At 41.9% G+C, this 923,141-nt stretch overlaps 36 protein-coding genes and 8 long non-coding RNA genes across 79 annotated transcripts; 27 read left to right on the top strand and 17 right to left on the bottom strand.

Annotated features, from left to right (window-relative positions):
• The first annotated feature begins 17,370 nt into the window (after positions 1 to 17,370).
• shf (Src homology 2 domain containing F) lies at positions 17,371 to 76,374 on the top strand. Of its 5 annotated transcripts, XM_088371228.1 has the most exons (8): positions 17,611 to 18,155; positions 31,867 to 31,999; positions 60,653 to 60,871; positions 61,885 to 61,983; positions 65,706 to 65,852; positions 69,757 to 69,931; positions 70,009 to 70,128; positions 73,636 to 76,374. In XM_088371228.1, the coding sequence occupies exons 1-8, from the start codon at positions 17,727 to 17,729 to the stop codon at positions 73,820 to 73,822; spliced, it is 1,509 nt and encodes a 502-aa protein (XP_088227354.1). In that variant the 5' UTR covers positions 17,611 to 17,726; the 3' UTR covers positions 73,823 to 76,374. The 5 variants fall into 5 exon arrangements, with proteins under 5 accessions (XP_088227351.1, XP_088227350.1, XP_088227352.1 ...); XM_088371225.1 differs by lacking the exon at positions 61,885 to 61,983 and having other exon boundaries at positions 17,371 to 18,155; positions 65,706 to 65,834; XM_088371224.1 differs by lacking the exon at positions 61,885 to 61,983 and having other exon boundaries at positions 17,371 to 18,155.
• A 1,370-nt stretch (positions 76,375 to 77,744) lies between these two features.
• On the bottom strand, positions 77,745 to 91,456 carry LOC148400863 (ubiquitin-like protein 7). Its single transcript, XM_088371362.1, has 12 exons — positions 91,114 to 91,456; positions 80,532 to 80,638; positions 80,076 to 80,250; positions 79,762 to 79,881; positions 79,592 to 79,677; positions 79,297 to 79,381; positions 79,176 to 79,233; positions 78,953 to 79,098; positions 78,818 to 78,867; positions 78,563 to 78,739; positions 78,277 to 78,396; positions 77,745 to 78,198 (listed from the first exon to the last, which is right to left on the bottom strand). The coding sequence occupies exons 3-12, from the start codon at positions 80,248 to 80,250 to the stop codon at positions 78,058 to 78,060; spliced, it is 1,158 nt and encodes a 385-aa protein (XP_088227488.1). The 5' UTR covers positions 80,532 to 80,638; positions 91,114 to 91,456; the 3' UTR covers positions 77,745 to 78,057.
• Positions 81,087 to 127,142, top strand: cd276 (CD276 molecule). 4 transcript variants are annotated; one of them, XR_015857561.1, is made up of 9 exons: positions 81,088 to 81,347; positions 82,713 to 82,824; positions 90,220 to 90,570; positions 92,323 to 92,619; positions 109,973 to 110,110; positions 111,924 to 111,965; positions 117,098 to 117,138; positions 126,344 to 126,383; positions 126,470 to 127,142. XR_015857561.1 is itself a non-coding variant. In XM_088371364.1 (8 exons), exons 2-7 carry the CDS (start codon positions 82,767 to 82,769, stop codon positions 126,367 to 126,369), a joined length of 912 nt encoding a protein of 303 aa, XP_088227490.1. In that variant the 5' UTR covers positions 81,087 to 81,347; positions 82,713 to 82,766; the 3' UTR covers positions 126,370 to 126,383; positions 126,470 to 127,142. The 4 variants fall into 4 exon arrangements, 3 of the variants coding, with proteins under 3 accessions (XP_088227490.1, XP_088227489.1, XP_088227491.1); XM_088371364.1 differs by lacking the exon at positions 117,098 to 117,138 and having other exon boundaries at positions 81,087 to 81,347; XM_088371365.1 differs by having other exon boundaries at positions 126,344 to 127,142.
• Positions 127,143 to 151,611: 24,469 nt separating this feature from the next.
• LOC148400861 (homeodomain-interacting protein kinase 1-like) lies at positions 151,612 to 154,908 on the top strand. Its single transcript, XM_088370915.1, has 8 exons — positions 151,612 to 152,140; positions 152,211 to 152,402; positions 152,486 to 152,667; positions 153,079 to 153,202; positions 153,489 to 153,599; positions 153,673 to 153,759; positions 153,821 to 154,014; positions 154,101 to 154,908. Exons 1-8 carry the CDS (start codon positions 151,880 to 151,882, stop codon positions 154,282 to 154,284), a joined length of 1,335 nt encoding a protein of 444 aa, XP_088227041.1. The 5' UTR covers positions 151,612 to 151,879; the 3' UTR covers positions 154,285 to 154,908.
• A 19,339-nt stretch (positions 154,909 to 174,247) lies between these two features.
• On the bottom strand, positions 174,248 to 222,752 carry insyn1 (inhibitory synaptic factor 1). The gene is made up of 2 exons (XM_088370916.1): positions 222,342 to 222,752; positions 174,248 to 175,328 (listed from the first exon to the last, which is right to left on the bottom strand). The coding sequence occupies exons 1-2, from the start codon at positions 222,483 to 222,485 to the stop codon at positions 174,525 to 174,527; spliced, it is 948 nt and encodes a 315-aa protein (XP_088227042.1). The 5' UTR covers positions 222,486 to 222,752; the 3' UTR covers positions 174,248 to 174,524.
• Positions 222,753 to 255,313: 32,561 nt separating this feature from the next.
• Positions 255,314 to 256,266, top strand: LOC148400859 (uncharacterized). Its single transcript, XR_015857631.1, has 2 exons — positions 255,314 to 255,598; positions 256,009 to 256,266. It is a non-coding gene; the product is annotated as an uncharacterized LOC148400859 (long non-coding RNA).
• Positions 256,267 to 286,332: 30,066 nt separating this feature from the next.
• loxl1 (lysyl oxidase-like 1) lies at positions 286,333 to 299,104 on the top strand. Of its 2 annotated transcripts, XM_088370913.1 has the most exons (7): positions 286,337 to 287,801; positions 291,629 to 291,737; positions 293,166 to 293,303; positions 296,287 to 296,443; positions 296,547 to 296,642; positions 296,706 to 296,821; positions 298,027 to 299,104. In XM_088370913.1, exons 1-7 carry the CDS (start codon positions 286,793 to 286,795, stop codon positions 298,031 to 298,033), a joined length of 1,632 nt encoding a protein of 543 aa, XP_088227039.1. In that variant the 5' UTR covers positions 286,337 to 286,792; the 3' UTR covers positions 298,034 to 299,104. The 2 variants fall into 2 exon arrangements, with proteins under 2 accessions (XP_088227040.1, XP_088227039.1); XM_088370914.1 differs by lacking the exon at positions 298,027 to 299,104 and having other exon boundaries at positions 286,333 to 287,801; positions 296,706 to 296,825.
• A 5,805-nt stretch (positions 299,105 to 304,909) lies between these two features.
• LOC148400857 (secretory carrier-associated membrane protein 5-like) lies at positions 304,910 to 310,538 on the bottom strand. Its single transcript, XM_088370917.1, has 7 exons — positions 310,094 to 310,538; positions 309,277 to 309,321; positions 308,984 to 309,103; positions 308,211 to 308,367; positions 307,873 to 307,974; positions 306,861 to 306,978; positions 304,910 to 306,668 (listed from the first exon to the last, which is right to left on the bottom strand). Exons 2-7 carry the CDS (start codon positions 309,281 to 309,283, stop codon positions 306,489 to 306,491), a joined length of 684 nt encoding a protein of 227 aa, XP_088227043.1. The 5' UTR covers positions 309,284 to 309,321; positions 310,094 to 310,538; the 3' UTR covers positions 304,910 to 306,488.
• Positions 310,539 to 313,552: 3,014 nt separating this feature from the next.
• igdcc4 (immunoglobulin superfamily, DCC subclass, member 4) lies at positions 313,553 to 372,124 on the top strand. 3 transcript variants are annotated; one of them, XM_088371504.1, is made up of 20 exons: positions 313,553 to 314,433; positions 329,405 to 329,716; positions 334,316 to 334,457; positions 337,408 to 337,541; positions 337,731 to 337,865; positions 338,286 to 338,438; positions 339,124 to 339,534; positions 339,601 to 339,765; positions 339,863 to 340,000; positions 340,850 to 341,032; positions 345,323 to 345,523; positions 345,616 to 345,714; positions 346,244 to 346,430; positions 346,607 to 346,734; positions 368,458 to 368,628; positions 368,783 to 368,917; positions 369,857 to 369,959; positions 370,051 to 370,222; positions 370,289 to 370,408; positions 370,539 to 372,124. In XM_088371504.1, the coding sequence occupies exons 1-20, from the start codon at positions 314,367 to 314,369 to the stop codon at positions 370,983 to 370,985; spliced, it is 3,603 nt and encodes a 1,200-aa protein (XP_088227630.1). In that variant the 5' UTR covers positions 313,553 to 314,366; the 3' UTR covers positions 370,986 to 372,124. The 3 variants fall into 3 exon arrangements, with proteins under 3 accessions (XP_088227630.1, XP_088227631.1, XP_088227632.1); XM_088371505.1 differs by having other exon boundaries at positions 337,405 to 337,541; positions 340,853 to 341,032; XM_088371506.1 differs by having other exon boundaries at positions 337,405 to 337,541; positions 370,572 to 372,124.
• LOC148400856 (uncharacterized) lies at positions 357,093 to 364,772 on the bottom strand. The gene is made up of 4 exons (XR_015857594.1): positions 363,951 to 364,772; positions 363,826 to 363,881; positions 363,708 to 363,736; positions 357,093 to 363,288 (listed from the first exon to the last, which is right to left on the bottom strand). It is a non-coding gene; the product is annotated as an uncharacterized LOC148400856 (long non-coding RNA).
• Positions 372,125 to 374,214: 2,090 nt separating the features above from the next.
• Positions 374,215 to 538,340, top strand: LOC148400853 (uncharacterized). The gene is made up of 10 exons (XR_015857593.1): positions 374,215 to 374,713; positions 374,904 to 374,983; positions 377,042 to 377,166; positions 387,114 to 387,209; positions 401,728 to 401,818; positions 449,143 to 449,263; positions 492,079 to 492,193; positions 534,860 to 534,959; positions 535,618 to 535,677; positions 536,795 to 538,340. It is a non-coding gene; the product is annotated as an uncharacterized LOC148400853 (long non-coding RNA).
• On the bottom strand, positions 384,242 to 461,986 carry unc13c (unc-13 homolog C (C. elegans)). 2 transcript variants are annotated; one of them, XM_088371502.1, is made up of 32 exons: positions 461,520 to 461,986; positions 449,913 to 454,141; positions 444,115 to 444,137; positions 443,525 to 443,571; positions 441,929 to 442,007; positions 438,787 to 438,858; positions 434,475 to 434,694; positions 433,837 to 434,064; positions 431,194 to 431,335; positions 427,812 to 427,981; positions 425,810 to 425,925; positions 425,060 to 425,223; positions 422,878 to 423,034; positions 422,557 to 422,625; positions 417,637 to 417,726; positions 416,116 to 416,244; positions 412,776 to 412,909; positions 410,978 to 411,063; positions 402,790 to 402,916; positions 401,704 to 401,800; positions 400,942 to 401,085; positions 400,440 to 400,517; positions 398,448 to 398,525; positions 395,323 to 395,411; positions 394,867 to 395,004; positions 393,416 to 393,539; positions 393,218 to 393,280; positions 391,767 to 391,847; positions 390,289 to 390,436; positions 388,620 to 388,712; positions 387,038 to 387,197; positions 384,242 to 386,338 (listed from the first exon to the last, which is right to left on the bottom strand). In XM_088371502.1, exons 2-32 carry the CDS (start codon positions 453,964 to 453,966, stop codon positions 386,053 to 386,055), a joined length of 7,686 nt encoding a protein of 2,561 aa, XP_088227628.1. In that variant the 5' UTR covers positions 453,967 to 454,141; positions 461,520 to 461,986; the 3' UTR covers positions 384,242 to 386,052. The 2 variants fall into 2 exon arrangements, with proteins under 2 accessions (XP_088227628.1, XP_088227629.1); XM_088371503.1 differs by having other exon boundaries at positions 438,787 to 438,840.
• On the bottom strand, positions 536,230 to 540,725 carry LOC148400852 (uncharacterized). Its single transcript, XR_015857595.1, has 2 exons — positions 540,661 to 540,725; positions 536,230 to 536,966 (listed from the first exon to the last, which is right to left on the bottom strand). It is a non-coding gene; the product is annotated as an uncharacterized LOC148400852 (long non-coding RNA).
• onecut1 (one cut homeobox 1) lies at positions 538,480 to 551,949 on the top strand. Of its 2 annotated transcripts, none has more exons than XM_088371513.1 (2): positions 538,480 to 545,009; positions 548,365 to 551,949. In XM_088371513.1, the coding sequence occupies exons 1-2, from the start codon at positions 543,947 to 543,949 to the stop codon at positions 548,655 to 548,657; spliced, it is 1,356 nt and encodes a 451-aa protein (XP_088227639.1). In that variant the 5' UTR covers positions 538,480 to 543,946; the 3' UTR covers positions 548,658 to 551,949. The 2 variants fall into 2 exon arrangements, with proteins under 2 accessions (XP_088227639.1, XP_088227638.1); XM_088371512.1 differs by having other exon boundaries at positions 538,480 to 545,024; positions 548,365 to 548,659.
• Positions 551,950 to 554,237: 2,288 nt separating this feature from the next.
• atosa (atos homolog A) lies at positions 554,238 to 580,020 on the top strand. 3 transcript variants are annotated; one of them, XM_088371509.1, is made up of 12 exons: positions 554,238 to 554,309; positions 572,547 to 572,731; positions 572,973 to 573,169; positions 573,479 to 573,604; positions 573,710 to 575,471; positions 575,753 to 575,878; positions 576,291 to 576,379; positions 576,768 to 576,864; positions 577,125 to 577,283; positions 577,456 to 577,524; positions 578,454 to 578,653; positions 578,725 to 580,020. In XM_088371509.1, exons 1-12 carry the CDS (start codon positions 554,288 to 554,290, stop codon positions 578,876 to 578,878), a joined length of 3,186 nt encoding a protein of 1,061 aa, XP_088227635.1. In that variant the 5' UTR covers positions 554,238 to 554,287; the 3' UTR covers positions 578,879 to 580,020. The 3 variants fall into 3 exon arrangements, with proteins under 3 accessions (XP_088227635.1, XP_088227634.1, XP_088227633.1); XM_088371508.1 differs by lacking the exon at positions 554,238 to 554,309 and adding an exon at positions 556,789 to 557,531; XM_088371507.1 differs by lacking the exon at positions 554,238 to 554,309 and adding an exon at positions 564,000 to 564,178.
• A 543-nt stretch (positions 580,021 to 580,563) lies between these two features.
• arpp19a (cAMP regulated phosphoprotein 19a) lies at positions 580,564 to 584,067 on the top strand. The gene is made up of 3 exons (XM_088370815.1): positions 580,564 to 580,774; positions 582,159 to 582,281; positions 582,492 to 584,067. Exons 1-3 carry the CDS (start codon positions 580,718 to 580,720, stop codon positions 582,663 to 582,665), a joined length of 354 nt encoding a protein of 117 aa, XP_088226941.1. The 5' UTR covers positions 580,564 to 580,717; the 3' UTR covers positions 582,666 to 584,067.
• A 409-nt stretch (positions 584,068 to 584,476) lies between these two features.
• myo5aa (myosin VAa) lies at positions 584,477 to 615,155 on the top strand. Of its 7 annotated transcripts, XM_088370812.1 has the most exons (42): positions 589,554 to 589,782; positions 592,420 to 592,530; positions 593,479 to 593,650; positions 593,829 to 593,973; positions 594,559 to 594,715; positions 595,158 to 595,301; positions 595,388 to 595,469; positions 595,944 to 596,051; positions 596,289 to 596,395; positions 596,616 to 596,881; positions 597,020 to 597,101; positions 597,179 to 597,319; positions 597,411 to 597,536; positions 598,277 to 598,360; positions 600,163 to 600,318; positions 600,402 to 600,499; positions 600,589 to 600,675; positions 600,800 to 600,908; positions 600,985 to 601,196; positions 601,278 to 601,434; positions 601,545 to 601,784; positions 601,858 to 602,106; positions 603,218 to 603,311; positions 603,619 to 603,749; positions 603,816 to 603,929; positions 604,028 to 604,162; positions 604,276 to 604,332; positions 604,412 to 604,639; positions 605,136 to 605,236; positions 605,340 to 605,396; positions 606,627 to 606,707; positions 607,223 to 607,421; positions 607,556 to 607,621; positions 608,862 to 608,955; positions 609,037 to 609,186; positions 609,290 to 609,444; positions 609,781 to 609,870; positions 609,994 to 610,144; positions 610,218 to 610,500; positions 610,685 to 610,859; positions 611,025 to 611,105; positions 611,430 to 615,155. In XM_088370812.1, the coding sequence occupies exons 1-42, from the start codon at positions 589,660 to 589,662 to the stop codon at positions 611,580 to 611,582; spliced, it is 5,751 nt and encodes a 1,916-aa protein (XP_088226938.1). In that variant the 5' UTR covers positions 589,554 to 589,659; the 3' UTR covers positions 611,583 to 615,155. The 7 variants fall into 7 exon arrangements, with proteins under 7 accessions (XP_088226936.1, XP_088226939.1, XP_088226940.1 ...); XM_088370807.1 differs by lacking the exon at positions 605,340 to 605,396; XM_088370810.1 differs by lacking the exons at positions 589,554 to 589,782; positions 605,340 to 605,396; positions 606,627 to 606,707 and adding an exon at positions 584,477 to 584,747.
• A 472-nt stretch (positions 615,156 to 615,627) lies between these two features.
• gnb5b (guanine nucleotide binding protein (G protein), beta 5b) lies at positions 615,628 to 626,324 on the top strand. Its single transcript, XM_088372294.1, has 13 exons — positions 615,628 to 615,715; positions 616,443 to 616,594; positions 616,838 to 616,949; positions 617,265 to 617,401; positions 621,646 to 621,687; positions 622,430 to 622,506; positions 622,804 to 622,936; positions 623,699 to 623,842; positions 623,918 to 624,009; positions 624,311 to 624,359; positions 624,666 to 624,762; positions 624,848 to 625,014; positions 625,186 to 626,324. Exons 2-13 carry the CDS (start codon positions 616,469 to 616,471, stop codon positions 625,195 to 625,197), a joined length of 1,188 nt encoding a protein of 395 aa, XP_088228420.1. The 5' UTR covers positions 615,628 to 615,715; positions 616,443 to 616,468; the 3' UTR covers positions 625,198 to 626,324.
• LOC148400847 (uncharacterized) lies at positions 623,292 to 624,105 on the bottom strand. The gene is made up of 2 exons (XR_015857797.1): positions 623,707 to 624,105; positions 623,292 to 623,590 (listed from the first exon to the last, which is right to left on the bottom strand). It is a non-coding gene; the product is annotated as an uncharacterized LOC148400847 (long non-coding RNA).
• Positions 626,325 to 626,607: 283 nt separating the features above from the next.
• bcl2l10 (BCL2 like 10) lies at positions 626,608 to 629,606 on the top strand. Of its 2 annotated transcripts, XM_088372296.1 has the most exons (3): positions 626,609 to 626,775; positions 627,791 to 628,270; positions 628,939 to 629,606. In XM_088372296.1, exons 2-3 carry the CDS (start codon positions 627,794 to 627,796, stop codon positions 629,062 to 629,064), a joined length of 603 nt encoding a protein of 200 aa, XP_088228422.1. In that variant the 5' UTR covers positions 626,609 to 626,775; positions 627,791 to 627,793; the 3' UTR covers positions 629,065 to 629,606. The 2 variants fall into 2 exon arrangements, with proteins under 2 accessions (XP_088228421.1, XP_088228422.1); XM_088372295.1 differs by lacking the exon at positions 628,939 to 629,606 and having other exon boundaries at positions 626,608 to 626,775; positions 627,791 to 628,920.
• trpm7 (transient receptor potential cation channel, subfamily M, member 7) lies at positions 629,602 to 652,704 on the bottom strand. Its single transcript, XM_088372293.1, has 45 exons — positions 652,498 to 652,704; positions 651,651 to 651,730; positions 650,277 to 650,315; positions 649,388 to 649,595; positions 649,038 to 649,251; positions 648,623 to 648,747; positions 648,377 to 648,548; positions 648,014 to 648,188; positions 647,795 to 647,918; positions 647,377 to 647,449; positions 645,823 to 645,923; positions 645,242 to 645,376; positions 645,103 to 645,156; positions 644,880 to 645,020; positions 644,662 to 644,796; positions 644,234 to 644,511; positions 643,894 to 644,122; positions 643,174 to 643,329; positions 642,943 to 643,086; positions 641,934 to 642,062; positions 641,608 to 641,859; positions 641,210 to 641,384; positions 640,869 to 641,001; positions 640,411 to 640,589; positions 640,136 to 640,268; positions 639,216 to 639,964; positions 638,811 to 639,125; positions 638,291 to 638,364; positions 638,108 to 638,204; positions 637,958 to 638,034; positions 637,673 to 637,710; positions 637,274 to 637,302; positions 636,988 to 637,041; positions 636,817 to 636,861; positions 636,590 to 636,655; positions 636,001 to 636,284; positions 635,826 to 635,908; positions 634,630 to 634,835; positions 634,497 to 634,548; positions 634,200 to 634,306; positions 631,371 to 633,993; positions 631,200 to 631,300; positions 630,762 to 630,838; positions 630,634 to 630,676; positions 629,602 to 630,331 (listed from the first exon to the last, which is right to left on the bottom strand). Exons 1-41 carry the CDS (start codon positions 652,549 to 652,551, stop codon positions 633,917 to 633,919), a joined length of 5,991 nt encoding a protein of 1,996 aa, XP_088228419.1. The 5' UTR covers positions 652,552 to 652,704; the 3' UTR covers positions 629,602 to 630,331; positions 630,634 to 630,676; positions 630,762 to 630,838; positions 631,200 to 631,300; positions 631,371 to 633,916.
• Positions 652,705 to 656,819: 4,115 nt separating this feature from the next.
• sppl2a (signal peptide peptidase like 2A) lies at positions 656,820 to 663,289 on the bottom strand. Of its 4 annotated transcripts, none has more exons than XR_015857630.1 (17): positions 663,085 to 663,289; positions 662,116 to 662,226; positions 661,687 to 661,869; positions 661,483 to 661,572; positions 661,235 to 661,368; positions 660,916 to 661,067; positions 660,739 to 660,835; positions 660,542 to 660,643; positions 660,218 to 660,299; positions 659,986 to 660,060; positions 659,856 to 659,912; positions 659,555 to 659,608; positions 659,125 to 659,224; positions 658,923 to 659,003; positions 658,625 to 658,785; positions 658,306 to 658,392; positions 656,820 to 657,273 (listed from the first exon to the last, which is right to left on the bottom strand). XR_015857630.1 is itself a non-coding variant. In XM_088371633.1 (17 exons), exons 1-17 carry the CDS (start codon positions 663,136 to 663,138, stop codon positions 657,233 to 657,235), a joined length of 1,611 nt encoding a protein of 536 aa, XP_088227759.1. In that variant the 5' UTR covers positions 663,139 to 663,289; the 3' UTR covers positions 656,820 to 657,232. The 4 variants fall into 4 exon arrangements, 3 of the variants coding, with proteins under 3 accessions (XP_088227759.1, XP_088227760.1, XP_088227761.1); XM_088371633.1 differs by having other exon boundaries at positions 658,306 to 658,342; XM_088371634.1 differs by having other exon boundaries at positions 658,306 to 658,339.
• Positions 663,290 to 663,470: 181 nt separating this feature from the next.
• ddias (DNA damage-induced apoptosis suppressor) lies at positions 663,471 to 666,774 on the bottom strand. The gene is made up of 5 exons (XM_088371632.1): positions 666,364 to 666,774; positions 666,104 to 666,265; positions 665,858 to 665,966; positions 665,473 to 665,780; positions 663,471 to 665,095 (listed from the first exon to the last, which is right to left on the bottom strand). The coding sequence occupies exons 1-5, from the start codon at positions 666,483 to 666,485 to the stop codon at positions 664,000 to 664,002; spliced, it is 1,797 nt and encodes a 598-aa protein (XP_088227758.1). The 5' UTR covers positions 666,486 to 666,774; the 3' UTR covers positions 663,471 to 663,999.
• Positions 666,775 to 668,911: 2,137 nt separating this feature from the next.
• LOC148400841 (putative gonadotropin-releasing hormone II receptor) lies at positions 668,912 to 672,030 on the top strand. The gene is made up of 4 exons (XM_088370758.1): positions 668,912 to 669,021; positions 669,510 to 670,033; positions 670,177 to 670,381; positions 670,447 to 672,030. Exons 1-4 carry the CDS (start codon positions 668,997 to 668,999, stop codon positions 670,938 to 670,940), a joined length of 1,248 nt encoding a protein of 415 aa, XP_088226884.1. The 5' UTR covers positions 668,912 to 668,996; the 3' UTR covers positions 670,941 to 672,030.
• Positions 670,961 to 676,672, bottom strand: wdr93 (WD repeat domain 93). Its single transcript, XM_088370756.1, has 16 exons — positions 676,041 to 676,672; positions 675,789 to 675,901; positions 675,458 to 675,659; positions 675,308 to 675,372; positions 675,157 to 675,235; positions 675,010 to 675,074; positions 674,804 to 674,873; positions 674,657 to 674,726; positions 674,526 to 674,590; positions 674,313 to 674,399; positions 674,094 to 674,225; positions 672,964 to 673,168; positions 672,830 to 672,890; positions 672,594 to 672,750; positions 672,261 to 672,456; positions 670,961 to 672,184 (listed from the first exon to the last, which is right to left on the bottom strand). Exons 2-16 carry the CDS (start codon positions 675,891 to 675,893, stop codon positions 672,109 to 672,111), a joined length of 1,635 nt encoding a protein of 544 aa, XP_088226882.1. The 5' UTR covers positions 675,894 to 675,901; positions 676,041 to 676,672; the 3' UTR covers positions 670,961 to 672,108.
• Positions 676,673 to 676,832: 160 nt separating this feature from the next.
• Positions 676,833 to 692,108, bottom strand: LOC148400839 (RNA polymerase II elongation factor ELL2-like). Its single transcript, XM_088370755.1, has 12 exons — positions 691,797 to 692,108; positions 691,529 to 691,576; positions 683,921 to 684,048; positions 682,965 to 683,128; positions 680,310 to 680,554; positions 679,735 to 679,859; positions 679,521 to 679,638; positions 678,984 to 679,431; positions 678,548 to 678,599; positions 677,682 to 677,853; positions 677,553 to 677,597; positions 676,833 to 677,445 (listed from the first exon to the last, which is right to left on the bottom strand). Exons 1-12 carry the CDS (start codon positions 691,938 to 691,940, stop codon positions 677,335 to 677,337), a joined length of 1,800 nt encoding a protein of 599 aa, XP_088226881.1. The 5' UTR covers positions 691,941 to 692,108; the 3' UTR covers positions 676,833 to 677,334.
• Positions 692,109 to 698,663: 6,555 nt separating this feature from the next.
• On the top strand, positions 698,664 to 700,067 carry serf2b (small EDRK-rich factor 2b). The gene is made up of 3 exons (XM_088370759.1): positions 698,664 to 698,824; positions 699,490 to 699,598; positions 699,690 to 700,067. Exons 1-3 carry the CDS (start codon positions 698,818 to 698,820, stop codon positions 699,760 to 699,762), a joined length of 189 nt encoding a protein of 62 aa, XP_088226885.1. The 5' UTR covers positions 698,664 to 698,817; the 3' UTR covers positions 699,763 to 700,067.
• Positions 700,068 to 701,354: 1,287 nt separating this feature from the next.
• On the bottom strand, positions 701,355 to 751,547 carry LOC148400837 (semaphorin-4B-like). Of its 3 annotated transcripts, XM_088370130.1 has the most exons (17): positions 751,429 to 751,547; positions 751,120 to 751,349; positions 746,872 to 746,991; positions 722,017 to 722,437; positions 714,387 to 714,547; positions 714,062 to 714,124; positions 713,492 to 713,590; positions 712,325 to 712,436; positions 711,694 to 711,810; positions 711,032 to 711,189; positions 708,729 to 708,913; positions 708,490 to 708,640; positions 708,199 to 708,409; positions 707,976 to 708,091; positions 706,966 to 707,123; positions 706,496 to 706,587; positions 701,355 to 706,019 (listed from the first exon to the last, which is right to left on the bottom strand). In XM_088370130.1, the coding sequence occupies exons 4-17, from the start codon at positions 722,135 to 722,137 to the stop codon at positions 705,247 to 705,249; spliced, it is 2,517 nt and encodes an 838-aa protein (XP_088226256.1). In that variant the 5' UTR covers positions 722,138 to 722,437; positions 746,872 to 746,991; positions 751,120 to 751,349; positions 751,429 to 751,547; the 3' UTR covers positions 701,355 to 705,246. The 3 variants fall into 3 exon arrangements, with proteins under 3 accessions (XP_088226256.1, XP_088226255.1, XP_088226254.1); XM_088370129.1 differs by lacking the exons at positions 746,872 to 746,991; positions 751,120 to 751,349; positions 751,429 to 751,547 and adding an exon at positions 737,418 to 737,532; XM_088370128.1 differs by lacking the exons at positions 746,872 to 746,991; positions 751,120 to 751,349; positions 751,429 to 751,547 and adding an exon at positions 731,410 to 731,618.
• Positions 749,909 to 761,549, top strand: znf710b (zinc finger protein 710b). The gene is made up of 5 exons (XM_088370131.1): positions 749,909 to 750,067; positions 757,223 to 758,800; positions 759,280 to 759,471; positions 759,562 to 759,733; positions 759,890 to 761,549. The coding sequence occupies exons 2-5, from the start codon at positions 757,265 to 757,267 to the stop codon at positions 760,066 to 760,068; spliced, it is 2,079 nt and encodes a 692-aa protein (XP_088226257.1). The 5' UTR covers positions 749,909 to 750,067; positions 757,223 to 757,264; the 3' UTR covers positions 760,069 to 761,549.
• Positions 761,550 to 762,541: 992 nt separating this feature from the next.
• Positions 762,542 to 764,838, bottom strand: tmed3 (transmembrane p24 trafficking protein 3). The gene is made up of 3 exons (XM_088370133.1): positions 764,596 to 764,838; positions 763,523 to 763,768; positions 762,542 to 763,438 (listed from the first exon to the last, which is right to left on the bottom strand). The coding sequence occupies exons 1-3, from the start codon at positions 764,740 to 764,742 to the stop codon at positions 763,205 to 763,207; spliced, it is 627 nt and encodes a 208-aa protein (XP_088226259.1). The 5' UTR covers positions 764,743 to 764,838; the 3' UTR covers positions 762,542 to 763,204.
• Positions 764,839 to 765,162: 324 nt separating this feature from the next.
• LOC148400834 (retinol dehydrogenase 13) lies at positions 765,163 to 768,136 on the top strand. The gene is made up of 7 exons (XM_088370132.1): positions 765,163 to 765,422; positions 765,946 to 766,086; positions 766,154 to 766,345; positions 766,445 to 766,606; positions 766,666 to 766,782; positions 766,856 to 767,057; positions 767,185 to 768,136. The coding sequence occupies exons 1-7, from the start codon at positions 765,347 to 765,349 to the stop codon at positions 767,279 to 767,281; spliced, it is 987 nt and encodes a 328-aa protein (XP_088226258.1). The 5' UTR covers positions 765,163 to 765,346; the 3' UTR covers positions 767,282 to 768,136.
• Positions 768,137 to 770,017: 1,881 nt separating this feature from the next.
• Positions 770,018 to 771,506, top strand: LOC148400833 (uncharacterized). Its single transcript, XR_015857357.1, has 3 exons — positions 770,018 to 770,558; positions 770,693 to 770,812; positions 770,903 to 771,506. It is a non-coding gene; the product is annotated as an uncharacterized LOC148400833 (long non-coding RNA).
• Positions 771,507 to 777,299: 5,793 nt separating this feature from the next.
• On the top strand, positions 777,300 to 792,543 carry LOC148400832 (ras-specific guanine nucleotide-releasing factor 1-like). Its single transcript, XM_088371764.1, has 27 exons — positions 777,300 to 777,827; positions 780,285 to 780,391; positions 780,469 to 780,616; positions 780,908 to 781,000; positions 781,176 to 781,429; positions 781,511 to 781,590; positions 782,580 to 782,773; positions 783,324 to 783,433; positions 783,569 to 783,687; positions 783,988 to 784,148; positions 784,581 to 784,644; positions 785,106 to 785,248; positions 785,413 to 785,495; positions 785,640 to 785,888; positions 787,040 to 787,404; positions 787,490 to 787,603; positions 788,344 to 788,514; positions 788,832 to 788,938; positions 789,003 to 789,115; positions 789,295 to 789,355; positions 789,427 to 789,533; positions 789,712 to 789,796; positions 789,881 to 790,078; positions 790,162 to 790,241; positions 790,334 to 790,451; positions 790,518 to 790,586; positions 790,787 to 792,543. Exons 1-27 carry the CDS (start codon positions 777,558 to 777,560, stop codon positions 790,874 to 790,876), a joined length of 3,753 nt encoding a protein of 1,250 aa, XP_088227890.1. The 5' UTR covers positions 777,300 to 777,557; the 3' UTR covers positions 790,877 to 792,543.
• Positions 792,544 to 793,212: 669 nt separating this feature from the next.
• Positions 793,213 to 797,688, top strand: wdr76 (WD repeat domain 76). Its single transcript, XM_088371515.1, has 15 exons — positions 793,213 to 793,399; positions 793,886 to 794,002; positions 794,196 to 794,276; positions 794,350 to 794,436; positions 794,501 to 794,562; positions 794,685 to 794,802; positions 794,890 to 794,982; positions 795,122 to 795,162; positions 795,242 to 795,392; positions 795,491 to 795,649; positions 795,827 to 795,942; positions 796,031 to 796,129; positions 796,199 to 796,348; positions 796,434 to 796,487; positions 796,809 to 797,688. Exons 1-15 carry the CDS (start codon positions 793,361 to 793,363, stop codon positions 797,062 to 797,064), a joined length of 1,623 nt encoding a protein of 540 aa, XP_088227641.1. The 5' UTR covers positions 793,213 to 793,360; the 3' UTR covers positions 797,065 to 797,688.
• A 38-nt stretch (positions 797,689 to 797,726) lies between these two features.
• On the bottom strand, positions 797,727 to 815,357 carry LOC148400829 (FERM domain-containing protein 5-like). The gene is made up of 14 exons (XM_088371514.1): positions 815,044 to 815,357; positions 804,884 to 804,988; positions 804,760 to 804,802; positions 804,554 to 804,632; positions 803,485 to 803,582; positions 803,127 to 803,250; positions 802,673 to 802,760; positions 802,473 to 802,561; positions 802,335 to 802,398; positions 802,175 to 802,266; positions 802,028 to 802,102; positions 801,882 to 801,950; positions 801,689 to 801,795; positions 797,727 to 800,578 (listed from the first exon to the last, which is right to left on the bottom strand). Exons 1-14 carry the CDS (start codon positions 815,143 to 815,145, stop codon positions 800,019 to 800,021), a joined length of 1,695 nt encoding a protein of 564 aa, XP_088227640.1. The 5' UTR covers positions 815,146 to 815,357; the 3' UTR covers positions 797,727 to 800,018.
• Positions 797,985 to 813,433, top strand: LOC148400830 (uncharacterized). The gene is made up of 4 exons (XR_015857597.1): positions 797,985 to 798,013; positions 803,499 to 803,603; positions 803,789 to 803,868; positions 808,791 to 813,433. It is a non-coding gene; the product is annotated as an uncharacterized LOC148400830 (long non-coding RNA).
• An 829-nt stretch (positions 815,358 to 816,186) lies between the features above and the next one.
• cry5 (cryptochrome circadian regulator 5) lies at positions 816,187 to 819,783 on the top strand. 2 transcript variants are annotated; one of them, XM_088371576.1, is made up of 11 exons: positions 816,187 to 816,301; positions 816,917 to 817,133; positions 817,211 to 817,405; positions 817,662 to 817,780; positions 817,850 to 818,004; positions 818,112 to 818,252; positions 818,332 to 818,499; positions 818,573 to 818,713; positions 818,774 to 818,925; positions 819,165 to 819,385; positions 819,472 to 819,783. In XM_088371576.1, the coding sequence occupies exons 2-11, from the start codon at positions 816,919 to 816,921 to the stop codon at positions 819,528 to 819,530; spliced, it is 1,566 nt and encodes a 521-aa protein (XP_088227702.1). In that variant the 5' UTR covers positions 816,187 to 816,301; positions 816,917 to 816,918; the 3' UTR covers positions 819,531 to 819,783. The 2 variants fall into 2 exon arrangements, with proteins under 2 accessions (XP_088227702.1, XP_088227703.1); XM_088371577.1 differs by having other exon boundaries at positions 816,229 to 816,301; positions 816,887 to 817,133.
• A 2,253-nt stretch (positions 819,784 to 822,036) lies between these two features.
• On the top strand, positions 822,037 to 832,046 carry LOC148400827 (alpha-protein kinase 3-like). Of its 2 annotated transcripts, none has more exons than XM_088371821.1 (14): positions 822,037 to 822,451; positions 822,584 to 822,735; positions 823,566 to 823,687; positions 823,883 to 824,000; positions 824,198 to 825,062; positions 826,953 to 829,212; positions 829,286 to 829,433; positions 829,492 to 829,619; positions 829,699 to 829,734; positions 829,808 to 830,082; positions 830,154 to 830,242; positions 830,431 to 830,648; positions 830,961 to 831,009; positions 831,089 to 832,046. In XM_088371821.1, exons 1-14 carry the CDS (start codon positions 822,365 to 822,367, stop codon positions 831,378 to 831,380), a joined length of 4,839 nt encoding a protein of 1,612 aa, XP_088227947.1. In that variant the 5' UTR covers positions 822,037 to 822,364; the 3' UTR covers positions 831,381 to 832,046. The 2 variants fall into 2 exon arrangements, with proteins under 2 accessions (XP_088227947.1, XP_088227946.1); XM_088371820.1 differs by having other exon boundaries at positions 822,322 to 822,451; positions 822,537 to 822,735.
• Positions 832,047 to 835,217: 3,171 nt separating this feature from the next.
• sec11a (SEC11 homolog A, signal peptidase complex subunit) lies at positions 835,218 to 837,673 on the top strand. The gene is made up of 6 exons (XM_088371746.1): positions 835,218 to 835,408; positions 836,005 to 836,114; positions 836,274 to 836,423; positions 836,498 to 836,617; positions 837,167 to 837,224; positions 837,305 to 837,673. The coding sequence occupies exons 1-6, from the start codon at positions 835,337 to 835,339 to the stop codon at positions 837,353 to 837,355; spliced, it is 561 nt and encodes a 186-aa protein (XP_088227872.1). The 5' UTR covers positions 835,218 to 835,336; the 3' UTR covers positions 837,356 to 837,673.
• Positions 837,674 to 837,827: 154 nt separating this feature from the next.
• Positions 837,828 to 841,368, top strand: nmbb (neuromedin Bb). 4 transcript variants are annotated; one of them, XM_088371750.1, is made up of 6 exons: positions 837,828 to 838,023; positions 838,130 to 838,238; positions 838,392 to 838,520; positions 838,915 to 839,000; positions 839,682 to 839,863; positions 840,122 to 841,368. In XM_088371750.1, exons 2-6 carry the CDS (start codon positions 838,162 to 838,164, stop codon positions 840,170 to 840,172), a joined length of 525 nt encoding a protein of 174 aa, XP_088227876.1. In that variant the 5' UTR covers positions 837,828 to 838,023; positions 838,130 to 838,161; the 3' UTR covers positions 840,173 to 841,368. The 4 variants fall into 4 exon arrangements, with proteins under 4 accessions (XP_088227876.1, XP_088227874.1, XP_088227873.1 ...); XM_088371748.1 differs by having other exon boundaries at positions 837,828 to 838,238; XM_088371747.1 differs by having other exon boundaries at positions 837,828 to 838,520.
• Positions 841,369 to 841,844: 476 nt separating this feature from the next.
• LOC148400824 (tetraspanin-3) lies at positions 841,845 to 845,134 on the top strand. Its single transcript, XM_088371379.1, has 7 exons — positions 841,845 to 842,038; positions 842,774 to 842,965; positions 843,044 to 843,118; positions 843,234 to 843,335; positions 843,535 to 843,687; positions 843,775 to 843,858; positions 843,949 to 845,134. Exons 1-7 carry the CDS (start codon positions 841,976 to 841,978, stop codon positions 844,039 to 844,041), a joined length of 762 nt encoding a protein of 253 aa, XP_088227505.1. The 5' UTR covers positions 841,845 to 841,975; the 3' UTR covers positions 844,042 to 845,134.
• Positions 845,135 to 845,181: 47 nt separating this feature from the next.
• Positions 845,182 to 849,914, bottom strand: LOC148400823 (proline-serine-threonine phosphatase-interacting protein 1-like). Its single transcript, XM_088371376.1, has 14 exons — positions 849,764 to 849,914; positions 848,861 to 848,961; positions 848,593 to 848,667; positions 848,473 to 848,507; positions 848,294 to 848,400; positions 848,168 to 848,230; positions 847,994 to 848,086; positions 847,649 to 847,694; positions 847,498 to 847,577; positions 847,236 to 847,334; positions 847,035 to 847,131; positions 846,758 to 846,937; positions 846,585 to 846,670; positions 845,182 to 845,555 (listed from the first exon to the last, which is right to left on the bottom strand). Exons 1-14 carry the CDS (start codon positions 849,794 to 849,796, stop codon positions 845,424 to 845,426), a joined length of 1,227 nt encoding a protein of 408 aa, XP_088227502.1. The 5' UTR covers positions 849,797 to 849,914; the 3' UTR covers positions 845,182 to 845,423.
• Positions 845,855 to 919,447, top strand: LOC148400822 (uncharacterized). Of its 4 annotated transcripts, none has more exons than XR_015857567.1 (6): positions 845,855 to 846,103; positions 874,608 to 874,674; positions 874,797 to 874,912; positions 909,339 to 909,445; positions 914,693 to 914,793; positions 918,851 to 919,447. It is a non-coding gene; the product is annotated as an uncharacterized LOC148400822 (long non-coding RNA). The 4 variants fall into 4 exon arrangements; XR_015857565.1 differs by having other exon boundaries at positions 845,856 to 846,103; positions 874,794 to 874,912; XR_015857566.1 differs by lacking the exons at positions 914,693 to 914,793; positions 918,851 to 919,447 and adding an exon at positions 913,692 to 914,322 and having other exon boundaries at positions 845,856 to 846,103; positions 874,794 to 874,912.
• Positions 913,431 to 919,461, bottom strand: isl2b (ISL LIM homeobox 2b). Of its 2 annotated transcripts, none has more exons than XM_088371377.1 (6): positions 919,224 to 919,461; positions 918,830 to 919,019; positions 918,487 to 918,752; positions 916,943 to 917,238; positions 914,722 to 914,889; positions 913,431 to 914,174 (listed from the first exon to the last, which is right to left on the bottom strand). In XM_088371377.1, exons 1-6 carry the CDS (start codon positions 919,279 to 919,281, stop codon positions 914,058 to 914,060), a joined length of 1,095 nt encoding a protein of 364 aa, XP_088227503.1. In that variant the 5' UTR covers positions 919,282 to 919,461; the 3' UTR covers positions 913,431 to 914,057. The 2 variants fall into 2 exon arrangements, with proteins under 2 accessions (XP_088227503.1, XP_088227504.1); XM_088371378.1 differs by having other exon boundaries at positions 916,955 to 917,238.
• Positions 919,462 to 923,141: the final 3,680 nt, after the last annotated feature.

The following is a 923,141-nucleotide window of genomic DNA, read 5'->3' as shown; positions in this document are numbered from 1 at the left end:
TGGCTTTGAGGGCCTCTGGGGGCCATCTTGAGTCCATTATTTGCTACAGATACACAGAGAAGAAAAAAAGAACTAAAGGCCTCAAGGGGCCCAGAGGAAAGAAACAGTCCATCTCTATGATTAAAAGTGTCCACATGGAAGCCTCGATGGGCACAGCTTCAAGCACGAACTGTATCTGTGTTTGACGCTGTTCACTGGACCGTTACATTTTGATTTTGGAGTTTACCAGCCATCGGTAGACACTCGACATGATGTGATGATAATACTGATCTGATCATAAGATAAAATCATTGTTCTAGTTCAAGTGTGTTTTTCTGCAGTGTTTCCTAACCTTTATCGAGCCAAGGCAAGTGATAATCTCTTCTTAAATTACAAATAATTAGCAAATCTCAAACACTACTCCTGTTACTGAACTGAAATTTCACCAATATACTCAATTCTTCTAAACAGCCTTTTAAATGGCAGCATCAGCAGGTGTTTCCTGGTCTTAGACTCCTTTTATGGTGGCCTGTGTTGTGAGCCTTGTTAGTGTAAATTCAGGAACACGAGCTGTTCTAATGATGTCCGGCTTTGAAGACCAACTCCCACTGTGACTCTGAATGACCCCATGTCATGGCAAAGCATCTGGACGCCAATAAACCAGGTGTCCACCCACCCTATAACCACACTTCCCCCCTTTCATCAGAAGCCGTCACGAGGCGGCCTGTAATGCTCTGCAAGAGTTCTCATGTAATTTAGCATGACCGTCCATCAACAAAGCTTCAAATAAAGACGATAGTTTATTGAATTTAAATGCAAACAGTTAGGGGTGAATCTCATTTCTTCTTATTCCCGGTACAGCCAGATAGCATAAAAGCTTTGTCATCTTGTCTCGTCTAATTGCCGTCACACCGTCCTTGGATTGGACATTTTGATACTATCAGGCCGACAAGGACGTGAAAATGAAAAGCTGCCTGACAGAGGGCAATGAATTGCAAGTGAATTGATAAGACAAAACAATGTTTGCGTGAAAGGAAAAGCTGACTAGATTGAGAGCCAGCCGTTGCTGCACCGACACGAAAATTGTCGCTACATATCATGGGGGAGAAAAGAACACAGTGGCCACAGAAGTAACTTGAATCAAACCCGTTCTTGTTCAGTTTCAGAACTCTTGGAATGACTGACGGCCATACCAGTGCTTAAAAGATACATTTGAAAGTGTCATCATTATATGTATTCTTGGCCGTTGGTGGTCTAATGGTTCAAAATGGCTGAATGTCAAACAATTTATTGATTCTCCCTTCACCCTCATTTCAAACAATCCATTGTCGTGGGACACAATGCAGCTTATCCATGAGCCTGAACAAGCCCATCAGCATAGAAAGTGCTTGATGCACTTACTTTAGGCGATTTTTCACCTTGTGTGTCCTTGCCAGGTTCAAAAGAACCCAGCGTGTCGTTCTGCTTCCCTGCGCAGACGACGTTCACATCACACCGAGGCTAAATGGATTTCCATTAGCGGGGCTGTGACTTATTCCAGATGCTTACTCAATGCTGTGTGGGCACCGTAGCGGAAAGTTCCCCCACTAGACCCGACAATAAAAAGCAAATATGGCTGTTCGGAGGGAAGGTTGTGTGCACACTGACAGCGGAAAGAATTGCGCAAAATAAGACGGATTGCTATAAGGCAATAAACAGCAGGTGGACGATTGAAATGCACGCAGTTAGCTGCAGTAGCAACATCTGTTTACGTGGAGGGGCTCAGGTCGTTATGGATACACCTCATCAGGCGGCCAAACCCGCACTGGAGGATCAATAAAGAGAAGCATAGATCCCGGAGAAACAGACCATCCGTCTCTCTGCACCACCCTCACGGCGCTCCTCAACGCATATCCCCCCCAACCCCCAAACCTTCCATCCCAAAAGAAACATTTATCTCTTCTCTCATTAGGCAACGGATGGTATCTTTATGCCGAATAATAATGAGCCAGAGATAATTAGAAATAGAGAATTGAACCGTATCCATCTCTCTGAAAAATTTGAAAAAATAAAGATAATGTATCACGAATAAGACACTCAACAGGTTCTATCCTCCATCAAGTTAAAACCAAACAAAACAAAAAGACGCTATTGAGTACATTTTCTGCAAGGCATTAAAATCTAGTGGTTCAGTTTGCTCAATAATCAAATCACTCTTTCCTTTTGAAACCTATTAAAATGCCATTAATCCGTTTGAGTCCCTCATTTTTTGTTTCCTGCTTTTAACGAAGCAAAATAGCAATTAGTTACGGAAGCGAACGTATTGGTAAAGTCATTGCAACACATTGGTAAAACTGATGAAATACACAAAACATATTTCCCAGTATAACTGGCCATGAGCCACCTTTTTATCACAAACAGTTTCCTACAGTTATCGGGAAAACCGAACAAAAATAGCAATGCGGTGAACCACATGCTGCTTCATCTACAAATACTGTACATTATCTGACTACATATAAGAGGCTACATAAATTACGCTCCTAATGTTGCAATTTGTAGAACCTCGATTTAACGTACCAGGAACTAATGAACTCCTGATTAAAAAGACAAAATCTGCCGAAAATTTCGTGCCTGTCTGGAACTAAATTTTTCATGCATAACACACAAAGAACATCAGTTCTGAATTTGTTGCTGGTTTATGATGACGCAATCAACAGAGTACGGTACTCTATTTCCACTGCTGGGCACGCTGCACCGGATCAGTCTACCGAGGTTCAGGATGAACGGTGGCGTGTGGCTACTCGGGCTTCCGACCCCGCAGTGCATTTTTTTGGTCAGATTCCGAATTTTTACATTTGGTATGTCAACAATGGCGGACTTCCTGGGTCTTGACTAATAGACCCCCTTCTTGTTCCTAATCTCTTGCCTTATTTCCAGTAGCTGTGGGTGGTGGTGGTAGAGGTGGTGAGGGTATGCTGGCAGGCATGATGTCATTCACTGAGCTGACTGATTGACTTCATAATGCAGAAAAGACTCTGCTCGGCAGAGCCGCATTATCCCAATGAGGTTTTTTGAAAGGCTGGCTCAAAACTCAATGAATCACCTTTTATAGGCGTTCTTACAAGAAGCACAAGGTTAACACCTCCTCCTCAATAACATTGGCCATATTGAAAAGATGCTTGCTTGGTTTGATTAAATAACCGTGGGAGTGTTTGTGAAATCCTTTCTGAATGATGAACTTTATTATTCCAACAAATTCAGTTTAAAAAATGTCAGGATTAATGTGTTTGTTTTTCATGACCGCTGTTGTATGCCACTCGGCTGATTGTTGAGATCAATCAAAATTACGTATTTACAAGCATTTAAAAAAAAAGAGTTTAAATTTAATTGTGGAAAAATATTTCATTTTAATTTGGCAAAATTGGTTAAAAGCAAATGTTAAAAAATAAGGAGTGAAATCATAAAAATAAATAAAAATAAATAAAAATCCAAGTCATAAAATAACATGTAAAACATGTAAAAACTTTTTCTAAATAAATCATCTGAAATAATTTTTTTATGAAAAATCCCCAAGGTAAAGCTATTTTTAAACTTATGCAATAACAAAACTTTAATGGACATCATTATGGTAAACATAAAATATGTGATTGCAATAATAAGAAATGTTTGTGGTACCACCAAGCCAGAGGCTGAGCTGCTCTGTATTTGTTTACACTACGTTGCCAGGTTACACTTCCTGTCCCTCACCTCATACCTTCCCATCAGTCAGTCTCTGTACCGTACCGATAAATCCGACGACAAATATGATTTCTCGTTAAACCCCTAGTTGGGCCTGTGGGGTACATAAGTGTAGATTGCACCGTTTCTCCTCACAGATGGCTAAACAAACTGAAGCCAGCAAAAACATACTGCCCTTGAAAGAGGTAAGTAATTACATCCAGGAAGGTTTTATGTCATCCAGATGTGCCTAAAGATACAGACCGCGTTTCAATCACGTTAGCAAAAAGACAGCTTCCAGGTCGCCGGAGGAAAAAAAAGTGACATGTCGGGAATCAATTAGCTTCCCGTTGAGCTTTCCTCATTGTCGGGCTGGCCGCCGGCCAAGAGGACCCTTGAAGCGAGATAAGGCCGTGCAGCCTCACCAGCGGGATAAGCATCTTATCGGCCTGTCGTCTGCCTCTTGACCTCTTGTAGAACACAGCGTTAGATAAGTTCCCGCACACCCGGAAAAACACAGGTTTTTATTTGCTAAGGTATGGGATGTCTTTTTCTGTGGGGGGGCGGGTTTATCAACAAGGTAGCATTTGGATGCCTTCTTTCCTATCTTACAGTGAGGTGGAAGATTTGTTCTGTGGCCAGTTTTTGGAAGTCTCATCAATCTACTGGTGCATTCGCGTCTCAGGGTGGCAAGAGCAGTCGATAGACCGCAGCGACTTGGGACAAGAGAGATTCCATTAAGAGGCTCCCCAAAAGAGAGAGAGGGGGCTTATCGGTGGTCATCTATCCTCAATTGTTATGAGGCTGTTGGAAAATGGTGGTGGTGGTGGTGGTGGTGGTGGTGGTGGTGGTGGGGGGGGGGGGGGGGGGGGGGGGGGGGGGGGTTATGAGTAACGTCAGCACTTTCGTTCCCTTTTTCCTGTCCGGATCCCCGACAGAGATATTTTCGGCATCTATGGCTGAAGCGAAATACACGTTTAGTGGAGAGGGGTTTGAAAGAGTAAATATTGAATTTAGCCTCCGATGTACGTTTCAGTTTCATTAACATGAAATTGGTTTTGCATGTCTATCGTGGGTAGATTTTGAAGCTGACATTTTGGTTTGTCCCAGAGTCGTCTTGGCAGTGTGCACTTCACGGATTCCCCACTTTGGTTCTTGTGTGTCTATTGAAAGTGATTAGAGTGTCCATTCGCAGTGGACCCAAGATGCGGAATAATAGCAAGATGTCCTCGCTGTCAACCGAGAAGAATGACCTTTGAAATCGAAGCCGGATATATCGTATCTGTCGCGCCCGAGCTGCTTCTCTGACAAGTCCACTGAATAAGGTCATGAAATGAGTGGCAGCTACTAAGAAGCAAAGTTTTGGAGAGTCGATCATCATATATCGGTATATAAACATTTTCTGTGTAATCCTTCTTTTGGTGGCACACACACCGTTTATTGAATGTCCGTTTTTTTTCCCGCGTGAGTTGGGTAAGTGAGAAATGACTTTGTCTGGGGGTTTTTCTTTTTGTACAGTGTCCTCCTTCTGTCGTTCTGGCCTCTCTATTAGTCACACACTCTCAAGGAGGCAAGGCGATCCACTCTAATTACCCGACGCTCCCTCCCCGCAACTTGTGTTAATGGCTGCTTCCGGCTTAAGTAGGCTATCTATATGCAAAGTCTCCTCTGATGAGTTTCTTCATTATTTATTCCTAATATATGACTGTAGCAGCGTTGAGGAGGAGGAGAAGAAGAAGAACAGTGTTAGCTTTACACAATGCGGTCAAGTGGGAATGTCACACACAAGACAGCTTGAACAAAGGGAGAGTAAACGATAGCTTTTTGCAGCGTCGTTGTTCTTTGTGAATGGGACTAACAAGGGATGAGGTGGAGGACAAGAGTATGTGATGTCCTCAGAGAAAATTTATGCTAGCATGGGAGAAAAATGCTAACACCTTCCAGAAAAAAATTATGATTATTTCCTAAAATCTCTGATTCTGCAGAAACAAGAGAGCCTACGTATCACTATGAGGCAACCCTCTGCCACCCATTTCCAGCGAAACTAGATCGGGACTGTGGTCCTAGCTCTTTCCGCCGACCTCGATCGAAAGCTGAACTCGATCCACTCGTCTTGCACTCTGGAGCCATTAAGGTTGTGGTCGACTTGGACAATTTTCTAGAGTCTTTGAGCTATAACCTAGACTGGTTGTTAGCTATTTCCAAAATTCCTCCATTAACTCATTCAGTGCCATTGACGGTTATAGACATCGAAGATATTAACTGGGTTGGCAGTTAATGAATTATTTTACTTTGCTGTTTATCCTGTTAACGATTGCCGGGAGCTGGAATCCATTTTTGATGACTTTGGGCAACGGGTGGGATGCACCCTGGACTAAACTTGAGATGAATTATGCATAAAAATTCCTCACCGTGTTTTTCCACAGGTTGGGTCAAGTGTGGCTTTTGACCGTCTTGACGGCAAGTTAACCTTGCTTTCATTGAGAAGCCCGCTGACACACACGTAACAGCAGTGATTGGTCGCATCTGCTTCCATTACACTCGTAATGCTTCCTCTGTCCATTAAGTGTATTTGATTTCCCGCTGCGGGGCCAGGAGGGCAGCTCCTGCAAGCATCACTTCCACCGATGCCCCCGGCATTATACAATTACGCTCGCAGACATTGTCAGACCTCATTTCTGAAAGAGGCTCGAGCAGCAGCCCCTCGGAGAGTAATACCCGTTCATATTTGCCTGCTCAGATAGAAGGATTATAAAGCGGACGATGACAAAATGGCCGCCGCAGCAGATTACAAAGTCTTGATCTTTGAGAATTCATCATGAGAGTTGAGGTCAAAGGGGTAAACGTTTAGAGGGCAAAGAGATACTTTGGAGTTTTTGCATAGTGGCAAGAAATGTGCTTTTCCATACTCGAGCCCCCAGTAAGTAAAACCATTCTTGGTTTATGAGCTCCGTGGTGGAGGGGGGCGCAGTGGCTCATCTGAAAAAGGCAGGGATGCCCCATTAAAACAGATTCATCTTGCCAAAAACAAGTGTAAAAAATTCACTTTAATTCTTGAAGCTTGTGCTATTCTGTCAAAACAATTGGTATAATACATTTTTAAAATAAAATTTTAGGATTTAGAAATATATATATATTGCACAACCAAAAGCTGCAATTAAGTGGTCTGATATTAAACCATTAAAACCAAAACACACAAATGCATCCAATATTTGCACAAAACGCTTTTCCTGCCATTTATACAAACACGAGTGTTATTGTTTGATTGTGCTACGAAGTGGCACCACGTCCAGTTAGCTTTATTTCATATGTCGCTTCACATTCGCAAAACCTTTGCCAGAGTGCGACAACAGATGAACAGGTGACGACGGGTGAAGAGCTAAAGAGATAATTGAGATAATATTGACGCAAGCGGGGAAAGGATGCTGTGATGTTAATAGACGGGACACAATTTGATCAAATGCCTTTAAGTTTGTCTTCTTCTTGCTGAAGCTGTAACATTTCCTTCGGTGGCATTTCTGTCGAATTTGTCAAACCCAAGCAGACATCTTTTACAGCGTGACCTTCTGTACGGCTTCCCCTCCTTCTTCTCTCACTTTTTTTACCACCTCTCTATCTCCATCTGATTACAACTTTCTCCATACCCCCCATGACGTTCAATCCACTCGCCGACTTTATAGCCGCTAAGTGAAGCAATTAAAAGAATACACTCGTCGTAAAATACAACTTTATTCTTGCATTTCTGCAATCAACCAAAAATTAACCGAGTCAAAAGAAAAAAAAAGTAATTTTGCTCTCACAGCTAGGCTATACATAATTTCTCGCCCGCACAATCAACATTGGCTGGAGGTAAATAAAAAAGCCAATTCAAATGATCATCCAGGGAGCTTTAAAGCTTTCCTTTACCCCGGTCGGGCAAGGTGATGAGTTGCCAGATGGTAGAAAGTGCAAACATATCAGAATGGGAAACATCATGATTGGCTCTCAAAGATGCACATGGGGCTGCAAAGTTTCTCCCCGCAAATGGGACAAAATACGAATAATGTGGCTATGTCTCCAATATCTCAACCCCAAATGTGAAAAGCATAAAACAGGATAAGGAGTACCCTACTCTAGTATCAATCATTTAGTATTTCTTTTTAAATGCCTTTTTACCTCGGCGCTGATCCTTTACCGTTCGCATCACACTACAAAAAGGGCTGACATCAGTCCGATCGTAATGTAATTTCACTTATGGAGTCCATCAGCGTTCCGAACCGGCTGCTTACTCACACACACATAACTGTATATTCAAACTGGCATTGTGCCAGTGTCAGCACAATACACTTTAATAATCCATTAGGATCTATTGCCGAGTGGGCCCGCCTTCCCCACAGCAAAGTAAATCCCCAAGTGAATGTTAAGTGTGCGTCACGGTCATCCATTTCCCTTCCAACATGGCGGCTAAGTGTGAGTTCAGGGAAAAATCCTGCACGTGCATCTTTGGTTTGGCTCTAACAGCCAATACCCAAATGCTTCATGTTGCTTGTAAGTTAAGAGAACAGACATTTTGAGCGAGTGTTTTTCCACTTAGCAAAAGTGGAAATGCTTTTGTCTTTGTGTCCAATTTCCCCCGCAAACTTCCCGTTGCAAGTTACAGTACATTTACAACTCGTTTCCCTTCCTTTTTACAAGCCCACTTGTGCCGTTTGGCCCATTTACAGCCTCAGCCTGTCCCACAATTGCAGCAATTTGCAACAGTGTGATCTTTACATAGCATAACGGCACACGGGCGTCACAACTTAACAGCGCGGATGGTAGTTAGTGTGCGTTTTATTGTCGGGAATGTTTCCTCTCGGTGTCATTCGGAAGCATCGGTGTATAAGGAGGGAATGGGCCTCGAAAGATTTCCGTCTGGTCCGCTTACCTGTCGTCTTCTCGGGTAATTACCCCTGAAATTGGGGAAACGGAGAGCAGCACGGCACAATTTTTATACACGCCATTCATGTTATCGCCCACACGCATAAACGTAAATAAAACTTATTCAACCCCCCGGCCTATCTTTTCCCATTTCCGTCTCTGTATCTATTAGATGTGACATTCCATTCACACTTCTCTCTAGTTCGCCAAGCCCATTACAACATTCCTTCAAAATAAGAGCTGACAATTTAGAAATTTGGTCATAATTCATTAGCGGTCAAATTGGTTCAACCCAGTTAGCTGTGTGTATTTTGCCACTCCACTTTTGACGCCGGAAACTATAAGGGAGGATTTTTGGCGTCGAATCGTCTCCGGTTTCGGTGGTGACGGCCGTTCAAAGGCGCACAAACAGTCGACAGGCAGGCAGGTGGTGAGATAGCTTCCCTTATCAGGAGGATGTCTTTGTCTGTGTCCTTGGAGGCAAGCAGTCAGGTATGGATGGAGACAGGAAGGGAGGGGGGAGCGGTAGGAGGAGGAAAGGGAGGATGGGCTTGCATTCGTATTCCTGTCACATCTGTGACGGGTGGGAAAGGTGGAAGAAGGTGTGTGGGGGAATGGGAGAGGGGCTCAGCGGGGCTGTGGCGAGAGGCTAAAAGTTGTTAAAATCTTGACAGATGCTTGAAATAAATAAATCCCCAGTTAGGGCTGGATGATATGGCCTTGACATGAAATCTCTTTTTTTTTTTCTGACAGAAATTCCATTTCCAATTTCAAATGCCAATGCAGGTTCTAAAGTTTTGATCTTTGTTTTTTTCTGAGATTCAATTTATTTTCCCTGACACCAATTTTTTCACAAAGTCTTCCCCGAACCCCCGTGTTAACTAACGCCACAGAAATACAGCGTTATAAGATTTTTATTGTTATTTATTAAACAGAAAATATGAATAGTTTTTATTTCCATCTAGAAATAAGTAATTTTTCAAAAGAAGTATTTGATAATCATTTTATTTCGATTTCATTTTAATAAAATAACCAATTATTTAATAAAATAAAATGTTTGAATGTGTATTTAAAACTGTCTATATTAGTCTTTTTTTTACGTGTTATAAATCAAAAAATGGGCCAACCTGATGTTGCACTTGTCCATCAATTCCCCGTTGGCTTCTCAGTGTCACTCTGTTTGGTTTATCATCTCAAGCAGAATGAATCGCTGATCAATACTCTAATAGACAGCCACTCTCTCGCCAATCAGCTTGATCAAAACGCAGACTTAAACCTGCGCCCCACTTTAGCCGTCCACCTCAAAAAAGAAAAAAAAAAGCACTGATGGGATTTGGACCTAAAATGAGATGTGAAGAATCCCAGTGCTTCTTATTATTGATCCAAAGCTAAATGGCCCAAAAAGCCTCCCTGGCATCATTTTACCATTACAGCCTAATGGCTTTCCTTGCGCGTGCATGCATGCAAGCACACACACACGCACACACACACACACACACACACACACACACTGATATGGATGGACATTTATGAAAAAGTGTACAGCCGCTATTCTGTTACAATTGGAACGATTAGCAGAAAGGTAATCAGTAACAGAACCACAGGTGGTGCGTTTAAAAGCCTCCGATGCAAAAGAAAGACAACAAAGCAATTAGTGGACTTGTATAAAATCATAAATGCGTTTTATTGTAGGACGGGTTCGTCTTAAAATTTAACATTTATTTTACACACTATGCCACTTTGCATTTTATAACTTCAAATTGGCTGAAAAGATGGAAACAATGAAACCATAAATACATCAAATATAAAATAAAACAAGATTATGTTGGAGCTATAAAGTGCTTACTTCAGTGAAAATATTTTTAATGCAGTAGCCCGTCAGTGGTTGAGTACTCGTGGTTGGTTCGGGTTAAAGTTGTGGTTGGTGGGTTAAGGTTAGTGATTTGGGTTTATGATAAATGTCTGGGTTAGGCTTAAGGTTTAGTGGGTTCCCGTCAGGGGGGTCAATAAGTAATGATTATGATAAGGTTTTATTGTTAGTGGTTTAGAGTTGATGGGTTTAAGGGTCAGGATCGAAGCTTTTATCCACCAAGCGTGTCAAAAGGGGGAAGTTATTTGTTAGCGCTTGTTGGCATTCATGCATACTGATGAAGTATGTGGATCAAAAACTGTCTCCTGAATTCCTGACCTGTGCGGTATTTTGTCAGAGTCGTATTTGGAAGGTGAGTGCGGACTGACAGCGAGATCCAATTAGCATGGAGAAACGCACTCATACTTCTTCAGCCTTCCCCACGCACGAATTACGTGACCGACGGACACGGTGTGATCCATTTGATTTAATGAATGTTTTATGGCAGATGAACGTGTCCGTGGAAGTGTTGAGAGCGTACAACTCACAATTGATCCTTTTATACAATTCCATTTAATCAAGTATCGTGTGAGTGGACATCTCCCTCGGGGGGACTTGCTTTTTATACCTGCTTGTTAATTATGCTCGCTCAGATGGGACGTGCCTTGAAACCATGTGAGGAAATGATAACCTTCTGCAAGAATGGCCCGTGTCCCATCATGTCAACAATTGAATTAATAGTGACATTTCAGGACAATTATATCCCCTGTGTTAAGTCATTGTTATTTTAATGGCAGTGTATCTATTCTCCCGAGTGGGAACTCTTATTCATGCTGTACACATTATTCAGTCCTTCTTGGAGCAAAAGGGCGACAGAAGCAGGATAATGCGACATGTGAGGACACCCACGACGGGAAGTGGGCAGGGTGACGGCATTCCGTCATCATGTTCGAGCAAGGGTGGTGTCAGAAGGAAAGCAGACCTGACCAAAAATTCTGATTGTCTCCACCAAGACAGCATAAGGTTAAATTACAGATCAGGCTCGGATTACTATAAAACTGCGGGTCAATCAATGGAAGTCAATAGAAGCTCATTTGAGGAAAATTCTTAATCCACCTGCCTCATTCCGTTGTAGTAGTCTAAACTATCATGGCCGCAGGTTCCGAGACAGCCTAACTGGCTTTGAAATACAACTTCTATGAGACAAGAGCCCGAGAAAAATAATAACGGCACTAGCGCTGCGAGCCATCCCAGCCTTCAAAGCACATAAAAATACATCTAATAAACTGCAGTTACGGGCGAGCTGGCAGTTTCTCGGAAAAAAACCCACTCCCAAGTCTTTTCAGTAAGAATTTTATGGTTGTTCTTTGATTTAATCAGTGGTGCGGTTGGAGCTGACTGGTGTGGTGTATACTGTAGCCTATATAGAAAAAGATAGCAGCATTTAAGGTCATATTTATTACAACACCCCCAAGTGGGATATAGTGAAGACTGGCCAGACCTGTGTAAAACATTTGACCCTTGACCTAACATTCAGACTTATTTATTGTTACAAATAGGGTACACCCTGGACTGATCACCAGCCAATCACAGGTCATATATAGACAAACAAGCATTCGCTGGAGTACCTTGAAAAATCCCTCCATGGAGGAAGGCCAGAGACAAGATTCAAACCCCAAACTCAGACGTTGTGAGGCAGATACGCAAACCACTGGTCCACCTGTGATGCCCCAGTCATTCCCATGGGATATTTTTTTAAAGATCCAAAATCTGAAGAAATTGAAGAAAAAAACACTTCTTCTCTCCATTCTTTGGATCAGCTGTTACTGGATGACAAGGTCCAGTGCCACCCTTGCTGCCAGCTTGCTCACTGCTCCACTCATATGGAAATGAGACCTTTTTAATCTCACACCAGGAATGAGCTACTGTAAAAGACGCTTCCAAGCCTCCTCCATCTTTTTTTTTTTTTTGTCGATGTGCTGCATACTATTAGTGTTTTACGGACGCACCTGCAATATGTGAAAATCTGGTAATCTGAAATTGCAAGAATAAAATGTATACGTAGAATACCCCTCCCACTGGCTGAGCTACAGGGGAGCCGCGGGGGCACGGCTCCCCCAAAGATATGCTTGGACCCCCAGGTGCCAGATATTTTTTCTCAATAATAATAATAATGATAAAACTTTATCAATATTGATGATTTTTTGTTGTTGTTTTCGGGACCTCCTCCTTCTCACCTTTCGGGAGATATGCTCCCTATGTGCCTTTTTCCAAACATTGGAATTTTTTAAAAAAGACAATTCCACAGTACAATGGCATCCATGCTAGGTGAAACGTGAAATAGCAAAGGATTATTGTACATCATCTTGACATTTCCATAGTTGAAAGCTATTTTGCTTGCCTGCCTTGAAAAAAAAATCTTCCATTACAGTTTAGACCTGCATCCATACTGTGCAGCTACTTAATAGAGCAGTGACTATCACCTGCTTACAGTTCAAGCAGCAGGATATGGACTTGTGGTGTGTTTAATGAGGCTGTGGTAAGGGCTCCCAGCAGGCCGGCCATCAGCTCAGACACGCTCCCGTCTCCCACGTTAGGCGGCACCCATCCGTCATCTTCAGGATGTCATCATCATCATCCCCGCGCAACGGCACTCCGGTGGGCTCTATCTCACTCTCGGATCGGACCGCTCGAGGAAGTGAGGTTTTGGGAAAACAACAACAAGTCTCCAAATGCTCTTCTTTCTTCTTCTTCAGGACATAAAACAAAGACGGCGAGCCCATTGTCTGCTGATGATTTCCCTGGAGTGAAAGCCGTTCCGAGCCACCGAGCCGTGTCTAATTTGTCTGGGAAAAAAGGTGTTAGGAGAAGTGCTCAAAGAATGCTTGGCTGTTTAATCTCACTTCTATTGTGCAGCATTGCTTTTTTGTGCATAAATGCTCCTTAAATCAAACCCACACACACACCAGCGATGCTAATGTGGATGAAGAATTGCCGTGTGACAGCAGCGATTATAGCAAGTGGCGGGGATAAAGTTACACAAGCAATACATCATTAATTTCTAATTATTGATACTTTGATGCAAGTAAGTGAGATGATCCTCTCAGAAAGATAAAGCTATGCAATCAAATGTCTGCTCTGTTCACCAATGTCCTAGCCAGTAAATTCTGATTTCAGGCGATCTGAAATCTCGCCTTCCTTCCTCCCTGCCTGTCATCCTCTGTTTTATTTTGTATTACTTCGCCCCCCCAAAAAACTCTAATCCACCTGCCTGGTCCAGCGCGGCCCAGCGTGACACAGACAGACATTACTGGGTCACGCAGACGCCTTTAGCCAGAAAAACAAAGCGGAGTGAGCGAATGTCACACGTTCACGGCCAACAGCATCAGACACCTGAGATTGGATCTGTTCCTAGATCTGCACTGAGCCAACAGTCTGACACTCATTTTATCAGGCCATGCACAACCATTAAGGACCTTTCTAGCGTGAAACAAGAAAGCTCCCAAACAACCTATTTTTCTGCCTTGGTAATACTCATAGTTTTGAAACATTTGTACAGTAGGAGCGAGACATCGGGATTACCTTTGTTGTCATGTGGAGTTATCAGCGCCGAGGGATAGATGTTGCCATTTTGAACCTCACTGTGAACACAGAAATGGCGCAAAAGCACTATTTTTAAAAACTTCATGACCACTCTGTATTAAGTTGACTTTTGAAATTGTCCTACCTTGACCATCATTTAGGAAAGCAAAGGATCGTCCTTTAAGGTCTCCTTTGCATATTTTATAAATTAATGCGTGCTCTTTAATAATATGTGAGATAGACTCTCTTTATGTCAAAGTTATAGGAGTGATCGTCACTGAAGGCTTCAAAGAGACGCCGATCCATTCAATATCACATAAGCGGTTCAAGGGCTTGGAACTGCGGAGGTGGAGCAGGTCAGGAGGGTTAATGAAGGAAGTCTTGACAAGTGGGAATGTGTTGAAAAAAAAGATCGACCGCTTTCCATAAAGTGGAATATCAAGTGTGGAAATAATTGGATAAGTTTCAAGTCTAAGTCATTGGTGATTAAAATAGGAAATGGATTGTTGCATCTATTATAGTTCACTTGAATTTTTTTCTTTGGATTTATTGTTACAGTTTATTGAAACTACGTAGGATGCTAATTGGTTAGCTTAATTTTGACAGTTCAAAATGTGAAAATGCAACTTCAAGCTTTGGCTGCATAATTCATAAAGCTTTTATTATAGTCTCAGTTTAACCGTGGAACCAATTATTTCTTCCTTTATTTCCTGTGGGGGCAAAAAATATATAATTTCATCCCAAAGAATGCCCTCAAAATACGGAATATATGTACTGATAAATAATTTGGCTGTGTCCTCACTATGACACAGCCTGGTTCTGCCGGCGCATCATTTCCAGCACAGCCTGACAAAAACCCCCAAAGGAAGACGACTTAGCAGAGGAGATAAAGTCGTGGCATGTCTCGCACGGCAGCAAGTCTTATTTGATTTATTTATTTGAGCTGCGTGGCAACTGATGAAGGCATTAAAAAAGTCCCTGCTATACTGAACCTAAGCTGACAGGCTGCCTGAGCTGTGTGGATATTAGGCTGCTTTCTACACACAACGTACAAACACACCATAGGAGGGAAAATTTATAGCCTAAATGTTTTGGAATTGCGTCTTACAAAAGATTATTAAACACATTAATAAATATAAATATATTATATACTGGTGTTGCATTGTGATGAAAAACATTACTCCTGATTTCTATTCCTGGTCTTATTTTGATTGTTGCTAGGCAGACTTCACAGCGCTTGGTCCTAACTGTTCCATAGGACAATAAAAAAAAAAGTAATATTGGTTATGCCACTTGGTTGTTTGTATAACAAGCTAGGACATCAACATTGTTGCATTCTTGCTGTGTATGGCCTTTCTTTCCCTGGACGTCACGAGTAGCACTCGGGCGTTGCGACTAGCCGAGCGGCTACTAGAGAAAAGATTGAGTAAAAGCATTATTTTTATTTTCACTTGTGGCATCAGTGCTTCATTTGTGCATGTGGTGGATGTAGCAGACTTTTTTTTTTTGCTTCAGAGGGCAAAGAAGAAACAAACACTGACAAGAGTGTGCATTATTACCAGATGTGGTGAAGCAATACTTCTTTCAATAACACGTTCAGATCATAGTTTAACCCTGGCATTGGAAAAACTCTGGAGATATCCGTTATTGCTGTCTTCACTTTATTTTTAGAAAGTAAAGTGACCTCAAAGCTAGCACATTCATATGACTCAATAAAAAAAGCTTCACATGAAATTGATTTAGAGGGTCCCTTTTGTTTAGCCCTATTTTTATGAGGTCTCCAGAAAACTCTCTTAACGGAAAGACCTACACCCATGAAATGTGTGACATTCACTCTTTAATAATAAACACAGGCGGCTACAGGTGCACTGTGAAAAATACAGTCGGTGCTGCGGCATAATGGCTGCATCTCAATGTTGCGATTAGAGGATCTGCTAGCATTTGGAGTCCAATCACTCTTTTATTGCGTTCCTCACTTTCTGCTGCCTGAGCTGTCAGCCATCAAAATGCAAATGCTGTAATCCGGTGTCTCAAAGGAGACGCGTCCTCTGTAAGTAGTGCAACGGAGACTGTATGGATGCACCACACAAATATTCTTGATGCAGCCATAGGAAGTACTTGGACTGTAAAGAATATTTAGTCTAGAATGGATTAGTTTATGTGATGTCATCTGAAGTCAGTTTTACGGGCGGCGCGGCAGTCGACTGGTTCGCACAACCGCCTCAAAGTGCAGAGGGTGAGGGTTCGATTCCGGTTCCCGCCTTCCTGTGGGAAGTTTGCATGTTCTCCCTGTGCCTGTGTGGGTCTCCTCCAGGTACTGCGGTTTTCACATTCCAAAAACATGCATGGTAGGAATTGCCCATAGGTGCAAATGATTGACTGTGTTCCTGTTCAGACAATGGATGGATGTAGTAAATAAATAAATAAATAAATAAATAAATAAATAAATAAATAAATACAAATTTATTTCGCTCACGAGCTATGGGTCGTGACCGAAAGAACGAGATCCCGGATACAAGCGGCCGAAATGAGTTTTCTCCGCAGGATGTCCGGGCTCTCCCTTAGAGATAGGGTGAGAAGCTCGGTCATCCGGGAGAGACTCGGAGTAGAGTCGCTACCCCTCCACGTTGAGAGGAGCCAGATGAGGTGGCTCGGGCATCTTATCAGGATGCCTCCTGGACGCCTCCCTGGGGAGGTGTTCCGGGCATGTCCCACCGGTAGGAGACCCCGGGGACAACCCAGGACGCGCTGGAGAGACTATGTCTCTCAGCTGGCCTGGGAACGCCTTGGGATCCCCCGGGATGAGCTGGATGAAGTGGCTGGGGAGAGGGAAGTCTGGGAGTCCCTCCTAAAGCTGCTGCCCCCGCGACCCGACCCCGGATAAGCGGAAGAAGATGGATGGATGGATGGATGATTTGACGCACTGGGTAGCATATCCGCCTCAGTAGGGTGCGGGTTCGATTCCACCTCCGGCCCTCACTGTGTGGAGTTTGCATGTTCTCCCCGGGCCCGCGTGGGTTTTCTTCGGACACTCTGGTTTCCTCCCACATTCCAAAAAACATGCTTGATAGGCTGATTGGGCACTCTAAATTGCCTCTAGGTGTGAGTGCGAGTGCGGATGGTTGTTCGTCTCTGTGCGCCCTGCGATTGGCTGGCAACCGGTTCAGGGTGTCCCCCACCTCCTGCCCGATGACCGCTGGGATAGGCTCCAGCAAGCCCGCGACCCTCGTGGGGACAAAGCAGTACAGAAAATGGATGGATGGATGGATTTCTCTCATTCGGTGCTCCCATGCTTTAAGTGAATGTCCAACAGAGGGCAGTGAATGTTGTCAGGTAACGGAGAGCAGGTTGCTTCGAGAAGGAAGGGGGGACGGAAGAAAGTATAGGGGGCGTGTCCTCACTGTCGCTCCCATGTTGCGCAGCGTGGAAATTTGACGTGTGTGGAGCACACACATTGCACACATGCACACGCACATTACACTACAGTAGAAAGCCAACGTGAGCGTGCTGTTTGTTGTGTGATTGCGTGTGACAGACTTTCACAGCGGAAAAGTGCCTTCGGTAAAGCCCTCCAGCCCCCCGGCCGGCTGCGGCTCCCGGCTGACACACGGACTTCATTCACACTGCCAGGTCCGGACTCCTGGAACTTCAAAAAAGGGGGACAAAAGAAAGAAACAACGAAGTACAGACATTTTTGGATCATAAGCGATGCTCTGGCAGCATGGCCAAGTGGTTCAAGGAGCACCTCGGATTCAAAACTACCAAAGCACCCCCTCCGGCGCCCCCGAAGCCGGACTACCGACACTGCCTCACCGGTGTGCCCGGCGCGCCTGGCTTCCAAACGGGGGCCACTTTCACGCTGAGCCCTGCTCAGCCGGACATTCTTGCCGCGTACAAACTCCAAAAGGAGCTGGACTTCGAGGACCCGTACACTCCCGACGGAAATATCGCGTTCGCAGTGGGATCGCCGGACATCAAATACGTGTCACCGAAGCACCGACTCATCAAGGTGGAGACGGTGGAGAAGACCAACCCGGCGCCCGGTACTGGTGGTGGAGGAGGCGGTGCTGTGGTGGTCGCTCAAGCCGTCGCTGTGAGCGGCGTGAAATCTCCCACGTCACCCCCCACGGAGCAGGACAGCAAGGAGAAGGTGCGTGAACTTTTTAGTGTTTAAACTGAGACAAACTAACACGATCATAAACAAGTGATGTGTTTTAAACAGCCTCATTCGTAGTGCCGTTTATAAAATCTGATTTATGACAGCTTGACCCACTTTTTTTGTGTGTGACAACCGGTGGAACTTGTCACACGGTGCGAGCGGCGGCTCACTTCCGACTAATGACTAACCCTGCGCGGCAGGGAGTTACGCGTGAACGCGGTCCACTCCAAAACCAACTAGACATGTTGTAATGAAACGCAAAATTGTGTCATCTGCTTATTTTCACTTTGTAGCCACAGTTTAACGCTCATCGTGGTGCGTTCAATTAATCTTTTCAGCACTAAGTCGAGTCTTTACATTATTGACAGACCCATTGAATATATCCATATACTACTATACTGCAATATTTTTTCTTTATATGAGAACAAGATCAATTGGTGGGTATTTATTTTTATCTAAACCTTTTTCAAATAAATATATTGTATTCTATACAACTTCTAGGCTTGTAGATAAGATGGATCCTATCCCAGCTCACTGGGTGAGAACAGAAGCAGTGTGCAGTGTAAACCCTGCAGTAGCCACCTGTCAATGCTGGGATCATGGAGACAAACATTCTTACCTATAGACAATTTAGCATCTTCAATGAATACAATGTTTTGGAATGTGGAATAAAGCCAGAGGAAATATATACATTTATTCTTGTTAATATTGTCAACACAGAAGCAACAATGCAGCAATTGGCTTTGCCGCAATTTGCCGATAGATTGTCGGCTTACGTCAGAATGTTGCATCGTATTTCTTCCCATACATTTAGTTTGGCTCTCAAAGGACTTCATAAAAATGTAAAAGTTCAGCAAATTACAGTATATTTCATCATCTGTCGTGTAATCCCACATAAGGTTTTTAATTGCACTTTTAAAATGACATCCATACATTTTCTATAACTTATCCTCATAAATATATCAGGTAACCTGGAGCCTATCCCAGCAAATTTTGGGCGAGAAGCGAGATACATCTTATAGACGGATTTAAGCTTACTGACAATTTGAAATCTCCATTACGCATCTTTTCATGATTGTGACAGGGAGCCGAACTGAGAGCCAAATGTACTAATTTTAGTTGATTGGTAAGACGACACCACGTGCATCCATGCTTTTTAACGCGACACTGCAGGGAGCTGTTGTGTCAGCACAAAGTCAACGTGGAGACAGACAGGCAGGCAGAATGCTTCTAGGAGCACTTTGTCATGCCCTGGCCTCTCAGGAATTCACATGCACACACACACACATGCAGAAGAAACCTGAGAAGTGCGTTGCCGACTAGGTTAAGGACGCGCCTGTGTGATGACGAGTGTTATCCGTCTGTGTGGAATGTTTGCAGCCTATCTTCACAAACAACTAACCGCATGACAACTTGCATCTTTAATAATATCATTAATATCGTCGACTTACTAAGCAGACAGATAGACACGATTAAAACTGCTTTTGTGTCAGCACTACGTCACAATAACATCCATTCCTGGGGCGGTAACATTTTTTGTAGCACAGTGAAGGTGACTTTAGTGACAACATTTGTATTGGCACATTTTTGCATGTCGCTTGTTAACGCTGCAATTCGTGTTGTGCAGCATCTGTGCCTTGTTTGCTTCCTCCCCTCCCCACCAAACAACTGTTATTGCCATCCAAAATATATTTCCCATATGCCTGAAGATCAGCAAGCATGACAAAGTCATAAAACGCACCTACTTCTGCAGCTCGGTTTTATCAGTCCTACACTTAAGTATGTGAAGCAAGAAAAAAAAAAACCTACCATTTTGCTTCAACCAGTGCAGCTGTTCAAACTGATTACACATCGGTAGTACACTCTCACACATTGGCTTTAACAGACTTCACTTTGTGTAGTGTGCCGTGCATTCTGAACAGTTCGTGCCGTGTGAAACGAGCGCTGACTACTCGGCGCTCTTGAGCAGCACACAGAGAGATTGGCTTTAAAGGTTTCTCGTCAGGCGCTGAGGGTTTGATCACAAGTGTTGTATAGATTGGGAAGTGCGATGCTTACTTGAGCTGATTCTCTTGTTTGTATTGATTTTAGGAACAAGTAGATGCCGCTACTACAGAAAAATATGAAAAGAATCAGGGATAAAAATTACACTGGGCATTGAATGTTGATCTGTTTGTTCACTTTTGAATTAAAGTGATATTCAGGTAGTTTATTTGTGGGGGGGCATGTTGACTTGTCATCAGTTACTAGCAATCAGAATCAAATGCTAATATGTAAATGCTAGCATGTAACAAGGCACAGTGACAAAGCGTCTGTATATTTTACAGAACTCCTTTACATCCTTCTTGTCTATTGAGGGAAGTTGTAACAATACTGACAAAACCCAATTGAGGCTGCACAAAGTGACTCAACTTCTTCCTGCTTGGCTGCATCGATGTTTTAATTACTTGACTGATGAACGCTAATTATATCAGCACTTGGCTGATTAGCAGAATGCCAATGGAAGAATGAAAGCGTATTTACCGGGTTTGTTTTTACTTATTAGAGAAGGAGGAGAAAAGCAAATTGCTCACTTTAGGATGACTTTGATAAAGTCAGGAAGTTCAGCGTATTACAATTCAAAGAATTTTGAATAGAACCCAAATTATTTTTTTTCTTGGCTACGGGATTTGGATACTCCTGACAGAGACTTCCTTGTTGTGCTCTTTCAAGGCTGTTGTGTTTTTTTTCTTTTAATGACGGTAAGCCCTTCACGCGAGACGGCGTCGAGAGAGGTGATCAATTCTCATCCCGCCTCCGAACTCATTATAGGCCTCATCGGCTAGCTCATGGCTGACTTTTAGTCAAGGGCAGGCGGGAAAGTGACGATGAGCTAGCACTCAGCAAAAAAAAAAAAAAAAAAAGGTGTAAACAAAAGGCGGCGGCGCGGATACTGCGGCATCCTCGTTGCCCGCCATCATTAGTGTGTGTTGATGCACGGGGGAATCGGCTGCTCCAGTCTATAGCCAGCACTGAAACATCTATACATAGAAACAAATTTCCACTGAGCTCATTCTGGTTCTTCTCCTCAGTGAGACTTTTGTACGAGAAGTACCTAGCTCAGCATTCCCCAAAAGCCTTAACTGCTTGTAAAATCTGGCATTTTTCTACCTCCTCCCCCCCGAGTGTTGCTGTTCTGTATAAAGCATCACTGACAAGCAATAGGTAGGACAAAGTTGAACTTGTGATATTCCGTCGTCCTCACTCAGGTCCAATGTAATACATCCGAAGTCATTAATGGTCAGATAAAACGACACCAAAAATATATTTTTGAGTCTTTTGGTAGTACCAGCAGTTTTCTCATTTCACCCGTAATGTGTACACCTGACTTCTCACCTCAGCGCTTCAAAATCAGCGTCTTCTCCCGTCCTCATCTCAGCCCCGCCGTGATAGTCTGAAAAATGTCAGTCGCAGTCTCATCAACATGGGCCGCGGGAGTGGGCTTTTTTCAGAGAGCCCTGAAATGGATGGAAAGACATCAGCGCCTATCATGTTTTATAACACTTTCTATTTGAAAGTGCTTGGCGAGAGGTCTGATAGGCCACGCTGGTCAGTGTGATGCATTTTTCACATTTAGCTGTAAAATCATCCTTTTATAGGTTGATGATGTCATACCAGACATCTTTCCTACTCTGTCATTTCAACAGAATCAGTCTTCATTCGAGGGGACATATGGAAAATGTATTGCATATGATTGTTTATCTGCCAGGTATCAGAAACTAGCAGCTAATCCAAAAATGTCCAACAAAGAACAATTTTGGGCAGAGAAACTGATAGCAAGTAAATCAACCAGATTGTGATGTCACAATTCTGCAAAAATTTACCATGGACAAATTTTCGGCAATATTTACTTGGTTGTTTAATTTTGAAAAGGCCTTGCTATTTGTGCCCAATTTTCCATCATGCATGTTCTTAAATCAAAACTGATTGGAATGTGTTTGTTTTCAGTAGACCACAGACTTCCCGAACTATTTGAAGTGTCTCAGGAATTTTTCCTAGTGTCACCTCGGGTTACTCGTGTCAACAAGTTAGTCACCGGCTCCTTAAAAAAACCCAAGGACCATCGTGCCAAACATTCTCAAAAAGCCTGTGTGAGCTGGAAGTTTTGGAAAAAGAAGGAAGTCGCTTTGTTGTTTCGGATTCACGGTTACGCCCCGCTTGTTGGCGTGATGTCATCCTGTCGTGAAAACACTGGAAAGCCTCCGATATAATTTAGCAATCCGCAAAGCTCGTTGCATAAACATCACTATGCCGTAATCCCGCATTATTGAATATAATAACTACTCACGGTTTTGGGGTTTTATAAACAGCGAGGCCAAAATTCATCGGATGGCATTTTGTAAGCACGCTTTGCCGCAATCAGGCGTACCCCGCTGTCTCTTCCAATCTCGTTGCCTCGACAAGCTCAGTCAAACAACTCCACCAGGTCACAATTAGGTCTCAGACGGTCGCTCTCGACATGTCATCCATTTTGTTTAATGATAGCGCGTATCGCCTGGGGGAGTCCCGGTGGTTGGGCAAATTCTCGCAACCCACTGATTAAATGGACGCTAGGAATCAGTTCTTCTTTCCGCGAGTTAAAATGACACAAACATATGGTTTAGCCGAGTGGTATTTTTCCACATTATCGTGCTGCTTCTGCATTCGCTCAGTGTTATTTGTTTGTGTTGCTCGGCAGGAGGTTAACCTGCTGGATTATGATATCCGTATTGGAGCTTCGACTATACAGAATGGAACATTTTTCTTTACCCATCCAATCTAACATTAGACATAGATATGGATATGTTGAGCTATCATGTCTGAAACTCGATTTCTGAACGTCCGTGTTGTGTATCCGATATTGCTTGTGTCCTAAATTACAGGAATTCCAACCTGGTGTAAATAATTTTCCACATACCATAGAAATATTCTCGTCAATATGCAGTTTGAGAAAGTCAGCCACTGTCTGCAATTGTTTGCCGTAGCTTCCCTCACTCCAGGATTTGGGAAGTGCTCCCTTCCTGACAGGAAGTGTTTACGGCTTGGCGACATTCCCTTTTTAACTCGACAAGTCTGTGTTCGCCTCGCTTTGCTAAAATGTCTAACCAAGGGTTAAATGTTCACAGCTGTTCCGGCTGGAGCAAAATTTCGGATGTTGAAAAAAAAAGTAACAAATAGCAACTGGCCCGTGGCGGTCGCATGGGCCACTGATGACGCCGCTTTGTGCTAACAGATTAGCGATTGTTGCTTGCAGGGATTCGAGACTCCACCCTGTCTGTTACATCCTTAATTGACGTCTGTTTCATCATCAACTTGTGCTCATCCAAAACCAAAAACAGCTTTGTTTACCTTTGAGATTCTGTTTCGTTGTGCCCAATATGACCCCATACTTGTTAGTATGCACCATCATTCTTGCATGGTAGCTCCCCCCCCCTTCTCTAAGCCTTCTCATGCATTGTCAAAGAAGAAAAATACAAATGAGCATTTCCCGTGTAATTACAGCACATGTGGGATTAACATAGTTTATAACTTTTTAACATTCCGCTGCTGCACCAGCACTATTGCACTGAGGCAATGCCGCCAATAAACCTATCACGGGGCGTCTAAGGGGGGTGGCAAAGGAAGGAAATTGGGTGCCGCCAAGCGTGTCGCCAAGTACTTCATCTTGAATATCTATCATATATATTGAAGGAACTTTTATACGGCGCCCCGCTCTCTTCTATTTTATACGGTGCTTCGCTCTCTTCTCATGGAGTCCTAAAACTTTTTTTTAATCCAACCTGCGGATTGGTCGCAAGTTGCCTTTCACTTCTCATCTTCGTGTACACTGGCTTACTAACGGCAATCCAAATTTAATTGGCTGACTTGAAATCGGGTTAGAAACCGTATCATGATTGTGTATGTACAGCGCTGAGTGGGCTCCTAAAATGGATGGCTCTTTTCCAATGTTACTTACCAGGAATCATCATCTCTTATTCTAAGAACATGGCTGACTAAATTCAGCCCATCGCCGTGGCTGCAGTTTGAATTTGCATGGAGGCTGACCCAGCTGCACTTTAAACGCCATACAAATTTAAAATTACAGATCGCGCCGTGTGGATATTTCGATAGTTTGTTGCCACTGGAGTCTGGTCAATGATATCACAGCTCTGGAAGCTTTCCTATGGAAACTACGCCCGGCTATAAACATGGCTGAGGTATTAAAGCTGCCCCACATAGGCAGCAATGCAAAGATGTGAAGCGCGCAGTCGTCAAATGTGTTCCTAATCTCAAAGTGGGAGTGGGGTTGGTAATAAATTTGCTGTAAGCGTTGCGGCACAGATGTCTCGGAGGGAGAGGAAACTAATGGCTGCATGTGTTCAACATGGAATCCTTTCAACGTCTACCAAAAAATGCACCGCTCTGGGAGTGAATTGCAACTAAAATAGAAGAGACTTTTACGAATAAATTATCAGCGTACCTTTGGAAGAGCGCTGAGACTGCGACCTTGATTATATCATTGCTCCCCTGACGTAAATCACAGTTTGTTTACGCTTGGCAGTCTCATTCAGGTGCTCTGAGATGATTCTACAATTAGATTAAAGCAAAGCAAATGAATTCACCTGCAAAAAAAAACCCAACAACCCGCAGTTGCCCTCAAGTGAAGTGCTCGCACAGCTTGATTGAGAAAAATGTCTTCATAGCAAATACGATAACACGATTAGCTTCTCTAGTCTCTCTGTAGGCCTTTAGAGGGAGGACGTAATTTTCCCGGAGAATGCTCGAGTAGCAGTTGTGATGCTTTTGGAAATGTATTCCATAAAGTTTCATTAAAGGTGGCTTTGTGTCGGCGGTAAAAGGCAGTTTTGTGCGCCATCTGCCCAGTCTGTCTGGAAGATATTTAATGCAGTTCAGTCCTTCGCAATGGCTGCCGTGATTAATGCTAACGAGAATCGCCGCTGACAAACACAACAGCACCGATAGCGGCTACTGCATTGTGCCAAATGACTTACACAAAACAGCCAAGCACTTTGCGATATGGTCAGTAGTTTAGAGACAGACATCTTAATGAGGTAATTAATCAATCGGGATCATTTTGTTTTAAAAATTGCCCAACGGGATTGCGGTTAGCAATTCACAGTCAGGAAATCTGTGTTTTAATCTGTACTTGGAGTTTGCTTGTTATCTCCATGATGGTGTGGGTTTTCTTCAGCTACTCGGGTTTCTTTCCATATCTCTTAACATGTTTAGCAGGGTAGTTGAAAGTCTACATCACGGGTCACCAACAAGGTGCCCGTGGGGATCAGGCAGCCCCCAGGCACCACATGAACATCCCGCAGGCTTGTTCTAAAAATAGCTCACCGGTGCGATGTTTTCATTTTACTTTAACAGTTTTTGTTGTGTCGCCAGGCTGCCAATTTTTGGTTGTTTCCCCGTGTCGAACAAAGCTTGACGTAGGCCAAAATTTGGGGTTAAAAACATTCGCACACCCAGACGACCTTTTCGGATTACTCCATGCCTCCAACTTTGTGGGAAACGTTTGGGAAGGCCCTTTTCTGTTCCAGCATGACTGACCTCACAAAGATTCATCCAGATGAATAGACAAAAAGTCCCAGAGCCACACTCCAAGAATCTTGACGAAAGTCCTCCCACAAGAGTGGAAGCTGTTATCGCTACAGAGTGCAAACAAGGTCAATCTTCCTTTCGCTTTTACTTTGGTTGTTTGGCCGACACGCGCCGCTTTTCAACTGCATACTACTGATTTGGCCCTACTAACATTGTTACTTCCCCAACTGGTACCACTGGAGACTACATACCAATTTTCCAGCAAACCTTTATATTTTACCCACCTGAATTTAAACTAGTTGTAGAGAAAAAAATATGCAAAAATATCCTCCCAGCTTGTCTTTTCTCCTTTGTCTGAAGAGCTCCTGCTGTTTGCTTGCTTTGCATGCTGACAAACAGAAAAAAAAAAACCTTTGAAAGGCCATAATGCAATTGAGCTGCTAAGCACTGTGTAGTATCGGGCAATCAGTGGCTGAAATCCCTCGTGGCATGAAACATAAATCACACACGCCAGTCCTTCTCTTTCCCTCCATTGGATAGCCTGATGACTTTTCTGCCATTCCCAGCGGGGCTTCAACCTTGACGAGCTCCGCTCAATCCCTGCCGCTGCCGTCGTGGAATAAATGTCACGCTCGCGTCAGCACAACCCAGGCCTGTCTTGGAATTTGTCCGGTTAACACGTGGCTCATAATTACTGGAAAATATCCAGACTGTCGAAAAATAAACCATCAGCGGAGCCTTTGTTAATTAGAAGTGCCACATCACCAAGCCCATGAGCTCAAATGACAACTAATGCAACCATTACGATTTTTATCTCTCTCCAGCCATATGCCGTCACTCGCTTTCTCTCCCGTAAGTGCACAGAAGGACAATTGCCGTCAATGTTTTCTCCCATGTAATGGAAGAATGAGGGCCCCAATCGAAGTGAAATCCGAGAAGCTTTTGGGTCGTCAAATATTGAGCCAAAGTGGCAGGTGCCAGTTGCGGCGTGGTCGCCTCGCTAATGTTCTCCCTCTGTTGCCGCTGATGCGAAGAGGACTTCATTGGCTGAGAGCTGCAGCGCATTTCAACAAGTATTGCCTTCGCCTGGGAACAGGCGGATATAAGAAATGGGGTTTTGGAATCTGGGTTAGCAACAAAAGTAATAGTGAGAGGTACCAATGGGATGTGGCTTAAGCCTTTGTGGTAGTTCTGCCAGATTCTTATTTGACAACACGGGGATGAATTTCACCCTTGAGACAGCAAAGCGCCCATTCAAACTCACCTTTGTTAAAGAACTTTGGAGGAGGGCTGAACGGAAAGAACAGAATTTCATATCTTGATATTAATGTCAGATATCTCAGGATTCATTTCGGGGTCAGTGAAAAGTAAGCATTAAAAATATAACAAAAAAGGCCTCCAAGCTTTGGTTCCGTGGGGAGTTTTACTCTAGGCTGCGACTTGGCTACGGTCCCGATGCACCCTGGCCATGCCGCGAGGCAGATGGTGCGTCCCCGGGTGATGCCGACTTGCCGCTCACAGCCTCATGCTTTCTCCTGCTGTCGGTTGGTCATTAGTGCCGCGGGACCGGACGGACATTTTGGTGCCGTTTGCAAATACGAACCGTCTCATCTACATCCACTAACAGTTATGAATGAGGCAACCGGGGACAAGCTGGTGCGGCTTTACAGATACTGTTGATCATAGTGACTGCTGGTTCGAATGTAATGAGAATAAATTATTAATGTTTTGGACGACTGGATTATGAGGGCATTGAAATTGTCTAACAAACAGCATTAAAGTCATTAAAAAAACAGGACGCACTCACTTAATTGAAAGGCGAATGAAAAGACATTTCTAGTTGCTCTGGAACTGACCTTGAATTTGCTCCTGTTTGAAACGACTGCTTTAGTTTCTCGCTAATGCCTTCAAAATAGCAAATTAAAAGCTAGTGAAAATGGTCTATACATATTTTGGGTCAACCATTCCCCAGCTTCAAGCAAATTATAAACTGTATTTCTAAATAATGTCCAAGAGGTATTTACTGACTTAACTGCGTATGATTTAAACAACGTTAGCGCTCGTATATTCATATTACACAAAACTGGAGTCATAAACTAGGAATGTTATGAAGAAAGGCTATGTAATGGTAAAAGACGAGGTAGACCGGCCTAAACTAGTCTCTCATTACATCCCACGGAACGTAAACATAGACGCACACAACATTGCAACCATGTTAGCATCCATTAAGACTAATTGTTGGTATTGAAAACATAGCTGCATAAATTAAGTTACTCTTTCAACCTTAAATATTTTGTACATTGGACAACACCCGGCAATTAATTTGAAGTGATGACCTCTATTTGAAGAAATACATGAGGTCTTTGTATTAACTGTGAATGGGAATGTAAATTAGTTATTTGTGTCTTGACTGGTGACCGGTTGCGGGGTGTAACCCGCCTCTCGCCCCCCATTTTAAACATGCACCATCCTTCACATTTGGTTCTGGACCAGTCAGTCTGATACACACGGTTAAATGAAATGCATTGAAAACTGATATTGAATCAAATTGCTCCCGACCGTTCAAATTAGTGGCTCAGCTGGTGTGTTTGATTGCAAAATCCCATTTTTCTTTTTGCCTTCCAAACATCACTGTTAAACTGTGTCAGTCTGAAATCCCATTTTGATTGCTCGGGGAAGGCAAAGCATACACTTTAAAATATTGCAGCTCTTTGAGATTTTATAGCTAAACTCACCACTCAGGCAAACCTTTGAAGGCTGTTGGCAAGGTTTTCATCGCTCACTCGTCCTTCGTTTGTCCAACGCTATGTCAACAGGAAAGGCAAAGATGATGTCATGCTTTTGGAGCAGCTCCGCCCGTAACTCAATCAATGATGCTGTTGTTTCCTGAAGCATGCTCAAACATCCTGCGGCTCATGAGGATCCATAACAAGGCAGTAGAAAGTGTTTGAAGACCTTGAGCATAGAAAGGGACGGTTTTGATTTGCAGCTATCGTGAAACCTTTCATGTCAAACACAAGCTGTTCCAATTGGTTAGAATTCTTAATTACTTCCCTCATAGGAAATAGTTAACTGAATTTCTTCGCCACAGTTTTTTATTGAACGTGCTTCTTATTCTAATTCTTCTATCATTATTGTCCACTTATTTTATGGATCGACCAGGACGCATATATGTCCACAGGGGCATTGACCTTTACCAAGATTATCAAATGTTGAATTCCGGTTGTTGGAACAAATTTCCAGAAAAATAATATTGAATAGTCACATTGCCCGGGTGTTCCGACGTCCCGCCATGCTTAGTCAAAACCTTTCCGAAGGTATAAAGCCAAGTCATGTTATGCCAACATGGAGACAAATTACATCACTTTGGGTGTTTTTGTGGGCCATGGCCTCCGACCTCGAACCACTCCATTGAAGTACCACAGTCGAATGGGAATTGATGTGATTCATTATGTTTTCATAGTGAGGGTTACTATTTCTCGGGTATGAGCTGCGTAAGAGCTCGGTTTGGCACACGAGTTGGCATTACCGTTGCTCGAGCTTTCATGCTAACTCGTGACAAGGTGGTAATCAAACTGCGATCATGATTGATATTTATTTTGCTAAGTGATTTGAGGTCGTTTGGGCCCTGAGGTTGTTGTGTTTGTATTGCAGATGGTTTTCTTTTTTGTTACCTCTATTTGCGAGAGAAACATATGTATTTTATTTTGTGGCGCAAAAACAAACCAGGACCATGTTTGTGCTGGACTTGAAACTCACAGAAGCATAACATTTGAGGAACCCATAATTATGCTGCGGCAGAACAAGGCCTAGTTATTTTCCCCGAAACAGATGGAAAAGGGCAGCATTGGAAGATAGGAGGATTTAACACACAGTAGCCACGAGGAAATTTGCCTGTTGTCCTTTAGTTACTATTCACTGTCTGAGAACGTACGCTAAAGCTGTCGCTAAGCGGTTTACACGACACTCTGCGAGAATGTAACAGTTTTCGCTATGAACTTTAGGGGCATTATATTAAGTTCAACGAGCCGCGGTTGACCATGTTAAATTAGCTAAGCATGTTCTGCTAGTTCTGTCTTTCCTCCTGGCTCCAAGCCAACTTATTTCTATTTGAGCCTGCAGTAACATTTGTCAGCGTGGTAAAGTGATTAAGGTAAAGCTTCCAGGCAGACATTTGTTTTCATTATTTTTTTTTAAATCAAATTATTTAGGTTTTTGAAATAATCGTTGCGGCCTTCAAGATGACTGTTTTAAGTTCAGAATTTAGACAGTCAGTGAACAGAGTACAAAAGTAATTTCCTTTTGTGCAAATAGTGATATATTTAATGACATTCAGAATGAAACATCAGCATTTTAAATCATTTCTTGTTCGGCTCAACTGCCCCAAGCAGCTCAATATTTTACCACCATGAAAAATGGAGTTCAAGCTCACAGTAGATTCATATATTATTAGACCAATCCCTAATATTTATCTTTTCTCTCTCCCAAATAAATTGCGCAGTGGCTGTATTGTATTCTTGTAATCATTGGATAACATTGGGCTTAATATTGTACAATGACTTAATCTGTGATTGGTGGAAAGTGAGCTAAACTGTGACTCAGTCAATGCTCCAAATTGTTGGTGCTTTCCCAGTTATATTACAGATCATTACTTGAGAGATAGGGTGTGTGTGTGTTTGTGTGTGTGTGTGTGCGCACGTCTATCCCTGATTGTTGTTTCAGCATAGCTCTGATGAGTGATATGCTTGTTTATATTTAGTCTAAATTATTTCCCGGTGCTCATGACTCACAGGGTGTCGTGCCCATCGTGCACCCTCAGGTCGATTGCATAAGCATTTGGCTGATTGGACCGATACATCAGTGTGTTTTACTAGCGCCGGCATGATTTGAAATTACTTGAAATTAATTAAATTGTTAAGTGCCTTGTTTGAGGACAGTGAAGGTAACTCGAAGTCACGTCCAGAGTGGTGATGTCATAACGAATGTTATAAAGAGGCAGATTTTTTTTTGGGAGCTCGATTCTATCGATTGGCGGCATGACGAGTGCGAGGCGGTTGCTTAGCCTACAGCTTTCCTGTCGCATCCAGTTTTCTCACCAAAATAATCCCAAATATTGACACATTGTGGAGTTGGGGCATGCAGCAGCACTGACACGTGAGATCTGCTGTCACTCTCCATGTTTCTCAGAAATATACCGGAAGGAAGTACAGCATGTAATAAAAAGTGAACACACCCCTGTTAAAATTGAAGGTTTGTCCGAAAAAGGAACCACAATAAATATTTCAAAAGTGACGCGAACTAGAACCATCCATTTACTGTTGCACTTGTTGTCAATGGGATGTACAATTCAGTTTTCAACAGCCTTAACATGTTTGTTTTTGTTCTTCACCATTCTTGGGTGTAAGAAAAGGGAGGCTGCCATCGAGAACCCTTAACCTCGAAATTGTGAGGCAGACATGCTAGCTACTAAACCAAGTAAGATAGACAAAAGTAAATGGAAACGCAATAGTCTTGTCACACTGTCTGTATGAGCAAAGAATGTCAAGATGCAAAAATATTAAATCTCAAGTTTGAGAGTATTCCCTAAGAGCAAGTACAAACTCCTCAAGTTCCTTTCAAAGGACAAATGTTTACTTTTTAAAAGAAATATTTCACAGATGCAAATGCAGCCCCTGGAGGCCCTGTCGATGTACATAGCGTTCCTTCCAGTTTTGGGCCGTGTTCCTCGGGTCTCGGGACGTCCGCCTAATTGCCATCTACCTCGCAAGACTGCAATTAGCTCGGGCTCGCTGGCCGGCCGGCCGGGTATAAATCTGTCAAATTGCTTGTCCTAAGAAAGACCAACAGGCCCGCTCGAAGCCTCTACTTTTTGAAAAGTGGGCTTGTCACTGTCGTATAATTAGGCCAAGCAGCATTTGCAGAGAGAGCGTGCTGGAAGCCTCACGCTGGGACATTGCGGTGTGCGGGAGCATACCGGCTTATGTATTACTTCATCCGGTGCCTGACTCTGCCGATGTCCAATGCGCACGACGTGCTGCCTTATCTGTCATCCCAACCCTCCTGACACCTCATTGTGTTTAACAGAGCATAAAAAACAAAAAAAAAAGCCACAATTTCACCTTGTCGTATCCCCTCGCAGCTCATTATCCTGGAGGACTACGCTGATCCTTTTGATGCCGAGCAGGTCGGCGGCACACAGGCCAGCACGGAGAAAGTGACCACAGAGAACGACGGATACATGGAGCCCTACGAAGCCCAGAAGATGATGGCCGGTAAGAACGATGATGTCTTGTCACAATTTCCATATCTGTCATATTGCAACGATTTTGTTACACACGGGTGAAACATGATGTTGATGTTGAAGTGACTTTGCCAATCAATTTTGTAGATTGTTTAAAGCCATCCGAAATATTATTGGTACATAATTCTATGAGCAATGACTGAAAAGATCCATTAATATTTCTAGAAAAAACATTTTCATAAATTAACATCAGTATTTGCGAGAAATGGAGGTTCGTAATAATTTTTTTTTAATGTTTTTATGTTTTTATTATTTCGCAATTTTTTTGTTTGATTTATTATTTATGACTTTCTATGATTTATGATTCATCCATCCATCTTCTTCCGCTTATCCGGGGTCGCGTTGTGGGGGCAGCAGCTTCAGGAGGGACTCCCAGACTTCCCTCTCCCCAGCCACTTCGTCCAGCTCATCCCGGGGGATCCCAAGGCGTTCCCAGGCCAGCTGAGAAACATAGTCTCTCCAGCACGTCCTGGGTCGTCCCCGGGGTCTCCTACCGGTGGGACATGCCCGGAACACCTCCCCAGGGAGGCGTCCAGGAGGCATCCTGATAAGATGCCCGAGCCACCTCATCTGGCTCCTCTCAACGTGGAGGAGTAGCGACTCTACTCCGAGTCTCTCCCGGATGACCGAGCTTCTCACCCTATCTCTAAGGGAGAGCCCGGACATCCTGCGGAGAAAACTCATTTCGGCCGCTTGTATCCGAGATCTCGTTCTTTCGGTCACGACCCGTAGCTCGCGACCATAGGTGAGGGTAGGAGCGTATATCGACCGGTAAATTGAGAGCTTTGCCTCTTGGCTCAGCTCTCTCTTCACCACAAAGGACCGGTTAAGGGTCCGCATTACTGCCGACGCTGCACCGATCCGCCTGTCGATCTCACGCTCCATCCTCCCCTCACTCGTGAACAAGACTCCAAGATACTTCAACTCCTCCACTTGGGGCAGGATCTCATCCCCGATCCGGAGAGGGCATTCCACCCTTTTCCGATCAAGGACCATGGAGTCGGATTTGGAGGTGCTGACCCTCATCCCGACCGCTTCACACTCGGCTGCGAACCGTTCCAGCGAGAGCTGGAGATCACAGCCTGAAGAAGCCAACAGCACCACGTCATCTGCAAAAAGCAGAGACGCGATGCTGAGGTCCCCAAACCGGACCCCCTCAACGCCTCGGCTGCGCCTAGAAATTCTGTCCATAAAAATTATGAACAGAATCGGTGACAAAGGGCAGCCTTGGCGGAGTCCAACCCTCACTGGGAACGAATCCGACTTACTGCCGGAAATGCGGACCAGACTCTGGCATCGGTGATACAGGGACCGAACCACCCTTATCAGTTGGCTCGGCACCCCGTACTCCCGAAGCACCCTCCACAGAACCTCCCAAGGGACACGGTCGAACGCCTTCTCCAAGTCCACAAAACACATGTGGACTGGTTGGGCGAACTCCCATGCACCCTCGAGGATCCTGCCGAGGGTGTAGAGCTGGTCCACTGTTCCACGGCCAGGACGAAAGCCACACTGCTCCTCCTGAATCCGAGGTTCGACCTCCCGACGGACCCTCCTCTCCAGCACCCCTGAAAAGACCTTACCAGGGAGGCTGAGGAGTGTGATTCCCCTGTAATTGGAACACACCCTCCGGTCCCCCTTCTTAAAGAGGGGAACCACCACCCCAGTCTGCCAATCCAGAGGCACTGTCCCCGATGTCCACGCAACGTTGTCGAGGCGTGTCAGCCATGACAGCCCCACAACAACCAGAGCCTTTAAGAACTCCGGGCGGATCTCATCCACCCCCGGGGCTTTGCCACCGAGGAGTTTTTTAACTACCTCAGTGAGTTCGACCCCAAAGATTGGAGAATCCGCCTCAGAGTCTCCAGGCCCTGCTTCCTCAATGGAAGGCGTGTAGGTGGAATTGAGGAGGTCTTCGAAGTATTCTCCCCACCGACTCACGACGTCCCGAGTAGAGGTCAGCAGCACGCCATCCCCACTGTAAACAGTGTTGACGTTGCACTGCTTCCCCCTCCTGAGACGCCGGATGGTGGACCAGAATTTCCTCGAAGCCGTCCGAAAGTCATTCTCCATGGCCTCACCAAACTCCTCCCACGCCCGGGTTTTTGCCTCAGCAACCGCCGAAGCCGCGTTCCGCTTGGCCATCCGGTACCTGTCAGCTGCCTCCGGAGTCCAACAATAGAACACCGCTCGGGTTCAGATCGGGGGGGCCGTTCCTCCCAATCACGCCCTTCCAGGTCTCACTGTCATTGCCCACGTGAGCATTGAAGTCACCCAGTAGAACGATGGAGTCCCCAGAAGGAGCGCTCTCCAGCACTTCCTCCAGGGACCCCAAGAAGGGTGGGTACTCTGAGCTGCCGTTTGGTGCATAGACACAAACCCGTCCCCCCACCCGAAGGCGGAGGGAGGCTACCCTCTCATTCACCGGGGTGAACCCCAATGTGCAGGTGCCCAGCCGGGGGGCAATAAGTATACCCACACCTGCTCGACGCCTCTCACCGTGGGCAACTCCAGAGTGGAAGAGAGTCCAGCCCCTCTCAAGAGGGCTTGTACCGGAACCCAAACTGTGCGTGGAGGCTAGTCCGACTATATCTAGTCGGAATTTTTCTGCCTCGCACACCAGCTCGGGCTCTTTTCCAGCCAGAGAGGTGACATTCCATGTCCCAAGAGCCAGCTTCTGCAGCCGGGGATCAGACCGCCAAGGTCCCTGCCTTTGGCTGCCGCCCAGCTCACATTGCACCCGACCCCTTCGGCCCCTCCCACAGGTGGTGAGCCCATGGGAAGGGGGACCCACGTTTCCATTTCGGGCTATGCCCGGCTGGGCCCCATGATTTATGATTTATTTATTTATTTTTAAATTGTTTATTTTACTATTATTGTATTGTTTATTTTTTTCAAAACACCTTTATTTATTGTGTTGCATCCTGTATGTTGTCGTACAAGATATATAGTAACATATAGTAATTACCACTTCAGTCTTATCTTTGGCAAACATAACATTACATCACGCGATTGCCACTGTTACTTGAATATACATGTTTTGTGCATGTCTTGTTGCAAAGTAATTTTGCCAGACTGGGAATCACTAAAGCTCCTCCGATGGCCCGGTGCTGCTTTAACATGACAGGTGCAGCAGAGCGTAAAGCAAATGTGTGTCATCGAGGATTTGGAAACATTTTCAAAAGAAGCGACTTGCCAGGCATGATATGATATCCGCCTCCAAGCGATTTACAGCAAAAAAAAAAAAAAACAGGAATAAGGTTGACAGTGGTTCTGTAAAAGGGTTATTTCCTGAAGTACTACATACAAGTGGCTGCATGCTGGGAGTTTCTTGGAAGACATTTTCTTTTCCTTCTCTTGAGACCACAACAGTTGTGTACTCGTATAAGAATTCAGCTGCACCGCATTCTCTGTACTGCTTTGTCACACATGCACATTCATCCTGTGGCTGGGTGAGCAATGACAAAAAAACAACAAATATGCAACCATAATTGTAAATATTTTTTTAAAGAGGATGAAAATCATGGCCTGCTGTTTTCCCGGAAAGCACGCATACAAGTAGTGTAGCCACAATACCTCTTCGACTTCCGACACAGTGTCCCATCACAGATCTACAGCGCGACAAAAGCGTGTCTCTGTGTCTCGTCGGCAATTTTCTTCTCGTGGCCTCCAGACAATCTCTTGTTTTCATCTGTCTTACCAGTTTGACCCTGGCCCAGTCGTTGCCTCAGCCGAGTAAGGAGAAAAAAAACTAAACAAGGATTTATCGCCTCCTCTTAGCTGCTGGTGGCTGTAAAGAAGAAAAATCAGAGCAACTGTTTTTTTCTTGTGGCAGCACTCGAATGAGTTTTAAATTGAGCTAGATTTGCTTTTATTTTTGCTCGTCTAGAGACAGTAAACTAGGATGACAGCCGTTGTCGGTGTGATGGAATGAGTTTGGTAGTTTCTTTCAGAAATGAGATGTTTTCGTTTTCATTCTATTAGACAGCCTTCATACTGTTTTGACAGAAGCTTCATGTTTTATGGGTTCAGGTTTTGGAATCCTGAGAGCGATTCATGAAAAAAAACATGTCGTATAGTTGTGTAGGTATATTCAGTATGTATTTATGAAATGAGAATTTCTATCAATGAGTCAAACATAAGATGACTCGTAAGAAAGTATTTTCACACCAGTGTGCATATTTTGGAAATGATCTGTAAGCCGCTTGATCTTAAGTGTAATGTGAGATTTTTGAGATCATACTTCTGGGGATACTGTATTTAGGTTTTGAAGATCGTTTAGGGTGACATCCATTACTTCCGCATTTCACCATTGTATGTTTACTGTACACCACTCTAATGTGTGAACGTAGCTCGCCCTCGCCCTAACACTATACCATTTTTGACAGATGTTACCAATGGAACAGCCAAAGCAAAATATCAACAGCAACTTCCCAATTCACAGCTCATGTCCAGGCTAGTTTTTGATTTAGCACCATAAGCAACGAGCAAAGTCATCCATAAACTCCCTCATAAAGTGGACTCGACCTGTAAAATTCAACGGTGTATAAAAAGATGGAGAGTTGTAAACTATTTTTTTCCAATTAATTCAAGAGTGGGAGTAAATCAGCTTTTAATTTCCCTGTCAAAAAGCGTAAAATGGATAGGGAGTGGAAAGCAGATTTGTTTTTAAACGCAATGATGATTTCTTCATTACACAACTCGCACTCCTTGAATACACAAAGACTGCTGTCGCGCTGGCTTGATTTACGGATGCGTTGGAGGGGCATGTCATGACTTCCTTAACCCGAAACGGCAGCCCAGCCTCCCTGTGAGCGAGCTGCAGGTCCACCTGCAGTCTTGCCAAGACATCCACACCCTCCACCCTGACTGTATATTTTGTGCATGTGTAAAGGCCTACGTGTTCCCAGCATGCTTGGCGTGTTTGTCGTGTCTATACGCGTCAGCTATTACAATGTCAACTTTCAAAGTGTGTTATTCCAGTTTTTTTTTGCTTGTTCGCACGTTCGTATTTGATGAAGTCTCATTTGAAATTGCCTGACTCCAGGATGATTTAAATATTCTTTTTCAACATCATCAATTTTGTACTTATATTACTATCATGCGCGGCTCGGCGGCGCACTGGGTAGCACGTCCGCCTCACAGTTAGGAGGGTGCGGGTTCGATTCCACCTCCGGCCCTCCCTGTGTGGAGTTTGCATGTTCTCCCCGGGCCCGTGTGGGTTTTCCCCGGGCACTCCGGTTTCCTCCCACATTCCAAAAACATGCTTGGTAGGCCGATTGAAGACTCCAAATTGTCCCTAGGTGTGAGTGTGAGTGCGATTGGTTGTCTGTCTCTGTGTGCCCTGCGATTGGCTGGCAACCAGTTCAGGGTGTCCCCCGCCTACTGCCCGATGACAGCTGGGATAGGCTCCAGCACGCCCGCGACCCCCGTGGGGACTAAGCGGTTCAGAAAATGGATGGATGGATGGATTACTATCATGCTGGATGTTATTTTTCCAAGTGTTAGAATGTTAGTGTTGTGTAGCATTTTTCTTCACTTAAATTGCTAGTTTGATATGTCAGCATACCAACTGTTAGCATGTTAGTATTTATTATATGATTTTAACCTGGCTACAGACTATCATGTAAAATTCTTAGCAATCTGCTGTAGCACACATTTTTTTCATTACTCACTTCATGTTAGCATACCAAGTGTTAGCATGTTAGCAATTATTACATTTTCAATGGAAACCCAACATACGATAGCTGCAGCTCATGATTTAAAATCCCTAGAAAATGCGCTAAAGGTTGTTTTCTTGGAATAGAAATAAAATGTTCCTTGATAGTTATAAAGCCGCTCAGACTTGGTGTTAAGACCTTAGCTGCTGTCATTGAGCTTTTCAGCATGAAAACACGCACACACACAAAAAGTTGTATTCACTAGTAGTGACACTTATCCACCGTCATCTGTCAGTGTGTTCATTCCTGAAATACCATAGCAGCTAACTAATCACAGGTGGAGATGCCGGAAGAGACGCCACTTTTGGTTTATGATTACCTTCGTCGGGGAGCTTGGGTTTCATCATCATTCGTTTATGATGTATCGTTTTGCAAAGCAGTTTTCAGGATTCTGAATAAAAGGATGTACTTTAGCATATAGACTGTGGTCAGTTGGTCTTAGCGCTTTCTGCGTGCTATGCGTTAGGATACCAACTGTTACTGTTTTCTTTTATCTTGGTGGGTTTTAGCAGCTAACCACAGAGGTGTTCCCGATTTTACATTATTAAGTTGATGCAGATTGCAAGCACATTAACTGTTGGCATTGTTATCATTTCCTGTTTCACTAGAACCAAAGTTGAAATCGCAGGTAGCAGGCCCATATAAAGTTTGTCGGTTGTTTCGCCCTTGTGGAGGTATGCGATTTCGCTTACATGTGGTCCGATCCCTCTGACATTGTTGAAGCTGTCGAGACTTGTTATGCTGACAAGTACATGGGGCGGCGCTAGTACTCCTGGGCAGCTCTGCGTCAGGACATTTCTCAATGAACATACGTACACACACCCTTCATACTCAGTCACTCAGTCACTCATTCTGTCAAGCACAGCCAAAAAAATGTGTGACTTTTCTCACAGTGCAGCACAGTCCTGTTCTGGAAACAGCTCACGTGAATTAGATCTGCGGTCCAGTATGATAAAGTCTCCAAATATGAAATAATCTTTGGCTCAATGATAGGAAGTAAAGTACTTGCTTATTATATTTAAATATAGCTATCTGTATTTTATTTATTGCTTTTTCTGAAAACTTTGTATTCTCTACAAACGGAAACTGAGTTAGGGTTACTTTCTACTTTCTTGGTACTCATCTTAGTCTCCGCGAATGGCAATTCTATTCTGTACTTTTGCTTGAGTACAAAGCAGGAAGACTTTTGCCATCGGTGCTCCTTATTACCGTGTCCAAAGCAAGTAACACCGGCAGTGTGAAATATTTTAGCTCTTCACACTGTGTCAATATTGATTTGTCATCCTCCTCAGGTTATCATCCAAGGGGGCGGGGAAACCCTTCACGTTTTCCACAATGCTTGAGTCATGCTTGGAAGTTTCTACGGGAACACTCCCGGTGATTCGGAGCATCCAGCTCCAAGAGCCCGAGTCATAGAGTTAGCCGTTTCCTTTACTCATGAGAATGTTGTAACTAAGCCTTTTGTTGACTTAACAGATCCAATGCCGGGAAGACTATCAGCTCAGGAATGTCCTGTTGTGATTTATCAATAATCCATTTCGGGATGTTTTTCGTGGTTCAAATTGTTTGATCGCTCACTTCTGGAGCCTACCTTGGCTGACTTTGGGGGATAGGTGGGGGCACCTTGGTCTGGACACGCAACAACATTCACACTTATGAACATGTCAACTTGTCCATCACTTGTTCCATCTTAAACAACAGATGTTTTTATAATGATTACACTATTGATCATGTGACACTTTGGACTGCTTCATTCTGCCTGGTCATTTTGTTAACCCTCAAAGATTTTGTGAGAAATAAATCTGCTTGTGTCACATCGACATAATTGTACCAAGACAATGACTGACAGTTATTATACAATGATCTGACAGATATGTACGACCAGCGTGCCATAATGCCAAAGCAGGTGTCCGATGCTTATATTTATCAGCCATCATGCTGTTATGATGAAAACAAGCAGAGGTGAAAAATTAAGAATTTATTATTAATCATAAGACATGAGGAAAGTATTTGTGTTTTGTATCCATGCACCCATTCACACGATATTGAAGTAATTTTTTATCTTTGGGCTCACTGACATATTTTTAAGACACCGGGAAACTGTTTTAAATTGTAGGAAAAAAACGCATGTGTCTGCTGTGCAACCTTCATCCAATCTTGCTGTCATCAGGCTTTCTTTGGTTACATTACTTCACAACGCAACAACGCTCAAAAGCCGTGGAGCACACTTCCCACGTATTTGACAAAAAACCCAGACTCAGGTATCACAGCCTGCTTTTCTAGTGTTTGACTGAGATTTCTATTTTAAGACACAAAAAAAACATCCTAAATATGTCTCTATCACAAATTGGTTTATGTTTGTGCGCTGCCATCTTGTTGTGTGTCAAGGCGGGGGATTAATGATTCAAGCACACTAGCTTTCCAGATTCAATTATGTTCTGGACAAATGCTGTGCAGTTGCTTATCAAAATCCTCTTTGACAGCTGAGGGAGAAAAAGTCGCACAGAACTCGAAACATTCTATTTATTCATTTATGTCTACAACCAAACAACATTAACACTAAATCCTTAGCTTCATAGAAAAGGTTTCTCTGATTTCTTCAAGAAGCAGTCTTATTTCTTTTTGCTCAGTTTATCTGAGGTAACATGACATCACTTTAGTCCAACTTTTATATCCACCAAGTTCTACCTACGATATGTTCTTCCTCAGCCTTTTTCTCCTTTGTCTCTTATCTACTCCATCTATATAATGCCCCCTAGTGGTCAGAGACACCACATAATTAAGTGCTTTCTGTTTCCGGCTACAAACTTTCAAACCAAGGTACATACCACGCCAAGGTTTTGTGGCATTTCCTTCCACCCCCGCTTGAGAGCTTGCATCTGTTGCTGTCGTGTACCTCAACAGCTGTAGCGTGTAAGGCGTACACTTGCACACCCCCGTGCCCAAAGACAGTTTTGGCACAGCCCACTGTCAACAGGCCCGTTGCCCTTGCTTAAGTTTTAGCGCGGACTTACACCCTCGCTCGCACACACAGACGCTCGCCCTGCTATTCGTGCCAGCCATCTGCTTCCCCGTTGATAATTCACTCTCAACAATCAACCTCAAGTCAAGTAGCAGCCTGCGACAGCAAGACGCAAGCTCCGACTTGCGGGCACTTGAGGGCGAATGGATACTTGACATATCCGTTGACCCGCAGGAATGCGTGGATGTGTGAGCTCGGCAGCTGTGTAAACTTCTATCTTGCGTAGCGCGTATCACTGCCTGCTACATGCCATGCAAAACCGCGACATCCCCAGACGGGGAATAATGGTGTCGTTAATCAAAATGAATGGCTCTAGCCCACCGTGACCTGTGCCAAAGTGTCTGCCCCGTATCCTCATCCTCAGCCACCAAGCTCGGCCATTCCATACATTCATCCATCCTTGGCTTGGCACCTGCCTAGCACAGTAGGATATTGGCCAACTGGAATGTGCTGGCTAAGATGCAAGCTTCCTCCCGGTCTTGCCGCTAGACTGCTTCTTTGTTTACATTGTGAGCAGGTTATATGATATTTGACAGCCAAGTGATAAAGCGATACATGGTCAGCGGCTCCGGCCACGCAGCTGCTAAAATGGCGAAAATTACATGATAGATTATTTGGGTCATTTGTTTGCATGTGTCTCAGCTGTTAAAGAAAGGATATGCATGATAGTTGGAAGCAGGGTTCAATGGGTCCTCGCTTTGTCGATGTCAGAACGGATCGTTAGATGGCATAGGCTAAAAAGCTTCAATCTTAAACATCAATCTGCTTCGGACTGGTGCTGGGAGAGTTCCCATGTCAGAGTTTGGCAACAATGTTTAAATTCACTCGTCTGACATTGGTACTGCTTGGGTTTAATTTCTGTTCGGTGATTGGTTGTCAGTCTCTTTATGCGCCTTATGATTGGCGTCCAATCCTGCTTGTAGTCTGCCTTTTGCTCAAAGTCAATCAGGAAAGGTTCCAGATCCGCACGCTAAAAAAATGGTGTTAAAAAAGATGGATGGATTGCGTTGCCCATCTGTGAATGATAACTTCAAATCAAAATGACCGATTTCCATTTTATTAAAATCTCATGCATGAGTTCTTGAGACTTTTTTGTAATTGCAAAATGAAACTTCAATTGTCTGTGTGAAATAGCTCCGCATTGACCATCTCAACAGACATCCTGTTGACATTCTTTCCGCTTGATTTTGTTTTCACTGAATCCTCACTAGCCATTTTCCTTTTGCTTCCCTGCCTCATTTCTAAGATTGACTTCCTTTCTTTTCCACTCTGTGTGTGTGTGTGTGCTACATGTTTGCCTCAGCGCACACACGCGTTCCATCATTCGACTCCGGAGGCAGCCGCCCGGGAATCCTGCTTTCACTTGCATAGACTACGCACTAAGCTCCTTACAGGACGCTTTGTTGTCTTATAAAACAACCCTCTGAATCTCTCCAGGAGCCAATTTGTTTGTGACATTTACCCAAGGATGACCTTCACTTCCTCGGACACGTGCCGTAATCTGTCCTCCTCGGGCGATCCGGCTCTGATTACATCTTGATTCCAACAGTTACCCTTTCCTCCTTCTATCCAATGTCTATACCCCCCCGCCGCTAATTGATTGTTGTATCTGCACCAATGTAAATTGGACTCTCACTTGGTTTTAAGGCAGCAAATTAATTAGGAGGGTAAACCGGCACCAGATTACGACCTTATCAGAGCAAGTGGAGTGTGTCTTCCAAGTGTCAAGAAGCAATTACACTGGAGGGTGCCATTCACTACGCATTAATCTGCCATCCATACCCGACTAAGCAATAGATCGTCAATACAATAAACAGTGGGGAGATTGAATGCCCGTAAGTTTCCATTATTTTGGCAAAATATTATGTTGTTGAGGGCATTTTATTTTATTTTAATTTGCAGTGCTTATTCCGAACTTTTGAGTTCTAACTGCTGTCACCACGGGATAAGTTTGCAATGCTTCGTCTTTGGTGCTGCCGTCACCGAATTGATTTTAGCAAAAATTCAATTCTCTGCATTTTGCTTTTTCTTTCGTTTTTGGTCACATCTATTTATGTGACATTTATGCCAAACTTTCAAAATGTTGAACGCAATCTGGGATGTGATCACTTCCATTATCTCTGTCTGCTGGTGACCTATTCATGCATATTCTTCAATTACAAATGTTTGGCAGCCTCATCGTCGACGAATACGAGATTCTTGACAGCCGCTTCATGTGACCTTTTCCCTTCATTACTTATTCCATCAAGAGGATAATTATGCTGCGGAAAGGCAAATCGCAGGAAAAAAACTGTGGACAGCTTTCTTTTGGCTGAGAAGTCTGTCTGCCCATTTGTCCGACTGCCCCCCTTCCATTCCCCCATTCTGTCTTTGCCCCAATCCCATTTTATCAATCATGGAACGGGCTCGCCGGTGCGGTGAGGTGAGGCGCTGGTTCTACTCGGGGGCTGCCTGCCTGGGGTTTCGGGGGGGGGGGGGGGGGGGGGGGGGGGGGTTGTAATAGGATGGCGCCGCCTGTTAATTTGATATGGTGTGTGTGTGGCCGAGGAGCCTCATTAGGGCCGGCAAGGCGCTCCATTACGAGAGCGCTGGCGGTAACGAAAAGGGATGTGAACGAGGTATGATGTAGGACTTGCCGGGTTTTTCCTCTTTAGACAGCACAGCAAACTAGTTTACAAAAAATCCACATTGCCCCTGTGGATTGTAAACAATTTGCTGATGGATCATTTCGCTCTCATCAACTCCAATATTTTGCTGAAGCATTACATAAAAAAAGTTAAAAAGTACCGTTTGCGATGGACAGTTTATATTTCATGCCAAGGAGATTGACAGCGTGCAAAGTGGCAAGATGGAAATGTTTGACGCCGGAATGCAATCACCCGCGCGAGTGAGAATTCATTTCCATTCCGCTGTTGCCTTTTCCCCGACAGCTGTGTGCCACATCGTGCGGCCGCTCTCCCCCTGTGGCCCGGTATACGACGATACGCGGAAATGGACAGAGTGAATTATTAATGTCAAAAACGAGATAAATAAATCTCTTTGCCAAATCCAATCATGTGTATATGATTCCGCTGTCAGAAAGATTGGCGGTCTGGATAGGGAAACCTTGTGTATCTTCATGGCGCCGTGAATCCCTCCGCCCACAACGTCTCTGGATAATTGACTTGTGCTTTGTATTGACTTTCTGGTGATTGAGGAAGCCTTGGCTAGAATGGAGCCCAATGTCTGGCTTTTCAGAGAAGCTCAATGGACCTCCCAGGTAAGCCTATTTTAAGTGACCTTTTCCTCAGCCCTGAAATGTGGTTAACCTCCATCTTGGTGATCTGGAGTTACTAATCACAATTGAGGGAACTCAACAGTGGAACCTCAATTTTCTTTCTTTCAGCTTGGGAAATGGAGCTCCACCGATATTTTGAGGAAAAAGATGCTTTATAAGGGAACAGATTAAAGAATTCAATTCAATAATTGGTTTGTGTTCGGCAATGTGTCAGTCACATGATAAATAGTTTGGTTATGATTGTTCGGGTTGTTTAATTTCGCTTGTAATGTGTTGGCAGGCAATCTAAAGACCCAATCCAAAGTCTTTGAAATATTTTGTAAAATGTTTTCAGACTTTATAATGATCGCTATTCTTTCTATGCCAAAGTGGAATGGAAAATTACTGCATACAATTTAGACAACAGAAGACCAAGGTTACCCTCCAGACAATAAAAAATAAATCAAGCCAAGTCCCCTTTTGATGGTGAGACATACCTTCATTCAGATATGGAAAGGAAAAAAAACTAAACACGTCTGCTGCCAGCGTCGCTAATTTGCGGTTTGTGTCGCCGTTGAACCGGCTCATCGTGTTCCATTCAGTCTTGTCGTTTTTTCGCAACGACTGACTAAGCAAGCAGGTGCACACACACACACACGCACACACACCGACAAATCAGTGTGCATAGACAAGCTCAAATCATTCATAACATTTCTTTTAGTTGTCAGCACTTGGTTTGGAGTTGCTAACACCCAGTAAGTAAGTGGCTGTGTTAAAAATAGCTTACGATGATTCCACTAGGTGATGGGGAAGTTAAGCTCTTTGAGTTATTCAAAAGAATAAATTACTGATAGAGTTGATTTCATGTTGCGTTTGATTATGGCCTTAGATAATCTACGGAGCACCGTAGGATTCATACCAGAAAATTCATCATGGAGCTCTTTTGTATGCTCTCATTAGGTTGTTTGTCCAGCGACTGTATTAAGAACCCCAAGTGTTCCAGATATTTACATACACTTCTGAAGGTGCTAGTCTTGAGCATCTTGATGTATCCGGTCTGGCTTTGCTTTGAGACATAGATATTGACCCCCTTTAGTCCAAACTCCTTGAGAAAATTCCCCAGGTACAGATGGGTCGACTTTGATGCATGGAGTAATTCACTCCTCAATTCAACTGATCTTCTCTCCTGCAACGAGAGTGTTTGCTGTTCCAGATATTCTTTACAGTCTTGGTATCGTTCTTGCTTTATGGCTGTGAGACCTGGACAGCTACTCAAAAACCTTTGACTCGATTGCTTTCCCTGGGGCAAAGTCTTGGGTATCAGAGATATGACCAAAAATGTAGTTCTGTTGGAGAACTAAATGGACCTCGTGTATGAAGAGATTTAATGTTTTCTTGATGCGCTTTGTTGGCAAGTACATCTCAATGACCATCGTTTTATTGTCCCACATCATCCCTTGCTCTTCATAACAACTAGTGACAACTTATCAACGTATGTGGTCGTTTTTTTTTCTCCACTGATGGAAAGGAAGCCTCAAGTCAGTGCTGTTTTCTGCACCCCCCGATGTCATTATCATTTTCAGCTGTCATTTAAGATAAGCACTTGTGGCAGAGACAGAGATGTGTTACTCATACTAGACAACTGATGAATTCCAGAGGCTACTGATTTGTGATAAACATGAGACCAGGACAATTTTCTTGACAATTCAAGAAAATGTTTCTGTCTGTCCTTGTATTTTAAGACTATTTTGATCGTCTTGACAAATGCAGTGACTTAATGTAAAAAAAAATCTAACTACTATTTCTTGTGCAGGTAATGTTGAGTCACAAAAATTCTCAAAAACCTGCAAAGTTGAAACTTATTGTGATCAGGCCGAGTGGTTTCTTCCCTCACAAGATGAAGATACTCCAAGTCTGCCACTTTCAAAAACGGAGTAGCCGATGGTACAAGTCAATGATTAATAGACTTCACTCAATTATGCTATCATGTCCTAATCTTCCTGTCCAGTCGCACCTGCTTTTCCTCTCAGCGGTGAAGCTGAACCAGATGATTGGCCGCATTGCTTCATCACACTCATACCGGCTACCCCGTTGTGCTCTGTCAGCAAGTCCACATGTCGCTGTCAGCTGGCAGGCTAGCAGGGGCATGCAGGTGGGGGTCACAGAGCCCTTTAGAATCTCCCCGGGAGATCTGAAGCCACCCGCCGGCTTGTCATGCCAGGTCAGGCTGGAAGTACACCATGTCCCGAGGAGAAAAACGGATGGGGGGGAGCATATGCTCTCTGCGGTATGCTGGTTACCTTTTGAATTGAACATTTTTAAAGCCAACGACTCAGACAGCACTGGAACTCAAGAATTTTGTATTTTCATATTTGCTGGTTTAGATTATTATCCGGCCGTCACGAAAAACAAAACACTTAAATCCTGCAGCTTCAATTTAAAGGCCAACCCGGTGCATCATTTCCTAAAGAGAGCAAAGTATTGTTATTACTGGTCTGTCTGTCAGAACACAACAATTTCAACCTACCCCCAAAAAGAGATTCGACCTGCCAAAAGTTTGAAAAAGATGCTCTGGAGATGAAAAGCAGAAATTCCAAATATGACTGTATCGACATGTGGCTTCTGACTTGCGCCCGAGGGCAATTTGAATCACAAAGCGCTTCCGATGAGGATTGATGTGTCCTCCAAGGCTCGGGCCAGACATGTGATTTTGCCGCAAAGTCTATTTTAGGTGGGGAAACAAGTTTCTGCTCCAAGTGAAGGAATTTTTTATGCTTCTCAGTTAAGTCGCTCAGAGTCAACATCGATTACGCATCGGTGGTTTTGGGGGTTTGGTGTATGTGCTTCTGTCACATTTACCAAACATTTGTCTCACATGTGCTGTATGAATGCCACACTACAAAATAAACCTCTAAGGTGAGCTGCTGTTGCTGAAGCTTGTACTTATTAGTGGTACCATGTTCTGTAAATGAGACGCAATGAGACGGGCCTGCAGAAAGAGATTACTGGATGGGCTAGGAATCGAAATGACACATTCTTCTCTGATTACTTTTCAATGTTTTTATCACTTAAGTGATTTTGGACCAAGTAGCCAACCAACTGAACAATTTCACGCATCTGGTCTTAAGGCCTGACAATGATTTTTGTAAAAGCCTGCTCAAAATGTTCAAGTTTTAGAAGATATGCTGACATCTCGGGTGATGTCGTTAACATCGTCGTGTTTCTTACGACAACCTTACTTCCAGATTTTGCTCGTGAATATCTCGGCATCCCCTGGGAGACCACTGGAGTAAAATTTGCATTGCGTTTGGAGGGATAGACAGATAAATCGATGCGCAAACAGATTTCAAAGTCAGTCTTTCTACTTTTATGCAAATACTCAGCGCGCCATGTGCATCCCAAGGCTAAGCGTGAGGTTCCGTCCTCATTACTTTAAGGATGCAATGCATTTTTACAGGTCTCTACCTCAAGGCCCACACGGATTCCTACGAGTATTACATTCATGCATGCTAGTGGTGCTAATGTTGATTCCTGCAGGCGCACACGATACGATACGGCGTCTTATCGGCCATAAAATGTTTACACCTCTTAAGGACTGACACAATTTGATGTTTTATGACATCAGATGTAGCTTTTTCACGGATGATTCATGACAGGATTTAGGCCAATAAATCCTTCTTGTCGCTTCCGAGCCGATATCCGATAACCCTGATCAGCATATCGCAGTCGCAGGGGGCTGCAGTTTGAGTAATTGGACCCTTTGGGGCTTTATTCGGAGCGCTTGGGTGCCGACTAGCCTGACCTAGTATTTCCTGTATTGTGAGGATGCAGACAGCGAGGACTGGCGGTGGGGGTCCGAGGGGTAGACGGAGTTGTAGGAAGGGGGGCGAATGCACTGCAGTTATTTGGGTCCCTCATGGCACCTGATCCATTACTCATTTAAGCATCTCTGTTTCCAGCCCCAGTGGGTATTTTGTTATCATCCCTCAATTTATCAGTTTCCTTACACTTCCAGCCAGACCCCCACTGTCCCCCCCCCGTTGTTACCAACTTTACAGCTCGCACATTTTAATAAATCTCCTGTAGACTGATGAGATTTGCGATTCAATGCGGCTTGTTTGTCTCAAGCAATCACCTTAGTTGTCGTCTAAAAATCGAGCATCACTATAACGAACAGGATGTGATGCTTTCTCCTGCTTCATTCATAAGAGCATGATGACCTATTTCTCCCTCCCCACTCCCCATATAGACAGAGTCCTACGGGTACATTTCCAGACTTTCCACACCACTCCTAAGGATCAGTAGTTTCACTTCCTACTTCTGAATGTGACTTTCTATTAAACTCCCTGGCATGCCAGGAAGACATCCAGCTCTTATGCAACACAGGCGGGGTTATCCTGACAAGCGGCGGGCACGGGCTTGACCCAGTGAGTCGCTTTCCTTTGTCAGGATGTGGAGCGGCAGCGTGGGCGGGAGGGAAGCAGGGTGCGCTTCCGTCGTCCATTCACACACTCAAACGGGCCTTGTGGAGCCCACACGACTTTCATGACGGGTTTCCAGACAGTGGGTAAACATTCAGAGGCAGGTTATAGAAAAGTGTGATTAACTCAAAATATATATATGTATTTTTTGGTAGTTGAAAAGGACAAACACAAACCACTACAGCCAGTCACCAAACTGTTAGTCGAGCTTCCTAATGGCCTTATTGAACTCCAGTGACACCCCTGCCTGCAAATAATGTTTACCGCCTGGATTGTTTATCCATTGACAGACAGGAAATGGGGTGGGGGTGGGAGGGTAAACTGCAACGGAGGAGGTGGCGTTCGATGGACAAGTGACACTATGTAAACATTTAGGCTGATTATTAATTCAGCAGAAGCGAAGGCCAAGCAAGGTTAAGAGGTGCCCGAGTCAAACTGCTGCTTTGCTTATTAATGGCCTTTGATCAGGAGTCACTGCATTATTAAAATCCGGAAAATGGAAACGGATACATCAGCGAGGTTGACGATGAAGCTTCCTTGATAAAATGTTGTCTAAACACCACTGAGGCATCTGTTGTGGCACCTGCGACCTTCACGAGGACAAGGACTGTAAGGAAATGGATGGTCTGCATGGATGGAGTACAGTTGCAACATTAACACATCGCTAAACACTAATAATAGACTCGACATCTGATGCCGTTTCAGAGAATTAAGGGACTTGGCGTCATTACGGCAAAAGCAGGTGCGGTCGAGGCGTGACGGGAGGCGCTGTGTTTAAGCAACGGGGATAAAAAAAACGAGCGTACCGACAACTGCTCACGCCTGAAATTGATAAATCGGGGTGTAAAGCCCATCTGTGCACCGCCATTAAGCGGGCTATCACGTTGAAAACGCTAATGTTTGTTTAATTAAGCCTTGGGCGACAAGGGGATGCTACAGGTGTTGGTGCTTCTCCCTGTAGGTCTTGGCGGGGACAGAACTCCATTGGCGGAACGAGCGATTCTATAGGTCGTTAAAGCTTTGTATGTTTTTAGTCGCGTATCATCTGGCATCCAAGGCACATTTCCATCACTTGTCGTTCTGGCGGCTCGTTGTGCCTGGCGTACTATCAAGCTTCCATCAGCGTGTTGGCAAAAAAAAAAAAAAATGACAGCAAACCTGAGACCAGCTGTCTCAGCTCATTATGACAATCAACACTGCTGCAATGGTGAAGGAATACACACACACACGGACACTCACACACACTGACAGTTTTCATTCGCCGACACATTTAGCTGCCTGTCTTTTGTTACTAATGGAAAAATCGACTTGGCTTTTGAAAGCGCTCAATTAGGTCGAACTAAGTGATAGCAGGGAATTGTGAACGTGGACAAGTAATTACTACATGTCTGCAGATTGCGACTCGAGCATGACAATGAGCTGATTTAGGAGTTAAGTGTTAGCTGTAGCATTAGCACCAGAACATTGATTTATTATTATTATTTCAAAGTAGTGGTACGCTGTTGCCCTCTTATGGTCATTTTACATGTAGGAATTAGAAATTAGAAGGGTAGAAAATTGCTACTAATTTCAGGCAAGTAGTATCGGCACTTGGTATCGGTACATTCAAGATTTGAGAACTCGTACTGATATCGGTCTGAAAAAAACGTGGTATCGAACACCCCCAACTCCCAGAATAATATTTTGTTTGGACGTCAAGTCCTAGTCTCTCTGCATCTATTGCTGGCCAGGACCATTGCTGTGCATCCCAGCAACTTTGAACATGTACACGTAAACCTCGGCACAGCTTTTTAGCAGTCATATATTCTGACAAGCCACCTTTCATCCGGACTCCCCGTCGTGCTGCGCCTTTGTTTGTTGACAATGGGAGCTGGAAGTGAAGTTCCATTTAGCCAGCATTCATTTCAGGGCCGCCGCCAGCCCGTCGCGGCTACTCCTCACCAAAAAGTACTTCCGCAGATGGCTTTGTTGCTTCTGTTTGTTCATCACGGCTCATCCCACTGTAATGAAATAGCTTTTTTACAGCCATCTCCTTCCTCGTTTAGAATTCTAGTGGTGTGCAAAGTGCTATGAGACAAACATGCAGCGCTAGCATCTTTTCACATTACGCTGCAAACCGCTAGAGCATAAGCTAATGTGGGTCCTTAGTTAAAAAAAAATAAAAACTTCTGAAACTGGACCTTTTAAATACTATTTTTAAATTGCAATTGTATTTGTATGTTGATTTGACTTTGTTGGTCGTTTCCCCCTGGGAAAGTTGGACTTCACTTGAACAACTTCTCGCCATATGCTTTGCATTCGGGTCCAACCTTTCGAGGCTTTCGAACAATGCGGCAGATGGTGGATTATCCAAACAAGTGGATGAATAACCTGGTTCCTCTCTGAGTTTGGCCACGATTGAAAGCAGCCGAGCGCGCGTCAACTGGCAGCGGCCATCGCCCACGCATCGCCGCCCCCGTGTGCCACCTCGTGTGTCTTCGCCTGTTCCCTTCTGACCTTTTCGCCGTCAAGCCTCGCTAATTCCTCCGCAACTTGGTAATTTTCCATGCAGTACTCTAGCATGACCCTTTATTTCTGTTTGGATTTCATTTTTTTTCCAAAATGGTGAACACTCCAATCTGATATTCCCAACTGTATTGCAGTAGAACAATTGTCGTCTTCACAATTATGATCAGCAAAAGTCATCTAGTAATTACAAAGTTTAGACCTTGATTGTGATGCATTGCTGCTCAACTGAGCGATCCATTCATCTTAATGGTGATCAAATACCTTTTTCCCAATTGGATTGCATTCCACACATGCCTGCAGACAAATATTCTCTATGCTCAGCTTGAATAACTAATGAATTTTGAAAAAATGAGGCTACCTTATGCGGCCAGACAGCTATTGGAATCCAACAAAATGAGAGGATAACCCCCCCACCCCACCCGCCCCTCCTCAACCATCACCGCCTCCTCTGCCGTGCCATCCTCCTCAGCCACTGCATTATCTTCTCATCCGTTCATGTTTTTATTCATGGCCTCTCCAGCCGTCCATATTTCTACTCAAGTGTTGTTTGCCTCGACTGGCAGCCCGAAAAGGTCGCCCGCCATTAAGTTGGAGTTGAGAGTAAAACGGGGAGTACATAGCCAGCATGGTAGGTGATAAGACGCTGGGCCACATTAGACTTGACTTCAGAAATGAGCTGTGAATCACCCGCTGGAGAGGCAGAAGGCTGACGATTTCTGAAGAATCGAAAGCTGGGGGAAGAAATTGGCCCCTCCTGTTCCTCACAGGATCCTGCAGGCTTCCTGTGTCTAAGCGGGAAGTACATGAAGTTGCACTCCACACCCTTGAGAGGAGCCTCGGCCCTCAATAGAGTCAATAGTTCCCCTTGAAAAGTCTACTTCGTCCTTCAAAAAAAACCAAATCAGAAGTGCTTCCGCAAGTCGCAGAGATGATGGTGACTGTTTGCGAGGAATTGTGTTTATGATAACATGACATTTGGTAGGTGGCTCAGTTTAGGGTAGACCTGCAAAAAAAACTACCAAGAAACAAAACCTGGAAAGACACAGAAAGTCAGCTGTTTTTGTTTAAATGGGCTGTATTTTGTTTATTTTTGTCATTTCCTGGTGATTTTAATAGTCATCTGTACTAAATTTGATCCACCTGTACTAGATAGAAGATAAACTTCCAAAAATAGAAAACATTTCCCCTTTCAACATTGTTTTGTTTTTTGTTGTTAAATAAAAATAACACATTTCTCCAAATATAATGATAGAAGAAAATGGCCATGAAAATCTGTTTAACTTGACAACATTATCTCTCAAGAGTGTTGCCACCAAAAAATATCAAAAAATAATGCCTACAAAGACACAGGGTTAGTCATTTGTCTTTTCTTCATTTAATTTCTTTATTTTGTATTTCAAAAATAATTCTGATTGTTTCTTACATAGTATTCAATTGTTTTGACATTTTAGGTTTTGATTCATAATTAACAAAATTATCAGCATTATCAACATTTCACTGTGTAGTAAAATCTATATAATGAATTAGTTTTTGAATTGAATAGCTAAAATAGGCTTTCCACCTTTTAAAATATATATTCCCCAGTTATGTACTGCATGATGGACCTCTCCAAAGCCAACATGTAATGTTCTGGCCTGGGAGTTAGCAAACGAGAATGCCACCATTTTATCCGTCATCACTGGCACACTGCAAGTATGCAGCTTTTGCGAGGCTTTCCAGTCTTCCATAATGACACAGTGGAGTTTTTAGCACGCACGCTCTCTTTGTACGAAGTAATTACAGTCGAGCGCAGCCGGTGCGTGTGGCGTTCCCTTCTAACGGCGTGACGTAAAGCGGGTAGACGGCTGGAGTGGACATTCCTGGAGAGAAACATGCAAGCGGGGGGTGCATCCTTCTGTGAATGACAATTCGTACCAAACGAGTTGGTAGTAGCATCCCTCGACTGTGTTGATTTTTATCCAAGCCAGTCTTTGCATTGGTTTTGCCCCATAGCATCAGAATCTGTGTTTGATGTTGAAGCCTATTGTGCCTTCCAAAGCCTTGCCGCTATTCAGCTCCCATGCCAGTTTCCTGTGCAGTGTTTATTATGGCTTTCCTGAAACAGTGAAAATCCAGTGTGGACTTTCAAATTTAGTGGCGTGCTGACTGATGTTTGGCAGCGCTGCTGTTGAGATTGATGGCGAGCTGGTGCACTGCAGCCATCTAGGGAGAAGTCATAAAACCTCCAGACCAGCATGTACTGAAAACTGAGTTTTTGATTTCTGAATTTTATTGTATTGCGCTTATCGTCGTAAGGGTTGTGGGTGAAACTTGAGCCTATCCCAGTCGATCATCAGTGAGAGGTGCAGTTCACACTGGAATTGTTGAGTGGGAAGTGTGGGATGTATAAAATCATCTCCAGCATGATTCACAAATACACCTATTTGTGTATTTTTTGTCTTTTTCTGTACATGGCTTCTGAAATGTCACAAGATACCACAAGATGGTGCCAAAGATACCGCGAGAGTTTTCATCAGCATGTTGGAAAAAGTTTTTTTCTGTCTCTGTGTTTAATCTGAAGGATAAAGCCTCGTCTTAAATCAGTATTACTGCTCCGGTTAATAATTCAGGAGTCCAAACCGCCACTGCCAAAGTATCAATTGTCTCTTTTTAACTCTCTTTGTTTTTTTCCCTCCACACATTTTCCGCTTTTTTCACTCCTGCAATTGAGATTCCTTCTATCAATAAATTTTAAATCCCTTTGGTTAACAGTGAGCCACGTGCAAAGATAATGACAATTGAGACGCAAATTCATCATCTGAAGCAGCTACCTTGTCAAATATTGATTCTAACGTCCCTCCAGTTCTTTCTCTGTATGCAAATATAGGGCTTATCTTTACCTTTTTCTTCCTTTCGTTCTGGAAAAAAAAGAACAGATGCGGGGTGTCGGATTTTTACAAGCTCACCCTGAGGCAACTTGGAGCACAACTTCACCTCTGCCACCTCTCAAACACCTTTTAAACAACCAAACAGGATTGCAAAACACAGTTAAGCCCTTTTTAGTTAGTAACAAAGGCAGTAGAGGTGACGTGTACTTTATTCATTTATATTTTGATAAATTCAATTTAATCCATCCCGCAGAGTAAAAATTAATTACACCCTTCTGGTTTTAACACTTGAGCACACATGTGCATATGTAAGCAGGGAAATGTCGGTGAGGGGGTTGGACAAATGCTCAAGGACATACCAGCAGGAAGGCATAGCTGTCAATCAGTCCCCAATATTTTCTATGAACTGATTTCAAAACACACAGAATCTTTTGCGATGAACTGAGACATGGCGTCATTTAGAGTCAGGGGCCACTATTTGAGGAAATATGGTCTATTTATATGTATACAGCTTGTTAGGGAAGCAGGTAGGAACTTGAACGATGTGTTTGGTGCTAAGCAATCTACAATCAGTTGAAGGTCATGTTTTGTTTTACCTCAAACTTTTTGTCAGGGGGGATTAGATCACATAAGTAAACAGTGACAATGTTTATTATGGTAATGTCACGGTTCCCGTATTTACCCCGTGTAGTTCTTGTACACCTTTCCCTGAAGGTTCCCAAATCAATATAAAGTTGCTTTAAAGCACTGAGAGGCATTTATAACAACTTTTTGATATAATGAATATTGATGCAATTCTCTTCCATTAATTAAACATAATTTTAGGATTTATCGCTGTTGCAGCCTGCATTTGTGCTTCTAATTATGCTTTGAAGTTGAATGTGTTCTTTTTTTAATTTGATTTAGTAAGCATCTCCACAAGTTGTAGCGGGTTCACACGCAGTTCAGGTTGGCTATTGTTGCCACATCTGAGCAAACCAGTTTTAGTGTGAAGCCAGCATCTATAGTGAGTGACAACCCAGAGAGAGAGAGAGAATAGAAACTCAATGGAGTGAAAAATTGAAGTTTATTTCGGTGTCTGCTTTGTTTGGCTACAGAGAGAGCAGTGAGATTTAAAAGATACTGATTTGTCCTTTGATATGAAACTTTTCAGCTTTCAAGGTGATATTGGATAGTTTGGGTATGTTTAACCGCTAACATTGCTAGCTGCAACGCAAACTTACATAAGCTGAGGGCGTGGAAAGAAAGTGAGACAAAACACATTTTAATTTGTAGAGGCAGCATCATCACACATTAAAAAGCTTCTGGATGGATGGATGGACGGACGGATGGATGGACTGATGAATGGATGCATGGACGGATGGATGATGCATGGACGGATGGATGATGTATGGACGGATGGATGACGCATGGATGACTCATGGATGGATGGATGATGCTAGAGTAATAGATAGATGGATAAATGGCTAGATGGATCAGTCTCGACATGGCTTCAGTGAAGGCCGAGGGTGCAAGGTGAGGTTCTATCACGTGCCCCTATCATCCCTAATGAGCTGTTGACCCTTATTGGGAAGAGGTCACGCGGTGACAATTCATCACGACTACGTGCACGTGGCCCATCCTTTGCCCCCCACCCCCTGCTTCGTGACCACACATGTAGCTTTCCGCATCACCGAGCGTGGCGTTAACAGACACGGCTGACTTGTCTTTTCCTTACCTTCTCGTCTCACTCCCTTTATTTCCCCCTGCTCTCGCTCCCACATTCCCGTTGCTCGGTCGTCTTCCTTCAGCGTGATCTGAACTCTGGCTGCACTCTGGGCCTAATCCGAGGTTCTTCTTATCTGCGCTGGAGGAACAATAGCCACACGCAGAAAATAGCTTGGCTTCCTCACATCACTGCTCCACAAAATCCAGCTTTTACTGTGTCCTGTTACAGTTTGTCAGACTTTCATCCGAATGAGATATATATGCATTTAATTTTTTGGTGTATTTTTTCCATTTTCTCTGCTTTGAGATGTTGGCACCATCCTCATCAGAGAGGGTGCTATGGGCGAGGTATGCGGGGAGAATTGATGCTGTCTTATAAGGAAAATGGAGAGAGAAATTGTGATGATTGGATGTTTTCGATCTACTGTTTATTTGTCTCAAGCTTTTTGAGTTACCTGCACGGAGATGGGGAGGGTGTCTGTGTGTGTTGGGGGTCGGAGTCCTTCGGCAGCATTCCAAAGCAATCTCCACATTCATCTTTTCCATTAACCAGCTTTCACCTCACTCTTAATGAGCTGTGATTGCGCCCGCGTACCGGCCCGGATCGATGCCCAAAGTAGACTCGGGGAATATGCGTAAGTGAGAGGCATTGCCTGATTTGGATTAAATCACACAGTCGGGCAAATTCCCTCAGTGTTGTGTTATCATCTTCAGGTTTGACAGCCAGTCCGCTTAATCAGTCATTACACCGTGCCAGACGCTCACTCCCAATCATGTTTAATCACAGCAGATACACAATTTTCTCCTTAGAACATCTGTTGAAGGACCCAAGCCCATGTCTTTATAAACCCTCATTTTGGAGTGTTTTTAGGGAAAGATAGTCCTCTACCCACTGAATGAATTTGTTATTTTCATTTTGGCAGACAATCTGTACTGAAATTGCAGTTTTTTTTCACGTAAACCAAAATTTTGTGCCGCATTTATATGGAACATGCATTTGTGGGATGAGCAGCAGAACTGAGCATGTGGGTTGCACCCATGAAAATGTTTTGCCAACTCTTCTCTGCCAATGTCAAACAGCTTATTACGCTGTTGCCCTTGACTCCGTTTTTAAGCTTCTTGTTCATCCATTCTGCGAGCAAAAAAAAAGTATCAGTCTTTTACTTCAGTCTTTGTGAGGTGACTCCTTTTGCGTTCAGGGCAAGTAGATGTTTTTTCATAATATGCACTTTTTAGGTGACAAAATTCCTAAAAAATACTTGGAACATTATTTGCAGTTCATAGAGATGCTTCTATTTGCATATGAGCTTTTCCCAATAAGAATGCAAGTGTTGTCTTTGTACTATCGGTAAGGGCTTATATAATACTTAGCCCCGAAGCCCTCCAAACAGAGCTTTTTCCCTAATGAGGCTCAGAGTGCTGTGTTCAGGGGCTGTCGTACAAAGAAGCGTCCCTCACCTCATTACCTTTGACTCACTGTCACAGAGCGTTTCTGTTGTTTATAGCTGCCGACTGCGTGTAAGACTCACTTGTCTGGCTCGCTTTATCTATTGACTGCCTTTCTTTGTCTTAAGATCCCCAAGGCTTTCGTTCGTCTTCTTCCTCTTCTTCTTCTCCTCTTGTCACTTTGTCGGGCTCACTTCCGTCATCGCTTTGTGCTCTGTTGGCTCCTCCAGCTTTTTCTCCGCCTCGCAATCCAGGGAATGAATCTATCTGCTTGTTGTTGTCTTGTGGGTGGAATACTTCACAAGTTTCCCCCCTCCAGGTCATTTGAGGAAAGAGCAAGTTGTCACATAATGTAAAAACTAATAAGCACACATGTAGGTCTGTAGAGCTTTAAAATAAAGTCAAAGTCAAAGTCAGTCAGCTTTATTGTCAATTTCTCCACATGCCAAAGACACACAAAGAAACCGAAATTTCGTTCCCCCTTATCCCACGGTGACAAGACATGGCTCACAACAGACAAACAAGTATAACAAAAGCGTGCTGAATAAATAATGAATAAATAACACAACAAATAAATAAATAAATAAATAAATAAATAAATAAATAAATAAATAAATAAGAGGAGCAAAAAAAGGAGCAACTGCGCGTACAGCAGACATTCCCGAAAATAGCGCAACCGTGCCGCACGCTACGCAGAAGGGGGTAGCGAGTTCAGGGCCCTAACAGCCTGGAGGAAGAAGCTGTTGGCGAGTCGGGTGGTGCGGGAGCGCAGGCTCCTGTACCTCTTCCCAGAGGGCAGAAGGTCAAACAAAGAGTGAGCCGGGTGACTCACATCTCTGGCAATCAAGGTTGCCTTGCGGGCGAGATGGGAGGTGTAAATGTCCTTCAGGGAGGGGAGCGAAGCACCAATAATCTTACCAGCCGTATTCACTATGCGCTGCAGGGCCTTCAAGTTCTGTTCAGTGCAGTTACCACCCCAGACAGCGATGCAACTGGTGAGGACGCTCTCAATGGTGCCACGGTAGAATGTAGACAGGACTGCCTGAGGAGCACATGCACGCCTGAGCTTCCGCAGGAAGTACAGGCGGCGCTGAGCTTTCTTTGCCAGTGACGAGGTGTTTGCGGACCAGGAGAGGTCCTCACTGATGTGCACCCCCAGGAACTTGGTGCAGCTCACCCTCTCCACCACAGCGCCGCAAATAAAAAACAATTGCCAGTTTTAATCATTAACTTTTGCAAGAAAAAATGTGAAAAAAAATGTAAAAAGAAGCTGACGTAACTCAGTGTTCAAATGTTGCCCTTTAGGATCAATTAGCAACCTAGCGGCTAGTGCTAGGAAGTAACAGTCAACTTTTGAGGCACATATAGTACGTATGTCATCATTATATTTTAAGTTTTATCTGGTCAAGCTATAATTTGGCCATATTTTAAGGCTTTTTTATTCAACATAAACTTTTAAGTTGACAGTTAGCATGCTATTGGCTAGCTCAAGCTAACAGCGAGATAAAGACAAATATAACTATAGTTTGTTGCTATGAACAACTGTTTCCATTTCTGTGTAGTTTTGAAATATTCTGCTTTAAAGGACCACAACTGACTTTTAAATTGTGAATGAATATCTTCTTCTAAAGTTAACCTAAATTGGATCTTAACCAAAATGGCAATAAAATGGCGTTCAATGACAGCACCATCATGCGGCGGCTGTTGCAAAGTTGTTAGTATTCTGCGAGCGTGCGCCACCTCACGACTCCACTCACCAAGCGGAAAGTCAGTCAACAGCGAGGCCACCACGGGTCAGGGAGCAAACACCTTCCCTTGTCAACCGTGTGCCTGACTGACACCTTTACGTGGCGTCATATAACTCCCACCTCGGCCGCGCTACTACACCATCGCATTGAGTCAATGTCTGTATGTTACTTCCATGCCCCGAAGCTACTCCGGAATGTGTGTTCACATCTTAATTATATCATTTTTCTTTAGCATTCACACGGCGTTGTGGCAGAATTACTTAGAGCGGTGATATTAATGTGCGCCTGGCAGCCATTGAATGTATTATCAGATGATTTCAGCTGCCTCGCTAGGATGTTATCATCCACTCAATGAGTGATTTTTTATACCTATCAGAGCAGTAGATTATACAGACGAAATGTTACATTTAGTCGGACATTTTTTTTTTATGTTGTCTGTATATGAAAGAACACTAAAGAAAATCAACTTAATTGTAAAGAAAATCCCTTGACACAGTCGACTGACTGCCTTTGGCTTTACGCTCACATTTTGGTAACCGCCTTTTATCGTGTGAGTTTATGGTTTAAAGGTTTCATGCAGTTATCTGTGCTATACCTCCCCCCTTTACACACCAGTGGCATTTAACAGATGCTTGTGGTCACTGCTACTGCAGCTTTAATGAAGCACACTTTCTCCACTTTTAAAACACTCACAGCGCTCAACTTTCTGGCTGACTAATCAGAATTTAGCCATCTTAATGTTTTAAAGGGCTGGTAAGTTTTGAATGAGTCGAAGAGGAAGTGCTGCATCTGGACAGGAAGTTGGGCTTCCTGCTGGGGAAGGGGAGCAAGGTGAGGGTGTAGTAATTTTATTCCTCTCTTCCAAAACTATTTGCACCACTGTTGGTGAGCTTGGACTTTAGCTTATGGTGATACTGTGTAAATTACCTGCGAGATCAAACAGCGTGAGTGCGAGGACACGGGTCCAGCCAGCTTCACCTCACCTCCACCAGCGGGCCCCATTAGCCTCGGACGCATCCCTCGTTTTTGTCCGCAAGCGTTACCGACGGGTAAGAGGCAATTATGCAGCAGTGTCGGAGTAATATTTCATTGCCTTCACACGCTGGACACTAACGGCTTCATGAAGAATAGGAGGGCGGTCGCAGAAAATGGCGAGCTCTCAAGGGCACGGTGGTTCATTAGGAGTGTCGCTTTATGGGGAGGATGTGAGTGTGTTCTCGTTTAGGTCAGGTGATGTGGAGAAGATACACGACATGGAGGTCATAGTAAGGCAAGAGCATTTTAAACTACTGCCAGAACCATCCACCTAACTTTGGTACTTGGTAGTCCTACTCTGGATTCTCCGTAGCCTCCTATCTGAAAGGAGAAGATGGAAGATGTCCTTGATGAAACAGTCTTCTGTCATTCCATTGTCCTGCTTCACGTGCAGCTGGTGTGGGATGTCCACTCTCCATGTTTTACTCCAACTTGTGGAATCTGAGATGGACACCGGATACGCCCCATTAAAAAAAGGCCAGACAGAGTAGCAGTTGGTAACGGAATTCAAAGTGTAACAATACTTACTGTATTTCCCTCCAATGACGGCTGTCCTTGGAATGCCTTATTGTTTAGTATGATTCCAAAAATCCATTTGGCCTCCCGCTTGATAGATTTAAAAAAGAGGATCCCACTCGAGACAAGCTGACAGACAGTGACATGTGTTCTTTTTATAACTCAAACAGATGTTCCTGGCTTCTCCTACTGTTTGTTGGCAGATGTGAGTCATGACCTCAGAGAGAAGTCCAACAAAACCCAATTGAACCAGACCAAACATCATAAAGTTTTATATCAGAACAAAAACAATAACCCTTTTCTCGTCATTGTCTTTAGAAATCCGATCCGGAGGTCGCGGGTCTAAGGACGGAGGGAACAAGCAGCTTCCATTGTACGACACCCCGTACGAGCCCACGGAGAACGGTGGCGACTCAGACCCCGAACGCTCACGCTGCCCTCGAGAGAGTCGACTGCCTCAGGACGATGAGCGGCCGCCCGAAGAATATGACCAACCCTGGGAGTGGAAGAAGGAGAGAATTTCCAAAGCCTTTGCAGGTACATACTCTATGCAAGCTGAGATTTATGGTTAAGATGCCTCCAATGATGTATGTGACACTGGGAAATGTCCATTAAAAAAGAAAATGCAGAATATAGTAGAACCTTCACATTCCTAATTTTATCGCATAGAAATCTTGTTGATTGAAGAATATCTTTTAATGCTCTCTTTACCACCAAAATGTACAGTTTGTTAAAGCCCAGATATTTTTGGGGGGACATTTCTAGTTTTTAAAATCAAATGACATGTCTGGACAAAATGCAGTCAGTCGATAAGCCTACAGAGAATCTCCAACAATTATTTTTTCAGAAATGTCACATACTAGTATGGTATCATAAGAGGAGATAGCGAAGGAGCGAATTGTCACTCGGGTCCCTTATGGGCAATAAAATGGGAAGAACTCACAGACACACACGCAAAGGTTTTTTTGTACAAAATTCGTCGAATGAAACAACTTCACTTTCAGTCAGGCTTGTGATCAGTGTTGGGCTCAAACTTTAGTATGTTCTGAACTCCTGTTTACATGCCAGATTCATGCTTGCCAGAGGCGTCGTTTGTACACTTGATTAGTACGGCTATCAAAGATGGAGCAAACTGTATCACTTGGTGGATGTGCAACTATTGACTGCGGTTCTTCTTATCAGACGGAATCGATTTAAAAAAGGTTGTCATTTCTTGTCATTTCTAACCATTTCCTCTCTCTCTTCACTAACATTGTTCTTCTTCAAGCTTTACACATCCCCGTTTTCCCCCGTTTCTCTTTCCCGAGCCCCTGCCACCGTGTTTATTCACAGGTGTTCCTCCCTTGTACTTTTTTTTTCCGCTTTAAGCAAGGGGACGACGGGTGTACATATTTTTATACAGGCAGGTGCATGTAAGTATGGCCGGGTTGGCTAAAGCAGCCATAACATCAAAACAGGGCTGTTCTAGACAAATATTAGATGAAATCATATTTAATCAGCCCTCTATATATGTGTGTATATATTCTTTTTTTTTTTGTATCCTTGAACAGCTCTGCTTTGTTATGACTGCATTAGCTACGAGGGCTCTGTAAGTGGCACTGGATCAGTTCCCCACAGAAGAAAGGACTGCACTGCTAAATCCCCCACAGGTACCACCACTGTGCAACCGGGCCTCTTTGTCTCTTTTTCTTTCTTTTTTTTTTATTATGATGTTTTAACCATCAATCATGTGCTCAATTTAGGATTTATGCAAGGGCGGGGGATGCCCTCAGGTTGCGGTCTTTTGATTAATAGGATGAGAAAAGGTCGGCCTCTTGAAGTGAAAATCAGCTGGCTTTGAAGGTGTACGCCACTGGAATAATATTAGCGAGGGGAGTGCAAAAGCAACATGTGGGAAAATATTGCCAGTTTTCTTTAGCTGTATATTGTGTACTATAGATTTCATATATTGTGTGTGGTGTTATTTTCTATTGTGTTTTTTTATTTTAAACAATTGGCAGCTTATTGGAAATCCTTTCAAGTGAATTTATCATAATATAAAGTACTGTTATGGAGAAATGCAGCAAAAAGTTAAAGAAAATTGTTTTACAATTTCAAACTATTCCCTAGTGTCTTAATAGGAAGGCCTGTAACATTTGGTCAAAGCACACCAAATATGAAAAATGTTTTTGAAGATTTTGATTGGGTAGTTCTGCGTCATGCAAATGAGCTTTTTGCTCACGCCGCCTCTCCACCGCTGCTTAGATAGAAACTCAGTCTCTCATTATGTTGCCTTTGAGCAGCACTCAGACATTTGTTTACCACACTTCAACATTTATTTAAAGCCCTCGTAACATGTTTTTTTATGACACTAGTGTCAACTGGGCCATTAAAGATGTCCTTTAAAAAAGAAAGCTGCATCTTAAAAGTACTTTAATTCATCTTGGTTGTGCTTTTAAATGCAGGGCATAAAAAACAATGACGTGAATTGGAGTCCAAGCCTCGTCATTTGAGGCTCGCTCCTCGGCAAGGTGTTCAAACGCCCTTAGATCTTTACATCAAGGAGCCTTTCTCCATAGCAAGCTGGCGTGATTCCTCTTTTTGACATGTGCAACGAAAAAAGAGCTGAAATCTGGAGCCAAGTTTCTTTCCGACATCAGGAGAAACAGAGATAGATTTAATGTCCATTTTTTTTTACCATTCGTTCTTATTGATTCCCCCAGAAATTGCTTATCAATGTGGAGGAATGCTTCTCCCGAGTAAAAATGTCAGCAATAGAGATTAAGTCAGTTCTATAACGGAGAGGTGGGACAAAAGATCAATATCGCCAACAAATGGAATCAAAATGATATTGTGATGGATCAGTGTACCAACCAGCACACCAGTTGCTATGTAACATATTGGTTTGGTTCAATACTTTATTGATACATCAGCATTTGGACGAAATATTGCTATGTATCAGATTACGGTACGGTATTGATATACCAGCATGAAATATCAATATTTGTGCTCTTAGCTGATATCTAAGTGAATCCATACCAGCGACTGCACATCCACACGATTTATCTAATTTTTATCACATTTATGAAAGTGCAATAGTTTTTCCTGCTACCAAGGCACTTACTGATCTGTGTTGCATTTGTGTAGCAAGGAAGTTACGGCCAAGGTAATATCAATGACTAATGCACTCGCCTCCAATTGAATTTTAATAGGCCACTCAAGCAAACATCAAAAACCTTCACAATTTATACAGCCACATTAAATAGGAAAATGAAAGTGTCACCCAAACAAATGCTATCGTAAAACGGTCGCGTGCATCGGGCTGCCCTCCCACCTGGCTCTGATACCACAATGCCAGACTATTTATCCTTGTTAATGATCAGCCAAGGAGAGCGCAATAACACTCCACAATTTTTTTTTTCTATGTAAATTTCAAGCCTTGTTAAGGTGTCGGAAGAGTGTGCGTACTTGCGTTTTTTTAGTTAATCGCTCATCCTTGCCATGACCTCAACGGCGGCGGGCTCAGTCACACATTGGCAACAAAAGCCTCTTCTGCTGCCACCGCTGTCTGAGGCGCTGATGGATGAGGAAGGAGCTGAGGGGTGACCGTGATGTATGATATGCGGAACAAACCAGGAAGCCTGCACAGGAGCGGGAGGAAGTGTGCTGGCGCTTTCAATCTGGATGAGCCCGCATACGGCGGTGTGTGCTACATCCAAACTTTTATTTGCTCCACTTTCTACACGACATTGAGAGCAAAGTTTCTAACTGGAGTTGATTCATTGCAGATGTTATCATGCTTCAGCGAGACAAAACATTGATATTTTGATGTCTTGTCTGGCGTAATAGATTGTTACGCAGTGGTGCGTGGATAAGAGTCTAATCTTTTACGTGACCATCTGCATAATCATCTTTTCCCATTGATATGAATGAAAATCCAACTTTTCCTCAAACAAACAAAAAAAAAGTTGTATTTCAAAGAGGAAAATTAACGCTCAGATTTTGACATATTGCATCAGTTGCTCCTTCTGTTGTGTCCCCCTCGGACAGATATACTGTTCATTGAGGCATAATTAGGAATCCCACTTGGGTTCTACGCCGGACACGGCCAAGGCGTCTTTCTCTGTGTTTGATGTTTAGTTTGATGTTAAACTTCAACCGGGAGAGCTCGTATCTATTATTGCTACAATACTGAATTGATACATCAGATTAATATGACTTATAGATCTTATTTGTTCGGATACTTTATCAGTACCATCGCATATGGACAAAGGATTTATGTTATCACAGTTTGGGAAACCGGGAAATAGAAAAAAGTGAGATATGTTGTTTCGTACAACTCTATTGAAACACCAGCTTGTAGACAAATGTTTGCGACTGCCATGTATTGTATTGCGCTTTTCAAGCCCACTATATCAATACATAAGGAGAAAAGATTGATATCAGCAACGATATACTCGTACACTGAGAACGATTCACCATCGTAATTTATCACATTGCCACAGGTGTGTGCGAGAGTCGCCTTTTATGAATTTTTAATGAATCTTGCCCAGGCTTAACGACCCAGAAAGTCCTCAAATAAATCATCGATAGGCTTCACGGTCCAGCGGCAGGAGGATCCTGGAGGAAAAAAAAAAACGTTGTCGTCGTAGCGCCGGTGACGGTGTGCAGATAACCTTCAAGATGGCCCTCTTTCTTTCTAACGTGTCCCGTCGCCGCGCTTATCTTCACTTGCACACATTGGCTCACACACACATGCACACACACACACACACACACACACATAACATTTTTTCCCGCCTCACAGGCTCCCGCTGTCCAGCTCCGCTAAAAGACTTTCATCATGTCTCCATCCTTTTTTTTTCCATACAAATGGCGCTCTTTCACATAAACATGCCCTAAAACGGAGCGCCATTGTATCATGTGATGGGTACGAGCTCTGAGTAGCCGTGAGCTGGAGGGGGCCGAAAACGGGCTTCTCCGTGCACATAATTTGCGGCGTAAACACGAGCGTCTTGTTTTCAATATGCACACGTTAGCAATTAGCCGAGTAAATTAAGCGGAGCTAAATGAAATGGCAGCGGAGCAAACAGGCATGTTAATATGAAAGCCTCGAGAAATTTATGCCTGCCTTCGGAAATAGTGTTCATCAAGGTAGAAAGAATGCAAGGTCAACACGTGTGCGTTCACACACGCTAGCGTCTTCACAAACTAACTTTCTTCATCCTCTTTCCCTTCCTTCTCTATTCCAGCTTCCTGTTTAGTCACAACAACCATCTCTCTACCTCAACTTGTTCAAAGTTTCACGCCGTTTTCTTCTTCCTCTCTTACCCTTTTTCCCCCCTTTGTCGTCGTCCATCTTCTCCTCTCCTCCTTCGGGCATCTCTTGCAGTAGAGATTAAAGTGATCAAGGACCTTCCGTGGCCCCCTCCGGTGGGGCAGCTCAACAGCAGCTCTCCCCTGGTGGAGGAGCTGGAGTCGCCCTCGCAGACGGCTCAACCCCCGCCCGGACAAGGCGCCGGTGAGCAGCACCACCAGGGTGGGTGTTGGTGTTCCACTTGTCCAATGTCTGTCCCATCATTTCATCCATTCTTTTACCATATTTCCCCTCATCCACCCTTCCGTGTTTTTGTTTTTCACTTGAAGAGTAACTTCAGGGATGATTGAAAGACTAGTTAGTAGCCGTAGCGGTGTCGGGCACTAGTTTTTGTAAACGCCACACTTTTTCCATCTGGATTACACGTGGCGGAAAATCCCTGAGTTTTAAAATGCTGAAGGCTCATTAGTTTTAATTGTGCCCAACTGCCTCTTGTCTGCGTAATCACTCGCTCTGACCCCCCATTTCCTCTTGTCAACACACTCACTGCGCTTCCAGATGGTTCCCCAAATGGCGGTCTTCTCGTTTGAGTAGCTGCAAAGGAATCACACTTATCTTAAATTGTTTTTAGTCCGGCATGTAAAAGTCGTGACTGTCATACAAAGGGGGTATGTCATGATAGCAGAGGTGTCACCACCCTAATCTGCATTGTAGTGTCGAAGACTTGAAAGTGGCTCTGAATCTTCACCCACCCTGACTGATTTTGCCAAAAGTTGGTAATTATGATGTAAATTGTCCGTATTGTTACATCTCAGTGAAGCAGAAAATCTGAAAAGCTCCCGAACCTTTATGAAGTTCGGCTTTGAACTTTCCACTGTCTTTCCTCTTATTGATACGCATCAGAAATCAGACGTATGGTAAACTGCTTTCATTACAACCAGAAGTGAAGGACGCGAGACAGAACTAATGCGAGGGAACAGGATCTCCTCCCGTGGAGATCGGCATGTAAAAGGACACTTTTGTGCGCTGTGGGTGAGGACTTGATTTATGTGGGCCAATCCATGGGAAAGCTTTTTGGGCCCCGCCCCTCATCTGCCGCCATGTGAGTGGCATTGAGATCGGTATCCAGCTGTAACGCGATCCTCACTCGGTCCGAGCCCTCGCGGGAGCTTTTGGCTTGCCCTCTGTGACCGTGAAGCTGAAATCATACAAAGAGCCCCATGCTAGAAAGCAATTTTCTTTTTTTTTTTTATTCCACCCCAAATTCTGAATATCTTTCACTATCAAGATACTTTTATTCCATTTTGAAATATAGTGGCATATCTCTTTGATAGCCATGCATGTTATACTTTGACCGTTTTAATTTTTTAGAGTGCTTCCTCAAAAAGGCTACCACATAAAAGGGGGCATGTCTTCCCTCCATCCATCAGCATCCGACTGACACTTCCATCCGATTCCATCGACAATCGCTGCGCCGACACACACAACATGACAATTTATGTGTGTGTGTTTCTTCAGATAACTGTGCACATTCTCATCCTTCTTAAGCTGCCTGTCAGGAGGCTTTTGTTCTCTTCTTGGCCAATCATCTCGTCAATCTGGTGCAGAAAAAGGGAATAAGCTTGGCTCACTGATGTTGGAGCCTAAAATATACATTTTCGGTTTAGAAGGAAGAAAAGACAAACCGTTTTGAATATAATCCAAACAGTGTGCAGCAACTCTTTTTTTTTTCTTGTCTTGGTTGGACGTCGACAAGAGAAAGATGTGGTCAAGTGAGCAAATACTTACACGTTGTGTGGGCAACCAACGATAGAAATAAAAATGCCAGGCAGGAATTATGTAACAATGACATTATCCTGTAGTCTATGTACATTTGTGTTCAGAATAATAGCAAAATGTGAACTGTATTTCCTAATGAAATAAGATTTTTTTAATAACCACTATTTTTTTCTGGGTAGTAAATGTGTATCATGGACTTGGTAGAGAGAGACATGACACCTTAAATTTGAAAGGTTTTATCTTCACATCCAGAGCCACACTTTGACGACCTAGTTTGTAGGAATGGTGATGAAAGGCGGTGAGTTTTTGTAACTGTCACGTTGGCGTGGTTAGAATACGACATGAAAAAAAGGAAAGTGAAGAACTTGAATTACAAATAAAACAGCTGTCTGCAGGGATAAGAGGAGCGTAAACATGCATCGCTGTTGTCCCCACCGGTCAGTTGCCATGGAAACAAAATGTATCAGACTCATAGCACACTGGCAGTCATATTGTGGCCCAAAAAAAAAAACATCTTCAATGTGGACTCATCTAGAATGACTGCTTTGTCCAACAATGCCTTCCCATTAGACCCGAGTGTTTTTGAAGCCACTGATTTCCCATCACGTATCAGATTTTAGGACAAAAGAAATATAAAAAAAAAAGTCATTTGGATGAATCACTTCCACGACTTTGTGGTAGATCGCGTCAAGGGCAATGAGTTCATTTATAGATTGGAGGTGAAGAGGACCCCCTGCTGTTTACAGCTAGAATGACATGATTGTGGTTTCATTGGAGCAGACTGCATCCATGGCACATTAAACACCCAAATTAGAAGTCAAACGTATTATAATTCATCATGTCTTGCATAATATTGACATCAAGTGCACATAAACGAAAGACAAATACAACATCGTGTACGGATTTACTACAAAAGTCGCTTGCCAAAAGTCTGTCTGCCTGATTGATGAATAGGGATGTGAATAACAGCATCTTACTCAACACAATGTCAATAAATTGAAACAAATTGTCCCGATATTTTATGAGAGGCTTTTATGAAGACTTTTTGTCTTTAAATTGCTTTGTTACTTCTTGTTAGGCCCAAAAAAATCAGCAGTTTCATAAACTGAATTTTCCAGCGGTATTCATACCAGTGAAAATGTTCTTTTACTTGTTTCTTTTGTTGTTGTCCAATTAAAAACATACTGTAACAAATGTAAATTTTCACTTGGCAAGATGTAAATACATCGTGAACATATTTAGTTTTTATCATCGCATGCGTGCTGAGCCCGGTAGCAAAACTTGATGACTCGAAACTAATAGTCGGGCAGCTTCGCATGCTCGGAACGCGATCAAACGTCTTGAGACTGATTAGTGTCCCGCCCCAACGATTCATCGGCCCGACTCCTCTGCCTGAAATGCGTTTACAATTGCATGGCGGGACTCATCAAACGTTTTTCCTCTGGACCATATGTAGCCCACAAGCTAAACGTATCTCTCTGGACATGCTGTCATGGCTCATAGAACACAAGAGATGACTCTCGATGCATTGATGACAGAGGGCCAATGTCATTGATTCTCTTCATCAAGAGCCACGGCCGTTGATATGTCAAAGCGTTCACAGCAAGGGACGCCACTCACGCATGCCGGTTCCACCGCCGGCGTGTCAGCGTGGCTCTAAAATAGGTCTTTTCCAAAGCCAAGGGTGCCGCGACATCAATTATAGTGATGGATGACGGCGGGAAAGAAACCAAAAGCCACACACATGGGAAACACACAAGCAGGAGCTGACTGGCCACGTGAGACTTATGTAAATAGCCAATAAACAAGTTTAGTCACTTCTACCAGTCGGCCTTGAGTGCACGTAACCTTGCCGCGTAGAGTAATGTTTAACTTTTGGGGGTTTGAATGTCTTTTTGGTTCGGCTGCTGACGCGTTCACACACACAGGAATGTACAAGGATTTAGAAAGAATAGTCGAGATGGATTAATGGAGCGTGTGAACATGTCGCCAAGTGTCACCATCACTGCAAATAATCGCAAGCAGAATTTCTCTGTTTCACTGCCGTGATTCTTTTAAAGTCTCACAAAATAAATATTTTATTACAGTAGGGTCCATAAATATGTGCTTGTAGTGTCATGTCATTTTAGTATTGACCCATGGAAATAAATTGTAAAATGTTTACAAAAATGTGAGATGTTCACTCACTCACTCACTCACTCACTCACTCACTCACTCACTCACTCACTCACTCACTCACTCACTCACTCACTCACTCACTCACTCACTCACTCATGGGTCTGTATGTCTAGAACTGATCGACTCAACTGCTCAAAGGTGTTCAAGCATTTTTTTTTTAATCTTATAGTTCAGTTTGATGGCGTGGAGAAGTCTCGAATGTCGCCCACCAAGGACGGGAAAACCCGCCCGCTGCAGCGGCACTCCAGTGGCTGCTTGGTTAACACCAAAATGTCGTCGGCTGAGCAACCCGGCTCCTCCGTGGGGGAACGCATCGATCCCAGCATGGCCTTGGAAAGCCAATTGTGAGTTAGATCCCTTGCTTTGGATTTGTTTTGTACCCACAATGGCTACATTTTTTTCCCCTTTATTGCTTTGTCAGCTGGTACCACGGCGCCATCAGTCGGACGGATGCAGAATGTTTGCTGCGATTGTGCAAGGAGGCGAGCTACCTAGTGCGGAACAGCGAAACAAGCAAGAACGACTACTCCCTCTCACTTAAGTAAGAATCACATTGTACTTTTTATTAGACCACTTACTAATTATTGAATTGGATAGACAATTTAGGAGGTGGTTAACTTTAGAATTCAAACCCAAGTTCTAAAAAAAATTTGAAATTCTCTGTTGCACAAAAAGCTCCACCTGGACTACAATAGTGTGCTGACTGCGTTGTTCCGATATGCTAATGAGCTTCACCTTTGCCACCTCTACCTCCCACCAACACTGCCCTCATCCTTCACCTCGCCACACCAGACCTCATAATCTGCTGACACTTCGACTCCCATCAGTGAACCCTGACCCCCCCGCCAAGGGGACGCTCTTATTGGCCGAGTTATGTCTTGACATTTCACTGCGGTGAACTTTCCATTCCCCGATGCAAGTCTCATCGCATTCTTGTCGCGAGAGCCGGTTGCCACGACAACAGGAATGTTGCCACATATTCTCTGACAATATGGCAAAGCGTTTTTTTTTTTTTTGCTGGAGGTACGGAAATATTGTCGATTTGAAGGCAGACGAATGACATTTGGGAAGGTCTTCCCGATTCCACGACGACCTTTAGATGGGAGATGAAAGTGTAAACGCAGACAGACGCTGATTAGCCTTGAGCCTAACCTTGCTGGAGGCAGTGAACAAAAATATGGTATACATTTTCTTCTTTATGCTTCTGCACCTGGCCACCATTTATTATTCTGCTCAAATAAGAAAAAAAAAACATTATCCGGCAAACGGAAATGTTACTTTGTTTTTTTTCCCTCCACATTTGTTGGGTAAGGGGGCACTTTGGAGACCCAACTATTTGTATAAAAGCACTTAAAAATTAAATTTTCCATAATATATCCCCTTTAAGACTTTTATTCGCTAAACTACGATCCGTTGATGCTGAAAGCAGCCAAAGTAATTTCCCAAGGGCTCCAAAGAGCGACGCACACCCAATAACAAACACAAATTCAATATTTAGCACTAAATGATCGTCATGCTAGATTTTTTGGGCTTTTAGTGGAAAGTTGTACTAAAGCAATTCAATGACCACAACAAGAGTGTTTCAGGTCACTTACATGGACCGAGAGCGATGAGTTAGCCTTGTGGATCCCGCCGCCGCCATTAATCCACATCACAAAAGTGTCCAGCTGGAGCTCCATAACGAGCCAGCAGCTATTAAAGCAGATATGCAGCCGGTGCAGTAACCTGATTTATTTATGGCCTCAAAGCTGCCGTGGCTGCCGCTAACTGATATTAAAGCTTTGCCATAGGATAACTTGTGTGACCCTTATAAAAGATGGTAGCAAGCAGGGCAGTGCGAGGGGAATTAAAGTCACATTTTCAACAAGTTCACTTTGGTTCACACACATAAAATCGTGTTTGTACAAATGGAGGCCTCACCCCGTAGTTAGCGCTTTTAGACACCCGTACTTGTGTACTTGGAGAGGTCATATTTTTTAATATTTTCCTTTCTGTACATGGTGGGAAAAATCAATCTTAACACCCCACATCATTAGATAATCACTCATAATAATAATAATAATAATAATAATAATAATAATAATCTTTTAAATACATTTAACAATTGGGCATTTGTTTATTTTGATCAGAAGGGAGCAAATTTTCAAATTGTTCCCATTTTCTGACTGCATGGAAAAACACTTCAAAATGTATTGTTGGATATCCCAGAATGTGCCTCCAGGCAGTTAAAAAACAAAGAGACATCACAACCCTTACGAGAGGCTTCTTCGCTAATAATTGGTGCTGCTGGGCGTCAGGCGACATCGGTTCTCGTGCCTGAGGCACGAGCGCCGGTCAGGCCTCAAAAGCAATCTTTGGACTGATTGGTGCAACGACATCACGGGGGCGCGGCGCAGAAGCAGAGGTGACAACGAGTTCAGTCCCGCTCGACATGAGGCGAGCTCCCCCGGCTGCCGCTGAGATTGAGCGGGATGCCCAAGGTGAAGACGGTCTCTGTCTCGGGTTACTGAAAGATGCATGAGGCCCGAATGGCGGCACGTATGTGCGCTGCATTATTGATAAAGAGCAACAAAGCTTTCCCTAGTCAGTTCTCTGACCTGATGGGAAGTGTTTTCTGTTCACCCCGCCCTCTCACCCTATTTGCCCCTCACTTACTACTCCACCTTTTTATTTTGCAACAAATTCTCTTTAGTCTTGCAGAAAGACAATCACTTTTATGAATATCAGTCCTCTGAAGCACTTAAAGAACAACGACACAACAAATCAGTATCCAAGAGTAGCTGTCTGAGTTTGAGTTAGCGGGTATGAGTTAGCATTCAGGCTACGGTTTAGTCTAAGTAGAACTAAAAGTAGGATTACAAGATAGGATTTAGTGATTAGTTGGAAAGGGCATGGTAACACGTAGCAATTTAGCTAGGAGTTGAGGGACAAGTTAGTAATGAAGGATTCTGAATCAGGGTAAGAGTTGGCAGTGTTGTCCATGTGGCTTTCTCCGAAGGACAATATTGTGCATCAACAACTCCAAACATTTGCTCAGAAGTCATTTGGGAATCTAAAAAAAAACCCAACAAACCCTGAAGTGTTTTCTGTTTTAAGTGTCTCTATGTAACCTAGCATCCGCCTCCGAGGGACTGATGATTCATCAAAAGCTCTTTGTAGCGACTATTTTTAACTAGAGGTCTCCTGGCTGGCGCTCGCAGACTAACAGAAGTGGCGATACAGAAAGTACAGAAATGTTTCTTCGTGTTATTTCAACTCATTAACGGCACCCGGGAGACTCAATAACGCAAAAGTCACAGAGATGTTTTACTGTCGCTTGATTCGAGAAATGTTACGCAGTGGCCTGCATCTGTGAATAAAGAGACAACTTTTCATAGCTTTGTCATTTTTAGAACGCCCTCAGATTGAACCCTGTGCCCCTCCCCCAACTTTCTATTGTCATCACTTCAGTACTTTCATTTTGTGATAGAGCAAAAACACGCATTGGGGTTTACACTTACAATAACAGATAATTAAAAAAGGAATTTCACATCCCAATTCGCACATTGTCCAGGTAGAGTACATGCACAGAACTTGGGTTAGGGACCAATATTTACATTAAATGTTTAGTTGCGTTTTACCACCTACCCCCAGAGATGTGCCAAGGCAGTAAAAATATTTGTCATTGTTTTCGTCTTGCAATTTTCTGAACACAGAATTAGAGATATTAGTTGCTAAGACCAATAATCAGAATACTTTGTTTATGTCCCTCCAAAGATAAATGGAATATTAATATCCCCATGGCCCAACTCAGAATGGTAATTTTCTATTTGCGAGCACAGGATTAGTGAGAAACTGTAAAAGGTATTGATCCGAGGCGGGTGGAAGCGCGCAGGGAGCCTCTTCATTTGCTTTTTACTGCTCTAGCTTAAGTGATTTATCCTAAGGGTTCATTAGCCTCATCCCCATGCCAGGCACGTGACGCCTTGGACCTTAAGTACAAGTCTTTGTCGCATTCCCCCTGGGTTGCTCACTAACTGCTGTTTCTTGTGGTTTTCTGTGTCCCCAGGAGCAGCCAGGGTTTTATGCATATGAAGCTGTCCAGGACCAAAGAGAACAAGTATGTCCTGGGCCAGAACAGTTGCCCCTTCGACAGTGTGCCCGACATCATCCACTTCTACTCCAGCCGCAAGCTGCCCATCAAGGGGGCCGAACACATGTCCCTGCTGTACCCTGTCGCCATCAGGACTCTATAGTACCCCACCCAAACCAAAACCCCATAACAGAAAGGGAAATCCCAAAACTGCTGATTCTGACTCACCTCACTGGTTGACAGATTCCCAAAGATCTGTCTTTAATGCAGGAGTTATTTTTGTTTATTTATGACCGACACACACTTACTTCCTTTTTTGGGCGTTCCCACGGAGAGGATACACTTTATTTGTCGCGGCTGTTCATCTGGAAAACTTGGGTTTTCTGAAAGGTTAATACTAAGGATGGACACTTGGGTAAATTGTCTTAGGGTGTATTCAGACCAGAAAAGTCATTTAGTCCACTTGTTTGGTCCAGACCAAAAGCGGACTTTCGTTTGGTGCGGTTCCTATTCAAACTGTACATTTTGCAAGCGAAGTATATTTTGTAAAAACACCCACGCTTGTGACGATCTGCGCTCCATCTTTACAATCTAACCCTGGTCTGTTTAAAGTGGACCAAACAGTCAGTTCTGAATACATCCTTAGAGCATAATAACGCAACCGGAAAAGGTCGCCAAGGTTTAGGTTTGTATGATGTGTGACAATTAAGAAACAAGATGGCCGTTTCTGTTCCAGGCTGTTGTCACGCAAGCGATAACTCTTCATTGTCGCACTCGATAGGCTTTAGCGGACTTGTCACATTGACTTTCTTATGGCAGTAAACCAACTGAGACAAAATCAGCTCCATTTTCCTCAATTACATTCGGGATTGGCTTCCAAACTAGCAAACAAAGCCATGACGTAGCCTGATAACTAAGTTGACCAAATGGAACCAGCATCAGAGGATTCACAAAGTTTTGAACTTTGTTTCGAAGCTAGCACGCCTTAGCCGACATGTTTAGACAGTAAACGAGTAGTTGATGCCGATGCTGGTTCCATCAAAGTGCTGCACTTTATTTTGTCTCCATCCTGGAAGACATCATGATCCACTAATTGTTAACAAGCCCATCCCTAGTTGATACTCTATGCACGTAGATGTATTGCAAAGGGGGGGACGTGAAGAAGTCTGAGGCTTTTATGTTGATCTCTCTTTCACGTCATCATCCATACTCTCCACCATCCGTCAGCGAGGGGGGGGGGGTGTTACACCAATGACAGCGTAAGTGGCAAGACATTCTGGAGAGAGAGAGAGAGAGCGTGATGGACGAGACAACCCGTCCAACAAGTCAGAGTTGAGGAACTAAAGCCCCCCTTTTAACCCTGGAGCTGTCCCGCCTAAAGCCCCCCCCCCTGCCACAACGCCTGCATTGTCTACCTCAGAAAATCAATGCCATTCAGCCGTCGGTCTGCAGATCAATAGGTACAGTGGGACGGCCCGCATCGATCCACTCTCTGCTTTCCTTAAAATCGTATCATTCGTTTTGAATTTGAAAAAGAAAAAAAAAGCAGAAAAAAAGGACAATTCAAGCCCGGCTTTGGAGTGTTTTTGTCACTACTATGATGCTGTGTGATGTCAAACGTTTGGTTGAAGCCTTATAATGCATGGAGCTAACTCAGCTGACTGCAATCCTGCTTTTGAACGATTGTTCCCTGACTGTAATTTATTGATGGGCTAATTAGCGCCCCCATTTTTTGTTGTGATCGTGTTCTCCGGGGTGACTCCTGTGGTGCTCTACGTTTTGCTCTTCTTGTGTGCTCGTCACGCCTCGGCCCAATTCTTCCTGACCAATCGCAGCGCAGTTTATTGGAACCCCGATGAACATTCAAACTGGAACATTATGCATTCAACGAGTCCATTGTAAATTCTCAAGAACACTGACAAATCCTGTGTTGAAGTCACTTCTTGGATTTTGCTCACCAAGTACACGTTTTTGTTTTTTTTTTAAATTAAGGAAGAGAACCGAATTGTGTTCAATCTCCATTTTTTAAAATTATTTCCCTATAGTGGACCATTAGAACTTTGACATTTGACCCTTATTTTAATGTTGCCAATTCGAGTGTTAACATTGCTACAGCTCCAAAAACAATACGAGCGCTTCAGTCATTAGCTTTTATTTATTATTTTCAGCGAAACACCAACCTTTGATGGAGTTGCTTGGTGAGCAAATCTGTAAGAAATGAGAAATTCAAGGGAATGGACTGCCGCTAAGTGTGTGCTATGCAACTGGAGGACTCCCAACCGGTGTTTCAATGGTACCAACCGTCCCACGGAGGCGATGAAAACGACTCACCTGTGTAAAAAGTTGAACTGGGGGTCGACGCGGTGAGGTCAACATCACTGCAGCTTTACTACGACTTAAGTGGACCTATGAGAGAAAGGATTTAGAGAAGATGAATGTCTACGAAGGTTCTTAATGACCGCTGCAAACGGGTGTCCTACACGGGGGAGGCCTTACTTAGCTTTGGAGGAAATAGACTGCAATCCACGGAGGACACTCGAAACATTTCTCTTTGGAAAGCATCTCTTCTGTCTAAAGTGTCTTAACTTGTGAGTGTGAGCGTGTATGTGCGGCGTCCCCCTATGGCCAAATGTATATACTGAATGTATCATAAGCACGGGGGACGCGGAGGCATCTAAATAAATAAAAGAAGAAATCGGGTTTATTATAACTAAAGCGCAAGTTGTTGTCTGATGCTTTTTGACGATGGCACCAGTTGCCATGGCTACGCTTCTCTGTAAATAGCGTGCGGCTGCTATATTGTTTTGAGTCAAGGACTGTGGCTATTGGTATCTTCTCTCTCTTGTTATTGGGGGGGAAAGTGAAGCTTCAAACTGGCTTCATGGATCAGTTATTGTATTTGTTTGACTCCTTCAGATGGCCTTCTGTTCAAAATTGGGCTGAAAGGACACAGACTTGCATTTTCTTGAAATCCTTTAAAAAAGCCGTATTGAGGAGTCAGAAAATACAACTGGTTCAGGAAGTACATTTGAAGCTTCGTTTTCCCACCACTAACTATTCACTTAACAGATCAGGAAGTAACCCACACCGTACAAATGCAAAAATTTGATAATATAATTCAACTAACTAACAGAACAAACCGTCGCCAACAGAAAAAAATGCTCGCATGCAAACAAACCAGGAAGTATTCTTGAGTTAAATGCTTAATGACATTCCGAGATTCTCGTTGAAGCATTCACTAAGGCTGCATTTCCAGTTCTGTCTTGAAATCCATCAAAGCTGTACATTAAAATCCATTATTCCAAGGTTCCATAGAGACAGGTGATCTCCACCTCTTCCATCAATGCATGAAACACATCAGAGGAGCTTTTGTGCACTAAAGAAAGAGCCAAGATGGAAGATCTCATATAAAAAGGTGAGTTGAATGCATTCGAATGGAGCGTAGAGGGGATAGAAATGACCTGCTGTCTGTCCACCTTTTTACACCCAACATGGTGACAGAAAGCAATCTCTGGTACCAGACGTTATGCTAATGATGCTTCTTTTCACCAACACATTGGTGAAAAGAGACGTTCCTCATCTAGGTGGTCTGATGTGCCTATTGTTCTTCTCGTCTGTTCTGCTTTGATTAGAAAAACATTTACACATCACGTGGCTACCATTGCTAGTCAAAACCATTATGGCCAGAAACCATTCAGACTGAAGTCAGTACACACCAGTGGAGCCAAAGAATGGTAGGGAAAAAATACTTTATTTAATTTTGCTTGATTCGAAGAAACAAAAATGATTCCTGCTTGGTAAGCAAAACAAACCAGAGAGTAGCCAATTTGTTAATAGTATAAGGACGTAATTATTAAACTAAATAGGTGTGATGTCATATTAAAGATTGAAAGTAAAAATCAGTCTATTGTAACTATCGTCAGGACAAAAACAGACCTATGCTGCCATCTAGTAGTCAAATCAGAAAACCACGTTGGGCCACTTGATTAGGCACATAACGTCTAAGCCTTACAAGCATGCTGAAGGGCATAATATTTAATTGGTTACGATTCCTCTCAGTTGTACAAAAATGATTTCGACCATGCTAGAAATGTGTTTTTTTTATTCACAAATTGCATTTTGTGTGCGTTTAATAATGTTGAGATGATGGCAAGATCCTCAGCAGTCCACATCGCAATACACGTTTTCGTTTTCTCATTTTCCATGTTTTTCATGACTGGAAAATTTATCATTTTCCAGAACGCTTGGGAACCCAGATTTATTTTTGTATTACAAGTACACTGACAGTGAGTTAATAACAAAGTATGATATTATGATACAACACAATGAATGTCAGAACGTGCCAACAAAAATCCTTGTGTTATTCATCAGAGTTTAGTTTAATGAGCAGGTCTGCATTCAGAGCCCCGGTCCTCCAGCAAAGATGAGTTCCAGGGCGGCCTGGATGTCTCCGTCAGTGGCCTGCAGTGCTCTGAGCATCAGCTCCTCATCCTGGATGCCCATGTCCCTGAGCTGTTGCATTTGCGACTGCCATCGGCCCTGAACGCATCGCCCCAAAGTCGCATTACTTTCTCTTTTACGTGTCTCAGCATGCACTTTAACCGAGATATTTGTTACCTGCAGGGCAGACATGTTGGTTGCTTGGAGGGCTTGTTGCAGTGCCTGACTGAACAGGTCGTTACTGACGGGGGTACCTGCCGGCATAGGGGGGCCACCGCTCGACGACGACGACTCGGCCTACAACCAAGTTTGAATAATGTGACATATAGAAATCTTTGGCTAAAGTCTAACTGTAGTTTGAAAGAATCATAAAAAAAGTAAGTGTGAATGCTTGGCTGTTAAGTTTTGATGCAGCATAATTCATGTTCATACATAGTTGTGAGATGTTCCAGCACGGCCTGACCTGATTGGCTGTGGTCGGAGTCACTGCGCTGCTTTCGGGCGTGCTCGCGAGAGCTAGCGCCGTTGCTAGCTCGCTCTGCGTAATGGGTCGTGGACCCGTGGCGCCGCTGTGGTTGAGCGAGAGCGGCCGAATGCCCGCCGAGATCCCCGCTCTGCTTGAAGGGCCTGCCGGGCTTCCCTGCTCCATCCAAAACAACACTCGTAAGATTTACAGCTTCAAAGGATGTCTGACGCTCAAAGGCAAGCAAAGACTCACAGGCTGGAAGTCTTCATCATCATCAGACATGCCCTCAAACATGAAGCCTCCTGCCACAGAAGAACAGTTTGGGTCAGTATGGCGAGGTGGATAATGTTTAATCTAAAAAACAAAAGACGAAATAAATGTACCGACCGGGCATATCACTGTAGGAGCTAGCTGAAGTGTTGCGAGTAGAAGATGTGGCAGCGGCGCCGGTGGACTGCATGGGTGCACTTCCTGCCACAGAGTGCAGCACCAGAATGATGGCGTTGACCAGGGCTGGGTGTGAGCTGATCAGTCTGTAAGGTACCAAAGAGAACTTTATGATCGCCACTCTGCACCCACACGTCTGACACGAGAAAAACCAAGCACTCACGTGTCTAACATGTTGGGGTCTGTGAACTGCACAAAGAGGTCTTTGTCTTGTAGCACGCCTGTGATGACAAATGTCAGCATTTGCATGTTGGCACCAATGAAGAAAAAGCATCGGGTCATACCTAGAGCCACAGGGTCGGACCTGAGTCCCGGTGTGGCCACGATGATCTGATCCAGAGACTCTTTGTTGGTCAACATTTTGTACACCTGGGTCGAGAAGAGAGAGATGAAGGAGTAGTAGTGTGCATTTTGCTTTTTCTTTGGATATTTTGTAGTATCTCACCAGAGCTCTGTTTGGCATTTTACATATAGTGTGTTGTTTTTTAAATGAATACTTAACTATATCTATACACTCAAGATTGAGATTGTGTGGTTGGACCTAATAGTTATTAAATATGTGCATAGCGTCATTCTCACAGAGTCTCTGTAGGTGGAGTGTAGCGAGTGGAGGGCGGCGTGGAGCATTCGGAACTCCCTGGCCGCAGTCGCTCTGTTCACAGGTTCTGAAATAATAATAATACATTTAAAGCTTTGGCATGTATTTCAAATGAAAAATATTTTCTTAAAATTTGTTAAAAAAAACACACCTGCAATGGTTTCAGGCTCTGGCCAAGTCTTTTTCAGGACATGCAAGGTGGATCCTGGTAGAATCCCACAGGCATCCAGCGTGAAGTCATCCTTCAGTTTACGCCCACAATGGACCAGCTCTGGAACCACATACAGCACACATGGTATCTATCAAACTGGCGTTGAAGGTGGAGCCTAAGTATCATTGTGCATATGTGGGGAAAAATAATACAACTCAAACACATCAAATTTTATTGGTGCAGCTGAATGCACCCCTACCCATAAATCTCGACCCTCTCTAATGAAATACAAACACCTCTCCAAGCAGGCCTACCTATGAGATCAGGGTCGGGTATAGAGTCGGGGAGCTGCGCGGCCACAAGCTGCTTTAGGGTGGCAACTCTGTAGCCTCCAGGAGCGACGTCCCCTGGCATCATCTCGGGGAAGTGGAAGGTGGATTTGGGCTGATCCAACAGCTTCAAGGACAAGTGCCAGTCTGAGGATGCCATCTAGAGGAGGAGGGGGGTAAACGAGTGAATATACCACCCAGAGCAAAGCATACAATAAAGACCCTGTTCGTGAGTTAACCCTAACCCTAACCCTAACCCTATGCAACGTTAGCAAATATGCAATCACGGCTAACCGGCTTTCCCAAGACGCACTAACTGGATCGCAAAGGTGTATTAAGCTATTCCACTGTATAACATAACATACAACATTGAATGGATAAAAGCAAGACTACAAATAGAAATGTTCAGTAAAAGCGCACTAAAGACAAGCGCACACTCACCGTTCCAATGTTGACACTCCACTCGCTTCCTAGGTTTTAGTCACGTGGTACATGGTGCGTTCATAGTCAGTGTCCACGTCAGGGAACTTTCATGCTCCATCTATTTTCTTAATTAAAACAAAGAAATATTCCTCTCAGACGTTAAATGCACCAGCTAAACCTTTCATGTGTTTTATTTCGTTTGTTTTGATGGTTTTATCACATGCACCTAATAGATTTTTCTGCTGTTTTGTTCAGACGGCGCTGCGTCATGTCTCGGGGGAAAATGTGATTCCAGAAAGATGAATCATGATGGGGTTGTTTTCATTTTGGTTAAGAGGCGCTATCCAGACTCGACAAACTAACCTTAGACACATTATAAAACATAAATAAATATTTTGTGTAATTTACCAGTTCCACATCACCAGAGATCATGTGAAAATCACACACTGTAGTGCTGGATTTAATAACGCTCCATCAAAAAGAGCTTTTGCATGAATAAAATGCTAATGAGGTTCTCAGAACCTATTTTTTTTTTTACACTGTCCAATCAGGAGTGGGTCGGGATTCGTCCTCCTAGATATGACATCACCACCGGGCAGAGCAGCAAGGAGTGGTTGAGTGAATGCAACCAGATCCAAATCAATGGAACGCACTCGCGCACTTTGATAAACCCCGATAGAGCCATTTCAAGACACAAAACACACCGTTATCTTCACTCTCAGCGGGACGAGAGGAATAAAACACACGTCGTGTTCCTGAACGCAACATCGACTGGACTGGAAAGACAACGCCGACGCCACTTTAGTAGTTTTTCTCGTCTTTGTCCATACCATGGTGAGAAACTGTCCACCCACTACTTTGATTGCATGCATTTTGCTAAAAGTTACGACTTCAGCGTGTTATTTAAAGCATCAGGCAGTTAAGTCGAAATCAGGGCTGACGTTTGTATACTTTTTCTCAGGATTAATGTCGTAATTTCGTATTTTAGCCGTAGGGAAAGTCATGGCGAATAACGTTTGTGTGCCCCCGGTCGGCGACGTGGAGGAATTGCGTTCAATGACGCGCTAGTAATGGGAATTCCCTGCACAGTGCTTGAACTTTTTTTTTTTCTTTTAATTAACAGAGGTGATGTGTCAAAAGTAATCTTCAATAGGGGGTTTCCTAACTTAAGTTGTTCTTTATCACATGCTTGTTCAGCAGGCAGGTACAACATCCGATGGGATGTAGAGGATGTTGTAGTCCCCATCCGGATAACTTGAGTGGGAAGTGATGTCATCCTGTTTTGTCCATCCATTCATTTTCTCCAACAGCTATCCTCATTTGGGTCGACAATTAAGTCAGTCAACACAGAATATTATGTTCTGTAATCATTTTTACATCAAATGTACTAAATGAAATCTTTCACCGGGAAAAAAAATGATTCTAACATTAAAAACTAAATCACTCCTGAGAAAATGTCTACAGTGAACCAAGTTCTCCAAAAAGTCAACCCCCATGATGCATTTTAGTGTTAACATTATCATTTCCTGAAACTTCCTCTGTGGTGTTGTCATAATGGGGCGCTACAAATTTGATCTTTTCCTGTTAAAAATAACAATCTATAAATCACCGGCCCCCAAGTGCGCTCCAGATCTTTTCCCAATTAAAAAAAAAAAGTGATAAAACTTTTAACGAATAAGAGTTAAAATGATTTTTACACTACCAGCATGGGGTAGCACAAGTCAGTTAGTCACTTCCTGGTGTCTGGACACCACCAGGCGGAGTCAGCCTGTGGTTTGGTTTAGGGAGTTGGTCCAATTTCACATTGTGCTCTCCAAAGAACAACTCAAGGGAAATAGGGGTGGATGTTTTTTATTTCTTTGTTGCTATGTCAAGTTTACTTGCACAGTCTGGAGAAAGTGGCGAGCTGCTCAGTTATGGAAACTTTGGTCATGATGAGACTGCAAGACTGACCCACATCCGCTCTGCTCAAGTCAAACATTAAGGCTGATGGAAAAACATGAAACTTCTCATGTACTGTAGTTTTTGTCTTATTTTATTTGAAATGTATTGGCTTAGCTTGTGAACGTCACATGACTAAACTTGGTGAGCCATGATTGGTCGTTACCTGAGCCCTTAGGCACCGTGATGTCATTTTCAGTCGACAGCAAGTGGCAAAGTAGTAGATGTTCTTTAATTGCTTTGTTTTGATCCCCGCAGCGTCACGCCTGACGAAGTTTTGCCGCTGTCCAAATCCACCCTGGGATCACCACTATGACCCTGCCGCTGCTGCCGCTGCTGCTGTCTGCCATGCTGGCCGTCCAAGCTGTTGGTGGGTGTCAGCTGTGGTAACAATACACCCCTCGAGATCCATTAGTCTTCCCTCTTCAGAGCTTTGTAGGGCAACAAGAAGGATTGAAAGGATTCTCAAAGTTGCTGTAGTTTTAGACGAGGGGTCACATAGTATGGGCCCTTGGAGGACTTTTGAAAACTGAAATTGGCCAAACTAGGAAAAAGCTTGCGAAATAAACTCTAGACATACATGCATATTGAATATAAGATAAGTTTTGCGGTATATTTTGAATGGAATATTTTGGTATGAATCCAGAAAAACAGTTTTGCGACGCCCTCCATGAAAACTGCTTCTAGAGCAAATTTTTTTTCATCGTTCTGAAAGGGCGGCTGGGTGATGTCGCAACAAAGGAATCATAACTTCAAAGTTTCACTTCTGTACAAGCAAAGAAGTTGGGTCATCATAAAAAAGTAACAAATAGGCCCAGGCTGGCTTGATAACGTCTATGCGCACCGTAAATAAAAGAAAGGAGTCTAGCATGTCAAAAATTGGGATCTGCACTGTGGAAGGTTTATTACCTTCTTTTCTTTGCTGTTGGTGTAGACTTGGACACATCATGTAAATTAAAATCTCATACCGGCTGATACAGCATGTCAAAATGCGGGCCCAACATCCTCAGGCAAACCTGTAAAATTGACTAACTTCTTTTGGGGGGGGAAAAAACCCCATCCCATAAAATTCAACCCTTTTCCTCCACACAGCAAATTCCCCTGAGGACTATATTAACTTGATGAAATAATATGACAAATTGGGATTTGAGTGAGAATCCAAGCTTGGGAGTTTACATGACAAAATGTGGTGACCTGATTCAACTTGCGGCGCAGTGGAGCTCAGTACAACCAGTTGTTCATTAGGCATCTCTTCTCCACTGACACAAATTGGAGCACGGGCCGGCTCATTAGCGGCAGCGTGGCATCCGCACAGAGGAGGAGTAGATGTCGGTTGGCTCGTGCAATGATTCAGTTTCTCTCCACTGAGTGGAGCACTAAGCAAATTAGTTGGCTGCTGCACATGGTACTCGATACAAAAACACTGCTGTTGTCGTGCCGATTATGCATAATCAAAGGTAACGTTAGCCCTAGCTCAATATGACATCCTCCCTCTGAACAACAATAACAAAATGGCTGCCAAGGGATTTTATTTTGGAGCTTTCTTAATTGGGACTGCATTCGATTTCTTCTTTTATAAACCTCATTTACATGTTTTAAATGTCTTAATTTACACCGATAGTCGGGGAAGATATTGCGTTTTAATTTGGTCGTTTGACATAAAATGTTTAAAATGTGTCATGTGACAACCTGTGTAACTTTGTCTGCTCGTGTAGGGGTAATTTATAACTTATATAATTATTGTAATGGCTGTCAATTTGATGTCTAATTTGCCTTTTCTGGTTGCCGGTCAGTTGCAGAGCTGCATGAACCAAAGTACATCAGTGATTTTCTTTGAGTAGTGCCAGCCAGTGGAGGAGGCGGAGCTAATAGCAGGCCATTAGTCTAGCAATTGTATTTAATACAACATAGAAAGTTGACCAGATTTCACTCTGGGAGAGGAGCCTCGGGCTAATTAAAATTAATTAGTGTAATTGGATCGATCCCCCTGGGCGAGAAAATTGTCTGCTCTCAACCGTCTTTACAAGTGCGATAGCTGTGAATGCTCCTCCCCTGTGTCTTCCTTCCCTCAACACTGTGATTGATTCTGCAGAGAAGGCTCACTTTAGCTTGCACATAAATTCAATTTTAGGCTATTACCCCGTATCTGTGATGCTCTTGCTAATTTGATTGCGTCCGCTGAAGGGTCCCATCGAGGAGCCGTCTTGACTGAGACTGGTTTCAGCACAGCGCATACGCACTCACGTACATCATCAGTCTTGTTGGTCCTCCGTTCTCCTTCCGTTCTCCCCCGTGCGTTCATTGAGACCGAGTGCATTACCCAACAAGCGCCTCATGATTATTTCAGCATGTCGTCAAATTGCAGGCCTGTGGGACTGTTTAAAAATTGATTCAGGTAATATGCAGCAATTGCACTTCAGCAGGGGTGGAGCAGGACCCGGAGCCATGTGTGGTTGACTTTGAGTTGTTTGGATGGATGCTGAGCCGTGCTAGGAAACTGTTACAGTCTCAGCTACTTTGCTGAGGAGAATTCCCCCCCTCCAACCCCCCCCCCCCCGAAAACAAAACGATGACAGGCAATTTTAAAGGAATCCCAATGTAACAAATTTCCTTAAAATTGCATGAAATCAATGGCAATTTTCTGTTCTAATTTCTAAATTCTAGTTGCTGTTTGTAAAACGGCCACCAGATGGCGCTAGATATTGTATTGGCTCTGACAGGTACCTTGAAATAAGGCTGGTATCAGCGACGATAACAAGCAAATTACTCAGTGTTCTGTTTTGATTGGCATTTTCTGAGAGGTACTCACTATCGCGTTCTGATTTTACTTGTTTTTTAATTAATACCATTCAGTATGGTCCAGTTCCAAAACACGCTGTTAAATTGTAAGAAAAAGATGAACAACATCCTGTGAAGGCAAATCAAGGAAGCCTTCACTGCCATGCTGTTTCTCTTCATCTTTTAAGACTTCTGTCCTCAAGTGAGATCTGACCCTTTGACCGTACGTCTACCTTGTCAGCTAGCCACTTTCCTTTTTTTTCTTTTTCTTTTTTCATTTGTGAAACCGCAGCTCATCAAAAGGCTCTCGGTGTCTGCGGACTTGTAAGCCAGAGGCTCAGTCTTATCTGACTGCCCGGGCCCATTAGCGGGTTATTGACAGGATATGAGATGGCTCGTATCAAGGAAGGAGGCAAGAGAAGGGTGATGTTGGGCAGCGACGAGAGAGATAGAGTGTGCGAGAGAGGAAGGGTAGTGTGTGAGAGAGAAAGAGATCGAGGGGCAGAGAGATTTACGGAAAAAACAGCACAAAAGAACCTGATTTATGACTCTGCGGGAAATAAGCAAGTCTGAGTCCTTATCTAGCTGATCACCTGGATGTCTCCCTGGCGAGGACACTACTTTGTGATTTCTTGGAGAAATACATAAGAAAAGAGGAGATTATATTCAGAGCTTGATGTTGAAAGTGACCCTTTTCATGCGCATAGGTTGTGCATGAGGATGGGATGGGAAACATCTGCAAATGAAATCTCGCTTGATGATCATGTAGAGACCTCATAGCCGGCCGGATCCATCTCTACTCAGATTGGGTGTGCCGATTAGCATTCATTTAGTCACTCTTTTCACGTCCATTTCCAGTTTGCCAATTTCAGACAAAATCATGATTACAGTGCACACTCCCATCAATCCAATGACACCCACTGACACCCCCCCCCCAAAGAAAGATTATAGACATCCACATGTGCGGAAATCAAAAGCTCACTTTTCCTTTCAGAATTCCCGCAGGTCTTGGTTGTGTCGTTAAAGTAATTAGTATGAAATGGCTCACGCATCCCTGTTGAGCTCAGTCATTTGATGTTCTGGTCCGTACAAAACGCCCAGAATGGAAATGTGTTGGCCTGTAATATCACACGTTGACAGTAGGGGGCAGTATTATACAAGTGTAGTTAGAAACAATCCCTCCCTCTTCTTAACCTCGACCAAGTTTTGCCCATGTTCACCACTTGTGTGTTTGTGTGCGTGTGTGTATATTGACACACTATTTTCCAATCACTCGTCTAAAACCTTCAATTGTTGCCCATTTAGCTCGCTATGTCAATAGTATGTCCTTTTCATTTGCCGTGTACTGATCATTCACAAACTCCTACTAATGCTTTCTACACCGTTGCCCTCCATGAGAATTACCCTTTAAATGTGTGCACACTATGATTAGCAGATGGCCAGGCCCCAATCATTGTGTAAATATCTCTGTCCAGGTATTGAACGCTAGTTATTACCTTGACAAAAGGAAGACTGAGGCACTAATTATGTGGCAGAAAAGTCTCTTGCAGCAGCATCACTGGAGAAAATGAATTGACCATTGGAAATAATTTATGACTTAAACTATAAATTGCACCATTTTTTGCAGTGGTCAACTTTGTACCATTAAATTGTGTTGACTTCCCACGCCGTTTGACTTTGCATGCACAACCCGCCACTGAGAACATTTGTTCTTTGCCGCGTGTGTTTGTCAACGTGACCGATGTCAGTCACGCTGACAGAAAGCTCTTTGCTCCACTGCAGCTTCCTTACAGCTTCTCCATTGTAGTGTCAGGAGTTCCTTGTGTCCAACTCCTCACACTGCGTTGCTACGGACCTGCCAGTAGTCAAGCAGGTGTGGAATATCAATGCGGTCTCTGGCCTTTGGGGCCGGAGAGGAAAACGTGTTTTGTGTGTGTATGTGTGCGAGGCTAACTACTGTTGGATTATATTGAAACAGATACTACACAACATTTGTCTCTTTCTTCATAGAGATCAGGGAAACTAGACTCATAAGAGCCTTTGTGGAACATCTGACATTTTCCGCTTTTTACACCCAACCCCACAAAGCGGGATAGTGCTCTGCAAGTCTCTGGGCCAACAAACCACATACCCTGCTCAGACACACTTGACCACTGCGGTCAGATTGTTTGGCACTGTACTGTGCTCAAGGCCAGCTCAGTAGTTGTTCCCTCTGCAAAGACTACGACCATACCAGGCTTTAGCTGAAAAAAACAAAAACCTGACCCTTTTCTGTCCAACGCTGGTCCACACTCACACTGATTCATACGGTTGCCATCACGCCATATTACAACACTAAATGACTGCATTTTTTTGTTTTTTTTGCTTTTACTTTGTTCCTCATTTCAAGTCAGTTTATTTATATTTTGCTGCTTACGGACGAGCATGGGCACAGAACATAGACATGATTGTTTACCCGTGGTTGTCATGAGGTACGATTATTAACTCCATTGTAAGGCTGCACGGATAAGCAAGGTTGATTGAAGTGCAGCAGGTTGTTGAAGCGCAAACATTGGGGAAATATGAAGCACAAACATTGGGTAAATATACCACACGGACAAAAAAGTACAAGGATACCTGGTTGTTATACCGGCAGGAAATGAAAACATATGCGGTCGGTCGTATAAGCCTTTTTCCATCCGCTCTTCTGGGACAAAAGAATCTATGAGAGTTTTGAAGTGTGCCTGGAGCTCATTCATGGCTGCTCATTCAGAGAAATATGATGTTGAAACTATTTTTTTTTTCATTTGATTGCTTTTACAAGTTCCATCATTACCATTGAAGTTGTTTTCAAAGCAAAGATTTACCTGCAATTTCTTGGATAAGTGATAAACATTTCATGACAACATGATGTTTGCAAACGGCTTAACCCAACGCTAACAAATGACGAATGAATGGCCACTTTGATGACCACCTAACTAACCGTCTCACACAAAGTTTATGACCGCAGTCCTTGGGACAACCATACTAAAAACATCTTCCCCTTTTTATTTTACGAGATAACTCATCGGAAACGTCTCCGGCGACAATGTGCGTAAAACATCCCAGTTGGTGCACGCTCGTGCCGATTAGCACACTGTGGTTAAACGCTCCGCTCGCATCCGCTCTTGCCTCGAGCCTCCTTTCCCATCATCACGAGCCACAATAGCGGCTTGCCAACACCTGACAAAAACTGTTATTGTTGGTAGGTGTTTGAAAATGCCACAGTGATGCTTAGGCTTGAAATTAGAGTGGAGAACGGTGTGAAGATCATTTAAAGACTTTTTTTTCTTTTCTTCCTTTCCTAGTCAGCGCTCGCCGCTAAGCAGGGCCAGCTGCCAGCGGCCGCCAAAGGCTTAAATGAGTTTATTTCATGTCGGCTGTGAAAGTGCCCGTCTCTGTCACGTAGGCACTCAAACAGAGCTGAGGCCCATAAACACAAAGTGCAGCGTGTAAATCGCGGCAGCCTGACGTCTCCCAGCCTGCCCTCGATGGCTGCTCAGCATGTCTTTATAGAGAGGGCAGGAGAGGAGAATCCTTACTTCCCCCTCAGGGAAGACCCCACTGGGAAGACCGCTACATCTACCACCTTCCCTCCTCTCCCCTAAACTTTGTGGACTGTAGAGGAATTCAAGAGTGTTCTTGACCTTATTGACAGATATTATCTTTAGCTTGATGCTATTTTGTGCTACAACCATCCTGCCCCCACCTTCCTGAATGCACATGGTGGTGACTCATCCATGCCTGCTTTCAGAGTGATTTAATTGAACCCTGTGTCCCGTCACCCTCTTCTTCCAACATGCATATGGAGAGCTATCACCGGCCCGCTTCTTGGAATAATGAAACACTTATCATGAGTGCAAGGAATGTGATCTAGAAACAAAACAAAGTGTGGCATTTGCGTTTTCACTCTAACTGCTATTTGGCGGTTAAAAAAAGTCAACCCAATGTCACATTAGTCTCCGATTTCTCAATGGACGTCAGAGAATGTTTTTGTGGAACGGGCAACCTTGAGAGGTCGAACACGGCTGGTCCAGATTTCACCGGGCAACATTTGAATTCAAATCCAATCACCACTGTGGAAACAAAACATGCTTTATACCATGAACTTCTTCAGTTATCAAGATGACACTCTATCCACTCTATCCCCCATAAAACATTATCACACTTTCCAAAACGATAAACAGAAAGGGATTATTGTGGCACGGGAGCCCTTTTTCTCCTTGTTATCTTTCTGCAGTTTTACTGTTAGCCGATAGATGACACTCTTCAGGCATCAGTGGCAAGAGATAACTCGTTGGGATGTGTTAAACGTACACGGCATGAAAAATAGGCCTGCCTTGACTCAGCGTCCGTACATGAAGGCTCTCAAAGTCTTGTTTGTTGTTAATTGGATAGTTGATTAAAGCACCCCTGAATTGGTCAAATCTACCCCATACCAAAGTGAGTCAACGCTAACAACACCGCGTGTTGGAGTTCAAAAGCGAGTGAAGGGACAAAAAAATGCTACCTTGATTTCAACAATTACAGGGACAAAACACTTTGTCGCTCCTGGGGCTCGAGTAAATTTGTTTTCCCCTCCTCTCCTGTGATGTAGATAAGTGTCTTGGCATTGTATATAAGCAGGCAGGGATCAATGAGAAGCGCTGACTCGCAAGGATGCCACGAACGTCTGCCTGAAATGGCCGCTAATCCGGAATAATTACGCTTTCACCCTCGTCTAGACAAACAATGAAGCATGTGCCACTCAATCACCGACTTTTTCAGTCGAAGTGGCGGTGGCATTGTCTTAAAGAAAAAATCACACTCTAGAATTTTTGTGTTAATCCCCTTTTACATACTTCCTGCTGCCACATTTGTTTCTGAAACAAATCTAGCGTACCTTTCAAACTGACTTTGAAGGATATCAGTCAATTCCATTCGAACCTTTGTACGATGTCACTCACAAGCTGTTCCACCTCTCTTGTAGCCCAGATGGAGGTGCTTGTCCCCGACCAGCCCATGGTGGCGTTGCACGATACGGACGTCATCCTAAACTGCTCCTTCAGCCCCGCTGGCCCCTTCAACGCATCTGACGTGACAATCTTCTGGCAGCTGACCGACACCAAGCGCAGCGTGTACGGATACAGCGAAGGTCGCGATCAGCTGGCTGACCAGGCCGAACGCTTCGTCAACCGCACCGGCCTGTTCCCTCACGAGCTGGGCCGGGGCAACGCCTCGCTGTTGCTGAGGAAGGTGGTGGTGGCTGATGAAGGCAGCTACACTTGCTTTGTCAGAGTGCGAGAATACGGCAGCGCCGCTTTGTTTCTACAGGTGGCCGGTGAGTTTGTACCACACACACACACAACCCCATTTGATGTTGAAAAATATTGCCTGCAACTAAAGAAGAGTTTAACATGCAAAGATTTTTTCTTTTAAACACACACACTCTAATAATACAGCATGTGTTACATTTAAGTGCATACGGTAAGTAAACATGATAAACAGATTCCCCAGGGCTGCTCAACTGCATGTTTGGTCAATAAGCGCTGATTGTGGCCTCTGTTGTGATCAATAGCTGCTGACTTTGACTATCAGATGTTGTTTTGGTCAATCAGCCTTTCCCAACATCTTGGCATCTTACATGCCGAGACTTTTCATTTACTTACTGTGCAGTGGCACATTTGTATATCTATTGAGAGATGGCTGGTCAATTCTCAGAGGATGGATGTGCATTAGGTCGTGTTAATGAATAATGTTTTTTTTCCCTTCTCCCCATCCTGTTCATCTCCCAACAGTGACAAATCGGTTCCATTTTATGCATGAGATTTATACATGTTTCTATTTTTGAACGGCATTCACATAAACATCGTGTATTTCCTACCTGCTGTGAATGCAAAGAAGCCAACCGTCTTGATGGAAATGTGGCAGTCAAATGGACAGTAGAGACTAAGTCGGCTGCATCTTGATTGACTCGCCAAGCATACAACACGTTCATACTATAAATTCACTCCAATTACTGATATCCACTTCAATTCCGCTATGACATAATTTACTCCATTCTCGATACAGTTCCTCAACATGCTCTGACACAAAAATGTCGCACTCAAAATATTGCAAGATTTCACCAAGACTCGATTAATCGTGATCCATATGTAATAAAAAATGGCTTTCATTTAATCTAGGCATGGAAGACCCCTAGTTCGCAAAAAGCGTCGTAAATCCCATCTCCATGGTAAAAGTCCACTTTTCACCAGCAGATCAAATCATCTCAGTCTCAGCTCCGCCCCCTTGTTTGCTGTGCCATGATTGGCTTTGGGAATAGAACAGCCTCTTTCCGCTTCCACCTTTGTACCCTTACTTCAGCGCCAGGGATTGGGATTTTCAGCAAATCTGACATCAGATGCCTACACTCTTTTTCCAGACCTTGGGTTGTCTCCAAATCTCAGAGACAGCCAATTTCTGCCTATCTCCACCTCATGGTTGGCACCATAACATTTTATTTTTTTTATTTTTTTTTAGGATTAGTTCTGAATTTTGGCACTCTGGGGTATGTTGAGATGCATCATACCTGTATGCCACTGATATCTTGTGGGAATTTCAATGATTTTATGCTAAGTGGCACTAAATATAATTTATGCCTTAATGTGAATGATATAAGCCATTTCCCAAGGTAGTCAAACCAAACTCTGGAAGTTTTTATGCTTGTCTAAATCATCTAGCCCATCCATAACCTGTCAAATATATATTTTTTCTCAATTTAAAACAATTTCAAGGTTATTTTTGTCATTTGTTTTTCATAAAATACCTCAAGGATCAGGAAGCCGAGCTGATTATGTAAAACAAAAATGGATATGTAATAGTGGTGATGGGGGGGTGCTATTATCAAAATTAGTCCCGCATGCAACGGATATGCAGAACGGCCGGCTGACAGACACACTTTTTACAAAACAAGCAGATAACAAAAACATTTACTTGGTTGTTTAATTTCACACTCGATTGGTGGGCAGGTACTTGAGCGAGGCCATTATTTATGTACAAGCAATTGAAAAGTCAATTTCCATAGCATGTCCCTGCATTTGTTTTCATCCAGCCCCTTACTCCAAGCCCATTGTGACCTTGGAACCGGAATCTAACCTTCGGCCGGGCGAAGAGGTGGCCCTCACTTGCGTGGCTTATGGAGGCTACCCAGAAGCCAATGTCATATGGCAGGACGGCGGTGGCCGCAACCTGACCGACAATGTCACCACTTCGGTGGTGGCTAACGAGGAGGGTCTGTTCTCCCTGACCAGCGTGCTGACGGTCGTGCTGGAACCCAACAGCACCTACAGCTGCAGACTCATCAACCCGTTGCTGGGGGAGGAGGGGAATGCCTTCGTCACCATCACGGGTGAGTGCGACTTTGTTTGTCCTCTTAAAACCATTTTTACATTGAGCCTCAAATTGTTTTGTGCCCAAAGACCACTTTTCGTTTGTCAAAGAACTCAGTAAAGCAGTGTCAGAAACCCATCTTTTTGGAATCGAATATCCGATCGATTAATGCATTGATTAATCGGGGAATTATTTTGCACTTTGATTCATTATATCAGTGACTAAAACTTAGAGTTGACTGTTTATTACGAATAAATCCTAAATCAGAGTGAACTCTTTGTGTTTTGCCCCATTGCACTTGAAACAGTGTCAAGTTTGATAAACATCTTCTCCAAGGGCAAGCAAGAGACGATGTAACTATTTTTTAATCTTCTTAAATTTATGAATTCGCAGATTCTATAAAATATATACTGTAGGTTTCTAATACGCCGTATCCGACTTTCTGTTTCAAATACCCCTAATCCCGCTGTTGCCCTTCTTTGTTAAGTGCAAAGGGAGGATTCCAAAAGGTAAGGCAAGGCCAGGTCTCTAATGGAAGCACAACTGTGTGAAATAGCTCGTAAATTATGGCAGAGGTGGACCGGACCTTTTCTTTGGGCTTGAGCTGGTGCTGAAACTTCAGGGCAGGTAAAGTGGGGGTCTAGGTAGGGGGTCACCGTGTGCTGCTCCACTGGGCTGGGAAATGAATGCGCTTTCTGGAAACAGGATGGCCAGCTGACAAAAGTGGGCTAAAGGGGTGGGCGGGCCTTCAAAATACTTTAGATGGCCTCTTTCAAACCGTACAGGTGGAGTCATGTTTTGTTGTACTCGGGCCATGGAGAAATATAAACACACAAAGAGGGTAAAATATACTTAGATATTTTACTTATAGCTTATTCCAGCTGACTTTGTGCAACAGGCATTGAATATACTAGCGTGGTTACCAACCAGTCTCAGGGGACATACAAATAATAAACAGAGAAAGAGAATGTGATGAATTTTGGAATCTTCAAACCAAATGTATGTGTCCTACCATTTGCTGTTTGATTGTGTCCAATTTGCTGCCGTGAAACGTCATTCAAACACTGCGGTGAAGTGTTATGAAAACAGCGGCACTTTTATGTAACAAGATTTACAAGTTGATAGGACAAAACTTTCTTCCAATTTTCAATTTGCAGCAAACCATCGGAGGGCTGCAAATTAAATACAGATAGGTCAGTACATGCGGGGCTTTGTGGGTTTTGATTTGAAGCAGCGTGGTCTCTTATTTCCTCAAATCATTCTCCGGAACTAGAGAATCAGTCATAATGAGTTTGGAAGAAGCTGGCCAAGAGCAGAACAAAAAAATAATAATAAATAAATAGAAATAAGACTTTGCAAGCACTGTGACAGTAAAAACATACAATTTAGTGTTGGACACTAAAACAAGCAACCTCAGAAATACCCAAGACCCTTAATTTAAACTGTGATAATTTTCAGCAAATGGGTGCAGTTAAGAAAAAAAAAATACACCCAAAAAAAAAACCAAGAAGAGTAATTGTTGTGCACGCCAGAGTAGTCTGACGACGACGCTCGCTCGTAAACATGAGGGAGATATACAGGATTTTGCGCGGGGGCTCATTTGAAAGGAAAATGTATGTGTTTACAACAGCTGCTGTGTGCTCAACAGCCACTATAATTAACGCTGACCCCGCGGAAGTCTTTTGTAGCCGAGTGGAGTGCGTACACGCGTGCCGTGCACCCGCTCACTGCATATTCCATTTAGTAGCGACTTTCAGCTCGTACCATCAGGGGTTGATTTGGTTTTGATGATCTTTCGGGGACTACTCGACCATTATTTCATCCAAGTTTGGGACCATCAGTGTCAGAGTATTAGGACAGTGGGCGGGAATCAAACATCAAAATGGCTACTTAAATTTGTGCTTGGACCATGACAACAAAATCAAACTAAAGAAGAAACTCATGTGAGGGTAGTGGGGAAGCAGAGAGTAGGATATAAATTCAAACTGGGATCAGAAATATCGTCATGAGGAATCTAATTAACAAGCCTTTCTTGAATTGGGGCAAATGTCAAGCATTGTCTAGTCAACGATCTGCATGTGAAGTGTGAGCATTGAAGTCAGGGCGCTTAGCCAGTAAGTACAGTGTCAATGCTTCAATCGTTACCTTTGGCTTTCTTGACTATTTTAATCCAAGGTTGATCTTCGACTAATCTGTAGAATTTCTGGTGTGTTGGAATCTTGGTAGGTTCTTGAAGTAGATTCAATGACAAGACTACATTTCCCAGTCTCCAAGTTTATTTCATTGCGTCTCATTAGCACTTTGAGTCCACAGAAGTTGTAAATGTTGTCGTCTTCTTGATTAGTTTTGAAAGTCGGCAAGAGTTTGAAACGCACACTACCGGTACCCGCAGCACTTAAGTGGAATGATATTGATCCCTGTGAGCATTTGGTCTGTAATATGTTAATACTTCAATCGTTTGCTTTGACTTTCTGTCGCGGGCGATTAACTGATTCAGTTCTAAAATCTTTAGCAGCTTGAGCTGTATCAAGCATCTCAGAGATGTTATCTTTCTAAACCCACATTCTACCTCTGGAGTATTTGAATTTGCTGGGATATTATAGATTTTGCAGCGCCGATCCATTGTGCGGGAGACCCTGAGGAATTATTGAATAAGAGAGTGTTGGAACGAAGCATATTCGAGTCTTCAAATCAGCTGCTGCTTTTATGCTGGGGTTTTATCATCTCACTCTTCTCTAGTCCAGTCTAACCACTTTAGTCTCCATAAGAAAATATGATGATATTGGCTTTTATATTGCAAGAGTCCTTTCTCTTATCATTTACTACTGCCCCCCTCCCCTCTGTGAAGGCAGAGGTTTGGTTGTGTATCCAAAAGTCCGTAGTGGTGTGATTACCGCAGCAAGTTTTGCTGATGGATTGTTTTCAAGGCCTGTCACCGAACTACCACCTCCCTCAGCAACATGGCCCCTCAAATCCCCCCCACCAGCCCATCTCAGCCAGCACTCCCATTGAAGCTGGTCGTAATTTCCCCGGCATCACTACGCTAGCGCAGCGTTTCGTGGCCAAGTACGACAAGCGAACAAGAGCGGAAATGAGGCAGACAAGGTGAAAAGTGGATGACAGAAAGCACCGTGATGGTGTCCAAAGAGTTGACAGGAAATTGACTCGTTGATGGGTGAGAGAGATAACCCAAGGATTTCTGGGAAGACTTCTTGCTAGAGCCTACTTTTTGACCTGCCAAGGGAAAATACTTTTTGTAAGGGCTCGGACCCGAGTGAGCGCCAAGTAAGCAGGCTGAGCATTAACCACCCTTCAACCTTTCCATCTCTACATATACGGTACGCTATGCATACTGAATCCGCATGAAATCATAAACACAAAAACATGACCCATGACACCTGCATGCACTGATGTGTCCATACAGTCCAGATTGCCTGGCCCCATTGTTGTACTTCTACAGAACGAAAATGGAGGGCATGGTTTAGAAATTCACCCGGAGCCTATTGAAAGCATGACAGCTGAGTTGAATGTGTGTTTAACTCTTGTGTGCGAGTCCATCACAGGCATGACAGTTTCTCGAAATTACAACACCCCCTCCTTTTTTCTCCTCTTTTAAAGATTGACCGTACCATTCTACCTGCCTCCCCGCCTGTCTTTGAAAAGTAACTAACCAAAGCAATAAAAGAACAGACGGTGGGCGGGACTTTGTGTTGCAATAGCGCTATGAGCAACAAAGCCAGACAACATCAGCTTCTCTTACACAGAGATCTGAGCCAGAACCATTTTTTGTAACATTTGTCTTGTTCCTTACAGAAATAGGAATTTGACTGATAGTTCTGGCAATCAATGGGAATATTATCTTAAAAACTTGACGTTATGTAGCTTTCATCGAAGAGCCAATGGTTGTTTGTATGTGCCCTGTCCAAGTTGTACTTTCTCGCCAAACTTGGGCTAAGCTCCAACTCCCAGATGGATGGAAGCATGAAAGCGTAAATGTAAGTGTTAATGGTCATTTGTCTATATGTGCCAAAGTCAGCCGGGATAGGCTTCAGCTCACCCGTGACCCGAGTGAGGGCAAGCACTACAGAAAATGGATGAATTGACTTAGTCCCCCCCCACGTTCCGTGTCGGTGCCGTTTATACAGAAAGCAGGATAAAGGTTGAAAATCAGCTTTTAAGGCCAGGGTGAAAGGGTCTATTGCCATCGGACGGCTTCTTCCACTTCAGTGGAACACAATTTAGAAGAAATGAAAGATGTGATTAATGTGTGATTAATCGCACAGTTATACAGTATAGTAAAAGTTTATGCCATATACTAAAACTTTATTATATGTCTTCAAGCTGCGGTTAAAAAAAAACTATCTTCTATGCTTACAGTACTTGACGAGCTCCCCCCCCGGTACTTGCCTTGCCTGGGGGATAGTGACCAAATCCGACTATAAATTGAGTTTTTTTTTTTTTTTAGCATTAAATGCTTACAAACAACTTCCAACTTTATTTTACACAAAACAACTATTTTACATTAAACACCGCGCCATTAGAATGACCAGTGGTCCAATTTGAATAATGCGTCCATCAACAGCATGCTCTTGTGAAATTTGTAGTCCCATTTCTTTCCAGCCTACCATTATTTTGTATCTATAATCTTTCCAATCATGTTAATCAAAAATACTTTTTGTTTGCTGCAGCCTTACCCAAAGAACATTCTGGTGCTTTGTTTTCCACCATTGTTTTCCCACTAATCTAAATGTGATTAGCAGAGTCTGCGGTGGAGCTGAGGGGGAGAAAAAAAATAGCGGTATTAACGAATGTGTTGTCAGTGGAGCCGCGGCAAACTTTCTCAATGTAACGTTGAATTAATCAGTGTAAGGTGCACAAACATGCTCTCCCTCTCTTCCGCCGAAAGTGTGTTTTATCTTATCAGGGAGCCAGCCGGGGAAAACGACAACACAGACGTATGAGGTAATGTAGGCAATCTAGAGTAAACACAGGTAGGCGGCAGCGGCGCCATCAGGATTATTAACTCAGGCGGCTGTCACTGTTTTTGACTGTTGACTTTCAATGTCCTCCTGGAAGCTTTCAGTATAGGAAATTGCATCTTTGTATTTGCGGCCCAGAAAATGTTATTTGTCATGGCTCCAGTCTTACACGTCGGCTCGGAGGGATTGTTGGGTCGGATTTAGTTGTTGCCACTTTTTGATCTGCGCCCTGCTGTTCTTCAATGCGACAATCGCTCAGATAAAATGAGCTACTTTCTTTGTCTCTTTATTATTGGGCCCATGGTGCCGTCTCTACTTTTTACTGTTCAAAGCTTTTTGAGCAGATATGAGCACCCCCGTTTTAAGAAATGATAGCGTCTGTTTCTGGTCAGTATAGAATTTTGTACTGATACCATTTACAGTACCGAGTTAACTCGGTTTGGCTCATCTCGACTTGCTTCGTCAGTCGGAAAAAAGATAAACGACAATAAAGGAGAACATGGCTCTCCCGTTTACTTCTTTATTGGATTTTGGTGAGAGGAGACTAAAGGGATCATCCCATCGCTTGTGTGGGTTTTCTCGGGGCACGCCATAATCCTCCCACATTCTTCCACATTCCCAAAACGTGCATGGTAAGTTCATTAAAGATTCTAAAATGTCCATCGATGTGAATATGAATTGTCTCTGTGAGACCTCTGATTGGTTGACAACCAGTCCGGGCTGTACCCCGCCTCTCACCTAGCTGGAATAGGCTTCAGCTTTGTGCTCCTAATGAGTATAAGCGGTGTAAAAAATGGATGGCTAGCTGGAGAGTGGAGAAAATGGAAAAATAGGAGTAAAAATGTGTGATATAACTTTAGCAGAAGCAACTGTGGGGGTTCCGTATGTTGCTCAAGGACACTTAGGCTTGGTCACAGGATCCAACCCTCAACCTTAGTGTTGGAAGACAAACACCCACACACTCCATACTATGGAGTCTGACACAGTGAACCCCCCAGAATCCACGTTAGCATTTCTGCAAAACGATGGAAATGATCAAACACGATCAAAGCCAGTGTGATGACACTCCTGTGCCATCTTGTCACAAACAGCACTTTTTTTATGTGTCCACAGTCTGGTCGGTAAAAAGCCCGTACTCTCGCCCCACCCTCACTCATCTTTTCAGAACGCTGTTATTTATGGCGGCCATAAAGGCGCGAAAGCTCTCTTTTGTTATTGATTGAGCGCATTTTATATTCGGACGCACGGGGCGGACTATCACGGGGTACAGCTGGGACCCCGCATTGGACATTTTTTTGTGGCTCCCCAGCTAAATCCTGTAAGAGGGATTGCTTTCAGTAAGTCTGGCGTCCGTTTCGGCGTGATACAAAATCATTTTAGTCTCGGGCCTTTCAGCCAAAAACTAATGCCCGGGCACACCTTCAAAGTTTACTGATTTAATTATCCAGTCCGTTTATTTGATGTTTAAACTCTCCACCTGATAACACCGTGAATTATAATGCCGCAAAGGACGCCCGCAGTTTGCCTCCCTAAATGGCTCTGTTTTTTTGTAGTCGGAATTAGCGACTGGCTACATTCAAAGAGCATTGTCTGGCAACGTGAGATGTTTCCAATTAATGCGGGGGAAGAAAAAAAAAGATTGAGTCTGTTTTCGGGATTGGTGCTTCTTTTCTCCGCTTACTCAAGAGACCAGTGATTGATGATCGAGTGTAGAATTGAAGTAAAGCGTGGCCCAAGAGGATTGGACTTTGACTCCATTCTGCTGACTTAAGTAGTAGCACCAACTGCCCCCCTGCAGGAGATTGGCATCTTTGAAAACTATTGTCAAAAAGCACATCCATGCTTGTGAATGACGAAGTCAAAGAGTGGCCGCGCGCCTAATGATACTCGTTTAAATGGACGGGGGCTCGGCATGACTCACAGCTATCCCAGACAGCATTAATATTCCCCCACTGGTTCGGATTCAGTTGGGCTCAGTCGACCCGCCCCTCCGTAATAACAGACATGAGGAAACAGACTAGTGTTGCTTCTTATTAATATTGTTAACTGTTTAATTTCATCACTTGCCATCATCGTATGCGTCTGTCGGCGAAATAAAGTGCGACTACGTCGACGGCCGAGACAACTCGGTGACCCGCACTGAAAGAGTCCATCATATCTATCATATGTGTCTGTCCGGGCTTTTAGCCACTCTTGTTCACTCCCACGCATGACGAGTGACGGATGTGTTGGTAATTTGTTGAAGGTAATTTGTTTTCTTCATGTAAACTGTAAGAGGGCAATCTCAACAGGGTCATTCACGGGAAGTCAAATCAACATTTTACAGTTGTTTATCGTTTACCACTATGAGGGCTTCCTTCGTTTATAATAGTACTGACCTCTTTCAACAAAAAACTAAAAATAAATCCAGATTTTAAGTGTAAAGCCTGGTATTTGAACAGGGGTGTGTAGACTTTATGTTTGTCCACCGTACAGTCTATTAGAATTGGAGTGTGTGTGCTGTTGCGACCGGGAGGGCTATTTATACATTGTCCCCGCTGACTCACTCACGAGGCCGGGTGACAATAATGCCCTTGGATTTCAATTTGTCACCACTTCTCATTGCCACATTACACAATGTAATGGCATTGCAGGCGTGCAATGATGAAACCGGTAATAGGTTTAGAAAATGCCATACTATGTGTGCTTCCCCAAAAATGCCATGGCCAGGAGTGTCATCGGAATCTCTCTTTCACCAGAACAATGTTGTGATTGTGACATGAAATCATCAATACAAACGACGTACCATCACAAATTTAGTCTTTAGTTACACTAACACGCATGTTTTTTTTGTGGGGGATGGAAGGGTCGAAGCAGATAGGCATGATGAGAACATTTAGAAGGTAGAACTTCTCTATAGTGAGGCAAACGGGTTGGAACAACTTTTCCTTTTGAAATCAAACTAAGGACAAGAGTGAAACGCAACCAGAAAACAAATGAGCCAACAAGATTGGATGGAAAACAAGGAAGTAAATTGACTTTGAACCGTCGAGGAAATCAGACACAGGTGGTAGAACACGAGTGTTGCCGGGTAACTGACTGGCAGACACAAGATGAAGAAGGCAGAGCTTCCGAGAGCATTTGTGAAAACTGCCATAAAAAGGCAAAGACGAACCTTGACTCGTCACTCATTGTATAGAAGTATGTACATTCACCCGACGTATTCACAATAAGTCTTACTTTTTCACGGTATAGTTTTTTTTCCCCATTTGTGTGACCTGACTCATTGCAAATAACCAATAAAAGTAATGTAAAATATATGTTGTAAAAGTTCAATCGAATTTGTTCATTTCTTTTTTGCCGCTTTTAATAAAAACATCCGCACTCAAATTGCAATTTAGCTACAGTGTGACCCATTCAGTGAGACATTCACTGACATCAAAAGTTCCGTCCGTCTGAGATTTCCTACTGTAAAACTGCTGGAGGGAGGCGAAGAATATTTAAGTAATAAGTCATGAGAAGTTGTACTTCACTGATATTTCGGAGGAGCTCGTGGGCACGACTCATTTGAAGTAGACTGCTGTGAAGCTCGGTCTTTTGTAAAATGACAGCAACAATAAAAAAGTAAAAATCCAAATGTCCCGTCCCGCGGAGTGTTATATTAATACAATTTCATCCATAAATCTCAGTGGTAATTTTGGTGTTATGGGTTATTTTACATCAACTTTCACTGTTAACTAATTCCCTATAGTTGCATATTCTAATGATTTCAACTCTGTGGATGGCTCCTTCGCCACAAGGGATTATAATATTATTCCAAATTAGATCTTATAATGTAGCATTTGAGACCCTCCCCTCAAATTCATGTACAATCCTGTAATGATGGCAAATTATACAGTAACACTTGAGGCATCAAACATTTTAATTACAATTATTTACTAATATATTATAATATATGTATAAATAGAGACAGCCAGGCCAAAAGATATGCCTTTAAAAATTTCATCACATATTCGCCCACTTCTCCAGGTTCTCCAGCAATATGCGAAGCATACTAACAGCCCGTAGTCCTTTGAAGAAGTCCACCGAGCCCTTTCATGTTTGGTTGATCACTTGCGTTGCATTGTAAAGTAGCCTTCTTTTTTTTCTTTGAAGGACTGCTTTGTTCCTGGGTTTAACATTTAGATTTCAGTGTGGATTCCATGATTGCATTTCTAATTCAAATCGGGATTTGTGGACATAGAGACCGATGCAAAGGTCACATATGCGGTGGTTTCACTCATCTATTTCCCACAACTCAAATACGAAAGATGATTCCACATGATGCCGATCGCACCGGATGGGTTCTCGATTAAAATAAACACTTCAAGAGGGGCTGGTTGAACGGATGTCATGTTAACGTTAATTTCCCGTGTGATATTCCTCATTGGCTTGGCTCCGCAGTGATGCAACACAGGGGCTGGTTTAGCAATACTAGGTGTGTGCTGCAGGGTGTCTGCAAGACGACTGACACTGCCGTTTGTCTTCTGCTACAGAGGAGACCGCTCGCGGTGAGCACGATGCACTTACGACATGTTAACTTTGGCTCTGCTTTAACGTGGAAGTAAATTGCAGTTTGTAAGCGCTGGCTTCTTTGTGACATAATCTGAGATCTGCATACCTCGTCGTAAATTTGAAATAGATGGACGAATAGATGGGCTACATGCGACGAAAGACCGCAGAAGTCAGTCAATTTGTGGTATGTGGTCTCTGGGGGAGACGAGGATCAGACCAATTGGACAAATTGTTTGGTAGATAAGACCAAAAATGATGACAAGAAATCCTTCTAAAAACAGACCCAAGTTGGATCTTATAAACTGGCTGTGTTGTTAGAGGATGTAGAAAAGAGAAATCCTTTTGACTTTCGAGAGTCCTTCAGTTTTCGGTGCGTCAGTAAACAGTCTGTGTACTGTTTGTGTCAAGGAGGTTCGTTAAAGTAGACTAGGACCGACGCAATAATTGGAAGCAACCCCTCCTTTTTTTCGTCTTCATGGTGAATCATGTCTGGAATTCTGGATCAATGCATCCTTGTCTGACTCCTCTCAGCTGCTCAGTCTTTTCGACCACACTGATGGTCTGTTTGGCCACTGATAGCTGTCACTAGTAATCTTCTCCTACACATCCTAGGCCTCTCGCAGGGTAAGGGAGCACTTGTTTTAAAGCTAATTAAAATTTTAGACAACACCACATTGTCAAATGATTATGGCGCTCCCAAGTTCTGCCCGCATTGCCAAGATGGCCGAGTGAAGAAACAAAGAAGCTAAGACGGAATGAAAAACAAAGATTGAAGAAAATCAATTGTCTGGGCGCCTCCGACATCTTAATGCCACAATCAGTAAGGGTGGATGTGTGAAGGTGATGGAGTGTCTGTCAGTTGTTGGACATCACAGGAGCTCTTAATTGAGTGAGTGGAGAGGGAGGTGGCTGGCTGGGATGTATTGCTGCTAATGGCCACGTTGGTCATTTGCATTCTGCGAAACTCGACTCTCGCAAAGAAAAAACTGTTTCGGTATAAAATTGGCAGGTAAAACAAAAAAAAATTGTAGCGTTTGAAGCATTTATTTTGGTATTCAGAATCCAGTCACCAAAAATGAAGACTTCGTAGACTCAGTGAACAAGAAGTAAATTCTTGACTATTTTTGAAAACAACACTATTGTTATTTTCACAGCTGTTTCTTGTTTCTACTGTTGTTTGTTGCCAACAGTAAGATTGCCGATTTTTACGTTCTCTCGTATTTGTATGACCAAAATGTGCAAATTATAATGATTTATTTAACAGGCGCTTTTATACTGGCATACTTTGTAGACTTTTGCATTGTATCTCTGGTGCATCTTAGACAAGTTAATAGGCACAATTCTGTGAATAAAGTGTAAAGGGAGGACAACTAAGCTGAAATTAATTATTTGAACTTATTCAGACATTATGCTGCTGGCAATTTGAGAGTGAATTTTCTCATCTTCACAGGTGGATGTAATCCCATGCCCAGTAGACTGGTTAATTGACTGAAAATACTGCTTGGAGCTGGGCTGTCCTGTTAGCACGCCAAAGTCTATACGGCAAGTGGAGCGCGGTTAGAATGTGTAATAGCTGAGAAAGAGACTGCATAAACAATAGCCTGGAGGTAGAGGTTGGACAGTATAACAAGGATAAACTTTACACGGGGAGAACGTTCCCTCGCGTGGATACGGCTACAGCGTTTTTTTTTTCTCTTTGTAAAAAATAGATTGTAAATGTCATGTCAAAAGTGCAGCGCCGGTATGAGCTCAGCCCATGTTCACCAGTGAGCATACACTTTCCCCTTTGCGCTAAAACAAATGCAACATTTGCATGCAAGAAAAATGCCAAGGAAGAAAATGGAATTGGACAGCTGAACAGCGACGGGACCAAAAACCATGAGCAAATATGTCACGCACTATGAAGAAGAAGTGAGCGTTTCGCAACTCTGACACGAGTAGACTTTGCACTCGTGTATGAATTAAAAGCACAAGGCGGACTGTTTCGCCACCCTAATAATAACACAAGACAGCAAGTGGGGGGCAAGTACCAAATTTTTCTGTCTTTGCCTTTTACACTGAACTAAGCAAAGCTGGATATGAAATGTGGACTTTCACACAGTGACACGGCAAACTCCATACGAGCTGAGATTTGAACTATGAGGCACACAAATGTTTTGATTGGCTAGGTATATGTTTTGCTATTAAAAAATTATCTGAAGTGGACTCTCCAGGTTTCATGGGACAGCAACAATATTGCAAACTACAATATCATCACTCTCGCAACCCTTTCTCAGTGTGTGTGATAATGAGAGCCTGAGCCTGTAGGGTTTGACCAGTGGTTGACCGAAATTATTCACCTGTGGATCATTACTGTGCGACTCGAGGGGAGATGACCTTAACACAGCACCTCATAATTAATAATCCATTACATTGTCAGAATGAAACCATACTTCTGCAAATTGTGGCCATGGGCGTTCATTTACTCAACTGCCGAAGGGTCGTCACTACAATTGCATTATGTCATGAAAAGGATTGAAAAATACTAATACAGACTAGTTGGAAGTAATAAGTTGGAGGTACTGGAACATAAAGATAGACGTGCAAAACATTGTGGAGCGACCTCACGGCAGTCAGTTTTATTTACATAGTGCTACATATGGGTCAGGTCTTGAAAAAAAGCCACTGGAAACGTGGCTACTCTCATTTATTCAATCTCTTTTGCACACTCCTTCCCTCATCTTACGCTTTTCAACGCCAGCAGATGGCTTTTAAAGACCCCCCTGCTGAGAAAAAAATAGAGCGCCTTTAGAAACTTTATTCTTGCTAATGCCCAGCCATTACTCCGGTTTTAATGTGGGTGTCTGCTCGTCGCTCGCTCGTTTTATTTTTGCCACAAGACCGGGGTCGTTGAGGGAAAGGCAATAATGTCAGACAAATCACGTTAGTAATTGGACGATAGGTTCTTGCTCTCGATATGAGTGCGCCGCTTCTCTGGATGCCAATAAAATGGCGAGCTAGCATCTTGCTAAAGAGGTGTTGCGTTAAAATTCTAAGAAAACGATGGAAAACCGTTTCTATCAGTTTCAGTTGGCCAAGTTTTTTTTCCCCGTCGACAAGTCACCTTGTAGTCTTTCACTCTTCAAAAAGCATAGGTGTTTCTTGAATAATTGGAAAAAAAGTCACTGTGCATTTACAAGCTTTTCATACTTGGCTTTAATGGAAAGGGCTTTTCTGGATTTGAGGAATGGTTTTAAGGTTAATACCAAAATACAACTGAGAATCAGTCATCGTCATTTCTATTCGTACCCGTGTTTTTCATCTAGGCTACCGTCCATCACGAAAGGAATTGGCTTTTATTTATTTTATTGTTCTGCCACTCTTTTTCACACAAGACTTTGATGAAGATGTTTAAATCACTATGTTGGCAAGCCACTACTTTTTGAGGTGGTACGCATCAATCACAATGCCAGCATTCGGTCATTGTGATTTAAGCGCCAGCTCTTGTGTCTCTCTCAGTTTTATATCTCATTGACTTTACAGTTCTATCTTGTTTATACTGTGTTGTTTTAATGAATGTATGCCTTCATCTCGGCCATCCAAAAACCTGCATTTACTGTACAGTGTTTGAAATAACATTTTAATGTGGCTAATTGGCATGCAAGTATAAAACATTTCACGATTTGTCACTAATCTTGACAAAATTATTTTCTTAACATTATAAGAAATGTTATGTTATTTCATAACATCAAGCCAATGGGACGAGGAGCAAAAAAAAAAAAAAAAAAAAAAAAAAAAAAACCAGGAAGTAGCACCCTACCAAACTAAAACCAGCCGTAGCCAAAATGTGGTCTCGTGAAGCATTGATGTCAACAATTGGTTTGCAAATGTTGATCAAACTTCAGATGTTACAAGCAATCAAAGTGTTTGACTTAAGGGTTTTCACTGTTCTTCAACCTATGGCTGTGATCACCTTGAGTCTTTTAGCAGGGCACCGCACATAGCTGCTGGTCAAGCCCCTTGTCCGTAAGCATCCCCGACGTTTTGAGTTGAATAAAGCCGAGCATGACACCTAAGGCTAACCCCTAATTGACGTTTTCTCATCCCTCACATTGACTTCAGTGAGGCTTTAGGCTCTTCTTTCAGCCCGAAGGCATCAGTCTCTCAAGAGACATTATTCCCCTTTGGTCACAGCATAAGACGAAAGGTTTCTTTCAGGCAGGTAACGCTGAACTGACACTCGGTAGGAAAACAGCTTTGATCCTCATCGTCGTCTCGTGGCACATTCGAGATGACAGGCAAGTGTGTCTTTGGACCACTTTATTCCACTAAAGGTGTGAGAGAAACCACCCAGGCTACTAAAAAATGCCAGGAAATTGTGGCGCTCGCGTTTACTGAAGCCAAAACAATACCCAAACTGGGCCCTTGTGAATGCCCGCTAGTGACTACCAGCGAATAAGGAGAGCTTCTGTCTCACAGGCAATGTTAGAAGCTCCATAAGGAAGTCGCATTTTATCATACTGTTGCCTGGCCCTGTTAAACATCTATTTTTTAACATAGCTGTCTGCTGTGGCCTTTTAAAATACAAAACACCCAAAGGCAATGCAGCACCTGTAATCCAGCTGACAAAATAAGATAAACTGCAGTTGTGTTCACCATGACACACAGCAGCACCATTACAGGTAGACTCGTGCATCCAAAGAGTTTATCTTGAATTCGCAAGGTTTTTGATCATGAAAAACACTTTATAACACATCAAACTAAAATGGTCAGATGGCTGACTACTCTTTGGTTATCTGAGTTGAAATTTAAAACGGTCCAGTCCAGATTCAAGACGAGTTAGGGGAGTGCAGTTATTGCAACTGTACATTTTGGTCAGTAGGTGGCACCTATTAATCTCTTTATCCCCCACAAAATGTTTGGTCAAGCTTTGACCTTGTGGAACTGAGTTATTAGACTCATCAAACTTTACTGCCATGACAAAAAGCTAAAAGCTCAAAATCTATCTTGCCTACCCCAATCAGGTTTGCTTGCTAACATACAACTGTGTCAAAAGCAGATGTAGGAAGAACACTACAGGAAAAAAAATATCCCAAAAGATATTTGTCTGATGTAATTAGGCGGTCATGAGTAATATTCAGCGATACTGCTATGATTGTCAGTGCTCCCAATTAATTACCGTTACAGCGGCTGTCATCTTAGACAACCACTTTCACCATGAACTAAAGTAAAAAAAAGATTACCTGTGTGTCGAGTCAAAAAGAATAGTTTTAATTATAGCCACTTTAAACGTATGCTCTTGATAAATCAACCTTTACTCACGATAGAAGGTATTATTCCCCGGAGGATTATGAACAAGAATTTCAGCAAGGAGGTTAGTATTGCATTGGGCTTAACAAATGACGGAAGAACTGAACCTTCTTAAAATTAGCTCCATTGCCTATTAGCTAGACTTCTTCTCCCTAATGGGATGTAGGTCTGCTAATAGTGTTTGGCAACGTGTTAAATAATAGACCAATAGAGGAGGATTCCGTTGAAAGACCGTTCGATATGCAGATGCAGTGCGCCCACCGTCACGGTAGTTGAAACACATTTGTCTGACCTCTTATTAGAATCCAATGGTGTTTAATAATGAAACACATTTTTCAGGCTATCATTATCTTGGTTTGCATAGTTGCTTTAGCTCAACTTGATGTAAACTGACACTGCAGGCTCTTAAAAATATTTTTGTCAATGATAATGATGATGACTATCAGAGAAAAACGTGGGGTCATACTTGTGCCATATGGCAAAATCTTTTTCACATATCCAATTTCAGAGTTATATGCAGTTGTCATGAAATTATACAGATGGTGAAGATGGAATTGATGTACCCCCCCACCCCACACACACACACAAACTATTTAGAGATATACACCTATAAAGGGAAGCTTGTTTGGTGCAAGTCCATATAAAATCTGCTGCAGCAGGTAATGTCCAAGGCACTCCATCCATTTCCTAGCACAGAAGGGAATAGAGGCTAGGTAAACAAAGCCATTAGAGACAAATCTATTTCTGAAGAAAACAAAATCACATCATCAAACACGAGAAGAAGAAAAATATGATCGTGCGGCCCTTTGGGCCCCGGCGTGGCAATGATAGCCGACTGTGGCATTTGTCTTTATCAGTCCGCCTTGAGGGAGCGGGAATGTGGCCGGGAAAGTGTGAAAATAAAAGGGAATGAGAAAGACGATGCAATCCGAAGAGCGTCAGATTTCTTCACTCTTGAAAAAAAAAAACATATCAATGTGTGTGAGAGTGTGTGTCTGCGCAGTACTTGAAGATATACCTCTGATTACTGTTTTTGAGTATGTTTTTCTCTGTGGATACAATGAGGCTCTCAGGGGGGGCGTCTTTTAAATAGCAAAGAACAAAGATGGAAAAACCTGGCATCGGTCCTGGCTGGTTATTATCAAAATGATACAGGTGACTTGAACACATTTCATTCACTTTGTAGCAACGGCACTAATATCAAATATTGGTAGTTTGTATTCAGATTTTTTTTCCGTATTGCGCTTGTCCAACATGGATTCAGTCCTCTTTCAAAGTGAAATTTTCCATTTGAGGTCAAATGTTCATTTATTCCTTTTCCAGAACACTTGTTTTAAAACTGGTGTAACTGGGGACCTCTCACCCAAAGTCAGCTGGGAGAAAAATAACTGTGCTCAAATATTTTAACCACAGTTTTGTTAGGACTCCAAATTGTACAACTTGTTCCATGTTCAAATATCCTTTTCTTTCTTGTTGAACACTGTTGCCCCTTCATTACCTCTTGCAAGGGACAAACAGGAACAATTGTTTGCCATCGTCAGATGGAGCACCTCTGACGGAGGCTCATCCCCGGGAAGGATCCCCTCTGTTTGCCCTCCATCTTGGCTTCACTGTATAAAGCCTTGACTGTCTGCCTTGAGACTCTGTGCCAAGGCTTTGCAGATGCTTCATCATTTCCTCTTTCCAAAGCCAGCATTTTTTTCTGTATTTTTTTTTCCTCCCCTCTCCATTATTATCTGGCCAGAGCGGGTATTCTCTGAAGGAAGCCTGTTTGTGCTACCGCCAGGCTCATAGCCATTCACTGGCTCGCCTGTTTTCTTTTCTTCTCCCTCTGTTCAGTTTGAATACTCAGGGGAAATTTGTCTGTGTCTCTGATATAGTTTTTTTTTTCCTGCTGACCATTTCCCCCCTTTTTTTTTTTTTTTTGCTTCTACTCATCAGTTTGCCCTTTGCTGAGACACCGTAACTCACTTTTATGTGATTTTACAAGAGAGCTGTGTCGGAAAAGCATTAATTAAAAACACAATTTATGTGTTAATATGCATAATCGTGTTTGTGTCCTGATCCCTGTTGGAGATAATGCACCAAAAACGCCCTTCATCAGAACCTCGACGGCAGAAGGCGATAGTTAGCTCCAGCTTGCTTAATGCCATGCCAATGTTGTTTGAGCAAAAAAAGCAGCCATCTGGACCTGATGGAATGACTCAAAAGGAGTTCTGAAGAGGCTCTTACCAGCCCTCCATCCAACCATTCTCACAAAGACCAAAAGGTTGACTCATCCTTCTGTTGGCTTTCATAATTCGGTTTTGGGTGTGAAGACTGGTAAATGGTCACCACTGATGGTTAGTAATGTAATTTCTGTTATAATATTTGGGACAAAACTTGGGATCAGTTTTTCACCAAGGATTAGGTCCAAAACCAAGTCTGACAGTGAATAAAAATGAACACCAAGATCAACGATGATTGACCTAGATTTGAATTTAATAAATCAGTCAGTATGACTCATAATGTTTTCTCCTGTCTACTGCACCGCCCCCGCTTTCAATCCCTACCCCTCTTCCCCCGCTTCAGGACAGAACCTCTCCTTCCCCCCCGTGGCGCTGTGGGTGACCGTCGGCCTGGCCGTGTGCCTGCTGGTGTTGCTCGTGGCGCTGGCCGCCGTCTGCCGCAGGAAGATCAAGGAGAGCTGTGAGGAGGCCAGGAGAGAAGGTAAGGAGGTCATTCAACACCGGTGGGCATTCTCACATCTCACTAATGATGGCTCACCACCAGACTCATGTCAGCGTATAAGCCTTGCAGGTTGAACAAAATGTGAATACTTTCATTTTGGAGGTCAGTGTTTTCAAATATAAATGCGTGGTAACTAAAGAAAAAGAAAATACCCCAAAAAATGTGCTTAAGTAAAAAATACTGTTACTTTAGAATAATATTACTCAAGTAAAAGTAAACAACTACTAGTAATTATACGCAATCGATGATACTGATATCAATCCATGTGTTCATTATCAAGTTTAGTGGAAAAGGCTGTAAAGATTGTAAAAAAAAAAAAAAAAAGATATCGAGAATGCCACCCCCGGATTTGGAGCTTTCACTGCTGAGTACAATCGGTGCAGCTGCTTGGTTGGGTTATGATACACACCGCGAAGGCCCACATATATTATGACAAGGAAGACAGCAAAGATAAATTGCTTACTTCCACACTTTTTTTAACTGACCCCTTCCGCACGCCGCGTGTAGGAGTGAGTCCACTGCAATCCGGCTTGGCTGGCACGGGAACACCATTTAAAGACAAGACAAGCACAATTAGGCCGTTGTGTTGGCTTTTATAATCCTCCGTCGTCGTCACACCCTGTCATTCCATTAGTGTGTATTGTACGCGAACAAGGCAACGCGGCACCTCCACTTCAAACACCAAAGCGTTGCCAGAAGGGAAACAGCGTCTGTACGCCTTTACATTTCAATAAGATGGCTAACCAGATAATCAATCCTGCTCTCAGTGCCGCCACCTCCTTTCCACCCAACAAAAAAGGGGGCCACGCAACCCCAAGAGCTCTGGCAGGCAGTGTATTATATATTTCTCTCTTTCCATTTCATTTGATTGTATATGTTCCATGGAGCTATTTACTCTCCCACTCCTAAGTCTGTGTCACTTCCATATTTATTTTTAAACCTCTGGGGACCGTTGCAGACACCGACTGACCTTTATTTAAATGTCTCCTCCACTCTGCGCGGATCTCATGACAGCGGAGCCCGTGGTTTTGCACCATCCTGTCCCTGTCCGCACCAGCAGTTTTATTTTTTTTAAGTGATTCTCAGACATTTTGTCATGGTAATTACCGGAACAGAGTGATGTTCTCCTTGCCGTCCCAGATCACACTATATAAATCATGTTATGTAGTATTTTTTTTATATAATTTGAAACACTAATAACATGTCTGACTTGACTTGCTTTTGTAAAAGCAAGAATTTCTTGAAGTTAGCCTGTTGCCAAGGAAAATTCTGTTTCATGTCAATGCCCACTTTGACTTTTGTAAAAAAAAAAAAAAAAAATTGTCTCTCTGGTGGTTATCATTCAAATAATGTATTTCTGGCTTGCAGACACAATTTCCGAAAAAAATTATACTATTTTTTTTGTACTTGATGGGTGGCCAGGTACAGATGAAACTGAAATATTTGCGAGAAGCCCATTAAAAAGTCTGTTTAAGCACAACTCAAAAGTTCCTTGCGCAAGTGTGTCACTCACCATAGTGGTGTCATTCCACAACTCTACTGATTGTTTTTTAGCCAGCAGCTAAAGCCGAATGTGTTTACTCTCCTGATGAGAAGGATGGATAGTATGTTTGGGCTTGGCTACGGCTATGATTGCGTTCGTGTACGCGTGCGTGAAAGCGTGCGTGTCGCGACGGGGCGCAGTTGTGTTGAGCTTGATGGCTTTTGAGCTCGCCCCAGGCTGCTGATGAAGTGACTGCATTGTGCCCATCAACTTCCACTCATACCGGCTCTTTTTTTTTTTCCCTCACAGCTGAAGAGGCCAAGGAACTTGAAGAAGAAGAGTCAAAGACAGGTCAGCCGATCCACACCTGCTCACACAAGCGCCGTTATCGCAATCGCAGAAATATTGCCTGTATGTTTATGACGGGGAAAAATATACTTGGCAGGATTAATGTTTCTCTTTGTGTTATCAGCTTTTGGTAAGGACAAAGAAAGTATGCAAAAAAACACACACAATGTCGAGCTGTTAAGGCATAGTGGTAGAAAACAGAAGACGGTGAGTTGCAGAAATAGCCGATATCACCAAAAATGCCAAACAATCTCCAATAATTGCCGGCTTCACACGTGAACAATTTGTCTGAAAGGAAAAACCAACAATTAACATGAACGTGCACTTTTGTAAATTATTGCAATAGCCTATGTTGCTTGTCAAACACAAGCAAGAAGATGAATTAGCCAATGTGGCAGTTGGACACTCAAGCAAAGAGTCTGAGCAGGTGGGCAGGTGTTAGGGCGACCCAACAAAAGCACTTAGTGAATGTTAACTTTGTTTACTCAAGTGCCAGTGAATGCTGATGAAGCATGAATGCACATAAAAAATGAGACCTGCTCCAGGCACCAAGTCCAGCAGCCTGTTGGCATCATTCTTAGTCAAGTGTGTGTGTGCACGTGTGTGTGTGTGTGTCTGTGTGTGTTGAATGGAGACAGATGCACTCATTTAGAGATGCCAACAAGCTGTTTTACATTCCACCTTCCCCAAAAAGCTTGACTGTAAAATTCATTATGTTCAAGTTGCACCAAATGGGCGGTGGAAGAGCACCCGTGCACGTCAAGCCTGTTGATGGAGCCGCACTTTTTGATATTTGGTGTGTACATCGACACTGCGCAGTACCAGGAAGGGAACATCCCCGGAGAACCTTGAAGTTCTCTGTTTTAAAGTTTTGCCTCTTGATTAAGTTCATACTTTTATTGGAATATCCAATGAATAAAAACAAAAATGAGACATGTTATGTAATGTCAGTAGGGAAATTAAATTAAGAGACGTTTTTAGGAGCTGATAGCAAGGCCAACGCTTCTCGCTCAGTCTCTGCAGTTGGCAGGTAAATCCAGAGTCAATTCAGTCTTTTTGCAAAATAACATCCATACATCTATTGTTCGGGGTCTCTCAAGGGCCAGGGTCTTTCCAAATGACTTGAGGAAAAAGATGGACTCCAGCCTGGACTGATCAGGGGATTTTGTTAATATTGGTCAAATGTGGAGCCTGTTAAAGTTAATAAATACATTTATTTAAAAAAAAAGTTTGACTTGACGACACGACCACTATTAAATCCACAAACAACTTTAAAGAATCCAAGTGAACTTCAGTAAATGCCCATCACCATCCTGAGCAGTTCTCCCTCAAGCGTTAATCTCATTTCCGTCATTCATTTGACTCCTCCTTTAGTCTGATTGAATTATTTAGCCTTTTCCCGCCAACAGTAAAGTTAATACCATGTGATTTTAATAAGCCGCGAGGTGATGGCGGGAGAGGCGATGACTTTTTCTATTCTTTATTGCCTCCCAGTCCCTCATGAATGTTTCAGAGTGATCCGTGCAGCCAGGAGTGGGGTCAGCTGTCCCACAACTAGCCGGCCTGAATATTTTAGCGTGAGCGAAAAGAGTAGAGGAGGGTAGCACAGTGCAAGCCGATCACAGCGACGACTTGCGACCAACGGTCCTTGCCCTCGATCCCTCCCGTCATCATGTGGATCTTGTTTCGATCCAGGTGGACGTCGCGGGGCGGCGGCGCTGGAGAAGGCAAGCTAATGGCCGTTGTCTTCTGAGATGGGCTCGTGTAAGCACTCAAGTCAGGCGGCTTTTGTGTTGCCATCTGGCTCCAATTGTGCTGACAAAGGCACAGGTTCATGCCCGAAACAAAGCCGCCCAAAACAAGCTCCACTTTAATGGCGACGATGGGGAGCTCATGTGCGTTATCTTAATGAGCTGTCCAAAGGAGAGCACGCCTTCCTTTTCAAGAGCAGCCTGATTGGAACAATAAGCGCTGATAACTAGGAACCAGGACTCTTTCAGTCACGCTGGGCTGAGGTATTCCTTTGTTGCCTTTATGGCTACGGCAAATAATGTTCAACAGCGCTCCGATCGCGGGATTCATAGTGCAAACGTATGCAGCTTTGCCACTGTGCTCAACATGGCTCGTTACTTTCCATGCAGATTGCTACGATGGGTTTGCAAATAGCTGTTTCGAAAAAAAATTAGTTGGGTTCAGATTTTAATACTTTTATTTTCCTGCCTTGCCACGTTTTGTTTTTCTGTTGACATTTTTGTACCTCACAGTAAGGCACTTGTACGAGCGGCATCACATGCAACAACATGCTCACCTCCCCCTCGACATGCAAAGCGACACTCGTATAGACAGCCAAGTACATGTGTTCCTCCTCTCAGATGTGTTGGACACACAGGCTTCCCGCCTCCTCTCTGCAGCATGTGCACTAATCTGAGCATGATGCACAGTTTAGAAGGCGCCACAGTCACACGAGCGCAGCTAGCATTAGAGGCGGCCTTTACTTTGTGCACTTTTATTTTGGCGCAATAAATGTAAAGTGTTGGTGGCTTGTGTGATACAAGCACGAAGAAAAAAAGAGATGAAAGATGATATGTGAAAGCTACTTTGATGTATGACGATGGTTTTAGAGCACAGGTGTCAAATTCAAGGCCCGGGGGCCAGATACGACCCGCCACATCATTTTATGTGGCCCCCGAAGACAAATTGTACATTGAATTCGTGTGTCAATACTAGAATTGCAAATTGTCTTCACTTTTAATATATATTTTTTTAAATATCTGACCAGTTTTTACTCATCTGATTTGAAAACGAGTTATTTGTCAGTTTTGTAGCTTTTACTGTATATAATATGAGGTGCTCATACATTTATTTGGGTTGACAGTCATAATGGCCCTCCGAAAAAAGCTATGACGACAATGCGGCCGGCGAAAAAAATGAGTTTTTGACATCCCTGTTTTAGAGGTTTATTATATTGTAGTTGAGAGTCAAACTCCAAATGCTCGTGCCGCGCTAAACTCTCAAAAATCGTTCTGCCTCACTTTGAAGCAATTAACAGCAAATGCTCAAATCCCTCCAAATCTCCAAGTAAGCCAAGTATTGACTTGATTTAACGCAGCCCGATAACACAAGGCTCATTTATGCCCACTGTCAGATATGCACAGAACATCCATAGGTTTTTTTTTTAAAATGTCTGCTGTCAATACTTGTTGAGAGTTGGGGGGAAATCCTGATTTAGAACTGGCAGATTATAAATACACACGCATGAAAGTATGAGGACATATAATACTATTTTAAACGCCACGCATCTATTTTTGTCCAAGCATAAATGAGCCTAAAGGCTGCTTGTTGCAGACGGACAGAAACAAGGACGGCCGTATCAGTCAAAGTCACCTCTGTTCTTTTTATATCCCCCCTCTGTCCCGTCTATCGAGTTATTCGCCGGCACGTACGGCAATAAAGATAGAACACCTTAATGCGCGAGGAACGGAGTGTTCACCTTATGCTTCTCTGGGGGATCGCAGTGTTACGCTCGCAGCGAATTACTGCCGGCGTTTCAATATTCTATAGGGAGTGTTAGCTGTATGTTCCTGGGCGTCTTTAATTGCCTCTGGGACTTTGATACACAATGCATGCATCTTTTTCAATACAGACAGACAATTGTTTTTTGTGTATAATTGTCCTGAACTGTATGATATTATTATATTGAAAAGAGGGAAAGCAACACTCAAGAAATCAATAACAGCGGCTCCTTTTTCTATCTCTATCCTCCGGGTACAACATTAGGTACACTTGCGGAAAATAATGGATTCCTATACAGGCGATGTATTGGGCAAGGAAGGGGAAATTCCATTTGAAAAGATAATGTTGAGCTTTATAGGCAACTCTCAGTTTAATGCATTGCAACACGAAACCACAATAACATACCGGTTGCCAATCTTTCGGACTGACTTCCAGCCACTAATTTCAAGGAAGTGTGTTGTTACCGCTCTGCCAATCAAAAATCATCAATCTGACTAACCTAGAATTCATTCATTTAAAAAGTTAATCTGCATAGTGATACAGTAATTTGGTTCAATCAGAAAGTAGCCTTTCGTACCAAGATATAAATACACATTGCTGCACTGCTGCTTACAACATTATGATATCATAACCTTGTTTGACAGACCTTTGGGTCCCCTCGCATACATCGCTAGTCATAATTGAGAGGAAGAGGGCCCGCGGAAAGCAGCTCAACTTGACATGCCCTTCTTTTCACTGGCAACGCATCCTCAGCCACAAGGCTCTCCCAGCGGCCGCACATTACTAACTAAAGATATGTAAATAGGACGGCGGTGATGCCTTCGTTATTAGATGCGGGCTGCCGAATAACTTCAAGAGTGCTAATTAAGAGCCTTCCCCGTGCTGAGTTGTTTAGCGGTTTACACGCATGTTACGGAACCACCGCGCTCACGGCTTTGACGGCAAAAGCCTGCACGGCACGCGAGCGTATTTCTCCCAGGGATGCACCCGAGAGACTGGAAACACTGCTCGGATAATAACTGGAATTATAAAGCTCTTAATATTGCATTGATTTGGAATTAGACGCAATCCAGCTGAACAGGAGCGCTATTACTTCACGATGTTTCAGAGAATACCCGTTATTTATCTGCTCCAGAGGTCACCGACCTTTCCGAAATTTAAGTTCAGCTTTATTTAACTTTTAGGTCACCAGTATTATTCACACCTAAGGAACTGTTTTTTTTTTTTTAGTAGATCGAGGAGAAAAATTAGCTCATCATGGCTCAGGCGAATCATACAATCAAGCTAGCTTGTCCTGACTTTGATCGTAAGGGAGGAAACATTCGATTTGGCCCAATGTGTGCGTATCCCTCTTTACAAAACACTTAGACCCAGACTCACTACCGCTAGTAGTGATGCTCATAGTGCGCACTTTCCTATCGCGTCATCTCCACTCGTCTGACAGCACAGTAGAAGCTTGCTAGGAGAGTTGGCGTATCCATCTCACTCATCCGATCCGCCTCCTCCGCACCGGTGTGACTAATTAAATAAAAGTGTGACGCCTTCTGCTTCCTGATGATGCAACAAGCGGGGGGGACGGACATCATGTGTATCTCACACTGATCTCATCTTTTCCTCCTCAGCTATGACATTACTGACGAGCTAAGGCCGAAGACAACGAAGGGTGAGTGTGTTGTGAATGTGGATCACCTGTGTCTTTGTTTTTTGACTCTCTTCAAAACACGCTCGCACATTACGGGGTAAGTGACGTCGTAATAAGCCTCAGCGGTAATTAATTCAGTACAAAAGAAATATGAGATTCTTGGCATTTTGATATAACAAATCACAGCAGTGATGTGACGCTTGTGTTTTATTGGACTTAATATGCAAACAAACCTTTTTTTCTCCCCCCCTTCGGCTGTTGGCATCAAACCGCTGATTAATTGTAAACACTCCAAAGCTTGAGTCACACACTCTTTGTTTTTGTCCAGAAACTATTTAGTTTGTTTTACATTCATTTGTCGTTTTTGTTTGCTGATGTTATTGTTCGGTGCGCCGGCGGCCAATTTGTGACATTTCAGGGGGGGGCAATTACTCCGAAAACATTCTGTATTAGAGAGCAGTATCCTCCTAAAGAGATCTTACAAAGTAGAGGTAAACAAATGCAAGAAGGCCCTAATGGATTCTTTTAAAATATCTTACACATCTACAAGTATGAAACAAACCAAAAAGGCCTCAAGGTCCTCTTCTTTTTTTACAGTTTATTTCATCTAATAAAATCCAGTAGGTTGCTTTCCTCTCCAACGTTCCAAAGCCATGCATGCAATGTTGATTAAAGACTCTGGTACTTCTAATAGATACTTCTACGGACAGCTGCAAGCAGCTTGAAACACATCAATGCTTATATTGCTGGAGCTGTATTGCTCCCCTTAGCTGACCGAAACCATATTATTTATTTTGCACTCTTCAATATAAGTACAACACAAGCCAAGGACTTTAAAACAGATGGAGGGATGCCAAACCTGATTCAACAAGGCCCCATCATGTAGAATTGTCATCAAAAACAATTCAGTGAATGTGGCACGAACGCAAGGGGGTGGGGTTGCGGGTCGCATCAGGAGGTGGAAGCAGCCTGTTTTGGCTCGGTGCAGACTGACTCACGGACGGCCTCTGGCAAGGGTACACTCGGAGAAGGACTCTTTGGCCTCACTCCACTTCGCCCACTCCGCCGCGGCCCAAACTCCGTCAAACGTCAGCGCCGTAGATCCGAGGCGGCGGCGATGTTCCACCCGGAGAAGATGCGAGATGTCACATTCCTGATAGCGTAACCTCTCTCCGTGATTGCCTCTGCGTGAGACTGACTAAGCGGGTTTTGGCATGACAGACCCTTCGTGTTTTTCGGCATCGGGCATTCAATCTTTTGCTTATATTAGTAAAAAATAAATAAATAAAACTCTTAACGATAATATCGAATGCCATGCAATTGCAACATTATGGCCAAAACATGATGATAATAGCTTCTCACTTACATTGATTCCTCCACTAAACAGCGGAATTAGTAAAACAACAAAAAACACACTTTGATTATTATACCCATAATAAGATCATACGATTGAAATTTTACTGTTTGAAATATTCACTATTATTTACTGTTAATTATTTGGCTGATGCCCTAACTACGGCTCCATTCCTGGCCGCCATAGTATCGCAAAGGCAAAAGGCGGGAAATAATAGAGCAGATGACATTAACATAAAGTACAGAAGCGCACTGTATTAGTGCTCCGATGCGCCTCTAACTCTTACTTTAATAACCGTCAGTTTGGTGTCAGTTGCATGAATCCTTTTCATTACAGGCTTGGCCAGTTACAGCTTGTTTTTATTGCACCCTGATTGGTCATCGCTATAAAGCCAACGCGTGCGAGCCCGGCGCGAGAAGAAGATGATGGAAAATAGCAAAAGTAATTTCCTGTAACTAGCCAAAATAAAGTCTGGCCCGTTGGAGTCAAGGAAAGGGCGTTAGTCATTACCGTAGTATCCACTGACCTTCACCGCTGCTCTTGTCGCTCGCTAATATCCTGCCGGCCTTTTCGACCTCTCGGCTGCTGAATCATCCCTGATCAATTATTCTAATATTTGTGTGGCACTTTTTGCCATCGATTTGCGCGTTTACGCGGGCTGCGGTATACCTTATTTAATCAAGCCAGCCTCTGCATTTAATTAACTTGTTGGAGAGTTCAGGGGCACTTTGTTTTCATAAACCTCCTCCTTATCGATACATGTTCATCCATGACTTATGTTTATTCGCTCGAGGCTTTTATGGCGTCATTACCGGCGACCGAGATCAGATCACATAATAAATAACTGCGGCACACCCGGATGATACTCTCCCTCGGTTAGTTTTGACATAAAAAGTAGAACTTACAAAGTTGAACAAAGTCAAGCAAGGTGTTCTAACTCTTAAATTGATTAAAAAAAAAATCTCACAAGAAATATGTAATTTTTTTAGGGTACAAACATTTTTATTAACTGTATTATCACTTCCACAACCATTAAAATTTTGGGGGTCACATTAATTTTTTTTCAGGAAAACTTTACTATGATGGTCTGCAAGTGTTTTTCACACAAATATTTTGTGTCATTTAGTTAACCTCCTTTGTCGTATGTTGTGAGTTGGAGAAATATGCCCAAAGCAAACAGTTCAGCAAATTTGGGGCTTTTTTTAATTTATTTTCCCAAACTCGTCAACATTACCATGAAATGACCATTAGTGTAGGATGTGACCGGCCTCTTGGTCAGATGGGGGGCACAAAAGTGCGAGACACAATCTCATTTACAATGCCAACCTGGAGCCCATTTAGGGTTCAATGTCTTCCCCAAGGACACTTAGACAAGGAACAAGCGGAGTCAGGAATCAAACCATTGACACTTCAGTTATTGGACAACCCACTCCAAGAACTGAGCCACAGCCACACAATGAGAAAAAAAGATGTTACATTTCAGTCTGGCACAATGGTTAGAAAATCTGCTAAGGATTTCTGAGTTGTAATCTGTTGAAACCTTCCTCAGGTTCAACGGAGGCTATCAGTTGTCCGTAGGTGTGAATGTGAATTTGAATGAATGTGTCTGTGCCCAGTGATTGAATAGCGAGCCACTGAGTCATCTTCGGCTCCAGTTTAACTGCAATCCTCATAACAAGCACTGCAGACACAAATTAATGGATTGACTGCGGTCTCCGACATCAAGACATCAGTTTCATTGTTTCTCATCTCGCTTTCTTGCAAACAAATGATCTGGAAAAAAATAACAGTCCAGGGGTGAGAAGTACCATAGCTCCGGGTTCGGTACCTGAGGACCCCGGACGAAAAAGTGGATTGCATTTTTCAACACAAAGGTGCAATTAGTGCCACATAATGGCCGTTTCCTCCCTGCTTTAGCACAGCTGACAAATATCAATTTAATCCACCCCGATGTATTCGCATATACTCCGCTTAGATTAGGAGTCCTTGCCGTTAGTGTTTGCTGCACAGTCGGCGTTATCTGAAGAGCTCTCCCCAAAAGGGGAAAGAGATTAAAACTCTTTGCCGATGCTGTCGGCAGGAAGGGGAAGTGAGGACAAGGCGGGAGAGAAAAGAGGGAATACCTTGAGTCCTTCACTGTCTTATTTGTCAGGTGAGGCTCAGCAGAAACTAACAGAAGGATGCTGGAATGTCTCCAAGGGAGCTTGTGTGATGCCTTCAAGTTGGCTTTGACTGGCTGTAGTATTTAAATTATGCATGCGGCCGTCTCAGCCACTTATCTGCGCTTTTATCCCCCTCAGCCTCGTCCTGTCGTCCGTGTACTGTGATGGAGTACGATGATAACCACTGAGATGGCAAGAAACGAGTACTACAGTTTGTTGATGGAAAAAAAGTTTTGTCATCTTGTCACATTTAATTTAGCCATACTTTTGTGTATCAGCAGGGGGAGCCCATGTACAATGCGCAACGCAATATACAAAGAGTTCTTCGAAAGGATAATAAATGGCGATTCAAAGTAGCGAGTCGCCTAAAAATTGACTAATGCAAGGAAACTACTTTGCTACATTTACTGTCTTCACATTGATAATTTGTGCAATACATGACCAGCGTTAGCACGTCAGCTGTGCTACTCGACTGACTCAATGACAGCTAATGAATAAGGCGAGAGTGCCGCTCTGTTTACCACTCCGCTCCCCGAGAGGGCTCTTTCTCTTGTTTTTGCTGGGGAAAAAAAAAACCTTAGGAGCCTCCATTGAAACCCTCTGCCTCTGGGCTCAATTAACTGCCAAAGATTAGGCATAAAGCAGATGAGAGCGTGTGCAGGAGGGCCGCGCCGTTGACGTGTTGATGCGGATGTGCATGGGCGGAATGAAGACTGCTGGGATATTGCGACGGTGAGATATGCTGTGCATTTGGAGATGACAGACAAATGTGCCAAAAAAGGAGTCGTGGAAACTGACGAGCCAAATAATGAATGCATTCTTTAATGGAATTATTATCCTAAAATAACTGCTGTATTTGTTCTCCGAAAAATGTTTTTTTATTGGGTCTGTAAGAACTTGTGGACCGGGAAGTCCCAGGTCCAGTGATGTGCTTTGGGCAAATATGGAAAATAATAAGTTTCAGAGTCAGGGTCTAGCCCACTCAAGCTGAGTTTGAGTGAGAGGTGGGGTACACATGGTCACGATTCAATCATCGAGCATTTTAAAGTTCAGAGTTGTTACATACGTATGTAAATTGAAAAAGATGGCTGTGTAATGCTAACACACGATACAATACGGCACAGACTTAGTAAGTAGCTCTACTTACTAAGTAGCATCAATAGTTGCGATATTATAAACATTGTAGCAGCAGATATTTGAACACAGACGGTGCATTAACACATATAGACAGACAATATGAAGATCAAAAAAGGACTATTTGTGCAGTTTATAAAACTTCATGTAAAACTTTATCACGTCACTCACACCAGATTAATGAATAACATTATGAATATATGTTTGATAAGTTACATGATAAAAACTGGGAAAGGGTCGACTGTAGATCATTTTGTCATGAGCGCCCGTTATTATTTTAAGCAAATAAAGCTTGAATCTGACAGACTAAATTGGCTCGGATCCTAATAATAAATAAAACGCCGGAGAAAATAAGCATGTCGTGGCCCTTCAGCAGCCTCCAAATGGACGGTCACCTTCACGCCGCGTCGGGAAACAAACAAATCACAACGCAGGTGGAAGGAGGAGGTCGCCGGGAATGTCATACTGTGTCACTTTAAATATTCAATCCGATTAACATAGTGAGGATGTATAGCGGCGGGGGCAAAAAAATGACTCACTCGTCTATCGCAGCGGTTGGCGTCCTGTTGCGAGCGGCGAATAAAGTGCCGCTTTTATTTTTCTGCTCTCTTTCAACCTTCCTCCTGCTCCCCCAGTCACCTTGCCTTTGGGGCTTACCACAGGAGTCTCTTCAAACCATCCTTTTAGTGTGAAGAGAAGAGTAAAGATTAATGCACATCCGTGTTCGAATCAGCCTCAAGAGCCGTGGCTAGGAGTCTCATAATTAACGCCACCAGTGCCACGGGCCTTTTTTTGGCAGGATACCTTGACCGGTAAGGAGAGAAAAGCCTCTTGCAAGGTAAAAGATGTGTTCAATTGGACTGGGATAACTGGGAAGGGCAAAATAATGCTGGTTGTTAGCTACTGGAGCTAATTGGAGAGGCTGCAGGCGTTGCTGTTATTGGCAGGCCAACCTTGATAGTGGTCCAAAGAAGCATCATAGAAAACAGATACTAAGGACATGACGTTCCATTTTTTTGCTCCAAAGTTTCTCCTCCAGTGGAGTTCACTTTTTGCTTTATTGATGGTGGCCAATCCATATTTTGGATTTATCTGAGTCCCAGTAAATGTATCTTTAATTCCAAGTTATTCTCGTAGCAAAGATTTAGAAACATATTCTCTGATTAAAAAATATATTGTTATATATCTTTAATCCTAATGAACAGTCTCCTTCCATTATAGGCTAAAACTATTTAGTTTGACATTTACTGGCACCCGTCAATTTTTTCCATCAGGGTGCTAAGCAACCAGAGGAGACTCAAGGACACGATTACGTCAATGTTGCCAACCAAGGAATATCCCCAGCCTGCAACCCTCTCTCCATAACATTATGCATGGTCATTTCTGATAAAAAATGATTATGTCTCACACACTTTGCAATCTTTTTGCAAAGCCAAGCAGCTTTTGGCGGGCACAGCAATATTGTTTTTTTTCTTTTTCTGTGGGCATTAGAAATGCATTGATCTCAACTGAACTGTCAGCAAATAAACATACAATTGGTAGTCCGAGCTTCTATACAGTGGAACAGCAAAAGTTGAATCCTACTGTGTTTGTTTAGCAACAATAATGCCAATGGAATTCATTGATTCTATGCTCAGCCTTTAGAAACTGTGTAGGGAAATGGTGTCAAACTCACACTGTGTGTAATAAGGTATACATGGTTTTACATTTAGGAATATTTTCTTTGTATCATATTTATATTTATGTTTTTATACATTGTAATATTTTAACAAATTGTGGATGTTTTGGGGAGGCTAGAACGGATTACTTGCATTTCCATTCATTTCAATGGGGAATGATAATTTGAAGTATGGTTCTTCTGAGATACAAGCTCACAAATAATTTAAATAACTATCTCAAGGCACTGTTTTTATTGTGACAACGTCTATATCTATTAGAAAAACGTTATCCGCCTCTGGTGCGTGTACTATTATGAGTTAGCACACCATCCGTTACTCTGGCATTTAACAGCTTATTAATTTCAGAAATCAATATTAGTGCATTTTACTCTGGGGTTTTAAAGATTGTCTTTCCGCGAGTAGATATTTGTTGAGTTTGTGGGTGGTTACTGCTAACCTCTATCCGCATACAGAATACATTTTAAGACGAGACATTCTTACGCGAGGTCAAGGCTGTCTGATATATTTTTATAGGATGTAAACATGCATTGAACTATTCCAGAAGTTCCCCGGAGATCTTATTTCCGGTGCAGGCCTCCCATCTACCAAACACAGTATGGGTTACAGGTAATGGGAGTTATGCAAATGAATGTAAATGTACGTTGTCTCTGAGCAGCTATCGACAATACTTCATAATTACCAGTCCCCACATGGAAAAATGGTTTCGCGGGCGTTTGATCCTCTTGGTAATGATCTTTACCGAGCTTTTAAGCGTCTTTGCTCATTATGCGCCAACTCTCCTCAATTTTTTTTTTTGGGTTTCGTTTCATGGTCTCATCGCCGGTGTTTGTCTTTGATGGCTTCCTCTGATTGTGCTCTGGCTCCTCGGTGTCATAAAGCGGCAGCCCCGCTGTTCTTTGCGTGTAATGTTCCTCAAATATACAAATTAGAAGGAAGGCTGCAAACTCTGAAGGATGAACTGTGGTTGCTACCCCCCCCCCCCCCCCCCCCCACCCCACCCCTAGTTTCGGATGATAAGAAAGGAAAGAAATGGTCGATGAGATTGAATCCGCCTTATTTTGCACATGAACAAGCTCTGATAGGCCATTCAAAGCAGCCTGCAAGTTGGAGTGCCTGCTGCAAATGAATCCGTCCATCAACTTCGCGGCTCGTGCCCTGGAAGCAGAGAATTGCTTCTGCCTGTTTAACACGCTGGCGTTTAATTTGGCCTCCTCCTTGTTAAAAGATCCTGGATACAATCTTATTTTGGTGACGGTCTATGTTGAAATTTGCTGAGCGCAGGTGTAAACGTGAGTGTGAAGGCTTGTATGTGCCTTGCGATCGATCGGCGACCAGTCCAGGGTGCAGCTCACCTCTTGACAGACAGATGAGACATGGACGTGACAAGCCTCTGTTTGTTTCTGCCAAACTTGCCAGTCAGCATTTTAGCACATCTTAGTCGCTCCCTTACTCGAGGCAAGTGGGCTCGTGGTTGTTTCAGAAGTTTCACCTTTAACACTGCTTTTGTTCGAAATCTTTGCTGTACATTTTCCCCGCTTATGTCTGGTGGGTTTGTCTCCTGGGGGTTATCACCGTCGTTTATCGGCCACACCTGGCAGCAACAACAACAACAACAACGATCCTTATGTGACAACCCCCAAGGGATACTCCCACCAGAGACATAAATAAGGAAACTCTCCATCTAAGATTTCGAAGTAAAGAAAATAATCCAAGTACCTTGAGTCAACTTTTTCAGATTGCCATAATGGGGATGACATATTACTGATAAAATGTGTTTTGTTGTCCTTTGTGTTGACAATGCTGAATATCTCTACTCAATTTCACATTTGGCACAATTGCAACGAGTTAAAATTCTGTTTGCATATTCGGGAATAAATCAGAAAATCTTATATCTTCTTTGCGTCTTACCAGCAGCACCTCTAACAGTGTGAGAAACCGGTTTGAGGCCTTCATTAAGCCCTTAGCGTTAACTACGCCATCTTTGCCGATACATTATTCAAGTCATTCGGCGGGACGTGTATGCATGGCTTCCTAAATGAAAACACTCAGTCGCCAACGAGCAGAGCAACAGTTTCATTCTGCTTCCTTTTCGGGATGGTAAACGCTAAGTGCAGCAAGGGAGCCTAATAATCTCTGCCACATTGCACAGGAGATGGTGTTCTGCATTAAGACCTCGGTTGTGCTTGTCTAAACCCGTCACCGATCCCTTTTGATTTAGATATACGAGAACTTTGAACGGCTTAAGCCTGCTCGAGGGAAGCTAGAGACATCTTTGCCCGTTTGAAGCCAGATTTTCAATGACTACAGAAACACTTACAGTATATTCGCCAGCTATGCCCGCTTTCTAATTGAGACGACTATTACGTGTCGGGCAGGCTGACGTGATTCCAAAGCCTGAGGGTACTGCTTGGAGCTCTAAAATGTCAAACCTTCAAACGCATTCACATAGAAGCTGATAAACGTTAGAAATACTTGCAAATTGCACACACCCTGTTCTAATTGGGAGCTGTTTTTTTTTTCTCAATTTAAATTCATTGGAAGGCTTTTGTCGCTGCTATCCACTGCCTCATTCTTGTAAGACTGCACATTTACTCGGTCTGATGGGATCCCTCGCCACAAGAACGGGCTGCTACGGATTGATTTGATGATCCATGATGCCTTTACAACAAGCTCTCAATGCATTTTCTGTATGGGCAAGAGGCAGAGTGGCCCTCGGCCGGTTGCCAGAGAATCACAAAGTATTGAAAAATATTGTATTCTCCGGTTTCATTTGGCCACAGGTGACCACAAAAGTAGAACTTTATGTAAACCGTATAGTTTTAAAACTGCCTATGTTATCATGACCAGCATCTTTCAAAGCTAGTCTGCTAAATTTCTCCATCTTTTTCTTCTTTCAGGGGTTTCAGCCGGGCAGCCGAAATGAAAAGAGTCAGGCGGGTAATTCTACCCCAACTATCAGAATCCATCTACCTGATGACTGTTTTCGGCATCCTTTGTGAACTATAATGCCGTCCTCGTCACAGCCCGGGCGAAAGACAAGTGCACCATCGTCAACGTCTTCGCGTGTGAATCTCCCTCGAGTGGCCATCACACACATCACACGTAACTATGTGCTCAAGCCCTTCCTGGCCTTATTTTTTTATTTATTTTTTTAAATCAATGGAGGTCCACCAGCAACCACTGTGAATGCAATACAGTTGGTCATTTTCAATACAAAAGACCGATTTTAAAAAAGCAGAAAACATGTTAGATCTTTTTTAAGTTGCCTCTCTCATTAGAGAAGATCATTATTCTCATGCTCACTAATTAGCGTCTGTTTCCCTGGTAACCACTATCTGTCAGCGCCTGCTCTCGGTACCCCCTCTGCTATCTCCTGGAAGTGGAAGTGATTGTAATTGAATGCCGGCTAAGCTCTGGCAAACTGCAAATGGTGCATGGGACACAGCCCAACAGCCTTGTATAACGCATTGTTTTCAATGAACGCGAGACTACAGCCGGTTGCTTGAAATTGTCAGTGAGATGTGGGGTTTCACCTTCTAGGTTTACAAGAGTTTTCTCTGTGCCAAAGGTTTAAGTAGGAATGCCAAAATTGTGCCTATTTGTATTAGAGACACAGCCTTACTATACATGGACTTTTTTTCATAAAAAAGCCTGAATGATCTTTTTTTCATTAAAATAAAAAAAAGTCTTACAATACATGGGCTTTTTTCCTTCATAAAAATGCCTTACTATACATGGTCTTTTTTTCATAAAAACTTGGAAAAAAAAATAGAAACGTTACCTGTTTTTTTAATTAAAAAAGTCCAACTATACATGGTCATTTTTTTTTTCATTAAAAAAGTCCTACCAAACATAGTCATTATTTTATTTCGGAAAAAAAAGGCTTTGCTAGCCTTACTATACTTACTGTGGTCATTTTTTTTCATAAAATAAAGCCTTACTATACATGGTCTTTTTTCATTAAAAAAAATGACTACATGTTCATTTTTTCCCATAAAATAGCCTTACTGTACATGGTCTTTTTTTTCATTAAAAAAAATAAATAAATACAAATGCTTCCATATTGTTAATTAAAACCTTAACCTTAGTTTGAAACCCTAACCCTAGTTTAAAACCCTAACCCTAATCCTAGTTTAAAACCCTAACCCTAGTTTTAAACCCTAGTTTGAAACCCTAACGCTAGTTTGAAACTAACCCTAGTTTCAAACTCTAGTTTGAAACCCTAACCCTAGTTTTAAACCCTAGTTTGAAAACCTAAGTCCAGTCACAAATGGCAGTCCATGCGAAGGTCAAGGTAGTGTCATAGGCAGCAAGGTAACCAGGCTTTGTCACTTCATTCAAATGCGCAGGATCATTATAAGGCTCTCTGATTTGTTTGTTAGTCATCATAAGCAACATAGCTACCTTGCATAAGTCAGAGAGAAAAGCGTGACACCCCATCCAAAAGTAAACCTCCCTTAGACACACACTCACGCAGACATCCTGGTCCCTAAGCAAAACCACACGAGGCTGTGTGCACAGTAGCCCTTGACCTTGCTGGGTGTCCTCATGGCCTGCACACCCGCTGGAAATTAAATTACAGATTAGTGGCTGCTGGCCCAATAGTTGCTTGGGTGGCCTCTCACTCTAATTCGGGAGCTGCTGGTGAGGGATTAGAGGAAGGAAAGGCAAGTCTTGATGTTTTGCACCCTTTTTAGTAGATCGCTAGCTTCCTACAGCCCTAAATCAACATCAGATGTAAAATATACCGGATTATAATGAATTGTAATTTATCCGCACAAAAAGTCTAGTTGAGGATACATTTTTAATTCAATGTAGCCTCTCATTGTAGGTTCATTAATTATAGTTTCATCTCAAAGACAAATAGAGACTTTGAGGCTGCTCACAGCTGATAGTAGTGCCTTTTCAAGTGTTAACACAACACACTTCTCAAGTTAAAATGAGTTTTCAAGCCAAAGCTGACAGACAGTGAATGTTAATGTTTGGATATCCTCAGTGTGAGCTCACTTTGTTTGGGTCCGAGCTTACAAACATTGTGCACTCTGACCATATTGTCATTGCAAACAATTCTTTTTTTGGAGGGGGACTAAAAGCGACAAACTGAGCAAACTCAGCAAGCAAGTTCGAGCAAATAGAACAATGTGATGACTCAGCCTGGGTGGGTCAAACGAAATTCCATACAGGACTACACCGCACTCGCATTAAAAAAAAAGTCGTTTTCCACTGACGACTTTGCTTAGCCCATTGCTAACCAAAATAGCATCACTGAGGCATGTAAAGAACCTCCTTGTGTGCTATTTTCTTTCCTTAATTCAAATGCATGCACGAATCGTCTATTTTTCCAACAAAATAATTGAAAGCCTCAGTAAAAGCAAATCTCGACTTTTTCTCGCAGGCACCTTTTCACAAGACGCCAGAGGTCAGCAAGTGCTTCCAAGTACCTTGGACTCAAAGCGCACACATACTTCCAATACGACGTGCTAATCGCTAACGAGAAGCCATTGCAATTAAATAAGGGAATAAAGAGAAATAGCTACAGGGACACGAGTGAATGCCAATGTGCAAATAGTTTATTCATGGCAACGGCGGATTCTCCATCACAGGCCATTAAAGTGCATGTAAATAAGTTTGGCTTTGGCCACTTACATTTCGTGTAAACACAGCAAAGAAAAAAAAAACAACCCCCCCCAAAAAAACAAGCAGATCTCCCGACGCGCCCCTTGCATCATTTTTACGATCTGCCCGGGTTTGTTCGCCACTTCAGGAGCGGCGTTTTAACGTTTTTTTTATTCCCCCTGAGGAGTCCTGATGGCGTAGTTAGTATGCAGAGGATGGAGCAGCGCATAAAGCAGCCAATGCAACTGTGGCAGAGCGATACTTTTTCGACTGAACTTGCTAATAAGCACGCTGTTTTATGACACACCGAAGCAAGCGTTCAGGCTGTGAATTTGCTTTGGAATTCAGTAAGTTTCCTCATTGGAAAAGCCAAAGAAGCCCCCAGCTAAAAGCTGCTAAACCACACAAAAGGAACAATTATTTGTGATTTCAAATGTTCCAAAGAATTACTCACCAAACCAAATACAAACCAACCCGCTCGTACATAGCCTAAAAATGACTGAACTGGGATTATGAGTCAATGACTTGTGGTACCTGAACGAGCTGAATGTATTTCAAAACTGAACTCACCAGATCAATATACATTCATCCATTTCCATTCAAGATAATACTCTATGTATCCGACATCAAGTCACATGGTTGCAAACCTACAGCATCGGTTTTTTTTAAGATGACGATGCACAGAAGTGGAAACAAATGAAGCCAAAAGGTTGGGCAAGCCTACTAGGCACATTGAAATATCACAAGTAACATTTGTTGGAGTAAAGATTCAGACAAAGATATACTGTTCTATTTCTACTTAAAGACAAAACAAGGGCAAAGTAGGTCAAGACCGCCCTTTGAAACTGTTGACTGTGGTTTGCATCATGTCCGTTTGTTTTGCTAGCCAACGGACGCCATCAATCCCTTCATTTACACATCAGAAACACCAACATGACTCACTTTTCGAACCAAAACATCACAACTGGGTCGATATGGACCGCGTGAAAATGGAGAACATTTCTGAATTTCATGAATTCCCAATCCAATGTATTAACATACACTCTTTAATGTAAAAACTGGACCTACCCAAGAAGTTGGGTGAATTTGACCCAAGTTACTGGTCATGTGCTGAACATAAAATATAACTGGTTCATGAAGCAAATTTTAAGCTTCATTCACTACTAGTTAAAAAAAAGACACAAGCATTTAACTAGTGTACCCTAGTAATTCTAATAGTGTGCTAAATGTACTAATTAATGGTCACAAAGTATATCAGTTCATGTACCTTACGCTGAATATCAAAGATGTTGAAGCTGGTTGAAGATTAGGATAGATATTCGATATCTTTAATGACCGGCTGATGATACTAGTTGGCCAAAAGTGGCACCAAGAAGTGGAAAAATGACGAGTCACTTGACATAAATGCAAAGTTGTTTATCAAGGCTATCGACCAACCGCTCTCACGAGCATCGAACGTATGAAAACGGAGTAAGACTATGATAGCTAGCGATGACTGCACAGAGTTTCTAAAGTGCTGCGTGAGCCTAGAAAGTGATCGTGATGTTTTTGTGAGGGACACCGGGGAGGCCCAAAATGAAGTAAAGAATAGGCAGAGTCTTATTTTAGCAACATGTGCTTGGTCAGGCTCATTGAATGCTGCTGTCCCTAATTAAAGTGTTCTGCTCCACAGAGTAGCAAGCAGCAGGCTGCTCCTGAGCACGCACAAAAGCGTCTTATTCTCTCCATCCATCACATCTACTGTAATTACTTTTGTTTACAGTGCGCCAAACGGCAGCTGTCTGATTAGAACTTATTGGCCAGATAAGTTGTTGGTAATTTTCAGCGGCTTGGTTCTCTGCTGCTGCAGGATGCAGATGAATCATTTCCTGTGTGAAGTGAGGCGGCCATGTTGTGAGGACGTTACCTGACAAATTGCCTCTGGGCTGTCAAACGTCCCTCAACGCCCTTGTTATTGTCGTTGCGTTCTTCCACAACTCATTGTGATGAAAAAGTTAGGAAAATGACTTGCACTTAATGTTATGATTTCGTGTTTCTGTTAGTGCATTATTTTATGGCTTTGGGGAAATTAAGAGGGCAATAAAGCTCACTACCTTGTGAGACGTACATCAACAGTTTAAAAAAAGGACACTCTTTGCTATAGTATCTCTGCTTTGTTGTAAATGTTACACATTAGCATCATGCCACACGCGCGCGTGATGTTACTGATAGAGCAAATGGATTTGCAACGTTTTCATGGTAAATCCATTCTGTATCATCTACTTCCAAAGGGGCGCATGCTTTTGGATTAGCAATATGCTTTGGATTCATTTTTAGAGAGTAAGATACTGGCCAATGATGGCATAATTTATGACTATGTAGCTGCTGTGTGCAATTATTAATAGTATAAGTATTTGCACTCTTGAAATTCTTATTTTTTGCAGTTTCACCAAGGTATTTTTTTTATCTCAGACAGACATATAGTAAACATAACATAATTAATTGTCAATGAGTCTTTCGCATCTCTGTGGAGATATTTTTGTGGCTGTGCCGCAGAAGTTAAGTGCGCTTCAGCTTGAGGTGAAAAACTGATGGCCAAACATTCTCCTTCAGGATTTTCTGGTAAAAAGCAAAAATCATGTTCATAACAGGTCGTCCAGGTCCTGAAGGAGCAAGGCAACCCGTGATTACCACACTACACTACCATATTTGACTGTTGGGATGATGTTCTTTATCTGAAATGCTGTACATTTACGCATGATGTAATGAGACACACACACACACCTTCCAAAAAGTTAATTTTTCATCTTATCGGTCCATGGGATATAAAATAAATAATACTGTAGGAGTGTAGGACTGGGAGGTAACAATAATTAAATTTCGACAACTATACTCCTCACCAGTGGGCCCATTAGGACAAAGTCATTAATCTAACCCTGTGACAACTGCATGGAGGTGTGATGTGCAATATTACAGTTACACGTGAACAAGCATGAAATCAAAATAATTAGTGATTTGCGTAACTACATAAGCAGTGGCGCACACCTGCTAATATGGGCGTGGACAAGCCAAGCATTTAAAGAATAATTTGCATACACAGGTGTGAGCGTGTGTGTTTATGAATAAATATATATGCACACAAACTCAATCAATACCCAAATACAAACTGTGCAATGATGACGCTAAAATGCTGCATGCAGTCTTAATTGCTATTTGCATGGCTCGTTAGCATATTAGCGCCTTCTCCACAATGGTCGATGATTGATGAACACGTCCGAGCACATCAGCGTCAAAGTAACAACATTTGACAAATTATAGAGACGACACACACACTCTCTCAAGGACAACTGCTCATTCCCTATGACCGCCACAACAGAAAGAATAAAAGCTCATGGGAGATCATTAAATGAATTAAAAAATATATATATTTTATGAATTTGAAGTTGGCATATGAGAATACATTGTTTTTGTTCCAATAAGTCTTGTTTTGACAAGTTATTTTAATTACATTTTAAAGTTACGCACGGTGTCTTTAAAATCGGTGTCTTTAAAATCAGAGCCGCGATCGATACTCTGCATGCGTCTGTCATTAGCAAACCCTATTTCCTCTCTCCTTGCCCTGAGCCGGAGCCACATTCGGGCGTGATGCACGCTGTTGCCCGCTAACGATGCCCTGGTCTTAATGAGCCTGCGTCACCATGCGTGACAAAAGAATGCCCGTCTGAGGACGTCTGCTAGAGTGAATTGGGAGGCCCGCCGCCAGCCGTCATATGTAAAAAGGCCGGCAAGATGTTTTCAGACGTTGCACTACGACGACTTCCCCTTTTTGTTTGGGTTTGGGACGAATGTCGTACAGTATGATTATCAAAAAAAAAAGACACAGAGAAAATTAATTTGGTAGTTTTAATGGGGTGACTTAGACGTACAAGTTGTTACGACAAGAGTGCCTTGAAGTGACCTCAAATGTATTAGCGTGCTACAGCTCATTAGTGTCCTTGCTGTGTTATTGCACTGAGGCTTACTAAAGAAAAATAAATAATAAAATAATAAATGAACTGCCTTGCATTAACAGTAGAGGAAGAATATTATATAACAACCACGCAAGTGGTGATACATATACAATGTGTCAACAGCAAGTTTCTGCTGGAGTCAGAAATAGAAAAAAATGGGTGAAAAATGCATGCGGCTCCCATATGTAAAGGTCCTTGTGAGCAAACCATTATGGAAATATGGATCCCGAGAACCGGTGTTGACAAATATCACCTTTAAAGGTTGCATACATTTATAAATAATACAACAATTCTATTCATAGTGCCTACTATGTTTGTTTCTTACAGATGCAATAGTGTTCGGTGGATTATTGTCAGCATATAATTAGAAAAAAGTCAACATAATGAGGGGGAAAAATACTTTATTAGCACATCACAAGAATGTCAAAGATGATATTGCAAAATAATCATTATTCAGAGTGGTGTTTATGAGTGTAGTTGTGTAGAGAAAAAAACGACATGAAATTTATATGATTATGAAAAAACGCATAATAGAAAAAAAGCATGACAATTTTAATTGAATGTTTTCTTTTTACCAAAATAAAGTAGCAAGTTTAGGATGAATGAGACATTTAATGAGAATAGTCAATATTGAAAAGAAAAAAAATGCACACTTTCACGAAAACGAAGGTGTGATATCAAAACTTTTTTACGGGAATATTATTGAACTAGTACAAGGGAAACAATTTTAAAATGCTGATTTACAGAAAGGAAGCATTATCATTACTAAATTTGTGAAATCACTTCCTTCGACTATTTGACATCAAAGCACTTGAATAGCAAACGTTTTCCTGCCACGATGTCATAATGTGCTACTGCCTGTCCAAAAAGGTCAACATCATCCACTTGGATTCTATTCTGAGCGTTATCGCCTTGTATAATGTGAATGCTCAGTGCACCTGTTGTCTGCGGTGTTAGTACGAGTGTATGTGCAGCATGTGTGCTCCCTGCAGGCGAGCCAGCGACAAACGCGGGTGTTCCGGTGACGTGGCAAACGAGCCAAGGCCGTGAATTTCCAACGGAATATTGGCTGGAGGGGAAGCCGTTTGGAAAGTAATTACATCAAAGGCTGTGTTGGGAGTATTTCACACAAACACCAAAACAGCGCTGATGATAAGCAAAGCCCCTGCAAGGCTGTAATTAGGGATTCCTGCCTTATGGCCAGCGCAGTGGAGCTCGCACATGTTGAATAGTTCGTACGTTTAAAAAGCTGACAATGTATGGAGGATTATTAATGGGTGTAGCAAATGGGATGGGTGGATGGATGGATGGATGGATGGATGGATGGATGGATGGATGGATGGATGGATGGATGGATGGATGGATGGGCGGGTGGACGGACGGATGGATGGACGGATGGATGGACGGATGGACGAGTAATGATAACATGTAGCCACTTAGTTTCACAAAGTACAATATGTCCAAGGTTTAGGACTGTGAAATCGTCCACAGACAAGACCATCCAATTTGCCAAATGCTTGACCAGGCCTTCATGCCTCACAGGCTGGTTCCTACAACCTTTTTTTTTTCCTGTAAGCCTGTTGACCTACACAGTCACTGTCTGGTCACGCACGAGGCCGTGGTCTTGGTTGGACAGCTTTAAATAGCTACGGTGAAAATGAAATGTCGAACATAGTGGGCTTCAATATGCCTCTTTCTGAGTGGGTGGGATGCTGAAATCTTTCACAAGTTGTTGGAACGGATAGCTCCTGGCAAACAGTTGCTACTTAGAGATTGTGCTCATTTTTTCATCCTTTCAGCCTTGAAATATTCCTGTCACGTTTCTATTTAACTGGGGATAAATAGAATTGTTTTTGCAATTTGCACGCCTACCTAACTACTGCACTATCAGTCAAGACGGACGTGAGTAATCAGATTTTGATTGACAGCTGGGATAGGTTGAAATAAGTACGAATCTTGTAGATCTGTTGAGCACTTACTAAATGACTTCAAAATTTACAAAGAACATCCATTAAGACGGACAACCACTAAGTGAAATCCACACAGGTTCCAAACTGTGAGGCAAGATCACTATTGCCCAAATGCAAAAACTAAATCCCCCTCCCCAAAAACAAAGTCAGAAGGTGCTGAAAGAAAGCCAAACTGTGATGTAAAGTGGAAGTACAGTACTATTAGAGGCTGTAACCCTCTTTGGGGGGCAACTATTGATTTTCCCTTTAATATGAAATGTGGAGCTACACCTCCCGGTGTGGTCTAAGGATAATGGCTTGATGGAGTGTGTGTATTATTTGCTCAGGTTCCTCTTGAAGATCGGCGCTAAATCTCCGCGTAGAACTCTACGTGCAAGCCCCGTCCAGAATACATAATCCCTTCCATGGTTGGGAGTCTTATATTACATGCTCGGGTGAATGTCGGATTTTTATGGTCACTCGGTGCATGGTGCTCTCTCTTGTGCAGATGGCTTGGAGGGATAAAGTCTGCTCCAGTGTCAGGAGAGGGGTGCGCAGTTAGTCCATGTGATAAATACTGCTCCCATGCTGTGATTACGTTGGCCCTTTGCGGGATGGAGTCATTACGGCCCTCGAGCAAACACCTGTGACGAGCCAAGCACACAAAAAAGCTTGATTTTTTTTTTTTTTTTATTCCGTTTGTCCTCATTTGCGTCATGGATGAGCTGGAGATGACTCGAGCTGCTCTTTGACTAAAAAGAGGTGATGGGTTCAGAATGTTGTGATGAAGTCTGTCTGTATTGTGTGTGTGTGGGGGGGGGGCATTGCAAAAGTGTCCTCGTCGTAATGTTACGATATTAAAAGTAGCACATTTCCGGCAAATAACGTTATTTTCTGCTTGCTTCGGATGCCTCCTTTAAAATAGTAACTACAGGAAACAAGACACTTACTGGGGCATCAAGGCTGACCGCGCCATTTTTCATTATGGGGGGAAACAGTCTCAGCATGTCTTAAGCAGAGTGAAAAACAAATTTGGCTTATCAAAAATTTGTGATGCACAGTAAGTAAGCAGGCTACTTCCATGTTTAAAGAGAAAGAAACAACAAGAAACAGTCGGGGATACAGTCCAACAGTGCCTAAAAAAAACAAACTAATTTAAGTTTTACCGTTTTGCAAGTGCCAAATTTATGCATGTACACATTCCAAATTGCAAAAAGAGAAAACAAGTGTGTTACATTTGTTTGTTCATCCATTTGCTAGCTTCCTGGGTCATATGAAAATGGAAAAAGGCAGACCTGACTGCTAAGTCACTTATCCAGACCCTCATCAAAATGCAACATCTTTCAAGCTTTGGAGAAATCAATTTTGGTTTTACATAATCCTTCGACAACAAACAGATAAGTGATAAAAACAATACAGCGCATCAGCAAATTTTCATGATATACGTCCTTGTTTTTGTTAGCACATCGTCATTTTGTCATACCTGATGAAAAAGGCCTTAGTCTGAAAGAAGCCAGCGCTTTCCCTACAAGCGCCTGCCCTTACGAGCACTTCACCAAACTAAAAAGCCTTCAAGGCGAACGGCCGACCTGCGACCTTTCATTTCAAGCTCAAGCAGAAAAGTTCAGCTCAGGGCTGGATTCTTATTTACTGTATAGCGTGACTTTCATCTCAAATGGAAAAGTCTGAACTGGCCTCTTACGAGTAACAATTTATAAAATAGTCAGACCCCTGGTATGAGAATTACAGTGGTTCTAGCCAAAAAGACGATAGGGTGACAAAGTCCACACGGGAGTTTTACGGCTTCCGAGGTCGTATCAGTCATAACGGCACCACTTGTATGGACGGTAATTCCCAAATGCCAAGTTTTAATGTTTCCTTCCCAGTTGCTGTTCTTCATCGCTCCAGAAATTGACGTCATCTAAATGTTAGAGTAGCGAACAAAGATGTCACAAAAAGGTGTGCATAAACAATCTCGTTCCAAATTACTCAGTGTTTTGGGGGTCCCTTGTAGAGTTTGATCAACATAATCCAACAATTGTCACAACAAAAATCTAAATAATTAAATCCTGGTCCTGATAAAGAACAAGCATTTGTTGTTGTTCTAACCCCAGATGGCAAATTTGTGCAGTGAATGAACATCTGTGCTGGTTGCAGCCAAGTTGTGAACCCAATTTGGTTTATAGCTTTATCAACTCCACAATTCAATTCCATTCCAATGATCTAACTTGTAGCAATCAATAAATCAAGACTTATAATCAATAGTCTTGCTCTATATTCTTGTGCCCTGCTTTGCACTTAAAGATAATCGAACATTTCCGAATCTGCACCATTAGGAACAACAGCAGAATTATGTAACAATGTAACCTGTCTAGTATAGTCAGAATTACAGAAAATATTTGGATGAAAGACTTTTCTAGACCAGTATTAGAAGAAAACAATTTGTCGCCAAACGTAACGGGTTTTTCCTGACTAAAGTTTGACCATCTATGAAAAACATACGATTGAAGAAACACACACAACCACAAACATAACCTCTCGTGTGACTGCGCCTGTTTCCTCCATGTGTTAACTTGTTTCCTCGAGTGTTTCCTTCTTGCTTGCCAATGTGTGTGTGTACCTGAAATCCTGGCATGTGTCCCTCTTCCTCCTCCTCCTCCTTGCCGGCTCATCAACCAGCAGTAGCTCTCCTTGCCAGAGTGCCACTCTGCACGTGTGCGCGACTCTCAGCTGCCCAGTTAAAGTGGTGTTATTAATGTTCTCCAGTGTTTCTGTTGTGCATTACACCCAAAGTGTCTCTCTGGGCCCTCCACTTTTGTGTTCACGTGCCAGCTTGTGGGCTACATGGATTTGCTTCTGGGGCCGTCCCACAGCCCAATGTATTTTTTTTTTGTGTGTGTGTTATTAGAAGGTCACATCCGTGAATGAGGATGAAGACTTTACAGATGGACTCATAGGAATGTGGCATTCTTTTATTATTCTAGGGTTAAGTAAGTGAATTGAAGTAAGTACTTTATACTTTATGGGCAGATGATTACGGGGTGCAGGGAACATTTCCATTATGACTCTCAATAAAAGTGTAATGAAGACAATAGAGCATTGTGCAGGTGTCTCTCTGCCATCTGTTTGTTAGTTAGCAGGATAATTCGAGATTTGAATGGATGGTTGGAATCTCAGTAACACAACTAAACTTTGTGTGTCTTTTTTTTATAGATGTACTTATGAAAGACAATCTTGCCAAATGTCATGTTGCAAAATGAAACTGGCTTCAGGGATGGATTTTGCCAAAAGAGCCCAACAGTGTTATTAGCGACTACAATGTGTTTATTGTGTTCGAATGGCACGGCTGTGTCTGATATTTTGCTCACCTCATTTTGTAACTCAATTTTCCAGCACGCGTCCCCATGGCATGGTAGCATTCTGACTGGCCTCCATCTGCTCACGCAGGCTGGCGACCTTTTGCAAATGGAAGATGTGTAAATATTAATAGCTGCAATTGGAGACGTTTAACAAAGAAAGCGAGTTGGAGTGTTTTATAGAAACTGTTAACTTCAATGTCCTGCAGGCTCTTTAAAAAAGGAGAGTTGGAAGAAAGCGCATGACTTTAAATATTAATGCTATAATGTGCCTTTCCCAAGGCAATGTGCCAGGTTTCATAGCGTGGGGATAAATTCGGATTGGAATAGCATTCATACATATGCAATTGCGCATCCCCCCCAAAAAAGGTGAATGCTGATTGAGAGACTGATTGAGAGAAAAACATCAGTATTGCGTATTGGTGAGACACCACCAGCATTTCCATTAAAAACTGCTTTTGTGTGAATGCTAAGAGACAAACACTGACATTGATTCTGAACAGTCAAGTCATCTGATGAGAAATATGCATCAAAAATGGTTAATATGGCAAAGTTTAGAGACATTTTTTTTTGCATATCTAGAATAATGCTGAGAAATTATTTTAAATTCATGTATGAATGTTGAGGATTCACACTAATGCTAAAAAATGCTTTTCTGTGAATGCATTATAAGTGATGAAAATAATTAGGATGGGAATGCTGGATGACACTAATGGCAAAAAATAACTTTTGTAAATGTTGAAATATGATCACGCTGAGAATGTAAATGTCAATCGAGCATTCAGAAGAATGCTAGTTGGCATTTCATTTGTGGCATTTTGTGAATGCTGAGAGAAAAAATCCACTCATGTTTTTGGTATGGTGACTGTTGCAGCACAAGCCGGAGTAACTTTGGACAGCTTTGGTACAATCTAGATCAAATCCTTCTCGGTTACAGCCCATTGTTAATTTATTTCTCACAATTGTGGCTCGTTTACAGCATTGCTAAGTATTCTACTGAATTATCGGAGGGAAGTGTCGATTCGAGTTGCACGATGTGCAGAAAGGGGGAGGATTATTAATTCTAAATTGCTTCACCAAGTGTGAGCCAATTCGTTGATGAGTTCTAACTTTTCACGGGGGGCGGGGGGAGCACTGCATCATTATCATGCCAGTGGGAGGATAATTACAGCAAATGATACAAGTAAATATGGCACTTATTGGCCCACGTTCGAAGGAGACATCTGGCCTTCATCAGTGTTCAAGTCCCCGTGATACGTCACCTCCATCAGGAGAACATTGCTACAATCATTGCAATAATCAATGGGCCCAAACCCCATCTCGGCTTGTAAAAGTGTGGCTTCCCAAATTCCACCAGGGTACTGTTTTAGCTTTGTTTACACTGCGATAAACCCGATGAGAACTCGTAAAATAAACTAAGCTGGGCGGGGACTGGGACTTGGGGGGAGGGATTTTTACTACTACGTTTGGAGTCTTAAAGGTTTAAGTCCCCGGAAGAATTAGGAGATAAAAGTTTTTATTTGACAGGCCTGATGGCTTCTCAGGGCGAGTCGTGCCTGGGAGATGATAGAGAACGATCAAACAAACAAACAAAAAAATTGACAGCTCTCAGGCTTCCACCAAATGTGTTGACAAAGGAAAAGCCGAAAGACCATGGAAATATTTCTTTTTTTTTCCCACCTCACTGTTTTGAATGAAAAACAAACTCAGCCATTACCGAATTTTCCAGATTATAAATTGCACTTAAAATCATTTTGAATTTCTCAAAAATCAATACCGTGCAGTGGATTTCCTTCATTTGACAATAAGAATTTGAAGTCATGTTTACCTTAGTGGTTCCTGGATCCGGGCCAGGATTAGTCGTGTTCCATTAGCACTATTTGGCACACACACATTCACTTAGTGGCAGGAGGTACATGCGGTTTACACAGTGCGAGTACTAAACTGAGATTTTTAATAAGATGTGTACTTAGTCGCTGTTCTAATTAGCATCATGCACAAGCCTGGCTAATGTTCATTTGAGTTGACACTGCTTATATAATTTAGGATAACAGGTTTTAATAAAACCCCCTCTTCATGCTTCATTTCCACTGATCACCAGCTGCCGGGTCAATTGAATAATTAAGAATTTAATTAAGCTTCAGGGTGGATCACAGTCTTCCGACGCAGTCCAGCTTGATGCACCGGAGAACCGGAGCACAACTCAAATCGGCAGCGGTGCGGAATTTGAACAAAAGCATAGCCGTTGTATCTCGGAATCCTCTCTTTCTATCTCACACAGTCTGGGTTGTTATTTTTCTGGCTTTCCGCGGTGCATTTCAGATTCCCAAGTGATCCTCCGAGGTATGCGGCATCGCAGGCCGTCATGTAATACAATGCCTCCCATCGACTTATTGGAGAGCAGCTCCTTCCTGCGCTGGCTCGTCCGTGTAGCGCCGGCTAATTTCACTCAATGGTGCATGAGTAAATGTTAGATGAAGCCAGTGAACCCTGCAGTATGAGAATATTATCAGCCTCACTGCGGTCCTCCATCTGTTAATGTACTTTTGGACACTCTATTGAGATGCTAAATAATTTAATTGGCACTATCATTCAGCAAAGGTCCTTGGCACAAAGCTATTTTACTGTGAGAGTTGACAGTATTGGTGAGCATTTGCGATGACATTTAAATAAGTGGCTTTAAAGTAACTCTATGGAGGCCTACAAGGGCGAAAAACTATTTTGTTTTTACGCCCATATCAAGAACTGAACATAAAGACGCAAGGCTTTTTCTCGGTAATTAGAAAGGCTTATATGTTGTATTATGTTATAATGTGTTACGATATGTTGTGCAACCTTATGGTCTGATACGTTGTGTTCTTGTACAGTGTTACAATGTTTTACAATACGTTGTGTTACCATACGTTGTTAGCATATGTTGCGTTGCGCTACATCACGTTGCAATACGCTGAGTTATGATGCGTTGATTCACGATACTTTACAAACAAACTGTATATCTCGACAGACACTACTGAGGTTCTTGGTCATTCTCTGAGTGATGTTGCTAGTTTTAATGGTCTATCAAGTCTGAATAAACACCATAAAAACATATGCGAAGCAAAGTCGCAAAGAGCAGCATTTAATCAATTGTAATCATATTCCTCTGCAACTTAATGTCCGTGAGTGTTTCCCAGTCTGACCGTTCTTTTCACGCACACACACACGCGTGCAAACGCACACAGGCACCTCCGTCTTTCTGATTTACCGTTTTGTACACGTTGTGCTGACACTGAAAATCACGCTACGCATCACAGCACCTGATGAATAGACCTGATGTGAACTTATACGCGGGTTGTAATCCTGTGATATATGCAGGTTACAAAGCTGCTTGAAGCTCGATTATGCATATAGCCACATTCCTGGAGCCTTGCCCGACTGCAATATATATTTATACACTAACATATTTGTGTGCGTGTGTACGTACGTGTGGATTCTATATACATATAGTCCATCAGCGGATGCACGGCCTGCAGCGGAATTTATTAGGGCTTCTCACACACACTTAAACTAGCCATGATGCTAATACTTCTCTACAGGCCTGATCTCATTGCAATGGATGACATCACTCACCATAAGTCAGTCCAATGGAATTGGTCCCCTGAGACAGGGACTAATTGTAATCGTGATGGGACCACAAAGGGGTTGTGCATGCATGTATGTTCTCAATATAGATAGCCATACTGTTTTATGGATTATTGTACTGCATTAAAGAGAGAACCCAATTTAGAAAGTCCAGTTTACGACAGAGTAAACAAATCTATACATCTGTTACTACGAGCCTATTTTAGTAAGGTCACAATTACAGTAAATATAAATTTATCAAACGGGAATCCATGAAAAGAAAATAGCATTGTGTTTCAGTTCATTATGTTGTAATAAGATAACATGGTTGTCCATAGTAAAGTCTTCATTGCAGAATATGACTATATATAGTATATACAAACAATCATATCAAAAGAGATTTTTTTTTTCTCTTCCCTTCCCTTCTGAAATTGGCTCACACACTGGAATAACAACCAAACACCGGAGGTCAGCACCATCGCAAAGTGTGGACCCCCTGTGATGTTCAAGCAAAAACACATCAATGATTTGCATTAATGTCCCACTTTTGTCTTCAAAATGTGACTGCTGCTTGCTTGCAGAAAAATACACAGGGGTTAGGTCACGTGTGTGTGCGCATACATGTGTGTGACCAATGGAGCTAAATTGAAATTTAACACACACAAAGTTTTTCTGGCTAAGGTCACACAGAGGTTGGGGTTCCTGAAATGTTCTCTGAGCCAATAAATGATACATGAGAGATGGAGATGATGCGTGACTCTGGAGTTTGTTTTTGTTTTTTTTGCCAAGTTGCCTTTTTCAATGCGGGCTCCGCTTCACCAATTTGAGCATTTTTCATCCATAAATAGGAAAGGTTAAGTCGGGAATCTAGTTGATGTTTATCTAAAGAAAAAGCACTTGTATAACTTCATTTAATTCAATAAAATTAGACCATCAACTTAAAATCTTTAGCAAGTACAAAAATATGAAATAGAAAAGACAAATATTCATCTTATCAGTAACGACACCACACTTGTTTCATGATTCCAAGTCTTACTAATAAATACCGTATAATACAATCAGAACATTACATTCCATCAATGCCATCAATTGATCTTTAACCTTCAGGTCATAAAAGAATAACATTTATACCGATTAAAAAAAACTAATTTGGTTATGTTTCGCCTTGCTTAGCTATGAGACAAATCCATTGAACACTTTTAAATACTGAGATTAACGCCATGCAGAAAATGCGACAGCACAATCACAAAGCTCTTAAAAATCAAACAGCATATAATGCAAACAGAACAGCCATGAATACTAAAGTGTTGCGAGGAGTGAGGTGTCACATTGTGAGAAGTCTTACCTCGAAAGACTTTTTAGAGAACCGAAAGTGAAAATAAATAAATGGGTGATATAATTATATAAATAAATGGCTATATTATTAAGCATTATGTACAAACAAAGCCTCATTAAAATGTTGTGAAACCGTTCCCAGCCAACCGGTGTACAGAGTGACGAAATGTGGCAACAGAAGATTAATTCCACGCTTGTTCCTCAAGGTCCCCAGAAACCTCCCAATCATCATGAAGTCATGTTTTAGGATTAACCCACATACAATTTAGACCTCACATGAATCACACCTACAGCATTTTAATGCATTCTGTGATTTACACTGGCTGCTGCTGTTGTTTTTTTTTGTAGAGAATGTGTAAAACTAAATATATTAATAGCCTTCTTTGCACCCTGAGAACTAAAACTAGAAACTGACTCACAAATTGGTTTCTGTGTGTTTTAGTGGAGGCGCACGATAAGAAGACGGTGCAAAAGTTATTGATGCCATTTTGTTTAGAAAAAAAAATGACAGATTAGATTTTGCAAAAAAAAAAAAAAATCTGTCTTTAATTTGCTTGCCTTAGGAACAAGTCTAATGTATTTTCAGTACAGATTTTTTTTTCTGTCCCGGTCCATCCCTGCCTGGAAACCTCTTTACAGTATATAAAATAATTATAGTGCTGATACAAAAAATCCAATGGCATCTTAAGATTTTTTACACAGTACCAGATAGGTAATATCTTTGTATCCAGTTAAGAGGAAATCACCCGAAAGCAATCACGGCTGTCAAAAGAACACTTTTCAATGTCCTCTCGAGTGCAGCAGGCGGTCATGAGTAAACATCACACAGACCTCTTGACTTTATTGCATCAGCTCAGAGGCCAGCAATGATACGGGAGCGCGAACCTCTTTTTCGGAGGGATTTCTCCGTAAGAAGGTGATTTTTGTTCTCTTGGTGTCCATTGCAATACTTTCAGCAATTCCGCCGCTAAGACGAGATCTCATTTCAGCGTTGTGCCTGAGAGAGGAGGCTTAGGGGAGATGAGAGGCCTCTGTCGGAGCCCCTGTGCCAGGAAAATGAGGGTTACACAATTACACACAGTTCCGAAAAAAAGCCCTCTTCGTAATTGGATCCATTTTAGGGCCTTTAAAACCCACCTCTTGGAGATAAAGCCGCCCTAGGTGCAGATTTCATTCTTTTCTCTCTGTCTGCAGTGCTTTTTCATTTAGACTTGCCAAAAAAAAAAAAACCCCTGCAGTATCATATCCAATAGAACATAATTTTAACTGAAAATAATTCTGCTAATTTCTACAAGGATGGGTGATCATCTGTGTCAAAACTTGATAATCAGTGTAACAGGGAAAAAAAATCAAAGTTGCTTTCTTTAACGAATATGAGGAGACGTTACGGTGATCACCCAGCATCTCTTCCCCCCCCCCAGCAACACCCTCATCCCAGCAACTCTCACAAGAGCCTAAGGCGGTGAAAAACTACCCAGAAGAAACACACAATCAATCGAGCATATTCTTGCTTTGGCCTTAGGGCAGAACTTGCAATGTACGGCCCGTGGGCCACGTCCAGAAGGTTCAGTCTTGACCAGCCCTGGGCAGTGTTTATGAAGTTGAAAATAATATGCAAAACATGTGCTTCTTTTATTTTGAAAGTGTTAATTTTATTTTGATATGCATGCGTGTGGGTACACTGATTTTTCCAAACCCTCTGGCGTCAAATCTCTCTCCAAAAAAAAAAAAAGACAAGCAAAAATGCCAATCGATTTGCCACCGAGTTCCGTGGAAGTACGTGACATTCACACAAAAAGCCATCATCCACATCTCGTTTACTAAAATGTGTCCCTAAATTGTATTTTTGTTGATCTGAAATCACGTAAAACCAACACCATGCACTGGTGGCTAACTGTTTTGGTTAGATTTGGTGTGCAATTGCCACAAATGTCATTACTCATTCATGTTGATCGTAAAATAGCAATCTAAGATTAATGATACTACCCCAACCATTATAGTGTTAAAACGTAATAGTAGGGCAAATGGCCTTGAACCAAGCACACACTTCATTACACACAGCCAATATCCAAATGAGATATCTCAAGAGAAGATAATGGTGAATCACAAATTACATGGATTTACCACGGACTTTAAAGCCTGCTTGTCTGCCAAATGAACTTGTGATTGCTTTCTGACAACATGCTAACATAGCATAAAGGCAGTGTCTCATTGGTCCAATTTGATGTATAGTACTATCTGCAACATCTACACTAAGTGCTGTTAAATGGTCATTTTGGTGAGAACGATTTGTAGTTTTCTAACATTGACGTTAAGGTTATTTTTTTGTGTGTGTGTGTGTGGGGGGGGGGGGGGTGACAGAGGGAAAAGACCATATGTCCATAAATTCCAAAAATATATGGCAATTGTTTTGAAATTTTCAGAAGCTGAAGTGGGCACTGTAAATTTTAGTGATGGCATGGTTGCAGTGTTCTGACATTGACATTGAAGTGGTTTTTTTTTGAATGCACATTAAGCATTTTAAGACTGTCCTGAGTATGACAGTTCTTAGTCTTTGCACGAGTTTAGATATTTCAAACATGCATAATGTCTTTAGACACAAAGGGATGAATTCACTTTAAAAGCTCTTTAAACATCGTGTATGTACGGGGTTTACAGTGGCCTATTAAAAAATAAGCATTTATTAAAAAAATAAAAAAGACATACATAGAGTTGGTCGTTGTAAACAACGCGTTCGGCGCCGTAAGGGCAATTTTTTGCATAACAACCGGCTGTCGCGCTTATGAAAGATGACAAGACCCATACATCGCCGAATCCCACTCCATGTCCTGCGTGCATTCGAGGATGAAATGTCAAAAGGACAAGCCAACTCTGCGTGTTACTGTTGGCTCGTGAGTGAAAGATTCGTTCAAAAGAACATTTTTTTTTAGTGAACGACAGTGAACGATAGGAGGTGATTCGTTCTTTTTTTTCAGTACATATGACTTCAACCAGTAGGTGTCGGTAATGCACATTGCTACCTCGCTGTAAAACAAAACGAAGAAGAAAATTAACTAAACGGATCTGTGAGTGAGTGATTTGCATGTCCAGTTCATCGCGAGAACGGATCAGTGAGGAAACGAATCCTGACTTTCCCGTTCGCGAACGAGTTAATGGGTGAACTGCCTTCCCGTGCGTCAACGGATCAGTCAGTGAACGTGTTGCGTCTCCTGGCGTGAACTATGTAAGCCAGAATGTAGATTTACGATTTGCCAAGGAAAGAAAGAACCACTCACTGAAACACCACTTCTTTTAAGCGTGTTTTCTCCAAGCTAACGGCTAACTTTATTGCATGAAGGGATGCGCCGTTATGCAACAACGGGGAGATTATGCGTCTCTTTGGGTAATCTTGATTTTATAACACTTAAAATAACGTGTATGCATATATACGCCTAAATATTGTTATCCAATATATCTACTGCAATTTCACATTAGGTTGCTGGTTTGAGATTTGCTTTTATTATTACATTACAATAATATTTATATATTATTAATTTTTCAAACAGTGATATATATTGTTTGTTTTGTTTTTGTTTGTTTTTTATTAATTTTATTCTTAAATCATGTTCACAATAAAGATTCATTCATTATTATTATTATTATTTTAATAAACATTTATGTCAAAACTTGTCTGGTGTTTTATTCCTTGTTTTTATATTTGCCAATTAAAACAAAAATCAGAAATTTGGTTAACTGCTTTATATGACAATATGTATGTGTTTTACGTTGTTATATGAGTTGGTGTCCCCAGAAATAACAAATGTTGACATAACGTTTTTTTTTTCAATCTTTTATTCAAACACATTTGTTATAATAACACCATCAACTACAAGCCAACAAAAATACAAAATAGAAACAATGTCAGCAGGCATAACGTGTGTCGGCTGGCAATGGCATAGCAGTAATGGTGTCTGTCACTCACTCATGAATCTTCACGAACGAATCTGAAAATGGCGGTGTCCCTAATATAGTGTCCAAATGACGTCACAGATCAAACAGCCAATCAGAAAGTGGGGTGAGGGCAGGTGTGGCACTTTTCACTTTCATTTAAACTTTGACCATGATTTTTCCCTAATGAAGTGGCCTGTGATTAGGTACACCTAAAAATGGCGGTGTACCTAATGGAGTGTCCAAGTGACGTCACAGATCAAACAGCCAATCAGAAAGTGGGGGTGAGGGCGGGTGTGGTACTTTTCACTTAAACCAGGGGTGCCGACCTCCAGTCCTCGAAGGGCCGCATTCCAACATGTTTTCTAAGTGACCCTCGTTAAGCGCACCTGCGTGAAAAGTTTTAGCTCCTTTCACGTTCTGCAGGAGCTAAAACTTTTCACGCAGGTGCACTTAACGAGGGAATCACACAGACACTCCATTAGGTACACCGCCATTTTCAAGTGTACCTAATAACAGGCGACTTTATTAGGGAAATATCATGGTCAAAGGTCACAGGTGTCAAGCTTTAGTCCTCGGGGCCGCGTTCCAACATGTTTTCCAAGAGTCCCTCGTTAAGTGCACCTGCGTGAAAAGTTTTTGGTCATTTTCACGTTCTACAGTAGCTAAAACTTTTCACGCAGGTGCACTTAACGAGGGAATCACACGGACACTCCATTAGGTACACCGCCATTTTCAAGTGTACCTAATAACAGGCGACTTTATTAGGGGAATATCATGGTCAAAGGTCACAGGTGTCAAGCTTTAGTCCTCGGGGCCGCATTCCAACATGTTTTCCAAGAGTCCCTCGTTAAGTGCACCTGCGTGAAAAGTTTTTGGTCATTTTCACGTTCTACAGGAGCTAAAACTTTTCACGCAGGTGCACTTAACGAGGGAATCACACGGACACTCCATTAGGTACACCGCCATTTTCATGTGTACCTAATAACAGGCCACGTTATTAGGGAAATATCATGGTCAAACGTCACAGGTGTCAAGCTCTAGTCCTCGGGGCCGCATTCCAACATGTTTTCCAAGATCCCCTCGTCAAGTCCACCTGCGTGAAATGTTTTTGGTCATTTTCACGTTCTGCAGGAGCTGAAACCTTTCACGCAGGTGCACTTAATGAGGGAATCACACGGACTCTCTACCCTATGAAACCCTCGCTTATGTTACATGGAATATATATGGTTTTATGGCGCAGCTCACAAGCAAATAGTTATAATGGTTATATGGGGCAGCACACGAGCAACTGTGTTGCACATTTTTCTATGATAAAATATTTTAGGTTTCACTGGGATTTGAACCTATGTCTGCTTGGGTGAGTGTCCAGAGCACTAACCACTGCACTATGGTACCCTCACTCACATTGTATAGAATATATATGGTTTTATGGAGCAGCTCACAATCAAATGGTTACAATGGTTATATGGGGTAGCACACAAGCAACTGTGTTGCAGATTTTTCTATGATAAAATATATTAGGTCTTACTGGGATTTGAACCCAGATCGTTGGGGTGAGAGTCCAGAGCACTAGCCACTACACTATGGAAGCTTGGTTCACGTTGCATGGAATATATATGGTTTTATGGATCAGCTCACAATCAAATAGTTACAATGGTTATATGGGGTAGCACACAAGCAACTGTGTTGCAGATTTTTCTATGATAAAATATATTTGGTCTTACTGGGATTTGAACCCAGATCGTTGAGGTGAGAGTCCAGAGCACTACCCACTACACTATGGAAGCTTGGTTCACGTTGCATGGAATATATATGTTTTTATGGATCAGCTCACAATCAAATAGTTACAATGGTTATATGGGGTAGCACACAAGCAACTGTGTTGCAGATTTTTCTATGATAAAATATATTTGGTCTTACTGGGATTTGAACCCAGATCGCTGGGGTGAGAGTCCAGAGCACTAGCCACTTCACTATGGAACCTTGGTTCACGTTGCATGGAATATGTATGGTTTTATGGAGCAGCTCACAATCAAATAGTTACAATGGTTATATGGGGTAGCACAGGAGCAACTGTGTTGCAGATTTTCCTATGATAAAATATTTTAGGTTTTGCTGGGATTTGAACCTAGATCGCTGGGGTGAGAGTCCAAACCACTAACCACTACAGTATGGAACCTTGGTTAACGTTGCGTGGAATATATATGGTTTTATGGAGCAGCTCACAATCAAATAGTTACAATGGTTATATGGGGTAACACACGAGCAACTGTGTTGTAGATTTTTCTATGATAAAATATTTTAGGTTTTGCTGGGATTTGAACCCAGATCGCTGGGGTGAGAGTCCAGAGAACTAACCACTACACTGGAAACCTAGCTCACATTGCATGGAATATGTATGGTTTTATGGACCCTAGTTTGAACTCTAACCCTAGCTCTAACCCTAACCCTAGCTCTAACCCTAACCCTAGCCCTAGCTCTAACCTTAACCCTAACCCTAGCTCTAACACTAATCCTAGCTCTAACCCTAACCCTGACCCTAGCTCTAACCCTAACCCAAACCCTAGCTCTAACACTAACCCTAGCTCTAACCCTAACCCTAGCCCTAGCTCTAACCTTAACCGTAACTCTAGCTCTAACACTAATCCTAGCTCTAACCCCAACCCTAACCCAAACCCTATCCCTAGCCCTAGGACTCGCACTAACCCTAACCCTAGCTCTGACCTTAGCCCTAACCCAAACCCTAACCCTAACCCTAGCTCTAACCCTAACCCTAGCTCTAACCTTAACCCTAACTCTAACACTAATCGTAGCTCTAACCCTAACCCAAACCCTATCCCTAGCCCTAGCTCTCGCTCTAACCCTAACCCTAGCTCTAACCCTAACTCTAACCCTGGCTCTAACTCAAACCCTAACCCTAGCTCTAACTGTAACCCTAGCTCTAACCCTAACCCTAGCTCTAACCTTAACCCTAACCCTAGCTCCAACCCTAACCCTAATCCTAGCTCTAACCCTAACCCTAGCTCTAACCCTAACCCTGACCCTAGTTCTAACCCTAACCCGAACCCTAGCTCTAACTCTAACCCTAACCTAACCCTAGCTCTAACCTTAACCCTAATCCTAGCTCTAACACTAACCCTAGCCCTAGCTCTAACCCTAACCCTAACCCTAACCTTAGCTTTAACCCTAGCTCTAACCCTAACCCTAGCTCTAACCTTAACCGTAACCCTAGCTCTAACACTAACCCTAGCCCTAACCCTAGCTCTAACCCTAGCTCTAACCCTAACCCAAACCCTAGCCCTAACTCTAACCCTAGCTCTAACCCTAACCCTAGCTCTAACCTTAACCCTAACTCTAACACTAATCCTAGCTCTAACCCTAACCCTACCTCTAACCCTAACCCTAGTCCTAGCCCTAGCCCTAACACTAACCCTAGTCCTGGCCCTCGACCTAACTATCCAGTTCTAACCCTAGCTGTACCCCTAACCTTAACCCTAGCTGTAACCCTAACCAGTTCTAACAGTAAACCTAGCCCTAACCCAAGCTCTAACCCCAGCCCTAATCCTAAGCTTTAGTGTATGGTTATGGCAGCACACGAGCAACTGTGTTGCAAATTTACTGTGATAAAATATTTTAGGTCCCAATGGGATTTGAAACCGGTTTGCTGGGGTGAGAGTCTCAAGCACTAACCACTAGACTATGGTAACCTCGCTCACATTCCATGGAATATATATGGTTTTATGGAGCAGCTCACAAGCAAATAGTTATAATGGTTATATAGGGCAGCACACGAGCAACTGTGTTGCAAATTTTTCTATGATAAAATATATTAGGTCTTACTGGGATTTGAACCCAGGTCGCTGGGGTGAGAGTCCAGAGCCTTAACCTCTACACTATGGAAGCCTCGCTCACATTGCATGGAATGTAAATGCTTTTATGGAGCAGCTCACAAGCAAATAGTTATATGGGGCAGCACCACTCACTGACACGTTCACTCACAGATCTGTTCTGTTGGTGAACGGGAAATGCAATTCACGAGTCGTTCGTAAACAGGAAGTTACGTCTTTTCTTCTTCGTTTTGTTTTACGGCGAGGTGGCACCAGCTTCAATGCGCATCACCGACACCTACTGGTTGAAGTCATATGAACTGAAAAAAGAACGAATCACTTTCGGAAGTGATTTGTTCACTCTCGTTCACTGAAGAAAATTGTTCTTTTGAACGAATCGTTCACTCGTGTGTGTGTTATTGAAATAAAAAAACGGATCAGTGTGTGTGATTCCTTGAACGATTCGTTTGAACTAATCTTTTGAGTCAATTGATTCTAAAGATTCAGTTCACTTAAAAGAACTGGAATGCACATCAGTACTGCGTGTGACTGTGAAGCACTTTACGCTGGCGGTTCGTCACAAACAGCAAACCAGCACGCCGGCTCAGGTCGACTGAAGGCGGAGAGCACACACGGACACCGTGGAGACTTTAAGGCCCTTCCCGACACATAATATCAACTCGTTCCCGTGCTCGTGACGATGATGTTACGTTACAACTTAAACCGTGACGCCATAAAGCACATGAAAGTCAAAGTTTCCCTACTTGCACCCGCGGACAGATTTTTTCTCGACTGTCCCACCTCCTCCGGGCGAGGTGACCGGGCCTCCCCATGTCCTCAACCGAAGAGCTGCGCGTACAGTCGGACGATCGCCCGCTCCTCTCCAGAATGGATTCTTCCGGCTCCGAGTACAATCAGTTTTCACCCGGAGCCCGAATTCATTCCAAGTCGTCCAGCTATGACGTGCTGTCAGTCTTGGGACGCGGCGCCTATGGGAACGTGGTTAAATGTCGGAAGACCACCGACAACAAGACGGTGGCGGTCAAGACCATCAAGAACCATGGAACATCAGCTAAGCGGGCCATATATGAGGTGGATGACGGCTTTTAGGTACCTGAGGTCATAACTTGCACTGACATCTATACCACTTGTGTCTTTATAGATTCTTGCCCTGTTAAAAATCAAAAAGCTGGATGCTGACAAATGCCACTTGGTGCAATGGAACAGCATCTTCAGCATCACTGGACATGTTTGCATTGAGTTTGAGCTGTTGGACAAAAGTCTGTATGATTTTGTTAAAGAACGAAATTTCAGGCCTCTCCAGCTGAAGGAGATCAGGCCAGTTGTCCATCAGGTATGATCTCCAAGAACGAAAGAAAAAAGTTTTAATATTTATGGAATGTTGATCAAGTTGGACTTGTTGGATTGACCTTTTAGCTGGCAGACATGCTGGACCATTTGAAGGTCTCGCAGATAATACACGCGGATCTCAAGATGGAGAACGTGATGCTGGTTAACCAGGTTCAGCAACCATACAAGATTAAGGTGATCGACTTTGGCCTCGCTGCTCAGGTGTCCACCGCCAAACAGGGCTCGCTCATTCAGACCCTCCCCTATCGGTAAGTCCGAATATAAGCTAAATCGTGAGGTCACCAAAACATTGGAAATAAAAATGCCTTTTTGAATTACCTTGTGCAAATTGGGTTATTGTGATGTAGTCTGTGGGGTTACATTAAATAAAAAAACCTCTTAACATGGTGCTGCCAAAAACACAAGAATAGCACTCAAAGGAAATAAAACGTCCACCAAGGTCGAACATTTTTTTTAAATGGACTCTTAACAAAATTTTGAAAAGCAAAATTTAAGATGTAGGTCCAAGTGCCCAATTCTACTATAATTTTAATTTCAATGCATCTTTCAGATAAAGTCTAAAGACTAACGAAACAATGGTAGCACAAACGCAAATAATTGATATGAAAAAACGGGGGGACAAAAAAAATCACAATAATCACCTCTCCCTCTGTTGCCAGGTCTCCAGAAGTCCTGTTGGGTGCACCATTCACAGAAGCCATAGACATCTGGTCAGTGGGCTGCATCGCTGCATTTTTATACACAGGCGCACTTCTCTACCCTGGTAAAAGTGAATACGACATGGTAAGTATAAGTAAGTATACCCTATTTTGAAATTTGCTTAACGACAATACTGTGAAACGTCATTTCAACTTAAAGGAAAATCTGCGTCGTAAAATCTGCGTCGTAAATGTGCTTCATCCCAAATCTTTAATATCAATTGTCACACTAGTGTTTTGGTTGACACTGGAATCTAAATTCTTTAAGTGTGTGTCCACTTACGTCTCATAATTTCCGATGAACATTACAGGTTATTTAGTAATGTTTTGGGTCAAAATTCCCAAATGTTGACTTGGTGTTGTGATTTCAGCTCAGGTATATAGTGGAGACTCAAGGTCAGCCTCCAGATAATGTTCTCGAAGCTGGATTGCAGACCAACCGCTTCTTCCAGATGGAGCGCAATTTCAGCTGGAAGCTCAAGGTATGTGCCTCTCCTTGCTTGTCCTTGAAAAAAAATACAAACTCAACGTTTACCTCAAGTCCGGTCCTTTCAGACACCAGAACAATACCAGAAGGAGACCACGTCAGTACCCAAAGAGACCAGACGATTTAAATTCCGCTCTCTTGATCGCCTTCTTCATGTAAGCAGTCACTGTAACTTCATAATCAGTGTCAACTTATGACACGGGTAACTTTATTTAGTTCCAGCCAGGAATCTTGAACACCAGGCACATTGCCAATAAAGCGGCCAAGACAGCCGACGTGCAGAAGTTTGTGGAGCTGCTGAAGGGAACGCTGCACCTTGATGCCGCGCAGCGGATGACGCCTCGCCAGGTTCTGGAGCACGACTTTAGCACCATGAGCCACCTGGAGCCGCTTCACGACAGCAGCTCTCAGTAAGGCTGGACCCGTTAAGTTCCTGGAGCAATCTCGGTCATGAAACTGAAACTAATTGGAGTTTAAATATCAACTTGTATTGCAGCGTGCAGTCATGCTTTCACATGATGTCCACGTGCTCCAACAAGACCACGCTACAGTCGCTCTGCGGGAAAGGATTCGACCCGTTGGCTCTAAGTGAGCCGCACGACGACGAGCCATGCTGCAGCCCCACGTCACCGGAAGTGTACGAAATTATGGCCCAAGATGAACGATCGGACCCAAGTTGACATACGGGGTCTGGGATAGACACATGATCCGCTTGATGAGATGGAGGAACGTTGTGCTTTCTCTCTATCCCTACAAACTCAACCCAGTGAACAATGTTGGGCCTTCGCTAACCTGTACAATGTTTACACTTGACAGTCATGGCGGCCATCAACTCAAGTGTCGCGCTCCACTGATTGAGCTAGCCCGGGCATCATTTCCTGAAACTGATGATAAAATGCTTAACGTTCCTTACATGCCAAAAACTTTGAGCACTGTGCCCGTTGGGTGAAGAAATCACATGTGTTGAAACCTGTACATAAATCTAACTTGTCCATCTTTTTCTATTTCATGGTTTGTGAATGATGTCAGAACAAGACAGCCATTGCCGTTATAATTCTCAGAACGTGTACGGTTATATTGACGCGCCAGTGACTGGTGAAAATAACTGTCGTATAATTGTTTACTGTTATACTTTGTCAAACAAAATGAGTACTTGGGAAGACGGCATCCTAACGCAGTGCATGTCTGAGACGGTTTATCACGGCTAATACAAAGTAAACGTTCGGCGCCCTTTAGCCCGTCGGTAAGTGCACTCTGCCCATCTGATAGCTAATAACGGAGCCATTAAATGGACTGATAACGTTCGCAGCTGTGTCCTTGTCTGCATTTCGCCTCACCTCGCCATCTTTCCCGCCTCACCTCAGCCACCCATCCCCGCCGCCTAGCCCTTTAATCCCCCAATAAAAACCTTATTTGGCGTCTGCCCTCAGCTCTAGGAAACGGAACAATCCCCCAAACACGTTTCTTGATGAATGTAGTGTTTCATCACTTTGGTGCCCATGCTCCTGATTTGTGTGCGAGGGGACGTGCCGGTGTCGGCGCACCGGGGGCTTAACAGATGACTAGTCCATGCCTGGGAGCTGCTTAGTGCACGGCGCACATGGGACGAGCTGGCTGCGTTGCAATGCGACAGCTGGTTTCGCTACAACCGGCGATATATTATGCAAATGACGGAAAATCTTCGTCTTGGATTGCTGTAGTTGTTCACACTCTCATCCAGAAGTTGTGGAAAATAGATGGAAGTGGATACAGGCGGTGACGGGAACAAAAATCATTAGAAAGTTACAAATGAGTTTGCGTTGTCCCATGGGTCGTCAGCAAAATTTTGCCATTTGCTTCTTCTGCCCTCTTCGTTCATCTGGTTCATGTATCTGTTAGTCTGTCCATCTTTCATCAGTCTGTTGGACGCTTAAGTTGGACAAGCCACGCTTTATATCATTATGTCCATAGATGTCCTGCCATCCAGTTTTTGGCCCATTGTAATCTCATCGGTCAGATTGTTTCCATCTATTTATCAGATGGTTCGTCTTATTGTAAAGCCTGTCCCAATGGTCTGTCCATCCGTTTGTATTGTCAGTGCATTGTTTTTTAGAGCCAGCAGTTTTTTGGTGGGTCCAGTCAACGATTTCTGCCCGTCCATAAGCAATTGGTCCATACGAGGCAAGTCTGTTCAACGGTTTGTCCAGCCAGCTGTCGGTTGTTCCATCCATTTGTCTTGTCCAAAAATCTGTCCATCATAGTCAAGTCAGTACGTCTCAGTATAAATCCATCTGTTGGGTAGAGTCTAACCAGCCGTTGGACATTCTGACCGTTCGTTGAAACATTGTCAACCAGTTTATCTGTCCATGCTGGTGTTCGTTTGTTGAGTTGATCCGTTCATCTGTCTCTTACTGGGTCTTTTTGTTTTTTCTGGTTGCTTGTTTGTTGGTCAGTCCCTTGGTTTATTATTATGTTATATTTTCTTTAATCCAATCCACGGGGAAGGCAATTAACTTTAAAGACAGTGATGCTGCCCCAAAATCACAATTTACACTTCAAACCACCTTCCTTCATCCCTGGTAATTTGCATACAATAGCAAAGAAGAAAAAAAAGGGTGCATCAATGTCAAGTAGAGGCCTTCATTGCGTGTTTTCCTCTGTGGGGAAACTGAGGTCGGTGCACCTGAGATGCTCAAAGCAAATCAGCATTAGGTGTAAACAAATGACGGCTGCCCCCGAGGGATATGCCAATACTTTGACGATAAAGTTATCAGAGGAAAGGGCCTCAAACAGTCCGAATACTTTTTAGGGGTTATCTTTTACGTAGAAGTTTAACTAAACAGTTTGGATAAACAGGTCGCATCTCTAAAAAGAGGCTTATGCTTTTTTTACGTAGAGGGATTTTAAAAGTTTGCTAAGAAGGCAATGCTGACTTTTGTTACCATGACGACCGGGGGCAGAGCTAGGGCATGTGACGCCTCTGGTGACTTATTGCCAACATATCAAACCACTTTTAAGGTATTAGAACAACTTTTTAGACTTCAGGAGACTCTGAGAGATAATATCCCCTCCCCCTACCTCCTATACTAAGTCAGCTTTTGTGGGATGCTTTTCAAAATCAGTTGGGTTCTTATTTCTTTATACTTTTATAAGCAATTATTATTTATAAGCAATTATTGTCTTCCACCCCACCCACAAAACTATTTTGAAAGGGGGCAACCATTATGTTCTTTGCCTGGATCCCCTCGAATGTTCCTGGAATGGAATGTTCCAGCATCTCTCCAATGCATTGTTGTTTTGTATTAACGCTTGAAATTCTCCCAATGAATCATCTTTGATCACAAAACAACCAACTCGTTTGGTTGTCAGCATGCCATACTAATTACCGCGCATTATAAATAGAATCTTTCTACGAGTGATTAATAGGCTTCCGTGTTGCTACTTTAAAACAATGTGATGCTGCCGCCTCAAACACACGGAACATTCCGAACCAAATGAAACAAGAGCGAGAGAACATTAAAGATTCTTTTGAGTTATATCGAGTTTTGCTTTTTTTGTTTAGGCTTTTTCAAGCTCATTGGAAATTGGGTCAGTGGTGATGGATGAAAACAAGGTGTTGACTAATTACTGTATATTCAGTTGGAAAATGTAGTTGTATTGTATTGTACGATTTGGGGCCTACATTGATTGATTCAGCTAGCCCAAGCAAAAGCGAGATTCAACTCTAAATGGTCCAGCTGGTCAACCTACTTCATCCTTTTTACTCAATTTATGAATGTTGGCTTTTTATCCGTTTATTGTCTGATCTACTCATTAGTCTATGTTACAGTCCAATGTTGTTTGCCAAAAGGCTTATTAATAGGTATAAATGGACATACCCGGTACTCTCTATCAATTTGGCAACCTGCTGTTGATGTACTTCCATTAATTTATTTCTATCATCCTCAGTGGGCAAAAGTCTATCCCAGCTGACTTAGGTGACAGGTGGGCTACTTTAAAAGTTTTCACTTCCATGCAACGATGGAATGGAAATGAAAAAAACATAGAGAGAGCATTTAGGATTGCCTGACATTTCATCCTGGAGCTTATAAACTGCAAAAAAAAAACCTGAGCAAAAGGACCATGATTGGATTGACATTGACCCGCTGGACAGAAGCGGCGCTCCAAATGAATGATAATACTCATTTTGGTTACATAGTGTGCTTGTGATGATGGGAGGGGAAGATATGGTTCCAAATAGAATGGATTCTCCATTTTCTTTAAAGCACTTTAAAGAAGTCACTGTCAGAAACAGTCTAGTGGAAATAGTTCGTAGAACACTCTGAATTCCCAGACTTGTCAGAAGGAACTCATGTGGTTGGAAGGCAAATCTTTTCATTGTGCGCAAAGTCGCTGGCCCAGACAAGCACATCGCTTGTACGTTGTACTTTCCGCTACCAGTTCATGTCTAAAACGAGACAGTGGTATGACGTTTTCCCACCATTTAAAACCATTCCCAAGTGATATGCCCATTCTTTGGAATCAAGAGTTACAGCTTATTTTTCACCCTCCTTTTAAAGTCCTCTAGAAATCGGTTGGTTTGGAGCGGGCAAATTCGTTGCTGCTCGAAACACAAATCAGGTTGTTTTGGAAACTACATAACTTTTTGCGTTCATGTTTCGGAAAAGCAACGATGCAGCAACCACATCACAGACCAATCTGTTCAGTTAACATCCACTCGGGTCCGTTACAATAATAAGAAATTTAAGAGCGATCACCTCATGCACAGATTGTATTTTATTACCATCAAACTTTTCACGACACCGCCGAGGTGGAAGGCGTGTGGTATACCATTAACTTGACACCAAAAAAATAATGACTAATTAAAGTGCTTATTTTTCTCATTTTCATATCCAAATGAGTTGAATCGAAAGTCACAGGACATTTTAATTATGGCAAGCAGAGAGTAGCTGGAGTGTTAAATTACTCCATAATGCTGCTGTTCTTCCAGTAGGTTCTTAAAAGGTTTGAAATGTAATCACGAGGGTACAAAGAGAGCGAGAAAAACAGCAGCCTTGATTGTATCCTGAGGTAAAACGGTGCAGAGTGGGAGAAGCATGCCGACTCTGGGGAGGCTCTTATCAATGCCGCCTACCAAACATTTCCTGTTGAGCTTTAATAATCATTCTTGGCGGGTATGTGGCAAGCCAACTTCTGATTACCCGGTTGAAACTCTTTTTAATAAGTTCCCCTCTGAACCGTTACGTTCACTAAATCCTAATCACCAATTTGTTTTGTGTTTGGAGGGAAAATGAACAATCGATGCTACATAGCCCTCATTTTCGGGTTAGGGTTGTTTTTTTGAGAACTGCGTAGAAGGAATACAGTATATGAATTTCCAGTAAATATTTTACTAGGACGAATGGAAACGATAGACGGACTTGACATTTCAGGACAATGCTTGTTTGTGTGGCAAAATATGTGATTTCTTTCTGTCTGTGGCTTAAATGACCAAGTTGCCACCAGTGACAGAAGGATTTGCGATCGCAAACAATGAAGCGATTTATCATTTAGGAATGTTGGCTCGATTATTTTCCGAGCAAATCGGGCAATAAAAAAATCAGTTTATCCTCTGACAATGCGGCATTTACTAACTTTGACCGAAAGGAAAGGAAATTGTTCAAAATTAGCCAATTAGTACATATGTAGCCTGCTTTCATAGACATGCTAACATTTAGCTCAGCTTCCTCTATCTCTCCTTTTTCTACTACTACTTTGTTAACATTTAGCTTAGCTTCCTCTGTCTCTCCTTTTTCAACTACTACTTTGTTTTCGTATTTTCCGGCTGTGTGGGTGGCTTGTGGCACCATGCTGTCTCTCATAGGTCAATCTTGGTACTCTGACAGATGGTTTCACTGTTGTCGGAGGAGATATCGTGTGTGTTGTCAGTGTGCGATACTTGTCATTGTGAACATACCGCACATGATAAGAACACGCATCCCCATTTTTTTCTAATATCCCACGATGAATAAAAACGCCACTAACAAAGACCACTAAACACTTAAGCTGGCTGGCTGGTGCAACTAATTGAAGGAGCTTTTTTCTTTTATTTCTGTCTGTCTTTCTTTCTTTCTTTTCTTAGAGGAGAGCTTGTAGTGTTGCCCATTGAAATTGACTGAATATTTCATTAGAACCCTTGAATATCTGATTTGAATGCACATCTTTGGATGCGTTTCCTCCCGCCTTTCATATGCAAGGAATCAGCCGATGCCACGATAAAATGCAGCTCATCAGCATATGAAGAGAAGCTCCCTGAATATGATCTCAGTCCCATATTCATTATTATTATATGGATTCGTTTTTCGTGTTACGATTTTTGTAGCTGAGATTGCAAATGTGACGTAAGCATGAATGAGCGCCCCCCTCGCCCGCCCGGCTTCCTTTCTGATGTCCTGCGGCCTGCAGACTTTCACCTCGATTCCCCTCAACCTGTCCGCAACTGCGTCACCATGACAACCGCTCACTCTGCACACAAAACTTCTCTCCTCCAAGACACTTTTTCCATATATACTTTTCTTTCATAATGTGTGGAAACTGTACACGCAACTCCAAATTATACACGGCAATAAAACCTGTTCAATTTTGTGCATCGGACGTTGAGATGTTTTCACGTGTTTTGTTATGATAGATTAATTTGGCGCGGATGGGTAAAATTGTTGTCTGGGCAATATTTTTTCTAACTTAACTGAGCTGGTCTTTCTCACCTTTTACAAAAATAAATCCAAGATGGCCGACATCCTGTTCAGTATGTTCACACAATCACTGTCAGTTTGATAGCAACGACATCTTCTCTGCTTACAATTGAAACAACAAGCACCCCCCAGTACAACGGGGTCGCGACAGCAGTTTACAGCAGCGCTCGCTTTCTCCCGCTCCATCTGCACGCCTTAGCGCATATTAGCATAAATGTTGCATGCTTCAAGATGTGTTCTATGGGACGACACGTGACAGCTGGCGTCGGTGGCCGAGCACCGTCGTCTTATCACAGCGCTTAAACGGAGAAGCGACACACAGGAAAAAGAGCCTTATCGTGTTGACGCGTGAAATATTTACCGGATTACCATCGTACAGTGAGAAGCGTGGCATCCTATTAATGTTTAAAAATGTTCTCACATCGGAAGGGGATCTATCATTTTGCCCGCGACTACCGAACATAATGTTCTGACCGAGGGCACCGCCTTAAATGAATTCTTATGAGGCGTCTAAAAATAGTGGCGGGTGTTTGAGGGGTCCAAGCTGCCTCTAATGTGACAAGCACAGAGGGAGCGTCACGACCAGCCAGCTGCCACTGGAGAAGCAACCTGCTCAACACGCAGCATTTCCACGCTAAATGAATACGAGCCAACAGATTTGATGTGGAATTACAAGAATCTCAAAATTTAATGGCAGCCTTCTGACATTGGTTCCACGCCCCTATGGCCCAAAATACTCCGTGGGAAACTACAATTCTGATCCCACAGATCCAGGCCGTTTACGATAGCAAACATAAAATTAATCAAATTGATGTGTTGATTTAGTTTTTCACACAGGTTTTGTATTGAAGGTAATTCAATTGTGCAAATGTACTCAATGTGTGTCTTCTTCAAGTCAATTTAATTAACCATGATGAGTCAAAGTGGACGGCAAGGATTTAATCGGCAAACATTATCTCTGCCCGCTTTAGGGTAACGACTCTACACTACATTCCCCACACAGGCAATGATTACGTTTTCCCACAAACAAAATGACCTTTTTATTCCCTCCCTAACCGTCATGCCGAAACAATATTGGAGTTATCTTTTGTATTCACGATCCGTCCCCGAGAAAACGGTTGTCATGGAAATGATTTTCCAGAGTGGGACCTGTGCCAATTAACTATACGTCGACCTTGAAAATCCAAAGCGAGATGACAATCATGTGAAAAGGGGAAGTGGTAAATGAATCACAAAATGGTGGCAAATAAAGGATGGCAAGGGCTTCTTTTTTTTATCTGATCTGATACTTTTAACGATACACAATGCACAGTGACAGCTCAATATGGAAGCGTTGTTGTAAGACCTTTGATGGATGAAATAGCGAAGGTATGCGGACAAGATGTTTCGCCTCATTCGAGTCGGCTTCATCGGGATGGGTTAGAACGGCACCATCTTAAGTTTGTGTGGTGAAGAAAACATACAGAGAGGCCTCTTGGCTTCAACTTGGAGCGTAAATAACATTAAAAATATAAGTCAAGGTAGCACTGCATGTCACACTCCCGTTGCAGGTGAGTCATCGCCCTATTCACACGAAATACACCGTCGTGTTCTTCTGGGCTCTCTGCGGATCTCTAAGACAACACAAGGAGAGCTATTTAATGCACCATAAAATTCTGACATCACCTTTCTGCCGTAGAGAAGGACACAGTCAATTTGACGGGCTAATTGTGTGTGGCATAATTAATCAATGTCTCCTGAACGGCAAATTCCCCTCGCGCTCGCTCCGCAGTGTCGTGTGAACGCTCTTGAAAGCATGAGGGTAATTGAGGGCCAAGCAGTGAGACTTGCATAGACGCCCCCACCCCACCTCGACCGCCACCACCTGCACCCTACCATCCCTTCATTGTGTTACTACCTTTTATTAGGGTTCCACCTCAATCACTCTTTCGCGTCTGGATGCCCAAGGCAACGGCAAGAAACTAAAGCACAATGCTACATTTGGAAGACTGATTAGGGTCAATTCCATTTCAAATGTTTGTGTCTGGTCTTCCTGCGATAAGGCGCTAACCCCGTGTCAAAAAGTGACGCGCCACTGGATTCCAGTTTGAAGCCATTGACACCAAATTTGAAATCATCTTGTTCCAAACAGATAAAGATGATTTATATTTGAGAGCAAGTGCTCAGCTTCTCATTCTTCTGTCAGAAAGTACTTGCACAAAACTCACCACTGTCAATCGATCGGCCTGTCTATCGTATTTATCTATATCGATCTACCGCATCAATGTATCTCGTTCCCTCCATTGTATCTCTCGTTGTCACTCTCTCTGACTTTTTTTCCTCATTAATAATGTATTTCTTTTCAGTTTGGTCCTACAATTGTGTGTATGCCAGTGTGTTGTGTGTGTGTGCGTGTTTGTGTTTGTGAAATGTGGTGTTCATGTAGAACTTATAAAATCAAACAAAAGGAGAAAATTGGTATTTAAAAGCGATATGGAAACTACTGATATTTTGATATATCCTTTGCTCCCCAAATATTTAAATTTCAGGCATCAACATGGCATTAATACAGAACAACAGCCTTGGTTGAGTTTTACTTGAGTCAAAAAAAAACAAGCACCAATCGGAGCATTCAGTGGCAATTAGGTACGCTCCTCGCTTGCTAACAGGATTTAAACTCATGATAATGGCGATAAAAATGAGACATTAATAATATTGTTGTGTTAATTAAATGCGAGAGGATTAACAGCAGCAGTAAACAGCAGACTAGGGGTGGGGGCGGAGGAGGTTGGGGATCTCTGACATGTTTCCAAAAAAGCATCCATGATTAATACATGCATTCGAGTGTGCACTCAAACAGATCATGTGCTAAAAAAATCATGCAGAAGACACATTTTCTCGGATGAGTGTAGTCACTGAGAAGAATTAAAATTTTATTTTTGTTATACTGACTGTCTTGTCAATCTGACTATATTTTCCCACTATTTGTTCGCATAAAAAAAAACAATTGTGAATTTAGTTTTCCTTGTAAAATGACTTTTCCCAAATACTTTTCCCTAAAGAAAAATACGAATTTTATTCCTTATGAATCAAAAGTATATTCTTGTTAATTAGCTTTTCTTATTGTTATTTTCCTGTTAAATTTAAATAAAATAAATCTGCCTTCCTCACACGAATAATTGCTATCCGCCATCTTAACAGCGCTTCCACCTGCTTCGCTTCCCGAACCCGAGCAAAGAGCTTCGGGGTGTGTAAACATTAACGAGTGTGCCTACGCTTGGCGCGGTCGTGCCATCTGTGGCGTTTCCTGCTTCACGCAGCTGGTCACGCTTCGTCGGATTTGTCGATTCCGCCGAGAGTTAAGAGACGAATTGACATGCAGGACTAACATTAGTGTAACTGTCGCAATCGCCGGAAAGGGAAGGAGAGAGGAGAGAACGCAGAAATGCCATTCGTTTGCCATCTAGCTCAGAGTTTGCGGCGTTAATAGCGAAGGACTGTGGTCAGTGAGTGTTGCATGGTGATTAATATGTTTAAAAGGATTCGACATTACTTGCGGAAATGATAAGATTCGCTGCTCGTTGATGTTTGTGTCCTTTCCTCACAAACAGCGTCGACATTGTGTGGCCTGGAGGCCATGTGTTTGAATCGAGGATTTGTTGTGGTGCCATGCAGAATGAAAACAGGATGCAAGAGGGATTCTGGGATCACTCCATCGTGGCACAATGACTTTCAGCGTTTGCCAATGTTTTGGAGGCGGAATGGCCCATTTGTGACATTCATTCAAATGCTAGCATGATGAGAAATCACTAAAATGCTGAGAGCTTCCATTGGCCAGGTGTAAATATGAATTCACTAATGCTCTGTGTTTTCCAAATAAGCGCGGCTGTTCACAAGAACTAGCTTGTGGACGCTCAGTTTTTATTTTTTATTTTTCTGGGTTGAATAGACTGAGGTTTAAAATAGAGCAACGTCACAAGTGATAGATTTTGTCCCGCGCCGCCAACGACCTGCAACAACAGCAGTGGAGGCTTAAGATAAAAATCAATTCATCTAAAGGGCAGATTGACTGTTTTCATCATGCCCACGTCATCTTTGCCATTCACTCGCTTTCACATTCAAACCCAACACAAACATAAAGCCAAAAGCCTGCATATGGGCAGGAAAAGCTGCAAGTAGAGCCAGGGAAACATAGTTCTTATTTGTATGAGAAAAAAAAATAGTATTGAGTAACAATTCATAACTATAAGAATAATATCAAAATATAAAGTCTTAATAATTATAATAACAAAACATTGCAATAATTAAAATAAGCTAAGTCATCATTTTATGTGAACCCTTTCACAAAAATAAAGCCGAACTGTTAGAAGAATCAAGTCATTATAAGCAAAAAGAAAAAAAACCCCTCAATTCTCACGACATAGTCATTTTCACTATTCACGAGTGGTGACTGTATTTAAAAATTTGCTATCTACGGCAATAAGGGGATTCAAAAAGCAAACACCAACCCTAAAGGGCATTTGGTTTACATCGCCAACTTTTGGATTGGCATCTTAATGCCATTTTTACAGACAGACAACAATGGCACCTTCAAACGCATGGCTAAAATAAAGCGTGGGATGCAGATTCCACATGTGATCATGCCAGTAAAAAGTATGAAGAAAAAAAAATGATTGGCTTGTGACTAATTACCCGTTTAGTGTCGCTGAAAGTTGTTAAACAGATCGTTGGCTTTAAATAGCTAAAGGAAGGAGTGGGATTAATTAAGCAGAAACGTATTCTTGGAGTCTGCCAAGTGTCTTTCTTATAGTGTGTAAAAAAGAGCACAAGGCGATGGCGTCTGGGTACCTTCGGCAAGGAGACGCTAATGACCTGAGGAAAGGGCGCTCTCCTTCACTCAACTCACTACTTCTTCTTCTTGGCTGGATGATGATTGAGCGAAGGAGGAAATGGAGAGCTGCAGCAATAAAAAGAAGGCCAGTCAAGGTATTTATGAGTGGATGGAGGCTTCTTGGAAAAGCATCACCTGCCCCTGTGGAACATGACACAATGTCAGCTTTGATTAGTTGGGGGGGAAAAGCACTGGAAAAAAAACCAATAAACACCTGCCGGTCCATTCACATACACATTAAATGGAAATGATGATGGATATGTCCATTCTAATATTGTTAATAACATAGTGCCAGACCAATTGTATTTATTTATTTGATACATTTAAGAGTACTGTCATGATTGAGGACCCAAGCGAGGGGAAGCAAAGAGGCAAGGCAGAATTGCACTCAAAGCAGGACTTTAATCTCAAAGAACACAAAAAAAGCATGCTAGCAAAACACGCAGAATAAAAAAAAACACAAAAAAACCCTGAATTAACAAAGACTGAAATATAAGACATAAAATAGCAAAACAAAACCAGGAATAAACTCAAAGACAATGATCCGACAATAACAGAGACTGAACTGACAATGAGGACAAAACACGAATGGCCGAGGGAGCTGATTGGAAGACAAAAGGGACCATGGTTGACGAACACAAGTGGAAACAAAACCAAGTAGAAATCCACAACACACATCATGACAACTAATGACTTGAAGTTGATGGCCTTGACTGCTCTTTCTCACATTTTCAACTTTAGATTTTGACTTTTTGATTTGATTCCGATTTTAGACACATTTGACTTCAAACTCACCATTGGATTCATGACAAATGTGCCTGTCCATTTATCTGCAACCCCACATTGCAAAACCACACAGGCATTAAAAACTGAATCCAATCAATCAAAAATAAGGCTCTTAATATATGTCACCACGTTGGGCGTTTGAGCATGTGCGTTTGAGACAATTGGTGATTCACCGCCATGACTGCGCCGCGCGACATGTGCCCGCAGCCACAAACCTAATGGCATGCTAATTAAAAGCACAGTGCTGCGGGCACTGACAGCCACACTGGCAGACAACAAGTGCGCTCGTTGCACAGGTTCCACTCGTCGTAATGAGGCCCACACACACACCGTGATAGTGATAGGCTGCACTAGTGTACCACCAAGACAGCTGGAGAGCAAGAAAAACACGGGCAATCGAATTTGAATGGTCTGGTCCTCATTTACAATAACGGGTGAGAGCAGACGGGCTGGCGTCATGTAAATGTCAGTCTGACCTTTATTTATGTCCATATGTAAGTACTGCAAACAACTCATTCACAAACATTACCTTTGTAAAAATCTGACTTTCCATTCACAGTCCATCCATTCATACACAGATACATAATGTAAACGTCTGTCATTGATTTCTTCAATGATTCAGAGGCTTCCATGCACACTGTTGCGGGATTTATGAACAGGCTTGAGGAGTCACTGAGTGCATGTACTGGTGTTACATGTTCAGGATACAAAATAATTGAACTGTATTTTGGTATAGGTACAGAAAAAAACAAGGTACGGGTACACTGAGTAATTTTTTTTCAGGATTACATTAATTCTGGGAATGAGACGGTGCTGTCAAGTCCTCGTCATCTCTCAACCTTGTTGGCCAAACAAACTTTCTCTGAGTTAAGTGGATAACTGGTCACAATATTACTTAATGGAATGCTGCCCCACATAAGGTTTTTGTCGGTCCAAAATTGAAGGAGACAGGTCACATGTCTGTTTCAAAAGTGACTTGAATGGGCAGATGGTGACCTTTATATTTTATTCACTGCAGATATAAAATAAAACATACAAAGAAATGGGTAAGGTGTCAAACTCAAGGCACGGGGGCCAGATAGGGCCGGCCGCATCCTTTTAGGCGGCCCGTAAAGACAACTTGTGCATCGACTATCAATACTGAATTAAAAATTTGCAAAAATGCTAGCAATCTTTATTTCCATTGACTTTTTAAAAATATTTGAACCGTTTTTCCTACTCTCTGCTTTTAAAGCTAATTATTCAACAGTTTGTTGTGTAGCCTATACTGTATACAATATAAGTCTTCGACAGTCATAATGTCCCTCCGAAGGAAACTATGACTATGATGCGGCCTGCGACAAAAATTTGTTTGACACCCCTGCACTATACCCACAACTTGTAAGTTGATACATCACTAATTCCGGTTTACTATTTAAACACCATATTACCATTGTCAACGGGAATAAATAAATTAAAAAAACTGCTTGTGAATCACTTGTTTAATTTATGCATGCATATTTATGCAAAGACAAATGCTTCTATTAGGAGTGGTAATAGTAATTAGAATGGATAGTTTACATCATACAATGGATTATAATGCAAGTATGGGAATTGACAAACAGATGTTTCTATTGTGTGTGTACGTGAGAGCAAAGAAAGATGTTTCCCTGATGTGCGTCCTCATCGAGTTTTGTGTATTTACGACATGACACTCCTTTTACCTCCTACCTTGTAAATGCGCTGCTGATCAGCCCCTCCGCTCAGTGCTCACCGGTAGCCGCCGTCACGATCACAAGATTTACGCCTCGACACGCTCCTTGAGTCCTGAGACGATGCGGCGGCTGCCAGGAAGTCCAGATTGTCGGACAAGAGCGCGCCTATTTAACAGCCTTGTGGGCTTTACGGCGTTCGCTGAGGCACTAAGAACACAAGCAAAAAGAGAACATTGATTGACCACTTGGACAAGGCCGAGGCGCCATAACTTCAAAGTGCGGCCTGATTGCCTTTTATCCCAACTACATTACGGGGCCTTTGGTGAATGGGGCAGACGAGGTGATGCTGCTTCGCTGGTGATGTGACTTGGCACGCCACCAAGCGTAATTCATCCCAATGCTAACCTTGCCTTAATGCCTCTGTTAGAGCAACTAAACAATATGCTGAGTTTGGCACGGTCGATCCCTAAAGTGGAAAACAAAAGCATCAAAGATCATTCATAAAGCATAACAAGACGAACAAAATGTGAAAAATAATGGCTCTCGTTTCTACTCCTCCATTGCCAGGACTCCATGGAGTTTTTTTTTGTTTGATCATATTTCATTCTCTGTGTTGTCATGGCAATCCAATCTGTCCGGGGCTTTCAACAATGTAACTTGAACAATTTTAGCTTTAGATGACCATCTACATAATGCAAATATAAAAACTGACCAGCTGCTGTTACAAGATCCCAACATGAATTGTTTCTATTTGAATGGATTTTTATAAGGCAAAGTTCAGAACAAGAACAAAATGGAAGGTAGAGCAGTTTTGTTGTCGTTTTAAACAGTGGCGTGTCAAGAGGGGGGCCAAACTGGGCATTAGCCACCTCCACCCTCCCGGTCGAGGGAAAATCAATTTCCAAAGACAAATCTTCCATCTCCACCCTTCTCTGTGGATGATTGTTTATCTTTTCAGACAGAAGGACATAAAAAACATCTTAAGGATGGTGTATCTTGACAGGGAATAGCAAAATCTTCTTTCCGCACCTCCGTCACCCCCTTGATGAAAAATTAAACGTGGCATCCATATTTAAGAAGGGGTTATCTCGCCTAATAGAGGGCAGTGCTTTTTTAACCGACATAAGTTCCAAAGCTTTCAATCTGCAATCGAATTTTTGAAAAATATATTTTTATGGGGGTGGGCATTGGCCTGGGCATCCACTGTCCTTTACACGCTACTGGTTCTGAAGGTAAAATCTCGCACAACTCTTGCCTGTCCTTGCACATTTCATCATCTCATGAAGACATCTGCGGTGTGTTTGAGTGTCGTGTTGATTCTAGTGTTTGAGGGAGAGAGAGAGATTGTATACGTGTGTGTATGTGTGTGTATGTGTGTGCGTGCTCACAGCACACAGGCTGAGGAGGAGGTCATAAATATGAGTGATGGGGAAAGCCCTTTGTAAGGTGAAATAAGGGCCACTCAGCTGTCTTATCATTCGCTCCTCTGATGTGTAGCTTGTTAAGTGTCAGCACTTCTGCACTCTTTGCAAGTAAAATACTCAAAGTGCTGCCAAAGTACAACCGCACATTAATTGAACAGCACTTTTCTTTTTAATCAACACATTTGCTTATCGTGCTATACTGTTTTTTCCCCCCCTTCCATCCTGCATGGATGTTTCATGTAATTGTGCACTTTTGGGGAGGATTCAATTATTGTTGGGAGTTTTCCTCGCTTGGTCGAGCGTGTCATTGTTACACGCCAGAATTTGTGTGCACTTTACGGCTTCGCGCAACGAGGTTACGCCGCCGCGGTAATTTCCTCTGGCAATGATGCTCGTCGTATTACATGGCTCTGCCTGTAAAGATGTGTTTTCTATGAGAGTGCTGGAAAATGCAAACCTTTCATAAACACAACTGGAGTGGCACTCGGTGGAGCGTACCGATCCCAAGACAAGCAGCGACAAATTGAATCCTCCTACTATAAATACATATATTCTGCCAGGAAATGTGGGTGTTTTTTTTAGAAGATGAAAAACAACTAAGTAGCAACAAAAAGAGAGAAGACCTCTGCTAAGGCCAAACTAAACAAACAAGTTGGGCCTGAATTCGTTTGTTAGCAAGGCCGCTTCTTGGTTTATGAAGGACAAAACGAATGGTCCTATTGCCACTGGCGGAGCTAAGTTTTTTTTTCTTGGGGTGTGGAGGGTGGGGGGCAAGAATAGCTCAGGTGTTCCGTAAAACATTTTTGCTACAAAACCCTCAAATTCTTCAGAAAAGCTGATGAAAAATCATGATAGATTCTCTACAGGTGAACTGATGGGAATGTTGAAAACGATTCCCGGAAAAATCGGAAAAGACCTAAAAGTCAACTATCTAGCCTTGGGAGTCCAAGGATATTTTTGGGGGGTGAACAGGAAAATTTCTTTTGCACCAGTTCTCACAAAAATGTCAAAATGAGAACAATTCCAAGGATCAACAACCACAGAAGTTTTCTATTTACAATTATTTCTTGAAGATTTTTTTTTCCCAAGGGAGAATTTTTAAGTGACAACAAATGACTGAATAGGGCTGAACTGTTTTTTGTTGTTGCGTTGGTCAAGCTGCTAATTGGGCTGACGAAAAAAAAATCTTTCCTTGGCCTGCTCACTTATTAAGCACCTGAGAAGTGACTACGGTCCTCATTAAGTTTAATTAGAGAGTGCCAAGTGTTATGTATCAGGTAATGTTTTTTTCTCCAGGAAGTAAAAAACACCCCCACAGCCACGCAGAGCCCGTCCTTCATCACCCAGTGAAGGTCTCATCTTATCTGCGGCTGCTGCTTGCCTCTTCATTAATCACTCCTGGGCCCAATCCAATGGTGACTGATGTCTGACGCGGCCTTGTCCGGGCCATCCCTCAGCGACTGGGAGTCACTGTGGGCTTGATGGGGAAGGTGGGGCACGAAAAAAAAAGTGGGGTATATGGATCGTGAAGGTGATGAGTGTGCCTCTATAAACAAAGGTGTGCCATGTGTTTTTATTTTTTGGGGAGGCAGTGTGATCAACACATTCTGCCGACAAGAGGCATCACAATTCGGGCCTGCCGGATGGAAAAACGATGAAATCTCGTTCTGGACTGAATGGAAACAATTCTGCCCACTGAATGGAATTAGAAATCATCAGTTCCTGCCCTATGATTCCTCGCACAAAAACAAATGTTTCCACAACACAAGAAAAATCACAAATGAGCCTTCAACGTACATGCTGGAGTAGAAAACATGAACCACGGCAATATTTCTTTGAAATTTTGAGCCGTAAACCGGAGTGTTTATAATCAGAGTTCTCTCCCCATCCAATCCAACAATTGAATAATAAATGCAAATCGGTAGCAGCGTGAGCTGGCAAATGAAATAGTTTGCCCTCATAGAGGCAGGATATAAATGGTCCCACAAAAAGATGAAACAAATCACGCTGAGGGAGCAAGCCGATCCATAGTAATCAGCGGGACTGCATTGAGCGCACCGCTTCACGGGCTTCCCCAATCAGCGGCGCAAACACACATTTGTTCTACTACTAAACACACACACACGGACACACACAAAGCAGTGATGGAGGCAATGAGAGTGAAGTGTGGTAATTATATATGAAGGTTGAGCAAGGGGCTATTTTTGTGTCACGCTCACCTTTTTGATGTCAACCTTCCTCCGTGTGATTGGCCCTCAACATTGCAATTATTTGACAAATCAAGCAGGTCAAACTTATTCCTTGGGAAATGTGCAGCATGCATAATGAGGACACCCTCACATGCTCATTTCAAGTCGGTTAAAAAGTATGGGGATACTGAACTTTGTCAAGACGTGTTTGTCACTTAAAATAATGAAACATTTTCATTGGTTACAAAATGTCTTCCACTATGTACAATATTTAATCTTTAAGCTATTTCGTACATGAAAAAAAGTCCCAAAAAATGACCATGTGCTTTTTGCGCATTTGATGGCAGACGGTCAATGCAGATTCGCCGCTCCGAGATGCAAAGTAATGACCGAATTCTCTCCCTAATAGAAATGAATAATGAGCCGTTTGGCAAAGGAGACAGCGCTTTGCTCAAACATTTCAAATCTGCCTGTTATATTGATTCATAGCACAGATGACTTTTAAAATCTTTACCAGGCATGAAAAAAAAAATACGCGCACAGGAGCTCTGGCACGGCAGCTTCCGGAGGCTGTTTGGGCATCACAATGAAGGCTTAGTTTGTTTTTGCTGTAATTGATGCTTGGCCCGTGCAGTGGCCCACCATTGTTTGTTTATGCTAATGACTGCGATGACCTCTTTGCTCTGCAATCTCGCTGCAAAATGGCAGCTGCTGCTGTGGGGAGGAAGCAGCCATCGGCGTCACTTCAACCCCTCGTCGCTTTCTTTCTTCACAGGTCAGGAGCAAATAGAAGGAATGATGACCATTGGAATTGCAATAGAGAAGGTTGAACGGGAACAGCTTGGTTCAGTTTACATGATTTCTTGGGAGAAAAATTGAAAATGAGGGCAAAGCAAATTTGAACAGGAACAGAATGGAATGTTTCTTCTTCAGCAGAGAAAGTGACAAATGGTTGATTGTGAGATAGAAAAAGACAGATGGGTTCGACTGGATTTATATTATTTCTTTTGGCAAAATTTGAAATGACCATGAGGATTAATACAAAGTACAAAGGGGATTATTGAAATATTGAAGATGAATAGATTACTAGATTACTATGTCCAATGTTTCATGAAGAGGACATTTGCATTGGGGAAAAAATCTAAACTAAAACGGGAATGGAAGAATCCGATTTCCAGGGTTGATTATGAGTAACATTTGACATGGCGAAGTCAAATGTTGAACATGAACAGATTATTTTGAGTGTATCCCATAAAGGGAAGCAAAACTGTATTTTATATATTTGACAAACATCAGCGGACATTAATTTAACAAATGTCGCATGCTGCAGTGACACATTTGATTGACACAGAACAAATGCGATCATATTTTTGGAAGACACCATTGGCACTAAATGAACCTGAGGTGTGTAAAGCAATTTTACAGTAAAAATGTTGGGCTTCTCAAACTGTCCCATGAGATTTCGCAAGCCCTTGCTTGGGGCTCCAAAAAATATTATTTGCAACATTTTCTGTATAACTTTTTTGCACACACACATATTATGGCAAACACAACATACTAAAGCAATTACTCTTCCCTAAAATAGTTTTCAATAATTCAAAAGCTATGCTATGTTTGCAAAATATCTATACTGATAAATATTAAATTTGTCAATTCTGATCGAATTACTTTTTAATCAAACAAATCATTAATATCTTGGTTAAAAAAAACAAAAAAAATCATTCAAGAAATTGTAAAGTAATTTTTGGTGTGGATCATAAGGGTAGGTCCTTTGAAAAATGTCTTCCTGCAAGGAATCAGCCATCCATTGAGAGCAAAGCGAAACATAAAAAGGTCGTAGGTGTCAGCGAACTTTTCACTCCAAGTCTATAACATGTTTGACTTTTCTTTCAAACTCAATAGGAAATTGGGTGAAAGCTTGCATGTTGCCTGAGTGGTAGCGGGCGTACAAAGCCGATCTGCAGGGTGGATTATTACCCGTGGTCTGAGAAAAAAAAAAATCTTTTAACAGGAACATTTTCTTTTCAGCCCTCGCTCTTGGATGCTTATATTTTGGAAATGTCAACTCTATAGAGCTTTTAAGTTTAAGTAAATGGATCTGACTGGGTTTTTGTTCTCTGTTCCCTCTGGCAGCACCCTCCCTTGAACATATCGATCGAGAATGGCTATTGGCATTAGCCCTCTGAATAAATACTCTCCCACCGACTGCTATTCTCCACTGGGCCGCTCAATGGAGAGACAAAATGCTTTTTTTTCTTCACCTTTCAGATTCAAGCTGACATCCTTTATGACACTGTTGCTGGGCACACAGGAGGGGGGAATAGGAAATGTTATGGATTGTTTCAGAACATGACATCTGCTTCTGAAAGGAGTGATGGAATGATCATTTTTGTCTAAGTTTTGCATCTGTAGAAAACCATGCGGCATTGAATGTATCTGTCAGAGAGAACAACAATGGAGAACAAATTGTTTTCATCTTTACCTAACGAGAAAAGGGACTGCTGCAACAAACATGTTCAAAATTTCCTTGAGACAGGAGAAATCACAAAAATATTCGGCGAACGACTGATGAACATTTTGCGAACATTTGTTACATTGAATGGACCCTGCCAAACTCTCATTCTACCTGCAAAACAACTTGCAATGGTTGACCTAGCTGGCTAATGCTAACTGAGTAGCTAAAATAACACGACTTACCTCCACCTTACTTTTCTCCAAATACTTCTCCGTATTAACCCGACCAGTCGAGGCAGACGGCTTCCCCGCACTGAGTCTCACAGTAGTGCTTGCTCACCTGTGGTTCAAATGGTTTTCTATAGTGTGCCGTTCAAGACCATTGAGCTTCTGCTGTGTATTAGTGCGACATAACTGAACCTGACTAGAGACCACTATGGCAAGTGTGAAAGTTTGTTCTTACCGTCACCATGATAACAACCTGTAGTGGAAAAACAAAGATGCAATGATACTGTTAGGACCACGAGTTAGAGATAAAATGATAATTTTGGGCTTAGGGATTGTGGCGGAAAGTCGGCCTTAAAATTCACTTTGGTAACCAAGAGTCAATAAATGTTCCTAACCAGAGCTTTGGAATGAATTTAGGGAGCCCAGTGATTTTTTTCCCATATAGCATTTCTTTATTATTTATTGATTTATTTGTGTATTAATCTATTAGCTATGTATTTAATATTAAATAATGCACAGTTCTTGTGGTGAGCTGTATGATAAACGGAGGAAGGTTCCGACTGGCTCAGTGCTCCTTTGTTTTTTGTTTGTTTGGAATATAGGGCAATACAGTTTGGGTGCTCTTATCCGACACAGTTTGCGTGCTGCTGTTTCGGAGCAGTTTTTTGCGGCAGCTGGGGTTCAGGAGGCCTTTCCTGGGTAACGTATGTGCTCCCGTCATGCTTCTCGCCGACGGGGGTACGTAAGAAGGGTCGAGGCAGTTGTGGAGGAGCGAGTGCTCGGACGAAGAACGTTTGGGGATGAGTGGTTCAGCCAGGAGGCTCGGCTCGCTGTCGCTGTCGGGCGTGGCGCGGCCGCTTTTGTCATCCGGTAGGTCCTCCTGCTCCTCTTCGTCGTCGTCGTCGCAGCACAAGGCGTGGTAGAGGATCTTGTCACTAAATCTGACCCTCTCCCTCGTCTTGTGGCTGTGCGTGGAGCTGCTGGCCTCCTCGCTGGATGAATCCGGAGTGATGATACGCGGCCCGTTAGGGATGGGCAGCCCGCCATTCATTTGCGAGTAGACTGAGGCGGTGGCGGCGGGGGGAAGGGTGGGCGTCTGCGTGGGTATGGTTCCCCGGCCCGTGGGCGCTCGGGGGTAGTACCCCATCGGCTCGCCTGTCGTGCGGGCACAAGCTCCACTGGCCGACTCCAGGTATCCGCAAAACTCCCAGCTGTCGGAGAGCACGTCGGCGTTGAGGAAGTCGAGGCGGAAGGCTTCCCCGAGGCCGCGTTCGCTGCTGGACGTGCTGCTTGCCGTTGCCACGGTCCAGTCATCTGGATCCAGATCAAAGTCAATGTCTGACGTCAGTTTATCAATCTGGCCCACCACCTGGAAGGACAAAGAATTGGATACTTAACCTTCAATTTAAGTCAAGCTCTTATGAAATGACTTACAAGTTGGGTTGCGGATAAAGAAGTCATAAGTCATTCATTATTGTATTTGACGTCGAATTGTATAACGTCCTGCAATTATTCTTGATAATTAGTGGAGGTTTCCATGGTAACTTTCACTAGGCCAACTTGGTGGTTAATTCAAGGTACCAAGATGACGGACAAAAATTTTGAGCTAAAATGAAATGAAAGTTCTACCTAATGATTTTCTATATTGGTGCAAGTTGGACTGCTCACCAGTCAATTACAGGGTACACATACTGGTATCGTAGATATAGAGTGCCATTCACACTCACTCCATCAGTGAGTGATGGCGAGTGAACCATTATAGTTTCAGTAACTCAAAATGATGGTTATTTTCTGTATTGAAAGACAAATGGACAGCAGGTGCTACAGGGAATGTATGAGGAATGGAAGAATGGCAATTTTGCACGCTACGATATATACCAATCTCAGTTCAGTCTGCTCTGTTCACCTTTGTCCACTTAAAAACCTGCGCCAAAGAGGGCGAACATAATAACTGCTTCACTTATTTATTGAGAAACTTTGACACATTGAATGCTTCAGTCTGAAATTATACTAACAAACGATAAAGAAAAACCTTTGAACTGACTGCTGTGGCATATAATAAAGCAGAGTACAGAGCTAAGGCAAAGCATAGGTTATGTTAGATAACAGATCCTAACTGGAATTTTAGACAGGCACCGTGAAAATGACGGAATTCCTGAAAACAAAGTCCGACGTGTTGTTTATTGTCGTCCGCGTCCATGTAACCGCCGTACTCAGGACCACACTGTGGTCAATCTGTGTTTATCCTCACATAGCTTCACAGCTTTGCACAGCTTAGCCCACCAGAAATCTGGCGCGCGCTAAAATTGTGCCCCGTATTTAAAGCTACAATGATTTATTCCTTCTCTAATGTCCCAGCACATTTCCAAATGGAATGAGCAGAGGACTCACTTGGGGTGGCAGTGAGCAGGAACGGTGTCCCACTCATGATAAATAAATCATAATAGCAGGTGGAGCTGAATATTAGAAAGAAGCACTCTTGTAATGTCGGCCCGTGTGGAATCCATTTCCCAAATCGCCACTCAAGCTGAGCAGAAGCTCTCTGGAGACTTTTTACATTACTGACCATCGCCTCGCGTCACGCCGTCATGTCAGAGACGAGTCAGTCGCGAGTGGCCTCTTTCATTCTGACCCTCAATTACACAGCCCAATCATCTCTGACAGGTGTCGAGGTACAGTAATAAACCCTCGGCTGACGCTGCCTGGCCTGCCTCTCCATTAAAGCGACTCACTGAAAGTGGCGAAGTGACCTGACTCCAAGTTGATCGGGTGCAGTGACCACGGCGGACTCTCGACAGTTGGCAATGTAAAAAAGAAATCAAAATTTTTCTCTTAACATCGGACGTGCTTGATAACAAGGCAGCTCAATGTATCTTTACATAATTTTAATGAGAATTCTCGCGTACAATCACGGATATTATTGTTCACGACGGCTTCGTCAAAGACGTCATTTACGGCACAAAAGAAAGTCATAAAAGATTATTGACTACCATTCTTTTACTATATTGCTTAACTGTGTTGCAAATGAAGTCGCTTCAGTCACCAGGAAATGCTGTCAATGCTTCATAAACTTTATAGAGTGACGGCTTCATAAAGTCCACGGGAGAATATTCGTGTACACTGAACTCCAGCCTCCAGCTGCACGCCACACATTTAGCACATTGGGGCTGGTAATCAAAACGATTGACGTGTCTACTTAGCTGTAGGAGACATTTTAACCACTTGGCCCACCTTTCGTACCCCTTTGTTCCACTGTGGACATTTCACTTCTGACTGCAGCAGAGGGTGTGACTGGTTGCTTTCACAAAAACAAGATCAGGTCAGGTCCGAAGCTTGTACAACACATTACCATGATGATCACGTGCCAAAATTCCAGGAGATACTCAATTGCAAAAAAGAAATGGAACGCCATGTCAGTTTGTCTCCTCAGACTGGCTCGCTACCATTTGCTTGCCGCTAAAGATCGTAAGGAAGAGTGGCTTATTTCATTTCACACTTCACAGTGAGTTTTTACTTCTCTAGGACCACATATGAAAGAGGCCAAGGTCGGGTTCAGAAACTTTAAAAGGCTCTTTCGATCCTGCACAACCCAGTCGTTGTAGACGTACCATGCCAGATAGCTAGCCTCCAAACTAGCTAGGCGCGATTTGCTTTCCACCCACACTCATGATAAAAAAGTACATTGATTATTGATAATTATTTTTCATCTTTTGACAGTACATGTTAAAAAGATGCAATGCATGACATTTACTGTAGAGTAGAATTTGACAGAAAACTGATCCAGTGTGAAAGTGAACAGGTTGTGCACATTTTTGTGTGTGTATGGAACACTTTTAAAGCTTTAATTGCTGAATAGAGATGCATAATTTAGAACCATATGAAAGCTGAGTGTTTTCATTCGGCGATGGATTGTCAGTGAGAGCGCAAGGCTGATTGAAGGTGCCAAAATGTCAAGTGTGTGTTGTGGCAAAGAGGTGCGATTCCAGCTCAAGTGGCTCTGTCATCCTCAAACATCCAATGGATGCTGATGACAAAGCCAGAGGTTAACTCTTATTTGAATTGCTGTGACATCATACGCTTAGCGTGGAGCAGGCCAACAAAGGGAGCGGCAACACGGACACTAACAATGGCCAGTCTGAGTTTTTTGTGGGCTTTGCTTTCTCTTTCAAAGGCATTTTCTTCAGAGCTTTGTAAACATGTGCCAGGTGACGTTTTTAAAAGAAGTTTAAAACCTGAAAAAAAATTATTGATGCAAAGTGGTGTAATGGAAAAGCAAAGGTAGATCTATTCGCAGCTTTGCCTGAGGTGTCAAAAGTGTCAAAACCACAGAATGTTAAGCATCTGGAAATATGATCATGTTAACACTACATACTGTATGTCTATAAATACTATTTTTACAAGTTTCGCATCGTGGATTGGATTAAATGGCCGTCATTGCTTTGAGTTTACTTAATTTGAACATGCACATAATTAAAATGTCGAAAGAGGACATTAAAACCTGACTGATATACTGTTTAGATTTCAGATTTTAACACTGATTTCACAAAGCTTGAATATGTCCATCTGCTTTCTGGTTGGTGTCTTTTGATTTAATTTACTTGAAAGTTGCAAAAATGCACATTTCCTTTATTGGGTGCCATGAAAATATGTCTTTTTTGGGGGAGAACACCTGCTGCGTGTGTATACTAATTTCAAGTATAGGAATCTATAGGGTCAGCACCTCCAAACCCGAGTCCATGGTCCTTGATCGGAAAAGGGTGGAATGCCCTCTCCGGATCGGGGATGAGATCCTGCCCTAAGTGGAGGAGTTCAAGTATCTTGGAGTCTTGTTCACGAGTGAGAGGAGGATGGAGCGTGAGATCGACAGGCGGATCGGTGCAGCGTCGGCAGTAATGCGGACCCTGTACCGGTCCGTTGTGGTGAAGAGAGAGCTGAGCCAAAAGGCAAAGCTCTCAATTTAGCGGTCGATATACGCTCCTACCCTCACCTATGGTCACGAGCTATGGGTCGTGACCGAAAGAACGAGATCTCGGATACAAGCGGCCGAAATGAGTTTTCTCCGCAGGATGTCCGGGCTCTCCCTTAGAGATAGGGTGAGAAGCTCGGTCATCCAGGAGAGACTCGGAGTAGAGTCGCTACTCCTCCACGTTGAGAGGAGCCAGATGAGGTGGCTCGGGCATCTTATGAGGATGCCTCCTGGACGCCTCCCTGGGGAGGTGTTCCGGGCATGTCCCACCGGTAGGAGACCCCGGGGACGACCGAGGACGCGCTGGAGAGACTATGTCTCTCAGCTGGCCTGGGAACGCCTTGGGATCCCCCGGGATGAGCTGGACGAAGTGGCTGGGGAGAGGGAAGTCTGGGAGTCCCTCCTGAAGCTGCTGCCCCCGCGACCCGACCCCAGATAAGCGGAAGAAGATGGATGGATGGAATCTATAGGAAAATATAGTCTTCAGGCTGCAAAGCAAGACAAATTTCCATTGAAACCAAAATGTGTTTTGATATGTGTTGCTTTTTAAACAGACAAAGCTTGTTTGCCTGGTCAACATGTTTGGGCTTAGTGTTGAATATTTGAGTATTCATCGGCAAATAAATCAGGTGTGAGTTGCCAGGATAAACGAAACGTAATGCCCTTGCAGAAAAAACAAAACAAAAAAAAACACAGGAGTGAACTTCATTATTGTGTTCGAGTGGCCTCGCACCATCTGTTTGAGTGCCTTGCGTCGTTTTCACAGATTCTGTAGCGCTTGCTTGTTAATTATAAAGCATCCGGCATCTAGTGCCTTCTTTGTTTGGTTCCTGGGGAAGAAAATATGGGTGGGGAAATGAATTTGCTGGGGGCCATTCCAACACATCAGCATCATTATTCCACTCTCAGGGTTGCACCTGCACTGGATGCAGCGTATGCCCACCATGATTGCTTACGCTTGTATAAATACACTATTTACAACTTGTAGTTTCATACGATTCCATAGAATCTATTTCTGAGGCAACAACAAGAAATTGTTGAGTGTAGTCCGATAAATTTGCTGATTCTATGAAGGGATGGAGAAAGCGATAAATATCAAAAAGGACAATTTAAAGTCTTGAGTTAATGTGCATGTTTTTGGAATGCAAGGCAGCCTAAGTACCGGAGCACGATGTTACTTTTTGAATATATGGTTGTATTCTTAACACAACCATAGTTCTTGGCTATCCTCATTCGCATTCCTGACATGTGAATAGAGCACTCACAAAGTGCTGTTGTGATTTATCTCATCCCGCGGCAGCTCATTTATCATCCCTGACTTGTTCGCTACAAAAAACAAAACACAAAAGTCCACATTCTTGAGCACCTTTGCTTCCAACTGCATTTAGGGAGCGTTTTTGAGCGACACGTGATGTCACTGAATCTTATTGCATTCTTGTCTGTTGTAGGGACAGATAGCAAAACAAAAGCGACTGCAGAAACAAGACAAATATATAAAGAGTTTGCTTCTTTAGTTTCTCAATTGTTGACCAAAACAATGGAACTTAATGAGCAATACTACTGCTGCACACTATAATATAGCAACAACAAAAAATAAAAATTGGAGAGGCAAGTATAAACAAAATTGTGCCACTTCTGTGTAATTAAGAAAAAGGACACTTAAGGGCGTCCTTCATTTTCATGTTCCAGCAGCTCGTAATGACGATAACTCATAACTTTCAATTTAGCAACACCCATTTGTCCAGTACACACGCTTCAATTTTGGTTTTACTGCTAATAATCCCCAGATTTTCATTTTCTGTAAGAAACCGGTAGAAAGCCAGAATCTAATCTTTTGCAGTCATTGACTTTCTTGAGCTTCGGCTAATAAGCCTGTGACGTGATTTAGGTCATCTTGATGAAGGCTGCAGGCACGCGGACGAGGTGTCCCTTTGAAGTGCTGACGGCCGTAATCGTCCTGTCACCAGCATCTTTTATAAGCCTCAAACTTCATTAAGACCTGCACATGCTGCCCTTTTCATCTCCGAAAAAGCTCGTCTTGGGCTCAAAGTGTTAAACTGCAATGTGATGCCCGTGAGGACAAGTCGCTGATCAAAAGCATCATTAGGGAATCTCGCTGCTTAATGGGCCTCGTTTATCCTTCTGGGGGCTTTATGGGAAGGGAAGGTGGACTGGAGTTATTAAACTTGCAACTTTTTAATAGCATTTTGGCTGAGAGGTTACATGTTACCGCAATCACACAGGGATCGGTCTTCTGGATGATCATTTATTGAGGTTCTCCTTCATCGCTTCTATCTAGGAATGAACAGGCAGACAACAAAAAATGATGATAATATCAAGCTAGAGGGACCTGAGATTACACCTGAGCTTGGTCTTTGTGACCTCGCGGAGGTTCCTTTAACAACATGATGTTTTCTAATAAAGCCAGTTGAGTCTGAAAGCAAGGCGGAAAATATTGAGGATGATTACATGCGCTTTGTGGACACACTCTAATTGACCTGTACTGAGAAGAATCTTTCAGGAAGGGGGGGATTCTAAAACCATATAACGTACAGGGGAGCCTCAATTTAGGACAGAGTTTCGTTTCTTAGTCGTAATACGGCACAGTCTATTTTTAACCAAATCCATTGCCGTAGTAAAGTCATAATTTATGAAAAATACCCCTGGGCTGTAAACCTAAAATATTTTTTCAGGCTTATGCTAAGGGAAGTTAGAGTATGTTAGGCTTGAGCTGCAATAACTGCATCAAGGCATTGATATTCTCTGACTTTTGCGTCTAAATCCAATCTCCAGACTTCAACCCGAATTTAGCTACTAACATTGGAAGCAAGCAAGCCTCCGACGCGCTACCCGCCATACCGTTGTGAGGGAATGTGAAAGTTTTTTTTATTTATTTGAGAGAACACAATCGTACGGTTAAGAAGGATTTTCTAATGACCCCCGAACAGATGAATTCCATTTCCGTTGCTTTCCTACGAAATCTAATATCCTTTAACGCAGCGCTAGCAACGTGTCGGAATGAGCCAGCGAAACCATTTAGCGTATCAGTGTGAGCTATTTATTCAGTTTGGGAAAGTCCACAGTAAGTGAAACATTAGTGCAGGTTGGCTAGCTGACTCGACAGAGACCAGATAACGTGTGTGTGCTTCCAGGTCGTCACTAAAGGTCGAGTGATTTAGTGGCGTAGTAAAGCTGCTTTCATTACATCCAGGTCTGCTGAGGGTGACTGATTGTTTGCCATGCAGCCAGAGAGACACCGATAACACCGGCCGCATTCATTCTCTCTTTTGTGTGCGTGTTTGTGTGCACTGACCCGCAATATGAACAGTTTGTTTATTCCTCTTTTTTTTTTTTTGCTAGGGGCAGCTGTTTAATCCCAATATTACACTTTAGAGAATGCTCAGTGCTCATTAATGTCACAGCCGTGATGTACGGCTGTCGTGAAAGTAAAGAGTGAAAAGGAAGGGCACCCTTGAGGGATTGTGCTAGTCCTCAACACTCAAGACCATATCACCAAAAAAATTTCGTTGACGTTTTAATGTACTTTAATCGTCAGCTTGCTTTATGTCAAAATCGTCAAAATTTCACGGGCATGTTCATCCTGGCAAATAGTTGGGTTCCCCATAGTTTAAAAAATATATATAAAAATCCGACGCCAAATATATTTGAACAATATTTTCACAAGAAATTGGACATTCATGTCTATCATAAATAGACCCACAAAATTGTCTCAAGAACTCCTGCCCTGAAAATAATTAGAACGTCTGCCATTTTGGTTTGAAGCGCATATTTTATGATTATTTTGGACTACCGAATTTCAGCCATGCACCTGTACATAGAGGGATGATCCTTGTGAACATTTGGATTTTTTACCATTTTTTCTTACTTATGAATTGTGTTCACCCTAGAAAAATAATGAGACAATATGGCCATTATAAAAGTATGAATGATGGTGTTTGGTGGTATTTGTCCTAATAAAATAAAATAATCCCCTTCAAATTTACTAGATAATGAACCCCGTAATACTATGAAAATCAAGCCCTCCTGATATAATGAACAGACTCACAAAATGTGTCAAGAACTTTTCCTCAATTGCATAAGTTTTTCATCATTGCGTGTGGGCAGAGCATGAAAAAAGAGGACACACTTAAGTGTCATCTTGCGTTTGTCTTGGTCCTATATTCCCATGTGACACAATTTTCCTCATGTTAAAAAAAAAAGGAGCAAAGAAACCCCTCAGCCCCCAGAGGCAATTTCACTTTGCAACATGAAATTTGGGAGGCATGTCTGTCAGGAGTTGACCCACAAAAAAGTCTCAAAAACCCATACATAGAAAAACATCCATTTTGTTGTTAAAATGCCATTCTAGTGATGTGATACAGAAATAAAATAGAAGAAAAGATATTCTTCTAATTATTGTCCGGAAATATAGGAAGAGGCCATTACATTATGGCATCAGTTTGAACCAATTCCAGGAGGTCCTTCAAAAGCACACTTGTCCTTGAACTGTCAACTTTAAAATACAGCAGATGGGTGACACTGAATTGCTAAACTTTTTAGCTGTCTTCATCACCTATGACCAGAGCAAGGCAAGTTTGATGATGCAATGACTCTGTATACTCGTATCGGCGACTCTGTCAGGCCTGTTCATCGCTGCTCGCAGCTTTAATTTGAATTTTTTTTCCCCTCCCAGAGGGAAGGATTATGTGCAGATAGCGAGAAGGAGGTGGACAGCCCAGGCAGAAGGGGAGATTGGCGGCAACTTTTATGACTGAGGAAAAGAACTGCAAAACTCAGCAAAACATTTCCATTAGCCCACCCCTCTCCAGCCAAAAGCCAGTTCTATTTATAGACATTATCCATGGCTAAGGTTACCATAGAGAAGCTTTCTTTTTTTTCTAAGTCAATAATCCAGATTCAAGCTATGTCTTCTATTAGCGTCAGCCCTTGGCTGTGGACATGATACTTCCGTGTGGCACGCTGTCATTCCAACGCCGTCTTCCCGAAGATAAATGACAGACTAAGGGATGAATGTGGCCATTTACCCTCATGGGACAGATGCCCCTCGAGCTGATGGGGTAATAACGAGAAAAGGAGAAGACGTCGAGGACAGAGGAGGTCAGATTCCAAATAGCTACTGATCCAATTTGCTAATTTAACCATGAATAAATGTTATGACAATGGAAGTGACCGGTGAAAACCATCTGTAATCGAAGAAGCTTAGACCTGCCAGACCTCAGTTTAGCAGGAAATACACTTTATCATGAGGCGACGTTTATTTATTCAAGCTATAGAGTGTTCCTCGCTAGATTGCAGAGATTTTGTAGAATCGTGCCTTGAGGTAGGATTTAAATTTCTTCCGTGATGTTTGTATCTCAAATCATCTGCCCTTACAGAAATGAATGGAAATGCCATTAATCCGTTCTTGCCTCGCCACCTCCTCGCCCCAAAATAACATTTTATATGAGTGTACTTAATAAAAACATTCAGGAATGACATCATTTAATAGTAAGTAAGGAATTCAAGTTTTTAATTCATTGCGGTTCCATCTAGCATGTGTGCAAATTTTTTTTCTCAAAATATGATAGTAATATTGTAGATTATTACCTCTTGGGAGTAGAACGTATCTCCCAATAAACAAGTTTCACCAGACCTATAAAGTGCTATTGAGTATCACTGAAAATACTTTCCACTTTCCTTTACGTGTTTGTCAGGCATCTTAAAAGGGTGAGTAGTTTTACTTTATTTTATGTTTATTCATACTGTAGATTGTTACACTTTTGTGACAGTTACGAATACCTAAATGTTAATCAAGAAATTCTCTGCACAGATAATACGCCTGGAATGAATTTATTCACTTTATTCCCAATATTCTAATATGATAAAGCCCAGCTCACCAGTCACCCTAACGAGGACATACACTTCACAAAATGGAAAACGTAAATGGAATCAGAAAACATTTAAATTTCTTCGAAAGTCTTTTCCCGAAGAGTTTCGAATCTTACCACAGACGAATTTGCAAAACAACTGGCGCAAACATCTGCCGTGTCCGATTCAGATGTTCGAAAAGGCTTTGAACTCCAGGAGGCGGTTTGAAAAACAAGTTAGCCCAAGTAGTAATCGCTCCCTACCTCGCAGTAACTCATAGCTGATGATGCTAATTAACCGATATTGATGGCCCGGTGTGATGACTGAGCAGTAGTTAAAGTTAATAAATAATCACTGCACCTGCTCCTGCGCCGTGCTGATTGTGGGGGGTTCTCACGCTACCTGGCAACATTCACTTACAATTTCACAGCAATCTGCAGAAAATTGACTCTAACTTACTTTTAATTTTTCTTTGCTTCGGGCTTAGTTTTCATTAGGATCGGTGCTGGGCCGTGACTTTGGGATAAGAAGTCCGGGCTGGGAGAGCAGCGGCTGGCCCCCTTCTATTAATACAGGCCACGCAATCAATATGCCGTTGGCATTTCTGGGCTTCCTCTGGGCTGCGGCGCTTATCTTAATGGCAGTGTGCTCCAATTTTCTTTTCTTGTATGGACCCCATATATCATTGCTTACAAAAAAATATATATAAACTGATTTTAAATGAATTGGAGATATTGCAACTGAGCAAAGGATAAACATTTTTACTTTTAACCCTGAGTAGAGCAGCGACTATCGCTGCCTTATCTCAGGGCCATCTTTCTCAGGGTTCTGTACCTTTATATGGGGCTTTTCAAAAGCTTGTATCCACTTATTTGGGTCTCAGGAGTGCCTGACCTCGCACTGTGAAGTTACATAGCCAAAATTTGCATAACCCAAATTTGTACATAAATTGGAACGCGCAACCACAGTTGTTAAAACAATTGGAAAGTAATATTTCTAGTAAATATATATTGATGAAAAACTCTTCAAGACCATGAAACAATCCAATTGAAACCAGTAAGTGAGGTGGTAACTTCTTGTGGTGAGGGACAACGGAGTGTTACACTGTTAGGCAAAATTGTACATTGTGTGCCATTTGGAACCTCCAAAGGAAACATTTTTAAAGGAAGATCCCACCCCTTTAAAAAATAAAAGAAAATGTCGGACTTTTTGTGCTTATTTTTTCTATGACTGGTGGTTGTCACGTAATGTTTTCAGCAGTGATAATCCTTGCGAAGCGTAGCGTCGACAGGAGATGACGGGACGCATATTAAGGGGAGGCCGGGTGATGAGGGCAGAGACACAGATTTATGTGGACAGATTTCTTGAAATGATACGCGGGCTCAAAGACAAAAGCAACGGCGCGTCCGCTCAGCAACAAGGATTCCGTGATGCGTTTTGGCATTTCAAATAAAAGTACGTCTAGCGCTGGCCTGCAGTGTCTACCGAATATCAGCGCTCAATGTCGTTGCATTGGACACACTTGCACAATCTGTGGAGATCAAATATAAGGCAGGATTGGATTCTGACAAGTGTATCCGAAGCCACTGCGCTTTACTGCTGTTGCCAAGACTCACAGTTGCTGCACCGAGCACACTTTGGTCTACTTCAACCTGTCACCAACACCAAGGCAAGTGAGAGAAAAGTGCTATTTGGAATGATTTTGCAAGAAAATACAAAAAGTGATTAACTAAAGTGACATTCTAGAGGGGCGACAGGACACATTCACTCCAGCATTATTGAAACCATCCAGAATCGTATCATGACATATTTAAGATATACCATGTAAGCCATGTTTAGGACTGTTCCTACTCGTCATGTTTTTTTATTCCTCTTATTGTTCTCATTCCTCTTGGCTTGCTAAAGCTCTCAGTCAGAGTTGGCAACCAACTTTGTGTGAATAAATGACTTTAATTTATCACACACACAGTAGTCTGTCCATTTGATAAAAGTTTTATGAGATCAACTGTTTTGATTCTAGGCAATTTTTTTTGTCGGAGGACCGTAAGGGTTAAATCAAGAAAACTTTGTTTCTTGAAGACATTTCCCCTCGAATCCAACAGGTCTCAACTTTAAGCATTAGCATTGCAATGTCTTTTTGAAATGTTTCCAAAGTAGATTCTTTTAGTGGAGCCGAGCTCATACCTAGAAAGTACAATATTCCTCCCTCAACAGAGTTAGACCAAGGCATGGATATTGGCATGACTTGCTCCTTCCGCTTTCTCCTTCCCAAAACAATTTGTCACTGCTTCTGCTGTTTCTATCTGTGACAACCTGTAGGTCGCTTGCCTCGCTGAGTGACAAAACCTGTCACCCTGTGTCACTTTCACTCTCTTCCCGGCTGGCGTTTGGACATACCAGCGCAGTCTCCTTATAAGTCAAGGCTAAAATGGACAAGTCTGATGGAGACATGCCGGGCTGCATTTTTCTTAACGGAGAGACCTATTTGCAAACAAAATCACCAGGAGACATTCCCCCACAAGGCACCATCTGGCCGCCGTGTGCACGTACCTGCCTCCATCACCAGTGCCTCTATTTATAGACGCTCTCGTGTCCACCACCCCCACGTTGCAGCTTGCAAAAACAACAACTGAAATCTAACTAAAGGATCCGCCGACGGGCGATTCAGCATCGCAGCTTCCGATGACATTTTCCAAACACAGCGGTGCCATCATACACCAAAGATTTCCTGGACGGTGAACTCGCTGACAACAAATCTGATTTTTGGCAGCCTGATTCAATTTTTATGGAACAACTTCATACAAAGGTGTTAGAGTGATATATCTCGATACAAATTTCTTATTATTCTATAAAATAACATCATACAAGGGTGTTAGTGTATCTCTTGACACAAATTTATATGGAGAACACAGAGTAGGGGAAGTGTTGAGGAAAAAGAAGAGAAAAAGATAACACTCTGTCAAGGGTTACAAATTAACGACTGAACTAACAAGCACAAAAACCATCATGTATGCTGTATAAACATTTCTATAAATATACAGATTGGGTTTTGCTTACACCTACAACCACCGCTCCTTTGCATCTTTGTCTCAGTATTGTAAAAGCAAAATCTCTGTGAAAAATCCACTGCGTTGATCATTACTTCTTTAGACTACAGCTCCTTGGCAGAGTTAGGCCGCCAATGATATTAATGTCATCATTTGATGACTATTTTGAGCTTGCTTATGAAGCACAACCTCCTCCCCCTTGACTTGTATCGGCTCACGAGGGCGGCAACATTTCCCATATTTCACTTGGACACGCACAGAATGGGAGCTGATGTCAGCCGATGTGAACCGCAGCGGCCTATCGGGGTTATCAATAAAGTGATTAGAGTCTCATCTCAGAGAGGTGCTGACTGAATACTCATCACTCGTATTATGCTATTGAACGAGCACTGCCCAGCCGGGGGGAATGATATTGAGAGGCACTAATAGAGACGTGCACTTGCAAGCTTGTTAGGCATTTGCAGCATTTTGATAAGGTCCACACTGGCTATATTCGCTTTACTGTCGAAATCCAACATGAATCACAATGCAGTATGTTGGTACCTCGATTTAGGAGTGCCCCAACTTACCAAATACATTTCAAATAACTTCATTGCGGAACATTGATTTACTATATGTGTAAATATACAAGTGTGGGTATGGAAGGAATTTAATTCATACCACTGTATACTATGTGGTGTATGTTTGTAGACTATGACAGGTTTCAGTGGTCAGTAGCAAAATTTTATTCAATTAAATATATAAACACCATAGCATTGAACTACAAGGCCCACTACTATTATAGCTACAATAGTGGCAATAATGGACTGTCATTAATTCCATTGATTTTGACAAAACCCTTCCCCAGAGTGGAAACAAATACAATCTCACATTCTTCTAGACTTAATAACTTTTGTTGGGGGTGGTCCTTGATTGGGAAGAAAAACAATCCAAAGCAAAAGCAAAAAACACGCAGAGGCTTTTGATGCCATCTGGAGTGAATGAATGCTGCCCCCAACAAAAAAAAAGCAGAATGCAAGGTTATCCTTGGATCCTCGCCCAACTGATGTTTTAAAAGGATGAAGATAAATAAGAAAAAAATTGTAACCCATAAAAAAACTGGTAGCTCTTAACATGCATGTTATTGAGTAAAAAATAATGAATACCTTATCAGTGAGCCCATCTGCTAGCATCAAATCTTAATATAATTTATTTTAACAATAAGTATGTCATTTAGCATTATGATGATCTTTATTAGTCATGCAATGAAATGAAAACAAGTCATCAACAATCTTAGTGCTATTAGAATGTTTCGTAAAACAATGCCTGTGCACTTACTAAAAGCTGGATGATTCCCCAAAAAATATTCCACATTTAATTAATCTCACTGGGACATTTTGTTTTGAACTATTCAAATTGTTTTCGGCAGAACCATTCGGCATTTTCTTTTTTTCAATTCTTTTCCAAAAATAACTTTGTGCGAAGGCGTTATAGGCGTGTATCGTGACACAAAATTTCCATGGAGACCGTTAGCACAGGTGCCATGGAACTCTTAATTGGCATTTGATATCAAGTTTCTTCATCTCAGTTGAGTCAGTTGGCAGTATGTACATCAATGTGCTGTGAGTTTGTTGATGCTCACTTCAAATGCACTTTTCATTATAGGATGTCACAAAAACCAAATAAAACAAATAAGAAATATATATTTATATATATATAATATATATAAATCCCCAAAATCTTTCAGAAAAGATTCATAGCATTTTCCCTTCTAGGGATGTTGTGGAAGCTGGAGGGGAAAAAAAAATCAAAGAATATCCTAAAGTCAATTATTTGGTCTGGCACCTAGGGGTGAGGGTCCAAGTATATTTCTGAGGGGGGGAGATTTACAATATGTCAACCCTGCATTTAGGATAAAACACTGATTGGTGTATTGATTTAAACACAAAATTCATTACGTCATGAAAATAAATCTTTTGAGGGACGGAGACAATATCACATCATTGCTGAGTATTTTTGTTTCCGAATGTCTTACATTCTTTTGAAACACCTTACACTGGAATTAAGAGCCTCACGTGCAAGCCCGACGCAGGCGTCTTATCTTAACACTGCAGCATTCTCACGTCTCCATAAAGTACATCACCGGCAGAATAAAAGATGGCGAGTTGAAGCCGGAATACGCCTTTTATACACAAATCTTCACACATTGTGGCCATAGCTGACGGCAGGTGATGCCGCCGATTCCCGAAAGAATAATTGCAACAAAAAATAAAAACAAAATATTCATCTTCTTTTATAAAAATGCCAAGGTTTCATTCAATTTAAAAAGACAGCTTTTGATGAAGTGAAATCATCAGCAGGCAGATGTACTGGCACACTTCTCTATTGAGTTGCTATAAAAGTCTCTCTCACTTTCTTTTGGGATGGATTTCACCCGCCATCCCAATGTGGGAACAATTAGTCAGTGTGCATGGATCAGCACCTAAATAATTACATATTGAGTTATGACTCAAAAGCTCATAACCATATTGATTGCTTGCATAACCCCTGAAATATGCAGAAAACGCATGTTCCCCCATTTAGATCAACTGCGCAGAACGTTTTCGCTCCTGACAAATCCCTTGATTTGTGTTTTGTTGTGTGTTTGTGATTATGGAGTGTTGGCAGGGAAACACAGCAATGTGTGTGGAGAGGTGCGACCTTGCTCTTGGAGAAAGAGAGAAAAAAAAAACATTCACCAAGAATAAGCAAGCTCACGAAAGGAAGTAATCAACGTTGCATCCGAAAGCAAGTCGGCTCCTCGCAATGCTCCTCCAGAACCGAAGACAATCATTAGCATGCCAAAGTGGTGGGCAGGTGTGTTATTATGGTGCCGCATCACCGCCTGGCTAACAGTTATACAGACGTTTGTGCTGTATGTACACACCGCCTACTCGTCCTGAATTATCAGTACTGTTAGCTGAGTAGTCTAAAAGGAGAAAAACATCTTATTTTATACGTCATATTGTGGAAAATAAATCCATAATGCAGCTACTTGTCTGTCAGTACATCTATGTCAGGGGGGGTCAAACTCATTTTTGTCGCGGAATACATTGTAGTCATAGTTTCCTTCGGAGGGCCATTATGACTATCAACTCAAATAAATGTATGAATGTATTATATATAATAGAAGCTACAAAACAAACTGACAACTCATTTTCAAATCAGACAAGTAAAAAATATTTTAAAAAGATGATATGTTAAAGTGAAGACAATTTGCAATTTTAGTAATGCCGCATGAATTTGATTCACAATTGGTGCTTGTGGGCCTCATAAAATGATCTGGCGGGCCGTATCTGGCCCCCGGGCCTTGAGTTTGACACCTGTGATCTATGTGATAAATGGATGCATGAAATTAATACTCAGTAATTTGCGATAAGGATGGCACATTAAAACTACCAACATGACCTACTAAGAATCTTGGCATGTCTATCATTCAAAATTCAAAGTGCTTATTAAACCCAGAAAATAGTAAATGATCCAAAAGTCACCTATTATCCACATTCAGCTCGGCCAACTTGTTCCGAATAAAACAATGAGGTTCTCTACCCACACCCTCTGTGAGAATTAAAAGGTGTAATTACCGCAGACAAACGAGCACCGCATAGCCAACGCCAGCAAGAAGACATTTTTTTTCCGACCCTTATCTTAGCGCTCTCCATCCCCTTACATTCGGGGCCCTAAATCATTGGCGGTTAAACTGGGGGCAAAATGAATGGTGTCGTTGATACAATAGAAGCGGCGGAACAATGAAGATGTACGATTCTATGTAGAGCATATTCATCCTTGAGATAAAAACGAACATGAGCAGAAGAAGGACTGTGTGAAATGCTTTCCACTAGAATACACGGGGGGATTCATGTCGATTCATGTTGTTACCTTGAAAAAGTAACTCACTTTACTAATTAATAGTTACGTTCCTTTTACTTCATTTTGAAAGTAACTAAGTTACATACAAGTGACCGTACTAGTTATATTCAACAGATGCCAACAACCTTGCTTAACATTGAATTGAAATTTCATACTAAGTACATTTGCAAATAAATTGAGCCAATATCAGACAACATCATTATTTAAATATTCATATTTTTGTATTCTAATGTAAAATATGAGCCTTGGCTCTCTAAAGGTTGGGAAACAGTGAGATAGACTTGACCCCGGGTCAATCCACAATGTTGTGGGCGTCTTTTTATTTTTTTCAGCCCAACCCTGATAAAAAATGTTTCATAATGTTAACGCGAAAAAGTGCGTAGCACACCAAGTTCTTATTGAATATTCATCTTCAGCCTACCAACAAATCACTTACTCTGTCCGGATGATGCAATGTTTACAGAAGAGGTCTCTGCATTTTTTCCTGGAAACATTTGAACAGGCACGGCATTAATAATCCATGCGATCCGTGTTCACGCGTAAATGCGGCGCCGCGCTCTAAGTGCGTGTCCTCAGTCGGACACCCTCCCCACCCCACCCAAAGATCTTTTTTCACGGGGCTAAGCTGTGATTGATGACAGAAGGGCCGGATGGGGAGATAACGGGCCTGGACCGAGAGAGTTCTGCTCTCAGCCCGGAGGAAGACAGCAAGGGAGGACAGTGTTGGGTAATATAACAGTCAGTATATTTATATGGTGTGAGAAAGAATTGAATTACTGGGCTAGTCCCACAGAAACGGCTCCGTTATGAACACATGTAAACATAACAGTGCTACTAAAATTGTGCCAATGTCGGTCATTATAGTGGTGGGTAGCAAAGATGATTGATTTTGGCCTAAAGTGGAATACAAGCGGACAGACAATTGAGCCAAATTTGAGCCACTACACCACAATGGAACTTTACTCTCAAAACTTTTTAAGTTTGAAACTTTTTTTAATGAACTTATTATTTGAGAATAGTCTTTGCTTTCAAAACATTACATAATTTTTCTCTTTACACTGACTCCAGAAGAGGGCGTCAGTTGATTTGTATTGGGGATTAGTATCGGAAACATTCCTAAAACCTTGAAACTAGGCCAGTATTGTCATCTTCATAATGATACCCTCGTTTTGGTACTTTCCCATCACAACTACTATTTTTTCCATGTCTCTCATATTCTTGGTAAAAAAATATATCCTTACATTAATTATGCAAACAAGCAAATTGACTGGTGGGTAGTTTGGCTACCGTCTACGATAAGGAGGCACATCCAACATCTTTACGTATGGGAGGTAAACATGAACAAGCTAATGTTGTTTCATTTTATAAGCGTGACACCGCCGAGAGTCAAGAGCAATGTGAACGAAAACTCACGGCAGGGCTTTGCCGCTGGCGTTACATCAAATCAATCCGACGTGGGAGGCGTGCGCAAACAAAATGCGCGCTCGGGCGCAAGCGCACGCACCCACAGTAATCACACACAGATGCGTGCAAACACACACACTGAGTCTCCAATCTCGTATCATCCAGCTAGTACTCAGCCCGTGCATGCATCAATCTCTTGCTCTTTTGTTTAATTTTTTACCCCTCCCCAACTCAAATGTAAACAAAGCATCATACAAACAACACATGTACAGTATTTCCTCAAGTAGCAGCATCCAAGCTTTACCTCAGACATGGTTAGTCAAAAATATATAATTTCCAGGTAAGAATTCAAATCCCCTTTCAAGTGACTCTCAGAATCCAGCACCAGTACAAAAGACTATAAAGCGGAGGTACTATCATGCAGGAAACCCACGCTTCCCAGATGTGATGCTCCTTTTATCATGTCAAAAGGTAAGCAGAGCTGCACTAAATTTTCCTGGACATGCAGATCAGCATTAGCTAACAAAATTAGATTCTGATCTATACAGTATATAGATTAATATACAGAGTATTTTTTGAGTCCAAGATAAAAAAAAGGTCACTAATAATTGCGTTATAAAGTATAATACAATTTTCAAATGATACAAAAATAGTGAGACAAAAAAAGTAAATTTATTTAACGTTGAAATCTCATGTAATTATGGTTAATTTTAGTTTCATAGCTTTTATTTCTTTTAGTTATTTTGTTAGTTTGTGTGAACTACAATAGTTTTTGATGCATTAGAATGATAAGATAACTTACAACTTGCAATCTGGAAAACTACCCTCCCGTATGACCTTTACGATAATGTGCAGTGTATTTCTGTGCCGGACACTCAGATCGGGGGCAGAGTGTTAAGCGTACTCTCTCCATCTCATCCGCAGACAGCAGCAGAGTTCTGACAGATCCGACCCGGCTTGCTCCTACCGTTAGGTGACAGATTCTTTATTTATTTCTGCTCTCCTCCGCTTTGCTATTTACTTCGTAGCACTCTGGACCCTCCAGCTATTGTCAGTTCTGCTCGCCTCCCATGTTCAGAAAAAAAAAAAAGACTCAAATGGATTTACACAAGGTTTATCATCAACCGCTGCTCGTTTTTCATTTCGACGCGAGCCATTCGTCAACGCTGACCTGGTCACTCTTCTCCAATGGCTGCTCTCTGTCAAGTCCTTTGCTGAGGAGGCTGCAGCGCATCTTGACCCGCGTTCGATATTATTCCGCTTAAGTCGTACAACATCCTAAATGTATCACCGGACTTAAGCTTGGAAAGTAGCTAAAGCAGGATTTGCCAATCTTCCCTGAGGAGAGTGCAATGGCATACTAATGATACGTTTGTATTGTACATTTCACTTCAAGAATAGTCCTTTTTCCGTTTACTAGTACATTTTTAAGATGGCGACAGTTTGAACAAATTAACAGACTAACAATTATTTCCTATGGGAAAACCTGCTTTGAAATTTGAACAATTTACCGAAATAGCTAGTGTTCCACTTTGGACGTTCCGAAGAAACACGGTTTTGTTAGGCCTAATAGCAAGCAAGTGATCACAATTACAACCAAATCTGGTAAAGCGGCGGTCCCACACGTGGGCCTGAATATAAACTCGATGTTCTTTGACAAGCTCGGAAATGAGCTAGTATGTAACGCTGCTCGACATCGGCGTGCTCTATTCAGAATTCAGCAGACTCTGTGCAACTACGCGATTGACACGACGGCATCCATTTCGATGAGATACCCTTTTGCTCCATGCACAATTAATTTGATACAAGTGCTCCATCTCCCCCCAACATAAATCCTGGATGATTATGCCGTGCTCAGGACAAAAGGCTTGTGTGACTATTTCCATCTTACCCGGGCTGGAGAGGGAAAAAATAGAGGAACGGAAATTAGTTTTGTTGTATTATGTAGATGTGACGCATTCTGTCGCATAGACAGCATTCAGCAGTCAGCCTTTGACTGGGTCAAGATTATTAAAGTAAAAAAACATTCTCTTTCTCAATTTGAATGACTTTGAAAATAAAATCTTTCATTGATATCAGTTATATTTGGAAAATTCATCTCGTTCGAACTGTCACCATCATAAACCTTTGTAAACTGCACAGACTAAGTTTTGTATAACAATTCAGCAGTCTTAACAGTTGGACAATTTTCAAAACGTCAACCAATCTAAAAAAAGAAAATACACAGGGCCCTATTTTTGTGGTCACGGCAAGTCTAACAAGTCAGGTCATTCAAATTGAAACCGATGGGCAATTTAGAGCCTTTTATGACCCTAACGTGCATTTTTGTAGGAGCTTGTTAGTCACAGGCGAGTGCAAGAAGCTAACGTAGCAGTCTTTACTTACAAAGAGATATAAATATAGTAAATACAGTACACCAGTTGCAGCTCAAGTTCTTTGTCTGCAAAAGAAAAGCCACCGATCAAGCCCAACGTTGGAAGCAGAAGACTACCAAAATCATATTCACAAAAAAAAAAAAAAACTTGAACAGTGCTACTATCTTAAAGACTATGAGTCATCATCTGGGAGTCTAATAATCACGCTAATAATCACAATGTAAAAGTGATGGTAAAAAATTCCCTCTTTCCTGTTAAGAAGAACACAATTAAAAATGGGTCTGGAAAGCGGCCAGCTGCTGCAGGTTAATAGATGGGCTTTGGCCAGACGTCTGCGGGGTGACCGCTAGGCTGGCGAGCGGCTGGGATAAGGTTGCACATCGTAAGTGGACATGCACTTCGCTTTCACAGGCTGTGTAGTTGTCACGAGAGATGATAAAGCACCTTGACTCTCCCCTCCCTCCTCCTTTATCCTAACCTTCCTCACCGTCGACCAAGGCCAAAACAAGTACAGTGCTGACACGTGGTGGCGGCGGTGGTGGTGCGGGGGGGTACGACTTGGCAGACTCTGGAGCCCCGGAGTGAAGCATCTCTATTGACTCAGGGGGGATCCAGCAATCGAGGACAGAAGCTACATTTCTGAAGAAAAAAAAACAAAACAAGAGGCTGCTTCTACAGTGAGGCTTGACTTCAATTTGAACCACTGCACAGGCAAAAATATGATCCACCATGATCTGGAATGACTTAGCACACTAAAACATATGCCCCACAAATCCACCCAGTGTCCCAGTTACAGCTTCTTCTTATTTTAGATTTGGCATTCAATTGGTTTCTGTCCTTTTTTCGAAAAGACCAATGGCTTTTCTAAATGTATGTCAGTATGGTCCGAAACCAAGGACCCTAACCTGTACATTGACAACACATATGCGCTATACATTTGCCCGAGGGTTTATGTTACAATACTGTAACTGTAAAAAGCTTGTGACCCATTGATCGCTAAACTGGGGGGCAGGAATTCCAGAGACCCAATTTATGCATAAAAGCAATTAAAAGGTCAATTTCCATGATATGTCCTCTTCAACGATCGTATTTATGAATCAATCTGATTGTAGTTACTGTAGCCTAGTAGTTGATTTCTTCCTGTGGGGAAACAAGAGTTCTCTCTTTGAGAAATGGCCATTACATTTGACGAATTGCGGTATTTTGACAAAGATGTAAGAAAAAAAGACTCTCGGAATAGCTCAGAACTATTTTTTACTGAAATATTTACTAATATGTTGTTTACTCATTCCGCAAGGTTCTTCTACATGAGCAATCTTTATAAATAATAGCTCAAAATATGATTGATTGAGAGACACAAAATGCTGATTTTTCATCGGAAAGGCAAAAAGTCCTTAATTATGTATGTGAACAGTGCCTCTGCTCAATAATTTATTGTATGTAGCCAAACAAATGATGGATTGGTCTTGAAATGTATTCCCCCTTTCCAATGTAGAACGGAGGGAAATGCGAGAAGGTAAGCAGGGCAATGAATTATAAGTAATACTTGCAGAGCCTAAAGTTAAAAGGCAATGCATGCTGTATTAATTTACTGGTCACGCTCTGTGAAAACCTGCATGGCATTAACGGACTTCAATCTGTCACAAAATGCCTTGGGTGTGTAAAACGCGGCTTAGAATGGCAGGAGAAGTTCCGGACGCTGTAATGCGGTAGAACTGGAAGGAGTGGGGAGGGTTGGATGGTGGTGGAGGAGGGGGGAGGGCGGTCGCTTGAAAAACTGGATTCACACTGGCCTGATTAATATTCTATTTACAGCACAGAGGACGTTGGTTTAAATTTATCCAGCAGAAGAGGGGGTAAAAAAAAAAGGAAAAGGGGGTCGCCCTTCCAACTTGGCAACAGAGCGGACCAGACCCAAACTGCGGTCTTCTTATCATGAGATGGAAATATGTGGTTTTTCATTTTCGCCGCGGGCCGTGATTCTAGCATTTGAGTCCAAGTCCTGCGTCTAATGACATGCCATGTAGCGGTTGGCAATGATGCGGTTCTTGGACGCCACATGAGTGATACTTTGAATGCGTGCGTGGCTTCGCACGGGCACTTTAATCAGGCAGATGAATAAACATGGAAACAAACGCAATTCTCAAGAGCCCTCGTGCGAACGGCTGAAAACGTCTCTGTCGTTAGCTGTGCAATTAGTTGTCCACTTGTCAGGATGAATAGATCAGTGGTCAGTGAGTGTTGTAAAAAGCTTTTTTTGAAAATTAATTTACAAACATCATATGCAAGTCAAGTCCTAACTTGGAGTGAGTGTTGTTTTTGCTGATGTGTTTACTGTACCACTGCACCACATTTCCAGATCTGCTGTTAACTGCTGTTTGCCATGAATATTTCAACTGACATACAGCATACGCACGCAAATTCACAATTCGGTAATTACAAATTCATCTGTTTTCATATTTTTAGAGGAACTTACTCCACAAGCATCAACACTGGGCAGAAACGACAATACATGAATAAGAAAATATATTGAATGTTTAATACTCTTATTGAAAATTAAATACTTTGAATAATTGTGCTAATGTTTTTACTTTTGTATATGTACGATAATCTTTTTGCTATAATAATAATAATTATTAATACGTATTATTGTGCTACGGTATTCTGTATGTTTTGCCCCTTAAGGTATTTTGTTGAAAACATTTCCCAGACAATGTTTTTAAGATACCTGGAAATTGTTTTAAACTAAAACAGATTCTGGAATCCGCTAATACATAGCCGCTATCCTGTCTTGATACGTGATACTCTTTAGATATCGCCTCTGAAGCTGGAACATGGTGCAAGTTGACTTCATGCTCCAATTCTGTGTCTACCGTTTATTCAGAGCAGCCTCACTGCTTTTACAGGCAGTGATAAAGGGGCTGCAGAGAAACGATCACACAATAGTGGGGAGAAAAATGAGTTTTCTCTCCGACGATGACAAATAATCTCGGAAACTTTGGCAGAAACATTGCGATGAGATATGACAACATGCATATGATATTCCGTCTTACAAATTCATCCAGTGTTATTTTGTCCTATGAAATGTTATCCATGCTTGACTCTAAGAATAAAAAATCCCTGTACATCAGAAGATTTCAAAAACAGGGAACATGACTCCGGTGTGACATTGCGACCTTAGCTGACTTAGCCATCAGTAGCTAAGATTACTTTCCTGTTATAAAACACGAATCCTTGGAAGATTGGTTGAAAATTGTGACTGGGGAAGGGTTGAAGCAAGAGCACTGCGCTGATGTGACCCTTGGTCTCAGCTATCACAGTGTCAGGTAGAGTTACAAATGAATAAAGCCCAGGTCCCATCAAGCGATAGTGTTGTTTGATTCCCACTGTCAAGAGCTTTAAAATGTACTAAAACAACTGAGCCATACAGGAGCACTATCTGCCCCCTTTCCATTGATGTATTGACTTTTGGGGTTGGATATGATTTTGCGGTTGGGATGGTTGCCAGGGAATTGTCACCTTCGAATGAATGGAACTGCTGTGTCCGCCTCACACTCAAGGGGTCCTGGGTTACAATCCTAGCACAGCGCCTCCTCGCGCTTGTGGAAATATTCTTCAGAATCCTCCCACATTCCAAAAACATGGATGCTACCGAATGTTCATTGAAGACTACAAATTACCCATAGGTTGGAAAGGTTGTCTATATGTCTCCTGAAATTGCCAATCCAGGGGGAATTGCCATCCCATCAACACACACAACAAAGATGTCTTTCCAATTCGTACCGTCAAATGATTAGCAATCAGTGGCTGGGTAGTTAGCAGCGAGCATCAGAAGCTAATGTAGCCGCCTAAATCTCTTCCGTGTTCTATTTTGTCACAAAGGATGTGGTAGTCACCTCAAATTCACTACGCAAGTCCCAATAAAGCCAAATTAAAAATGTGTTCACAAAAAGCTGGTTGGCTGGTTGTCCTGCGAAAAACTAAAACACGTGAAAGGCACGAACTAGCACGAGACAGGCTAATAACAGTAGAAAATCAAGCTCTCTTCTACATATTTACGTTTCAATTATAAAACCAAATCACACATTTGTCATTCCAGCAACACTGACAGGGTGTGGAGCCAAGAATCCGACCGCCCATTTTTTCTCTCTCGCCGCAAATCATTGCTAAACACAGCGTTAGTAGATGAAGGAAAGAGAAATCCAATAATGTCTAAAATGGATAGGAAAAATATTGCCACTGGCTGTCACCAAAAGTTCACAGTGAGTTTATCATGTGAACGTTTTCGCTCCTGCTCCAAAATGGAGTCTCGCTATCAAGGGCTGTTTAGGCCTGCTGTGTGGCGGTGCACTCGACAGGCAGCTCGCCGTAGTGCTTTTCCGTCAAGTAAATGAGATTTCTAAATTAAACGGCTATGCCAAATTGTTTCTCTCTGTAGTTTCCTAATACAGTGAGCACACACCACCACCCACAAAGTCTGACAATTATTCGGGTGGTTTCCGAGGCACGTAGTAGCGGGCCACTTATTTTGACAAGGCGACGAGGAAGGCAAGACTCGAGAGGAAGAAGACGAGGGCAAGCAGCGGTGAGCTGAGTGACAAATGTTGTTACCTCAGTTTCCCATCGTTAGAGACACTTTTCACTTTTAATTGTCAGTGCAACATGAAAGATGAACACGCTCAGAGACTGCGTGGATGCATTTCAACTTTATCTGCACCCACAGCTAACTTGTTAAAAGTGACTCAATACCACCCATGGAGAATCACTAGTTTAACATTTAAAAAAAGAACACTCATGGATACATAAGAACAGGGCCAAATGAGAAAAAGTTTTCTTCCATTTTAAAATGAATCAAAATTTTAAAACAACCAATATCAAACGTTTCATTTTGTTTATGCCCCTCTTTTGTCGAGGAAAAAGCATTAAATACTGTTTAAAACCCAAAATGAACAGCAACTAAGGGACATACAGGCATTGTAACCTGTCCCCTGGTTGAACAAAGCCCTAGAGGGCAACAGACGGCGCTACCAAGCCAATAAACTTGAGGACTAATGAGGGCAATTAATACAGTATGTCACATGTTAGTTTAAGGGCACGTTAGCTGGCAAATGATCCAAAATGGCCATGCATTGCAATTCATTACAATAACCCAAATAGAAAAATAGCTTCTGTAGACGTTGGACATGTTTGTGCTCACACAGCCCGACACAGCATGACGTTGTGTTTGTACTGCGTATGAGGCCAGACCACCAGCAGCCACATTGAAGTCGGACTTTCACTTTTAAAAATAATAATAAGAATTACTTCACTCACTTTCCAATTTGTGTGGTGTAAGCTTGCTGGCATGGTCAATGTCTGACTGAATTCTTGCGTACAGTGTCACTATTGGCCATTTAATGATCGGACGACTTATGCTTTATTGTCATTGTGTTTTAACTTAACCAGACTTTGATAGATTTGACAGTTCTTTGGCAACTAAGGAGAATGGCAGATGCAATATCATAATTTGCTCATTAAAGGTGGTTTACTCCTAAAATATGTCCTCCACACATCTGAAATGATGGCTGTGACCCTGGAGCAAGGCCAGTCAACATGAATATCTGAGTAATTCGAGGCAAGGCTTTCAGGTCGTTCATGGATTTAGTATTAGTAAAGATTGCAACTTGTGAAAATGTGGTTAAGTAAAGGAGGACTTACTATGTCAGACTTTTAATTTTTACCTCACAGATACTTTGTATTTGAACATCACCCTGTTTGACACGTCACTGTGTTGATTAACTCATTCACTGCCAGCCCAGTTAAAATGGATCTTTGACATCTATAGCCGTCAATGGCAGGGAATGAGTTAATGACACATCCCCTAATGAACACACCAATTTAGCAAACTTCTGGAAAAGGTAATGCAGAGTTGATGTGTGTTATTAAACTCCCATTCAACACAGTTCACAAGGAAATGAAGCTCTGCACAGATGGAATCCAACCCCCCTTTGTTTTGTTTTTTTGAAGAATCAAAGTGGACCATCATAATGGAAACTTAGCTGTGCATACGAATCAGTGTGGCACATGACAGCGAGAGAGAGAGAGAGAGAGAGGCAAAGAATGAGCGTCCCGATCCGAGAAAAGGCTTTTAATAGGTTTTCATTTATGTAACACATGTCCAGAAATATATTCACGGGCTCTGGGATTTTTCCACGTTACAACATTTGAATAATGGGCATAAGAAGCGTAAATGTCACCCCCATAGAGCTATTCTTTTTCACAGTGAGAAAAGCCTCAATAACTAAGCATCGGTATATTGAGGCAGGCAGAAAATATGGACTTTGTAATGTAAAAATATGAATGAAGAAGGGAGACAATGCATGATGGCGGATTCTGGCTATGACTGACAGCCTACATTATAGGTGGTGGCCCAATGTTTTTTATTTGTATGTTAATTTGGGGATTTTTGTTCATTAAGGGAAATGTATTTTATACTTTGCAAATTAAAGTATCGTTTATTATTAAAAACATATTTTAGTAAATGTATATGGTATTCACGGCAAATGTTTCATTTCAAATGTGGATATACAAATGCATTAATGCTTGTTAAAGAATGATAAAAAAGTGCGTTTTGAAACAGAGAGCAATTTGTTTGGTATTAATTATTGTGATGGGCTGCCATTTGATACACATTTCTGAACTACCACATTTGTTTGGATGTTATAATATACATACAGTACATGATACAATGTAAACTAAACATTAAAATAACTAAACAATTGTGTGTTGATTATTTCCATTTATTTATATATATTTTACCCCACAACTATGAAGTACATATTTACTAAAAATACCTAATACAAAAAAAGATTATACAAAAATTGACAATTAAATTTGACTTCTTTCAGCTCTCTTTGGGCGAGCAAAACCTGCTTTCTAGCAATATACGTTTTACATTGTAACCTGAAACATTACGACAACTGACAGCTCATTTCATGATCCCTCCGTTTAGACTATCGTGGTAATCGACTCCAACCTGGATAAAAACGTTTCCTTTTTTTTTATTGATACAAATGACTCTGCAAAGCAATATTGGCACCGGACAGATGAATGCGGCCTTTCGTTGGGGTAAGATTTAACAACGCGAATGACTGCATGCAGATGGACAGACTGGGCTCAGTCGTGAACCTTTGCGTATATACGGTTTGGCGAGCAGCACCGCTCCCGTCAGTCCCCCCTACACAAACGCCAAAGTGACAGGTGGTAAATAGCTAGACGCGCTTCTGGACCGTCGTGCGTCTGCTATCGACTCTCAGCTATAAAGAATGACAAGGATGAACCGTCGACCCCGTGGCTCGCTCACCCCGAAGAAAAGTGCGCTTCCCTCCGGGCACTCTACACTCAGGGGTCCTCGGCCACTGAAAAACATGGCTCGTCTGCTGGCCCGCAGATAAGTCCTCTCTTTCCTTCTGTTGCTTTATTTCCTCCCCCGTTGAGGAGCACGTAGTCCAGCCCAAATGAGCGGAAAAGTCGTCTAGTCTGACCCGCTGGGACGATATTAAGCACTGCCGTTACGAATCGGCGTTGCGAAAATAATTAGATTAGACACTGTGGGGTTAAGGTAGGTTTTGGTTTAGACACAAAACACAAATGATTTCTATTAAAGTTTCAAGAAAATGTTGCATTTTACAACATGGTCAGAATGATAGGGAAAAATTAAACATCAATTCTGGGGTGGGCCCAATATAGAGAATTTTGTGGCTACTATCCCCACTGGAACCTATCCCCAGGTATTTGCTTTTATGGTGTGCTGTTTTGAAAAATGCCCTAAAGCTGGTCTCAAGCCCTGAGCTTCTTAGGCACTGTGATGTCATTTTCAGTTGACAGCAAGTGGCAGTACAAAACAAAATGGCCGCCTGCTAAAATGGACAAAAAAATGGGTGGATTGTGCTGCTTAATCCAGATCCCGCAAACGTAATAGTAATCAGAACACCATTTGTAGACTAGTGAGGGTGCAAAGAACATATATATATATATATATATATTTAAACTTCTTTTTCTCTTTAAGTTTTGCATTCAGGTTCGACGAAAACTAAATTCTCCATAAATTGCCCTGCGATTGGCTGCTACCAATCCGAGGTGCACAAAGTCAGATGGGATAGGCTTCAGCTCACTGCGAGTCTAACGAGGACAAAGTGCCGTACAGTAGAAAATGGCTAGATGGATGACCAGATGTGTATTTACTGCCTCACAAAAGCCGTTTTTGAATGTCATCGTCAAACTGAGTTCATACCCCACCTTATCCTATTTGCGATTATGCTGACTAAAGCAGCCCCCTCTCTCAAACCTGACAGTGAATGACCGGGGTAGCTTCACCCTCGCCTGCCTCTCAAAGTCATGACAGTGTGCAGAGCATTCCATCACACTGGCCTCTTTGCCGACGCCAAAAAAGAAAAGCTGATTCAAGGACATGTGATTGTGGCAACTTTGAGACGCAATCCGGAGGTCAGCGGTCCGGCGACAAACAACTCGGTTGACTCCCTCTTTCTAATCCATGTCGGTGGCAACAAAGCCAAACAAAGACATAGCGGATAAATCGTCACGTTCGCCTCGTGGCAAGTCAGATGTACTCAGAATTTGTAATAGAGCCAAAACTGCAACCTGGCCCGCTGTGATTTATGCTGGCGGGCCAGAGTACAGAAAGGAGCTCAGTCTGGGTCATTGTAGTCATGATAAACTTGTGAGTCTCGGGTCGATACTCACACTGTAGCACTTATTTCCCTTCATCAGGCTACCCTTTTTTTTATATTGATCAGTACATTACTCACTGACCCCTGCAACTTAAACTTTCTCTCGCTCATATAATGATTTCATTTTTGAATTTCTTTACGGTGTTCCTTTTCCACTTTTCAACCACCGATAGAAATTTGCACTGAACAAATATAACAATGCAGTCATGTATTTAAACAACAAAAATATTTTTGTCGTAATTCCCGTTAACGTCATTAAATCGTGATTATGTATTTCAATTTCAAAAACGCTTAGATTGAGATACGTCTGTGTCTTGCCCTGACTGCCTGCGATTCCTTTGTGTTTTAATATAGTGCACTCCTCACAGTTATTGTCTGCACCTTAATGTTGCATGCACAGCGGTTGAAATAGAGGCACATAAAACGAGCTGCTAAGAGGCCGGCGGTTATTCGTCAGCTGCGAGCAATTTTCGGCCCTCCATCAAATCCATTTTTTAATGCCTGTACATTCATCTGACGAGAGGAACAACTTGACGCGGACCTCCCACATGCATTCGCTTGGGTCCGTGCTCAGCCCTAAACAAGTAGCCATTAATCGTGGATGTGATTTGCCCACAGACACTATTATATATCAAACACCGTATTTATGCATAGAATGGCCAGAAATAATTTAGAGGCTTTTTTTTTTAAAGGGGAGGACTTTATGTGTAATGCATTGCAATGAACTTTGAAGTAATATTAAACCATGTCAAGAGAAAGCGAAGTTTAAAACAACAATAATGGAAACTGACTATGATGGAGAAATGCAGCAAAAAGGCAAGCATGAGCAGATCAAAGACAACACTGGAATGCTAATTGACATCAGATAGACGTAACTTAAAATTGTATTTAAGCATGTGGAGAGAGCTGGTCGACAATATGCAGTAAGACTGCACACTTTATTTTGTGACAGTTGGTTGCTACATGCTGCTGTTTTGGTTAGCAACAGCATACATAAGCACACTCCACATATAGTCTTACTGGTATGTGAAAATGTATTGTAAATATGCCAACTATTATAAAGAAGGGCAGTGACATGGTAAGATAAGAGGCAGAGTGGGTGCATATATCATAAGAGGCTATTTTGGTGCTCCTGCTTTGTTGCTGCGTTTATCTTCATCATGTCTGTGTATGAAAATAATCATTTTTGGGAGGTATCTAATTCAGAAAGGTGCTTCATTTTCCAACTTTTGTGAGTAAAGACTAAATGATGACCTGTCAAGGTCATTTGGATAAAAATGATTGGCACGATGTTGGTCAAGACAGTCCAATGCAATTACTGACATTGCAAATGTGCTCATAAATGGAATGTTTTTTTCCACCTTGCTCTTTGCATAATTCTATTCCAGATTCATTTTTCTCCACACTAATCAGAACCCGCTGAACATACTGTAGATTGCTGCAATCCACATCAACCTTGAGTGCCATCCTCGGTTAATATCCTTGGGAAGACCAAAAGAAAAAAAAAGTCCAATTACATTTTTCACTAGTGCTGTATAATCTATTTTGCATACGTCTTGAGCCTTAATTTTGTGACCATGAAGTGCACAGGTGATGAGGGGGGGTATATTAATCACCAAACATTTTGTTGACACTGACTGTCCTCATCTGCTCTTTGCTTCAAGTCATAATAATAATTATCCTGCCTTTCATCCTTCCCCCCAACATCCCTTCCATTAGATGCTGTATTTTCCAATGACTGATGCTAAGTGCACATGCTGCGCTGTGGCCAAAGAGCTAAAAAAGGCGAAACAAATGAGGCGGAGGAAGCTTTAGTGAGACGGTTTTTACTGCAAATAATCAAAATGGATGCTTTAACAATGCAATAGGCCAGCGGTTTGGAAACCTTTTACACCAAGGAGCACCTAAAAAATACTTAGCTCTCCAAGAGCCACCATTATGAGCAACATTAAAACACAGTAGTAGGCCAATCCAAAAAGCGTTATTGCAAAGCACTCTGACATTAAGCAAATGTATTGTAATTAGTTATTAAACACAAAGAACTCTTTTAGGTGATTCTTTTGCAAACCACTAGAGGGAGCTCACTGAAGCTACGCGAACAACACTTTGACGAGTGTTCTCCACGGTATCGATGGCATGTCGATTGCTGATATCATAAACTTTTTCTCCTTTCCTCACCCATCTCCAAAGTGACAAACTGCCAGCTGAGCAGAGATGACATCATCTTGAATTAAGGAATTCAGATACTGGTTATGAATGCCTCCAACCAGCTACTTCCGCCCCAGTGATGTGTGAAATGAATGTAGTTATTTCAAAATAAACGTGATTCAATAAACTACCATAGGAGGAAATTAGGTAATGTCAATGTAACCTTGTGAGGATTTATTATGCTTTCAAATTTATACACACGTTGATGACAGACTTCTGAGTGCATTAAGGGAGCAGCTCTGAATTTAAGCGTCAGCGATGATGCACTGACATCGCCATTTCTACACTTTTATTTGCAATATTTGCTCATTAAAAGACAAATAAAGAATGACAGGTGACACTTTCACTCGTGACTCCTGCTCGGCTGCGAAAAGAGACGTTTGTCACGCTCTTGCTGTGGAGCTTACTCCTTCATCTGATTGGCCACTAATGGATTTGACACTCTGAGCCTTCACCAAGGACTCGCAGAGTGTCGTTTATTTTTCAAGTTTTTATTGCCTCTTTCCTGTATGGATTTGCGAAGCAATCCATATAGTGTGTCAAATGTGTGCACCTATAAACTGAACCAATCAATCACAAGCACTATTGAATGTAGTCCTTCTACCAAGATGACAATAAAAAGTAGTTTGGGGTATGGCTGAATGAACATGCCATAGAATTAAGTGAAATGTTGGCAGTATTGAATGTGAGAGTTTAAAATGAGACAATACTGCTCAAATCAGTTTGTTTGATGAAAATTTCACAACTTGTGTTGTTTACTGTTTGTATTAAGAATGGCTCAAAGGGCAACATGCTAACAGTAGGCATGCTAATATGAGAATGGGAAGCGAACGCTCTGAACGACGCTGGAAAGGTTTGAATGGGTCTATGAATAGATAGACACTGTACAATATCTGCATTAAATTGGGAATGTCGACTTGGAAAATGTGAAATATTGAAAATTGGGGAAGGTGAAACAGTTCTGTAGGTTGAAGCTGGAGAGGTTTGAACTTGGGGAACTTGAAAATTAGGGCATTTTGAAAATGTGAAAATGACTTTACAATATGTCTCAAATGAGCTCAGCATTTTAAAAGTAGAACGATTTGAAGTATAATTGAATGGAAAATATCTGCATTCATTTCAATAGGATTTTCTTCATGGACAATGTGGAATTGTGGAAAAAAATATACATTAGGGGGTGCTCAAAAATCCTAAATGGGCTGAGTAATTCAACAGTTTAAGTTTTAGAAGGGCGAAAATGTGACATAATGATAATAAGATGCATTTGGTGCAAAACATTCTCATCCACATTTACCCAACAAGGTGTCAATAAAGCATCGGATCAACTGTGATCATTTACCGTTTGAAATGTCATTGTATCTGCAGCTGGCAAGGAGATGATACTCTTCCCTCCAAAGCCTCCTGTGATTTCATTTGCAGGAGTAAAGAGCGGAAATTGCCACGCTGTGACAATGCAGTTCTAGCCACATGTGGCCCGTTAGCACATACGGTGTGTACATTGCCATAACTGAGTAACGGTGAGGAAACGTAAATGCAGCTAAGCAAGCATGATGCTTGCCTATGAGTCACTTGTCGTACCATGTATGAATTAACATCTGCAAACATTAAGCAAGGTACATAAATGACAAGAACCATGAAAACAACATCCAAACCAAAGTGAAAGTTTTAAAAAAAAAAGCACTATAGATGCTGTAATTTGCATTTCTTGGCTGACAGTTATTTTTCCCTGTGGTGCCTATTCGAAGTGAGCCATTTATTTAATCAAGTAGATGATACACTTTTGTTTCCCAAGTGGGAAAGAGGTAGCCATGTTTTTTTTATATAATTGTAGTATTAAATATTCAGATGAAATAAAATTTTAGCATTGTCGATACCAGACGTTCAAAATAAATCAAAGCCACGGGGGGTCCGGATTATTACTAATAAGCGTTTGTGTTACTATTACACTCGTGAAAGCTCGTGGATAAACACGCACAAATCCAAGTTTTGTATTATTACAACTCACATCCAAAACAGGTGGAGGAAAAACTAAAATATGAATTCAATAATACAGGAGCATGGTGATTAGCCTTGAACTATCACAAACACCCTGCTTGGATATTCAGCCTTAAAGGCTCCTAACGGAGGCAAGTAATGAATGACATTTAAATGTTAAATAAATCTCTGTCTTATTGGCATTAATTAGGCGGATTAGAGGCAAATATCAGGAGGAGAATCCAATGTTTTTGGCATTTCCAGAGGTCTTGCAAATCATAGTGAGGTGCATTAGTCCTGCATTAGCCCATTACTCCTGACACACGAGCGTAATCTCTTCAGTCACAATAATGGGATAATTGCAAATTTGACACCCCGAATAACTGTCCCCGTGTTTGCCAGGGCGCATAAATGCTGCGGCTTGCACTATTTGATGCATTTTGTGAGCTGCCGCAATAACGCTGGCCTAAAAGAAAAAAATTCTATTGGGCTATTTCAAGGCAGTTTATTTAGTCGTTCCAAAAAAGCTCAACCCATTCTGAGTATAACAAGTACTCTTCACACTGGCGTAGCGTAAACGTGTGGGGGGCATCTGTTCAATATATTAGAGGGAAATATTAAAATAATAAACAAAGTGACATAGTGGTGGTTACGACTTGCGCCACGTTAAACTGGAGTTTAATACTAAATCAAAAGGACTATTACCAACAAACAGCACAGATTTGTGGCGGAAAGATCTCGGAAAGTCTTCACAATTAATCTGAGAGGCTGTTTACACAATATGGTGCTGCTGTTTTGGTTAGTAAATGACTTCAAACAAGCTCCGCAGTTGACTATTCACAAATAGTGGCCTGTGGACATTTGTTAACTCACATATATTTGAGGTTTTAATTTGTACGAATATTGCAGAGCTGTCAAATGAAAGGTTGAATTATCGGGTGCTGCTGTTTTGGTTAGCAACAAGTTCAAACGAGCTTTGTCGTTACCTCCTGCTTCTATTCCTATTTTGGATATTGGGGGAGACAACATTTCTTAGACGGTAGTCCACAATCGCATCTGTTGCTGTGGAATTCTCACCGGCTCAGTTCAGAGAGAAGAGCTACTGAGCTGCTTTGACTGGCGGCGACTTAAGTCGGCTTTAGACTCTCCTGCAGTGGCATAGCCCGCCCACCCGCAGATCTTCCGGGCTGCAGTCCTCTACGATATTACCAACACCGGTCTCACCTGATTGCCCTGCGACGGATTTACGCTATTCACAAAAATAGGGCCCCCAGTGTGAATAAGTGCATTTATGACATAATTAAAGGTTCTTACCATTTTTATTTCTGATGGGAGAGGGAGATGTTTACACGTGTGGTGAGTGACAGCAACTGATTGCGGACCTTGCATTGATTTGAAGGGCGACTATTTAGTTAAACAAGTATGGATGTAGTTGACTGGCTTGTCTTGGAAAACTTTTCTATATACTCTGAGATGCTAAAGGAGGCTCGTTTATCGGCGCAGCTGAATGCATGGATGTTGTACACAAGCACATTTGATGAGCTGATTCACTCCCGTTGTTTGAATTAAGAAGTGAATTCTTTTGCTGAGAGCATCTGTCACAAATTGATACTTTACAGCGGCCTCAATAACACCGCAGCTGCTCTGATATCTGCTTGCAAAATACGTTATTTAGAAGCTTTGAAATACTGTGAGCCTTGGCTTCTACATCTCTGTTATTCAGAATAAAACAAAGCCCCAATAGCCTTTCAAACTGCTTAAACAAATAATAAAGCTGCCCTCGCATCACTTGAATATAAAAAAATGCTCAGTTTTAATTGCCATTTTCCTTTTTTTTTCCTGATCTCCAACACAATCAATAAGCTGAGACATAATGAAGATCGCCCAAACTGAGCAGATGTGCCAAAATTGATTGTGCTTGAAAATAAAAAAAGATTTTTCCGTGGTAATTTGTCTTTTTGTTTGTGTTGATTTTCTACTAAAGTATACTTGGGAGGGGGTGGGGGGGGTATTCTAGGGGATTCATTACCAGAGAGAAGGCTTAATCCATACCCCTGACAACTTTTTAAAGAATCATTACGTATTTGCCTTTGCTGAGATAAGACCAGCGTTAATCATCCAACATGAAGTGATAGTCATCCTTCATGATAAAACTTGGCTTGACTTGAAAAACACAATTATTTTGGTTGTTTATGTTTAAGTATGAGTACGCTCCACAGCGTATAAACCAAAAGTAAGAGTTTGAGGTGTGGAATTGGATGACTCGCTCTGTTTTTCTCTTCTTGGGGCAATGGGGTGCATTCTTTGATTTGAAGTGTGGCATTTTCATCAATGTGCCTGTTATTTTTGTCTTGAGGGGTCAACAGGAGGCTTTATGGCGGCCTTGCATACTGTATACTTCAAGTGGATGACATGCATGTTGAGGAACTCAAGTGGAGTTAACACTAGAGGTCACTTTAGACATTCTGATGAGTCATGAATTGCAACGCTGATTACTTAATGTTACATTGAATGTTGTAGTTGTAATGCATAGAATGCTGGAATATCTTTTAGGATTTTATACGTCTCCTTGTGTGCATTTTATGGATCTGCCAGTTAAACATCTCCTTTTTTTATAATGGGGTTGATTTATGATACACCACAAAGTAGAGCTAAAAATAAAAGATAGGACAAAAAGCCTCCAGATGATCCCTCAGAATGAGAAAGATGAAAAATAGAGAAAGACAAAGCTTCCCCACTAGAGAGTCAGTGGGCCCCTCATTGCTCTGAGCGCAGCTCTGAAGACGGGAAACATCCCAAATCAGATCACATTTGTGTTTGTAATTGCACGAGTGACAATCCCACACCTGCCTCAAGTGTCTGACAGCGCCCAATGGAGACTCGACCATTCCTACATGTACAGTATACTTTCCCACAATGAAAATTATGTACAGTAACTATTCTCAGAGTGGCATTTTTCACACCATTACCTTCCTGTTATGTAATGTACATAACAAAGGGCTAATTTACCCAATATTTCTCCGGGACATGGCAGAAATGCTCGCTAAAGTTCCGTACTTATGAGTGGTGGCTAAAACCATTATCATGTTGAACCCAAAAGGTAATCAGAGCTGTATTGTCACCACAGTGGGCTAGGGATATGTCAAATTAGCTAGTCATGGCTTTGTACAAGGTAAGCAGAGCTGCATTCAGTCACATTCTGACAACTGTCTAGTTTCAGCAAGACAGTGTGTGAAACGTGCGTATTATTCATCCTTGGGGTATTTCGACAAAAACATGTCATAGACATTTTAAGACCCCTAGGAACTGCTTTAATTGGTGCAAATTGGGATTATTGAATGCTTTATAAAGACATTGCATTTCTGTAAGTCCTGATGAGTGCAGTTGAATATTCCAAAACTGGTTATTAAGCATTTACCTGTTTACACCATTATTGAAGAACACATATAGAAAGTAAGTACCCTTACTGTAAAGTGGCGCGGAACTTCCTATCTATAATGAGCCAATAAGCAAGATGAGCACTATTTTTTTTCCCCGAGTGTTTACCTCAGCAGAGGTCGAAAGCAGAGGCCTCATTACTGTCTATGCTGAGTGCAGGGTTCCTGGAGGGAGGCCCAGTGGGTCTTACGAGCATGATGGGCTGGTCAATATGTTGGAGCCGCGTCCCAAAAGAAGCTCCGTGGCAGTCTCATGGGAATGCATCACATATTTACTTTCTGCACAGCTCTTCACATTAGTCAGCCATATAGTGTAGTTTCTGTTTATGGAGTTTCAAGAGAGTGATGATACTGCACACAAACATGCATGAACGCAGGCAAGCGAGTTGTATTTATATCTGCTTATCTACTTGTCGATCGCGTCACTGTGATGGATTTGCTCTCGAAAACATAAGCTGTGTCCATCCCCCGAATCAATTTGCAATGAGGCACACGCCAGCCGTGGACATTGGATTCAAGGCTATTGTTAGGTTAAAGTGATCTGCTCTGAAATTGGGACAAGCATTCATTTATTTACTTATTTATTTATTTAAGTGGATAACTTTTTTGAGGGGAAAAGGGAGGCATTTTTTGAGGTGGTTTTTATGTAGACTGAAGTTTAATACGACGGTGTTAATTCAAGTGAATGTTTTTCGGAATGGAGAAAATTGAGGCATTTATTTGTGATCAACATCTTTCCAAATGGATTAGTCAATAAAAAACAATTTCAGAGGTTTGGCCTTTATTCTTCCTGGTGGATTAAAACTTTGTCGGCATGTTTTTGAGTGGAACAAAAAACATCAAAGAACATCTAAACCAGAAAATAATTAAGTCTTTGATGTGTTTTGCTTGAAAAGCTGACATCATGAACGATAACAGTTCAAATGCTGATAGTAACTTTAAAGGCTTGTCTTTCTAAAATTTTGGTGAATTTACAAAACCTACGACCTTGGGGACATTCAACGTTGATTATTTTTGTACTTTTGTTGACACAAACACAGAGAAAAAGCACAACAAAAATAACTCTGTCTGAAGTAATGACTTCAACCACTAGTTTGAATTAAATCCCAAACAAAGCATGTGATTCAGGGCTGACGAGATGGCAGGCTTGTTTTGTATTCAGCATGGAAAACATTTAAGGCTTAAGGTGCCTTGTTCTTGTTGTCTTTTTTTTCTGCACAGAAAAGAGAACTGCGCTGGAGGCGTGACACCAAGCTTTAATTTAGGAATTTAATTTCCATACACAAAATGGGGTCAGGCGATGAGGAGCAAATTGACAAGACACAGCAGGCAGGTACTTGTCGTTTTTCTTCTCAAATGGCTTTTAATGAGAAGCAGCCCTTTGGCCCAGTTTTTGTGTTTTTGCTTGAAAAAGCACTTTGATCGGTGCGTTGCCCGCGTTCCAGTGCCGACCGCCTCGCCGAGCGCTTGGAGGCCTGTAAGATCCTAACACCGCAAGACAAAACCAGAGAGCTACTCTCTAGAGATGTCAGCAAGTTAGAATGTGGGAAAAAAACACAGCCACGGCAAGCGTTAACGGTTGCCAACGGTGCTAACGCAGCACGTCCTCCTTAATTTCCAAAATCTTTTAAAATGTGAAACAGATGCCCTACGATTGTCCAAAAGTCAGTCCAGGGTTTCACTGTCTATCGCACAAAGTCAGTTGGGAGAGGCTCGAGCTCATCCGTGATGCTACCGAGGACATACACTCTGGAAGGTTGCATATATATGTATATCGGTCAGAATATTTCCCATCATCGCACATCAGCAGACCTCATTTCAGCCAGCATCAAAGTTGGAAACTTTCGGCATAACTTTTACTTGAAGGACAGTGGTAAGAGGAGTGTGTGAATAAGATCCCCCAGAGCTTTACTTGGACCAGCAGCAGGATTAATGGTTAGCATGTCTGCCTAACAGTCAAGACGTGTTGGGTTTGAAAAAATAGCTATAGACGTGATTGTGAAGAGCAGCATACTGCGGTAGCGCTTAGGATGTCTTACAGTTACAAGATCTGAGTTTGAATCTTTGCATAGTTTGCATTTTCTCCCTATGCTTACATCAGTCTTCTCCTTCCTCTGGCTTCCTCCAAGTACGTTGCAAAAAGATTCATTGAAGACCTGGAGAGTGAATTTGAGTGTAAATGGTAGTTTGTCTACACCTTGATTGGATAAACAATGTGGCATTGGAAACAACATTTTGAGTAAGGTCTCCTGTTACGGGTTGAGTTTATAGATACCGCAGTTTTAAAAAAATACAGCCCTCTCAGTTTAGCCCCCATCTCTAGAAGACACACTAACTTACCACTTAGAAATATTTTACATGAACTAAACTTTTATTGAAACAGATTAGTGATAGACCACAGTACATTCAGGGTACAAATTCAGGTTACGTGTCCGCCGTAGGAACGAAAGCTAGCTACAGAACGATAATCCACGCTTCAAACGACCGCCTCAAAGAAGCTTGCAAGGCAATGTTTGACAGTGAGTGCATATGGCATCTAAGCATTTATATGCATGCAGTTAATGATCTCTGACCTATATCCTCTTGAATTTTAACGGGGGGAAAAAATGAACAGCACTCAAGTCCCGGTATGTTCCATACTCGCTAGGGAATAAAGCTCCAGACCACGCTGCGGGGAGAAAAACAATTTCAGCTGCCTAAGTCCCATTCTCCCAGTTACTTGTTGTGAGAGCTGAATGTAAGCAGACTGTAAATTGATTTAGGTTTAGCCTTCAGTTCACGCTAAGAAAGTTAAGGTTTGTTTCTCTCTCGTAATAGGTGTGGACCCTTGACGATTCATTCTGCCTTGCAGCCATGGCTACAAATTGTCAGTTATAACCAAGAAACAAATTGCACAAGGCAAGATCGTGATTGGATACCAATTTGTTGTTAGTTATTTGTTAGGATGAGTACACAAAAACTACAAAACCTTAAACGAAACTTGCCGAGGTGCAGGGGCTCATCCGGGTGCGGATAAAAGTGGGACTTTTTGCTGTTACAGTTTGCTTGCATTGGTGCCAAATGGGGTAGTGTTGTTGCAACAAACGCCATGATGGATAAATTAACCAAGTTATCTGTCAATTTCCGAATACCTGTCTGAGAGGCACTTCAGATTTTTATGATACAACAATAATGCTAATTCCCATTTGAAAAACTAACACAATTATCCATAAAAAATACCAACGGAATTATCAGAATTAGCTTCAGATATGTGTGACATATTTGACTGTTGGGTGAAGTGTGTACTCATTTGATTCGTGTAATTCAACAGCTTGGAGATGAAGTGCTGTCTCTTCAAGCAAAAATGCCATCTATGCGTTTATTGTCTTTATGAGGCATGTGTAATCTACAACTCACACGAGTTTTTTTTTTTTTAGACCTTGAGATCAACATGTAGCAACAGACACTTTTCCTCGTCGTCATGGTAATGAAAGCCGTCCTCGCATTGGCACACCCTGCAGTAGAGGGGATGGTGTGAGAAAAGACTCAAAAAATGTTGATGATTGTGTTATAAATCTTGCTGCTTGAGGTATTTGGACGAGTGCGGGTCAAAGCCATGTTATCAAGACAACTGGGAACGCTGTTTAATGCTGAGAATGTGAGAATATATATCAAACTAAAAGCAATTTTGTTATAATTAAGCAAACTGGGGATAGTGGGATATCAATACACCACATATGTAATATTGCAAAATTATGACTTTTTTCGCCAAATGTAGTTTTGATTAACAAAATCAGGTTCATCACTAACTTTGGGAGGAAAAAGGAAACAGTATGTGTCACTAGGTAACCATACCCAGAAATCTTCTCAAGATGGCCAACTACATAGCGGGGGCATTTTTTTTTCCTATTGTCCTTATTAATAATGTTGAATCTAGCCAAGAGAATATTTCTCAGAGTGAGTCAGTGTTTTCGGCTCTGCAATGCATATGGGTGGGGTGGGGGGGGGGGCATACTGAGAGGGAGAAGAAGGGTTCCCTGAAGATAGTAAGTGGCTGTTTGATTTTTGTCTTCCCGGGGCTTTTTCTGGGTTCGGAACAAACTTGGTTTAGGGCCGAGTGTGTTCCTTTCAACAGGGAGCTGCTAAACGTGGAAACGTGTGGTAACTGGTGTCTCAAAAAAGAGGTGCTAGCTAGCTGGCTGGCTGGCTTGTTGGCAAACAGGGCGACTGATCTTGGGCCAGTTGTTTGAAACGGCGTCAATGCCGGGCTTCAAACAATGCCGGCATTTAACTGCTCGTGAAGCAGATCATTCGCAGATCAACTCATTTGATGAGCTACCATTTTTTTATAATTATAATCTCTTAATTTCTGCTGCCAACAGAATCATATGCCATTCAGTTCAAATAAATACAAAATAAAAGCGGACACTCACTTTGGGTTAATGGAAATACATGTATTTTGTTTTGCAACATTCATTTCAAAAAGAATACCTCGTCTCAACGGGGGGCGGGGGGGGGATAAAACAAGCATTTCAATGTTTGCCAAAGTGGAGATAATGCAGAGCATTCATAGAATAGCTCATTTGACGAGGTAGCATTTTTTTCATCGTCTCGTTGTGTATTGTTTAACTGATATTATAAACAAGAACGCAGTGACTGAGGAATATGTCATTCTTATTCAATTGTTGTCAAATGTTGCTCACCACTGCAGTCAAGTCAAACAGCAACGGCAATAATAGAAAATGGCAAGGTCGAGTACATTTTCTGAAAGCTTCACGCGAATGTCTTGCAGTGCATGTGAGTTGTGAAGCAGTGAAAAAAGCTTAAACTGGATTATTTCACTGAGACAAATAAATGTGTTGGATTAGAATCTAAATCCGACACTGCTGTCGGATGACTAATAGGCTTTTAATTTTTTTAGTTGAGAGAACTATTTTGTGCATTTCAAACAACAGTTTGTATTTTTTCACAGGTGCTTCGGAGGAAAACAAGATTGGAACATTAAAGGTATGAAATTGGTTGTGGAAAAAAAAATTGGCATCAGCAAAATTCGGAATCAGCTGGTTAACAATCAGAGATCGGCCGGAAAAAAAAATTAATCTGTGCACACTATAATATTACAAAATAAAATGAGCAACTTGTATTACTATAACCATCTAAACACAGTATGATGTAATGCATTACTCCGAATAATGTTGGCAACCAATCCAGGTTTCCGTCAGTCAGAATGGATAGATGAAAAAAAAACACTTTTAAGTATGACCAAATTTGAAGTGGACTAGTGTTGTCAATTGTGATAAATTGTGTTTGTACATTCTGGTTCTTCTGTACTGTAAAATTATAAAATTAAATACATTTCTATAAAATGGAGGGTAAAATTATAAGGTTAAATACATTTCTATAACATGGAGGGAGGGTAACATGGCTGCAGTGCTGCCACTCGCAAATGAATAACTGTGGCTAGTTTTTGATTCACGACACACTTCCAAAGATTAATTAAATAATCCTCACCCAGCACGGTGGCCATTCTCATTAATAAAGCAGCAGGGTCTAACGTAATGACAACTATTGAGAAAACTAGCCTCAATCTATCCTGAGGCCTCCTGTCAGGGGGCAATGTCCTCCAACGTGCTGCATTCAGCCAGTGATAATTGCTCTTTCTTTATCGTCTTTTGACCTCATCTCATTTGGAGCTTTATTGTATTTGAGGAGTCCTGATTGCCTGCCCCGTGTTCATTTGTCTTGCGCCGAACACAGATGTGCTCCATCGAAAGCTTCTGCATAATGGCCGTCATAACAGTCCATCATCCCTTCTTCCTTCACTACATTTTTTATTCTTTTTAAATGCTCCGTCTTGCATATCTTGACTATCCCACCCCCCGACTCTGTGCTTTATTACATTATTTCAATTTGCCAGCCTGGACGTGTCCGATAAAGACAATTGTCTTCCATCGAATGCCATCTATTCTGCTGGAGTTAGTTTGAGCAAATATCTGAATGTCACCCAAACGTTCATAAAACGTTTCTTGTTTATCCTCTACCCAAGGTTGATGCCGCAACTCAATGAGTGATTCCTCCAGCGGAGTCGCCGTTCCTGCCACTGTGATTATTACAAATGGAGCGCTTTATCGTGGGGTATTACCGTCCAATGTCCTTCCTTTATGTCCTTCTCATTGGACTCGTCAAAAAGACCGTCATGCGATTCACGAGTACGAGGGCGGCGTATGTCACCCAAATTGACTTTCAACGACAGCCGCGGCAGAAAAACTTTCACAAGGCGTGAGATTTACTTATATGGCAGCGAGGGGGACGTGACAACGCATTATAGTGAATATTAATGTCGTGCACAAAGTGCAAGAGTAGGCATATAGTAAGAGCTTGACAGAGTTTAACCCCATCGATGGACCGCCACTCTGATCACCAGACCTTAGCCCAGGAGATTTCTAATTTTAAGTTTAAGTTTTAATAGTGAACAGCAAATGTCTGGAGTAATTTACACTCTCCACCTCAGAAGGTTTTATAAATGCCTAAAGATGCCAGAAGATGACTGCAAAGCACTATTTTCTATTCGACGGGGCGACACACTGTGCACACAAATACAAATAGCTCAGTTTTAGGTTGAAAATAGACAAGGCTGAAAAATATTTTATTTTGAAAAGTGACCTGATTACTTCTGTCTACAACGGACGCTTGACACATGTCAAGTTGTTTCAGTCAGGTGATGCTAATATTAAATCCCAAGCTAGCAAAGGAAGTAAAACAAACAGACATATTTGGATAGATTTTTTTGCGATGTGGAAAAGAGCCAGGGAGGATTCAACTCGAGTGCCTATGCCCAAGAAGAGAAACAAAAGGTGTATTTCACAAATAATATCAGACGACCCACTTGAAATATGGATTCACGGTGACAGGTGATTACCTCGCACAAAGCCCAATTTGCGGCAAGCGGCTCTTCAATGAGTCAATGATGCCTTCAGAACTGATATGTCAAAACATAGGCGCCTTCATATTTGGTGGCCAACTGCATTGCTTAGGCCTAAAAAGCTTTTCACTCTTGCTAAAAAAATAAATATAAGTAACGCTGCTCTAATTGTGAACATACACGGGCACAAAATACAACTGATACTGTAATATGAATTTTGGGCAATATCGTTGAGCTCCAGTTCAACTTCCCAAGACTGACGTCACAATTTTTTTTAATTTGCACGACAATACCATCAATCAACAAACAATTCAACACAATCAACCAAATTCCTAATGGAACGTTATCTACAATTCCACACTAACTTTTGCAGAGTCGGCATTTCATTTTACATTTCACTCAGTTAATCTTTGGAAAGCATGCTGCTTGCCAAGAGTCTAAATTTAGTTTTCAACAACAATTTGATTCAATGGAAAGGATGAAATTATAGTTTACATTCTCCTGCCAATCACCTATTTTTGGTCTTTGTGAGGGCTGCGTTCTATTGTATTCTGTTCAGCAAGAGGCTATTATGTTATTGGCTTGTGTATACTACCTTGATGCAGGATGGATGGATTTGGAGGTCTCGCCCCGGCCATACATTACATTGTTGCACTATCATATTCAAATATTTGTATCAAGGTCTTGGAATGAAATGCATTATTTAACTTTCATGGTTGAAAACCGTTATAGCAAGAACGGAAATGTGGCACACTTCCCATCGACTGGCTACTGGGTTGCACCAATGATTAATGTTTCAGAGCAAATGAATCCATAGATTCATCATAAAATACAGCTTGTCAGAGAATTAAGCTCTGTGGTTTGAACTTTGGAAAAGGAAATTACGGGGGCGCGTGTTTGGCAAAGGTAGTTTATTAATGAGCCTGATGAATCCTGGCAAACAAGAAAGCAAGATCCTCAACATGACCTCTTTTCAGACGATGAGGACAGAAACCCCCTAAAGGGAAAAGAATGGGGTGAGGTCAAGGTCTGGCTAAAAGGAAAATGATGAGATTAAAACTGCATCTTTGTCTCATATGAACCACAGTTATTTGTGGAGCAATGTTCTCGGATTAAGATTAGTTGTATTGTCATATAGACTTGGCAGAGTGCCTTCACATGATTTGTCTAAACAAATAGAATTTTTACACATATAAATATGATGTTATGTTATTAAATGTTTTGTTTGTCTTTTCCACCATGGCAGACTGTGAGGTCTTATTATATGTAATGAAAAAAATTGCCTTTGTCCATGTTATGTTCAAAGTGAAATAAAAATGGCCTGGCCTTAAAATTCAATACAAGTCTTATGTACATTTGGAATTGCTTCTTAAACGTCCGCGGAACATTGTGATTTCTTAAAGTCAATGTGCAAAGGCTATTACAGCTACAAGTTGTAAAACTCCCTTAAAAATCGAAACCTCAAATTTTCATTCATGTTGGGGCTCTGGCTAAATGGTTTGATTGAAGGCTGTAATAAGAAATGAGTGCACATTGATAAAACTCAAAATGGGCAAAGTATGTTATGCAGGCAGATTGATTAGCTGAATGGAATATTGATGCGGCTGAATTGAAGAGTTTTATTTAATCATTATTTTTGCTGCTCATGTTATTTTGAGTTTCTAAGATTGCCAGAGACATGAAAACAAAATAGGTAAGTGGAAAGGCCGGATTTCTACATTGTGGCATGTGAGCTGAAATGTCATCTTTTGACTCCCAAGGTGATGATCAGTCATTCCTGCTACGTCACCAAATTATTTATTTCACTGCATTCATGTGGCAATTCATCATTTAATTATTTGACAGTTGTTATCTATTATATTGTTCCCATCACGTGACCAAGAATGGGTGATTTTATGCAACATTAGCCATCCAGCATCGGAGTGGGACTTTGTATTTCCTCTACCAGTCTGCAATCGCACGGATGGTTAATTGCAAGATATTGATACTGATAACATGCCGGCTAATAGGTTGAAATTGCACTTGGTCAAGCAATGACGTAAACATAGTATTTAGCCAATTATACCACAGTATAATGATTTAGCAATTGTGTGACAGTGGACCGTAAAGTCAAACTGATGTCCCCCAGCACGACGATAATAATCCATGCTGCTTCAAATCAAAATGTTCCTCAAACATGCAAACCAACAAACATGGTGATGCTTGTTATCAAGAAGGCAAAATTGGAAGCAGCAATAGTCTGTGAGACAATTAAATACCTCAAATTATGTTGATCTGTGACAAATTATTCACTCAGAATCTGGACACTGCTGCTCAGTTTCTGGTTGTATCGTTACACTTGTTTGTATCCGCAAGCTCCCCAGGAGTCGAACGAATGGAGATCATAAATGAAGCTTCAGAGAAAATGATACAATACGTGGTGATATTTTCTCTTCTACAAGCAGTTAATATGAAGCCCAGGTGTCAACGTGTGATTGAGCCATTTCTGCAAAGTTACGTTAGAGTCATCGTGCTCCCTTAATGGGCGTTGAGACGAGAATGGTAATAGGCGTCGGGGGCTGGCAGTAGCACAAGGCGCGTGTTTGTTCATAAATATCTCCGGCCGGCATTACTCCACTTGCCGTAGCACCATAATCGTCAATCACAGCCTCTCCGTCCCACTTTAGAAGGAGGCTCGCTGCAAGCCGTGCCCTTGCGCCTCCGAGTACATAAGAGGTGGGAGTCTGGAAGAAGGCGTGCAAAGGGATTGTGATGTGATGGCCGGCCAGCTTGGAAACATCTATTTAAAACCTCCCCACCTTGTCTTTTGGACACCAAGATGCCGCTTTACAATGTGTTTTAAAGCATGTTTCCCTTTCTTTGCTTCCCTGGAAACAGGTGGGAGGTTAATAAGTGGAAAGACACGGGATGGGTTTCGGGGAGCTTCCATTCATCTCTGTCTCCCTGGCTGCTGTTATCTCTCTCTTTAGAGGGAGCTGAACAAGACGAGCTCATAGCGGGGGGAAGATCCCGAAGAGATGACCGGAGCCATTGTGTGCTCTCGGACTTAGATTTTCAGATGCAAGACACATTTTTTTCCTCTTTCAGCTAGCGCGGTTATTGCAAAATTGCATAACGCGAGAAATGCTACACAATCTTTCTCTCCCTTTCAGACATCCTTGAGACGCCGCATTTGCAAAACGACAGGAATCTCGTTGATCCTGAACAAAATGCTTACATAACTGTTGCGGTGCTAAGTGTTGGATCTTATCTAAGCCCCTTTTCTATCGCAGTCAGGCTTTGCAGCATCTCATCGGGTCTTCGCACCAAGTTTACCCCCGCACCCCCCGACTTGAACACACAAGTAGTAATCGCCCTAGTCTTTGATGAGGGAGGCAAAGGCACACTCACTGCGGTACTAATCAACAATATCCTCCTGCTCCACAACAAAAAAAAAGTCAGCTCTCGCGTTCAAATCTTAATCACAATCTCCACACTGTGAGGAGGAAGCTGCGCTTAATTAAATGAACTCTTCCTTGGTAGCACACCCACTCGGAAGCCGCTTTCTCCCACAAAACCGAACGTGTGTGTGATTTTCAAGCTCACCTCCCGAAGTTCCTTGGCCACATCCTTGAGCTCTCTGAGAATTCCTTCCAGCTGGTCAATCACCATCTTCATGTGGCTGCGGATGCGTTCTCTCGGGCTGGGGGTCTCAGAGGTGTCCCGGGCCGGAGCTCTGCTGAGGGACATCCTTCACAAGGTGACGTGGGACCAGTGGCCAACAGGCTGAGGGCGTGGGGGAGCCGAGTCGGGGTCCATGTCTTTGGCTACTAGGAGCCTCAGTGCTACTGATCCGAACGGGGGCCCCGGTCGCGCAGGGAGACCTCAACATCTTAAAAGCACCTGGACAACCAAAACGCCTTTCCTCGCCCGCACAATCGGCACAGCGTCACTCTCTGGCAGCCATAGCGTCCGTCCGAAAACGGGTAGAAAGTGAACGCGGGAGAAGTCAAAGATGATAAATCCATGGAAAATAGAAGAGGCAAAAAAAACATGTGCCGAGGCTGGAATAAAAAAAATCTTACATAATCACACTGAGCCAACTCATCTCATGTGTCAGTGTGTACAACTCAAAATGGTTCTAGAGGAGATGCTATTTAAAACACTGTTCTATACTTGGGGAAGAGCTTTTCCCTGTTGTACTTGAAAAACATTGCAACATTATGTCATGCTGCCATTAAAAAAGTCGATACATACCCACTTTCCTAGAAATAGAAAAATACAAGTCCCAAAATTACTGTCTTTTATGGATTTTGATAAGGGTTCTTACTGATGGTTATGGGAAAATCTTGGATATTCCTTTTCTCCCCAAATAATGAAAGACATCACGGTCAAAATAAACTTAAGATCCCAATTTCTTTGCAAGATGGCAACTTAATGACGTCTTTTAGTTGTTGTCAAGAAGGTAGGTGGGCTGGTGAAGGTCTTTTCCTAGACCTAGAAAATCCAATCTCTCTTCCCAAAAGAAAGTTTTATTCCAGGTGGCGTGGGATCAGGTTGAATTAATTCCTAAGCCTACGAAACGTGACTCGTGGCATGAACTGGTAAAAAAAGCAAAGACAAAAAATCATGGTCGATGAGACACAGTTACAGGGGACACTGAGGCAAAGGAGCAACTTCTTCTCGAGTCTGGGTGGCACTTGATGCCCACAAAAGTCCACCTGGGGTGTGCCCCTACCCCAACCAAAAAAAAAAGCAGATAGAGAAAAAGACTCTCCTCTATCTCCCTTGGTTGTTGCTAAGGGAACCGGGTCTGCCTCCCCTTGCCGTGATTGGGTAATTATTTTACTTCTCCGTGCTGCGTGTGGTTTCCTATGCGGACTCTTCTTTCAGAGAGCCAAGGAGCTCACCGCCATCCAACAGGATGAGATAAATCCCAAAAAAGATTCCCGGCGGAGCCCCAGAGAATGAGCAAGGGGACGCTCTTCCCGCCCCATCCTGGGTAACGGCGCTGCCACAACTGCACATGGCACCTGGAAGGAAGGTGGCAAGGAAAGCAATCACTTACTCTCTCTCGGCACCTTCAACATGCGATAGAGTGAACGGGACGGAGAGCGCGAGGGATTAACTCGGAGCTGGTGTCAGAACGCACCACCGCCACACGCACGGACACACGCACACGGACTTACCTTTTTCGCGCATCACGTTACTGTTGCTGCGCCTGGAGCAAACTGTCCATGCACATCCTTGGCATTCATAGCCACAGACTACCTCGCTCTTCTTCTCGGTCTTCCACACTTTCTCAACCACACTCTCTCACCAGTAGAGATGTCCACACGTACACACAAACACGCACAGAGTTCCCTCCCTTCCCCTACTTACTGTCTTGACAGAGAGAAACCTCTATCAGCAGGGGTCTTTCACTCTCAGGCTCGTCAGTAAGAGGAAGATGAAGCTGTGTGGAGGACGGGCAGGAGGCGCCAGAAAGAGCAATTGGCAGTCTTGGGAGAGCCCGAAGTGGTTGGAGAAGATGCCGCCGCCTCGGATCCTGTCAGCACCGCTGCGAGCGTCAGTCCGATAACCGCGCTGCTGAAAACGAGCCACCAGTCATCCCCCGCTGGCGTTCGCCTGCCCTCGCCAGGCAGCCGACAGACGGGCAAAGCTGCGAAAAAGGGAAGCTGCGCGCAGATGACAGCTTCTCCTCGCTCGTCTATCCACCTCGTCTCATCGCTCTGACCACCGAGCCCCCCGGACCCCCCTCCTCTCTCCTTCGCTCACTCTCTTTCACTCACTCTCTCTCTCCCCCGCCTTCTGTCACGCTTGCTCTTTCTACCGTCGCTCTGCCCCCTGCACCCGAGCCGTGTCCTCCCTGACTGCCGGATGAAGGCAAGCTGATGCCAGAGTTTATCATGTGGCTCAGACTCCTGCCAGCACCACTCGGCTCTCCGCTTCCACTCGGCGGAGGCGGAGTCTGGCGCCTTTAAAGGCGCAGCTCCTCCACCTTGGTTCTTCTACCTCGCTTGTCTTCTGCATCTTCTTCATCTGATGATCCGCACTTGCAACTCGCCATGAAGTCACACCTCCTACCACGTGGTCACAAGGTGTAGGGTGTGTAAAATGATCATGTGCAAGGGAGGTTCATGTTTGATTACTTCATCTGGGAGACAGAAAATGTCCTCTTGGTTAGAAAGCACCAGGTTGGTGTTTGATAGAATAGATCCGGGGAAGTTTCACTCTACTGCGGCACTAAAGTTGTTTTGTGAACATAAGTTGAGTTTCATTGTGCTTTCAGCAGGCACTCCCTTTTTCTCCTGAATTCTGCTGGTATCAACACTGGCTCACTACCTGCATAGAGCATGTTGTTTCTCCCTATGAGGTCTTCCTCCATACTGCCAGGCGCAGTGGTATCAAGACACAACATGCCCCAAATCACTGATATCCGAGGAAGGTTTGTGGAGAACCTTCTTGATTAGGAAGTTTTTACTGCACGGCTGCACCAGAGATTGCTGTTGACAATGTTTTTATTTAAAAACTGCAATTCAGAATAAGGAGGCATGGGAATGCATGTGGCTCACACATCTGAATTGCTGACAAACAATTCAGCGTGTCTCTTTGGACTGTGATTGACTGGTAACCAGTCCAGGCCGTATCCTACCTGTAGTCAGGATTGGCTCCAAGATCATAGATGGTGACCCTCAAGGGGATTGAAAATGGATAGCTGGAACGCCCAATAAAAACTTTTACAGCATATTGCTTTCCAACATTTTTCTTTGGTTTGTTTGTTAGATAACCAAGCAGAAGAGCTAGCGGGTCTGCGCATTCTTTAGCATAATTGGAAAAAGAGATTCGGGCTATGTGGATTTTCCATGCAGATTAATTTGGTCTGGTGTCCTAGAATCACAGATGTTATGCTGATGCTGTTAGGCTAATTGGAGAGGATTGAATATTTTGCAGTCAATCAAATCCCAATGTATGTTTCAATGCACCCCTCCCCCAGAAAATATGTATATTCAGAGTTACATACAGTGTGTGAATTGCATCAGTTGAAGACAAAGTTTTTTTCTGCTTACGCAACAGCAGTGTAACATTGCAGATGGTGTAACGTGGCTCTTGAAGAAACAGGTGTCCTTGAGCATTTTTCCTCCCAGCAACAAGCCAGAAGGCTCTGTTCTTTCGGGCTTTTATGACAACCGTTTTCTTTTTGCTCAACATTGCAAAACCTTTTTTCTTGCAAGGTGTGTTTAGCAGAGCAGCCCCTAATAGAGGGCATTTATGACTCAACGACATCCCCCGTGGAAAAGACCCAGGTGCGCCGTGTAGATAGCTTCATGCCACTGACGCCTTCATGGGGAAATTGATTATTTCACCCACGTAAGGTCATACCGTCTGGTGTTTTTTTTCTTTTATTGCAAGAAATCTGGAGTAGCTCCAAAATAATATGGCTTGCACTTAATATTTCCTTGGAATGATTGCGCCATGCTTTTTTTTTATGGAATGTAATTTTTTCAAGTTGGGTACGGGGCTCATAAACGAGCATAAAAATGTCGAAAAAAGGCATTAATGCACAAACACTGGAAACTGCTTTAGTGGGAACTGACATAAAACGGGTTACCAACATATGAATTTTTTACATCAGAGACATTTTTTCAAATGTGAGACCCCGCAGTGAAGAACGCGGCATGTGAGCTCACAGTGTGTCGTGTACTAATCATACTCGTGACAGCGCGTTCAACAGGGGTCAGTACACCTGTAACACTAATTCTGGACTCGCTCCACTCCTTAATTAAAATTATACAGTACTGTAATTATTGAAATTCTGACACAATGCAGAACTAATGTATGTGGCTCAAGGTTGAGCCGCTCAGTTGTGCAACACTCAAACATCATCTGCATAACACATTGTACAGCCCTCAAAATAAAAACACACCTACAAAATGACGCGGTTAAATCATATGAGCCTGATAAACTGATAACGGTAGTCAACATTATGAGAGACGAGATGTGGTCAAAGTGCTAACCACAAAGCATAGTGTGAATTACAAGGTAAAATTAATGCCAAGACTGACCTGTGAGAGGCAGTATAGTGCCACACGGCAAACAGACTCCTAGAAAATACAGAGAAGAAAACAATATTAGTTAAATCACAGGAAGGCTTTCACTATCCAAGGCAAGACAATTTTATTTATATCACACAAAATTCATATACAAGGCAACTCAATGTGCTTCAAACAACCAAAAGCACAACGCATTTACAGACCAAATATTTCAAAGAGTTTAAAGCACAGAAAAGCTATGTAAAGTTACTAAAAGTGAAATTGATTTAAAAAGACCAAAATCAAAAGTATAGCAGCATAGTTTTTTAAATTTAGATATAAAAGCATTTACACTTGGGGCAGACTTTTTTCACTTATCTGCAGCATAACTTTACAATGTTTGCTTTGAAGTTTGCAGACCTCAGAGCCCTACTAAATATATATATTCAAATAAAAATGTCTTCAATGTTTCCTGCCATGCAGTAATGTATCCCTTCAAAAGACACACCACACCTCCACATTTTAAATGAAGAATTAGATAAAGAACAGATTTTTTTTACAAGATTGTTCTTTCACTTCACGAAAGTCATTGGGTTGGCAGCCACTGTTACAAAATGTCCAGAGGATTTATTTTGTATTATAATGGAGACAGAGAGAGAGTGCCAGCAATCAATAGAGATGTTCTTCTTCCAACGTACACCCTTTGATGACATGGATAGACAGACTTGAAGTCCATACTTTCTACCAGCATTAAAGAATATGAAAGGAACATTAAAAGAATGTGTGAGTGGGCTATTTATATTGTATATTGTTGTTGTGTTTCGAGGTAAGACTTGCTTCTTTTTGAGTAATAGTATTGAGAATTGCATATTTTGATGGGATTCCAAATCGTAAGACCTTCATTCATGTATTCAATGCAACACATGCTACAGAACTGTTCAGATGGTATGATCGCACAGCTTACGGATTCTCGATCATCATATCATACATGCATCATTGTATTGTACAATGACTCTGAATCCAAACCAAAAAAGGAGACTGCTGGCTGGGGAATGTTAAGTATCTCAGTCTATGAGAGCATCGGATTGCGTTAAGACCCGCCGACCAACATGGCAGAAATTAGTAGTGGTTGCTGTTGATGAGCCCTAAAGCAAAGCATTGCAACGCCCCCCCAAAAGCTTAGGATGCGCCTTTTGTGTGAAGCCCCCACACCATAACATATATATTTCCTTTTTTTTTTCTTTCAAAGAGTTGGTTTCTCGTTCGATATCGTGACGAGTGCAATTCCATGCACGCATGCATTGGTGAACTGATATTTCTTTGCCAAGTCCCAGTTTGCATTCAATCAGTTCAAGTTAAACAATATATATGTTTTCATTATTGCAAAAATGATGCATAAAGAATAATATAGGAAGCAGCAATGTGGGCAAGTGCTTAGTTTGCCAAATCCAGCTAGAAAAGGCTCCAGGTCACATGGGACTCTAATGAGTCAGTTTTGCAAATACTCTTTGTTCTTCTGTCTAATTCATGCCAGTCTCTCTACATTTCCTTGAATGTATTTGAAAATACTGAATTCTGTCCGCTGATGTAATGCGACTTTATTTCCTCATCTTCTTTTGTGAATTAAACATGAAGGATTTGAGGAATAGTCTGGGCATGCTAATCAAACATTACATTTTAGTATCAATCACTTAATTGAAGAATGTCATCATTTTAATCCATATAAACCTATTGCGTGTAAAAGTTGCTTCCTTTTAGAGAACAAATAAAAAAAGATGACAAAACTAGTAATACACTCAAGTGTGTCTTTTTTTAGTTACACAGCAAAAAGAAATCCTCTAGCAATTCATCACTCTTTCCTCGTTGCTTTTAGTGGTCAATATTCTCAATTACCTCCCAAAAGACTGTGAGAAATCCTAGAAAAGCAACCCTTCATTTAAAAAAAAAGTGTGTTCATCAGCTGATTCTCCAATGTCAACCAGACATTGCATCATCCAAAGACCAGTGGACAAAACTTAAATTGTCTTAGCTTTAACCGTGGAACAGCTTGTCCTTAAACCACAAAGAGATAAGTCGTTTTGTCAAGTCGCACGTTTTCAAAAGGATTAACTAGAGGACAAATTTGACTTTTTTTTATTCCTTAAAAATAAATTCTAAATAACTGGTCAGAATTTGTATGGTTTGGTGAAGTTAAGGGAAGTTTAGAAATAATATTCATAAAAAAATTCCTTGTTGACAAAATTATCAATAGGTCTGTTTTCACCCACTCATCTGAAGAGAAGAGCTTGAAAATGGATGGAGTGATGTTCCTGATTATTCAAGAAAAGTTCTGATATGTTTATTATGACAAGCCTACCGTTTGAGGAACCCCCACCAGCTAACATGATAAATGATCAAAGAAGGATTCATTTCCATTTTGAATGCATACACAGTTCATGACTAAATGTGTCTAATTTCCACTGAGAGTAGACTCACAATGGCAGTTTTTATTCTCATTGTCATGGTAACCCAGATTTTTTTCTTGTCAATTTTTGGCTTACAGAGAGTACAAGGCTAAAGCTTGCTGGCTTTTCCACATTGCGTGGCCAGACATAGCCGCCAGTGTCTCATGTGGACATATCGTTAACGACATGTCTTGCCTCTCCGTTGACCTTTTCATATTTCAAACCGGAATCCCGCATGTTTGCATTTTTTGGGTGGGGCTTGAACTACAGGCTGCCTTGAATCGTAATGGATCAGCTCGCTTACATAATGACATGAGGCTTTAAGTGGTTGATTGATTTGTCATTTACTTTTCCTCCCCGAATGGGGGCGAATGATGGTCCCGAAGGATGAGTCCTGGGAGGGTCATGACCTCATCATGAAGAGTGGGCGGTTTGTGTCATATTTTTCTAGCAGAAATCACTCAACCTGTCTGATTGTGGATCAATACGGGCCTCTTTAATTTACTGTAAAGCTTCAATAATAGTGATTGATCATGGTATGACGCAAGTCATCGCATGGAGCCTGGCTTCACTGGTCTTTTTAAAGATGTTAAAGAGTTATAGTAAAGTTAAGAATTACTGCAGAAGAAGTCAAGAGGTTGAGGCCCTTTCCAAAAGTGCCTGACAAATCACAGCATCTCCACTGGGAAAATGTCACTGCGTATAACGAAAGGGCACTAATGGGGGCCCTTCTTGAATTCTAATTGCAGTGAGAGGTCATTGAGAGTCTTCTTGAGGCCATTTTCGTATTGACCTGCCAAGATAACTTGGAAGCATGGACAACACAATTTATTTTTGATGAGGTGAGCGCAAACCGGCCATTAGACAAAACCGATCGCTCATTGGCAGTGATGAAAGAAAAAAAAACTGCGTTGACTTTTCACCCGAGTTCCATTAAGCACCTTGAGTCACCTTGAATACGATGGCGCTTGGATGAAGAACAAACGTTAAAAAATATATTTGTCGAGTTTCAGTTTGTTTAAACTCGGGTGTTCCATTTGACCAATTCAGCTGCAATTGTGCCTTCCTCAAAACGACAGATGGGTAATTGGTAATGACTACATACTGTAGATATACCGTATCACGTCTCTATCCACAAAGCATTTGTACTATTTTGTATGACCGCATGCAGTGGTTGGTAGCCTGTGCTTTTCAAGTGGTGTATTCTCGAATAGATATCCAGCTCCTATATCATTTCATATCAAAATGTGTAGGAAATGTAGGGTAATGAAATGGCCACAGGCCTCAATGACTAACATCCTGTTCGACACTGAAGGCTGTAGGCTCCCTATCTCATACTCGCTTGTGATATATCACCACAACCAATCCCCCGCTGAATTGCTCCATCTGTACTTTTTCATTTGGAAGTCGTGATGATGCCTCATTAAAAGTGTGTCATGTTGAAAACACTCACTACAAGCCAGTTGCTGTGAAGCTCCTGAATCCATTGCAATGGATAGGCCTCATGGTGCGTGAGGTGGCGACTCTACTGTCTTTCATCATAGTGCATGAACATTTTTGGAGGGTCAAACGTTGGTTAGCAAGTTAATGCAATGGCCTCTCAGTGGAAAATGTAGTTTAGATTCAATGTATACTTTAGACTTAATACCTTTTTCAGTTCTCACAGGCCTCGTTAAAGACCCGCAATGGCCCGAAAGCCTAAAGTTTGACACATATCGCATAACGATGTTTAAGTTTTGCTGAAGTTAATGTTTCAAATTTAGAGGATGTGCTGTCATAACAAAGTGTGTTTGTATCAACATATTATCATGACGCCACTGCCTGCTGCCGCTTACTTGTTTTATTTCTTTCAGAAGACTGAAAAATCTATGTGTTCTGTTTAATTCAAACTCTTGGTGGCAGATTTATTTTGTTGAATTTATCGAGTCATTAGCCTTGATTATACTTCCGCAATGAGCCGCAGAGAAATGGGGAAAGCAGACCATGGCGTCATGTTGAAATATAGGCCGTGATAATGTACAGTGCGTGATGTCAAAGCTTTGATCTGAAACATAAAGAAGGGATGGAATCACGGAGAAATTCAAAGACGTAAGCGAGAGGAAATATATTCAATAGAAGGCCATTCATGTGGATAAATTATTCAGCGGTTGGCTATAAAATTAAAATTGGGAGAGCTTTGTTGTTGTCCTGCAGTAAACGCAATTTTCTCTCAGTGATAAAGTTATTGGTCGCTTCAGTATTCCGTTTATACAGGTCACAGAATCGGCCATAAATGTGTATACAGCAAATCATTTGGCGTCTTTGGTAAATCCCGCAACAAAAAAGGAATGCGGTAATGTGAAAACATCCAAAGCAATTACATTTCAACGGAACACCCACGCACGCTGTAATTTATAGGCACATCCATCATCTCCACTCTGCTGAACAAAACGCATCGCAACTAGTAACCAGCTTAGAATTTACATTAGCGGTGACACGATGCATATCTCTGACAGTGGAACTGCCTCTGAAGCCTCTTTTGCTCCTCAAAATGGCTGCCTCACAACTGGAATACAGTGACGACCCTATTTTATGTAAAGGGGGAGACCTTTATGTATGTAAATGAAAGTGGGAGTTGAAAACAAAATGAAAATAATGGATAAATTAAGCAAAAAATGGAAAGGCTTAACTAATACCGCTGAGCAATCATCTCAGTGAGACAGAAAATTGTCGGATCAACAAGCTTGATTTAACAGCACGTGTAAAAAGGGTCTCTCAAATTGTATGAGGGTTAAAATTCAGAAACAGATTAGAAAACATAATCCATCACAACATTTAATCCCGTGGTGATTCTGTACTGTTAACATGCACTTGTAGTTTGACACGCATCTCTGTTTTAATCTCTAACTTGCAATCTCTTTTCACTTACCCTTCCACTTTCACTCAGCTCAGGGTGTCCTCTAAATTCTGCCTCCACCCACTTCAACCTCTCTCGGAAGCTAGAGTACCTTTAAGTGTGCCGTTTGCCAAGCCCTATAAACAAGCGTAATAGAATTGCAGAGAGGTTGAGCCGCGACAGCTAACTGCATCTCCCATCGCCTTCCCCCCAGCCGAGCACTAACAAGCGCAGCAGCATCTTTGTGAATCCATAACGAGTCGCGGCAATATGGGTCATCTCTGCTGTGTCTCGCTCAACACAGCTCCTTTCCAATTATTTTCTTTCCATATCTTTCTCTTTACACAAATCATATTTTGGACAGCTCGCAACCCACAAAGACAGAAACCATGAGAAAAGAGAAAGAGAAGTAAAAAAGACAGAAACCAAGAAAGACAGAAACCAAGAAAGAAAGAAAGAAAGAAAGGAAGGAAGGAAGGAAGGAAGGAAGGAAGGAAGGAAGGAAGGAAGGAAGGAAGGAAGGAAGGAAGGAAGCGATTGCCAAAATCCAAAAGAAAGAAGAGATTGCCAAAGTCCAAAAGAAAGATAGAAGAGATTACCAAAGTCCAACAATATGTTGACTCCCTAGTGCAGGAAGATTAACACATTTTCATTCAGGCTCTGGTCGTAACTTTCAAGACTTGACTGTGTACAAATAACCGCAGGAGTTCCTTGGAAAAATGGTGCCTTACAATTGAAGTATCTTGGAGTGCACTTCCCGGTCCCGCACACTTGAATTTCACATTTCGCATTGAACCCTTCGATAAGAGTTCTTGTGTCCACTCTGCCTCATCATCAAGTATCCCAGAATTTCATCAGTGCAAATGAATAATGACAATGAGTGACAGCTTTTGCTGTGGCTTTTTAGAAAAGATTCTCGTCCTGTAAAGAGAGGCTGACATCGGCATTAAAAACCATGCCGCACACAGCATCTTAATGTCCATTATGCAAATAGCGCATGAGGCCAATTAATTAAAAACATGACATCAGGCAGACAGGAGGAGCTTTCAGTACATTTGTGTGTCGTTTAATCGTAATGACCTAACATTTATTGAGATCGCATGATGGCCCATTTGTTTTATTTCTTATATTGACATTAAGAAGGAAAATTGCATTCAATGGTATAGAATTGGTAGCATGCTATCAGAGAGAAAAGAAGAGAAACGTTTTTTGTGTGGTCGAATTCCTCAAGAGAAGTCATTAGTGGCTTCTCATATTTATGGAGGACTGGGCTGGGGATGGGGGCTGAATTCTGGGCAAAGGAGAAAGATGGAGGATTGCTGGGGTAAATGTGCCAGCGGAAGTATTGAAAATGTCCTATGATCTGGGCCTGAATTATTCAGATGGACCCCAATGCCTAGTTGTCACTCGTTGCATTGCTTTGGGCAATAGGTCTTGGCTCTGCTTGAGGAAATGCTTGTCTGTCTTGATGGTTTTGTTATCCATAAGATGTTGTTTTTAGCATATTAACCTGATTGAACCGCATTGTGGTTCATAAGCTAATGACAGAAGAGCACATTTTAGTACGTTACTTCGCTTGGAGCCGACAAGTATATGCCTTAGAGATTCAAACGAGGATATGTCAACAAGACTTTATTCTGAGCACAAATTTACGTATTTCGGAGCGAGTCTTGCGCTACTAGCATAACATTAGTGCTCTGATTAACAAGCCTACCATTACTGATTGGATAAACACAATTAGTTTGCTTCATATCACATTTTTATCTGGCTTACTTTGGGAAATGGAACAAAAGAAAGACCCCTTGCCAAACAACAAAACTCAAAAATTAAAATAAATGTAGCATTGAACGCAGTTAAGGTTCAGCTGTAGCTTTAAAGAAGGTAAATTATTTTTGCCCTGATCAATACAGACATATAGAGAGAGTGCTTTGGGCCATTATTTCCGCCCACTTCTTGTCACTGACTCATCACAGTCTTTCAACATGTGTCGAGGTTGCTAGCAGTCTCCATCTTTCTTGCCCCGCCAGAGTCATGCCCAGCGGGGGGGTAGATACGAGAGACGGTATTTCGAAAGATAAAATACATTATGCCATGCGGCCACTCCAGCCAGAAATGAGGACTTCATTTGAGGAATGAGAATAGTCCAAACGCCCGAGAAACATGATTCTAGCGAGGTAGGTGAAAACGCTGTTACGTTTCTGCCTCGCCTTTTTAATCAAGTATAATTAAAAAAAGACAACCTTGTGCGCACACTTGTGTTTGTCTGCTTAATGTACATATGAATATCACATATGTAGGCGCACTAACCTCATTATCATGAATAAATTATGTTTCCCTTGTATGATAGCAAGTCATCTACAGGAAATGTGCCTCTAGATAATACATACGCGTGGTTTCGCCTGCAAAGACAATAAATGATGTAACACGAGACTTGCTTTGCTTATTCTTTCACAATGCGCCTACAGGACACCAGAGATGGAAAAGAGGATAAACTCAACCATAGAACAGGAAATTGAGCTTATTGTGCGGCATAGCGGTGGCATAACAACTTTCTGTGCCATAAATATGACAAAAACAATAATGGAGTGTAGTGCCCAATGGGCCACCCTGGATTGATAGGATTAAAAAAGATTTAGACAACTGAGTGAAATGTTGGACTTTGACCCCTCCCAAATAAATCGCCAGCAATCTAAATTTATGCTATTTGGAACCTTTGGACGTTTGTGTCATGTAAGTAAAAATAGACAAACACATCTGAGCATTACCCCCCAGTCTCTGTTTTGTGCTGCCGCCTTTGGTGACAGCATGGCGGACAGGCTGTTGTGATTGTTGGAGCTTGATGTGGTGGCAGCCAAGTGTCCGCCTTGGCAGGCAAAACAAAACAAAAATTCACATTTAGCGTGTGTCGTTCAAACCAAGTTAGAGAAGGGAAAATCGGCATCATGGGGGGAAAGTCAAACATTGGTTCATTTACATAGCCACAAAGTTACACAAAGGTTGTTGGAGATGCCTTCAATGCACTTTGAAGAAGTGCATGGCAGGCAGTTTTTCTGAAAGCAAGCTTTCATGCCATTCTTTGCAGGCAGCGTAACATCTGCTACGTCTCGCTCGCTCTCCGTCACATGTCGACAAAGCTAACAAGCTCCGCGGGTAGCCAAGAATGTCTCACGGTGCGTGTTGTCTTCTTGGATGTGGTGTGTACACTATACCTGAACGCACGGAGTAGACGTGAGGGTCTTCCCGTGTGGCGCTAATGAATGCGTAAATAATGCAAAGAATACTGAAGGTGCAAAGGAGCATGTAAGGGAAAAACTTCTAACTAGCGTCGGATGAAATGTATTTCTTTGGAAAAGTGGAGCTTTCATAAAAAAATTTGACCTCACTACTTTTGGAGGACAGTGTATAAAAAAGAAATTCAGTCATATCCAGCTGCTCATACTCCAGATTCCAAGATGCCTCATACTTCTATGAGGCTTCCTGTGTGTGCACTCCCGTGATTTAAATTAGCATTTTCAGCAATGGTGCAGCGTAAACTTTAAGAAAAACTCATTCCTTTCTGTAGGGAAAGAGAAGAGGAGGAAGCAAGAAAGAGTCAGGACACAAGTGGTACAGAGTTCCATTATGCATGGTTGCTGCAGGCAGCCCGTGATGACTTGGAAGTGCACGGAGGCCACAGCTGCGAGGAATATCAATACGGACACAACCGTGTGATTGTTGGACAGTGTGCGCCATTTTTTTTTTTTACGTGGGAGGATGCGTCGTGGAGAAGTTGATTTCCGATCGCACACGGGGACGTTCCAACACACCTACTGTTCGGCCGTCCAAGTAGAATCAGTCGTCACCCTTTATTAGCGCTCCCCGTATAAACAGCTTCACACTAATACTCGGCATCATCTGTCACTCAATGCAAGCCTGTTGCATTGCTCAAATGCCCCCCCCGCCCTACTTCGCCAACCCTCGCAACCGCTCCTACCACCCACGCCTCCTGCCCAGCTGTCTTACTGAACGGCCAATGATGAGACGTGACAGCCAAGGACAGCCCGGCCGGCGTTCTAACAGCCTTGGAATTCAGTCACCATGCAAAGTAGCTGCAAAGCCACAAAGTAAATCGACAACTCCATCAGTGGTCTGTATGGTCGCACATTGCGTTTGGGCAGAATATGTATTATGGAAAGATATGTAGAATTCTTGTAATTGATGAAAAAGTCAAGTGGTGGGTTATTTTAAGTCATTCAATGACATCTTTTCAGATGCTACATGGAGAAAAAAAAAAGACCTGTTAACTGTTTCTTTTCGCAATTTAAAGCAATGTGTGTTCACGGGGACATATTTGATTTCTCAATGGCTTGGATACAAACAGTTGAGTCTCAAGAGTGCCTGCCAACCCATCTAGTGTGAAATTAAACAAACCGAGTAAATCTTTTATCGGTCTATTTATAACCGTATCTGTGAACAAGCTGTTCTGCACTTGCGCAATTTACATAACTGCCCAAACAAAATTTCTCCATCAGTGATTTGATAGCTCGGCAGGGCAAAGACCCAGAGACACTTTCACTTATCCTTATGTGACTAGTCACACTCATATTCATACTTTTAAAAATTTACATCGTGTCCAAGGTTATGCCATTGTCAGTCAATCTGACAAAACATTGATGTAGCTAGAAATGTTTTGTTTGAATCTCTAGCAACCAATCTCACACATTTGTATGGTTTGCTGTAAACCGACCGCAAAAGTCACTCTACACTTCCAAACAACTGAAAGGCAAGGACCCTCAAACCGAGTTTGCAGCCGTTAAATACGTTTCAGTGATACTCAGTCAATTTAGCACCCCGCCTATGCAGAAGCATGATGGATCGGTGAAATGATTAAACTTGCACTTGGATTTAAAAGTGAAAAACAACAGGTCACAAATGTAATCAAGGGGAAAATCTGATCTCAAACTGGGACAATTTAATGCCAGTGCCCAATAGGTGGTGACATAACAGACAATCTAAGATGGAGAAGGCAGTAAATTAAACGGATAAGGACGCAGACGTTTGTTTGTTCCGTCGTGTCCTAATGGGATTTGGCGTTGAATTTGCACTTGCTCAATATCGTGCCATTTTGTTACTTTTAAGCGGGCCGGCGCTGGGATGCAGGGGGAATTGATGATGATGTTAAATGGCTCAATCCGCAAACATTTGCATATGCTTTCAGGACAATTTAAGCGGACGCTTTATGCGACACTTAATTGGAGCCATGCGGAATTTAAAGCGAGAGGGATAGAAATGCACATTGGTGGAATTGGAATGGAAGAAGCTAGAGGAGGGTGGGGGGAATATCAAGAATCCTCGGGTGACCCTTCGCAGATGCCCCTATGCTGAGATACTTCCAGACACGTTGCATGTTTGCTAGGGCTTCATAAACTTTGGTGAGCGCGCGGCAGTTGCTCGCCCCTCCCCCGGAGGCGGAAGAACAAAAGCGCGAGGTCCAGGGATGCTTGGCCTCGGTAGACGCGCCGAGACCTCAAGGGCTGAAACACCAAGCGGCAGACAATGATGTCCTTTAACCATCGCTATTCTCAAAGCCGATTAGAGTACGAGGGTAGGCCTTGGAGGACTAACTATATCATCCCTGTCCATGTGGAGACTGATTTTCTCAGCCAGACCTCCAAACACAAAGTGACAGAGCTGCGAGGGATGCTGCTAAAATTACAGCGGGCGAAACACACTTTCGGCAACTTTGCGGCCATTTTGAGTGGTTAACCTTCCAGGGGCCGGCGACAAGGGTAGGGGGGTGGTTGCTTTATTGCCTCGATCAATCAGTCCACATATTGACATGTAAAAATGGTTCCCGACAAAAGCGCAGGCAGTGTCGTTTTTGGGTCAAATTGTCGGCGGGAAACGGCGAGTTATTTAAGTCCTTGTCAGACAAAATGACAAATGTGCACAATCAAGACAATCGCAACAGAGGTAATAGCCAAGTTTTATATTTGAGTGGGATGAACTCATTTTTCACTGACACTTGACTGTCACTCACAGATATAGCCGTCCTCAAACAAAGCCGATGTGGAAATACGGACAGATTCTCTCTGGCTGTTGACGTTGCCCACCAAGCTGGAGCTTTTTGTGAGCAAATCCGTTGGATTGTTTTGCTGTCTGTTTGTTTCTCTCATTTGTCTGTTCAATGTACAGTATCCATCTGAAAATACCAAGTGAAATTTGAAAAGGTGAAGGGGTGTGAAATCCGTGTATTTTGTCCTTCTAAAGCTCGGTAATACTCTCCTATCTGTACGGAAATACACAGACACTTTCATTCTGTTGGAGGATTTAGTAATTCATCTGCAATAAGGCAAAACCGTATATTTCTTGGGAACAAAAATGACAACGTGATTTGGATGACCTACTTTTACAAAAACGTTGAAAAAATAGGGGCAATGTCCGTGGTTAAATCATGATGAATTCCACTTCAATACAATCACTAATTTCAACACTCCCCCCAGTGATTTTCATTGGCACTGTGACATTTGGACCAAAAAAATGAATGGGCAGACAAAAGTATTTGTACCCAACATAGAACACAGAAAAAGTTTTCTTGGCATCCAAAAACCGCACAAGCCTTCCAAATGTTGGTTGGCTCTCGCCTTGTTAGGAAGTCTGTATTTTAAGGAGACAAAAGGAATTACGTGGCACTGTAAAATAGCACAAATAATAACCTTTTAAAAAGGCAACACAATAGTCATGCGGTGGAATTAGTAGGGTGTCTCCGGACTCCAGTGAGATACAAACCAATTATATTCTCTCATGTGAAAGTAATTCGACAACTTTCTTGAAGTAATGTCGGCTGTGTCTTGATTTAACGCGAGCCTCAATGCCCTCCAGCCAAGTTGCCTATCCAGTTACTTCCCGCACAGACAGCGATGATATACGGTCTATAAGTTCACACCGCGGGTCACCATACAACCAATTGTTAGAGTAAATGACGAGTGGCCAGGTTCTGAAAGAAGGGTCAAAGCCAATAAGAATGAAAAAAAGCCATTGCTCAACGCTGTAGAGTAAAACCCAGTCAGACATATATTTGATCCCTTGCAAAGCTTCTATTAAAGTCAATGTGTGTCGAACAATACCAATATCCTGCACATTACATTCAATTTCTATCAAGTAATCCTTGTCTGCTTTTTAATTTATAGCAAGGTTAGCTTGGGTGCTTTCATCTCGAGAGAAATTTTACTCTAATGCAGAAATGTAAGGCATTAATAATAAAATGTGTTTGGTATTTTTACTACATCAGTCGGTATGTAATATTCCATCGCACTGCAGGTGACGTTTCTATTTACGTTGATGCACTGTCACTGGCCGTCACTTTGTAGCCGCTGTTCGTTGGAGTCATCGGGCGGTCGTTACGTTAATCATGAAGCCCCCCCAGTGATAAGTTTTGATGTCACTCAGTGTGTGTACATGTCAATCATTGCATTCAGCAAATGACGTGTTATAATGAATGCCACTCAGTTCTGTAATATGATTGGCTGCTGCGTCCAGAAACGAGATGACAATTTGTGCGAGATAAAACAATCAAATTTGTTAGCGATAGGGTTAGAATTTAGATGTGCTAGTGTGTTTAAGCTAAAATGAATTAAAACAATTGTTATTTTCTAATTTCTTTTCATTCTGTGTCTATTAAAAAAGTACACCTCGTTTGTATCATCCGTTTTTTTTATTTTAAATTGTCTCGTCAATGTATTAAAATTATGTTATTTAGATCCAAATGTTAGATCAGTCCAATATCAGATTGAATTTGGTCAATCCCTATGATAGCCACTATCTGGATTCTGGCTCGTATTCAGTTAAGGTTTCGTGGCTGTACACAACAAATTGTGTCTTTTTCTTACAGTAATGCTGTTTTGTTGCGGTGCCACCGATTGCCCATTCAGCGGCGCATTATGCTAATCATCTTATTACGGTTAGAGTTTTAAAGCCCTGGGAAATAATACACATAATGAGCCGAGTGCACGGTCAACAAAAAGGAAAGGGGCACTATTCAGGAGAGCTGTTTAAAAAGCAATGCTCAGGTTCCTCTGGGGCTTGGAGCTGGGCATTGTCTTCAACATAGGAATCCATCTGGCAGAGTCTTAGAAAAAGAACAACCGCTCCATCACGCCGAGTCCACTGAGGTCTTCCCAGTCAGACGAGCCTTGACCAACGTCAGGCAATTTTTCTTCTTGCTAAAAATGTGCTTTCCTCCAGGGATTTCAATTGGCAACCAAAGGGGAACGCAGCCATCACTTCCCCCCCCATCCCCAAGAGGAAGAGCATTTAAATGAGGCGGACACATCTGTGTTTGCTCGGATACGGGGAGTTGATCTCGCTACGAGCCACGGAGCCCAAAGGCCGGGATGATGAGCTTGTGAGGTCTGCGTTCGGCTCGGCCGCCTCCTCGTCGACTTCAATCAGATTCTCGGTTGGAGGAAAACAATTTGCATCTCACGCCCCAGCGGTCAAGTCTCCTATTTTGTTAAAGCTTTTTCAGGGGTGTTACCCTTACCGGCGAGGGGCCACCTTGGTATTCATCATCTTTCATATAGACTCCATCTTCAACTTGTTAAAGTGATACAAAACAGGCTGATCGAGTTAGAGGTTGTACTTACATACAATTGTACAGTTTATAGGTGGAAGATTTGATTTAGTATTTTGGGAAAACATCAACAGCCCTTCTTACTTTTTTCCCCTTTATAAAAAAAACATCATTTTTTGTCTAACCCTCCACTCAATCATTCATTCATTCATTCATTCATTAATTCATTCATTCACCTGTCGGACCATCCGTCCATCCATCCATCCATCCATCCATCCATCCATCCATCCATCCATCCATCCATCCATCCATCCATCCATCCATCCTTCTCCTCCTCCTCCTCATCATTATTATTATTATTATTATCATTATGAATTGCTCTATGAATTCAACTGAGTTGACTTCTTTGGAGTAACCGGAGCTAAATTAAGACTGTCGGAACAGTGCCACTTCTGGTCGCAGCCAAGTGGAGCACCATGAGTAAATACAGTGCAGTAGAAAAGAGGCATAAGCCTGCGGTTTTAACCCGGAGCCTTCAGCAGTATCAACTAACCTAATTGAATGGATAACGTAAATGAAATGGCTTTTGACTAGGTAAGTGTGGATTATTGTCGCAGCTTGATGCCAAATCCTTCCCGCTTATGCAAACAGGTTCAGTGCGCCACTTTGTTTATGAGTGAGGTTGATACCAAAGTCCCTACTCTCGCTTCGATCGACATCATCATCGCCCCCCAGTCTCCTTCATGCCTTCATGAAGCGCTCATCATGTGATGTACCAAGAGGCAAGCGCTGGGTGATAGGCTAATTTCTTCTGTGTCCATTAGTTTGGAATAACTGCTGCAGATGGTTTAAGGCTAAGGTCCAGTCAGCTGGAGAGAGCTGAACATAACACAGCTGTCCCACAGGCTCACACACTGCATTATTGCGGGGAGTCGTTGGCGCGAGGCCGTTCAAAGAAGACTCCGGACGCCTTGATGTTGAAAGGTCACATTTTTGCAGGTCTCGCTGCCTTCGAAACAATCCATTTTGTGCTGAGATGCTGTATAATTTTGCACTTTCAGTAGTAAATTGAGAGGTTATATGAGGACAGTTTGAGTTCTTGATAAGTGAGGTGATTCTGAGTGTTATCATTGAGACGTGATAAAAAGTGACCGCCACTAAAAAATGAATGATTAGAACCATTAACACCTAAAAAATGCATAACAAAGTTGTTTCAACAACTGTCCTTTACAGGGACGGACATTTGACAAAATGTGCTAGACCAAGAAAGGGTGTCATTGATTAATTATTGTTTTTTTGAATTTCTCTTGATGTTTTAACACCAGTGTAATATTTGAAATTGTGCCATAGTGGATGTCTAAAGATATACAGGACTTCGAGCTTCTTCTTCAGAGAGTATACTGGTCGAAACTAGGGATGTGGTGAAATACCAAGAATTATGGTTTGTTACAAATATTTGATTCAAGGTCACACAGTTCAGCTCATTATCTTTGTAGCAATGTAACAAAATAAAAAAACTGCTTAAGATTAGTGTAAACAGGAACTAATTAAATCCAGGTGACCAAACGTTTAGATGAAGGCATTGAAGACCACTTTAATGCCAAATCCATTTGACAAATACAAATCATCTAGTGTAAAATTCTTAGCTCACAGAAAGTATCTTAAACGGGCCTACTTTTGCTGCAACGTTAACTTCGATTTAATTTAAGGCATTTTTCTTATGAAAGACAAAATGCTGTATTTTTCTTGCTGTCAAAACTTTATTCACGTTAATAAAAAGAGCTAGATGGAAAGCAGCACAATTTTTTTGTGTTTAAACTCTCTTGGGTTTGAACTTCATGCACACACAGAAGGCAGAGCCTGCTCATTGAGAGCTGTGAACTAAATATAACCAGCAGGAGGCACGACGACAATAATGGCTATATTTTCTGCTCCGAGCTTGTTATGGCAGAAACATTACAAAATCATTAGCCTCAGATACAATTTCGCCCCAAAAAGGCAACGTAAAGTACAGCATTGGCCTTGACACTTCATTTTGCGTGGCAAGGCTCATTAAAATGACAAAAGACGTTCAAGGCAGGAACGACAGTTTTTTTTTTCTTTAAAAAGAAAAGCAATATCAAACATAATGAAAACAACAACAGACCACTTGCTGTATGTCACGATGCGACTCAGCCAGAAATGTTGTGACCACAGTACCAGATTATTATGGTGATCCATCCCGACAAAGAAAATTCTTGTTATAATAGTAGACGATAAAAGAATACAAATTACTTGATGACATTTATGGATGGGAAAAAAAACTGCTGCAAAAAAACATGGGCTCATCTAGACGCACTATTGCTAAGTACCGAAACCAAGTATCTGACTATAAAATTGATATCAATCAATATCTGGTCATCATTGCAGTAGTTGTGTACCAATGGCATGGGGTAGCCAAAAGATATTTCAAGGGGGCAGCAAAACAAAGAAAACATTTTTTTTACAAACAACAAAAATTCCTAACAAAACTTGAAACATTCAGTACATGGTCTCTATGAGACAAATGTAGGGGGGGATTAAATACCAAAAGTCTGACTTGGCTTCTGGGGGGGTACAAGCATATTTCAGGTGGGGCAGTGCCCCGTGGACCCCTCTAGCCCCGCCAATGTGTAGGAAATCATGGACTTTCATTAAGCTGCTTTTGACAGTGACAACATACTAGTCTAAAATTATATATTTTTAATTTTATCTGAAACCATGTAAATGGTATTGAATATACCTAGCACTGCTAATTTACATAACTACAGTCACACAAAAGGCATATACGGAGATTCTGAGACACTCTGACACAAAACTTTGTAATGAAAAATTGCTGATTAGCAGAGACCGATCCTGTTGTTTATCAATTTGTCGATGGTGGAAGTCCCTTAAACTTTTGGAAAACTGTTTCCCCCTAAACTCCTATACAAGTCAAGACGGCTTACTTTTGTTTATCTTACACTTTGCGCAGCAGGTCCTACTGTCAAAATCCAAAATGGTGCTGGAATCTGATTTACATGTACTTATCTAAGGATATTTCATGGATGGGGTTTTACCACGCATATACCGCCATCACGCAAATCGTAACTAGGACACATAGGAGCGGAAAAAATGAATAAATAATAATCAGATTTGCTGTATACGGTACATACATTATACCCGACCATAGAATTTATAGCAGCAATATCAGTTTTATATTCTAATTTCATATCCACACACTGTCTCATTGAGCGTCACTTTCAAATCTGATTGACAGTCACCATAATCCCTTGATGGATCAAATGCTTCTGGGTCATGATGTTGCAATGCGTGCATGTGTGCATGTGTGTGTGTGACAGAATGATTGCATGCTTGTGTGTGTGAGTAGTCCATGTGGACATGAGAGAGTGATGAGCCATGGAACGTATTAGACATGTAATCAGTGATGCTGTTCATATCTCCATTTGGGTGAGTGAAGTCCCGCGGGGAAAGTGTGGGCTGCGGATGACCCCCCGAGGGTCCAGAGTACCAAAACCTCTCATGCCGGCTTCTGCAGAGCCTCGTAACGCTTGTGCCAGAAAAAGAAAGCGGGTCTGATGAAATAAGGACGTCCCCCACAGAGGAGAGTCTCTGTCAAATCTCTCCTCACTGCATGCGTTCCGGACTGCAATCTTCCGCAGTCTCCTCCACTTTGCTCCAGTGCCTCTTCACTTACGGCCGCTTCCGCACTAGCACTTTTTTATCCTGCTTTAATTGAACTTTTTTCACCTTAGCCTTATTCCTGGTTCCTTTCAGTCAAATGCAAACACGGTAATTGAAATCGGGTGCCGAGCAAATTAACCAATCATCTGGAAACAAACAAATCGGGGCCTAGCCTAATTTTCTCAATGAGCAATTGGTGGTGGAGGAGAAAATCCATTATTTTATTTTGGTTTTCTCTTCTTAAACAGAACATAATTGTAGATTAATAACAATAACAACAATAGACTCCCCATAATGATCACTTTTGATTTTGATTGACCAGTTTCCTATTTGTTCTCAGATAAAGTCCTTGTATAAAACCAAAATGAAATTGAGGAAGCAAAATAAACACAAAGAGAGAAAAAGAAAAAAAAGGCATTCAGAAAGGAGTCAGAAGAACCATAGCTTTTCGCAATGATCAAATAATCAATTGTGCCTGTCATCGGCCTTTAGCAAACCTCCTGACAGCAACCGCATGCGGTTGCTTTTGTGCTTTAATACTGTGAGAAAAAAAAATGAAGCAGAAGCGAAACTAAAGTACAAGAAGAAGATTTCTTCAAGTGTGAAAGTATGCCGAGACGTCCGTCTTGCCTGTGGGCCATTTTGTTGATCTCTCTTGTTGAATATACTGCAATCATTTGTGGTTAAGCAGTTGCTTTGCCATAATATGAAAATCTGACCTCATCTAGCAGAGATCACATGCAATAAACACCTGACAAGAGGCCGAGCTTCAGGATCTAATCTTCTCCGTTGCTCCGGTGTTAGCAAGGTCACCTGCCGTCCTCCCTCCCCGTGGTCACTTCCCGCCATTTATATTTCCACTCCTCTGCTTCCCTCCCCTAAGCGAGCCATCAGATTTATATTGATACTGACCTTTTGCCGAAATTAAGCGTGCCGATCCCCGAGCAGTGAGAGCAAAGTTTAAACCAATTAACGAGCACTTCACCAATCAGCGGGGCGAGGCTAACGTCGAAATAAAAAATTATTTGCACTGCATCAAAAGCCGCTCACGGGGCAAAGAGTGTCAAAGTAATCTTATTAGGTGAGCCATATAAAAAAAAGAGCGAAGAAGCTCCTCGGGGTTCTAAATAATACAAGAGCAAAGACAATAAAGGCACAAATGGTCCCGTTCACTGACCTATACAAATAAAAAATGGTGATGCCGCCAATGACAAATAATGTGAGAATGACTGCATGCGTTATTGACTTCCTGTTGTTTAATCACAGCGAGGACTCACTGACATTTAAATAGTGTGACAAAAAAACAAAACAAAGTGATAAAACAGCTATGAAACGTCTCAAGAAATAATAACCAGTGTAGTCATAGCTGACCCAGCAGAGTGGATGACATTATTTGCTGACATCTAACTTGGAGGAGTTAATGACCAGAGGGATTCTTCCACTTCATCCCCCGACAAAGTCGCAGCTCTGACACGGAAAGGAGCTACAACTTTGGGCATGGGGGCCGCCTGGATGTGATTATACGCTCATTGCCGTCACCGCCGCCGTCTTTATTGGTGGCGTGAGATCTCTGCAGACTGTCGCGAGACATTTGTATGAGAGGCCATCACTCTATCGCTGGGAAAACCAGCCTACGGGTAAACTGGAGTTTGGCAGCAAAAAGCTAGAATCAGATTTGTGTCCAAACAAAAGCAGGGCATGTTACAAGAATCGAGATCTCATAGAAATGCTCCAATTTACAATCTGCTCGCTACACTATTGTCGAACTTTCAATCTGCTCTTCACGACAGGACATATTTGATGTCAGAAAAGGAAGCAGATGAAGAATAAAAAAGTGATGGAACATATGAAACATATTCTTTCTGTAGTGCACATCAAATAAAGCAGATCAAAGTTAAACACTAAGAACAGGAATTCATCTCTTGAAGTTTTTCCCTTTTCTGTCGACGGCCGAGTGTGTACCAATCGTCTCGGATGTGTGTCTCTTTGTTCGCCGTCTGACACTGACAAGGAATAGTGACAAAGAAATGGATGTTTCTTGAACATGTCATTCCTGTCTCATGAAAGAGCTCACTTTAATTAGCGCTGGTCAAACTTCCATTTGTTCAACTCCGAAAACATCGTTTCTGAATGATATCAATTATATTTAGAAAAAAAATGGTGTTCCTTGTTGTGACCATTCTAGGAAGTATCCATTTCATATTGAAGTAATAAAAATGAATTAAAATGGAAACATCACAACCGTTCGGGTGAACAGGTGCTCCAGCCAAAACACGACTACATCAACAGTAAAAGGCCAATTTCCGTAAAATATTCCCTTTAAGGCTTTTAACTATATTTCACCTCCAATAGTCAACAAACAACCAGTGCTTTGCCAGGGCTGTTTTGCGAAATGGCAAAACTGTGACGGGGGCGGGGGGGATTCATCTCAATGTTTACAACCTTCTCATATGAGATTGATCGACGCAGCAAAGTGGCACGGGAGGCTTAGTTTAGCTCGGTGGTGGAAAGCGCCTGACCTTCTATTGACAGTCCGTTCACTGGGTGTCACCTTGTGGATCAATTCCAGTGAGACTCCACCTTTGGGGAGCCGGTGTGTAAAATGCAAGTCAGAATTTCACGTGGAAGATGAGGTGTGGGTGGAGATGAATGGAATAAATCTGCCCGCAAAGCATTCTCCCAATCTAATCTCCTAAATGTTTGTATTCAACAAGCTTGTCACCTCTGTTAATCCGTGCCTTTTTGCTTACTTCTCATTGGACATAAATGCTGCTTTCCCTCATGTTGAAAAAACAAAAAAACAAAAACAAAAAGAAGTCATGAATATTTAACACTTGCACTGACTCAAAGGGAATCAATACCGGCGCCAAAACCCAACAAAAGATTTTCATTTTTTTTCTATGCGAATATTGCCGAGACAAATACAAAAGCAACAACAGGAATTTCTTTTTTTTTATTCCAGCCGTGACTCACAAGCCTAATCCAACCTCAGGCGATTTGTCCTCCCACTAGAGGAGATTGAAAATTTTGACGTGTCTCGAGTCGCCACACGCTATTCAAATGGTGTCATTTATTATTCCTGGCCCCATGACAAATCGGGCTTAATATGATATGACTAATGTGCACCAGTCTAATCTGTATTGCATTTAAAATATGCTAAACGTTGCCTGCATGTGTGTTCTTGCGGTGCATTTAGATCAAGGGCAAATACACTGGAATGTGCCGTGAGTCATACATCTCCAAATTGAAAATATCTTGAAGAACTATGCTACTCAGGCTGGGGAAAAAAAAAGTTCCAAGGTCTAACCATCAAGCAGGATGTCATGAGCGACTTCTACAGCAAAACGTGTAAATCTCAACGATTTTTGAGTTTGGATAGCAAAATTAAACTCTTGTAGCTGCTTAGTGCAATTCCTCCATTTGGTGAGTAGATTATTTGTCCATTTTCTATACATTATGTGCTCATTTGAGCGTGCATACAATTTTCTGAACTTGCTGCAATTTTGCAATGTGCTGGCAAAAGTGGTCGCAGAGTGACTTACTCTTATTTCTGTCCTGGCTGCAAAGTACAATGTAGCTAAAATAACATTAAGTAATTTTCTTGTTAAAAAAAAAATATGGATGATGGTTAAAGAGCGAGCTTGCAATTTTCATAAAAAAAAGAAAACCTAAATAAAAAAAACGGTCACATTATCAAGTGACTGTAATACATGATGAATATGATCGAGAAAAACAATTTACGCGCTTAGTCTCAGATGCAGCAATTTCCAGCAAGTCAATTTATAGGCCTGTTTTTTTTGACAGTTGATATTTATTAAATGCTCCTGTCAGGTCACATTGACTGTTTTCATGAATATGCAAACTCCCTCTACAATTGCACACTATTTACTATTTATTTAAACCAATGCCTTTAAGACAGACTGACAGGAACAGATCAATTTAATTTCCATTATTTTCAATGGGAAAAAGTGTTCCAGAATACAACTGGAATTGATTTTATTTGGAGTGGCTTTATTTAATTTTTCGGAATGGGTTTCAACCTATAAGTTCCTCTGTACTGTGAGTGTTATTTTTTATGTTCCCAGCTCTTGCTCACTCTCTCACCCATCCACTCCCCCCCGCGCCCTCAAACTGCCGCAGTCCATCCTACCGTCCACGTACTCATTTTGGCAAAAGGGCAAAAGTTTTAAAGGCACAACCACTGGAGCGCTGCGGTGCCCACGGGAAGTGACTTTTGCAGCTTAAGGGGAAAGGTGACGGAGTGAGGCCAGGCTGAACCATCAAGCCGCGGCCTCTGTTCATTATCTATAAGTGAGCCTCGCTGCAGTCCCTTTGCCGGAAAGGCCTCGGAGGATGGTCGGATGATAGATCACCACGGGCGCTTTCAGCACATGGTCATTGGGCGTGTGACATCATACAGTCGTAAAAGACCCACATGGAGATGTGTCTCGATTGTGTCAATGCCATATTAGTATCATTCAAACAGCTAGCTGATTCTCCATTAAATTTCATGGCTCGCGTCCATCTGTTTGTCCATCTGTCCGTTCAACTGTCCGTCCATTCATCCATCCATTTTGCAGGGGTGGGGGGTAAACATTACATTATCTTTAATGGAATTGGAGCATTTTGAATCTTCTCTTTCCACGCCAGCGATATTGAGCAGAATAATGCTGCCTTATGTGCCATTGCAGAGATGTAGCTCAGTTTTTGATGGGTTTAACAACCTGTCAAATACTGCTGAACATTACTATGCTGATGACAGGGTCATTTCCTGCAAATTGACTTCTTGCAATTTGTCTCTGAAATTTGTCAGTCTCTCCTTGTTGACAAATCAAAGCATGTGTTTTTCTCTAACGGGAAAAAAACTTCCAGTAACTACTGACTACAGAAGGGATCGAAATCAAAAGTACTCAAACATTACAGTCAATTAGAATTAGAATATCTACCCTCCTGGATAATGTTGATTTACGTTGAGAAAAAAAAATACATATATATATATATATATATAATCATATAATTCTGCCCGTTATCAAATATATATATATATATAATCATATAATTCTGCCCGTTATCAAATGCGGCAATCGAGTGCATCAACGCACCATTTATGCTCATCTCTTCCCACGCGCATATTCCCACAATGGCTCTCCTTCCTCCTTCCTTTCTGATTGGGCTGCTCCAATTTAATTTAGGCATATTTTTGTGGATTAACCAGAATCAGCGTGCCCTTCGATCCCAAGATGCCCTTCATCTGATTGTCCCTAGATTGGAAACCGAATAAAGGAAAAGGTATATTTAGCAATGCTGATTCTTCAGCCTGAAATGAGCAGCAAAGTAAGCTCAAATTGCCAGGACTAGTTACACTGGGATAATTCTACTTTTGGCAATTGGCTGTCACACATGGGAACTGAAACGTTTTGGCTCCAGAGCAGAAGGAATATCCCTTGATGAGGGAAATAATGTATGTTTCTCATGTAAATGTCATAACATCACAATTCATCATGTTATCTGATAGCTGCGTTACTGCTGTCCAAAAGCAGTCATTGTATTTTGTCACCAACTGAAAGGAGCATCATTATCTTAACTTCACCTTGTTCTTCCTGGTATACTTTATTCCTTATTCCAATCACTTATCTTGGACCCTGGCACACAAGCTTCTGACAATGAAATGCAGGGACAAAATGTTCCCTCTCCATCTTCTTCTATTCTCATTGTCTCTCCATGCGACCAGACAAATGCCAGGTGCAGTTGGTGTGCTCGTCCTCTAAATTGGGATACTGGGTCATTCAATAAAAGGCAGAGATTGAACTTTTCTCCGACTAACTTTGATTGGCAGAGCAGCTCATTTCTCTCTCGCCCCTCCTTCTTTTCTCTTTCACCTGTCACAGCTCTGTTCATCCCCCTGACATCCCATCAACTCTCCTTCCTCCGGATCAAAGGGATTAAGACTGCAAGGACAGCTATTGCTCTGCTCTACCTGGGATTTAATACAGCAAATAACACACATGTACGCTAGATACTCTGCTGAATGCTGATGATGGCAACAGCAAGATTGGCTTAGAACTGAATGCATTATATTGATGAATAGTTAATCTAGCTACTATGGGCAAGTATTCAGAAGAACGTGACCAGCAAATCACAAATGCTTTCTAGGACAAATAGTTGGCTCTCTGTACCCCCTGCCAGTTCCTCAAGTGTATAATTACATAATCAAGTAAATCTTGAATGAACAAATCTACATAAGAGACAGCACTTTCATTGAATAGACTCCGGAGTCATGCCAAAGCCAAAAGGTAAGCAGAGCTGTAGTGTTCCCATCCGCAAACTCTGCCTACAGTTGCCACGGTAACAAAAGCCTGCATGGGTACTGTGTAGAGCGGAAGGTAACAAATGGCTAAAATCCGGCTTATTCCCGAGACTAGAAAAGTTAGCCACAGACTTGTTGTTAGCCTTATAGCATAACCCCCCCACGTCATTTTAATTACTGTCAGGTTATCAATAAAAAATATCAATGCAGTAGATAAATATTTGCTAAATTACATCACTAAAATAGTACTGACTCAGCATTCTCGGAGAACCAATTGACCATGTACTAGAAGTAGCTAGAGAATCTGTAGTTTAGCCACGTCGGTCGGTATCGTCAACTGAAAAGGGGAGAAATGTCCATTGATGCAAGAACCCATTGGGCCGTAGGTTGTTGCAAGTTGGTAACTTTGGAAGTGTGCTTGCTGTATTGCAAATGATATATCTTGTCACGTTCCTTGGCACAATGATCAATGACCTATTTTACATATGGGTTCATTTTTCCCTTTAATGAAGCTACGATGAATAATCTGCCATATCCTCCCCTCCATTGCTGAGGTAACTATAAAGTAAAGATATGGAGCTGACATACAGCTCTATCTATGAGCGCTATCTGATTAGTATGTAACATACAAATGCAAGTTTAAAAAAAAACTATAATAATTCATGACAAGATAGAATCTCAGCCGGAATGGAAATGTCCCAGGAAGGATACCATTAATCATGTTTTCCACAGTCATTGAAGCATGCATACATTTCACCATGCACAGGAAATGATATTTACATATTGCTGAATGGTGCCATCAAGGCCTGTAAATCGGAACTGCTTCATCTGTATCGTCTTTGCAGGCCAAAATTTATTCAGTATCGGTCTGTCAGACTTAAAAAAAAGAAACAAACTTTAATAGTTTTTCTTCTTGTTTAATTTGGTCCCGGTTAGAGTAGCAGACAGTAGACGAAAAGATGAATAAATCCATTGCAACCTCTTATCCAAACAAAACAGAAGGCAGGTTCATTCCAGGTAAGGTTTTAACAATAAATAAATAAAAATAACTTATGGTTGCCCATAAGATAGCAGGTCGAGCTGCATCAACAGAAGAAACTGAACACAGATTTTTCTGCCTTTCTTGTCCTTAGGAATTTGCGGGTTCATACTGTACGTTAATGACAGAAACATTACTACCAAACAACAATCCTCAGGTCCAACCTTTACAAGTATTTTATGAAAATGTCAGTCGCTGCCAGGAAGAAATTTAACAAGTGTATACTGCTGCCAAATTGTTTTTTAATTAAAACCAATCTGTTGGTTTTGTATTTTTCACTTTTATTTTGTCTGGACCGGCCAATTTCCAATAAGGGATGAGGTAACGTTTGATATGGTTAGTAGCATCTCTTTAAAGTGTAATTAAGAGTAAATGTAAAAGTAATGGATAAAAAATTAGCACCTACGTGTTCAATTTTGCATGCTAGCATCTTTCCACTCTTTTAACCGTGATCATTTTGATCATGATAATCACATGCATGTTTCCCTGCACTTCTTTCAGTGCAGGCTTCTTCTAAAGCAAAAAGTCAACCTTTTTTTATATTTTCGGTCAGAAACACCTCTCGGGGGTGCGTCCATTTTTGTGTGCTGATGAGATTCCTTCCATGAATAGCAAATGCTCAGCAAAAAGGTCAGCACAGACACGGAAAAGGGGAAATTTCTGGTGACAAGTAAGGTAAATGACTTATTAAATCAGTAAGGTCCGAAAAGGAGGCTTGGTGAATTGGGAAAAGGATGACTAAAATACTGGTCTGATGTTTGAAATGGGCTCATTTCCCAATGCAAGAATATGATTGGCTCGACAGAAAAATTCAGAAGCAACAGAAAGTTCAGTGGTGTAAAATACTACAAAATTAAATCCATTCACTATTGTTGTACAAATATAAAAGCACTTTAGAAATAGTGAGAGTTTTCAAGAATCCACAATGGTCTTGGAAATATTATCATTATTATTATTATTACCATTATTATAAGCAATAATAACAATAACAATTGAATGCAAGTCACAATTTTGTCCATGAGCCTGGACAATGCCCAAGTTGAAAATGTTAGCTAGCAGATTTTTCATTCCAACATTTTTCAGTGTGATGTAAAGCTAACTTTGTGTCAACAGTGAAACAACAAACACTATTGCTGGCACGCTGCGTTGTGTATTATAGTATTTTTATCGTTGTATATTTCCAGTGGTGCAATAACACACAGCGGGAGCGTGTACAGTTCCGCTTTGTCGCCTTAGGTGCGGAAGCATGGTGGTGCATTTGCATTTCCTAACTATCAGTATTTGAATAACTACACATGACTCTTTGAAATATGCAAAGAGTGTGTTTGAATCATCAGAGCGGTGTGAAAAACTTACGACTAACGTGTGCTAATCACAGTAACAAGAATCAGCCATAAGTGATCTCATTATGTAAGATGAATAGAGACAGATTTGTTTCTTTTTTTAAATGTACATCAAGATTGATTTGTTACGCTGTGATCGGTTGGCAAGTTTCAGGCAATTTGAAGGGATGCTGACTCAGTGCGCCTAGTTTGCAGCTCTGATGAGTGACCTAGTTATGTGTGAAATTCATCTGGATTTACAGTGGCAACTGGGACTGCGCAGTATTTAATATTTGACACTCTACGACTACATTCTGCAGCCTTTTTTCACACCGTGAGATCTGGATTTTTTGAAGAGCTTTTGATGTGAGTTGCAGAAACACAAGAAAAACCAAAAAGTCTGTTTTATCGCGACTTGCCAATACTATCCAACACATGCTATGTGATATTAATAATGGTATCCTTATTTCTCAAATAAACATGGCAAAGAGTGAGATTCTGTCCAGCCCAACTCACACACTGATGAGAGTGAGCAATTCAAGCAGAACCAATAAAAGACCTATACTAGGAAAGTAGGCAAGAGCATAAAAACATACCTGCTGAGAGTTTTAACAGAAACAGAAAAGCTAGTGGACCAAGCTCACAATGTCATCAAAGGATTGCTCATTGCGAGGGACCCCTCACAGGGGAAAAAGGACCACCACATTATCCTGCACTTTGCACTTTAAGAGCACAAAGTAACATCCATCCTTCCATTTTCTGAACCGCTTATCCTGCTTAATAATCCCAGATGCAGTACTTCAAAAATTTTCCACAAAAACTGCACTTAAGGAAAGACACGAAAAATGCATTTTTAATTCAATATTATCTGAAGAAAAAAGATGAGCAATAAACTAAATGAAATTACAAGGAACTTGCACTCCGTCATGAATGGAGTATATTTTCCTTAATGCTGCCTTTTAATGGGTCTTTCTACAAAGACACTTTTAAGTCTCCGCATAAGTCTGATGATCTTGCACAGTCCTCTTTGAAAACATGTATGAATTGATTTTATGGTTGCTACGCATCACAGACTCTTTAAGTGCTATCTATCATTCCACCCCACGGGTGGCGTGTGGGGGCGGGGCTTCTAAGGAGTCAGAGACGCTATCCACTAGCCAATTATCTCATCAATTGAATTTGTAAAAGCAAGGGAGGACTTAATTAAACATGTCTATAGTTGTAAGATGTTCGAGTCCAAAGCTGTCAAGGCCACAAGTGATGATGCAGTCCAGTGTGCTCTTCACGCCATCCCAGAGGTCTGCATCACCATATTGCTCTAATGAAATCCTACTCCAAAGCCGCTGCTGTCCACCCCGCTGCTCAACTAAATCCTTTCTATCAATGCTGATGATGCTCTGGAAATCTATTCGCTATTTTTCAACATAGCTTTTACTGGACGGCTTCCAGGAAGTGCTTGTCGGTGAGGGTGCTGCAGGTCCTTGAGGGAAATGCTAAATCACTTGAAAGGCACAAGTGTCACACAATGGACAAGTTGTTTAAAATAAAAATAGATGTAAAAGATTACAAAGCTTAGTAGTTGGGGTCTAAATACTTTTAAGCAACAAAACATTTTGCCACTTGCTGTCGACTGAAAATGACATCACATGCTGGGCTCAGCTAACAACCAATCACGGCTCAGCTTGTGTATGCCACGTGGCCAAACATACTCACATGTATTTACTGTCTTTATATGTATAATTTCACACTCGATTGGTGGACCCCACTTGTTGCCCAACTTTTTGAATACAAGCAGGTATAAGTGAATAAGCCCTTTAATATTGTTTGGCATTTTTCCAAGGTCCAAAGGTCCCTCAAATAACATGTCAAGGTGGAAAGTCATCACGCAGGTGATTCCCAGCCTGCCCACTGCCTTTTACCCTACAAAGTCGTTCTTAAGAATTTTACTCATTGATGCGCATAGAGGCGAGTCCGGTTCAATCACGCTGCTGCTGCTCCATCTTCCACAGCTCCTGTCACCAACAACGAGGAAGGCTTCCACATCCCGACAACCAATTTGCCATCTCAGGGCTCAGCGAGCTTACCCCCCACCCCCCCATCCCCACCGCCTCACCCTGTGATGATGCACCCAACCCAAATATCCTACACAGCAGGAGGTGTGGAACCGTGGAGCGATAAACTGTGGCTTTTTTATTTGTTTGTTTTTTTGTGCTTGACAAGACCTCATGGTTGCCATCAAAGCGTTACTTGTTCCTCTTTTTAAAATAGCCATAGTATCAAAGCACACTCCCTTCAAACTCAAAACCAGTTGCGCAATATCTTCTGGCGTCCCCACTTTGCTAAATGTCTGCCTTTCATCACTTCCTCTTGAATAGGGCACAGCAGATTCGCTTTCTTCCGCTGCTCAACTTCCCTGTTTGATCTCAGTAATACGGCTAATGAGGTTTTCCCCTCTGGAAGGAAACTGGCACACGCGCCGCCGAAGATGGCGGCGCTCAAATTGTGCTGCGAGATGTCCACTCGTCGTCCAGGACCACCCCCAATCTGACTCGGCTGCTATTTTGGAAACTATCAGGAGCACTGATGAGGCGTAAGAATCGGATTTAATTGCCCAATGTTAAAAAATAATCAGAGTTTAAGAATAATGCAATATAGGTCAAAGGAGACTTTGACTTCAACTGGTCAAGCCATTTGCCAAATCCATCTTTAGAGGGTCCACTTTAAAAAATATATATCTTTTGAGCAGCGATTCATCTTATTTTGCCACGGAAACAGGGGAGCAGGGGGATTTGTTTTGCTTGATTAAGTTGTGTTGAAACGCACTGCCATAAAGAAGGATTTTCATGACTTTGAAATATTCACCGCACAGTCAATTGTTTCATCGGTCATGCCCCCATTCCCAGTGAGTCGGTGTCCCCCATCAATTCCGTTTCGGCATACGTCAGCGCAAATGTACATACTCAGTAAAAAATGTTTTTTTTTTCTTTTTTATCTTTACAGTGTGGAATATGAAATGTGCCAGACAGATTTGTCTCTGGAGGGCTGGGGGAACATCTGAGTCAGCGGTCTCTGAGGCAAATGCAAACCTCTCCAAAATGCTAATCTTTGATTTCTTCCAGATTAGTGAGACTCAAGCTGATCTCGGGATGCAAGAAACACAAGTAGCTGGCAGCCGTCCTATTTCGCCTGAGCATGAGATGAAAAGGAAACTTGCGGCTGCATACTGTGATTGTTGAATTAAAGAAAATGACAGCCGTGGGTGATGTTGCCAAAGGAGAGATTTCTCCTCTTTTGTAAGAGCGTTGGGTTTGGATTGCATTTGTAACGTGGCGCCCGATGAAACCCTTGTATCTCCACTTCAATCATAGTTTGGGATATTTAAAGAGGGATATTCTTTGTAACGGGTGTGTAGCTAAATGATCATGTTTGTTTTGAAAGAAGAGCAAAGATAGAATGTGGTTAAAATACAGTTCCGGTTCTTCCTAAAGTAACCCAAAAAAGTCACGAGGAAAAAAGTGACAGACGTTGTCCTAAAGCACAGGTGTCAAACTCAAGGCCCGGGCCCAAATACGGCCCGCCACATCATTTTATGTGGCCCGTGAGGACAAATTGCGCATCGAATTCATGTAAATACTAAAATAACATGATATTGCTAGCTATTAAATTACCATTTATATGTTTTAAATATTTGAACAGATTTTATTTGCCTTCGTTTAGAATAGTAGTTATTCATCAGTTTGTTGTGTAGCTGATACAATAAATAATATGAGATGTTCATACATTTATTTGGGTTGACAATTTCAATGGCCCTCCGAAGAATGCTATGATTACGATGCAGCCTGTGACAAAAAAAGTTTGACACCCCTGTCCTAAACTAATGGCATATCATCACAATCAATTGTTTTGAAAGGACTCATGTATGACTCAATTGAAGCCTTTTGAAAAACACTGGCAGCTGATATCAAATCTCTTGCCCATATTTTCCTTAATAAAATGGTGTTAGCAACAAAGAAAGGCAAATCTATGAATAGCTCGATTGTCGAAGCTGAGGTCACGTCTGTTTGTACTGTTGCCCAAGGTTTGCTCACCAAAAAAAAAGAAAGCTTTTAATCCTTTTTGAAAGCGCTTATCAGAACTGTGTCTCCTCTGTGGCCTGCTTGACAGCCATGTCCATATCCAGGCACAGATGGCATGAAAGAAAGCATGAACCATTGAGAAGAAAAAAAATGGAGGCGTCCACCTCGAGGCTCACGAGGTGGCAGTAGGGTGGAACAAACTCGATGTTCACACCATGAGGATCCAGCAACTAGGGTGCCTTTTGGACTTTTCAAATCAACCAGACTCTCTGCTGTACTTTCTTTGCTTTAAGGGACGTTGGCATACTGTCAAGGCGAGTGATCCAAGGTCAATTCTCAGAAGAAACTACTATCAACAATTTTTGAACAGTGAATGTGCAGGGGAAAAAGTTATGTTGAAGTCTTGATGGAGTATGTCCCACCTCAGGAACTTTCACTAACTAAATATGTTGACGAAGCTGGGTTGTTATAATGACATGTTTGGACAACCGGCCTGCTTTATAAAACAGAGAAGGAAGTGTTTTATTTGTGAATGTAGCTTAGCTTTCAATACAAAATACAAAAATGGTGCATCATCCAGAAGATATATTGATGTTGCTGTTTTTTATTTTACCCTTTCTTGTCAGACACCTTCGCTCAACTGGATGCGGGAATATTTGACTACTTTTGTGTCAATTGCCTCATGCCGTTCAATGAATTGTAATTCAATTCAAAAGGACAACATGCAGTTTTACAAAATGCATGTAGAATCACTATTGGACAATCTTTATCTTAAAAGTAACAATGGTTTATGAAATATGTCACTTTTTCAGTCTCAATGTTTCATTAAATACAACAAAATGGATGTTTGTTTATCTCCAGCAGGTATGTCGCGGAAACAAACTCATTTGAAATTCAACTTCTCTGCATGTGAGACATCACCTCGGGGAAGCGAAATGGGAGAGTAAAGCAACAAATAGACAATCTGGCAAAGCATTTACTCAGCAAATTGCTACAAGTCTCAGGTGACATATCAATCCTATTAGGTGGAGAAGACTTGTCCCAGGTGCGTAACTCTGCCTCCAAGCGAGCAACCAGAAACACGGGTGTACACGACATGAGAGGGGGATGAAATGCAGTGCAAGTGGCATTCCCTCATTAGGTGCCACGGAATATGTTGACTAAGCTGGGTTGTTAAAATGACATGTTTGGACAGCCGGCTTGCTTTATAAAACAGAGGAGGAAGTGTTTTATTTGTGACTTTTTGACATGTAGAGTCTGCGGTGAAATTGTGTTGGGGATGCAGCTCATTTTTTAAAGCAATGTCAATAGACATAGATGGGTGGAGAAAGCTTAACCACAGCAAAACAAATATTCTAGGTCATTCTTATGGAAGCCAAAGAAAAACCCCAAAACGGTTTTGATGAACCGAGGTCTTGTTACGTCACATATGACGCTGGCTTATACATGAATATTTTATGTTTTATTCGTTGAATATTATATTTCTTTTTAGATGTCATTTTCTTTTCTTAGAAACAACACGACATCACTCACCGAGATAATATATCATTTATTTTCACACCCCTGTCCCAGCATTAAGTCTGTTTTGGATTTCAGACGACCACTAAAGTCAGCTTTTCTGCTTCATGCTGGAAAAAAAGGAAAACGCCAAAGAAAGGTGCAGTATGTTTACCCAGGCATTGACAACTTGTGCCGTAAATATAGTCAAAGTCAAGTGATGGTGTGTGTGTAGCAGCAGTGGAGTCTGCAAATAATGAAGCGTACGCATCAGATAATAATGAGTCGCAGGGCTCCATCAGAGGGTAAGAAAGTGCTGAGCTGGGAAAATAAACGGGAGTCCCCCAGGACTCATTTGAGAGGAACAAGGTGCTTCCAGCTGCTCAGAGGCCACCAACGAAAACCATTACAAAATATACAATTATACGTAATTACAGCCTTAAATTTGTGGGCGAAGGGACTCCTTTACCTGCCATATTGGCCCAGGACTCCGCTGTGCCACTAATTACTATTCTCCTACCAGGTTAGAGCCTCCAACTTTGACCTGCTTTGAAACTGCTTTACGAATCATGTTTTAAAGCCTGTCCGTACATCTCTCTCTCTCTCTCTCTCTCTCTCTCTCTCTCTCTCTCTCTCTCTCTCTCTCTCTCTCTCTCTATCTCTATCGCTCTCTCTCGCCACTTTAGACAGCAAACTAGCTAAAAGTGAATCAACAGTGCCCCTGCTGGTTACAATCAAGTAATGCACACCATTAGTTTCAAGACACGATCGGCAACAATTAATCAATTGTTATCTCAATGTCAAAAGATTTTTTTAAACAATACATAAATATAATAGCTCAGGATGCTCATGACGTTTCCTGACTTTGATCACAAAAGAGGGGGAAATTTTCAAATTTGGCTTAGTTATCGGTATGTAGGTTGTGAATAAACGACAACGACGTGTTGAGTCGACGCTATTACATCTGTGGCTATGGACTTGAATGGCAAAGCCTGGCAGCTAACAGGAAGTTGGAGGGTGGCCTATTTTTGTCACTGGCATAACATACGACGTGTTCTCCGTGTTACTTTCTCCAGTGATATGTGACTTATTTCTCTTCTTATTTATCAGATCTTTTTCTTTGGTCTCGCTGTGTCATTGTTTCCCCCTGTGTTGCCCTGACCCATTTGCTCCGCTCGCTGCAAAATCCAATATTTGTCGATACGCTCCCCGCCTCACTCTCTGTAAATATATTTTCAAAATCCCATTGATGTTTGTGTCTTTTTTCCCTCCTCCTCCTCTCTTGCTCTCATTCTCTTTCCGTCGGTGGCTTGTAATGAGATTGATTATTTTAATACAGACGGGCGGAATCAAGCTCTCCCGCACAAGATACTCTCATTCTCCCTTTCCGCAGTGTTTATGAAGTAGCGGAGTGAAGAGCTTCCATTTTTTCGTGTCGTGACGATGTCAGAGAGGACGTGTCAACGGACGACAAAACTGATTATGTGCCAAGTGAATGATGTTTCCTTGTGACATAAATCCAAGCGTCACTCGATAGTGGAAAATATAAATCTCGGTTCCCTTTACACATCATGTCCGAGTGGCTAGAGTCTTAAAAGTGCTCTGTCCTTTAGATTAATGTTTATCTGATAGGTTGGCCCTCTCATCTTGTAGCCCTACATCAAAATGGACAGCACTTTTGAAGCTAGGCCAGGGTTCCCAAACTCTGGGACTTTGGGAAACCCTGCTCTAGGCTAGTAGATGAATCCCTAGCATCGCTCCCTACTTTCCATACAGAAATTGCAACGCTAAACTCTTTGAAAACATGTTGTCAAAAAGAGGTGATAAAGAAACTCTCCGTGAATGTTTTTAATAACCTAAACAACAACTACCTGGAGGCTAAGTTTATCCACAGACTACGATAAAATGTCAGTTGCTAAAAACATACCACGCTTAGTGACTCTACTTCTAGGAAATGCCTTTTGGCCAATAAATGGCCGTAAAACTGTATTTGGAGGAAATGGGAAAATGGTGCTGACGGCTGAAAGAACGAGAGACGGAACCGAGCCAATAAGTGCTGCTTCAAGAAATGACTGCCATGTATAAACTAAGCTACGACTGCAGGAAGGCTACCTGACACTCCCAACCAATTAGTCAGATTGTCGGCAACGACTGACATGTTTTCTGATGACGGTCAGTAATATATGCAATAATGATGGACATGTAGACCAACCAATAGCAAAGACAGAACTTCCTATTTCGGAGTGTTTGTGAATGACATGAAGACCAACCAGAATCTGAAGGAAGACTATGTGACACAAAAACAGATGACGGACTTGTAAATTAATGACCGAATGGAAAATTGGGTGGCAAAAGCTACCAATCAGCAAAACTGCCTGGACGAAATAACCCAAAGAAAGCAAACGAGAAGAGAGGCGAGGCCCATTTGTGGTTTTGCCTACTTTGATTGACATGTCGAATAAGTATTGACTGCAGAAAAGACTGGGTGACCGAACCGACCAATCAGAGGTTCTGACATTAATGACTAACATTTAAACTAACCAATCGCCGCAGGCAGCTTACGGACTAATGATGTTTAGCTCTCAAAAAGAGATGTTACAGAAGAAAAGTCGATGCCTGGTTACCAAAGGTGGCTGAGGTAATACACTCGCCATTTGTTTTAGTTGCGGACAGGTTCATATTGTTTCATAATGAGGTCATGACTTGGGCTTGAGAATTGCTGGCCCATGAAGCAGATTCTGCGGTGCTTCATCATATATTTAACAGTGATATAATATGTTTTGATGGCTCTTGGGAGTGCACGAGTCCCAAAGGCCTTTGCAGAAAAGGAGTTGTTCTTGTAGCTACAAATGTCAGCATTACAACAAGGTAGGAAGGATGGGATAGCAGGATCTTGGGGGGTATAGACATGTCATTTAGGGAGCCCTGTTTTTTATTGCTTCGCTATATGGATCTACACACGAGGCTCCGAATATGAGATAAAACAACAAGACAGGGTGCGCTGTGAGCATGCAAATGAATTGAATTTTGTGTTGAGCAAATTGTATCAGGTGCCCGATTCCGTTGTGACAGTGTTGATGTCGTTAGTCATTTATATTTTTGCAGTGTATCCTGTTGTGAATAAGAGGGTGAACGCACGCCGAATTTTGATGATTAGATGGGGAACAATGGGGGAGGCAGATAATTGTGTCACCTGTTTGAGACTCATGCAGCAATCGGGACACGATTTGTGTAATTCATCATATTGGTGGTGAAGTGCGGCCCGATGGATGCCCAGTGCAGTTTTTGTGTACTTGGGAAATGTGCAGTTTGGGTTCTGCCGATAGATAGAAATAGCATTTCTAAACAGAATTTTCAGAGTCTTATAAATAAACAATGAGCTGGATACAAACTAAAACAAAAGCAGATTGAAAAGCAAACTATTGTGTTTACTCTCGTCTCCCCGTCTATCCACCATATACAGCATAATTTCCTTATACGCTGAGAAATCTTGCGATAAGAGCAGATGTGTCCTAGGCACTTTTATGATTCTATCTCAAGCTGACGCCATTTTCTTCTCTGTATTCTACGCCAACATCATGTTGGACCTGCTTTATAAAAACGATCTAAAGTGATCAAGTCGGTTTAACCACGTCTTGGTGCAGGAACAAAAGAACATATGAGCCTTGCGGATGACCCAGTTTGTGAAATTTCTTAAATTTATGTGCCCTCTCACGCAAAGGGACTAAATTTTTCATTGCGTCATATGGTCGTCGCTGGTTTTGGAGTGGAAGTGTGTCGCAGACAAACAGGGAAACTAATGAGCATGTTTGGCTTCCCGTGCTGTGGCTTCTACTTTACTGCTGATAAGTGAAGACATTAGGAGCTACTTTCTAAGAATAATAAACAGTTCGGGAAAGCAGAGTGTTTCTACGGACCCTATTCGAGCGCTGTGACAATCCTATTAAGAAAACACTGTGTGCTGTTAGTGTGACGTAAATTGGCTACAAGTAGCCTGGCCCATCTCCAGGCATGACTCAAGGTGACGGTACCGCCTCAAAGGCACAGAGTTACTGTCAAGATCAATACAGGCATATTGATGGCGTGGGGCACACAGCCATTTGTTTAATGCGCTGCTCTGTAATGCAACTAAACAGGAAGGTATACAAACCGAGAGCGCTACAAAGTTTGTTTGGGTTTGCAAAATTTGGAATGGTCACATTAATACTTAGCCAATAATGACAATAATATTACAACACAGCGATGGTGCTGTAATTGATAGACTCAGTCTACTTTCCCCATTACAAAAAAGTTTCACCACAATGCATTCCATTAACTTTCAAAGTGAAATCTCTTATTGGGATCAAGCATATCTGGAATCATTTGTTCCACAACTCTTACCATCATAAACACAATTAACCGTCAATTAACCGTACGAGCAATGTTTTAAAAGGGGACACATTATAGAAAATTGACTTTTTAATTGCTTCTATAGAAAGTCGGAGTGCTGGCCAACCCACTGAGTGTGAAATTTAACAACCAAGTATTTGTTAGCTGACTATTTCTGAAAATAAAGTTTCTGAGCAGGTTGGATAGATGGTTGCTGATTTTATAGATTTGAAATGAATCTGTCATACATGAGTTATATTTCACACCAATCAGCATTGATGAGGATGCTGGTGATCAAGCAGTCAATGTTGCTAATCTGCGTGAAGCGAGGAAAAGATAAGTGAATCTTCTAACGATGATTATCGCAATGCAACACAGTGACAACGTAATGATGATGCCAAGTAAAATGGCCTCGCTTCCTCTCATCTGTGACTTCATCTTTCATTTAATTAAATCTGCAGTGTTTCGGAATTACGGAGGTGAAGTAGACGAGATACGGGTCGTTTTCAAGAAAAAACTGGCAGTCGTGCGAGAAAAGACGCAAGCGAGCGAGCACGTCACTTACATGACTGCCAAATGAAGACACGATTTGACACAATGTTGAGTCAGAGATGAAAAAGATCTCACAACTGATTCAGTCAAAGTTTTTTTTTTTTAAATTATCCTCTTCAAAAGCTTTCAATAAGCCAAAGGAGCATTGCTGAAACTTGCATCATTTTTTTATTTTCCCGCTCTAATTGCACCGCCAAAGTATTTTGGGGAGGACGGGGACCAAAAAAAAAAAAACATAAGTGACGCACGATGTAACAATGACCGGCCGTACTTGAAATGGGCCGGCTTGTTTCCCCACCTTTGATCCATTTCCTGCACTCTGTGACAGTCCGGGATCCCGTCGAGAAAATTCCCACAATCTTTTGCCACAATGGCGAAAGAGTGAAAAAGAGAGAATGCTACCGCAGGTCAGTGCTTGCCTAATGAAATGAATTATAGTTCAGATCTGCGGAACTAAGCTTGTGTTCTCTTTTGTATTCTATTCTTACGCTCAAACTTTTATCTTTTAATGCAACCATTCATCTCATTGTCTAACACGGCGGGGTGAAAAAAAATATCCCGTTTCTGCACAATGGTGAATAAATCATAGAATCCAGTCGGAATCCTTCAGAGCGCTGTCCTCTGAGCTATTGTAAAGTCGTTGGTCAGAAAATACTGTATCTTTTTTGCCCTCGAGGAAAATTTATTGGTGTGGGAAAAAAAATGCCATTCAAAGATAACTCACCGTTTAACAAAGCAAGCATGAAGTCATCATTTTTATGATGAAACAAAAGCTCATGAGTGATATTTTGGAGGAAGTTGGGAGTCATTGGCAGTCAAGTAGCATGGTAACCATCCTCTGTCTACAAAAAAAAACCTGACTTGAACCTGTCATTCTGATGGCGCTGCACAAGCTAGTTGTTTGTGTCATTCGTAACCTCAAAACGTTACTATTGTGGTAAATTGAGCAGTTCCTGTTGTTCCCTGTTTTATTTTTTATAGAACCGTTTCTTTACCGCCACGCAAAATCTAAGCTCAGCACAGGAAGTGGCTCACTGTAAAACAAACAAATATGGCCCACCGTGATTGTTTCCCCTCATTTGTAAAGATTTTGGTAGAGGTCGAGTTTGCAAATGATACCTTTTGGAATACAGTAGTTAAGCAGGAAAGCAGGTCATTCATCACTGATGAGTATCCGTGACTCTCACGATTGCAAAGTGTCAGTCTCAATCAATACAATCGTATCTCAAGCAGTCAATAAGCTGCTCCTTTTTATGTTTGCTGCCGGTGATTTGCTCTAAATGTCTCACAAATCTGCACTGTTGACTTTTTTCACACAGATTATCATCACGTCGCTAAATATTATTGCCATCTTAGAAGCTTAAGCAAAGACCCTGTCGACACAAACATCCCAAAGCAAATTCATTCTTTAAGTGGCTTGTCGGTTAAAAAGAATTAAAAAGTTTTTTTTTCTTTCTTCAAACGAACAGATTAATCCCAGGATGGGCATCACATTACGCATTCAATAGTCGCATTAGCCTCAATGATATGGAAAGCCGAGCATAACTGAAAATGTCAAGCGGCTACACTCACCGATGATATTTACACTGATTGTGATGCCGCGGGTCCATAAAGCTAAAAAACAAGGCTGTTTGAGTGACTACTTTGGCATTAAGCAGACACCAGTGGCGATAACAATCACATCAATGAGTCTTCTATGTACATTTGGCCGACGACCAGCCGAGGGTTCAACCCCGCCTTTCGCCCAAAATCAGCTGGGATAGACTCCAGCTCATTCGTGAACCCAATGAGGACAAGTTGTACAGCAAATGGATGGACGGATAAAGTTTTTGATACGACTAATGAATGTCATAGTTCGTATTTTTGGAAGTAACAGCGACTGCTATTAAGGTACATATGCGTGTTTTACAAGCACTCACGTTATACCAACGTGGCCTCTCGGGTGCCGAGCCTTGAATATTCCACAGATAGAGTGCTGGCTGAAATATTTAACGATAATTCATGAAAATGCGGAAATGTGGGTCCTTCGGGGAATGAAAGTGATTATATATATTATTTTTGCTTCCTGCAGACATAACACTTTACACCCTGTTTGTGTGTGTGTATGTGTGTGTTGTTGAAAGAAAGTAATCAAGCAGTGACTTATTGGTCATAAAATTGGATCGAGGGACATCTTTATGGCTTTATCATATATTACTGTCATTATTATTTTTTTAGGGTAAACCAGGATATGAGACTTGCAAATAATTAAAAAGTTAGTGTGTGAAACAAATCCTTCATTCATATTAGTTTTTTTGCATGGTCGTATATCAAAAACACTTTGTAAATAACTAATCATACAAACTTTTTATGTATGACTGTTTTCATTTTAGGGCAATGTCATATTTATCTACAGCATCGAATGTACGTTCATCCATAGAGAAAATTCTATTGAAATTGTTGTGGGGGGTTTTCATCTTATAACAAGCCAGTATGCCATCAAAATTATTTCAAATCGGCATTTCCAAGTCAAAAGACTAGTGTTATTATTTGCAGTTTGGCATTCGTACCAGCAATTTGATGGTCCTGGGTTGAATTGTACCCAATGAATTTGTTTTGACTGGAGGTATTTGATTCCATGCAGTTGTAATAGCCCAGTCCTAGAAGTATGAGGGTTTATTATAATAATTATAATTACGAATCAAGTTTCATTGTATAAATTGATTGGAAGAGGTGCAATCGTATGGAAGGCGAAACTACGGCATGAGGGCTGAACAAATCTGATTCGCATCCTCTCAGACTGAGAGCAAGGATTTGTTCTAGACAAAAAAGTCATTTGCAATTTGAGAGCGAGAGAGAGAGAGAGAGAGAGAGAGAGAGAGAGAGAGAGAGAGAGAGAGAGAGAGAGAGAGAAAGAGAGAGAGAGAGAGAGAGAGAGTGCCACGGAAAAGCTAAGACTCTAATTTCTAGTGTGTTAACGTCGACAATATTCCGTCCGATATAATCCTCCAATGCGACACGTGCTCCCTTTCCCTTAACGTCTTCGGGTCATACTGCTCCTTTAACGGCAGAAAACAATCTCGGGAACAACATGAATGTGCTTCACTCAGCCCTTCGCCGATCCTCGGGGGGCTCGTGACTCGCAACTTGCACCATCAAGAGTAGATGCGGTTTAATTAAACATTGCCAGCAATGTCACGGACCACGGGGGCCGCCGCCACTGCTGGCTTCAAATCACTACTTCCTTCAGTAAACTTAATTTAAGGACAGCGTTCCAGAATATGACAACGAATATAATGCTGAGTACTGTGTTGTCATGGTTACAGGGCGAGTCCAGGACGACAATATACAGAAGTGGTGGTGGGGTAAGACGGGTATGAATAATTATTTACCTCAACAACTTTTTAATTCCTATGGTATTTAGACTGACAAATAGTAATTACCGGTATGTTTAATGGGTATTCGGATTAAGAGGGGGATGGGTGAGAGGCTATCTCTCCTGTAAGGAGTCCTTGAAAACCCCTGAAGTATACGAAACGTGAGTGACAAGATGTTCATGGAACAAAATCAACAAATAAATTCATACTACTGATTAATTCTCCAAGCATATGCTGCAATGAATCCGGTTCATTACACATTAGACATTCTTTTTGTTGTTGTTGTTTTTTTAAATCAATCAAGCAACACATTCTTTTCAACTTTTTTAAAATAATATTACTCAACTAAGACCTTCCATGCTTTGCTGAGGATATGCTCTTCACAGAGACAAAAAAAAGAGCACGAGCCTGTAAAGCATAAATTCCGCAAGATGAATCAACATTTTTCACTTAACCCAAAAGTCTCAACACAGAAAGGCAGAGTAGGCCTGGTCACGGCAGTGAGATTCCAGTCAAAGCCATTATCAAGAGATCATTAGAGCCGGCCCAGTCAAGCGGAAAATGGGATGTTCAGCTGTTTTAGTCAGGTTTAAAGGGCCGATTGCTTTTTGCATCAAGAAGTACCAAAAACTGAATGAATTCATCGAAAGTTGAATCATCTCTTCCAAGAATGAATCAGACGCTATTTCATATGATTTCAATCGCTTTGAGCATTCAAACCAGTTTTGTTTGTCATTGTATACATTAACAATGAAGTGAAAATTCTGAAGTCAAATAATTCTAAATTTTGATGGACAAAATAAGGTTGAGGCAAGCTATCAGCTTCATGCTACGTTCGGTGAACATGAAAAGATTGAATGTGTGAAAGCCTTTTGCGGGTCTAAGAACACTTTCATGATAAAGAATAGCATGTCCCTTTCCAAGTCTTGGCCAACCAACTGAATTTACCACAGGTGGAATGTAATTAAGTTTAAGAACGATCAGTTTTCAACACACTTCCTGCATCGTTTATCAGGTGATCCTTGCTCGGTTCCAGTGTAAAGCTAACGTTAGCCTCGCTGACTGACATCATTGCAACATGATGAATAGCATATAGATTAAGGAGCGCAATTCCAAGTCGCTAATATGACTGGAGGTCTCGTTTTGGAGATATGGCTAATCTTTACACGGCTCTCCATCTCCATCACGGCGCCTCCTCGGAAGCCCGAGGGAGACGCCCAAGACCCCACCTCCCTCCATGCCCCCAGCCCCCCCCCCCCCGTGACATCCCCATTAGAGCAATCCTGCTGATAAATGCCTTGCAGATTACACATAAAAAAAGAGGAGGGGGCGCTTTCATTTCCAACATGCTCCTTCTTAGGGTGTACTCAAAGATTGGCCGTAGCTTTAAATCAAAACCGCCGCTCCTTCACATGCTGAGATCGTCATACGCTGACGATGAATTATGCATCGGGTTAATCAAGGCCTTTCAGCGGATGGCCCATTGATTGATGTCTTGGATACGGCTCGCTTTAAACTTAAAACGTGACAGGAACAAGCCGCACTACCGGCTCTCATTCACCTTTTCACGCATCATTCACGCTGCCTGATTCCAAATGAAGACTCTTAGTTGGTATTGATATCTTTTGTGACCAAGGGACTAATGTTGTTCTTTTTTGTGACTGGTGATGTGTCGAACTGTGTGTGAAGATGACACGAAAGCTGATGAACATTTTGCCGGTGGCAAAAACATTCAGACTTAAACGTGATTGTGCAGCACTACGTCAAGATTACAAAGGTGATAATGGACCCTCACTCATACGCACTCAAACAAATCATGGCCGCCCGACTACAATGCAATAACCATGCAAATTTTGCAGCAAACAACTCATCCATTTTTTTGCCTTTTTTGTCATTTCTGTGAAAACCTTCTTAACCTTATGATTTATTTATAGATTTGCCTGTGTTTTCGCTTCTTAATGTCATTTTTGCGCATTGACCAGAATGTGTGAGAACGGGCTGTCCTGTTCTTCTTATTTTATTTATTCATGTGACATCTCGTCCTTTCGCCTCACTCGGCCGCCGCGATGTTTTTTTGATAGCGGACCCATTCGGGGGGGGGGGGCGTGCGCACGTGCGACTGGCTCGGACAACACCATTAATCTCCCTTATCGGCATCATTGCTGTGTCTCCGGCCCTTGAAATGTGTGTTCTGCATTGAGGTAGCTTCGCTCAAAGGATGCTAAATAAACACATTGCTCCCCGCGGCACCGCCTTTTAGTGCAAACTTTACAGCCCTCCTTGGCTGGAGCAAGCATCACTCTCTGAGTGGCATTGACCACTTTGTGATTGTTCTCTCCGTCAAAGTGTTGGCGGCAGTCTCCCGACACCCAATAGCTTGACAATTTTGTAATTGCATTGTGTGATAAAAAGCTAATTAAGTTATAGAAGATGGCTTATCTGTTTTATTTTCCTCGCTGCTATCCAGAGGATGACCTCGATAAGATCAGTCAGAGGCTGCCGGTTGGATTTTTCCTTTTTTCTTCCCTCTCCTATTCCACACAAGCAATGCCTTAATGGGAGACACTTACAACCCCGGCGGATGGAGATGAGAAAGAGGCTCCTTGATGACAGGAAGCTTTACACAAGATACAAAGATACCAGACCTCAGATAAAAGACGGGAGAGCGCCAGAAGGCGAATCATGCGCCGACAAAGTTGGACTTCTTGTGATCCCATAAACAACTGATAAGACTCGAAAGCCTAATGAGTGGATTTACTTTGGTGACACTCGGAACATGCGAGCTGACTTGTGTCTTATGAGAGGAAATGACGGCGCTCACGCTTGCCAATTTGCGCCGGAAGCCACATAAAGCGACTTTGCGAGTTAGTCTTCCGAGGCGACAGGCATAAAACTAAATGGCACTTAGTCTAAATGTCAATACAAGTGTTAGATTAGACCTCTTTGGCACGCGAGTAGATAGAGGACTTGAGCTAGGCCGTTGTGTCGCTGTGACCTTTTCTCCGGGCTCTGCATCTTTCCATCTATCTGCAACCTTGCACACTTACCACTCGAAACTACTTAAGACTCTGGAGTCACACATAAAAAGTTATCAATGTGGTGTTTTTTAGATTAGGCTGCGTTTGTGTTTTGGAGAGGACAGACCGTCTCTTTCACATCTGGCTGAAAACGACTCAATGGCCCTTTCTCAGAATATACAAACATCCAGTCTTCTGGTAGTTAGCGATAGTCTAATATTGTGAGAATTCAAGATAAATGACTGGCAGAAGTTTGTACCAACATTTCTTTCACAAGCAAAGTCCATGTCACAAATGAATTATTCATGTTCTTGTTTCTGGCCACATCACACGTATCTCCTGCCACTTGTTGTTAGGTAGAATTCATAGGGCTTCATCATAACTACAAATAAATAAATAAATGAGGGGGTGAGGGTCATGCACCTGACAATTAAGTGACAGACCTTGGTGAAACCAGTGTCACATTTTTACTTTGTTTTAATCATATATTTTTGTAATGTAATACACCAATGACATCTTGGAAAATGTTTGTTGGGCAAATAACCCCTTCACCGTTAATTAATAATGATCTTGATCACAATTTGTGGAGGTATGATACAAAAGAACTTTTTCAGATTTTCTATTTCAAGTGACTGCAAGTCTTTGGAGAAGAAGAAAAAAAGTGTATGGCACATAACTTCACACTGCCTTGTAATGAGATTATCCCAGCGTAATGTAATTCAAGTGAAAAAAAAATCTGCCATTGTTTTGTTTTAATAGGATGCAAGCGAATCAAAAAGTCCTTGGCAAGCACTCACGATGAATGAGTACACGAATATGCCGCAATGTGCTTTTTCCTATTTCAATTCCTTTGGTGGCGCCGTGGCTGCTTTTCAGGGGGAATTTGACAGTGCCCTCGGCATGCATTACCTAAATGAACGGTTATCCCGGCCCCTTGCCGAGGTCTTGTTTGCTTTTCAATAATTCACAATGTTCTCCGTTGCAAACTTCCACTGCATGCGTGTCACGTCTGAGCTTGCTTCCGGCTCCTCTGCGCAGAGGAGAAAGATTTTGTACATGGATGTGGAAGACCCTGGTGCCAATTGTGATTCTGCATTGGGAGGAAGTGAGGCAGTAGCAAAGAAAATCCAACAGAGGGCGCCGTGTTGAAAAAAGCTTGGTAATTTAAAACCGGTTTGTTATAGTAAGCAAGTAAGCATTAATTCATTCTAGAAACGACTAATAAAGGCACAATCGTCCATTCGAAGGAATAACATAAATTGACCTTTGCAGCTTGAGATTTGTTATTAGTCACTTAATTTTGTTGTCTGTAAAGAACACAACAACTCTCCCAGGGAGCTAATTACCAACAAAAGTTCCCATAATTACAAGCAGTGTAGTTTAACCTTAATAGATATCTGAATTATTTGCACTAAGTGGTTGCAGACATTTCCCCCCCACCGTTTTAATACAGTATTTCAACTTTCTCAGCATGGCTTTCATTAAGTCATTCCATATTTAACGGTTTGTCAAGAGAGCATTTCTCCCGATACCAAGATGTACAGAAATCCAATACTTGTACGGATCTGGAATATCACTGAAAAAAACTCTTACAGACAAGTAGCAGTGTGAATATACAAAAAGAGCTTGAATAAGTGTGAGACTGACGTTACTAGCCATATAGAAAAAAATGCTGTAAACGTGAAATATTCTAAATGTATGACTGAGTGAGAGAGACAAAAAGAAAAAGAGAAAAACACGAGAGACAAAACTGGTTGTGGAATGACGTCAGTTTGGCCAAGTGCAGGTGAGGAGTTCAAACAGTGCTGTCCTTTCCCATATGTTCAAGAGGAAGGCTCTTTTCATTTCACCTTAACCCCGTGGCATTTCCCATAATGTTCGTGGGCGCAGCTGAACTTAATGCCGGCTTATTGCTTTGCTTGCCTCCATCGTCTTGTTTGATCCATCATCTTGCTTGTTCCTCATATGTTTGTTTGATGTCTAGCTGTACTGACAGGTTGTTTGTTCATTGGTACAAAAGTATTCCTATGATTTTGTTTCTTTGGTCTTTCTATCTTGTGAAGTTGAGTCCATGTGTTTATTTCTATTTTTGGCATCGTCCTTCCACTGTGGCTCTGTCCATCTCTTTGCATTACGATTCGTATTCAGTGGTTGGTATACACGTTATACGTATTCTAAGTTTGATTATCTGACTGACTGTCTGTCTGTCTGTCTGTCTGTCTGTCTGTCTGTCTGTCTGTCTGTCTGTCTGTCTGTCTGTCTGGAATTGGTGGCCTTTTTGGTGAGAGTGTATAATGCACTTAAGGCATCATTTTCTCTATGTGCTATCACAGGATATCAATATCTCATCCATTTTGTAAATTTACGGGTGCGTTAGTATCACCTGACTTGTCAATTTGTCGTCAAACAATGCTTCCACCCTTTACTGCGCTAGTGTGTCTTGGTTCACACTGGCTAAGGCACACTGCATGGATTTTTAATGGACCCCCGCAGGTCTAGTCACGTTAAAAGTCAGTTCACACTGTAGCCGGGGGTGTTATCACATGTGATCAATACACCAATCCATGCTGGCTCTGCGTCTGGGGAGGTTGTCTCACTGCGTTTCTTTTTTTTTTTTTTTGGAGAAGACGCAGCTCTGTAAGTTGTAGGGTCATAATGGAGGGGAGGCCACGTGCCAGAGAAGTAATTAGCCTGTTGGGTAGTTAAAAATTTCTGCAAGAGAAGGTCTTCCAGGCGAGCCGTGCTGATGGAAGCTTTGTTCGAGTGAAACCTCCCGCTGCACGCACACAAAGACCAGCGTAAAGACTAATGAGGGAAGCTGGAGGTAATACTGCCGAACTTGGATGAAACTACGCTCAAACTCCGCCACCTTTCACCGCACCCACGCTTTCGAGCAGCTATCCAACAATATTATGCTCTTTTAATTACCATCTGCTTTTATTCATGCCAATACTTATATTACAATGTGGTGTCACGTGGCCACACCCTTGGCCAGAGTCACTCATGCTTACCAATAGGCCATACGTATTGGGAAAAGAAGAAATGCACCAAAACTAAATTTTTAACTATAACCAATAAAACGATTCCCCGTTAAAACAGGAGAGTAACATTATAATATTGTCTATCCATAAAGGAGCATTAGGACAAATAAGACCCTGCTATCAAATAATTTACACAATCAGAGTGATAAATGTGCAATAAACATCACTGAATAGTGCCAAGTGTTACAGGAACAGTTATTCTTGCGTAAGGGGGATAAACATGACAGGACGTTTGCCATACAAATTAAAGTTATGCGGCGTGTTTAGGGGGAATTTTATGGTCCATATCGTGCTAAACGATATTCCAAAGCGTCCTTAAGTAGCGCGCTCTGGCTGATCCTCTCAGCTTTGGAGTGTGTCAGGTCAAAACTACCGCGCTCTCTCAGAGGTGACCTGTTCGGCCTAAATGTGTCAGCAGGCATCAGGCCGACGAGCTCACACAGCGTGTAATCTGACGACTTTGGAGGGCACAAATGTTTAGTGCCGTTCAGAATGTCACACGTTGCAAATCTTCTGACAGTTTTCTTTAGAGGCCATTGGATAGCATGTGTAGTCCCACCTCTCCTCATCCCAAAAAGAACACAACTCAAATTTTAATTCAGTTGTCAATGCTAGTTTTAGCAGGAACATATTAAATATGTAACCATATGGTAAACCATGTAATAAATAATACAGAAGATTTTATCATTTACATTTACTGTTCATTTTGTTCTTGTGTTAGTACCTGTATTGTTAAATCTAGTTTTTGCTGCTATTAAAACCAAAACAAACAAACAAATGTGTGGAACACTGTCCAGTGAGTGCATTTATCATAAAATTAGCAGCTAGAAATTAAACACAGAAACCAAACATTTTACAATTCCCAATAGATGCCACATACGGCAAAGCACTAATCTCTAATTGAAAATTTTGAATCATTCTTTGCCTTTTGCATCAGGCAAAATTACAAATTTCAACAAAGGCGGACAAATCACTTGACCTCAGTTATCTAATGTGTCACGTATGCTGCAAAATCAATATGGTTCCAACTTGGACATAATAAATTGAACCACAAAGAAAGAAAAAAATGCAGCTGGACATTTTGACCGCAGCTAATTTATCTTTTCTCTTGGGGTCAGATATCATCCGAAGGGAATTGCCATTCCGGTACCATGTCGAGAACCCAAGACATGGCGAGTGGTGTCAAGTCTTTGAAGATGTACATTACTGATGTGATATATATTTTTAGAATGTTTTAAATATCACAAAATTGTGGCTCCAGAAAGGCTTACTCCTGGTCAAAACAGAGCAGCTTCTGCCATAATGCCATGCTGAAAATATGAGTTACATCATACGGCAAATAAAAAAAACATCTTGCTCATTTCCAACTTTCCGTGCATGTAATAAACGGATTATGAACAAGATGTATCCTCACAACGTCCTAATACAATCTACAACTGATGCACTGTTTGTATTCATCATTTGCTACTTAATTAGGTCTCGGATCAAAGCCGGGACAGGGGAGGGAGAGAAAGTTTTCTGGAAGCAAAGAAGAGAGAGAGAAAAGAACGACATAAGCAGGATGCCAGATCTAAAGCATCATTTCTTATGGAGAGCCTGCTGAGAGGGAGATACTGCACTCTTATGTAAGTCATCATTATGAAGACAGTGGGAGTGCGTCCCCCCGGCTTTGGGCGTGGAGCAGTAGGAACGCCCACGCCATCTACTGGTGGGTAGGTGAGAGAGAGGGGGGAGTGGGGTCACTATTAATGACCACCCAGGGGTAGGGAGTATCACTTGGGTGTTTTTTGAACAATATCGACATGAGTGGTCCGCCGCTGGCTGGCGATCATTCACCATGCGAGGCGAATCCAAGACCCCTTTGGCTCCCTTATTGTCATTTTTCTACCTCAAGCACATGGTGGGCTTTTTGGCACAAATCTATGCTCCGCTACATCATTATTATTCTCGGAGTGGTAAGAGACCATGTAAGGGTTCATGAATAGAAAATGCTGACTGTTTGAAATAAAGGGCAAGGATTCTGAAATAACAATGAGAGAAATGGGAATCATTTTAGATAGGTTGAAAAATGTCTTTATAGTCACTTATTTTAAATAAAGGAGACCTCTTAAATGACACCTTAGATTCTGGTTGATACTTTTTCCCTACCTCTTTTTTAAAAGAAGAAAAAAATCCAGTGAACTATTTTTCAATTTTTTTATTAACATTAGAATTTTCAATTAAAAATAATGGTCCATTACTAAATGTATTGATTCAAGTGTAATATTAATAACAAATAATAAATAAATAAACTGATTTGCTTTTTTCATCCAAATACAGTCATAGAGCTGCTATCATGATTGACACAGGAAACCAACCATTGAATTGTGGCTGAAAAAGTGACAGATAAAGCAAAACTTAAAGATGATGTGTATTACACAGTACATGATTTTCTGAATGTTCTGCTTTGAACACTTTACGATATCTAATGTAAGAATTAGCTGAAGCAAAATAAGGGGGGAAAGCACGAAAGTTAGAATACCATTTTCCCGAGATGGCTCGGTCCATACAAAAAAGGTTACAGCCTCCAATTCCATGCTGAGGTGGTGAAGTGTAATTGCCTGCTGTTGCTTTCATCAAACTGCTGTCACTTCCTGTCGCGGACCCCCCACTGTAACGCCCGCAAAACCTCTTCACAGTAAGCACAACTCACCCCGACAGTTGTGTGTGTTTTTTTTGTCGGGGTCTTCCAAACAACTCCGCCTTGCTTATTTTTATTACCGCAGAATCCATGACTGTGCAGGTCAGCAGCAGAGTCAGTTAGTGATCCGTTTTTGTTTGAGGAAACGTCTGACTAACTTCTTGACATTCCTTTCACCCTCCAACTGGCAACAAAAAAGCTATGGCCTCTCTTTCCGGGGAATGTTTTGTGCATCGCTGGGCTTTCCATATCGTTATGTGACGAGCGATGAGTGTTGTCTTTTATTCCGGCTGCTAATTTGTTAGCAAGGCAGCCTAAAATTTTGGGGAAAAAAAATCTGAAATATTCCCAACAGTAATACAGAAAATCTTAGTGTTCTTTGCACTGCATCAAATCAATTTAGGCCGATTTTATTGAATCTTAATTGGAGTGAATCCTACTGTATCACATTGAATTTCGGGTTGACTCCAACACCAAATATCCAAAAAAATGACACAAAAGCTTGAATATTATATGTAATTAAATGTAGGAAGCCTGAGCGACTCCAATTCAAAACCAAAGCACAAGAGATTGCTATCTAGCTAGCTAGCGAGTGACTGGTCTATTCGATTATAACTGGACTGAATCGTATTAAATTCCCGCATATTGTGATTGTATTAAAATCTTGGCAGTCTAACGATCCTCACAGTCTCTGCTTAAGTGACAGAGAAGGGCATCCCTGACATTGACTGTGGGAAAGATGGTATGCAACTCTCCAGGACACTTGGCCTATTTGCTGTGAAGAGCAAGCCAACGAGGGAAAATGTCAGCCAGAGAATTACACAAGCGACCAGCAGAGTACGAATAAGAGCGGCCGGATACAGCAATGCACCACACTGTAAGGAAATAAGTAAACACGTCACACGTTAAGCCTGCGTGATTTATTGCAACGCCAGGGTGACATTTTCAACAGTGGCATGAAAAGCCTTGATTTTTTTTTTTTTTTTTTGATTTTTGTTGGGAAGTACACTGAGCTGTCTGCTTATCTATCGGGAGGAAAGGGAGAATCCTGCTACTCGGGCACAAGAGGAAACTTGATAAAGAAAGCAAGTAGTGCTTGATGCATGACTGGAATAATTAATCCATGCCAGCTATGGATATCATTCCTCAACACAGTGGTCTCACCAAAGTCAAATGTTCTTTGTATCGTCTTTGTTTTTGTCACTGAAGGTGGCCAGCGATGCTAAACGTAAAACCCGATTATAACTACAAACCCGGGTATTTATCGGAACATTGCAACAGTGACAAAAGTAGGGATCTCTGTTCTGGCTGCTCAGATGAATATGGTTAGTGTTCCAAATTGAGTTCAGAAAAGAGACGGGGGACAGGAAAAAAAAAGTCTGGCAAAGCAAAACTCAAGTCAGCTTTCCAGGTGCTCAAAAGCTTGCCAAGACGTACACAATAAAACTTGTAGAAAAAAAAGTACTGAGAATTGCTGAAGCAGGAACTCTCTCTCATGCTAAACGTTTGCATATATAGATACTTATTTTTTTCACAACATTGAATACCCAAATCCTCTAATATCATGAGCCGTTTTTGCAATACATTTATAAAGTTGTCATTTTAAATGCAAACACCACTGAGCCCCCTTCTACATAAAATGGCTATCATTCAAGACACCTGTATTGTAAAACGCAAATAATAACAGTAATTATTTTGCCTGGGAGATGCCCTCCGTGATAATCCCTTAAAAGTGATTGAGCTGACACCACCAAAATAAATCATGCCTATCGGGATTACTGTAAAACATTTCCCCCACCCCTTTGAATCTATTTAAGGTTCGGGTTTGTCCACCCGGTGATCCACAAGAGGGCAGCAACTTGTTGACAGTCATTTTGGGGTTAGGGTGATTTCAGGTAAAAGTTGATGGGAGCTGAGGCTCAAAATAAATTATGATTATTCATTATTTTTAGATAGACTAGTCATGTTGTGGATATGTATTATATATTATATAATAGCCATTATAGTATGTTGCAATTACTATTTGGGTGCTTTGGCGTAAGACATTGAAACTTCCAGCTGCAGTGCAGCTGGAGGTGTAGGAGACATCTTGGGCCAAGTGACGTTTAACGTTGACGTTATGTGACCGTGAAGCTGCACATGCAAGAACATGTGTGGTGCCGGTGCTGGTGGGGGGTTTATACTAACAAAGAAAATCTCCTAAGTTCATCACCTCAAAACTTTATTTACTCAATAGCAATATTATGGAACTGAGAATTGCTGTTGACATTGCTCTATATTGTTTTTTTCCATTCGAATGACATCATCACTATTACTTTGTATGGGACATGTTGCTATAAATTGAGAATAAAATGTTGCTGTAAAATGCAAAGAAACAGATTGTGTTCCAATGTATATGTAAAAAGAGACATCATGTCATATAGTCTGGTCTTTCAGATGGAGTCCACATGTTCTATACATGCATGGAAAGTCTGAATTATGGCCGCTTTTGGGGAGCAATAGGATTTCTTTGCAGTCGTCATAAACATGAAAGGTCTCACCCCTCTGGGGGGGCAGCCGGTGCAGCACAGCGCACTGAAGGTTTGCACCCAAAGAGGCTTAAATTCACGCTCGCAGCCCGACCAAAAATATCCGAACCTTTTAAAGTGTGACCTCCGCATGCAACACCTGAACTAAACAATTAGCATGCCCTTTGTGTATGTGCCAGACGTGCATGCATGTGTATATATAACCTTGAGGGAGGGTGGGGAGAGTGAAGAAGTGGGGGGGAAAAAGTGCAAGTATGGCGGTGTGAAATCGCCCAGCCCATAAAGTCTAATCAGCACTGAAGGCCTCGCATCAGAATGACTAATGAAATCTGGCCGGGGAGCCTGGTTCCCCTTTTAGAAACACAGCCTCTCGGAGGAGATAAGGCCAAAGAAAATAGTTGTTTCGCTCTTCTCTTATCTGTGAGAACTGCATAATGTAATCTGACTCGCTGGCGTATCAGATTCATCACTCTGTCTGGCTAAAGAAGGGAGGCGGACTTGACGAAGGGAGGTGCCGGAAAATAAAGAATGCCTTGCTTAAAAAGAAAAAAAGGAAAAAGAGAACCAATAGTGGTGACTAACATTAAAATGCAGAATTAGTCTTTCCACTGCCCCATCACAGCGTAAAATGAAAATCCCCAGATAATAAAGTGAAACACCAAAAGCTAATAGGTTTGCAATCGCATAACAGCATATTGCAGCAGTCTCCGAATCTTGAAAAAGTAAATCGTTTAAAACTATGACACATCACAGCGTATCGTAGCAGTTCCCTGACACTTTACTAAAATGCCCAAAAAGGAATTAGTTTTGCAATCACATCACGGCATATCAAGAAAAATATTACACTAATGCCGTCATATGTTTTAGTCAGTGATTAACTCCATCCATCCATTTTCTATACCACTTGCCATCATTGGGGTTAAAATGGAGCCTACGCCATCTGATTTGAGCAAAACCTTGGAAACTCCTTCGACTAGTGTTCCAAGCAAATGCAAGTCACATCCAAACAACTATTTACAATCTCACTGACAACTGGTTTCATGTGTGGAAACAATTTTATTAAATAAGGAAATAAACAAACTGAGGACTCAGTGTGGCAGTGGCTTGTATCTCAATATTGGCTGATTAAATAAAAAAAAAAAGGAGTACAGTCTGTGCCAGGACTAAGCTCTCAAAAATACAAAAGTAATAAACAGAAAATCACTGCCCTATCATTAGCCTTACATCCTCATCATAGATGCCATTCCGCCCCACATCAAACTCCCCATTGCTCAATTACCACTTTACTTTTTCGGCCCTTATTTTACTTAGCATGCAAAGCGAGAAGCACTTTGAACGTGACGGCGCATCCGTTACGGTGCAGAACAGAATCATTTGAATAACATTACAGCGGCCATTTGCGCTTAATATAGGCTATGATCAGCAAATTAGCCTTGGTGGAGGGTTTGGAATTTGGAGATGCCTTGATCAAAACACAGTGCCCCTCATTAGCGGTCTAATGACTCTCTTAGCGTGTGTGTATCCTAGAGTGTACCTTTGTAAAAATAGTTCTATTTAAAGGGTCCCAAAAGATACCACCCCAGAAAACTCACTCAGTTGCAACGTCTGGAAATTTGGAATTTCACCAGTCAACACAAAATTTGATGAGCACGCCTAGCATTACAGGACCCAAAACGTAAATTATGAATAGGTGGGTTCGATTATTTTGATGGCTGGAGTAAACGGTGAATAGCCAGTGATTCCCTGTATTCTTTTTATGTGTTTGACTCTTTTCTCCTTGAACACTATCAAGCGGAGATGTGAGATGATTTCCGATGCGGTTGTTGTCCGTCTTTGTCGGTATATCTGATTACCGGGACCTTGTTGTGTCGTCTGGAGAACATTTCCAAATGGGGAGGGAGTGGAGTGAACGAGTTGGAGGACAAAGGGGTAAGCCACACTTCTCTGGGACGTGGACACAACAAGACATCCGTGGAGTGGATCCTTTTCGAAGCGCCAGTAATGAGCCTCGGTGACAAAATCGCAGGCCTTCCCCCATTATCCCCAGGAAACTGAACGGCAATGGAATTTTCCGAGGTGCCTGAACCCATCTTCATTTTCCGTATTTCTTTTAGGCTTTGCTACGCCACCGGTAGCCATGCCCCCGCTATCCGTAGTCTCGTTCCTGAGAGACCTAATTGGTATTCCTCAAGCATAGTCGGAGCCGCATCTCAGGTTCACCTTACCCATTAGCAAAGCCCGCGGGGCTGTTTGCATTATAATCTACGATTCAGATTGGGTATTGCCTCGTTGCCCTTCCCTTGAGGTTGAGCCGTCTACGCCGGATGCTGTCGTCATAATGGAGGTGAGCTCAAATTGGCCCCCATCGTCCTGACCCCGCCTGGTTGGTTTGAGTCTACTTTGAACTCATTCGAAAGAGCATCATCAGAATGTGAATATCAGCAGAGCAAGATAAAAAAAGCAGAAGCTAATGGGCGATCACAACACTGCTGAACTCAGCATACGCTCCAACTCTTAGTACTTTAGTATACGTCCAAATTAAGTTTTTATTTTGTCCTTATTCACCGTCACAATTACAGATTATTGCAATACACATGTGGTGTGAATTTCTCCTTTCCTTGAGAATCCATCTGATTTCAGTAAGAATAGCAAAGACGTAAGCAGGGAAATGCATCCAAAATTATCTCATGGGAACAATCAGGACAATCTTGGCTGAATCGAGCTCGGAGTGGGTCTCAGAGGCACATTTTAATTGACTCAACATTGGGTTACTGTACAAAGCAATACGGGTGGAGTCAGTCTTGGGGTTTTGCACAGCCTTTTTTACAAAAATGTGTACTGCGGGGCAAGTTATTATCTTTACTTACAAGTTCCCAGCATTCCTAGCCTTTTATCTGCTTTTACTGCCTTTCCCAAATTTGAACTCAGGCCATTATACATATTGACCTCATGGCAGCAGGATCTCTGTAGTAACGGTCAGTTTTGTTGCAACACAGTGATGTAAAGAATGAACAGATAACATTTTGATGTTTGTCCCAGCTGATTTACTGTAGTCGGGGTATGATATGTAAAAACAAGCAACTGTTCACATTGACATTCCCGACAATTTAGAGTCGGCAATTAACCTAACATAGGCCACGTAGAGTATTTTGAGGATTTGGGTGGAAGTCACTGTATCCACAGGGAACCAAATAAGACGTTCCAAACCCTGCACAGAAAGGCTCGGGAAGAGATTCAAACCTGCAACCAGACGTGCCCGATAAATCAAGGCCATATAAATATAATATATTTGATTTTGGAAGTAACTTGGCCAACAGCGCTCAGAAGATTTGCAAACACACTGAGAACACTAAATCAGTTTTCCGCGCTCATTCTCGACAAACCAAACCGTCACTTTGAATCTCGTTGAAGAGAGATCACAAGGTCCATTTGAACACATAAGAGTTATCTTACGCGCTGAGGGGCGTTTGTACACCGGAGCGCAGGTGCCTGATGACTCTCCTTGAATGAAAATGAAATTAATGCAAAGCAGGTGAGGACTTCAAAAGGGTGCGGACGTGAGCGGAATGGCCCCCAATGTGTTTGCAATCACCGGCTTGAGACGCCGCAACGCTGGATGGAAGTAATAATACGTGGCTATTTGGTGCGAGAGTGAGCAAAGTAGATGAAAGGGAAAAAGAACGGGCGGTGTCAAGGGAAGGTCGCGCGCCTTTGTGCTGCGGCCATTGCCACCCGTCTCCTTTCATAACTAGCGTTGTTGAGACTAGTGATGACTTCATTTTTTTCTTCATTTTTTTACTGGAAGGCATTTGAATGGAAATAAGATTTGAGCATATGTTGTCCTTGGAAGTGCCAACGTTACTTTGGTCGTATGTGTTTTTAATGTAGCTATGGTGCTTTAATTCAATTGTCTGAGTGTCTGCATGCTGCATTCATCCATGAGAAAAAAACATTGTGTCTCTTAAAGTAGCCAAGACAGATGGAATGGGATGAGGGACAAGTAATTGAAGGCAAAATTTAAATTGTTCCTAACTGTCTATATTCATATGTTTGAAACCACAAACACACCACAAACTGATCCCAAAACACACTCAAATTATGTTAAACTTACATTTCCAGCAAAAATAAATGGCTTGCAGATGATGTGATTTGAGAAAATATGTACTGAAGACACACGTGCCAAGCCACTTCATACCTTCCGGTAAGAACCAAGGTTAAATCACACTCCACTCTGACATGCAGTACAAATAGGCATGGGTGGATATCCACTCAGTCTGAGGCGTATGAAAACCACGAGCAAAACATTTTGATCACAGGTCGAAAATGGATTGATTTGAAATGATGGGCTGATGAAAACAGCTTTTCCCCCCCACTGAGTATGCATGGTAGGTCATGTGTAGAGTTCAAAAGAAAATAGAGAATTACATAAAGTCAGATCAGTAACCAACTGATGTTAGTCATGTCTGGACCAGGAGGGCCAAAAGCTACATTAAAGTCAAAAGGTAAGTGGAGCTGCATTGAGTATTGTGGATGCACACAAGTAATATCAACGGGATTAGTTTCAGAAAGGTCAAGGAGGTCATTATTTCAAACGTCGGGAACAGTCTAAGAGGGAATCGAGTCTTGAATTGACATCTGAAGCATTGCCTACCAATGCTACTGCACCAATCAAATCAGATGTTTTTGCATAAATTAAGATGACCTCCAGATTACCTCTATGGTGATTCACAACAAATGCACAATATTACTAAAGTTTAATAATGATAAAAGAAACATGACCTAAATACTGTTTGCAGTACAATGTTCCAGTCTTTGAATTAACGTTTCCAGAAGATTGTAAACAAAACACAAAGCTTGAACATTTTTTAGATATAAAAACAGATTTGTTCATCAAAAAACTCTCTGAAGTGTAGCATTATGAATCATTGAACAGTCTATATTTGACTGTCTTTAGCAAGAAGTTTACTGTCTTTAGCGATGGGAAAAAAGTTAACAACCTGAACTTAGTGCTTCGGAAGTTTACTGACTAGTGCACTGCTTAGCTGTGTGATATTGTGTATTTTGATTTAACGTGTAAAACAGAATTTCACAGCGAGTTAGCGCAAAACAGGGGTCAGATGATCTCAAAATTGGAGCTAGCTAGGGGGTGACTGATAATATAGCTCTATAGCTCTATGGCTGAGTATTCCACCGTCCTTCTGTCACATTGAGTCAGGAGTTGACTGCCTGGTAGCCATTACTCAGCTGACATTAGTTAAGACTGGTTACTAGGTATCAACCGTTTTAGTGTTGGCTCACTGAACTAGGAGTTGACTTCTAGACTTTAAGGAAATGATTCTTCTAACTTTGCCTGCTAATGCTAGGTGGTTTCTGCATCGTGACCAGCCTGAGAAGGAGAAATTTGCTTAATTTGTAAAATTTGTATTAAAGGAAAAAAAATACCTGCTATGAAAATGAGCCAAAATGATCGGCTAATGCTAGTTGACAGACTAGTGCGGTCGCTCAACTGTTTGAGAGAGCAAAAACATTTCAATGTCAAGACGTCATGTTTACGCCAGAAGTTTACTGTCTCATAGTATGTTAACTGCAAGGGCTAGCTAATTGAGGGTTCCTTTTTTTAAATGCCTTATTGAGGCAATATCCTTCCTTGTAAGCACCTAATCATAATAATCAGTGCTGCAGGAAAAGACAAAATAAAAGGCTCATTGTAAAAACATATTTTTCCCCGCAAAATCATGGGACTTCAAGGACGTTGGGCTTTCGCAACATTCCACCATAGCCTCATTCCACTTTCCTACCCTGGGCTCTCATCCCATTCTGCACAGTCACTCCTATTAAAAGCGCTTTTTTCAGTGTAGTTCTCAGGGGCACAACGTGACAAGGCACACGGCAGCAGAGAAGGTAGAGGCAACACACACAAATACGAAAGTGGGGGAAAAAAACTCGGCAAATCTCGTCGGAATGTTCCACTGACAGCATTTCAAGACATTCCCAATATCTCTTGCAGCAGTTTTCTTTAGCAGGAGAAAAATCCCCTGGGATCAATCTGTAATTAAGCACGAAGAGAATGGGGGGGGGGCAAAAGAAACAAAATGCCCCAAGCTTTATCACCTGAAAAAAACCCATCCAAGAGTATCATTAATTGCTAAACTAGAAAGAAAAACAAGGCTTTGACCTGCATGCAAACAAGGTTAGAATAAATCACTCTGAAAGAACTACGATGTACACCTTGATCATTAGGAATGTTTGAGTGAAATGGGAAACTGACCCAATTTGAAAAAACATCTGCTGAGCTTACACACTGTCTCTCTGATTTGCTTTAAATAAAACAACATGGAAACATATAATAATTTGTAGTACATTGATCTAACAGGCAATGAAATTTGGAACATTAGAAGGCTACATTTTCAACTCTTAAGAGAGCCTATTAACATTTTGTGCAATTCAGTTCATTATTATATTAAAGTAGCCGGAAATTGTTTGAAGATCAACTAATATTTCCCATTCAAAGAATGCAGCATATCACATCTACTCATTTCTGCTTCTGAAATAAAAGCTTTAACAGCAATTTGATTAGTGTGTCGCTTCTGATAATGGATATGTGAAATGTGTATGTAAAAAGAAAATACGTGTTGGGGTACAACGTTTTTCCCTCCATTCAAAGCATGCAGCAACAGCTACTGAAATGTACTTCAGTCCCAAATATGACTATTGATGTTGGGTAATGATGTTAAAAAATATTTTCCTCATAAAAAGCCCACATTTCGATTCCAAACTACTTAAGTAAAGGCAAAAATCCCTTGTGGTCAATAAGTCAAAATAAACTGATTTGCTACATGTTTTGTCTACCTCTACCTAGCTTGAACTTGTGAGTAGTATGTTTTTTATTTAATCGTGTTTGTCAGTTGAAAATGAATCAAAAAACTTCAGAAAAACATGTAATTGAAAACCACTGAAATGGAAATAAATCCAGATGTGCAATTTTTCCCTTCACCAAATGCACTAAAGTGCCGCGTTTCTATGCGACTAGAAGGGAATGTTAAGGCCCAGAGGAATGTTGTCCTTCCTTGGCTTTGTGACATCGCTGTATGGCCAGTGGCTTCCAAGGAAAACACCTTCTAAACTGCTGACTTTGATAACAGAGGGAAGGATTGTAGGTTTTGTGTGTGTGTGTGTGTGTGTGTGTGTGTGCCTGCGTGCACTTCAGCATGTTTCCAATCCCACGTGAGCATGTCGACTAATGACTCGTCTCTGAACATTTGCGCAAATGAAAGTAACCCGAGTACATGCAGCACCACTTTGATAGGGCTCAAGCGTGTTTCGAATCATAGGCTCAGTGTTTTTTTTGAGTGCGTGTGTGTGTGTGTGTGTGTGTGTGTATGGGTGTGTGTGTTTGGTTATTGATGGGTGGGGGACTGTTCAAGTTTTTGTGCGGTTGTGTGTGTCAGGATATGGGAGGAGAAAACATGCACTTCCCACTATAACAGGGTTCATTGACTATAACAATAACACTAATATTTTTCTATTTTACTGTTATATTTGCATTATACTTGTATTAAAATAAATTGTATTCAATTATGAAAATATATATTTCATACATACTATGTATAATTGAAATTATAATACCAGTACATTATTTCTTTGCTGAATACATTTAGTATGCTAATTTAGGAAAAATATGAAAAAAAAGAAAAAAATTCTATTCTTAATTTTGTTGAGGAATTGATTTTAAAGAAAAAAAATTAAACTGCATATTTGTCCCTTTAGAAAAACTATAACTTCATATAAAATACATATTAGGGTTAAAAAAAATAACTTGTGAATTACAAAACAGTAATTAGTACCACTACTTACCAATGGACTGTCAAATGTAATGGGAAAAGACTCAGTTAAAGGAAACATAGTGTATATTTGTTTTAAAACATGTCACGTGTTGATGTAACACTAACTGGCTAAAGCACTTGAACGCCCGATCTGATTGAATTATGCATTTTCAAGCATTTCCGGCATGTGTATGACTCCAAGGAACTCACTGCTTGTTTCCTTTCCCTTAGCAACATGTTCCAACCATGTGTTCATTGTGTAAGTATACCCGCTCTCTCTGACAGAATGCTCACTGTTACCAATTAAGGCCTCACATCTGCTCGTCATTATTGTGGTAGAAGTTTAAAAGGTAAAGTCATAGTGTAATAGCAGTCATATAAACACCTGTTGCTCGCATATCTGTATATGCGTGTCTATGTGACACAATGTGAAGAGTCCAAGAAGTTGTGAGAAGTGAGGTGTATTTTACAGTACATGCCTTTGCAGATGGTAATGTTGATTCTGGAGGCCTCACGGAGGGCTGGCCCGCTGCAGGCCAGGAAACATCACTAGCACTAGGGCCATGTGGGACCTCTCCTTAAAAACAGAGAAGAGAAAAAAACCTTTGAGATTTTTTCACAGCTCATTGTGAGCAATCAGGCAAATAGAAACTTGCAGCGGTGCAGCAGCCAGGCAGGAGCGTCTGACGTTGGACAGACCACGTCTTACACCTTCCTCTCACTTGTCAGGAGAAGACCTGCAGATGTGCCTGAGCAGAAGCCCGGCATCACCTCAACACCACCCCAGGAACCAGGACACTCATGTTTTTTTGACGGCGCTATAGGGGTTTTGAGTCGGAAGTCACAATGCTGCCTGTTATTTGTTTAGCGTTCATCCTGGTGGGATTGGGGCAGGCCCAGAGTCAGAGTCGGACCTCCGGGCAGGAAGGCTCAGCCACTCCGTGGCGGCAGGTGATCCAGTGGGAGAACAACGGTCGTATGTTCAGCCTTCTTAACAGTGGATCTGAGTATGTTCCCGCTGGGACCGACACGCAGGACAGAGATCCCCAAATAGTGGTTGCCGACACCCCCTCTCAGTCGTCCCGTAGATCTCAAGGAGGCAATGTTCGCAGACAAGCGCCTTCACGGGGATCCTCTGAGACTATCCGCGGGCAAGCCAGGCATCCTTTCGGTTTTGGGCAAGTGCCTGATAACTGGAGACAAACATCGGGCTCCACGGCTCGGATACCCTTCCAGCGGTCCTCCGGCACCCGGGTCAGACAATCCACAGGCTCTTCATCTACCTACCCTTCTTATAGCATACCGTCCTACCCTCAGTATCCCATTCCTCAACAGCCCGTCTACCAACCCGTGCCCTTTGACCCAAGTTATACGGACGGATCATACAGGGGCTATGAGCCGCCCTTTCAACCGGTTCCCGGAGGAAGTTACGCCGGTGGATCGTACGCCGGTGGACAGGGGTACACCGGAGGGGGGTACGGCGTGGCTCCGGTCCTACCTGGCTCACCAATGGAATTCACAGATGACGGGTATCGTTTCTATCAGTCCTACAGCTATGGGTCCAACCCTGTGGCACCCCCACAGGCCGCCCAGCCTCCATTCACGGACAGCCTGGACCGCAGATACACCCATAGTCTATACAACGAGGACCCTGCTGCCTCCGTACCCGACAGCAGAGTGGACCAGCCAGGACCGGCCGGCCAAGCACCGGTACGAAGTCCTCAGTATGAACAGTTCCCACCATTTGCAAGACCCCAGCCTCCCTTTCCGCAACCTGTTCAGCCTGGCAGAAACTCTCCAAACTCTGCTATTGAGCAAACCAACGTTGGGAACATATACCAACAAGAGCAAAGAGGTAAATTAAGCTCTTTTGTTGCACTTGGGGTAGTTTGCAAAAATGACAAATACGGTGTATGCATTTTGTTCTGGAAGTTGGCTCTCCGGAGAGGTTGAGGAGTTTGAGGTACACTTTTAAGTTCTGTAAATATTTCAGAGTCAGACAGACTAATACTTCACTGCAGCTACTGAGGGGATTTTTGCCTTTCTCATTGAAATTCGAATGATGCAAAAAGTTGAGCACTTGCTCTCCCGCCCTCCTAAATATGCAATCATCATTTCTGAGCATGTTTATCAGATGTCTTAAGCAATCTTTGTGAAAATCAGCCTCACTTTTTTTATAGCGGAAATGGGGTGCACATTCATCTTATGCTGCTTTGTGCCACCCTACTTTTTTTTAAAGAAAGCTCAGCACACAAGAAGCACTGTTTGAATATGAGGGGGTGCTCTGTGTGCTTCACGTGCAGTTTGGTTACGGCGATGGTGACCTCATTGCGTCTGGTAAAAGGTGTGGCTCCCTCCTACACTTGGGGACAAGAGAGAGTAAACAAGGTTTGAAAAGGGTGGGTTGGGGTGAGAAGGGGTGGTTTATACAGCAAATCACCACTCCCCATAGGGAAGGGTGATATGGAAAGTCCCTGCAAGAGTCATCAAAAGTAAAAGTTGATGAAATGTGTAGAACAAACAGTACTTTAGATAAACTTGTTTTTCCTACTGGCCCCTTGAGATTTATAGTCACAAACTGTATGATGTGAGATTTTTAATGTGTACGCTCAAAATTAACATGACAGGTTTGTTTCTACTGGTTTGCGCTCATCCTCGCAAAATCTTCATTCATTCAGCACCCAATGAGCTCCCAGCACAAAATGACATCATGCGTGCAGATGTCTTAGTGAGCTCAGTCATCACTCTGGCCCAGTTTGTTAGAGGTTATGGGAGCGACAGTGGAATTTGTTCTAGTACTGGTACTGTCCCAAAAATTAAAGTTTTCATGGTGTTGGAGGCATAATGGACTTACTGAGACAAGACCCGAGAGTAGTAGTAACTCAAAAAGACATTTAATAAAAGGGATTTTGGAATAATAAATTAACAACAGTCCTCAATAAAACAAAAGATTCTACGTAATCCACAAAAACCGGAAATAAGATACGACGCAGTCAAGAAACGTGACTGACAACAACAGCTACTGAAACAATGAGCCTAAAAACACCAAAAGAGAGCACTAAATACAAGGAAAGTGATATGTTGGTACGCTACCTATTAAAACAGTAAACCTTATTTTATTTCCTGTCGGTTTACAAGGCGACACAGTGTGCCGTGAAAGCTGCGTTAAAACGATGAGTCACTTGTTCGTCTTTAATTTGACCTCAATAAATGTGAAATACTCTGATGTGTCGTTGCTCTGCGGCTCATCGTCTTTAGCTTAAAAGTATCTTAAAGGCAGGCCTGCGCGTCCTTTTTACAACTTCTTTGGTATATAAAATGCCTGGCAAGGTCTCCAAAGCGTGCCCCACTTAGAGCGTAATATGTGGCATTGTCACATGCTGCTGAGAGCCGATCAGCTTTGGTCCCTCCAAACACTTCATCCCTATAAAAGAGACCCAATTTCTCATTTCGAAAGATTAGCGGGGACAGAGAACAAAGTCTTTTTCTTGGGTGGAAGCGAGGGAGAGAGAGTGAAAAAGCAAAACCGTGGTGGTCTCACACGGTTCTTACAATGTTTACATGGTCCGCCCCAGGAAGTGTGCCCTGTCCTACTACATCGGCCTCATACGGCGAGTGAGCGCTGAGAAGCGATGTTTGCATAAGAAGCGAGTGAGCCAAAGCCCTTATTTAAACTCACCTGCATGCTAAACACTCAGCAAACACAACATGTCAAAACTTCTTACGCAGTTACTATAAACACACCACAAATATTTGTCAAGTCACTTAAGATATCGTCTGCTCTTATAAACAGTTATAAAATTAAAGTGTACTGCATCAAATAATCAAAGAGGGTTGATAAAATGTGAACGTTACATAGCTAGCGTGTTGTCTTGTGACACCATGCACCGCCAACGTTTTGTTTCGGTGTTTATATTAATTCAATTGCGCATATAGAATCCTTCCAAATATCTGATCATATGATCAAAAACTATTTATAGCTAGATACCTAGATATCTGTGTTGAAAAAACATGAAGGTAAATCAATAAAAATGAACATCTTGCCCAATGGCTGGTTTCAAAGAATATTGAATGAAATGCTAACATGCTAGCATGAAGATTTTGCACCATGCCAAGTTTTGTTGTATAGGTTGCTATCTTGCTATATGTCAACATACCAACTGTTACTTGGATTTTTGTCGTTTTCCCTTCACTGCCATATGGAATCAAGTGGATACAACTTGGAATTTAAATGTTTCCACAGGCAAAACCCAGAAGTCAAGACTAGGAGGTACTATTTCTAGTGCCTGGTCAATCATGTTGCAGCAATACCGTATCGGTGATGTAATTAGAAATGACAAAAATAAACACCCTGCATCTGTCTGCTCGCTCTGTGTACTACAGTATCACACTCCATAGTCTCCACTTTGCTGCAGGAGTCTGTTTGCTTGCTGCCCCCAGTCTCTCCTCTGATAAAATGCATCTCCTTTTAAAAGTAAATGCAGGAGACGGTATGTCTCCATTGTTTCGGATAGACAAAAGAAATCAAACTTTTCTGTTGTAACATTCACACAGACTTGTCAGTGTCCCACTTTGAAACAAAAAAACCAAGGAAAAAAACAACAACAGCAGCACTGTGAGATAACTTGTTTTTCCTCGACATGTTCATTCTTCTCTCGCATCCCTTGAGTAAAGTATGACAAACTCACGCTGAATAGGAATAAGCCCTCCCGTAAACCAGCTTACATGTTTCCAAGTAGAGCTTCATCCTCTCCCTGAAGGTAGAACTCATCAACCTACGCATTTTTTATTAAAGGTTAACCTCAAGTGACAGGTTCATATTAAAAACGAGCGTCAGAGTAGATCACATCACATTAGCCGAGGCAGCGTATCATCATCTGCATAAGGCATCAGCCTGATATTCATAATAAGTTACATTTAGTTAGAGGCTTAGTGTGTATTATGTTCCCTTTTGGGACAATTTTACACAGTCACACAAAATGTGACCCTTTGGCGCAGTCACCCCATACTCAACCCTGGTCTGGAAAGGCCTATGGAGCATCTCATTAGAAAAGCGTGATAATCATCTGGAATGTATGATAATTAGCAGTGGAAGGCTCTCGGCACCATGACCCATTCTTGAACCGCTGACCCCTTCGCTGTTGCCCCCTCGTGTACTCCATCAGCGCTTTTATAAATGCCAGGAAATTAAAAAATGGTGACAAATATATGATGGGGCCGGAAGGGCTGGGTTGCAGAAAGATTGGAAAAAATGTTCCGTGTCAGATAGCGTGTCATGGTCGACTTCGATTTCTTCAATGGAATATTTGACACAGTCTATTATTGGATGATTGACTTGCAATTTGAGCGGATTTCAAAACAATCTAAAGTAATGGAATTTAAATGAATTTGTTCAAGAGTCACCCGCATACAACATTTAGTAAGACCACCATATCTTTTTTTACCATCCTTACCAATTCTAAAAGGTAAACACTTCCAAGTCAAAAGATTTGAACCTCCAAAGTTGAAAACAATCCGTATATATTAAATGAACGACAAAATTGACGATGTCGTGTTGGGAATGTTGCAGTCATGTATTCCTAGTTCCACCATTTCTTTTAGACATGACAGTCTCGATTGATTGTTGTGGTCCCTGAATTTCTACTGAGCTTTGTGTTTTATCTCTTCTTCATTATTCATCAGGGTTGCCTGACCTAGTTCCCGATGCCAACTACGTCCAGGCTTCTACATACATTCAAAGAGCTCGCATGTACTCGCTGCGCTGTGCTGCAGAGGAAAAATGCCTTTCAAGGTAAAACCGTGAGTTGATATTATACAGAAAATGGAGACCTTTCGGTTCTCTGCTCGTCTTAGTGTAACTGTCTTAATTAACTTACAGATCTCATTTGCAACTATCTTGCCTTGTTATTGTTGTTCCCCTCATTTGCCATTGATTATCTGGGTCTTCAGAACAACAGAAAGCAATAGTTGTTATTTATCATTCAAGATCCGATTTCTGGCAAGCTAATTTTTTTAGATACTGAACGATCTAAGGTTTAAATCATTTTCTGGCATTAGTCCTTCTAAAACAATGCCCACACCTCATATGCCTGACATTTACTTTTAATAATGGGTTCATTGCTGTTTTTTATTTTTAATTTATTTTTTTATTACATGGTCTTAAAAAGACAGCAAAGCCAAAACAACAGATTAGAAATGAGAATAATCTTAATTGGCCTAGTTTTCATAGAATTTTTCGACTTTCACATTAAATGAAAAGCACAACTTACACCAGAACAGGCATTTGAGCTAGTCGACACAAAATTGGGTGGACATGTAAATCATACAGGAGGCAGGAACATATCTCAAAGACACATGAACAAAACTGAAAACAAAAGAGTCAATTTTGTTGTGACATTGCAATTTCAGGCATATTCTAGGTTTTACACTTGCCTCAAATATTTTTGGTCCACTCCAGCTTCTAAATTGCCTATCGCCGCCTAGGCAGTCTAGACCATTTCAAGTATTCACCATGAGGGCCGGGTGTGAGGGCTTTATGATTGAGACTTGAGTTTCATTATATTGTAACCTTTTTTGTTTAAAGTTACCTTTTAAAAAGGACATTGTAACAATAAACTTTTTTTTGGCAGGGAAATAAGAAAATCACGCAAAATACCAGAATACCATTACAGTTAATGTCGTTCATCCCTCAGGGTGGTAATCCTTGCTCGAGCTGCCTAGCACTAAACTAAGAGAGAATGTGATGCATTTAAACAATCTAAATTGTGCTCATCTTTGTAGGCTTGAGGCCTCTTTGTTAAGTCAACGGAATGCGTAAACCCCAGAGCCACAGTTTTAGTATGGCTGACTCTCCCGTGAGGACACCACCGAGATGACGTCCAGAAGAGCACCCAGCCATCCCTCAAAGCCCTTTCATATCCTGTCTGAGTTTGCGGCAATCACCGCCAGACGGGCAGCCGCAATTTGCCGTACGCTCCCAATGAAACAAGCGCCGTAAGATGAATTGCTCGGATCTTCCGCGGTTGAGATCGCGCCTCGTCTTGTTTCGCACCAAAGTGAATCCTGTAACAAGAGCGTATATCATCTCGGTGGTTTGGCTCTCAACAGGCGATGAGATGCATGTAATCTGCGGGATGAATTATTTACCATCCCGCCTGCAAACCTTTCCAAGTCCTGCTCTAAAAGAAACAAACCATTTTTTCCCCTGTTCATCCCTTAGCTCTGCATACGCGCCGGAAACCACCGACTACGATGTCCGAGTACTGCTGCGATTCCCGCAGAGGGTGAAGAACAAGGGCACTGCTGACTTCATGCCGAACAGGCCGCATCATACCTGGGAGTGGCACAGTTGCCATCAGTAAGCACTTTACTGGAAATACATGTTGGTCTTTGACATTCACTTTTCAGGAGCCCACGAAAATGTCAAGTTTGTCAGCCATTAGCATATGCAACGTGAAAAAAAGCAAGACAGCTGATCATGACGACTAGGTGCCTCATTTCAGAGGAAATGTTCACATCAACGGCTCATATCTCAAAATACTCTCAAGCCGGGTGTCGTTTGGATCTCAAGGCATGACAAAGGACTACTTTGTTATCTAAAGGCTTAGATCCTAAAAGTTTGTAGAAGAATGCCTCGCTTGTATCATTGTGTCCATGGAGCTATGACCCTGGTTACCTCTATCAACTTGTGGGTTGGCTAACCATGAAAAGCATTCTTGTTTTGACAGGATTCCCATCTAGGTGAGTCCCTTACAAATCCCGCGTGAGAACACAAAGACAGATTCCTGTACACCATGTACTATAAAGACATATTACTGGCGTCCTTAGCTCCGTCCGTGGAAATGTTTGTCTTGGCTCGGCGAGGCCCCCGGTGAAACAAATTGAATGTCACTCAGGAATTCCGTGTAAATTCGGTTGGGTGGGGTGTTATTGCTCTCATTTTTATGACGGTATATTCCACGTCCTGCCAAGACGGCCCGACCGTCTTCACCGAGGAGGAATGTGAGCAGCCATTAGGAGATTGGCAGTGTTGTTGTTTCTTTTTTTTATATTTGTCAGTCGGCATTGACACACGGCGGCGACGGCGGCTCCCAGGAGGCAGCAAGCCAAGGCAATCATTCCATTGACAGACTTGACAAATCAATCTTTTTTGGGAAAAAATCTTTTTATTTTTTGCTGTCAATCCGTGACACCCGATCACATAGTTGTTTGAGTGCCACAGCGGGAATATGGGTTACTGGGGCAAAGTGTTTGCTTATGCAAGAAGTCTCTTACTATAAAATCTGCTGGCCTACATTTCTGGTCAATAAGCTCTCCAGCTGAGAACTTTATTCTGACGTAGCTTTCTTACCATAGTATCAATGAGAAAAAGATACTTATTTTTGCCACTTTTATTTGTTGCCATGGCGACCCACTAGATTTTTTTGTGGTTTACATCAGTAGTCCCTAACCATTGGTGCAATCATAGATAAAATATCGATACATTACTATTTTTTTATTCCTTTCAAACTTGTGTGGATTTATACGTCATAATCGGGAAATAACGGGGGCATCCCAGTCAATAATATCTGGACAGTAAAAAACAAGTTAATCTTGAACCATTCCTTGCCCCTGCTGGACATTTGGCAGCTAATCTCTGTGAATCGGCCACCAAAATGTTTCTGTAGACGTCCAAGTTCATTTTTGCTGCTGCCTTGATGTGTTACATCAATGAAGATTAGCGAGTACATTCCTAGAAGGAGCCGAGTTGCAAAGATTGGCTCGTATGATGGGGATCATCGGCGAAAAGCTTTTTCCATTTTTTCGCTTTATCTTTGTCTCATCATTAAACTTACAGAAGGAATTTTGGAGGTTTGTCTCTGTACTTTTTGGCAAATTCCAGCTTGGCCTTCATCTTACTCGTGAGTTTACATCCTTGAGTGGAGCATCTGTGCTTTTTGCCTTCTGGAAGTCGTTGCTGCTACTTTTAATTGCTTTTGGGTCTGCCCTTGGGTAAGCATTCAAACATGCTGTTCCCTTTTCATGGAATAACTTGGATTTGAACCTTCCAGAACTTATGATTTGGGAGACTTCAAATCCACTGTAAAGGAATGTGAAACTAACACTATTGGACAGAGTGACCAGTTCTAAATTTGGCACCAATTTGTTGCCGTATTTTGAACTGATTTTGATTATGATTTTCTGTCAATATCGGAAAATAGATTTTTAATCTCAATGAGCTTTACAATTGGTTGTTTTTCCACATCAGTTGCCCCTAACTAGTACACAGTGCCATTTGACTCCCATGTTTTTTTCCAAGCATCACACAATCAGGTACACACACGCCTAATGCAATACATTGTGTAGAGAATGTAATATGCAATAAATGATAGTTTATTGCTTGTTTATTGGCAGCCTTGCACAGGCATTCCAGAAATGAAACAACAATGAAACACACGCTTTGAAATTTCATAACAAGGGATGTCTTTGTACCACACGAGAAGGTAATTGGTCACCACTGGAAAGATTGAGTGCGAAAATGATCACCCCCCCAGCCCCGTTGATTCCAACTTGCTTTCCAAAATGTCGTTTGGGTTTTATTAAAATTAAAATGACCGTTGCTGTAAAAATGTTGTTGCAACATGCAATATAAAGCAATGTTTGCACAATCCCAGTTTGTGTGACTTTAACGGTCCTTAGCGCTTACCTAACTGTAAATCTCCCAACTGAGGTAAACTTCTATTTTATTACACATCATATTTATTGAAACTCACAGTATATTCCATAATGTCCCTTGTTCTGGGGACTATTTAATGGGAGTATTAAACTGATGCAAATGCCACTTGGTAATGCGCCTTGTGTAGTTATAAATTATGAAAGCCTCTGAAGTGTCATTGTATGAAAGTTTCATTAAGGATTATGAAGGTAATTATTCCTCTTAAACACATCACAGCTTCCTCTGTGGAGTTTGCATTCTCTCCCTGAGCTTTGACTCCGTGTATGCTGGCTTCCTCCAACATTCCAAAAACATACCGTACATGTTCTTGTCTGGTTCTGATCTGGCTCTATTGCCGTGCCAAAGCTGCGCAAATATGCGCATAATGTAAGTCTTGTGTCCCTCACACGCGTATTTCCATTTGCGAAGTGCGTAACGTGTTGATTTGTCATTAATTAACCTCCCTTGGCTGTGAAAGATCTTGTTCATGTGCATACGTCACCACACGGCATTACACACCAAAACACTAACACATGACTTCACAATATTTACATAAACATTGCACCGCTTCATTGGAATGAGCCGAACTCAAGCTTGCGTGAATGTTTGTTAGCGACCGTTCTTTTTCTCCTTTGTCCCGCTGCAGGCACTATCACAGCATGGATGAGTTCAGCCACTACGACTTGTTGGAGGTCACCTCGGGTCGCAAAGTGGCCGAAGGGCACAAGGCTAGTTTCTGTCTGGAGGACACTACATGCGACTTTGGACACCTGAAACGTTATGCGTGTACCTCACACACTCAGGTAACGGCAGCTGAAAATAATTGATAATTTAAAAAAGTTGTTTTTAATTGCTTGATGATTGAAAAGAAAAATATTTCGCAATATCATGTATCTGTTTGTCCAGGGTCTCAGCCCAGGCTGCTATGATACTTACAACGCCGATATTGACTGTCAATGGATCGACATCACCGACATCCAGCCTGGAAACTACATATTAAAGGTAAAAACGCCACCATTTTTCCCGCTTTTAACACAAATCTAATTTCTTTCTGTTTTTCTTTAGCTCACAGTCAACCCCAAATTCCTGGTGATGGAATCAGATTTTACCAACAATGTTGTCAGATGTAACATCCACTACACGGGACGTTTTGTTACGACAACCAAATGCCAGCTCGCTCAGTAAGTCAGAACTTATTTTTTTCAAATTTTTTCTTCAGTAAATCACGTTACCCTCACCGTCTTGAACACATACTTTGACCAAGAGTTGAGAAAAAAAATTACAAAAACTTTCGAAAATACAATTAACTCCAGCAGTCCGTTTTGCGGGTTCAAACTTACCTAAATTGAATCTCCACATATTGATCAGGTGTACCTAATGTTTTGTCCATTAGCAAGGACTGTAAATTAGGTTTCACATCATGTCAACCTACCACTGAAGCACAATTTAGAAATGGCACTTTTTTTTTATGGCAACTCAATGAAGAGCATCAAAGTGTATCAAATTACTTACGACTTATTAGTGGACTTAATGGCTTCCTTGGCCAAACTATTTGATGATTTAACAAATTATTCTTCAATTAAGATTAATGGCCTCTGAAACTTTTCCTATTCTTTTTTCGCCTCGAAGAAAAGATGCAGAGGCGATGAACTTTTCTTGAGCTCGATTAGCAGTACAGAAGATGCACAAAGTGCCAAACTTGGAAATATGCTTACAAAAGCATTTCTCGTCTTCGATGAGAGAAAAGTGAACGAAATGGCTCACTTTGTACAGAAATGAGTCAAAATTGCAAAAGCAGATGTGTGGAGCGTGACCTCCATTATATAAAGACAACCACTTCAAATGAGCTCATCTCTATAGTCTCTGTGTCTGTTAATCCACATTACATTTATGTTGCAAAGTCTTCATCGTATTTAGATTTAAAAAAAAATCGTTGAAATTCATTGTACTCACATTTTCGTGATGCGGTGTTAAAGGTGTTAACAAGTTTGAAGAACAGCCAAAAGAATTACAACCCTTTTGCAAATTTCTAACTCTGTTCTTTAGGCCTCATAGAATAGTCCCTCAAATTTGGTAGATCAGTTGACTTTAAATGAAATTGTTTAAATTCATACAGCATTTGTGAAACCCCAATCATAAAGACATTCTTTCGGGTTTAGTCTCTTAAACCTGCTTCTTAATTCTCACTAGGGGTCACTGTAGTATTGGAAATATCTCTAGACTATCGATATATGGTGATCCATAACGCCATTCGAACTGTGTTGCTAACCAAAACAGTAGCACTGTAGTAGTGTCGTAAATGAGTTCCGAGTTGAACAGTATGACGAAGGGAGAGTGGTCCCATACTAGAAATAAATAAATTTTCTCTTCCCTGCTTACATTGCAGGTCTTGATAAGGCACTGGAAGACCAAACGAACACCCACACGCAAGTGATCCTGACTGCTCTTCAATTGGAATGTGAATGGGACTTGTCGGCTCTCTGTACTGTGGTTGTTTGTTTGTCTTTGCTGTTTTTTTGTTTGTTTTTTTAGCGCTGTCTCAGATTCAAGTGGGATCCACTTTTGGCACTGATTCAATTGGTTGGAGTGAATTATTTTAAGATGGGGTGGGAAACCTACCTGGACAGAGTATTTGATCTGCAACGCCATGCAAATTCTAAAAAAAAAAAAAAAAACTCTTGCTGATGATAACTGCATCCAATTTTTACCTACAATACATTCAGTATGGTCCTCAGAGAACTGAAATGGCTTCTAATACTCATTTAAAAAAAGGGGGGGCAGCCCCCCCTGTTTTATGTGACCATATTGTACAATGCATTTTTGTTTACTGTTATGTTATCATGCTATGAATCAACTTCCATACCCCAGGAGAGTCCTCATACTAATATCATCCTGACAATTTGCTTTCAGACTCTGCAAAAGTATGTTGTATTGATTTTAATAGGTGTGTGCTGTCAGGTCACACTCCCTGCAGAGTTTCTGTTTGAACTATGAATAAAAAATGACCCATGCCAGTGATGGAAATGAGGATAATGTAAAATTGGGTCTTTAATAGATGCACATTGGCTTTTTTGTCACAGTGGGTCATGCTGGACTTGGATTTTGTAGTACTAATCTTGCTTAATGTGTATGGTCCTCAGAGAACTGAAATGGCCTCTAATACTCATTTAAAAAAAGGGGGGGGGCAGCCCCTGTTTTATGTGATCATATTGTACAATGCATTTTTGTTTGCTGTTATGTTATTATGCTATGAATCAACTTCCATACCACAGGAGAGTTCTCATACTAATATCATCCTGACAATTTGCTTTTAGACTCTGCAAAATTATGTTGTATTGATTCTAATAGGTGTATGCTGTCAGGTCACACTCCCTGCAGAGTTTCTGTTTGAACTATGAATAAAAAATGACCCGTGCCAGTGATGGAAATGAGGATGATGTAAAATTGGGTCTTTAATAGATGCACATTGGCTTTTTTGTCACAGTGGGTCATGCTGGACTTGGATTTTGTAGTACTAATCTTGCTTAATGTGATGACAATACTTCTTTTAACTCTTCAAAGTCCATGCTTCGTACTTGAGGTAGTTCCTCAAATAGACGCTGCAGTTAAAAACTCTCTTTTCCCCAACCAAATAGAAAAAAAACTCCTCCAAAAAAGTTACAGTAGTTGCTTAAGTTGATTGATGCTATTCTTCACACATACCATATTCCCTCAGATATTGGGCCCTATTTTTATTGCACATGGGTATCATCCTAGGAATAAGAAATAAGCATTCCTCCCCAAATGGGTCGCTGAAATTATGTCAGTTTCAACATGATAGTGTGCAAGAGATGTGTGAGAGAAGTTCAAAAAGTATATTTTAAAACCAAAAGGTTTTGGTCTTCTTTCTAATGATCTTCGTCCCACCTAGCACAGCAATGTTCTTTTACTGTTGGAACTGTCAGATGCTATGGCTAAGGCATTTGATCCTAATCTGAGAACAAAAAACTCTCAATTTGTCTTTGATCTTATCTTTATCTTTTTTTGAATCAGTACTTGAATTTTTTTGACACCATTTGTAAACAAAGAAATTAACTAGTTCATTTGAACTCAGTTGCTAACCAAAACAGCAGCACGTAAACCGGCTTTAAGATGAGGTCAGGTTGTTGTAAACGTTCCCGAAGCAATAATGTTAAGTTATGTGGGGAATCGTCAGCAATTAAGATTCCAATCCTCCACCCTTAATGATGCACATCCCAGTGTTTTAAAAAAGAAGGTGCTCTAAAAAACAAGGCTCATGACTATGTACGTAAGCTGTATGTTTACACTGTCTTCAACTACCAACACTGGTCAGATGGCACATATATGGTCATCTATGCCTTTTTTTGGGGAATAATGTATTAGCAAATATTCCACTGATGCATGACTGACTTAAATGGTGGTTTGGTTTTGATATAGTTGTAACTATTGCATTTGTTCAGTCTATGTGTTTTATGGGTTATCCGTATTTGTGCGATCATGGGGTGAAATAAAATGCTACAAACTCACTCAGTGTGATGCTGTGCCAAAAAACAACAGGAAAATCTTCGAATCAAATAGGCTATATTATATTATATCTTACATTAGGTTATATTTTATTTTATTATATCCATTTTATGAGCCGATTTTCCTCAGGAGAGTCGCAAGCATGCTGGAGCCTATCCCAGCTTGTTCCTTGGAGTATTTGAAAGAAAACACATATAACTGTTTGCCTTCATATGTCTTATTTAAGTTTGGCATGTAAAAATAAATGAGCAAGCTGCACAAATGTAGCAAAAGGTAGGGTGAGAAGGGGACAGCATGTGCTTCAGCAAAGTGCAAAGGAAAATTTTGCCCTAGGCGCGCACAGCAGAGTCAAAACCCAGCAGACACCCACTGTGTTGCAAAGATACGCGATATACATAATGCACACTGCCAGAGATGCCAATGCCAGCGTGGTTTCTGGGAAAACTGGAGCAGCGGGAGACTTGAAGTACAAATCAACGCTGCAATCTCCACGCGGGAGCAAAGAGAAGCTGTAACGGACCAGAGGATTATGCAGAGAGCCTTTTGATATTTGTCTGCTTGAACTCGCGGTTAAAGCTTGTATTTAGGACGGAGCTCTAGTATGACATTTAATGCATGCATGTCACATTTATCAAAGACAACAAGGCTGACTTAGCTTGTTCAATTTTAATGTGCATATGCAGCAACAGTTTCACACGCTGTACATTTTTTATGATCATTTATAATTGTTTCATTATATATCACTTTCAATAATATAATACTTCTGCCTTGGTGCTAACTATACAAACATTACCGGAGCATAATTAAAACACATTTATTAATTGTTTTTCCCCTCTTGCATATTAGATTAAAATTTATTTTAATTCCTCTTCAATGCTGTTTGCATTTCTCTTTACTTTGTTGAATTATTAATGGGAGTATGTATGTATGTATGTATATTTTGCTGCTGTGACAATTTCTCTACATATGGTAATGTTGAAGTCCAGGGAGACCCACTTTCAGTCAGACTTTTTATGATCAAAGCTTTGTGTAAATGTGCTTTACAGTAAGAAAATAAAGAAGGCACGTCATGCTGCGCGGTGTTTATGTCGTTTTAGATCGTCAAAGATCAAAACTAAACTGTCTATAAATGGAAGTGTGACTGTTTTTTCCCCCTGCTGTGAACGACTGGCGACTAGTACGAGGTCTATCCTCTCATCCAAACTCAACTAGGATAGACTGCAGCTTATCCTGTGACCCGAGTGATGATTACACTGCTCAATGGCAAATTTTAATCCGATTTTTTTCAACACAATATCTTCTATCACCTCAGATTTTTTAGATATTTTCTTTTTGTTTGTAAGTTTGACACATAAAAGCTTGTGCAATATAGATTTTACTGTGTTGTAATTCATAGCTAAAAGACCACCTGTTGTTGACCCTAACCTTAATTATTATTATTAAAGGGAAAATATAATAAAATATAAATAATATAAATACATAACTATGAAGTACAGTACAATTGTGTCTTAAAGTGTGGCTACATGGGAAAAAAAACAAAATTTTAATTTCAACAGATAACATTTTCAACAACATTGAATTGAGTTGGAATACCGTGTTTACGAATTCCATCTTTTATATAATTTGCAACATTTGTGATGAAAAGTGTGATATGTATAGGATTCACCCTATGTAAGACTATCTTGCAATACATGGAAAAAATGGCAAGTGGAATCCCGTTTAGATGAAAACAATGGACACCAGACCTGCTGGGCAAAATACCACAAAACAAACAACACGTTCTTGTTTCAAGTTGGGTAGGAAATGTTATCTGCTTGCTGTTCAACCACAGATCTTTAGGAAAACAAATAACCCCCCAGCGAGTCACATGTCGGCCCCCAGTCTCCCCATTTTAGACAACCTATGTTGCAACAAGCGTTTTGCAGCTGCAAGCGTAATTGCAACTGAGGATCAAATGTAGCGAAGCGAGACTGATTAGATCTTGCAAGCGTACCTTCGCAGCGGGGATGTCACTGACGCCGCAAACTGCCCGGGAATTCTGTTACCGAGGAAAAATCAAAGGAACGCCAGGAGACACCTGTTGGTCTCCAGCTCGAGTTTGCAAAACCACCCCAAGCTTGTACATCGTCACGCTTTAACAAAATGGGAAAGAGCAGACCCGATTTTAGCTAAGAATTTAGTTTTTGTTTGAGAAGCTCTGATTTAGTGTTTTTGGCAACTTTTTTGAAACCGTGTGTGGCTGGGCACCAAGGCCGCAGGTAATTCATCTTGCCACTGCACGCGTCCTGGCTTTGCGACCTAATTATGAGAATAAAGATGCAAAGGAGTGACTCTGCCATTTCTGCGGGAATAAACTTATCGTTGCGTGGTGGAGGTAGGAGCTGCTGGCTGTGGCCGCCTTGAGCCAGTCGGTGGGCCTCATAACAAAGACAACTTAATTCCCTCATTTTTCCTCCTTTGCCAGTTTTATGGAGTATGTCCTCCAGTTGTCATAAATTCTATGAATTAAACTCTTCTCCTTTATGGCAGCTAATGGTCATTTTGAGCACTGCATTTTATTTCTGATTAAATTATTACATTTTTCTTGTATTTACGATCTTGTTTTTTTTTCTGAGACAGACGGTCCCTTTGGTAGAGTGATTGGCCTGGCTGATATTTGTAAAGAGGGCATTACCCTGTGACAATTCCAGGGTGTACCTTTAGTTTCACGATCAATGGATGGGCAACCAATGGGAGTAGGAGAAAATTTCACTTTTATTTTATATAAATGTATTATCTTGCCAGAATTTAATTTCTCAAGACTTTAAGGATCCATAGACATCTTAAATCGACGATCATCAACTGGTGGCATTAAATCCGGCCCGCCAAACCGTCTGATCCCATAATTATGAGGATCAAATAGAAAATATAATGTGGTTTCATTATTCTACTGGAGGTTCCAGCCTCCATGATTATGTTCAGTAAAAATTCTGTCCCTTAGAGAAATGTAGCGGGTGACCCCTGCCCCAGATGTTCGTGTTTTGGCTAGCACCTGACAACCTGCTAATGCCTCGTCATTGGATCCGACACCACCCATTGGTAGAGCAAGGGTCACAGGGTTGACAGCTGGCATCTCCGTGGCAACCAGTGCAAGATGCAGTCTGTCGCCGTAGATGACGACACAAAGGATTGCAAAGTGAGGTAAATTTCCATTTAAAGACTTTTCACGTACTGGAGGACACAGCGCCAGTCTTCCTCATACCGGTCACGTCACCCAGAGGATAGCAGCCCGCATTGCTCTGAGGTGCGCTCACATGAGACTCTTACAGGAGCTTCTGTTTGAAGCGCGAGCTTGGTAGACGTTGTCCAGACGGCAAACGTACGTGCGTGTTTGTTCAACCTCATGAAAGAGCACTCTATCCACATCCCCCCTAAGTTGTAGAACAAAACTCTCCTCTATGCTCTGTTAGTTTAAAGTCCTATATGAGTATTTTAGTTGGGGAAAATACCCAAAACCATCACCACCACGACTTACCTTGCCTCACCCCCAGACTCCTTAAATGTACTTTTGACAAATCATGAAGAAAATAACTCTCTTTGACAGCCTCTAAGCAATTGAAATGAAAAACAATTACCTCAGTGTAGACTACCATCGACTTGAGGAGTTCTCCATTAAGGCAACAACTTCGGTGGGGGAGTTTTTGTACTGAAAGCAAAAAAGTACAGCAAAATAACTAACGGCAAGGCAACTGTGAGGTATCCCTGTAGAGCAATCATGTCTAAGTGCCTTTCAAAGATCATAGTTTTCTTCCTTTGACGGAGACCAATTAAGAGCAAAAGCAGTTGGAAAAGTGTGATTTTCAAGTTTGCGTCTGCCCTGTCAAAGGAAATACCGTATTTTCATGACCATAAGGTGCACTTAAAAGCCTTTAATTTTCTCAAAAAACATTGGTGCGCCTTTTAATAAAGTGCACCTTTTGTGTGTGAAAAAAGAACAACAGAAGCCAGTTGTTAGAAATAAAACTTTTTCAAAGTAGATGTTTAGGTTATCAGCTATGCATCAAAATAGCCAAAGCTTAAAAAATCTTAAAAATGTTTCAGTGAATTTAACAATACAGGTCTGCCTTTGAGGTCCCCGTCGAATATGTGTAGACATCACTCAAGCGTGCTGTCTATCCCGAAAGGTTACATAATAAAAGAGGAAAATCTATATTTGAAGTCATGTTATCATGTTTAAGATCTCAAATGGAAGCTCTCTGTTGTAGTTGTGTGTGTTTTTTTTATTGATTTTAAAAATAACCAGAAATGGGAGTCCACTTTTAGCAAGTGTAGAATGATAGTGCACTCTTGGGTAAGGCATGTGTGTATGCATGCGTGTGTGTTTGTGTGGCAATTAATGCACTGCTTGGCTCCTGTGGGAATACCGCTGCAGTAAAATGTCATCCCGGTGTTGTTTAATTATTTCACTACCGGAAAGGAGAGTCCCACATAATCAATGCAAGTAAGGTACAATATATTTTTCAGTCTTTTGATGGGTTTATGAGTAGTTAGTTATAGTAGACACTTCATTTTGTATATCTGTCTCATAAAATGCAGGAAGGATTAAGATATATATATATAAAAGTTAAAAAATACATATAAGTTTTTTTTAAAACTGAACAAGATGAGGCTATATCAGAATAATAGGAGAGAAAAACAAACGGCGTGCAAGTAATGCATTCATGTTCACTGAGACAATTATTGGTGAAGAACAAAGGAAAGGTTCGTCAGGCTTGAATTTGTTTATATTTCATACTAAATTCCTTAGCGCCTCCCTGTGGACAAACAGGCACATAGCCAGAGGCGGGTCACTGCTTGACTGTTTGTTCATGTAACTTTATAAAACATCACAAACTATATTGAACGACAGCTTTTAAAAAAAAATACAGGACTCGTAATGAACTACGGTTCAGCAAATATTTACTTGACATACGTACTCAATAAAATTGATGTTTTAGTTAAATACGTCACCTGCAATAATGCAGATTGTCTTCCCAGTGTTAGAGTTAATATTAAGGACTACACTGAAAAGATCAAAACCGCTGGAAATAACTACCAAAAAAAAGACAATAAAGGTGATCTATTAATTAAAGGTGATCTATTAATAAAAAATTATTACATTAAAATTGTAAAGAGCGACTTTAAAAATTACTCAACCTACTAACCGGTTGTTAATAGGACTCTAATCTTCTAATGTAAAATATTTTAAACGTAATACTAAATATGTAGCCCTAACATTAATTTGGGGCGTTATAATACTGTTTAATTTTAACAGCATTTAAAAAAAAACAAGTGGCAAACTGTTTGGAAATCGCATATACTCCTGAGGTAACCGTTTTCTTTCATAGTGCAAAAGTCTACTAAATGTTCACTTTTCTTTGGTTGATGCAAAATCTACAGTCCACAGTCATAAACACAAATCAACATTGAAATTCTGAAAATAATCGTGCATTTGAAAACTATGCGACGGAGTTGCCCGATCAGGTGCAGCGAGGAGGCCGCTGCTATTAACACACATGCATACCACGGACCTTTTTTTCTGCATGTCCTGTATCCTGTCCGTTCACCCCATTCCTACGCAAAATGCACGTCTGTCATCCATCGCGATGGTTTTCGGTGCACACTGGATGACAGCCAAAACATCTTGCACGCCATAGTCCTCGTGCTCCACGGGACGCCGGCATGTGACGTCATGGTAAATACCGGATATAAAATACATAGATTTAAAATAATTTTCTTATTGTTTTTGAGCAGTCATGGGGCGCAGACTGATAGGTTTTTTCTGTAACTATGAATATCTCGTTAAATTAAAGTAAATTAAATTAAGTATAGTAAATTTCCCCGCTATGGGATGAATAAAGTTCAATCATCATCATCATCATCATCATCATCATCATCATCATCATTAATCTCGTTAATTATAAAAAATATATATATTAATTTGTTTAGGGGAGGGGCCGAGGCGCTTTAAAGGTGGGCATCCAGAACGAGCCAGCTACTATTTTGGTATTTGTGATGACAGTGAACCACCACAACTCACAGGGGACCACAGTGCCACCAAATGACGCCAAATGATACTTTGGCCGGAGCACAAAGAAGCTAATAAGTTTGTTTTTCAATGATGAACAATGAATTTTTGATTGTGCTAGGGTTCACTCTATGTCACGTGAAAAGTTATAAAATATGAACAAGAAACAGCATGAAAACACACTGAATTATTCATTTCAAATTCAGACCAGATGACGGATGAGGCTACTGTTCAAACTTGAGCCCCAACGATCGTGTCGCCGCTGCAACACTTGCGTGTTACATCTGGTTGTCGTTGTACTGCGGAGCCGAGTACTGATCCTGCATGGCGCCGCTGGCTGCCCCCATGGCGGCCTGCTGGGCAGCCTGCTGGACGTGAGGGTTTTTCCAGGCACCTGTGGTCCACTCCTCCTGCGCTTTGGTCATGCTGCCACCACTCCCACGGTAGAAGTTGTGGATCTGCCACAGAGTAATTTTGCTACTGTCATTGGTTTGAAATAAAACAATCAAAATGCTTTTCTTGCTGCTCGTCCCTTGAAGGCTCGATTTTTAATTTTTCTTTATGCCTGGTGCTAAATGAATGAAGTGGGACTGTGCTATAAAAGAAAAGTGTCACAATCAATCTAAAAAGTTTACTTTTTCACATGTTACCTTAGTGAGGGCGATGAAGGACAGCGAGGCGACGGCGGTGAACATGATGGTAGGCACCAACATAATCAGAGCTATCAAAATATTGTAACTGAAAAAGGAGATAGTGGCCAACCAGCCGCTGAAAGGGAGACAAAAAAAGATTACCTTTCATGCATAAAAATGACTCACGATTTGATATAAGACAATATTATCGCCGTCAGCGCCTACTTGGCCATCTGGACATTAAATGCCCATCATTTAGCTGCCTTCAAAGTAGTGGCGGATAAAAGACTTTGCAGCACTTTGCGCATACAGGTGTGCATCCAAACTGCCCGTGGTGACATTTCTAAAGTTTATGAAGGCTGTCATTTATGGTCATCAGGCCGAATCAGGCGCTCGTTAACGGCAGCTAAAAATCTAATAACAGAGCCATCATAAAACGTCTACGAGGCTAATTCCTAATGGTCCATCACAGTCATGTTAATGGAGATGACAGGCATTGTGACAAAAGCATGTTTCATTGAGGAAAGCAGATTATATGGTCTGCTTTACACATTCTTGGATGACTTATTGCTATACACTAATGGCTAAAGTCATGTGCTTGCAGTGAATGATGTTTAGATTTGTCCTTCGTGTATTTAAAAATTATCAGTGTACATTTTTGGAAATATATTCCTAAAATTTGGTCGCGTGTGCCCTAATTTTATTTATTTATTTATTTATTTATTTATTTATTTATTTATTTATTTATTTATTGATCTGTTATTTTTTATTTTATTTAAATTATAGCTGTATTTTACTTGTTTGAGACTCTAGTTTCATTGTTTATTTACTATAATGTATTTGTTCATTTCATTTGTACTTGTAAAATCTTCATATTAAAATGAATTTACTTATCACTTAAGTTGTCGTTATCATTTTTTTTACTAACAAACTGATCAAATACATTGTAAATTTGAGATAATATACGTTTTTGAACTCCTTAATTATTTTTCTATGATTTTGACATTTTTTTGATGAGGTTGACTCTTACCACACTCCCCATCCCGGGATGCCAATGCTTTGAATGATGCTGATGCCCACTTGAGCCATGAAGACGAAGAAGAAGAGCATGTAGTTGAACGAGCTATCACTCCTGAGGGAGAAATATTATTTCAGAAATGACGCTAATAGTGAAATAATATTACCAGTAAGACAAAATTGATCTACCTGGATATCAATAATATTGAAAACATGCTCAAACAATTTTCTGTCACCCGGTTTTATTATCCCACATTGTCATTCAAATAATGATTTTATTACATATGTATTCATTTTACAATGTGTTTAATCCTGCAGTTGTAATTTGTGTGCAGAAATTGCATCCCCTACCTGAAAGCTTTGTAAATGGGCCGGAACCAGCAGACGTATGAGCAGGGCGTGAACATGAGCAGCCAAATGATTGACAGGCCAAAATTGGTCACGCCCCCTCCTCCGAACATCCATGCAAAGCAGCCCACAAGATTAACTGCCAGCGTGGCGCCGTTTACTAAGAAAAGAGAAAGGAAAGAAACTCCATTGCATAAATCAGTTCATCAATTATCAACACGGTTGGTGGGTTTTGCTTTTCCTTTGACTTTTTAAGGTTTTGTGGGGCCAATTACTCCAAATTATGTCATTGGGTAAAACATCACGAAACTACGCAAGACTTTGCATGCTGCATACTACTGTCATTAGTTTGTGTGTATGTGTGTGTGTGTTTCGTTGTATAATCTTACATACAGTTGCATCACCATTTCAGTGCAAAACTAGCAAAGCCTGAGTATCATTTTTAATGTAACTTTGGCAGTCCAATTGCTGCAGGGAAAAAGCTTTATAGCCGATCTTTTCGCCCTGATTGTTCACGGTGTCATAAAATGATAAAAGCACTACCCCTTAAAAAGTTATATAATTCTATTCCAAAATGCCCCTGCTAACCTCATCAGCTCAAACCAAGACCATCTGCTCAGTCCCTTGTCTCGTTACCAAATTAAAAGAAACACTGTGGACAGGCTATTATTGCAGGAGGGCCCTTGTAAAGTCTCTCCCCTCTTATCACGAGTGGTGAAGACAACAAATCGGGTTGATTAAATCTCTTAAGTGAAGCTCTTGAAAAGCGGACTCACGCATCCACAGGTGGTACATCTTTTTGCACAAGCTGCGGTGTTGCTCGGGGATCTCATCAAAGTCCTGGTAGAAGCATGGCTTGAGCGGAATGAAACCGGGTAGCGGCGGGAAGTTGGGCTCTGCAAAATAGATGTTTGAAACAGAGCAACCACGAGGAATAGCAGAAGAAACATGCATAACATCACCTTCTTCAAATAATGGTACAACTCAAGTATTTGGTTCAGTTTTTTTTCATTATTTTATGAAGGTGCTGATAAGCAAGTTGTTGTATTAGTGCCGTATTGGTACTGACCGGCCATGGTGACGTTCGATGCACTTCCAATCCCGTCGTTTTAGCCTGTCACAACGGAGAGATCCGATACGCAACGCAATTCAATAGGAGACAACGCACAATGGTGTGATACAGGGGTGTCAAACTAATTTTGTCACGGGCCGCATCATAGTCATAGTTTTCTTCGGAAGGCCATTATAACTGTCAACGCCTTATATTATACATTATAAGATATTCAACAAACTAGTTTTTAAAGACTTCTAAAACTGTTCTATTTTAAAAAGATGAATGGTAATTAAAAAATGTAAGCGTTATCTCTATTCTATAAAGTGTAATTTGTCATTTTAGTATCGACACATAAATTTGATGCACAATTTGTCTTCACGGGTCACATAAAATGATGTGACGGGCCGTATAAGGCCCCCGGGCCTTGAGTTTGACACCTACGGTGTGATACCATCCCGCATGGTCGATTTGATGCAGTGCAATGCGGTCAAATACAATAAAATACTAAGTGCAAAAAGAAATCATCTCAAATGTATCTCATCCGAAATGATGAGACAAGACGTGATTAATTCTTCACTCTATGGAATGTATTGAGTGCTATGACTTGTGACTATTGTCGCTGCAGAAGGCGAGAGGAGGTGGGGGGTAAAGAATCAGTTGCTATTAAAGTGATGGAGGCAAAAGGGGCGGGGGTGGGGGGAGGTGACGCCCTCTATTTCATGTTGAAATGTCCCTAATGATAACTACCATGCATCCACACTATATAAGGAAATAGGCCTAAAAAAGAGGGCATTGCAAAGACGACATATGGACAGAGACATAATCTTCTTACCTTCTCTCTTCAGAGAGCAGTTTGCCCGTGTGGTCTCAAACACGTCAGGCGTAAAAAGAAAGATCGCAAAGGGTTGCAGGAATGTGCAGAAAAAAAATTCAATCAGGTATTTAAAGAGAGAAAAGGTTAAGTCAATTATAGTACGTACACCAGATCGTACAGCCTGGTAAAATCCCACGCCTCTGACCTGTCAATCAAGCTTCCTCTCAAAACCATTGGGTGGGATTACAGTATTCTAATCCCTGATGGCACCGCCTCCCTGTCCATGGTTCTGAATATAGTAGATGTAAAGTACCAAAGAGTTTATATTAACACAGAGGACATTTGATCTGCAAAAAATAAAATCTAAACAATTTTAAATAGTCAATTTAAGGTTTGCTCTTTGTATGTGCATATTTCTTCTTCCCAGGCAGTTTTTGTGGAACTGCATTTAATGTATTTATTTATTTAAATTTATCCGAAGATAAAAAATAAAAAACTCTGCAAAATCAGATTTGACACCTTTTATTTATTGTCCTTTAATCTCAGTTTTGAAATAAAATTCTTTTGGTGAAAGATGAATGTCGCCTTTTATTTTTGCATTTTTTTATTCAACAAAATCTATCAAGAAGTTTTTTGTGTGAATTGAACAGTACACCTCTGCATCAAAGTGATTACATCAAACAGGAAGTTTCCTGAAAACACTCCTTGTGACCTTTGAAATCGTATAAACTGCTTTCACACTATTTTAAACCATACTGTGGCAGAAAATTGTAATGACGCCATTTGTCCACGTGAGTTCGCTGTTTTACTGTGAATAAGCTGCCCTTGATTACTACTTGGAGTAATTCAACGTGTGAGCAATAAGAAATGTTGCCTTTACAAACCTATCATAAAGCAAATTAATTCATTCAATAATAACGAAGTTGTACTTTAATATCCTATTTGCAAATGGAAAAAAGTGGCAATCAAATCATTGTTTTCCAGAAATTCCAATACTTAGACCACATAGAGCTTACAACGCCTCAGGGGAATCTCTTTCTTCAAGTGTCTGTCAAATCAAGAATAAAAATAATGTCAAAGGCATTAAATGTGCCATAGACCAAAATTGATGAAAAGAAAAAAAACTGGTGTTATACAAAAGTACAAAGCACTGTAATACATTGACTACATGTAGTCATTAGGCTGCACCACATTAAATTATTCATAGTCATAAGCAAGAGAACCATTATCTCTGCATGGTTACTAACCATTGTGTTAGAATGTATAATTTCAGTCGTACACACTTTTGAGAGTAAAAAAAAAAACTGGCTGCCTAGTCGTCCCTCGTATGAGCCTATGTGTCCCGTCATTGTCTTGGTCGCCATGGAGACGCCTTTCCTCTGGACCAGGCGTACTGTCCGGGGAGAGGTTTGTCCACAGCACCGTTTAAGTGAAAGGTGGTGAAATAACACTCCCATATTCAAACATGGACATCTTACTGTTAATTTGCTCACCATGGTCGATTCAAAGCAGTAAGGAATATATCTTGTCCATTATTAATATCGCTTTATCCATCACTTTTCTATTATTATTTCATTGGAGTGAAGGGTGAGCTGGACTTTATCTCAGGTGACTGGATGTATGGATGTATGGATGGATAGATGGATGTATGGATGGATGTATGGATGGATGGATGGATGAATGGATGGATGGATGGATGGATGGATGGATGGATGGATGGATGGATGGATGGATGGATGGATGGATGCAGAGAGAGAGAGAGAGCGAGAGAGATTCCATTTTACGGAATGATCACACGGGAAAACAAGCCAAGGTATTATTTTGCTGCATTAAAGAAGCATCAGTGGATATTTTCTGGCTTGCATTCAAGACACTCAACCCGCTGCTTTAAGCTGCCAAGAGGAACCACTCAAAAGTTTGCTCTGCTAATTGGTCTCTGTGAGATCCGCAGATATCACAATTAAGCCAGCGTGTACTTCTAAATATGTCATGCCCTGGCCACCCGGAGTCTACGAAGTCCACTGAGGGCTCTCTTTTCCATTAGTGGAGTCACAGCAAGAGAGCAATTGCATAATATTTGAATGACAGATGAGTCAAGATGAAGTTCAACTCTGAGGATGGAAGTTTAATGGTCGTTAAAATCGTTTAGGAAAGGCTGTCAGAGTAGGGTTTATGTTAGGTAGATGTAGTGCGCCAACTTTATCAGAATGTTAAAAGGGGCGGGGCTTGAGTATTTGGGGAATGGGCTAGATACTTTTTTGGGGATGTGTGTTAGGAAAAGATGGTGTGGCCAAAACACACTGGGATTTTGTTTGTGCACATGGCACGAATCCATTTACTCCCCTTTGAAAGAAAAAGAGAGGAAATTACAGTTTGACCACAATCACATGGGACACGGCCATCCCATAATTCACATTTGCTTTAATCATCCACCTGGGAAATGACCGCATCTCATTTCATTTCTTCAGACCAAATCAATCTAGCATCCGCGTAGGGAGACGTGTGTTATATTTCTAAAGGGAACGTCTCCATTAAAGCCTTTAATCATCGTGTCTTTGCTTACAGTTAAAAGACGAGCGATGGGATTTGCCGCACATATGTGCTTTGTGTTGCCTTGACTGTCATGCTGCATTCGAGGCAATTTTCTATACTTGAATTCGGACAGCAGCAGAGGTAGTGTGTGCATACGCTGGCTCTTCATCACTTTGTTCCCTCGTGGAGGATGTCTTTGTGTGGAAGGCAGGCGGCCAGGCAGAGCTCCAGCTGGCTGCCCGCGATGTGTTTGCATGTACGAGTCAGTGAAGCCCTCAGTACTCAGCGACTGATTGATTGGGATGCACACCACCAGGCTCCCCGCCCCTCCCCTTCCACCTTCTGCCCAATCTTGTAAGATTTTTTTTTTGACAAAGGCTGGGAAAGACCCATTTTTTGTGCTGCGTGTGAGGAGAGGTGTGCACCATCTCTGTTGAAGAGGGTGGTTGGCTTAAAAGTTTTGGGAAATGCATTTTTTTTATAATGTTGCGTGTGAGGGAAAGTGGTTGCACCAACAGGAGGTTGAAGTGGGTGGGTCCGTGGCTGGAAGAGTTTGGAAAGGCACCTCTTTTGTGTGTGTGTGCGTGTGTGTGCGTGCGTGTCTGAATAGGGTGCGCCAACTGTGTCGAGATGTTGAAGGGGTACTCATCTTAAACCCTTTGAGAATGGCAGGGGATCATGTCAACCATCTGGTTCTTGAAGGGGGCGTGGCTTGAAAAGTTTGTGGAAATGACCCTTTTATAGTGTGTGTATGAGGAAGAGGCAGCGCACCACCTCTTTTGGGAAGTTAAAGGTGGTGCATGGCTTGAAATGTTTTGGAAAAGCAGACTTTTTTAGAGTTTGCGTGTGCAAGGAGACCATGTGGCTAATTTGTCGGGCTATTAAAGGGGTGTGACTAAAGTATTTGGAAAAGACAGGCAAAAGTACCAATTTTAGCGTGTGGTGCGTCAACCCCGTTAGAGCATTCATGGGGTGCGTGGCTTCAAATAATTGGGACAAGCACGCTGTTTGGACTCAAGGGGGTACGCCTAATTTGTCAAGTCGTTCAAAGGGCTGGTGGGGATGGTACCAGTAATCTTGCAGACATGGGGTGCACCAACTCAGTCAGGAGGTTGGTTGGCTGAGTTGCGTGCTTAAAATGTTTGGTTAGTAGGATTTTAGATGTTGTTTGGGGAGCTGTATTATTGTTACTATTATTGTTATTATTATTATTATTATTATTATTATTATTATTATTATTATTATGCGCAGCTTGTTCCAGTGGACCTTGTCCAACTAAACCAGGCAGTAAGTCAGTGTCAGGCAGCGTGCACGCGCACAAGGAACGAGCATAGATGCGTGCGTGTGCAATCATGGAAGTGTGTGTACAAGGATGTGTGTGCGCGCGTTTGTGTGGAGCAGCAAGCAGAGGCAAACCACGCACACACCACCACCTTACCACCACCACACGCCACTCTTCAACATTGGCTCGTAATATGGCGTTGACTCGCAGAGGGACAAGACGGCGTTATTGTTGTTGGGACTACTAGAGAAGCGTGAGAGTGGGGTGGTGGAAAGGGGGGGAGCTTTGGCGTGGGGTGAGAGACTTTCCCCTCCATAAAACAAAACTACCCGCGCAGACAATAGCAGACTGACCACCCGTGGACAAAAAGAAAATGCATCGCATGTGGCTGTGACGGTCGAGCCTGGCTTGTAGACACGGACGAGGACACCCACGCTACCCCACTGGTGGACCCCCCTCCTCACCAAAAGGCTGTACATGGCGGTGGAGAGCACCCCTTGGCTCATCTGTGTGCTTTTGCTCTTTTGCGCTCCATCCAAGCAAGGTAAAGGCAACATTTCCATCCATATACGCATGCTTTTACGTTGTTTTTTTTTAGTACGGGGGCATAGAGAGCGGGGTGACTCGTGCACCTTGCACTGTGCAGGACAATACTCTCAATACTGGACAGCACTGTCGATACTCTTCTGCCGCGCTTGCATGTATTGTGTGTCCCGTCCAGGAGTTGCAGCAGTTGACAGCAAAAAGAGCAACGAGTGAGCTTCCAAAACAGGATTTGGGCAAGTTTTGTATTGTGTCAAATATTCACACTCGCAAGTGTTTTTATTTATTTATTTAAGAATGCAGTTGCGTGCTAGTGCTGTTCTTTCTTCATCTTTTGGGAGGAAATGACAAGTTAATGGCATTTACGTAAAAGTACGGTAGTATTGTGCAGTACGGCAGAGGTGGACCCAAAAAAACAACAACAACAAACAACTTGATTCAACTCGTGTACTTCAGTAAAAGTAAAACAAGTACAGTCTCCAAAATAGACTTTTCGTAAGGACAAATTACAATGTTTTTTTTAATATAGTATTTAAATCTTGTGCCATATACATTGGGTATAAAGTTTTTTCTTTTTGTTTAAGATTTGTCAAGATCTGTTTATTTTGATGAGATTCATCATGTCTACGTAATGAATATAAACATATTCATTTGTTAAGACAATGAAAGTTTTTAGTTGTTACCTTGCTAACAGTTTCGACTGCTTCGACGGCTCTGAAGAAGACTGGAGTAGCAGTCCAAACTGTCATCAAGGTCACAACTAAAAACATTTATTGTCTGAACAAAAGAATCTGTTTTTGTTCATTAAGAAGACATGATGAATCTCATCGAAATACGATGTTTTTCATTTAAATACAAAATGTCTTTCTTTTATGTTTACTTTGACAGTAAATTTAAACTTGGAGTGAAAACAGCACGACGCCTCAAGAATTGTTCACTATTTGCCAAAATTCTGGTTATCGTAAAGTGTGTTGTGTTGAGTTCAATGAATCTATATCACTTGTTGCTATGTGGAGTATATAGAGGCACGATCATACCCCGTAAGTTAATAAAAAAAAACAGTCATGGTCTCAGCCATTGGACCAAATAATGAAATTCACGTTTTACGTTTTGTTTCACTGCTCTGCGTTAATTATAAATTACGCTAAAACAATAGCAGTATGATCATGCAGTTGCTAAAATTCTGGAAAGTATTCAGTTTTCTTTGGACTCCAGTCAATACTTTGAGCATTAGTCTTTAGCAGAGCTTTTTAAATACAAATCATTAAAGGCCACATTCTTTTCACTAAGTTCCATTAATGAAGGTCAGTCAGACCACACGATTACATAATTACATTCATAACAAAATGTCCTCATCATTAAAAAATAAATAAAATCAAATTTACATTTCGACAGAAAACAATCCCTTCCTGACTCATTATAATACCTTGTAAACATCATTAGCTGAGTATTATCAGTGGACCCATCCACAGCTAGCAAATGCTCTTTGCATTTTTTATTTCATTGCACCACTGCTTAGCTAAATCACCAGCTGGTGCCTCAGTGAGTCTGGTTGCAGTGGAATCTGAGAGGGTAACTTCTTGTGCTTGCTTAACAAAAAATCCATTCCACTGCAAGTGACCACTTTGTTGCTTTGCTTTTTTGATGGCGCCACAGATGTGACGCATACGCAATTTCAATGCATTTTTATTTCTTGTTCTCTGAATTTTGAAGTAATGTCTTCACATTGGAAATTTCATCACGCCTATTGTCTTGTGGCATATTGAGCACATGGTTCCTGGAAGGGAATACAAATGATTGCCAATTTTCACCGTCCGCTTTTCTTTTAACAGAAATGCGGGAATATGCGCACCACTTTTGTGCAATCTAAGTTCCCGCAGCTGTCACAGCAAGTGTCAGTGAAAGTTGATAATTGCACTTTCAGCAGTAAACTCAGTGACCTGTGTATCGTTGTCATGGAGACAACTTGAAGTCCCGGCATGGATGTGATGATGACCTAACCAAAATTCATTTTCAATTCGGGCACCTTTGTAGCTCTTTTGAGGTGCCTATGCAGAAACAGAAATGAACCTACAAATGTAGTACATTCTGTAGCCATACATTATTAGATTGTAGCTTTAGGGTGCAAAATGAACTTCCATTATTCCCTTAATGGTGTACTTCACTGTTGAATAAGTTGATTTCTCAGCCAGTTTATTATCATCCAAAGCAGTTTGGTCCCAGGCTTTTATAAGATGCACACACTGGAGGTGTGTGTGTGAGAGGATTGTGCAACGTTTGATGCTAAGTCTTTTGTAAGATCCCTCCGAGGGCTGACACCAAGAGACGCTGCAGCGGCGGATGCAAGTGGCCAACGATGCTCAAGAAAAGCCTACCCACACAGCCCATGAACACGGTGAACCGATGGCCGTCGAAAACAAAGACGGCCGTCTCGTAGGGTTGAGACGAATGCGAGTTGCCACTGGAAGTTGCGCAACGGTGCATCTAGTGGTGAAGTGGTTGCGGAATGGTGTCCTTATTTATAGAGAGCTCAAACAACTTTAGCCTTTCTGTTCAAGATACTTGTGCCTGATTTGAGGTTTTTTCGAAGCAAAGTTTTTGTCACTCATGAAGTGTTTCTGAAAGTGATCATTTTGGTTGTCGCCAACACAGAATTTCCGATAGGGATCAATTAGAACCACACACACAAATTCTAGGTGGGGGGCAGGACTTTTTACAGGTTTGGCTACAGATTAACTTCCTCATGCTATCAGCAATAAGGTACGCTGACCTGGTATGGTGATGGTTACACTTTCTTAATGAGCAGTCTAGTCAGGCAATGGGGTCGTCCCGTCTCTCTCCCGTTCAAGGACTTTGCTTAAGACCTTGCTGTTCTCGCCTCTGAGCACATTTGTTGGGCCAACGTGACAGGTTGCTTTCATTACTGCCATGCCTACAGTGAATCATGAATGGATCATAATTTTGCACCGTGTGCGCATTTTGTGGAATTGAGTAACAGTGTGGGAACTCGGGGAGTGATTTTGGGACAGAGATGAATCAGCGGGAGGAGGCGACGGAGGCGAATTAGAGGGCAAGGGCCACGGCTGGATCCACAAACAAAGAGCTCGTTTTGTCCGTTCTAACGATCACAGGGAAATATGTCAACTTCATTTAACACGTTATGAACACATGAAAGGGAGGAAAGCGGCCCCCCTGTGCCTTTGTTTCTACTGTGCCTCAAAGATTGTGCAACTTGACCAACGATTTAGTTAAAGACACATCTTTCTCATGTTTTTAAAATAGTTTCTACAGCTGTATAATTGTGACCATCTTTCATAAAAATATCCTGTTGATCAAGAATGCAGAAAAGTTTCATAAATCCTATTTCTTGTTTTTGTGAAATTACCAGTTTGAGAGGCCAACTCCATACAGTCCATATATTGCTGTTACAATGGCAAGTCTGGATTTTGTGATCATGCTAATGGAGGCAGAGCTTAATTGGGACTTGAACATGTAAGTCTGCATCTTCTACTTGTGGGAGCAGAACCAAAAACTGGCCTATAATGATAACAAATCAGCCCCCACTGCAATTTGGTGACGATCAGCTGTGGTCAAATGGATGTCTGGACACTACACAAGTGTTGTATTTGGGCAAGGAGAATAGAAAAGCTAACAAAATAACTGAGTAGAACAGAATGCTTAGTAAAGGTCAAATATAATTGATCTCAATGGGAAGCTGTCATGGATTGCGGTTGACCTTCAATGTATGAGCATGGAGTCCATCCAATGTGGTAGAAGCCAGACTCATTTCATCAACTAAGTGAAGCTGCAGCACAGCAACAGTTGTATCTTCCTGTCATGTTTCCAAAGAAATATAATTTCCCCCGTAGTGTTAATAGCCCTTTAATCCACCGTTTCAGCGTGAAAGTTCACATCTCATTAAACAGCTCAGGAGTCATCATCTTTTTTTTCTTCTTCTAAGGGTTGATTAAGCTAACGGGATTCTTTTCTATAGTGTTCAGCATAACTTGCGCACATAAATTGAGAAGACCCGTTGGTTACTGAGTGTAGATACGATGTCCTGATTGAACAGGTACTTTATATTTTGCCTGTGTCAGCAATCTGTTACTGTCCTCTCACTCAAGTAGTTATCATGCAGACTCCCCGAGCGATTGGTTCGGTCGCAGCAAAAATGAGTTTAAACATTTGGTGGGTTTTGTGCTGTATGGTGAATGGTTAAACTTCATCACCATCTTTAGCATACAAACAAGGATCAAAACTCAAATGGTTGACCATTTAGTGTTGCCCATCTCTGGCTTAAAAATCGGTAGTAACTGGGAAAAGAACATCTTGATTGTTTAAAGATCCCAAGTTACCAAAATGCCACAACCAAAAACCAGGCTAATCTAAAACTGCAGCTTCAAACCAAAATTGTGGACTTCTTGTGTCTTTTCAGGTCTGAGTTGATGGATTTTTTTTTGTGTGCTTCTACTCACGAGACACGAGTTTTCCTAGTGCATGTTGCCGAATGAAATTGTCACCAGGGCTTGCATGTAAAACCCCTCCCAAGTATGTCTTTGATTGACTCTTGCAAATTGCCAGAATGACCCTAAAATGTGAGCTTCCATTTTTTTCATTTTTGGGCATTGTAGGATTCTTGTTTTTTCATGTAAGACTTCCAAATTTGATCCTGCTAAGTTAACACAAATACATTTTTACCAGGATAGGAAGAAGATATTGGCTCTGGGAGCTTTGTACGCTCTTGAGAAGTTTTAATGGGTTGACTCATGTTCGGCTTGATAGACAGCCCATTTAATCATTTTCTTGAGACTACAAAAAAAGACTTTCTGTGTATAGAAAAATACTCATTGTTAAACTTTTAATGGGTTGACTTATGTTTGGCTTGTTAGACAGCCTATTTCATCTTTGTCTTGAAACTAAAAAAAAAAAACGACTTTCTGTGTATCGAAAAAATTCATTGTTAAAGGCAGACTTTCCATGGTGCTGAACATGATTAGATCCTCTCAGTCCTGCCGAAGACAAAGAGTTGACAAATTCATTGTGTTATAGTATAGGAGATGCACTGTATTATGTGTCTTGTGTCATTTACTGATGCTCAAACTGACATTTGCCCACACAGACGGTAATCAGAACCAACTTGGGATTTTTTTTGCCTACCTTCCCTCCCCAACTGAGAATCATAAATAAAAATGCAATCAAGCATGAAGAGTTGTTATCAAGTCAGGACAGCCATCCTGCTGTCAACAACATGCTGAGAATCCATTTTAGCGGCTGATGAATCTCCTGTCCCCGGTAGGATTTGACATGAGCGGCGTCACACGCAAGGCCAGAGCAACATGGCCAACGCGGCAACAGCCGAGTGTATCCGTAGGTCGGCTTATTACGCGTTTGACTCGCGACCCCTGCTCACTGTCCACACGGAATAGACAGATACTACTCGGCACAAATTTATTATGGACTCGCTTTGTCGCTGTTATTCTAAGGCTATATAAATCACCATGGTGTGTTTTACACCCTATGCTAGCCATGGTCATCCTTGTTAAATTTACATGTGGAAGAGTTGCATTTCTAAAAAAATCACAATAAAATACAGCATGACAAAAAATACTAAGTCGGCTCCAAAAAACATCATAAAAGTCTGACATTTTAGTCTTATGTGGCTGCTTCAGGGACATTTTTGGTCATTTCAGGTGTCCTTCAAAGACATCTTGTTGAACATTTGGGAAATTCAGCCTTCAGAGTCAGGTTCCAGGTGGCAACATGACATCTGGTAGGCAATTAAACATAAATGGTCCCACAAAAAAGTCTTAAGAACCCGTGCCTGAATAACCACAGCAGGCGTCTTTCAATTGAAAACGGTTGTTTTAGGGTTGTTAGACATTTCCATGGTTTAATCTATTCAGATTTCTACCCAGTATAAAATGTTATGCCCATGTTAGTCACCGATGAAGGAATAGATTACTTCTGTGCAGGCAGCATGACTTCAGTTCCCATTTCAATGACAATGTGAATGGTTGAAAAGCTGATTTCAAACATCGTGTTATAAGTGGCTCTTCGCAGTGCTGTAATTCTTGATCTTTGATGTGTTTTGACAGCAGAAGGTCAAACACCCTTCATTAAGATACTTGGAAACTCTTTGACTTAATGAGGAAAATGCATACCATGTCACCTTTGTAATTTGCCTTCATACAAGTTGTAATGAAGCCTCTCCACATCACAGTTAATATGCCCCCTCCCCACTGTGCTTTCAAAGTACCACAGTCTACCTCTGCTGCGGAAGGATTACACTGTTGTATATCATTGATGTTTATCGATCAAAACATAAATAAAACAAAACTGTTATTTTTCCCTATGGTCCACAAGGTCAGACCTTGTCAAGTTCGGCGGCTTATTCTTATAAAGTTTGGAGGGAAAATTACCATATGGGATTCCTGCGGCTTAAGTGACTCTGTGCAATGTGAAGCACAGTAGTGGGAGGAGGGGGTTGGTGGTGTGGAGTGACTGAGTCAACCATTTATTCCTCACGCTGCACCAAGCAGAGTATTCAGGGAGCAAAGTCCACTTTCTTGCTTAAATATCATAGAGGATGTGGAAACAGGTTGTTTTTTATGTGAGGGTATTATACAGGTCTGACAATGTGGAGTTATTGCATTGTATTTGTGGTATGCAAAAAGGATATCACATTGGAAATGTTTTTTTTAAAAACAAAAGGTCTCTGACCGTTTTGGGGTCAACATACACAAATGAAAAATAATTATTGCTCATAGCAATCTGAATTGACTGTTCTGTCTCATGCAAAGAAGACACTACTCACTACAGTGGCAATATCATTGGTTTGTTCAATTAGTCAATTTATTTTACTTATTTGAAATTAATCTCATTGATTTGCTGTTAAAATGTATTTTCCATGATTGGCTGGAAAGCAGTTCAGGGTGTCCAAAGGCAGATGAAAGTACATTAATTCTTTCAGTGAATGCCATGATTTGTATCTATGTTCTACTTTTATCACGTGGCTAAGTAAAATATTATGCCTGTACTTTAAAATTCATGGAGCTCAATTTATTGTCCTCAAAAAAGGCAGCGTCAGATGTGCTCCATTACTCCTGAGACTTAAATAAGAGTATATTGGACAGTGGTGCCTGAGGAATAGGCTGTGACACATCAATTCTAAATTAGGCATGTTTGCGTGTGTGTGTGTGTTTACTAAAGCGTGTGTGGCTGCATTGTTTTGTGTAAATGAGGGGGCATCAGCTGTGATTTGTCACTGCATTTTGATTTCATCCCTTGAGAGTCCATTTTAAATGAGGGTATGTATTATTTAAAGGTGCCTTTGGCTGGTTTCCATTTGGACGTGCTTGTGTGGTGCATATTTGGATTCACTTTATTCCTTGAATATCTCAATTGCTTTACCTGGATGTATTAAAGTTCAATAATTAATTGTTTTTCATCCACGTGGGTTCTTATTTGAAGGCATGGCTGGCCTCATTTCAATGACGTGATGGTCATACTTAGTAGAACTGAGGTCTTCTTTCAAGTGCTTCTCTTAGAGTTTGAGTGAGGTCATACTTCACGAATGCCTCCCCGCCGCTGTGATCCGACTCACATGGCAGCTAAGAGACATGTCTCTTTTTTTTATGATTTTGTCTCCCGTGGTCTCACAGTTCTTTATGTCGGTTGGGGTTATTGAAGAAATAGTAGAAAGAAGAAAAATGCTTAACTCGTGTTGTAGAAACGTTTCAATGCCGTGATGCTGCATATCCGAGTGTTAATGTGATCTAATTTGTGTGATTGATTTATATCTGTGTCTCATATTGCAGTGGTTTTCATTCAAAGTTATATAAAATGAGTTCAACTCATCCATCAGACACTCGTTTTCTTTTGCGCTCATCCTCGTTAGTGTCGTGGTTGAACTGAAGCTTATCATAGCCGACTTAGCAGAGAGTTCAGCTTATTCATTCACATTTATGGATAATTTGGATTCTTCAATAAACTTAACATTCATGTTTTTGAAAGACCTGGAGAAAAGTTATGGATTCAACATAGGAAGATTTTGAACCGTGAACCAGAACTCTGAAGCAGACGTGCTAAGCTAACTATGCTACAGTGTTGCCCATCACAGTCTATTGATGACAAAATATAATTCTGGGATGATCAGCAACTAAATGTATCTCATGGCTCACAGTTTAAACCTCCCAAAGAAGGAAAACTAAAAGAATTACAATTAACACAACATGAGATACAGACCCCGTATTCTGAGAGGGGATTTTTTGAGCAAAGGTTCTCAAAACACCCGCCTCGGTTCAAGTAAAAAATATATGTTTCTACTCCTATGGTTTTCCATTGAAGGAGGCTTTTGTACGTTGTTATGGAGTCATGTTTACAGCACGGCACGCTCCACTCAGTCGTCTTCTTATAGGAGCTGACATTGTTGCCTATGATCAAGGTCAAAAGGCATTTACCCATGTAATGCTTTTTCCCACCCGCTAGCACTCTTCTTCAGTAGGTATTGTAAGTGCTGTATTTAAGTATTCATCATTTAGCACCCACACTCACCTGCCTTCAATTGCTTTGTCGCGCTTGTATGTGGAGTGATTGCAATTGATAATTTAGTTGAGGCATTTGAATCAAGTGATATAAGTGGGTGCGATGAGGCAGCTCAAACCTTCTATCAAAAATTTTAAAATTGGACCAAAATGTTGGGCTAAGCTTTACCATTTTACACACAATGGTGGTTTATATTTTGACTGTGCCACGGAGTCTTACCTAAAAACATGATTTCATAGTTCTCTCTCTTTGCGAAACGGTACCTATAGTTTGAAAAATGTCAGTGAATATCTTCGTGAGTACCATTCCGAATTCCTTAGCTGACTCAAGTACACTCAAACCTAAAAACAAATATATGAAACCTCTGCAGTTTCCCCCTACACATCAAATCATGTCCAAGGATATCATAAGAATGAGCTCATTGAAATAAAGTAACTTCTTCTCGATTCTATCTCACAAGAATTCACCGAGGAGACAATCCAATTGGTGCCAGAACCATACCCCGACATTCATATACACATATAGCTGCAAAGGAATTACTTTTTTCCAATGGAATAAGACACATAAATGAGCATTGACAGGACCTGATATAAAGTAATGACTTGGGAATGAGTTATTTGTACAGGAGGAGCTCAGCTGGATGTGGTCACGCGCATGCAGATGCGAGAGCGTGAATAATAGTGGAAATGTTGATCCGTCACCGCTACATGTTCCCCCGGTGTCACGCCGCAGTCTCATTTATCATTCCGGCACGAGATGCACGGAGGCATTATTAAGTCCGTGCGTGTCACCTCGGTGAGCAGGGACAAGGAGGAGAGAACTGCCTTAGACCTTTTGAAATCTCTGCCCGTATGTTTTTGCTTATCTTTGCGCCTGTTGCTTCCACTTTCCTCGTGTAGGCTCTTAACACCTTTGGGGCAATTTACTAAAAAAATGTCAGATTTGTTCAGCATATTCATTTTGTTTGAATCTGCTCCGAGTTGGTTGGAATCTGACTTTTTGGTTCTTGTCATGGCCATGCGGAGGCCCCATGTTTGTGGGAGGCCCAACATCCAAGAGGGGCCCCGCCTCTCTCTGATTGGCTGACGCCAGGCAGGGATGAATGAGCACTGTACATAGAGCAGGAGGTATGAAGGAGGGCAGAGCTACCCCCATCCCTCCCGGCACTCTCATTCTTTAGCTTTCCCTCTGTCCACTTCTGTTCTGGTTCCCACACACATACACTCAATAGGGATGCATGGGCCTGCCGCAGTTTGATCGCATCACGGTTTGCCCTTCCGCTGGCCATAAGAAGGCTAATTAATTATTCAGGTGACGTATAGTACAAGCTGGATGCTGTGCTGAACGCGTAAAATCAGCCTTGCGTTTCATTAGGTACTCAAGGGTTAACCTGCAGGGCTTTGCTTTTATTTGTGCGGAGGTCTTAAAGTGCCGCCTGGTCATGTGACCCAAGTCAAGGACCGACTCATGATATTTTCATGCGGATCCATCCGAAGGTGTCGTTTCTTGAACCGTATTCTTCCAAGGTTCTCGGGGCATTGAATCGATCGCTGCGTTGTTTGTCTTAGACGTTTGGCTTCTCTTTCGTGAAGGCTTCATCAGTTCATGCAGTAAGGTTGGGTTACCATTTGGAACAAAAATGAAGAATTCCAAATCAAAGTCACCTTTAGACTGTAAAAAGGAGCGCAGAGATATGCTCTTGCTCGTCGTTCATCTTTGAAAACTTATTATTGCTAGCGGCTCGCAGAAGTTGAGAACGTTTTTGCGGAGAAGATGAGTCGCTGTGAGAAGCGCATTGAAGTTTCGTCATGGGAGGAAACGCAGCTGGAACGTTTGCGCTTGTGATAGGGCAGCTGTTCACATTGTTGAGTGAATCATAGCCTCACAGCAGCTTCAGGGAAAAAACATTGAGGCCTTCATATGGAGCGTTGCAAATCCAACGAGATCCGACGCAAGAGCAAAAAATATCTGGTTTTATCGCGGAGAGGTTTAGATTGTTAGTAGTTGGTGCAAAAGCGTCATAATTCTCCAATCCATAAATTTTTTATACCGTTGGTCCTGATCAGGGTTATCTGAAGTCAAACTAACTGGCAGACCAGATGTCTGAGCACCAACCTCTTAGAAGTGCTAATGGTGGATATTTGATTGAAGTCGTCTTGTTTTCCTTTAAAGCACCTTGGTATGGTTCCACTTTAGAGGCTTGCCGAAACCTGAGCTTTGGTCTCGCTGGGGTCACCGGGGGGTCCACGGGTTGTGTGTTGACAGTGAGCCTGACCCGGTGAAATGTTCACTTGGCAGCGTCACTCGCAATGAACTCGCCCCGCCGCCCCATCCTCTCGGTTTCTCTCTGGTCTCTGCTTCTAAAAATCTTTTGAAGAACTTGAGTCATACATTAACAGAAAAGGACTATTTTAGTACAAGATTATTATGTAAAAATGTGACTTGCTGCAACTTTTTGTCTAGATGCCGGAGCCACTCTGTATTGGGAACATTTTTATATTTAATACAAAGTAGTGACATATGTAAATACATTTTATGATAATGCTCGTAACAGTAGGTTGTCACAGGTCCTTCAATCTTCTGTTTTTTTTAATGTTCATAAAGCCTTGATTGTCTTCTGGGGCAATTCTGTTTTGTCTTTTTTTGAGCCTTTTTGACTCTCTACAGCCACCATACTCATCAGACAATTCAACCCAAGTTGAGACCTAGTTGACATGTTCAACAAATCATTTGTTAGCGTAATTATAATATTGCATTTAAGAGCGAAATTAGTCATTAAGAATTATCAGGATGTTTGTTTTTTTGCTCTCACCTAGAGGTTTCTATTTTACGATATCTTGTTCCTATTTAGTCATGAACAATACCTTTAGAATAATTTATTATGTATTTGTTAGTGGAATTTGCCCTTTTTCAGCAATCTCCCTCTTGCCTTGTGTAAAATGGCAAAATGAGTACTTCAGGGACACCCCCACCATCCCACCCCCCTTCCACTGTGCTCTTTAAGAACGACACTGGCACTTATCGAAAGGGCATACATGCACTTTGATGGCTTCATTAACTAATATACTGCTTGAGTGTGTGCGTGTGAGCATGCATGTGTGTGCTGCATATGTCCACAAAATCAGGTCATTTGAAGTTGTTTGGACTGTGTATGTGTGTATACATGCAGTGTTTGAGTCCCATGCGGTCTCTAGTAGGCCATGTCAGTCTTGGTGTGTTATCTAGGTTTTATGCTCTTATGTAACAATACACTTTGGTCAAGAAGTATGTGGACAGTTTATATCCTTTAAGGCTTATATTCAACTCGTTCAATTGATTAATAATCAGAAGAATGGAAAGGTTCAAGGTCCTCAATGAAAATCTGAAACGAAAAAGTTTAGAATTCCACAATTCGTATGTAGATAATGCATAATTCAGCCAAATGCTACAAAAATACGGGGTAAACATATTTTAATAAATAAAATATATTTTGGTAGCTCATTTAGTTGACCACAACCTAATAGAGCATACACTTCTGATGAAAAGACCACCAAACAAGCAAAAACGGAAGACCCATTTTTTGGCACATTTGTTTCATCATGCACTGCTTATCCAACACAAATAGTTCCCAATCCCTTGCCTTTTGCCAAGTTCTCATTGAGCTGGGTAATGGTTGTTTTAATGACTTAATGACACTTAATTACTGCATTTGAAATGCGGATCAGGAGCTTTAGAGCGTATTGGCCTCTGAAATAATCTTTACGTGTGTGCCTTGGGTTGTATTTAAATGCACAAAATGTATATGTGTGTGTGTGTTTTGAGAACATCATGCAGCCTTTCTGTGAATTACCCAGCCTCTTCATCAGGAAGTGAAGGCGGGGGGTCAGGCCTCATTTAATCAAGGGGAAAATTCCATCTCCCATTAACGTAATTAATCCAACACCAGAGTAAGAGAGAGAGAGAAAGATTCAGGACATCGATGTCTGTGCGTGTGTGAAGAATGTGTTCACAAGAGTAAAGTCGGAGATGTGCTATAAGAAGGATGCGTAGAATCATAGTATAACAAAGCTCTGTTTGGCGATTTCTTGGGTAAAAACTGTCCGTCACTACCATAACAAGAACTTGACACAATAGATTATGCAAAAAAAATCTTTCTGTTCAAAGATAAATGAGGAACAGGAGGCAGACGTGCCACAATTTCTCATAAAGATTCATTCCCCCCTCTCAGAATAGGCCATAAAATAAAACAGAGCATCCATCCCGGAGAAGATAGAGCAGCCGATTCATTTATGAGGATCAATAAATTTGCAATTTTTAGGAAATGTGACGCAAGCGCTTCTTCAAAGTTGAGATAATTCAACAGATGTTGGTGCATAATGGATGAAGATGCAGTAATGGTGGAAAATGCAGCAGTGGATAAACCCAATGACCTGGCTGCCTTCCAAGCACAAGATAGCAGCTTTAAGCATCACCGTGTGTGTATTTAAGTGGTCTTTCAAAGCAATTCCAACACAGTCCATTTTGCCTGTTCGAGCCTGGCTGCTTATGAAAACCAATCACGTGTTGGCCGCCCGTCACAGTATTGAGTCTTTGGCTCCCTTTTATCTCTCACTTCAGTCATTAAGACATTTTATCCGAAGATTTCATCCCACAACACCCGCCCCTTTGCTTTCTCTGAGATCGTTGTTTTCTACGGAACTACATTACAAAGCACTTGCAAGAAGCAGGGAAATAAACCAAGTTGAACTGTGAAGGTCAGCTGCTATTCATTTAAAGAATAAGCAGGAAATTGTAAAAATGACAAATGTGTTCACATATGGGATAGTAAAAAGGTAGACAAATGAGCATGGAGGAGTATCTTGATTCGGAGGGAGACGTGCTGATTGCTTGATTTTGTTTCTTTTGTTATTATTTCATTTATTTTTAATATATTTTGTTTATTATGTTTTTATTGTTTCTTTTTTAATTGTTTAATTTTTTTATTCTTTCATTTTTGATTTTTTAAATGTTTTTATATTTAATTCTGATACCATATTAATAAACAAAAAATTGTAATGACACACGTGTGTGTACTGTTTTAATTTACAGCACACATTTAGTACATCTAGTGTGACCAACTCTCCCAAGAGAGTCGCTTGATCAGTCATTTGTCATCAAAGTTAAAATTGATCTATTTTTCTGCAGTTAAACTTTTTTCAAAATGACTCCTCGTAATTATTTGATCCTTAAACTTTATGTGTAATGCAGGGAGGACTCCAACTCCTTGTAGCTCTAAACAGGATAAAAGTCTAGAAACTGGATAGATACATGGCTAGAAATAGGAAGCAGGTGTTTATTTGCGGGTGACACCCTGCACTTAATTGGGAATGGAATCCATTTAGGGACAGTCACTATTTGAGGAAGCACGGTATTACGTATAAGGCATGAAGTGAAACTAAATCGGAGGAATCCGTATCCTGGAACATTTTGTTCCAGTTCATGTCAGTGCAATCCGTAAACAGGATTAAGAAAAGACAATTCCTCTATTCATAAATAATATTCACAAAATCTCATTCCATTGCCACTTGTGTGGCATCATGTGAGTCATCTCCTAACACCTCTGGCTCTAGGACTTGGCCTCTCTAAATTTAATGTTCTGGTGATGACATCCGAATCCTTTCCGAGCGGCGGTGCCCGTTTCATTCCCAAAGCTCCTCTAGCTCCGCCTCCTTGGCTCCCTCACTCTGTCCATGATACACCCCACCTCCGATCTGTGTGTGAGTATGTGTGTGCTGCCAGCACTATTGGCTCCATCCAAGTTGTTATGAAATAACAAATAGCCCGATAGCCAAAATCGCAATAATCTAATCAGTGAAGGGGAAAATTGTTACGTTTGAGTTGACAGCAAATCAAATTCTCGCTACACAATTGTGCTAAAATACACACAAGATATATTAGTAATCTCGGAAGCATCCGGACCTCTCAGGTGGTCTGGGGTAGGTCTATTTTTGAACTTGAACAAAATTAATCTAAACAGACTTCCACAAAACTGTCCGTTCATTTAAACCAGGACTGAAATTGTTTACCGCAGCATTCTCCTGAATCTATTCTTTATTGTCTATTTTAATCCCCATTCGCATATTATCTTTTAATTTATCGAGACTGTTGCTTGGTTTTACACATTGCAATCTAATTACTTTAGATGATTTTGATTACAATGTTTGCAATGCTCATCCATTCATTTTCTGAACTGTGTATCCTCACGAGTACGGCGAGCGTGCTGGATTCTGGTTATCTTTCTGTAAAGCTATTAATATTTTATGTAAAGCACGTTGAATTGTCTTGTGCTGTATAAATAAACGCGCCTTGCCTTGCCTTGATTTGCAGACCAGATGAGTCACTTCCCCCTTTTCCCAGATCACCATGGGCCTTTTCTAGAAATTACTGTTCTTTTTTTTTCCAATTCACAGATAAGCCTGTTTCGGTGGAGCTGAGCTGCGGAGCTGGACCCAGCCATGTGGTGTTGGAGCCGGGGTCCCCTCTCACACTGGACTGTAATCTGGGGGCCAGTGACACGCCCCTCAACATCACCTGGCTGCACGAGGGCCAGCCCCTCCCTCCAGAGGGTAGCGACCCGCGACGGTATGTCAGCGACAGCTCCCTTCTGCTGCTTTCCTCCGAGGATGGAGCATCCCCTCGGGCTCTGGAGGGAGGCTACAGCTGTGTGAGCACCAGTGCACATGGAGCCTTGACCAGCCGGACCGTCAATGTGCTGCTGGCGAGTATGTGGCTGTCTACCATCTATGCCAGGGGTGTTTATTGTGACTCGTTTATTGTCGAATGCCGCATCGTACTCATAGTTTCCTTCGGAGGGCCATTATGATTGTCAACCCATATACATGTATGAAAGTCTCATATTATATACTGTATAGGTCACACAACAAACTGATGATTAACTAGTTTTGAAAAATTGTAAAAACTTAAAAATTTCAAAAAGATGATTTTAATAAAAAAAAACCTAGCAAGATTTATTTTTTGTTTAAAGTGAAGACAATTTGTAATGGTAGTACTGACACAAAGTCCATGCACAATTTGTCTTCGCGGGTCGAATTTTGGCCCGCAGGCCAGAGTTTGACACCTCTGGCTATGCGATGTGCATATTAACCAGAAAAGTTTTTTTTCTTGAGAAGATTCGTTGGTGAGAGAGCAGTGGCAATTGGGGTGTGTATCTAGTATTTCCCAAGGTACATCGGAATAATGCTTCTGGAAGCACACTCCATATGGCCCAAATTGCTTCCAGACAAAATAAATCAATAATAACTTCCATACAGCACAGAGAATTCTTCATGATCAATGAATCAATTGTTAGAGCTCTCTTTAGCCACAATAGTGTGAAAGTTATGAAAATAATTGCTAAATCGGCTCATTTGTCATCAAAGATGGATTTATATATTTAGGAATAAATAAATGTGCCACTAACAGCATCACACTTAAGGGTACGTAAACATTCCCTATTTTTTCATTTTTTAACTGTGACAACGAAACCTCTGTCCCACAAGTACTTTTTTATATAACTCATCAGTCATGTTTTTAGTAGTGAATTGCTTTTGGAGCACACTTATGTGCTAACTCACTGGTTTGTCACTTTTTTGTCGCAACATTTTTGGACACAGACTGCTAAAGCAATTTTTTGTGGGGAAGGATTGGGAAGTGTTGTGTGCTTTTAGTATATTAATGTATTGTATTGTATTATTATAATTATTGTATTTATTGTACAGCATTACTGAAAGTAATACAGCATAATTAAGAGCAAGAAGAGGCAGATAAGGTCCCCAACTAGTTTTTTTTGCTCTCGCTGAGCAGAGAATTTATACTCGTGAGTATTGTTGCAAGCTCTGTTTGTGTGTTTCTGCTCTTTGAGTGTTACAGTAGAAGTCGTTATATAATTACTTAGCATGCATGCTAATTCCAAAGTACGCTGTACCTCTTTGGAGAACTTTGCAAGTGAGCGAGTGCAAACAGGTGCTGGGGAATACTTTAAGAAGTTTGTTTTAATAAGTGTGAATTAAATGTGTTTGAAGCGTGTGAGAGGCTGCCATTAAAAAAGGACTCTCAACAAGCGCATTCTTTCAAACGCAACAGTCAGGAAAGGTTATGAAAGAATGTCCGCAGGTGTTCGTCGCTCGGAGTGGGATCGTCGTCTCTTGGTGAGACGGGAGGACAGACAGTAGCTTTTTAATGGTCCCCACCAAGGAGGGCCTCTTTGTCAGCGGCTCTTAGGAGGTAGTCTTTATTGAGTCATTAGCTTTGAGTAAAACGAGACCGTGTACTTTGCCGATGCCCGCGCTTTTGTCAGCTGTCACATGCCTATTTATAAGGAGCTCTTGTTTAAGGGACAATAAGGCAGGCGGGCGGGCACAGAGGATAGGGGACGCGGGGGCTCCGTCATGTGAATGGAGGGGAGGCGGATGGTGCCGGCAAGTAGTCATGGTGAAGGGAAAGGTCTCCGAGACCATTACGTGTGACCTTCAATCTGTTTGTGTACATGCGGTGTTTGAATTAAATCAGCTGCGGCAGTTCTACGGGGGGAGATTTGATCAGCGCATTGAGAGGTTGACGGCAAAGTGCTTTAACATTGACATTGAGCGGATGTTCTCCTTTTTGCTGGGAAAAAAAACATCTCACATCGCATCTGCGAAAGGGTATTACTCAAACCACCTGCCTCGCTGATTTTACCCAGTGGTGCCATGCGCGGGAATGTGAACGGGAGTGTGGACTTGAATGGAAACGGAAGCGACAACATATGGCCTGCATATTACTTTCCATAATCGTCAAAAACAGCTTTTGACATTCATTGGCCTAGTTAACCTTGCCCCTTATGGCCTGCCAAAGTGAGTGTAATTATATCTTCATTCCCATCTTAAGCTTGCTGAATATTGCATGCTATTCCATGCTGTGAGTTTTTTAAATGAAAGATGTGATTTAGTGCCTAGCTCGTCTGCATCACAGTTGTGAAGTTCAGGTTTCAAATCTCTGGCTTTTGCGTGCTCTCCGAGAGTGGAGATTGGCTTACCTGAAAATTCATCCAGTAAACTGATTCCAAAATATGTTGACAACTGGGTGATAAATTCACTTTTCTGGTGCTCTAATTAATTGCACATATGTGCTCCTGTGATGATGGAATGGTTAGCATGTTGTGGTCTACTAGCAGGCTAGCTAATATAATTTGTTAAATCACTCCGTCAATGATTTTATCAGAACTACCTCCCACAAACCAAATGAGGGTTTGGCTCCATTTTTCAAGTTGATACTTGGCAGCATCACATCCGTCTGTCCCAGTACTCCCAGTTACTGCTCCACACTTTCATATCAAACCAGCACAATGTTTGATTGGGTTTTATTGTTTATCACTCACTCAAAAAAAAGAGGTCATTGAATGGATGCTTGCACAAGTGGAGGTGGGGGGGGGGGCAAATAGCTGCAATCCGATAGCTAAGGGGCCAAAGAGTGGGGCCACTGGCTGACACTGACACGGAGACAGGGTGAAGTCATACTGCAAATATTACGAGGGTGTCAGCCATTAAAAACCATTAGAAGAACATGTAAATGATATGACTCAAAGCTCTGGTGGACTCAATAAATTCCAAAACACAATGCATTGCATCTTGGGAAAAAATTTAATAGATGATACCGTGCACTCTCTCTGGTCAGCTGTTTTTCAACTTTACACACTCAACTTAACACACACACTTTGGTGCTGATATAGTTGATGTGTTTACATAATGATGTAATAGATGGAAGCTGAAGTTTAATCATCAGCTTGTCCTGTAAAGTTTGCCAAACAAAAATCAATGCCAGTTCTTTGAAACGATTTTTTTAAAGTTGTGTCCAGTTGTTTTGAACAATAGTGTCTCAGTCGGCCAATTGTGAGATATTAAATGAAAAGGTTATGCGATGAAATCTGTAGCATCTCAAAGAACAAACTCAATTCATCTATAGCTCTCAAATGAAAAAATTAATTTGAGAAAGTCCAGCGTCAAGCTGTTGTAACTTGTAAATAACATGTTAACATAATGATTATTCGTCCACATTAAAAATACAGTTGTCCTGACCTGATCACGATTGTCAAATCATCAAAAAAATCACAAAATGACAAATTCATCCTAAGCTACAAAAATATGCCCAATATGCTCTCTCTCTCTCTCTCTCTCTCTCTCTCTCTCTCTCACACACACACACACACACACACACACACACACACACACACTTTCCATTATCAGTTTTACAAAATGTGCAAACCGTTTGGCTGTTAGCCAAAGACTAAAAACATGTAATCGTCTGCGCACTTTGAACGGAGAATTGATGAGTCTGCACAATTAGCAGAGAATTTAGCTCTCAAAAAAATCCACCAGTACTACAAATAAAATCAAAATACTCCACTTTAGTACTTGATACTTGGTAGAACAGACTGAAAAAACATCATTCAATGATTGTCAAAGTGTCATTTTAGTTAGGAATGGATACATTGGAATTTCCCTCCTGTGTTTCCAAAAGGGCCGCAGGCCAAATAGTTTTGTTCCCCCTTCAAAAAAGCCCACAGGAACGGGTCAAAGGTAAAATCTCTTTGAATCCACCCCCAGTCATCGTGCTTAGTGCTGCCCCCTAGTGCTCTGCGTCATCGAGCAGGGAACGTTCCCCCCTGCGTGTGAAAGTGCGAAGCTGTGAACACTGGAGCCCTGCCAACAAATTCCGGCTAAAGAGACCAAGTAATCCCGCCACACTAGATTAAATCCCAGCGCTTTGTCCCAATCACAACGTTTAACTTCACTTAGTCTGAACGCGGTGCAGAGAAAACTTTTGAAAGTTTCTATTTGGTAGAAAACCAAAGCTGAGAACAAGTGCCTTATTAAAAAGAATGATGTTTCAGAGGGAAAAGTCAAAGATCCCTGTGTGCACAATTAACATTCAAGTGCAAATGGCTAATTTTATTAGCAAAGCGAGGAAGATAAACTCAGTTAATGTTCGTATTAATAAACAATTCACGAGCAATGTATTCATCAGAGTAATTTATTATCAAAATGATTCTTAATTGCAGCCCCACTGTGTTCATATTCGTTAAATATTCTGATAATTTATGTCCACATTTTCCATTCTTCTGAGGCTCTACATGTAAATTGAATGACACAAGAAAAACACTCTTTTCGTTTGTGAATTGAGGTAGAAGGTACAACTGGATGTCGGAAGTGCCTGACCATGCTGCCTTTCGAATTCATCTCCTTCCTATATTGGCGCTGTTAGAAAGGGAATTGAGATAATTGCATCGCATCACCTGGCGAATGGCCTACATCACATCATGTAACCGACATGCTCTCCTTTCGCAGGTCTGTCCTCCTTCCGTCAGGAACCTTCACTTCAGACAGTGCCTGCTGGGGGGGCTGCTCGCTTTGAGTGCCAGATCGATGGGGTGCCCACACCTGTAATTACTTGGGAAAAGGACAAAGTCACTGTCCCCCAGGACCCAAGGTGATTCAGCTTCAATTGCTATCATGCCTCATATTATCTTTCTTCGACTGTTTTTTCCTCTCTCTCAGGGTTCCAATATTGCTGCAACTCTAAAATATATGTGTGTGTGTGTATCAATTCATCGCGTCACCTTAATATAATTATATGTATCTGCCCACACCCGAATACAAAAATGTCTTTTGATGGCATTTTGTGCAAACACCAATGACGTAAAACTCCAATCATTGTTTCCATCTAAATGAGGCTGTATATAATATAATATAATACTGTTGTAAATAATACTGTAAGTGTGCCACTGATTGTGTTGAAATATCTGTTGCTTTAGGAGTTATAAAGCAACGACACCGATGGTATTCACTCGCTTGTCTGTGTTTGTGGGATTTGCTGCCGATTTGTGCCGCAGAAGCTCAATTGATTCAGCAATAAAGTAGCAATGTCTAGACTGCAAATGATCCACTTTTAAACGGATGTGCCTGTGAATGTCATCCCCTGGACTGTTCGCAGTCAGACAATTCCCGAGTGATGCATGTTGGTCATTTTGCTAAAACTCCATTAATGTCAAGTGTTTCATTTTTTTGTTCTTGTTAATTAATGACAAAAATGTAATGCATCACATTTTCTATTAAATGTCTTCAAGAGGGGTCTGATGGAATTTATGACTCGAATGCACGGTAAAATGAAGTCAATTCTATGCTTGTGCTATGACCTTGGTTATCAAGATAATTCAGCTAAGTGTTGTTGTTTTTTTATGAATACAATGAGCGTAATACAATGCACTGTATATGATGGCCCTATTTTCCTTTACTAACATTTTTCTCCTATTTAAATTGTATTTTCAAGGTGACAAATGCTGCTGGAAACTTTTAGACACAAACGCCATAATTCTATTAGATGACGTGATATGTCTTTTTTTCCTGTCAATCAAAGGTTATTGACTTAAGGTTTAAGATTTTATGGGATATCACAGAGCCACATGGAACATATTAAGTAATACACGTAAATGTAATGAATGTAAATGTCTGGATATGAGAAGAAACAGTTTGAAACTTTTACTGTTTTTCCTATTTGAGGCTAATATTACCGTATTTTACGCACTATAAGGCGCACCTAAACACTTCCAATTTTCTCAAAAGCCGACAGTGCGCCTTATAATCAGGTGTGCCTTATATATGGACCAATATTGAGCCACTACAGCAGGCGTGAGTCCAAAGTCCGGCCCACAAGCCAAATGTATATATCTTATATATGAACAAAGTTTTAAAATGGGCCATTCATTGAAGGTGTGCCTTATAATCAGTGTGCCTTATACTGCAGAAAATACGGTAATCAAAATGTGTTTTTTGGCATACTCTTACTGTTTGAATCGTAGAACCATATTTTTGATTTGAAAGATGTGAATGCATTGAATTGGACCTTATCGAATTGTTCATGTTCAAATTATTTTATGAATCATTTAATGTTGGGGCGAGATGTCTTAGAAGAAGGCACATTTCATTTGTCAAAAGTTATTCAGACAAATGAAAGTTTAGAGTCCTAACCACATGTTCAAATAAGTTTAAAGGCGATCTCACTTGATACAGAGTTGTTTGTTGCCGTATTGTTTATGTGTTGGGCAGCTATGCAACTTATTTGCTAGCAGCCGGTCTGTCTCGGCCATTTGTTGGTGGTTTTCAGCATTTTTCGCGCCCGACACGGCTGTAATGGCTGCCGTAGCCCTGCGTGACCTGCAAGCAGCTTGACACTTATGAGAGCTCGAGGGTGAGATGAAACTCTGCCACCTCAGCCGTTGCTAATGGCCTGTCACTAAGAGCTGGCTTTTTGTCTTCCATCACTGCTGCTATGATGCGCCCCCTTTTGGGTTTTTTTTTTGTTTTTTTGCTCTTTGTTGGCTTGTTTTATCCACTGTCCTATTTTACCATCTTTTTGTTTCTATAATGTCCATCCTTTGGTTCTCTGGTTTTAATGAATATTTCCTGATACTAGTCACATTCTCATGATTTTTGGAGTGGAACTTCATTGAGGACTATTGGGTGAAACTCCTCTTCCTTTTTTTGCATTGTCCGCCAGCTGATAACCGATTGACTTGAATTCAAAAAGTAGCATGCTGAGAATTAGTTCTTAAAACCACTTGCTACTTTCCTGTAAGCCATAGGTTTGGCGCCATCTTGTGGCATTTTAGAGTATTAACCAAAGTGCAACTAAGTGGTTTACTAAATGCTGTGGATAGATTCAACTGCATAAAAAATTCTAACCGGTGAACTGGAAATTGGCCAGTGTTCACTGATGCGATGTACACCTGACATGAAAACAAAATAAAACGAGTAACACTAGAAAAGTAATAATTGTTATTCTTATGTTCGCAGAGTGATGTCCTTGCACAGCCTCTGTGAAATTAAAACATGTTTTTAAAATCTGAATCATAAATTACTCGACCAAATAATAAGAGATTAATCGATTCTCAAAAAGTTTAAATTTAAATGTTTTTGAAGAAGTTCAATTTGTGTGTTTAACAATTCTAAAACGTTTCCCTGACAATCAACATGGGTTCACAGTAGGAAATTTTTATTTGTTTTTAATTTCACTTGTTAATAACATTGTTTAAAATTGTATGACAAATGAACCCTTGTCCTCAAATATATGCCCAGGCCCTAGCTTTTATTTTCAGCAATATGGTAATCATGATAGATTCATACCTGACACCATGCGGAATTACAGCTCATCTTTCAATTTAATGTCTTCATAGAGCAGACCTCGACTGAGTCCAGTCATAACTTTCACGTTGTGACTGCACACAACAGTCTCCTTCTTTAACAAAGACTATCGACGCCCTGATAGGACACAGCCGGAATCCCGCCGACTCGACTCGGCCGTGTCGACTCCCTGTGTGTTGTTTGTATTGAGCTTCTAATTCTCGCCTTTCTTTTTCTCATCTTCCCCTTGTGTGAAGCAGGTTCATTTCCCTTCCTAATGGTGTGCTCCAGATTCTGGAGGTTACCAGGGAGGATGAGGGCGCCTACCGCTGCGTTGCATCCAACTCTGCCGGGAGGGACATCAGTCACGCGTCCCGGCTCACTGTCAGCACAGGTCGGTCCGCTGCCGAGCTTTGTGTTATAGTTGTTGTTCAAGTTTCCCCCGACAGTACCTGAGAATATTTTTAATAGTGGAGGATAACCGATATGGAGAGCCTCATCAAAATTATGATTTTGGCTGAAAGAACAATAACAATGAAGTGATTTCAAGAGAGCCTTTGAACTACTGTGTCCTTTTCTCCAGGCTCCGCAGAAGCCCTGAACAGAGTTACGATCGTGGCTCCGCCTCAGAACGCAACGGTGGTGCTCGGCCGTCCAGCCGTGATGGAGTGCATGGCGCAGGGCCAACCCAAGCCGCTGGTGTCCTGGAGCAGACTAGGTAAACCACCCCCATGCCTTGACACAATAATTGGCCTTCATCCCCTCTGCTGTCGATTACTCACTCATTGTCTTCCCAGAAATGTGTGCGTTCTAAACTCTAAGTTTCACAAATAATGAACGACATCTCAATTGTTCCATTGTTCTAGTATGCGGTGCTTACCATAGGTGATTTGTCATGTCAAGTTCAAGCGCATATCACACTCCCACATATTTTTACCATTGTCGTTATGTTCTATGTATTTTATTAACTGTATGCTAGTATTATAACCCAATAAAACAACAGATCACCGGATGGTGGCTCCTTATAACTAACAGTGTTTCTTTTTATTTAGCTGTATGCTAGTATCCTAACCCACAAACCAACAGATCACCGGATGGTGGCTTCTTATAACTAAAAGTGTTTATTTGCTTTGATCAGATGGGAAGCCCATTTCCACAGACGTGGTTGTCCTCGCGACTAACTTGGTGATCAGAGACACGAGGAGCCACCATGGGGGAATCTACGTGTGCAGGGCCAACAAGCCTCGCACCAGGGAGTTTGTTACCGCTGCTGCTGTACTGCATGTGCCTGGTAAGTGACAAATGCCTCTTGGGGTTTTGATAGCATCAGTCAGCAAATAATTGAACAGTGTTGAGCTGTAATTGTGTTCATCAAGTGACAGGTCTGGGAGACATGGTACCATAACAATTTGAACAGCAATATTAACCAAAATATAATATATTTTTTGATCAGCTGGTAGACATAAGTACAATGAAATAAATGTCAAATTAAGTTAAACCAGCTGCATTTTTGCATGGAGAATACAGGCTGTACCAACAGATAATATAACTTAGCATTTGTTATAAAACTGACATTTTAGCAAAATAGTAGTTGTCACCACGTTTTCTTGGTTTCATTCCACGTTTGTCACTTTTCCACTTAACCTCTGTTTATGTCAGCCTCTACTGCTAAGAGCAACAAATAATTGAACAGTACATTTGCTATTATGCTGATGTTTCTCTAGGGAGGGAACACAGTCAAGAAATAGCTCCCATTTGTTTGAACCAATTCCAGCGACACAATAGGCTACAAAATTTAATAGGCCCTGGAAAAACACAAGAGAAGAAGGTCCAGTAATAAAAGACTTTCTCAAGGCTGGCCCCACTTGGCATTAACCTAATGAAATCTGGAGATGGGATTACTCAAGCATTTTTTATTCAGATAGAGCAATGTAGGTCAAAACATGATTGGGACACAAGTCTGCATGTCTCACCAGCCCCTCCAGTCATTCTTCAGCCACCGGAGACGGTGTCTCTTTCCCGGGGAAACACGGCCAGGTTTGTGTGCAACAGCTCCGGAGAGCCCACCCCGGTGTTGCGCTGGTTGAAGAACGGCAAGCCAATCCGCTCCCTGCGTCGTGTCAAGATCCAAAATCCCGGTGTCCTGCTCATCAATCAGCTGGCACTGGAGGACACCGGCTACTACCAATGCATCGCCGACAACGGCCTGGGCACCGCCTGCGCCACCGCCAAACTCACTGTCATTGTGAGGGAGGGACTTCCCAGCCCACCCCGACGCCTCTCGGTAACCCCTTACTCCAGCACCACTGCCCTGCTCACGTGGGAGAAACCAGAGTACAACTCGGACCAAATCATCGGCTACTCTGTGCACTGCCAGCGAGCCGCAGGTGTGGGGGAAAAAATTGAGACCATACTAGTCATGATGTCATCACTTGATTTGTATTACTGCTCAGGTTCAGACAACGTGGAGTACCAGTTTGCGATGAACAACGATACCACGGAATATCTCATCAGGGATCTTCTCCCCCACACGGCGTACTCCTTCTTCGTGGTGGCCTACTCCCCCATGGGAGCAAGTCGCCCGTCCCTGCCCGTTACTGTTGACATGCTCGAGGACGGTAAGTAGTAAAGCTGCGAGAGATGAATCTCAATTCTGTATTCTGGCTTTGTTTTTCTCGTGCCTGGAAAGACTTTATGGCCTCATTTGTCTTCCAGTGCCGAGCGCGCCCCCTCAGCTGTCAATTGCCAGCACGTCGCCGACGGACATTAGTTTGATGTGGCATCCGTTGTCCTCGCAGTATAGTCGAGGGGCCGTCACCAGCTACCGTATCGAGTATAGCTCTCTTGATAATGGTGAGAAAGTCTTGTCAAGTCAAGTTTATTTGTATAGCCCTAAATCACAAACAGTCTCAAAGGGCTTCACATAGCCAAAATTGAGAATTATTCTCAAAGCATCCCTTGATCTTAAGCTCCCAAAAGGGCAAGGAAAAACTCAAAAAAACCCTGCCAGGGGAAAATGAGAAACCTTGAGAAGGGACCACAGAGGGAAGGATCCCCCTTTCAGGATCACCAGGTTGTAATGGATGCAGAGAGGGCACAAGTAATATATAATATGAAAATCAATGAAAAAATTGATTATTCTTGTGAATAATGAACATCAGGTCACTTTGTTTTTCTTTAACTGAAAGAGATTTCAAAAGTGAAATCTTAAGTAAGATATTATTTCTTACATTCAACCTAAATTTGCTTGTTTTGCTCTGTTAAGGTAAAAGCTGGTTTTAAGTACTATGAGGCTTAATACAAACACATTTTAAGATGACTGTTCAACAACGAAAGAACCTGAAGTGTGGTTTCATAAATTGAATTTGCTTGTTTATAAATTTAAAATATATTACTTGTTTTAAGTTTCATAGGTTGAATTTGCTCATTTTTAAATTTAAATTATATTACTTGTTTTAAATTTCAAGACTGGTGTAGATATGGGCCTAGTATTATTTTCTTATTTTTTCAAAATCTTGTCAAGAAAACTCTTGTTCTGTTGGCAGATAATTTTGCTTATTTTAAGTAGTATTTTTTTCAGTGTAACATATTGTTTTTGTTAAAATTTCCAGAGGAATTTTTGCAGTGTTCAGACACAAATTAGTGTTTCAAAATTGACTCCAATAAAGATGAGCCAGTCCAGTCAATGCTATTTTCCCACAGCAGACACCGTCTTCTCGGTGGAGGTGGGCGGTAATGAGACCCAGTTCACGCTCAGGGAGTTGCAGCCCAACCAGGCATACAGATTGAGAATAGCAGCTGGAACAGGTGTCGGCTTCGGGGTCCCGTCCGAGTGGGCTCAGCACCAGACGTTGGCCCACTACAACCACACCAGCCACCGCATGGGTAAGCCTGCGGACTTCGGACTTGTTGTGTGGGAATTCCCACGTCTTGGGTGGAGGATTTATGTGTTTGTTTTATTGAAGAAAGACATATTTTGTCGTGTTAGGTTTCACAACGCGGCCTGGTTGGTTTGGTCTGACTTGCAAGAATAACCCCCCACCCCAATGTGCCACGCACTCATTACAGTGAAGCTACCATCCAAGCACTTAGACATTAGTCGGCAGCGTGAACAATGCGCACGGAACAATGTGTCTGCCAGTCTCGGCAGAAATTGCATCAGCTTGTCAGCCACTCACAGCAGATAAAATGTAGGGCATGTATTAATTTAGGGGGAAAATGCAGATAGGTCAAGCGCTTTATTAATTTCTTCAGAGCAAGCATAATGAACATTTGGATTTAATATCATGCTAAGAGGTGTCAGTCAGCAAAGTGTCTGCCCACCACAATGAGACGCACGCAGAGTTATATGTTGGTCACATGGGTGCTTCAAGCCATTCATTAGAAGACAGAAGGATTATCAGACTCATCATTTTCCATTTAACCTATCCTACATGGAGGACATTTTATGACTATGGTCCAGATGTTCTTTTTTTCTCTTTTTTCTTTTCTTTTAGAATTTCCATATCTGTTCTTTCAAGGAGCCCAAAATAACGCTACCAAAAAGCAAGAAATGTGTTCCTTGTGCAAATAAATGTCCCACTAGAGTTCAGAAATCAGAAAACCTTTAATGTTATTCTACATAGTACAATGAAATTGGAGGCCTCCATTCAGTGCATGAGAGGTAGATAAAAGTACAAGTCATGTTATAAATAGATACAAATAAATAATCAACAGAAGAAGAAGGATGCCCCGGTGTCCCCGTCCTTAGGAGCACCACAAACTAAGGAGGGATACAGTAAGGAACATAATCAAGTAAATGAATAACAGGAAAGCAAATGGATAATAGTAAACAGTAGTGCGGATAGAGTGCGGTAGTAGTGCATGGAGGAAAGTGTCATCAGTGCCGGTTGGAGTTGAGGGCGGCGATGGCTTTGGGAAAGAAACTGCATTTGAGTCTGTTTGTCCTGGTCTTCATTTGCCTGTCGCGCCTTCCAGAGGGCAACAGGTCAAACAGGGCGGAACCAGGGTGGGAGCTGTCCGCTGAGATGGCCTTAGCTCTGCTGAGGCGGCGGCAGTGTAAATGACCGTAAGGGAGGGGAGAGGGCGGCCAATGATCCTCTGAGCTGCCTTCACCACTCTCTGCAGCTTCTCCCTGTCAGCAACGGTAGAGCTGCCGAACCATACTGTGATGCAGTAGGTCAGCAGACCCTCGATGGAAGACTAGTAGAAGGTCAGCAACAGGTCGGTGTTGAGGTTGTACCTCCTGAGGACTCTCAGGAAGTGTAATCGTTGCTGGGCCTTCTTGACGATGGTGGTGATGTTCTCTGACCAAGAGATCCAGTCAGAGATGTGGACCCCCAGGTACTTGACGCTGTGGACCCTCTCCACCTGCTCGACGTTGATGAAGAGGGGAGCTGACTCAGGGCTATGCCTTTTAAAGTCTATGATGATCTCGTTAGTCTTGGTGTTCAGAGCGAGATTGTTCTCTGAGCATCAGTCAGCCAGCTTCAGTACCTCCTCTCTGTAGGCTGCCTCATTGCCCTTGGAGATTAGACCGACCACAGTGGTATCATCGGCAAACTTGACAATCTGATTGTGGTTGTGAGCCGGTCTGCAATCGTGAGTGTAGAGGCAGAAGAGGAGGGGGCTCAACACACAGCCCTGGGGGGAGCCGATGCTCAGCGTACGTGTGGAGGAGAGGTGGGGGCCAACTCTCACAGCCTGGGGTCGGTTGGTCAGAAAGTCATTAATCCAGGCACATGTGAGAGAGGGGAGTCCGAGGGTGTCCAGCTTTGTGGTGAGTCTGTCCAGGAGGATGGTGTTGAATGCCGAACTGTAGTCCACAAAGAGCATCCAGATATAGCTCTGCTGCTGCTCCAGGTGGTTCACCGCATAGTGGAAGGCTACTGCGATGGCGTCCTCTGTGGATCTGTCGGTCCGGTATGCAAACCGGTGTGGGTCAAGGTGTGGGGGGAGACAATCTTTGATGTGCTGAACAACCAGCCTCTCAAAGCACTTCATGATCACCGGAGTGAGGACCACTGGTCGGTTATTATTCAGGCTGGAGATGGCCGACTTCTTCAGCACTGGGATGATGGTTGAGGTTCTCAGGCAGGGTGGGACGGTTGCTTGGGCCAGGGAGCGGTTGAAGATAGTGGTGAAGGTGGGGGTAAGCTCCTCAGCGCATGCCCTCAGCACCTTACCGTGGACTCCGTCTGGGCCTGCGGCCTTTCTGGGATTCACTGCAAGGAGGACCTTTCTGACCTTGTGCTCCTGAACTGTGAGTGGAGTGATGTCAGAGCTGGGTGGGGAGGGGGCAGGGCTGGGACAGGGGAGTGCTGCTGCGATGTTTCAAACCGAGCAAAGAAGCTGTTTAGCTCCTCTGCCAGCTGTGCGCCTTGATCTTCGATTTGAGCGGCACTGCCCCTGAAGTTGGTGATCTCCTGGATGCCCTGCCACACCTTACGGCCGTTGTTGCTGGACAGGTGGGACTCAATGCGTTGTCTGTGGTCCACTTTTGCCCGTGTGATTCCTCTCCTCAGCTCAGCTCTGGCAGCGCTGTACAGAGCTCTGTCTCCTGACCTGAAGGCCGCGTCGCGGGCTCTGAGGAGAGAGCAGACCTGGCTGCATATCCAGGGTTTCTGGTTAGGGAAGACCCGGATGGTTTTGGTAACAGTCGCATTGCTGATGCAGAACTGGATGTAGTCCAGAACTGTGTCTGTTTGTCCCTCCAGCTGCTGGTGGTTTAACAGGTCCAAGTCTGTCCGTTGAAAACAGTCTTTGAGTTTGTGGAGTGCATCCTCAGGCCAGGAGGTGATGGTCCTTTAGGTGGGTCTGGGTTTGCGTCTGAGGGGGGTGTAGGCAGGGAAGAGCAGGAGGGACAGATGGTCTGATCGCCCGAGGTGGGGGAGGGGGATGGCTCTGAATGCATGTTTGATGCTGGTGTAGACATGGTCCAGGGTGTTCTCGGCTCGTGAAGCACACTTCGCTGGTGGATATTCGGTGGTGCAGTCTTTAAATTGGCCTTGTCAAAGTACGTTACAATGTGAAAGCCATCAGGGTGAGCCCATTGTTGTTCGCTCACAGCTCTCAGCAGGAGAGAGAGTGCCGTGCTTACGTCAGCATCAGGTGGAATGTAAAAAGCAATGATGATAACAACAGCTAGCTCCCTCGGGAGGAAAAAAAGGCCGGCACCTAACTAACATATACTCGAAGTTCAGACAGCAGTGGCTGCCTACGATGGTCGCATTGTTGCACCTGTTATCGTGCACATACATTCAAAGCCCCCCACCCCTGCGTTTACCGGAGTCCAATGTACTGTCCGCGCGTAGCAGGGAGCGGCTAGCCAGCTGCATGCTAGCATCGGGGATGTCCGGGTGTAGCCAGGTTTCAGTTATAATAATCACACAACAGTCCCAGACGTAGCGGTTTCCCGTGAGCTGTAGATCCAGGTCGTCCATTTTATGCAGCAGGGATCTGGCGTTGGAGAGAAACAGACTCGGGAGAGGCGGCTTGTGCGGTTGTTTACGTAGCCTTAGCATTAAGCCAGACCGACGGCCTCGCTTCTGCTTCCTCTCTCTTCTTCGCCTGCGTCACCTCCCTGACCCGACAACAATCCACGGAGACCCCGGCAATCTCGTGATCTCGTCTGGGATGTTATGCTTGCGTTGAAAGTTACTTGAAATAGACATCCGTGATTGATATCCAATGTCCATGAGCGAGTGGAAAGTGTACTTGGGATTCCCAGTACAGAGTGCGCCAAAGAGTAAAGATAATAAAGGTAGGTAAAGAGAAAAGAGCACTGGTGTGAAGAGCCGTAAGCCGCTGCGTCCGTGCACGTCGTTAATTAAAAAATACCAACAATAATAAGTTGTCATTAGTAATGTAAAATGTCTGAACTATTTGTCCACCTAAATCCAATCAAAGGTCCCATGTCATCAGAATCCATTTTGTTTTACTGTAGCAGGTCAAAATGAGTCTGTGACCTGATAGCTTAGCGCTAACAACACCTCAAAATGTGCTATTATAAGAAATTACAAACGAGAATAATCCAACTATTTTTAATACAGACCTTAAGTAGGAATTGACCTTTTGATAAGTGTTTCCATTGTGAATAGTGAATCTACATAACGTAGCTTTCAGGTAATTGGTCAACCTGCCAGGACACTAAAACAATCATTCTCTCATGTCCAGTGATGTTCGCTCCTACTGAACTGCAAGTGCGAGCGCAAGCTAGCAAGCTCAACGTCACATGGCAGCCCTCACCCAATCACACGGCTGTGTCTGGCTACAAGCTAACCTGCCGAGAGGTGGACGCCGACGGGGAGAAGACGACCCAGACACACCTGGTCAGGCTTCGTAAAAAGGCCAGATACCATCTCCTCACCGGACTGGGTAAGTGCTCTCATGTTGTTTTAAAGCCTCAGATATTAATCTTATGAATTGCTACTTCACAAATCTTGGTCCTTATGACACGTTTGTGTTAGTTCCAGACCAGCAATATGAAATAAGAGTCTGGGCGTTCAACAAGCAAGCAGATGGCTCCCCTGCAGTGTGGAAAGGAAGGACTGAAAAGGCTGATAAAGGTAAGAATAACAGCGCATCCCAATTCAAACGTTTTTTCCTCGTCTGAAGTGTTTCCATGCAGTTGAAAAAATTAGGAATCCTGTTCACTGTTAATTGAAATTAAAATTGCCGGTGCATACAGATAAAAGCCAGTTCAAATCAACTTTTAACCGAAAGTTATTGTTATATCATATGACCGCATTGAATCAAACTGAATTGACTAATTCCACTTTGAAATATTGATGCTTACACCCACATGCCACATTTATAGTACTAATATTTTTGTCATATATGTAAAATGACATCAAGAATATCATTGCATCCTACCTTTGTGAATTGAGCCATAACAAATTGAATGGCAATGAAACTGAATCCTTCCAATTGAATCAAATGCGGCTCCATGTATCAATTTTCCAAGCTATACATCAAATTATTTGAGAGATTCACAACCCATGATTTTTCATGATGCTCAATTTTTCAGAGCCAAAAACTGCCTTGAATGAGGCAGAAATGTCCACATCCCAAAAATTGCCTATTTTTACATTCAAGCATCCTCGCTACCCATGCGGCCGCCCCCTTTACCACCAAGCAGCATTCAGGCAGCGGCCAACAGCTCCACGTCGATCCGACTCCGCTGGGAGAAACCTCGCTTCAGCACGGTGCGTATCATCAATTACACGGTGCGCTGCAGCCCGGCCGGAACCACCAACGCCTCGCTGGTCACGTATCACACCAGGTGAGCCTGGATGTCTCTCATCATTTGCATCATCAATAACTCGTCTTGGCCTCTCGGGGTCGAGACAGGGATTCTATGTTTAAAACAGTCTTTGAACTACAGTCAAGTGTTTTCACTGCACCCTCTACTTTTAAGTGACTCTTGACTGACTTCATACTTGACATGTGATGTTGCAGTGCTGCTCAAGAGATTCTGATTGGGGCGCTGAAGCCTTTCACCCGCTATGAGCTGGCCGTGCAATCCAACGGCATCGATGCCGTGGGACCCTTCAGCGGCACCGTGGAAGAGTCCACATTCACTGACAGTGAGTGTTTTCTTGATTGAACATTAATAAAATATACACACAGACAAGCCTCATTTGGTCAGATTAATAAAGAGTCCGGGCCATATCCGGATATTGAAAATTGAGTACTGTACAGCAGTGGTCCGCAACCACGGGTTCATGCCGGCTACTGGTTCTTGCTGGAGGTACCCAACCACTCCAATCTTATACGCACATTCACCGAACCCCTCTAGTGCAGTTTTTTTTTCAAATTCAAGATATGGATGATTTTTATTGGTGCACAAAACGAGCTGTGCATGAACATGCTCTGCCGATACCAAGTCCAACTCACTGAATTCCTAGGGTTTGATTGACACCAGGTTAAGAACCACTTGTCCAGACGCAGGCGACGCAGGCAGTCTCAATCCAGGTGCAGGCCAGGCAGGTAGGAAGGGAGGCAAGCAAGAAGGCAGTCAGCACACCATCCACGAATAGGCCAGTCAGGCAGGCAGACAGTGATTGCTTCATCCAGGCGCAGGCCAGGCAGGCAGGTAGTCAAGTTTTCATTCAGGCGCGGGCAAGGCAGGCAAGCAGTTGTTTTCATCCAGCTGCAGGCAAGGCAAGCAGGAAGTCACAGCTTCATTCAGGCACAGGACAGGCTGGCAGTCAAGGCTTGGTCCAGGCTCAGGCCAGTAGTTTTCATCCAGGTGCAGGCCAGGCAGGCAGGTTGGCAGTCACAGTTTTATCCAAAAGTAGGACAGGAAGGCAGGCAGGCAGAGAGGGAGTCATGGCTTCACCCAGGCACAGGCCAGATAGACATCTTCATCCAGGTGCAGGCCATTCAGGCAGGTATGTAGTCATGACTTCATCAAAGAGTAAGCAGGTAAAAAAGGGCAGAGGTTAACCCTCACTGGGAACAGATCCAAATTATTGCCGGAAATGTGGGAAAACCTGGCATCAATACAGGGATTGAACTGCTCTTGTCAGTTGACTCGGCAACCCAAACCGCCCTCCAAAGAACTTCCTGAGGAGCATGACCGAACACCTTCTTCGAGTCCACAACACACATGTGGACTGGTTGGGCGAAATCCCCTGCCCCTCGAAGATCCTGTCGAGGGTATAGAGTTGGTCCACTGTTTTACAGCCAGGACAATAGCAAATCTGCTCCTCCTGAATCAGAGGTCTGACTCCTGACAGACCTTCCTCTCCATGATCCATTCATAGACCCTACAAGGGAAGCTAAGGAATGATTCCTCTGTAGTTGAAAGACAGCCTTCGGTCCCCTTTCTCAAAGAGGGGAATCACGATCCCAGCTTGCATATCCAGAGGCACCGTCCCCAATGTCCACGCAACATTGCAAGGGTGTGTCAAACAGGACAGCCCCACAACGTCCAGATCCTTCAAAAACTCCAGGCGGATATCATCCACCCCCGGGGACTTGCCCCCGAGGAGTTTTATTTGACTGCCCTAGCGACTTCGACCTCAGTCAATGGCGAGTCCACCTCAGTCTCCAGGTCCTACTTCCGATATTATAGCGTGCTGGTGGAGTTGAGGTCTTCGCAGTATTCTCCGACCAATTCACAACATCTTTAGTCCAGGTCAGCGGCACGCCCTCTTCATTGTAAACAGTGTTGACAATGCAAATCTTCCCTCTCCTGAGAGACCAGATGTTGGACCAAAATTTCTGAAAACCGTTGGGAAGTTATTCTCCATGGCCACGCCAAATCTTCTGAAACCCAGGTTTTTGCTTCAGCAACCAGTAAAACTGCTTTCCGCTTGGCCATCAGGTACCTGTTTGCTGACTCCGGAGTCCCACAGATCTAAACATCCCAACAGAACCGCTTCATCTTGACAGCATCCCATACCCCCAGTGTCAACCAGCAAGTTTAGGGATGCACTGACCACCGACCACCTTACAGCCACAGCACCGGTCAGCCGACTCAACAATAGAGGCACAGAACATGGTCCACTCGGACTCAATGTCCCCAGCTGCATCCAGAACATGGAAAAAGGTTCTGCTGGAGGTGGGAGTTGAAGCTCCTACTGACCGGATTTTGCCAGATGCTTCCAGCAGACCCTCACAGTGCGTTTGGGTCTTCCAGGTCGGACCGACATTTCCCACCGTCGGAGCAAACCTACCACCAAGTGGTGATCAGTTGACAGCTCCGCCACTATTTTCACCCGAGTGACCAAAACATGCGGCTGCCAATCCGATCAGCCCATTACAAAGTCGATGATCGAACTGCGGCCTAGGGTGTCCTGGTGCCAAGTGCACACATAGACACCCTTATGTTCGAACATGGTGTTCCTAATTGACAATCTGTGTCGAGCACAGAAGTCCAACAATAGAACACCGCTCGGGTTCAAATCGTGGGCATCGTTACTCCCAATCACGCCCTTCCAAGTCTCACTGTCATTGCCCACGTGGGCATTGAGAGTCGCCCAGTAGACTGACGGAGCCACCAGATAGAGCTCTCTCCAGCACTTCCTCCACAAACCTCAAAAAGGGTGGGTACTCTGAGCTGCTGTACGATGCATAGGCACAAACAACACTCAGGACTCGCCCCCCGACCTGAAGGCGGAGGGAGGCTACCTTCTCATTAATACAGGGACCAAACCACCCTTATCAGTTGGTTCAGGACCCTGTACTCCTGAAGTACCCTCCCCAGAACATCCCGAGGTACACGGTCGAGCACTTTCTCCAAGTCCACAAAAAACATGCGGACTGGTTGAGCGAACTCCCATGCCCCCTTGAGAATCCTGCCAAGGGTATAGAGGTGGTCCACTGTTCCACGGCCAGGACGAAAGCCACACTGCTCGTCCTCAATCCAAAGTCCGACCTCCCGGCAGACCCTCCTCTCCAGCACCCCTAAATAGACCTTACCAGGGAGGCTGATGAGTGTGATTTCTCTGCAGTTGGAACACATACCCTGGTCCCCCTTCTTAAAGAGGGGAACCACCACCCCAGTCAGTCAATTCAGAGGCACCTACCCCGATGGCCACGCGATGTTGCAGGGGTGTGTCAAACAGGACAGCCCCACAACATCCAGATCCTCTAAGACCTCCAGGCGGATCTCATCCACCACTGGGGCCTTGCCCCGAGGAGTTCTTTTTAACAGCCTCAGTGACTTCGACCCCAGTGATTGGAGAGTCCACCTCAGAGTCTTCAGGCCTTGCTTCCACAGTGGAATGGCGTGTCGGTGGAATTGAGGTTTTCAAAATATTCTCCCCGACACACGACGTCCCTAGTTGAGTTCAGCAGCACGCCATCTTCACTGTTAACAGTGTTGACGGTGCGCTTCTTCCCCCTCCTGATACGCCAGATGGACCAGAATTTCCTCGAAGCCGTCCGGGAGTCATTCTCAATGGCCTCGCCAAACTGCTCCCACACCCGGGTTTTTGCCTCGACAACCGGCAAAGCTGCGTTCCGCTTGGCCATCAGGTACCTGTCGGCTGCCTCCGGAGTCCCATGGGTCAATACATCCCAACAGAACGCTTCAGCTTGACAGCAACCCTTACCGCCGGTGTCCACCAGCAAGTTTGGGGATTGCGACGACCACCGACCACCTCACGGCCACAGCTCCAGTCAGCCGCCTCAACAATAGAGGCACATAACATGGTCCACTCGGACTCAATGTCCACCGCCACATCTAGAATGTGGAAAAAGGTTCTGCCGGAGGTGGGAGTTGAAGCTCTTCCCGACAGGGGATTTTGCCAGATGCTTCCAGCAGACCCTCACAGTGCGTTTGGGTCTTCCAGGTCGGACCGACATTTCCCACCGTCGGAGCAAACCTACCACCAAGTGGTGATCAGTTGACAGCTCCGCCACTATTTTCACCCGAGTGACCAAAACATACGGCCGCCAATCCGATCAGCCCATTACAAAGTCGATGATCGAACTGCGGCCTAGGGTGTCCTGGTGCCAAGTGCACACATAGACACCCTTATGTTCGAACATGGTGTTCCTAATTGACAATCTGTGTCGAGCACAGAAGTCCAACAATAGAACACCGCTCGGGTTCAAATCGTGGGCATCGTTACTCCCAATCACGCCCTTCCAAGTCTCACTGTCATTGCCCACGTGGGCATTGAGAGTCGCCCAGTAGACTGACGGAGCCACCAGATAGAGCTCTCTCCAGCACTTCCTCCAAAGACCTCAAAAAGGGTGGGTACTCTGAGCTGCTGTACGATGCATAGGCACAAACAACACTCAGGACTCGCCCCCCGACCTGAAGGCGGAGGGAGGCTACCTTCTCATTAATACAGGGACCAAACCACCCTTATCAGTTGGTTCAGGACCCTGTACTCCTGAAGTACCCTCCCCAGAACATCCCGAGGTACACGGTCGAGCACTTTCTCCAAGTCCACAAAAAACATGCGGACTGGTTGAGCGAACTCCCATGCCCCCTTGAGAATCCTGCCAAGGGTATAGAGGTGGTCCACTGTTCCACGGCCAGGACGAAAGCCACACTGCTCGTCCTCAATCCAAAGTCCGACCTCCCGGCAGACCCTCCTCTCCAGCACCCCTAAATAGACCTTACCAGGGAGGCTGATGAGTGTGATTCCTCTGCAGTTGGAACACATACCCTGGTCCCCCTTCTTAAAGAGGGGAACCACCACCCCAGTCAGTCAATTCAGAGGCACCTACCCCGATGGCCACGCGATGTTGCAGGGGTGTGTCAAACAGGACAGCCCCACAACATCCAGATCCTCTAAGACCTCCAGGCGGATCTCATCCACCACTGGGGCCTTGCCCCGAGGAGTTCTTTTTAACAGCCTCAGTGACTTCGACCCCAGTGATTGGAGAGTCCACCTCAGAGTCTTCAGGCCTTGCTTCCACAGTGGAATGGCGTGTTGGTGGAATTGAGGTTTTCAAAATATTCTCCCCGACACACGACGTCCCTAGTTGAGTTCAGCAGCACGCCATCTTCACTGTTAACAGTGTTGACGGTGCGCTTCTTCCCCCTCCTGATACGCCAGATGGACCAGAATTTCCTCGAAGCCGTCCGGGAGTCATTCTCAATGGCCTCGCCAAACTGCTCCCACACCCGGGTTTTTGCCTCGACAACCGGCAAAGCTGCGTTCCGCTTGGCCATCAGGTACCTGTCGGCTGCCTCCGGAGTCCCATGGGTCAATACATCCCAACAGAACGCTTCAGCTTGACAGCAACCCTTACCGCCGGTGTCCACCAGCAAATTTGGGGATTGCGACGACCACCGACCACCTCACGGCCACAGCTCCAGTCAGCCGCCTCAACAATAGAGGCACATAACATGGTCCACTCGGACTCAATGTCCACCGCCACATCTAGAACGTGGAAAAAGGTTCTGCCGGAGGTGGGAGTTGAAGCTCTTCCCGACAGGGGATTTTGCCAGATGCTTCCAGCAGACCCTCACAGTGCGTTTGGGTCTTCCAGGTCGGACCGACATTTCCCACCGTCGGAGCAAACCTACCACCAAGTGGTGATCAGTTGACAGCTCCGCCACTATTTTCACCCGAGTGACCAAAACATACGGCCGCCAATCCGATCAGCCCATTACAAAGTCGATGATCGAACTGCGGCCTAGGGTGTCCTGGTGCCAAGTGCACACATAGACACCCTTATGTTCGAACATGGTGTTCCTAATTGACAATCTGTGTCGAGCACAGAAGTCCAACAATAGAACACCGCTCGGGTTCAAATCGTGGGCATCGTTACTCCCAATCACGCCCTTCCAAGTCTCACTGTCATTGCCCACGTGGGCATTGAGAGTCGCCCAGTAGACTGACGGAGCCACCAGATAGAGCTCTCTCCAGCACTTCCTCCAAAGACCTCAAAAAGGGTGGGTACTCTGAGCTGCTGTACGATGCATAGGCACAAACAACACTCAGGACTCGCCCCCCGACCTGAAGGCGGAGGGAGGCTACCTTCTCATTAATACAGGGACCAAACCACCCTTATCAGTTGGTTCAGGACCCTGTACTCCTGAAGTACCCTCCCCAGAACATCCCGAGGGACACGGTCGAGCACTTTCTCCAAGTCCACAAAAAACATGCGGACTGGTTGAGCGAACTCCCATGCCCCCTTGAGAATCCTGCCAAGGGTATAGAGGTGGTCCACTGTTCCACGGCCAGGACGAAAGCCACACTGCTCGTCCTCAATCCAAAGTCCGACCTCCCGGCAGACCCTCCTCTCCAGCACCCCTAAATAGACCTTACCAGGGAGGCTGATGAGTGTGATTCCTCTGCAGCTGGAACACATACCCTGGTCCCCCTTCTTAAAGAGGGGAACCACCACCCCAGTCAGTCAATTCAGAGGCACCTACCCCGATGGCCACGCGATGTTGCAGGGGTGTGTCAAACAGGACAGCCCCACAACATCCAGATCCTCTAAGACCTCCAGGCGGATCTCATCCACCACTGGGGCCTTGCCCCGAGGAGTTCTTTGTAACAGCCTCAGTGACTTCGACCCCAGTGATTGGAGAGTCCACCTCAGAGTCTTCAGGCCTTGCTTCCACAGTGGAATGGCGTGTCGGTGGAATTGAGGTCTTCAAAATATTCTCCCCGACACACGACATCCCTAGTTGAGGTCAGCAGCACGCCATCTTCACTGTTAACAGTGTTGACGGTGCGCTTCTTCCCCCTCCTGATACGCCAGATGGACCAGAATTTCCTCGAAGCCGTCCGGGAGTCATTCTCAATGGCCTCGCCAAACTGCTCCCACACCCGGGTTTTTGCCTCGACAACCGGCAAAGCTGCGTTCCGCTTGGCCATCAGGTACCTGTCGGCTGCCTCCGGAGTCCCATGGGTCAATACATCCCAACAGAACGCTTCAGCTTGACAGCAACCCTTACCGCCGGTGTCCACCAGCAAGTTTGGGGATTGCGACGACCACCGACCACCTCACGGCCACAGCTCCAGTCAGCCGCCTCAACAATAGAGGCACATAACATGGTCCACTCGGACTCAATGTCCACCGCCACATCTAGAACGTGGAAAAAGGTTCTGCCGGAGGTGGGAGTTGAAGCTCTTCCCGACAGGGGATTTTGCCAGATGCTTCCAGCAGACCCTCACAGTGCGTTTGGGTCTTCCAGGTCGGACCGACATTTCCCACCGTCGGAGCAAACCTACCACCAAGTGGTGATCAGTTGACAGCTCCGCCACTATTTTCACCCGAGTGACCAAAACATGCGGCCGCCAATCCGATCAGCCCATTACAAAGTCGATGATCGAACTGCGGCCTAGGGTGTCCTGGTGCCAAGTGCACACATAGACACCCTTATGTTCGAACATGGTGTTCCTAATTGACAATCTGTGTCGAGCACAGAAGTCCAACAATAGAACACCGCTCGGGTTCAAATCGTGGGCATCGTTACTCCCAATCACGCCCTTCCAAGTCTCACTGTCATTGCCCACGTGGGCATTGAGAGTCGCCCAGTAGACTGACGGAGCCACCAGATAGAGCTCTCTCCAGCACTTCCTCCACAAACCTCAAAAAGGGTGGGTACTCTGAGCTGCTGTACGATGCATAGGCACAAACAACACTCAGGACTCGCCCCCCGACCTGAAGGCGGAGGGAGGCTACCTTCTCATTAATACAGGGACCAAACCACCCTTATCAGTTGGTTCAGGACCCTGTACTCCTGAAGTACCCTCCCCAGAACATCCCGAGGGACACGGTCGAGCACTTTCTCCAAGTCCACAAAAAACATGCGGACTGGTTGAGCGAACTCCCATGCCCCCTTGAGAATCCTGCCAAGGGTATAGAGGTGGTCCACTGTTCCACGGCCAGGACGAAAGCCACACTGCTCGTCCTCAATCCAAAGTCCGACCTCCCGGCAGACCCTCCTCTCCAGCACCCCTAAATAGACCTTACCAGGGAGGCTGATGAGTGTGATTCCTCTGCAGTTGGAACACATACCCTGGTCCCCCTTCTTAAAGAGGGGAACCACCACCCCAGTCAGTCAATTCAGAGGCACCTACCCCGATGGCCACGCGATGTTGCAGGGGTGTGTCAAACAGGACAGCCCCACAACATCCAGATCCTCTAAGACCTCCAGGCGGATCTCATCCACCACTGGGGCCTTGCCCCGAGGAGTTCTTTTTAACAGCCTCAGTGACTTCGACCCCAGTGATTGGAGAGTCCACCTCAGAGTCTTCAGGCCTTGCTTCCACAGTGGAATGGCGTGTCGGCGGAATTGAGGTCTTCAAAATATTCTCCCCGACACACAACGTCCCTATTTGAGGTCAGCAGCACGCCATCTTCACTGTTAACAGTGTTGACGGTGCGCTTCTTCCCCCTCCTGATACGCCAGATGGACCAGAATTTCCTCGAAGCCGTCCGGGAGTCATTCTCAATGGCCTCGCCAAACTGCTCCCACACCCGGGTTTTTGCCTCGACAACCGGCAAAGCTGCGTTCCGCTTGGCCATCAGGTACCTGTCGGCTGCCTCCGGAGTCCCATGGGTCAATACATCCCAACAGAACGCTTCAGCTTGACAGCAACCCTTACCGCCGGTGTCCACCAGCAAGTTTGGGGATTGCGACGACCACCGACCACCTCACGGCCACAGCTCCAGTCAGCCGCCTCAACAATAGAGGCACATAACATTGTCCACTCGGACTCAATGTCCACCGCCACATCTAGAACGTGGAAAAAGGTTCTGCCGGAGGTGGGAGTTGAAGCTCTTCCCGACAGGGGATTTTGCCAGATGCTTCCAGCAGACCCTCACAGTGCGTTTGGGTCTTCCAGGTCGGACCGACATTTCCCACCGTCGGAGCAAACCTACCACCAAGTGGTGATCAGTTGACAGCTCCGCCACTATTTTCACCCGAGTGACCAAAACATGCGGCCGCCAATCCGATCAGCCCATTACAAAGTCGATGATCGAACTGCGGCCTAGGGTGTCCTGGTGCCAAGTGCACACATAGACACCCTCATGTTCGAACATGGTGTTCCTAATTGACAATCTGTGTCGAGCACAGAAGTCCAACAATAGAACACCGCTCGGGTTCAAATCGTGGGCATCGTTACTCCCAATCACGCCCTTCCAAGTCTCACTGTCATTGCCCACGTGGGCATTGAGAGTCGCCCAGTAGACTGACGGAGCCACCAGATAGAGCTCTCTCCAGCACTTCCTCCACAAACCTCAAAAAGGGTGGGTACTCTGAGCTGCTGTACGATGCATAGGCACAAACAACACTCAGGACTCGCCCCCCGACCTGAAGGCGGAGGGAGGCTACCTTCTCATTAATACAGGGACCAAACCACCCTTATCAGTTGGTTCAGGACCCTGTACTCCTGAAGTACCCTCCCCAGAACATCCCGAGGGACACGGTCGAGCACTTTCTCCAAGTCCACAAAAAACATGCGGACTGGTTGAGCGAACTCCCATGCCCCCTTGAGAATCCTGCCAAGGGTATAGAGGTGGTCCACTGTTCCACGGCCAGGACGAAAGCCACACTGCTCGTCCTCAATCCAAAGTCCGACCTCCCGGCAGACCCTCCTCTCCAGCACCCCTAAATAGACCTTACCAGGGAGGCTGATGAGTGTGATTCCTCTGCAGTTGGAACACATACCCTGGTCCCCCTTCTTAAAGAGGGGAACCACCACCCCAGTCAGTCAATTCAGAGGCACCTACCCCGATGGCCACGCGATGTTGCAGGGGTGTGTCAAACAGGACAGCCCCACAACATCCAGATCCTCTAAGACCTCCAGGCGGATCTCATCCACCACTGGGGCCTTGCCCCGAGGAGTTCTTTGTAACAGCCTCAGTGACTTCGACCCCAGTGATTGGAGAGTCCACCTCAGAGTCTTCAGGCCTTGCTTCCACAGTGGAATGGCGTGTCGGTGGAATTGAGGTCTTCAAAATATTCTCCCCGACACACGACATCCCTAGTTGAGGTCAGCAGCACGCCATCTTCACTGTTAACAGTGTTGACGGTGCGCTTCTTCCCCCTCCTGATACGCCAGATGGACCAGAATTTCCTCGAAGCCGTCCGGGAGTCATTCTCAATGGCCTCGCCAAACTGCTCCCACACCCGGGTTTTTGCCTCGACAACCGGCAAAGCTGCGTTCCGCTTGGCCATCAGGTACCTGTCGGCTGCCTCCGGAGTCCCATGGGTCAATACATCCCAACAGAACGCTTCAGCTTGACAGCAACCCTTACCGCCGGTGTCCACCAGCAAGTTTGGGGATTGCGACGACCACCGACCACCTCACGGCCACAGCTCCAGTCAGCCGCCTCAACAATAGAGGCACATAACATGGTCCACTCGGACTCAATGTCCACCGCCACATCTAGAACGTGGAAAAAGGTTCTGCCGGAGGTGGGAGTTGAAGCTCTTCCCGACAGGGGATTTTGCCAGATGCTTCCAGCAGACCCTCACAGTGCGTTTGGGTCTTCCATGTCGGACCGACATTTCCCACCGTCGGAGCAAACCTACCACCAAGTGGTGATCAGTTGACAGCTCCGCCACTATTTTCACCCGAGTGACCAAAACATGCGGCCGCCAATCCGATCAGCCCATTACAAAGTCGATGATCGAACTGCGGCCTAGGGTGTCCTGGTGCCAAGTGCACACATAGACACCCTTATGTTCGAACATGGTGTTCCTAATTGACAATCTGTGTCGAGCACAGAAGTCCAACAATAGAACACCGCTCGGGTTCAAATCGTGGGCATCGTTACTCCCAATCACGCCCTTCCAAGTCTCACTGTCATTGCCCACGTGGGCATTGAGAGTCGCCCAGTAGACTGACGGAGCCACCAGATAGAGCTCTCTCCAGCACTTCCTCCACAAACCTCAAAAAGGGTGGGTACTCTGAGCTGCTGTACGATGCATAGGCACAAACAACACTCAGGACTCGCCCCCCGACCTGAAGGCGGAGGGAGGCTACCTTCTCATTAATACAGGGACCAAACCACCCTTATCAGTTGGTTCAGGACCCTGTACTCCTGAAGTACCCTCCCCAGAACATCCCGAGGGACACGGTCGAGCACTTTCTCCAAGTCCACAAAAAACATGCGGACTGGTTGAGCGAACTCCCATGCCCCCTTGAGAATCCTGCCAAGGGTATAGAGGTGGTCCACTGTTCCACGGCCAGGACGAAAGCCACACTGCTCGTCCTCAATCCAAAGTCCGACCTCCCGGCAGACCCTCCTCTCCAGCACCCCTAAATAGACCTTACCAGGGAGGCTGATGAGTGTGATTCCTCTGCAGTTGGAACACATACCCTGGTCCCCCTTCTTAAAGAGGGGAACCACCACCCCAGTCAGTCAATTCAGAGGCACCTACCCCGATGGCCACGCGATGTTGCAGGGGTGTGTCAAACAGGACAGCCCCACAACATCCAGATCCTCTAAGACCTCCAGGCGGATCTCATCCACCACTGGGGCCTTGCCCCGAGGAGTTCTTTTTAACAGCCTCAGTGACTTTGACCCCAGTGATTGGAGAGTCCACCTCAGAGTCTTCAGGCCTTGCTTCCACAGTGGAATGGCGTGTCGGTGGAATTGAGGTCTTCAAAATATTCTCCCCGACACACGACGTCCCTAGTTGAGGTCAGCAGCACGCCATCTTCACTGTTAACAGTGTTGACGGTGCGCTTCTTCCCCCTCCTGATACGCCAGATGGACCAGAATTTCCTCGAAGCCGTCCGGGAGTCATTCTCAATGGCCTCGCCAAACTGCTCCCACACCCGGGTTTTTGCCTCGACAACCGGCAAAGCTGCGTTCCGCTTGGCCATCAGGTACCTGTCGGCTGCCTCCGGAGTCCCATGGGTCAATACATCCCAACAGAACGCTTCAGCTTGACAGCAACCCTTACCGCCGGTGTCCACCAGCAAGTTTGGGGATTGCGACGACCACCGACCACCTCACGGCCACAGCTCCAGTCAGCCGCCTCAACAATAGAGGCACATAACATGGTCCACTCGGACTCAATGTCCACCGCCACATCTAGAACGTGGAAAAAGGTTCTGCCGGAGGTGGGAGTTGAAGCTCTTCCCGACAGGGGATTTTGCCAGATGCTTCCAGCAGACCCTCACAGTGCGTTTGGGTCTTCCAGGTCGGACCGACATTTCCCACCGTCGGAGCAAACCTACCACCAAGTGGTGATCAGTTGACAGCTCCGCCACTATTTTCACCCGAGTGACCAAAACATGCGGCCGCCAATCCGATCAGCCCATTACAAAGTCGGTGATCGAACTGCGGCCTAGGGTGTCCTGGTGCCAAGTGCACACATAGACACCCTTATGTTCGAACATGGTGTTCCTAATTGACAATCTGTGTCGAGCACAGAAGTCCAACAATAGAACACCGCTCGGGTTCAAATCGTGGGCATCGTTACTCCCAATCACGCCCTTCCAAGTCTCATTGTCATTGCCCACGTGGGCATTGAGAGTCGCCCAGTAGACTGACGGAGCCACCAGATAGAGCTCTCTCCAGCACTTCCTCCAAAGACCTCAAAAAGGGTGGGTACTCTGAGCTGCTGTACGATGCATAGGCACAAACAACACTCAGGACTCGCCCCCCGACCTGAAGGCGGAGGGAGGCTACCTTCTCATTAATACAGGGACCAAACCACCCTTATCAGTTGGTTCAGGACACTGTACTCCTGAAGTACCCTCCCCAGAACATCCCGAGGGACACGGTCGAGCACTTTCTCCAAGTCTACAAAAAACATGCGGACTGGTTGAGCGAACTCCCATGCCCCCTTGAGAATCCTGCCAAGGGTATAGAGGTGGTCCACTGTTCCACGGCCAGGACGAAAGCCACACTGCTCGTCCTCAATCCAAAGTCCGACCTCCCGGCAGACCCTCCTCTCCAGCACCCCTAAATAGACCTTACCAGGGAGGCTGATGAGTGTGATTCCTCTGCAGTTGGAACACATACCCTGGTCCCCCTTCTTAAAGAGGGGAACCACCACCCCAGTCAGTCAATTCAGAGGCACCTACCCCGATGGCCACGCGATGTTGCAGGGGTGTGTCAAACAGGACAGCCCCACAACATCCAGATCCTCTAAGACCTCCAGGCGGATCTCATCCACCACTGGGGCCTTGCCCCGAGGAGTTCTTTTTAACAGCCTCAGTGACTTCGACCCCAGTGATTGGAGAGTCCACCTCAGAATCTTCAGGCCTTGCTTCCACAGTGGAATGGCGTGTCGGTGGAATTGAGGTTTTCAAAATATTCTCCCCTACACACGACGTCCCTAGTTGAGGTCAGCAGCACGCCATCTTCACTGTTAACAGTGTTGACGGTGCGCTTCTTCCCCCTCCTGATACGCCAGATGGACCAGAATTTCCTCGAAGCCGTCCGGGAGTCATTCTCAATGGCCTCGCCAAACTGCTCCCACACCCGGGTTTTTGCCTCGACAACCGGCAAAGCTGCGTTCCGCTTGGCCATCAGGTACCTGTCGGCTGCCTCCGGAGTCCCATGGGTCAATACATCCCAACAGAACGCTTCAGCTTGACAGCAACCCTTACCGCCGGTGTCCACCAGCAAGTTTGGGGATTGCGACGACCACCGACCACCTCACGGCCACAGCTCCAGTCAGCCGCCTCAACAATAGAGGCACATAACATGGTCCACTCGGACTCAATGTCCACCGCCACATCTAGAACGTGGAAAAAGGTTCTGCCGGAGGTGGGAGTTGAAGCTCTTCCCGACAGGGGATTTTGCCAGATGCTTCCAGCAGACCCTCACAGTGCGTTTGGGTCTTCCAGGTCGGACCGACATTTCCCACCGTCGGAGCAAACCTACCACCAAGTGGTGATCAGTTGACAGCTCCGCCACTATTTTCACCCGAGTGACCAAAACATGCGGCCGCCAATCCGATCAGCCCATTACAAAGTCGATGATCGAACTGCGGCCTAGGGTGTCCTGGTGCCAAGTGCACACATAGACACCCTTATGTTCGAACATGGTGTTCCTAATTGACAATCTGTGTCGAGCACAGAAGTCCAACAATAGAACACCGCTCGGGTTCAAATCGTGGGCATCGTTACTCCCAATCACGCCCTTCCAAGTCTCACTGTCATTGCCCACGTGGGCATTGAGAGTCGCCCAGTAGACTGACGGAGCCACCAGATAGAGCTCTCTCCAGCACTTCCTCCAAAGACCTCAAAAAGGGTGGGTACTCTGAGCTGCTGTACGATGCATAGGCACAAACAACACTCAGGACTCGCCCCCCGACCTGAAGGCGGAGGGAGGCTACCTTCTCATTAATACAGGGACCAAACCACCCTTATCAGTTGGTTCAGGACCCTGTACTCCTGAAGTACCCTCCCCAGAACATCCCGAGGGACACGGTCGAGCACTTTCTCCAAGTCCACAAAAAACATGCGGACTGGTTGAGCGAACTCCCATGCCCCCTTGAGAATCCTGCCAAGGGTATAGAGGTGGTCCACTGTTCCACGGCCAGGACGAAAGCCACACTGCTCGTCCTCAATCCAAAGTCCGACCTCCCGGCAGACCCTCCTCTCCAGCACCCCTAAATAGACCTTACCAGGGAGGCTGATGAGTGTGATTCCTCTGCAGTTGGAACACATACCCTGGTCCCCCTTCTTAAAGAGGGGAACCACCACCCCAGTCAGTCAATTCAGAGGCACCTACCCCGATGGCCACGCGATGTTGCAGGGGTGTGTCAAACAGGACAGCCCCACAACATCCAGATCCTTTAAGACCTCCAGGCGGATCTCATCCACCACTGACCCTTGCCCCTGAGGAGTTCTTTTTAACAGCCTCAGTGACTTCGACCCCAGTGATTGGAGAGTCCACCTCAGAGTCTTCAGGCCTTGCTTCCACAATGGAATGGCGTGTCAGTGGAATTGAGATCTTCAAAATATTCTCCCCGACTCACGACGTCCCTAGTTGAGGTCAGCAGCAAGCCATCTTCACTGTTAACAGTGTTTATGATGCGCTTCTTCCCCCTCCTGATACGCCAGATGGACGAGAATTTCCTCGAAGCCGTCCGGAAGTCATTCTCAATGGCCTCGCCAAACTGCTCCCACACCCGGGTTTTTGCCTCAGCAACCGGCAAAGCTGCGTTCCGCTTGGTCATCAGGTACCTGTCGGCTGCCTCCGGAGTCCCATGGGTCAATACATCCCAACAGAACTCCTTCAGCCTGTCAGCATCCCTTACCGCCGGTGTCCACCAGCAAGTTTGGGGATTGCGACGACCACCAACCACCTCACCGCCACAGCTCCAGTCAGCCGCCTCAACAATAGAGGCACAGAACATGGTCCACTCGGACTCAATGTCCCCTGCTGCATCCAGAACGTGGAAAAAGGTTCTGCTGGAGGTGGGAGTTGAAGCTCTTCCTGACCGGATTTTGCCAGATGCTTCCAGCAGACCCTCACAGTGCGTTTGGGTTTTCCAGGTCGGACCGGCATTTCCCACCATCGGAGCAAACCTACCACCAAGTGGTGATCAGTTGACAGCTTCGCCACTATGTTCACGTGAACCGAGTGACCAAAACATGCGGCCGCCAATCCGAACACAAGACTACAACGTCAATCATCGAACTGCGGCCCAGGGTGTCCTGGTTCCAAGTGCACACATAGACACCCTTATGTTTGAACATGGTGTTCATTATTGGCAATCTGTGCCGAGCACAGAAGTCCAACAATAGAACACCACTCGTGTTCAAATTGAGGACACCGTTACTCCCAATCACGCCCTTCCAGGTCTCACTGTCATTGCCCACGTGAGCATTGAGAGTCACCCAGTGGACTGACGGAGTCACCAGATGGAGCTCTCTCCAGCACTTCCTCCAAAGACCCCCAAAAGGGTGGGTACTCTGAGCTGCTGTTCGGTGCATAGGAACAAACAATACTCAGGACTCGTCCCCCGAGGAGTTGGACCACACTTTCTGGTCCCCGGACAGTTCCACTACTCTCTTCACCAAAGTAACCAAAACATGCGGCCGCAAATCCGATGACACGACTACAAAATAGATCATCGAACTGCGACTTAGGGTGTCCTGGTGCCAAGTGCACAAATGGACACCCTTATTTTTGAACATGGTTTTCATTATTAAATTAAATTATTAGCATTTTACATCATCATTATTATTGGCAAATGTATTATAACTTCATGAGTTTTCACACTTGAAAAGGAAGGATTTGACCACACTATGACTCCACTCTTTGTTTGGGTTTTCAAGTTTTTTGTTCGGGAAACAATCAAGGTGAAAAACCGGTAGTCCGTTTGGTCTCCTCTCCCGATGAATGTTTCCTTTCTCCATGGAGCTCAGTGCTGTTCACTACTACTGCTGTTACTCACTGAACGAAAGGATTGTGTTGTTTGCTACTACTGCTGCTGCTGTGCTGCTCACTGGACAAACGGAGTGTGTAGTTTGCTGGTATGAACACTGGTGTGTGTGTGCTCTCAATCAGGCTCAATTGCGCTCAGCTGTTAAGGAGCTCTGTGCTAAAATGCTAACATACTTGTCGTAAAGTGTGACCTTTGTAAATGAGTGATAATGACTTACTTGTTTGCTGTTCTCCTCAAGTATTCAGATCATAATGGCTGACATAATTTTCTGAACTCCAGATGAACACACGTGGAACTTACAGTACACCATTGAAATGAAGACAAATGAAATTTGCGCAGCTCCCTAAAAAACAATGACAAAAGAAATAGTTAATTGTGTTTGATTTTTACTTCATAAAAACCTACAATAATAGTACAATTGTAAAAAATGTAAAGAATTACTGAAAAACAGTTTGAACATCAGAATTTCGTGCTTCAGCATAATACAAGTTGAGCCACTAATCTTCAATCGTTTTTTAGTAAACCTCATATATGCTCGTGAGTATTGTTATATTTTCTGCCTTCAACTGTTGCTGCAAACTTTGTGTTCAAATATTGGTGTTATAACGACTGCAACATTGATCAAGGTTTCTTAGCATTGTATGCTAGCACAAGCTCAGACAGTCATAAGGCCCAAGTGATTTGCCTTAGAGTTCCAAGCCCTGTTAAGCGTAAAACTAAGTTACGTGCGCCTTTTAATGACATCAGAAGATAAAAACCTACCTTTCCACATGCCAATCCTTGAGCTAAATCTGGAGGCACAAATCACAACATGGGTAAAAAGGGAAATTACATCTTTGCCATGCCATCAAAAAATCTCAAATTTGTGATCTATACTTACTGTTTGATTTTGTCTTATAATTGCCATAGTGATTTTTGAAAGTAAGCTGCTGACATCTGCAAAAGAATGCTATTATCAACATTAGTTTTGAACTCAAAAATCTCAAATTTGTGATCTATACTTACTGTTTGATTTTGTTTTATAATCGCCACAGTAATTTTTTAAAGCAAGCTGTTGACATCTGCAAAAACAATGCCATTATCAACATTAGTTTTGAATTCACATTTGAATTGTAAATGCATACGACATAACCGTAATAAATGTAGTCTACTCATACAGGTATAAACTGTCAAAAAGATTGTATTCACTTGACATTTTATTTAAAAAAAACATTACATACAACTGACATGAATCAGATTTTGTAGAATTTGTAACAAATTCACTTTAGCGACTATTAACGTTTAGAACCCATTAAAGTTTGTGTCAGAAGCTTCTCTCTTCCAAACTATTAAAACCAAAGCAACGAGTCACGTAGTAAGAACCAAGTACGAGTTAGCAGGCAAGCTACAACTTAAATCCAAACTTGAAATCCTTTGACAATGAAATGGACAAACTTTGCAGGACAAAACTATTACTGAAAAACCTTGAAGACTCACCTCATATCAGCCTTCCTTAGTGCCTTTTTATAAATTTGTCTTTTAGAAGCAAGAGGTGTCGAATTGCCCCGAACTTCGAAGACAACTTTACTTGCTCTGCGCACTTCTTCTTCTTCTTCTTCTTGTTTTTACAGTGGCGCACAATTTATGCACGTTCCTGCCTCCTTGCGGAAATTGTCGAACGAAGCAATACAATATTTCTACATTGCTCATACAAATAACAGCTGGTTTAGGGTTCAATATTTCATATTTGATGGATTTAGTTTTGGCATCTATATAAGGTCTATGGAATAACCTAACTCAAAATACATCAATGAATGTGTAAAATGCTGGCAACAAAAGTGAGTACACCCCAACTGAAAATGTCAAAATTAGACCCAAATGTCAATATTTGTGTGACTACATTATTTTCCAGCACCGCCGTAACCCTCTTAGGCATGGAGTTCACCAGAGCTTCACAGGTCGCCACTGGAATCCTCTTCCATGATGAAATCATAGAGCTGGTGGACTGGCCAAGCATGTCTGCAGACCTAAACCCTATTGAAAATCTGTGTCGGCATCCTCAAACGGAAGGTGGAGGAACGCAAGGTCTCCAACATCCACCAACTCCGTGATGTCATCATGGAAGGGGATTCCAGCGGCGACCTGTGAAGTTCTTGTGAACTCCATGCCTTAAAGGGTTACGGCGATGTTAGAAAATAATGGCGGCCACACAAAATATTGACATTTGGGTCCAATTTTGATATTTTCAGTTGGGGTGTACTCACTTTTGTTGCCAGCATTTAACACATTTATCGATGTATTTTGAGTTTAATTTACTTTGCTATCCAAGCTCTACAGTGACTACTTAACATTGTATCAAAGTGTCATTTCTTCAGTGTTGTCCAATGACAAGATATAATTAAAACATTGCGAAAATAAGAGGGGTGTAGAAATAAGAGGTGTGTACTCGCTTTTGTGAGATACTATAAATTGATCGCGTTACACAGACAATTTCACTTTTCAAGCAAGGCAATTTAAAGGCTTATGAATACAACGCAGAGTGCTCATTTGATGAATAGTTTGCATGGGTTTCTTGGTAGAGTGTAAACAAACCTTAAACATCCGGGAGATGCTAAAATACTTGTCGTAAAGTGTGACTTTTGTAAATGAGTGATAATGACTTACTTGTTTGCTGTTCTCAAGTATTCAGATCATAATGACTGAGGTAATTTTCTGAACTCCAAATGAACACACGCGGAACTTACAGTACAGCATTGGAATGAAGGCAAAGGCAGCCCCCTAAAAAAACAATGAAAAAAGAAAAATAGTTAATATTGTTAATTTTTTACTTTATAAAAACCTACAGTAATAGCATAATTGAAAAAAATGTAAAGAATTACAGAAAAACTGTTTGTATATCAAGATTTCATGCTTCAGTATAATACAAATAGTTGAGCCACTAAGCTTTAATCAGCTTTTAGTATACATATGCCCGTAAGTATTGTTATATGTTCTGCCTACAAGTGTTGCTGCAAAGTTTGTGTTCAAATATTGGTGTTATATTGGCGTTATAACGACTGCAACATTGATCTAGGTTTGTTAGCTTTTTATGTTAGCACAAGCTCAGTCATAAGGCCTAAATGTACCTAAAGGTCCCTTAACTAACATTCGAGAATGTTTTCACAACTACATTTTTTCCCGATGCACAATTTGATGAAGGAAGTAAAAAAGAAAGGATTTTATTCAAGTATATTTCCGTAATTAAAACATGAGCTATAGCATTAAAGCAGAAGGATACAACAACATAATAATGTGAAATTGGGAATAATATTCCTTTTCTAAAACCCTCAAAATCGGCCACAATATGGCAATATAAATATTCCAGCTGGTTATCAAGACTTTTGGGCAGTCAAAGACACTAAAATTACTGTATGAATATCAAGAAATTGAAAACGAAGCAACATTGCACATCATATTTTCAAATAGACGAGATAAACACATTTTTCACGAGACATACTTTTAAATTTATCCATATTTAGGGGCAAGTCTATAAACAGTTCTAACAGTACACACCATTTCCATACTTTTGTAAAGCGGTTTAGAAAAAAAAATCGTGAAGTATGGTAGGCTAAGATACAAGCTAAAGCTACCTCATGTTGCCGCGAATGCTAAATTAGCGCTAAGCTAAGCGTTTACGAGTACAATTACAACAATACGACCAATAATAGTACTACAATAGTTTACTATTAACTTCTCCATATTATTACGAGTGTTGGTAGTAGTTAACTTATTACACATCGTTCTTACCTCATGCGTTTTAACGCTATTTGAAATGGCGTCAACCGGCATTTGATTACACACACCTGCGCAGCACAAGCTAAAGCTACCTCATGTTATCCCGGAATGTTAAATTAGCGCTAAACTAAGCGCTTACGAATACAATTACTACAATACGACCAATAATAGTACTACAATAGCTTATTATTACATTCTCCATATTATTTCGAGTGTTTATAGTAGTTAACTTATTACACATCGCTCTTACCTCATGCGTTTAACGCTATTTGAAATGGAGACAGACTGATTACGCACATCTGCCCAGCACCAGAGAACCAACCTAGTATTCACTACTAATTAATGATAAAAAATGAACTATATGAACAAAACGAACACGATGAACTTAAATAAAATCGTCAAATAAAATACTGGATGAAAAATATGCCAAAATTACTTACTTTGTCACGATGCGGTGTGTTGAAGAATTGAACAACTGCTTCTTTCATGCCTGTCGGCTTCCGTAGCAACTTTCTTATCCCCTCGTCCTATGGAATGTTGATTGCTAAGGGTTAGAGTTGCTGGTTTCATTATACCATATTAAAAAGTATAAATATATTGTGCCTTGTAGGTTTTTCTAATTTTACATTATTTTCTTAATAATTTTACGCCACCAAGTGAACTCTCGGATATTGACCAATAGAGTGTTTCCTGTTCTTAAGATGTTTAAAAGCGAAATAAAAATACTGTATTTTGGATAATTTTGTCCAACAAATGCAACAAATTATTTAATTTGTTTTTTAATACTATTGGAAGCTGTTTATGTTTGAAGCTAATTGTGCGTAGAAATGCAATGTTGGTTGCATTAGAAGACAGATTGTGTCCCGAAGTGTCTTCTCCAGCAAATACACTGGGTGAATAAAGAATCTTTGTTGAACATTCTGGTGCTATTTTATAATACTTTTGTTTATAATATCCTGCCATCTAATAATCATAATAATAATAATAATACATTTTATTTACAAGGTGCCTTTCAAGGCAATCAAGGTCGCCGTACACACATAAAATAGCAAGCACAATTAAAAAAAAAGAGAGAGTCTAAAAGCAAAGAACATCTGTGGCAGAGCGATAAATTTAGACATGTGCTTGCCTAAACAGGTGGGTTTTGAGGTGGGATATGAACAGGTGGATGGAGTCATATCTAGGTGTCTAGGGACAGTAAACAGCCTATATTGTCTCACAAGAAACGTCGTCTGTCGCGAGAGCCACCTGCCAAAGTTGTCTTTTTTTGGACAGGCACGGCTGCATTGGACAATCGTCCGAACCCCGGACGTTGTCTGGACAATTGAAAGTCCGGGAAAGTGACGTCCGAAGAACCGGGGGTCAACTGTATATTTGAATGGAATTGCGTGATGAATAGGGAGGGTGGGAAGGACGGACAGATGGATGGATGGTTTCTAATGTCTGAAATTGTCTGAAAGTCTGAAAGTGAGACGCTAATGTATTGGATGGCTGTCAATCAAAGTTTGGCTCGGCAGGTAATATGAGATTGTGTGTTCAAATGAAATGACCACTGCCAAACTAGCTTCCCTTGCCTCCCACTCTTCGGGCTGTACCCAGGTGGCTACAATATGAGGACGCAGATGGTTGTCGCATAGCATTTCCAAACCCCCGCTAAGACAAAACACACACACGTACCCCAGCTGAGAACCTTATTTGTGGCTTTTAATTACCGACTGCTGCACCCACAGCTCACTCCCTCCTGTTCTGGTTCCATCAGGGCCTTCCTCGCCGCCGCAGGAGCTGCACCTGAGCACCATCGACTCATCCTCAGTGCTGGTGAGCTGGCGGCCTCCGCTGGAGCCAAACGGTGTCATCACAGGCTACAGGATCCTGTTCAGCAGCAACCTGAGCCAACCTGAGCATATGTGGAAGAACCTTTCTCAGGATGGTAAGGAAGTAAACACTTCAAGATCTCCATCACAAGAGATGACCATTCATGATTTTTTTGCACCTCCCTAAAAATAAAATAAGAAGCAGATACTAACATTATTGTACTTATTACACACTCCAAAACATTTGTCTCTATTTTCTCTACCATACAGGCAGCATCACCAGTATTGTGGTGCAGGGGTTATCCAGTGGCACCCATTATTTTTTCAAGTTGGGAGCATCCACAGAGGTTGGAGCCGGCCCTTATTCTCTTGTAAAGGACACTCACACACCTCCTGACCAATACGGTATGTGCTATTCATAACCCATCTGCATTCCTTTAAAGCAGAAAGATCTTTTCCTCAGTTTTAGATATTTCTCATGTGCCTTAAAATATCTCCATGACAGTCATTAGCAGTAGCTCTTGGGGACTGTGTGTAGGTGGTGCACACAGCAAACGCAAAAACACACATTCAATGTCATGCATGATAGGTGGGCAGGTACTTCAGAGTAGACACATAGCTATTTATAAACAAGCCATAAAAAAGTCAATGTTCCATAATATGTCCTGTTTAATATGAAGTCTCAGTATTATGCTTATGTTGTCGCCATGGTCTACTGTGCAGGCCATGATGCACAATGAATGGGAATGACATAGATGGCGTGTGTGTGTGTGTGTCCATCTGTTTCCTTTCGACTCTGCTGCCAAAAAGATAAGATGGCATAAATGAATATCAATGAAGAGATTTGAATGGACTGCTATTCAATTTTAGCCTTGTCTTACATAAAGAAGTGGCATTCACTTTTGCTTTATTTTGTTCTCTTTGCTAAACAGGAGCTATTTTGCCCCAAAATTGACAAATTTGGACAGCAAAGTGTATTTTTCTGGGAAGAAAATACAGTAAATAATTGCCCTGTGTATCTGCTGCCTCTTGGTGGATTGTTGAAAAATTGGCAATAATACCTCAAACATTAACGGACAGATGTGAAAATTGGTTAGATAAAAATTGTTCTAGATGAAAGCATTGCATAATGACTTGAGTACCTTTCAATTGAGAGGTTCTTTGTCACTATGAAGTCACAAATTAAGTAAATGGATAGATTGTTTGGGGTGTTTTGTAATTGTAAGATGAGCATTCAACAACATATTTACAATCTGGTCTTGCAGAAAAAAGTATAGATAAATCTTTATGGAATATAAAATGCAATATGTGTGTACATCTCTGACACTATTTTTTTTTCACTAGAGCTGGACATCCATGCAGTGACAGGCATCATCGTTGGAGTGTGTCTGGGACTCATATGCATCCTTCTCTGCATGTGTTTCAGTTTCCGCAACACAAAGACCAAGTAATGCTACTCACCCAAATATCCTACCCCAAGCAATACACAAAGTCAAGACAGTAAGAGTGGGAGTCATTTTTATGTGTGCCTTACATAGTGGGGGATCTGGTGGCCTGGACTCCACAGCTGTGACCCCCCAATACAGGAGAGGGGGCTACCCAAGTCCCAGCCGCGCACCAGAGTGCGGCGATTGCCACGAGCTGGAGACGCTAATGCCTTCCACCGGCCAAGAGTCGTCGGCAGAAGCCCCCGAGGAGCAGAGCCTGATGGTGAGCGCCCCCGTTTATGTTTCATGTATTGATTGTGGCGCATCCCATCATCATCGCCATTTACAGGCTGCTTGGAACGGCTCCATCAGTCACAACTGGGCCAATAGAATCACCCGATACAGAGATACCGTCACAGAAGACTCACCGGGATTCATCGCTGGGGAACCCGGTGTGACAAACAATGCGGTAAATGAACATCTCACGTAATGTAATCATCCGTCAACCGCCCAGACCATCAAAAAGATGACCAGTGATATTTGGTGATGGGTCAATTTGTGCTGCCGCAACAATTTGATGAGAAGTTCCGTCCTTGTAGGATTGTCTGAGCGCATCCCCGTCCAATAATCAGGTGGAGGCCGAGGTCATCGTCCACTCGGAGATCTCCGACCCGCCCGGCGAGAAGGTCAAGGCGGACTGCCAGCGGGTCAAGGACTGCAAAGCCACCCGGGGCCCTTCGTTAGAACAGACCGAAGAGAACCTTCCCGGTAAACAGTCGGGGTCGAGCCACCAAAGTCCGATAAGTCCGGCAGCCGAGGAACCTGAGGCGGTTCTCGCCGGCCCGAAGTGTGACTCGGCACTGACCAACGGCTTCCACTCGCCGAAGTTGCCACGGCCCTTGCCCAAATCTGGGGAAAACGGGGACGTTCGATGCTGCCCTTCAGCACAAGCAAAGACCAAGTCTTCTAGTCTCACCCCGGTTCCTTTCGTCACTTCAGGCCTGGTCCACCCTACCTCAGTAGCACACGGTTACTTGTGCCCGTAGTCTCCGCACGCCAAACGGAGACATTCTTAACAGGGACGATTGTGACTACGAGCCTCATTGTCAGAATTTCTTTTGTATTTTGAAGCCACACTTTCATACATATGTAAATACATGATAGTCTATTTTTAGAGGTAGAGTGCTTGTTGTCGGGGTATGCGTTGTAACCATACATTCCTCTGAGCTGCGGAAGCAAAAAAAATAAATTCAGTGCGGACCTCTCGATGACGGGAACCAAAAGGGTAGGCGCCGGTCCAGTGGGTCTCACTGAAGATCCAAAACCAATTTTCAGAATGTCAACCACCCGTGTCTCTCTCTGGCCTCATGCTGTCTCAGGGTCACATACAACTGGAATGTGTGCCGTCGTATCTCAGCGATTCAAACCACACACGTTTTGAAGTGTGGCGTTTCGTATTGCCGTATCCTCAATGCACAACACTTGACTGCAAATGAGCCATTGAGAGCGAGATTGGGCTCGTTCTATTTTTCTTTCTGAGTTCGATGGGCTTTATTTTCATGTTAAGTTGTTAAGTAAATGTTTCTTGTTAAGTAAATAAGAAATGAGCTGCGTGTGATAACCCCGCTGGCGACTCAAATTTTTCCCCACTCCTGATGATTTGACAAGCATTCTTCTGGAAAATATGGGTTTTCCTCTAAGGGAAAATTTTATTTCTTCACTTCAACTTCAAAATGACATAAATGGAGTTTGCCCATTTTAGTTCTTAGTGGCTCAAATGCAAACCAGTAAAAATGGAGTGTCCATGACATCTTGATCCCCACACCCGTACAGACTTTAGTCAAGATTTATTTGTTTTTTGTGTTTGCTATGTTTTGTTTTGTTTTATTTACAAAGAAGTGTTACGGCCACGCAGCGTAGGGAAATAGAAAAGTTAACAACAATAAAGTCGAAATATTACAACAGAAAGTATTGCCATGTTGCCAAAAGTTTGAACCAGAATCAAGTACCAAAACAACAATAAATTCAGATTTATAATACGAAAGTTGAAATGAAGCCATCCTTTTGTGAGAATAATTGGAATTTTAAATTAAAGTAAAAAATGTTGAATGAGAATAGTTGTAATCTTAACTGCACACAAACCTAAACCCGCTATCAAGGGAATTACATTTGTTTTATGAAATTACTCAATCTTGTGGTCATTATTTTAATTTGAACAAGTATTAATTTGTTACATAGAAGTATTATGGGGACAGTTATGTTTTTTTGTAGGGGGGGAGGAGTCATCTTGCGACAAATGACAAATCGGAATATGAGAATGTGTCATTCTAGTGAAATTACATCATATGATTTACAACTTGATACTGACATGTTCTAGTTGACTTGTCAGAATTTTCCTCACATGAATTTGACATTTTGTCATTTTAACATCAGCTGATAGTTTTTGTTCTTCTTTTCATTGTGGCCCAAATACCTACTCTGTATTTTTTCAATTTTTAATATCTGATTTTGAGAAGCATGTAAACATTGTGGAGCTTGGTTTTATCATGAGATGTTGCTGCCATCTGCGGGTAAATAGGTCACAATGAAAAAAAAAGCATCCACATTCTTCAGGGATCATTTGGGGGGACTCAATAGTAAAATTCAACACACTTAAGTTTTTGATGGCCTAACAAAAATTTGAGTTGTAAAAGTAATGAAGTAAAAAAAAAAAAATGAACTGGTGCATTCCGACTCCTTATCAACCACACTACCTCATTTTTTTTCCAGTTCAGGTCTTCGTTGTGCTTTTATGGCATCATTGTAGCTAGAACCTTTTCCAGTGTTATTCTTCTCACATGCCAAACTACCGCAAATTCAAACAACTGATCATAGCATGGACCATGTTACCGTGTTAGTGCTTTTGGGGAAGGATTCTCCCATACTAGGAATTTTCCACCATTGTCAAAATAGAGTCAAATGGCCCATCCCAAGTCTCAACCCATTTGTGTATTGTTACATTTTTCCAAATGTCCATAATTGACATGTTGCATTATGTTGATGCATTGTGCTGTTTCTAATGCTGCATTTAAAAGAAAACAAAACTGAAGAATGTGATTTTTTTTTTTTTTTACTCCTTGCACATGGGCAAATTCATCTACAACCAGCTTGAAGAAATGTTATTGATGATGCCATACAGTAAAACATTTGTGTTATGTTTTTGTTGTATGAGACGTCATAGTTTATCACAGCTATTATGGAAATTGGCATGACAATATGTCGGTATCTCCGCTAAAGAAGAAAATTAGTAATAGTGACTGCATTTTGTACTTTGTACTGTATTTTTTTTCCCAAACGCGAATTTCTGAGCAATTTGTGCAAATACGCTGACTCAACTTCAGTCTCAGGATGCTTTATTTCAGTATTATGGAAAATGACTACATTTTGTGCTAGATAAAAAAAATATATATTTTGATAAATGGTACAATACCCGTAATATAGATTTGGCAATTTGGTACCCCCTGCAGGCCATAAATATTTGTACATTCACTTTTTTTTGCCATGGTCGAGGTTATTCTTTTTTTCACTTTGCATGGCCTCTTATTCACAATTTGGGCAAGCTTTTTTCATGTCTTTGGTTTTGTTTTTCTTTTGCTTAGCTGGTTACCAACAATGGAACGAAAGTGTGTTTTTTATGTTTGCATGTATAATTGTGTGTACTCAATGCACAGTTGGTACCTCAAAACCTGACCATGTACAATATAATAAGTACATCCCAATACAATACAATTGACTTTTTTTTAATTACTGTACATAATCGCAGCAACGCAAGTGGGGAAAAAATGAATGTGTTCAAACCATGTCATGAACTTTGTCAGTTCCATATGGTACTGTATTATTTCATGATTGAGTTTATTGCAATATTTCTACACAGAACACACACCGACGCACATTCATGTCAACTGTAAATAATTATTGGATGTTCAGAGAATAACGCCACAATTAACCCAAGGGAAATATTAGATCTACACATGTTTCCCAAGTACATTTCATTTGTGAATTTGTGCACCCCTTACCTCACAAAGGCTTTCTGTAATCGAACCTCTTCTCGTGAGAATTTAATAGGACTTTGAACAAAAACACATTATTAAAGAAAAATGATCTGTTTGAGCTAAGGATGCCTTTCTTAATCGTTTACTATATATATTCTTTCTGTCTGTGAGAGGAAATAAGGCTTTGTGTTTTTCTGTTGGAGTGATGCGCTTGAAGATGATGGACAAAGATGGCAAAATAGTAACAATAAATTAGAAATTTGCCAAATCCAACATTTATGTCAAAATCCAATTCAAGGAGAATTATGATACCGTTATTTTATTGGACCTCATGGAAGTGTAGCTGTACCTAAATTTGTGACTGCTGGACATTGTTGTCATTTATATTCCAACCACAAAGAGGCAGTGTGGTCATTCCCAAAGATTCCCTTGAAGCAACCGAGATTAAAAAACAGAAGAAACGTGCCACTCCCATTAGTTTTTTAATCTTGCAATTCGCGTGCAATGGTGAGCTCAACAGACACGCTTTTAAACATGTAGATGACGTTCAAAATATAAATAAATCTGTTAATTTAAAAGACTGTGAGAGGATATTGTCCACACAAGTGAAAGGTGACAGTCAAGACAGACGGTTTGTTCTGACGTCACATGTCAGAATCCCTGGAGAACTACAATAAAGGCGCATGCAAAAAACGTCACTCACCTCTGCTCCGGTGACAAGGTGACATTTATTTCCCCATCATGTGAGTCACTTAAACCCTTAAAACAAAACCGATGCATTTAAGTGTAAAAAAACGTGACCGATGGAGACATTAAATGCAAACTATTTTTGCACATAGTCTAACATTTTTCCACCATTGCTTGCAGATAAATGTGTGTGTTAGCATTAGCGTGTTTACATCATTGTTTGCATCTTGTGTATTTTCCCTCCAGCTGCTGAGAACCCTCCAGGCCGCATCGTCATTGTATTTCATCTGAGAGTGGGGCAAAGAGTGCGGCAAGTCAAGTAAAAAGTGAGATACTATCTGTGACAGGAAATAAGGTTGCAATCACCTTTCATTTTCTTCTTCTTCCATTGCACTGGCCAACAACCTATTACTATATTTTTTAATCAGTTGTGCAAGTGAACCTTTTGTAGATGAATTTTTCAAACTGATTCCGAATCCGCATACATTGCTTGACTACCTCTTATGTAACATTGCATATAAGATAAAAGTTCCTCAAGACAAAGATGTTTGTAGTTAGTAATATTGAATGATTTTTCAATTAAACCCTTTGCATCAGGTTACCCGGAGAGAGCATTTAATGGCTTTTTAATTATCTTAAATTTATGTCCTGCACTCATGCATTCCATTCTGCAAAATGACTTTCAACACCTCTTCCAGTTAAGGTGCATTTTCCTCTTTGTCAGCGCAACTGTGGGCTATAACCTGCCAATCAAATATTCCCTAAAGCAAACAGAGACAGAATTAAGAAGATTGCAATGGAAAGATAAGGGAGGAGGTAAATGAATGAAGTCTGGGAGAGAGGGATTTGGAAAAAGTCAACTTCAATTAGACTCCTTATCTCCTGTCTTAAAGTCTACATAAACATCCAAAATGGCCACTAAAATGAAAGGTTGCGGGGGGGCACAGCTTGCATTAAAAAATAAAATATAAAAAAGACTGGCACTAATCCTTCTGGAGGGTCAAGCGTAGCTTTTGCATTCCTTTTTGCTACTGTAGGACAAATTTCTCTTATCATATATATTATGTCTTATTTTTTGTCCCATATATAGATTCCATATTATGCTATTTTAACAAATCAAATTTAACTCTCGTCAATTATTCACCAAAGAATGTCGACACTCCGTTAAAAGAGACGTTACCCACACACACTCATTTTAAAAGAGTTCCGAGTCCCTGACATGCTTTTGTCAAATTTATATTTGTGTAATTGGCTCATTTTAGCGGCTCATCAATTTCATTCATCGTGCCAGTCCTCATTTTGCTCTACATTGCTGGGCTAAATGGATGCAAGTGCTATATTTCACAAGTTAATGTTGTTATTATAACCACTGCAGCTTTGCTTACTTCCTGGCATTGGCAGTTTACAAATTCACATAATTGCTCACTCACAGAGAAATTTTCAGTTCTCAAAATATGTTGGAGTGCCTCTTAAATGTCACACTTGAAGAATGGGCAGGCACTCCAGAGAGCAAGTACAACATGTTATCCTTTTAGCTTGTATTGACAACTGGCAAAAATGGTGAGTGATTCACCCAACATGAAAACCAAGATGAAATGTTTTGGATAAACCAGCCAGCATTTGGGAGAGTAAGCAGCCTTGCTGGCAGTTCCCGATGCAGGAAAACTTAGTTCCACATCGGTGAACAGTACAGGCGGACTCTCAGAGGGCCGGCTGACCCACTTTTCAGCTCTCCAAGTAAGCGTAGCGCATCGCACTCGGCCCATTATCTCGGCTGCCGACCTCGTGCAACGGCAACAACGCATGGCGGCCATTAACGGCACATCCTGAGAAATATCATTACCATTCATTTGTCTTTGGGTTCTACTGAGACTGGCGCTTTATTTTAGTCTTGTCATTGGATGTCTGTGAAAGAAGCAACTAAGCTTTCTGTTATGAAACATGTGGAAAACATTTTTCTTAATGTGTATTTTTTTAAGAATAAATTGGCCTTCAGATCATGTGTAAAACTAAGCAACAAAGTAGATATTTTATAAACTGCCTATTTCCACAAAAAAAGCTGTAAGCTGTTCTGAATTTTGCCAAATTGTGACACCCCACTCCCTAATTTACATAACAACCACCTCACATGAAAATTCTCTACTCATGACTCAGAGGCTGGCCCGGGGGAAGATTCGACACATTCAAGAACTAGCGAATCAAAGCCAAAAGTGAAGCGGAGCTGCGTTGTTTTCAGGGCTAGCTTCCGATAAGCATGACAATGTTCTTTAGCATTATGAAATTCTTACATGTTACATGTAATTCTTACACTGTAAAAGTATTTCCATTACAAATCAAGACTCCATTTCCAAATCTTGATCAAGTTCTTGCTCTGTATTGTCCAGGTGTCCCTAATGAGGCGTCCCATCGAATCGCATTTTTCCGAACATTGACTGCCCGAGTTGGCATAAAGGTCAATTTGAGTGAAGACCGTGAAGCCAGCTGATGTCCGACTGATCTTCACATCAAGGTACTGATATATGCTTGTTCACTTTCGTGTCAAGTGTGTTACCATGGTAACCCAATGGTGCTGCCGATTATTTGATACGAACGCTGACTATTTCAACATTACTGCTATAGTATTTTTTTCTTGGGTGAAATAGTGGTTTTGATCCAAGTCCTTAAAATAACCTCAGTACTTGACATCATGAATTATCAGATGCAGCAATAGATGAATAAGAATAGTTAAAGTCTTCGGGATTGCGATGCTCAGTGAAGAAAAGACAGTGTAACTAATAATTCCGTGGTCTTTGTGGTGTGAGGAATAGTTTCTGGGCTCTGAGTGAAAATAAACGCAGGGCTCATTTCATACAAGAGAGCTCCATTCCATAAAGTTTACAACAGAAAATGTGTGAATCGACGGCTTGGCTCGTGATTCTTTGTTTGCTAAAGTGCTGGCACATTAGAATGTCATTAGAGATATTGGTCGCATTAAGCCTGCCTGGTGATCGTCAAATGTGCTTTTTGGGAAAGCATATACTACCCAGAAGTAAGAAAGCCGTTATTTCTCCTGATATTCTTAAAGCGACATCTAACTTTACGATTAGACTTTACACAATGGCGATTTTTGGGGGTGAGTAAATTAATTACTGAGCCGATCAAAACATGGAATACTGTAATGTAGTGTGTCTATTTAAATAACTTATTGACGGCAAATAGCTAACCTGTGAACTGTTTATGGACCATCAACAAAAATATTCTCTAGGTTTTTCGCCCATGTTTGACAATTTTTGTCATTCCCCAAATGAAGAAAAAAACAATTTGAATATGAAATGCAAAATATGTATTATTTTGATTTTTAATAACAATATATAGTTGCTTTGCAACACACAATTACAACTGCAGTCCTTTTAGTGGGGGGAAAAAAAGTTCAAGTATTGCCCTTATTTGACTGTTACCAGGCAAATTAGGCAGTGGGTAGCAGTTAAGATTGTTAGGTTTAAGTAATAAATATTTGAGTTTAAAATGTCCAAATGCATTTGTATACACCTCGTCTTTGTCTTCTGTTAGCGAGTCACTGAATTAGTGATTGAATTTGCATTTTGCAACAACGTTAGATGGACAGATGGTTGGATGGTTAAACAAAAAAAAAAACACCTTACAAAGAAAATGAGTTGTATTGACACGAGCTGCAAGGATCACACTCCAGAGGCAGACTCAATCCCGTATTGATTTTCCCCACATTCCCCAGAGACCACGTTGTCCTTTTGGACTGGGCCTCGTCTACTCCTTAGGGGGGGGAATCACATAGATGAGTTGATTGCAGCTGCAGTTTGAAGAGAAAAAAGGGTCAAGTTCTGCTGCGAGATGAGAAACTCGTCTGAGAGAGGGTGAAAGTGATGAATGGAATTCTGCTGAGCGCCCACGCTCACTTTTGAGGGATTGCCTCCGTAAAGTTAGGAACTCGTATGTCCACATGTGGGTTTGTGGAGCACCTCTAAAAATATCGATAGTGCTGACATAATTATCTCGGCTCACATACGTGCGCACATAAATCAGATGAAGGCACATGAGCCAGGTCACTTGTATAAGGGATTCGCTTGCCTTCATTGAAAAATATTTCAGGGACTCTTTTACACTACTCAGATTTCAGATGAAAATGAAAACAAAATAAAAATGTTTTGTACATTTATTCAATACCAAACTTTTTCAAAGCCTTTTTCAATCTAACACATAAATAAATAAATAATAATTAAAAAAAAAAGAATATGTTTAGTACATTTATTCAGTACCAAGTTTTTTTCAAAGCCTTTTTTCATCTAACTCTAAAAGATATATATAATTACCTGGTTTTGAATGTGTGGAGTCCGAAAAAACTTTGGAATATGTCAACTTGTGCGAATACTGTTGGTGGGAATATGTCCAATATCGTTTTGGCAAAGGCAAGGTTGGATTGTGGGTGATGTTGTCGCCCCCCCATAAAACCTTATTAACAGCACAGATCATGTTTTAAAGAGGGACATTATGGAAAATTGTCTTTTTAATTGCTTGTATACAAATGGTAGTTTCTGGAGTGGCTGCCCAGCAATCAAGTATCAAATTAAATTGCATAACGGAGTTTTTTTTTTTTGCCTAACTCCAAAAATGCACAAGCCATTCAGAAATTAGTTAGCACCACACACACAACTCCGCACACTAATAGAGTCCACAAGTGAGGTCAAATTCCGTCAAGTTTATTTTACATGCAACAAACAATTTTCAAAGTTCCTCTCTACTGCATATAGCCCCCATCCCCATTGACTGAAATCCATTTCCTGTACACGACATGTGATCCTTAGTGCCGTCAGCCGTGTGCATTAGCGGTATAATCCAGATCACATATATACTCACGCTTAAGGTTTTTTCTACAGCGGCACTCTGCATGTCATACATCACAAAAGACAGGATATGCTTGTCCCATCGTGGCCATTACCTTGAATTGCGTTCAATGACATATAAAGGTTCTGCTGGAACAGCGAAACCATTATTTCAACCTTTCTCGCTCCATGCAGCTCCCTTGAGTCATGAGCAGTAGATAAATAATACAGTTCAAATATTCATCAGCAAAATTATACTGCTCATTTTTTTTCTTTCATTTTGCTCCATTATTTTAATTTTTAGCATAAATTTTTTTTTGACTAAAACCACAATTGATGCTTTTTTTGTTTCCACAGAAAAATAGCAAATGAGAGAATAGCAAATCACCAATGGGTAAAGGCTCTCTGTTCCAACTGTTTAAACTTTTATAAACATTATCTAAGCTACAGTTGCTCCAGACATAACACCAACATTCTATTCCGGGTGAAAATAAACACAATTAATCCTTACGGTTGCTTGAAATGCCACCATATTTGCAGTCCGACAATCCTTGGGAATCTCAAATGCCAAGCGCTCGAGCACATGTACACTTAACCCATAAGTAAATATGCACGGGCGCAAAAAAATAGCCTCACAATAGCTTGATATGAAATTATTTATTACTATGGAAATGAGGCGCTCACCTCCAACGTGGAATATGAAGACTGAAAGGTGGCGTGACCGCAGCGACTATGATTAATAGCAAAACTGTCAAAGAAGCATCTGAGATAATGCTACGCTGGCATTTCGACTCGACAGCCAGTATATGCAAACGTCTCCATTAGCACGTACACGATGCACAGATAGTTTTTATGATGCTTTCTAAATATTATGCCGACGTCGTGCACAAATTCAAGAGGTATTTTAAAATAAGCTAATTGTCATGATTATACATCTGAAAGATTGCACGTAAACTGAAAAGAAATCAAGACATGTTTGCCTCATGTGAGACCTGCATGAATATTTAAAACACTCTGGTTTTGACTTATTTAAATTGGGCCGGGTGTTCATGTTCCTCTCTTTGGCGAATTTAAGTCTTCAGTTATATGAAAGGCATTCAGACTTATTGAGATGCTCGTTTTGCTGTGAGGAGGCAGTTAATGAAAACGCTTGTGCAGTTGCTGCTTTTCAATCACTTGAATAGGCGGATGCATTGAGGTGTGAAGACGACAAAAATGCTTGGAGACACATCGGAGCAAAACAAGACTGTTTTGACAGAGCGGAATATAATTGATCCAACACTGGCAGATACAAACCAAATTAACAGAAAGGCCTTGGGCTGTGGCATTCGGCAATTTCGTGTCTGTCAGTCGACAACCAAAAATAAAATACTCCATTGCATATAAATTTTATGAACACAAGTCTCCCATTTAAAGGATGCTGGTCACCATTCATGTTCTGAGCCTCTGAGGTAGAACGTGTTCCAAATATTCTGAGAGAGAGAATCCATGAATCCTCGCCAGATTTTTCCTTGTGAACTAGAAACGTAACAGGGCCTTTGTCAAACTGTTTGCTCAAAATCAGAAGCGCGTGATACCTCAAAATCATTCGAAACGAACCGAGATTTATCTTATCGGAACTTCTGATTGATAAATGAAACAATTAAGTGCGTGTGTGAGTCAGCAGGGCCTCAGTATTGGCCCACTGCTCCCTTGGCCAAGAGGCCGCCGAACACAGACTGCCGAGTGGAAAGTGATGACACCCGTGAGGATGTAATTACGCGAGGAGCAGATGGTCTTTGCAGGAGGACTCGCCTCCCTCCCGGTCGGGGCGCTCGCCACCCTCAAAGTGAGTCGGACCCCTTTAAAAGGGAGCCTGGCGTGCGAAGTTTTGCGGAGGTGCTCCATCTCTGTTATAGCTGCCCCACTGCAATACATCAAATCAGGGGCAGGAAATAAAGACGCTGACTCATTGTCGTGATATAGCTCCTTTTCCCATGCTGGTCAAAATCTCATAAAACAGACAGTGGGAACTCGGAAGAGTTCACCAGAATTTTATCGGAACCCTTCGTGACATGCGGAACATTTGCTTTTATTAAAAAGTAGCTTAGCATACCAAATGTGATGCTTTGGGATTCATTCTCCAAATTTGAATCAAAACAGGGCTTATTGCAAAAATACTAACCACAAAGGCGCAAAACAACAAGTGACCTGCCTTACAAAGATCTGTTCTTTTAATTTTATTTTTAAGAATAGCAATATATTTGTGTACTCACTAGCTTCTTCTAGATTCCAATATATACGACTTTCCTCCTGTGCACTCCCACAAGGATGAAGACGCTTACTGTGTGCAGCCATAACCTTTTATCATCTGGGTCGTGAGTGAGAAATATCGCTGTTGTTCGTTAGGCTGGAGGAACAAAAAAATATTTCATAGCCAAAAAGAATGTGTCAAATCTAACTTCGTGCAGAGTAATTACGGATGTCACCGCATGATTAAGTGGAGTCCCAGCGCAGGGAAAAGAAATATAAGATGCAGGCATTTATCTTTGCTCAGCCCCAACAGTCCAGAAAGTTTCGAAATGTGTGTATCATCCATTTTCTGAATTCCAGATGGAGTTATTTGTTATATCGATGTACCATGAGTGTAATCGACTCGCAATCAGAATTGGCGTTTTAATCTCAATCAAACGGGCACACGTGAGTCAGTTGAGAAGAGCGTGTCGCAGGAATAAATGATGCTTCCCCAACCTCGTCGGCAATTGACTGCCATGCGGCGGAATCAATTACAGCATTGTTTGCGCTCATGACATGACATGGCATGGCACAATGCATGGCTGCCCCTCGAGGCTACAACAAATCCATCATAAAGGCTGCAAACAGCAGGAGGTCAATGGCACTCATCTAATGGCCTTATGATCTTGTTTTGTTGTCACTCAATGACAAAGATGATGAAGGTTTGAGGTGCGATGCAGTGCTGTCCTAAACCAATGCAGACTACAATCAAAACTCTTTTTTTGCTAATCTATGGCCAAGTGCAAGAAAAGTGGAGGAATCAAATAAAATTCCATCCATCATTATTTTATGGGTGGTGTAGAACTGCACTGCATCATACTGACTGCTGCGTCTCGTATTTCTCATATTATATGACGTGTTAACCTATAGTTAAATGTCAATGTTAATTGAAAGACATTGCTGAATCTTTAATTGGAATCTTGTATTGGAACTCGTTAAATTGTGCAGGTATGCCTGGCCGAAAGTGACTGAACTGTTCAAAGCAGTATTCATAAGTAATGGACAATCTGTGGCTAGTTTTGCAGCGATTCCAAATTTTGAATCGCCAATTTAGGTAAGAACAAATCAAAAATGCCAAATACCAATAATCAGTATGCGGAGGGCCTAAAGCACATTTGTTTTTCTATTTAAGGGTTTGCAATTTTTGTTTTTTTTATTGTTATTTTTATATGTTTACTTTAGCAAGTTGTATCAGTTTTATAAAGTTTCTACACACTTTGAAATGGTCCACTTTCGAGCCTGTTAAAAAATAATCTGTCTGTGAACGAGTAATCCATCCCTGGAGGTAAGCCCCGTCAATCTTCCCCTTGAAAAATAAACAGCATTCATCTTTGAAGGGCACAGCAAAGTCCACATTGGATGCTACATGTAGACAGTTTGTGTACGTGTTGACATATACACACAAATATGTGACTATATGAAAGTGCTGAACAAAGAACCAACATTAAGAGTAAAATTACAAAGAAATCAACCCTCTAAAATATAATATAGGTTGTTCTGCATATTACAAATCTGCAAACAATGTCTGCCATCGAGTGGTGATTTGTGATATTACAACTTAAAACTAAAGTTGATCTCTATTTTCAGTTTATCACTCAGATCCGCATATTCGCATTCCCCCCCCCCCCCCCCTTTTGGATTATCAAAATGTTTTCATATATTGGATTTTTCATGTTTTCTTCAGATTTTTTTCCCCCCACCATTTGTATTGTATAACATACTATATCTAATGTTTATGACAATGCTGTGAAGACAAGTTTATTCATATTGCTCTTAATCACAGACAAGTCTCTAAGTAATATTTTGATTTAGTTCATTCTTATTTTTGGTATGTTTATACAAACATTTGACAAATTTTGGAAATATTATTTAGTCACATCATGGTGGGAGAATACCTGTCGATTAGTTTCAGAATAGGCTTCTTCCATTAACGCAATTTAATCACTTATTGCTTTCTTCCCTGCTTGGTGTCAATTTGCGCATATTGCCGTATTTGGCTGAGAATGCTCTTTCTGGGATGAGAAACGAATAATTCTGCTTTCGAGCTGATTGACGTTATCTGGTCGACCCCGTCTCTGCGTCAAGATAAGTGCTACGGACTGAACGCTCTGATAACAGCTTTACAAGACCTAATAAGTGCGTTGCTGAAAAATTGTCAAGGGGCATGATAATTTTTTTTTTTTTTTGATATTGCCCGAAGATCGGGATCGCTTTCTGGTTTTCCATACAAGGTTAATGGTGTTATCAGCATGCTTTTCACCTTGCATTTATTAAACTAGCTACTATGTATTTGTCTTTAGTCATTGTGTACAGTATTAAATCGGAATATTCTGGTAATATAATTTTAAAACAATGCAAATATTTGACTCTCTCTTATTTATAGTTGAGTAAATAAAATTAGTTAATTAAATAAAATGTGTTGCAAATGATAGCTCAAGCGCGTATTTGTTTTGCAAAATGATCGAGATTTGTGACCACATTTGCACATACTTTATGCACATAGAAGAAAAGTAGACTTTTTGTACAATATCTCACTAAATATATTTACATGACATACAATTTGCCATCAGTGCAATACATAGGAATGTTGCATATTTACCAAAATGTTAAATTCTTTCCTTTTTAGGAAGAAGAAAAATAATGACAGAAGCTGAGTGTTTTTTTTTTCTCTCTCTCTCTTTTAAAGGAACATGTGCAACTCTCATTTTGCTATCATTACAGCTTCACAGCAAATAAAAAAAATAAAGTCTCGGCATCACCCTATGCACAGTCGGACCACATGTACATATATAGCTCCATATATGGAATGGATTGTGTTTTTTTGTACAAAGATTCTAAACAACTTTGGCAGTTTATCAGGAACTAAACTGATCCGAAAATATATGAAATAATGTGCCGTAGGCTTGCCTTCCAAAGCTCATGTTCACAGTGGTCATTCAGAAAGGCCAGAAGCTAACGGTTTCAAATAAACATGGAAAAGGACAACAAACAAGAAACTTATCCATTCTTTATGGAATCTGTTGGTATGGTTATAAAATTGCAAACACCTATGAAGGTTTAAATAGCAGTCGTCGCCATTTCAAAATAAGATAAAAACAAATGTTATTTCCTGGTGCTGGACTTATTCGATTCAGAGTTTGAAGGCTTGGGGGGGGCGGGACCCTGCTCGGTGTTACCGTGGGAACATGGGAGAGACACGACCGAGAAACGACGTGCAACAGAGCTGGGTGGGAAAAACAAAATCAATTTGAAAAATATAATGAAGGAAAAACAACTTACTCCACATCAGTGCTGTGACAAACAAATATACAATGTAATAAAATAAGAAACTTTAAAACAACAAAGTGTGAAGCACAAAAAGTAAAATATACAGAGGGGAAAATGGATTACACTACAGTTCCAGATTTTAAAAAAATAGCAAAAAAAAAAACAAAAGGTTTTTCCACAGCAGTGTGGGTGGATAAAGGTACAATGAATAAGGGAGTCCGCTACAGTGCTGGGTGGCCCAAAAATGAATTCCTTTTGTTCTTTTTTTGAAAAAAAACTAATATAAATTACAAAAACAAGGGTGTAACAGTGCAATGTGTCAAGAATAAAAACAATTAATGTATACATAAAATAAATTTTGAAAAGTTAAGTGGTAAGTGATGTAAAATTAAACAACAAATAAGAATGCAGGGTAGCAGAAATGGAAAAATATCGACTGCAATTGAAAAATGCAACAATACAACACTGCTGGGTGGCAAAACATATTTAAAAAACAAACAAACAAGACTGACTCTGCAACAATCAAACGCCACACAGTCATAAAGTGACTTACACCGGATAATCGAGCAAATTTTCCAACATACTAAATTCATCGCCTTAATTCCTGTACGTTTTATTATTTTTTTGTTCAGTTTAGTTTTTTGTTGTTATTACACCTCCACTGGTTTGGCACTTTATTGGAACAAATCTCATTTCAAAAAAGACTAAGTGTACAAAAGGTATTCTGTCTGCTCCAACGTAACCGGTAGAATATAGTACTTAATAGTAAGCATACGGTCAGTAAACACTTGTACGTACTTGAGTAGTCAAATGAACATTCCAACAGATGTTTTTTTTTTTCTTACGCACATGCACAAAAACTAACAAACAAACCAACAAACAAACAACTCCTTCGCTCGTTTCCTGCTTTGGATCTTCTCAAGAAGAACAACCCTCCAATCATTCTCATCTGTAGGACAAAACCCACTCGGAAGGAATACTGCATTTTATTTTTTCCCACACACACCCTTCCGTTCGCATTACGACACTTCCTCGGCCGAGCGCGTGTCCGTCTTGAGACGCACAAACTCTTTGGCCACCTCGTCGTTGGTCCTTTGCGAGAGTATCCGCATGATGGTGAGGCCCGTCTCGTCCATGGCGATGCTCTTCACCAGCGGGTAGCAGGAGGCGCAGCTGCCCGAGTCGGCCAGCTCGCGCAGCTGGATGACGGTCATGCCGATGATGCGATCCTCGCGGGCGAAGCAGTAGTCCTTCACCGACACGTGAAGCTCGTATGCCTCCGGCCCGTGCTCGTTGCTCAGGACGCTACGGGGGCGAAAATGAATGCAAAGCTAAGATCTTGAACTAACGTTGACCTTTCGTCTTCTCCAATGAGAGTTTTCATTGTGGGGGATGTATTTAGTTTAGCCTGGGTTGTCAGAATTTAGAGTCTTCATAGCGTGGTGCCTGTTGTGTACAGTTAAAAAAAAATATATCTTTGTTGGGATGCACCAAAATGGAAAAGTGAATGTTCAAAATTTATAACAAAGGAACCAACTGAAACACCAAAATAATACTAGTTTTTTGGGGGGGGTTATAACATTCTACATATGCAGTAAAAACTGCATGCACCATTGCACCATTATTCAGGACAATCCTATAAAAATGAAAACTGCTCTCCTGAAGCTGCAATGGCAGTGGTCAAATTCTTTCGTTTCTTTCATTTATCCTTCCTCCAGGTGAAATTTCCTGGTTTCCCAATACTTTTGTCAATAAAATGTGAAAAGACACTCTGTTTGGTTGATTCAATCTTGTTTCCTGGGCTAAATTGATGAGCTAATAAACCTCATGGCCATTGTTCTAATCATTTCTTGCGACTCAACAAGTATTCAAATTCTAATTAGGATGCTTATGAATCTATAAAGTCCATAAAGACGGCAGCTGCCCTCTGATAGCTTGGCTTGGATTCAGTGGAGATTGCCAACGCGTAGATTCATGATACGGTGTCTTCCCGTCATGACTTACTATTGGAATGTTTCGTTGTACTTTGGAGACCAGTTGTTGTTCTTGGTCTTGGTGCTGAATTTGCGCTTCTTGTCAGCCAGGTGCGGCCCGATGGCGTTGACCTCGACGAATGGCCGGAACATGGCGGTGGTCTGCCACTGGAGGTTATTCACGCCGACCACTGATACACAAGGTAAGGTGGAATTAAAGCTCTGGGTAGTTATGACAAGTACCCTTGAATCGGAAGACTTAGATGCAAGTAAAAAGTTTGAAGGATATTGTAAGAAGCAGGCTTATTGCACGTAAACTTTACTACTTCTGACAGAAATCGTCACCTATTAATCTTTGAAGGGTGGTGTAGTCATCTCATAAGGTGTTTGCTCAAGCTTTGACCTTGTGGAGGTTTCATGCTATAATGACAAATCATCAAACTTTGCTGCTGTACATTGACAGAAATTGTCTGTTCAGTGCAGTGATTCCCAACCACTCGACCAAGTTCACGTAATTGCTATTTCTTTTTTTTAATTTACTACTTACGAAAAAATCTCAATGCTCTTTCACCAGATGGCAAACGATACAATTAACATTTGTATTCACCAGGTACGATTTATACATCTGAATAATATATATTTTTGCCTAGCAAATTTCACATTGCTCTATACAACTGGCTTTGCAGGCTGGATTTTCCAAAAGAAAATCCAAAGTTGGCCGAACTGACTTATGTTGAGTGGAAAATATATTTTATTAACACGGCATTTTTAGATGTCCAGACAATACCGCAATGTATTATTTGCTCGGCACCATGGAGACAGACATGACTGATTGGCACAGTGGCTGCTACAGACCATAAAGCAATCCGAATGTACGTAACTTCACTTTTGATGTTGTGGCTGAGAGTGAACACTAAAAAGGGCTGATGATGGAAGATTAGGGCAAAAAGCAGCACTCAGCCTCTTGTGTTGTGTGGTGTAATAACACACTAATGGCACACCCCACTGTCCTGGTAATAAAGATAAATGTAAGGCTATGAACATGTCGTCATTACAGTTGCTGACATTGTGTATCATTCAGGGAGATAAAAGAAGGGAGAAAAATGTCCATTTAAAAGAATCAGCGCAGTGAGACAGTGTGCTGCAGCAGGGGGTAAATGCTTAAAAGTCATCTGCCCCCTGTTGGTAAGAATGACCATTAATCATAATTGATTGGACGGGTTATTAAACAGTAAGAGCCCCACCCACATATTGAAAGTGTTTTTCTTTCCAGTGTTTACTGTACCGTAAATGACATCATTAATGATCTACTGTAACAGATAGCTCACTATTGCCGAGCATGATTTTTTTTCCAGGGGATAAAAATATTAGATTGCCAGAAATGGCTCTCCCTATTATTGCCAATGCCTTCCCCGTCTGCAGTTGAGTAACTGGCCTCCCCTGACTACCATCTGAGCTAATACAGTATATCTGTTTCTAAATGGAGCCACAAGCACCGTCAATCGGTACTCATTCATTTCCGGGGCCCCGGCAGCACAATCATATCGAGAGTTCCTTCAGGCGAGCCAGCGCGAATACATTTGAATCAAAATGACGGGCGCTCCAAAGCTCACCCTTCACGCTGACTTTGTGCTCTCCGGTGCCCGGGTGAGAGATGAGGTTCACTTGGATGGACACCTCGCCCACTGAGCCGTTGCTTGACTGACCTGAAAATACAAAGTGGAAAAACAGAGCGGAATTAAAATTACGAGACGTAGCCAAGACTAAAACAACAACCAAACAAGTTAACCCCCCCAAAAAAACCTGCAGGGGAATCACGCTTGTTTCAACAACATTGGCCGAAAATGTTTCCTTTTGCTCAAGGCTGAACAAGAAAAGTGAGGAGAGTGACAAAAAGCAGACATATTCAATCTGGATTGAAGCCTAGGGAGAAGAATGTGGTGTGAAGGGATGTATTAAATAATAAATATTCCCTCACAGTGAGATCATCTGCCAAAATGCCAAAGAAACACCAAGACAAGTAGCCAGAGAGGTCCAATTCCGATCAGACTGCTGAGCACGTCCGCTTTGCAGCAAAGTGAGGACGGATGGCGAACGCCAGAAGGCTGTGAGTTGGCTCTCGTACGACGGATGATGGAGCATGTCTGGCCCATAGCTGATCGATATGTGCCAAACACGCTGCGTGTGTTACGCCGCTAATGAAGAAACGAGCCAAGTGATTTATTATAATGCTACTCTGAGTGGGAGGGGTCCTCGCTGCATAATTAAGATGAGAACTTTGGTAAAACAAAGAAGAAAAAACATCACAGCACTTTTAGCTCATGAATGTGCTAATACAATTACACAGCTGCTACATTCCGGCTGAAATATTACACTCAGCCATTAGTTTAATGCTACATTAGGAGAATTTAATCATCCGGGGATAGAATTCAAGTACAAATCGGATGTCTAAGGGACAGAATATTGATAAAGTGCATTGTTGTCTATTATTAAATATTGATCATCTGAATTTGCATTGCATTCACTGACAAGTTTAACCTTTAAGTACAATGTGAATCTCTATTCTTGCTATTCTATAACACGTTGCTATCTTTATCAAGTGGCTTCTGCGTTTAGCATCATAGTATATTATTGGGTTTCAATACCAGTTAGTTTTTCCATTGGGGGAGTCTAGGTGCAGAAATACCCAAGCGACCCATGACAGAAGTTTTGTCCACAAAATAAACTCGGGACCTTTAACACACTTTAGCTTCTGTGGAATAAATTTGCGCACACCGGGATCTAAATGTGTCGCCGTCATGAGCAACGGAGCTGTTGTTGATTAATGAAGGAGCGTTGGTGAGCCAGCGCCTCGCCACGCTGTTTGCTGACCTAATGTCCATCAGTCAGCTCACCAGCTTCACTCTTTTCCAACACGGACTGATCGGTTTGCTGTGTCTATATCGAAAGGCAGGCCGTCAGTTAGCAAGGCGGGGCTGCTCGTTCTGCCTGGCTGCCTAAGTAGATGCAACCCGTTTGTGTGTGTGAGACATACACTTCAGCAACTTGGACTGAATTCCCTCTTGAACATAGGAGATGTTTCATCTGCTTTACACAGAGAGGAGGAGAGGTCGATATATAAACAGAATGAAACTGGAATGAAAGTGGGCCAGTGATGATGGAGGGAGAATTTATGAATTCATAGTATTCACGTATTCCGTGCCTCTGACAGTTATGCTACAACAACAACAACAACATCTCAAAAGTAAATCAGATGTGGTTTCCGATAGGGGGTTGTCTTACCTTGAGAGGTTTGGGTGCATATATATTTCTTGATCAAGGCATCTGTAGGTTGAGTGTAAAGGCTAAGAGCATATTTGAGGGACTTCATATCAGGGCTCTTCTCCAGGAAGGTCTTCTTCAGACCGTTTCCTCCAGCATGGAAATATTGCTAGAGAAATAAACAAAAACAAATAAATTTCTTGAGTATACATAGGACACCGTGTTGTACGATTGTTGCAAATGGCTTGGGGGATATGTGGAACCGTTGCAGTTTTACTCACGCAGGGGGTGGGCAAATGCATTAAGCCACATTTGCAGCTAATTAGCATGTATGTAAATGTGATGGAAGCATAAAGTGAGAATAAAAGCCAGAATAGATTTAGTTCCGCTGTATGTTTCGAAATCTTTTTAATTTTGGTTACATCTGTCCACAACGATATCTTACTAGACAGTTGCTTTATTGATTTAGGAGAAATTGGCATGAGACTTGCAAATTATTACATTTTGTTCTGAATCCAGGTCAGGGGATGTAGCTGGCATTTTTATGTTCACTTACAACTAAGATTCAGCAAATGGATGACATTTCATTGTACTGCAATTGACAGCCAGTTTGTATCACACATTATTGCAATCTACGGGATTGAAGTGGAACAGTAATGGCATTTGGTTTTAATTACTTTGTTACAAATGCTTGTTTAACAGCTTGAAATGATGGCACTATCACTATAGGGAGAGATCTACCTCCATCAGTGCTTGGGCCAGTGAGAGCTATTCTGGGATTTCATAATCTCTTATTTTTATGTGCATTCCATTAGCTGGAATGCTAATAAAAGACATTTCCAGCATATCAAACTTGGTTGGCGAGATGGAGCAGCTGCCTCTCTATCATTCTATACAGGGCGGAGGTTAGGCGAGAGCAAATGTACATTATTGGAAATATGTCTCCAGAGCTCACATTCATGTCATGTGTGGACTCTTATATGCCTCTGCGCATTTTTCTGTCCATTAGTACAGGCAGGTTTAAAGTTCAACGTGATTAAATTCTAGCCCATGTATAATCCAGCTTCTATGTTGAAGGGCATAAGATTTTTATGTGAATGGATGTAATTTTCTTTTAGCAAAAATGGTTTGAGATTGTAACAATAGAGGAAAACAAAAGAGTTGTGATAGATCAGTCTGATTGCGTAACTTCCCCAAAGCAATATTGAACTGCGCTAACTGACTGTTTTTGATGATAAGAATCGCACCAACATGATTGATCCAAACCACAGGGTAGTCGCCTCAGAGTTGGTGCAATCAATCAGTTTTGGTTTTTTTTGCTGCGCCACAGCGCTCCATAACACCAACATTTTTACCTCTTCATCAAAACTGTCTGTGGTGGCATCACAAAAATGCCAGAGAAACCCGCTGGATGTTAATTTTTTATCATCCACAATGCCTTAAAAGGTCAATTATATTTTGGTTCTGGGTTCAGATGGCTCCCTGGACACAAAACTCACCTTGATAGTGGGAAGCACGAGGTCCATGGCCGCGCACTGACGTGGAGTCAGACTCCTGGCTTCCTCACGGATTACGTGCTCCTGCGGAGGGACGCGAACATCAAGATAAATGCCGATAAAAAGTTACGATTGAACCGCTCGTTGAACTGAACCATAACTGCAGGCGTCGCAATTGACTTCATTTTGACATTTTGAACAGGAACTTTGCCATAATGTCCCAGGGTGGGGAAAAAATATTTTAATCATGAGCAGCACAAAAAGTCGTAGGATGTTATATAATGGCTCAACTCATAATAATACATTTATGGTGCAGTGCAGAGAAAATGCACATCCGGTCCTTAATATACGAACCTGTAGATGAAACGCAAAACCTTGCCTGACTTTCTTATTTTGCATTTAATCAGAGGCAGCTTTCAATTGATTTCCATGAGCCAGCGTGAGGCTGCAAACACTTTAATCAACATCACCGCTAAAATGCAAGGCAGGTGCCAAACCGCGCCCATTTCATTTTCATCGACGACATGAGGCAAGGTAAACCCAAACACACAATGACGTGGTAAACCACCTTAAACAGTCAGAGATGAGTCCTTTTTGCTTATCAAGGAAAAAAAAAGGAAGGGCAGTCGCCTCAACAATTGCAATTCAGATCCAAGCTCACATACTGACATTAAGTGAACTCCTTTGCTAACCAAAACAGCAGTCCCTCCCGAGGCAACAGCTTTTCTATGGTAAAAAAATGTTTACTGCAGATGAGTCATAAATGCCCCTGGCGACCATTTGTTCCAACAAAATTGACTAGTACACATTCTGAAAAACCATACGAGATGATTATGACTCATGACCAGCATTAACAAGAGGATGATAAACGTCTTTAACGCTTGAGGAAAGGTACAGACACACGCCCATCTGTGCGCTCCTCTCCAGATGTCGCTGCCTCCAAGGATGGCAGAGTCTCACAAACATCGGGGGATAGTTGACTATTTGAAGGAATTCAAAGCATACATTAAAGAGGGCACCTGTTGCGTCATTCGCAGGTTAAACGCTGACCTATCAAGTTCTCGTTCCTCATGTCGCATCAGTAAATAAACATGACTGGCTTGGCTGGATGATGCTGAGATGCAGTCGTGGCGGACACACATTTTGTTTTTAACAGATGTTGTCAGCTAGCATTCCTTCTTGGACGTTGCATAATCTTGCTGAGCACGGTGTGAATACAAGCGTGAAGCATATTTTACATGCACTCAATGTTGCACTGCTGCAGCGAAAATCCTTGAGGACATACAGAAAAATGTTGACCTAATATATTAATTGGACTGCATGATTTGTGTTGCGCTTTGAGGATTTGTTTCTGGACTTGTATATGAAAATGTAAATCACAAATTACCTAAACATAGTCCCATATTATAAATCACCCAAAAAGATTTATGAAGCAAGTGAAGAAACTGGATTACCTTCAATTTGGACAATTGTCCCAAGTCCTTTGCTGCATTGAAAATCATCTGAGCTCCTTGCTGCTGGAAGACAAAAGACACTTATTTGCCATATAAAACAAAAAATAACGCATGGTACAGTACATTGCCATGAAATACATTATTGGCATACAACAGAATCAAATCAGTGTAAAAGTTCTCTGAAAAAGAAAAACTTACGCTCTGGTCACTCAGCGGCGGTAAAACAATGGTCCTCTCGATTGTGTTCAGCACGATCTTCCAAAGCTCTTTGAGAACACGTTTCAGCACGGTCTTCTCACAAATCTTGGCGAATAACATCAAACTGCAAAGAGGTGTTAAAAAGTGTTTTAAATGCTGCTTGACATCTTCATAAATTTGTTTAGATTAGTCAAGAGCTTATGAGAGTGAATTACGCTATTTTTCAACTTAAGTCCGACATCATTCGCTCGGAGTAATTCACCATGAAGTGTGTGCGTGAGGGGGATTTCTTCCCCCAGTAAACGATTCACACTTCATCTTATTACCATGAAAATTCCTTTTACATGTCAACATTTGTAAGAAAAGAATGTAATGCAGCAACAACAAAGAAGAATGAAGAGTTAAAAGGGCCTTGCAGTGTGTTGGCCGCTTGCCATCGATGCCACACAATGCTCTATGGATCAATTTTGCCCGAGTCAAGAAACCGCCGCTTAATATCATCGTGGCAGACCAATCAGTCAAACCGGGCGGAATGGAAGGATTCCAAGTTTGGGCAGAGCGATTGTTAGACTCGTAAAAATGTATCTTGAAGGCTGCTTCTGTTAAGATGGCTCGCTTTCGATTTTATTGAGCTAACAGCGTATCATTAATATATGAGCGAAAATAGCAAAAATCCACGAGTGTAATTGTCAGACACCAAAGGTTTGTAATTGCATTAAGATGTGAAAAGATGGGGACAAATGACTTTTTTCTATTTTTTTACTACATAGCATTCTGTGACTAACAGAATATCTAAATATTTGTGGGTTCACCATAGATTGCTTACGTTTGAGCAAAGCGTTTATCTTTTTGAGTAATTCATGTTTTATCATGAGCCCGCATCTATTTAACATTTTAGAGAGAGGGGCATCAGTTTAGTTTTTATTCACGGGAGGGCCCGATCCTTATCGCCATGAAATAGCCGGGGGTACACAGTCATCGTAAATTGTATTATTGAATTCAATGATCACTACCTTGAGGGGCAGAAATGAACTCCTACTGTACCCCTTTTTGTCATCGAGATATATTATGAGTGAGGATTAACATTTCCATACCATAAAGAGGATTCACCCTGCAAAATTCTGTTGACCTCAATGCTTCTGACAATGGCTGAGAGGGATTTCTAAACCTCAGATGAACTATTTATAATCTCAATTTCAGGAATGGCTTGTCTTTCACACAATCTGTTTTTCCCACTCATAGTTGCGTGAGTTGTATTACCAAGAGGTATATATCAGTATTCATGTCTCTGGAGGGAGCAAGGTTCCTTAATAATCACAGCTGTACAGTACTGATTACCAATGTTGTTCAAACTTTGGTCGGTGGGCCATTTTGTGGCCCGTCTACTTGTTTTACAAGGCTTGGAGTATTAAAAAAAACATTTGACACAAAGCGCCTTAGATGATACCTACTTTTTATCGAGGAGGTCCATAAGAGGTCGAAGGACGGTCTCTGCATCCATAGCGGCGTTACTTCCTTTGGCCGAACCTTTCATCTGGACCAACTCCTGGTTCATCTGCTTCACACAGTCCTCGATCACCGGTTTGAAACTGAGGAACAGAAATAGAGCATGTACTTGTTTCCGTATGATGTGTGATGACATTTTGGGGACATGCTTTTTGGAAAACATAAGGTTGAATGGCAGTTGGTCTATTTTTCAGGAACAGGCTAGGTCGCTATCTTAATTCTATAACAATTTTCCGGTAGGTTGGGCGGTGTGATAGAATTCAGTACGTTTGCCGCACAGTTCCTAGGGTCGGAGTTTGACTCTTAACTGCTCTGAAGATTGCGGCTGTGCGATGCAAAGCAGATTAGCGGTGTAATTAGTCCGAACGAGAAGTTTCGACATGGGTTGCGCTAATGCTCACCTGGAGCCCAAGACACCGCTGAGCTCATCCAACACGGTGTTGAGTTTGTTCTGCAGCTCCTTGAGCAGGTCACTGGCCTCTGCATCCAGCTGTCGCGGTACAAGAAGAAGATGGACAGTTACTGCATGGTTGCACTCCACAGATCTGCCACACCGCCTTACAACTCTGCAGGATGCCTTAGCTGGAATGAAAAGGGGTGGGGGGAGGGGGGTTTGGTAACCTGTTTGCCTCCCGCTCGATCTACGTGCCATCTGTGCCGAGCATCGCTCTGAATACAAATGGATGGCTCCGAGCCGAGCGCGGCCATAAGACATGGCGTTGGCAAAGAAGAAGCAGCCAGCTAGAAGGCGTCCACATGGGTGACGCTGCGTGCACTAGTGCGTGCTGTACAGTAGTCACAGCTGAGAGGGTAGAGGATCAAGGAAAGGATAAGGTAGTGAATTCCTATATGGTCTACTTTAAATGAGTCTGTCATGTTTTCCCTTTTAAGTTGGCCATTAAAGAAACAAAATATGATATAAGCTTGAGAAATAGGCCACGCAACAAAAACAGCCATCCATTCACTATCTGAGCCACTTCATTTGGAGTTGCTTGGGAGGAACAAAACATTGGTCTATAAGTACTGATACCCTAACAAGATGATTAGCAGGGTCAACAAAAACAAGATGATCCAATTCAAGTTGAGAATCAAATACCATATGTACACTGTCAGATGTTATCGTTCTCTTGTTCTGATTCAGTCATACATTTGATGCACTACTGCCCGACGGTCACAAGTAGCAGATGTCGGTGCTCACCCTTGAACTCAGCTTAGAAAGCTTTTTCTTGGGGGTTCTTTCTAGAATTTCGTTTTTGTTTTTACAGTTTACATTTACTATGCTGATTTCTTATAGCTCAAAACAGTGAGGAAGCATCAGTCGCAATGGCCTGGGCAACATTTTTTGCTTGACCTCTATAGTCTTGGGAATTGATTTTTTTTCCCCGAGAATACAATCTTAGTGAGGAAAATACAAGCTTGGTGTTTTGTACCCAAGGACACCGTCATACCCTGGGAGCTGAAAATTCAATTCTGGCTTCAAATGATCATTGAGACTTTGGTCAAAGGTTACAGTCTTGCGTGTAATGCCGTTTTCTGAGCGGTCATCACAGATCTTCCATATCATCTGCGAGTCATGTCTGTGTAGCTTGTTCTTTTTTACATTTTCTTTCAAGGAAGACTACGAATCCTTTAGTCCTGTCTGTTTTCCGATAAGGTTTTGAGACAACATTAGGAAGTAATTTAAATACCGTACTTTCCTTGAATTAGGTATAAACGAATGTAACCACAAAATCTCCTTGTTTGAATCCTCAAAGTAAAAAATATCTATCCTATTCTGGCAAACTGAATTCAAAAGAAGCTTCGAATCTGAACTAGCCGTTTGTGGCGGTCACCTCCCGACTGAATAAACTCTCTTTTGGCTTCGAGCCTATCAACAACAGCCAAGCTTTGCTTTCATTTGCCTGTTTCAACACTTGCTCGTGAGGAGCCATTCTGAATGCAGTTATCGAGTAAATAACGGGTCGATGAACCACTGTTTAAACCAAACATCGCCTACCAAATTCTGCACAATCAAGACTGAAAGCAATCTGTGGATGTCAGGAAACTAGGTCAGCGTCTGCTTGCCGCGTCATAGCTAGGAACGTGAAGTTAGGTGAATGTTTGTCATGCTCTTGAAATCTTAATGTGAACATTTGTAGCTGTGGCCTGGATGACCTCATTCAAACCACAACCAGACTAATTTAAAAGGCTTCTGTGCAGGGTGTGGTGGGGGTGGGGGGAGGTGGTCAACAAGCTATGACGTGTTTCTTTATTTGCCAGTGTTAAAAGACTGGCAAAGAGGTGGGCAGGAAGCAAGATTAAAAAAAAAAAAAAAGATGGTAACGCATGTTTTTCCGAGCCACTAACCCTACAGTGCCAGTGATGGTGAGGTCGAGCAGCCTGTCCTGAGGGGAGATGGGCAATTCAGATTCCATATGCTCCGTGGCACATGCTGCTGGAAGTGATTCATACTAAAGGGGTGTGGTGGAGTGAGAAAAAGCGCATGACAAGTGGCGGCATTCGTGCTTTTTTTTGGACATCATTCGGAAAATGGCGGAAAATGGCTTTTGGCGGGTCCTATTACACACACCTTACAGAAGGACACAACCCCCTCCTCCTGGAGAGAGAGAGCACATATTGGGAAGACAGGAAGGGGGTATTGAGAAAGGTGGGGATAATGGACCGGGAGGGTGGGAGGGGGCATTACCATAGAAGACAAAATGCAAGGCGAGACAGAAGGTGTTAGATAGTTCTAGAGAAACATGCACTCAAGTCAGAAGAAACCACAGGGGCTGCATCTCCAGGGTCGGCAGTGAGACGCACACATTTCAAGGGTTTATCTATTTCACAGATTTGGGGGAAATCTTATGATGTTACGACTTGTCCCGCCTCACCTATATCCGAAATCCATCAGACAGGGCTCACCTGATCTAAGGTCTTTCCAATTAAGTAATGCAGTACCAGCAAACTGATCGACAAAATTATGTTTAAGGTATTAAGGTAGGGCAAGCAAAACTAGAGGAACTGATCACATCTGACGAATACAAACCCAGATTTCAGCCTGGGTCTACTACGTAAAAAAAAAAAAGCTGCCCATTGACCGCAATGACATAAAACTAGACTCTTTGGCATGGTTGGCGTAATCACAAATGGGATAAGTGGTGAGCAGGTTGACGGTTTGTGATTGCAAGTGGAGATAAGAGTCGGGAAATACGACATTAGCTAACTGACGAGGCAGATTAGTCGACAAGGCTGCTACACGGAGAAAGCGAGCAAAGGATTACAGCACAACACTGTCGGGGTCAATGCCTTTTCACTTCCAATAAATGTCACCCAAAATTATCATTTACATAATCATGACCTAGCGCTTATTTCTCCGACTGAATGTGCCGGTTTCTGCCTCCGTTGCTAGCTGATAGCGAGTCTGTTCTGGTGTCCTTGAGAACAACACGGAATCTCTTCAAAGCATCTGGAATCTGACAACCAACCACTGCGCCTTGTCCTCGTAATTCATTTTGAAGGGCAAAAAAAGACAAGAGAGACAGACCTGCTTGCCTCCCATTGACTCGAACATCTTCTCCAACTGGACTCTGAGCTGCTGAATGTTGTTGAGAAGAATGCAGGGCTGTCGAGAGGGTTTGAAAACAAATGGGCATCAGCAGAGAATACATATTTAATGTTCACGTCTCTCTAAAATGAATCACTGCGCCCCACTGCGCAGGAGCATCTTGTGCGGTTCGACTCAAATGTCAACATAAGACGCAAAAAAATAAAAAAATCACACAATTTGCAATGATCCATCAGTTTGTATTTCCCCGACACATCATCTATACAAGAAATGCGTCTTCACAATGTTGTCAGTCAGCGGAGTAACGTAATACTACTGGGAGAAGAATGCCTGCGCTGAATAACCCCGGACAATATCGATTTTTCGTCTCCCTGACAAATTTAACAGATGACTAACATTAATCACAACACTTTTTATGCTAGCCTGCCAGTAATTCTCAGTTTTAAGTCTGGCGAACGTTCCGCGGTGCTTTTACAAAGTAGGCGAGATGTAATGGATGAAGTTAAGATTGTGTTAACCACGCAGAAGTGATTGTTGCCTTTCAACTCCCTAAAAGCAGACTGGGCAAACGTTCTGCGCATGCAGTAATGACTCCATCTTCCTTTGCAGTTCCCCTTCTTTGGATCGAAGAGCAAATTTGAATTGAGTTGTTAGAGAGTGAAGAAAAGAAATTCTCAGAAGGCTTAACTTGTATGATGGTGGATGCGTCTGTGTTTTTTTTATAAGCTGAATAATTGAGCAGTCTTTCTTTAGCCATCTCATTGAGGTCCAATTTTGCCTTGTACTGAAATTTTTTGTTTACTGAAAATGACATCACAGTATCGAAGGACTCTGGTAACAACCTGTTGTCTGGTTTTGGTCATGTGACACAAGATGCAAAAATGTTTGACTTGTCATCCCCTTTAAGACCATGCAAAATTGGATTTTTTTTTTTAAACTAAGAACATTAAATTAATTGAGATCCAACTACTATATATGAAGACATACTGTACATTATTGGAAAGGTTATCTCTGAGCATCTCAGGTTTTTTTTTTTTTTAATCAGTGGGCATGTTGGAGGCAGTTGTGTTAATTAAGTACTCCGAGACGATTACAGAAGGTTAGCGATGCATTCAATGTACAAATTTTGTTTATATTGCTGCCATAGAAACGGAACTAAGTGAAACCAAGGAGCCATTATGTCTCATTTTCTTTTCTAAGTATGTGCCCTGCCAACGATTCACACCCACACATTGTAGCATAATTTTCAACATGTATGGTTCATAACATTCACAATACAGCATCAAGATGAAAAAGGACATAAATTGGCTACTTTTATAGAACATCTCTTAATCTTCACTGAGTATTCAGCACAATGTCTTCCTGACAGGTTGACTGATTCTATATGCGTGGGGGGTGTTTGTTAGGCCGTTCTTTTTCTGCTCATGACATTTATCATTGCACTGCAACAATACTTGTAAGTATATCTTTGAGTCATCTAATTGCATCTCCGCATTTATCAACTCTGCGTCACAGTACAAAGAAAACAAACATCATTATCGTGATTGGATTGTAGTTGATGGATTACTGCCACCGCACCGCTCGGATGCCTTATAACTTTTTTTTTCTTTGTCATCTATTTGTCGAGCAGGCTAACCGTTTTCTCCGGAGTCAAAACATACAGAAATAGTTTGTAACCATTTGATTTATATTGCAACGCCACCGCAAAGACCACTGGGGGTAATTTGGGTCCTAAGAGGAACTGAAAGTTGAATCTTTGCTCATCTGTCACATTAAATCTGACACAGAGGCCAGAAAATACAACAACTTTGGGCCACCAGATGAGTCATTACGCTTTAAAATGCATTAGGGCTCACCGTGCTAAACTCAACCGAGAATAATTCGATTTGCAGTTAAAGTTGGATAGACTTAAAATATTTACCTTGGAATAAAAAGTCATTGTCACATTTGCATACAACACAATGCACTTACCACGTTCTCCTTGCTCAAATACAAAGGGAAGTCCTTGGAAATGATTGCGGCATACTGCAGGAGCACTTTATTGATAGTCTGTATGAAGGGAGAGTGGGAGGGAGAGAATCAGAGTTCTAATTAGAATTCTTTGCCTTTGTCTTTAATGAATCGCAGGAATATATTGGAAAAAAATACAAGCAGCTGTCCTGAAAGCACAAAAGATCAATACAGTCAGTGCACAATGTGATGCCAATGGATTTTTTTTAAAACTTGGTTGATGCAGTAAAAACAAAGGGAAATCACCTTCACATATATAAAATATACATTTTAAGATTAACAATTTTTAGACTTCTATGATGGTTATGAATGTTATTTAAGCAAAAACAATATTGAAGCAAGTCTGTACAGTGAATATATATGAGTAGATTTTATGATGGCACAGTCTGGAACATATTTCGACTTTCTATTTGAAAATAGCTTCAAAAAGCAAACAAATCTGTTGTCGGACAAGCAATCTGACCTTGGCAAAGCGGCACATGAAGTGAGCCAGGGCCTGGGGGTTCGGACACTCGAGCTTCTTGATGATCTCAAAACTCTGGTTGAGCTGCGTGAACACGTCCACCACAGAACAGGAAAAGAGGGCGTGCTCGGACGTCTGCTGGAACTGCGGAGAGAAACTTCAAAATGTAGTACGGCTTTATCCAAGTGTCATGTCAGTTAGAACTCTAAAAAAACTCGAATCCACTGACTGAGACTTTTTTCATGCATCCATCCAAAATTACTTTAATTCAGCTTTCTTTGATTTATTTACTTTTAATTATTTATGGAATGATGAATGACAATGATAGCAAACTTTTTTTTTTTTTAGCTTTGAAAGCTAAAAGAGGTCATTTCCGTTTTTGTGCATTTTTCTAAAAAAAATAACTCAAATTGCATTAGTATAAAATATACAGCAATACTGACAGGACAGAAGGGTGCCAGAAGGCAAACAGATTTATTCCTTGTTTTCATGCTCTAATATACTGCCAGCTCCTTTTTATTCTTCCTTGAAATCGCAGTTTGTTTTTGTTTTATTCCGTTCCATTCATATTCTTGTCGTGCGTGCAACCCGAGGCAAAGAGTGCCTCTTGTCTGTGAAAAATTCCTTTTTATCCAAGAGACTGTCCTCCTGGAGGAGCGCAATTCTTCTTAGCGGGCTGTCCTTGGTCCATTTAAATAAAGAAAGCAAGTCATTGAGAACTACAAGGAGTTTTTTCCCCCGCTCTCTTTCATTTTTACTCACTCCGTCTTTCTTGTCCCTCTCCAGAGCGCCGTTGAGGAAATCCATGGCCACATCTTCATTCTCGTCGAGCCACTGAATGACAAACGGCTCAAACCACCTCAAGAGAAAATAACAGGTTTGCAATTTGTGTCACGATATTGCTCGGGTGAAGTCAGGTGAAGAAGTCATTAGACTCGGCATGTTTTTATTTGAAGTTCACTTTAGAAGACACTCCATAATTGCTCAATTTCAGCTTCCACTTTAATAGACGACTTCAATTAGTTGCCTGGTGCAATTTTGCCCTTCAACAAATCTGCTCATCACTAGGTGTCTTATTAGCATTACGACAGATAGCACCATGTGTCGCGGCAGATGTCTTTTCCACGCATGCATCTTTAAAGCGAAGGTTTATGGTGGTACTTCAACATTTTGAAGCGGTAATATATCGTATTTCTGAATATTCATTTTGGCAAGTGGATATTTTTTGTCCAGTGTGTTGATATTGAAGCAGTTTTTGCCAGGATAACTTTTGTAAAAAATAGTTTATATTAAATATATCAGTATTTCAATGATTGATGGCCAAATACTTTACAAAAAAAACCTAACCAGAAAAAAAATCTCAAAGGTACTGCTAAACTCCTGCTAATACATGTTTTTATTTTCTGCTACTGAGACCTCCACCAGGGTTACTTTTCCTGTATGTCCCACCCCCCCTTTTGTGTATTCCATTGAACATTGACACAATTTAATTTATGATTCTCCCGTCAAGAGTATCAAGTCCCAGACAATGTTGCGTCTCCCGCAGTTGTCCAACTGCGCTGATAAATCAGCTGCGCCAAAGTCATTGATTGACATTCCCCTCCTCTCCGTCATCTTGGAAATGCATTAAACCTTATATTGAACACATGCTTAATTTTCTGCGGCGCCTTAAAGTGGTCTCTGAATTAACGGATGCAAAAACCTTGGCACGGTTCGATCACAATTGAATTCCATTAGGCTATTTCGCATTGATAAATCACAACGACAGCATCGGTTCACGCGTCATCCATTTTGAGTATGTCCGTTCAGTGTTTGTACAATTTTAGGAAAAGAGGGCATGTTACTTACAGAGAATATTCTGGAGGAACCCCCTTGAAGGCTGGCAATTCACGCACATACTCATTATGGAACCATTTGACTTTGAAGTGAAGATTCATGTATTCCGTGCTTTTGCATAAGCGGTGCTTATCGTGCTCTGAAATGCAGATTAAAACACAGGGAAGAGAAAAACGGTTATTGCAAACACTCCATGTCTAAATTGTAAATCTTGCAGAAAAAAAGGATGTTAATTTCAACTTAAAAAATTATTTTTAAGTCGCTCGGAGTCCAAATAAATGTGCAAACGTATTCACTATAGATATGTGACTTAGGTAGCTATGTTTGATTTAACACAAACATCTTCACAGGCACAATTATGCCAACAGTCTGCAGTTGTTGAAAGCTTTAGAAAATGAAAAGAAGCCAAAAGCTCTCTTTAGAAAAGCTAGAAAGCCTTTGAATGACTCCAGATGAATCCGTCCGTCTTTGGCTGACGTTGCCGCTGAATCATTAAGTGTGGCTCGTTTCAGACATTTTGGAACAATTAAACCTTTCTTTGGGATCAGCTCGTGAATGAATGAAGGGATGGTTTGAAAATGAACAGGTGAAATTCAAACAATGACTTTTAATCATTTATCCCAAAATTTCTTTTCAAAAGTTTGTTTTTTCCCATATGACACATTTAACAGCTCCTTGCTGCTAGGCACAACTTGTACAGAATGATATTTTTTAGGCCAGTAAAATAATTGGCATAAGCCACCCAATTAAGATGTTGGAATGGTAATCTTGGGGTTGGCCTCTAGACAGAAACTTTGAATGACCAACAGCAACTATATGGATGATATAAAGATGTTTTGATAGAAACAGTACACATAAAGTCACTCCCCAACCATAGGAAAAAGTAGTGCTCTTCTTGAAAAATACTCCTATTTCTAAGTGATTCCAAACTTTTGAATTTTACCTAGCCTATATCTCGCATTTGAAATATGGCTAGGACTATAAAAACAGCATATACAGTAAGTGCTGAGCTGTTTTTTTTTTTTTTTACTGTCCCTGCAGTGGAACGATAAAGGTAATGGTGCATTTGTTTCGTCTCAAAAAAGACAATTTTAAACCATCACTTGAAATACTGCCAAAAATAAGCAGCAAAATGCACAGGCTCAAGATTGATGAGCAGAATATGACAAAATTGTCTTCATGTTGTGAGTAAGCACCTTTTACTAGCAATGCAGTGACATCATTTCTGCATCATTTCCTCAGCTCTGAATCTTAAACCTTTCTTGGATTGTCAATAATTATCAATGGAAAGTGGATTGATGTGAATGGAATAGTCTTAACGGCTGAATCATTTTTAGAATACTTTAATTAATCTGAGTTTGTAGCCTTGAATTAGACTTCCAATACAGAACGTCTTGGATTTACCGAGTTCTGTTCCTATGGTGGCAATGTAACCTGAATTTTTACATAAGTCACAACCTGATGTAGTTTAATTATACTCGTTATAAATATATGTAAGAAAAACATTTCTCATATATATATATACGTATATATTAAGCAATCAAATTAGGGATCATACGTACGGTGTAGGTGGAAACCGTCGAGACCGTGTTTATGGTCAGGGCATCGTGTCAAATACAGAGCTCAAGACGTTAACAATATGAAGGAATTAATCTATAGCTGCTTTCATTTAGCTCATACCGCTTCGACGTTAACTGAATAGACGGTTGGAATCCAGCTCGTTGCACTCAAGCTGTCACGCCTTAATCCTGATAAGAGCCATGAGTGCTTAGCCTGATGAATAGCGCTAACTAAGCCTGCCATCCTACACTCTTCTTCAAACCCAAAGAAAATATTGCTGGATGCTTAAAGTAGCATTTTTGACATACACACGCTTGTTGCATTCAAATAACCAAAGCAATTCAGATTCCGAGGGCGATGAGTGGCTTTTACAGGAAAAACATAAAAAAATAGAAGCTGCACAGCAAATGTCACGTTTGTTTTCATTTTCATTTCATCATGAAGCCTCAAGTTGTGACACAACAAAAAAGCTCACTCTGCAGTTTGTAGAGCAAAGCCTTTTTATTTCCTTTGCTGCATGCTTTCATTTTTACTTCCCAACTGTTGCGTTTGTTCAAATTGTGTATGAATTTTGACAGTTTGGCAGGGATCCCAGGAGCCCCAGTAGAGGACCTTTTTAAAAGCTCGGCAATATCCTTCCTGAAATGAAACCAGACAACGTTTTACAGTTACTTGCCCTCTGGGATCGCTGCTCCCATCCACACCCTACCGTCATGGGCCAATTGCTTTTGACTACACAGAGAAAAGTAAAAGTTCACTTGGGGGAAGATTTGATAGTAGGTTGTTTTTCCAATAAGGCAAATCCATATGCTCAACAAAAATAACTCCCTGAGAATTTAATTTCCAAGGTTTTCCTGATAACGGCCGACATCACTTGAATTTTTCCATTAATAGGAAGTTGTAGGCTATGATTTGAACTCAGAACCTCATACCATGAGGCAGCTGTGCTAAAAACTATAGCGCCATGTTTCCAGTTTTGTCCGAATATAAACACAAAGTCACCTGGCAATCTACGCGGAGCAGATGCTTGTTTTAAAGAAAAGGTCAGCAGGTGTTTAGTGTGTGTTTGCATACATTATAACGTCATGAATGTTTTATCCATCCTTCTGAATTCTTTAAAGTCAGTACCTTTCAATTATGGAGTGCAACTGTTCCCGAAATGGTCGGAAAATCACAGAAGTGGCATTTTTTAAGTTTTTTAAGTTGTCATTCAGAGCTCAGTTTATTCATGTCTTCTAAAACCAACCGAAGCAGACATAGAAGCTAAAGGGACCTCTCCTTTCATTCACTGGCACTACAGCCCGGGGCCTTGGAATAGAAGGGAGAATCCGAGGGAAATGAAACGAGGCCAGCGGGAGTGATGCGGTAAAACACGGCTGAAGCTGCGTGACTTCTTCCGAGTGAGTCATCTGCATCATTTTTAGAAAGGCTTTAAATGATTTACATCCCACAGTTTCAATCGGGAATGTAAGCGACAAGTGACTTTGTTTGTGTATTTAATAATACACCCTACGGCGCACCGCATTAACAATTAAAACACTCCCTTGCCTTCAACTCATTCACTTACTGGCAACTGTAAGCCGGGGGGGTACCTAATGGAGTGTCCGGTGAGAACAATCTTCTGAGGCCCCGGCCCGTCACCACACTTGTACTGTCGCTCGTGAAGGTCAGTCGGTGCATATTCATACTTGCTTATGTAAATCCATTCTCATGAGGTCCTCTCCCGCCGCAACACGGCAAAGCAACCGCCTGCATGTGCATGTTTGAATGTTGAACAAAGACGAGAGAAGGACATGCTGCAATATGCTATTCTCTTTTCTTGACACATCATCCATTTATGTGGTATTTTTCTCAAGTCTCAAGAGTAGATATCCTGGACTTGGCATTTGCCCCGTTTTTAATGTAGTAATGACTAATCACCACAACAAACAGTATTTTTGTCCCTCTTCATAGTGGTTTTCCAAAACGTTTGGCCGCATGCCTGTAAACAAATGTTCCGTTTGTTGCTAAGCCTGTGATTGGGAAACAAGTTCTTTTGTGACCCCGCTGGTGGTTAAACAATGCCAACTCTCCTGAGGGAGGAGTTGGCTCAGCGTCCCTGGTGAGGATTTCATCTTGTCTGAAGCCCCCCCACCGGGACTGAGTGATTCACATGGGACCCATCTTTGTTTTGACATCTTTGATTTAAACGGCGTACGTATAAGGTGTTGCGGCTCACTCCAATTAACATTCAGTGACCCTCCACAGGATTGGACGGGCATGTGACTCATTGCAGTTTTTAGCTTGACTCATTTTGAAGTAGAAAAACAAGAACTTGTTTCATGAATCACTTTCATGAATCGATTCAGGAATTGATGCAATTCAGTAGCTAGCGAGGAGTAGCTAGCACCTTAGTTATCCCTCCCAAGCTCAAAGATAAAAAGGTATTATTTGGTGTTTTGGCAGCCAATTTCAAAACTGGATGACTGGAGGCATATACAAAGCGATAATGCCATTAATTTGTTTTGTGCAAATTGGAATAAAAAAAAGTGGCTTGAGGAAAGAATACATTTTTATTGAAGCTGTTGTTTCCAATGTGGTTAGCCATACCAGCAACAGCTGCGAATGTAATATTTCATGAGATGGTAACCGTTTTCCAATTATTTGCTGGGTGCATCATCCTGATAAAGCAACAAAAACAAACATCTTCCTCAAACAGATGTCTCTTATTTCCCTTCAGAAAAAAAAGTTAACTTGTTGCTAACCAAAACAGCAGCACCTACTACATCACGTAAGCTCACTCATTTTCCAACCGATTCTGTGTAGTAATACGCCAGCAACAGAATATAAAATTCAAAAACCCAGGCCTGACCACACATATTCCATCGAGTACACACTCTGATGAAAAAACAACAGAATGTCGCAAAGAGAAAGCAAAAGCAAAGAGATGAAGTGTAGCAATGGGAAACTGTGATGAGGTTTGGCGAGACAGACCCCAGCGCTGATGAATTCATGCTACGGTAACTACAGCAATACGTCATTCATTTATGTTTAATGAAGCCGCTCCAAAAGGCGGGATATGAGGCAATGGCCACCAGAGTTTTGCACTCTTAAAAGATGCGCTTTAGTGACAGCGATTAAATATCTTTACGATAGCTTTGCAGTATTTCTTCTCGGAGCTTTGAAATATATTCCAGTCCAGCTCTGTTTTAATAAAGGAGCAAGATGAGTTATGTGAACAATTAAAATATCTGTATAATATACTGTGCAAATAGGGCTGCATTATTAAATATTTTTTGAATTCATTATTTTTTTTTTATGAACATTGGATCATCTATGGAAAACTACTACGGGTTGACGCTAATGTATTTGGATTTTGCATACCGAGCTTCAGCACAGAACAGACTTTGGGAAGTGAAAGAAACTTTAATTGCCTCGCACTCCAGTCACGTCTACTCCATAAACAAACATTTTGCAGCTTAAGTGAATGTCACAGCTGGCGATATGCTTTTGGCAATATGTCAAATGTTTTCACTTATTTGAAATGACATCATACAAAGGTGAATATCAGTGGGGGGAAAAACTCAAGCAGTGCGAACACAACTAGCAACAATATTTAAACTCTCTGGGGCTTTTAAGATGGAGGTAAAGCAAAAATAAATACTGTCGGTGTTTTTATTGCGTAATTCTGTTATTATTTCATATTGAGACAAACGCTTGGTGTTGCACTTTTTTTTGGATTGATTCAAGGTGTTTGTATCAAGTTTTGTTTGGGTTTTGTCGTTCATGAAATAATCTTCCTTGTATTGGATAGTTTGCAATAAACTATGTGTTTTTCCCCATTTTAAATTTCGATAAATCTTTTTCTGTTTAGACAGAAAAAAAGCAGGACTTTTTTTATTGCATTTTTTAACTTACTGAATCAACTTGAACAAAATAGTAAAACGACTCAGTTGGAACAAAATCCATTTTGGGACACTGCTTTGTCTGGATTTCACAACTATTATCGATTTAGGATACAGGTGACATGCAGGGCGAGACTTGAGCGGCTTCTTTTTATTTTGGGAAAAAAAAGGTGGCCTATGAAATTGACTTTGCACTAAAACCACCCTCTGTACCGGCGAACACACGAATGAGGAAGCACAAGGAAGTGTGCTCATTCATTATTTCACACCCTCCCTTTCTGTCTTTTTATGGCTCTCTTTGTCCTTTCTCTCTCACACATTCACACAGAGATGCTAATATTAGCATCATCCCCATTTTGTTGTTTTATACAGCCGCACCGCCACCACAGACGGCCCTCTTTGCAGGAAGCAGGAGATGCTTCAAAGCCTTGATTAATTCATGCTCATGTGCTGGCACGCGTGCTCCATCTTCTTATTCTCTCCTATTCATTCTTTCTCTGGCGCGCAAACAAACATGGCGGCATCCTTCAGGCTCACTTAGCTCTTCTTGCATAATCTCGACTTCCCCCCGTGACTGACTTCCATTAGGTGTCTGACACCAGCAGCTCAGTGCTTCTCAGTCCTTGCATCCATTATGGCCCACTGAATGAAACAGTGCTACCTTCAACACTCAATTGTGAAGAAATCCATACGAGGCCCATGGAAAGTAGATGTAGAACGAGCAGCCTCTTATGTATGTCACAACTATAGTGTATATGTGTGTGAACGTGTTTTTGTGTGTGTTGTACGGCTGCAATTGGCAGCGCTTTCATTTTGGTAGCTGGTTGCCTTAGCAACGCAGGACGGTGTTGCATGGAGAAAGCAGCAGCAGCAGCAGCAGCAGCAGGTACACGCTGTGGCTGTGAGGGCATTAACAACCCTCGATATTTGAGTTTGACATCTCTGACTGTCATTATTAGAGAAAAAGTTTTAGTGTCCTTGTTTTGTGCAGAAGGTACGTTTGCAAGAATATATATATATATATATATATATATATATATATATATATATATATATATACAAGAAAAAAAGAATTAAATACTCTATATTTTTAAATGTATATATTAAAAATAAAATTAAATATTATAATTATATATTATAAATTTTTAAATGTATATATTAAATATAGATATAATATAATTATATTATATTATATAATATCCAATGAATGGGGAGGAAGTAAGTTTCAAAAGCCAAAGCAAACAATTAATACATCCATCCAAATTTCAACAGCTTGGAAATCTTTATCCTCATCATCATCATCATATTTTCACATTTTCTGTTACCTCATAATTCTTTTGAAATTTTATTTTATTTTTTTCTGATTGGCTCATCCTGAGGCATTCAGCATTGTGTGAACACTCGCTGAAGTAACGACATACGGTTCCTTGCGAGGGTGAAAAGATGACCTCGATAAACGAACTCGTAACTATTTCATTCAGTCAATTAAATGTTGTATTGAAGGTGCCAACCTGTCCTTGGTGGGAGGGAAAAGGTATCACTTCACACTGGGAGGCATTCTAGCTCCATAAAGGCCGACTTTGACATGAGGGGATCAGGCAGGCAAGACAAATGAGGTGCATCTGTGCATAGCATGTGCTGTGTGGCGACACCATCTTAAATTGAATATTTGCGCCCTTCCGATCAAAGTCAGTTAAGATTCTCTGATGTTTCAAAAGGGGACTCCCTCTGGAAATCATCCATTTTTACTTAATTGGTTGGAAAATTATTATAATGTATCATCTATTCGTCCATCCATTCCAATTACTTGATTGACAGTTTAAGCTAAGAGTTAACCTAGCTTCTTATACAATATGTAAAAATTGTGTATACTTTCAAAAGTGGCGAGCCCCACATGTGTAGTTTAACACATCTAGTATTGTTAGATTGATTCAGAATTCACTTCTGTATCCCACTGACACGCTGCCGATTCACATATCCTGAGGGGGTGTTGAGCTGCGGGACTCTCACCTAACAGGAACAGCTTGCTCAATCACCTTCAGGAGGTATTTGCTGTCTTTCGGGGGAATAAGATGTTGTAGCAGGAGCTTTGGCTTTGGGATTTTAAGCTAGAAGCCACATTTAAACCTGAAACATCTGTCTTGTGGCATGAAAGCAGCTCAGAGATTTGTTCTGTGATGGCTGCCTCGTTTGGACAAACACTAATTAGCTTGTTGACACATGACACATTTAAGTTAATCAGTTTGATTAAATTGTTGTAATTATTATTTTGGGGAAGTTTTGAACTCCTGTTTTCAGGTTTCAATGACAGTCTAGAAAAGTATTGGTATTTTGTTACCATAAGGTGATGGATTATAGAATAGATGGATAGGGTTCATATTTCAGAACTACTTGCTACTCATCACTTAGTCACAAATGTGTGCCACAAAATGCTTAGACCAAAAAAATTCAATAAAATCTGTTACTATTGTGAGCATTTGGATTGTAGCCACAATCAGTTGATGATCTCGACTCAGATTGTGTGAATCAATAGTGTGTAATCAGTGGGCAGTGTGGATGAGACCAGCTGATGAGCTCTATTGTGACTACAGCAAATGGATTTGAGGTTAGAATGAAGGAAATTGTCGATGTTACCTCATACCTGATGAGCGCATTTAGTAATTAGTGCTTGACGAACAAATTGCTTGAAACATTTTTGGTACATTGTATAACGTTGAAATACCAAGCCAATATTTTTTGGAATGTTTTAGACTCACCGTCCATGGCGTACTTCATATCCAGGGCAAAGAGGTTCCATGTAATCTCCGCACTGATTTTACCCACGTTGAGCTCCTGCGGAAACCTGTCAGAAATTGAAATGGATTATTTTCAAATTCATTCCCTGAGAACTACAACTTGGGCGGCCCAAGAAGAAACCTTAATGATTTTGCAAAATGATACGTTTGACAAGGTTTCCCGCTGTGTAACAAGATTGAATATTATGACCAGAGAATAAATGAATGTAAAGAATGAATTTATATAATGAGAAATCTTGGATTATTAACAATGGCAGGACAGAATACCCCAGGAGTAAACAAGCTGCAATGTCTCCTTTCATGGAACTGATCAATATCATTGATTGAGCGGCAAATTATGACATTACAATCGTTCACTGATTTTGCATGAAAATGCAAACTATCTGCTGATCCGATCCAGCTAATCAGGTCTGTCCCATATGAAACAAACATTAATTATGCGTAATGAAATAAAAATAAATCTGAGATAGTGGCAGCCAAACAATCTGCTCCTTGGAATGCTGTCGAGTGGCAGTTAGAGGTTGAATGCAAAACATCAGCGGTTTAATTATCCATCTTCCCGGACAATGATGGGAGGACATTAATACATGAAGGGCTCCCTGGCTGGGGGAAAGGTCAGTTCTCCGGGAAATCCTTCACGTTGATTTTTGCAAGTCCAAAGTATTTTTCCCCAGCGGAAAGCATAATGCCTCCGATGCGCAAAATAAACACTAAGCGAGACGAGGAGGCGGATTTGTAATGTGAGCGGCGAACGAAGGAAATAGAAACGATCCCTAGAACAATCATAACTCCTGCTTTTACGTCTATCACGCTTTATACCTTCAGCATACATAAACAAAATGTAAATCTGTGTGGATGTGTTCTATCGCCATGCAAGGTAAACAATCTATATGCGGGATATCTGTCTTTCTTTGGAAATAGTCTTTAAAGCTTCTAATCTTTAGCGGGCATCATTAAACACGTAGTTATCGCTGCAAAATAAAAATCCATCTTTTCATAATTGAAAACAGATTAAGTCGCTTTTTATTATTTGGCATTAAGCCCACATTAAAGTTTTACCATAACGGAACAGTTGGGGGTCCTTACGGTCCTGAAACTTGACCACAGGAAGAGAAAATGGAGGGAATAGATATAATTATTGCAGAGCTATCATTAGCCAGTGTGGGAGAGACTAGGCAAGGAAGCTCAGGGCATAAACAGTCGTAATGAGCATCGTAAATCAGCCAGCCGCAGAAGAAGAGAAAATGAGCTAAAAATATGAATGCATACAAAAGGATGAGAGGGTATGGAAGATGCTTAAGTGGGGCAGCAATGGGGGGGGATGATCATTTACTGCTTTGGTGAATTTTGCTGTTTTCGTGGAATGTGCAACAAGTACTCGGCGATTACAATCTACTATTTAGTCGATGCATTGTTAAGGAGCTATTCAATTAAGTCGCAAGACTGATGGTAGGAATTGCCATCGCTGAGTTGCTTTGGTTGATTATGAGATAAAATCAACGCATTCATCCATTCTCTGTTGCAGTTCCCCTTTTCAAAGTTGTGAGTGAGCTAAAGCCCATCCCAGTTGAAATATGATCAAGAGACGAGGTAACCAGGCAACCACAGGGCACATACATTATCTTCCAACAACTATAGTAATAAATGGACAAATTTTAATAGTTTTCAATTACTTTGACATGACTTTTGTTCATACTGTGGGAGCAAGTTCCACTGCAATGCAACCGTCCCGAGTTCATGAGTGTATCACATTACATACTGGTTGATGACAGGCGTGTAGGCCGTCCTGTCTTCATCGATGACCGACACCATGAGGGTGATGAGTTTGGGCCAGAAATCCAGATTCTTAATGGATGGTCCCTGCTCCTCGCGTGGAAGGTCCTGCTTCCGGCTCTGCAGGGAAGGAAGTCAGGAAACCTTAGGCTACGTCACCGAGATGACTTTCTCAGACCGCAGCAGAATCATCAACAGTGTATTTTCCATGCAAATCCATAGCTCCACTGACAATGACAAATAGTATTTGACATAGCCTCCCGGGAATTGACTTCTTTCCTTTTCTCCATTTGTTTATGTAAATTGTTGGAAACGGCAAAAGCGGTTCGATTGTGTTCCTGAATTATTTAGCACGAATGATCTAACAACCTTCAGCGTATTGACTTTGATGCAGCACACAGAGGAATTGGAATTACAACGTGCATTCATCTATTCCTTGGTGTCAATGATTAACTTTGTATTTTAGGTGCCGTGTCAAAAAGATTCCCTTGCGTGTTTCGCAGTGTGGGCTAGGGCGAGCCAGTTTAATCTCACCCGAATGATGACGATCGTGTTACGCTCGATTCTGGGTTGCCTTGCTTTTAATCATTTGGCTTTGGGATTGCCAGAGTAATGAAATGGGATTACGTCATTCAGATAGATGCTTCGTTCTTATATTTCTCATTTGCATTTTCTTCTGTGTTAAGATGTGAAAAATGCTCTGTGGCTTCAAATTATTCAGAGGCACTTTGAGCTTTCGATTCCCAACTCTCGAGACTTGGGAATTGCTCGTTTAGACTCTGCCAACGTTAACAAGCTGGAGACCAAAAAAAACAATAATATTATACTGTGGAGAAATAAAAAGCACTTTATATGAGGGTGAATTAAAGGGGATATTTACCACTCTGTGTAAAAAAAAGGTTTAAATGCAGCCAGACAAATTATTTTCTATTCACACCAAAGTGTGATTGAGTGACTCATGTTGAAGTGGTGCTACAGTGAGTGAAAATACGAGCGATATGTGGCCGGGTCGATAGAAGGACATGACCACAACAAATCATAGAGTCAGTATTTCCTAAACCAGTCTTGGTCGCCGAGGTAACGCATAACTGTACCGGCTCGTTTCGTATTTTCACAGAAACAAGGCACAGAATGTTAATCAGACACTTAGGAACTGTTTTGATTTTCTTCTTGAAGATAATTCCTCAAAATGATTTCCATATTAATCAACTTGGGAAATTCCAAATGTTTGAAGGTTTAAACACTAACAACCAATGATAGCAATGGGAGTTGCGTGACCAAACATGTTCAATATGGAAACATGAATAATGAAAAGTCCCTGCAGGGGGGGTTAAGTCATGTAAAATTCTCACTGCGCAGGTACGAAAGTGAAGGACATGTTTGAAGGTTGGCTCTACGGGCTGCATTTTGTATTCTGTTAAAACTCCCTTTGCTCATTTGTATTTGTCTCAAGTCACAATAATCACAATGTTGGACGTGATTAAGTAGCATGCTGTTGTTTCTTTTTATTTTTTATGACACAATCTACGGGGGCCCCAATTTGTAGCTTCAGCATTTGCATGCAACTGGCTCCCCATGAAATTCCCTCATCAATTCTCACAGTGAAGCTCCAATTTAGAGTCAAAATGGAAGGATTGATTTCTAGTAACGTCCTTGATTTCTTGGAAAGGTGTTGGCAAGCAGAGACAGCATAGCTGAAGTTTTGGATGGAGGGAAAATCAAGTCTTCTCACAAATGATTAGCTGTCATTTAAAATAGAATGGCACAGAGTGGACTGACTTCTCATTAGTGTGGAACAAATGTTTTCAGTCCACAGCAAGACTGAACGATTTCGCCTCACTGTTCCAACATTTTTGGAGGGAAGTGTAGTGAAAATGTTCCACAAGCTTCAAAAATGGATGAACCACATTTTCCCCCTAACATTGTCATTTACCATGACTGATCTCCCTGCATTTTCTTGTTGAAAGCATCCATTTACCGTGAGGATGCTAGAATTCGTTAAGCCCCAACTCTCCCCCCCCTCCCCTCCCTCTTGTTATTTCATGCCCGGTCGGAAGCGGCCAACTCGGCTGTCACGTTACGCAAGACGCCTTGTTGTGTCAGGGCTATGTCTCGGCCTGCCTCGTAACGAGACGGGGCTCCCAAATGACTTGTAACCACGACGACAGCGAGGCTACCTCGTGTCTGTGACCACAATAATTTATAGTCACGCTGGGGTTAGCTTTAGGGCAGTGCCTGTTTTTTTTCCTTCGTCCAAACTGTCTACACTAAAACAAGTGCAGAAGGGTGTAATTAGCAAGTATCTCGCCCGAGTGATAATTGCCTGCAACACCTCTGGCAGTTCAAAGAAACGGAACGCTTGATCCCATTATAGACTAAAAACGGACATCATCGTCCGTGGTGTGGCAGTCATAAAGATTCAGAAGAATCGCCTGATAATCCACCCAGATGTGGCCAATGAACGAGAACGCCCGGATGTCTTTAGTGCAGCCAAGTGAGGCAGTGTTTCTCCGTTGGCTCATTTAAGAACCTCCAGGTGGTCCCGGCAAGCCGGCGATATTCATGAAGACTTTCAAAGGTGGTTATTTTTGCACATTGCATAAACACTGCTTCTTGCTTCGTTAGTCTCCCTTGAGTCTTTGCACATAATTTTTATTGCAGACTGGAGGTGGGAAATGACGTGGCATGAGAGACAGGTTGCGATTTGATGTCATCCGAGCTGTTAAACAGGAAGTAAAATTGAAGTGAATACTTTATTCAGTTCATTATTAAAGTCTCACACCGTTAGCTGTAAATTTTGTTTGACTTTGGAAGCAAATCTTTGAGATTGCATGAGGGTGTGTTTACTCGCATGCGTTTGCTGATGTTGTTTTTCAAGCGCCACGACAACGCAAGGGCGCTCATGCGTTTAATATCCCTACAAATGCAATTATGTTGCCACAAATAATGTTCGCAATAGCACTCGTCTTATTGTTTTGCTTCACTTTACACTCCGCATTAATAATTAAGATTTTGAATTATTGCTGGACACGCCAAAAGTGTTGTGGTTTCAATTGCCATCCAAGAGATTTACCATTGCTATTTCAACAATAGCTAGTTGTGTTTATTTACTCAACTGCATTGTGTTTATTACAGGCTAAACTTTTATTTGGTAGGGTAGATTTTATTTGTAGTATCAGTTTTCTATTTTTAATTTAATAATACATCTCATAATTAGAATAATTTATCCCAGATGTGACAACCTCTAGGCCAATACGTTTCCCTCTTTTAATGACATTTAACTGCAAAAATAACCCGTGTACACGGTCAAGCTGACCAAGACTTACCTGGTCCAGCAGCTGATTGTAGAGCTCATGGCAGTTATCAAAAATGTATTTGTACGTGGAATCCAGGCAGGCTCTCACGCAGTCCCTAACCACCTGGCTGGCTCTGGGCGGACTCTGGAGCTCTTGGACCTACACACACACATGCACATGACCGTTAATGTAAGTGAAGGCTTTCAGTCTTTGAGTAGATTGTGAAGGTCCAAGCCCTTTGCTGGAGGTAATCTCATCAAGCACATCTCTTAGTCTTCAGTCGAGGCCAATCAAATCACTTTGTGGTCTACACATGTGAGTGAACACTTGACAAATACGTACTAAACTCGGGCCCTTTTGTCGTCCATTTTACGAGTACACCATCTACGATATTGCACCCGTTCTGTGAATACATTTTTAAAGAAAGCAGCACTTCCGGCCCATTCAGATCAATTAGATAACAGGGTCTGGTAGAGCATTAGTTTATCCATGTGCTTCAGCAGATTTGTAAATTTTGTAATCCCTTGATGGACTAGCATTTCAAAATGTGTCCTGCTTGCTGTCCATGTATAATTTCTGCAAATTATTCATGTTCCTTACTTTGCTCTTTTAGTTGTTAACTGCCACACAAAGTATTAAGACAAATGTATTGAGACAGCTTATCCTAATAGGATTTTTATGGTTTTATGGTAATTCAGTGTGTTGCTGATCTCACGGTATCACCTTCTATTTTCCAACCGTGTGTTTATATATGACTTCCTGACGGAAAAGGACAAGCCACTTACATCCATTATGCATACTACAATTGACGTGCAGCGCAGCTCGTGTACATATAAGAATGCTCGACATGCTCGTGACAGCAGAGCAAAAACCGTGGCAAGCAAAGGTGACATCTTTCCTTCCTTTGCTCACATATGCCATTTTAGCTATGCCTCTCTGAGCTTCAGCACCGCCACCATCAAGTGGGAGCTGAATGGACCTTTTCAAACACACGCCCTTTAGAGAAGCGAGTGTGAGGAAACAAAGCGAGGAAGCTGGAAGCATTTTTAGAGGCTTTGCTGTATAGGAGCCATCACATAAGCCTCCAGTCAAGGAGTTGGTGGGAACAAACATCATTTGGTTTTCAATGGCCTGCGGTGTTGTGGAATGTGGAGGAAATTATGAGATATCAGGAATTGTGGGATTGAATTGAATACAGTGAAATGAAAGGAGCTCCAAATCAATGTTTACAATGAAACGCTCGCTGGCAGGATTGTAAGCAAGCGAGCAGTATTGAGTTTCAGAAATTCAAGGTTTTGCACGAAAAGCTCAGATGTGACAGAACATGAGAAATGTTAGTTATTATTGTGATCCATCATCATTTAACACTGTTTTTTCATTTCTATCATTTCTTTAAATTAATTACCATACCTACACAAGACCACCCAGAATAGTCGATACTGGTAGGCAAGGCCAAGTCCACATGACTGGACCTGACTGGATCCAGAGAATTTATTTTTTGCACCTACTTGACAAAATAAAATTGAGTATATTCAACCTAAACGTTGATACCTTCATCCTGAAGAAGGTGATGCTGGTCAGAAGATCTACAGTTGACTTCAAATCATGGAGACGATCTTGGTTTCCAGCGGGGAAATTGTCCTGGAATAGAGAAAAGGTAAAATAAATAAACTGATTTCAAAAGCCATTACCACCACCTCACTGTCATTTAGGCCCAAAATATTAAAATGGATTACAGATTAACGCCCCGCAGTCATAACTGAATGAATGTCCGTCCAATCGTTTAGCAGACCAGGGAGGTCTCCTGTGATGAAAACTTCGATTTCGGCTCCATGAAGCCATCAGGCGGTGCACGGGAGTGTGACGGCGAGCATTTAAATCCCTTGCAGCATTCCCGCACCCATACGCTATTATCTCCTTCCCTCCCTCGCTCGCTCTGCTCTAATACAATTTTGCCAGTTTCCTCTGCCTCCTCTACCTTTTAAAATCAATGCACAGCCAACAGTTGGAGCATTATTCTCACCCACGGGCTTCGCTGCCAAAACACACCTAGGATCAAAACCTTAGCGGCACATTGTGGACTTAATGATCCAAAATGTGGTTTTCAACAAACACAGATTAGGTTTGTGAAATATCATAGTTGTTATTTTTTTCTTTATGATCGGCTTTTCTACTTTGTTGAAGGCTTCTGCAAATGCGGTCTTGGTTTATCATCTTTGATAATACGGCTACTAACATGTAGCCACCGAGCATTGTGACATGATATCAAGGGTGGAGACATCTGATGAGGGTTGATGCAAAGGTATCACAGCCGGAAAATCCCAAGATTATAATGACAATAATAATAATAATCAATTTATATAACGCTTTTCAAGTCAGTCACTTGATATTTTAGTGAAAGATTCCTACGTCATTAACAAGCTGCTGTTATCTTAAAGGGCAGGCAATGTATAACAAATCATCAGTCCATTGGCAACCAGGACTTGAGACTCCACAGAGCAGCAGTGGATGGTGACATCTGGCATAGTTCTTGAAATGACCGTGTTCGGGCAGCCAACAGCAAAACACGTGTTTAATAATGCTATCATGGTTTGTTGTAAAACGCTACGCAATTCTACTCCGTGCTGTATTATGTGTCTTTCGGGACCTCTTTGCAGTCGATTCACTCAAGGTGGTGTTATACTTTACATGGAGCTGTATTATAAGAGACTTTTTTGTTTCTTATACCTTTTTAGGGAGTGGAAATTCTGTGCTAGGATCTCTTTGAGTGCTGCATTGTGACTTTATGCATAGATGTCTCCGCTTCGGATTATTTACTTAGTCAAAATCATATCAGCAGCAAGAGATCCAAACATGATTTGCTATCTAAGCCGAAGCATACGTCGATGTGATTTCTTATCACCTCCGTGGTGTCATATTCACTGACACAGTGGCAAGATATTTTAATCGCTGGAGCTGTGTCAACTTTATTCCTATCAGTAGAACAATGATAAATTGGGTCGAGAGTCACGGTGCAAAAAATGTCTTTTAATCTCACCACAAGGTGACGTTTATCAACAAGAAGAATGTTTGCGTCGTTTTATTTGTACATTTGTATTTGACTTGAAACATACTCCTTTCTCCATTGTATGTATTTCCTGTTGTGATGAACACAAAATTGAAATCCGTCTCTCCTAATAGACCAATAAATATCCCTCGGTGGAAGATAGCTGCATGCATTTGTTAAAACATGCCAAGAATGTGAAATAGTTTTTCCCGACCTGAAGTCGATATAACGCACACGGTAAAAACAATTTACAATAAGTCTGTATGTTGGTGTGTCTAAAAAGCAGAGCAAAGTGTATCTAGCCACCTCCCACAAAATGAATGAAAACATATTTCTATTGGTGCAAAGTTTTTACCACATTTCACTTAATGTGTGAAAGTTTGTAAAGAAAATAACCACCGCGTTTTTACTACTGAGGGAACTACAGTGCCAAGCAAACCATAAAAATGTTTTTTTCCCCCTTCAGCTGACTCTAATACAACACTCACTCAAATTTAAGGGCACAATTCCCACGGGTGTTTGCTGAACAAGCGTGACTTTATATCAATGTGTCCAAACAGCGAGCAGGATTTCAGAGAACCTTGCCGATCCCCCGGGGGACGGCGTGTAGGGTACATAAGGTGTCACCGTACATCAGGTCACTTTGGTCCACACTGATTCAAGGCCTCTTGTTTTATAAAAGCAAACTCAATCTCCCACGGAATGTCATTAGGGGGGGTCGAAAAAAATGGCCGAGTGAGCCAGATGGGAATCGTATTCCTTTCCAATTGTTGTGGACTGGCTCTGCTCAGAGAGAATGAAAGCGAGAATGAATACTGCGCACATGTGTGTGTGTGATAGGGACACAGCAGGGTGGTGCTGGCAGGTGATTTTCTGTGATTTCGTTGTGTGTGAACGTCACTGCCAAGAAACCGGTCCACGGGAAAATAAAAGGCGCAATCAACACACACCCACACATGCACACAGCATGCCTGTTTTTAATCTAGTCCTGTCATCTTTCCGTGCAATCACTTCTCCTCATTCCATCTTTGTGTTTTGTATTGTTGCCCGCATTGTTCCTCTTGTTGCTGCAGCATCAGCTGCTATCAAGGTGCTCACCCACTCACTAACCCTACACGGCGCCACCAGCTGTACATTTGTATCCGAGTGGGGTACTCAGGTGCACGCATCCGGAGACGGGAGGGGAAAAAAAGAAAAAAAGGGGTGAGAGGTCATAATGTACCTGCATGTGTATGGATGTGTGTGTGGGTGTGTTGGAGTTAACAAGATTAGCGCTCATGGGATTGTTCTAGAAGCTTATGTACTAAATGTGTAGAATTCAATCTGCCTGAGTAGAAAGGTGCAGCACCTTTGGCAGACCGACGAGCTCTCCGAACTCCACTACAGGAAATGCAATTCTATTTGATACCTAGCTATCAAATCCAGATATTGATTAGATTAGATTAAGATAGATAGATAGATAGATAGATAGATAGATAGATAGATAGATAGATAGATAGATAGATAGATGACAATGATCATGCTATCAATTTGACCGCCGATCTTCCCTACCACCGCATCTCTGATGGTATATCAACTGAAAAATCAATAGGGCTCTCACTTTGGCATGGAATGATAAATCCAGAAAAGTTTAAAGGAGATTTGTTGGATGTTACAACCAGCATGCTGCTGCCAAGAAACCCAGCGGACGCGAGGCCAAGTCCTAATTGCGATAGCATCGCTGTACTGTGCATTACTGTAGTTTATTGCACAAATAGATCACATCGATGCGTGGGAACACCCTGTGAGGTAGATAATGCACCTCCCTAGATCTGCCTGGAGGGTATAAAACATGAAAGAGTGGCACAACGCCTGCACCTGTCATCCAACACGCGGCGTGTCGCTAACAGGTCAAGTGGAAAATGCTCTACATACAGTGGAACATCTGTGCTCGGGAACAAATGTTGGAAAGTCACCAAACTACTGACCATGAAGAGTGAATCTACATACTGTAGCTTAAAACAAACAGCCAATTGAGTCCTCTGTGGGAAAATATGCCACTGAACTGCCACTTTTCATTTTGCACTCAGTAGTTTTCGCAGCATGCATGCTCCCTGAGTCATTGGAGGTTGTTTGTTGGCCTGATATGCAGGAATAAGATTTCACTGTTATCATTCTTCCATGTTAAGTTGTTACAATACCACTAATACTTCAACATATACTTGCCTCTATTAAGCTTTAATTGTCTACAATGTCTTTTGATTGTCACAAGATATCTTCAAGAGCCCCCAAAAATGACAATATCCCATGTTTAGGCTCTGTTCCAGTTTACACATCGTGAATCATTAGTGTAAATAAATGTGACTTTGGTCCGAAAACATCAACCATAAAGAAAAATACATTTTAGCAAATTCAGCTTCAAAACATCGACCCGTTGTTTTGCTAGTGGTTGTGGCGTAAACAGAAGTCCTCTAACCTCTTTTCTAAATTTGGTCATGTGACAACTGGCATATCTACTAGGTCTTACCTGTCCATTGATAGATACCAATAGTTAACAGCTGAACAGTTCAACTTGACAACCGAAACACGTGATGAGTCGTGTGTGCACTCGTTGTTTTCTATTCTGTAAAATGTTAATAGCTAAAGCCTCCAGCCAGTTTGGTTCATGCTCTTGGCCACTATTTGCCTCAAAATGGTCTTTGCATTTATAAACAGCCCATAGCTACGTTCCAGTCGACAGAACATGTAGACACTCCACAATGCTGTGTGTGTTCATGTTTATAATCCCGGCACACAACCACTAAAGTTATATTGGGAATATACAACATTGTTTGCAAACATTTTTTAGTTGGTGCTGTTTGACTTAATTTGACCAGCAGGCTCACTTATTTTTTCTTTCTGGTCTCAGTAATGTTGTCTTTCTATAATTTGCCCAAAGTAATGTTGTGATTGATCATTTAAGCCTCTTCAAATGCCTCCCCTCTGGCTTTTGTTTTCTTCCGATGCAATGACACGATGCTATGAAGGTTACACGTCTGTGTTTTGATTGACTTTATTACTATGGGACCCGAGGGGTTATCATATGGGGCATTGTAAGGTGACCTTGATTCTGTTTCATTTCACACATACACATCCACATTGTTGTTGATAGAGCGTTCGTGATGGTTTACAGAACATATTTCAAAGCGGATATGAACGTAAATGATAGATGGCTGTACTATTCATATCACCAATGGAAAATTTTATAATGGGACAAGGATAGAAGACGTAAATATAAAACATCTCAGTCTTATTTTACCCAGAATGCCCAATCCATTGAAAGCACTGTCATTCATATAAACAACAATTTTAACAATTGCTTAAATTGTAAATTTGCTAATGAGTTGGCTAACAAGGACATTTCTCATCACACTGACTTTTGAGACAAAGTAAGAGCTGAGACTTACCCGATACTTGGACAGGTCGATCCTCAGCGAGTTGTGCAGCTGATCCAGTAATTTCACAAATTTCTCCCTCTGCCGAGATAAAAAATCGATTACGATTTAGTCACAACTTGAATTGGACCAAAACAATTATATCACTGCTTGTTGAATGAAATGTTTGGAAGTGTCATTTGATACCTTAGTGCAAATAGTTTATAGCCTGAAGAAAAATGTGACATCAGTGAGGCCACACAGAGCTCTCACATGGAGAATTTAGATATTACCCTTTTGGTTGACATCTATTCCAATTGTTCCAGATTTACATCAAAGCGTGATCGCACTTACCCCAAAGTTGGAGGCGGCAAATCGATCCGAAGCTGACGCCGTAGTTGTGGTGGTAGTGGTTGTGTGGGCAAAGTAGGCGTTGATGTTGGCAAGCAGGTTGCTCATCACCGCCGGCACACTGGGACACATGTACTTGGCGGACAGGCAGGAGAAATGCCTGGCATGGAAAATAAATGCCAATTTTGAGTCATTTTGGGACGTGGACACAATTAAGAACAATAAACCCGTAAACGATTTGAAACGACGCAAATTAACTCTAAATACCTTGGCGGCTTCATAACTTTATGAATCGGTCTGCGCTTAAGTAATCACTGTATTATTGATGTTGCCTCTGATGAGTGATTTCATGTTTGAAGGATCCTGAATGAATAATGCAGAGGTGTGTTGGAAAGCAAAGGTGTGTACACGGGAATAGACTTTGCATTAGCGATGAAACAAATCAAGCTGCTTGGACAGTAAATCAAAGCTTTTTATTGTTGGGGTGTTACTATAACCACAATTTTAGTTATTTATTTGTCTATTTACTAATATAGTCATTCTGTGCATCTAACAGATGCTAACAGCCGTTTGGAATCAGCATGTTACAATAAACATGAAGTTACTAGATGAATCCATCATATGGGCTATTCAGAGTTTGGAATTCAGCTGATAGTGTACCTTGAGAAAACTCTTCAAACTCAGCTAATTCTCTAAAAAAAAAAACATTTCTACTTAAGTCAACATGACCATGGAAACAGTAGGGTAAAACATTCAATTTGCAATTCTCCTGTCCAACTCATACAAATAACTAAAATTCATCACATACTTTTCCACTGCACCCAAACAACATTTCTGAGCAATAAAAAGCATCATTATACATTCATGAACATGAAATAAGTTCACGCTCACACATACATAAGACCGGGCGTGAATTGCGGAAACTCAGCCACAGCCCAGATTTTCTCTGAAATGAGGACGGTATGCTAATACAAAAACATGAATGGTGTAGCATCTGCATGACTGCTCGTAGGGCCTATAAAACTTGTGCTATTCTACATTGCAGGGCATAAAAATATATAGTCATCCAGAAGTTTACGTGAATGAAAAAAAGAATATAGCAAAGGTGAAGCACCCTGCTGAATCCAACAAAACCCCTGAAAATAGCTGCTTTGCTTTTCCGATGCATTCACCGAGGAGGTTTTTTCATTGCAGCATTTTCTATGGGAAAATGTCTGAACTTGAATAATTATTATGCTTCCATTGTAGAAGAGTTCAAAAGAACATGTAGTTTTCACATTCGACTAAATTCTCGGAACAGGCTGCACACAAACATGCTCTGATCCAAATGCCTACTTAATTACTCTGCTTTCAGACGCCAAATTAGCCAGAGGCGATTGTTGTGAGGGGGGCGAAAAGGAAGAACGACGTAAAGTGACTGATGATTGCATCTGTTCAAGTCCTGTGGTGCTCAGATAGTTCAATCCCGAAAGCCATTACTCCCTCTTAGTGACTTGTTTTCCCCACTGAATATAATCTGGGGGCAGAGGAGAAAACATTTTCGGAGAGAGACAGTTATTGAACAAAAAAAGGTGGATAGGTTGAGCCTTTTAAGTATTTATGGTGAGTTGTAACATCCTCAACAGGTTCTGAGCTTGAAGCATTTAAGAGAGAAAAATGCTGTTTGAAACCCAATCAATGAGATCTTGTAGAAACTGATGTATTCTCCATCACATTTGTGAGAGCAGCTAGGCAAAATGTGAGCGCAGAGTAGAACGATAACACACTCCGACCGTCGCTGAGCCTCTTTAGGAAGACATATCTCCAAACTTTTATATCTTCTTGGCCTTTGAGGAAAAAGCCACAATCTATCTCAGCTAGAAAGGGAAAGTTCCTAAGCACTTATAGATGGACGGATGGACAGAAAGACGGACAGACAGATGGTGAGACGGAATGGGATCAATCAGGAAATAGTTTGTGCGTGTTTACAATCAATTTGACCAAAGCAGATTTCAAGGTTTTTGCTGGATGCCAGCAATGAATCAATCAAGCTTAGAAACTCAATAGTCCTCAGAGCTCTGATAATGCTGAAAAGACACTACTGTAGTCATCATCTTCTTCCTTTTCTCTTTCTACCCTCCACTCTGTCCGATGAGACAGTGAGCGATGTCTGAGGTACGGGACCATAGATCAGGGCGGTACTCACGTCATGGCCTGATAGATGGACTCCACTCCGTATCTCATGGCAAACTCGTCCACTATCTCCTGGGACACGTCGTCAAAGTAGACTTTCCACGCTTCTTCGCCTTTCACCTTTGGGATCTTCACCACGCCGTTGTTCTTGCCCTCGGTCAAGTAATGGAACAGGTTCTGCGAGTGGGATAGGAGATAAGGACACGGTGATGGAGAGTCACTGTTGAACTGTAGCAGATAGAAAGCGTACCACTCCATGTTCACACACCTTTACTTCAAATATATGGCCAGTACCATGTGTAGTATTTGAGGGAGTAGAAGATTTGGTGTGTGCACATAAATAGATTGAATCCCGAGAAACTTCAATTAGGGTGAGTTGTGGCAGATCCCAGCTGGCCTTGAGCGAGAGTTGGGGTTCATCCTGAATTTGTTGCCAAGCCACTCACATTTACAATTTCTGCTCACATTTCTGCACGCATTCGAGCATCTGTTCAACTCAAGGCCCGCAGACGGAATGTCTTGCTGTCAACTGAAAGTGACATCATAGGGAATAAGGGCTCCCTATCTACTATCTGAGCCACCATCAAAACTGTCCAGATAATTTAGAGAATAATATACTCTCAGATTATACAAATAAAAACATCCGTGGTGATGTCTGCACTGTACCAACACAAGAAAATTGAAATAAGCTTAACAAAAATGTTCAAACTTTTCTCAGTTCGGCAACAATTTATGTATAAAAGTTTGAAATAATCAAGGTTACCTCATGTAAACAGGTGTACTGGCCGTGAGGTGGCACTACATTTTCCTCCCCCTTCATCTCTACACTGATCTTGAGTCTGATGGCACCGGATACGGCCGACTTGTCGGTCCTCTTATCTGTAAAACACAACCGGGGCGACTTAATACGAAACAGAACTGAGGGTGTGAGACGAAACCCTCAAATAATAATCCTGATAAAACAAACTCTAGTTAAAAGTTTGACTTTATTCTTGAACCCGTATTGGACATTCCATTAGGTGGCAAACGCTACTAAACGTAAAACTAAGTGTGTAATGACAAATTCCAGTGTAACATTACAGTACAGTCACAGTCCTCTATTGTGTAAATGTGTCCTTGAACGCATCATAACAACATAACTTATAGAGCAGTGCCCATAAATCAACCAGCATCTATGAATCACATTATCTAAAGGCAGTAGAGCAATGACAAGAATTATTGATTGGATGACTTCATGTACTGTAAAGCATCAATGCTGTCGTACTCTTAAAAAGTGTATAATCAACAAGAAAATATTAACATTAATCATGTCAGCTGTTGTGTAAAGTGTGGCACACCATTTTGACCTTCTGGTCATATTTCAGCATTTCCCCTTCTAGCAGTCAAAGTCAGGAATCCCTTATCTGCGTAGAAAACCATTTGGTCCAACGATCCTAAGTGTTAAAACTGTTCAATTTACGATTTTGACTTAGGCGGAGACAAAAAGTCAATGATTGTAGCATAAACGTGACAATTTACAATCAGGATGCGACCTGAAGCTTTCCACAAGTCATTCAATACGAAATTGTTATGGAAGAGTTCAGATAAGATGCGAGTCTGCCAAGCTACTTTTTTGGTGTGAGTAATGTAAATAAAAGCATGCACGGTAAAACACACTGAGTTAGTCTGTTGGTAAACTGCAGATATCAGCGGTAAACAAAGATAGCGACATGGTACTTCTTACTTTGCTCAATAATTAGGTTGCGAAGCGAATGCGTGAGGCCTCGTGCTGGAGAGGCACTTAAGAGGCTTCAAGAGGAGAGCAGCTGGATGGGTGATCACCCACCTCGGGAAAGGCCTTTTAAACATTCATCGTGGGTATTTAAAGAGACTGAACCACGCCACTGGGCACGGGGTCACTCGCAGCGCAAATGGCTTCCATTTAGTGAGAGAGACAAACAATACTTTAGCTGCAGTCTAAACTCCTCTTAAGCCGATATTTGAACCAACGGCAGGGCGGAAATAGGGGAACACTCGGAATGGGAACCACAGAGCCCGTGCATTCTTTGGTACTTGAGGAGTATTGATGGGTTCCCTTGGAACACACTTGATCTGACCATAAATTTATCCTGCTATCTTTGAGGATAATGGTTATTGGATGGGAGCGGATATAATGGTTACACTGTGGCTACTGTGTAATGGGATTTCGTAAGAGAGGCCAGGAGAAGAAGATCTATTTGCTTGTCGAACATAAACTTTGTGGCCTGATGAATGGCCGGTAACAATGATGGGAAATTAAAGGGACAGCATTTTGATTTATTATTTTTTTCTTAAATTATTAAGTTGTGTAATGGACTAAAAGGTGCATTTGTTTAAATTAGCTCTACCCGAAGTCTTTATAGTTACTGGTTATCCTCCTCAAACTTTCAGAGAATATTTTCCTGATATCCTACAATGAAATACTGTTCCACCCAAGATGGCTTCATTACCTGCCAGCTCTGTTAAAATTAATCTTTGATGTCTATAGCTGTCAATGGTAGTGAATGAGTTAATGGTAATTGGAAATTTATGTCTGTACTACTTGTAGTGTTCAGGACAGCAGAGAAGGCTTCGGTGGCCCTGGGCAGCCCACCACTTTTGATGTTTGACGCTTGAGGTACTTTTGGCACAGCGGTATTTCAGGCTTGGTTGCGTGCTAAAAGCCACAGTTTAGTAGTTGGAAGAGATGCTGCAAGGCATTTTGTTGTCAACTCGTCTTGCGTGTCATTTGCAGTTACAAGACTTACCTAGATTGTACCAAACATCCATTTCCCCACTGAGCGTGCGGACCTCGATGATGGTCTGACCCAGGAAGTCATCGGACTCTCGCTTGAAATGCTGCTTCACCCGTGACTTGATGTCGTCGTCCTCATCCCACACTCGCACCTTGATCCGATCCGTGGCGTTGTGACATTCGCTTGGGGATGACACAAGGAAAGACATGTCGGTCAAAGCAATCAGCGGCGTCGTGTTCCACGGCTTCGCGTTTGGCTGTCAGCTCATCGGGTCGAGGCGTTTAGCCGAGCAGAATGATTTAATGTCGAATTCGCAATTGGAGATAAGACGCACATTTCCTAACCCTTTTGTTTTATAAACTGAGAACAATTCTTGCCTGTCATAAGATAAAAATCTCTGTGTGAATGGGCATGCATTTCATTTGTGTGTATGCCGAATCTTGTTCGCTGCCTGTCAGGGAGCGTCACCCCCAAGACGCCTCGTGACCTTTCCTCTGCACGACTCTCTCGGAGCGCATGCAAAGATCATCAGAGTGGAGCTGCGTGTTACACAAGAATGACTGCGTCGCGTTCACAAGGAGGATTATCTATTTGTGAAAACATTATTATATGAAATAAACGTCGCTTCTGTCCGACGGGCTAACGCAACACCGCCCAATACTTAAAGACGGGGTCAGACCGTCCGCCCTCGCAATTATAGCCAACAGATTAGGACGTGTACTAATGACGTCTTGGGTGCAAAATCCACCGGAACGCCAGTTGCAGTATTTCTGCGCTAATCCCTTTCTTTGGGAAGCCCCGCATGATTGCAGCTGCGCTTGTCTTGGATTTTGCTCTTTGCTAAGCACATGGTAATGTATCACTCTATTAATCTACATCCCTGTAGTAATAGGAAAGAGTTTTATGACAGTCACCGCTGGAGCCTCATTACAGGTGTGGAGGTTGCGCGCAAGTGCCAAAGGCAGCAAGTTGCAGTTATTATTTCCATCACAGAGTTTCATTTGATTGTTTTGCATGCACAAATATTTACTGTAGAGGCACAATTTCAAGATCACGTAAGAAACTAGCTTGCGGTATATGAGTATAATGTCACACAAGCGTACTTTTTCATTTTTATTGGGTTATAATGGTGGCAATAAAGTGTTTTAAATTGAAAGATTTACGGTCATTATGTCTTTACTAATCATAGACAACTGTGACTTCCAATTTACAAAATGAAGAATTTCACATCTCACGCAGACAATATAAAATCAAATCAAATCTAATCTAATATAATATAATATAATATAATATAATATATAATTTCATTATTCTTTAAAAATGTGCTGCTTTACTGTACAAAAAAATAGCAGAAAAATTCACATTGTTCCGTAATGCCCCAGTCATAGTTGATTTTAATCTAAGAATATAAGCTATAAGGATGCAAGCAAACCGCCGCAGGAATGATTAAACCCAAGCCCTTCACTCGAGCGTAGCATCCTGGCAAGTAAAACGACAGCTGAGCTTGCGCAGTGATTCATAAACACCATCAGACTCCCACATTACGGCGATCACGGTTGAGCTCGGCGTCAACGGTTGGCCAAGCGCTATTGTTGTCTAGCGTGGGGCATCAAACGCATGAGGAGATGTGTCGCTATAAATCTGCTTTCGGAGACAAGACCTGCTTGTTTTTATGTTGATTGTTGTACGTTGATGAATGCCACCCGATCCCATCCTGCTGCAACTCACCTCGATTTATTAACTCGTATTACCGAAATGAGTACTCGACGGAACGACACTTTAGCTGGGAAAAAAAAAATGTTGATGAGAGAAAATGATGCTTTATCCATTCTCAGTGTCGCACCACACGGGGGATAAAAATAGTGAGTTTATAACCAGATGTGTGCTGACGTTTGCGTGATTCTAGAGCATTCTCGCTGCATCCGAATACAGTGACCGACCTCGATGCATAATATGCACGTCTCACTGGCTCCAGATTTATCAACATATCAGTTGCTGAAGGGCTTTTTGGGAAGCGGAGCTTTCCATAGAGCAACTGAGGACAACCCTTACGCAAACGCTGGCTTGTGAGTCATACGGTATCACCATGCCACATATTTACATGCACATTAAACATGAGATTCTGCGAATTAAAATACATCCTCTGGTTCAATCATAAATTTGTATTTAATGAGGTTTACTTGTTGCTTTTTTTTTAGAATGTGATGGTAATTACCTGTTTGATCAAACCTGGCTGTGAGATATTTGAAATGTTTGACAGTTTTTCAACTTTTGAGATGGAAAATGAGAAAGAAAAAATGTACCAGTCATTAAAAATTGCAACTGCTAATTGCTTTTCACTGTCTCACAGACTTTTCATTGACTTATAATAATTAATGATTGCCATGTTTGAATAATTAATTATTTAACTCTTATATTATATAAGCTTTAATATCTTATATTAACTCTTCGGGAGGAATGCTCTATAAATAGAATTCACTTAGTGTCCTCAACACCATAGTGTGAAATTTTAGTGATCTAATTCTAAACATGTTTGATGACGGTTGCTTCTCAACATCTCCGAGCATAAATGGCTCTGAAGCCGACTCCTCATTGATGCAATGCGTCTTCACTTAATGCAGCAGCATTAGCGATATCTTCATCATCAGCTATCAGCACAAAGGAAGGTGCTCGAAAGCCATTAGGCTGACATAGACACAGGTGTAAACAGATAAGACCCCTTGACTTGTTCTACTTATGACTCACGGCTGTTTTCTTTTCACCTCCAAAATGAATAGAAAATGATTACGTTGTGCTTTAATATGCACATTGTTATTTGCTTGTGTGTTATTGCTATACCATTTTATCTATAGTCTTAACCGGAGACAAATGCAAATACTGCGCCACAAAAGCCAAGGACAAGAGGACAGGAAAGCAGATATTCAGCATGTCGCCTTCCTCTTGCACACCATGTGTTGGTCACAGTGTTCCCTTCTTTTTCTTTTTTTTTTGCTGTGATTATCGAGCAAAAATAGAGTCAGGTAGGTAGTAATCAGTCAAGAAATGTCTGGGACTATTACACACCCTCTTCAGAGCAGGAGAAAAAGAGGCAGATAGGTGTGACTTTTAGGGAGGACATATTACGTCACCTGCAATTTATTTGGTTGGAAAAAACACACAGATAAGAACTCCCGTGCATACCCTGATGGATGGTTCTGTACAACTGCAGCAGGACTGGTTTTAGCAATATTGTGCTGCAGATGCTGAATTACAACTTCTATCGAATTGTGCTCCTCTAAACTATTAATAACACAGGTCTGCATGCTAAATAATGGATTGAACCCCCCCCCCCCAAGAAAAACAGCCTTTGCTGGAACCAAAGAGAGAAAGAATTGTGCAAAAGTTGTCTACTTACAAGTAGAACCTCTCATCCCACACTGGATTGAGGTTGCCAAAGATGGTCTTTGTCCGACGCTTGGTCTTTCCCACCTGGACAGTGACGTATGGGTCGCTGGAGCCCGTTTTATCCTTGGCCTGGAGCCCTTGAGCACTCATGACTGGAAGAGGAAGAAGTGAATGATGCTAAGAAATGTGAAGTTCTCAATTTTATGTACAATGGCTTATACTCGGAATGGTCTTGCTGTTATTGTCATGGGATCACCGATTCCCTACTTCAGTGGTCTATCATTTTGATGAACCGGCCCTCTTGTGTTGTATCAGTGCAAGGATTGGTGCTAAGCCTGTGGTAAATATCAGAGGTGTGTGTGCGCACAGACTTGATAAAACAATGGTGAAGGTATTCCAAGATGTTATTTTTAAACTGGGTTTTAGCTTTGGACTTTTTATTTGCAGCTTAACAAATGGCCATACAAGCGTTTCCCATGATGGTTTCCATGGAGATTACTTTTATGAGCAACAAGTCTGTTTTCCTTACTTCTACTTCAAGAGCCATTATGCATTTTTGTCATAAAATAGTTTTTTTGTAAAAACACCCCAAGGCTCAGTAGGCGTGCAACAACAATTATTTGTCGTTTTACATTTGATGGCTGCACAAGCAATTAGCAAGTCCACTTTAATTCAATCACACATGGACCTAAAACTCAACATTAAGTTTGCAGAAATCATCGGCAAATATGTTTTTTCTCAAGTTTCAAGAACATTCGTCAAGCAGTAATATTTTTACCAGTTCACTTCTTTTGTTCAACTTCATGCTTAATAGCCAGCGGCCCAAAAAAAAAGAAATCAGCTCTGACTTCACTGACAGGATTGATATTCCTTTCATTTTGCACATAGTGTTAAGTTGATCCATAATTAATCATCCGTCCGGGCAGCGGACTGGTGATTCAGAATCCTATACTTCTATACACACTGAGGACGGTGCAAGAAGTAAGACAGTTATATTTCAGCGCCATAAAGGGGTGATGGAGACACTGGGTCGTTAAATATGCAATAGACAAGTTAAATAATTCATTTTAGATGTATATCCAGGGCATGACTCGAGAGGGTCATACCACGGTGACCCGTTTACTCCCAGAGTACACACAAACACGATGTCTTCTGTGGTAGAAGAGCATAATCTAAAAAAAACAAAGTATGTCTTACAACCTATTTTGGTGTATGTTCCAGGGAAAACCTCTGCTTTCACTAACAGATTGCAGTCACACTAACTTGCTCAATAAAGTCCAGCCAGGATTGAAGGTTTTACTATGGCCCCTTGGTAATTTAACCTTGGAAGTTGCTGTCACTTATATGTCACTTGGTCCCTATCGTAGTAAAAATGACATTCATTCATAAAAACACAAAGGCGGTCTTTTCATCGCTATCACTGTGTGTTGATGTTTTATGTTCAATTTGATCAAGTGTTTAAGAATGAATGGGTCCAAATGAAAACAGACAGTGTGTAACTTCCTATGATATATACTTCTGATCCATATAGTAGATTTCTCTCAGCTTGTACCTTGTGGCAAGATGAAACAACACGATGGTCGGTTATTAACTACACTACAGATTTAACAGTATATGCTGAAGAACTGAGAATATTTTAATGTTAAAAAAATCATCATCTACTGCAGATCCAAGATTTTATTGATGTTAGATTAAGAAACATAGAGGCAGAATAGATATTGGTAGTTGTCTGGGAGCTGCAGAGTCAGTCGTTGCTTATTTCATGAATGATGACTAAATAACCAATCAATACCCGCATTCTAAAAAGGGGACATTCAATAGGTTCTTGGGATATTGCCAGCGGCAACCCTTGATTTTTTTTCAAAAGATTGCTCTCTTTCTGTTTTCACTCTTCCAATCCAATATTGGCGCTCTCTATTTGTGCCTCACTTCCTTGGCCTCTGCTGCTCTCTCATGTATTGACAAAGCCAAAACTGCAAAACGGGCAGTAACGGACCTGAGCCTGACAAACAGCAGTTACCATAGAGATGGATTGGGGTCCTGAGAATCAGGCTACCCTGCTGACCTTCCTTCTATTGTTGGCCCAAGTGTCGTTCACAAAAAGGGCAAAGACTGGGTTTGTTTTATAGTTTCCTATAAAGTGAAATATCTGTGAATGGGGAATTTTTATCAATGGCACTCCGACAGTAGCTAGTAACGGGTTCTGCTGTCGTCATTGCATTTTTACTAGAAAAGCTGGCAAAGACGATAAAGTTCATGATGAGGGACGGATCGTCAATTTCCCTTTACTACCAGCAGAAAATGTTAGGTTGTATTAAGCATGAAATAACCCATGAAATGGAGAGAGAGCTATCGCGAAATGTATGCGTATTCAAATAAGAAAAAAAATGAAGGTGCACTCAAGAGCTGTCGTGTCAAATTCCATTCAGGCGCTTGACATTTTGATTGGCATCTCAAACTGCTTGCTGGTGGGCTCATTTTCAGAGCTCACCGTGTAAACGTGTATGAGCATATCCTGTTGCAGGATTAACCTAGGAATGAACTCTACAAAATCTTGCACATAGGTACTTCTGGGAGGCTTTTTATTTTAGGCATGTTTAATTTGCCAGAAGCAGCTAGCGTGTGTCTTGTTTTTATTGGAGCTACAGCTTACCGGTGATGCTGATTTTAGCCGACCATTTGGAGGTGCCGTCCAGCACAGCCTGCTTGGCTGTCTTGAGATGGCTGGTGAAGTCCTCCTTGGAGATGTCAAACATCTCCTGGATCACTTCAAACACCTCGGGTCGGTTCTTCTCCCTGATCTTCATTCGCTCCTTCATAGCCATGATTATGTTCTGGGTCTTGTCCTCTGCCCCATGTTTGGAGCTCTTCTCCACTGCCCCTAAAATAGATGGCAGATTTGGAATTATAGACAGAATGTGTCCCCGAACAATCGAGTAGCTCTCTCTGGAGTTTAATTTTTTGATGAACTGACTTTCATCTGCAAAAAAGCTCATAATTTAAGATTTGATTCATCCTTATCAGACTGATAAGGATGAATCGTTGTTTGAGTCAGAGAAAATTTGCTATGCTAGTATCATACTGTTACAAAGCATCACGTTTAGGTGTAGCTAATCCCTTTAACTGTGAATAGATTGCCGCTAGCATCCTGCGGCATTTTTGTTATTATCCGACAGTGTTACAAACGGGACAACCCTGATTACAATACCGATTGGATAGGATAATGTGTGAAAGTGTCTGAGCGAGACAATTTTTTCAATTGATTGTTGACGATTCAATTTTCAGACTTACTCTGTAAACAGTCTGCATTGAGCAGGTCTTGGCACTTTTCGTGGCATTTGACGCCACACTCGGAGCAGCGCATCCCTTGGCGGGCGATGCCCCACAGGAGCCCCTCGCATTCATGGCAATAAGTGGGCGCAGTGGCCGTCCACACCTCAAAGTTGTGTGGTGTTGTGGAAGAAATCGGGTATATCAAGGCCTGCAGGGTCTTCTTGAAGACGTGAAGTTTCTGAAAAGAGCAAAGTAAAGACGTGTAAGGATTACCATGGATTAAAGAGATTGAACCAACTGTGATGCAAAATTCACTAGTTTCTCTACGCATGCGCACTTGCGTACCCCTGACTGTCACCGTCCATGTTTGCTTGATCAACTTCTAACCATAGCAAAGTTCAAAGCTGATGAGAGTAAATTAGATTTAGATCTCATTATACTCAGATTAACAACATCTTTAGCCCCCAAAGGCTTTGTTCCAATCGACTGGTTGGCAGACTGAAGCCTCTCCGTGCCGAAACACTCGTTGAGATGCCCGTCTTGACAGAAACCTCCTCAAATAGAATGTTTTACTGCAGCGGTGGCGCCATCAACAATGGGCAAGCCCTGCCAATTCCTGACGGAAGAATCGATGTGAGCTTTAAAGAAGGTTTTAAAAATGGGAATGATCCAGATTGAGATGGAGTGAAAGTGGTGGAAAGACAGGATCCATGGAGGCGAGATAAATCTCAACTTGTACCCCCTCCCCATGCGTTAAACAACTTTAGAGCAGCTCACACTGCCCACTCGTACCACCAGATGATTAAATGCTGCCAGATGACAAGACAACGAGGCTAGGTTAAACTCGAAGATTCATGCAAAGAGCTGAACTCAAGTGGACCTTTAATGAAACGCTAAGGGAGACTTGAGGGATTTCTCTTTTTAATCTAAGGGCAACGAGATCTAGCAGATGTCTAAGATTTATTCACAGCCTCTGTAATACGGTTTAACAAGACTTTTTTCGCCTCATTGTTGATCACCCTTGCTATAATTTGTGACAGCATATTTTGATACTTTTTAGTCAGTGTATCGTGTTCTTTTCATTTTAAACTTCAAAGAAATGAAATGGTGATTTACCACCCCAAAAAATCAATTTTAGGCTCAGATCAAAAATATGAAACATAATACAGGACTGAGCATTTAGTTGGATGTTTTTACATGGACTAGAATTCTGGTAATGGGATTTGTGCAAATTTGTAATTTAGCTTGTTAGCCGCCACAATCGATGACATATGCACATGATTCCTCGTGAATGAAAAAGGAAAGAACAAATACCCAATACAATTCTCATCCACTGTGCTCCCAGTGCTGCCTATCACACCACTCAGCAGAAGTGTGAAGAGCACTGGTGTGAGTCACCCTGTGAGGTAACCCTGGCTCCGTTGTGCGAGACACCGACAGAAGTGTTTGACTGACACAGAGTCTAACTGAGAGCAAGGCACTAGCAGAGTCAAAACCTTGAATCCCCTTTGACCTTTCCCTTTCACCACCTGTTGTCTGTGCTGTCTGCTACTCTGTCCAAACAACCACTTGCAAAATCCAATGGTACACTCAAGTCACATTAGTTCTATTTCTTCTACGTCTGGAAATGGGTCTGAAGACCACTTTTTGGTAGGGTTAGGAATCAATTCCCTTTTAACTTGTGATCTTAATCTTGCTCTCAGCTGCTTAGGTTTCGGCCTTGCCTTGGTCTAGACCTGACTTGGTCTAGGTCTTCATTTGATCTCAACTCCCTAGTTTTATCTAGACTTGGCCTCTACCTGCCTTGGCCTTATTTTGACTTTGTCTTTAGTTGATGTCAGCTCCTCAAAGTCTTGATCTTGATTTGGTCTCGACATGCCTTGGTCTTGAACTGCTTCAGTTCCAGTACTGACTTGATTTCAGCTGTCCCAAGTGTCTGTCTTCTGGATCTGCCTTAAAAAGGGTAACCTTTATAAATTTGAGACTTGTGTCGATAAGGCGACAGTAACAACAATGAACTCCTGAGCATTGACAATCAATTTTTTCTTTATATTGTGGTTTGTTTCATAGTCTGACAGCATGCAATGCAGGCACTTTTGGATACACAAAATTCCCAGGCCCTGACTGTATTTAGTAATTACCTCATTGAATATTAACTCTATTGAATCACTAACCCTACTGTCATGCATATTACATCGATATCACTGTGATAAATGCAGCACCACAAAGGCTGTCGTGAAACGGTTGGACCACAGACAGATAAACACAACCCAAGTTCTTTGTATTGATGTTGTCAACACAACTGAAAAGCTGCGAATAGCTGACGCATACACAGTTTCACTCTGCCCTAAAAAGCTCATCAACTGGAAACATGATTCAGATGTCTTGTACGTCAGCTGATTTGAAACATCCATTTAAGGTAATGCAAAGTGGTAGACACCAGCCGAGATGTGTAGGATAGAGAGACATCACAAACTCGGGAGGTGAGGGGGCAGCTTGTTCAACGTGGACACCCGATCGTTCACGTCAACGCCGCCGGACTGCGATGAAGAATTACTCGCTGTGTTTCTCCCCTTCCATTCTTCTTTCATCACCCTCTTTTCTCCAGATCCACGGCCTAACGTCATTTGATTGTTTGTACGTAGCTTTCCCACCCCCCCACACACTCGCCCGCCCTCCAGCCCCCTCTTCTAGTCCTCACAGAGAAGCACTCTCCTGGACTTAATGCAGCAGATAAAACTCTGACATCTGCTCGGCCTACTTACAACAACCGCACAATCTGCAGCCTTGCTGGGAACTCAACCACAAAAATACACAACACTCTGTTTGCCCTCTGTCCGTATATACTTCTCGACAGCTGCCCCTTTAGGTCCCTTGCTTACAACGATGCACAGTCTCAAATTATAAAAGGGGGCAGCCCGGCTCCACTAATAAACACAATGAATATTTCATGTCTCTTCTCTCCCATCTGGATTTTCCGTCTTTAAAACCCTTTTAATCTCCCACACTGCTACCGCATATCATAAAATAGTGACCTCAACTCCAACAGGCAACAATCCCTTAATTAGTCAATAACCCGATTATCTTCTTTAAAAGATAAACACTTTTTCCCCTTACTATATCTTCACTAACCAATTCTCAATAGACCTAATTCATGACGAGTGTACTTGGGCTGCCAGTTGTTAGCAATGTTGTTAGCATGTTAGCAATTCTCATTTGAAATACTAGCTGCTGACGTCAAGGCAGGAGGTGAAATGCTTGTAGTTTTTGCGAGTCGTTAACATGCTGACTGTTAGCATGCTAGTTTTTTCAGCAATTGTAGCCTTTCGCATGTTTCTGTTTTTTATATTTGTGGGGCGAATGTTAAAATAAGTATACAGGACAAGCATCGGATACTTGATGTCTACCTTTGGAAATGCTTTCATATTTAATGCAGGGAGTTTAGTTCTCACGTAGCCTCAAGTTAAACCTGGTTTGCCTGTTGTTCTGCAGAGAAAGTGCTCTCACTCCTGCCTGCTGTAAATCCACCTCTCCCTCTGGGAGAGACGAATTGCAATCAATTAATACAGAGACAGCTTTGGAGGTCACCACAAAAGTGTCTCTTCCTATTGACTTTTACATTCCGCCTGTTCTCTATTACAGTAGCTCGGCCTTCCATGGTTGCCGGGTGTTTATTAATAATTACTGGATGTTGTCAAATTTGACACAGCAGGAGCAAATTTTAATGAACGGCAGAAAATATGTGCCAGACATGCGAGTAGGGTTATCTCACAAAACCGAATGAGGACAAACCCAGTTTAAAAAAAAAGTCAAATCTATTACGCACAAATCAACCATTCATGTTGCAAACGATGTTTTTAAAAAAATGGCCATTAATTATGAAATACAGCAAAATGAGATACAAGTTTACCAACAAGAAACATGAGCATAAAACTGTGGAGTGACTGTCGTTAATACTGTGTAAGATCGCACACTATATTTCTGTTTGAGAGTTTTTACACGCATCAGTAAGTGCTGCTGTTTTGGTTATCAAGAGATCAGCACTTAAATATTTCATGTGATTGTGTGAACAATGGCATCTATGAAATGAGGTAATGACAGACCCAGGAGAACTATTTGTTTGTTTACAAATGGCAAAAGGGAGCTGTTTATTTGGGGGGGAGGCATTTATTTCTTAGAACTGGCACACAGCGCTGATAAATGGTAGAGCCACTTAGGTTTCTTTTAAAATAACCATCTCCCGTGGCTTCCCCAGTCTGGGGAACAACCTCATCTGAGAGCTCAGCTGTAACCAAACAATAAAGGCCAAGCGTGCACAGCGGGTACTCACCAAGTCCTCGTTGTTCAGGGTGGAGCGATTCACCAGAGCAAACGAGATGCCTGCCTTTCGAGCAGTGAGGGTCTGTGAGCAGAAGTGGAACAAGGTGCATGGTGGTGATGAGGAGGAAAGAAATCAATGACCTATTTTTGAGAGCTTTTCTGCAATTTATCACAGGCAGACAATGCATCTACACGAACATGTAAAAATAAGAATCCAACTCCAGCTGGGAAAAGTAGTTCCACAATCCATGCCAGCGTCCTGATTATGTTCCACCTTTAGAAGTATAGTCTAGATTAATTTGAGCAGAGACACAAAGGAATCTTACCAAAGCCTGTGGTTTCCAGGAGTCCGCCAAATGAGGATGAAAGAAAGACACAAAAGAATTAGACAAGTTCCAGCAAGTCAATTAGGACTGAAAGCACTAACGGCAGAGTCGTTGTTTTCCAAAGTGAGCGTACAAGTGTCTTAACTGCCATGCAGGACTGCTGATTGTTTTTGCTTTACAGCCTTTAGGCAGATAACTCGTCATCAGACATCACAAAGCCCATTGCATGTTTTTTTGTGTGTGTTTTTAATCCATCCATGCACTAAATATTACTCATTTGCAGTCATGCTTGACTTTTTTCTCTCAAGCTCGCCGTCTTATATGTTCAGCTGTATGCTCTGCACAATCATTTTAGAGAAACACCGAGGGAAACACACACAGACGGACAGTACGGGTGAAGCCAGCTGTGCTACATACACCAACCTGACGCATACACACTTGCTCGGATGTTCACAAACGCACAAATGGTAACACGCATGTAGACTGGGGTGGGAATTGCAGAGGAAATTGCAATTATCATGATATCGTTGTTATGGTATGAATATTTGATTGGGGGGGTCAGCTACGATGGAAATAGAAGTAACTCGAATACAATACATCAACCGTTTTTCTCCGAAGGACCAGTTCAAGGTATTCTTCAGTTTTCTCGGACCGGCAGCTTGACGCATGCGTATGTATATTACCAATCAAAAACAATCGGCGATCACAACTATACGCTCAGCTGCAAAAAACAAATATATCCTCGCTATTTATTCCACATTTATTTATTTATTTTATATTTATTTATTTAAGGCCATACCAGTCCACAGACCGGTACTTGAGAACCTCTGCTGTCAATATTTTGTCCCACCTCCAATGTAGATGCACAGATACACACAGACACGCACACACATATATATGTGATAATGACATTTGTTTTAAAATGAACACCCTCTGAATTTTTGAACCCATTGGTGACACACACACACACACTACAGACACTGACAGCTGACAATAGTGGACTGGTCTTTACCACCAGCCTCTTCTATGGTAAAGATCTATAGACGGCCATGGAGAACGGCGGAAAAAACCTCTACATGAACTGTGAGCGTTGATGTAAGTTTTTTTTAATTATTTGTATTTTTTTAATCAACATGCACCAGCACTGCTGAGGTTGCTGCAGGCAATCCGACATGACTGATTGGATCTGATCAGTGGCGATATCACTGCTCTTTAAATCAATTTCCATAGTTGGACTTTTTTTTTCTATTTGTGCGTCTTCATACTGATATGTTGGTGAACCCCGCTGCTGCTGCCCTGAAGCAATCATACAGCAGATGAGGGGGGGAGCGTGGGGGGGGGGGGGGGGGGGGGGGGGGGGGCATTGACAAACGCATGACAAGAAGGGAGGGGCGGAGGGACGGGCACCATTTTTTTATTGCTGACTTCATCCCTTGTGTAAAAGGCTTGTCGAGCGTCACTTTTACATGATTTAAAAGCCGCACACCGTTAAATCAAGAGTCAATGAAGTCTCTCCCGTGGATATATTTTTGGGTTGAGTTGTCAACATTTCAAGTTGAATCCAATAACAATAAGAAAAAGTCATCAAAAAAAAGGCTGAAATCTGACAACTCACTGAAAAATATCACCCATAACTGTGATGGGTCTTATGTAGGAATGGCAAAATATACACGCAAAATCCCAAAAGATTAACAAAAAAAAAGTAATAATTAAGACAACAACCCATACTTACCAAGACAATGTTGGTTATTAATTTCATGAGAGACATGGACAAATACAGCATCAACTCATGTTGTTCACTGTGATATAAACATTTATCAGCATCCATAGTAATCCAAGCATTCAAATTCACCTATTCCATGATTTTAAAAGAGTAAAAAGTATTTACAGATTTTTTAAATTAATTTTTGTTACATGGTTACGGCTAAGGTACATGATGATGAGCAACATACATACACAAGAGACGGTTACAGACAAACAAGAATAGACACATTTGTCGTCATTGTTGTTGAGAGGCGGCGACCGTGTGTCGCTAAAGTGGAGCGTCGGGTTTATGTCGGGTGTGTTATGACACATTATGTGCCAATAAAAGCAAATGTGGGAGCATGCTCTAACAAATCTAAATTTCCGTGTAGCTCAAACACATCACTGTAGTCCCTGCAAAGCAACCAGTTTACACAGCGAGTGTCGTCTAATCCACTGAGGTTTGCACTTGAGTTTCATCACTTCATTATACAATGCCAGAGTACTGCAAATTTCCTGACTAGATTATTTGCATCTGTTTGCTTCATTTCTATTGCGCAATGTAGCTGCCGGGTCCCATGAATAACTGACAAGACGAATGATCACATTATTAATGAATTAATTAATATGGCTTGCATCGCTCAAGACTAATTGTGCAGTCAACATTTTGAATTCTTTAGATATTTTTTCAGTCCATTTGTTTGTTTATAGTAAATAAAGATTGCATGACAGTCATTGTTTGACACATCTCTATTGTGTGATGGAGAGTGTCGTGATCTTATTTTGATTTTCGGAATTATTTCTCATTATGCTGTTTATTTCTATTGTGCAAGGTGGAATACATGTGATCATTTCGGATCTTCCCAAATATTTTCTGTTTAACCACTATACGGGACTACACGTGCACTACTCCTCACTCGGAAAATTAAAGATAATCAGGTTGCCGGTAAAGCTACATTTCTATTCCGCTCCTTCAGCTGATACTCACACAATGTGGAGTTCCACCAGCGGGAAACACCGTAAGGTCACTCAGATAGCTTTGACATAAATCACACACAACCCCGTTAAAGACAGATGACTCACCAGGTCTCGGACAAGAGGCACAGTCCTTTTGCGGCGTAAATCTGGCATGCTGTCAATACCGTAAAGAATACTGCCGGCCCTAGAGAAGCAGACAGATTTAAAGTGTATTAATATCATAATAATGCCACGCGGGGGGAGACATTACTACTATGAGGACTTTTGATTTACGCGGGCCAACAAGCACCATGGATCACGCCTCCTGCCTTCACTTGTCTCACCTTTGGATAGGACTTCATTGCAATCCATTGTGGTACTGCTCTAGATCATCTAGATCATCGTCGGGCGGGATCAAGTACCTCCAAAATCACTTTTCAGAAGAGCCCAAAAGCACGTTTGTTCAACTATTGGCTCATCCGTGGCTTCTTTAATGCTCCTCCAGGAAGTGTAGTAACAGCAGGGGTGTTGTAGTTTCTTTGCAACAGATGCCAAGGAATAGCTGGATTTTAATTTAATTTTAACAACCGACCAATTAGATTCATTGCAGCACGTTTATTTCAGAAATCATTTTGTACCGTGGCGACACACCCAGAATTTCGATTTACGTAGGAACCGACACCACCGCAGCAGTCAAGTCATTATGTTGCGACATTAAATTCAATTCCTGTATCCCATTTCGTCGAGGATGCCGATTGCGTCTGTCGTTGTGACATTTAGGTGTTGACTCAATTCTCTCACAATGCCCTCGGCCTGATCCGCATCCTTTCCCCGGCCGTGCCACCAGTCTTGTTCCTGCACTACCAGGCTGTGGGCGGCATCACCTCAACTGTCACTCAAAGTCTCTCTAATGACCTCGACGGCAAGTTCTTCCTCTGCGTTACTGGAGCTCCTCAAGCCTTTTGTGTCAGGCCCCGAGTTACACAATGTGACGAGCAGCCGGGCGGGTCCATGGGGGGGGGGCTTTAACTCACGCTGCTTCTATGCAAAGGTCGTGCTCCAGATGGCCCAATTGTGAGCTGGGGTTATGTAGGCTAAATAGTGGTAACCTTTTTTGGTAACTTTTAGAAATTTGCATACAGAAAACTGAGCAGGTACGTGGATCAAATTTCTGGCTCATAGGCTAACAATGAGAAATTTGCTTTGGCCTTCCTTTGTGGAGTTTGTATAGTCTCTGTCTCTGCTTGTTTGGGTTTTGTCCCAAAACATATATCCTTGGTGTATTAAAGACTCAGAATTAAAGACTCAGAATTGTTCCTCGACGGCACCGTGAGTGAGAACGGTTCTTTGTGTAAATACATGTGCCCTTCGATTGCTCGGTGATCAATTCCGGAGCCCAAAGTCAGCCAGCGTGACACTAATGTGGATTAGTGCTTTAGAAATCCTCAATTCCCTGGCATCTAGTCCCAGTACAACTATGTCTCAATGTGAAGCCTAAATGTTTACAGTCCACAGTAAAGAAATTGGCCTGACTGTTCTAATACTGTGTGTTTAGCTTGCCCCAGTTCACAAATTCTAGGCTTCATACTCCCTTAACTAATTGGGGCTGCCTGGCAGAGAAACAAAAGATCTTGTCACATTTTGCTGCCTCTGTTTGTGGGGTAAAATAAAAAACAGCCCAACCAGAAACTGTGAACCGATTAGACATGAGCTACCACTCACCCTCCAGACTGCAAGCCGAGCACTTTGGGGTCCAAAATACTGCGAGGCTGCAAAAGAAAAGACAAATGCACTGTTAAAAACCACCGCAGGTTCCAAATTACGTGGCCAATCACGAAATGGCTCATTCATAACAAAACACCCCCCACGTTCAGGAGTCAATTCAGGATAAACTAAATGATGGGTGAATAGTAGGAGGAGAAGACGGAGAGCACAGCGGGAAGGGAGGGAAGCACCAAAGGCGAAAATGGACCAAATTATTCCACATCAATGTAATTTGTGGGCTCAAGACTGAAAATGATGTCGCTCTTGGTGCTTCGGGCCCAGATATGCCTATTGTGTAATGCTCCCTGTTCACTGACCAAAATAATATTACACACAAATTCCTCGGGGAAAAAAAAGGAGTAGCGAAAAGGGTTATGACAGGATGACGACATGGATTGCTTTTTTAACACATGCTGGATTTTCTTTTGAACACCTGACAAATCGTGATTTTTCACATTTGGTTTCTGGATGACACATTTCACTACGCTTACACAAACACATGCACATGCGTGAACATCACAAGTACAAGAAGAATAGTGACTTAAAACCTGAGTATCCAAACCACTGCAGTCTGAAAGGAGAAAATGACAGCAAATTCAATCAAGGGCATCTTACTTGCATAAGCAATTAACGAGTGAATAGGGCCATAACTCATTATGTGAGGATAAAGGTAATATCCCTACATAGACTTTCTAGTGTATTGCAATACATCATCATAGATTTATAACTGAAAACTCATCAATGGTCTTAGATGCATGCAAATCTAAGGCTTTGTCACTTTCTGGCCCAATTTGATGTTGATTAAAATTTTAAAATACATGGCACCTTGACAGAAATATTTTTTTTTATCAGAGACTGTATCGATAAAAGTTGTTACTGAGTAAAGAAGTTAACACACACCTCAAAATGGAGCATATATATTTATATATTCTGATGACACAGAAGGGCTGAGCCAAATGAACAACCATGCACGTTAAATACCTCGGATCAATGCAACACGATATAAACGGCATCTTTGATCGAACGTGTGCACCTGAATTAACAGTCATGTTGACACGCTACATTAGACGAGTTTGGTATCGGATGGCAATTTTTGCAGAAGAACCTGATCAGAGAGCTTAGGCCGGACCGCAGAGATGTAATTAGTTCACAATTGATCGGCATATGATAGATGGTGGTGTTGTCCAAATGTTATGTGCTACAAACTACACACAGGTGATCATAAGAGGGTGATTAAATTGCAGCCGTAACTACAACAACCCCATGCAATTTTGTTTGCTGTTGACATGCTGTCAGGAGGACTGCTCAGACAATTAATGATTAAAATATGAGAGCACGGAGCAACTAAATCTGCCGTTTTCCCCAAGAATGCAATTACCTAGCAGAAATGCCAATGAATGAAAATGAGGATTGGAAATACTGCTGAAATCATTGCCAATCATAGCAATGTAAACCTTCCTCCTATTTGCTCTGAACAGGAGGAGGCAGTATTGAAGCAATGGGGTTGAACAAACAATATAAGGGTTATCATTTTATTATTATGCAGGCTGATAAGTTAGTCCTGAAACTTGGACAGAACCTACCTCTAAAATTTATATTTCAACCAGACAATTGTAATCTTCATCTTTCAATCAACGCTGGTGGTTCCCCATTGAGACTTTCATCCTTTTTGTAAACTTGGAATATCAACACAGTGCAACTTCTGGTCTTGCTGTGCGGCCAAAGCCACAATATATCGGATGTGGCTGCACCCAAGCGGAGGAACAGCACTCAGCTGTGTGTGCAGGCAGCGCGGACAGCAATCAGCTAAGCTACTTTGAGCCGCAGCCTGACAAGATTGAGTCATCGCTCGTCCACAGTTGCACGAGATAAAAGCCTTACAGCCGGTTGAGATGAACCTCATTTCACAGGTGCCTTAAATCTCGCAGGGGGCAAAAAGTAACAAAGATAGCGCCCCAGGTCTTTTCCCATGCTGTGGGCAAAAGTGTTGCGCGAGTAACAATGGCAGTAAATTTAGCATCTTGGAACCGACACGCGTGATCACACCTCGTGTAGATCAGCGCTCACCAGAGCAGAAAAGCCTGCTTTTGGCTGATAGCAGGAAATACACAACATTCGCTCCAGGATGAACACACCAGACACACAAATATATGCTGGTGTGTTTCTATTTACTCATACAGGCCGAGGCGGGCGCACATCAGGGAGGAGAGAAAAAAAATCCTTAGAGCGGGTGAACCAATTGTTACGTAATCAAAAAACAAGCCCCCAATTCAGTAATAGCTGCATGACACAAGGCTGTACTACAGAGACGAGCTTTAACCTTGTCTCAAACTGATGGAAGGGATTTTACTGATGCTTAGCACGTCAGGTCACATCTTACTAGAGGATTTGATAATGCCATCATCAAAGGACAGAAGTAGGATAATGAAAATATAATAATTCCATTTTTTCACAGGGTTGCTAGCAAGTGCATAGAGCAAAACCGAGTCAAAACAGTTTCAACGATAAATTAGCAGTCAGAATTGTCGCTCAACCTTTGTGGCTGCTGCCAGTGGTTTACTTCAAGTGCCAGTGCTGCTCTCAAAAGAAGTGAGGTCATTGGGTTCAGAAAGAATTGTAGGCATGAAACCAGCTAAATAATGGTCTTCATGCTCTGTTGCGCACCCTGGAACTGACACAGAGGGACCATACTGAGCGCGAGGCTACCGGGCCATGCGAAAACTCAATCCCGTTTAGTAAGTGACAAAGGATAATAGTGAGATGCCAAAGGATGACATTTTCAAATGGTGTCATCAATAAAAGCTATCAGCAAGTAACTGTTGTAGCATATTTTAAAATTGCTCTGCTCACACAATAACAAATAGTGCGTTTCATCTGAAATGAAACGAATGCTTCAGTGGGTAGAGTGCTGGATGAGTCAGAGGGATCAAATGAAAAGTGAATTAATGTTTGTTGTCTTTGCCTATTGAGACTTCAGGGTGTAACATCTGAGAATGTAATTACTGATCTTGGCAAGCACGATGACAAATCGTTGAAAGGATTTTCCGCAACCTGTTGGGTTCTTTTCAAGTGGACTCGCTTCAATGAGGGTTTTTGTTCTGACACGAGTCAAGCACTTCACCTGCCAATGAGTGTTGCCGAGGGCTACTCAACGGCACTCTTTTGACATGTTGGGCGATTGACCCATGTGTGGTGGCGGTTCTGTAAGAGTCCTCGAGATGACTGTTTACCTTCATGAGTTTTTTCATTGACAAACCACACAGTGAGGTAGTGAGCTGTCGTGCATAAAGTGACACTAAGGTATTTCTGGGTGGAGACACTTTCAGGAAGAAGGAACAGACAGATATGGTAATCAGGCAGCTGTTGCGAGTTTAATTGACGTCTGCTCATAGCTCGAAAAGCTTTGTTCTTTGGCTCTAAGCTTTGGTTCCTTCGTACTGTCTCAGATGGCGACTGACAGATTCTGCTCTATACTAAGCTCAATTAATGCTGGATATCAACTGTAGGTCTAAGTCACCACTTCCAATTTAGTGTCTGTTTGTTTTTGGACAGGATTTCCCAGAGGTGAGGGACTCGAGTCAGAGCAGATCAGCCTAAAATGCAGGTAATCAACTAAAGATCACCAGTTCAAGAAAAAAAATGTCCTGTGCATATTTAGAAATCTGAGTACTGATCCAGAGCTGATGTCAAATTGAATAATACATATCCAAACGAGGCCATATGGGAACAATTATTACAATTTCTTTTCCTGAAGTCTCAGAGTCCAGTTTAATCCTATAAACTGCCAGTGTCCAAATACCTTTTCAGCCATAATATGCCTTTCCTTGCCATAGTATATGTGTGTGTGGAGGTAATGCCGCTGCCAGGCTGACATCATAAAAACCTCAAAAAATACCTCTACCCCAAAGAAAGCCTCCTCAGCAGAGGTAATTAAACATCTGTCATTTCTAATACAGCAAACGACTTCCATGAGAATTAACTTGTGACAGAAAGAGAGATGGGTTGGGGACTTCACAGCTCTCTGGGCCCCATAATCATAGCTTCGAAAAGACCCTGGAGTCATTAGTTGCGGGTTGCTTACAGCATTCATTACATGCTGAGACACGAAGTAGCACCGCAGCATTGAACAAATAATAAGCTCTAAAACACACGTGTCAAACTCAAGGCCCGGGGGCCAGATACAGCCCGCCACATCATTTTATGTGGCCCGCGAAGACAAATTGTGCATCAAATTCGTGTGTCATTACTAGAATTGCAAATTGTCTTCACTTTTAATAATATCTTTTTTTTAAATATTTGACCAGTTTTTACTCGTCTGATTTGAAAACGAGTTATTTGTAAGTTTGTTTTGTAGCTTTTACTGTATATAATATGAGGTGCTCATACATTTATTTGGGTTGACAGTCATAATGGCCTTCCGAAAGAAGCTATGATGACAATGCGGCCTGCGAAAAAAATTTGTTTGACACCCCTGCTCTGAAAGTTGCACTCACATGTAACCTCAACTTATTTTAAACCTCAATTTATCATTTTACACATTTGCCGGTTACTGTTGTGAGAATATATCTATATTTCATTTTTCAATCAAAACACGGCTTACAGGGGATTTTTCCTGTAGCTATGACGTCAACATAACTTTAGATTTTTCACCAGTGTAGTAGTTCCGTAATACCTGGCACCTTGTTCCGATTTACATATAAATTAGTTTTAAGTTACCACCTTGGAACACAATCCCATAATAAACAGTAAACCCCTGTACTAATCTACCCCAAGACGTCTTTAAATATTTGGCTGCTATTCACAGTAGCTTGTACTTGTCCAAAAGTGCATCTGATAAATGAAGCAACTCACTACAGATGGTGCAAAAAGCGCCATAATTGCAAACACACGCATGCATATTCCACCCCTCATTAGCTTGACGCTTCCATCCTATGTAGCCAATGTGTGTACTCTTCATGAGTGCGCTCTGATGCGTGCTGGCTGGTCTGTGTGCGAGCTGTGAAGGGAGTCTCAGCAATGCTGCCTGCCACTCCTGCCAGCTCGCCCTTCTTCAACTGGCTATAGCAGTGTCTGCATTCAGATGCTAATTCACACTCCCAAGGGCATTCTGTAACCAGGTCAGCCTTGCTTGGAATATTTATAGAGGTCTGCCTGTAGTGAAGTTTGAAGGAGGTACACCCTTTTTATGCTTAATGCAACATTTCTTAGGAAAGTGTGGCTATGAAAAATGCAGTTACAGGGAAAGAAGAGCCCCTGGTATTGAGGAGGTGGTAGCCCCAGATTTCAAATTTTACTTATTCAGTCGAGCCGTTTTCACCGGGCAATGTCCGCAAACTTTTAGAGTGTTTGGGTTGTCTTGTCAGGTCTTCGGAAACTTCCCCAAGCAGAATGTCGGGCTCAGAATTTCTCCTAAACTTTCAGAAGTACACATCAAGTTATGATGGTACCAACGTATGGCCCTTTGAGGTTTCCGCATGTGTGTAAGGTCAATCAGGATTCCGGAGCGGTACTATTAAGGTGCTTTTGAAGCAGGATCATGTCTCTTACTTTATATCCTGTCTCTTTGTGTATTACAGATTAATACAGTGGAAACCAGGATGAGCATGACATTGATGGCTTCTGTCATTCAAGAGGAAAACACGACTAGACAACACATACTAAAAGGAGAAAACTGCTCAAACTGTTTATGTCAATAAGGTAAGAAAAAAACAGCCAAAAGTCAGTAATCCGCTGCACGGTTTTCTTACAAGTCTTATGCCCAGAGTCTACTGCATGCCTCACCCCGAACATGCAACACTGAGGGGTGATTCAGTCTGTTAGTGAGTCAGTTTTGTCAAAGTGGCACTTTTTTGTTAGTGGAAATAGTCAACACAAGTTAAAATGCACTGTCAGAGATTACAGTAGTGCACTGATTATATATTTTATGCAACTGTGGTTTCTGACAGTTGATTTGAAATATACAGTCCTGTGCCTAAAACTTATAAATCAAATGAGCTCAGCCCTCATTGCCCCAGTAGCCTCTTTACTTTTTTTTTTCTCTAACATGGATCAGTGGCTTGCCAAATGCGTTCTCATCTCATGCTGCCAAATAACAAACCATTTAGCTTTATTCACATTTTATCGTGTCCCTCACTTCTTACAAGCAAAATACAATTAGAGGTCATAGTGGTCACTATAACCAGGTCAGTATGATTTTTTTTTAATTCCAAAGACTGATGCAAATACATTTTAAAGTGAAGCTTTGAGAGATCAAGGATAATAATGTCTTGGGAGATTTTTGTCTTCCTTGCATATTGTCAGAAGCTACTATGTCAAAGTGATTGTAAACAAAGTGAAGGAGTCCTACCTCCTGCCAGGATCTGTTGCTCCAGTTCAGCCATCTGTTTCCGGTATGCCCTCAGAGCAGCCTCTTTGAATGTCGGTCGGACGCGTTTCTTCGGTGGTGCTTCTGCGGCGACGGGCTTCTCCTCATCTATGTTTTTGCTTTCATCCTCTTCAACTTCCTCCACTTTCTCAGACACCTCGGCTGTTTCCTCAATCAGCTCCTCGATCTCCTCGATTTCCTCTTCACCCTCTTCCATTTCCTCGGTGATGTCATTGTCCTCTGTCTCGTCAGGTTCCTCGACATCCAAATACTCCACCATGGCATCGTATTCGGCCGTGTCCTCGGTCACGTTGGTTTCATAGTCTTCACTGTATTCCTCATCAAACTGCTCATCCAATCCGCAGTCGTATTCTAGGACGTGTGCTTCTTGGCTTGCTTCGGTGTCTCTTGTGGTGCTGAAATCTTCTGTGGTCTCTTGAGGGATGTCATTGTCCTGAGAAGCTTGGATGTCCTCGAATGCATCATTGTCCTGAGGAGACTCACATTCTTGCACAAATTCTTCAGTTTCGTTAACATTAGTCCTGTTCTCCAAATTAGCCAGAACCTGTTCCATCACCTCAACGTAGTGGGTCTCACCATCCTCTGATTGTTCAACGTCTTCCGTCTCTGCACCTTTTATCTCCGCCTCCTCCGGTTTGTAGTTAACAGGTTCTTTGTGAGCAGGTGTGTCTGGTGCAGAGGGCGCGTTGGAGGTGGAGATTGTGCGGAAACGCCCCATGAATGATGGAGATGGGTTTGTGGGTTCTTCAGGAGGTGCGGGAGTATTCTGAGGGCCAGATTTCCACACAACCTCTAGAGCTGATTTAGCCCTTTGCAGCGTAGAACCAAAGCCAAAACCAAAAGACTTTTCACTGAGGTCTATACTGAGCCTGCTGCTCCATGACTTCGGCACCTCTTCGACTTTTTCAGTTCGAATCTCACTCTGACTGCGGTACATAGCTGAGGATTTACTTTGAGTTTGGTGAAAGCTGTGATTGACATCGATTTCAGGAAATGTTTCCTTCGGAACTGCTTTTGAAGTTTCCTTGTGGGCATCTTTAGCAACTACTTTTGGGCCATCTGGAGAGACTACCTGAGGTGATTGACTTGGAGATGCCTGGGTGGCTTCTTTGAGCGACACCTTTGGGGTCTCTTTAGAAACTGGTGCTTCTTTGATTGGAATGCTGGAATCTTTTGGGGGGAGTATTTTATTGTTGTTGCTCTCCTTATTCTGTACTTTAGTGATCTCTTTTGGCAGTACCTTCGTAGCTTCTTTGGTAACCTCCTTAGAATCAAGTTTCTGTGTGCCTTGTAGGGCTTCTCGAACCGTGACCATAGGAGACTCTTTCGGGGATTCTTTTGGGGACTCTTTTGGGGACTCCTTGGGAGTTGAAATTGGGCTCATTATCGGGGTGATTTTCGGGCTCTCTTTTGGTGACTCTCTTGGGCTTTGTTTCGGTGTCATCACCTGGGAAACCTTTGGGGGTGCTCTGCTGACTTTGACTGCCTCACTGCAAATGACCTTAGGCACTACTTTAGCTACATCTTCAGGGGCCGACTTTGTGGAGTATTTAGTTGTAGGTTTTGAGTTTTCTTTTGGGAAGGACTGAGGAATCTCTTTTGTTGTTGATTTCTTCTCTTTTATAGGCTCTTTTGGGATGGAATTTGAAGTCACTTTAGATGAAGTCTTTGCAGATGGTTTTACAGTTTCCTTTTCCTGTATTTTGGGGGTTTCATCTTTAATTTTAATTTGTTTGTTTGTTGTTTTAGCTATAGCTTTTGAGGTATCTTTAGATGATACTTTTGCACTTTCTTTTGCTACCCCCTTGGAACTCCCTTTTGATTGGCGCACATGTGCTTTGCTGGACTCACGCTCCACAACGGGTGTAATAATGTGGGTAGTAATTGGTGGCAGGGTAGGCTCTCTGTCAAGCATCATGAACTCCTCCTCCCCTTCAAATTGTAAATCAACTTCTTGGCATTTAGTGATATTTTCTGGAAAACCTGGAATGGTAGAGGGGTCAAATGGACTGCTGACCTCTATGGACACTTCCAAACCTGAATCAGCTCCTTGTTCTATGTGATGCCAGTCTTTCCAAGGTGACAGGTCAGCTTGCAGAGAAAGTTGGGAGCCACTATAGTGGCTTCTGTCCCCAGACATGCAAACAAGTCCGTTGCTCACCCCGCTGTCAACAGTCTCAGTTGTCTCAATCTCATTGTGTTCATAAGGTTGATTCTCATGGCTGAGTGGGTGACTGGGGCTAGCATACCAAGAGGAGGCCATATCCTCCTGTTTCCTCTGCCACAGTTCCTGATCTGAGGAGGATAACAGAGAGCAGCCATTGGCCCGCGTAAAGTACTGGCTTTCTGAAAAATCCTCAGAGTACGACTGGCAAAGTTTTGAACAGTCTGATTCCGAGCGGCTGAGTTTTGGCGTGGAATAGTCACTCTGAGAGAGCCAACCAGAGGTCACATCAGAGTAGTAAGCCTTCCCGTGCTTGTCGGGGTCATAGTATGTGTCATCGGCATAGTGAACTGCACCTGAGTAACTCGCTTCCTCTCCTGACCGGCTGTGGTCGTGAGATCGTCTTTTGTCCGATTTGCTCTTGTGAGCGGGCTTTGAAATCACCATTGCATATTTGTTTCTGCTGAGCTCATCTAATTCCTTGTCACTGTCCATGGAATCCCAGTCATCGCTCTCTACTACTTTGTCTTTTGCCGATACCTTAATATCCATACTTTCGTAGGTTTGTGAGGAGGACATTGCTTTGTCCTTTCGCTCTTTTCCTTCCCGAGTTAAGCTGTCAGTTGAAACGGTAATTCCAGTTCCTTTAAGTTTATAGCATTTTTTCAAGACTAAATCCCTGTCTTGGGGTGTTGCAAATATAACTATAATGGGACGAGGTTTGGCGTTAGAACATTCTCGTTGTTGTCCTAACCTGTGAGCAAGCTCAATTTTAATAGTTTTATGGGCATCGGCAAGACCCATTTTATCTTTTAGTAATTTATAAATAAGATGTTCTGTTTTCTCTGACCTTTCTTCGGGAACATTGAGGAAACGCAGAGTAGAATTATTGGCCTGGTGGCTAATTTGTTTTATGTAGTCGTGGATGTCACGGGTTTCCCTTCTTGACTGGACAAATCCAGAACGAAGTTGCTCGATCTCGCTCTGAACTACTTCCACGCTGCTGGAGATCTCGTCAATCGAACTCTTCAGGGCGTTGACGTGGCCACGTAGCTCGGACAGTTCCGTCTCTATTTGGCTGATCCCTTGAAGTTCCTTGAAAATCATCTCCATGACATCCTGTGTCTGACTGATGCATCCAGTGGAGGAGGAGCCGGGTTCCAGAGTGGAACTCTTTTGCTGCCGTCCTGCCCGGTCCAAGGACTTGCTCCTGATGCCGAGGGTCTTCCTCCAGTTGCTCACCTCCGAGTCTGAAGAGACACATTCCTGACTCTTTTTCCATTTCCTCAACTTGCGAAGAGCTCCCAGCCGAAGAGTGTGCAGACTGGAGCGTTCCACTCTTTCACCCTCAGAGCTCCCGTCGGAGGGAGCCAAACTGATGAGGCTCTTCCGATTCCGTCTTACTGGCATAGTGTGCGATTTATGCTCATCCAGCCTCCGTATTGGCTTCGCGTCGCTCAGTATGTCGGAATAGCTACTGTCGATTGAAAGAACCTCGGGAAATATGCTCTCATTGTTGTTATTCAAAAAAGGGGCGGTTTTAGGGAGTCCATTTGCGATGGCCACGCGATAACTAAAAGTGGGCGACAGGGATGAGCAATCGTTTTTGCCGTCGTCGTCTTCCAGTGATACGTTACGTGCTGAGGAGCATTTGGAGATCTTTTTAACAGTGGTCTTCACTGTATTAGACAGCGTTGGATTGTTTGCATGTAGGTCAGTGGTCAATTTTGTTGGCTCTTTATTTTTACTTCTCTCTTTCTTCTTAATTGGGTTTGCCAATTTCTTTGTAAACATTCCTTTGCAAATCTTTTCAATGTAAGCTGATATAATCTTGATGAGGGTAGAAACCATGGATGGCAACCCTGACGACTCTTTAGCATTAACAAGAGAAGGAGTAGATAGAGAAGAGAGCTCTGGCACTGTGAAGATTGTCAACTTGTATTTTGTGAAGAGCAGACCACTTTTCACCAGGACCGTAGGGTGATGCAACTGTCGGTGCGGTTTAGATCCAGTAAAGGTAATCCCCCTGAAATGTGAAATAGAAAATCATTAAAGTTCAGTTTTGCCCTGTAACATAGATGATTCATTCATACAGCCAAGCAAACATATCATTTGTCAACGGTAAAATGAATGAAAGGCAAAAACGATGACAAATTATTAATTTTCTCAAATCAAGCTCCGGCGTAAGACGAATGGAGTTGTCAGATGCAGTGCAGCACTTTCCATTTATTGATTATAATAGCAAGTATGACGTATGAACTAATTAAACATTGAAAGTTAATGATCTGTACTGCCATTTGTTTCACGTGCAAAGTCACGGTGTGTACAGCTTAGTATTCGAATCGATCATGTGTTGATAATACATGTGTGCAGCAGACTGTATGCTTGCAACTGCAGCGTGCTGAAAATTTAAACAGTCTGGAGAAGCTGCTGGAGCCGTTTGTTTACCAATGAGAGAACCCGGTCAACTGAGTCGAAAGAGCGGTGTTTGTCATCCAGAGGTTTTGACAGCTGCTTCATATTAGTCCCGGGATTTACAGTGTTGATACGACGGTCTACTACAGCCTCATTCCTACAAAGACCTGCACTTGTCAAAAGAGCTGTAAAGCATTGACTCACTTTTTAGCTTTAATGGAGAAGGACATCAGCATGTACTTTCAGTCGGAGTATGTATGGTTGTTGCTTCTTGCACTTTAGATATGAGATTTGACTAGTTGTTATTTTTCATGTGAAATATGGAGGAGTGACATTTATTCGTGGAAGGGTCGAACATCTAAAGTCAAACACATTCGGATTATTTGAACAGTTTTTGCCCTAGGAAAAAAATGGTCTTAGTCTCTTCTAGGTTAACACCTTTACACTTTTGAATACATTTGTCCAGTTGCTGAAAGTGTCAGTACTTTTTGCGAAACTCTGTTCTATAACATAAAACTGAACAGTAAAAATCACAACGGGACAGAGACATAATAAAATACTCATTTCTAACTTCAATGGTAAAATGATAATGGGAATATGAATTAGATCTCAGATTCGTAACTGTCACTCCCAAATTAACGTTATTAAAGGTTTCGTTAAGTCACAAATCATCCTTAACTTTGACAACACAGAGTATAATACTGCTTCAAATGAGTCCAGTGACTTTCTGTAACGTCTGGTTCATGTTCATGTTCACCCTCTCTTCTTACATCCTTGTTGAAGCAAGCAAAAGCCAAAGAAAAAGCAAATCAATGTGTCCATATGATGCTCGTTAGATGCTAACGAATTAAAACTGCTGTGAAGTTCGCTTGCCTGCAATACTGATACCTTTTGTGAAGTTTTATATTACTAAGGTAATTAATACAAGTGACAATTTTCCCTCTATTTTTTTCAAAAAATAGTTTTTCAAAAATTCCAATTATTCAAAAACTGTCGGTTGGGTTCAGAGATATCATTCCATACACCTTGCATGAAAAAAAAATAAAGATTTGATATGCCCTGACATTGCCAAACAGACCAAGAAGTGACGTAATACTGCTGTCGGATTCGGTTAGTCAGCGTTGCACTAAGGGTTCTTCGGCACACCTTTCTAGTTGCCTCATGTCGAGTTAACCCATTAACATCATTCCTCCTGGACTTTGTTTCCATTCGAAACATCACAAGCCGTGCAGTTAGAGCCCACCTACACAACTTCTACTGAATGACCTCCTCTGGAGACAGTGTGGGCACAGATAGCACTTGATTGACATCTTCCATCCACTGTTCTTTTCTTTTTATTGGATCTGAGTGTCTGATTTTTTTTTAACTTCATTATCGTGGTATTAATTCAGAGAGGCCTGGAGATATATAACGCTCTTTATAGTGCTCCATTTTCAACACCAACTTTTTTTTTATCAGCCAGCCTCATCAGAAATACTTTTTGAGTTTTGATGGCAAGGACTTTAACTACTTTTTTTACATATTTCCTCGGGGCTCTTGATTGGGGAAAGGACAGACAAAATTAGAGGGCGAAAAAGAAATCTATTTCTAATTACTGCCACTATTCTGAGTTTTTGTTGTACATTAATCATATTATCGTATATCGCCTACGGTTTGGGTTGTTGGCCCAGAGTTATGATAAGAATTCTGAGAGGGGGGGTTCTCATCTCATGACTGACTTCCTTTAATATGGCAGTGACATAACCCGAATTTTTATAGCGCCTGCACCATAGTGCCACAAAACACTAATCTCTAGAAAATCAAATTTATTTTTAAATATTGATAAGCGATGAAACTCAAATGATGATATTTACGCTACATGTATATTTTGATGTCTGGCTAACGGCAGTTTACCTCAGGGTCCAATAATTGGCCTCATTGGGCACATTAGTACCAATCCCTCAGGAATTACTGGAATCCTACTACAAGATTATTTCTGACAATCTGGTTTGCACTCCAGTGAATAGCACATTTATCATCTTGTCTAATGAGTAGTTGTCGGTCATCTCGAATGAAGCATTTCAAAACATCACCCTGAGTAACAAACCTTCATAAACTAATGATCACACTAATCTACACTCCCCACAACCCTACAGAACTTAATTGCCAGTTCCCCGCTAACTGTTTAACTGCCGAGCTGCAACTTTACTGTTGTGCCTTGCTACCTCATTCATCGTAATCCAATAAAAAAAAATGTCCAAAACACTAATCACCTGACCAGCTCACGGCATACCAAAAAGGCAAACACATTCTCATATCCGAAGGGCGGCACAGGTTGATTGCCAATTATCCTCCAAACAACCTCTTGTCTACGAGTGTTGTTGACACCTCCCTCAGTAGCATTTCCCTTTCCGAAACAAATATAGCCAGCCGGCTGTTTCACACACTCTTGATTTCATTCCCTGCTCTTATGTGCATAAAAAGTAAGTTAGTGCTGTTTAAATCCCCAAATGAGCAATTGACACATGGCCTAAATATACCCCAAACTATGATTCCAAAATACTGTACTTTAGCATTTTCTTTAGCATCTCCACACGTCAACAGAGACAGAACAGAACATCTTGCTCCTGCACACGTTTTTAGAAACAGATAAGGAGGTAGCAGGTTGTTTTGTTTTCTACTTGATGGGTGGGCGGGAACTCCCGTAACCAAGCTATTTGTAGACAATCCTTTAAAAAGTCAATTTACCATGATATATGTCCTTTAAAGTGTGTAAGATTAGATGTCAAGTGACTGATGATCCATAACCAGTTTGATAATACAATCAGGAAACTATCATTATACATTCATCAGATGAACCACTTAATTGGAAAGGGAAAAATGTCTAGTTTAATCTCACAATCTAATAAGTGCGTTCCTTTCCAGTGGTTTCCTGTATTGTGACTTGTGCACTGAAATGAGAGTAATGATTGAATATGATCTGCGCACTTGAATTATATAATGTAATGAGCAGAAAAAGGGAGGATACTGGAGCCAACCTAAAATTGGGGCAAATAATAAGTGAAATGAGGTCAATTAGAATGAACAAAGTGAAGGTAAAAGGGGCGGGAATAGCTTTCTGTGTTGTCAGTGAATTCAGTCATGAATGGAAGTATGTAAAAAAAAAAAATCAATAGACGTTGATCTTTTGAACAAGGGCCGCCCCTCACCCCTCTTCCCGATGTCTCCTGGAAATAGATCCAGTCTCTCTGCTCCCGTTTCAGGGATAAGCCTCGGTGCTAATGGATGGTTGCTTTTCAAACATGACGATGTAGTATGTGACCCAATTCGGCAAATCCAGCCGCCCAACAAAACATTTTTTGAGGGCTGTCAGAAAAGTTCCCAGACTGGAGTCACAAACGATAAATCCAAACTACAAGTTGTTTTTCCTTCAAATTAACTCCTCTGGGGTCTAATGGGCTTCCCCGGGCCCTTTCTTCCATCCCTTAGATGCCTGCCTTTTCATCCTCAAGAAAAAAAACAATAACTAATTAGTCAGTTCATAGACACAATGTTTCACATTGATTGCTTATATGCAAAATGGTTGCGTCTCTGCAGTGACGTCATGTCTGAAATGACAACTAAGTCAAATCTTTTGTGAGCTGCATATGGAAATAAATGTGTCTGTTTGAATGGCTGTTCAGTATTTGCGATATCAGTTTGACTAATTTGAATAATACCGAGTTTGGCTGGCCGCCATGTTCCTTTCGACCAGAGTGCACAGAAAACAAAAGCCACGCAGAGCTGCAATATTGTTGGATGCATTGAGTAGCATTGACTTGGCATCCATCCATCCATCCATCCATCCATCCATCCATCCATCCATCCATCCATCCATCCATCCATCCATTTTCATTACAAGACATCTTGTTCTTTTCTAGTAGTTTGCATGTCTTCCTCTTTTCTGTTTCTGGGTTTGAATCTCAAAATATCGGGCCACCCGGTCCAGCTAATCTGTTTTAAGTCTAGTGTATACTATGAATGTGAACTGTACTTATCATCTGAAAGAATTTCAGCTCACCCGCGACTCTAATAAGATGATTACAATGGCGGGGCCTTTGACACCTCCCCTAATCTACAGTTTCTTAAATGAACACGCCCTGGCCCCTTCATGAGGAAAACATAAAGCACGTTCCATGACCGCTTGCTGTCTGAACAAATCACAGTAAAAGAGCGGTCGTCTTAAACGAGTGCTGATTAACAATTAGTGCGCCGCCTGGCAAAGCTCCATGGAGCCAGCATCTTGACATGTGCATGTTAGGCGTTGACAAATGAAGCATTCAGCCTCTTACCCAAGCTAGCGTCGCCACACAAATGACTCGATAATACCCGCGAGGTATCGCTTGCATTGTCCCGTTAGGGTGTAATGATGCAGGAATTAGGCAGAAGGGGATGAACGATGTCTGTATCATCTTTTGCACCCCATTTGCATTTTATCAGTTTGACCGCCGCATCCAGCGGACCAGCTGCGAATGCAACGATCATTCATTTCCATCCATACTATGTCGGACAGGTGAAATGTTCTTACAGCTCAGCTGATCGCCCTCTCTGTCATTCTCGCCATAGCATAACGTGAGTGGCTTGTGAGAGGTTCTGATTTTGCAACCTTGTGAGTATAAATAACCTCCGGTCTGTCGTTTTGTACGTAGACGGCACATTATTGTGCTCCATTGAAAGCAATGGGGACAGCCATGATAATAACTGCATAGATTTATTGATGGTTAAGATTTTGGTTTGTGTGTGGAATTGATTGAATAGCAAAACTTGGGTGCAGCTTGCTGACGTGGTGGCGATTCAGTCTCAACTACCGTAATTTCTGGACTCGAAACCGCAGCAACTAAACTAAAACCCTGTTTTGTTCATATATAAACCGCATTGGACTATAAGGTGTTTTAATTTTAAATTTTCATATATAAGAGAATATGCACAAATCATACAATGTCTTAAAAATCATGAAAAACCCACAGATAAGCCACGCAGGATTCAAACTTGTTGAAAAAGTAGCAGCTTAAAGTCCCAAAAATACGGTAACCTGATTTTAAAAGAAAAACCAACTTGTGAGTTGATAGCTAACGTATGGACACTCATTACCTCCTGACTTTTGACACCATATGACTTTTTTGCTATATTTAGTGACTTTTCTGACACCTCTACTGACTTCTCCTGGTGTTATTGGAGACTTGTGGAGATTATGAGACTCCCTCCAGAGCAGATGTTCACACCTTTGCATCCAAACTGCAAATGAACAACACCGCCACTAGCGAATTTAACAGCAACCGGGCAACAGAAGATCAATCATGGAGAAACGTGTGCGACATGTACAGTTGTCTAACGTTTTCATAAACAGGCAGATAACAAAATGTTTACTAGGGTGAAGTCCATTACACTCTATATTTTGCACATTATTTTTTCTTTTGGTGTTTTCTTTCATGCGGGCAGTTAGAAACGGGCATTAGCGTCATTGTGGGAGTGAACACAGCTTACTTGCTTCCCGGCTAAGGGAAACTCGTTCGCTCAATCCTTTTAAATTCAACTTTAATTTTTCATGGGGAGGGGATTGCAGAGGTTAACCTGTTTAACATTTCTTTGGCTTATTTAGTTTTTTTGTGATCGCACCACAGAAGGTTGCCCTTAATGTCAAAGAGGGGAAAAGGGTAAATGGAACATCTTGCGACAGGAAAGCGGTAAATAACGTCACTGTCCTGACAGCTCAGCACAACATGGCTAAAGCACCAATAAGCCCACATCAATAATTAAAGCAGTGGAACTGAGTCAGCTGCCTGCCTCCAAGGCACACACAAAATAATATTTTTTTTCCTTTAAAAACATGGCAAGAAATAAATAGGTTTTGTAAATGTAAATATTCATAGTGTTTCCCTTTAAGAAAGCTGAGAACTGTTCTGATTTCTGGTGAAAACAATATACTATGTTTCCTTCAATATATTTCATTGATTTTACTGGCTCACAAATTAAAGTTGTCCCCTAAATCGCCTGACTTAACAATTAAACATTTTTAGTTAGTGTGAAACTGGAAGTGTTGACTCACATTTACTTATCCCCCCAAAAAAATCTAATTTATGAGGTCTAGCCGAAAAATGATCTTGCATGTGTGTGTGAAGAATTCCTGCGGTCCTAGTGCCAGTCCAGTTTGGGAAATCGCCAAAAGAAATTAAACAAGGAGGGGAGCCACACCTTCTCCCTAGAGCAAGCCCGAGGCCATCATTACAAGTATCCAGGGACCCATTTCCTCCATTTCCCTTGAGGGGCATCTGATCAGCAGAGCACTCTCAACCACTCCATTTGTCACACAGCTCTGCAATATGTGTGCCACTCTCTCTTGCTAACCCATTTCTCCCAATTGCCAGATCGGGGTCATTTGTGCTCATGTTTTAGGATTGGGTGAGCGGTTGAGGGGGGGGTTACTGTATACGCATGTGTGTTACGTCATGTCTCCAGGAGCACATGATCTCGCGGATTACGGCGGAATGTGGATGAATGTGGGCGTGTGCGTCGCATCTGGCACATGCATGCACACACATGTGCATGATTGCTTTCTGTAGCACCCATGCGAGAGAGAGAGAGAGGGAGAGGAACACACCACTGTGACGTCGGGGTGGGGGGTTAGCATCTTCAGATCATATTGCCGAGATTATAAATCTGTGCATTTTTTTGATAAATCAAATCAAAAGCATTGCAATGCTTTGCTCATTTTTTTTAGGAGCAGGATGAGCACTTGTCATTGCAGCCGCAAAGGAGAGAGTGCATGGCATGTGCACCGATTTTTTTTTTTTCCTTCTTGAAATAAAATGAGTGCCATCTCCATGGTCCCTCTGCATTCCGGTCAAGCAGCATGTCATGGATGCAATGACAGGATCACAGAGAGAGACAATGGCTGGATGGAAGGTGGTGCGAACAAGAAATGGCTCCATTCATCCTCACGCACGCTTGGAGATGTCACACGCAAAAAATACCTGTTTGCGTCAAGTTCCCGTGCAGGACGCCGGTGGCCGGTAGTGGTGGTGTTTCCGAGTCCCCGCGTTCAAATGAGTGCTGTTCGGTGATGGTGGCGAGGTGAGGGGAGGAGAGGAGAGGAGAGGAAAGGAGGGGAGAGGAGAGGGAGGGGAAGAGGGCGGCTGGGTGCGCAGCTCACGGGAGCCTCTCACAGCAGCGGCATCATGCTCGCTGGGTGCCCGTCAGACAGCACGCATCCCGCAGCTGCGCCTCCACGTCTCTCCTCCTGCATGCTTTCTCACTCCTACCCCCCAAAAAAAAAAAAAAAAAAAAGCTACTACAACCTCCTCTATTGTCGGTCTTGGGTGTGTATAGTCCGAAAGGTGGATGCAGATTGGTGGCGGTAGTAGTGGCAGTAGTAATCGGGGGAGGCAGACAGCAATGAAGATGCTGCTGCTGGTGCTGCTTCTCCTCCTTGCTGGCCAGACTGAAGCTCGGCTCCCCTGCTTGGAGAATGTCTGTCCCCTCCCTTGCATGAAGCTCACTCCCTCGCCATCCTCCCCCTTTCTCTCTTACTCGCTCACTCCCTCTCTTTTGCCACCCCTTCTTTCAGCACAAACCGAAGTGTGCAAACTCATTGCAAAGACCAAGGAAGGTGTAAAAATAGGCATTAAGGCGAGAACATATTGTGGTGAGAAAACATGAATATCTAGAATATTTCAGATTCAAATGTAGAACAGTAACAAGAAGATACTTTGTGATTTGCTGGCACACTACTATTTAAAAAGTTTCGGGTCACTTTGAATATCCTTGTTTTTGAAACACGAGCTTTTTTCCTGGACTAATTTTCTAATTTATTAGATTTTATTAACAAAACAGACCTTGTGAGTGACCCCGAAGTTTCGTATTTTCCGTATAATATGAAAAAAACTTCAAGGTCATAATTACAAAACAAATCACAGAGAACTAGAACAGGCAAACTCCATTTTTGTCATTTTGCCTGAGAGTGATTTGAAGTTTTATGGCTGCAGTAAAATCTGGGGCGGGGAGAATTTTGTCTTTGTGATTTATAGGGCTATCTATCTAATCAATCAGTATTACACGAAAGATGATAAACGTTCACTGATACTAACATGCAAATTCACTGGCACCCAACTAAGAGTGCTACTTAATTTACGAGTCTTTTGTCAGTCTGAAACAACATTGGGAAAACCCCAATTTAGATCAGTATTTATCCGGAAGGTATGTCTTATTTTTATTTCTGCATGTAACTTATAAATGACAATGACAACGAAAAGGTTAGCCCATATGTTTTTTCCCCCAAATATCATGGTATCGTGATTTACAATGTCAATTCTCATCACTGAGTTTCTTGTGGGAGCCAACCTCGAGTTCCTAAACCTAATCTCCTATGTTGACACACACTTGCACAGAGTATACACACACACATGCGCTATTCTTATTACGTCAACATTAATTGCTCATTCGCCTCGCACATTAGTCACTCTGGTGTATTAAATAAAACCCGGCGTCACGGTGTAAATATAGAATTTCACAATTCTAATTGTACTGATAGAAATGACACACCTTTAAAAATACTAAGGCAAGTCGGTATGTGTGCACCCCACGTTGATTGAGCCCTTCATTTTGTATACCAACAAATGGAGAGAGGTCACGTGACTCACCCCCCCTTCCCCTCCCTCTCTGTCAGCTTGCCTTCCTCCAGCAGCCACTAATTGTCTGGCCTCCCAGCGAAGTCACATCTCTCCCTCCCCATTCCCTCGCTGTCAAATGGGAGGAAGGAAAATGTGGGAAGATGGAGAGAGGGAGGATGCTAGTGGTCTGTGCGTGGCCCCCTTTCACCTCCTGCTGGTGACAGCTGTGACTGCACTCTCAAACAAATCTGACCGCTTTGACTTTTTTTTTTCCTGATTGCTCAGCCAAAGAGAGCAGAAGACCAAGTGATTTATTTAAGCAATGTGCCGTGCTTCACTTGGAGTCTAATGTGATCCAGAGTAGGATAATGAGAAGATTAGCTGTGTCTGAGAAAGACCATAATGGAGGAATTCGGTTGTGAAATATTTGTCGCGTCAGTGCAAATCAATTTTTTCACTCTTGTCTTTTGTGCGTCACAGTGTAATATCTGAATTCACTTTGTTTGTAGCGGAACAGCTGCATACAAATATCCATCCCGATCCATAGCGGTGATTACATCTTGTCTTTTATTTTCATACCGAGTTTATTTCACATCATAGCTCAGATTATTAACATTATCTTCAAGTGCTGTGTTCTGCGGTTGACTGGGGAAATAAAGTGAAGCAGTTCTTCTTATTACTGTGAATTTGCAGCCCAATGTTTGCATGTTGCAACACTGAAAGAAAAATAGAAATCCACTCTGCTCCAGTGACCATTTAAACTCCATCCAAAACCATTAAACTGGATTTAATAAGCATTCATTTGCTTTAACTCAAATGGGCCTCAAGAGGTTTAAGCACTGTTCCAAACTGTCCACTGTATTTTATGAACTGTACGGGCACTACAGAACTGGAGGCTACTGTGTGAAAGACTATCATGCAGAACCATCATCTGCCTTGGGCGGTCATTGTCAAAACCAAAACAGCAGAGCTGTGTTGAGTTTTGCTGGATGGATGCATTAGCGGCATACTTGAAATTGTCCAAGTATTGGCTGTGGGGTTTTTGTGTGTTGGCTAATGTAGCCATGTGCCACATACTCATGTCTGAAAAGTTTTTATCTGTGTGGGTTAGCGATGGGCAGGGACCAGGTTGCTGATGCCAGACTTATTTTGCAGTATCGGTCTCGCGACGTTGACCATTACCAGTGTTGGTTGCCCTATTGGGGCTGGTGTATGATCAGGAGTTAGAAATGAAAAAAATACAAGGATAGAAAATTGCAATTTGAAGGAAAATTACTATAATTGGGTATAGCTTTTTTTTTTTTTAAAAAAAAACATCTGTCATAGTTTTTGGAGGGAAATATTATGTATCGAAAATGTTTGTGGTATCGGCGCTTGTTATCGGTATCATTGACTACTGAAGATGTGCAATATGTTGAAATTCTTGATCCTTTACGTATTTTGATAAAAGCATGTCATATGGATGTCGCTAACTGTTTAAAATTATAATATGTCTCCTCTAATGATGGATGAGTTGTCACATATGGGCTTCTTCACAGGTCTTGTGTTTTTAACATTAATTGGCACTCAGCTGTGAAAAGTTCACCTACTATTGAAATGCAAAAAAAAAAGCATTGAGAAAATGATCGCGTGTAGTTGAGTAAGGCCATAATCAATGATTTTTACTTTTGCCTATCCTGTGAATCAGTTGCGTGACTACTTTAGCGTTTTAACAAGACAGTTTGATTGAATCATCTTCGTTTTCAAAGAAGGTATATTGTGAAAATGTATGTTCCAGTTACATATGTTTGGGTTTCAGAGTTTCTGCCCACTCAGACAAGCTGTATAAATGTGACCTGTTCCCAAAATGATGTAACTGCTTGACATATCACCCATGACTTGGAGGTCAGGCTAGGGGAAGATCTGTCACTTTCAAGATACAGCTGGATGCAGAGATTAGCATTTGCTAACATTGTGTTAGTTTCTGATAAGCGGCACATACTTGAATGTCTGGCAAAAAGTTAAAAAGTAAGTGTTCAGAGACTTTTATTGAGACACCCGGGAACTCTTTTTAACCGTGGCCACAAAAGCATAATTCATATTTCCTTCGAATACTTTGACAAATTCTCTGCGTGACAAAACGAGAGGCAGAAAACTAAACCACAGGCAATTCACGTTCAATTCAAACAGGCTTCAAGGCTGTGACTTTTTGCATTCCCCAAGGTCACACTTTCAGAGACATGAAGCTTTCATCTTAACCCAGAAGAAACACACACGTTAAAAAAAAAAAGGAAAAGATGAGTATATATCGTTCAAGCGTCTTCCAAGACAGACCTTCATCCTCTGGAGGCGCAAATGCTGCAGCATCAGCGCTAATGAGACAAGCAGATGGCCTTCATGTTGCTCCTTTGGAGGTTCAAATCCCTCCGTTGAAGCGTAAAGGGCTCACGTAGCACTAAATCCATCACATGGTCACCGGCTTAAAGGAAAATATTGTTTCATTTATGATGAGAGGAATCCCCGAGTGCCTCGAAGGATGACACTGCTGCCTTCAGTTTCATCATTATTTTCATATCTCCTTATCTCACCTTTGGTAATGATTCAGCAAGTCAACATTATTGGTTGAATATACACTCAATGGAAACTTGATTTGGTACCCCTGAGCAGAGGGCTATTAAAGCACAAACAATAGGATTTTGCTTTATCAGCAGTTCTATAATATTAGTTGCATTGTTTTAACCACTTTCCCCTGACCATTAAAATTTATTTTATTTAATTTACTAAATAATTTTTGTGTCCACCTTTAGGACATATAAAACTCGTGTATGTTTGGATGGATGGATAGCATTAATATTTTATTATTAATATGTTTTTATGGTACAGCACAATCTCAATTTAACAGACTAATTAGGGTGAAGGAGTTTTTATTTGATTTTACTGTATTATTGCTTCCAATGCAAATCACTTTGTGTCACTTTAGAGCAGTGTTAGTCACATAATTTAATTTATCTTTTTTTTAATCATTCAAAAAACATTGCACGACACTCAAAAGAACATTTACAACTTTGGCTTTGCACAAGAAGAGCACAAGTTGTACAAAGCTTTAACAAGAGACGCTGTCCAAAAGACATGTTGGACCTTTCACACAGGGCTTCACATGGGTGGAACCAATATGGATTTCTTTAAGCCTCCACGCTGACTCTTCTTAGTCATGCCGGATCAAGAAACGGCAGCGACCTGGATTTCAGACAGCATTTGGAGATGGAGTGTTCTCGTCGGATCTTCTGAGCACGATAGAGATGCTCCCAAATCAATGGGTGGGGGCTTAAGTCCTTGGCGCAGTCAGAGTCCGCTGCCCGCTTTGCTCGGCTGCTGCATTGCAGATAAAAATAACAAAAGTTTATTGCAAGGTACCTTTTGTCGTGCACTGCTTAACAAATGCACTTGACTGCTTGGCATATGAAACAAAGAGAGCATCAAGTGCCTTTAATTCTGACGCTCTCTGTTTCATTGAGATTCTGACAATTTACAGTTTTGAGCAAAAAAGAGGGGGATGGATGGATGGATGGATGGATGGATGGATGGATGGATGGATGGATGGATGGATGGATGGATGGATGGATGGATTGCCAGTGTTTATATGTTTGGAATTTTCATCCACTGGAGTCTGAATGGCTTCACAAAGATATAAATTACCTCCAAGGAAATTTGTGAAAGATCGTCCTCTTAAACCCGATAATTCAGCCCGTATGCGTCTCTAATTTTATTTTATTTCTTCTTATTTTCACTTCTCGCTGTGCCTGACTGGCAAAAAGTCCGAATGATTGCTTCTATTGAGCAGGCTAACTCGGAAACTAACTCAACCGTTCAGTGTTAAAATAAACAATCAAGTTCTATTTTGTGAGTTGCTAATTTCTCTCAATGGCTCTGTGAGTTTTTTACCGCATGCCTAATTGTCAGATGTCTTAACTCACCGTGTGAAATTACAGGCAACATTATTTGTGCAGAACAAAGTTTGAAGATGGCAGATAATTGCACATGCAAGGAAGTTTGCCCTCTTGCTTAATGAAGTCAGCGCCATGGGCAAGAAACCGGCTCCCAGTGGAGTTCCTCTGACAGTGCAAGTAACAGCCACCTAAAAAATTGCTTTTGAACTCTTGTAAAGGAATCATTAGGGAAGCGGTCCAGCTCCAACCGTTATTTCTGACCTTTAAAGGCGCCGATGAATGTCTCACCTTTGAATCTCATGTGGTCGGACCACACTGTTCACTTAATCATATCCTCCCCAAGATTTTAAGGGTTCTTTTTAAAAAGTTGCCCTATTTGTGGCCTGAAGGAAGTTTTAGTCCACCTCAAGCTTTTTGACAGCCTTTAGTGAAAACAAGGTTTGAAATCATGAGAGAGACGCGATAAATCAGAAACGAAATTAATAAGCATTGTTAAATCACAGCCTATCCGTAAAAGCTTTAACAAGCATCTACTTAATGCTTATATGATATAATATATTGTCTCCCCTCCATACAATATCTTACTTCTTAGGAGCAGCATTCCCAGCGGCACGAGCGACTGATGCCACATCGGGCAACGGCCGCTGCTTCAGGGGGTCTCCCTTTGCCTTTTTAGTTATTTATTTCTTTATTTTTCATCTCCCAGCGCGCTTTGTGATACTCGTTATCTCGCTCCCGCAGCCCCGCTGCGCGACTTAAACGGCAAACAGGAAGTGCTTTGCTGACACGGCGATGCCCCAGACACCGCACACTCTTGCCGAGCTCATTTGAATGATAATCAGAATCTCACTCGCTCTCGCTCATTGTAGAAGCTTTATAGCAGCGGCACCTGAGCGCGTTCCAGTGTGTGCGTGTTTAATATAAAGGGCATGGCAACATTTTATGGTTATTTTGTGTGTATTTGTGGGAGGAAATGAAATGCGGCCTCATTACTGTATAGACGTCTTTTATGCGGTATGACGATTATGCGCGGGTGAAACCTTATGGTTATGTTTGTGTGCTGTACTGTTGTAATATAGTGTATATATTACAGCATGCCGTAACGCGTGCTACATCAATGAGGGCAATGGAAATCAGAAGCGGCTTGACATTATTTTTAATTGTCTGAATCGCTGCCACTGCTGCTGCGTAGTGGCTGAGGGAATCCTAATTATGCTAATGAGGTGTTCCAAAACATGCTACTGGAGAGTAAGCACCTGGACACACCAAAATTTCAAAGTTTCACATCAATTATGTGAGGTTAAAATAATAAACTTGTCCAGAGAGGGAGCGAAAACAAACTCCAGCCGACTCTACCTAACCGACCTAAAATAGACGTCTAAATTAGGTTATTTTATAGACGTCTAAATTAGGTTGTTTTCTAGACCTAAAATAGACGTCTAAATTAGGTTTTTAGACGTCTATAAAATAACCTAATTTAGACATCTATTTTAGGTCGATAAAACAACCTAATTTAGACGTCTATTTTAGGTCTATAAAACAACCTAATTTAGACGTCTATTTTAGGTCTAGAAAACAACCTAATTTAGACGTCTATTTTAGGTCTATAAAACAACCTAATGTAATATCTTGTTTGAGATAAAAGAACCAGTGAAGTGATGTTCCAGCATGTGTGATGAATGCAGCCCGGCTTTGATTTACTTCTCCGCTGCTCTTACAGTATTCATAGGCTCGCCGTCATCGGACGCATGCATCAAGCCTCCATTCCCCTTGAGAACAATTATCGCCGACTTCTACAGTATGGACCCGAGTTATTAATCTCTCTGTCGACTTTTGCCGCGACAATACAGCACTTTCCGCCGTTATTTACTGGATGAGTCTGGGACCGTTGCTTTTACTGCAGCCCATAATTGCGGGCGCAAATAAGCTGACGTCAAGAAAGCCCCGCGGCTTACTCGCTCGCTCACTATTGGCGAGTGTTGAGGGACGATCAACTCGATGGCCGGTGGAGTGCCTCAGCAGCAGTGTCATAATCCACTTAACAGCTCCTTGTTGAGACTGCTCTTTCTTTTTGGGAGAATGTGTTACGCGGTCCGGCTATTAAGAGCCGAAGAAAAGCTCCTTTGATGCTCACTTAACAGATTTCTCAAGTTCTTCGTTTTGCGAGACATCGATAGAAGAATAAAATCACTTTTTATGTTTTTGTATTTTAATTGATTTTCCTCTTTTAGCTAATGACAGAGAGCATTTGACTTTATGCATAACTTGCTGTTCTCCAACACGCTGAACAGCAAAAAAATCACAATCGTGTTTAATACATAAATGCACTTTCTTGTTCATTTATAATTTGCATTTAAACAGTCCTTTTAATCTTTCTGCTCACATTTTAGAATCACTAGACCAAAGACATTATTCTGTGAATTGCCAGATAAAATGGTTTTATAGACTCCGAGACGTCTGTTGTGAACCAGTAACACTGCACCCTCTCCATCTTTGTCACAATCTTCTCTCATGCAGAGTTTTTGGCAAGGTCAAGAAAATATGCGGGTAAAATATTTCAAATATGTCAAAAAGTTTCCAAAAATGATAAATTACTGCTTTTGCAAGGAATAATTGGGCACTTTGGCAATGTTCAGTGCAAATCACTTTGTGATTGCCTTCCACCCTTCTTGTTATACTCTAAAAAAATGCGAAACTAATACAATTTACGTTTCTTTGTGAAAATGATCTTTATCAATCATTTTTAAGTATTAATTGACTGTCTAGTAGTATTTTACGTGTCTCATGCTCGAATAAACAGGAAGTACAATATCCTGGTCATGTGCGAGCCATTGATTAGTCATACATGGTGGTGGTGGGTTGCTGGCCTCGTGTGCTTGTTATTGTGCAGCCAACAGAGGAAGTCCAGAGAAAGGCCATCTGTCACGCTCTCACCTCGGCTTGCTTTCCGACCCCCGTCGTTGACCCTGTCCGCCGTCACCGTCTCATAACTAACCTAACTCACCACTGCCAACCTAGCCAGTGGACATTCTGAAAATGTTGTCTCTGGTGGTTCTTGTTGTTATCAGCAGTGACTCCGCCCACCTGCCACTGTACGGCACTTTAGGGATGGTTTTGTCTCAGGGGACAAATGAGTGAGGATATTTTTGTGTGTGTGTGCACATGAAGCTTGAATTCTTGGTGAATTTTACACTTGATGAGTGGGCAGGCGCTCGAGAAACTGTGTACAAACAATATGTCGCCTTTAATGCATAGTTCATTGACTTAATGGTAAACCACCTCAGCATTGAAGATGCCATTACCCTTCTTGTCACAACAACTCCCTCGGCAAATCTCGTCGTACGTGAGCATGCTCGACTTTGCGGAACAACGCAATGTTTTCACTCTGTAAATGTCTTACTCCATAGGCAAGGATGTTCCCTTGTGTGCGGTTCAGTTGTGTTGTGCAATGCATTCTGCATTCCTTCAGGCGCTCAGAGCCGTCAGATGTCATCTCGAGAAATTATGGATGGGATGAACGGATTCTGAGCGCCAGCCAAGGTCGTGTATCGCAACATTTCCGCGTGTGGATCATCCTCCGTTGCTGCACTTTTTTTGGTGTTACATATAATGCCGATTTTTAACAAAAAAGCAGAGGAAACAATGGTAAAATATTTCTTTCTGCTTTAATGCTTTTTGAGCAGATCAAGGAGAAAAAAATGACTCTATGCGTACATCCCACACCACAAGATAATCACTTAGGATAATCTTTTCAAGGCATCTGACAATCAGGCCTTTTCTGACTTTGATAATGAAAAATCTGAGCCAACTGGAAGAGGCATCCTTTGTTGTTTGTGCTGAACGAGCAAGTTAGAGCATGACTCATGGCGGCGGCTCTTCATGTGATAAACATATTCATGGCATTTGCTTTACGTAACCATGTTAGCGTAGACGCTTGTGTACTGTACGTGGGAGACAAATGTGTGCAGATGCAAGTGCTGCAATCTACAGTGCCTTGGGAGAGGACATTCCCGATTCTTCTTTGGCTATGAACGATGTGGGCGGCAAAGAAACGCCACAAGTTGTCTGCGATAGCTGGTGACATCTCAGATTACCGGTCAACGTGAAGGGCATGCGCCACCGAAAGCGACACGGTGGAATTAATTGATGGTTGCTGCAATTGAAGTGCTTCTGACATAAACGAGTAATCAATACAAAGTCTTTTTCACAGCTTTGTGCAAACCCTGCGGGAACACGTGTTTGGGTTGCTGCCACTGTTCCCTTTGGAATATGTACATGTGTATTTGAAGATGCGAGGGGGTGGGGCGGGGGTTGCATGCACCCCCTGGAATTCAGGTGGGAAGACTGAGATCATAAAAATAATGATAATGACTCTGCTCTTCCTATTTTGTCTGTGTGACCATCTATACCAAGTCACGAGGTTTCTGGTGTGTGGTTGCCAGAGAAATGAGACCGATGGGACTTAATCTGGCGTGACACTCGCCCACGTCTTGTGTGTGCCCCCCCCCCCCCCCCCCCCTCCTCTTCATCCAAGCAACAGAAACATTCACGTGACTTTCATAGATAAAGTGAATGTGCAAATTCAAAATGAACACTTGGGGAGGCGGGGGGACAAATTGTTCTTTAAAAAGGGAAAGACGGGCAGTAAATTTCAAAAAACATGAAGTAGGATTTAATGAAATAAGTGATTGCGTCATTTACGTGAAGTGTATTTTGTGTAAATACGGGAAAACAATTATAGGGATGAAGAAATAAAATCCTCTACTCAGTTAAGGCTGGATTTACACTGAAATGCCCAATTCCAAATTAATGCCTGCAATTTAATCCAAGCAGCCATCACACATCCCATCCGTTCAGATGTTGGTCTTACACCAACTGCTAAAAGCCAAATACTGCTCACAACCACTAGACGGCATTTTTATATGATCTCTCGAGTGGTTCCATGATGTCTTTAACGGTGATGTAGTGTCAAATGAAACGTAGCTCTTTGGCTTTTTGCTTGCACCGCACCATTTCAGAGTGTTCACAGGCAATTCCTCACCGCAACATAATTAGCTCCACAGCTTCCCAATAAAAGTCCATTTGCGAAATTGTACAATGCCGCTTATTGGAAGAGAGACAAAAGAGACAAAAACATTGTGGCAGGACCATTTCTCTGAGCGGCTTCCAGTTGTCAGAACCTGATAGCTTGTAAACTCTTTCCTCCGTTTGCCACACTTCCTCTCTGGCGGCTCCCGCCTCACCCGACGCCCCTTCTTCATCCTTCCCTCCCAAATCCCCCAAGGCAGATCAGGGGGCTTCTGTTTCAGGAAGGAATTTCCAAGAGGATAAGATGAATCAAGAGTTTGGAGATCACAGCTCCGATTTCTTGTTGCTTTAGCTCTTTCTACAAACAACCCACCCTCCTTCCTTGCAGGAAGTGCTTTTGAAGACGTTGGAAAGGATGCGGTGATGTCTCGTGTGTGTGTGTGTGTGTGTGTGTGTGTGTGTGTGTGTGTGTGTGTGTGTGTGTGTGTGTGTGTGTGTGTGTGTGTGTGTGTGTGTGTGTGTGTGTGTGCGTGTGATTCTCAAATTAGAAGCTTCCCCCAAACTCCACTTGAGAAAACCCCTTTTTACGATATGAGGCATTAGCGTAATCCATTTGGTTTAGTAACCATGGCAACCACAGTTGAATGACAGCGTATACATAAATTAATAGAGTAAAGTGGTTGCTTGCCTCACATTAACCAGGCCTCACTCGATCTATAACGCTGTCACATATGTATGGACATTGTTATTTTTAGACTCTCCGAGAAACGGCTTATGTTGTTCGCTACAAACCGTTTAATGACTGGCTCCATTATCAGATTGAATGCCGCTTCGGCATATGGCGTCAAGGTCAATACCTATTGATGAGTGTGTTGATCCTCCCAATTATCTATTTCTGTGTAAAATTCCCCCAAACAAATTTGATGATCATGCTCTGCTCTTTGAGACTATTTTGGGATGTTCCGAGCTCTACGTGTGTTTTCATATCCATGTAATCAGTTCCACATAGTTTCTGCAAGTGAGTTTCACTTCACATAAACTCAGGAACTTGATGTTTCTTAGGCACCAACAGCTTTTTTTGTAACAGCCTTGGCTTTGTAATTTTCCATCCACAACGGTTAGGCTAGGCTTAACCAATCTCCAAGACATGCCATATTGAAAGTTGGCTAAGCCACTCAGGGATGATTGACAGGAGCCTTGCGATAAACATCTGCAGCTGCTCCATGATCACCGGTTGCCAACCGACTCCACGTGCGTACTTTCCCAACAGCCAACAAAGATTCAACTTTCCAATCTGTTTCCGTCCGTCTTTTGTGAGGATAGCATCTCATTCCAAAGGACATCTTGAGCGGTGCTTGAAACCGAGCCACTCCGGAATGCGGCACAAATGAGCAGCCTGAGATGAAAGAAAGCCATTTTATGCAAGATCCCGTTTGATTGATTTCTTATCTACCGACATCCTTTGCGGTGTCTCTGAATACATCTGCCTTTTTGGTCCAGTGCCTGAAACCAATGACAAACTGATAAAGTCGAGCACATGGTGTCATCACTGATTACAAGGGAACAGGTGGAAAACCAGAACATTGTCAATTTTTGTTATTATCTTTACCTCTGGAAGTAGCGCTGGTTTTGTCTCATCAAATGAAAAATGCGGTTTTTGTTTGACGCTTATTGGAAACTTCTGGAGAGTCCCCCCAAAACAGTATTTTTATAAACCTCTTAAAATGATTTGCTCGATACATTAAAACAGTTTTTACTCTGAAATGAAGAAAAACTCTCTGCCGAGAAGGAAAATTGATCTCGGCTAACTTAGCCATCTTGTGTCAGTCGTTCGAGAGAATGTCAGACGTCAATCGGGTTCAATCTTATGAAATGAAGTATCCGCTGCAAGACATGAACTTATCCTCCAGACAGTCAACACTGGTTCGAGCTTAATTGCATTTGGAGGTCAGCGTTGTTTGTGGCCAAGCGGAGGCGTCGAATGAATGTGTGTTTAAGACCTTGCCCGCGTTCATCAGTGGCAACTGGTTGTGACAGTGTGCGCGGGCTTGCAATCATGCCTGCGGAAAACTTTCAAAAGTATTACCATGGAAATGCTTTGCAAAAAAGAAATGGGTTTCTTATTATTAGTATTGGTATTCAGACTTGTTGTGCAGAAATATAAAAGTCAGATAAAGCCTTGTATTTATCTTTGATAAATAGACATTATTTTATTATTACTGCTTCAGACCAAGTTGAGCAAACTGTTATTATGAGAAAGACATTAGTTCCTTAAGAGGTTACATAAGTTCAGGCTTAATTTACCTCCTGAAAAAGCAAAATGCTACCCGTCAAAAGAGATGTCACAGTGCAAATCACCTCCTTGACATTCTCTATCCCAGCTGGTTTATAAGACAATTCAATGTCTGAATGTCAATGTCACTCGCCTTCTAATTACTACATCCGAGTGACATAAGATTGTTTTTGTCGTCCGTGTGGAAGCATGCGGCGCAGCAGATCGGCTCTGTCTCCAATTGAGTCGTTTGTTCGAGATAAACTAAAATAATGTGATGGCTAAAAATTAGAAAGGGAAAACATTGAAACAAATAAATCTATTATTTTATTCTGTTTATTATACATAAGTGGTTCTTCCTTTCTTTTTTCCCCCAATTTTTCAAGCTGAACCTTCAAATTTTGACGTCAACTAATTTTGACATCCAACAACGATTAAGTCGTATGATGTACTCGTTTATCATCCTTGGGGTGTCTCTTGATCTAATATCATCTGACTGAAAAATATATCATTGTCTGCGTGAATTATCAAGCTTGTTGAGTGGTCAGATGGGTTCGATGAATAATGTAGCACGAGACAGCTTTAAAGAGAATACAGCGAAGAACCTCGAGGTGAGTTGCATGCTAGCCTGCCGTGCCTTGCAACAAGTGTAAGCACGTTCAATAGGACCTGCTCAATAATAGAAGACGATGAGATTACACCAGATGATTGCTGTCATGTAGATTGTTACGACAGACAAAGGCCTCAGGGGGACTGTTAGATTGGCTCGGACCTACTCGACTGTACCATGAATAACCAACGCGATCTGCAAGATAAGTGCTGTTTGTTCAGTTTTATGAGGAGCCACGTCCATATATATATATATATATATATAGTGTGTATATATGTGTGTGTGTGTATGTATGTGTATATATATATATATATATATACACTCATGTGTAGTAATATTTTGACTGAAAAAATCGCCATATGCAGTATTATGACTGTAATGTCATCACATTTGTGCTTTGATTATGTTCACCTATCTGTTTATCTTCATGCTCGTCGTTTTTTGTAGTCCTCATTGCCGTTCGTATGAAACCACAGCAGTTAAAATGTATTTATTTTTCTATCAGCAAGTGTTTCCAAATGAACTCCAGAGTTTCTAAAGTGCCCAAAAAAAGTCTAATAACTGTAAGTGTGTGGGAGGTGAGATGCTAACTGTTTTTGGGGTCGACCCTCCACTGGGAGACGTCGAATTGGCGCCTCGGGCTCCTTCCGGGTCCGAGGTGGCATTGGCTGTCTTCATTACCGCCTACACTCCCTCAGCTGGATGAAAAGCGATTTAAGGAGATTTCATGTTATATAATATCTGGTGACAGCCCATCCTTGACAGCATCAGCCAGAGGGGAGAGGGGCACGTTGGTGTTATGAGGCAAGTGTGGTCTTTTTGTAAACAATGAGAAATAGCTGCTATTTGGAAACAACCGGCACTCATGGTGACACTAATAGATATAAACATGGATTGGAGTGATGATGAAATTTATTTCCCCCAGGAAATATATTTTGCCAAAGACACATTCCCAATGTGATGCGTTGGTTGGGTTGGGTGAGTTGTGTGAATGAATGATCAATTTCATCGAATTAATTTCTTTACGCAAAGTGCAGTAGTTGCCACGCAATCGTAGTGTTGCTCCAATGAGATCATCATACTTGATTTGTTATTTGGGCGGACGATGCAAAACATAAGACTGCTTACACCATTCAGCATACTTGTTTAGACCCCAAAGTAGACTCCTCCATTTTGTTTCAATACCTTTATAACATTAATAATCAACAATCAATTCCACATGTATGATCAATTCTTCAAGCAACCTATGCCACAATATGTCAACCATCCAAACCATTGAACTAAATCATCTTTTACAAGTTTGTCACTCCTCCCAATAATATTTTACTTTTGTGGTGAATATCCTGTCGCTGAGTGATGTCTTGAAAATGACACAAAATCCCGCTATTGACATCCCCTTTGCAAACCCGTATTATGTTTCGATTTAAATCAATATTTGACCCATGTCCCGGTTGCCTGACTTTGAGCGTGACTTTGGCTTTCTATCTTCATGACGAACAGCCGGCCTGAGTGGAACCGCTCTTCCTCGGTAGCTCCGAGCTATAATCCCCCGTGAGATGTCTGATGATTCCTAACCTTTTGAGCTCCAACTGGTTTCCCTACCGTATCCAACGTAACTTGAGAGTCATTTTAAGTGCATGACTTCAGTTGGGGAATTGAGAATGTTGAGTCTAGAAATGTACAACCTCTTTGCATATTAAATAAGGATGTTTAAATCCTTTAGGATATTTTTCATCTGGCATCATTAAACACGGAATCCAGCAGTAAACATTGCAGTGAATCCTCTAAAGAAATCCAAGTCAAGCCCATTTATCGGTTCATTATGTATGATCAGTATACTGTGACGTGGGGAATTAATATAGGTTATGCTATTAAAATAAATATGTTTGAAAATGTTTTTTTTAATTTTATTTCATAGATTAGTTTTTTAAAAAATGCTATTCATGGGATAACTTAATTTTTTTTTTCTTTTTTTTTTAAAGACAGACATGTATATTCATCAACATGGGGAATTAATACAGGTCATGCTATTAAAATAGATATGTTAAAAAATGTAATTTTTTAATTATTTTATTTCATAGACTCTTTTTTATTGCTATTCATGGAATAACTTCAATTCATTTTTTTATTTTTAAAAATAAACATGCATATATTCATCAACAATTATAATTAATAATCATCAGTATTGTCAATGTGTGAATAGACACTAGATGCTAATTTACTGCCAACTAATTTAAATTTAAATGTCATTAAATGTATTCCCAATGTACCGTTTACATTGGGAAATCGTCACCTTAAAACCTACTGCGACCTTTGTTCTCAAACTCGTAATCATTAGTTCCCATCCAAGTGTTCTTACTCACCTTATGGATGCAGGAGTGATGAGAGAAGTGATGAGTCGCGTGTACCACTTGCTGACTGCACGCTGTCTGCAAAGGAAATGGGAACTGGCGTATAATATGCGCACGGCATCATCTTTACTGCCAGATCTACGGGAATCTTCCAAATGTGCAATTTTAATACTTCACTTACTGCTGAAATGATGATGTGAAAGGAGCGAATAGAGCTTATGTGTCAAATCATCCAAATGATTTACAACAGAAGACAAACTGCAGCACTGTGCGGGCACTTTTCAAATGTCACATTACACCACAAAGGTAACTACAAAGGCCACGTTTTGGAGCGTAGACTTGGCCCGAGGCCGAATAACCCAAACTGCAAGTCTGTCTGATTTATAGATGATTTATTTTAGTCGTTTATTTTTTGCTTCAAAACACACTAATTAGATGCTCACGGCGATGAAATCCTAAAAGTGTTTAGGTTTCCAGTCATATGTAGGGCATTCGTGGGTGTAATGATTTAAAATTAACCGAGTTCTTGCTTGGATATGCGGAAATAATCCCTGAAAATTCAAATCACCAACCTCTAAATCTATAAGAGCATTATGTCATATCTTTTGGGCTCAAATAAAGAGTAAAGTGAGAAAATCCGCTGAAACTTCACACTAATCGATGAAATGACAAACAACTAGCACGCGATAGTGCACGTAACATACAACACGCACACCAACTCAAGGACCTGCAAAATGTAATCTGACAGCGTTAATCCCGCCAGCACTGTACAAGTGGGAGAGTAATTCTCGCATCGAAACTCGGGATTAACTCCACATGGAACACACACATCGTGTACAGCACACTCACTGCGGGCGTCCACATGTGCATGTGTGCAGGCTTACACTCACATACACGCGGGATTTACTGTCGTTTGAAGCCTGATGATGAAAACACTGTGAAACCACACACACACTGAGGCAAAGTTGTGATCTGTACTCGTCCTCCATTTCCCGTCTCTGTCATCCGTCACCTCGCCCCAATGTTTTTCCATGTAGGATACACGTAGACTATACAATCCATAAAGGGGATGATGTACATTATGCGAGAGTGCAAGTTCCCCCGGAGGCCCCCTCTAGCATCAAGCTGCGGCAGCGTAGAATGTTGTTCACGTTCCTCGTAAATCGCGAGTGGCGAGTCGAGCTGCTTGCTCCTACATCGTAATCCTTCTCCACGCGCGTGTGTCTTCTTGCGAGCCCCAAACAAATATGTCCTTGTAAGTGTTGTGCATTTGCATCTTATTACATTTTAATTTTTTATTGTGTATGCATGCACAAAGCCAATGTTGGCATGTTTATATTCCACGCGGTGTGCGGCCAGTCTAGTGACACCTGGTCATGCCTTTGAGCGCCAGGACTTTGCTTGTCTCCCTCCCCACACACACCACTGTACCATTTATATACAAAAGTCACACTGGCTTTCTTTCTGTGATGACTTTAGCAGAACTTTAATATGCCATGCAAAAAAATAAAAACATTGACTTTTTGGTAACGATGCAAAAATTCTTTACTTTCTGCTATTATCGACGTGATCTCATAACCGTGACCCAATGTTATTGCTTGTGTGGTTAAAAATATATATATATACTATATACAATATAAAGATCCGTTTACCATCCCTTCTGGCAAAGAGAATGTCTTCACAGGGCCAAGTTAGTTTTGATATTGATCTGCTGTGCGAGTGAGATTACTGATTGTTTGCTCCAGTAGTATCAGTGGCTCGACTTTGCTTTCGTATCGGTAATCCATGGCGCTGTCCGTGGTGCTGAAGTCAAATGCGTTATCCCTGCTTCCTGTCAGGATCACCTTCGACCTGGACAATCCCCCGAGGACTGCGTATATGCGCACTATAAATATCCACCGCTGTGCTATACGGTAGTCTGTAAACAAGCATGCAATTGCACTGGAAGCTCAAGTCACGTGATATGTTGTGTAAAAGGACAGTTGTGCTGGCAAAACAAACAAATTGCTTCCTTGTATGATTTAGTGCCTGAAGGTACAAAGTCAGGTCATGTTGCTGTCATAGGAAACCAAAACCTCATATATGTTCCATTATTAGAGAAGTGATCATATTGTATCACTTTTAAGTGTTACAGAAATTAGCAGGATTACTTTATTCAAGACATTGTTGATTTATCAAATTGTCTTTGACCTCTATGGACGACAGGGATTTTGTTACATCTAAATCCACGACAGAGCAAAGCACAACAGATGTAATCCACCCTCTATCATGTACTCCGCAGAGGTCATCTTCACTCGCCGAGCGCTTTGTCTGAAAAGCAAAGGAAGGACAGAATTGATATTCCTACCGCTGCATGGAATTTGCCAACTTTTAGAACTTCAATGAAAGATCGTTGCAAAGTCTGCTCGCATTTTGTTCTCAAGGACTTCAGTTGAAAGGGGATTCCATTTGGGAGACATACAAGACTGTATTATAAGAATATGTTATTGTGCCACGTATTGTGGACTTTAAGACATTAAGCATATTCTATAGACATCGATCTAGCTTTCTAGCTAACTAGTTATCTAGCTAGTATCTATCTAAGTAGCAAATATATTTGTCATTATTTATTATATCGCCAGCTTCATCTGTAGTAGCGATAGTAGTACATTTCGACCCTGTCATGTTGATAAATGGTGTGACCAAAATAATTTGAAATGGCTCTCGGTATTAAGACTGCAAAGAAGTGTTAAAAAAGAAATGATTGCCATGATCGCTGTCGTATTCCCAACCCTCCATTTATGCTCAATATTGATGTTCCAAAGTGTAGTTGCAAGAAGTTGAAATATCAATTTTAATGTACCATTTACGATAGCTGCAGATGGCAAATCATTGGTGTAGCGAGGGAAAAAAATAATGGGAACACTTCTCGGCAAGTATATTATATCAAAAACAGAATCTGCAGTTAATAATTTTGCTTGGGTTGCATTTTTAAAATCAATTCTGTGGCTATTTGAGCTCACATTTTAATACATATATTCACTTGATATTGAGTTTTATAGCACAGTCAGTTATTTGTCAACCTTAAGATATGGATATATTTCAAATACACTTTTGTATTCTATCAACATTATATCCATCTTTCAACGCACTTATTCCTGTCCTTAATCACTCTTACATGACTATAAAAAAAGTAGAAGCTATGTAACTGATACTTGTTTGCAGAATTAAAATACACACTGGTCTTGTAAGGTTCCTTCTTCTCCTGAAGAAAGTTTAAAGCCACTCTGAGGACTTTAACCAAGATTGCAGCTAGAGAAGTTTAATTGGCCTCATCCGACACAGACAACAATCACGAGCAAAAATTAAATATCCATGTTGAGCTTGAGCAAATGTACTAAAAGCATTTTAATTGAATCACAACCCTCTAAATGGAATTTATTGTCTCGTCACAACATCCTCGTGACCAATTTGCATGACTGCAGTCTGTTGATCTTATTCTGAATATTTAATTATTGTGCTGACATAACTAATTCATAGGACATAAACCATGTGCATGTTTATAGACTATCTTCGTACACAATGCTGTTTTTGTCGATGTAATTATTTGTTTAGCAGTAAATGAGGATTCGAGTCATAAAATCGTAGCATTACTGTGAAAGCGGCTTCTAAAAGTATTTCACTGTTTGCAAAATGAGAGGAAAATAAAGGAAAATGATTGCTTCAAGTTTTTAATGGAGGCCATTCTAAAAGTTCTCCTCTAATTTGCAAACAAATGGTCGTTAGTTACTTCCCTTCACCTCAATCTGCTTCATGCCGCCCTCCAAACGTATTTATTGAAGAGGGCGTGGAGGCCACTTCCAGTTCAATTAAGCAGAGCGCTGGTAGGCCACGTTCAGATACTTGTGTTTTTCACAGAGGTCCGTAAGCCTCTCCGACTCAGCGGCGGTTTGTGTCCAATTCCCAACAGCGAGGGCAATTTTGGCCCAGATAGTGAGTGGCCTCTTTCCAAGACCAAATAATTGTGTGATGTCACTTCCATCTTTTCATCCTTTGACAAATGTAACTGCTTTTATATTTGAACACAGTTTGCCCATTAACAAAGCATTTAGCAAGTGCATCCGAGTGTGAGTTCGATTTTCCTTTGTGGGATTATAATGGGTAAAAAAAATGTTTTTAATTAAATCTATTTTGTGTGGGGGCGTATTAATTTGTGACAGGTGAAGCTAATTGAGTTCAAAAATCGAAGCACAGTAGGCGAGTTTATTTTTTTTAATAATTAACCTCCGTGCATTCGGTCATTAGCACGCTTTCCTTATTAAATTACATATTTATTTCAAGCAGAAAAAACAAAAACATGTCCTCCTTCAGAGGCCTTTTCAAATTTAAAGTGGCCTTTCTTATTTATTTATTTATTTATTTATTTATTTATTTATTTATTTATTTATTTATTTATTTAACCGAGTGTCAGGGAACTCCATGTTGCATGATTTCCAGACAGCGTTCACTGTCAATGATTCCTGCCTCGTTTGCAAATACGCCGTCATTCACAACTTACACGCTTTGGTTGTGTCAAACCGAAAATTAAAAGTGCGCCAGACATAGCATGAGGTTAAGCATGAAAAGGAGAATCGTGCCTCTTGTTAGCAGCTGTCGCTTCTCTCTTCCCCAATATTTCCCTGCTACATCTATTAAAGCTCCAGAGCACAAAACAAATTGAATCGCCATGCTCGTCTTCCTCTCACAGCCCGTGTTTATTTCCACTTGATTGGTTTTGCAAATCCAAACTGCCCAACAAAGACAGCAAAGTGATGCCTAAACACAATGTAACTTCAGGTTTATTGAAAATGTTATTTTGTTATTCCTCTTTCTTAACACCTGTCAGTTGTTTGAAATTTTTCCGTTTTTCTCAGACGTTTTACAGCGTCTCAACAAATATTTAAGTGTCCACGCCAAGCACACGCCCTTTCTTCAATGGACATCTCGCTCATGGTGGGCTTTCCTCTTGCCCTCAAACATACATGCTAATGACGACAGAAACCCTGAAGTGCGGCTTTCCCAGTGTACCTCGGCAGCCACTGCCTCGCTCGCTCCCCCGCTTGTCAGCTACAATTATCAGCAGCGCCCGCTATTCGCTTCAGGAGCTTCTATTTTCGACCCCCACCCCAACCCGAGCAAGCGAACATGGCCGACGCTCACTTGTCATTCTGATGTAATCTGCCCAACTCTGATTATGGCAGAAGAAACGAGGTCCCCTGAATGTTCCATTATGAAAATGTTGTTGTTGGATGCACGCAGCTACTTCTCTTAGTTGTGTTTGGATGGCCAGAGGTGTAACATTAGCAGAGCCAAATGCCCCAGGAAATTGGAACTCGACTGTACTTAAGTCTGTCATGGAGGCTGTATTAGCTCCACACAACCCCTCCCATCCCATAATGCTCCTCTAGCTAGAAAGCGATGTTTATAATAAACTAAAATTGTTGGTTTTTAATGTATTGCTCAGATCTGTAAAACCACCATTGAGCTCCTGTTTTTAACTTTAACTGCTTAACAATCGTATTACTCTGGATTTACAATTCAGGTCCAAGAGGACCTTCTGAAACATCTTTAATCGAGGATCGAAATGGATGTCCCGTATGAGGCTAGTTTTTATGAGCTATTTTTCTCATTTCAAACATCATACCCTAGTTCCAGAATATTGGACCGTGAGGTCATATCAATGTGAGACCAGCAATAATGCAGAAATGATGTCATAGGCATTTTATTGGCGTCTGGGGATTGCTATGCTAGATCATGAAGTGGAAGCCAGTCCTCGATTCGTCGTTTTTGTTGTTGGTGGGATCGCTTTAGTCACAGTATTTTACCTTAAAATTTTTAAATCACACTAGGTTCGTATAACATCTCTCTCGAGGGGAGGGGTCAGTCAGCAGTCGCGCATCTACAAGGCCACACCCTAAAACAGGCTAATTTCAGCAAGGCTATAAAGAAAGGGTGAGAAGTGTGCGATAATTCTTGATTCTGATGAAAAATGTCACAGGCGTTTTATGATAAAATAGGAATTGTTTTAGATATGTTTTCAATTTGAATATTCGGCCTTGGTGGAGGTCCTCACGCCAGTGAAGTAAATAACTTCCTGTTGGACATTTTTTTGCTCCACCACGAGTCAAAGTGTAGAAATCTCATTTACAAGTCAGCAATTATCAGCAGAGGTGCAAAATTGATCTTTTTTTTGCTCTAATCTGATAACGCGTCAGCCCGTGCCACAACATGCCAACCACAGTAATGAGACCCCCGCCCCCAGCACATACACATCCAGCCACTGAGTCAGTAAGGCAGCAGCCGGTGTGGAAGCTGACAAGTGATGAGACCTACAGAGAGATAAAAAGTACATGCGATGTGACCACAGTGACAAATGCGCTGCATCTCATCCGGATGACTCCAAAGTGAGCATGGCCCAAGTGTCAAATCGACACTGATGTTAGATACACAGAGGAGGAGAAGGAGCTTTAGTAGACTTTGATTCATGGCCATGTTTACTGCTTTAGAGTGGTGTCACCTTTCATCACAACACACAATCCGTTAGGTACGCTTGCAGGTGATACCACTTCTTCTTCTTCTTCTTCATCAAAGCTGTTTAGCTTCTTCCATACAGATCCAGGACAAACCCCTTTTCCCCACTCAATATAAAAGAACAACATTTAAACAGAGTTAATGCTTTTAAACGAGATGGACTCAAAAGCCACTGGAAGCCATATTAAGTTGAATGATTTTATTTACATTATTAATAGTGAAGAAATATTTGTTCCATCCATATTGCCACTTCCTCTTTAAAATTAGATGTTTTATTTAGCTAATAGATCGGCTACTTTAATTATTCTTAGTAAGATAATTTTTTAGGTTGAAATGTTTAAGGGTCTAGTTCTGCTCTTTAGCTATTGTACCATTCTGGCGGTGGCCCAAACAAAAGTGTAGGAACAGTTTGACCTAAAATGTGTTGTCTAAAAGCCTAACAAAAAGTCTACTTTGGCAAAATCTGAGGAAGTCTTGATGCTTCCCCCTCGCTGCACTTGAACATTAGTCATTACTTCTGGTCAGTACACTGTAAAGCTGAGCAGTTTGAAGCCCGATGGTGCTTTGTGGGTGCCGAGGCCATTTAGGCTACACCGAGCTCATCCCTTCAGTTCTGGCATAAGCTCCCTCTGACCATTTTGAATTGGAGATAAAATTACACATTCATGCTGTATGTTGCGCTTCAGACTAATTTTGCTCGATGGTTTTACATCGTATGACACGTTGGTGCAATTGGATACACTTTACATGAGTGCTCAGCTGGATACCTGTCATCGTATACGAAGGCATTTATTAAATATCCCCCCTGGCCGGTGGTTGAACCTTAAATGTTAAATTCATGACTTTCCTTAAGACTTGATCCTAATACTCAGGTATTGCAAACCTATCCTCATGAATGAATTTAATCAGCTAACCTGGGTTACAAGTTTGGATGAGTTTCTTTTATGTATATAGTTGTTTGAAATCTGAAATCAGATGCCGTGTTTGTGTGTGGGCCATCAAGACATTTTAACATTTTTGAAATTGCCCTTGAACTACCCACTGTGAAACATGGTAGAGGCTTTAGGTACAGCTTGGGTATCTTGAGTCTTGTAGAATCGAGCAGAGTTTTAACATTGAACCTTTTAAGTGCTTTACAACCACTAATAGCTGATCCAGATGCACCTTTGACTTGCCCCTCCTTTCTCCATTAGTTAACCTTCAGGGTGTTTTTATACAGTTTACTGACCGTTGCTTTAATTAATGTATCTCGCGGCTGCATACCATACATATGAACGCTGAATTAATGCAGACATGACCTTACTTTAAATGCGGTCATCTTCCCTGTTCATATTAGTGACACTCACATGGGGCAACAAGTAACCCCTGTAAATGATCATAATGGTCTTAATGCTGGTGAGGCAGCTTTATTTTATTTATTTAAGATGTGTGTCCCAGTGCAGCAAGGATGTGTCCTTGAATTTGATTGAGACGCAGTCAAACAAATTATGAGCTCTGTGGACATGTGTGGTGGATGTTAAACAAAGTTTCATTCATAATGTGAACTTCAAAGCCTCTGAATTATATTGGATTTTCTTTTATACATTGTCTCATTGGGCGGCAGCAAAGTTTTTGGGGGGCTTTGGAGCAGTTGCCAAGTGCACATATGTATGTATCCACCTGGTTGAGTCTAGTGCGTGACTAGCATAAAGAATAAAACGAGCTGCTCTGATATGGCCATGATTGATGTCATATGTGACGACTCTCACTACAGCGCAGCCCTCCCTCTTGCAGACTTGCTACCATGTGTTCATTTGTGAAATTACCAACATTGGGCCTAACCTGCCTTCGCACAATGCGTCATATTTATGCCGGTCACAAAAATCCCAGGGAGCTCTCAAATTCGTCTGTCTGTTGGCAGGCTGACTCTCGTCTTTTTGCCAGGAAAAAATCTGGAGATATAACAGTTCACTTTGACACATCAGCAAACACTAATATTTCCCGATCCACCACCGCCACGTCCCCCTGTAATCAAGTATGTGCCGCTTATCAGAAGCTCATGCGAATCAAAACTGAGTTCTGCTTATCTTTTGGTTTTGAAATGATAACATGGGCGACACACATGGGTCTTTCTATATCATCAAGAAAAGGTCATTTTTTTATTATATATCCTCTTTAAATAAAAAATGGCAATCTAAACCAGATAGTCTCATTCCATTGCATTTTTATTTCAATTTTTTTTTTCTTTTTAAAATATGTCGTATCTTCGACCGGGGTCTTAAAGTCATGCAGATGCTCGGCTTGGATAAGAATTGAAATTCTCTCAAATTGTCAGCGGCATTACTCTCTGACTTCCCGGTGGAGAGAGGCAATCAAGAATGGTACCGCCAATTATGTTTACTCGTCTACGCTGAACTCCATTAATACTTCATCTAAATGCATTTTTTATTTTGCTCCCTACCAAATTAATGACAATGCATGTGCGTGTGTTTCCTATTACGGCATTATTAGATTAAATAAGATTAGATGAATGCTAATTAGCTCAGTGACCTTGCTACCCATTGGGAAGGAACTCTGCTGTGTGTGTGTGCGTGTTGTGGGAGTTGAACACCCACATCACCCTTGACAGATTTTTTTTTATACTTTATTCATATTCCATATTGAATTACATACAAAACAGAGACGATATTATATATTTTCATTTCATCTGAATTGGACCCAGTGGTGCCCTCACCAGCAGATGTTGAGCTCCTTGTCAAAGAAGAGCAATGCCGCACTATTTGGAATTCGCAATACCCCAAAGGAACGTCTTGCCTGTCACGAGCATGTGCGTCTTGCTTCCCTGGAATGCAGCAACACATAAAATCTCACATGTGCGAGTACGGCAGTGAGGGGAAAGAAGAATGTGGCAGGAATCCTCTTGGATTTGTGACATTTCTTCTACACAGTCGTATAATGAATTCGAGTAATCAATCAAGGGTCATTCCATTGTCTTTGAAACGTAATTAGCCATCAGCTCACAACTGATTAAGTTCGTTAGTACTAATTATTGCTTTGTGTCTGGAAACTGGTGTACGACTCCTCTGAGTGGTTAAATTGCAACTATATTTATGCCAAATGGTACTACAAGAATTGCGCAAAAAAAAATAAAGTAAAAATGTTCTTGCGGTCTCTATAAGAAGAATTTACAAACCACGTCAAACCAGGTTAAAGGCAAATCTCAATTGTTTTATTTCAGATACAAACCACCAAAACCCCGTCACTGACCAAATACTTTTGAACCTGACGAGAGCCTCCATACATAGCAACTAATGTACATACTGTGTGATCAATATTATGATTTGCCGAACCCCACCTCCGCGGCAGGCCGAGCATCCGACCAATCAGGATGATAAGTCGAGGTCGCCCATGTGCTCTCGCGCCAGCCTCACGCCGAAGACTGTAATTTATGACACCACCGGGGCAGGCCTGCTCTGACACAGTGACCAGCATTAAAGAGCAGTGTGTGGACACTTGTGTATATACTGTATATAGTCTTTACAAGCTTACACACAGACACACACAATAAACAGCCTGTGGCCACTCATCCGTTCCAATTGCAACAACTCGTGACAAGGCTGACGTTAGCCTTTCCCTGTTGCTTGAAGGCTAAAAAAGTAAATACCCTGTTGCAGCCCATTCCGCTTGTGTGTGCAACAAAAAACTCAAACCAAAGCAGGGCTTGCATTTATTAGTAGGGATAAGAATTCTTGTATTTGAATTTTGAGATTACAGAACAAAGGTAATTAATTGTTTTTATATTGTTTTTTTTCTCAACTGTTTGGAGTTTAGTTTTTTCCTGCGCTTATGAAGAGAAAGGCATTTCTTTGGATTCAAAACAAAACAAATTTGCAGTACCATTATGCTAATATTTGACCTTTTGGTATCAGGAGTGGATAAAAGAGGCCAGGTGCTTCTATACTAAACTCATTCAAGCATCCTTTTTATGTACCTCGCTTTCTAAACATAAAATGGCCTCCAACTTCTGCAACTTGTCCCACAAAGTTTCCACAAAATGTCTTTGGAATTACGTATTAATTAGAAATGCATAGTCGTGGTCAACCGCAATGGATCTCATGATCTGAATTTTCACTTGCGATCAAAGCCACACTTGGCTACAACCAAATTTGAAGTGGCTGTCCATCGTCTCAGTAAATTACGGTCATCATCCCTACCGCATTAAAATGTCAAGTCGCGTTATCAAGATAACACCTATGCACTACGTATCAACCTCTCAAAATCCAATACGTCCCCCGCATGACTTTAAGCTTGTCCACAATGTTTAACTCAAACGTGCAATTTACCAATATTGTCATTCTTTTCACTTTTCAGCCTTCCTTCAATCCATTCCACTTTTCGTCAATACTCCCTTCCCCAAATTAGCTCCTGGATTCAATTTGCTCACGCGCTCCCCCGTCTGTTTGGCATCAACAAACAGCTGACGACCAGTTTTTGTGAATCCCTGCAGTACAAAGAAAAAGAAATGTGTCGACTCAGCAGGTTGCTACATTCCCCACCAAGATTATTTGCCATTTATGTATTCGGAGTAACATCACCTTGCTCCAAAAGACTGCCCTAGTGTCAGCCTTTGTGTGCTGAAAAAGGAGAGGATGTTCCCAGCCATTGATGGAATGTGTGGGGAAACGCCCCAAGTGATGGCGACAGGGTAGAGTAGACAGGATAACAGTAACCTCTGGTGGTCAAAAGCGACACACACAGTCTTCTGGTTTCAGGAATTTAGTAGTCATATACATATTACATCAAGATCTGTGTTGTCAAATACGAGGCACACTGGTCTGGTAAGACTTCAATTTGGACCACATTTAGTAGTTAAACTCAATATACAATTAGGAGCGCACCCTCATTTGAATAACCGTAATTTCCTTTTGCATTGCAGGAAAAACTGCCAGAATATAAAGCCACGACCCAAAACAACCTTCATGTTAGTGATCATTTGCCATCTGATACAATCGCAAGTAAATTGAAGTCGCTGTAAAGAAAAGCCCTAATGGAAAAGAGTTTCCGCAGGTCAAGTGCTGTCGATTAGAAAAAATTGCTTTAACTTTAGCTACACAATATGCTTTGCTTGTTAGAGGAGCAGGCTCAGGGCCGTTGCTTCTACAGTATATTAAGGTCAACGAAGGAGGTGGAGTGGCATAGTTACTCTTAATGAGATTGCTGCCATATCAGATCACTGGTGTATGATTGTGGTTACAAATGGGGTGAAAGTGCAATGTCACGAGTATACGACCATATTTTTTACAGGAAAAAAAATCTCAATTACAAATCCAATGCTAATATTAATCAAATAGTTGCAAATGATTTGTAAGATTACTATAATAATAATATGTATTCCTCATATTGCGTGAAAAAAATTATACTGTCATGAGAAATAAACTGTGATTCATCAATAATGTCACATGATAAAATATTTGTTACTAAAAAACACCTCTGGCTGCAAATAGTTGCAAAGCCACTTGATATCTTTAGATGGCACTGTAACACAAGTAATGAGTTATTTTTCCTGCTTCATTGAGCAGCACAACCTGCTTTATTTTTTACCAGTGCTGTACTGCTTTTATTTGTGTGCTTCTGGAAGGTGCACATCAGGCTCAGTTTTTCATTCTGCAGGCGGGCAGTCATAGTATATGCATTCTTCCATCGTTTGCTGACATTTGCACATCTTGTTCATGCATGAATTAATGCAGAGAGCCATGCATATTCACAAAACCAACACTCTCATCTGGTGATCTCCCCAGGAGCTCTCGACATCACTCAGGCACTTTTAGGCTTAAAACAAAACGTGTCTGACATACTCAACATCATGTAAATGATTCACAAGTGTACAATCGGCCTTCATTGCCTATGGGGAACAATCCCTATATTACATTTATCGCGGTTCATCAGTCACATGGATATTAAAGACTTAAAAACATTTTAAACATTTTAAAACAAACAAAAAATGTTAAAAAAAGAAAAAAGTTAAAAATAAAATCACAAAATAGATGAAGAAAAACAGTTTTAAAAAATTTCTAAAAGGATGAAGACGAAATAAATTTCAAAAAACACTTTAAAAAATCCAAAACGTTGAAAAAGAATCCAAAACATTGGAAATAAAGATTTGAAAAATAATTTATTAATATATTCATTTACTAAGGCTTAAGTCATAATGTCTACAGAAACAATGGGGACCTTGCAACATAATGACAAAATGAGCATTTTTACTCTTAGCAATGTTGACATTGATTAGGTGTAAACACTTTTTTCTCGGTGCAATAATATACTTGTCATATAGTCACAGTTACAAAGTTTAACCACTTAGAGGAGCTCTACCTCCGTAAAGGGCTATGAAACCAGTCTGACTTGCCTGCGTTGGACTCCACTTAATATTATAAATATGTGCTACTCGTTCGGTTAGAAACCATTTTTTTAATCAATATGTGATCAAGGGTGTCACCTTACAGCTTTAACTGAAGAGGTTTCACATACACGTTAACTACCATTTAGGAATGTCTAATTCACCTGAACATGTTCTTTGGTACATGCTGCTGTTTTGGTTAGCAACAGAGTCAAAATAGGCTCTTTAACAGTTGTTCATGAAATAAGACTTCCTTTCAGTTACTTTCTTTTGTTTTTTCCTGATGGGAGAAAATAATCTATTTGAATGAAGAGTATATTTGTCTCCTGGTGTTATTTCTGTTATTTTGCAGGTATAAATTACCGCCTCTTACAAAAATGAATGCAAACTGACATCAAACATAAGAGGAAGGGACTTAACGTCACATGCAGTGAAGATGGTGCAGGGCTCGCATTTTATTTACTTGGCCGCATCAGGAAGCCACATACAGTAGCTATTCGGAAGCCTCTTTAATTGCTGAGTAATGGTGCGACTGTGCTCGCAATTTGCGCCGGCGAGCAAATACTTATATCGCGCTTATATCAAACAGTAGCCTGTAAAAACATGACATTTACAACAGAGTGCTATAAAGCTGCGTAAACCGATCAATAATCCCGCACACACACACACGTACACATGCAAACGAGTACAATTCATGATTTAATGTCACGCTCGCCGCATGGAGCCGTGCAGCAACACAACAACACACACTGGTCCTTGGTCACTGGTCATGTTCAGCGTTTTTTATAAAATGCTTGGGGGGGTAATACAAACTCCGATCTTGCACCGTAGACTTTAATACTATACCGTATTTGACTATTTTACACGACACAAACACTCTATAGTCTTTGCTGTGCTAGCCCACTGCTGCACTATACCATACTGTAGTAATATGAAGGCATCGAGGCACTCTGGGCTATCAATCAATGGTGGGTTTGGCAAACAGCAGCTCCTCATGCCATTAACTTTCCCTGCTGGTGATTGGATGAGCAAACACACTGCAGTGTGTGCCTAATGTGCTCAAGCACCATCATCAAATCACACACTTTAGCCGCCCGGCGTCGGCTATCAGGTAGAACAACATTGTAAACGGGCGCAGGCGTCATTTTGTGCTCCAGGCTGATAAAACATCAGCCCCATTGCTCTGCCGTCTGCTTGTCTGCATCCTGTCTGTTGATGTTGTACAGCTGCACACCGGAGCGGCGCTTTCCTTCATCTTTTATCTCCGAAATTCACTTGCCATTATGGATTTGTGATCAAAGTGGAGACTTTCACCTTTAGAGGCAGTGTTGAGCAAAAAATGTAATTTACTATTTAGGAATGCCGATTACCGTTGTGCAAATTGTTTTACTTGGATAAATATTTCATTATGGGTATATGACAAGTCCTAAATGATACCTTTTTTAACCCCCTTTGCTTTGCCTTGGGAAAGTCTCCAAGCTTAATGCTAATACACAATACAATGTTTACTTGATTGTCTATTGTGTGCCATGGGATAGCGGGGAACGAAATTTCGGTTTCTTTGTGTGTCTTTGGCATGTGAAGAAATCGACAATAAAGCTGACTTTGACTTTGACTTTGAAAATGCCACAGATGGGTTAACTGATAATGCCAACCTTAACACAAATGGTGGAGCAACACGCATAGACAGATAATGTATTCATTTTATACTGCATAAAATGACTTACAAACTTATCTTGACTTAGGACCGTCTCCATTCATTTATACTTAATAATTATAGTCTATTTTTTTTCCTCTCTTTTCTTGATACAGCTTCAGCAATGGTGAAAATGAAAATGACTTCTAATCAATGGACAAGAAATTCAGCAACTCCTTTTGATACAAGGGTGGTGGAACAAAAATGTCGCAAACCTCCAAACTTCACAAGGTAGGACAACTGTTACATTCTCGCAGAACATGCAAAGTAATTATGTTGATATCCTGCGTTTTGATTGAAGCTCTCCTGACATATTTGTGAGGGGAAATATTGCATGAAACATTAATGAGATGTGTCACATGTATGCATTATTAAAGCAGGATGCATATAGTGCACATCAAAGCTGTGCTAAATAAAACCAACGATCTGTTGGTCGACACAAAAAAGAAAAGTTTCTCCTGAATGCTTGCGTCAAAGACTGTGAACTGAATAAAGCAGTCAGAATTCCTCAGACATGCTAGACAGTAGATACAACTGCTATTGTTAAAAAAAAAGAGAAGTGTGGGCGGGGGGAGGGGTGGAAAAAATAAATAAATGGATTAAAAAAAAAGAAGAAAATGCCTCTTGGTGTAAACGCTGCAATTTGCCTCTCAGCTGGTCGAGGCAGCGTCGACAATGGCTAAACAGCTCAGAGGCACAAAAACAATCAATACAGATTCTCTGCTCCATCCCGAGCCCACCTGCTCTCTGCTCACAGCCCCGCACGGGGGGACCACACCCCCACGACCACCCCCTACCCCTCCTTACCTCACATTGCTGCCATACACACACACACTTATACACACATTTTGCAGCAACGTGACTTTCACACAGATTAAAGTCCTCACCTGGTGAAAAGGAACATTATGCAACAACTCATGTCATGTGCATTAAGTTGTTGTCTTTATTTTAAGCTTGCACACTACGTTGCTGATATATCTTGAAAATGATGAGGCTACGAAATGTTTTAAATGCGTATTGACAGTCCAGATTGCTTCAGGGACAACGTTGTGACGATTGGACTGAAATTGACTGGAATTCATTTTAATGTCATCGTTTAAATAAGTAAGTTAGGAATAATGTACATAATCGCCACATCTGTTTTTTTGTGTTTAGTTTTATTTTGATTTACTTGACACTGCTGCCTACAGCCACACGTACTTTAAAGGTCGTGCAATAAAATAGTCAGTTAAAGGAAAGCGTGATTTTTGTCCAACCCATTTCATTTGTCTGTTTTTAAGACAATTCTGAAGTCCACAATAATAAAACTGGCTGGTTTTCATTGTTAATCGTTTTATTTATCTATTGAGACACCAAAGTGCATAAAAAGCACTTTAGATTTGAGGGATAGTATTGAGTCACTTTCTTAGCTATTTCCTGCTATTAACAACTATTGGTTGCAGTTTGTAATAATGTAGAACTGCACCGTAGTAATATTCCTGCAGAACATTCATATTTCTGTTACTCAATTTAGCTTAATGCAAAATATTTGAAATCATCAGTTAACAACAAAAAAAAAAAAAATTCTGGTCTAGATTACAGTTCATTGTGCAGACGTCCTCACATCACTCGCATTTTTTTCCCCGCTCGCCTCGCCCCCATTTGAAGCCCACTTCCTATAAGCCCATTCCCTCTCATGCTCCTCTTTGACTTGGGTCTTTTTCATATTCGGTCGCCGTTGACGCATGTGTCAGGCACGAGGGTGCAGGTTGAACTGATTACATCAAACTCCAGCGTGGTGAAAGAGCACAAAGGTGTCAGTCTGGGCTCTGTGATGGGAGATCAGTGGAACAGTAATGCAATGGTAGTGAGTTATTAAATGAATAAAGAGGGGGGAGCTGCCGAAGAGTATTGATTTTCCACGGCTCCCCGAGGCTTCGGGGGCTTTCAAGGCAGGCGAAGGACACACACACACACACACACACACACAGATATGGGTACACATATGTGCACGCATATACAGGCAAGAGGAAGGTTCAAGAGTGAAAGGATAATGGCCTCACCAGTTGCAGTCTCACTTAAAACACAGTTTGGGCTCTCAAGGTCTCCCACTGGGCTGCCCAACGCCTGATAAAAGGACTCATTCTGATCCGGCAAGGTTTTGTTCCTGCAATGCACTCGACGTTTTGCGAAAGAGGGAGAGAGGCCGTAGTCGCGCCGGTGCCAACTGTTTTCGCCACCTGGGTCTCATGATACACCAAAACAAAAAAGTTATAAGAAGATTAAGTAAATTTATAAAAGCCCAAGGTGATGATGAATGGCTTCGTCATGGTTAAGCTCAACGATTAATCCCAGAAGGGGATTCAATTCATTCAAGTCATTCAATTAGAGTATCAAACTGCTGTTTTGTCCTGCACCTCTTAGAAAGCTGCTAGTTACTCTATTATCTAATACCATCTATTAGAACGCTAATCGATGAGCAACAGTTAACCTCGCTTCTGTATTTCTTCTTCCACTTCTATTCTTTCTTCTGCTTTGCATTTTCTGGCAGTCTGTGTCACCACACTGCTTCTTGTAGGTAAATATTTGTACTACAACAATTAACTAAGTTTTCGGAGGCTACTTGCAATTGTCAGTGACCAACCCAACCCAAACACAGTAACATTCTTGAAAATCTGTATTTGGCCATATTGTTTGTCCGGACTGCAGACACACACTCATCAATTCTTCTTCGACGACTTCTTATATTCCTCTTCTCCCATGTGACATTTTGATGAATGTGCGGGGCCTTTTCAGTGGGTGCAAATGCGAATGCGCCCAGATCCATCTTGATTTGGGGAGTCAATCAGAGTCCATAAGGGGAGGGTCCATGTCCATCTGTTAGCCGGAAGTGACACGGGCCGCACGGACCAACACAAAAGGAAAGAGAAAGACCCCTGAGACTTGTGCTCTGACCCCTCTGTGGTCTGTGGGCCATACTTTGCGTGTCTGTTGCAATTTCTCAGTCATTATCTCCTAATTTCTATTATGCTGTATTATATGCTCATATATGTTATCATATAAGATATCCGAAAGCTTTGGAGCGTGTCTTCACTGATTGATTATGAGGGCAACCTGGCCAAATAAGGTATCACAACTATCCAGCAACTATTTATTTTTTGTAGATTTTTAACCCGTGGAAGCAATTCGATCCACAATTTGCTTGAGTGGATTAAAAATGTACTCGCACTGTTTTTAATCACTTCACTGGTTCTTTTATATCAAACAAATTATTTTAGGTGCATTACCACACTGTATTTAGGTGCAAAATGCAAGTCCTGAGCCCTACTTCATGATCATGAACGATATTCAGCTTGTACTAGGAGAAAATTGGAAAACTTTATTTTCCAAAGTATGTCGGTGGTCGTTCGGGGGTTTGAAGTCAGACAAATGCAAATCAAGACAGAGCGCTTGCAGCCTTCTCAAATAGCGATGACAGAGAGACAAATAGAAGAGACACACAAAAACATCCCACCCGATCTCGCACGCTCACGCTGTTTCGACAGCAGGGATCAGGGAGATGGCAGGGTTGAAAAAAAAAAAAAATCAATAATGTACTTGCCACATACAGATGAATTTTTCCAAGGTGTTGTGTGGTTGGCTGAGGGATTCCACATTTGTGCATTCGGAAGAAGGATGACCTCTCAAACCTTGAAAGATGAACAACAGTGTGAGTTTCTCTTTGCATCTTTATGATGTTTGGACCACAAAATATCCCCGCCCTCATATTTTGTATTTTGTTGGCAGTGTATATCTTTATTTGACGACAAAATTGCTTCCTTCTGAGAGAACGATAGGATGCATCTAATGCAGCTGTGGAGATTGCTTCCATTTACATTCATGCCAGAAGATAGAATTTTTCATGTGGAAAAATTGTGGACCGCAAAGTACAACTTTTGACATTAGTGAAGTTCTGCCGGACTTCCACGCAGCCTGGCCTTCCTTCAGAAGGTTGCTGATGGGGAGCTTCCCCATTGACCGTGTCCGAGGCTCTTGGCAGCGTCTGTTTGCTTTGCTGTTCAGACAGTAATTACCAACAACGGCTCGCAAACGTTTATCCACAGGTGCCATATATCGAACAACACAGTGGGGATTTAATGTAGTTAGTATGGGCTGTCTCCCGCCGCGTGTAGCGTCTACCATAACCCAACAAGGCTGGATAATGCGGAGCAGAGCGATCGCGCCCTCTCGCCTGTTTTAACACAGGATCCTTTAATGCAACCCTAACAATGTTTGGGGAGTATTTTTAAACGAAATGAAATTGTAGAGGCGCCACCCCCGTCTGCCCCGGTCCGGCGTGGGATACAGTTCCCGCCACCCCCCCTCGCCCGGAGCACTCCCCTCGTCGTGCTCAGAGAGGCTGTTGGAATTTTAACTTCGACTAATGATGACAGGGAAAGTGCTGCTCCCTCACAATACGATTACATTGCGAGTGTCATGCTGTCCGAATGTGCTTTAAAAGATGCACAGGTTCCAAACTTTTTAAGTTTCTAAATTCGGGGTCCATATAAACAATGTTATTTGTCGCACGTCTATAAGCCATTTAAAAAAAATAAAGTAAACACACCTATAACCTGAACTGAGACATATTTGGAGACAGTTTTTGGTGTTTTAAAAACAATTTCTTCATTACATGTCTGTGACATGTTTTTGTCAAAATAAAACAATGATCAAGGTTTATCGCTCACTTTACGCACCCTATTTCTCGTCTTGCTGAAATCAGCCTCCGCAATGACAGATTTTTGTGCATATGACAAAACTCAGCACATCTTGCACATCCTTGCACCAGCAATCACTTGAAAGCGGCTATGGATCATACGGCCGAGCTATCAGAATAGTTGAATGAAAATCTTTAGTCTAATCTTTTGTTAGTGAGGCTCACAGACACATTTTCAGAAAAAGGAAGCTCACAAAGAGAATACTTGGCTGTGTCATTTCACACTTGAGTGTTGGACAGGTAATTAAAAATTATTTTTTTCCCGTTTTATGATCCCTTTACTCTGGAAGGTCCCGAAAGAGTCCCTCAACACGGACCTCTTCTGTTTGTCATGTCGCACAAGCTTCAGCTAAATGTCCTGCGTGTGAGCGTGCATGAATGTCACCACAGACTGTATCACCCCTTTTTACGTGTTTGGTGTGACGGGGGGGGGGGGGGGGGGGGGGGACTCGGACGTTGAGGTCAAGGGGGTGTGCTTTGACATACTGACGAGAGAAAGAGAGGCCCCGGCAACGAGAGGGACTTCTGATGTTTGTCCTGTCGATGGCTTTGCTCAAGGGAGGGCTCCGTCTCCAACGGCGCTTCCACCGGGCTCCTCTTTGTCTGCCTGCCTGCCGCTAAGTGAACCTGTCTGCTAGCTCGTATTAAGTGCTAGTGAACCACCAGATTAAAAAAAAAAAGGGAAAACCCAGGGGTACAAACGGCGCGTTTGCTAATCAGAACTTTTTTAGGCGCGAAATACGAGTCTGGAATTTCAAGGTGTCGCACTTGTCTGCTGTGTATTCTTCCACACGCGACTTCATTCTGCACCGTTCCTAACTTCAAACAAAATACTGTACTGGGACAAATGTCATACCAGAGGCTTATAGAAAGGTCCACAAAATAAAACGTGCTCGGTGAGAGAATCTCCAGGCGTTGTCGTGTGTTGTGTGCTGTTGCGTCGCGCCAAGGCTTCTCGCGTCCGAGTGTAGCCACGCAGAAGCCACAAGGTAGTAATCCATTAAACAAGCCTTCCATCTGGGGATTAGGTTTGGCCATCACAAGATGGCTCCTTCAATCTGAGAGCAGGCCAAGGCGCGGGTCAAGCACTTAGTAATAAGCTCCAGTGTGCTGTAGTGACTTGTTACCAGGGTTACCCGGACAGCGACACCTCCACGAGCGCGTGTGGCTGCAGGTGTTTGTGCGCATGGCCGCACACGTGCAAGTCCATCATCCACTTTCTTCACTTGCCTGAATCTGCGTGGCTTGTGTTGACAAGGAGCTGTGCTTCCTGTCCTGCGGACACCACCCAGAAGAATGAATGAATGGTTCCATTTAAGAGTGCCGCTAGTCTTTTGAGAGGGATTTAGTTGTCCTAGAGGTGGAACACGTCTGGCTGTCTTGGCGCAGAATGCTGATGCGCCGTTTGTCTGTGTTGCATGATGGAGCACATGCATTGATGCACAGCCTCTAAGCGATTGGGGAAGATTAAAGGTGTCTAATTTACGCCATGTTTGCTCACCTTTCTATGGGGTGCAATCAGGTGAGGATCTTAATCAAAGGGAAAAAATGTTGATGAAAGATGTTGCACAGTCACAAACTCAATTTGGGGTATTGTTTACCCAGCTTGTTCTTTCTGTCAGCAGTGAGCAACTAGGAATCTGTGACAACACTTTCAGTAGCCCCTTGAATACGTTAAAAAATACTTTTTTTTTTGTGGGAGGCAAATAAAAAACATGTTTCATATTTGTCTATTCTCGGGCCAGCCAGATCCTTATACCCCTTAATTATCATGTTGCACTGTAAAGTTTTACGTTGCAATATTACGATTGACCACTAGATGGCATTAATTTATGCCTTTTACTACAACTTTGAACATGCAGGACAAATGTAGTACTTGGAATATCAATATAGTGTAGTATAGGTTTTTTTGGAGCTAAATTGTGAATAAGAAACTCAGCAAAGTCTTTAGAAGAGTTTTCTTCATACTTTTCTGCACTGCCTCACCTCTTCTTGCCTTGTTTTTATTGAAGATATACACTTAGAAGAACTGCTCTGAGTACTTGAAGTGCTCTGAGATGTTCCACATTACAGCTAAAAAAAATATGAAAAAAAGTATTGATCATTATATAGGAGTGCAGTATGATGACGTGTATATTTGCTTGTTTTTCTCCTCGGGCTCCTTTCAGCACACAGAATCATCCAACGTGAATGCGGCAGATGATTTTGTCCTTGATTGATTTTTTTTTTTTTCCCTCACAGTGCCAGCCTGATTTTCTTTTGATGAGCCGCTAAGTGATTCAAGTTTGGACAGGTGGATAAGAATGCTCTCATGTCTTCTTAGTACATCCAAACATGTTTTAGCCCCCCACTAAGATGTGTACGAAACCATCAAAACAAACTTCTAATGGACTTTATAATGACGGAAATAATCATTTGGAAACTTTGTACTTACTTGCGCTCATGCTGACCCAAAAAGTCTTTAATACTACGAAATACAAATTTGGCTTTCAGTTTTCAGTCGAACTGTGCAAGGCGGGCAAAGAGGCAGCTTACAACACTTCAATATGGTGAATGAATTCGTTCCCGAGCTTGGTTGGTTAATAATGCGTGCTGTATAATGGAAAACAGACCAATAGAATTGATTTGCGGGAAGAAAAATGTGAAATTGACCGTATTTGGACGTACGAGATTTCCACATGACAGCGATGATATTCAGGTCACAGATTGATCAACCCGACCTGCGAAGTTTTAGTTTTCAAGCGGCGGCCATTACTTCAGTACTTATTTCGATCATTGTGATCCACATTTTATTGTTTTAATGCTGTGTTTGGTTTTTTCCATTTTTTGGCTGATATTCTATTCATTAACATAGTCGAGCAGAAACAACAGGGGATCAAATGGGATGCAGTCGTTCATGTTTGCCCCAATCCCCACCCCATGTTGCGCAATCCCCTGAAGGTGTAAATGGCCTCAGGTGAAATATTTGAAGTGTTGAATGACAGTGAAAGTGTCTTTCATGAATCTGCCATTGATTTTGACTTTGCTAGAAAGGACGTTACCCGAGGCCAAGTGCCACAGGTAGCTGCTTTAAAAACTTTGAAAGAAAACTTGCGTCGGAATTTCGCTCAAGAGAAATTAAATGAAAGTATACTTTCATAGCCATTTCATAAGACGCCCTGCAGTGATTCCTTTATGAAGGTTTTCTCAAATATTTTCCACAGAAATACGTTTTAAAAAGCTGGCCTGACCTTTGAAGGCTATTTTTTTCCCAGAGAGGTGAAGTAAAAATAAAAGTACATAGAATGTTTATAATGTACCAATTACATTTATATTAAATCAAAATTCTCAGAATTTCTGACATTCACATCAAACTTGCCATTTGTGTGCAACATTCTCAACTAACCATTCACAACGACCAGACGACAAGCACGGCAATGAGCCAGACTGTAATTTCCCTCATGCATAGCGTAGCGTAGCATAGGGAAGGACCGGGGGGCGGTTGCCATGGCGATGCAGTATGTCTCCAGAATTGCCGCTATTGATCCGCCGAGGCTTCAGTGGCCAAGCAGGAGTGAGAAGAAAAATGTGTGTGTGTGTTTGGGGGGGGCGGGGGGCTATAAGGCAGTTGAAGTGAAGCGGACACACACACACGCACACACACACACACTAAGCATCACAGTCCACTATTGTCATGTTTTGGCCAAGTGATGACATTTATTTTGCATGTGTGTTTGTAAGAAGTGTGATTTCCTGTCACCCAAACCCGGAACCCCTAAAACCCCCAAAGATATCCCCGCAATCTGATTTTCACCTACATCGTTCAATGCGCAATGATGGAATCAATATCATGAAATACCACTCGAGACAAGCAGCCTGTGATGTAATCCCGCACGTCATATGCTGTATTACTGGCGCCGTGATTTGGTTAATACGCCTCAAGGTTTTTAATACTTTTTGCACATAGCATGTTTGAATTCTTACACGAAAGTCGACCTATTCACTGCAGAGTTGCTTTTATTCTCTAAAAAAAAAAAATTATATCAGTGAGTGCACTCGTCAAGGAGATGAATTACAATGAAACAAACAACCAGTTCCTTTTGTGTTGTGGCGGTATTAAAAAAAGTTGGAAAAAAAACTGAAGGCCATTAAAGTTGTCAGATCAGATGAAGGGAATGCATGGACCGTTTGGAGTGGATGCGCGAGCCTAATTCCTCGCACGCCGTTTGAAAAGTGTTATCCCAGCCGAAAGGTCAAAAGTCTCAGCAGGGTTTTTTTTTTCTATTTTTTCCTATGTTTGTGCTGCCATTTTAAGCCCCCCGACACGCTTTGTACCACGTTCAAAGCGCAACACGAGGGGTCTGTGAGGGGATTAAGTCGCAATGATGACGGCAGAGGAAGGTTGACGCGTGTCGATCCGCGTGCACAGGATGGCGTGTCCAGTATGGGCTTAAAGTGTGCTAATATATCAACTCCCGATTGAAGGATAATGATTTACTTAAGAGAGTCCTCGATTTGGTCGAATGATCCCAACGCGGCCGTTTGAGTATTTTCGCTCTCTGGCGCTCTCGCCCGGTTCACGTGTGGTGGATGTTGTCATAATGAAGACTCATTAGACGGACGAAGCACACATTAAGCACAGCGCTGGATGAACGTTTTATTGGCGGTATCGCGGTCGGTGCGGTGATGAAAAACGGCACAGCTCAGCACAAAGCGCACGCCGAGCATTGCACAACACGGCTTCGGCCCGGAGGTGCACCGGAGGGGGATTTAAGAGCCTCAATCACTCTCGAAAAAACAACACAACTAATCTTCTGTTACCTCCGCAACACAACAACCACCTCTCCCACACTCTCCTGCCCTCCTTCCTGCTCCACGTTCCCCGCAGGAGTCGACGGGTGGGAGGGACGGCCCACACGGTCCGCACAGTACGCCGCGTTTGTTTGTCTCTGCGGCGCACCCGTGATTTGCGCTCGGAGACGCCGTCAGGGCCCGGGCCGTGGCTCTGCGGCCGTGTGTTTGAGCTCAAGGTCTCTGCGCCGTGCTCCCGAAAGCTCCACTGTGCCTGAATGAGCCGCTAACCTTGGCATCAAAATCGATAGCAGCCAAACTCTTTGAAGGATCGCATGTGGGCCCGGCCTCTGCTCTGCGCTTTGTGAGCGCCCGGCGTGTGTGCGCGCGTGTTTGTCCGTGTGCGTGCGTGTGGATGGCTGTAATTGCTGCTTGTCCAGACTCCAGAGAGTTGCACACTGGAACTCCAGGATGGAGGTTTAGGTTCAGATGGAGACATTGAAACCCTCAACCCGCCTTCCCTGATAATCACAAACCTTCATTCCAAGTTATCTATCCATCCATTTTCTATCACACTTAGACTCAAGCACGTGAGCTCAGCAGCTTCTGCGTCTAAATTGAAAAATGTTTTGCACGAGTCAGCACTTGTAGACGGAGCTACACAAGCAGCTTTTTAGAACCATTCATTACCAGACTTAAACCCTATGGAGCAGCAGATCACTCTATTTTGTTTATATCTCTCGGATTAGAGAAAATTCTGAAAGGAATGTTTGAAAATTCCAATAGCCACATAACACGCTTTGGATGAATGCATTGTGCCACCCGTCATTTTTCTTTGTCTCTTTCCTTTTGCTCTTCTCTCTCATTCCCTTCCGCTCCCCCGCTGCCCTCATTATTTATCTTTAGTCTATTCCATTACCAAGCCTCCCTGCGTCCCCATGCCTTCCTGCCTTCTCCTATTGATTTTCATTTATAGGTTTTCATCCCTTTTCACTCCCATTTCTCCTCGCTTCACCTCGGCGAGAGAAAAAAGTCGCGCCCGTTTCTCGTGCTGTTCTTTTGTCCAAGCGTCGCAAGGCCGCGCCGCCACAAAGAGCGCGCCGCGGCAGGTGAAGAGGTCCGTCAGCGGCACGGCGCCATTCACGAGGCAGAAAGGTCACCTTAGCGCTCTCGTGCACAGGTGAAAGGGAGCTGGCGAGCATCCAGAAAGCTTTCATGAGAAAAGTCGTGAGCGGCGGATGAACAGATTTAGGCTACACTGTTTGTTTTGACTCTGAACCAACAAGGAAGTGAGTGTGTATCAGCGGATCCAAATGTCAACTATGAAGGCCGATAACGAAACGGCGGCATTACGCTCGTACTCTCCCGCACCTTATTCAAACACGCTAATATTGATGCGGGTTATTAATTGACCAGACGGGCTTATCGAAGGATGTTGTAGTCTTGATAAGGACAGACGCCGTCTCCGCTAAAACCAACGCCGACACTAAGACGCCACTTGCAAGTCTTCTCTATTAAGAAGAAGTTTTTTTTATTATTATTATTATTATTATTATTATTATTATTATTATGTTTTAGGAGGAAAAGTATTTTGAGTTTTAAGGTGCATTTTTTGGCCTGGTACTGTACGGCTTTGGGGGACGTTGGACTTTCGAGGCTTTCAAGGCTGTGCGGTTGTGCTGTGATGGGATCAACTTGCGCACTTTGCCACACTCACCTTCAGCGCCACTTTGTCGTTTTCCTACTTACTGATTGGACAAATTTGCCATCTCCAGTAAAACGGGGCTCTTTGCCCCTGCAGCCTGGCATTACCAAGAGCCCCATTATTATCCTCAGCGATCGCTCTGAGACGTGACAACACACGCGTGAAAAATGCCACATTGATCATACACACACACACACACACAGAGGAGAAAAACATTGATTCCTCCTCGCCCCTCCCTCCCTTGTCAGAAACAGGCGTCCAATCTTGGCCAGTCTGTAATTTTATGGCACAACAAAATGAAAGGGTAATTTCAGTGGCGTGTGGAGGTAGAGGCACAAGTGGGAGGGGGATAAAGGGACAAAGTTTGGCGTCTGAAAGGGTTGCAGTGATGATGATGATGATGATGACAATAACGGCTAGGAGGAGAAGAAAGCGGTGAGAGAAAGGTGCTTTGACGCCGGCTGACAGCCTCACGCCTCACTAGTCATCTCAGTGGGCGCGCGAGGCAGCCGAGCCGCTAAAAACCTTGCAATTTAGATAGTTTGCCGGCCTTTGTCAAATCATATATGGTGCAGTCGGCTGAGGGGTTTTAACCGGTTTAATGTCATCCTCCCGCTCCTTGCCTTCTCTCCCATTTTGTTTTCACCGCCAAACATTAGTGCCGCTCGTTCATTCACAAAAGTTTGACGGTTTTCGGAGAAGAGCATTTGACGGACAAGAGATTGCCATTTGTTTTTCTCTCCTTGACTGCAGTTCAACAGCTCTTTTAGAGGCTTATTGGCAGCCGCATGGGGATTTTTGGGGCCATCTCTGGTTGGATGGATGGACAGACGGACGGCTGGATGGAAGGATGGCTGGTTGGAGAGATGGAGGGAGGGATAGGAGGGATGGATAGATGATAGGAGGGATGGGATGGGAGGGATGGATGGATAGGAGGGGTAGGAAAGGAAAAATAGGCGAGTGCAATAAGTGGGGAAGAAGGTATAGAGGTCGTAACCTTGAGTATTGATCAGGTTTTGTCATTTCCATGGTGACCAGAGGCTTGCTCGCTCTGTTTTTTTCCCCTCACACACACATGGGCTCTCTCTCCCTTTTCTCTCTCGCTCTCATACACACTGTCTCTCTCACTCTCCCTCTTTGACCTGCTGCAGTACATTAGACCTGAAATTCATAATGCCTGTTTGTTCCTTCTTTCTTTCTTGCTTGCTTTCTTTCTTTTTTTCTTTCTTTCTTGCTTTCTTTCTTTTTTTTCTTTCTTTCTTTCTTGCTTGCTTGCTTTCTTGCTTTTTTCTTGCTTTCTGTCTGACTGTCTTTCTTTTTGGTGCACACACACACATGCTCACACACAGCTGCTCATCCAAGCACAGGAAGAAACTGAATTAAACCTTAAAAACAATCTGGGCGAGCCAAGAGCACAATTCATCATGATCTATGTGTGTCAGAATCGTGTACATGTGGTGAGTTTGTGTGTCTCGGCGTGTGCGTGCGCCAAACACAAAGGTGTCTGAGCAATTGGCTAATTTAACTTCATTGCTCACCTACTTTGCGCACATTTCCGTCTGGCAGGATTCACTTTGAGTTGATTACTCTGTCCTGATTTCTTCCTTCACCCCAGGAGGGACTGCGCTAATTATTTTTCCTCTCCCTGTTCTGCATTCTCATTCATTCTTCTCCCATCTACCCGAGGCTGAACTTTAGTTCGTTCATGGGTTCTCGGAGTCGAAGGGCGGCCCCCTTTTGTGAGGAAATGATTTTCTCTGGGCAGAGGAGGACACTCCAAATCATCTCCAGCAATCTTGGTAATGGCCCTGAGATGCCGCCGCCTTTGTCCTGTAATGGTGACAGATGACTGGCCGGGCAGACGGGGGGGCCGTCCTGACGCCTCGCGAAGGGCTGACGAGCACGTGCTCGCACGCAAACACACTCACACACTCGCAAAGGCTTGCATAAGACACCGCGCCGCTAGCAGTCGGCAAGATTGCGGGTAATTGTCCTTTCTTGAGCTACTGTGGTGTTAGCACTCATCTTGAACGATCCACTACTTGGTCAGTCATGGTAGATTTGTCTAGAAATGTATACGATCAAAGCGAAAGGCAGTCTCAAAGTGTCCATGAATGCAAACCAAGTCAGATGTGTTCCCACCCACAACGGCGCAGAATGCCCTTTCTTCTGCAAAAATACCAAAACTAAAACTAACTCACTGGACGTGAAAATATTGCACAGCCCTCAGTCTCCATTAGCTTGTTAACTCAGTTCACCAATGTGTTGTGCCAGTCTTGCTAGATGTAAAACAATTTTCACACACTTGTCTCGAGAACAGCACTCAAAGTCTTAAATGTGTGTCAAGTCTGACTTTTAGTACAAACACATGTCTGTAATGCAATCGGTGGGCGTAAATGGAGGAAGCCTGTCACGTTGTCCTGGGCTTTCCAGATGACATCTCAGTGCCTAAAGGTGTGAACTTCACTCTTACTAGCTAGCGTTAGCTGTCTAGTTTTTTGCAGCACAATATATTGCACATGATTTTCCATTCAGACTGCTAATTGGTTTTCTCTTCCGAATGGGCTAATTATCCGCTCCTCTTACTTTTGATCAAAGTCATTAGAATTTTTGTACTTTAAGTAATTAATGTTTGATTTAATTCCCATATTTTAGTGCCTATTTAAACATGGCCCCAGTACATTTGCCTTTGAGTGCACCCCCCACCCTTTTCAACTGTTGCAGTCTTTGTTCATTCGTATTTAATTGCCCCTGTCTTATTAGCACATGTCACCAATAAGAATCGAAGTGGAGAGGATGTGGTCAATGGTGGAGCTCTCATTAGGAGATGGCCAGAAGCAGGCCTGAGGGCAGATTAAAAGGCCCGCTGTAAATATTGGCGTCAGGCGGGGCGTGGGAGGGAGGCGGAATTATTTGTTGACCACCGTGGTGGGTGTAATGCACTTTTTACAGCCTGTAGATGGCGCTTTGTGTGAGTCTGCACTCTGCAGAGTTAAGTTTAGATTGCTAGACTCTCAATTGTCAGTGGAAATATTGTTGTGTGTGTTTGGAGGGAGGGGGAATGCGTGTGTGTGTTTTTTTATTGGTCATCTAGAGTACCCCATAAACTATGAGGGCAGTAAGAAATAACTTTTAAGATCTAATTTTCCTACCATCTGTGGGATCTCACAATTCAAAAATCAGTTAAGATGTTCAAAATGTCCTCACCCTGCTTAAGAGTCAACATCTAGCCAAGAATCTGGCAGACTCAAGGACAAGCTGCTTTGTTCACTCTCCAAAGTGAAAAGTGTGTTGTTGCAAAAGTAACTGGTGGCTTCTAACTATACAAATCAATCACATCAACCAGCATAAAATGGATCTTCAGTGCTGACCTTCATCCTGCTTGTTTTGCCGTTAATAACTAGCGGCCCTTCCACTGCTTATGCACTGTCCACTGTGGCCTAAATATTTGGATGATAGTACAAATAAAAACAGTGTGTGTGTGTGCGTGTGTGCCTGTGTGTGTGCGTGAGCGTGCGTGTACACGATGTGGCTCACTTGATAAATGACGGCAAGGTGGAATAGACTGGCGCTGCGATGGTTTCAGCCTTGTAAAGATGTGACAAATGACGGAGCACAAAGTATTGATTTCAATCTCTCTCTGGCGCACTGTTCTACTGTGAAAGCCCTGCTCACACACACACACACACACACACACACACACACACACACACACACACACACACACACACACACAAACAAATATATGTATACGTGTATACGTGTGTGTGCGCGTGTGTGTGTGTGTGTGTGTGTGTGTGTGTGTGTGTGTGTGTGTGTGTGTGTGTGTGTGTGTGTGTGTGTGTGTGTCTGTGTGTGTGTGTGTGCGTGCATGCGCATGAGTGCGTGCGTGAGTGCGTGCATGTGTGTGTGTACATATAAGCACTTCTTAAAAGAGATTAGGTTCAATTCATTGTTCGTTTTTGGTTTTGAATGTGAAATTTACGCGCTGGCAAATAGGTCTTCATTAATTATTCAGCCAGCAGTGTCTTGTGGTTGATGTAAGCAAGCTCTTAGCCTCTTGCCTGGCCGCAGAAAAAGTCCCGCGAGTACCCCCAATGTCAGGACAACGACTGCACGCATAAACAGTTTGTTTTAGTTAAAAAACTTAGTAAATAAGAATCTGCGGGAGCTCACAAGGCAGGGAGGTATTAATGTGATGGATGGATGGATGGATGGATGGATGGATGGATGGATGGATGGATGGATGGATGGATGGATGGATGGACTGTCCAAAAGATAGGACCGAGAGAAATCATCAAAGCTTCAGTGCAGAGGTCAAAGGCATTGAGGTGACCCTTCCTTCCTCCTCTTCCCCCCTCCTCCTTCTCATCACTTCGTACCAATCAAAGCCTTCACACTTTTCCAATGATGTTAAGCTGAGAGGCATCCAGGCATGCTCCAACCTAGCCCATCCCCCCCACCTGTCTTCCCCCATGAACCTGCTCGTTGGTCGTTGGCGTTGCAATGGTGGTGGTGGGGGTGCGGACCTTACTCCCGACCTTTGAACTGGTGAGAATTGACTCTTCACCAAGCCCGCGGGGTCGCTCGCCCTCGACCCGTGAGGTTATCCAGTCAGAGGCAGCCAATGGCCAATGGCCATTGTCTTTGCTTCGGTGGGGGAAGATGGGGGTCGTGTTTGGGGGGCTAGTGGGGGATGACATGGAGGGGCAGGTGGGGGTTTGTGGGGTGTTAGCTGACCATGAAAAGCTAGCTCCCCTGCTGCGATGGAGCATATGTTGTGGCGTCTGCCTAGAATAGCTGACCAGTATGCTTAGGTCTTGTGAGAATTTTGGTGTTTTTGAAATATGTTGAGAAATTCACTCAAATTTCTAATCCGCAGGAAGGTTTTATCCCTAAATTGTATGGTATTCTCATCAATTATTATTATTATTAGTAGTAGTAGTAGTAGTAGTAGTAGTAGTAGTATGTTGAGAAATTGATGCTTGAGCTGCACGATAATGTGATCTTTGTTTCTTAATCTTTTTTTTAATTAATTTAGACCTGTCGACTCAGTTGTGTGTTTTCTTTTCTTGGTAAAATAATAATAAATATGAATAAAAATCACCATCATTTCAACGTTTTCAATTATATTCAAACGACTTGAATTATATTAGTACATCTATTTCATAAATATACCTGCACTTTTGGACAAATCAATATTATTATATTCATATTCCTCGACCTAAACTACTGCAAAGCATTCTGGGATGTGTAGATGCTTGTGATGAACTAGATGTTATTGCATACCCTCATTCCAAATGTGTTTCTTTTGTATTTTGTAGCTAAAATGTGTGATCCAGATAACTAGGCATGAGTAAAGCCTCCACGTCATCTTGTCAGATTTAATACACAAGAAACCAGGTCGGGATTGAAGGAGTTTTCCTTGCCGCCGTTTGGCCTCCCGCTGCTCTCGGGAATGGACTTTACTGGAAAGTGATGGAGCATCCTTACGGTCATGACCGTTGGTGTAATCTAATGACGGCTCACTCAGGGCTGCAGGGAGGAGGAATGGACATGTTTGAGGGTGCGGGGCTTGAAGGGTGCGGTAGGGGGTGGGGGTCATCTGAAGCGTCCGGCCGCTGTTGACCTCTATTCAATCCAATCAGATAATATAAGAGAACCGCAGCTCTCTTGACGGAGGGCTTTGTCCTGTCGTGCGCTTTCGCAGGTTCTCGTTCATCTCTTATGAGAATGTGCCATCAATTATTTAGGGCGGCCACTTTGTAATTGAGATTAACCTTATTCCCTTACATGGCGCTTTGAGGATATTTGCTGCAGACTTTTTGGAGTCGACTGTTTGTCAGTGTGCCAGGAAGGAGGGGGGGAGCAAAATAGGCCTTGTAGCAGAAACATAACACATTCATTGTCATATTAAGAAATAAATGAAGATTGTTTGAGCTTGTTTGACCAACATTATTATTATATATATCCATCCATCCAATTTCTGTACCGTTTGTCTCCACGGGGGTAATTATTATATATATATATTTTAAGATATTTTCAAATTTTGATGATTTTTCATGATTTGTTTTTTATCAGAGGACATGTATTTCAATATGTTTCTTTAAGTTATGTTTTTTTTCATACATTAGTTTTTCTCACAAATAAGTAATTTGAGTGATGGCCCAGATCAAGTTTGAAAATATGGGAAAAATATTTTACTTAAGTTATAAATTATTTTTTATTTAAATTAACATAATTTTGTATTTATTTTTTTACTACCATATTATTTATTTATATATATTTTTAGATACAATATTTTTTATATTTTATATATATATATTCTCTTTGTATTTTTTTTAGATTATCTAATTTTTTTGCCTTGTTTTTCTTGCTAGCACAAGCCTAAATATGTGCATTATTGCCACCTAATGCAACAATATATGTTTAGTTCTATATGATAGAATTTTTTTAACTCCTTGTTTTTGTAAATAATGCATCAATCCTATTGACAAAATTCCAATGTGAAAGGTTGGTGGAGCTCCATAATCGCTTTGGACAAGATTTGCCTCCATCTCTGGTTATTTTTTATGCGCGGCTGGTGTGACCTCCAAAGATTTATGGGCTGTAAGTTTGAGAGCTTTGTCACAAAGGTAGTATATCAGAAGGAGGCCATTGTGTTAATGCAGTGTGCATCTGCCTGCTGTTTTCTACCTGCACGCTTCCGTGTGTGCGTGTGCACGCGTGTTTGTGCGTGTTGGTGTGACAGGGACTAATTCCATTAGTGCTCGAGTGCGACGGGAGATGAGCGGGGATTGACAGAGCTGCAATCGTAATGAATTGGCTCTGGCAGCATCGCTCGGACCAATAAGTTCTCACTCTAGGAGCTCCCCTCCCTCCCTTCCACCTCCTCCTCATCTTCCTCCCCCCCCCCGAGCGCCTCTCGCCAATCAACGCTCTCGCCGTCGCTCCCCTTATGGCTGCTTAGGAGCGTCGCTATCCACCTGTCGGAATGAAATTAGAACTAAAGTTTGATTTTTTGTTTTAATTAACTCCCTTGAACTGGCTTCACAAGTATGTTCTTGACGTTCATTACTTTTCACTGACTGAGTTTTGTTGATTGTGCAGATGGTTGTGTTTGTGCAACTCACTAAAAAGTTTTCATTCTGATTAGGAAAGAAATAAGTCAGTCAGTCAATTTGGTCTTCACAATTAAAAATCTGTGCTTGTCCTCAACCTCAACCATCTTGGATATGGATATCCAATAAAATCAATAGAGATCTTGCTGCACTACAAAGCGGTGACACTTAAAGCTTTGAAGACGAATGCTTGAAAATTGTGCTCGTCAATTAACTACCTATTCAACCGTTAAAAGGCAAACATCTTTGTTAGATAATGTTTAAAAATTAATCGAGTTCTCTGTCTTCATCCATTTTAAATATCTTGAGTTGGACATATTATAAAATAACAATAATCTGGTGTTAGTTGAAAATAGTGGCCTGAAATTACCCACCAAGATGAATTTGACCCCATACTTTGTCACAACAAAACATAAATATCAAAAAATTTGAAAAAATCCCCAAAATTAGGAAATGTCTCCCAGTCAGACTTCAAACATTGGAGAAGCAATCACGTCTTCACAAAACCAAATCTCAGAAAGAAGAATCAGTTGAAACCTATCAATCTGACTTTGACCTGATCTACTCCAAGCCTCTTGGGTCAGACATATTTCAAAATCAATATGTTTCCTGTTCTGAAATAGAACAACAATCCCTCAGAAGATCAGAGTCTTGCTACATCTACTTCAACTTTTTCAAAAAGGGTTCCAGCTCTCACCTCGACCAATAGTCACCGACACATGACAGCGGCCATTGCTAACTGTTAAAATCATCATGGTTCTTGCTTGGGCACGTCCCCAAACGTTTGCAATTGCAAACTGAGTCAACCAACCTGTGTCATAGTCTTAAAAATCGATCGTCCCTTAAGCTTAGCTTAAAGTCTGAGTGTGTTTGTGTCCGGTGGACTTAGAAGCCAGTGGGCAACATCGGTGACCTTTAGGGGAAGAAAGCCCCTATTCCTGTCGTGGCGGACCCACGCTGCTTTGCTGCATGGAAAGGGCACAGCGTGTCGATACAGGAGTGGTCTTCTGGCCGGACCCCCGCCGCCTCACCGGCGATGTACACACTCCACGTCTGGAGGTCTTTGTGTTGTCACTATTGTGGGTCCTGCGTGCGTCCTGAGGAGTTTGTTTGGACAAAACAAAAACCAAAGCAGGAAGGTACACCGAGTGTTGCGATTGTTGTAAAGGCTACTAAGATTATTCAAACTGACATCAAGCAATGACAATTAAAATAAATAAAATATAAAATGTAAATAAAAAGTCATTTAAGTCTAAGAAATAAAATTTAATAAAATGCTAATTCAGTCACAATACATCCATTGATACAAAATAAAATAAACATATTATCAAAATCAGTGGCATAAAAAAATGCAGTAATTAATAAAAGCGCTCCAGTGGAAATCAAGATAAATTACTCAGAAAATATCCAACATCCCAACAGCATCACAATCTTAGATTTATTTCATTTTTATTTTTCTAAAGGCATGTCTAGACGTGTTTTGCCGTCTCTGAATCAAAGTGTAAATTGCCACATCGTTCCTCCCCGTTGAGTGCAGTATACCAGCAACATTAATTCCCAAGAAAATATATTTCTGTCTTCCGATATTTTTCACTGGCTGCCTGTGATGTTCTCGGTCCTTAGGATGGTGTCGTAAGGACATTGATTGTGTAAGGTCATCCTCTCCTCTTCTCTCCTCTTCTCTCCCACCCAAGAGACTCTTTCATGTTCCCAGCAGCAGGCCAACATCTGATCTAGATTGCGCCCGAGTCCATCCATACATTTCTCCACCTCTGTGATTATCTGCACCGGGATAGCAATATTGACACCAACAATCTTTACAATTTGCCCACAACACCCCACTTGACTCTGAGCACATGGAGGATATTTTTTATGGGATAGACTCTGAACGATGATAATCTGTAACAATGTCATAAAAACACCACATCGAATGTGGAGAGGCCGACGGGGTGAGTGTATGTGTGTGTGTTTGTGACATTTATTTGGCTTCATCTTTGCCCGGTGCTTTGCAATATTTGGTGGTAATCACTCAAACAATCACAGTTATTCTAATAGCCTTGGGAGGATTTCAGAAAAAAGTAAAGCCCACATTTTGTGCGTTTTGTCTTTTATTAATTCCACCGATAGTAAAATGACGCTCCACGTGCATGAAACTTGGCCGATTGTGTAATCACTTGTGAGATTAATGGCTAATTAAGCTACGCAACTTTTTTTTAGAAATTAGGGCTAATGTCTGTTTTTATTTGTACGTGTGCATTTGCAAGATAGTGTGCCCGTTTTTTGTTGTGGTTTTGAATTTTTTTAAATATTTTTTTGGCCTTGTGCAAATGGATCAAAATGACTCCGTTTGAGTCTATTTTTTTAATAATTAAATATCTTTTTAATCAGAAATAAGTCAGACTCTACTTTTCTTTGCCGAGTGTTCATGGAGGTTTACTGAAGTACTCATTGTGAGGAGTAATTTGTGTTTTTATTTACTTTACAACTTCCACCTCTGGTTGCTCCCGGGCTCAGTGATGCTTGTGTTTTCAATCTTGTTTTTGTACTTTTGTTTGTGACACTTGTGTCAGGAGTGCGCATGCATCAGTGAATCCATTAGAGGAGAAAAACACCTCAAAGCGTCTCGGAGAACGACGACTCCACCTGACTGGTGTCTTATTGTGTGCTAATGATGTCTTTAAGCACACTTTTCCGGTGGCGAACGGCTCCATATATAAAGTACCTTGTTAAGCAAAGGTGGTCGATAGCGTCGACGGCGTTTGTGTGTCCTCATTATCTGCAGGATGTCCCTCAGTAGGAGAGGGGAGCCGAGGAGGCCCTCATCGATGATGAGCCCACGCCTTTTGTGTGCGGGAGCCATCACACTCATCGATCCCACTCATAATCTCTCCATGACCCCCTAAGCAGCATGAATTACACCAGTGGGCAGTGTCTTCCATGTGTGTGTGTATTTAGGGGGGGTATCCATAATTACAGCTGATGGAGATGGTATCGCAGGGACCCACACGTATAGTGAACGAAAGTGGATTAAGTGGAGAGCATGAAGAAGTGTGAAGAACGCAGAAGTTTCCTCATGGCTAGGTCAGATAATTCTGCAGTCTCATGAAGGTGCTCTTTACTCAATGCTGTTTGTCAAATTTGGATATTTGTCTTTATCTGTGATGTTTTTTTCTGGGCTTTTGTGACACTGTGCAGTTGTAGAGATGATTTTACATTAATTTAATTTATTTAAAAAAAAAATATTGCAAGCTTGGATGTTTCAGAGACATCCAAGAGTCAGACCTTTGCTGACTTTTATAGCAAAAGAGGAATAAAATGCTCCAGTTTTTCCCTGTGTGTATCCTGCTTTTGAAAAAAAAACAGCTTTCCCAACCTATCAAGTGTCCAGCTTGAAATCTAAAGTGCCAATTCCAACTGCTGGACAGTAATTCTCACGGCAAAACAGCCACAAATGATTGTCAGCCTCACGGAATATAATAAGCTTTATCGCTCTTTTATTTTTACGACACAATTTCAAGAATGGCCTCTCCTCGACTCTTTCTGGTTATTTTCCCGGGGAGACGGGAAAAGGTAAAAAGGCTCGTGTGTCATATGAAGGTTGTCATTCGAGTGGGCTCGTACATCAAACCGGACGACCTCAGCCTCTCTGACAGTCACCGCAGTGATTGTGAGTGCGCGTCCTTGCACATTACAGAAAAGCTTGTAAGGCTGCAGGCACCGACGTACATTACAGGCGGGGATCGTCTTTTGTCTCCTGTCCGCGTCCTCACCTCGACGACAAAAAAATGCTAAGCGCGCCGTTCAAGTGTCAGCGAGGCAACTCCTCAAGTATCAGCTTACACAGGTGGAAGATTATCATTGATTCACTCACGCGGCTGTCAGTCGGCGCTCAGCCACCAGAAGCTGGCTGAGTGACAGGCGAGCGCGGAAATGCGGGGATGGGTGGCCCGCAGCCAACCACTGGGAAGCATTTTGCTTAGATGGGCCTGGGAGGATGGAGGGAGATTGAAGGAGGGATAACGCACAGGGATGGAGGGTAATTGATGAGCGTTTGGGTTGGGAAGGGGGGCGGAGTGAGATGGACTGAGATGTCCAGAAAAGAGAGATAGGGGGGGAAATGAGGGTTGAGAGCCGAGAAAATGCAAGTGATGAGACACACTGACAGTGGGGGTATAATCCTCTGTGGACTGCCACGCAATAAATATGTTTATTTCACTTGATGTAGAGACAAAAGCAATGAAGCTGTTTTACAGTTGCAAGAAATAAAGTATCTATCCAATTTGGAATGATCTGGATTTATGCATGGTGAAAAAATGCAATTTGATCTTTATCTAAGTCACAATAGTTCATTCATTCATTCGCTCATTCATTTCATTTCATGTTTGAACCAAACTAAGAAATACCAATAGTAGACCTTGGTTGTCAGAGTCTGCATCGTTTTTGTTGCATTTGTTATTTTGTTGCAACAGCATGCTTTTTGTTGCAACTTAAAGCTGAGATCACATTTTTTTGACCAATTTATGCAAATTCCCAGTTAAAGGCTTAACATACTTTTTGTTGCCCTCAACTCGTATTTATTTCAATGTATTTCCTCCATGAATGCACTCAGACAGTAAAACTAATTAGCCAATAAGTATAAAAGTAACCGAGACATCTCACTCACCCTGCAACTTTTTTCAATGTCTAACTGCTTACCGTAGACTCAGTCCTCACCCTAATCGAATTTCCGTGCACTAAAGTGTCTCCTTTTCTACCGTATCAGAACGTACGACATTAACATGTCAGGCATTCGGCTAATGCGCTCACCACGGAGGGAGCAGAAGGTATGATGAATGTGGAGGAGTGACACCTCGTCTTCATCGTGCAGCGTCTTTGAGTGTGTGTAAATCTTGTTTGCAGGATGCCGTCAGTGTCTCTGCACACGTGTGCTGTATATAGAGCACTTTAATCAACCGGTTGCAACACACACACACACACATACGAGAATTTCTCTTTTTGCTCTGTCTCGTGCACTTTCCACACACAGCAGAGATGGCCTGAAAGACTCGCCCCCATATTGTTAAATGTCAATGATTCATGATTTTATGTGCAAGCCATTAACCAATCAAGTGTGATTGCTTGGCTTCCCCGTTGCGTCCTGAAGTGCAGGACAAGATGGAAGCAAATAAATGACACAGTGACTTACGCCGCACGTCAGGTCACAAGTTCTGTATTCATTTTTGAAGACGCAGCAGAAAAAAAAAAGGGTTTTATTGTCTGTTTGTTATTAGCGCCTTGCAGCAATCTTGTGATTGTGATGGGAGCAAGTGTGTTTTATTTTCATGAAATATTATTGAAAACTACAAAACCTTTCTTGAACATCTTGTGCTTGGCTAAAATTTAAAGTTTTGTCATAATTGCGGACATTTTGACATTGAACTGTATGTTGCAGTGCAGTCTGTATAATTTATGAAGTAAAAAAAAAATTATTACAACTGTATGATTGTTTACGTGGTTGCACGGCTAGTTATTAGCTGCGAAAACAAAGTTCCAAATTGTACAACTTCACCATTATTCAAATGCAGAGTGATGCCTGTGTCGTAAAAAGTTCAACCGCGGCTGAAGCAAGCTCCCGTCAGGCCGTTAGCATGATGTCACTGCGACCATCAAGTGCAAAAATGACCTCCATAAGAGTTTCATTGTTTTTGCAAGTGCGGCCACATTATTTACAGGCGGCCGCCGGCTGTCTCTGCAGCACCTCAAGGTGTTTGTGTCACACTCACACGCCCCGCCCACACCCAGGAAAACATCACCGCCACTAACACACACAACAGGCTGCTAGTCCCAATCCTCCTGTCACACAACCCCTGCCCCCACCTCCTTCCGTCCCTTTCGCCTGACACTTTTCTACTACCACCTCTCTCTCTGTCTGTACCTACATGTGTGTGTATGTGTGCATGACACATGTTGAAATATGGAAGTGTCTGTCCATCCCGACACTTGGAAAGCGAAAACCTTGATAGCGACTGATGGAGGAAGCCCAAAGAGACAGAGCGGTCCGTACAGGTCAAACTTGGAATGGAAGAGGCCAGACAGTCACGCACTGTCGATCACTTACTCACAGAGGGAAGAGTGCACATTCGCCGCAAAAGGTCGCGTTTGTCACGAGAAGAGTCGGGAAAATGTAAGCACAAGATCAAGGCCTCCTTCAGGGATGATAGCACACGTTTAGGAAGTGTACGTTAAAGGACAGCATTTAGATGGTTCGAGTGACTCTACAGCAATTTTGGGGTGAAAACAAAGTTAAGCATAATAAAAATTAAATCAATAAACAGGTTACGTGAGGGGCGTGGCCTAATGATGGAATCGGGTTGGCTCACTTTAACTGGTTGGTCTGCATGTGAGCATTTTCTATTTGGCTTTGACCGTTTTTTTTTGTCCAAAAATTTTGGATCATACATGAAAAATAATTATACAAAATTTTAATTATTTGCTATATAATCGTCTTGCTTTCATGCATCGGACTGATTCGTAAACCTGTACTGAACTTGAATTGCGCTGAGCTCGTGTGAGCCGAAAGTAACTATTGATCCGCGTAAAGGACAAAACCACAGACGTTGTCATGTAGCTTTTCAGCCCACAAAGGTCTCGTAATATAAAAAAGATTCCTCTTGTGGATTTTCATTTTATATACTTTCTTGTTGCGTTAGGTCATATGTCTTGCCTTCTATGTTGATGTACTCTTTGCCTAAATAGAATTATGGAAAATGGATTCCAGATTGTAATACATTGAGTGCCTTTTGTTGGTTGGAGTGCACCATTCACAGACATGTCATGTTGTGTCACTGTGCTTGCTCTTTAAAAATCCACTTGAGAACAGAACAGGCATTCTTTAGTTAAATTCATAAAAATATGGTATTTGTTGGTTTATTTACATAACCAGTGATTTGATATACAAAGAAATTGAGTTATAATCTTGCTCACAGAACAAGTTTAACTCCTAAGAGAAGGAAACGCTAAAATTCTCTGTGTCGGAAAACGACTCATTAGTATCCGTCTGCGTTGCGTTCAAGAGCACTTAACAGGCCGGCCGAGTGTTAACAAGCGACGGCAGCGTTACTCTGTAATCTGCCGCGTCTCTCCGGCGATGGCTGGGAGATGATGGAGGTGGATTATTTTGAGAATGGAGCCACTCAGGTGAAATCCCCCTTTCCAATCTCTCACTTCTGGCCCATCGCAATGCTGCAGGAAGAAATCAATTATCACCCCCCCCCCCCTCGGTTGCAAATGGCCACACCGCACAAGAGCCTGGGAAGATTCCACAGCAGCATAAATGAAGGAATAATGAATTATTCCATTTTGGAAGGTAAAGGGAGGGCTGGGAGTGACAGATGTAGGATGCGTTTAATGAAATGCAACTGGGCTGTCAAGCTATCCAAGCAGAAAGGATGCGGATACCTCCTATGGATGCTCCGCAAACAGGATGCTGGAAGTCAGCCTCCGGCCATTCTCTTGTTTGTGCCTCGGCCTGTCATTTGGTTTGTTTGAAATTGTCTTATATTTGCACCTTATTAAAAGATATGCTGGACTTTCATAAGCAATGTGTGTATATACATTTAAGAAGTCTAATTTCTTTGAGTGGTAAACTGCCCCCTTGCAGTTGCATCTTTCTAAAGCTAGAGGGAGCTCATCTTTCTCCACAAAGCCTCCAGGGCAGCTGCAAGGGCCCCACCGGGCCAAGGCCAGTCCAGCAGCCCTCGGGGAGGGTCAGAGGGGGTACCTCAGCCAAATGCAAAATACACACACAGAGAATCGAAGCTGGAAGTACAATAGAGAAAACATTGATGTAGGTCCTGGCAGGGGGCTTTGAGGGTCTGCCAGGAGGGGAGAAAAAAAAATCCAACTATTTAGGTATTTAAAAAAAAAAAAGTCACCACTTTATAGACGGCTTGTTTGGTGGGTTTAAAAAAAAATCCAAGGTCTAAAGCTAGTCTGCAGTCTGAGCGCTAAACATCCATTCTGTGAATTCTGTTCTTTAAATGGGGAGAAATATTGATCTGGCTCAGCTGGCCTTGTAATGCCTTCTCTCACTATTTGTGCGCGTGTGTGCGTGCCCGCGCGCTTTGTCTTTTAGGGCCCAGTGGGGGTGGCGGCGATAGGGTGTTACCATGGATACGGCCTCAAACTCCCCCCCCCACCCCACCTCACTTGCCCCTCAACCAAACACCAGCACCATCACCTTCCCACACATGCACATGCATACAGTCACTAGGTCAACTAGGTGTAAAAAGTGCACATGTTTAAACGCACAAACACGGACGGAGTCAAAAGATGTTAAACATTTCTAAAGGCGTTTCCAGACTCATGGGCCGGCAGATAAGGATAAAAACAAAAGTGTAGCCTCGGGCGACTGGTAACACACACACACATCCACACATTCTACAAGGAAACACACAATGATGGTGGAAGGGGGAAAAAAAAAAACGCAGAACACTAATGGGCGACACAGACTCATCGCTCATCATTTCCTTTCAATTTAGCCTCTTTGTCTTCACACACACACACACACCTAGTGCTTATTGGGAGGTATGCGCGATATGTATTGATCCCTTGATGCTTTACTCACATGAAATCTGTAGTTTTGTGCACATCCGAAATACCGCCACACACACTCACACACACCTGTCTTTAGGAATGAGACATGAGGATGACTGCTGGGTAAAGCAAAATAAATGTCACTCATTAGAACGGTGAGAAAGGTGTTTTGTCTCAGAATGGCATCATTAGACACACACAAACACACACTCGCTGAACTTGGAAACAAACAATACACACGATAATAATTGGAAACCCACACACTATGAGATAGAGGCTGCCCATGAGAGCATTTCATTCAACTTTTCCAATAAATTAAAGCCCCAAGCAGCAATGAATGAATTTCATGGGGAGTCCTCAAAATGATTGTCAGGTTTTGACGCTACCGTCCGTCCATGTTAGATGGAATTGAGCCTTATTAGAAAAATGTCACAGCAGCAAGAAAAGCTCAATCAGACGATTTCCCAAGAAGTAGTTTGTCAAAAACAATGAAATCATGTCAATGAAGCAGGTGTTGGTAGATAATTTGTTTTTAACTTCATCAAACTTTGACGCCTGATATGAGCAGACGTAGGTTAGAAAAAAAGTCTGAGAATTTAACATTGACCATCTTGATGCATTGAAACCATTGAAAAATAATAATGAACAGCAATTCCAAGAAGACCAAAATGCTCATAATGTAAAAGAATCTGAATCAATCAGATTTTTTCATGAATTTAATCCTGGTGGACTGGAACAGGCCCTGATCGGAAACTGAAAAACGCAATTCAAAAATACCCCAAAAAAATAAAAAAAAAGCTCTGCTGCTTCTATAGGATGATGTCGATGATGAACGATTGGAGAGGATTTCATTGCGAGGCAGGATGTGGCCGCCGCTGGGGAGGGGCACAGGAGGGGGGGATCGATACGCCCGGGGTCAGTTACAATATTTAGGGTCACATGATTCCAGGGCCAAAATAAATCAGGATGTGGAACAAAAGAAGAAGGGAAAAAAGGTGTGGTGTGAATGTTGGGATGGGCCCAAATGGAAGACTGATGGCTTGGAAGAAAGGCGGAAGCCTCATGGACGCATTTCTCATAGGAGGCTGCAAAAAGCATCAGGCTCTGTTCGATCTGCTGGAATCGTGTGACCGTGCAGCTGCGGTATGTTGATTATTGATTAGAGAGCGAGCGGTGATTTTCTGACACCGTGTTAAACTGTGAGCTAACAGCTTTGTTGAATGCAAATGCATTTACAAGAGACTGGTCAACCTCAAAACAATTTTCCCCAAAGGAAATACGGAATCTATACCAGGGTCAATCTGTGGACGTACCATTTTTTTTTAGACTGATACCAGCCTGAGTTCTCGATTCTTGAGTAGTCACCGATATCAAATACCGATACCACTTGTACTTTTGATACATAAAGTTGAAATTAAGTTAATGCCAATTTTCTACTCTTCTAATTTATATTTCCTGATCATAAAAGGAAATCCGAAAATCCAAGACTGAAGAAAGATGACTGATATCCCCTCATTTTTTTCTGCCATTTCACAATGGCTTCAATCCAAACATGTGTGAGCTTCTCACAGGCATCTCCTCTTTGTGCTTTTGCAAGTTTCAGTTTGTGTTATTAATTGGAGGCTTTTGTGGCTCTATTGAAGACAGCCTGACCTCTGAACTCCTTAACAAGGCTCCTCCACCCCCCTCCGGGCATTAGGTCTCTCAATCTCACACTGCTTTAAAAAAAATTAGTCACACGCTTAACCACGCGCACGCTGCCTATTGTTGAGTGAGTCCGAAAGTGTGTCAAAGAGGTTTCATGGTTGCCTTAAACAGCTCTGCAGTAGCACACAAGTCCTCGACCTTGGAACGTGACCCTTGAAAAACAAAGAGATGGGTAAAGACTGCCCTCACACACACACACACACACACAAACGCACATCAGTGATGGCTGGGATGTTGAAGGTTCTATTGGCTCCATTTTATAAGCACAATAGGAATCCGAGCGTGACGCCTGAATGCAGCCGCTTAAAAGTGCTTTAATACACAGCTCGGCCACAGCGTTGCTTGTCTGTTCAGCTCATTTTCTCCAGATTTCCCCAAAGGTGATGTTCCATGTGTTTATGATACAGTTCTCATAAACCGAACATTCATTGTAGAAATGAAATTTTTTGGGACACATGGATTGAGATATTTCATTAGGCAGGGGACATTTTTGAATTTGTATTTGTTTTGGGGGGATTATACTGAATTTGTGCTATGACTAAGAATTTATCACAAAACTTTGAATTCAGAGGTGGACATTGAATTGATGTGCGCAATTGTTACATTGTGCGACTTTGCATCAGGCCCGGATGGTGATTGAAAGTGTGTACCGGTTATTGATTTCCCGCGGAGAAGTTGCTAAAAGTCTGGCAGCTAATCCAGACGGGCAGTAGATAATGACGCGTAATGAGCTAATGACTCGCTGAAATATTTAGTAGCGCCTCAATAAGGTTGCCCTATTAGAGATTGGCCGGGTCGTTAAGAGAGAGCGTCTGACGAATGGCACCTTCGATTAGTAACGCCCGGAGCTGTCAGGCAGGTACACACACACACACACACACACCCAAGAATACGCGCATGTAGGATAGACGCAGCCTCATGGTCAAACATGTGAAAGGAAAAAACATGGCCGCCCGCAGTATCAGTAGTTGGACCATTGATCGGTCAGCTTTTAAGAGAGTGACCTTTTGCAGAGGGCTCCTCTGGCCTTGATAAATCTGATCCGGGGGGCCATCTGTGTCTGGGTGGGAGCGGCCTATCCGGGATGGGACCCCAGAGAGGAGAGCAAGGGAGGAAAGTGGTGGACGGAGGAGGGGAAAAAAGATGGGGGGAGAGGGAAGAGTAAAACAAGGAAAGGTCAAGGGAGGAAGATGAGGGAAGAAAAAGATTGCGTTGGATGGTGGACATGTGATTTTTACTTGGACTTAACACTGTCACAACTAAACACAAAATCAGGTTGTTGTTCCTTAAGGTGCATTCCACACCAACGTAGCCTTCGGGGGGCTGTTATTGGACTCCGATGCAACCATCATAGCTTTTGCAGGAGCTAAAAGTTACACGCACGTTCCCACAGTGTAAAAGTCAAGTGTCAAGACGATGAAACCCGCAGAACAAGTCATAGTACCTGTAAAAGTCCAATGATTTATTTGTGTTTATGACTTTCGAAGAGTACAGTACTACGACTGGACTGTCGATATAATCAACTGAATCCCACATTGGACTCCTGACAACTTTAAGTATCCCAGAGTTGGCTTTAGGAGTTAGTAAAGGTTACATGCCCTTATGAAATTGCCTTCACATACGTATGAGTTGGGAAATTACAACAATAAACCAAAAGGAAGGACTTGTCAACGTGTCAAAATATTTTTACATGCATGAATGTTAACTTGAACAAACCGCCAAACTGTGCGGCATTTGCGACAATCCAAATTTGTACACAAGTCACTTAACACATCAGTCAATCTGTTTGGTTGTGATTACTATGAATTTTTGTATGAAAACAACTTCTAGAACTTAAATATATAAACAATCAAATGTACAAAAGGAAGAATGGTGGCAATTGATTTTGTATTGTCGACAATTTGTGTAGTGTAATATATTGTCTCTGCAATTGAGACTATAAATGACCAGAAGGGTTAAATTAAAAAAAAAAATTGTTGTCTGCTCAACTAGACTTCCACAGTGAAGACAAATGGTGCAGAAATTCTAATAACTTTTAGAGAATATTTGGCTACTCGACAGTAGCTGTCAGTTCGAACCTATTAAGATTATTATTGTCGTTATTTTTGGAAGACATGTTGGGAAGTGGTTTGTCCAACTCTGCTTAATTGTGACACAGTGGCTATCAGGAGGAGAAACTTTCCGGCACCACAGAAGTAAATGGAGTGTGAGCTGCCTTGCTCATCTCATCTCAGCCTTCTGTGCCTCAGCTGGCCAGGGAAATCAAACTTGTGGCCTTTTGCTCACAGGCTGCATTTTAAACCACTCAGCCATGATTTCCTCTCAGCGTGCCTTATTTACACAAGTAGGGGCTGGAGACCAGAATGTCAATTTGAGAGGAGGCCAAAATACAGGTTAGCACCTTACCCATTTATGATATGATTATCTTTTGGAATTGACCTTCGACATTTATGGAACATTCACAATTTTTTTTGGTACGTTAGACTGAATTTCGGTCTCTTTACATTCACACAATGACACGTTTTGCCACACTGTAAAAAGACATAACATGTATAACGGTTGGAAAAACTTTCAAATATAAACTCTTATTTCTATGTTGCAAAAAATTAGGAAAGCAAGTTTTCAAAACTGCAACATTTAAAACATGTAGTTGGAGTGCCCAGCGTTTGTTGCCTTGTAATTTTGAATTTACCTTGAGTCCGTATTGCTCACCTTTGCTCAACAGTAAAGAAATTCTGTTCCGAGAGACATCATAATCCCCATTTTTATGGCCCTCTCAGGTTATATTTTTGTTCCGCTATCTGTGACAGCGACATACAGTGACAGGCAAAAGAATCAATCGCTCTTCCACACGACGACATGAGGTACTTTGAACCTGTGTATCCACTTGTTGCCATTCATAAAACAGAACAGCTTTGCGTTCATCCAAACAGAGCCAGAAGTCAATTTAGGAGTAAATTGACATGGGGTCATGATTGTCTAAATTTTTTCGAGTGGTGTTTTGAATTTTTTTTCTCGTGTGAAATACGTGCCTTTGTCAAATGTGGAAAAAAATAGTGAATGTCGTGTTTGAGCGCGAATGCTCATCTCCCAGCATTGCAAAAACTGATGTGGGCTAATAACAGACCCAGGTTGTTTCCCCGCAAACACATGTGAATTCTCAACTCCACTTTTAGCACACACACACAGATGCGCTCACACAGACCATTACTCTTTCTTTCTCTCTATCTCGTACGTTTAATTCCCTTTGGAAAAGACAGGTGCAAGCCTTGATTGAGCCTGAGCCAGATTTAGCCTCGGCTCTCAGTGTGCGTCCAGCTGCACTCCTCGGCCCACTGAGATCGATGTCCAAGCAGCCAGCAGGCAGGCAGCCAGTCAAGCGGGCTGCACCCAGCGGGCAGAGGGGCCTACGGCTCTCCCCCGGCCCCGCATACGGCCGCGCTTCACTGGGCTCATTGGTCAGACCGCAGCGGGGCACCAGCGCCGTGCCAAGCCCAATCACTGCAGCCCCGATGCAAGCGGGCAGGATACGCTGCGGGCCGGGGAAAAGGGAGGCCACCACCCCCTTCTCAAAAATAAAACCATGGACCTCCACCTTTGGAGTGTTTCCCTCCCAACTCCTCTGGAAGCTTCTTCATGCAAGCCTCCACTCCCGGCTCCATCCATCTCGGAGCTGCTTTGATTCCGGGCTCTCTCTTCCAGTTTCAGCCCTTCTCCAGCCAACCACAGTTTCCTATTGATTTATTGATTGCTGTCTGCCTGTGGGAGAGCGGCCGCAGTCTCCCTCCGCTTCCCCCGCAACCCCACTGCATGGATTTGTCTTCCGCCTTCCCCTCCTTTTTTCTCCCCCTCTCCATCTCCCGGTCGACGCGGGAGCTCTGAAACATGAATTAGAGAAAGCAGGAGAGTCCAATTTACTGGGAGAAATCAGATTCACCTTCTCGTGCACTCATTTCTCCTCACCGCTGCCTCTCACGTCCCACCTGTCTTTCCCTTTTCTCCTTTTTTTTTTTTTTTAGACCCTTAACTGGGATATGTTTAAACTATGTTGCTCATTGAAATTCTACATTTCGACCGTGAAAGAGAACCTGAAAGAACCGTGTTTCTATTTGTTATCACAATTACGATTTAAGCAGAAAACTGCCATGAATCCTCAGGCAAAGATTGGAGGTGGGCAGGATGAGTTTGAAGGGAGGCACTTTTTTCATCAATGAATCTATAGATGCTATGCTAACTGCTTGTGATTAGCGGTTCTGACATTTGGGGTTCAAATCTCAATACTGGCATTCATATGCGGGATTTATACATTTTTGGATGAACATCTTGGAACTGTTTGGTTTAGGGAAGATCGTTTTACTAAACTTTGGGGTTGGATTTGGGGGTTTCGCCGAATGTTTTGAACGCCTGATTCCATGACGGTACTGGACCGAGCAGAATGGTCAAACTGGAAGAAGGTGTGTCATAATGGAGGTCTGCAAAGGTGTAGCTAAACCTGTTACCTAACGCGTCATGTTTTTCAAAAACTCAATGGTATTTTTCAAATACTTTTCTGGAAGACTGTTCTTCACAATTCACGCAGGCTATTGTTTTTTTCCCACACCGTACATGTTCTAGTTTTACATTCTGTCTCCAGATTGTGTCGACACCAGCATGTGTTGTGTTGTTTCACGGAATGCTGACTGTAAGTCGATTTGACTTTTCTGCATCGCAGCATCCCTCTGTGAAACATCCAGCTTGTCCCTCTCAAGGCAGAAGAGCTACGGGTTGTTATAGGTCACAGAGGAGAGCATCTGACGATGTGACCCACTGGGTCAACCTGCAGCCCTCGTGCAGGCTTGCAACAATAGTGTCAGCACTAATGGACAGGGGGACTGAGTAGACATGGGAGAAACCGGGGCATAACCCTAAGTCGATATAATTAGCTTTGTAATCGCATCGTGTACAATATTTGACCACATAAAAATATCATAACGTCGTAAAATGTTGAGTGAGATGGACCCAAATTGTGCAGGAGGTTTTAATCAACCAGCTTGAAGATGAATTCCGTAGGATGGAAAGTGTTTGCGGAGAAAATTAGACTCTTCTGTATTGTCGGCCTTTTGTGGACTGAAAAGTTGGATGAGATGCTTTGCGGTCGCAGATCAATAGTTGAATTGGGCTTATGATGATGGATGGATTTTAGTGCTTTTGTATGGAAATGGATACATGGACCTAAAAAGATGAAATTGTATAACAGGCTAACACGACTCTAACTTGTCATTTTCTGATTAAGTGGGATGTTTCACAAAAGAAAATGTACTATTTAGTAGTTGTTAAATGACAAATTTAGAAATCAATGAATGTATGAAAATAACCTTCTCCAAGTGGATTTCCACTAGCATCCTAGAATTGATAATTGCATCCTACAAACTACTACATTTATGGCCTAGAAGTCTTTGTCTAACAGATAATTAATTCATGAATTAATTAAAGCGCATTAGCGCAGGATAGTAGATGATAGCATTCTAATTTCAGTATACCTGGAGAAATGACAATCCATTCCAAACCAAACACTGAAAGAAAAAAAGCCAAGAACTTTTTTCACCGCATTACGTTCTGCTGGATACATTGCAAAATGCAAACCGGATAGCCTCAGACTTCCACCACTATAGCGACCCACAGACAATCAACAATTTCTCATCTGTGGAAGAAATTTTATAGGAGTGACCAAATCCCAGATGGCAGGCATCATGCTTGAGTTTTCAGAAAACTGTATCAGCAATAACAGTTGTGCCTCAGAGCAATGAGGCTTGCTGTATCAATATCCTGACCAAAAACTCCTGAGATGTGTCTGTGTCGACCAGATGAGTTTCTCGACTGGAGCCTAGTTGATTCCACTGAGGAGAGGATGCTCCACACCTGAGGCCCCCGGAAGACAGGGCAGTCATAGGTCGGGTTCAATGGCAACACACATCCACAGAGGCACCACTGTCCTTTGGTCTGACGCCAGCCCGGTCAGAGCACCGGGGCGCGGGTTAGGTATCTGCGGGCCACAGAGTGGCAGCACCGGGACAGACGTCTGCCTGGCTGCCGACAGGTCCGATCGATCAATAGGCCGACTCTTCCCTCCTCCATCTTGCTTCCTGTCGTCTCTCCCTCCCGCCTGACAGCTGCTTTACTCTCTGTCTCGACACCAGTTTTCCAGGCTCATTTCTTCCATGCGCTGGACTCTCCTTTCAACCACTGACCCTGACTCAAAGTTGTCTCCTTTCGGCTTCTTATCCTCCTTATGAATTCATAGCTATTATCCACTTCAGACAAGGAGGAGCACGTATTTAACACACTTAAGGCATTGTGGCGCCTGAGCCCTAAAAGCAAACTCACCAGTTGTTTAAACAATGTAGTAAGGCTGACGTAGTCATGAAATTCAAAACGTTTTTCATGCGGCTAGAACGGATTCATTGAATTTCCATTCAGTTTAATTTGGAAAGTGGCTTTGAAAGATGAGTGTGTTGACGAGGTAACTGATCTTTAAATATTATATTAATATTTTTACTGCTGGTATCTAATTTACGACATTGGTGATTAGTCATATGTACTGAAGCGTCAAACCATTTTGTGTATGCGCGTATGTGTGTGCTGATTTGTTTTTTTGGCATGACCTCATCCAGCGAGGAGCGCTCACGCGTCCCTAATCATTTTTCCGTGGGATGCCTCACCTTCCCATCAAGTGCTTCTTCTCCTGTTGGCCCCTGGGTAATAAAGATAATGGTGTGAACTTCAACTCCATCTCAGAGCAATTTCTCCTTTTTAAAAAATAAATATCCGCCGGCTTTATCCATTTGAACAGGGTTACGTTGGGTGAGAAAGGAATGATATCTTGGAGAAAATGTACGCATGGCCTTTGATTTTTGTCTACTTTCGGGCAGTATGTGCTCCTTTTTAGTGTAATAAAAATTGATCTTTGGCTCTTGGCACATTAGTGTTGAGCTTTGAAATTACATTTGCAGATCGTGTATGTGATCTGGATCTGAAAATCAGGATTCAGAGATGTTTTGGATTATTGCGCTGTACACTACACTCACTATTAAAATATAACAAAATAGAAATAAAAATGAAATAAAGTTATGTTTTTTCTTCTGATTTTGTCTAGATCGGGTAGTTAGCTGTTGCGTGCTAACCAGAACGCTAACTTGCTTTTAGCATAGCGGGCTAAGTCATGGATGGATGATATGAAATGTATGCTGCAAACACCAAAGTTGTTTTTCATGCGAGCACGCTGGATGTTTATGCCTCCAGCCACGGTAAAATATAGCAAAATAGTAATAATATAGCCAGCTAGCGAGAAAAGAGGTCGGGTTTTCACTCGTTAGCTTTACTGTTAAAAGACTGCCTAGCTATCTTCCCATCATTGATCGTTTCCCTTTTTTCCTTTTATTTACTGGCTTCAAACTCTACTACTTTAGCCTTAAGGAGCTAAAGAGATAAAAGCAATGAGTCCATTTCCTCTCTTGTTCTTCATCATCTTCTCCGAATTACTCCTCTTCATCATCAACATCTTGGTGGTGTGCCTCTTTATTTCAGTGAAAGCTTATTTTAAATGAATGGCGTCTGACGCCAGGCCTGTTTGGCTCTAACTTCACAGCAGCTTCCTTGAAGACTTGCAAGTGTCCTCACACACACACACACTCTAGACCGTCCATTGTGTTTATGGGAAGCCTTGAAGTAGTAGAGAAGCTTCTTAACAGCATGACGGGAGTTCTAAGAAGGACACACACACACACAAACAAACACACTAATGGCCTTGTATTATCCATCAGCAGCGGCACACAGACGCACACACACCACTAAATATACATTGGCCAGGCTTACGGCCAACCCAGCTCGCCCAGCCGTGCCTTCCATTCTCCTGGCGTACGTTCGTTCGCGGGACGACAAGATGGGTTGCGTTCGCCTGATAGGATCCACGAACCGGACAGTGCGTGCCTGCTGTGTGCTCGTGTTCGCAGTGGCCTGGTTGACTGTCATCTTTCCGGACTCTGCTGTGCATCGGGAGCGGCTAGCGTGCTATCACTCTTATATGTTCATCTTCTTGTTTTATTTTTCCTGTGTTGTTTACTTGTATGTGCGTTGTGAACTCTGTCTTGTCACCCTGGGATAGTGAGAAACGTCATTTCGATCTCTTTGTGTGTCTTGACATGCGGAGGAATTGACAATAAAGGAGACTTTGACTTTTGACTTTGACTTTGACTTTGACATTATCAGATTTCTTTTTGGAAAGTCTACAAGGGGAAATAACCTCCAAATACTTTCAAAAAGACATTTGACAACAATGTCGAAGATTTTATTTTAGGCACGCTAAGCTGTTACTAACCAAAACAGCAGCACCCATCAAGAGATATAAACAGCTACTCAGAGGAATGTGAATATAAATTGTGGCCAAGTGGGGCAATGACCCAATAGATCGGGCTGGAGTGAAAAAAACTTTGTGTTTGACAGTTGCAATGTTCTGTGATGCTCTTTACCGCCACCTACAGGATTTCCCAATCAAACTCTGTCAATGCAAACCTTTACACACATGCATCGCAATGGACTTTGACCTCAGCTTCACGCCAGCACTCAAGGACAAACCCGGTTCGCCTCCATCGGTGGCCCGCAAGCGCAGATCGTTGTCAGAATATTTAGCTAGTGCATCTTGTTGTCGAGTGGACTTTAATGAAACTGGCCTGCTGGGAGACATGAGGCCAGTGAGAGTAAATTACGCCTCCCGCTCTCGTCGCTCTCAGCAGGTCTGCTTGCTTACAACAAGCAACCTACTCTGGATTGTTGTGATTTCCAATGCCTATGTGCTGTTGTGCACTTGCAAGTCCCAGTGTGTGTATGTGTGTGTGTGCGTGCATGCGTGTGTTTTAATTATTGTTTGTTTTTTAATTATTGTTTTCCCCAACACACACACTACACACACATGGCGAATGGATGGCGGCTGAAACTACTGCTGCCTCTGCTGACGGGGGGAGCATTGATTTTTTTTTTTTACTCCCCCCTCTGTTTTCGCTGGGATTTTGACAGAATCATAGCACCATGGAAACAAAGAAACTGCTTTGTGATAGAGAAAAACCTTTCATTTTGGTGCAGGCCTGAATGGCGGCTTGCCACTGATAACAGCATGGACAATCACACAACACAACACACACATAGGTATACACACACATATACACACAACACAGCACATATACGGTTAAGGTATGATTGCGAACGCAAACAGCAAAGTCTTTTCGAGTCAACTATAAGCCTCAGCTCAGACTCCCAATCACAGTCACAATCAACTCAAGCTTGAAAAGCTGATTTTTATTGCTGCGCCGACAAACATGCACATCTTCAGATGTTAAACAATCAAATATCTGTTGATTCTTAATCCAACTTATGTCGATTAATCGATGGACCTGGTATTTAAAAATTGCGTTTTAAGTTCCATCTCTATTCAAGAACAAGCCAATATTTCAAATTGAAAGTGCAGGAAATGCCCAAGCATGAATTAATTATGATGACTGGTTTGGACATGACAGGAATTGTCGCTGATTGAATTCTAAAATAAAAGCAGAAGTTTGCAGTTGCCCTATTTTGATTTACCATGAAGATAATCACTCTGCTTTCACTGAAGGCTCCAGAAATCATGTTTAGTGTCCAGAATTCCCGATATTGAAACAATTTTAAATGAAACGAGCGCTCAAAAGGATTAATTGATTATCGAACAGGTTATTGACTAAACTGATAATCTATTGCCGATTAATTGATTAATCATTCTCCTGTGTGTGAGTTGATTATAAAAACAGTGCGGTGTGCAAAACGTAAACAATATTTAAGTGTCTGTAATAGCTCAAGCAGCGACCTGAACCCCCTTGCCCCAAAAAGTGCATGTTTGTTGGGTTATTGAGACAATTTCCAAAGGTCTGCTCATCCTGTGGTGAGAAAAAACAAGAACGGCCGGCAACAACATGCTGACAGACAGCGTTACGGCACTAAACAGTGAACATGCACAACCAGATTGCTCTTCATTAAGCGATTTGACCCGCGGATATTAGATTTCCGCAGATTCTATTGCATTTCGCATCTTTTTTATCATTATAGAGATGACGAGGGATCAAATCGATTCTGTGTCAAATTAACGTGAGGAACACCAGACTGCCTGGCTTTTCTCTTTGTGTGTGTACGATTTTGTAGCGCTGGATGTGAGCGTGCGTGTTTGGTCAGTGCAGTATGTCGAGTTTGTCTCCATTGAACTGTTGGTGTAATATGAACTAATGTGAACTAAGACAGACGTTTGAAGAAACAATCTGCTCTAAATATGATCCAGTGTAGATAACAGAAACAGGATTTTGCTTCGTTTTCCTGTGAGCATCGAGAGAAACAATTCTGGCCAATGTGGATGTTTGTTTGTTATTTTGTTTTGTTTTATTTCATTTTATTTTGTTTAGTTTTATTTTGTTTTATTTTATTACGTTTTGTTTGCTTTTTCATGCCCATAAAGACAGCATGAATTATATTTTCACTAGCGGAGGCAGCACTTCATCACCAACACACCAAAGATTGATCGTATTTACTAAAGGGTTCATTTTGCTGGGGCTGGATAATTTCTTTTGACATTCTTTCCATATAGGAAAAAATGTATTCATCTCAAAATGAATGAAAGCCAAATTTTAAAGATTTTTAGCTTACATTTGCAGCATCTTGGCGTCGTGGCCTTTCCACGATGACTCATCTCATCAGCAGCCTTTCACCTCACAACAAAATGTCCCATCTGTTAACATTTCCACGTTTCTCCGCCTTCAATCAATAGCAATAACACACGCACATAGGTCCTCTTCTCTTTGTTAAATGTGATTGCCGTCGCCACGCTTCCAAACAAAACATGTTGACACGCGCCACCTATGCTTTTCTGAATTGCCATCCCACCATTGCATTGATTGTTTCCTCTCATTCTATTACCTTTTTAAAAAAACATACACTCACACGAGCCCACCTCCATTTCAACTTAACGTGATTGTTGACACGTGCATAGATTGATCGGATTTTTGGATGCCTTGTCATTAAAGTGTCCGGATGAGATAATGACTCCGCGCTCCTTCTTAGTTAGTTAAACACGCGTCAGGGATTATGATGTCAACTAGATTAAATGATCAATTAGACACACATTCAAGGCGGAGCGTGTAACCCCTCCCGTTCAAAACACACACACACATTGAGGGATGAGGCCCATATGTGTATGTTGGTCAGTTGGTCGGGGTTGTGGAGAAGTGGGGGGGCATGGCTTTTTGACCTTGAGCTCAGGGGTCAGGCAGCAGACGGACGGCCAGCTGGACATTTCCATCTCAAAGACCCCTTAGGACCTCTCTCACACACACACACACACACACACACACACACACACACACACTTTAGACGGAACCTCAGCCACCTCCTCTCACTGTGGATGCTGGGATGCTTTATGAGTGCAGAGGAGCGGCAGCCATTCATTTCTTCCTAACTCGGGGTCTAATGGAGAGGCCTAAACTGGAAACCTGAGCTCTTATTGAGTAATGAGCCGCCCCTTTACTGTCGTGCGTGTGTGTGTGCGTGTTTTCCAGTGCGGCCAGCATCTGACCCTGTAAATGATGACTCCCTCCCCTCATCCACGGTGGCTCTTTACTGCTAATAACCTCTGATCAGATCTCAGATGGCCGAGCCCTCGGCCGGGTCTGGACTACCTCCAGCTTAATGCGCCACGATCAAGCGTGGGCATCTCTAGCAAGATCCGCCTTCAACGCAGCCGCCGATGCCGACTACTTGTTCTAATATCTCCGTGAGGAGGGAGGCGCTTTTCTGCGGGCTAAGTTGATCAGTCATCCCCGACCAATACTAACCATGTCGCCGGGCTCCTCTCCTCCCATCTCCTCCACCACACAGGAGACGGCGGAGAGCGACCGTGATGTACATTTACCTGCAATTAGATTTGCAGCGGCCAATGATGAACGCTTCTCAGAGCTGTATATGGCAACAGCTTGATCTGCTTGCGTGCGTGCGTGTGTGTGTGTTATTTCATTTAACAGTCTCTTCATTTGGTCATTTCAAGAGCTGCTCAAAAGACAACATTTTGCATACAGCTCTTGTATCGACATACCAATGTTGTGGCTCAACTTGGTTTGCGTGTGCTCTTTTATCTCTGGGTCACACGTTGAGGCCCGGTGCCGTTCGGTGACAGCCCGGTAGTGTTTACATGGCCCTTTTGCAGAGGCCAGTGCATGGATAATGATTCAACCATTGGAGATTAGTGATGGGATGAATACAATGGAGGCGCTGATAGCTGCCTCTGTCTGTTTGCACTGGCATTGCTGGGAACGGCGCAGATAACACACACACACACAGTAAGTCAGTCCGTGTACACGTGTTCTCAACGAAAAGCACTTTAACAAGAGCCTCATGTCTACGTGCGTGTGGACAGGGCTGTGTAAGCACATCAGTTTCGGGCAGAGACACACACACACACATTTTAGATTTCATCGTCCCTGAACCTCTCATCTAATCGCTCCTTTCTTTACCTCCACACACAACTCCCACCACCACATCCCCACCTCGGCCTCCCTGCTGTGATTTACCGGCCCCTCCCCTCACCTCAGCGGCACATTAAGAGCATTTAAAGTGTGGCCGTTACTAAACAGGGCTCTTTATGGAAGCCAGCACGCACCTCCGAAGCCCATTATGTCTGCATCAAAGTGGCATAACGGTGACTAATGAGCGATGGATATCATGAGAGACTGTTAAATCTCTATTGGCTATTGTCCCGGGTGTGTACGCGTGTGCGTGTTGCCGATTGGGAGCTTTCAGTTCAGTGCAAGACACACAGTGCATTTGCTCATATACTGGCAGCCGGGGGGGAGTCTATTTACTTAACTGCAAAGAGTACAGAGTACAAATACTTGCCTGAGGGTGGATTTGGATACGCTACTGATGTCCGTTTTTATCAACAAATAACTTTCCAAATGTTTATTGATGAAAGTTCACATGGGAAATAATGGAAATCGAATACTACGTTTTGGAGTCAAACTGCTGCCACGTTAAAGTATTCAATTTGTTTTAAGACAGTTTTCCTTTATGTCTTTATTGAGCCAGGGCATATATGTATAATAAATAAATATAATTTTCAAACCAATTTTAGTCATCTGAAAGTGAAAATCAGTGATTTAAGCAATGCTGGAATGTACTTACAATTTTTTAACTTATGGTAATGGAGTAAAGTGGAGTACGTCAATAAGTCCGTCTTAATGGCTTGTATACGAAATATTTTGTTGTGCGAAGTGCCTCATGAATGTCTCATTTCTGAAAATGTGTCTGTGAGCAAGCTATTGTGCACTTTCAGCCCACTGTTAAGTAACTCTTATTAAATTACCCCGTCGTGTCTTCGCACGAGTGTCATTCATTTGTTGTCTAGAAGCCAAAGGTGATATGAGTCATGTTTTTGTTTTGTTTTCCATTGTTTTGATTCAATTTAGTTTTGTGTCATCTTAAATCTTCCCCTTACCGGAGCAATCTTCTTGGCAAAATGTCACTCAAGTATGTTTTCTCAGTGGAGCAGCTGTGCATAATTTTCCATGAGGTTTCTGCCCCATGAAAAAAATACATCTCGAATATACTAATTGAATGAATCTATTTAATCTAATTAATTAAATAATTCATCTAATTAATTACTTTATGTCATGCTCTTATTTTTCGATTTTCTGCAGTGTGCAGTTGACCCCCCCAAAAAAATTAAAAAGCACTGGCGGAACTAGAAGGGGGCCTCGGGGGCATTGACCCCTCCTAAATTATGCTTAACATTTGTAATTAGTTACTATTTACTCTTAGGAACACTACTGTAATAAAAAAAAAGTTAAAATAATGAAACATTTCCTGTCACATCTGTAGTGTAATAGTTTACCTGCCCGTGCCAGCATTCACCTGTGAGTTCATTCCCAGTGAGTGTGACTCATAGTCCTTTGCTGCAATGCTGATGAGACAAGATGGAAGTTCTGGCCGTAATCCCATAATGGCCGCTGTTCAATAACAGGAGAAGCCATGTAATCCTCTTTTAAATGCAGCGTTTGTTGTCCTTATGCCACACACTTTCCCTATTAATCCCACGCGGGCCTGCCCTCACGCAACCCCTTTCCGAGATGCATCCAATACAATTTGTATGGATGCATTTTACATTTTCAACACTGAGAGTCACGCACCCAAACAAAAATCCTTTTGTTATTGGGAATAATGTTCATTCTTGGTTTGTTTGTCATTAGAGTCACCGAGAGCATCTTCACCCCAGAAGCAAAGTGGTACATCGTTTTATCTTCTGGGAGCCATCAAGGAGCCTGATAACTCACAAGCAAACAGACGCAAGTATGGCATTTTGTCTTTTGCTTTGAGAAATAATTGTCCTCTTGTTGCTACATGAATCGCAATCAATGATCATTTCTCCGTCTAAATGTGACAGTCTTGTCATCCTCGGTGATCCAGGAAATGTCTAAGTGGACAAGCAATCCCAAATCTCTTTAGCCACCAGTTTTTATAAAGTTCTTAAAGACAGTGTCATTAGATTTACGATGACGCGACATTTCTTTTAGTATAAAATTCTACTGAACTCTCGAACAAATGAACAATTTGTCACCATCTAGACAAACTCTCGTAAGCCACTCACACACACACACACACACACATACACCTGAAGAGACAGACGACATAATACATCTGCTTTCTGCATTATGGATTTTCAAAGACTAGTAAAAGACGCCAATGCTTGACATAACCACTGAGCGCCTTGTTAAACGCGCACACGCTGCGCTCCTGACTGCCCGTCCAGCCTGCCTATTAAACGTGCCACTTTCCTCGTGTAAGTGGCTGAAAGGGTCTTAACCGATGGTGAGGGACAAACCGGTTCCTGCGGCATTATTAAAGAGATCGCCGCCGCTGAGCTTGTTAGTTTCTCGGGGCATGCTGCTGTTCATTGAACAAACTTGGCATTAACTTTTGACTCAGCTCCTGTTTATCGTATTTTCAGATCCTATCAGAAATTGGCCCACAGGGGGTTCCCAATTTTTTGATGCGGCAAACAAGTCAGGTGAGTGAACCCACATTAGTCACCTAACACTAACCCCAAATCTAAAATCAGGAGAGAACAGTCATGCATGAAGCAGCGTTGTAAAGTTGTGCGCAAACAAGTGAAAGAACAACAAAGCCATGAACTCGTTTTTTACGGCAGCGTTACGCAAACGTTTGCTGAAAGGGGCTACTGTTACTCATCAAACTGCATCTGAACAGAGGTTGACTGGATCTGTTTCAGGGTCGTGCTGAGTCCATCGTCAAACATTTTGTGACTAGTGAGCATTCTTTATGTCAGACAAGCGCAGGTTAACCAAAACAAATGAAAAAAATGATGTATCGTTTTAGTGTTAGTGCTGCTGATACATAACACAAAAATACTGAACATATTATTTCTCCTTAAGTATTGGGACAATTAAAATCGTTTATGTGATATCCCTGCATGAATGAAGTTCTTGATGTTTTAAAACAAAATGAAAATATCATGCAATCAAGAGAAACATTTTAAAACAAAGCTATTGACACCCCACCTAAAAATAAACATTTTTTCAGCCAAAAAATACATGATATCTTAACAATAATAGAAGATATTCCTTTATTTGTCCCACATGGGGAAATTCCAATTGACATATTACATAAGATTTATGGCACTGTCATACAGAGTGACAAAAACAGATGAGAAGTCCTGTAATTGGCGAGAAAGAAAATGACTTGCATCTCAAATAAGAGAAGTGAGCAAAGCCTCTTAATGATGAGCCGTTCAATCATGACGCTGACAGCGCTGACAAATGACTGATCAATGCTTGGATTTTTATTCATACTCTACGGTATATTAACAACTCAACATTCTGAATTTTAAGTGTACTAGGTGCTGTTCTATCCAATTGCGGCTCAGACTTGATAAGAGGGCGGCAACTAGTTGAGAAACTCCAAATCATGAAACTTCAGCAGGTGCTGCTGTTTTGATTAGCAATTGAGTTAAAATGGTCTGATTAATCAAGAACCTTGAATCCTGAGAGAAAGAGAGAGAGAGAAATTGGGTGAGTGTTTTAATGCACTGACCATACAGACCTTCCTCAGGACAGCGCAAGGGGTTGTGTGACCCCCATTCACCTCTGACCCTTTTCTACCCTCAGCTGGTCAAACTCTAACCCTAAGACAGATGGATAACGCACTGGCCGCTTTATCTCCTCCTGACCACACGCTCAGCCGTAGCCTTTGCTTTCACCTCTCCTTGCCCCCTTGATTGCATCCAGCCTCGTCCTCAATATGGACCACAACATTAGGTACACCTGCCAGAAGATGCCCCTGTCAAACAAAGGGGTTGAGATTTTAGAAACAGCTTTTGGGATGATTCAGTGTTAACCACAATTCAATAAAAAAAAAAAAACATATTGTTACATTATTCTTGGGAAAGGAACCAGTATCGGAAATGGAAACCACACACACTATAAGTCAGTATAGAGTCATGTGACATCTCCAAGCCAATAACTGCTGTGTCTTTGAGCATTATAAAAGGAAAATATGGAAGTGTGATCTAAAAAGAATCATGATAAATCTGTTTCAATACATATTTTCACATTTTTAATACTACAGTGATCATTTTTAGATCTGTGCAAACTGTAAATTTTGGGTGAATAATGACAACAATATACTTGTTTGTATTTTTCATTTTATTTTAGAAAGTGAACTATTTGCTTCAGTCAATGATGTTATTATTAATATTACTATGTTTGTGTGTTGTGGGGGTGACTTGTTTTCATGCATTTGGTCCACAGGCCTTAGGTTTGACACCTGCATGTAGATTTTGATATTTGAATAATTCTCATGTTAAAGTCATCAAATTGAGGTTAATTGTGCTTGCATCAGCTGTATATATAATATTATTATAGAAAAAAAATCACCGTTTGTTTACTTTGTCATACACCACGGCAAGCTATACCATAACCTCACTTTTAAAGACAAGGTTTCGACTCTTTTGAACGTTTTATGTTTAGATAGGAGCATCATTAGTTTTTACACGTGCATAGTCGTGTTGCAGCAGCCTCTCTATATCCAAAAGGGAGGCTGACGCTGCAAGGCGGATCGAACCTTTCGATTGATACTGAAAAATTTGCATATAGTGATTCTCTTTGAGCGCGGCGCGGATCCATAACGAGAGCGGCCGGCTATTCAAATGCAAGCACGCCCGGAGAGAAGCACCAGACGCCGGGACAGGAAAACCTCAAGCTATTTGCCTTTTTTTCTGCTTTTTCTGGATCTTTTTTCAACGACTGCCACGCCATGGATGCTGATTGTTTTATCCCGCGATAGGATGGCTGCAACGTGGACAAAAATGCCGTAATGAGGAAACACGCAGGACGTGGAATGAGCAGAGGGTAGTGGGAAAATGGGGATTTTCTTTTCTGAATGATGACATGCCGCACGGAGAGCTGCGTGACACATTCTGGCTATGCGGTAAATTCTGGGTTGTCTGTGTGTGCGTGAGAGTTGTTGAATGTGAGTGTGTGTGGGCTCGGGTGGTGCGTTTACGTGTCATAGCGAGACCACTTGAAAGCAAAAAGACAAGACCTCACTGCCTTGTATCCATCCGCACGTGAACTTGAACGCACCACAGCCCGATGAGTTAGTGCCGCACTGGTCATCCATCCCCGCCCGTTAAATATATTTGTTTTCATTTGTTTTAGAGTGGAAAATTCGCTTAATTTAATACCCTAATTATTCATATTATTATGTTCCCGTGAGCACTATTCTTGCGAAACACTTATTGATTTTTCCTCCGTTTAAGGCAGCCAATATGGAGACTAAAAGTGCTCATACAGGACGAAGACAAAACATTAGGTACACTTACAATGCAACATCTAAATAAAATAAAAGGTTTTTTACTATGATTATTTACCATAGGTAATGTGGCCATGCATATATTTTTAAACATTGAAGGCCACTTCATTAGGAACACGCTGCAAGATCCAGTAATGGATCAGCGTGATTTTGCATTTGACTCAATTATTGATTGATTGTCTGCAAGGGAGAACACGTGATGACGACCTGTGGTCGATGCTAAAAACCGTAAAGATGACGTTTATTCGTTTTATCTTTACATTTCTTCCTGCAATTGTCATTTTGATCTTTTTTATTTTTACATTTAATCTATAATGGGCACATTGTACCATGAAATGTACACCAAACGGGAGATTATTTTTTTATTAGGATATTCACAAATTCAGGCAGTTAAATACAATTCATGCAATAAATGCCACGTGTTTAATCCCGCTCCCGTATTTCATATTTTACCGTCGCATTTACTATCAAAATATTAAGGACAGCTCCCTGTATGATCCTGTTTAGATATACAAGACACGATTAAGCATCGAGTTAAATTAATGCTTCAGAACTGAACACAGGGGAGAATTTTGTGTGTTGGTTAAAAGTGTGCCTAATCTAGTGTCCGGTGGGTGTACAAATCATTGAATGTCAGTTTTTGATAAATAATTCAAACCCCATTTTGTAACGTATTTAAATCATTTGACTTGCAGTTTTTAAAAAAATGCCGGAATGAACGCAATTAAAACCGTGATAAATGAAGCGTGTTTTGCGCTCATTAATAAGTTTGCGTTGATCGTTGATAATCGTTAACAAGGTTTGTCGCCTCAAGTGTGTGGCCTAATAGTTGGAGTCAGTGACAGCATGCAGCGGCATATGGAGCCCCTTAATGTCAAACGAAGCCATGTTAATTGCACATGAGAGTGCACGAATGCAAGCAAGTGACGCGGAATAACGTTGCACACGCCTGCATGCAAGCAGGAGGCAATTACTTGACTTTCCCGTGAGCAAGGCAGCACTCGGTCATCTAATTGTTGAAGGATTGAGAACTAATTATTTGCGATTAAATACACATTTTCTTTTAATATACCGTATAGCAAAAATATAAGTAGCAAGTGTATTCCTTATTTTTATTTGAATTATTTATTACCATTTGGACAGTTAGTCATTTCGAGATTTTGATGGGAGTTTAATCAATATCCTCCGTCTCTGTTGTTTTTTAAAGCCGCAAAGGTGCTGGGAATACATTTTTATTTTGTTTTATTTGAGTTTTTTAATAGATTAGTTTTTACTCCGATTTTTTTACATTTTGATGTTTTATACTTTGAATAAAATATACATTTTAAATGTGTTTATAAACCAACACACAAAATTATTTTTACAAATAAGCCATCTTTTAAATTGTGTTTCATTGCACCATGAGAAAAAACTATTTTTCTTCAAATGGGATATTTTCTGACTTTGTTTAGTCACCATTTTTACTAGTTCATATTTATCTATACTATAATAGAGTAAATACTTTTAAAAATGCAATCACTACAGATCATATTTAATAACGGATTCCCGAGATCGGCTATGAATCATTCTTACTATAAACCTTCAAGTTTTTATTATTATTGAAATGCAACACGTGGTTCTATAAATAAAAAGAGGAATATTTGTTTTAGCATTGTTTATTTATTCCACCAATTCAAAGGCCTCAGCTTGAGCCCCCCTTCAGGAATTCTAAATGTATTCCGTATCGATTATGCTGTGTTATCAAGGCCTGTGCACTTCAAATACGCAGTGAAGGCCACGCAGCCCTCGCGCAATGCACTTTTCCCCCCTTAAACTCGAAAAATCGGGGCTTTCCAGCATTTTCTAAACATATTTGCTTAAGGCTTTAAACGTGAAGGATTTAATCCTAAATCGTATTTAAAAGGCAGCTTTACCTTGATGGACGTTTAAAGGTAAAGTGGTATTTTGTTTATGGGTTCTTAAAAAGGATCATAACGAAAGGAATGACATTTCTTTTGCAAAGGCTAATTCTGTTTCCTTTCAAACGAGCACATATGGGTTCATTTGTTAAATTTTACACTGACAAATGCCATTTATTGCCCCCCGCCCCTTCCCTCATTTTCAACGTGTGCGTGCGTGCGTGTGCGTGTGTGTAGGTCTGTGTGCAGTACGTGTGACTCACTATTGATCTGCGCTCCTCATATTAGTCCACCTGCACGGGAATGGTGAATAATCAGCGTGGAAGCCGTCATACAAATCACTCACGCTGCCTTCACGGTGTTTTTATTTTAAGGTTCACAATTGCGCATGCGCTTAACTAATGTGCGCGCTGCTAATCGCTTGCTAATTGATGTAAGTTCATGCTGGGCGGTGCGTGTTTTCCTGCAAGAAATAGTGTCTGTATGAAGAAAATGTCACGCGCACACGCACACACAAACCCGAGGTCCTGGAAGGATGCATATCGATCCGTATGAGAATGTGTAGATGGCTTGTAAGGCCAGCCTTTTTAGTATTTTGTTTTATCCATCCAGAGAGAGACAGAGAGAGAGACTTTTAATAATGAAATGTGCAGATGTTGAAAAGCTGAAGCGATGTAGTTACAACGGCAGCATGTTGTGTTCAGAAGTACATATATGGTCAATTTATCATCATTATTATTATTATTATTATTATTTAAATATTTCCAAAAGTGTGCTTCAGTAGGTTTCATTGTTTAATGTGTGCAGGATGGGTAAGACTATTTTTAAATGTTTTCAATAGGATCTTTCTGTCTCACCCACTTTCTTTGTTTGGGTCTGGATAGTTACCTTCACAAAAAAATGGGGTCACTGTCAATTGCAGTCAGTGATGTCCTAAGGCTAAATACACAAGAGCAGAGCCTTGGTTTAAGATGTCCGTAGATATTTGTATGAAAACACCTCTAAGCCAGACTTGTAAAATAATTTAAAAAAAAAAAACTGTGGCAATGACAGAAAACCTCATATATCCAGGGACTTTCTATGTACGAAGAGTGTATCAACTTTTAGTATTTCGATATCTGTGCAGCATGTGAACGGTAGGAAACCTATGGCCAGTGGGCCATAGTCAGCCCATGTAAACGTTTGATCTGGCCCGCTAAGTCTAAAAATAAATATACTTCAGCCATGAATGCTCATAGTATATATCACTTTTGTAATTGTTATGTCATGATTTCCATTATTTATTCATATATAAAAACTAAAATGTCCATCTGTATGTAAAAGATTCCCAAGCTCTCACCCTAAAAGCTATAAAGGAAAACAGTCATATTGTAAAATTGCTGATAAGCTTTGTGTACATTTACTTCAAAAGTCGCAATACGTTCCCTGACAGCGTGTCGGCATTTCCAGTTAATTTGCATTTGTGTGTGTGCTCATGTCCATTCTGTGCACGCTTGGCCAGACGCTCTTTTTCAGGAAGGAATTGAGTCTCCTTCTGTCCGGACACACGTTACACACACGCCGTTGGCATTGACTTCACATCAGAGACGGTTTAACTTCTTTAACTCCTTTTTTTTCTTTGGCATCTTCTTTTCTTTTGTTTGACTCGTTTCAAGCGAGCGCCACGTCCATTGTCGGGACCTCCTGACAGATGCGGGGGGCCCCCTTAGCAGGTCCGGGACAGGGAAAAGTCTGAAAGGTTAATCTGTTGCCCACCCAGCAGCCCCCGCTCTCCTACACACTCGCAGATGTTGGCTTTAGGAGTCTTGAAGCGTCACCTTTGACACGTCCCCCCATTCAGTATCGAGGGGGGGTCCAGCAGGACACTGACCGCTGCAAGCTGTCACCTCGCCTGCCGCCATTTTAAACTAAACGGCTCCTGACGTCACTTTAAAGGGGGACATATTACCAAAAATTGACTTTTTAATGGGTTGTACACAAATAGTTGGGCTGTGTTTTTGTTCAATGGAAGCTTATGGAAACATTAGAGAGCTGCTCCTTCTTGTCCAAATGTTTTTTCCATGTGGGGGACATGAGGACGTTTGGTATTCTGTATGATCTATTTGTTTCTTAGTTGTGTCATTGAGTACAAATATCATATTGTGTTGAATGACCAATCTGATGATCGGGACAGACTGTTGTGTGGTCAGGCAATTTAGATGCTGTTCCAAATCTGTTGCAGTTCAATTACTTACAACCAGTTTACAGAAAACTGATTTTTTCTAAGCTATGGTCATGTTGTGAGAAAATATGAAGATGTTAGAGGTGCATTTCTTGTAGTTTTTCCCTTAAGCAAATTAAAATCCTCCTGGAGTGCAATTTTACATCCTCATTTATTATAGACTTATTTAACTTCCACTGTGCATTTTGTATGAACCATGACTATGAAACAGAAATAACTGTGCAAAAATTATTATTATTTTATTTATTATGATTACTCTTTTATTTATTGTTTGAATGTGCAGTTGCTGCAACTTTTCTATCCCCCTACTTTTGGCACAAACGAGGTGTTATTGTGCTAAAACAGCATTTAGATATTAAAAGTATTTCTTTAACTTGTAGGGTTCCATGTGATATATACAAACACACACACACACACGTACAGTGCTCGGCTTGGTTCGTTAAGCCTTGTACTTGAACAATAGACACATCTGCTCATCGTTTTCTATCAAAGGCGACGGTACCGCAAACTAGTGTCCCTTCGTTTGGTTTAAACTGTCACATTCTAAGCAAACAGGCGTTAGGAGCGAGGTGGGGGTCATCCAGGAGGGGGGCTGCAACACTAATGAACAAGTGCCAGTGAACTTCAGAGGCAACCATGAATCCAATCAATGAAATGTTTTGGTTGTTTGCGTGTGCCAAGGGGTTAAAAAGTATTTGAATGGGGGGGGGTGGAGGCCTGCAAATGAACCCGGAAGTTGAGTGGACCTTAATTGCGTGATTTAAGGTGGATTGAAAATGAAAGGCTGTTATAATGGCGACTATTTTGAAAAAAATCTTCCAAATGAGAGACGACGAATTAACTTTAAATTATGTGTTCAGTTACTTATTTTCCTTTCAAATATCCCCGACAAGAATTGGAACTGCGTCCAAACCAAAATGCTCCCTATCTTCCTTAAATAAGGCGTGTGACGTCACGCTAGGGGCGCGCCTCTGCTGGAGAGAGAGAGCGAGAGAAAGAGCTGCGTCGTGCGCATGTGCAGGGGCTGCGCTGGTGGACACAGACAAACACCGAGAGAGAGAGAGATGGCGCGGCACCCGACCGGAGCGCAAGGACAGCTGGCTGGTGGTGGGGGGGCTTTATACAAAGGAAGGAAATAATACAAGACATTTTAAAAGATATATTTCTATTTATCAATGACGAAAACGTGGATTTAGACGCCGGAACCGATGTAGTGTGAGTTTTCAAACTATAAGAAAAAGATCAAAACAACTTTGAGGACTTTCGGGGCGGGGGGGCGCAAGCTAAGCAGGTCACATAGATGGTTGGTCCACAGAACCGCCTGGACCATGAATGCCCAGCTGTCGATGGAAAATATAGGCGACCTGCACGGCCATGACTCCGTGAGCAGCCACGGGGAGCTGCTGAGCGGCCACAGTCCGCACTCTCGTCCGAACCCGCGGGGACTGAGCCACCGCGCCATGGGCATGGCGACACTCTTGGACGGCGGAGACTATCATCACCACCACCCGGGACATCTCCACCCGGCCATCAGCATGTGTGAAGCCCCCGGCATGAGCGCGAGCAGCACCTACACAACGCTGACCCCGCTGCAGCCTTTGCCCCCTATCTCCACCGTGTCCGACAAGTTTCCCCCGCCCCATCACCACCACCACGCGCACCCGCATCCCCATCACCCGCATCCGCACCAGAGGATCCCGGGCAACGTCAGCGGCAGCTTTACGCTCATGCGGGAGGACCGCAGCCTGGCTCCAATGAACACTCTCTACCCCGCCTACCACCACAAGGACCCCTGCATGGGCCAGAGTCTCTCCCCGCTGTCCGGCTCCGGTCTGGCGGGCATTCATACGAGCCAAGCCGGTCTGCCGCCTTATGCCCACCCTGGCGCCGCCATGCCGGGGGAGAAGATGCTGACGCCCAGCGGCTTCGAAGCGCACCATCCAGCCATGCTTGGCCGTCACCCGGAGCAGCACATGAGCTCCACGGCGGGGATGGTGCAGCTGAACGGCCTGCACCACCATCCGCACGCCCACCTCGGAGCGCAGGGCCACGGCCAGGCACTGGGAGGCGGCCGGGAGCAGGCCTCGGCGCTCGGCCAGCAAGGAGCCATCAACGGCGGTGGAGGAGGAGGAGGAGGCGGCGGCGGACAGATGGAGGAGGTGAATACCAAAGAGGTGGCGCAGAGAATCACCACGGAGCTCAAGCGCTACAGCATCCCCCAAGCCATCTTTGCCCAGCGGGTTCTGTGCCGGTCCCAAGGGACCCTGTCCGACCTGCTGAGGAACCCCAAACCGTGGTCTAAGCTCAAGTCCGGCAGGGAGACCTTCCGCCGCATGTGGAAGTGGCTGCAGGAGCCTGAGTTCCAGCGCATGAGTGCGCTCAGGCTCGCAGGTGAGCGAAGCCTCGGTAAATCCACATTTTATTCTATTTTCAGTGTTTGCATGCAGCTATTCGCATTGACTCTCGAGGCTACTCTATTATTAAGCAATAATCAATAATAATCAATAAGCAGGTCAAGTGGGCTGGGAATTTTCAACTCAGTATTATTTCGTCGTAATCACGGTATGGGCTACATACATAACGTCATTTACTTTGTCACATTTAAATATTCGACGTTGTTCGTCGTGTTGTTTTGCGTGCATTTTAATTCACCTAGTAATTATTCATAGTATTTTCGGCTCGTTGGTGATTTATTTTCCGTGCCCCAATTCTAGTATTTGACTTTAATCGAAATCGAAGTGCATGTTTGTTGTATTTTTGCATGCATTTGCATTGGGATTTTAAAATGCTAGTTTTTTTCACACGATCAAATGACAGCGAGTAGCCTCCAGTGTCAATATTATTTCGTGAATTTTATTTTGAAATATTTTAGTATTCGACTGCTAAAATGAATTCAAGCGCATGTTTGTGTATTCCAATTCAAATGGCTTGCTGATATATATATTTATCTATGGCGGGTGTTTGTGTGCATGTCGTTTTTGGTATCGTTTTACCTCTAAATATCGACCCGTGATCTTGTAAAGTAAGTCGATCCTAACACGAGGAATCGTGAGTGTTTATTTTGGTATACATGCAACCGAGCAGCCTCATTTTCTGGCCTTGTTCTGAGTGTAAATTCGCGTCTGGAGGCCTTTGTGTACGTGGTGATTTGTATCACCACCTAAATGGGACTTCATTGTCCTACAATGCACTGCAGTTCAGTGGTAGTTATGTTTATTTATTCCAGATTGGGAAGGGGGGGGGGGTGTTTTCCCGTCTAATTAACTGATAGACCTCTGTATTAATTTGTCCCTGTGGTAGTCAGGAGTCAATTAAGGCACGCACGCACGCACGCACGCTGCACATTCACAGAGCTACAAATGGATTTTTTTTCTTCCTAAAGTTTATGAGGCTAATCGATGGGTTGCACATGTGTGGTTTTGGGGGTTTACAATGAGGAGAGGTCTGCAGACTGGATTGAAAGTGCGTGCGTGCACGCGCGCTTGCGCGTGTGTATGCTTGTGTATGTAATCGCAATTGATTAGTTCTCCGGGCTTCTGCCCTTGTGTGCGTGTCTCTGAGAACTTTATTCACAATTAACTGGGGAAAAAAAAACACAAAATGCATTTAAACGTGTGTATGCAAGGAAATGATTCTGTCTATTACTAATATGTCGTTGTTTTTTTTCTGATTTAATCTTGTTACAAAATGTCAATTTATAGGGCTCTTGAGTCAGTATTACATTCAACTATCTTCAAATAAGATTTCATTATTGCCATTCAGACTACTGAAGAAATGTTCTTGTTTATTTTCAATAGCTCACAAATCACAGTTATGAAAAGGCATAGGTAAAAATAAAAACTCATTAAACATTTAACAAATTTTGTACACACCAAAATATTAACAGTATTCTGAGAAATTGGACAATTTTAAAATTATAATTAAAAAGAAAGTAATTCGTACTGGGTATTTGTGCGTGTGTGTGTGTGTGTGCGTGCGTGCGCGCGTGTGTGTGTGTGTGTGTGTGTGTGTGTGTGTACTATGTGTATATAATAAATGCATTGTTACTTCTAGTCTCCCCATCGAACCACAGTGTCTAGAGTTATCTTTGTTGCTTTTAATGATTAGCAACCACAGTGTGCGTTTGTGTGTGTAGGTGCGTACATGTGTGCGTGTGTGTTGCGAGACGAGGTCTAGGCCTTGCCAGGTCGTTGCTGCTGTCTGCATGGCCTTCACTCCAATTGATTTATTATAGCAGCTTTTGCACTAGCAGTTAATATTTAGCAGTCTTGGGTGCAAGTATTGCTGATTTTAGTAATTGTTGTTGTTGTTGTTGTTGTTGTTGTTGTTGTTGTTGTTGTTGTTGTTGTTGTTGTTGTTGTTGTTGTTGTTGTTGTTGTGCTCCTCTTTTGGTGTGCTGAGATATATATGGGAAAGCCAAATGTGATCTTGAAGATAAACTGGTGGAAATGACTGGATTGTGCTTTGACACATGGTCAGAGATGTTTATTTAGCAGCATGTTTATTATTGTGCTTGTATTTTAGATTATCTGTTTATCTACATATCAAGCAAAACTAAGCATTATAGCATTATGTTGGAATTTATTTGAATCGGCTTCTATCAGATGCAACTAATGTTGTAGCCTTCGATGTGCTTAAGAGCAACCCAAGTCTGCCCCCTCCTGGTCGGTTACAAGTCACGCTGAATGGGAAAAGTAAGACTTTAGAAAGCAGCACGTGATAAAAATGGCAGCCACATCAACTGGATTGTCGAATTTCATCTTTAATAGAGGCTCTTTGTGATGTTTTACCACAACCGCCACACAGTCAAGTGCTTCTGTCCGGGTTCAACTCTCGGACTTCTTGTTTGGAGTTTCCCTGTTGCAATTTTTGAAGTATTTACATTTCAAAAATTTTAATATTATAAGTGCATTGATGCTTTTGTCTGGGCATAAAAAGGAAATTCCGAATAGATGTGAATGTGTTTACGAGCACAGGGTGTATCCTGCTCACTTGCAAGTTTTTGTGTCTTCACAGTTGCAATTGAGTGTTTTCAGCACCATGGACAGCGTCCGCAATTGTCTCGCTGTCACCGCTGTCTGCGCTGTAGCGTATAACCCCGCCCTCCCCCCAAAAACGTCATTGCCATTTTTCTAGACATGAATGACAGTATCATATGCAATTGAACCCACCGCAAACAGGAAGGCTCGCTAAGATTCGAACCCAGAACCTCTCAACTGTGATGCTCAAACATTACCTGTGTTAGCTTTTTAATCTTATATTCCATATTTTCAATAGTAATCCCTTTTTCTATTCAACTTATTTTTAGTCACAAAGAGTCAGCATAAGGCAGCAAATTTCCCACAGGGATCAATAAATCAATGATGTTGCAGTGAATTTTCAATAATTACGCGAGTGTAAGAGGCTTTTTCCCTGTCTTGTGGCTCCATTTATGTTTAAAGTGTATTGACGTTCAAGTAGCCTTTAAGGTCAAAAGACTCACGTTTGTTGTTGTCAGTCTTGCAGTGCTATAGGAGTAACTTACATCGTACTGAGAGATGTTTAAAATATTTCAATCTGACTGATCAATGACTGAATGAATTTTGTGGGGGTTATTATATCATTAGCTCAATAGATGTTTTTAAGATTTGAATGATCCTATTTGAATTATCCGATGGTCATCTTTTGTAATATTTGAGTAACCCTGAAAAATGTCTCTGACAACTCACATTCCTGCTTCCCCTTGTTTTTACTGGCCTCTCCTCAGCGTGCAAGCGCAAGGAACAGGACCACGGCCGCAGCGAGCGGGGCAACCCGGCGGCCAAGAAGCCCCGCCTGGTGTTCACGGACGTGCAACGGCGAACCCTCCATGCCATCTTCAAGGAGAACAAGCGTCCGTCCAAAGAGCTGCAACTAACCATCGCGCAGCAGCTGGGCCTGGAGCTAGCGACGGTCAGCAACTTCTTCATGAACGCACGTCGCCGCAGCCTGGACAAGTGGGTCGACGACGGCTCCGGCCACCCGCCCGGCGTCGGCCTCAGCGCCTGCACCAAAGCCTGAAGAAGGAGCGGGAAGGCACTTTTGGCCCTTACTCATGGACTCGACTCGGTGGAAAAGCTTTAAAACTTAAAAGAACCTTACAAAAGACCTCCCGTTTTTGCCCTTAAATCTGTACTATATTGATATTTATAGTATCCAAAGATGAGAAAAAAACAAACCAAAGACGACTTCTTTCTTGTTTGACCTGCTTTGACATGTTTGTGTTACTGCAAAAAGACTACCACACCCCCCATCCCTTTTTTCCTGTACTCACTTACCCGCACCGGTCTCTAGCTTTACGACAACCCCCTTCCCGCTGTCACGATCTGACTCCCAAAATGGAGGTTCTAATCAGTCTGCTCTGCGGAGCTCCAGTGGGATTTGGCCAATCAGCGTTCAAAGAAACGTAAATCCCACAGGAGCAACTGGATTGTTGCTTTTTGTTTTGTTTCATCCCTGCTCTCTTTTCTTGAATCTGTGGACAATTTCAGAGGGGGGCAGCCCATCCCATAGCGTAGACTGCTAGCCCAAAATTCCCACCCCGGATCGCGATGTAGTGCTTTCCTTCCGACATGCTGAAACGTCGTTTTTAAACAAGAGAAACCAAAGCCTCACTTGTGCACACACTACACTTCAAACGGTAGCAGTGCTATTGACCAAAGATAATAGTTTGTAGTTGCAACATTCCTAGTCATGCATCCTTACATGTTCTGTGCTCTCTGTTCAGGGTTATGGCAGATGCTGATTTAGGTCTAAAGTCAGCAATGTGAACCACTACATTATCCATCCTGTTAAGTCACCTGTTTGTCCATTTTCTTTTGAGGTTTATTACGTACAGGGTTCTGCTGTGTGCATATGTTGCAATATTTCTAACCACTTATCTGTCCATTTTTTTTACCATATTCATAATCATGGTAGGAACATGAGATTGTTTAGTTTATATGTATCGGGGGATACCATGAGAGTCAACTAGGTAAACTGTTACAGTAATGCCTGTGCAACATTTTTAATCCTTCCATTTTTTTGTTCGATTTTGTTGGTGTCATGTTAGAAGCTGTTGTCAATCTCAGCAGTCATATTCAAATCATCTTTATACTGTTAATGGTGCAACATTCTGAGTGTCCATTCATCCATCCATCCATTTTCTGTAGAGTTAACCCTGTTTGGGGTCTTATTGGGTATTATATTGGTACCAGAGTTCACTATGTGAACCACTACATTGTCCATGTTGCAATATTCTTCGTCTATCCATTTATTTATTTTTTTGCATTAATTCTGTTCAGGGTCAAGGCAGGAACAGGAGCTGATCCCAGCTGACATTTAACCAAAGAACTAGCAGTGACTTTACACCCGTAATCATTTTTGACTAATTTAACATGACAGGAGCGTCAAAGCTTTTTGCCTTACAGATGCCTTTTTAATCAGTTGTATCTTCGCCGCGAGCGGCGTGAATGTTACTGTTAACGCTCGCTGCGAAGGCCAATCAAAGCGTGTTGTCACTGTGAGCCAAATTTAGTGTTTTGCTTTTATTTATCGTATTGATTTGTGTGTCCATCAAAGGCGTCAAGTGGAGAAGATCAATGGTCCAATCACCTTCCTTTCCCTTCCCCCAACAATCCAAAGCCTGGAAAGCTATGCATTTCAGCACAAGGAGGAAAGCACTACACAGGGGGAAGAAGCGTAGCCTGTTTGATAAATTAGCCAGCCGGGCCCCTTGTCATCTTGCACCTCCTCTTTTTCCTCAAGGCCACGGTTAGCAGCTCTACATTTATCAGAAGGAGCAGAGGGGGGGAGGGGGAGATAGAGACGCTTCCTCAACACCCACCAAAACAACGTGTCACCTGCTGATGTTTTCTAGTGTGAAACCAAAGATGCTACCTCACTCAAGTTCCATATGTGATTTCTATCACTTTGATGATACCAAAGATAACCAAAGATGTTGTTGTTGCTTTTTTTTTCAATGCACGGCCTCTGTGAGTGGTGATAAAAATATTATTGTACTACCCCTCGCCCCCTCCCCACACACACACACCCTATCCTTGCCAAATGCGCTCCTGCTCTCGATTCCAGCTTTACAGATAGTCACACTCATGTAGTCAAAAATATTATCCTTATCCAACAAAAGCATTTATTTGTCAAATTTTGTGACCGGGAAAAAAAAAATTGCTTGCTTTTTTTGTAAAGATGAGTAGATTATGCTGAGTTAAAGACATATTTTACATATGCAGTGGGTAACCAAAATTTAAAGAGGAATTTAGGTCAAAATCTGTATTTACGTGCCCCTACTAGTCCTACTGTTATTGCAAAGAAAATATTGGGGTTATTTCCCCTTTAAATCTCCAAATTTGCCACAGAACATGTTAAAGCTGTCAAGAAAATTAGTAAACGTGGTTCTTTGCTAGTAGCCATACACAGTGGAACCTCTAAGTCAAACCAAACTCTTTAAAATAAGTCACGTCAAAAGTTGCCTTGTCCTTTTTTTATCCATTATCGGAACCGTTTCCATTCATTAGGTTCATTCTTTGAGGTTGTTTGCCACATTTTTAGAGCAATAGTTCTTAAACATTTTGGGCCAAGTACCAGCTAACATGCTTAGCTCTAAATGTTCATTTGATTCCTAAATACTCTTTAATGTCACTGTAAGCCCATTGTAACATTCGGTTTGAATTTTCATACTGTGCTTGAATATAGGTAAATTTGAAAACTATTTTCCCCATAGATTTACTTGAAATGTATTAGACTGCACAGAAAGGTTCAATACCATTTAAAGATTAAATGTAAATGAACTTAAAAGTTAAATACAACTGAATTGTACTTAAATGTTTGTGTACCACTAGAGGGAGCCTGTGTACCACTTGGTATACTCATGCAACACTGGCAAAATCAGTTTTTGTTTTGCGCTAAATGTTACTCCGATTCCAACTTTCATATTTAGAGGTTCCACTGAGCGTCCTCCTAACGTCTGCCTCCTTGTTGCTGTTTGCTTCAGCAGACCCACATCAACCTCATCGCAATCCCCCTCCTTCACATTCCCAGGACGAGTGCCTTGCTTGAACCAAAGTGTTGAACCGCTCTTGACCTCGTTTCTCTCCTTTGACTTACCTCAAGCCTGTCGAAGGGCCGCCACTCCCCAAGGAAACCCTGCCCCCTGATTTTTTCTTTTGTTTCAAATCACACTATGGTGCTTTTTTATCGCCAACGCATGCAATGAAAACATACCAAAGCGACTCTCCCCAAAATCTCCCTTCCCCTATCTCTCACCTTTTCTCTCTCTCACCCTGGCCGTGCATGTTATTTCCACTATGTCTCTGAATACCTCATGGTGACGATTCCTTTGTGTACTTTCTGCGACCGTGTTTTTCCATTTTTGTATTTTTTTTTCTTTTAAGAAGTGTTTCAGGGTTGATGTATATTGTATGGCAGGAGAAGCATATTTTTGATCATTTTTGAGTCATTGAGAACTACAGTTAGCTAACTCTTTTTTTTCTCTTTAATGGCTGCAACAGTTGTCTACAAAAGGCAAATATATCAATATTTCATGTACGAGCATGGATAACATTCTTATTCAAACATGCACAAACATTACCCATGCAGCTACAGAAAAAATGCTCAGAACAAAAATTGACTGCCCCCATATGTCAAAATTGGAAATAAACCACTATATTCCGACTCTATTCATTTCTGCACTTAAATTATAAAAAGTAAAAATTGAGTTAGCCCATTCTGGTTCTCAGTGGTTCATCTGTGATAGTAGATTATTGCTTTTTAACAGGGTAAAACCAACTGCTGTGATGTTGTGTTCCGCCACCCCACATTATTTTTTCTCTACTACTGTGTTGTGGTTGCTTAAGTTAAATATTTTTTTCTCTTAACTACTGGGTTAATTTAATTTATGTATTTGTAGAAATTCTAGATTTGTATATAGCAGGGGGGAGAAAGTAAAGACAAAAAAGTTTTGTTACAGCGTTACGCTTGTGAGGCATTTCCATGTGTTTTAAACACTGCCGCCACCCCCTCTCAAAAAAAGCAAAACTTTGTTGACCAGTGTTTGTATGTATATGTGTTTTTCTATTGTTTTTAAATGGGTATTACAGTACGGCACATCCAAAGATTTTTAAAAGAAAACCAAAAAAATGGCGAAAACATGTATAATGTTGAAAAGCACTGGCATTCGTGAAGTAGACTTTTATTTTTATTTTGTATTTGATTTGCCATTCTCACGGGTATAGAATGTAGAAGGCCTAGTCTTGAAGGGGAATCTCCTGTCCAAAATGTACAATCTGCTGAAAAATTAGAGGGCTGCAAGTCCTGCCCACTTTGCTGCCTTCATGTACACACACGAGTGGCGGGTGGAGTGGAGGCCGGGCAGCCGGTCTGCCAAGAGGGGCCGCTGTGCCACGGAGATATTGTTTATTGCCTTCATTATTATTTTGTAACTTTTTTGTTTCCAATAGCCGTGGCCCCGCTGCCTTGCCTCATCGAGTATCTGTTTTTTAGGTACGTACGTACTTGTGTCATGAATATGAGCAAAGTCTAATAAAAGTGCAAAAAAAAAAGCTTATCCGAGAAATAAGTTTGCAAGTGTGTGGATTTGATGTATTTTTCTGTATTATTTATATTATTTTTGTAAGTGTTTACTGCATACTGTTGTAGGAACGATGTCCTCTCTGAATTGTCATGCCAAAGACTTCAAAAGATCATCACTAGAGTTACAAGTAAACTTTCCATGGGAATAAACTGGAAACTTTGATATTTGTTATAATTTGAAGTGTAATCTTTAGTTTATACAAATTTGGTACTTTTGTAGTACAAGTGGTTTTTTTTATTGATTCATTCCTTTAATGTTTAAATTGTTATTTATTAATTAGAAAATGGATGGATGGATAAATTACTTTGATGATTACTTTAGTATTTAATTGACTTCAACTTACATTTTTATTCAAAGTCATGAATTTGTATAGCTTTGAAATAATGAATTATGTACCTAATATAGGTTTGAATGATCTGATGTCAGTTTAATATAATTAAAATATCATTCTTTGAAATATTTTTTAACTTTTTGCCTTTTCAAAATGGTGTAAATCTTTTTTTTTTTTTTTAAGTATTTGTGGTGATGAATGATTTTTAATAATGATTTGGTCGTCTTGTATAATCTTTCAGTTGACTGATTCCCATGGAAAGTTTCAGGACATATACAACCCATGTCATCACCCAAATGCCACTAAATAAAATAATTTAAAAAAAGCATAGCCTATCATATTTCCAACCAATTTGTAATATTTTTCCTTCCACAAAAATAGTTGAAAATGACTTTAATACAATCTAATAACGTGAAATGGTTGAAAAGAAAAAGTCAGACATATGTTTTAATTTAGTTGTTGAATTTAATAATGTGGAACCGAATCACTTAAAACGATGAAGCATCTTCAACGTTTTTTTAATGACACTACCGTCACAAAATAGAATGCAGGTTGCATTGTTATGTAAAAGAGCAGTTGATAGCAAGTGGACCTATTTTCCTGGACCATGCCACTCATTTTGTCCAATTAAGGAGTTCCTGTGATGGCAACTTGAGGCCACAAGTCTCACAACAAACATGGCGCCTACGACAATCATAGGGATCTCTCAACGCTGCGGGACGTTTCTCACTCATGATGGAGGACTTTCCACCCGGTAATTCACAAAGATGTTGTTTTTTGTTGTTGTCGTCGACGTTGTTGTTGTTGTTGTTGTTGTTTTAAATAAACAACTCTTCTTTGGTCATAAATTTAAAGTCATAAATCTTTGTTGTACATCAGGGGTGGGCAATCGACTCTACTAAAATAATAATAATAATAATAATAATAATAATAATAATAATAATAATAAAGGTTATGGGTGTAGGACACTTTTAGGTAAAATTTCCACATGACCCTAAAAAATGTATCCTATACAACTAAGTTTTTGTAACAAAATGTATGTTGGTCATATACGGCCCATCGCTGAATTTCATCGCAATGAAGTGTGAAACTCAATCAAACAAGACAACAAACATTAATATGCATGATGAATTTTTCTGACTTGGCTGGCCCAGTTGGCTGCCTGTGTATGTTCTGGTGGAGAGGAGTGAGTTGCAGTATTTGCATTTATCCACTGAGCGGCGCTACTATCTTACGTTTGCAAAGACATTGCCATCTCTTTGTTCTAACCATGTTTGTTCAGTCCGTAGACTGCCATCAAGATCTGCAGTCTTCATGTTGATATTATTCATGCAGGATTATTAACTTAAGGATACAATTCACTAGTTTCAACCAGTTCAAAATGACTTGTTTAGTTTTTGCATCAAAGGATCAACTCTTAAGTGTATTCCTTGCGGCTATGATTTATTTGATCAACATCAGATGATTCATTTAATCTTAATTAGTGTACATAAGCGATTTTTAAGCAAGAGACGTAAAAATGTAAAAAATAAAATTAACAAAAGACTATTAAATGGGTGTCATTTAACCAATTTTGAGTTAATTAAACATCTTATGGTCTCAAATTAGACCCTCATTTTGGCAGAAAACATTGTGAACATTGTAAACTTTGGTCCTTTGTTGGATAAAGGCCCATTATCAACTGCCTGTTGTTTGGAATTGTCCTGTAAACTTTGACCCTATTTCTCTCTCTCCTTTGTCTGTGGTACTAAATTAAACAGTGATGAGGACCCTTTTTCTTATCAGGGGCCAGTTTATAGAAAGTTCAAACATTTAAAAAGGTACTACTTCTGATGACAGCTGAGTGTGTCAGGATCTAAAACAAAGAACAACACAAAGTGAAACAAAGAGAGCATGACAACAAAGAGTTCCCACTCTACTTTTGAAATACAATGCAGTACTACCTCTTGGAAATAAGCAGATTATTTCATTGTAACGTTATGCTTTTACTATTTTTGTATCAAATGTGAATACTTGATCACAAGAGAGTCTTTAGGGGGGGATCATTTGTGTGCAAATGAAGCTAAGTTGTTGTATGAACCCTGCGATGGGGAAATTCCTTGTTAGGTTTATCACCAAAATTGAGATTAAAAAAAACATCAGTGGTGTAAATTTGCAACGCCCTTGATAATTTGCTGGCACTGAGCGGGGCGTATCAATTTTGGGGGGATAATAGTTAGTGTGACTCACTTTTCTGGGCATAGGAGTGACTCATTATATCACACACATTCATTAAACTGTATATTAGAACATTTTTTTTATTATTATTATTATTCAAATGCAGAAAGAATAGTCAATAGCATGGTATGTTACAAAACTATGCGTGCATGACATTACTACTTGTGTATTTTGATCATCGCCCAATTACATGAGAGGCCCCACTTGGTGCCAGCAAAGTGTCAAGCAAAATCAAGCAGCACGTTGTCTTAATAACCATAGACGATCTTTGTGCTCATACTATCCAACCATACGCCAGAACAAAATGTTCATCGCACGTGCGCACGTGAACGCGCTCCCAAATCCCCGCCCAACCAATCAGCTGGCAGATTGGAACGCCGACCCGCCCCCATTTCGCTTTGTTGTGATCATCAACATGACACCAACGACGTACGATGTACGCCATGCATGTTGGTTGTTCATGAAAGTTTTCAGTTTTAAATGCTTGACAGTTGCCATGGTTGCAAGCTCACGTGGAGGAAAAAGAGGGAAGTGACGACCAGCGAGGCTGTTGTTGGGACACGTGACGAGAGCTGCATGTGTTTTGACTCTAAATGGGCATTCGGGCTCGCTTGTAGTGAGCTGAATTATTTGACTCGCTGCAGTTCGACTCTTTTGGCTCCCCCAACATGTAGTTTGGTACCCCAACATGTCGTTTGATAATCTTCTCTAATTAAAACAGGTTTTTTTTTCTGTTTGCAGGAATCTCGTCTAATATTTGTTGTAACTAAAATAAATATCACAGATTCCAGAGTTTTCAATATTGAACCTTATATTTAACACGTGCGCTGTTCTACGTTACCGTTGCTCTAAAGATGGGCCTGACAGGTCATTTATATGTTTATTTATTTGACCTTCTCGTTATTTGATAAACAAACACTATTATTTAAAAATAAAAACCATTGCACAAATGATCGTTCCTTTGTGCCAGCTCGTTCGCGATGACCCATCACTAGTTTTGACAAGAGTGGGGAGGGAAGAACCCATGGAGGAGTGTGTGTGTTGAGGAGAAGGAGGAGGAGGAGGAGGAAGAAGAAGAGAGGTCAGACTGTAATAAGCATCACGACGAGGAAGGCTGACTGTGTTCCTTTCATCCGTATTTGCTTTGATCAAATCGTCCGTTTCGCGTTCAGTCGACTGGCTCGCCAGCTTTTCGTCGCGAATGAAACGTTAGCTTTAGCCCGAGCGTAGTCGTGCCATTTTTGTTGTTGTTTTTGTGGAGAAGAAAAGTTTTGAGATGAGGAGTCAACAGCAGCTAAGTCGATGGCGACCAACGAAGAAGACACGCTGATCACGTACGAGTCGTAGTTGAAGTTAGCTAGCTGTGTTACGATTAAATGATGCCCGGGTTGGTGGAATTTAAAAGGGGGCTGTCACTCTAGCCAGCTCGCCTGTTTGTTTAACGAGAGAGGCTGCCGCTTCAACAAAGCTACTTGGCGACCACAGTCTCCATTATTACCCCGAGCGAGGCACGGCTGTTAGTCGCGGGGCGCGCAGGTGTCTTTCGAACAAAATGGCAGGGTACAGTAGCATGCTACCAAAGCGACGCTTTGTAGCGGGATAGGGCCAAGCCATCCCCAGCCAGGCTGCACCGCGAAGGGGGTCGTTCACGCCGAGCTTAACGCGGCTTCGTGTCTACTGTTTGCTGTCGAAAGAAGCGAGAGGGGGGGAGACGACCCAGCAAGCCTGATGACACTGGACAACATGAAGCCCGAGAGAGGTAGGTTGAACACCTCTCGAAAGAACATGATGTCACCGTGTTACCTTATATGTGTTTAGAATAGTTTCCAAGAGACGTGATGATGATGTCACTGTGTTGCTTCGCTGTTTTCATGGACACCCATTTCTGCTGATCCATGTCAGCTTGTTTGTTTTTTCTTTGCCTTTTGTGTGTGTCTGTGTGCAAGCCCTTATGCTGGGCAACCTGTTTCCATGTCTGCAGCAGTGATTAGGGTGAAACCGGGACAAGTGAGGGGACACCCTGTTTGTGATTATGCGAATTCCACCCAGGCGCTCATTTGGTGACGGTGTCTGCATTCTTGATCATGAAAACTCTGCATTTAGTGATTGATTGTACTCCAGTGACAGTGCCGTGATGAGATTAGCTGCAGTCAATCACTTGGTGGCCCTGTGTGTTTTGATGAGGTTATAAAAGGCACACGGTTTGTGTTGGTGACATGCAGCTCTGCTGTCACTCTTGACTTGTATTCCCGTTTGAGGGCTTCTTTTGTAGAGAAGGAGATGATGTGACGGAGAAAATAAATGGAAAGGGTTCTAGGTTAATTATAGCCTCCTATATAATGCAGCTTTGCATGCTGGGTCAACTGTGATGAACAGTAAAATGGCGATAGCGGCTGTTATTTGCCACCGTGATGACCACGAATGATTGAGCGATAGTGAGATGCAATTTACTAGTAAGGTGAAACTGCACTAGTTTACTGATGTTTACCGAAACTAGGGATGAGCCAGTAATAATAGCAGCCTTTTTAAAAGATTTTAGGTACTTTTAAAATCTCCCGATACCAGGTGCGGATACTCAAGGCCAAAAAGAAGTCTGACATCGAGTAAGTTCTCTTTTTGCAGCAGTTTGACACGTCAGTGCATCATCATCATCCGCATCAGAAAGAAAGGTCTTTGTTTGTAATTTTTGTCATTGAGTTAAATGAAATGTTATGTGCAAAACTCATTCACGGTGTGTACTCAGAATGAATCATACTGGTATCCGTCAGAAAAAAAACGATGTAGAACATCCCTAGCCGAAACAACGAATCCAATAACTTAAGCAATTTAATCAGAAAATTTTTACACATAGTTCAATTCAATGCAAGGCTCAATTTTGCCTCCAACAAATAATTGAGGAGGGAAAAAAAAACACACACTTCTGACTTGCTGAGCCAGCTCCACGACCTGTTTTACAATTGAATAGAATATTAATGAGGGAGTCACCACGTGCAGAAACCCCACCCGTGTGGATGCTCCAAGGAGGAGATACCAACAGTATCGGTCTTTTGGGTTGCAGAACGGCCATCGTTGAGATGCCTTGCAGAGAGGTCATTGTCGGCCAACAAGTCATTAAGTGGAAACTCACTCATTAATATTCCCTTCAGTTGCAAAAAAGGAGTGGGTTCACCCCTGCGGTCAAGGAGAACTGTTTGTCGTGGGCCAAATTGAGTTCCGATGGAATGGGTCAAAGTGCTGCTCTGTCTGTGAAGGGAGATGCGTGGTGTCGTGTTTAGAGAAGGTGTTTCTACCTTCACCTAGATAGCTTCTTTCACTCCTTCAAGCCATCTGATGTTTACTTCATCATCAGTGTAGACATCCGAGTGTTGACCCCAAGAGTTAGCCCGTGTGTGTTGTTCCATTTGCCTGCTGAGTGGTTATTTGCATTCCCCTGTTTATGTATTTGCGCATTACTCACTCCACTTGTGATTGATTCAACGCCCCTTGAACGTTCATTAGAACATATTGTCCTGTCCCAGACAAGTGGTCAAGGATCGCCGCAGCCCGCAGCGCACCTTCTATTGCTTCGCTGAACAGTCATAAAAGAAACGTGTAATTAAGGCTGTCGTAAACACATTTTTGGGCAATCGATGATCCTATCGGTTATTACATTGATTGCTTGGGGAATCGTCAGGCCTTCTTTTAAAGTTTCAAGGGCTCAAAGTCACAGATGCTATAGTGTAGTTGTTTTTTTTTTTGCTTGGTGAGTGTCCAGACTTAAATCCGGGTTTAATTCCACTTCATTCTCATCATCTGGGCATGAAACATAATATAATCATTGTCATGTAAATCAATATGCCTTAAGGCCTGTTTGCAAATGTTGCCCTTTTAAAGGCTCCAAAATGCCGTTGTCATGTAAACTAATGGTCATGTTTTCAGTTTCAAATGTTTGCCTTCGAATGGATCCAAACTGCCGTTTTAATGCAAACAAGCGGCAATGTTTTGCCTTTCAAATGTTGGTAGTTTAAGGCTCTAAAGAGCTGTTGTCATGTATATACATGTCCATGTTTTCAGTCAAAACTGTAGAAGTACAAACAGGCTCCCTCAGGGCTGCGCTTCGCCCGTCCGTCGTGGACGATCACTGTGTCATCTTGGCACGTCGCTGGCTGCCGTGTTCCAATTAGGACAGCTTGTGCCAGTAGATGCCAGCCCACGGTGGTAAGTCTACGCCATGGCTAGCAGTTAGAGGGGTGCTGTTGTTAATTTAGAACATGCCGTACTCTTCCCATGCGGGTGAACTCGGTCGTGAGGCTCAGACGCCCTTCTCTTGTCTGTACCCCTTGCCCGGCCGCCGTTGCTCACAAAAAGGCACTGCGTTGTTTGATTAGCATGAAGGAGGAGTGCAGAGTAGGACCTCTCACTCTGGGGCACTGATTTTAGCCACCCCAGGCAGTGTTAGGCTGGAGGAGGACGTGTCTGGACTTGTCTACAAGTGTGCCTCGCTATTTGTTGTTAAATAGGAAGATTGTTGCTATATTTAGAAAATAGCTGCTAACCTGTCTGGATTCATTTGAATTTCAACTCATTGTTTTTTTTAAACGGCTACTAAAATCACCAATTTGTACCGCAAGACTCTTCAGTGAACATTTAAAGGTGTGTTGTGATTTTCTTTCGGTTTTGGGGGGATGCAATTGTAAAAAAATGACAACGACCTAAATGTATGGACCGGGTCCTAAGGAACTGGCTGCTTCTGCACATCTGCAGACTTGTGTAAAATACTACTCGGTCCTCTTCTGTCAGATATTAATGTTATTGCTATTACATGGAGATATAGTTCAGCTGATCTTGCAGGATATTTCCTGCGGTTGACCTACCTTGGAACAAAAGCTTGGTCCACAAAAAAGCAAGCAGTGTCACGCATTAGCAGGCGCACTTTTGGGAAAAGTATTTGAGATTGTTACAAAGTCAGCAAGCTAGAAAAGAAGAGCATGTGTGTAAGTTGCTTTACATAAACAAAATACATTTAACCATGGTCAAAGTTCATTTTCAAATACATGCATGTCTATCTCCTTAAAAGCATGTGGGGAAATGAGTTGTATGAAAACAGGATAGAACCATTCGGTCTCAATTCCCCAAAGTATTCATAGAACAAAAACAACACTGCATATTACCAAGAATTACATCCTGAATGCTTTGAGACTGTTTTTCTAAAAGAGGAACCGAACTGGTCAAGGTGAAGGGAATCATCGAGTCTCCCATCTGCCAACAAGTGCTGACCCACAAACTGTAAACGATGAAGATTTTATATTTCAGCATGAATAGATCCAGATCTCATGTCCATGAAAATGGGAGCAAAGTCAAACAAATCAAAAATGTGAACAAACAATCTCAATTTGTTCCAAGAGTTTGCAGCAGGTCTCTGCATGTCATGGGCCTCGCTTAAGTTACTCAGGGCACAACATGAGCTCTTATGCCGTGCTAACTGGAGTCATCTGACCCTCCTGTTTTGCTGCGGGTTGAGCGATGAGTCAGGTCAGTGTGGGAGTGTGCCTTCAACAGTTTGCTCCTAAGAACCATTGCAGCTCGACCGACCGCTGTTTACATGGCGCATAAAGAAAACCCCAGACTGCTTGAATCACTTACTGGAGAAGAGGCTTTGGCCTGCTAGATCTCAAAACCTCTGCAGCCAAAGTAGCAGTAGGTTTGATACTGTGTACAAGCCCCGTCTGACACAGTTGGAACTGTCACTGCATTTTTTTTTTTTTTACTTGGTGCGACACAAGTATACTAGGCTGTGTCCATCATTGTAAGGCAGATCAGCAGAACAACATCAATCTGTGTCAAAAATACTTAAAGCAAGTCACAGAACTTTCTCTTTTCAACTCTGCCATTCTTGTGAGTATGTTTACATCACACAAGCTTCTTATTCTTATGTTTTGGAACTCAAGAAGCCTTACTTGGGTGTGAAGCCAAACAGCAAGACAGAACCAGCGTGTTTTTAATTGCTTTAATATTCGGAGAGTGTTTTGATGACATCTTGTGATGGCAGTTTTAGCTTTTTGTGTGCAGACACATTTCTTGGAACATCTTTAGGGGACACATCTTGAAAAGTAAAAAGATCTAGATCCGTTCTGTGTGAATGTGGTCCAGCCGGTCAGATGGCACTCATCTCTGTTTGTTGTGTTTGTATGGCGATGCCTTCTGCTTTGGACCGTTAGACAGCCCACCCCCCACCCGCACCCGACTCCACTCCTCTGCCTACCTTCTGTCCTCCCCTCGGCCAGATTACAGCTGCCCTGAGATGTCCCAGACGCATGCAAGCGGATCAGCCACTCTGCACTCTCGCTGACAAAGAGCCCCAGATAACACAGAGTGACGTACACAGCACCTGTCTCGTCCCGTATTGTTTGGGCCGGCTCCTCCGGTGATGATTTATCCCGCAACAGGAGGCAACTACAACAGGTGTTGAAGGCCTCTTTTCCTGCAAAGATTTATTCCTGAATGTAGCTTCACCTAACTAAAACATTTTGCACTGTGAAATTCACACAAGACCATTTTAACTGAAACGCTGCCATCGATGTGTAATTTTATGGTCTCGCTCATCTCGAAGGCGGAAAAATGCTTTTACAGGCACTGCAAGAGCCTAATGAAGGTCAATCCTGGGCTAGTGTTTATCCCTGACGCTGTTGTGACAAGTTCCTTGTTAAGTAGCCGAGCCGTGCGTCGTCGCCACCGCAAGGGATTGGACCTCCCAGACTTCCCAGTGCGCTAATCTCTTGCGGAATAATGGGACATCTTATGCCGCGCATGCTTCGTGATGATGTGCACAAGCTAAGTGCTCAATGTTAGCGGTGGACTGTTAAGGCTGAAAGTACCAGCATGGGTCATCTTTCTGCTGCCAGCTTGCCAACGCTTGTCTTGTGATGTCATCGCTATACAGCAGGATGAGCCATCTGGACTTGGCGGTTTATTTTCAAGGTGTGGAGCGGCTGTTGCCTAATGATTCTTAGGTTTTTGTGTTTTTAGATTTGTCTTTGGAATGGTTATGTGTTTGTCAAGTTTGCTAGCTGGAAAATAGACATTTCTGTTGAGTAGAAAAAGTTTACATTATTTCAAATTGACAAATTAATTATGATTCAGTTACCGGTTTGGGTCATTTCAGAAAAAAGGCAACAATGTTGATCATTGTTTTCCGAATTAAAAGCAGATTTTTAATTGTATTTTCCAGCACAGACCTGATTAGAAAACGGAAAACATTTGTATTGAAATTTTTTTCACCCGCTACTGAGAAAGAACATGTAACCATTTATGTCTTAACTTTCATTTTAGGAGAATATCATACTAAATTTATAAACAAGGCCAGACTTGTGCAACACTACCCTTATTAGTTTCTTGGAATGTCCCTTTCTTTTTGTCCTACAGCTTTTTTTTTGTTTTTGCACATGGTAGTTTGAACTTTAAAGGGATAGGGTCGGAAAGGCGATTGGAGGTTTTTTTTGGCAGGGGAGGGTCTTGTTTTCATGAAAGGGCAAACATCTCTTTGGTGACCAAAAATGCAGCAGCGCAGGAAGGGTACTTACTTATCCTTGTCCTAATTATAATTAATAAGGCAAAATCTAAAACTGGCAGTTCATTATCTGTTTTTGTTGTCTCCCAGTGTGACCATGTAGCTTTTCTCATAGCAGAATCATGGTTACACGGTTAACAGAGGGCACCTCAGGGACTCGTTTTAGAAGCCTTGAGCACATTGTTTATTAACAACAGTACATTTGAAACCACCATCCCCTCAACACTTGTTCATTCACACGAATCTCGTCAAGTCAGGCAAACCGATCGGCCGGGGCATTTTTTGGGAGACACCGACGCTGTAGATCTTCATCTTCGCACCAGTTTAGCTGACAGTAAGTCTATCCTGTTCTACGAGGTTAATGTTCTTTTTTTTCCCCTGTACTCAGCTGATTTTTATTGGTCAGTTTTTTCCTTTTATCCTTTGATAGCACTTTAGTAATAGGTGCTAGAAATTGTGCAATAAATGTTGTAGTTGACAGGAGAAGGCTAGCTCAGTGGTACCTTAACTTGCGAGTTTATTTTGTTGCGTGGCGGAGCTTGTGTCTCAGTTTAAGCTCGTGTCTAAGGTAGCAGGCAACCGCTAGCTCATGTGTCGATTCCACCAGTGACACACTTTCCTTACAGCCTCCTGAGCGACATTGCTCGGATTGCTTCGCTCTCCCCTTTCCAGAAGTTGGCATGAGAAGCGGCGGCGAGGTCATAGGCCCATGCGTTCACGCTTGAGGTTGGCTCTGGTTACAAGCCCGTGTGTCCCACTGCCCCAGTGTTTTGAACACACCATCAAACCTGCTGCTGCTGCTTCCACCAGGGACGCAAAGAAACCTCCCATGTGGTTGGACTCGATCAGTACTTTGCACGGTAAAAAAGAAAAACTCTTTCATGTTTTCATCCTAATAATACTTGGACGTGATTTTCATGGAATATTTGTTTGAGATAATTCTGCATGATGGGGACAAGTAATCCTTCTGTGCTCTTTATCTTTCTCCGCTTGCTTCTTATTCACATTGCATAACATAACTTGGGACTCTCACCCCATTAAGTGCTTTGAGACTCTGAGTAATGTGTCTTGCAAGGATTTCAAGGTCATAATGTCAGATTCACACCACAATGACGGTTACAGTTAATGAGAGGATGTGGAAAAAGTGAATGTCATAATCATTGTGCATACAGGCCATTTGTAAGTAACGTTTTACCTTCTTAAATTTACACAAGATTACTTCTTGTCAGTCAGCGACAATTGCTTTCAATTTGAGTGTTAAATCTTTGCACAAAATTGCAAATACCTTTACACCGTCAACATCACATCTCGGTTTTGACACAACGACTCACGGTGGAAAATTATTTTGTTGACGTAATTTCCCAATTCAGCGTCGGTGCCGTTAATACAGAACTGTGACGTGCAGAGAGTTGGAAAATGTTACTGACAGTTTAAGTGTGTCATCCTAGTTACTGAGCAGCAGTTCTTTTGAATAATTGGTGCCTTCAAGTCTCTTAAGCAGTTGCCATGCCGGTTGACAACCAAAAAGCAATGACATCCGTGTAGACTCGGGAGGTACTCGTACCTTCTGTGTGTTTGGCCACTGCCTAAATAGGCTAAATTCCTTCTATTCCCACCGGGATTACAAAAATATTAACTGGAAACATTCAGGCTTTTGTTTTGAGGTCACTCTGGGAGAGTATTTTGCGGAACTCCACGACAAGTTGATCCTGTTGGGTGAAATGTGGAAACCTAACACACTTGCTTAACCTTAAAAAGGCAGCCTTTGTTTGGACTTTTGTCTTCATGTCATTCTCAACTGTTGATTCTGGACACGTTTAAGTGGATATATTTGAATGTACTCAGAAAAGATCCTCTGAGTTAAATTACAGGTTTTAACTGTTTAATTATGAGTGCAGCTTTTTTGGTCGCCCTTGATCTAAACCAAATTAGCACTGTCTGGTTTGAACAGGAGACGACAGCCGACTTTTTCCACAGCAGCTGAGTTTTGTCTGTTTCGTGAAAACTTGTGTTTTTCTCCCCTGCGAGTGACTTATGGTTCATTTGTCATGTGACCTCAGTAGCGTGTGTTTTATTGCTCAGCTGACAAACAACTGCTGATTGTGCCTAACAATTGCAGGCGAGTGTGAGAGAGGACAATGTGAGTGTGTGTGTGCACAGAGAACAATGGCAGCTGAGTTGACAAAACAGAGGAAGGGTTCTCCTCAGCTGGAACTGTACTCGGGGCTCCTAAACCAATCAGAGCTTGTTGCTATGAGTGCTCAAAATCTGCCCCTTTGTATTGCAGCGTGGGAGCGAGGTAAATGCACTTGTATCCCGAGTTAATGGTTTTGAAGTGGCATTTGTGCAAACGAAACAGCAGCCGCTGCCAAACTTGACAGACTTTTAGCCTTCTGCTGCCAACTAGTAGTTGACAAAGTGAATTTGTTGAGATTTTGCTGGATGACATTTGAATCCACTTTATTCCTTAGGGATCTCATATAGGAACCATTATGGAAGCGACTTCTTGTAATATAATGGAATTTGCGGTGAGAAATGTCATGTTTGTTTCTTGGAGCTGTTTATTTGACTTTTTTTTGTTTGTTTTCTTTTCTAAGCGCCCCCCTAGCATTTAAAAATGTCTTGTATAGCTTGACAACCTGTTGGCGGTTGTACTAACAACCAGACGTTTGACAATTCACCCGGGTCGACTGTAACGACAAGTCTCGGGCTGGGCATGTCACTTTGCATGGAGGCCGCACTTCCACTTCCATTGTTTTAATTGCTTTGGCACAAAGCGGACGAAAACAGGAAAGGTGAGCTCGAAGATGACGTCTTGTTAGTGTCACGTTGAACAGGGTGGAGGGCAGCTCCTGCAGTCAAACCGCACAAAGGAGAAGATGCACTCCGACCGATGAGGACATTTTTTGACGAGCAGCCCAAACAAATCGACGTGCTGTAATCACTTCAGTACAATTGTTTCTGGAGCGCAGCCTTTAGCCCCAACACAACCCGGGCCTCGGCTGCCCTTAAACGCTCAATCCGCCGCTGTCAGTTACACTGATTCAAACATGCGCTTTTCATTTCCACTCCTTTAATCACCGTGATGGGAGTGTTTAACGCAACGTCCCTGTTGCCGTGGTAACATCCATTTTTGCCCTCAGGTTATTAATCTGGTGTGACCGCTGATGACTGCTCCCCGCTTGTGTTCAAGTCAGTTAGTATTCGCAAGCTCCTCTTTTATGTCAAGACGAGAAAAGGAAAAGCGCTGTCGAGCATCGCCACAGGGGAAACTCTGATAATTGTTTAAAGTAAAATATATTCAGCAGTATTTAAAACTTCTTTTACTTCATAAGAAGCACATTTTAAGTGGGTTCCCTGTGACTTATATATGTGTGACGTGCTTTCATCAAAATGTTCCGAAGATCAAGAATTATAGCACACTTTGCAGACTCTATTTTTTTGTTTGGCTGAACTCTTTTTAAAGTGGGTATCCCTATTTTATGCAAATTCGTAAGTATTTTGTATCCCCTTGAATGTGGCTTTGGCATTCAGATTGCAAGTTTTAGCCAGCTAGCCGCTAGTAATAAATGGTTTATTGTTGTTACGCATAAATGAATTTAATTTGGAGAGGAAGGGCGGAGCCTGCACGCATCCCAGACAGTTATCAGAGCAGCGTGCTTTGAAATCAAGAGTTAGAAGGGGGGGAAATCGTGAGAGCTACAAAGTTGTCTATATTTATCTCACCAGGGTCTGCAGTAAGAAGATTTGGCATGGAAGCACAGTCAGGGTAATCTCCCACTCTGCTTCTCTATGTTCTTTTAGAGATATGTGTGTGTATGGATGCATCTATGATTATGTCACACTAGACGAATGATGGTCAAGCTTTGTTTGGGTTTTGACCAATAACGATGCTTCGAATTCAGATTCAGATTGTGTTGTTTGTAGTGTTGCTTTGGTGATGGTGCACGACTACCCGGACAATCAACGTCTGAGCTCCTTCTTTGTATGCAAAGCTAGATAAATGTCCCGATGCAGCACCTGGAGGAATTAGAATTGCAAAAAGATAAGATTGATTGCCTGCGAAAAGCCAATATTGTAAGAATCATCTGACCCTGCCTGTAAAAGCCAGCAGGAAACGACGGTTTTCTAGTTTGCTGTTTTGTATGATCGACACAGAAAGGAGGCATCAAGTCCCCCAGCCAGTTTTCCCCTCTTCGTTTCGGATTTCTTGACTTGCAATTTTTAGTTGACATGAAATTTGGTAGACCGATGGATGGCACTAAATTGTGAAGAATTTTGCCTATCCCATCTAATGTGGGTGGAGCATGATGTCAAAGTTTGATGAAGTCCCGGTTTGTACCATTTTGCGGTTCCTTTTGTATCAACACTGGCCGAATAAGCTTTGTTATTCGCCACCACTTTATTTGAATGAACCAAGTGTCAGCGACCAGATTGATTGTCTTTCGGTCAACATCCTGTCAGTGATCACAGCCGTTGATTGTTTTCGTTCATGCAAATTGGCATTTTCCTTTCTTTCCGAAATGTCCAACTAGGCAATGATTTCTCCCCCAGCATCAGCTCAGAGCTTTCTTCTTCTTCTCTCTCTTTGCGATCTGCGCCTCATCACTCCCCGACCGCACGTTATTATCAGTACTGTGCAGCCCTTTGAATCGAGCAGATGCAGTGCAGTTAAGCCCCGACAGTGCTTTCGACTTTGATCGTGTGCTGGCGAGACTTGGAGCTGCTGCTGCTCTCAGTGTCATTTGAATGAAACGTGCTCATAAACAAAAAAGAGATCTCAACCGAGCGGAATGGGATTCTTCTCTAAGCAATATTCAAATTAGCTGGGAGTGTAGAGTGAGCAGTATTGTGTGCAGCAGCTTACCCAATAAAGAACGGGACAATTGTTTGTCCACCCAGCTTGGATTAATGAGCCAGTTTGTATCAAAGTGTGCATGTGCTTGCGTGTCTTCTATCGTCCCATCTGTTTTTGTTAAAATAGAAACGCCGTTGTGTTCAAAACGCTGAATTTGGATTATTTGCCTGGTTTTGCAACAAATGAGCATCACGTTTGCCTTTTTCAGCGATGACAAATTGCCCTACAGTGTGCACCGCTGCCGTGTTGGCTCTAAATAACGTGTTTGCTACCAAAGCTGACCCCCGCTCACCATCCTGGAGGACATTTTCCAACCCACATAGTAACTGCACTGATCAGCTGCTGGCCAGCCAAGCCGGTGACACGAAGACAGCGGAGAGGTGCGTGTTTGCGTCGTGGCCAAAGAGGCCCATTTACAGGCAGGACTCCAGCTCACACTTGGTGGCAGGCGGTCACAGCCTCTAATAATAAGAAGGCCTAATCTAAATCTGACCTGTTACGCAATTCGTATTTGCCTCGTGGAAACAAACAGCGGAGAGGTCGCGGGCACGTGGGAATGGCAAGGCTCAAGTGTTGCTCTGTGCCGTTGTATAATCCGCATCTGTAGCAGGATGCGTTTATCCAAGCCTCTTACCGTCAGTTCGCAATGGTACAATTGGGAACAATAAAGACCCAGCGTTAGCTTGATGTGAAGCTAGCATGACGCATTAGCCGCATTCACATCAGAGTCTTAGAAGAAAGTCCCGGATTAAACCGGCTTGATTTTTTACACATAACCTAGCGAGGATATTGTATATGAAGGCCTGCAATCACGTTGAAGCCATAAAGCAAGCAAACTGATACTTCCCCCTATGACATAAGAAATGTGGAGAAATAGGGCATTGTGACTGGTTATTGAGTTGAGACGTTACTCTTTAGTCTGTTTTGTCTCTACAGACATGCTGCTGACGGACATCAATACAACTGCTAAATACAAACATGATAAACCAAAGACGTGGCCATAAAGTTCAGTTGCCGTGTCCAATTGACCAAGGGTCCAAATTAACGGGATCAATTCAAACTCATTGAAATGTGCTAGTATGAAAGCACCATGGTACCCTTCAAAATTTTGATAATCGAATCAAACTATGCTGTCTAGTGGAAATCTACTTTGAGGAGTGTGATCTAGATTAGACCACACTCACATGGACAAAGACTAAAAAAAAGACAAAAAAAACAGAGAAAACTGACTTAATGATACTCAAAGTAGTTCCACACCTCAAGTATAGGCCGGTTAGACATTATAGAGATAATAACACAGTTTGGGGTCATGAGCCATTGGGTACAAGAGGCCTACTGCTGAACATTGAACCCTGCTAAGGCTTAATCATTCATAAATAATGTGGATTATTTCATCAATCTGCCAGTGCCGAATTACACAAACCGCATAACAAAGAGATGTGCTTTTTTTCAACTATAAATATCTCTGTCGACAACGAGACTCTCTCGGTTTGTGTCGCTTTATTGATGTTTTTACCAGCAGCACTAAATGTCTTCGTGAGCGTTGAGCACAGCTCTCTCTTTATGTCTAACGGGAGCTTTCCCGCCAATCTGTCTCTTTGTGCTGCCCTGCATCCCGATCACCTCCCATCCAGCCTCCCTTCAAGATGTGTGTGTCTTTGTTTGTGTCTGTGTGTGCGTGTACGCGTGTAGGCTTCAACAGAATGCTCTATTCAAGCATGACGCCCCTAAAGAATGACAGCGCTCATGTATGCGCACGCTGGGCCTCTTTTCCCCCAAACCTTCCATCACTAACAATTTGCCCAGCTCCATGTGAGTATGAATGCGTGCCTCAAAGAGTGTGTTTGTGTGTCACTGTGCCCGTATTTGTTAGTATTCATGGGTGTTTTTGTAACACGCACGCCTTCGGGGTAGTAATGTGCATGCACCCAAGAATGTGTCCTCCTGAAAAGCTGCAATCTGACACCAACTGGTGCCCTGTACGTGTTTACGTGGTTATTGTCCTTTTTATCGCCATTGATCATAGCAGCCGCCATCATTGATATTCCGATGCGTCATTTGTCGCTTGCGTCACGGAGCGGTACCTTTAGCCCGAATACCCATAGTAGGATGGATGGTAACGGCCCACTTGTGTGTGTGTGCGCGCGCGTGTGTGGCTGCAGTCAGCGTAAATGTAGAGGAGTTGATGGACTGTCACCTCCAGCTATGACCTATGTCGTACATTACCACAGCTTCCGTCTTTGTTTTATACCCTCATCATTGGGCTCTCATTAAAAGCGTTTCGATTCAATTCAAGCGAACGATTTAAGCGCTCTACCAGCTGCTGAACAGAACAACCCCCCCCCGACAGGGCGACCCACCGCCATCCCCTCCTTCGCATGTTTTGTGTTGGACTGCGCCTTGTTCCACGTGCAGCAGCAGCCGCTCAGAAGCGTGGAGGAGGAGTTCCCCCCGCAGGAATGTAGAACGCTTAGGACATTGTGAGAGTCTCTCTCAGCTTGCAAAATGATCCTGTGGGTGTATCGTATGAGTAAATAATTCCATACTCAAGAAATGAAAAATATATACGAAATTTTTCTTTATTGGCCAAAGCGTCACTGGTGTTAATTTGCCTCGTCTACAGATTTTACGATAGCAAGAGGGCCGTCATATCATGAGTAGTGGGGCAATGATGAATCGATTAATCGATGACTCATTCAATTTTTTTGAAAATGAATTTAGCATTAATTTTATCTATAGTTACTTAAATGAAATCAAGAGTCAATTCTTTTCTAATAACTACATCATGATATATATTTATTTATGGTGGCTTCCATGCTATAGAAAGAGACCATAAATTGAAACAACATAGCATAATATGGCACCGTCTGAATAGTCATTAGAATTTTAAAGAAAAAACAAGATTAACGTGGCACATTTAAAAAATAAAATACATAGTTTTTTAAATCTTAGCTCATTCATCAGAAACGTAACTATCGCATTTAGCGTTTCTGTTGAATTTCATCAGATCATGCAGATCGGGAGCAAAATGTACAAAACAAATGCCTGCATTGTTTGACAGGTGACAAATGTTCAAACCTTGGCAGCGATCTGCACTTCCTGAGTGCTCTTGTTCAAATTGAGGCTGCGGTCCAGCCAGATCTGAAAGTATGTCTTCTACGCCTTTCCATATCGTAATGAGAGACACCGGATGTTGGTTCTTTGCCTCTTTACAAAGCCGCAAATGTTACATTGATAACAGCGATGAAGACAGTGGTGCATTGACTGGCGTGTAAATGGGACAGCTGGAAGGATGGAGCAGCTCATTCAAAATGCAGATGCTGCCGACCGCCTCCGTCCCTGGGCACCAGATTTCTTCATAAGCCTCATAGGCGGACCTTGCGTGTGGTAGATATTCGACTCCATTTTATAGACAATCTCCACGTGAAGGAGGAAGCTGCGGCTTGTCAGCTGGCCTCATGTGGGACTCATGAGCTTCCTCCCCGAGCTCCTCAACTTCTAAAAATACATCAGACTCATCTTGGTTTGACTGGTTGACATGCTAACAAAAAAGAGCTGCTTGCTGTCAATTAACGGTATGACAATATCTATCCATAGATTTTCTGAACTGCTCATTCTCACAAAGGTCACTGGCATGCTGGAGCCTATCCCAGCAATTTTCGGGCAGTAGGCAGGGTACACCCTGAACCGGTCACCAGCCAATCACAGGGCACAAAGACAAACAGCCATTCATTTGATAACAAAGTCATTGTTAGACTCGTAGTTGTTTCCTAATGGTTCAGAACTGACAGCACAACCCAGCTGGACCTTATTTGGTGAAAGGATGCTTATTTTGCGGTTTTGTGTGTGTGTCTGTAAGGGAGGCAGCAGACAGTGGTGACATCAGCCCTGACACTCAGCTGACATGGAAGGTCTAAATATATTCCCTTTTGAAGCCACCAAAGTGGAAATGTTGTGCCACGCACACTGTAGGAACAAGAAGTGCTTCAGTTAAACATAAAAGAGTCACAAAAATGAGACTTGCCAACCAAATCCAAACACATTAGCAATGGAATATTTTTGTCAATATCTTCCAAATGCGCAATCCATGTTAGGTCTGGTTTGAGTGCTGCACACCAATACTGTATTTAATATAATGGAGACTGTACTGCTGCATTGGCATAGGCTAGTCAGACTATGGCGTTACGTTCGCACTCTATAAACGGCAACTGAGGGTTCAAGTAAAATCTAATATTTATGATGATAAAGTGACTTTAGGTGAGAGCTGGACCAACGACTGGTCAAAAGCTACCTTTGCATCTGGAAGGATCCGATTCAATCATCATGAATAGTGACAACACTGACCCAGCCACTTCCTGTGCCCTATCTAGATGCGACAGAGGAGTTCTTCGAGTATGACGCGGAGGAGTTCCTGGTGTTCCTGACTCTGCTCATCACAGAGGGGCGGACGCCGGAATATTCGGTGAAAGGCAGGACCGAGGGGCTGCACTGTCCGCCCGCCCAGTCGGCCATGCCGCCTCTTCTCAAGCACGAATGCAACGATAAACTGCCACAGGTAGAACAACTGCATTCCTGCTATGAATTGTCTTTTTTATTTTCAACCTCATAAATGTCCCTCGCTGCATCTTTATGGAGGTTTGAGAACAATCGCAATTAATTAAGACCACCAAGCGGGCCTCCGAGTCTCTCTTTCTCGAGCCCCATCTGCTTTGCCCCCCCCCATACACACTGTCATGTGACCTCGTGTTGACACTTACTAATGATTACCCACTCTCCACCTTTGTCCATGTCAAAAGTGTCAGCAGGCGCGGCGGACCCGCTCGGAGGTGATCCTGCTTTGGAGGAACAGTATCCCCATCATGATCGAGGTCATGCTCCTGCCCGACTGTTGCTATGGCGACGAGTGTCCACCGAGCGACCCCATCAGTGACCCGGTCATCAAACAAGATGCACTGCTATTGGAGAGATGGACTTTGCAGCCAGTTCCAAGGCAGTAAGAGCAAACTTGCATTTAGTCATATAGTGGTTGGGTGCATTCATTTCATTTTGCTTACACATATACAAAACATTTACTGTTAAAAGTGATGACAGGAATTTAAATGATTAAAGACAACCGCATTCTTTCTCAATAAATACTTTGGTACCCACCGGGTTAATTAGCCTGGAAAGTTGACCCACTTTTGTGCTTAGTTTGGTTGGAAGAAGTCGTGAACACGCATCCCTGAAGAGTTTTTCATTAACCCAACACAATGACACATTTCCACCATTTTAATTTGTCCCCCCCCTTTTCCTCTTTAAATAGAAGCGGGGACCGTTTCATTGAGGAGAAGACTTTGCTGTTGGCTGTGCGCTCGTATGTTTTCTTCTCGCAGCTCAGCGCCTGGCTCAGTGCCTCCCATGGAATCGTGCCCAGAAACATCTTGTACAGGTTAGATTCCACACGATGCAATATGTTGACACCGGCGGGCATGGAATGTCTTGACATAAATGTATTTTCTAATTTGAGATTAACACTTGATTTCTTTTGAAACAGAATCAGTGCTGCCGATGAGGACATGGTGTGGCAGTTCTCCCAGCCGCCATCCGAACACATTTTCCCTGTCCCTAACGTGTCTCAGAGTGTTGCGCTGCAAGTCCGCGTCCAGTCGCTGCCCCGCCAGCCCACCTATCCCACCTTGGCCTGCAGCATCCACACCGGCCTTCCCCCGCTCTACAGCAAGACCCACAGCCTCAACCCGAATCTCAACAGCCATGGTGGCCTGCCCACCCTCCGAAAAAGCCAGGAGCCCAGCAAAGAGAACCTCCACCACAGCTCCAACATATACAACAAGAGCTCCAGCTCCATGTCGGGCCTCCTTCCCAACGGAATGCCCATCCCCAATCTTCCCATTAACAATATTCCCATTAACAGCCTTCCGCACACGACAACAGCACCACCTTACGTCAAAAAGAACCAGGAGCCTGGTGAAAACCACGCGTATCAGAACGGAGAGCTTCCCCAGGTCAACGTCGCCCAAAGTCAGGACTCCCCGCTGTTCCGCCGATCCTCCCGCTCGCCCACACCCTCGCGCTCCCATTCTCCTTCCCCGCTCCCAGGGAAGTGGTTTTACTCATCCCTCAACGGTTCATCGGAGCCGTCGCCGTTGGAAGATTACGGGTGCAGCACCAACAGCGGCGACAGGTCAAAAGCGCCTCTCCCCGAGCCGCTCCGAGCCTTGAAGAGTTTCTCTTTGGCCGAGCCCGCCCGCTGTCCCTCACCGCGGCCCGCGGCGAACGAAACCAATCCCCTCATCGGCTCTCTGTTACAGGAGAGACAGGAAGTTATAGCCCGCATCGCACAGCGGCTCAACTTCTGCGACCCCACGGCACCGCCGCTTCCCCCGGCCCTTTTTGCCCCAGACAACCCCCCCAAAGCCACGTGGGGCAGTAGCCATGATGACATAGCCGCCAGTAAGACCAAAGAGCCAGAGGTACCACCCTACGAGTGTGTGGGACATGCTTGGCCTTCCCCTTTCCACACACCCTCCACCAGCACATCTTTCCAGAAGCGGGAGACGTCCTCCCCGAAACCTGCGGCCTGCAGGAAGCTGAGGCTGACCGAGACGAGAGATGAGAGCGCTGAGAAGGAGCGAGACCGGGAGAGAGAGAAACGCGGCGAGAAAGAGCCAGAAGGCTCCCTCATCGCTCAGGCAGTGCACGACATTACTCGACTCATCCAGGAAAGACTGTCCGTCCCCTCGCTGTCGCCTACCCACAGCAGGTGTGGCAGCCCTCTGCGCCATACGCACACAACAACGGTCACACACACCATACGCACGTACACGCAGCCCGCACACGTCCCAGACACCTCGCCTGATTGCTACACCAATGGCCACAACCACGAACCTTGCAGGGGCCAGCACGCCGCCGCCCCACACACGCCTCTTTGCACAAACAAACCCTGGCTCGAACCGGGAACCGATTGCCATTCTCCTCGGGCCCGAAATGGCGCCCGTTTTACACTTGAAGAACCTTCACTCAGAGGCCAGCTGCACGCTGGTCCGCGTTTACAAACTCCCACCCAGGAAAAGCTCACTGTCCACACAGCCAGCAGTCATGTTTTCCCTCCCTCGCTCGAGAACGGGCTTAGAAGTGCCCCGCCCCCCAGTCAGACCTGCAAAGGAACCACCTTCAGCTGTAACGCAATCAAAAACAACAGCAAGCCTCAGTCGCCCACATGGGCGAACGCATCGGCCCAGGATGAGAACCAAACTCCTAGACAGTCTCCAGACCTGACTCCCCCTCCTACTGTCCTGGTAAGAGACTCTTGAATTGTCATCCTGTGAACTCAGTTGCAAGACTGTCAATCATAGTAGTGATCCCATTCGTAATGCATGTGACACGTGAAAATTGGGAACATACAAAAAAATATGGCTTGAGAGTACCGGTACCATTCTTTATGAGTGTTTATGACCGTGACCAGACAGGACAAATGTGGACATAAAAAATGATGCATGGTGCCTCGAGGGCATGTTTTCAAAGACGATGCAGGTTTACTCTGCCAGGTGCTTTAACCTCTGCTTCTTTCACTCTCCAGCGAACTCACGGACCTTCTCCCCTGGGGCCCTGCAACGGCTGGAGGAAGCAGAATCGCCACTCGTTAGATACCACGGCGACCAAAGCCTTCCACCCATGCACGGGCCTACCCTTGCTCTCCAGCCCTGTACGAAATCACACACATACTCACACCCCACTGGCAAAAGTTTTAATGACTCAACACACAGAGACTTTTTAGCCTCGGATGAAGCATCGGCAGTTGCAGTACATGCGCATGTGTCTTACCACCGCGCTCAGTAGCCATCTGTGATGTTGGTTACTCACAATGCAATCATCATGAAGGAGCCTTTGAAGTATCTTGCGAGGCAACTGTGTAGTTAGCCGATGAGCACGCACTCGAACAGTAAGGCAGCATGATTCACTCAAACGGAGGTAGCCGTGAGTCACATTACAACGATGCCCCTTCTCATTCAGACCTCATCACTAAAATGTACACACAGAGGAAACGCAGTTATATTTGCATTAAATCATCCTTATGGCAGCGTACTTATGTAGCGTGTCCTGTGTGTCTCCGGCAGGTTCCTCAGAGGAGAAACCAATCTGGCTACTTTGACGTGGACACCTCTCTGGTTGGCTGTAAGGGTTTACCCTGGGCCGCTGGGAAAAGGTAGCCCTCAGATTTTCAAACCTCTTCACTTTTGTGCACATCAAAATGGCAGCCAGAACAAAACTCTGCGAGCTCAGCAGCAGCAGCAACTGCCTACTCGCTGCGTGTGTGGGCGGTGTGCTCCGTGCCACTTTCTATGCAGCAGCTACTTGCAAAGTTTATTCTCCCAAGCTTGAAATCAGTCAACACTAATGACTCTCTTCGTACAGACACATTTGTGTAGCTTTCGTTATTTTTCCATTATCTGGAGAGCATGTATATCGATGGGTTTCTTTCACCTCAGCAGTTTTGACTCGGAATGCGTGTTTCGAGATCACCTTAAAATTCCTTCATGGAGTGAACAGGTCAATCAAGTGTACGTGCGTACGTGTGTGTGTGAAACCCTCAGGGTGTTCCCTAAGAGAGACGAGGACGCAGATGACGCTCAGCAGCTGTTCAGTGCAAGTGCTCCACCTGCCAGTCTCAGTCTACTTGGAAACTTTGAGGTACAGTACCAACAGCATTCAGTGTATGCTCTTGCAATAACTCCCAATAATTCATTCAAGGAGATATCGTGCATTTATAGTCACAATTTCACCACAATATATTTTTGGAGATTTCACACTTGATTCGTTGATCGTGGGTTTGTGCGAGCCAGGCAAGTGGCGAGCATATGGATACAAAATCATTGTTGGGCGTCGCAATCCGTGGTGTAAAATGTGTTTGGTGTGACAATTAATGGTGTTCTCAAAATGGACTCTTGCAGGAGTGTGTGTTAAACTACCGCCTGGAGCCTTTAGGGACTGTGGAAGGTTTCACGGCCGAAGTAGGTGCCAGCGGGTCCTTCTGCCCCAGTCACCTGACCTTACCCGTGGACGTGTCATTCTACAGCGTCTCCGATGACAACGCCCCCTCACCTTATATGGTAATCATCAGTGTTGATTTATATGTGTGGAGTACACTGCAGCACCACTATTTTATATTTATGACTTTGTTGTGCTCTGAACATGATATATTATACCTTGACAATAAAGCATTTCCTTAGGAAGTCATAAAATATGCCTATTCTAAAGGAATCTTGTGTGTTTTGTGCACAGGGTGTGATCAACCTGGAGTCGCTGGGGAAAAGGGGCTACCGAGTACCTCCATCAGGAACCATTCAAGTGGTAATAATGTCGTTTAAGTACTGTACTGGGTGGTGGTGTGTGTGTGTGTGTGTGTGGGGGGGGGTCATAATACATCAGCATAATGTTTTCAAAGTGATTACAAAGCAATGTGGAGACTACGGCAAGTCAGGTCGTTAGAGACCCCTAGTGGCAGTGTCTCAAGCTAAGCTTTGTCTTTCATCACATCAGTTGGACAAATTTAATAATTTACTCTTTACTCCCACACCAGAAAAAAATGTTGAACTTTTCACGAAAACTCATAAATAATGTGACATTGTTTGCAAACTTTATGTGCAACTTTTTTATGTAGGACCCCCCAATGATCTGAACTGGAAATAATTGCTTCGTTTTGTTTCGCGGGAGCCAATTAAGTCTTTTTTTTTTAATATAACATATGACCTTATTGTCTGAAATAGTTTTTCTGATTTGGCAACTATACGCTTTTGTAAATTAGCAGCTTTTCAAATTTATGAGTTAATTATTTAGAGTCCTTTTTGCTCCCCTGGATTCGTCTTCCTTTGGACAATTTTACAGCTTTGTGGTAACAGTTTTTGAGTCAATTTGCTGCTCCCAGTGCACAAGTAAGTTCCAGAAAGTCTGATGAATTTGGTGTAGAAACGCCCATCAAACACCTTTGGGATGAACTAGAACGGAGATTGTGAGCCAGCAGCTTCTCTCTCAGGTCCACAAAATCTCCGCAGACACACGCCAACATTTGAAAGGCTTCTTATATGAGTGGGACACTTCTAACTTCAAAAGGCAGAGAACCAACCTCATCTTTCTTCCATATTCCCTTTGTATCAGCACAGTGGCTACTAGGCGTTCTGATTCTTTTGTCCACATAGTGTGACTTTTTAGTCCTGAAATAATATTTCAGCACGCTGTGTAATTTACTGTATGTCTCACACAATGTTCTGTGCTTACCTCAGACCTTATTCAACCCGAACAAGACGGTGGTGAAGATGTTTGTTGTGATGTACGACCTACGAGCCATGCCAGCGGGACACCAGACCTTTCTACGCCAGAGGACGTTCTCCGTCCCCGTCAGGCGGGACTCCAACCATCAGATCAACAGGAAGCCTCTCAGTTTGGGCCAGGCACGCACTCTGCGCTACCTCGTTCATCTGAGGTAAGGAGCCTTTGACATTGCCTGACAATGATTATCGGTATGTGGCTAATCTTCGCTTTTTTGCCAACTAGGTTCCAGAGCTCAAAGTCTGGGAAGATCTACCTCCACAGGGACATCCGTCTGCTGTTTTCCAGGAAGTCCATGGAGGTGGACAGCGGTGCTGCCTACGAGCTACAGTCATTCACCGAATCCCCCATCGACCCGCCGTTCTCGCCCCGCTGCTGACGCTCCACTAACTCCCCGATCCCATCGCCGCCCTCCCCCCTCCCTTCTCCACCTGGCAGGCCATAGCCGCACCTCCATGCCAGCCATGAGTCATTCATTGTGTCAGCCTGTGACTTGTATTGGAAGAGAGATTGAAGGACAGCAGATGATGGAGTGCAGCCCCTTGTGGGACACTTGCCAGAATGGAATTCTTTGTCGACGTGCATGAACTTTGTTGAGACTCACAGCTGGAGTGTGCAAGGTTTTGAGATCCTGCTAGAAAATGCCTTATAATATTTAAAAGGAATTCTTGACGTTTGTGTATCACCCCCCAACCTCCTGCGTCTGGCGGGAGAGTCGAGACCAATGATTGTCCCCTGGACCAGTTGGACTCGATAATTCAGCACAGTTTGTGCACCAGTTCCTAAACAGGATTGTTGATTTGGACCTCATTGTGACATGGCAAATACATGTTGAACCTCAGTTACTTGACAAATGCAATACATGGCCTTTTGAAAGAGGAAAAAAACTTTGCTTGTTTTTACGCAGCTTTTTTTAAAGATAAAGTAAGCCTAATTTGGACTCACTAGCCTCTTTCACACCGCTGGGTTATAAAGGCAAAGTTATGTTATGACAGTTTTGCGGCGTTTGTGTAAAAGAGGCTAATGATTCCCGAGCTTGGAGAAGCAGCAGCTGTGTCGGGTAGTGGAGAAGAAGTGGGCAGTGGCAAACCGCTTTCCCATTATCCCCCCCATCCCACCCCCACCAAAAACAAACTCCACAAAAGGACCACCATTGACCATGCAATCGCACTGAATTAAAGTGAACTGATCATTACAGAAATCATCAAGAAATGCACTGTGGATTAGTTTTTTTCCCATGTCCAAACTGGAAAAGAAAGTGAAAAATAATCGTCATATTTCTTTTTGTACTGTTACGAAAACCACTTTGTTGGAAGTGTTGCAATAGCGAAAGAGTAAAATTAGTTTTTAAGTGTTTACTTTCAGTTTACCTAACCATCCCGTTTATTTAATATTTAAATTAATATTTCAGTTTCTATTTGTGATGTCTGTCATGCCAAGATGATTTAGTGTAAACTGTATATCATAGTATTTTTGACATTAATATTCAAATCTAAAAAATATATCTATCTTCTAAAGCAATCTTTATATTGGCTCTGTCTGTCATTTTTTGCAAAGACATTTATGTCTGATAGAAGCTATCATAACGATCTTGACATTTTCATAATTTTCTTTATACTGATTTAAGAATATGTATTATTAATTTCACCCTCATGAATCCAATACTTAAAATGAGCTTGTAGGAGGATAAAGCTAAAGTCAACTTACCAATTCATGCAAAATATATATTTTTATAAAATATATTAAATGACACGGTCATATCACATTATTAAGCTATACAAAAAAAAAAAAGCCAAGGTCTACTTTGGTGTCATGCAGGTTTTTAAACAAAGGCCAATGAGATGAAGAGACAAAACATCAATTTGTAGAGAAATTTGTATTTTATTTATTTAAGTTAATTTATTTATGATAACGGGTGTCAAAAAAGCTCCAGGATTGGTAAAGTGGATGGAGATTGTCCTTGGTTACAAGCAGCACATGCGCCTCACAGCTGATCCGCACGTTAGGCATGTTTTTTTTTTTTTTTCTCACGAGAACGACGTGAGCGCGCACGGTGTCTCCGTCAGTGACGTAGAACCAGCTGCGGGAGCGCGCAGGAGTGCTACCACCAGACTGAGCAGCGGGATCCCGGCGGCTGCTCACTCATTCACACCGTTAGGAGGACCATTCGGCCACACTTGAGCGGCCCCTTTCTTGAAAGCAACTCGAACATTGGCCAATGTCGGACGGAACCGAAGACATTCCGGCGTCCGAGGAGACGCTGGTCGAAGAGCAGGTATGTAACGCGGCCGTTTATGACGACCCGTTGATATAGAAGGGAAATAGGCGGGAGCGCGGTTGACTTTGTTACGAGTGTTAGCTTCAAGCTAAGGGTAGCCCTTTCCCCCTGTCACGTTTATTAATAACATTCCGTCGCAGTTCATTTTGACAATAAGTTTATTAAACTCTATGTCTTGATATCTACTAACTAATTGCTCTGGTGAGATGAATACATGTTCGATGTAGTTTATGGAGCACTAACGCGAGCTAATGGTAGCAATGCTAACCCACTGTCATGACATTCTGGAGGAAAAAACGATTAGCTTCAGAGCTAACACGGTCCCGCCCGTGCTGACAGCCATGGCCTACAAAAATATATGCATTTTTCACGCAAAGCTCTGTTAACTTGTATTATCAGAGACGTCTTACAATCTAACCGGCCCTGACACTTTAAACCCACACCCGAGGGGCGTTTGACAGCCTCTTCAGCGTTCTGATCCAAGCTCGGTAGCCTCCCGCATGCTAGCTTGACTGATTTTTGACGCGTGTTAAGGCATTGTCGAGCATACGTCTCGCATCTTCGTGTTGGTCTTTTGCTATCAACGGCACAACTTCAAATAGCAGTCACTTTTTTCCCGTGGTGGTTAGGGACCAAGACAGACGTAAAATTCGACCTTTGCCTAATTTCGGCTTGTCTATATGTATTCATATTTTGATTCCAAAATGTAGGTCATACTCGTGTGGGAGATGACCAGTTTGATGATGATTGTGATATCTCGAACGATGAGAGAAAGGCAACCATTATTTATTGTGTTGACATTTTGAAATAGTTATGGAGGCTTCGTGCACTTAGTTAACACAAGGGCTGAGCAATTAATCAAATCAAATGGCATTGCAATACAATTTTTAATCTGCGACCCCTATTTGGCACCCACCTATACTTTAGTGGCTTGAATTTTCCATTCCGTGACATCCGGTTGATTTGTGTACAGTGGCACTTTATTGTCAAAATATAACGTCTTTGAGGCTCTGTAGCTTAATGACATTTTGGTTCAGTCTCTGGGTGGCCTGGTGCCAAATAGATCATGAGCCAGTACTTTATGGCAGCCCAGTGGCTGAAGCCCATTCTGTACTCTCGTTCACCTCTTTGAACGCATGCAGGAGTTCATTTTACCATCTTCTGGAGTGTCATAACCTTCCTCTGGCACTTAAAATGTTTGCCGAAAGCCTCAGGAAGAGCAGAAGTATGTGAATAGCTGTGTTGTTCTGTTTTACAGAAAAGTAAAATCTCAAGAAGTAGCTCTCGGTGTCGAAAAAGGTTAATGACCACCACTTGAACGTTTCTTGGGTTATAATCTTTTGCTTGGTTGGTTTTGATTTGTGTGTGTGTTGTGTTTCAGGAGGTTCAGGACAAAATGATCAATCCAGAAAAAGCAGAGGAGGCCAAACTGAAGGCCAGATACCCAAACTTGGGCAATAAACCTGGCGGTTCCGATCTGCTTCGCAAACGCCTTCAGAAGGGGGTACGAAACAATGTTGGGTGTTTTTTTTTTCATGTATTTTATTTTAATTTTGAAAAAAGTCAACAAATATACAACTACCAAAAATGCATTTTGTTCTCAATTTTTTTCTCAATTATCTGTGAATTATAAACCCTCCTTTTTGTCTCCCAGTGTCTATATATTACGTTTGAATTGCTGCTTTTGCTGATTCTCGTCTCTCATGTTTTCCAGCAAAAGTACTTTGACTCAGGTGACTACAACATGGCCAAAGCCAAGATAAAGAACAAGCAGCTGCCGACGGCAGCGGCACCCGAGAAGACAGAGATCACGGGGGACCACATCCCCACCCCCCAGGACCTGCCCCAGAGGAAACCCTCCCTGGTTGCCAGTAAATTGGCAGGGTGATGTCGCCGTCCTGCACCCCTCCACCCCCTAGTCCAGAGCTTGTAACTTTACCTCTTCCAGCCCCCTCCCAGGACCACCTGTTTAGCCACTCAGCAGGAAATGCCTTGCTACCTTTCAAATTGTCTTTACCTTCCCCAACCGCCTTTGGCTGCTTACCATGCTCTTGTCTACTCCCACCCTTATTGCCTCTCTCTTCCTTGCCATGTATATTTCCATTTGTCTCTCATTCTTCTCATGTAATATACACTGAAAGACAGCACGTCAACGTGGGCTAAGTGCCCCAAGGCGTGAAAGTGTGTGTTTGTGTATATAGTACATTTCATTTTCTTAGGCACGGGGGCAGACATCAGCCTTTTAGCATTTCACATTTACATTATTGTTTTCTGTATTTTCCCCCTTAATTAATGCAGCCCTCCCTCAACTTCAAAATTTCCTCTCCAGATCCCAAACTTTGTAAAATATATCATATAATGAAACCTCGATTTAAGAGTAAGTCAGTTCACAAACATTTCTTTTTCAAAGGAATGTTGCATAAGTTTACACACTGTATTGGTTGATGAACATCAACGCGCAACACTATTTGTTGGCAGAACAAGCGCAGGTCTGATGAGTCACAACAAATAACATTCAGCATAATAATGAGTCGTATATATTTAATCATTTATTTTTATTTCCATGCTGGGCTGTCAAATTATGTCAATGTGGTCCATGGCACAAATGAAGTTGAGCGAATGCTAGTGTTGGATCCCAGAAAACACATTCTCACGAGGATACACACAATAGTTTTTAGAATTGTTTGAGGACCCCCTGAAAAGAATAAGGAAGTGATTACAAGAAGGTCAAATAATCCAGCGGCAAAGATCATGGCTAAGGATACCAGGGGCGCACAGGGTACCGAAAACGGAGTGCCAGTGCGCACACTAGATGCTCTGACCGGGGACATAGTGCGCGGGTGCGTCAAGTAGCACAAAGGAAAACATTTCAAGCACAGGCTGCTGATTGATTTGGAACATGGGCTGTGTTAAGAAATGAACTCTCTCTCCGAACACATGCTCAGAGTCAGAGTGAATTTCTAAATGCGCCTGAGATACTGCATTCAAAGGCCCCCATGGAGCAGGAACTTTGCCTTCAGCGTGAAGATTAAGAGGTGTTTTGCAACACAGTTGCGTGTAGCTCAGAGATTCTCCTTCCCACTTGCCAGATTGGAGGAAGTAGCTTTGCGCTAGTATGACGCACTCTCCCACACTGATCTCGCTTAACCAAGGTCCTTGTAGATGAAGTTTACCATCAGATTGTGCTACATCTCAGTGAGCAACTCATCTGTCTGAGCTGTGCATGTATATGGCTGCCCTCCGGTTAATTTGTGCCATTTTGTTATGTAAATAAAATAGTTTTGCACAAATTGGCAGTTTGGTTTTTTCTCTCCCATTTTTTTGGGGGGGGTTAGCAAGTATGTGTTTATCACGGATGGATTATACTGACATCTGGTGGCCAAGGTGTAAACACTACAAAGAGCAGAATGACGGATGTTAAAGTAGTAAATCACAATGCACAAGCATTTATTTTGTACATTCTGTTATAGTAACTATTCTTTAAAGAATTGTATGTAGTGAGCAGTGGAACGGATCATGATTTCATTTACTTCATTGGGAAGATGATTTGAGACACGATTCTTGATTGAGTCGGGTGTGCTCGGAACGGATTGTCAACGCCCCACTGCAGCTCGCTTTTCTGCTCGTAGTTCAATTCGCCACCACGTTGTGTCGCTGTTTCCCCATGAGACGTCTTTTTTTTTTTGGACGGGCTGATTCATTTCATCCATCATACCCAGAATGCAAAGTGAGATAGCCGACCCTCGGTAGCCTTGCTCCTGTCTTCTTTTCAGTTTTATCATGACCAGGAGGGAGACATTCACTTTTTGAGATACACCAGTGTGCATACACACACACCGAACGGCGACGTGGTCCGCCTCATGAGAAGACACGACGAGTCCCATGCAGCGAGGACAGGCAGCCGACTTTTAGCCCTGATTGGCGTGAGCTCGTAGCGGCTGTCATGGCAGCGTCGGAGCTGTACACAAAGGTAAGCACAGACGAGCGAAAGCTAACCGGACTGCGTTGACGTTGCATGCAGACTTCCCCCAAAACGTGTCTTGCTGTGCTAAAATGAATGAAAATGTCACTTCCATCCGAAACCGTTGCAAGGAAGGCGGCGGTAATGTAGTCTTGATATTGATCGGTTGCTAAGGTGCATCAAAGGCATTGCTCATGTAAAGCAATCACAAACTTACTTTTATTTTATTTTTTATTTTGAGCATCATTTAAGCTGCAAATCCTTCGTGAATCATACCTCCACAATGGGTGTCACCTTGATTGTTTACCCCGAATATGACATTCATCGCTGGCCTTGTAAGCGGCATCATGGGTTGGGTGATGCAAAGGCGGTGCCTGCCGTCACGGACACGCATTTCTTCCCTTAATACTTAAGTATCTTCAAAATAACTCAATGAATTCATTATTGCTTACGAAATGTCGTATAAAAGGAGTGTGGTGAGGTATGAAAAGCGGTGGGACGTGATGATGCTCTAAAACGCTACATCTGCACACCGCATTCTTGTTGTTGATCGGGGAAGGAGAATGAGCGGCCTTGACAAATTCGAGCACTGAGATTTTGCGTGTGTTGTCATTTTCTAACCTTGTGCAACGCAAGATAACTAGCATGAGACATTTCCCCCCCAATATAACCCCCCCCACCCCCCATATTCCTGTTTTTCTATTTTGTTTTTTCTGTTGCATTCTTTATGGGTATTTTTCATCCAATATTCTTAATGCTCTCAATATTTGTTCCCTAAAGTTTGTAGATATTATACTTAAAACTTTCACCTAATATTTGTGAATATTTCATCCAATATATTTTGTAATCTAGTATTTTTCCTGTAATATTTTTTGCCAAATATTTTTGTGCTGTATTCTATTTTTGTATTTTTTGTTTGCTTTTAGTATATATATATATATGTATACTTTAGTTTTACTAAGTCCCTATTGTTTTTCCTAGTATTTTTCTTTTCTTTTATGATATAATCTAGAAGAAATGCATGTATAAATATTAGTGTATTTTCCTTCCAGTTTTGTAGTATTTTATACTGAATATCTTTGTTTTTGTTAAAATTTGTGTTTAATAAAATAGTGGGGTATGCACGCATGTGTGTGCCTGCGCGTGCCTGCGCATGTGCGTGTAGCTCCCCCATCCTCCTGCTTTGACAGCTGTCGTCATTGTTGTGTTGTGGCAGAGGGAAGCTGTGTTTGTCTTTGAGCAATTTGTGCTTGAAATCTGTATCGCATTATCCCACGGAATGCCTGAGGTCTAAATTATCTCATACAGAGGGATATGATGAGGTTTTGTCAGCGGTGTGTCCAGTATGTGCAGCAGTTTGTGTCCCGGGGAGATGCTGCGATCAAGCGTCACATCCGGACACTGGAGCATCCTTGTTATGTTAGCACTGCTTGTTTTTGTCTTGGACTGAGTAGAGAGGGAGAGAAAGAGAGAGACAGGCAGACATGACGCCTAAAGGAGGAGGCATATTATAGTCAAGCTACGCAAGGTCACGTGCGCGTGTGTGTTTGGCTGGGTTGCCCATCCCCCTGCTTTGTTCGGTCGTCGTCATGTTTTGTTGCGGAAAACCGTACTCGTCATTGGCCAAGCAACATATGGGGCGGAATGAGGGGTGGGTGACTCCATGAGACTGAGCTGAACGTTCAAAACAGCAAGACAAGAAACCTGATGTGTTAAGTGTGATCATTCTTGACCCTCGTTGTATTTCGATGAAAACCTAATATTAGGGACATATGGGCAGAGTTACAAAATTTCAAAAAGCCTAGGTATGTGTACCACACACGCCGTCATTTGCTTTTGGATTGTGACTTTGCATTGCTCATGAATAGCTGGAAAAAATTAGCCAGAAGAAACAAGAATAATAGAAAGGGTCCTAGAACATAACCTTGTGGGATGCCCTAACCACTAAATCCTCTGATTAGCGTGGGTTTTTGTTAACTATGTCTTGTTATGGCTACTTTTTACTATTTAGCTATAATTCAGAACAAATTTTAGTATTTGAATCCAGCACTTGGTCCACCCTCCCACCAAATTAAACGCAACGTCTTGTTGAATCTTTTTAAGATCCACTAAATGACGGCATTAGCATGGCTGCAAACACAGCGCTTAGTGTTTGTGTGGCTTTCAATAGCGGTGTGTGTCTCTGATGTCAAACACCGCTCTGTCGTTTACTTTTACCAACACGGGGCGGAATACACTTCGCTCATTGTTTGTGAGTCTGCCTTATAGAGAGACTCATTTAGTCCAATCTGCTGTGTGTGGTTTGCATGCGCACGCTGAACAAGTCTGCTTCCATTAATGTGTTTGATGTGACGCTGTGAAGAACACCAGAATCCACTCCACACTTCATTAGACACACCTATCCAAACAAGAGATAGGAAAATGCCATATGACAATCGTAAGATAACTTTTATTAGTACCACAATGGAGAAATTAGTATAGTTACAGCTATAGTACTGGATATGGGAATCTTATTTTTCTATTGTCTGTTCCCAAGAAAAAATATTTTTGTGAAAGAAGCAAGTCTTCGAATTCTTTGGATCAGTGCTCATATTGACCCAGAACTGAATGTTCTGTGGCTTTTGGCTTTAAAATGGCAGGCAATTGGGGTTAACCTCTGCTTTGAAAACGGCCTGCAGTAAATGAAGTTGATCACTGTAGAACTTGCATGTCGGCTAGTTTTGACCAGTGCCTAATTAGATTAGTCAGAAAACTCAGTTAAGCATCTGCACAGTCATGTCCTATCTGGCATGTTGACATCGCTGTCCTGACACAGCAAAGACATGTTTCTGAGGTCAACCGCGTGGTAGTAATTTTATTGCATGTATTTGAAACAATCTTGTTATCTCACGAAAAGAATGATGTCACAGAAGTCAGCCATCGTGAGTCCAACCTTCCGGAAGCGGGCTCAGACTACGTCTTGCCTGAAGGCAGCGGTGGTGGTGCGTATGTGGGAAAGCCTTGTTTTCTCCCTCGCTGGAGTCTCATGTGATCCAGGAAGGAGGATGGCAAGTGTGATGGGCAGCCGCGAGAACCACTTAGCACGTCACAGGACTAGAAAATCTTCCGGAGCGTCTACGGAGTGTCTCATGTTTGCCGATCCGATGGGGAGCTTCCATCCCGTAGAGTGATTTTAAGTTGGAGGCATCCTGAGAAGAAGCATGAGCTAGAAGCTCACCCGACAAACATGAACCGGGAATTGGCGTATATGTTTGTTGATGTAAGTTTTTGCTTAGTGTCTTAACAGATGAGATTGAGTCTAATGGTTATCGAGAAGCTATTTTTATTTGTGTGTTTGTTTGTAATCAGAATTGTGTGGTTCTTAACTGATCCGAGCTGTCAAGTCTCGTGGTGGAGAATGTGAAGCCTTCATGGGGACACACCCTTAATGTGGTGGTGCAGAATGGTCTTTGAAGACAATATTTATTTTAAATATTCCTTCTGTTTTAAGTGTGTGCTCATTGATTGAAACTTCAGGTGTCCTGTTACTTATTTTAGGTCTTAGATTTACAAATGGTCACCGATTGTCACTTGTGCTCTGGTGGTCAGATACTTGTGTGTACTCAGTGACTGTCAGTGGATGTGAAGCAATGCCGACAAGTATGAATCATGAAGTTGATTTCCTTGTTGACGAAATTCTCACAGACTTAGTTTGTTATTCCTTGGCAAGAAGTTGTCACCACTGGTCCACACAACGAGACCATGCACAGTCTTAATCCAAGATCAGAGGGTCTTGTCATTAAGTTCGGCTGCACCTTTGGGTGGTAGCGGACTTTCCCGATACCGCTCTCTGGCCGCTAATGCTGAGAGTTCCGGCCCCACATCGTCATGCTGAGCAGAAAAACAGCAGCTTCTCACATGAGTGGCATCATGTGACGACGCCCCAGCAGTCAGCCACTCCGTTCGTTGACTTGGCTTTTGTGAACTGGTTGCATATCACATTCCATTCTGCACGTTGGTCAAAATGGGATTATCTTTATTTTTTTATTTATTTTTTTATTTTTGTAGGAGTCATTGACTCAATGAATTAGCAGTTCAAAAATGCAAAGTTCAGTATGGGCGTTCTTTCAACTGGACAGTGATGAAGTCGTATTTGTCAAGACAGCTTTAGTGTGGTGGTTTCACACGGAGTTTGCGAAAAATAGCTTTAGCTGCCTTTTACACAGAACACAGCACAGGAGAGATAGCACACAACTTCCTGCTAGACTATGGTTGGATTTTTTATGATAGTAAAGTCAAAGGAAGTGTCATTTTAACAAAAGAACGTATCAAATGCATCTGTGTTTTCAAAAATTTGCACCTATTAAAGTACACATTTAGTTCTAAAGAAGAAAAAAAATGCTGAATGGCTGTGACAAAGTTCCTTCAACAAAAATAGTCAGGTTTTGGGCATAATGCAACACCGTTCCTCTCCAGTCCTGTAGGGGATGGTGTTGCATTTCCCAAGTAACTTGATCGACGAAAACAAAGTAAGCTGTTTCCGATGTATGTGGCCCGTAAGAGAGAGGGTGAAAAAAACAATTCCTCAGTCATGGATTTATACTGATATTAAATGTATTTCCTGTGTACAAATAGATTTACCAATCAAGACATAGTGATCAGAATCTTGCCTAATTAGGTGGAAGATAAGGTAATTAACTGTGTACGGGTGCAAAGCAGTCACAGCAGGTCAGCTTGATGAAGAGTGAAAGGCTCAAAGATTAGCTTTAGTAAGGTGAAGTCCTTTAATCTGCCAATGACACGTCAATTAAATGCCACGCCCAGCTTCAAGCTTCAAGCCTTCCCTTCTGCGTAGTCACCACTCTCGTGATGCATGTGACTTCCAAACCTCAGTCTGAAATGAGGACATCTATAGACTTTGCTTGAAGTTCATGTCGGCGCCATGATTCAACTCCAGAGAGTTGCAGGAAGAGAGCATTCCAGGAAGAAGAAAGTCAGGGTGGCGTCAGAAATGGTCTCGACTCGGCAGGTGTCTGGCAACGCATCCGTACTTGCGATCTTCAAGGTGATTTGATGAGCTTTTAACATTGCTTGGAATGGAATAAGTTTCTTCTTTCACAGACTTCTTAACTAGACGGTTGAATGGATATCTACCTCTCTGAGAGTTTCAGTCAAAATTAACTTCTCTTCACAATTCTCAGCTGTACCAGATGAAGTGGTGGTAATGATATTGTTCCCTTCCAAAAATGTCCAGGTTTTGTCTTCATTTATGGACCAAAGTTAATATTCCTTCCGAAATTTCTGTCCCCACGCAGAAGTGAAAGTAATGGTAATTAAAAGGTAGCATTTGGTGAAATCAGATTAGTTTGGTGCAAATCCTTTCATGAACTAATCAGCTCTGGATCCTCCGTCTGTTAAAGCGGGATTAGCGTCATGCTATCCTGTCCTCCTCCCAGCCTTGGAGAACATCGCATGGATGCTTCTGTCTTGTTGTACTTGGCATCTTACTCGTCTGTCTTTTATTCTTGGGGTCACTTTTTCAGTTGCAGCCTTGTTTCGGCCAAGTTCAGTTTAGTTGCACATGGCACACGTTTTGTGGTCGCAATTGATCAGAGCCACTATGTCTTTGTTTTACAAGACACCCTGAAATGAAATGTTGTGACAAGCTTCAATGAAGCCAGTGATTTGTGACGTCACTAATGTCTGCCACCCGATACACACCAGCGACAAGCCACAGCATTCTCTCTCCTTTCATTTTTGAAACATGTTAATGATCCGTCAGTGTGTTCCAACCTTCACCCCGCTTTTTTTTCATTCCCTCTGCATCACGTCAGCGTGTGATGATTTGCAGCATATTTCCGCGAGGCCTAATTCCACTTGATTGGGCTTGACGTCTCGCCTAAATTGCAAATGTGCGAGGGTGATAACGAGGATGGAGTCGTGTGCTCACTGGTGCAGCCATGATGTCTCCACGAGGTGTGATGTTGCTCAAAACTTGCTGCTGCTATTTTTAGCCCCCCCTCCCCTCCTCCTAACCTCTCCATTTATCCTTGCTTCCCAACCCAACCCCTCTTGGTTGCTAGGCTGGCTGCTTTGGCACTCCTTGCGGGGAAATGAGAAAATGAAGCATAGCGGGGACCAAAAGGCACCGAGGATGCTTTGTTTGCCCTCAGTGATGACATTAGCAGTCCAATTGTTTGAAAAATGAACCATTTTAAATAGCGCTTCTCCATGCTCACTCTTAAAGTTTTACATTCAGTTCACCATGGCAACGTTTGGAACAGTACACAATGTTTTGGCATGGCTAGAATTGGCTTTTAGTGTGTGTGCATGCGTGCGTGTGTGTATTTATGTGACTTCTGGATGTTTGCCTGATGGTGAGCAAAAATGTGCCATTCTTGTCTCATTATTGCACGCTAGTGACAACTGGACTGTATCTATCCTTCGTCCCATTGCCAGAAAGTAGTCGTGGTTACTTTTGTTATCTACTTTAACAATGCATACCTAGTTAAAAAGAACTACGCTGCTCAGTGTGGTTGTAAAAGTCTCACGGTTAAAAGCACGACAATGTGGATTGTGTCAAGTATGTGTTGTATTTTTATGACGCAATAGAAACTTTCATCTCGGGGTGGATTATCACTGCCGGTTCAAGTGACGCAATTGTATATTTTTTTTCTTTTCTGGCACAATTGGGTCATGCCAGCGTAAATGGTGGAGGAAAAAAATGCATGGAATCAGATATTCTCAGATCTGGATTGGACCAGATGTGAATACGAGTGTGAATGGTTTGGCCAACGTCAACTCAATTAGGCTGCAATCCTATTGTATTGGAACTCAGTAAATTCAGATTTTCTTTTGCTTGCTGATTTGTCATGTGACACATATGCAGCATCCTACTACTAAAACCAGTCACGCAGATAACACTCAGGAAGTTGGCGTGACCATGATGTCATGATTCAGTTGACTGGTAGTGAACCAGCAGATCCAATTAAAAGTCGCCCTCTTGTCGTGTGCGTCCACAATAAGTCCTCTCTGTCTCTCCAGCATGGGATTTAAATTGTCATTTTATGTAACTAAACTGAAGACGCAGTCAAATCGACAGACTATCAACTAAACAAGTGATTCCGCACGTTACAAAATCCTTATAAAATCCAGATTAAGTGGATGCAACTTGCTCAAATTTGTTTCGCTAAACCTCATTTAAGTCCTCCTTCCTTTTCGCCCCGCTTATGTAATGTCACATGAACACAGTTGTTAAGGTCACAATGTGGCGCTGGTGGCTTTGTATCATTACAAGGATGACCTCCATGAAGTGTTCAGTATGATTCGGATTCTACCGCCATGTGACTGGCTGTTTTTCCACGCTCTGTGATCAGCTGATTGCGTCCAGTCCCGAGGCCTTTTTTTAATACTCAAGTGTGCACACATCTGTCTGTCTGTGTGTGGTAAAGAGACAATTGTGCGGCAGCACACAATCCACAAGTACTCAGTCTGGCTTGCCGTTTGCCTTCGCAGTGAGTTCCCACAAACATCTGATTGTCCTGACTTCCGCTTCATCTGAGGCCAACAGTGCGACTTTCATTTGGGCAAAACAACATGTCCTCTTGGAATGAATTCTATTTGGACCACAATATTCCATGGGGCATATGTGTAAACCCATCATCTGACTTGACATCTTTTTTCTCATTCATGTCTTTCACAGTGCGCTCGGGTGTGGATCCCCGACGTCGAGGACGTGTGGAAGTCGGCCGAGCTGAGCAAAGACTACAAAAATGGCGACGCCTCCCTGCAGCTTATGCTGGAAGATGGAACGGTTAGTAGTGGGTTGTCTTCTTCCTACGACTCTTCGGCTCTTTTGTTCATCAATGGCTGATGAACGTCAGTCTCATTCGCCTTAATAGTTTTTCGAATAGCTCGCTACAAATTTCATTCCTCAAAACCACCACCACCATTTTTTTTTTTTTTTATAAAATTGTTGAAATCATATATTTCTTAGTCAGGTAGATGAACATTCAAAACAGTGGTGTGCTTCCTCCGTCGCTGTTTTTTTTTTTGTTAGTCAGGCAGGTTTGCATCATCTCAGTGCTGTAATTAGACAATCACTGTCACTATAAACTGTATTTAGCGAGACCGAGGTGTGATTTCGTCTTACAAAAAGCTGTTGTCACAAAACAAAACGCCGCTCTGGTTTCCTGGTGCCCGATGAGACGAGCATCAGACACCGATCCATGTATAATTGATTTTCTTTTCTCCAAATGTCAGAAGATGAAACGCGCCAGCCAAAAAGCCATTTGCGGCCACACCACTTGTAAACAACAACATGAGCGGGGTACTTTTATCAACATCACGAGGATCACATCCCATGACATATTTCTGATACGATACACATCTGTGTGTGTAAAATGCATTTGGAATACATTCAGTGGGCGGAGACCTCTTAATCATTATTTCAGCGAAAGCAGTCCGCATGTCCAGCCAGACATGTTGACCGAGCCTCGAGCTGTCCCTTCCAGCGAATCCTCAAAATGGATTCTACCTGTTACTCCACTTGATGTGGTTTTTGAGGAAATCTATATTGAAAATGTTTCTTCCAATGAAGGCACGGGTAAGTACATCAGACGGATGCTCTTATAGATAGCTCAAAGTTGAAGACTGAAGAAGCAAAGAACTTGAATAATATTTACCACCGTCAGTCATTTGGTATGTTTTTGAGTACCAGTCCAGGTTTTAATAACACCTTTCTTTGATTTCCCACCCTCAGAATCTTGAGCACAAGCTGGACCCCAAGACCAAGAACCTGCCCTACCTGCGAAACCCTGACATCCTGGTGGGTGAGAATGACCTCACGGCGCTCAGCTACCTCCACGAGCCGGCGGTGCTGCACAACCTCAAAGTCCGCTTCATCGACTCCAAGCTCATCTACACTTATTGCGGTAAGACGGCTGAATGTTATCGGAATCATAAGTGTTTAATTCTTAAACTCAGAACGTAACTTATTTGTTAATGAAGTTTTATTTGAATGAATGTCAGGTTTGTCAATGACTTGATACAAATAAGTGTTTGATATTTTCTACCCCCAATCATATGTTTGGTGTTCCCTGTGTGCTGCAGGGATTGTTTTGGTGGCCATCAACCCGTACGAGACGCTGCCCATTTACGGGACGGACATCATCAATGCGTACAGCGGTCAGAACATGGGAGACATGGACCCGCATATTTTTGCTGTAGCAGAAGAAGCTTACAAGCAGATGGCGAGGTTTGTACAATCCTCGACTTGATTCTTGCTTCTCTTCGGCAGGAACTAATTTGAAACGATTTGCCTGGCTCGCCCTTTAAATTTAGATAAGTAAATACCTGACTTGCAAAAAAAACAACGCTTAACCTGCATATTACCTAGTTGACATTTCCAAATAACAGTGCAGCGAGTGTGTTCCAGCAGCATTGGGAGTCAAGTAAAGAAACATTACCCCCCCCCCCCGCCCAAAGGGTAGTCTGAGTGAGAGTTCATGAAAGAGAGCATTCTCAAGAATATCCTGTCTCCTCAGAGAAGGGGTGCTTGAGATGAAAAATGTCAAGCTTCTCAGAGCTGGCCCAGTTTCTTCTACAGTGACGGCTCTTGGTATTAAAACATAAAAAAGGGAGCTTAGAAGCCAACTGCAGCTGACTCCTCACTCCATGTGATGCATGACCAATAAATGATCCAATTCAAGCAATCAGCAGCCCGCATTGTTTCCTCATTGTATAATCAAATAGAAATATTTAAAGCAATAACCAAAGATTTATGAGCAGTAAGGAGAATTGTACTTTCCAAATACAGATTTAGTTTAATGTCTCGTTGCAGGGATGAGCGGAACCAGTCCATCATTGTGAGCGGCGAGTCTGGAGCCGGGAAGACCGTTTCAGCCAAATACGCCATGAGATACTTCGCCACGGTCAGTGGCTCGGCCAGCGAGGCCAACGTGGAGGAGAAGGTGTTGGCTTCCAACCCCATCATGGAGGTGACTCTCTTATTCCTTCTCCTCTCTCACGCTCGCTCCACTTGGTCTCCTCTTGTCCACATTGGCTGTGACCAATCAGATTGGAGCTTACGGAATGAATAGAAAGCTTTCTTGCGTCGCAGTGATGTCACTGCGACATCGAGAACTGCCTCAGCCTTTTCCCATATTATCGAACCTGCCCAGGGATGTTTGTGTGAGGCATTTAAATTGCTTTGGCTGATGCAGGCAGATTATGAGAGACTGGATTGTTGGTCTCGGCAACAACACATATTAAAGTACAACAACCTTTCTAGGGGTTGTTGATTTTCAATCATACGGAATTGAATCAAGCTGCTTTGACAATTTAAAATGTATGGTTATCAATATTTTTTTTCCCTCTTATATCAATATTGCAGTCCCAAAACTGTTTGTGTTTCAAAATGACATGCTTTCCCCGCGCCAGGCTATCGGAAACGCTAAGACAACTCGTAACGACAACAGCAGTCGCTTTGGGAAGTACATCGAGATCGGCTTCGACAACCGCTACCGGATTATCGGCGCCAACATGAGGACATATCTGCTGGAAAAGTCCAGAGTGGTATTCCAGGTGAGGCAAAAATTGCTTTATTTCTCAGATGGAATGCAGTGAATGAAAAGCATTTGTTTGGTGTTGATGATGATATTGTCTTCCAGGCGGACGAAGAGAGGAATTATCATATCTTTTATCAACTCTGCGCATCATCGCATTTGCCGGAATTCAAAAACCTCAAACTAAGTATGTAAGGCAGAAAACACACTTAATGTACTTGGAGCCAGCGTTACGTCTTAATGGGTACTCCCACACACCTCCTACATTTCCAAAAGTATTAACCATAGTAGCGGAGGTGTTTTGAATCACTTGTTACATTTCATGTCCTGTTGTCTGATGATGTCAACGCTCTAGTAGAAACACATAAGGGTCTGTTGTCCAAGCAGCTTTCATGCAGTGCACTCCCACTGTGAACTTGCACCTGCTCATCTTAGACACGGAACACACACATACGCACACACACACACACACGCAGCTGCCGTTTTCCTCTCTTGCTGACTTGCTGGCTTGGTAAATCAAGGAGTTGTCACAGAGTCATGGCTGTGCCACTGTTGCCAGGCAACACTTCATTCTTTGATTTAAAGTGTTGGTATGTGAAGAATTACTTTCGTTGAGAGTGAAAGAGTAAATCTGACTAAAATCAGCGTCTGTCCCTTTCAGGTAACGCCAACGACTTCCTGTACACCCGGCAGGGATGCAGCCCCGTTATTGACGGGGTGGATGACAGCAAGGAGCTCGGCACCACCCGCCACGCCTTCTCCTTGCTCGGTAACTCATCATTTAAGTCCGTGTAGGATTCGAGGTGGCTTTTCATGAAACCAGGAAATACTGGTACCATGCTAACTAACAAAAAAAAAAATGCAATAATATCTTTTTTTTTGCAACTCAGCATTTTAACTATTTTACAGCGATTACTTGTTTTGTTTTCACATTGAGTGATCCATTATAAATTCAGCGCCAGCCCAAATTACTTCACTAGAAAAACAAAATGTTTTCCCCCCGCAGGTATCAACGAATCTTATCAGATGGGATTATTTCAAGTTCTGGCTGCTATCCTTCATCTGGGAAATGTGGAGATCAGAGACAAAGATTCAGATAGCAGTATCATTCCCGTAAGGCTACCATTAATTCATTCATCCTATTTTTTTTAACCTGATTTGATTTAGCCAAGATTAGACATTAGACAAGCATATAAAAATAAATGATTACATTTGCTTTAGCTTTTACAGTCCCAAAAAGAAAAAAAAAGGCAAATTAAAGCTAAATTGCATTAGCGATGAGAGCCCGACAAGGGCATCACGGGGCTAATATATGATCTCCTCTTTCTCGTAGACTAACAATCATCACCTGACCAAGTTCTGCGAGCTGGTCGGCGTCACCTACGAGGACATGGCTCAGTGGCTGTGCCACAGGAAGTTGAAGACGGCCTCCGAAACCTACATCAAGACCCTCCCTCGCCTGCAGGCCACCAATGCCCGCGACGCCCTCTCCAAGCATATCTACGCCAAGCTCTTCAACTGGATCGTGGAGCACGTCAACAAAGCGCTCATCACCAATATCAAACAGCACTCCTTCATCGGCGTCCTCGACATTTACGGGTACGGAATTTCAAGTTGTGTGCTTTTTGCCACTCCTATGGAAATGAAATACACGTTGCACAAGAATCACCGTTTGCCATTTTGTATTTTCATTTTTAAATATTGATTTTAAAAATATGTTTTCTGTTGGTTTACAAGGTTCGAGACGTTTGAAATCAACAGCTTCGAGCAGTTCTGTATCAACTACGCCAACGAGAAGCTCCAGCAGCAATTCAACATGGTATGCAGAATAATTATATATTATTTTCTTATGTAAGCACGTTGGCATCTAAATGTCCATCGTTGGTGTGAGTGCAGCACGTGTTCAAGCTGGAGCAGGAGGAGTACATGAAGGAGCAGATCCCTTGGACACTCATTGACTTCTATGACAATCAGCCCTGTATCAACCTCATCGAAGCCAAGATGGGCATCCTGGACCTGCTGGATGAAGAGTGCCGGGTACATTTGATATTTAATGATTTATAATCTCAAAGAAATGTCCAGACCTGAGGCATTTAGGTTGATTCATTCATGCCTCGTCTTTCCTCAGATGCCAAAAGGCTCGGATGATTCATGGGCTCAGAAGTTGTACAACACCCACTTGAAGACGTGCTCGCTCTTCGAGAAGCCGCGCATGTCCAACCGCGCCTTCATCATCCAACATTTTGCTGATAAGGTGGGCCGGACACATATTTGCACGGTGCTTGCTGATTTCAACTCACAAGTTTATCTTACCATTTTAGGTGATTTGTCTCTTTTTAGTAAAGATTTAGGAAAAGATTGGCTGCAGCAAGCGCTCTTGTCAGTTATTTTTAGAATAGCTGGAGGATTTTTATTTTCTTATCTCTGCTCTCACCCGCAAAAAAGATGAGCGTTTAGAGTGGCGCTTGAAATTCACTTTTGGTGCAACGCAGCGTTATCGTGTCCGGTTTTAGCCACTGCGCTATTAGATTACATCTAAACGGGTCAAGGACTAACACAGGCTTTCCAATGAGGTTACCTGATATGAAAATGGAGTCTCGCATATACATATGTGATCTGAAATTAGTCTTTTTATCTATTAATATAACAAATATTTAAAGCCTCTAAATAAAACTGTCTGTAAATAGAAGCATGCATATCATAGGTATAAAGATGGAAAATACAAATAAAATAAAAAATATTTATTTAGCTATCTATTATTTAATGATTATTTAATTTGATATCTGTGATGATCACCACACCTTTAATGCAAATAAATAAATAAAACACCGGTGGACTGACCAATAGTATAGAGTTGTGAAAAAATAGTACATTTATCAAATTGTGATCTTTGAGATTCTGGCCCGACAGCAATATTTATGGTGTGCGTCTGTGTGTGTGCGCATGCATGCAGTGATATTTTTACACAAACTTCACTCTCTTGTACTCGCACAGGTTGAATATCAATGCGATGGTTTCCTGGAGAAGAACAAGGACACGGTGAATGAAGAACAGATCAAGGTGCTCAAGGCCAGCAAGGTACGGACATATACACATTACCATAACATTGACATCTCTTGGGCTTGGAGTGGTAGTGACCTCTAGTGGCTATATGAACAACTATATTATGGGCCGTGCAGACTGGGCGGAATTCTTCAGTCACATAGCTGACGTTTTGGGTGCTTTGTAGGCTCTACTGTTTTGGTTAGCAAATGAGTTTAAATGAGAGATCAGTTTCTGATAACCTTGCTGGACTGAAACGCTTTCAATCCTGACCGCTCATACGCACAGACTGTGATGCAGTGTGCTTTCTTCAGATGTCAGCAGAAGAAGCCACAAGGATTGGTTTGCACCCACAGAGGCACATGCAAACACGTGCATGTTGTGTGCATCAATGAGATTTAAACACGGATTAAACCTTAACGAGGTCTTAATGAGATTTGGTTTAATTAGGATTTAAGATTTTCTGCCAAGATTATCCCGTCAATCTCACTGTGCGTGCGTGTGCGTGCATGTGACGTGATTGAATGCATCAATTGAAAATTCAATCATCTTCATCACCAGTTTGCTTGTTTTTATTTCCCTTTTGTTGCCATGAACAAACATGTGGCATGCAAATGATGACGTCATTGTGTTCTGCTGTCATTTTGTCTTCATGTGTTGTCCCATGTATGTGGTTTTGTCCTCATCGTGACAACCCTCCTCCCTCCCCACCCGTCGGCAGAAGGTAAACGGAGTCGTTCACGCAACGCCGATCTGCCTCTGGCGCTTTCTTTATCTTCTCTTTCACTCGCCGACTTAATCGCTCTAACAGCACTGGGTCACAGAGTTTCGTTCTGTGCCGTTGTTTGCTGCATGGTGAGCACTAGAGGCGCTTTGAGTTTAAAAATAAAGCATGATCGGACATAAAAGACATTTTGAAGTGGTATTGCGTTGAAAGGTTTGTTTTGGATTTCCTGCTTTTTGACAGTGAAAAGAGGAATACAGCACTAAGGAGGACATCTCAGTTAATTCCTGCATGCCGTACTAAAAGCATGTACAGGTGCATCCCAATTTATTTGAATATCGTGGGGAACTAAATCGATTTCAGTACTGTTTAATTTAGTCTATGGAAGACTCAAGATAGCGGCAAATCGCTTCAAACGGAACAGATCATAAAGCATCAACATCTATATAGAATGTGCGCAAACATTCAGTAGTTAAATTATCCAACACAAAAACTGCACTGCCAATATTAGCTAGCATGCTATTCCAAATAACACACATGGACAAAGATAGTGCTTTACACAAATGGCTAACATATATATACATGAGTGTCAGTTATGAAAATTATTTATAGTATAGAAAATAAGTAGGAATTGACTTTCTGAAAGATAATCTGTATTTTTAATGACTGAATTGTGATTACTAATATACGTTAACTTTTTGAATTACGGTTACTGAAAGTAATGATTTTTTTTGTACGGTATTCTTATTTATTGAGATGCACCTGTACGTTACAGTATATACAAAGCTGTTCGTGTCATAATACCATAACTTTTACATGATGGTCTTTGGCTTTGTTTATATAATTTTTTTAACAAAACTAATCTACAAATCAAGAGGCACCGAGGATGCTTTGTTTGCCCTCAGTGATGACATTCGCAATCGAATTGTTTGAAAAAAAAAAAGAATAAATCAATATAAATAAATAAAAGGGAGTAGAAAGTAAACGGTGTAAAATGGTCCGGAATGTACTGTCAAGTTTTCAAGGTTTCACAGTATATTGCATCCCGGCATTAAATCCTCCTAACCCAAAATCTCGATATCGTTATGACTGTAATTTGGACTGCTCTTCCCAGTTCGACCTGCTGGTAGAGCTGTTCCAGGATGAGGGCAAAGCCACCAGCCCTACGGGTCAGGCCCCCGGAATGGGAGGCAGGACCCGTCTCAGCGTCAAACCTGACAAGAGCCGCGACACCAGCAGCAAGGAGCACAAGAAGACCGTCGGCTGCCAGGTTTGATACTTTGCCTCCCTTACCTTACGCACACTCCAGACTTGTCTCACGAGGAGTGTAAGAGGGATGCTTCTCTCTTGTAGTTCCGTAACTCCCTTCAAATGCTCATGGAAACCTTGAACGCCACCACGCCACACTACGTCCGCTGTATCAAACCCAACGACTTCAAGCAGGCCTTCTCGTGAGTCTCTGCCGCGGCAGCAATGGAAACTCTTAAAACAAACCTTTTTTTTTTTTTTTTTTAAATCTGTGAATTTTGTTGATTAACAGGTTTGACCCAAAACGTGCGGTGCAGCAGCTTAGAGCCTGTGGTGTCCTGGAGACAATCCGGATCTCTGCTGCAGGTTTCCCGTCAAGGTATCGATTGGATCTCGGCAATCCAAAAAAAAAAAAAAAAAATTCAAAATGAATCACAACTACAAATGTTAAACATCACTGTTCTACATCATGTCTAATGATTCCATGTGTGTGCACACTTCAGATGGACGTACCAGGAGTTCTTCAGCCGGTACAGAGTGCTGATGAAGCAGAAAGATGTTCTCTCTGACAAGAAGCTGACATGCAGGAACGTTCTGGAGAAGCTCGTGGAGGTCCGCCGAGCAAACATTCCCTCTGCTCAAAGCTTCCATCTTTTTGTGATTTCTAAATGCTCCCATCTTCTGGCAGGATCAGGATAAATACCAGTTTGGTAAGACCAAGATCTTCTTCAGGGCCGGCCAGGTGGCCTACCTGGAGAAACTGCGAGCCGACAAGCTGCGCGCTGCCTGCATCCGTATCCAGAAAACCATTCGCTGCTGGCTGGCGCGTAAGAAGTACTTGCGCAAGCGCGACGCGGCCATCACCATCCAGAGGTTCACCAGAGGGTACCAGGCTCGCTGGTGGGTCACTCACACTGGATCTTGGACTCCCCCCAGAACTTGAACTATTGAAGTCATTCCATTTTCTTCTCTCATCGTCAGCTTGGCAAAGTTCATGCGTCGCACGCAGGCCGCCACCATCATCCAGAAGTACCAGAAGATGTACGTGGCCAGGAAACGTTACAGGCAGAAGCAGGCGGCTGCGCTGGCCATACAGACTATCCTCAGATCTTACATGGCCCGCCAGAAGTACCAAGCGGTAATGCGCACATATACAACAACATGATCGGGCTTCTATAGTGCTGTCAAAAAAGTTCCAAATTGAGATTTTTCAGTGTTTGATATTTGTCTCTTCCTTGCCATCTGTAGCTTCTGCGGGAGCACAAGGCGGTGATCATCCAGAAGCATGCTCGAGGCTGGCTGGCTCGCTGCTGGTACAAGCGCTGCCTCAGCTCCATCGTGTACCTGCAGTGCTGCACTCGCAGGATGATAGCCAGGCGCGAGCTGAAGAAGCTGAAGATCGAAGCCCGCTCAGTGGAGCACTTCAAGAAGCTCAACAAGGGCATGGAGAACAAGATCATGCAGCTCCAGAGGAAGATCGACGAGCAGGTCGGCGCCATCGTTTGTCTTCTTGGTGGTGTTTTGTTTTGTTCTTCGGTCTGACCGTTTTCTGGACCGCCAGACCAAAGAGAACAAGTCTGTCAACGAGAAGCTGGCGGGCTTGGAGAACACCTACACGACAGAAAGCGAGCGGCTGCGCGGGGAGCTGGGTCGCCTTCGAGGCGTGGAGGAGGAGGCCAAGAGCAAAGGCAACCAGGTCAACTGTCTCCTGGAGGAGCTGGAGAAGCTCAAGAAGGAGCTGCGCACCACACAGCAGGAAAAGAAGACCATCGAGGACTGGGCACAATCCTACAAGGGCGAAATGGAGAAAGTATGTTCCCTTTTGGTTGCTTTCTATCACCCAAGTTCCCTCTTCAGTTCAACATTCAGTTCTTCAACTTACTGAACTGAAGCAGGATGTTTTTCTTAATCATCGCCCGTCTATTTTCCCAAGGAATAGTTTTTGCACCGCAAACAATTTTTTAAATGGCTAACACCGGCTGCCACCAGGAAATAAAAATAAAGCAATAATGCAACATTCAGGGTAAGCGTGAACAAATTAAGCAAACACGTAAGGCAAATTTTAATAGAATTCCAATGTAACTTTTACTTTTTTACTATGAGATGACCCTTATCAGAATCTAACAACCTTGGTTCTGTATTGGTTCATCGCTAATAATTGCTTCCTCCAATAGTGCTATTATTTCACAATATTGATTTTTGACTACATTGTAGTAATTACTCCTCTACATAAGTATCATTAGAAAGTGATCCCACTTAGACCAAATTATTTCATCCAAAACAAACATTTTTTCCGTTAATGTAGCCGGCTCAGAGAGGCAGGGGACATTGGGCACGCAGTTGCCCCCATGCAGGTGAGCACCCAGTATAGTGCTCGTTGGTCTTTTAGCATCCTCTTATTTGTTGCCCAGTCAAGTAGAAATAGCGGGACTTGTTTGTAGGAGTCTTTTATGGTATTTAGGGCCCATATTTAGCTCTTTCAGAGCAAGAAGCGGACTGATTATATTTGTTAATATGGTCAATTAATTAAAATTTTTGATCCTTATTTTTCCACACCAAGATAATAATGTATTGTGTAGATTTACTTGTTTATTAATTTATTTTATAGTTTATTTATAGGTTCACAGGTATGTTTGAGCACATCATATATTTTCTCAGTACAGAATATTAGTTTTTTTTTAAATACTTTAATTCAAATTTTTAAATGCTTTTTTAATGATTGTTGTAAATTGAAATAACATTTTTTTTTACCTCTGAATAGAATAGAACAAACAATAGGGAAACTTTTGCCTCGCCCTGTGTGCTTGTCCTCGACCCCCCCCCCCCCCCCCCCTTTGTTTTTTCATGACTTTTCTTCAATAATTGGTTTTGAAAAATCAAATTACAGCAATGATGTAATTTTGGAATATTTTGTGTATTAGTTGGTGTCAGAACTGAAGGACCAGAACGGCTTGCTGAAGACAGAGAAAGACGACTTGAACAGGTTGATTCAGGAACAGAATCAGCAGATGACAGGTGAGTTTTGGATGGTGTCCAACATATGGCCAGCGGGCCACAAAAAAGCCTCAAATGTGACGTTTAATTTGGCAAGCATCATGCAATATTAAAAAAAAGTACAGTTAAACCTCAACACATTATTTCACCCACAAATGCTAATAATATTTAATAATTGAAGGTTGCCCACTAAGTTTTCCGACGTAAAAAGTTGTCCCAAAAAATAATTGGACAAATATAGATTTTGGGGGGAAAAAAAATCGACTTTAAGTACAATATCCAAAGTTATTTAGATTTCTAATAACTTTATGTGTTTGGCTTCTTACAGAGAAAATGGCTCGTGCGATTGCAGCGGAGACTCAGCAGCTGGAGATAGATCTGAACGAGGAGCGCTCTCGTTACCAGAATCTCCTGACAGAACACCTTCGCCTCGAGGAGAAATTCGACGACCTCAAAGAAGTGCGTGACACATTTTATTCTTATTTTTTTTCCCCCCCACACTCACTTTGCTTTGTTTTTTTTTAGCACATTTCCAAGCCTGGCCACAGGAGAACAGATTCCACCCACAGCAGCAACGAGTCCGAATACACCTTCAACTCAGAGTTCGCCGAATCGGAAGACGGTTCCCATGCCACAGAAGTACTGGACTTGTTTTCAGACGAGCCTTCTTGATTTACTTTCTGCATTTCCGGATTCTTGTTTCAGCGGAAGTTGACATTGAATGGCTTTTCTTGCAGGATTTGACTCGAGGAATGGATACCTCGCTCACGCTCAAGCTGCAGAAGCGACTCAAAGAGCTGGAGCAAGAAAAGCAGTCATTGCGCAATGAGTTGGAAAATAAGGAGGAGCAGTTTCAGAGGGCCCGAGCCAGGGTGCGTGCAAATACACAGTCGCACCCATTTCTTGATTAGCATTGTATTTTTATCCCACATAATGAATGGAACTCGATCAATTTCTAAAGGTTGTTCTTTGCTCCTTGTTTTAGGATGAATCTGAGTTCAAAAAGGCTCGTGGGGCAGAGTTGGAGTACGAGTCCCTCAAAGTGAGTTGCTAAAATGCGTACATAACCTTTCTGTGTGCGCATTTTATTTTTATTAGAACCTAACATTCTCGATCCTCAGCGTCAGGAACTGGAGTCTGAGAACAAGAAGCTGAAGCACAACCTGGCCGAGATGAGGAAGAGCCTGCTGGGCAGCGCGGCATCGAGCTCCGGCGCACCAGGCTCTCCGGCTTACAAGGTGCTCCTGGATCAGCTGAACTCCTCCTGTGAGGAGCTGGAGGTACGCAAGGAGGAGGTGCTGATCCTGCGCTCGCAGCTGGTCAGCCAAAAGGAAGCCATGCAGCACAAGGTACACGTCACGTTCACGTGCCCTGCCGCTTAACATTTCTATGTTCCATACTAACGCACCCATGCTAGCTGATCATTTTGTAATTTCTTGCTGCCACTTTATGTGCAATTGCCAACTCCAACAATCTCATTAGATTGTGAAGGCGTACTTAATGAACTGTATTTCTGGCTGAAGTGTCACTTGTGATGCCATTGTGCTACTAATACGACATTGAATGTTTTCCTCGTGTCCGTGAACATGCTCATGAGTTTGTTCTCATTTGTTTTGAATGTGTTTGGTTGCGCCCTCAGTTTCTAATGCTCCTGTCTCTACCTTCTCTCCTCCATCCACGCTTTCCCACAGGATGAGAAGGTATTGTTAAACCACCGCTTGCCCTGCATCAATGTTACATAACTTACGTCGTATATAAACACCTTCAATCTGAAGGCGTCAATCTGCTAAGTAAATAAAACATCTCTAATAGCCTCCACAATATTCTTCCTCTCGTCTGTTTTAGGAGACCATGACAGAAGTGGCCGTCCACGTGGAGGACGTTTCCAAACTGAAGGACGCTGATGAGCTCAAACAAGCCTACATCGGTCTCAAAGATACAAACAGGTACGCGGTTTTGCCCGCCATTCTTTCAGCATTGGATTCTTCCCACCTTCCATACCGTTGGTGTTCCGTCGCTGACGAGCGAACACCAACTTGTCCCGTGCAGATCTCCCAGGTTTGCGTGTAAGCGGCTAGAAGTCAGACACCTGCTGAGTAGGCTCAGGTAACAGATGAGGTGGTCCATGCATCGTGCATGACCACGCGGGAAGAGTGACTCGTTCTCACTGATTCCACACCAAGAAGACTTAACAGCATGTCCACGTAGAGTTTAGTGAGGTTGCTGTTTCCCAGCTTCCAAAGAGCTTTATTAAGCAGTCAAAGAAGGCAGTGAAGAATCTAGGACTAACGTTGAAGCAGATTGAACGTTGCAGAGTCATCAGCCTCACTGTCATGGAATGCGTTTTGCATGAAACCCTTCTTTTTTCTGTTTTACATAAAAGGTGGACAGCACAATTTGATTCATAAAAGCCAAATAATGGCACTATTGTTTTTAGAACTGCACTCGCTGGCAAGCATGAAATACACCCGCACTGTCTCATAAAATCCAATTCAAGAGCTGTATGATTGTGCAGGTGTACCTAATCTAGTGTCCAATGAGTGTTTTGAATCAACATGTTGTCCCCTTCTTAGTTGTCATTCAGCATCTGTCACTCTTGTGTTTGTATTGAGCATATTTTTACACAGTGGCCCTGTGTTAAAATATGCAACAGTGTGCCTTATCCTTTTCTTTCACACAAGTTGTTTTTTTCTCGGTTTTTTGTGTGTGCAGATTTTCACCTTTAGTCACATTCCACCTAACAAGTCCAATAGGAACTAACCGCATCATGTGGATGGTCATACTAAAATAACATTTGTTTGAATTACCTCGAATAAGCCCTTCACCCCAGATTAACATCTTCTACCATAATAGTATAATGATGCAGTATTAAATTTGAATAAGAAATAAATATAAAATAGTCAATAGAAATTGAACGAGTTAATATTTTAAAATATTGATGTATTCTTTTAATATATATATAAAGCATTTTTACATCCATTTGTCATGAATCACATCATTGCTAAATGTTCTAGATCCAATTAATTTTTTCCAGCAATGTAATGAACAAGTTTAAAATGTTCGATTTTGTATAAAATCCACGATATACAGTACATTATAGATATTAGTGAATTTTTACATTATTCGGTAACACTGATTTAATACAAAGTTACAAAATACATTAAACAGTAATAAATTATTTTCATTATTTACACTTTCAATTAAAGTAATTGCAACGTAGTCACACCATGTAGGACTCATTAACCCCAACATCCTCTTCCTTCCCTGCATGTTTTCATATGTTCATTGTGCTTTTCATGTTCCTTTGTGGTTCCTTTTGTGTTGTGTGTCGGTCAGATCGGCTGCTCCAGACTTCCAAAAGCTGAATGAGGACGGGGAGCTGTGGCTGGTTAATCAGGGCTTAAAGGAGACTGTCAGGTGTAAATGTGTGACCTTTCTGCATTTTACTGAAGATTCAGGGAGAGCGTAGCTATTAATCTCCTTCACACTTTCAAATTTTTTGTTTCTGCTACCGTTCCTATTATGGATAAAGCATGGATCCAATTCAAGTGCAATTAAGCAAAGGCTGCTTGGAGCACACTTCCGTAGCCTACATTACTCCACTCTTCTTCTATACTTCACCTCTTCTACCGAGCACAGAAGACAGCCAAGTGAGAGTCGCTAGGCCTGTCCAGATGCAGCCTACGGAGGCTATTTGAAGTTCATCTGTCATTTCTAAAAACTAGCATTTGATTTGTGCTGAGTATTGGGATAACTAAAAAGTGCCCCTAAAGTCATCTTGAACTTCTTTGCTTGTTTCATCACACTAATTTGTTTTCTCTCATCCCTGTTGTGTTGTTTCCCCACTTAAACGTCCCACGTTTCCATCTTCCGCATCTTCCTCTCTATCTCCCGTTCCCAATTCCCGTCTCCACCGCCTTCCTGCCCGCCAGGCTCCTGGAGCACCAGCTGCAGACCCAGCGGCGCAGCTACGACAGCGAGGTGGAATCTCTGCGCGGTGAGCTGCAGAACGTCAAGGAGGAAAACAACCGGCAGCAGCAGCTCCTGGCACAGAACCTCCAGCTGCCTCCGGAGGCCCGCATCGAAGCTAGTCTGCAGCATGAGATCACCCGGCTCACCAACGAGAACCTGGTACGCCATTTATTTATCGCGTGGCAATTCATAGTAGAAGTTATTTCAAGGGTCTTTCAACACTGACTTAAAATAAGCTCCCACACACAAACCCACACACACTCGTGTGACGTGTGGATGGTGTTACATGACAGGAGCTGGTGGCCGACGACCCCACAGCATCCCGAGAGGCGCGAGTCATCATTTTACGCCGGATGGTTGTATGTACAGACTGTCTGCGTGTGTGTTCTGCACGAGAGTTTCAACTAACAGCAGTTTGTTTCCAAAGGCTGACGGCATCTAACTCTTATTACCGCAGTTACTAATTTAGACCGAAGCAGCTATACATATATTTCTTCTCTTTTAACTGGCACCAATTCCTGCTAAACTGTTTTTTTTTCTTCCAAATTAGTTCAGCGGCTCTCATTCTGACCTGAGAGCAAACTACCTTCTGCTTTGTCTTTGCTTGTTTGTCTATAAATGTTTGGATTCTGCTCACTCGGAATTTATTGTTGCAGCATGACCCAGCATAACCCTAAGCCTAACACAAATCCTAACCCTAAGCACAGCAAGAGCAAGCCTAACCCTAAGCACAGCACAAGCGAGAGCAAGCCTAACACAAACCCTAACCCTAAGCACAGCAAGAGCAAGCCTAACCCTAAGCACAGCAAAAGCCAGAGCAAGCCTAAGCCTAACACAAACCCTAACCCTAACCCTAAGCACAGCAAGAGCAAGCCTAACCCTAAGCACAGCAAAAGCGAGAGCAAGCCTAAGCCTAACACAAACCCTAACCCTAAGCACAGCAAGAGCAAGCCTGTGCTGTGCTTAGGGTTAGGGTTAGGGTTTGTGTTAGGCTTAGGCTTGCTTTTGCTGTGCTTAGGGTTAGGCTTGCTCTTGCTGTGCTTAGGGTTAGGGTTTGTGTTAGGCTTAGGCTTGCTTTTGCTGTGCTTAGGGTTAGGCTTGCCCTTGCTGTGCTTAGGGTTAGGGTTTGTGTTAGGCTTAGGCTTGCTCTCGCTTTTGCTGTGCTTAGGGTTAGGCTTGCTCTTGCTGTGCTTAGGGTTAGGGTTTGTGTTAGGCTTAGGCTTGCTTTCGCTTATGCTGTGCTTAGGGTTAGGGTTTGTGTTAGGCTTAGGCTTGCTTTCGCTTTTGCTGTGCACATAAAACCTTAAGCACAAAGCACATAAAGACCTAATCAAATTAAACCCTAATTTGATGACTTTTTAAACAACTTTTTATTTTTGAAATATACATGGTTGTTATGTTTACATGGTGTTTGGATTATGAGTGGGTGCTTGGAAAAATTGCCCCTTAGTAATTGTAAAAAAAAAAAAAGGTCATTGATTGTCAGTGTGGCACTTGACCAATAGAGGGCGACAGTGAAAAGCTGTTTTCAAGGTGAAGGCCTTTCCAGTTTGTCTTCGCCTCCTTTACGTCTGCTTCTCCCTTCTATCCACATTACAGGATCTTATGGAGCAGCTGGAAAAACAGGACCGAACCATTCGCAAGCTCAAGAAGCAGCTGAAGGTTTACTCCAAGAGGATTGGCGAGATGGGAGGTAAGATGCAACATCATCAACTGTCTCTAATATTATTGCCTGTGTTTGTTAAATCACAATCATAAATCATTTGCATTGCAGCCGGTCAAGCGGAGGGTCAGACGTCACCAGGACAGATGGTGGACGAGCCCATCCGCCCGGTCAACATTCCTCGCCGGGAGAAAGACTTCCAGGGTATGCTGGAGTACAAGAAGGAGGATGAGATGAAACTGGTCAAGAACTTGATCCTGGGTAAGTTTGATGGCGTATATGACGGATAAAGTTGAGCTACCACAAACATGTACTTTGTACAAATCTACCGAGTAACACTTTTGTTCCTTTTGTGTTTGTGTAGAGCTAAAGCCTCGCGGCGTGGCTGTCAACCTGATCCCGGGTTTGCCTGCCTACATTCTGTTCATGTGTGTAAGGCATGCCGACTACCTCAACGATGACCAGAAGGTCCGCACGCTGCTCACCTCCACCATCAACAGCATCAAGAAGATCCTCAAGGTTTGTTTATCTCCATTTGGAGATAAAGTGAGCTTGCATGGATTTTTTGTAATCACAGTAGTTTATCTCAATTTATCACCAGGAGTGACACAATGTCCGTTGAATTATTGAATTAAAACATTTAAGGTTTTTACATTATGTTTTTATTCAGTCCAATATTATGCAGAGCCCGTTTTCTTATCGAAAAAAAAATAGGTGGAAAATAATATATTTTTTTATTTTTTGGGATGGTATAAGGGATGAATGGCATTTCATTCATTTTGCTGAAATTAAATAATGATACAAGCGATTGAACTCGTAAGTCACTCTCTTGTGTGTTTCGCCTCTTCCTTTCAGAAACGAGGAGATGACTTTGAGACTGTCTCCTTCTGGCTGGCCAACACCTGCCGCTTCCTGCATTGTCTCAAGCAGTACAGTGGAGATGATGTAAAAAGTCTTCCTAAACTCTCTCTGGGAAAAAAAATGTTTTGCAAAAATACTCCAGATAATAGATGAAGTCAGGACAATTTTCCTCATTATTATTCTCTGATAAAAAATGTTTCCCGCCAGGTGTTCATGAAGCACAACACATCCCGGCAGAACGAGCACTGTCTGTCCAACTTTGACCTGACTGAGTACAGATCGGTGATCAGTGACCTGGCCATCCAGATCTACCAGCAGCTCATCAAATGCATGGAGAACACACTTCAGCCCATGATAGGTGCGTACCTGCTTACTGGCAGATATCCAAGTCCAAAGATACATATGATTGAAACTTTTTTTTCCCCCATCAGTGTCGGGCATGCTGGAGCATGAGACCATCCAGGGCGTGTCGGGCGTGAAGCCGACGGGCCTGCGCAAGCGGACGTCCAGCATCGCCGACGAGGGCACCTACACGCTGGACTCCATCCTGCGCCAGCTAAACGCCTTCCACTCCACCATGTGCCAGCACGGCACCGACCCTGAGCTCATCAAGCAGGTGGTCAAACAGCAGTTCTACGTCATCGGCGCTGTCACCCTCAACAACCTTCTGCTGCGCAAGGATATGTGCTCGTGGAGCAAAGGCATGCAGATCAGGTAGGAAAAAAAAAGGGCGGAGCTTTCTAGTGAAGATGAAAATTTCATGTGTTAATGCTGTAGGACAAGTTTTCACGGTATTTTAAAAACTAAATTGGAAAATTAAATTAGTGATACATTAAATTACATTAAATAAACATTTTCACACAATGTAGAGGTAGTTGACGTAGCGCATGTGATCCAGGTACAACGTGAGCCAGCTGGAGGAGTGGCTGCGGGACAAAAACTTGATGAATTGCGGGGCCAAGGAGACTCTTGAGCCTCTCATCCAGGCCGCCCAACTGCTCCAGGTCAAGAAGAAGACGGACGAGGACGCCGAAGCCATCTGCTCCATGTGCTTGGCCCTCACCACCGCACAGGTACACAACCAAGACTGACCCATGCTCTGATTTAATTACTGCAACTTATCAATCAGAAGTCACTCCTTTGACTTCAGCTGGTCTAGTTTTGTTTTATTTTGTTCTTTGTCAACAAATACTTAAAGTGCTTCATGACTTCTCTCAATGTTTTTCCATTTCCTTCAGATCGTGAAGGTTCTGAACCTCTACACTCCGGTCAACGAGTTTGAGGAGAGGGTGTCTGTTTCATTCATCCGAAATATACAGGTGAGTAACAACTCAGCATTTTACGTCATAATAAATTACAAACCTTACTTAAGTGCCCAAGGGTCCACCCACATTTAGAGTAACAGGGATCGAACTCTATGGTAATGGTTGCCCCAGCTAAAATTGTCTGTCGATACCACAAGATGGCAGAAAAGCACTTAAGACACATTTTTTGCTTGTATTTTGAAATTTCTGTGTGATGGCTGAAAAAAAAAAAATCTTCATATGCAATTTAGTCATTCCTTTGCTAACCAAAACAGGAGTCGCCATCAAATCCATGTCCAGCAGTGCGTACTTTGTACTAACCGTCTTTGTCTTCTCCAGACTCGTTTGCGGGACCGCTGCGAGAGTCCACAGCTGCTGATGGACACCAAAATGATCTACCCGATCACTTTCCCGTTCAACCCATCTTCCCTCGCCCTGGAGAGTATTCAAATCCCCAGCTCACTCAACCTGTCCTTCCTTACCCGCGTCTGAGCCGGGGAGAGGATAGTGGCCATCTACTGTATCTTTCTCTCTCTCTCACACAAACCGTGAGCGTCACAAAACACACCGTGCATGCTCCACGTGCTGTTTTCTTCACATCTCTTTAGCAACGTTTCCCAATCTTACCATCGGACAAAAATGCAACCAAAAACAGTGAATCCGCCGAGTAATTGACCCAAAAATGGCTGGCAATTGTACCACAAATGGGCAAAGCACTAATTTCACAGTAGTTGAATACACCAAAGCAATATTTTCAGATTAAACACGACATGAATTTGAAAACGTGTGTGGATTCACTGCATACTGAAATAATGGCAAAAACTCACTCACACATTTACTTAGTGTCATCAAGGGAAGAGCATGTAATTTTTTTGCCTGTCCGTATACGTTGCTAGCATTGATAGTTGCGCAAACGTGCGTTATTAGTAATAAATCAGTTATTTTAGAACAAATTAAAGCTCCACTCCACGGGATATTGAGTTTCTAAGCGCTAGTGCCACCTGTGGCTGAAATTGGACACTACTGCCAACTGAGAAATTGTGGGTATCTAATAAGTTTTATAAGCAGAATCCATCCATCCATTATCTGTACCGCTTGTCCCCACGGGGGTCGCGGGTGTGCTGGAGCCTATCCCAGCAGTCATCGGGCAGTAGACGGGGGACACCCTGAACTGGTTGCCAGCCAATCGCAGGGCACACTGAGACAAACAACCATTCGCACTCACACCTAGGGACAATTTGGAGTGCTCAATTGGCCTACCAAGCATGTTTTTGGGATGTGGGAGGAAACCAGAGTGCCCGAAGAAAACCCGCGCAGGCCCGGGGAGAACATGCAAACTCCACACAAGGAGGGCCGGAGGTGGAATCAAACCCGCACCCTCCTAACTGTGAAGCGGACGTGCTCACCAGTGCGCCAGCCGCCCTAAGTAGAATCCATTACAGTGAAATAATAGCTTCTTGTCGCGACTCAGACATTTGAACCCGATTCCTGTCCCAAAATTACTTTCTAGAGGCGAGCAGGAAAACCCACAACTAAAAATGTTTGTTTTGTGATTTGTGTTTGTCATCAATGATCAAATGAAAAGGATATTGTAATGATATTTTATGGAGAAATTCCGCGGAGTGCAGCTTGATTGATTAACTTGCCCAGGATCACTGTAATTAAATCCCTCCTACCCCTTTTTGGTCGCTTAGTTCTTTGAGGTCAGGCGTTTAAATAACAAGCCTTTTCATGCTCAGTCAAGCCATGACGGCCGATCACACGTCGTCTGCGCCATGTTATTTATGCACATATAGATGAATATATATAAATATGATCAATGCGTGTATTTATTGCATTCTCTACCCGCTTTGCCACGAGGCGTTTTGATTTGCTTTCTTTCGCGCCGGGCTCATCCTGCTCATTGGACCAAGCGTATGTAGCACAGGTTGTCGCTTAACAGGCGACGCTATTGCTCTGCTATTATTTATTGATCTTTATTTGTTCTTATCATCGAGCAGCATTGTGAGGTTCTTTCTCAGTGCCTCAAACAGCTTCATGTCATATCTCTCTCTGCCTTTACCATTTCGAAATGTACATTGTTTTTATGACCAAAAAAAAAACAGCTGAAGATGTCGGATGTTTATTTTCTTGTGTGTTTGGCGGGACTTCCTGACAACATATGCTTACAACGGATTCTAGACTGCACAGGCTGCAAAAAAAAAAGGCATAGAGGAGTGATTTTTATGATTTATGTTATCTGAAAGAGATGTACTGGTACCATTGCCCTGCTGCCTCGTGTCATTTGCCAACAGTGTTAACCTCCGTCCACCTAAGCTTATTTAGCCTCAAAACCTAAGAGAGTATTTATTTTCTGTTTATTTTTGACTTGACTCTACTTGTATCATTCTATTGTTTTGTTTTCTTATTTGAATGTACTTTTCCAACAAGTGAGACAGTTCCCGTGACTATTTTCAATCAGCCAATCAAGTTACAGCAAATAACAGAGCTCCGCCCCTTAGGTACTCTAAGAGTACACGATTGTGCTAAAATGTTATATGGTTCAATATTTATTTATTTTTTCTTGACAATTCCATCTGATTGATCTGGTCCATTAGACTCGATTGCAAGTAGTGTGTAATATTGGAGGAAACGTAATTTCATTGGATCTTCTCAGGCATGTGAAGGCGTAATTTTCATTTCGCTTATCCTGCTCACGATCAAAACAAACAAACCAACCGACAGCAATGTAAACAGTATCTGGCTTGGAAGACATAACAGAAACCGGAAAACGGAAACCAATCCCAATACAATTCTACTGCTTGTTGTAAACTGTTGAACACCTCGGCTTTTCACTGCATCTATTAATTATTAAGGCCAGTTGAATAAGGGGAAAAGTTATAAAGACGTCAGAAAAAATAGCAAAATTATTAAATGAAATTGTGGAATTGCAAGAAGTTTAAGTTAGAATGTTACTGACTCAAATCTGAACGTTTGAAGAAAAAGGTCATATTAGTCAAGTCATAATGTTAACAAAATAGTTATTGATTTGTGGTTGTTAGGGCCACAATGTGAAAAAAAAAAAGAAACTGGTTACATGAGAAAAAAAAGTAACATTATGAGGGGGAAAAAACTGAAAATTTCAATTTACTTGGAAATAAACAGAATAATACACAAAAAATAAAATTATAATAAACATCTGCTGAGTTTGTTTTTTTTAGGTCAAATTGCAATTTTTTTGTTGTGAGTAAAAAAGCGTGGAAAAAGATGCAATGTTACAAAAACAATTCTTGTTTTGACATTAATCCATATTATTACTGATGTGCAATTAAATGTGAATGTCGCGATTTCCACAAGACAGTAGAAACCAGCATGTCGTTAAATATTTTTTAAAAACACTTCTCTGGCTTTAAAATGTCACTTTTTTTTACTGTGAAATCGAAATGGCTATTCTCGTGATGTTTTAGTGGTAATTTTGCCAGAACAAAGGAGGAGAAACTCGGTTACATGTCTTTTTTTTTTTGCTTGTGGTCCTAACAACACTCCAAGTGTGTGTGATTATTGTTTGGGCTGAGTATGTGTGTAAAGAAATCAAACATGCAGTTTGTATAAGAGAGAGAAAATTATGTAGAGGATGGATTCATCACCTGCTGAATGTTTAATGAAAAGTGTTCATATGATTTTAGCATCACATTAGTCGTGGACAAAGCCTTACACGCGTGACTTGGTCGGCGTGGTGCCATTGTTATTGTCATCTGTGAAGTCTTAAGTTGGAGTGTAACATCAAGAGCAAATATTTCTTTTGTTTGGCTTGTTTTTTGTTTTGTTTTTGTTTGTTGTCCCGCACAGTCTATTAGACTTTTTAAAACCCTACCCAGAGGAAGACTGTACAAAGAAGAACTCATTTTCCGTCACTGATGTCGCCTGCCGATGCTCCACCGTCCAATCATCATCTCTGACAAACTGGACTGTTTGTAGTTCCTGGTAGCTGTGCTTTAGTGGACGTGTTCACTGTTAACAACTTCAATTGTCAAATCTGTAAAAGTATGACAAAAACAAAGATGAATAAAAGAATCCAAGCACTGACATGCTGCCTCAAAGACATTTTGTTTCTTTCCCCTTTGGAGAATGTTCTTGGGTTATTAGCTAAATATATAAATATAATATAAATGTGTGCTGGTTAACAGAAGAAGAATACTTAGCAAGGTTAAATGCTTTGTTTTTGTTGTGTAACCTTTTAAGTTTTTAGCTGAGAAGATGAATATGAGACAAAAGTTTAGAATACTAGTTTTTATTTCATGCTATTTATATTTCCTGGAATTATAATTTGATTTTCAAATAGATGAGCCCTTTATTGTCAGTCTTATGTTGATTTTCCTCAAACTTTTCAATTGGAGTCTGAAGGGTAGCAGTCAATTGATTTTCAACATGTCTTTCTGCTCTATGAATTTTTTTCATTGGTGGCACTCAGGAGATTCACCTGCAAGTGTATCCAGTCAAAGTAGGGCAGAGTCACAAGCTTTAGCAAGTGTATAAGAAGCTTAGTTGCAATCCTCTTCAGTGCAAAACTCAACTCACTTCCACCAGGACAAATAAATACCTGCTTGGCGTACACACACGTACGTACCCCAAAAATATTCTCTAAGGTAAGGATCCAGTCTCTTATCACTGCTATTTATTATAAACCACTCAGAGGGCATTTGGAATATTGTATTGTTGCATGTTTATTCTAATAAATGTCTAATTAGTATGAGATCATGCATACAATGATGCATTGGGTACTAAAGGATAAATGTGTGTGGTTGCTTGTTGCTGTAGGTTGTATGAAAGTATGTATTTTTTTTCCCATATCATTGATCTCATTTAGTTTTTTTAAATCAATTTTTATATCAGGAATACTTATTTCTCTCTAAATTTGCACTTTTTAATCACATTTATTTCAATGTAATATTAATGTGTGTATTTTATGAATTAATTTGGTATTTTAGCACATTTTTCCTATAGAGGATAAATAGTAATCAGTTTATTGTACAGTATCAGTGCCTTAATACAAAACATTTTTTTTTTTGTATTTTGAATAATGTGCTTTATATGATAGAATAATTGTCTACATTTAATGTAGCAAAGGGGAACTGGCATTTTTCCCATTTATTGTATATTCATTATAGGGTCTTTTTTTTCCTGTTTGTTGCTCTCGGAATAGTTGCCGCTTTTCTAGAGAAGGATCAAGCTTGACTAGATTACCGGTTACTTATATTCGTCTAACACCCCCCCCTACACACACACACACATAAGATGTGCTCTCGTGGTGTTGCAATCAAAATACCAAGTTGTCATCGACTGTCGCGTGTTGGTTGTGTTTGTGTGCCGCAGACGTGTGCGTGATCCCTAGTGCAGCCATGTGTGACCAGACATTCGTGGCGGTCACCTTTGGGCCGTGCGAAAGCTGCGACAAGGCCAGCCCCCTCATGAACATCTACATCAAGACCGAGGCCATCAACTACTGCTCCCTCTGCGTGGAGAAGGTAATCAAGTCACGTCCCATGTCATACAGTGTAGCCAGTGACACAGATGGCCAGAGGAGGGCGCACTTGAGGTTAGAATTTCATGCAAGCCGAGCTGGATCTGTGCACGAGCGCTCTTGTCTGGAAGCTGTGCCGCACAGTCAAACCACAAGTATGCTTTTTGCGTCTCTTCTTCAATCCCGACATTGAAATTCTCGTGAATGTGCTGCTGTCTGTGGTGATTGTGTGGTTGGATGTGCGAAGATGGCGTGTCAGGGGCTCCAGGCGGGGGAAAGTCTGGCCTCGCTCAAGAGGGAAAGTGCCAATTTGAAAAAGAAATTGGACGAAGAGAGGAACAAGCTCAATGACGTCGAGTGTAAGTCAGCAAAAATTTCAAAACATTCATGCAATTGTCCTATTTGTTTTGATTAACGGACCCTCATGAAGCTTATTTTTTTTTATACAGCTCCTGTAGTATTCTGTAGGTTTGATTTTGTTTTTTAAAGACTCTCTCATAAAAACTAAAATAATGTTATTTACAATTTTAAAAAATGTAGTAATTAATCCATCCGTTTTCTAAATTACTGTTAAAATGAGGAAATAATCAGTAATTTAAATATTATTTTATTTTTAAAAAAGATAAATAGCAATATATAAATTATTATATATCTGCATTCGCGTTTGTGTGCAGTAAGCAAGTTGGCAGAGAAGGTGGAGACGGTGTCGTCTCTGTCCATCAAGACCAGACGTGTGCTCAAGGGTCATAACAATAAAGTGTTGTGCATGGACTGGTGCAAAGACAAGCGGCGCATGGTCAGCTCATCCCAGGTATATGCACACGCGTGCACACTCGTTAAGTGCAGCGCCGGTCTGCGAGAATATTTCTGACACGTAACGGGTCCGTGGCGCACAAAAGGTTGGGGACCACCGATCTATACTATTCGCTTGTGAGCTGCTCCACTAAACCATATACGTAATTTCCATGCGACTACAGCAAGGGTTCCATAGTGTGGTGGTTAGCGCTCTGTACTCCCGCTCCAGCGATCCGAGTTCAAATCCCGGTGAGATCACCAATGTTTTATCATGGAAAAATTTGCAACTCAATTGCTCGGGTGCTGCCCCACTCACTCTCGTTCACTGAAAAGATTCGTTCTTTTGGACGAATCGTTCACTCAGGAGCCAAAACTATTTCTGACACGTAACCGGTCCGTGGCGCAGAAAAAGTTGGGATCACTGATCTATACTATTCGCTTGTGAGCTGCTCCATAAAAGCATATACGTAAAGTCCAGGTGACAACAGTGTGGGCTCCATAGTGTAGAGGTTAGTCCTCTGGACTCTCACCCCAGCAGTCCAAGTTCAAGTCCCGGAGGGATGAGAAAATTATTTTATCATGAAAAAATTTGCACACCCGCCCTCATCCTCACTTTCTGATTGGCTGTTTGATCTGTGACCTGACTCGGACACTCCATTAGGTACACCGCCATTTTCAGGTGTTCCTAATAACAGGCCACTTCATTAGGGAAAAATCATGGTCAAACCTTAAATGAAAGTGAAATGTGCCACACCCGCCCTCACCCCCATTTTCTGATTGGCTGTTTGATCTGTGACGTCATTTGGACACTGTTATTAGGTACACTTGAAAATGGCGGTGTACCTAATGGAGTGTCCGTGTGACTCCCTCGTTAAGCGCACCTACGTGAAAAGTTTTAGCTCCTGCAGAACGTGAAAGTGACCAAAAACTTTTCACGCAGGTGCGCTTAACGAGGGTCACTTGGAAAACATGTTGGAACGCGGCCCCGAGGACTAGAGCTTGATACCTTTGACCTTTGACCATGATATTTCCCTAATGAAGTGGCCTGTTATTAGGTACACTTGAAAATGGCGGTGTACCTAATGGAGTGTCCGTGTGATTCCCTCGTTAAGTGCAGGTGCGTGAAAACTTTTAGCTCCTTTTGAACGTGAAAGAAGCTAAAACTTTTCACGCACCTGCGCTTAACGAGGGTCACTTGGAAAACATGTTGGAACGCGGCCCCGAGGGCTAGAGCTTGACACCTGTGATCTTTGACCATGATATTTCCCTAATAAAGTGGCCTGTTATTAGGTACGCTTGAAAATGGCGGTGTACCTAATGGAGTGTCCGTGTGATTCCCTCGTTAAGTGCAGGTGCGTGAAAACTTTTAGCTCCTTTTGAACGTGAAAGAAGCTAAAACTTTTCACGCACCTGCGCTTAACGATGGTCACTTGGAAAACATGTTGGAACGCGGCCCCGAGGGCTAGAGCTTGACACCTGTGATCTTTGACCATGATATTTCCCTAATAAAGTGGCCTGTTATTAGGTACGCTTGAAAATGGCGGTGTACCTAATGGAGTGTCCGTGTGATTCCCTCGTTAAGTGCAGGTGCGTGAAAACTTTTAGCTCCTTTTGAACGTGAAAGAAGCTAAAACTTTTCACGCACCTGCGCTTAACGAGGGTCACTTGGAAAACATGTTGGAACGCGGCCCCGAGGGCTAGAGCTTGACACCTGTGATCTTTGACCATGATATTTCCCTAATAAAGTGGCCTGTTATTAGGTACGCTTGAAAATGGCGGTGTACCTAATGGAGTGTCCGTGTGATTCCCTCGTTAAGTGCAGCTGCGTGAAAACTTTTAGCTCCTTTTGAACGTGAAAGAAGCTAAAACTTTTCACGCACCTGCGCTTAACGAGGGTCACTTGGAAAACATGTTGGAACGCGGCCCGAGGACTAGAGCTTGACGCCTGTGACCTTTGACCATGATATTTCCCTAATAAAGTGGCCTGTTATTAGGTACGCTTGAAAATGGCGGTGTACCTAATGGAGTGTCCGTGTGATTCCCTCGTTAAGTGCAGGTGCGTGAAAACTTTTAGCTCCTTTTGAACGTGAAAGAAGCTAAAACTTTTCACGCACCTGCGCTTAACGAGGGTCACTTGGAAAACATGTTGGAACGCGGCCCGAGGACTAGAGCTTGACGCCTGTGACCTTTGACCATGATATTTCCCTAATAAAGTGGCCTGTTATTAGGTACGCTTGAAAATGGCGGTGTACCTAATGGAGTGTCCGTGTGATTCCCTCGTTAAGTGCAGCTGCGTGAAAACTTTTAGCTCCTTTTGAACGTGAAAGAAGCTAAAACTTTTCACGCACCTGCGCTTAACGAGGGTCACTTGGAAAACATGTTGGAACGCGGCCCTTCGAGGACTGGAGGTTGGCACCCCTGGTTTAAGTGAAAAGTGCCACACCCGCCCTCACCCCCACTTTCTGATTGGCTGGTTGATCTGTGACATCACTTGGACACTCCATTAGGTACACCGCCATTTTCAGGTGTACCTAATAACAGGCCAATTCATTAGGGAAAGATCATGGCCAAAGCTTAACTGAAAGTGAAAAGTGCCACACCCGCCCTCACCCCCACTTTCTGATTGGCTGGTTGATCTGTGACATCACACGGACACTCCATTAGGTACACTACCATTTTCAGGTTCATTCGTGAAGATTCACAAGTGAGTGACAGCGTTGCTGCTATGCCAGCCGACACACGTTATGCCGACATTGATGTTTTAATTTTGTATTTGTTGGATTGTAGTTGATGGTGTTATTATACCGAATGTGTTTGTGTATGAATAAAAGGTTGAACAAAAAATCCGTTATCAAGTCAAGTCAAGTTTATTTGTATAGCCTTAAATCACAAGCAGTCTCAAAAGGGCTTCACATAGACAATCAATTGACAATTATTCTCAAAGCATCTCCTGATCTTAAGCTCCCAAAAGGGCAAGGAAAAACTCAAAAAAAACCTACCAGGGGTTACGTATGCTGACATGTTATTTTGGGGGACACCAACTCATATAACACCCATATTGTTATATTGTATATATTATGACATGTTGTCATATAAAGCAGTTAACCAAATGTCTGATTTTTATGTTTTAATTGGCGAATATAAAAACAAGGAATAAAACACCAGACAAGTTTTAACATAAACGTTTATTTAAAATAATAATAATAATAATGATAAAAGTAAATTTCAAACCAGCAATGGAATGTGACATTGCAGTAGATACATTGGATAACAATATTAAGGCGTATATATGCATACACGTTATTTTAAGTGTTATAAAATCAAGATTACCCAAAGAGAAGCATAATCTCCCCGTTGTTGCATAACGGCGCATCCCTTCATGCAATAGTTAGCCGTTAGCTTGGAGAAAACGTGCATAAAAGAAGTGGTATTTCAGTGAGTGGTTCTTTCTTTCCTTAGCAAATCGTAAATCGACATTCTGGCTTCCATAGTTCACGTCAGGAGACGCAACACGTTCACTGACTGATCCGTTGATGCACGGGAAGGCAATTCATCCATTAACTCGTTCGCGAACGGGAAAGTCAAGATTCATTCCTTCACTGGTCCGTTCTCGCGATGAACTGGAAATGCAAAGCACTGACTTGTTCACTCACAGTTCCGTTCAGTTGATGAACAGGATATGCAATTCATGATTCGTTTGTGAACAGGAAGTTACGTCATTTTCTTCTTCGTTTTGTTTTACGGCGAGGTGGCACCAGCTTCAACGCGCATTACCGACGCTTACTGGTTGAAGTCATGAAAAGAAAAAAAAGAAGGAATCACTTTAGGAAGTGCTCCATTAAATCATATACGTAATTTCCTTGTGACACCAGTGAGTGTTCCATAGTGCAGTGGTTAGTTCTGTGGACTCTCAACCCATCAACCTGAGTTCAAATCTCAATAAGACTGATAATTTTTATTATGGAAAAATTTGCAACACAGTTGCTCGTGTGCTGCCCCATAAAATCATACACCTCACTAAAGCCTAGGGTTAAAAAAAAAATCATTTTAAAAATATGTCGTTTATACTTGTTTTTATACCAGTCGTATCATTTTATTTCATCGTATTTATATATTTATTACAAATGTATTATTTATTTTTATAAATGTATCATTTATTTATATAAAGGCCGGTCCGCGAAAATATTTCTGACCACTGCTTTGGAACATGAATGTGTTTGGATATTAACATTTGAGGGTTTTTTTTTTTCTGTTATGTAGGATGGAAAAGTGATTGTCTGGGATGCATTCACTCTCAATAAGGTAAGTGGAACGATAACAAATGACAAAGGGTTAAAGAAATTCTCCCTCTGCCTTTATTTGACTTTGTATTCATTTACAATTACTAACAGTTCATTTATAAGATACCTTTGATTTTAATGAGGTTGTGACTCTTGTGCATATTCACTTGAAATAATTTTTCTTCATTCAGTTACATTTGTTAAAACTTTCTCACCAATAATTTTAAGTTTAAATATATAAAAATATATTTTTTAATTTAGTTTTCCATTGCCATAGGTCTGATTGTTTTTTTCCTTTCAAAATCTTTCATGTGACTTTTTCAAATCGTATCACTTAATCAGGTATTTAGTTTTTTAACCAGTCACTATCAAGACATTTTAAATATTAAAATAATTTTTATGTAATTTTCCTGTCCATTTAAAAACAGTGGCACTTGTGGAAATCATTGATAAATAAAATAAATACATTCCATAAATTACCCTCATTTACAATATGTAGTTGAGAAATGAAATGAGTCACATGTGTAGAATTAAATCATTTAAAAACAGGTTCTGCTGGCCCAATAGAACCTGACACACTGTTCTTTCTTCACATGACAACTTCCACGAGCACATGAAACACATGAAAAGATCACATGTGCACTTAGAGAACCACATCAACATAATAACATAATCCTCCTAAATAGTCTGCACTGCCATCTTTTCTCTGTAACGTCATACCAAAAAGCTCATCAATTCTGTGGGTATTTTTATTTTCTTTACAGGAGCATGCCATGAGCCTGCCGTGCACGTGGGTGATGGCGTGTGCGTACGCACCCTCAGGTTGTGCGGTGGCATGTGGGTGTGTATCCATCTTGAAACCTTCATTTGTCACCCTGGTTTGGAACCACAACCCTTTCCTCGAAACCCTCAACCATGATTTCATTCTAATCCCATGATAGAAACCGTAACCTTATATTCAAACCTTGATCACAATCAATAATCCTCATTGTAAACTCTTGTTTGAATCCTAATCATGGTTCAAAACTCGAAATGGAACATTGACGGTCTCTTAATCTGTCATTTCAAGGCCTGCTTTGAAACCCTAATCTGACTTTAACCCTGTTTTTCTCATCATGTTGCGTTTATGGTCCCGCAGAGGTCTGGACAACAAATGTTGTGTTTTTCCGCTTTCGATGGACCCGAACGAGAACCCGGTGAGCAAGAAGAAGTCGGTAGCCATGCACACCAACTATGTGTCAGGCTGCACCTTCACCAACTCCGACATGCAGGTGAGCGCCATTTTCAACAGAAGCAGTTGATTTTGAAAGCCAGAGTAGCGGACTTTATATTCATCGAAGCCGAAGTTGAAGCGATTATTGTTCAAGACAAAATGGACATATTATTAGATCGCACGCTTTGATTGACGACAGAGGAGGCCGTAGGGGCAAAAATAAGAAAGCGTGGAGGGTGGGGGTGAGGTTAGTGGGAGGAGACAAAGGGGTCACCACTTGTCAGTATTTTTAGAACTTGAGTGGCTTTTATCTGAGACAGAGTGGAACATTGTGCCTTGAGGCCACGCACGCACACGAGGACAGTCTTTATCCTGCTAAGTAGAGCTCCAGGCGGATATTCAGAAAGCATCTATTCATTTTAGTACTACGCGTGACGTGTTCCATTTTTATTTTCACACACACATACTCCACGATGAAGCTCTCATGTCGGATCAGCGCGGCTCCCATCTGCTGTCGTGTCGCTAATTGTGGCTTACTGATAATTGCGACGCATTCGCACTGAAACCGGAGCTTTGCCGTGGACGCTAAACAGGAAGTGCGTCTGGATTGGTCACCCGGCGGGAATTCTCTAATCCGCCGGGACCGCTGATGGAGGCGTTTGTCTCCTAAGTGCTCATCGTCTGTTCATCACGCAAGCTGTTCATGTTGTCACTTTAGCGTGAATGCAAAACAGACCAAAAAAAAAAAATCTTTTTAATATTAAAATCAATTTAAGTGCAGTGGTCTTCAATGGTTTGTTTGTGTGTGTGTGTATTCTAGCTCCTTACTAGCAGTGGCGATGGCACGTGTGCTCTGTGGGACGTGGAGAGCGGACAGCTACTGCAGAGCTTCCACGGTCACACCGCCGACATCTTGTCACTGGACCTCGCCCCCTCCGAGACCGGGAACACTTTTGTGTCTGGCGTAAGAGAGCAGATTATTCGTATTATTCTTACGTGACAATATCGACTGACATGGTGTACTGTGCATGTTATCAAGGGCTGTGATAAGAAGGCCAACGTGTGGGACATGCGCTCCGGTCAGAACATCCAGTCCTTTGAGAACCACGAGTCTGACATCAACTGTGTCAAGTGAGTGCAGCACACTAAATAAAATCAGAAAATCAATTTTCAGCATGATTTTCTTCAACCATGTTGACGCCAGCAAAGTCGTCCTATTCCTTGTGAGATTGAGAAGAAGCCTTTTAAATTTGAGTAAGAATAATTCACTGTCGGTAACAGTAACATGGAGCCTCTAGGAGATGATTATAAAATAATCAATGACTTTGGTATTGGAATTTTGGTTTCATATTGAGTCTGCACTGGTATCGATGACAACGATGGTGGCTTAACCTTAATCGTAAGATGCATCCACCTACTCTTGTGTGTTCAGGTACTACCCCAGCGGAGACGCGTTTGCGTCTGCCTCTGACGATGCCACGGTGAGTCACATCCTCCGTGTTATGAACGCACTATGAGGTCTAATACTCGCTCACGTTTGGGGAAAGTTCTCATCGTCATAAACGGGAAGGAAAGTGAAACATCCTCATTCATCTGTCACCATATTAGTTTACGTCTCCTGTTGCACTATATTGAATATAAAAAGGACCATTAGTGTGACCTATAATTTATGTTCTTTTTTTTTGTATATCAATTTGCACAGGGGTTTGTAGATTTTTTTTTTAATTTCCCCTGTTTGTCTGCAAGATATTAAAAAGATAACACAGTGTATGTCATGCTGGTTTCAGTGTCGCTTCTACGATTTACGTGCTGATCGCGAAGTGGCCATTTACCAGAAAGACAGCATCATCTTTGGGGCAGCTACCGTGGACTTTTCCCTCAGTGGTAAATCTAAAACAAAAAGTTTCCTTTTTAAAAAAAGCTTGTGACTATTTTAGTCTCTGTCACACTTCCTCTCACCTCCTCTCAGGTCGCCTGCTCTTCGCCGGCTACAACGACTACACCATAAATGTGTGGGATGTCCTGAAGGGAAATCGCATTTCCACAATGTACGGTCACGAGAACCGCGTCAGCAGAGTTCGATTGTCCCCGGACGGCACGGCGCTCTGCTCCGCCTCTTGGGATAACACCTTACGGGTGAAAAGCACACACACGAGCACGACAGGAAAAAGCAAAATACACATCAGTATTTGGTTCTGCAACTTTTCACACATTTCTTCCACCTGCTATACATATTTTTGAGAGTAAATGATTGTGGTAGCCAAGCATTATGTTACCATTGTTAATTTTCACTCTTTTCTAATGCAGATTTGGGCCTAGATTCTACCAACGAGCATCTGGAATTGACAATAGTTAAAACCAACCTTCAGCAGAAGAAACAAGAACAAAGACCAAATGGCAAACAAATAAAAAATCATAAGTGAATAAGTTTTAAAAAAAAAAACATTATAAATATAGGGAGTTTATTTGAACACTAAGTGGTGGTATATTTTCTGAATAATTGATGTCACTGACAACTAATTATGTTAAAGTCAAGTAAGGTGACTCGTTTTCAACACAGGTTGCTCTGTATGTGCTACAAAAAAAATACTTTATAATCATGAGTATAAAATTGGAAGGAAAGCAGTTTGTCTTTAATTGTATTTATTCTAATTCAAGCCCTGTACTTTTTTCACTGTTTAATTCAATGTGTTGTTTGTTGGAGTCAAGCACCACAAGACCTGATATTGACCATTTTGACAGTGACACGTGTTGAATTGATTACGGCACAGGTTTAAAGGTCTTGAGACAATCGATGGACTATTTTTGTACTTCTTAAAAAATACCAAAGTTACTGAAAATCTCCATTTCATCAGTGTTTGACTCACTATTTCTCAGCATTTGAAAGGTGGGAAAGTACCTGGTGTTGGGGAGAGATAAGTGAGAAGCTGTAGAAGATAAATAACAGCAGATGTATCAAACTTTCTGACTGACGGTTTGACTCCAGCAGGACAAACATGTTGTGTTGTTCTTTCCCACTTCCTCATGCTGTGAAGTCATGCAAATCACATTGTGTACACTGCTTTGGACACTGTCATTGTCAATGAATTTGGAAACCACAAAGAAATAGCTACTGTCATGGTTTGATCAAGTATCAATCTCAAATGTAGAATGTGATATGCACTACTACATGGCATAAATTAACAACACGTGTATTTCAGATTCTGATGTGATTTGATCACCCACAACTGCATCTATTGAGATTACAGTGATGAAATGGTTGATCATGTCATTCATGCTGCAGAAAACCTGTTTGACTCTTGATTTAATTACCTAAGATAATTGTTAAATCATCTGATGTAGGGCAAAAAAAGTTTGCATTTTTGTCATGTATTTATTCTAATTTTTGTTTTGTGAGTTGAAACATGCTTCAGAACCACATTAAAGTAAGCAAAACCTTTTCACAATTCAGTTTCAGTGTGTTTTCCTATCTTTTATTAAACAATCATGTGTTTGAAGTCTTTGATGTGGTTTCAAATTAGGGTCAGGGTTTCAAACTAGGATTTCAAACTAGGGTTAGGGTTTCAAACTAGGATTTAAAACGAGGGTTAGGGTTTCAAACTAGGGTTTCAAATTAGGGTTAGGGTTTCAAACTAGGGTTAAGGTTTCAAACTAGGGATTCAAACTAGGATTAGGGTTTCAAACTAGGGTTGGGGATTTACGCAGAAAAAAAATAGACTGACGTAATAAAGGGTCTTGCAACCTTCGATTTCTTTTTCCTATATAACCACGGTAATGACCTGCACGGGCGGAGTTATACATAAGCCATCGCACGCACGCACGCCTCCAACATCTCCTTCCGCCGATCCGCCGGCTTCTTGCACTACACAGTAGAGCCGTCTAATCATCGCTGGGAGGGTAAGTGCTTTCATTTTATTTGTATTTTACTTTCTATGTCACGCTACCTATGATGGTATTTTGTGTATTATACCGAATTAATACGGTGACAATGTATGGAGGCGTCTCAGCTTGGCTGAGTTTTTCAAGAGCCAGCGTAGTGAATTTGAATTAGGTCCTTTGTGTCCTCCATTGCTCTGGTAACATCAACGGCCAGCTAACATTGTTGCTCGCCGGCAAGTTCACCGGCACGAACCTTGGTTTAACCGGGGAAACTAGGTTTTATTTTATTCGGTTAGGTTTTGTAAAGAAGTCGCGTGGTGAAAGGGCTCATATTCAAGTCACATTTTTCACCCGGCTTCAAGCATTCAAAAGCCGTTTATCGCTCGCGAGCCGTGAGAAACGCCTGACGTAGACGCTGTCAGTGTTACGTGCACATTTTCTTCTGATGAAATTGAAACTTATACAAAAATAACTATTCAAATCGTGTTTAACTGCTTTTATCTCGAGGCTGTGATGTACAGTCACACATGACTTAGGTTACGATAGCGTAACTTGGTTCTTTTTCGACAGTGGTGACGTAACCCAGTACGTTCGTAACGTAGGTCGGAGTGCACGCCAAACGCTTTCGCTATCAGTTATACAACTTTTTATATACGTAGACGTTTTAAATACTCTGAAAACTAGTGAAGCAGGGCTCAGGGGATTTTATAAAATAGAATGCTCTATATTGTCATTTTACAATGCAATTGTATAACGAAATTATCTGTTACAGTATATCTTTTTATAGCTTCTCATCTTTGGGGAAAACGAAAAAGTTTCCCATCAGTCACCTTCAAAAGTTTTTTTCTTGAAGTTTTGATGTGGTACAGGATTTCCCGGTTTACAACGCCGTAACCTGAATTCTAATGCCAAGACATTACATGACTAGCAGAAGGACTAATATTAATAATTTTGCGCATGTGGAATGTTCACACTGTCCCACCTTCAGTGGTAGTGTTGTAAATGAATGGGATTGTTGTGTGTGCACTTACAGAACATGTCGTCGTGCGGGCTGTGGAAAGAGAGCCTGGCCCTTGCCGAGGACTACATAGGCCTGTGCCGCACGGCGGACCCCGGCGAGGCTCTTCCTCCTCCCAGCGAGGCTGCCGCCACCATGAGACGTGTGGGCCGGCTGGCTGAGTCGCTCAACGAAGCGTCTCTCCGGAGCCTGGCCCAGAACTTCATCAGGCAGTGCGGACCGGACATGTGCTCCGGCCTCAGGGCGGTGATGCAGGAGATGGTGAGCGACGGACTCTTGAACTGGGGGAGGGTGGTGTCCCTCTTTGCCTTCACGGGGGTGCTGGCCAGGATGCTTTGGGAGCACAGTGAGCAGGAGGAGAAAGGAACCACCGCCGCTACCAAGTTGGGGCTGGACCTCAACGAGTGGCCGCAAACCTGCAGGAAACTGGCGGAGACTGTCGCTGACTTCCTAGGCGAGGAAAAGAAGGAGTGGATGCTGGAGAACAACGGCTGGGTTGGTCCTGCCTTTTATCTTGAAGCGCTGCTGTTACTCTGTCAACATCATCACAAACTCAAGTTAACCACACTTACATTTTACAGACAAACATGTTTTATCTGCCTCACGTTTACTTTGACCACTTGTTGACAGATGCCTTTTTGGGGACAGGCTACTGCAAAATGTACTATATTTGAATCAAGACGTCTTTTATAGCCTCACTGCTTTTATGAATGGGATCACACACGCACACAGGCCCCTCCTGGATTGAGTTGGCAGCAGCTGCCTTCAACTGCCACAAAGGCAACTCAGCCACATGGATGCACGTGTCCCAAAGTGTCTGTGTGTGGGGGTTAGGGGGGTTGCACTAAAGTTGTCGTCCTTGTCATGAGACAAAGCAGCAGCTGTGTACATGACGACGACAACAGGTGGACGTGCCCTTTGTCTTCTTTTTAAGAAGAAAGAAAGGGTGAGAAAACCAGAAAAAATAAAGAGAAATAGTGAAAGAGAAAATGAGAGTGAGAGAGGAAAAAAAGCGAGCGATACATAGGTACATACACAATTGTGTCAAATGAATGCTTTTAAGGGTGACTGGCCTGACTTCAATTGTGCCCTCTGCTGAGTGTTTACTGTCACTCCACCTTCACTCCATCATCTAACTCAATGTCATGTCTGTCATGTTGCAGGAGGGTTTCTGCAAGTCGTGCAGCAGTAGCAGCAGACAGTCCCACCAGGATGTGTCCATGAAGACGGCGCTGCTGGCCGTGGCCGGCGTGGGCCTCGCCGGCCTCACCTTCCTGCTAGGCCGCTAACGCACAGTTGTTACAATATTTCTCTGTTGGCTTAGCGATTCCCCGTTGTTACAATAGATCTCTTTTCTGACATCAATGCTGCGTAATCAGGCAGCTGAATGTTTCAACTTTCACCACGCAGTCATTGCCCCACGCAATTGTACAACGGATCCCGGAAGCCTTCTTGACACACGTTGGAGCCAGTGACCATGAACACTTGGGTCGGTAAAGACAGCCTTTTCTTTGCTACGACGTGTAAATTAATATATTATATTTATAAGAAATGAAACACTTTTTTTCTAGACGGGATTCATCTTCTTTTGGTTGGTTTGATGTTTGGATGCGTGTGCAATTGTGTGTTTGTGTCTGGCCCGGTCAGCAGGGCTGGCATGGCCATTTAATGATGGTGCTATTTGTAAAATGTTTCCTTTTTTGAAATGTGTTTTTTTTTTCCTTAAAGCCAGGGACCAATGACATTTCAGAATGAGCATCCAACCTATTTTTACATTGTTTTGGTTGTATTTATTTGTCACTCATTTTATAATAAAAAGTCAAAACTAAAATTTCACCAGCTCTGTGTTTTATTATTACGGCAGTTTATTTGATTGAATAGACAGACTAGCACAAACATTATGCGGTTGAAGGCCGGCCCTAGCAAATGTGGTGCCCCAGTTTCCAATTTAAAATGTACATACTCTTACAATTGTTTTATACATAATCCCCTTTAATTTGAAATATCTACTAAAAAAATATTACTAATGTTGTTACTAATCATGTAATCATTTTGTTTTCATCTACCATTTAAAGTGTAAATATCACATCATAAATTTAGGAAGATCCAGTAACTAACTCTGGCACCTTCATATCCACAGGGCAAAAAGGGGGAAAGATATATTTTAGAAATAGCATTTCTCCATTAGTGAACTAACACCGATGTGGTTTATAACAAAACACCCAAAACATGATCAGTGCTATTATCTACTGATTCGTCGTGAATTGCGCAGCAAGCCTGATAATTTGAATTGTGATCCCGAAGCAAAATTGCACTTTTTGTTTACTGTTGCATCAAATTAGAGCAAATTTCTTACATGCCGTTCCCTATTGCTGATTATATTTAGCGTAAACCAGCGTGAATGATGGGAGTAGCTCCACAGATTCCAGATCAGCAGACAGCCTTCTGAGGCATCGTGTGTCACGCTTTTTGTCGTTTCAGCGCGCACAGTCATCAATAGAAGGACAGTCGATGTCCGGCCCCTCGGAGGCTTTCCCATCATGCTCTGGTGCTTTTCTGTGGCCACAAAAGAAGAAACCAAAATCAAATATAATGTAAAGAATTAGTGAAGTTGTTGCTTCGTCGATCTAGATTGTTATTACACACACATCCATTAATGAATAAATATAATTGTATTAATTATAATTGTTCTGCCTGCACAGACAGATGAACAATACATTATTTGGAATAAATGAAAAAACCGTTTGGAGACTAATTAAGTGACACCGCATGATAACTGCATTCATTTATGTACATTATGCGTCAATGCAATGTATGAAAACAATTAGGGGAAGTTTTTGTTTTGTAGTGTCACTCACCATCTCATCATTTTGGCATATAGGGCGATATGGAGCGAATGATCTGGGCACACGAACACACACATGCACAAGTAATATATTATTGCAGGATAATAATTAGGAATGTTGGGTGTGTAAAAGTCACTCACGTAATCCTCAGTTGGGAAGTCCTTATTGTCCAACTTGGAATAGATCAACCTTCCGTCCATCTTCACCTCAAAACTCGCTGTGGGAAAAGTGATCATTATTATTACTATTCCACAGCGCTTCATGATGTTTTAATCATCAAATTTTAACTTTATCTTGTTAATTTAAGGTTCTTAAAATTGTGGATTTGGGCGATTTTTACATAAAATATATATATCATTGTATTTTTATATTGTTTTGTAACAACTTCAATAAACTGAAAGATTTATCAGTTACACTTTATAGGTGTTTGATGGCAATTTTAACACTTTTTACTTAGATACACATTTTAGAGTCTTGTTTGAGTTGGAGCAGAAAGAATTCAAACAAACCAATACATTGGTCAATAAATAAATAAGTGATTTACATTAAGGGGTAGACAAAAAAAAAAGGACAAGTACATTTCCTGCCAACGCTTCCGGTTATTTGGAGCTTGCCCGGAAAGTGTAACTCAAGCGCGTTTTTCAGTCTCTTGTACTGCGAGGCGTACCCTCACCTGCCGCTGTAACACAACAACAAGACGTGTGAACAACACAACAAAACACTTGACCTGAATAAGAAGGACAACTCACCAGTACTCGACCTCAATGCGATGCATTTTGATTTTTTTGTGCGTGTGTGTGTCTGTTGGGCTGATAGACGAGCAGTATGAGTCAGGCAGATTCTTGTTGAGAACGGAGCAAACCCAGTCACTTCCGTCTCACTTGCTTTTATTATCGTAAAATGAAACACACCCAGTGGGAGGTAACTGCTGCACAACCGGTCAGCCAAGTTTGGGTATCAACATGTGACATCAGCCACTTTGCAATTTCCTATTTTCATCAACTCAGACTTGAAACAAAAAAGCACAAAGTGTGCTCATTTGCTCCTTCTTTTTGGACGTCTGCATTTGTTAATCCACAAAAAAAATCTCTAATACAGAAAAAAAATCTTTTGGCGAATTAAATTTTTTTAAGAAACAAAACTTGCAATTAAAACCGAATGCAAATGTAATTAAATGTAAAGTATTTAATTGACATAACTCAATTTTAAAAAGTGCAACCAAAAACTTAAATGAGCTCCTATTTTAACTCAGAAAAAAAACAATAGAGTGGTGCGTCGAGACGAGATACAAGTTTACTTCCTTCTATGAGCACCCTTACAATTCAAAACTCATATTTCAAATAATCCTTCCCCTTTCAAAGTCCGAATGACAGCTTGTATTTCTAAAAACTTGAATCGACTCACTCAGATCTCAAGGCACCACAGGAACATTTTAAAAACCCAGCCAAGTAAATATAAATAAACAAATAGATAAAAATTAAATACATTAAATGATTGGCTTACTACAAAGTCAGAATCTGCATTTGTCAATTAAAAATGTAAAAAAAAAATATGATTACAAATAAAAAAAATCACAAGGCAATATTTGATTGATATGCAGCTGCATTTTCAACAAAACATACATTAAAAAACAATAACAGTGAACAAAAAGCAGTAAAAAACAACAGTTTGGATTCTCTTGCCCCAAAACCAATGATTAATAATAAATATATTAAAATATATTTTTTAAATGATCTTGACCCCAGTGAGCACCTGCATTTTTAATCAAAAATAAAATACAAATAAAAACAAAAACGTAATAAACATAATTCTATTTACAGTATATGTATGATCAATATCTATGCATTAGTATATCAATGCTGCACAAAGAAATATTTGATAAATGTGTTTAACTTTCCAATGAAACTTTGCATATTGCGCAATGGGACACAAGCAGGGCATATATAACAAGTCCAAAGAGGGTAATAAAAACTATCTGCATTTGTGACCTGAATGAGGTGGTCTGTATCCTTGCAGCTCATTTGGAAAGTGAAAGAAAGTTGGAAACTCTTTCACTTTCACTATGAATAAAAGACACTGACCACATAAAGGAACGTCTTCTCAAAAGATTACTTATGCATAGTTTGGGGGGGAAAAAAAACAAAAAAAACCCCAAAAACATACCTTTGTTCAGCTCTCCCTTACAAGAAAAACAATGAGTGAACTTTTTTGGGTGGAGTACATTACGTGCCTTGTTTGGGAAGGCTGCACTCAACATTTTTTTAAATACCCCAACATTACAGTACATGTCAGCTCAAGTAAACAACTTGGGTGTAGTCGCTGGTACGAGCAACGAAGCTGCTAAATTCATCAACAGACCAAAATGTCCAAGTAGCCTATACACAACTACAAAATTGTTCATAGTTCTCTGTTAATGGAAAAAAAAAACACATTGGTAACCCCTAACCGAACTTAGAATCAACAAAAGCTATAATAAGATTAGAATGACAACTAGTAAAAATGAGATCTTGCTTTTGAGTTATGGTTCAAGAGAATTATTTTAAAAAAATAACCATGAAGCCTATGGAACAGGTCTGGACAAAAATGATGGTACCACTGGACAAGACTTGCACACATTTCAGGAAAATTAAAATATAAACTGGTATACCATGTTTTTTTTTTTTTTTTAAACCACGGGACACAGTAAATTTGTTTGTGATTTTATTAGTTATAAATGAAGTTCAGTACAAAACATGTACAGTAAAGTGTGCCCTGGATAAAAGATGACAAAGCTCGTGCTCATGCAGATAACAGTATCTATAAGATACACTAGATTTAATCCATCTGCACGCATTGATAGGTGATGACAAAAAGAATGCAATCGTACCTTAGGAACAACAAAATCTAGCGAGGGCGGACACACTTTTTTTTTTTTGGCAATAAAATAACACGATCGACGCCTGGAAAACTTGCATTGCAATCTGCCCTTTTTTTTTTTTAAAGTTATTTTTTCAAAACATGGTTTCATAAACTTGGAGATAAAAAGCAGTGATACAAGATTTTTCAACATTTAGAATAATAACAATGCTGCTGTAACAGGTATACAATGCACTTTTGATTTCATGTTTTTTGTAATATACACATATATATATGGTAAAAGAAGGCAACATCAAACAATAATAAATAATTATTCACGTACCTACTCATGTATGCGCATGCAAACATGATTGAATCTTTTAACACAGCATGTGGCCGTTTCCAGGGAAACACAAGTGAGATATTTCCAGTTGATTGATTGATCACAGCGTCTTTAGCCTCATTGATTGGTGCGGTTCCTTGGCTCCGCCCCTCGGGTAGACACCTGCTCAGGTGTGTACTCGTTCCTCTTCAGATCTAAACCACAACATTGAATAAAACACTTGAACATTAAAACGCTATGCAGGGCTAGCTATATAGTATTATAGTATATCGTATAGTATTAATAGCAATTCTCAAAGTGTCATGTGGAGGCGCCCTCTAGTGGTATGTTAAAGAATTACTGAATTAAATGTTCAAACAGAATTTGCGTATGCTCAAAACATGAGTGCAGAACAGCTCACCGGGAAGTTTTAGCTTCCTGCAGCAGGAGTTACAACGATGTTTTGCCCGGAAGTTCCGAATGGCGTCGTCACCCAGGTTGGCGGGTCCAAAGATCATGTCGTAAGACCTGTGTGCAGGCACCATGGAACAAAAATAAAAAAGAAACATGATAAAACATGACACAAATAAAGCCCTGCTCAAAACGACAACCAACCCATTCTAATAAATACATATGACATTTATTTTTAGGTCAAGCTAATAGAGGTGTCCATTTAATTGAGGTCATGGTGTGGGTCATGTGACAGACGTGAACGTACCCCTTCTCGCCGCTCTTTATTACCGACGGATCAGTCAGAATTTCTCCGACCCCTGAAGAGAAAGAGGCGAAATGTAATAAGAGCCTCAAGGAAGAAAAAGAAAAGTGCCATGCGAGAGGCATGTCGATGTTACCCTGCAGGTCGAGCACCAGCAGCTCGCCGCGCGTGTACTCGTAGGTCCAGTGGCTGAAGGCCAACATGGTCTCCTCCAGGAGGTTGGTGGGAGCAATCTCGTCGCCGTTGTTGTTGTTGAACTTGCGGAACTCGCCCGTGATGCACTCCTCGATGGCAAACCACTGGCCCGCAGAGTGACAGTAGAGCAGGAAGACCTCCAGGAACCTGCATGCAAACCAAAAATGGCGGCACATCTAAAAACATGCCTTTGGGATTTTCATAATCTTTTTGGCTTTTGCTCATTTTGTGGAGCGTAATCACACTATAGTTAACATGTTTACCTCACGGTTATAATTTTCATGGTTGGAATGTCATGTCAGGGCTTGCATGTTTTCACAAAGCTTGGGGTTTCTCCAGGTACTCAGAGTTCCTCTCTGTAGAAGTCTCTACATGACACTGTCATTGGGTAATTGTCTATAGGTGCAAATTTGTTTGTGTGCTGGCGGCCAGTTCAGGAAGTAAGTCAGTTGGCAAACTCCATAAAAACAGTGAATAAGTGATGTTCAATTATTATGCAATGTTGAGCCAAGCTAATATTTCATAATGTATTCCTTCAGCACTTGCAGGAATCAGTTAAAGTTCCAGAGTGGGATGTGACACACCTCAAAAGCTCCTGTCTAAACAGAAATAGACACCTGAAAGGCAACTTTTCTTTTCTCTTTGAGCGGTAAAACCAGCAGGAGCTGCTTAGTGAGAATGAGGCATACGGGAACGCCCTTTAATATGCATGCTCGGCAACGGTTGAGGTGGAGCAGCTCACAAGATTGTTTTGTTCACCCTTGAGGAAAAACCTGCTACAATTAATGAGGATGAGACATCTTTTGTTTGGTCATCTATTTTTGGAGGCTCCAACATAAAACGTGGTGGTGGTGTGACGCATATTTATATTTTCTAATATTTTGAAAGAACACGCACCATAAATACATAGATGGACAGGTAGGTAGCAAGTTAGATCACGTACAAACAAAAAGAGAGGTGGCAAAATAATGAGACGGGTAAAAAAAAACTGAACCTTGTTAATCTTGTTTGGTAAGAAACCTGTTTGTTGCAGAGTCATTGTGACTATCACAAAATGATTTGACTAACAAATGGTATCATATCGGAACCTAGGTGATCAACTTTTCCTTTCTTCAAGCCCCATGAGGCTGTGTTTACCTTGGCGAGTAAGGAATCGGCTTGGGTCGGATCTGGTTGAAGGCCACAGTCAGCTTCTGCGCTGCTCGCTGCTGTTGAATTTCCTGGAAACACATAGAAAACAACAAATCCAGTCTGAAACAACACGGCTACGTTTTGTAGTGCACTGCCTTTAAGCGCAATTGTGTTTTTGTACCCTGAGACAAAGGTGCAAAACTGTGTCCTCCTTGTAGATACTCTGCCAGGTCTCGACCACTTCAGGCAGGAAGGACTTGACTATGTACAGGTGGCCGGGCTTGAGGATGTCATATTCGGACCAGGTGCAGAGGACTTTGAGGGCCCGTCGAAGGCCGCCCCCCATCTCCTCTTTGCTGAGAAACTCGATCTTGGCGCAGAGGCCTCGCTGGGCCCAGGAAGACATGCTGTTGTTGATGGTGTTGGGCGAGCTTTCTTCCAGGCGGTACACCGTCACCGGCTCTCCTGATCAGTTCAAACATACAAACTCTTTTCCCGAACCTATAAGCCTTTCAGAATATTTCCAAAATGTTTTCCAAATTGTAAGTTTTGAACTGTACAATTTTGTTTCAATATTTGTTTTCATTACTTTGCTTTTAAATTCTATTAACGATTTGTTTGTAAATGCGTGATGTAATGTTGACAAAGATGACAGTACACTGAGCACGGGAGGGAGGTGCAGAAATCACAATTTGGTTCCATACTCCCACCCTTAATAAACTGTGTTGTTTGCAAAACCTCACATGATGCATCTGAGTGCAAACACTCACCTCTAGGGGGCACCGGCGTGAAGGGGATGCTCTGTGACAGCCGCATCAGGTTGTTTCGTTCAACAGCTGAAGAAAGAACAAACTGTAAATCACATCAGTGTAACACGAACATTTTTTATCTTAAAGATGATTCTAATAATAGTACCAAGTTAATAAATGATTGATAAATAAAAAAAAATTAAAAAAGGAGGCAAGCGGCCTTAATAGCATTTTATCCAGAAGCCTACCTGAGTATTGGTAGTTTTCCATAGGCTTGAAAGGTGACCCGATTGCTGCAGAGAGCAGAAAATGGAAAAAAAAGGTACAGCTTGTACTGGTATGTCAGCATTTTTCCTAGTGACATCTGTCGGTCCGTTCGTCCGTAAATAAGTCTTATAAATGGACAAAAGGTTACTCACAATCCTTTCTGGGTCCAAGGTGGGTGTGGCGAGGTGTGCGGAGAGAGACTGGAGCTAAAACAGAACAAAAATACTAAATTGGGAAATAAAACTATGGAATAAAAACATTAACATTCCTAAACCACAAGTCAAGAAATGCAGTGAAAACTATAATTATGTAAAATAATGTTGTGTCTTGAATGCATTTGTCCGTCAATGGGTCATTTGTTATGCAGCAGAACCAGCTGATCCAGACAGAACCTGAATGTGTGCAACTCAAAAGATGGTGAAAGAGTGAAACCTTTACCTGTTAATGTGTCCTCCTCAGGGGGTTGGCTGCAAGGGGGGACACGCCAGTTTCGTTAGAAACAAAGTGGTAACGAAATGCATACTTTCCCTGGCCTGGATGCAACTGAAAATTCTTTGACACATTCTTGTGGAATTCTTGTTCACTGTTGATATTCAAGTGAACTTTGCTGCTTGTATGCTATGTGACAAAGGTAATTATGAAAATTTCATTTCAAATATGCTAAAACAATGGTATTTGTACTTGTTACATAATACCGCTATATGAATGTTCTGGCCTTTGTCTGAGATAAAAAAAAAAAAATTAGGTATAATAGATACACAAATATACATATAGACACACGACATGGGCACACACACAAACACCCACAATTATACATAGTAAAAACAGGATACATACAGGCTGCCTGCTTGGGCTGATTTGAATTGGACTCTTTCCTAAGAACAAAAATTAGAGTTAGAACAGCACGTTCTCGGTTTAAGACCTGATATATGACAATTCAATTTAATCATTTGTAATAAATTATTTTGCTCAGCAACTTAAGCATGAATCACAAAAAGGCATGCCGAGTGCATTTTATCTGATTGTTTTATATTTATGGGCTACAAGTGTTTTTCTTTGTAATGGTGTGAGAAATTGTTCGCAGACTGCTGTTTTGGTTAGCAAAGGGTGAACACTTCCTACCGGCACTGAACCCCGGGGCTCCTCATGGAAGAGGATGTCTTCAGCTGACACTCTGCTACGATCCCTCTTCCTCAGAGCTGCAGACAGACACACGAGTGTAAACAAAAAATATATTTTTTTGTGATGTTTGATGTTTTCATGAGAACCTACTTGAATCGGGATGGAGAAAAGCAGGACTCCTGTCAAATTCTGTGAAACCTGCATAGGAGTTAACTGCTCTTATGTGACCTTGTCCTTCCGGCTGAACCTGGGAACACATGACCAGACAAGGTTAAGAGGACTTTTTTTTTTCTTTTTCATTATTATTATTTTTTCATTGACAGGCAGACAGACCAGCTGTTTGCTGTGCTGTGGGCTGGGGGTATCTTTGGGTGTCGAGCCCTGGGGATCAAAACAGTCTTTATGTCCTGAAAGCAAAACAACATTGTGTGAGTGATGTAACATCAAATTTTCCTCCATTTGGTTAAATTTTACCCCACCAAACCCACTTTTCAATCAAATATAACATTCCTCAGTTGAAAAGCTTCATCAGGTTCGTGTAGCGACTCATTCAAAAATATTTTAATTTGTGGAGACACAGTTAAGAGTAAAAAGGGGAAAGTCAAATCCCATCACCACACTTCATCAAAACACACGAGCCTCATCAGAACCCGGAACCCGCCTCCACCTATCAAAGGTAACCTAAAAATCTTAAAGTCATGCAAGCGGCCTCAACATGTCTGAAAACATCTGAACCGCATCAGAACCAGAGAGAACAGACAGAAGAACAGCAAAAGGGAGGAAAAGCTGCATGGCACCCGATCTGGGAGTGGACAGATGCCAGTACCCGGCAGATGCGACCCACAACTCAAACCTCTTGTTTGCATTTCCGCATGTATCGCCTCGTCACAATTTTGACCCTCAGAGCAGGAGCCTGGCGGTGGAGAAACATCTCTGCTCCTTCGTCCGTGGGGCCGTCGGCCTGTCACGGCAGCGGTGACGCTATCTTCTTTGCTCTGAGTGTGTGTTTGGAATCTACTCGGAGAAGCTGTCCGGCCCTCGTCGTCGCAGAAAGCCTCGTTGACATACCCTGATGCCCAGCCCCCCCCTCCTTCTAACCCTTGTGCATTGCCAGACTGCGCGGAGCAAGCAGGAGAGCAGGCAGGCTGAGCAGCGCCCGAAGCCGTAGCTACAACCACCACAGTGGGATACAGACACACACCGTTTTCATCGTCCTCGCTCCTCACTGGAGCGATAGCAGATTCTCTCTCATACTTACCGACGAACGCCCCAAACTCTACAGTGGCGCTGTCAGGCGTCTGCTGGTAAGGCCCGGCCAGAGCAAGCTCCGGGTGGCTGGAGCCGCTCGGCTGGGAGGGGGTGCTGCTGATGTGGAAGTGCGCCACGCGCGAGGGCACGTTGGGCAGGCTGGATGGCGAGTCGGAATACTCCGGCTCGTGTGGACGGGTCAGCCTCCTGCGGGTGAGGGAGTGGCCCCGGGAATGCGGCTCCGGAGGAGAAATGGCCGCAGCACTTGGGACAAAGGCACTGAGGGCACCGGTGCCGGAGGAACCAGCCTCGGCGGCATAGTGTCTGAGCGCCAGCAAGCCCCTTCTCTCCGGACTCGGATCCAGCCCTGGTCCTGCTAAGGGGCCTGGCCCGACTCTACGACTACTATCGGTCCCGTAGCCCCCGGCGCCAATCCCAAAAAGAGAGTCTGCAATGTTCGCCGAGCCTAGGTAGTTCCGCTTCCCCATGACGGAGGACTTGGAGTGGGGGCCAGTGTCTGTCGCAACGGGGACAATACTGGGAACCATGTTCTTGGAGAGGCTGAGCTCACGGGTGATCTGATTGTGGACCTTGCTGGCCTCTGACGCCCTCTGAGCCGTCAACGTCTTCAGGGTGTCCACGGTGAGGACGGACAGGTCCTGCAGGTGACCGATCTGGGAGTCCAGCGTGTGTAAGGAGCGCTTGATGAAGTTGACCTTGTTGCCCACTTCCTTCAGTTGCATGCACATGGTGTCAACTCTGAAAAGTACCACAAATAAATTATTTTCCCAAAGACCATACCAAGACTCCAACAGTGCTTGCGTATGAGATGCTATTGTTCATAAACGAATAAATAATCAAATGTAAAGATGACCATCTCTATTTGCAGACATACACTTGCCGCTTATCTTCTGAGGCTAGAGGTTGTACCTTTCAGAGGTGAGCCGTATGCGCTCCTCACTTCCTGTGTGGAACTGGTCGTCCTTTTCGTGGAAGTACGTCTCCACACATTGTTCTTCAAAGTCATGAAGCTTCTTTTGATCTTCCTCTGTGAGAAACAACTCTGAAGGGAAGAGAAGGGGGGGAAAAAAAAAGTGACTTTTTTCACTCTAGTCAAAGAGCCCCAAAAATTATCATATTCACTTTGCGGCATGCTGTTTTGTTGTGATACTGTTTATTCGGTGCAAAAAAAAAAAAAGACATACTTGGCCCGTAGGTGTTTTGCTCCTTTCTCTTCCTGCACATGCATAAGAGTGAGTAGATATGGCACAGGAGGATGAAAGGTGGAGGGAGGACCGGTTTCTCATGGTAGGCCATGACAAAGTGGTAGCGCTGGTACTTCCACACCAGATTGGAGATGGACTTCACTTGTAGATACACGTTACTGTAGAAAAGAACAGGGATGCTGTCACACTTATGGCCACACACTGGTTGGGGTCAATAGGGCATTCATTTTGTTTTGAAACTATATCATTTTGTGGCTTTGGCTACATGTTACCTTTGTACACTGCATTGGTTTATTGATTAATAGAAGCTTGTAGAAAGAAAAATGTGGACGTTGTAAAGTTGTCATCCATTTTTGTTTTGATTTCCTGCGAATGTGTTTTTTTTTTTAATATATGTGTTGTCAATTTTGGAAGCGTGAACAAGTGTGTGGACTTACTTGAAGAAGGCGATGAGGAGGTTGACCATGAGTATGTACTGCACAAAGAGGTAGACTGCTTGGAGGAGAGGAGTCAGCCACACTCCCGCTGTGCACAGGCTCTTCACTGACGTATCACTGTTGTTAGCACACACTGTGAAGAAAAAGAACCTATCGGGACATGTACATACACATATCAACAACAAAAAAAACATTAAACTACATCTAACTGCCTTTGTTGTGCTAAAAGGATGTGACTACCTATAATTGTTAGGAACGAGTCAAAATCTGCTCATTATAAAACCCTTTATCTGAAGCACAATTCTAGAAGACATCCAACGTATCTCCCTTTCCATCCTCACCATCGATTTCATAGGCATACACTTCTCCATACATCATCCAGTATGGTTGGAACACCACATCTTTGGCCAGCGTCCAGCTTGGCTCTTCGTGCGGGTACAAGATAGCCTTGCGGGGAACGCCGTAGCTGAGCAGGACGATGGCCATTATCACCACAATGTAAAACATGTTGGCCACCTATAAAAGGGAATCAAGCACATGTGACCTATAAGGCTGCTTTGTACACAAAGCCTCAAGTTGAAACATTTTACTCTGACCAATAAAAATGTAGACCTTGTTATGGAAATAGTTTGGAATGCATACAGCTATTAAATATTAGATATTTTATATTATTTCTAGGTGGAAGCATGAGTAGCGTCTCAAAATGTGGTAGAAAGTAGAACTTGCGCCAGGAACTCACCATTTTGGCGATCATCATGACATAGGGCCCAGCTTGCTGGTTGACAGCCATGATATCGAGGAGTCGCACGTACCAGAAGATGATATTGAGACAATAAACTGTCCTGCCAGGGACGAAGGTTTTCCCTCCGCCCAGTCTCAAACCAAAGCCAATGAAAAAGGACACAATGGCCAGGAAGTCTGAGACGTTGAAGTAGTCATCAAACCACACTTTTATCTTTTGACTAATTTTCCCTGCTTCTGACATGAACATCTGCAAAGAAGGCAAACGTTTCGCTTTAGTTCATTCATGAAGGCAATGATTTAAGAATCTATTGAAGGACGTACCTCTCGAATCTTTTCGATGGCTGAGGTGAAGATGTATAGGATGACGACCCATTCTTGAGGAGAAGGCCATTCGGGCATTTTAACCAGGACCACGTACGAGTAGAGCATCAAGAACCCCAAATAAAAGAGCTGAGGACACAAAATGTTTCAAATAAGGTAGGGTCAGAGTTAATTCAACTATCAATTAATTAATTAATAAAGTTGAGTAACTGGATCTTTTGTTTTGTTTTATCTTCTCGTCTCCACACTGGTATGACAGTCAGGAATGTCCCAATGTTACTTTTCCTATAATTAATTCGGGGTCAAATAATTGGGACTGTGGGAAAGTAGCATCATTAGCATATAGATTGTTAAAGGATTGAACTGATATAGCAGATATAACACGGACTAAGTGGACTTTTGAATAACACACGAACCAAAACACTTGAGTAGTTAAGTGCTTGGAAATCAAGCAATCATCTGACAGCTAAATTTGGTTCTGAGTGCTGCCATTGACGCATGAAAGTCAGTATGCCAGAAGGCATCTGAGATATGTTAATGAGCACTTTTGATGATGTTATCTGCTCATTATTGTCGTGGAGAACAAGTGGCAATCCATCCCCGTGTAACCGAGAACTTGCCTCGGGCTTGCCGAGGCAAAAACGAGATGAAATAATCACCAACGAGTCATTGTATGAGCGTGACAATCCCTGAGCTTTCCATGAAGAGGTGCTGTGGGAATATTGATCCTCTATGGGAGTCATTAAGTGGTGAATATCCAAAGCATGTGCATCTGGGTGTCTGATAAGGCTGTGTGCACCTTGTCCCTTTTGTCATTATTGTTTGACTACTACTCCTGCATCGCATTGAAGTACCGCAAAACTGATAGCTTTGGTTTGTATCTGTGTAATAAATTTCATAATAAAGATGAAAGTGACAGCTCAAGACTTAGACTGGAAATCATGGGAGGATCCAAGTTGTTTCTATTTAATAGGATCTATCACATGTTGAACACATGGAGTAAGCATACCGTGTTGGACCAGAACTTGACGATGGGAGCGTGGTAGAAAGCGTAGATTTTCCTGGTTAATGGCAGCTTTCGGGAGCGAGCGTGCGTCTCCATGTCAGTCTTTGTGTCCGTAGGATCGATGGACCTGGCCTCCTTGAATACATCCTGCAAATCAAATAAAAAATGAATTATGGGAAACAAAGCAAAGAACGCAATGAAAAGATGAGATGAGATTCACTGAGTGATTCTGACCATTTGTATGTCATCGGTCATGTTTTGGAAGTTGTTTTCGCTGTCCTCCATGGTAATCTGGTGGTCGTCTTGGCTTTGTGGGATGTGCGCCATCTCGGCTTTAGACTTGTACTCCAGCAGCAGGATGGCAGGAGGCACTAAAATGCTCAGGATAACCTGGCGACAAACACACAAGTAGGTGGGCTCTCATATTTTGCCCCTCTTGCCCATCTCAAAGCATGCACAACAATAAAATCCAAGTAAAAAAAAGATATTTCTTATGTTCTATGCACCCCAACTAATCTAAACATGGAATGCAGATTAATATTGTGTTTGTGGAATAAGAATTAAGCAATCAAATCCATAGTTTTTTTTTTTCCTCATTTCATGGGGTGGCCTTTTTATTTTTTCCTATTGTGGTGAAGTGCTGAATACATGTCAGGGGGAGGAGGGACCCCTGCATGCAGAGGTACACGTCACGCTTCCTCTAGCACAGTCATGTGACCGGAAAACGCCACGGGGTCGGCGCTTCCCGGGTGTTCGCTGTGCCAAGGGAGCGGCCATTTTGCCACTTGCTGTCAACTGAAAATGACATCACAGTGCCGAAGGGGGTCATCTAATGACCAAACACGGCTCACTAGTTTTCTGGGTTTGAGCCATCACATGGTTTAAGAAGTCACAAGGACAACTTCTCATTAGGAAAAACAAGCCCGGGTTAAAAATCTAAGATGGAGTATGAACCTTGTACCAGGAGTTCTTGCGCATGTTTAGCCGCCCCATCCACATGTCGGACAACAGCAGCTGGGTGCAAGTGTGCGCCACGAAGGGTCGCAGATGCGAGGAGACGGCCAGCTTCAGGCAGGTGGAGTTGCTCCAGTTCTTCAGCTCATAGGTGAGCAGCTTCATAGCCATGGTCTCGTCCTGCCTGAACGACTGCTCCAGCAGGTCCACCGCCAACGTGCCAAATTCACTGGAAAACACCCACAATCGTTGTCAGGCCAGCATCTGAAATTTAATGACTGGACTTCCTCTATTTACAAAGTTCAATGTCGCTTAGCCAGACAAGTGACAGGAAACCTACTTTGAGTACTCCTTCAGCTCCTCCGACGTGTCGTCCACCACATCGCTCTTCTTGGCCTCGTAGCCCATCGAGCGGCAGAGCTTGCAGGCCACCAAAGCCTTGGCCATGTTCTCCTCGCCGTGCTGCCAAAAGAACAGCGACATTTTCTGCCGCTTCATGAGCACGGCCCACACCAGCAGTTCGTTGAACGGGTAGGGAAAGCGCCGTGTCTCCGGGTCGTCGATGTCCACGATCTCCTCCCTGTTGCGCTTCTTATTTTGCTCTTTGGTGGACTCCAACTGAGAGGGGGGGGGCCCGGTAGAGCAGCAGAGGTGTCAGATTTGGGTTTATTTTTAATAACACAAAACAATATATCACTAACTATGTACATGATGTGACTGCTTTGATAGTGACTTGCAATTGTGAGGGACTGCTGAAGTTTTCTTTACCTTGGGCTTATAAGGCTGTGCAGTCTTGATGAAATGGTTGTGCCTGGTCTTCTCCTTCTTATCAGCATTCATGCTGAATGACTCATGACTTTTCCTCAAATGAGAGCCCGGGCCTATCGGGTGACGCCCAGACCTCTGCGCACACACGGGGAACAATGATTTTGTTTTGGAGAAAGGCGTATAAGATAACTAGCGTACAACAGTGGAGGCTTACTCACCCTATTGCTGCCATGGAGATTGTTGTAAATGATTCGAAATCGTTTTCTTGTGTAGTTGCACCTGTAAGTCCCGCCCATCAGGTACTCGATAACCAGGCCCACATCAATTAGGGTGATCTTGTAGTTTGGAGGTAAGTGGCTCTGTGAAAAGTCAAAGCGGAAAAACAACACTTGAGATTGAATTGACTCGTACTATGGAAGTGAAAAAATGATCTCCGCTGACCTGCTTGACATCTCTAACCAGGTGGAGGAGAGTTGGATTGTTGGGAGGTTGTTTCTAAAAAAAAAACAAAAGTGGAAAAGTGTTAGATGATCATTTCCAAACATTCCGGTTCATTACTTGTGCCTGTTTGATAACCCACGGTGTTGTAAAGCTCCTCGAGACGATTGATTGTCAGGAAGCGGTGCATGCTGACACCATTTTCAATAAGCAGCTTGACAAAATCCACTCGATCCATTACGAGTGCATCCAGCATGGCTTGCTCCAAGGAACTCACCTGCACACACAAACACAAATAAAAGGGTATGAGCTTATGATAACACCCCCCGTCAAAAAAAAAAAGAAGACACACCTGCGTGAAGCCAAATCATAACTTAAAAACCATTGCAGCACAAACGAAATTTTTTACAGCACAAACGAAGCACAAAAGAAACATTTTCCTTAAATTTTGCATGGGGTGGGGGACACAGCCCCCCACCAAAATCAAAATAAATGTGATCTAGTAGGGAGACGGGAATGCCGAAGTTTCCAAATAAACAGCAGCACCAAGGTCAGCTTTTGATGACCACGCCAATAAGCGTTCATGTTACAAGGTGCTCATGGCCCCCGGGGCTCCTCAGACTGCAACATTGTGGTCATTTGAGATTCTAAGGTCATTTTGGGCCAGTCCAAAGGTTTGAGGCTAAAGCTAAGCAAAGCAAATACACATGCACGCACACATACCAAAAGCTGCTGTCCATACACAAACACGTGATTCTTGGCAATGTCAACGCGGTCCCAGGCCAGGGTCAGGACCAGCTGATCGAAGGCAGAAGCATTTGTGCCTGAAACACACACGTTCAATATGCGTTCATAAAAGGGGCCGCCAGACATCATTCAGTAGTGCCACTCACGCTCACACTATTCAATTATTTTATGCTCGTGACAAAAAGTCAAGTGCTCACTTCTAAAATGCAGTCATGCTCACTACAGATTGTTTTTTCCCCATACAAGAGCATTTCAGTTGTGCATAAACATTTCAGTCATCAAAGCTATCAAATTTCTGTAGACTCAATTTGGTTCCTGACACATACTCGAGTGAGAAATGCAATTCCAAGGAAGGTAGTGTACAGTATGTCCTGTGCTCTAGCTAACAGGATTACAGATTAAATTAAATCACTCCTACTCTGATTTGAACAAAAGTATTGGGACTCCTTGCTTGAACGTACACCTACAGGGAATTAAACTGACTCAATCGAGCCGTCTTGCTTGAAAATAGTCTTTCTCAAACTATTCCCACAAAGTTGGAGGCATACAATAAAGCAAAATGTCTGTAATAAGATAGAGTTAAGATTCACGGGGGAATTAAGTGCTCCAGCTCGGTTCCGATTGATTAATTAATTGCTTTATATTTCCTGGACTTTAAATGGATTGTTTGCGTAATGGCAATGTGACTCAAAATGATTTCCTGGCAACATTATTCCCACTAGCACAACATTTCTACTTGCGGCGACAGTGATGATTTAACCACCCACAAAATTCCCACTACACATCATGTCTGCTAAACACTGGCGTGTCATAAATACCCAAAAGTGGAAAGAGGAAAAGTGAATTTAACCGTTACTTGGGCACTCATTGAATTTATGTAACAAGTTTTTATATTTACAATGAGGATATATACATTTACAATACAATTGCTTTCTTGCGCAGATATGGGAAAGTTAAAAATCCAAATACTCATTTCCTCACTAAAATCACAATGAAAAGGAACATTGTCCATTTGGACTTCTTTGCCCTGTTACATGGCAACATGGAAGCTCAGGGGTCCTTTGGAGGATAAGTTACTGTTTCACTAGCGAGAACACACTTCGCGCGAACAAATATTTGTTTGTGTGGACTTTTCAGTCTACATAATCGCTCACCTGCAGTCGCCACAGGCAGTCTTGTCTTTTGTCGAAATATAAAGTGAGGGCAAGGAATCCCTCTCTAAGGTAGGCGTAATTGCTTCCATAACATCGAGTAAACCTTTTGAGTTGTTTTGACATATTTTGTGTCTCTGAATTGACTCTTAACTGAGTTACAAGAGATTATAGGGACGGAGAGCGACCTCTTTAAAATCAAACTGGGCCAAACTGCTTTGAAAGCATATCAATATCAGAAGAAAAACACCGCAGAGCCCTGAAATCTTATAGCCTTTCTCTGCTTCAGATGAGCACTAAATCAACATGACTTGTACTCTGGCAGAAATATGTCTTTATTATTAGAAAAGGAAAGCTAGCGTATGGGAAGAAGTCCTACCTTGGAGTAAGGCCTTGAGAATGGCGACGTCGATGTCCTGACTCTCCTCGGAGCTGATGTGAAACACAGTGATCTGTTTTGAAGAAACGCAACGCTCAGCATCAAGGAAAATTTAATATGTACTAATATTTGTTTAATAACACTGGTCAACGGCAAATTTCTAAATCAGATGGCTATAGCAGTGGTTGTTTTAAAGTGCTAAAAATAAATCTAATAACTGTAACATTTTTTTTTTCAGAAAGCCACCACTACTAACAATAAGCACAATGATAAATTATTTTTTATGAATACCTGACAGTAAAACCTTTTTTGAAAAGGTAGCCTTACTGATAAACTCCTATTTAAACAATGCAGATCCTTCTAATACAGTGTCCAGAGATGGAATCAAGAATGTATTCCCACTATTGCATCACTTTACCAATTCCTTTTTCTTCATGCACTCCATCAGAGTCTGAAAAAGATGAATGGCGTCTCCTTGGCTGAAGTTGAAGGTTTTCTTGATGGTGGCGATGATGTCCACCTCCACGCCGTCTGGTAGGCGGCTGGGGGGGCAATTTACAGTGCCATATAGTGATTGCTTCAAAGCACCATAAAAAGGGAACATAAACTGAATAAAATATAATCCGACAGTGCTTACCCGCCTTCCTCAGTTTGCTTGTGGACGTAGGCCAGTATGTCAGCGGCTCGGCCGGTCCCCTCACACACCACCACCGGGACGGGAGGGCTCTCTTGAAGGTAGTCCAGCACGGTCAAGATCACATTGGGACCGCCCTCGAAGATGAGCGCCACAACAGGAACGCCCTGACCAATGCCTGCGAGGATGAGAAAGAATGCAAAGGAGAAGTGGACAGTTACTACATTTTGCATTCAACAAGAGTGTCTTAAGTTTAAATGTGTTTCAAGCTCGTGGGCAGGATGAAATCAAAGTATATATTTTATTGGGTCGCTCTTTGACGTGAATTTTAATTTTTGCTGGTGGGTCTTATTGTGTGGCTCTTACGTGCATGTATTCTTTGGAGGTTGATGTGCTTCTCCAGGTCCCGCCGCAGTTTGACCTCGGCACCGTACTTGCCCACCGTGCCGTCGTCGACGAGGAGGAAATGTGAGTGGAGGTTGTTGAGAACATTGAGTTTGCTGAGAGGGTTGAGTAGCGTCTGGTATGGAGCGATGATCTGCGGGGACATCCCAAAATAAGGTGAAGGTTTTTGTTTTTGGACACGGTGCAATATGATGCGACACGTCTTACGTCTCTCCCGATGAGGTCACTCCTGTTTTCGATCACTCCCCAGGATGCAATACCAATAGTGCAAATCTTCTTTGATGATCTGGAGCAGTGCTCCTTCAGAGCGTCACCGACATGTTTTGCTACACCTTTGGCAGAGCAATGCAAATAACCCCCAGGGATTTTATGACTACTTACTGGCAGCTTACGTTTAGTCTTTAACCATTCCTATAAAAGTGGTATTTTGGAGGAATGCAGCAAAAAGGCAGTCTGGGCAAAACCAACATACCACATAGTTGGTCATGTGACCGATATTGGCACAACTTTGTATATCGTGGAAAACAGATATTTATATTGAGTCATTTAAGCAATGCTAAAACATATTTTAAGACGTGTCAAGAAAACGTAAGACTGGAAATGAAGTACAGAATCTCCAAACCTGTGTTGACCCCTCCGGTGAGGATCCAGGCACCTGTGGTGACAGCTGCCTTGATGAGACCCTTGCCCACCACTTGCTTGATGCGAGGGTGCAGATCAAAGTTCTGCACGCCCCCGTGGACAGAGATGAGGATCTTGGGAAGCTCCATGTGCCATTCCTTCAGCATTAGCTTTAGGATGCTTTCCGGACGAGAGTCGTAGGACAAACGCACATACTGGACAGACAAGGAAGATCAATAAATAATCTCACACAATCTATGACATACACATGTGACGAATGACAAATCTACACTCCTACTCAGAGTTACAGTGAAGAGCGTTACTCAGAGTTAGTACAGTAATCCTCCCTACCTTGGCTCGATAGGAGTGCGAGCCTCCCTGGAAGTTAACGACACCATAGGCGTCAGTGGGGCTGGCCTCTGTGTGTTTTTCCACCGACCACTCCTCCAGCTCCGGCGCTGGCCCGCCGGCGCTCTCAGCCGTCCTCACGTCCGAGTACTTGTTGGCCAGGCTGGCTGTGAAGCCGACATGCTGCCGAACCAGACGCCCACAGCAGCACCTGAAGCGCACACGCCCGTGGTTTTAAAAAACCAACAAAAATCAGGAACAATTAGCCAACACATTCATTTGACTTTCAGGAACAAATGTTTCAAGCTTTTTGCTAGCTTCTTGCAACTGTGCTAAATTTATCGAGCATTCTCAATGATTGCATTGTTATTTGTCTTGTGTGCTAGAAAACGACCAGAGGGAGAAGCCATAAAATAACAAATCAAGTGTCCCGTTCTAGGCTTCCATCATTAATTGACTTTGACAACATTGGAATACATTTGACTAATGATTGTGTTGTCTCATTTTCTATTTTGGGCCTATGAAAGAAAACAAACCTAAAAGAACTTTAAGTGAGCGTTGTAATCTTTTTTTTTTTTTACAGTACTATGTAGCATTCTACTAAAAGAAAACAACCCGAAATGAATATAAACACAGTCATTTTGACATTCTTTATCTTTTATTCACTGCTGAGGCTACAAGCATTAATTAATGGGCCACATGAGGTGATTATCTTAGCAAAGAATGTGGGATTACAAAGCCTGGAAGTTAATTGTTTCCTGAGGCGGGTTTCTGCTCGGCACAATGACGACACTCTTTGCCTTGGGGCTGCTTGTGGGGAGCAGAGATTCTCTACGAGCTCATCTTGTCCGACCAGAGAATGTCGGAAACAAAAGACAGAGGCGTTACTCACCGGACGAGCTGTCGGCAGATCTGGCATCCTGGAAGGCATCTAGATGGAATTTAAACACATGACATGAAGCATTCAAAGGTTTGAATTGGAACAGAGACCACAACGGGCACGACTATGCAAGAATTTCACCGAGAGGAGTTTCAACTCAACTGTTGGGACCTTTAAAAGGAGTTCTGGAATCGAATTAACTGTCTTATTGCAAATGTTTGAAGACAAGTAAAATACAGTCTGCTGCTATGTTAATTTAAGAAATAAAAACTATTGATTAATCTGAAAAAGGACATCAATTGATCATTTGTTATTAAGTACAACGTAATCAAGTTTTTACTACTCTTTCAAAATTGCTCTATAACCAAATCAAGGATTGCATTATTTCCAATAACTAGATTTTTCAGAAGAATATTTGATTACAAACAAAATCCATAGCTGTAGTCCTACAAACCAATTCCACAAGCACAATTAATTTTAACAACGTCGTGATACCAGTTATGAACTTGCGTATTCATTTATGACATAACAACATGATTATGAGATGATATATTGCCAAATTAATATTTCGCCCGCAGCCTGAAATGTGGGTCATGGTTCAAGGTTCACAAAGCCAACCACAGTATGGGTGCTAACATGCACTGGGGGAGAGAAAGGGGAAGTGTAGGAAAATAATTGATTACAAAGAAAACACAAAGAAAAAGAATAACTGTGCCGGAAGGTCGAGGAATGCACATTAGTTACAAAGAGTAACTAGAAACGGAGATGATTTATCACACAAAGCGAGTGAATTTCTGGAATCAAACTATATTAGATGAAGATTTTTTTTTTTTAAAGTCTTGTTATACACAGTACATGTGTAATGACAATGTTCTACATTATAAACATTGTTCCAAATCATCCCAAAAGGACATTACATGGTGATTTTTTTTTTTTTTTAAAGTCTTGGTTCCTGTGTCTTCCTGAATTTTGTTATTAAGATGATGGCATTATTAACTGCAATATTAAGCAAAGTGTTATTAAATGCATTTGCATAGTTAACAAATTCCTGACATTCTAGCCTCTACACTAAAAGTAAATTGGTTCTATTAAGTAGTTGTTGTTTTTTTTGCCAAATTCTGTGTTAAAAAAACAAATTCAACTCATGGTTTTTGGTGGAGGTCAAACATGGCTGGCAAATAAAAACAAATTAAATTCACTTGAGCCGAGAGGACGGTAACAAACATCATCAAGTTATAATTACAGTGCGAGTTTAAAAAGCAAGGTTGGAAGCAGACTCATGCAACCACGGTGAGAGTGGGGGTTGAGTCTAACACACACACCATACAATTACAACGTTGCTACGGCGACCACCACCAGGCTCACTACTGGAGAGCAAACACATACCTGTGGGGGTCCTTTGACACTGGAAGTATGTACACACATTCCCTCTTGGTGAAAGTGCTTTCTATCCAGGGTTTCTGGGACTGACAAAAGAAGAGAAAATACATTTTGGGAGTGAATGTGCTGAAAAATGACAACATTTGAACAATTGAAAATTAATATCAACAGCTGGATGAGCTTACAGGTGTCGGCCAATGAATGTAGATTTGAAAAGATAAGCACGTTTTTCTTTTTTTTTTTAATTCCCAAAACAAGGTTTTCTACTCCAAGAATGTTTAATTAATGTTGTTTTCCAGACAGTGGAGTTTGGGAGACCCTCAGTAGGATTAAAAGGACTAATCCCTCCCAGGATACGCAAAGAATCCGTTAAAGCACTTCAACTATTTCTAAAAGTCCAACGACCAGACTTACAAAGTTGGAACAAGAAGTGAAAAGGCTGTTTTGCTTTTGCTTTTTTTTTTGAGCAAGTTAAATTTTAGTCCACATGTGGATGCATTTTTGTTCATTTATCAGGATCTAAATTTTATTTAGTTCAGCAGCAAATCGTATGTCGTATGAACTACTTTTCAATGTGTATGCAGAGCAAAAAGTTGTAAATTCTAACAAAGTTGAATTCAGATTTCATAAAGGTAGCACACTAATCCAATTATGGTTTGGCTGCAGTTTAAATTGATGATGGAAAAACCCATAAGATTCGTATATCTTTGCTGAATGTTAAGAAAGATAGATTTTCATTTGGATCTGATTCAAAATGTGCATTTGGAAGCTTCACACTGAGGTCCCGCTGATTCAGTAAAATCTGCATCACCACCCCCCAAAGAAAATAACACCCGATCACTTGATAGCATACCTGACCATCTTCTTCGTCTTCATCTCTGTATTTAAGGGCTTTGTAGAAAAACATCCCAATGCTCCTTCATGCATCTCCTGGACCAAAACCACAAATGCCCCAATCTGCCTTCAGAGAACGATCATCAAATCACAAGGTCCTCCGCCTAAACAGAGCTTCTTGGCGCAACGTCCTGCGTTTAGTGCACAGATCTGGCCGAAAGTTAAAAGCTGAGTCATCAGCGAGATGCGGGCGCCCAACAACTGTGCCACGGACAGTTAATGTGTAAGAAGTGTCTCTCGGGAGGCAGATGAATGTGTCTGAGAGCAAGTAGATGTTAGACGAGGGTGAGAGGCCCAGATGAAGGTGGTGTGGGACAGGATTTGTCGATGGGCAGAGGCCTCAATGATAAACAACTACTGTGACACTCGTGCATACTTTTAAGAGTCGTCCTGTTGTCCTCATTTGCTTCTAGTCATCGATGACTAAATAGAAAATGAACAAGCCGTCGTAATCCACATATAGAAAACTGTAACTATATCAATAACCAATCTCTTGAAGTTAATCAATAATTCGATAAATACTTATGCCCATAAATCATAGATACAGGGAAATCAGTTTGATATGAAATCCACCTCGCATAGCACTAAAAACCGGATCGAGCTGGGCTAACCTGTAACCATAGTACCTGAGAATGTCAGACAACAAAAGATTGGAGCTCTCGGGACACCCTGCCAAAAACACACACATACACTTATGCTTCCTCACTCACTCTTCCCCTTTGAATTTATTTTCCCAGACTCAGCGCAATAAAAGTTTTGATTTTTTTTTTTTTTTTTTTGCCGAGTGAAATATAACCCAACATCCGCATAATTATTGGAGTAAAATTGAATTGAGGGAGCAATGTTTCAAGTGCTCACGTACTGTCTTCATGCAGACAACAAAAGTGGTGAAGTGCGACAAAAGACAATCCAATTGTCCTCAATGGAAAGAACGGAGCCCAAAAAAGCAGCGACCACTCTTGCTCTTCTTGTTCGCTCACCACTGACCTCAGCAGCGCAACCTGTTATGATGGCTTGAGGGTGATTCTATTCATTGCAGCAACCCGTCGAGTCTATATTGTAAATCTTGCAGTCTTTGTGCTCCTAATTTGTCAAACAGGTGGAGTACAATCTCCGGGTCGACAGAGTTAGAAAAAATACCAGCAGTGGCTTTATATTAGGCTTTTTGTAATGACACTGAGCTGCTGGGATTAAATATCTCCCCAGCCCAAAAAAAGAAAAAATGGATGGGGGAAATAAACTGAAGCCTCTGGAAGGGTTCCACTGGAAGAGTCATGAGACCAAAGCGTGACAGCTCAAGCACTTGTTCCCTGTGGCCATCCATGGCTCGGCAGCGCACTGCGCGGTGTGGCACGCCATGCCCTCCTCGCTGCGATAGCTTCAAGCAAGTGTGCATCCTGGTGATGCACAGGACGTGATCTTGTGATGCTTTCTCGACATAGCTCAAGCTAACAAGAATGTGGGCCAATAAGAAGCAGGGCTAACCAGTGCTGGAATTTCTTAGAGCATTGGAAAACATTTCGTTAAACACTGGAGCCAATGCAAATGTAAATGATGTGCGGTATTTTAAGATTTACTGGACAAGCTCTCTAATATGAAGATTCAGTTGGCAGGTTATGCAAGTAAGCCAAAACTTCACTTCATCACACTGGATGGAGTGGAAAATGAACCATGTGTGAGGCTGTGACTGAGTTTGTTCTAAAGTCAGCTCAAGGCCAGTGGAAAGAACTTTATCAGCCATCTTCAAATTAGCAAGTGAGTGTGTAGGGTGTAAATGGATTAGTGCGCGAGATAACAGACGCCCCACCACAGCCCCACACACACACACTCGCGCCAAGAGTATACCTCAGAGCACAACCGAGTGGTGCAAGATTACTCGCCGCTCAGAGGCTACAAGACTGAGCTGATCACATTCAGTAATGATAAACAAGCATAAAATGCAAACTTCATGATGCTATTAGAAATTAAGAGGGGCTCTGCGTCCAGATTTTAATCTTTGGCAATTTATTCAACTCTGCAAGCAGCCAATCACACTAAGCTCTGCTTCGAAGTCCCCTTTAAAAAACATTCCTAGAATATCACAATGTATCCTTCATATTTTTAGAATAGCCCTCTGGGCTACCTGGTGCCCGTGGGACCTACGTTGGTGACGTCTGGTGTTGTACGAGGGGACGCATTGCAACGTCATCACCCGAGCGAGTTCATGCGCACAACACTCTGGACAAACGCTTCACATGTCCAAAACTCTATCCAGTGACCCTCATCCAGTTGAGTGGTAAGCTGGGGCATGTGACCGTCTCAGGCTTCCGCTGTGGGAAAATGATGGTTTCCTTGTCTTGGCTATCATCACCATCTTTTGTCCTTACATTCTGTTTTATTTGTGTTGCCTTAAGCACTTTTTCCTCATCTGGAAAAGCCAGTCAAATACAATGTTCGTATAGTTAACAGATTCAACTACTTCTGCTTGTTTTTACAACCGCCAGCAGCGTAACAAGCTCCCAAGGCGTGCAAGACCATTTATATCACAATGAGGGGTCATGATCGCTTAGAAAAGGGAGTGTAGAGAACAGAACCATTCAAAAAACCCGCTCCATGAAGCAAAACTCCTTGTCACCAATGGGAGAATTTTGAAGGAAAGTCTCTTAACAGAACTTTCTCCCACACTGGTTGCTACAGAACAGACTTCAGGAATAAAGTGGGGTATTTAACAAAATCGTATATTGGGGCACTTGTATGTCAAAGCACAGTGATTTTCTATTAATCACACAAGACTTGATTGGTGCCATCTTATAGGAGTTAATCAATAGCAAGTGGATAGTTGAGTTTCTCAGCGAATAGCTAAGGATATGTTCGCATAAAATTTGTGCCTAACGAATGTACTATAATCCTATACACAAACTGGTACTTCTCTGACAATGTCAATCACATCTGACTGTTAAATCTCTCAATAAAGGCATCAACTCAACGCCTGGAAAGTACCCGAAGCGAAAGGTCTAAGGCGGGAGTGCATGGTTCCTACGGCGGTGTCAGCACCTCTCGACCTCCGTGACAGAACAAATTAACCAATCGAATCGGGTGTCCCCTTATCCGAGTAACGACGGCCATGACAACTCGCCTTACACCCAAACATGTCGTTACGATTGTCAGTATTTGTGGTGGAAAATCCGTGTTGTTAGTGAGACCACCGGTAACGCCAGGGCTGCTACTGTAAGCTAGTTAGCATTTAGCGCTACCAAGCTAGCCACTTAGCCTGCTGTGCCTCGCGTGTGTGTGTGGGGAGGGGGCACGCGTGGGGATTTTCTCGCTGGAGCCTTTAAATTGCGTTAAAACGCTACAGCGTATTAGCCGGAGTGTCAACAAACAAAGGGATAATCATCTCGAGCCGAAAAGGCAAACGCGTGCACGGGTGGATGTGCAACTCACGAACCGCGCTGTCACGACGACCCACCGGCGCCAATTTGACAAGCTGACAAAACCTACTCACAAGCGGGGTACGCACTGAGGAAAGCGGCCACGTACCATTCTCGTCACCGTTGAGACTCAGGAGAGGCTGGGTCGTGGCTTCTAGCCATCTATCGGCGGTGCTCTGTGTTATTAGCTTCGGAGAGAAAGCCCGGTGGACGTTAGAGAGATCCGCTTCGGCTGCAGCTCCAACGGAAGGTTGCTTTTTCATAATTGTGCGACTCCAGACTGACGTGACGGCGTGACGGAGCGGCTGAGTCAGCCAGCCCAGCTCTCAGTTGTCACATGGCCGGGGAGGAGCCTCCGACCACATGTGCCTTTGTTTTACTTCACATCATACTGGCCTTCCCACAACCCAAGTGTGGTTTTGTAGGGGGAAAAGAGGTTACTTACGAGAAAAAAACAAATATCTTAAATTGAAATATCTCTTTGAAAGGGCTAGTTATTACAATGTTATATGTGCCCCCACTAGCCTAAACATTGCATGTAGAATAATATTTTTATGGTGACATTGAGTAGTAAAATCCACTTGTATTTATCCAATTCATTTTGTTACTTGCTGTCGACTGAAAATGACGTCACCGTTGCGCAGTAATGACCAATCACAGCTAAGACAGAAAACAGGTAAACCGTGGTCTTACCTGCGACCTAATGACTGTACGAGTTATAAATATTATCATGTTATTTTATGAGCTGTTTGCAGTTAATTTAGGTTTCATGACAGCATTTTTTCCATGACTTCCTGAGAGGAAAAATGTTTCCCCAAAGAGAAGTTTAGAGTCATGTTGGAGGGAAGACATTCACAATAAAACACATTACAACATTCTTGTTAATTTAATATAAGGCAACAAACATCACATTATAAAAACACCTCAAACCTGGTTCACACAAAACATTTTTAAAATCGAGACCCCACATAGAACAATATTTTACTCGCCCTGCCCACATGTTATGAAACATGATGTTACGCTAAATATAGTCTTTTCTATCATGTGTTCAGTCATTGCCAAGGCAGGTTGTAGGCAAAGATGTGTTTTTTTTCCTGATACCTTCAAAACAGGCACTGAAAAGGCCTTTCCAACACTACAAAATAACCTACACACACTCTACTCTGCAAAGCAGTCAAAAATGATCCATATTGATCTGAATCTATTGGTTCATCATTGGCCCTTACTGTCAATTACATAGTAAAATATACAAATAAAAAGAAATTCCAATAGTTGGCTTGAAGGTCAGCATGGTTCTGCTTCTATGGGGTAGTCAGTTCTTGCCTCTGTAAAAAGACCAGAAACGTTAAAATCCATTTTGTTTTGGATTTCATAAAACAACGAGAGGGTAAGAGCGACAAATCTATCAATACATGCCGCAACTGACCAAGCCAGGTTGACAGCATGTAGAGCATGCGGATGAATGTTTAAACAGCATAAAGTGTGTAAACATGAGGGACAAAAGCATTATACCAATGGTACAATACACACAATGTATAAAAATATACATTATTGTTTTGTGTCAAACATAAAATTTGCTTCAGATAACTTCATTAACATTTAAATGGAAAGGAAAATCTACCAGGCTGGAACACTTATACCCGAGAGGTCCTGGGTTAGAATCACAAGAGGTTTTTGCAGAGCTTGCACTGTTTCCTCCCACATGCCAATAACATGCATGTTAGGTTAAGGGAAGACCAACTTGACCATAGGATTAATAAGTGTGAATGCTTGTTTGGCTACACAGACTGTGTGTGATTGTTATTGTCTGGTGACCAGTCCAAGGTGTCCCAGGCTTCTTGCCCCAAACCTGCTGTGAAAGCCTCCAAGTTCACTCACCCTTGACCCTTATGAACACAAGTTCTATGGAAATTAGACGGATAGATAGAGCCACCTAGCGGTGAATTAATGTCAGAAGCGTCATTGTTAAAAGGTCACTAGAGTGGACATTGGCACTTGATATGTAAAAATTATGTCAGTACTAACATTGGCACCACGAAAATAATGTGTCATGATTTAAGGGCTTATTGGGGATGAGATTTACGACAAATTGGCACACCCACTTTGGGAGATCGCGTCTCCAAAATGAATTGCCAACATAAAAATTAGTTTTTTTTTTCCAATTTCCTGATTAAAACTACATAAACTGAGCTCGTTAGGGAAAATTGGACAATCATCGCCTTGTGTTGCTTTAAGCTTTTCTAGATTACTATGGTGGGGAAAAAATGAATTAAAACGTTAAAAGAAAATGAAAAGGGGTTATAAAAAGATGGCATGACATGAAAGAATTGCTGTTAGGTGGGATGAGGGAAGCACACCTGGCAACAAAGGTTCCTGTGAGGATTCCAACACCTGCTGAAGACAAAGTCAGGTCACAATGCGATCTTCTATCAGCAAAGGGAAACCTACAATTGAACAGTCTCTTGCTTTCACACACGTGTGCACAGTCAAAGTCAGTTCCTCGCACTCTCAATCTCTCACACTCACCCACACAATCGAGCCTGGTACACACAAGCACTTTTCAAATCTTTTATGACATCGCCACTGAATAAACTGCTCGTAATGAACTGTGACTACAAAGCGCAATAAATAAATAAATCACATTATCAATGGTGACGAAACCATCTCTCTGCTCACCTCATAGGACGTCCCGGCCCAGAATTGCTTCATTTGTCCTTTGCAGCCCGCCACCATTGCAGAGGTTATCAGGGTGAAGGGCACAAGGTAGAGCAGGGCCGGCTGGCCCATCCCTGACAGCAGCATCACGGTGAATGTTGTTAACATCCCCAGAAGATAGGCTACAAATAAAAAAGGACAGCGAGATTACAAACGACAAAGAACAAACGACGTCGACACAGATGAGCTACTCAATTGTTGCACAGCAGTGAACTGGTGAATGTGTGGAAGGCTTGAAACACAGGTTATTTTGACGTACCTATGCAAGAGCTGAGGAAGTAGACCTTCCTGGTGCTGTTGATCCAAACGTCAAACCTGCTGCAATAAGCCACCAAAAGTCCTGATGTACCAAAAGAAGCCACAACAAGCTATTCTTGATCCATTTTTTTGTATCTTGACCTTCTTAAATAATGGAGCATGCACATCAAATTCTGATCTGAGATGAAAATGGGTACACTCACCTGGCACAATGATATCTCCGTAACCCAGAACGGAGAACTGCATATGACATAAGTTCTGAGCCCAGGCTGAGAACCGCGGGACACGCATCACAACTGGAAGCTATAAATAGATAAGATGCGATATAGCTCAATGTATGGAAGTTGATCTACACTTCACAATGGCTTCTTTAACCAATATTAAAGAGGGATTATGGAGAAATGTTCCACATTGTATACACGTAGTTAGTGCGATGGAGTGGCTGCATACCCATCAAGTGTGAAATTAAATAAAACGCAGAGACGCGTTTGTGAGTGAGCTGCATTCATGTGTGGGTTTGTGTGTTGAGGGTCTTAAAACAAGTTGAGGGGAAAAAAATAATCATCAATCAACTGCGCACATTTCACAGCAAAAACACATTTAGTGCAGAGATGGAGAGAAAGCCAGTCTTACTGTCTCAGAGGGAGTCTGGGGCTCGGCCGGCACCTCCACAATGTTACCTTGTGTCTGTGACCAGCAAAACCCAGCGCACAGTTACGAACAGACAGGGAAGATGTTAATCAAGCCACACATGGACACAAAGATTAGGTTGGTGCCTGTGAGCCAATGCTGTTAGCAAGTACAACTTTAGCATAGTGCTCTTCCTCAGTGGTTTTAGTCAAAATGCCAAAATAATCTGCCTATTCAAAATGTTCACATTTCAACTTCACAGTTTTTGCGAAAAGCTAAGCAAATGCACAGAAGCTTTCTTTACCTTCTCTCCTGAAGCGCCCGGACCCAAAGCCACCTGCACCATAATGCTCACGCCATCCTGTGAAAAGATGCCAAGCAGAAGTGCTGTGATCATGTTTCCCTTCCAAATTTGCATAACGGGCATGTGATACCTTGGTGAAGAATGGCGTGATGAAAACAAAGAAGACATCGTACACAAGCAGAAGGCTCAGGAGAATCACGCAAATCTGTCAGCAAAAGCATTGGGGTTTTTTTTCAGGATAAACACACACAATACGAAATCTGGGTTCGAAAACATAATTTGTTGTTAAGATCACTGTCTAATATAAAATTATTTGCTTTGGCGTCACCTTTGTGCCAAAAAATAGCAGGGGAACATTCTACCTTAAAACTGGACAGCGAGATGGTCCTTATGAAGTTGAGGCAGAAAACAACACCCAGGAGATCCTGCAAGATCCAGATCCACCTACAAATGTGGTTTGAACACACATTATTTGAGGAGTTTTTTTTTTTAAACTAAAATGGTACAGTGGAACCTCTGAATCAGAATATCTTTAAATTTTACAATTAAGACTTCCATCAGGATTTGTATCTAAAGTCACAAAAAACTGTGGTTAAGGATTTTTGAAAATGATTTAGATTTGTTGCAAATGACTTCGAAATCATTAAGTTGAGTAGCTGCTCGCTTGTTTGCATGCTCGCTCGTACCTGTCTTCATTTCTGTAGACACCCCAGACCACAGAGATGCTTATGCACATGCTGGCCAAAATAAGAGACCTCACTGAAAAGGTGGTATTCAGAATGGTGAATCTGAAAAAGGAAACAGGATATAAAAACAAAGGAAACCTTTCATGACCGTTTTTTTTTTTTTTTTAACCGCAATGGCTGGGTAAACAGCTAATTACCTCCCATGGGCGCAGCCCAATTTCTCCAGCAGCGCATCAATGCAACTAAACAGCGCAGTGGAAGACGCAACACAGAATATGGCGATGATGACGTAAACTGAGGGAAAAGAAATGTCTGTCAAAGTAGTTGAAACTTTTCTGGTTGGAATTGATCCTTTTCGCATTGCACCATCATACCTAGAACATTGTAGAAGTAATACATGAGGATCAGCATGCCGCACATGAGGCCGACCAAGATAAACACTTTCAGAGGGGAGTAGAGGGGAAGGTCTCCGCTATCTCCTTTGCTCTCTCCATTTCCTCCTCCCTCACCCGAACTGAAACGCTCTCTGCCACAAACACAATATTATTATTATTATTGGATTCTGAAAATATTGGAAAAAAATATTCCCATCAAGTCCCACCGATTCGGGGGACGGTACCATTTGGTACTTGAGCTCCACAGACAGAGGGAACACAACAACAAAAATCTGCTGATCTTGCAGTCAACTCTGACCTCTCAGAGGCTCCACTCCAGTAGCCACCTAAGGCAACAGTAGCGATGGAGATCAGCAGCATGACGCCAATGCTGGCGTCGATCTTCGAGGAGCGTGGCGCAAAAAGCCTTGCCTGCATGCCATCGCCGAAAACCTGATTGAAACGTGACATTTAACAACAGTCAACTTTTTGGTGACTCACAAGGAACAGCAAAATATTTTTAAAAACTGAAGGCTGAACGGAGATTTAAGGACAAGTAGGACTGACCCGTTGTGCTTCCATTAAGTCCCTGTATCTCATGAGGGCCAAGGGAATTTGGACCTTTAGGTACTCTGAGCCATTAGCTGATGGAGACACCTGAAAAGACAAGTTGATCAGAACACACCGAATCCAAATGCTTGGCCTTGTGCCAACTTTGTGTTCCATGCAGGCTAAACATGGACAAGTTGATGCAACAAACGTCCTTCCTACCAGAGTTGTGTTGCTTGCGATGAGCAATGTCGTAGCACCGAGGGCCTGGGCAACCAGAGCCTTCTGGCTGAAAGGACAGTCCCCCCTCATCACCACCAAGGCTTTTCCCTTTACCACCTCTGGACTGACTCCCGAGGAATCACACAGCACCGTGGATGTCATGTTCACAAGCGAATACGGTATCTGGATGACAAAAATATTATTTTACAGTTTTTCAAATCGCAGGGCATCATACTGACAGGTGAGTATCTTATTTTGCTTCACTAATGGCCTTAAGGGTCAGGGTTAAGGTGACAGGATGAGCCACGATGGACTAGTCACAGGCCAAATTTACATTTTGTTTTTCCCTCCACCCTTACATTTATTTAAATAGAAAGAACAAATGAAGCTGTTATTTTTTTGGAGTGTGTTTCAAAGTGAGAGGCTTACAGCAGCATTAAGGCTTTCGGGCAAGGGGGTCCATGAGTGATTGTAAAGGATGCAGAATTCCTGTTGTGTCGCTCCATTTGAAATATGCAGGATGGCCTCTTGGCAGTTTACCTGTTGGAGGAAGCAAAACGAGTCTCAGTTTCAAACTGTCATTAATATACAAAGTAGTCAATAAAAAGTTAAATTACATTTTACAAACGACAACATCTTACAGATTAGTGTGTCACAAAAGAAATAATGATGAAATGAAGTACATCATGTAATAATATTAAAATGCCATTAAAAAAACACTTAAGGCATCCGTAAAAAAAAAAAAACAGCTTTCTGAATAATGATGATCACTGTTTTGCTGTTTCGCTTTTTAATGCCCTTAAATCTGCCCGTTTTCACAAAGGGGATGACTTCAGAGCCAACTGCGATTTTGGCCGCACTTGTACCTTTATCCTTGAAATTAGACATTTTTGTGGTTTGACCGAAATTATCCGCAATCATAACTACAACGTTGACCTCAATAAAAACAGCTTTCGATGGTATGCTTAATTATTTGATTCAGTTTGCCGAGAATCTCCCTGGCCAAAGAGTTATGAAACTGCCTAAAGTTCAACTATGTACATGAGTAAGGTGCCACACTTTCATTTTGTAATAAAACGACAATCCTACAAATATCGTTTCGCCCGTTCTACCACAATATTAGTTCAATTTTCAATGTGCACCGACGCATGCGCAGTTAAGCTCAAAGGAAGAAAAACCAAAACTTGTTTGTGGTTTTGGGTAACAAATTCCTTACCCTGCTTGACAGAAAGGCGAAACATTAAAGCCACCGTCTCAAATAATCTATAGCTTATCATAAATGTCGTAAAGAGTTATTTAAACGCGTCTACCTTAACGCTACATTATACAAAGCCTTCAATCACTGCCCTGTTTTGATGACACAATTCGTTTCCACTTTGTTCTCTCGCTAACACTTACCTGCGATGTGAGAAGGGTAACTGAAAAGATAACAAATACGGCGACTTTATGCATCTCGCCGACTATGGATTTCTCACAACATTTGGAACCGAGACTTTTGTGATCATTTGTGAGCGTCGTATCCTCGTAAATGTCGCCTGACTATAGCAGTAGCCAGCTATACCGCAACTTCCGCAATCGGTAGCTTGTCACGTGACTTAACTAGCCAATAATTTGCCTATGATGACGACTAAAGGAGCGCCCGCCCTCAAGAAACCTTGAGTTTTATTTCCGACAAATCCACTGGGAAACGTCATAAGGTTGATAGTCCATTCCTCAGTTGTCTTTCTTTTTTTTTTTTTTCAGTTACTTGACAGCAATAATTTCTAGTTAAAATACAGCACCAATGTTGTTATACATTTATTTAATCTTTGTTAAATTACAATCATACAGGTTGTAAAATCTACTAAAAATAATTACAAAAGAAGAATGACACAATATTGTCATAAAGTTATTATGTAGCATGGGATCATTCTCACGCACGCGCACGCACATACAGCAGTTTCACTACCTTAAACATGTCTGCGCTGGATAGGATAAAAAGTGCAGTGTGCATATAAATTAAGACACCCATCACGTCTGCCTTGCCCTTCCGAGGTTGGGAGTTTCAATCTCTTTTTTGTGTGTATGCCCACAAAGATGAGGTCAAGCGATATAGAAGCTGGATGGATTGGTTCATGTTTTTGTTTTTGTCCCTACAACTGCTGATATTGTTGCGGATGGTCAGAATGATTGCTGATGACCAAATCAGAAGCGGGCAAGCATTCCATAATGGATTGTGTTCAACTTTAGAGGTTCCACAGGGCTACCCTGTCTGTTGCTAAAATCAGCTTGTGACCCTATCATTCAATTAAATGGAAGAGGGGACAGAAGTTTTCATACAGAGTCCGAGAACAGATCTCTGGACCAATCATAGGCTTCGTCTTTAAATAGGGAACCATTAGTTGGTATTTCTTTGATTGTTTGGTCCAATTGTGCGATTCCACCAAAGCCTGCTGCATCACACTGCTTTGTTACCACCAAATGTGATGGCATTTTTTCCCGAGAGCAATCATTTTCCACCTTGAGTTTAGCAGGAGTAGGAGGGACAATGACAAAGTCGTCCTCTGACCATCTCCGAGGCGTGTCACATTCACTTGCCGGCTTTCCGTTCCGAATCCTTCCCTGGATTGCGAGACGGTGCTTCTTGAATCGTCTTTTTGAGATGTTTTTAAGTCTCTGGGATGACAATGGATGTGGGGAAGAGGAGGATGGGCAAATTCTAACGTTGGGAGTTGACTGTGAAGATGGAATAAAGTCAAGACATAAAGAATGATCCCAGTGTGTTATGTCTCGAGAAGGTGTTTTATGAGCATCAGTGGCTCTTATGAGCCGCTTTTGACTTCTTGGCGGCTGCACGGTTTCCTCGCATGGGTCCACTGAGCTTAAACCAAAGAGGTCCAGAGAACAATTGTAGACACCTTCACCTTCTTCGTTGAGCGCTTTAGTGTTAGCGATGTCTGCTAAAATCCGGGACTTGCTTCCTGGCGCTTTTGTGGTATTGGTACAAGCAGAAATAGATTCATTAAGCAGGTTGTTGTCTTTTGTTGTGTCAAAATATTTATCTCCCTCATTCAAAAACGCTGTCAGACTCTCAGAAAAAGGCAAATCTTCCCACACCAGTGAACGAGATAAAAGTGAATCTTCCGGCTGCCTGGAGGCCTGACATTCGGAGACCAGAGGATAATTCACGCGTGGAGGGATAGCGGGGGTCAAAAGCTTCAAGGAGGAGTCGATAATATTTCTGGCTGGTGAGTAGAGAGAAAACGGCGGTGTGTCAAAAAAAGTACATTGCTCTTTGGCAGTTGATTGGTTGTCATCGGATGTGCAGCAGTCTTTCTCTTCTTCCTCCTGCTCGGCGGATGAAGTAACAAGTCCCAGGGATTGTTGCCATGGCGGCGTGGGAGTGAGGTTGCCGTCGTGGTGCTGTGACCTGCGAGGGAGAACAAATGTGATTGGATTGACGTTTAGATTTGCATGAGGCACTCATGCAAATCAGTGTCAAAGAGCGGCGGGAGAGAGAATGTCGTTATGCACTGTGAGTTTCGAGCGGTTTCAAGGGCATTCGAGCAAATGATGAAGTCTCATGAGACCGTACCTAATGTTCTGGTCAGAGAGCAGATTTACCAGGGGTGAGCAAAGCAATCCAGCCCACCAAGCATTTACATTATTACATTATATTAAAGATGATCTTACGCTACGTGGCAAGGGGGTTGTTACCACCAAATTGCTTTTCAGCAGAATTTGACATGGGGCCACTCAAAAACTCCAGCTCACCTCTAATGAGAACAAGCATGGGTGATGCATTACCTATGCAGGGAGTGGGAGAAAAGACGGGATAGAGTGACGTTATTGAAGCTGCTGGCAGGAGAATCTTGAGGAATCCGTCGTGGAAATGTGGTCATGATCCCGTAGGACTTGTTGGAATCAACAGATTCCCTCTGATGTTCTTCTGCTTTCCGAAGGAGGCACTGATAGCACCTGAGGACAGAGTGCCCTTCCAAGCCTGCAACCTTTGGAAAAATCAGCTGAGTGGCAGTAAACTGGGGCATGTCCTTGCTACCAGAAGCACCCGGGTTATGATCTCCTAACCATGGGCAACTTTGTGAATCTGTCACCTGCAAGGCACAGAGAAGAGGGGCAGTGTCAGAAACATATCACAATGACATGATTTAATACAAGGCTTCAAACTCACTTTTATCCCAAAGACAAGATGTCTGCCAATAAAACAGTCCTCGACGGCCCTGGCAAGCAATTTGGATCCGGTTGATGCCTCGGACGGTCCATCTGAGTTCTCCAACACTCTGTCAATTCACAAACGAATACCAGACTATCCAATACACTTGTACAGCAGTTGAGAACATTAAAATGATATTCCGAATATTGATGAGGCCCACAGATCATCATATCTTCTACCACAGTCTGAAAGACGTCTTCTCACCTTTGAAATTGAGTTGCGGGGATGCCAAAGAATGGGTTCAGACAGCTGCCAAACACAGTGACTCCAAATATACTTGTGTCCCTGGTCACCAACACTGAAAGACGATATCTGTACTCCAGATGATACCTTTCACAATTGTAGGCACACCTGGAACATCTGGATCTTAAAAAAAAAAAAAAACACAGGGGGACATTTTAGAATTATGGAAACTGATACCTCTCAAGAGCAAAACATGGTTAGCTTTGTTTTGATTCTCCTACCTCGTCGTGTTACGTGGCTCCACATCCATTCTGCAGAAGCAGTTCTTGCAGCACGGATAAAACACACAAGGATCTTGTAAAGACAGCACAGTACAGTCCACCAGAGCTCGTCGAACAGACATTTTGTCCACCGGCGGTGAAGTTTACAGCAGAGTGCTGCAGGGACTCTCGGCTAGCAGCTAACATGCTAACGTCAAAGGGCGAACTCCCTCAATATTTCTCCTTACAACAATTCACGCTTGTCACGTCTTATTTAAAAAGCCACAACCCCCCAAAAAGAGGAAAATATTTTTAAAACAACCTCGTAAAAAACAACAACAGTTTTCAAAAAGTTCATCCAATCGTTCTCAAGGAGTTCAAGTTTTCTTCTTCGTGTTCGATGCACATGCAGATACCAGCGGTGCCTGCTTTTCTGCTGCCCCCTAGCGGCTTTTATCAGTGACGCATCTGTCCACTTTTTGTGTGTTAACTTCTATCTGTTGAATAAATTAGAGTATGTTTATGGTTATAAATTATTTAACTACTGAGATCAGCATATTGCTGCTGTTGGGTAAAATCCTTGCATCTCCCAAAACATCATGGTTGTTGTTGAGCAGAACCACATTGTCAAAGAGGTCAAGTTATTCTCAACACGTTATATATACTGGTCAGTAATTTGTAAAAAAAAGAAAAGAAAAGAAAATGATGGACCCAAAATTACCAATACTATCGATTTGTGAAAATGAAATATAATATCTGATAATATATTATACGCATATACCACATTGAAACAGTTGAATATGTGACTGGCTTCTTTATGATACCAATATTCTAAGACACCAGGATTTAAGATAGACTTTTGCATAATAGAACATTAATAAGCGCTAATTTCCCTTTGAGCCATTTCGGGAATCTTTCAAATAGCAAATCTGGCAGTCGGATTGATTGTGAGTCATTATCATTCCATCAGCCCTCATTAGATAATATATGCTCGATTATTATCTTGCTTGTTTCTGACGGCACCTGCAGCCAATGCAGTCAAAAACATACAGCTGCACATGATTCCTCAAATATCATTTGAATAGCTTGTTTTCCACGCCGCACTCTCTTGCCAACACTCACTATCACTGACTTTGTTGTTCACGTTCTGCCTCTTAATCCTTTAGTTCTGCCCGAGTAGTACGGCTAATGCAACATGAAGCCAAAGGCGAGGCGATGTGATGTCACACATACAGCCTCTCAATGGCAATTAGCTAATGGCCTTGTCCGTTGCATCGACCCTAGATGCTATCGCTCAATGTGGCTATGTCATGTGAATTAGTAGTAAAACAAGTGCCAAGGAAAGAAAAAGTATTCAGGGATGGAGTAATTATTAGGTAAACATGGACAATTGCCCAGCAATCTCTTAAAAACTGATCCATAAAAAATTCTCTGATTTAAATCAACTGTTTTAGTCTTAATTCACATGCTTAAAAAAAACACCAAAAAAACGTTTCATTATGTATCTGACAAAGAAAAATGACGCATAAGCGGAGTCATGCTAGAAATTGTGTTCTAATTATAGTGTAATTAGATATTGCTGTACTATATATAATTACGAATGAGATTGTTTAAATGTAGCATGCAAAAATGAGGAAATGGAACTGACCGCATTCCCGACTAATAGGCAAACACGATGTTCTGTGTATGACGACTGTGTGTGAGTCAGTGGGTAAATGGATGAAGATGTGATCTAGGACAATGTGGATGATGATGCTGTTAAAGCCAATTCGGAGATTTGTTGCTTAGCACGTAATGATGGAAGACAAGAACTATGTATTACTAAATTGCGGAGATATCATGTGAAACTAGTTCAGCTTTTCTGAATTTGTAGCTGTGGCTACAATGGCGCACAGTGACACACTTATAGTGTGGCTCCAACTTATAGGAACCATAGAATCTTACAAAGGTGTGTCAGCTAATTATTCCTCCACCATACTGCCCCCCTACAAAACATCATTACAAGTGACCTTTTCATCTGGATGAGCGCATCAGGTCGTTCATTTCATGACCTTTGCTAAGCCACATGTTGCCATGAGCCTCCCGTTTATCACGACAAGAGAAACAGAACAGCTCAAACAGTATCAAATGTGACACAGCTTCTATTGAAAGGGAGGTATGATGACAAGATAATACCTGTTTTGGGTCAGCGTGTTCCTTGACCAGCTCCTATGAATGCACCTCGGGAAATTAATCCAGCTGGACACATCCGGGAATAACTGGCATACGTGCAAGGAGATAAAGGTGATAATAATAATAATCATTATTATTATTATTATCATTATTATTATTATTGTTATTATGATAATGTATGACAAGCAGAATTCAAATCTGTTCACAATCAATTGTTTATTATTGCACATTTACCAGCTTTATTTTCAATGTAGGAATAAAAATTGACAGTACTGCACAATTTCTATTTTAATATGTTTAGAGGTAAGGCCACACCTATGCTCTTCCCTCATTGGCACCCAGGCTGCATGTGGGAGGGTGAGCATGTTTGCGTGCGTGCATTCAAAGAGGAGCTCTTCATACTGAACTCGACTCTTGTTTGTAGGCTGCGTTTGTTGCAGTTTTTTCTCACGCTCTTTTATTGCAATTCTTACCAAATATGCATGGAAGCACATTTCTACACAGCAAGTAAGTACAGTTTCTTGTGAATTTCCACTGAAGCTGAGAAATTATTTTGGATAAAATATTGGACCACTGTATCACTTGATTAATGCATGCAATTTACTTTATTGTACGTTCATTGTGAATTTAGTAGGACAAAATTGGATGCTATTTGTGCTGTGTAGTACAAATGTACATGTTTTCAACTCTATAGTAATTAACAGGAGAATTTTGGTTGGCTTCTCCAAAAAAAGCAGTTTCTGACCAAAAAGCGGAGAAAACAAGACATTTTGTGAAAATAGAACTGTGACTTACTTAATTACTGATTAGATACTTTAAAGACTTAGTTACTTTACAAGTAATCAGTAACTTAAGTTACATTTAAAGCCAAGTAGCTGTGAAAATACTGTACATTGGTTTGGAATTACTGATGCACATGACTTGAGATGTTGACATTAAGCTTGTGAAAGGATTTGCGGGTGACTCACCCATCGTTTCTTCTTCTGGTTGTGTAGAATGTGCCCTCTTCAAGAAAATGAGTGCTAGTATGTATCAAGTATCTACCGAGCTCCAGCCCGCTAACGTCACCTGCAACGTGTCGTCGCCATGCCTGGAGCTGCCCACCTTCAGCACTGCCGCCAAAGTCCGGGTGATCGTCACCTTCATCTTGTGCGGCGTGTCGGCATTCTGCAACCTCGCAGTGCTGCGTGTAGCCTACGTGGACGGAAAGCGCAAATCCCACGTTCGGGTTCTGATAGTCAACCTGACGCTAGCCGACCTCCTGGTGACGTTTGTGGTGATGCCCGTGGACGCGGCATGGAACATCACGGTGCAGTGGCTGGCGGGTGATTTTGCCTGCAGGCTCCTGATGTTCCTCAAGCTCCTGGCCATGTACTCGGGTGCTTTCGTCACCGTGGTGATCAGCCTGGACCGCCAGTCGGCTATTCTCAACCCGCTGGCCATTAACGAGGCCCGGAAGAGGAATAAGTTCATGCTGGTGGTTGCGTGGACCATGAGCGTTTTGCTCTCCATCCCTCAGGTCAGCTCACTTAAAATCAAAAATACGTTTAAAGACATACAAACCAAACTGATTGAAATTTTGATAATTTCAAAATACCAAACACAAGAGCAGCTGCTTAAAATGATGATTCAGTACACTAAAATATAAATGCTCCAACTCAGCTGTTCCTGTTCCACAACGTGACCATCAAGTATCCCGAGGACTTCACGCAGTGCACCACACGAGGAAGTTTTGGGAGCCATTGGCATGAGACGGCGTACAACATGTTCACTTTCTTCTGCCTCTTCTTGCTGCCCCTGGCTATCATGATCACGTGTTACACCAGGATCTTCGCTGAGATCTCCAAGCGCCTGAAAAGGGACAACGGTGAGTTTTATTTTTATTAATATATGCGTGTAGTTTTGATAACCTTTGTTGACTTCTTCTAAAAGCTTTCTCCACTGAGGTCCAATTGCGCTGCTCCAAGAACAACATCCCCAGAGCTCGGATGAGGACTCTAAAGATGAGCGTGGTGATCGTGTCTTCCTTCATCGTCTGCTGGACTCCTTATTACCTGCTTGGCCTGTGGTACTGGTTCTTCCCTGATGACCTGGAAGGGAAGGTCTCCCACTCGCTCACCCACCTCCTGTTCATCTTTGGGCTCGTCAACGCCTGCCTGGACCCGCTCATCTACGGCCTGTTTACCATTCGCTTCCGCAAGGGTCCTCTCCGCAGGTCCCACTGCAGTTCACGAGCGGCCACGGACACCAATACGGTTATAACCGGATCTTTTGCCAGCTCCCCAAATGTTGTTATGCTGAAACAAGAGGCGAGTTCCGGTAGCCAGGAGACCTCCCCGATGTGTGATAGCGGGACGCCTGAGACTGACAACCGCTTCCTGACAACAAGCAACATTGTACACAAAGATCTGGAGAGCATCATATGAAGGGAATACAAATGGGACAATTGGGTTGCCTGATATTAGTTTTTATTTGTATATATTTATATGTACAGACAATTGTAACACACAAAGCAAAGTCCATACAGGCATGCTTAGTTGTGTTTGGTTTGGATTGTATGTTCTCAGTGAAGAGAGAGAAATGACATTTTGACTTGTCGAGTAAATTGTTTTGCATTGTTTTGTATTTGTGTGTACAATGTTAGTTGATCCTACCATTTTTGGAGGTCTCAATATAAAGCATTTTTAAATTAAAATTATACATAAAAAAATGAACAATTGGACAAGTATAAAAAGAAATGTTTTGGATGGAATTGTTTTTGAAAAAAAAGTATTTACAGTGAAAAAAAACTTTTTGGGAAAACAAGCTGTCTGGGCAAAAAAATAAAAAATCTCATTCTTATTTCAAAAACAAAACCCTACACTGTGCTTTGAATATCCAAGTCGTTAAAAGTTTTGAGTTGGCCATACCAGCCACATTGCAGAAAAACAAACTTAATTAACCACGTTTTTTTTTTCTTTTTGAAAAGTTAGTTGCAAATGATCTGTTTCCCTGCCTCCCAAAAATGTAAGTCATGATTAAAAGTGTTCACTGTGACTCGGCTGTCCCTTTTGGGTACAAAACAAGCACACTTGTGAGAAAGTGAAGCGCTGTGTTGTGTAGTACGCTACACAAAGATGCACAAAGACGTGATGTCAGCACGCCTCATCTTCAAAGAATCGGCTCTAATGGCTCCTCGAGGGGATTATCAGTGCTGAGTCGATGACCAAATGACAAAGGCCATTTTACCCCCCGGAATGTACAGAAATAGCTAGAATAAGTCCAGCTGTATCCCAAATTAGAAGCGGACTAAGATCACATCCACATGGGAAAAAAAAATGTTATCCCATATACTCCATGTTCAACACCATACATAAAAGATGAGTTGCATTATTCAAACACACAACAACATCTCATACAATTTATGAGCAGGAAGTCAAGGTCAGAGGGCTTTCATGAAATCTGCCAGTACGGCATGGAACAATTTTCACATGCGATCTAAAATGGTGGGTTATCACGATCCACACGTCAAAATCAAAATACGACTGAGTGTGTATTTTTTGTGAAAATGTTACCTCTGTGTAAAATATAAATGATTCTCTGTCCATGAGGCTTTTATGTGGTGGTAGCATACCGCAGTCGCTTCCAAGTCTGCGTAATAGCTTTGTGCCTCTCATCCATTGACAGAGCTCTGAAAATGAAAACAGAAGAAATGTGCAATATAAAAAATGGATTTTAACACTTAATTGAGATGAAACGATTCAAACCTTTGCTCAAGATACAAGTTACAGGCATCTTCCCCGATTAATACGTTGCTTTCTTGTTGCCATGGAGATTCCGGATGCAAAACAACATACGGCTTGATGGCGTCATGCTCGTCAAAACGCAGCATGAGCAGACTGTGACTCTGACTCTGATTTGGATCATCTCGAGAGGAAACGCTGGAGGTGGGCTCCTGGTCACCTGGAGTGGACGCACAAACCTTCCGTGTGATAATCACATCAGTGATACTGTGACATCATAGAAAAGTTCATTTATTCCAGTAGTTCAATAAAAAAAATGGACTATGCATGGAAGCAACAATTCTCCAGTATTTGTACCTCGAATGAAGAGAATGCGTTGATTGATATTCAGCGAATAGATGGGATTAGAGGGGCAAGCCAGCTGATGGTGAGCAGGAAAGCTCAAGACGCACACCGTGGCTCGGTCGACGACATCTTGCAGTAACATTTCTCCATTTCGGCACACCACCATTGACTTTTCCAGAAACCCGCAAGAAAAACAGAATTAGCGAGACGTATTTAACATGTCTGCTTTAAATAAACTATTTTCCTACCAAGCCCTGCAGGAATGGTACCGATGCAATAACAGTGGGCTGGTCACCGCTGTCTTTCGGCCTGTGCGTGAAATAAGACAAATTGAAATGTGTGTAACCCCCGCAATGTTCTAATAGTTGACAACTGAGGTAACCTCGGCAAGAGCTGCCCAATGTTGGTTGCCGCTCCTTGGCTCATGCTTATGACATGAACGGCGCCGCTCTCGTGAAGCGTCACAAGGTGAACTTCACCCGGCGTTAAAGTCGGGGTAGTATCGGAGCACGCAGGCCAGTAATCCACAAAGTGCAGCCTGAGGAAAGCACCCTCTGATGATACTCTTGAGATAGACAACGGAGAGCCTGAGGGGGAAAAAAAAATAGGAGTTGAAGGTAATAATAAGTTGACAGATGTTTGTAAGCTTGGCAGTCATTCAAATGCTTTTGAGCCTCATTATAGTGTTTTGGCTCCTCTGAGGAAAATGCTAAATATATCTTTCATCGGGTCACGCAATAGTAAAGCGTGCAGCTGCGGAGAAGAGCTGCAGGGGGTTTCTTTCAGATGTCACAGCAGCTGGCTCGCAAAATCACGCTGTTTTCCTTTACCTTTTCTGCTAAAGTGAAATTTGAAGCTCATGCTTGTGAGACTTAAGTCAAAGGTGCGCACGTGCAACAGACGCTTCATTAGGTATAGTAAATACTTGATTCGGAGGGTTGAAGATTTTACAGGCAAAGGCAAAAAAAGATTAAAATCAGTAATATTTTTGAGAAAAAGACAAAAAATATTTCATTTTAAGGAAAAGCGACTTACTGCAGATATTTATGCTGTAATGTCAGACTGCACACTAACAGGCACGCCGATTTGTTTGAAAAAGCGAATAGCGCTCGAGCCTGCTGAGCGTCTGACACAAAAGCAACAAAAGAGACTTGGCAGGAGTCACAAAATCCCTTGTACTTAATCTTTTCAATCATCTCCTCCGTTGACTCTTCTAACAACTTCAATGATATCTTTACTGGCACATGTCCCCTGGGTTTACAAGACAAAATGTCTTTCAGAGGAGAGATGTTTTATGAGATGTGATAGCGTACTGGCAGTGGCAAAGATAAAATAACTTTGAATTCTTTCTTGAAAATTCTTTTGTTTCCAAGGAGGACCTCCGGATACAAATGAAAAATAGTACAAGTGTATAGTCTGGTTCTGGTAGGATCAAAATCAAAATTGGAGATGTGGTGTGCCATCTTAATCATGACTAAATCTATTGATTTTTTATCTGTTCGACATACTCACCAGAGAGCCTGTCCCAGACACACAGCAAATCATTGCTGAGGCCGAGTGCAATGAAACGAGTGCACCTACTGACGGTGGAGCAGATGATTTCCGCCCAATTGGCCCACAGCACCAACGGTGGCGGTTCGGGATCTTCTCCGAAACAAGTCCAGAATGTTAGTGACGGAGCTTTATGGTTTTTGTTTGGAAATTCAAGATGTATTCAAGATCTGCATTGACCGTGTTTGGCCTTTGCTGTTTTGGATAGCATCAGGTAGAGAAGATTGTAACTTCCGGGCCACCAAAAACAGAGAGCAAGCGGGGATCCTATGAGATGGATGGGAGGGAATAGGAAAGGAGGGAACATCAAGTAGGAGTTAAAACGTAGTACACAGAAGTCAACTGATATGATCCAATAGAATGTCTTGAAAAAAATATATTACAATGTCAAACCTGGCTTTGCTTTTGTCTTTTCATCAGAGTGCCCACAGCGCAGAAGGAAATGTGTAGTGCAGTGTCTGGAAAAGATTCTGCAAGATTAGCAACGGCCTCTCTCAGCCTCTTTCCTTCAGGGGTTGTTTTACCTTGGTGGCTCGTTTGTTTCATCCAAAACTAAAAAGTAAGACAAGATGTTGGGGATCTCTGTGGCGTTTGCTGCAAAACGACAAAAGCATGCTGGGTTATTTCTCATTCAATAATATTTTACTGTCGGATATTTATTTGATAGAAACCTGTTGATGGGTTGAGTCGATTCACCCGGACAGCAGGAGACCATTTCATGTTTGCTGAAATTTTGGGATCCTGTAAAAAAACACAATCATGATTCAAATGGGGCCTTTTTTCCCTCCCATAAAAAAATAGGAAATATTGAACATATGTAAATAATGGGATAGTAAACATAATATTGTATTTACAATACCAAACTATACTATACTACCTTTAACTCTTTCACCCAGTCATGGACAGGAAAATAATAGATTTCGAGCCAAATTTCATTGTTGCCTGCAAGGAGACATTGAAATATGAAGTCTGAATCACAATTTCAGAGACGAAATGGTAAAATGAAAATAGTAAGACAACTTACACCTCATTATAATAGAGCCATATTCACCTCCTTTGGATAGTTCAAAATTTAAGCAAACACTCCTCTTGTTGATATCATCCTGACATAAGGAAAAAATAATTGTACACATTCTATATGAACGTATCCAAGGCGCTGTTTTCACAAAACTCACCAGCATGTTAATAACACTAAAGGAATAAATGCCTTCTAAGTTATACAAAAAGACTCTGGCAACACCTGGGGAGACACCGATTTCACAATTCAACTTTTGGTTGGCCTAAAGATCATCGAATAAAATCAAGGCCAAGCGCATGGGACCAACCCATGTCATCAATCGTGCCCAGCAAATATGCATTTTCACTGGCACAGCTCATGTGGATGGAAGTTATCTCGACTCTCTCCTGCAACCATTCTGCCTCACGGCTAAGCGTACTCGCAGACCACACCGAAAAGCCACCGGAATGACCCAGGCTGAGGTATGCGCTGTCATCTGAGCACGCCAGGCAATTAGTGTTCTCTGGAAGCTGCAAGATGACACAGATAACATGCAACACAAATAAATAACACATTAAAAAAAAAAAAACGTAGCTCTGAGAATATATAGGATTTTAAAATTTGCACTATATATATATAAAAAGAAACACAGTGCTTACCTGTGCGGCATTTGTCAGCTGAATCGTGGCTGGTTTCTTTATGAATTTTCTTGCACTGCTAGCAGCGGTCGTTTCTGACTCAGTCGAACTTTTTTCGTCACTCATTGACACCCCTAAACAAAATCCATACAACCAAGATCAAGACTTAAATTGCATGGGCTAAAGCTAACCGAGAAAAACAAAAAGCACGATTCATAGCAAAACACCTTTAATTTCTACGCTGGCGAGCTAATAAACAGCTTGTGTACTTACAAATTTGTATCCTTTTAAAACGAATTAGAAAAGTGTAGTGCTTGAAAAGTTCGCCAACGAATCAAGGCTTAAAAAACTCCCGAACACATCGTAACGTACAAAACTAAACGTCAAACTTAGTTTGTACCCGTCGTCATGACAACGGCTGTCTCCATGGAAACGATGCACTGAAGTAATGTCGCGAGATTTGAGAGCGGGAACAAGCTGCGGATCAGATGCAACATCTCTTTTTGAGCCCTTCGATAGTTAATTTAAAAGTACATTTGGGGTTATTGTTGTTGACTTTCTTTTTTTAATTGAACTTTTGACATTTTACATTTTCAACAATATTCTAATTGATTGATATGCACATGCAGAATTCCCAGCTGAAGTCTGTGTTAGTGCTGTTTATGGTAGAACCGGAAATGTAGGCAATGTAAAAGGGACTAGTCACTTTGAGTTACATAAGGCGAAAAGGTTATTCAGCTCGCCCTCTCAGTTCTTCGCAAATATCATGTGATTTATAATCTACACAGGCCTGGAAGAGGACGTAAGAAGGTTTTAAAATAAATAGATTAGCAGATCAGAGAAAAATATTTTGTTCCACATCATTGGACGGAGGTTTAATCATGCCGCCTGATATATTCCACCAGCAGTCAATTATGTGAAAGTGCGCTCAATAAATACTTTTGTTTAGCGGTAGGGGATCCCTAGCATTTAATCCGGCCTGCCATGCCTTTCTACAAATTAAACCCCAGAAGGGAAATAATAAAATGATGAATGCACAGAACATAATAATAATAATAAACAACATTTGATCTTTGCATCATATATTTTCATGAATTTAAGATGGAGGACTTTATACAAAGCTGAAAAAGTTCCCTGGCTCCTGAATTAAACAAGTGCATTTCGGGGGCCATTAAAAAAAAAAAAAAAAGCTGCAATTAAACAGATGAGTTGATAGAGATGAAGGGCTTGTAACTATACAAATATAACATTTTGCATTAGTGTATCGTCCCAAAAAAAAATCAAAAGAGCAGATCAAGAGATAAGAGGCACTAGCAAAGCAGCAGACCAGAAGGCTTTCGTGGAACATTTCAAAGGAGGCAACTCTAATGTGTATTGATAAATCGAACAGGCGCTTCTGGTTAGCATTAACATAACTTCCAGTGTTCCTGGTGGCTGGTTTTGCTGAGTCGAACATATTTCTTCTTGGACCGGTTTGTGAGAGAAAAAAAAAAATCTGCTCGTGGACCTAACATTGTTCATGAAAATCCCTCCGTTGCACAAATCCAACGCAAAGGGAGAGCCGGCGCTACGAGGAGCCCTGAGAGACGTCGTAGTCCACGATGAGCTGCTTGATGAACGACAGTTTCTGGTGCAGATATTCACAGCGCTTCTTCTCTTCCTGGTAACCCGGAAATTTCTGTGCGCACAATCGACAAAAATTTAGATTGGACAGAAATAACTGAACATCCTAAATGAGAATAACTACCAAGCATTCTAGATCTGATCTGGATTAATGTTTCTTACTTTTCGATACTTGTTGTATTTTTCTAAAATTTGATCTTCCATCACCTGTTAAAAGTAGAAGAACACAATTTAAGTAAGTTTTAGTATGGCAGCATAAAATCCATCAACAAAGCAGATGAAGTCATGCACCTTGTGTTCTTTGGTGCCGGGCGACATGCTTTTGATTTTGGACGCGAGCTGAACAAACATGTGAGTGATGGTGGCGATTCGGGTGTGCAGATCTTTATACTCGTCGTACTCTGCGTTGAAATCCTCCTGGTACCGCTGACGTTGTTCTACGCTTGTGATCCTGACATAGGCGCTGTAAATAGACATCTGATTTAGTGTGTGGCAAAAATTGTAAAATCACACAAATAGTCACAGAACGCCACTCCCGCTAAAACGATTTCATTTGTGACGTTTTCACTGCACTTCAGAATGCTGCAATTCTATTTAGTGCCACAAGATGGCGGCCTTTGACATATTTTAAATCCTGCTACTGCAACGTAACGAATTAGTACAGAGCTGGCTAACAAAAATAAAATATTATAAACAATTTAAGAGTTAAAAAAATACATATACACATGTTGACATTAATGTAAAACGTCTTCCATCCAAAACACAATAGAACACCTCATTTGAATATGCCAACAGACACTATATCCTAACGTTGAACAAAAAAAGTAATTTGAAAATTTGCCAAATCCAAAACTTTATTTTTCTTTAAAACGACTAACTATGGGACAGAACTGCTTCTCTGCGTCCATTGCTGGTTTTAAACTTAGACTACAGTAAACCACACCTCCAACATGCTTGCTCCACGCCACTCTTTAGTCTTCCAAAGGTGTCACGTAAACTTCAGTTTCATTTCATAGAAATTGAAATATACTTTACTTGCAAGATTGTTTAAAAAAAAATAGTTATTACATGCCTCAGCACATCTGCTGACTATTAGTGGAAATGTAATATGGGAAGTTTCAGTAAAATGTAAGAAATCACAACATGTTCAAACTTACCTCACATATTCCGGTTTCTCCACCAAGTCAATGTCATTAGTAATGTCACAATCTAAAAAAAAAAACACACACAACACACAATAGATTAAGATATTACCAGCATGAGTCAGTCAAATAACCCCGCAGTGCATAACACTTTAACACGTCCATCTAGGAGACGCAGACGAGTTCAGAGGTGGGAGGCATCAGGGGAGGCGTCGCTTTAGGGAGCTCAAGAGCTGTTGTTGAGTGAGTCGGGAACATAACAGGCCCAACACTCCAGAGAGAGGGAGCTTAGGGGTGCAAACACACCTATGCTTAGGAGATTATGTCGGCTAAGTGTGCTGGGCGGCTACCTATGTTGATTCGGGACCTCAGTGGTGGGGGTAAATTGCGAGAGTTTTGATTGACAGTCTGATTATGATGTTTGAAATGTAATCAAATAAAAAAGCCTTACTTCCAAGTTTGTCCTGGTCGTGCTTGAGATCCGGACTCTCCTCTGACCACCTTTTGTCCTGGTGGTCTTTCAACTTTTCCCGCTCCTTGTCTTTATGCTTTTTGGATTTTTTCTTCTTCTGTTGCTGTTGAGCGCAGTCCGACTCGGCTCGAGGTGGCTCGGGGCTCGTCGCTTTGGTTCTGTGCTGATCGGTCACCTTTATGTCTGCGGTGCTTGACACGTTAAGCGCTAAAAGGGAAGCGTGCTGGTTGTCTCCAACATAGCTCCCTAATGTATTATTAGTCCTTTGGAAATCAGGTTTGGCGTGGAAACTAAGAGGATCGGCGACAGGTGCTCCCTTATTGTTTAAAAGTCCGTTGGTGACTGGCTGCTGTTGTGTCCTGTGATCATTTTGCCTTTGTCTCTTTGCTGCAAGAGGTTGTAGACTGTGCGTAGGCACGGGGCGTTTCTGGAAGATCAACACAGATGCATGATTGAGATAATCTACAAGTGATGAAATCAAACCCAAGACATAAAAAATAAGCTTTGACTTCTCACCACGAGTGGGTTTTTTGTCTGACTGTGCTGCAGCGGCATTCTATCCCCGGATGGTTTCCCGATCGATTCATCGGCTTGAGGATTCCTCGAGTGGCCGTGCACGGGGGGTTGCGACTTCCTGAAAACAGACAGGAACAAAAGATGGAGGAAAATAAACATGAGAGAGTCACATGGGAGAACAGCTGCAATTCTTTTGTCCACACGTCAAACACACCTCAACAACAACCTGCTAACAAGTTGTCGCTCCTCCTCGCTGTAGCCAGGCCAGTCTCGCCGCACGTACTTGTAGAAGTCGTCTTTCAGGAGGTAGCTGCTATCTTTGGGGTTCACTTTTGCCACCTGAAATCCAAGCGACCATTAAACAAACCTCCATTTTCATTTTATTTATCCTTCAATTTTTCTAGCCCACACTCATCCACTGTTGTCATAAGCAATACACTTGCACTCATTCTGATGAGTAACTCTGGATTTCTTCAGAATTGAAGTTTGTCCCTAACGGGATGAGACTCTCCGTTTCTGAGTTTAAAATGATCTACTGCAGACAAATTGTCCTGTTCCCAAAACAAACACGTCTGCAGAGATAAGTCGCATTGACCCAATTACGTGCATGCAAACACACAAGTCTATAAAAACATGTATGAATGCCATCATTTCTCTTTCAGCTAACAAAACAACAAACTTATCAGGAACAGAACAGTCAAAACAATTTAGAATAAGAAATGAGTTGATCCAATCCGGTTGCAGGTGTACCTAATGAAGTGTCCGATGAGCATATGCTCTTCCTCATACCTCTTCCAATATAGCTCCGAGCTCTGCCTTGTCCTTGGGACCGACCCGTTCTCTCTCCAGCCACAGCAGGAGCTCCGGCTTCCTGTAGGACTTGAGAGCCAGTAGATGAATGATGCGCTCCCTGAGGGGCTTCTGGTGGACCGAAGCCATGCTGCCGCTCCAGCGACTGGGCGCAGGAGGTTTACAGAAGCTGCCGTCTGATGCAGACACAATGGGCGGCCTCTTATGGATCTTGACGCTTTTACCTGACCAATAGAAAAGGCAAAATGGGAAACGTGTGATGGTAACAATATAAAAATGGATGTGGAACTTGCAATGACGTGGTGACATGTCTGTCGAGGATTTAGAGGTCAACCTCAGCTAAGCTTCCATCGTGTATAAAAAGGTTAGCAGCTCTAATCAAATCAAGCTTTTTATAGTCCTCAAGTGTGATGGCAGTTCCAAAAAACATTGCCAGTACAGTTAATAAAAGTTTTATGATGGCACTCTGGAATGGTATATCTGTGATTTGTAGTGACATTCAAATCAATCATAAGTGACCCATCATCCAGAATTGTGTTTGGCCATTAAAGTTCCGCAGAACAACTTCCAATTCAGGATTTATTTTGCTGTCTAATATCAGCTAATTACTCAAATGATCTCAAATATGAATCAAACGTGAAAATTAATACTAATATTTTATTACTTCACAGTGAAGACAGAAAATCACCGCACAGTAGCTATCACTTTGTCTTCTAAACTAAACAGGACCATTTCAGGCAAAATAAAATGTCTTTATTCAACTAACACAAAGACTATGGAGATGTTGTTTACCCACAACATGCAGTTTCTTCCTATTCATATTTTAAATTATGAACATTTTTGGCGAACAAAGAAAAGTGGCACAAATAATATCCAGTACACATTTTTCAATGAGCCCAGAGGAGCAGATAAATAAGGGAGACAAAATTCTAAAAACTACCTGATAATCGTATTTAGCCGCACTGTCTCCACGACGACCTCACCCCCCCCAAAAAAAGCTATTAACCTCCAAAGTGCATGCAAGCCATTTGTCTTCGAGGTGAAACTGATCTCTTCAGCAGACAGCTCGTAGGGCATGTTAGGGCACGGACGGGTGAGAGCTATCTCCCCTTGCTAATCTTATTACGCATGAAGCTGTACTTGGAAGGTCACTGTATGTGCTATGTTATCTGCAAAGTCAGACATAAATCACATTTGCAAAACTTAAGGGAAGAATGAAACAATGCACGATTATATGACTCTTCTTCAGGTCGTTTAAGAGAAGGTCCTGAAGCTCCAAGAGCACAGCTATCATCTTCACCTTAACAAAAAGTTGATACACAATCCACAAAGGCTAAGGGTGGTCAAAAGCAACCAGTTTGAGCAAGAGTCTGGAGCTCGGCACCACGCGGGGGTCTGATAGTCCTGCCAGGAAAGAAAATTGCGTAACTGCAGCCAGGGTTGAAGTGGAGAAATAAAAGAGAAGAAAGAAGCTGGCAAGTGCATAACAGCACATTTAATTTATGATGCACGATGCTCATGATTCGTACCATCTGATAGAAAACGTCAATCTGTCTTCAGATGTGAGCAATCCCATTGCTTACTTTTTCCCTCCTGATGTACGTAAAAAACATTACTGGGAATTATGGGCCTATCAAATAAAAATAAGAGGGAATAACTTATGATGACGTTTGGATTCTTACATCTGCAACAATAGTTTAAAGACGCACTCTTCAAATGTCACTCTGGGCAAGTGTGTCTTTTTTCTTTCAAAAGCCAGATGCTATCGTCAATGGAATTTCACTGGCAAGCAATTGGTAAAAAAAAAAAAAAAAAAAAAAAAGGCTGGAAAATTGATATCACACCGCAGACATGTGCTTACTGATAAGTGAAATAATAAAAACAGATAACATTTTGACTAACTGAGCACTAATAAAATGTTTGCAGTCATAACATTTGACATTCTATACAAAATATGTCTAAAATATTCACTGGCATTGATCAAGAACTAAAATCCCGAAATTTCTTAGGGGCATCGATGTACACCGTAAGCTAAGCTAAGCGAAACATAGCACTATGTAGCATCGGTGGAGTTTTTGATGGTCTGTAATCTTTGGGATTTTCCAGAAGAAAATGAACCAATAAGAACGGCCAAGTTGGAAATTTGGTGAATTCCATTTTCATAAAATGGTTGAGTTAGCGCCTATCCCAGGCTGGCTGCCAGCCAATCACAGGGCACACGTATAATAAACAACCTATAAACAATTCAGCCTTCAATGAACCGAAAATGGAATGTGGCTGGAGTAGCTGCAAAAAGCACATTACAAGCATGGAGAGAGCATGCAAACTCCACACACGAGGGCCCTGAGCCAAGATTGGAAGCTGGAACTATGAAGCCGACCTTCTAACCACTACATCACCCAGCTGCTGCAGGAAATAAAATTGAATCCAATCCATTCCAAGATGGCTTTTGCATTTCATAACTATTTTCCTATAGAAAATACTGGCACTAAGCAAAATACAATCTGTTCTTGAGTCAAACTCTCACCACTGAAGGATATGTGTGTCTGTGAGGCAAGTCCCTTCACAGTAATATAAAAACACTGAGGCCCCAAATGACTTTTGGGTTGTGAGTCATTTGAGGTGAACACTCACTGGGACGCGTGGCTCCGGGTTTTATCTCAATGGCCGAACGGCTCCAGCTATCCTTCTCGACCTGAGACATCCTCTCGCGTGTCATCTGGTAGGAGTCCTCGGTGGCGCACACGGTGATCTTGTCCTGGATGACTCCTTGCCCTTCCAGCTGCTCGCGGCCGTCACTGCAAAACCAACAAGACCAAAAGAAAGCCGCTGAGCTGTAGGAGCTTTAAGCTGTCAACGCCGTCAAGACAAAGTCCACATAGACTTCAGGGCAACAGTGCGGTTTGAAGCTGGAGCTGGCCAAGATGGCCGTGGTTATGTCACAGACTGGATATAGCCCGGTGTGCTACGTGGTATCGAGACAAAAGGTTCATGGCAGGATACGGCCTGTGGAAAACCTCCAGCTTAGCTCGGTCAAACCTGGCTTCAAACAGCTGCCTTGCAAAATTCTTCTAGGACAAAAGTCATGCGTCACACGTGAAATGGCTGGGCTGCTTCATTTGCACGCATGACTGCACACTTTCTTTTGGAAATATCAACTCACTGGTGGGGCCAAAGCGAGCATACGAGATAGGACGTGTTAAAACGCTGAATAAAAGAATGGAGTTTTCAATTTCGCTCTTCCCGAAACAAATAGAAGTGCTTGTTTCCTTCCTCTTCATACTATAGAAAATGACAAACAAGACTAGAAACTGAAAATGGGCTCATTTCTGCAAGACAAGAAATGTGATGTGATAAGTGTGCTACAATTTTCGATTATTAAATATTTTTGGACATATAAGGATGTCAGAGACATGTTATTAAGACACATGGGAAGTGTTTTGGACAGGGATGGTAAAAACAAAAATAAAATAAAAATACAATAAATAAATAAAGTACAAAATAAATAATTAAAACAAACAAATAAATAAATAAAAATAAATTTTCTGTTCAACCTTGAGAGTACTCCCTGCATTTCTTCGGCTTCCTACCTTGAAACATACTGATGGATGCAGTCAAAGCTGGCCTGCGGCTGGTCTTTACAGTCGCTGGATAAATAGAAGGAGAAGACCCGAAGCGCATTTGGCGATTCCGCTGTGGGAGCTGGGAGCTTAATGTACTGTAAAGCAAACAAGGGAGAAAAGCTAAATTAGGTGACTTGAAAACAAAAGCGACCTATACATGCAAGGTCTGTTGGAAAAGCTAACAATAACACAAACTATGTTGAGAACAAGCCGACTCAGCGTTTGTGAGCTTCACTTCATTCTTATCAGCCAGCTGCACAAGTCTTGACTTGCAGGTTTTTGCAAGTCTTTCAATCAAATTTCATGTGGTTTCCTATGAAAGTTAACTCGCAGGTGGCTCATCTCAGCATATGACGTAACACTTTAGAACTGTGTACTATTTATCGCTGCCATACACTGTAGTAAGCTTGTGCATAGGGTTAATCCCGGATGTATTTTTTCAGAGACAGAGGTCAGAAAACATTTGTTACTGAACCACTGTTACGTTTGCATTCTGTGATTGATTCACTTTCACAAGCAATTAGTTAGAGTACACGGTGCACACAAACTGAACAGAACATGAAAGTTCACCACAACCGGTCAAGATCTGATGTCCTCTGATTCCTAAGATTTAAAAACAAGTGTATCATCATTGTGTTGCTTTTACGGTGGCTATCCAACTTTGTGTACACTTTTTTTTTTACCTTTACCACTGAATTTAAGACAACAGACTTAACCAATTAGCTTTAAATAATTTACAAGCCTAAAAAAATGTGTTTACCTAAAGGAATAACTGAGAAAATGCTAAAAATTATTCCACCATGATAGTAAAAGAGTCTCTGAAATGTGCAATCTTGCTTTCCGAGAGAAAAGCATGCAAGGAAAGCATCTGACTAATCTTTGGCGCTGTTGTTTATATTGGCGCAGAGTAAAAGAACAAGAGCTAAACACATTGCAAACGTTCATAAGACATTAGGCAGTTGTGCAAAGGTCACCTTACTGGCACACCAAAGGTTTGTGAATAACTATTGTAAAACTTCCCTATTAAAAAAAAAAAAAGGAATTTAAAAAATGTGTGGGTGGTAGTTAGAGCAAAAATATGTGGTGTGGAAAAATGCCATTTCATAGGAGGACAGCAGTCCGATCTCCACTCAGCTATAAAACTGTGCTGGCCTTGTTAAAAAAAACAGCCAGCCTCTCTAACTAGGAGCACATGGCCGCACGTGATTTATTTGGAGAGGCGGTGAGGAGAGTGCGGATAGACACGTCGACGCTAGACAAGAATTGTGGCTAAGCCATCAGTAACAAACCTAAGGCAGATACGGCCCTCACATCATTTTATGTGCCCCGCGAAAACAAATTGTGCATTGACTTTATGTGTCAATACAAAAAATGAAAATTTTCTTCACTTTTAAAAACTACAAATATTGCTAGCAATTTTTATTACCATTCATCTTCTCTTTGTTTTTACTAGACTATGATCCCAAAGCTAGGCGTTGACAGTCATAATGGCCCTCCGAAAGAAACTATGAGTACAATGCATGAGTTTGACACCGCTAGGCTAAGCGCAATGTTATTTTTAATTTATTTGATTTAAGGACAGGGCCAACCTCAAGAAGTAACTAATTAGACCATGATGATTTTATCTTGAGCTGTCAAACCTCATCCCCACTTATGACCGTCACCACAGAGGTTACGTTCAGCACTTTTTGCTTGTTAGTGGGATTACACACAAAAATTTTAATTCTGGAAATGGCATTAATGTGCTATAATAATCTACAGTGATCAGTAGAAACACAGCACTGTGCTCGTATTTTGCTTTGCCATGACTAACTACAGGCGTAATTATGTAATTTTCATTTTCACTCAATCTTGCAGTTTAGTATGAACAGGGATTTTATGGACCTTTACTTTTTTTTAACCGCCACAACAATTAAAACAATTTTAACTGGAGAGTGCAGAAAATCATTTTATGATACAGTGACTGGTTAGGTCTGTAACCTGCAGTGTTAAGGAAAGTGGGAGGGGATGCTACACTTCACACTCAGGCTGCAAAATACGAGCTGCGGGAGGTCGTTTTTTGTGATGGGGAATGAAAGAAAGGCATGCGCCCATCATGTACTTCACGTTAATCGTCCGACCACAATCTGGCCGAGCATTCAGAGCACCACTATTCTGTAGTGGAAATATTTACAAGAGTGGTTCACACAATTAGATGAAAGACCTTTGAACCTGGGTCACATAGCCTTCACTAGAATCTTTCACATTCAACATTTAAAAAAAAAAAAAAAAGCTGATTGGACAATATTTGTTATTGTTATATAGTCTGCTTTGTTGTTATTTTAATGCTAGTAAAATTTTTGGTCACAGTCCACTCGTTGTTTGGCCCCAGGGTTTGACTGATAATAATCATACAAATGACACTATTTTGGTTTTTGATAGACTTCCTTTTCCCCCATTTAGAGTAATCAAGCTCTCGAGATAAACATTGTGACCCTTTTGTAAGGACGAGGAGGAGACTTGGCGCTGGTCAGCAGAATTGTCTCATGTGGTTTGCTGGCGCAATCTGATCACCGTTGAACTCTGCTAAGTGAAATGTTTTTTTTCCAAGTAATTTCCGACACTTTTACTCCTATGTCGTCTTCTGTGACCTTCAAAGTGTTAAAAACTTCCACAGTGACATAACATTCTCCAAAGATCTACGGATCAGAAGATTGTTTCTGGCACAAGCCCCTTACAAAACATGTGTTGCCGCTCCACTTTAACTAGGCGCTAAAAACAGTGGACACAGCTAATCCATTTCCATCCTTCCCTAGGTTGGAAACATTACATGAGCAGCAACATCAGGCAGAAAAAAATTATGAAAATTACTCATCTTCCAAATGAAGTGGGCACGTCGAAGGGCAAAAATCTAAAAATGAGTATTCTGATTATACATGGACATAAATTTCACTGGAATGAGCCGAGAGGAAATCTTTATTTCTACAGAAACGGTATTGGTTTCACTCTCAGTCATCAGAAATGTCTTGGCGCACAGGACAGGAAAAGGCTCCTTTTCCTGGCGTTATCAAACTATAAAGTTGATGGAACAAAAACTGTGAGAGACTGCTGTCGGTGCACCGGGCTTAAGTTTCCTGCGAGCTTTTAGTTGAATGTGGTGTCGGGGTGTAGAACTCATGCAGCCTATTGTTTCCATATCCTCTGCAGCCTGAGTAATGGCCTTCTGAAAACAGGCCGTCTTTTGTTCCAGCCTCCTGGACTCCAGAGCCGTGGCACTGCCTCGCCTCTCTGGTTCGATGGGGGGGGAGGAGGAGAAAGGAGGTGGGAGAGAAACTTGTCGCCACCACCGCTGTCTGTTAGCAGCGGGAGTCGAGCCACCCTCGGCTGGATTCACAATACACGCGCCCCACGTGTGACTGCGTGTGTTAATCCAGCGTGAGCAACTGGAGGCTGAGCTTTTCTCGCTAGGGTGTAATCAACATTTCTGCCAGTCGCAAGGCCGAGGAGGAGCAAGGCAAAAGGATGAGCGCTCAGTGACACACAAGAAAAAGCAGGTCATAAAACACACACACATACCAGACAGCCTGGCTGCCTCCTCATCCTCGCCGCTGGCAAATAAACTCCTCGTCTCAGCCCAACAAAAGAGAAGATTTGTTCCCAGGACTACTAGTTGCCATTTTGGGCTGAGCATAGCCTCTCCCTTGACCCTAGAAGGGTGATCACGCATTTTGCTGGCTTAGCTGGTTTTTACCAAACTGTACAAAAAGGTGGCACATGGTGGATTAGTAGTAATTTAACAGTGGAACTATCACACACAGATAAAAATACATTTTCACTGCAATGACCCTGAAGTTTTAACATTTGGAACATTTCTGGAAAAATATTCCAAATAGTCAAAACTGCACGTGTGCTTTTCATTTTCCTTGGCTTTTGGTGTTTAGCGTGATGATGTTACAGCATTCATTGTAGTCAAAGTGCTGATTCACGTAAAATTATAATTATAATTTAAATTATTGTGATATAGGAAAGTGGTATGCATATCTCTGAACTGGCTGCTCAGTAAAATCTGACTAATTTCACAAAAAGTCAACAATGGTTATAAAAGAATTAGTAATTGAAATGAAGCTTCGAATTTGCTTCACAAACCAGTTGGAATATATTTTGACTCGTCCAGATGGCAGTATTAGTTGAACATCGGGGTGAACGTACACTGACTTGCCATTTCTTAAACGCTTTTATTCAAACAGTGCCATCTAGAGGAGTCAAAAAATACGACTGGTTCATGATGCACATGTGAAGCTTCATTTTCCCATCACTATAAAGAATACAAGTTCGTAGTCGTATTCAGTCATGCTACTCGGTATGAGGCAGGCCTAAAAATAAAAAGGTTTTAAGCTTTATAATACAAAAACTTTTTCCTGATGGAATTCCAAGATTCCGACACAATCCAGAGTATGCACAGTTTTTAAAACAGCATAGTGATTGTGTAATTTTTGATCATGTTATTTACCAGCTACCACAGTAAAGTAGCTTGAGTTCATTTGACCCAATTTTGCATGACTAATTGTTTATCTCTATTTTATTATCGACTTATTTTTAATATAATATTTCAGTCGGATGGGTCCACGGCTGGTGTCGCTTGCTCAGATTCACATGCTGGGTGATTAATGCGAATGCCTCCGGCGGGAGACGGCGCATGTAATCAAGACTGAGCTTGTAATCACCTTCCATTTGCAGTTTTACAGAGACAAAGCCACAAGCTCCAATGCTGCAGGGGAGAAGAAATCAGGAAGCGTCCTTGAGATTTCCCCAAAACCGATGCCAAGAAGAATTTGTCTCTGGCAGGTGCTCGAGGCCAGACTGTCAACTTCAACAAATTGTGGGTCAGCGCAACCCCCCACTCACCACCCCCGTGTGGCCCCCAAGCAAGGCCGGCTCTACACATACTTTGACACGTGTGTGTGGCAGGGAAACAAGCAGCCTTTTATACCTCCTGAGCCAGCACCCTGGATTTTCACATGAGGGAATTAAACGGGACGCCATTCTTGTAAGCCAAGATGAATTGCTTGATCACACACAGAAGTCATTTTTCCACCATCTCAGTGGTCACTGTGTTGTTGGAGGAACGCCAGTTTTCTCCAAGGGCAGGGAATCCTTAAACCCAAAATTCACTCCACTCGCATGCTCACAGGATCCATTAGGCATGTGACATGTTCAAATACTGTACAAAGAAATGGAGTGTACCATTCAAGTTCCCCTCAGGGGGACAATAGAATTTGTTGTTGTTTCCAGCCACTTTGATTTTTCAGCACTTCCTGTAACCATCAGCTATCATCAGCTAAGGAAAAAAAAATCAAAACTTTATTCGACTTGCATAACTTTGAGCCAAAAATGTTAGCTTCTGCTCCGTTACGTGCACAGCAGGGATTTTTTTTTTTTTTTTTTAAAACCATGGTGCTCAAGCCTATGAAAAAGAACCCTCCAGGATGGAGTACAGTACATTGCATCTGTACTGACTGTAATGCATTAGGATGAGGAAGTCAATTCATTGTGGGTGACAAAACACAGGCCACATTCCCTTGCTCCTTGTTATTCAAATGAGAGGCAAGGAAACACACACACATGGTCCCCCCAGGGGATTTCAGCTGATCTTGCCAGGCTAAAGAGCGCTGTACAATGGGCTGGGGGGGTGTTGCGGGAAATGAATAACTCATGCCTTTAAAACGTTGAGCACAAAAACAAGAAGCAAACACTTCAAAACACGCAAAGGCAAAATGAAACTGGTTATTTGTTGACTTTACGACTGGACCATGCACTGCAACAGGTTGTATTACTCGTCCAAAACTAGCATTAGGTCTTAACAAACACAGACGAGAGCATTGTTATCGACCCTGCTAATACGCTTCTCTGCCGCCTACTAACACAAAAGCATGCACGTTTGAGTCAGTCAAGACAGAGAGAGCTGACAGTCATGCAGAGTATTATGGCTCCTAATTACCTCTAAACATTCATTTGGTTAATGACTGTGTAGAAATTCCCGTCATCCAGGAGCAATAACAAAGGAGGGAAACTACAGATAAAAAACACCACGAGCATTTACATCAAACAGGTGTCCAATCGTGGTGCATCCAGGTAAGTCATACATAAAAAAAAATCTGAAAAAACTTGTACATGGAGCCATGAACTGCAGCAACATTAGCCATTTTTTAAAGAGGATAAATAAGTAGGTTACTTTCACAATCTGCCTGTCTACATGTTTTGCTGCACCGTTTGTGACAACTTTACTATTATGTTAGCATCAAGCTAGTAGACTTAAAATTAAAAAAAAGTTATGTTTAATTTACAAACAGAATATGCAAATGTCTGATGTTTAATGCTACATTTTAATTGGGTAGCACCTTAAAACCTCTTTTTAATCAAGATTTGATCACTTTGCCAAACTGCTGCTTATTCTGAGTTGAGTTCACTCTCGGGTCTGCACACAACTACACTAATAAATATTATGAAAGTGTATAATGATATTAATAACATTGGGGCATGGAGACACAACTAGTTAACCAGTCATGTCCAGACAGGAACATTGGCAAGCTGCAGCTATTTCCCACCAACGTGTGTAATTACTGAAAAGTAAAACATTCCCTGAGGTCAAAACTGTAGCTATCCCTGACGACACGCAGTCTACACACAAACACAGATATGATCTAGTGGTGCTTGCTGCAGATTCTGGATTATTGGAAACCCTCCCTCTTCTTCCTCCCCCTCTTAAAAAAAAAAAAAAAAAAAAAAAGTTTCTAACCAAGCGTAAACACCCGCCGTGAGCAACATTAACTTCCCACGAGGCAATGCGACCAATGTGCGTCATGGGGGGGGGGCTTTTTGCTTGACACATGAATGCTCCTCACTGCATTTGTGACTCAGAATGTGAAAGTTTGTGTGTGTGTCACTCACTCCCTGTCACTCCACAGTACCTGGCCTGACGCAATAACCTGTAAGCTTCCTATGTGCTGTAAGCATATACCCCCATTATGGATCATTACAGCACATACAATATATGGCAAAGTCTACTTTGCAGCTACACAATAGCGGAAAAACTATGGCCTTGCTCATATTTTAAAATGTAGCTGAGGGCATTGTTTTTTGCTGACGGGGAGGAAGCATCGATCATTGTCATTTTTTCGTACAATATCAAACAATATTATTAAAATACTAATTAAGTACAAAGTCGTCTCATGGACAAATACAGTAAAATAAACAACCAAAAACATTATGGAGGCAAAATTTACTTGATTAATAATATTACGATTTTTTAATTGGAGATGTCAAACTCAGATATGCGGGAAGATTCCACATGATGATCCATCTGCAGGTGCTGCGATCAATATTTCATATTTATTACATATGACAACTTTAAATTTTCGTATTGAGCTTGGCAAGCATTGTGAAAGTTGACACGCTTGATCTGCTTTCGAGGGCCACATAAAATGACATGGTCGGCCAGATCTGGCCCCCGGACCTTCAGTTTGACATCTACACTTTATAAAATAGATGGCTTTTTTTTCCAAATGTATATTTAAATAGAAATTAACATGTCCTTACCCCTTGACTGCCCTCGAAACAGATAGTCGGCTCACTTGGTAAATTCGCCTGTGTGAAAGAGAGAAAGAAAAAAAATAACATTTACACAAGCGCGTGTGTACGATGATGGTCTCTCATTAGGCGCGTCTCGCTTGTAAAGTTAAGCGCATAGTGCTGACAGATGACACAAACATATTTTGAGATAAAAAGGGAGCAATTAAGATAATAAAGCGAGGAAAACAACTTGTGACAAGTGTGCGTGTATTCGGTATGCACGCGCCACAGGTACCTTGAGGTTCTGGTAAGCCTCCAGCGCTCGAATGGCGGTGTCGGTGAGCTTGACGTGGTAAAGTGTCCGGTTGGGTCCGAGTTTGCTATTGCTGTTTTTCCCGCACGACAGCCCGTAACGGCGGTCCTGCCCGAGCGAAGCCATCGCTGGCTCTCCCTTTCGGAGTCCGCTCGGCAAATTAATGCAGTCTTTCGCAAGTAACGCTCAAACCGGGTGACGTCAGCCTACGTTACAAAGTGGGCGGGGCTATGATGACGACGTCGGTTTATGCACTCGCCTCGCTCTTTTAATTGCTTTGCTGACAAGGGCCAGTAATCGTTTTATTCTAATTCATTGGCAGCAAATCAATTTAAATATTGAATGTAAATCGTTTTATTAAATGCTTTTCATCCACTTTTTCGATTTGAGTTTTAAAAATTAACCCATGATCCAAAATGCATAAAATCAAATCACCATTCATTTTTACACCACAGATGCTACAAACCGAGTGTTTGCATATCACTAAGTGAAAACACACGAGTGACAGCGGCGGCAGCAAAAGCAGGTGAGTCTGACAAGTATAAGCCTATTTAGTTAAATTCTTAAGCCACGCCTGAATGAAAGTACGTAAAAGGAGGAGGAGGTTACTGTGGGTCAAAGAAGCAAGAGCAGGTGGCAGAAAAACGTCACATGCTGCATAAGCCTTCAATGAAGCTTTCCTAATGGAAAACCATTTACTACTTTCAGGGAATGCACTAGACAAACATTTTTAAAGTCAATACAAATTTAACAATGAGCAATTTGGCAGTGATCAACGTCCGAACTAAAAGTCTGATCCATGTGAAAAAACGTTCTCTCGTGGTCACCAAATCCCTTCGGGCCTCACCGGCAGGTTTTCAAAAGGTGAGATCTGGAAGATAAAACCCTTAACACCCCCCCATCTCTACCTGACTTGTCAGTCTCATCCACTCATTGTCCGTGCTTCACCATCTGTTTCGCGGGAAGTAGAGGAGAGCGCATCGACCAACTCCCAGGAGAGATGCGTCACACCTGAGGGCACAAAGTCCCAGGACACCTGCGAGAAGCTCAGTTTGCTCACAATGTACGCAGTCTCAGAAAGAAAAAAAAAGGTACTTTTGTGCTCCAAGGTATACATTTTTATGATGGACTCTGTAGGGTTAACAATTGAACCCCTTGGTACAATTAAGTTTAAGAAAAGGTACACAAATTGTCCCCAGGGGATCATTTCTCTATCTTGTTTGCATGTAAGAATACAAACAAGACGAAGTGAATAGTTTTCAAAAGAGCTCACTGTTTAATGGAATACAGATTAAATAAATACACATTGTAAAACTTGTAATCTAAACTAGGGGTGGTAAACGTGTTGCACTTTGAACACCATTTACAATGATTCTTGTGAAGAAGAAAAAAAAGCTGTTTTGTGTGTATTATTTGTTCACTCTACTTTTCAAGATGAACTTTTTTGTTGATAAATACATTTTCATAAGAGAATATCAGTTGAACATGAGCTGGAGCAAAAAAAAAATCTGGATTGCTAGCATACTGTAGCAGTCAAGGCTTCAGTGTGCAAAGTGCAAGAATTTCAAGGCTGTGTGTTACTTGCAAAGCAAGTAGATTATTCACTGTGAGGACCTTTGAGGTCTGTTGTTGTGAAAAAAACACAAGAACAATCAGCTTCATGATTTGTGGGTGCATTCCGGGTATGTGGAACACTAGCCCACTAGATCAAAGTTTACAAATAAACACTGAGGCCTTTATATACGAATGAACCGACACGAGTTTTTCCGAGATACGAGTCGTCATTGCGCTGCTTGGTAGCGGCGAATTCAATCAGCTGACTTCACAACAAGCGACATTTTGGCCGAGTGAACGCTAACAAATCTTCCAAAAAGCTGTTTAGCGCCACTCCTAGTTGAAATTTTCTCTCAAATTAAACAACAAAGAAAATCACATGTATTTAAAACAACCACAATTGATGCAAATTCTCTTTTTTGACTTGCTCGCACACACACACACACACGTGTGTAAACAGGGCCCAGGTGTGTAAGTGTTTTACTGAAATGACTTTACAGCTGCCACTTTGACACCGACCGCTGCGGCGCATCATTCCATGCATGAGCACGGAGATGATGAAGAGCTGCGGTGTCCTCGCATGACTCCAGAGAATGTTCTCTGCTCTTGCTTTCATTTTAGTTCCATTCTGCTTGCAGCGCGTTCTGTCTGCAAATACTTAGACAACAATAAATGGAGTGTGCCGTCACCAGAGGAGTGCGTGTCCTTTTTAAACCACAGGGGGCACCGTGTGACGGGATTAGCCAATAAAAGACAGACAGCAGCATTTATATTGAGGGACCAGGAAGCGGTGTCTTAACTTTTATCTCTGCAAAGAATCCACCCAAGGTAAAAAAGAAAAAAACATCACAGTTTTTTACTTTTAGGTTCTGTTTACAAATTTTAACATCCCTTTCTTTCTGGGTTTTATTGTTTCTATGTGTGTGAAAATGTATCGATTAATTGACAAAAAACGATTATCAAATTGAGTATTTTAGAAATCGAGTAATCGTTTAGAATTTTTTTTGCTAAATATTGTATAAATAATACCAAATAAATAAATGTATTCTGATAACAAACAATAATTTGGTGGTTAGCGCATCTGCCACACAGTTCGGAGGATCAGGATTTGAATCCTTCCCATTACGATCTTGTATTTCCTCCCCGTGCTTGCGTTTCCAGGACGTTGCAGTGCTTCAACAAAGATGATGCATTTGCTTTTGAAGCCTGATTAGAGTTGTCTGTGACAACCAGGTAATCATGTGTGAAGGCCACCCACGGAAAAAAAAAGACCTCACAAAAGAGCTCCACTTCATCTTATGTCTGAATTTATTAGCTCTCACTGGATGCCTATTTTTCACCCGCACGACTGGAGCCATCGCATCTACGATGGAGTGGGCTTCCAGCGACTGATGATTCATTTGCCCCACAGACGTCATCCTATTCAAGGCAGGTGACTTTGGAGTCTTGCGCGACATCATTAGAGTGCCTTCCTTGAATGCTTTGAAATACACTCATTTGCCACAAGATTAAATTCACAATCAGCTCCAAAAGATACATCAAACATTTTGCTGTGACAAATATGATTTACATACGGTATGCAAAAAAAATAGGTTTCATATTGTCATCAAAATCCATATGTGCATCTCTAACTCATGCTCACTTCAACCTCTACAAATATTAAAATGATTGTCCTAATATTTTGGATCTTATGGAGGTTATGAGGAAAACTGGATTTTTAATCTGGATCGGATCAGGATTGTGGCAATGTAAACAGAACATGAAACATCCATTCAGACTGTCATCAGGATCGCAGGTGAGTTGGACAAACAACCAATCACTTTCCCATCGACACAGATGAACAATCTTGAATCAACCTAATCAGCATTTTTTGGAATGTGGTGAAAACTGGACTAACCAAACAAATTTATGCTGGGTTGGAGTTGAGATTCAAACCTGCTACCTTCTACCCATGAGGCATAGAGACAGAGACGAGCACTAAACCACGTTCTTCCCCATTAAACATATCCAGATGTCACAGTCTGAGCTCATCTGATTTGTTATACAGCACCTTGCGGGATCTAATCATCTTTGTGAAGGCAGAACTTTTACCACAACAGTGTTTACACTCATCACATTGACTTTTATGTCCCTGGGAGCTGCGAACAAAGAAGCTGCTTCTAATTCCGTCCTTCATAATATTTGTCTCGGCTGCGTCCTCTTAGTCACTGTGCATATTTTTCACTCCTCCAATCAAGCGGAGTGGGAATTGACTGTGCTGATCCAGTCCGCTGTGATCATCCTCATCATCTCCAGATGGGAGATGGCTTCCCATGTGTCCTGCCACGCAGTTCACTGAGGCCGGTTGCCATGGAGGAAACTCCCAAGTCTGGGATGCTACTTATAGTGTCACTCTGTGGGAGTGCCTGATGGTTTATTTACTTACTATACAGACTGTGCATTGGCGGAGGAGAATCTGCTCACTTGGCTCTGTATTACATAGAATCATTATGTAATTACAGTATGAGCTTGTTTTCCCACCCACTATCTTTAGCAGTGGTCACAAACTTATTTCACCAAAATTAGCATCTGCTATCAGCAAAAGAAACTTTGATTTTTGAAAATTTCATCTTGGAGGATTAGTTTTGACTCAGAAATCCCCCCCTTAATCCCCTCCACCCCCATACTTTGGATATAAGACTACAAATGGTTGTGTTACCGTGGCAACACATATGGTCTGGACAATGTTAAGATTTAATTTTACCCTGCTAATGACTTCTCAGTATATTTGTGTCCATTTTCTACCACGGTTTCGGTTTCATCTGTGGGCGTTGTTTGCGCTTGGTAATGTGGTGCACGCAACCCTGGACTTTTGACAAGAGCCTGTTGCATTTAGAGACGACGTGCTACGCTCGTTCATTTCGATCCTGTCCGAATGCAGAAGTGGAGGACGGCATCTGGTGTAATTTTAGCTCATAATGAAAATTTAAAAAAAACAATTTTCTCCTCCGATGACCGCTCTTGTCTCAAAAAGAACATTCAATTAGTGTCTGGATTGTTCTCAAGTGCGCAAGAAGTGTTTAAAAAATAAGAAGTCACATGACGGACGCACGTTTCTGATACTATCATAAAATGTGACTCAGGGGCGTTGGGTCTAAAACAGTGCAGTCTCTTTATTTATGTTTATACAGTTGGTGGATGATTTAATTTCTTTTTTTTTTAAATTTTCCTTCAGTTAGTGTATGACAAAATTGTATCCAAAACAAGGAATCAGATTGTGTTCCACCATAAACTTTGGTGTCTTTCTCATGTGGCTCTTATCTGATTCATTCTTTCTTTCATTGCTCAGTTTTAAGCCCTACCAGTTGCGTATGTGAAATTGAATCCAGCCTCCTGCTGGATTGATCTTTTGCTTCCAAGACAAAAGGTCGGCCGGGGTAACATCTGCACAACAGGAGAGAGATTTTGCTCGCGTGTCGTCTTTTGTCCCAAAATAACTTTTGATCAAGGGGCACGAGCGCCCTCAGGCAGTAAGCTAAAAATATTCAGCCTTGCGGTTTATTTTCCTTTGTCTGAATCAATTATCTCCTCACTCTTCTTCCATGATTTATTTTCATGTTTTAAATTCAATAATGCCACTAACGTCAAAAGGGAAAATGAATGATTCTGATACGTTCATGGGAAAAGCAAAACAGATGATGACATCACATCCCCTGCTGAATCAGGCAAAAAAAAAAAAAACTTGACGAGTTGCTAACACGGCCTATTTCCTTTTAACACATTAACCCACTTTAAATGTTCCTTCCCACAATAACAACGTCGCACGAGATATACTGTTCACAAGTGATGAGAACAAAGGCCCGCTGATGCAAACCGCTGCGTTGCATAATACAGGTGATGATGATCTTGTCTCTTGTAGACATAAAAAAAGTTGGCAATTGGGAAAGTCGAAAATCTCAGCTTTGCATAAGTATAAAATCTTGTCAAAAAGGCCAGGTGGGAGTCATTGCACGAAGAGGCCGAAATAGTTTCGGTGAAGCGTGTCAGGCCACCACGGTCAAGAGCAGATGTGGACGAGGAAAACAAGTCGGAGGCAAACATGCTGTGCTGCCAGCGGCCTAATAAACTTGACCACAGTGTTTAACTTGCTCCTCTACATGCTGTTAACTTTCTTCGTGCTCCAGCACACAAAGAGCAAGCCTTTGATCCCTGCCTGAACATTTCATTGCTTTGCCTTCTTCAGACGAGACGCTCTGTATGTGTGGTGACTTCCCGGCGCCGCAAAAGTCTCTCTTCCTTCTTTCGTGACGGTCAGCTTGACTGAAATTACATGCAGACTCCAGTTCAAAAGGTTTTGAAGAGTTTGTATGAGTCTACATATCAATTTCAGTTACGGCTGGCAACAGACATACTGTTTACAACGACTCATTGGGCCAAGATCACGACATACCACTAAACAAAAATATCACAGAAAAGTATGAATACTGAAATCATGAGGACCTCGTCTCTACAATTATATGAATGGTAAGTGGTGGATCCGACCAAACTCAGAAAACAGGTGAGCCGTGGTTTTTCATCACCTGAGCCCTAAGGCACTGTGATGTCATTTTCAGTTGTCAGCAAGTGGCAAAATGGCCGCCCACTGAGTGGAAAACACGGGTGGCTTTTTACTGCTTAAACCCACAAACGCAGTATTAATTAGAATGTTAAAAGTAGTGGGAGCGCATTGAACACATTACTAAAGAAATGTTTGACTTGACTTCACCTTCAAAAAGTTGGATATCATTGTGACTGTCTTGTTTACTGTCGGAGTAATGCCTTTTTTAAACCAAAGTTGTATTTTTTCCATGCAATTTGAGAACAAATGTATACTTGCACAAATTTATACTTGAACAAAAGGTGCAATATTACAATAAAATTGTACATCTGAAATTCACTTGATAAAATGTGATTTTCTTCCTTTTTTAAAAGTCCACATATTGTTTATCCCCTAGTTTATTCTTAGTTGAATATGAAGTGTTGTACATGACAATTCAGTTTGATCGTTTTTATTCTAATAGTATAACACGAAAGGCCCAGTGATGCTTTTATTTGCTGGTAAACGCTTCCCCCTGTTGGTCAGATACTGTCACTGGATTTGCTATTTTGTACAGTAAGTACAGTACACTACAATACAAAACAAAACAGTAATGCACCGGCATGTTCTTGTATGTTTACTGTCCTCAACAATAATACAAGTAAACTGGCAAATATCTCTCCACTTGCAAATGTCACACATTACAGCCTGACTAATTGCGCATGCGCACTGACATCCCGGAATGTTCTCGTTGTCAAGGGCTGTCTAGTGCGCAGGCGCAGTTGAGACGCAGCACAACCAGGCAGAGAGCGACTGGCACAACGCAGAGGGACATTTTGGCCTTTAGGCTGAGCTTTTTGTGGATCTGGGTCGACGGAAGCATCGGTTACTAAAATGACCAGTGGGTATCGACATATATAAATTTACCGTAAGGCAATATATACTTCACAGCAATTGCATGAAGTGTTCTCGTTTCTGTTACTCGCGCAGCCGAGGCCCGTCGTCGTCTATTTGCTGGAAAAGACGTCATGTCCTCTCGCGGGGCTTGGACGTTTCCGAATTTGTCCATAATAAGACCACATAACTTTCTTTTTTCCTCTTAAAATGCGCACTGCATAAGTAGCAACTGTATTAAGAATGATAATTTTCATTAATCTGTTATACTAGTGTCTGCTTTTGCTTGTTTTTGGTCCACCGAATTTGAGTGCTACAAGTGCTGTTTCAGCGCCGCTGTCTGTTAAATCGATCACTGAAAAGAACATTTTATGATTAATTTTCGGTGAAATGCATCAGCTAGATACCGGGTGTGTTTAAGTATATCTATTTAATACCTCTAATTACGTTCTTGGTTTGAGGTGTGAAGCTGCTCCACAGCGCCGCCCTGCCACGTCGTCCGGTTTTGTATGCTCCATCATTCCTCGGTTTTACGACATAACACAACTCGAGGTTACGAACGCATAGAAATGTTTGTAACACAAGTATTGATTATAATTGTGACGTCACTGCATTCGTGTACATTAGAGGCTCACTACATGTGGCATTAACACGTTTTTTTTTTTTTTTTAGGGGGAAATCAGCGTGAGCTTGCACGCCAAAAGGCTGCCAAGAAGGCTAACGAGACCGGCAAAGGGAAGAGAACTGACGACGGGCTCTCAGCCGCTGCTCGGAAGCAGAGGTACCAGACAACATGCTTCGAAAAACACATCATTAACATTCATGATATATTAGTTTAATCTTAACGACACTTTTTGTCTTTTGCCCTCCAGGGATGCTGAAATAATGCAACAAAAGCAGAAAAAGTCAGACGGTGGAGAGAAAGACAACCCAAAGTCCAAGTGAAGAGCTGACTTCATCCCATATTCGGCTTCCTTCCTGATAAAGATAAACGCCTGTAATGTCATTTTTTAAATATCCGAGACTCAACATAGAATTCAGCCTACATTCTCTTCTTATGGCAATGGAATATTTTTTTCTGGAGTGAAATTGTTCGTCATTATCCCACACTGTGCATGCAGAGGAGCGTCGGTGCTTTTAGTAGCAGGAGGAAGATGAACAATTGTCCACACAAAGCATCGTCGTAACTTTTTTTTCTTGTATAAACATGTCTCCTAATGATTACAAATAAAGAGTATCTTTGTAGTTCACGCTCGCCTGGCTCTTTATGATCGATTCAGTTGGAGATACATTTATTAGAATAGTGTTGGGGGGGGTTACGCTTATATAGCAGATTAATTTTTTTACATAACTAATGCAGTGATACCGCCAGGTGGCAGCAAAGACAAGTGAGAAAGGTACCAGTGATGATGAGAACAGTTGTTAACCTTATGACAGGATCTTATGTCGAAAGTACCGGGCTGCACCGTAAAATAAAAAACTAATTAAAATGAGCTACAGCAAGCAAAGACGGTCAAATAGTATGCAACAGGCTTTCAAACAGCGGGTAATGGCGATCATGAAAATAAGCACTTTTTACAAAAAGTGTGCAAATGTTCTTGATACCAGTAAGAAAAAACTTGTAATGAATAATTTTAATGCAACAGATTGATTTTGAGCATATAAAACAATTTAAAATAACATTAAAAATAAAATTGCCAACAAATGTGCTAATGTTTCTCTTGTCAAAATGAAACGAACTGGATAAAATACAATTAAAAATCAAATATTTTACGGGACACTGTACAATACAAAATACTGACAGGCTGCACAATGTGTGTGAACACACAAAAGTACGACATTCTGGCATAACGAAATGATTTAGCATGAGTTTAAAACGTGACATTTTTAATTACTCGGTTTTCGGAGCAATAGCATGGTAATGCAATTTGTTTGCATGGTTAAATTGGTAGAGCATAGCAAGTAAGGTTACTTTAAATTGAGAGACATTAAACGACACAGTAACATATCACACTCACCGCTGTCCTGCATTCTTTTCTCCACCTTTTTCCCCTTCCTTTTCAACCACCAGAAGAATAATCCCTCTTCATTTTGTCGGGGTTGTGAGCCTGCCGTCTCGGTTCTCTTGTTTGTTTACCAAGAGATGGGCATCGTCCTCCATTCCCGAGTTTTCCGTCCCTATTTGAGCCTCGCCCAGTCGCGCTGAGTAAGCCAATCGCAGTCGAGAACGCATGTAACGGTAACACGTCACACGCAGGTTACGCACACCTGACATGCAGCCAGATAAAGAAGAAGAAAAACACAGCGTTGTATATTTTTTTGGTCTCACGGATCGCAATGACATGTGTCCTCTATTATTTTTATATCACCGATCACCACGCATGACTGTTTTTTATATTTTTCTTTGTTTGGCTCCGTGTCTGCTTGTGCGCCATGTGACGTAGAATTATCTTCTCAACGCCGAGTGGCTCTTAATATCGCTTTTAGTACTTTTTTTTAAACATACATATCAAACAATGAAAAGTTGTCATAAATGATTCTGTTAAAAACATTGATTTTATTCATTTATCTGAAAGATTTTAAAATAAAGTGCTTTTTATGTACATTATAACAAAAACAACAGTCACAATTCATTTCCATAATACAAAAAAAATACAGTTCACAAGTATATACACGACAAATAATTATAATAACAATAATAATAAAAAAAAATAGAAGGGAATCATGCAGGCAAGACCACATTTTTCTACTTTGCTTTTCAGTCAACTCAGTGAATGACGCCAATATATATCAAATGTTAGTTGGATTGTGCTGGTCTTTATATCACGGGACTGTTTGAACAAAACAAAAAATAAATCCTACACAAAAGACAATGAGGTGGCCATTACATTCATGTCCAGTACAGTATTCGTTGCATCACCGAGGAGCCACTCAAAATTAAGCTTGAATTGCTCTGAAACCAAAAGCTCGTCATGAATAAAATAAATATGCATGACAATTAAGGCCAAATGGTAACCGTACGTCAGTTTGTGTCTTCAGAAAGGCATGTGTGTGCATAAAAATTAAACAAACAAACAAAACAAAAAAACATTTTGAGCAGCCCCTAGTGTTATGGTTAGCAGTTACGATTAACAATGCCAACATGACCCGTGTATACTGTGAATTGTAAATGCTGGGCAGTACGACACGGCACACGGCCGAAGAAAAAAAAGGCAGAACAACAAAGGCATTTTATACTTTTATGAGGCTGTCAAGCATATAAAAGCAGGATATCCTTCTTTTGATCATGTAGTCTAGTTCCCAGGGTCTTTAATTAGTACAATTTCATTAGTACCTAGTAGTACAAAATTGCAAACCTAGCTAGCTTGGCTTGGCTTGCTCTATAAGTGACCAAATTTAGGTTGAAGGAAATTAAACTTCAAGATATATTTTTGAAGCTGTCGTGTCAAAGTTTCCATATCAGTGTGATTGTAGAGTTAAGAATTCTGGTTAAAAGTGTAAATGTTCAGATTTAATAAATTTTAGCAGTTTGCTTACATTATATTTGTGCTATCCTCACTCTTGAAATAATCCAATCGATTTAGCAGCATGTTAAATTTACATTTACACATTTTTGGCACATTTTAAAGTGTAGTGCCACCTTTTAAGGTATTGAGGCACCACCTCCCATTTTGCTAAGCACACATTATTATAACTAGATACCATTCCTGCTTGAATATGCTTGATCCACAAAACTCGTGTGCACTCATCAGCAGTAGACTATTGCGGCAGCAAATATTGTGGGTAGCAAACAATTCAGTTCTAGTTCTACAACACGTCTTACACAAGGTCCCTTAAAAATTCACACACGCACACAATATTAAGCACAGACAGTCGATAGAATCAAAGCAAAAAATAAACAGACCACTTTGTGCGCTCTATGCTGTGCAATTACTTTGTCAACTGGATGTGTGGGGGGGGGAGCAGATCCAGATGTCGGTCATTCTTGTTCTTAAAAGGTTTTCTGCTGAAATAGATGCTGCAAGTTTGTGGTTCAGTGACACGGTGCCCTATTGCTCGGCGTTGGTAATATTGTTATCGACAAGCTTCCTACATCTTTGGGAAAAGTCATTTAAGTCTCAAGAGTATACAAAGAATGTTTAGAATGGTCCCTGTTTTCTTGCTGTTTTCTCAGTAGTTGCATTTTAATGTGGAAATTGACATGCTGTGCAAAGAACCTGGTTTGTGCTTTCACATGGACTCGAGTGATGATGAAACCCGGGAACTCGTGTTGAGATTATCTCTGCACTGACCTCTCAAACGATTACATTCTTCAAAGTTTGGCAAAAAAAAAATAATTGGTCTATTCATCGAGAAGGGAGTTTTTGAAATTTGGAGAACGTAACGTCAACTATGGGGAAGTTGAGCTACAGCTGCGCACCAGCTCAACACCACGCTGGCATGAGAAAATAAAAAATGACTTTAGCTTTTATGTTTCCCACTAAATGGCCATTTTGCAGTGTTGCACTGCACAACTAATTCCAGCAGGTGCCACATTTTAAACTCGATAGTAGCAATTAAACTGTGGATCAATAAGTTTGTCTCATAATCCTTATTGTTGTGTTTTTCAAATGATTTTCTTGTCTTCATGTTTTCTGCTATATGCGTGGGGCTGCCGAATCCTGACAAAATCCCGAGTGAAGACAAACCCAAACAAAACAAAAAATAATTAGATTGAAACAAACACACAATATTATTTGGAGACACGTGCTTTTCACTGGACTGTTGCGCTGCCCAAAATCAGCAGATGATATAATTTATATTCAATACTGAGTAGTGGTTAAACTGCGGCAACTTGCCATAGTAAAGCTAATTAAAAAAAATCTTAAATTTGGAACAGAATAAGTCTATTTTTACCAGAATAGATTGTAAATGAATTCCCAACTAAAACTAAATACTCAATGGTAATGAGTCAAGGACACAGAGTAACAGGAATTTTCCATTGGGCATGTTTTCGCCCGTGAGTCCCGCCTAGCAACAAGTGACTGAGAATAACGTACGACGTGACCAGGAAATAGCAACTCTGTTGTTTTACATTGCTCTACCTGCTAGCTAACAAAGACTCAGTTTTAGTTTTGACATTTTTTTTGTGGTCTGCACAGTTGATTATATTGTAGTAAGAGAAACAGACAATTAGCAGAGAGTAGTGTAGATTTCTTGGTACTTAAATGGTCTGTGATAAACTGTTTTTTTAAAACTGTGTAAAAGCGCCACCAAACACAGGATGATACTTTAGTGCCTTTCGCAAAGGCCTCTGTGTGCTCTTTGCGATCCTAAAAACGAAGAAGGTGGGAGTGGTCATCACAACACAATGGCACTATTGCATTTCGATAATTGTTTGTTTTTTTTAGATTTTTTTTGGCACAGAGCATGGGATGGTTCGGTGTGACCCTGAAGATTTTATTTTTCACTCCTTGGCTTTCAGTTAAGTAAAGCGGGGTAAACACATACCGACTTTTACGCGTGACGAGGAAATTCGAAAGCGTGTTTGACCGCTCGTGTAGTGTGGTGTGCTCAAAATAATCAACACATCTGTTGCAGTTCCAAGACTGACCTGTGAGAGGCAGCGTGGTGCAATCAGGTAGCCAAAAAAAAAACACAAAGAAGAAATTCAAAGATGATTGAGGCTGTGTTCGGAATCACTCCCAGGCAATCTACTACAAAGTTTGGCTAGCTCACCTCAGTGTTGACCACAAAATAAACAATCGTGTCAAATTGTATATATTGATCAAGTTATCATTTATGTTTTTTGATTTCTTTTTACAAAAAGACACCACAGGCTAATCGCTCAGGATAATCTTTTTGTGGCATCCCAAAATCTGGCCTTTCTTGGCTTTGATCAAGGGAAAAAAAATGTCATCGGTATGCATGTACCCCGCTTAATGCTTGTAGTACCTGCACAATTCGGTATAGGCGCACGCCGTCCGATGGTCCATAGTGTGAACAGACCAGACTTTTTTTTTTTTGTCTTTTCCAGCCATACATTCAGGCAGTACGAGGCGTTTGGTGGCCTTTTCGCCGCTCCTTAGATCTGTTACAATGTCAAATGTCATACAGTCTCATTGTCCTTCATCGATTCATCATTGTCACACAGTCTTAGTCAGAGCGCTTTTTTTTTTGGTCCTCCTTGAACCTGAACTTGGTGATTTTTGTGCAGCCGGGGGACGTCTAAGGACTTGAAGACATAAATACTGAGAGAGCGTCTTCTGTCTTGCATTGCCACTCTGCAGGCATTGTGTATGCAATTAGTGGCTGTGAAGAAATTGACTAAAACTATTGGAAAGCAGCTGCCGAGTCCTCAACTCTGTTGGAGCTGCTTTTCCCGTCCCACACGCAGCTTGAAAGCAAAAGAAACGACTGAGCAAAATAAAAAGCTGCCGGGATCTGCTCTCACACGATGGAGTCTTTGATCTCCGAGCCGAGTCGCACTCTGGGACGCGGTAATGTGGGCGAGTACTCCACGTGGCTCTCCTTGACATTGAGCGGTCGCCCGTCGGAAGCGTCGGAGAAGCTCTTGCTCTCCGGCGAGGACTCCCGGGTGGGCGTGCTGCAGATGTAGTTGTCGTTGAGCGTCTGGTAGCCCTTGTGGTCCGACGTGGACACGGGGATGGTGTTGCCGTTGAGCGGCAGGCTCTCTGCGGGCTTGCCGACTATCCTGGGCTTCTTCTGCTGCATGCTGGCGCACTCGCCCTGCTTGAGCATGGACTTCATGTGGTCGCGGTTGCGGTAGATGACAAACAGGGAGAAGACCACGAGGGAGAAGGCCAGTAAAACACACACCACAATGAGCTCATTCCAGTAGGTCTTGGTGTGGATCTGCTCCGAGCGAGACTCGCCGGGAAGGATCATGACCTCCTCTAGCTTCACGTGCGGCGTGCGCGAGTGGCCCGGCGCCGTGGTGTAGCCCTCCTGTCGGGGTTCCGCTCTCACGCAGTAGTTGGCCAGCAGCTGGCGGAAGCTCTCCTCCTCCGACCAGCACTCGTAGGTCTCCGTTTTGTCGACCTGCGCCACCACCACTAGGCTGCCCTCGAGCGTGGCGTACAGGGACTGGCTAGCGCTGGCGCTGTAGCGCCACTTCCTCTGGGCCAGGTTGGAACGCAGCTTGCAGGGCAAGACCCGGAATGTGTTGGTGGGGATTGTAATCAGCTGGCAACGGGACCAACCTGTCCCAAAAGTGCACACAAACAACAATAAATGTCAACTTATCCTTATGATTATTCATTCCATATGGTAATTAACTCAGTCACCGCCATTATAGATGTCAAAGATCCATTTCAACTGGGCTGACAGTGAATGAGTGAAATACAATGTAAAGAATCAATTGTGATTGTGCAGCTCCTTATGGAATGCACACCTTGGCCACCTGAGGGCAGTACAATACATCCATACAGAAAGATTTACATGCAGCCTGTCACAGGATGTAAGGGTCGGGCCTTATTCACTTCAAGTTAATTTAATAAACTCAGTTCCAATACATTTAAATTTAAAACGTGGGTGGTTTTAATCAAAAGGTGCTCTGTGCTGAGTTGGAAATACCATGAAATAAACTCCAACTCATTTGCGTGCCACAACATCATCTTTTTTTTGGGGGGGGCAAGTTGTATTTCTTTTGAAAATGCCACTAAAAATCATCACTCACGGGTAGCTGCTGGTCGGGCAGATCTCGGGCCGGAGAGCGTCCTGTTACAAATGGCCGAAGTGTCAGCCTCTTCCACATCTTGCTGCCAGTGGCTGAGACAGAACATGACATCCAAAAACACCCACAGCTGCAGTTAAGTGACATGTTGTGTGCACATGCTCTTCCATCTAGCGCAAGTCTTTCATTAATGGTGTGATCACAAAGCCGCTTCAGTTTGACAAAAGGGAACAATTTTCTTTTTAACGCCATCTTGTCCAAGTTCACAACGTGACGGATGGTCTGGTTTTTATTTGTTTTGATACACAGTGTGGATCCACTTAAGTTGTACATTACATATGGTAATTCAATCCACCAAAATGTGCCTCTTAGAACTTAAGAAGTCACAACGCCATCATGAAAACGTCCGGTCGGCCCGCAACAAATGGTTAACACTGCATGTTTTTCTTTTTCTTCCGATCATGTGACCCTACCTGTCAGGCGGTGCCATCCTGACGTCCCGACAAAGCCGTCCAGTCCAGGCGCAGTAAGGGTCCCTGGACAGGACACACTCTCCGCAGCTTAGGTAGTTGGAGCAATTGGCCACAGGGACTTCCACCAGGCCCGAGTAGGACGAAACAAACAGAAGACCCTGCACAGGAGAAGGATGAAACGTGTACACTCAGCTTCTCATATTTCAGTTAAACACACAAATCCACTTTTGTATCGCTCTCATTAATATCAGTGGGTGAGCTGGACTATCCCAACTAACTTTGGGTAAGAAGTGGCGTACACCCTAACCCTGCTTGACCCCCCCCTACCTCAAAACCGTGAGGAAGTCATGCTAACCACTCGAGGACACGCTGTTGGAGATGGCACGTTTGGGCCCAAGATGAGATTTTCAGAACCGCAAGGCAACTGTGCTTAACGCTATTCCTCTGTGCTGCCTCATGGCAAAACAATTACATAGTTAAAAACAATTTAAGTAAATAGAGCACAAAAATCTGTCCAGATGTTCTCCTGCTTGGCGCCAGTAGGGTCGTTAAATTGGGGGTGACCACGCATACACGCAATATTGTCCTCAACTCATTTCACCAGCTTTGATGCACACGCTATAGAGTTTATATTAAGCCTGTTTTTCCCTGTAGTGTATTAAGCAAACATTACTGAATCATCTTGTTTGTCTTTCATCGGCCAAAATACGTGGGAAAGTAGCCCGGGCTTTATTAGAATGACATAATCTTTCGATAAGGGTCCATTTTGGCCTCTGGGAGAGGCCATTATGTCATAAAGAAAGGAAGGTAATGAAATTGAGCAGCGGCTAAAACACTAGCGAGGATCATAAACTCTGCTCCAGATGGCCAAATAACTCTTAAGAAAATGCAGCAAGAAGGCCCCAGAGGGGAGGGATGTCCCTGGGCAGCTTGGTAAATTTAGCTCTTGTGCTGTTCTTCTTTTTGACTTTAAACAAATTATAATCTAAAAGGCTCTGTAAAATATTTACCCTCTGAGGGTCCAGTTCAATGTGCTGCACGGGTTGCGGGTCAGCAAACAGAACCATCTCCTCGATGATGTGCATCTTGTCGTTAGCGTTGACGGCCTTGTGTAGTTTTCCGTCATCTGGGCGCAAGGGGGGGAAAAAGATGCAGGTTTGAAATCCACCATAGCTGCAGATCATTCATTTTGGGTTCTGACCAGAACCATCACGGCACAGTTGTGTGTCTAACCTGTTCCGATGAAGAGCACATCGTAGGCCCTCTCCATGCCCTGAATCTTGTGAACGGCAATTTGTGTGTAGCGCACGCTGCGTTTCAGCAGCAAGGGGGCGCTGCGGATCACACTGTCCATCAGGAAATGGTCCTTGACAAAGTTGAGCACCTTGTCGGGCATGTGCAAGGACGACTGGATTCCCATTTGCCTGGCGTGGTTGGTGACACACTGCGGGCAGGCGATAAGTGTCGGATAATTAAATACACATTCATCCAAATAGAAAGTATGCATTTCGGGATGCGACTCACCGCTCCGGGTCGCGGTTCTGGTGCTGGGTGGTTGTAGGTGTACCATTGCTGGGTTTCCCTGTTGACCTGCCTGTAGCGCCCGCTGAAGGCCCGTTCCACCTGGGCCATGGTGAAGGCACAAACTGCAGAGCTGCCAGACGCACCTTTGTACCTGTCAACAAAGTTGCACATTGAAATATGTTATGATGATGAACAAAAGTGTATTCACAAAATACTTTTTTTTTTTAAATGTCTCTCACCACTGTGATGTGAAGACCCCGTAGAAGACGGTGCTCTCCCAGCTGTCTCCCATGGGCTTCAGGACAAACATGTCCTGGATGATGTTGAAAGGGAAGCCGCCGTCGTCGGGCAGAGAACACAGGAGCTGGGCCTTCAGGAAGGTGGTCCACTTCTTCTGCAGCACACGCTCACCACCTCTGTCTCCCTGGAAACAAGCGTCAACAAGTATGTGTTAGCAACTGCTGGACATTTTTATGCTTCCATGGGAAGAGTTTGGGAAAGGCCCTTTTCTGTCCCCAGTGCATTTTTTTTTTTTTCTAACATGACCTATGCAAACTAGAAGTTGAGTTTGTGTTTTTGTTGATGGACATGGCTGTGGACAGAGGTCCCCTTCTCGTGAAAAAAATAAAAAGTACTACTTGTCGATGAATGAAACTACAAACGTGAATAACAACTTGCTTGCTTTTGCCTTTTAAAGGAGAGTGCACAAGTGTAAACAAAGCCGAGATATTAATGAAAGATTTTAGGGTCGGCCCTCATTCCTTCCCCTGAGATTTGAACGGAGGCAGGAAGAATCTTTTCCATAAACACACATCAGATGACCTCGTCGGGCTCGGGTAATTATCAGCGAGCTTGTAAACACGTGGCAACGAGTAGCCAACAGCCAGGTGGCTCGTGCGGAGGAGGAAACAAAAACACAGAAATCTCTCGACAGGTTGTAGCCGCGTCGAGCCCTCGATAACCCCAAGCTCCCTTACGAGAGCATGGGAGGGAAGAACATGTGAGAAGTGGCACGTTCCCTCCCGCGGCGAGCTCTTAAACATGAACAATCGTCTCGTTGCGTGTTGAGGTGAGGGCCTGGTGGGACTGCTGCAGGCCTGGGAGCCAATTAGGCCGCACTTCTGCCGTAATGAGGAGCGTGCATTCCTGCTCTCTCAGCTGTCCACCGCTCTTGTAAAGTATGCCTGCATTGTACTTCTGCATGGGGGCCATCCCTAAAGATAGTTGGACTGTGAAAATATGCCTCTATAACATCAAGACTTCACATTATAAATAGAGGACAATAATAATAATAAAATAAATTACTCACAAAAACTGAAAGTGATATCTGGGCTTTAGGGTGAAATGTCAGAATTGACACACTAAGATGTAGGACAAGTGAGTTTAAAAGTTTAAGAGGTCAAATTAAGTTCATCTCTAAAGGTTATAATTATACTTCATTTCCCTCCCGTGCGTATATCAAACTATTAACAGCAGTCAGAAACAGTAGTTGCGTCAATAGTGATTGTATGACGCACAGAAAGAATGTAATGCATAAATTGGAATAGGTCATGAATTATAAAGTGAATATAATTTTTATGATGGGAATGACATCGGCAGGCAGAATAGCATTAACATTTCGCTAATGATATTGCAACTACAAAATGTGCATACAAATCATGAATTATTGAATTAGGGAAAGAGAGAAATGGACTTTTCCATTCTACTGAATGGTGAAAAAAAAACGGATTAATGGTTATAAAAATGAAACGAAAAGCTTTCTGTTCGTTTCTCAGCTATAAAAACATAGTACTCTGACTTCCCATTACGTTCCAAAAACATACATGTTAGGTTTATTAAAGACTTTAAATTGTCTAAAGGTGTGAATGTGAATAAGTTGTCTGTTTCCCTTGCACTTGTCTGGCCACTTTAATATCTGATGCTGTTGTATTGATAACTGTATGGCGCTATTTCCCCATTTTTTCCGACTGCTGATAAAAAGTAGCAGTGCTATGCCTCGGTGAGTAAACCGCTACCTTTTCCTCATCCCCGCATCCAGCGGGCACACCTGAATAAACACAGGAAAGTCTGAGTGGGAGAAAGGGAGGCGGACATGTCGGAAAAGAAAAACAGCAACTCTCGAGCGGAATGAGGCAGAGCAAAACAGTAGTAGAAACACGGCGGGGAACCGTCAAAGATATTCAAAGATGGTCCACTTTATCTGACAACACACACACACACGCATAACCAAAAATGTCATAATGACGTTGCGTATCCACAACGACTGTGTATGTGAGGATTGAAATAAAAAAAAAATAGAGTGGCGGAATATTCCCACGTAGCGACACTAAATGTGCAGAAAACAAGTTGGTACAGTCAGACAGAAAGAAAAACAGTGATGCATTATTTCCATCACGCTTCATGCATGTTCCAACGTGGGAGCGTCTCGCCTCTCAGAGTGGCAATCCTATCCAACTTAAAGACAAAGGCAGCTGGAGGCCATGTCGCGTCTTTTTTTTTTTTCTTCCTGTCTGTGTGCGCAGCCGACCAGGTGTCGTCTTACCTTGCACACGCGAGCAATCCTTGACACAATGGTGTTGTCAAAGAAGTCAAATTCCTTCCCCGCCTCGTTGAAAAAGAAGTAAATCTTGTCGTCATCGCCGACGAGGTTCCCTAGCGGCTGACTCTCCTCGATATAAGCCGAGCCTACAAAGATGGGATCTAGGGAAAAAAGAGAGCAAAACAAACAAAAATGGCATCATTGTGTTTCCTTTATTCACAGCAACTTGTTTTTCTTGCTAAATGTATGACTACTGTAAGTCGGTCCTGGGAGAGTAGATGAAGCTCAAAGCCCGACTGTAATTGCACTCAGATGTATCATCAGCATGAATTACCGACAGATCCAAATAGAAAAGAGGTCTTAATTGCGCACAGCGTGCTGCGTCCTTTGGCAGAGCGCTTACGAAGAGCATGTGTGCCCACTGACAGAAGCCAGCCAGCCAGCCAACCATCTAAAGAGAAACTTGTCCTCTCCGCATGCGACCTGCTAATGAGCACTTGTGGAAGCTTTACCTGCTCACTTAGACAGATACATAATGGTAACACAAGTTCAGTTCACAATTCAACCCAGAACCTCTTGAGAACGAGGCGACTCATTCTGTTATTAAAACTAAAATATGTCGTACAATCAAGTTATGTATATGTGAGGGTGAAAAGAATTTCTACCTTGCAGCCATTTTAAAGAGTTTTCCGTCTTTAGTGCTGTTCCTTGGCCCAAACTCTTATAGATGACAGGCTCGTTCCCTTGGAAATTGCTGACTGTGCCAGTGTACAACTCACCATCTATTAAAAAAGAAGAAAATGCAACATGTTAAAATGGATTATCTAATAATGCAGTATGAGCAAGAATCAGCAAGAAATGATATTAGCTAAGTACTAAAAATAATCTCGTTATTTACTGATAGCTGAATCACACGCAGAAGAGAAGACAGATGGGAAATGATGACTCATCACCCTTCTCAACTGGCCTTTTGAGTCAAAATATCAAGAGCACTGACCAACATTCACAACCTAAATTCTAATATATGTCCCATAAAAGTGTATTAATTAATTTCCAACAGACTCTTTCCTTCATTTATGTGGATGTTAGATTTTTTTTTTTTTTTTTTTTTTTACATGTTTATCCATCTGCCCTTCAGGATCAGTAGCGCTGTCCAATCGAACATTAACAATAGATTAAAAATGTCAAATTTGTCCTGGCACGGGCCCTTGATGACATCGGCACATTTCTATCCTCTGATTGGTTGGTCAGAGCAAAATTTGCTAACATTGACGAGCAAAATTTCATTTAACGCACCAACAATGATGGCAGTGGATTTGTACTCTGGATTAAAAGGGCAGCGGCTGCGCCCGTCTTCCATCACCACTTCGCCGGCGTCGTCCTTCGCCAGAGTGAACGTGGACGTGTTCTGCAGACAGACAGGCACAGTGTGATGATGTCATTCTAATTACAATGACCTCAGCAGCCTCCGGCGCTAAAATACACAAGAGAGCGCTGACTTACTGGCAGTGTGAACGGTGAGTAAACAGGTTGTCATTTACCACACATATGGTTTGGATTGTGAGCGGAGTAGTCTTCGATCTGGCATGTGAGCTTTAATACGCTGCTTTAATATGCAAGCGCTGATCAAACATCTGTTTTCTTTCAACCACATAAAAAAGCGCCGAGGTATATGTAATTGAATTAACGAGAATGAATGTAAACTCAGTATCGGCTCAGGTTTCCACTAAAACAAAATAAACCCAAAAATATATATATTTTCAGAGTCTGCCATGACACAAATCCCAACTGTGCCAATCGAGTACAAAAAAAAGGTACCCGCTGCACAATACAGCATAAATCCATTTTTTGAGTTCGATGTCCAAGGCATGTCTGCCTGTTTAAAGAAGAGCTACAAAAATAAACATGTAATAATATGCATGTGACAGCGTCCTGCACTGTGTCAACATCAAGAGCATTCACCCCGTCTTCCGCAGCCTGAGACACTCTGTTATGGTTTCGCTTTTTGACGTCAAAAGCGGCTAAAGTTTACAGAGCTGACGTTAGTGTCACACCGCTGCGAGTCTACCAGCCACTCCTGACGTGCTCCTCTGCTAAATAAACACGTCTGACGCTGGAAAACACACACACACACACACACGAAGTAGCCCCCTGCTGACTTATCTGGATAAATTGCCTCAGCAGGGTCCTGTCACGCTCAGATGGCAACGGAAGGCAGAAAAAAAAAACAAGCTTGAAAAACCGAACTCGAGAATACTGAAGAGTGGAACCTCTTAGATTTTCTGGAAAATACGCCGCAAAAAAACGTTATCACGTGAAATCTCCTCTGACTTCATGTGAATGGAGTTGCTCGTTGAGATGATGGTTGAGTGGAGTGAGCTTCTTTGGGTTTTTGTTGCTTTTTTATGGCTGAGAGGTCAACAGTGTCAAGTTTGGTTGAGAAAGGCATACTTGAAGACTTACAATGTAGCCGCAGATGGGGCTGAAGGCGTAGGTGCCGCACACGTACAGGTGCGTGCTGTTGAGACGCAGGAGAATCTTGATGTAATTGAAGCAATCGGTCTGAAGAGGGGGAAAAAAAAACCCATCATGAGTGTTATTTTTCCAAAAAATACCTGAAATGATCAAATAAAGCGGGGACAACAACTCAAGTGTTCAATGGGGAGAAAAGCTGTTGGAGTTGAGCTGGGACTACACAGCAGCACCACGTAGATTAGCAGAACTTGTCGCCTGAGGATACGACAGCTGCTATTACAATAAGGGCGCACATACACAGCAAAAAAAAAAAAAAAAAGGGAGAATCCCCCATGCACACCTGGTAAATGTGGAACGGTATCAAAACATAAAAGTTGAAGGTGACACCAACTCAAGGCATCAAAGCTCCAAACAATACTGCTTATGGCTCAAGTTGTACAGGTTAGTGTAGTACATTCAGGTTTTAATTCCCGAATGTGACAATACAATAAAAAATAATCCTCTGGAAACTTTTTCGGTTGTTTCAACATTGTCGATGGCAGTACTGGCCCATCTCACCTCGAGGTTCTTCCCTTTGAAGCTGCATTCTTCTCTCTTTCCAAGCGGAGTAGCCCAAGTCAGCTGAAGGGCAAAAACAGTTGGAATGAATGATTTAAAAAAAAAAAATTAAAAAAAATGCAACAACCACCTCATGTTGAAAAATCTGCTAAAATTAGAATAAAATAAAAATACATAACTCCAAAAGCATATGCTAAAATATTATCGTTACAATATATATTTGTAGCATTATTTACAGATTGCTATTTCCATGAATTGGCGAAATTGCACTTTCACGGCAAGACTTTTGCGTGCACACACACGTCTGGCAGTGTGACACACTCACATTCTTCTGCAGCTTAGTCCTGCTGATGTCGGAGAGGCTGAGGGCAAACAGCGCCTCCCGGGCCCCCACGTACAGCATGTCATCCTCCTGGCTGAGCAACAGCGACGTGTAATTGAAGACGCCCTCGGCGGAGAACCTCTTGGCCGATCTCTCCTTGGCATCTGCGGGGCACGTGTGACAACAATGCCATTATTACAAATATTACAAAGAAGCAACAGCAAAAAATGTTCAGGGGGGGGGGGCTTGGGGCTGTGTTTGCCACCTTGCAAAATTCATTGCGGTGTTACTGCATGTCGTTGCCAGATCCCAAAGTTGCTCAAAAACTCCTCCGGCAGAAAAAAATTGTTTTCTAACCACTTGAAGCGAACTAATAGCAGCTAATGCAGCCTTTATCAGCCAGCAATGCGAAATTCAGGCTAGGCATTAACACAAAGTTTGTTCACATCCTCCTCCGTGATAAGCGAGCCGATACGCTGCACCACCACAAACTTGGCAGGCATAAATAAATAAAATCTGCACAAATACAACTTTTGATGCCAGCTAGTTTTATCGCTTTGGATGTGATATCATTGGAAGAAGCCATTGGGTTTCTTTCTTTAGCGGGGAAAAACAAGTCTCGGAATGTTCAAAATTAGTTGACTAGTAATTATAAGAGGTTATGAGGTGACAACAGAAACATGCAGCATCTTGGAGATGATGTCACAATCAGCGAGCGAGAAGGAACTTGTTGATTCTCCAATAAAGACCTTGAGTTGCCTTTAAAAATCAATAGAACATATACTTTTGTTGTTTACATACTTTGCAAAGCTCTTTCCTCCATTGTTTTTGCTACATGTTTATCTATTGCTTCCTCCGGTAAACATAGAAAGAACTGACCAAGACAGCAAAGCCAAAAATTGCTGCATGTCCAAATAAGATAAACGGCTTGTAAACACGAATATTTGCTGCACTTCAAGCGACACTCAAAGCACTTTGGCAAGAAAATCGAGACGAGCCAGCTGCACAAGACTCATCTTGTCCGAAACATCACATTTCAAGGACTTTTCCAAACCAAAAGCTCTAACTTTGCGGAATATCCTGCAACATCTGGAGTCAATGTAGAGAAAGCCTGTCATTTGAGTCATAGGCTGGGACGCATATATACATATTTCCTGCCATGAGGGCAGGGAAATCACAATTAAATAAATTACAATTGAATTACATGTGGAAAGAAAAAAGAAATCTATAAAAGACAGTATACGTAAACACTAATCGTTTAAGGAACTAAAATAAATAAGAAAAAATGATAAATAAAAAAATGCAATACATAAAATATTAAATACTGTGCAAATGAAAAATGCAATAAATAAAATATTAACACTGCCCAAATGAGATAAGGAAACAATGGTAAGAAGAAAGTAAAAGGACTTGAGATGATTAAAAACTATTTAAAACTAATCTGGTAAGAATAAAATTACAATCCAATTAAAGGAAACAAAGCACTTAAAAATATGAAATCATGTTAATCACCATCTCTGCTCATTGCAAGTCTGTTGGTCCGGTGGGTTCTAGTCGTTCACTTAAAAAAAAAAAAAAAAAAAAAAAAACCTGCTTCCCTTTGGCACATTAACGTCCTGACGTACATCACCGTGCAGGACAATAACATAAAAAGCAGAGTAGGGCTCACTCATGAAAGTCACGGTATTGAGGAATGGACATCGTTAACAACAGTAGCCGTGGTAACGTTCAGAGGTCATCCGAGAAAAAAAATAACATGTCACTGTGTCTTGAAGAGGTCATTTGTGGTTGGACACAGGGAGAGATGGATCCAAACTTGCTTTTAGGAACTTTGTGTGCTGTCCCAAGACTTTTGGCCATATCGTAGAAGTTAGCAATAAATCAGGTGAAATTCAATTCCGGTAGCCTATTCATTCAAGACGCCCCCCCTCAATAAATAAAGGATGCTAGGAGCAAGTCGTATATCCGAGCAGCTGCTCCACAGCGACCATGTGCAAACTGTCCGCAAGACAATGAGATACGCGGTCTCATTTCAACTCTTGCGACGGGAAACCGACTCTCCGAACGGGGTTCTCGTAAAATATGTAAATTGTATCTGCTTGACTATCTATATGCAGAACTCTTCATACATAACTACATCATCTCGCATCTGATAGTGTTCGATTCTGATCCCAAGGCTCCCGGGATGAAATCGCCACAGCCTATCAACTTTGCATGCACGACGATCCAGACAATGCATTTTAATGCAAGTATTATCGATGATGTTATCCGCAAAAAAACATGCCAAACCATAAAATGAAGCAGATGTTAATATATCCGAAAAGCATAACTTAACATCTGTACATTTTTGCGGAATTAAATACATTTTTGGATTGATTCGGGCCTCTTGGTTCGCATTGTTTCAGCTCGCAGAAATGATTCTCTGGCGCCAGTTTGCATACAAAGGAGAGGAGCACATGCACGTACACGCAGCTGCATATCGCATTCCAGATGTTTTGTAGCGCCGAGTCGGATCGAAGGTGGGGCCGCTAATCGCTCCTACGAGGCCCGATTGTAAACATGGCCTCGCATTGACGAAAGTAGCACGAGGCAGCGATGTCCAGCTTTGGACACTTCATTAGGTACACCTAGTATACATTTAAATTTTTGCCCTTGCAAATATGATTACACCTACTTTTGATAAAACAGAATAATATTGACCATAGTATCAATGATTAACTAATTATGATTTTTTTTCTCTATGTGATATTCATGCACAGTTTTTATTTTGTTCAGCGGGGCTTTTAGAGACCCGAGTTGTGTGTGTGTACATCACAGTGAGAGACGGCTGCACCTCACAGATAACAACAACTACAGGCTGGCAGTGCCTCATGCATGTTGATTAAGCAACATAGAAGGTGTCGCATGGTGACAAGTAAATAGAATGCGGGTACTTGAGGATTACAGAGGAACTTAACACCTGTGCAGAATCAACACACACGAGGATGACAGCATAGCAAGACTCAGCTCTGTCATCAGTGTCTCTCAGGTGTCATTCTGCAGGCATGTTGGTGGTTGTATCCCCGAGGTGGAATGTGTATGCCTTTGTGGGTTGCGAGCAACTTATTCCGACATGTCGTATGTGATTCCCTGAGAAAAAAAAAAAAAGAGAGACGTGTCCTCGCTCGTCTGACGACGAGGCGCTCGAAGCCCGAAAACACGGAAAGTCACCGGATGCCATGTTGTGTGAAAGAATGTCAGAGTAAATGTTGTACTGATTGGTGCTAAGAACGCTGTTGACTGACAGATGAGAAATAGGAGGCATATACAAGGGGGTTGTCATGGCAACGAGAGCCCAGCAACTCAAAGAGGTGATGATTGAATTACTTGAACTGGCAGCAAAGAATGCTTCCATTGGCATATACTCTAAGTTCACTGGCGGAGCTAGAAGGGATCTGCGGGGGCAATGCCCCTCCCCAAAAAACATATGCAAGTTCCAGGCTCTGGCCTTTTGATAAAACATTTTTTGCCCATTTTTCTTCATCCTGTGAGTGTTTAGTGTTTTCCAAAGAATTTTTTCATTTGGTAATTATTTTGCAGACCCAAGACATCCCCCCCCAAAGGAAAAAAATACCTAGCTCAGCCAGTGTCTCAGTTACCTTGACAACTGTCCCAATACTTTTGACCGTCCATCCTGTGGCCGTGCACATACTTTAACATTCACAGTCTCAGTCACTTCCACATTCTTGCAGATGGTTTGTGCAGCTCGCTAAGTGCACTCTCTGGAAGCAGCCATGTGATTGAGGCCTAAGTGCTAACGCAGCATACAGACCCACAATTGTGTGTGTGTGTCATGTGTGTGTGTGTGTTATAATGATGAGTTGTGCAGTAGTCTGCCACTCTGGTTGCACACGCACCGCAAAGTAAGCCCAGAGAACGAGCGGGCGGTCGGGGCCGGTCTGAGCGTCGCATGCTGATGGTTTTGTGCACGCGCTCCTCAAACAGCTGGAAGCTTTTAACGCTGACCGAGCCGTACCGCCGCCACCGCTCGCTTCCTGTCGCCGTATTCCACGCGAGCATCGCTTTGCTGATTGGTCCAATTATCCCAGCCGGGGGCTGAGTTCTGATAAGGACCAGGAGGGGGCTTTCTTGATAAGAGTGTGGATTGCAAATTTCACTCAGGTGACTTTTTTTGTGGAACTGAATTATAAAATCTCCAAATACTGGTTTTGAGTAGCATTCCAGCCTTAAATGTGGTTGCGCATTTGTTCACTGCTTGACATGAAAACATAATAGCGATGATGTCATGGCATTAGCAGAAGATCAAAACATTACCTAATCTCCCAATCCAATCACGCAAAAGCCCTGATTTATGCTGCTGACCGTATCTGGAGAAATAATATCTGGTATATTGCTATAATTTGCAGCATTACTGTCCACAATCCATTTCAAAAAAGTGAAAATGGAAAGAAACTGCAATTAGTTAGAGGGAAAAAAATTAACAGTAAAGTTGTGCCAATTGGATGCTTTAAATGTCTTCTACATTCCAAAATCAGGGGTTAAGTTGTCACTTTTGATTCATGCTAATTTGTAAGTTCTTGACAAAAATTGCATATGCAATGGAAAAAAAAAACAACCAAACATTGTATCTGTCATTGTTGTAAAATAAAATGACTTGTTGCGAAATGTTGCCCAGACTTCATAAATGACAGATTTGCATCACCCCGCTACAAAATCTCTGCCTACACGAAAAAAAAAAAAAAAATTAACGCAGCGATCCCTAAAAATGAGTGTCATGACCCTGGCATTCCTGTCTGTCCACCTTAATTAAGCTCTACAAGGTCATTTCGCGCCGCCTGCTATTCTGCGCCAATCAAGCTGTCCAAATGTGTCACAGCGGAACTTTTCTCCTCATCCGCTGGAGCGTGTAAAAAAAGGGGGGATGAGGCTATCAAAACCGTGCCGCAATCACGTCGCCATTGTTGAGTCGGATGCGAGCATTAATGAGTGTCACTTGTGGGGGGTCCAAAGGCAGCTTTTCTTTCAGGCTCAGTGGGCGTGTCCTCAGTGATCATTTGACATCGGTGAGTGTGGAGAAACGCTCTAAAAGCAATTTTGTTTAAGAAATATATAATTCATCGTTCTCCCTCTTATCTTTTTTTTGCAGAGGCCTGAGCACTGCACATGAAGTGTCGCAATGACATCGCTATTGTCATTGATGGCGTCGGTCGAAGGCACTTGTGAGTGCGACCCCCCTATGAGTCGAGGTTTCACAGCCTGCATTTCTTTCAGGATCAGTAGGCGTGTTCTAGGTTTTAGGAAGGCATCGTAGCATGTCTAAAAGGGATACTAGTATTTGGGCCCGATGCCTAAAATCACGGGCAGGTCGCCTTTGCTTGTCTGCGTGCTGCCAAGGTCGTTGGATTAGCATGCATGAAAGCCGGCGCACAATATACGGCCAATGGAAAGCAAACACGTGTGTGTAAAGGGCAACGTGTACACCGAAAGGGGCAAATGCCACAGAAGTATGTGCCACGCTCGTGTAAAAAAAGTATTTCAAAGTGTGTGTTATGTCCACTATTGGCGGAGAAATGGCGCATGACATCGCTCTCGAGATTAGTCGACAAACATTTGAGCATGTGCTGGTTATGGGAAGCTAACGCTAATCGCACTTAATGCTAAGATTGTTTTGCCAAGATGGCGAATCATGGGGAGAGAAATTCTGCAAGGCGTAACCGAAACGTGAAATCATAATTTGGGAAAATTCCAATTGTTCCGTCATTATGTTGTCATATTTTTACTATTTAATAAAATTCTTGCTTCAGTTCCCTAGATTAACCGTCAAAAAAACCAAAACGCCAAAAAGTCTTAGGTCAGTAACTTTAGCATATTTCTTTTCTATGATAACAAATGGTCGTTGAACTTTTCTTTTTCAGTTTACGCCGTTGGTGGAGCAGCATGGAACGGACAATGTGAAAAGGCCGTGAAAAGTCCACATGAAATCGTATCCGGCGCTAAAACATGCAAACATTACTGAGGTTTTTCACATCACAGTGGTGAAAAACAACTACCTCCAATCTTCTCAGGTTTAAAACTCAGAGCGACTCTTTGTTGATGCAAGCAAAGAAAGAAATAAACGTCCGCTGGCTCGAGAGACGTTTGTGATAATGAAAAACACGCCGCATGCCCAACTTTATTCCCATGAACCTTCGTGCAGCCCTAATGAATAACAGACGAGCGCTCCCGCCGCAACCGCCACACAAAAACCCTCCACTCGGCGCACATGAGAGATTAGCCTGCTCATTAGGAGAGAGGCATGGTGAATGGCAGTCAATAGAGGAAGGACAAAAAAAAAAAAAAGACATCTTTCCAGGGAAAAAACTTCACTTAAAGCGAGGGAAAGTTCCCCCTCCCTTTTTTTTTTCCATGCATGCAATTGTGACCAAAGTTGTTTGACATGGTGTGGCACAGGCTAGTTATTTGCGTTTTTAAATTGTTTCTGCAAAGTGACTTAGTGTAATCCATTTAGGTCTTTGACAAAGAAGTTAAATGGCTTAAGCGAGAGAAAGGATGCGCTTGAGAATGAATAACAGCAGCTTGACATGTGACTTCCAACCAAAGCATTTTTCTAAAGAGGACTTTGGACTGTTACAAACCAGGAGATAATCCAAAGGGACAACTGACCACATCTATTGGCCGCTCTACGTTATTATCTATATATTTTTTTCCAGATCTAAATGACCATGATGCTTTAGTGATTTGGCAATAGCTGTAGTCACAAACATAGTATTTTCCACTGCTTCATGCAAAGTCTGGTTGCCACTGAGAAAAACTGCTCAAATGAAAATTCCACCCCGGCCCTGTAGGTGGCTGTAGTGAGCACTATAACACAGTGGACACCTGCCTAACAGAACAAACGCTCTTTATTATGTCTATCCTTGGCACAGACATATTTGTATAGTACACTATGTTACCATGTGGATCCATTCCTGAACACAAAGCATAATGACTGTCAGTGTGTGTGTGCGGGCACAATTATGATTGCACGCATTTTATTTGGGCATGCGTGCACCTCGGCCTGCAAGCACTTATGCCGGTCCGCCTCGCTCATCACGATAATTCACTCATGCAAATGAAGGCTTGAGTCCTGCAGATGGCCGAGCATTGATTGGGATTTCTCGCTCGCTCATCAGAGCATTCTCACCCTGATATGATATTATTTAGGGTCTTTTGTCGATTGTTGATGAATTGTGGCTTGAATCAACTGACACTAATTTCAAAGGATGAGGTGTAAAGAAATTGTTGTATGTATTGTACAGAGGCCGTTAAAAAGTTGAGCATGCTGGATTTTATAGCGGCGTGAGAGTCTGGTTGTGAGCTGTGGCCGGCAGCAGCTCCAGTGTGAATGTGCTGGGTGTTTTATTGTTATCTTGAAGGTCAATAAACGACTTAAAATGACAGCCTAATATAACACTGACATGGAAACAGAAGTTCTGAACATTCAGAAACATTAAAAATCTATTAAAACCAATTGTTGATATTTTGATTTGGTCAAAATCCGTTCCTTATATGGAATAAGGTGGAAAAAATAGTCACAACTTCATCAAAAATGTTGAGCTGTGAGATGTTATAAGTGTCTTATTTTTTCACTTACCGTATGGGAAAGTGATTCGCGGCGTGACGTCGTCATCCACGGTCATTGCTGATTGGACGCAGAGGGCCAATAGGATGGTGGCAAACGCGAGGCAGCGCGTGCCTGCCGCTAACGTCCACATGGTTATCCTAGCCTCACACCAAGAAACACAAGGGGGAAGAGTGTTTGTTTGAACTTTCCTCGGAATTCATGAAGCTCCACCAAACTCCCGAGCTCAGCTTTCTATCCTCGCCGGCATCTTTGGAAGAGGTACAGCGAGGTAGCGAACGTGCCCTTGACTTGATCCTTGTATTCCCACAGGTCGTCCTCGCACACGGCGAGCAGACTCTTTGCACAAAGACGAGGAATCCTTTCTGGATTAAAAGCCTGCTTGGTTTTTGCTGGTGGATGTGATCCGCACTAAGCTCCAAGCAATGGTCAACTGTGAAGAGAACAGAGGGGAAATACGTTCTCTAAGTCTCATCCAAGAACAGGCAGAATTAAAGCTGAGTTACATCAACACATTCCATTTCTGAGAACAAAAAGAGAAATTTGGCTGAGGATATAACGGCGAGAGATACTCGGATTTTCGACCAATGAAAACGAGGCGTCCCCCTTAACTCTCCGTCCCGAGAGCGCAACATGTATTTGTCACAGTGATGCCAAAAACAAAAGCGAGGCCATTCTTTGAGCACGCCGCCAAAAGAACGACATCAAAATGCAAGCGGCTGGCACTCCACGCCACAAACCTTTGCGATTTTTTCGTACCCCAGTCAAAAAAACGACGCTGTCATTAGCAACCGCAGATAATCATGGGGATGCTTGACTTAATATTTTTTGGCTGCCATGAGGATGAATGAAAGAACAGCGAGTCCAAAGACAACTCTGTCATTTTGCTTTGTGATGTATCGGCTTGTTGTGCATGTACACAAACCCTTCCAGAAAAAAAAAAATCGGATATAATTGATGAATATCAATTGTTTGAAAAAGTTTGAACATGAATCACGAAATACAAGAGACAGTTTTGAGAGTAAACAGCACTCTAATGGCGTCTCTGGATGAGGCCTTTTTTTTCTCCTTTTTTTTTATAATCAATGTGAATGTTCCCTCAAGAGCTCATTCAAAGGGTTTTAGAGCAGGTAATAAATCCACTGGCAGGGCAGGACGGCTGGAGGGGGGGGGTAAGAGGGGCGGGACGACCGGCCCCTGGTTGTCTGGTGACCGCTGATGGCAGACTTCCTGGTGGTCGTAACTTTAGCTGGCAGGCACCATTACAGAGTTGCTGAGTGGAAGCAGACAAGATAACTCTAATGATAGAATATTATATTAATCCGGCCGTTCAGTTTTCTAACCCCAGTAACAAGAGACTAGGCAGACTTGATGGAAAAATGACATCCATGCAGCAATAGGCACAGAATGGGGAAAAAATACATAGTTTCGAGATGATGAGGCTCATTACTGCCACCCACAGGACTGGAGGGGAACAGTATTGAGTACTATTCACAGTGACATTGTGATTCTAACTGAAACTACTCCCTGACTGGAGTTCCCCAGCATATCATTACTCAACATGAGACGTCTTTGAATATTTAATGAGAAGCGAGTGCTTTCAGGGATTCTTGGCACTCTTTATGAAATGGTATAGAGTTTAATCCGTAGAGAAAATGTGTCAAAACATTTCTCCTGACCTTTTGTTACCTCAACGAGAAGCTTAGGCCCACCAACAATGATTTTTACCTGGTGTGAATGTACAGTTGGTGGCCTGATACAGCTTTGTCACAAAAAGCATCCATGCCAGCTTGCACGGAATGGAAAAATCACATGCTTTCAAAGAATTGAAGAATTTAAACTGTGAGGATTTGGATAATCCAGTTAACGCAACAGCCCGTGATTAAGACCTTAGGAGTAGGGATGCAACTGACAACAAAGTGTCTTCAATTTTCAAATGGCCCAAGTGCTAAATTAAACTGGCCACTTCTATCAAACATTTAACCACATTTGCAAGGGGCACAAAAAAAGTAATTTATTGGTACTAGAAATAACTACCAAGTTTAGTGCCATGTAGCCCATCTGTCTCATCAGGCTCCGTGCACTGTATGGATAATTGAGGGAATCTGGTGCCATATTGCTCACAGCAACAGATTCATTAACCTTGAGAACTCCCCTGGAGGCTCCACATTAACACCTACATCTGTTGAGATGAAGGAAAGAACGCGACAACCTCATTGGTTGATAGACCGGACCGGGTCATGACATGTCTGGAAGAGCGTGAATGCTAAGGACCTCATCCATTGGACTGATTTCAGTCACATTCGTCCTCATTGGGGTACTAAGAAATTCACGCGAGAGGCAGGGAAGACCCTAGACTGGTCGCCAGTCAATCACAGGGCACATATAGACACACTGAAGGTCAAGCCCTCAATTAACTGAAGCACGTTTTGGGAATGGGGAATGAAGAAAAAGCCTTCAGAAGCCAGGGCAAGACAAAACATGCAAACTACTCCGCACAACCGGTCCAAGCCAAAACTAGAGTTGAACCCACAAGTAACTCAATCATGCAATCAATCATCTTGTCTCTCGTGAGTCTTCGGCCGAGGGAATCGACGTGATGCTTGGTTAGGCATCTGCTACCAAAATAGTTGGTCTCGGAGTCACGGCACTTCAAAACGGCTCATAGGAGGACTACTATTATCACTACTTGAGAGCTTTCTGTTATTCTCAAGTACATGCCTGAAAACCACACCGGTTGGGGTTTGGGATTCCAGCAAAGTTACCGGAGCCATTGTGTTGAGGAGAAAGAGCTCAGTGGGTGACTGACAAGACAGAGGCATCATGCTGGGTCTGTCTTTATAACTCACACTTAGCGCAGTCTGCTAAAATGTAGCAGGGGGAAAAAACAGATTTAAAATGCGTACAGTACATTAACTTTCCAATTCCAAGCTATGATCTTGGATTGAATTTATGGCGAAGACACTGTGTGCATTATTCACTTATTTGCATATTATAAACATAACAAAATGGGCGATAAAATGTAAATTAGCAAAGGGATGAGCTCGTCACAGCATGAACTCCATTGAATTGCACTATTAGGGAAAGAGACGAATCAACACGAGGCTCCGCTGTCAGTTGTTCACATTGCATAACAAAAGCCGCATCTTCGTCGCCTCACAAAGGTATCAAGATGTTGCCATAGTGGTGATGCAGCAAAGTTTTACTGACTCAAGCTTTTTTATTGACTTGTTAAAGTTTGTTCACAGTATATAAAATTTGCACTTAAAAAAAAAAGTTTAATTGAATGAATTCAATTAATCTGTGACCATCGTGAAATATTAATTAATTTTGCAGACAATGTTTAAAGTTACAATTTAATATTTCATTATACAAATGTACATGTTGTACTTACATGTTTTGGGAATTTTCTTATGTTAGCAGTTGGGATTCAAACCCAAAACCTCACGCTCAATAATATACGTGTGGAATGAGACAGGTGGGAGGAACAAGACAGGTGGGGACTACGGAGACAGAATTCCTGCAGCCGTCTCCCAGACTCCTAAATAAATCACTAGTGGGTTAAAAATAAACTGCAGCCCCTCCTTGTCGCAGTCAGGCCGGCCGCCGATCGACTACAACTTAATGCATCGACGCCGGTGACTTTCTGCAACAAAGCGTGACTCAGCTCGTCTGGCAAAAAAACAAAAACAAAGTCAGACGAAAATAATAAAAAAAGGGCAGGAGAGTGCGATGACATCATTGGGAACGAAACTTGTGGCACACCTTTTACAGTGTGCAACATGACATCAAGGGGTGGTTGTACTAATTTCTATCACGACAAGCTTGAACTTGACTACCTCATCATCATCGTCATCATTATTATCATCATAAGGTAGACGTGATCACAGCTTGAGATCAAACAGTAGCAGGTATGTAAGGTTTTTAAAACAGGGCAACATGACCTTCACAATTGTACATAATAATAGTTATGAATTTTAGAAGTGTTCCTCTGGAAACTACTGAAACCAGGCGGGTATTGAACGCTTCAGTAAAATAAAAATGCGGGACAATGTGGCACTCCTGAATTTACTTCCCCGATGAAACATGTTTTATTGCAGGAAGAGAAAGAGGGTCAAAAGTAAACAGAGCACTGTAGCAAAGTGGAGACTTTGGAGTGTACTGCTTTTACTTCAGAAAATAATCGCTGCACCAGTAACTGAGGACGTTTCAAGGAGTTTGACGAGTACAATATTAACCTCGTGTGTGTTATTGTTTTATTTTTAGTTATTTTTATCACCAAACAATACCAAATAAACACACTAAATGGGGAAAATGTTTTGTAATACACTTTCACGCAAAAATAAAATTGTACCCGATTATTAGATTGAATCACCAACACGAGCGGAACAGGAGCAGGCTTGAAAAATTAGCGACGAGGAAGGTGGCTCATCATGAAAGTGTATGTTGAACTGTGAACCAAGATAGCCAAGCTGTAAATGCTTTTAAATCCTGGTAAAAAAAAAAAAATCACCCAGAGCCAAGACACAGCAATAGAATTTGCTACATTCGCATTTGTGTTTACTTTTGTCATTTCTACCATCCATTTTGTTTACTGTTCACTGCATTCCAAGTCACAGCAAGATGGAGCCTAACTTCGGAATATAAGCAAGCTCCTTTACAGACAGTACTTATAAATGGACACTGGTGATATGAATATCTGTGCAAATTGAAACCAAAAGCATCTTTTGCGAAACATCCCACAGGGGGCTCCCCTAACGTATCATTAATTATTCACCGAATCATCTTTCTATTGATTTGCGGCGGCCTTGAGTCGAGCCGCTTCTCGCGGCTCAAGATAAGACTCTTAAAGCAAATTCCTCTAATATGACTCCTACAGAAGATAATCAGTAATAAAATTCTTGCAAAAAATACGAAGTAATTGTTCAGTTCGTACCTGAACGGCCTTCAGTTACAATAATGTCACGCGTGGCAAACACATCCATAAATACAGGCACCAAAAATGACACATATATCATTTTAAGTACACGGCGCACCGCAGCATGACATTACCGACGACGACGCGCATATTTTTTGCAGCTGTATGCACGCACATGTGGTGGCCAAACAAGACACAACATGCGTCTTTCCAGAAGACCGCAGCTAAAATAACACAACTATTTTTTTATTTTGCTAACGTGTTCCAACTCATGAAAATGACCACAAAACAGCTTTTTCCATTAAGGATGCTCTCGTCATCTATTTTTTTTTTATAGCGCTTGTCTTCACTCGTGTCGCGGTAAAGCAGAGCTGATTTTGGGCAAAAGGTCGGATTCTTCCTGGAACTGTCATCGGCCAATCACAGCTCAGTATTGTTGAAGAGTCAGGCTTCATTTTCAATGAGTGCCAGAGGAGTGCTTAAAGGAGAGTTTGGGGGTCAAGTGTGTTGCCCACTAATATGCAGTTGACTTTGAACCGTAGGAGATCATTTTCAGAAAAAGTGTAAAGTGTAATTAATGGGCTGCGTTTCGTAATTCCCCATAGTCGCCACTTGACCACGGCATCTCTTACACAAACTGCCGCGCACTTACCAGCAAATCCCTTTATGGCATTTAAAAATGGCCGCTATTAGTCTCAGAACCAGGAGCAAAGTAGATTAAACTAATCTCCTTTGTTTACCCGGCTCCAAGACCTGTGCGTTTAACTTGCCGACTCATTTGAAATAGCGTGACGCGAGAGAAATTGTTAAGAAATGGCCATGCACATAAATTGCGCCCCTAGAGGCCTTTAGTGTTATTACATTCATGTAAACAAGCGGTCCACTTTGACTACTGCTGCTATTCTAATCTCTTCAGAGTGCAACTTAATTATATCAAATTGTGTCCTCTTTTTGCCTTTCAAACATTGGAATTTAAGTATTTTCATCAACCTGAACTGCGAAATAAGAATTTAACTGCTCAGGAAAAAATAAGTTTCCCCAAAGATAAACTCTGTTGTTGTTTACAAGCTTGTACAGTAGATGATCCACCTGCGTGACGACGTGCAAGCGATCAAAGTAACACTCACGCGATTACGCAACGAGGCCTTCCGTGAGGTCACTGCGCTGATTACGCCACACGAGGAAGCAAAAGTAAATACGTGACTGGCCACAGCGGACCAGCAATCTCATGACTTCCACGTCAGTGTTGGAAGCAAGCCATTAAATCCCCTGCGGTTTCATCAACCTGAAGACTCATTTCATTACCGCTTTTGACAAGCTGGACAAAAGGTTTTGAAAAGGGCATTCATGGACGTCTGTACATCTGCACGATCTAATGAGATCTAATGCAAGAAGTGGAGCAAACTTCACAAAGATGGATGAATCTCAACTTCAAACCCATAGTGGACACCATTTTGCCTGAATTGCCTCAGGACACGATTAATCCACCCGATTATCAAGCTCGTCTCCATCTAAATCAAGTGGAGATTGCTGCTATTGCGCTATTCTGCTGTCTGGCAGGTTTCAAACAAACCAGCTGAGGCTCTTTGTTAGATATCAGGTAAGTGGTCCTTGGTTTTGTGATTGGTGCCAATGAAGGAAGTCATAAAACAGCATGTGGCGGTCCCTCCTGGCACCAGTTCCCTGATGGAGGCCATAGATAATAACCAGTCACATTGAAGCCATTTGTCTTTAACTGTGAAATTGAGAATAATAAGCTTTTTTTTTTTTTTTGGTTGAATGTTCTCTTTTCTAATAAGCATCTGCTCCCCTGTATTATTCTGAATGACAGCTGCGGTCGCACAATACTATAGCTGCGTTTAACAATAGTAAACGTAGTAAGCCAGCGAGATTTGAAAAAGAGTGGATTTTCATTCCCGACCAGCTGTTTTTCATCGCCAAGTGAGAGTTTTATCTTTTTCCCCTGCACTCGATTCAAAACAGAGAAGCAGAAAAAAAAAAAAAAAAAAAGAGAGGGAGGCAGGAATTTGTCTCTGGAGAAAGAAGAGCCTGTTGCATAATACATTTCCATCTCAGACTTCTTCAAACTGATACCGATACTAAGTTGTGACAAACGTGCGCCTCCCTTAAATGCCACCCCCGATATATACAGAAAAAAAAATAGCAGACCACTCTTGTTTTTTCATTTTTAAACACCTATTACAAATAAGAATAAATTTTTTCAGACTAACATTAAATGACCCACAAAACAGCTGACAAGAGTTGAATGTAAGAAAAATATTAAGACATTTTCCAAAAGGACTTCAAATCCATCAGCAGGTAATTCTTTGCAGACTTAATCCTCAGTGTCACTACCAATGCAAAGTTAAATTAAGATAATGCGGGATTGTGTAAGGTCCAGAAATGCTAAAAACACAAAAATACACTGACTAATACAGTGTAACCAAATGAAGATAAGGAAATGAGTAAGTCAAGGGAGACAAATGAGATGGACCTTGGCTGACCTGCATCTGAAAAGAATAATAATTTTAAAAAAAAACAGCAAGCATTCCCTAAAAGCAGCAAGTGGTCCTAAATATGAACAGGCAAGCCAAAAAAAAACGACTTTGAAGACACATACATGATGCAGCAAATGCAAATCATTCAACACAAAAAGGCTTTGTGGACTGACTGCAAAAAGTTATATCGGATATTACTGATACTGATATACGAGGCCGGCCGGATGGGGGCAGCTAGCTTATCTTGCATGGCACAGCGAGAAAAAAAAAAAACAGTCCCACAGAAATTGCTGTCAAGCACATCTCATGTCCAGACACTCACATGGAGGCACTTCAACACGCTAACCTGCCAAGCCCCGCCTCTTAAAGGCACATGCAGTGTTATCAACACGCTGGTTTGTTTTTGTTAAAGCCGATAGCGGATGGGTTTGGCAACTATCTCCCGCGATGGATGGGGGGTTCACTTTATCTGGTTTTCAGAGACTAAAGGGCCCTTGTGAACCTTTGTTAAAAGGAATGAGTGTCTCCCCACTCTGGTCTCCACATGCTGACCATTCCTCAGCGGAGCAGTGGGTGGAGCATGTGTGTTTGTTTTGAGTGTTTGAATGTGTATGTGATTGTGTGGGTGGGGATCCCATGTGTGTGCGTGTGAGGTTTTTTTTTTTAGGCAAAATGAGGGGATGCAGAAGAAGAGGAGGGGGGATTTAAGTGTTTCAAGGAATACTGCTTCCTGCAGTTTTTGGTTTACAGTAAAATGAGGGAGGATGAGTGTTGTTCATTCTCACACGAGGTCATCTGAAGGTTTGTTTTCATCTTTCTCCCCCTCTGTGTGATGTCACAATAAGACACTCATCAATTTGATTAAGCCAGTAAAGGCTTTTTTTTTTTTTTTTTACACATACAAAAGTGAAGTTTCTGGGTAAATATTACTCAAGAAAAGCTTAGTCACATCCTGAATGTTTTGTGAAATCTTAAATCTTAAGAAATTTCACTTTTCAACAAACTGTTTGAACTGGCATGCAAATATTAAATAATACAACTGTTTTTAAATTTAAGAAACTATTTGGTGGACTGGGGACTAATGTGTGTGATAGTTAAAAGTGTTAAAAGAGAAATAAGATATTGAGCAAGAAACAAAATAGACATGCTTTCTTTGCTTTAGTGGGCCACTTAAGTGATACGGCAGGCTGGATGTGGCCCCAGGGCCTTGAGTTTGACACCTATGATTTAGAGACATTCCTGAGGAAGTCGGAACACACATAAAAAACTCACACATTCACACCAATGGTGAATTTAATTTCAGACTCTTTGGTTAAACTTGCAAACCAGCGCAAGTTCAGAGAGAACCTACAAAGAAAGGCCTGAACCGAGATTCAGACCCAGAATTCAGCTCTGTGAGCCAGGTGTGCTAACCACTAAACATTCACATTTCCTCAACCATAAACTATAACTTTAATTTCTTGCTTTTTAACTACAAAAAAACAGTGTGCACCCAATTTAACATCTACGCAGTATAAAAGAGCAAGTTTACTCTGATTCTGATTTTGAGGCACATTGATGATGTCACTGTTTTAATCTGTGAAAGACAAATTACTCTAGATTAAATGCTATTAATTTATTAACTATAAATATGATGCTGTGATAAACCAAATTAAATCTAGATCTGATCCTGATTTTCTTGTGTCGGCCTATGCACAAATTCTTACTGTCTTAAAAGTACCTGATATTATAAAACCTAAACAAATAATATTTAAAGATGGTCTTCCTCCCTACACTCAACTCAGTACTTTTAAATATTGATTAGGTCAACACCAACAATGTTTGCACATCACTAAACTTATTAGACTGACTTTAACAGAAAATACTTGGAATCCGACTGAGTTGCTTCATTTCAAATGAACTGTAGAAGCCTAAGACAGTTAAAACAAATTAGAAGAAAAGAAACAAACCTGTTAAAAACCTCCGTATACATAGAAAATTGTGACTCACCATTCCTGGCTGCCAATTGCAGTTAAAAAAAAAAAAAAAACGCACGCACATCCATGCAAACGATCCTTTGATGGCTGAAGTCTTTGGGGTGCTGAAAAGAAGTTTAAAAAAAACATAAAAGAGATCAAGGTTTAAATCCGGCAAACGCAGCTCCTCGCATTGACGTGTCGCTCAAATGAAGTCCACTCTGCGTATGTGTGCTTGTGTAGTGTTTCAACAGGCTGCAAAACTTTAAGCTCCGCCCACAACCCACGCTCCCTGCCTGCCCTTCGTGACGTCACGTACCACAAGGGAGTCCTCAAACTATCAAGTCAAAAAAGTCCAGTAACTTTTGTCATCCATGAAATCCAAATTTTGAGCAGCTCTAGTTTGATATTACAGCTTTTCAACTTTACACATGGGGTAAAAAAAAAAAAAAAAAAGTTTGTATTGGAGACACTTTACAAACATTTCTTGATTTTTAGTTTTTTTCCAGATGACGTGGATTCACACCAAAATCCGCATCAAAATCAGCTGGATTTAATTCACAGATTCAAGTTGTTTAATTTTGAAACAAGGATTTGTTTATTTCTTTTAGGCTAATCTTTCAAGATGATGAATTCTGAACTAGTTCAGATTAAACTTCAAGGCAAAGTTGTCTTTACTGTGTGTATATTTTGACTATGACTAAGTTGCTGCTGCTGTCTTCTTGTTGTTCTGCTGTGCTCTGCAGCCAAGTAGAACAATGAAGGAGAGCAGCGAGCGTCCGGCACAAAGAGCATTACAGAGGATTACGGGCAAAGGCAAAGACTTGAACACAGGCGGACGCAGCCATTCATGTAATCTCCTTTCACTGCTGCAAAAAAGACTAAAATGTCACGTTGTGCTTGTCACACTGCAGTCATCTCCACTATGCTTTGACATCAGTTAAGCTTAAAACAACACCATCCGTCTCTGCTTTGCAGGGAAATTTGATGATGAACATTTCTTAAAAGTATAATATATATCTATTGTATACTTGTGCTTGAACTTTCCCAACGACTTTTGGGAGCAGGCCTGCAGTTAGGGGCGGGGTTATATGTAAAATCTTTGTTGCATCATATTATCTTTATTGCTTTGATTACTTTTGTCTTGTCTTGAAAGAGCTTCCATATATCTCCGCCCCCTAACTGCACACAATGTCAAAAAAAAATGTCAAAACTAAGCGGCATCCTCTACAGGACAAAATCAACAATGTCCTGATTAAGGCGACATTATTTATCGTCTATTGTTCATTACAACAAATCTACAAAAAAGTGAAATAAGAATTATTAATCGATCAAAACATACAGAACTAATTCTTTACTCAGCAAACAAAATACTGAAATTTTAGGATTTACTTGAGTTAAAAGTAGCTCAGAATACAAAGTACACAATAACCTCAAACCTACAACAGGTACTATAACTTCAGGGGTTCAAGTGTGTACAAAAAAATTCAAAACAAGCAATTTGTGAAACAATTTTGGAACCGACCTAAATTGTGTGACTCACTTGCTGTGTCCCAAAAGAGATGCAAAAGTAAAAAAAAAAAAAAGCATAAATCAAGTATAAGTCGGCATCATTACAGACATTTTGTAACTCTTAAGACATATTTGTTTTAGTGAAATGTGCAAGGGTGTGTACTTATGTACTGTGTGTAATTATGCAAGTGAAGTTGAATGTCTAGTCGATTTTTTTTCTCTCTTGTTGACACAATTCATGCAATGCATCCGCAATCCTGCAGTGTATATAGGCCTTGGTGTTAAAAAGTCAAAATTGTTCAGTAAATTCTATTTTAATATAAAAGAGGTGCTCTGCAACCATATCACAATCCGATAAGAAACAATAAGTGGCCTCCACTTTGCCAAAGGTTCCCATTTGACAGCGGGCTCCATTGTTGAACACATCACTCTCAATCTTCCGCCATGCTCCAATAACATCCCGCCGTTGTCCAGACAAGCCAACGCACCGCCGACTACACTGCGGCCATTCAGATCGGGTCACATTTGATTGGGGTTAAGTACATGACAAGCTCTCTTTGTCACACTGGATTTGTGCATCAGTGTCATCAGAGAGGCCTTTCGGAAGGGGAGCAAAAATGCTGACATAGGCTACTACAAAGTCACGAGGGCATCACATGACTCAGTGTCTGATAACCTTCAACCCTTCAGATGAAAGTCAGACCGACGACAAAAAAAGGAGAACTATTTTTGTATGCATTCCAAAAATATTTTCAACTCATAACCTCGAGAAAGTGAGGCTACGTTGGACTTTGACCCACTAGATTCATTAACACTAATCTGAGCAGTTTTGTCTAGCCGTGCCGTGCCGGGAGGCTCATGGTTAAATGAAGTTTATTGCTGCGCAGATGTCATGTGGTCAGTGAACAAAGAGAAAAAAAACACCAAAGTGAAATAATGACCAAAAGCCATCTGGCAGCGGCTCGCCTGCTGATGCCAAACTAGTAACCCTTCCTCTCTTCATCTTCCATCAGCAATAAAAGACAATATCTGCCATGGCGGGACATGTGGCATTAATATGAATTATCTTCATCTTAATATGCTTATGCCCCGGGGGGACCGGCGTGACATGACGTCAGCCACGTGCGGGCTTCTAATGAGACGCCTGATGAATATATTACATTTATTTTGCACTTTCTTTGTGCCTTTGCAGTCTGTGTAAGGGGGCAGAGGTCAAGGTCCCGCACAGCTGCACAATGGGAGGATTGAGGGGGCTGGGGGTGGAAGAAAAAAACAGGCATTGATGATGTGTTAATGATTTTGTAAAAATGCAGACTGATATTTGAACTAAATATCAAATATTACTTGAAAGTGCATCTGGATCTTACACCAACTCTGAATACCTGAGTCAAGATATTTAATCTTCCTTTCTTAACAGGAAGACAAGTTTGAAACAATCTTTAAATTTTCATTCCTACGTCAAAGCAAGAGCCTTATTGATTTTACATTTGTCGAACAAGTATGCTGAGGTCGTCCACTTATCCACTTATGGAACAGAGATTCCAGGATGGACTTTTCCGTTGGCTTTTTCCAGAGACGAGCCCCACGCCATCACATGATGCGTCTAGTGTAGTCGTGGCATCTCTGTCTCCAGCCAAAAAGCCATTAAAGGAAGTAAAAGCCTTGGTTCAAATCATATGGAAGTAAGCTTGGACTCTCACGGAGTTAATACGATTAAACAGGCTGAACGACTCATCAAGGTGATTGGAACGTCAATATAGTCAAGATGCAAACTGGTTCAACAGCTGCTTGGCCACGTCTCCGTTCGTGAGCTCAGATAGTCAGATTTTCCTTCCTTGAAGGCAATACGGACAGCACGGTGTCCTAGTGGTTTGCACGTGTGCCTCACAGTTTGTAGAAATGGATAGCTGGACGATAGCAGCTCTTCCACTGCTGGTCCAGCTACAATATTAAGTGTTGAGGCCACTTTTAAAAAGGTCACCATGGAGACAGCGTGTCTCTCATGGAGTGTAACGGGACTTAAAGCGGTCAGAAATCAATGAAGCATCTCAGCAAGAGCACACGTTAACCTTCCGAGGAGCCGACAGCACCCATTTCCTGTTGCTTTATTAGTTTGGAGTTGCAGCCTAATTACTGTACATCCTGTACAACAACTGTCCTAACCACCGGTCCATGGGCCATTTGATGCTGACCGGAAAATAAAGATATTGATCATTTCAGGTATCTACCGTAAGAGACCACTTGGCTTGAATTCAGTGTTATTTGCGGTTGTGGTGTCGCTAGCAAACAATTAAACCCGGAGTATGCTATTGTTGTCATGACGATCAACTGTTTCTGTAAAAAATATATATTTTATATTTACTTATATTATTTCTATGATTTTTTTTTATATAGAAAAGTTTGCTACATTTTTTTGGTTGGAATTGATTAATGGCATAAATAACACACTTTGAGCATCATCGTGGCTTTTTACCGCAAGCCATGTGGAAGAGAAACAAGCACTGAGCTCCCACTATTTACTAATTAATTAACTATATTCAGTGTAATGGCGAATTGTGTTTTTAATTACTTTTTTGTTTGTTTCTGTGCCAGCTCAAATTATTACTCGATATGGAACTTAAGCACAAAAAACGGCTGGCGACAACCGCCACCCACCCAAGTTCCAAATCTTCCCAATGATGATGACGATTATGACAATGATGAAGATGGTTGCAATCACTGGCAATGAGTGAGTTGAAAGGCACAGCAAAGCTAATTTGTTTGCTGGTTAATTGAAGAGCAGCACGTTGATTATTCGGCGTGGAGAATAGCGTGTTGTTGCTGCTGCAGCTGGATTAAACTTCTCGACAGATTGACTCGATAGCTCTTTGAAATGATGGATCGACTCACAGGGGAAAATCAATGACAACCACATGAAGTGGAGAGATAATCTTAAAAGGGACATGTTATTGGAGAAAATAGCTTTTTCATTGCTTGTAGACAAATAGTTTAGTCTTGAAATCTTTTGTGATCTGCCTATTCTAGCGAATAGGTGAGTTTCCCCCCCAAATAGCTACATTGAGGTATCGCTACCCAAAAAAAAAAAAACTGGTAAATTTGCAAATGGTGGACTGCAAAAATACTTTACCACACCCTGTCTGGAGCATGAAGAGGCACGGGCATGCAGCAACCCCCAGAGTAGTGCATGATGTACTGCCTCCATGAGTAAAAATGCTTTTATGGTCTTCATGGGCGCTCTTGGCTCAAGAGGAAGTCACTGCAATCAGGGCTTTCCCCCCAGTTGTCATGGTAATGAAAGCTGAACACGCCATTGACATGGCAGGATACAGGGTGGGGTATAAGGTCGTTTACTCGCATGAGACAAGGCTTCATTTCTAATTTCATCGAGGCAAAAAATAGGGTGTGTAAAGTATGTGTTATCATTTAATGAAATTATGTCACAGATACTTTTACACGTTTTAAAAAATACCGACTTATACCACATAAAAATGCATTTATCATGGAATCATAATAGAAAATGAATTACTAAAAATATTAATAATAATAAAAGACAAATGACAACATGAATTAATTTTAAATCAGTTATTGTCAACCGGTGGTCCGCGGCCCTCTAGTGGTCGTGGTGGTATTGCAGGTGGTCCACCAAAATTGGAAATGCAAAATAATTGTAACATTTTGAAAATTAAAATTGATTTGTTATTTAGACTTGATTTATGAATTATAGAAATTGAATACAATGTTTGAGATCTTGATAAACTAAATGACAAATGAAATAAATAGAAAAAAAACCTAAATTAAACAAAAAATAAAGTACTTGAAACAAGTAAGCAAAATAAACTTTTTGGGAAGGAGGGGTTTCGAATATAAGATTTAAAATAAATTCAGCTCTTTTGGAATTCAATGCGCTAAGGTCATAATAAAATTAATTAATTTTAAATATAAAATAAAATAGATTAAAATATATATGCTCTTGTGGGATTCAAAGGTTGAGGTCAGGATAAAATAACTCATTTTCCTTTTTCAAATCCCACTGAGCCTTCGAGTGAATGAGCTCCGCGGACTTCAGGGACAAGGAGGAGCCATGCATATGTTTCTCACACAAACACACACACATGCACACACACACACACACACCCTCCACATAATGACAGTGTCAGGGCTTTATTTGTAGCCAATGCATCTTCATTGTGTAGCTGGCCAGGACTCACCGCAAACTACATCACTGCACTCCTCCCTGAGAACTTAACGCAGCCTCCTCATCATCAGCATCTTCAGCGTGCGTTATCTCCCGACAAGGTGACCGACATCCCTCCTAGTTAGCAGCCACCGAGCGCATGCCATCTTTTATAAACGACTTTAAGACACACGCACCAGCCAAGAAGCTGACTCAGTGTGATGCACGACCACGGCACCGGTGCTCTTTCTCACTCCACTTCATCAACCCCCTGAACGACAAAGTAAAAGCATCCTTTTGTGTGAGCCACACTGGCCGCCTGTCATGTATCAAAAAAAAAAAAAAGAGGGACTCACCGCAGCCAGGTGGAGTAATCTAAGCCTGCAGTTGCGGCGGAATCCCCCTCCTCATCCTCTTCCTACCGGTGTGTAAAGTGAGTGCATGTGTGTGTGCTGATCCAGCAGATGCAGACTGGAACCACCAATAGAAAGAGGCGAAAGGGAAGGAGAGGGTGTGTGAGAGATGGTAGAGGAGGGGTTTGCTAGCATTACATCATGGGCGAAGAGAACGGTTGTGTTCTGCAGGGGGTGGGGGAAGGTGTGTGTGCGCCCGTGTGTGTGTGTGTGTGTCCTTGTATATTTTCTGCAGGATGATTAAACATGGTCATGATGCACCTGCACAGAGCTGTGATTAACAACCATTGAGAGGGAGACAGTAAATAAAGCAAGCTTTCATCATGTAATAGCGGCTAAAAGTGAACAGCAGATGGACGTTGGCGAAAACGCCCTTTTTCAAACGCCCCTAATGGCTCGCTTGTCAGTTCGAACCAGCGTTGATGGACGTCTTTGGCGTTGACATTTTCGGGTGTGGAAAAAGCTTTTGGGCAAGAGCATACAGACATCACCTGTTAGTGGAGCCTAAGAAGGAAAAGCGAGGAGGGGGAGAGTATTTTGGAGGAAAAGGGTGTCAGGAGTAAAAACAATGACAGCTCAGGGTCATAACAGCACGAGAATGAGACAGCAGCCGCACGGGAAACATACTGATAAGGAAGTCCTTCTCTCGCCGTTAAATCAGAGTCTCACACGCCAGGCGTAAACGCAGGGGCCTCGCATCAAGGTCGGGATGGAGAAAGCAGACACATCAAGTTAGGAGATACTGTGGCTACGTCTTAGAAGATAACTGGAGACCTCTTCCAAGGATTTCTAGGTGCATACAATCCATCCCAGTCGGAGCTTAGCCCAGCTGATTTTGGACAAGAGCCTGGACTGGACGCCAGTCAATCACAGGGCAGATAAGAAGACAGACAAGCAATCACATTCACAGTGTCACATTTGAACTGTGTGCGTAGGTAGAAGGGGGCGTTGGCGCCGTTGTGGGAGGGAACACAGCTGAAATAGTTGGTAAAGTTTTGCAGTACTAATAAAGTGAGTCTAAAAGAGCAAAATTGATGACAGCTATTTGCAGTAGCAGTGTGTTTCAAAAAAAGTTAGAGAAGTTAAAAAGTCCTTAAAATATTTCATTCTTTCCAAACGCACTTTCACAACAAAATATGAAGAAGAAAGTATCCGATTTGTAATTCCCTCCCAAAATGTGTAGCAAAGGGAAAACTGTGCTGCTCCAAGAAAAACCTAAGGATGTCAAACAACATTTCAGGATATTTGACTTTGATCAGCGCCACCATGAGGCGCCCTGTAGTATTGATCCATGAAGAAATCAATACCACCGAGGCAGAACCGCCGGCATGTTAACATACTGTATTGATATTTTGATCCTGGTGTATCAATACTCTTGCACGGTATGATCCATTGTTGTATTGATATTTTGCCCCGCCTTAACTAACTGTATCATACTTCAAAGTCAGAATTCAAAATATGTGTTGAAATCACGTCAATAATGCTGAGAGAAGCACGAACAACCTTTTTTTTCTTCTTCTTCAAATAAACCCATTTCCACACCCGCCAAAAAAGCATAATACGTCTTTTATTTTATTTTTTAAAAAAGATAAAGCATGTTTAAAATAGAGCCCTCATTGGTCATGCTGTCTATTCTTCACTTCCTGTTTATGATCGATCGCTCGCAGACATTTTGCGGCCTAAACAAATCGAATGTGTAATGGGCGCCTGTGTTAATGGAAGTGAATAATTTAGGCTGTTCCATCGCAACGTTCTTGACGTGTTCCTATTTATTATGATGCCAACAGACGCTGCAGGAAATAGAGACGTGGGATGCGTCATCCCACTGTGAACAATATCGTTTTTGGGAAAGCGCATTTAGAAACAAATGTTAACATGCACTTAAGGCAAAAGAGAAACACAACGCTGGCGCTGTATATCTTCCTAATTCCTGTGAAGCTGCCTCAAAACAAAACCAAGCTGTCTGAGGAAGGTGTAGTCTGTAAAGTCAACAAGGCTTTCTGGGTATTTAGCTGGAGCCATCCAAAATGATCACTTCTACTTTGGGACACTTTAAGGAAGACTTCTCGAAAAATGTTGGGCCTTTTTTTTTTGGCTGACCGCTACATCCGGCAGGCAGGAAGATGAACTAATGTGGGAGTTTTTTTTTTTTTAAGGCGTGGAAATAAGTACAAGCAAATGTAGACAGAGAACAGCTGGAGACAAATGAAGAGTGAGGCCACTGTGTCAACACACAAGAAGGTTAGCGAACTCGACAAACAGTGAGACTAGAATAACAAAACTACAGACCTCCTTCGAGGATTAATCGTTAACAAGAAGATAAAACTCTTGTGCAAAGATTTCAGATGTTCTTTACCGATTTCTTTTAGAGCACGGGTGTCAAACTCATTTTTGTTGAGAAGAAGCTGTCAACCCAAATAAATGTATGAACTCCTCATATTATATACAGTATAGACTACACAACAAAATGATGAATAATTTTCAAATCTGAAACAAGTAAAAAATGTTCAAATATTTCGAAAATATGAATGGTAAAAAAAATGCTAGCAATAGCTCTATTTTTTAAAAGTGAAGACAACTTGCGATTTTAGTACTGACGTAAATTTAATTTATCCTCGCGGGCCGCATAAAAGTATCTAGCGGGCCGAATGTAGCCCCCGGGCCTTGAGTTTGACACCGATGTTTCAGAAGTGGACATACACTAATCTTAAAGCGTAACAGTCGATTGAAGTTTTCATCAATCTTGTGAATAATTTCACACCATTTTAAGTGTAACCACATTTAATATGCTGCAGACTTTGTATTTAATATTGAAGGAATAAAAGAAATGAGCCACTCATCCTTTACCGGGTAGCGTAAAATATACTCCGTGACTGCCCGCAAGGTTCGATCCCGAGCATTGTGCCCTTCGATTCGGGACGGCGCCTAAGCAGAGCTATTAATAACGCGATTCGATTTGTTTTAAAAGTATATTTCTCTATTTCTCCTCCAAAAGTCAGTGTCTTCATGCATAAAGGTGTCCCCTGGCGTCGCCACTCATCCCTGTCAGCTCTTTCACCATGCCTACACTGTTCCCTGTTGCCTTGGCAACCTTAGGCCAGCCGGGCCTCTCTCTCTCGCTCTCTTTTCTCTCTCTCTCTCTTTCTCCGGGGACACAACGGTGACTTGTGTGCTCGCCTCCGAGCAGCTGGAGGACTTTTCTTCGAAAAGGTGCACATGCTCATCCTTTCCTGCCCGCCTCCAATGCGACACTCCTACGACCGTGGGTTGTCAAAAAAAGAATCAAAAGCTCAACAGGAAGTGAATCGAGTCTTCTTCATGACTGCATGAGAACAGAAGAAAGTTGAGTGAAGGCTAAGGAACCATATTTGGGAACCTTAACGGGTGAAATGGATGCCCGACTACAAGGCAGTAGAATCCTGTGATTTCTCCGAGCCTAAAGAAATTACTTTCCACGTGAACATTTTGCAAAATACAGAAGGCTGTGTGCAGATAATGCATTGCTAGCAAAGAATATTTTTCATCAAATTCCCTCGTTTGGGGAGCGCCCTGGTTCCAGCTGATAAGTGTGAATTTATGTCTTGATTGCCGCTGCGCATAACACGCGGTGCATCATTTCAAGTACGTTTACATGAGAATAAGGCCTAATTACAAATTATAAAAGCCATTAGTCCACAATATATTGCATGTAGTGGTCTTAAATGGATATTAGGGGGTGACTGCTGCTTATACCATCCATTTGTCTATTTTTAAACCCACAACCTCAAAACACGGACATGCTAACCACTGGCAAAATGTGTTTCCTGTTAGCAACCATACAGTAGGTCTACATTGTCAGATTTGAATTCAGTTTTGATCGGTATTACTTTCAAACGACTCGGGTAATATTTATTCAAGTTGCGCACCAAACCTTTTACGAGTCAGTTCTCGGCTGAGCCACTTGAAAAGCACATTGTTCTTGCTGAGTGGAAGTGTAATTCATCAAGGCCCGGGTACAATTTTAAGAGCAAAAGCAGATGTTGAGCTGATAACAGCAGGGCGGAAAGCACTTACTGCAAAATGTTCACGCCTAATGGTCGTTTCTACAAGATTGCAAGAGTGACCTAATTCATTCACTGCCATTGACAGCTTTAGACGTCAAAGATTTTAGCAGTGAAGGAGGTAATTGTCACCTTGCAGTATTTTTCTTAAACACAAATGCATTGGCTTTGGAGCGGCAAAATGTTTTATGCTAATTTTGTCATGTTATTTTCTTATTGCATGTTAACACTGAAGGGATTATTTGGTCTTTGTTTGATAATCGAGAGACAGACTCAGAGTTGTCAGAGCGTGTGCGTTAAGAGAGATTGAAACAGGGACAAATAAGGACTTGTCTCGCCGAGATCCTTGACTGCGAGGTCACGTGCGGAACATTTTGTTTTGTTGACGTTGGCCTGGACAGACAAATCGTTGGCGTAACCTAAGGAGATAACTTGTGAAAAAAAACTAGAATAAAATCATCTTTATCATTCTAATCCCTTTCATGCAACGTTAAAAACAAGATTGACTGAATGGTCCATTGAGTCTAAAGACGTGACCCTCACCTTATAAGGGATTGTGGCTCACATGAGGTTTAAAGACAAAAACAACGTTGATCCAACTTCAACAGTGTGCTCAAGTGTGGTCCGTTAGGATTGAAAACATGCTAGTAAGTTTTTAATCCAAAAATGTGTAAATTTATGAACACCATCATTTTAGATTATTCTAAAAAAAGACACAATTGTCCATCCATTTTCTGGAACACTTTTCCAGCTGGATTCACACAGCACAACATTCACTAAAATGTTTTTTAGAATGTGGGAGGAAGACTGAGTCCCAAGAGAAAACCCACACAAGCACGGGGAGAACATGTAACCTTCACACAGATAAGTTGATTCCGAGTTTCGAACTCAGAACTTCAGAAGTGTTGGGTGCTAACCACAAGGCACCGTGCTGCCTCCCGTCAAATTCAAAATCATTCCGGTCTTTTCCATCGGGTAACAGCAAACGGATGAGCTTGTCAGCCAGCCAGGGCGGCCGACAGTCGGCCACCTGGATCAGTCAGAGGCTTCCGCAAATCCGCCGTGCTGTCACACAATCGCGGCGCTGTTCCCTGGTTGAAAAGTGTGTCCAGCCAGCCGATTAATCAGCTCTGCAGCCAGTCATCCACGAGAACGATTATATGCTGGGCACATGAGGAAAATGAGGAAAATGCTGATGGAAGGTATTTGAGAGGAAAAAATATTCATTCGGATGTGGGGGGAAAAAAATCTGCTTTACAGCTGAAACCTCCAAACTCAAACGCACTAATAGTGGTACAATTTTGGATGTTTTACTTTTAACGTTTTTTTTATATCCGTAGTTAAAGTTGTGCCAAGTCCATCTATTTATCCATTTCTACTTTACTTAATCTAGGTCATCTGAATTTGAGTGACAGACAGACAACAACTTGGACTGGTTGCCACTCCATCACAGGCCATTGGGAATGTCAGGAAAATTGATTTTTCCGAACGGCCGGCCTATTTCTGGGATAGTCCGGTCGCATCACCTCCCGAAGTCGCCAATTACTTTTCAACGCACGCCCTACATGGCGATGGTTTGAACTCCAAATGGTACTTGACTTTGGAGCTGTTTGACTTTGGAGGTCCGTTATATAAAGGGAAGGGTTTAGTGGATTAATATTAAGGCAGTGGATCATTTATCCATGATGTCAACCTTTTTTAGGAGTCTCATGTTGATGAGGTCAACATGCTCCAGGCTAAATAGCGAGTAGATTCTGGCTCATGGCTGCATGCTGTGTGCATAATCGTTTGACTCCATACCAAAAGGGTGGGGAGATGTTTACCCTGATTCACCGGCTACAACATTTGGCAGAACTGAAATGCAGCAAAATAAAAAAAACATTGAAAACCGCAACAACAAGAATCCATGTTGTTAAAATTGATGAGTTCTCGGGCATGTATAGGGACCCACAAAGCTGGAATAAATTAACTACGGTGATTCAATGCTAATCATTGAATTAACACCTCAGTGGCGCTGTCAATCAAATATTGAGGATTGTGATGTTGGGGGTACAGCTCTTGTATTAGATCCACAGGATAGACCATGCACATAGAAGCACATGGCATCATTAGGGACACTTTACATTCAGGCCACGCTCTGCTTGTCCTCCCTTCAGGGAGGTGTAGGCTGCATCTATGGAGGAGGAGTGGGGAAGACTTGAAGGGGGTGGAGGACACTTTTAACCCAGCTGCTCATCACACCAACAAAAAAAACATTATTTTCTGTAATTATAGTTACTATAATTTACTATATATATATTGTTATTTCCTTGATGACACAGAAACATCAGGGTGACAATTTTATCTCATGTCAACTAGCTAGCTAGCTAAGATTGGACGGATGGATGGATGGATGGATGGATGGATGGATGGATGGATGGACGGATGGATGGATGGATGGATGGATGGATGGATGGATGGATGGATGGATGGATGGATGGATGGATGGATGGATGGATGGATGGAGTTATTACAAATAATTATTTTGGAATATAATATGCCATATGTGACATAAAGCACAACCAAAAAAAAGCTATCGGCAACAAAAGACATTTTAATTACAAACTGCTCATATTTGTATGACGCCGACCGCAGCAATGTGTCATTTGAGATAAACGCATTATTCCATTTACAAGCAACGGTTTTCAACATTCCTTCACTTCTGAAGCGCCTGTGAGGAAATGTATTCTCGCTGCTTCTACTCAACATAACAGAGCCTGTAGAGGCATCCTTGCATTTAACACACAACACCAGAGGAGAATAGACGTGGCCTCGGCTTGGGCACAATAGGCTGTGACAACATAGAATTACAGCCTCCGCATTAGCCTTTTTATTTCGCCGCTGCTCGGAATGGCGGTCGGACAGGGGCAGGGCTACACTGTAGAGTTGTAATAATCACCCTTCTGCTCTTATACAAGGGCGCCATGGTAACTTGTGGACACATGCTATAAAAAAAAAAAAAAAAAAAAGAAAATACAAGAGCACTCAGTTTGAGTGCAGACTTCTGTGAATAGAATATTATCTTTTAATAGTTGCAATTAATAATGAATTTGTTTATAATTATATTAGACTATTTAATGGATGAAATAAAAACCCTGTTTAACGTCATTTTAATGGCTCTTCAGTTTCATCTACTTGCACCAGTGGGAGAAAAAAAAAACTGAGGCTGACTGACTGAGCCTCTGGGAGGTGAGCTGTGGGTGAAAGATGAGTCGAGTTGAAAGAAGGTGAGGTCCATCTATCATTGATGGGCTGACACATTTGAGGAGACAGACAGAGAACAAACACTCCTTTCTCAAGAAGTGTCATAGTGGCCCATGGCGTTCACTCGAATGAGAGGATATGACGCAGCCATGACATCGTGTCTGAATCATAAACTCATTTAGCAAATTCTGCCCTTTAACGTTATGCTTCATCTTCTCGTGTTGTATAGCAACATAAATAAGCATATGATGTATGATGATATTTTTTCTTTTTTAAGACAATATGGTAATGTTTTTCATTTCGGTGTCTTCTGTCACCTTACTCAGAAGTTCTCAACTGGGTGCTGAGTTGCTAAATTGTTAAAGCTGAGATACGCAAAAATTTTTGAATGAGAAGCACGCTATGTAATACAATACGGTAAATGCGGTCATGATAGTTTACAACCACTTATCGAGACGCTATAAAATATTATAGTTTCTGGATGGGTACAATGTGTAACTGATCCTACCGATATTTGAAAATTCAAAGGAAAATGTGAAATTGTATATTCGCTTCAGGGTGTTTGGCTGTTACGTCAATATAACACTAAGTGAAAATTGTTAGGTGTCAAAAAGTTGAAACACAATTTAAAAAAGCCATTACGAGATGGTCTGCTGATCATAAAATACGATTATCTCCAAGTGACCATGCGCAATTCAAGTGTGATGACTTCATGCTACATTTATCTTCAAATGTCAACCCTAAGAAAAAAACCCTCAAAAATCTGACTTCAAACGTCACAGAAAAGTAGAAGACTTGAAAAAAAAAGTCTTTGAACATCGACCACATGAGTCACATCCCCATTGACAATTAAGTCTAATTAGAGCATATCCTGCTTCTGGGATGAATACAGCTTCTTGTTTCGGTGCCGTAACAAGATGTGCTGACCGAGCGATCATCGGTGCTACAGATATGAGGATAACCTCTGACTGCTCGAGCTAATGGACACTTTAGAACATGTATCAATGACACACGCATCAGATGGCAGAGGGGCGCTGTAGTGACCTGCGTGTTGCTGATGTAAGCATTTTGATCAAGCAGTGGAATGCTTCATTACAAAAATCACTTTTTACTTGTAGCAACTTAATAAATCTTCCAGTCACACACCCTCATTTTGCTAATTTGGTGAAATTTGAGATGAAAATGAATCTAACATTCTCCATACAGTACAAGCGGTTTCGTGAGTCAAAAATGAAACGCATTGTGGAACAGCTAAGTGTTGCCATGGAAACGCGACTGGTCAATGCCATTTCTATTTTCCACCATCATTTGATGAGGGATATCCTTCAGAGGCTTTATCACGTCTGCAAAAGCACAGCAAACATTCTATCAAGGATGATTCAGGTGGTAATTAGCTAATAAATATACTTTGAAACCATTTAATGTACCTTTTATTCACCTGAAATTATTCCCGGAAATAAATGCAGTGTGCTTCTGGCTGTGAAAAAAAACATATTCTAGCTGCTGAAGGGAAAAGACCACCATGGCGGCCCCTCATGAAGCCATCTTCCCTCTGGACAGCCTGTCTACACGGCCACATTTAACACGGTGAACTCCTGAGCAGACTAAATCTGAGCCTTGTAGCCTTAAATAGACGAGTCAAGTCAGCAAGGGGATGCTCCTGGCATTAACTGCCGGTCTCTTCCAAAAAGGCTTAAAGTAAACCTTTCGCTCACTGTTGAGATGCTGCGAACCAGCTGTGGTGTTTACATTGCCGCTAGAGTTCACACATCTCCGCTCCAATCCAAGGATTAAATGTATACGCATCAAGCCTGTTTGCTGCCGTGTTTTTCATACATTCTAATTTAAAATATGCATGAATTTTCCGATTGAAACGTATGCATGGCAATTAAAGAAATAAGGTTCAACTACGTTTTGGTATATTTGCAGACACACAGTTAGAAATGGGCGTTTTGCGCCGTTGTGGGCGTGAACACAGGAAAATTGATTCGTCGCCAATCAAAGCAGCTCCTACCAGCCCCTTTTAAAAATAGATGCGTGAAGAATACACATTGCTAGAAGCCATGCACAATGTTGATTAGCAAAAGTATGCTTGTAAGGAAATGCAAGCAGACCTGATGGATGATGTAAAGTTGTCGAAGGAGATGGCCAATCTGTCATGTTGTCTGTGTTTGCAGCTTCACCATCTGCTAATGTTCTTTATTGTGGACCCACACGCGAATGTTTTTCTGAATCTGTAATACAAAAGATTTACATGAATCTGTGTCCTGCTAACAGCCAATTAACTCAAATGTTCTCAGAAAACACATCATAGCCCAATGTACAAAAAGCTCAACTCAATAACACAAAACAAAGGGTGTGTCAGATCTATGGTTTTGATTTAAGCATAACGGTTCACATGGCAAAGAGAGAAAACTCAGGCGAAATGGAAAACATTTTTGAGTTTTATTCATTTGGTAGTTAGCAGGTAGATTTTGGTAAGCCTCCACGTGCATTTGTAACTAAAATTAAACCTAAACAGCCAACTAACTAGTTGTCAAAAAGCAAAGTATGGTCCAGACAAATTCTCAAACTTCTCCTGAAGACATGCTGCTCTGATGAATGTTATGTTATGTCAACAGCTCGGCTAATTTCCTTTGGGACAATTGCCATTGTTTACAAGTTTCCACTTTCATAACCTCTATATATTAAAACACCTCACATACAACTTAAGTCACGTGTTTCGTGAACTCACATTGCATGAATTCTGTATGAGATGGTGCCACCAGTTCTACAAATCATGTTTTCCTCACCATCAAACCATATTAGCTCTGATCTGAGCAGACTGAACCAATTTTAACATATGGAATCGAATTTCCGCAACAGCTGCACAAGAACGTGCGGGCTTAAAGACAAAAAAAAAAGATTTTTTCTTTTTCTTGGAAAGAGTTTTATGCAATATCGAGCTGCATTCTCTAGGGATGTATTTTGAATTTGAACGTGAACATGAGCTGCCCAGACACGCCCTGTATGTACATCTCAGCAAAGCACTGCGAGCTGTCAAGAGCGCCATGAGCTCATTCTGTTACGCCCAACCAAAACATACCGTGGATCCAAGTACTACGAACAGATGCTCAGTTGCGTGTTCCTCCCTCTATTATGCGGTTACTAATTGGTGTGGGTGTTAATTAAAGGAAACCACGTATGCTAAACAATTTGAAGGGAGCTCTCAATGTAAGATGAATTATGACAGTATTTGTGAGTTCACAAAAACACGAAAATAGATAATGCAGCTTGTCCTGAGCCCGCTAATTTCCTGAGCCGGTCACTGGATGACCGGACCAATCACAAAGGCCGAGGGGCCCGCTGCTAATTCTTCCTTCTTCCTCCTCTCGCACAATGTCTGTTTCTCATTGACTGTTATGCAACATGCTTCACATCCTCGCAACCAGATGTCAGCTGCAAGTGGCTCGCTTGGATGGACAACCCGATATTTACTGGTAGATTGTCTCTGAAGTGGGCTACATACATTCTGATTTTCTTACCTATTTATGAAATGCGCAAGACCCCATGGTGCGAGGGAAAAAAAATTGGCATGCATGTACTGCGCTCCATCTTGTGAAGACCAACAACACACACCACACCAAAAATTATGAGCCTTGATCAGAAGAAGAGGTTAATGCTCACTCGTAATTATCTGGTTGAACTTCGCTCTACCTGAAGGAAATGAAGGAAAGTGGAACAGTTGCCATATGAGACAAACAAAAATCAATTTGCCTACTTGTGGTTATTTGTGCATGAAAGACATGAGGAGGTGGGCAGGCAATTGCAGCGCCTTGGCGCCCACAAGTAATACTTATTCACGATCACAAATGCATTCAGCTCATTGCCATGCAGGTCCAGATTAGAATGCATCGTCGAAAATCGTAATTTCAAGCTTGGGCAGCACAGCGACCTAATGGTTAGCGCATCGACCTCACAGTTCTAAGGTTCAGGGTTCGAATTTGAATGTTTGTCTGCTACTGCGCTTGTAACAATTTGTATGGGCTATCTGGGTTTGCACGTTTATTTCTGGGTTCCTCCCTCGTTCCAGAAACATGCATGATAGGTTCATTGAATTGTACTCCAACCGACTCTGGGCTATCTAATTTTTGCTCATGTTGTGCTCATTTTTCTTGTTCATTCTCTGACTTAATCCAAAATAAATATGGCGGCCATCTTTCCTGAAGTTGAACCCAGTGACCACAGAAACGATTGATTTACTGCTGAGATTCTGAACAATGGTTCGCTCCTAAACTCTCAGAATATAATAGGAAGTCTATGCTCCCTCATGATCAAGAGAAAACTAATGAAGGGACGTTAATCACAAGGAGGCCTCACTGAGACCTAATACTACTTTGGTTAGGATGTAGCTTTGGTTAGGATTAAATATGGGGTGTTAACGCCCCCTAGCGTCAAGTTGTCAATTTCAGATACTCACTTTAAAGTCAGAATTCTGAGGAAAAAGTCAGAATCCTGTCACCCTCTTTTTTTTTCTTCACTGGCCCGAATCCTCTTCCGTACAATGACTCGGGAGTCAGACTGTCATTATTATTATTATTATTATTATTATTATAAAAATTTACCATTCAGTCCCACATTGACGTTTTCACAGTGCACAAGCTAAAAAAAAAAAGGAAACCGAGAAATATAAAGTGTTTTTTATGGTCACTGCCTTAATTGTGCTTGTTAATTAGTCAAAATGACACTTTATACTCGTGCACATGAAAAATCATGAGAGAATAGACTAGAAGAAATGACATTTTATGTAAATCTAAAAGGCATAACGCCATCTTGTGGATCACTCCGAAATGACACAAGTGACGTCAAAATCGTAAACATTATAAACGTGAAATTGGCTTCCATATTTTACTTTTAACATTAAATAGCATTTTATGATTGCATTTGTCTAATCTAAATATACATTTACGTCAATTTGAGTATTACATTAGTGCATATAGCGCGAGAGACAATTGAAAAAATAAAAACAACAAACGTGAGATCTGCTATTTATGTAGATTGCTACAAACGCAATATATATATATATTAAAAAAAACACATTTGAAGGCCAGAATATTGTTTTAGGGGCGAGAAAGGAGGAAAGGAAGCGCTCTTGTTTATTCATCACGTCAGCTCCTCTCCCCTCCCCTCCCCTCGCCGCCCTCCTCTTCCTTTCCCCCCTCCCTCCTGCTTCACACAACGGCCGCTGTCCGTCGTTCCAACCGCTTTGCTTCGTTCCGTTCAAAAACCACCACCAGTCTCGTCGCCACCATAAACCCGTTTTGGAACCAGGTAAGCTACCATGTTCGCTAGTTTCCTTCCGCCCGGGTATCGGAGCGAGGTGATCGCTTATTAAACTGTTTGATCGGACTGCTTTAACGGTAACTTGGTTCGATTCCCCCGCTCGGGGGCTGACCACCACATCTCTTCCGCGGTCGCTTCTTTTTGTGTTGTGCCACAAACAAGCGGCGTAGCTGATCCACAGACGGCCATATGCCGCCTCGATTGCATTTTTCGTGTATTTGTGCATGTCGGGCCGTGCCAAAAAACAGTCGGCACCTAGGGAGGGGGTGGACGAGCCGCATGCTGGAGCAGGAGCCGGGGCTACCAGGCCACATTAGCCCCACTCTGCCCATCCCTGCCCCGCAACACGGGGATGCCTTGCACACAGGCCCCGATCTTATACTTAATGTTCTGTTGTTTTATGTTTTTGATGTTTGTTTTGTTGCATAATATTAACCGGTTAATATAATTTAAAAGTATACGATCGTGCTCTCGGGGTCACTGGGGCTTTTCACTGGTTTGGTACCAGTCACTTTTGTGCACTTGACATTGCACTTTGATGCAAGGAGCCTAAAAACGGCATAAACGTTTTCAGCGTAGTTCTATATTTATAGAGTATTACTTATACTTTCTGAGGGTAAGACTTAACATTTTTCCTGCAAAATACTGGAGACCCCTCGTTTACTGTCCTGATATTTGTGCTCTCAGGGTTCCAACCTAGTTTGTGCAAAAGTTCAATCTCACAGCACAAGAAGGCATGCTCTGTTGCCGCTGCACTTAGTAAATGACAGGCTGTTCCGATTGGTTGTAAATTTTGGTAGCGCTTTTGTTAACCAGGAGCCACAGAACCTGCCTTCAAACTAGTTTTGCTGGGTAACTAACTACACAAATGACGCATTGAGTGCATCATTCGGAACGAGCGACAACAATCATGAGTCTCGTATAATTCCATCTTGGGTAGGTAGTTTGGGTTGGTAGTTTTATCCAACAGGAGATTGCGGGCAGCAAGGAAACAAACCACTGTCTCTTTAGTTTTGATGGATCTTGGTGAATTTACTTACCAACCACCGTATTATGTTGAAGTTGCCAAGAGGGGTATTGTGGTTGTGTCCTAGCATGTTTTCCAGTTCAGCTTTTGTTCTTTGTGATAAAGATTCCATTTTAGGCGCACCTTTTCCCAAGGAATTTTTGACACTCGACTCCCTCATGTTGTCTGGCCTCAACAACCAACACTTGACTTTTGCACCTCAGGATCCAACTATGTTGACAAAAATGTTAGGGCACCTGGTTCCTGAAAAAGGAGAGGAACGAAGGTGTCAGTTGCAACCATTGATTGATTGATTGATTAGAAGTGTGTCTTAATACCTCACCCTATTGGTCCGAGAGTCGATGGTATGCTGATTCTGTAAGCTGCATGTAACGATTTTTAATTGATCAAAATGTGTGAGAGCGTTAGAGACATTTGACAATCTGGCCTTTGCTGACTTTGAACTGAAAAGAAGAAAAATGCTGAAATGAGTCGTGATTATCAGTATTTGTGCACCCTGCTTCAGCTGTCCAGTGCTGTGCTGGAAACAAAGTAACTGCCGCTGAACATAAGTCCACCGTTTCTTCTTCCTGTCGGTCTATGAGTCATGGATGGTGATAGTAAAATGTCACTCTGGTATCAGCACGATGCAGATGTTCCTTCATTCTGCACATTTTCTACTGATTGCCAAAGTGACCCATTTTGATGCCACTTTGACTTTCATCCTCTCTCGGTGCCCGACGGGGGGCGGCGGGGAGTCGGCCTGATGTATTTGTCTGTGTAGAGTTCACCAAGAAACTCATTTAAGTGTCTGCAGCTACTCAGGTTTTGAGTGTCCACAATTCTGCACTGCTGTCAAGGCTGATGATAGCATGAAGCTGTTTAATGGCCGCTGGCTAAATCTTAATTAACTGGCTGCTATATTAAAATTGATGCACAGCTTTGTCATGGTGGCAGTTAAGCCTCATTCACACAAAGTGGCACACATTTGACTAAATGTCCTTCACCAATTATATATATATTTTTAATAAGATTTATAATTTTAAAAGGATATTTTTACATGGAATTGGAAAATGTCTATAAATATTCGGAACTCAAATTTAGCGTTGAGTCGAGCCCAGCCGAGTTCTGCAACAACAGCGTGAAAAAACACGTGCTTTTTTTTATTGGCACATTAAACAGCATGATTGGTTTAATCACCATGACTAAGCATTGTGACTTGAGTTAGCAATGTTTAATTGTGAAGTCTGAATTAGTATGATGAGATTTCTTTTTGTTCCAATGATACTTCAGGTCCGGCAGTGGTAAATAGTGAACCCAGCCCGTTAGTTATCATTTTGAAATAATGCAGCCATGCTAAGAGATTTAGAATAGTTGATGATGGTGTCAGCATATTGCGGTGCTCTGCTGCGCTGCAGGCAGGGTTTTGGGGTTTTTTTTGTTTTTAAAAAAAAAAAGAGGCTGATAAATCTGGAATCAGAGAAGCCAAATGTGTCGAGTATATATGTTCCAACCATGCTGAGCGTACTCTACTTTTTAATGAGTGCCAGGAAAGCCTTTAAAGAAAAATAAAGGCTACATGAAAGTAATTGCCTCATTATTGAAAGAAAACAAAATATGTTGGTAAATCCGTTAATAATGGACTTTGAGCATAGGAGCCTACTGGATTTTTAGGGGTTTGGCATGCAATAAAATGACAAATTCAAAACTTAAATCTCAGTCACACACTGCCACAGATATAACTTAACTCTCTTATAAGATGGACAGCTAACCATTAAAGCCTAATAGGAAAACTGACACTTTAAAAGCTAAACAGGGGGGGGGGGGGGGGGTGTCTTAAATTCAATTGGGGTAAAATGTAAATGTAAAAGCTGTCCTTGTGTTTGCTCTGGTTGTTGTTATGTAGCATTGGTGCTCGATTAGACTGTTCAATGGCAAAACCAGTATTCTTACTCTCTGTTTGCCTGACTGACTTGGCCCACTTTGTGACCGCTTCAATGTAATTTTAGCTTTTGTGTGTCTGTGTGTGCGTGTGTGTCCTATACACATGGCTTCCTCCATTCCTCTTTTCTGTAACAATGTCTCTTTTTTTGTCCATCAATGCACCAGTGGTAACACTGACTTCGGTTGTGGCCATTTTTTTTTTTTTTTTTTTGACTGACAAATGCTCAGATATTAATGTTGCTTCAAATTGAGTTTACAACTTGATGTTGTTGGATAGAAAGATGAGCTATTCTAATTGGAAGCTAAATGTTTTCTTTTTTGTTTTTTAATGCAAAAGAGATGCACTTACCTTAGTAGGAATCGATGTAGTGGGGTGTGTGTGTTAGCAAGATAACAATATTGCAAATTGCTTGGCAGTTGGCCACTTCATAACAACCACTACTGCCACCATCAGGACTGGAGTGGAACAGCCTGATAACAATTCATGCAAGTTTGAAAGTCTGTTTGCCGTCTCTGCTTTCCATTCTGTAACGCAGCAAGTTTTCTTGCCGTGGGCCGCGGTAATGATATTGAATGTTATTCTAGACGAGAGCGATGGAAGCAAGGAAATGAAACATTGCAGCAAACGGGAAGTGCAATACTGCCGTATGCAGAGAAACGGGCTGTACTCATCTGATGAGCGATCGGCAGGACTGCAATTTCGCACCGATATGGCATCGCTTCACCACACTTGTATCCCCAGCTGACCTGATATTAAAAATAGTACCTGCTATTACTAAGTCAGTACTGCCCGGTACAAAAAAAATGCCAAAAGACTCCAAAGGTTACCTGAAATGTTCAAGTTTGCGTCTTGAAGTTTATTATATTCAGTTTAATCTTCAAGTAAGCTGTGACCTCTTCGAGTGTACCTAATGTTGTGTCCATGGAAGATCTTTGAACATATGGCACTCCAGCCTGGTGCTGACAGGTGACACATGCTTAATTGTCACGCGTGTTGAAGAAAAAAAAAAAACAGAACAGCACCCAAACCAACAATGCTCAAGTCCAATTTTTCTCTCTTCACTGCAGCCATGTTTTTGTGAGGCTTTGCTTTGTGCAATCTCTCTCGCTCTTTCTCTCATTTCCCCTTTCCTCCCCCCTCCCCTCTTTCTCACTCCCTCTCTCGCTCCATTGCTACCATGTCACCCTTCTCTCACACTTTCTCCAATCATTCTCCCTCTCTTCCTTTTTGATTTTTTCTCCTCCCTTCTTCCTCTCCATCCTCCCTTCCCCCACTGGCACCTCTCTCTCTCTCTCTCTCTCTCTCTCTTTCTCTCCCTCCTCCCAGCCTGTTTCTCTTTATCTCCTCCCCCTTCAATCTCTCTTTCATTCCATGCAGTCATCTGTTCTCTTCCCCTGCTTCCGCTATTGTGCCCCCATTTTGTCCTCTGCAGCCTTCCTCCTTTCTCTCTCCATGTTCTCTCTATCCTGTTGTTTGTTCCCCCCTTCCGGCCACCCCGATGAGTGAGATTGAAAATACAAACTTTGACAAAGGCAAAAAATTAGACACAATGTCGATCAGTTTTTTTTTGTGCACGTCAGTCTCGTTATTTAACTCGCCAGTCACTTGCTCTTTGGTAAAAACCTGCCTGGTGTTTTGCATATGCACGCAACAAGTGGCTAGAGCACAACCTGATGGAAATATTATGAGAGATCAGACTTTATCCTGTGTGTGACAAGCGCTTTGAATGCATGAATAAATATATTTGCTTACCTTGAAAATGATGTAATATGATCAGCGCAGAAACAAATCAAGACCTGAGCACAATGTTGTTGATAGTTTGATTGATTCAACAAATAATTCAAGTGCAATATTATCTATATCTTGGTCATATAATTATTGTTATTATCAAATACATTTTTATATATTGCCATATTTTATTTTTTATTTGCGTTTTCATATTGTTATATTAAATGCACTTGATTTACTTTATGGAATTCTCTTAATAAAAATATCACACAAAAACATAATCAAGATATTATTGTTCCCTCTTCACTATTTTTAATCCACATCACTTCATAAACTTCACAGGCTGCATGGAACACACTCCAAAAAAAAAAGAGACAATTACTGCCACATCACACTCAGTCTTGATTTTGCTCGTAAAATGCCAGTCATCATTTTTATTACGTAGCACCTTAAATTTTAAGCGCCACTCCTCTAATTTACACTGTACTGAATTTATTTGCTAGGTGCCTCATCTAATTCCAGGGTCACTAATGAGGTTCCCATAGCCCCCAAAGACCAAATGAGTAGCCTGTGGGTTTGTTTTAAAAATACCTCACCAGTGCTGGGACATGGTGATTTCCTCAAGATGTTGAAGTGGGCATTTAAAAATGTAAACATTGTCAGTTTTAAAGAAAAAAAAAAAGGATTGAATATTGATTTAAATTATTTATAACCTTGTTAAAGGTAATTTGAATAGATTATTTTGTTTTAGAAATGTGTATGAATTTGGGAGCTCTTCCCATTAATCAGTACCCAAAAAAATGTCACACTGACACAAACTGGTTTACTTCGTACAAAAAAAACTGCGTCTGTACTTTTTCAAAAAATGTGACGTGAACGTACGTACCCTGCCAGTAAGGACGCAGTGTGATTAAAGTGTCTGGCGTAGAGCGAGAACAAGAAATATTCGGATGGATTCTGTGAGGTCTCTCGGCCTAAAATGTCAATCTTGCACGGCCCGATTTCCCCCAACCCAGTTTGTGGAATCCAAGGAATTTTCCCAATTTTATCATTATCACCAGAATCTGATACTGGCTCACCGCCATTGTTGTTGTTTCAAAGTCATTTAAGCCATATTGTCCTGAGCAGCCAGGACAAACGCCTGTAGCACTTTTGGCACAATGATCTCATTCCATCATGCTATTTCCGCTTTTGTGGTTGTTGTCACACTGTTCGACACCACTGCAAATACATCGATAACAATAACTGTTAATACGATACGTCTTTAACCCTGCCAATGAAAACGGAGCATTTATTCTTTACATTATGAGCATACTGTTAATGGATTCCTTGGCCTGCAGTTGGCGCTGTTGAGCAGTTTTAACACCTTTTTTTCTTCCTTCTGTTTTTTGTCTAACAAACATGAAGGAGGTGCGATGGCAGGAGTCTTCCCTTGTTTTTTCTTTTCTTCATTTTCTTGTACCACATCCTGCTCCCCTCTTCCCATCCCCCGGTTTCTTCCTCTCCCCTCCCTCTTTTTCTTCTCTCCTTCATTCTTCATTCGCTCTTCCACACGTCAGTCACCTGACAGCATCTTCCGCTCTCCCATTTGTCTTCGCCTTTCCACACTGATGCATGATGGATGTTCGCAATACAGAAGATGCTCGTCGGCGAGCATTCGTGATGAGGCTTCAGTTTTATTTTTTTATTTTTTAATAAAAAAAAAAAAAAAAAAGGCCGTCTTGTTCGTTTGGCCGAGATGAAGGGAGGTAGGCCGAAACAGGTACCGCCTCCCGTTTTCCTCGGCGTATAAATAGCGAGAGAGCCTCATCTCACTCGGCACTGTCGCTCTCAGGGATGAGATCCTTAAAGCACCTGAAGCTTCACAGCAGAAGAAATGTGGTGAGTTCACAGTGGCTTCATTAGTGGTTGTTGTTTTTTTTTTTTTAACTGAGGAGCTTTTAAACTTTGTTCCAATTGGTCCTTAAGCAGGGCTTTTTTTTCAGTCTGCTTGTCGTTTTTTGTCTTGATCATCTTCCCTCCTGTCTCCCTACATATATTTCCTCTTTCTGTGGCATGGCTCTCATCCTCTTCTCCTCCGTCACTCTCTCTCTGCCCTTCCCCCCCTCAACTCTCCCTCTCTACCTCTTTCTCCTGTCTGCTTCCATCTTTCCTCTCCATCTATTTTGTTGTCATCTTTTCATTGCATTTTTTTCCCCCCATTGTTGTTAATCTTAATCTCCCTTCCTTCCCTCGTAGGCCGTTTGTTGATTAGTGTAGCTTGGTGGGTCATCTAATCCCCCTCAACGCGGAAAACACATAAAACACATGGCAAGCTTGTTGGATCAGGGATGGTGTCTCAGCTGGAAGATTGGCTGGATTTAGCATTGGTGTCTATATGTCATGTATTGGTGCTACAGCAAATATCTACTGTATGCATTTCTTCATTCTTCTCGTGACTAAGTATCTGTGTCTATGATTCCAGGAGGAGGCGAGCCGGCGCCTGGGTAGATGTGAGCCCAAGGTAATGGCCAGGTTGGTGGACACAGGCACGCAAACAGATCCAGTGGTCGTGCTGTCCTTGGCCCAGGCTGCCGTGCTAGGTCTCATCTCCCAGAATGAAGTCTTCGGCGCAACCATCGCACCCAACGGCTTCTACACCGGCGAGCCCAAAGAGTCGCCGGCGCCACCGGTAGACGGCGTGGACTACGAGTACGCGGACCAGCTCATCGGCGCCAACGGAGATTACCTCGGGGACAACTTGGCGGAGGACGGACAGATGCAACCTAGCTGCAGTCAGAGACGGTGGCAGCAGGGGCCACCTCAGCACCCTGACGTGAAAATGGTGCTCCCCGATCGCCACACCCTCCAAGGTGTTGACGGGACCGTTCCTCACATAAAAGGAGAAGTGGTGAACTCTGTCATGCCCTCATGCGTCCACATGCTTAACAATATGGCTCCCAGGGGGGGGTTGGTTCAAGTGGACCCGGCCACCCTAAGAGGAACCAACAAGAACTGTTCCGAGTGCGAGCGGGAGGCGTCCAACCAGCAGCAAGCGAGCGCCCACGTGCACCCTCCTCCTCCTCCCGCCCAAGTGGCCCACCGAGGGGCGGAGCACAGAGGACTGCAGGGCCAGCGCCCCCTGGGGGGCCACGCTGGAGGCGTCCGCGAGGGTGAGGAGGAGGTAGATCATCAGGGCAACAACATGATGAAGCCTAACCAGCAAGATGAAGCCATCAGCAGCTACTTCCAGACAAGCGAAGTGGGCAGCTACGACTCGGGGGAAATGTCCATGCCGACCGAATACGAAGACGGCGGCCAAAATATGATGTGGACGGACGGGGGTGGCGGCGGAGGGGGGCAGCACCAGCAACCCCAGCCTCCGCAGCCCCCCCGGCGACACGGCGGCCGCAGAGTGGACCGCCTGGACATCAACATCCAGATCGACGAGTCGTACTGCGTGGACGTGGGCGACGGCCTGAAGCGCTGGAAGTGCCGCATGTGCGACAAGTCGTACACGTCCAAGTACAATCTGGTCACGCACATCTTGGGCCACAACGGCATCAAGCCGCACGCGTGCCCCCACTGCGGCAAGCTCTTCAAGCAGCCCAGCCACCTCCAGACTCACCTGCTGACCCACCAGGGCACACGGCCTCACAAGTGCACCGTGTGCAAAAAGGGCTTCACGCAGACCAGCCACCTGAAGCGCCACATGCTGCAGCACACCGACGTCAAGCCGTACAGCTGCCGCTTCTGCCGCCGCGGCTTCGCCTACCCCAGCGAGCTGCGGGCGCACGAGGTCAAGCACGAGCGCGGCCGTTGCCACGTGTGCTCGCAGTGCGGCCTGGAGTTCCCCACCTATGCCCACCTCAAGCGCCACCAGACCAGCCACCAGGGACCCCACACCTTCCAGTGCACGGAGTGCAACAAGTCCTTTGCCTACCGCAGTCAACTCCAGAACCACTTGTTGAAGCACCAGAGCCCCAGACCCTACACCTGCTCCCAATGTGGCTTGGAGTTTATGCAGCTGCACCACCTCCGCCAGCACTCACTCACACATAAGGTAAGCTCGTCTTCACTATTTGTGGGTCACTCGTGGGATTGATAGCTCGTGTCTAACCTAAAAAGGTTAATAATTGCCACTGTTCAAATGCCTGGTGAATATGAGACCAAGAGGAATCATTTTAAAACACTCCACATTTTATGTGACCTGTTCAACTCAATTGGAAAAACAAGAAAATATTTTAAGCAAGTTGTAAATTATGAGCCTAAAATATCCTGGTTGCAGAAAAAAAAAAGCACACCAGCTCTTTTTTTATTTCTGTTAGATGATGCTTTGGTCCAAGATGCTTTAAACTATAAAGCCACAAGATGGCGCCAAGACAAAATTTTCAAACTGAAAACCTGCACTCAAAAACTGCAAATAGATGAGTTTTTCAGGAAATCACAAATGATAGGGGAATAAATTTTAATCTAGCAACTCATCATTTTAACCCTATATGTCACATGTTCGAAGGCTAAATTTCTCTGGGATCTTTGCAGGGCATGAAAGGGCACAAGTGTGAAGTGTGCTCACGAGAGTTCACACTGTCAGCCAACCTGAAGAGACACATGCTGATCCACAACAGCGTGAGGCCCTTCCAGTGTCACGTGTGCTTCAAGAGCTTCATCCAGAAGCAAACCCTCAAGACGCACATGATCGTCCACCTGCCTGTCAAACCCTTTAAATGCAAGGCCGGTATTTGCCCGCAAGGGTGGCACTTGTCCTTCACTAACATAGTAGCATTTTTTTTAAAAAAATATATTTTTGTGTATTGTTTGTAGGTGTGTGGCAAGTCTTTCAACAGAATGTACAACCTGCTGGGCCACATGCATCTGCACGCTGGCAGTAAACCCTTCAAGTGTCCCTACTGCACCAGCAAATTCAATCTGAAGGGCAATTTAAGCAGGCACATGAAAGTCAAGCACGGCATGGATGTGTCACCTGAAGGACAAGGTGAGCAAGTATGGAGCAATGACACAGACATGTTATTAAGCTCAACAGGTGGTTGGTCGGCACAGAAAACCAGCATTTATTAAAAATGACACAAGAAACAGCTTTCTCCGATTGGCTGATAAGCTAAACACATTTTTTTTTTCTATTCCGCTGAAGTACTTCCTGAAATGGAGAGCCAGGCGGAGTACGAAGGCCAAAACTTCAACTTCCCGTCCGGCGACAACATGGAAAATAACGGCTCGCAAAACCTCACCAAGCTGACGACAGCCAACATGGACGACATGGAGGAGTACTACAACTTCGGCAAGGACACCAGCACCTACACCACACCCTGAGTGGACAAACGAGTGTGTGTGTATTCTGCCCAGAGGGAAGGTTTAACAACAACTGACATTGAGCTGCTCATTTTTGGGACACCACTGACTCGAACCTTATGTGTTGTGTGTGGATTTGTTACAAAAAAGAAAAAAAGTTCCATATTCATCAATAACATTTGATGTGAGTCATGTCATGCACAAGCAACCCTTATTGTCTGAACTGAAAACGACAATGTACTCGCGCTATATAGTCTATTTAAACACCGTCTTTAATACATCAACTCCTATTTTTAGGTTTGAACGCACTTACTCAACAAGACAGTTCTAATGTGCACTTCTTTAGACTCATTTCTGCCTCAACCTCCAAGAATTCTTGGTTTTTGGAACTGAAAAGATCGCTTCAGATATGGTCACCACATCACAAAGGTTACCTGGACTTCTCGAAAGTATTAGTCATTGTAGTCGCTACCAAAAAAAAAAAAGTTCTTGGGCTCCTTCCTCTGTTTGAATTCCTGCTGTCTAAATCTTTCATTTTGGTATATTTTTTTTTTGTCCACCCTTCATATTTTTGAGAGCTCCAGGAATCTTTGTGGTGAAAGGACTGAAGTAGTATCAGCACCTTGTTTCCCTCTTATCTACACCAATCAGCAGGTTTTCACCCCAATAAGTTAATATGCAGTTTAGATTTACTTGAATGATCTAACCTTCTATTTTTTCTTAACCTTTTAAATAATTGAGCAAACGTCACATGAATATTTTGTTAAGAAAGTTTTTTTTTTTGGAGTGTTTTAAAGAAGGTGGTATTCATTGGGCTGGAGGAAACAAGATTGTAAAAAGCTGTCAATATGATTTCCGTTACTGTAAACTTAAGACAAACTGTGGTTCAAAGCCATTCCGGGAGGCTTGTTTTCTGAAGAACTTGTTTTCAATTTACTTTCTATTCAGTTTGGTCAAAAATGTTTGATTGAAAAGCTCCCGAAGTGTGGCTTGTGTACATGTTCAAAAGAAATGTGGGTTAAAAGTGGACTGAGACTAGTCCTGCTTCTATTGACAATTTTGTTGCTTCCCCTGTCCTGCCATGCAGGTCAGTCAACTTCGATATGCACACAAAACCATCGCAACAGTCGACCAAGTCAGTGTTTCCCAACCCCTGTTGAGCCAAGGCACACGTTTCACATTCAAAAATTATTTTTTACCCATCGGGAGCTGGTAAATGAACAATTTATTGTACCTTAGGCTATTAAATAGAAGAGCGAGTGAGTCATTGTTCTTCCTGTCACTTTATGTAACTGGCCTAATTGATATATTTGTAATTAATACATCATATCCTGACAAATTAATTGGAATTTAATCATTTACTGCAGCTCCCGTGAACTGTTAAGGCACAATAATGTGCCACGGCGGCACCTCGGTTGGGAATCACTGGACTAGTTGATGAGGACTTCAAATGTCATGGGAACTGACTATGAATTATTTAATTAAAAAATCTCTAGTTTAAATGTCTTGCCTGCATGTCATCATTGAGTCTTTAAATTCTAGAAGTAATCTGAATTCCACTTTTAATAATAAAATCAGACTGATGCTCCTTTAAGCACACACATGTAAATCAAGTTAATCTAAGAAGACATTCAAAAACAAGGGCAAATTTGTTGATTCTCTCAACACATTTGGGTCATACTGAAAATAAGCAATATATTGAATACGACGAGAATGAAGACGATATAATATTGGGTGAAAACCTTTTATGGAAATAAAGACAGGAATGAGACTTTATAATAAAGTCATGCAGTACTATTAAATATTTACTAATATGACTAAGTCAGAAGTTGTCTGTTTCAGATTGCTGCATTCAAATCATGTGAATTTTAATTTCAGTAGTTAAAATGAATCGGTTCAATGGTGTATAATGTAATGGGTGTGTTTTGTACGGCACAGCATGAACGCCTCATGCCCGGGGACAATACTGACATCTGCTGGAAATAACTGGTATTTTTTTTTTCTTCCATTTACTGCTATTTTTTCTTCCATTTACTGCTTTGACCTTTAGTTTTTCCCTGTCGTGTTTAGTATTGTTTTTGTACTTAGCAATTCAGGATTTAGTTAGTGGCTAAAAGTTTCGTCGTGTTATGAGCTGGAGTACAAGAGTAAGATTTCAAGCCCTTACCTCATGATTTATGGTGACGGCCATCATCTTTTGTCCATTAGCTTCACGTGATGCAGAATGACAACAAAGCAGCTTTTCTATATGAATTCGATTTTTCATTCAACATTCACATTTCTTTGTTACATTATCCTTCCTGTGTGGAATTGGCATGTTCTCCCCGTGCCCATGAGGGTTTCCTATGGGGTTTTATCCGACATTCCAAAAAACATGGCCGACTGACCACACCTGATTCCCCGAAGGTGTGATTGTGAGGTCAAAGGGTTGTTTGTCTGCGTGCCCTGCGATTGGCTGGCAACCAGTTCAGGGTTCCCCTCCTACCAAGCTCAGTTGGATAAGATGAATTATTATTATTTTACAAGTCACCAACATTCAGTATAAAATATATCACATTAATAGCAAATGGAAAAAGTAGAAACTCACGTAATTTAGGACCAAGAACACTAAAACATATCAGCTTCAACTTGAGTAACAATGACATTTTATACTGCAACCCTTGGCAAAAAATATGAAATCACCAGCAGATCAGACATGACACAATTATGAAGTCATTTCAAATGGCAACTTTCTGGCTTTATGAAACAAAAAAAAAATGTGTCAGTCAATGAGTTACATTCTAAGACCTAACACAGGGGGAAAAATGGAATCATGAAAAATTGCTAAAGCACTTCAAACACACCATTAGAACCAACTCAAACAATACTCATCAATCTGGTTCCAATATTCTGATTGCTTTTGCCAGATCTGTTTTCTCCTTAAATGTTTTTTTTTTTACACAACTTTAAACACAACTGGTGATTCCATTATTTTTGCCAGGGGTAGTACAAAGGCAACCTAGTTCCTCCGCCTTGCACTATGACTAAGTAACGTAAAATAAATTATCACTAAAAGAATCGAATTTCAAACAAGCCTGAGTGGTATCGCTTTCCAAACAATTTTTAAGACAGTGAGGAAAAAAACGGTGCACTCCTGGAGTGCTGGAATGAGACGTGTCTAAGTCGGGGCAGCCACTGGGCCTTTCTTGTCAGTAAAAAAGCTCTTAAGTAACATGACTTGTCCCACACTGACGACTAACAGCAGAACCGTTTCGCCGATGGACCATTGAGTGACACGGCTATTGATGTGGTCTGCTCTGATGCGGTCATGTGCTTCCCTACGCCGGTACCAGCTCTGCGACGTCAAAGCCACCTTCAGAACCTCGTGGATTGACACGCACATTGATTCCAACTGTGAGGGGAAAAAGACCAGAAACTCAAGTTTTTTTTTAATGCATCACATAAAGCCATTCATCAAAAAATGAGTCTGTTTTACCTGAGTCAGCGCTGTGGTTCTGGCCATGTTGGGCAGGAGAGGGTTCTCGCCACCGTGTCGGAAATCCAGAAAGACGTATTTATGTGAAAAGGTGGAGAATTTGTTGGTGAAACAGGCCTTGTAGACACCCTTCATGGCGGTGGTGTGGGAGAAGCTGCCGTACTGTTTCTTCTCCTCCTCGTACAAGATTTTATCATGAGGGTCCGCCACATAACAGTTCACGTCATAGTTTCCTCCAGATGTCACCTTTCAAGACATTTTGAGAGATCACTGCATGATAAGATAGTATATTAGAGCTACATTGTCCCTCACGTACAAAGTTTTGACATTAACGCGCATTTAACTAGTTACATACTAACCAGTTTTCATTTGTTTGTTTCAAATTCATGGTCTTACAGAGTAACCAGTTTTCATTTGTTTGTTTTAAACTGACGGTCTTACAGAGTTTTGCATTTAAATATTCACTGAAATTGTGTCTTTATTACTGGTTAGCTTAGGTTAATTACCTCCCTTAGGCACTACCTGTTAGGTTACATAGACAAACTCTGTTACTACCCACTGATTATACTTCCGGCCAACAAGTGTTTTGCATACAAATTTAATGCACGCTAGTTGGGAATTCACTGTTTTGACTTTGTTATATTTTTGCTTCACTTTTGTGCTCCAAATGAAATATTCTATTTTAAAAAATAAAACATGGCATGGCGTAAACCCAGCACAAAAAGGGTTATCGGCCATTTTTTTAAATTTTACGGACTATAATTATTTTCCATACAATTATTAAATAACGTCACTTGATTCGTTCCGATTTACATACACGTTCGTTACGTACTGTCGTAACGCTCTGTCGTAAACTGAGTACCCTGTATTGATTCTATCAGGTTAGGCTCTTGACAGCTGTTACAATAATCCCACAAAAGTATGTAAAATTTGGTCAAACTTTTCTATTAACCTCTGACCTAAATGCACGTACATGCATGGATGAATACACATAAAACATAAAAAGTGAAACTTAAAAGTCAAGCAGCTTTATCGCAGGAAGTGGATCGTTACATGCAGCTTTGAAGACTTACTTGGAAATCAAAGCCAAAGTGGTCACCATGCTCCATCTCCTCGTAGAAACATATTTCTTCATTATCGGGGAGCTCAAACGTGAACTCAGTGGCGAACACCACGAAAACGTGGAAGAGCAGACAGGCCAGCGATACCAGCTGTTGCATTGTTACAGTAGCATGAAATTCGCGATGTTACACTACTGCTTACTTGATGGTTACCTGTGACGTGGCACGGCGGCTCGACTCTTCCGGGTTCCGATATATTGTGTTTGAATAGTTTTTAATCATTTTCCTCTGCCAAAATATTGTGTCTAAATAGCATTTCATATATATAATATATTTTTTTTATTAAATAAAAAAAATTCTGAATAGTGAAACAGGAAATGGAAACTAAGTTTAAAAAATAAAAGCAACTAAAATAGCGTCGCAATGTATATTTATCCATCGCATTTCATCTTCACCAGATTGCTCTTAAATTGAACGAATGAAAGCAAAAAGACCGGGATTCTAAAAGTAAAACCGCTGAATTATATGAGAATTTATTTTTAAAAAGTCTACAACGTCATTTCCGCTTCGTGCCAATGTTTATTAAAGTCTCACGTCAGGTTACAGCTCATACAGTTTTATATCACGTTTGTTGCTCCAGGTAGTGATTTGATGAGTGTGAGACAGGAGTGTTACCAAAAAGCGTCAAACGTAAATGAGTTAAAACACTCCTTCAATTGTTTAATTGACTTTTCTTTTATTAACAACAATAACAAAAACTAAAATGCAACTCTACTTTGAGACAGCGAGAGAGTTTGTTAAAACGCATGCCATCGGTATCACCGTTGCAGTTGTAACAGGTAAAACTGATTTATATTTTTTAATTGATCATGTTTTTAATTCGTTTCCATGGTGACCGTCGACGCGAGTGTGGGAGGGGGGTACAATCAATTACTTTTACACTTTTTAAAAATGTAATGCCTTTCTTAAGTAATTTTGACAAGAGCAAACTGTTGGATGATAGATCACAGCACATCATAGAAATCCACATGCAATGGACACCACCAGCCATCACAATGTCTGCACTTTAATTTGTGATTGTAGGGGGGGGATTGTGTTTAATTATAAGTGACACACAATATTGCTTCAACCATTTCTGTCAATGTAGAAGAAGCAGGCAAAGCGGGCAGCTGAAGGTTTGTTTGTTTTTTAAAGGGGTGACATCAGAACAGATCTGATCTTCTATATGTGATGACATCATTGGCACATCATTGCTTTATTTCCCTTTAACCGGAATCACCTTTGATGGGAAATTTTGGAATAAAAAGATTGAAAAACACAACCATGGCTGTACGCCTTAATAGCATGTTTTCACTATTTCAGGGGCAAGTCTGCTGGCCTTGCGGAAGTGGATGGCGGGGGGAGTGTGTCGGAGCAAGGCCAGGCTGGATGGGAAAACAGTGCTGATCACGGGCGCCAACACCGGCATTGGCAAGGAGACAGCCCTGGATCTGGCACGACGAGGTAAGCACTTACCATCCCTTGATTCTTATCTCAAATTTTTTTTGATAGCACCCCTCTTTTTCCGTAGGGGCCAGAGTGATCCTGGCCTGCAGGGACTTGACCAAAGCCCACACGGCGGCCGATGACATCCGCCACCAGAGTGGCAGCGACAATGTGGTGGTGAAGAAGCTGGATCTGGCCTCCTTGCAATCAGTCCGAGATTTGGCAAGGGAGGTTATGTTGACAGAGAATCGCTTGGACATTCTCATAAATAATGCAGGTTTGTCTTTTCTACTAAGATATTCCAACTCGGGCTCCGACAATTAAATGTCAGCCAAAGTATTTGAGAGCTGTTTCAAGTTTCTTGTTTATTTCCCAGGTGTCATGATGTGCCCAAAATGGAAGACGGACGACGGCTATGAAATGCAGTTTGGCGTCAACCACTTAGGACACTTTCTGCTCACCAACATTCTCATCGATATGCTGAAGAAGTCGGCGCCGAGTCGAATCGTCATCGTCTCCAGCTTGGAGCATGAGAAGGGTAAGGTTTGTTTCTTTTTAGTTTCTTAATGTACCTATGGTAAGAGTGGCTTCTTCCAGGTCGCATCCACTTTGAGGACATCAACTTGGATCTAGACTACCAACCTAATGTAAGCTACCGCCAAAGCAAGCTGGCCAATGTGCTCTTCAGCAGAGAACTGGCTAACAGGATGAAAGGTGCACTAAAATAAACATCCATTTTCTGTGATGTTTTATTTTGCTCTAACGTCAAACAAATTCCCATTGTCAGGCACCGGCGTGAACACGTACTGCCTCAACCCCGGCGTTGTCCGGACCGAGCTGGGCCGCCACTTGAGTCCTACATCCATGTGGAAGAACCTGCTCTTGCTGCCATACCTGATGACCATCAAAACTCCCCAGGAAGGAGCTCAGACCTCCATTTTTTGTGCCGTGGACGAGAGCCTGGCTAACGAAAGTGGCCTCTACTACAGGCAAGGATCACTCGAGATAAAAATATGAGAAAATGGACCATTTTTAACCAATCTCTAGCTTTCAAGACTTTGATATTTTGATGTCCATGTTCATAAGTAAGGCGTCCTCTCCTTGTATTTGCAACAGTGACTGCGCCCCCAAGACTCCTGCCCCAGCGGCCTTGGATGATCTCGTGGCCAAGCGACTGTGGACTCTCAGTTCTTCCATGGTCGGCCTGGTCTGAAGTCAGCATCCTGCTATTCCTCCATTCATGATGCACAGGCCAAAAAAACTCGGTAGAGTTATTTTCATGTACTGCCTTTCTTTTTTTCATATTGGTTTTAATGAGACCCATAAACTTTGCACTGTAAACATTCTGTGATCTGTGAAATTATTAGGGCCGCAAGAGTTACAGTAAAATTGTAATATTAAAAAATATCAATTTATGAGAAAAATGTAGAAAAGACTGTTACTCATACATTATCATTGTCATAAAAGTTGACTTTTTCAATGTAAGTTTCTTTTCAGTATGGCCTCTTGTCGCAAATGTCCTTTTTGTACTGTACTATGGATAGAGAAAGTCTACACACCCCTGTTCAAATCTTACATTTTTGTCATGATAAATCATTCCAAAACTTTAATCCTAAAATGTGACCTACACCCGTAAACTGAAATAATGTGGTTGCATAAGTGTGCACATCCTCTTGTGACAAGTGGTGTCACTGTTTCGTAATTAGCAGTGTTCCTTCAGGTTTCTGCTTGAAAGAAAAAAGTCGGAAAAAGCAAACAAAGGTTCCAAATGATTGTTTTTGTTCTCATTTTTTATATCACAAAACCCAACAACAGTGGCCTGTAGACTTTTGAATCCTCTGTATATCTTTTTTTAGTGTAATTCAACTATTGAGTTAGCTTTAATTCCAGTTCATTATATTGCATGTATTTGCATGTATTTGCATACCTGCAGTTCCAGTTTAAAGTGCAGTTTCAACATGAATTATGACGTACCTACCAACCTAGGCATGCAAACATGCAGAGAATAAAAAGTGTCTTGAACAGTATTACGTTTGACTGAACATAAATAAAAATATATGAAACTCTCTTCTGTCATGGCCCCTGTGGTATGACAATTTATGTGCACCAAATTAAAAATATTTAAACAAAAAACATTATGGCATTGTGACTTTGGATGTGTATACTTAAATTTTCTAACCTTACAAGAATTTCCATTCATCCATTTTCTATAGCACTAGTCCTCGTTATCTTAAATCAATATTATTGGAGGTTCAAATCTCATTTTGGGATTTTCTGTGTGGAGTCTGCATGTTCTCCACATCCTTGTGTGGCTTTTCTCCAGCTTCCTCTCACTGTCACATTCCAAAAACACGCATTAAAGAATCTAAATGGTCCAGAGTTGTTAATGTGGGTGTGAATGAAGGTTGTCGATCAGTCCAGGGGTGTACCCTACCTTTCCCCAAAGTCAGCTGGGATGGACTCCAGTTCATGTGTGAACCTATTTGGGATAAACGCTATGGAAAATGGATGAATGGTATAACAGTGATAAATAGAATTCATAATAATAAAAAAAAACACAACAGACACTCAATTAATCCAACAATCAGAAAAAAAATGTTGTACCAAGATTACTGGTGTAAAACAGGATTGTTTTAAACTTCAAACTCTGGGATATTATATAACATTTGAATTTTTTATTCTAACCTGATATGTGCCAGTAACAATTATTTAGTGGTACACCAATAGCCCTCAGACCACACTTTTGACACCACTAATTACAAACTAGGTTTATGAGCCTTATTGGGGGATTTACGTCTTACATGACGACTGCTAAAAAAGCTCATTAAATATGAGTTGAATCTCATGTCAGTTCACTCGCCCAGTGTCAATTTGCACCTATTTAACAAGCTCACTCTTGCACGTTGAGCAAAGTATGAGATGCACGCTCGTTAAAAAAGCTCAAGTATGCAAAGACTGCGCTTTTGGCTGCTCAGAAAAAAAAAACAAAAAAAACTCAACACGCAAGCCGGCGTTTTGCAGCACACGTTAACATGACTCACCTAATTCCTGCACTCCCCCAATTAAAGTTGCATTAAGGTGCCAAGGAGTCTAAAGCACATTTGCACAATTATTTGAATGACTGCTGCAAACATTGTCTGCACCGGGAATAGTTTGGCTCTCGCTTGCATTTTTTGGGACAAATATGAGCAAAGCACCAGGTGTGCCCTGAGCTGCCTGAAGGGAATTGTTTTGCTTCCGTTCATATTCCCCCTGCAACTGATTTCACCGCAGAAATTGCAATGAAAGAATGAAGTTAGACCATATTGATAAAACCAAATTATTAACAACACAACAGACATGAATCGCAATGCCCTTTGCCAAAAAAAATAAATAAATGCTCGAATTTTTTACAGCATTCAACACCAACAAATCAGTTTTTGGGACTTGACTCAAAACTCTTTGCTAGATTACCCACCCGAACAATTTTGTACTTAAGCAACAAGTGATTCTGGTCACCATTTAGGACCTGATGTCGCCTCTCTGCTGGTAATGTCATGCACATGCCCTTATCAGTTCTCCGTCCAACGGATACAGAATCAATAGCTGGGCTGGAAAAGTGATAAGGAGATGTGAGCGACTACGATAAAAACAGCATTGATGTCACGTAATTGGAAAGTGACAAACAAGTAAGGACCTCTCAAGCAAGGGGGAACCGCCATGCCTGCTCACAGTGGTCCGTCCGACCTCAGATTCTGGAGTCCCGTCGAGAAGCTCCTCGGGGTTGAAAAGGTTCTCCCCTTTAAAAAAAAAAAGCCTGCTGCTCTTCCCAGTTTGACTGCTGACAAACTTTTTGGAGACACACCCCACTCAGGAGTTTTATTTCAGTGTGGCCCCGCCTGGCTGCTATGTAAGGATGTCTTCTCCACGCCATTGGTCCAAAAGGTCACCCAACCTGCCCCCATGCTGTGCAGAAAAAAAAAAAAAGTTCCTCAGTCCTTGTCAGTCATGTGAGCCAGCAGGATGAGAGAGGACAGGCTCAGTGAGTGTGTTTTCCTCACAGGTGTGCACGCTGACGTGCAAATTCCAATATACGCATACCTGTCAGCTCCGACAGAGTGAGACCTCTTCCGTCCTTTTCCACTCTTTGCTTTCCTGCTTTGCTAGGCCCACGCGGAGGGACAGGCAGAGGCCCCGTGGCACGCATATGCAAAATTAGAGCCACATTATTTCTCTCAAGCACCAGCTTAAGAAAGGTGGAGCTCGGCGTCACAGGAAAAGATGTCACGGGAAATGCTTGCTTTCTGCCTTCCAGGCACGAAGCAAGTGTAAACACATGCGAGTCATATCCAAAGAACTTTTTGTCATGATGTGCACCAGCCATACTGGACTGGACGCATACTTTTAGTGCTTCCCGACATGTGTACTTTTTCATAATGTCTTTATGGTAGCTCTTCAGGCATAACTTGAGAGTCCGCAAAAAAAACATCATGAACGAAAGAATAAATCAGGTAAGTTGTATTTAACCTTTATTGTCGCCATAATGTCAAACTAAATGTCTCTCTTCTCTCTCTAGTGGATACATATTCAACCCAATGACATATACATATACACACACACGTGTATTTTTTTTTTTTTTACATAGTATACAGGTGCAGGCAATGGCATGCAGTCGGCCCCCCCTCCCCAACAAGAACTCTGGAAAGATCATAACGTTTGGAGGAGAATATGCGTGAAGGCAGGGATTGTGCTGTCTGCCCCTTTGGTATGCACTCCTTCCTATGACCATTTTTTTGGGGGGGAGTTGAAGTTCCTCTCTCAATACTGACCTCCATGACCTCTTTCCTTCTTGGAGCAATGAGCGCCTGAGGCAGGTGCGGGAATGCAGGTTTACCGCATTCACGGGCTGATCACGGAGGGGGGCTGACGTGGTTTGTCTTGACTGTGGGACTAGCCTGTGCATGCGTGGAGCTTTATCAGAACAACTCCAGTGACTAAGACCAAAGAGGCGAGTGGGTGACAGAACATGTTGCTCTTAAGAACCTGTTTGTGCTTCTTATAATGACATGGGCTCAAACACACCCTCAAAACACATTATGCTTGCTGCTTTATTATATTTCTTTCACATTGGGCACAATGAACCTCAATGTAATTTCCAGAAGCACTGGTGGATTTTTTTCATGGGGGTCCAAGGAAATTTTTTTTTTTAAAAAAGCTAAATAAAAGATGCGTTTTGGCTCTGTGTGACTTAAATGGTGGCATCTTTTTTTTTTTTTAGCTTATTGGGCCTCCAATGTGTTCCCTATGAAGGAAGGGTGGAAATGTTACTGGCCTGGGATCAGAGGGGTCATATTTTTTTTGCAGTGCCCCCACGCCCTCTTCCAGAGTTTAAAACCAAAACTTTTTCATCCACAAATATCTAACTTAACCAGGATCCTAATCTCAGAACTTCTTCTAGTCCACAGACACACATCACTCACTTTTAGTATGATTGGAAATGAAAGGTGGTGCGATCATCTGGATCAATGAGACAAATCCAGATCTCACTCCAGGCTGACTGCTAGGTGTGTTGGCAGGCCCGAGGCAGTGTCCCGTCACCGGGGATAAAGGCACTGTGGAGCGAGCATGCAGACAGCAGAGAAGCTGCTGAGTCAGACGGCCTTCGCATCCACTCAGCGCACGCTACGTTGAGCCTCCCCACCCGCTTGCAAATGTGCCACATGCTTCCCAACAGCTTCTTAAGAGCTGCTGCACTCTCCAAACCGTATTGACTGACATATTTACATTTATTGCAGTAATAAAATCAAGTCAACATTTAATAAAGGAGCTTTAGGTCCTCAGGCAGTATTGGGGTTATGCGGTTCTTATTATTTTTATTGTGTATGGAATGGAATATTAAATATGCCCTTGACCTTACCCATTGGGAAATATGAACTTTAGTGTAAGTTATAATTAACTCTTTACTTCATGGAAATTGTTTGAGTCATTGAATTATGCCTTGAGATAAAAGTTGAACTCATTCCGTGATTATGCTGGCAACTCAAAATAATTCAAATAACGATTGCTTAATGCAGGGGTGTCAAACTCATTTTTTTCGCGGGCCGCATTGTAGTCATAGCTTCTTTGGGAGGGCCATTATGACTGTCAACCCAAATAAATGTATGAGCATCTCATATTATATACAGTAAAAGCTACAAAACAAAATGACAAATAACTAGTTTTCAAATCAGACGAGTAAAAACTGGTCACATATTTTAAAAAAAAGATATTAAAAGTGAAGACAATTTGCAATTCTAGTAATGACACACGAATTCGATGCACAATTTGTCTTCGCGGGCCACATAAAATGATGTGGCGGGCTGTATCTGGCCCCCGGGCCTTGAGTTTGACACCTAAAACAGCCCAAAAAATATTTGTTGGTCCTTTATGTGTGCACACTTTCAGGCAAAGTTTTGTCATTCTTTTAAATATACAATTATCTTTCTTTTAAGGGTTATTTTAACAGTTCAACTTTTCAAAGACTCTTTTTTTGAAGATTTGTTTTTAACTTTCAATAACTTTTCACTCTTCAGAAATGAGTTGAGTCCGCTGCCACCACATCTGGAAATTTTGCTTGAGATTAAAAAAAAAACCAAAACCAACAAAAAAAGACAAGCAGTCAAACAACAAAACTTTGAGAATTTTCTACTAAAGTTCATTTGATGGAGTTGTTGTACTTAATGTTGTAAACCTGTACAAAAAGGGAAAAATTAAGTTCTCTGTACCCAGTAAAGGGTTAAACACACATCCCTCTTTCCACATGGCCTGACAGTGTGCACTTAACATCTAGTGATGTCTTAGCATACCGTCAGGACAGGAAGGGCTGTAAGCGCCTCTGTCGGCATTGTTGCCGATTATTTAGTTGACTTGCTCTCGTCAGTGTGAAAGTCTGCTGCTATGCAAACACGCTTCGGCCTCACTTTATCCGGTTCCGGAGTTTGCGGGAGCGTCGGATGCCGGGACCACTCATGTGGACCAGAGGAGCTCTGCTAAAACATCTTGTGTCCCTTTCTGGGATTAGAGTGTGCACATTCCTGGGACCCTTCTGGCTCCCACCGATCGGGCCTTATGCTGTGCTTGATGTGTTATAATGTGGATATTTATGCAGGGAGTTCACATAGAAGTGAAATAAAAATATTTTCCATCACTTTCTGTTATATTTATCTTGTCAGGGTTTTCTGATGTTACAAAAGGTGGAGGACCCAAGGAGGCAAAGCAAGGTGAGGCTCAAAGAAGTTGTATTTTCCCCAAAACATAAAGCCAAACAAAAGAGAATCAAAAACTAAACTACAAATTCAAACTGACCAAATTGAAAGTATCATTTAAACAAAAACAGACTAATTGCAAATTGACGAGCCAGCAAGTTACACCGAGTGGCCGTCCGGGCCTGCTGATTGGTTGACACAAGTGACTGAGCTCGCGAGAAGAGGTTGAAACGTAATCAGCGAGACAGAACATAAACAAAGAATACAAGAAAACAAAACTGACAACATGATGCACAATGAAATATAATCTAAATAAAACCACAGATGACAGTAGTAAATTCTTTGTACTTCCACCCACTCCCTTTGAATATGTAAAGAATTTTACATCTATAATAAATGATATTTTTGCCCCTTTCCCATCAAATCAAACATTTTTTGTTATGTTTGTATGTTCAATAAACCAAACCAAACATGTTGGGGCCTATTCCAAGTGAAAAGCAGAATCAACACACACTATTAACAGAATCTGTCCAAAAGTCAAACTGTTGCCATCATGAAATCTAATTTAAGAGTACATTGTAACACCCTAACCTGTCACACAAGTTCAAAATGAATTTAATCACTAAATAATAAAAGATTTTTAAAAAAAAACATGTCTTGTGGGATAAGGTGAGTCTGTGTGGAATCTTGTAATGGCCAGTCATAATACTGACACAACACTGATGGAGGAAATAAGACTATTTGTTGTATTTTATGTGCCCTATGATTGGCTGCTCACCAATGTCAACCGGCTCCCAAAACACACCACAAAATTGCAAACACAGCAAACTTCAGAATTATCACTAACGCGTTCAAGCACAAGAGGGCGCCATTGTCCTACCTGGTATCAGAGAGGTTGCTGTTAGAATTAAAACGTCGCACAATGATAATATCTGATGGCAACTTATTTGTTCTCAAAGTTCGAGGTTTGCAAGGTGGAGGGTCCAAGTTTCGGGAAGCAAGAAGTCAAGAGAAAGGAGCAGGAGTAATTTAAAAATTATATTTTCAAAAGAACAAGAAGAAAGAAATAAAGGACACATGTAAGAACTCAAAAACAGAAGTCGTTGATAATGTTCCCAACTTTCTAATCACAACTAAGTGGTTTTTACTTCCAAAACTAAAAACTCTTTTTTCCTTTCATGCTGGAATCTGCTATGCCGCCTGCCTCTAATAATTTGACCTGATTTATTTCCTTGGCGAGCACAAGTCTGTGTTGTAATTCTAACACACGTTGACCTAAAAACATAAAATATGATCTGCTAAAGATGCATCCACACTGATTTTATTATCATAATGAGCACATGTCTTTCAGCACACCGTATCCCCGAAACCATAGCGAGCGACAGATGTTGCCCACAAACCACCGGAAAAAAAAAAAAAAAAAAATCAAAATGTGTGTCAAGGACAACCCTATAACTGATGATGACATCAATATATTTCACCTCCAGATTGGCCGCATGGCATTTGCAAGCCATTACCATACATCATATAAACAGCAAGGTGCAAACCTTGTGGGAATCGGAATTAAATCGTACTAAATCACTGTTAATAAAGTGTGTTGATTACACATTTATCCATTTTGTATAGTGCTTGTCCTCATTAATGGGTTAGAATCCAAGCTAGCTGTTTTTGGGCTACCTTGCCAAAAATTTCAACTGATCTTAATTATCAAGCATATATTCTTTACCTGTAGGGAGGGAAAATTTGTCAAATATGGATGAAATGTCAATCTGGGTTCTGGTGGAGCTCAGCTCGTGGATGCTGCAGCCAGGTGGTGACCCGGCATGCGGTAGCAGCCTCTCTGCAGAGAACTTGGCGACACAGAGCCTGAACGCTGCCCACTCTGAACAATCTTGGCTGAATAAAAGCACATTATAAAGTAGGCTAGCACAATTTGTGTGTGTTGTCTCAATGTTGCTAATTATGAATCCACTCATAGCAGTTTTTAATGTTAAATCTGTCAGGTAAAATCTGAAGTAAAGTGAATTCAGCTTCCTTTTCATCCACTTGAACAATGATTACAGGATGCTTGATAAAAGACGTCACATAATATGACTGAAATCATCTCCACTTGTGGTGGTCTGGGGGGGGCGTTCGTTCTGCACGTTTGAATCTCATCCGTGACCTTTGTCAAATGTCACCCGTAGAATGCCTCACCAATCTTCTGCCTTGCTCTCGTATTACGCCGTCTATAATAAGAGGTCATAAAAAAAAAAAACATCTTTACTGTCAGTGCCAGTCATGGAGGAGAATCACCACCTCATTACCGTCGCTGTTTGAGGGCACACGATTATGGGATGGAAGAAGCTCATAGCTGGAGCCTATGGGGCGTGATGGTGCTGGTAAGGGGGCAAGGTTAAATTACACATCCCTACACACACATGCTTCATTTTCCTGTCACTCCCCCCCCCTCACTTTTTTTTAACTTGTCACAATTAAACTAGAATAGATGGAGACATCCAGCAAGGTTGAACTGCAGTGAAGAAAAAAGTGTCAAATTTGTCTGTTTGTATCATAAAAAACCAAATCGTGGTTTGTTCAAGGTTAATGTAAGAACTTGGACTGTATCTTTCTTTTTTTTTTTTTTTTTCAGGCTGGAGAATTGTAATAAAAAACAAATGACAACAATCTATTAAACTATTCAAACAAGTGGAAAAAAAAAGTGCCCTATATTTGTCCTTGTTTATCTGAGAGTTCAAAAACAATTAATGGAAAATCTTTTCCAATCCTAAACTAGCTGATTCTGGAAAGCAAATTTTTCGATTTGGGCCCTGCAACCTGGCCGTATGCTTTTAATGATCCCGCCCAGGCAGAGTGCCGTAATCCCTCTGTGATGAAACAAACCATTGTGTGTGTCCTCTTTCCAATATGCTAATCCAGGTTTAATTATGGGCTGGCACTAATGAGGGTCTCTCTCACTGTGTTAGATGTGGAAATGTATCAATGGCTTTTGTTCACACTGTATTCGTCAAGGGAGTGATGGGACATCAGATAATAATCATTTAATATTCCCAAATAATTTAAACGATAAGACATATATGTGTGTAATAGAAATGAGTGCAAATGTAATCATGAATCTGAGTTCACCTTTGGGGATTCGGGCGAGTGAGATTATTAAAAATGAAATTAAAAATCAAAGCTGCCCCTCAATATGGTTATTGCGGGATTACTGACGTCACACTCATCACAGCAGTTGATACCTGTCGCCTTGACAGCATGACAGATGAATTGTCTTTCAGCCCAGTAATTACACAGGAAGTGCAAATATGGGCAAAGCTGCAGGAAGTGCGCTTTTATGGCTCCTTTGGACGCAAGAGAAGCATTTGCAACAAACAATGTTCTTCGAGATATTTATGGAAAATATAATGCAATGATGAAATAAATGTTTATTATAATGTATTTTAACCGTGTGGGCTTTTATAACAGTTCTTCTGAGGTTTTGAGATCCAGACAGATCAAATGCTCTCACTTGTCTGAAGCTAATGCTGCTATCTAATGCTAATCTGCGCATCCAAGAAAACACAGTGCAGCTCTGCTTACCTTTTGGCTTTAACTTGACAGCAGGATGCGTGTGAATGTTTCTGCAAGATAGTCAATGAGAGTGTATTCACTTGAAAAGAGGCTCTGGCAATATGTAATTTCTGAAGATTCCCAAACGACCGGTCCATTACCGGCCCATTGCCGCGGATCAGGGCCGATCCCCCACCCCGCCCCTGTTGGCAAATATATTTTTGTGGCATGTCTCACTTGATTGTGCAGGTAGGCTATACCTAATATTGTGACCTGTGAGTGCATTAAATGAAATCAATGTCATAATGATCGATAATTTAGTGCAAAAGCCGTGTGTGCATGTGTGTGTGTTGTATTCGTGGTGAGTTAGAGCATCTGTCCAACGTGCTGAAAGCTGCCGCTCAGGGGGGCAAGTCACGTGATTGTGCTTTCTTGCGCGCTTATGCGTCGAAGCGAGTGCGCGCGCGCACTTCCACCCTCACAATGAGGGGTTCTCTCGCGTGGATGCTCTGGTTTCAGACTTGTATGCGCGTGTAGTCATTTTTGAGTGCATCTTTTTTTCATTTATTTTTTTTGCCATTTCAGAGGAGGGGGTGTTCTCACCCAAGAGATGCTGCGCTTGCTCAAGTGCCCGCCAAGTGAGTGTGTGTCTCCGAGGTGCTGAGGAGGAGGAGGAGGAGGAAGATGTAAGTGCGCGTCCTCCCAGGGGGATGCAACATGCAGAAGGGCATGAGGCTCAACGATGGCCATGTCACCTATCTGGCGCTGTTGGCCAGGAAGGACGGCACCAGGCGCGGGTGCCTGAGCAAAAAGAGCTCGGACAACACCAAATGGCACCCCAAGTGGTTCTGCCTGCTGCAGAACATGCTCTTCTACTTCGAGAATGACTCCAGCTCGCGCCCCTCTGGACTCTACCTGCTGGAGGGATGCGTGTGCGACAGGGCGCCCTCACCCAAGCCGCCCCCCTCCGCTAAGGAATGTCTGCAGGTAGGATGCAGGGACTGCTTTGGAATTTGTGCGTTTGGACTTGCTCGGCAAAGCTGCGATTCTAATTTCAAGTGTTAAAAATGAACTTTGTAGAACAAAAGCTTGCATGCAAACTTTTTGTAGTCTGCCTTCCGGCGGAAGCGAGCTGCCCCTTCCCCTGCAGTTTTGACGTATTGATTGAACTCCTTGTCTTGATATTAATAGCATCCTACCTTGGCAACCGCGTCTGCCTGTTTTGTAGCGGCATGAATCTGCGGATAGAGTGCTCGCATTTCTACCAAAGCAATGAGAAATTACTCCACATGCATTTCACCACTTTTAATTAAATGCAAAACACTATTCGGGAAAGTGTATGGAAGGTTGCGGGCAAAAGCTTATGAAGACGGAGATCGATGAGGGATCTGACGGCCAGTGTGAAATTGTTCCTCCAAGCTGCATGCAGTCTTCTGCAGCACAGCTTAAGTCTCCGCATGCTTGTTATTTTTATCCAGCAAATAATCACAAATATCGGTACAAATTGTACAATACATGTGTCCCAAGTTATGCAATATACAGTCTTCAACAAAAAAAAATTGATTTATTGTTCAAATTTGGCAGATATTTGGCAACATCTTTGTGGTGAATTAAATTTACAAGACATATTTATTTCTGATTTATGGGTACTATGCTGGATAATTTAGTGCAGTACCTGAATGTGTTCAATGAACAAAAGTTCATGGACTCGTTCATATTTTGCACGAACAGCGCATTTTTGCGTCGTAAACGTTTTTGTGAACGGGCACATTTTAGGGCCAATGAACAGTTTTTGAAGTAAATTTTATTTCGGTTTACGAGTGCCAGGTTTTCTTTATTTAGAGTTCAAAATATTACCCAGCTAAACACACTTTAAACTCGGCTTAATTAGGCTGGAGCAAAAGGCGCGTACGTCATCAAAATGCGACGAGTGCTTAAATAAGCGAAGAAAGGGTGAAAACGCTTCAGTCGACGTACTCAATGTCGCGCGATTAGCAACTAGCCTAACTTGCCCTTTCTTGTCAAATGGCAACGATAAGGTATGATGGAATATGTCAATACGTTAAGTAATAATACATTAACATAAAATGAAAAGTTATTTAAAACAAATATGTGACTTCAAATGTTTTGAATTTAATTCAATACTTCATTTGTACTGCCTTTGTTTCCTACCTCAATCTGGCACCTACAGTGGATTTTTTTATTTTTTTTCTACAGCAGATTATTTGTATTTGCATTATTATTAAAGAATTCAATCAATTTTTTCATGTATGGGTGTAAACAATGAGAAAATACTAATATGCCAGAAGATAACATCTCGCAACAACCTTATTGATGACGAAAAAAAAGAATTATGAACTTTTAATTGTGGAAGAAAAAAATCAATTATGAAATATGAACTGAAGTTCATTTCAAAATTTGTGAACTGAACTTTGAACTAGTTCGTGTAGAAAATGAATTTTCCCGACACTGGTGGTAGCTCATGTTGCATCCACCTGAGGTGAAAGGAGGACATGGAAAGGAACCAACAGAAGGTGTCTGAAGGCCTCCAGGTTTCCGCAAAGATCAGAGCTTGAATCAATGAGCGCTGAGCAGGTTGTTAAGGTCATGTGGGGAGAGATCGCAGGCATTAATATATGCACACCTGCTTGGATATGTGTGTGAGCGGTGCAAAAAGTGCGGGGGGAAGGGCCGTGCGAGTGGATCTTATCTGTGTGTGACAGGGAAAGGGACAACGCAGCGAATCGATGCCAAGCCAACTGCCACCTTGTAGGCCTCCAGTGCTTTTTATAGCTCCACTCGAAAAAACGACAACAAAAAAGCATTTTTCCCCTCCATCCCTCTTCAATTAGCTTTCATTTCTCATTGTAGTATTTATGTTCCACTTTCATATGCTCCATTTAGAAGGCGAGCTCGGTTTAAGCTCAATGTTACCATGGCAACCATTATTTGCATCTGGGAAAAAGTGCATTTCAAGGGGCCAATAAAAACGAGAGAACATGACTTGTTATTGTGCACTTAGAGATGAAACAAATATGACAGGTGGCAGAGGGTGACTGAGAAATGTGGCAATGCAAAAGTAGGTCACACATAAAGGACAAAACAAATTTTGTAAAGCCAAGTTTACAAAAAAATGCTTCTGGGCGAGCTGCTTTTAGAAAATCGATTCAGCACGCCCGCGACCCTCGAGAGTATAAGCTGTTCAGAAAATGGATGGATGGATTTGCACAATTGCTCAGTGAATTTTCTTAATTATTATATAGTCCATAGTGTTCTTGTTTAAGCTCAACCAATGACGGGTTTCATGAAAAAAACAACAACTGTAAAATCACGTCAATCCTGTTTGTTTCTATCTCAAAAAATATCCCCTCACACATTTTAATGCCGACAGAGGAATGGATTGTGAAAACCGCATCTCTTTGTGTCTCTTTCTTTCCTTTCTAGTATTATTTTACAATCACATTCAATCATGACAACCAGAAGGCTTTGGAGCTGCGCACAGAAGACGTCAAGGACTGTGACGAGTGGGTCGCCGCCATCACGCAGGCTAGGTAACACTCAGGTCCAGTAAACATCTCTTTGTGTGTATGTCAGCTAAAACATGGCTTTAATGTGTCCGTCACTGTAGTTACAGGAACCTAGCTACAGAGCATGAGAGCCTCATGCAGAAGTATCTGCACCTTCTACAAATAGTGGAGACGGAGAAAACGGTTGCCAAGCAACTTCGACAACAGATAGAGGATGGGGAAATCGAGATAGAGCGGCTAAAATCTGAGGTAACCTGCTACTTGCTATCTAGCAAGAAACACTAAATGTATGTTTTTGTCGAGAATGTCCACTCTCGAGAAGTCAACACTAAAAGAGCATCCTCAAGTCCTTTTTATGAAAGTCCTCTAAAATTGGGATTCAAATTGGCAATTTTAATAGTTACTTCAAATAAAGGCTTTATGATCTTTTATTGGATCATCAACTCAATCTTCCAGCACGCAAGTTTCGAACTGTACAAAATTTCTGTCATGGATGACACTATTTATAATAATTCATTTCTTGTGTGTCTTGAACATTAGATTGCTTCTCTGCTGAAGGACAACGAGAAAATCCAGTCCAATCCGGAGGTACCGCCAAGTGATGACGACACTGAGATCCAGAAGATAAAAAAGGTGGGGGGAACAGATTTAGCAAGCAGCTAAAAATAATTAATGTAAGGAAAGAAACTTTTTTTCAGCAGCTGCTCACCTTCAGGGACTTGTTCGGATTGCAGCTCTCAATCAAAAAATTCACTGATTAAGTTAACCGGTCAGCAACTTCAAGCCGTGTAATGAATGACCCTGACAGGTCCAGAGTTTCCTGCGAGGTTGGATTTGCCGCAGGAAGTGGAAAACCATCATCCAGGACTACATTCGTTCACCCCACGCGGAGAGCATGAGGAAGAGGAACCAGGTTGTGTTTAGCATGCTGGAGGCTGAGGCCGAATACGTCCAGCAACTGCATATCCTGGTCAACAACTTCCTGCGGCCGCTACGCATGGCTGCGAGCTCCAAGAAGCCGCCCATCACCCATGATGACGTCAGCAGCATCTTCCTCAATAGGTGAGACCGCTTCAGGATCCTGAATCCGTTTCTCGTCGCTACCAATCGGATGACAACATTTGTGATTATTTGTTTTGTCAGCGAGACCATCATGTTCCTCCATCAGATCTTCTACCAAGGTCTGAAGGCAAGGATAGCAAGCTGGCCTACACTGGTGCTGGGTAAGAGAGATGTTGACAAGACCCCAGTCTTGTTACACCATAACATTTTTGCATATTATTTGACTTTGAAAACAAAAAATCTAACGTACTTCCTTTATTCCAATTACTACTTTCCTATCAGTTTTGTTGTCATCTTTTGACATTTACAGAAAAAGCCAAAAATATGACGAGCTCCCACAAAAAAAAAATGTTTTTCGAGTGCCTAGCTAACGATAGGGCAAAAAACATATAAAAGTAAAATTTTTGAAAAGAAATAGTTATGGGGGGAAATAAAATTTTTGAAAAATTGCAAGTAGGCGGGTTTTATTTATCTTGCCACACAACAGGTGAAACGGACATATCACGGACACTTTGTTTTCAAACCAAGAGTCTTATGTCACTCTTTTTTATTGCTCTCTGTAAAAGTGTCATGAGCTTCTCCTTTTTCATTGACAGTCATGTTGGTCACAGATGGATGAATAAAAACGCTTGCCTGTAAACAACACCGCACACACAGTATGCACAATGAAAGGTGCGCTGTCATTCTCATGTTAATTCGCTCTTCCACCTCCCCGTTTTATAAAGGACCACTTGAATAATGCCGGCATAAAACATTTATGATGTGCAAGCCATCTGGCCTCAGACTCTTTGTTCAGTAAATCTGTCTCGACTTGTGTGAGTCCACAAATCGTAAGAAATCTCCACTGCGCTTCCCTGTTGTCCGCAGACATCCAATCTGCTTCTCCTGTTGCCGCCAAGTGTTTGACTGAGACTTTAATCAAGTTCTCCAAACTGTAGATGAGTGTGCAAAAGTCACGCAGGTCCATGCCAACTTGGAGCTGCCATCTTGTAGCTTTCAAAGGGACGTTAGCTTAGGGACCTCATCATCGAGTGTTTTTTTTATTCTCTTCTTTCATGTTTAGTGTTTGTTAATTAGAAGTTCTTGACTCTCATGACAACCTCAATTTCTTGCCCAGGATTTAAAACTATACTTCTGTCTTCCCCTTCAGCGGACCTCTTTGACATTTTGCTGCCCATGTTAAACATCTACCAAGAGTTTGTACGGAACCACCAGTACAGCCTGCAGATCTTGGCCCACTGCAAACAGAACCGAGACTTTGACAAGCTACTTAAGCAGTACGAGACCAACCCAGACTGCGAGGAAAGAACACTGGAGACCTTCTTAACTTACCCCATGTTTCAGGTCCGCCGCCTACAAATAACACTTTAAACGTCAATTGTTACTGCTTTGGTAGCACAGATTTTTTTTTTAATAGCCTTTTAAAGTGCTAGCAAAACGTTTAAAGTGCTAGCATAAATCCGGGCATCCTTAAGGTTTAGTATGAACTGGGAAACGGAATTAAAGTGTTGAAACTTCAATTGTTAATTACAGCCCCTGCAGCAGCCCGCGCTATTTCACTTTTATCATCGTTACATGCAGCAGTTATGGCCGTTAATGTTTTGTATCTATGAGGTCATTCGTATTTGCTAGCGTGTGGTTCTCACAGCTCGGTAATGACTTTCAGCTTCTTGTGAGGTGGCAACAGTTGCTAAACGACAGCTGTACTATTCAACGGGAAGAGATTTTTGGGGGGGATCAAATAGATCTAGACTAGTTCAATGACCAAATTCATTTGGACTGTTTGGTAGTAATCTTGAAATGTGGAACCTGTCCAATACTTTTGTACATCAAGCACACGTTGATCATCTTGTGACTCGTACAAGTTTTTAATTAGTCTGTATTTCTCTCTCAGATTCCTCGTTATATCCTAACCCTCCATGAATTGCTGGCTCACACTCCTCATGAGCATGTGGAGAGAAATAGCTTGGACTATGCCAAATCCAAACTCGAGGAACTTTCGAGGTACATCTCCATGTTGTCGATCATTCAAACATGTACTGCCAAGAATAACAACGAGGCATAAGGACGTTATTGCATCCATCCCAAACTTCTGCTTTGAATACATTCATATACAAGTCCTGGTTTATTTTTTTTTAGAATAATGCACGATGAGGTGAGCGAAACCGAGAACATTCGAAAGAATCTGGCAATTGAGCGAATGATTGTGGAGGGCTGCGAAGTACTGCTGGACACCAGCCAGACCTTTGTCAGACAAGGTAGGCTTGTTTTATAACCACTCGCTGGCATTTCTCCATCCATCCATTGATACTGATTTGATATTTTCTACCACTTACCACTTTTTGGGAACAGAAATTCATGGATGGCTGTTTCATTTCTTTCGATTCGACCCACCAAAAAAACAACAACTACATTTAGATTAAGAGTGAAAAGAACCGCTACCGCTAAGTTATGAAGAGTCCTTCATCTCAAAGCGTATTTCAATGTCGCTTTATTTATCTAGTTGTCGGCATCATTGTGCTTTTGTATGCGATTCTGATCATTCTGGCCTTCCACAGGTTCTCTGATCCAAGTGCCCATGAGCGAGAAAGGCAAAATCACCAGGGGCCGCATGGGCTCTTTATCCCTGAAGAAGGAAGGCGAGAGACAGTGCTTCCTCTTTTCCAAACATCTCATCATCTGCACTCGAGGCTCAGGAGGGAAACTGCACGTCACCAAGGTAAAGCCAGAACATTGCACACAGGAATGTAAAAAACATTTTTGACTCCAATAATAGTAATAATAATAATCTTGTGCTGGGAGAGGAATTTGTAGTAGGAATTTGTATCACCCCTCTAGTATATGTCGGGTGAGTCATCCACTTAAAGCAAATAAACTCTTCTCTTTTCACATAAAAAAAAAAGTGCAGTCGCTGTAAACATCTGCGTTTTGTGTGCACATGCAGACATTAAATAGTTAGCCCTGAGACTGCAGCACCAATTGCCGACAATCTCCAGTAACAGTGTGATTTACCACATTTTAAATGAGTTGATTTAATCCACTCCAAATCAATCGATTTTAGTACTCCGAGCTGGACCCCTTTCATGCAATCATGGCCAATATTGGCCGTTTAATGACTTCTAATCTGATGAATTGGCCCCCTGTTTTGCAGAATGGTGTGGTATCCCTCATTGACTGCACACTGATGGAGGATCCTGAGGGCACTGATGATGAGTGTAAGTTGCAATGAGCTACTGAGCCTTACTGTGTAAAGTGTGTCAGAAAAGTTCCAGGACTGGCATCACACAAAATGCATTTCAAATGCAATTTCCACTGGAGTAGACTGCTTCACATTCGCGATGAAATAAACAAAAGCGTCAAAAACGTATTTTGCCATTTTAAAGAAAATTAATTTGTAAACGTGGTTCAAGGTTATTTTGAATGCATCTTTAAAATGTTTCCTTTTATTTTATTACAAAAAATGAATTATTAATTTAATAAGGCCTATCAATACAAAAAAATTAAAAAATGGAAAATAATAAGCCAAGAATTACAGAAATAACATGCCAAGGATTTTTCATGTATTAATATTTATAACACTTTGTATTTTCACCGTGCAAAGTATTTTAAGTGCCTTTTGTAGCGCAACCAAATATACAGAGCCTTGAATTGAATTGACCCAACTTGTATATTTTAGTCAAAGGAGAGCGGAATGGCCAGGACACCGAGCACCTGGACTTTAAAGTCATAGTGGAGCCCAAAGATGGGCAGCCTTACACTGTCATCCTGGTGGCCTCATCACGACAAGAGAAGTCGGCGTGGACCAGTGACATCAGCCAGGTAAAGACCAATAAATACCACTGCCAGATTGTAAAATACCGATTTTTACAAGGTGCGGCTGCAAAACACTTGCAGTGAGGAAGCGACAGCGGGCCCTCACTTCAATTCCATCGCTGAGAACTTGTTCTTGCGCTTCCATCTGCTCTCTTTTTGTCTCCTCCTAGTGCATCGACAACATCCGCTGCAATGGTCTGATGATGAATGCTTTCGAGGAAAACAGTAAAGTCTCCGTGCCACAGATGATTAAGTGAGAGTCCCGCCATCCATTTTACATGCTCTACCGCCCCGCGCCAGTAAAGCATGACAGAAATCCCTCAAACACTGATGGGGAACCTTCCCTCATGGGCGCTTATATATTACAACCTACAATTCATTGCGTACCGTCCCGTAGGTCCGACACCAGTTTGTACTGCGACGACGTGGACATACGCTTCAGCAAGATGATGAACTCGTGCAAGGTGCTGCAGATCCGCTACGCCAGCGTGGAGCGCTTGTTGGAGAGGCTGACCGACCTGCGCTTCCTCTCCATCGACTTCCTCAACACCTTTCTTCACTCTTACCGCGTTTTCACCAGCGCAGACGTCATGCTGGACAAGCTCATTACCATCTACAAGAAGCCTATCAGTGCCATCCCTGCACGGTTAGCATCGTCGTTTAATATTTGGATAGGAGATATTTTATTTATAGTACTTGGTCATGGGTGAGCTGGAATCTATGCTTGAACTGGTGGCCAGCCAGTCAGATCACTCGTTCACACCTATAGGCAATTTTGAGTCTTCAGTCACTTATCTTCACGAACCTGGAGAAAATCGTGCAAGCATGAAGTGAGCATGCAAACTCCACATGGGAAGGCGGAAGCTGAAATTTGAACCTCGGTCTTAAAAACTGCGGGGCACAGTGTTAACCACAAGCGCACTGTGCTGTCAAGTTTAAGAACTTCATATATTCCCCCCTGCAATGACCCCCCCCGTACTTCTTCTTTCCACTGTCGTCCAGGTGAGGACGTCACGCTCCACTGAAGCCCACCCACTTTCCCTTCACCCTCCTCTTGCTTTTTCTTTCTCTTTTCACAAGTCTGACCATCCCTCTCTCCGCTGCGCTGTCGCCATGACAACCCTTTACTTTGCTGCAGGACCCCACCCTCTCCTCATCCTCTTCCTCCCTCGCCCCCCTCCTCTCATCTGCAGCAGTATTAAATGTTGATGGTGGTGTTTTGTACCCGATCACCCCGCCCTCCTTTTTTTGTCTGGAGCTTCCATCGATGTCCGCTTCCTGTTTTATCCTGCTTATTTTGCCATAACACCGCTTTAAGTTTCTCAACAAATAATGGCCGTAGCGTCCCTTCACACCCGTTTTCATACAAAAGCCTTCACTGTGGAGGAATCCATATCCTCTCTCTCGCTCTCCTTGCGTCTCAATGGATCTCCCCCGGGCTGGTTGCTGTTGGCAGCGCCCGTGCCTTCCAACGTTGTCACTTGGCATGCTATTTATAGGCCTTCGGAGGGGGTGGCTCTCAGTGCAAGGAGGATGCTGTCTTAAACAATGTTGCTCCCATGAAAAAAAGAAAGGATGGCTGGAGCTGCTCCCAAATGTGACTGATGTTAATGTGCTCCTTCTGCGTACACAATGCGCCCACCAAGTGTGGTATCCATGCACCATTATTAACATAGTTATTTTTGATTTATTTTATATTCAATTGTTTTTTTTAGATTATGGAGAAAAAAAAAAGACCACAGACACACTCCATACAGTACAATTATTTCAACTGAAATGATATCTTCTTGCCTACAGTGCTTTGGAGCTCTTCTTCGCCAGCAGCCAGAGCAACAAACTTCTGTACGGCGAGTCACCCACATCGCCACGTGGCAGTCGCAAATTCTCATCCCCCCCGCCGCTCGCCATCACCAAGACGTCATCACCAAATCGCCGCCGCAAGCTCTCGCTCAACATTCCCATTATCACGGGAGGCAAAGCGCTGGATCTGGCCGCGCTCAATTGCTCCCCAAACAGCATGCACGCCGCCATGTCTCCCTTCGGTAAGACGGCCCTGGATATCAACAAGCTGTTTGTGACCAGCACCTTGGCAAGCAAGATCCCCGATGAGGGGGAAACCAAGGCCGAGAGCAAAGCCGATGAGCCTGCCCCCAACAAGCAAGGTTAGACTGCCAGTGGATGGACTGAAGACACCATTTGAACAAATAAAAATGTATATCCCTTCCAAATCTTTTTATCTCTATCCAGATCTGTCAGTGAGAGAGGAATGTGACAAAGAACCATGTCAGAGTGACGAGACTGAAGCGGAGATGTCTCCTCCCAAGTCCCCGTCGACACCCAAAAACGTCAAATCAAAAAACGGTAATATATCACACAAGTTAATACAGACTTTCCCTCCTCGCATTATGACATTATTAGCAGTTGTTTGTCGGTCAACTTTTGAAAGTGGAAAGTCTGGCAGCAACCAAATAAGGGATTGTCGGGAGAGAGAGAAAAAAAAAAACCACCCACAGCTTCCAAGAAGGAGCACCCATACCCTTAAGACTGCTGGGTTAAAAATTCGACTGACCCAGGAAGTTGGGTTAAATTGACCTAACATCCTGGGTCGGTCCAATTTTTAACCCAAATTGGATTGTTCATAAATCCAGCATTGGTTGGATGCCTTTCGGCAGTCAGGCGCAATTAATCCCCACTGAGCTCTCCTCCCACGGTTTTGGATACAAGGGAAGCCAGTTCTGTGCGAGTGTAGGTGGAAGGAAACCTTGTACCTTAGCAACCATGTGCGTGTTCCTCTAATTCCGCCCCCGGTTCGATGGAGGAAGGCAGGGAGGAAGTGTGAGGGGGCAGCACAGGCAAACACCGTCACTGATGCGAGCTGTAGGACAAGCACACGGTTCGCTCTGCCTCGGCTCAAGGTCGCCCTCCAATGGGCAACGCTGTCATTTGGGAATGTAAAATCCTCGTTGTATTAAGCAAGTCTCAAAAATGGCCTTTCCTAGCAAACTTTGGGCAACACACTGGACTGAATACAATGGGCAGAATCAATAACTCAAATGAAACGATTTCATCTGTATTGAATGTGAATTCTTCTTGGTCCACAGAGTTTACGCTGTTCTCCTTCAACAACAGCATGGTGGTGTCCTCCTGCCGGGAGCTGGACAATAACCGCAGCGCTCTTTCGGCGGCCTCGGCCTTCGCTATCGCCACAGCTGGTGCCAACGAGGGCACGCCAACGAAGGAGAAGTACCGCCGCATGTCCCTTGCTGCCACAGGTCAGACCATCGTTAGAAATATAAACGCCCTAAATGGTTAGATGGAGTTTTTGATGGATTGGACGGCACGTGGGCATTTGGAAGCCAGTTTGTGCTTAGCCAATTGTGTTTTTAGAATATCCTTGCATACCTAATGTTTATATTTAAAAGGATTTGGCTTGCTCTTTATTTGATATTATATTTTTTTTACATTTGGGGATTTTCATTAGCTTTAATCATCAAAAATAATACTATTCGTAGTTTTTGAATTCAACTACATTTTTTTTTCTGTTCTTCTAATTTCTTAAACTGCATTTATTTCTTCAATCTGTTGTCAGGTTTTCCTACAGACCAGAGGAATGGGGACAAAGAGTTTGTTATCAGAAGAGCAGCTACAAACCGAGTTCTGAACGTGCTGCGTCACTGGGTTTCCAAACACGCCCAGGTACACACACTTTTGACTTCAAAAGAAAATACGTAGCAATGACGTTACTGTTGTTGATATGCAGGACTTTGAGCTGAACTCTGAGCTGAAGACAAGGGTAATTGGCTTTCTTGAGGAGGTGATGCATGACCCAGAACTGCTGACACAGGAAAGGAAGGCTGCTGCAAACATTATTAGGTGGGCTTCTGTCTTTTAACACTTGCTCACACACTAAGATGACAAAGTTATTTATTTACATTGTTACCAACAAACAAGCATGAAACTGGTACTTTATAAAAAAAAAAAAGTGGCCATGGATTCTGTCTGTTGCCAAAACAGTTGTTGAGTTTCAAGCGTTTCTGTCATTTTGCATGCAGGACTCTAACACAGGAGGACCCCGGAGACAACCAGGTCACTATGGAAGAAATCATTCAAACGGTGAGAAGAAAGAAACAGCCTGCTTGCCCTATGTTGTCGGTGCCCGTTTTATAAAATTTTGTGTGTTTAAGGCGATGGAGGAGTGCAGGAGTGAGCCGTTTGAGAACCACTCTGCCCTGGAGATCGCCGAGCAGCTCACTCTGCTTGATCACTTGGTCTTTAAGGTCATCCCGTACGAGTGAGTGTAACAAACTACACTGTTGGTTTTTGTTTTTTATGAGAATTCAGTTGAGTAAATTAGGAACACGTTGACGGTGAGCAGCCCAGCAACATTTTTGTAAACCATTTTTAGGAATTTTGCCCTACATCATTAATCGTTGGTTGTGTTCTACTTACTGCATTTGGTGTTTCCCCAGGGAGTTCTTCGGTCAAGGCTGGATGAAGAACGACAAGAACGAGAGAACTCCTTACATCATGAAAACAACCAAGCACTTCAACGAAGTACGTCCACCAAATTAATAACAGGCAGAATAGATTTGAAGCCCAAAAAGAGTGACGGACATTTCCATGCTTTGTTTGACTCAGATCAGCGACAGGATTGCTACCGAAATCCTGCAGTGGGACGACGTCAACATGCGCGTGGCGGCCATCGAGAAGTGGGTGGCGGCGGCGGACATTTGTCGCTGCCTGCACAATTACAACGCCGTGCTGGAGATCACGTCTTCGCTCAACCGCAGTGCCATCTTCCGCCTCAAGAGGACCTGGCTCAAAGTCTCCAAGCAGGTAGGCAGGAAATCGTGACTTGTGGTCTTTTACTAGCGGGCCGTTCTCATTTTGAATCTGTGCTCTCCGTCTGATTTTCTTAGACTAAGACAGTAATTGACAAGTTACAGAAGTTGGTGTCATCTGAGGGCCGCTTCAAAAACCTGAGGGAGGCGCTCAAGAAGTGAGTCAGCCTCTTGTCTGATGAGTTCCTGAGGAAACTGAATATTCCATATTTATCAGGAGTCAACACAACTGTACTGTTTGTGTCCTCAGCTGCGACCCACCTTGTGTTCCCTACCTGGGCATGTACCTTACTGACTTGGCCTTCATTGAGGAAGGCACACCCAACTACACTGAGGACAACCTGGTCAACTTTTCCAAGATGAGAATGGTAAAGGACAGGATCATGAAATTATCAATGTGGTCTTAAAATGACCACAATCTTGTTTGTTCTCAGATATCTCACATCATCAGAGAAATAAGGCAGTTCCAGCAGACGGCCTACAAGATCGATTATCAACCAAAGGTGAGTACTGTCATTTTTTTATTCTTTTCTGCACGTTGGAGAAAAATTTGATTCAGAGTGTGGTGGCCAGCAGAAATTTCAGGAGATGCCCGAACGGCTGGTCAATTTCCTGGCCGGTCGGTTTTGGCCCATGTGAGCTGCCAAGTTAATCTGGAGCTATCTAATTTTGAAACCCTGACTCATCTTTGTTGCTGTCATAGGTGGCAAAGTACTTGGTGGACAGCAGTTCCGTGCTGGGTGAGGAACGTCTTTACGAGACGTCTTTGAGAATCGAACCCAAAACATCATAGTGAAGAGGCTGGCTCAACTTTCATAGCAAGTGTACAGGATCGTATTGAAATGTACATACGTACTATATGCTACTATTTGTATTTGAGGCAGTGCCCCTCTAGTATGTTCTCCTCAATCAATGTCTAATATAGAGGCTAAGTAGACGACCAGAGGTTTTATTCATATAGTTGACAGAGTATATGTTATTTATGGTCTTATGTATTGTATACGTTGATTTTTATTTTAACAGCAGGGAGGTGATAATTCACATATGTTGGGTTTGGTTTACACTGCAGGTCCAAGTGGAAAATTCCCATTTAATTTCTACAGTAAATCAGATTTTTTTTTTTTTTCTCACTATTTCCAAGTAAATCCCATGTGCCCAAATTGTAAGTAAATAGTCAAAAGGAAGTAAATACTCGGCAATGACAAAACAATTATACCTGAATAATACAAATATGAAACATTGCATAGAGTTTAGCTGGACTGGGCCGGTTCTAATTCTTCCCCTCATTTATTTAAATGAGGGTGACTTTCACATTCCTCTACTGACCGCCATTGGGAATTATTTATCTCTAATGTAGCAGCATATTTAGATTTTATTTATCTATGCATTCTCTGTGGTTTAACTGTTTAAAACATATTTTTGCGTGGTTCAACCAGATGCGGTTGAACCACGCAAACTTAAACAATCGGTGGATATCAATAACATGAAGCTCGCATTGACCGGGTATATTCGTCAGTCGCCTTTATATCTAAGAATGAAAGTTTTGCCTTAAAATTACAGCTGCCTTTTTCATGAGGTGTTTTTAAGAGATCATCAAATCAAAAAAACAGAATTGATAATGCCGTAAACCTTTATTACATTTAGACTAAAAGGCTAAGTTGATTAAATCTAATTTTCCCAAATAGTTAAATATGACCACCACCTAATTTTTTTTTACAAACACTCCCAGCCACTAAATGAGGAAATACATATCAGACATAATGTTTGCTTGAACCAAATGAACTGGCGAGATGTTTCATGTAGCCACTGAATAATACTTTTTGGGTTTTACCTGTGGAAAAACACGCTTTGGCTTTTGCTTCTTCTCCCTTGGGACGTAACGCAATTTATGTAGCAAGTTTACTTCCGAGTGTTTCATGATAGATGAACCTCTTAGGCTAGTGTTACATATAGTTTCAAGCCTTAATTATGAAAACAGATGATATAATATTATAGACCACAAATGTATGTCAGCTATTTTGTTAAGCTATTTTGCCATTGAAGCTGATGTACATGTTTTTCTTGTGTACAGCATATTGTAATGATGCGTATGATATTTAAATGTACCACATCCTGTCTATTGCCATGTATTAGCAGGATCTATACAGCAGTAAAATTGTGTTTATTCTTGGGATATTTCTATATGTATTTTTACAGGCTTTGTACAGATGAGCGCCTGAAGCTTAAGTGGCACGCATGTACCACTTTTTCACATGTTCAAAATCTCGATCTAGCTGTAGTCGCCCTCCCAAATTGGCACACGAGATATTTGCATATATGCAGCGCTATGACGACCAATTGTGTGCCAACAGCTTGAGTCAGTATTTGCATTTTTGTTTTGTTTGTTTTTTGGCAAATGAAAAAAAAAATTCTTTCCTGGTTACCTCTTGTTAATAAATCTCTTTTTTCTCAGGGGGAGAATGTGTTTTGTGTTTTTCACACTCAAATAGGCTATGAGGAGGAGGTGTTTGTCATGTGATGCTCACAAAGCTCTGTGGAGGCTTTGAGGGAGAACATGGCACTCAAGCTAGTTGTTTATCACATCCACATTTTCTTATTTACAACTGATGACTTTATTGTAGTTTGTGCTTGTTTTTATCCTGCGACCCTGTACCTATGTTTACTTTTTTTGCTTATTTACAAGATGCAATAATATTGTTTTGCAATGAAATCATTCCTTGATGAAAGATATGCAGAATGCATGCACCGTGTTTGGGGATTTAAAGTAATACAATCTATTTTTTGTTTTGTTTTTACTGTGGTAACATTTTATAATTAATGCAAAATATTTCATCATTGATTTATTTGCGTATTTAGATATTGTGTATTCTGTATATCAAAACCGTATAGCAGCATTTCACATTTTAATTTTTCTTTCTTTTTTGGGGGGGGTAATTTATCATAATCTACGATTTACAAATTCTTGCAGTATTTACTGTGATTTTGCCAAATAATAGCGGCAGAACACACGTGTGCGACAAAGCAGTTTGCGGAAGTGACGCTCAATTTCTCGGACGTTCATTGGCCAAGAAGACCAAAAGCACCGACCTTTATTATGACGACACCATAAAATTGACCAATAAGATGCCGCGACTCTGTTTCACAACACGCCATGGAGAACTCGTTATAAAACGTAGGACGCGGCAACTCTCGGTGTTTCAATTTTAATAGTTGACTACAAGTAGAGGACCGCGGAGCCGGTACCTCTGTAAATTCAACCGTTTTATCAAAAACCTGGATGGCGACTAAAGGTTTCAAGCACAACGCTGCCGATAAGGTAACGCTTGTTTAGGACCGAGTTTCAAAGGCCGCTTTGCTTCGAGCGTGATTCTCGACAGCTTTGACGACTATAAAACGTCTTGTCTGGTTTTTATAAGGTTGCTATCATAAACAAAAATGCGAATAAAATTACTTCTACTGGGAAAATTTCATATTTACAAATACTACAGTGATGTCATGTGAGCTGAATGTACTGTGTATTTGGAACTGGAACTCTGATAAACACTTTTTAGACTAAATATAAAAACAATTTCCTTCGAAGGTAAATTTGCCAAATGATGTATGAAGGTTTTTATTTCTCCTTATGTGTCACTCCTAACTTTTAGCTTTGTATTATTTATATTTACATGGATAGTAATGACATTTATTGAAGCTATCTTTTCTTTATCACTGTTCTGTACTCCAATAAAATACAATGTTTAAGTGGTAAGGGGGGAAAAGTGCACAATGATGACTGAGGCATTTGTTGTTGTTCACCTGGTAGGAAATGATGCCAATTCAGATGAATGGACTCCGGAAATCATCTCGAACCGCCTCGGCTTCCAAGCGGCTTCGCTACTCTCCTCCTCTTTCTCCTGCTGCACCACGACACAAAAGTAAGGTGAGGTTCAATCAACATGACCAACGACAAACAGAATGAAGACAGTTTGGTACCCAAACAAGAAGGTACAAATGCACCAAGATAATCTAGAAAAAAAAGGTTCCAGTGTGTCTGGTTCTGAATTGATAGATTGTTAAGGTTGAACGAGGAAAGAAAAAACAATCTTTGTTTCATTTTTGTCCAACATCTTTAGAAGCGCAACATGGTAAACATACAACGCAAAGAAAAAGAAGACTCTTCAGATGCTGAAAATAGCGACGGAGATGTCGCAAATGTAAGTATCGATCAAATGGATTAAATGTTCATAAAACTTGTGCACAACGTTTATTATACGTTTGTCTCGACAGGGTATAGGACTCTCGGCGTATGAGCTGGAGCGTCTGGAGAACATTAAGCGGAATCAAGCCTTCCTTTCCTCGATCAAGCTCCTACAGGTAGATCTCACGCTCATCTCCATTTTTTTTCTGCGTGGTTAATCCTTGGTATTTGTCCCTGAAGGCATCCAAGGAGTTAAAGCAACTGTCAGCAAAACGGCAGCCATCACAGAGGGGGCTGCCAAGGTTTGACAACTATTTTCATATGGTGTCTTTATGATTTGTTCCCTGATTCAGTTTCAAATCAACAAAGGTTTGAGTGCGTGTAGCCTCGTTGCATCTGCAATGCTCCTCTTTTGTGGTGGCAGGTCACTCCCAGTAGTAAAAGAAGTCCTCCCGCCTCGAAAGTCCCTGCGTCTCCAAAACAAACAAGCAGAGGTCCTCACTCTTCCCCCTGAACCAAGAGGAACAGATATCGTAAAACAGGTTGAGCCCCAAAAGGACTTTCTTGCACTCTACCTCTGTCGTGTCTTTTCCATCGTCTGACGTGAGTTGTTTTGAATATTTTCACAGCACAAGAAGCCTGCAGGGCCTCTACCTATCGAGCCAGTCAACATGGCCGAAGGAAGCAAGCTACCGCCTCAAGTTCTCCAGCTCTGCTTGGAGGTAAAGACGCCAAAACAGGGTTGCAAAAAGGCTGGAAAATGTCCAGCCAATTCCATTGGGAATTGGATTGGAAATGTATTGCCTTGCACCCAAATGAATATAAAATAGAAGTCAATGAAATGTACTTTTCTCCTTTCAGGTGTCTTCAGGAGAAAGAAGAGTGGAACGTGATTTGAAAGAGTACGTTATTTTTTTTATTTTAACTCATGTGATTCCAAATTGGCAAAACAAATACTGAGAAGTGAACTCTTTGTTAAAGGTACTGCTCTTCACTGAAGAAGATGAAGATAAGTGAAGCCCGGGTGGCCAAAGTTGTGACGGGCCGCATTTTCTCAGCGGCCTTCCACCCTGCTTCCGCGAGTCTCCTGGCCGCTGGCGACAAGAATGGCCAAGTGGGCCTCTGGAGTGTGGTAGGTTTTCTTTTCATTATTTACATATGTTGGTAACATTAGTGATTTTCTTTTTGACCAAAGTCTGCTCTCCTTTCCCTCTGTGATTCCTCCCTCAGGGTGCCGACTGGGGCAACGACGGCGTTCTGCTGTTTGAACCCCACGCTCGCCCGGTGAACTGCTTGGCCTTCTCCAAGGCTCAACCCGCTCAGCTGCTGAGTCTCAGTTATGATGGATCCCTGCGCTGCATGGATGTGGAGAAGGGCGCCTTAGATGATGTGAGATATGTTTTAGTCCCTTTTGAATTTGAAGTGGGGAATCAATCGGCGATCGGCTCATGTTTGAATCTCACAGGTGCACTGTACGGAAGTGTATGTTGTAACAGGTCTGTCTCGACTGTATTTGCCTGCCCGTCTCGCAATCCGGAGGGATTTATGAAATAATTGTGTGTTTAGGTATACAACATGGAAGACGACCTGAAAACCTTCGACTTCCTGTCACATGATTGCTCGACGCTCGTGGTGGGGCACTGGTGTGGAAACGTCGCCATTGTGGACCGGCGTACACCAGGGTAGTGTATCGATCGTTCTGCGCTTCACGTGTGTCTCTGAGCTGTTCATTTAATAAATGTTATAATAAACGTTCCTATGTCCGAGCAGAACGTCGCACGAGTCTCTCCACTCGCTGGACCCAAAGGTTCTACGCTGTGTCAGCGTCCATCCAGTACAGCAACAATACTTTGCCGTGGCTGAGAGCAGGTAAGGAAGGTCGACAGTGCATGTGTATCGTATACGTATGTTCGTCATTGGCACGGAATTGATCTTCAGGGTGGTGAACATTTACGACGTGCGGTGTTTGAAGACAAACAGCCAACCGGTGTCCCAGCTCCAGGGTCACGCTTTAAGCATATCCAGCTGTTACTTCTCTCCATGCACTGGCAACAGAGTGGTCACTTCTTGTATGGACAACTACATCAGGTGCGTGCTCGTCGTCACATCCATCCATCCATCCTGTACTTCATACAGCGGACGGCTCCTCTCATGTCTTTTTTTTTGGAAACAGAGTATATGACACATCTGCCATGATCACCGAAGCCCCGCTGCTGACATCCATAAGGTACGTATGTCCTTTGCGCAATGCATAACAATGCTGACTCAGCAACCATCATATATACTGTTTTTACATTGCTTGGCTTCATGTTTATGACCTAGAAGTGTTTTTCATGCAAGTATTTATCAAAATGATGACTTTACTGCTTCATTTGCACCAGTTCGTGATAGACGTTCTGAGTCGACTTAAACCGATGATGGGAAAACTAAAAATATAAGAAATCTGATATGTCTGGAGGGATTAAGTGTGGTGATTTTCCTCGTTTTGGTACACTTAGCAACTTAGTCAATGTTGTCAGTGGTGGAAGATGATTTATTTTGTCCGCAGCCATGACATGAGGACGGGCCGCTGGCTGTCCAAACTGTCGGCCGTGTGGGACCCCAAACAGGAAGACTGCCTGTTGGTAGGGAGCATGTTGAGGCCACGAAGGATGCAGGTGTTCCACGAGAGCGGCCGCCTCATGCACACGTTCGCCGACGACGAGCACCTTAGCACGGTGCTGTCCGTCACTGCCTTCCACCCCACCCGAAACAGCATCCTGGGCGGCAACGCGTCGGGACGCCTGCATGTCTTCGCAGATTAAAACCTCGCCACTCGTTTCAGCGATTACGTCGATGGCAATCATTCAAAGATCAGAGTTTAAAATAAGTTACGTTCAGCAGAACCTAGTCCTTTATTTTTGTGTACCTTTTTCTAAATGATATTTTATACCAGTGCAAACAAATGTTTATGTTTGTGATACGGTGCAGAGGCTTCGAGATATTCTTTTAAACCTGATCCAATAATTAGCTGGCGTTCATTTCAAGTGACAACCTCAAGATGGCGCTGTCGACATTCATGCTCACTGGGCCTCAATCGAGAGGGCTGTTTATCACAAATTCCAAGATACTTCAGTTAAGCTAAGAGTTATTTATCAATTTTTGTTGTGGTTGTACTGTGTCGATCATTCAACATTTTGAATAATCCAACATCAGTCTCCACATACTATTTGTGGTTGCTTAAAAGGTTTTGAGTCGTTCTCGGGAATTAGTATAATCACTGTTGACACATTTTCAAGTATGTTACTGGTCAGGCTACACATTGGATTATAAAATTAAGTGTTCTCTTTCCTTGAATTTGGTTGACTGGCCAAAATGTTACCTCATGCTACTTGTTTTCCCTTGTTTTGGTTCGTCGTTTTACATCTAAATAAATACATGACACAACATTGCTGTCTGTTCCAAACAATGATTAAGATCGCAGTCATTGGCACATGTCAAGAATATATATTTATTCATAAACAGAGCACAGCAGTCTTCAGTTGAATCAATCTGTCTGGTCAGGAGGCAATAAATGTACATGCTTACAGACACTGTTCAATGTGCAGAGCCATGATGGATCGGAAGACGCACGTGCTGTAAGATCATACCATCAATCATCCTATCTGCTCTCCACAGTGATATGATGAACAGCAATCTGCATTCAAGAAAGAAGTCCTGGATTTGATTTGCTACCGACATCCATGGTCATGTGGCCGCTTCAAAACTTGCAAAGTAAGTCCATGAAGGGGCGATAAGCACAAATGAATTTGAATAACACTACAGATCCTTCATACATGCATCCACCGGCCTTCTGAGAATCATCCAGTAACCGCAAAAAACCTCAAATCTGATGATTAGGCTTCAAAACCCACACTATTGCTCTTTACATTGAAATAATGAGGCAAAAATGTAAACTTATGTGCATGGTTGGGCGTTTGTTTCCCTTTGTGTCACACCACAATGTCCTGCTAATTATGCCTTGAGAGCCTGCCCGAATCAAAACAATTTCCTAGCGCTCAAATTTTTGGTGGATCCTGCAAAATCATATTCGGACTAAACTTGGCAACGTATCACTGAATACATTACGAGTTCATATTTGCTGACTTAAATTAGTTTATGTTGTTAAAATCAACCCAATGCTTGGTGACAAGGTAGAGCATTTCCACTCTTGGTGCAAATGATCACTTATGACATCATCGCTGACCCATGACAGGACAAAAGTAATGGGACACTTGGCCAGTTCATTCTAAGTGCTGAATACAGTTGCTGGGGTTCCTCTGGGAAGACTTTCTGCACCAAACACATACAAGTAAACCTTTATGAACTTTGCGATGTGGGAACAGAAACATTGAAAGTTTAGTATGAACAAAAACATGTGAGGTGTCTCATTGCATTTTCCATTCCTATCATTGCATTCATGACACAATTGATGATGTTTTCACGCTCGCTTAATCTGAGGAGCGAAAGACAGTTACAAATTTAAGTACAATTTTTTTTTCATTTATCCAGTCAAAGACACTGCAGGCTAAGGCTAAAGCAACAATGAACAAATTTCTTTGGTGTGGTGATAAAAGTAGCATTACAACAAACAAGACTTATCTGAGGCTCTATTGCGAGTCCATTCAAAGTCTCTACAGCGTAATAATGAAAAAAAGAATTTTTACCTAATAAAGAAAAGGCTGATCTTCTACTCACCTGTGCACATTACAATGGCTGAGTAGTACTATTGCAAGTTGACAAGTCAAACACTTGACTAGCTGATGTCGGTCTATTACACAAGATGTTTGTCCAGTACATTGTACTGTATTCATGAGCATTATTTGGCTGCTAGTTTGATCTAAAACTTTCATCAAAAGTCTTTGGATGATAAAAGCGAATGGCAAGAAGTGCACAAAAAAGACTAATATTCATAGCAGCCAAAATCACTTTAACAGTAGTGCTACATTTATTATTATGACATCCCGAATCCCTTTTCAACATATGGAAGGTTTTTAGTGCCCCAAATAAAATTTAATTACGAATTTGAATGAAATGTAATTTATAAGTTAATTTATTTCTTTTTCAAATTAAATAAAAAAAAAAGCCTTATATTTTTACATTTGTATGTATTTCACTGTGGCACATAAAAAATCCTTCCTGCTACACCCAAAATTATCATATAATTACCATAAACAAATTCCTTTTCACCTCACACTTTCTCTCACCCTCAATGTTTGCTTGAAATGAGAACCCAGCATCACTTCGATTGGCTTCCGCAACATTGTCTTATAGCTGTTACCTATCCTGACAATCTCCAGTATAAGAGCTACAACTAAAATATGGACAATAATGTTCCGTTTCGATTGACACAGTCAGAGAGGCATCCCTTTATTACTAAGTTTATGTTGTGTTGACCCCGCCCCCCACAACAGAGCCCAGAGGAAGGCATCAATTGTGATACTCAAAAGGCCTTTATAACCCCTTACTTAATTGTTAGGTCCTTGAAAATCTCAATCCAAATTGATCATTATATCTTTTAAAAAAAAATTACGTAATTTCCAAATAGCATTGGAATTGGATGGTCACTATACTATAATTTCATTCATGAATTACGTTTCTAAATAATTAAAATGAACTTTGTGAAGTAAAATAAAAGTGATCCCTGCCATAGTAGCAGATGAAAAGAAAACATTGGACAATCCGTGGCTTGTGACATGGGGATAGCTTGGAAAAGGATGGGCATCTTCTTTATCTCGTTTTACTTGCTGATGAGGAGCCCTCCCATCCATCTGAGCTTACAGGCGAACCAGCGCCTCAACGGGCAAAAGTACTCAAAGTGAAACTGCTGGAATTCAGGTGTCGTGCGGATGTCTCTCAGGAAGGCGATGTCCAGGTCAGACTCTGTCAGCATGATGAGGAGCAACAGAAGAGCAAAGAGCAGTCCGATGGTCACCAGGAAAAGGCGCAGAACACTCAGGATGAACTTGTGCAGCTCCTCCACGTCACTAGGAGGGGACGGTCGGCTTTTAAGCACCCGCGGAGCTTTTCTCCCGGCTCTTTTGTCCGTCGCTTGCGATGAGCCGTCGTCTTTCTCGTCGGCGCTGTAGGTGGTGCCGTTAAGGTGCATTTCCATCCCGCGTTCGGCCACAGGTGTAGGCAGGACGCTATCCAAGGGGCTGTAGGTCTCGTCGGAGATGACCGCCGATGCGCTCGCCTCTCGGCCGTCCACCGTGTGGCCGTGGGAGGACAGGAAGGAGTCACCGTGGGAGAGGGAACGCACCGGCGTGGAATGTGCGCTGTCACGGAGGGACTCCAAACCTGACAAGATGGCAAATGGGATGCAAAAGCTGAACCATAAAAAAAACGAAAAATATATTTGCCTGTGCTGCGGTGACATGAATGAGTCTGATGAGTACATTCTTATACGGATAGAGGAGATGTTGGATTGACTTTTAACGATCTTCTTAAGAAACCAATCAATGACTTCACGCACCAAAGACGCGGAATTCTATTCCAAGGATAAATGACACCTCACAACCCAACAGCTCGGAAAATATTACAACGAATAGGAAAATCTCCAAGAGGTCCAGAAAATGGTTACCTGGACGGCCATTTGTGGGTACAGCTAGATGGACAGGACCCTTGGACCTCTGTCCTGGTGCAGGCCCTTCCGTGAGGGAGGGGAAGAGCGGAAGAGCCCCCAGAGCCTTGCCCATCAATCGGGGTCCCAGAGACAAAACGCGCACCTTCACATCGCGATAGCAGTGGTTGACCATACGCAAGTGAACGTTCACTTTGGTCTCGATGCGGATCAGACACTTGACCATGGTTGAAGGTGAGCGGTAAGAGCTTGAGGATTCCCGCTAACTCCGTCTTGCCTCCAAAAATGTTCCGTGATCGCAGCTAAGGATCTAAGCGACCATCCGCTAGCGTTCACACTACCAGCTTGAGAGCCACAATCAGACTGACGGAAAAGACAAGGCCTGGGAATGTGGTCCACTCCAATCCTAAATCCCCCCGCCCTTCTCATGTTAACCATGACACACTCAGCAGGAGCTATATTTAGATAGTGAGAATTCCAGCGCAGACAGAGCGACATGACAAAACACCCGATAGGGATCTGAATCAGTTCAAGGTCAGATCCTAGTCAGGACAAAACAGCAGTGCAGATGGTCCAAATTAATTAAAGAGGACATGCTATGGAAAACTTGACATGGAGAATTCTTCAGAGTCTCCTGAAGTTCCTGATTTTTCCACAAAACATCACTCGATTTATCGATTCTTAAATTGTTAGAACAAGAAGCCCCAAAATGGAATGTGCAAAGAGCAAAATACACGCATGGACAAAACTACACTTTTAAAACCTTCTTGGAATAGTTCACCACCCTACTAGCACATTTATACATGTGCGAGTGTTTTTTTTTTTACCCTCCATGATGGAGATGTGCACCGCTCTCCGTCGTGTCCTGGGCACGCTCGTCAAACGTGGGCCGTGCGTGATGGACGGACAACTCCTGCTTGGCACCATGCCCGCCCTGGAAAAACACAACACATTCCACAATCTAACCAAGCAAACACAGACCAATCGCAAAATAGAAAACTAAAGATTCTGAATTCTCACCTGTGGATTTCAGGCGGGTCCCTTTTAATTTTGGCACTTTGTTCCATCACCTCCTTTGCAACTTTTCCACTGCAAAGACACATTGTCATATTCATATTGTGTATATTATCGGCTACGCTACATATAAAGAAAAGTATCAACCCCACCTGTATCTAAATCGACTACCCTTGAAGAAGAGATTGCTACTGGACACTGTGCGCACTTGACTGGACTTCTCTAACCTGATCGAGAAAACAAACAGACTCTTTATGTCTTGAGGACGTTGAATAGTTTCTTTAGGTCCTGGGACTTACTTGTAGAAGGCTTGATTCTCCACGCCACACTTCCATAGGTGCTTACAAGCCTCAGGTGTGGGCGCAAAGTAAGTCAGTATGATCTTCTGATCCTAAAACACACGCAAATTCATTTTTAATGACATCAAATCTAAAGATGATCAACGTTTGCATCTCGTACCTCGGTTTGATTTGCATAAATATGGAATGTCTTGGCTTCAAACTTCAGCTTGGTCACCTCATCCCTGACAACATAGGAAGCTCCAAGTTTGTATTCACTATGGTTCTCCATCCTTCGTCGTCCGGTAGTTGCACTCACCACGTAAGGATGTGAATCCTCCTGTTCCCTTGCAGAACAGTGAATCCAAAGGGAGTGAAGGCCAGGAATGCTGGATTCCCAGATACATCCTGACACCAAAAACATGACAATGAACTGAAATTTCTGATAGATCTGTTGTTGGTTCATAATCACAAGTTACACTTTGTTAAGAATCAAGATGAATTTGAGATGATGCACACCTTGCATGGATGCGGGTCCACGCCATAGGTCTCCAACATCTGAGCCTTTTGGAGGAAGTTGAGCTCTGACGTTTCAGGACTTTGACCTCTGGAAAAAACAACAAATATCCTCTGGCCAGTCAAATTTGTCAAGAGTGTACATGGACAGATTTGTATTTTTCTATTGGTTAAATAGTTAAATCCAATTATATTTATGCAAATCCTAATTGTCCAACTTTCTGAAACATTCTCAGCTTCCTTGAGCACACACAGCTTTTTGAATTTCCCGGTTCAATCTGTGTCCATTTCACTATGTCTGTAATCTGATGCATGATCCATAAAGGTTGACGGGCAAAGGCTCTTACTTTGATGACAAGGTTAAAGTTAACATAAGCTGCTTTAACCTTCTCCGTATATCATGTCACATCTCCGAAAGTGTAGCAGGAGTGACGCACGAAGCAAAATATTCACTTACATCAGCTCTGTCTTGTGGATGTCGGCAATCCTCCTTTCTAACTTCTCAGAGTGTTTGGGGAAGAACTGAAACTTGGAGCTGTAACCTTCCGGATGTTTTCCAGGGTCATAGTCACCAATTTCAGCTGGTTAATAGAAACAAATCGTGCAAGCATTAATATATTATTTTTTTCACAATTTTCACAATTAGTTTTCCTTCATTTGTTTGAGCAAACAGCTTGTAATGCTCATTACTGCCCCCTGAAGGCCCAACGTTGTTACATATCAACCACAATGTTTTGATGGTTTTGTTTTCCACTAGTTAAGTCTTGTATCCACTTATATGACTCCTAGTTTGAATTAATTCAGCCATATGTTACCTTGTAAGATATAGGCAGCCAAAAGAGCGGCGTCCGAGGTCTTGCACAGCAGGCGGCCATGGTAGAGGTCCCTCTTCACCTGCAGGAAGACCAGATATCTGCAGCGTGGAAGAACACAGGTTGGAGCTGTTATTATTATTGCAGTGATTAACTTCTATTTGTGCATTTTATAAGCTTGACGTGGTTGTCCAATGGGAGACTGTTCATTAAAGTGTTTCTTTCCAAGCTGAGAGGTCATAAAAAGTGCACGTATTAAACCTTTTTGAGTTGACGGAGCGCTACTTTCCTTTAATTATTTTTGCAGGCTTTTATTGGTGTCACCGAAGTCAATTCAAGTGGGCGAGCTGCTCTCCCTTGTTGGCGCCGTCAAAGCAGAGCCAAGCTGTGAGTATTCTGTGAGATTTATTTGTGGGCAGGCGGGGGGAGGGGGGGGGGAGCTCAGAGGCTCTGTGCATCATTTGTTAAATTGTCAGGTAGGCCTCAGAAGGGGCAGCAATAGAGCAGCGACAGCGGCTACTTTTATAGACACGACATAGACAAAAATATTGGGACACGTCGAGTTCAAACAAAAGATTAGTTGTGTTTCGCTTTGCCGTATTTGGGTTCATTCCAACACCGCGCCAATATTGGAGTTAATCTAAATTGTATGTTTGGAACCAAGCCACTATCATTTATTTAAAAACCTTTGTGTGCTGGGATCATTTAATGAACTTAATTAGAAGTATGAAAGGCAATGGCCTTTTATAATCATGCAGGGTACAGTTAGATAGAGCCAAATGTGCTCGAGACGATGAAGCAGCGCAGCGTGAGCCATATTCATACTTTAATAGAAAGTAAAAGAACATCTTAGAGGTAGGTACCTGCAGGAAGAAAACACATCGCAAGAATAAGTCGTTATTCACCCACGCCGTTTTATGAAGCAACTTTAAGTGGATTTGAGAAAAGCTCCTCTGCGAGATGGAACCAGCGAGGCGTGAAAATGTCGCATCGCTCTAGTTCAAATGTGCATTCGTGTGAGAAAAAAGCGAGCTGGCATGCAAAGAAGACGTGTCATCTCGTCATGTCCTACCTGGTGATTTCCTCCCGAAGGGCGGCAGGGTCAGGCGGGTAGAACTTGACACGCAAGCACATAGTGAAAGGAGGCTGAGCTATAAAACATCACAACATGGATACTTTTAAGACTTTTAGTACACACATTTTTTTTTTGTGGCCCCAATATTCTCCTATGTTATTTCGGAATGAATGAAAGGGTTAGATCATTTATCAAATACTCACATTTCATTTGTTTGGCAATGGACTTTGAAAACTCCAACCAGTGCTGCAAGGTAGAAAGGAAATTTTATTATATTATATTTTATACGAGTATAATTATTTATTTATTTATTATGATTTATGATACCCTCTGCTTGTCGGGGTCCACATATCTGATGCCGAAGTAGTCTTTCTCCAGCAGGTTGAGGTGGTGGCAAATGAGGTCAAACAGGTACTGCCCCTTTGCATCCCGCTACGAGAGAGTGGCACACATATTTATTTATGCACTTAAATTAAAAGAACATTACGTATGGCTTTGTTGACAAACAGTTGGGATTCTAAAATCCATCGAAAATTAAATTAACCAAGTAAATCTTTATATTTATATCTGAAAACGTGTAACCGCCACTCTGTATTTTGCGAAATTATGATGTACAAAATCGCTAATTTACATAAATTTGTGTACTTGCTTTCTATACTTAAGGCTCAATTGCCACAAGTCAATGTTTGATATAATCAATAAAAGAATAGACAGCAACATAACAACGTTTATAAAACATAATGCCAGGCAATACATTTTAATTTGATTGCGTCCAGTATGTTTTTGTGTTATTTTTATGGGAGAAAAGGGCCACCAGACACTGTTTAAATATTTCACCATCCTCCAGGGAGGATTATGAGGACGATCAAATATTCATATTGAAGCAGCAGCCATCTGCGACGCCTCGGCTGCACCAAAAACTAGAAACAGAGCCAAGGTGCGAATAAATGAGGAAAAAAGTGCCAGGAAAAGGATACTCCATTTGACTCATTTTTGTGTAGAGAAGTTGAAAATGCAACAAACGGTTCAGATAATTAATTAATGTCCTGCAAATGCCCTAAGGTCATGATTTAATTTTAATTTTAGGACAGAGGGCTGAATAACATGCCAAATCTTGTTAAGGGAGAAGCTACCAGCTAGTTTGCTGATTGAAAAAAAAAAATGTCTTATGTTAAGGCTAAAACAAAATAATACAGAGTCAGCCTTTGTCACAATATTTACCATAAATCAAAAATTTATGATTTGATGACATCACAAACACACACATAGCCCAGTGATTCTGATTCAGATTCCGAATTGTACGACAAAGTGTCACTGGACATTTTCTTCTCACTTCTCTGTGGTCTTGTCAAGCAAAGCTTCCTTATTCACTACGACAGACCTGCTGACTCGGCTAGCAGCGGAAATAGATGTGCACATGTACGTATATAAACACACACACAAGCACACACACACTTAGTTGTAGTATTTCCACAGCAATTCCACCGCATTAATCTCCTTCCCCATCTGCTGTTTACACTTGACACCAACAAACTCCTTCTCAGCTTCTCATCACTGCTCCAGAGCTTTTCCTCCTGAGCGCTAGCCACAATTACTGCATGTGTGTGTGTGTGTGTGTGTGTGTGAGAATCATTACACCCTTGTTCTTCATGGCTGTAAAGAAAACAAAAGTGATTAGCCTATTAGGGAAATCGTCCACAACGACCTGCACAAAACTTGTCTCTAAAGTAATTAAATCGAAATCAAAACTCAAAGTTTAAACATAGTTTTGTGAATATTGTGAGACTTCAGCTCTTCCACTTGTGGCAGAGTGTTGAATAATACTAGGAATGTACACTTTTATCAATTTTTTTTAGATTTACTTACTGGGGATGATCCGATACAGATATCGGTACTAATAAAGGTGTCCCGATACTACACACCGATACCACAAGATTTGAAGATAGGAGCGATGTCAGTTGTGTGGAAATAGGCAAGGTGGATGATGAATTCTACTAAGGCTCCCGTTAGAAAGCCGCGACACGGGCTGCTGCTTGCATTCCAGATCCAATTTTACAGAAAAATCTTCCTAACATTATACCAATTGGTGGTTACACGACTTTAAACAAGGGGCAGCACTTGAAACCTACCAAAGGAAAAAAGATGAGTCAGCATTGAGCAGTTCTATCCGCCAGAGTCTTGTGAGTTAGAAGTTGAACAATCGGGGGAAAAAAAAAAAATGTCTAAGGCCATTTGGTACTGGTACTGCTTTTTTTATTACAGCCATAAATAAAAGTCATAAACCAAAGGATAAAAATAAACTAGAATCGGACCGAATGTTTTTTTTATGCTGTTTTGTTGTTGTCAGGCCTCACCTCGTGTTCGATTAAATATTGAGACCTTGGGAAACACCACATCAATAAAATATGGCGTCATTTTTTTTAAAGCTGCAAGATGAACATTTCAGAAAAAAAGTCAAATATCCTTTCCTTAAGAGGGTCGGATTCTCGTACTTTAGGCTTCATGGCATCCTTTAATAGATTTCTATTCTGGAGTTCTTTTCAATCTCATTTTTGTATGTTGTTGCAGTTCTGCAGTTCCCTTGTGCCATTCTGTCCTCGAATCTCTTTTTACTTGGCTGACAATAAAATGCCATCCCTGCAATTGCTCCCTGCCAACATTTTTTTTCTTTTATACAGCCACAGTTTGTTCAACCAACTGTCTTTTTGTTTCGGAAACATACAAAGCCAAGTCACATTTCTCAATGCCAATCCGACTAAATATCTGCGTCGAAATGACACGACACACCAAACACAACCTTGTATGTCATGAACACATTTTCATAGAAGGGCCTTGACTTCAGCACTCATTAGAGCAGCCTCGAGCAAGCATTTGTACCAGCGCGGCATTGAGCTGTGACACCACCAACATGGCTTTGCGCAGTGAAAAGTGCCAACGGTCGATACTGTCACCCTGACTGAGCACCTCAGCGGGTCAAACGCGTTACTGATCACAGCCCGTGATGGCGCTTGGCGCCTCGCATTTGCTGCGTTCGCATCCCTCCCGCCGACGAGTATTTTCCGAAGGGCAGCGTGAAGTTTCAGATCCGAAACGCTGCGCTCAGCTTTACAACGCTTTTATTTCATCAGCCACTGACAAATGCTATGCACACTCCTGGCAATGAAATCTCACACTTTGCTTCCTCCTCGTAAAAAAGATGTATTATTATGAGGGAGCCTGACAATGTGGCTGCATGAATGTTTTTTTTGAATGGAGGGCAGGTTTTTTCCAAATAATATATATTTTACATTTTCAGTAGGATTGGATATTGACGTGTGTTGAATTTCATTAAAAAAACATGTATATATATATATTTTTAAATATATATTTTAATGAAATTCAACATATCAATATGTTGAATTTCATAAAAAAATATAATAATATAATGTATAATATAATATAAATATAAAAAAATATATAGAGATATAGTATATATTTTTTTAATTTTATTTTTAATGAAATTCAACATACATGTTACATATTCAATATACAACCCTACTGAAAATGTATCTGTCGAACAAAATTATATTGTGTCAATTACATTTTTAAAACAATACAAATATAATTATATAATTGATAATGATAATTATAGAATTGAATGTTTTTTTAGCAATGTTACAAGGAACAGTTTCCAACATGGGACCTGTAATGAGGAGTTTTTTCTTTGCCAAATCCTCCGCCCTCCCTCCAGTTTTGTCACGCTACTACCCCCGACTTGAGTACCATCCATCTCTAGTGACAATGAGTACAAACCAACTCTTCTTACTGGATGAAAGTCTCATTTCATCACATCAATATAACCCAGCCTGCAGGATCCCATTATAGTGGAACACCGCTTGAGCCTGCGCTCACTTGTCCGACTTGTCAAAATAGAGAAATTCATAACATCTTAGATGCTCTGTCAAGCTTTATTCAACCTATCAAACCAGGGGAACAAATTCTAAGTCATCTATTTGCCACCTCGAGGCTATCCAGTATTATGTGCAACATAGAGGCAGTGATTATTTATGCTGAACATTCTGAGGTTATAATCCAATTTAGCACAAATGAGTTCTTAATCTCTTTACGTTCCACACAAAAAAGGCACTTTTTAAAAAAATATTGCAGATTATATGATATTTGATTTCTGAATGATGCCATTTTTCCTAATCCTTTTGAGTCCAAAAACATAAAATGCAATTTTTTATCTTCACAGTGGACCTGTCTAGCGTGGAAAAGCGAGCAGCAAGCAGCCAATTAGTTGCAGAGCTTCACCAAGCTCACGAGAGCACAAAGGTATTGTTCATGATGGAGGTATGAGTACTAATTGATTATTCTGCCCAACCCTCGTATTGTCTGTCCAACGATTGAAGACGCATAGCGACTGCTTGAGTTTAGAAGAACTTTTGAGACGTGAATATTTTTGTGTCGGCCTGCGTGTTTTTGAAGTGTGACCTAGAAAACGCGTTCTGATAAATTTGCGTAGCAGTGCACCGAGCTAACAAAGGGAGTCTGTTTATGCATTTGTGCACAGTCAGATGAGATTCTAAAGCCGATGACTAATTAATGAGCTCACTCGTTTATATACATGACTGGGGAGAGCATCGCAACGTTGCATGAGACAGCATCAGCAAAAAACTTCTTTTCAGACATGCTTGTTCCTTTAGGGAGATAATTGGGAAGCCCTAATTGGACTAAAACGGGACATCATTTTCCATTTTCTGTCCATGTTGGAGGGTTAGCGTCGTTTTTGTTGTCGAGCACGGCGGGGGAATTTTTCTCCTGAATATCAAATAATCATTCTGATGGTAAAATAGCTCCTGAGTGGGCACTCTTGTGGAATGACTCAAGTTGAAGGTGAGCGATCTCACAACAAGTATGGATTCCTAAATTCCGCGAGGCCTTCACAGGACTATATAAAAGCTCACAAACAAAATGGATAGCTATTAGCTTAATGAAGTTAAAATGCCAGCCAAGCGCTTTCCAACAATCCACAAACACGCCTTTCATTTCTCGGCATCCTCACATCATCCGGCATGCACGTTAAAGCTCGTCGTCGGCTCAGTGAAGACACTCAGGAAGCAGAGTGAGGTTCAGCCAAGCGGCAAGGTCACCGTGACCTCTAGTGAGGAAGTAAATGATGCATCTTGGAGAAGGGAGGGGCGAGCAACTTCTATTTTGGTAACTGTTAGAACACCATGCGTGTTTTAGATACAAGATAGGCGGGTTGCTTTTGGCAGACCATCCTTCACAGGTGCCCCCTCCTGCTCTCAAAATGGCTATTAACCCCAATTTAAAACATGCCAAATGCTTTAAGGCCCACCATCCCAGAGGCGACCGCTAAACTGGGCCAAGAGAAACCGACAAGGGACGTTGACTTCATCAATTGAAAGTTCAGAGGGAGGTTATTAGCATGCACGGAAGCGAGCGTGCGCGTGGCTGCCGCAGAGCTCGGCCAAACAGCAGCCTGACGACAGCAACTGTGGAGTAGTGATGCAATAATCTTGTTACCATGGAGACCCGAGGTTCCCCAAAAAAAAAAAATCCAAGGACGGTGGAAAGTCACTCTGCTTGTCTGGCTAGGCAGGGACACTGCTGAAGCCATTCGCATCAATATGCTTGACACGCTGTATTTTCACGGCCGAATGTGTTTTTCATAGAATAAATTCCATGCATGGTATAAAACTAGATTGTCCATGCTAGTCAGAAACTTGGAATTAGCATTCAATGGCTTTCATACATAATGGATTTACTCATGTTGTTTGTAGGTCTCTGCTCATTTATGCTGGAAAGCCAGACTAATGCTTTAGCGATTGCTCTGGTGGGGATTGATGCGCATTTCTTTCTGAGGCGGGGCAAAGAAGGAAACAATCGGTGAAAAATATACGTCTTGAAATAAATGTTTCCAGTGCCGTCGGCTGCTGGGGTTTTAATGACCCTATTAGTTTCTATTTTTTTTTAAATTGAGTTGACGCCAACAAATGTCAAAGGGTATGTTAAACTATTGCTAGATAAGTTCGAAGTTTTATGGTGGCTGGAACATATTATTTCAATTTGTATTATTTTCCAATTTTATGCATTCTTTATATGTCTCAGAAAATTAGAATATTGTGATAACGTTTTTTCATTTTCTGTAATGCAATTAAAAAAAACAAAAATTCTGGATTCATTACAAATCAGCTGAAATATTGCAAGCCTTTTATTAATTCAATTTTTGTTTTTTTAATTGCATTACAGAAAATAAAGAACTTTATCACAATATTCTAATTTTCTGAGACAGTCCTGTATGTGTGTGTTTCTTTAAAAAAAAAAAAAAAAAATCCAGGTAACTGCTATAATTTATTTTCCAGCCAGTTCGCCGAATCCCACTTCCCTCCGTGTACAGATAAGCACGCCTGAAAGACCAAATTGAAATCCATCTAAATGAAATCTCTAAATCTCCTGGCTTCTGTGCCTTCTGTGCAGTGTGCTGATTAAGATACGGAGAATCTCCAGCAGCTTTTTAATGTTGATTTCCTGCGATTCGAGTATATCGGTCATTAGCATGCGGTCCACCTCTGAGACGTGTAAGAGGAACAAAGAGTCCCCGCTGGACAGCTCCTCTTTCTCCTTTTAATTTACAGACACTTCACATGGAGAAAAGTGCACAGCATATACTAAATGGGATCTGCAAGTGAGACAATGACGACCACAGTTGGCTGCTATTGGAAAGACGACGGGCGGCTTATCGAGGAAGAGTGCTTAATATTCCATGCGCATAGAGTTGCTCCACTATAGCAAGTGTTTAAAAATAGACCACGGTGCACTGAGCTAATGGGACTGGTGTTCTGGGGGCCTCAGATAAGGCTGAAAAGTGAGATGAATGCTTTACATGGCCAAACCAGAAAATACTTTTCTCCAAAAACAAACAATCCGACTCTGAACGATGCCGTGATAGGCTGTCTGCTTGTAGGTGTGGCTCCATTTGTGACTAATATCAATTGGTCATCGTTTTCAGTAAGGCAGATTTTCACAGCTCTCGTATTGGCTCTTATTAGATTGTAGATGTGTTTTGTAATTGAGTTTCCTGCCTCATCACATCAATGAATTACAATTACCGTATTTTCCGCACTATAAGGCGCATCGGATTATAAAGCGCACCTTCAATGAATGGCCCATTTTAAAACTTTGTCCATATATAAGGTGCACCGGATTATAAGGCGCACCTTCATTGAATGGCCCATTTTAAAACTTTGCCCATATATAAGATATATACATTTGGCCCGCCGGCTGAACTTTGGACACGCCTGCTGTAGTGGCTCAATATTGGTCCATATATAAGGCGCACCTGATTATAAGGCGCACTGTCGGCTTTTGAGAAAATTGGAGGTTTTTAGGTGCGCCTTATAGTGCAGAAAATACGGTACACACTCGGAAAATACAATCACATGACTATCTTATTATATTCTTACACACACACTATTTCCAGTTCAGTGGCAAAACACTTTTATATTTCTTGGACAGTACTTTTTCCAAACTTTTGTCCAAACAAAGTCCTGAATCCACTTTGTGAATGGCACAACAGGAGGGCTACACACCGGTGACTAGACCCACCTCTGTGAAAACAGCCCCTTCTTGGTAATTAAATATCAGCAGCACAGCCCTGCAGAGTTCATGAATAACACATGAGCGCTGTGTCTGAGCTGTAAGTTCAACGCGGCCAGCTTCCAAGTGGCAGACAACTCGCCAGCCACTCCTCTGATGCCTTTGGTGCACACTAAAAAAAACTGTTCTGCTCTTCAAGCCTTATTATACCTTCTGAGAAGGAGCTCAGGCTCCGCCTCCTCATGAGTCCTCATGAGACAGACACGCTTGAACTGGGAATAGCTGATGGTCCATCATTTGAACGCACGCCAAAGAAAATGGAAAGTGACCGATGTGCACTATTGTTACTTTATAAAAAATACACAGAAGTGATATATTATTTAAATGGAGCGTGAAGAATTAAACTGTTTTTGTGACAATTTTAATTTTTTGCTTCAATTCACTGGACGAAAAAAAATTTAAAACTTTGAAAATATAACTTTGGGACAAATCGTTCTCGACTTTATAACTCCATTTATTCGAATGCGCTGGCTCCCCCTGAGATGTTTTTTGGACAACAGTGCTTGCCTGACTAGATAGTTTGAAAGCAAGTTTATGCTAAATTTAGCCATTATCATTAATTTAGTGCTGAGGTAAAGGCAACACAGACAAAAGGAGCAGACTCTTGTATATGCACACACACACACACACACACACACACACACGCGCACACACACACACACTGTGCCATTTCACTACTGAATGCTCCTCCATCTGTGAAGGTTAAATCTCTCATCATTCCACAAAGATGACAATCTTGCGTAGACCGTATGTGTACTAATTGAACTAATTGGGCCACACTTAGCACATTTTATTCTGGGCCACATCTCCCACTTGTGCATCAGACATCACATTTAACCAGAACGACAAAAATATGTTAATACTGCTTCAAAACATTGATTGACAGGATGACTTATGAAATGTGAATAAAAGCTGCAGCCTCTGTAAACAAGCGCAACAATTTGCTAACATTATGAATCCCTGTGTGTAAATTCTGCCCTTTCCTATGATTTCCCATGATGGGAATAATTGGATACGCACAGAGAAATTAAATATTTTCCCCTGTTGTGCCGTCTTGGGAAAAGTGTTGAATCGGCAAATTTTATTTCCACACTTAGGATCTTGATTAGATGAAGCGGTCTCTAAGTACTAGTTTAATTCCAAATGGTTCTTTTCAAGTATTGGACAATTGTATCCCAGAAGAAGCTATAAAGAATGCTGGAAATAGAATGGAAAGATATATTGGGACGGAAATAAACTGTCGGGTGAAGACCTGAGATTTGAATCATAACTGTGGAAAACATTATTTTTATTATTTCCCTTTTTTACATCAAATTGAAATTTCATATCCTTCACACTTGTTGATAAATGGAGAATTGAGGTGGAGAAGAACGAGAGGTGACTTCAAATCAGCCTTTCAACAATCCCCAGAGTAAAAGCACTTGAAGTTGTCAGTGTTTGAAAGGCTTTGCTTTGCCTTTGCTGTCACGTTTCGACGTTTGAAATAAACGTGTAGCACCGCTAGCCGCTGTCTTTGTATGCTGTCATCATCTCTAATTCAGCAGAGAAACGGAATCCCTAAATATGCGAGGAAGCTCCAAAACACATCATGTGACTTTCAATCATGAACTCTAATAACTTCCCCTCACTTCTCTGCATCTTCACCACTTAGGAACACATGTCTTGTCTTCATTCACGTCAATACGCTATTGATTTTCTCTGATGCGTCAAGTGCAAGGAGGAACGAGGAACGCTTTAACATAAGACCCCGAATAAGTGAGTACGTTTGCGTCGGATTGAGTATGCACCATTATTTCTTGTTAATGGAACGCAGAAGCTTCTTTGGAAACGCATTAAAAGTGCATTTGCAACAGCCTATTAAATACCACAGCACAGCAAATGATCAAATCTACAGAAAGGGTCACTAACCTTTTTGAAACCGAGTGATACTTTTGGATAAATATGAAGTTGTACACACAATTTGCAAATTTGTTCAAATATAATTAACACCAGATGACGTCAGACATGATTTTTATTTGGAAATGACGCTGAGAAAACTCTTGGCCAACTAATAGCCGTAAAAGTATTAACATTACCTATCAAGAAAGGCAACAAACATCAATATGCAGCATTTTTTGCCTATGAATTGCGTCACATGTTTACATTGTCAAGAATTTACTTGTACAATATTCCTAGGAAATCACAATGTCCCATCACTGATCACTATGTTTAAAACACCCCGGACTGGTCGCCATCCAATCCAAGCACACAATCACACTCATATGGGCAATTTAGAGTCTTGGGCGGAGTCTGTTTTAGGGAAAGTAGGAGGAACCTAGAGTAGCCTACCCAGACGAAACCCATTGCATGGAAGCAGGACAAACAAACTTGATAAATAACCAAGATTTGAACCCCAAACATTACAAGTGTGAGGCAGACATATTCACAACTCATTCAAAATGTTGGCAATCAATTACAATCAAATTGCAACACAAAACTCATCTTTGTCTTCCTTTCCAAATTGATTTATGTAGCCAACACACCTCATGAAAAAGCAGATTACCTAATCCTGCATGATAATCCTGTTTATACTAAAACAAAAAAGGCTGCATGTCTCATTCCCTCTGAGCTGCAATAACATGTTCTAATTGTTGCATGCGGTTGTCAGCTTTGGCAGTGTCCAACATTGCTGCAGAATACTGATGGGATGTCCACACCGGTGATGTCATTAACCACCCACCCCCGATTATCCTCAGACTGACTGTCTGATAACCCCCCTCCCAAAATCCAAGTCTATAAAATACTGGCTTTGTTCAAATAAGGACGTGTTGCTGCACTGCACTGACCTGGATGGTGCAGGTGTACTCGGAGTCGTCCAGCAGCCGCACGGTGCAGTTGCACTCCCGGTCCAGACTCCGGATGCTGCTACTCATCAGTCTGCTCAGCATCTTCCCAGCGGTCTGAAAACCGGACCGGGGAGGACGACGCGAGGCGCATGCATGCGAGTTAACGACGCACCGTGCTCCAGCACCTGGTCGGCGGAGGCGGCCGTGATGTGCGCCGATGGAGCATCTCCGACTGGCTGAGTGAGGAGTAGCATGCACGAGATTGGAGGTGCTGGCTGCTCAGTGGTCCACGCTAAAGTGTCACCCCCCTCCCTCCTTTTTTTTTTTTTTTTTTAACACCACACCTTCCCCTCCTCACCGTGCTACGATTGAATGCATGCCTTTGCAGCCGCCAATCAACAGCTGATAAAATAGCAGTCGTGACGGAATGGCACATGCGTGTCTGTAATAACAATAACACTGCAATGTGTGGTTCAGGAGTTAGTCGCCACCCAAACATCTAAATGCACAATTAAGTCAATTAAGCATTCAAATTAATGAATTAAAATTTGAGCGTGTTAATAGTGATATCACTTCATTCAGACCAAGTACAACCAATATGCCATTACGACTGGCACGTGATGGAAATGTGATTTTGAACAAATATTGTTTAAAATGCTAAAGCATAAACTTTTTGTGAACATGGCGTTTTGATATGTGTCATTCAAATGAAACCATTCGCCACTACAAGAGGTGGCAAATTCCAGGTCCAGAAAGTAAAATGCAGGTCTGGTCACTGCTGACATTTTCACAACTAACAACACAATTTGTCAAAGTCTTGCCTCTCATTTCACACAAAAAGCAGTCCATGCGTGTAAATTCAGGTGCTTGGTGTCGCAGCTTGAACACTAGGGGTCAGTATGTACAAGAAGTAAACGCAGCGGGTTCATAAACACACACCTTATACACATTCATTTAATTTTCAGGGTGAAATTCGGATTATTAAAGTAATGCAGCAATGACGCAGGCTGGGCTGCAAGCTGGGGCCTGTCGAGAGACTTGGAAAGATGGCACCACTGCTTTTACTGGATTTTAGCGACATCTAGTGGCCACTGTATACATCGCAAATACCGCGCGTGTGGCCACCACTTATGCCCCGCCTACATCGCCCTCTGATTGGCTAGCACATTTCCTGTTTCATAACTCAACAACGTGCCTGTTACCAAACAAATCGAGTACCAACAAGCATCGGTCGAGAGGAATAAAAGACGACTTTGAGGTAGATTCATTGACGTTGCATATTTTCTTTTTTGTCACGGTCAGTTTGTGTTCACGTTGACAAATTAATAGTGGCAGCAACTGGTTAAATCAATGCATTTTAAAATGTTTATGTCTGCATTGAGTCTTAATATCAACCACGAAGGATTGCAAGGTTTTAAATATTTTTTAAATACCTATGCAAGTTTAAATACTTTTGTTGGTGAAAGTGTAAATCAGAGAAAATATAAATAAAATTAACTTGATATTTTTCTTCAGATTAACTGATCTACTAGGAACATCAAATTTATTTATTTATTTATTTATTTATTTATTTATTTATGTATTTATTTTTATCTTAAAACAATATTTGATGTAAATGTTACAAAAGAAAATAACCAATTTGAAATAGCTTGTTTACAGCCCTTGAAACTACGTTCACTCATAATAATGAATGTAACCATTTTGTTCCATAATAGACATGCCAGATTTTTGCTATTCAACAATTGTTTTGGCTCTCTTTAGATGGTGCAGGTGTAACGAACCTTGTGGTTACTACAGTTCTAACAGTGACATATCTTCGTTGCATTTTGTGACTATTCGACAGATCTCACTTCATTCTGTCTTGTGAACACAGACATGGGGCACAAATGCATCCACTGGTTCCGTAAAGGTCTGCGGCTGCACGACAACCCGGCTCTGATGGCCGCTCTGAAGGATTGCAAGGAGCTCTACCCGGTGTTCATCCTTGATCCAAATCTCCTTGACAAGAAAAGGGTGGGCATCAACCGCTGGAGGTTCCTGCTGGGGGCGCTCAAAGACTTAGACTTCAGCCTCAGGCAGCTCAACTCCAGGTAGACACAATCAGCATTAACACTATGCTCATCATAGTTCATCATAGTAACTAATATGTTTTCGGTCTTTGCTTTAGGCTATTTGTTGTCAGAGGCAAGCCAGAGGAGATGTTCCCCGAACTGTTCAACAAATGGCAAATAACAAAGTTGTCGTACGAGTATGACACAGAGCCTTACAGCTTGTCCCGTGACCAGAATGTGGCCACCCTAGCCAAAGAACACGACGTGGAAGTCCTTTATAGAGTGTCCCACACACTTTATGACATAAACAGGTGCTTCTCCTTTTATTCAATGCAGAAACATGTTGGGCTATCTCAATACTCATTTTAGGAGTTCAATTAAAAAGTGCAACTTATTTAATACAATTACCACATGCAGAGTGAAATATTTTTCACTTATTTTTACATTTTCATTAACTTTGAATTATTAATTCATGATAGTTTTACTGCAGCATTTACATATCTAAATATGTTTCAGTCTTGAAAATACCTGAAAACACAACAACAGATACTGATTGTGTTTTCCCAGAATCATTGAGGAAAATAATGGCAAAGCTCCCCTCGTATACAAGCGCATGCAGGCAATAGTGAAGACCCTCGGCCCGCCGAAGAAGCCAATCCCGGCTCCCACTGCAGAGGACATGAAAGGTATGGAACCGTTTTTAATTTTCATGGAATAAACGCAGCATAATAAGTAATGAGGGTATATTATCAAAGGTGTGAAGACCCCTCATTCTGAAGATGACACAAACAAATATGCGATCCCGTCGCTGGATGAGCTCGGTCATGATATTGCGGAACTTGGAGAGGAACCTTTCCCAGGAGGAGAACAAGAAGCTTTGAGGCGACTGGAGGAAAATATGCAAAATACTGTAATTCCCCATCTTCATTTTGCTAGTTTACATATCTTTTCATGACAAAATAGTCACATTTTTCTTGACATTCATATTTAGTAATGTGTGAGTGTGTGTGCCTACAGGGATGGGTGTGCGGCTTTGAGAAACCTCAGACGTCTCCCAACTCTTTGAGCCCGAGCACCACGGTCCTCAGCCCTTACGTCACATTAGGGTGCCTGTCTGCACGCACGTTCTGGTGGAGGTTGACCGAAGTCTACCAGGGGGTGAGTATCAATGTGCTAGCGGTCAACCTTAATTCAAGTTTAGGTTTGGATAACCTTTGATTTTCAAATTGTCTTGCAGAAAAAGCATTCCGATCCACCAGTGTCCCTACATGGACAGTTACTGTGGCGAGAGTTCTTCTACACGGCCAGTGTCGGCGTCCCCAACTTTAACAAGATGGAGGGCAATCCCGCTTGCATTCAAATCGACTGGGACACAAACAATGATTATCTGACCGCTTGGAGGGAGGTACGATCATCACATCTCACGACCACAACGTCACTTTCTTGCATGTTATCACGAGGGCCTTTATTTTGTCAAGGCTCGGACCGGTTACCCCTTCATTGACGCCATCATGACCCAACTTAGACAAGAAGGATGGATCCATCACCTGGCTAGACATGCTGTGGCCTGCTTTCTCACAAGAGGAGATCTGTGGATCAGCTGGGAGGAAGGGCAGAAGGTAAACCTATCAAACTACATTTGAACCTCTCCTAGAAATTCATATCTATATTTACTGAAGGTGTTTGAGGAGCTGCTGTTAGATGGCGACTGGGCTCTCAATGCGGGCAACTGGCAGTGGCTCTCAGCCAGCACATTCTTCCACCAGTACTTCAGGGTCTACTCTCCTGTGGCCTTTGGCAGGAAGACTGACAAAGATGGAGACTACATCAAGTATGAATATATATATTTTTAATTGTTTATAATTATTTATAAATAAATAAAATTATTTTTATTATAATATTTTTAATTGTAATAATTTTATTAATATTATCTATTTGGTTTTATTAAAAAATTTACAATATTTTTTTTTTTAATGTGGGAAGAAGTCAGAATATCTCCAAGAGAACCCATGTTAGCTTAAAACTAAACAAAGTGTCACCATTTTTTGCTCATATCTTTAATCTTTGCAGGAAATACCTTCCCATCTTGAAGAAATTCCCCACTGAGTACATTTACGAGCCTTGGAAAGCTCCAAGTAGTGTACAGAAGGCAGCAGGGTGCATTGTGGGTAAGGATTATCCGCTTCCCATTGTGGACCATAAAATCATCAGCAAGAAGAACTTAAATAGGATGAAGTCGGCCTACGCCAAGAGGTCCGTCGACACTGAAGAATCGCCCAGCAAGAAAGAAGGTGCTCATTTTAACATGCTCACAGAGCATATGCGATATTTTGTTTTGGTCATATAACGTATTTCCCTCTGTTGCTTTGTCTTGCAGGTGTGAAGCGAAAGGCACCCTCTGTTGTGGAAATGTTGAACAAAAAAGCAAAGAAATAAGTCAAGCTAACAGATTTTCTCTTTTAGTTAGCTATTCTTTTAATGGGTTACATTGGTTTAGTTGTTTACATTGGTTATACTGTTAAGTACTTGTTTTTGTTGGTATTTTGATATGCATGTCTCTTAATACCTTTGCATACGTTTGGAGTTATTGGTGTACTGTGGAAAAGTCATGTTTACTTTTATTCCTGCCATACTGTAATGTTTGGGCCGACATTTGTATTAAAAGACATGACATGCTTTTTCCAATTAAGTAGCTTTTATGGTCATTTAACTTTTTTTTTTCAAATCTTAAAGATCCTCAAAAATAGAGGACATTGTAATTCTAGTAGGCTAACCAAAATCTCAATTGATGGTGAGGTAGTGTTGTTTGCAAAGGGCTTATTCACCTACTGGCTTTAAAATTAGTTACAAGCCTCTAACAAGTTGTACTAGTGTCAGAAGGGGAGATGCAATGGTGTAGAAAAACCTTATTGCTTTATTTAACTCAAGTGACGCAATCATTAAGAGTGTGCTGGCATCCCTTGTGTGTGTGCATGTGTGTGTGTGTGTGAGTGCGTCAGCTGTCCCGGCAAATCAAGCGTTCTCCCGTTGCCGCTTCCTCGGACCTGACACCGGTGTGAATATCCAGAAGATGATGTCATAGCTTTGACAGATCCACAAAGCTGAGCTCAGTTTCCATAGAGACACATCAAACAAGAAAACAGTGTTGCATGCATGTGAGTGCCCCCCCCCCCTCCTTCTTTCCTCTTCCTCTTTTCGCTCTCCCTGTTTATCTGCGTCGACACGTCACAATTGCAAACATTTGCGAGCGTGGCGCTTGGATCAGTGGGACAGCGTGTCCTCAAGCAGCTGTTGTTTCCTGTATGGCGGATAGATAGGAGAGAATAGTGGACCTCTCCGCTTACTCATCATCATCGCTCACAGTGGGGGGGGGGAGATTTCCGCTGCTTGTTCAACACCACTATTTTAAAGCAAGAGATTATTGAGTTTGCTTAAAGTGTATGAATGCATTTGCAGACAAGATAATCCATCAGAGTGGGGAGTCCAGCACAGAGATAAATTTGGGTCTTTAATTGTCCAGAAAATTGAAACCACACTGACGTTAGTTCTCTCTGATCCGTCAAGGTCAAAAGACTTTATTTTGCTGGAGGCTGACACTTGAGAATATTGCATGTCGTCGCTTTTTTGCTTTACAATTTTGTTGTTGACATGTTGGCATGTTTATAAAAATTCTTACAGATTGCGACAGCATTCCTCAAGGCCTTTAATTTGAGGTATGACTTCATTTGATTTATTGTGAATGCATTTTCAACATCAAGTAAATCGTTATCGTTGCATTTGGGGCGTCATAACATGACCTCATGAAGTGGCACCAAAGTGTGATGATGTGACCTTTGCACACATCCCAAACACCAGTCCCTTGCAAACGTGGTCTTGTCTGTCATCCCCCACCTATAAATCTGCTCTGCTAAGCCACAGTGAGATTTGGAGTGGCGGCTATACATAGTTCATCACGAGGCAACAACCATTGATGTCGAAAGTGTGAATTCATATAACTTCAGTTTTGATATGCCGCTATACAGTATTGAGAAATATCGAAAAATATTTTGACATATCTGGGGAGTCGTTATTGATGATGATTGGAGTAATCTTAAAAACCGTTATAGCCATTTAAATTTTTCCAGTTATGCATTTGAGCATTAAATTCACAATGACGTCAACTCAGCTTTCACAAATTTTTCATCACAGCCACAAGGGGGCATATTTGCACATTATTTTGTATCATCACATATCTCACATTCTTGCCAATGTTTCACAACCTTGCAAGCCAAGACAGCCATTTTTCATTCCAAAAAAAAAATCTCATTCAATACCTCCAAACAAATGACCCTGTGCTTTTTGTAGAATTTGATTTATCTGTCCTGCTACCAAACAAGCTTTTAAAAAAATAATTCTGAGCAGGTGTCAACTTGTTAATCGTAACAATAACATACTAATAATCAACCAGATTTGTACTGGGCAAGGCATCAAAATATTTATGACTGGTCTGGGGAACACTTAACTCAGGTCAACAAGTTTTCAAAACAACCAAGGCTTGAAAGAAATATAAAATCTAGCCAAGGATTCCAATTGGTGGACTAGATTGTGGTTCCTCCTGTTTATTTAGTCAGGAACGGCGCTCACATTACCTCTGTAATGTTTCCACACTCCGAGCCTTTGATCCATCCGTACACACCCTGTCTGAAATATCTCCACCATGATGAGGTAACCCTGCTCACAAAATAAAATGGCAGCTGTTTGCCGCAGTGCAGACCACTCTAAGAGCAGACCACTCAAATCGTGACATCAGTCCAATAATTGAAAATTTTGAAAATTGAAAATGAAAAACTTCATTTAGCACCTCTCGAGGGAGAAAAGAACTCCTTAATTCATCATGTCATGCATGCAAGTCCAAAGAGGGTCTGTGTGTGGGTCATGATGAGAAGCTCAAGCATGCAGTCATTAGTGAGTTGTACCCTTATAGGGCTGTTCTATTTCAACTATTTTTTTCCTTTGGGATACAAAATGAAGCCTGATGATGAAGCACTTTTCTTCCACTGTATGACATATCGGATTTTTTTTTTTTTCCACAACACATATGCATGTGACCTTAACTTGACTTTCACATTTAAATGATTATTTCCTCTTCTGCAGGGTTGACGTGCCGCCTGGTGCATCCTATTGTGTACGGGTGTGGTGCAGGCAGGTTTGGTGGGAAAGTGTGATGCACTCTTGTGCCTATTTGAGGGCCCACTAAAAATAGTGCGGGAGCAGCAGCCGCCTGTGTACGCATGCTCTTGTCTGATTGGAAATCACAGAGCCTCAAGTCAGAGCTGTGGGGCATCTGTCAAAGAGGGACGTGCGTGACCTCTTCCACGGTGAGTGCACTGGATTAAGGATACTTGCACATGGCGCTGATTTGAGCTGATGTTTGGCGTAATTTAGTATGTTATTCCCTTGCAGCTGCCATCTAAAGTAACTTGAAGGAATTTAAGGAAGATTTTTGGGAGAAGAGAACTTTGACGGTCATTGAAATGGGTTCGCGGCGGACAATGTCACGCTCCCATTCGGACAGCGGAAGATCCGGCCAAGGGAATGGGAGCACTGGCAATAACCGGCCTGGAGGCTGCAGCTACCTCTCCAACGTCCGGCCAGAGAACAGGTACAGTGGGATGTGACGTTATGCAGAAGAGACTCTTTTGGAGCCCATGTACTACTCGGGCCTAACAGAGACCACATGCAATTAGAATATAAAAGAATATATATTTTGCTGAAATCAAACCGGAGGCTCTTGCAACATAATTTGGTCTATTTTAATTTTTTTCAGAAAAAATGGAGAAATAATTCAATGCTCTATTGAATTTGAAATTTGGCAAACTAAAAGAAAAATGCTTGAAAAATAAATCCCGAATTTTTTTTTCCATAAATATAAAATATAAATAAAATATATAAATATAAACAACAGCCCAGATATTTATACTTCAAGACGCCGTTCATTAAAGCCAATTAGCAGTAGTGTTTACTGCGTATTTAGTTACTGCTTAATCAAACAGCAACATCAAGTGGTGCCTAGAGGGCAAAGGCTATGCACATATAGATGCTTTAAAAGCATATTTATGTCATGTTTGGTTTGCTCACTTATGAGTAGCCTGCAATGAGCTGTGGAAATGAGCACTGACCCCAACACCAAGGGGGAGAGCAACACCAGACATGGCTCAGTGGCATCACATGAAAATACATGTGTGAGCATGTGTGTGTGGAGCCATAATGAGATATGGTCCAAATATTGTATTATGTTTTTTTTTTTTATATATGAAACATGATTTATTTGTTTTATTTTGGATCAAAACAGAAAAATTTCGAAATCCACACACCTTGCAGATGGTATTGTGGTGATGAGAGTTAGCAGGATATTCTAATCATCCAGCTCAATTCAACCTCGGTGGAGATCTGAGCTCGACTAAAAGTATTGAAATTCTTCTCTGTGCATAGGAGCACACTATGCAGCGTGATAGCTCAACTGACACAGGAAACGCAGCCCGCCTTCCTGACCACTCTCAAGTCCAGAGCTGTGTCAGAGAGCAGCAACGTCAAGTTCTTCTGTGTGGTGACCGGTGAGCAGCCACATTTGTCTAGGGCTAAATTGGGATAACATATTGAATCAGGAAATAATAACTGTAAGGCTTGTTTTAAACCACCATACTTTGGTGCAATATGAAAAAAACATATTTATACACTTTATATATTTTTATTATTATCTGGAGTAGGAGTAGTAGTAGTAGTAGTAATATTTTTTTTTTGTCTTACAGGTTATCCTATCCCTCAACTAACTTGGTATAAGGATGATAAACAGTTGGACAGATTCTGTGGACTCCCGAAATATGAAATATTTCGTAATGGGCAAACCCATTCTCTGCATATTTACAAGTATGTATACTTATTGTCCAGCCTATAAAAAAAATATTTGGAGCAAACACAGTTTCAACAACTTAAAAATCAGCAAAACTTAAAATATTTTGTTGAATTTCTCAACATAAAATTTTATTGGTTTACAGTGAAATTTTGAATTCACTCCGCGTTTTTTTAAAATATTGCCCAAAATTTGAATGGTCTTCTCCTTGCAGCTGCACTGTGGAGGACGCAGCCATCTACCAAGTATCGGCCAGTAACAGCAAAGGCATCGTATCATGCTCTGGAGTTTTGGAGGTGGGTGGAATGAACGAGTTCAAGATCCACCAGCGTTACTTTGCCAAGATCAAGCAGAAGGCGGATGGCCGTGGCAAAGAGACCGACGGTAAGGAGAACCAGGAGCCCATTCGCACCATCAGCCCGGAACGCTCGCTGAGGAAGCGCCGCTCCACCATGGAACCCTTCTTGAGCACGCCCAGCTCCACAGAGGAGGACGTCAGCAAGGAGTTAATTCCATCTGTTTGTGAGGATTCAAAGGTTAGATTGGAGGAACCAGCAGAAGAACCGGTGGAGGAGAAGCCTTCTACTAAAACTTGTACAAAAACAAATAATGAGAACGCAAACATGGGTGGCACTGCCAAGACTCCCTTTGTCAAGAAGAAGATCAAGATTTGCTCCAGAGGTGAAAGGACGCCTGAGGAGATGAGAAAGACCAGCTCGGAGGAGCTCATGGAAGTGGAGAGTTGCAAAAACATGACGGAACGTCAAAACAGATCCATTTTTGGAAAACTGTTAAAGAAGAAAAGCTCGGAGGCGCTTCGCTCTCCAGAAAGTGCAAGGAAAGACAAGGAAAGTGTACTTAAACGTGACGAGAAAGTGTTGGGGAAGAACCCTCGCATGCCCTCCAGACTTCAAAATTCACCTCAACAGCCTTCCAGCTTAGTCACGCAGCACACAGCTGACCCTGGATGTGTGGATGGAGTCTTCAAAAACAAAGCTGCTTTACCTGAGAAGATGCCAGATCAGCCGCCAATAAAGGAAACAAAAACGAGGCAAAAGAATCCATCCACGCAGAGTGAGGTGAGCTTTTTTTTTTCTCCTCCCATGAGCTCATGGGAGCATCATGCCAGCCAACACAAGCTGCTGCTATTTATAGCAACAATGTTAGCGCACTCCAATCCCAATGGAGCTCTATGATGCACTTCTGTTTACACATGCAACAGGCTGGCAATGAGAAGGAAAATCTCAGCATTACTTTTCTTAATGAGACCCTCGAAATCATTCACAGCATCATGACAGCATCAGGCTAAAACACTAACTCCAACCTGGTCAAATTTAAAAACAAATTAATTTTTAGTCACTGCCTCATCTCAGACTGAGATGTTACCAAGAGTATGAATTTTGCAGGGTCATCATTTACAAGACTATAATTATTGTTGCAATTATCAAATTTGTTTTGCCTTTCTACGATTAGGAATGCTTTTTAGAGGCAAGCACTAACGCAACCACAGCTACTGACATCAGTGAGACAAAAGGCAGCGCCCCTGAAGTACCTCTCAAAATGATTGACATTCCATTGTAATCACACGTCAACACAAAATTGACCTGAGATTTTCCAGATTAGATTGAGGGGAAAGAGGTAAAATATGTGCAACAAATTAAACAAATAATTGTCATAATACAGTTGAGCAATCAACACGGAAGCATTTAAAAGCTTTTGAGTTCACTTTTTGCAGCACAAAAACCGTGAACATTATTAGCTTTGCTTATCTCATCTATTTTGGAATGTCTTGTGACTCAGGGAACCTCTCTTGCTAATTATAAAAGGGGGTATAGCTCATGCTCAGACGTGATTTGGATTTGACACTGTCTGGCGCACAAATCAGAGAGCCGATACGCACAACTCGTCACCTTTTTCTAACTCAACAGGAATTAATTTTAAATGGAGCACAAGCAATATTATTTGTAATAATGGTTCAGAATATTACTGTCATATAAAACTCTTGACAGTGATACCAACACTGAGCTAGTGAATACATTCGTGGACCATCTTCACTGTCTCAACTTACTTTGGCAGACCAACTGTTGAGCTTATTCTAAATCAGACTATATTTCTATTCCAGTGTTTACGTAAGTTGCGCCTGTCACTAGGTTATCTCTGCCCACTAGAAACACGGTTGCTGTGCAAATGTGCCCAACACGGGGCGCCAAAGATTAGAAGTGAGAAGTGTCATGACAGCCTTGGTATGAAAGTTCATCTGGGAACAGAAAAAATATGATATTCTTTGTGAATCTATATGAATCAATACGTGTATATAATGCTAATAATGGCAAACAAAAATACACGTACATATGAGCATAGTCTTACACTGAATACACATATTACAGAATGGATAAACATTTCAGATTTATATTCAAGTATTTATTGTCACAGAGGAATGACAAAATTGCATTTGGAGCATCCATTGTGCTATTGGATTGGGACATATAAAACACGAGAATTGTGTTGGAAAAAGAAACAAATCACTCCAAGAATAGAACAATGAAAAAAACAAATATGCAAGTGCCATTCCATCAGAGCATATGCCACCAGTGTCTGATATCTTATATACCGTATTTTCCGCACTATAAGGTGCACCTAAAACCCTCCAATTTTCTCAAAAGCCGACAGTGCGCCTTATAATCCGGTGCGCTTTATATATGGACCAATATTGAGCCACTACAGCAGGCGTGTCCAAATATATGGACTTGTATATGGACAAAGTTTTAAAATGGGCCATTGATTGAAAGTGCGCCTTCAAATCCGGTGCGCCTTATATATGGACAAAGTTTTAAAATGGGCCATTCATTGTTGCTGGTTACACTATTGTTGTTGTTGGAGTTACACGTTTACCCATGTATTGTACAGCCAGGGATAAAGTATCATTAGTATTTACAGCCTGGCAACATGTGCTTGAATTGTTTTCCAAGGTTACACAAGCCCCTGCATGGAAGAGTAGGAATGATGCACCTGTCAACCTGGAGCCTCCACCTGACCGGCGTCTGGTAGCAGCAGATGCTCAACCACAACGTAAACCCCCAACAAAAGGAGAAGCTGTAACAAACGACGTCCGGCTCCATTTCGTCGCACCAAAATCACCACAACACAGACAGCATCATTCCAAGGGATTAAGGGAAAGCCACACGGTCTTACAAAAATCGCATCCCCTTTCATTTGCAGACCGACAAAGCCAAGCTGATTTAGTAGCAAAGAGTTCTGAACGGACAGAAGCACAAGGTTTTAAGAAGGTAGACAGTAAAGAGGGTAATAGAGCAGTGGTGAGAAAAGACACGATAACTGAAACAGCTGTTGCACCTAAGATTCAAAAACCAGAACAAAAGAAAGATAAAATAGCTAAAGAAGCTAATCCCATGGTTGCGTCTGATAAAGATAAAAAAGTGTCTAGTTTAAAACCCAACTCGGAATTACAGTCTAATAAACAGACTAAAATTGAAACTGCTGGGCCATACAAAAAAAATGAGCAGCAAGCCACCGACTTCCAAGAAATCCCCAAACCTGTCACCAGAGTTATATCAGTTGCAGAACTGATGAGAGCCCAAATAAAGGCTCTTGAGTCCGCGGCAACAAGTCCTGCTAAAGACATTTCTGCAGACTCTGTATCACGTACCGCTGCGGGAGACAAATCTCAAAACCTTGATCAAAGTAAAATTACAATTCAAGAGAGGAAGTCAGTACCTGACATCATACCCAGCAATAATGTTGAGTCTGCCACACCAAAGGAACATCTTGCACAGCAAAGCCATCTAGGAGAGAAGATTTCTCAAAAGGATTGTAGTCCTTCGTCTGCCATTGGTTCCCTCAGCATAGAATGCAATCATGATGTCATAGCGTTTCCTTCAAATAACTACTGTTCTGATCCTGTGAATCCACAGGAGATTTCAACTAAGTCAGTACCTGATGGCATACCTGAGAATCATGTTGATCAAACATCTCCAAAGGAAGATCTTGCGACACAAAGTCATCCTGGAAACAAAAGGACTTTTGAAGAAGATCCTAGTCTTTGTTCTTCATCTGTCATTGATCCCCCGAGCATGGAACCGAACCGAGATGCGCCAAACAATACCCAGGCAGGTCTTTCAAAGGAATGTTCTGATCCCATAAACACAAAAGAGATTGGAACTCAAGAGAGAAAGTCAGCACCTGATAGCATACCAAAGAATCATGTTGATCGAACCTCTCCAAAGGAAAACCTTATGACACAAAATCATCTAGGGAAGAAAAGGGCTTTTCAAGATCTTGGTCTTTGTCCTTCATCTGTCATTGATCCCCTTGGCATGGAAAGAAATGGAGATGTGACAAATTTAAACAACTACTCTTCTGTTCCTGTAAATTCTAAAGAGGTAGAAACTCAACTGAGGAAGTCAGTACCTGATAGCACACCTAAAAAAATTGTTGATGCAACCCCTCCAAACAAACATCTTGTAACGCAAAATAATCTGAGAAAGAGTAGTACTCATCAGGAAGATCCAAGTCCCTCCCCTTCATCTGTTATCGATCCCTTCAGTATAAAATGCAATCAAGATGTTGCCGCCATTCCCCTTTCAGGTTCTTCAAAAACTTCTCATCCTGTAAATCACAAGAAGAAAGCAACATCGAACGGCAAAGGTGATCAAGGCGAAGACTTGGGTCTTGTGGAAAAGTTCATCCCAGATATTAAATTTGACACTGAAATTCAACAGGGAACAGATGGAGATACTTCCCAAATTCTGATAAGGGAAAACAGTCCAGTCAGTTGTTTACAGGGTATGCTGAAAGTTCCCAGTACAATTGTTCAGGGTGAAGATTTAAATCCCGAAGCTAGTCCGGTATTGCAGAAAGGAGATTGTGATTCTTTTCTTACTCCTGCAACTCCTCAAGAATTGGCCTCAGGGGCCCGTCGTAAGATCCTTTCTTCCAAGGACAAACCAGAGGAGCCCAACTTACCACCTGATCACCAACTGAAGCAAGAGTTTTCCCCACTGGGCAGCACGCTTTCCACCAGTCCTGGATCAGACTCTTCTCAACGGTCACCTCTTCTTCAGCAGAACAACGATACATCTCCTGTAGAAAAGCGATCGCCGATGTTGGGAAGAAAGAATATTACCGTTGTGACTAACACATCAAGCCAACCATCCAATGAGGACATCCAAAATGAGAAAACCGAGAAGGACAGACGGGATCCATGCAAAGGTAAAGAAGATGAATGGTAGTCCAAAAAATTTTGTGTCATGCTTTTTAATAAGTACACGGTTCTTCATTTCAGCCCCTCAAGTTATCCGGAAGATCCGCAGTGAAAGTTTTGCTGATGCCATGGGACACCTTAAACTGTGGTGCCAGTTCTTCAACATTCTCACCGACTCAACCATCACTTGGTACAGAGATCAACTGGAGATTGCCCGGATTAAAAAAAGGTATGAAGAATATAAACGTTTTGGAAAAACCGACGACTGATCTCAGTATTTGTCTCAGTGCGGCGGATGAAAGCCAGGTCAATCTGGCCATTGTTCAAGCATCAAGTAAAGATACTGGAATTTACAAATGTACTATCACAAATGACTACGGAAGTGACTCGACTGACTTTCTTCTTGGTCCAGACAGTATGTACCTCATTTGCATATTATTAAGTCAACTATCTAGCTGCAACAAAACTGTTTGCTATCTCCAAATGTGTTTCAGGCTTGGCAGGGATTTCCCTTCGTATGGACCACAGTGGTAAGATCAGATCTTAGCATTGAATACAACCAAACGTTGAATGCATTTCCAACTATTATGTTCTGTCATCAAGTTGGGGAAGAAATCGAAATGGCCCCACTGGTGTTCAGCAAAGGTCTGGCTGACAGTGGTGTGTGGGGCAGCAAGTTGTTTGGTCGTGTGATGTTCCATAAATCCTGTATTGGCAAAGGCTGTGCCAACAAAGTCTGGAGGGCTCAAGTCATCTATGGCCTTGAGCCTGTGTTTGAGTCGGGTCATACGTGTATCCTCAAGGCACAACGCCACATCGCTTATGGTGGCAAGGAGGAACACTACCTCACAGACAGGAACTTGGACTTCGTCAAGCAGGTATGTCTCTCTGCCGAATTGAAATTTTCTAAGTAATTCTGACCTGATATTTTCCATTGTTCTGGGTATAGGAATGTAAAATTCAGAATCTGGCTCGTGAGTACTGCAAAATCTTCTCTGCAGAGGCAAGAGTCATTGAGAACTTTGGGCCACCTCTCGAGTGAGTTTGACTTTGGGCTCTCCGTACTGTAAATGCGAAAATTGTGATATGGTTAGCAAAATTACCTCACAGTCAAAAGGTCTTGGGTTCAGATTTCTGCTCTGTCGTTCCTGAATAGACTTTACATGCTCACCATATCGCTGGTCTTTGCTTTGACATTCACCTAACACTGATCCTGAACAAACCAGGGTCATCCCTGTCTACTTGATGTATCGGCCAGCAAACACCGTCCCCTATGCCACCGTGGAGGCTGACCTGGCTGGAGTCTATCGGAAATATGTCGTGGTGGATCATACGGGGAAGATTGAGATGAAAGCCAATTCAGAGGTAGAGCTTAAGTGTTGTGCTCTGCAGCACTGGCTCTTTCAATGGACCAATGGGAACCTGCTCATCACCCAACTTGAAGGTAAACTGTGATGCTTTGTGTGTGTTTATGACATCATTGGTCCTAAGAAATTGAAAAAAAACAAAAAGCTAGTATTTTGACTGGGGTTCTATCGACGTTGAGGCTGCTTAAAGCGTTTTATTCTTTATTGCTGATATAGAAATTATTGTGACAGCCCCAGATGAAAGTGTACAAACACTTTTGATCGTCACCGGCTTAGATTTTGAAAGTTGTTTTGCAAGATGAGTTGCTCTGCTGTCTAAACTGCTACCGAAATCCTGTCAGATGTAAAGGAATTGTAGAAACCAAAACTACACTGTTTTTTTTTTCCAGGGGTTGATACAAAGATCACCAATATTGGAGTTGCAGTCAAATATACTGGGTTAGTCATGATTCACGTGAAATGATTTTACTTCAAATTTATCTTTTCGACTCATCATATACTGTTGTTGTTACTGCAGGTATCAAAATCTCCAAATGGAAGGCAAACCTCAAATATTTGAAGGATTTGTCTCGCAGCACCAGTGCAACTACTTCTGCGGTCTTCTGGGCTTGAGGTCACTGAAACTTTTGGACTCTTTAATGGCACCAGCCAAGCCCAAAGGCTCCAGGAGCCCATTACTGCAGCGTAAGAGTCAGGCTCCTGGCTCATGCAGCCCACAGGCTGGTCGGAGAGTAACCGGCAGCCCCCGCATGCCCAGGAAGGCTGAGCAAGATGCTCCAAAATGCCTCAAAGCTACTGTTGAAGTCTAACATTACAGATTATGATTTTACCACCATTCCGTGTCTTTACTACATTTACGTCAATTAATCAACTCTCTGGACCACATAATCGTAAACAGTTAGTCGTGGCAAACCTGAAGTCAAGCCCACCTAGGAACTTTGGAATGAGCAAGAACAGAGCTTTTGAACATCTTGTAGAAAGTATTCCCATAAATTACAAAGAAGAATAACTAGTTGTAGTCGTAGTATTAGCAATGCTAGCTTTCAATTTATCTAGCAACTGCCACTGCAGTGAGAATGTCTCCCCAAATCTTCTTGTCATTTCTACGACAGAAAGATATATTTTAAAAAACACTTGTCTATCTCACTTTCAACTTGGCACTGTTGCCGGTTGGCACGAATTGTTTGTTATACTGTTATACGCTTCTGTCGTTTTGAGTTAGCTTGCCCACAGATTGGCTATCGGCGCGTTTCACGTGACAACCAGAGTTCAAGACTTGTGGATTACGAGAACATTTTATAAATATTGAACACGTTAACCGTCATTAACATAAAGTCACCTTTTGTACAGCGAGAAGCCAACCAAGCGCAAATGTAAACATTGTGTTGTCATATGACACAGATGTACAGTGACACGCATTCTCATTGTATATGTTGCTGGTTGTAAAATAAAACAAAGCCGCGTGTATAAAAAGAGCTTTTGCGAGTGTGTCTCGTGTAAAAAAAAATACATATAATACATTCAACTTTTCTGGAAGTATAAGAACAATGAATTATCCAGTTCTCTTATCATATCTTGTCCTAGTTTTTGCACATTTTCGTTTGCATACATTGAAGTTCCTCATGGGTTTGTTTACTTCCTTATTTAGCTTAAACTATTTATTTAGATGAAAAAGCTGCACCAACATTGTGCCAGTGAGGTGCCTTGGCTAAATTTGGAGATTGGCGTGTTGGGCCCCAATGTGTGTGTTTACAATGCAAAAGGCTAACCTCATCATGATAATCACTTGTGATTCGTTGGTCATTAGTGAGTCATCCTTTATGTAAGAGCTTCAGTGTGACCACTTAATGTTATCTTGACCAAAAAAGTTCACTTGTTATTTATGATGATGCCCAGCCTCCCGGGTGTCACATCGTTTCGACACAACAAAGACTTGCGTTTGGCACGTCAACAAGTTTCTTTTAAGTCTTTTTTTATTCATCCTTTAACTCAATGTTATCTTGTGTCAACTCTAACTTTGTAACAATGGAAATGTGACTGGGACCGGATAAGACACTCCTGCCACCTACTGTTTGTTCAGTCGTCTGGAAAGTTAAAAAAAAAAAAAAAAGAAGTTACTTAGGGGGTGGGGGATATTTTTGAATAAATTAATAGAAACAAATACAACAGGACTCTTGATAATGTAACTTGTTGGTGTGCCAATAATTTGAAAGAAAGTTAATGAATCAAGATTTTGCAAATTTCATTTAGATGCAGAATTTTTGGGGGACTACTGTATACATCAGTTTGATTGATCTTGTTGTTCAACAATATGTTTATCATTGCTTTTAATACCTCGATTAACATATTTAGCAATTAAGAACTAAAGTGCGCCACAAGCTATACAACCCCAATAATTAATATGTTGTTAAAAGACTGTCAATCAAAAACTGAACCTACTGCATATTTGTGTGCGTTTCCCATTTACTCCATTCACAAGATTTATTCATATTGTCCATGTCTGTTTAAACAAGTCTGAGTGGAACATCGTCAAACAATGAAGCATTGAGAATAATCTTCCCGCATATCATTACGTAGGAAGCTGTTAGTGAAGCGGAAGAAATTAAAGAGGAAAAGTTGCTGTGGCACGAGCAGCTCTGACGGAATGTAATAAAGACATCACTCGGGACAATCTGAACATTAAGTCTCTATTATAAGAGCAGCAAATGAGTGAATTGCCAGTCATCAACTGACGACATTCTATGTTTAACAAGGCCTAATGTGTACTTTGCCACTCTGAGCACAGATTTGTGACACACCAAGTTAGGGGGTGGTGAAAATATCCTGAGCTTATGAGCATGTCATTTGGGTCCGCTTCTTTTTTTTTTTATTTTAACAGATAACACCAACAATAGACGCACGCTGAAGTTGATGTTCCGTCCACAAGACAGAGCTGACCAGCGTGTTGTGACGAGAGTCCTCTCCGAGGGCCTCGCCTCGCTTTTTGTTGTCTCGCTGACCTTAATTAGCATTGGCGCTAGGTGTTAGCATTTAGGCGGACGAGATGAAAAACATCACAGGCGCCTAAATGCCACAGACGAGCTGGCATTTGAGCAAAGTTTTATCTGCAAAAAGTCGCTTTTGTCTACGATGAATACAAGACATCATTGCCTGAATTTTGAGCGCCTAATCACTGCGCACACTTTTAGACAAGTCACCTTCTCTCAATAACAATCATTCACTTTTACAGGTCATATCAAAGAATGACTTGAATTTGGAATTACACTCCCCTCCAAAAGTATTTCAAGAGTTAGTCAACTTCCCAATGGCTTATTTTTCACCCATATAATGCGAAATAATGTTTTCTTTCCATAACCTTGCTTGTACTCAGCCGAGGCTTGTGAACAAATGCCGAAAGAGCAGCTAATGTGACATATTGTAAAAGAGACAGAGCGCATGTGTTTATTATGTGTATGGAACATGACATGAATTTTAATGGAGTGTAAAGTCATCGCAAATCAACTGTGAAATTCTGTTCAGTGTTATGGCCTTCACACATTCACATGCAGCAGCCCATTGGCGGACTTGTCTGTTATGTTAACTGGGATTTTGCTGTAAACACACATTGAGTTACCCGTGATTGAAGTGCATGAATGCATGAATGGAGATGTGTGATTTTAACTACTTACATGGATATCTCCTAAGGCTGAACAGTCCGAATTTAGAAGCACAAGTAATGCTAAGTCTGTGTGAGGGCACAAATTCTTGCAATTTTAGCATTAAAACCATTGTTAACCAGAAGCTGCACCAATTTTAATGGGTTCTTTCATGGCCAAGTTAAAAGCACATGCAAAAACCATGAAAACGTTACTTCTTTTGTTTGTAAAAATATATACATTAACTGTAACACCTACCTTGTACTAAATTTCAATCATAACGACACTGAACACAATATTTAACAGAAAAAAGTTTAGTTATGAACTATAGTTTGTAATGATAAAAACTGATTTTGGGGGAAATTGAAGGCCTCAAAATTTGTTATATTTTTAAAGTATATTATTACAAACAAATTAACAGAAACCACATGTGTAAATTCAGATGGTAGTCAGTGTGACAGTCGCAAATTTTTTTTACAAGCAATGATATATTGTTAGTCACCTCAATACTTCCCCTAAGGAAATTACACTGTTTCAATGACAGAACATAAATGTGACTATAATTAGATTTGTTTTTCCTTCATCAGGTTAAATAAACATAATTTATTTTCTGTTCTCTGTTTATTACTCTCTTAATTAAACCGACATCATTTATCATTTTGCCATGGTTGTTTTCATAGATGGGGGATGTTTGCTTTTTGATACAAGATCGTTAATTATTATTAAACACCACGACCTTTGTTGCTTTGTCAGCTTTGAATTGGTATTGTTTGTGAGCAAGCGATATGATTAATATTTTTTCTCAGGTCAATTTTTTTTTAAAGGTTGCTTATTAAATTTGTAAACTTAGATTTAGTTAACTCTTATTGGAGCGGATAAAATGTTTTTCATTTAATTTCACAGTTAATTCACCTCTAAAAATTAACTGTTGCAGATTTTTGAGATTCCCCCCCCACCCCGCACCGTATCCCGAAGTGACACCTCAACATAGCGTGCGCAAGTAGGCGGGACTTCCGGTTGTACCGCGCACCCGGAAGACGAAGACAGAATGCGAGTTGTTCGAGCGCCTGACGCCTCTTCCATATGCTCCCCCCCAAAACACGTTTTCATGTGAATTTCCTTTTTTTTTAATGCTCTTATCACTTCCCACGATGTTATCGTTTGATTTCCTTGATGACGTGCGTCGCATGAACAAGCGACAGGTGGGTATAACGGCGTCGCTTTGATTCTTTGTGGAGGCAACGAGACCCTTAGGGCACTTGGCTAACGGTCGCTAGCCGCCAACACACTTAAAAAAAAACTACAAACATCTCAGTGTTTTTTTATTATATCAAGTTAATTATTCGGAAGTGAAAATGAAGTCGTCGAGCCGGTTTCAGCAACAACTAGCTAGCTACCTTCTACATTATTGGTACCTGAAGTTGTCAATGAACATCAATGAATCGTATAAGTTTTGTAAAACAGAGGTGCGCAAATGGGTCCACCATCTATTTTATTGATGTGAATTGTCTTTAAAAAACAAGTTTTAAGCATAATGTTACACATTGAAAGTCATTTAAACAGTTAGTACAAAGTAATAAGCATAAATATAGATCATAAGATTTTATGATTTTTGAATCAAACCAGTACAATACATAAATGAACGGACACTAAAAAGGCAGCGTGAGGTAGTTCTAAAGCAAGACCTGCTGCTAGTGTGTAATATTAAATGTAATGATATTTTCTTTTATGTCAATGTGAACAATAAATTTTCTGAACTGCTTCTGAATAAACGATTAACTTTGCATGTGTGTTGCAGCTCTATTACCAAGTGCTTAACTTTGGTATGATAGTTTCATCGGCTTTGATGATCTGGAAGGGTCTGATGGTGGTCACTGGCAGCGAGAGTCCCATTGTTGTCGTTCTCAGGTACGTCTGGAAAAGCACCTAGTCAGCTTTTTTTTTTTTCATGGTCTGGAAAAGATGGAAGCATCGTGTCGGAGTGATTCGTGCATTTGCCTCACAGTTCAAATGTGGTGTTAATTGCTAGCTGTTGTAGTTGAGCGCGCTCCTTCTGGCTCATTTCAGTGGTAGTATGGAGCCGGCTTTCCACAGAGGAGACCTTCTCTTCCTCACCAACCGCGTGGAGGACCCCATCCGGGTGGGAGAAATCGTGGTCTTCAGGATAGAAGGCCGAGAGATCCCAATAGTACACAGAGTCTTAAAACTTCATGAAAAGTATGACTGAATTACAGCTGAAGAAAAATAAATAATGCGGACGTTAAGGACTAAAATCACGCTTGTGTTTCCAGGGAAAATGGAGACATTAAGTTCTTGACCAAAGGGGACAATAACGCTGTGGATGACCGAGGTCTATACAAACAGGGACAACACTGGCTGGAGAAGAAGGATGTGGTGGGACGAGCGCGCGGGTAAGTAAAGATCACGCACACATTGACATTCGTCTGTCAAAATATACACAAATGATAAATGATCTCCTGCAAATGCTGACCATGCCTTTGGTTACCATGGCTACCGTGGCTACTTAGTGTCTTTGACTTTGTCGCTATATTTATCAACTAAATTGAAACTTTTGGTCAAAGTTGTACGTCTGCGGATTTTCCACTGTACATTTCGTTTCATATCAGCACTTCCCTGCAAGGTCAACAGCGGCAGGGATTAAGCGTCTGTGATCGTCAATTATTAACTTCCATCAAATGAGGTTTGGATTAAGAGTAGATTCATCCTCTTCACCCACGTTTTCCATTATGCACAAGAAGCGAATCAAGGGGAGTCCTATGTTCATCACCTCTTGATGTGCCCTACCTTGCTTGTTCATTTTATTTGACCCCTTAAAAGGAATCTCCCAAAGCCTCGTGACTGATGCAAGTCCACAAGGCTTTCATCTTGGCTGCCCTTGATCAAGTCAAGGATTGTTTGTCATCAGTGTGGTGCTGACTCAGTCGTTGTCTTTTCCGCAGGTTTGTGCCATACATTGGAATCGTCACCATCCTCATGAACGACTACCCCAAGTTCAAAGTAGGTTTGAACCACTTCTTGGCCAACTTAATGGAAGCCTCAGTGTAATTTTCTCATGTGTCTGTCCTGTCTATGCACAGTACGCCGTTCTCTTCATGTTGGGTCTCTTCGTGTTGATCCACCGGGAGTGAAATCTATGTCCAGGAAAGAGAAGAAGAAAAAAAAACCCACACGCAAGTCATGATGCCTCTAATACAGCAATTAAGTTTCGCTCTGTCCAATTTTTCTTTTTGTACCATTTGTTAGAGCATTTTTTAAGAGTGGGAATAGCTTTAAGATATTTTTGTGAGGGAACAAGACTATTATTATTATTTTCTCATGGAGAATTCTTAAACATGGTTTAAGCACTGTTTTTTCTTGTCCACTTATTGTCTTTGGAAAAAACAGATGTGAAGTATTTTATGACAGTACAAACATTAAATATGGAATCTGGTTACCATCCAATATAATTTTGCTTTGTTGCACCAACATTGTTGCCATAAATGTCAATAATTTATTTGTAAGATTTTCAGACTTCAATCCGTGTTCTCACATTTTGAGCAAAATTGCTTAGCAGTTGTGTTATCGCTCACACGAGTTTTCTTTTCCATGTTTTGCCACATTCTCCCCCGGGACGCTAGATAATTTGGACACCCTCTCAAGTGACCTTCACATCTGCAGATACATTTCCCTAAAAAAACAAAACACCATCAAATAGTATAACAGCTAATGAAGCTAAGCAGTTCGATGAAACTGTGAACTTGTTGCCAAATATGACCCGATGGGTCCCACAGTCTTCCAATTGAGCTGACATTCAGCAGTGCGTGTGTATGTGTGTGAGAGAATGTCAAAGGTTATTTAAAGAGCAAGCGGAAAGTTGCCAGTTTAGCACCTTCAGAGCATCAGAGTCTGTGTGTCTTCAACAGCTCTTTGCATCCAACGTGCTGAGGAGAGCAGCATGTTGCAACCACTCCAGTATCATGTGGCTCATTGTGTCAAAGCCAGTCAGGGACCCTGGCAACAAATGCTCATTAGGTGGGAGTGATACAAATTAGCCATGGATACTGTCTGCATATAGCAACAAGTGGACAATTTGCAATCAATGTTTTGCTTGTGGTCATTTGCATATTTTCCTGCTCTGCTGCCTTCCAACACGCTTGTCATCTTGAATGAGATCTGCGTCCGTAGGTTTGGCAACATGAGTCAGCGGTTGTCTGTGCACCATTCCTTACTAAATGTCAGCTGGGATAGGCTCCTGCTCACTTTGGCCGAACCCAACAATGCTCCCACCCCTCAGCAAGTCAACACCTTCATAAGGTAATCAAGTCGACTTTATCAGAAAAGTTCCTCCCACAAAACAATGCAGCTCTGCTTACCTTATATAAAAAGTTGCCTACCCAAGGTGGAAGTGGCTGGCTAACCATGACACATTTTTAGAACTAATAAGTCTAGTTGTATAAATGTTCTGATTTTATGAAAACGTGGGCTGAAAAAAATAATGATGCTGTGTGTAAAACTATTCATGATATGCGCATCATCATCAGCAAAAGGGGAGGGGCCAGGCCAGGAGTGCCTATAAAAGTGGGAATGATTGTAGACACACACACATGCTCACATAGTGGTCAATGTGCACTATGAAGGGTCTGACAGTGAACGTGTGCTGGTGTGGCTTCTTGACTTATCTTGTCTTCTTCTCTCTCGCTCCTGTCAGCACAGCGGTCAGCTTCGACCTCACTGAGCTGAGGAATAAAGTGGCCAAAATTAAAGTGAATCCCAGAGGGAACCTTTGGGCAACAGGTAAGAGAGCAAGTGTTTATTAATTATGTAATAGTGGCATTGATTTTGTATAGGAGCCAAAAGTACAGTATTGTCAAAATTGTATTAAGTCAATTGTTTTTATATATTTTTTAACTCTGTTCTTTAAGTGTGTTCTGTACTTTAGTGATAAAAGCAAATTGAAAAAATAAGATATTGAATTTTTTTTTAATTGACTACATTTATGAGCATCTTCAAAAGACCAAAACGATTTTATTATTAGTTTAGCACATATGTTACTTAACTTTCTTATGAATAGATTTTTTTTTTTTTTCTAATAATGTGCAATTCACAGTTTAGGAGACTTTTTATTCAAAATAATTTATATGCATGCTAAATATATTTCTGCATACTGGATATACTTACTTGAATGTTTTGGTCCGCTATTTAGAAAATTTTCATTTTTCATTAAAATATTAAAATGTGACTGAATATTTTTACAATAGACAATTTCTGACCTCATTGGCATTTTTTATTGTTCACAGTTTTATGTCATTAATTTATTGTTTTATGTCATGATCGGTGATTTTGTGTGGTTTGGTTCTATTAAATACTTTTGATTCCATATGCCTTGTTTTTGCCACGACCACTACAACAGCCTGAAAATTGTGACAGTTTCGTGCTCTGAGTTGAATAGTGGAATGATGATTTGTGTTTGCTAAGGGCACTTCATGGGGAAGAAGAGTGTGATGGAGACCCCGCTGCTGTCTTCCACCGAGGAACGGGGTGTGGGACCCTTGGACGTCACCCAGGGGCACAGCGACCTCAGCGAGCTTTTCCAGCACTTCCTGCGGGTGGCCATGCAAGCGCAGGTGGACTCACAAGAGAGCCGCTTAAAAACTCTGGTGAGGTCTCTTGCTTTAAATTATGCGATAAAAGGATGCTACATTTGAATGCTGTTGTTGGGTTTTTTTGCCTTTGAATTATTTTTATCTTAAGAATTTTCCCCAAGAATTCATGTGAATATTTTTTTCATTTTCTTTCAAATATTTTACAGTTTCTTCCCAGTACTTAATATTTATTCCTAATATCTTAGCATATTTTCTTCATCTTTTAATTTTTTTTTTTTTTTTTCTGAATATTTACGTCTGTGACTCTTGCAGGATTCAGAGATACTGAATCGGATTTTGGAGATCTACACACAAAGAAAGTGACACACGTGATGGCCATTAAGGACAGTCCCACTGCTCACAATGATTGTAATCTACTCATTTTTGTGCCATTCACAATTTCCGTTTTTTGCTTTTTTTCCACCCAAATGCTACAATATTTGGTCTTGCTTGCTTACTTGTAAATAAAATTCACAGTCCCACTGCTGTCACTCTCTGCTGACATGCAGCAAAAACAAGACCTCAAAGGCGTATGACATCATCAATACATATTGCGTGAGCGATAAAGCGTCCAGTTTTCTAAAAAAAACATGCAAAATACAACGTACATAAAAGTCAGATTATTTAAATCACGTTTCTACTTGCCCAAATATGTTGTATGAAATCAAGAGAGCGAGAGAGCTCACGCTTGAAAGGTTATTGCAATAATTGGACACCATGCAGTGAAGTGTTTATTCAACCTTATCCTATGTTCATTTCAGAGGTTTTAGTTTCTATTTAACTGGCTACTGTATCCACTATGCTCATCTCATTTATATACTACACTTTGTGAGGATATTGGGATGAAATGGAAACATGTTAATATAAAAATATAAACTCATGAATGGATCAAAAGGATTGTAGTACTTTTTGCTCTTTCTTCTATATGAACCCAGTATAACCAGTTTTGCTTAGTTGACAAAACATATTGCAGAAGCATTTTTAGAAAATGAATGGATGGGTATTTTTGTAATGTTGCAACTACCTTTGCCCACACAACTCAAGCCAACAAACAATGTCATGCTAATTGATGCAAACGTAAAAATAAGTTGGAAAAAGGTGACACGGATATATGGGGAAACTTAACTCAGTGAAAGTACTACTGGTTAAAGAGTGACACATTAATGTCAATGCACCAAAAGAGTACTAATGTCCATGTTAGCTTGATTATCTGCCAGGATACTGCATGAGTGAATATTTTAAGACATTAAGGGCATCTGAATAAAATATTTTAGATGATGGTGTCTGTTAAATTATGTATTAGCGATGATGACGTTTGGAGGTTTCTTGAGATTTTCTTAAAAAAGGATATATTAAAGAATTTACTTGAGATATACTACCACCTTCTGACCGAACTGGATAGTCTGGATTTATGAAACGTGGTCAATTCATATTGCCTGTAGTACTTTTTAATATCATAAATTGATTTTAGTAAGCAACTGATGTATTATCTTGGATTTTAACAATTATGCAACGCTAACGAGGCCTATAAAAATACAATTGAATCAAAGAATAAAACTTTGAACTGAAAAAATCACTTTCAATTTGAATTCTGTTTATTCAAGGATCTGTAGGTAGTGAGGTAATTTTATACCACCAGCAGTCTTTTTTAATAAGTCGATTTTTAACAAAGAATTGACATATGTTAAAGAATAATTTAGTATATTTCTTGACACTGAAAAAAAAGGGAAAGAAAATGCATTGAGAAAAAACCATTCATATCTTATAAAAATCTATTCAATAGCTTACTACAATTATAAATAAATAAATAAATAAATAAATAAATAAATAAATAAATAAATACATAAATATTGGTGACATCATCAACCACCTTAATATTAAAATTATAGCACGTCTCGCCCTATTTGGTGTGACGTCAAGCATCACGTGACTTGTGTCTCCCTCTGCCTTGTTTTCATTGGTCAAAACCTTGAGACTCCACACAGTGGGGCGGGCCCGCCGAAGCCATTTTATTATCAAAACAGTAAAATAAAGTGCAGCAGGTGCATCGCTTTCTCTCCATCGCATAGAGACAAGAGTGATTTATTGTATTCATTCCTTTGAATTTACATTCCTATCGAGCAAAGAATGGGGCAGTGCGGGATTACGTCATCGAAAACCGTCCTGGTTTTCCTCAATCTCATATTTTGGGTAAGCAAATTCGAGCACATTTGAGCGATGTGCGGCATCCTTGAGGACGGAGCGATGGTATTAGCAAGCTAGCGCACTGCGACAGAGGAGCGCCTTTTCACTTTAGCTTTGGTAGAGAAGCTGAATTTGAGGTTATCATTCATATTTTTATAGTATATGAATGATATGACGTGAGGTAATAAACTGCGTTGGAATCTGCCGTGACGTAACGTGACAGCTGTTGACCTGCTGTGCTGCTTAAGCTAGGATGACGCTAGCAGCTCAGCATCCCATAATATAAACACACACTGGCTACCTGCACCACACAGTCTACCTTTGCGGTGTTAATAATGTTTAATTTAAAGATCTCGGTAGAAATAATTCAACATTATGACGTTATTAAGGATGCAGCAGTGCACTGCGTTTTTGCGTAAATCGCTACGCGATTTAATGAAGTCACAATTACTGTATGTAAAATCGTTTCTAAAACGTCAAATTGTTTTATTGTATATAATCCCTAATGTAATGATTTTATCTTGTCAAACTGCTTGTTTGTTTTTCCACAAAAAAATGATTTATTGAAATCATCAATTCATTTCTCGATTGACATTGCAGAAACGAAACAAATAATACAGTACAAGGTTTGAAATAACTATTTTTTTTGCAAAGCAGTTTTGTTAATCATTGATCTCATCTGAGTGAGTGTATGAATTGGTAACGAGAATATGAGAGTTAAACGTCTGTATTTTTATGTAGGCGGCGGCAGGCATTTTATGCTACATCGGCGCCTACGTGTTCATCACCTACGACGACTATGACCACTTCTTTGAAGATGTGTACACTCTGATCCCGGCAATCGTCATCATCGCCGTGGGCACTCTCCTCTTTGTCATCGGTCTGATCGGCTGCTGTGCCACCATACGCGAGAGCTCCTGCGGCCTGGCCACCGTGAGTGCACGCCTGCTGGTCATGTTAGGACAAATGCCATGATCAATAATGAATTTTTTTTTTTTTTGCTCTACTCAGTTTGCTGCCATCTTGCTGCTGGTGTTTGTTACAGAGTGTGTGGTGGTGGTGCTCGGCTACATCTACAGAGCAAAAGTAAGCTTCTATATAGTTGATGAAAATATTCCAAAACTGCTGCCAAAAGTGAATATCCAGAAATATTCAAAAATACTTGAATTTTTTTTTTTAAATGGGCTGATGTGCATTCCAGGTGGAAGACGAGGTGAACCATTCCATCCAGAAGGTATACAACGAGTATAACGGCACCAACACGGACGCTCCTAGTCGTGCCATCGACTATGTGCAGAGACAGGTGAGGGGTGGAAAAAAAAGATACAAAGTACTTTTGTCATTGTCAATTCTAAGCTCTGACCTAGTATGGAGTATGATGGTTCTGGAGGGGCGGAGCCTATTAGGAGGGAGGCAAATGGTTACAGTTATACGCTGGCTTTTTTAAGCACGTCAATGTCTTAGAGTTGGGCTGTGAAAACATTTCCTACGTGTTGTTTTAGCTTCACTGCTGCGGTATCCACAACTACTCGGACTGGAGGAACACTCGCTGGTTCAAAGAGTCGAAAAACAACAGCGTCCCTGTAAGCTGCTGCCAACCCAACATCAGCAACTGCACCGGCACTCTCACCCGGCCGGCGGACCTCTACCAAGAGGTGCACAACAGCGCCAATCATCTTTTTTTTTTTTTTTTTAAATAACAGTCCTTTTCAAGTTGTTTACACGTTTGTGTTTTCTTTCAGGGTTGTGAAGCTCTGGTTGTGAAGAAGTTAAAGGAGATCATGATGTACGTCATTTGGGCTGCGCTAACCTTTGCATCTATACAGGTGAGGAGGAAGTCAGGAATCTGAAGTATTAGTGCGAAGGATAAAAGCTAAAGAACAAAGTTGCCCTACTCTTTCTGTGTTTGCCTCCAGATGCTGGGCATGCTGTGCGCTTGCGTGGTGCTCTGCAGGCGTAGTCACGACCCGGCGTACGAGCTGCTGGTCACCACTAACAGCTACGCTTGAGGGCCTCGCCTCTCAAGACAAGCGTCACCACGTCCTGGTAGATTTCAAACTGTAGTTCTGTATTTAAGCTGAGATATATAAGCTCAAGCACATTGCACAATCCAATAAAGTAGCAGACACTGGCGACGTGGTCCCCGGGGAACACGAGGAACCACCTATTTATTCTTATTATTGACATGCTTTGTAAGCTCTTATGTTATTTTCTTGACAGTGACAAGCTATAAATAGCCAGCGTATATTTAGCTATCGGCATTTGTTTTTTCAGAATAAAAATGAGCTCATTCAGTCAGAATGACTTTTAAAAAAAAAAAACTGAGGAAAAAGCACCCGCTTGTATGTTAAGTCATGGTTGAATATTTGTGGGGCAAATGTGCACTTTTGCAAATGATGAAATGCATTTTTTTTTTCTTTTTAACCCCCTGAATTTCAACCTTAATTTAGCGCTTTTACTGTTTTCTGCCAATGATAATGAATTCAATGCAGGATGAAAATTGCCCATTCTCCCAACCACTACATGTTAATTTTGTACAAAACACTCCTAAATTGTGTGAGAAGTGGCAGTGTATACTATGTTTTTTGTGTTTTTTTTAATCCCATCCTAGTCATCTAAATCTAGCAAATGTTGTGTTCTTGTCAGGGTTTATTGAAGGTCCAAACGTTCGCCAAATATTCTCCAGACATTCAGCGATACAAAAAAAAAACATGGCAGGACCATTTTGTTTTTCCTGAAAAAGTTTGATTTAGCAGTGAAGCAGATACTTTATATTTCCTGTTTAGTTCTCATGCTGTGTATATTTAGTTCTGAATCCGCTTCACTGTTGAAGCACTGTGAATATATAAAGTGTGAGCCAGTTTGATTGACAGTGTTGTGAGTGTAGACTCAGTATTAAGCGTTCCCTTGTTTCATCTTTTTTTCATTTGTTAGTAGGAATGACTTCTTTTCGATATAGTTATTTTCCTGTGACATTTTGCGATGTTTTCATTGACTTGGAGCTGGTATGTGAAACCCAAAATATTTTGCTGGAGTTGTAAAAAAAGGGTAACAAATTGTGAGGAGCTTTGAAGAGGAAACAAATAAAGTCATACATTTCAATTTGACTTTTCTTTTTCATTTGTGAGGTGAGGCACTGAAAAAATAAATTAAAATAATAATTTCTAGGTCTAATATTAGACAATAACTTTTTTAAAAGTAGGGAATACTAGGTCACCATGGCAACTGCTGACAATGTTTCCTTTTATATATAACTTTATTAACAATTTTATTCTGTAACAGATAAGATTTGCCTGAAATTGAAACAAAATGTACATTTACAGTGTCTGTTGACTTTCCCCCCTTTCCCCCTAAATATTTTCATTTCATCTGCCCCTTTCTGCAAGCCTTTTCAGAGTTTGCCCAAATAGTTCCCAGGCACGATTCCCACCTGGCCGTTTCTCTCCACGGTCCACCAGCCGTCCTCACCGCGCTCCAAGACCTGAACCACATCACCTCTTTGAACTGTCAGATCATCTTCCGCCTGAAGAGATCATACAACAAGCATCAACACAACTAGTTTTAATGCTGTAGTGGTGCCTTGAGATACGCGTGACCTGGCTTGTGCAGATCCGAGCTGTTTGCTTTGATTTGCGAGCACAGACTCGAGATACAAATACTGTATGGTGGCAGTGAGCATTAGTTTAGCAAATAGTGAAGAATTATTTAAAAAAAAACAGGTGCCAATCGGTTTAATGCACTTCCTGTGGAAGTTTTCTGTCAAATAAAATAAACAGAATTTCATGGGACCAAATAAGATATTTAATTTGACGTTTTTTTTTTTTTGTCGTAAGAGGCGGAGTAAACTATTGGCGTGGGTGTGAGATGGACCCGGAAAAGAGAAAACTAGCGGGAGGCGCGCTCAAACGTGCAAGTGCAGAAGAAAGCTGCTGCTGAAATGCGATGGAAGCAATTCATCATCCTGTTCATTCGCCTGCGTTTCACCGGAGGTTGAACAAGCCAAATGCAACTCCAGCCAGCTCGCCCCAAAATACGGTTCGGATCTAAGCCCAGTGACGACACAAGCAAAAGGTAACACTGTGCAAAGCTTGCATGTGCATAAAACACAACAAAAGCTGTTTAAGGAGAGAGTTCATCTCCAATTATTGTTAGACCCGTGAACACAGGATGGACAAAAAAACAATGTTGCGGAAGAAATAATTATGAAGTGAATTAAAGTGGTTAAAGTTGTTTTTTTTACATAAGAGCTATGACTTAGAAATGCCACATTCTAAAACTTCCACTATTATGTCGCTGTTGCTATTTTTCCCAACCTACACTAATTTAAATTAGGGAATGATTTATTGAATTACATGACAAAGATGTATTTTCTCCAGGTGCAAGTCAAATATAGCAAAAATATCAATATTGCATTATGCAACAACCATATCGCGTATTGCATGTTTTCCAATTTCAGTGTGCTGAATTATGTTTACTAGTGAGGACATAAAAACTAGTTCATAAAACTTTAAATGAAATATCAAGGATATGGAATACATGTTTTGCATAGCACCTGTGCATTGTAGCTGTAAAGCGCAATGTAGGAATCTTCGTCCACTATTGGCTGCTGGAGACCCAGCAGGGATGCATACGACCCATCTGAAGACGTAGCAGAGAAAAAGGCAGCAAAGATAGTAAAAAATTGTCCTTTGAATACGCCATTGCTGGAAACATCATCAGACTGACCGTCTCCACTAGAGGGCACTGTTGAATGGCGACTGACAACATTGCTCTTCACTGAAGCTTCCAGGAGAGGATCCGAGGTCCTCCTCATGTGATCTTCTCTGCCCCCCGAGAAGTGTCCTAGGCCGTTCCCATCCCCAGACATGGTCCCCTTCTGATAATAGCTTTCAAACACAATGGGATCTGTAACAAGAAAAGTTTGCTTCAGTGCAGATTGGGATTAAGGTGTATGCACGACTGGATGATACAGAGTAAGGGATGGAAAAGTGTGAGGAATTACCTGGAGGACGCCAACCCGTCCTTTTCATCTCAATGAAGCAGTTGATGTCGGTGGTGATGTCACAGTGTTCCAGGTGCTTCCTTACCTCCTCACAGAACTGACGAGATGATCATGATGGAGTTAAATAGTTGAAGGATTTTGTTTTCTGTTGAAGCTTCTCGCTAGCACACAAAAGCTACCACAAATGGAATTTGTGCTTGCCTCGTCATCTTTGACACATTGCATGGAGATGTGATTGCAGTGGTCCCACAGGGTGCACCTGAGCAAGTGGATGCGATCAGCCTCCATTTGCTGGAACACCTACAAGACCACGTCCATGTTTTTGCCATCAAGATTTATTCCGCTTTTAGCTGATTCACTGCACATGACTCGCATTTTCCCCCGTGAGGCGAAGTGGTGTCAAGAAAGAGGAAGTTGCTATGGACTTCCTGTTTGTGACCATGTGTAAAACTTGTCCAGTTACCTCGCACGTGCTTCTGTGTGTTTCCTCCCAGTCCCGGCGAACATTTTCCAGTTGGTCGATGTTGGTCAAGTATAAGGTCTCTGCCAAAATAGTGGACGATGCAGTTTGTACAAAACAACAACACAGGAAAAAAGATGACTCAGTATTGTACCTGCTTCACTCACTGCCTGTCTGCATTGCTTGGCCCTGTGGCGTGCCTATTAGACATATATAAAAAAAAAAGAGCAAAACTTTTATTGTGCAAATTAAAATGTCATAGAAAAGTTTATCAAAATTAAATTAAAAAAAAATGAAATTTGTCTAAAAAATTCCTTTAATACACAGCAAATGATTTCAGAAAGCCAATCCCTACCTAATTTCTATATTTAATACATTTCTATTATTTCCAATGAAATTAGTTCTGTTGCTTTTAGCTATCAGTTTTGCATGAAGTCAATTTTTCAATTAGGCTGCTAAAATTCAAATGCTAATTCTGATGAACACACATGCAAATGACCTTGTCGCCATTTTTGGCTGCATGGGCAGTCTTCTCTGACGTCTGTTCTGCCTCGTCCGCTTCTTTGCATCTTGCCTCGTAGTTTTTCTTCGACTGTGAATTGTAGAGACAAAAAGATGTTTTAGGCAATTTTGGTTTCTGGTTGAAAAATTCTTGTCGCCATCTTTTCCTTACCTCCATGGTTTTCCTAAACAAGGACACTTTCTTCTTCTGCACTTTCTCCATGATGCTTTCAAACTATCAGGGAAAACACTGCGATGAGAACCTGCGACCTTCTTCATTCCCTCAAAGCAAACGTACTTTTTTTTTCTGCTCTTTCTGCCGCTCTCGGAAGGCCTCCACCTTTTTCACCTCCTCTTTCATTGCTTCCGACAGTTGGATGTGAAAGTTTCCCACGTTCTCCATTTCTGCAACCAAGGCTATCTGTTTCCTCAACTGCAGAGTTTCAAGCCTTTATCTCCCACTTGGGATGGACTTACGTGATTTTAGTTGCTCGAAGGAATCTTTTAGAGTGCTGTATGGAAATATTATACGATGAGATTATTAAGTACTATATTGTGGCTTAGTTTTTTTTTTAATTGAGTAAACAAGATGTGTACCTGATCTCTGCGTGTCCTCCAGCTTTGCGGGCTATGCTCACCAATTCCCGCCCGTATTTTTCTTCTGCTGACGCCCTGTGCACAAAACAAAAGTAAAAACTTGTGGCACTTTATCACATCAATCTTTTTTTTCTTTTTGGACAGACAGTCACAACTTGATATCTAAAACAAGAGCCAAATATATTGCCCGATTTACATATTGACTTCTGTGACTAAACTTTTGAATTGATTGTGAACAGCATTGCAATGTTGCAGATGTTGAATGCACCTCATCCTTAAGAGCTCTTCCACATCTTTGCACATTTGTCTTCCATCTCGCAGGCGTTGCATCAAAGCTTCGTAGCCAGCGTGGCAGGTAAAATCGGAGCCCTGCAAAGAGCAGAGATCGGGTGCGGTTGACGATGCAATGATAAGTATTGCTCAGCAGCTATTGCAACATGTCCTTAAGCGAATTCGACACCCGCCATTGGATAAAAAAGCAGAACTTGTCTTTTGGAGTAACCGCGAAAGTGTCATCTGTAGCGGTTCTTGTAATTGTGTTTAAGTGCTTGACAAGAAAGGTTATTTCAATCCAGGGATGGTCAAAAAAATGGCCCGCGTTCTACAAAAGCCAAAAGTGTTCACATTAGGCATTAGCAGCTGTTTTGGAATCTAAGAACAACTTTTGGGATATTACTTCTGAAATTGGCCAACATTTTTGTCCATTTTCTGACATATTTTAGACCTGACTTAAATGATGCAATGTCAGTTTGGAACAATGTTTTGTTTTTGATATATTGATAGCACTGATATTAATAACTTAGTTTTATTCTTTAAAAAAATGATTAATTGATTAATGAATAAAATAATTAATAGATTATTCAGTTATTATAATAACAATTAGTTGCAGCCTTATTGTTAATAATGAATGATATTCATGTACAAAGATGCGATCATGCAAATTTATCATCATTATCAACGAGGATTTAACAATAAATATCCATATGCAACAGTTACTGACTTTCTTAAATCTCTACAAGTGCTTACATTTTCAAATCATCACTTTTAAAACATTCTGTGGAAATTGCAATGTCCAATCACCCATGAGCTATTTTTAGCACATGTTGTGTGTGTCTTTTCTTTAATTTTAGTTTTAAAAATCATGAATTAAAATACACCACAAGTGACTTACCCAAAAAGCATCTCTAAACATTAAACGTGTCATCTTGTAGTTCCTTAAGATTTCCCTTGAAGCTTCTCTCAAACAATGAAAATATTGTGCAGCCACGAGTTTGATGATTTAAGGTCACTGGGCTTTTGGTCAATACAACTCCCCGACTAGCAGCACTTAGTCATTTTGAATGAGGAAGCGCTTCTATCCCATGATGTCACTGATCACGTGTTAGCCATGTTTGGCCTCTTTCAATACCCACTGTTTGCATTTTGTGCAAATATTAACGTTTGTTAAGCAGATAATGTTGACACTGAAAGTGGTTTGCTGACCCGTGTTAATCACAATAAGAGTCAGTGTGATAAAAGCAATTTGCAGCAGTTCTAGATTGGGAAAAAAAAGTACACTTTTTATAGTACACTTATAATGAGAAGTTTTTTTGTTGCTGCTTTTTGACTGCATATTGACAGTTTGGCTTAGCTTTGCTTTGGTGTGGTATGTTTTCCATTGCTGTGGAAAAGGCAAATATCTCGTGGCATTGAGCCACCCATCACTGTGTCCTGGTTCATTGACCTTCTCTTCACTCACAAAGACAAATCCCCTGGTCCATGATTATCGAAACACCACCTTTTTTTCCACGCGCTGCTAGTTTTTGTGATGGCCGCAAGAGGGAGACACAGACCTGAGTATGAACTTTCCCCATCAGTGGTTAAGTTTGAAGTTGACAGTGTGGGAGGTTTGGAAGCAAAATCCCAAATCAGTGCATCCAGTTTGGATGAGCAGCACCTTGTGCCTGGGGCACCTCTGTGGGGGGCCACATGTTGATACGTCACAGAGAACACTGAAGGCTTCCATTGATTTTCAAATGGAAGAAAGCAGAGTGCCTCAGCAGATGCTTGATGGCTCAGAGTGAAATTCTGAAGGATGCACAAGACATGTTAAATAAAAAGCAAAAGTAGAAGTACGAATTTCTCTTTTTCGGTCGTCAGCCAATCACAAGGTGGCATAGTGAGTAGACAAATCACCAAGTTTCATCCTGAAACTTCTGTCTGATTTTGGCCGTTTCACTCTATTGTTGAACCAACACTGTGTTTAAAGCACATGTCCACCATTTTAGGCTAAGCTTGTCCACACAGGCCCGACGAGTCATCTTGTCAGTTTTCCGTGTGGAAAGTTGTGACTTGTTGCCCGTTGCCGTGACCCCGTTTGAGGCCTCTAATGGAAGGGACAAGCTTTGGGAATCAGCTGTGCACCCAAGCAGGGCCTTAGTGCGCAAACACACACACAAACGCACACACTTTACAGTTGTATCCCCCCTCACACTCCCTGGAGTGGCAGTTATTGAACTGTGACAAACGAGCCGTGTCAGAGCAGCCCCCCCACCTGGAGAATTGGATAGATGACCTTTCCATTACCCAACCACTGCTGTATAGAAGACCCCCTCAAACCCTCCCCAGATAAAGTAACACGCACACACATGCACGCACAATCATACAGCCCATTTACCTCAACCAGAGTGGCAATTCTGCCGCAACTGACGTATTTGAGTTTACATATTAGCCTCCACAGCAGGACTGTCTTATCGTAATATTGACTCTGCGTATGTGCGATTGTGCGTGTGGGCTTTTAATGTGTTTTTGCAAATGTGCAAATGAATTTGTGTGTGTGTGGAGTTAAATGCATATCCACTATCTACTATGTACAAACACCAATTGCGATGAATTTGGGACATAAAAGACATAAAAACAGAATGCAATGACTTGCAAATCCTTTTCAACCTATAAAGTATTCCTATAAAGTATAGTGTGCTCAGTTAACAAATGTTTATTACCGTATTTTCCGCACTATAAGGCGCACTGGATTATAAGGCGCACCTTCAATGAATGGCCCATTTTAAAACTTTGTCCATATATAAGATATATACGTTTGTCCCGCGGGCCAGACTTTGGACACACCTGCTGTAGTGGCTCAATATTGGTCCATGTATAAGGCGCACCTGATTATAAGCCGCACTGTCGGCTTTTGAGAAAATTGGAGGTTTTTAGGTGCGCCTTATGGTGCGGAAAATACGATACATGTTGGTGAAAAGAAAGCTGATGGAACACAGTGGTAAACAACTCTTTTGGGACCTGGGGCAGGCATCAAATTAAAAACTAATGAAATTGGCGGAAAAAAAATGTACACAAGCAGAAATGTTTGGATTAGAAAGTTACATTTGAACAGAATAGCCTTATCGCAACCTTGGCCGTATGAGTGAGAACCTGCTAAAAAGTTGAAAGATGGTCTAATGATGTGCTACTTGCTGCTGAGACCATCTGTACTCATTGTCAGAATACAGCTGAAGGCAACAGCTGAAGGAGGAGGAGGAAGGGGAGAGCAAGCCCGAGGGCCTTTCTCACCTTTGATCCGAGCTCGGCCTCAAATGAAACATTTATTAGCCTTAATCCTCAGTATTAGTGCTGAGAGGAGCAGCATTAATCACTTTCATTCCCATGGTTTTGCTTTTGCCGCACGAAAACCGACACGGAAATACCTTTTTTTTTGTCTGATAGCACTAAATGTCGACAACAGACTCTGTTTTGTGAACTGACATGGCATTGATAAAGCAGAAGTCAAGCTAAAAAAGTTCTTTACAATAATATGTTGTAAGTGTCCCGGTTTGTGTAAGTTAGGCAACAAAATGCAACCGTTTTTATCCATCTCAGAAGGCGGCCATTTTGCCATTTGCTGTCGCCTAAAAATGACATCACAATTGCCACAACCAATCACGGCCCAGCTTCATAAAACTGATGAGCCGTGAAGTGGCAAAATCCTAAGATAAATAAAAACAGGTGGATTTTGCCTATTTAATTCATATTCCACAAACAAAACATTAATCAGAACACTGTGTTTCGACTCGGGATGAACAGAAAATATTATTACAAAGAAAATATTTGGGTTGACTTGCTGCCGTACAAATAGTTAATATATAGGACTTGTTGGTTGTATAAATTTTTGCTGTTGATGGGCTACTACTATGGTACCTCATAGTGATGCATTCAAGGTCCATGAAAAAGCACTTACCTTACCACATGCCAGTGTATGTTCTTTGCCTGGTAGGCGATACTGTTTTTCTATGCTCTCCTGGGCATCTTTTCCCCTCTACTGGTTGCTCTCCAGCATCTTCATGTTTGCGCATGTGAAAAGTCTCAGGTGACCAGGCCTTTCCCACCTCATGCAGCTCGCTGGTGTGCCTATATGCACAATTTGTGTGTGTGTGTGTCTGTGAGTGTGTTGTAAAGGCAGTATGGTAAGCTTTGCTAATTTTCTAAATGGAGTCATCCATCTGACAGAGGACAAAATTTCTGCTTGGCTTCACTTCTGTGATCCGGGTGATCCATGAGGGGGGTTTGAGTGGGCCCTGTTGAGGGTCACACCACACGTGGCCGTGAGGTGTGGCTCTCCTCCACACACACAGACACACACACTTTGCTTTGTTGTTTCTCTTCAATGAGTAATAATTGATTTCTTTTGGATGTGCTTTGTGTGTGAAAGTGAAATGTGGCCTGTGATTTCCCATTCACAAAACCTTTTGATTAACTTCAAAGTATCCAATTTATGCATTTTATAAATTGTTTAGAGCTTACATTTAAACTATGTATTTTTTTTTGCCCTTGCAGTAGTATTAATTGAGATTTTTCCAAAAGTGACATGCATTTTTGTATTCCTAAAATGTAATAGCTTAACCTTACACAATACAACCATTGTCAGATCATATTCATGTTACAAAATATATTTGAAAAATCGTCAGTTTAGAAGGGTTAAAACGGTTAGTTCTTATGAAGTGACTGAATTTTGATTTAATTTTAATAAATAATTACTTTAAATTTAATTTTAATTTTGCCACCTGCAACATCATTTATCTATTCAAAAGCAGTACTGTACTTGAACCGCAGGTGGTGGTGTTGAGTTTTGGTAATTCTCCAGCAGTTTCATCCTCCTGCTGTTCACTTTTTACTCTCAGTGCGCATTCCTGTTGTTTTCTGCTCAGTCTCACTCCAACTTGATGAGGCCTTCTGACAGAATTATCACCAAGCTGCATGTCCATCTCACACACACCACCTCTCGGCCAAAGTCAGCCGCGATAGTCTCCAGCTCACTCTTACTGCTTTAGAAAATGGATGTCCATGTTTGTGATTTACTCACATTCCTTATCTCTAAACTCAAAGTAAACATCGTAACGTGCAGGTACATATGTTTTCTCTCACACAATAAAGGCCTTTTTATCAATGTTTTTTGCACCAAAGACTTCAACTGCACTGAACCTGTGGTGCAAGCAGCATTTAAAATATACTTCATAAAAATGTAGCACGATATAACTAGTAGGGCCTGACACAAGTTAGATTAGGCTGATGCAAATTTTTGACAGAAGAAAATTGATTGATTAATTGACTGATTGATAAAAAAAAAACTCGAACGGATAAAATAACATTTTTAAAGCATTTCAATAGATTTTTGGTATTGATGGTCCCTATACTCACTGTGAATAGCGTTCAACTGTAAATAAATGGTTCAACCTTCCTTTCCCATTTATAGAATGCATTGTGTGGTACAATGCAATAATGATGTAAGGATATTAATCCTTACCAACAGTAGTTAAATTTGTCATATTTAACACATTTTGCATTATCAACAAATTGCAGCAGGTGATTAATAATGATTTGTTCATAACATCAACAGAAAAGTTGGTAGGATGTACACGAAGCAGAATATTTTGTCTTCTTCATGCAGGCTGAATCTTGACAGTGTCATGTCAGGTCATGTCATTGTCAGGAAAAGCTTATTGCTTGGATGATAATGTCAACCGCTGTTTTTCCAAGCGTCCTTTTTCTCTGTTATCTCTAAAACACGCCAATCCAGGCAAGCGAATCACTTGAACCTTGCAATCGGAAGGAAGCAAATACTCTGAATCTCCGTCTAATCTCTATTTCCCGACGATTAATTACTGTAAGCGTGCGTGTGGCTCCAGGCAGGCGTGTTTGTTTATGCAGGCGCTGCCGGCCCCCAGGTATCGGCGTTACACTGGTGTTGGGCTGCGTGGCGGCGTGCATGATTATCGACCGGCGTGTCATGCAGGATAAGGCCCAGTGTGCCTCTGTTGACTGCTTTGCGGTCAGCACTGGAGGGAGGCAGGATTGTGGTTAGACTGCACACAGCCCAGGATGTGGAAAAAGGGCAGCTGTGAGTGTGCAAATGTGTGTGTGTGTCTGTGTGTATACTGTCTGCCTGCACATTGTCTCTATATGGAAGGCGGCTCTTGATCAATTACAGTAGAACTTTAAAAGGTGAACACAATCCTTTCCAGGATGATTTTCAATTTGTTTGAAATAAAAAATGAAGTCTAATGGGAAAAAAGCAAGTGGGATTGGGTTGATGGGCTAATAATAGCAGCGGCATCTAAGTGTTAGTCATTTCATGAATGGATATTTGAACACAAATGGTGGAGCAACACATGTAGACAGATTGTAACAATAGGAATATTATCACAATTTATCCACGATTGTGGCTTACTGAGGAGATCAATTCTAATTGTGATTACTCTGCTTTTATAAAGCACAATATTAATATTGCTTTGGTGCCCTCTGGTGGCATCTTGGTGCTGAGGTGAGTTGAGCTACATTTAGACAAAAGTAGTCATCATCTTGCGGGATTTGTAGGCAATTACAGTTGACAAGCATGAAGAGAACATGAAAACTCCCCACAGGAACATCTCAGACAAGATTTCAAACCAAATCGACTGTGAAGCAGACGTGCTAACCACTATACCACAATGTGACCCGTTTTGAATTGCATCATGTTCTTTCATAAATAATCCTTTGAGGACTAAAAACTGAAATGAGCCTTGCTATGAAGAACATCCTAACCCTGCAGTCCTAATATATGTATATTCTTTACCCATATATGCATTTAGATCCTTTTTTAAAATGTATTTATGAATTAACATTTAATCTTTATAACACCTTGGGCCTAGCATCAGTGCCTGCTTCGTGACAGACTAAATATACTGTACATGTATCTACAGTTCTATCTTTCCATGATTCCTCGGCCTTTCCCCCCATATTGTTTGATCGCCTTCCTACACGCATCCACCTGCATAGCGAGCACACGGAGGGAGTGTCTGGAGCTAATGGATGCCTCTTCATAAACACTTTTGAGATGCACTTTTGCCATGCTCTGATTCACCTCACTCACTCAGCCTCCCCTCGTCCGACGATAGAAGCCTTCCTGAGAGCCTTCATCAATTCTGCATGGACCCCAGCTACTAAACACAAACAATATCTGACGGAGGTTTTGCCTGAGGCGTGCCCCCAGCGCCCCCGAACCTCCTCCTGTCTCTGTCCTCTCCCGCTATGTTTGGCAAGCTCCACTGCCTTCCTATGGAACGGGGACATCGCATTGACATCAAGCGGAGTGTTTGATGCGATGTATTTAACCTCGGCTGCGCTTGACTCTTGTCAGGACAAGACGCTATTGATTCTTTTATTCTTTTATTGTTATGGAGCATGCGCGGATCGCTAAGCTTTGCTATTATGTGTTGTCGAGAGAAGATCAGCTGGTTTGAGACTTGGGATTGATTGTCGTCTGATTTGTTGTTAAAGTGCAGTTACATTTTTCAGACAACATAATTTTTTTTTATATTTAAATACATTTTAATATTGTTGAATTGAGTTTACTTCACTGCCACGATTTAATGTTGGTACCTCAAATCAGCCGGCATGAAAAATTTGTTTCTCGTTAATCCTCATCCATCAAGATCCAATGACCACTGTCACGAATCATAAATTATCATCACGCTTGATTTACTTACTGGTGCCAACCAATGGAACAGGAGTAACTTTACCTTCCAACCTGGCCTGTTTCTATATCGAGCGTAATCGCCGCCTTGATTGCGGGAAGTTGAAGTCGGAGCAACAATAGCAACCTCCTCCTTTGAAGCTGTTATGATCTTTTAATGGTCTTCCATTACACCGTCGTTATATCCTAAAAGCCGGCAGCCACCGTTTCGGCCTCCTCTTTCATATCGCTTTCATTAAAAGGCTTGCAGTGACCGACGAGTCATTTGCTGAGTGTGTGTGAATGTGTGCGTGTGTTCATGTGTGTATTTATAAAAGACAATGGCTGAGGTGCAGTGTATTTTTATCTGGAACATCGATTTGTTTCATTCCACTTTACCTCTTACTTTTCTGGCTGTGGAAGCTGTGACCTTCAGACACACATGCACACACATGCACGCACACACACACGCGCACACGGACAAATATAAGTGGCAAAGACACGCTTGCAGTAAAATGTAGAAATTCAGTAAGATGAAAGACCATCTTTGTTTTGTGAGCCATTAATGAATAAATGTTGAATAAATGTTTGGATTTGAAAATTTGCCCAAAGTCAGCAAGATCCAGATCTGTTTAATGAGGATTGGTGCTATAGAAAATATCTACAGTGTAAATATGTCTAATTTATTTTTGTCGCGGGCCGCATCATAGTTATAGTTTGCCTCAAAGGGCCATTAAAATTGTCAACCCAAATAAATGTATAAATGTTAATAATATTGTATATATACTATACTATAACTAGTTTTCAAAATAGAGACTAATAAAAACTGTTAAAATATTTAAAACTGAAATATTTAAATCAAATCAAATATTAAAAAATAAAAATTATTTAAAAAAATGAATGTAATAAAAATTGCTAACAATATCTCTAAGTGAAAACAATTTGAAATTTTGGAATTGACATGAATTTGATGCACAATTTGTCTTTGCGGTCCACCTAAATTGATTTGGCGGGCCGTACCTGACCCCCGGGCCTTGACTTTGACACCTGTGATCTACACAATAAAAGGATGTCAAAAGAAGGTTTTATGTTGATATTTTTGACTAATTTCTAGTATTGTAGAAATCAAATCAGAAGTTAGCCAACTTCCTGAAATTTCATGTTTCACTTCAGATTATTAGTACAGTATGTTTATTAAGGTTCCTTCACATACCTGCGCACACACACAAACAGGATTCAACGTTGTAGTCAGCACCATCTCAGACTGTGGAAGTTTCATCTACTGTAAATCAGCTCTGCTCCACGGGGTCCGTCTGCGAGGGTTTTTGTGTCGGAGTGTGTGAGAGATATTGTGTGTCGGACTGTGTGAAGGGGAGCAGCCTCTTTCTGTGTTGTCTTTCCGTGTGTGTGTGTGTGTGTGTGTGTGTGTGTGTGTGTGTGTGTGTGCACGCACAGAGCTCAGTAACTGCGGGGCCATGGATTGATGTGCACTGCCTCCCCCTCGAGGCCCAGATCGGCAGGATAGTGTGTCAGTAGGACAAAGACATGGCGCCATCCGTCCTGCTCCACGGGCCAGTAACTAGAATTAATTACAAACCAATCGAATCGGCTGCAGCCAATTGGCAAACTAATTGGTAATTTCAGCTGCCCATCTAGTCACCGATGAGTATCTCGCCGTGGATTTGGATGATGCAGTTGTGGGAGAGGAGTTGTCACACTTGGTGCCTTGTCGGAGGAGAACATTAAAGCTTTTCGTTTAACTGGAGTAAGAGATGCCATATATTACAATTAAGAAAATAGTGTTAGTGTGACTGAAAGCCCTCAACTTTTAAGAACTGCAATTCAAGACACGTGTAAGGAACATTCCATTACGTACAACAGGAAGGGAAAATGCAGAAGGAAGTTTAGGATTTAGGACAGAACAAAATCTCCAATCAGCAGCCTACAAAATGATTGTGATGCTGTGATTGTGTTGATGGATATTTTGTTCATTATATGCCAGATTTAAACTCAAAACCGATATATTTTTTTTCACTACCATACAATATAAATATTGTAGCCTAGAGTTATGTCCAATACATATGTCGATGCGATACGGTATAAGCAGGAATGAAACATACTTTTATTTTATTTTTTTAATATGAAATGTTTTGATCACTTGGGATGGTATGGACTGCATGAACTTGAGTGCTAATATTAGAGATTTTTTATGTAGACTGATTATAAAGTCTTTTGGCAGATATCGAACCGATAGTCACATTGGAATCGAGTATTTTATTTTATTTATTCATTTGTTATTTGTTTGGTTATAATAAATTTAAAAGTCTGCTTGGTTTTCATTTTTGGTTGAAAAGTGTAGCATGATATAAATATTTCATATCAGTCGATAATTGTTTTTTTTTCTATTCTTGTCGGCTTTTAAATATAGTAATGCATAATTGTGAGAGTGTCATTGAGACATCATCGGCCACTGACCTCGGCATGGGAAAATGACTTTAAAGTTTTAAGGGCGCCGACCCGTTCATGCTCCACTGGACTTTTGTGCTCCTTGCTGATGTTGTAAGAAGTGTCTGCAAGTGAGGTTCAGGTTACGGCCGCATTCTCCTCAAGACACAAATAGGCCCATTAGTTCATACTGATGCTTCCCATTCTTCCAACCCGATCAAGGATGAGCTCTTTCTTTCGTAGTTTCAGGAAGGTAACAGGTAACCTTTCGCTTCCCTATGACCTCCGGTGTCATCCTCATCTTCCTCAAAATGTCGGTTGGCTCTTTTTGTTTCAGCAAGCCGTCAACATGTCTGGCTCACGCCCGTTTGGGAGGAAGTGTGCGTGGAAGGCTAAGAGGCCTGTCAAGGTGCCAGGTTTCTGGCGGGGCATCAATCTCTCAATTATGCCTGAAATAACCAGGCCTCACCTGACACTCCCTATGTCGCAATATACGAGAAAGAGGATGAGTGTAAAAAGGTGAAAATGAAACCAGCTGAAAGTAAATGTCTTGAGTGTGTGTGTGTGTGGGTCTGTGTTTTGTGTGGGCATGTTTGACAGAGATTGTGATTTATGCAGGGGAAATCTCAAAACCTACTTTAAAATGGCGATACAAAAAAATACCCCACTTCAAATGCCTTGTTTTTATAAAACAAAAAAATTGTCGGTAAAAAATAAAATGACTTGCTAGCTTAAAGTCAACATAAAATGACTTGCTATTGCTAGCTTAAAGTAGACTAGAACCGTGATATTTAGCAGGTACGCCAATTTCGTCGCTCATCATTCCTTAGATTCCCTTTTTCTGTCCCTGGTGTAATATTTCTTCAGGTCCAGACATATAAATTGAGATTCTGACCAATATCAGTGGCCATTTTGTCTCTCCCTCATATGTCCATGCTCACCCACTGTGAACCGCTTCATAAACATGGCTGCCCAGAGGGCTAAGTAGTATTTTAGAGTAATTCTGCCATTTATTGGCTTAAACAGAATGAGCAGTACACCAATAAATTGATTAAGTCATAAAAGTGCAAGCTTTTAAGTAGGTGGCCCCTCCTCCAATTGGTGCTTTTAGCACAAACCAAACATTGATTGCGCTCACAAACGCTTGGCATCACGTCTGGCCTTTTTGCTTCCCATAAGAGCAATAACTCAGTTTACAGATGTAAAATGTATTTTACATGAGCTGCTCTGTTGTAATGCGGAGAATCCCTGAGGGTAGAAAGCGGGAAATCGCTAGCACGTTCTTGCAATGGCGCTAACTACGCTGCTTGTGAATGAGTTGCTTGATAAAATTAAATTCTCCAGAAACAAAACGTCACCATCACAACAATACATTTACACTGATTCTGAATCAGAAAGCCTCCTGGACTCTCAGTACTTGAGTCTAACCTTCTTGTAAAATTCACAAACTTAGCACGAACATCAATGACTCAGGTGTCAGGGTCCATTTTCTTCAACTCCGAGCAGCACCGAGATGGAGAGTTTCCACCTATTAAGTTAACACTGCTGATCTGTGCAGGATAAACAGGAATCACAAACCAGATTAAAGGCACATTCCCATCTCAGATGCCCCGCCTGCGCTGTTAGGATCTCCCAGTTAGGCTGCCAGAGCGAGATGGATGATCGATGGCTTGGCCAAAAATCGTTTGTTTAATCGCATTTGTAGGGATTTTCTCTCCTTTGGAGACAGTGGATGGCGGAGTGGGAGGAAAAGTGTGATGGGAGTCTGCTGAAACATTGGTTCAATATGGACATTATTCTGAAACCTGACACCACAGGAAATAGATATTGACCATAATGACCATTTACTCACTCTCTGGTGGTGTGTGTGTGGGGGGGGCGTGCAAGATCTTCTATGAAGATGCTGAGATGAGGAAAGGGGGAACAACTATCTGTGAAGCTTGTAGCGGTCAGTTTGGTAATGTTCTAAAAGTCTGTATAACCAATTTTGGAATGTCATGATGCAGGAGTTTTTTCCAAGCGGCCCAGTTGAAACCAACAAATCATTGGATTGATCAATTTGCGCTAACAGGCTGCTGTTCATATTTTATTTATTATTCATATAAAAAAAAAAAAACGTCGTTTTTGCTTCCATCCCGGCCTCTTTAGGGAATTCCATCCAGCATTGATCTGGATCGCGGACATGCAGGACACAAAGAACAAAGTGGGGAATTCTAGAGGATTTGTCTCAGTTAAGACTGTAAAACGTTTAGATTTGAAGACCCGATGGCGGCGATGTGCGAGTCAGAAAGTGCGTTCATGGGAGAGTATGATATCAACAGTGCAAATCGATAAAGTGTGTGCGTTGTGGAAAGAGGCATGTTTGTCCTGTTTGGGTTCTTAGTTTGGCTGCCGTCTCCTCCTGAAAGCTGAGAGTGTGTCTGTGTGTGGTCTGAGAGTCGCCATGGAAGACAAGAATGGATCTGAATGGGGGTTTCCCTGGGTATTTAAAAGCAGAAATGCTAAAATTCTCCATACAAATTTCTCACTTTAAGTGTAAATCTTAAATCATCTTAAACATTATGGTAGCAAAATTATAACCTAACTGGGAACAAGTACTGTAGTGTTAACTTGTAAATGTATTAGCTTAGGTTAATGTCATGTAGCATAAGATGGTTATGTAAAATACGTTTAAAGTCAAACAATAATATTCTTAGTCAGATCATTGTTGCATCTCATAATTAGTATACTTTGGCTCATTTCAGAAGCAAATGTATTGTGGAAAACAAATGTAAATCTAGGTGCATTCACATTCCACTGTTTATGGTGGCCAATTATAACCCATAAACGGTAGCATCTTTTGAAAAGTATTGTAAATGTAGTCTAGTAGCGAGGCGTTTATATAAGCAAACACCCCAGCTGTCCCACTGGAGGTTTTCTAATCTTAACACAGATATTTTAGATTGAGTTGGGTGAGAAATGAGGGTCGAGCAATTGGGAGAGTAGGAGGAGTGACGGGATGCACTGTTTTGCACAGGAGACGGTGACGCCAAAACAAATTTGATAAGCTAACCTTGTTACCCCCAAGTCGCTGGCCTCCATGCTACCCCCCCCCCCCCCCCCCTTTCATAGTATTGGGGCAACTTGTGCATAATAGACACACTGATGTATGCACAAAGAAAGCCACAACTGCACACACATGCAGAGGCAGCATAATGAATGAGCGGCAGTGTGCACTTAGCGTAGGGGTGCAGCCGGTCTTCGGCCCGAGTAGCCGGAGATGATGAATTGACAGCATCTTGTAGCAGCAGCTGACAGGTTCTGGACAGCAGCAGAGAAACGTGGCGAGGGTCGGTCTGCGAAAAGAAGACGGTCGCCAGGAGGGATGAAGAAAAGGAGAGAGAGAGCAGAGCGAGGACTCCGTAGGGAAGGTGATGAAGCATGCGGCTCAGGTTTCCTGTCTCTGATGTAAGACCAGCCTGGATCGATGACTCCGCTGGGGCCCGTCCAGCACGCTCCAACCCGCCCGCTCTCTGATACTCTCGCCATCCCTTTGTCTTTCCCCTTATCTTCTTTTCTTCTCCTCTAACTGCTGTGATCCGTCACGCTCTCCCTCTGCTCTGTCCATCCGTCTCACACTCCTCCTGGACTATCATTGGTCACCGTCACAACGAATTGAAGCCAGAAAGATCGATGGATAGATAAGAGTAAATAGGGAGGATGGACTAAGCACAGATAGATGTGCATACAAAGGTTGGTCGCAAGATTCGTTAAGTAGGAAGGTAGGTACGAACTACAGAAGGATTAGCAGATAGGGAGGGGCCTTGTCTGATAAATGAATAAACAGATAAATGGGTAAGTAGGTGAGGGAGGGGTACAGACCAGCAAGGATGGTGCATGTTCCTGTTGGTACACGGAAATGTATGAAGGGTAGGACCCTCAAACTGAGGAGAGGTAGGTAGGTAGGCCAGACAGAGACAAACAAGTCTGACGGACAACCAGGTGCTTGGTTTTTGGTAGGGATTGACAGAAGATATGTAGCTTGGACCATTGGATGTATCTGGGAAACAACAAGCTTACTCAGGTGGGTAGAGAATAATGATTGGATAAAAAAGATGGAGCAGTTCATAGAATTAATGAACAGGTAAGCAGGATGGAAGATGAATGGTAAAACCTGAAGGTTATGGAAAGGCAGGTAGGTAGGTGGTGGGACAGGTGTGGGGATACACAGATAGTCCATTGGTCAAATGATAAGACGGGTTGGTAGGTGTGTCGTGGACATGGAGGTAGCTTGATCCGGGGTAAAAAGGGGCAAGTATGATTGCCCGACAGGTAGACAAGTAGGTATGTATGACCCACAAACAGTTCTGAAGTGAGAGAGATCGGTACCGTCAGGTGTCAGGTTGGTACATTTTGAAGACAAACGGACGGTTTGTGCCTACTGTTGGTCTTCAAGAAGAATCTTGAGGGTTAAAATAAAACAGACAACACTTGGCCTGGGTATGACGGGCTGCCATTTGTATTGAGACAAATGACTTTTTAATAGCCTTCAGGGATTGATGCTAATCTAAGAAGTCTGCTGTGCCTCTTTGCGATCAGTGTGGGCTTGGACACCCAATCTGGTGTCCAGGCCCACCAGTGGTCTTTAGTCAAGTACCCTCATAAGTACCACCCAAGCTCAATACACTTAAAGGGGGTGCAAAATAAGTGGAAGGAATGTTTACTCCTGATTGACGTACGATAGCATGAGGAATCGAGACCTGATGCAAAATACTTGAGGTAGGAGTTCAACTTTTAAATAATACGTAGATGTTCCTTGGTAGATCACAATTTCGAATCAATCTCTATCAAACTTTCAGGAACTACTACTGCTCTATGTCACAGCAGGAATTGCTGAGTTGATTTTGAAATATTTTATGTGCTTGGTGTTGCCATTGAACACTTGTAGCAACTGCCTTCAAAAGTTACCAGTCTCCCCTCATTAGAACCTGTCATAGCCTGTTGGCAGATACCAGACCAAAGGAATATTGTTGTCTGAGGGCGGTCTAAAATTTGGAGTTGACACCAGATCAACTCCAGTGTCTTCTGTCAACACTAGGATAAGCGTTTCAAAACCAAACCCACACAGCTCAGCCGGCAAGCCTCCAAATCACCTTCAGAGAAATGTAACTAGGTGTTAAGTGAGTTCCATTTTAAATACTGTACCATAAATAAATGGCACGGTATCAGAAAGGTTTGCTGGGAATCCTTCAATCTGGATTTTCACATATTCTTTGTTAGGTCCTCTGATTTCTTTTTGTTTGGGTTCATAGCAGTCCTTAACTGGCCTCAAACCTGCAACCTTCTGGTCTTGAAACCAAGACAATACTCCCTACCGACTAAGCCACTTTCACACTCCTAAACCACTCTGATGTAGTTCTAAGATTTCCCCTAGCACCAGTGATGATACGAGGCTTGGCGGGCCGCTGCATGATGAGCCGGCCTATCTCTTACCCTCGGAAGTACATGGAGGACCTGATCCAAAGCATTGTGACAGGTAACATAACCATAACTGACACGTTAGTGCTGATAGCCCCGTGAGGGAGCAGTCAGAGCCCATCTAGAAGCGAGACCTGCTCCCTTGAGTTTGTGGTCTAGCTTCATATCCTCTCTCTCACACACACAAGCACAGTGTGGTGTGTGTCGAGCCTGCACTGTCATAAATATTTCACTTCCAAAAAAAGAGATGTCAAAAAAGCTTGGATAAAACTCTGAGAAATAATTCATACCATCTGCTATCAAACATATGCTAGGTTCTAGAGGACTGCCTAGTGTAGTATGTACTGCCTTATAAGAAGACATACTTAAAGCATCTTTAATTTTGTTAGTTTGGACACCCTTGGTCTAAATTCAATTAAATAACCCAATACCTAAGTGTGTAAAGAAACCCAAAGAGATAAAAACACGATTGTGTGGACTTTTCACCTCAGGCAACAGTCTACTTGGCAAATGCTTGAGGGGTGGCTCCATAAATTCAAGAGTGAAAGCAACCCGGGGGGGGGGGTTGAGGATGCTGGCATGGGAAGCGCCGGAACAGCGGTGAAGCGGAGGCCATCCAGAAGCTTGAGTGGCGGATAATTGGCGGGAGAGACTTACACAGAACTCATTCAACAGCAAGCTTGCTCAGGTGGATGCCCAACTCACCGCCATTGAAGAGCAAGTACAAGTCGGCCTTCTTTTTCTCAGGGCCCCCACTAAGTTCTCGAATCGTCCCGTGTGCAGTAGTAATCCTAGAATTGGCATCTTCAGTGATGTCAACACCATTCAGAAATCATCACAGGCTAAACACTTATTCCAAAACCAAGTCGCCACGCTGACCTTAGCGTACCTTCAAGTCGATGTAAAACTTCTGTAAGAGACATTAACAAGGGGTGAGGAGATAGGGACATAAAGGACAACCCTCAAATGATGTTAAGAGAAGAATATTATCGGAAGATTACATTAACCAATTATTCAAAAAATCCTGTATTTCCTTATCAGGAAAATGATCGGCCACTTTAGGTTAGCTCCAAATCTAAAGGACAATACATTAGGTACAATCTCTCTGACCTTTGTACTAATACCCTGATATTTACCTTCACATTACCCTCGACTACATCTCCCTTTCGTCTCCCAACAGATGGCGGAAGTGAACAAATTCAGTCCTTTTCACAAGAACTGACACACACATTGACATTAAGAGAGGCTCGAGGTAGCAGCTCTGCCAGGCAGAAATATCCAGGTTGCTAATGCGTTCCAGTCAGGAGAGCGAGGCCAGCGGAGCAGATAATCACATCATGTGAGTGAGACCTGCACAGCCTCTGATGGTGATGCACTTGTTAAGACCACCACTATACTTACTTATGCCCACTTATGTAGCATCATGTACAGTATGGACACAATATTTGTTCAGTCTGTGTCAATATTTCATGCTCCCTCTGCTGGTATTTATGCAAAGTGTGTGAATGATCCCACGTGTATACAAAATATGCTGCCATGTTTGTCAGGTTGCAACTTTATTGCCCTCCATATTCAAAATGTTTGTATTGAGCTGAGTAATCATTATACCGAGCTTGAGTGATGACCTAAGCATCACTTAGCAAAAGATGGAGGTATATCTAGTGAAAATCAATGGCTTGCTGTGATGGCGGATCACAGACTGCAGGTAGTGTCCTTGATTTGATAAGGTCAAAATTATTCTCGCTGGGAATTCTTGTGGCTTTGTTCTATTTTGAACTCAAAATTGATTTAGAAATATGTTTGTCTCACACCCCCAAAAAAGTCAACATTTTTAAAACCTGACTTGAACTTGATGGTATAATTTAAAGATTTTGCCTGTTCTCAAATATGCTGGCAAGTGGATATTTGTTTCATAGTTTATTCAAAAGCTATGTATACACATTTTAAGAATTAAGATACTGGTCGGTTAAAAGAATGTATATATGAAAAAGTGTTGACTCAAATCAATTCAGCTGAAAATGGAGGATGAAGATAAGTAAAAAAAAAAACGGACGGATGATAAATAGATAACATAAAAGTGTGCTTTCTTATCTAAAATGATTCCAGATGATGCCTGATTGTAACATCTAATTAGATTTATTTCTGCGTGACAGAATAATAGTACTTTTAACATAGCAAAGTACCCAATAGATAATGATTAGCAAGAATTACTTTGTTAAAAAAATAATAATTGCCAATTTGCTGAAATGTGCTGAGAGATTTTCGTGTAACATGTATAGGATTATTATTTTTAATGGAATAATCAATTATTAATAATGTTCTTTGACTGTGATTTCCATCTAAAAGAGGTTGGTAGTAATTTAATTAGTCAAATGGATCCCATGTAAACATGGCTGGTTACATAATCATCTGTAGCGGCGAGCGCATGATATATAGTTAAATATATTGGATTTTGGCATACGCATATTTAAATGAGTATTTGAATACATTCAAGACAACATGAAGCGGGCAGGATGATAAATGAATTGACGTTTACAAGTATGGAGGAGAGACAAGGGGCTACAAATCAAAACATGCCAGCCAGTAAAATGGAATGGTTGATGGAATGAATGTCACTGGGCATTTTGTTGATTAAAGCCATCTCGGACACAGACGAGGGAGATGGAGAGACAAAGAGAAGCACAAAGGGGGAAGAGGAGAGAATGTTTAGTTAGAATAAAAACACCCGACAGTGAAATATTGTTGGACAGGATAAGCTGAGGAGAGCACGATAGAAAAACCTCCGTGGATCAAATCTTGTTAACACTGTGGCATGACCTTGGCCTGCAGCCGACACCAGAGATCATCTCAGGGTCACAGGCGCTGAGCCACTCTGTTTAATTGACATTAGCCGCCACTTCGGAGAGGGGTCACGCTGCTTGTGATGTGGACGTCCACCTTTGCAACTCAAATTTTTTTGAAAAATTGCTACGGGAGAACAAAAGGGTGGCAGAAAAACCATAAGCATAGCTTGAGTTACTCAGCCTTTGTTTTGAGTAAGGCAGCCATATTTGTTGGTGTTCCGACTGGGCAGAAATTGAAAGAACCCCTCGGACTGGTCGACAGGAAATTACAGGGCACAGACCGTATTTTCCGCACTTTAAGGTGCACCGGATTATAAGGCGCACCTTCAATGAATGGCCCATTTTAAAACATTGTCCATATATAAGGCGCACTGGATTATAAGGCGCATAGAATAAATAACTCAATGTTGCTCAAACGTTAATGCAATCACAATATAGTAACACTCGAAATAGTGAAAACAATAACAATATATCAATAACTCAACGTTGCTCAAACGTTAATATCACACACCACACAAAATAAACACGTAAAGTTTACTTTAATAAGTTAATCCTCATCCACGAATCCATATTGGTCCATATATAAGGTGCACTGGATTATAAGGCGCACTGTCGGCTTTTGAGAAAATTGGAGGTTTTTAGGTGCGCCTTATAGTGCGGAAAGTACGGTACTATACTTACTTATGGACAACGATGTTATTGACCGAAACGCATGACGTCAGTTGTGGTCATCATCAGAAGGAATGACATCACAACACGTGTGCCTGATCTGGGAAGTTTACTCAAATGCCACAAGTGTTATTTACGACTTTGTCATGCGGTTACGCAGGCTAATGTTTCACAGCATGACTAAGACTGTGCTTGTGTCAGTGCAGCAAAGTGGACTGTCTGGTGAAGGTCTTTTGTTATTGACAGAGTGTGAGTCAGGACGTTGTTTGTCTCTCTGATCAGAGTCTGCGGTGAAGATTCCTGGAAGCACAACATCTTGAAAGATTGCCCATTTATAGGAACTGACTTATCTAAAGTCAAGTAGGAGAGATGGGCCATGTGCAGATAGGACTTTGAGTTTTTGAGTTAAAACCAATTTCAACTTCATAGTGTAAGAATCCAGTTTGTGTGGAATGGATTCTTGATTAATCCTGTCTGGGCAAAATTAGTGCTCTACTTGGTGCATCAGTGTACCTAATATTGTGACCAATGTGTGTGCAGGCCTGGAAATGATTTATTGTATCTTTGGAGGACAAGCAACATTTGTAAGTGGACTGGCTATTGGCTTTGCAGTAAACCCCTGTTCATTTTTTCCCTATCCCTCCATGCAGTAAGCAGATCTCGCTGCTGGCTGAATAAACATGCTGAGCTTGCCTGACAATCGTCGCTGGTATATGCCCGACCCTTGGCCTCTCAGGCGCTTCTCAACGCGGAGCCCTCTCCGCTGCCTAATCTCTTATGTCTTCCAAGCTCCACTCTAATTCATTACTTCCCCCCCCCCTCGCTTAGCCTGCTAGGTCATGACCACGCTGGACCCTGTTATGAGCCCAGCCCGGTTTTGATCTAAGGTGCGCTGGTTGCTTTTGAGAACCAGACATGAAGGCAGTGGAACAAAATTGATTGGCAATTTAGTCTAATTTGAAAATGCCTTTTTTCCAAATAGGAAATAATGAATATTAAATTCATCTACTACAGCAGTAGTTATTTTGCAAATTCTTTATTTTTAAAGGGACAAAAATGACTTTTAAATCGCATGTATGGGACTTAAGAGTGTCTCCACTTATGAAGTCGGAGATTATACGATAGAAATTTTCTGACAATTTCTAAATTTTCAAGCTGTTCTGCACTTCCACCCTACTGTTATGTAACAGGTAGAATTAGCCAGTGGTGGCTTTGCACACGTGTTATCCATTTACATGTTGGACCTGGAGGGATCATCTCCTACTCTGAAGGGAAAGATTCTCCAGAAGTTACAATACAATATTTAAATAATAAATAACAAAAAGTACAATTATATTTGATTTATCAATGAGGTTGGAGGATAAAGAATCGTATCCAAAGTAAAGATAAGAATAGCTACATGATTTATGATGTCATAGACAGTACGCTGGTCTGTTAGAGCGAATCTGGCACTGGAGAGGAGGTCGGAGTGAAGTGAACTTGAATAAAGATGACAAAGTGCAACTGTTTGGTTGAGAGCGGCGGAAGTGTTGTTTTGGATAGCTAAAAGCCACTATAAAAAGTGACAGTCGCTTTTCTTTATATGCTCATGTGTAACGTATGCATTTGAGATTTCTTTGTTGCGCTCTGTGATGTCATAGATGAGGTGTAATGTTAGCAGACTTACAACCAGGTTAATTGTGTCTCAAAATCTTCAAATGATTTGCAAATATAGACCCCCTCCTCGAAACATGTGTTGGATCACAGACATTTATTGTCACACAGATTTTTTTTTTTTTTTAACTATATCAAGCACAGACATGACATAAGAAATGAGATCAGTTGTTAATTAATTTAGAGATTAATAACATGGTCATCATTATGCCTGCGTTGTGTTATGTGTGATCATAAAAATATGATGTGAATTTTACAATAAATTCGAAACATTATCAAAGTGCCCTCGGCCACCCCAAATTAGAAGACAAGAAGAAAAACCATAAACTTACCGGGTATGAATAGTTTGGTGAGCTAATGACTGAAAAATTGGCACCAAAAAAAAAAAGGCTTTGTGGTCAGAAGTGTTTAAATTAAGACAGGAAATACTTAACGGACCTTTGTAAGGCATCAAAGTCAAACGTAAATAAAAAATCTACATTTCAGGTCATTCCAGAACTAATTGTGTGCTTTGCCATTGACAATTTTTGTCCTACTTTCTGCTTTAAAAAAAAAAAAAAAAAAAGGAATATTATTCCTTCCCTGGCTAAATGCTGGGCACGCCATGAATTAATGCTCCATGTCAGTTTGTATTATTTTTGAGCCAGTTGGACAAGATCAATAAACGTTAGGCTGAAACTAAACAACCAAACCCGTTCTTTCAACTGATAGGCAGTTGAATGCAGAAGCTGACAGAACTCGAATGAATATAAGACAATAAAACGTCTTTACAACCTTGTTCAGTCAAACTTGAGTTGAGGATCCATCTGACATGTTTTTAGGTGAAATAAAAGTCAAGCTTGTCAAAGTCAAGCAGCTCAGCAGTAAAGTTGATAATGTAATGAGCTCTGGTTAATGACAGCATGCCCCATAATTCGATATCAAGTTTCATCGTTTTCGTAAAGTTGCCCAGGACGACCCACTTTTGGGAAAATCACGTCCTCTGTCACAACCCCGATAACTGTGGCCGTTGCTTACGCATCATTCGTTACGTGCTATTTCACTCGGAAGCTGCCAGAAGCCCGAGCGGCACCTTCCATAACTCTTGTACCGGTGAAAGATTTTTAATTAAAATGAAGACAGCTAGCTGAACTGCGGAGACGTCACAAATAGTTTTGCCCATCAAGGTCTCGGCACATCAGATCGCCGGCAATTGCGGCTTGTTTGAAGAACTTGTTAATCACGTCCGCTTCTTAATTCAATTATCAACAGCCGCAGATTGATGCATCCGTAGATAGCGAGAAACAGAGAATTCAATCGCTCTCCGTCGACTTATGGCGTGTCATTTGTCCCCTTTCTGTATTATATATTGATATGCCGCTGACCCTATGCATTTACTGTATTGGATTTTTTTATGACTCACCTTTAATCCTCCGCTGAAGAATAACCACTGACCCCACCGTGTGAACGCCGCATCTGTTTGCGGCCGCGTGAATCCCGACATAATACGCACATGCTTTTTGAAACTCGATTTGTATTGTCGAGATAGCCGGGTCAAAGTGTGGGTGTGAGGGCGTTGGTTTGATGTAGTTTTGGGGTGGTAGAGGTCTTCCAGGAGCTGGAGAGTTGGAAGGTCATGTTCATAAATTGTTGCCAGTGTGGCTGCGGCTTAATTGAAAAGGCTGCAGGAGGAATGGGACCCTGTGATCTGAGGCCCCACACTCCTCCCTTGTGACCCTCAGGCCTTCACTCATCACACATCTGTCTGAGTAGAAGAAAAGTTTCCGGCTGCTTTCGCACATACTGTACATGTGGTTTTTAAGAAGCTAATCATTTTCCGCCAGACGTTGGGGCACAATCTGCTTTAAAATTACAATGTCCAAAAAGGAAAACAATTCAGAGAACACATTCCTCTTTTAGATGATTCACAGGCAACCCGTGATGATTGAGAGGAAAAGTTTAATAATGGCAGTAAAATACACATTAATTGCTAGCACTTCAGGTTACAAAGCTTTTGTCTATCTTTAGCACTCAAGGGCAGTGATTTAATACATCGATTAACTTCTTTTTACTATTCTCTGACTGTTGCCTTCAAAAAGCTTCCCACTTGTGCTACAGATGACCATTAATAAACACTTTATGATGACATTTTGACCATGATTGATGACTGAAATTGGCATAATAAAGTGGAATCACTTTATTATGCCAATTTCAGTCGTTTCCCAAGGCATAATATTAACACCAAAAACAACTAAACTTGTGAGGAGAAATTAAGGTGCTCAGTACTGCAGTTAGAATTCGCAGAAACATTTAACGGTTGTTTCATTGAAATATAACAATGACCCAGAGAAGCTTGCCAGCAAGCTGTTTCTTGTTCCGATTTATGAGATGACTGTCAGGCATTTCCCGATGATGGATAGTTAGTAGTTAAAATCTCATTATATTTTTATATCTGTTAAGAATGTCTTCACAATAAATTCAGCCTGGAACAAATTAATTCTTGTTACCTTAATTAAGAACCTGGAAGTCAACTATTTTGTGTTCCAAAAATGTTTTATACTGATTGTTCTAGCACAAAAAAAAGAAATTGAAGTCGGAATCGGTTCCTTTGTGAGTCACTGCAGGCTAAACAATGAGGCAATTAGTCATAAGTCAATGACACAACTGTCTAGTGTAACATAATCCATTCCTCCATAAGTACAGTGTCTATATGTCACTATACTGATTATGATCTCACCCCATCAATCTTTCAGCTATTGCTTGAGATAACCACACTCCTGTGTTGACAAAGCAGCAGATCATTTATAAAGCAGGGGGGGTCCCCACCTTGCCGTCCCTTATGGAAATCTGTCCGGGAAACAAAGGCAATCATAAGGCTGAATGGAGGTGCGCTGTGAAACTCAATATTTCACGTGTCTTCCCGTCCCACACATAGTCGCCACCTTTTGAAGAGGAGCAGCGAGCCGAGGGGCCACTCGACAAGAAAGCTGGCGAATCTGTCCTTTCACGCCGAGAGGAAACCCATCCGGGGTCTCTATTGTGTCTAATAATAGCCAGGTCGTGGTTTGACATATCATTTTGACACGTTTGGGCGTTATGACACAGATGGTTTTACTGCCGCCATAGGTGGAAAGGAAACTGCTACTCGTGTTTCACGTAGATGATTCAAACAGAACGCAATGTCATACTCAACAGCACCTCTGCTGGCTGCTCTGAAGTATTGCACTCCACTTGCTTCAATTGTTTTAACCAGTGAGGCAGCCATGTTAAACATTCAAATATTTATTAATGCAAATAATATAGCTTTGTACAACTATGTAAGGCAGATTAATCAAATGAAATGCTCCTCCACCGTATTGATCAGCTTTTATTAATACCGCAGAATAAAAGCTTTGTGTTTAGCTGGCTCAGATTAGTGAGTGCGTGTAACTACTTGAGACAGATTCCACAGTGCCTCTGCTGGTTGCAGCCATTATGATTTGATCAGATTTAATTTGTTGCAGTTAACTCTGAAATGCGGGGTCTTGAAACATTTAAGAATAATAAACACAATGTTGGTGAGTTAAAGAGAAGCTATAAGAATAGACAGGAAAGTGCTTCTGGAAAAGTTGCAACTCGTAGTCAATCAACAATCGATTGCACGCAAGACACATTTGAAATCATTCTAAAAAAATAAATGAACCCTAGTAACCCTTAAATTTGAGCCTTCCAAGTTAAATATTGAAAGCGGTATTGAACCAAAACAAATTCCATCCCCGTCCACTGTTGCTGTGCGGATTTCAGGAGTAAGTTGTAAAAGTCTTCATCAATTGATCCGACAAGCGTTCATTTCATGCCGTCCAAGGAAGCAGCTGTTTGTCAGGACCTGACAACTTATTCATTAGCCGCCATAATCAGGCTCCCATATGCTGGAGGCTCTTCACATTTTTAAAGCACTTGGCAACCATATCATCTCTCCAGTTCTTGTCAATATGTCAGCCATCTGTTTTAAGACAATACACTCCACGCGGATGGGGCCCGCTGCTGTTTTATGACGCCGAGGTGTGAACGTTCTCCTCCTTCTCCTCTTCCTCGTTCCACGGGTGGTGTCCCATCGCCCGCTGTGTCCACCTGAGGTCCCAGGACAGCAGTTACAGGGGTTGGCTGCATCGCGCGAAGCCTGCCGGCCGCCACTTCTTCAAGGTGTAACAGAAACAATCCCACTAAGTGGCGGATCGCCTTTCACACAGATTACTGAGCATCTGTCACTTTTGCTGGAGGTGGAGGGGGGGGGGCAGGGGCAAGGTCGCTACCGCTGACTGCGTGCGTGCGGGCAGGCCAGCGGGAAGTCATGTACACACAGGACATTTACAAATGAATGGCGGACATGTTATAAAGTTGCAAAATTGTGGTGGTTTGATAAGGAGGTGTGATTTGGTTCCCTCATCCAAAGCTGTGGTGGTCGATTTTATATGAAGCAGAGATCAATTTAAAGTGAAAGATATTTTAATGGGCATTGCAAAGTCTATTTGAAATGTTTATTTTCTTAAATAGATGATGCACCTGGGAAGTAATTACGATCTGTTAGCAAGCCTGCTTTTTTTTAGGAATTATAAGGGAATTTAGAAAATCAAATTACAATGAAAACCAAACTATTTCATAATGTATGATAAATGCCTAACAATAATATTTTACAAACTTGAAATAAAAGTAAACCTGACAGATTTCCTTCATCATTAGCCTTCATGCTTGTATTTTAGCATACACAATAAAATGAACGAACATAAGTAATTGATATTTAATTGTCTGGTCCTTAATTTTGTCTGTCACTTTTTCACAATTTACCATTTTTGATGCATTTTTGTGATGGCATAAAAAAAAAAAGTTAGAAATTTGTTGTGTTCATGTTTGACACTCACTGAGTTGAAATCTCAACATGATTTGAAGTTTGATTTTTCATGCATATTCCTGAAAATAATAACTTTGGAGAGTCCACTTCATAACGGTATATGTTGCTTGTGTTACAGAAAGGAGATGAAGAGCCAGAGCACACAATCAGCTTTGGGTCGCGCACAAAGGCACCTGCCTCCTTACGTAAGAAGGCGCCTCAACTTCTCCGCATGTAACCTCAGTGTCATCTCCATGTCTCTTCTACAATGTCGCTGGCTTGTTTGTGCTGCCTGCTTTTCTTTATGCCACCTTGTGTCTTTCAGCAGCCCACTGGATCTCCTCACACAAGCCCCGCTCATTTGTTTGGCGGGTGTTGTGTTCTGGTCTCCGCGGGGCTCGAGGGGCCCGAGCCATGCCGCGTCACATTCACGCCGGGTGAAAGGTGAGTACTCTGAGAACAGAGCGTTCGGGTCTGCTGGAGACGACCTGCCTGCTCCTTTCTGCATGCTTGACTTTGGGCTAAAGGGGGTGGTGAGAGGCAAGTGTGAATAAAAGAGGAAAAGATTTGTGCCACAGGGAAGACACAAATAATTTGAAATGCTCTTTCTTAGAAAATTGTTATTTCAAATCATATAGAATGTGTGGCATACATTATTGTGAATTCTCTATTCTGTATAATTTAAGTGAACGGGTTACCCCACTTGTTTCTATGGAAATGGTTATATGAGAGGATAGATTGATAAGTAAGAGTACAGTGGCGCCTTCAAGGTCATTGAGCACAATCTCTTCCACTAAAATGCTCAACCTCAAATTTGTTAAGCAGATAAAAAAAAAAATAATCAAGAACCATGTGAGGCATACAGTTCTCATAGGGTGTGGCACTTTTGAGAGTTAATATGTGTATTGGTAATGGCCAATCATGGCTCAGTTTGCAAATGTCACATGTCCAAACTCCTAAAATAGGTATGGCACAATAACAAAAACAAATTTAGGTAAAGGTCATAGAGGAAAAACAAAACAGTCAGGAAAACGAGCTATCTTAAGTAGCGGTGTCAAAATGAAATCAACAATCAATTATCAAATTGATCAAAGATTATCGTAATAATCGAGTGATCATTTAGAGCTGTTGTTTATCTTAAAATTATCCAAATCCTCTTATTTCAGGCTCTCAATATTAATTATTCTCAGGTTACTTCATAATAGCAGACTGATGATTTTGTGTGTTCAATCAAAATAAGACATTTGAAAACATGTTTTACTTTGGGAAATAATAACAAAACAAGTAACTGAATCAACTTTATAAAGTTGGTGAGTACGACATCAGTATCTCATGTATGCTGGTACTTAAATGTTGTATTATTTTTCTATTTTTATTTATTTATTTAATCATGAAACAATACCAAATAAATAGCAATTGGTTACTACAATAATCAGCAATATATGTATATATTTATATGTATTGTAATATAGTTAATCGATTTATCGATAGAGTAATCCATAACTAATTGAATCTAAAAATTGTAATTTATGTCATCACGCCATACACCGAATATTTCCCGTCTCCTCCCTCTGTGGCTGACGGATCGCCGGAAATGCAGTTAGCGTGTTGCCGAAAGGTCAAACCGCATATCAAACGTGTTGATGTGCACGTGGCCCCAATACAGTTAGAGTGGTTTACGTGTAGAGCCCAGCATAACTTAGAGCAAATAGACAAACACCTCAGCTGGAAATTTACATTTAGTGAGACAGGTCGCATTTCTCTGACATATATCACGCTGTCGCAGCGTTGTTATTTGACACTTGCCCTCGCCGTATGTCAAGTAATGATGGAAGATGGCTCGCAAGTGAGACTCCTGGACAGAGCGAGGGATACCAAGAAAGAACAAATAATAAAAAAAACAAAGTTGTCGGTGGCTGTCGTGGAAACAAAACAGATGCGCCGTAATTTATGACCACTTTCTGTGATTGGTAGAAGAAAGCGCGCCATCGATCCGAGCCGGGCCTCTCTCTTTCACCTGTTAAGAGCTTTCCACCTAATTGGCTGCCTCCATCACGGCGACTGCCAAAAGCGCGGCCTTCCCCGCCGCACAATAGTATGTTCAAGTACGTGTAAACTGTGCCTGTTTTTCTTGCGCTCCCCGCCATTGATTTTTAAATGAAGTATCAAAGAAAATCGATAGTAATCAACAAATAGGAGGCAACACCCTGTCGTGTCAGATCCCGGGGCAGGGCTTAATCAATTTAGAGGCCTGTCACAACACGAGCATGCAAAAGCAAGCTGTTGTGAATGGAAAGCAGAAAGACAGTGGAAGCATGTGTCATTTGTCAGCGGGAGGCCGAGCGGGCTATCGTTTGGTTTGGGGCGATTCATGTACGAACATTACAGTATCCCTCGGGCCGGGTATCGCCTTACGCCTCTGCCAGCAACGTTGCAAAGGCGGCCGTCCAAAATGCTTCATCAATCTCCAAGTGAACTGTGAAACAGTCGCTCCACCTGCCACTCACTGTCAACACCTCGCCGTCGCTCCACGTCGCCTTTCCAGCTCGCATACCTGAACGTGATAGGCCGGTCTCGCCCTCCCCCCCACCTCCATTTGCCTTTCAAAGACCCTGATTGTGGGGGATTTTTTTTTTTTTTGGCGGATAGGTGAAGGTAGCTACGCATGAGGGCCAGACAATAGGCGAGGTATCATTTTCACATTTTTTTGGTTCTTTGATTCCCCTTTCTTCTTTTTTTTTCTCTCCACAAAATACCTTGTAGGCTTAAACATCTATTTTAATCCTACCACTTGTGTGCTGTCACTTGACTTTCACAGTTAAACAAGCAATAAAGTTCAAGTTCATGGTTATTGAAGAGTTTGCTGGACATTAAAGTAAAGTGAATGTAAACTGAAATGTATAAGTTGACTTTCTTAAGCAATTATTAAATAATGTTTTTTTGAACATTTTTGAAACTCTTGAGCTGGAATCTTTTAAAGATGCTCTCGCAAGAAGTTAGGAAAGTAATCAACTGACTGATCATTAGGAATGTGTGATTAATGAGCAATCAGATCGGGCTTGGATTCAATGAAGTTTAAAAAAATAAATACTTCCCAAGATTTGGGGTTTTGTTCTTCAACCCCAAAAAAACCAAAAAACGACAGAAGAAACCCTAAGACAAAGTGTAAATACCTTTTTTGATGATTGTTCTATATTATCATTTATTTTCAATTTTTTGGGGGGGTATTTAAATTTCATACATATTTTTTTCATTTATTACTCAGTATGTGTTGCTGCAGAATTGTCTACTTGTATGTTTATTGTGAACTTGAATTTGACACTTTCTGGCCTTGGAGGCAAAATATTTTTGATACTCTAGCTAGCTCACTATATTCCTAATAAGTCTTTCGTTATTTCCACTAGAACCAAACATATATTTTTCTCCATGCTGTCATTCATGACATTATGTAAAGTGCGACACATTCACTTCTGCCCTCTCCAGTTCAATAGGAGGTCAAGTAGTTTCCATAGTATACACCGTGTTTTTCTTAACTGGAAACTCAAGAGCGGATCAAACAACATCTGGACAATGTTCTCACCAGGCTGAGATGCTCTTTGGTCAAATGGTGATCAAATCTCATCAAATCTTCATTCAGTGGGAACACAAAAGGGCAGCCGCCTGTGACACTCTGCCCTGCAGGCAACAGCAACACTCTGCATGGATATTTGAGACTCTGGTCCAGTTTAGCTGGTGTGTGGCGCATGCCCAGACCTCCCTCCTTCCTGAGTGCTGTGCCAGGCCTCCCTCCAGGCTGAGAACGTGACAACATAAGGTCCATTCTGTTGCCTGTCACTCACAGCCTCGGGCCCGCTGTTAAATGGAAGAGGCTTTTAGATGCTATGAATGCGTGCTGCAAGAGGAGAGGGAGTGGACATTTCTCCGGGCGTTATTGTTTCTTGTTGCGTGTGCGCATCCGGTGGCTTCTGTGAATGGTCATATTTTTAATGGACTCGAGTGGAGTGTGTGAAATTAGATACAGGAAATAGTATGAGCAGATATTACAGGTTTTGTACCATCCCTTGATGACATTGATATATTATGTGATTGAATCAAATTTATTTTTCATCTGTGCTGGAAAATGTCCCGGTTTTGTGATTGATGGTGTTTTGAGGTTTTTTTTTTTGGTTGTTGGTTTTAGGCTTTGGCAAAAGCTCTTTATCTTGCTGGACATGTACTGTAGCCAAGCGGCTAGTAAAATACGCTACTTGGAAGAAAATGGAGACAAACAGTCATGTCTTAAATCTTTATCTCTAATATCAAACCGTTCGCAACTGGAGAAGGTTTTAGCTTTTGATTTGCATGTTTTTGTAGGAACATGATGTTTGATCGCCATCCATAACAAAGGGCGTTTTTTTTTTCCCTCACCTGTCATCTCGGTTACGGCTGACCGAAAATCTTCATGGAGGTGCATTCAAATTGATGCAGCAATTCATTTCAATGTTTCAAAGTTTCCCATCAGACGCCGAGGTCACCAAACAGAGGAATGCTTTGCAAAAAAAAAAAATGGACCCCCTTACTGCGTACTTTAAACAGATGTCCACTGTCAGTGCTTGGTAAGCAGTAATAAATAGTAAATTCCTCCGTGATCTCGTTTTATGACGAGGCTTGCGTGCGTCAAATCGCACGCAGGGGTGAACGTAGGGACAGTTTTGATTCATTGATCATTAGTTCAGCTCACAAGCCTTGTGTTTTCCCGTCCAATGATTACTAATATTTATAACCATCAGCCCATTTAACTGGGAATGGTCGAGAAGTAATATATCGCGTAGCAATTGGTCCTCATTTAACCTTGAAGATTGTAAAGCTGTCGTGGGGGAATAGTGTAATATTCACCTTCATAAAGGGGCAAATTATAGTACAGCGCCGGGGAATACGTAGCTGCAAATTTGATCAAAAAGAAGTCCAACAACCTCTGCTTTGTTTCAAATCCTGTAATTAAGGCCATGTGATGTGAAATACATCAGAAGTAACCAGACATGTTGGATGTTTTACAGGATGTTGCGCAAAATATAATATTTCCTCGTGGTGAAAAGGATTGGCAGTTCCAAAAAAAATAAAAAAAATTGGACATTTCCAGACATGTGAATTTGGGATTTAGCCACTTGTTGGGTGTGAAGGAGCACACGCAGCTTTATACATGCGATTAAAGAAACGAGATCTGATGGAAGGCAGCCAACAATGCAACATGTCACCTCCAACTCTCGAGGTGACTTTGACAAGTTTCAGTTTTGTTGACAAAAAATTTTTATGTTGTGGCTTTAATGTTTGCCTCTTTAGTAGGGATATAAAAGTAGGGCAGTCAGCAAATTAATTCATTAATTAGATAAAAAATAAATAAACTGAATAAATAGATGAAATAATAAATTAAATTAAATTAAATTAATTGCATCTCAGTGGAGGTAATTAGCCAAAAACAATAATGGATGACAGCATGTTGTCCATTTTTAATATGCGCCATTCTCATCTTCAGAATCAAGTCCCAAATTGGTTCTTACATTTGTGAAAGGGAAAAGCAAATTCCTTTACACATGTGAAAAGGGGCGTTTTTAGCTCGTGACAGGCGTGATGGATTGAATGCGGCGCGTCGCGGCGTTGTCAGCCGAGAGTGTGATGATGGCCGACTGAAGCGTCTCACCTGTCGCTGCTGAGGGCGACGCGAGGGGACGACTGGCGCCGGCCCAGTCTAAACAGGAGCGGGCCCTCGCTGTCTCAACAGGTCTGCATCGCACTGTGCGAGGCCGAGAGACAGAGAAGAAGTCCAGACGCGCACACACGCATACAGCGCACATACAGAAAACACAAATGTGGGATTTTTCTCATTTTTCAAACGGCCCACCCCCTTCTTTGAGAAGCTTGGCGGCTCTGCAGTGTGATCCTTGTGTGTGTGTGTAAGGGTGATGGTGGAGACAAACCATCTGCTTGGCCTAAAAGTGTGTGTGCGGGTCGGCTCCAATGCCCTGCAGATGTTTTGGTTGTTGTTAGGCGCCGCTTTGTTTTTGGTTTTCCCTGGTGTGTTTAGAGGTGGGGGGATTACAAATTAACCGCAATGGGGCATTTGAACGTGTGTTAAATCTCTTGTGTTGGAATTCCACAATAAAATGAGTTGGTAGGAATTTCAAAGTTTTTCCAAAATTGGCGGTTCTACTTTTATTTTTCCTTGCTAAACTCAGAGTTCTTCTTTTGTTTTTGCCATCTGTCAATGCAGGAAATGAGTCACAGCATCCAAGATCTTCTGTTATTGGCTATCTACCACCAGGCCAAGGACCCCATTTAGTTTGGTGTAACTGGGTCTGATCGTTCTTATCTGCTGCTGTCCATGTGGGGTTATCGTTTCTGGTGCATTTCAGGCCTCACATATCGTCACAAAGCTGAAGTTTAACCCATGGTTGATGTATGACATCATCTCGGTCACGCCCATCGTCACGGACTTCATTTGAGGAGTTTCCGTCACGTTTATCTGATCTATTTGTCGAGGTCAGCCATGTTGATTCTGGCTGACATTTCACTCTACAATATTTTAACGCCACCCAACTGAGCCAGAACAAATTTGCCAATTGTTTTTCTTGTCAAAGAAGCCCACACTTGCCTTCCATGTGTTTTGAGTTGGCCTGAGTGGTGAGCGGGCCAGGTTGTATTGAGTCTCGGGTGGAAAGCGGCCTTGATCCAGCCGTGGTCACTTCCAGGTCGGGCGTGAGGAGTGTGCATTGAAGGGGGGGTCAGGGGGTTGGAAGCAGGATATCAGAGACAGGCCAAATAAACAAAGCTGTCAGCCGTAGCATGGCCCTCTGACCTGCCCTGTCCCATCTGTTTTCTTATCTGCTCCAGCGCTAATACTGAGAACAAGTGACACCTCTCTCTGCTAAGCGCTCGCTGTTTTCCTTCCACTTAGATGTTGTGTCATGCCTCGCTGAGGTGGAGCTATCTTGACAGTATCTCCTGCTCGCTTTTTATTAGAGCAATAAAAATGAACCATGACTTTTTAGAAGAATGGAAGACATTTTGACCAATCTAAATTTGGTTGATGTGGTTGAGGTCAAGTTCTTTTACACAAACCCAACAAACATATTTATGGGGCAGTTTTTAACCTGGATTTAAAAGCTTGACCTCTGATTGATAAGTTCGCTTTGGATTTTACTTTTGTTTTGTCTTCAATATCAAGATGCTCTTACAGTCGTCGCGCTTTGCCTTCAGACTAGCAACTCACACAACCGTCATTGATGTGCTGGGCGGAGTGGATGGGTACTTGATGTTGCCAATCGACGGGGAGGGCGGAGACCGTGTGGATCATTAATACGTCTCCCCGGGGATTGCAATGGAGGAGACTGAGTGAAGGGGGCGGACTGGCAACAGTGGTGGAGGCGTGTTTGAGTTATTTGTCTCCTATTTATTGCAAAACTAGCTCATATTGAGTCTGTACAGATAGCACTGACAGTGACAGTTTTTCTTATTTATTGGATATTAAGAATCATTTTTTTTTTATGTATAGTTAAAGTAAGAAATATAGTGTAGGAAAGACCGCAACCAGCTCAGCAATCGCTGCATTAAGGTTCCACATTTTGCCAGTATTTTTGATCAATGCCAAATAAATTACATGTTAAATCACATAAAAAAAGAAATTAAAGCTGAAAATCCAAATAAACAAACGACTACCAACTGCATTCCAGCTAACAATTTTTTTTTCTATTTTCATCAAAGTGGATGCACATGTGGTCAGTTCTGAAAAACATTCAGAATCTGTTTAGTTTATCATGACCACGCCAAAACCCGGCCTCCCATCATCCAGTTAAACCAGTTGCCCAACTTGTGTTATGTCTGTCCAGCATAGCTCAAATATTCTTAGAGTGCCTGACCAATTTAAGAACTCTTGCGGTATTATTAAAAATAATAATAAAGCAAAGCTAGCCCCCCCTCACAGTCAAGGCTGCACTTGTGTCATAAAAAAGGGGGTGGGGGCGGCTAACAAGCTGTCACCATACAGGAAAATCTGCTCCAGTAAGTCACATCTGCCAATGGGCATAAGGGCCATGCCTGAGGGCTGGGGGTGGGGTCAAAGGGCGCGGCGTTCCCCTGCCTAGCACTCAGATCACATATCCACTCCAGTCAATAAAGTGGCTGCTGCCACTGTTGCGCACCCAGAGGATATTTCTCCTTTACTATTGATTTTACGGCAGAAGAACCTACTAGTCGTCGGTTTTAGAGCCTTGAAAATTTACTTTTATAGCATCAGTATATGTATAAACCGTTGGCTCCAGAGTAAACCAAAGTCTTGACCGTGTTAACATGACCTCACATTCGCCACCCGCCGTCTCTCGTGTCCCGGAGCCACCCTGGATTACGTTTATTTTTTCTGGATTATCTGATCGCCTCGGACATTCCTACTCAAAAAGTTGCCAACGTAGACGTCGCCCCTCATCTCCCTCCCCACCCCAAAATCTACACCTTCAACAAGTGATTTTAAAAACACTAATATCCAGTTTGAAACGGGACCCACTACTGATTCGGAGTAGTTTTAAATTAATATTTGTTGCATAATGGCAGGCAGAATCCACTAAGCCTCTTCAAAACTTGTTTTTGTTATTGATTTGTCAGTTTTGAATCTTACCTGACAACGTATTTGGTCGTTAAGTCCTTTTAAATCAATCCTCGTCAAACCTTCTGGGATTATTGCTCTGTGTCAAACTAAGATTTAAGAAACAAGCAAGCATGCAGATGAACAATATCTGACGCCACACGTTGAAGGTAGCTAAGGTTAAAAGTCATCTCACTAGGTAAATTTCATTACCGCGCCAGACTTGGAGCCTCCCCGCACTCACAGTGTCGACTCGTTGGCCCGAGCGAGCGTGTGACCTGGCGGTGCAGCTCCCTCGGTGACCACTAATGGTTTATTTTGTGTCAAAGTGCATTTTGGTCCCTCTCAGCTCAATCGTTTTTTTTTTTTCTGGACAAATTCAGCCGTCGCCATGCAACTGGAGACAGCCATGAGCTCACGTGTTTACAACGCAGGTCTGCCTTTGTTTGTCACACCTTTCAAATAAAAGGTAGCCAAGATGGACAGTGTTTACTGGATGCCGGGAGCCCAGCGTTGTCCTCTGGGATGGCATTCCAAGGTGATTTTGACTCCTTCTTTCTTGCTGCCGTCTTGGCAGTTCACGGTCACCGCATGGCTTCTATTTATTGTGCAGAACCATTGGTCTTGGAGAGCCTTGAGCTTTCAACTTTTGTTCGGATTCAGTGTCAATGAAAGCTTCTTTTTTTTAGCGTTGATTTGTAAATCAAAGGTCTAGACGGTGGTGCTGGATGGGTAACTTTAAATAAATGTGATGACATTTGCTTCCAATTAAGTAGAATCGTTGGTTGCTAGCTGGGCATCGTCATTCTGAAAGTGGATCCAGGCTGCCCTTTAGAGATTTTTTTTGCAGTAGGTCTGCAACCCATATCAGGCCTTTTTTATTTTTATTTTTTTAAACCTACCAATATTGATAATACAGTAATTTATTGAAAAAAGATGGAAGACGCAACTCTGAATTTTTCACCCTAATTTTGGACAGTCTGATCTCGATCATGTATTTAGTCAGCATTTATTCATATTTATTCATTTTTCACTTTCTATTATCCCGTTGTCAATGAACAGTAAATGCTGTATTATTTGGAATATTAAAAATGGCTAACTTATATGTGCGCTTGTATGGCAGCTCTTTATGTCATGTTAAAATGTTTTGCAAAAAACACATTCGATAAATTCATTTTTACAATAGTCTTGAATCTTTTCCAGCGACTTTAAACACAATGATGCAGGCGTGATGGTTTCATGTGCATTTATAATTTAGGCTATTATGAATGCAACAGTAGGACTCGAATTGAGCACCCGAGGGCGTCCGTCGCAGCTCCACTAAGCATTTGTAAAGTTATGTTGAGATGCCCGTGACTGTGTCACTTTCCATCTGGCTGCATCTTCTTATGTCAAGTGTGGTGTAAGAGTCGCAGTAACGCTGCCCTCACACTTGGCTTGGCACAGTTGTTCTCCATCTGTTGCCTCGAATCTTCACCTCTGTGCTCCCATTCCTCCTTTTTGCTCCTCCCTCGCCTCGTCTGTGCTCCATCCTCCACCTTCCATGTCAGCTAATTAGTGGGGTGAGGAAAGGGCAGTACAAAGACCTCGTCTGGCCCACCCACTGACCCTGTTCCCCCTTTTACTGAGCCATCATTTCTAGCCATTAGACCTGTCCTAGTCTTTTGATTAGGTCCAAGAAGACCCGCACACAAAGGGTTAATCATGGGATACAACTGGCCCGGGCCGTGTCACTCACCTCTTCCCGTCCCACCCGGCCCACCTCGCTTGTTTGTCTTTGGTCTGCTGCTCAGCGACTTAGCCTCTAATCTAGTTGCTGGTCAGCCAGGCCAATAGTCTGTCATTAAAGAGATATTGTCTTTTGGGTCTGCTGTTTGATTAGATGTCCTCTGTGTGTCTGTTCTAGAATGTCCTGAGGCGACGACTACGTTGACCTCGTGGGTCAAACAAGTGGACTTTGACTTTTCTTTGCTGAGATGAATCATCACATATTATTTTGTCGATTAATCACTTCAGGCATTGATCCTTTTTATTGACGTTCAAACCTTTTGTGTGGTCGGGGCGGTTGTCAGTGCTGTCGAGCAGGTTGGAGCTTTTAAGATAATTTCATGAAATAGCACGAATCCGGCACAAGGCATGGTCTAATTTGTTTATGAAGCAGGTTGGTGACGCGAAAACGCTCTTCATGTTGGTATTTTCACAGACACACACAGTTTGGCCTAATTTAAAGAGGGTGTTTTGCGCCGTTGTGGGTGTGAACACAGTCAAATTGATTGGAAAATAGAAGCAGCTCCTCTCATTCCTTTTAAAATGGTTGTGCGAGATGCACACAGTCCTTGACATGACGGAAATTGATTTGCAGGAGGTCACAGCGGACAAAGTACGTTTATGAGGAACTCCTGACAGACTTTCACAGGTGGAAGTAAAGTTAATGATGTAAACTTGTGATTATGATTTACAGTTCGCTATGGCTCTTGTGGTTTTCATTTTATTCATCATAATAGTCCTTAGAATTGTATTTTAAACCGTACAGGACAGATTATGGTGCTCGGTTTCTATGGCTGGTCACATTCCACATAGTACAACCATTTACAATCATAACAATCACTTGTGCCCTAGAGTCCAATAAAATCGCCGTACGTCAGTCAAACTGGCTTTACAGTTTTCTTGCTAATTTGGGTCGGACAGCTTTGCTGCTCTGCCAATCAGATAAAGGACATAGAGAACCTGCTGGCCAAGGTCAGACAGCAAGTAATACAGCACTATCAAGATTGTGAGAGATATTTTATTTATATAAATACACAAATTCCACAATTGGATTGCTGCTATTAAATATACATTGACTCAACTACTAGTGACTGTTTATTTTTGATTAATCTATGGTTCATCACCTAAGCTATCTTTGATGAATTTGGTCAACCATGTGTGCATTTTTGTGTTGTTAAAGGCCTGTTTTCACTCGCTGTTTGCATCAAGGTGTGACAAAAAAGCGCTCGAGCGTCACTTTTCAAGGTACAGGGCTGTTGGCAATTCACAAAAGGTGTTGACGTTTCTGTAGAGAAAGTTAAAGTGTCCTGCTTGTGGATAAATGCGCTGGGCTGTTTATAATTCTGAGGGTGCATTCTCCTCATTCATAACTATCTCACATGTGTAAACTATCTAAAGCATTCGGACGTTATTTGTATCACTGAAAAATCATTTGCAACTCCTGACAAAGAGCCCTTAGGCTGGAAAGTCTTGCAAGCAGGTTAAGTATGTGAGCAATGCAAAAGGATCATGTAGCCTCTTAGCTGCTGCCACAGTGAAAGTCCTGCACCAAGCTAAGCCTGTTGAAGGAGGCGGGGCTTAGCCCATTCATTCAGATTGAACCTTCTTTGGGATGTCCTACTAAACAGTTTTTTTTTAAATTAATTATCTTATTTTATTTTATTTTCAAAGGGGATGAAAAAAATAGAAATGTGTCAGGAATGCAACTGCTATTTAAAACTTCAATTTTAATATATTAAAAAAAATGTTTCTAGTATCTAATCAGCCATGTTTCTAAACATGCTGAGCTGATATATTTTGGGTATAATGGTTGTTCATTGGTCAAGCTATGCTAATATTAGCCTGTTTTGGTGTCTTCCCCCTTCCACAGTATCCGCTTGGCTGCAGCAGTCCATTTTCCTGTTGCTCCTACAGTTTTCTGTGCTAAAAAATATTTTTCTTAGCCCGAGTCTCATTCCCATCCATTGTTGCTATTTCGACTGATTTGTTCAACACAGCTTGAGGTTGCTGGAAAATAAAAACATGCTTCAATTTGAATGCAGCACAAATATTTTTCAATACAGTTCTTTATGAAAGGGATGCTTGAACACCATTTTCAATAATAACACAACGCAGTGCAGTTGCATGAATAGAACCTTATGTTTTGTTAAATTAGGGCATACCTTTTTTTTTTCCCCTATTCTTCTATTTGAGATCATTGGCTCTCTTCCCCTTCCTCTCTTGGCGCGTTTCCCTCCCACGTTCTCTCGTGGTCGCCATCCTGGATCTGAGCAGACCTCCCTCACGCACAGACCTGCTTCTTCTCAACTTCTTCATCTCACTTCTTAGCCCTGTGTGTGTGTTTGTGTGCGTGCGTGTGTGCATGTTGTGGCGTGTCAGGGCATTTAGTGTGTCTCACTGTACTCACGGGCCTCTTTTGTGCGACAAGGGGCATTGGCAGCGTGGGCTTTTGAGATTTAGTGTTTTGGGATAGTTGTGTTTCAAGTTTCACCTCAGGTCTGGAAGTTCTGGAGCAATGAAGAGGGGGGGGGGCTAAACAGGGGCAAGCTTTCGTTTGGCGGGGGGGTTAGGGGTCGCAGGGTAAATCTCTTCTCTGTGAGAAATCATTTGATCCGCGGCTTGGCTGGTTGCTTCTTGACTGTGTCTTGTTGAGTGCGTGAGTGAACAATGCAGACGGGGTCATGTTTCAGGTCTGATTCTGCAGACAAGTAGGCCCACCCCCCTTTCTTCTGCTCCCCCTCACATCATCCATTTGTTTCGTCTCTCTTTCACGCAGTCAGCAGCGCAATTCATGCATCCCCGATGCCCTCATCCCATGTTCGGCCCCCTTGTTCTGGTCTCATTGTATAAGTCCAGCCTTTTCATCCCCTCTGGCTCCAGTCAGGTAGTTCTCTTGGACCCCCGCACACCTTCATTACCCCCCTCTTTTTGTGTGTCCACGTTCTTTTCACCCAATTCTCTTTACTGGCATTTTGCACAAGAAACCCAACACACCTCAAATAAACATCTTCCAATTATTTGTTTGTTTTTACAATAATGAGCCGAGTTTTGATTTTGACTTTTGAGACCATTTAGTCATTTGTAATCATGTCGTATTTTTTACAGTGTCAAATTTGATAATAATGTTCCCCCCAAAAAATTCGTCAAAATTAGAAGGTTGCTCCGCAAATGAAGTCACTGACAAAACTGCTCCTCAAAGAAAAAAAGTTATTTTGAATCTTATAAATATAGTTAAATAAATGTTTTATCTTATTTTAATTTGACGGGACTGGTGGGCTGAACTCTGGGAGTTGAAAGGGGTGTGTCACTTTCTACCATTTCAAAGGTGACATTTTCGTGTCTTACAGTATCACTTTTTTCTTTTCTATACTGTTTCTTTACGGACCTATTTCACAATGAACAATAGCTTGTAAGACTTGTAGAGAGGTGACAAAATGATTTAAGAACGTAATACCTCAAGCATGTTGCATTTGGTATCTGCCAGTAATGGTTAGGCTCAAATTTCAAACAATAATCCAGAAGAATTTAAAGACAGGCAGGTGGCAAGGAACTGATGTTTTGTTTTTTTGGTGTTTGTTTGATATCAATCATCCAAATTGATAGGACTCAATAGGCTGCGGAATTCTGAAGATGAGTTGAAAACAATTTAACCGTTTGTCCGAATTTGACCTGATTTTTCCTCTTAGGTTCTAAATTACATTTGCTTTGCTCAAAAAAAAAAAAAAAAATCTCTCAACCAGCTTGTGTCTGATATATTTTAAAATCAATAGCATTCCTGAAAAATGGCAAAATAAAAAGTTTGGCTTCCAATAGTTGTGATTTAAAAAAAAAAAAGTCCCTGTCTTTTTGCCAAATAAAATAAATCTCCCCCCAAGTTTTCCAACAAACAGTATTGTCTAACTTTTTGGAGCTTCATCAAAGCTCTCCTCTTTTATATCACCCATTAGGAATCAGATCCTCAAATAAATTCAATTTTTCATGCATACAGCAATAAATACGCCACCCCTCCTTTCTCTCTCGCCATTGTACAGCAAGTCCATTAGCAGCATTCATCATAGCCCGAGTATGTGCACGCTGTGGGCCAGTGCGGCCCGTGTTATTTTTTTCCCCTCCTCGCGACAACACCATCATTTCCCAGTGCTAAGAGCCCTTAATGGACTGGAATGGGCACTCTGAGGCTCATTAGCATTAGCCAGCTTCCTACTCTCCATTAATGGAGGAATGCTCTTTATATTTATAATGCTTTTACAGAGGGGATGGACGATCAATATCATAATCTACACAATTGTGGAATATGAAGTAAGTTTTTTTTTTGCAAGCATTAAGAAAAAATGTCTGGGTTTGAGTTGCAAAACAAGACAACGTTTTGATAAGGGTTGCTGCATGCGGATGGATGCTTATGTAAGCAAAAATAACAAAAAGTGAGTGTGTGGTAGAACTTTGGATACCTGCAAGCTGATCATTCTGAGGTTTATCAATATGACCTTTTTTATTTTGTCATAGGGTTATATAGTAATTCAAATAATTCAAGTTTGAAGGACATCAGTGTTTATAATGCAGTTTGAAATACGCCATTGTAGTCCTGCAACTCCAGTTGCGTAATATTAAATATTATATTTTATATATATTTTAGATATAATAATATTGTCCAAAAGCGTACTATAAAAGAGCACAAAGCATACACAGTGGAAGTGATGTTTCTCATATGTCAGATCAATTGATTTAAGTTTCCGCTCCCAAAATGTGGAAGTCCCCTCAACTAGTTCTCCGCCTGAGGTATCGAGTGATTTCCTCTCTTGCTCGCCTGATGTCCAAATGAAAATAGCCCGCAGAGGTTTTAATGTTGGAGACAGAAAGCAGAGCCGATCCCGGTGCGTGCGTTTGTGTGTGTGCGTGTGTGTTAGATAAGAGTGGGCTTCCCCAGCACCTCGACTTCCTGTGTGTGTGTGAGTGTGAGAAACATCTCCACTTGCGCTATCTCTGGTGTTGAGGAGTGCAAGCCAGGCAGCATTAACATCTAACACATACTTGAGTTGGACAAAAGTTTTGAGACGTACGCCTAATCAATCACAGTCTTTGCTCCTCCAGAATCTCAAATCTTTATCTTACTAAAACATTTGGGCCTTTTACTTGTTGCTTTGAGTCCTTGCTTAGTCTACTCCATGGAACAGTTCTGGAATATTCCCGCAGTCATAAAATTTATTCAAAGTCAAATTCAGCTTCAACCATAGTTTTCTGGAAATTATGTCTCTATGGTCACATAACACTTTGGAATTAGTTCAATAAGCATCAAAGACTGTTTTTCTTGTTCCTTTTTTCCCCCCCTCATCAACACTTTTTTTTTTTTTTACATTTAATAAAGTAAAGATGTAAAACATGCACGCACGCACAAACACACACACGCATACACAGACAGGCTATATACAGAAGCACTAGAAGGCACGATGGAAGTCTACTGGGGTCAGTCTACTTCCTGGAGTTTCTATAATGCACCACAGGAAGGTCCCAAAGGCTCATAATTCTCACGGATTATCTCACTCCCGTCATGTTTCTAAAATTTGCTACACGTAGAACCCTCATGTCACTTGCCGTCATTTTTTAAGCATATTTTCTATTCTTCCTACGTTGAGAGTGACATGCACGAATCTCCTTATCTCCTCCTCGATTGTCACTCATGATGCTGTGAGGTGTGCCATTACCAGAGAGTAACTTCAGCAAGTTTTTATTGATTGGCAGCGCTTGAGTAAGTCAGACCATTAACTGAAAAAGATTACGCCGGCAGAAATCTGCCTACCTGGTGGACAACCTCATTTCCTTTCAGTGAATCTCTGGAGCCTGTTAATCCAGTTACTTTGCGTCAAGATGCAACCTTGAAGTGTTTTTTTTTCCCCTGTCAATAATGTGAGGCTGATGTCTGTTGGATTATAAACCTGGACCACAATTAGTGGGTTTTTTTTTCCTCATGCCTTGTCGTTGCACACTTTGAGTCAACTTTTGTGTGTTTTACGGTTGAGTTGCCGTGTTAGCAATAAACAAAGCTCCTTGTCTGCTCATGTGACGAGCGCAAGGGAGACAACTGCTGCTGTCTACATAAATAACCAAGTAATGAACCTGCAGCAGGCATACGCCTGTAATGTGCATGGACAGCCTCCAAGACATTGACCCCGATTGTCCTCTAATAAATAAAGACAAGCACACAACATCATCTCTACACATGCGGCCATTCATATTCTTCAATGCACTCACTTTGTTTTTACTTCAACATACACAATACAACAAATGAATAATCATTGATTTTTATTTGGGTAATGTCAGTCCCCCACTCTTGTTTCCTTGAAGTGACCTCGTGAAGTATTGCTGTCATCTGATAAGTACATGCCATGTTTATGTATTCTCTCTATTTCTATTTCACTCAAGGAAAATGTGAGCTAATGTTGCCTCTGTGGATGATGCATCACTGCTTTGGAAAGCTTTATATTTTTGTTATTCTGGATAGTATGGTTCTTACTCATCGTAAGCATCTCCTGTATTTATTCCTTTAGCTCACCCGTCCAATATTAGTTGAGAGGACATTTATATAGTGTGTGCGTGCTTTCCAATGTAGCCTCTTTGAAAGCAAGCAAATAAATAGATAAATAAATAAATAAATACTACTAATATTATTATAATATTATTGTATTAATATACACTACTACTACTGATAATAATAATAATATTAATAATAATAATAATAATACAAATCCTAGTTTGTATGTACTCTGATAAGTAAACATTTTAAACAATACAATAATAAAAGCATTTTATATTTTATCCTTTCGAATTATTATTTGACATGTATTTGTAATATTAGTACATTATAAAAAATAAAAATAAACGTTTTAAATGTTATTGTAAATGTGTCTATGAAGGGTTAAAGTAATGATTGTCAATTAGATTGTGAATAGGAATGCATTTTTTAAACTGTCTTTAAACTTTAAATGTATAATAATGTATAATAAAACTTTAAATGTGCAGTATTTTAACAATAATGTATAATGGGTATAGAATATACTTCAATGTGAGTTGCTCTGCATTCCCATTCTGACAGTCTCTGAAGATTCACACTTCTCCCAGTAGGTGCTGCTAGAGAGCAGCTGAGTCAACGTAGATAATGTGTGTGTTTGTGAGCGCGTGTGTGCGTTTGTGCGTCTATGTTAACTCTGCATGTGTGCAGTCCACAATCTGGGCTTGCCACCAAGCTCCTGTCAGCAATCAGTCCACAAATCAGCACGTTTCCAAGGAGACCCTGATCGAAAAAGCCACAGTAACAATAGATTGCATATTCATGCCAGGCAAACATTTTGAAAACACTGTTTAACCTACTTTGTCAGCACAACTTGGCTATTGTTACATCTTCAAGATAGACGAGATCAATTCGACAACTTTTGATGATTGTCGGCATTTCTGTGTCCAGCAACAAGACGATGTCTCGTCTGTTAATTGGTGTGTGAGGTCATACCTGATTCCCCATCTTACTTCTTTTTATCACAGGGGGGTCCAGTTTGAACTCTGGAATCTGAACTTTGGATGCACACCCCTGATTTAGGTAATCCCCAATGATCCTTTGGCATAAGACGAACCTTTTTTTGTCTTTTTCCCTTGCGCAAATTACCTCGTAAAGCGGCTGTAAATACATCAAATTGCATATCGGGTATCATGTTTGTTCAAGCAACTGGAAACATGCGAGTATTTTTAAAAGGCGTCTTTTAACTCCAATGAAATGAGCCCCAGATGAGTATATTTGAAGTCATGTCGAATGTACAAAAAAATGCTCCTTTATAATCCTCTTTCCCCCCTCACCCTGATAAACCATCTGTCCTGGAATTCCAACTGCGCTGCAACCAAAGTTAAGAAAGCTAAATTCCTGAAAACACAAGCAGTGTCATGGACTCAATTTTTTAATAGTTGCTGGTATTAATATGCAAAACTGTGAAACTTTTGGCCAGTCAGTAATTAAAACCTCTCACCTAGTGCATAAAAATAAATATATCTACAATTGTTCGCACTTTTCTGAACTTCAAAAACTGTAATACCTGAAATAGCTCCCGACCCTGACGTAATATTCCACCTGCTTGTTTTTTTTTAACCCTTTGTTGCCTCATTTCGGGGGTACCGCTGGACCAGCAGTCACTGACACGGGGTTAAGCTCTTTAAAACTGGGTGAAGAGATTATGCAGTTTATTACATTTCTCTCTCTCTCTCTCTCTCTCTCTCTCTCTCTCTCTCTCTCTCTCTCTCTCTCTCTCTCTCTCGCTCGTCCGCATGGGGCCTCCACGAAATTTAATACCACGTCTACAACAAGATAAGGCTTTCGTATGGACCGATTAACAATATGCCCATTGTTTGTTGGCCCCTTGCAGCCTTGCGAGCAGCCAGCGTTGTCCATTGTGAAAAAAAAAAAAGAAGAGTTAAGAGAGGAAGAGACTCCTGGAGGGCCGAAGGAAAAGACAACTCGAAAGAGAAAGGAATTTAGTCACCTCCGATTGTCTCGCATGGCTAGTTTGAATTCGCCGTATACTTCCCCCCCGCGGTAACCAGAGACTGAGGAAGGCTTGTCAGCGGCCAAATTGCCCCTCAAGCCCACTGACAAGGATTGTCAGCAAATAGGGCGATGGGACCCTCACCAGTCATGTCTCTTGCCAGGGTCAGTCACCGGCAATTACAAGAGAGGAGGAGCAATCGAAAAGTGCTGATGGCAAGGTACTCTCTGAATACAGTGTGTAGTTGACAGTACAAGCGCCAAACATTTATCCAATGAAAACATCTCTCTGATGTCACTTCCTCTTTTAATTCCCCCCAAATTAAGTTTTCACTGCCCTAATGCGTTGAATGCATTTGTCAACAACTAATTTCGACATCAATCCAGATGTCATTATGTAATTATCTGAGCTGTGTGAAACCAATTCTCACATTTGCATCAATATCCACATTTAATGGCTACTTTTAATTAAATTGAATGATAACAGAAAGCATTCTGTTGCTTATCTGTGGAGAAGATGCTCGCTAACAGAAGAGAGAAATGAAAGATGGAGGCAAAGCTGAAGTCACCACGCAGACGCACTCCGGTTCTTTCCTGGAGTCACATGACAGTTGACAGCTGTTTTTGCCTTTAATAAGATTAGGCTAAAGAAATTAGTTGGCCTCTGCTTAATCTGTCATTTAATGGAGGGGGCCACCTGGGTCTTGCCTTATCCCGCCCGCCATGAATTGACTAATCAAAGCGGGTTTGATTCATATAATCGTACTAGGGCATGAAAGGACGCTCGCTCGTCCTAAAAGTCAAATATTTATAGAATGTTCATTTAAAATGAAATGGGAAATACGTATTGCCTAAAAATAGCTAAAAAACTGCCCTAATTCCAGAAGATTTAAATACTTTTTTTTTTAACACAAAATTTATTTACAAGAGGCTGTTGCGAATGTGAAGCAAGATGAGCTGCTTTTTTTTTTTGGGTGCAAAGCGCTCTGGCACAGCTGCACAATCGGACCTTTCTCCAGCGCAAATCAATGAGGCAGCCCCGGGCTTGGGCCGCTGCCCAGAAAGCACAGTTTGTGAGGCAGTCTCACCTTACCCTTGTGCAGCGGCTGAAAGGCACCCCTATTATCACTGTAGCGCACTCACCCTGACACCTTTGCTTTTCTTCCTCACCTCGACGCCGCTTCCTCCAAGCTCCACCTTCTCGCGCTCTTTTTCCTTCTGTCATCTCCGTTTGCACCATCATTGTTTCTATTCTTCTTTCCTATCCACTCCCTCCAATGCAACAGATTGCCATCATGTTCTACGTGCCCCTTAAAATCAGTTGTGACAGTTTCCTATTACCGTGTTTATCTGTCCGAAGGCAGCGGCGGCCATATTTGAACCTCGCTCAGATGGTCTCGATCTGGAACGTAACCGCAAGGCCAAGCTTGAGGCCGCTACGTCGTGCGGTTGCACGCGTCTACCGTTTTTGCTTCGGAGGAGGAGGGCCAGATGGATACAATTATCATGGATGTTGAAATGTTTATGACAAGGTATAAACAGGGCCTTGCTGGAGAATAACTCCACAAATGTAGCCTGATGCTATCACGCTGGCTTTCTGCTTAATGTTCGGATTTCTGGTTTGGCTTTTTGATCAGGGAGCCAGAAAAAACGATGGTTTGTGACGATCTGACCTTTTGATTAAGAGTCGTAATTTTGACTATGGTTAATTTGATCAATGGCAGTACATAGGATTAGAAGCTGCATTCTTAAAGGTCAGCTCTATAAACATCTAATTATTGTTTTATGTTAAAGAAAGACCCTTACTGAATTTTATTAAGCCTTTCTCAGTTGAGTTGAAGGTTATCAAGGTCAAAAATCAGAATGCTGTTTGCATTTTCCAGATCTGCTTCTTCCAACCTTCTCTATCAAAGTTATTTACATTGCTACAACAAAAAGGGATTATAAATGTTCTGCACAGTTTCTGGATGTTATGTATGATGTTGTTTGAAAATCCAACAGCAGGTTATGTAAGAAGTGTCCTGCGCTCTTATCTGTGTGGACACGTTACTAGGTCAAAGAGATTAGATTGTTGGTTGCTAGGTAGAATTTGGCAAGTGATTGAAACAGGTTCCTCCTATCTTCCCATCACTTCCTCTGCAGCTGTTTTTTTCCACATTTTTCCTAATCATTTTGTGTCTCCTAAATCAAAGCTTTGGCAGCACGGAAGCATTGTGATCCTAACGCAGATGGATGTCGCATCATTTTGTTCTCTTTAATATTTACTGCTAAACCTCTTGAAGTCAGTGTTTATTAAGAATACAGGTGAAGCTTTCCCTCCCCAAGGCTGCTGGGTGACCTTGCTGCAGCTTGGTGGGTGTGTTACAGTGTTTGCACAAATCTCCCGAGCCTGGCAATTACTTAATTGAAAAGTTATGTACTTGGCATGAATAATTGAAAAGAGAGATCTCTGGAATTAGCACCGTATGCAAAGACAAAAGTGAATCCACAGCTGCCGCAATGCAGGACACAACGTGAACGGAATTTGAAAATATGAGACAAATGAAAATATTTGAAAATTGTTTTGAATGACATTAGTTCCACCTGTATGAACGAAACCATGTTAGCGACAACCTTTCCAAATTCTCAATGTTTTGACCGATAACTTGATTAGTATCCATAATGTTATTTTTTCAAGTAGATATCTACAGTCTCGATCCATAAGATGTTGAATTTGTCACGTCGTCATGTAAAGTGAACCGTGCAGACTAAACAACGCTGGTTCGCCAGAATTCAGCACACATGGTTTGTGTTTAAGAAAAAAGAAAAAAAAACGTCTTTGACCTTATCACTCGAACATGTGCAGTCACTGACATCAAGACGTCCAACGTAGGTTGAACGTTACTTACAAAAAATATATAGTTGTATCATATGATCGCATGAACGGAGTGTAGGCAGGGTCTGAGGATTTAGGACTGATCAAAAACTGTATATCATAAGTTGCTTTTTTTTATGGCAAGTATGCATTGGAGAGAAGGAAAAAAGCAAGTGGAAGTTAAGTTATTTAGGAATTTAGGAACTTAATATAAAATTGACGCATGCATTGAACTGAACCAAAAATATGCATAAAAAGGAGTCACTTTTAAATGATTTAATTTTCATTATGCAATGATGAACATCTTTTTATACTTTCTTTTTATACATATGAATTAACATTATAGTGTTATCTAAAACTGTACCGACTAGTAATAATCTTTTATTAGTCCTGGAAAACATTAATGGTTTCCTCCACCACGATGTTAAAATGCAGTTTTATGTACGTTATTGATATTTTCAAATATAAAGTTGTACATTACCGTGTGTTACTCCCAAAACTGATCACAGAAGTACTTCAATAATATTACAATTCGGCTAAACGAAATAACAAATGCTGTGTGCCTCGAGTGTATTGTGTCATATTGTTAATAATGTAAACCATGAAAACAATGTAATATAAAACTAACCTAGATACAAGCGTCCTTAGACATTGTCACGGCCAGTCGCTCAGACTTGAACATCAAACTCAACACACTTGATATAATGGATCAAGTTATATAGTCCCACGTTGTGCTATAAGTTGACACTGTGATGTTGTAATGGTCCTCTAGAGGGTTAACTCATTGTACACGCTTCATGCTTGGCCTCCGTGTTTAACCGTGGTTATCGGAACAGGGCTAACATGACCTGCAGGGCTCCTTTACAAACACTTCCGAGACTTCTCACTTCGCCTTCATTTGGCAGCCGACCACAAAGCATCTGTCACGGTGACTGCTGGCGATCGCCTTTAGCCCGCAGCTGATGAATAATACAAGGAAAAGAGCTTGTATTCGTGGTGCCATGCTTTGCAAATGAGACCAAAAAAATGCAAGATCATAGAAATGTGATGCATGTTTTGGTTGCTGTGACGATATGAAGTTCATACCTCCAAAGTAGAACCCAACCCAATCGGTGATGCTGCTTGACTTGCAAATTTCATTTTTCCCACCGCTATAGGAATTAAGTAATCTGTTCCAGAATCAAAATGTTGACACTTTGACTTGAGAGGCTTTGATTTAAATAACAAGTCTCAAAAATAAATTCATAATTGTACTAATAAAAATGTGTAAAACTACTTATCTGGTTGAAGAGACTGACATATTGGAAAGGAAGTTTCCTCAAAGTTTTCCCGAATAACGTTGTATAGTTCTTGCTGGAATGAACACGTCTTTAGTTCATGACTTGACCAATTTGTTGAATTTGTTTCCTCACCACAATTGGAACTCCCAACACTCAACAAAGCATCTTTCTGTATTGAAATGAATAGAAATGTCATTAATCTGTTCCAGCACCCCCTAAAAAAAAAAAAAGTTCCTTAATGAGAAAATAGCAATCTGCAGTAGGCACTTTGCAAAATCATACCGCAATAAAATGATTAAATGAAAAAAAAAAAAACATGCATTGTGTATAGTCGTGTTGCCCCTTCTGGTGAGCATGTCTTTGCCAACAGGGGGCAGTATAATACATGCATACGGGGATATACAGTACGTGAAAAAGACGGTTACAACTGGCTCAGTAAGCTGCAGTAAAATTAAGCATTATTTTTGCGTATAATTGATTTAAAATTAATTCTAATCACACTTTTTGCTCTCACTGGTAATGCGGTGACATCCATGGAAAAAGAAAAGCCAAAGAAAACTCCAAACACTTTTGTGTAATGAATCTTTTAACTGCTCCGTGAGCTAAAGTTACACATCTGAAGTCACACCGGATGATGGTTTAAGGTCAAGTCAACAACACTAATGTACGTCTTGTACCATTCACCTTTTTTCCTAAGTCAAAATGACAACTGCTCATTATAAATTTGCTTGCAGAATAGCACACGTTTGACCTCCATCTTATTTTTCCCCTCCGGCATTCCTCGTCTATCATCGCGGCCGCCGGGCTCTGGCGACAGATGAGTCGGCGCTATGCCGCTTTGACGAAACCGATCACCGCTAGCGTGGCCACGTTGCAAGGCCTTGGCCCCAGGCCCGATTCACACCAGCTCTGGAATTACAGCGGAGCAACAGTCCCATGACTGAGCTGTGTTTACAAGACGACGTGACCAGTCTGTGCTCGCAAGCGGAAACATCGTTTATATGAATTACTGGCTGGTAGATAGCCATAAATATTCATGAGGGGCTTTTAATTGAGCGAGGGGGCGGACATGTGCGACGATGTAAACGACCATGCTCTGTCACTCTGACGCTATTAGGTAACACAAACATAAAGCTGTCGTCTTACTTGAGATGTCACGATTAAGTGATCATCCATTTGAAGGAAGTTTGTGTCCCTCCCCACCTTTGTTCTTTCACAAAAGTCTCAATGAATGCATTTTACTTCCTGCTACGCATGCCAATTTGTTTCCATCACTTCAGTGCACAAAAATGTGATTTCATTTTTCTCAATATTTAAAGTTTCTTATTTTTGTGTAACATCCCGCAAAACGATTGTGGGTCACATCCAACCAGTTATAGTATAGTTATAGTACGCCTGGCAATGCTTGTAAGTTATATTTGGCACTATTGTCTACGTATTAGAGCATGGAGGAGGCGTGGCCTACAAAGTGTACTTAAAGCCATCCCACTTAAGCTCTAGTGTGGCCGGCGGCACATGAATCCAAGCTTCAATGTGGCGCCCACAGTCGTAGGCTGACAAATTGACAATAGCCGCCTCCACGGTGAAAGCATTTAACACAAGCATGTCATAACAACAAGCTTAAGCCCAAGTGATGTGTGGAGGCTGCGAGGGCTTTGAGATTGTAATTATTGTCCTGAGCAAAGTTGCCAACAAAGACGTGAAAGAGGAGCGTGCTCCACACAAGGTCACTCCTCGCCAGACCTGACGGGGTTTTGGAGACATTTTCAGGGAGGGCTGTGATTGACAGATCTTTTCCCCTGAGGAGAAGTGAGCTGTTGTGGAGGGGGTTGACATACCTGAGCCCCTCAGACAAGGTGAGGCGGATCCCCGCCGGCCTCCCTGAGCTTTTCTTAAAGCAGACCTGGCGACAGACTAATGGACCAATTACCAGTCATTTGTACTGAATGTTCTCAGTCAAATTAGTGATATCCCACTAATGCATTGTGAAGGTGTTTAATCTTACCATATTAAATGTCAACTCGTTTTCTTTTTTTGATTATTATTGCATTTCTCGGTCATCCCATGGCTTTAAAGTCCTCCATCTACCTTTTTTGGTGCATTTAGGTGTGGCAACCCATTTTAAACACTTTCCATAGACCAATAATTCGAGAAATAAACGAATGAATGAATAAATAAAATAAATGAATAAATAAATAAATAAATAAATAAATAAATAAATAAATAAATAAATAATACAGATTTATGACAAAAATATCAAATTGATTAAATTGTGATAAAGAAGGTTTTGGACTGACGGGAGTAATGGTAAAAAAATGAACGCAAATGCTTATGTAATCTTACCCTGTTGCTGTGCCCAGAGTTGATAGTTATCTGGAAAAAGTCCTTGTTGGGGAATAAATTGAAGTTTTCTACAGAAGCTGTAAATGTAGTGAATCCACATCTCGTATCGCCGAGGTCTTTCACTTGACCCCGCCGCCATGTCAGCTCCAGCTGCTCTGTTTTAACGACAGCCTTCCGTTTGATGGTCCGCATGCTCGTCACTGAATATGTGTGAGAAACCTGTGACTTGTTGCCTCATTCTTTCCACACTCCCATCAACATCAGCGAATACAGCTCGGCGAGAAAAAGCAGCCCTTTTATTCAAAATAGTAGCCAGCGTCAATTGGGGGAGTCGTGCCCTCCAGTCGACCTAACGTAGTCTCTTTAGTGCCACTTTACTGACGCTCCCTTAGTGTCCAAAGATACATTGATTTTTATTGAGAGGAAAGTGAAATATGCCTTCCTTCATCCTCGCTTTTTGTTTTTTCCCAGTACAGGGCGGCTATGGAGCTCTGTGGCGGTATTGGCATGCTGTGGAGAGAGTATGAGTTAAATACTTTAAGCTGATATTTACACGAGGAAGTGTGCCTCTCGTTTGGACCGGAATGTGGCGCAAAAATTTGCAAGGAAAATGTTTGCCGACTCATTAGGAATCCTCGTAGGGATTTAACGCCGCGGCGCTGTGAGGCTGGTGTTTGTTGCCGTGAACAACTTTGACATTTAGTGGCTTGAGCTAGCAATTTGAAGCTAATTGTAATGACTTTATTAGACATGATGGTGTTGAATCGGGCTTTTACGCACATTTTGCCTTTCATCGAGGAACAAGGATTTCGTTTCAAGGTGTGGATTTTTGCTTATTCGGGATATTAGCTGACAAGCTGCCAATCATTTGATATACAATATCGACAGCAGGAAAAGAAAGCATCCATCTGTGCTATATCGTAAGGAAAGCCAAATTTGCCATGATGATGTCAAATTATGATGATGTAAGATTTTGGTGGCCTTTCTAAAACCTGAAGTGTGGAACGATTTTGGCATGCAATATAACAAACTCGTCAGAATGGGCTGTTTCCTCTGCGAGAATAAACTCGCGTGACTGTTGACCCTTGTTAATCCATCACAGGGACAGACAAGACAGACGGTGGTTAGACAGCCTGCTAGTTTGATGCTATTCAGATTTAAATATGGATTCCAATAGAACATTTTTGGACCACTCGAAAGGACGCCGGTTTATTTTAGTTGGAATTGCAGGATCATTTTTTATGATAAACCAGCCCTACTCATATTTTGAAAAAAAAAAATCGACTGGGTGGGGACTGCTTCCCTAAAGAGAAGTGACGCACGAAGATGTCTCATGCTGTGTCAACTCTTTCTGGCAGCAGGGAATATTTACAAAGTTACATCTTTATATAAATACAATGAATCCTTACACAAAGTTAACTTCCAGTGCAGCAAGATTGTTGATACTCAGGTGATGATTCACAACAATTAGTATTTCAATTGACATGTCAACCATTTGAAAAAAATAAATTGAGGTTACATATGATTTGTTGAAGAACGTGTTTTGCAGTGTGTACACCTGGTGTGATTGATGATATTAAAATGATACATTCAAGACTTTCGGCATGCTTATCTTATAGAAAAAAGGGGATCCACCAAGTAAACACTGGCCTTTCCCTCATGTGCGCTTCTACAGTAGATATATGTGGAGTAAAAAAAAAAAAAGAAAAGACAGCCGAGTGGCTGCGGGTGCCGTGTATTGTGTTCTGCGAGTCGTCTCAACATCCTCACTCAAACGTACTGCCGCTTTGATCCCGCCGTGCTCCTGACCCACTGCTGTTCTGTCACGCTGACATGTTTAACAAATACTGTCGGGCCCGAGCAGGATACATCAGGGTGTTACAGAGATGTTGTTGTGCCTCCGCTCACAAAGTGATGGACGATATGGCGCTGAAGCTTTTCTTATCATTATCTTAAAACTCACACTCTCGTGCATTTCATCCACGGAGACCTCACAACTCGCTACACACTTTGAAATATTACTGTTTCCGCCGCCTCCCCTCGGCTGAGGGCGCCCGCCCGCCCGTCGGCCTTTGAGGTCTTCCCCCTTCAATCACTCAGCACAAAAGCAACAAAACACGCCTCTGTAAATATTTCAGTGGCTGCGGCACCTTGTGCGGGGTCCTGCTGCTCGTTGTCTGCCGGCCCTCGGAGTGACTCATTGTGTGTCCAGTGGCACGCCGGTTTGGGCTGTGCCGCCGGACACGGCCGCTCTGTTGTGCGGAGGCAGCGGTGCCTGCATGCATGCAGGAGCAGAGCCGAGGATTACGCTCCATGTTTTTCTCTGTGTCAAACTGGCTAGCAGACATGCTCTGCTGCCTTGGAACAGCAGAAATTATTCACAACACTTCATTCTGCAAGGTGGCAAAGTGCCCATTTATGACCATCATTGTGCTGAAGCAGCAGCAAACTCCAAAGTCATTCGTGACGCCTTCACAACCGAATCAGTTTATAAACAAGCTACTCCAACCAGCATTGCATCGGCTCACTAACTATGCTTAGTTAACGAATGCTAGTAGTCAAACCTCACTCCTTTAGATTGTCAAAGGCGAGTGCCAGCCACAGAGTTGGCGGCTCAGACCTTTAACTCTATGCCGTGTATTTCACATAGAAGTACTGTAAATGTTTAGTTTTTGCTCTAAATTTGCTCTCAGTATGGCTCCCAACAAAGCTCAAGCAGTTGTATCCGTACTCGTCTTAAGAAAGAGACAAAAAAGGCTTCATTTAGTTCAATATTTACTTTCAGCTCAGCCCTATAAAAACATTGTTAGTATAATCCAGTTGAAGAGCTAGAATTGATTTATTCTATTTTAATTCATTTTAATGGGAGAAATTCTTTTATTGTACCAACAGAGTGAGAACAGGAAAAAATACTAAATTTTAGAAATAATTAAAGTCAAAGTCTGCTGTATTGTCGATTTCTTCACATGTCATGACACACAGATCGAAATTGCGTTTCCTACTATCCCACGGTGACAAGACATATTACATTATATATATATATATATATATATATATATATATATATATATATATATATATATATATATATATATATATATATAAAATTTGCGACGACACATTATCAGTAGGGTAAAACTAACCTGTATGTATATATATATTGGTCCATGGACAAACAAAACATTCAAGTAAACAATACAAAAAGTAAAAACAAGAAGGCACATACAATGAATACAGATTTCTAAAAAAAATAAACAAAAATACGAATAAAATTGTGACAAAAATGGCCACAAAAAAATCGCTAATCCACCTGGTTCAACTCTATACTAGTAGACAAAGTTTATTTTATTCACTTTGATCCGTAACACAATCCCCAGTTTAGTGAATTAACGGCTTTCTGGTTTGCAGTTTCTTGTTAATGTTCCCAAGCCAAGATTATTACTATAATATCATAAATGGGAAACCTGTTTTCGGATGGATTTGCCCTTGATAACAGCCATGTTGCTCGCCACTCCCCTGAGCGAGTCTTCAGGGAGCGCTTTCCAATAAGAGTAATGTCCCCCCGGTGCCCGGCCACCCTTGCACAATTTACGGGCAGATTACAGATTCTAATAAAATTTTTGCTACCCTAATTAAAGAATCTGCTCCCTATTTTATGGTAGTTCAGTTCCCCTCCACCGCTTGTGTCCAATTTAATTATTCTGATGCAGATAATTAGCATGAGCTGGCCATTGTTCATCTCATTTGCATATTATATTGGATAATTGAATGAGAGTGGCTGATGATTAAATTAGGGTGAATGACACACGATTCAGTTTCCAGTTGAGAAAAGTTAACAGAAGGAGCAGACTGGGAATACGACATGTTGCCTTTTGAATATTTATATATTCGCCCGCGCTTCAACGCCCCTCTGGCCCTTTGGCACTCTGCTAATTTAAAAAATGAACAGCGGCGCTGAACTTGTTGCACGCCGTTCCTCCGTCTCCGGCCGCGCTGAAAGAAGCACCAGCTTGAAATCGATGATTGTTTTTAATCTTTTAAATGCCCCGTCGACACGGCAACGCATTTACATGTTGATAAGACAAATGGGACTAGTGTGGCTAAATTGGTTTTTAGGCACTTGCAATGTAAACACAGACTTCTGGTGCCTCCGTGACTACCGCATCATGGACAAGCTCAAACGTACTGATGAAGGCTGTCGCATATCCTTTTCTTAACTTCAAAAAAAATATATCACATTCATGCTTTATCCCAACTAACTCATCTCATTCATCGTCGTGCCTGCCTGGAGTTTTTCCATGCGAGTCTTGGGCAGGCTAAATGTTTAGAGGGAATATTTGGAACAGCTTTAGCCTTTCACATGCTAATGTAAGCACTGGCGGCACAAGAAAGCGAGCCTGACCCGGGGGCCACACGGTGACACAGGCTGCTGATTCAGTGCCGGCAGCCCTGGCTTTGTTTATGTGTGTGCACAAGAAATAATGCACGTCATAAAACTGGGAACTTTGAAGGGGGAAGCACTAGCACACATGATAAATGCCCCCGCAAGATCGTCCGCATATAAATAACTCTTCCCTATAGTAAAAAAGACATTGCAAGGGTTCCTAAAAACACCATATTTTTTTCTGAATAACACTGAGTCATCCACTGGGAATTTGGTTGTTTAAATTTGGACAAAATCTTTGGGACTGTTGTACATTGATATTGGAGTGAGTTTGATTATCTTTGTTTTGCTTAGTGTTGAAGTTTTTTGGGTCAAAGAATTGAGAAGGACATCAACCACATATGTAGTGCAGACTTGGGAATAAAGAATTTTAAAAATTACTGGAATGGAGAACGAGTGTTATGGTATGCATGTTGAGCCGAGAGCAAAGCTAGCGTGAATTGACGTTGGAACCTTAATGAAGTCATTTTCGCTATCAAGCCCAACAAAGTTGACACTGTGAACATGATTTAAATTGACACCTGTTACGCCTCCCGGATGAAATCTGGGTTTGACATAAACAATATGTAAGAAGAAATACATACATATAGTAATCTGTGTTTTTTTTATTTGTATTATTTTCATTTTCGAGAAGTCGTATTGACACTGGTTGCAAAACACAGCTATGCGATCAACCTTGTCAATTTTGATTCATTCATTGTTATTTTTCTGACAAGACTTCAAGTTTTTTTCCTTCATAATGTGCAGCTTTAGAGTACATACTGTATCATTGCATGTTATCAGTTCTCCCTGGCCTTGTTTCTGTTATATAATGCAGAAGAGCCATCTCCCTGACGTTGCCAAGGAAACAACAGACTAGCTGGCATATGACAGTTTCTTTATTGGGTTTGTGGCCGCAAATGATTTGAACTTCTCCAAGTTCAATCATTTCATATCGAAGGTTAGGGCAGGGTTTCGGTTTAGGCTTCTGACTGTAACATTATTTTTCATATTTGTTGCTCTATGAATATCGTGAACGCTGGTGAGTGGAGCGAACTGGGCTTGTAAGCTCTTGCAATCAAACAATTGAGTGCACAAATGAGACACAAGAGAGTCAGAGAAGAGTGTCATGCTTCATGAACTCACTTGAAGGATTGTCCATTTTCAAACACACATTGCAACATCTCCAACTTGTGTTTGTCTGCGTCTCCCCGTACGCCTTGTAAAAAGCTCCTCTGTTCTCTGTGTTATAGTACACAAAGCGTCGTCTCATTGTCTGCCCGGAGTCGTTTTAAGGTGGGGGAAGGGTTGGGGAAGGAATTTACACAGTCCCGGGGATCTGTCAGTAGGTGGTATAGGAAACTGTAAAGATAAGTCCCCGGCGCAGCTTAAGTCGGTCCACCCGAGAGCATGTGTCAGATCTCTGAGCAGATAGAGCCGTGCCCTCTGTTCTTATCTGGAGACTGAACGTGCCCACTTCCACAGGAAGCCTGCACGGACTTCTGCAGATCTGCTTGTTTTGTTTTGGGGTTTTTTTTGGGGGGGAGGGGGCGGTCTGGCAAGGTGATGTTGACTGAGGTGTCCGCTTTCCTGACCCATCTCGGGGCTCAGCATAAACCATGTCAAGCCAGTCTAGACGGTCAGTGGCTCGCTTTTAGCCACGTACTCACAACCGGGCCAGAATTGGAAATGCGGTTCTTCTCCCCAAACCCAAGCTTATTAAAAGAACACTGAAAATGTTATTTGGAACCTATTTGACATAAAATGGCATGTCTGCTTGAGGATCAATAAAATAGTTGTCAAGCAGCATTTTACTGACTGTTGGCCAATCCAAATGACTCGCGCTTGCTTTAGGGCATGCAAGCGTGGACATTTTTAAAGGTAGCTTTCTTATTTGTTCTTACATTCATCAAATACCAACTTTTAACAAATGACATCAAATTATATCATTTTCCCCGTTGGCTATTTAAAAAAATATTTGATATCACTTTGTCCTTGGCTCACCCAAAACACACTAAAGTTCCAAATATGTCACTCGCCAATATATTAGAAACATCTCTCACTATTATATACCACATATTTGTCAAAGAGAACAGAGTAAAAAAAAAAAAAACATGTTTGGCATATTCAAATAAATCTGACCAACATTCCACATTACCAACAGATGTACGATTTTACTTCACTTTCATGTACAGTACAAATAAGAAACCAAAATATGAGTGAAAACCATCAGTGGCTTCAATGCTGTCCTTATCCCCCTTGCTAGAATTTATTATCATTGTTAAATTAAATCATTTATTATTTAATTTATTTTTCCAGCCCCACAGAGGAGTTGCTGCACTTGCAACCTTTGCGTTTCCTTCTGGCGTCCTCCCGCTGCGAGCGCCTGACGAGAGGCAATTTGTTTGGATGTTTAATGCCGCCGCGCTGCTGGTGGAGGATTATACGAGATGGCTCAGTGATTTGTGGCGGCTGGTAGTGGGTCAGCCTCAGTGTGCGGGTGTGTGTGTGTCTGTGTGAGCCTACGTGTGTGATCAGTTCCAGGTCTTTGCTCTAACACAGACGTCAGTTGTCTTCTCACAAATGCGCTTTATCTCCTGAGGAAAAAACACCCTTTAGGTGTTTTGTCCAAGTCTAACATTCTTTAAAGATTAATAATCTCTATATGTGATTTTTTTTTTTTATCTTTGTGCGACCATATTGTTTTTAAATCCTGGAAGGCTGAAGAACTGACTTTTTCTGCAAGGCTTCCCATCCTGAAAAGCCACCCAGATGCTACTGTAAGCTTCCCCAGACACACAAAGAAACAATGACACATCTCACATGGGCAAAAACAGTGTCCACCATGTTGGATGCCAATTTCGTACCAAAAAGCCACTTCTGCCATTGTTTTTTTTAATGGATTTTTTTTTATATTTATCCCCTTCAAGTGTTTTTCATACATATAATCACCAATAATTATTAGTTCCGATTATAAGAATTTTGATCGGCGTCATTTCGCCTCATAGGTTAATTTGGGTGACATCACCGGTCAGAGGTTAACATTTCTACGTGGGTTCGAGTTACTTCAAATGATTTTATGAAGTGGATTGATGTCAACAACCAAAAAAAAAAACCGAAGCCGTGATATATTCAGCACAACATGGTCCCTGTTGAATGAGCAAAGAATTCTTGTTTACTCCTCCCTCAGCATCCCCTTTCACTCCATCTTCTTGGGAAGATCAACCTCAGTGTACTTTTATCTCCCAAAGAGCAAAGAGATCAGCGCTTACGTCTCAAAGTGCTGGCAACAACATCAAGCGACAAGCCTTCACTCTCCTCTTTGAAGGCGCTTCACCCTCAGATGATAAAAAACAGTGAATTATTGGTTTGTTTATCGTGCTCTTAAAGCCTAAAGTGCATTATTAAACAGAGAGCACATTAAACGGAGAGTATTGTTAAAAGTGTTTTAAAAATCTTGTAAATCTCCATAATTTATGTCAGCGCGGTCACGGAGGCTCACCCCCGGTCGGGCCTTCTGCTTTTAATTTGGTGCAGAGTTCGTACCTGCGCTGCTGTAAGCTGACCGACGTGACCTCCTCCTGTGGGGCAGCGCCCGCTTGACACTGACACAAGGCAGCCGAGATGACTGCTACTTTGCAGCCATTGCCTTTGCAATCCTTCACTCCATCCTTAATCACTACGCAGTGAATGCCCTGAGATGCAACTTGTATCTCAAATCATGGTTTTCCATTAGAATGAATGGAATTTTTTTTCTTCCCCCTCAAATCCAAACAAACTGGAGGTGGCCCAGCTTCTTGGAACAAATTGTGTTGGTCAGAGTGATGGCACTGTATTATGTTCCAAGTGGACTGCTTCCCAGCAACATGAGCATCATTGTGCCTTTGGGAGTGCTGTGTGCAAACAACGCACAGTCAGGCACCCCCTTTAAAATCCTGGCAAATTCACAACTCATACTGTACGTGCTGCTGAAAAAAACATTTTCCTGGAAAAGTATTAGAATTTTGAAATTACTTCATAATCCAATATTTATTTATTTGTTTATTTATTTATTTGCATCAAATTACATTGTGCAAGACTATCCTAAAATGTTGAGCCCTGACGCAATGTTTCACAAAGAGGCAAGTCTGTAAATTTGTTATATTTGTTTTGAAAATGGCCTGTCAAATTTTCAAGTTTTCATTATAAATTGTACAAAAAATATTATCACACTCTTTTGTAAGATTTTTTTCTGTATGTTTTGCATGATTTAAAGCTTACAGTAAACAAAAATAGTTAATTTTTTCTGATCAACTTTGTCCACTAAAATCGTTATACAGTTATGGTTCATGCATTTTATCATCAAAATGAAAAGTTTAAAATTGACTACAAAATATGCTAAATTAAAGTGTAGCAGTGCTCCATTCTCATGAGGTCATTTTGCACTTGAAATTGGAAAAAAAAAGAAAATCACTTATTAGTCTGGCACTGTGTTCACATCTGTGTGTCTAATGCCAAAAATGATATTGGAGACGGTGTGAGATGAAAATATATAAAAACAGAGGAAAAAGTGTGAAGGGGTGCAAGGGGGAGGGGTCAGGGCCCCGGCTGGTGATCTCGTGGTCGCTGCCACTTTAAGAAATGAAGCAATATCATTAATGGAGGCCTTGCTGGGCTGACATCCTGCTCCAATTCGGCGGACCCCGTCCATCACGCCATTACAGTGGGCCCGGCAGTATTAAAATCCAATCACTCCTCTGGCTAGTTTGATTAAGGAGGGAAGCGCACAAAGAAGCCCGCTGACCCATTGTTGCTTCTGCCAGCGAGTCCCAAGAGGCAGGCGGCAGGCGGCCTCAGCCCGGGACAAAAATGAATTAAAAAAAAAAAATCTTGTAATATTACATTTTTATACTTGTACAGTCGCAACTTGTATTTTTTTCTTGTAATATTTCAATATTTTTATTATTGTTTTCTTGTACTTTACACCTGAATTTATTTCCCGTTAAAAATGACTCATGACTAATATTGCATTTTTTTTTTTTTTATTCTTTCCTCCTTCTATTTTGACCATTGTTTTCTCTGTGTGCCCCGGTAGCAAGCACATCCTCGATGTGACACGAGCCTGACTGAGAAGGCGTGGTCATCCATAAAGACAACGTTTGTAATTCATCGTGCCGGGCGGGAGCAGCAAAGATGACACAAGTGAGTTACGGCGTTGTCTTTTGACGGCCACTGTAAATCTCCGCCGCCGTTCGCATCCGCTGCGAGCGTATCATTAAAGTTGGTGAACTTGTGAGTCAGAGACATAATTGAACTTTGGCACTAAATCTAAAAAAGAAAGACTTCCTCGAGACATTCTTGAACTTGTGACCTACTGAAGTGAACGCCACCGAGTCTAGGTCTTGATTCCTCATCTTTGCTTCTATTGACACGTGTTTGTCTTCCCAACTTACCTAACGACGATTTTGTGGGTGGGGACTGGCTGTGTTTTACAGTGAGTCATTGTGCCAGGCTCTGTCTTCCTAATGGCCCTTGCTGTGTTGTTTTTGCTACAGATTTATGTGTGGGTGTGGCACCATGATTTACTCGCCGACTGGCTCACACGGACGGGTTGGCTGTGACTGTGTGTGTGTGCGTGTGCGAACTCTTTGGTGTGATGCCCCAGGCGGCTGCTCCTTGTTGTCATTTCCTCCTGTAGGTTCACTTAAAGTACACACATGGTGGTGAGGTCATTCATGTTTCGGATCCAATTCAAGAATCATATAAACACAAATAGGTCTTTGTAAAGATAATAATGCTACGTTTTTTTGGACACTTGTTGCTAAAATAGTAAATCAGTCACCTTTGTTTAACTGAAGGGAAACAATGTTTGTGCTGGCTGTGATTTGAACAAAATCCCCGATAGCAACATCCAAAATAAACCTTTATAATGTAATTCACGATAAACTGTTGGGAAAAAATATATATTGCTTATTTTATTCATATAATAACGTTACACACAGGATGAAATGATTGTTTTCGATTCAACATGCAATTTCAATTGGAGTTGGTTCATTACTTTCTTATGATTATTGATGGAGTTATATTTGATTTATTTGTTTTGTGACATCAGTCTTGGAACTTTTCAGACATGTTAGCATCCTCAGTCAGAAAAGATGCCCTAAATATTTTGCTCAAGTCATATAGCTGTAGTTGTTAGCCATTGCTAAATGATGCTTGTTTGATAGTGGCCAGCAAGTGCATGTTTTTCTTTTTAATGGATGTCTTTTTAATGTATCAACTTTAAATCCTTCCCTCGTTGTTGTCTGGGATGCTTTTAAGCCGTGAGGAGAAAATGTGGATATTTACTCATTGTGTCAGTTTACCATAAAAGCGGAGTTCAAGATCGATTGCGCTCAAGCTCTCATTGTGGCTGTAACCTGGGAGCAACTATGATTAAATCCTTGTCACAGCGTGTTACATTAGCTATTACACGTCCACGATGAATGGATCCTTAAATTCAACACTACCAAACACCTGACAACCAGGCGTTGAAGCACACCCATTGAAATGAACGTATGCCATTAATGTAGTTTTTGCAAGTTTTTAAATAACAATAGCATTCTACAATACTGTATTTATAAAAACATACAATAATAATAATTGAGTAGAATTCTAAGAATTAAATTGGCATGATAATTCAAAGGGAAATTTTTTGCGCCATCTGGTATGTTTGCCTTGGCCACTAGGGGCAGTACAATACAGACGCATACTTCCCGAGTTATGATGGAACAGAAGTAGAAAGCCGCAATAATGAATGATATTTTGCAGTCGATAAAAAATATATCATATATATATTGGATATTTTTGCAGATGTTTCAAATTCATGTTATTGGTCCATAGAAGTAGGTCGGCCATCTAGTCCGTATTTCCCCACTTGGTTCAAAACTCTGCTTTCTCTACTTTTTAAAAGTAAAAAAAAAAAATCCCACTTGAGTGGCTGCAGTAAGTCAGCCTGTCAGGATGATCCCAGGAGAGTATGTCTCTCTGCTGGTGGCCCCCCCCTTAGGACCACCAAGGTCACTCTGGAGCACAAACCTTACTTTTCCAAACTGTTGTCACAAACCATCTAAAATGCAGGGGTGGCCAACCTACGGCCCCTCCAAGAACATTTGGACCATGAGATTCGAAAGACTAAGCAAAACCCCTGAGGAATAAAAAGCACTGAACTGAGGAATGTTGGTATTATTGAATATAAAAGGGGTCGGCAACCTTTTTGAACGTGAGAGTTTCTTCTTGAGAACTGGATAGAATAATGCCACACTAGTGTGGTACACATTTTTGAAATTTTCACTATTAGTTATATTCACAACAAATTAGCCATGTTTGTCAACATAAGGGAAGAATGTTATGTCATATGTTTATAAGCCTTATAATTAGCCTAGTTGCCTGATTGCCTGAGTAATTTGGCCAATTTTCCTTTTTATTTTATTTTTTCACAGTTGGGTATAAACACTACTTGTTAAAGCTATAACTCTCGATAAATTGCCTCAAGAATGCAATGGCTGTCCAAAAAAAAGAATCATGTAATAATCAGACATAATAAAGCGAGCAACGCGTGTGTGTGGCTTGTGGTGCTCTGATTACCCACGGCCTGCTGTCAGTGACAGCATGACGTCACAGCTTCGCCTTCAATCATTCATGTGGTGACGTCATGCGATTACGGACACGTCCGCATCCAGCCTGAAGCGGGAACGCGCACGTTCGAAACTACAGAGCCTGATCAGGTGTGAAGAGTTTACATTGCGCAAATAAGGAAAATGTGCGTGCGTGCGTGCGTGCGTGCGTGCGTGCGTGCGTGCGTGCGTGCGTGCGTGCGTTCGCGGCCGTTGTTTGCCATTTTTTGGTTGTCAAGGAGGGGAAACGCCCACTGATTGAAACCAAAGATCAACACCTTGAAAACAAATAAAAGCATTAGAATAAATACATTTCATTGTTAAACTAGTTAGTTGAACTAAATTGAATTTGATTTCGGCTTTCGAGCGTTTTAATTATATTTGTTAAATGCGCTATCTGCCTCAATGACCTAATCCAAAATCAATTTTTTACATTACATTTTTTTTCGAAATATAGATAAAAACTAAAGTGTATTTTTCGCATTAAATTAAACTATATATATGTTTGATTGATTTAGAGGTGGAAATACATGCGTTTCTGCCGTCACCAAGTAGATAGAAAAATACACCAAAATACTATAAGAAATAAAAAAAAAAGAAGAAAATGATACGTTTCTTAGGAATGTGAAAATATACGTATTTTTTGCATGAAATTATTCCCCCAAAAATATTTGTGTTGATTTTTCAGGAGAAAATGACAATGTAGAAAAAAAAAGTTGCTCTTCGTTTATAACAAGACAAAACGCACGCTGCGGGCATTGGACAGTTAAAAATAATATCATGACATTTGTTTTCAATGATTACAAATTATCTTTTCAAAAGGACAGAATTGACGCAAATTTATTGTATCTCAGAAACATTTCAGAAGTAGAAATAGCTGCAGCCATGCGCCGCGCGCGCGGGCAGTTGAACAGGGTCTGCATTCTTCGCTTTTTAAACGCCATTGTTATTCTCCCCACTTATCTTCTTTATCCTAATCCAGCTGCATTGTTTACTTATCTTATTTGGGGGGAGCCCAATTACACGTCTCTTATCTGTCCTCTGTCTTCCAATATCACCGTTAAACACTAAGATTTTTTTCTCAGTCTTGTCGCGCACAGCCGCGCTTTATTAAATACATAGGTAAATTATTATTTCAATGCAAAACGTTATTTAATCAATCAAAATGCCATTTCTCTTTTCGTAATCGTGTAATAAAACGACCGAGCTATGATTAAAAACTAAATAAATACCATGCAGCTCTCTTCACTTGCCTTCAGGGTCTGGGAGAGCTTTGTGTGCGTGCGCGCGCGTGTGCGCGCATGTGGATGTGTTGTCGGTCTCAGTTTAGTGTGTATCAGCTGATGCCAAAAACAGATAAGACGTGCTGGCCGCCGTCTGCACAGACCAGAGGAACTGGACTGAGCAGCAAGCAGGTTTTTTTAGTGGACAGAAATAAAGGACATGCATGAGAAACAACAGATTTTTTTTTTTTGTCGTTTTTACTGATCTGATGGGGGTTGGATGCAATTTAAAGAAAAAAAAAGTCAAAATAATTTTTAAATAATGTTTAATTTAAACAAAAAATACAAATCAAATAAAAGCTGCACCGACACATACTTGTGTATTCAGCTTTTATTATTATTATTATTATTATTTAGATCAGTTAATATTCCCTTTACGAATCGCCCTTCAAACAATAAATAATATAACAATAATTTAGTTCTTCTGTTTGTTCGAGGAGCTCAAACAAGCTTGTATTTTACAACACCGATAAATTGCTTTTTTTTTTTTTCCTTATTGTTCATGCTCAGCGTTTAAGACAAAGAGTCCAACGTATAAAAAAACAAAAAGATGACATCGAGGAAACAAGATGACACAAAAAGATCACAATGAAAGGTGACGGAAGTCCATGAAGTGTTTCCATGGTATTCAAGTCTCATCATGGAGGTTATATCCACATCCAAAGGTTCTGTACATCTTTCTTTCTTCATGCAACATCGCCAGCTTTGTTGTCCATCTTCCTCTCCATGATTGGGAATAAAAAAAAAAGACTAATCCTTGTTTTTTTCTTTTATGGTCGATGTGATGAGCTGCTCACATGCAAGAGGGAATTAAGTAGAAGGATTTCATGCTGCAACATTTGCAGGGGGCGGGTGCCTTGGCGGAGGTCACAGGTTTCACGTCTCCACCGGGCTCGGTACCATACTGTTGGGGGTGTCCGGTAACTGAGAGGATAAGGATGTGACGTCACTTCCTGACGAGTTGCCCAGAGAGCCAGACTCGGAGAAAGACACCTGCAGAAAAAAATACACATTAGAAGTAGCAGAATATAATGCAAAATGTTTGCTTTGTCAGCTATTTCTAATACTGTTTAACTCTCAAATACATAAGATATTAAAGTATTTTATTCAATTGTGTATTTTTAAATGTAAAGCAAATTGACCGAACACATTTTCATGCTTTGTTTTATGCTACTCAAATATATTGAACATGATGATTAAGTTTTAAACAAAGTGCAACATACCGGCCAAGAACTTGTGTAATGGGCAATTCAATATTACAGGTGCAGTTCGACTCTCAAAGTGAAATTCATTTATTTTGTAGATTCATATGACATGAGTTTCGTGATCTTTGTTTCATAATGTTGATCTTATAAGATCTTATTACGTGCCCTTGCATTATGTTTAAAGAGTCGAGCAACATGTGAGCAAAAGTATAGAGACTTTTTTTTTTTTTTTTTTAATTCCTCCTCAATTTCAAATATCTCACAAAGACATTTTTGACAGTTTTTTGCTTATGTGTTTGTGACCAGATCCAAGTGCATCAAGAGTAAGAACGTACCAGTTGTTGGAAGGCAGGCTGGTCCAGGTCACTCTGCAGGGCAAACTCGCTGAGGGCCTTCCAAGGCGGCTGGTACGTTTGAACCTCCACCGGGTTGCCTTGCACTGTACTCTCGTGTCGAATGGGACTTCCGGCCACCAGGGGCGTTCCCGTCAGGCCCTGCAGGTTCTGAAATGAGTGTCATTCATATAGTTTTGCCTTTCACATCATAATTATGCAAAAGTGCTGCATCAGAACTGAAGCGTCAATATAAGGTGCCTTTGAGACGTCCCCATTTCACCCCCTGTAAAAATGTTGCGATTTTTTTATTGAACTTTACATTGATTGTATGCTGAACACCAAAGTTAGCTAAAAACAGATTGTCCTGTTAATGTTGTTAGAAATGCATATTGGTCAAGCTCCCAGACTTTTTTCCCCAATTGGCTAAGCAGACTGCACATCCAAAATATGCTGACAGGACAGATATTTTGGTTTATGTTCGCATTTAAGAAGAGTTTCATTTAGTAATTCAGTTCGCAAGTTGGATGTCACAAGCATACTTCAAATATTTAATATATTTCATTATATGAGTGGATGGACACGGTAAACGTGATGACATCCAACTATACACATAATGTGATGTAAATTACAAAAGTGTAAATATTTGCTCTACAACTTTTTTTCAGCCTCCAGTGAAGAAAGACCAAATGTTGGTTGTAATGATATTGAAAACATCAGAGAGGTTTCTAAACACCAGTTAGCCTGTAATGTCAGAGTGGAATCATAGACACATGTTTAAGGTGATTGTGAAAATACGATATAGTTTATATCAATTAGTAAATCAAATAACTGTTGTGAACAGCAAAACCACCTAAAAGTTTTTTTGATTTCGTGTCATTTAACCACTCATTACACATACTATTTATCAAAGCAGGGTATGTGCCAAATCACATAAAATTATGAAAATACATTTAAAGATACTAATCATTGTACTAGTTTGCGTGCAAATGTTTGCCCACTTCCAATAAGACCTCACAATGTCTTTTTTCATTTGAGTGATCTTAATGAGGACACCAAAGGCACTTCATGATAATGACTCCGAACTGAGCAAAGCAAGATATTGACAGAAATGTGCACACTTTTCACACAGCATCTCGCAATCAGATAATTAGATGACATAAGCTGCGCCATCTGTGATGAGCAAAATAGCGGTTGGACAGTGACAATTGCTTTCAACATAAAGCAACTGTCAGAATGATTTTGAAATGTAACACGAGACCCGATAGAAGCAATTGGCAGAACATGCAAAACTGCCCAGAAAGGCTGGAACTGAGATTCGAACCAAAGCTTTACAACAGACGCGATAACAACTGCTAATCTCATAAACAACAGCAAATATAAAAGATACAAAACCAGAATCTCAGAACTATGAGGCAGACGTGCTAACGACCGGGACACCGGCCATAAGAGTGATGTAAATCATTTTTAATGTCTGGTATTAATTTGTCAATCTATACTTTGCACTGCGTGCATCTTGTCTGTAATGTGATGACCGCCTCAAACTTAACATAATACAACATTCACAAGCACGATATTGAACATAATGTTACAGGAGGTCAACTTTGTAATCAGTTTGCATCTGTGGGAAAAGTGTGGTCCGGGGTCCATATACGGCCCACTACTTTCTTTATTCTGGTCAACTAGTCAATTTCATTATCAAGAGCCCTGTGATATTTATTGCATTCACAGTGCTATTTTCCCCCCTAAAATTTATTAATTAAAAAACCATTAATAAAACCAATAATTTCTTGAAATAATTGGTTATTTAAAATAAAAAAGAATATTGGTAAAATAACCAATATGTCAGTTTCAAAAATATTACATTATTTATTACTAATTGATTTACTAATTAGTTAAATATTTTATAATAATATATTCAAGTTTAATAAAAAATCAATAATATAATCATTTTGTGTTCTTATTAAAAGAGACTATTTTTCGCACGTACATTTTAACTTCTTTTTATAAAGTTAACTTTACCTCATGACCTGACTCAAAATTAAATGTTTTTGCTTTCCCACCCCGGAAATACTATAAATAGCCTTTTTTAAAATATTGTTCCAATGCATAGCAAAAGAGTGTGCAGGTGTATTTATAGGTGTACCCGAATGACGACATAAGCAGCAAGGGGAAAAAAAAAAAAAAAAGGTAATGAGAAGTAATGGAAGCGGGCTGGACTTACGAAGATGCTTACAGTCTTATCACTGTGTTGCTGTTGTTGAAGCTGCTTGATGAGCAGCGACTTCTTCTTGTCCTTGCACCGCTTGTTCTGGAACCACACGCGGATGACTCTGGGGCTCAGGCCGGTCATCTCCACCAGCTGCTCCTTCATGAGCGCGTCGGGCCGCGGGTTCGCGTTGTAGCAAGTCCGCAGCGTGTGCAGCTGCTTCTCGTTCAGCACCGTGCGCACCCGCGTCGTCTTCTCCGACTGCTTGTGCACGTGGTTGCGATGCGGGGCCTGCCGCACCGTCACGGGCTCTGCTTGGGAGATAGAGGAGGGGTCGGGGTCCATTAAATTGATCGCACACAGGAAAAGAGCCCGGATTCGAACCCTCGTCCTTACAACTGCGGCGGATGTGCTAACCACTTGGCCACCCACATTTCGAGATAAACAACCACTTCTTTAAATGTTATATTAGCTATTAAGTTTAAATTCCTGATCCAGAACAGCTATTTACGCGCGCGCATGAAAATTTAAAAAAAGATGTTACCTTATCGATATTTTCAAAATAAACTAAATTTGATTTTTGAATGCGCAAAACGCAAAAGTCATTTTCACGCTGCGTATAAGCTGTTGAAGTTGACAGCTCACACACACACGCACACTCTCTCGCGCGCACATACACACGTAATAGCAGCTTATTCAGATAATGACAGCGGTACAGAAGGTTCGCCTTAATGGGATCAATTATGACAATTTAGCCGGCACTCCAACATAGACTGAGAAACTTTGCACAATACACTTGGACTATTTGTAGTATTTCATTGCGATGTGTCAAATTTTACTGTTTAGTATTTTTACCCACCTAAATTCTACCTTCAAAATAAGTTGCTATTACAAATTCACACAGAAAAAAATTTCCGTAATAATTCTAACCAAAAAAAAGCTATTCGACACAATCATACCCAAAAAAAACATGCGGTGTATTTTAACATTTATCTTTCACTTTTTAAATAATACGTTATTTTAATTGAAATGTATCTATCGCACAATCGAATTTTCTTCTCAACTCTAATGGACCTTTTCGTGGTTTTTTTCCTGAGACTATCAAACTGCGAGCACTAATAATAAAAAAATCATAATTTACAACAAACATAGCGCGTGCACCTCGCTCTCTATTGTTTAATCCAATTATGCACTTCACATAAATATCTGTTTTTGTAATTCATATGCTACGCTGTTTTTAAACATCTTAATTCAATGTTTTTGGTTTCTTTATCATACATGTTGAGGTTTTCTATTGTAACACGAGGCCCGTTTGTGACAATAACAGTACTACCACTTCAAATATACAATTTTGTTGTTATATATATATATTTAGCAACATTGTTTGAAAACATGTTCGGATGATAAACATAGAGGAGGTACAGGTATTGGAACATGCCTGCTAATATAATAAGTGCACACTGACTTAATACAACTACTTCTAGTCATAATATTAATATTAATAATAATCATAATAATTTCTTGAAAATAAGTATAATATTGACGTAATGGTTTCGGACCTGCCAGGTGCATGGCTCTGTTGGAGTGCATGTTGTGTGAGGGGCTGACGGGGCTTCCGGCTGAGCCTCTGTCCAGCAGCAGGCTGTGGTCGGCCCGGCAGAGGAGCTCGTCCTCTCGCAAGGAGAACTCGTCGCCGGGCAGCAGCTGGCGGCTGCACACCGAGCAGCGGAAGCACTCGATGTGGTAAACGTTGTCCCGGGCCCTCATCACCAGGTCGCTGCTACTGAAGCCCAGGTTGCACTTTGCGCACTTGATGCCGAACAACCTGCAGGTCCGAAATAAACTTATTAGTGAATCCCGTTTAGATGCGTTTTTGTGCGTTTTGCCCCATAGCCGCACTACCTGACGTAGTCTCTCTTGCAGTAGGTCTTGCCGTCCCGGACAAAGCAAGTGCAGCTCTCGTCCAGGTACTGGCTGCACTCGGCACACTTGAGGCAGGCTGCGTGCCACTCGAGGTCCGGGGAGACTCTCAGGATGTACTGGTCGTGGATCTGGCTTCCGCATCCCACACACATGGCGAATCCTGGCTTCTCTGCGCACAGCACAATAGCACCAGTCATTTTTAAACTGGCTTGACGAGACTCGACTTGCATTCTGCATGTTTTTGCAAATGCACTAACTGCAAGAAACCCCCCCATCATTGATAAAAATACGTGACGAGGCTATGTCGCCCCCAGGACCACAAAAAATAATAGAAAAAAAAATAAAATAAAGCCTGCCTCCCCCTTATACTTACTTTTGGAATGATCCCCCATATCACCCAAGAAAGAAGAGCTGAAAATAATATCCACCATACAGGAAGGAGGAAGGGGCGAGCTGGAGGTGCACAAAAAAGATGAAGGGACTGAGGAGTGACTGAGTGAGTGGCCCTTCCCGAGGTTGCCTCCCTCACAACTTGGGACAAACCCCGAATGACTGCAGGCAGGACGTCCAGGAGGAGGAGGAGTGAGGAAGACCAGGAGGAAGAAGGCGGGAGGGAGGGAGGGGGTCAGTGAAGAGGCTGCAGGGTCCCATGCGCTGCAGCTGTGACGTCATCACGTCTGAGGACGACCCTCCAATCCCATTTAGTTGCGCCGAAAGTAATACACACTTTTTAGATACTATTTTGAATTCATGTGTTTGCGTGCATATATAAATCTAAATAGATGTACAAATATACAATAGAAATAATTAATATTGTTTATTGCTTTCGAGGACATTCATTCTGTTCATTTAAATACATTTATTATACTGAGGATGAGGAATAGGAGGCTATCTATCTATCTATCTATCTATCTATCTATCTATCTATCTATCTATCTATCTATCTATCTATCTATCTATCTATCTATCTATCTATCTATCAATTTTTACTAAATAATTTACATTAAATATTTATTAAATAAACAATACGTTTATTATTATAATTTGCATTAATTTTTCATTCAGCAGTATTTAGTAACATCAACAATACAACGAATATTTCTGAGTATGATAAAGCCCCATGATAAGAATGTTCATTTCTCAAAAGATAAGTGCTACTGGGTTTTATTTCAATGATTCAACTTTGCGGTTTTTTTTTCTTTTTTCAAAATAAGGAAATACAATTGTAACATAAAAAAAATAAAATCTATTAAATAGGGACGTACGCCCCTGACTGGTTTGGGTGGGTCGAGGTCCACCTTTAGACACGGTCCTCATCTGCACAAGAAGGACACCTAGTGGATTCAGGTGGCAACTACACTTAATTGGGCTTCTCTCCGTACTGACATCATCAGGTTGGCAAACAAAGTAACATTCTCTTGAATTTATGTGCATACATGCAAACACAAGTTTGTAGGTTTGGCCAGTCGTTACAGTTAAAGACAAAAAATGGAATCCAAATACAAAATAGCAAGGCCTTCTCTGCTCAGAAGAACTGACAATAATCTAAAGTCTAACATTTTTTTTTCATTAATTTGTGTTGATTTATTCCCAATATTTTCTCAATTCCTGGCATCGCTTTAGGCTGCATTAATTCCAGTAGATATAGATGCTATTGTCCAATCAGATTTCCACCTCTATATGCTGCCCAGGGCCTTAAGAATCGGTGTTGTTGCTGATGTAACTTGAGCTACAATGGCACTCACACGTTCTGGTCATTCAGCTCACATAAATAAATGAAACATGAATCATATAAAATTTTAAAAAATAAGAGTCAAAGACTTGTCATTCTTATGAAAAAGTTGTACTTTCAGGAGTAATCAGATGAGTTTAAGGCAAATTGAATTGTACAGCTTGAGAGTTGTAATGTGTTTAAGTGAAGTCACGTACTGTCAGCTCACATTTCTAATGGCCTTTCGATTCAATTTGCATACATTGAATAGACTCCGCCTTATTTGAATGGAACTTATTGAAATAACTGAAGCTGACTGTTTTTTTTAGTATTATTATTATTATGAGTGGAGCCCGCCACTACTGTCGTACTCTATAAAAATTTAAAGTAAAACTGATTCATGCTCTCATTTGCATGCTGTCTTTGTGTTTTTGTACTTTGTATTAGCATTAAGCTAACAGACAATTGTATATGTTTGAGAATGACAGAGTCACACATATTTACTATTGGTGACCTATTAAAGGCTGACCAAACAATACTTATCAATATTAATAATTCGTCCAATAGCTTTGCTGTCCGAATCACATGACAAAGCTCCCAAAAGAATGTCTAATCAAGCTTTGATGGGCCATTAACATCATCAAATATGCATGGAACACTCTCATCATCCACTTAAACTTTGGCAACAGACTCACGTCTGGACGTGTGTGTGTGCGCGTGTGTGTGTGTCTCCCAGGCCACTTGACGGAACTTTGCTGCAGTACCACATTCTGTTGAATGTTTTACATTGGGATGGCACTTTGCCTTCATTGTATTGCCAGACAGATTAGTAATTCACAAAGATTGTTCCAATAACCCTCCCTTCCTCCCCGGGACCTCTCTCCAAATGTATCCGTCTGAAATATTGACAGTTTGTTTGGGTGTACTGGATTTATTTTTTATTTTTTTCTCTCTTCAACAATGCTCTTTTTTTTTTACAAAAAAAAGCCTTATTATATATGGTCATATTTTACAAAATTAAAATTATTTTTCACTATTTTTTACCAAAAAAAAATCCTCCTTAACATGGTCAAATCAACTTCACTCAGGCTGTAGACAAGTCAAGTCAGTGTACCACTACCACTACAGCAAAAATAAAAAAAATAAAACGGTTTACTATACCTGGTCATTGTCATCAAAGATTTCACATGAAATACACAATAATTTCAATTTATTGTATGTGGAAAAAATCTTCCTGAAACGATAGAGGCCTTTGTGAGAGGAGAAGCATGTTGCAGATTTATAATTCATTACACGTGCGGAGTTAATGCAGCATTCACATGATAATTAGGATTAATTTTTGATTGGCGCCTCAGGGCAGCGCTGCATTGCAGAGGCAACCATTATTACCTTATTAGTGTAACTGTCAGACACTTGCTTTAGTTTACAAATGCATTGTCTTGTCGCTGGCTTGTTGCTTATGAGTGTCTCAAACAAGAAGTTGTGTCACTTTGATGAGGCCAATGCATCGGTGTGTTTGCATCAGTCACAACAACGTCCGTCAAGTTGTTATTTGTCTCCTTCGATAGAGAGGGATGACATTACATTCAATTTCTATTTATTGGTGTGTCGTATTCTGTCAGGTTTAGTAAAGCGGAAAAATAAGAATTAACTGCGGCACAATTAAAGCTTCAGTAAGTAATGTGTTGTGCGAGGGAGGAGGGGGCACGATGGCTCACCATCTTGTTTTCTTCATTAGTTTGATATCTGTATTGTGAAATTCCACAACCAAAGAAAAGTTATAATTAGCAGCAGTGTGTCCATGCACCGTAAGAAACTTTCATTGACTTTTTTTTTTCCAGGTCTCTATGGTGGCGTGCATCTTTTGTAGCACACTCATGTTCTCACACCTAAGGGGAGCACGGTTGTGTGAAAAAAGACGTTTGAGCATCACTTTGGGGTATTTTATTAACAAGACAGCAGGTGCACGACGGACTTTCTCCCTCCACCAGCTGTGTGCCCAAATATGTGTGAAAGCACGCGTGTGCATGGAACAAATGGCAAGAACACACAGCTGTGGGAAAACTGCCAAAACTTGGCAAATATTGGCCGCCCACTGCCACTTTCCTCAAAAAATAACTCTAAAGCAGTTTGTATTTAGCAGGCCAAGTGAAGTGCTGTTCTTTTTTTTTTTTTTTTTTTTTCAAGTGTGTGTGCGTCCCTTTGGATTGACAGTGGCTTTCATGGTGTATTATCTGGCCCGGCTTTTAACTTCAGCAGAACTGTGTTCACAAATTGATGCTCTGCTCCAGTGGGGCTGTAGCTGCAACATTAAATTGTACTGAAATATTCATATGTGAGTGCATTTAGCTGAGAGCAATTGCTGTGCGACTCCCTAGAGGCCGCATGGAAATGTTGCAGGCACCCCCCACCCCCCCACCATCCTCCTCAGTCCAAACACACACATAGACAGAGCACCCACAGACCGGCCCGGGACACTGATTGAGTCTGGGCTTGGGACAAGCGAAGCTGAATGTGGCACAAATTTCAAATGGTGCCACAAAGTAGTGGACAAACTCAAGCATCCTAACTTTTCAGGTA

Source organism: Syngnathus floridae, chromosome 3, assembly GCF_059516105.1.
Source record: "Syngnathus floridae isolate MCC-2025c chromosome 3, RoL_Sflo_1.0, whole genome shotgun sequence".
NCBI classification, from domain to species: Eukaryota; Metazoa; Chordata; class Actinopteri; order Syngnathiformes; family Syngnathidae; genus Syngnathus; species Syngnathus floridae.
This window is presented reverse-complemented; position numbering and strand designations above follow the sequence as displayed.

Bases quoted from the DNA above. Each gene is read 5' to 3' on its own strand.
- LOC148400823 (XM_088371376.1), bottom strand. From the start codon at position 849,796: ATGACACGTTTAATGTTTAGAGATGCTTTTTGG. The intron at 848,962-849,763 runs GTAAGTCACTTG...TGCTCTTTGCAG, and splicing joins TGTTTAGAGATGCTTTTTGG to GGCTCCGATTTTACCTGCCA. The intron at 846,938-847,034 runs GTAATTCCTCAC...TTCTTGTTACAG, and splicing joins GACGGGTTGGCGTCCTCCAG to ATCCCATTGTGTTTGAAAGC.
- ddias (XM_088371632.1), bottom strand. From the start codon at position 666,485: ATGTCTGTTCGACGAGCTCTGGTGGACTGTACTGTGCTGTCTTTACAA. The intron at 665,967-666,103 runs GTGAGAAGACGT...GTGAATTGACAG, and splicing joins CCCGCAACTCAATTTCAAAG to AGTGTTGGAGAACTCAGATG. The intron at 665,781-665,857 runs GTGAGTTTGAAG...TGTGCCTTGCAG, and splicing joins ATCTTGTCTTTGGGATAAAA to GTGACAGATTCACAAAGTTG.
- wdr93 (XM_088370756.1), bottom strand. From the start codon at position 675,893: ATGAGTGACGAAAAAAGTTCGACTGAGTCAGAAACGACCGCTGCTAGC. The intron at 674,591-674,656 runs GTAAAACAACCC...AATCTTTTCCAG, and splicing joins GAAACAAACGAGCCACCAAG to ACACTGCACTACACATTTCC. The intron at 674,226-674,312 runs GTCAATGCAGAT...GTTTCGGAGAAG, and splicing joins AACAGCAAAGGCCAAACACG to ATCCCGAACCGCCACCGTTG.
- LOC148400829 (XM_088371514.1), bottom strand. From the start codon at position 815,145: ATGCTGAGCAGACTGATGAGTAGCAGCATCCGGAGTCTGGACCGGGAG. The intron at 804,633-804,759 runs GTGAGTATTTGA...GATGTTTTATAG, and splicing joins CATTGCCAAACAAATGAAAT to CTCAGCCTCCTTTCACTATG. The intron at 801,796-801,881 runs GTGAGAATTCAG...GTGTTTTTCCAG, and splicing joins GACCCGCCTGAAATCCACAG to GGCGGGCATGGTGCCAAGCA.
- LOC148400839 (XM_088370755.1), bottom strand. From the start codon at position 691,940: ATGGCTTCGCTCGGGCAGGACCGCCGTTACGGGCTGTCGTGCGGGAAA. The intron at 677,854-678,547 runs GTAAGTTTGAAC...GTCTATTTACAG, and splicing joins GAGAAACCGGAATATGTGAG to CGCCTATGTCAGGATCACAA. The intron at 677,446-677,552 runs GTAAGAAACATT...TTGTGCGCACAG, and splicing joins AATACAACAAGTATCGAAAA to AAATTTCCGGGTTACCAGGA.
- wdr76 (XM_088371515.1), top strand. From the start codon at position 793,361: ATGGCGACTAAAGGTTTCAAGCACAACGCTGCCGATAAG. The intron at 793,400-793,885 runs GTAACGCTTGTT...TTCACCTGGTAG, and splicing joins AGCACAACGCTGCCGATAAG to GAAATGATGCCAATTCAGAT. The intron at 795,393-795,490 runs GTAGGTTTTCTT...TTCCTCCCTCAG, and splicing joins AAGTGGGCCTCTGGAGTGTG to GGTGCCGACTGGGGCAACGA.
- LOC148400834 (XM_088370132.1), top strand. From the start codon at position 765,347: ATGCAACTCTACTTTGAGACAGCGAGAGAGTTTGTTAAAACGCATGCC. The intron at 766,346-766,444 runs GTTTGTCTTTTC...TTTATTTCCCAG, and splicing joins CATTCTCATAAATAATGCAG to GTGTCATGATGTGCCCAAAA. The intron at 767,058-767,184 runs GCAAGGATCACT...TATTTGCAACAG, and splicing joins GAAAGTGGCCTCTACTACAG to TGACTGCGCCCCCAAGACTC.
- insyn1 (XM_088370916.1), bottom strand. From the start codon at position 222,485: ATGTCCCTCAGCAGAGCTCCGGCCCGGGACACCTCTGAGACCCCCAGC. The intron at 175,329-222,341 runs GTGAGCTTGAAA...TTGTCCTTCCAG, and splicing joins TGGCCAAGGAACTTCGGGAG to GTGGTGGGCCAGATTGATAA.
- shf (XM_088371228.1), top strand. From the start codon at position 17,727: ATGGCCAAGTGGTTCAAGGAGCACCTCGGATTCAAAACTACCAAAGCA. The intron at 60,872-61,884 runs GTACATACTCTA...ATCCTTGAACAG, and splicing joins AATTTCCAAAGCCTTTGCAG to CTCTGCTTTGTTATGACTGC. The intron at 69,932-70,008 runs GTGAGTTAGATC...TTGCTTTGTCAG, and splicing joins ATGGCCTTGGAAAGCCAATT to CTGGTACCACGGCGCCATCA.
- tmed3 (XM_088370133.1), bottom strand. From the start codon at position 764,742: ATGCAACAGCTGGTATCGCTGGCCTGTCTGCTCTTCCACGTTTTCGTG. The intron at 763,769-764,595 runs GTAAGTCTTCAA...ATGTCTTGAAAG, and splicing joins ACTTTGGCTTTGATTTCCAA to GTGACATCTGGAGGAAACTA. The intron at 763,439-763,522 runs GTAAAACAGACT...TTCCCCTCACAG, and splicing joins GAACCACAGCGCTGACTCAG to TTGGAATCAATGTGCGTGTC.
- cry5 (XM_088371576.1), top strand. From the start codon at position 816,919: ATGGGGCACAAATGCATCCACTGGTTCCGTAAAGGTCTGCGGCTGCAC. The intron at 817,406-817,661 runs GTGCTTCTCCTT...GTGTTTTCCCAG, and splicing joins ACACTTTATGACATAAACAG to AATCATTGAGGAAAATAATG. The intron at 818,253-818,331 runs GTGAGTATCAAT...ATTGTCTTGCAG, and splicing joins TGACCGAAGTCTACCAGGGG to AAAAAGCATTCCGATCCACC.
- LOC148400857 (XM_088370917.1), bottom strand. The intron at 308,368-308,983 runs GTGAGTCCGCTT...CTCTTTTCTTAG, and splicing joins GATGTACCACCTGTGGATGC to TAAACGGCGCCACGCTGGCA. The intron at 307,975-308,210 runs GTAGGGGATGCA...TTTCTCCCTCAG, and splicing joins CCCATTTACAAAGCTTTCAG to GAGTGATAGCTCGTTCAACT.
- serf2b (XM_088370759.1), top strand. The intron at 699,599-699,689 runs GTACCAGACAAC...TTTGCCCTCCAG, and splicing joins GCCGCTGCTCGGAAGCAGAG to GGATGCTGAAATAATGCAAC.
- unc13c (XM_088371502.1), bottom strand. From the start codon at position 453,966: ATGGTTTCTACCCTCATCAAGATTATATCAGCTTACATTGAAAAGATT. The intron at 417,727-422,556 runs GTAAGTCTCAGC...TCTCTATTCCAG, and splicing joins TCGACCTGTCCAAGTATCGG to GACAATTTCCCCGCTGGAAA. The intron at 400,518-400,941 runs GTCAGATTGCTT...CCCTTCATACAG, and splicing joins TCATGTGCCGCTTTGCCAAG to ACTATCAATAAAGTGCTCCT.
- arpp19a (XM_088370815.1), top strand. From the start codon at position 580,718: ATGTCGGACGGAACCGAAGACATTCCGGCGTCCGAGGAGACGCTGGTC. The intron at 580,775-582,158 runs GTATGTAACGCG...GTTGTGTTTCAG, and splicing joins AGACGCTGGTCGAAGAGCAG to GAGGTTCAGGACAAAATGAT. The intron at 582,282-582,491 runs GTACGAAACAAT...CATGTTTTCCAG, and splicing joins GCAAACGCCTTCAGAAGGGG to CAAAAGTACTTTGACTCAGG.
- LOC148400837 (XM_088370130.1), bottom strand. From the start codon at position 722,137: ATGTGGACGTTAGCGGCAGGCACGCGCTGCCTCGCGTTTGCCACCATC. The intron at 714,548-722,016 runs GTAAGTGAAAAA...CGTGCCCCGCAG, and splicing joins GCGAATCACTTTCCCATACG to ATGCCAAGGAGAGATCGGCC. The intron at 714,125-714,386 runs GTGAGTGTGTCA...TTTGCCCTTCAG, and splicing joins GGACTAAGCTGCAGAAGAAT to CTGACTTGGGCTACTCCGCT.
- LOC148400827 (XM_088371821.1), top strand. From the start codon at position 822,365: ATGCTCTTGTCTGATTGGAAATCACAGAGCCTCAAGTCAGAGCTGTGG. The intron at 829,213-829,285 runs GTAAAGAAGATG...TCTTCATTTCAG, and splicing joins CAGACGGGATCCATGCAAAG to CCCCTCAAGTTATCCGGAAG. The intron at 829,434-829,491 runs GTATGAAGAATA...TATTTGTCTCAG, and splicing joins ATTGCCCGGATTAAAAAAAG to TGCGGCGGATGAAAGCCAGG.
- loxl1 (XM_088370913.1), top strand. From the start codon at position 286,793: ATGCTGCCTGTTATTTGTTTAGCGTTCATCCTGGTGGGATTGGGGCAG. The intron at 293,304-296,286 runs GTAAGCACTTTA...GTCCCGCTGCAG, and splicing joins GAGTGGCACAGTTGCCATCA to GCACTATCACAGCATGGATG. The intron at 296,444-296,546 runs GTAACGGCAGCT...CTGTTTGTCCAG, and splicing joins CGTGTACCTCACACACTCAG to GGTCTCAGCCCAGGCTGCTA.
- myo5aa (XM_088370812.1), top strand. From the start codon at position 589,660: ATGATTCAACTCCAGAGAGTTGCAGGAAGAGAGCATTCCAGGAAGAAG. The intron at 601,435-601,544 runs GTAATGCGCACA...TGCCATCTGTAG, and splicing joins CCCGCCAGAAGTACCAAGCG to CTTCTGCGGGAGCACAAGGC. The intron at 603,930-604,027 runs GTACTGGACTTG...CTTTTCTTGCAG, and splicing joins ACGGTTCCCATGCCACAGAA to GATTTGACTCGAGGAATGGA.
- cd276 (XM_088371364.1), top strand. From the start codon at position 82,767: ATGACCCTGCCGCTGCTGCCGCTGCTGCTGTCTGCCATGCTGGCCGTC. The intron at 82,825-90,219 runs GTGGGTGTCAGC...CCTCTCTTGTAG, and splicing joins GCTGGCCGTCCAAGCTGTTG to CCCAGATGGAGGTGCTTGTC. The intron at 110,111-111,923 runs GTAAGGAGGTCA...TTTCCCTCACAG, and splicing joins TGAGGAGGCCAGGAGAGAAG to CTGAAGAGGCCAAGGAACTT.
- bcl2l10 (XM_088372295.1), top strand. From the start codon at position 627,794: ATGTCGTCGTGCGGGCTGTGGAAAGAGAGCCTGGCCCTTGCCGAGGAC.
- LOC148400832 (XM_088371764.1), top strand. From the start codon at position 777,558: ATGCAGAAGGGCATGAGGCTCAACGATGGCCATGTCACCTATCTGGCG. The intron at 781,430-781,510 runs GTGAGACCGCTT...TTGTTTTGTCAG, and splicing joins AGCAGCATCTTCCTCAATAG to CGAGACCATCATGTTCCTCC. The intron at 783,434-783,568 runs GTACATCTCCAT...ATTTTTTTTTAG, and splicing joins AAACTCGAGGAACTTTCGAG to AATAATGCACGATGAGGTGA.
- LOC148400861 (XM_088370915.1), top strand. From the start codon at position 151,880: ATGTCCTCAACCGAAGAGCTGCGCGTACAGTCGGACGATCGCCCGCTC. The intron at 153,203-153,488 runs GTAAGTATAAGT...TTGTGATTTCAG, and splicing joins GTAAAAGTGAATACGACATG to CTCAGGTATATAGTGGAGAC. The intron at 153,760-153,820 runs GTAAGCAGTCAC...AACTTTATTTAG, and splicing joins CTCTTGATCGCCTTCTTCAT to TTCCAGCCAGGAATCTTGAA.
- LOC148400841 (XM_088370758.1), top strand. From the start codon at position 668,997: ATGGAAGCACATTTCTACACAGCAA. The intron at 669,022-669,509 runs GTAAGTACAGTT...CTGGTTGTGTAG, and splicing joins AGCACATTTCTACACAGCAA to AATGTGCCCTCTTCAAGAAA. The intron at 670,382-670,446 runs GTGAGTTTTATT...TTCTTCTAAAAG, and splicing joins GCGCCTGAAAAGGGACAACG to CTTTCTCCACTGAGGTCCAA.
- znf710b (XM_088370131.1), top strand. From the start codon at position 757,265: ATGGCCAGGTTGGTGGACACAGGCACGCAAACAGATCCAGTGGTCGTG. The intron at 758,801-759,279 runs GTAAGCTCGTCT...GGATCTTTGCAG, and splicing joins AGCACTCACTCACACATAAG to GGCATGAAAGGGCACAAGTG. The intron at 759,734-759,889 runs GTGAGCAAGTAT...ATTCCGCTGAAG, and splicing joins TGTGTCACCTGAAGGACAAG to TACTTCCTGAAATGGAGAGC.
- sppl2a (XM_088371633.1), bottom strand. From the start codon at position 663,138: ATGCATAAAGTCGCCGTATTTGTTATCTTTTCAGTTACCCTTCTCACA. The intron at 659,225-659,554 runs GTAAGACTGGCT...ATCTATTTATAG, and splicing joins CCCAGACTCCCTCTGAGACA to CTTCCAGTTGTGATGCGTGT. The intron at 657,274-658,305 runs GTGTGCTTCCCT...GTCTTTTTACAG, and splicing joins ACAGGAACCTTTGTTGCCAG to AGGCAAGAACTGACTACCCC.
- trpm7 (XM_088372293.1), bottom strand. From the start codon at position 652,551: ATGTTTTTCTACAAAGCCCTTAAATACAGAGATGAAGACGAAGAAGAT. The intron at 637,042-637,273 runs GTAAAGGTTTCA...GTTCTGTTTTAG, and splicing joins TGAGGAGGACACATTAACAG to CTCCAGTCTCTCTCCGCACA. The intron at 634,307-634,496 runs GTACGTTCACGT...GCCTGCACACAG, and splicing joins ATAAAGAGCGGCGAGAAGGG to GTCTTACGACATGATCTTTG.
- igdcc4 (XM_088371504.1), top strand. From the start codon at position 314,367: ATGGCGGTGGAGAGCACCCCTTGGCTCATCTGTGTGCTTTTGCTCTTT. The intron at 337,866-338,285 runs GTAAACCACCCC...TGCTTTGATCAG, and splicing joins GGTGTCCTGGAGCAGACTAG to ATGGGAAGCCCATTTCCACA. The intron at 341,033-345,322 runs GTAAGCCTGCGG...TCTCATGTCCAG, and splicing joins CCACACCAGCCACCGCATGG to TGATGTTCGCTCCTACTGAA.
- nmbb (XM_088371747.1), top strand. From the start codon at position 838,306: ATGTTTTGCTTGTGGTCATTTGCATATTTTCCTGCTCTGCTGCCTTCC. The intron at 838,521-838,914 runs GTAATCAAGTCG...CGCTCCTGTCAG, and splicing joins CAAGTCAACACCTTCATAAG to CACAGCGGTCAGCTTCGACC. The intron at 839,001-839,681 runs GTAAGAGAGCAA...GTGTTTGCTAAG, and splicing joins AGGGAACCTTTGGGCAACAG to GGCACTTCATGGGGAAGAAG.
- sec11a (XM_088371746.1), top strand. From the start codon at position 835,337: ATGCTCTTATCACTTCCCACGATGTTATCGTTTGATTTCCTTGATGAC. The intron at 836,618-837,166 runs GTAAGTAAAGAT...TCTTTTCCGCAG, and splicing joins GTGGTGGGACGAGCGCGCGG to GTTTGTGCCATACATTGGAA. The intron at 837,225-837,304 runs GTAGGTTTGAAC...GTCTATGCACAG, and splicing joins ACGACTACCCCAAGTTCAAA to TACGCCGTTCTCTTCATGTT.
- gnb5b (XM_088372294.1), top strand. From the start codon at position 616,469: ATGTGTGACCAGACATTCGTGGCGGTCACCTTTGGGCCGTGCGAAAGC. The intron at 617,402-621,645 runs GTATATGCACAC...TCTGTTATGTAG, and splicing joins GCATGGTCAGCTCATCCCAG to GATGGAAAAGTGATTGTCTG. The intron at 622,937-623,698 runs GTGAGCGCCATT...TGTGTATTCTAG, and splicing joins TCACCAACTCCGACATGCAG to CTCCTTACTAGCAGTGGCGA.
- isl2b (XM_088371377.1), bottom strand. From the start codon at position 919,281: ATGGTGGATATTATTTTCAGCTCTTCTTTCTTGGGTGATATGGGGGAT. The intron at 919,020-919,223 runs GTAAGTATAAGG...TGCTGTGCGCAG, and splicing joins TATGGGGGATCATTCCAAAA to AGAAGCCAGGATTCGCCATG. The intron at 918,753-918,829 runs GTAGTGCGGCTA...TCGGACCTGCAG, and splicing joins TGCAAGAGAGACTACGTCAG to GTTGTTCGGCATCAAGTGCG.
- onecut1 (XM_088371512.1), top strand. From the start codon at position 543,947: ATGAATGCCCAGCTGTCGATGGAAAATATAGGCGACCTGCACGGCCAT. The intron at 545,025-548,364 runs GTAAATCCACAT...GCCTCTCCTCAG, and splicing joins CGCAGGTGAGCGAAGCCTCG to CGTGCAAGCGCAAGGAACAG.
- LOC148400824 (XM_088371379.1), top strand. From the start codon at position 841,976: ATGGGGCAGTGCGGGATTACGTCATCGAAAACCGTCCTGGTTTTCCTC. The intron at 842,039-842,773 runs GTAAGCAAATTC...ATTTTTATGTAG, and splicing joins TCCTCAATCTCATATTTTGG to GCGGCGGCAGGCATTTTATG. The intron at 843,336-843,534 runs GTGAGGGGTGGA...GTGTTGTTTTAG, and splicing joins TCGACTATGTGCAGAGACAG to CTTCACTGCTGCGGTATCCA.
- atosa (XM_088371507.1), top strand. From the start codon at position 564,028: ATGCGTTCACGCTTGAGGTTGGCTCTGGTTACAAGCCCGTGTGTCCCA. The intron at 573,170-573,478 runs GTAAGAGCAAAC...CTCTTTAAATAG, and splicing joins TTGCAGCCAGTTCCAAGGCA to AAGCGGGGACCGTTTCATTG. The intron at 573,605-573,709 runs GTTAGATTCCAC...CTTTTGAAACAG, and splicing joins CCCAGAAACATCTTGTACAG to AATCAGTGCTGCCGATGAGG.
- LOC148400863 (XM_088371362.1), bottom strand. From the start codon at position 80,250: ATGGCATCCTCAGACTGGCACTTGTCCTTGAAGCTGTTGGATCAGCCC. The intron at 79,099-79,175 runs GTGAGTGCTTGG...GGTACCTTACAG, and splicing joins GACCCCAACATGTTAGACAC to ACTGATCAGCTCACACCCAG. The intron at 78,397-78,562 runs GTCAGGCCGTGC...ACTTGGTTGTAG, and splicing joins CTCCGACCACAGCCAATCAG to GCCGAGTCGTCGTCGTCGAG.